This window comes from Lonchura striata, chromosome 6 (assembly GCF_046129695.1).
Source record: "Lonchura striata isolate bLonStr1 chromosome 6, bLonStr1.mat, whole genome shotgun sequence".
NCBI lineage: Eukaryota > Metazoa > Chordata > Aves > Passeriformes > Estrildidae > Lonchura > Lonchura striata.
This window is the reverse complement of record NC_134608.1, coordinates 41,381,412-42,534,844: the sequence shown is the minus strand read 5'-3', so window position 1 is coordinate 42,534,844 and position 1,153,433 is coordinate 41,381,412. Positions and strand designations below refer to the sequence as shown.

General features: G+C 35.4%; 1 protein-coding gene and 3 long non-coding RNA genes across 19 annotated transcripts; 3 read left to right on the top strand and 1 right to left on the bottom strand.

Moving 5' to 3' along the window:
• Positions 1-108,738: 108,738 nt before the first annotated feature.
• On the top strand, positions 108,739-208,290 carry LOC144246391 (uncharacterized). Its single transcript, XR_013340108.1, has 3 exons — positions 108,739-108,754; positions 137,596-137,687; positions 208,275-208,290. It is a non-coding gene; the product is annotated as an uncharacterized LOC144246391 (long non-coding RNA).
• A 44,868-nt stretch (positions 208,291-253,158) lies between these two features.
• LOC144246390 (uncharacterized) lies at positions 253,159-319,535 on the top strand. The gene is made up of 3 exons (XR_013340107.1): positions 253,159-253,206; positions 317,466-317,652; positions 319,449-319,535. It is a non-coding gene; the product is annotated as an uncharacterized LOC144246390 (long non-coding RNA).
• Positions 319,536-536,985: 217,450 nt separating this feature from the next.
• On the bottom strand, positions 536,986-1,010,526 carry LRRC4C (leucine rich repeat containing 4C). Of its 16 annotated transcripts, XM_077784230.1 has the most exons (10): positions 1,009,853-1,010,526; positions 816,734-816,823; positions 740,603-740,734; positions 655,734-655,869; positions 634,771-634,856; positions 633,454-633,591; positions 590,829-590,961; positions 550,541-550,716; positions 541,184-541,284; positions 536,986-540,325 (listed from the first exon to the last, which is right to left on the bottom strand). In XM_077784230.1, the coding sequence occupies exon 10, from the start codon at positions 540,281-540,283 to the stop codon at positions 538,367-538,369; it is 1,917 nt and encodes a 638-aa protein (XP_077640356.1). In that variant the 5' UTR covers positions 540,284-540,325; positions 541,184-541,284; positions 550,541-550,716; positions 590,829-590,961; positions 633,454-633,591; positions 634,771-634,856; positions 655,734-655,869; positions 740,603-740,734; positions 816,734-816,823; positions 1,009,853-1,010,526; the 3' UTR covers positions 536,986-538,366. The 16 variants fall into 16 exon arrangements, with proteins under 16 accessions (XP_077640356.1, XP_077640355.1, XP_077640350.1 ...); XM_077784229.1 differs by lacking the exons at positions 541,184-541,284; positions 550,541-550,716 and adding an exon at positions 892,484-892,527; XM_077784224.1 differs by lacking the exons at positions 541,184-541,284; positions 550,541-550,716; positions 655,734-655,869 and adding an exon at positions 691,450-691,524.
• Positions 579,725-582,613, top strand: LOC144246489 (uncharacterized). Its single transcript, XR_013340183.1, has 3 exons — positions 579,725-579,759; positions 581,275-581,322; positions 582,505-582,613. It is a non-coding gene; the product is annotated as an uncharacterized LOC144246489 (long non-coding RNA).
• Positions 1,010,527-1,153,433: the final 142,907 nt, after the last annotated feature.

The following is a 1,153,433-nucleotide window of genomic DNA, read 5'->3' as shown; positions in this document are numbered from 1 at the left end:
TAGTTCAAACTGTAGTTCAGTTGTCAAGATAATTGAATAAACCATATTTTGTGATGTATCATCCTGCAGTGATAAAGCACCATTTTAATTCTGTTCCATTCGTTTATTCACTAATGTGGCAAAACTGAAAATTTCTCGAGAGTCCACATTTTGAATTAAACACCCTAATTTAAATACTAAATGAAAGAATGAATGATGTCTCTGTTTTGCCAGTGTAACTTACAGTTAAACTTTCAATAAACTTACTAAGACAGAAGTTTTGGTTCTTCAAAACATATTTTAGTAGATTATTTTATTTTTAAACTATCAGAACTCATCTGGTTCCAGATGTTGAGAAGACACTTCTGTTTGATGGGTGGCTGTTAATGCACAGTTTATTTCTTTGTTTTAATTAATAAATACATAACAGAGGAGACTGAAAATATATAAACAGGAAACAATAGAAAAATTCACAGCCAAGGAAAAAGACATATATCTAGAATATTTCAAAATTCCACTGAATCAAAATCCTTACTTAGTAATGTTATGCACTGAAAATAAATGAAGTTGAAATGGTTAGAATATAATGTAAAGGCAATGCACTAATTTTGAATTTTGCTAGAGGTACATTGAACCTTATATAAAGGCAAAAAATCACCTTTATCAGAGCTTATACAAAAAAAAAACCAACTAAGTTAACCACTATCTTCACTCTGATTTCAAACTGACTTCAGTAACACTTGTAGACAGAAAGAAGCACAGCTATAGACAGTATTTTCCATGCTATGCCCATTCCAGAGTTCTGTGTTAAAGCCAAGGCTGTACATCTGCATCTTAAATAAGATATAGCATGTCATTTCTTTAAGATAAGATGTGTGAGAATTCTCACAATACATATTATTCTACAGCATCTGTTGTGTAATGCTCAGAAGAGGGAAAGAAATGCCTAAATACATATTTCTACAGCTAAGAATTATCAAAACTCAAAATGCCTCTGGAGATGTCTTTAAAATGCTAAGACATAAAGTCAACATGTATCTCCAATTCCTCTCATATGAGGTATTAGAACTTCCTTTGAAACCTATAAGTCAAGGAAACTCCTTGTCTTCAGTTGCAATTTCAATCCCAACTCTGATATCACTATAAAGCTAGGCAATATATCAGTCTCATTGAATAACAGGGCTATTCAAACAGGGCTAATGAGGTTTAAAATAATCAACCAGGATTAAATACATAAGCTACTGCCTATATAATTCACTGATATAGAAGATAAGAACTGCAGACAAGCCAACACACTGACAGGAACTCATTTACATGAACTACTAGAATGAGTAACAGGTATCTCAATGACTGCGTTGCTTAACAAGATTAATGAGAAATTAACACCATGAACAAGAACAGGTGACAGACACATGACTTTAATGGTCCCACGGTTGATCAGCATTTGCAATTCCCTATCTGATTCTGAATCATGTTTGAATGCACTTGAATGCACACAGAATCATGAGCACTTTTAAGAATAAAACATCCAAGTACAGTATCACAGAAATATATTTGAAGAAGGAAAGGAAGAAGTAATTCATGTTTCATTTTAATTATCTGCTCAAAGATGTTAAATCAGCCAGTACAGTGCCCTTCAAGCTGCATTTACAAGTTTTTTAACCTGGCAAAATATTCTCAATAAACCAACAAACTTTGTTAAAAAGTGAACATTCAGGATTGCACATAGATCACAATGAACAAATGAAATTAACAGGTCCAATATAGGTGCTATTAGACTTACAAATCATGTTTTCTTTCTCTCTCTCAGATGTTTTTAAATAACATATTGATCCTTAAAAGATAAGACAATGGAGAATCTGTTTTCTCTTAGCAGCTCCCTTTTTCTTTGTGAGGCTGAATATGTCAACTGCATATCAGCTTTTATCAATGCATTAAAAAAAAGGGAGGAAAAGTCAATCTTATATTCATCCAGATTCATATTGATTCTGGATTTGGGTCCGATAGGAATTTCTTTACAACAGAATGCTTGTATGTGAGAAAAAGGGATTTCACCATATTTAGGACTTTTCGTGCTTTATGTAAGTTTTAGTTATGAATTATTTAATTATTATGTAATTTATGCATCTACAGAGGCTATGCCTGGAGCAGAAAAAAAATCTTATTTGTAATATGACTGTGAATTAGAATTAGAATTAGAATTAGAATTAGAATTAGAATTAATTAGATTTAGAATTAGAATTAGCAGCTTGCTCAATTGAGTTCAAAGAACTTCCAAACTCTGATCAGAATTCTCTGGCAAAATCTGTGCCCTAACACATATATATAAGCCAACATCTTTCTTCCTGAGGTGATAGTAGTTTCTTATAACTTCTCTACCAACACTATCTCAAAAATAAGTTTAACTGTCCAAAACCAACAGGGTTGTGTCTCTCTGAGTCTTTGAAATAGGTTTAGATATAGGTATTAGAGAATGCACCACTCTATATAATATTTTGTAGCCTCCTTTTTATCCTCAGAAATGTGATTTATGGCTCTTATAACAGGTTATTAGCTGTATCTAACTGTCATAATTATATCCTTCTTTAAATTATAGCAAGAAAAGGTTTTCTCCAGGCCATGAATTGTCTTGGAATAGAAGCCAATCAGGTGATATAGATATATGAATAAAAAAATAAGTGACACAGAATAAAAAGGATTTGTAAATTCAAACATGGAACTAGATAATAGTATTTATAAACTTATAAATTTTAAAGCTCAGAGACTAATTTAAAAGCATTTTAGAGAGAGTGCCAAATGAGAAGTGCATAAACAGAAGGTTTCTTTGATTATCAGTGTTTGCTTCTGAAAATTAGAGCACAGCCATTTATCAGAGAGTGTCTCAAGGCTATAATCACTTAAATATATTCAAGAACTGAGGTGATTTAGTATGCTGAATGTCAATCAAAGCAAGGCAAAACATGAAGCAATGTGCTAAAGCAAATATAAAATATACATATGCTAAGATGGCACAGTGGAGGAATAAGTGGGAATCACACTCCTGCAGTGTTACAGTACTTTGAATAGTCAGGAATGTGTGAATTCAGAGGATGTACCTGCAAGCTTTCAAAATGCAGATCTGTATGGACTGAATGGTAACCCAGAGCACAGAACTGTCCTTCTGTGATGACAGAGATCAGATAACATCACCCTTTAGGCACTAGTTGAAAGGAGTACGTAGAAGGAGGAGGACATGACACTTCCACTGTATCTTTCTGAATTTTGCATCAACATCAGGAGAGATCCTGAAATAAGAACTGTGTTTCATGGCAAACCCATCTTCTAAGAAAGTACTTTAAGTACTTCCATGAAATTGAAAATAGGCAAGAACCACAATACAATTATACTGGTATAGAGGCAAAACAAAAACAAGCTGACTCCTTAGTGCTCCACAAGGTCAGATATTGCCAAAATTAATCATCTGTGTCCAAGAGCCCTGTTATTTCTCTCAAAGAAAAAAAAAAAACCAAAAAAAAACAACTGTGTCTCCTCATAAGCTAAAGTTTATATTTTCCTCTAGATGATTTTCCAGATTTACTGATATAAATCCTAGGACAGCTGACTGAAAAAGGACTGTTCAACTCAGAGGTATTGAAAAATTAGTATTACTAAGTCATATGCTATGCTTTGGATCACAATTACAGAAACTGCCTTTTTGACTAGGCATGTAAAATAGCATAATTTTTATTAAGAAAACTTTTTTTTTAATACAAGTTAATATACTTGAGTCTTTTGGCTTGGTTTACTTGTATTTAGAAGATGGTGTAGCTGCAGAAAGTTTTGATGGACACAAGAGACTGAACAAAACTGAACTGAGGGCTACTAAATTATTGAAAACCTCCTCAATTATGTCTAGAAGAAAAATACTTGGAGACAAGTCAGAAGAATATTATTAGAAGGTGTTATTAACATGTAATAATATATTATTATACATGTCCTTATTTATATAAGTATATATATATATATATTTTTATTTTTTTTTTTGATCCTACTATTGAGTATCTCCTTAAAGCTATGTATGACATTATTGGAGCAGACCAACTGAAACACTACAGACATTATTATATTCCTATCTGAATAATGACAGAAAAGATTGGAGATGCTTCTTACCCATAATTTTGTTATAACAAACCAAATTTTAGCAAGAATTTATTTATATGATGCATCTGCCATATAATAAATTGATGACAGATGAAAAAACACAAAAGCAAGGCCACCAGACTTTTAGATAACTATGGTTATGGATAGTACTAATTTACTTGATGGCCAGCTAGAAGTGTAATCCATCTGTCTGTTATATTTAAATGGAAATAATCCATCAGAAACTGTTAGAGCATCTTTTATGACTAACAGCTTTATCATACTTCCAAGGAAGTAGAGTTAGGAGTTAGTACAGTTAGTACAGTACATGTGCTAAAGGTGAAAATTCTACCTAACCATTAGCATGGCTGTTTCAAAACACATGTAGAAAAGCAGGGTATAATTTTAATGTTTTATTTACTATGTCTAAACCTTTCCATTTTGGAAAGATACATATTTATGATTTTCCATCAAATATTTTCTGTTTTGAAGGCTATGCAGAAAAAAAATAGTACATAAAGGTACATACATTCAAGGTATTATTTGATCATTATGAGACAACAAGAAATGTTTTTGCCTGTATGTGGCAAGCAGAATTAGCAAAGTAAGCAGGAATAAATTGTTTGAAAAAGTAAGAGTTGGTCAATAATGGAAATAAAAGGTACTGTGACTGATAAATTAACAATAACCTCACATCCTCATACATAACCCTAAGTAAACAATCAATAATTTAGTACTTATTCATCTCAATAAAATAGTTCTTATTCATCCCCCAAGAACATATCTAAATTAGACTTTTTTACATATTTTTTCCATGTATCCTCCCAGGCCTGGATTACAATGAAATTATAAATCACAAATTTTTGCTGAGTGAAGACCCAAAAGCAATTATACATATTGCATGGTTCTTTGCTTTTTAACTCTCATCTTCTTCCTCTCTTTCTGTCCAAATATATAACCACAGGGACAAAAGAATTACTGGAAAAAAACATGGATTGGTTTTGTCTTTATTTTTTTTTAAATTGCTGCAGTATATTGTGCACATTCTTAATCCACAATTTATAATTTATAATATTTGAACTAAAATTACCTGAAAATTAATATCTTTCAGTTAATAAAAATTAAAGAAATCAACTACCCAGTGAAAATCTGAAAAGGCTTATTAATAGAGTTGTGTACAATTTCTCTTCTGTATTTTATTACAAGCATCAGTTTATTATTGCCTACAAGTCCTTCCACTAAGACAAACACTGTATTGAACTAGATATGCTTCACATACCACAGTGCCTTTGTCTCAGAGAATTTAAATTAGAAAGGCAAAATTAGAAGAAAATATACATTATTGATTGTGGTAAGAATGAGACAAGAAAGATGGCTCACTAAATGGTATTAAATTTCAAGACATACAAAATTCCTATAGCTGATATGTGAACTGAAGGTAGAGTTCCTAATTTAGAACAGCTAATTAAACATAAACCCTATCAACCCCAAACTGTAGCAACTGAAATGTAACATGCCATTTGGTTAAACTTAACAGCTTTCTTCTCGGTCACCAAAGCTGCTACTCACCTATTACAGCTCTACTGTGCAAATAGTCACCTTGGGAAACTGTAAATTTTTCTTAGTACCATTTTTCTGATCACCTTTATTTGCCTACAATCAAGGCCATTTGTGCATAAATAAACAGTTTTAGTTCTCTATAGTCATTGGCTATATTTTTATCAAATAATTCATTAGTTCATGTCTAGAGCAGAAGCAGTAGCTTGTAGCATTAGTGACCTAATAAGTAACAGAAATAACATTATTTATGACATAACTAATATACAAACTCTATTTATTTATATGATTACTAACTAGAGCAAATAAAAATAGCAGTAGTGCATTCTATTTATTGTTAGGTTCCAAAGAGCATAGAGGGCTATAACTTCCAAATTATTCATTGAAAATAGATCAACTTGTTATATCAGTAATAGATATCTACTGAGTAATTCCTACCTCACAGCAGGATGTTGTTTCAGTTCCAATAGATCAACAACGAATAACACAGCTTTACTTCAGAATTTTCTTTGGTATATGTGTAAGAGATTACATAGTTATGGCATAATATAAAATATAGACAAAGAATGTCTATAGTACCTTGTCTATAGTACGTAAAGGACATGAATTCATATTCCTCCACAAACTCTGATTCCTTCTTAAAGGCACATGGACAATGGCTGTTTTTTGATTGACAAGAAGGAAAGATATTAATACAAATGATCCCCTGAAAGACTAATACCTCCAAAATAAAAATTAAGCCAGTTTTTAGATTATTTCACTCTAATTATTGTTCGTATGTTGCCATAAATAAAGACAGAATCATAAAGCATAGCTTTTAGAATTGTTCTGCACTCATAAGGCTAAAGAGTGTTTGGCCTTAGTGGTATCTGAATCGAAAACATCACAAGAATATGTAATTGCTCTTTGAGGTAGTAACAATAATCCAGTAGTATAGGAGAGAGTCTATATCTATCATGCATTTGTGAAACATAGGAAATACACAGGAAAAACATATTTAGAGAATAAATTTAAAACATGTTCTCATTCAGAATCTACTGGTGTTATATTTAAATGTTGTTGGAGTCTTGACTTCTACTTTTCAGGCAAAATGTAGTTTGAACAATGATGTTCAAGTTGCTTAACAAATTGCACCAGAAATTCCTAAAATGATTGCAACATAAATTTCTTCCTATTGAGGTATTTTACTCTATTTTTAGCAGAAAAATGTTTCTCACTTGTGATTTCTATACTGCAAGAAGTTACTCATCTGTGACAGCAGAACTTTGTTGTCAGTCTGTTGAAATAGATAACTATGGAATCAGGAGAATAGTTTGCAAAACCTTTGGGATATTAGGGGTTAAAAGGTGCTCTCATAAATGGAAGTCGTTGTTATTTACTCATAGTGAGCTGAGATTTATGACCAGAGTTGCAGGGAAGCTTCTGTACGTTTTAGTTTTCAAGATGTCTTAGTTGAAGTTCAGTAGGTTCAGGTACTTATCACAGAGCCATAGATTAACAAAAGAGTTGGAACATATCTGAGAATGTCGTTAAACTTCAGTTGCAAGTGGAAGTGTCTTACAAAGTCTTTCTCAGAGATCAAAACAGGAAAAACACTTAGAAATACACAGTGTGAGCAAAGACTGATGGCCTCTAAGAAAGGAAAGGCAAGCTTCACCATCTGGTTAGGTTTCTTTGAAGACAAGACTACCATAGGAGACAAAAAATGGAATTCAATGGACATCACATGTTCAGATTTCCAGAAAGGATTTGACAAAAGTCCAGCTCATGTGTTGCTCTTTTTTGCTGCAAAGTGCCTCAAAAGCACATGGGCTAGCTGCCTGTTAGCGGTGTCTTACTGTTCAAAGCGCAGTGGAGAATGGAGGAGGAACAAGCTGAGCTCTGGGGGCATCTGGGCATACTAACTGCTGTGAAATGTCATGCATTGATGTTTTACAGAGTAACATCAATTGTATTTAACCCCATCTCTGCTGATTTCTAGTGCAATGGCCAAATTTCTTTCTGGAGCACTGATTTTCCTCTGAAATTCTCACTTTGAACAGCAGGGCTTTATTGCCTTACATGTCTTGAGCATCATCAGCCATTGACTCCAAGATCTACTAAAAATGTTGCGTTTGCCATTATGGAGTTTATGTACAGAAAGTGCTGCTTCACAGAAATGTTTAGAGATTTGTGCACATCAGCAAAATATGGATAATAAGAAGTTACTGTTGAACTGGGGACTCATCCAAAATACAACAAAGTCAATAGAAAAGTTTATAGGGATTCTAATAGGTCATGAGAGTGATGTGACCTTCAAGCTTCTGTTGTCTTGTGGCAGGAATAGAGCTAAGTGTAGCCAGTTTTATAGATTAAAGACCCTGTCTCTTCAAGGACATCAGATCTTTGTGCGTATTTGTTCAATCAAGTCCCAGGTTCTGTAGGTAACAGAGCAGATGTCTCAGTGACTTTCCCTGTGAAGGAATCATTGCACCAATGCTTCAACTTGCTTTTTCTCCTATATAGCTTCAAAGAGGAAGAAGCAATACTCAGTTGTCTCACAAAAACTAGTCCACACATGCTGCTCATCCAGAGCCTGGTGCCTACATGGCTGCTGCTCTACTGAACTACTACTAACTACTATTAACTACTGCAGCAGGAATTCTGTGATCCATTATGGATTAAATGAAAGTGTTGCATTGTGTTGTGAGCATCCCTTCATGGTATCTTTACAGTACTGAATACAGGAGGCTGCTTATGCAAAATTCTTTGGAGAAGGTGATCTTTGGAGATCATTTTCATGACTCATGACACCTTTTTGTAAACTATTAGTAGGTCTCTGAACCTAATTCATTTAGCCTATTTAGATTTTCCCTACACAGATTGTATCAAATGCATTCATTTAGTCTGTGACAAATTGAACTCCTACTGACATCAATATGTATATAGAAAAAGTTTGTGGATTTGGGTCTTATTTCTGAACATAAAATTCTTTCTGATAAGGCAGTTCCTTATCTTCTGTCAATGTACTGTTTAACTACAGTCATTATTATGGGATAATCAAATAAATAACTTCATCAAATCTTTTGTAAAGGACAATAAAAAAATTCTTATTTAAAAACAAGAAAGGACTAAAATCTTTGTTCAGGGCTTAAAAGGTTTCTCAGACCCTGGAAATCAATAATAATTTATATCAGTGAAATTATATCAGCCATGTTTGACAGAATAGAAAGCCATATGAGAAGTTTAGATTAAATAAGCTTTTTCTTGCTTTATATACCCTCCTTTTTCAGCACTCACAGTTATTTTATTGCATTACCCATTTTTATCCGGGTGGTCCTGAGAAATATTTGTCATCATGAAATACTTTTACATCTTTTAGAACACATGCTCCAAGACACTGAAATAGTTCTAAGAGCTTTTGTGCTTTTTTCATTACTGTTAATAAAGAACCAAAAAACCTCCAAAAACCACAAACCATTATTTACGTGAATAAATAATGAATACAATTCAACAAATAAAATTTGAAACACTTTTAAGGGTTCAGTACCTTCAGAGTTATCATGTTATCTCAATTTTTGTCCACAATTACAGGTACAGAAGCACATCTTGATTCTAAGCAAGAAATCAGTAGTTGTCTTAAAATTCTTGCTTATGTGACTTTAGTTTACACCTATGTGAATTTTTTGCTCTGTAACATCTCTTCTTTTTATCACTGTTTTGTGCAGTGACCAACAAGTGTGAAAAAGTATCGACTGGGATTGCAAACACTGGAGACTAAACAAGATTTATTTTTTAAATATTAACATAAATCTCATAATCCTATGGAAGATTTGCATGGGAACAAAAAAGAGAAAAAAACATCTTGATGCTTTACACTCTCTAAGTGCAATGCCTTTGGGTCATTTGAGCAACCTCTAACACATCCTGGCTCACAGGACCAATTAGTAAAGCTAGCTTTATCATTTGATTGCTTGAACCTGATTTTTTTTAATGATAGGTGAAATTAACAGCACTAGAAAACTTGCATTAATTAAGTTTACTGTTTTTTCTAAATTTGGAATAATATTTCTTTCCAAGAATTATTGCAGTAAAACACCCAAGCCATCATGAAAATCTTGAAATTAAAACATATAAAATGTGCAATGAAAAAGTGTGCATTTTGTATATTGAATTCTAAACAAAATAAGTTAACATAAAACACAGTTCAGCACCTATTTTCAAAGACATCAGGAATAGCTAAAAATGTTTTAAAATGTGCTTGCAAGTTGTGTCTTTACAATAGTCACTTCTACAAAATCCACACAAGATGTGGGACAATGTTTGAGCAGGTCACTGGTTTTTAGTTTCTTTTTAACACAGCTGAACTGCTTATAGTACAAAACAAGCTTAAGTGAGACTGTGCTGGGTTATAAGAAAATGCTTCAGTACATAATTAATGGTCCTTTTTCAAAACTGAATTCAGATTTTATTCTTCCTAAATATCCACAGAAATGTAGTTCCTCAAATCTGAGGTATAGAGCCATTAAAAAAAAATTTAAAAGGAAAGACCTACCTAGTTTTAGAGATTTTCACAGAAAACTACACTGAAAGTGTACAGATTTGTTAAATTACTATAGCAATCAGAAATAATAATAAAGGATGGTATATCTCACCAGAATTATTGTTAATAACTTAACATCTGCCTTGGTAACATACATGGTGGTAATTGTAGTCCTTTTGTTTAACTGCCTATTTCAAGCTGGTTTGCTGTTTTTTTCAAATGTTATATAAATGGGCATTTGTAATCTCAGTGGATTTATCATCTCTGAGATAAATATAGGCTAACTTAGTTTGTGACCAAACAGGATTTTGCAAAAACCCGCATACTGAGGTAATTACCTTCTTCCTGATGACTTAAATGAATGTTTCTCCTTATGAATATACATATGCTATTATTGAGTCTATGTAAAAAGCAGTAGTTGGTTATATGAATAGAGCTTTCTTCCTTCAGGGTTCAGATTCTAAACACTCTTAAAGAAGAAAATAAAACCTTGCCATACATGGCAGGTTTTTTCATTTTCCATGACTGAAAATATGTCTAGAAAAATGTCATCAAATATATTTCTAAGGTTTATTTCTGTGAATTTGTTTGGTATGAAAATCAAACCTCAGAAATCAGTGTAAACCCATAAGGTGATTGTGTACTGGAGACAAAATTAATGTTGAAAAGAAAGAAAAGATTTAATACATATTTTTAAAGTACTTGTAATTTGGCAGAATATTCTTTGCTAAATCCAAACTGCTTGTCATTACATCATTTACATTAAAATGCTAGTACTTTCTAATCTAATTTTATGCATATGTTAAATTCTGCCAGCTGCAAATATATTCTAGGTTTTAAATGAGTGAAATGTTATAAAAGGTCTGATAATTAATAATATTGACAAGAGAGAAAACCTTCTAATTATTATGATCTCACACTCTTTTACCACTTCAGCTGTCATGATTCTAGCTTGAAATTCTTCTGAAATACTTTTGTCTGTAGTTTGAACTATTTTATCTAGTACACGCATTCTTTCTTTTACCAGTTACACAAAGATATGAAAACCAAGACTATGAATCTTGTTTCTTCTTCTCTACTGATGGCAATGGTACAACAAAAAAGCCATACATGTGAGGAAGCAACCACCTTATACTAGCACATTGCACTGCTTTTCTTGGCTTGATAGCACTTTTCCCACTTGCCATTGCAAGATTTTCTCTTAGCAGCTTTTTCAGCAAGTCTCACACTGCTCTGCTCCTTATTTTGTATCAAGCTGTGCTGTATTTGAAATGTATTGAATTATCTTGGGATGGCACCTATTTTTCACTTTTATTTTAACTCCAATATTGTAACTGATGGTAGAAGAGTTTCCATTTACAGCTTCATAATCCTCTGAAACTTGAGAGGGTTTGTTACCTCCTTTTAGAGGTTCCTATTTAGCAGACTAACCTCACACAAACAGAAAGACTTCAGAATCCAATAGCAATTACTCAAGTGGTAAGGTAGTCCTGGTGTACATCCAATAACAGATTATGAAGATGAGGTACCTCTTTGTTACTATTTGAGGGACAAACATTCAGGAGCATCATCAGTGAACAGCAATCAGATAACATTAAACTAATGTTAGAGCAGAGAATTCCAATTGACTAAATGGTGACATCCAGATCCTCAAAGATATTTTGATGAATAATTGCCATTGAAATCTACCACAGACTGGTTCTTAAATCTTTAGTTCAGTTTATCCTGTCTGTCAATTACCTAACAACAAAATAATGAGACTAAATGAAATTTTTGTAAATCATAGGAAGATTTGATGCATGATAAACAGATATAAGACTGAGGAAGCTCCCTTGTTTATCCGAAAGACAGTGTGCTGGCAAGGCACTTCCAAATCAACTCCCCAAGGTCTGAAGTGCTCCAGCTAGATCATTTATGACCTCTTCTATATTTCAACATGAGTATTTGAACTGTATGATTCATCAGACATACCCTCTTGTGTTTGATTGTGCCAAATGATGAATTTTTGTCTGTGTGTTTTTGCAAACTGAGACAAATATTTAACTCATGACAACTCCATTAATCTCATCAGTGCTCATTCCAGGGACATAAATTGCCTTCTTATCAGAAAACCCAGGTCTAAGGAAAACAATACACAAAGGTAATATCTGAAACAAAGAGACTTTGTATTAAAAGGTGATCTTTGCCCCCCCCCCCCCCCCTTTTTTTTTTTATTTTTGGGTGCTCCAAATGTTTCTACTGCCAAAATCTAGTCATTTCAGAAGCTAACTTTGAATCAGCAATACATCTCATTTGCAAATAGATGCATATGATCATTTGGAAGAGTGATTTTGTAAGTTGTTGCAATTACGTTGTCTAGAATTCTGCTGAATGTATTTGGAACTTACATAATTAAAACTGAGATTGAAAAACTTCTCACAGTTCTTAACTGGAGAAAGTTAATGTTAATTGAAATTAGTCTTACTCTAGAAATCAATTCTTTTAATCTCTTCTTTCAATTGTATTGTAAGGACTCCCTGAAAAATGCCTCATCCCAACAATGTTTAAAAGCTCATGTAAATAATACTACTAATTCTAATATTATTAGTATTAGTATTTTAAAAGCTGAGCTAAATAAATGATGATAGTTTGAAAAAGAGAATCTGCACATCATAATGAGGTTTTTTGCCTTAATTTTCATGCACTCTCATTGAAAAAAAACCCAAACATAACCCTTTTTAAAAAAGGATAACTGTTCAAAGTTTCAGTAATATAGCCAGCCTTTTCTGAATATTAAATTATGAGGTACATGACATTAGTTTTTTTTTTTTTTTAAAAGGAATTAAAAACCATCAAAGCAACAGATTCCTAAGAGGAGTGTCAAAGGAATGTTTTTCTTACCTCAGCTGAGGCCTTCCACAATGCTTTGTGATAGAAACAGGAAAGGCCACATGGGACTATCTGCCACCCACCCCTTGTTCTCAGGACTGAACCAGTGCAGTTTTGACTAGAAAAGGGATTATGAACAAAAACGTATCTTAATGCTGGGTACAAAACAATTCCAAGCCATTTAATGTTGTTTCATTTCCTTGGATTAAGAATGAAAGAGACATTTATAACTAGCTCCATGTGTAGCCTTGGCTTCTCTGTCTTGTCAGCCTCTCTTTGTGCAACACACTGCCTGCGGTGAGGGGCATTTTCAGTGCTCCCATGGGGCTTTACACAAGGAAGCCAAGAGGCTGCTTCAAGCCAGCAGGCAATCAGCATTTTCTCTCTCAGAACATCTTTACTTGGCACTGGCTCTGCTGCTCATGGCCAATGGCAGCAAGGTGACCACAGAGCTCTCCTGAACACTGAAGCTGGGCCGTCTTGCAGCTGCTTGTCAACGCCCCACTTGTTTCTTCATTACATATTCTTGATTTCTGCCATTGGCTCTTCCTTCAGTATGCCATAGCATGGCCAGACCAACACCACCACATGTGCAGAGGAAAATCAGTTGTTCAAATATTAGTAACCATTCGGTACTAGCTTGGACAAAGGATTGCTTGGAAAATCAAATAGACTCATCTGGGATTACCTCAAAAGATAAAGCAAGTCTAGAATGCTCCAGCTTCCAAAGTGTTAGTTACAATAATATAATATTTGAAGTATTTTTTTAATTCTGATGCCATTGTCACCTGCCACTTCATTTTTTCCTCTCTATTTCCTTGTCTTACTTAAAGTGTCTTTGAAATAACTGCATTTATAAATTCTATTTGACACATGGAAAGAAGAAGGAGGGCAAATAGAGCTGACATCTGTCTTAATAGAAATCAAAATTAGATTTATTTCTTCAAATATTCAATCTATTTCCTCAGGCTGTGTTATAAATGCACCTGCATTACCAGCTGCATGCCATCAGAGATCACGAGCAATTTGTTCTACAATAAAACTGGAAAAGTACAGTCACTATTAAATAACACCTGTGGAAATCAAGGTGACACTGGTAATTTTGGAGAAGGTCATTCTATTGTCAGTGCATATTAGGTAATGGAATGTAACTGGGAATACATGTATAAACAGATTCCAAATCAGCCAAGAATTTCTGATTATACAACAAATGGAGAACAGAACTTGTATTGTACAAAATTGTCCAGGTGTTTCCTCATACAAAAGAACAGGAGAAGCAATAATTACAGGAAACTAATACATTGGACCAATCTTCCAAAAATTATTTAACAGAATTAACCAAAATCTTGACAAAAAGTGCAAATCATGCTTAGACTGCAACAAGAAGCTCAGATAGTGTTCTAAGTGTTCAAAGTATTCAAAGATTGCTACACTAAGGAACTAGATTCTTCACATTCTTTCACATATAAATATAAATATATATATAAATTTTATTTCTATATATAAAACTGGTAAGCTTGCTTATGCCAAGCTAAATGAAAAAAAATATTTTCATACAGCTTCCAGAATAAAAAAAGTGTGTTACTCTGTTTAAGCACCAACTGCTGATAAAGATGAGGTAGGCTAGAGACAACCACATGACCTTGAAACAGACACTGGTTTTATTCCATAAAAAATGCTTTTCCTCTTTATAAAGAATGGCAGTGAAGAGTAACAATATTCCAATTTCCGATCTTTTGATCCTCTGAATGTGTTCAATGCAATTTTGAGATAAATCTTAAGGTTTTCAGTAAATCAAATTCATGAGGACAAAACAAGAAAAATCAAAATGAATGTGTGAGTGCTGGTGTGTGTGTGTCTGTACATGCATGTATGAAACTGTGTGGCTGTGCTCTCTTCTTGGACAAAAACCTGGAGGCATTTCTAAAATTTAAGAGTATTTTGAAGCAAGATGAAAAGAAAAAATAAAGATAATAGTTTATATCTGTAGGGATTATGCTTCTAAAGTCATATAGACTTAAAATTCAAGGTTTTAAAAAATTTGTTAGAAATAGAAGGCACTGCTTTTATTGAGATGTACTTGTTTATACCACACAATACCTTTACTGCACATAGAACTGTATGCACATTAAGCTTGGAGAACATGTATATTTTTTTGTAAATTGGTCTTCAGAGGATATAAAAAGCCTTTGTTTTATAAGGTAAACATTGCTAATTAAAACCATTTAAAGAAATGAGTCTATGAAGGATTGTTATTAAGAATATAAGAAATGTCTAACTCCTTCCAAACCAAGGATGTGATTTGGGGAGTGGGGCTGAAGAGAACTTTGAGCTCAGTTCTCAATGAGATTTATGTAAACAAAAAACAAAACAAAACAAAACAAAAAACCAAAACTTTAATAATACATTTGTAAAACATCAATGAAATAATAGCATAAGTCTTGAAACAGAGTTCCAGATATTAACTGATATTAATTGTATAGACTATTCCAGTCATTCTAATTTGCATGTGATCATGTATTATGCACAATACCAACCCCTGTCAGATAAATCAGTACTTTGGGTGGATGACAGCTATGTAAGCACATGGCAGTGAGGGCCAGTATGTGTTGGACATCAGCAATTCCTTACTCTTTCTCATGTTCCAGAGGTAATGTTTTAAGGATTAACAGTTTTGAAATACCTGCAAATACTTTGCACTGAATGTCAGCAAGATTTCTTTTCAGGAACTTAGAGGTAGCTCTTGATTTAGGCATTCAGACACTGCTCTCTGTGCCTGTGCCTGTAGCCCTGCACAACCCAGCCATGGCTGAGGCCAGAACATGCCATTATTTTTTTTCCTCATGTCTTTTTGAGACTAATGGATGCTTGTTTTCATCTCCTTTATGCTACTTGAAATTTAACTGCTATGAAAAAGGTAGGATGGTGTGATTTTTTTTCAACATAACAGCTTCCTAAAATACTTTTGTGTCTAGAACCAAGCTATGTTCACTATTTTGCAAACCTTTCAAGAGACCAACACTCTCTTCTGGTGATATTTTTAATGTATCACTCTTTTAAGTTAGAAGTGCACTGTAAAATATCATATTCAATATTTTTCCTAAGAAAAAAATCTGAAAACATGTAAAGATAAGCCTAAGCTTTCAGGTATTTATTTATTGCAACTAAATTCACTTTTAATATGTTTAATAATCACTATTTAATGAAAAATATCCTAGCACTGCCAAAGATTTTTTTTCCGAGCTGTGATGTATTATTCATTCTATAGGATGATTACCAGCATCCTAAACCATGCCTCCAGTCTCTCCTTTTATACATGATTTTTCTTTACTATCACACACCATTTCAGGGCCTGAGATTCAGCATCAAACATTTCTTGGTGGAACACATCCCAGAGAACATCTTCTCCCTCCTTTCTCATCTCCTAGATATTCACTATTTAGCTTCTGCTGCAAACTGATTTCTCTGATGTCTGTATGATCCATGGATCATGCCAAATTTTTCTGAGGCTTTAAAGTTGGATTTAAAGGCATATAATTAAAGTCAAGTGCAGGCTAAGAAAAATCAACATATAAACTGTAAATTTTAAATTACTAATGAGCTAGTGTCAAATGCTTTTGTCTTTTCAAACATTATTTTTACATTAAAATCTCTATCATGCATAAACATTCTCTTACTTTCTTTTTTTGTAACATGATCATTTATAAATAGAAGCATTTACTAACATAAAAACATGCAAGCATTTGCTTTCTCATAATCAGTATCTTGATCTCTACAAATCTCAAAAAAAAATTACATTCTTGCTTCTGTTCTTTTATGAAAAAAATTCTTTTTGACTTGAAAATCTTGGTATGGAAGCAGAAATGAGCTATTGAGAAATGTGAAATTATATACACTCAGCCCAAAAGCCATATTGGATAAAACACAGTGAGGTGCAATATAATAAAAGCAGGAAAGAGCACTCAAGGGACCCGGCTTCTCACTTAGCATGCATAACTGTTTCTGAAATCAAAGAATTTTGTTAAATATGTTAGGTTGTAGTAAGATTCTTGTTTCCTTTTGCTTTTAATGTATTCAGTGGAAATAATGCAAAATTGTCACCACTAAGCTATTAATGGAGAAAAGTTGTGTGAAATAACACTAGAAAATAAATGAGGGAATATTTGCCTTTTAAAATTGGCTTTGTGTCATATATTTTTAGTATCTATTTATGGATCGTCACAGAATAAAAGACCAGCAAAATTTTGAAATGTTTTGTTAAGTCATACATAAATATTATCTTGTGTCCAGTGCTGTGGGGTTTTTTGACACTGGTTCCTTCTTCCTTCATCAGACCTTAAAATGCATTATTTCAAGTGATGTAGAAATGCTCAGCATTTATTCAAAATCAAGTTCAGTAAGAAATGAGAGTGAAATCAATTAAGAAAAGTCTGTGCTTAATATGAATTTATACAGCTCCAGAAAAGTCCGTGAAGTTGGATTATCTTGTTAAAAATGTATGAAAAATATCTAATGTCATTTTTATAGTGCAATGATTTCAGAATTTAAAGATTAAGAATGTTTTGACTTCCAGAGCAAAAAAGTGTAAGAATGCAGTCTAACTTGGAACACAGCATACAGTTTACGACAAATATGATATTGCAGCTTTTGGAGCATCCTCTCTTCCAAATTTGTACTAACATATTACCCTAAAATATATTGCAATTTGAAATATTGTAAAAGACTAATATGGAAGAACAAGAAAATATCTGTTTCAAAGCAATTAAATCACCTTCTAGTATCATCTGACTTATTTTCTATATGATGCATTTTACTGCGTGATGATTACAACTGGTGAAAAAAAAAATCACAAATGCCTTCACTTGAAACTGAAGTCACAAATGTAGATTAACACTGGAAATGTGTTGCTATTTTCATAATGTTTTTAACTAGAGTTTTCAATCAAAATGTTATAAAATTATAGGGAATTTAAAGTATAGTTATAAATCTCAAATGTGAAATGTCAACCTTCCTTTAAATGACAGGTTCCTAACCCATCTCCTCCCCTTTCACAAGCTTTTCACAACCTTTTTCACCTTCATGTTTGTGACTAATTAATGCTGTCATCTTTCTACCACCTTCCACAAGATTCAGTCAATGTCAGCAACTAACCTTATGCTCTGCTGCTGCTTATAGATTAATTTACTTAGCCATCTGTCTGTTTTCTCTGCTTTAAGTATTTCCACATTGTGTGATGTCTTAATAAGCGAAAGCAATTAAATCTAAAATATTGTTTTGAACTATGAAAGATGCAATGATTTGCGTAGAAATTGTAGCTGGCTTCATGCATACATCATGGAATCATGATGATTATCTCTCACTCCAGATAGAAGTTTTTTATTATCTTTATTTATACTCCTATTCTCATTTTTTTTACTTTATTATTTTAATATATTTTATAATTAAAAAAAATATTATTTAATTTTTTTCAGTCATATCCTGTCTTCCTCCTTCTGCTTCCACACAGCCTGACATACTACAGGATAATTCTGTTTATAGGATATTAAGGAATACTCAGGTTGTCCTATAAAAAACCAAAAATGCACAATGTAATTTAGGTATGGGCAGCTAGAAAAAGAGAAAGTATTGTCAATCTCTTCTGGACCAATTGTGTATACAGTCATTTAAACAAAACTTTGTCAAATGAAATTCTCAGCTATCTGATTTGAATGAGCCTGAATTCCAGACAGACACTGTGCAGAAGTTGATGAAGGATGTATATAATATGCACCATGAACAGTAATAACCACTCTCAGGAAGGCATGTATCTAGAGAAAAGCAAAAAACAAAATAAAACAAAACAAAAAACCAAGCAAAAAAACAAAGTACCAGAAAAACTTTAAATTCATGACACAACTGGGTCTCAGAGGCATAGTTATATGAAACTGCCTGTGAAACCAGGAAATTTATTTTACGTTGTCTTGCTTCCATTTTTCAATTGCAGCTCGGTCTCCTTCGTGTTGTGCTATAAATTTTTTGAGACTAACAAGCTGTGTTGCAAATAAAAAAAATAATAATAAAAAAAATCTGGGCTTAAACTAAGTACTCAAAATTGTCTGTCACTGCTCATGTCCAAAAGTGAATGCCTTTGAGACTTCTTCTACATGGACTTGGTGAATCTGAGAAAAGATTTTAGAAATGCAATAGAAGAAAACAAATGCATACAATCGCATTCATTTCTGCAAAATGAGAAAAATCCAGACTGCACAGGATCATATGCCAGCCATTCCTAGCTTGTTGTTAGATAATGCCTGTGCTGGATATTGGGATAGGAAGGATTGAAGAGCAATACTAGAAGAGAGGAGCACAATATCAAGGACATACATCATTATCTCACTTGGAAAAGTGAGAAAAAATATTTCTGATTTTGTAAAATAGAGATGAATCAGAGAAAGAATTGTATTGGAATATGAAAACAGACTTTAATTCTATGGAAGTCAAAATTTCTAGATTCGAGAGGTATAAAAGCTTTATTTCTCAGGTTTGTGTTTTGGAAGTATTTCATAAATGTTCCCTTGGGAATCAGGACTGGAGAAGTCAGAGAAGGGAACAGTTGTGCTTTAGGAAATGTGTCCCCTGTGGTGATTGGGCATTCCTGTCCTTTATTGACTGCCTGCCCATTCACTTTGGCGCACAGTCATTTCACTTGTATCAGTGGAAAGCAATTAAGCCTACGAAATTACCAATATTTTATAGAAACTACATGGTTTCTAGGAACTTCTAGTTTAAATGTCTTTCTTCTGCCACCTTACTGTTGTACTGTAAAGTAATATAATTGTGGAAGAAATACTGATCTTTTAAAATGTGATAAAATGCAAGATATCATTTTAGGGTAGTTTTTTTTTTTCTGCTATCTATTTAGAAGTGAATCATTAAATTGTAAGTTCAAGGGAACATTTTTGTAACACTATGGCATCTTTTTCTTGTGTCTCCATTTCAAATATATAATGTTACAAATTCTGAAGACCAAGGGAAAAATGAGATTGACTCTTCTGAAGTTCATTCATTCCCCAGCTTCAAACCAAGTCTCAGGTTGCCCTTTCCTTTATTAACAGAACCCAGTCATTCATTTAGAAAAACTTACTCAGGCCAGTTCAATGGGTTCCCCTTTAAAGATTCAAATGAATCATGACAGTGGGAGCATAAGAACTGAGAGTTAGTTTAATTCTGAATCCATCTTTTCCTTTGCCTGTATTTTTCCTTTCAATCTTTGTTGCAAATTTAATGGATGCAAATGAAATTCATCACTGTAGGAAAAAAAAAAAAAGCATTTCTGCTGAAAGCCTTTTAAAATTGCTTAATGCTATGAATTTCAACCTTTTTTGTTCATTTCCAGGCAATTGTGTATTTTGTTAATATTTAAGATGTCCAGTCCTTAAAATAGTTTCAGTGGCAGAAATCTGCATTCTTCAAATAAAATGTCTTGACCCCCTCATAAGTGCATTTCATCTTGAAAGTGTAATTATGGGAGAATAAAGCTTAAATTAATTGCATTTTTGTTATTCTTTGTGCCCTTTACTGGGGTTTTAGTGTGATTTTAACGACCTTCAGTAGGTGATTCATTACCAAGGTTTTCTGTTTGTCACTTTTTAAATACTTCCTTCTAAACTTGTATATCCATATATTTTTTTTTTTAATTGGATAAAACATACATAACACCAGCTATTGCCTAAGTTTTACTTATTTCACCTTCCCACTTCTGTGTCTGGAATAAGTACTCACCAGTCCTTTCCTCAGAACTTTGATGAGATAACATAGTCAGGGTTTGTGTGAATTCATCCAGCCCATATCCTTTGTCTCAAGTGCAAGCAAAGAGGAAGTGTGCCAGTTTGTGATTCCACTGAGACAAGTGGTAAGGAAAGTGACTTCTACAACCACACCAAATTCTATTATGCTTCAAATTTTCTTTTAAAATATAATTTAATATATATATAATTAATTTTGTTTGAAAATCCAAATCCTTCTTGACTGGAGTATTTTTGTTCTTTCACTGGCTTTTGCTATACTTTTTTGTTGTTTTAGAATTAAAGATATGCAAGTATTTTCCCACCCTAAGAATGACACTATGAAATAAAAATAGCAAATCTAACTAGGGAAAAAACTGCATAATTAAGCTGTTGAATGGGTTTATAGTATTGTAGACTATTTCAGTTCTCTTGGACATTTAAATGGAAAATTAATTGTGGTTAATTGAAACTCTTAAAAATAGCTGAAGACACACTTGGATTTATTCTCCATGAAAAAAACCAACATAGCCAATTATCAACTATGATGAAAAAATTACTAGCTGTAAACCTAAAACATCACTCTTAGCCATCTGGGTTTGTGCAGCATGCTAATAATTGGTGTTTCCTGAAAAAACACTAGGGCTGCCTAGATTTTATGAATTTCTTTAAGTTCTACTTGTACTTTCAACTACCATTTTAAGTGTTGGAAGAAATTACTGAGAGAGTAGAAAATAACCTTTATGTTTTGAGAACCTTCTGTACTTAAACATTGAAGCTACTTTGAAGTATCCAGCATTCCTGCCATTATGGCTTTCTTCCAAACAAGAATGTCTTATAATACAGATAATAAACACAATAGCATTGAACAGAATATGAATTCTCAGACAGGAGAATCTATATAGTTTTTCATATTCATGACACACCTAAAAATTTAGCACTTGTCTAGGTGTTCTGTCTAAAGAAGTCTATTCATAAATTTTCTTTGTTATGCTGCTACACTTACTCAGATTGAAAAACTGAGATCTGTGTGTTTTTATTCTAGGTCTCTCTTTTTAAAGACATTCAGTAGATTCCAGTAACTGGAAAAGCTCTACTATAAAAAACAGAATTCTTTTGTATAGTCAGTGATTCTTTCATCAAGACTTATATTTAAGATATATACACACCATAACAGTCCCAGAGGTCAAATGCAGGTAAAGAAGAATAACAGAACAGAAATATAAAGTATCAGAATGAAAAGCTCTTTGAGCTCTTTGAGGATGGCTGATCTTGGTGAAAAACTGATAAAAATCATGTTAGAATAATATGTCAAGCAGGGACATTATCCAAGAAGAATCTATTAATTAGGAAATAAGCTCTCTTAATTAGTCATCCTGCAAAGCACTGATTGTGGACCCAGCTTTCAGTTTTTAGTATCACTGGGTGTTTACCTTACTAATGTCTAAATGGGTGAATTACTACAGATTTGAGAAACTGTAATTGAAAACTTACAGCTTGGATGTTATTAATAATATTAAGAAATTATAATATATATTCTATAATTAGCATAATATATACCTTATGATTAAAGGATATATGACCATCATGTACTTGATAATCAGTTCTATAACAGACTGCTGAATTTTTATTTCATTTTCATCATATTAAAATTAGTAAGCTGTACTTTCAAGGTCATCAGTATTTGGATACATGCCAAGATGACAGGAAAAAGATCACATAAATAATGGCTATTTCTTTTTATGCAATGGTCATCAGAAATTACTACATGAATGCATTTTATAGATGAGAGAAAGTACTTAGTGACTTCTGCTAAGAATAAACCTGTGCTCTGTGATTATTTCTTTCAGGGTTGCTTAGGTTAGAAAGTTTGCTTGAAGCCTAAAAGTTATCTTTCTTGTACATGGTTCAATACAGCCTTTTTTTTTTTTTTTTTAGGAGAGGTGCATTTTCTTTTTTGTAATAGGGACTGAATACATAAGCATTCATGATTTCCTATTTTTAAATAAACACTATAAATGAAAACACCTTCTGTTGTAACATAAAAAAAAAATCCATACTTCGATTTTTCCTCTAACTCAATGTGTGTTAGCAGAAATGTAATTTCACCACTTGGTACCTCAGTACAGTGAGTAGAAAAAGACAATGATTTCCTCAAATGGTTGTTTAGAGGCCTAATTAATTTAGCTCTTTGTATCATTCTGAGATCCTCAGAGGAAAGCAATTAGAGCGTGCATATGAAAAGTATTACTATCTAATTAATTCATTATTGAAAAATGACATGATTATCTGACATATTCTGAACATAATTGCACCCATTACTATTTTTAAGGCTCCTTTTCAACTTGCATGGAATTTCACACCTGAGAAAGAAAAATGTTCTCCTAATTGAATCATCAGTTGTATGAATAATTCATCAGAATGACTTTGTGCACAATGCGTTTTACTAGGCTTCATTTTTCCTGTGTGAACTTTCAGCTGATAAAGGGGCAGCCTTGTCTCTGAACTGGAGAGACATGCATCTATCTGATGGGAGCACCACTTGGTGAATTAGGAATTGGCTGGATGGTCACACTCCAGTTTGGACCCAATGTCCAAGCGGAGAGCGGCGATGAGTGGCGTTCCTCACGGGTCAGTATTGGCGCTGCGACAATGTCTTTGTTGGTGACATGGTGGGACTGAGCTCTGAGGGAACTGATATCTAAGTGTCTTCTGCTCTATCACAGGAACCTATTCCTTTCCTTACTGCAAATGTCTCTCTACTTTACTTTTTATTGTTTGTTTCCCTTTGTTTGTTGAACTCCAAGTTTCTGTCAATACTAAAAGATTGGGCAGATAATTTTTTATATTTAACAAATATTTTTTTTTCTATGGAAGAAACTGTACTAACCTCCTACAGCTAAAGGGGTATTATCTGTGATCTATGCATTACTATAAGACTTTCATTTTACAGAGTTGTTCTGAAAATCATCCTGAACTAAGAATTGAAGAGCATTTTGTGTGACTGCATCTCAGGTGTGGTAGGCATGTTCAGGTAATAGCTCATTTAGAAGTTCACTGCTCCTCTACTCTCAATAAATATTATGGGTACAGGTCAAAAAGTTATTCCCAAAATAACAGAAAAAAGTGTTTTTTTCCCCGCATCATAGGTCACTGTATAAAGGAAGGCAATGCTGTAACTATGCAGATGCTTTGCCATTTCTGTCCCCTTATGGCACACAGGAAAATAACAGCACTGAGACATGTTGAAAGGCAGGTCTGTGAGTTAAACAGGAGCAAAAATCTGGTGCCTGCATAACCTCCTTCAGCTCCTGTGAACTGTGATGAATATAGACTGAGTTTTTTAAAAATATCAGTAAGTCTCACATCATTATACAACATGTTAGATTTAGTGAGGATATTTTATATGGTTCTAGTCTAAAGCACTTTTAGAGATGACAGCAGTACTAAGACAGGGGGGTCAGGTAGAATTCTATCTGTCTTTTAAATAACAATGTAAAACATAACTTCTATCCTCTAACCATGTTTCTGCGTCATTTCCAAGTATGTGTACAGAAATATTGGAGAAATAGAAATTTAAAAACAAATTAATAGGAGCAGATTAAACAGCTGCCTTCAGATATTAAGTACTTTTAGAAACATTAATATTGCTGTATTTTCTTTTATAAATATCACCTATGAGAATAAAAAGGCAGGATGTTCAGAAAAATTGGTGGGAACTAATGCAGTTCCTTTCTACTAAATTTCTGGTAGCACTTCTAATTAGCACAACAGCTGATTAGCTGTAACTCATCTTTGAACAAAGTTTGCATGTTCTTAAATATCATTTCTATTAAATGCCACAGAGGAGTTATTTCGCTAACAAAACATTATACATGAGATTCCCAGAAGAGAAAGATTCACTTTCTTGCTATAAAAAACAGTAACAAAAATAACTGAATGCTATGTATCTATTCCCCCACCTTTAATTTTGCCTGTGTTAACACTTTCCTTATCATAGAAAAAATAAACTATATAAAACTGAGTATTCATATAAAGATTTTTTACTTCCAATTTTTTACTTCCATGAGAATCTTCTTGAAGAATAAGTTTAGGTCTCAAATGCCAATTTCTATAGATATTTTATTAATTCCATTTTTATTTAAGGTCTCGAGTAGAACCCTGACCAAAGCTATATTCATTGATTTCAGGCAAGACTCAGATACAGCCTGATCAAGGCCAACCTTTTTTTTTTTTTTTTTTAATGAAGAATTTCAGGTTCATGTCTATAATACTGGCTGTTACTGAACCTCAAGTACCATTATTAACTGCTATATTAATTGTGGGAATTTGTTCAGGCTCACTATAAAATTTATGAGGTACACAATCTAAAATGAAAGCTAGTCTACTGGAAAAATGATGACTAATACAACACATTCAGATTTTATCAGGTTACAGACTGGGCTAATGAGGATTTGTTGCCCTTGAAGAACAGGAAGAATACTGTGCCTTTTCTGATAAAACACATCCCTTCTTTAATATCTCAGGAAGTTACTCTGGCCTACAGATTTCCCTCATGTTGCCCAGATAGGATTATACAGTACTAGTCTCCTGGTATAATAGTGAAGACAGAAATATTCTACTTAAGCAATTAAACAGGTATTATTATGTCATTTAACAACCCTCCACCTATGTAATCAACTTACTTTGTAGAAATATATTTGGAGACATATGCCTTAAAAGAAAAAGAACCTGTGAGAAATGGAAATAAAAAGGAGTTGTTAAACATCAGCTAAAGGTATATTACTGTTCAAAAGTATCCAAATACAAATATTTCAATGTAAATAAGAAATTAAATTTAGTGATTCACATATACGTCATAACTTTTTATCTCATTATAGAATGTCACACTGATCTACCGCCTCTGATATTATCTCAAGTTTTACTACTTCCTTTGCATTAAGGCTATAGCATTATTTCAAATTACTTTCCTAACCACATTTGGTATCTCATAAATTCAGAAGACACTTAAAATAGAGAAGTTTTACAATGCATAAGCTCAAGTGTCTTTGGTAATGAAATTATTTCTTTCTAAGTTCTTGCCTATACAGCACTCTGAGAAAAGTGTGCAAAAATTTTTTCAGAAAACCAAGGAGCAACACAGCAACCCTACCAGCTCCAGCCACAGAAATACTTTACTGAATCATACTTTTTTTGTATGTGTGTGTTTGTCTGTGGTGCATATGTGTGTGTGAGATTTGGTCTATTTAATATGTGGTGCTGTTGCTTTGCCATTTTTTTTTACAACAATTTCTATTAGAAAGTTTAAATTGATTAATCTACATGTATAAGGGAAGAGATCCAATAAGTTGTGGAAATCCGAGTATGAGGAATGAATTTTTGGAACTTTGTCCTACTTTCTCCCATGTTAATCAATGACCAACTGAGCTGCATTTGGGCCTTGGGTTATGTTGGACTTATTTCCTGAGACCTGTCAGCCACATTCACCATCCCTGTTCTTCACTGAGTGTGCCTAAAAAGAATTCTCTTCTGTTATTGTTCATTACTTTGAAATACAGTTTGCTACACATACCGTTTTTAAAGCACTGAAGAACATTCTACTCATAGTACTTGAAATTTTGCACAAAATAATCCTGTGACATAAATAAGGAGTTGATATAGTTGTTTTGGTGTGCAATTGTTTGATTCTGTCATATTTTTTAACCTGAATACATAAAATATAATTTCCTAAGCAAACTGCTATAGTTAATATCAAATATGTAATATTAAAAACAGGTCACAAAAGTTCAACATTTTTCTGCAATGTTTAAAATATCTCTTCAATAATGTGTGGGTTGCAAAAGAATAGACTTTTGTTTCTGATTGGCATATGCAATGTGAATATATGGAAGTTGATTAGTTTGCAATCTGAATTTTGATACTACTTTCACCTCAGAATTCATTTGTCTTAGCTAGAGACTTGACAGTATTCTGATAAAATAGAATTAATGTAAAAAAAGCAAAACATAGCAAGCAAACTGACTTACATTTGGAACGAAATACAAAAAGCAAAGCTGTTAATTGCAATCTGACCAAAAGATATTTCATATTTCATTACCAAGCATGATCTCAATTTCAATAAAGCTATGTTGCTAAACTCAGTAGTACAAAATTACTAAATTAAAATAATTCCGTTTCAAATTGTAATAATAATAGTTTCACAAAATAATGTTACTGGAAGTTTCATTTCAGCAGATTCCCAAAAACCCCACTAGAATCATATAAGTAATATTCAAGTATTTGCACTTCAAGAAAGAATGACTGCCATAAGATATCGATATTGTAAAACATAATAGAATAGACTAAATTCTTTTTTATTTTAAAAGCATTAAATTAATCTTGAAAATAGCAGGTCATATATAAGTGTTAGAATAGATATTTATATTGGACTGTGTACTGTAAATCCATGGAAGTACCTCCCCTTAATTAGGATTGGATCTGGTCCACAGATCAAGCAGAGTTTAAACTGAGCTGTAAGCAAATTTCAGTGTTACAGTGAACATTTTGAAGAGTAAAACTCATCATGCTTCCTGGTAAAGCTACCTAGGACAAAATAACTTACAAGTATTTGGCAAAGTACATCAAAGAGCAATGAAGTGAACAGAGGAGCAGCTTCTGATCTACCCTTCTTTTCAGTGAAGGATAGAAATTGAACCTATAGTATCAGCTATTTGCTCTGAAACCATATCAAATGATAACACTTGATTTGAACTCTAAAAATAACACTCAAATATTAGTTTGTTTAAAACTTGGGAAAATGTACTAGTATAGAATATTAATATGGAAAATTAATATTAAATTTAAAGATATAGCTGAATGTCCCTGAATTTGATTAGCTTTGATCATAAATGTTCATTAAACCTGAAGTGAAAGGAACATGACTATGCAAGAGGAGAATTTAACTTCTGCAAGACAATTCTTGCTCAAGACAATTAAAAATGGAGAATTTTAATGATATGAGTAGCAAACAATGATCAGTTTCAAAGGACATAGCATACTGATAGAAGCTTACATTATTACTTCATATTGTGATCAAGAATTTACAATATAGGAAATTATAAGGTAAAATGTGAAATTAAAATAAAAAATGGACAAATACAGAAATGGAATATTGGAGAGCAACCTGCAATGTCAAGCTATGCCACTTCCATTCAGTGATGATGAAATTTACAGCAAGACTTGTAAATCAAAAATTAAAAGGAAATAAATTGAAATGCTATAGCTTAATATGCTATGGTGGATACCTCCGTGAATTGTACTATTTCAGATAAAGATTATTACTACTTTTGACTGAGATGTACTCAAACACAGTCTGTAACAATACCACATTGTTCAAATGTGTATTTGTGAAGTAGATATGCAAGAATCTTAAAGTGAGATATACAGCAAAATGTAGAGAAATTTGGGAAGACACATGGAAGATGTTTTAATAGTCACCTCGAGAATGCTACTGAACATTACATACAATATTGTACTGATCATATTGTGTGGAGAATTAAAACAGAAGATTTATGAAATAAATTAAATGCTTGTTTCATAGTCAAAGAAAATCAAATTAATAAAACATAGCCTGGAGTAGCAGTTAGCAATTTTCTCATTGAAAACAGTGGTTACCTGAAGCTCCCAAAACTCCAATTCCACATTAAATCTGAAGGCAAACTAGGCTTTATTTAAGACAGAACACAAGAATAGCCTGAGTTTAAAACTGCTCAACTCCAAACGTTGAATCTCAATTGCATTCTTCCAAATTCATAGAAGAAACTCCTCAGCTGAAAAGTCTGGTTGAAAATTGGAATGGCTTGAACCCTTACAGTTTATGCCTTGGGAGCTGTCTTAGGGGCTGACTAGTGTGTTTTGATATCATGCATATGCTGTCATGGCATCATTTCCAAATGTACTCCACAATGCACAGGTTTAAAGGAATTATGAATGCTTGAAGATCTTTTGCATTGGATGGTTAGCAATACATGTTGCAAGAGTGCCAGGACACTGATAGGTTGAACAAAAGAACCAGTGACAGAGTTTTCATTTGAAGGCTGAGTTAACATGCAAGTATCTTAAGATTTGAAAGCTGAGCATTTCAGATGAAATCTCAGGTCCATTAAAATCAGTGTAGAAAATTTGCTAGAGATTCAGTGGGACTAAGTAATCTGTTGTTTAAAAATTTCTTAATTTATTGTTATTGACCAATAAATAGCAGAGGTATATGTTTTCATGCTTTTGTACTTAAACCCATGCAAAAACCACATAGCTTTGCCCTTTCAACACTCTCCACTCCCTGAAATTCTTATCACATAAACAGCAGCTTATTTTCAAGAAGAATGTGACTAAAGATGAAAGAAATCATCTAAAGATGTTTTTATGGTTCACCTATCAGCTGTTTAAAAGCAAAAGATAGTTTTTGCTATACATTGCAAAATTGCTCTACATTCTCTGTACACTTATATATGAAGAACTGTGATGATCACTACTGGAAAATAAGCAATCCTGTACAGCAATCCCAGCAGTATGCCTGGATGTGTGTTTCATGGATTAGCTATTTCAGGTCTTATCTGGAGTCTATTCACCAATATTTTTCTTAAGAAACAGGACAAAATTTCCTGTGTAGTTAAGGTTACTACTATTTCCTGGGTAATATCAGCAGGGAAGATGTTGGCTGTCACTTTGAGACAAAGTTAGGTTTCCATCACTTTGTAAGATCTGGTTCTTATTCCTTGTCTTGACATTTTTTAATAAAGCCCTTCAATAAAACAAATTTTCTGTGTTGCAGTACCATTAGATTTTCCCTGTTTACTGTTAGAGGTGATTTTAAAACAGAACAGAGTGAAACCCCTCTTTGATTTGTAGAGATGATACATACCACAAAATTGTGGATAAAATAGTGAAAATGGTAATCAGAGGAGAGCAAGAAAACCTTTCTCAAAAGCTTTTTCTATCTGTATCCCACAAAACCTTACACAATGCTATAAGCTAGGGCTCATGGGAATCTAGATATATCAACAAAATGCATTAATACATCACCTCTCCTGGCCTCCCAGGAGCACACTTGTCATTTATTAAAAAATATTTCCCTAGAAGAATGAGTCAGTTGTTTCACTGTGCCCAGGAATCAATAACAAACTAACAAACAAGAACCCCAAAGCCCCAGTTAAGACAAAACCTGATCCAGAAGACTTTTGTGACAGCTAAAATCATAGAATGGATCTTAATGACCATCTAGTTCCAGCCCACAACATGGTTCCAATATTTTAGAAAGATTTTATCTAGTTTCAGCAAAATTTATTTAAGCTAGCTGTAGTCACTTCTGAAAATGTCAGAAACCTTTAACAACATTCTGTCTTAGGAAACAATGATTAATATCAAGATTTTTAAAAATCCATGGTATCCAGGCTCAAATAAAAAGCACTTAGCTAGCAATGGCATGCTTTCCATGGTTTGAAGTCTGAGGTATTATACTGATATCTTTATCCATATTTAAGCTTGTGATAAATAGAATTTATTTTCACAGAGAAAAGCCAGCAGTAGCAATTCTCATCCACATTAGTCAGATGTACTTAAACTCAAAAGATCAAGAAATTAAATTATTTTTCTTTTCATTTAAGTGACTGACTTAAAAAAATTACTTGGTTCAAACTATAGAATGTAAATTAATTTATTTTTCCAGGTTCACAGGGCAAATTTATGTGAGAATTTAAAACAGTTACCAAGCCTACCCATTCTTAGCCCTCTGGTCCTAAACACAATCAATACTAAACTGTTTCCCAAGAAGCCTGAAGTTTAATGAACTTTCCCATTCATGGGTTATAAAATAAATTAGTTTTTCCTTTTGGAGTCCCAGATCAGCCAGAGAACAGCATTTTTTAGCATAACTGTAAGAGGCTTGTAAGTCACCATGCTATCTTTTTCCTTTTTAGTTATTATTTCACGCATTCAAGTTTCTTTTAGTGAAGAACATTGAAAAATTAAGTTTAAGAATGTCTTAAAGAAGGAGTTCAAGAAAAATAGTAAATAGCCTTTTAATTTAATGTCTAAACACTATATTTATTATATATACTTGAATTCTCATCTATCATACCAATATACCAGTCAAAAGGAGGACCACGAGGATCCTGAAGGGTCTGGAGGGGAACCATAAGAGGAGTGGCTGAGGTCACTTGTTCTGTTCAGCCTGGAGGAGATGGAGGGGAGACCTCATTGCAGTTACAGCTTCCTCATGAGGGGACGAGGAGGGACAGGCACTGATCTCTGGTGTCCTGTCACTCTGTGGTGACCACTGACAGGAGCCAAAGGAGCAGCATGAAGCTGAGTCAGAAGAGGTTTAGGCTTCATACCAGGAAAATGTTCTTTACACAGAGATGTTTGGGCAGTGGAACAGGCTTCCCAGGGAAGTGGTCACAGCGCCAATCTTGAGTTCACCAAGTATTTGGACAATGCTGTCAGACACATGGTGGGATTATTGGGGCATCCTGTGCATGGCCAGGATTTGGACTTGATGATTCTCTTGGGTCTCCTCCAGCTCAGAATACTCTATGATACAGGCATATTAGGTAGCACCACATATTTTATTTGCATAGCCAAGTCCTAAAGCTTACTTTATGACCTTTTTGGTTGCAAAATTTGAAGATGGGAATGAATACAAGCCCAGGAATAAAACCAAAGTAGGTGAAAGAAAACACCTTTTCCTACCTTCTACCACAATCTCTGTTTGCTTTACCATATAGGTGATATTTGATGGCAGCCAACACTGTTCAGTAGAAAGAATGTGAACTGTTTAGTTAAAAACATCTTCAGTTTCTCTATTTTTATTCTTCAGCCAAGAGCTGAAATAAATTTAGTTTGCAGATCTAAGCAAAGAAAGACAAAAAGCCAGACTTGTATTTCTCTCCCCTTTCCTTTCGACTTTCTTCTTTTTTCTTCTTTCATTCACTAGTAAGACAAGGATAATTTTAAAAATGCACAAATTTAACTTATTTTTGGAAACTCCCCTTTCCTTTCGACTTTCTTCTTTTTTCTTCTTTCATTCACTAGTAAGACAAGGATAATTTTAAAAATGCACAAATTTAACTTATTTTTGGAAACACCAAGATATCAGCAGCAGAGACTGAAGAAAAACTCTTTTTATTGTTTATTAGTGCATCATACCAAAAAGTAGGCTTTAGATTGAAGGAAAAGATGTGTTTGTCAGATATCTACATTTACAGTAATTTATAAAGTTTCACAGAGCTATTCCTCTATATACTACTTTTCTCACTCTTTAAATATTGTAACACTAGGGAATTTTTGTTTGTTGTTTCTTCTGCACTGGTCCCCTGAAAGTTATTCAGACTTGTGATTGTGCAAAGCTGTCCTCAGGCTACATCAAGTGTCTTTGCACGAGCTGGACAAGTATATATCCCAACCTGTCCTATTTTTTTAGGTTCAGTGCACTATTTAGATGCTTCCTTTGCTGATTGAGCATGAAGTATTCAGTGGTTGGCCAATAATTCAAGAAAAGATTTATGTACATTTATCCCTCTGCAGTCCCATACCTGAGTCTTTCCAAGTTAAGATCATATTTAAATACTGTCCCAACCTGAGCCTAAATTCCCTTTATAAGTGTATTATTTTTCATGTGTACTTCATATGCTATCAACCAGCACAACCACAATAAGGAATCATCTGAAATTTAAGTGATCTGCAAATGAGGCCATCAAAGCACACTCAAGCAACATTAGCTCAGAGGACTTCGTTCCACACACAAGGTGTTAAGTACATAGTGCTAATTTTGAAAATGCATGTTTGACAGCTGCCAATATAAAAAGTTGCAATGCAGCCTGCAGGTTTCATAGCTCTCATTTTGGCATCAATCACAGCAGTAAGAGAAAGAGGATAGAGGCACGATCCAAAGTCATTCAGTCATGCTCTGTGATTAGTAGACTGAAATGCATCTGATTTGTCTCTCTCCTACTATATAATGAATAGAACTAAACAAGATTTTTCTAATTAAACTGAGCTTTTGTCACAAAACACTCATTTGCCAAACAGAAGCATTTTGCAAAAACAGATTGGTTTTGATGAATTACTGAGTAAATGCAGAAAGGCTACAAACAACAGACTGCCTGATTTTCTGTCTGCTCACCTTTGGGGTTGCCAGAATCCAAGGACATTCTGGAAAAGTAAGCATATGTCTTTGAAAACAAATGTAGTTTTAGACATGGATTAAGAAAAACCAAAATACAAAAAAAATCTTCCTACACATAAACAATAAGTGAAACATAAGACAAAACAGCTATATCACACAGGATGATTATCACAGTTTTGTATTCAATCAGAATTACTTCCACTGAATGTAGACGAGTCAGCAATGTGCTAGAAGTACCAAATATGCACTTTGTGGTAAGTCCTCCAAGACCTCCTTGGTGGTTAACCAAGTTTCCCTTTATGTGACAAGACAGTGTCAAGTCCACGTGCAGTCCTCATTTAAGAGACTTGCACATATAAAATATTCCAGCTCCCCTTACAAGTGATATTACTCCAAATAGCCCTGCAGGGTTCTAGGTACACAAGGTTATATGTATACAGGGCCTGAATGTTTCATGAAAGGAACATCTGTTCCAGCACAAGCCGAGACACGACTGCCATAATGTAAAAATATTCATTCTGCATTGATACTATTTGTCATAGGAAACTTTGAGGAAAAACCTTGATGCTAATTATTTTTTTATTTTGACTTTTCTTAGTGTGGGAGAGCTGTCAAGACTGTAGCAAGTAGTGACAGCAGATAACTGCTACACCAATATTTGCTTCTAGTAAAATACATGTCACTAGGAAGTACTCAGAGTATAATAATTTTCCAATCCATCATTTGTTTGCTGGGAAATGCACTTTAAATTTTACATGCCTCCTGACCATAAGTAGAAAGTTTCTTGCTGAGAAGCCACCATGGTTTGCATCTACCTGGTGACAGATGAGTGCCCCAGCAATCAGACAGTGGCTTGCCTTGCATGACAAATCCACATACTCCCACTTTACACTATCTTCTATCCACAGTCTGAATGGAAGCAAGCCCAGCTGCTATATAGAAAAAAAGCTCTAGAAAAGCCCAGCTCTAATTTGATCATTCACAATTTAAAATTACAGCTCCAAGGATAGAGTATTTCTTTGACAGTTGCTTTCAATGATACAGCTTAGAGATGGTCAAAGTTAAAAGCAGATGAGCAAAAATAGAAAATGATCAGTCTGTCCAAGCTAGCCAGTTCAAGTGAGAAATAGAGCTACATACTCAAAAGATGAGAAAAGCAATTAGCTAATGCAAAGCATTTCCTTTCAATGCTAGATTTTCTGTTATTCTACATTTTTTATTTACCAAATTATCTAAAATGTATCAACTGCCAAATTCACCATTTCCCAAAACATATTCTATAAACTGATATTCTCGTTAACAGAACATTTCATTTTTATTTTAATTCTTCTTTTCCTACCTATTACATCTTTTGTTGCACTGAAAATATCCTTATGCATCCTAAAATGTGGTGCATCTATCTATTTAGAATCCTCTACTTGTCACTTGTCTATAATTTCACCTTTAATTATATTTCTTCACACCTCTTTCCACTTTTATAGCTTACTTATGAAATAACTTTGCTGCAGCAATTATGAACTCCTATTAATAAAAATGTCTTAGAGAAAAACTTGGAACTCTAACTATCATCTTCTGTGCATAATTCACATAAAGGCTTAGTGCTAGTTTACACTGCTTCTCATTATTTTTCATAGAATCTCTCCCTGTGAGTGAATATTGATATTATCTCCCCAAGTTTTTTTCTTTTGCCTTTATTCTGTCAAATAGTAGGGAAAAGTAGAAGGGCAAAGAACATTCTCTTACCTGTAGTGAATCTATATATTGGTTGAAAAGCCCACATATTGTGCTGCTGTGCTGAGTTTGGCCAGAATTAACCCAGGAGAGAGAAAGACTGCTCTCTGTGCCAGAATCCTGTGGAAAAGTCATTGACACATAGCCACTCTGTAGAGAAACTCTCTGTGTTGTTGTGTCAGGCACTTCATATTTAGTTTTAATTTCTGAATTATTTCTGAAGCACAAAATAGGATTTCACTCAGCAGGAAGAGTTCTGTATCATGTTAATTATTTTAGTGTTATCCACCATAAGTAATCCAGAGAATTCCTAAATATGTGTGATAGAAAGTCAGAATAAATATGGTCTTGTTATGAAAAAGAGACGTGTTATGATTAAATGTGTTATAGTTTACTTAACAGTTTCAAAATGTCAAAAAACCACCAGCTACTGCAGGAACCCAGTGAGTGATTTTCACAAATATTTGATGGAATTTCATTGCATCTCAACAATAACTGACTGTCATACCCTGAGGCCACCCATTGAGACATCAGCAGGGCAGATGAAAAACTATCTAAAATCCTGGTTAGCAACATGACTATTCAGAGAGAACCAATTTTAATTCTTTCAAAGCCCTGAGGCACTTAAGAGCCCATATTACAGGCAGACATTTAAAATTTAACAATCGATTCAACCATTCCTCTAAAAGGATTTTCTTTATGGGTCCCAGGAGCTACTTGCATAAGGGATACCAGACCTTCCAGGTGAAGTGTTCATAGACTTGGAAATGGGACAGATATAGGTGTGATTCCTGTGACTTTATCACCCACAGAGCCTTCACAGGTAGCTTTTTCCTCAAAATTTGTTCTGGGGTGTAGTTTTAAGGATGGCATTAGCTAGATTAGACAAGACTGGTTACTAGGGAACATTTCTTCACTGACACAGCAATCAAAACATTGGAACAGGCTGCCCAGGGAAGTGATTTACCATCCCTGGAGGTATTTAAAAGCTATGTATCTTTGGTATCTAGGTATCTAGGGACATGGTTTAGTGGTGTAGTTGGTAGTGTTGTTAGGCTAATGATTGGACTCAGTGATTTTAAGGGTCTTTTTCAAGATGCTATGACCTGTTTTTAACATCACTAATAATTATGTAACATACTGACAAGAAAGCACATCCACTGCAAAGTTTTCCTGAAACTTTTCACAGTTATTTAAGTCTGCAAGAACATAAAAGCAGTCTGGAGGGCAGAACATTCAGAGTCCATTTATAACTGTTTCAGTCAGAACACGTATGCACTTGTGGGACAAATCCTTGAAACAGAGGGCATGTTTCAAATAAAGGTAGTAGGTTTCTGATTACACCCACATTTTTGTTTAGATTTTCAATTAAAACCCCAACTGAGGGGATATCCTTCTGGGTTGGGAAAAATAGCTTCAACTACAATATTTTCTTACTATGGCTACTGTAGTCAGGCGAGACTTGGCAGTTACACTAAAATGATGTTCAACATCTGCTTCTTGCCCAAAGTGCCTTTTACACTGTATTCAACAACTGTTCTAACTGCTTCTGCAAATTTTTATAGAGGCTTCTAAAAGGTTGGGCTTTTTTAGTTACAGTTTTTTTCCCCACTTAGTTTTGTAAAAAAACTTAGTAAAACTTAGAAGAATTGCAAATTCACCTCCACCAAAAAATGAGCAATACTAAAAGAACTTCTCATGTGTGAATGTATATAAGACCACTTTTCTTGACACTTTGTGCTCTTGTAATTTTGAGTCATATGAAAGGGCAAGATATTGGCAGGTGATAATATTGCTGTTTGCCATTCCTAACAAAAATTGATGATTACAAATCAATTGTAGATCTTCTCATTATTTTGCTTTTCTGCTTTTTAGATTTATCACTCATAGCTTTGTAAATATCCAGTCCCTCACAGCAGGTTCTGTCATGGTAAATATTCCAGTTCAGTTTCCTACAAAGTGGAATTGCTTTGGCTGATGTTTCACTAGTGAAATGCAATAATTAAATAAGTTTCCTTATGAATTTTTGGTCTTTTCTACACCCTTTTTCAGACATTAATTTTTATTTTATTTCAGTCCACTGGTCTGCAAATAATAGGCACTTCTGCTTATGTCTAACTTATTTTACTTCATAATACCCAAGTACTTGTAATCCTTAGAAGGTCAGGTATGCAATATCAGGCACAGAAACTGATACATCATACAAGGGGCACTTCATTAGGGTAGCAAAGGTTCTCATAAACATTGGAAAAATAATTTCTGCATTTTGGTGAGATTGTTTCAGAAAACCACAATAGTAGGTTAAAACTGTGGATTTGTTTCAGCCAAAATTCAGCAGTTGAATCAGCCTCTGATTCAAGAGGAACTTTTGCAAGCTTTTTGTGTATACTGATAAAAAAGAAGTTTGTTCAAGTATAAGGAATCTATAGCTGAGGGTATACTGGGTTAACTCTTTCCTTAATTTAACAGCTTCTATTCCAGCCTGTATTTGAAAATGAAACATCCAGAGTTAAACCTAGAAACCAGGTGCTGTAGATAAAAATTATAATGAAATCCTAGCCTTGTGTATTTAGCAAACAAGGGAAGGTATAATGAATTCTCAACAGAGGATACATACAGTGGAGGTTCTCTACGAGGCAGATTAATGCAATTTCCCAGCCCATTGAAATGGAATATTACACTTAATATCTGCACAGAGCAGCATATGTAATAATGATATTAAACACTGTTGAGTTCATAGTTAACAGTTGTGCAAAGACTTCTATTTTATATTGAAGTTTTTATTGGATAGTGATAGCAATATACATTCAGGTTCTACCACACTGGCTATCAAATGGTCAGGGAAACACAAATAATTTATTTACTTGGAACAAATGCTATTATTTATTTTATTTATAGGGTTCCAAATAATAGTTTGGGGCATTTTTGGGGGATTGGAGATGGGTGGGTGTCCTTAAATGTTAGAGTGCATATAATTCTTTGGGTGCAGAACTGAAGCATAAATGTCAAATTCTAGGAGCTAAGAAGTGATTAAAAAGGCCAAATGACAATCTACCAAAAAACACAGAAGGGCATGACTTGGAAAACTTCAGAAAGTCCGAACATCTATTCTAATGTTACCTTCAAATATTTCTAAAAGTTATTTAGATCTAAAAAACACATTCCCTAAGTTGAGCGAGTATGAATTAGTGCTTTAATATCTCTAGAAAATATTAAGAATGCTTTTAATAAAAAATAACAAAACATTTGAATTGTCTTGTGTCAAGAAAGACCATCACTCAGAGAGACTCCAGGAAAATCAAACACACATAAGAAGATTGCGTGTCTTAAAAAAGAGCCTGTGCTTTCTCACATACACTTCATGACCCACAAAAAAGAGTAATACTAGTTCTAATCCTTCTGAATGGAAGGCTGACCTTGAAATAAGACTTGAAATCAGCAATACTTTTTCTCGTAAATATAAAAGACAGTGGGAAGTCATGTTCAGAGAAATTGAAATGCATCCAAAAAAATAACACTTCTGCAAGAAACTGTGACAGAACTACTGCTTTTACAAAGGAAAGCTGGAAATCTTTAGATTTATACAAAGTAATATGGTTGTCATAGACTTTTATAAAACTGTAAGTGCTTTCAACTTTTCCAAGGATTGGAAGAATATATGAGGACAGCTAAGTGTCTTCCAAAAGGTAAAAGTAAGTATCAAAGAATTCATTAGAAATACAAAAAGAAAGGATGAAAATGACACCAGCAGTTTTCTTCCAGACAAGGACTATCTATTATAAAATAGTCTACAAGCAGATTTTCAGTAAATAATATAGATATGATCCCAACAATGTATCCACTGCACTTGATCTAAACTGTTTGATAGTTTTGGCAAAGAAAATTTGGACACACAGAGCATCACTCACAGCTAGCATGATTTCTGCATATTCGAAGCTAAAGTTATTTTACAGGAGATTAAAAAAGGGACATTTAATTTGGTTTTATTTTTTTTATTTTTATATTTTCTGTATATTTCAGAGAAGTCTATTTGACATAGAATTAAAAATAATAAAAAAAAATTACCTTGCAGAATTTTTAAAAAATTTAAAAGCTATTCATAACATTATTGAGCACTATTATGCCAGAAAGAAGACTTATAATTTAAAATAAGGGGAGGCAGCCCATTAAGATCCATCTTCTTAAAATTTTTAATATTTATACTTTTTTTTGAGCAACAGATGAAATCTTTGACCATTGCTTCTTGCTTTGCCATTGAAAATTTTTAGAAGAGTGTTTTGTTTAGATTTTACTAAACTATTAGGAATAGTAAAAATGACAAAAAGTAAGCATTTATAGCTACATAGTCCTGACAAATACAAATATTTGATATTTCTAATACACAGAAAATGCTGCAATCAAAATATCAGAATCTGTACTTCACATAAACTACTGTTAGCAGTTAAATATTTCATCAAATTGCTATTAAAAATTTACATTGTTTATGACTACAGTATTTTTCAAAATGTGACATTGTCATGAACAGGTAGAAGTTTCTTGCAAGTCCTACAGCACAAAATAACATACACTGAGGTACATGCTAAAGTGCTTTACATTTGCTCATGTGAGCAAAATTTTTCACAAGTTCACATTCATGTATTTTTATGAACAGATCAATAATGTTGATATTGTTTCTGTAAGTGTATGGATGGAAAGTAAAATTTAGATATACAGAACTTCTGAAAATGTTGCAAGTAAGCTTTGTAGGGTAAATGATGGCTATCTGCAGTTCAGTGCCCTGTGGAGTCACTGCAATCCATGAGAAGCTTATCTAAATTGCTATATCTTCTGTGATGTCCCTTAGAAAAAAAGGCATATCTCCACTGTACTTCTGTACTACAGAATTACCTCCTGTGTTGTTGCAGATATGTACAATATGTGTTTCATATTTTCAGACTGACTTGTACTTCCACTGGACTTTGAGTTGTTATTGCTGTGAATTGAGTGCATATGTCATTGATACTTTAAAAGCTTTTTTTTTTGAGGATTTTACTCAGTCCTCAGAACACTTAAACTCCCATGGTGGTCTTCTTGTGTACACCTGCATAAGAAATAGGTATGTTCTAAAATTTGAACCAAACCTCTGTAAGGTATTATTATTTCAAGCAATCGTTTGGGTCCAAACACCAGAACAACACAACCATGATAAATGCATTAATTTATAAACACTCAGTGCTCCTATATAAGATGAATTGTTACTCCCTCCTCAACTCTAATTAATTACATTTATTATATGTTTTCAGTTTAAGAAATGTCCTTTCTTTTTGTCACACCAGACCTTTGATGCCTCTGACTAAGCCATAGCAATGCACAAATTTGTTCTTTCTAGGTTTACTCATTATAACTCTCCTGAAATTGCTGATGCCAGGAAAAAATCCATTGATTCGTTGTACCATGGAAGGAAAGCAGAAATATATAAATGAATACACTTTCAAATTAACAAATTGATATCTGAACGTGATAAAGTAGTTTAATACAACATTCTACCATTTTAAACAGTACTAGTGAGAACCAAAAGAGGTGAACAAAATACATCCAGAAAGGCAATACCATTGGTGTCAAATTCCTCCATGGCTTTTAACAACATGTTGCAGAAACATCTCAAACTTGGTATTGGGTAAACTGTGGAAGTGAGGGAAATAATGATGCAAAACATCAGTGTTATAAGTCTGGGATTATTTTCTAGATTTTTTTTAATAATAGAAGAAGTATTTTAAACCAATTTGGAATACTCAGTCATGTGTTATGTAAAAGTGGAATTATTATAAGATGAGCAGGAATGCAAATGGTTGCAGTATGAAAATGAGGTTGGAAGAGCTGTCTGACATGGGCTCAAAGATTTCAAGTGGTAATTCTCTTGTGCTATTTGTATGAGGATAACCACATGGATTTTCTGGAATACTAAGATATTTCCCAGCTGTACTGTTTTTTTTTTTCCAGTAATGGTGGTTCAAATAACAATTTAAAAGGCTAAGGGAATAGTTAGAAAGATGAATTAGAAGTTAGAATTTCATTCTGATCTAGAAAAGAAGCAGAATACATAGAGATTCCCAAAGGGGTTGGCAATACTGGCTTCTCTCCAGCTATTTTCTCCCTCTATCCTCTTCCTTCCTTCAGTCTTTTGATGATTTATCCACTAGCAAAAATTCCCAGCAAAAAGAAATCATTTGAAGAACCCGTTTAGCAGCAACCTCTGTCCTCCACTCAGGTAGAGGCAAGGTAATCAAGTTAGAGTGACAGATTTTGGTCATGGTATTAAAACTGAACTTCACCTTGAAAGATCTTTAATGATCCTCTACACTAAGAAACTTTTACTCTTCTTGGCATATCTACTAAAATAAACATGGTTTTGTATTCTTAGAGGAAAAGCGAGGACACAATAAAAGCCCAGGGAGAGATGCTGGAGCTGCGTACAGCTCCCGGTGTGACAACAGCAAAACTGAGCAGAGGCAGCGTGTGACAGCAGCGGGCCCCTCTGCCCCGAGAGCTGCAGGGGCACCCCGGCACTGCCCTGACTTCCAGAGCTGTGCTGCTTCCCGGGAGCTCAAAGCAGAGACCTCACGGAGGGGGTACCACACCCAGTGAAGTCCACTGGCTGCTGGCCTCTGCTCTCTCACCAGGTGGGCCCTGGTGGTTCAGCCAGTCTGATATTCTGTGAAGGTCAATGTGCATCTCACAGGGAGTAATAAAATGGGCATGCCTGCAATCTGAAAAGAATTTCTGGTTGGCATTTATGGAGATTCTAGTATCAGCCTAGATCTTTTAAATTAAAATTTATTTCTGGCAAAAATTCAGGTATTGAATTTCAAGATGCTTACAGCATCTTAACTACAATATTTTAGTACAAATTATATTGGCATACTACAGAATACACTCTCATTAATAATACCCTTGGTACATGTTGTAGCACAGAATTATTTTAAACAATCTTAGTTTAATAACTTCATTAATATCCCTTTCTCCCTTTATCCTTCTTTTTGAACACTGAGTATCTTAAGATGCATTTCTTCTAGGAAAACACCTGTGTTTCACCTAGCAAAACACAGTGCTAATATTAAGTATACCTTTTTTTTTCCAACTCCAAACTCTCCATCTTTTTGTGTCATTATACACATACAATAAGTTTTTTTGATATATCTGGTAATTATAGACTAGTGGTAGGAAAAAGAATATGTGAAATGACAATAAAATTCATTTGTCCATGATTTATTATTAAACCCCCTAGACAAGGGGTAAGATAGACTAGGTTTTAAGTAGTGGTGCCTAGTATCAATTAATTTATTTTAAAAATTGTTTCATTTTTTGTTTAAGATCTCCCAAAGTAGGTTACTCACATGCACTTTGATAAAAAACTTAATTACTCCTTTAGAAAAATATTTGTTTCCTTTAAAAAATATATAGAATTAAAAAAACTGGCTTTGGTTCCCCAGGGAGCATATTAAATTTCTCTGTTTCTCAAAATTTTGAAAATGCAATTAAGTATTTACATGCAGCCTACACAGAGCTCTAATAGTGACCAATTGTCTCATAGGCAGATTGAAAGTTTTCCACAATTAAAGAAGTCCAAAAACAGATGAACAGAAAAGTAATGCCTAGGTAACAGCAAATTACATAGGGAGATATCATTCTGTCTCTTCAGTTAATGCAATACTCACCTAAAGCAATTAGCACCAAAAAATATTATGGCTTTTCTCCCTAGTGTCCCTTCCAATTTTTAAGTTACCATATTTCACCTCTAAAAACCTGTCTGCAGTTCAGTGCATCAGCCCTCCTTGCTTGATGTGGTGTACTGCTTTTTAATACAGAGATAACAGTCAGGGCATCAGTGTTTAAATATTTGCCTCCTGTCTGTAATCAGTAAGTATAAGGTTTGAATCATGTGTTGCACTTCAGACGAAAAGTCCAACCCCTTAATGAAACTGGAGTTATTATTTAATGAGTTTGTCAGTCTACATGGGATGTCCTGAATTTGATGTAAGCTGGAAGCAAACAGTTCCTTTGGCAAGTGCTACTGACACAGTATCCCACACTTGGTGTAGGAAAACACAGCAGAAGCGAGGGACTTGCTGTGCCAGTTTCACACCAGGGCAATGCCCCTCACCTCTTCCCTCTGCTCTCCCACATCCTTTCCACAATTGTATGCAACAATTTGGAATGCAATGGGGATTCAGGATGTAGTCCAGTCTTTAAAATATCCATGGTACAAAAAAATTTGTTGCAAAACAGACAGACAGTATTCAGCCTAAACAAACACATGTTTGTTTCCTGTACACATCCATGAAATACTTATTTAGTTGTATGCCTTACAATTAAGATAGAAACACAGTAAGAATATAAATGTGGATTTAAGTAGAGGAAAGATTTCCTAGAGTGTTTTTCTTTGAGATATAAGACTAAAGCACATTAACTTTTATTTCCTTCACATTTCTCAGTCATTATCGTTGTCACTCTGGACGTTAGTGTTCAGAGTGGAAAGGAAAATTGACCTGACAAAAGGAAAATTGTTAAGGCCTTTATCAATCAAGAACTAAAATACAGTAGCTACCAGAGCTTCACTGAATGTCTTGACTCAATATCTGACTCAAAGGCTTCCATGTTAAGAGTTTAGCAGAAGGGTGAGTAGTAAAAACAAGAAGACTTTTGCATACAGACATTGACTTTCTTTTCTCAGACTTTTAGAAAATCTGCTGCTCAGAAGACACAATAATTTTTATCCTCCTGCATTCTGAAGGAGCCAACACAAACCCACACTATCGACCTCTGAATTCCAGTCTGCAAGACTGCAGTTACAAGTTCAGGAATGTTGTCTTCAGATCCCCTCACCGGCACAGAAAGTAAATAGCTGAAGAATTATGTGCCAGGAAAGCCCCAAGTTGGGTAAATCAAGGAACACACACACATACAATTATCAGTATTACAAATTAATGAAGTGATGTATGCAGTGAAGGGTCTAAACAATACTGAAATTATTAGAAGAAAATATTTGGTATTTTCACCATCTTCAGGCAATACTCCCTAGAGACACCCACATCAGAAGCTCCCATTCAGGCTGCTGTTGCCAAATCTTTTTTTCTTTATGCATGCACTTCACGCAACCACAAACTTTTCAGGAGGTACTGTGCAATATAAAACCCATGCTCTTCTCTTTGTTTTATCTGTAAATTTCAACAGAATTTCCACTGTCACCAGAGGTTATTCAGTTTTAAGGATCATATCAACCGATACATGCAAAGAACTGACGAGCCACCTAGTCCAAAAAATGTATTGACATCAGCATCTTTGACATTATTCAAGGGCTTAATTTACACAAATACAAGTACACGTGAAGACTCTGCAAGTATCTCCTCAAACATATTTCCTCATATTATAGATACATATATAATATCCAGTAAGCAAAGAAGTCATAGGCACAGCTTTAGATATGTCAATAAGCATCAGAAGAACAACTCTAGTTTTGCATCAGTTATATTTTTCCAGAATTTTAGCCATTTTCCTCCCCACACTGAGTAGAGAGCATTGTTCACTCAGTGTGGAAGAAAGAAAGTAGCCTCAAACTTGTGACTGGGCCTACTACAAGATTTCTCTATCCCATCTTAGGCCCTGATTTTTATTGCTTTATGATCATATCTAATAGTAAGTCCTTTTATGGAAAGTATTTTCAAAAAACTCTGAATATTATTTTTGATACGTATATTTATGATTTTCATACCTATTTGACAGACAAAAGGCATTACTAAGGCTAATCGCTCAAAATAACAATTAGTCAGTGATACAACACTAATACGAGTCCTTCCTCATATAAGCTCACAATAGAAGGAATTGACAGACACCATCTGTATAAGATATACCTTATTAACACTGAGCTGTGAGAGCATTAATAGTAGCAAAATTATAAAAATTATAATAATTCTTGTACAGTGTAAGCCAGAAAAGAAAAGTGGCATTCTTCCACTGCCTGAACATATTTGTTCAACCATTTTCAGTTCCCTACAACATTCATTTTTACTGCACAGGAGCAGCAAAAGGCACTGCCTGCACCAAGGTAAGACAACATTTTCAATGGACTATCTCACTGAGTCGTTCCTGCCTTTGTTCAATGTTTGCTCTGCACTAGATGTTTTTAGTTCCTCAACAACCATCATCATCTACTTTTTTTCAGAAAGTTCAAGCCTAAATCACATTTTTATATGCAGTACCCAGTTTCACAGCTTCACTGAATGGTTGCGTTCAAACAGGCTACATTGTTCTTCTGAAATTTTAAATAATCTTGTGAATTTTTGGCTAACACTGAGGGCTCACCTTCTTTAAAATTGTATCTATATAAAGCTTCCTGCACAGAGATGCAAAGCAAAATTGAAATTTAGAACTCCCCTTTACCTAGTGAAGTCCATTTCCAGAAGGAATAGAAAATGATTTATTCATCCATTTGTCTTTAAAAGGTGTTTAGTAAACAGCCTGCTGCTCCTCAGAGATATTCTGAGGAATATCCAAAGGAAGGAAAATCATGTTTTCAGTAAATACTACAGCATATAAGCAAAGGCCCCAAATAATATATATGGATATATGTGAAATAAGACAGCAGAATAGTATAACATTCCATGAGATAGTTGGGGGTTTCTCTCACTTTAAGTCATACAACTTTAAACAATTTGGTATTTCATTTTTTTTTCCTTTTAATTAAGCTATGGGAAGGATATCCCTATGGATGTGGGAATTTTTCCCCTGCAGAATATCTAACGTGTATTTCTCTGAAACACATTCCACCAGGAGAAAGATGAAGCCAGCCCCACAGAAGATGGGCAGGCGCACTTAGGGCGACTGGGCCTCAAGCAGTTTTTACAAGGCTGTATTTCCAGGTCTCCTTTCTGACGGAGGGGAGGTGCAGAAGGCTCTCGGTAGCTGCAGCTCAGGGACTGCACGGGTACCCCCTGGCTCCCTGCACATCCCACATTCTCACCAGCTTCACACACCAGCCCTCCCCCGGGTTTTCTTCCTAAATCACAGCCCCAGGCATCTGGTTCCACAGGGCCATCTGGTCCCGGCACAGAGTCACAAGAGGGGCACAAGCAGGTGAAGCAATATGCTGAATAAATAGACTCCACAACCTGATGTAGTTATGAAGGGGGTATGTATGTCAGCACCCGGCACAAGTGAGACAGATCTCATAAAAACTTGTGCCCTAGCCCTGGTCTGACCCACACTTTATTCACAAAGTTGTTCCATATGCAATACATTACACAACCTTTCCATGTATATTTAAGCTCTGGCTCCACCTGTCCTCGCCTCTCATGCTAAATACATCCACGCCCTTCTGGGCCAGCATGGTTTGCTGTGGTGGTTATACAGGGGTCTCTCGGTGGTCTCTGAGGCTGAAGATTGTGGTCTTCTTCATGACTGAACTTTTGAACTTTTCCCTTTTGTGCATGTGCTTTTGGTCCTTTGGTGCTTATCTGAGTACGTCTGTCAGTCTTAATAAGCTTGGAGACAGAGAAGCCTCTGTTCTTTGAATCCTTGGTCTCCTCCAGTATTGTTCTTCCTGCAAGAAGCTTCAGAAATTTGCATTTTCCTATGCCCTTTGTACCATGGCAGAGGTTTCTTAAGTAAATGGTTAAAATTCAACACATAATTCTACAAGCTAAAATGTAAATGCTTAATTCATTTTGTTAACTCAAGTGAACTCCAAGAATCTCTATTTCACAGGTGCATTCCAGAAGTGAGCCCCAACAAAGGAGCCTCGGGCATTTATGCCCCCACAGTCCACCTGCACACAAGTCTCACTCTCCTGAGCTCCCCAGACCCACCGTGAATCCCAGTCCATCCACCTGGACAGCACCACTGCTCTTACTGTCTCTGTTACCCTAAAGGTTCATGGCTTCTGCTGTGTGTCCCAGGGTTCATTCCCTCCCTGGCACCACCCTCGTCCTGCCCTTTGTTGCCAAAGGTTGGCAATTCAGGGCCTTCTGTCTCTGGCTCCCACCAAAATCTTGATCTGCATCTCACTCTGCAACTTGCAAACTGAGCTGGCAGAGATATTCCTCACTACTGGACTCCTCTCTATTTTTTTTTTTTTTAATTAATGGCTGTAACAGTCCCATAGGTACTTTAGCAGAAGGGATGACAAACATAACATAACATAGTTAATTTTACTATTTACTCTTTCTGCTTTGAAGCACTGCAGATTTTTGGACAAAGCTTTTCCTTGATCAAGATGATGCGTGAAGTGACTTTTGTTGCTGAAGAACATGTCACTAGCTAAATAAAAATTAAAAACATAGTTATTAGATCTCTTTCATAGTAAATAAATGTTAGAAAACAAAGATGAAGGCTAAATTATATTCTTCCCTATCTTTCTGTCAAATAACAGAGAGAGCATGAGATCCCAGGACTTCTCTCACTCCATTTTATATTTGTCCCTCCAAGTGTGCAGAAAATCACACTACAAAAGCCAGTGTCCCTAAAGAAGACAGAGGAGTCCTGCAACTTTATATGAATAAATTGACTCCCCTGGGGCACATGCCCATGGGGCTTTCTTTCTCAAGATTTCACAGACTCCTTTTATAAATTCCTGGCAGCATGTTGTCCGCTGCCTTACCCTTTGCCTGGGGCTCTAGGAAGGTACAGCATTCCCAAACTGCCTACCACATATTCCCTCTTAAACATGCCATTTCTCCCCAAAGTTCAGAAACTCAGCCTTGTAAGGACCCACCTGTCTATTTCAAGAGCCAGGCTGTCTGTGCTCTGTAATAAACCTGCTGCTTGGGGCTGGTAGACACATTAAGACTCATTTCAAGGACGTTAATATCCATAGCCTCACCTTAAATTGTTTGTAAGGACTTTAGCACACATATCTCCTCTCATAAGTAATATGTTCACAAAGATATGCCAGGACACTAAGCAACGCAAATAAGCAAGGCTGTTCTCCAGACCTATCTTTCAGGAGCACAGGATCACAACAGATCTGCTTTCCAGGCAACATCATGCTGACAGCTTTTCTATAAACAGACATGCTCCACTATTTGCAGAGTTTGATGATGGATGGCTTCATTACTTCATTACCAAAAAAATGTTTCCATCTAGTACTTCTTTTAGAGCCTTGGACTCTAAGTCAGGTCATCTTCTCAACAGCTGCTTAGCATGCATATTTGGGGATTGCCATATACAATGAAAGAAGCAGACTAGCCAAAAAGTAGCTGAAACTACATAAAGAACAGAACTGGTGGTAACAGCACATGAAAGAACACTCAGAGAACACCAATATGGTACCAAGATGGTACAGGTATGCACAGAATGTTTATTACTTTGAAACAGTTTATTCAGAAAAATCAAATTACGCATGTTGAAAGTTATGGAGTGTGCCCATACCACCAAAGCTTTCTTTCCCTAGCAGTGCTTATTCTTCCTTTTGTTTAGAAAAATTCTTTAGAATGTACAGTGTCTCTTTGTTTTGTGTTATTGGTAGTACAATGGATTCTTGTTTCAACAGCAACCGCTAAATGCTTTTACAGGTCAAATAATGTTTGAGATTCTCTTAAAAATAAAAGCTACTCACTTTCCTGTTTCCTTCCTACTTGAGATTAAATAGGTTATAAACAAAATTAAATTGAAATAAACTATTGGTTCTGCAAAATAAAATGGATGTTAATGTGTTTAATGTGTTTAATGTTGATCTACTTTAAACTGATTCTGTTAAAAAAATGTATTTTGAGATTTAACATTAATCATTTCAGCAACCACAAATCAAGTATGCTCAGCTTCAGTGGAGGAACTCTTTGCTCTCTTAGCTGCTAACTCAGCTAAAAGTTTAAAACTGAGCTATGTATTCTTGTCAAATTTCTCTCACTGATAAAAAAGCTGCAATTTAGCTGGCTAGTTTTCTGAAGAAATCAAAGTAGAATCAAGATAGGTCTTCTACAGATTGGTTGAGCCTACAGAAATAAAATTTCATCCCTGATCCAAAGCCACCAGATATTTTTCAAAACCAAAGATGTGAAAATTAAACCGAGACAGAAAGTTCTTGCTTTAAAATGATTTGATTTTTAATCTTAGCAATTTTTAAGAGCACAGAGTCTATTCTGATACAAACTATCGATACATTTACAAAATGAAATCTAGCATTATTTTTTAAAACAGAAGATATGATTTATTACAGATCCAAAATAATTGTCTGCTGTCTGCTAGATTGCATATCCTCAGCCAGTGTGAACAGGAATACCAAAATGTGCCCTGGCTGAATTGAAATAGATCTATGTGAGGCTTAATATGCCTGTCACTTTAGACAAGTTAGGTAAGTTATAAATTTGAAAACAATACCTGCCTTTAGGAGCATGTACACTTGTTTGAACTTGTATCAGATAATGAATTAGATAAATCATATTTTTGTAAGCCACTACATCTAGACTGGAAATGTGAGAAAGGATACAGGATCAACACCTCTTACCAAGAACATAAGTTACCAGAGGGAAAGAAAAAGCTACTACCACTTAGTCATCAAGTAACTGGGGAACTTTCTCTTTCTTTCCCAGGCTTCTCAGTCAGGCTAGCTCAGTAAATTTGATGAGGTACATAGGAATATCAAATCTATTTTCTGTCAGTCATTTAAGAAAATCATTGTAAGATAATATGCTGTTTGGGTCTTTACTTTTGTACTACAGCCCGTGTCATTATTTTGGGTTTCTTTTCGTTATTATTGTGCTTGTTTTACGTACTCTGAATAGATCAGCACAGTTCCATGCACATACTCCAGTAGTCCATCCACACACATACGAGTTGACTGAGCATTTTACAGATACAATCATGTCTCACACAGCTGAAACTTTGAAAAGTAACTCTAAGCAAACTCAGCATTTTCAGACAAGGCTTAAGAGTATTTTTCCCCCAGGTTTCTTACAAGCCCCAGGTATGAAATAATTATGATCTCCAAAGCTGCTAATTGTGCTGTCCACAAACAAAGGATTATGCTTTCTGGTGGAGAATAAGCAGCAGGAGCAGACAAACAACTTCCTTTTCATGCAATTACCACTAATAATGAATAGGTACACAGAAGGACTAGATGACTCAGAGGGTTTTAAATTAAAATTATGTTACAAGGAGGACTTTGTTTCTGTAATGATCAAATTCATTAGTACCTCATAACTCAAGAAGAATGTGTAAATATAGTTTCTTCCAATTCTTCCTAGACAAATGTTCATCTTTCAAAAAATGACGTAAAAGTCTCAGAAAAAAAAGTATAGAAATTGCCATTTTTAGCATCTTTTAAACATTGAGATGACTGATACATGATGAAAATAGCCCCTTTAGGTCAGGACAAGTCTTAACTACTTTGAAGAAATTAATCTTTCTCTACTTAAACCACTTAATCTTTCTCTACTTAAATACTTTCTTATTTTCAGAAAGAAAAGTATTTCAATACCAGCAAGTGAAAAAAGAAAACAAATTTTTTCAGCTTGTAAAACCATTTTTTTTCAAAACAAACACTTAAAGATTATGATTAAAAATTAATTGCAATTTCTTCTTGTAGAAGTAAAAACTGTTTTCTTTTCACAAAGCTCTTTCCAAAAGAGTTCTTAACAGCATATAAAAACAAAAGAATTTGAAAAATCAGAAACAAAAATCTCATATACTCTAAGTATAATGTTTAAACATTTAAAGATCCACGAAAAAGAACAGCAACTTTCGACAATGGTGTAAAAGCTGTTATGGGACACATGATTTAGTCCATTTCAGATATATTCTGAAAACAGAACATCTCAGTTACACAAAATATGGACGACAGCATTTGAAGAAACCAAATCAGTTATTCAGCTGAGGTCTAAACATACATAAGACAGAAAAGGAATGGCATTGGAAAAGAAAATTCATGAAAAGTAGAGCTAAAATTTGATGAAATTTTACAGAGATAGAATCCTCTGTGAAAATTTTAAAACATTTTCTAAATGTCCTTTGCAATTAGCTTTTTCTCTGTTTCTCTCTTAAAGATATTTATTTTGTGCTTCATATCTGAGCACAGAAAATTGTTGCCTTCTCACTTAAAAGAGTAACTGAAGGCAGTAGTACCCTGCTTCAACATTAGACCCAGGTCCTGAAAACCACAAGTATTTTGAGTCAAGGAAAAGAAAAGTCAGAATAATCCAACACACATAGCATGAAAAGCAACCCATAAGACAGACTCACTGAAACTCAGTTTGGAGATCTTTTTTCTAATCCTGGACTCTAACTTGACTCAAGACCTAATTTTCTTTGCTGAATTTTGCCTTATAGTCTTGTAGAGATAATGTATAGTCTGTCCCATGGCACATCTGTTGCCATGAGACAGACTACACATTAAGTTGTAGAGATTCTGTATGTGGATGTGGATGTGTTAAAAAAATAGAGGGCATTCAGATATATAATTTATATAATTATACCAAAAAGGTTTGTATTGTCAATATTAAGAAAATATCAGAGGACAAGGCAATTTATCAATCTACAATCCAATCAGATGTACAGTTCATTTGCTCATAGATTCACACCAATATTTGAGTATACAGTAATAACAAATACTGATTTATTATATCATATAAGTCTGGAGAACATGTTTGACATCACAAAGTTGATCAACAAAATGTATCTGCTCTGGAGTTTAGCAATTTGCACAGTGATTCTCTCATCTTTGTTATTTTAACAAAATAAATATAAGGACTCTTATTGCAAAGGCTTTTCAGAGTATAATTTGAGCTGCTCATTGAGCTTGTTGGAGGCAGAACTCAGAGTCCCACCAATGGCAGGGGACCATCCAGGGAGAAATGCAGATGATCTGGGTCAAACTGTATTGAGTTACCAATTAATACAGCTTTTCTGGTCAGTGCAATTTTGTTTCTCTAATCGCAGGGATTTTACAAGAACTTCTAAGGAAATAAAGCTCTCAGTTACCATTAGAAATCAATACCAGCAGAAATACTATAAACAAGGAAGCTTTTAAAAAAAACCCACCACACCACTCAGTTAAGCTTCAACAACAGTCTCTCATATTTTAGTCTCATCACGATGCACTGCTGAAGGCAGAGAGCTGCCAGTGAAAGTTGCACTCTCTTACGTTGCAGAAGAATGTGGCCTGGGAGATTAACATTCAGCTTCCACCTAAACTTGTCTTAATCACTCCTTAATTTAGACGGCTTTTAACTTGGTTATCCCTTGACTGCATCTGCACTGGATGGAAATGAGAAGCGGCGAGTGAAGAATGCCTGACAAATCCATGCACATTCAGCAAGTCGATGAATATGTAATACAGCTTGCAATAATACCTAAGTAATTCTTCCATTATGAACTCAATCCAATTCTACTATTTGATTTTAGAAATGGATTTTTGAACACAGGGCCTGTTTGACTAATCATACCCTCATTTTCCTATTCTTTCCTATTTAAATGCTAAGTGACATAGTTCTGTTTGGGAAAGCAGTGATTTCATTACACCAACAGAGGGAACTGCCATTCCAGCAAAGTGACAAGAACAAAATTGGCCAGAAAAAAGTATTCCTTGCTAGACTGAAGAAATCCACATGAGGAATTCAAGTAAAGTGTCACTCTCAAACAATGACGACAGGATTACAAAAATCTAATTAGCTGTTTCATTAGCTGAATCCTATCTGTGGAGACAGCAAACAATGGGTTTTCGGAAGCTGTCCATCCATTTCTAATACAGGCACTGTCATGGAGATGCTGGGTCTAATATATTTTCTGCTTTGCCTCTTTTTGCAGAGAGACTTCAGGGAGGCATTTCAACTACTTTGCTAGAAATAGTAAAGATTTAAAGGTGCAATGCACCTTTAAATTGTCTGCATCACACATTGCCTGCATCCTACTGAAACAGTCTTCATTTCCTACTTCCCTACATCATTTAATTGATTGCACTTCTTTTTCAGTCTGTTTAGACTGCACCAGAAAATCTTCAGAGCTAAATACACATACTCGAATCTCCTAATAAATAAGTCTAATTAAGATTAATTGAACTGTTGGAGGTAAATGAAGATAGAATCCACAAGAGACTATTAATTTTTAAATTACTAATGTGGAGGAGGCACCTCTTCCTTCCCCTTATCAATTTCAATAATTTCATTTACATCAAAAACTCCATTAACCCATTAATAAAATAGTTATGATGGAAGCAAGCACTAAATTTTCAGGCTGGAATAGCAGGGATATTTCACATGAATATTTATATATATATATATATATATATATATATATATGTGTATATATATATATATGTATATATATATATATATATATATATATATATATATATGCATGTAAAGGGCTATTTATCTCTCTTATTCAAGGTTCCAGGGTACCCCAGAACTTGCTTCATCCAGTGCAATTTGTGGTTGCAGCAGCTTTTGAAGTTAACAATGTAGGCTTAAGTATTTCAGGCCAACATCTATAGCTCCCACAGTCAATGATGTTTTCTTTTCAAAGCCCTTAAGTGGTGCCAATACCACCAGTAAAAGATAATTCTGATATTCCAACTTAAGACCCTTGATCCACTCACACTACAAGAAAACTAACCTGCAAAACTCTACTGTTTGAAAAGTAGGAAACAAAACGCAATCATTTTTACAGCTACAAGACAGAAGAAAATCAGGGAAAGATACTGCTACAGTCTTAGTAATATCCACTTTTGTACTAGAATAAGCACTTCCACTTCAGATTTAAAAGCATATTATAACACCACAAGGGAAAGTATTTTCTCAGCTCTGAACATTATTTGCCTATCAGGGGAGACCATCAATACCATCACCTTGCCTCTTCTCTTCACACTTAACCCAGAGAGGCAATCATTGATGTCACTTCTTTTCCTTATATTTTTAAGCAATAAGAGAATCTCAGGTACAGCAAACTGAAGATGATACCCCAGGCTGCAGCAGCATTAAAGCTACTAAAGCGTTTCAAGTAGATCTCAGTAGAAAAAGCAGCTACAGACCTAAATGGAGTAATTGTGAACTAAATTTAAATGATTAACTCTTCAGTTATAAAAATTCACCAAGCAACAGAAACACAGAAAGGGTCGAACAGCATTCAATTTGATGAATTCAATTTTTATTGCTTCATTCTTTCATGAAATTCTATGAGCTACTTGAAAATAAATATTTACAATTAAGAGACATTATAATGAACAGTCCTGTAGTAACAGTAGGACTTTACAAGTGAGACAGAACAGAATCCAACTCAGTAGCTCCTCTGGCTCTACAGTGCAACCAGGAGTGAAAACTCTGTTTTGGAAAGAAAAACAATCTGATAAGCCTTTCAGACAGACCAGCTATTGAGAATGCATAAAATCTGAGTCTGCTTCATCCTCAAAAAACTGGTCTATGAAACTTTGCCATGCCTAAATCTTTGGCAGAGTGCTTAACAGAAACCAGTTCAAGACACATATAAATATAGAGTCAGTGATGATTTAAGTGCCTGGGAGTGAAATAACATACTCTTTTATTTTTTTGGTTCTCAGATCCAAGTCTAAAGATAAAGGCTTTCTCTGAAGATTTGGGGAAATTTTTATCTTATAATGATGGTTAATAATAGAGAGCACATTAAGTAATAGACTGACTGCCCATGGGCTGAACACACTGCACGATTCATGGACCCAAGCAGAAAACAAGCAAAGGGTGTCTCTTTAGGGCTTTCATGTGGCATTCTCAATTTTTGTTGTTGGATACCAAGTTTTTAATCTTTTTATGTGCAATCATTGTCAAAAATGCAGACTGGGCGGGGAACCTGAACAGATTTGGACCCTTGAAAGCAGTTTAGTAGTGTTTGTGAAGAAGTTTCCCTGAACTATCAAGGGCTATCCCTATGTTAATATCCATGGCTTATTAAAACTAATGCAGTGCCACAGAAATAGTCTGCGAAAGCTGGAGCTGGGGAATATAGCCTTTTTAACAGGGTTCTATTTACAGCTTGATCCAGGACATGTCCTTAGTACCTTTTCTTATGAATGTCTCTTCCATGTGTCATGAGCAGAGGTCTCAATAACCAACAAAAACCACAGCTAGATAGGTGATTTAACAGATTATAAATTCTTCCTTCTTCCCTCTGTATCCTGAGAAACAGTCATTGACTGGATTTGTGCAATGTACTTCATATTAAAGACACATAGACAAGGGACAAACCCATCATAGAGAGGACACAAATTACACATCCCAGCTAAAAGTCTCATGAAAAACATCACTACCTAAAATTTTTCTTTAGACAGATATTCAAAACTTGCTGCTTTAATTTGGGCTGATTTACTGTAAGTCAATATTGTCCAAAGTACTCCTCTTGTTAATTACATTACCTGTTCATTGCTTGGATATTTTTAAAGTGACATGGTTTTGATATCTTACAATTCAAGATAGCCAGCACATAAAGTGTTCCCAAAGGTGCAACATTCTGTCAGGTGTACATTCCTACAGAAAAGTGCAGAAACTTTTCCATGTAACCATAGGAGCTCTTCAGTAGGATACAGGAAAATATGTCCCTGTTTTACCCTGGGCAGAGTCTGCTGCACTGAAAGAATACAATTTAACTTGCCATGTTGTGCCATTTGTATGTCCTTTGTAAAATACCTGTAAAGGCCCTGTGTATATAAAAGAGATGTCACAGTAAAGTATTCTAACTTTGCAATGGTATATCTTGGTTATACAAGGCTCTTAATAAACTAACAAAACAGCACTGGAGAAGTGAGCAATATCTTTCAATTATAAGTACTTGTCAGTACTTTTTTCTGTCAGATTTTTCAATTATTCCCTGGACTTTGAGTAGACAGGACAAAAGCATATTATTCTTACTCTGTAACTCCTGAATATTTCCATCCTGGTATTTTATGCCTTTGTCAGTCAGTTTAAAGAAAAGTAAGGGAAGAATTTTAAAAATTAAGTGGAAAATAAAATATTGATCTACCTTGGGAAGGAAAAGAAAAGTAATAAAATCACATACCTTCAAATTTTGCCATCAAGACAAGCTCGGAAGTTATGAAGCATTTATAGAGACAATCAGAGTTAATTTAATTTCAGATACTCAAACATATATATATAAATTATCCTCCTAAAAATACAGTTCCCTTTTTGCCTGTAATAATACTTCCCTGGTTCTAGACCTATCTAAAATGAAGAAATTCCCTCGGTGGAAGGAAATGAACCCACAGCTGTGATTTCAGCATTTTCATCTGCTGCCATGTTAACTTCAGACTTGAGGTCAGAAAGTATTCTTCACTTTGTTAGAGGGAAAAGTAACAAAAAACCCCCAAAGGAATCTGGCACTTTCTGCAAAAGGTTGTTAAGAGAAGCAGAGCCATCACTCAGCATATTTGAAATGAACATTGCAATGGAATTACTAGTCCTCACAAATGTTTCAATTCATAATCAAATTAGCAGCTCAAGGTTTAGGGAGTGAATTAGAATAGATTGCCTGTGCAGTCTTCATAATTTTTCATTCCTTCCTTTTATTTAGGAGATAAAAATTAAATGTGATTTGAAATGGTATGTAATACAGTACTGCTTAGCAGTATTTCATAATTCTTAACAAGAATAATTAGATCCTCTGGTATTATTTGAAACCACTATAACCTTTATTAAACTTGGTGGGGGGAAAGGAAAAAGAAAGAAGAGAAAGGTGAATTTGTCTGTTTTATTGGAAATCAGAATGAAATTCTCTTTAAACAGATACATTCTATTTTTATTGCCTTAGTTGTCTGGGGAAATCTTATTCCATACTTCCTCTACCTTTCACTAAAATAAGATTTTCTAAAGAATTTTGATAAAGCTTCCAATGGCATTTGTTCGGTGACAAAAATGTAATGTGAAAATGAAATCTCAGGGAATTGAAAGAATTTGACAAGGCCCTGAAGTAAGACAGGATGGAAATTTAAGATTAGTCGGACATCTGAATCACTTCTAACACCACAGCACAACTGAATAATTAAAACTACTCCAAAACTCTCTGGAGTGCACATTCTTCAGATGCTGGAGTTCGTTGACACAGAGGAGGGAAGGAGGGAGGAGCTGCTGGCAGCGGAGCTCTGTGGCTGCCAGCTGCTCCTCTGAAATCAGTGGTTGGCCATGGGCACCAGAACAGCAGATCTGGAGACTGCCTGATGTTTTATGAAATATAAAAAGGAAACATGTAGAATGGGACACAGGAAATTATCCTTATATATGAATATATGATTTAAAATCAACCCTAAACAGACCTCTTCTCTATGATAATTTGCCTGAAACAAACAATAACCTATAGCTGATGTTTAAATTCTGATTTCTTCATAGACAGATCTTCATGGAGAGGACTTTTTCATTTCGTTTGTATGACAACATCATGCTCTTTGATAACTTTACTGAATCTCTCATATCTACTTCTATTCCTTAAAAAAACTCTCCTTTATTCAATGATAAGAAGGATCACACTGGGAAAGAGATGTTGCTATTAAGATTTTTGGAAAGAAAAGGAGCAGGGCTTGAAAGTGATCCTTTTAATTCATGCTGCTAAATTGAGGATTAGCCTTCATTCTTTTTCTATTTCTAATTCTTTCTTTCAGCTTCTATATATTCTAAAGAACATAAAACCAAAGTTAGAGCTGGTCTTTTTAATAAAAAGAAATATTCTTTTACTAAGTTCTTCTATCTTTACATAAAGAGTGACTCTCAATATCTCTCTCTATAAGACAACGGCAGATGGACAGAAAAGTGGGCAATGCATGTGTTTTTGTTGTAAAAATAGGGAACTCTTAAAATATAAATGCTTAGAAGCAACATGAGAATAACATATCTTCAGGATACATTACTTTGTTTCCCCCTAGAAAGGAGCAAAACAAAAAATGTTGATATTCATTACTCTTACACCTCTCCACCAGAAGCAGCCTGTGGATTTTGTTTCCTGTTATACAAGCATGTCAATGTCCTACTTTAACTTTGTCAGACAGACTTCCCTGCTATTACAAATGCATTCTAACAAAAATTCTGAGTCTGCATAATGACTTATCTCTTCCTCTTTGTATATTTCCTCTTATAGACTCAGAGAATGCATGGTTTACAATTTTTGCCTGATGTTTTTGAGCTCTTCTTCCAATATTTACAAAAGAATTGGCTAATTAAGATTGTGGTTATTAGTTTTCCTTTGCTCTTTCTCAAAGCTGATTAATAAAATACAGTGAAGTGGTACCCTTTAATTTGTTAGATAAAATCATAATAAGACTCAGTGATCGAAAGAAAGATAGATCATCTGTTCAGTTTTCATAATCTTTCATTCCTTTCTTTTATTTAGGAGATGATAATTAAATGTGAATTGAGATGGTATGTCATACACAGTATAACAAATTAGAAATGTTTAAATTAGAAATAAATATTCCAGTTGACACTCCTTAACATTGTGAAGAATCAAAAATTATTAGAGCTAATAAATGAAGGTTTTTCTTCATGATTTGAGTTAATTTATCAGAGACATGATACATTTTTAAGAGATAGCCTGTAGTTTGGCCCCCAGTTGTTGACTTCTGTCCTTTCCACATATTAAATATTAAGTAGCAAAGACTAATGTCTTTCTTCCAGAATTACCACATAAAATACTAGTGCTGTCATAATGATAATACTATCAAATATGCCTCTTTCAATTAGCCAGGCTATGGATTAACAATGCTAGAGATTCAGAAATGTATTAATTGACTACATGGTTGAGTCAAATTGGATCTGACAAGGTATCTCTGTATCATGTTCCTAAGTCTTCTGCAAAATTGAGGTAGAGGCATGCCTGAACAAGGTTTACTGTCAATGTAGCTCTCAAGTTCTATTTGGGATATAGCACAGTTTCAAGTTCTTGACTCAGACTGTCAGGAAAATAGCTAAATTGTAGCAAAGAACTGTGAGAAAGTGTTTGTTAGATCCATGCAAGGTAAAGAAGTTTGCTGTTTTTGGCTGTGGTATAGTTAATTTTCTTCAGGTGGCTAGTATGGGGCTGTGTTTTGGATTTGTGCTGAAAACTGTTAATAGAGATGTTTTGGTTGTTCCTGAGCTGTACTTGCATAGAGCCAAAGCCTTTTCTGATTTCTGTGCTGCTGCACTGGCAAGGGGACTGAGTGTGCATGGGAAGGTGGGAGGAGACACACCCAGGGCAGGTGACTCAAACTGACCCAAGAGATATTCCAGACCATAGGGCATCCTGCTCATTACACAGAGTGTAGAGAAGAAGGAGGAATGGGGAAAGGTTTGGAGCTGAGGCACTGATGTATAACCATTGGTGTGTTGGAGTCCTGCTTTCCTGGGGAAGACCTAACCACTGCCCATTAAGCAGTGAGTCAATGCTTTGTTTTGCATGCTTGCATGTCCAGCTTTCCTTTACTTATTAAACTGTTTTTATCTCAACCTGTGAGTTTTCCCCCTAATTGTTCTCATTCTTTCCCCACTCTCTCTGACAGGGGAATGAGCAAGCAGCTGTGATGTGGTTTCTGGCTGGAGTTGAACCATGACAGGAAGGCAAAACCAAAGACAGGTAAACTTAACAAGCAGAAGATTGTGAGCAGCTCAAGCATTCAGCAGATAATATGCGCTCAGAAAAAGTTATCAGAGCATTAAAAGAAAAAATAGGGATTAGGCAGAGAGCAGCTCAGCATGTCAAGGCTCAACTTGATCCAAGGAGCAAAGAAGGTTCACTTTTCTCCACCTGATCCATGAAAACTTGGTGAAAGATTCATTACATTTACTGTAGGGATGGTGAACATTTAGTGTCTAGCAGCTTGTTCCTGTAGCTACATTTATGTGAATAAACCGGTAGCTGGTTAGTATTTTTAAATTATATATATCTTGCACACAGTTTTGTATATGCCCAAAAGGAGCCTGAAGTAGGATGGTTGCAATATGGTTCCTGAAGTGGGATTCTTTTTTTTTTTTTTTTTTGAGATCAGTCTGGTGTCTTTTGCACATAAAATTTGGTACTGCAAGTTCAAAGACAGCTAAACAGCCCCAAAGGAACATATGAAAACAATACAGCTGGACCAAGCCAACATAACAATCTGGTAAAAGAGATGGAAAATTCAGTGTAGGAATATATAGGTACCTCATTGAAAGTAAGTTCACAGTCAGAAAAATCAATCAATGCTGAGGATGAATAAGTAAATCCTATTATACCATATGAAGTTAGGTTGAAAAAGTGCCCCCTCCCCATCATGTCTGTGTTTGCCATATTAATTTGCCTCTGAGGAATCTCAGACTCTAAAAAATAAATACCCAGCACATTATGTACTGAAAAAGGGTAATAAAGCAGCTCTAAAATAAAGGTTAGTAGAGAAGGGAATGTGAACAACATTCTTCAAAATATCACATGGACACCATGTCTCAGATAGAAAGCTTGTGGAAAAGATGACAATAGATCCCACAAAGGTGCAATTTTATAATTGACAAGCTTTGCCCTCCTTTGTTGTCTCTTTGTTACAGGTTAGTAACACTTCTAATGGGAACATCCAGGGTACATGGATAGTATTTCAGTTTATCAAGGAATGGAGATTTGATTAACTTCTTTTTCAAAAGTTATTTCTCACTGTGGTTGATTTTCTGTTCAATAGAATGCTTGTTTCTGACTCTAGCTAAGTAATGACTATTTGCATTTTTCAAAGCTGAGCATGGTGTTATGACCAAAGAGATTCCTGTTTGAAATTCATCAAAAATTTAAAACTAGTTCTGTTTTCAAAACTTGCCCTTACGGGTCTTAAAAATAAGGCAATATGTTCTAAGGACAAAGCTTCAGTCTTTCCTCTGACTTCAGTCAGAGATTTGACATTATTTAGAGAGAGTTCTTTGATAAAGATTCATTTTTTAAATCTCCAATGGAAGAATAAATGCAGACAGATAAGTAAATATACTCTTATGCTGTATTTAAATTACATATTTATTTTATTCCTCATAGATTGAAATTTTGTGTTTGGAGAGGTTCCAGTATGTTATGCAAACTTATTTTTAATGTATTTTATATAATAGCCAAATAATAGCAATAAGAGATGGAAAAGACCTATTGTATCTGGTTTTTTACCCAGACAGGATTGTTTCTATAAATGTTCTATAAATGTTTCTAGTCATGGGCAAAGTAAATCAAAGTATATTGGAATAATTCCTTTTCTGAGTGCTGGCTTCTGACCATGATCCCTCTGTTTAAGGTCAGAAAATAGTTACCATTCAATCAAGAGAATAATTTACCACCCTTCTTCCATTTTTTTTTTTATAGTCTGTTATTTATCTGCATCTATACTTGGATCACATTGATCAAGAATAAATTTACAGCCGACTTACAAATTGGCAAAGAATTTAACGTGTAAAAGAAGTAGGAGTATAGCGAGGGACAAAATCTATTTGCTTCCCAGTTGCTGTATACAACTGTATAATATACAGCAGTTGCTGTATACAATGAGTTTTAATTGATTTCAGGTTTAGTTCTGAAGTTAAATAAAGTGCCATTTAGCCTGCTGCACCCTTGCTACCACTTACTACATATTGCTATTCTCAAACCACTTCAGTGCAAGTAAGCTGTAAGTAAAGGTGTGCTGAGTAAGGTTTTTGGGTTTTGCCATCAGCAATGTTACATTTTAAAGCAGAAGTGGAAGGAAAGTGAATATTGTAATGACTCAACATGCTCAAATGCAGCATTTTGTCTTAATAGAAAGTTTTCCAGCTGTACTAAGGCATCAGAGAAACCCACAACAGGCTTTTAACAAAAGGCTGTTTATCACCCTTGAATTAGCTCTGAATGATCTGTGGATCAGGGAAATTCCCTATCTGCAAGTCTGTATATGAACTCTGAATCTCAAAGGCTGTATCCACACTTTTTTAAAATTAAGCCCATACTTCTCACCAGACCAACAGCCACAAACACACCATTCCTATGGCAGTGAACTCTTAGTCTTGGGTGACTACACCCACATTGCTTACTGCTGTAGTCCCCATAATGTTCTGCCTTCTCCTACCAAAAATCTTCAGACCTATCTCATTCTCATTGAAATTAATTCTTTCTGAAGCCCTTCTCTTTCATATCAACATTGAAGCAATCTCTTTCCATAGTTAGAAAGTAAAATTAATGAACTGTAATGTGCAATCCTCTATTTAATTATTACCCATTAAGCTGCTTTCACTCATCCACCTCATACATAAAAAAGCCCTGCACAAATATCTACAACACCAAAATATATTTAAAAGGCCTTATTAATTACTATAACAAAAGTAGTACAAATACCTACTAAAAAATGCATGCAGCAGAACAATTGAGAGCACCAGGTGTCAGCACAAGAGCTTTATGGGTCAAATTATGCATTTCTTTAAAGTAAATGAAAAATTTTATTGCATAATTAAATGTTGTGGGTTTTGAGTAGTATTTAAAATTGGAAGTTTATTTGAAAAAACAACTTGAAGATTTTATTATAAGGTGAATATTTCATCTGGGTGATGTGACACTGGTTATTCAAGGGCTACAATAGTTCCTATCCACTTTGCATAATGATCTATATCTTCTCATGAGTGTACAAAGACATTAACTTTATTCATATGACTATTTCTAAAATGTATCAACCTGATGAAAGATGCTGATGTCTTTCCTATATACCCTTAAAACCTGTCCATGGTACATTGTTTTTGCTTTTGCAAGTTTTCACAACTAAGTTTTACTTTATTTTGGTGTATCATATAAAAGCAATGCTGCTTCTCACTGATTTGTAAATTATTTCTCTAGAGTATTTGTCACATTTTGTGAAATTGTAATAGAGTTCAAAGAGTTCTGCTTCAAGTGTTGGTATCTGTAACCTTTTGGGTTTCAGTATGTTTCCCATTTACTAATATTCTTTTTAGAATAAACTAAGGAAAATTAAGGTGACTGGGGAGCTGTATTGTGTATTATTTTCAGGTTGTGATCTCCAGAGACAGAACTCTATCTTGATATTTGTAGTTTGAAATACTGGGTAAGACCAATGTCTTTTTTATTATCCACTGCTATTTAGGATCCTCTTCCATTTATTTTTGTAAGAATTGGAAGCAATTATTTGGCTGTTGACAACAGAAAATAACAGTATTTGTATTAATAGCCATTTTGGATATCACTACTGTAATAAAAGTGTACATACCTGGCTTTATCCCAAAGTACTGATTTGTACTTATGTTTAAAGCATCCACACCAATCACTGACACTTTTTTCTCTTACTGCATGGAATTTAAGAGCAGAAACCCTATCACACAAGGCAGTAAACTGAGTTGTAAAGACCTGCTTATTTCCACAGATACAGCTGATTCCTGGCCACTGCAGTGAATGTCTGAGGATAGGTTATACTTTTTACTAGGACATCTTTAACAAATGTTTAAACTACAAGAGTTGTAATAACATACAATAGGTATCCTTCATATCTTAAAATATTATAGTAGCTTACTTACTACCTGAATACAAATCACAGAATCATAGAATAGCCTGACTTGAAAGCTATCTAGAAGGGTCATCAAAATCTAAGTCCTGGTTCTGAACAAAACAACCCCAAGAATCCAAGAATTACATCATGCACCTGAGTGCATTGTTCAAACACTTGTACTCCGTCAGGCTCGATGTTGTGATCTCTTCCGTGGGGAGCCTCTGGTGATATTTCTTAAATATCTAACCTAAATGTCCCCTGACACAGTGTCATGCTGTTCCATCAGATCCTGTCACTGGTCACCACAGGGGAGTGATCAGTGCCTGCCCCTCTTTCCCTTGTGGGAAAGCTGTAGAGTGCAATGGGACTCCTGTCCTTGTTAAAACTTCACAGCTGATGATTGACCAGCTCTGATTTGTCTGGGTCTCATTGCAGGGCCTCTCTGCCTTCCAGGGAGTCAGCACCTTCTCCCAGTTTAGTATCATCAAAGTTAAAAATCATGCAAAAAAGTTGCAAAAAGACAAAAATTCTACTAGCACACCAAAATGGAATCCCATAAACTCCCGCTTCCTCACTCTCCCCACCTTTAATGTTACAGAATGAATGTCCCACACCAAAATTTGTACTTCCTTTTGCATTCTTAGCCCTGCTCCTCATGAATGAGAGTCACATAATACACAGCAGTTCCACTTACAGCTTGAGTTAGTAATAACCTTAACAACAACAGAGCTTGCACATCATTCCCAATAGTATTTTCGACCTCGTAGAATAGTAAATGTTGTCATCACTTAGGAGGGACAAAAATCTGTTAATACCTGGTTTTAATGCACATTTTCAACATATATATTGAATATGTATTATGCATTAAAGTTAAAACATTGCTAACTGAATCAAGAATATTTTTTTTCCCTCAATTAACATGCCCAAATGATTTTGCAATCCACAGAAAATGGCAAATACTATACGAAAGCAGCTGGGAAAATGTAAAAACGTTTAGGAGCAATAGGAAACAATAGGGAAAGTATAGATAGGACCAAATGTTAAACACAAAAGGTCTATCTCAGTTTCTATTCCTGTTTAGATATTAGGATTTCTTTTAAATTTTAAATTCACAACTCAAATCATAATCTCCTCTTCACAAACTGCTCCCTCTTTAAGAGAAAATGGAAAGAATCATGATACATCAATTTAATCTGAGTTTCCATCAGAAAAAATTGGAGATCTTGACCTGATGTTTTTTCCCAGAGTCCTTCAAAGTACCATGCACCACTTTAAAAAAAAAAAAAAAATTGAAATTGCAGAAAAGTTTAGACAATGGTATCATAGCTGTTTGTTCCCCAGTAAAACTAGGCCATTGAATAAGAGAAGTCATAGCACAGGGATAGGAGAAACAGGCAAAATACATTCTACTTCTGTAGTTAAGGTACTGTTGTGGGAAGGGGTATTTTATCTGTAGAGGTTAAAAAAATGCCAAGGCAATCAAGGACTAGAATGGAACCCCAAAATTCCTTGTAATTTGTGTACTCTTTACCATGTATCTGAATGAAGGACTGGAAAGGCCTTGCGCTTTAAATAACTTCTAAAATAAAACATTTCATCAAGAAGGGAATATATTCTGTGAGAAATCAGCATCTCCAGTTTAGTTTGCTACTCTCTTTTAGAATAAGGTGTTTACATCTGTTTCAAAAAGTTTCTCCATTGCACTGTCACTGACCTTGGACGCTTCCTTCTCCAGCTTGGCAAGTCTCTGCTGTGGTGCAGGCACATCTGAAAGTGAATCATTGCTGTTCTTGTGTCATCGCTTCAAGGAAAGCACTCAAACTTGAGAATTAGAGGTAGCTTGGGCTAGGATCATATGAGAGCTGGGAATGGGGGTTTCATAATGACTAAGGAAAAGCGTTTGGCTGTAGTCGCTCAAGCATGTAAGTAGTGGTGAGATGGGCTAGAATAATCCATTTGCAGAGACATTATTCACAATTTATTGCCATTCTGACTCAGCAATGTCCCCATCACAAAATGACAGCAATACATTTCATAGAGGTATGTAGACTGAAAGAAAGCTGGTGAATATATCTCAAGCCAGCAGTGGTCAAATCTGCCACAATTAGGGAAAACTGAACCCATACATTGATATAAAAGGATGCTAGAATTTGAATATTTGATTAAAAAAAAGTCTCAAACATATGAAAGGTCAACACAAAAATATTCCTAATGTTGTTCTATGTAACTAAAGCACAGCATATTTCATACAATTTCTTTTTGTTTTCTTTGCATTAAGAAAGGATTCACATGGATTTTCCATACTGAAACTTAAGTTAAAATTTACCTGCAGTGTTGGCTTCTTCAAAGAACAGTTTTAGATTAAGAACTTTGAAAACAGTATGCCTGTCTGGTAGTGAAAATTTAAACTTTTATATACTTCCAAAGTGAAAATAACACAGTGATATTTAGGCGAAAATTTCTTTTGTGCACTATCAGAATAGATGCCAAGAAGAACATATAAAGTAGATTTGGGGTTTTTGTTTGCTTGAGAAACACTTTTGTATGGTACGTAATTACCTATACAACACAGTATATGGTAATTAGGTTGCTCAAAAAAAAAGCTTGAGTATATACAAGAATCGAGGAGTGGTTTAATACATAATGCATAAAAATAAATAATACATAAAATAGATATTAGATTTAGCTCATTTAAGTAATCAAAGTAGAAGCATGACTATATTTAAATGCACATATTTTTCTTCCTGTTTTTATTTTCACATTAACTATCCTTGATCTAATATTTGAATGCTTTTGTGAGTGCCTTTCTCTGCTCATTCTTTTTCCCAAGGGCAGAATTGTCTACGGTGGGCTTTTATTTCACACAGTTTTTTTTTTATTTATTTATCAGTAAATGTATAATCATCTCTCAGCATCTCACCTACAAAGATGCTGTCATGTTTTTCTTCTTAAAGAAGATAATTCTGCTCAGGCTTCCAGAAAACTTCTTTGCAAATTATACTTATGGAATGGCTAAACAGGAATGAAACTCACAGTCCCCATTCACATCAATTATAAAGATAAATCACACTGGACAGCACCTCATTCAATGTAGTACAGTCAAGAATAGAGAAAGTTATACCAAGGTATTGTTGTCTTAATACACTTAATAACAACCTAAAATTATGATAATATGCTGTTTTCCACATAACATCTGCTATTTTTCCTGTTTATCAGAGAGAATAATACAGTCATGGTAGCACTATTAAAGTTAGGGTGGATGTGCATGTGTATAAGTGTATTTATGTGCTTGATATGTAATAGATAACTCAGAAAACCAAAATTCATTAGAGTTGCCTCTTCTGTGCTTATCAGAGCCTAAGAATGAATTTCTACTTTAATTAGAAATATAGCAAAAATAGCTAAAAAAGACATGAAATTTTAAGCTATAAATGACTGATTGTGGCATGTTATGCACAAGCTCATTTGGGTATATGGCCCACCAAATTGAATCCCTTTTCAATATAGGAGGCAAGATGATAAAGCAAATATATATTTGTAAGAAGAATGGAGGGTAGAAAACTAAGGCACAGTGCTGTAACAGTAAAAAGATGTTAGAAATTGGAAGCTGTACATCAGCAATTCCTATCTGATGTATATATTACAACTTGCATTTAAAGGTGTACCCAGGTGTGAATTCATCGATTTTATATCTCATAGAGAAACCACAATGAAGTCCTTCAGATATCATGATGCACTAAGTCAATAAAATTTTGTATCTATGAAAATATCAGTCAAGAGACACAGAAACATGTACGTCAAGCTTCACAGATTAGCAAACAAACAAACATTTAATATTTGGCAGCCAAATGGAGTGCAAAGTGGAGCTCCAGCCCTGCTCTCTAGCTTGAGGATGACATTGCATCACAGACATGGTCACATGAACATTGCATTGCTATCATCTGTTCTTCTGTATAGTTTCTAAACTGATAAAGGAAATTATATACTATTTCAGTAGGTCCTCTCACAGTGATGTCCACAGATGCATGAATACTGTAACTGTTTAAATTTTCTTCTGAGAGAATTAGTAGTAGTACCTTGAAATGAACTGGAGATGATGTACATAGTCACATCCACATTTGTGATTTCAGTCCAACACAAAAGGGCAATCCCCTTCTTGTGTATATTGAAAAATCAGCAGGAAAGGAAAATTTAATGGCTAAACACATTAGACTCTATTTCCAGGAAGTTACATCTACTCTATGCTTTCTTCAAAGTTTAGAACTCTCATTAATAACTTGGCTGTTCAGTGTTGCCATTATGCAGTATTGCAAATGACAATTAAGCACTATTGATTTACCATCAATTCCTTTCTTTTCAGATCAGCTGAGGCAGAGAAACTGCTGACAGGCTGTGGATTTGCCAGAATCTTTGTTGATGGCCAAGTTCTTTAATCCACTTTGCTGTGTGGCCTAAAATTCTCAAAGGTAAATTGACTTTGACAGACCAGCTTTCAGCCTGCCATCAGTCTACCCTCTTCTCGTGGAATATGCTTTATATGATCACAGCTGGTGATCAGGTTCTCTTTAACATGAAAGGCACTACTAATTTTAATACTGCAACTACAGGAAGCCACCAGTTTTGTGAACTTCACTTTTTTCCCCCAATATTTATTCTTACTACAGTTAGGTGAAATCTTCTGAGCAGAATGGAGGCCAAAAGACAAGTACACAGGGTGTCTGGGGAAGAAGGGAGGCACAAAAGCTGAAGTAGAGCAAAAGAGGAGGGAGGAGTTGAATAACAGCAGAGGTTATTACTCCTGAAGATTGCTGCAGAAGGACACTTTCTTGCTCCTAGTACAACTAACACATCTGAATCTGGTGATAATCAAAACCAAATGGAAAACATTAACTTAGTGGCAATGAGATATTTTATAATAAGAATTGTCTGAAAAAGTTCATCATCAGGATTCAACAGCTGTTACTTTCCTTTAAATGTGGCTAATCTGAACAGTTTTAGATTTACACTTAATTTTAAAGGCACTGAGTGACATTTTGCTTTCACAAAGTCACATTTCAGTATACCAACAGCATCATTCATGATCCACATTTCCTTTTTCCTATTCAGAGGAAACTTTTATTATCTACCCTCTAAATGACATTTTATTTCCTACAAGAACTGAAAGAGAACTCAAATTTAGCAAATTAGTTCCCCTTCTGAAATAAAGTCAGTTAATGAGTGGCAATACCCATTTCTAAAATGTGAGTTATTTATAGATGTTTTGTTTAAATATGAGCAAGCTATGTCTCATGTATTGAAACACAGACTCTGTTTTACCTGTTTTTCACCTGTCCATTTTGCAATTAAACTCTAAGAACAGAATTTTGTGTAACCGCAATTTTATAGACAATTTAAAACCTTGCAGTTGAATAAAGAAAGTTTGCTAATTCACCTTTAGTCTCAGCATTATTCTGTGACATTACAAACAGACATGGTAAAACAAACTTTACAGTAACTAAAATATAACAACTCAAAGATCAATCCATAAAGTAATGTAAGGCACCATGAATAAATTTGGTTCTAGCCCTCCCTAGATTTACTCACCTAATTCTCTTTATACCTTGAAAGTAATACCTCTGACTTCAAGGTGAAAACCCAGCCCTTGTGAAGACACTGGCAAAGCTCCCATTGATTATAGTGCAGACAGAATTTACCTACTATGTGAAAAATAAACGCATGAGTAAGCCTTTGTTGGATAAGCTCCTTAAACTCACTGCTGCCATCAGGTAGTGACACAAGAGCAGGACACACTGTGTCCCTTGCAGCTGGGTGGCAGCGTGTTGTCACTCATTGTCTATTCAGACAAGAAACTCCAGAAACTTGGATTCATGTTCTGGGATGCATACTCAGATTTTCCACTCCATTGTTCTCTAATATTTGTCCACAGAGCTCACAACTGAGCTCTGCCTTGCAATCACACAACATGTATATGCCATAGGTGTATTGTAAATGCAGGCGAACCCAACGGGAAGAAACGACGATGCATGACTCAATTCAGAAGGCTGAACCATTTCCCCATTATAACTATGCTACAATACATTAATATACTATATAAAAGGAGGATACTAAAACTACATACTACTTTCTCTGACTCTATCATCTCTCCCAACTCGTGACCCTCTTACGAGAGTCCAGACACAGGTGGGTTGGATTGGCCATCAGGCTCAAACAAACCTCAGCAGAATCCAATCAAGCACTCACTCCAGGTTAACAATTCTCCAAACACATTCCACATAAGAAAAACAAGGAGAAGAAATAGAAATTATTTTCTCTTGCATTTCTTTCTGTGCACCTCTATGAAAAATCCTGAGAGGGAGAGAAATGTGCTTGCCACATAGGTGCTGTTCTGCTATTGAAGCAAAAAAGAGATCAGATAAAGAAATGCTTAGAGAAACACCCCTTCTCCTTTCTTCCCACTCTCAGCATCTTTTATTTTCACTGTGCATTCAACCCATTGGTGAGGCAGCTTGTGAAGCTGGAGGCTGGGCTCAGTGCATAACAACTGACGCAGTTTCCTTATCCCCAGCATGTGACTCCCCCAATGGCCCTCGTATGGCCATGGCCATTATCAAACAAGCTCATGTGAGGCACCAAAGGCTCCTCCAACTGACTGAAGTATTTGGCAGGCAATGATGGCTCCCATCCCCTTGGGAGCAGCTGGAACTGACCCAAGCAGGTTGCACCTGCCAGTGCATGAGCCAGCTGTCCCCAAAGCCCCATTTTTGCCTGGTGAAGAACACAAGTGGGGACACGTGCTCAGGGGAACAAGGGCCACTCCCTGTGTCTTGACCTGTTAGCTCAGGACAAAAAGCAGCAGCCTATGCACCTCTGGGAGCCTGTTGCTGCTCCTGCTGTGTGGCTTGACCTACACTGTGTCAGGGCTTCTCTGTACAGTATGAGGCTTGCATGAAGCAGTGAAGTATAGCCATTTATTTTTTAACATAAACTTAATTTAAATAATAAATAGCAACTTTTTATCTGTATTTCTAGCACCATACCCATTCCTAGTATTTTTGAAGTGCATTTGCTAGGTGTTACAAATTATTAAATTGTTTACAGTCATTTTGCAATCAAAAACAGATGGCTTGCTGAACAATGACTTAGCCAAAAACATATATTCACATCTCCTGCTGATAATCTAGGAGGAAAGATATCAGCTAAATGTTTGATCTGAAGTTATTTTTGTCCCAATTTAATCCCCTCAACTGGCTGCCACTCAAGTTTTTCTCAATGCAGGGGAGTAAAAAGAGAAATAGAGAAACCTCTTCCTGCCTCTTTAGGAAGCTGAAAGAAAAATCTTTGGAACACTACATAGGGTTAGAGAAGAAAAAGGGAAAAAATTAAACCATTATATTTTTTGAAGAAGAATTCCAGTGAAGATGCAGTGTCTTTGGAAACAGAGTTCATAGCTTAGAGAGTTGAAAGGAGTTTTGTTATCAGTAGAGTGCTGAGAGACCAATGCACATAAGCATTCAATTAAAAAAGAATGGAGGTGAATGGCTGGAGAATTTGTGTATCTGTATGTCTCTGTTTTGCTTTTAAACTGAAGGTGAGATTGCATTTCACAGGAAAGGAAGTCAATGCATCTATTGATCCTTTACACAATTCACAGGGGCAGCTTGGTGGCAGTCTGTGTAAGAAGGTAATTATGGGATATTTCACCTTCTTTTCCTCTACTACTATGCCATAATCTGACAGCCACTGTTTGTAAAAATAAAATCACGTTTTTCACTAATATTTCGCTTGATGCGATTTGCAAATGTCACACACAAAGTTGGTTTGTTTTTCTAGAACTAGATTCTAGTCTTATAAAATCATAAAACATCTAGGCAAGCAAAGCAAACGTTTTTACTGAAGTTCTTTTTCTCTTTTTTTAATTGATGTGTACATCTTAAAATACTTACCCCAAGCATAAAAAAAAGAGAATCATATCTCTCTTTTTTCTTTAGTATATAATTGAAAATAATGGACCGACAAGAAATTACACCTTAGTTCTTGGGCATCCTGTTTCTAGTATTTTGTAGGAGTGAAGAACAAAGAGGACCAGTGGGGTATGGATTGGGAATTTTTGCCAAAGTAGAGATGACCTTTTATTTATTTATTTTTAATTTATTTATAAACAAGTTGGTAATTTAAGGCAGTTGATCAAGGGGTTAGGTCTGAGTTACTGTGATTTACCAGGCAGAACTTTCATGTGCATTATATAGATATTTGCAGAAAGAAATGCTTCCTGATAAGCTAAAACTAAAAATTAACTAAGAGGAATATTACTACAAATGAGTGGAAATTGCTTATCTTTGATGTAAAATTACTTCCCTTTTCTAATTCTTGCAACTGCAAGTGATTAGGGAAAGAAGATTCCAAAAATGGGCTGATATTGTCTTTGTAACATTGTACTGTATTTTCAGTGCATAAAACAATGCCTAGCAGTTGTCTGATAAATTACATTAATAAATTTGCTGTCTAATTGTGCCATATACTTGGCATTTCATTTTTCACCCAGCTGTCCTGGACAGTGAAATTTATTCATGTTTCTTGAGAAAGTCCTCATCTTTCTATTACCATAGATATGTGGGTATTTAGGCAGGAGCTTTCAGTTTAGATCATAGCATTGAAAGATGAGGATAGATTTCCTAACTGAAGGAACTATTTCATTTTCACATTACCAAGGGCTATTTAATGTATGATTCTTTTTTTTGTTGTTGTTCCATTCAAAAATAGATTTATAGAATTTTAGCTAACAAATTGCTTCCACTTGTTTGCTTGCATGGTCTGAATGTCCTCATTACATTTTGTACTAATGTACTCTTAAAAATGATATTTTGGATTAGGAAAATTATTGTGCTCCAGTGGAATCCAACATAGTTTTCTGTGTATTTGAAGTTATCCTTCATCAGCTCACATAAATCATTCCTATACCTGAACTTTGGCAAAGCTGGTGTGCATCAGCATTGTTTTATGCACCAGTTGTTTTTCTTGGGTTTTATTCTCCTGTATTAGTATTAGTATTAGTATTAGTATTAGTATTAGTATTAGTATTAGTAATGTGTTTTTTTCAAACCTTGGCTTTTCCCTTTCTTCCCAATTATCTTCCCCATCCCACTGGATGTGGTGGAGATTGAGGAAGCGGCTGCCCAGTATTTAGTTGTCAGTTGGGGTTAAACCATGATATTTTGTTTGGTTTTGGAAAACTTTCATGTAGAGAAAAGGCAGAAAGGAGATGATCACCTCCATTCTTATGCATGTGGATAAATATACTGTACTCTTTTGAGGGCTCTGCCACACGTTCCTGCAATTACCAGGAAGGAACAGCCAAGAGAAATTTCCCTGATACTTTCTTTTTGACATTGTTTTGTTTGTTTGTTTGTTTGTTTTCTTGATATTGTTTTCTGACATCAGCTGCTCCCTTAAAACTCTATGAATAATTTTTTTCCATTTTAAGCAGTGCACGACACAGGTAGTAGCTCTGAGCCCAACAGGAGACTTTTGAGACAGTCTCAGCTCACTGAGTGCTGAATGAAAAAATGTCCCTCCCATCACCATTTTTTTTTCATTTGTTTGTTTGAAACAAACATATCATATCAATGTTCTGCCTGGAGAAGCCTAATGTACCTTGAAATAAGCTTTATTATGATGAAGTAATGAATTGAAGTAAGAATGCTCTGCAGGCCAGGGAAGTTTATAGAGGTTAGTGCATCATGAAGAATAAAACGTAAAATAAAGGTATATATCTCAGGGGAATATAGATATTGCTTCTGCTGAACTGCCAGGATTTTTATAATAAAAAGCCCCCCAAAATTGAAGGAAGTCCTATGTCTCTGCTTATAGCAGCTAGCAAGTATTCCCTCAGCTCCTATGGCAATATTTCCTGTTACGGATATAATTATTCTGCTTTTGGCTCCTAGCACAGATTCCAGACTTGCTATTGAATCATAAAGTAATTTCCCACTGCTTATTATTTAAACACATTGCCCACCTTTCTAAGAATGGGGACAATGTTGTTCCTGTGACTCAATAAGAGACAGAAAAAGGGGAATTGTGATACATATGTGCATTCTAAAAATCAAATAATCCTCCTTGAGGTAATGCATCTAAATTCCTGGTCTCTGAGGCATAGAAAAATATTAAGAGGAACTATTACCAAACTCACTATTAAATCACCTTGATTCTGACTTAATTGGTTTAATATTTTCTTTCCCTGCAATAATATGTGGAGGGGTTTGAGTAAATGATCTTGGGATCACCCTATAAAGCTGTAATCATGGACTTAAACACATGGCAGAGTCTTAAATAGTGATGGTTGTGCTTGGCCCAGACATGTGTTAACAGATATACTTTTATATATTAGAAAATATAATGCAATGTCAAAAATATCAGCTAATTTCTTACAAATCTAAACAATTTTCCTCCTCAAATCTTTCCTCTGTTCCTCCTTTCTTGTTTTTTGATTTTTTTTAATTTAATACTTGAATTAGTCCAGGTCATTTCCACTCAGCCCACATACAGATGCTGTGTATTTATGTGTATCAATCCAAAGTTTCTCTCTTACTACTACTTTCTAAATCTATATGTGTGACTGGCAAAATATAACCCTCTGTATAAATTCTGAGTAATACCACCTTTCAGTTTGTCCTATTTGAAAAATTGAATTGGTCACCTAAAAGGAGCATCCTCATGCCTTTTGAGAAGTCCACAGTGAACACAAACTCTAAAGTAAATGATACTGAAGACTGAAATGTTTATGTTCTTACTAATATGGATGGCACCAGGATGCTAGTTTCATTATGCTTTGTTTTCTTTGATTAACTTGGAGACCAGCATTTTTCATCACTTTTTATGCAGACAAATGAAATGAATTATGACCCCAGCAATGGTGCTTGCTGCCACAGAGGCCTTGTGGTTATCAGCATGTTAAATCCCCAGTGAGGTTCCCTGCCAGGATCCATAGAGCCCAACAAGGTGGTGAGCTGTGCACCTGCCACCTGCACGTAGACACACACTGACACCCAGCTGCTGCTGCAGGATCCCCTGACACACTCACTGACACACAGAGGGACCCCCGACACACTGACACACAGCGGGACCCCCTGACACACTCACACAGAGGGACCCCCTGACACACTGACACACAGAGGGATCCCCTGACACACTCACAGACACACAGAGGGACTCCCTGACACGCTCACACAGACATAAAGCTGCTGCTGCAGGGATCCCCTGATGCCATTCCTGCAAGGTTCACTGCACCCCATTTCTGACACTGCTGTGTAATGGGTGGGGTTGAGTAAATCACAGCCCACAGGGGAGCTGGGTACTGGGGTATTAAAAGTCAATAAGATTCAAGGTTTTATTCAGCTTGATATCATGTATTCATGTATTGATACCATGTATTCAGGCCCTCCCTCACTCTTCCCTGGTTTGCAAGGTCTGTGCTTCCCGGCAGGAAGGTCCCTGCTGGCACAGCTGCTCAGGAAGGAGCTGTCAGCTCCTGCTGCGCTGCTGCTGGCTGTCACCTGTCTTGGGCATCATCAGCAGAGGTCCCTGGCTGGTTCCCAGCATTTTTCTCAATGCTTAGTATTTATCTCCATGAAACTGTTTGATTTTAAGGATCTTCCTCCACTTCCAGGACCTTTCCTCCAGCTATGATTTTCACTAACTTCTTTTCAGGTTCCCTTTTTCTTATAAAGATTACTTCGTGTATTCTGATTTTCTGCCACATGCTCTTCTTTTTAGAACCCCCAAGCTCTACATTTTCCCAAGCTACATAATGCGAGAGCAGCCTCCTGTATTTCATGTCTCTGTTAAGTGGAGGATTTGGGGCATGCCACTTTTCTTTAGATAAGGTGTTCTCAAAATTTACAAGGAGTCCACAACAGCTGCAGCTAGCAAGCAGCAGGCTCTGCTTGAAGGTTCATTGGTTCAGTTTCAGACATTTACCCACACACAGTTGTTAATGTTTACAGTTTGACGGTTTTTTTTTTTGTTTGTTTGTTTGTTTTTTTTTTTTTATTATTATTTTTCCTGTGATAAATAAGAGCTAGAACATGGTCTCAGGAAAAAAACTCTCATGATTTAAAGGCCATGGTTAAATAAGCATTTTATTTTAGAGGATCTCTGTCCAGTCTTGTTACACTAAATACCAAATTGTGTATTAGTGTATAGAGCCTTAAGCTGCAGTGAATGACCTCAAATCAAGCTCTTACTCCTCTGGAGCTTTTAAAAACACGAATCTTGCTTAAATGTGTTTTTATATAGTTTCTAGCATTGTTATAAGTGGGTCAAAATCTTGTCTCTGAATAATGTTATACAATATAAACATATGACAACTGAAATCTGAAATATTTATGTTAATTTAAAAGCACAAAGTTAAGGGGGAAAATGGTTGTTGAAATTATGGTAAACATATTACCAGAAGCTATTTCTCACAACTAAGGTGGCTATGGAGGGGCACTTTTCTGTATTTCCAGATGTGGCCTTACTGCTAAAGTCTAAAGTATTTGTCAAATATACTGATTCAGCTCTTTTCTATTGACAGCTGTCTGCAGCTCAGTTAACACATTAAAAGGAACTGAAGTTTTTTTCAGATTTTGCCTGAACTCGGTGAACTGAACAAATTGATAGGTCCTGTTAACTGACTAAAGGTTTGGTTTACATCAAAGCAGCTAATAGAGTCTTTTCCTTCTGTCTGAACAGGAAAGTGTGAGAGAATGAATCCTGCTCTGCTTGGGTGAAGTGCCAATTAAGTCAGTGGAAAAGTAGACATTTATGGCCACAAGCACAGTATTTCAAGGCAGCCGCTGGTTCTTCAGAGCTGCAGCTCAGCAGCCTTGTACTCTACCTTTAAAAGTCCTCGGTTTAGCAGTTGGTTTTCAGTGAGAAAAGGTTTCTCTGTGCTATATTTCTGAAGGTAACATGCTTTTCTTTTTTGGAGAGGGGTGAATGAAGTGTGAAAAACGGAGACAAACTATATGTTGCAGAGCAACAGGGTGATATTCTCTTTAGGAATTCCCAAAACCACATGAAGCAAAATCTAGTAGCCAGCCGTGATATGCAGCACTTCAGCATCCTCTACCACCATAGCAGTGTGCTCAAAATGAAATATGTTTCAACTGGAAAGTTAATATGACTGTTTATGCCTTGTCTGGCCATCACAGAAAGGCATCTCTTAAATTTTTTATATGAATTGCCTGCATTTTCTTCAGACTGAGCTAAAGAGCAGTAGGAAAGTGCAGCTGACTGCAGCACAGGGAGAGCAGAAGCTTGCAGTGCTCATAAGCAAAGTGTAGGTGTGACTATCAGGGGAGGCCTTTTACTTTCTGCTATGATTGGACAGACTGACCTGCAAGGAAAACCAAGACCCTTTCATCCAGAACTCAAGCAAAACACATCTAATAAAAAAGTATTCCTAAGAAATAAATATCTTCCTTAGGAAGGGAAGGTGAAACCTGACTCCCCTCTTAGAAGAGGAAATAGCCAAGAATAAAACTGCTTGCAGTTATTGCAGCAACTACTGTGAATTACATTTATTAATTCTGTCCAAAGACTTGATGGAAAGAAACAGCCTTAAATCCCACATATTTATGTCACAGAAATATAAGGGGTCTAATTTTTACACTAATCTTATGTAAGTACTTCTGGGCTGACTTTATTGGATTAATTTCTGGCTTGCTTAAACAGTAAGAGAATTCAGAATCAAATAAAAATTTCTACCTGTTCTCACTAAGCCACAAAGTGGATGGCCCTAACTGCAAGTCAAATGGGAAAACATGAATGAATTGACATCAAAACATTTTTCTTTCTTCCTTTCTAACTGAAATTGCTTTCAGCCTGCTGAATTTCTAATGCGTCCTCTGGTGATCACTTCCTCAGTCTCCCATTCCCTCTTTGCTCTCTTGTCTGCTCAGCTCTGAAGATAATGCACCATGCAGGGTGTAGGCCATATTTTTAGATGTACAGACATTATAATTGATTTTTCCCCTTCAGTTCCTGTGAGGAGAAACAAGATACTTTGTCACTTTTAAGTCTAGAAACTTGCTATTCCTTTACCTCTACCCATTTCATCATACCCCAGCAAGAATTATGTGAAAGGGATATATGAGTCCCTCCTGCTGAGCCAACAGGCTAGTTTTTAATTGGTTTTTATGAATCACTTTCAAGATGTTTGAAATTGTAGAAAAAGCCTAAAATAATTTAAAGAGGATGTTGGTTGTTTTTTTGTCTTGTTATTTAAAAAAAAAAAAAAAAAAAAAAAAATTTTACAATTGTGCTTAGTTGAATCTTAAAGAGTTCTACTTTCTCAGATAAAGTATTTAAATCCTTGAACCAATGTTTCTGGTTAATAAACAGAGAGGAATTATTGTCTATTAAACACTGTAGACAGAGTAAACTCTTAATATTTTGTTAAAGACAATATGAAAATGAGACCTAATTGCTATTACATGGTGCCAAAATAGATTTTGTAGTATGTTGAATTAACAGTCAAGTCACAAATCTATTGGCAGTGCTCCTGCACTTAGTAGGAGAAAGTTTTCATGCCATAAAATATAACTTCCCTGGGAATACATGCACATGTCCTATATTCTAGCCAGAAGATAATCAGACAGTATTTTTTCTGCAAGACAGTAAAAGTGCTAATGGAAACTCTGTGAAAAGAATGGCAAAAAGAGCAGTGCTCCATAAATGCAACTAAACTATTTCATTCCTCTTTTTGTTTTTCTTTCTAACATGTTGTTTTCTAACATAAGAAAATTTTCCTTACCACTTCATGCTCCATAACACAACATCTATGTTGCCAATGCTTTAATGCAAAAATACATTACATTTTCCTAAAATCTATTTGTTTTTTTTTGTTTTTAACTTGAACAGCTATCCAATGTTAGCCAGAAAAATCATATATGATACATTTAAAAAAAAATATTTCTAGGAACTTCTTGATACTTTTCCCAGGAATAGTCATATTCTTTTTACTGATTAATTTGAATTTTCCTAATCAGTCATACAAAAGTTCCAGCTCAAGTGACTGTGTAAGTTGAAACAAGTCTTCTAACGTGATTGCAACTCTTGCTCCCAAATGCAACAGAGACTTCAGAAAGAACTGTAGTTACGTACCATGAAAGATACAGCATACAAACTCTGATTTCTACTGGGGTGAGTCTTCTGTTACTTGTTTTCCATAAGAACATTAAATGTAAAACAGCTGAGACCTGAGAACCTTACATGCTTCTACTCAAGCCACACCAGATTCAAGTCAAAGCAATGGAATGAAGGAATGGAATGAAATTGCCTGTATATAATAAAAACATCTTTACAATAGAAATGTCATTTCTGTCTACTTAATAAGCTCAGTTTCTTGTCAAATGACTCTTTGTGTCTCTGTAGCACCATGAGGTTTTCTACTTGCTTTTTCAGTCTTTCTTAGGCAGACTGTAACTCCTGTTTGGAAAAACTGCCTACTCATAAAAATGTAAGGTGTGTTAATAGGAAAACATGGAAACCCATGGAAATGACTGATGCGAGCTTTGGGCTCCAAGAATCTTACCTTATGTAAAATATTACTGTATTTTTTTCTGCGGTGGCTGATTAGCTTTCTAAACCCTTATTGTTATTAATATTATCAGTTGTGATATCTCTTTTTATCAAATAAAATTTAGTGTGGTTATCAACTGGTAAAGGAAAGGGTAGTGAGCAAGAGGATATCTATCCAGTACAAGTCTTTTTTTATTTTATTTGAAAAAAAAGGGAACTACTGAGTTTACAGAAACAATGACATCTCAGGTTGAAAAAAAATGTTCTTCTTATTTCCCAAAATATTTTGTACAACAAAACATAATAATATGATTTAGTTTTAAGTTGTTTCCTTGACATTAAACTCTATGTCAAAACTATTAACTTTAAAACTCAATCAATCAAAAAAAAACCAATCAAAACCTGAAGTTAAATAAGAAATAGGAGAAGTAATGCCAGAAGCCTAGCAATGATAAAGATTTATCTGACTAAAGAAAATTTTGAACTTGTAAAGAAAGAAATGCAATCCAAAAAATTGTCTCTTTCTGTATAATCTCAGAAAAATACTCTGAAAACTGATACATTTGGTCTCCAAATGTGAACAAAATACCAGGAATAAATATATAGCAAACTTCATCCCACACATCCATCTTTCTTTTCTTTTCTTTTCTTTTCTTTTCTTTTCTTTTCTTTTCTTTTCTTTTCTTTTCTTTTTTTTCTTTTCTTTTCTTTTCTTTTCTTTTCTTTTCTTTTCTTTTCTTTTCTTTTCTTTTCTTTTCTTTTCTTTTCTTTTCTTTTCTTTTCTTTTCTTTCTTTTCTTTTCTTTTTTCTTTTCCTTTTTTCTTTTCCTTTTTTTCCTTTTGTTCAAACAGGAAGAAAATCTCACCATTACTCAGCTATACCCAGACAGTTTGTTTAGGAGACTACAGCATTCAATGAGCAAAGATTGACCCAACATTTTCAGAGCTGTTGCCAAGCATGTTAAAATGCAAGTCTTTCTACAGGTCACTGTAACGATCACAATATAACAAAAAAACTTAATTTGGACATTTTTCAGAATGTGCAGTTAGTCATGGGTCTTGATGAGTACAGAATCGCTGAGCTGAACAGATTGACAGAAGAAATGGAAAAGAAAAAATAACTGCTGATGCTTTTAATTATATATTTTTTTTTTAGTCTCTGTGTTCATAGTCTGTGACCCATTTTTGGCCATAGAATAAGTTATAAAGAATTCAATCGTGAGAAGTCTAACTATAGATCTTAGCTTATATGACTTTTTATTATTGTACACAGTTTGTAAAACTACATTTCTTTACCACAGCATAAAACAGAAGACCATCTTATTAAAAATACCAGTTTCTCTAGAGAAATAAAGATTCCTGTGATTATAAAATTACCACCCAGCTAACAGTATCCCTAATGGTCACTACTAACATAAGACATCCAACTTGCACTCTGAAATGCACTCTAATCCCTGGGAAACCTTATTCATCTTCATGAGAAAATTAGACACCTTGACTTGTCTCAGCAGTAAGAACATATCTAAAAGTGTTCCTCCCTCTGGGTTTTGAGAATTTTTTTTTTTTTTTTAATCTGGAATTGTCATACTTGTCTCTTGTTCCTCGTAAACAAAGGTGATCAAAAGTAGTCACAGACATAAGGAGCTGATATGGGAAAAGAACACTTAGCATGAAGAATGTAGCTTCTGACTTAATGAACACACAGAGTTTTTCTTCTGGAATTGGTTCAATTAGATTGTATTTTGAATTAGTGAATAATATATCACATTTTTATGCGTATTTTGATCTTGCCCAATAACAAACAAATAAGCTAAACATGACAGTTCCCAAATTCTCCCCATCTATGCTCCCTTCCGTATGCATTGGGTTGAGGCTGGAGCTCATTCATTCTGGTGCTTGGTGAACCAGATAAAACAATGGCTCCATTTTCTGAGGAAATTTTTCACATATTGACCCATTCCAAAGCAACCTTTTTTGCCATTTCCTTTACAGAAAACCTCCTTAGTGCATTTACCCCACTCTCGTCATTCACAGTTTGATATGAAGTTCAATATATGTGTTCTCATTTGATGCAAATTTCGTGACAAGAATGACTGTGACCCATGACTGCTCCTGAGTCACTGCGGATTTTGCAGCAACAGATGAAGGAAGAACTGTGGTAAATAAAACCAGACTACTATTTTCTCTCTATGTGTCCTGGGGTGCCTCAGGCACAGCATCACCAGCTGGGTAAGGGAGGGGACTGTCTCACTCTGCTCAGCACTGGGGCAGCCTCACCTTGAGCATTGGGGGCAGTTTTGGGTGCCACAGTATAAAAGGTGCACAAAACTATTAGAGAGTGTCCAAAGGAGGAGCACAAGGATGGGGAAGGCTTTGGAAGGGAAGCTGTGTGAGGAGTCATGGTATGGGGTCACTTGTTCTGTTCAGCCTGGAGAAGAGGAGGCCGAGAGGACATCTCAATATCCTCACAAGCAAAAGCAGAGGGGCAGGCACTGATGTCTTCTGTGTGGTGACCAGTAACTGGAATGAGTAAATGGCATGAAGCTGAGTCAGGGCAAGTTTAGGCTGCATATCAGGAAAAGTTTTTCCACCCAGAAGTGTTTGGGCAGTGGAACAAGGTCTCCAGGGAAGTGGTCACAGAACCAAGCCTGACAGAGTTCAAGATTTTGGACAATGCTCTGAGACAATAGTGTGATTCTTGTGCAGGGCCAGGAGTTGATTTTGGTGCTCCTGATGAGTCCCTTCCAACTCAGCATGTTCTATGATTCCATGGGAGTTCTTGAAGTTTTAAGGAAGATACAGTAAATCAAAATAACTTCTATATACTGAAACCTATGCTTTCTAAAAGGCAATGGAAGTACTTTGGCCAAACTTGAGATGGTAAGGGACAAGTAGGCATATTTAGGAAGAAAGAAAAAATAAACCCACTACAATTGGATAAATAGAATTTTTCTCTCTTGGGTTTTCTTTTTTCCCTGCTGAAATATGGATATATTTTTTTTTTCTTCATTTCCCAGCTAAAAAAAGATAAAAACTTTACAAGCCCTGCATCAAAGGTATATCAGAGACAACATCAGTCAGGCAACAAGCCAACATCTCTAAACATTTTTAGCCACATTTTTCAGATTTAACAGCAATCAAAGAAGAGTCATATGAACACCAAGCTCTTGGAAAACTTTCAGAATGCATTGTTTAATTTTAGGTATTCCTACATGAGGACAGTTGCCAAGGGTGCATGTTAAAAGAGGTATTTGTATTCATATATTCATACTGCTTTTTTATTGCATGTCAGATGAACTGCATGTCAAAAACATGAACCTGCATGTTTTAATACTAGTTCACAATCCCCCAGAAAATCATTAAACATTTCCTCTTATAATTTTTTTTTGCTACTACTACTACTACCACCACCACTACTACTACTGCTTGCATTTCTTTAGCATTGAAAAATAAATATTGAAAATTCTTCACACATTGGAGAGTGAGAGAACTGGTAAAGGGCAGTTGTAGAGATTAGTCACTCAATATTTTCATATCTACATCAGGAGATGCTCTAAAATATATTGTGGAAGAATACAACACTCCTTATAGGAGTCATAATTTATGACTTTATCAGTCTTTGTTTCTTTCTGTCCCCCATGAATTTTTAGAAGGGAAATTTTGTTGGAAACCTGCATTCCCCTAATACTCTGAATTATTTACAGTCTTTGAGAGGAGAATTCGTATCACATTAGTGCTGAAAAACCTTTCTAAAACCACCTATAGTCATCTATAAATGCTTCTGACAAACTAGCCTTTTAAAGTTATATTTTCCCCCCAATGGTGAAATGAAACATTACATTTGTCATTTTAGAAAACTTATTTCTTGTCATTTTTCATTTATTTGATGGAAAATCAAATCAAGTCTGGAAAAACTCTCATGCTGTTCCTCTGTTCACCACAGAAGGTAAATGTGGAAGTCAACATGTATTAAGTAGCATTGTATGCTAACATTAAATGACTGCAAAGTACTGATATGCTTTCATTTATTTTCTCTTTGGGACATCTGTCAATATTAATACAGTAAGTGGCTAACCAATCATCCCTAGTAAATAAGTATCAGATCCAAATGCATCATCCTTCAAGCAATTAAATGGAAGCTTAGGGATAGAAGATTAACATACTACTATTTTTAATTACATTATTTATTCCAATTTTTACTTCATGAAAATTAATAGCTGGTTTGAAAACAAACAGCAAGGAGGCACTAAAATATTTTGGTACTTTTAATTTTTTTAAATGTATTTGTGCATTTAATATTATAATTCCCTCTAAAACAAAAGAGATGTTTAACCATAAGCCCCTCATTAAGTCAATTCATTTTATAAGGCAGGGAGGGTGCTATTGGACTCCATTTTCCAATTAGCCACAGGTTTACAAAATGATTTTGGGAGGACCAGTGGATATAAATATCTAAATGTATCTCGTGTCTATGCAAATGGAAGATAATTATGAGGATCAGTGGTATAGAATTTGGTAACACACAGATAATGGACTTCCTCCATTTCTTCAGCAGAAATGGAGTCTCAGCCTCGTATATGACAAACCATATAAGTTTACTCACTTTTTTATCTACCATCACACATAAGAGAAAAAGCTGAAAAAATCTGCACTCTAATATTAGAAAAAATATGGAGGGTAACATGGAATTACAGCAAAAAAGCAAGACCAAAAGAAAGTAATTTTAAGAGCTAGCAGTAACTTGATCAAAATAAAAAAAAAGATACAATAAGAACAAGCCCATTAGAATCTCCTGTATTAGAATCAAATTTATTAGTCTGGGAATATGCCTTTCACTACTGCCTTCTGAAAAAGGTCATCTTCTATTTCTTACAAGCACTTCATCATCAGCTGGCATTGAAGTGAAATGAATTTTTCCCACAGTTTGGGTCCTCTGTCCGTCAAAGTACATCGTGATATCAGCACAAACTTCCTACATACTGTGGAAAGTAGTTGATCACTTGAGCCAAGGTACATCACATACTGAAGGACAAATCTATAAGCAGAAGGTGCTTTGCTGCAATCTAGTTATCTAATTATCTAATATCACAATATTTCAGTCATGAAGTTGCCCAGAAGGCTGGACCACCTCTCCTATGAGGACAGGCTGAAGGACCTGGGGTTGTTCAGCCTGGAGAAGACTGTGGACACCTCATCGCAGCCTTCTAGTACTTTAAGGGAGCTTATAAAAAAGGCTTTTACACAGTCAGATAGGACAAGTGGGAAGGGTTTTAACCTGAAAGAGGAGAGATTTAAATTAGACATTAAGGAAAAGTTCTTTACTAGACAGTGGTGAGACACTGGAAATGGCTGCCCAAAGAAGTGGTGGATGACCTTGTACGTGTATTTCAACCTAGGACTCCAGGACTTGCTGCTGCTTGGAAAATGTTTCATGGAATGGGTAAAATCTGCCAAATGCTAGCCACGGTATCTGCCAAGTGAGTGGCATCTTTTAAATAAAGAGAAAGGAAGGTTCAGGAACAATGGTGGCTGTGCATCTAAAAAACCAAAATCAATTGAGTAAAATCCTGCCTGATCACCTGCTGAAGGGCAGGAATTCTCATACTGGGACTGGGGATTTTACAAGATGGATGGAGGATGGCAAGATAGTGTTGGTGAGAACTGACAGTACCACTTCTCAGTAATTTTAAACTTTCAAGCTCTGCTGCCACAATAGTTAGCAGTAATCCTTTAAGCTCGCACAGTGATTATGCAAGATTTCTTTCTATGGCTGTGGTCCCTCATTGCTATTTGTTTCATTACAGTGAAGAACTGGAAAAATATCTGTGAAGTTTAAACAAGTTTGGACAATGTAAACTGCTGGATAGTAACTTAAAACAGTCTATTTGATGAATGTAGTTGTGTCAAGCAGTGTGTGACTAACTTGAAACAGTGAGGGGAGCAGTGAAATAAAATATCAGGGTCAAAGTCATGGTGAGCTTTCAATTTTGCTTGGAAATATGACATCCTTTCTCACATGTGATTTCTCATTAAGTCTCTTTTGACATTCCTCAAGCATTAATATACCTGTTGAGAAAATTACAGTTGTCCTGAGGACAAAAAACCCATCAGTTTCAAACAGCAAATGCTGGAAGACTGCTTAGTGTCAGTAGAGATTGTAAATTTTGGAAAAATAAACACCTTCATTACATAAGTAGAATTATAGAATGAACATAAAAGCTACTTTTCAATTTCATCTGATCAAAATGAGGAGTCATTATGAAGGGCACCATTTCATGGAATTAAAGATGCAAGAGGTATATTAAATTCTATTGTTCACATCACAAAAGCAGGTTTGGGTGGATTCTGCTTTGTGTCCCCATTTCTGCTAGAACAAAGAATTAAATTAATTACTGGGCGAATCTTGGGAATCTCAAGGGAGGTTTTTTGGGTTTTTTTTTTTGTTTTTTTTTGTTTTTTTTTTTTTGTTTTGTTTTGTTTTGTTGGGTTTTTTTGTGTGTGATTTGTTGTTTTGTTGTTTCTTTTTTTTTTAAGCAAGAAAACAGATCTTTAAAATATCTGGCAAGTTATATTACTGCAAAAATGTATTTACTCCTTTTTCAGAATAAGGAATGGGCTAGAAAAATAGTAATACAGCAACATAAGGAAGAAATTAGTCAGTACGATGCTTTACATATATTGAGTTCGTATGTGAAAGCATACAAGAATACACACTTGCAGAGGTCAGAGTAACACTTTCCCTTTAAAAAATGTATTGATGTAAATTTGTAACTCTTCAAATAATTCTATATATCTTATTCATGGAAAGTTTTAGTAAATTTGTATAGGGAAATGCCATAATACAAAATGAATGGAGGAATGCTTATGACTGTAGAAACCTTGTGCTAAAGCTCTTTGACCCATTGCGTATCCTGATATTAACATTAAAAATCGTAATGGGCTCAGTATAAATCTAACAGATATCCAGGATGAACAATAAAGTGGGAAATTATTAAAGATGACAGTTTGTATTATATATATATATGTGTATATATATATATATATATATAATATAAAAGTATAATTTATAGAAAAGCAAAAATTTATATTGCTGGTCTCTTCTAGGGATTATAAATTGATTTAAAATATAAATTAATTTAAACAATGTCTTGTCTGTGTAGAATATTTGAAAATAATATATGTAAAGAGTTTGCTATTTAGAATTACAGTCCTTTTATAATTTTTAGGGGTTTACTAATTGCATAAGAATATTTAGCATTTAGAATGCAGAATCACAGAATTGTTAGGGTTGGAAACAACCTCTGGAGATCCTCTAGTCCAGCCCTGCTGTCTTGTAATGCATCATAACACACATTACTACAACACTTCCTACTGGCAGGCAAGAGTAGGCAAGTTCTGCTTACTATGTGAGCCTCTGGATCACTTGGTAGGTTACTAATAATTTATTTTGTATTTCAAAGCTCAGAATATTCTTCTATTTTTAATGTACAAGAAATGTAATTATGTCAACCTAAAATGCAGTACATTGTTTTCAAAGGTTTAAGGTTCAAAAATCTTGCCTCAGCTAAGAGCTTTACAGAACCAGTTGGAATAACTTCCTGTTTAATTTTCACAGGTTACTTATAAGAAGAGGGAAAGCTGTTGATTCAAATGGCAACTGTACTAAACCCAAGAACAAAAGATAAAATAATGTAAAGCCAAGGCCAAGGCTAAATGGGCTGCTGTCAAACCTACCTACACTTACATTTGTTTCCAGATCATAGATTTTCAGGTGTAATCAGCACAAAAATTTAGAGGCTGAGTGCACAGACATGATTGTTCTGCAAACAGTGATTGCTATTGTCATACTGAAAAATGTCTGCTAAATAATGAAATGGTCCATTTCAGAAAAATGTTTTTGTCTCACTGACTCATCTCAGTTTACTGTAAACTGCAAATTTCTGTAATTTTCCACTTTTTTATGGTGTAAATTTAACTTCTTCCTTTCCCAGGTAGCTTGTTATTCAACAATATACATTATATTTTTCTATTTGCAATTAAGTATAGTTCTTATTTGAGATGTTTCTGCTCCTAATATATGTGTGTAATAGAATGCACTTATGCAGCAAAACTACACTGAAATAATGGAAAATGTTCAATTTCTTTAGAGCATGAATTAAAATTACAGTGAAGGAGACAGAGTAAGAGAATTAATTTTTATCCTGAGTATTTTCAAACCTGGGTAGTACTGCAGGAGGGCAGTTCCTTGGTGCTGGATCTACAGACTTCAACGTTTTGATCATTCAGAGACAGTACTGCTGTAACTCATCTTAGGAGTTCAGCTGCGTGCTATGCAAAGCCTGCCTTTCTGTAACACAGCTTTCTGACCTTGGCCCTTTAAGCTGTAAGACGAAAGACAAGCTATTCCTATTCCAGATAAGAAAGACAAAAGTAGAGATGGAAATTACTAACTCAGTGATTTAAGAGAAAAGTACCAGTAAGAAATGATATAAAAATGGAGGAAAAAAAGCATTTAGGTGCAGCAATGCAGCAACACTTGGGTTAACAGAGAGCACAACTTCAGCTCCTGTATGATGCCTGCCTTACCAGCAGAGTCTTATTGACATGCCTTTACCATAAGCATGCAAATGGTTATGGCAAACCATGAGTATTAATCAGTAAATAATTGCTGTATGCTCTTAAACTGTGTGTTGTGCTAGAAGAATTTCTTCATGGACCATAGGAAGTATGCAGAGATTCCCTGTAGACTTACATTTGCATTATAAATTTTCAAACATTCTCATTGATTTAGCTGTCTATTTCTATTACAGATTAATTATGCTTGGAAGTCTAACATTCCTATGTCGCCTTAAAAAAAGTTCAGGGTGTACTCCTAATTTTAACTGATTTTTTTTTCTTTTAATTATCCTGAGGGTTGCAAATGCTCATTCAGCTTAAGTGGCACATCCATTTTACAGATGAAGGAACTGCTCTCAGAACAAGATTAAATGAATTTCATCTGGATTTAGCATTTCTGTGAATAAGTCCTTAAGAGACTTGGAGAAAGGTCATCTGCTGAACTAAGAATATCAAACAGGAAATCTTTCACCATATCCAGTCATCTTCAGTCACAAGTGAGCCTCTCATAAATTATTATATTCTTTTTAAAAAAAAATTACTTGGTCTCTGCCCCTACTATTTCTAATGGAAATCTTTTCAAGAAAGCCATGCTTATGATGTCTGAAAAACCTTCTAATTTCCATTCTAAATTTATTCATAATTTTCTCTTATGCCAATATTAAACCTCTTCTTTAAATTCAATAGCTCTTTTTTTTCTCTCTGTTTATTCTGATGAAATGATCGAGAACAATCACTTCCTTCTCAGATTTCCTTTTTTCTATCCTTAAAAAGCCAAGCTCTGCTAGTTGTCTGGGAACTAGGTTTTACCTTCTCAGTCAGCTTAGTTACCTCTACTTACACTTGTCCAAGTTACAGTCTCCTTTTAATATGCATAAGCAAAATTTTGCAGAGGTGTCAAACAGTGTGGAGCTTTACCCATGAGAAAATTAGTTTTACTCTCTGAATGTCAACATTTCTCTTCTAAACTCTTCAAAAGGATTTTGAGCAAACAGTCCCAGAAATGTTTGGGCAGATGGAGATATGTTGCATGTAGTTCATACAGTACACCCCATTATTATTTACCTTGTGTTTTGGGAACTTGAAAAGGATATGAACGCAGACTCCATATCCTCCAGGGTATTAAAAAAGTGTATTGTATGTCAGCCAGCTCCCGTTTGGCACGTGTAATTTTTCTGGTTTCTATCTCAAAATGATACGTGAGTTCAGTTGACTGTCCAGTTGTCAGTGTACACTCTGGTCCTGGGCAGGCTCTTGTCTAGTAAATTCAGGGGAAAAAAATAGTAATTTCATCTATACCAAAGAGATCCAGAAAAAAAAAAAAATTCCCATAAGGACATTTGAAGAGGTTGCCCAGAGTGGTTGCAAATCCTGAAGACCAGACTGAAGAAAGCCCTGAACAATTTGGTGTGATCTCAGAGCTGATCTTGCTTCAAGCACTACGTAGGGTAGGGACCTCCTAAAGTTCCCTTGAGCCTGAGTTATTCTATGATCCTAAGTATTTAGCTAGTAAATCTTTGTCAGACTTTTATTAGTACATTTCACAATATAAAGAATATGCATGTATTAGAATAATTACATTGAATCATTAAGTATGAAATTAAAAGATTAAGAGTTAACACAGATGGGTTTTAACTCTGTGTCTTGATTCCTTTCTCAGGAATCATTTATTGATTGCATTTCAATTGTATTTCTTTTTAATTATATCCTTTTTTCCAAAGAATAATTTAAAATAATTTTATAATAAAAAAATAAAAACTTACGCCTTTAATGAATTTACAAATTCAATTCAGTCATACTGATTGCTATGGAAATGGCATGACTTCCATAGAAAGAATGGCTGAATTAGATAGGATTATGAAGTTTGGAAAAGAGAAGATACTAAAGGTCTGTACAGCATAAAAGGCATAGAAAAATGAGATTAGAATGAAATTAGAATAATCTTTTGCAGTGTAAGAACTTGAAGGTATCAATTGATAGTGGTGGACAATTCCAAGATATACAATGAAGGTAACCATCATGCAGCTGAGGGCTGAACTTTACAACTCTATGCCAAAGCATGCTGAGGTAACTAAACAAGGAGTTGGGGAAACAAGGGGAACAGGAGAATTAATGGAATAAGTGCAGGTATTTACTGAATACACACTTTATACATCCAGCTTTCCTGCTTGCCCAGTTCTCACATATTTCTGTAGGTGTGCCCTTATTTTTGCCAGAGAAAATTGAGGACTTGTCAGAAAAAATCCTTTTTGATTGCTGGCCATGTGCTTTATTCAATATTCAATTCCCTGGTCTACAATAAGCTTTTGCAAATAAGTATAGAATGGCAAACATAAAAATGTGAACATTTATTGTCTTTACTATAATAGCATATATTTAAACCAGGCAATCCTGAAGCTGTCAGCCAATCCATTGAACTGTCAGCCAAAGAGTTGAGCAGTGATTAGAACATACAAATACTCCTTAAACCAGTAAAAGTTGAGTACAAACTCTTTTTGGTAGAGCTAGAGCAAAATTAAATCATTTTTCTATCTGCATTTCTTGTCTTAAGATGACCAGAAATCTGAAGCTATTTATGAACTTTCAGGTAATAGAAAGCATCCATGTAATGCTCATTTCAGTCACTGGGACACATAAACTATACTCATGTATATGAAAATAAAACAATTCAATCACTGTAATTTGCAAGAAGTTTATTCCTAGCCCACTTGAAAGAGGAAATGACATTTCTCTGTGTTCCAATGAGGAAACACTTTTTGAGGTCTTCAGATAGTTACTATACTGGTGTTAAAACAAATGGAGTGATATAATGAGAATTAGTAAGAAATTAGTCCACAGTTTTCTAACTTTGTTTTGCAAAACATGGAAAAGTTTTACATTTAAAAACAAACTGTATACACTTTCAGCTCTAGGCATTTTATGGCTCTCCCAGTTATGTGTAGGTGTTAGGAGTTCTGTGTGTTGGCTTTTGTTGGAACAAAATATTTATAATTCATAAATGTATGAATCATAACATTTATATGGCACTTCTGGAACAGATGCCACCAAAATCTTAATTAAATATAAAAGCCTATGATTAAAATGCAAAACCAAATGAATAAACTTTAAAGTATTATTTAAATTCCTACAACTGAGAACCTTAGAAATAAAAATGGAGTGGGACATGAATATCACACTAATAAGTTACATGAAAAATACAGTCTAATGACAGGCAGGCAAATGCATTATAAGAACAATTATTATTATGCAACATCTCATATTTTGAAGCACTCTACACTTTACAAATTTTCTCTGAATAGATAGGAACCATTTCAAATTTTATTAAAATGCATGTCATAATATGTGCTTTTTATTTGCCAACTCCTTTAGTGGCAATTATTTATGATGATACTCTATAGCATACTAGTGCAATCTACCATATTTCTGAAAAATGAGACATCAAGGCACCATCTGCTATTGAATACCTACTGTAGAGTAGAGAGATACATCCAATTATCCCCATAATTATAACTCAGGCACTTTAGCATAAGGTATAATATCAAGGTCTTCTAATTAATTTGTTTCAAAAAACATATCTGAGGAGCTAATGTGGGCTGATTTAGCCTAACAGCTTCAAATGAGCAGATTCTTAACCCCTAAAACCAACATGAATAAAGGGATTAAAGAACAACTTCTCCTCTCTAACAAGAGCTACCCTTACATTTGTCCCAAATAGCAATGAGATATTTTTTGAGCTTTCAATGTGGATCTATGTATTTGTATTAGATACCCACAGGGGATTAATGAACTCATTCAGACTGAATATGTTCTCTCTTCAAATCTTTTCAACAAAAGCTAAGATAACTTTCACAATCTTTCTGCAAGTCTCCTTATTTCCATGTATTTTCTATTTCTGTGCAAATTAACTTCCTTTTTCCAGTGCTCATAAAGAAGCAATTAAGAAAAAAATCTATTTGAAGAGCTCTTGATAGAAAGTTTCCATATTAATAGTGATTATCTCAATTCTCATTGATCCAGAGGCCTATTTTTCTGAAGCTTCCAGGTCACTTAAGAAGATCAAGTCTAAAATAGCAGAGATGAGTTATACACATGTGAAGTCCATATTGTTCTATAAATTGACAGTGAGCTTTTTTTTACAATGCAAAATTTTTAATTTGAAATCAGGGTAATTTTGACACATAAGCTTCCAAGAAGAAACAAAAGTCTGAGTAGAAGTAAACGTTAACAGTGTACCTTTCGTCTCCCTCTGTGATTGTTGCAATATTTTTGATTAAGGAAAAAACTGTGGTGTTTTAAATTACAGCTGCAGCAAGGCTGTCTCATAGAAATACAACTGAGGAAGACAAAGACGTGCATTTCCTTGCTGAAAAGGATACAGTATGTGTCAATTTTAAAAATGAAGGGTTTTTTTAGGACATTTTGCTGTGGTTTTATGTCACTATAACTACTATCTGTGTTTCAAGTGACATTTATTACTCTTCAGAGATCTGAAAACATAGAACATTTTTGTTTCCTGACTAGCAGTTACACATGCTATATGTCATTCTCCCTGTTTTCTTGATAGTTGTTTTGAGACCAATTTGGATTTACTGAAAGATCACAGCAATACATAAAGGATTACATATTGGTGCAATAGAAAGGGAGACAAAAGGAATCATGAGGCCACATGAGTTGGGACACAAATACTTCTGGCCCATAACTTCAGTTTTGTCCAAGACAGTATAAAATGTCCCTTGACACATGTGGAGCTGCTCTGCATCTGTACTACTTCCTCTAAGTGAAGCTCACAGCCATGCTGAAGTTTAACCCCATCCTCTGTGGAGATTTAGCAGGAAAGAACACCTATGAAGTTACCCCTGGACTAGTTTCCCTACATGAGCAACTTGATGTTTGTATTAATTTCCACATGTTTAGAATTCAGGCACACAGCAAATATTCCATTATCTTGTTCTCTCATTCTGTCCAAATAGGATTTACTGTTACCATAATCAACTATCAGTAGAAATCAAATGATATAATTATAACTAAATAGCAATGGATGTCCTATGTATTAAAGATATTATTCTATCTTTAATCATACATTGTCTCAGTGCAAAACAATAAGAACTAAAACAGGAGAAAATTAAAAATCTGTCTGATGCACTCTTCCCTTTCATAAGTCTTATCCTAAATGATGTTTTTAATGATTCTGTAGGTTGTCCAATGATAAAAATCGTTTATACACTCACTGCATTAACAGAGACACAAACAATGAAGAGATTAATTCTACAATAGTTGTGTTTATGTCCTAAACAATATATTTTAACAGCATTGCTAATGGTAGCTAAACATTTTAAACCAAATTTTATTCATTACCTAGTATATTGATAAACATGAGTCCATGTTTACAGACAGAATAAGGAATCTATGATTTGAGCACTAACTAGTACTCAAAACTATAGCTCAAAATACTATGTAAGCTTAGATCTAGAACTCTGTACAAAAGAAACATCAATAAAGAGTGCAGACCTTACTCAGAATTCTGTGACTTTTGATCAAAGAAATGGGCCTATGTATAGATACAAATCTGTATTTGAGGTAGGCATATGGACCTTTGTCCCACACTTGTAAATGCATTGGTGTGCAAGGGGGTTCTTTAAGGTGCATATTTCTCCACTAATTATAGCTGAGGGTACACAGTATGAAGTTGAGTACAACATGGATAAGTCTCAAAAAATGTCTCCCTTGGTATAGCCCAGTGGAAGTTGCATAGTAGAACATTATGTAGGCTTACTATGCAGAATTTCAGGATTGCTGAGGTTAAAAATACCTTGCGAAGCCATCAAGTTCAAGCTTTAGGAACCTGCACTTCACAAATTTTATTAAGATGAAATTAGTAACTATCTTGTTTCAAATTTACTAGGTGCTTTATGACAACTTTAAAAACTATATTCAAAAAAACATACTGCACCAGAGATAAAACAAAATTAAACTGCTCAGCTCTAACTGTGCATTATCCTGTGTGTCCAGTCAGAATATTGCAATGCAATTGTATTAGACTTTCAGTACAACAACCTAGCTTTTTACTTAAGGTTGTTGAAATCAATACTTTTTGTTAGCCCTTACCACTGATATAATGGCTCATAGATGACAGAGTGAGCCAGTTTTATCAAAGGGTTTGTAAACTTTTACAAAACTCTCATCAGGTGTCAGCAGAGAAAAAGTATTCAAGTGTCTTAAAGGTCTGTGGACACCTGTAATCATGTAGAGATAGACTTAGACACTAAAGAAAATTAAACTATTCCTTTTAAGTAAGAGAAAAAGTGTATAGAGGATTATCTTTCTCCTCTTTAGTCTAGCCACCACATCATTCTTTTAACACATTCTGTTATAGTACAAATAGAACATTGCTTATACAAATTCCACTCTAAAGAACTGTCTAAGCATTTTGATTCATATGAAAATGTAATGCTGTCCCAAAGATTGCTCAGGAAAAAAGTTTTTTCTCTCACATCTGGTCTATTTGCACTGCTGACCTTTTCACCTTCTTTCTCTGCCTCCCCCTTCCTCCTCCCTTCCTAACTTGCAGTAGAGAATCTGATTGCATTGCTAACTGTATGTAAATATTTAATTGTTTTACATTACATGGAACAATCTCCAACCTGTCCAAGCATTAAATGTGATTAACCAATTAGCTTCTGGTATAAGATGGATAGGCATAAGCACCTACCACCCTGACATGGTGTCAAACACCTCTTGCAACTACATGACTACATTAAGTTAGTTATTACAAACAGTTTAAAACTGCACCCATTTCAACAGCTTAGTGCTGCTAAATACTGAACCAATATTAAGCCAAAACTTCTATCAGAAATATATGTTGAAAGTAAATATTTGCTCCATGTCACAAACACAGGCAATATAGTTTAAACAGCATCCTAATCTCATTAAACACTGTGAAAAACTATGCACCAATGGAAAGGACACCTATAAAGCCCCATTAGTGGCATTAGAGGAGTGCAGAGGGAGCAGATCATACCTGATCGTTGCCCTGAGTTCTCAGATGTACTGATGCACTGATGCCATGTGCCACATGCCATGTCACATGCCATCTATACCAGCCCCAGCTGGCACAATAACCATCTGAGGTTCAAGAATAACTGTAGGGATCATGACAGAAAGACCTTATTTAAATTAAATTAAATGCAGAGATCACTTTAAATGATGTAATTATATCACTTACAGTACAGAATCAAGGATTGTCTGGGGTTCTTTGACAGAAAAAATATTAAAAGAAGCAAACTGGGTATTTTTCTTTAGAGAAATCATGTAGGAATAAAAGAAAAACCCTTATGTGCAGTAGACACATTAGGACATATTATATTAACTCTTTATATATATATCTATATATATATATAGATATAGATATACAGATATATATGAAGAAACAGGAAGACTTTGGAATTTGAGCTGTTACTGCTTTTCTATGTTTCTATTGAAGAGGCTCCTAAAATGAAGAGAAAATACAATGGCACAATAACATTATGAGTTTGCTAGTTTTAGTGGCTCCTTTTATTATGCAGTACTTCCAAAAGAGGTTGAAATTTTCCCTGAGAAAGAATAGCAGCCTTTTTACAGGAATAAAATAAAGTTAGTTCAGTGAGCAATATCTCTCTCTCCTAAGAATATTCATGAATAAAAATAATTTATCTATACCATCCTGTTCTGAGCAGGTGGAGATCAGACAAAGAAGCAAATGTATTATCATGTAATCATAAAGTGCTTCACTTACCACAGATTGTGATAAGCAAATTGCTGGTAATTACACATCCCACCTATTGCAGAGAAAGGAGCTTTCTAGACTAGATACACAGCTTGCTAAAACAGCCTCTGACTGCAAAAGGCATGGCTGACCTGCTGGCAATACATTGCCACCACCAGCATTATCCCATTCCCATCTGGTGTTCTCTTTAGGGTGGACAGCAAGCAGGCAACATTTCTTATACCATGCTGATGCAAAGCCATTGCGTATGTCCTTTAAAGATGGGCAAAGTCTTCACCCCTGGAGCATGACCATGAAACAGATTTTTTGAAGTACTCTTAATATGAATATATGCCTTTATAAGGCCAGTCTAAGTTGTTTTTTGTGAATATTTAACTCAATTAAAATACAGCTGTACACTGAAAGAATGAAAATAAAACTTCAGTGAGATTTAACTACAATTGAATTATTTTCCCCAAAGATTTTGGATCATAAAGAATTCACCAGCTTTAGTAAGCAATGTTGAAAACTTTGCAAAAGTACCCAGACATTATAACAGAATTGGTAGCCATCTTAAGCTACAGTTACTCTACAACAGGTGAGTGTTGGATCAAAATGAGAATGAGAAGATTATACTTCTGAAAATGTGCACAGCTTTACCAGGAACCACTTAGTGAAGGTCAAATATCAGTTGTCTTTTTTATATGTCAATAAGAAAAATAAAGCATGGAAATAAATATAGTAGTTTTATATCCTCTTTCAATCTCACAATTAACTTTTCACATTTTTCTTTTTTGCCTTAATCCACCCTAGATAAACTATCAAAGTAGGGTATAGTAAAAGCTTTTAAACTAATTTACAATAATTAAATTGAAAATATTTTTTATGTTTTTTCTCTGTAAATTGCTGACTAAAAAAATTTAGTGGAAAAAAGAAATATCACCTCTCAAACAGAATTTTATATTCAGTCACTTCCATTCCTAACAGAAATATCTCTATCAACAGGTACCTAAACAAGAAAAACAATGAAATTAAAAAGGTTTATAACACTGGACAGTAATTCTCATTCTCTTTCCTACAGAAACTAACTAACTTTTTCTGATGTTTTACAAAATTTGGAAGTAGGTATTGATCTGGCAAGGGGTCTTGGTGAAGATTTAAACTTTTTTCTGTTTGAGGGCTTTGACAGTGCTCAGAAATCATTCAAGGGAAAATAAAGAATACAGGTTCCTTGGAGTTCACTAAAGCTAAGGCATTTGACCTCTTGTGCATTTCTTTCAGGGAAAGGAGAACTCTCACCTATAGGAAATGTGGTAACTTGAATTAACGGGGAACATAAGTGGTTGTTCGTCAGATTAATGATGTATTTGAAGGAAGAAACTTTGGTAAAAACTATGTTTGCCTTGCTTCAAAGGGATGAAAGGCAAATATATTCAGATACTTATTTTACAAAGCAGAATTTACAATAAGCAATGCATGAAGTTTAATTATAAACATAATTAGAATTAAATTTAACTAATTAAATTAATTAAACTGATCATAATTCTGTTGAGAATTTCACTGCTTCTTTCAAGGAAAAATAGATGACCAGCACATTTACTATCCTGTTATCTGACAATTTATTATCCTGTTATCTGACAAGGTTGCTGTTCTAAATTTGCATGTTACACACATCATACAACTTTTCCAAAATTTATAATATTTGCAAATTCTAGTAAAAGTGTGTTCCATGAGTTGCTGGTGGGGTTTTTTTTCTGTTTTGTTTCTTTTTTTAATGTACAGCTTATGTTTTTGTCTATTACTTTTGAAGGATAGGACATATTTGAGTACTGAGTACTGTAGTAGCCACAAGAACAATGAAAGAACAAATAGAAGAAGGGAAAATTAATCTGGAGTGTCTGGAAATGTTGCAAACTTATTATTCTACATATGCCTCTAGAATGGAAATAAGTATTAATTAAAATGCCCCCCTTGACAGTAACTAGGAATGAGAATTATAGTGAGCAAAGGATTGAGGTGGCACAATTAAAAGAATGCATTTAACAATTAGGAATTATGGAGACCAATTATGGTCTCCATCCCAATAGTGGTACATGTTCCTTCAGAAAACTGCATTATAATCATGTGATCCAGCATTATATGATAATACACACCTAAAAGAGAGCTTTTGAAATTACAGCTAGATTTTCTCTCAGACATTCTTCTGTTCAGCCTCATTGAAGGTTCGGCTTCCCTCAGTCAAATGGTTCTGTTTGGACCAAACTATATCCATTACCTGACATGCTTTAAATGTCATCTCTTCACAGAATATGGATGTCCCCGTTGCAAGTCAGGCAGTGTGAGGGGACTTTTGTTTTTTATTCCTTTATTTTTTTAAAATATAAAAATAAAAGAAAGCACATTATGATATTTAAAGTGTACTTCCAGTAAAATTTCAGAAGTCTCTTTTCAGATGAGATGAACCATGGCCCAGATATACCTATTATTATCTTCTCTAAGGGATAGAAGAAGCACAAATGGAGACACTAAAAATACAACTAGATTAGATAAACCTCTCTTGAAAAATATTACAGACTATTCGAGCATGACAGCACATGTAGTATAGATATTTCATGGAAGGGACATAAAAATCATGGATTAAAAGGGAATTATGTCTTTATCATGTAGATATAATGTTCACATTTTTTCTATTATTTTTAATCCATTTAGATTTATTTTCCTTGATATGTATATTTTCTACCCCAATGCTAATGCACTGTCACAATGGTGTTCATCCTGAGGCTAGGCTCTAAATAACAGATCATGTGTTTTTTTGCAAAAAAGCTGATAGAAAAAAGGAACAATAACCTGGGTGTCTGTATGTAATTCAAATTTTGTAGTGAAAAGATAACAATTTCAAAGTATTCTCAGAAAGTAACCTACTGCTGTATATTTTAAGTTCTGAGGAAATTACAGTTGCTATAATACTCTATCATGTAATCCTTAGTATGGACATTGCTGAATTTTCATTTAAATTTGACAGAGATTACTGTGGTCAGGTAGGCACCATAGAGTAGTGAAATAACAAAATGATATACAATCTCCAAATGGAAATCTCAATAGAATATATTAGCATTAAGAATCTAAGAAAAGGGAGGAAATAATTTTTTTATATTACAAATAAAGGAATGAAAAAATGCATTAAATATACTGCATATCTGGTGTCTTATTGAAAATGTCATTGCCAGCATAGCTTTTTTTGGACAAAAGAGAACAATCAACTACGTTTTACAAGATAAGAAACTGATTTGGATAATTTTATATTTTCACTACAGGCTTACTTCAGTGTACATCTCAACGTCCTTTAGTGATTGAGAACAGGTGTCATCTACCTTCCACAGACCACAAAAATATTTGACTTCTGTCTAACATGCTAAAAGCTTAAGATCAGGTGAGGAAAAAAAAATGGACCCAACTATAGCATATCAGTATGCAATAACTAGAAATTTCAGCTCTGATGCAGGGTATGTTTTTCCTACTGCAATAGAAATGTACAAATTTGCATAGAAACATCAGATCTTTTTAAAATGCTAGTCTCTGAGAAAATGTTTCTCACAGAATTCTAGTTGCAGAATAAAATAATACCTTTGAATGGAAGCATCTATAATTGATGAGAACCCTATAAATTTTTGTGACTACACTAGACCACATCAGCTTAATTTGTTCTTTTAAAATGGTCCTTGATTGTTAGTGATTATTAGTGATTATTAGCAGTACCATGATATATGATTACACCTTTTCAAAGTAGAACTTTATGATTAAATGCCAAAGAAATCTTGATATATGTGTAGCATATTAACTTGAATTGCTATGTTAATTTTTTAAAATCACCCTAAACATCTCAAAAAAATCTTTTTAGTCTGTATAGCCTAGTGCCATAATCAGAGTAATTTACCTTTATCCATTAGCTTTCAGCTATTCCTATATACTAAGGCCTAATAAGTGTCACTCACCACTCTTAGACTTGCTATTAGGAAAACAGAATGATGAATATGCCAAACTGTGAAACAGTTTTTTCAATATAAAGATGGTATTCAGTTTTGTTGCTTGTTTGTTTGTTTTTGTTAGGAACTAACTAATAATGTTTATACACTCAGTATTAATTTCTCTATTTGCCATGTACAATAGCCCATACGAAAACAGCATGTAGTAATGAAAATTGTGATAAAGTGTTTCAAGCTATCTTTGGATAATTGTGGCTAATGACTCTTGCAGTAGAACACAGAAACTGGAGTCCTATCATTCAACCAGTTTATCTTCAAGAAATATTAAGACCTCTGTGTTTCAATCCTGGTACGTGTAAACACTTGAGGACTTCCTAGGGAAAACTGTGGGCTGAACACTGCCTCTGACACAGCAGGGCGCATTGAGACCAAAAATGGGAATGCCACTACAGAAGTACTGACAACTGAAGGAAAAACACAGTCTTGACCCTTTAGAAACAAGATCATTCCTGTAGATGCATGTTCAATTTTAACTTTATATTTACTGGATGAGTAATAATCATATGAAACTTTGGCTCAGACTCCTTTTCTATTAAGAGGAAAGAAGCCCAAGCCTTTCATGTTTTACCTCTCATCTATAGGATCTAGTTGGCCTCTGTATCTTAAAGAGTTAAAATTTTCAGAAACCCTATGCTTTCTAGCTGAAAATACCATTATATAAAGAGGAGAGTCATTGTATGCTCACTGACACACAGTGAAGCACACAAGGATGTGGGAACTAAAATTAATCCTGGGTCCATATTTATGAACTGAACAATAGGAAGAATTAATTTATGAAAGTTTTATTTACTGATATGTAACAAAGCCCTAAAACTGAAAGATGGGACTTTTTAGCTCAAGTCTCAAACCATTACTTCCCTGGAAGCTGTGTTGGTCAGAATTCACCAGGAAATTATATGTTCCCAAAATATGCCACCAAATATGTATTTTACCAAACACTAAGTCCTTTTCAAAATCTGATTGGTCTGATTCTGATATAATTTGAGTGATATGAAGCCAGTACAGCTCCAACAAACAACTGATACCTGAATTGGGCCTGAAAGGAAGGAAAAAAAAAAAAAAATCAACATTTAAACTTAGTTGCATAAAATAGGTTGCCTAAAGAGATTAATTTAAACTCATATTTTTATATTCTCAGAGTTGAACTGGTTCTGTTGTTGTCAAGCCTAAAGAATATGGTCACACTAACAGCAAGGACAAGTGGTGCTGATACAGGCAAAAAGCAATAACAGCCAAACTAGTTATCCAAAATTTAAGAGAATTTCAGCATGGTTTAGTAAAAGAAATGGAAAGATAAATGGAAAGATAAAGATCTAAATGACATTCAGGTAAGCTATTTCATCTTTTTGCTCTTTGCAATATTTTTGAACCATTTAGAAGAGAATCCACTGTCAGTGTAAATTCCTTTTTGACTAGAAGTCTGCAATATCAAAAGGTCAGATTTTTAAATTATTCTCACTATAAATCAGTAAAGGATTAATTTTTATTGTACTAAATTAAGTGAACATGCCAGCATTCTTATCAGATTTGAATAAGGCAGATGTTGATGCGATTGAGAGCTTAAAAACATTTAAGTGAATTACTTTTCAAGGATAGACAGTTTTTTCATCAGTTTGCTGGACATTAACCTTGGGCTCTAAATTTAAGCTGCTTATACACTTTTACAGATACATCAGCATTAGATCATTTCTGCTTTGTCTCTGAAGGTTAGCAGATTAATTACAGTCTACATATTCAAGTGAGTAAGCTACAACCTTACCAGTCTTCTGATGAATCAGAAATAGAAGGCAGAAGGTGAAGGTCCACTGCCTGCCTGCCAGGCTCTAGAATGCAGCACAGTAGTCCTGCCCTTTGCAGGCTGAACTGAAAAGAGCTGCAATTGGATCAGACAATGAGCTTCATGTTAGTAAAGTAGGTTATTTAACACCAAACCTGATTCACTACACTCTCTAACTTGAACTGTGCACTCCTCAGTGGAAGGATTTTATTCTTCCTGTACTACCACTGATAATATTCAGAAAGCTAACTTAGTATTTTTTTGGATAGCTGGATTTTCCTCTGGCTTGTATTACAACCATATCTACATTGCACAAGTACAGATACAAGAAGTTACCTAGACTAGTAAATACTTCTGATCTTATACAAAATAATTTTAAAGCTTGATTTGTTTATCAAAACTTCTGTACCTACAGCAACAAAAGGAGATTGGTTTTCTGATTAGGAAATTTGTTTCATTCTTTTCAAAGTATTCTTACCTGCTTACTTTCTTGTATCTTAACAGTAATACAGTTGACATGATGCACTACTCATATGAGAATGATACTTTGCTTGCATTCATACTTGCAGTCCTCTGGATCTCCTATTTCAGCTCTCACTTTATCAGATCTTGCAGAGGTTTGATTTCTTTGTTTTATATTTGACTTCTGTACTTGAGAAGAGTGTTAGGCTGGTAGCCCAGAAGAATTGAGTCCTTTGTTCATCCACAGAGCAATTTATTTCAAACTCAGTTGAAGACATAACCTGAGAGATTGGAAGGCAGTATTAACACTTTATTTGAAAGTCAGGACTATCCAGCACAAGAATACCACAGGCTTTTTGTGGCTTGCAAAGACGTCACACAGAATAGTGCTTTCTAAAATTTACCTTGACTTTTAGTGATAGATAGGATCCCCCTTCCTTACCTTCTGTCCTTCAGAAAGATGAAAAGGAGAAATGGATAGGTGCACTCGGAGTCTGCCCCCGTACAAACTCACGACTGATTTGGTTTATGGAGCTTGTTATGTTTGAACTGTCCTCCTTGGCTTCTTGTCATTGTGAGAAGTTTAAACACTTTTCCTCTTTCATCAGGATCTTGGTTCAGTTCACAGCACTTCACCCACTCCAGTCCCCAAGAAAAGAAGAACACAGAACAAAAAACATTTCCTGAAGCATCACTGAAAATTAGCCAGCATGATATGAACCTGCTTCATCTAGCACCCCCAATGGCAAATTAGTTTATTTTGCTGATCCATACTATTTTTCATAAATCCAGTTTCCCCTTTATAACCACAGAATTGTTTGGGTTGAAAGGGACTTTCAAGATCATCTTGTTCCAAACCCTCCTGCCAAGAATAGGGACACCTTTCACTAGACCAGGTTGCTCGAATCCCCATTCAACCTGGCCTTGAACACTTCATTGAATCATAGAATAAGTAAGGTTGGAAAAGACATCCAAGATCATTAAGTCAAAATTTTTAACTAGTTCCACCATGACCACTAAACTATATTGTGAAATGCCCTATCCTGATTTTGGAGGTCTTCCAGACCTGAGAAGAGTTGCAATCTTGCCACAATTGCTCTGTGCTGACTTTAATACTTTGGGCTATGCACAATCAGTTTAATCTCTCCTGAAATTATAGTCTTTCTGAAGAATAAAATATCTGATTGCCTGTAAAGCTGTTTCAAATAATTACTCAACTTTAATAATTTATAAGGCAAATAATATATGCGTCGATTTCTCCACTGATTTTAAACCTGAATGCTTGGATTTTCATGGTTATGATTAGAAAGTTCTTTATTTTACACCTTTGTCCTATTTACCTCATAGCCCATAGTTTTATGTTGCTGCAGTTTTTTCCATATGCAATGTGTTACCAACTTTTAAATAATAGTTTTTGTCTAGAGAAAGCATTCCATGCTTATGGCTTCAACTCATTGCTCCAAAGATTGACTAAATCTCTGTATTTTCAACACCATCAATACAGCACCATGACTTTTTCTCCAGTTCTCAAGCACTGAGCATAATTATCAGCCCCAGGAATTTAATATCCTCAGTTGCACAGATCAAGGTTAGAACTCAGGAAAAAAAATTGAATATAGTAAAAAAATCTGTGCATCATCATAATCAGTCTTTTTCCAAATAGAAATAGCTTCATAGCTTAACCACAGCTTTGGAAAAGTTACCCAGAAAATTGCATGTCAAGATGATAAATCTGTCAATTTTTAAAGCTGCTTATTGTTGTGGGCATGACACCAAGAGTAAAATAAGGAAAACTTCATCCTGTATACAAGACACATATCCTACCTGACCTTCAATTACTTTATCGTGTGACTGGCTGTGTGTATTCATTTTATTGTCCTGACCATAAAGTAAGAGAAAGGAAAATAATACATGCACAATTTCCTGCTTGAGAAGTTGTTTGTCTATATAATAGGGAAGACAACACAACCTGCAGAGCCAGCACTCAGTATATAAATAATATTCTGACTGTCAAGCCCATGCTGTCTGTGTAAAAGCATAGAAGACTTAAAATCTCAGTCATTGGCTAAATACAATCGTGACTGGGGCAACAGATTTCACTGCTACTGAAAAAAAGTTGCTGAGTGGTGAACAGAAGGATATCTTTAAAAGTACTGTTAGATTGCCTGCTGCTGCAAACAAGACTGACAATAGATCCCAAGGAAAGGAGAATGGCTCCTGATGCATTGTTTCAAGTTCCAGTTCCAGGTGTCCTATTCCAGAACTGCAGGTATCAAAAAGCAGGTTTAGAAGGAGTTTGACAGTCATATTTTTCTTTTATTTTTACCTGATGAGAAAGGTCCAGTTAGAAAAAGTGAATTTCAGTTTGCCAAAGGCTAATTTGTTCTACATTTGTACTGGCTCAAAAAGATTAAAAAATAATTCCATCTCAGAGAGGAAATCTCTTTATTTACATTAAGACTAGTGACAGTATTTGGAAGTTCTTTCAGTTGGTGAAAACGCCACTAAATATTTTGATTATTTTTTCAAAACATTACAAATCCTCTTCCATACTTGTCCTAAATACTACATTGTCCCTTTTTGATTCAACCCTATTTCAAACATAATATTTGTACCTCCCCCCCACCCATTTGTAGCTCACTTGCTGCTAAATAGAGATCATTCCAAAGTCATCAAACACTTAGAAAACTCAAGACCAAGTTATGTAAAGATGATGCATAAGAAATTCTTCTACAGAGAACAATTTCAAACATATGATGTCTCCAGTGAACATAAATCCTAAGCTTTAAAAAATATTGAGCTAATACTAGAGCAACCATAACTTGGAAAAGACAGATTATTGTCCCTTCAAAATGTAAATCATTGTTATCACTCCTCTTTTGCATTTGCACTAATACATCCTACAAGATTTTATGCATATGGTTAACTTCAGCTGCTTTAATGAATATTTCCACTGAATTACATAGAATTTGCAACCACTGAAGTCAGTAGTCAAATAAAAAAAAAAACAGCAAACAACCAAAAACACTAAGAAAAAACAATGCTTAGAAGAGATAAAATGTCAGGGGAAAAAAAAACCAAAACCATCTTCAGCCATAAAACAAAGCTTTGAAAACTGCCAAATCACTCTGAACTTGTAGAAATTGCTACAAGAAATTGTAACACACCAACTGAAAATTTTATAATATTCCCAGACTTTCTTGGGGAACTGATACCCGGACAGAGCTTGAACTTTGTCATTCACCAACCTCACCCAGCCCTGCCTCCAATGAACTCTCAGTGCTTAGATTCTTTTTTGTTCTATTACAACTGCTAAAGATTTTCTAAGCCACTAAAATCAGTCTCAACGGAATTTTTATTTTTGATAAAACCATAGAATAGTTGTGTTAAATGGGAGATTTAAAGATCATCTAGTTAAACCCCTCTGCAATGAACAGGGTCGTTTTCAGCTAGATCATGTTGTCCAGAGCCCTGTCCAACCTGACCTTGAATGCTTCCAGAGGTGGGATTTCTTCTGCCTCTTTGGCCATTGTCACACTGTGACAATGTAAAAAAGCTCTTCAATGTCCACTCAAATTGTAATTTCCAAGGAATTAAAGGAAAACTTAAAGCATAAAATAGGAGCTTTTAAAAAGTTTAGGAATTACTTTAATTGCTAAACATCAGTTAGACAAAAACAACCTTTGCAATTCTTTCTTTCTCAAATTCCTAACATGCATGTGGCAAAATCTAGACAACACTGATGTAGAAAGGAGATTGAAAAAAAATGTATGGCATCTTTAACTATGACTTATTTTCCAGATAGAAAGATGCAAGTGAATCCAGAACAAACTGAAGAGTTAAGATCAAGCAGAATATATTTTGCATAAAATAAATAGGATTTGCAGATCACTGTTTGAAAAGCATTAATTGTAAGTCTTATCAAGACTTCATTTTAGATTTCATGAAGGTAATGAGTGTACCTCTCTTACTACTAATTACATATTCTGATTATCCTCTTTCATTCTGTTTGCAGGTGGCAGGGAAGTATGCCTAGCTTCTTTTCCTTAAGATTTTATTTCATATTATTTTACTGACTGACATACATTAAAACTGTTTTAATTATATTTTTATAATTAATCCTTCTTGACACATGATTCATACAGTTCTTAATTATTAAGTGATAATTTTTCTTTTCAGTATATGATCTGAATTTTGGCTCTGGCTCAGATGTCACCGCACTATCACACACAATTCAGGGAACTAAACTGGTCCTTTGATTTATTTGAATAGCCATAGAAACTCTATATTCATAAGAACCTAATTTCAGAATGCTTAATATTTACAAATATAGATTAAAAAATAATCACTAAGTTAATACTTGTGAAAATATCACAGAAACAATGTATATTTTGAGTGAAATCATGTGTTTAGGAATCATAGCTTAAAAATTTGGATCAAATAATGAAGATTTATGCCAATTTCTCATGGTTGTTGTAATGGCACAGCAAATTTTCAGATGGGAGATAGTCCCAGAAGTCCCACTAAATCCACTACAAATGTTGAGATGAGATGTACTTAGCCTGTTACTTTAGTTAGGTAAATGACATTTTAGATGATTTAAAAATATGCATACAGCCTTCTGAAGCAGTTTGTGTCAATAAGAACCTGATAGGGAACTTTTTGATGTTAGATCATTAACTTCTTCTCCCCATAAATGCAGACATATTTTCAATGTTTTGTCTAGTGTTATTTTAGTGGATAATTTGATGCAATATGCATCAGTTACTTTGGTAAGATTTTACCTTCTGCTGTCAACATTAAGACACCTTTTCCTTGCACTGCATACAGCTCTTCCTCACCATTATCTTCAGTTCAACACCAGTAGAACCCAAGCAGTTGCGTTTTGTTCAGAAAGCAGATCTTTAGCAATTTGTAGATTCTGGTTTAGTAGCCCTCTGCATGTTGAGAGATCGAGGTACCTGCTCCTTGCTTCCCCCTTCAGCCTCCTGCTCCTTGCTTCCTCCTCCCATGATCATCCTCATGGCTGCTGTGACAGTCTGATTCCAGGTGACCCATTGTCTGCCTGGATACAAAAATAACACATCTTCAGAGGCAGCAGAACAGGTACACAGGAATGAAATTTTCTGCCACAGGCATCGACTCAAATGCTTGTAATTTTGGGAGCCTGTCTTTTCTTCAGGGATGTCTTTATCCCCAGGTGAGTCCCAGGACTTCCAGAGCTTTTCCAGAGCTCTCCACTCCCACTGAACAGACATGGTGGTGGGGCAGGTTACCCTTCTGACTTGTCAAGGTGTATCAGAAACTTCTACTTATCTCAACAGAAGGTATTGACATGGCAACCCTCACCTCCTTGCACAGGAGTCCTGTGCACATACAGAAATCCACTAGCTCCTGAACTCCACAGCAACCTTACCTTTTCCATGCCCTCCATCCTATTCCCACGTGCCACTCTGAACTGTCTGGAGAGTCTTTTCTTCAACGTCTTTCCCAGAGCTTTATTTTCTTTCCCAACACGATCCCATAGTTCAGCATTGGGCAAAACATTTTCTTTCAGGACTTTTCAGAACTGTAACTCTGATTCTGAGAGTGACCCCTGAACTTTCAGTGTGGAGGGGACTCATAGATTGAAAAAGTTTAGAAGGGAAAAATAGCTCTACTACAGTCTTCAAACACATTTCTTTACAGTCTCATTTGGGCAAGTTAAAAACATTTTTGTACACTTGAATTTGATTCCTCCTGATGTGTAATCATCTACAACTGCTCTTTCCTAAATTTCTTCTCCGCTAATGTTTCTCAAAATGTCCAAACCTAAAAAAAACAATCCAGATGCTGTCTAAGTACCTGTTTCATGCTGATTGCATTTTAAGTAGCATCCAAGAGACATCACCATTTCATAATGAGTTTTAGAAATCCTTGTATTGCCATCTGAATATGGCAAAGGAGGTAATGTGCAAAGGCAATCATATCAGTGAATATCAACTGTGTAAAGACAGGAGTGGAATATTTTGAATTACTTGCTGAAATGAAGTATAGAAATATACAACTGGCTTTGAGAAATGTCTGACTAGTCCAATCTGTAGAAATCTTTTCCTGTTTTATTGCTATCAAGCGCCAGAATTTGAAGTCAATAGCATCAGCTGCATGCAGCTACACACAGCTTCTTCTGAAAGGTACAAGTGGACTCAAGTGGAATCTACAGAATCATAGAATGGTATAGGTTGGAAAGTCATCTGCAACAAGCAGAGTGTAATCTCAGTGTGTACTCAAGTGAACACATTCACAATTCCTGCTTTTGGCAGACTTAAAGCACATATTCTGAAGAAGCTGGTGAAGAACTTAATGGTCTTCAGAAATTACAGGAAAATTCTTTTACATTGGGCAAAAGTCATAGCAGGCTTGGTCCCAAAACCCTCAGATGTGCCCAAACAAGGCACTCAAATATATAGTTTTTCCCAAATATACTATCTGTTCTAGTACATCTATATGCTTTCTCTGCACCAGGCTTTTAATGACTTCTTGTAACACAACTTATCTCTAAAACAAGCTGAAAGCAATACTTGAGGTATGCTACTTTCAGAGGTTCTTATACCTACTTCATAGAACTCAATTTTTTTCATAATATATTATTTGACCAAAGGGAAATTATCCTTTTCATTCTTGCATTATACCACAGATAACTGGTTTACTAGCAAAAAAACCCAAAAAACTCAAGTCTATGGTATGACCTTTACTAGACATGCTACTCTCTGTAAATTCAAATCACTAGAAAAAAAAAAAAATAAAGCATGAAACAGCACTTAAATAAATGCCAGGGAGAAAATTACCACAGAAAATAACAATTTTGCTTATATTGATTTTGTAAATTGCATAAAATTCTTGCCTCTCTCCCTTGGGAATGTTTTCTACAAGTAAACAATTGCACAGACAGGGGGCAGACAAGATTTTCAACAACATTTAGAACTAACAGAGGCAATCAGGCAATTTACTGCTGTGCATTTAAGAGCTCATCAAAATCCAGACAATAGTTCTAATCTGAAATTACTTATATGGGTACTTCAGTCCTGTGCCCAGGGCACCTCTGAATGCCACACCCAGAGAACATAACAGAGGAAGGTACCAGTGCTCTGAAGTGACAGGTATCACTTCAAAGGGAAGTTATATTGATTCATCACATCACATCTTAGAAAGATACAGGGGCCATCAATACTTAAATTGAAGCCAGCAGTTTGTATTTAACCCCTTGTCTAATTTTCCAGAGTTTAACAGAAAAGCAGAAACATTTTTCTTACTTCCAGACTACTGAATCTATTCCTGCACAGTGGTGACTTGAAACATGACTGGGATGCCCATCCAGCACACCCTGGATATCATATGTGGAGCCTACTTGCATCAGCTGCTCATTTTAATTACTTTTAGGAGAGGTAAAGAGAAGGAAAGAGGTAAGTCACCGTGATTCTTTATTTAAGAAAAAATATAAAAGCTTATTGCCTTATTAGGTAATTATTATTACTTTACATTACTCTTATCTGGACTCCACAAAATATTATTTTTTTTCTCTGACAACACTTTTTCAATTAGTGTTTGAGTAATTAGCAGCTTTTTCTTAAGCTGTTTTAGCACCTGGGAAGCTAGTGGGAGACAAATCTCTCTGTAAGGAAGCCTTCTTTTCTTCTGACAATTTCCTATTTACTGCAGCTTGATTTGAAATCTGCAAACCAACCCCCAGGTGAGTAATTTCAAAGGAGAAACTGTTATTTCACTGTAATTGGTGTGGCAATAAAATATCACTCATGACAGGAGCAGTTTAGGCTTCTGTGACAAAATAGGACTTTTGTTGGTTTATCTGAACAGGCTACATTATTTATGCTGAGGGCAACAGATTGTATGGGATTGCTATAGGTTCTTCTCTTTTCGTCCATGTCATCAAATGATGGCAGTGAACACAAAGATGGAAAGTCAGTCATGCTTTATCTGCACACAATATATGCCAGCCACTGCAGCTATGTCATATGCTGAGAACATGTGCACTGTGAGTTTTAGACTGTAAAGAAATCTTTTGACTGGGGCAAAAAATATATATATACAGTAGATCCATTGCAGGTGGAATCACTGATAAATCCAGTTACAAAGGCTGTTTGGATGACATTGAGTTGTCGAGACTCTTTAGTTATAACTTAGATTAAATGCAGGTGTGATCTGGTGCATCAAATTTGTACAATGAGAACATCTTTTACAACCATGTAGCCATATATACCACAAAGACCTATTTGTTGGTATCTCTGAACATAGTATGTCCACCCTTCTCCACCAAAAACAAACAAAAACCCCAAACAAAACCAAACTAAAACAAAAAAAAAAAATAGGAAAAACCCCAACACTTCTGACAATTCAGTAGTAAAGGACCTCAGAAATGAAGCAGAAATTGATGGTTAACCTTGCAATTATGAGCTTTGGAAATTAGGACTAGCAATGGTGCTGTAGAAACAATCCAATTTATGAGACATCTATTCTAAAAATATGAAAGTATCATTCTCCTGGAAAACTGATATTTATCCTGTAGAGCATAAACTCTGCAAAGGAAATTATTCAACTATACCTCTTCACCATGATTGATTTCTGCAGGCAAGGTATAGTGGAAGGTACAGGAACAATTTTTTAAAGTGAAGAACACTGGTTGTTCAAGCAGTGAAAGTGGGAAAGTGATTGAAGGTAATGAAGACTCTAGAACACATAAAAATAACCCAAATCAGTGTAGCTGAGAGCAATAAGAAATCTATTGGATCATAAACAACAATCAGTATTCAAAGGCACATGGTAAATTAATGCATTTTATCCAGAGTGTTTGGAAGGAAAGAAACTCCTCCAGCCTTACTTGTGTGCAAGAGAATTATTTGTTAGTTTCTAGACCATGCAAAGATGACTTAGTCTGGAATAGTGTCTTCAGTATCTTTATGAGGAGCCACTTGAATCAGAGAAGCTTTGAGGACAAAAAAGTCTTGAAGACTCCCTATAATACAATAGGAATTGCTTCATGGGCTCTGGAAAGAGGCTGGTTTTATACTGAGGGTAATTAGTGGCACAACCTGGACCATGGCTGTGAGAAACTGCTGCAGGTCCCACCAGAAAACTCATCCCATCCGGAGAGATGTTTCTTGAGGAGAGAGCTCTGTTGGCACAAATGTGCGGAGGCATTGTTGTATGTCAGAAAGCTCTTGAACATTAAATAGAAACATCTTTAAAGCTCATAACTGAGTATCTGAAGAAGGGAACATACCATGTGTTTCAAAGTTCTCTCAGAGGAAGCAGGACTCCAAGGATAAATGCTTATCCAGTAAACATCATGACATCTTCTGTCACTGCACCTTTCTTCTGGGAGGTGTGTAATCTATTCATCTAATGCTCTGCACTTGGAACAGTCTGACATGGAGTGCCAATTGTCAGAAAACACCTGTGTGTCCCCCATGTCAGCTTCAAGTATCATGCAAAGCTTACTGAGATAATAGTTATAGTTAAAGAAGAGTGCCAAGAAAGGAATAAGATGGCACTTATGTCAAGTTTCCTTTTTTATTTTATAAGAAACAATCCTCAATTTAGAAAATAAACTATGATGATTTTACCATTCTGTTTTCAGATCCTTACTCTTCTCAGGTCTTTTTTCATTTGCTTTAAAGTACAGTTTCTTTTTCAGTAGCATCTGAATAAATGTTCATAAGGAAAACATTTGTACTTAGATGTAGGTGTTAGGAAAATTACATATGTGCAAAATGTAATCCATGGAGATTTTAGAGGTTCTTTCATGTATTAGTCAAATAGCACTATATATAGTCAAAACTGTTGTAAACATTATTTTCTGAGAAGGACATGCATCACCAACAAAAAAAAACCCCTTCAAACAAGATGAATCAGATGTATCATTCACCCAACAGTACATTAAGAAATATTCACAAATATTACCTCCTTTGTTAGCAAATCTTGCCAGCAATTTGACTGGAACAAAACTATTTTATATGCAAACAAGCAAGATTAAAAGTGAATCTAAATTACCTTTGTCAAATTCATCACTGAATTTCAGAGAACTCTTAACCAAACTAGATTAAGTAATTCTTAGATATAGGTCTGAAGATGTACTTTACATGTGCTGGGTGCAGTGTTTAAAAAAGTAGTATAAATTTTCAATTGCAATATATTACACAGACAAGTTCTTTTTATCTTGCTCAAACCACCATTTCACTACCCTTGATTCTGAGGTAAACCGATGGGAAGTAATCAGCATCATTGACCTGTTTGATTTAATTCTATTCTTCTGTGGTCTCTGAGATTAATACTAGTTTTAATATCTTTTTACTGAATAACTTTATTGACTATCATGGTCTAGCACTAAAAGCTATTGAAAAAAACAACACTGTAAATAGTCTTTATGGAGACAGAACACCAGAGGATTTGCAGAAATCTGCCTACATTTCTCCAAACCAGTTTTGGAACATCCTGTCACCCAATGCAGGATGGTTTATCAGATTTAAACAGAATGAGCTAACAATATCTGCTTAGAAGTTATTAACATAAAAACACACCCTACTGTTTAATATGCTGCAGTCCTCATACATGTGCTTATTTCTAATGCAGATTGATAAAAATTCTTTCCTGTCACATTAAAATTTAATAAACTTTAATATTGGCAGAGTTCAAAGCCAAACACTGGTATAATTCTGCCAGCACATGGTTTTGAAGCAATGAGCTTTCCAAGAAGTTACAGAAATAATTCATTGTCAGTGCCCTCCCAAGTTAATTCTGCAGCCAGCAATCAAAAGACTTGAAATTCCTACTTACCATTAAAGCATGACATTAGCCATAAACCATATGCAAGTAACTTTTGAAAATGTGATTTTTTTAAATAAATCCATGCAATTATAGGCTTTTGCCAAAAATAGAGCACACAAACCTGGAAGAATGCAGTGAACTGCAAACATAAAGGATCACAATCCGATTATGCATGTTAATGTAATAGTCTCAAGGGTTGCTGGAGGCTAAAGCAAGTATGGAAAATGGATATCTAAAGATGTACAAAATAGAGGAAGTATCAGATTAAGGAATAGTATCAAAAAGCAGCTCTGTTATATCAATATTTTTCTAGTTTGTCCTTTGAAATGTATTTTTTCAGTCTAGCAAAGTTTTACAGGAGTAAAGGATAGTAATGGAAATTACCATACAAGAACAAATGGTATTTGCCAGGTGTGCTGTTTTAATCTCTGTAATACAAGAGCTAAAAGAAGAGAGAAAGCAAGGAAAATCTCCAAATAACAATTATGTCCTTCCTAGACAGGATATTAAAGTATAACTCCTCTTAGCCTGAGAAAGCACACAAAGAGCCATTAACTTGCTTTTTCAAGTCTTCACTGTCAAAAGTGCTGGGCGACAACACAATGGCCAGGCAGCTCCACTCAGGTTGGCAGCAGCTCATCATGCTTTGCTAGATTACATTTCTTTTCTTAACAGCAGTGGAATTAGCCGGAAGCCTGCACAGCTGACATACCTATCATGGTATGATCACTGTTGCATGAGTGGAAAAAGCCTGCTTGAAAGTGTATTAAAAATGCTCAAGAGTAGTACCTGAACACATGCTCCTTATATTGACTTTTATATCTTTACAGTTCACCAAGTAAGAACAGGTAATTAGGATGCTTTATTATGGATTCAGAAATCTCAGCTTCACTATCAGTGATTTTTTTCCTTCACACTGTGTATACTATAATTACTTGAAAGTGACAACATATTCCAGAATGATTACAACATATAGATGTGCCCACCTATGTATTGACACATATACAAAACGTCAGCATTCTGCCTTCCTGTACATGATCCTGAGGTGCCATTTAAACTAATTCTGGGCCTTCAGTTCAAGACTCTTCTGGAGTTTTTGCTCTCTTTTGGTTTGTTCCCCCTCCATAGTACCCCACTTTGTGAGTGGTCTTACATTTAAGGTAATAGATTTTTTTTTTTTTTTTTTACTTAATTAAACCTTTTGAAATTAATTGAGAGGGGAGGAAGTATGTTACTGCGAAATGGAGGAAAATACACTGTTGCTCTCTACCTGTGAAGCTCAATTATATTTGAATTTTCTGTTATGTCCCTGAGTCAAAATAAGTATTTTTCACTGTTTGACTTTTGGAGCCTAGTCTTCTGCCTCCCTCTGAGAAGGAAATGAACAGGTTCCCGTGGACAGATGTAACAGGTACTTGTGTGATCTTCAAAAGGTAGTTGGTTTCCAGGACCCCTTAGTCACACCATTCTGCCACTGTAATTGTAAAGTGATGTTGATGGGTGAGGAAGGTTATTCTCTACTAGAACAGTGTCACAGGCAGTAACCTTTATTTTAGTTCCTTTATTGGAAAAATGTATGTTTAGAACTGGAATATGTCAATGGAGATAAGTTCTTTCCTCTTTTGTCTTTGAATTTAGTCGGTCAAATATTGGACTAATGTGTCCATGACGAAAGACGATTAAATTTTGAGAACAATCAGAAAAGGTTGTGCAGTCAATGACATAATTTCTGCTGTTATCTCACACAGGTACTTTGAGTGTGAGCTGGGATTTGGATGAAGGCTAATTTACTGCACCAGGTTTTCCCAGTAATGTGCAGGTAGACTTTGATTGCCCCAGTCCCCTGCTTTTGTCAGTGACAATAAAGACCCCACTTTAACAAACGTCTTCTGATAAAAAGGTCATGCTGACCATGAGGTCATACAAGGTCATTACCTTATCAATTTACCTAGAAAATCAGCCAGGTCCAAAGACAATCAGAACTGTTCTGTGCTTTTAAGTGGTGATAGCATAGGGTGGTTTGTATTTCACTTCTTATTTTTGAAAATGGGTGCATTTTGTCCTACTGTAACTATTAATGACTTTTAGAAAAGTTGATCCTGAAGCTTGTGATATGATATGGGCAGCTAAGGGAGCTGCTGGCATCCACCACTGCTTTGCCAGCTGTCCTCCCCACCAAACACAAACCTGGAAGCCTGGGTAGATCAGGTCTAGAGTAAATAAGCTTGTATCCTCCTCCTTTGGCTTGGTTTTTAACTTGGCTCAAGCCTCATGCTCTCTGCTAGCCTGGTGGTCTGTAGGGTGCAAGAGTTTATTGGAGGGGAGAACATAAGTCCAGAGATGTTTCCAGGCTGTCACATAATGCCTGTGTCCTTCAGGAGCTACCACAGCTCTAAATCCATTTGCATTCTTGTCCCTTACTAGCTGTCACTGTCCTGACAATTCAACCATTTTATGAGTTTCTTTGTGAGGCAAGAAAGTCTTTTCTCTGCAGTGCATTTTACACCTGAAGCTCCTTACATAATACTTCAAATGTCAAGAAGAGTATTAGTTGCACTGGAGTGCTGGACCTTAAAAGTGTTTTTCAACTGTGATCTTGACAAGTTGGAGGTTTATTAAAGCAAGTTTGTATATGACAAAAACTTGAATTAAGTTATGCACTGCCTAATATTTTTCTCTAGTGATGCCTCTCAAATGCCACCTTCTTGTTTATTGCCTCTCTCAAAAAACAGAGAGCTGTTAACCTGAATTAGCAGTTAAAATGCTGGACTAGCATAGCTGAGAGTTCTAATGAGTAATTTTAAATGTGCACAGAGTGCCTGAGGTAAATTTGCTTCACTGCTTTGGAGGCGAACACCCTTCAGGGCAGCCACTTGTACAAGTGGAGATTATCCCTTTGCCCTAATCCTGGTACAGGGAAACTGGGGAAGATCCCAGGGTCAGAGAATCTTAGCCTTCAGGTGGGCTTCTAGCTAGGATGGCCAGAAGGCAAAGATTTGTCTCTGAATCCAACCCAGACAGTGACTTCATGAGAATATAGGCCCAAAGTATATTGTTAAGAGGTAATGTAGAGAAAGACATAATCAAACCCCTGACTTAGTAGTTTCTTGAAAAAGTGGAGAAAATGCATTAATGTTAAATATTACTCTAGACATACTTCATAACAGTTGTTTGTGTACAAAACAACTAAGGTAAATGAAAAGTATTGATTGTTTATTGCACTCATGCTACAGTGGCAGTAATTACCATAAAAAATTTTATTTGTAGCAGAAAATGTAGGAGAGAGAAAGTCCTCCAGATATTTCTGTTTCAACCCATTATACCTTAAAAGTGCTTCCAAATGAAGATAAATCAATTGCACATTTTTAAAATAAACTTTAAAAATTAAATACTCACACTTTTAACAAATAAAGATGTTTACTCAAGCTTTTGGAACAAGGGTATTTAAAAGAAAAATAATAAGTGGTCAAGAAGGCTATTATTACTTACTCATAATTCTATGGTTTTAGAGGTTGAAATAATTTATTCAAAATGAGGGCTATACTAGCTAATAATTATCACAGATCACAGTAATATTAATTTTTGCAAGATACTGTATTGGCACTACTCACATTAAATATTCCATCAGATAAAATGCAGTGAAAAAGAATACATTGTAAATATTTGGGAATACATATCTTAATAAAATAATTTAGAATGAATGATTTGTAAACAGAAAAAAAATTACAAATATTCCTCTGTAAATCCTGCTTCAAAGTGAAGTAATTTAAAGGACTACTGTGAACTTCTCAAAAGAGCAATACTTGCCAAAATATAATGTTGTTCCTTCATCTATACTCACTGTTTCAGTTGAGCATGCCTACCTTTTATGTACTAATTTATAAAATATCTTTATACCACTGAATATGAAAAACTGTACATAACTACAAAATGTCATTATTACTCTACATTGACCTTTTACTTCAGTGCTATAACATCTCACAGACTGTGTTTTGTTAATGACTCAACTCAGGGCTGTTGAGTATTGTGTTAAAGCTTTCAATTTGGAAACTGTACTGGTAGACAGAGAGGAAGCAAGCACTTCTATGTCAATCAGATGATCTAAGCCACATAGTTTTTAGTTCTATAAAGCAGCCAAGTATTTTCTTGGCACAATAAGAAACATTTGTTTGAACAATAGCTTGTTGGCAGCTTGGAGGAATGAGGAATGTTCATTTTCATCTACAGCAAGGCTATTATATGTAAATATATTCCTTTTCATATATTTAGCAGGAATATGTTAATACTCTGTGTGCCCAAAGGAGGAAACAAATGAAATAGAGGTGATGCTCAGGGATGATAGAGTCAGATCTCTTCCTGGATATGATAATATTAGTCTGGAAAGGGTCCTGAAATCAAAACTGAGATGCGATCTGACTGTGAGCACTATGTAGCTGGCATACAAGTTAATGCAGGCCCTTGTCAAGCTGCACTTTTCTCATTTGGTCCTGGATGGGTGTTTTGTAGTGACAGCTCACATGATATTACTTACTTTCACAAACCCATAAATTTATAGCCATAAAATCCATTTTGTGCACAGTATAAGTAGGTGCAAGCAACTGGTCCATTATTCAGTCTTAAATTTAAACTACAGCAGTACTGAGAGCAAAACTCAGCAAAGTGAAGTGCACTGACTGCTAGGCTGTGGACCTGGTCACTGTTTTTATGGATTTTTTAAATGTAATTCTTTATCAAAAAATCATAGAGCAGATGAAAAGAGTCTCTTGCCTTTTATGCCTGGCCCCATCTTCCTTCCTTCTATATATCCCTTCAACTGTAGGAAATAGTAACTGGAATGTTAGAATTGATGTACCAGGGAACAACCAAAACTGGCAGGGTGTGGAAATATCACATCAAAGGGGACTAAGAGCTGTAGCATTTTTGTGTACTGGTGGCACTGTTCTTAGGACATCCAGTGCATCAGACAGGACAATGGGTAATTCCTAGAAACTCACCATTGTAGGATAGAATGGCAGATTAAAATCCCTGTGGACTCTGCAGTGGTGTAAACCACATCCAGATTCCACACGCTATTAACCTCTGGAGGAATCCATAACCAGAACTGGAGAACTGGTGTCCTGTGTCCCCCAGTCCATTGCATAAGATCATGACAAAATCCCCTGAAGACATCTCTGGGCTGGAGGCTAGGCATGACCTGAAATACACATTTTGAAGTTCTCAGAGAAGGCAGGTACCATAGTAAGCACGTGAGTGCATCTGCCTTGGTTTTGCAATCAACCCTCCACCTCTCCCTGGAGCTTTGCTACAAGTTTGCTACAGTGTAGCAACTTTCATTTTAGCTATAGCAAACTAATATTTTAGATATAAAAATAAACAAACCAAGAACAGACTCAGCTTTTCTTTACATAACTAGACGTGTAATTGAAGAAAATGAGTGTAAATTCCAACATGCAAAGACTAAAAAAACCTCAACAAACTAGCCTGTTTTCCAATTTCATAGTTGTGGTTTAACATTAAACTTTTAATAAAGAGGAAATATCTGAGCCTTTACCTTCATGAGTGTTTAGGGACTGAATTTTCTTTCTTGTTTCAATGTGTGGAGGAAGTGAATCCCAAGAGTGAGTAATTCAATTTTTTCTATAGCTGAATTTAGCTAGGATTTAAGACAGCATTTCCAGTGACAGAAGGGAGCCAATATGCACAGGACTGACTGAAGGCATCTTGCTGCTCTGAATACAGTGAAGGTGTTGAACACTCTATGCAGCATAGAAAGGCATAACAGAGTTTTCTGATCTCCATTTTTGCTGCATCTGCCTTAAAATAGGGTACTGGAATTCCAAGTTCTTTTATCCGGCCTCAAGTACTCTTGAGCAGCCTATTCATAGGACTTCTGGGTGAAAACCTTCCAGAGGTATATCTGTCTGGGCAGTGGCCAAGCCGTTTAATCAAATTTCATGCATTACAGCTGTCTTCAACTTTAAATAAATCACACTGATTTCAGGTGATAGTTCATCTGTAACTATTTGGGGAGAAATCTCTGAAACAGCTTCTGCATGTTGGGGTTTCAACAGAAATCAGTTATGATCCACTAGAGATATCAGTCCTGCTAAAATAAATCAACACATTAATAAATGGCAAGGACCTGAGAATTTCCTAAAAAAGCCCAGTGAAGGATAAAACTTTAGAGATTTTCTAATTGAATAATGAAAAGAATAACCTATATGGGCTTAATTATTTCCACTCTCTGTCTTTATCGGTTGCCAGAAAAATTTAATTAAATCAGAATAAGACTTTCTCCTGATATGACAACTACATAACAGCTTACAATGTTATTTTTAATGGCTTGAATATAGATGACATAGCAGAAGCAAAGCTTATTCAGCTGTACCTAGCAGTGTTCTAATGATGCCTGCTAATGCTGGAACAGCTAGGATACTTTGACTCACAGAAAGGGCATGTATTTTTCGTGTTAAAGCAATGACTATGTGTGCCATGGGCAAATATAGTTTAAACAGCATTTATAAAATTTGGGCTCAATCACTCAAAATTTGCAGTGAAAGAGATGTATTTGGGGTGTCACGAATTCTGTAGTATTCAAGTAAAATAAAGTAAAACCTCAAATTCACAGTGTAAATTAAAGAAAATATTTTTAACATTTGACAAACTGTACTGCTATGAAGTGATGGTATTACAAGCTTAAAAACCAGTTTTGTCACAACAGTCAGAAGAAAAATGGAAGAATCACTTTTTTATTTTAAAAAATGATGTCTCTCCATTGTCTAGAAAAACACCTACAGTATTTAATATATTTGACATATATTCAATCACACTACTTATTTTTATTGCTTTAACATTATTTATATTTATATTCATGTGCTTACATTTACCTTGATATTGTCCTGCCTGTTATAATATCTGTGAAATAAATATTTCACAAATATAATATTTGTGAAATAAATTCTAGCAAATTATTTTGCTCATAGCAAAAGAGGTGAAAAATATGTTTCTAAGCAGTGAAACAGGATGGTAGAAGGAAACTAGTTTGAAGTCAGTCATCATGTATTCATACTGAAGTAAAATACCTTTTACACATATCTAGATATCTATTGGAAAAAAACAGCAGGCATGCAAAACCCTAAAGATCCAGTAGAAACCAACAGGCAAATCAGACAAACACCACTAAACGGATATATTGCAAATTATTTGTTGGACTATAATCAAGATTTCAAACATAGATTATCACATAAAAGTTCACAATCCTTTTAGTAGCTACAATCTTCATTACAAATCCACAGGATATCTCAGGTCAAGACTGTGAGAGTCACTTTCCTTGTACATTTTTGTTGGAAGTAATTTTACTACTCCTGTGAATTACAGGCTACTATGAATAATGTTTTCTAATAATGTTTTTAATTAGCTAGGAATAAGGGGAAAATATTAGGATCTAAACCATTGCCTTGTCAAATATTTTCAGAGCTACCTAAGAATCCTTAACACTTTATAACTAATGCCAAGGGAACTTTAATCTGTGTCTGCTGTGGTGGTTTAAGACATCCTTATAATGTTTCAGTAGGTACTGCAACTGTATAGGATGGCCACATCAAAATGTATCTGATAGAGAAAATGTTTAGTAGTTAAAGCAAGCAATTGGATGAAGGCAGAGCTATCTTTATTACAGAGCTTTCTGCTGAAGATAATTTTCCCCTAAATTGCTAAAAACCATGGGGTTTTTGCTTGTCCTATGCTTGAGGTCCCAGTCATGCCATAGTTTTATTATTATGGCTTTGCTTTCTTTACTTCATGTAAATAGAGATTATAGATACTATTGTAGATAGATACATAGATACATAGATAGATACAATTATAGATACTACTGTATAGGTTACATTGACAAGGTTTTCAGCAATTACTGTGACAAATTCAGACGTTTCAGGGCTGTGGGAAACAGGAAAACAAGTCTGTTTCTCAGGAGTCAGAGGCTGAAGAGCTTTGCAAGATTGTGTAAAGCTTCCTAATATTCTGTAGTAAAGGACCATTTATTCCCTAAAAGCAAATTTTTGTTATCAGCTTTGACTATCATATAAACTGAGCAGGTACAGATCTGATAAAGATATTTGTTACACTGTTTTGGGTTACATAAAACTCAGATGTAGTTTTTTCACTTGGTGTCTAAGTAGCATGACTGCTTTTTCATGCACTGTGATGGCATATTAAATATCATGTGGAGTTATTCTTAGAAACTAAAGGAATCATGCCCAGAATAACTGACAGGAGAATCATTATCTTGATGGACCAACACTCCTCATTAACTGTCTCCCCTTGTCTCCACTTCATCTTGAATTACTGAAATTGTACTAAGTAGGCTTAATGCTCATTTGCCAAGGAAATGAAATTATGGTTGCTTGTTGCATGCAGGCTTTGTATTCAACAGCCCTGGGTTTCTGAGTCACTGATACTCACTAGACCATAAGCAATGGTGTGAAACTATCTTTCTGCAAATGGTGAAATGCCTTTGAAGGTTAAGAGCTTTTCTCTGAACTTGTGTAAAGTGATTCACATGCTAATTTATGCTTCTCTGGGCGCTAATTTTAAAGAATATTTGTTGGTTAAAATATGTGTTTTTAAATGAGATACTGGAAAATGTAAAACCATGATTGGACAATATGCAAATTTCCCCTGTGGAGAGAACTTCTGCAAGGTCTAAGCACTTCTGGTACCTCCTTGAAGTACTTTCAAATGAGCTTTAAAGCAGGATATGATGAAATTTATGTGGGGCCCTCTTAAGTAAGAATTATTTCTGTACCTTCTCTGTACAACTCCAGGCTACAATTAGAGGTGTAACTCCATAAATTAAAGGATAGCTCCCTGCTGAAACTCCAGGAAGACAGCCATTGAGGCCAGTTGGGATTCTGCCTATGAACATCCGCTTCTTATCTTCTGAGATAAAGTCATATTTCTTCTTTTGTCCCCCACCCCACTCCCTACCCAAGTCATATGTCACTGGCTTGCATATCTTGTCAGCCTGCATCAGTCACACTGCATTGCATCAGCAGCCTAATACTGCTGATGTAACCTGACATAACTTTCCAACTGTTTCTCAGCAAGAAAATTAAAGATTTTTATGTTGAATTGCAATTGTTTTCATTAACAGATTTCTCTTTTCAATAATTTTAATAAAACACTCTGAAACAAACCCACGGGAACTATTTTCTAACACATTAGTGAAGAAAGCACACAATGACTTGTCTTTTCTATTATCTAATATTTTAACTAGTTTCCTGCTTCCAGAAGACATAAATTTCAAATTAAGTGTATAAATATTAAGAACACATTAATTTTTTTTACCGAGAAACTGTATGTAGAAAATATATGGGCATATCTCTTTCAGAATATAGATTATGCACATATACTTTTGTAAAAGAATGAAAAACCTCCTTTCAGTATATAATTTTAAATATTTTACCTATTTATTTCTTGTGGTGTGTTGTTAGTTGGGTTTTTTCCAAAAGCTTTGTAAAGCTATGTACCATGGTTAAAAATTGTTTCCTCAATTTACATCTGACAAGGTTTTAAATCCAGACAGCTTTACTGATATCCTAAAATACAGTCAGAGATCTGAAGATTGCTCAAGGAGAGTAAATTTACCACACTAACTTCTAGGAGTTATACCATTTTAATACCTTACGATTTTGAACTTCTCTCTGAAAGACATGAGTATTCTTCCTCATGATAGCTTGGTATTAGACCCTGATCCTTCAGGCAAAGAGACATATTTATATGTGTTACATGTATATTTATATATGTTATATGTATATCTAGTACACAGGACTCTTTAACTTCTTTCCTGATGTAAAGTTATGTGATATGCTGTAGTAGAGCTCGGGTCTGAGTTTTTGGCCTTGATGGCTCCATTGGTGATATGCCTTTTTTGCCCCACTGCTCTGCTTCTCCATGCCAGACTATATTCAACTATTTTTTTTTTTTTTTTAATCTTCTGGCTCAGCTTACTTTTACTTACATTAGAAAGGGAAAATAGGGGATAAATCACTGATTGAATGTGTAAGCAGAAAATTAGGAAACACAGGCAAACACCTAAAAGGAAATTTGGGCAAGACAGAACTATTTAATTAGCAATATGTGCCACATAAGTAAGAAGATTACTACCAGCTGTATTGTATCAAACACTGAGAGATTAGTGTTATGTATTGAAACTCCTCAGCATATTTAGAAATCATTCAAGGAAATTAATCTTCAGTCTTCTCCATGAGTGTCAATATTTATTACTTCTAAGTCTACTCTTTCTGCAACATAAGCTACAATAAAAGAAAATGTTACTGCTTTTATAGAAACTGTCAGGAACTTTTCAATGGTTAAGCATACTTGGAGCTTCTTATTCAAAAATAATACTAAGAGGGAACTAAAAATAAGATAAAACAAAGATGTAAGTAGGGAAGAATTTAAATAAATCAGCTAACCCCAAAGTGTCAGGTTCTGTTTATTTTTGTGCTTGGATGGCAGGTAGAATAAATTAATAAATGAACTAATAGTCTTGGCACTGTTCCTTTATCATTGCTCCAACATGCTAGGGGACACAAATGTCCTGGGATGCATTAATAGGATACATCCTAGAAATAGTGGAAATGGGATTTTTTCACCCCACTGTGCTCTGCACAATACTTTTTTTTTTTTTTTAATTGGTCTGCCTTTAATTTTACTATTACTTATTCCCATGCACAGAACCATTCCAAATCCTTCACCATGTGGGTTTAACAACTATTTGCTTACAGTACCTACTCTGCTTTTCAACCACTTCTAAGCCCCAGTGCTGTGAATTCTAAATCAATTTATAAAAAGGGACTTTTTTCTTTTACCAAGAAAGTAAAAGCATAGTAGTTGATTCTGCTAAAGATTTATGTAGTGTTTATAAACCCTTTCTCCTTACAAACTAAGGAAGACCAAATTAGCGGTAAAGTAAATTTTGGTTAGGTAAAGCAAGTTTATCATGAGAATGGGAAGTAATACTAGGAAATACCAGGCTAGTTTAAAGAAAGACATGATAATCCAAATAATACCGCAGTGTGTTGGATGCAGAATAAAGGTCCAGGGAAAGTGAACTAAAGGTGACAATGTTCTATAATTGAGGTGACTTCAGAATCTTTAATCTTTCACATGAACAGGGGAATAAGAGCATTTTTTCAGATTCTTTCTCTCAGGACATAGTTATCAAATATATCTTCAGAGATGAGAAATGCCAGTAGTATTAACTCTGGGGGTCAGGCAGGCTCACTTCTCAAATCTCAATAAGGACAACTGGTAGGAAGATTTGCAAAGGAGTTTGCATGCAGGGAAGTTTTGGCACGTTAACTCTGCTGCTGGTTATTTTACATGTATATTTACAGCACAGCTGTATCAACCATTCTGGTTACAAGCAGTCTGGACTGTTAGCAATGTGCTTAGCATTGAACAGGATACAGTAACAAAGCCATGATTGCATTCCCCGCCTGTTTCATTTATCCAATGAAGTGATAGTCACAACACTCAGACTATGAAGCTGAAGTGTTTTGTATTTTTGATAGTTGCTGGGCTAGAGAGAGGCACCAGCATCAGAAGATCTGCTGATACAAAGTAGCTAATTATTGTAAAACAATGAGGAATTTAGGTTGAATTACACAATAAGGACACAAGCGTAACATTTTACTTCCATTCCCTGAAAATAATATTTCCACTAAAGCAGATATGTAAATCCTTAGATTAAATATACTTTGTGTAAGGTATCTCAGGAATCTGAGGCAAACTTTTGTCAATCTTTTTGAAAATCAAAAAGTAATCCAATATTTTAATTAGCTCAAATTTCTGCATAGTGACTTGGTGAATATTCTGCTCTATTTCTTAAAAAAAATTGTTTTATTTACCATGGGGAAATACCGTAAATGCCATGATCCAGAACATGAATGATTTCAGAGCAATCTCACTGTGCAATTTCTGTTGAAGAACCTGTTTACAAACCAGATAAACTCAAGAGTGGGTAGAAGAGAGAGAGGTAGAAGTTCCCAGTGTAATTTCCCTTGTTTTCCTAAAATGAATGTGCTTATTGACCTCAGCATTTCAGTCCTGTGTAGGGCTTCCATTGCACTGGAGCCACACAGGCTCTGCATCATCCTGGACTGTTGGTGTCTCTGAAGGAAAATCTCTTGCAGAATAACCACAGCACTTCTAGCAAAATTTAGCCATGCTTCACTTTGTACACATAAAAGGGATTTAATATGTTTGGGGTTTTTTCCTTAAAAAAATTGCAAAAGTTCACAGAGTACTCATAGATTTGAATAATTGCCATAATTGCCTTGCTGCATAAATTGTGATATTATGTTAATAAAACACTGACTATATTCACACATCTGGGAATTGACACTATCAAACAAATCTTCAGTAAGATCTTAACTTTTTCTTTATGTTAAAATTATTGCTTTCACTAGATGGCACTTTGTCTCTCTTCATCACACTGCTAACATAAGAGCTCCTTAGTTCAGACAAATAACCTCTTCAGATCTTAGTATTTCGGTTTACAGACATTTAATGACGTAGTGCAATCTGAAAAATAAAGGTTTTTCAAATAAAAGTGTGCATAGTGGGAAAGCTTTGCACTGCTGCCTACACATCCCCTGTAAAGAAATGGAGAACCCCTTAAACAGCATTTCACAGGAAAAATAATCATGGGATAGGATTTTCTTCTGCCTCATCTGAAAGCCTGAGGGAAGTGAGTGCATTGTCTCTAAAGGTATTTGGAGTCTGATGGTGTTTTTAACATGACTGCAAGTATTAGAGTGCAGCTAACACAGTTTAACACTGTCACAGCTGCTTACTCATTATTGCACAGTGGAATGGGATGAGAAGAAGAAAGGTTAAAATGCAAACTTGTATGTTGAGATAAAAAAAAGTTTAATATAATAATAATAATAGTAGTAGCAATAATAATACCATGGTAAAGAAAGGGAAAATAACAAAGAGAAAGTCAAAACTATAGAAAAACAAGTGATGCAAATGAAAACCAAGTGTTCACCATCAAGTAAGTGATGCCCAGCCTATACCTGAGCAGCAGCCCCCCAGGCATTTTACCCCTAGTTTATATGCTAAGCATGTTGTCTGTCCTACAGTATAAAACACCCCTTTGGCTGTGCCTCCTTTTAGGTTCTTGTGTAATTCCAGCCTTCTTGCTGCCAGATCAGTGTGAGAAGCGAAAACTCCTTGTCTCAGTGTAAATACCTCTTAGTAACAACTAAAACCTCAGTGTATTCTCATAATGATCCTCATTTGTAAATCCAAAACTCAGTACTGTGTCAGCTATGAGAAGAAAATTAACTCTATCATTTCCAAAATCAGGACAATGTCCAGCCATTACTTTATACCATCTACATCATGCCCTCATCCCATACTTTCCAAAAGATCTCAGTTTATCACCACCATCTTTCCTGTGTTTTAATTTATATCCACAGATAGCACTCCTATAGTCTACAGGGCATCCCTCTAAAATGTCTGTTGAATTACCTCATAACTTACAATCATGTTTTCTTTCTGGGCAGCCTGTCCAGCAGGTCGGAAGGCTTTGCCTCTGCACTGCCAGTTCCTCTGCTGTCATTGCTGCAGCCACCCTCACAGGGCACTTGCCACCACTCATGAGTCAGTACAGACTCAGAGCACTGGCCACAGTTCTTCAGCAATGTCTAAAGGCAGTTGGAGAGTATTTGCTTCTGCAAAATTAATGTAATATTTGCCAGGAAAAAAAAAAAAAAGGTAATTAAATACAGAAAAAAAAAAATTAAAATTCAGTCACAGCTGTCCTTATTCTTGCTTATCCTTCAGGTATAGGCAGCCATATAACTATTTTGTCTTTCATAATTTCAACTTTCATTGTGATGCTGTAAACAACTTTCACAGAGCTTTTGGTGTCAGCACAGAGAACCTCACTAGCAATTTCAATAAAACAAAGTTACTATATCCATGTAGAAAAAAAAATCATGTTTATAAACCATCCATTCCTCCACTTGAGGGCATTTTCTAAGAAAGTGAATAATTTTTTACTATATGTAGTATATATTGCTTTCTCAAGGAAAAGTAATTCCTTGGGATTTCTTGTAGGTTGGCATATAAACACGAACACACATTTCATCTTCTTTTACTAATTCATATGGCAGCCCAGGCAAAACTTTGCTTGCAGAGCATTGTAAAATATCACAAATAAATATTTTAGCCAATTCTATTCAGTTGAATTCCTTTTCATAACAACTATTTAAAATAACAAAAATTTAAAAAAGGTCTTTAAGGGCTTCTTCAGGAACAACAGAAAGGACCCAGAATGGGTATTTGTACTTACCATTTGAAAAATGTACTTCCTCTACTGATCAAATAAATAATCAATATAACATAACCAGCATAAGAATATTCATGTTCATATGAAATAAAATATGATTTTATAATAATCAGTATTTTGTCATAATTAACATGATAACATAAAACAAGCCAACATCTCTTCATTATTTTTTTCAAATTGATTTCCTAGTAGCTTCCATATAAAGAACAGTAAATTTCAAACAGTAATATTTCAAAATATTATGCTGTTGTATAACTGCTTTATGTTGGAATCTGTCAAGTCAATGAGTAAACTGTTTACCTTCCTGTTTTTTAGTTATTACTGGCTGTATACATTTGCATATATTACTACATAAAATTAGTGCAATCATCCAAAATTCTTCTTTGTGGAACACTGCCAAGTTTTACATGCTAGTGGTGAAGTTTTATGTGATCAATGTATATTTGTGAGGGAAAACCAGCAGTTTTTCCAGTCTTAAAATCAAAATATAATTCCGACCAAATTGGCATTTCAAGTGGCATATTCAATTTAGCTTGGCGTCATCTCTGTGTCAGAGATGTGTCTTTTGCCATTTCATAACAGTTTACTCTGATGTTTTTATTTTAAAACCAGACTTCAACAGCTGCTTCTTAGTATTTAGGAGCTGAAATTATTTCCCTGCAATTATAATTCCATATTAAATTTCCCTGAGACTGTACTGACAATAAGAATGGGCACCGGGGCAGCATTTATTTTAAGTCCCAAGTGTTTGGCTGGGAAGAGCAGGAATTTGAAGGCAGCAGTGCCAGTGCCTTATCCTGAAAACACCACACAATGACATTTGCTGTCAATACACTGGGGTTTTTAATTGTTTTATGTTTTTCAATCCTAAAGAATGTCATAATGTATCACAGCCCTTACAACAGAATTCTGTGGAAAAATGAAAGCATATAATCAAGGCTTCATTTTGATGTGTGGGACCAGTGAATGCAAGGAGCACTATTTCTGGCAACTTTTAAATAATCAACATTGCAACCTTAGTCTCTTTAATGTAAGGCAAGTACTTGTATGCATAATTTGGTATAAAATGAATGAAAACTGCACATGACACTTCAGTGGTACCAGGTACTATCCACCAAGAAGCCAATTAACATTTGCAACATTCTGGAGCAAAGGAACAGCATATGAGTCTTTCTTAAGGGCTTTAGAACCCATTAAAAGTAAGATTTAAACTTAGCCTGAAGAGATTGCTTTTGTGCATTTGTTTTCTGTTTGTTTTTTCTTTTTTTTAATTTATGCATGAAATTGATTTCTCAAAGCAGCGGATACCATCTTTGACAGATTTGTGACACAGAATGAATCTTTCAGTGGAGACTATAATCTCCTTTGGGTAAAAAACTAGGCTGAACACTTCTGAGGATGCAACTGTGGAAGAACACAACCTGTGAAACAGCAAAGGAACAATTGCTGTATCTATGCTTCATGAGTTTGGTTAGTTATGTGGGGTTTTTAAAACTTTTATTTTTTACACATTATAACACTGTTCTACTGTGTAGCTGAGTGATGGAGGACAAAAAAAAACTTCTCTTTTTCTAATTTAAAATTAAATACCTGGTGATTTAATGACATGTCTGCTAGTTCCAGTCTTAGGGGGATCTGAATAGCTATTCTGTCTTCACCATCTCCATATTATTCATATCTCTCTTCATGCCTTATCCAAAGTGAAGAATCAAATACATGTGGTTTTCTCTAAGTCAATATAATTTTCTCCTTTGGATATTCTTTGCTTTTTTTCTGTATTTCTCCTACCTCAAATTAGTTCTTTTAAAATGAACTTTAGAAGATACTGAACTTTCACAGGGTTTATAAAGCATATAAAGGATTTAAGGAGTTACTTTTTTTTTGTCAACTTTTTTCCCAGTAAGTCTCAACATCCATCTCCTGACTACAAATGCATATTGACTGAAATTTTCAGAGAACTCTCCATGAGTTCCAAATCCCCTTCCTGATATCAATACATTATTCAGAGCCATAACTGTATACATTTCATTAGAGATTTTTTTCTCTGCATGCAGTCAATTCACAGTTGATTTTATCTGCTGTTTTATCACTAATTCATTTAGTGCTTTGAAATACTTATTTCACTTCAGGGTCAGTAACCTCTGGGCTTGACTATTTTCAACTTGAAGAGCACAGGTCCCAATGCAGATTTTTATAGACAATATAATGGCTACATTTGTTTCTGTCCTTTATTTGTTTTTCACCAGCCAGTAACTGATGAGGAAAACCATCTGTCTTATGCCATAGCAGCATAGCATGTTTGACCTTAAATTTTAAAAAATAACTCTGGAAATCAAACATAGTGTACCAACCTATTTTAGCAAATATTTTGACAAGTTACAGAAAAGAGGGTCACCTAGTTGGGCTGTTAACAAGGCTTAAATTGTGGATTAAAGCTTCCTCTATCACATACCAGAATCAAAAACTATGAGTGCTCCGTGCATATCTCCTGCAACACAGTATCTAGGTAAGAGGCAAATCCCAGCACTTCATGGAGACTCACTCATACCTTCCACTTATAAAGACGTCCATGGAGAATCCCACTGAAGCTCAGGCCACAATAACATGCACCTGTTTTCCTCTGCTCAGCAGGAGAAAACCTGTTCACAGTTCCTATGTGGTGCCCCAGCTTTCAGAAGCCATTGTTCCAATCCATATTCCTCACCCATGCCCATCCCTTGAGAAATGAGAGTAGAATTGAACATAATCCGAGGAAGCATGATTACCTACAGTATTCCCTCAACATTAAAGACATCTGATCTATAACCAGATATTTTCAGAATTTCCATTTGAACAATCCAATAAAGCCTTGGAAATAACTTTTCTAGTCCCTGTTAGCACAGGTCAGAAGAAGACAGTGAGGGTGCGAGCCAGCCCATGACCCTTAATTACAAACAGGCGTGTGAATTAGGAAACGAGACTTCCACAGCTGCAAGAAATCAGACAGGTCCAAGTAAAATTTCACAGTGCTATAAATTTACCTGTCAGAAATAAAGCACAGAGAAATTTGGGATAGAAAAAAAATGGATAGAAGCAGGAAAAAAAAAACCCAAATAAAATAAAATACATTTATAAAAACAATCAATTGTCAAATGCAGCCAGGATGATTTCTAACTTGAATGATTTCTCCAAAATTATAAACTTAAAAAACAAAGGTTTTCAGCAATACTTCAGTTATTTAACTTTGCAGAAAAAATAGTGTAAGCTGTACTTTTTGGAATACACAATTACAATAAAATTTTGTATTTATAATGAAGATACAATTATATTCTATAAACAGAAATACGAGGAATCCAGAAGTTCTAAAAGAGGAAAAGCATAATCCAACACCTCAGTGTGAAAATGAGGCTCTTTATATTTTGTTGTGTTTTCCAGTTTGTACAGTCTGCCCCTTTTTATCCCTGCCTCATCAGGATGTTGAAAATATGCAGCTGCCTGCTCAATGGATTTAATGAATTCCAGCACAGGTGCTCTTGATTGCATTGCATAATGGAAATCCTTTTTCTTTGTTTCTTTACCCTTTGTAAAAGACTAATAAGGTTACTGTAACAGTGACTAGTTTAAAGCAGTTAAAAGTTGGAGCAAACTAATTCAGAACAGAAGCTGTGTTTAGCAGATGTTACTACTGGGTTGCAACTTCCAGCTTGAGATTTTTTTTTAGCATGTCTGTATTTTTTGAATAAATTTTTGTGAGACTTTGAAGCATCTTTAAAATATTATATGGTAAGTACAAAAGATAGAAAAGGGAATACTGAAGGTTAAAACATTGAGATCCATCATTAAAAATAAATCATGGCCCTACTGATATTGTCACAATTTTCCCAGCAAGTTAACTACAGCCAGGAAACCAGAAATTTGTTTTCAAGCTAGGCAGAATTAAATTATTTGTTCAGCTTTGCAGGACTCGGAGTTGCCATTAAATGTGTTTGGGAAAGAATCATCTTCTATTGTCTGAACAAAGCAGATTCTGGTTCAGGCTTCTTTATCAGAGAAGTAAAATCTTACATGTTCTCTTCAAGTAATGTTGTGGTATTAGAGACCCTCTGAATTTCTGGGATGTATGAAAAGAACAAAAGAAATTTCAGTGGTAAAGTCTGTACAAGGACATCCAGAAAGCTGCTTTGTGTGAGCAGAGCATGAGTGGTAAATGTCAGCAGACAAACACTTTTTCTGGGATATGAAAAATGCATCAGAACTGACTAGGTCCTGTGCATTTGGTTGGCATCAGATTAAAGAAAAAAAGCCAACAAATTAGATATTGCTTTGATTTACTGTCAAGAAATGCCAATTATGTGAATGAGGATTCACAGTAGAGAGAGTAATGCAGAAGCTCCCCACTGTCAACACATTAACAAACAAAATGCAGCATGGAGCCATGATAAACTTGTTTAGTACTTCCCAGTTTAAAAAAGCCCCAAACAAAGAATCAGCTACAAACAGCACACAAGTTTTGAAAAGCAAATAGGAAAGCTGCAGTTAAAAACATCCAAAAGTACATAGTCTTGTACTTTCCAGTCACAAGCTGAAAACAAAGAAAAATTATCTATATTGAGAAAGATGTGAAATTTCAGAAATACTACATTATAATTTGTTCTGAAATGTTAACTTAGTAAGAGATACCAAAAGGAAAATCTAGAACTGAAATTGTTGTTTAAGAGTTCGGTAACACATAACAGTGCTAGCAACTCATTCTATTATGTGCTTCAGTAGATCAAAAAGGTCTGTTAAAAATATAAAAAAGAAAAGGAGATAAGACAGTTTAGCCGATAATTAATAATTCATAAGGAAGTTTTTCTAAATGCAATCTTCCCATAGAAGGAGTTCCAGACTGGAGCTCTACTGAAATTAATATGCACAAGAGAAACAAGGTGAATAAATCCTGTCCTCACCTAATAGCTGAATGAACAATGCTCTCTCTTCAACCTTTCATTTTCAGGTTATGCTATTAAATCACCTGTACCATCTATATAATATGGCAGAAACTCAAGAATCAACCAAGCTCAGATGGGAACACATGTAAAAAAATGCCTGGGGAACATAAGTGACCTGGGAACTGACTTAACTCTTGTAATAAAATTCCAGCATTTTGTTGGCATAAGAGGAATGCAAGAGCTGAATTAGACAAAAGAGTTGATACACTTAATATTCCAGAGGAAAGGCATACTGAATGCAGTAAACTGAAAATTGAGGCAGTGACTCTGAGGCATCTTGTCTTATTAGGTAGCCTTACACTATTTCAGAGATACCATTAGTCCAATCCATAATGTGTAATTTCTTTTGTTGCTTCACAGCTTGCCAACAAGTAAAACATGTACTGTCTAATGAGCGTAAAATGATAGTGCCCAACCTTTCACATGTCTTTCCATGTACCGGTACACTCTCCTACACAGCTCAAGAAAGGAAAATCTATAGGGAAAAAAAAAAAAATCTGGTTTTGCTTAATTTGTTATTATTCATAGAAAAAGGTACCAGTTTTCCCAAAGCTCAGGAAGAGCTATATCTAAGGCACAGAGTTTATAGACAAGTCCTGTGATGACTGCTACCAAGTTCAGTTTACTTTTCTTAGTGCTTTATTTCTCATGAAAGAAGTCACAAAAAAAAAACAACCAACCAAAAATAAAAAAACCACCAAAAAAACCCTGTTGTTTTTCTTTGGTAAACAACAGTTGCAGTCCCTCTAATGCCTGTTCTTTTCCACCCCTTCCTTTTATCTTTTTAATAGAGACTATCTCACACAGCTCTTTGTTTGCTTATTTGTTACTATTTGTTTGCTGCTGTCCATTATGTTATTGTCAGGCTTGCTGGAAGAGCCCAGGGCTATGTTATTCTTCTGTAAGTAATTGCAATGTCCTCGAGGCTATGCAAAGAGGATGAAAATTATCTTTCTGCCCCACAACTCCTAATCAGAGAAGACAGTTAAGCAGTTATTTTCTCACAAGAGCTACTGATGCCCTCGTACTGTAACTTTTCCAGTTATTGAGACCTGTTCAAGAGCAGTGTTAGAATGCTTTATTGCACAGGAGTGGTAAAATAGAGCTATTATCTTCATTCTTCAAGTAAGAAGAGAATGCAAATATAACTTAAATGGCTTAAACTCAGATTCCCAGATATTCTGCTGTTATGTTATCTGGATGTCAGCTAGTTTTACCTGAATTAGTTGGATCATCTGATCTCAGAGAGACTTTTTAATACATAGAGTTGCAATTTGGGAGAGCGCTAGTTGTTCAGTCTATTTTCATATTGAAACTAAGAGGAAATACATGCCAAATTTAATGTTTATGTCCCTATCAAAAGGGATTTTAATGTTTCAAATTGAAAATAAGTACCCTAGGACTGAATGAAATTAGGACTCTGGATCCACGCTGTGATCATTAAGCTTAGCCACTGGCTAATCAGAACTGTGGATTTCCGTAAATACAGACATACCAATTTTCATGTGCAGAAATTAATGTCCACCTAAGCTTATCAGCAACAAGAAAAATCTCAGTGTCTGGAGGGAGTTCATAGTTTTACAGCAAGTCTCATATGCATAAGTTCTTTTGACTCCTTGTGAAATACAGTGACAGATTTATGCCTCATTTTAAAAATGGAAGTGGAAGTAAAGTTACTGAATAGTGCAGACCAGTTACATCTGTATTGCCAGAGAAATGCTTATTTTGCACAAACTCTGAGGCAGGCTTTCATGGAAAGCGTAGTGAAAAGGGAGCATATTAAGATGAATGGAAATACAATGTCAGTAACCTTGAAACATGTAAAATCTTGCAGTGCTTTTCAGGCTAACAGTTATAAATTCAAGAGAATCAGATTCAAATATATGTGTAATGGAAGGAAGAAAATAAAGAGCTAATATGCAATGAATGTTTTAGCAAGTGCATATTCAGAGTAACAAGAGATTAAACTAGAACCCAACAGGTTCAACAAAATGAATCAACTCAGGATATAAATTAATAGAGAGATGTTTGGATGGACCACATGTTTCAGAGAACCATTTCAATAATTATTTTGGGGGCTGAAATTTTGTTCTGTAGTTGGTCTTTGCTATATAGATATTTGTATATACTACCACTCCAACATCTATGGAGAGAAAAGAACCCAAAATGATCCACCAAAATGAATGACTAAGAAAGAATGGCTACTTCTGTATGTCCATATCTGTAGCTTTTTTTTTAAAACCTGTAACTGAACTTGATGTTATTTATTGCTTGCTTTAAATACTATCATATTCTCATCAATAAAAATGTCTCATGGAAACAACCAAAGAAGCATATGTAAAGTTAATTTACTGTATATATATATTTCTTACTGTATTTTATTTTCCCCAATAAAATTTGTAATTTGTACTGAAATTTGTGAAAATAGATAATTTGATTGATTACAATATGATATTACATACATTAAAACCAACCTCTAATGCCTTGACCTTTTTTTTTATGGTAGGAAACTGAGAAGGGCAGGAAGGAGAAAGAAGGAAAAATGATCTCTGAACTTTTCTTTCTGCTCACACTAATAATGCAATACCATGAAGTTTGTAAGATGTCATTCCATAACTTATTTCTCACAGACATTAAAGGCGGTCGATCATGGCTGTCCCACATCAGAAATTCTCTGTCTGGGAAGTATGAATAAGCAGTATTTCCTTCAAGAGTAGCTTGCTTAAATTGTTTTTTCTCTGGATTTCAATGACTGTGGAACAGGTTTTCAGATTTGAGGCTGAATATGATTATATGATTAGCCTCATCAATTTCCTCTTTTGGATAAAATCACAATGAAAGGTACTGTTAAGAAGGTGTAAATGATAAAGATAATGATTAAGCTACTGTAATACAAATCAACAAATGAAAGGTTGGTTTAAAATTTTACTTTTAAATGTTTAAATTTAAAACCACTGAAGAACTTCCATTTAAAAGAAAGAGAAAATCTGCTTTTTGTGCTAGTGGTTATGTGAGGCATTTTCTTTATAGCAATATGCAAATTAATTTCCCACTTAAGGTTTCTCTGTGGCAGCATAGCTTTTTATTTGATTCAGAGGTTACTAGGCATTATGTGGAAATTCTCCAACAGGTATATTCCATAAATGATGGGGAAAATTACCTTCTGATTCTCTTGTTACCATCAGTCTTACATTTTAACTGTCAGAGAACAAACCTAAGTATATGCAATTATTTCATGTTAACTGGAGCTAAGAAACTTTATGATTTCCTAAGTAGCCTTAATTTTCTTTCCTAAAAATGTTATAACTTAGATTTTCTTCCTGAGCTTCTTTTTTCAACACACCTTTATTTGCATGGTGTTTTAGGTGAGGGACAGAAAAAAAATTGGGGAAAGAGGTTGGTCATCTGTTTTGAGTAGGTTTTTATTGTTAGTTCTAAAGACTCTGCATAATTTATTTTTCTTCCCCAAGTCAATGAATCCTGATCAATATATCAGCCTTCAACAAAATTAATGTAGTTCAACAGACTGAATTTTCAGATGGTGACTGATATCTTATTATTTTCCTAGAGGTGATCTGGGAAGGTTTCTTGAAAAATAAGTCTCTAAAACTCCCTTGATGGAGAGAACCACAGAATTAAAAGATGTGACAGTCTTAGTTTTACTTGTTAATGAGATTTCACAGGTGTGCGTGAGAGAAAACCTTTGGCCTGAGGAGTTGCATGAGCTCTAGGAAAATTTTTTTTTCCACACTTCAGTAAGATAGGTGAGCCTGCATAATTTGAAAATACTAAATTATAATTCTATTCAGAATATACAACCAATACTTATTATTGCCATGAGAAGAAATATAAGTAATTGCAAAATTTAATGTCAGAAGACTGTAATTATATTAAGAAAACTTCAGAAGGGGAAGCAGGCAATTAGGGACACAAACTGATAGCTGTCAAGAATTTCTGGGGTTTGGATATTTGTTTTAAAAATTCAAATATAATATGTAGTTTAGGAAATAAAAAAGCATACTTCAAAACTATGAAAAAGAATCAAACCATCATCTCCTCACTGCTTTCAGCCACAGGAGGAGGCTGAGCAATCATGCCAGTAGGTGAGATTGCCACAAAGCAACATACCATTTAAAACTCTCATTCTCCTACATCTCAGGCATCTGTTTCTCTATTAAGAAAGCTGGACATCGTGGCTCTTGAATGACAAGAGTGAGAACCTTCTCTTTTCCCCTTCCATTTTTCCGTGCAGGTGGATGGAAAAACTCCAGCTCAAATGTGTTACAGACAGAGATAGAGCAGGCTGCCAACTGGCTAGAAAGGGGAGATATATTTGCCAGGCTAATGGAAGAAACCTCCAGGTTGTTGAGAGGCATCCAAGGAATGGGCTGCACATGCTCCGCAGGGAGTGGAAGCAGTGCAACTCATCATCTTAGTTTACCATTGGATTTGTTTAATTATTTCATTCCTGGGTAGGAAAGAGACTTGTATTGACTTCTCACCCTCCCTTGAATTTCTTTGTATTTCATTAACCCCGTGCTGAGGTAAAGTGGGAGAATTTTCCCAGATGGGCATAGCAATCCCCAGATATACTCTGGGCCCCAGCTCAAGCAAGGTTAGAAGCAGAGAAGCCAAATTATCTCAGCATAAGGATTACTTGCCTGAGTGGAAGTAATGATAATAAAAATATTTTAATTTTTGAGCTGAAGTGGAAAACCATAGAGCAATAGCTTATCATAATATTTCAAGCTCTGGTTTGTGGCTGCAAAAGGCATAGTAACAATGATGATGAACACCAGAATCTATAGAAATGCTTCAGTGTTCTGAAGTTTGATTTTCTGTTTTGTTTTCTGATAGTTGTTTGTTTATTTTTCCTGTAATCTTTCCAACAAATAAACATTCACTTTGCACATTTCTGCAAGAGATAGTAACAATCATGTCAAACCACTGATCACACCATTTGATATGGAGATGGCAACTGAAGCACAACACTACATCTTTAGTCCATTGAATACCAAAATCTTCTGAGGGAAATCCCATGGAGAATCCCCTATGTTAAATAAAAACTGAAGTCATCACAGAGATGCTCATTGTCTGGTATCAAATTCATTTACCAAGATGCTTTATAAAACAGGATGAAGCATCTCATCTGTTTTTATGAGAACAGGTTGCTTTTCTCAGTTCTTGGCAATTCAGACTGCTGGCCTGCAGCAAAATTTTTACTGTGTGTATCCAGATGAATTGCATATATGAAGCAGAGATAACACTATTATCAGAAGTTAATCTGCACATGAGTGGAATGTGCTCACTTCTGCAGATATAATGAGTTTTATGTGTTGTAGTTGCTTTCTATGACTGTGTGTATGATTTATCTAGAATTGTGCCAGTGTTCAATATTTAAAAATTGTCATCGGTAATGTCAGGATGGAAGAAAGATGAAAGAGGCTCTGCTATGATCTATTTGCTGCTGGCACAGCATATGTTAGTGACGTTATGTGAGCATCATATATTAAAATTGCCTTTCTGCACATCACTCAAAGGCATGTTCATGTCAGTGAGAGCAGGATCTGGATGCTTCAAGCTGTTCTTTCCCCGCCTTGCCTATTGACTGCAGTGAGTGTCAGTGCACAAGCAGGATTGCTGGCACCTTCTAACCATGAGTTAGAGTTGCTCAATTCAGGTAGGAAGTCCCATTTTAGAGAACAGTCAGCATAAAGGATCAACACAGGTAGTCAGAAGAGGCTGGAGAATTCTGCTTGCATGTGAAAATTCTAAGAAATTTTATACACAAGAAATTACTTATGAATGAAGATTAGCTGGGTAAATGTCCTGATTGAAATTATTATGTAAAATCCCACATTTAAGAGATTAAATTAAAATGCAGGGTCTGTACTTAAATAGCTAAGTAATACCTGATCTTTATATGTAACACCTTCATGTGAAAGGTGGTCAGGCTGATCAGAATGAGGATGAACAACTTTAGAGTGATGAGAGGTAAAAGAGAGAATTTTTTAGTGTAAAATTTGACAGTGTATTCTGTAATGTGAAATCATGTACACAGAAAAATGAGCAACAACAAAAGTATCACAATAAGACAATGTATTTTCTGTCCTCCCGTATTTGGCAGGTGACTTTAAGAAGAAGGGGAATGCTTTCAGATGATGGACAGTGAAGTTATTCAACAAGACACCCTTTTCCCAAACAAATTAATGAAAGAAAGTGAGTTAAGCACAAAATTGTTAATTTTCCCTTCATATTAATATTTGTGTTGAGTCAGGGCTAGATTAAAAACATAGCCAATTATTCACTTCAGTTGCAGATGATACAGATGATAAATTCAGGAAGTTTACATCACTGTATCTCAAAAGTTGCCCAGACCAGTTCTTGCACAAGCCTGTTTATTTGTTGTTGTTATTGTTTGGGTTTTTTAGCAAAATGGAAGGGTATTATGTATCAGAGACCTGGTTTTTACACTGTAAAATAAGTCAGAAAAGTGAAGCACAATAAATGTTTCACAGCTTGCAGTCACATTGTGTTCTCCCTGAGCAGAAGGATTAAGCTGAAAGCTTCAAATTGGATAAGCCACTGTGACCCACCTGTAAAGGCTTTGTAAGTTGTCATGCACCTGGTTATTCTACCTAGCAACCTTCTACTTCTCTTTAAATTTTCAGAAGAAAGGAAAAATCTATTTTCCCATTACACTTTTGCAAGTCAGGCATTCTTCTGCATAAAAGAGGAGGGTCTACTTCTGTTTTGTAAAGGTTAACGTTGGTGATTAAAATACCTAAGATGAAATAAAAAATAAAAATAGGTCTACTAGTGAGTCCGTGGCAACTATAACTCTTTCTTTACAGCTAATCCAACCCCTTTGCAGCTAATTCCACCCCTTCTACACTCCAATTGGTGCACAGCACAAGTATTCATGTTTTTTCTGAGGGGATTGATTCATCTTGTAGAACAGACATAAGAACAGGCACTTTGATGAGGAAGAATAAACATGAGAACGTCTAAGCCACATAGCCAGTGTAACTGACTATAGCTGGAAGTCAGCAGCATTCAAGATCAGGAAATAACCTAGTGGGCTTTAAGGTTTCTGTGAAAGGGAAGGTTTATGAATAGATATAGATTTACAGCTATGTCTTGCAGCTATTTTTGTGCTATTATGTTTCCACAGAACTACCAATTTGTACTTTGTACTGAATTTCCATCAAGCTTCCTTGACTATATCTTCTGAAATCATACTGGTATTTTATTCATTCTTAAAAGAACATACAGAAGTTCAAGCAAAGTTGTGATATCTTGTAATTTTTCACAAAATTGCTAATTTTATTCCATTTTTAAATTCTGAACAGGCCTTTATCTAATAATCCTCTAATACTAACATCTGGACTATACAAGGATTCAGTTTCCTGCTCTTGTTTTTAGTTCTGAAAAAGAAATACTGACTTGTTTTATAGTGGTATTTATGGCGGCATATATTTTTGTAAGCTTCCTGCTGCCTTACTGAATGTTAAAAATTTTCCTCTTTTTGCAGCATGTGCCATTAGTATAATTATCAACACATTACTGTTTTGTGATAGTTGAACCTCTGTTCTGGAATCTAGCAAATGGCACACAACACAAATATATCTGCTTCAAAAAGAAATGAAAAGTAAACTAGTGTCAATGTCAATAATAATAGGGACTTTTTGAAAAAAAAGCAAATTTGAAAAATACTCAGCTCAACTCTGAAAGTGTTTGGAAAAAGTAAACACAAATCAAATCTGCCTCAATCTTCTAAAGAAAAGTTGAATTAACATGTTTGCTTTTTACAGTTGTATCACCAAATACAGTACATCATATCATCTTTTGAAGCAGAAGCTCTGTTCTCTAGAAGCCTGGAATTCTTTGTGTCCTAGAATTCAACTCAGAATCCTTGCATCTAATCCATGCTGTTAATATAATATATGAGACATAAAAATATTTTAACATTAAGCAACCAGCATTAATAGCATTTCTGACTTGCAAACTCCAGCCTCAAAAACCTCATGGATTCCTTTGCTGCTGATCTATCCCAAGAAAACCTCACATTTTTCTTAGCTAAGGACAGAGAAATTGTCCAGAGGTGATGGCTCAATCTGAAATCAATGGACACTGAATAAGCAAACTGAAAAAATGAAATATGGTAATTATAATTACATTTAGGCTAGCAAACTCTAGTGGGATAATGTCTTTATTTAGACATTTATAGGGTGATTAAAAAGATTTACTGTAAGTCATATTACAAATTAAATATCTAATTCCAAATAAGTGTAATTGACTTTACTATCTCACATTTCAGTGTATTTTCCCTCCTAAGAAAAGAAGAAACAAATAACAAAAACCTTGTTATGTTTTCCAGACAAAGAAATAATATGTGGGTTTTTACAATACCCATGTGTCCTGAAAAGAGTAGAATTAACACATTTAGCAGAAACAGCTCAATTTTATTTTCTAATGACAGCCCACTAAATATCCCACGACAATTTTTGCTAATTTCTTCTTCATTAGCTAACAAAATTTCATAATTTTCAACCAGCTCTGCAGAGACACAGGAGTTTTGAGAAAGATTTTATTTTTTAGTACTTGTTTCTGAACAGCATGTAAAGAGTAATTTTGCCTCACTTTGAAGTGGTCTGGCAAATTCTGGCAGGGTACATTTTTAGAAATTTACTTCAAACCTTTGTTATTCATGGGTCTATTTGTGTATGAAAAAGAAGCTTTCTTATATTCACAGGGATTTACTTCTTCTTTTTTTTTTTTTTGAAGGGAAAACAAGGGAGGAAAAGTAAAATGCAAGTGAAGCACACCAAAGTGCAGTATTAACAGAAGACAGGTTACATTCACTGGCTTTGCACTGCTAAGCTCTTTGGAGGAGAATGCACAGTGTTAGAGTACCTAAACTCCCCAGTGTTTCAATTGCACGCCTGCTGAGAGCTACAGACAGGGTGGCAACTTCCCCATGCCAGCTTGCTCAGCAGGGATTATAACATTTAGGGACTATCTTCAGCACAGAAAGTCTTTATACATATAAGTCTTATTGAAACAGCCAGCCCAGGATAAAAGTTCTGCTTATAAAATCCTTTGGTTTAAAAAAAAAGTGCTTGGGCCATTTCTGAATTCTTTATAAAGCTGAGCTTGCACTGTGTATCTCAGTGAAGGTAAAGAAAAATTGGAAGTCACTTGAGGAGACCAGGATTAGACCCTCTATATGCAGGACTTTTGGCTTGTTCAAAAGTCTAGCTGAGTTTATTTTCCTGATCAATTTTAAAGACTGTTTCTTCACCTTGCACTTCCACTTTCTGGGAAAATAACCTAAGAAACTAGCTTAAAGCATTGTCTGAAACCAAGGGCTAAGGGATCCAGCTCCAGGGAAAAAAGTTTTTCTAATTTACCCTAAAAAAGATGAAGCCTTGCATATGAAATTTTTTTTTTTTCTACTTTATGTATTCTAAAGTGCCACATGAAAAAACCTTGGCTTGCTCTGTCTAAAAATGATTGAGCAATCTCTTGTAGTGACGTATTTGAAAGCGTTACTTAAATAAGTCTTTTGAAACACTTGGTAGGAAATTAAAGGCAGATCAAAAACTAAAATATAGTTACAATAATATGGATGAACCAAAGAGACAGTTTGGAAATATTCAACAAAATATCTTTTCACTGGAAGTGCATAGTTCCTTAAGATTTAAAACTCCTCATTATTTGTTTTGATTCTGCTAGATAGTTTTAAGCCTGCTATAGACTTTTAGACTAAACATGATTCCAAATAGCTAGTATAGAAAATATGCTGTATTTGTTTGTGTTCAGATATCTGGGTGATCTAATATTCTTCTGAGATTTTTCCGACATCTTATTAATATATCTCATGCTTTAAAAAACATAATTTCTGTAACAGACATTGCTAAATAATCAACTTGTTTTGAGCAAGTCCCAAATTGCAAGTAGAGTTATATACAGAAGTCAGTAAGTAGGATGATAGCAAACTAAACCATTCTTTTAATTTTGTTTTCTTTTAATATATGTAAGAAAAAAAAAAGCCAAAATAAACAACAAACCATTTTCAGTTTTAGTTTTATATTTTGGTTTATTTGAGAAAAACAGACTGAATAATTATGTTTGAAAAGTGAAGACATTAGAAAAGTTGAGAGATTTCAAAACCAAATGACGTTTAGTATGAAAAAAACCCTTCTTTTAAATGGTTTTGGTTTTGAACAGTATGGTATTTGAAAGTGTGGAAAAGACAATAGAAAACATGATAAAACAACAAAGATTTCATATCATAATAGAGAAAATATTTTTGAACCACGGGCATTGAAATTCATACAGTTAATTTAATTAAATTTTGCAGGTCAAAATAAAATTCTCTCATTCAATTTTTCTATAGCCAGACCCAGTTCTCTGGTGTTTATTGCTCCCTCCAAGGTTTATTCCTCTCCCCTGTCTAATACAGGCCTCAAACAATGTAATTTTTCTAAGTGCTATATAGTATGAAGATACCAAAAATAGATTTATATTATCTTTCTCTAATAAAGGTTATAATCTAAATGGAACACTACAATATGATTAGAACTAGATTTTAACGCATTCATTAAAATAGTTAATTCTAGAAGCAATGGTACCACAAATAGTTGTAATAATTCCAACTCTGCCAGGCACTCTTAGAAGGAATGGACAAGAGCTGCCAATTCAAAGCAACCATTGATGGGTGAATGCAGAAAAACTAAGGTTTACTTGGTTTAAGGTATTCCCACTACTTGTTTACCCTCACAGAAACACCAGACTTACAGTAATAAAAGTGAAATCTGTACTGCTTAGAGGTAATGTACTAGAAGGCTGTGCTGCCATTCAGGAGGATCTGGACAGGTTGGAAAGTGGGACAAAGAGGAATCTAAAGAAGTTCAGGAAAGGCAAATGCAGGTTCCTGCACCTGGAGAAGAATAACTTCATGCACCCAGACAGACTGGGGGCTGAGCTGTGGGAAATTAGCTCTGCAGAGAATGGGTCCTGGTGGATCCTTCTGCACCCTTATCCTGGGATGCATTTGGAACAGCACTGCCAGCAGGTTGAGGGAAACGATCCTGTCTGTCCCTCTGCTCATCCCTGGTGAGGCACATCTGGAGTTCTGTGTCCAGTTCTGGGCTCCTCAGGACTAGAGAGACTTGGAGCTCCTGAAGCAGCTTCAGTGGAGGGCTACAAGAATGGTTAAGGACTGGAGCATCTCTTACAAAGAACTGGGCCTGTTCAGCCCCAGGAAGAGATGACTGAGCAAGGATCTTTCAATGTACACAAATATCTGAAGGGCAGGTGCCATGAGGATGGAGCCAGTCTCTTTCCAGTGGTGCCCAGATACAGAATAAGGGGCAGTGGGCAAAAAAAGTGCAGTTCAGGATGTTTCATCTAAGTATGAGGAGAAAATTATTTTAGGGTGCGAGAACACTAGAACAAGCTGCCCAGGGAGGTTGTGGAGCCTCCTTCCCTGGAAACATTCAATCCTGCCTGGACACAACCCTCTACCAGGACACTGCCTGCTCTAGGTGAACCTGCTCTAGCAATGGGGTTGGACTAGAAAAATATCCAGAGGCGCCTTCCAAGCCCAGCCATTCTGTGGTCCTGTGCTAACTAAAACTGTAAAAGCTGCACACATCTAAGAAGAGAATCAGGGACAATAATCTGATAGACCATAGCTCACCAGACAGAATTTTTCTAGTTCCTTTGTTTTCTTTCTTTCTGCACTATATCCTAGATTTTTTTTCTCAGTATGCATCTCTTTGTCTCACAATAAATACTTGAAATGATGCTTAATGATTTATAGGAATAAAGGAATGTATAATCTAACTAAATTACAAATGATTTACCAAAAAAAAGCATTTTCCCATCTTTTTTTACAGTGGAAGAGAACTGTTGCTTTAACATTTAGCACATGGCATTTAGGAGTACATTAAAAGCAACTACAAACCTATGTTTCAGCTGGGAAAATGGAAATAATTAACATGCCTATACACTGATATATTTTAACTGTCTCTGGGCATTTAAAGATGCTGTTATATATTTTTATTTTTATTTTTATCAAGAGAAATTTAAAAAAACCCACAAAAAATATGACAGAGAAAGTAAGTAAAATTCATATTTAATGATGTCTTTGGGTAGCTAGCAGCAAATTAGTTACAGAGATAAATGGCACGGTTTTTGTGTTTTCCCATTTACACACTCATAAAGATAAGGATTTAGTTGAGTAGCATGCAGCTCCCTTACTGCAAATTTTATCCTAATGTATGTGAAAAAAAAAAGAACAAAGTAGGGGTTATAATAATTTTTTCATTTTCTGATTTTAATAATTTTGATTTGTAGTCACTGATCTTTTAAGGGCATTGTTTTGTATGAATAGCAAATATCTTACTCTTGTTTTTTTACAAAGATAAGACTTCTAATTAAACACTATAACAAAATCTCTTTTCTAGACATGCCAAATGCTATTCTAATCCACTCCTTAATGAGGACTGTACTTAATTAAGAGCACCTAGATTTATTAGTTTTTCTAACTGGAAATCTAAAACCAAACATAATTTCACTTTGCTGGTTTTTATCATACCGATAAAACTGAGATTTTTGTACAGGAGTTCATGACTTTCCCTCATGAATTCAAGTAGTGGACTAAAAGACATGAAGATAGGCAATTTAGGTGTTCTCTTTTTCTTTTTTTTTTTTTTTTAACTGTAACAAAGCTGTTAATGTTGAAAGACCAGTTGTCAGCCAAGCTACATAATTGTCAAATGAGAATGCTTTGAAAGGCACAATTGTGTAAGAGTTCATTTCAATTATCTGTTGCATACTGTCAGTAAATTAACATTTTCTGTTTGCAGTTGCAGATGATCACAAAGGCAAGACTTTGTTACCTGGTGGCCGATGCTGCTGAAACAGCATTTCAGTGTAACAGCTGCTCAATGCACAGATTCCCAGAGTCATTGTCTGAAGTGGCAGGAAAAAGGGTGCACTTAATATTCTTGTCAACTAACAGTATGAACCATATTTATATACTTTACTGAGCAGTTAATATGATTGTACCCTTATTTGGGGATTATTTGAGTAAACTTCCAGGTGTTACCTCATGGCTAGTATGTTACAGTAAAAAAATATGGGTGAAGGTATAGCAAATTATATGTGTGTATAAAATAAAATAAAATAAATGTATGTATAAAAAATTAATAAATTTATAATAACAATATCAAGGTAATATATATAAAACTAATAGCAAATACATAAATAATAAATAAATTTATGTATAAAATAAATGTATGCGTAAAAAGATATGTATGGAAGAAGAGGAGAATAAGGCAGTATTTCAAAACCATATATATTATTATCAAAACTAATTGCAATAAGCAAAAACTGCTTTATTTTTATACTAACTTTCCAAAATATTACAATTCTGTTTATTTTCTGGCATTCATGAATTAAATAAGTATTCAGTGCTCTTGCTGATCTCTTTCTAAGATAATTTATGTCAGATGAGAAGTCTGGAAATTAGATTATTTGTGAATTGCAGTGTAGAGAGCATCAGTTTTTACTTTTATTATCATTAGTTCTTTATAACAACGACTTATTTAAACTATTCACTTGGACTGTGTTCTATATTTTGGCATTAGGTCTATTCTGTGTCATTTAACATTATCGAATGCAAAACTCAGTCTTTTGCAAAGGTAGGAAAATTACCCTTGTGAATTTAGTTAAATTATCATCATTTATAATGATTTCAAGTTCCTTTGAAAATTGGTGATCTATATATCAAAGATATTAACTTTTTAACTCCTTACCATTTGGTGGAGTATATGAATTCTTCAAGATTCAAGAAATATCAACAGTAATCAATGCAAAAATAAAATCAATATAGGAGCAAATAAACACATGACCAGACCTTACATTACTGGGAACAGCATTTGCACATGCTACCAAATTTTAAAAGTTCATGGCTGGTTTAGCTTATTTAAATCAGTATTAAACAAATGCAAACTCACAAAAACAAGTATGCTCTCCCACTTTTAGCCATATACACAAATGGATCCAGGTCCATTAGAACGCTCTAGTACACCTTGCCATGGAGCCTTGTTAAACCACATTCACATTTAACACTGAATTTCATTAACACACTGGTTTATATCACAAAATACATCATTGCTCCTCTCTTATGAGTGAGGTGCATCACTCCAACACACCCTGTCTGTAGGTAGCAAGGCATGGCCTGCTACCTACAGGCCTGTCTTTTCTTTAGCATTATTTGGAGAGCTCTTCTAAAACTGGATGTCTTGCTCCAGGGATATATCTCTCAAATAAAGTTTTTTTATTTTCTCTTTAGCTATCTATTTTCAGCCTCCCCATGTCTTAGACATCCTAATAGCCCTTAACATGTCTGTTCCAGATTGAGCTCATATTATTTTATTACAGCAGTCACAGGTGCACACAGCCTTCCACATGAGGTCTTGCTGATAATGTTGTTCAACAACACTTCTGTTTTCCTATTTGCATTTTGCCTCAAGCATCTCAGAAGTATGTTGACCTTTTTCTCAGGTATATCACATTTATAACTCATAATCATCTTCTGGTAAGTTAGTACACTTATTTCTTTCAGCCCTCTCCTTTTCAACTAAAGACACTGCAGCTAATAAAAGAACCTTTTCTGTTATCCTATAACTTGTTGCATTAAATCTCTCAATTTTTATTATTCCAATATATTTTTCCTTTCATTTTTTTGTGTAATATTATAGCAGTCTTCTGTAGCTCAGGATCATAGGTCTTAATCATTTGTCATCCTTGGAAAAGACTCAAGCTAATAACAATAAGTTGCATGCTCACAAGTATGGTCTCACTTATAAGAGACAGAGACAAGAAGGAGTTGGTTTACTCTGAATTGTTTCAGTTCTAATTAGTTAATTTTTAATTCATCTGGAATCATTTTTCAGGAGCAACCTCAAAGATGAACCTAAATACAAGAAAATCTTCATTATAAATACACTTTAGTGTAGGGACACAGGTGGACACCTTGTGTGTAAAAATTACGTCAGCCATGTTGAGTAAGTTGATTTTATATTGAGTACAAACAGCTTCTCAGTTAGCACAGCATACCAAATGGATGCTTCCCAGAGGAAAATAAATAAAGAAAATAACCCATGTATATGGATATATATTTCTGCTATAAATATGAACCAAGCTTCTCTTGAAAGACTTGTTATTCATACATGCATTTCACTGCATCTGGTATATCCTGCAATGAAATACCATGAAACTCACATTAGGAAAATTCAGGCATTTTATAAGTTATTTGCTAGGTGGATGACAAACTTGAAATTATTCTATTCCACAGTGATCACAAAAATAAGCCAAAACACAACCAGTATTGACCTCAAAAAGTTAGAGACAAGATAAATATGACAATGGTCCATGGCTCTTATTGTTTCCAGGGTAAGAAATACATAAGAAAGGCAGTAACAAGCATAAAAATAGAAAAGAAGTTCAGACTCCCATCTGTGATCATCATCATCCCCCTCTTAGTGATATTCCATGGGTTTAGACTGAGGCTGAGAAACTTTTCAAGAACTTTCAAATGGTTTGGGATTCTGTGCAAAATATTTAATGTAGGCATTACTGAAAAATTTAGCTAAAAAATTGTTTTGCTTGGTGCTCATCCAATCTCCAAAGCTGAGAAGTAATTTTTGTGTTTAATTTTTCTTCCTCACATATACTTTTTTGTGTATTTACTGTCTATGGCTTTATAGTTAGTTTTACAAGCATATGTTGCGCAACATAAAGCAGTGATGTATGCATGTTTATAGTCAGCTATTTCAGCTTTATCTGTGTTTCATAATAATGCTCACATTTGTAGTTGGTGACTTAACAATTTGATGGAGCCAGGGCACTAAACTGAAGGATGATTGGGAGTCGAAATGAAACACAAAAGCGCTAATCCATCAGTTCTTCCTACGTTGCCATATGGGCGCTGTCCCCCAGATTTTTCTGCCATCTGCATCTTTTCACTCTTGAGCCCTTGATCTCCCTTCCAAAGAAAGCATCTCAACCCATCACCCCAAGCTTCTGGCCAACTGCAATTGCATGGACACTATGCCACATCTCACTCGGATTGCTGCCATTTTTGGCATAGAGATTTCAACATCAAACATATTCACTAATTCAACCTTGCTTCTCTTTTTAAAACTTTGTATATGTATGTTTTTTAACAGAGATAAATATAAGAGACTCTTTAAAAATGTGTCTATGTCTTACTATTTCATCTAAAGTAAGTTTTAAAATATGCCTCTTTTTTGGTCGTGAAATGAAAATCTAATTTTTGGGAAGCAAAATGGATTAAAAACACAGCCGAGAGAGAAAAGTAATTATGGAGGGGATTCCAATTTGGCACAAGAAATGCAGCATATCCAGGGGACTGTGCCAGTGAGCAATGAAAGTATTGGTGCCAATGAATCTTGTAATGTTGTCATTAAGCCTACTTGTTATTGTTTATCTTCTGGTTGATCATCATCATTTGTCATCCAATTCCTAGCAAAGCATCCCATCACACTCCCAAGCTGATTTCTCACTGTATGATTACACGGCGCTGGGATTGCTGCGTGCCTGTCTGCTTATGGCTGCATGCAGGCTGAAAGGTTGGCTGCTGTGTGAAGCTTTAGGTAGCTGCCAAAATATGTAATTACTACCAGTTTAGTCCTCATAGAGATTTTTGAGATTTCTTTAGATTTTACATTTGCTTGCCCACAGGAGTCTCTTTATCAGCACTTTTTTTTTTATTTATTTATAGTGAAGCTTTGACTTAAGTCAAAAGATAGAAGTGAGCTTGAGGGTGAACCATTCAGAGGTTACCTCTATGTGATACCCTGTTTCTCCAGTGAGATAATGTTGCTCCTTTGCATCTATATACATGTTCAAATTTGACTTACTTTCAGGTGAAAAAAAATCAGCCTACACAGGAAGACTCATTATTGTAAATGAACAGTGAGTTTCTTAACAATTTTTAGAGAAGGGCAGATTCTGACCGTTAAAAATACATTCACTGACAACTGAAAGCCTCCACCAGCATTCAGCCTTCACAACTGGAACTTCTGCTTGTGAATCCCTTCAGAAGTGAAAGAGAAAATAGACTTCTTTTCCTCACCTAGTCCCTGGTAGTAAATCGTTCTGTAGCTCCTAGGTTGGTCCCAGAGCTAGAGTCGCTCTAGAAACGGAATGGGAATTCGCGCATACACAAAAACACACAGACACACAGACAAACACACACACACACACACAGACACACACACACAGACACACTTGCATGCAAATATATCAAAAATAAAACTGATATCACCTCTGCTTCAAAATTCCCTTTTGCATTGTGGTTTGGAAAAAATCCAGAACATTTTCTGCTACTCCACAGATGCCCAATTGTTTTCTTTAAGTAAAAAGATGGATGGAGATAGATTTCATCCATATTTACACCCATAAATATTTGTTCTTTAGCATAGATATTAAAGAGGTTTCAGCAGAATCCCAGAAAATAAAAATTATTAGAACCACTCTGTGTAACAGTAATATTGAATCATCTCATCACAGGGGTTGAAAAGAACAAATCAGTGAATTTTCCCCCAATAAATTAGTGTCAGAAAAATTGCAGGAACTGGAAATGAATACACATAAACAAAACCCATGTTTCAGAGGTAGTCCATTGAAAAGAGTAGGATGATTCTAGAAAAAAATGGGAGAATTTTTGGAGAAAGACATAAAATGAAATGATGAAGAGAGATAGGAAGTATCATGCGAAACTGATATTGGAGGTAAATATTAAAGGGGTATTTTGGATTTTGCAAATTTCCCACAATTATGAAGATATCATTATATTCTCAAGATTTTTTAAAGGAAAATAAGAATTTACTTATTGACTTCCTAGTTTCTGAAGTTTTGAAATATATTTGAATGCAATTTTCCCAGCCTTTTAACACTAATTGGTATCTGATTTTTTTTCTTACCACAGATATGCTGATTTAAATTTGTTTCACCAAGAGATCAAAATTGCAAAAAGTGTCACAAGAAAAAAATTATAAAAATTGATATCTATCTTCTGATTAATTTATTCTTCTACATTTGTAACTAAAATTTAGTAATCTCTTCTCACCTAATTGCAGGTGTATTAATTAATTTTCTTGCTTAGATGCATGTATTAATAATAAATTGTGAGCTCCAGCATTACTTTCACAATTGTCTTCGACATAGTCCTGTAGTCTGAAGTCTCAGCTTTGCATCACAAGACATTTGTTGAGCCAATATTCCATTATCCACACACAAATAATTTTTATGATTGCTGATCTTTACAAGGACATCCTGTTCCTCTAATAATGAATTGTACATATTTTATTGTAAATTGTGATTTAATTTTACAGCCATTATGCTAAGACTGACTAGTTTTAATACCAAAAGGATTGGCATTCTCTAGCTAAGTTATTGCCATGTTTATAAACTTCAGAACAAATATGTTGTATAAGGCAATTCTGCAGTTTATATTAATTGTGTTTAATTCATCATTTAAAAATATAACATTTCATTTGGAAAAAAATAATTTCACTGAATTGCAAGTACTTTATGTGCCATAGATTCATAGAATCTTTTACGATGGAAATATGATTGTTAAAGTGAAATTTGTCACTTTAGATTGTAATCACAATGGTTGTTTTACTTAAATCTGAATTAAGCCTTAAACCCAAATTTTAATTTAACATACTGCTCAGTAGAGTACAAACCAGCCATAAGTATAGAGCTGCTTTTATGGAGAAATTCTGTGGAGAACACTTTGGGAAGGAATTACATCCAACAAAGGTTTTTTGACAAGGTACATTATATAATGAAATATAGGCCCATAAGATGTTAAGAATGTACATAGAGCAGTTTATTTTTCATAAAGACGTGCAATCTCTTAAGTTATGTCTGTTTGCAACTCCATTATCCTTTCTCAAAGGACCTTGTGGTTTCTTCCCATCATTACTAGCAAGTGGCCCCAAGGTGCCTTCTGTCTAATGGCAGAGAGATAAAGAGAAAGCAGATCAATGAAATTTCATTCTCTTTTTCATGTAAAATAGGAAAAGACCCATCTCTGTATGTAGATAGACGTGTTTAGGTGGAAACCAGTAAAATGAATAAAGAAAACAATGTCTTCTTGGACATTGAATCGGTTAAAAAACCTGCTAAGTGCCTATAATCAATATATATGTGTTTAAGAATAATGTTTAATGCATAAAAGGTTTGTTTCTTGTCCTATTCTTTAGGTCATAAAATTTACTCATTGTGCATATTATTATTCCTATAGCAGTAGTTGTAACCTGGTTTAGTAAGAATAATTTAAAATTAGGGAGAAAATGAAAACCACTGTTCCTATCATATATTCAGTAGGAAAGGATTGGAATTCCCAGAAGAAAATAAGAAATTCACTCTAAATTTTAATTAGACAGACCTATAAGATCCAAATTGTTCAAATAAGCTGCACCAAATCCACTTGAACTTCTAAACCAGTACTACTTTTGAAGATTTAATCAGCAGTAACTTCTCATCCTTTTCTGTTGGCTGACGAAAAATAACATATGGATCAATGTATCATAGTGTCTGTCTGTCAGTATGTTTAAAGAGGAGGGAAAAGGAAGACTTATAAAATAGAATTTAAAATGTCTTTGCCAAGCTCCTGGAGTTTCTCTGCTTTCCCTTCCTGTAATGCCTAAGAGAACAAAAGGATTCCTTAAATCAAGGTTATTGTCTTTTGAACAGCCTACTGAAACTAGATTCTTCTTGATGTATTATACATTTGTAGCATATTACATCATAGCATATATTTAAATGCAGCATTTTATTGTACTAGACAAAGAAGACATGGCGATTGTAACAAATAAAATGCATTTATTTCTGCTGTGCATCAAGCTTGGGAACAAAGTAACACTTAGCAGTGCTTTTCCCTCCCTTCCTCTTACATGTTTATTTGCATCTGCCAATAGTTTATCTGGCATTTATTCTTTCAAACACTCTGTATGGCATCTCCTGAGCTACTCTAATCAACAGTTTAATAGGCATATTTGAATCTAAACATAAATAGTGGTGTGTGTGCATTATTGACTTTCCAGTACTACTTAAGCTATCATTATTTTCTCTTTGGATCCCATCTGACACATAAGACATAACTATGCTGTATATATATATATATATATATATATGTAGATTTACAAGTCCTATCCTGTAGGCTATAGAGTGCGCAAGAGTGTTGAAATGAATTTATGATGTGTTTTAAGAAAGATAGAATATTTATTCAAGCAGCTGGAGTTAAGTTTCTCATTTATAATTGAAATCCATCCCTAGCAAGACTGCTCAAAATTTCAATGGGCAGCAAAACAACTTTATGAACTATAGTCCCTGATAAGTACTAACTAGACTTTATGGATTTGTCTCACTGTATTGCACAAGTTTTTAATTTATAAGTAGTTCCATCTTCCTACATACCAACGAGTTGTTGTCATTCTTGAATATCTAAGATATCCCAAATTGTTTCCAATTCTACAGGTAATTTTTTACCTAGAATTTTTCACCATGCTAGCGTGACTTGCATTCCAATGGACAAACGAAAAATTTGCATTCTCCCTGAAGCACAGTGTCATGGTTTAGGAATGATGTTCACCAATTCAGAGTACTTATGAAAATCAAAGGCAAACAACCATCTCATAATATCTTTGCCTTTATTATCAGGATAGGTATGATACTTCTTAACCAGTTTCTGAGCCACTGTTGTTGTGGCAGTATTGAAAAATGTAAAGTTTCCAAGTATAATACTTAGGGGTGCACCACTCCCCATCCAGTTTGCTCACAGAATTTTCAGGTATTCCAAAGGTGGCAGATTTGGGCAGAGCTGTTTTATTCCATGGTCTACGAGGTGCTTCCTTCTCTCAGGAAGCATCCAGGGTAATTTTGTGTCAAGGGAATGGTAAGAATCAGTATTGTCAGAAAATCTTGCAAAGTCTTCTAAGCACTGGGATAACAGCTGTTCAACTGCATGACATAATTCCTATTTCTATAAATTCTTTTTTCCTAAAATCAGATGCATTTAAGAGCTGATTCTACTGTTCCATCACTGCTGCCTGTGGTGTTCCAAAATGCTATGATTTGCAATGTAGTGACAACCACGAAGCCCTCTGTGACTACAGGTTTGTTATAACACATTGCATTTATATTTATCCCAAAGGATACCAAAGTATATTATATATCAGGCACAGAGCGAGCTCTTCATCTACCAGTGAATCAAACACCACTGGGGTGGAATACAGCAGATGTTTAACAGCATAAAGCAGTGTTGCACAACAGTTTTAGGACTGAAAGTGAAAAATGTCTTACCGAAATGATACTACAGAAAGAATTAAGGGAGACAGAATGTAATTAAGCTAACTGCAGTTTATACAAGAAACTGATGGTAACATATTATTCTTGCAAAACAATGCTGTGAAATCTTTAGCAAGCAAGAGAGATAAGTTTTCAGGTTTCTATCTTACTTCCAAAGTCAAATTTTCAGTAATGCAGTGGCCCTTAATACAATACTAGATATAGATAAGTGTCAGTATTTATAAGTTGCAATTAATGCAGGATGGCTAACTACTGAAAAGAATAAAACTAAATCTCTAAAAAGATTATAATAAAACAGACTCTGATCAATAGAAGAGCCAGACATTAAACAGTGGTATTGGCACAAGTCTGGAAAAACTATTTTTGTCTCGTTGAAGGTATTGTGGATTTAAAATTATTAATCCACATATTTAATAATCCATTATTAATCCTGTGAAGTATCCTAGAACAGAGAATGAAATATGACCTCTAACTGGCAGGCATATTCTCAACAGTGGAGTAGAATAGTTGCAGATTCAAATAACCTAACTCTCTGGTCAATATGATAATTTTAGGTAATGGAATTGGGGAGGTGTATAATTAAAGGAAGTTATGACTCCAATAGATGATGCAAATGAGGAGGTCCTGTCAAATAACCTAGTATAACTGCAGCTGCTATAACTGGAAAATATGTAAAGGCAGCCCAGGAGATCTTGTAAGGAGTCAGCCAGGAAGCCAATCATATACCCAGATGCTACACTGGAAACACAAATTTGAGAGCTTTCCATCTGGGATCTTGGATCTGCCAAATTTGTCACATAAGTGGTCACAGCAGTTAGGCTCTGTGCTCCAGATGAGAGGAAAAGGCACCAAAGGGAGCAGTTTACCACCCTGCAATCAACAAGAAAATGCTGTGCCAACTGAAAGTGTAATCATATCTACAGCAATGTGCTAATGAACTCTGAAAATGTTTAGCAGAATAAGAGAAGCCTCTAGAATACAGAGAAATCTGACACACTCCACACAGACATTAAATTACATGGTAAGATTTTTGATTAAAAATCTTCATTAGCCATAAGTTGTCTGTAAAAACAATGAAATCAAGCCAATAGTATAACTATGCTGGATTGCTTAGCTTGATTACATATGTGTGGTCCATTCTCCACAGGTATCTCAACCATTTGTAAAAGCATTCACTCTTCTAACTCTTGCCTGAGAGAGGCAAAATATAAGTTGATTTCTATAGTTAAATATTAGAAGGTGGGTTGGTCACTAAAAAACCCCCAAACCAAGTAAGCAAACCTTATCTCCTTAATTAAACAGAAAAACCCCCAATCAAAAAATCAAACAAACTCCTGAAACTCACATAACAAAGCAAAACAAAAAAAAAAAAAAAAAAAAAAGAGACACTTCAATCATTTGATAATTTTGGGTTAAAATTTATGAATGCTTCACTCAAAATTTTTGTCCTAAGAGGTTGGCAATGCAGCAAGTAAAACTGTATAGTGTTCTGAGGTGACACAGAGCTGTATATGTGTGTGGTAAGATGGAGCTTTCTCTTTCTCCATCTTTTCCCTAGATTACAAACTGAGCTAAGGCCTGTATTGCAATATTTCTGTGCAGCACCTAGTACAGTAAGTGTGACTACATAGCATAGATAAAACATATCTATAAAGCATAGATATAGCATAGATATAAACATATGAACAAAAATTAAACAAACAAACAAACAAAAAAACCCAATCAAAAGCCCCAGCACAGAAGTAGAGAGCCCTATGGGTATTACAAACCAAAAGAACAGAGTGCTATGCTAGCAGTCAGGAAGTCCTTACTGAGAAAAAGTGATAGACAATCTAGTGTATTTCTAAACAACATAATTAGAAAATACAAATTATGTTTTAGTGTCATAGGGATTATCCACTTGACAAAGGTGGCCAGTAAAACTAATTTCATGAGCAAGTGAATTGGTTTAACTTGCTATGCAATTTAACAAGAAACCAAAAACAAACTGAAAACCTTTCTCTTTGGAGATGTCTTAATTATTTGTTAGTTCTCTTTAAGAAAGAGAAATATTGCTTGAAGATATGGAGGGTCTCCTGAGTTGACCCTAGCAAACCATGAGGCGCACTCTGATACAGCTAATGCATGTTAATAAGGGAGCCATATGAATTCCATTTGTTATTCTTGATAATGTGTAGCCTTGGGAAGATAGCAAATTGAGGAAGCTATAGAGTGACAAATCATCCCACTCCTTCTGGCTGTTTGCTTCAGTAGTTCATTAATTTATACACCAAACATGGGAAATATCAATAAATCATCAATATTAATGTAGTACCACTCTGTGTGCAAAATATTTATCTGGGACAGCTGGTGATGGTGTGCTCTATGTCACTGTCCTTTATGTCAGTCATCTGAGCCTGAGACAATTTTTCCTCAGATAACAACATACTTGCCTTCTCCTTCCCCTAACAACATAGTCTGCCTATGCACCTCTTACAGATCTCGCAGAGGTACAGCTTCTCTTTACAGAATAAAACCCCTTCAGAAGTGAGGAGGTTAATCATGCAGTACAATAGGCAAAATTACATGAGTGATTTCTGAATGTGGACAACAGTTAAGTCTCTGTGGTTCCCTGGATGAGGGACTGAAACCTGAAGTCTAGGAGCCTGATTGACAGATGTCATTACAGGGCAATACCATCCAGGACATTCCTTTGGACAGTTTATCCAAATATTTCTTTATTTTCCATGGAGGGTATTAAATAAATAAGGCTGCATTACAATATGTTCTAGTGCTAGTTATTGATTAAAATTTCAGCTAATGAAGCAGAACAATAATACAAGGCAGGCTTCTTATTAACACACAGCAAATTGCCTCTGGAACTACCATGCTTATTTCCTACATGGATTTTCTTCAGAAGAATATCAAGTAATAGCTAAAGAGGATGGTAAAAAAATAAATAAAATCCAAGCATTTGATTATATAATAGTTGATTAATGAACAATCTCTCACTGAAATGACTGTACGTCTTCCTCTTGAATGCTTTTGAATGTCCATTTCTTTTAAACTGAACTTGTTTTGCTGTATGCCATGAGTAAGCTAGACAGTCTCTGCTAAAGTTCAGAATGGTTAAATTCTTTTAGGAAGATAGCACAAGTCCACATTGCTGAAGACAGGAATTTTCCTGCATCTCTGACACCTCAGAAAATAATACTTTGAACTCTTTCTCTTCCTCCTCCATCACCTTTCAAAACATAATGATCTGTACATTAAAATGATACACAGGGTTTTACTGTTTGTTGTTTTATGCAAAGCAGTGACTCATGTAATATTCATTTGCCAATTGCTAACAGACCTTTTTCAAGCACCAACAGATTGCAATAGGTCCATTACCTCAGAGAAATTCTTCATCGGAGCCATGAACCAGCACTCAGCAGAAGATGAGTAAACTCTCAGTCAAAATATTTTAAATGTAGTTGCAAACAGATGCACAATACTGGATACCATGATTTTGGAAAAACTCATAGGTAGTAAAAGATAAAAAAGAGATCTTCAATCTATAGCATAAATTAAAATAGTATGTAACTGAAAGGTGTAATAAATACCACAAGATGGAATAAAAATCATCTTGTAATAGTGCAACAGGGAGGACAGGTTTAAAGAGAACAAGCTTGGTTTTGTAAAATGAATGCATTCGTAAGAAAAACACCCAAAGAGCTAGAGAAGATTATGAACATTATAGAAAAGCTGTAATAAAATAGAAATGGCACTGCTCCTGAGAATCTGCATCACCCTACATCAGAGACCCAGAGAGGACCACTGTTTTGGATGTTACAGAAGAAAACCTTTTACAGAAGAAAAACTCTTCTTTAAAGAAAAACACAAGGAAATGTACTCGGTGGTAAATGTGCATTAATGTGTTTGTTGGCTAAGTTTTATTGTCTTTTTTCCTCTAAGTAGGAGCTTATTTAACTTGGGACCTGTATATCAGGTCAAAAGGTTGCATTTTCCCTACTTAAAATCAGTGATTATTCTGGAAAGACACTGAGATAACATTCTGTGCTTGATGTATTAAGGGTTTTCCTTCTTGAGGAGTAAAGAAACACACATTAATCTTTTATGTAAATCTTATTTTGTCTTTTGGGAGATGTTTTCTGAGATGGGCATTTGACTTTAACTCATTATCTTGAGACATTTCATTTGAAACTACAACTTTGTTGAGATTGATAGTCCAGGCTCTCTACCTCTACATATCTTTCTTTACAGGTAAAAAATAAAAAAGTAAAAAAAAAAAGAAAAAAATATCCAATGAAATTAAACAACAAACTCAGAGGTCGAGGAAGTAAGTACAAATAACATATTGAACATACAAATTCTTAAATCAATATTAAAAATAGAACATAACTGCTGATGGAATTGGTAACTTGGATACCTACAGAAAAAGGAATTTGGAGTGAAATAGATGGGTCTGGGTTGAGAGGGAAATGAAGAAAAACTTAATCTAGTACAGCTGTCAGAACAAGCAGTGTCACAACAGTATTTAGGGAGAGCTATTAAATGAAAAAATGGATTAAATCTTAATAGAAACCTTCAAAAAGAAAAAAAAAAAAGAAAAGAATATTGCTATATTCACATTTCACTTCTAGGACTGCTTTCACTTGAGCATCCTGTGAGTAATATGTCTTAAAATTTTATCTGGTTATCATTTTACAGCCACAGAGAATGACACAGAATGTTAAGGACAGGTCTTAAAAGCTGACCCTGTATTCCTAATGGGACAATGTTCAATGTCTGTGTGACCTACACAGCTTTCTAAATGAACTGCAAGATCCTTAAAAGCATTTTCTGAATATGCTTCAAATAAGCTTCAAATATGGATACAACCAGGTCCTGTCAATCTGAAGATGGAGGAGTATAGGAAGTATTAAATCATCAGAGTGTTATCTGAAATTTTCACATGCCAATGATGACTGCAGCCTGAGATTTCTCAGTTCATAGACTGTATACTTTAAATGATGACGCAGGTGTCTGAGGAGATAGACACATCTCAGAGACTGATTAAACCACATGAGTTTTATGTATATGGACTCTACAGCTGGTGTCAATAGTCAGTGTTTTTGAGAATAGCTGAGGAGAAAAAATAAGAATACTATTTTGAAGTGCTCTATTTTGTTTTGTGACTTTAACTTGTACAAGAAAGTGTTGCCATTCAACAAATTCAGGCAACAAATCAATAAAACCTTTGTGTAAAAATGTGTTTTCAAATTATTTTAAACACACTGTGCTCTGTTTTAGTTAATTTTAATTATTTCTTATTTTTTTTCCTTTTTTAGGCAGCACAAATTCAGTAAAAGATTCAGTCCTACACCCTAAAAGCATATATGTGTGTCAGCACAGGCAGCCAGACAGAACAACCACAAATCCATCCCTGAAATACAAGAAATAAATTTATTTCCATTATCTTGCTAACTTCATGTCACATTGACTATTTCTGGATTACATTTAAGGAAACCATGCTCATCAGTTTGGGAATAGGAACAACAGAAATAATTCTTGCAAGAAGATTTTCAAGCTAATAGGAAAATTAATAAGAAGACAGTAAGTTTTATTGTGTAATCTGGCTGTAAAGAACTCCCAGCATTCAACATGGAGTTGTTTTGACAATGAATGGTACAGGTACAGTTGAAAGGGGTAGAACACTGCATGTTAACATGGTAGTGCAAAAGATCTAAAGCACTCAGCTCAGCAGGCAGACTCCACAGGAACTTAGGAAAACATTCCTGAGTAACTCATCAATGAGAAAAATTTCATTGTCAAACTTTATTGCAAAACTTAATAATTTTCTCTGAAAAATATTAGCAGTATAAGATTTCTTCTACAGAAAATCTATAAGACAATAAAAATATTTTGGAGTCATAAATTCAGAACCCTTGATCATGTCTATGAAGAAATACGTGCTTAAATTCTTGCAAAGCTAGCCAGAGTTGTCTCTATTGAGTAATGATGAGCTGGAGATCCAATATACAGTAAAAATTAACCTCGCTATTGCAGGGGAAGAGTAAAGATAGCATTCATTCCATTCCTTCACTTGAAATTGTTTATTTTTACTGTGTGCTATATGAAGTACGCAAAGATACTTGTTCTGGTGTTAATTGCCAGCAGCAGCACTACTCGTACAAGTAAGATCCTCTCTGTCTGAAAGTCAGTGACAGGTTTATTTGAAGTTGTAAACAAAAGTCAGGTCTGCTATATTTCCCAAACTAGCTTATTACAGAATCACAGAACATTCTAAATTAGAAGATACCCAGAAGGGTCATCGAGTACAAGTCTTAGCCATGCACAGGACATTCCCAAGAGTCACAGAATGTGCCTGAGAACACTGCCAGAACAATCCCCAGGAATCACACTGTGTGCCTGACAGTGCTGTTATTTAGGAGAAATGTGAAGTATCAAATGTGATTATAGGATCTTATTAAAAAGCAATGGTTGTAAAGTGGTTGTCCTATAACGATAGATTGCAAAAGCATTTTTCAGCAAGGTTCTGACATATAAAAGAATTTGTGAAATATACTACAAGATAATGCAAAGGAAAAAAATACAGCCAGAAAAAGAGAGGTAATTTTGGGTTAAATACTTACATAATCTTGTTGGCATAATTTTATTAAAATTAGTGTATGGGTTTTTTTCATTCATAAGAAAACTATTGTTATCTCTTCACAGTGCCTATACCTTCCTAAATTAACTGTATGAATTCATCTAGTTATTTCCTCAGTTTCTTTAATAGAAAAATGGAAGACAAAAAAACAGATAGGCTTTATAACATGTCTAGATTTCTAAGAAACTGAGTCCTAAACCAATTAATTGATAAGAAGGTTAATTTCCAAATCGAGGACCCTCATAGATAATCTGACAGCCACCTTTCTGTTTACATTGAGAGTGTCAAGGTCAGATGCCTGCTACTATCTACAAGTGCCCAACCTTAAGACATTAGGGGTTTATAGGCTAAACCAAACACATTAATTTAATCAGGAAACATTTACAAAACCAGTTTAGATCATGTAACTTGTACTCTGAATATATAGTCCATCTTCAAAATGGTATTTCTGAAAATAAATTAACTAGTGATGTAAAGCACTACAACTGCAGCAATGAACACCACAAAAAAATCCATTTAAAAAACTATTCATTTCGTATTCAGAACAAGTTTTCAACCAAATGAAGTGTAGCCTTAGGCTTAATTTACATTGAGCAACTACACATTATTTTATTTTCTTTCAGTGTTCATTTAGCAAATACTGACTACCAATTTCTTTGAAGAAATGTTATGTAGATAGTAACAAAGCTTTTGTGCTGAACAGCTGTAGGCACACAGTTTGTGGGAATTGGGAGTGGGGCTGCAGCCCAGCCTCATCTCTAGTGGGCTACAACTGTGCAGGACAGGTGAATAATATTGACAGTAATGAGACATGGAGTGCCCAAGTGCACTGACCACTCACAAAAATTTAGAGAGGACACACCTGTGCAATGTATGAACCACGAGGGGTATAAAAGGTTGGGCTAAAAAACAAGAAGGGGACATGCTTGCAGCCTTCTGAAGTGGTGAGGTGTTATTCTGTATGAGTTGAAGCTTTCTGAAATTGTGTGGTGGCACTCTGTGTATTGTGGCTGTCTCAACTGTGACATGTGCTGCAACAAACACCAAATGCAGGTAATGTCAATTCCACCTTTTCCTTACTGACTATGATTTCTGTTGTCTTTGACATAATTTTTTTTAAGTATGCAATCATAATTTATGCATGGTTTTTGTTATTTGTTGGAGTTTTCTAAGTCTACCAAACATCATAAAGTCTAGTAATGGTCTCAGAGTAAAATGAAGCAATAAGAGCTCTTCCTGGAGATTGGAACCTAAAATGGGGAAGAACCCAGCAACAGTAAATGAAAGGAACTAGTGATGTAAATCTGACATGGTAAAGCAAGGTGGCTGTGAGATTGGTGCCAAATCCCATGATTTTAGAGAAATGGTTCTGGTAGACCTTGCTACTCCAAGGAATTGTGGAGGCACAAACTCCCCTATAGAGCTTTGGGTATGGCCTGTAAGTAGTACGTACTGGTAACAGGTTCCATGTAGGTATTGTGTATATGTTCTTGAAAAGTTGTTGTTTTTTTTTTTTTCCTAAGAGGTGTTTGTTTTCTGTATTATCATTTATCATTATCACTCTTTCTTGGTTCCTTGATGTTCATTGTTTGGAGTAGTATTTGATCTAAGGTATTATGTATTTCCCTGGCCTAGCTGTACACAGTAACTGATCAATTCCCCCACCATTGTGAAACAGATGTGTGGTGTATTGTCTGCAAATGTAAAAGATGTCAACATCTGCACACTGATTACTGTGTTCTAGTGCATTGTCTGTCTGGTCACAAATTTGTAGAGAATGCAGGCAGCTCCTACTTCTCCTATGTACATTTCTATTTTTCTCTTCATCTCCAAATGAAGACTTATGTACAAGAAAGGTCAAAATGCAAAAACTTAGAAGAAAATAAAGTAGGTTCTGCCCATGCAGTCACAATGAGCCTTTGGAAGAATTTCTTGCAAAGGAATTCAAGGCAAGAAAGCCAATAAATAACATTGGAGATAGGCAATGTCAAGTGCATTGTCAAGGAAAAGGTCGTTACTTCATTGCAAGCGCTGACTTAAGAGATGGACAAGCCAGTTCTGTCTCATATCAAGCAGCAAAAGACAAAAATTACAAGGGGAGCAGTAGTCTCAGAATAGTTAGAGTTAAGTGGTTCCAGTCAGACAATGATTTTAGCCACATTTGGAAACAATTCTAGAAATTGTTCTCATAGCTTTAAAGCTTAATATTCATCTGTTCTGGACAATCTAGACCTGCTAATTATGTTATGTGATTTATTGACTTCAGAATGTCCTAGCACCCATTCCTTCTTCTTGAGTGCAGCAGCCAGGGCTGTGGCACGCTGGGGTCTGGGGGGCCTCTCTGTCCAGCCTGATGTATGCAGCTGCTGCTTGAGTTTGCACGTTCAGCCAGCAGCACAGGTGAGTGCAGCTTCTGGAGTGACACATTACACACAGTCACACAGCATTTAATGTGCCTGGCCACACACGCCCCCACAGACAGAGCAGGGCTCTTGTTGGCATCAATGTAAATATCAGCAACACAAACAGGTGCTGCTGTCCAGCAGGTCAGTGTTAGCATGCACTAAAAAAAAAAACAACTTCTCTTGCTCTCTACACTCACAAACATACTCATGTTCACCTACAAATCCCATGAATATTAGCACTAACTCCAAGTCCTTAACACTTATGTTACAGAATATGCAAGGATTACCTTACTGTTATTAAGATCCCACTTGAGGGCAAGAGTCTACGTATTTTTAAATAGCACTATTTTAAATTAGTTCTCATTTCTTTATTTGCCTTTGCAGAATATAGTCATTCTATTTATTTTTAAATTCCACTATTTCAATTGACAAAATTATCTGTATTCCCTACTCAACAAAAACATCAGGTTGTTCCTTTAATACTTATGCAAAAAATAGCTTTTGATGGATGAAAATTTTTCAAGAGACCTCTATCTGCAGTAGAATTAAATCAATAAATATTTTTAAAAACAAATGTATAAATTTTTTCCCATCTAGAGGATTTCTCCCTGTCTAGGCTTAATCCTCTTGAAAGATTTTTTTTCTTTTGGTACTCGGGTCCTGCATAGCACCTACACCCAATCCATTCAGATATTATCTTTTTATCTCCACAGCTCCAAAATTCTCTGATTTTTAATACTCCTTATTTCATATCTTAATTGAGTTTATTTCATCAAAGGTTGATGAAATAAATTTTTAGCTATTTTCTGGTGTACTTTGGACTGTGTCATCTTAATCTGTTTATCCACATTCAAGACCAGTGGCACTCATCTGAATAGTTCTGTGCAGTATTTTTACAAAATACCAAGATTTATGAGCAAAAGATATACAAGAAACTGATTCTAAGAACCAAAAAAAGTAAAAATATGTAGTCTTGTACATATAAAACAGGAAGATATTAAATATATATGTTTCCAAAATTCTGGCAACTGCATTATTTTGTCAATTATATTAATATATCTTGTATTTTGGCCCACATATGGTGAGTAATATTATAATTCATGACAATGCCACTGACATTTTATACTTCATGTCAATTATTTTCTTTGAAGGTTGTTATCTGTGATCAGGGTTTTCAAATTCTTCTGAGAAATGTGTCTAACATACAATCCAGAATAGGAATTGAACATATGCTCAGTGATTTTCTTTGTACTGCTTCTGACTTCAGGATAACAGTGTTCATTACAGTTATAAAAAAGTTTACTGAAAGGTAAACTAATGTAAGAAACAAAATTCTGCAGAGGTCAATTACTAGATAATTTTAAAATTTATAAGAAGTAAGAAATACATAATTTAAAAAAATCTAAAACGTTTTTCCTTGGAAAATGTTGTATTTAGTTCTGTAGTACAAATAATTATCATTGTAAAAAAATTGATCCCTTTTTTGCTATTTTTTAAATTATAAATTCTGAGTGCTACCATAGTCTGAAGAACCCTTCATAAAAACTAATCATAATCAGATATTGCTCTTTACCGGTAGTTGCAGCTTATTATTATTAACTGGTCATACAATGAGCAACAAAAAAGGACCCCTGGAAACTCGCATTGCATTAATTCAATTGAGATAACTTTTAAAGAGTTCTTTTCAGTGTGAAGGAGAGCTGGGGAAAGGCAGCTGTTTGCCACAGGCTGCAGGGAATGATGAGAGAAGGCAGATTCTTTTTACAGGAGTGGCATAAATGTAATATCATTAAAGACTAATAAGATGGTTAGGAAATTTCTAGCCTTGGAAATTTTGAAGATTATGCTGTATAAAAAGACATCCTGAGCAATGAAGTAAATTTAATACATTCTGGGGTGGAGAGGGCTATGTGACCTGCAGATCGACTTCATAACCCTAGAGAAGAAATAAAAATTATGTCAATGGAAGGCCTAACTAATCCTGCCTATTTCTTCATTTATATAAACTGCTTCATATAAACCCTCTTGTGAAGAGACCTTTTCCTTCTGTTCATCAGTACTAGACTAATAAAACAGCAAATGTCAAAGCTGGAGTGTGCAGTCAACTAAAAGAACTGGCATTCAAGAAATATATTGCCATTTAACAGCTCTACATTATTACTTATAAGCAAGTGCAACTGTTTTAATGGAATATGAATGTTTTCATATGTGTACATTAAATCAAGAACTACCCTTGTCTCGTCAAGACTATATTTCAACAGATTTTTTTTTAAGCAATAAAAAGGATGATGTTGCTGCTCCATTCAAATATAATTGATGTAAGGAGTTAAGAAAAAAAAAGTTAAATCTATCTAAAAATTATATTCACAGCTTTATATTATGTGAGTAAGTTTTAGTCTTGAGTAATGCATCAGCTGTTCATAGAATTTATCCCTAGTTGCAAAGGACCATAAAAATAAGGTCCAACTTCTTGCACAGCACACCTCAAGAATCACAGCATGTGTCTGACAATATTGTCCAAACTCTTCCTGAGCTGTGTCAGGCTTGGTGCTGTGTCCACTTCCCTGTAGAGCACCTTTGAGTGCCACCCCCACTCTGAGTAGAGACCCTTTTCCTAGTATCCAGCCTAAACTGCCCCTGACACAGCCTCTTCTGTCACCAGAGAGAAGAGACCATGCCCCGTGTGAGGCAGCTGTAGACCACAATGTTTCCCCTCAGTCTCTTCTTCTCCAAGCTGAACAAGCCAGGTGACCTCAGCTGCTTCTTTTATGGCTTCCTCTAAACCCTTCACCATCTATGTAGTTCTCTTTTGGGCACTCTCTAATGCCTTTATATCTTTATTACTTTGTGGCACCCAAAACTGCCCCCAGCACTGGAGGTGAGGCTGCCCCAGTGCAGAGCAGAGGGGACAGTCCCCTCCCTTGCCCAGCTGTGTCTGATGTCCCTAGGACAGGCTTGGCCCTCCTGGCTGCCAGGGCACTGCAGACTCAGATCCAACTTCCCATGGGCCAGGAACCCTTCTGCAGCACTACTCTACTGGCCCTCATTCCCCAGTCTGTCCATCCAGGGTTGCCCTGTCCCAGGTGTAGCATCTGGCACTTTGTTAAACTTCCTATGCTTAGTATACTTTCAGATCCTTCATTCAAGTTACTCATAAAGGTGTTGAAGAGCTCATTTGTATGCGTAGATATTTAATTGTACATACTTCATATAGTCTTTCACTTAATATTACTAGTAGGGGAAAAGAAGAAATTCTTTTATCCTTTATGGCAGACTATCTGGATTCATGCTCATGAATTTCACCTTTCCAAGATGTAGCTTAGGTCCTGCAGATAGCTGACACTTTGAGCTGGAATTTCAGTATTCAGAAGTGTTGCATAATTTTCTATTTCACTGAAAGTGCTCCACATGTTTTATGAATGTTTGCAGGGCTTTTTTTGTTATATGTCCTGTCTCAAAGGAAAAGTGGAAATTTATTTGCCTAATGTCAATTAATAAGTTTTACAGAATTGAATGCTTAGGGAATTTATTTGTGAAGAAAAAGAGAGCTAAATCTACTATGTGTGCACTGGATGGGAAAGCATGTAGTTGCATGGTTACAGTTTATTTCAAGCCAAGATTTACAGTTGAAGTGAAAGGCATGACTAGCAATCATTTAGAACACCAGCTCTGACATAACTTCTACATCCAGAATATTTTGTAGATATGAAGAAAATATGAGAATGGCATCCATTATATAGTCTTATAACTGCTCTGGCTTTTACCAGTGGTCAATTCTAAGTTTTCCTGCCTGCACTTGGACTTTCTGTGCAGTCACTGAAGTATGAGAAAACTCAAGTTTGAAGAGAGGAAGAATAACATCCTGCAGCCCTGCTCACAGGTTTAGGAGGACACCTTTGCCTAGACAAAGTACCATAGAATACTATGGATAACTCTAGCTTTGTAAATTTAAGTGATGATTTTTAACCTGTTTTTTCTTTTTCAGTTATCCTTCCCTCAGGTGGAGTTTCCTGCTTTAATAACTTATTTAGCTGAAGTTGTAGGTGGGGATGTAGTACTTGGTTAGCCATTCTGTTTGTTAAAAGTCATCTTCACAGGTCTCTCTGTAAAGGCTTAAAAATATTACAAAAGATCCCAGGAACTGAAATTTTGCTTTTCTTATTGTCAGTCATTGAATGTATGTAACTCTATTGCCAATCAATCAAAGTGAAAGGTAGTACATAAGTACCTCAATACATCTAACTGCAGTCCCTGGAAGACTATTGCAGGAGATGAATATTTTTAAAATCTTGTTGCAGCAAGAAGATAGATGTCTCATTTTCTCTGTATGTCAAAGTGAGTCTAAACACACATTAGAATGTATTTCTCCAGAGAGAAATACAGTGTCATCTACTGGAAAAACTGTGATCCTGGGGTTTAGGAGTGAGTTTTTTCCAAATTTCACATCTAATTAGTAGAAGTACTTGCAGTCACAGCACAAGTGTATTTTGTTTGGCACTCTGACCAGGTTTTTGTTGGACTACAGTAAGCATTTTGTCATTAATAGAGTGATTATGAGATTTCCCCATCCCCAGATACTGAAAAGGAACTGCAAGAGAAAACATCTGATGAATTTTTACATCTGAGAATTTCATAAAGAATTCTACCTTCAAGCAAAATATTTTACTCTTTCTCCAGTCTAGTTTGTACTGGATCTTTGTTCAGACACACAGGGATGGACAGAAGACTCAAAGTCATTTTTACCTTTCTCTCTTTTCCAAGTACAATCTCAAAACTTTTTTATCCTAAATGCACAAGTTGTTTGTTTTGGGAGTGTGTGCAATCTCAGCTCTCCCTTAATAACAGATACACACTAAAAGAACTTTTTTTTCACAATTCTTATAAATTATTTTAGCTAAAATATTAAGTGATTACATCAACTAAGATTTATACAGTAATTGATTGAAGAAAATATGATCTCAAAAACTTCAAAGTCCAATTAAATCACTATCTAACAGATCTTATCACTTCTCTACAAGCACCTGAAAAGAGGTTGCAGCAAGGTGGGAGCCAGTCTCTTCTTCAAGGTAATAAGCAGCAGGACCAGAGAAAATGTCCTCAAGTTTCATCAGGGAGTTTTATATTTGGTTTTAGAAACAAAAAATCTTTGCCTAAAGAGTGGTGATGCATCAGAACAGTCTGGTCAAAGAAGTGATTGAGTTACCATCTCTGGAAGTGTTAAAAAAACCATGTGAAAATAGCACTTAGGGGCAAGGTTTAGTAATTAATAGAGAAGTTTTGTTAATGGTTGACTGATCTTAAAGGTGTTTTCTAACCTTAAAATTTCTACTATTTTAAGACAAGTATTTAAATCCACTATTCTTTAGAATGGAGGGATGTTTGGATTTGTAGTTGATTCCTACATAGCAGTGAATTCTACTACAGAATCAGTTTCTGCAGAACTTTTAAAAGAAGTGCCATCAGTAAGATAATGAATAGCACTTCACTGACTAGGAATTTAGGAATAGCTTCAGAGGAATGCATTTCAATGATCCTTAGATGTGTAAACATCTCACTTTTTGACTGGATTTCAAACACTACAGATTAAATCCTAACAGCTTCAACTAGATAGTTATTGAAGGACATTTAAAAAAATTGGTGTTGCTTCCTTCTTTGTAAGACACTTCTCAAGTTTGTTAGTAACACATTACAGAAATAGTCTACAGATTGTTTGTCTCTACTTTCAAGATTAGCATTGCTATACAGAAAGTTTCTGATTTTAGTGGGGGAAAAAGAAAAGTCATTTCTGCATCAAATAATGAGAAAAGAAGCTATGTTAACATTTACTCTCAGGATTCATATTTGTCATGCACTATCATAGCTCACTCATTGCTTCAATCTCAGAAAACAGCAAAACATGTAATAACAGTTAAGTTAAAGGTCTACATGTAAAATAACATAACCCTATGGTGAGAAGAATTGTTTTAATTTGGGATTTGGACAGTGGTGTCAACTTTATCTAATTAGCATAATGAACACATCATGGGAACTCGCATTCCTGATATAAAAGTGCTGTTAGCACATGCAAGGGAAAGACAAAACAAATACCAACTCCAAATTAAAACAGCAGTGGTAACAATTACATTGCAATCATTATGTGTTGCCTTCAGCTAACATGCAACATTGTCCATAGAATGCTCCTTAGGAATTCACACAAAATAATAAAAAACAGTCCTTATCAAGATGTGGAATACTGGTATCTTCTACAGAGTTTCAACCTGAGGGACTGTCTCATCAATGCCATAAGGAACAGCACTATTTTTTTTCAAGGAAGAAAGGGATATTCATAAGTAGATCCAATATTGTGGTGTACCTGACAATGTGCTAAGAAAGGGAAGATTACTCAGCTGAGCTGGTCTCTGTGTCCCATGGTTTTAAAGAAACTCAGGCACAAGATGTGACAGTCACATGTTTGGTTTCACCCATCTGCTACCCACATTTGTATGGTGCCTGTTCTTCAATTCCATCCTTACTGATGTCACGTAGCAGATACCCTTCACAGCATTTTAACATTTCTGTTAGTGGCACTTAAAATGTTCTGCCTCAACTATACTATTTCTCTCTATTAGCCAACAGCTGTTAGATGTTTTAAAATAATTTCACAGGGTTTGTGAAAATGTGTCAGCTAATTACTTATAATTTTGCTTCAATTTTCTAATTTCTAGACCAACAGGATATCCCTTTTCATAGATATGCCCAGATTGGTTTTAATGGCCTGAACACAGCTGGTTGTTACTAGTTTCCAGCCTTCCTTACCTGTATGGTTTATGAAAAAATGCATTTAAAAACCAGAATGAAATTAGGAATCTATTAAAATGATCTGAAAAAGAAAATATTCTTACCTTCACCCACCCTGGAAATGTACTAAGTAGAGCATATTTGCAATAGGTGCATCTTGAAAAGCTATGTCTTTTTTCCCCATCATTAAAAAGTCTGGAAGCTTCAGCTGTTCTACTGAATAGCTCAGATGTTTTAGCCTTCATCAGCCTCAAAACCATTGGAGTTGATTCTGCTTTTTGATATGCTAAATCAGAAATACAGGAAGATTCATTTATGTTGCTTTCCCCAAGTTGAAACAGGAACTGTTTATGGGTGGCTTAGTACTATTTTGTATATTTGAAATTTCAATTTGAGTTTTTATTTGCTGGTTGAACCTCTTCTCCACAGAGAATATTAACAAAAGTAAGGGTTTGTTTACAAGTAATGTTTAGGACCTAGAACATTCACCAACTAATTTTTTATGAGATTATTATTATATCTGTACTAATAGGACAGTAACACTTGAAGGTTGTAGTACCATCATGTTAAATCCTATACAAAGCCATAAATGATCCACAAAAGAGGTCCAACCAGGCAATCAGTCCCACTTTTATAAAAACCTTGAATGACACTTTGAAATTAAAATGCTTAAACTACTTACAAGGTTCATCTTTCTTTCTCTTCTGCTGTTCACACTGTACTAAATACACACAACACAGCATAACATTTCTAAATTAATTAGATACAGAAAATTTTTATCACATTGAAAATGGAAAACCTATACATATGTAAACTTGCCATCTGAGATTACACTCGGCAATAAAAGTATCACTAATTTAGAGAGGCATAATTGCTCCCATAAAATATTATTTTCAGATTTGAGATTTGTTTTTCCATGAGATGTGTTTGGGATTTATGCTTGCATATTTAGCTAAGTATTAACAGGTTTTTTCCTCTAAAATCAGTGTAAAATTTTCCTATTTGTTGTGACTTCTTTCAAGGTTCTAATATGTAATATTAAGGTAGTATATAAGCCAATGTGTTGCAGATTTATGAGGTGTCTCTTCAAATGCATGTGTACATTTTACTGTTAACACATTAGCACAACAAACAAATCCCAAAACATCTATGAGGTTAGAACAAATAGTTTTACTTCTGATTGCTTTTCTTGTCCTTGTAGAGATGTGCACATGTAAGGATTGCAGATGTGGCTTCTAGTTTCCTAGTGGTGTTTGGATCCAAGATTTGGATTCAAGCTAATCTTTGCTAAAGCTTTTAAGGTTAGCAAAGCCATTAATTGCATATTTTATCAGTTCTCATCTTATATTTTGCTGAAAGACATTATGCCAAATAATAAATGTATCTAATCTCTTTCCTTACAATTGTACCAAAGTCTTAACTAATGAGGAAATGGATGACAAATTAAATACCAAATCCTTTAATTAGAACCACTGCTTCTTGTAGACCACAGAATCTTAAAGCAGATTCTTTGATTTTATTAAAGTCAATTTTTTTAATTTTAAGATATCAAGAAGCCTAAAAAAATCCTCGTACTAGTTTACTGAAGAAGAACAATAATGTCTGCTCAACCTTGTGCATCTGAAAAGTAATCAGCCCTGGTTAGTAGCAGTGCAACTTCAGTGAGCCCTGGCCTGTGAATCAATAGGCTGAATTCTCCTGGCCCTTTCCAAATTCTATTTCCAATTCTACAGTAGAGATTAGTGTAGATTTATCCCCGATAGACAGATAAAACCAGCAGTATGTGAGGGCTTACTATTTAATAGACTGGATCTAAGGTATCAGTGCTTGCTGCAATGGACTGTCAGCTAATGCAGACAGAGAAAATATGGGGAAAAGAGAAGCAATATCCTACTGTCCCTTAAAGCAATATTACCTTATTGTCTTCAGACCCCACTCAGAAGATTTCTGCTTGGTTTCTGCCTTTAATATGCACTTCCATACTAAAAGGTTTAGCAAATCCTATCACATATTTTCATTTGAGTCTTGGGAGCAATATCTATTGGGAGATCAATGCCCATTGTTGCAAATGTAGGTACTATGGCTTAGTGTTACTTACTATTACTTGGCTTTAAAAACCCAACATTGGAATAAATCAGTCAAAGCTGATATTACAGGAACAAGTGGCCAAACACTCTGGAAACAATTGTGTAGTCTTCAAATCATGAACACTGTGTTGACTTAGACTTGCTTACACAGTATTTTAAGTTCTTTTATATTTAGCAGTAGCAAAAGCCTTATAAATCACAGTTCTGTGGAGTACAACTCTTTGTACTAAAATATTATCTTTTCTGAGTCAGCAGAGCTGCATTTTAGAACTACATGTCCATAAATATTTTTACTCTGTCAATTTTTATTTTGTCAGGAGTTTATACAATTGAAAGTACTTTGTCCTTTTGTGGTGCAAGATGCTTTTCATAGCAATTTTGAGCATATCACAGAATAATCAGAGAGCTTTTATCAGTTAATTAACATTGGACAAATGTGGAAAATGAGAATAAAATTGTTGTTTCTCTAACAAATTCAAGGTTGTTCTATTCCTTGCTCTTCAAGAAAAAGGACAAAGAAGTATTTTTCTTCCTTCTTCCCCTCATTATCAGGGAAAAAAGTGAGATTTTAAAAAGCATTAGCAGTCATAATGGAATAATGGTTCTGTAACTGTAAGTAGAAAAAGGAAACTCTAGCCTATCATCAACAGGTTTCTCTAATATGCCTCTGAAAACCATGCAGCTTATAACTTGGTGATATGAAGGCTTATATAGTAAATGTGTTTACACAGTTTGTATGGCAGAAAATCAGTACAAAAATATTTTAAGGAAGATGCTTCATGTTGTGATAGAAATGATGGTTCATTATCCCTGTTCAGTTCTTCAGAGTTTCTACTGTTAAATAGCTTTCCACGGTCTTCTCCCTCATTCATGAATTTTTCAACCTAATGTATTCACTCATTCTCCCTACAGGACATGCTAAATGCTTTTGCTTAGCCTTGGCATTTTCTTTAAATCCTTTGTAGCTTTACTGTATCTTTCTTGAGACCCAGGAAGGGAAATTTACTGTATATGTATTTCATGGACTCAATCTATTTATATAGCTGCATAATAATGATATTATTTTATGTCCTATTTACTTCCCAATAGTTTCTAAGATTCAGTTTGTTCTGGCTGCTCACAACTGAGCATTTTTATTGAAATACTTATCATAACTGAAATATCTCATTCCTGAATGGTAGGACTTAGGCTTTGAGCCTATTATTGTATATGTAAACTTAAAATTGACGGAGGGGAGAGCAGGGTACTTTGTATTTTGCTACATTCAATTTTCACATTGATATTTTATTACTTAACCACTAAGAAGAATAAGGAGACACTTTAGTTCTTCAGGTTCTGTCTCTACTCTCCCAAATAATTCAAAATCTTAGACAAACTCTGTCACTGCTATTCTCAGCATTTTTAATATTGTAAACAATATAGATCTGTGGAAGTTCATGGGTGACCTTCACTGTGGGAGCACTAAGATCATATTTATTGAATATATCTTCTTTTCCTCTTTGGTAATGAGGACCATATCAAAAGTTAACTCATACTTCAAAAGGTGGTATTTTAAACTGGTTTCCCTTGTTCACACATTTGCTACAGTTCTAGGAAGGAATTGAAGAAGACTTATGAGATGGCTTTTAAAATTCTGACAACGCTTTCCTAGTATGCTGCTCAGTTGTGAGCACCCCAGCTCTGTTCTTTATTATATAGACTATTAATTTCCTGACAGAAGTATCAGCCTTTTCAGTTACACTTAGGCTTATAGAAGCTTTGAAAAACAATTATTTCATTTTATGTAGTAACAAATTATCTATTTTTTAGTTAGTTCCTTTAAAGCATGGGTAAAATACTCTCTAGTCCTAGCACCCATTTTTTACTACTTTTCTTTGTCTGTCTTTGTAGCTGCACCTACTGATTCTTTATTTAGAGGGAATCATCAGCTAACAAGTCCTTCACAAAGGCTAGTGAATCCCTTTGAAGCTTTTGAACCAAAAATATATAAGCAGTTCACTTGCATTCTTCTTCCCAGTGGTACATTTATTTTATATCTGGATTGTCTGCTGGCTTCACACAAACTCTCTTGGAGTCTTCCTGCTTTAACATATTTCAATAAAGACATTTTTATTTTTATTAGATTTTATGCTTCATTTTATTTGCTCCCCAAACAGGTTTGGGCCTGACTTTTATGTATTTGCTTTTAAATTCTCAAAATTTGGAAAAAGTTATTTGCTTATTTGTTACCTTAATGTAGATATGCAATAAAGGATTTGTTCTCCACAGTTTTTGTACTTTGCCTTAATCATTAGCTAAGCCACATTCCTTTGAATTTTTTGGTTGCATATTCTCTGTATTTCCTACATTATTTCATACAGATCCTTGTTTGCACTTGCAAATATTTATTTCTTTTTAATGCCCCTTTCATTTTTAATTTAAAAAATTTACCTATTTCTATGTAGACCCTCTCTTCAAATTAGGCAAAATACTAAGGCAGCTAAAATCAGAATGTGCTATGAAACATGCTATGAAAGAACACAACTATTCTCTAATAGAAAACTAGAATAAAATAATTCAACAAATATGTAATATTTACATTTTTTGAAACATTTCACAAATGAATTTGGAGATTAACAGAAGCAATTATGTGGCTGGAAAATGGAGTATTTTTATTAGTTAACATTGGCAGTGTCCATGTATGCTCTGTTCTCCATATTTTTACACAAAAAATTCCAGATAGGGGAGAAAACTGATTCCAATGATCAGTTTTCCAGTTGAAATAAGGAAATAAAGTCAGTAGTTTCTCTGCTGCAAGCTAATGACAGTTCACCCAATTCTGTGCCTTCCATATTTTGAATCCAAATCACAGCATTGTCAAAGACATTATGCTGTTAAGTAACAATTCAATTAAACAGGCAAACCATCTATCATCAGCACTGAGTGATTAAAATGTCCTTGTTATCAGCACTATCAGCCATTAATTAAATGCCAGATCTGTTTCAACAGAGGAAAATCTGCAAAATTAGTTACAGCAAATTTGATAAATCAACTCCTAATTAACAAAAGCTGACAGATTTTTTTATTTTATCTTTTGTTTTAAAAAAGGGAATTCAAAATCAGATACTATGGAAATACCTGAAGATGAAAATAATAGAAGACTGGAAATAATATTCTCACTGTTCAGTTTTAAAAACTGTCATCTGACAAATTTTAAAAATTTGTCATCTTCTGTGTCTTGGCAGTATTGGCCTTTTCTTAACATTTTGTGGGAAGCTTGAGATGTGCACTTTGCCTGAGATTAAAAACAACCTGCTTTCTTCACTAAATTAAATCATATGGAAGTAGAAGAGCAGGTTGTCTGGCAGTAGTACCCTAAAGAGGAGCAGTAGTATCCAAAATCCAGAAGACTTTTAAAGACAGTAAAATTGGATGAGAACATCATCTTGAGGTTTTGCTCACCACTGCAACGTACAGAACCAACCAAGGAAAGTGCATGTCCATTAGATATAACATCTAGGAAGGTGAAAAAGGTGTAAGAAAAATGAAATTTTCTTTTATTTGCACCGACTCTGTCATGCCAGTTGTACACAAAGGAGAATACTTGGGTAGAATAAGCTCTTTTTCCATTTTTTTTTTTTTACCAGTGTTTAAACTTTTTCTTTGAAGACTTTTATTTCTATCCAGAGACACAGAAATAAAATTAGCAAAATTTTTGATAAATCAGCACTTGAAATGGGAATCTATCTTCAACAAATATCAAATCTTGATCAAATTATAATAGTTAAATACTGTCAGCTGTGTTACATGGTCCCTTATTTGCACTTTTAGTCTTACATATGGATGTCATTTTTAGGATAATAAAATCTAGTTCCACAATCTTTGTCTTAATTTCCAAGATAGCTTTGAATGCTGTGTCTAGTTCACATTTACTTACAATTAAGAAATTATTAGATGTGAGGGAGATCAGCTACAACACTGGGTTGAGTGAACTCTATTACTAAGACTTTTCTTGCTTTAAATAACAAGTTTTACTTGAATAATACTTCAAACAAGAATACCTCAATTCTTCTTTAAAAACTACTTACAGTGCATTATTATTTAGAGGGAGAAAACTGTCTTTTTTGGATTGCTTTCCACATTTGTGAACTTGTGTATAATTGTATTAAAATATATAAATAAGTCTATAATTGATGCATCCTAGCTGAACGCTTCCTGTTTAGATAAGTACACTATCTTAATCTTGCATTTATTTAGTGTCTTAATGTCCAGGAATTTGATGTGAAATTCCTACAATTATAAGAACTTGCAAATAGATCATGCTTTCCTTCCTAATTGCATAATCATTAATTAACCTCACTCTAAGAGCAACTGTGTTCTACCTGAAATGCTAATACTATACCAATTATTGAAAGCACTTCCATGGAAAAACATATCTCTATCTACAGATTAATGACAAAATGATGGGCTTTTACTTTTCATATGATCTGTAATGAGTAGCCAAAAAAATTTGCCTGTCTAGCAGTTCTAGCGAGGGATTTTCTTCTCCTTCCTTTCTCCATTCCTTTTTCTCTCCCTTTCCAATCATTATTTGAAGTGTCAGATACTTTTATTTCCTAACTGAAAATGACACTAAAAAGGAAAGTTTGACAAAAAGACATTTCTCTGGTTTTGGTGGAAAGCAGATATACTCTTACAACTTCATAATGTAGGGATCTACTTCTACTGTTGGAGAATACCCTATTTTTTATGCTCACTGTTCTGCCTCCCCAGGAGGCAAGTGTGTCTTGTTTAGTTGTCATGTGTGTCACTCTTACTGCAGATCTTTCACTGTGGGTAGCATTTAATGTTAATCACAACATCTCCCTCTCCATTAGAGTAATTGTTTGTCTCTCCCTCCCTCCTGTGGCTGTTTATTATGCCTACAGTCTATCTACATAATTGTTATGGGTTGTAAAGGAACATCTTCTCTCTTGGTAGCAATTAGATGTGTAATTCTTTACCTTGTTTTCATCACACTTATGACAGGATGATACTTTTGATGAGAAAATCTTGGTTAAAAAAAACAAAGAGAAAAAGAAAAAAAGGAAAAATATTTTTGATAAAACAAGTACATCAGATACTGTTTGGCCTTTAATGATTGCTTCTGTCAAAGGAAGCAAGTTGGCTTTAGCCATGCATCCTTCCTTTGCTTATTTAATTCCTTTAAGGAAATTGTTTCCATTAATGCCTATTTTATAAGAGCCTGTTTTAAGCTTCCTGTTTCATAACATTATTGAGATAGGGTTATATATATTTTTTAATTAAAAATATCATAGCTAGTTTATGAAAGAGACATTATTAACTAAGAAAAAAAATCTCGTATTTGATATAATTGCTGATTCAAATCCATCAAATTGAAAAGTCATAATTATAAAAAAAGCTATGGACCATGATTTTATGGCCATTCATTAAATACTATATAAATGTAATATAAATTTGTCACATAGATGATCCCATTAGTAAAAAGAAAAAAAAAATAATCCCTTAGTTTTAAATGTTTTATACCTGGCCAGTTAAAAAAAGGCAAGGCTAAAGAAGAAAAGAAAGTGATCAAAATACTCAGCAGTAGAGAAGGAAAAATCCCTACACCTATCTACATACAGTTCTGTCAGAGTTTGCCAGCACTCATAGTGATGGAAGTAATTTTAGACAGAACTAAGTAGCAAAATGGGACCACAAATCAAATAGAACTTTTGTTATAAAGCATATTCTAATAATAATTTTTTTTTTAATTTTAACTTATCTGGCTAGAGGCAAAGAGAGAAGGAGACATCCAGTTGATAAGTAACTTAGCATTCTTTTCTATATTCTTTTAGAATAGGTCCTTGTTTTCAAACTTTGTTTCAGCCAGCTCTGACTTCTTTAGTGTCAAGAACTTTAGCCCAATACCTTGGGAATTTCCTTTACATCACTTCTCAGTCCTGTCTATTGGTTTTCTCCAGAATCTGTCTCACTATGAGCTTCAGACTTGTAGCTCCCTTAGATGAGTTGTTTATGCTTACATAATATAAAAATATTTTAATGAATACTTTATTCTTATTATATTCTTATTATTCTGTATATGAGATTCCTGTGTCTCTGAAACTTCCCTCATCAAGGTGCGCAGTACCCTGGAAAGAAGAATGGAACCCCTCATTCCAGAAGTACCAATCTGACCTAATAATTCACCTTTCAAGAGGAATTTGACAAAACCTTGAACAAAACACCCACCAAACAGTAGAGAAAACTCTTCTGCTTCACACTACTCAGCTAACCTATTAAATGCTAAACTCTTCTAGATTTTTGACTAAACAAGTTGTCCCACAGCCAAGGATTTAAACCAATCCTTTTTTTTTTTCTTCACTAGTACACAGCTTTTCAATGACAAGGATTGATATCCCAAAATATGTGACTGAAAGCATAAAGATATAGTGGAACAGGAAATGTAGTCACTGCTGCAGTGTCTCAGAAGTCATTAGTATATAGATTTTCCATCCCATGTTACATTACTTGAAAGCATATTTAAGTAAATAAAATCTCAGTTTGGTAATTTACCATGTAAATATGAAGCTAAATTAGAATTTTGATCTGTATTTTAACTTTGTTCTCTTTTTAATTGATTTTCACTTGCAAGAGTCCATAAAAATATAGAATTTAGTCTATATCTCTGCTATGAAAATATTTGCATTATAATCTCTCATATCCCTGTTACATCCTACAAAATGAATAAAAATAGTTTGGGTTCACTGCCAAAAGCATCTATAGATGAAGACTTTTATTGAAAATTACATGATATTGTTAATAGATCTATAAGTAATTTAAGACCATAATTAGAAATAAAACAATAATGCAAATTCTGCTTGCATCTATATTGCATTAGAAATCCCAGCTTTGCCCCCTTGATATTGACAAAACTTTTTAAAAAATGTTAAGTAGTATTAAAGGACTTCATACTTTCAGAAGTGGTACAGGGTGGGGGGGGCAAAGCAGAGGGACAATGAAAGGAAATAAATAACCATACCCCAAGTCTTCTTTATCAAAATCATATAATTTTTAAGGGTTGTGGAATGTAAGAGTTTGTCAGTATGAAATTATTTGCTGTATCTAATTTTACCCTTGTATATTTTAGTAGCCTAAAGACAGTGCTAAAACTGCATGTGTTCAGTCAAAATTTTAAATAAAAATTATTCAAATCTGATTTTGTGTTCAAAAATGAAATTAGAATGGCAATGGTTAGGAAGATGTGCAGGATTAAGATGGGATGAAAGCATGAATTTCAGTTTTAAATTCAGGAATTAGGTTCTCTAAGTGAGTTGCTCTTCACTGAGGCATGAAAATGGAGAACTTTGAAGTAGTGCTGACATGTTGGCCTCCTTAGCTAAACAAGAATTTTATTTTTTATTCACATATAACAATATAAGTATATACAATTATTTTCAGTTGTAAAACTTACTTATATATCAATAATGACAGACACATAAAGCATTTATCACATACCATGATAAATTTTCCACATACTGATATTAATTAAGAGTAATATCTTCCTAAGGAATTTGTTAAATATTTGAAGTCATGCCTGAAAAAAGACTCAGTGCAATGTGTTCATATTGCTATACATATTGGAAGACACTGAGCTTTCTATAAAAATAGCTGCACATATTACAAAAGCTGCACAGTTATTAAAAAGCAATGTGTATCAGATATCTAATTCCTCATGAGCTACAAAAATTGAGAACAAAATGCATTAATTGCTTCTGTAGATATTTTTGGTTTTGTTTAAACTATTTTTGAGATTATTTTAAAAATAAAGTGGGGGAAAAAGACTTTACAACCTCATATGATTTTTCATTTACCCTTTGGCAGAAATGTTTACCTTTTTTCTTAGTTTCACATAATTTTATATAGGGAAAGAAAAAAAAAGCTTGCCACAAGATAATTAGACGCATATTCAAACGCTAAAATAATTTGTTTTTTTCAGGCTGGAGAAGAGGAAGTTTGAGGGTAACCTTATAGTGGCCTTCCAGAATCTAAAAGGGACCTACGAGACAGAAGGATAAAGACTATTTACAGGAGCATAAAGGACAGGACAAGTGGGAATGGCTTTAACTGTAAGAGGTCAGCTTCAGATTAGATGTTAGAAAAAATGATTTTACTGTGAGGCTGGTGAGGCACTGGAACAGCTATGGCTCTTCCATCCCTGGAAATGTTCAAGGCCAGGCTGGATGGGGCTCTGAGCAACCTGCACTAGTGAAAGGTTCCCCTGGTCATGGCAGGGTTTGGGTCTCTTCCAACCCAAGCCATTCTGTGATTCTATAACATTTAAGTCCAAGCCCTAAAGCAGCAAGCTTACAACACTGTCTGCAGTCCTAAGAGATTAGATGCCATTATCTACAAAATAACCTCCAGCAGAAGTCTACAAGAGCTTTATTTCCATAAAGGAAATTGTGTAGTATATTAAAGCTCATAAGAAAACTGCCACACAGAGTCTCAGATGATGCCTATCAGACTCTGTCATGCCATACGTTTTGTGATCCAGTGAAGTTTTCAAACACCTATGTTTTAAACATGCATGGGATATTTTAGAAAACAGTACACAAATAGGACTTATTTAATGGAGACTCTCCATCCTCCTGCCCTGTGCTCTAGTCTAACAAGCCAATATGTTAACAGTCTTGGCTCTGACAACTCTGTGAAACTATTTAATATTCTTTTCATGTGGAAGCTGTTGTCTGATCATTAGTCATGTTTAGTTGCACCTGCAATTATTTTTTCATATATTTAATATATGCCAATTTTATTGCAGTGACTGCTCTCAGGAGGTTTATAGTAGTGATAAAAGCAATGTTAATTGTTGCGTTCATTTCAGGATTGCTTCAGTGTCAATGTGATCAATGGTGATATTGGGAAATGGGATATTGGGAAACTTCCACAAGTTTAGAAAGCTTAAGTTAGAAGTTTCCAACCTTTTTAAAACTTTGATTTCCAGAATTCAGACTTTGTTTCTCTCCAGGCCTCCCCAAAATATCCTTTCATTAACATCCAGTGGTTTTTTGCAGTGTAAAGAATTTCCAAAGATTCACATATTGTACAAGTTTATAGGTGAGCACATATTTCCAAGGACATTGTCTATCTTTGGTGTTACTTTGGCATCATCTCTATTTCTTTAGAAGTCTGCCTCTTTCCCCCTTGAAGGTTCTTTTACAAAGATCTGATAACATCTGAGTGTAGTCAGTGGCTGATATAGTAAAATAATTGATTGTATTTGGAACTCAAGCATTTAGTATTGAGAACAAAAGAAGATTGAAGAGTGGGCTGTGAGAAAGTATTATCTTTATACTAAATTTTGAGTATTTCTTGTAACATCGGGGCCTCAAAGGATTATTTTTTTGTTTTTTTAGTGAACAGGCCTCAAATTTCTTGCTAGCTGTGTAAGTCAGCACACTTATTTTAAAGAAAGAATCACTCAGACAGTCTAGATGATTGCTACAGTATGTAATAGATCTCTCAAAACTGGCATTTGAAAATGAAAACAAATATTCATGAACACTCTTGTTCCAGGCAAGCTGTGCAGACCAATTGTTCTATAAAATTTTATAATACTGTGCAATATAGATGTGTCAGTTCACGAGGACCTCTCTGAAATTTGTCTTACTCTGAAACTCAAGAGTCTGATTTATGGGGGTTTTGTGGTGGCAGTCTGACCATCATTATGCTATGGAATGACAGTCACAAGGACTTAGGAATTTCCAAAAAATCCACTCTCTATTGCCTCAGTTAAGGGCTTTTTTTCTGGAATTTGTGACTAGAGCAGGTCAATATTAACAGCAGATTAATGTTCTTTCAGACTGGGCTGTTAGCATGGAATGTGCTGAGGATGATCTCCCACATAATTTTTAACTCTGACCAGAGAAAAGTAAAAGCCTTGAAAGAAATGAATTTGTTAAATTGGTAGCACAGACAGCTTTATCGCCAGCGCACAATGTAATAAAGGATAATTCTTAACAAAGTCTGTAGATAAAATGAAATTAATTATCCTAGTCATCTATTTAGGGAACCTGATGAGGATATTTCAGTGGACCTGATTTAGTTTCTCTTTGTTTAGATTCTTCAAGGCACAGTTTGTCTGTTTAATTGACAAATTTCACTCAATTTACGTCCACACAAGAACAGCATTTATTGAATTGATTATACTTAACTGTCTTTCCCTGAAGAGTACTAAAGTCCCACAGATTCTTCATTCCCATTAGCTTTTTCTCTCAGGCTAGCAAGTATCTGTGTCCAGCAAATGAATGCCTTCTGCAGTTATGATGGCAATTTTATGGGCTGTTTACAACAATTTTGCATGGCAAAGTTTTGGCAGCAGTGGGGATGCAGGGGTGGTTTCCAGGAGAAAATGTCAGCAGCTTCCCCTGTGTTCAGTGGAGGCAACACCAGCCAGCACCAAGGGGAGCCTGTAACTGGCCAAGGTGGAGCCTGGCAGTGATGGTGGTAATGCCTGTGGGAAAAGTATCTAAGAAAGGGAAAAAATGCTGCACAACAGCAGCCTGGAGAGAGGAGGGGGAATATGTGAAGGAAAGAGCTCTGCAAGCGCCAAGGTCAATGAAGAAGGTGGTGGAAGAGGTGCCAGAGATGCCAGAGCAGAGATTTCCCTGCAGCCTGCAGGGAAGAGCATGGTGAGGCAGCTCTGTCAGCGTGTCAGCGGCGCTGAGCCTGGAAAGAACTGAGAGGTGGAAGGAAAATGGCTTCAGATTTTTTTTACTTATTATTGCCTTTTTATGATTTTAGCAATAAATCAGATTCTCTGAGCTGAGTCTGTTTTGCCTAATCAGTGGGTGATCTCACTCAGTCCTTACCTCACCCTCGAGCATTTTTTTATGGTTTTTCTCCCTCTACCCAGTTTAGGAAGGGGAATGATAGAGTGGCTCATTGTTACCTGGCATCCAGCCAAGGTCAGCTCAACACAGTGAAAAAGAATATTTTATCTTCCTTTTAAGTGCTGAAGTGCATATTGGTTTAAAGAATGAAATTGGTAGATTACCTGATGTAGCTGGTTTGTCCAGGTAATTGAGGTTGTAAAAATCCACTAAGAATCAGTGTTTGTCTTGTTTTTCCCTCCTACATCTTTATATGCCTAAAATCAGATTGTATGAACCGGTTGCTTGAAAAAGCAGTGGAATGTAATCTTTCAGCCTATTGATCTCCTTAGATTTTATGACTCTATCAACCAACTGTGCTGGGTGTCTTGGAGACAAAGACTGGAAGGAGGAGAAGGTGATGAGTTGGAAGAATGAGAATAGGGTACAAATATGGACATGGTGGTTCGATGGTGGTTTGTATTTTGATTATGCAGACACTCCTTTCTGCATATACTTGCACACAAAAGGCATTAAAATTCTCTAGGAGCTAGGTGACAAGCTTATGGATATCTTTGGCCAAACCATTGTGTGAAATGTAAGGAAAGGTTCCAAGAAAGGTATAGGCCACAAAAAAATGTCTTCAGGGTTCATTGTCCTTTTAGGGGTCTTCACAAAATACCTTGAGTTTCTCAAGAAAGGAATGTGCTAATATTTCTTGCAAAAGGCAATTTTGAAAATTTTAATGGACTTTCAACATCTTTAAGTACTTTTTTAGTCTTGTTTGTTGCTTGTATGGCTGGTTTTTGTTTGTTTGTTTTATTTGTTTTGGGGATTTTTTTGTGGCTTTTTTTTTTCAAGTAAATTAAATAAATTTAATTCAGCACAAATATATACTCAGAGAGTTGTGTCTGACAAAAAAAAAAAATTAACGTTTTAGAGATCATCCTGAATGTGAAGCTACCCTAATCTGTAACCTTTTGAGGAGTCCTTATTGTAAACTAATGTAACAATTTGATGGGGGAAAAGATGTCACCATATTTTATGCTGAATGTACACCTGTGTCCCTTCCCTTACAGGCTCACTGCAAACATGTTTTGAATTTAGGCTGCAAAATAAAGCAGCTCCCCTGGAGATGTTCTTCTGCTTCTCAGTTATCTCTTGTCTAAACTTCAGAACATACCTTGACAGCTGACACAGAAGTATTTCTAGCTCTAAAATACTGATGATTTAATATACACAAATATGTGATGTAATTTGAATCTTACGCTTTGTCAAAATTTATCTGATTGACAATTTTCTGAATACAGTCAGACACATTTCTTCCATGCAAACTCCCTCACTGAAGCCAGAAATTAATTCCCTCTGAGAAATGCTACAAGTAGATATTTATAATACAGCTTTATTGAAATCCCATGCTAGTGTCAAGAAATTATTATTAAAAACCTAGGATAGGAGGCTCCCTTGGTAGTTTGGTTTGCATGAAACACAAATGAGTCTTTTTCTTCTAGTCTTGGAAAAGCTGGTCATCTGTTGTTTAGGCTTTTATATGAACTCATAATGTCAGAGTGCACACTTAGTCTGAGTAAAAATTCACTTAGCACAGTAGAATAAATGTCTTCTGGAAGTTACAACACAATAACATGATGTACTCAGTTTCCTTTTAAGCTAAGCATTGGATATGATTGTACAGAAACATAATATGAAGAGTATTAGAAGTCTCATTATTTACAAGAATTTGCTGTTCTAAAATGAAGCATCTTGACCCCTTTCTGCAATTTGCTGCTCCTTTTCTCCTATTTTTCTGATTTCTTGTCTTCATAACAGAAAACATCACAAATACTATAAGCTTAAAACTGTAACTGAACAGTAACTCTATCTGAGCAGTTAATCTATACAATCCAGCAAGTAAAGAGTTAAGGAGGTTAATTACTTTTAGCAATAACTCATATAATTCTTATTTATTTTCTCATAATTGAAAAAGTGAAACTACGTTTAATTGCAAGTCAGTGACACTCCCTTTAATTGCCCAATTTCCCCCCATCTTCTGGAAGAATTACTAATTTATTGTTATCTTCAGTAGTGCTTTTAGCAGGGAAATGTATCTCATTTGCCAACTCTCTGAGGACTTGGATGCAATGACAGTCAGCTGTCAAACCCAGCCTCTAAGGTAAGAGAGAAGTTACAGTTGCCTTCAGGCTCAGCTCCATTTAATATGAAATTTGTGATGGTGGAGGTTGGAAGAAAGGATTAGATTTGTTTTTGATGAACTCAGTAACTACTTTACATTTCTGTATTTCATATTGTAATTGAACTTTTTATTTGAGCTTCTCAGGAAGCAGAAGTTCTAACATTCTTATCAAGTTCTGCATAAATACTTGATTTTAAATTAATATATACAGGTAGAGAATGTCATGTTACATGTAGAAATCTCCTTGGTCTCTCTGTTAGCTTGCTTAGGGAGTGAATGAACTGCAGTTCTGGAATTTGAAGTGAGTATGGCTAAAGCTGCTGGGAAAAGATTATAAAATGTAGCTATTTATCTGTCCTTGGACTTGCTTCACTGGTTGACTGGAGGTAGGTTTAAAACATCTTCAACTTTTGGTAGTTCGTTAGTTAAAGAAGTAGTTAGTTAAAGAAGACATGAAAGTTCTATAGATATCAATTTATTTGGATAATCTTATTACATTTAGAAGGTAAAGAACTTGAAGAAATACTTTAGAAAAACTGTAAACTGACTGACCAGAGCCATGCAGATAAAAGCTCTTAAGTCATAAATGTGTACTTTACATGACATATGGGTTCATAAAATATGCAGGAGGTATAAATGCATCTTTTGATAAAATAGAGCATTTTCCAACATAAAAGAGACTTAAGAGTTAAATATTCTCAATAGAGCTAATTATTTTAAAAGATACTTAAGTGAATATCCAGTATTGGATATGAAGCCCAGTAAGTGGCAAAGAAAATGGATGATATCTGGAAGAGAAAATGAAATTATAAGCAGAAATATTAGGGATCACTTGCATAGAACTGGGACAAGGCCATTTATTATATTATTAATTGTTTTTATCAGTCATAATGTTGTCTGACTCTTAGCTACTGTCTTCTGTGGTTTTTTCTTGCTACAGAACCCTCTGTGATATAAAATCCATTGTCAGCATTTTTTTATCGTAGAGTTCCCTTGCCATCTCTTATTCCTAGGTCCTCACAAGATATCTGAAATTGTGAAGAATCACATTTCATTTCTGGCCTGTAAAATAATCTTTATATGAAATTCAGTCTTCCTGCTCCTCATGGATGTTTATTGTCTTCTCAAAATCAATTTACTCATCGTACCAGGTAGCTGAGAAGCATATGTAAATGTGAACAAATTGCTACATAGGACACAAATAATTTTATTTGTGTATGTGCCTTTTGAGTTTATATAGCAAATATTTTGATGGGTTTGCAAAGAGTTTTAAGAGAAAAAGCAAGAGAAATGCAACATACTGTCACCGTTCAACAGTTCTTTCATGTTGATATTGGCAAGGAACAGGAAAAACATGCTCAGACTCATACTTGATCTTTGATTGTAATTGTGATTGTATTGTTCAATATTTCCAAAAGTTTTAGCTTGCTTGGGAAATAGCTGTTTCTTATAAACAATGACATAGCACATAGTATATCTTCATCTGTGCTTGATAAGAACTTATTCTCTCTGCTTGAATAATGATTAATTTACAGAAAGGAAAAGCCAAAACTCAGGAGTTTTGAATACTTTCACAGTAAAGCACTGTCATGTGCCCTCATATCAAGTAAAACATCTCAATAAGAATCCACATGCTGCCAAATGTTTCCTTCTGTTAATTCTCCTTAGCAATAAGAATGAGTGTTAATTGTTCCTAATTTGATTTTTGATGGGTCCTTACCTAATTAACACTTAAAGAGCTTTTACAAACATAAAAAGATGTCTTTATGCAGAGACAGAAGATGACTCATTGCCATTTTTACATATCAGCACAAAGGCTTTGCAATAACAAAAAATACATTTTCATATTCTTGTCTGACCTATCAAACATTGTGAGTTGAAAGCTTCATTCTTGGAACCTGACATAATGTTAATGCAAGATATGTGGTTCTATTGTGCTGACTACTAATTAATCTTTATAATTATAGTATCTTTCAACAATAATCGTGATGATAAACTGCATTATAACAGTTGAAAGGAAAGAAGTGCCTTCTTGTGCACTTGAGATTGAATTGCCCTCACTTGATGGGCGCTGGTGAAAGAGAAATATCAATTTACGATAATAGACTTATTCTTATGAAGACTGAAGTGTGACTTCACCACATCTTTTCTCTTGTTCTCTATCCAGCTTTTTCAGTGAAAACATTAATACCTTATTATGACAAATCAGCTGGAGAATCTCTTTCAGATTGAATCTTTGACATATACTACATGACGCTATTACTTTTCTTTCTGGAGAGAGAGCAAGAAAAAAAAAAATCAGCATGTCAATAAAAAGGCAGTAAAAATGTCTGTAAAAAGACAGTTGGAACTAATGGTCATTCATAGATCCATTTAAAATAGCAAATCCTTTTTCTATCTGTATTTTAACTACTATGTAAGCCTACAACACATCAGACTTTCCTAGGTGAATAGTTGTTTTTTTTCTTTTTCTGATGACAAGTGTATTAATGCAGATGTTATTATATATGTTTGACAGATAGATCTGTCTCCATCTGTCCACATCATATTTGCAATTTTCATATTTTTAAGCCTGGGTTATATTTGACCAGATTGGAACTTATTCCTTACATGAGAAACATAATGAATGTAGATATTGGCTGTTTAAGTCTTGCTACATATCACAGCTGAAGTCAATGCATGGAAAATTGTCTAGCCTTATGCATAGTAACATAGTAAAGAAAGTGTGACATCTTTCCACTGTTAGAGGAAGATTAGGCACAGGGAAGGATTTGATGTTTTATGATGCCTTGGACTTATTTGTAGGGAAATTAAGTATATTTAGATTGATATAACTGAGGCTTATATTTCACATAACTCATCGGATAATATAGATAATGTATAACAATTTCTACTTTTAAAAATTTATAAATCCCTATATAATTTTTAGGGAATTTGTAAACTTATGTGTATATATTTATATGTATATATAGATAGATATATACATGTATGTTATTGTGAGTTTTCCTTTGCTTTCTCCAGCTCTTAACTAATATCTATAGCTATAGTTGAAATAGCTATAGCTATAGTCTAATATCTATAGTTGAAAATTTCTTTACAGACCGCATTTAATCTTCAAAGTTGTAAATGCTACTGAAGTTGGAACCACAAGTTAGGATGAATTACAAATGTAGGAAAAAACACTATATTTTCTGTTCTGTGTTTTGTGTTATCCTCTACATAAGGTTGCTAAAAAATGCCAGCATTTTTCTTCTCACTTATTTCAAAAGTAGTTAAAGTCCTTGGCATGAGTTGTGTAACTTTTGATGTTTCTATGTTTAAATGGTATTTTAGTGGTGTCAGGCATTAATACTGCACCCAAGGAAGTGAGAAGAGGGCAGGAGATAGACTTATGTAAACTGGAACTTATGTAAACTGGAATATAATAATTTGTTATCCCAGGCTTCTCAAGGGAAAAAAATTGGACCTTCAGCACAGTGTACAAAACCAAATTCTCCACAAGGCTTACCATTTTGCAGAAATTATCCGTCTTTGCAAAGAGAAGTTTTCATGCTGCCTTCTGGTTTAATATTGTACACAGAGACTTTAGAACACATTAGCAAGCAGTTGCACAAATTAGGGTCTAAAAGTTTTTAATTTGTGATTATTTATATAATGACAAATTTAAAGTGTTTAACTCCTATGGAATGAAATGGACTGAAGAGACTTAAAGGCAAAACACTAGATTTCAAAACACTATTAGAAAAATGATGCTTTTATTAAATATTAGAAGTGAAAACTCCTTTGAATTTTAAACTCTAGTGTTTCATGTTGCCTTTTTTCTGTTGAGCAAGGTTAGTACCAGAGATAGAAAGCATTATTTCTTTTTCTTTTTATTAATGCCTTTATTAAAATAAATGTTATCATAAGAATGATTCCGTTCACAGTTTGTTAAAAAATTTTGGAGGTCATACTTTAAATATTTTTTGTTTCTTACTATTTCAGGATATTTCTTTCTAACTGGGCTATGTTCTTACAAATATTCACAAAACCCCCCCAACTCTCTAGTGGCAGCTGAAGCTGCTTAGGCATTTTGTTTCTCAGTGACACAGAGCAAACAAGTGGTTTGTGGCAGTCACCCATTTGATGTGCAATAACTTATTTTGTCACAATAATTTGTTGCTTGTACTCACACAAGCTATTGATAGTCTTTATTCTGAAAAGCCCCAGTGAAAGAACAAGTAACTTTTGAGTCAAGGTGTGATTTTTAGAAAATTCTGTATTTGGTGTTTTTCTATTGGTAATTATTTAACTATAAATTCCACAAGCATATAGTCTATTTAAAAATTAAAAGACAACAAACTCTGCTGAGAAAATGAATATATATTTCAGTTATCCTTATGCATCTAAATCACATTTTGTTTCCTACTTTGCACTGTGCTATTTTCTTTTTGTTCCAAATTTTAAGCTACGTATATCTTTTACATGAAGGAGAGAAAAAATCTGATATGTGAAGGAGCTTCATCTATGTCATATTTTTATCCTCAGACACTAAAAAATACAATATAATGCTTTTAGGTATCATTTCTGGGCAAGGAGCATACAATTTAATCCTTGTAGAGTTTGCCTTATATTTCATTACTTCATCGTGTTTTGGAAGCTGATTTGGGAAATGGTTGCTTTTCAAAACACATATAAGACAAAAGTCAACAATTTTCCTATCACAACAGGTTAACATGTGTTTCTAATTAATTCTTAAGTAGATAATCAGCTACAAGTATGTTATGAAACCAGATGGCCTAAGATTTCCAGGATATCTGGCAGTAAAGAATGCTTCATAATAAATCCTGTGTTGAATCCAGGCCTGCTCATAGGCATGCAGTGTGTTTTCTAATTGAAGGTGAACTAAATAACTTGGAAACATGAATAATGGAGAAAAACAGGATCAATTTTTCAGAGCTTTTATTCTCAAGTAGGTTGCTCTTCACTTTTTCCCTTAGGTAAAGTATGAAATAGTGTAAGGCTTTCCTTCTATGCCTAAACTTTTTTACATGTGTTTTTCAAGACTGCTAAACTCATCCCAGTAATAATACTTTTCCAGATATTCTGCAAATATATCCAAAGATAGTGTTTCTGCCTTTAAAAGTTAAGAAGCCATACCCACCTGTCAAATCAAAGCACAACACAATAGGCAGAAAAACAATTATATCAATTTACTATAAATTAATATAAACATATATTTGTTACTAACTCTAAGAGAATGGAATACGTAAGGATTATTCTTTTTTTTTTATAGATTTCCTTTTCTCTCTTCTTTTACTATGAAAATACATTTGCATATTGAGAAAAAGATATCTTCAGATTTTATGGGAATTACTGACAAAAAGTGAGCAGTGACTAAGAAAAACTTGTGAGAAATAGCTAAATAAAAATGAAATCATTTTTTCCAGAGCAATACAGAACAAGTCCGAATTAATTCTTACTCTGCTTAACCAAAAAGAGAGGTGGAGCCATCGCTGATTTAGCATTTAAAGCAATTTCTTATGTCATACTATCTCTAACTTAAAAGTCTCATTTAATATATCCTCTATAAATTTACTTCCATTTATAGCAGTCAGATAACTAAAAATGTAGCAATATTAAACAGTTTTTAGTTTATGGGTAAAGTCTGTCTTCATGTAGTTTATTGGAAGCAGAGGTCTTTACTGGTAATTATTTTGGAGAGCAAATGAATGAAAAAAGATTAAGTTAATTTACTATAAAAATAAATTATAAATGGAGCTACTGTTGAACAAATACATTATTTATTATTATTATTTCTACAGTTCAATTAACTTCAATCCATTTATTATTTAAACAAAATTACCTGTTTGTAGCTGGTGGATCACATAATTTGAACATTAAATATTACTAATGTTCTATCAGTCACAGAAGAATTAAAATAGAAACCTAACTATTCAAAAATGTGTAAGGTAAAAGACAACTTATAATTTAGTTCTCAAGGGCATAATGTTATGCTCAGGAAAATTTATGGACTAACAACTTGGTACTTCTAACAGGGTGAGTAACTTGCTTAATATTTATTGAAATGGCAGGAGTGTAGGTTCCTACAACTGTATTTAAAGAAAAGTACTGAAATTATTTCTATTTTAGTGCTAATTTTGTACCAGATAAAATAAGAAGGATAATAATCAATATTTATGGAAATTGCTACCTCATGATTATTGCATTGGATTTAATCTCACAAATGTTGGTGGTATAATTCAAAGAGAAAATCTGGAGCTGGGAGCAGGTCTGTGTGTAATTTGGAATTTGCAATAGCTGAGGGGCTTTGAAATCTTTCATTTCCTAAATGAATGTTTTAACTGCAGAACTGTCCCATATGGCGATAACTGTTCTAGAAGCCTGAGTAGTGACATAACAAAAATGATACAGCCCGAAAGCCAACCCCGTCCTGGTCTGCATCAAAAGTGTGACCAGCAGGTCAAGGGGGGGGTGATTGTCTCCCTCTGCCCCTCTCATGAGACCCCACCTGCAGTGCTGTGTCCAGCTCTGGGCTTCCCAGCAGAAGATGGATGTGGACCTGCTGGAATGAGAGCAGAGGAGGCCATGAAGATGATCTCAGGGCTGGAGCACCTCTCCTGTGAGGATAAGCTGAGAGAGCTGCGTAGGTTGGCTCAACCTGGGGTAGAGGAAGCTCTGGGGAAACCTCACTGTGGCTTTCCAGTCCTTAAGAGGGACCTAGAAGTAAGGCAGAGAGCAACTTTTTACAAGGGCGTGTCAGGGTGAGGGAGAATGGCTTCAAACTGAAGAAGGACACGTTTATTTTAGATGTTGGGAAGAAATTTTTTACAGTGAGGGTGGTGAGGCACTGGAACAGGTTGCCCAGGGAAGTTGTAGATATCCCATTCCTGGAAGGAAATTACAGCAGTGCTTTAGGAGTTCAGAGATCTGGTGTAGGCATCTCACTCTGGGACCAGTCACCATCTGAGCAGATAATTACTGTGTTCTAAACTCTGCTAAGTCTGTGTGTAGCAGCAACTAAGAACAAAGTGACATCTGAAGAAGAGGAATCTGTTAATTCAGAAGAAATAAAGAAGAAAGAAACACTAACAGTTCTCATGCTTCCAAAACTGAAAATGTCTAGAGGTGCAAAAAGGGACTGTCTCCTTCCTCAGTGCTTTTCCATTGAATATGTGGTTTTCAATGAAAACAAGTGGAATTAGTGTATTTCCTAATATTTGTGCTGTTTGTATGGGTATCACAAATTCGCCACATTAAATAAATGGTCAGTATGACAGTGGAAAGATCACTGCTTCTCAAGACATGGGTTAAGACCCCTTTTTACTCTGTGTGTAATGTGAAGAAAATGTAGGTTACTGGTCTCAGAAATATAGTCTCTGTGATGTTTCAGCATCTCAAAATTTGACAGTGAAAATGCTTAGCTATTCATAAGTGGGGCAAAACAGTTATTTTATCTGCCTGATTTCTGACACTGACCAATGACAGACATTTCAGAGAACAGCGTAAATTGTAACATATAAAATACCTGTAGTACAGTTTAAGTTTAAACAAAAAGAGGAACACTTAGTTACTGGTCAGTAGGTAACCAGCTGAAACTAGACACTGAATCTCCTTGCTATGCTTTGCCATAAAACTTCTGGCCACAATTATATGCCATATCAACAACGCTTATTTCAAGAGAAGTTTTTAATTTATCCTACTGATTTAAACACAGAAACAAATTATTTAATGATTCCTGATCTAGCATTCCTTCCTTTAATTTTAATCTGGGAAAAATCACTTTGCATCATCCCTTTGTCACCAGCTGGGCAAGGGATGGGATTGTCCTGCTTTGCACTGCACTGACACCACTTCACTTTGAATATTGTGTGTAATTTTGGTCATTGTAATGCAAGAAGGATATTCAACTATTAGAGACCATGCAAAGAAGGACAATGAGGATGGTGAAGGGCTTTGAGGGGAAGCTGTGTGAGGAGCAGCTGAGATCACTTGGCTTGTTCAGCATGGAGAAGAGGAGACTGAGGGAGGATTTCATTGCACTTACAGCTTCCTTGTGAGGGGAAGTGTGTGTGTGGGGGGGGGGGGGGCAGACACTGGTCTCTCTCTGGTGAGCAGGACCCAAGGGAATGGTCTGAAGTTGTGTCAGGGCAGGTTTAGGTTGGATGTTATAAAAAGGTTTTTCACCCTGAAAATGTTTGGGAACAGGAACAGGCTCCCCAGAGAAGTAGTCACAGCACCAAGCCTAACAGAGCTCAATAATTGTTCAGACAATGTTGTCAGGTACATGGTGTGGTTCTTGGGGTGTCTGTGCAGGGCCAGGAGTTGAACTGGGTAATCCTTATGGGTTCCTTTCAACTCAGCATGTTCTGAGATTTTATGTGATTCTTCTGTATTCTTCATAGAAGATAAAATTATTTCCACATTAAAGACCAATGGTATTGATTTTTAACTAATTTTGTACATCTGCAGTAGAAATTTCAAAATACCTCAAAGAAAAAAGTAATGAAGGGTGCTTGTCCTCGGTACATATTCATAGTATGGATAATAAGGTAGGGATGATAACACTAGTTAGCTATCCACTATCAGAGTAAAATTACTCTTTTTCAGGTTTTCCAGAATCATTCTGCCAACTGACCTTTTGCCTGTTTGTATTCTGATGCCTCAGTATATCCTCCAGATTAGATTTACCTTCATTACTTTATTAATTTATTACTCAGGATACCTGAATTGTATGTTACATTGTTGACTACAGATACTTTTTATTTTTAATGATTTTTACAAGCTGCTGCATCTTTTCACACCAGCGAGGCTCAAGCACAACCTTGGCAATAAATGCACCACCCTTCTGGAATGCTTCCACTGCAGTGCATTTGTGTCACTTCAGTTCTGACAAAAATTTACAAGTACTTGACCTTTTCAGCTGAGAAAAAAACCTTCAATTACTGAATTCTTTTGCACATACAATAATTTCAAATTCTGTTTTTTAACAGACTATGAAATTACATAACAGAAACTAATGACATTAGCAACATTGGTTTTGTACCAGATGAAATCTAGACCCTAACTGTATAAATAAGTATGATACATGAAAGAAAAAGTCAGAAATGAGCACGAACTTTTGCTTTTTGGACAAATATAAAAAAAAAGGAACTCTGAGTAACTGTGACTGAAAATTATGCTCTGAATACGTTTGAGAAATTTGTTGCTTTTTTTGGTAATGAATATACAAAACAGCCTTCATGACTGTAAATGCATGTATTTGATACATAATTATTCTCTGAAGGACTTGCATATTCAATTCTGGTTCTGTGCAAATTATTATACTATTATTGTATTATTATCACAATATTTAGTGTAGTGATTTTCTGATTTTTTTTGGCATGAGTGTGCAGATATCTCGGAGAATGTATATTTATTCTCCTTCTTCTGGATTTGCTTAAAAGTAGAATTATTAACAACAAAATTATTGCAGAGGGTTACTTTTGTTTCCAACTGTACACAAGAAATTCACATTATATCAGAAGGAGACTTTAGTCTTTGGGACCTCTGGAGCTGTAGAAAGCATATGGAAGGCAAAATGCATATCCACTATTAAAATCAATAGAGAACACAGCCTCCGGATTGCTATTAGTGTTACTCAAAGGAGCAAGCAGAAGGGGTGCTGAGGCAAAATGCTGGAAGTCCTCCAATCGTTTCTGCTGCAGCCACTGTTGTCATCCACAAAGAGGAGCTGGAGACCCATGACAGTGGGGTGTATAAGGTGGTGTCTACTGCAAGGTGCCCAAAGAAAAATGAGGAATGATATTTTGGTTATTAAAATATTTTCTGCAGCTCTTCCTGTAACTGCAGTAGTGTTAATATCACATTATCCAAGTACAGATTACCTTCCCATCCAGAGGGCATAAAGCCTTTCAAGGAATTTCGATCTGGCTGCATTGGCAACAAGCCCACTCACGGCAGGAACCCGACTGAAGTAATGTTGATGGGAGTATGTTAGTTTAGAAACATTACAGCATGGCTATACTTCAAATCTGCAGTACAAAACAAAGTGTTTCATATAGTAGCTCTGTCTTCCATGGCAGCTAAATCAGCTCCTCAAACCCTAAGTATGGGAGTCATTGTCCTTCTGTCCCTGAACTGGGCTCTGAATTTCTTATATGAAACAGAAATAATTGTATCAGAAATATTTTAGTAAAGAGAATGCTCCTTTTTCAATAGGTGAATAGATTTTTCCTATTCTCTTTTCCTGACTAAAGAGGGAAGAAAAAAATCTCTTGCCTCATATGAGACCTAATAAAATGACATCAGCCTTGTAAATTCTTAGCTGGATTCTCTGATTTTTATCCCGCTCTCATCTCCATTTGTGTGGCTATGTCATAACCCCCAAACCACAGATTTTTGATGAATAGAAGAGTAGATTTCCATTAGTAAGAATACTTTTTTTTTCTTTCAAAATAATTCCTTTTCCATCTAATAAAAATTCATGTTATATTGATGTTCATATTATGTTGATTTTATCTCCAATAACATCGGTTTCTAAATGGCCAGATATCACAAGTTTTGGAAAGAGCTGTCACGGTCTCTTATTTCCTTTAATTTCAGTGTCATTGTTATTCCAAGCCTTTTGTTTGGTAAGCACACTGGATATGAGCACTTCCACACAGATTCACAGGTTAATAACAGTAATATATTACTCTTTAGTGGTAATTAAGTAATTCAAGAACTAAAATTTTTTGGCCAACATTATTTTAATAATAAACTCTGCAAAACTTGCTGAGTATGAAACATGAGACCTTTTCAGTTAAATCTACAAGTAGGTGAGCATTATTTGCTTTTCTGTGATGTTATACATTAAGCTTGTACATAAAGAACTTGTAAATAACACTGAGTAATTATATCCAGAAATGTGAGGAAAGCATCATTTAAAATAAATTATAAATTATAAAATTCAGAGAAATTGCAGAAGCTCTTGGAAGCATCTGTTTGGATATTCTTGGTATAATTTGGTTATCTGGTTCTTGGAAAGAAAGTCATAAATTGGAGGCCATCAATTTGTTTACATCTAATATATATGAAATTATTATGAAGTTAGCTTCATCTGGGTGAAAAAGAAAAATTCTCAAAAATTTCTTAAAATGCATGGCAGATAATTCACACCAGGATCTTTGTAAATAACAGGCTCATTTCTTATTACCTCCAAACCAGATTATTTTATTTTTGGGACATAGCATTCACTACTTGTTTTTTCTCATACCTTATCTGTAAGTTACTACCAGATGCTTAATCTTTGCATTCTGCTACAGTTGTGTGAGAGTTTGTTTTGAATTAATTCTGTCACTGCAGCTATAATTATCCTGTGTTCTCTTTATTTTTTTTCTTCCTAAGAGTCTGAAGTTCTTTAGATGTAATTTTATCTCAGTCAGGAAGCACCTCAAAAAGAGGGGCCTGTTTGTTTCATAAAGATTCCAAATGTTTGGGAAAATTTGCAGCATCTATGTAATAACTGCAAAGGGAGAAGAAAGAGAAGAGGGGCAAAAAATTGAAGGTAGAATAGAGAAGAGGAAAGAGAGGACTGAAAGTAAGAGTGGAGGGAAATGTTAAAGAGAGGTTAAAATGGAAGGTTAAGAGGAACACAAGACAGGGGAAGGGAAAGGAAAAGGGAAGAAGCTCAGTACTGACTTTCAAAAAATTCCTACATTGCCTTAGTTTGGTTTTAGAAATATAAAACTATTAAAAATCTGTGAAACTCAGGTATACACCTGAGAAATAAACTGGAATAATATTGGAATTTTAAATGTGGTAAAGAATCTTAGTTTTGGGAATCCTAGCTGGATTTTTTTACCTATTTAAAACAAATATAGCATGAAGACCAATTTACAAACTTACCTTGTCTGTCTTGGAGCTCAATATGCCACAAAACTGATAGATTTTAGATGCCTAGTGAAATATTTTATCATATTGGCTTAAAAAATATTAACATTTCATAGTCTGGAGTTTCTTGAAGAAATCATATGAGCAGTAGCATGAGTTGGTCTCTAAAGAGGCAACACCCCTTTGAAGAAGATGAAACAGACAATCACGTGCAAGATAAAACCTGCACAAGGTGGAACCTATGAGAAAGGTCCAGACTGGTCTCAGTTCATGGAACAGTTTAGTATAAACACCAAGGATACAGAGTGGAACTTGGGGAAGAAAGAGTAGAGGTTTTAAGTTTGGTTTTATCTACCCTCTTTGAAGATGAGTTGAATGACCCATCTCAGTCACAGGCTGAGAACATCAAACTCTGTGGGTATCAGAGTAAAACATTTTTCCAAGGCCCAATTAGGTTGTTGGATTGATGTATGATTTTCAATTGTTGATAGAGTACCTGGTAATTAAATATACACATAAGTAAACTCACGCCTAATGTTTTAAAATTTGCTTGGTGTTTCATTCTCCAAATACTCCCATTGCAGCAGCTTCCAGTCCATGGCAGATATGGTTGTAGTTTGCTGTGTTTCATTCCAGGTCCAGCTGTATCCATGGCAGCTGGTGTGTGGCTGTGTTTGGATTTGTGCTAGAAACAGTGTGGATAACGCAGGGATATTTTCATTATTGCTGACCACTACATACACAGCCAAGCTCTTTTCAGCTGCCCTTTCAGTGAGGACACCAGGAGGGGATGACAAGAAGCAGGGAGGGGGCACAGCCAGGACAGCTGACCCTAGATGACCAAAAGGATATTCCATGCCATATGGTGCCATGCTCAGCATATACAGCTGAAGGAACATGAAGGAAGGACCTTAGAAGCTTCATTGCCTGTCTTCCCAAAGTCATTACACATTCCAGGGATGACTGAATGCCTGCCGGCCAATGACAAGTAGTGAATTAATTTCATATTTTGCTTTGCTCATGTGTGTGTTTTTTCCTTTACGTATTAAACTGTCTTAATGTCAACTCATGAGTTTTCTCACTTTCATTCTTCTGCTTCCCCTCTGGTTCTTTCCCCCTGGCAGGGAGTGAGCAGGAGCTTAGTTGTGGGCTGGAGTTAAACCACCATGACCAATTGCTGCTTTAGACAGCTATATACTTCAAAAATCATGTACAATGTTGGTTGGAAACCATCCAGGAGAAGCTGGTCCAATAATACGGAAAAAGTCATACCATATTTTTCTCTTTTATTCTTTTCTACTGATTTTCTGTATCTACTGAAGCTTATAAGGAATTCCTCACTAAAATAAAAAAAAATTAAAAAGCTTCCTTGCTTTTATTAAAACCACAAAAATTAGTCTCATTATAAGTATAAAGCTTCTATTTATATTACATTTTGGGCTGCTTGAAAAAGGAAAAAAATTGCTGAGATAACACAATAGATGATCTAGAAACAATTAGGATTAAAAAAAAGTTAATTAAATCTGTCCTGAGATTTCCGACATCGATGAGCATCTGTTGTCTGTTCAACCATTCTGGCTGAGCAAACATGGGTCTAAATTTCTTTGGAGTATTAATTGATTTGAGATTGTAAATTTTTACTATTCTTCTTTTCTCCTCCACTAGTTCTTACGTAAAAGACCCAAGCATAAGATGAGTCATTACAAAAAGTGTAAACAAAAATTAGTTCCTCACCAACAGTAAAAATATCTATCAGGTTCCTTGACTGAGAGCCAAATGAGTACTTAATAAGGTAATTAATGCCAGTGTTTTATTCAGTAGTGAATATCAGTGCACAGTAGTTTCTAACTTTCATCTGAAAACCAAATCTGTTTGTCTTCTTTCCAGCTGCATTGGCACCTAATCATCTCTGACAGTGAGAGCTGAGCAGCACAAAATATCTCTGCACGTCTGGGCTGAGGAGGCCCAATGCTGCCTCAGCCCATTACAGAAACAATGGCAGTATGTAAAGACTATCAGGGGACTTTACCAAATTTAGATCCAATTATCTGATCCTAGTATTTGCATACTATCACTAATTAGATTGAAGCAAATACTGTACTGAGGGTCATGACATATGTATTTTATTTAACATGCCTATCCTAGCAAAACTGAGAAGCCTGGGAAATGTACAGAATGAAGAAAGTAGTTTTGTCTTTAAGACAGGTAAATTCCAAAAACAGTGCTACAAAGAGCTGGACATGTGCCAAATAAAAACTAACCATAGCTAAATTACTCCAAAAGCAAAAAAAATGCAAAAGATAAATACAGTTTCTAAATTGAATTAACATTGAGCTAATATTGGGAGAAAATTTTTATTCTCATATGGCTCACATCCCAAATGGTCTCATTACTTAATAAGATACCAGTTAATAGCAGTAGTTTGTAGAAGGACAGATTTCAGATTCTCATGGCTGGGTAGTGCTTTGCAGGAAATTGGTTCCCCATTTTTTAGGCCTCAAAGACAGCTCACTCCTTTAAAATCTGTTGTTACCATAGATGGCATTTCACACACTGGAGAGCAAAGTGGTCAAACTCAGTCAGCTTCCCATATGAGTTTGTACTAGAGAAAAAAATCCCAGTGGTTGCTAACTGGCCTCTTTACAGGCACTTTTAAGAAAAATTAAAACTATCCCTGTTGCAGAAGCAGCAAAGTTTCTTGAAAATAAAGAATGTTGATAAGCCTAAGACAAGGATAACAGTAGATAAAAATGAAAAATTTTGTTACATGGATGCCTGAGACTTAACTAATTCAGTGCGAAATTATCCAAAAGGTAATTTATCCAGAAAGTTGTAGTTAAATACTTTGTCTGAACTTCATGACATATACCAGTGTTCACAGTTCAAAAGACTCATCAAAAGCTAAAGACAGCTGAAGGTGTTATTTGGTGTTTATTCTGCTCTTCCAACAAAGTAAAGCTAAAATTAATGGTTTCATGGTCTGTAAAATGATCTGCATCTCTAAAAAAGGCAGCAAAATAGAACAGGCTGTAAAATATCTACATCCACGTGGTGAAGGATTTTTATGTTGGTTTGTTGGTTTGGTTTTTTTTGCCAATCCAGTGTTTTAGCAGTACCAAAATAATTAGATTTCTGGGAAAACAAGGAGTTAATTGATAAGAAAAATTCCACTAGCAAATCTATTTCCTAATTTCCTCAATGAAAGATGCTTTCTTTTGTTCAAATCTCTGGACAGATAGCTGAGCACATTAGAAGCTATTTCCTTTTAATTCATGTTTATACTGTATTAGTTTCAGATGGCTAAACAGGTAGTACAGTATTTTTAGCCGTCATTTGTGCTTTTATGCATATGCTAAATTCTGTGTTCAATATAACATAAAATAGTGTGTATGCTTTAAAGCTGTCTGATATCTTGCTTCCTGGTATTTCTCCCTATCTTTTAAACAGGAACTGCTGATTCAGAAGAAAATGACACTTGCTCTTTTTAGGTGGCTCTGAAAGATTATAGTATAATCTTGCTGTAGCAAATGGTAAAAGAAAGTCTCTAGTGCAAATTACAGATAAATTTGACAAGTTCCACAGTTTGTTCATGGCAGAGCTATTGAATCTGCTTCTTTGACAACTAGATGCACTTTTAAAAAATGTGTTTCATGTTTGTATTTGTTGTGCAAATTAATTCAATTTTTTATTTAAAACCAATTTTTATTTGGTAAAAGCTGGTAACAATTATATGGCCAAAATAGTAAAATTATGCATAGGTTTATATAATTTTATTAATTAAATGCACAGGAGGAAAAAAGCTACAGCTGGTGCAAATCAGATTTTCTATACACACTTTTTACTAGTTATTCATGCAGCAATGATTTACAATTGGGCTCACTGTGCTCAGTGATGTATTATGTCACCAACATATGTTTTCAGGAATGACAAACATATTTTGTCCAATGAATACATTGACCAAAGTTGCTCTGTAGAAAACTAATAAAAGCCACATCTATATGCCTGTGATAATCTATGTAATAGGGATATTTCAGCTTCTTCATGGTTCTTAAATTCTTAGTTTACTGTATTATGTTGCTAGAAGATATATATACATCCCTTCTTTTACAAGAACACAATATTTCCTCAATATATTTCCTTTCTAGGCAAAACACAATATTTCCTCAAAAAACTAATAGATATGATACAAGGTAAATTAAAAAAAATTACACTGACACTTCCTAGACTTTTAATGACAAGCATAATCAGACACTACCCACAAAAATTCCAATAATTTTAGAGCTGCTGTTGTACACTAAAAGTGCAAGAAGCTATGCATACATACCAGTGATCACCCCGCTTTAAATAATGATAAATGATCTGTTTTCCATGCAAACAATCTCAGGAAGCCATGTATCAAAAACACCCAAAAATCCAAACTGTACAGTATTGTGTACAGTAGTTCTTGTACATCTCTTCTCTGAATATCCACTCTTTCCAAATTCCTGTCTGCAGCTTTTTTTAACCATGATATATGGCTGTTGAGGAATTCTGTCACCAGTCCCAAATCAGCCTACAGCACAGGACCATTGTACTTCCACTTCTGTGGTTCTAGTGCCTTGCTGTGCCAAGGTCTCATGCTTATTAAAAGGAAAATAGATGGCTTACTGGCTTTGGACTCATGCTCATGCTTTGCACTCACAAGGGCTGCCCATGTATATGGCTCTAACAGCCTTGCTCAGTAATTGCTGAAGGATCTTTGTGCAGTGCAGGCATGCCCTAGTAATGATCATATCCTAATTTTAAGGAAACAGCATTAAAGGCTAATGAGGATTTTTGTAATGTAGATTGTTAAAAAGTTAAAGCTTCAAGGCTGAGCTGTTACTACAAGTCAGCTTAACAATTTCTGCAATTTTTACTACATCAGCCTTATCTTTCCTTGATTCTTGTGCTCCAACCTCTTCATAAATTCAACTAGTCTTAGGCTTCTTTTTTCTTTTTTTTTTTGCATATGACTAGACAGATTGGACCAGTAGGATGTTGAAGCAGTAGTATAATACTGATCCAATTTAAAGGGTCTGTTGTGAGGACTGTGTTCAGCAGTGCATTGGTGAGGTGCTGGGTTATGTTAAAATAGAATTGTCATTCTTGAACGTCATCCTGTTTTCTTCCTAGGCCTTTCTTTGGTTTTGCATTCTCTCTTCTAGTACCCATGTTATACTTCCCAGTTTCATTTTTCTTTCTTCACTTTAGGGCTTGTTGTATTACTACCCAAGAATCTCTTTTTTTCTCTGTATTTTCTCCTCCAATCTAAAACTTGCTCTCCAACATTTCTTTCTAAGAAGCTAAGATAAATTTGAAAACTTTTCAAATGAAAAAGAGTCACATTTTATAATAATGTAGACACCTTATAAATGAAGCAAAATAGCATTTATTATCATTTACCAGGATTAATTAATTATGGAGAATCAGAATCGTGTAATAAAATCCCATTTTCCTGGGAGGACAGTACTCTGAAAGCAAAGTTTCAGATTCATCATGTTAATTGCTTTTGATGTAAAAATATTGATTTTTAATTTTATGTGCATGCAATACTGTTTAACTCTGTGCAGTAAAGATGCTGAAGTCTGGCAGTTCTAGGAGAAATCCCTTACCCAAAGAGCAATAATCTGTGTATTGGAGTCCAGGGCTTTGATATAAAATTCTGTAGTATTTATGTCACTTACCTGAAAGTGTCATTCATCTACATATTTTCGAGGCAACATCATCACTAAAATAACTGCAAAGATATTTTTTTCTAAACTTGTTTAGTTTAAGACCAAAGAATAAACCAAGGGCAGGCACCTAAAAGCAGCATAATTTATTATACCAGTATGATCATTTATATTAGAAAGGAGAAAAAAGATTTATTACCAAAAATTGATTGCAACTTTTGAAGTTAGAAAACTGTATGTGCTTAATTATGAATATATTAATTTTATGAAATTGACTAATGTCCCTGGCTTTAACAAGAAATTTAGGCTTTTAATTTTTTGATTCCTTGCTTAGAAGACAGGTTAATTTGCTTAAAATATTTGCAATATAATTTTGAATATATTGGAATGGACTATATTCTGATCTTTTCCCAATAAGTGATTATCTATTCTGTGTAACATGTTATATTACTTAATACACCTATTAACCTTTTTTTTTCTGAATATCTGATAATTTTTAATTATCTGTTAATCTCTCTGTGAAGGAAGAGAGTCACTTTCCAAACATCATTGAATAAAATTTGTGTTTATGGTATTTGTGGATGAAAACACCTACAGGAAGAAAATAGTATTCTTAGAAACAAAATTGCATAGAGAAATATTTTATAATTATTTTTAGATCAAAATATTATCTTATAACTGGGGTCATGATTGTATTGGGAATACTTCTTTTGATGTGTTTATAAAGGATGTATTTATACAGGATGTATTTAATATGATCCTTCCTCTGATGCACTAACCATAGAGTTGTAATATTAGCCTGTAAATAGATTGATATCTTTAAGTCTCAGTGGAGAGCCATTGAGCATGTTTATTCTGTGAAGTTTGTAATCCCATTTTGAAATCACTTATGGTTCTAGCATGTATAAATTCCTGAAGCAATTCAATTCTAGAAAAAATTATCTGTACTATAAAAAAAAAAAATTTGTTTTACAATTACTTGAATTCAAATACATGACAGATCATGGATATAGTTAAATAACTGAAATTGAGATATGAAATCAAATATTAAAAAGTAGGATGAATCACAAGACAATTCCTACTCCTTCAAATACCTGCCCTATGTTTGCAATCTAGGTCTTGTGAGGGGGTCAGGAATAGTGGCTGCTTTTGAAAGATTTCATGACTCCTATAGTCATGATATTTTGTTTAATAGCCTTGAGTCCTGGTTCAGTGCTCAAGGTGTGACTATTGATCATCATACCCTAAGGCATAAGACTTTTATCATGTAATAAATCAGAAAAAAAATAATCATATGTATGGGAAAAGGAATTGGCAATTTTGTGTAAATAATGAGAACCTAAGTTTATATTCACACAGGCAGTTAACTCTAAGTTTAATTTGATGTGAAAACTTAGATCATACTTACATTGACTTGCATTTAAAAATATATTTTTCTTTAGATTATGTACAGTACACAATATTGTGAACAGCAGAATTGCTTCACTACATGTTTTCTTCAACAAACATTTAATCAGACATTAAGAACTCAGTTATCAGATACAGAGAAACAGCTACCATATCCATTAAATGCATTCTCTGTAGTTACTGTAGATTTCCTTAAAGCCTTAAAAAGTCACTCATGTTGCAACATGCATAGAGTTCTTTCAAATCAGTGTCAGGAATGTCAGTAAGCCATGAAGTCCGGGAAATAATTACATATATCCTCTGAAATTATCTTAATGACGTTTCAGCTGAGTAAACAGAATAACAGTAGTGAAGAAAGGAATTGCATCTCAGTGTAAGAAAATTAAGACACTGTTATCAGATTCCTATTAATAAACCTGAATGCTTTTTAAGTTCATTAGTAACTGCAGTCAGGTAGAACTGTTTTTTCTCGTTTGTCCTCATTTTGTTTTTGCCTTCTCCTTTGTCAACTGGCCACCTTATGGAACAAAATGTGCAACCAAATGACTGTTTTTAACTCAGCATACCTTTGTAACAGATTCAGAGTTTTGGCTTGTTCAAGCAAGCATTTCTTGCTCTTAAAATATAAAAAAGATTTATGCAGAAATCCAGGGTAAGATGCTTCACCCAAATATGGTCATTTTGATATAAACCTGTAAGAGATTTCAAAGGTACTTCAATTTTGAAAATTTTGTTCTGGTTCTTGTAAAGTTATAGCTTGTGAGACTTATGCAGATCTGCAGATAGATGTATACATAGTATAGTTCTGTATTACCTCCCCTGTTAGGTCTACCATCTGGAAAGTGGCTGGGGAAAGCAATCAGAAAAGCATCTTTGCACAGGGCATAGATGGTCACTAAACTGGCAAAAATTATTGGAATAATTTTGGGTACATTTTAATTTATTTTAAGAATAATTTTCAAAAATATAATAAGGCATTGGATATAAGAATTTCTAAGAGAGACCTGAGTTATTCTCACTCCTTGTATTTTGAGTAGTGAAATATTTCCCATACAGTAGTTGCACTACTACAAAAGTAGTGAAATATTTTTTTCTGAGCTGCCAGAAAAGGACCTAAGGCAGCAACATCAAGAGAGTCTCAATATCATCTGATATATTTGTCTGTCACTGGCCCCACTGGAACATTTTCACTGACACACTTGCACACTTGATTTGTCAGAGAGGGGCTTGAAAAAAATTTCATCTACTTAAAAATACAGCAGGTAGAGACTCAGTCTCCCTTCTGAGAATAAGCTGTAGCTTCTTGAGCACACAATTGAGTTTGAAAGATTCAAACGAATCTCAAAAATATGGCTCTGTTTCAGACCTATCCCATTTCTGATTAGACTGGAAATACTAATAATGTGAGATTATACCTTTGTTCAACAGTAATCTTTGAGTGACAGTAAATGAAAATTAAGTAATGTAAGATTCACTATATGAACTCTAATGACACATTCTCACCAAGTCCTGAAAACTTAACAAACTGCAAAGGATGGTAACTTTTCAGTGAAGCCTTTAGAAAATTAGAGTTTCCTTGTGATTAATGTGCAGAAGTTTCTCTGGAGTTATAATTCAACAAATAATCTTCTTTGCTTCCTTTATTATTTTATTTTATTTAAAAAGGTGTATCACCAGTACTAACCTTAATAACCAGATATCTGTAACATTTTATTATGTCTCCAAGGAAGATCATCTTTTTGACTCACAAATTCAGCACTCTTTGATCACAATGCCATTCATGGTTAAGAATTCTTAACTTTTGTTTTGTCTTGAATGTCAAAGAGCACTTTATTAGCCATGAACTTCAAGAAATGGAAAGAGGGGAGGGTAAGGAAGGTGAGAAAAAGAGAGAGGTATTATGAACATTCACTATTTGAGACTAAAAATATTGGGTGTTCAGAAAGCAGAATTCGCTGTCCTGAGAAATAAACCTGAGAAATAAACCTTTCCTTCTGCATATGAAGTTCAGCTTCTAAATAAATTTCTTATTTTTTCCCCCCACTCTATTCACTCTTCACTGTTTAGTTCACTCTTCATTGTTAAGGTAATTGAAAATTCAATCATAATGTGCAATTTGATAAGTATTAGATGAAGCAATGGCTATAATTTCTGGTGAGGCCTTGTACTGTGACCTAAATCAAGTTAAAAGGGAAAGAGATTAGCTTGTCTAAGTATTCAGTTGTCAGTGATAAGTTTTTAGAAAATCAAAATAGATATTAATATGTATTTTGAAAGACAGTAATAACTTTACTGTCACTTGTATATCAAATGTCTATTCATGACAAATTCCTATGAACTGTGAAGATTACTTAATATCTGGATTTCATGAGCATTTTTGTTTAAAGACAGACAAGTGGAAATTTGTTCTACCAATTGTATCTGACCAATTATATATGAAATTATGTAAACAGACATTACAGAATGCATCTTATTAATTATTCTGACGTGCTCATCTGCCTTGTTTCAGCAAGTGGCTTGCAATCTTTCATGATAGTAGCACAGTACTCACACACTAGAATTTAGATCCTTAGACAATTCAGGATATTTTAGTTGCAGTTTCTGATAAGTTTCTTTTCCCATAAACACAATGTGCTGGCTGTCTGTACATGTGTCATTGGTAGATTGGTTTGTCATTAATCAGAAAAGGAGAGCTGAAGAAATTCTTGTGAACACCTTTTGACATGAGAAAGCAGAAAGAAGGGTAAAACTCAGAACACTTAGCATTCAAGTATATGAAAGCATTCTTACAGCAAAATTTGAAAAAAATTACAAATTTAAAATACTTTCTATAAATTTGCCTGTTTTGTTTTGCATCATATTTTGGAAACTAAATTAAAAAAAAAAAGTTTTCAAAATTTAAGATTTTAATGTGCATGCCCAAATATTAGTACATTTTTTTTCAGGGAATAGCAAAAAAAAAACTAAATACACCTACACATCAGTAAAATTTCTGTATGCAGAGGTTTCTTTTCAATAGCATTCACCACTTAGTGGTGAATAACTGGACGTGGAAACAGGACAATATTCTTTGTAGCTTGTGAGAAATTAATATACTCTCTCCAAATAGCCTCCAGCTCTTGTAGCTGATCTATATTAAATGTGCTTTGACCTAGAACTGTGGCAGCAAGGATATGAGCCTTCTCTGTATCAAGCTCATTAGAAATAGAGAAAAGAATGATGGCCACTCTACAATTTATTTAAAATTTACATGTGCTGACTAAACTGACTGTTGGAGATTAATCAAGATAATGACCAGATGAAGGGTCAGTCTAGATTAAAGCAAGACAGACCATCAGCACTTTAACACTGGTTGACTGCTTGTTTCTTGTCCAACATTATCAGTGCCTCCATTCACCTGCTCCATTTGACTTTTTTGCCTGCCTCCTGAATGGGATACTTAATTGAGCTCATTATGTGCAACATATAAGATATTTGCTGATCAAATATGATGTTGAGAAGCACACTCTCACATCACATTTGCCTTCATATTTATCTGTTCTTTTCCTCCATGGTAATTGCATCTGTAATAACTGCACATCCCTACATGTATCTATTTTAGGTTTTAAGATATCCTAATAAAACCACTTGTTTCATATCTGAAATAGAGGAAGTCTAATTAGAAGAACATACTGTAGTAGTCCCAGATCAAAAGGAGAAGACAATGTTCTCCAAGGCTGTCCAGGAGCCAAACTGCCACAAAAGAAAGGGAGAATTTGCTTAGTATAAATTTTACATCTAAAACAAAACTTGACTCTTCTATCAGCATTTTTAGATCTACAAGGTTTTTTTGCATTTCCAGGAAAATTTGCGGGCTTGCTCTTACTCATGCCCTTTTAAAAGAAATACATTTTAATTTTGTCTATTCATTTTTAATCTTGCCTATTTGAAGTTTCATGTGACAATTCTCTCTATCTGGCATTTTCACATCCAAAATCAGAGATTTTAATGGCCTTTGGTTTGGTTTCTCTAAGGCATATGTTGATAGAAATTTCTGGTGAAACATCACTGAATTTGATGATCCTCTCTGCATAAATAGATTCATTCAGTAGGATTATTTCCCCCAATACTTTATGCTTACAATTTGAATGTGATTGACATAGTTTTAAAAGAAAAGGAAAGAAGATCTTGCTATGAAATAATAAGACATTTTATTCTTTGGACTGCAAATATATCTTGCAGGGAGAATAAGAGTGAGCAAATTACTGTGGAATGCTTTGGTTTATGATCACTTCCAGAAAAAGGTACCTGGTAAAGAAAGATGTGTTTCTGATTGGATTTAAAAATGAAATGCTACAAGAGAACCATTCTGGTTTCTGCTGTAGTAGAGTTAATTTCTCCTCAGTAGTTGTCACAGTGCTGTGTTTTGGATTTAGAATGATGATAACACACTGATGTTTTGGATTTTTGCTAAACCATGTTTATCCTATGTAATTTTTTCCCTTATTTTCCTTTATTTTCCCTCCTTGTCTCATGCTCTGACAAGTGAGGAGGTCCATGAAAGAAACTGGGAGAGAGTATAGCCTGGAAATGTGCTGCAAACTGACCAAAGGTGTATTCCAAACCACAGAATTTGTCATGCCCAGTGCATAAACTGAGGGGGGGTCACCCAGAAGTGGGGCTGATCTGGGTTCTGGAAAAGGGGTCTGGCACATTCAGTGGGTGCTGAGCAGCTGCATTGTGCATCACTTGTTTTTTCCATTATTATAATAATAATAACTAATTTTATTATTAACCATTATTATTATATTTTACTTAATTTTCAATTATTAAACTGTTTTTATGGCAACATTTAATTTTACTTTGATTCCTTCCCCATTCCACTAGGGTCAAAGGGTTGTTGAACAAGCACGTGGGTGATGTTTTATCTCCAGCTGGGCTTAAAACCATGATGAGGAAATGCTTGATATATGGGACAATATGGATTTTCACCTTCTAATCTATTACAGCTGTGAGAATTATGCATGTATTATGCATGAAGTAGGACATGTGACCTTATGGTTAGAGCAGAAAGCCCACCTAGTGAGGGGTCCCAGAGAAGTCATAGTGATTTGCAATCTGGGAATTTTGCCATCAAGTTCAGTAAGACAAAGATTTTGTTCTAGAAACAAGTCCTAAAATAACTTCTTTCTCTTTATGTGATTTCTTGTGGTTGAGTTGATTCCACAGACTTGTGATATAAGAGTATTTTCTTGGCTTAAAATTATAGTTATACACTCTGCATTCTCCCACTGCAGAAGTAGAAAAAACAGCAATTTTACTTTGAAATTACAATAAGCAAGAACAGTTCTGTCATTCTGAAGGATGGCTGTTTTTTTTTGTACTTCCTTCGATAAAAAACCCTGAAATTCAAGTGACTTTAAATTCATATGTAAAAACTAGGCACTGGACTCAAAGTTGTTGATATATTTCTCTCTCAACAGGGCATCCAAATATGACAAGATATGTGGGACCTTTTCTAGGTCTCAGGCAAGCATATTAAAGTTATGCATGATATGTATGTATGTAGATACATAATATATCTCTACATATTTTCTGTTTGCTTTATCTTCCATCACTTACATTACACTTACAAATATTTTTGACCTGTCCAGAGATATTTAAAAGATGCCCTTACAGGAAATGTGAGATTATATTCAATATTTAGTTACCTATATTGAGGTAAGATTTTTAGGATTGGCTTTTCTGAAATCCAAGAAAAAGTATGCATGAACTGACTAATGGTTCATTTATAGAACAATAGAACAACTTAATAAAAATAACATAATTCAGTATTTTTGCAAGTTATAAACAATATGGCAATCATAATTACTACGAATGTCTAAATTTAGGATTATGCAACATTATCAGAATAGGTTTATATCTCAATTGATGATAAATTTGGATGTAAGCTGCTTAACAGAGTAGAGTTTTAATGAGATATATTCTGGAAAGGTACATACAGTCTTAGCACTAATAAATTCTATTTTCAGGCTTCCAATGCCAAAGAACAAACCAAACAGCTGCTGTCCTGCAATGATGTAAATAAGTAGCTTTCTGCTCCATATGAGGCCATTTTCCAAAGTCAGGATGTTATTTTGGCTCATGATAGAGATCATATTTAGTGCTTATATGCACATACAGAAGCCTGCCATGAAAAATGAAAGGTAAAAAAAATCCACACTAGTTACCCACACAGTTTTGACAGTGAGGAACTGCAATCACTTCCCCTTAGGTAAGTTTAATATAGAAATTTGCTGAACAAGAAGAAAATTGACAACTCTGTGAAAAAGATGGAAAGACACCAAGTGATCAAGATAGATGAATAACTGACAGTGTGAGCAGCAAACAAGCAAGCATACTGTATGTATTTTTATTGCTCAATAAGAAGTACTATTACCCTCAAGAATAAATATATAGAGGCCTGGCACTATATCAGAATAAGAAAGTATGGGGTTCACTTATATGTGTTAAATGGAGTTATTGCCAAGTGCAAGCAGGTTACCACACCTGCTCACAATAAAGCACTGCTAAACAAGAAAGGAGGCTTGCAGGGTTTGTGGAGCGGAGATTTGTGTCTTGGGTAAGGCTGCAGCTGACTGAAAACCCACTAGAAACAGAGGTGCAGTCCAGTAATCTGCCTCATCGTGAGGAGAAAGACCTGGCCCTTTGGTGGAATGAGGAAAGGAGGCCTTCAGAAAGGTGAGTTTCAGGCTTTCTCTGCTGTAAATCTTTACAGGTGGATGGTTTTCTATCTCTCTGGGTGTCTGCAGTGATCTATTTATATCTAAGGAAGAAAAAAGCTCTTTGAAGTTTAAAGGGGAGGATTGGCAGCTTAGTCTCAGAAAAAGGTCTTGGAGGGGGAATGATGCTCAGTAGGTGAAATAGTTAAAAGCCCTTGCTTTTATTATTACACTTTTATTTTAAACTTTTATGCAAAGAGTTTGGATTTCCTTATAATCTTTACTACCCAGGAACCTGGACTAAGCAGGAAGTTCTGAGACCTGCCTTCAATTAGAGTTACTTGAGGCAGATTGATTCACACATCCTGGGGTAGCAGGTTCTGGAAGGCATTCTTCTGAGCCTCCTAGGGAAATTTAGTCAGCCTAGAAGCAATAGAAGCAAGCAGGTTGCTGTTTTTTAAGAAGTTCTTTAGAAATACACTTTTCTAGATAAAAATCAGGCCAACAAAGAAAATATGTATTTTGACTAGTGAACGCTTCCAATTGATACATTACTACCAGATCTTGTGGTATTTGCTTGCATTTCGATTGCATCTCTGAGCTACTTCATAGCCTTGTGTTAAATCAGAAAGGAAGAGTCTCTACAAACAGTTGAAACTGATCATATGTTGGCAGTTTGCACTGTTTGTGCAAACATCTATAACAATGCTTGCAATCTCCTTGGTAGAATTTCATTATGAAATAAATGATGAGGAGACAAAAGTTACTGGTACCTATTAATTGGATGGTGGCTGATGATCCTCAAATGTCTCAGCTGGGCTATAAGTGCATATAATTTTTTATTTTTTTCTTTGCTGGATTGCTAAATGCTGAAATCAGAAGATTTGTAACCTTCAAATCTATTGTTCAGATAATACATTCAAAAAATACCCTTTTTATTTTTGCCTTTGTTCTATAACATTACATGATAGTGACTACAGGATGCAAATATGTTCTTTTTAATCTAGTGCATGTTTTAAAGAACTACAATGCTTTAAACTACTTAATTTCACTACAGTGCAACAATAGTAAACACTGATAAATTATACAACAGCAGGAGGAAAATAGTAAGTTTTCTGGAGGGACAATGAGACATGTTTATTGCCTGTTCTCCAGGGATGGATTCCTAGAACATCAGCTCATACCTGTTGGTGATGTGTGAACGAAGTTGTGGATTATTGCCTTATCTAGCACACTTAATGTTGTAAAGTTTGCACTTGGTAGAAGAGAAAATATCTATTTTCACTGACTCTATAGAAAAGTTCCTTTTAGGCTCAGCAAATGACAAAAATATAAATTGAGTTATTAAGAAGTTATTCAATACTGCTCTTTTTTACTTTATTTTATAATTTCCAATGGATTAACAATAGGGAAATATTAACTATATTTTTCTTCAATTTTAGAGTCTGTGCATTTGATTTGAAATATAAAGTGCTTATTTGTTTACCTAAACCTTATGTGGTCTAAAGAGTTATGCACGTAGGTAACATTGCTCATGGGAGTGTTTTGGGGACTGAGTAGATGCTCAACCAAAAACCTTTGCAAGGTTTAGGCTTTTCTCTTAGACCCTAATCTGCAGGATAGCCAGATGTCTTCTGCACTCAGATGTGCATGAGTTATTGTAATTTGTAGTCATGAATTGTTGTCCTCTGGTGACTCACATTCCCTCATTTAAGCACTTAGAGACCAAATCTTACCAAGGAGACACTGCTTACACCAGGACACTTATTTACCAGGACAGTACAAAGGCATCTTTCATCTTTGGGATGCATAGGCCAAGAATTAAATTTGACAATGGGACTGTATTTGCTGAAAAAAAGGTGAACATATGTTAAAAACAGATATTAGAAATACCAAATAGTATGAAAACAGAATATTAACAGTGTGACTATCAGGAGAAAAGCAAGAAAAAATGGTAGAAAAAATAATAAGCAGCATCTGAAGTATCTGAATGTCAGCACCTACAGTAAAAAATCATGAAGGCTTTGTTACATATTGCAATATTTACCAAATTGCAGCTAATAAAAGTTTTCATCTATTGGCTGGCTATTCCCTTCTACTCTGAAGTAATATTAATAATGAATGCACTACAGAATTTCCTGGATTTTCTTAGGAAAAATCCCTCACCAAACTATTTCAAAATACCATTTTTTTATTAATAAATTTTGGATAGCAACCAATGCACAAATTCACTATCTTGACTTGGAGAAATATCAGTAGGACCTGAATTACTAGTTAAAATAGTATAGAAAAATTTTATGCATTCATGGTTAAGTAATATGACTTTTAAAAAGGAAGCATTAAAAATTCTTGATCAGCTATTACATTAAGATTGATTTTTTTTTAATAAGAGAAAAAAAGATTTTTAGATTCCTTTCATGCTATATTTTAATTATTTAGACTTTTTTTAATCTGTGTTCCAATCAAATATCAAAAAGTATAGAGGGCCCTCATTAACAGATCACTTTATGAAAATTAATTAATTAAAAAATTAATTAATTCTGTGACTATCAACCCTAATTTGGAGGACTTGAGAGTTGAAGAAGCTGTCTGACATCTGTGAGTAAATGTTAGTCAACACGAGAATGTTTAACTACTTGTGGAATAAATGGCCTCTTACACAGTGAAAACAATGGATTTGCCACTGCCCAAAGGGTATTTTCTTTTCAGTTATGCCTAGAAAGCACATTCATTTTCTAAGACAGTTTTTCTTGTCTCATTGATATCCTATTTTAAACTGGGATCAATCATCAGATGTACCAGGACCCTTACTTTCTTAGACAAATTTTGATAATGGTGGATTTTTAGGGGTTGAATTTAGAACAATTTAGGTCTTAGTGAGGTTGTTTTAAATAACACATTGCTGAAAAGAGAAACCACTAAGCCCATGAATGTGATGAGAAATAAACTGGTTTCTTATCTCTGGTGTCTTATTTCTTAAGATAAATTTAAGTTCTTATCTTAAACTGGATTCTTATCATTGATTACCTGGAGAGTGTCTGAAGAGTCACTGGAATTAACATAATTAATGGCTAAGAAATTAAAATAACACTGTTGATTTCCATGTTTGTTCATTTTTATTGCCAGTGCTGTGAATTTTGAAGGGCATCAGCACTAAGATAAATCAAAGATGCACTAATATTTATAATGATGCATTAAATATCATCATTAAACTAAGATCTCTTAGATTCTTTCTACCTCCCAATTTGTCTTGCAGTGCCCCCTCATGTATAGAGCAGTACCCAGGCTTCAGTCATACATCTCTTGTTCTAGGAGTTAAGCCTTTGAAGCCAGTTTGTGTCATTAAAATGGGGCAGATTTATGTCCACAAAGTCAGGCACAAGCTGCATGGCAATTACAGCAGCTGAGATGTTAGGAAGCTCTTCATACTCATCCTTTATTTACTAATTATTGTAGTTGAACTGATAGAGTACAGTTCTATCCCGTGACAGAACAAAAGATGAGACTAACTGAAATAAATTCCAGTCTTAGCTAAAGCCTGTACTTGCCTATGAAGAGACTGTCAAAACTTGAGACTTCCTGGATTAAAATGTAAGATGAATGTTGTTCTTCTACCATTCATTTCAAATTCCATGAAGATGAAGGACATGATTCTATAACTCCTACCATCTAGGCAAAGGTTTCTTGTTTTTTTGAAGGTCCAGAGTAATAAGCCGTCTGAAAAAGAGTTTGCTTGTTTGATTCCAGAGCTCAGTGAAATGAATCAAACTGGTTACTAGGTCACATATGTTGTGGGATCAAAACAGAAATCTGGATACTGAATTACTGGTGGGTTTTTTTTATTTGTTTGGTTGGTTTTTTTCTTTTTGTTTTTTGTTTCTTGGGGGTTTTTTTATGTAGTAGGGTAGTAGGAAGCAAAGAGATTAAGTATGCTGAAAATGCTTTTTAAAAAATCTTCCTGTCTGGTTTACAGAGGGCTTGCTTAATCTAAAGGTTCTAGAACAACAGATGTGTTTCTAATTACATTCTTGAAGTGAAATTCTGTTATTCAGAATCTGCAGTGCAGGAAATATCCTTCAGCAAAGGGCAACAGCTGCAAACCAAAGAGATGAGCTTTAAACATTTATCTAGTGATTGGCAGGTTTTTTGCCCCCTTAGGCCTTATAAAGTTTGTATTTATTCATGTAAAATGTGAAAAGAGGATTTTTAGCTGCTTTAAAATACACTAAACCATTTGCCTATTCATATAGTAAGTGGCCTGAAATGAAAGGAGACAGTGGCTACCTGTAGTACAAGATGTTGTGATTTAAATGAACAGTGTATTTTCAGGTAATAAATGTTTTAGTCACCCAAATACTCCTGTAAACAAAGATATGCTGACATTATTCATCTGAAGAGATTCAATGTTTCTATATAGACAGTCTAACTTTTTTAATACATCCATAGTGCTCATTAATTTTGAACAAAGGTGACAAAAATATTAGTAGAATTAGTGACTAGCCAAAAAATTATACCCAGGAAATTTACATGTGTGACTGGTTATGTAACCAAGAGAAAATCTTTTGTGCAAAAGCTATTTCTTGGTCATTGTAATAAATACTCCCTGCCAGTTTGAGGAATAAAGGGCTTTCTGTATCAAACAAAACAGCACTTTTTCATTCACTTATGATTTCCGCTTACTACTTCATGGTTTTTTTTACTTTCTTTTTTGGTGTTTTGTGAAAGGGAATGAAATAGATCTATGTGAAGAAAACATTCTCTTTTTCTATCATTAGAATGAATAGATGTTGAACTAATTCCTGCAAGAAGCATGTTTCCACTTGTGTTCTCTGGAATATCATACGGGATTGTTTAAGATACAATTTGTGGTTACTTGGGACAGTTAAGTCTTGTAAACCTGGACCACGGTGATAATCCAGTCTGTTGAAACACAGATTATGCAGAATCCAATATAATTTCTAATAATACTTCATTGAAGATTTCTGGTAGAAAAGGTACTGGTATTATAACAGTATTATTATTAACTCTCTTGAAGCAGATGACTTCACAAACATTTCTCTCCCCAACTCTGTCACCACAAAGTTCAAAAGAAAGGAAGTTTTTTGAGACTGCGGTATGGCAGAAATTTGTAAGGCACAATATTTGCAAAACTAATTTAGTTGCATATGGTTTATACCTGTATAAATTACATAGCAGCAATATCTACTCTTAAGAATTTTCCATTTGAATGGTTTATTAAATTTCTTATGCACATATGTAACATATACTCTCTAGATTTTTCTAAATACATATTATTGATGATTCAATGGCTATAAGATACAGAGAGAGCACATGATTTTCTTATGAATGTCTTCTGCTAGGAAAGAGCCACATTAATATCTTTTGTCTGTAGAGAATTCCTCCCCCTTGCAACTTCAATTTTGCTTTGCCAATACAGGATTAGAAAAGTTGGACTATTAAAATAAGTACATAAGAGATTTGTTATTTCTGCTTCACTGGACTAAAATTATATATTGCACAATCCATCTTTTGTGAAGCAGATAAAGAATATCAACTAGTTTTATTGCTGGGAAAAAAATGCAGAGAGATCAAGTGAAACAGAAATTATTATTTACTTTTAAAATTTAGAATATATATTTATTTATATTTTATATATTATATATCATATATTATATATTGTATATTGTATATAATATATTATATATTTATATATATTTAATTAATATATTATTTAGAAAATACCCCTGAAAACCACAAAAGAAAACTGAAGAACAGATGTCATTGTTTTGCGAAGAAAAAACATAAGGAAATGGAAGAGATGAAGTTGAAAATAGTGTAGAAAGGATGTATGCATGTTCCTCTGTAAAAACTCATAATTTCAAAAAGGATACTTTGTCAGTATCTAAATAGAAAATTTTATCTTCTGCCTGCATAATATTATATTGGCACTAAATTTTAGGAAAGGATGTTGGCCAAATGCATGACACTGGAAGGAAACAAGAAAACATTCTCTCCAAAGAGCATGTCAATGTCAATGATGCCCTGCACACAGCATTCAGGGTGGTCACTGGTGAATAGCTGGACTGGACAAAAAACTGCAGCCCAGAGAGCTGCCCCTCCCTGTACCCCAGGCTCCTGGGCCACACATTCTGGGGGCTGGTCTTGCCCGTGAAACCAAGGCCAAGAAGGTGTTCAGTAACTCTGCCTTCTCTGCATCCTCTCTCTGACACCAGATCCCTGCTCTAATTTACTAATTCTCCTTAGTTTTCCTTTCAATACTGGTTTATTTGAAGAAGACCTTCTGGCTATCCTCTACAGCCTTGGCCAGATTTAATTCTAAATGAGTCTTTGTTTTTCTTGTCTTATTTCTACCTTGAAAATGTGTCTATATTCATTTCAAGCTACCTGTCCCTCCTCCTGCCTTCTGTGTATCTCCTGCTTGTGTCTGAGTAATGACAGGAGTGTTCTTTTTCATCCAAACAGGTCTCTCTTCCTGTTTTGCACACCAGTGTTTCACTGGTGTGCAGTATCATGGAATTACAAACTTCTGTGCTGACTCACATTTAAAGATAACATAGAAATAAGTATCTGGAGGCAGGCAAAAGAGAATTGTTTAAGACAGAGGTATCATCCATTAAACAATTTATAGAATTATACACTGCTTTCCCTTAAAAGAGTTCAGAGTTTTATTGGCCACTGTATCACAGGTGAAATTTAGTACTTAATTTTGAAGGTACTGACTCACAGCAAGTTTGGGAATATTTCTCTTCTTGTCAACATATATAATATTATTATATATATGAAATCAGAGCCAGTGCATATACAGCACATATATATAGTCTTACCATGCTGCTGATTCTTTCTTTAGAAATCACTTTAAATTATAAGGGTGTATATTAAATTATACCCTCTGTGTTGTCTTATTAAATGACACAAATTCCTGTAATGTTTTGCAGTGGTGATTCATATTATTAAATTAAAACAGAAAAAAATGTTATTTTCTTCCTAGAAATCTGGTAATTTAGTTATGATATAGTCTTTTTGGCCATCACCTATAAATTCTTAAGTTTCATTGCATTCACCAAAAGATCTCCTTTTTCTTTTGAGATGCCACTGTTATTTATTCTTAAGACATCTTTTTTCACTTCTATACTCAAAGAGACTTGTCGTGCAAAAAAATCATCACTGAGTATCACTGGTGTATTTGTGTTTTTATGAAGCTTCTGCTCAGATCACCTCTGATGAATAAAAATACCGTCAGCCATCTGAATAGCACAGTATATAGGAGCAGCCAAAAAGTTGTGCAATCATAAGTCCTTATGTGGCAGACAAATAATTTTGGTGATAAAAGGCAAAAAATATTAGGTGTAGCTACCCTCACTTAAACAGGCTAGTTTAATGGGGTAGCTAGAAATATTTTTTAAAATTTTGCTTGTTTTCTTTAGGAAGAAGTTTCTTCTGAATATATAAGATTCTTGTGACTATTTTGCTTTGATGTTAATTCAAAAATGGAGTTTTATTAAAATGTGAGTATTTATGCATTGTAGAACAAAATTATTTCCCCCATTAAAGTGAAAAATCCAAATTAAAAAAATAATGTATTTGTGCAAGGATGAGAAACTGCTGATAAACAAAAAATAATAAAAGAAAGAGGTTTTCCCCTTTCCACTGTCTCATCCATGGGAATTCTGAAGAGGGTACAGAGGGTAAGAACAGAAGGAGAATATTCAGTATAGTATTAAAGTGATATTAATGTAAGCAAGTTCTCTAGAGTAATGATGATCTCACACATGATTTATGAAGCATTTTTCATCCCTATATCTCCTGTATTGCTTCTTTTTATGAGGCAAAGGACAAGAACATAATCTGCAAATTACATATAGTGAAAGGATACAAAACAATAGTAGCAAAAAATAGTAGTTGTAAATCTTACAGCCTGTGAGCACAATTTTTTTATTTAAAAGAAAAATTAAAAATTGAAAAAGAAACCTTAGATTTGTGATAACTGTGGGTTTGATAACTCTCCTGAAATGCATCTACATTTTGTTTATTTTGTTCTGTGTTTTGGTAACAAATGTTCCCTCCACTTGCTCTTTCACAATGCCATTAAATATTCTTAGGTCTTGAATCAGATTTAATTGAAAATAAGGGTAATTAATACCATAAAATTAAAAAGGTTCTCAAGACTCAAAGTGTCAATCAGTGAAATTGCAAATGTGATGTAATATAATTTTTTGACTCATCATATTTTCCTTAGTTTCAATGGTTCAAAAAATGTTTCCATTTTTGGGTGGCTGGGCCATTGAAATTATGAAGAAAATAAAAATTCATTGCTAGTTGCAGACAAAGGCAAGAAAAGCCTCTGTTTTTCAAGATAGGTTCCCATCTTACACTTTGGAACAATTAGCTACTCAAATTCCATTTTATCTCTTTCAATTGTTTCTGGAATCCGCAGATGTACATTATTCTGATTATCTCTAAGTAGCCTGGAAGATTACACATTTATTTTTATTTTATTTTATTTATTTTTTTTTTTACCAATATATAATTTTTGGGGCTGTCCACGCTATTAATCAGCTTGTGTGGGAAAAGTAGAGAATGCTGTCTCAGTAATCTCTTCATACTGTTTTCTATAGCTAAGAATCCTTCAACAAGCTCAAATTAATAATTAGTATTTCATCCTACAAGTTCAAAAAGTGATTAACTGTTCCAGAGTCCTAATTTTTATGCCAAAATTTTGGTGTCTTCTCTATATAGGACATTCATAAAATGATGAAGAGTTAGATCTTTCAAAATTGCCCCCCCATCAACACCTTAATACTGAAGAGTATTCATCATTTCTATTTACATTCCTTGCATTTCTAAATTTCATAGTTTGGTAGAATTAGAGTAACTTTAGTCATTAGCGTATGCAAGGACATGAGAAGTAATACGTATTTTCTTGCTAAGGAAGCAAAGTTCATCTTTTGATTACAATCTGCTAATCTCAACTTCCCCCGAGACAACTTCAGGCCATTCCCTCAAGTCCTGTCAGAAAAGAGAAACCATCAATATTATTTTGAAATGCAAACTGAACAATTTTCCCCAAGTGAAAACTATTTAAATTTGTTCTGATTTTGCCTATGTGTGAAAATATGTTTTCTTTTGGGTTTATCTGAAGAACTACACCTATTCTTATCAGAAGATTAAAAGGATAGATGGGCCAGCTAGCAAATTCTGCATGTGGAAATGTAGATCTGTATACATTTCTATGAATATGCATATATATATATATGCCTATTTTTATTATTTTCCTGAAAAGGCACTAAATATTTAGAAATATTTTATATTAACTAATTATTACATCATACAGTGAAAAATAAATCTGTAAGAAATTTAATTCCTGTTTCTTCATTGTCCTGAGTTTTTATGAGCAGGATAGAAAAGAGGAGATTGTCATTGTAAATATTAATTATAAGTAGCTCAAAATTAATTAAAACTTTACCTTGTGTCAGTGTGTAGGAAGATTTTTAAGGAGATTTTCTTACTTTTGGAGATTATAATCCATGAAATAAATGCTACCTAGTTTTTGTGTTACCTTATTTTTCTTTCCAGCATTGGATTTCATAAATAATGTCTCAGCTTGCTCCAGTCATGTGAGATAATCTTAATCTGTTGTTGAGTTTTGTGGAACTAGAGTGTGTGGGTTCTATCCTACAGTCTCTGAGCATGAGCCCAATTTAAGTGTTAACTAAATCTGTTTTCTGAATTTTATGCATTGTAATGCTTAATACTAAATAATTTTTTTTTAAATCTCCCTTACATTATGTTAAACGACAAAGACTCTACACAAAGTTTAACGTTAAAGAGTTATATTCAGTTGTTTCAATGTAAATTTCTTCTATGGAGACCTTAATGTTAGACAAAATTTTATTTCTTACTTTGAGAGAAATGTAGATGCACTTTGAATTGGTTTTGGGTAAAAACAGTCAATGTTTTGTTAATTCTGGTGCTGCTGAACTGACTAGATTAATTCTGTTGTTTATGTATGTGTCTCACCTCCTGAAGCCCTCAAGGGCTTTCTCCATTTGTTTTTAAATACCCAGCATTTATAAAATACAATATAAAAAAGTATTAATATGAATATAAACAAGATTTGTAGCTAAATTCTAGAGATAATATTCCATCAGGGATTTGGAGGAGTAGTCTAACATATGGTAATTACATGAAGTGAACCTCAAAGAACTGGCAGGTTTAAAAGGACCAGGAAGAGAATTTCAAAGTTCAACATTTTCAAGTGAGGTTGAATTTTGAATATCTCAACTCCTTTTCAACCATTTAGTCAGTTTTCTATAACAGCTAAAGGAAAAGGTTATTAGTGAAAAGACATTAGGTTCTGCAAACATCTTTGATATTTCAGAACAGTTCTTAATTATATGTCCCTTTCTCTTATGATCCTAAAAAAAGGGTTACTCTCATCTGGGCATTTATTTACTTCTTTATTCCCATAAGAGTATGTAAGAGGGGCAGTAGAAAACTGGTGCCACTGAATAGCTACTTATTTCTTTGTACTTGGGACAGAATAAGTTACATGAAGTACTGAGGGGAAAGGAGGAAAACCTTAGCCAAAGAAAAAGTTAGAAAGGGATGTGTGTCACAGATAGGAAAGGCAAGATACTAGAAAACAAGAAAAACCTAGAGAGCAGGCAAGGTTACAAAAAAGCTGGAAGCCCTTGAATTGGCCACTGCTATATATTCTCAGGTTGTGGGTCTAATAGGACTTTTGAAGCTCTTTTTCTCTCCTACCTTCTCCTTTTATTTTCTTCCCCAAATATTATATTTAGCATCTCACTGTCTCAACCCTTATTTTCTTTTTATTATATTTTATCTGTTTTTCAGTCTCAACTCTTATAGTCGCTACACTGATACAGCTGTCTCAAGTTTTACAACTCTTAAAAAAATTGAGCAAACAATATTAATTTTATTTCATCTGCTCTTCATTTCTTTTTTATTTCTTCAAGTAATCTGTTTTGTTCCATTCAAAATGCTAAACTAGCTCTTACTCAAATTAAATGTCAGCAGAGATATATAGCAGCTATATGTTAGAAAATTATGCTTTTGCACTTTTGTTTTGTAAGCATTTAAATATCTTTTTATAAAAGATGCAATAATCGAAATGAATGAACACACTGATAAGTATGATGGCCATATCTCGTCTCTGAATTACAAAATTCTCTTCATTGATAAATGAGGACCCATCCTTTCTTTCAGATTCAAACTTTCACTGTTAAGATTGATTGGTTTTATGTAACTATTTTGCTTAGAATTTTTTCTTGTGTTTGCAAAAATGGAAGTGCTCTGAATAGAGAAAGAAAACTCCATAAAATTACTTAATGAATGCTGTGTGTATGTTATTGAAATTTATTGCTGCACTTATTAAGTGCTCTTGTAAGTGAGTGAAATATTGTGTTGATAGCATTCAGACTTTAATTTTGGTTACCTGGACTTATAAAACTTGTGCAAACAAATTACTGAATGCAAAAGCACGATGAGTTTAATTTAAATGGCTTCTGAATTTCTGAGTTTTAGTGGTTTATGGATTCATGATGGATATTGTTGCATTATGACCAATTTTGAATCCCCAGCAACACCTTGCCAAGAAAAATCTATATTCCTTGTGCTTGTAATAGGAGCATACTAAAAGCTAGTATCTCTTTCCTCCTCTCAGAAAAGCAGACTAATATTAAAGAAGTTTTAAGTATTTAATAGGAAATAAAAGCTGTTATATCTAGATCTTAAATTGTTATTAGGTTTTACTAAGTGGAAATTATCTCCCACACTCTTCACTGTTAGGCCTTGTGTTAGGCTGTCCTGCAACAGAAATACTGTCATGGCTGGAATGTCCTAGTGGGGCAGAGAATGGAATGGAATGGAATAAGAAAAGAAATTAAAATACGGAACTTTTCTAAATATTAATTAAGAGCAGAGGATGGTCATTGTATTGCCATTTATGGTTTCATTTTTGAATTATACTTTCAGCAGTAAAAGTTATTTTTATTTTTTCTCCTGTTAAGATTAGGGACAATTTGTGCCTTAGTGTACCTGTAAACAAATTTTATTTTTGTCCTGTCTGCATTCTTTCCAGTACATGTCCTGTCACAATTATATTTAGTGGTATGATTTTATTCATGAAAGTTTAGGGATATGATGTAATTCAAGAACGGCACTCCTATTAGTGTGTGTAATAAAGACACAGACAAATACTTGTTGTTAGTAGTGCTGTGAAGTGAGCTGTGTAAATAGAAAAAAGAAAAGCAACTCTTTAAAGCTAGGGATTTATATATCATTCACATAACCTCTGTGTCTGAATTAAATTCCAGTGGATCCAGGCTTTCTAAATGGATTCCACACACTTAGTTCTGCCCACTCAGAAGCCAGGCCAAACCATGACAGTGGCAAGTGCAATAAACACAGCCCATTCCACTTGTCTGCACAAGTTATCTACCCTTTGCATGTGGCTTTTTGAGAAAAAAAAAGAAGCCCTCGAAGTTCTGTCTCTGTTCACATGTAAGATATTGTCATGTATTCTGTCATCTCACAGGCATGGCAATTTCCTTGAAAAAAAACTGTTGGCTCTAGTCATCAGTAAGAGGAAGAATAACTTATATTTGAAATCAATGTTATATTTGGAAAACCTGATAAATATATTCTAAACAGATTAGAGGAAATTAATAAAGCCCTCCAGTTGTCGGCAGAAGTAAGAAGTTTAACAGTTAGGTTTTATGTCCAGGTGGGTAGTCAGCTTTCAAACCCTTCTGCCATAAATTATGAATTATCTGAATACTTTGTCATAACGCCTCAAGAAAATGTTTGTAACTGTGAATATGTTTTTATAAACATTGAAAAATTGCCTTTTGTTAGCTCAATAGCTCCATTAAGCTAAGAATTGTGAAACTAGAGTTATTTGCATACTCATTTACTAGCAAATGTATCAACTTAATAGTTATGATGCTTTTCCATAAGTTAAAGACCCCTCAATTCATTTACATAGTTTTCAAATCTTGATTCTGCTATACCCATAATCAGTCTGTTATAAAACCTGTTCAGAGTCCCAAATGACATTAAGGAGTTTGTCACAAGAGAGACATAAGTAATGAGCAGTAAACAAGGTAGCATTTCTAGCAAACTTTTGGCAATGAGCATGTAGACATCATCAGGACATTACTGGGGAAAAAAAAGAAGAAATTTAGAGCAGCCTTTATGATTGCTCAGTAATTTAAAGACAGCGGGTTTGTTTTTTTTTTTTTCCTAGTTCATCGTCTGTGCTTTTGGAATATGTGGAGGTTTGATGCATTTCAGCACAATTTTTTTTTAAGTACATGAGACTTAACAACTAAGTTAAAGAGACAAATCCCATGGTCTTCTCTTCTTCTCCTACATCATACTTTTATCCTCAAAAAACTAGATTCTGCTGGTATTGACTGTGTTTATCAAAGAGAGTGGAGTTAAAAAATTATATTCATCCAAGTATGATGAAGATGATACCTGGTTAGACGATAGATAGGATTATCTAGTTCCTAAGTTCATAGCTAAAGCACATGCTTCATACTTGAAGACTTGAATATAAACAACAAGAGACAAATAAAACTTGTGAAATGTATCTAGGAGTGAACTGGGTGGAAAATGCTTGGAAGAACACCAGGACACAACACAAACCTAAAAAGCCACTAAGTTTTCATCATTCTACTGTTGTAGCAGAATGACGTATGTGTATTTTTAATCTTTTTTTTTATTTTAACAATGAAGACTATGAATAACTATCTAAACTATGTTTTCGGATATACCAGAGATAAGCCATGTATGTGTGTTGTTGTTCCTAGAAAAAGGTATTATGAGCAAGATTTATTTTATTTTGCATCCCAGGTTTTTTAAGTAAATTACTACTTTGTATAAAATATTTTATTACCATATAAGGATCAAAGTTGAGCATTTTTCTTAATATGCAAACATTGTGAGACAATTTTTATAGTGTGTCTTATGTGTGTAAGTCCATCAGTTAATGGAAAAAAGTCTTGTCTCATGGTATTTCTTCTTTTTACTGACTGAAGTCTGTCTTGTGCATTCAGAATGATTTTTAAACCCCTCCCTTTATTCCAGAAGAGAACGTGTACTAACAGGAAGATATTACATATCCAAATTTAACTGAAAATTCTAGCCTTTTGGGATTTTAGTTGTGAATTCCAAGTGTGTTATTATTTTCTGCCGGTGGGTATTTTGGGGTTTTTTAGTGATGTACCAACTTTACAACATTCCTCCATCTTTACAACAAAGCAAGAAATTCTGGTTGTGTTGGGTATAAGCACAAAGGTAATTTCGCACCATAGTAAGGCACCTTCAAAATTAGTCTGCTTTTACGTGTGCAAATTTTCACTTTTCTGTTTTTTCCTCTGAGTAAGACAAGTGTATCTCAGGCAGGTGAATATAGTAGAGTATAAATAATAGAGTGTTTGCTTGCTACTTGCATTTATCTTGGTAGAGCTACAATAATATTGGAGAAAGGGATTGCAACAGATTACTTTTGTATTGCCCTTTAAGCAGTGCGACTTTGCATAAACCATGTATTTTGGCAGAATCTGCTAGAAGAATCAGCTGGAAAAAAATAGATTAAATACCTTTAAATGTAGTGAGGATCTTTGTTTCGTGTGCAGAATTTTCCTGCTAGTGGCAGAAGCTTCATATTGGCCTTTGTTTCAACAATAAATCATGTTTTAGACTATTTTCCCTCCAGAGAGTGCCAGAGTCTTTTGTCCTCATACAGGAGTGTGGCTTGTGGCTGGCTGTCCTTGTATCTATGACACCATCCTCTGGTTCACTGAGAACCAGGATAAGCTTTGACATTAATTTTATAACTCATACAAGAGAAAGGTAAATATTTCTTTAGACAGGTGTTAAGGCACCAAGAAGTCTAATTTACAATGGGAGATGATAATATAGCTAATGGCTATTTAAAACAAGAAGTGTGAGCAAAGAGGGTTGTTCTCCTATCATCAGTGATAAAGGAAAATTTAGGACCAAAAGAGTAGGAAAATGGAAGACTAGAACTTGAAAGACTACAATTTAAACTCAAATGTCTTTTACTTCCGTTTGATTTTATATTACTAAGGGACAATGAGCTATATGAAAACAGTTATACTGTTCCTCCAAATTTTAGTTTTATTCTTCTCAATTTTCTAAGTTCACTCTAAGAGAAAGGAAAACCTTTTGAAAATTGATAACTCTGCTGAAACAGGAAGCCCTTAATAGTTTTTTTCTTGTTATTAACCCAGCTGTTCTAATACAACTTGAAATATGCTCAATAGGTCTAATGTGCTAATCCAAGGCTTAGTCCATATGTCAGTTTTTAGACTAATATCTAGTCAGAGATTTAAAAAAATCATTTGAAACAATATGTGTTTAAAATTATAATTTTTAAAGAATTATCATTTTTATCATTATTATTTTTGAATTTAAAGTGGATTTTTCTTTTTGGTAATGTAGAAATAGAAAGTGAGAAAACAGTTATGAAACAGTCAAGTATATTTTGGTTTCTTTATGTTTAGGCAAGCAGAAGAGACCTTTTAAATATGCATAGAGATCTATTGACTCCTGAAGATAAATTTGTTTGAGATATCATTTCATGTCACGAGGCCTGAAAACAAACAGTACTAAAAGTTTAGTCATAACAAAACCTTTAAAAATATCAGCTTTTGGCTCCATTCCTCATGTACTATGAAAAGGTGAATTGCCTCACAGTGGAGACACACTATCACTTTCTGGAATAGAAATATATTTTGGTTAAAATGACTTAAATCACAAATCTTAACAGATTTTGTATGGCCCTAACCAGTTACCTCTATATCACTCTGTTCAACTTTGGCCAACATGTATCATTGTCTTTGAAATTTCAAGAACAGATGATTTATGTTAGAATTTATTTCTGATGTAATTTCACATCTCTTTATTCATACAGCATGAGGTCATGACAGAACTACTTTCATCTGTACAGAATGTTAAGATGATTATTACCTTGGAATGTTGAAAGTGGCAGATATTTGTTTTTTCTTGCTTGTTTTATTCAAGTGGTCAGGCTGAAATAAATATAATCTGGAACATTTCTGTGTTTTCACAGCCAGGGGTAAAGTAAAAGTACATTTACGTGTAAAGCATACAAATATGTTTATGAAATTCCTCAAAAGTTTATAAATTAGTGAATGCAAGGCTTCAATTTTGTCTTAACTAATTTTTAAAGCTAAGCTTAATTTTAAAAATGTATTTGTATTTGGCATTTATATTAGTTATTTGGATTAAACAATGAGAAAGCAATGAAAGCTTAAAAAGCTGAGAACAATTTGGTCAGAGATGAAGATAACCTACAAAAAATCTCTTTTAAATAAATATTTAATCAGTAAGTTATTGTATATTTAAGGATTTAATATTTAATAAGAAAATGAGCTGAATTGCAGTTTGATGGTGTCACATTTGGAAAGTTCAGTTCTTTAAACCTTTTTGAATCAGATTTTAATTTTTTGTGAAGTTCAAAAGAATCTAAGAAATAGTATTCTAGAAGATCTTGGGGTTCTGGTTGATTTTTTTTTTTTTTTTTAATTTAATTCACAGTTTTAAAAATGCATTAAATAAGTGGATGTTATTATACCAAAATATTTTATCATGCCTACAAAAGTTCTTGAATTTGGTGGATTGATCTTAGCTGGATAACAGGTGCCTATCAAACCACTCTACCACGTCTTCTTCACAGGAAAGCAGGAGCAGGAAATAAGGGGAAGTAAAACACACATGGGTCAAGATAAAGGCAGTTTAATAAAGCAAAAGCAATAGTTGCATGCATGAAAGGAAAACAGAAGATTTTATCCCCTACTCCTGATCAGCAGACAATGTTCAGCCACTTTCTTGGAAGTTGGTTTTCAGCACGTGTAGTGGTTGCTCTGGAAGACAGACATCTTAAAAATGAATATCCTCTTTCTTTCACATAGCTTTTACTGCTGAGCATGTGTCATACATATGGTATGGAATATCCCTTTGGTCACTTTTGGGTCAGATGTCCTGGCTGTGTCTCCTCCCAAGATCTTGCCCATTCCCAGTCTGCTGGTGTGTGCGAGATGAGTGTTGGGGGGACAGTGCTATTCAGCAGTAGCCAAAACACTGGAGTGTTTACCAACACCTTTCCAGCTACCAACACACATCACAATACTCTGGGGGCTGCCGTGGGGAAAATGAACTCCATCTCAGCCAGACCCTAGAGGCTGAACCAAAAAAGAGGGCACATTCAGCAACAAAGCACACAGTAGTGTGAAAGACAGTTTTTCTCCGTTTAGAAACTTTTGAGAAAGGAGAGAGCTGAATGTCCCTGAATGAATTGTTTCATAATTTCTGACTATTCTTCCCCAAACCTATACAACATTTCTTGCAGCTGGTATTTCCGCAAGCAAAATGCTTGAGAAAAACATTAGATACACAGGAGAATGAAGCAATAAAGCCATTTCCTTATTGAGAAATGACATCACAATATAGGAACTTCATGTCATTGTTGGCAAGAGATATTTGTCAAGCAGTACCAAGAATCTGGGGTATTTTTCTTTATTTTGGTGATTCAAAAAGCTACTGAAATACTATTGTGGCTCAAAGCAGCAATCATGTTTAGTACAATGTTGCTTGCCCTTGAAAATTCCAGCCTCATCTTGGTGGCTCTTAAGAGCACACAGAATGAAGGTTTGTTGAATGAAGTACTTTACTTGTCATACATACATTTCTATAAAAACTGAAAACAAAAAATTCCTAATCTTAGTGGGCAAATCTTGAGAGACACTGTGAAAATATAAAACAAAGACCCATATATCCAAATTTCAGAGAAGAGACCGAATTGCTAAAATATGTCTAAATGTCATTGAATATTGGTATTTTACAGGATTGTTGCTCTCTTATTGTAGATTCTTTGTTTATTTGTTTGAACTAGACTTTTTCATTAGATTATGACATATTTTGTGTTCCATCATTATTTCTCGTGAGATAAGTGAAATTGTCAACCTGCAACAGTTCAAGACAAAAATTTATATCCAAGAATTACTGAATTCTGTTTAATGAAACTCAAAACTAAACTAGTTTTAATTCTGAAGCATGAGATTTTAGTACAAGCAGTACTTTTGTGAAAACTTGCGCTCTCTATCCTTCTGCATTTGTGTGATAGCGTTCTCACAAGAACATGCTGAAAGCTCAAATGTGAAGAGCATGCCTCTGTGTCAGTAATTTCTGTTTATGTGAAAGGACATGATTAAAACTTGATGCATAAAATTATTTATGATCATCCTGGAAGTTACAAAGCTTTCTATGATTTTACATGCTGCCATAAAGCCTTATGCTATTTTGTAGTTCCCAAAACTTGAGGTCACATAGTCAGCAAATAAAAAAAAAAATCAAAAACAAACAATGACAACAAAAACCAAAAACCCATGCATGTTGTACTGCAGCATTTTGAAAAACAGATTCTATTTCAAATAATACTAAATCCTTGGCTACAAATAAATTAGTTTAATATATATATTTGGACAAATTACTGGGAGAAATTAACATGGACATTGAATTTCAGATTCCAAAGCAGAAAAGAAGAATGTGATAAATAATAACTCTGCTGTGCTTTTTCTTTTTTAGTGATTTAATTATTGCAGTGCTGCTTAATGCTCAATTTAATTTTCAAAGCTTTAAATTAATATGTAAAATTAAATCCAGCAAAACAAAACTCAGCAAACTGGATGAACCCTGCTCTCTTGGTAAAGATTATTTTCCATTTTAAAGTACAGAGATTGTCAGAAAATCCAGGGTTTGTGGCTTTTAGTTGTTTTCCTTATTTAGTTTAAAACTTAAAGTGAAAAAACCACACTTTTGTGTCTCCAAATATTTTTTTTTGTGTGTGTGAAATAGAGTTCTAACAAATTTTGTATAGTTCTGACCAATAGTGATAGCAGTGCAGCATATGCTCCCAAAACTCTCCAGCAGTGCTACATGATACTGATGTTCTTCCTGTCAGAGCTATAAGTCACTGTCCCTGAAAAATAGTCAAGAAATTGAGAAGTGATTCCTTAAACCACTGATCTGAAAAACTTGCAGATGCTATCACCCAAAATCTAGTTTTCTTAGAAGAACATACATTTTTCTTCTAAAATATATTTTTCTTAGCTGGAAAATACAGTTTTAGGTCAGCAAAATTACATCCATTATGTAGTTTTCTCAAGAAACTCTATAAAAGAAGATTTGAAATTTTCCTACATTTTTTATTGACGCACTTGGTATTCCAAATGGATGTCTTAGTTGAATTGGATTTGTTCGTATATTTAATAGGGGTTAAAGAGATAGAAAAATGCCCAAAAATGAGTTTAAAAACTCCCAAACCTGTAAAATATTTGAAGGGCTTTCTTGACAGTCTCCTCATTTAAGCCACCAAATAACAAATTAGTGTTCCCTATGAATCCTTTATAGATTTCAGTACGTTATTTTACCAGAGCCTATGCAAATCCTGAAGATATCTGTAACAGAAGTTGCCCAGATCTGTATTGTAGAGAAGGGAGCAGGGAGATCAAAAGGATAATCATTGTAAATTCAGGAAATAAAAGCAATTATCTCTGGATTTCCATCACTAATATAAGGTTAGCTTATACTTGCACTTTTTCTTTAACAACTTTTTCTCAGATTTTATTGTATTCTATTTTCTCAGCACAAAACTTACTCCATTTTCATAGCAGTGGATTTTTCCCTTCCCTTTTGTACCTCCCTGCTGACAGGTTAATCAGGTTACTTACATTAGCTGTGCTAGCATTCCACCGCATTTGACTATGTTCAGGCTTCTGCAAATACCTAAGCTGGATTTTTCAAAAATACTCAGTGTTAACCTCATTCCTCTTCTGAAACCAGCAGATAATTGAAGTCGTGTGTTCAGTGCAGCAGACTTGAGCCAAAGTGCCTAGAGTTTCTGAATAAAATATTCTTGATATTGAGCAAGTTTAGAAGTCTAATGCCACATTACAAATTCTCCACTGATACAGCATTTCATTTCTATTGCTCTTACCATGCCAAAACACAATATTCATTCTTATTCTATTTCCTTAAAAGCTCTTCTCAAGGTCTTCCTGATGTTTTTCCTTCCTTTCGTCTTACCTTTTCTGGTACTTCCAAGAGCTTTTCAGAAGAGAAGACTGTGACTGCAGCACAGCCTTAACCCTCAGAGACAATGACTGTCTTTGGCAGTTTTCACTCTGCCCAACACTTCATTGTCTGTTTCTCTAAATATTCTCTAAAGTGAATCTCACCAAACCAAACCAGTTTTACTTGGAATGTCAGTATCTTAAAGGAGGAAGAACTACAGAGGAGCATTTGCAAGTTCTAATGTGGAGTTTATATACAAGTAGCCTACCACTCATTCCTCTTCCTTTCAACCTTTAAGCATTGCTAGTTGTAAAGGAATCTAACAGCTAGGCTGTAAAAATGGCATTAAAGGAAAATATCCCAGGAAATGAGACTCATTCTTTTAGCTCTTGAGTTCTAAAAGTGTGGAAAGTGTCTAAAATCACAGCTTCCAGGTATCATTCCAACCACCACTTGGCAATGGAAAACTTGCACAAGTACCTGTATTATCACACAGGTATTTGCTGGCACAAACAGTCCATATGACCTGCAGCAGGAAATTTTTAAAACCTTCATGCTCATAGAAACCTCTTTAAAATATGTAGCTTTTCTTTTACACTCCCCACAGTCTTTTTGCTTCTGTAAAAATCCCAGAAATTTTGGGTCGCATTTAGTGCCTATTTTGAGCTCAGATTTTTTAAATTATGGATAAGTTAACCTAAAACTAAATTTATAAAATGAAGGGTAGCTAAAGTGTTATGAAATTTTAAGAAAAAAGAAATTCACCCCAGAAGGTGGGTGTAAAGCTTTTTTATGTAAAGCTGAAAAAGCAAGGTGGGAAAGATTCAAGAAATTGAGAATTTAACATGGAATTGAATGCTGTCATGTTGCATTAGTATTACATAAACATTACTGATGTATTTTAATGAGAATGATTTAATTAATTTTATTTTTAGTAGATTCTGATAGAGTAGAATTTTTTTTAATCATCATTCTATAAACAAAATTGCTTTTCAAGTTAGCCAAGCTGTCAACACCTTTTCCTTTCCTTTCCTTTCCTTTCCTTTCCTTTCCTTTCCTTTCCTTTCCTTTCCTTTCCTTTCCTTTCCTTTCCTTTCCTTTCCTTTCCTTTCCTTTCCTTTCCTTTCCTTTCCTTTCCTTTCCTTTCCTTTCCTTTCCTTTCCTTTCCTTTCCTTTCCTTTCCTTTCCTTTCCTTTCCTTTCCTTTCCTTTCCTTTCCTTTCCTTTCCTTTCCTTTCCTTTCCTTTCCTTTCCTTTCCTTTCCTTTCCTTTCCTTTCCTTTCCTTTCCTTTCCTTTCCTTTCCTTTCCTTTCCTTTCCTTTCCTTTCCTTTCCTTTCCTTTCCTTTCCTTTCCTTTCCTTTCCTTTCCTTTCCTTTCCTTTCCTTTCCTTTCCTTTCCTTTCCTTTCCTTTCCTTTCCTTTCCTTTCCTTTCCTTTCCTTTCCTTTCCTTTCCTTTCCTTTCCTTTCCTTTCCTTTCCTTTCCTTCTTCCCTTTCCTTTTCCAAAGATGCAAAGAAAAATTTTTTTCCTATAACAAACTTAATAAATTTTCTAAACTGAGTTAGGATTTAAATCAGTTTGCTAGCGAGCATTTTGTCAGAATCCAATTACAGAACAAAATGAGAAAAAATTGTTCTTGTTCAATTCACACTTTTATAATGCTTAAGCATTTATAATACCTGTGGAATCTGAGCACTTTTACCATAATAGAATGCTGTAGCTATGATTTATCATAGTCTATTTACATTCAGGAATTTCTTTGGTGTATAAATTTATAAACTTGTTAGCCAATTCATGAATTTTCTAATATCCAGCACAGATAATTTTTATGAAAACACAAGCTTTTTACCTTTTATTTTTTTCTTACATAAACAATGACTTCAGAACATATCTCATGAGGCAGCTGGTGATTCTAGATGCAGGATAGAATGCAGTTCACTCTGGGAGTCTGCATCCCCTGTTATTAATGAAGTTCACAGCAATTCAGAGCCGAATATTTTTGAGCTTGTTTCAGGTCAGCTGTTGACATGGATGAAGCAATTAAATTACATTACTCATGGAGGTTGGTGGTCTTTTTTGGCCATGATTTTTCATTCCTACTGTCAAGCAAGGCATGAAATCTGCTATTCACAAGCCATTGCAACACAGCAGAAGTGATTTAACAGCAAACATATCTCTGCCTTATGGCTGGAGTACTGAACTATGCTTCTTCTGTATTACCTAAGGGATTCAATTTTAGCGTTTAAAGTTTTCAGATCTCAAGGTGCTCTTAAATTCCCAGATAAGCTGCTAATTCAACTTTCTCATCATAATGGAACTTGAATTAAAAAAAAAAAAAAAAAAAAAAATCTGATACAGTTCTATTTACTGGAATTGCCTTTGGTCTGATGTGACAGTTTCTGTATTTTCCAGGTATGGAATCCCCAAAAGTGAAGGAAGATCCCAAAACTAGAGTGACTCTTGGTGAATCCAATTAGCACATCTCATTCCAGGAGTGATTTGTATTCATTCATTCATGAAAATGATACAACATTTCTATCCTCACTGGCATCAGTGATTGGCAATAATATCCCTTCTGAGTAATCCACCACAAGAAATGTGTTTCTCTAGTATTGTAGAGATATAATAAAAAGATAAATATTATTTTTAAATAAATATAGTATATATAAGGCATTATAATAACATAAGGTCTCATATATATAAACAGTATGGTAAATATATATGTATGTCTATTTATTTATATTTTTATTTATATTTTATATATACATATTTACCATACTGTTTTTCAATTCCTTTCAGAGTTTAATCTATTACATTTGAGCATTACAAAAGGGTGACTTTTCATCCTGCAACTTTAGCTTCTATTGTCTTTAACTTTTGTCCTGAGTCTAAATGCTGTGCCCAAAGAGGAAATTACATTAAGGTAAATAGCAAAAAAGCTCTATATAGGCTCTTTAATTTATGAAAATAGAGATGTGGTGATTGCTAAGGAAACAAAAAAAGTCCACAACTTTGACACTGCACCTGAGGCATTATCAAATAATTATACACCAGAAAAGAAGATGAATATAAATATTTCAGTAACACGATTGGAATTTTTCACCCTTTTCTGGAATCCTTTGAATGTAGCCGTGATGGGATTTTTAATACTGAGGTCCATTTTGCCACAGAACCATGTCTGTGATATATATTCACCAACTTTTTGATAACTATCCAGAGAGATTTATTAGTGGATTTGTTAATGTCTCTGCCAACATGGAGTACATCATGCTTCATTGTCAAGAATAGATTTAAACCTCATGAATATGCTGTGAAACAGTGGGAGGTCTATCAGAAATACTGTGATCTACAACTAGAGTAAACCCCTTAGGAGAGCTGGTTTCTTTTTGTTTTGCTTTGGTTCCATCACCTCCTAGGGTAATAGCAAGTAGTGAGAATTGTTCTAATTTGTAACTTTTATTCAAAGGAAATTACAGGGATGCACAACATGCTGGCTTTGGTGTTCATTTGGATCTTTGTTTTCTGCAGCTCCTAAAATGCTCCATTCTTGCCTGCTTCAGAAATCCCTTATTAAGAATCTGGTGAGACTGAGTTTGTTCTCTCTTTTATGAGTTTTGGATACCATTAAACCCATTTAGCAGGGGAAAGAACTGGCTGCTAACAGTGACATGCAATCCTCATTTCCTAGATAATAATCTAAAAGAGAGTTGTTTCAGAGCTATGAGGATTATAAAAGTGCCCATATTTAAATAAACAATTATGTCAAATTTGTGAGAGACTCGGAACATATACTTACCTTAACAATTTTGAACACAAATTAGCCATTAATATGTTCAACTAAGTTAATATTAAAAGTAACAGACTTCATGTTCAAAGTTTTTACAACTGTTTTTCTTTTCCCCCTCATCTCTTTGCTAGTATCTGACAATTTCTTTATTCTCAAATTATTTAATGAATTTCACATCAAATTAAAACATTTACTATTTCCTTTCTAATATTTTAGTGAAAAAGAAGCAGGCCTGATGAAACATTCTAAACATGTATTGACCACACAAAACAAGCCAATATAAGCCTACTGCTTTCACTTTATATTTGAAGGACCATCTCCTTATTATGGTACAAAAAATCATCAATTTATTTGTATTATACCCATGGAACTAGAAAATTGTGTGCTTTGACACACTTTGAAGTGTAAATACAATAAATACCTGTCAGTCACTGGAGCAGGTTTTCAGACTAGACCACAGCAATTACTCTAAATCACAATGACCTGATTAAAATTCTGATTAAATAGAAGGGGAAGCTGTTACTCACAGAGGGCTGAAATTTTCTTTTTAACCAATGACAAATTACTTCTTTTTTACAAGCTTAAAAGCACAGTTTTGTGTTTTTGCTAATTTTTGTTTTTGTTTTCCATTGGTTTTCATTGCATGCCGATGTGTCTGATATTCTTTGGAACAATGAAAAGATTAAAACCTGGTCAAAGGAAGACACTTAAGATGCTGGAGATCTTATAAGCACATACACACTTTCTGTGTATGAAAAAATCAAATAAATCTTAGAGACTACATTTCAACATATATGAGTGGCTCAATTCTGTTAGCCATACAAGAATAATATTCTCTTGATACCAGCTGTGAAATCCTTGTTCCTGAACTGTGTTTTGGATCTACCTCAGGGGAAAAAAAGTGACTTAAAAGTGTAACAGCTTAATCATATTAATTCAAAATTAATAATTTCCAAAAAAGGAACAAATAAATTTGGATTTAAAAAAAAGTTAAAACTTTAAAGTGCACAATCTAAATTTTTCTATTCTGTGTCTTTTCCTTTGTGTGGGAATAATCTAAAACTCATTGCAAACTCATAACAGTCTTTATCTCTTATTTTTTACTTCAATCTATACTAAATAAACATAGAGGCAAATACTAGAATTGATTTTTTTATTGTATTCTCCTGTGTTCCATAAACCTGAATGCACTGAAATTCCATGCTTATTTGGTCTAATCTTGGTGGAGAAATTCTAAAACAACATTGCACTGTTACACTTTCTATATAAAATAATTGAAATATTTTCATTTATTTTTTTGTTTATTAATTTGAGGCGATAATTTAGCTTTCAATATAAACACTAAGTAATGACTTTAAATGAACAGTGCGTACCACATGCAATCAAAGATTCACAGTTCATAATTTTGAATCCATTGTAGCCATTGTTTAAGTCAAAGTGAACTAGAGGAGCTAAATTTTCATCTGACAAATATATCTGAATGGGCTCTAAACTCAGGACTTTCACAGACCATTATGAAGACCTGCTATTCAAAGATAATTATAAATAGTCATTAATTAATACAATATAAGACACCTGCCCAATATTTTGTGAGTTAGATACCCATGACCTAAAAGGTGGTGTAAAATCATATGGGCAAAATTATCAGGAGTCTGACTATTTTAGTAGAGGTGATTAAGCAGATTTAAGACAATCTCAAAACAATTTGAATAAGAATGAGCAGGGTAAATGCAATTATAAATTGCATAAAGAATGTAGATTAAAAAAAACATTCCAGTGACAACTATAAATCCTTGTAAGAAAGATATACTCTGGTCCCAAGTCATGTAATGTACATCCTGATTACTGAAAATTAAATTTAGCAAGATTAGAATAACCTTTTAACATTTTGAAAGAATGGTTGATACTACTGGGAGTTAACAGGCAAAAGGGAAAAGTATATTTTCCTATTTTTAACTTCCTCTACATTCTCCAGGAGCATCTGTCCAGAGGCCAACACAACGGATGGGCAATGAGTATAATTACTACATGAACAATGTCAGAAGACTTACAAGCCAGCACAATCTCCAATAAGGTTTCAAAGGAGATACAAAAAATCCTATTTAATCACCACATGTAAGTATGAGTAAAACAGTTTGAATATGACAGTTATGTGTATATAAAATATTAAAACCTAAATTTATGAAAAAAATAGAATTATATTTAAAAATAACCCACCTCCTTGTGATTGAATCCCAAGAATCTAATTTTTAGTCTTGTGAACAGAAATAGGTTTAAGGAAAAAAATTGGTGCTCTATTTCATATAATTCAGCACTTCATTTAAAGAGCTTTTGTTAAAATAACATAACAAAATATTTAAGAAGAGAAATAAAAACCTCGTCCTTAGACAATAGAGGTATTGGAGTCTTATAAAATTAAGATAAATAATTTATCCAAATAAGATCTTTTTTATAAGTCAGTTAAACCAGATAAAGCAGTTAAACCAGTTAAAGCTCCATTGACATTTGAGTCTTGATGTCCAACGGAGCTGACCGTACTTGACAGAGGCAAGAATTCTCAAGGTGCTGGAGAAGGAACCCCAGCACCTGCTCTGGAGAGCAGGTGGACCTGCACTCCTTTGAGGGTGCTGATGGATCCCCAGTACCCTGCAGCCTGCAAACATTACTTTCCCCATTTTCAAATTCTTTACTGCTTGGCTGCTGTGCCCAAAAAAAGAAACAAAATAGATTTTGGAATGCACTGTCCTCTCTTAGAACTTCATTGAGCTGGGAAAGACTCTGTTTCAAATCAGCAGATTACACACACACAGAATTTTATTACAGGTAACGGTATGTTCAGCATCTCCATATTAATGTGGTTGATGGTCTCTAAATATCATCAGAAAGGCTTTTTCTATTGTTCTTTCAATGAGAAAGAATAGGAATTCAAGAGGAAATGCAGCCATGGTGATCAAATAAAAAATGTGCTACTGTTATAATAAATTCTGATCCAACAAGGATTAGTATAGGTAAGCAGTATTTCTGTGGTGCGTGGGACATCTAATTTCCACCACTTTCCTTATCAGCCTGTAGGTTACTGTTTTCAGTTGATTGATCCAACAGGAAGACAAACAGCTACTTCCTTTGGCTCTTAAAATTACAGATTATTTGATCCAAGGAACAAAAATAATTGCTTTCACAAAACAAATGTTGTCTGTAGCCTAAGCTATTCCACAGGTTTATGACAGTCTGTTTACTCTGATTTATAATCAAGATGTTCTTATTACCTTTTTGCTTGCTTTCTGTCTCTTATGCTCCAGCTTGGATTAAGACCAAGAGTGAAAGGGAATGATACAATGAAAGGCTAATGAAAGGCTGGAGAAGATTGAACTATTTGGTTTCCCTGGATGTGGGAAAAAAAATAATGTGCTTATAAAAGGAGTGAGGCAAACGCACTGATTATTTTTATTATATTTTTTTATTTATGTGTTTGTTAGGTCAGTCCTAAATTAAGACCAGTTACAGAATAAGCCTAAGGTCACTGGAAAACAATATTACATATTCAGAAAGACAAATTATTGCAAACAGAACCTAAAAGGGCATAAATGAAAAGTCATAGTGAGATCTCTTGGTGCTGTAAAGCAGAGTAGTGTGAGAATGCCATGCCATTTGGCTGTATTTACTTTGTTACTGTAGAAAAATACAGGCAAATGGCATGGTATTCAATAACTGTCAGGAAGGCTGGAGACCAGGTATGAAAGTGCACCCCATGATAACTAAGGAAGGTTATATTTCATACTGGGGCTTAGAGAATAAACTGCTATTAACTTACTCTTCCTCATGTCGGTGAGCTGAGAGCTGATGCTGCTCTTTGTATGTTACAAGGCTAAGAACATTGGAGTGCACTGCTTACCATGTGTGCTTACCATGGCAATAAAATGTCACTGAGATGAGGTTTTCTGAGCAGCACAGTGGTGATCAGCAATAAGGAAATATTTTCAGTCCTTTGGAAAAGAGGTTTGTGTTTTAAATGCATAAGGCAACACAAAAACATAAATCTTACTGTGTTCTCTATACATTAGTTTGAAAATAGAAAAATGCACACAGAGATATGGAAAAAGATATTAACAAAATATCTCTAACATTGTAGGCCTGTATTCCCTTACATGAATCTTAGTTTAAACAAGATTTATGCATCCAGCCATTGTAAGTCAAAGAAGTTCAAGAAACTCAGGATTATGCTGATGTAAGTTTTATGCGTGTAGAACAGATGTAACAAAATTAATTCCTTCCTGTAAATTATAGTGTTTGGTTTTTTAGCAGTTTTAGGAAAGAAGGACATAATGATATTGTTATAGAAATACTGTAACTCTCTACCAAAATCACAGACTGCACTCCAGTGTTTATCCCCTGAAGGGTGGACTTCCATTTCTCATGGGCAGCATAGGTTTACACTCTTGGACTGATTCCTTGAACTGATCAAGCCAAGAAAGCCACGTAGATGACATTCAGTTTTGCTTTGGAATCAGATAGAAATTAATGGATTTCCATTGATTAGGCATTGCTATTCTTTTTTCCACTGTATCTTTAATACTCTGGTATACCTCCATGATGATTTTTTTCTAATTTTATATCTGGATGCCTATTAGCAAGTCTTAAAAGAAGGGTTTGATTTTGAGGGGATACAAAAACTCACAAGCACACACAAGAAGCAAACTGGCCTTTTTGAGTCATGCTACTCTTCTTAAGTATTTTCTTATGATGTTTTATCTATGTTTATACGAGGTTATGTCTCTTAACAAGCTTGATTTTAAGTATGAGATTCTAAAAGAATGCTTTAAAAATATAAGATAGATAGTTTATGTCTATCAGCTAAATCAGTTACATGACTTATGTTGGAGTATGATTAGAAATATAGTAAACACCATATGTCACCAATACTGCACTGGAAGAAAATGCAGGATCAAAACCATAAAAAACAATGTGTGAAATTTATTAAATTTAAAAAAAAAAGAAGGAGAAATACATCTGCTTTTCAATTCTGATTTCATGAAAGACACAAATTCAGCAAGACAAACTAAAGAGAGTTTTGAGCAACAGGCCCAATCATGTGCCTAAAGTCAATATTGTTTCCTCAGAAAGAAGGGTGAATAGAAAAGCTGAAGTTGCAGCAAGCTTAATGACACAAATGCATTAACCACCATGGCTAATATTTACTTCTAAGTGTTCACTCTGCCATGTGCAGAAGCACTGTGAGATCAGAAAACAAAAAAGTCAAGCTTTAAACCAAAACTTTTTCCAAGAATTATGACCTCTGTGCCTGATGGTTCTTTCCTTGAACACCTTCTGTATCCAGGGTGGTGAGAAACAGCAGTGTGGTAGCACTGAGGTCCAACCTATGCCACTTAGCTGAAAAGTTATCTATGGAACTTTTCTCTAGTTTATCAAAAGCAAAACAATATCTACCTGTAAAAACAAAGAAATCTGTCATTATTTTGGTAATAAGAGATTATATTGGTTTGTCAGACAAAATAAAAATACTCTCATTGTAACTAGATCAATTCCCTAATAAACAACTCAGTATCTCAGAAGGCAAATAAGGATTTTATTAAGAATCAGCTGTTTTCTGAAAGATTACACCTGTGTAGAGTAAATAATAATTGTCCATAGACTCAAAAGTGTTTTTAATTGAAAGGAGAGCAAACAAAAAATTTAAATGTAAAGTAGATAATTTATAAATCTCAGATCTTTGTTCATGTTGTCTATTAATTTAATTTCCTATTTCATGTGGACATTGAAGAAAAAGTTATGTTTTTCAGCCTCATTTAAGAGAGGAAACACAGGCAGTTTCTAAATTGTTTTGGTGAGGGTTTTTTGTGGATTTGTTTGTATTTTTTTTGTTTGGGGAGCATTCAAAATTCTTGAAAGGGTTGTAATAAAAGAGGATCATCGTAATCCCCTACATAACCAGATTGCTGTTCAATGAATAAGATTGTCAGCTTTCCCTGCAGTTCAGCCATTTGCTAAATGCATGCATGACATTTCCTTAAAATTTGTAATGACACCCATTAATGCATTTTGTTTTAATGTATGTGCTCTGGGTGTAGACAGGAAATAGTAAACCTTAGATTTATTCATTGTTTCAGGTATAAAGTGAAAATGTAACTTTGAATGGAAGATATAATATTTGCATTCTCAAATTTACATCTATTTTGAAACCCTCTGGGCCATGACAAGTACCAGATGCTATCAATACAAATTATAAAACATAATACTGTGGCATACCTGAGTGAATTCAAGCATCCATCTCTACTCACTGCCTCTTGCAAGGGCAACCACATTTCACATCGTCCCTCTCCCTTCTCATATTATCACCCCTTTTATTTAGAAAAAATAAATTAATATATTACCTATGAAAATCCCTTTTCTGGAATGTAATAGGCAAGTAACTTTGCTTTTTCCTGGAAGTTCTGTGCATGAAAACTCTTTATTAATCTTATGGATTTTGGTCCTAAAGGCAACCATGCAGTGAGAGTGGTACATTTCAGTCTTGCCTTTAGAATCCATTTTTTTTACTGAGAACTTTTCCCTTTCTTTGATTTTTCAACCATTTAACTCAGTATTGCATTCTGATCTTACCTATTTGCCAGAAATAACATAATCTTATTTTGCTGCACTTAAAATTATATTCAAAAAAATAGATTTCTTTCTTTAGTATTTTATTTGAAACAAAATTTAAAAGAGACTAACAGAATAAAATGAAAAATATAAACACCCAGTGATGTAACCTTTTCACAGTACATTTATATTCAGTTACAGATAATGAGAAGGGTACCATTAAACTATCAACAATAATCAGGATGATGGCTACAGTGGGAGGTTTTTGGCTCCTTAATGGGAGTAGTACTGAGCTCAAGTTGAATTAAATACAAGAGAGGGATAAAAAATGGAGTAACTTTTATGACAGGGTCTGAAATTTACAGGTATTCACCAACTACTGGTTATCTTAAATAGTTAATATCAGTCTCTCCAAATGGCTTACCTTAATCAATGCAAGACTGTCTCAAGACACTTGTTCCAAATTTTTGAAGTTGTTGGCCAATAAAAGAAAAACTCATTTAAGACAGATGGTTAAATGTGCCTGAGGAATGAAAGCAGAATTGAATACCATTATTATGAAATTCATTAGCTTAAATGGCTTTGTTGGTTTGAGGTTTTTGTTTGTTTGCTTGGCTTGTTTTGTTTTAATTCAAAGAAAATATATCTGAAAAATATATATTTATCTTAGGAGTCCCACCACTACTTTGTGATAGACTTTATGTAATTCCACCAGGAATGTTAACTGTTAACATAATTTGAATTTTTTTTTAATTATTCACTTTTCCTAAAAGTGCATGAACATAAGACATATATAGATAATTACTCACATGGATGCAAGACACACGCAAGCCCTGTCAGCCAGGTGTTCAGCTGAAGCTTTTGGAAGCAGCTGCTAGAACTTATCTACAGCATCAGGTCCATGATAATAATGCAAATGGTGTAAGGAAGCAGTTGGAAACTAAGATATCAGACTCTCAAAAAGAAAAGAAATAAGGAATAAAAATACAGAACACAGCTGCTGCTAAAGGGCAACTTTGTTCCAATATTGCCCTTCTTTTGCATAAAGAACAGCTGAAATTTATGACAAATAATTCCAGGAGTTTAAAGCCCAGATGGTTAAAGAATTCTGGTCTTAAAATGTTCTCACTTGTAGGCAAATAAAAAAAGGCTTTGTCTCATTGAATACTGCTCAAAGGGCAACATTCAGGATGGTTTTAATTTCTTTATTTCTTTGTTTATCAAGTTTTGAAGTGTTCATGTCTGTCAAAATATCTCTGGACAACTGGACAATACAGAAACTTGCTGCAGAACATTCTTGCTTATCTATGTCTACGTAAGTAGAATCACCAGTCACTCCAAACATCCCTGTTGGAAACTACTGGAACATCTAGAGGCAATGTATGATCTTCTTTAACTGGTAAGGAATACTTCATTTGGAAATTATTCCTCAGATTTTTTTTTTTTCTCTCATTAACTTATGTTGTCTTTTTCAATACAATTTTGTGCAGTTCACAAGTCTCTTTGTCTCTTTTTCTCTATTTCCATTGCAGATACCATTTTTACTTTTCTCCCATATTTTTTCAGGATCTTCTTGCCAGTTTTGAGAAAATGCAAAGAATGTGAAAGTTCTCATCTGATTTGAAGTCTGAGCAGGCTATAAAATTATTATTTTTGTAATGTAAGCAGATATTTTCCAACCACAAGAGCTCAGTTTTATATTTATTCACATTTAATATCACCAGCAGCACACATTGGAGCAGCATTATGGCCGAGTAATAACTCACTACAGGAAACTTGTCTCTACTAAATTCTTTCAGTACATATTTTCTTCTTTCCTTATACTACAAGACCTATTATTGTAAAACACAAGTAATTACAGTCCAAATTCTCATGTCAAGTGCTCCCAAAGAAAGTAAATATTCATTAGTAATGGCTCCTTAACTGCAAAAAAAAAAAAAAAACAAGTAGTATACATAATAAAATAAATATGGACTTATAATTTAGGGAATGACACCTAAAATTATCATGGTCAATTTTCATACAAGAATTGCAGACACTTAAAGCCCTCCTAAAATACAGCCTGGTAAAGACAGCACAGTTAGCCATTAAATGGCACTCTGTAGGGCTGTATAGCATGCTGGGAGATTGGTCACCCCAAAACAGTATTCTGTGCCAGTGAGTCCCTCCCATCTCTTCATGAAGGACCAAGCTTTGGAAGGGCTGAACACCAAAGGGTGTTGTCTTCCAGAGAGAGAAAGTGCTGCAGAATATTACCCAGAGAAACTTGTCTGTTTGAAAAGCAGCATTTCTTAGATCTAACTGTGTTTTTGTTGTCATACAGAAACCCTGTAATCTGGAAAAGACAAAAGTCTGGCAAGCTCTCTATGAAAGGTTTTCAACCCCTATACTAAGCTGGACACACAGAGAAAAGCTTACACAAAAAAGAACATTAAGTACCAAATATTTTTTTTTGCCAAACTGTAACACTTATTTTAACAGCAAAACCTTAATCATTTCAGGTCTATCTCTCATGCAGATAGTTTTCTGCAGTATTATCGGCACATATACCTTAACTGAGACATATAATAGTGCAACTGAGTGAATTATAACCACTTTACTATTCACAATATTAAATTTCTAATGTGTTTTCAACATATTAGGGCACTGGATTAATATTGCCTGTACACCCGTCTTCTATTTATACACACCTACATATGTATTTAATGTCAGTGGTTGCTACATTCTAAACAGTAGGAAAGGGCTATATTAGACTAATGAAAATATTTCACTTCTGACAGTGGTCCTTTTGTATCAGCATTGGTGGTCACAGGACATATTTCTCCACCACCATCAATATTCTGTTCTCCTGTTGACAATTCCTTCATAGTTCTACTCACCTTTTTCTGTGTAATCTACTTGTAATCTACTTGGCTGATATGGTCAGTGATATTACATATTACAGAAATTCGTCTTATTTAACATATTAAAAATTCAGCATATCCAGTCTTTTTCTGAAGACTTCCAGGGATGATGATACCCACACCTGCCTGGACAGCCAATTCCAAAGATTAATGACACTTTCCATGAAGGAATTCTTCCTGATGTCCAATCTGAACTTCTCCTAGTTGCCTGGGAAAAGAGGCCAACCCCCACCTTTCTACAACCTCCTTTCAGGTAGTTTTAGAGGGTCATAAGGATACCTGAGCCTTCCTCTTTCCAGGATAAACACCCCACCTTCCCCAGCCATCCCTCATATTATTTACTATCTAGATCTTGCAGAAGGTGGGATCTTATTAAAAATTTAATATTAATTTATGAGTCTACATATGCCTAGGAAATGTAGCTCCTTAGTTCTGCATGTTACTTTTTCACATGCATTTGTTTCTACTTCCAAACCTCTGAAACTAAAACTAAGACTAAAAAGCTAGTCAAATGCTATGCTTTCCCTTTGACAATGGAAAGTAAAACATATCTGAATATAGAAGATAAGAGAGTTCAAAAAGCAATAACAATTACCTACAGAAGTGCTTCACTCAAAATGCCAATGAAGGTCATATTTTGAGCAGAATAAATAAAAGGACCAAAATATATCTGCAGTCTCCTTGATGGTATCTCTCCATTTTGTAGTACATACCTGCTCAGTTCTCTTGCTCTTTTGAGATGATAAAATCCAGTATGTTTGGTATTTATTTTTTTGAAGAGACTGGGAGCGCTAATATTCTTAAACCTTATTAAAAATCACACAGTGATTTTCTGCTCAGGCCTGTTTCAATAGATATAAGCTGAAATCATCATTTGCATTGCACAAGAAATTTCACCATGGAGGGCTGTTTCTTTAGATACACAGCCTAGAATTCAATGACCAATTCAATAAGAACTTAAATGTAGCATTTATAATTCTAAAAGCCCATCCTACATATCTGTGTGTGTCTTAATAATAATGTACATAGTTTTGTTATTGAAGAAATGTTGTGAACTCCATTGGATATCAGTTAAAAATAATGGCAAATTAAAAGGATATTGACTTTGAAATATGAATGTGTTGCCATGTGGTTTTCTGTGATAGCTCCATCTATATCTAATAGAGCTGCTATTCTAGTATCAGAATTTTCTCTGCGTACTTATGGACATGCAGTAAGATGATATAGTACATTCAAACACATGCACATACCTTAGGAAACATTTAAAATTAAAAAAATATTTGAGGTGCTAAAATAAAAGCTAAATGTAGATCTCTCACTTCACTATGGAAATTTTCATTCATCTTGACTAAGGCTACTTTTATCCTCCTCCAGGTTAAAACTTCTAGGTGTTAATCTCCTTACGCACATTAATATGCATACCTAATAGCAAATTTAATTTAAATTGATGCATTTTGTGGAGATTAATGTCTCCAACAGCCCAATAACTTCCAAGTGTAAGCCGCTGTTCCTGCAAACCGAAGCTTAAGTCCTATTCAACACTATGATAAATAACTCATAAAAAGTAGTAGCTTGAAGAGAAAACCCACTGATTACACATTTTCCCCACTCTTTTGTGGATGACTGCTCATTCTCTTTCAGGGCAAGACATTATTATTCTGACCAAACATTTGTAGGTCTTAGCTTTATGCTGACAAGCTTTCCCAAGCTTCATTGAAGTGTAACCAAAAGCTTATTAAAACACGTGGATAACAACAATTAACTTCAGTGTGGTTTCAGGCAAGATTTGAACTGGATTTCAATTGTAAAGCTATCAAAGCAGCTGAATAGGGAGTTACCTATAATGCACATCAGAATTGTAAATGTGCTTCACAGAGTTCTATGAAATAACTACATTATTTGTCATATTTAATGCATTTTAAGGTCATAGAAAAATATAGCAGCAATAAAAAGTCATAAAGTGGTGAGATACAGTGCAGTCTATATTGCACAGTATATTGTTCAGAATGACTCTAAGAGGCTAGCAATAAGTCATAAGGAGGAATAGGCTAAATGACCCAGAAAAATTAAGTTAGTGTTGCCCATCAACTCAAGTACTTAATTCTCAGAAAAAAAAATGTTAAATCTTCCCAGAAGTGACTCTAGGCCAAACTTTGCAGAAAGAATAAATTCTGAGTTAATTTATCATTCTTTTTCTCCTTATACTGTGAGGTATAATCTTTATTCTGTGCTATGATATGAGTGTTATGCTATACTCTAAGTTGACAAATCTGAGTTTTCTTCATGTGTTCCCTATTCAGATTAATGTCCTTTGTCATTTAATATTCAGAAAATGGATCCTGAAAGTACAGATGTCACAATGCAGTAGTGTGCATTCATATTAGTTTAGAAGCCTTTAAATTGCATCATTTGTGAAAAAGAGGTTGACCTGTATGGTAAGTTTTAAAATAAAGTTTTAAGTTAAAGAAAAATAAATTAAAGGACTATAGCCTAATAATTAAAATTCCAATCCATGTTATATTTTGCAAAGCATCCAGAAGGAAAAAAAATATCCCTATATTTTGGCAATTATCCATAGTATATTTAGGGTTGTTTAGTCCATCTTAATTTCTTTAACAACCAGCAGATACACTCTTCCTCACCACTGTGCAGTGACTAAGACAGGGTCAGGTTGCAGCTAGACTGCAGAATCCCTGGGAGCTGGGAGAAGAGGGGGCAAAGGCCTCATCTTCCAGGATCTGTTCCACTGTCATACTACAGAGAACAAGACTCTCCTAGCATAAGAATTCCAACATGGAGTATATATGCCTATAATAACAATTCAATATAGCAGACCTGTTGTTAATATTTTAGAGTCATAACAGTGAATTTATTAATCTATTAAATTGTGCTTGATGGTATTTGCAGTTTATGGTAGAATTCTTTGTTGTTATTACCATGAGTACTCTTTTTATTAGCTGTAGTTAGAGGAATTATTTTTAAAATTAATATTAAGAAAACTACGAGCAGAATGGAATTTTAATTATTTATAATTAATCACATGTGTAGTACATAGTTTATACATTTAATAGTTGCTAGTTAATTGCTAATAGTTTAGAGTTGGCAGCATGGACAGTGGCACCCTCAGCAAGGCTGCTAGGACACAAAATCTCTGTGGGGTGCTCGACCAGTGCAGGGAGGGGATGCCATCCAAAGAGACCTTGGCAGGCTTGAGAGGTGGGCTTGTGCAAACCTCATGGAGTCTGCTGAAAACTTTGTTAAGATTAAATACATTTTTGCAATTAATATAATGGCGCTTTATTTAATTTTATTTTCAGGTCTATTTCAGAATTGGGTTTCCAGCTCAGAACAAGGAGCAATGGGTGTCCTGTGATATTGTGCAGCTCATCACTGATGACTAAATGGCAAGTTACTGAAAATAGCCATCATTGTACTCGCTTTATAGCAAGCCTTCGCTTTGAATGTCATCTAACATTTCTAGCAATAACATCCTGTATATGTTTTGATGTAAGATATCAGAGCTCAATTGCACCAAATGACCTTTTGAAAATAATGATATGGTGCTTATTCATGGTGCATGGTGCTCTTGAAATTACTGGTAATAATTGTATTGCTAACTCTGAGCCTCCAATATTGCACTGATAAATTTTCAAAGTTGTACTGAGAAAATTTCTCCCTGAACTCTGGGGCACCCCAAAGTGACAGCAGATTATGTAGGTAGAGTTAGAAATAATAAAAAGAATGTCAGAATATCTCTTTCCTCTTTTCACTTACCTGCCACAACCAGACTCTACATTCCTCTTTATCCTGAATCAGCTACCCTTGCACTCACTTGGTGCATATTTTTCAGAAGAAATAATTTTTTCAATCTCTTCAAAGAAAGCCAAGGAAGAGAGTTATGATATCCATTACCTCAGAGAACAGAATGTTTTGAGAAAAAATAAAGGAAACATTTCTAAAGGCTGCTCCCTATGCATACAATCTGTATTCAAAAAAAAAAATTGGTCATTGTAACGAAAAATATAACTCCTGATGTCCATCTTGCATGGCAGCATTTGTCAAAGATGAAATTTTTTCAATGATGCAATGATTTTGAAACAAAATATTTGGTTGGTTTTTGTTGGCATATTCATTCCTATTTATGACATTTTTCAGCTCTTTTTCTTCAGGAGGAAGAGTTATGTGATTCATTATACAGATGGTGGGGGGAAGTAGTGTGTTAGATTTGTTTGGGATAGGAATAAATCTATTCATTTCCATTTGCATGAAATACTTATCCCAAATACAAGCTTTTTCTTCAGTAGTGTATTATTCCAAATCAAGATGTCCAGGATGGTTCTGTGTGCCATTCACATTCTCTAGACAGAGAGACATAATTCTGTCTCAGGAGAAACACAGAGAGAAAAGAAAACAATCTTTATCTCTGCTCCTTTGTTTCCCCCATGTGGAATTTGGTATGGAGATTGTTTACCTAAAGTGATTACTTAATTAGATTCTAGTAAAGTTTGTTTAAGTTCAATGACCAATTGAATCCAGCTGTGTCTCAGACTCTCAAGAGAGAAGTCATAAGTTTGTGAATTGATAGTTAAATAAGTAAGAAGTATGTAGAATAAGATAGTCTCTCTTTAAATAGTATATTAATGTAATATAGTATAGTTTTAATAAAGCTATCCTTCAGCCTTCGGACCTAGAACCAAACATCATCATTTCTTCTCAGTTGGGGTTGTTTTTTACTATAGTTCTGAGTTTTGCTTGAGACCAAATAGGAAAACATGGAGAGACTGGCATGACAAACTTTGCTTCTGTGCCTCTTTTACCTTCCTCCTCTCTTTCCCCATTTGGCTGCTGCTTGAGATTATCATGTCTTCTATTGTCTGACAATAGCAATGTAGGAAAAAGAACATAAGTAAACCCAGACTTCCACAGGCTATCTTTATCCTAACTTTACAGCTAGCATGAGAGTAGTTTTGGATAAAATGGAAATGTGTTCTGAAGGATTATAAAATTATGCATTTTGCTTTATCCTTTGGCCAAAGGGAAATCAGTCACACAATTTAAAAACTGAGTCTTAAGGAAGATAATTGTTAAATTTTTAAACCAATTTATGTGTTTAATATAATTTATTCCTGGTACTATTTAATTGCTAGAGGCCAAAATTAGACTATTTTTAGAGTAACTTAAGTAAATTTGCAGGCTTTTGAACAATATGCTCTGAGTGTACGTCTGTGTGACATATTCTTGAAGCACATGCAACTATCTTCACAAGCACTTGTCTTACTGTCAGCATGTCTGTGCCTCTAAGGACAAGCTGATGTTGTAGATGCTGCTTCCAGGAATCCTAACACCATTTTTAACAAGTGCAGTGAATGACTTCATGTCTTCTGAGTTGAAATTTGTGAAGCAAACCCACATCCCTAAAATATGGCCTTAATTTATAACAAATTGGTCCTATTGTGCAATGGGAAATCCAAACCCTCCATCTCCTGAATTCTCAATGGGCCAGGTGATTTAGATTATGGATACAAAATTTTTTTAAGGATTCTGTTCAATGTCATCCTGCCCTTTCATATGCCATTCTTCCTGTTTGTTCAAAAAAAAACAGACTTTCGAGCAGAAAGGAAAAATCTATATCTGAATCCATTTCAGAATAAACTATACTCCCTTTTATGAAAACAAAGTTTTTAGTTTATTTCTAGAAACTTATATTGTTCCACAATTACTTTTAGGAAGCCTAACTACAATAACAGTTTCTTGCTAAGTTTGTATATTTATTCATTCCCTCCTTTGAGTAGTTTTACTTTTTGAGTAGTTTTACTTCTTACGCCTGAAAAAAATCACTGAAAAAGGTAAAGTTTCAAACAATTCAGAAGTTATAAAATGTTTCATAGTTAAAATATAAATATGATTATTTTGAACATATTTTTCCAATATTATAATGAAAATAATTTCTTAATGCTTAAAATATAACTATTAAAATAGCACTCAAGAAATCAGTGCTATATAGAAAGGGCATATGTGTCATTTAATCTTCTTCAACCTGAGAGGATTAAAATATTTTTAATCTTAAATATGCAATAAAAAAATTATATCACACAGTTATTAAAATATTTTCCAGATTCGAGACATTATATTGTATTTCAAATCCCACTTTTGACCACAATGTCAAATACCAAGCAAGAATAAAATGTAGAAATATTTTTTTTATTATTAATCATAATTTTCCATTTTGATAAAATATCCGCTGTTCAAAACACAAACTCAAAGCCCAAACTTCTGTCCTAAGCTTCACTCAGTCAAAACCCACCAAAATCAATGTACTATGAAATAACTGAAACTGTGATTTTTTTATCTGCTTATCCTTAGTTAATAACTCTCCTTCAATTCATATCCATGAATTCTTTGGGAAAATATTCTAAATATGTTGATGTATTGATTGACTGAATACTGCCAAAGTCACAGGAAGAAGGTGAGTGCACAGGAGTACAGGAAATGCAGGCTTTGCAGGTCACTTAGACTGGTGTGCTGTGTAACCCTGGCACTCCTTTTACTATTCCATGCCTCTTTCTTTCCTTAGCATGATCATGGTTTCCTTTATTATGCTTTCTAGGTTATTATTAAAAAACCACCAGAACATAGAAAAAGGAAATGCACTGAGTTTGTCTGCTTTCATTTTAATGTACCTCTGGGCCCACAGTATTTTATCTGGTGATTGTCATTTGATTTGGTGTTTGTAAACACGATTCTTCAAAGTTCACTGGAGAAATTAATTGCCAAGGTTTTAACTTTCTTACTGGAGAGGTATGTACATGAAGGCATAATTTAAATAAGTCAAAATATGCACAAAATTTATTTCTACAGGTTTCATCATATTTATTTGATTCTTAGCTGTAATATGTCATTAAGGTGTTTTATACTGAAGTTTTGGAATAGTGATAAAACTGAGGGTGCTAGATATTGTGCAAACAGCAAGAAAATTATCTGACATCAAAATTTATGCACATTGATGAAGTTTTAAAATTTTTATTTCTATCTATTGATTAACTTTTTAAAATTTTTTATTCTGTCTCCAGTTGATTGTACACTTGTCTGCTTAGGGCCTGCTTAGGTCATTCTAATACATTTTTTGAGATCACTTTTTGTCTTAATTTTTCCAAAATCATACATCAAAACTTGATTTCATGTGAAATACAAGCTGAACATCACATATTTCAAGAATGCAGTTGGCTGTTTCTTGAGGCATTACCTTGTGCCAATAAAAAATTATAACTCCGGCTTTTGTCTTAAAATTCATTTTCTCAGGTAGAGTAAGTACAGTTTAACATAAGTTCTTATTCTTTATGGATGAGACATGCCAACATACCACATATGCACTCAGATACTGCCAATATTTTATTCATGACTCCACAAGTTGGGCAATTGCATTATTTACTGTGTTTATTAGTAACTTAACTATGATTGTGTTTATTTAGTTAGGTGCATAAATGTAGCCCATCTAAATGTCTTTCAGCAACGTTAAACCAGAATTTTATTTTTTTGTGGATTCCCTTGAGCCGCTCAAGACCAGGGTGGATGGGACCCACTAGTGGTGGGTTGTCTAGTGAGAGGATCTCTATCCCTGACAGTGGGGTTAGAACTAGATGATCTTTAAGGTCCATTCCAGCACAGGTAATTCTATAGTTCTCTGCTTTCATATGCTCTTCTACATGTTAAAATTATATCAGGAATAAAAAGTTCACACTAAGCTCTGTAAAGGACAATGGTTCAACTTTCATGTAAAAGTTAAGTGTTTCCTCCAGCCTTCTCTCCATGTTGCATTCACTGATTTGCTGAAAGGTGCCAGCAGAGGTTGCCAGTGCCCTGAAAGTAGGAGGGGAAAATCAGAAGGCAGGGCAAGAATAAAAAGAGGAATTGTAAATGCTTTTCTTCAAAGACAGTTGACAGAGAACTTTGATCTAGTTTATAAAAAATGGAGCTTTGAAGAGCTTAGATATTCCCTACCTAATTGGGTGCCAAAGTTCATTATCATTCTCACAGTCCCTGACTATTCCAAAATTTTATATTTTTTTTCCTAACGTTGATTTTTTATCTAAAAAGTGCTGCAACGTCTTTCCCAGAGGCAAGTTCCACCTTTTGGAGTACAAAGCATTATTTTTTATTTCTAAAGGAATACAGTATCTTTTTCTCTTTGTCATTGAAAGCTTTGGGTTTGTTGTGTTTTAGTTTTTGTGGTTTTTTCTTCGGTGAGATATCATTTGAATTATGTTTTAAGTCTGAATTGCTAGGGGAACTGCTGCAATATAATTATGTTTGCAATGTGTTTTCCAGCTGAGAAAGTGAAGTGGGGTGGCAAGTTTTAGTTCGCAAGTTGCTGTGCAACTTAGACTTCAATTCTGTTATAATTATGTTAAATTGAAATTAAAAAATAATAGCTTGCAGTTTTAGGTGTCAGTTTTCTGGGGCCTGCAGGGAAATACCATCTCCTCTGTGCTCTCTTCCACAGGCTGCAGGAGAATCTCTGCTCTGCCTGGAGCACCTCCTCCCCCTCCCACTTCTTTGCTGACCTTGGTGTTCATACTGTTTTTCTGTCGTTATTTTTTGCCTCTCCACTTGGCTTTCTGACATTTTTGCATTTTCTTAAATATGTTCATAATGAGAGTTTTTTCCACAACTCTTCTGGGAGTTGCTTTTTATTTTTCAGGCTTACAACTTACAATTATTTTCCTTGTTCTTGTTATTTTCTGAGTTTGTTTTGGGTCTTTTTTAACATCATTCTCTTCTTTACTTATTCTTCAAGATCTACAATATTGTCCCATCCCGTCCATCAGACATTATTTTTCCCAATCAGTTCTGACTTTACCCTCTTTTCTTTGAGCTCATCAGTTAAAATCTAAAATCTTCACCTTTTTAATTAACCTATCTCCAAGATCATCTGTGCATTTTATTCCATCAGAAATAATGTCTTCCTTTTAAGTATCCTTTCTCTTACATCTCTGCAAGGGAGGATTTTCTCTGAAATACCCTACTTGCTAACTCTCATGTTTAGTGTCTTGATTCTACACAACACCATAAAAACTGGAATGTGATTCCAGACTGAATGTATGGAGACAGAGGAGGAAGACAGCCTCCAAATCTGTTATGGTTAATCAGTAAATATCACTGCATAACCCTGTGATTATTTACAGGATTTGTTAATCTTCCATTTTGACATGCATTTATCCTTGCCAAATAACAACATTTCACATATACAAGTCATTTGCTCAAACTCAGACAGGACTAGAATAATAATATTTTAAATTTCTTATTTTGAACCAAGAAAGCTGCTGTTATCTTGCAGAGTGATTTTTTTAAAAACCCACATAAATAAATTAATTCATAAAACTTGCTTGTTTCCCTAAAGTAAATATCAATGGTTGTTTAAGAAAACTTCCGTTTAGGGTAAATGAGTAAACAGTCCCATTTCAAAACTACTTATTAGTGGTTGAGATTAATTAGTGTGAGGAATAATGAGGTATCTGAACTAAGAGTACCAAGAATTAAATTGATTGCATTAATTCTCGGATTAATAAAATCCAATTATTCTCATATGTAATTGGCACAAATTTTATTTGTACCTCCTTTATAATGTGTTTGCTAATGCCACCAGAAAGTAAACAAAACAAACTAATTGTAAATTAATATGAAGTTCAATTAAACCTCCAAACCCTGCCAAGCCAGCTTTGTGTACAGATTAGTTCAAAGTTCTTATTTATCCATGAATGCATTCAAAGCTAATGGACACAACAATACTCATTTGTGAGTGCCTGACGTGGGGAAATTGGAACAGCATCTTTCATGTCTGGAGACAACTAGGTTTCTGGGTTCTGTAATGCTGGACAATTTTTACATTGTGAGACCATAGAACTTTCCTGGCTACATGAGGAACTATAATTGATTAATCGAATACATAAGATTGATTGGCAGGAGCTGAAACCAGTTTACAATATTCCAAGAGAGCAGGGGTTATTTTTAGTTTGATTTCAAGAAGATTATTAATCAATCCCCTTCATTTTTGCCAGCAGATTCTGTTTTGTTAATCATCATTGGAGAATGAGAAAGATCAAGGAATGTTTCTAACAAGAACAAATCTGTCTTAGAATGAAAAAAATATCTCAAAAAATATAGATATGGAAGACAAAGAAAAAAAAGTCATGCTCAGCTCTCTCACTGTGATGGTAAGCAAGAAGGAGGAGGATATCATGGTAAGTTCTATTAAAGAAATATCTGTTCAGGAAAGAGATGAATAATGTGTTTGGGTTTTTTCTTCTAAACCACTACAGGAATCATTCACAATGAAGGACCTGGAAATAATAGAAACATTTAATTATTGAATATCTATTAGCAAAGTAATGTTTAGACAACTTCAGATTATCTTGGAAAATCTTGGTATCAGCATTATGATAAGCTGTGGAAAAATATCAGAGGAACTGTTTTTTTATTAAATTTTGATCAAAAGTACTAGAATAACAGCAGAAATTATATTCAGCTATGTGTCTGATATTATGGCTATAAAGAAGTGATAGTAAAATGAAGACAATGGAGAAAAAGTGGATCCCAAAGACCTGAGGAGACTCATTGTTAGGGACATGGAACACTAATGGAAAGGATAAAGCATTGTAGCAGACCTGACAGATATTGAAAGTAACCATATTAATTCAACAATGGCCAACTGTCCCACATCAGGAGAAAGACAAAGATCCTTGTGAGAGATCCATAGGGCTGCCTTAGGAAATATTAAGCTTTCTAAATTTAAAGATTGAGAAGACACATAAAGAAAAGGGAAACAGTATTCAAACTCAGTCTTAAAGGAAGGAAATAATAAAAACCTCCCAGACCTAATACATGTATTTACTCGCAATAATAGATTTAAAATACAACAATAAGATGTATAGAAAATAAAGAAAATATGTTTATTCCTAGGTAGGAAGATATAATACTGAGTAAGAGAAGGGTTAAAACATTCAACTCTTTCTTAACTTAATTCCTGTCAAAATATGTTAATTATAAAAACAAAATTAATGGAATTCATTTTAGCAGAATAATACAGGATGAAAATGCTTATTGTTTTTCTTACCATATTGGAAACTCAGGTTTTATTAACTAGTACTACAAAAATTGTAACAGTCTGATTACAGAAAGAAAGCAGCAAGAGAGGCTCTTCCATTTTGCAGTTTTATTGTATATTTTATTTCTAAAAATCCTCCCTTTTTAACAGACTAATGTTTGTATCTTATTTGAGGATATCCAGTTGTAGTACACACTATCATAAACTGAATTAGTTACCATTTTTTTATGTGTCAGATAAAATTTCTATTATTACATTATTGTTTTGTTCTTATTCAGTATTTGTGTCGGTGGCACATCCTAAGGGACTCCATTTTACCTTTCTAAATGAGAAATATCTAACCACAGTCCATTTTCTGAATTTTTTTACTTTTAGTCATTTGACAAGTTCACAGCACTCATATGAATAAATACATATAAATGTAAAAATGTATTGTTAAAAAAGGAAGAGTGAAGGAAAAGAGAAATGTCACCTTTTTTCAGATGAGGAATATAAGGACAAAGTATACATAGGTAGTTTTTCAGGTTAACACTGTCCCTTCAGGATCTTTTGGGTTTTTAAAAGTATTTTAAGTTTGCATGAAATAGGTATGATTAAAAATAAAAAAAAACAAACAGACAAAAAAAAACCCCAAAAAACCCCAAAACAAAACAAAACCAAAAAGCTTCTCTAAAAAACTGCATGTCCAAATTGTCTGAGACTGTTCCCAATGAACTGTGGTGAAAATAGCAACCACAGATGTTTTGATCTCTTCTTGCTTTGTCTACTGCTTTATTAATTCATAGATATTATACCACAATTCTGTTGTTTTGCCACTACTGCTGTTCAAATAAATTAATTCTTTTTTCAGATTTACTTTCTAATATGGAAAAGCCCCAAGCTTTTAAAGTTGTCACAAATGCCTAATACCTTCCTGATCACTCAGCATCCATGGAAAAAAACCCATAATCCTAAACAGAGATGGTCTGATACTCTGCTAGAAGATATTACTGCTGCTAAGTTTAATAAAATAGGATTGACTTGCTCTCTTTATCATGACCAAGATCACATTCTTATAACAATCCAAAATGACACACTGAAAACTGCTACTGAAATGCAGAACTTGGAGACTCCATCCTCAGTTCAGTAAAAATCCTTCTGGTGAGAGCCATTTGCTCCTCTGCTGCACTCAGAGCACAAACTCTCTTTTCCATGTAGTCAGGTTCAAGACACACTTCCAACTCTTTGAAATAGTCCTTAGCATAACTTCAGTGTCAGAAAAAGCCCCCTTGGTTTCCTCCTGTCTAACACTACACTTTCAGTAACTGTGATCTTGTTTCAATCCTCCAAAGAATCCATAGAAACTGTGCTAAAACTCCTGGAATTCCTGAAGAAATAATGTGACCAAAAAATTTGCACTGATTCATGAAAACTTACCAAAAAGAAGCAATGTTTATTAATCAACTGAAATACTAAGTCGTGATGTTTGCAGAATCAAGCCCTACCTTAATTTGGACTTACATACCAAATTGATTTTGCTTTTCTTTCCCAAAGAATCTTCCTTTCTCTGTTCTGATTACTGTAAAAATTAATAGCTGAACTATTCACATTTGGATCCTAGGCTTCCAGTTTTTACAGTCATGATGTCCACTCATTGTTCCCCAGGATGGGTGGGTACCTCTTCATTTCCATTCAGAGCAACAGAAGAAATAACATGTTATTATTCAGATTTTCACTTTTCTTGGATCTCTAGAAAATAAAAATGCTCCCCAAGAAACATTTAAGGTGGGTAATTTTACAGGCAGGTAAGTATACTCAGTCAAGGATCTTGCTCAGAAAAGCATTACAAAACTTCTCCATATTGTACATAAGAATTTTAATTTTCCCTGAGAAAGGAAGAAGTAAATAATCTGTTTTACAGTGAAAACTTAAAAAATGAGAGCTCTAGAAGTTCAGCCATTAAAGGAGCTTCTAAATGTTTAAAGGACAGACTATATTTAGCTTCCTGAAATTTCTTGTAACATGTCTTGGGAAATCACAGAGATTGATTTTTTATTTTGTATCATTTTCAGTTAAAGCTGAATTTCTCATATTAAACTTGAACACAACTTTTAAACCCATAGAAAGTAAAAATTAGGTTAAAGTCACAAACTGAATGTTGAAAACATTCAGCTATCATTTCTCTCTGTTGTTTTTTGTTTTTTTTTTTTAAGATTTACTTTGATGAGTCATACCGATGCAGTCACATGAAGGTTTATTTTCCTGGTGATGTATTCTTGTGGAGGCACAAAGATATCTATGCAGCCATCCATAACCCAAGCAGTATTAATGGGGCATTTGGAACACAGTACGCCTGAAATATTGAGGCAGAGTTTATCACAAGTTGCCATGAATTTGGCAAAATTTTTGTCTTCCATTTAAGAGAGGTAAAAATAATTCATAAGGCTGTATTATAAATAAGCAATTATTCAAAAGCCCAAAATATTTCTGTTTTGTGTAACTATTATTTTCCACTTACTAAATGGAAGTAGCCTTAGGAATACATAATTTATTCATTTTAAAGACTATAGTGATCATCTATTGTACTCTCTGGTTGGCCACATGCACACGAATGCTTTCTCCCCAAGCTGCAAACACCAAACTTTCAGTAGTTCTTTGAAGTTGTTATAGTTGTATAAAGCCAAGGTTTATCAGTCATAATTCATGAAGTCTTTTAGAAAACTATAAAGAAAACACAGTTTGAAAACAAAATGGTTTTTTTTAAATAAAGGATACCAAAGATAATATACCAATGATGAGAACATTCTTTTTCTACTAAAATCCTATCCTCTCACTTTTCTTGTTGCTTTTCTGTTCCCAATCCATGCAGCTTTTCAATGAGCATTTGTTTAGCCCAGAACATTGAAAATAACACTCTAACTGCAGCATGCCAACTATCAGCTCGTCTTCCATTCTAAAATCAGGATGCAAGCTCTTATCTCCAAGATCCCACTAGGACCAGATCCACTGCGAAAAGTAGAGTTTTAATCATTATACTAAACCTGCTTTGCAGTTAGGATTTAAAAAACACCTGATCTAAGTAGGCCTGATGGTGTTCTGGTGTTGGTTTACTGTCAGAACAATAAAACACATCACACACATATAAAAAATTGTCATTTGGGCTGATTTTTCCACAGATATCCAGAAATAGAAAGAGAGTACATATACTATGCAACCTTTTGGTATATGCCCTCAAAAATGTCCCATTCTGCACTACTTATTTTATCATCAACTACAGTGAAATGTGTCTTTAACTAAAGTCTATATCTTAGATCATCCTTTTTCACCAAAGTCTGAGCAGATAGGTTTTTTGACATATTATTGAAAACACAGGAAATAAATAACATTATTTTCTATCTCTAGACAATATGCTTTAAAATTAAATGCCAGGAATAACCTTCCTTCTCCATCCCTTTCTCCTTCCCCCTCACAAGCCTGCCACTTATTTTTATTTACTTATTTATACACAGAGACTTGATATTGCAAAGAGTAGTGCTCTGCAGGCCTTCCATTTGGAGTTATATTACATTAATATATCTGATAATTGCATGTTTTATTTTCTTCAGTCATTCAAGGAGTTCACAAAGTCTGTGAAAAACACAAAATATTTGGTGTGATGTTTTGATGTTATACAGATAACAGGAGAGGAAAAACATTATTTTGTAATTAGAACAGTGTTAACATACGCAAACTATTTCAGTCACCTTACAGTAACCTGTTCAGGCTACTAACCAATTTATAAAGTCTCAAAATAAACAAAACACAGATGAGGAGCCCTCTAAGACAGCTGTTATACTTATGTCTAAATGAAACAATGGAAGTAGAAGGTTTAAGAAAATTGTGGTGTGCAGTGTCTGAGTTATTGTTAAGGGAGGCCAGTATTAGAAATTAGATTAGCGTTATCTTCTTTTGATAACCCAGCAGAATGTTTGTCATGTCATAAACCAGACCCTGATCCTCCTAACAGAGGTTGTTGATATTCCTACAGCAGGTCTCAGTTAATACCAGTGGGAGGATATCAATCTAGTTTGTTTTCATTCAGGATAAATTGCTAAAAGGCAGATTTAAACAAAACAAAAGTTTTTCTATATTTGAAATGAGAATCATTTTATTCTTCCACCTGAAAGTTTCCCTTGTCTTCCTACCTAAGCTTGTAAAAGTCAGAGTAAGTCATGAGGACTTTCTCTGTAAATATTCTGGCTTGGGAACATTTTCCTAGGAGCTACTGGACACCAGTTCTACATTTTTCTCTTTAAATGCATATGCAGTTCTTCCCACATGATCACATCTAACTTTCCTTCCTCAAAGGGATGTTCAGTTAAAATGTGGGCACATTAGACAAAGGTACATTCACGGGACTCTAACTTAATATTTATAACTTTCAGGTACACAAGGTTATATTAAGACCCAACCCCTTAAAGCAATGACTGCTTCCTCAAGGACTGAAAACGTTCAGCTCTTATTCAAAAAGGACATTCCGTCATCATAGAACTGTTTGTGTTGGAGAGGACCTTAATCATTCAGTTCCAACCCCTTCCTTGGGAGGGACACTTTCAATAGACCAGATTACTAAAAGCTCCATCCAGCCTGGTCTTGGACATTGCTGGGGATGGGACATCCACAGCTTCTCTGAGCAACCTGTTCCTGTGCCTCACCACCCTCACAATAATAAATCATGAAAAAGTACCTTGTTTTTATCATTAAAAGAAACATAATGTTAATGTTTTAGTACATAGAGCCAGTCTACAGAACGAGTGACTACATTGACACGTATTCTGAACATATTCCATACCTTTATGTTTCTGGTGGTAAAACACACTTGACAGCAAGGTGAGTATTTCAAACACAGTTGCTACCAGAATTTATGATGAGACAAAAGATACCAATAAGTTACTAAAATATAGCAATGAAAAGATGAAGATTTTTAGCTAGATCTGCAATCTCCAAATCCTCTGTCTGAGATAAGAGATTCCTCTAAATCAACAAGGCAGGAAAGCATGTAAACATGATGTGCATTACAACACAGACATATTCTCCCGTCTGTCTTCAAATCTTCTGTAAAAGGAAGGGAGGGAAACAAAAAGGATTCAACACAATATCTGCCTTTAATTCTACTTCCAGCCCTTGCAACAGACAATAAAATTAAATCCCTGATGAAACACTGATGTGTTAATGACACTATAAACTATATCTTATTAGCAGCATGGTCCTTCTTTACATTTCAGTAAGCTTTCCACATCAGTAGTGTCTGTTGCACTGGTGGAAATGATACTAAAATTTATCTGGTGCATTTCTTTTATGTATTGTGAAAGAACTCTGTAGCGTCTCAACAAAATCCTTTGGCTAGTTTCTGTTGAACAGACATTGGTGTCCTCTACAGAAGGGAAATTTCATATCCATCACATTGTCACAGTGAGTTATTGTAGATTAGTTCACAGCTTAATGCTTCAGAAGAACTTAAAACTGTCCTCTTTATGCTGAGTTACCCCAAATATGCTCATCTCAAATAAGTGTAGGACTGGGTAGAAAATAAGTATTTTTCTTCCTCTAGTCCAGACACAATTTCTCTACCAGCAAGGACAGAAAAACATGACACATAATCTGGCGCTACAAATTATACACTAAGTGAGTTCACCAACATTTCTCAAAGGTGATACACTTTGCATTCAGTGTTTAGAGCCCATGAGCAGACCAATTGGAAGAATAACACAGATCATCTTGATATCTCTTGCACGCCTGTGTAGGCACACAGTTTGTGGTCACGGGGAGTGGGGCTGCAGCCAAGCCTCATCCCCAGTGGTCACAGCTGTGAGCAGCAGGTGAGCAGCACTGACAGCAATGAGCCATGGAGAGCCCAGGTGCACTGACCAACCACCAAAGGGAGCAGAGGGCACACAGGTGTACTGCATGAACATGAGGGGTATAAAAGGCTGGGCTAAAGAACAAGACTAATAGGTGCCTGAAGCCTTTTGGAGTGGTATCAGAAAGCTTAACCCACACAGAATAACCCCACAGTTACTCTGTGTGGGTTAAGCTTTCTGAAGGTGTATGGTGATACTTGTGTGCTGTGGCTGCCTCAACTGTGGCACGTGCTGTGACACACCTATGCACAGGATATTTCACTTTTCCCTGGAGAGGCTGCAGCTTAAGTATTTCATGGTACTTCAGAGACATAAGGTAAGGATAAGCCAAACAAAATAACAAGATACTATTTAAATAGAGTATTCTAAATTATGTTGCCAGTTACACTCTGATAGTGTTTGTCTCTCTATGTATCCTATACTTGCAGTCAAAAAGCCCTTAGATCAGAACAGTTTTGGGACTAATTTGTTCTCAATCCATTAATTAACTGTACCAAGTTTTAGCTAAGGCACTAGCTATGATGATTCTGAGAAATGGCTAGTTATAGCTATGATCAAAAACATGAAGTGACTAGAATCTTGTATTACTTGTGTATGTAAAGTTATGTTAAGCTTCTTTGGGTACCTCTGAAAGGTTTTCATGTATGGTCTTCTAGGACAGCTTTCCTGTCCCTGTCTTAATATCTTATATTTTTATATTATACCATGTAGAAATGTTGCCTAAGATGATTACAGAATATCCCTTCTCTTTTCTTATTACCAATTTCTGCTTTCTACTCAATTACTAGAGAAGACAGGTTTCCTTCTAGCCAATATTAGGAAGTTAAAAATTAAGTTTATTGGTTATTGGAATCACCAATGTAAAGAATATTTGTAGATTTTTGCCTATGTAAGAAAAATTAAATTACTTCTTCATGTGAAAAGTGGAAACTTTTGCCTCAATTACACAAGACTTCACCAGGTAAAGTCTTGACACTGGCTAATCTTTTAATAGGCACTGTTGGCTTTTTCCCAGAAATAAATGAAATTGATTAATTCTCTTTCAAGATTGATTAAGTCTCTTTCAAGAAATGACTATCAGCATCCAACCCTCACACCAGAAAAATCTCTCAGAAAGCACCAAATCTTTCATGGGGAAACAACAGCATGGGTATAAAGCAGTGGAATATTTACTGACTGCTTTACTTCTGTCCTCTGCTATAAATCCCCATTAGTTGCAGCAAGGTAAAGAGCATCTCATTTGCTGTAATGATAAATGTTATAATTTCTTAAGTGTAACAAATACAATTGTATTTATTGCAGCATTTGGCTTTACAAGTCTCTCTTCTGTTTTAACTGATAGTACTGTAAATCTTGGAGCCAAAAAAAAACAAAACTTCTTTTTTTTACCACTTGCTTGGATTGATAAATTTGAATTTAAAAAATGGGAATAAGAGAGAAAAGAGGCATATGGTGGCTTTGTGTTGCTGTTACAAGTACATCAAGTTGCAGCTAAAGTATTTTCATTGGTATAGTCTTGCATAATATTATATCTATATATATAATATTATATAATTTATTTTATACCATAACTATATAATTTACACATTATCCTAACATGTAACATAATTTTATATATTTATATAAAATATATAATACATGTCTGGGTTATAATATAATGTGCAGATGGGGAAAAATTTATCTCGGTGAAAAGCCCCTCTTTTCAGAAATTGTGAGTCTCTGCTTCTTTTGGCAATTATTGAAATTGTGATTCCTTTAGTGTCTCTGAAAATCAAAGTTAAGCACAAGAGGAATAACTGATCTTTTACTTATGTCTTTAACAAAAACCCTACTAATTCCAGCAAGAGCAAAATTTGGCTTTTAACCAGCAGGTTTGATCCATCAGTAAATAGTCCAATTCCTCCTGTTTAATACTTCCAAATAAAAGGTTAGTCATGCTCCAAAAATAATGTAAATGCACCTAAATGTTAATCTTCCTCTCAGGATTACATTGCCTTAAGGTTACACATGCAATATCTTTAAAGATGTGTTCAGGCATACATAACCTGGCTGTGCTTGGGAAAACATCTAGAAATAGTGATCTAAAGTGGCTAATGCATTATTAATTTTGGAGAATAGTTTAGAAAAATAAAGTAGCTTCCTGAAAAATTAAACTGTGGTATAACTTGTCTTTATTTTGTTCAAAGGTTCTAAGATAAATTGGCCATTGCTAACAATTATATAGAGAAAACTATCATTAAACTTGATTGTGTTCCTTGGAAACTATTCTTAAAAAAGGATAACATGTTTCTGTTCAGGTCCCAGATTACCACTGGAGAATTATCAAATGCCCCCTTTACACTTCAAAATGACAGCTTTGCCAAACTGAAAGGGATTTGAAATCAGTTGTCTTCTCATAGTTCCTCTCTATACTGCTTTACAGGACTGCCTTACAAATTGAGACAGGACTTTAGAGTGAAAGAATCTTTTCTTGAATAGCGGAAAAGGTGTCTGTAGTATAATATGTAACTTTCTCATAGGGTTTCTAAAAGTTTCAAATTTTTCAAAATATTTTGAGACTCTTTACATAGCTTTCTTGGAACTACAGCATTTCCATTGTCATATTAAAGAGTTCATTACCTCTTTTTCCCTTGTACATGCTTCTGTTATTTAAAATATTTGAGGGGGATTATGAGCACAATGTAAAATAACAACTGTCTGTCAGCATCTGCAGCTTGATGGCAATATCTGTCAGCTGCATAGAAAGCATTTTACAGGTGGCTGTGTGAAATCCTCCTATCCAAAAGGGAGCTGAGTCTTCCTTGGTTTCAGTGTTCTTGCACAGCTGAGTTCAGTCACAACTTTTAAGCAAGACTCGCAACATCAGGCCATATGTTTGATAACTGAAACATTTGCAGCAGGGCAAAGCCTGGGTGTGTGTTGATCACTTGGCTGCTGGGTTCTGCATCTGCTGTAACAAAAAAAAGTACATGATGAATGCTGCACCACATCTAAAAGGAAAACTGGTACTTCTGAAATGGTAATGGTCTGACAGATTGCCAGATATTTTAAGGGGTGCTGCCAAAATCTGGTCAGCAGAGGATCTGCAGCAAGGATCAGCTTTAGTGGGGTTGAAGTTACCTGGACTACTGAATAGGAAAACATTGCAGCCCTGTATGTCTTATGGCACACAAAATTTCTATAATGTCCTTTTGTAAAAAAAAAAAAAAAGAGGAACTGCATGCCACATTATGGAAAAATAACAGTGATTACCCATTATAGTGCCTTCCTTATAAGGATTAAAGCACATGTTTTAATGATCAATAATGAAATTTCACCAAACATACCTCCTGGAGTCAGGCCTTTAAGGAACAGAGGGAGAAGAAAGTAAAAATATTTGCAAAACTACATCAGGGACAAAACAAACACACTGAATCATTATTTTCTGAATATGGGACATTGTTTTGTTATTGGTTTGGTTGGGTTTAATTAAAAAAATCTCATCCAGAAGTTTTTACATTTTTGATTATTAAAACAATAAGTGTGATTTGATTTAATGCCTAGTTCTATTACTTTCTGTTCATTTTAAAACACATACTTTCAACAGCTTTCTCTTTTTTGTTAATTCTTTATTTTTTAAGTAATTCAGATTTTGTTATTAAGGTAAATGAATCTATACTGTATAGTTAGGACTTTCTTCTTTCATTTATAACAGACCCAATGCCATATGGACTTAAATTTTTGTCGTATTCCAAAAGACAAGTTCAAGCCTACTTTAGAGTATTTGTTTTACTTAAATTCTATGACATCGTGAGAGAATACTTCAGAGGATGATACTGTATGCTAGTGCTGAAAAGAACTAAGAAATACTTGTTTAAAATGTAGAAGTATCAGTTCACACCAAGGGAAACAATTTTAAATCACTATTTACATTGCATGACAAATAATACAAACAAAAGTGGAAATGTTATAGAGAATATAATATAAATTATATCCTTATCTAACATGAATACACTCATAGCCATTAAAAAGCTTAAGAATTTTAAGCATTTGATATTTTTCAACATCTGTATTTTTTTCTTTTCTGTAAGTACCTCTAAGGAAATTGTTAGCTTAAATATGGGTTTTGAGAGAGGAAAGGAATCCCTCTCCTCCTTCAATATTACAAAGTTAGAGTAGTAGGTTGGAGCAGAGTTTAGAAGCCTAGCTATTTTTTTTAACAAAAGTACATTAATTTTTTGGGATTTCTTAGATATTTGCCTAATGACTTGTAAAATTCTCCAGTCATGTTGTTTGTGGGGTTTTTTTCAGGAATTTGCTTCTTTATTAAAACAAATAAAACAGCAACCAAACCTCCTATTAAAGACTTATTGATAATCTCATCTCATAGGTGCTGCATGTGCAGAAAGGGCACAAGGTCCTCCAATACCTTCCAATCTTTTCTTACTAAAATTTAATTTCTTTGTGTCTGGCATTAATTGTGCTGCCTATCATTTCTGGTGAATATGCAGGCAGTTTTGAATATCTGCATTGCAGAACACCAAGAGAAGGGGCAGTTTGTGATTGACTTAAAGTGAAATTTGCTTAGTTGTCTGTGGGATGCTATTTGAATCTGTGCTATATTGCTCAGTAAAAGGAATCCTAGTGAACTAGTGAACTGACAAAGTTTGATAATAAAAATCGATTCAGAGCAACTAAAACTGTTATGAGTTAGTCTTGTACTGACTAATTTGGCAATGAAATGCAAATTAAATACAGTGTCATAAATGCAAAATAAGATGTGCAGGTGAAAAGAATTGTGTGAAGCACTAAGATAGGGTTGGTTTTTTTCGTTTCTGTACTTGCTTAAGAAGATGATTTGATGTGCCACTCTCAGGTGAAAATTCAGCAATGCTAAAAAAAGAGGTCTCAGACTGCAGTTATATCAGCAATCATTAACAAAGGAATTGAGAAATGAACAGCAGAAGTGCACTTCTGACTGAAGCAAAATCCAGAGTATTGCATGCAGGTCTTTCAAAATAGATAAAATAGAGCTAGAAAGATATGAAAAAAGCCAGTAAAATGCTGAACTCATGGAAATTCTGATGTATGAATTAAGAGCTATTTAACAGATGAGGGAACAGGGAAACTTGTCATGAATAGCTTGTAAAAAGAAAGCATTTTCCCAAATCAGAAGCTGCAAGAAGGGTGCAAGCATAAAAGTTTGTTTATTTTAGAAGTTTAAAGGAGATTTTGTTTTCCAACAATATTCAACAGTGTTTACTCTAAATCAGTGGCACAAACATGTTTTTCATGATTGCATGAATGGATTAAAAATCCAAAATAGATAGTCTTCTTGAAGGAAAGGAAGTGGGGATTATTATGTGTAAGATTAATTGATAGGCATATGACCTCAAGTTCTCCAGAATATTTGTCTAATTTATCTTATTTTTCTGAAAGGAGTTGAATGTGTACACAGGAAAAGAAAGCTTGATAGGTGCGTGTTGCCTATTTTTATGGGAACAGTTGGCATTTGTTGTGAATTATGGCATGAAACAGAACCTAAAGCATTTTCTCTTTCTTTCTCCTAAAAGATGATCTAAACCTAAATCAGGTAGCCTGTAAAAAGAACTTATGGCCAGATTTTATACAGGTTATGTTAAGCAGAAAACTTTTTAACATAGGAGAATCAGAGGATGAACATATGTGTCACAATTATGTGAGGGAAGTGGTTCAGAACATATTTTGGATTTTTGAGATCTCCAGGTATATTGCCAGTGGTACTACTGACAAAAAAAAAAATCAACCAAAAGCATTTTAAGAGGGAAAGTTTAATGCTTATAGGAATTCTTGAGTCTATTAATAACAAATAAATCTTATACCAATTGCAGAAGACCTTCTGTTCATGCACAGAAAAAAATGCTTTGTCCTGTCAATAGCTAAGACTTTCTCTGCTCTAATTACCTTCATATTGCACACATAGTACTGGATTAATTCTGTCAGAGCAAGTGAAATATTCCCCAATTACTGCATATGTCACCATGGCCAAGAACAATGGTATAACTTCTCTGATGGATCTGAGAGAGTTTTGCAGAAACCTGCTTGGCCAGCAAGTGTGCTCTCTCTCTCTCTTTAGAACTTACTGAGCTCATTATGTAAAGAAATTTAAGACTGAACAGTACAAAAAATTCCTATGATAATAATTCTGTGAACTTCCTGAGAGAAATATTAAATATGTGCCACTGGACTAGGTAAAAGTTTGGGATACCCTACCATCTTTCAATACCAGAGAGGTAGACAGATGATCCTGGGTCACATTTACCAGTGTCTTCATCTCTTATTTCTATGATAACAAGAAACCAATTGAATAATGCTGAGCTATTGCAAAATGCATTTTTGTTGTCTGAATGAAACGAAAATTTGCCCGTGTTCCCACACAGTTGTCCATTGTTGTGGTAAATGCCAAAGGATATTGAGGCAGTGGGAGGGAAAACAAGACAGGCAGCAATAAAGGTCAGTATAAGCTGAGCCTGCCCGATTTGCTAAGCCCAAACTGCTCAGGAGAACTTCTGCAGCTCCCTCTCTGCTCAGGGGAGGCAACATAGCAAGAGAAAGGCTGTGTGGTGGTATAAGCACAGCCCGAGTGCTAGTGAAAATAACATGTGAAGGTGGAGAATGTCCATATTTTTTCTATTGTTCATTTGGTAGCTAAGCACTTGTTCAGCAATGAGGGACATTTTGGAGGTAATAGGTGAAGTCATCGTGCCTGCTTATACATGGAAATTACCTGTGGGAGAAGAGCACAGGATATGAAAGTGGTGGTCTGGAAAGTTCAGGCAGATAAAGGGAAAAGTTTTGGCAAGGAAACTGCAAAGGACAATGGTTAAGAAACTGTAATATAGGTTGCTATTTTATGAGGGCCACATGGTGTGAAATGGCAAGTGGGTGCTACTGTGAGCACAGATGCCCATGGTGCTGAGCATCACTGTTCCTCCTGTGACTGTGGAATTCTTACTGTGGACATGTAACCCAGCCCACCAAGGTTGCTGCCTCTTGTTCTAGAATCTCATAAATTATGAGATGCAAAACTTGTAGAAAATATTTTCGTTTCAGGCTTAATTATGAAGTTGTGAGCATATTTAATTTTATCATGGCAATAGACATTGTCCAAGTTTAGAAGTGTCAAGGAAGGAAATCAAATCCCTCTTAGTAAATTTTAGTATCTTCTTTTCCTGAGGATTGGATAGAATTCTGCCACTCTCACCTTCATACCTATTAGCATATCCTGGGAAAATAATCTCATAGAGTCTGCTCTCCCCATCATATTTTTCCATCTCTTTGATGTAATATTTTCTCCCTTTATTCCCATAAGTAGTGTCTGCAAAGGAAGTCATGGACTCCTATAATCACTTTTTTATTTTCAATGCCACATATATAAATATAATCAGATCTTGGCTATCTTAAGATGTCCTGTTTACTGTGGAACAGTTTTCTGATGGGTTACAGTTATGCAAATGAGAACACACAAATTGTTAAATCTGGCTTGATTTCTTTCTCCCAGACCAGTTTAGAATAATAGAAGTAAGCTGCTCATTTTGCATCCACTAGATGCCTCATGGTAAGCTAACACCAGGACTTTTTAAATTTGAAATTAATAGCTGTATCAAGCAGAAAGATGCTTTTATTTAACACAGGAAAACAATTGGATGCCTGAGGCACCTGTGTTCTATTTTCTCATCCGTCATTAATTCACTGTGTCTTAAGCAGTTCACTTAAACCAAGATATTTATACTCACTCAGCTAAATATACCTGAATAAACAGCACTGTTTTACAATCTTTTTAGTGTATAAAAAAAAATTACACTTCACCATTAAGTGCTTTCATGTGAATTTGAATTCTTAACTATATAAATTTGAAAAGCTTAGAATGACAATTTTTCTTTTGATTTCAACTATGTTTCATGGATATAAAATATTCACATTATAGGCTGCTTTAAGAAATTCTTGGTTTTCTAAGGAGATATAATACCTTCAGATAAAAATATTATCTAGAAATAAAATGCAATAATATTCATGGAGAGGAAAAATTTTTAGGGTGTAGGAAAATGTTGGGAATTAGTAGGAGTTAACCATGGAGTTCTCTTCCTCCCTGTTCTATCTACCTCCCTCCTAAAAAACCAGAAACTCATATCCTGTTTCCTAGTCCCTGATTCTCATTAGTGATCAAGCTGACTGATGATTTTCTGCTCAGCAATGTTGAATGTTGCATCAGAGCACAAAGAGCTGTATCAATTTCAAATAATCCAGTTATTTGCATTTGACCAATCCTATAAGCTTACAAATCAGCATGAGTTACAGGTTTTTTTAATGAAGTCTAAAAATTTCTAAAACATATTTTTGGACCAGACTCTAGGCTTAGGGCTAGCCTGAGACATTGGGTAATACATTAAGATCCTACTTGCAACCTTAGTCTGCATGCATTTGAAAGTATTTTCTAAGCTCAGCTATATTTTAAATGAGGACAGTAAAAGTCAAGAATATCTTTAAAGCTTAGATTCATTCTGCTGATGTTACAAAAATATGAAATAAAAACACCAAACTTGAATTACACTTGTGTCAAGAGAAGCCAGTTACTAAGTGCTGATCATACAACCTGTGCTCTGGCTACCACAAACAGATGGGATTAAAAAGCCTCTGTATAAACCCCAAGGAGCAGATGGATATGAGTACTCAGATCCCATTTTCTCTGACCCATCAGCAATTTCTCATCTCCTACCATAAAATTAAACTGACATGACCTTTTGGGTTTGACCCACTCATCTGCAAGTCACTAGTTGTATGCTGTGTCTTGAAAATGTTTTCTGGCATAGCAACAAGTGTTGCAAAGAAAGAAAAGTATTTCCACAGGCAAGAATATTTAAGGCACATTTCTCTATATTATGTAAGGCTTTTTATATTGTTATAGCTCCAGATGGCAAGTTAAAATAATCTATGAAAACCTAAAGCTGTAATAAAATATCTGTCACTTTTATTTCATTTTTGCATTTATTCTATTTTTTTTTTTTTACTTCTTTTAGCTAGTTTATCAAGCCTCTTAGTTCATGCAAGTTACATACAAGATTTGATTGTTGAAGACCAATAGAGATATGGTAGATGTAGCTGCAGTGAAATGACAGTGAGAATTTGTTCCACAAAATAATATAATGTGTAATAAATAATAATTTTTTAATCAAACCTTGTCTAAAATACAAACTAGGGAACTTCCTTTTTATTTTGTATCTATTTCTATTGTATCTGCCACTACAAGTTTGATTTCTGTTACAATGAGGAGAGAAAATTTAATCTTATTCTTCCTTTGGACTTTAGGTGTCTCAAAACCACAAACTGCTTCTTTTCCACTGCCTATAATATTTAGTATCTCATCAGGAATCCCTTCAAGAATAATTCTTTTGGTTTTTTCCTGAGAACGCATCTTTTAAGTAATCTGATCAAGTATTTCTGTTGATTTTTTTCTAAAGTCAATATTTTTCTACTTTTTTGTTTCTCCTTGCCCAAATCCTCTTTACTCTGAATTTTTTAATCCTTCTGGGGCAATAGTGTTTGAAATATTTTCAAATTCTTCTTCATGTAACAGTATTGCCTGCATCTTCATTCATTGTTTCCTGTTTCCAAAAAATCTCCAAAAATTCCAGGAACTGTAAAGCTTACTTCATATATTCTAGCCTAATAATTTCTTTGAAAACCAGAATTGGTTAATTACCGCCCAGCAATTTTAACAAAGATCAAATAAATTAGCATGTTCAGCCTTTGAATACTTAATTATGTGGAGGCATCTTTGTGGATTTTTGTTAATTTTAGTGTAGACTGAGATAGCACTTCCTGTACTTTTACACCAATAATTTCTCTTTGAATTGGAGAATGAGTCTATCAGTCTGCCTCATTATGGTATCTGAAGAGCATGGAAAGGAAACTTCAGAAAAAAAACATAAGCAAAGAGTCATGATTATACACTTATGATAGGTCCCAATTATGTTATGCCAGATAAAAGGGATTTGTGTCCTGAAGTTATATACATGTGAACTGGAGAAGTCTTTCAGCTGAGCACACACACTGGATTTCATTATTTCCATGATGCCTTTCCAACATCACAAGTGTACAGCCAAGATAAGCCTTATTGGCTTTTCAAATTTTTGAAATGATCCTTCAAAACCTGTTTTCTTCAAGTATATTCTGCCTTTCATAACAAAGGGAGACTTCCTGTGACCTTTCTTTTTTTCTCCTGCTTCTGATTCATAAACTAGATGATTGCATCTGATTTACCCTTCGATGATCTCTAGTGTTACTGTACTCAGCTGGGAACTTATAAGTTAGCTGTGAAGCACTCGAGAGATGTGTGACCCAAACATCAGCATAAAGCAGTTATCCGTTTCTGCCTCTTGGTGGGTAAAATTAGAACAATAGCTCTTTTGCTTCTAAGAAACTTAGACAAATATTTGGGAGGATTTTTTGTCCTTAGCTACAGTCCACCTAAAGTTAGTCATCAGTCTTTAAGGAGAAGAACAAGGTATTTTATAGTAGTATGCTGACAACATGTATCAGCTAATTCTAAATGTTTAGACAATTCTACAGTGAGTTGCTGTACTTCTGTAATGCACTGTTGAAACTGAGGCAGTTTCAGTCAAAATATTGCATAAAGAAAATGTGCTGCCTTCTAACTTTGACTTAAATGCAGGGCTCTATGGAAAACAAATTAAAAACTTACAGCATCACTATTTAATGACCTATTGTACTATATTCCTAGTTTGTTCATATTTTGAGTGAATGTGAAATATAAGCACTGTTTCTCAATACTGCTATCTCTGGTTGGTTGGGGCTATCAGGTTTATTTCCTAATTGATAATAAACCTGAAGGACACATTCTGGCTGAGACAGCATGGAGTCAGATAAGGACAAGATTGAAGTTAGTAGCAACAAAGGAACATGAAGTTTGTCTGAAAATTTTCAGAAAAATTATATCTATTATTTCTGACTTAAATTTCCTTAACCAGAAGTTTCGCATCTTTATGAGGATAATGATAAAAACCAAAAAAGGAAAAACAAGCAAAAAGAAAAATATCCCCCAATTATCAAAATAATTTTGCATGTGTTAACGAGGCTCTGGAATGATCTCACGTGAGTTTATGACAGGCATGATATATGTGTGTGGGAGGCCTAGGAAGTACCAGATTCTTGCTGTCCGCTTCATGGTTTTATTTACCTCACAACTAATGTTTTCACTTTAGACTTGACTTATTCTTCTGCACTGATTATGTACTGTATAAACTGCAGGAGGAAGTGATCTTTGATAGATGATTGCAATCAGGATGATAATATATAATTTTGATTAACCAAGAGAGTTTGATTAATTTTGATGTTAGAATTAGAATAATCTTATGCTGGAAGAAAGAGCTGCTTGCTGTCATTTAAAAAGAGTAATAACATAGAAGATTGTTTATTTACAACTCATCCAAATACTGAGATGCAGCTTTCCTAAATTTTATCAGGAAAAGGTAAACAAGACAGTGCTGTAAAGTGAATTCAATATCAACAATGTCTTTACAAAGATATATGTATGTTGTATGCATTGTCTGTTTGCCTGAGCTCTATGGAATAATCCTCGTGTATGTGTTTCATTTCTGAAAAGACTACAGTGACTATTATTTGCCTGTGCTACCTGTGGTGCCATTTCCACAAAAGCCACACTAAGTGCAACTCTGTGTGTTGTCCTCTTTATGGTTTGTTATGTGCTGTATGCATGCATGAGAGTTTTAACTGGAAGTCACTTCTCTGTATCTATTTTTGTAGATTTTTCTTGGAATTGAGGGTCAAATTGTATATTTATTTCATCAATCTTTTTTTGGCATAATTCCATCATATGATGTTTCTACACCTTTAATAAATAAAACAGCTATGTGTAGTATAAAAGACCATAAGAAACAGTACTGGGCAATGCACACTGCATTATGATAAAAAAAATTTAAGGAAAGGAGACCAAAAACTTATGATGGGCTGCTGGCTATCATTAATATCAAAATATAACCTTTTATTCCTTTTAATTTGAGAGCAACTATTAGGATAAGTTGCTATTCAAATAAAACAGGAAAGGTTCCCAACTTTGAAACTGACACAGATTGTGGTCGAGTAAAGGGCTACAACTTTAATTGCAGCACTTGTTAAACTCACATTACAAATTGCATTTATTTCTCCTGAATTAATTCTGTGACAATAATTAACTTTATTTAAAAGATCAATATTCCAGTGCCAAACAGAATCACATCCACTGTGACAGAAAGACACTTATAATGCATTTAATTCTGTTTTATTGATTTAGTTGCTGTTTTCTACTGTAAATTTAAGCAGAACTGCCAGGGTTACAGAGACTAGGAGAAGTGATAAAGATACCTTTCAATCACTTTCTGTGCATGCCTGGATGGATTCAGGACACAGAACATATGTTCTAAACCAGATAGACACAAAGTCTATTATAAAAACACAACCTAATACTCCCTTCTGGCCTCAGTATTTGGTCTGGCATATAGACATTTTAGACATTTTCATCTCTATTACCCAAAGCTGGGAAAAGTACACTGAAAATCTGTTATGGTAGTATCAGCATTTGCAATTGCAGCTTATTGAAACACTGATAAATGTTGTGCTTTAACGTTAGCATACAGTGAAAAATAGAAGCAGGTTTTCACTACTGTTGCTCCATGCGCAGCCAAACAGCACTGAAGGTTAAATACAAGTTGAACCACAGGCACAAGATATGAAATGCATTACAAGTTTTATTACTACTGTAATAATGGAGAGGAACATTCCAGTTATAATGGATAAGAAACACTTCAAACAGGTGAGAAGATACTTCTAAGGATAAATTTTAATTTGCTCATTGCTTTTGGCTGCAACACATGCATGTAAATACAGTGGTTTGCAGTAAAAAATGAGTTTGTGATAGAAAAATTTAAAACCTAAGTAGTAAATAGCTATTATGAATTCTTAAGTATTGTTTGGAAAGCTACTTTGTGCCTCATTCTGAGGCTTGCTTACATTCCTGCCTGCCCTGGGGGCAAGATTTGAGGATGTCTGTAGTCAACATTCCCCTTGGAAATAAGCTTTGGATTGCAAGGTCTCAGTCAATGCATTCACTCCTTAGAATTCTGTGAATTCTCAGTGGTGCTTTTCAGTATGATCAAATAACACAGAATTCTAGATTGATGAATACAGCACAAAGATAAACTAGAGAACCATTTTCTAATTTAGATGCAAGTAAAAGCATCACATTTTTGTCCTGGTTTAAGAAAAAAAAAAGTTCTACAGTTATTTTTTTGTGGTTTGTAAAAGTTAAAGGATATTTGGATCAGACTATATTAATTTAAAATGCTAAAATCATGAGCTTAAAGACTGTGCAAGCTAGAACAGTTTAAGTACTTCTTAAAAGCAAATTAGAATAGTTTAAATGCTTCACAACCCAGTGTAGTTATACATAATTTGAAACTTAAAGTTTGTGAGGGAGTTAAAAGCCAACTTTAAGACAAATATCACTCAGTAATAACCATATAATGAATTTGAAAACATTTCTCTAAAATTTGACCTGTAATAGCAGGAATTTTGAAGGGGGCAAAAAGAACCCATAAACAAAATAAAGCGGGTCTTTTTTTCTTTTTTCTTTTGTTGCTTCAATTAATTAAAAAAAAAAATCAACAAATGGCAAACACACAAACAAAAAACCAAAAAGAATCCACAAACAAAAAACCCCCAAAGAACAAGGAACACCCATATTGTTACAACTTAAAATAGAAGTATAATTTTCTTTTTACTGATTTTATTCTCAGTACCAAATTGCTGGTTCATATATACTACAAATCACCAGGCTGCATTTTCTGCACATTCTGTTATAGCAGGAACTGAAGGCTGCTTTGGCAAGAAAATTTTCTACTGTTTGAAGAAGTTTGCACCCTTGAGTTTTTTATCTGAACCCTATCAGCATATCATGTCTCTGAGTAGCCAAAAACCTCATACAAAAATGTTAAGAGAAGGGATGCTTTGAAGGTTTTTTTTAATAAAACCTGTCTAACCAGATTCAAGTTACTAACTGTCGAGGCAAAAATATGTTCATTTTTTCTCTTGCCTGTTCAACAAAGATCTAAATGTCCCTTTTTCTGTTATGAATTTGAATATTTTAAAGGAAATAAAATAATTTGTGTATGATATGGCACAAAAAAGGTCTAAGCTCCCTTTGCTAATGCAATGAGCTGCCTTGAAATGCACAGAAGTCAATGCAAACATTGACAGTCCTCCTAAACTTATAAAATACCCACAGAGTATGGAAAGCTTTTTTTCTAAGAATGCCCAAATGAGTTATAAAGGAATGCTTTATTTTTATGTTCTCATGGACCATTACATCTTTTTTGAAGCAGTGTTATTTTGAATCAGTAAATTTTGAATGTATAATACAGTAAGCTGAAGTTTATACTGAAAAAGCATTTATTATTCAAATGTCTTTTCTTCATCATTCATACACTAAACAGTATTAACATTGGTCTTAAAATTGTAGACTATGCTTCCACAATTTATTCAGGCAAATAGACCTTTCAGGTTCTGGATGCAGTGTTATAAGAATGCCTGCATGGATAAATTTTTTCTTAGACTTGCCATTTAATATAGTGCTGGTGAAGTTTTCCTCCTTTTGCTCTATTTTTTATCATAGTTTCTGTAATATAATGTTGCATTATTGTCAGGGAGAGATCACAACTGCAAGTTCTGTTTGGGGTCTAAACACTGCAGAAGAAATAATTGCAGTGGAAATAGTTTCAATACAGGTTTACATTTTTTGAGGAAACCATTGCTTTCAAATCTGTTACTCTTGGAAGATAACAATGAGCTACTGGCTTCCAGACCCTGCAGCATGGAGAAATCAGAATCAACTTGTTCCATCTATTATTGAAATCCCAATCAGCAGTAAAACCTTCTTTGTACAACTACATGATATTGTAACCTTGAATACTTGCTGCTCTGGTTGAATTCAGAACTAAAAATGAGCTTTAATGACCAAAACTTTGTTCCTTATATATAGACAAGGTACCTGAAATAGCTTCTTGTAGCTTAAAGGTGTTATAGTAGTGGCTAAAGTATTATGACATGAGATAGGCAAGAAAGCTCAGGCTGTAAAAAGATTTATTTGAGAAAGCACAGGTGAAATAAATGTTACCATTTCTTACATGTGCTGAACCAAGGGAAAGAGTTTTAGTTAGGACCTTGCTCAGAATGACACTTTATGCTGTAAGCTAAAATCTGTGCCAGAACTGGGATGTGCAACCAGTACTCTCAAGGTCTCCTTTTGACATTTAAACCTCAAGGATAACCTTGATTTTATTCTATACTATGCTAGAAGGATTTTATTTAATGGAAGCAAAGCCTTATTCTCCTGTTAAGGCTTGGGGCAGCTAGTGTGGTTTCACATTACAGAAGAGCAGTAGGATTTTTTCATCTGTACAAAAAGGTACACACATTTTCCTTTGTATCCCAGAAATGCAATACAGATTCCTCGTGGTATTTTGCTTCCCTATAGGAGGGCTGAACTGGAAAGTAATCAGGAGCACCATTTCTGGTGTTGGTTGTCAGTTGACCATAGCCAGCAATGAAGCATCAAACCATCCCTTGCTTGTTGCCTTCCCACCCCTCTGCCTTGCTTCACCCCAGTAGGATAGGGAGAGTAAATGTGAGAAAGAAATTGTGTTTCAAGAAAAAGATGTTTTAATAAATAAAGGGAAAAAAGGCATCATTTACCACCTTCCACAAGTAGGTCAATGTCCAGCCACTCTCAATGAAATGGTTACTTTAAAATATTAACCTCTATTTTTCTGCTCCAAATATGAAAAATAATGATTATCACCAACAAGCTCTGCTACCTTCCCTGTTTTTTGGGAGTTTTAGTTTTTTTTATTATTTCCCTCTGCCCCTCTAATCCTTCTCCAAAGGACTTATATTAATAAAAATAAAATCTGACCTTATAAATTTCTTATTCAGTTTTACAGATCATGAGGTTTGAGCTATTCAGATAATGTCAGCAGCTGTTCTTAATATTTGTTTTACCCAGTGTGAACTGACCCTAAACTGAATGTTTGTCACTAAGAAATAGAATGCTTTAATGAGTTTATTATTCATTGTTAAAACTGTTCTTTTTTGAATTTGTTTTCATACACATGGTTGAGAATACTTTGCAACAGTAACTCGGAATGTACAGGAGGGGTCAGTTTTTGTTCTATTAGCTACTGTCATGCAAAATACTGTTATTTCTTGTCCTTTTTAAGTGCAGGGAGGGTTGTAGCTGAAAAAGATTTTAACTTTTACCATTTAGAACTACTTTACCTTGTTAGTTTAGCCACTTGACACAAGAAGCCTGAACATATTTACAGAGATCATAAAATTTATATAACCATTCTTGGGAGTGTTCAGGGTTCTAGATTACAAACATCTAATTTAGCCTGGGAGTTTAAGCAAGTCACCTTTTCACTGTTCATTTTCTAAAAGATGGTGAAAAACCCATATACCTGAATGCTTTGACAGATATCTACCTCAGGCATGTAAGTTTTTATATTCTAAGGCTCTTATGTTCTAATGCAAATGGTTTAACTTCATTTCCTAAAACAGTTGGCACATTAGAATTTACTTGGCCTAAAACTCATAAGTGTGACAATTTAGCTTTCAAAACATCAGTTATTAGCTTTGTCATAAAAATGTAGCTGTCTGTATTCATTGGATTTTGATACAAAACTGCTATTTTATGCTTACTGTCCAAAAACTTGGGCAAGAACAGCTATTGTTCTTGTAGCTTTACCTTACAGCTGTCTGTAGGTCTCCTTTGTGTCCCTCAAAATTACAACACAAGAGGCTCTTGCCAGGGAGCAGCAAAAAGTGGCTGCTCTGAGCAGAAAATAGAGGTGGGAGGCAAGGAGGAGAGACAGGGCCAGTGCCCTCCCAGGTGAGGAGAGCAGCCCCAGCATGCCTGACAAGAAGGGCAGGGCAGATCTGGAGATCAGCCAGCACCTCAGTGCTCAGTGAACAAATCTGTGCTGATAGAGCAAAGCTGAGCTCAGGCTCAAAGCTGAGCACAAACACAGCTGCCACTGGTAAGGATGAGCCTTCTTGAGGGTCAAGGGCAAAAGGCTGAGTTTAAGGCAACTCCAGAGCAGGACAGTATGGGAGAATGTGGACAAGGTTTCTAATAGTTCTGATGGAAGCATCTTCCAAGGTCTCACAGTTGCACCATATCAGACTAAGGCCCAGAGGGAGAAGGGATTGCAGTCTCTGCTGATGCAGGTAGAACCCCTACAGCTGTGAGGTACAGCGAGTCTTATTTACACAGTGTAGAAGTGAAGTTTTCTCATATGTTTAGGCAAATTTCAGGATCACTGCAGTGTTACAGTAGATTTGGGTGGTAGAAGATGGATGAGTAAAACTTTGAGGTGAGGAAATGCAACTCAGGATGTAGCAGTAAGAGGTTCTTGTCTTCTTTCACTCTCTTCAGCTGTTCTATTACATAGAACATTGTCTGGGCTATTTGCTTTCAGCCTGGATTTAAATATGCAACTGTGAACAATTGAAGACTTTGTGCATTGAAAATGAGCAGCACCTGGTTGTGCTGCATCATTTAGCAAAGCCATTTCTACTCAAAGATTACTTTCAGTTGTAAACACATGAAGAATTCATGAAGGAAGGGTTGTGACAAAAAAAAAATTCTTCATGAAGATGTTATTCTGACAAGGCTCTGCATGCAATACCTAGTCCTTGCTTGCTTACATATAAAGTCTAACTTCAAAAGGCCTAAGTTCAGTGGATTTGGAGGTTGTTTGCTTTTTGTTTATAAGAATCAAAGAACTACTTTCTAAACAAAACCTTGCAGTATCAAATAAAATGTGAAATGCATTTGGTCTGATAATACATTTTTAATCCCCCCCCCCCCCCCCTTTTTTTTTTTTAATTTACTGAAATGCAGTAACAGTGCTGCATTTTCAAATGCACAGTAAGTTCAAAACTCTTGCCTGGACCACAGGTGGCAGTACATGTTTAAATATGAACATATCTAAGCATCTTTTGTCAGTATAGAAGGAAACTTGATTTTTGCTTGTTGTGGTTCAGCTAAGGGAGATCAAATATTATATTTCTTAGACTGTGTGAATTCAAATCCGAGTTGAAAAGGTTGGAATGTATGTACTAAAGTAACATTGCACCATATGAGAATGTCCTAAAGTAACTGTGATCACAATAAGTGACACTGTAGAATAAGAAAAGGTTCTGTTGTCTGTTCTGAGTTCTGACCAGTTTTTTTTAGGCAGATGAATTAATGTATTAAAGCTATACATGGATGAATTTATTTGTGACCACATTTCTACATGTGCCTGTAAGAGCTTGAGCATATTTCTCATCTGCTTTGGATTTGTTTGCATTTTTCCTAAAAGTAGGTAATGATAGCTGACAGCTTTTAATATAACTACCAGAAGCTAACTCAAGCTTTCAAGATTCTATTATTCTAAATTAAAATATGCTAGAAAAACTTAGGGAGCTATCTGTGACCAATAACAAAACATTGGTTTTGTCATCTGTAGTACTTAAATAATACATCTGCACCAATTAAATACTTTCTTTATTGTAGCACCTTTTACCATAGGTAGTCTGATAAATTCTGAGATATAAAGTGGTAAAATGTTCATAGTGAAATCACAAAATGGAAAAAAAGTACTAAGAGAAAAGCTTTTAGGCTTTATTTTTACATTTGAGATTCATCCTTCATTTGCAAAAGACCACCTAAGCATTCAGGAAGAGTGATGCAAGGCTTTCTTTTACCTGCTAATCTTCCTAAATGGCCAGAGGCATTATCCCATTACACCATTATCCCATATTCTTCCAGATATAATTTACTATTTCATTTTATAGTGTCAGAAAGTAAGGGGGGAAAAGTTATGTTTGCACGTATGAAAACAGCTGTAGTAGACTTTCTTGTCTAGAAGGAAAGGATCTTGGATTAAATTTCTCCAAAATACTTAAAAATCATTTCATTGCAAAAGGTTTTGTCTTTTCTTATGTAAAGAGAGGCTGTTGTTTTTCAAATGTAAAGAGAGTATCTGGCTCATAAATCTGTTTATAAAATGCCATCATGACACTACTTTCTGACTCCAATAACTAGTTTACTAGAAAACTGAATTTTGAAAGAGTTTATAGTAAAGAGATTTTGTATATTTGTTATCTAATTAGGAAAGATTTTTTTTTTTCCCCTGGACATTTATACAGAAAAGTCTATTCCTCTTCTGTCCTTATTTTGGAAGGTTAAAATAAAATTAATGATGATTAAAATAAATCAAGCAGCTCTCCAAAGACCATATTTAGGAGACTTTCCTTACCATTCTATTGATTAATTCCTTTTTCTTAAATATATGCATATATTATACATTGGTATAAATGAATATATATGTCTCTGTGCATATATATATAAGTTGAATACAACATTACATTAAAATTCCTATCAATTCTCTGTACAATGTATTCATCAACTTACCTCCTTTGGAGAAAATATCTTACTAGAAAATGCACAATATGTCCTGGGACTGCATTTACCATCTCCACGAAGCTTGACATTCAGCCACTGATTAACTGGTATCCTCGGGTTTTTCCTGTCTCTTCCACTACCAATTCATCATTTCAGAAAAATACTTTACCTGTAGTGTCTTCAAGTACTGAACTTTGAATGCAATATCACTACATTTTTAACATTTGTCCCTCTAGTATCAAATCACCTCAAAGTTAACTAATTTTTTTTTTTTTTGCTAGTTTTGTTTTTCAGTAACAGTGCTACTCCTATGTTTAATCCTATTTCATTAGTACTCCTGGTCTTTATGCAAACACCATTAATAAAAATGTACTTTAAAAAAACATCTCCAGATATAAAGGTCGGTAGATGGGGTGTTGTGGTGATGTCGATGCTTAGACACACCAACTAGAAGATTTACATGAACTTGTGTATTACCACACTGTTATGTTGTACATAGAATCTCCACAAATTCTGAGGTGAATACTTCAAAGTGTGCCATTAAAAATAGTAGATTTTTTTTTTTTGGCACTGGGAAATGTTAAAGTTTGAAATAATCAGTCCTAGTATTCCATCTGCAAATAGCTGTGTGCATGTTTAAGTGATTTTGACCTCTACTTACTCTTTTCCTAATTTTCCTAATTTCAACAGAATGCATTTTTTGGCGAGGTAATATATAGAACTCTTCCATATGTGTGATAGAGATTTTATTACAGCATAAAGCCAGTCTTGCAGTATAAGATTATTTCTTTTGAACACTATGTACCTGTGAAATTATTTTCCTTTTACTCCAGAGTTTTTCTATCAACTAAGGAAATATTCTACATCTCCACAAATTGCAGGATTTTCACGTATTTATTCATGTAACATTCTATATCATTAAAAATGTAAGTTCAGTTTTTTAATGTAAAGGGTCCAATAGGTATAAAGCATTGGATATCACATTTTAATTGAGAAAATAATGGAATAGTCTAGCAATTAATAAATTTATCTGTAGAGTTTGACTTAATGTTAGTGACTATAGTTTACAATATTGAGATTTTAGAACTTCTTTAATACTGTGTCCCACTTCAGATGGTATGAGAAAAGAATCAATAGTCTTGATTAGTGTGAAAGGCTCAGATACTTGCATATATCTAAGAAACCTGCTTTAGGGGGTTCAGTCACATTTAGATTTTATTCCTATTGTCACATCATCAAAATTAAAAATGAAAACTTTTACATTAGCTTGAACTTATGGCCTTGTGTTGTCATTATTATTATTATTACATTTCTGTTGATTATTGCAAATAATAGGACTGAGAAGACACTACAACCAAACAGTAGTACATCTTGAAGGGAGTTTGATTAAAAAAAATTCATAATATAGGCCCAATATAAGAAAATTTTATAACTGAAAAGTATCTGCTAATACAGAATATTGTTTAGTTGCTTTTATTTTAAAAATTAAATTAATACCTTATCAATATAGAAACAGAATTTAAGTTGGTTTAGATTTGCCTCTACATTTTGAAATTGTTAGATTTCCACTCAGTAACTGTACTTTATTGTATTTCATGACTAATTGTTACTCTGATTCTTAAGATTTTTCTAAAGCCTTCTGAGTTTACATTCTTGTAGAGAACTTTCTCACACAACTTTCTGTAAACAATCTATTGTTTTATATTCCTCCATAGAGGCAGAGAAACTTAATATATAGTAGTTTGTCCAATGTCATTGGAGAGGTGACACATTCACCCCCAATCCACTGTCACCTTTGAAAAAATATAAATGCTAGAGTCAAAAAATAAGCTTCCTCTTTTTCACCTTTGCAATAGCAGTGGCTCACGTTGTGCCTTCACGTGTCCTATGGCGACAACTCATATTTCAGATTCCTGATTCTGAATTATTTTCCTTTGACAAACTAAAATATTTTTTTCTTTCATTTATCTTACAACTAAAATATTGCATAAATGCAACACACTAGAATAGTGCACTACAAACCTCTGTGTTCATAGATACTAGAAGAGCTCCTTGAGCCACCTACAAATTCACTTACATAAATACCTAAAACTGTTATAATCCACCAGCTTGTGCAAAAGCCTGAAACTTTAGCCTGCTGGAGTCAGAAACTGTCCATTCTTCTGCTTTATTAGCCTGAGAGGGCTCGGTGCTGTGTAGGGGATGTTGAGCACCGCTATGGGATGTGGTGGGCACAGAGCTTGCCCTGTAATCGCTGCGCTGAGCTGGGCTGCAGCCGCAGCTGCTCCTGCTGACTGCACAGGTGCTGCTCTCTGACTGCAGCCAGGCTGCCCCTGCCTCTCCAAAGGGCTGCCTGCTGCAGGGGGGAGCACATAAACACTGCTGGCAGCTGGGGTAAACAGAAATAGGTTTGGAATTGGTGTTTGAGCTGGAAAGCACCACTGAAATGTGCAAAAACTGAGATTGTAATGGCTTCTATTAATAATGAAATAAGAGTGTTATAAACAAAAATTTGTCCAGCCACATTAAAATGAAAAAAAGGAAATATTTATTTTGCAATCAAATTCTATCTAGCCAGCCACAAGGAAAGAACAGAGCCGAGCCCAGGGTTAGCCCTGGGTGTTCAACAAGAAGTGAGCCTCAGCAGAGGTTTTCCTCTATGCCCACACAATTCTGTCCTAGCACAAGAAGTTTTTATAGGCAAAATTCTGCCTGAGGCCAAGATTTCAGCAGTCAGTCTTCTCTTCCATTCAGAGTCCATAGGTTAATAAGATTTTCCTTTTTGATGATGAAGAAGAAAAATCCAGTGTCCAGAGTTGTTGAATCCCTTGATGAAATTTATGGAACGCTGCATTCACATGTATCTGCCCAAAGATTTCTATGATATCCATCTCGGGTAGTTTATGGGATGATCAGCGCCTGGGATCCCCAGTATCTCTCCAGACACGGCCCATCCCCATCTCCTGGCCAAGCCACATCCTTTTATTTGTAATTTGGGTTCTAATATATACCAGGTCTCACCTGCGAGGGTGGGGGGGGACTGCTAATACAAACACATATGCTCCAACAAATATTCAGTATCACATATATCATACTAGAAATGGTGCAAGTTATATCTACTACACATAACAAGAGCATCAGATATGCTTTTTCTTTCTAGAAATAATTTCTTAATGAAACCTCTTTGATTTAGTTAAGTGCCTTACACATGGTTGAGGGCCTAATCATTAAAATGTAAGACTTCTCTCTCTACACTAATAGAGGTACTGTGCATATGGCATAGAAACTCTGATGTTTCATTGATTAAATAAAAGGGAATTTTAAAAGTTAGGCTACTTCATACACAATTTTTGTTCTGTGTGCATGTCCCATTATGTCCTGTTAATATCCCATTTCCAAAGCACAAACTTGACAACAAAAGAATAATACATATTGAACCAGGAATGCAGTTTACTGTACTGTTATTTTTGTAACCTCTTGTAAAGAGGTAATTGGTGACTGAGCTCAAACATCTTTTGCACTTCTAAAAACAAAAAAAATACAAAGAGAAGACCAATGTCAAACAAAATACTTCAGGGGTCATTGAATAGGAACTCTTCTCCTGCATGTTTTATAGTTCCTTTCATGAGTCAATGCAAGAGTGAAAAAGATCAGCACAGGGGAAATGGAAGACTTAAAAATACAGCATTTTTCTAGTCCTGCTTGGTATACCTTGTTAACTTTTTTGGCCTGTTTATGCATCTCTTGACAGAAGGCAGAGTTTCTTTGTGGCATCCTATTTTATTTAAAATGTACTCATTTTAAGTTATTGTTTACTCTGCTCAAACTTGTTACCTCTTACCCTCTCTGCCCTTCAAGTGTGAAACAGTAATTCATTAGACATAACTGTGATACTCTATTGTGTATACAAAGTAGCTTCCCCTACCAGTGAAATTGTATTCCACGGAGGAGTTTTTATGGCAACTTTTTTTTGGGCAACAGAAGAAGAAGAATACTCAACTAGCTAGAAAAACATTCTGTTGTTTAACATGCAATTTTAATATAGTAACAGCTTGCAGAAGGAGTGTTGTTTTCCAAAATGAGCTAGTTTTATCACTTTTTAGGGTCTAATTGTACTTTCCTACCTCATGAGATTCAGATGTGGTACCCCACCATATTGCCTATTATTTATAATTCTTGTTCTGAATCTCAAATACAGAGCATGGAGAATTCCATGGCTTTTTAGTCATGCCACTTTTGAAAATGCTAAGTCTGGCAGCTGAGCTGCTCTCTTCTTTAGCTCTTCATTCCAGGGCTGGAAGCTGATACTGAGTAAAAACTGGATGAAGGAGAAATGATCACACCTTTCCTCTGTGTTACTGACAAAAGGAACTGCAGAGCAGCTAATGGGGCAATGGAAGTGATGGCATATTCTGTAATGGCAGGCTGATTAGGCTGCTCAACTTCAAATTACAAAAAGTCAATCTGATCTTTCCAAAACTAATTTTCATCATTTTTTTACCATCAAATGTCCAGAAAGCAGCAGGTGTCAGTCTGTATCTAGAATGCCCACAATCTCCGGAGTCAGTGAAAGGTGCGATAGTGAAGTGTGGGCTGCTGTAAGAGGGACGCGAGTGAATGACTGAGAGTGAGGATGCAACCAGCTGTCAGCATCCTGCCGACACGTAGCACAGAAATACTGCTGTCTGCTGGGGAATTTGTGAGCTACCGTCTCAGCCACTGAATACTAGGTGGTGATTTCACCATACTGCTGAAACAAGAAGGAAGAAAAAGCTTTTCCTTTCCTAAATTTTCATGTAGCGCCACTGCCTCTGGACAGAGTTAAGTAACAGGGACTGCAGTGTCTGAAATTCCTGCCTCTCTTCCAGAGGAGTACAAATTCTGCTCCTCACTGTTGCGAGTGTCACTTAACAGTGAAAACTTTTCAGCGCACTTTACATGTTTTCTCTGCCTTTAAATGATAATCGATGTCAATTGCCAGCTCATTACAGAGCTTTTTCATGGATCATCAGAAATGCAGTACCTGAGGGGATGGCTTTTCTTTTTCCACTGAAAACCAGTTGTACCTGCTATTTACTCTGAGGTACAGAAATGTAGTCTACAAACTAGCAGACCAAAGCAAGGACTGCATCACACTCTAATTATTTCTGTTGGGAAATCTTATTTTCTCTATGGGTATAAAATTCTCTAATGATCTTTAACAAGAAAGAATTTAGCAATGACAGTCTATCTAAAGGAACATGATGTTTATATCTATGGGGATTTTTTGCTTTATATCACGAATCTCAAGTAAAGGGAGAACATTGCCTTCTCTTTCAAACTCATGCCATCCTCACAAATAATTACAGCATTAAAATTGGACACCTTTAGTATGAACAGTTCTCTGCTTAATACTTTTGCACAGCTTAGTGGGTTTCTTGTTTTTGAGTGGTGAATTTTTTCTTTTGTAATTTTGTTGTTTATCTAGGAGATTTATAATTTATGTATTAATTGTCCTGATGAAAATTGAGGTCAATTCCTTAAACTGTGCCTTTGAGCAGCCAAGAAGTTCAGATGAAGTCAGGAAAAGAAACAAAGGTGCCTTTATCAACAGTCTATGTGGTTATCCCCATACTGTAAATCAAAACAGTTCTATGATTTATTCCAGTTTACACAGAATTCACTGTGGCGTTGTCTAACAGTGAAGTGCTCAGTCATGGTTACAAAATACCTGCTCCAGCCTTAGGTATTTTTGAGAGATTCAGATGCTGATAGTTTGAGATTGTTCCGCTAGTTCATTGATATATGAGGAATTAAAGCTTACTGTGAGAAATTCCCAGGCTGGGGGACCAAAATCTGTTAGGGTTTTTGTGCTTTGTTTTGTTTTTCTGGTGTAAGAGCAAATCTGTGTCTCAGATATAGTACATATTCATTTATCACAGCAGAGGTCTGAGGTTTAGGAAGCCTGGGCTCTGAGAAAGAAAATATTCCTGTTCTATGACAGGCTTACGAAACAAACACGTTGTCATGCATTATTACTGAAGTATGCTTTAGTTCAACATGAACACCATAACCCAGGCCACTCACTCAAATTTATCAATGGATAGAGATGTTTTCTCACTGCAGCCTTCTTTTTAGAAAAATTCCCCCTTGTTACTGAAATTCTGAAGCAGAAAGTAGCTGTGCCAATAACTTGAGCCGAATAAAATGTAAACAAGTAAAATTAATTTTTTTTTTTTTTTTTTTTTTTTTAATTTTGTCTCTCTCCAGGCAGGAAGAAAATGAAGTTGTGTGTCATTAAGCAAAGGACATAGTGAGTCTTGACTGTCAAAGGGATCAAAATTAAACCTCTGCTTTAAATAGGGGACACTGCAAAGGCCTGTATTTTTATGCTCATATCACAGTGTAAATTCATCCTCTGATTACATACCACATGTTCTTCTACTAAGCCAGAGCTATGTATTTCTTTTTTAAAAACTATGTGTAAATATCAGCACTGGAGTTTTATGTTAATTTTAGTTTTAGTTTTTCTTTAGTTTCTTTTTTTAGTGGAGGGAATGTTGCTGGTTTTAGGGATTTTTGTTGTTCCTTTGTTTGTTTGAGGTTCTTTAAAGAAACAGTCTTAAAATTTGGCTGAGAAATAAAATTTGAATTTAATAAAAGTATATGGTTATACTTATATGTAGAGTACAGATTGTATGATGAAACTGCTGGAAGCAGTTTTAGTAGAAGTTAAATGACAAGACTATGAAATTTCTTCTTAGTTTTTGATCTGTGTAACAAGTGGTAATTCAAATTGTATTTTTAATCACTGAATTTTGAAGTGTTTATTCTCTAGGCATCTCTTAATGGTAGTTATGTCATATAATTCCCTGTGGATTAATAATGAAAGCTTTATATGGCACCATAAATCAGAGTTTAAGAAATAACAAAGGGCAGTAAAAAAATCAAGAAAGCAGATATAAGGACAACGTGAAATGAGCAGCACATATTCGTTGCAGTTTTATAAAATTAAATAATATTCCATGTGTTAGCAGTGACTTTTCAAATCTTATTACTCAAGCTATCAGATAAACTGAAAATCTATAAAACCTCACTTGAATTGCTCTGGTTTTAAATGATGCTTTTCAAGGGGACTCTCCTAATACTTCAAGCCCTGTAATGATTTTCTTCACAGTTCTCAACAAATTAGCCTGTTCTTTTGATAAGTAATCAATGGTTCTTACATGTACTGTATAAATAGAAAAAAAAATGCTGTTGTATTACTGGAAAAGTGTTGGTTGTTTGGGTTTTGTCTTTTTTCCTGTCCCTTTAGGCTTTAAAAAACAAACCCACGATAGCAGGATTCCCTTTAGCTTATTAATTAATTTCATAACCCATTAAAATACCTAGAAAAGCATCAGTTTGTATTCCTTGGGATATTTAACATTGTTCTGCTTCCAGCAGCACCTTCAAAGACTTGCAAAACTTTGGCATGGTTGTTGGAATGTGCTGTTGGACAGATCACCTGAGTGGGCTGTGCCAAATGAGATATCTCTGGTTATACCCACCCATGAGTTAGAAAATGCTTGAACACTGAACAGCGATCTCTGTGAACTCAATGAATACTTTCTACTTGTTCATACAAAGTATTCCTATTGATATATCCTGCATGCAATTTCATATAACCCTCGGAAAATGCATTCTGCTCTGCTGTTTGCCTCCCACTCTTCTAATCTCACTGGGCCTCTATGTTCTTCTCCAATATATTCTTGCTTCCTGGTGACTGCAGTCTTGGCCTCTGTCTTTGGTCAGAACCACAAAGCTGTGATTGTGGAACTGAATAAAATAGTACAGCAAAAAGGTGATGGCATTTGCATTTCGAGATTTGATGTACCTCCTAAGATACTTCTACCCTGCTTCCATTTCAGTTATTGCTTTTACAGTACCTGTGAGTTAGTGGAAACAAAAGAAGAAAGCTAATAATATATTCAGGAGACAAGAAAATAGTGTGAATTCTACAAGGTATTATTGTAGCTTTTTTGTTCTTTATTTTCAATTCTACCATTAATGAGGTTTGATATTCCCTCTAGGCAATAACTTGACATAAATCAAAAGAATTTTAATTACTCTGAGAGAGATGATTGATTAGAGCAATTTTTTTCTTTAATTCCATGTTTGTTCATTTAGAATTTAATACGAATTTTTATTTTAATTACTTAACGTTTAACTGGCTGTAGAGGAAGGCAATGAGAACACTAGAAATCAATATTTGTTTTACATGTATACAGCATATACAGTCTGAGCAATCCTTTAGCTTAATTTTTATGATTTTTATTAAATAAAATGTATTTAATATTTTGCCGTAATTAATTTTTCTTCTTTAAGGGCAGTTTGTAATGGAATTTTTGGCTTCGATGCACCAAATTGCAAAACCTGAGACAAAACCTTAGGCTTCCTTTTCAGATACTTCTAGGTGCTACAATTCTGCAATTAGAGGACAACTCTTCCTCATGAACTGGTAAATGTGCCATTAAAATGATTTCAAACATGAACAAAACTACACACATATACATATATATATATATGTGTATGTGTGTGTGTGTGTGTGTATACAGTAATATCTGATGCTGCTAAAGCTGGATCATTGTAAGTGAGATTTGGAAACCTCTCTGAAGAACTCACTATGGCAGGATATAGTTCTAACAATAAATGACTTTTAAAATAATATATTGGAAGTTTTTCTTGAATCTAGTATTTTGCTAAGGAAATATAGGGAACATTGGTCCAGAGCCTCAAAAAATGTTTAGTTTATGGGGGAATTGAACTGCAATTTAAGAGTTTTGGGCTTTGACTTCTGGTTTCTAAATATGATTTTTGTTATTTCTTCTATACTAGAACCAGTACTTGTATTCGTCAATATAGACAGTACTTAATAAGGCACTGAGCAATTTTCTACTTTATATTCTAGCTCTGAAAGAACTTACATTTTTGATGTGCCTGATTCCTATGTTCTAATGCTTTAATTTCATTACAGATATGACTAATAAACTCAGGAAACTATATTTCATATTTATAGACAACAATCAGTTCAAATGAAAGGGTTTTTTCTATTTACTTCCAAATTATATATGAGGAGGTTTATTTATCTAACAATATTTCATGCAATTTTAAAAAAGTAATATTTTTCTCCTGGCAACATTAGTCTTGTGACTTTTTAACAGTGAACTAGTCAATTGAGTAAAAAAAAATTTACCTGAGTTGTTAGTTGGGAAAAAAATTCCAAGGAGAAGCACTGGAGGGACTGTTATTTTTGTAGATATCAATAAAAATGAAAATTTATAAGGGGGAAAAACCTCAACATACATCAGTGCCAACACTGGCATGGAAGTCAACAGTTCATGTAGAATAGTGTAGAAAACAAGGTTGGTTTTGAGAGTGAAAGAGTTTGTGTCTGTCCTCAAAAACTGAATTTACAAGTAAACACCATTGGTACTTCATGCTGAAGTCACATTAATTCCAAATTAATTCATCTTGATTAATGTTGCTATGATGAATATCAAAGACATTAAAAATTATTAACCTATTTATTGAAGCATCTTGCAACCTGGAATAATGTTTTGTAGAACTGGCACTAGTGCTGTGCATCTGTCTTTGCTATTTATGTAGACCTAGATGCAGAATAATTTATAGGACAACTGCTATAGTTCTAAAAATGTAGGCTTCATGAGCTTGGCTGTTTCCATGCCTGATTGCAAATTCACTGGCACATGCCAACAGGCTCAGTGAATGCCACATGTGTTTCTGTTTCTTTGTTTTGTAAGCATGTGGTGTTATGTATCAATATATTCTTATTCCTGACTGCTCGAAAGTGATGAGCTTAACTTTCATACTTTAGGTTTCTTTTCCAAGGGTCATATATTAAAAGAAAAACAAAAGGTATATGCTAGCCACCTTTATCCCATTGCTCACCATTGGACTTCAAAAGATACTTTAACCTCTTTGAAGTTATCTAGCCCACTCAATAGGATTAGATACAGAAAAAGTTAGATACACATACAACTTTATAAATTTGAAACCCTAAGGTATTATTCTTTATGATGTCAAAATTTTAATTATTTCTCAAAAACTCCACTTGATGAAGAAAAAAGTAGGGTAATTTTTCAGTTGTAATAATACCCAGAAGCAACTTTTTTGGGAGATGATACAAATACTAAGGACTTATATCTATGAACACATTTCTAATAGAAATTAGTCCAGGAGATGGGATTTTACTAAAATAAATAGATGTGAAGAACAAAATATTTTTCTCTGTTCTTTTGGAAAAAAGGCTCATAAGAATTTGACATAGAAACAAGTAAACTATTTATGAATAGAAGAATAATTAAAAAAAAAAAAAGCTAAAATATGTCTGATCACAAAGTAGATGAACTCTAGTTAACACAATGAAATTGTGTTGGATATCAGGAAGAACATGACACATATTTTGGTTTGCATTTCTATAATTAAATGTGTTTTGGAGGTGAGGAAGTAGTGCAATACAGCAGAGAAATAAGTATAAATGTGTTCTAGACAACTGTGACAGTTGAAGGGCAGGGAGTGTTGTTTGTTCATTTGTTTCTTAATTTAGGATGCTGTAATTGGGAAATGTTAATAAAAAGGATTACTTCTTCAGCTTTAACTCAAGCACAGAATAATAGCATGTTAGAGATAATGTGTGTTCCATTAAACAATTACATTGCTTTACAGTGGGAGGAATTTTATATTTACATGTGCAGTTTTAAGGATTTCATCTGCTAGGGCCTGATGTTTTAAATCTGCAATCTAAATTATTCAGGAAAAACAAATTTGTGAAAACTGTAGAGCTCATTAGTGTCCTTGGGTGCATCCTTGCTGAATTAGGTGAATAATCCCTTCACCCTACTCCCACAAACCCCCTAACACTGGATTGAGAATGCACAGAAAACACTGAAATTTCTTTCTGTTATGACATTATTATGCTACTGAAAGAAGCATGAAGGTTATCCATGTCTCAGAGGTGTCTGAGACACCTCAAAGCATTACTATTCCTGTAGTTCCTGCAGAGTTTAGTTAGCCTCACTCTTCTGGGGGATGATTTTTTTAATAACTTACCAGTAGAATTTTTTTTTTGGGGTGGGGTAAGGTATGGACATAATAATGGAACATTTTAATAATATTCCGTGACCCACCTCAGGATCAGGTGTGCCAGATGCACTGTATACATGCTCAACAGCAAAAACTTTAAGTGAAAAATAAATAAGGGACATGAAGGTTCTTTTCATTAATTTCTTCCACCCATTAGATTTTCTTTTGGTAATTCTCACTTTGAGGAGAGGTCTATAACCCACACTCTCCATTTCACTAATGCTTGTCTGTACTGTACCAGGGAAGGGGAGGCACTGTGAGGAGAAGTGAGAGATGTACAGGATTGTCTCCAGATTTCAATAAGGGTGTCCTGGTAACAAATGCTTCCCTAAAATGACCCCTTGAACAAAAGAAAAAGAATTATAAGAATAATAAAGATAGTGAGCAGATGCTGCATTACTTCAAAGGGTAAGCATCTCCCATTTGTGCAGATTCAGGCAAATCATGGATGGATTTTCCCAAGGTGTGCTCCACAAAGTTAATGCTGTCCATGGAGAAAAGCTGTCCCTTGTGGTTACTATTGTGAGCTATTATACAATTACCTTACAAGAAATCTATTCCTAAATTATGTTCTTATAAGAACCCCTTTGATGCCCTTAAAATAAAGGTAAGGCCATGGCTGGTACCAGATGGGAGACGCCTGCTGGCTCCTCTCTTACAATGAGCTGACTGAGGTTACTCTGCAGCCAAATTATTTGTGCAGCAGATCTCAGGCCTGAAAGCCACCCTGCATGTGCAGCCTGGCACAGACCTGCCCTTGCTCAGGGTTTTCTTAGATTTTATGTGGATCACCAGCTCTGAAACCTGCAACAGTGTTCCAGTCAGAATCTATACTGTATCCATTACTAAGGGAGTAAAACTTTATAAAAACAGAAAGATGAAAATATGTGGGGTTTGGGCAATGCTAAAGTTGGAACATATGCTGGGAAAATCTGTAGAGCTCAGAGGACCTGATCTCATTCTGAATAGGCCACCAGTCCTGTAGAGACATAGGCAGACAAGGCTGGGGAACAATTGTGATAACTGAAGGTGTTCTAGAGTGCCTGGAGGCACACGAGAATAAAACAAAAGTTTACTTTTCTGAGAGCAATTTTTTCTGCCTTCAAAAAAAGGAGCTGTAAAAGGTAGTAGGAAAGAAATCCACTTAGTTCACATTATATTTGTTCCACTGGACTTTGTAACCTTTCATTGACAGCTCTTCCTATTAAATCTTTTTCTACCTTGTCTAACATGTTTTTTGGCAAATTCTTCATCATCAAAATCTGTAAACCAGAAGGGGCTTTGTGAGATAGATATAGCAGGTGCAGAACTGAGGTGCAGTGCTTGCCTTTGTTACATAGTCCAGGGTTGTTTCCTTTTCAGTCATTACTGCTGGAGGTAGAGAGGGTTACAAAGGCACAAGGTGTGATTCTGGGGGATGTCCTCTGCAGGGCCAGCAGTTAGACTTCAATGATGCTTGTGGATACCTTCCAACTCAGAATATTCCATCACTCTATGATACAATTGTTTGCTGCAGTTGAGAATATGGGCATCTCAGGAAAGCAGGCAAGTTTAAAGATCTTTTGCTGAGATATATATAAAGATAGGCACTTCTTTAGAACTTGTTTCATTTCAAAATCCCTTAATCAATGGAAATATGCTATATGCAAAGTAATGCTCTTTATTTTTTTGTTTACTTTTGAATCCTCTTTGGATGAATCTGAATGGATTTCTGTTTGAACAGGAGTTTCTTTTGGAAACAATATTGAATAAAAATACACAATTACACGAAATTCACCATAACAACGGTGAGTTTTTCTAATAGCTATTTTGCACTTTAAACAAGGGGGATTTTGATCTAGTCTGTATTAATCAATCTAATTGATAATCACTGTAGAACAAAGATAACCTAGTTGATGGCTACCAGATCATGAAGTCCTCTCTTAACATTTCATTTTTAAATTTATATTCTTTTTAGGATGCTACAGTAGCTCCTTGAGCTTCTTTTATTGTAAGGTTCTCTTCCCATTATCAACATTTGCTCTGATTTATTAACAACATTGTTGCAGCACTAATCAACAAATGTCAAATGAAAGATTATATGCTCCCATTAATCTTACTCAGTGTTCTTTTTGCCTATTCAAGGATACCATTTTTTATTTTTGGCACAGCATAGCACTGAGAGTTTATCATTATCTGTGAGTCCTTTTCAGAATCACTGTTTCTTGCAGCAAATTTTATCATGGTAGGTTTTGTGATTATGAATAAATTATTTCTGTTATGTGACCTTAAATATGAATTGGTTGTAATTTTTCTTTATTAGTCTGCTACGTTTAGCTTTCCAAGAGAATCTGAAGAAAGGTTCTAAGAGCCAACATCCTCTAATCTATTACTTATACTATTACTAGTACTAATACTAATACCTTCCATATTTCTCAGGCATTATCCCAGAAACTTCTTCTGACTTCAGCCAGATTTGATACCTGGAGATTCAGTGCAACATTGATAGTAGCAGAGAATCTGTTAACCTATTTCTGTCAATAACCCACTCCATATATTTAAAAATCTAGTAAGCAGGTGGCTGTAAGAATAAAATGGGTGATGATAAGGTCATAAGGCAAGTCACTGGGTGCAATCTATTTGAGGTTTGCTTTAATTATTAGCAATAAATGAAGCTGACATTTTTGATGATACCATGTGACTCTGATAAAGACATGCTATTTAAGATGAAAAAAAATTCTACATTTTCCTACTTTTTTAGTAACCCGCAAATAATCATAACTTTTAAAGATTTAACAATATAATAATGTAACACTTCCCATGAACTGTAGATAATGTAGACTAGAATATATTCTTATAAATAGGACATTCCGAATTCTATCCAAATGATATCTTTGTATCATCTTTAGGTGAATAAGTGGACTATCATTTTCCTCATATTTATTTCTTCTGGTTTTTACATAATGTACATTAAATTAAGTTTAAACATTTTGTCTGAAGACTTGGAGCTATTTACTTAATGTACTTGATTCTCATATGCTGTGGACTGAGTAATTGATTTTCCAGGTGAATATTTTCACTGGTGTCTATTCCATTCACACAATTGGAACAGTAAAAATGTCTGCAGTTTCTGTAATGAAAGATGCTAATGGCTGGATAGCTTCTGAGCATTAGTCTCCTCATCCTAATGTCACCTTCACATCTCTCATACTGCTGGAAATTACTGACTGACTGGCAATCTCCATTTTTATGTGACCTTTTGGGTATTTTCATTTTTCCTTGAATCACAAGTACTAATATTCCTCATGCTACTCAGAGGTTTCCAGGACTGGAGTTGATCAATAGAGTTATTGCTTCAATCAATCTGTATGTTATCCAATTCATCTCCCTCTGGTAAAGTTTAGGTCTCCCACTCTTCTTCCCAGTGACTGGCAGAGCTACACCTGGAGTAACCTTCCATCCTGAACATGTATTTGAGCTAGGAAAAGCCTTTCAGCACTGAAGCAGGAGAGTCTGGGCTTCACCAGAGGTTTGCTGATGTTATAAGGGGATGCACCAGAGGCATCTGACAGACATTGGTATATGCATGTACAGCAGTTTTTCAGTTTAATGCTGCAAATATCTATGTAATAGAAATTCCAAGAAATCACAATGTGGCTTAAAAATAGGAATATGGAAATACATTCATTCCTCATAAAATTAGATATGATGTGCCCAAGGCAGTGTTTCATTTGCAGGTGTTTTAATGTTCTCTGAGGATGAAATTGTTCCAAGAGATCCAAGGTGCCTTTGTCTTACCTACATCAATTCACATGTGTTCTACAGTAATATGTGGTATATGGCTATTTCTACCCTAAACTCTATCTTTGTAAATTCTTCTTTGGACACATTAATATTTAGATTACCTAAAACAAAACATTTCTATAGCTGTATCCATATCCATATATGGGAAAGATACATCCCCTTCTTAGAGCTCTGGTGTTTGATGATGTGGTTTCATGCCTCATTTCTTCTCCTTGCACTTTTAAGGGATGTAAATGGCCTAAATCAATTACAACATGAAAGAGGGTAGGTGGACAGAAGAAGAGGGCAGCACTGTGACAATCTAAGACACAAAAACCTGCTAGTACAGTGTTCTTATTTGCTGAATTATACAGATTGGAGTAACATTTTATTGTGTGTCTTTTTGGTGGTTGTCTTTCTCAGATCATCATTTCTATTTTTAATTAAACTACTGAACCGTCATCAGCTTTGGGGCAAATTAATGTCATTCAATAATATGATTATATTTTGTTACTTCCTGTAAAAGCAATTGTGTTAGCCATTTTGACATGCCAGGGTAAGAATTCACATTTCTTGTTTGTGTGTGCTACAGAGCATGATTCATCTCTTGAATATTTGCAGGTTTAAAAGTGTATTGTTCAAAAATAAGCTATTTTTTTTATATCTCTTCCATGGTCAATGGAGAGATCTCTACTGATCTTAAATACTTGAAATGAGCAGGAATTTTCAATATTCCTCAAATGCTTTGGAACTACCCATTTCACATCATCAGAAAGGGAGCCAAAGAAAACAGCTGTCATTTATCCAACTAACCTTCAGACAGAGAACATCCTTTTTTACTGTGAAAAGTTCTGGGCTTTTATTGTTTTTTTTCCTTCAGGAAAGCTAAATGTGTCGTGACCTCTATCAGCTGTTTTGGAAGTACATGTGGATAAGTCAGAGGATTGTAGTTTGTCAGTGTTAGAGATGCTGATTTTCCTATTGAGTTTATAAGCAATTTTCATTTCTGTTGTTCTAATATATTTTTTTGTTTCTCACCTGAAGAAAACAGTGTTTTGAAAATCCCCAAAACTTTCTAGTGGCTTTCTAGAAGACACCTAATCCTCCTCTGGTTTGGGTGGCGATTTAAGTATGTGTATCTCCAATAGTTATAGTGTATTCAACACCTTTTGTTAGCAGTGCAGAATTCAAAAAGGCACAATGTGCAGAAATAAAGTGCTGGTGACTCCCTCTTAAACCATTCAGATAGTATGAGATAAATAATTGACTTAGCCAAATATTTGACATCACATATACAAACGAACTAGTTTATCATGACTAGTCCTGCTGTGTTTTCAGAGCAATGATTAATAATTATTTTGAAAACAATTAAATCTGAAGGCATGATTTCAGTATTCAGTGTTGACTATTCTCTCCAAACACAAAGACAAAAACTTTTTGCTTTGCTGCTTCTGAAACAAACCAGGATGTTTTTTCATGCTGGATGATGTTTGCAACTTAATTTCCTCATCTTTACTGAATCTTGGTTAGCACATGACATGAGAAAAAAATTTTCTCTTTTTTTAAAATGTTTTAGATGTGTCTCTTGTCACCATTTTACTATATTTTTGTGTTAAACCCAGTCTTTTTAAGGTGCAAAGCTCAATAAATTAAATTACTATACATGCCCAACATCAGTTATCAATAATTGAAGTCCATGTTTGTATAACTTTGTCCTTTTCTGTGAGTTGTTTTCAGTGAATATAACATGACATAAACTTTTAAAGTCAAATTAATTCTCTTCACCTTTTCTAGAATTGCAACATAATCTGTGCAAAGTCTGATTCACTAGATTTGAACAATTTTCATTTCCTTAATATCCTCTTCTTCTAGCCAAATCCTAAGAGCTTAGCCTTTGGGATCTTTGAACATTTCAGAAAATTTGGGAGTGCTGTTTTGGTAATAAATGAAAATTCATCTTCCTAAGTTAACCCAAGTTCTGAATAACCAGTGCACTTGTTATGGACTTTATATTGCCTATTTTACTTGCTAATTGACTTTGGGGTCCATTAGCACTGCTTGGCAGACCTACATAACAGTGTATTAATAGATAATACATAATATTATATTAACTGATAATAAAATAGGTGAAGTGAAACACATTTAGAACAGCTTAAGATCAGCATTTGTATGATTTTGGAAGTTTGTTATTCACACCTGTTGAATATATACTGATTTCTTTAAAGTTTTAAAAAATATATCTAAGTACCTCAAACATTTTTTCAACAAAAGTAATCAATTATTTTAATTTCAAAACAGCCTAAAAATGCAGATAAAATTATTTTAATAAAATTTTAGATACCATTAAGACAAATTAATTAGTCTTGCTAAATTTGAGTTTTTGGGCATCTCTGATAAGAGCTAAAAATAGAAGTCAAGAAACCATTTTCCTACATAATGAAATAATTAGTACTTCTGAAATAATTGTATCATAATACTGCTGCTACTGAACATCATCTGCCAAATCTTTCTTTTTTTTCATGAAGCTTCAGAATGAATGGTTTTTCTCAAACAAACAAACAAAAAAGTTATTCATTCCACAGGCTATAAGAAACAGCTGTGATTAATATATCTTCTGCAGCTCCCAATAGCTGCATATAACATTCCAGGGAAAAGCAAAAAAAATCTTAATGCCTGAGGCACTGCTGCAAACAAGGTCTTTTGAGGGGATCAAGTGAGCTTAATAATAACTGAGGAAAGCTGTTTCTGGCTGGAGTGGAAGAAGTAACAATGGAGAGTGCAAAGATGAGAGAAAGAATATTACTGACTTTCTTACTGCTTTTATTCCCTTTTTGTCTGAGTTATAATCCTGAGTCTGCAACTCTTTGTATATATGTGTGTGTGATAGGGGGCATATGTGGTGGACTTTTTTCATCTTTTTAAGATCAGTAGGTTTTTATTTTGTTGTAATGCATTTTTGGCCAGCTATCATCTTGATGCACCAACTGGTAAAGGCCAAGTGTGAACTTGCTTGCCAACAGAGCTTATGTATTTCTGTCCATTTTTGTCTGCTGAAAATAATCCTTTCTGCAGCAGCCAGCAACAGCAAGAACAGAAGCCAAGAATCAGTGATCAGATCTTTCTTTCCAAATTGTATCATGTTGCACAGTTAGAACCTGGAGGGGAGGCAGATGATGTATCTCCATTTTTAAAAGGCACTGAGACTTATTTGAATTATTTTAGTTTTATTTCTGATTATTTGAAAATTTGCAAGTAGTTGTAAGGCAAACTTCCTTGTTAGGAACATGATGGCAAACAAATCACAGTTTGAACACACTGAAGTGTATGGGGTTTTTTTCCTCCCAGTAAACCACTGATATTTAGATTTAAAGCTTTGAAATATCAGCTTTGCAAAGTTAGTAAATATTCTCATCCAATAATCACAGACTAGATTGAGGTATGTCCTACCTAAATGTGAAAACATAAGATGAAGTTCTGAATTTGAATGAAGCAGTTTGAAAATATACGCTTATGAAAGAAGATATATCTAAATCCACAGAAACATTTGCACAGATTTCTGTGAATCAGGATTTCTGTATCTGGTGTCCTTAAGAAGCCATTTTGTGTCATAACACCTGTTATAGATGTTTCTTCTTAGGAAAACTCTCTTCTAAGTATGAGATGAAGAAAAAAAATATGTGTTATTTAATACTGATGACCAGAAAGTTGATAATTTTTCTCTTTAGTCTGGTAAGTGGGATTTTTTTGACTTTCAAGAAAACACGAAACAGGTTAAGTCACACACCCTTAAATCAGTTATGCTTTCGTATTGTTTAGAGTATATCCATTAGATTCTAAAACAACTTAAAGAAAAGAAAAAGTAGCAATAGAAAATGATTAATTCTTTGGTTTTGAAGCAAATTGTCCTAAGAATTGACTAGAAAATATAAAATATGAGTTTGTTTTTCTTTTTTAATCTGAGATGGTTTAGGCCAGTCTTCATCCCAGAGAAGTAAGTGATGTAAGATGAGGCTGTTTTCCATCAGATGAGGCTGTGCTGCTGGACATTCAGGATGACAAGTTTCCTGGGACTCAGAGCATGCTCATGGGAGCTGAGGCTCATAGGCAATTCAACACTCTCCTTTGAGAGTTCTTGTCCTCTTCCCAGTTTTATGTATTTTACCTAATAACAATTTAATGCAAACACATAATTGAGACTGTAGAATTTAAGCTGATCAGATGAGATTTTTACAGTTAAGTTTTATAGCTCTCCATGAAAAACCAAGCTAGATTCTAGTGCTTCCCCTGGGTCCAATTAATCTTGGTTTCCTTTTTAGCAAGTGAACAACTCCAACAAGAGAGGTGCATACAGGTTGTTTGTAATGGTCCTCTCAGGGGAGGTAGGAAATGCAGGTTCTACTCTCCTGGGCAGGAAAGAAAACAACCTAAAAATCTGTTACATCCTACACACATTTGAACAGCCAGACAGCTATAAAAAGGTCAAAAACATCACTAACAATTTCCTTCTTAAAGAATTTATGCTGAAATTGCCTAGCTTCATGATCTTGCTAATGATTACATATGAGTTTAGAACTAAGATAATTAGCCAAGTCAAAGCTACTGTAGTTAGAAGCAAGATGGAAGCATAACTCTAGGTGGTAAAGCTTAATACTTACCTTAACCAGGCATTTCAGCATTTTTATTTTATTTTTAAAATTCCATGCAGGTCTTATTATTGGCTAATCTGTATGTTTAAATCTACTGTTAATAAAAAGAAATGGTGAAATGAAGTTATAATTTAACCAGCTGCATTCATTTTAAATCAATGCACTTTAACACATTTAAATCTTCAGAAAATATTTCTGTGATAATGCTCCTTAACCTGTACGCTGTATAGATGTGGAGGCTCTAAGAAAACTATGCAGTGAAATTTTTATTCTATAAGGCAAAAAAAAAAGAAAAAAAAGAAAAGAAAAGGTAATCAAGGTAATCTCCTCAGTCCCAACAGAGAATGCTGGAAAGCTCAATGTTGAATATTTACATGTAAATCAAAATTTGGAAACTTTTGCCCTTCTCAAAAGATTTATAAGTCTAAATGAATCATTAACACAATTCACTTATTAAGATTTATTTGCTAATAGGGAAAACTCTTCTGCAGCATTACTAACTGGAGGGCCACATATGAGTTTAGATGAATATGGGATAATAATCATTAGCGCTCGCTTATTTTGGAGTTTAAAACAACATGCATATATAAGTGACAGATACAGAAGAGCTAAAACATAAGTTATGAGCAGAAGCAGAGTACATGCAAATGCTGTAATTTTCATAAAGAGCAGATTAATACAAATATTTTAGCCGTCATTCCTCTAAAAGCAAACAAAAGTATTGCTAAACATTTGAAGAAAACAATTTTTAGATAAATTAGCTTTCCAACTAATAGATGTCATTGCTTTCTAATTTCTATTGCCAACTGTTTAGCAGCATGCTGTTTATTGCTTATCATAAATAACAATATTTTACTAATAGCTTTTTAATGAGCAATAAATAATTGCTTTATTAATACGAAGTGCTATAATTTGTTTTATTCTTGGATTCATTCCTCTGCTTCTTGCTATGCAAATATTTTTTTTTTTTAAAGTGGGTTTGAATTATTTTTAAAAATGCAAGCAATTCTGAGTTAACTACCTGATAGATATTTGCTGATGGGCTGATACTTTAAGAACATGAAGATCATGCAAGTTCTTTCAGTTTATGATTTTGCTTTATCAAATTGCTTATTTTTTTTGTTTTGTTTTGGTTTTTTTGTGTTGAATTTAGATTATATTTGCCACATTCATTTGGACAGAAATAAAAAAAGAGTGCAAAATATGTACTTATTAGGTCAATTCTCAATGGATACCTAGCTTGCATGAAAACTACCATTCCACAAAAACTATTAAGTGTATAGAGAGAAACCACAGATCAAAATCCATAAAATTCAGAGGTAATTACCTAATAGTTAAAATATCTGGGAAAAGAAATTCAAGATAAAATTACTGTTATCACAATGAAAACCACATAAAATATGTTGAGTTTATTATCTTTTTCCTTCTCCATTTTGTCCCTCTCAATTTTCAATCAATCCTCTCTCCAAAATAGGGCTCAATCACTTTGCATTTTATACATAATTCCACTAATTCTTCCTCCAGTACCTGAACACATTTAGGAAGATATCATATCCTTTAACCGCAGCTGAGATACTTGCTGAGTTAAAGCTGAGGATAAATGAAATAAATACTTCAGATTCTTGTTCATTAATAGGATTTTCTCCCTAAAGTAGAGAAGAATATTTTATCTGAGATTAAACTTAAAATTCCAGTGGTCTTAACTGGTACACAATTTTTGACTAAGCTCAATGCAGAGATAAGTCTTCCTTATGGGAATATATTTTAAAGTACACTTAAGATGTAGGTATAGAATTCTCTTCAGTTTTAAACTCTGAAAACATCATATAAGATGCACATTTGTACTATAGTTGTATTAGAATTGTCTTGTTAAATTGGTAGCTGTTCTCAGTGGTACAGGATAATGGCATGCAAAATTTTGTGTGTATTCTTGTTTTCTGAGGAGATAGTGTCTCCTATGGGGCTTCATTTTCCACTATTTTTATGCCTATAGAATTCTCCTTGCGACACCAAATGCCAATTTAGGAATGAATGTAAGTCTATGATGCTAATTCTGGTTTTGTTTAGGGACTTTCTGTGGATGTTTTCCCCCTGCTCATTTGTGAGTTTTTTGGTTGTTGTTGTTGTTGTATAAAATAATATATTATTTTCTTCTTGTTTCTAATAGAATGCCCTTGATCTCACCCTAAATTACATTGTAGAAATTTAACCTGTTTCTTCTGCTGACTGAAATCTTCTGGTCTGTATTGACAAAAGTCTATATATTTAAAACTACCCTCTGGGGTGCACAGGAATTTGACAGATTTACTGAGTGAAAGCCCTGATTCTGCCAGCTGTTTAGTAGTTTGCTTTAGCTAAATAAAAACAAAGTCCAGTGGAGGGCCACAGAGGTGGCTAAGAGACTAAAATATCTCTCTTATGAGGAGAGACTGTGGGAGCTGGGCCTGTTTAGTCCAAAGAAGACTGAGGAGGGGATCTAATTAATGCATATAAATATCTCAAAGTCAGGTGCCAAGGGGATAGTGCATCCAGTTTTTGTGGTTTGAAAATCCCAGTGACGCAAATACTGACAAAGAGAGTATGCCATATATATCAACAGATGTCTACATTAAGAAATTTGCATGCTTCATTTCAAAACATGGCAGTATGTGAAGAAAGATGCTCAGGGCTTAAAATATCTACTCCAGTTATAAGGGAATAAGGGGATCTGCAAATCCTATCTATTTGAACTGTGTGTTCTTATATTTTAAGTAGCCTAACCTACAAAGTAAACTAGCCTAGATATTTGTATTTAAGTATATCCTATCAAACATTCTTCAGCAAAAATTCTGTTCAGCATATAAAATAAAGTGATGCAGCCCAAGAAAAATAAAGCCATCCTTAATATCCTGAAAATACTTAATGATCAGAAAAATGTTTTCTTATAATTCTTCTTCTTATTGCTCTAAGAGATGCCTTAAAAGAATGTTGCTTTAGAACATGCAATTCCATTTCTCTGTGCACTCCCAGCATGGCTTTGTGATTGCTGAGGTACTGTCACAGATGGGCAAAATGCCAGACTGCAGTGCAGGGAGCACAGGAAACAATGTGAGGCCAAGTATTCAGACTTATAAAGTTCAGGGTATTTACTGAATCAACACCCTCTTTATAGTGTCTCTAACCATAAAATAAATAGCACCTGGAGGGGAACAGAACATAAGTGAATTTATCAATGTTTACCCTGGTGTCAAGAAAGTGGTGCTTTATTTATTTAAATTTTCACACAATCTCTTTTCCAATTATTTAGTTTAGATTGCTGGTGTCAATGAGTAAAATATGAGAAACCGGAGCACTATTATGTCGTTATCAGATTAATTTAGATGTTTAATGATAAATATTCAATTATATTACATCTTCACTTCCCCCTCTTCTAATTTAATCTTGCCTCTAAGAGGAGATAAAGTAAAGTTTATTGGCATCTCACTTCTGAGACTACTCTGCAAATATAATTTCTCTCAATACAGAGTGAAATTAGATCACCCACATGGCTTTACTGAGTATTTGATTGAGATAATTTGATTTTAAATTGTTACTTTTAATGTAGAATACCTTTTTTCTATTAAAATTGTATTATTAATAAATTATAGTATGCAAACAGAATAATGGAAACAATTACTGGATCTTCTATGTGAAAGTGTATAATTTCAACACCTGGCATGCAGAATTCAGACCACCTTTTCTAAAATCTTTTCTGTGGCTTTTTCAGGCATTCCAAAAAAGAGTTCTTTAACTGAGATTCCATACATTCCATATATATTATCATGTTTGTTCAACAAAAACTGTATTAAAATTCCAAGCATGCAAGATTCTTTAATCATCAGCTCAAACCTTCCTAATTAGAATATTCTAATTAAAATAATTAGTCTCTCTCCCAAAGGGCTAGCACATTGATCTGTATTACTTCTATATAAAACCGTGAACTAATGCCCTTTCCAAGATGAAGACCTATCAATAATAAAGGACCAAGAATTAAATGCTGATTAAAGAGGGTTCTAGTTCTGCATGTAATTTTATTAGCAGGTGTTTGTATTAATAATGTTCTGCTGTTATTTTATCTTTCATACCCACAATCTGCTCTGTGTCTGTATCTACCTAATGGTTCATGACGTGTCTGCTTTATTTGGTGCACAGAATTGTGTCATAATGTGGATATCTCTCATTTTCTTTCTCCTCCTCCTCTTTCTGCTCAAACAAAAACCCACTAGTCTGAGGGAGAATTTCCAAAATGGAAAGTGTCAGGAGAAAATTTCAGACTGGACAATTATTGTTTAGGAACTGAAAACTATACAGCTAATGGTAGGCAAATTTAATTAAAGACAGAGCTTGCCCTTCAGCATTTGTGTACTGTGGGCTGAGCCACCATCTGTGGAAGGTTGCATTTCAACTCACTGCACATATATTAAATCAAGAAATAATGAATAAAACAGCTGTAATATTGGGGTGTTGGGTTTCTCTCTGCCTCTACAAAAGTAATTGGACATGAAAATGTTCCAGGGAAAAAAAAAAAATTAGGTGAATATTCAAACCTGCTCAGCTCTGCTCATTGTTTTTACAGCATCTGAACATTAGAGAATGCTGATTTATGCAGGTTTAACATCCTTCTAACAGCATATTTATAAATGTCTTTATCTAAATGTCAACATCAATTTCAGTGGAGTATTATTTTGATTTTAAGTCTTGATCCTGGGAGTCTGGTATCTTGTGTCTATTTTTGTTTTTCTGCAGACTTGCTTCCTGGTTTGCACTCACTCTTTTAAACAAAATATTTAGAAACTTCATATATATTCCTAAATTCAAGGATAAGCAACTCACTGTAGAGTTTTCAAAAAAACTTACAGACCTGAATCTTCTTTAATGAACCTGGAAAATATTCTACAATATCAAGAGTCAACACTTAAAAAGGGAAAAGTGTAAATTTTCCTTTCTATATTTTCCAGGTTATCACAGGACGCTCCACTTTATTACAGAAGGTAAAAAAATGCTTTTGTTTTTCTTGATAAATAGCTTGTTTTCCAGTCTCTTTTTTCTGATTATCAGTATATCTGAAGCAGATGTGTTTTTTCCAACTTAAAATTATTTTAAAACAAAATGTTTTTATGCTATAAATACACCCTTTTCTTAAATTCAATAAAGTAGTATTGCAAACAATAATTTTTATCAGTAAGAGCAGCCAGTACAATAGGACTCCACTACAATAAAGCAACCATTATGGAATTTGTCTTTAAAATCTAAATAATAATTCATCTGTTTGAAAAGGAACACTGCCACCCTCTGTGCACACATTAGCTAAAGAATCTGAGATGAAAAAATCCAGTGTATCTTTCCCAACACAATCAGAAACACACAGGAGAGGAAGAGCAGCAGAATGAAAGCAACTCAGGTCAGAGAAAGAGTGAATATAAAGAAAATTTGGGAAAATATTAAACAGGGTTTTTTTTTACAGCTAATTCCACCAAAAGCAAGAAAAATTTATCTTCTGCCTTTCATTCTGAAGTTACTCTGCTTGTCCTTGTCTAATGCTGGAAATATTGTAATGTAGGTATTCCTTGCAAAATTATGCAGAAATTTCCATGTTAAATCATCAAGAGAATTCAACAGAGAAATTCAGATTCTGCTCACTTACAGCTACAGGTGGTGAGATTCTTTTCAGGGCCAAGGATTCATCAGTGTTTAAACTGATATGGTAGCAGCTGAAACAAATTTCTTCAACTTTACTGAATTCTATTTTTTCAAATAACATCACTCTACTGTTCCTTGTGTTGAGACAGTAGGAAAGCATCCTGAGTGTTTTTGAAATTAATGCAAGTTGCAGGCTGTGCAGAGGGACTGTCATGCATGTGATATCTGGGTAACTAGTGAATTACTATCTTAAATGCACTGAGTCCAATTATATGTTTCTGACTGGAAGTGAACAAAAAGAATTCATATTTTTAAACTCTGTGACAAAGTATTAACAAGCCTCTGAAGCATTTAGGAACCAAAACTTCAATTGACATGGTTAATACCTGTATTGTTCTTTGAATATTTTTATCTATACAATTTAGAAGGAAAATAGAAGTTATAGATAATAGTTACCTTAGACATCTTGTCATGCTCATAAACAGCCACTTGTTCACTGATGTCCCAGAATCAGTATTATGCTGTGAATATCTAGTAAGAAGCATCTTTAGAAATTCCTTTATGCTTTAATACAGAGTTTGGCAGTAGCCTTGCAGAAGGAAGAAAAAATCAGAATACCTTACATAAGAGCAAACATACAAACAAAAAAATAAAATATTACATGTAGGAAATATAGGAATATTTTCATATGAAGGACATTATTAAAGTCAAAACTGAAGGATGATTAGAACAGTAATTACACTTTCTATACCCTTGAATGGGGAAAAACCCAAATTCATAGGATCAATATTTTCTGCAAATTAATTTTAAACATTTCTTTAACAATTTCTTTTATGCACTGGTTTGATATGTCTAGACTTTACTTTTAGAGTTATATGGTGGTAAGATTTAATTTAGAAGCAAAAGTTGTTTTGAAATGAAAGCTTGACAGAGTTGATTCTGTGAGAAAAACACACTATACTCATGGAGATTTTTCTTAGTAAAAGTTGAATGTTATTCTTATTAGAATTTAAAAATTGTTAAAATCAAAGCTTGATAGAGCAAAATTAGGTTTTATTAAGTATCTTATGGAACAAAATGTTTCTTCCCTTTCAAGACAGAGCTGTTAAAGAAACCTCTTGTGGACCTTTAAGACAGTTTTTCATTGAGTACACCTAGAAAAAGGTATGCTAAATTGAATTCTTGTCTCATGTGAAAATAGAACTTCTCAAATGGGAATAAATCTATGTGGTACATGGCATTTTACAGGACTGAGCTGAAATCCCCTGCCATTATGAGAACAAGGCTTTCACAGAACCACTTTTGCTTCAGACAGTCCAATTTTGCAAAATTTCAAAAAATACACAGATAACAGAAGAGCAATAGTGTAACTTGTAGAAGCAAAAAATCTAGGGCAAATATGCCTTCACTGAGATTAAAGGTGGCATTTATGATTGTCTCTGGGGTTATGCTGCACAGAAATCTGTGTAGTCACAGCTAGAGTTCTCTTCTGTCAGGTGTGCAGGCAGTGTTCTCTTACATCTTCCCAGCTGGAAACTTCTTCCAGGAAGAAGGAGATGAACAGAAGGAGTAAATGACTGACTGTGTGCACAGTGCCACACTCAGAGCTTGGGATTCTGTGACCTGGGACACACCTTAGATGGACCAGACATGTTGACATTGGATGGACCGTGCCCAAATGCGTGGAGCAAAGTTGTTCTAGGTTGCAACCTGGCTGGGTTTCTTAGCAGGACTTTAGATTTGGTGAGGGAAGAGGATGTTGTTCTGAGTGCCAGAGGAATCAACAGGGAAGTACCTGTCAGTTGTCCCAAAGGAGTTAAGAGAGGGCTCCCCCACCCCGAGGTGAAGAGGTGGATTTCCCACCTGAAGTGCCTCTGTACCTGGGCATGCAGAGGGTGGAGTCCCTGCCCTGGGGGGCTCAGGGGGGTGTCAGCTGGGTCTCACAGGTCTCTTCCAACCCACACCATAATCCTAATCACACCATTGTAAATCTGTCTATTTATATCCCTGTTTGTGCAGGATTTTTCTGCTGGAGTATGACAAATATTAGAAGATCCTCAACCCACAGTTCTGCCATTGGAAAGTTGTAGTGCATTAATAACTGAATTCTGTCTAGCGGCGACACTGCTGTCATTACACAGGGACATTTTGACTCATGGTTGTCCACAAATTGGCATCTATTCTAGCAGCACATGTTCCCCAGTGTGGTAGCTCATCTCCCCTGTCTGTGTGCTGTCAGTTTATCACCACTTCAGCCTGGTGAAGGCTACAAAACACATGGCTAGATGCCCTTTCTGCATCTGGGAGCAATACTATATAGCAATAATTCTGTTAATAGAACCTACTTTCTATTAATTTGTTTTCATTTTTAACATGTGTAACTATATTAAAAAATGACAGCAATAAAAGAGGAAGAAGAATAATTTAATATGGGTAAAAGTGCAGCTTAGTCAGAAATTAAAACCATCATATTGAAATCACAGGTGGATAAAAGCAGTGCTTATTGCTTCCTTTATTCTAGTTTAAATAATTTATCAGCTCTGTACCCTATTTATTGATTCTCTGAGCATGTAGAAGGAGGAGGAATTGAAAATATTTGATGCACTTTCTTCCATTTTTATCAAATTCATGATATGTAATTGATTCATTATTTCAAATACTAGAAGCAAATAATGTTTGCTCCTTCTCCCTGATGGAAACACTGCAGAGTACATCAATACAATTCTTTAGGAAACCTGACATTTTTCAGAAGAAAATTAATTCTTCAGATAAGACATGGAATTTGTACCATCCTTTAGCCTAGACTGAATTTTCAGGAGCATGGCGATTATGTTCTGCCACAATAGGCATGCTATTGCAATTCCAAGTCAGAGTTTTTTTATACTGCAAAATAGAAGTATTATATCTTTATTCTTCCCTTGAATTAGCTCATTATTATTTGCTAGACCTGCAAATACCCTAATGGGGGAAAAAGTATGAAAAAAACAAAAATCCACAAAAATTGTTCCCATATTTCTTATCTCTTCTGATCTTTATAGGCTATGTAATTTTCTTTTAGCTTTTCCTAAGAGTAAGTTCATCATACTCTTCTCTAAGAGAGGACATGCCTAAGATAGTGTTGCACAGGAGATGAGATGGATCTTATTATTCTCTATTTCCTCAGCAGTGTCTTAAAGAGAATCACAGCCAATTTATCAGGTTGCTGTTTGCAAGAATTGGACTTTAACCTAACTACCTTCTTCAAAATTATGTTTGGATTTTTATAAGGTCTCTGTTTATGTTTAAGCATCTTGTCTGTCTGTCTTATTAAACATAAACCTTCTGCTGCCACAAAACTGCATGCTTTTGTTTTGAAACGCAGCAGTGAAATAAGAATTCCCATGCAAACAAAGAAAAAAATCCAGATTAAGGGAGAAATGGAAAAAATTACATATTAGTTTGGTGTCTTTACAAGATTTGAACATTGCTATAACAGAAAAAAAAATTCTTATTTTATTCACTGTTACTAAAATAAAAGTTTTCAGGTGGGAACCAAATCCTTGGATATTATCTATCAATTGCATTGATTACAAAGGAAGTACTCTGACTTACAGTGGCTGGAGGTATCGTCCCGATGATTTCAACAGAAATGGGATAGATCCCTCATTATTGCCACCGAGTAGCAATTTTTCTGTTTGTGACACAGTTTCCCAATCTAAAAGAATAATAATGCTGGCCACCTTACAGATACAGGGAGAAGAGTCCTAGTTCTCTTTTGCAGAACTTCTAGCAGCCTTGAGTGTATTATGCATGTATTGCCATCACCATAACAACAGAAACAAATGAAGGTAGGTAGCAACATGGAGCTCTTCTGTCTGAAGGAAACACAAAGCACATTTCAGAGGATAAAGCCTTGGCAGGCAAAAAAAAAAAAAAAAAAATTCTATGTCTACTCAGAGCTCACTTGAACCAACAGCAGACTCAGTTATTAGCTGAGACAAGTTTTCACTTGGAAGAACTGAAGAGGAAAAGTGGCTTATTTTTAAGCCACTTTATTGGTCCCCCAATACTGCAAATTGCAGCACTGTGCATGGAGTGCCAATTTAGCTTCAAAGAAACCAGGTATCACATCAAAAGCACTGTAGTCATAGCAGCACAGCAATTGGCACAGAAAAAATAAAATCCTAGTAAGTAGCTTATTTCAAGGTAAGAAGAGCACAAGGAGTCTTTTTGTGCTGCTGTGCTGTACACTAAGGAGATGCCCCTTGGTTTGGGTCAATACCATAACTGAGAGTGTTTTCTGTTGTACTGGGTGTCTGGAGGGGGATGGAGACAGTAACCTTTTTGTGACACCTTCTCATTCCCTTCACATACTTGAACATGCTTTGTATAAGAAAAAGTTGTGTTTCGGGTATTTGCATTTTAAGAAGTAATATTTCACTTCCTGGAACATTCTGGTACAGAGAGAATATTTTCTTTTCTTAAAATCCATTTCCTCTAGTATTTGTTATTCTGTAGTTTTACTGTTTAAGAATCCTGACAGTTCTAACTCAGATTTTCCATCAATAAACACCAAATAACCTGTGTTGGAAGTAATTATATAAGCTTTTTCTCACCCCTAGGTTCTTCTGAAATAAAATCTTTCAGATAGCCTCTCAGGGCAGATTTGTTTCTTTTATCTCTAAACAGTGCCAAGCAGCTGGGGCACGGAGCTAAGTATAAGCACATTTCTTATTGCATTGTCAAAAAAATGTATAAAACTTAGACATTCACACATCATAGATAGAAATAAATATGTGCTATTTTGATGTCCCCACTCAAGTATATAAAGTATACTTAAGTCTATAAAGATTTTCTCCAGCTACACTGACATATAAGGCCCATACACAAGATTTGGATGCTGTAGAATACTATAGATCTATTGACTCCCCTTGAGAAGTTACGCAAAAAAAAGTTCATTCAGGTAGCAATATTTTTGCTGCTATTTTATAGATTAGAAGTATTTCTTTATTTTTTTCAACTAGTTCCATCATTTCAAATATAGATTTCATTACAAGAAATAATAAATTTAAACTATGGAAAACTTTTCTGAAATATCCTTTTATCCTGTCAAATGTCAATAACGAAAATAAATTGGTATGGCCTTAATTCCATTGAGGTTGAACTAAGCCAGTAGTACACCATCACTAAAGACTCGAATTATACATCAGATGATTTAAACAAACAAATGGCAAGTCCAGCTCTAATTTTATCATTTATTAAAAAAATCCAGAACCCAAAACCCCCACAAAACCAAAACAAACAAAAAAATTATATCTTTTTTTTATTCTGCTTTCTCATTTTCAAGGAGAAACAAAGAAACCCCAGATAAAAACTACTACATCTATTGGTTCTCAGAGATTTCAACATCAGTATAAGAGTTACAGATTTAACAGTATAGTGCATGTAGGCTGAACAGAATAGTAAATCTTAACTTTAATTTTTATCTTCCCTCTCCTACATTTTTTTATCATATACTTCATATAGCTGATAAAAAGGTTGAGAGAGAAACCACAGCTATGTCTTTTTAATAGGGGCACTCCATTTTTATTCAATTTATATGAAATGAGAAGTAAAATCTTCATGTCACTCAAATAATTTCCCTAGCCAAACTACATGCTCATAAATGTCAATCTTCCTGACAAAATTTTTAAAGCACCTTTTCATTTTGTTTAATATAATTTGTATTTTATGGAGCCTTACAACTATAAAAAGTACAGGCAGTTTTTATTATTGAATCTCAGTGATTTTTTAAGTTAATGAATTCTTACAGCAGTAACCTCTTTACAAGACTGGAATTTTTCCTCAGTGTCAGTATGTGTTTCTTTTCTTCTTGCTTATATAGTGAATTTTCTACAAATAATATTCAAGGAGATTTTCTTGTTTATTAAAATAAATTGGCACATGACTGTTAATTTCTTTGAATAAGGATGTAACTGTAAAATTTTTCAGGTGACAACATTTTGAGCAGCACAAACCTTCTAAATTATTTCTTCATTAATAACTAAGAAAGAGGAAATGGTGTTCAGGTCGGTTAGATTTGACATTATCAACTTGCTGACCGATTTTGAATGGCATTTACAATGTGTTCTAGGAAACCTTTCATCACTTGAGTATTTTTTACTCAAAACTTGCTGTATTAAAATTACCCCTCTTATGAACTGGATTGCAACTGGCCCAAGGGCTTTTGGGAAACAAACAGGATCCATTGCATGAGTTGAACTAGCTGGATCTTTGGGTCATAGAGAAGATTGTATGGCTTCTGTACCTTATTTGTCCCTCAGGTGTTAAAGATGTAAGAAGAATGAGGAGAGATGGATCTATTAATTCTAACAGCCAAATCACTGATATTAGTTGTAGTTTAAAATTTATTGTTAATTTTTTGTGTGGCCGAGTGTTCAAGAGGAAATTAGTTCCTAGCTTAAGATTTGAGAATCATGCCCCAAGTTGCTGAATCTCAGCTATTTGCATCGAGAGAAGGTGTGGAATTAGTTATCAAATAAATACATTTAAAACATTTTGAAAAACAAAAATGAGAGATGATTCCGTTATCTTGGGTAGACACAAATGCAATTCTCTTCACTGCTTCACTTTCTTTTTTTAGCTGCAATATTTGTGTGGGCCATAACATTTTTAAACACCTGGCAAATCACAGTTAATGATTACAGTATGCTACATACCCATAATTCAGCTCAAAATATTACCAATACATCTTGCCCTGTGTGGGCTTTCACCTGCCATGAAGGTTAGTGCTTGGTCCATATTAATGGATAAGTAATTTTAAGTAATTTTTTAAATGGAAAAGGAATGTCACCCAAAAGGGAAAGGTTCAGGGTGCAAGGAAATCTAGGTCAGTCCAATGAATAGGGTGAATTTAAGTGTTAGATTTATCTCTGTGCTGGTATTGTTGTGAGACAAAGGAGAAATGCATTTGCTGCACAGGATAATTTAGCAATACAGCATAAGGTTATTGGTGATGAGCACCTCACAATGCAAGTCTCCTTCTCAGCCCATGATGGCTGCAGCAAGGACTTTAAACTGGGACAATTGGGTCATAGAACTCCAATTATCTCATGGCTCTCATTTATCTCAGTATGGATTTTCCTCCACATGAACTTCAAGTCTTATTCTAAAATGTGTGATATCTGCATAGTTTGATTGGATCCTACAGATCTTGAGAACACAAGTGTTTTTTTCAGAACTAATCTCTAAATTACTACACAGAAAGATAATGTTGTCACTCTGAAAAGGGAGAGATATTTGATTTAGGAGTAGGACCTTTAAGAAAAGGGGGTTTTTATGAGTCAGATATTTCAGAACATGGAGTAAGTAATTTCTTACTTGATTTAACAATCAGTTCTGAGTTCATTGATTACTCATTTCATTTTGGTGTGTTTTAATTATATTTTATGTAGTATAATACTAGTTTGAATAGACAAAGAGTCTATTTTCCCTTTATCTTTCTTAGGAATTTGGATTCAGCCATTCCAACTTTACCCAGTTCAGTAGGCCTTTGTTCATAGGCAATGTGGAAATATGGCTTGGAATAAGGTCTGACCTTCAAATGAAGCCAATCAAAATACTTTGAGACATGAGTGAGAGTAAATTCTTGTCATTGTGCTTCTTCATGGTTGGTTCTTTAGGTCCATGCATGGTGAGTTTGTGGCAAGTAAACATAGTGGACATTATTCTGCATTAAAAGGGCTGCTGGATTTTACTGTCCTCTCTGCTAAATAATCATGGGTAAGTCATGACTGCTAACTGAGTTCTTAATTATGAGTTCTTGCTTTAAACAAGAAATTAGGTGCATTGGGTGCTTGAAACAAAGAGGATATTAAATTAAGAGTTATGTAATCTTTAGTAGAAAAGATACTTCTTCAGTCAGACATAAAAGTGCTTAAGCCAGCTCAGTGCCTCCTTGAAAGGCTTAAAGATCCCTGTGAAGCATTTCTGATTGTGTGCGTGACCAGCATAGTTTAGTTTTAAGGTTCCAGGCTGTAGGGAAAACACCCCCGTGTTTCCTGTGCAATATCAGAATGGGAATTTTAGATATTTAGAGTGCGGTCTTCTGGTGGTTTGCTGTTGGCTAGATGTCAGGTTCCCACAAAAGCCACTCTGTCCCTTCCCTCTTGAGATGCACAGGGGAGGGAAAATATATGCTCTAAAAACCAAAAAAGTAGGAATGTTGTAGGGAAAAGCATAATAATGTTAATAATATTATCATCTATTCTATATATGCTGCAGAAGTGCTACTCCTATGTATGTAGGAATATTATTTCTCTTATTCCTAATAATATGTATCTAAATAACACGTCAAGAGCTGACTTTTGAATGGAAACTATTTCCTATTTAGAAGTACTTCAAAAGCAATTAAATTCCAGTAGCCATAGCTTTTCTCAGTGTGTCTACACACAGATTGATAAAAGCCTAGAAAACAGGGAAAGTCATATTTTACTTTTGAAAGACAAAGCAGTTTTAAACAGACACACTGAAAAAGTATGAATCAGATTCTCAGGTTTTCAGAGTGCACACTTTGTGCTTTCAGATACTCTGCCTGAGTGGTGAGGTTGCAATCATGCTTTCATGTGAAAAGTGGCATCACAGCTGAAGCAACTGCGAAAGCTCTGTGCAGGTGTTCCCTTTTCAGATCTAGAGTAACCACAAAATCTGGTGTTAAAATATTAAAATCTACAGAAGAATTTGAAATGTGAAAGAGAGCCTGAATCTGGTCTTCAAGAAGTTGGGCACTATTCAGGTTGCTGAAGATATAATGGTTTGGTGGATTACAGAAAACAAAATGAGACACCTGGGTTTAAATAGATCCCAGACAGTGTGATTTTGGGCTGGAGATCATGAGGGTTATGCATAATTCAAAGATACAGTTAAAGGAATTCCTGAGTTTCTAGCACTGTCCACAGTATCACCCAAAGATATATATATTTTATATATATTTATAATATTTTATATTACAATTATATATATATAATATATTATATACTATTTATTATATATAATTATAAATTATAAATGATATAATATATATTATTTCTATATATATCAATTAATATATTATATCTATATATATTAAATTATATATCTGTACCTGGACAGGGACTTTGAGAATCTGAATGCTTTTAATGTTTTTGTTACATTAAAAATAAACATCCTTAACAATGAAGACAAAAAAGCAGAACTCTAAATTAAAATCAGGTTTTGCTTTACCTATAAAATAGCTTTAAGATTTGACTATCAGTTTTTGCTTCATTTAAAGGATTACATTTGTATTGAAATTCACACAAAATTACATATATATATATGTATGTGCATATATATAGATATATTTCTGCACAAAACAAGCTGAACCAATTAATTGACTAAATTTGCAACATGGCAAGTTATCAGGAAAAAAGAAAAAGCAGAAAAAGAAAGAAAAAAGTTGCAGCAGACGTAGTGGAGACTGTATTTTGACATTCATAGACATTATTTGTGTTTGAGTTTGAAATCCATCCTGCAATTCTACCAACATAGTGCTTGTGTTCAAACAAAACTTAGAGATGCCAAGGCCATACTGCTTGTGTACTGCATTTATACAAGAAAGGACTGAACCTAACATCTGAATAATCCAGGTTATGTCCAGCACAGCAGCTGGTGCTTCACTGTGTAACATGTTTGCTGTCATGACATGGGTTTTTAGCTGCACCTTGTCTTCCTGTGTGTTACATTTTGTGATTAGTTAGATCTACAACTATAGACATAAAAACCTTAGAGATCCTTTATGGACATCATTTCAAAATCTGGCTATATTGCAATGAATCCTTATCTAATTTTGAAAAATTCTTAATGACCACTGTCCCAACTCTTTATTGTCACTTGCCAAAAGAAATTTTAAACTGATTTAAAACATTATTTTAAAATTTTAAATCTCAAAAACTCTTGAGACTTTAAACTACACAGATTTTGCCACAAAACATTGTGCCTCTGGCACTGTTTGATATTAGCATGAAGGAGAAATTTGACAAGTTACTCATGCAAAATTTCTAGTTGAATAAATATTCAATAATACTAATAACAAGGAGTCAAATCTTAATTTGAAAAATATTCCTGTACTGTCTTTGTTTTTTTTTTTTTTTTTCCTTCATGAAGTGATGAAATAGTGAAAGAATAAATAATTTTTGGGAAGTGTTTGCTCCGTTTTTCGGTTTGGGGTATTTTCCACACTCTGGAAGTTGCTAGCACAAGTAGTTTTGCTGCTCTCTATAAAAATTGTTTCTTCTCACTTCACAAAACAGAACACAGTGCTATTGAGAAAACAGATTTTACAAGATCACAGATTGCTATTTTACACATTCATATTAAACTTCAGAAAAACAAGTGACTTGTAAGCAATACAGTACACCTCCCTTACCTTGTTCTCTACATTTTTTCAATGAACATATGAAGATTTCCTTGTGCAGGGAAAATTTAAGAAGAAAAATCCTAATTAAACTACTTCAACAAGTGGTCACATTAAAAAAAAAATAGCATAGAATCATTAGCTTCCATAACTTTTCCACCATTGTTTTAGATAAATTGGCTAATCTTTATTTTCAATTACCTTGGTGGCAGTAAAGAGAAGAGCCTGACCAGCGTGAATCTAAGTACTGTCATTTTTGGTAAGGTTAATGTAGAGCAGAGTTGTCATTTATTTTGAAGAATATGTATTGCTATCTGAATTTGCTAGTAAATGTTATTTATTTATTGCTTTTCATCAGTAAAATTTTATTAACTGAGATTGCCATAAAAATGTATTATAGGAGATAGAGGGTTTTTCATTAAAAATTACAACTATTACTGTATTTTCTTTTCTGCTTCTTCTTTACCCGCCCAAACTTGTCTCAGTGATGTCAGAGCACATTCAGAATTGTCTGAAATAAGACCTGACAGCAGTTTTCACCATCATGAAGTGTTTCCATGATAGAATATATATCTGGCGGATATCTAAAGGGATCAAAATTCTAAAGTAAATTGTGAAATGCCAATACCAGTTTCTGAACGCGCACTAAGGAAATCCTCTAGAAATTGTAGTGTCAAATTAATTCCAGTACCTAAGCAAATCTGATATTTGTATCACTGGAAACATCAATTTGCTTTAGGGGAGATGTTGTCTTCAGTAAAACAGACTGAGGAAATAATCAGTGTATTGTGTCCATGGAACTTGCAAAAGTGATGTCTGTTTCCTCTGTCACAAGTCAGTACATTTCCCATAGGGTTATAGTTAATAGGGTGAATGTCTGTAAACAAGATTTAGTCTGAGCTTAAGTATTTGCTACAAATACTTCCAAATACAAATACTTCAAAAAGTATTTTATACAGAAGCCGTAATTTTTGCCATCACTACCACTGATCACGATCAGTTGAAAACCTGCTACATCCTATAAACTGAAATGGAGCCATGTCTGTACCTGGATAGGGGACTTCGAGCTGCCACCTTCCCATTACAGCTTCTGAATACCACTGACTGGGAATATGACAGTCTTTTCTTCGGCTTGCCAGTGAATGTTTGGATAAAGTCCAAAATATACCTGGAATTGCAGATTTGTTGGATGAGACAAAGAGGGCTTTTTAGAAAATTTTACTCTGCTTTTCTTTACAGCATAGACATTTAAAACCTATTTTTCTGGCTAAGTGCTTACTAATATCTCTTTTGTTCCTTTAGAATCTCTACCAGAATTGTCAGTAGTTAGTAGTACAGTAAAGGTGCTATTCTTTCTGTGGTTCTAAACACTTGACTAATTCCTGAATTCCTGCTGTAATAAAAGCTGCATTCCAACTTGAAATGGCTGTTTAACACTAATGGTTTGAGTTATACCTAATATAGATTTGCACACAAAGTGTTTTGGGCAAATATCATAGCTGGTTATGATTCAATTTCATATATTAATAAATATTGAACATGCATCGTACTTATATTCATTCATATTTGCAATGAACTGCCAATGAAAAAAGCTTAAGGAAAAATACACTTCAGAGATTAAACAATGATATATAACAAATACTACTTAAGAAGGTAATAAGTTCAATTCAATTATATAGCTGTTTTAAAACCAGACTGTTGTTTTGTGATCTGCATGTAATGAATGTCGTGTTTTCATAGTTTGGTGCCTACACCCCAGCAGAATACCAGAGTTCAGTAATTAGGCTTTACTTTTGGCAGGCCCAGATGATATCTTAGCTTTGCTTCTAAATAACTGCCCTGTTTTCTAGACATTCATAGTAAATTCCCCCAGAACCAAGAAGAATTTTTTTGAAACTTCAATTTGCAGTGATGTCATTTTGTAGATGTTGAGTTAGTGAATGAACTGTTGAATTCCTGAGAAAAACATCCATCAGACGTTGCATTGGCTCTAAATGTATAAAGGACTTTAAAAATTTCACTACTGAATAGATTGGGTTTCATAAACTTTTTTTCCTTTAACCTTTATCAATTTAAACAATGGCAATTGCAACTAAATACTTATTTGCCCTTGGTACCAAAGTTCTATCTGTAATCCTGCTCAAAATCTCTGATGTGATACATTTGACATTTTCCCATGGCTCTCATCAAGTTCAAAACTTGTTCCAAACCTATGCCCTTATGCTTTACTTTTTTTTTTTTTTTTTTTTTTTTTTTGTCGTTGTTCCTCTTCTCAGCCCTTGGTGCCAATGAGTAATTGGCAGGGTTTATTGGTCTTCTGCGCTAGCAGTTACAGGGTTTGCTTTCCCAAACTGCTTTATTCCTCTCTTGGCACAGGACAATGTGTACCCTTGGCCCTCTGCACACAGCGTGGAACAGCCCCAGCAGCAGGCGCCGAGGTGGCAGCAGCCGGTTTGGCAGCAGGAGAGGCAGCATCAGGAGCCTCGGCAGGAGCAGAGAACGCTTTTTGTGCTCTCACTGCGTCACAAAGCCAACATGCTCGCGGCTTTCGTGTGCGAAGGAGGTACTTCTGCTTTGATTAATTCTGTTTCAATTTCTCTCCATGGAAATTCTTATTTAAAGAAGGAAAAGAGGATGAAAGCTATTTTTTAATGTCTTTTTAAAAATGTATTTGAGTCCTGCTATGCAGGTTTCTCTTGCAGAAGTACTTTGTAAGTGGAACCCACACACTTCTTTAAATAGATCAGCCACAGTAAATGAAATTAATAAAGTAGAACAGCACAAAAACAGAAACTGGAGATGAAAATAACAGTGTAAAATACTTAGTGCTTTCTTTTAATGAAAGAAAATATTACAGTAGTTTTTCTAAGCCACTTAAAATTTGCCAAGTGAAACAACTCATTGCACTTCCCTAGTGAGATTGTTCTGTTATTTAACAGATCTCAGGAAATGTGTATTTTATATTCATTTTATGCTTTCACCCTCAATTTTACCATAAGCAGTGCTTTAACCAACTAATAATGCTCCTATGTGGAGTGAACCATTTAAAAATTTAAAGCCTTTTCCTCATTCTTTTTAGAAAAATGATTTCATTACAGGAAAGTTCTGATGGAATAATAGGTTGAATCAAATTCCTACTGTAATAATTTTACATGAGTCATAAAAATAATGAAGACTGCTGATGACAGCATTCCATTGATTTGTATAAAACAGTCAGTATTAAAAAAAAATCAAGTAAATTTTCACATATTATGATTATGTTGTGAATTACTCATACAGTGATGTCTTGGGTCTTTCACCAGATCTAGATATTTTTACCTTCAGTATACTTCAAAACAGTTTCCAACATTTCTACTTCTGTATAATAAGTGCACATTTATATGAGTTAAACAGTTTGAACCCAAATGAGAGATATCTGAAATGCTTTTAGTCTCCCAGTTCAGTTGGAAATCACTCTTACCTATAATTAATCACAACTTTGTTGTACCATTCCTTCATTCTAGCATTGAAGTATGTTGAGCAAGGTCCCACCTGATAATTTATAAGAAAAAAACTATATAAGTATTTATATCAGGATCAAAGGTTACTGTATAAGTGAGAATAAATTAATTCTACCCCAGTATAAACATCAGCATTTCTAGAACATTACTTAAGGTGTGTTAGGGTGTGAGGGAGGTCTCTTTTTTTCTTACAATACAAAAAGTAGTTACCGCCTGTGTCTTGCAACATATCTGTAAATAACAGCTTGCAGCAATTATGTTGGTGTTCTACTGCCATGCAATAAAATGAAATGCAGCAGTATGACTTATAGCAGAACACACCGTTTTGGTTTCTACAGCTGATAAGCAGAGAAGCATCCATTAATAAACTTCATCACATCTTTATGGAGAGGCAAATAATCAGGATTTGCTTGTGCAAAACAGGAAAGCAGTGGGTATTTTTTTATAATGATATTTGCCTAACAGAATGGTACATTTAAAGGTCAGCTTAGTAATGGAAATAAGATTTCAAGAGAGAGGTGTTCCTTTCCCTTTGTTGTACTGGCACACAGACAGTAGAGTATTGAGTTTTAAGCAAAATCTTACCATTACCACTTCTTCAAATATGAGTTAAAAAAAAAATAAAATCAAACCAAAAGAATTCTTTAGCATCTCTTCTACAGAAAAAAAACATATAAATCAATAGTTTTTGGAGAGTGAATTTGCAAAGACAAAACCAATAAAAAATCAGATCACATGTAAGTACTAAGCATGTCTTTTAATATTGAGTTTATGAATAATAGTAAAGCAGAACTGAGTTCTGGTACTTCTTTCTGTTTGGGTTTTTTTTTTTTTTTTGGTTTTTTTTTTTTTGAGATAGGTGGAAATTGACTTAAAGAGTATTTGCATTTTTCTCCATGCTTCTGCCCTGCCCTACCCCTATTTTCAGTTCGTTGGAAAAAAAAAATCAGAGGTGAGTAGATATGAAAATTTTTCTTTCTGTATTTCCAGAATGAAAAAATTCATGTTTTTTTCTCAAGACAGATGTTTTGTCTTTAGCTCAGTTCCTATGGTTACAAAATTCTTCAGTACCTTCTGTAGCAAACCAATATCAACTGTGAAAGTCTCAAAAATAAAGTACTTGACTGAAAAGAGATAGCACAGAAACAGGCCTAGGGGCATATCTAGAGCTACAGTTTTAGGAGAATAATTTCTCAAGGTTGACAAAACTAACATGAAACGTCTAGGTCCAATAAGCAAAGCAATTAAAGACAAGGGGGAATAAAATCAGTGACTCTATACCTGCTGCTTGACTCTTGCCCTGTATTTCATTCTGTTAGAATGCTGAGAGTTATCTTGTTAAAGCAATGAAGGATACTGGATCTAAGATAATATGGGTCAATCAGGAAAGCCTCTCAATTTTTACAGAACTGGTAGTAGTCTGGTCTGTTCTTTCATGCTGATCCTTGGGAAAGAAATTTTCTGCCCTACTTCTTGAATTTTCTTTGCAATTGCTTTACTGTCTGCAAGCACTAGGATTTCACAATTTTCTCTGCTTTTCCCTTCAACATTTTATTTTTGTAAGCATCCCCGGTACTGTTGTCTCTTCCTGGAAATACCTTTGCTGAATTTCTCCTGCTTAGAAAGGCCTTTTCCCTTCTCTTATCTAATCTCAGTATGTTTTTCTTTACCATAAGGGTCATTTCCTCTGTTGTAAGACATATTTAGTCAGCCTTTAATAAGAACAGAAGTCTTCATTCTATATTACTATCTCTCAAGTTTTCCTTCAGTGCTATGGCTGCTTTCCCTCATTCCTTTGTTTCCTCTAAACACAAGATGTTCAGTTCCTTTTTGCTTTATCAAGAGCCTGAAGTTCCAGAGGAAGGAGAACACAAAAAAAATCATATCTAAGTCACTCAAAACTATTTCAGCACTTTCACAAGAACTGCATAGAGTTTTGTTACTTAATGATGACAGCCTCAGTTCTCTTTCTGAAGGCCTTTCACTGCTTCTAGAATTTGCATCAAATATCTGCAAATCTTCAGAAACAGATTTAAAATATTTACAAGGCTTGGAGTGTTTTACATTTACTGTCACCTTGTAACATTATTGATCTTGAATGTGGGTGCTTGCCTTGATTTAGCAGTGCTTAAAATATTTAATGTCTATAGTTTGCTTTGAGTATAACAAAATGAAAGAAAGCATCATAAAGGAATAAAGAGTAAATTAACATGTTTCTAAAGAAAAATAACTTACCTCATAGCATGTAATGTAATATTCTCACATAATGCTCACTGAACAAGCCTTTAAAAAGATTTCTTGGAGAGATAAATTTAGAAGCACAGAATGAAGGAAGAATATGTTAAGAATGCAAAAAATCTCTTCCAATAAGCAACAGACAAGAGGTGAAAAATGTAAAGGACTCTAAAGGGTCCTGTAGTTGTGCTTTTACTAAATCAGAGTTTTTAAAGATCACAGTTATAGGCTTCCCTTATTGATATTATTACTACTGTTTGTCTATATTTATATAGTAAGGATAAGATTGTTGCCCATGAAATATCTGCCAGACAGATATACAATTACCTCTGTAGTTCTGTCTGCATATGAGATACACCAGGTACTATATCTGGAACCAAAAGTGCACTAAGCACTTTATAACTGCAGAAGAGTGCAGATAAACTGTGAAAAATACCTTTGTCAAAGTATTCATCTACTCTAAATCTTAGCAATTAAGGTAACCTGTTGCTTCTAATGTCATTAAGAATATAGTAAAAAAAACCCTTTCATTTTTGTATCTATAGGGATTTTAAAATTGAGCACCCCTACCTTCTTTGGAGCCTGAAGCCATTTTTGCTACACCAGAGCAATTGAGTTTAAGGACCATTCCTCCCTTCTGCTTTCATGCATGTGTAGAGCTGAGGAAAAAGTGATCACTGCAAACACGAAACTATCTAGACTTTGGAGACCACCATAATTTAACATGTGCTACTACAACATCCTTCAGTTGCATGATTTTTCACTCTAGTTTATATATATGTGATATAGGAAGCAGAAGTTCAAGCTCCTAGTGCTTGAATCACTGGTTTATTATCCACTTGTTAAAACTGATTGCAGTGGTGATGTTTTTATTTTTTTCCAAATATGGAAGTTTATATTTGAGTTTATACCCATCATGACAAACAAAAAATCATGAAAGTGGCAAAATCTTCCATAAGATGTCTCTTCCCCAGTTTGATTTGTCAGTCTGTCTTCTTAGGGTCCACTTGAATGTCTTAGAAAGAGATTGAAATATTTCATGTGTGGTAGAAAATAGGCTATAAAATTATGCAGTTAGGAAAAATTAATTTATTTTCTGCTAGCTTGTAGATCATTGAATCTCATTATTCTTCTCTTTCTTCCAGTATCCATAAATGGTGAGCTGTGGCAACTATAGGTAGGATTTTGGAATTTTTTTGTAATGCATTTAGCATGTGTTTAAAAGTACAAAACTATAATAAAACTGTTTTAAGAACATAGGCAGCTTAAAGTGGTTCATACTGTCTTTCGAATGCGATAACTTCCTGAAATGAAAATCAAAGAGAAGAAAAAAAGAGCAAAAATAAAATAATAAATTACACTGAAGTTAATGCAGCCATGATCCCCAAACTGGTGTTTTGCTTCCTAGGTCTATCAACCTACAAGTGCAAGATAGCAAAAAAAAGTTGGGTTCATATTTTCATGTGTTTCTAAGCAAGCAGGTTTGAACAAGCAGGTTTTATGAAAATTTTCTGCAACAGGTTTATTAATTTCTGGATGATATTGTATCAATTGAAACTAATCCATCATGAAGGTAGGGAGATCTGATACTTCTTTTATCCTCCGGAAGGGTGTGCATGAATCAGTAATTACAAAGCATTGCTCAGCTCCTTCATTTACTTTCATCTTGTGAGGAGATTAATAACCATCCTTGAGACACCACCTGCTTCCCATTCATCAAAGGGATGCCAGGGGCTGGAAGTTCTGGTGGATGACTAAGGGCAAGGCAAGGTTTTATGAGCTAGCAGCACCTTTGGACTCAGGGAGGAAGAGGAGGAGAAACAAATGCTAGTCTGTACACTGGAACCTCCCAAACATTCCACCTCCTTATTTTGACACAGGTTTCTTGTCCTTCTCTGCTTAGCTGGTTGCCCAGACCTAAGACAAAGAGATTGTTCTGTTTCAAAGAACTGTTGCTTAATTTCCTTTGAATGTCTCTCCCTTTGCTCACTTGTCACACCTCAACAAACAACATGTAAAACTTATTGCAAGTAGAGTATTGTGAGTCATGAATTTAAATTTGGAGAGGCATTTTGCATTTCATATCTCTATTTCTGTGACTGCATCAGATTCATGCATCTTTCCATTTCAATTTAACTTTCGACATGACATTCTTTTATTACTTCTGTTCAAAGTTTCCCCAAAGTCAAAAACAAATATTTAAGTACTGTGTGATGTTTCCTTTGGATTTATTTTTAATCTTATTTGCTGTTGATGTTTCTTTTTTTGCCACTTCTCAAATATGAGTAAAAGATTGAATATCTTGGGTAACATATTAAGTGATTAATCTATAGTTCATGTGTCATTTATATTTCTCCAGACGATTGAAAGGATTATTCTTCATTATCTTAATAGCACCTGGGTTTAGATCTGTTCTCAGTTGCAGTGAAAATTATGACATTGGACCCAATAAGTTAAGAATTATGAAAAAGGGTTTCTTGCAGATCACTGAAATTACTTATGGTTCACTGTTGATGCTAGTAATATAGATAAAAGATTTTTAAACTTACATTCATATTTACATACAAAAAGAACCCCATTTGTCTTAATACGCTTGAAACTTTGTTGAGTTTTCTATATTTATATTCAGTAAGGTGCGCAAAATAATGTCTTGAATTATTTTTTCCAAATTTCCCAGTTTGCATTCTTTAGTTACAGTTCAGCTGCCAGGGTTGAGCACCACATAATACTATATATATTCCCAAAGAGGAATTTTGTAAAGTGCTTGTTCTGATGGTTAAAATGTATATTTTGAAGTTCATTTATCTCACTATTTTATTTTATTAGCAAGGAAAAAAATGAAATTATAATGTATATGTTCACTTGATAAGACATTTCACAAAATACTATTTTCAAATACTTATAGTAGTTTTCAAAGATGAAATTTGCATTGTGTTATTCTAGTCATGGTATGAAAAGAACTCTTCTTTGCACTGTGGAACTATTATCTGTTACTTTGACTGAAACAAAGTAATTTTCAAAATATGATTACTGATTATTTTCTGCAAGCAGCCTACAGTGAAAATTGCTGACAGAAATTATCTGACAAGATAGAAAAATAGATAGTTTGTTTCATAGAATGAGAAATAATCATGTGTAGTAGAATAAGTAAAAATAATTGCTATTACACTTTTCAAGATTAGTACAGTTCTAAAGGAACTAGCGGTTTTTTTCTTTTTACTAAATTGTGAAACTTGATTTGCAATAGGATCTTAAAATAAGGTTCTCCAAAGGTAGTCAGTTTGGAATAATAAAGTTTTGCAAGAATCATTTATTCATAAATTATTGTTACTCCTTTAAAGCCTGAACAAATATAAAGATGAATTTTATTCAAAAGGTACTTTTCTAAGGTTTCTTACCTGTTTTCCTGCTTGTGAATAACCTTATAATTAGCTGGAACACAGCTCTTATTTATGTATTTCAAATTACTCTTAGCTGTGACAGGAAACTTAACAATAGGGAAGACTAATGTTGTTTCCTGTATTCTGGTCATGCACAGTTCATTAGAGGCCCAGTATAACCCTTCCTCATTATAAGTATAAGCCTTCCTCATGCCAGGAGCTGTCTCTTGTCATGCTGATGCTTCCAACCTGTTTCACATAGGTTTAGGGTCTGTTGATATTTTTTGTCTAGTATACTTTCTTCTTGGAAATAGATGAGATAATTTGGTATAATTTTGCTTTTATTGTTATCCATATTACATTATAGTACATCCCTGGGCAATACAAGTACTAAAGTCATGTGGGTAATATTACAATGAATCATATATATTATTTTCATTACAGTTGATGAAAATATTACAATTATTTGATCAGGGAAATCTGAGACATAGGACTTCTGCTCTGAGTAAAAAACAGTCAAAGCATAAATATGCAGACAAGTGATTTGGTAAATTTAGATTTTTTGCTTTTCTTGTAATACGTGGAAAAAACTTCATTCTTTTGTCTCCTGTTGTACACAACAATTAACAATTTTGTATGAAGCTACTTCTGTGAGCTGAATGAAATAACTGTGGGGAAGTGACGTGATTATTTCCTTTGACTCTGTCTTTTGCAACTGTAATATCTGTAATCTGTTTATTGAGTATGTAGGTACTAATATTTCTTTTACTTGTTTAACTCAGAGATTAGTGTTTTCAGTTTAGACACATTAAAATCTCTGGTTTTGCCTCTCCTGGAGTTATTAATTATTCAGATATGCACCCAAGGAAGAACTCCACATAAAAAAAAATGATATTGAAATCCTGAAATTTTGCTCATTAATATTTGGCATATTAAAATAAAAATAGGAAAAAATACCTAAAGAAGTGAAAAGAGATTGGGAGCCTAGATATAGAGTACCACAATCTTTTTGTACAGGTCTTGTTCTGGACCAGATTACAAAGGATATGATCCAGAATCTGAATTTGTGGAAACTCTTGGTTTTAAAGCATTTTGAAGCACTCTATTCACCCTAAAAATAGAATTTTGAAGCTTAAACAGCTGAAACTATTCATAGAGTTAAGCAGAATTTTTCAAATTTCAGCCTAAACAAAAATTACATGATAGCTGTAAAAGTAACATAGGAAAAATTAGCATGTTGCAAAATTAGTTATTTGCTACCCTTTTGTTTCAGGTCATTTCTCTTGAAAGACAAATAAATGAGCAATTATATCACTAATTATAAAGGTAAATAGAATGCAATTATCTTTATTCATTAACTTTGAATGCTCAATAGAAATTTCTGAAGACCCAAGGAATATTTACTGGATACCCCTAGAGGAGTTTGCAAATAATCCTTCTACAGAGTAGATATACTCCAATATAAAAATGTATATAGTACCTGAAATATTCATCCGGCTTTAGAAGTAAGCTAGGAGATTTAATCACTCTAATATGCAGTGATAAGATGCTCACACTGAATAAATGTGCTTTCTGTTCAACTTTCCTCTTCCTCAGCATCAGTGGAATTTGGCTTGTCACAGTTGTTGTGCTGCTACTCTGTTTGCCCTCTTGCGCAAAGCTGCAACCACACACCATCAGCAGGGCACCACAACCATCACAAGCAATAGATGGTTAGGCCAGATCCATACAATGCAGGAATATTTTCCTTTTTAAAGTACAAGCTCATTATTCCATGTGTATGTGATAAGAGTTCATTTTGAATGAACGTGATTGCTCACATCCATATTTCTGTATGTCTAAAGACAGTCTGGCCTATGGTATTATTTTTGGGTAGTTTCTACATGTTGTTACATAGCTCTAAACAAAGTAAGATTTTGTGGCCCCTGCACAATATTGCCTTTCACCAATAGCAAATCCTTTTTCTTTCCAACACCCGTAAGGGTGCAGTTTCCTAAAACAACTAAAGGCTTCACTGGCAGAGCTGAGCATGGGTATGTCCTGGTGTGGGGCCTGACCTTGGCTGGAGGCCAGGTGCCCACCCAGCTGCTCTATCAGTCCCCCTCCTCACCTGGACTAGGGAGAAAAAATAAGATTTAAAACAATCTGTAGGTTGAGATTAGGCAGTTTACTATAGCAAACGCAGGAGATTGTTAGTTCATTCTTTGTTAAATGTTGAATAGTTGAATGTTAATTCATTCTTTGCCTTTACTTTGAGCTGAATACTAAGTCTTTTCTGTGTACTATTGCTTAAATATTCCTAGGTATTTTTTTCCAAGTCAAATATTCAGTTCAAAACATAATGTGTAAGTTTTTTTATTCATGCAGGAGGAAAACAAGCCAAAGTGAGCAACGTGAGCATTGATTTATAATTTAATACTAGTTTGAGGTTTACAATGAGTGTTATAGTTGCATAAGTTTGATTTCATCTGTGCTCTTACCAATTATTTTTTCATGAGGATCCTTCACAGTTACAATAACTTTGTCATGGGCAACTACATTTCTACATTTTTCTCTCTGCCAAAAAATAGAATCTTAGCCCTATAATTTAAAATTAAATTAGTTCAGAGCTAATTAATTGTTTTCATAGATAAGAGCTACGTGTTATTTTTAATAACATTTATAAAGACTAGTTACAAAGAAGGACAAATTCTAGTGCTATAAAACCCTCCCAGGGAATCTGGGACTAGGGAGTAGTAGAACCTGTAAGTATACATTAGAGGCTCTTTCTGCACTAGTTACCAGTTAAAATCCTCTCCTGGATTTTCCTCTAGGAGGAAATTGTTGGTGATCATGCAGGCTTTTGATCACATAAAAAAATTCTTCTGTGGAAGGCAAGCTGAAGATGTATATATAATGCTACGGAAATTGTAATGAGTGAAAAAGAAAACATTTTTTTTCTATATTCCCTCTGAGCAGACTCCGGCTATTGATTGTAATTAATGCATTTAAGAGAGTGCAAAACCTGGTTTTGCTACCGCCTATTATTTCAGTGATCATGCACTTTTTGGCATAGCAAGGAGGATATTCACCTTCTTTTGACAAAGGCACTTTGTCTTTCTGATTATTCACATATCTCAGACTTCATTTGAAAGTACATTATCATATGCATATAAATGATCCTGAGTAAAGCTTAGGAAACAAATGCAGAGAACTCTACTATGAAGAAGAGAATTTGGGGAAAATATTAAGAGAAAAAAAATAAAAATTTACTCCTTTTTGCAAATCTCTCCTCTCTTATGGTTCTTATATCCTCATGACAATGGTAACACTTTTTTTTAAATTAGAAATTTGTATGGCTCTAATTTTGCCCTTTCATAGAGTAAAGCTGGCATGTTTGTATCACTTCAACTTTGGTGATAAGAACCCTTATTGTGTGGACTTTTTGCTTTGTTTTTCATCTTGCTGCCTTCTGGGAAATATATTAATACATGAAGCACTGGGATTAAGGCAGCTGCATTCTGTCTTTTGACTTTCTGCCAGCCTTTAGAAGTCCTAGAGTCCACAGAACTGCAGGCTGCTGTGTGAGAATAAGGCCACTATTCAGGATGGAGGATGATTAATGTCCCTGCACTGTTGCCCCAAGGAACTGACCTTTGCACGGGTGAAACCTGGTTCAATGCAAAATGCCTAACTCATCTTTCATTGAAATTACTCCTCATGGCCACAGCGTGGCCAAGATATTGAATGGTTAAGTGAATCACAAAACAATAATTTTATGAATAAGTGTAAGCTCTCCATGTATGGTTTTTACAAACAGGAGCTGTGTAGGAACTGAAGCAAAGGAAATGTGTACGAGAAGAGAACAATGCATAATGTATGGTTATTTTTCCTTTCTCTCTTACGTGTTCTTAAATTACTCAGCTGTAATAGCAATTACATGAATCATGCTCCTTGATTTTAACCTTCTCAATTGTTATATAACAATAGCTTAGGAGCTTTATAAATCACTTTTATTACGGCTGTGAAACTGTTCAATTATTAAATTTTTAAAGAACAAACTATTTTCTGGGTCTTCTTTCTATTGCTGTCAGCAAATTATCCCAGCAAATCTATCTATCATACTCTGGCACTTCTACATCTTAACGATAATGTAATTAGAACTCATTAATTTTTTTTTTTTTAATTCTTTGTTGTTTATACCTCATTCCCTAGGCATCTTCTCTATGGACTTTCTCATGAGCAAGCTCTGCATAAGCAGTGTCTGTGTCCAGTATTTTCAGAAGTTGTTTGTTTCTTCTGTCATTTCTGGGAAAGCTTCTATCATCTAAAGTCAATGAGGGTAAGAAAAATATGCAGTAAAAAAGACCCTCAGGTTAGCATTCAGGTTTAGTCAATACCAGAACAGCCAATGGCAAAAAATATTAATGAATTTAAGAATACAAATTGAATCCCTAAATGTAGTTGTGATATTGATTAATTCATTTACATAGGATAGAAATATAGAAAGGACAGCAGTCAGTGGTGAGGTTTCCTTGCTGTAGACAAAACTTTTTCTCCAATCAAAAAACTCTATTTGATAAAATGACATTTCAATATACTGAATTTTAAGTTTCCATTTTAAGGAAGTCTTGAGTCCTTGTATTCTTACAAATATGTGACATAATAGAGTCAGGAAAGGAAGAAGCTCTACAGAGATCTAGCTGATGGCAGCTTGCATGAATTTCTCTACTCTGTTTTCAATAGCATATTAACATTGTATCACAATGGAAAACTAAGTTAAATAATTTGCCCATTTGTATTTAGGAGAATAAGAAATGAATACCAAAGTTGTTCAAACTGCATTTTTAAACTGGAGTGAGTTGGGCTGACTGAAGATTCCAAAGGAATAAATAAACACCTATATCAAAAGCACAAAATCTTAAGGAACTGAAAAAGCATAGCCTCAGAAGACTGCTGAGAGAGATCATGCTGCTGTTTGGGACTTATATTGAAATTCTGATAGCATTTTTTAAATGATAAATATTCTGGAAGGTTTGCTTGTTTCTTTCTACATAAAAGTAGCAACAAACTTAACAACTTTTTTTTATTACTGAAAACTTTTTTTTTCAGTAATTTTCAGTGTCATGCCTACTTGCACTGCAAACTGTAAGTGTTCTTTCTAAGATGGCTGCAACAGCTCTGACAGGCATTTTAAATTAATATGAATTAATTTAGATTATACAGAAATAGTGTGGATGTAGACTTGATATAAGGAAGAACATTTTTCCTCTTTTTTTTTGTTTCAGTCTGGTTTTTTTGGTTGGTTTTTTATGAGGAAATAGTTGGATATTCTGTTCTTTTCTCCTTTACCTTATCCAGAGATTTTAGAAAAACCCACAAGTCTTCCATCTCTTTCTTTTACCAGAAAATCCACATAATCATTTACCTCATTCTATGTTGTTCACTAATTAATGCTAGAGTGAGGCCAGAAAAAGAGATATTGAAGGAAGACAGATAGCTGTGCTGCCTTGTGGCTCAGAATTATGAGTTTAATGCCTAAAGTGCTGCTCTGAACTCTACCTAGGCTTTGATTAAGTGCATATGCTATTCACTTACTTGCTTTTCTGTAGTAAGTTTTTGAAAAACTGTGCCTTTGTTTTCTCCCAAGTTGAAGAAAGAATGGGAAACAGCCACAAAATTTGGTTTGCAATTTGACATTGGTACTGACATTGTGTCCTCACACTGCAAATATAGTACTAGATAAACTGCTTAATTAGTCATGAAAAATAAAGGTCTCTCCAGGAACTTCACTGCCTATCAATTGTTTATAGTCAAATTAATTCATACTAGTCTATGCGAAATAGATAGTTACAATCACTATCTGAAACATAGGAAGCATATTTACTTTTAAAATGAGTTTTTAATAATTTAACAGTACTCTAAAAATGAATTTAACACTCAAGAAAAGTGTTGACAGCCTTATAAATTGATTTGTGTTTTTCTCTACCAAGGCCACATCACTAACTGAAGTATAAGCTTCCATCATAATTCTCTAAAAATAAAGGCAGCTGAATTACTTGTTCTGCTGCCTTACTAGTCTTTAATTAGAAAATTTTACAGGAAGAAAGATTATGCAGCTTAAAACTTCATGAAAAGAGAAAGCAGAGATGGATGGGAAAAGAGAAAGATAGCTGACAACACTTTCCTAATTATTAGATTTCATAATTGTTTACGATGAGTTATGTGGGTTTAATGATATACACAAGTTAACAAAATAGCTTGATGAAAGACACAGTATAAAATAATTTAAACAATCCTAATTTTATTTTTTTTAGTGGAACAATATTCTTGTCCCTAAATATTTTTCATTACTGATATAGACAACATTCCATCCATATTGTTTACTTGCTTCTCAGATTATCTATATCAATATATTTTTTCAGAAATCCAGAATCTGGGTATTTTGGCTGTGGAGATAACATAGTACTAGCTGTACATGTGTTCCATGGAGTTTCAAGCTAACCAAGTGTTTGTGGTTTATTTTTCAGTATAAACCATAGCAGAACATATATTAATTTTTATAACAGCTAAGAATCATTTGCTCTTTAGTTGTAAAACCAGAGATTTGCAGTGGAACAATATAGTTGATAGCAATGTAGAATTGAGCAGAACCCAAGCTCCAGAACTTACGTATCAAAAAATTATCCAAAGGTTGAGTTGACCATAACAGGCTGCTGTGATAGGACAAAGTTTAAAATCTGTAAGAATGAATCAGACCTTCAGAGACGCTTTTCCCCCAAAAAAACTTCAAAAACTATCAGGCAGTAACAGTTTTTATTCACTTCCAAGGCAAGAGTACATATTCTTAAAAAAAAAAAAAAAAATCCCAATTAATTTATTTGGCTATAATAAATTTGCTTAATGGTGAAATCTAAATACACTTACAAAAACAATTAACTGTTTAGAGATCTTGTTTCATAATTTGAAACCCTATTAAAATCTACAGTTATCCAACCAATTATTTAAGTAATTATTTTGACCTATGTAATTATTGCATTAAAAAAGCATTTAAGCAAAAGTATTGCTTGAGCAATTTAATTTTATTAGTATAACATAATAAAGTAATCAGAGATGATAACAGCAGCAGTGACTTTTTCACTTAGTAAATAAAATGGACCTTTTTAAAGTATATAAAAGTACATAGTTAGCATTTATGATTATGAAAAATTAATTATAATTATGGGTCATATAAGAATAAACATATGCTTCCAACACACATTTATTTTGCACTTCTCTAAGCCTGTGGTGGTGGTTTGAAAAATCACAGCAGTACTTCTGTGAGATGTGCGGTGGCCCATGGGAAAGCTAGGATGAGTTCTGGAGTTCTGAACGATGGGAAGTGGTAGGCTATAAAATGGGAAGATGAGTTCATTTGTATGTTTTTGGGTAGTGATTATGCAATTATATGTATAAAAGATTCAAAATGTACTGTAGGAAAAATATATCCTTTTTATTAATTTTTATTTTATTATTTTATTTAATTGTTCTTTTTTCAAAATAGCTCTTCTAGCTCTTCTGTGAAATATTTGATTCTGCCCCTTCTGGAGAGGAGTGGAGAACATATAACTTGGGAGCATATGGACTCATCATAGGTTACAGAGAAAAATATTCCAACCTACACATTGTAGCTGCCCAGCAAAGTAAATGAATAAGACATGAATACTGTAAAGAGCTTTGATTTGTCCAGAAGAGTTTAGGTCTTGAAAAAACACTTTATATTTTTTGCATATAAGTAAAAAATGAACGTAAACAGTAAATGCATATGCAAGTACATCCATAGAAAAACTACTTGGTAGAAAAGCTGCTTTCTTGAATGCAACTAATGATAATAATAATTTGTTTTAGAATAAAGCTCTTGATAATATATTAAGAGGTTCTAACTCTACCAACATTCCCTTGATGTCAGCTTTTACTCTATTACTTCTATTAATTCCTCCAGTGTCACAGTGAATAGAAACAGAATACATCCAGAGATTGCCTTTTTTTTTCAATTCACTTCAAATGCTGATGCTTTGTATTTGAAGTAAAATTACAGAGGAGCCTCTACCATTTTAGTTTTCATACTTTTCACTGCTAAAGTACTGTGCAAATTTATGGTAAAATTTGTTAATGTTCCCAAAAGTAAATTTTTCACTTTAGGGAAGCACAGTGTTCTTCACCTGGGGACTGACTGATTGATATCTCCCAGTGCTTTATTCACAAGCTGGAAAAGACAACATTTTCCCTCCAAAGAATCCTTGTTTTCACTTTTAAAAGTAGTCATTAACTTGTAAAAAGAGCTGTCACTGGTGGTGACAAGATGTCCTACAAATACTAGCAAAGTATTTGTAGGGTATCTTGTAGAAAAATATTGCAAATATTAAAGACAAAGAAAGTCTTGAATCAGTTTCCATCAAAGCATACTTTCAATGACTCATGAGCTCACTTTCACGCACAAGTCCTCATATTTAAGAAACTCCCTTTTATTGTAACAAACAATAGTAGCTTGTCTGCCCAGTCCATCTGAGCAAATGGATTTACAGGGAACTTAGGTTCCAGCTGACATTGAGGTTCCCACATACATTTGTAGGGAGTAGGAAGATTTCATATGGCCTGTGCTATCTATCATTGAGAAGTGATGACTATTCCAGAACAAGCCAGATTATCTCTATAAAAGTTAATTTGGGACAGTTCTCCTTTTGGAGATTCATGTCAACACGATCTAGGGACTGGGAGACAATAGAGAAGAAAGTAAAGTGGCTCTTGAGGGGGAAAAAAAACCCCAACAAAATAAAACATAAAAACAATTCTGATAAAGAAGCAGTCTCCTATAAAGTATATTGAGAGTGATTCACAAGGAAACTAGAAATTTATTTTTCTAATTGATTCCATATACAGCTTCCATAGAAGCTGTACTTCTATGCATATTGCCTCTTGCAGTCTATATGAAACCAGCTTGGTTTTTAGGGCTGGTTTTGTATTGCATTCCTTATGGAAGCCCCAGCTGAAGATAAAACCCTGTGTAGGATCTTAAACCTGACTTCCTGTTACATTTTTTAAGTGGGCAAAGGTTGACTACCTCTGCAGAGGAGTAAACATTGAACCTGTAAGTAAATAAAGAAGGAAATGACAAGGCTGCTTGGAGAATTGCATCACTGTTCCCATGGTTTATGATTTTTTATCATGAAAAGTCATGGGAACTCCTTCTTCGTATGAAATAATAATCAGTTACAACAGTTTATGGAGTGGTTTACTTTTTACACTTTTACAGTAGTGCTGTGTACTTAATGAGGAGCTGATGGGATGTAGCTTTTTTAGATCTCTTGTACTTTGTAAAGCTACAATAAGAACAAATCAATAACACCAATAAAATCATGCACTATTTTACAAGTTTTCATAGTCTCATATATGAAAAAAATAGAATGGCATAATGTTCTTGTCTCCCTCTTGCTATCTGAGTAGTACATAAGTTATTCCATACTGATATATTACAAGTTGTCTGGAAGAACAGGGTAACCATGTTTACAATGGTTTCTGAGGCAACACAACTAATTTTTAAAGAGAAACTTAGTGATTTATTATCTACCCTGTCTACCTTGTATGTTCAGTGCACTTCCACACCATTAACTCATTTCTTGAAAAATCTATACAAACTCCATGTTAAACTGAATTATAACAAGCTTGCCCCCAGAAAGCCATCATGTAATCCTGCTCTGTTCCTATTTTCATTTTTAATGTATTACAAAGGAACAACAAAAATTAATAATAGAATTACTCTGTCAGATTAAGTGAAAAGAAATATTAAATTTAACACATTATATTTTTTTTACAATTTGAGAGCAGTGTTTTGCTCAGAAAAAATGAGTTTCAAAGTCCAATTATTTTTTTTTTATAACTGATTTTAAAAATAATGATAAGTATGCCAAGTGACAAAAATCTAACTAGGTTTATCATGGATTGAAAACACCACTTTTATAATATATTTTATAAAGTATGTCCTTAATAGTTTACTCAATCATAAACACAAATATCTTGAAATTCTATTTTTTTTAGAGAGGTAAATTTTGAATTTTCTCTGTTTCAGCAAGAAAATAAACTACTAGGCAGTTTCAGAATCAGTGAATCTCTGGTTGCTATTTTGAAGACCTCTGGTCTTTATGAAGACCTTTGTATTGAAAAAACCAACCAAAAAAAAAAAAAAAACCAAAACCTAAAACCAAAAGAAACAAACAAAAACTACAAAAACTATAAAGGGAATGATAAAAGAAAAAAAATGGAGATTTTTTTTTTTTTTTTGCCTTGGTTACTAATAGAGACTGAAAAAGATTTGAAATTGAAGGAATTCCAAGAACAACTTGACAAGACTCCCCCTAGCACATAAACATGTATAGAATAAAATCCTGAGTATTTTCCTAAGAAGGTACAGAAGATGTAGAATTAAAAAGCATAAAAAAGAATGGAAGGGATAAGAGGAAAGCAGGCTAGTTTTCCTCTTCCAAAAAAAAGGACATAAAATAGGAGAAATATGATAGATATCCTTACAGTGAATTATATGATGAAGGTAAAATCAGATTTTACTTTTATGTTGAAAGAAATGGAAGCTACTTATATATGACATTTCATATGGTTTAAAAAAAATTAAAAATCAGTGCTTTTCTTTGTTTCTGCCTTACAAACTCGTTGGGCTCATAGAAACTATGGGCTCTTTGGAGGCCAAAAGTACAAACAAATGCAAAAGTACAAACATATGCAAAGAAGGCTAAGGTAAGGCTATAAAAGACACAAATATTGATCAGTACAAAGCAGAACAATACGGATGCAATCTCAGTCAAGGAATCTCTAATCATGGATTAATGGAAGACTACACCCTAGTAAATATGATCCTTCATATGTTTTAGGTTTTTTTCATCTAGTCAGCCATTTTGCCTTCATCAGTATAAATTTCCAGAATAGGAGATTAGTCTAATGAAATTTTATCTGACAAAGAGTATTAGTTCTAAATTTCATGTAACTTCTACTATACTTTCTTGAGACATGATCATGCCTCATGAGTATACGGGACATTCTCTGAAAATAAATCCACTGCTTATGACTATATCCATGATTCATTCAAATACTTTCTTTTAAACTATTAGTATGTGCTTCAGATCTCTAAGGATTAATTTATTCAATGAGAACTGAAATTCCTGGGTACTGTACAGACAGTAACTAAGCATGGAGGAAGTGTTTCTTTTCATTTCATTCTCAGACCCCTAGCTGGGAATCAGCATATTCAGATCTCTTGTAGCCAGAAAGATTTCTTGCAACCACTGGTTTCTTACAGCAGATGCTGGTAGTACTTTGCAGAGATTCTAAGAGATCTGTGGGGTATAGAGTAATCCCATACTGAAAACAAAGTAAACCAAAAGGCTTTCCTAATGAAAGAAAGTCTGCCAAACCATTTTCTGAACAAAGAATTTGAAAAGTCTTTTTCTGTGAAGAACAGTCCTTGTCTGTATATTCTGCAGCACTGAGGACGTCCAGCAATGAGTAAGAAAAACTGAGGTGACTTTGCTTGTAGGGCTTCCTGGTGTTTCAACATTTCTTTGTAAACAGCAAGGCTGTTCATTGCATCTATCAGCTGGAAAAAACTGTAACTTCTAGTTTTTTTACCTTTTGATAGAAAGGGAATTTGCAAATGCCCCTTTTTTGATGATGGATTTTTGCCTATTTGTGTTCTTCCTCAACTTTTAAATTTTTCCGTCTGAAAAGTTTATCTACTAAAACTTCAGTTATGACTGGCAGCAGAGAGACTTGCATATGATCCTGTTGGTCTTAAATGTTAAAGGTTCTGATTTCTTTTGCAGACCAAACAGTTGTTTGTAAAGCAAAAAAATGAGTAAAATGCGGCCAGGCCATCAGCTGTTTATTGTTGCTCAGGTTTGAGGGAAACATGCTCCCTCTAGAAGCACAGAAGAATAAATACACAGAAGTCTGCTTCTGTATTTGTATGTGAATTTTAAACTATGCTAATTTTATACATAACAGTTGTGCCAGGCAGACTCTATTTACATTATTCCTGTAGTTAGCAAGACATTGATATTTGCTGGCAATGAGTGTTTCCAGAAGAAAACCTGCTATTGTGGTGCCTCATTCTCATGCATCAGTCATATGTTATTATGGTTTGGGAATATCAATTAAATACAAGAACTGAAATTATAACAAATTACAGATCTTTTTCATTACTTGAAGCTAGAAATTTGCAGAAGAGAAGTATAAAACAAAGCATGGTGAAAGGGGCTAATACATAACATTCAGATCTTATGAGCTCGAACAGCTTAAAATGTGTGGTTCTTCATGACCATAAGCTAAGATCTTTCTGTCATATGAAAGAGAAATAAAGAACTGACACTACAGGTCTGATCCTTTCTAGTCCTAGCAATAGGCTAAGTTAAAAGAAATCTGTAAAATCTATGCTACAATAAAGCAATGAAGATGTGGTGTTTTATCTTTATAATCAAGTCCTAGATTTGATTGCATTTGGCTCCCTGTGTTTGTCAGAGACATTCTTCTTGTGGTCTTTCGTTGCACAAAGACTACTTTTTGCAGAGTCCCTGCTACGTTTATAAAAGAACAGGAAATCTATTAGTTCATCGATGCAGATTAGGATAGATGCAAATGTGGTGTGATTGGATACAAACGGGAAATGCCAAAGTTCAAAAGGAAGAATACGAAGATCACATAACAGGAGAAAACTGTATCTGAAATAGATTCACCATGACATCAAATTTTAGTTGTATACTTATATTAGAAGTTACTGAGAATTTAAATCTGTGGAGTGAGACACTTTCAAAATCTAAGTATGATCTCAGGTTGAATGAGTTTGGGCACTAAAATAATAATTCAGATCTCTCATTTTGTATGGGCATCACAGACCCTTTATAAAAACATAGAATGTGTATTTACAAGCCTACATTTTATCTGAAACTGCAAATCTGGAATTCTTAATTAAAAAAGTGAAACTTCATATTCTTGTTTTACTTCTACAGGTGTGAGTATACCTTCTTCTCTAGCATAGAGGTCTAACTTTTATTCATGTACAGAAAGACAAATATCCATCTTAACATTTTCTTTCCACATTGCTAACTGCATGTTTAGCTTGGATTAACCACAGATTTCATATTTCAAAGAAAATTTCCTTTCTCTTATTTGTCTTTCAATGTAGTTCAGATTTAATCAAGAACAAGATTTTGATCCAGAGATAAGTACATCATTGGAGGTTTTTATCCAAATATTCCATGATTTTGTGATTCTGTGATTGCATTTCTGAATGGTCTTTAAAAAGCTGAGCATAGAATGACTAAAGCTTCAAGAGACTAGAACCATACTGAAATATTCCTCAGCATAAGGGTTGAAAAAATTTTGAGAGTTATAAGAATTATTCAGGTAGATCAGAAGCTGGTAAGAGAGTTTCTGGAACAATGCCAGGAGGGCTGAGAATTGCCTACAGTTTCCAGGAGGGACTGGTAAAGGAAGGACAGCTTTCTCAGAGGCTAGGTCACTTAAAGCTGATTAGCTATGGAGTAGATGGGGAGTAAAAAAAAACTTAGGATGCAGAAAGAACTCAGCAGGGCTGAACCATGGGGAATAACCAGAAGAATATTATGACACAAAGGTAGGAAGAATCATGCAGAGATGAAAAATGTAGGCAGGAGTAACTTGTAGACAGATGTGAAAAGATATACCTTGGTGAATTATTCATAGGAAGAAAAAGTGATGCACAGCTTAGCAGCCTTTGATATGAGGAAAATGATCCATTGTTGGATCCATGGATAATGGAGTACTTCATGAGGCGAGACCATGTTTGGGTATATGTGTAAATTCTCTTGTAAAGAAAATGTTTACGTGGTATCATGTGACTATAGTATATGTATCAATATTCTCCACAATAGTTATTCTTAGGTGATGTTTTCAAGACTCTGCTTTTAGTACTACAAAATATATTATTTGTTTACTATTTGTTGTTAAAATGCAGTATTGTCTCAATTTCCTTTTAGGGTTTCAATAATCTACAATAGTTCCTACAAATCACTGAAAAACAGTTCAAATAATCATTAGCAGGAAAATGGTTAGTTCAGCTAAGATGTAACCTTTTTACTACAAACTTCTTATATTATTAAAGGAAATGGGAAAAACTAAAAAATAAAAAAAAAAAGAAATTGCATTCATTTTCTGAAAATTTAATGCAAGTACATTTATTGAGAGGAAATGATGGTGTGCAAAACACCCTCCAGATAGACTATGCAATAAACTGAGAGAAAATATTATGCCTAACTTCACTTTTGAAAATTTACTCTTATGATGAGCATAATGGAGATTTTCAATAGTTAAGAGTAATTTTTGCTTATGCATATTTTGTGAATTTCTATGAAACTGCTTTTATTTATTTATGAATAATCTATGTTTTAAGGCAATATTGTTAAAATACAGCCAAATAAAATTCTTTCTTAGCATTTATATCAGTTTTTAGAAGTAACCTGGCTATATTTTAGTTAGGTAGTATTAAATTAATTTTAGACATAGTAGACATGTCATTTATAAAATGTAGCTTATGTAATTTTCCTTTCTTTCTACAGAGTGACTGAGTATCTTGTAATACCACTAAACTGTCCCATATCTCATAACAGAAAATTAATTGTTTAGCAACTTTATACTTATTTGTACTTTTACTATTCAACTGTGAAGCGACTCACAAAATTACTTCAGTGTAGCAGTCCTCTTGTCTGACACAGAAATCTCAGTGGACAGACAAAGGGTATAAGGTTAATCCACTTTCATATGTGAATGGGAATCCTCCCTTTATTCTCAGTGATACAGTTAAAAAGAAAAACCATGCTATATTTAAATGTTGTTGTTGTAATATATTCATCAAATTGTAACCAAAATAACTTTCTTTAAACGCTGCGAGAGCACCTTGACAAAGGCCCCCTTTGAGTTATAATAAGCATATTTGTTTTCTACAACTACATTAAAAATAATTAAAATTATCTGCAATATTGAGTAAGTCCCCCTGGTGTTATCTTCTTCTTGGGGGACGACTGTCACTAAGGTATCATTTCTGACTGTTTTTAAGGTGTGGTCTCATAAGGCATTTAAGAAAATACATAGAGGAAAAAAATAATTAACTGAGAGTTTCTTAAACCACTGATATGCTGTGCTGAGGTCAGCTTTCTATGTTTGCTTGCATTGACTCCTTAGATTCTTTATGGCATCAGATGCCATTTGGAACGTGGTTAGAATTAATAACCATTGCAGGAATAGTTTCCATGTTCCTTAGAAATTGCCTATAGTCACCTAAGACTAGAATTTATATTTTTAGCTGGAATCAATTAGCTCATGCTGCCATAAAAAATCCAGTAATACTATTAATCTTTGGAGAAAGTATGCTCCTTTGGGGAACATACAGTGCATGAAATCCTACAGTTTCTTAGAGAATCTTGGCAAAAACTCCAAGAGACATTGTTCATGAACCCAAAGGAGAATGCAATTAAAGGCTGAAATTCCTATAAAACAAAGCATTTCATGGAGTGATGCAAGAAACAAGAATAACTTGGGATAATCTTTGATTGGTCTGGAACAGACTTGGTTGTGAAAGATAGGGCTTAATAAATTTTTCTCTTGCAAAATTTTTAAGTCATTTTTTAAGTAATTTTCAAATACTGAGCAAAACAATCAGGGTTTTGTGTATTGAGATTATGTTACTGAAGGAAATATTTTCTTCAAAGCTTGGTTGCATTTGCTAGCACCTTTTAGTGGCATTTCCTCATGAATTGTAAAGATTCTATCAGTACTATGACTTTTTGCTTTGTTGAGGTGTGCTACCTTCCAAGTACTCTCAAGTTACTGATGATCTGAGGATTATTCATCCACTAGTCCTGGATTTATTTATTCACTAATATGTCTATATGACACGGTAGTAGTTTCAAGACCTTTTTTCATTTATTTTTAATTATTATTATTATCACTTAAGTAATATTTTTAAGTTGCTCTTTGTCGTTTATCCCATGTTCCCAAGATCCAGGTAATAGGGTCTAAAGACTATGGCAGTGCCTCTCCAGTTGTTTGGAGCAGCACTTCAGTCAGCTTACCATAGTCAGAAGTCCTGGAGAACATCACAGATGGAAGGGCAGATGTAGCATGAAGTCCCCTGTCCAGAGGTATTTTTCTTATTATACTGTCCACTATATCAAGTAGAAAATCTACAGTAATATTAGGTATCCATTAGCATGACCTCTGAGATAAATAAGGTAGGCTTTTAAGAGAAGCATGGTTTGTCCAAAGGCATAATTTTTGAGTGCACTGAAGTGCCCTTTCTGATGACATCTGTTTGCTGATACATTTTGCTGCATCTTCCAAGTGGCAATATTGTCAACATAATTATTGCTTAGGCAAAGAGGAAACTACTTCCACGCTAATCTAAGAATTATTTCATACTTTATTTTGTGGAGGCTGACTGTACTGGCCTTCAATTACCCTTAGATGATTTATTGATATTCTGTGTTGCAAACCTGCAATTAGTAACTGTATCTGCTGAAAAGCATAGACTACTTGACAACATTGGGTAAGCAAGAGCTCAGCAGGGAATTTGCTGAGAAACTGATATTGTGACCTCCATCTTGGAAGAAAATATGTAATAAGAAAAGGTTATCACAGTTTAAATAAAAAAAAATTAGAATCTGTTTAAGTCGATTGAGACAAACCCTATGGAGAAGGATTGGTGGGTGTTCATTGATGAGCCCAACATGATCTGGAAATGTCTGCTTACAGCCACAAAAGCCAACCACTTCTCAGGCTGCATCAAAAGAAATGTGGGCAGCAGATCAAGGAAAGTGACTCTACTGCTCAACTCTGCTCTTGTGAGATCTCACCTGGAGTGCTGTGTCCACCTCTGAGGCCTCCAACTTAAAAAAAGCATCGACTTGCTAAAGAGAGTCTAGAGGAGGGTGACAAATATGATCCAAGGGCTAGAGCATATCTCATATACAGACAGGTTGAGAGAGTCAAGATGGTTCAACCTGGAAAAGAGAAGGCTCCATCAGACCTTAGAACAGCTTTCCAGAATCTAAAGGGGGCCTAAAAGGAATCTGGAGAGGGACTTTTTTACAAAAAATGTATGAAGTAATAGGACAAGGGGAATGGTTTCTAATTGAAAGTAGGTTTATATTAGATATTAGGAAGAATTATTTTGCTCAGAGGGTGATGAGACACTGGCACAGGTTGCCCAGAGAAGTTGGTAATGCTTTCTCCTTGAGGGTGTGCAAGGCCAGTGCTCAAGGCTTTGAGTAACCTGCTTTAGTGGAAGGTGTCCCTGCCCATGGCAGGGGTGTTGGAACTACAGTCTTTAAGGTCCCCTTCAACCCAAACCACTCTATGATTCCATGATTCCATGATTCTAAGTTAGCTCTAAATAAGACTTGGTGCTTCCCAGGCACAGCCCCACCCCCACAGAAAATTTTCCTCAAATTTTCCTGTCTCAAACCAAAAGCACGACTTACTCTAAAAGACAGGACAATAATAACCATTTTGCAGAAGGAAATGAACAGAGGTTGGAAAAGAAGGTGTTAAGTATCTCATCCTTTTCCTCATTCTTTGTCACTATTTCCTGCCTTCCCCTTCTAACAAAGGATGGAGTCTCAGCCTTCCTTTTGTTGCTGATGTACTTATAGAAACAGTTTTTTGCTGTCTTTCATGGCAGAAGACAGATTAATTCTAGTATTATTAGCATAATACTTATGTTCTACTGTCTACAGCCCATTTGAGTCCTGGGTGGAATTTTAAAATTTTCATAGTTTGATAAGTCACATTTTTTCTCATATTTGATGGTGTTGCACTTCTATGTAATTGAATATTCTGAAAGAAGTCAGAACTGAAACTTAAATTAACAAAAAATGTCTCTATGAACAAAAGCAAAATATGCTCCTTTTTTTAATTTATATGTGATTAACTTTGAAATAATTGTGTTTATATTACCATGAATACTAACAGAATTTTCATGATTGGTAACACTGAAAAAGCTCAGGACCTGCCATCTAGAGTCAGTTAGTATCCAGTTTGTAGGTGGGTGTGCCCTCTTTCATTTGTTGTTGTGTTTTCTGAGCTAAGAAAGAAATTTTCTTCAATGTAAGTAGATCAGTACCTAAGAAGCAAAGAAACATTTGCAGCATTTAATCATAAGGTCTGGAATTCTTTGCTACAAGGATTCAGTAATTGACATTCATATATTTCTCAAAAAATATTTTAATAGAATTGGGTAATTTCAGGTCCTGTACAAATGTGTTTTATGCATGATCAGATAAAGACAATTTTGTGCTTCTGCATATATGCAGACTAGTGAAGGAGCTGAAAAATGTACAAACATCTCTCTCCTCTCATGATAGATACCTTAGTGTCTATCAGTACTGGTGTCCCATTTTCTTTTGATAAAACTGAGAGTGAGGGGGAAATGGACAGATGGGAATGTCCCTCTTTCTGTGTTAGCTATTGACCTAAGATTGTGGAGGAATGATTTCTGATACTAAATTAGTTGTCAAGATGTTATGCCATATATTGTGTTAGTAATGGAAAATAAAAAGGGAAGGTACAAATAAAATGACAAGTTTGATGAGGCAAAAGCTTAATACAGTAAAAATAAAACATACAAGCATATTTTCTGACATTTGATTCTACTTAAAATATTTTTAACTACTTAAAAGTCATATTGCCTTACAACTATATTCTCTTTCCTTATGTACAGGAAAAATGAATGTCTCTCTTTTACAATAACGGTAGGAAATCTGCCTTCTCCTCAGATTATCATATTTTAGCAGTAGTCGGTGGAATGTTATCAGTAAAAGAGAATTTAATGATCTCAATTCATCTGTGTTTTCTGTTCAAATTAATGCAGTGTTGGAGGAAGTAACCAACTTAAAAAGTACCAACTCAAATCCCAGCCTGTTGTTTCTTCCTTTGAGCCCAAAGGTGTTAAATGTTACTCCCCCGCTTCTTACAGCTTCAGTGATGTGAAGAAATGTATTTTCATATAGAGAACACAGGATCCCAATTATGTCAGTCAGCTAAGGTATTATAAAGCCTTGAGTCAGTTGCAAATAACAGATAATAACATTAAAGTCAGTCTGTCTCATTACTCCAAGAGCAGATGATGTGTTCCCATTCTTATAATTACATTTCTTCCTATAAAATATTCCCTGAGATCTTTCAGTGGCATCCTCCTTTGACAAGATAAAACCTGAATGGTCAGAGTATCCTAAATTATGTTTAGACCTTTTTCATAGTACTGTCCTACTGCTCTAATTAGAAGGCAGAGCTCCAAGACTTCTTATGCAATTGTAATTAAGGTGCTGGACTTATATTGAAGAAATTTGACTTCATTTCTAGCTTTTCAAAGCATTCTTTCTAACCTTGTCCTCAGATCATGCCTAATTTTTTACATTGATATGGTAGAGAATGACTGCTATTCCTCGGTCTCAGATGATTCAAACTTTCATGTACTCATGCTGTTCAGACAATACTGTTTGAAGCTACAGAATATCATATCTGTTAAAAGCATAATTTATATGTTGCAGAGAAGTTTAAACAGCCTTGGGTGGTGGGAGGGTGGTGCCTAAACTGAAGCCACTATTGCCCGTTGTTTGTAATCCCAGCCCTCCACATTTCTGGGCATGTTGATCTATCTTCAGAACTAAGCATTTATTACCTTTTATTTACCATTTATTACCACTGGTAATAAACACTTAATTCTGAAGATAGCTCAACATACCCAGAAATAAATGCTTAATTCTGAAGATAGTTCAACATACCCAGAAATAAATGCTTAATTCTGAAGATAGTTCAACATACCCAGAAATAAATGCTTAATTCTGAAGATAGCTCAACATACCCAGAAATAAATGTTTAATTCTGAAGATAGCTCAACATACCCAGAAATAAATGCTTAATTCTGAAGATAGCTCAACATGCCCAGAAATGTGGAGGGCTGGGATTACAAACAACGGGCAATAGTGGCTTCAGTTTAGGCACCACCAGCCAATGTATCTGACCACAGCTACATGCTTTCCAAAATCCATAGTGAATTATAGCTTTTTTTCTCTTTGACATATGACACTCCTAGAGTTCAAACATCACTACATCTACACTAGTTTATTCATGGCAGGGTGAAGAAAATGAAGATTATTTTTTTATTGCTATGGAAATATAAGACATGCAGTAAAAATTTCACAAGACAGTGCTATGTAAACACTGAGTTTGAAAGTACTTTTGTTTTATCTTTTATCAATGCTTAAACATGTTTTCCTTCAATACAGTGATATATAAAGACTCTACCAAAATTGCTCAGGATCTCAGTGTCTCTGCTAAAGCAGGATTTCAAGAGACATGGTAGCCACAGCAAGTTGATGGCTAAATGCCAGTTAGAAAATTTTATTTTGAAAATACACTTCACAGTTCATTTCATAACCATGGACTGACATGTCTCCTGCCTCTAGAGGCAAAAAAAAATAAAATTCTAGGCTAAGAAAATTTGAGCTATTCTATAAAAGGCTGATGAAACCATTTTTCTCTTATTTTTCAATAATTATTGCTCTTATTGGTGAAAAAGTCTATACAGATAAATTTTAGAATACCTTTATTCCATACGGGTCTACATTACATAATATATAAACTATAATCACTGTAACTCTATTGTTAGAGTGCCTTTTTTTTTCTCATAATTTTCTCTCTGTTTTGTTCTTTGTTCTGCTTTCATTTTCTTCTTCCTTTCTTAGCTGAATATGCCTACTCTTAATAATGTTGAAGATATTAACATAATGTAATGTTAACATAAAACATATGGTTTTAAAAAACAGGTCAAAGGCTGCCAAAAGTTTAAACACTTACCAAGGCAAGTGCTACAGATATTCCAAATCACAATGTTCATACTGATAAAATTAATGAAGTTGATGCTGAATTCCAAGTTTTGTAAGAATGCTCTTTGATAGATCTGTGTTTTTCTGAAAATACCAAGGGATTCATCACAGCCAGTAAAACTCATATCTGTTTAAATTTTGTCTAAAAATTACACTAGCTCTGAGTTTCAAAGGCACAGCTGTATTTGTACAGCAGACAATGAATATATGAAGTGAGGAGAAAGAACCAGGATCTCTGTCTGTCATTAGAATTTCCTCAGAAGACAAGGGGAGAAGTAGATCACTGACTTTACTTGTTTGTGCTGCAATAAAATAACAGATAAATACAGAGAAAATAAGATGGCCAGTAAGAAAGAATAAAAGTGAGCAGTTTACTCAAGAGTGAAGCTGAAACTATTATTTTTTGCCCTCTCTAACGCTGGTTCAGCACTGTAGGAGCATTTTAGCTTTTACAGCCTGTGACCAGGCTGCCAGCCCCAGCTCAATTCAACACTTCCATCTGCTCGCAGTCCGTGGGTTTTCCACATCTCTATATATGGTGCTTTTCAGCTGAGTTTTGCTACAGTGTAGCCTGCTTTTCTTCTCTTTTGTGCACTGACTGAGCAGGAAAAGGAGTCAGTTTAATTAATTTATTTATTTTCACTAAAAGGCAGTAGAATTAAAAATGAGCCAAAAGAAACCCCAAAGTTTGACTCCTATTATCAACTGGAAATCAGTTGTGTCCTGGTCTCTATGTAGTCCTTTTATTAAGGTCAAAGGAATGTCTCCTTCCAAGTCCTTCTGAACTTCACCTTTGAGAGGTTAGACCCTTCTCTTTAATAATACCAGCTTTTTTTTTAATTTGTTTGTTTGTTTGCTTTTTAAATACACAGAAGGAAAAAAAATATAATCTCCTTGAATAGAAAATATTATGCTTGACAGAACTGTTTTTTATGGTATGGAATAGGCTGCTGTGACTACTAAAGAAACCCAGTTGCATGTGCTCTAAGTGCAGCCAGGAGAGATCCTGAAATAGGATATGCCCAATAGGGCAGTCCCACTACACTGAATTTCTGTTGTGCCACAGTATGCATTGTCAAAAGACTTAGTGGTTTATTTTGAAAATATAGTAAGCCCTGCAGGGGCTCCATCACTCTCTTTCCTTTACAAAAAAAACCAACACACCCCAGAAAAAAAACAAAAAGCAAAACCAAACAAAGCCCTCCTTCCTTCTGCTATCACAGAATACTTTAGGGAAAGAAGATGCCCCTGTTATTTTCATGCACTGCAGAGTTTATTAACGAAAGAACCAATTCCTACCACCATGGCACCTTTAAAATCTTAATAAATTACAGTGATAATTTTCTGTTAGCCATGCTACTGATCCCATTTGGTTTTAAGGTTATGGCTCGTTATGTTTAGCATCTGCTTTATGCACACTGTTTTCTCATTATGAATAAATCAATAAATCAATTAGGGGCAGTGAGCTTTGCAAAGGCTTGCAGTAGAAAAATGGAAGATTATGTTAGTTAACCCATGATGCATCAAGTAACTGCTTTCCTACTACAGGCCTATCCAGAAAGGAGAGAATACTGATAGAATCAGGATATGAAAAATAAGGTATCCCACACAACAAAGGAAGAGTTTAGGATCTCTCTGAATGGGACTTTCAGGTTACCTGGAAGTTTAAAGTAAATATGCTCAGGGATAGGGATCCTGGGATGGTTAACTCTTGTCTAAGTCTGTGCTGCTTTCACCATCCAAATGAATAAGAAAGTATGGGAAGATTACCTTCTCCATCCCTACAGAGGGCTGATTCCCCCTTTGTTGCTGTCAAATTCTCAGGATTATTCTGGCTTCCGTAGATGCCTATGTGATGGGAGAATACTGAAGTATTAATACTAAGAATTTTTTGGTACATCTCATCTTTCCAGAGATGCAAAATTCTCACAAAAGTACAGTTTGTGGGTTGTTTCTACCTCTTTTCCTCCTACCTCAAAGAGAATATTTGTTTTTTTTTCCTCTAAAACCCATTTATGATTTCAAAGAAACACACCTATAGTTTTAGGGGCAGTTTTAATGTTCATAAAATGAAATTTTGTTTGAAATTCACATACAAAAATACCACAAATAGTCCATTTAAACCCCTTATAGTTGAAACTTAACAGTCCCCTGATAATTTTCTGTACTTTCCCTGACAATTCTTCCCTCTGCTCAGGTGACATTGTGTTTCCTGGGAACTAAAAAGATCAAAGCAACTTCTGACCTCAGGTGGTTCTTGTGTTGTGAATTATGGAAACAACTACAGCTGCCTTGGAGGCTTCCACATTGCCTGGAGTTTCAGCTGTAAATTTAGCAGAGTAGCATGATCTTGAGAGTCAAGGAAGGAAAAGCACTTCTGGGAAGAAGGGAGCCTGTGAATTTATAAATTGTCTAGAATGAACTAATACATTTAAGTACTCATGAAAGCTTATCCTAGAGCTAATTTTTTCTTGGTTTTTCTTTACATAAAATATAATGTGTTTTGCTGTTCTTCATGGAAAGGGCAAGAAAGTGAGTTGTCTAATTTGTTTCTGTTCTTCCTATTCTGTATTTCATTTATAAACCAGAATATAGTTCTTTTGATGTTGGTTTTTGGTTGTCTAGAAATTATGATCTTTCTACATTTTTCATTAAGTTAATAGTTGCTTCTCAACTCCTAATCTAAGAAATTGCATGGGGCTTCATGCAATTTATTGCTTCTACCTTAGAAAAAGAAAGAAAAAAACAGCCCAGAAACAAACACAAACAGCCCCGAAACCAAAATAAACAACAACAAAAAAAAAAAACCAACTTCAAAATTATTTCACTTGGAAATAATTTATTTTTTATAATATTATTTAGGTGTTGAGGCACTGGGACAGGATGCCTGGAGAAGTTGTGGATGCCCCATCCTTGAAAGTGTTGAAGGCCAGGTTGGGTGGGGCTGTGAGCAACCTGGTCTAGTGGAAAGTGTCACTGTCCATGGCAGTAGGGTTGAAACAAAATGGTCTTTTAGGTCCCTTCTAACCTAAACTATTCTCTGATTGTCTACATTAATTTGCCTTAATTTTTTTTTTCAAACAAAACCAAAAGTAAATAATTGAAGACAAATGAAAATTTACCCCTGACTTTTGGTTTTGCCAGAATTTTGATTTTTTTATCAATGACAATCTTCTTCTTTAAAATATGGTAATATTTTGCATATTCTTTGGATGTCAACCTTTGTCTTCCACAAAATACGCCAAGTTGCTCCAGTACAAGGGCTTCTCTAAAAACTTCATTCATTGTCATAAATACTTTCTGTAAGTATGAAAGCCTTCATCTGTAATATTATTTCATTTTTTATGTTTATTTAGCTTTCTCTCTTTTAGTGTTAATTTTTATTCATTACTTAATCTGACCATGTAGTAAAAAATTGAGCAGAACTGGTTATTCTTCTGTCTGCTCCTTCTGTTCATATACCTGAAGAGTTTGACTCCAGTTCCTCAGTGTCTTTATGAAAAAAAAGAGAAAATCTTTACACATTTTTTGCAGAATTTTTGCACTATGTTAAAAATTATTTTTAATGGTAATTAAGGTACAGTGGCCTCGAGGCTTTGAAGATTTGCTGATTTGCTCAGGGCCTGGATTAAAAGGTTAATTTGTAGACTTCTTCAATAAATCAAGAACAAAATCTCTTGCAGGCAAGCCTCTAAAGATATGTGATTTGTTTCTAAAACAGGTTGTACATCATGGTCATTTATGCTTGGAATTTGCTCCTGAAATTGAAGCTTTAGTAACACAATTCAAATAAAACAGATAAAGAACCAGAGAAGAAATAAAACAAGTTTTGAATTAGAACCTTCTTTGGAAATAGGTGGCTGATGTGTAGCTGCTTTGGGATGCTATTGCTCCAAGCACTTGAATTGTTGTGTCCAAGCCTTCCTGCTGAGATTTGTTTGTAATACGTCTTTGATAGAATTAGGCTAATATTCAAATAAATTTCCTGCCAGTACTAGTTCAACTTTCAAGTATGAAACCTAGAAATCCTTTAGTCTCAGGTGTTTCTTTTTAATTTAAACTCAAATAGTTCTAACTTCTTAGACAATAAAAGCAAAATATAATTGTAAACTGGAAGTATTTTTAACATATTTTTGAAAACAAACAAATCAAAGCCAAGCCTAAAACTGTTGACTTTGAATTGGTTGATGTGCTCCTGAAAGGTCATTTTTTTGTGCATTTTTTATTTTCTAAATATTGAGAAACTCCCACAAAAGTTTTATTTTATGGACGCAAAGTTTTCTCTTTGGTGATGAAAAAAATGTCTTGTCTTAGCAAATCCATTTATTTTTACCCCTTCATATTAAGACTTTCCAGTCTGGAGGTATCAGAAGCCTTTCTAGATCTCAACTGCCATGGTGCAGCATAGCCCTGTCATAGTCATAGTTGACCATGAGATTTCCAAAAACAGTCTGTCTGTGTATATATATGTATATACTTACACACATATAAAAGTACACACACACAATTTTCAGGGAAGATAAACAAAGGTGCCAGGACTACAGAGAGAAACAGGAGACTGAGATATAAGAGGTGCAACTCTGTTAAGGTGTACAGTGACATGTCAAAATTGAAGTTACCAATATTTTAACTCTTTTATCTCTTTGGTCAGCACTCGGATGCTTTCAAAGGACAGAACTGATCCATTTAACTCCTGAATATTGTTGTTTAGAGAAAGGTAAAAAAGAATTTCTTCAAGCCCAGTGAAAATTTTGCTATGTGAATTTTGCTCTGCTCTCAATATATAGTGGCTAAAACTACAGATAAATGGACATAGTCTTTTGAAAATAACAAATCCAGCTAACTAATCTTAAAAAAAGCTATTTCCTTTTTTTTTTTTTTTTTTAATGTAGCATCTTGGAAAGAAGTGCTTATTAAGCAGGTGAGTATAAATTAATAAAATTCTAAGGCTCTCTCTTCAGCCTTATCTGACTTTTAAAAAATCAGAGTATTCTGTTTTCTGAAAGTCAATGTCTGGTAAGAAAAGCACCATCTCACCTATTTTCTAATTTCATTTTTTATCAAATACTTGAGAAATGGAACAAACAATCCAGGATGTGTCAAAAAAAATCCCATTAGTTTATTTATCAAATCAATTTGCACAGGAAATTTTGCATTACTTAATTTGAGAAAATGTGTAAAAATTTTGACCATAAGAAATGGAATGATACTAAATTCATTGCATAAAAGTTATGTACTTTTAATATAAAGCTTATTTCACATTTTAATTTGTCTGGGTCACAGATAGACATGGAAATCTGCTGCAAAATCTTTCTGTTATTTTGTTAAATTATTATTTATCTTCATGGATTCACTCTCTTCTGCCTGTAAATATCTGACAGGCATATTTCTATTTGATTGTGGCTATAAAATCAAAGAAATTATATACCTCTCTTAGCAGTTCTAAGTAGCATGAGAAAAATATTATGTTTAAAATAATGATAATAATAATAATAGTAGTAGTAGTAGTAGTCTTGGGGGTTTTGCCCAATTTATCTGATATTGGTTATGTCTTCTTCACTTCTATAGTCTGAATGATAGTCATGAAATATTAATCAGCAGCTCTGAGTACTGGTGAATAATAATCATCTTTCCCTTAGGAGATGCTCATTCATTTATTCATGCTGTCTTTATGCAGACATGAATCAGTGTTTGTTTAGAAAAGACACACTACAGGAACCAACACTTCCAATTGCTGGAACTCACACATTCCAAATTAGTGCATGCACTTTTCACAGTAATGGCAATGAAATATTGGAATATTTACAAGGAGAGGTAGTGGATTCAGCACCTTTTCAGGTCTTTTCAATCCAGGATACTTTTCTAGAAGTTTCAGTATCAGGGACAGTTAAGTGAAAACATATTGGTTTGCAGAGTAGAAGAGTCAGCAGAAGATGGTTCAGGAATTTCTTCCAGCTTCTTTTGGCATAAAGGATGTCTTGTTCTATGTCACATGGAGTTTCCATTGCCCCATTTCATAGCCTAAGTGTAATCATTGGTGAAATTCTGGCAGCAGTCTAGCATTCCTGAAGCTGAAGTCACCATATTCCTGGAATAAAAATTCTTAAAGATTTTTATATTACTACTTAAGATCCTACTAATTTCAAATTCACTTTTGTTCCCTACATCACCAGCTCAGGAGGAATTAGAAATTCTCAAGGAAAATAACTCTACAAACTTGCCGACCTTGTAGTCAATAAAATTTTAATAAATAGCATGACCAGAATTTAATTTCCTCCCAGAATTGTTATATATATAATTTATGTCTAAATAAAGCAAGCCCAAAATTTGTAAGAGGCAAAACATTTGAATCATCAATATTTGATGTGAAAAAGGACACAGACTAATAAGTTCTGACCCTTTTTGAAAAGCAATGCCCATATGCCTCTTGGTTATGTCTGGGAATTTCAATACCCATTGATATCTGAGGATCTGGTAATTTTGTCTGAAACAGAGTGAAAACATGACCATTATATTATTATACATATAACCATATTAATATATTTATTCGGTAAATGTAGTTTTTAGTAATATTCTTATAAGAATATTTCCTAAATTGTTTTGCTTGTTTGTTTTCTCATTTTTTTGGTAAAGTTTCTTGCAGCATAATGTAAATTCAAGATGTTCAATATCTACTTCTTTCCCTTTTCAAGGTTATCATTAGAATGATACCTCAAATTTTGGAATTGCTCAGTTCTAGTCAGCTAAGTAGAGAAGGTTCCTCTCTCCATTATTTTTATTCCCTGGATCCTTAAAACAATCTACATAGAATTCTCAAAGATCTCTTTGATCTCTAAGGAAATTCCAAATCTTTAAAATCCTCCTAACCCATTTCTCTTCTTCTTCAGGCATCATTTAGCCGTCAAGTTATTTATAGCACATCTCCTGACAGGAGCTCAGAAGCAGTTGTCTGTCATAAACCATTGGGAGGCTCTGGAGAAGCTGTAGAGATTGGCCTGGTAATAATTCCTCTGTTTTGGTGACAGCAAATTTGGCTCCAACACTGAGCAGCCTGGCCAGGCTGTGGCTGCCCCATGGCTGTGCAGTCACCTCTCCTGGGGGATGGGGACAGTGGCTGCACAAACTGCAGCAGTGACATGCAAGGGGACAGAAGCAGTCACAGCGCTGCACACAGAAGGGACAAGCCAGGCAGACACCCACAGGCTGCCACCTTCTGAAGAGACCCTGGCCCTCAGCAGCAAAAGGTACAGAAGTGTCAGTGCTGCTCTTAAATCACAGAATTCCCCTCTTCTGCTCTCTGTGAAACCAGAAAATAATGTTTTGTGCTGGCCCTGGCTCAGCTCAGCCAAAGGAATTTCTCATTTATATCAAAGCAATAAGTTGTCAGTAACTGACTGCAGAAATAACGATATAAAATCCATTGTCTCTATTGAAAACTTTGTGGCAGTCAAGAAAACAAATTTGATTTAAAAAAAATTTTAGAAAAGAAAACAAAGTTTTTCTCCAGCTGACTATTTCAACAAGGCATTCCATTTTCTCAGTCACTGGATAGTAAAATTGATATACAAACCAAGGATTTATTACTAGTATAACTAAAATCTAAAATTATAACAAATTACAGTTTCAAATTCAGCAGTATATTTCCCTAGGATTTATCACTGAATGAACAGACAATGTTTACAGATATATGAAAAGTAAATAATCCTTACCACATGTGCATAATTTTCTGTTTATTTTCATGGTCATTTTTGATAAAAAGTTACTGTTAAATCGTTATGCTTGCCTACCTCAGGTGTTTCATAATTCTTTGGCTCCCATTCTGTGTAAACCTGTTTATTATAAAACCCTAAGCTCTGTCACTGATGCCCTTTGTGCAAGCTCACTGAGAAGTAAGGCAACTAAAAGCAAGGCCACACTGTATTTTTGAAATATGCTTTACTTTTCTTGTTTTGATGCTGTTAAGAAAAAAATATTCCAGCACCTAAATATCTTTTTGGGTCATACTAATTTCCAATATTAATAAATATTAATTTTCCCTGAAATGAGAATTGAGTGAAAAATGGTAGAAAACTGTTTATAACAAACAAACCAAAAATTATGTGATATCTCTGGCTGTTTTTATATACTACTTTGACCTCTGCTTGACAAAGTTAAAAAGTGCATGACGACTGTTTCTGTTCAGCAGATGTGATATACACAGACACTGTTACTGAGCCTTAGGCTTGATAAATTCAAAATGTTCTATTATTTTCCTTAAGGTCACCTTTATGCATTTCTTAATTTCTTTTAGTCTCCGGGAAGAAGACACATAATAACTAACTCTTCTTCTCTACTTTGATTTGGAAAGGGAACTCTAGGACTCCTGTACCACAGTGAGCCTTTCTCTCCTGATAAGGAATCTCAGAGTTCACCAGGTCAGTTTTATTTCCAAGGAAGTATTGAGGTGCTGCAGGGCAAATGACAATGAAATTTTAAGTTTAATTTATATGTGACAGAAAGCTGATCTACACAGAAATAATTTTCATATAATGTAACCAATGTTTAAATGGTACTATATGAAAATATTTTTTTTCAGTTTTATGGGAAAGGTTGTAATGAAATACTAATTTTGGAAGAGCTCTACAAAGTCAGTTTATATCCATTTTTCTTCTTGCTTTCAATTTGACCTTGTGAAAACAATTCTGAAGTTCAGGAACTTATTGACTTTAAAATAGTGCAATTTTGTAAAACTCAAGGTAAACCTTGAGTTTTACAGAAAATAACATGAGTGTATGAAAAGGGGAAACAACTGTTATGATATAGACAAATTTTGCTGGGGCTTGAAAATATCTGCCGAGTTTTAGCTTGTTGATTTGTATGTTTGCATTATTTTGCTAAACAGAGAAGAACCTCTTACCTTAATGGTGCCAGCTGAACAGCAAAGCATTTAAGCTTCAGCTCCTCTGACATTTTGAAAATTAAATGGAAGTTTCAACTCATAATTTCTGCTGGTTTGGATGTGGTTGTTTGCATAGTCTAGATAAATATCAGATGAGCTCCCAGATCTCTAACATCTATCAATATCTGTCAACAACCCAAAGTTTCAGCACACTTCATTTCATTTATAAAGCTGTTCTGGAGCACCAATGTTTGATCCATGTGTTTTCTGAGTGTTGTAATCTATGTTTTCATCACAAGGTTGAGCATTGTATTACATTGAATGCTCAACAGAATGGAATACTAGTGAAGCTGAAAAACTGCTGTATTACATTTGTAAAAAGAAATCTCTTTTGATGATGGAACTAACTCTATAGCCTTTGTTTGTTGTTTAGTTGACTTAATAGAGTTTTCATATGGAAGAGAGTTTGTGCTGGAAAATGCTGATTACAAAAAAGTCCCCACAAACCAAAATAATGTCAAGAGCATGATGATGTTTTTGGATTTTTGTTTTGTTTAGTTTCCAGGGTTTGTTTGGTTTGTTTTTTGGATTTTTGTGTGTTTTTTTGTTTGTTTGTTTTACTTGGTTGATTGGTTGGTTGGTTGTGGTCTTTTTGTTTGTTTGTGGGGATTTTTTTTTGTTGTTGTTGTTGTTGGTTTGGGTTTTGGGTTTGTTTTTGTTTGTTTGGTTTGGTTTAGTTTTTCAACAGTGATAAATGTTATGTTTCAAAATTCCCCTGGCTTCTTTGCCATGTATGTCAGCCTGACAAAACTGGTGAACATAATGCCCAGCTCTCTCCTAATCTGCAGCCCCAGAGAGGTAAATGGCCAGAGAGTGCTGAGCTCATGCTTTATGCTGTCCCTATGCACTGGGATTTGAACTGCTCATATGGTGTGTCTTAGAATTAATAAAAACAGACCTTTAAGGACTTTCACATATTCTGCTACAGAAATAAACATTTGGAAGACCTACAAATAGTAAATTCTTTCAGAGTCATACTGTTGCAAACCTTCCAGGGAATTCTGATGTTTGGTTGGATTTCTGTGGCAGTTGGAAAGCAAACTATGAAATCATCTTCAGTAAAGAATGAATAGCCTGTCAACCCACAAAAGAGCATTGTTTAATGAAGAAGCCTAAAAACCTATCTAAACCAAACACTTGTAAGTTATTGTCACCTATAAACCAAAATCACTTTTGGTTTTTTTTTAACCAGTCAGGTTTTTCAAACCAGATATAGAGCATTGTATGGTCCAATATTTCAGAATGGAGATAAGAAGATAATACTCAGAAAAAGTGTCACTAGTATTTTCCTATATTTTCCTATGAGCTCTACAATCCATAGGATTTTATTATTTATGGAAATTCATTAAAAAATAATCAAATGGGACATCACTTATGGATGTTGAAAGCCAAGCCCCAAGAGTTTGATTGCATTAAAATTTTGTGGAGAGTTCTTTTAAGACTTTGGACTCTCTGTATGAACTTTGAGAAATGTGGTGAAGCTACCACTATCATCTGTTGACATTTAGGAACAAAATATTCTGTGTCAATTCTGGATTTGACAGCAACATGCTAGAAAACTTAGTTATCTTAAGAGAGGTTAGATTTGACATTATTTATAATCCTCTTCTTTGTATTAATAGTAGATACTATTACTGCAGAATAAACAGGAAATGGCTCAGAAAAGACAAAGCTCTTCAAATACAAACATTTAATTTATTAGAAAAGGACAGAAAAATATCACCAATTACCATATGATATTTGTTTGAGTCAGGGGGGTGTGTTTGTATCCTTGTGCTCATTTCATCTTCACTCACATGAAAGGAGGTTTTAAAGTGTCACACCAATGAACATATAATATAGTGAAAAATAGTATTTTGTTTAATCAATTGTGCATATAGAAGTTTCTAGACATAACAGCCTTTTAAAAGAAAACAAAATAGTCTAGTCCTCCCAGCTATTTTGTAACTCAGTCCTTCTACCTAAAGAAGTTCCTGGGATTTAGAGGATCCCACAGTTTATTTAGCCAAATGTCTTTGCTGAATGGTGACCCATTTCCCAGTGTATGCCACTCTTTCAGAACTTGCAGCAGGGCTATCACCTTGATTTGGCACTCAAAGCCTTTAGCATTAAGGTAAAGGAAATAGTTTTCTAACTTTGCAACCTTTGAGGTAAGCAACTGTTTTTCAGGGTACATCTGAACAAAATATTCATTGCTGTGAATCAGTTCTTCAGTATTATCTGACATTTACTGTGCTCATTAAATCAGCTCTTCATCAGGAGAACAAGCAATCTGACTAAAAACAAGGAGACAAATAGCAGCTCTTAGAAATTAAAACTAGTAAAAATCATATCATTCTCTGGTTAACCTGAAGGCCAATGGAGCTGTGGGAATTGATGAGCATAAACAAGCTACTGTTGCTGAAGAACTGGCTGCTTAAGTTTCAAAGATGGAAAACATTTTGGGGTAAAAACCAGAAGCACGCAGATGCATCTTCATTTTGTTTAATTTCATTAATTTGAAGTGCTATGCTATCTAAAAGTGATGACCTATCTTGCTGAAGTAGCTGGGAAAGTACTTAGTGCTAGGCAGAAAGACCAGGAAGCAGCTGTGTGTTTAATTTTAATGTGTTAAAGTGTTTAAATAATGTGTTAAAGTGTTTGAAGAGTTTATGTGTTGTCTTTTCTAATGTGAGCAGTTGCAAGCATTCAAATTGCTCTGACACAAAGAAGGTAGAAACAAAAGATTTTCTTGATAAATTTAAACTGATATAGGCAACTGCGAAAATTTTTGGTAGCAGGTACTCATGAAAGGATCTGTTGCTTTGTCCAGTATGAGAACTATCCTTCCTTTCCCTTTCTCAAACATTAAGGGAAATGTCCAGTGTTCTGGCCTTCATAGGATAAGCAAAATGTTTCTGGTATTGTCACTGGCTTGGCTATTGTGGTCATGTTAACATTGCTCACAGCAGAGTTAGAGGCTCACAGCGTCTGTGTGACAGGTGGAAGGACTTTTTCCAACACTGGGGGAAAGGATAAAACTGCACAGTGAGTCTGAATGGATTTCTATTTCATTGTAGGCATACTGAAGCGGTTTAACTACATATTACAAACACAGCTTTCAAGAGCAAATTTTTTGGAAGAGATGACTCCAATTTCACCTGTGGTGACTTTTCAATGTAAGGATACCGTTGCTGTTGGCAAGACAACTGTATCAGTATTAACAATTTTGGGAGCCTTGCTAAGATGACATTTTCAGCATACAAAGTTAAGGGCAGGGGTCAGAAAACAACCAGCAGAAACAGAAAGCTACTTTGACTACTGGTGATGGTATTTACTGAGTTGGAGAACCTGCATGGTAACTTGGTTATACAAGTTGACATATACCTGCACTTTAAATGGCCTTCATTTCAGATCATGGAATGCAAGAGCATAGGAATGATGACTCATATAATGAATAAATTCTAGAAGAACCAAATGTTGCTTCCCTGTCATAGGTGCAGGATAAAATTAGTTGGTATTCTAAATTCAGCTAGTAGTGGAAAATACAATATTAAATGACTAGCGACTAGTCTGGCAGTCTGTAAAAAGGTGAAAAACCTGAATGATTAATGACATATGAACTGTCCTTTAACATACTGACTGGGTTTATTTCCAAGGTAGACTTAAAGAAGTTTGGAGCGAAATTGTAGAAACAGACTTGTCATTTTCTACTTCTTCCCTGTGGAGAGAAACTTTTCAATCTGGCACTTTTACAAACTCTCTTGTAAAAATCTTTCAAAGCTGCAGTCCTGAGACATTCCTAACTTTTTGACATTGATAAAAGGAAACACTTTCTTAATTATTTATCCATGTGTCAGAAATATGCAGAAAAGTACAGAATTATCATTTCCCATAGAGAGTGTTTTATTCCAGTGATCAAAAAAAAAAGAAGATAAACAAGAGTTTTTCTATCTCCTGGCACTGCAGTTAGAATATAGACAAAGAGAGCACCTACTATGCCTTTGCAATAGTTTTCATACATTAGATGTTAGGCATCAGTGACAGGATGCTGCTGCCTCCTTGTCCAGGGACAATGGGACAAGGCATTTTTCTTTCATAATGTTTTCCCCTTCTCTTTCTTCTCTTATAACATCAGATATTAACTGGATATTACAAAATGCAGCTTAATTTAATGATGTATAATATTGAAAACTTAAGAGAAATGTGTTAAAAAGGACAAAAGAGATTTTTTCCAAGTTTTAGTGTTCAGCCTCTGGTGCTCTGAGCATAAAACTGCCTTTGAGACTCTTCCCTCTCTCTCTCTCTGCCTTATTCTCATTCTTGCAAGCACACAATATGCTCTTCTCTGGCTAATCTACTTAAAGTGTTATCAAATTTATTCCACTTACTGTAGCTGTTTCTGCCTATTATTTGTAACATCAGAGATATATGACCAGTTTACAATATACAGAAGTCATCTTTATTAATTTTAAATAAGTCCTTAGCAATCCCTTTTGGGTTTCTGTTCCCTTCAAGCTTTAATGAAAAGGAAAGGAACAGAAAGATATTGCCATCACCCTGCTCACAGAAAGCTTAAGCTGCAGAGATGGGTGCAGACTAAGGTGGGATTTCCAGGCAGCTAAATTAATGCATTCATCCAGGGACATTGTCAGTCCCTGCAACATCCACCCCTGCCCCTTCTAGGGACAGAGCTGCAAGTGCTACCCCAGCTCTAAGCTGTCACAGCTCAGTAAACAGCACACCTCTGTGATGAGCTCAGGGACAGCTGTGAGGAGCCTTCTGGGGGCTGCTGCCCAGCCCCTCTCCTGCAGAGCAACATTTAGTCCATCCTTGAGTATCATGGTGGATTTTTTGTGCCTGGCTTTGTCTCTTGCCCCTTACATTGAATCATAAAATTATAGAATGGCTTAATTGGATGAAACATTAGGGATCATCTGGTTGCCACCCCATTGCCATAGGCAGGCACACCTTCCCCTAGACCAGGTTGCTCAAAGCCTGGACCAGAGAGGTGACTGGAGTGCTGGGGCATGACCTCAACACTCTCTCTGGCTCTCTAACAGGAGGTTGTGGCCAAGTGGAGGTCAGCCTCTTCTTCCAAGCAACCAGCAGCAGGATAAGAGAATACAGCCTCAAGCTGCACCAGGAGAGATTTAGGCTGGACATTAGGAGGAATTTATTTACAGGAAGTGTGATTGGACATTGCAATGGAGTGCACAAAGAAGTGGAGGAATCACTAGAATTACCAACTTTAGAGATGTTTAAGAGCAGACTGGGAACTCAGTGCCATGATCTAGTTGACAAGGTGGTATCTGAAGGTCTCAGAGGTCTATTCCAACCTAATTGGTTCTGTGAGTCTGTGAAAGCCTTGTCCGTGTCCTGGATAACAAGATGTCCTGTTTCTCTCTGTAGAGGGACTACATTTTCTTTACCCTTTCTTTTATCACCAATGTACCTATAGAAGTTTTTTGTGTTCCTTTGACATCCTTGGCGTGATTTAATTCTGTATTGTACAGACACAGAAGCCATTCCACCACGTCTCTGTGATAGCAATAAGCCCTGTAGGCACACCCATCTCTAACTCCTCCAATTCTCCTTGCTATGTACATTTGCATTGAGGTATGGAAGTAGGACCCCATAAAGGAAGTGAAGGTGACTTTCTGGCTGGAGTGACTGGAATTCCTTTGTTCTCTCTTCAGATGATCTCCTGCTGACCTGCAATCCCTCTCCAGGCTCTGATCATTGTTTGCTGGCTCTGATACTAAATTAGTAGGAGAGGGATGCATACAGGTTCCCCTCCCCTGTCAATTGACCCTGGGACCATCAGGGGGCTGAACCAAGCCCAGGGGTATCTGCCTGCCTCTGGCCTCTGCACTCCGCTCCAGAAATGCTTTTCTGTTTGGCTGTTCCTGGCAGGAGCAACACCCAAGGCTGAGGCCAGAAATGATGGCAAACAAACAGCAACAGAGATGCTAGATATGTAGAATTCCCTTTGGCAGACAAAATCCTCAGGGACTAGTTGTGAAACATCTATTCTTGATCACAGGACCTCTGGCCTGAGGTTTTGAATATCATTAGGAGTCTTGGGTTTGCTTTTTTGTTTGTTTAATTATTTATTTATTTTCCCTACAGAAGCTGTACGAAGCTCTGAAATAGAAATATTTTGGGTTCAAACTAATATAAATAATAGTATGCATCACTGTATATAAATGTTATACTGAAATTGGGTAATGGCTATTCTTTACTTATCTAGTGGTAATGAAAGGGCAAATTTTGTTCACATTCAGTGATAAGGGGGAGCTGTTTAAATCCAGTGGCAAAAATAAGTAGAATGGGATTTACTCTTACCAGAGGTTAGTTCTGAGAGGCTGACTGTAATTTCTTTTTCCTTATGTTTTTGCAATGTAATGGAGAACTACTGAAATGAGAGGGACACTGCTTCAAGGTAATTGTGAAAGAGTAAACTTAATACTAACTTAGGATGTATATAGCACACATTTGAAGTGGTAGGGATAATGAGCACTCAGAACAGTCTCATTCAACAGTTCACTTGGCAACACAAACCACAGGTTTGCTTTACTTCAGTGTAGTATTCTTGTGGATTTTCTGATTTTGATTAGAATAGCTAGATGTGGTGGGTCACACATTGAGCTGATATGAGTGCTTGAACTGGCTACTGTTAGAAATAACCTTTAATAGCTGACACTACCTGGTTGTTTAAAGATCTAATCTGTGTGCTTCTAGCTTTCTATGGACATGGATTATTTATTTTAAGAGACTGAAGGAAGCCATGTTCAGCCTTGATTTTTGAAAAATATCTAGCTCGGAAGACAAGTAATGAGCTAAATCTCCATTTAAGGTCAAATTTTAAAGCTTTCCAAAACCTTTAATGACAGACCCATCATCATATGAAATTTTTTCAGGGTTTTGTGTTTAATTACCTTCAAACTGGATTCACATAATCTTCTGGCAGAAACAAAATAACTCAAAAAACATTACAGCTGTCAATGTTGAAAGAAGTGCAAAAGAGTAATATCTCTATGAATGGAGGGAAATATTCTGAAATACACTTCATTATGTACACCACAAAAATACCACTATTATTGTTATCAAAGTTCAGTGAACACAACTTTATCAAATACCTGAATATCTCTTGCAAAGCTCAGAAAAGTTGCTTTTAAATATTCTTGATAAAAGTTTTCTGGAGATAAAAATATATCTCTGTCTAAAACTATCTGTTTTGCACCTGTTTTGAATTCTGATTTTACTTATTCATTTGCTTGTTTCTTGCAGGGGCTTTTTCATTTGTTTCTAAATAAATCTTAAAAAGAAGGTGCATTAAATTTTAAATTTATAGAATCAGCCTAGAGCTACAGAATTCAGAGCCTACCCCTAAGCTTGCTATGTCCCTATCATTTCTCAGAAAGCATTTTTTAATTTCAAATCATTATCTTAGCTGTAGAAACTTTTTTAGCTTACTGATTCTTGATAATATGTGTCACTGAGCTTGTTTTGAGAGCTTAAAAAAAACAAAAGTCACCTTTTAATCCTAAGCTAATTAACACATATGAAACACCTCCTCCAGACAGAACCTTGATAAAAATAGAGGTCACCAAAACTTTCTAATTTGCTTGTGATAAAACTGAAAACTATCACATTTGGATTAGCTTTATTTCTCAGAATTGCATGGTCACATTGAAATAGATATTATAGATGTGTTTGTGCAAATGTATTTTGCACACGCCTGTGTGCTCAGATGAACATATACACAGATTCAATACACTTCTGCTAGTAAAGACAAAACCATTTGTTTCTGAAATGGAGAAACAGGAGTGTAACCCACATCCACCTGCTCAGGTTATGTTCAGATTCGCTTAATCACAGTTCTACAATAGCTTGAAATAACGCATGTCAAAAAGGTCATTAAAAAACTACCAAGTCTAAGTTTAAATATTGTGGAAAATAAGTTGAATTTAATTGCTACACACATGTAATTTGAAAAATTTCTTGCTATATTTTACTTATTTTTAGAAATCAGGGACAAAACAGCAACTCATAAACATAAAAGTGCAATTAAAGTATCTGACAGAAGTATCAGATATATACAACTTGCCATCAGTACAACTTGAGTGAATAGAAAAGCATCACAGAATTTAAGTTAGTTTTGCACAGGAAATCAATATGGTACACAGGATATTAAATAGTATTATTTTGTATTTTTTTGTATTAGATACAGGCAACTAATTTAATGAAAAAGATCCAAAAGTGGGAGTAGAGGGAGAGGGGAGAACACTTTAGTTTTTTTCAAACATCTCAGCCTTTCTACAACCAGTTTTTTTAAATTGTGATTATTAGATTTTCTTCACTTGGCTATAACCACACATTTGCCAGTGATAAATAGGAAATGTAGACTCTGTAAACTTCAGTGAAAAAAGCTCATTACCTCCATCAAACCAGTATTATATTCAATGAAGTAAATCCACTGCTGGTAAAATTCAAATTTCATGATCTACATTAGAGATTAATTTTTCTTATGGTTTCAAAAACTGTTAAACTGGATGAAGTTTTAATAGAAAGCTTGATACTTCCTACAAAACATGTAATATGTTTTTGTGGTGTGTTGACCTTCAGTGGCTGCCACATGCCCATCAAGCCACTCCATTACTTCGCCCTCAGCAGGGCAGGGGAGAAAAAAAATGAGATGAAAATGAACTCACAGATTAAGATAAAGGTCGTTCATCACTTTTATACTATGTATTTATGTAGAATTTATCTAAAGATGGATGAGATGTCTATTTATGTTTAGCGCTTGTATTTTCAACCAGTACTTCAAGACTTGGAAGTTACACTGTCACCACTTCCTTTATCTTTTCATGAGAAAAATTTACCGTAAAATTTATCTTGCAGATTTTCAGTCTTGTGAATTCTGGAGCTCACAACTGGTTTTTTCTGCATTTTCTATGCTTTCCATGTTTAAATATGTGGTTCATGTAAATTATTCAGTCTAAGAGACTTCGCATAAGAGTCTGTGAAAATCTTGGGTTAAGTTAATATCAAACCCTTTTGGCGCAGTAAGCAAGAGGTTGTGAAAATATTGACAAGGATGGATAAATTTTTATCAACTGTATTTTCAACCCCTTAAAAATAAAAATCAGTTGGGAAAAAAGCTCTTCCTAAGACTAAATTCTTTCAAGAAATGGAAATTGGAAAAAAAAAAAGGACCAGTTTTTTATTTAATGTGACTTTTCTGCAGATGCTAACATGTTAACACAAATAAGGAAAATCAATTACAGAGAAACTGTTCAAATATTGTGAGGATATTTAATTATGTCTCCCTAACCAGACATAATAAAATTAGTATTTCCTGTATGGCTTGGCAGAAGCTATCTTTTGACCTTTACAGGACATCAAAACTCTTATCTGTTCTTTAAATTACTTTCTTGAAGAAGCAGCTCAGGTTTTGATGGTGAAAATACTGTGAGCTTGGGTGTTTTTCCCCTTCCTCTACTGGAACAGAATACAAAAGTATCAGCTTTTTACTTCTATGCATATTACACATTTTTGAATGTAAGATGGTAGAAATGCAATAGATCTCAGAGCTCCCTTGGATATCTATTTTTAAGTTTACTTTGGGACAGAATCTAATTCACAGAATCAAATGTTTAAATTGCCACTGTTTCATTCACCTATTGTCATCATTTACAAGGGTACAAAGGACATATAAAAGATTTTTATTCAGCTTTTAATCTGCATAACTTTTTTACTCACATTGTATAACATTATAAAAGTGAAAAAACACATAGAAAGAAACAATAGAAAGAAAATATGAAGAAAATATTTAGATAAATTGTTATGTTATTCCTCTAATCTAGAGTCAAACATTGGACCACACGAGGCACCAGAATTTCTAAATAAATTAAATGTTATCTATAAATGAAAAGGAGTCACCTGACACAGTTTTTAAGGCACTTTGACAGTACTCTCAGTAATATTAACTTTTACTCAACCATGAACTGGTCAGAGAGTTGAATTGGATGACAGTTGTACGTCCCTTACAACTGAAATATTCTAATCTATATTATTTGCTTCAATTCAATTTGATGTGCTTGAGTTCCACACTGTATCTTACCCTGTTATATATACTGTTATTTTTACTGCTTATGATTTTTCAAGGAACAGTATCATAATGTGTTACCTTTTTGCTACTTTGGTTTTCTTGAACTTCTGTGGAAAACGTCCCATTCTGCATCTAACCATATAAAGCTTTCTTCTTGCACACAGACCTCATCTGTACTGACACAGGAGAATTGAAATCTAAATTTACTTTTGTTTCAAGAGCGCTATATGTCTCAGAATGAGAATGCTAGAGACAGAAGCTAGTCGACATAAAGTCTCATTCCAAAATCTTTTTTCAGATAACCCTCACAAATAGAAACCAATGAGGTTTCCACTGAAAGACAATACTACAACCTGTTAAATGTCACCAGAAGAAATTAAGGTTTTTATGTGCTTTGTAGATTACCTTCCACAATTATATATGTGTGTACCTAAATCAAAAGATGGTGTTCTCTAATGATAATCAGATTATTTTCTTTAGCTTCTTTATCAGAAGCCAAAATAGAGACATTAATTTTAACCACCAATTAATATGCTAACCATTAGTCAGGAAGACCTAATGACCTAATCATTGGACCATAATTCTTTAATTTATCACTTCATTCCCTGCAGCTGTTCACTGCAGTCTGCTAGCAAGGCACCACAGGCTGCTGCCAGACACAGTCCTCCAGGTATTTCTCTAGCACTTTTGGGATCTTTTGCATGTATGTTGTAGAAGTCTTCTTATTTCCTTACATTTACACAGTGATTTGCAATGTTAGGATTTAAGAGCATTTCATATCTTCAAAGAACCTGCTTAGTGGGACACTTTGTATGGCTGATTTCATAGACTTAGAGTCAGAATAAAACTCAAGTATCCTCTGATGATCGATCAGAATCCAAATTATGGATTACATTTCCTAAGGTACTATCTATTTATGGTTCAGAAAAGGACAGAAAATTGGTATTCCTATTGATTTTACTGGTGATCTATAAAACCTAACTGGTTGTGGTCATTACTGGACTGACAAAACATATTCTACAATATTAATATTCATTGAATGTAGATACTGGACACTTCAGTGATGTGCCAAATTATTAAGAAAATATATACCATCAAAGATTTAAAATCAAAATGTATTATTTTTACTATTGTTTTGCAATTAAAAATCAGCAAAAGAAAGAAATTTATGTCAAGACCTATTAAACACAAAGCTGAAGACAAAGTTTAGCATAAGATACTAAATTCCAAGTTGTTGGAAGTCTTACAGTATAAATTTCTGAGTTCTGATACATTTTTTTTCTAAGCATTCACAACTGTCTATTTTCAGAAACATGATACTAGGCTAAAGGAATTTTAATAGCTGTTCCTTACATTCTTTGGCAGAATAAATCAGTCTTAAAGAGAAAATTTTAAACATATCCAAAGTGCAGCCTTCCCCACCATTAGTTATGCCATTGATACAATAAATGAAAACAACTGTTTAGTTTGAATCTACAGAAGAATATAAGTAAATGTGTTCTTTTTAAATTGATTCACCTTGAGATTTAATTAGTATATTGGATTAAAAAAAATATTTGTCAAACACACAAACGGGAAGAAAAAAAGAGAGAAAAAAGTGTATTCTCTCCTTATCATTCCTACATTTTAAAATAGTATGAATGCTAAATTGCAGAGTTGTTACCTTCTGATGTACTCAACAGTCATATTTTACAAGTGAGAACATTGCAGAACAGAGTCAACCTCCTTCCATTTGATAGTGGTGGTAAGTGGTGATGGAGTGTGTTTATATTCTTCCCCTGTATATTCAACCTTGCATCTTTGACAAATGTGAGCATCCCAGAGGGCACACAGTTCTTGCAGACCTGCTATGATTCTCCATATATCCTAGAGCAGTAATACTCTAAATATTATGTGAAGCACTTACCAAGAATCTGGTAAGTACACTGAATGATTTAGGGGAGCTTATGGGATAGGAGTTGAAGGGTATAGATTCTTGGGTACCTCTGAATGATAGTATTTACATGAACATCCTGTGGCACAGGTAGAAAGTGTTTATTAAGTCCTGAATATGTCTGTAACTTAAGCTGTAGTTTTGCTCTCCATCCCCAGCAAACAATTTGGTTAGTGTTGATATGGCATTCTATTTCTGCAATTTTTTCAAATGTCCTTTAAAATTTTCATGCATTCTCTGACTCACATCTAGTACTCTTCATTTTTTGAATTAGCAAACTACAGAGATTCAGCTGGCAAAACCAAGGCCACGTGAAATAAAAAAATGTGGTTATACTTTCAATGTTCAAGTCATATTTAAACACAATTGCAAAACAGATCATATCACCTCTATATTGGATCAATCAATCTCTATGTTTGGTATCAAAAAATCTATAAAAAAATTTAAAAATCTATATCAATCTCCATATTGGGTATCAAAAAATCTATAAAAAGTAAAAATCTATATCAATCTCTATATTAGGTATCAAAAAATTAATTCAGTGAATTTAAACTGAGCAAATAACATATCTCTTTCACTCTATCATCTGTATAGTGAAAGGCTACTGTAAGAACACTTAAAAAAAATCAGGAAATGCCACCTGAATTCACCACTGATGATGATGCTTTACGAATCAATGTCCACTATTCAACTGTGGAAGTTTTATCAAGTCCAAATTATTTTCTTAAATAATTCAGCTCTCCTGCCAAAGTAATTTGCATTGTATTGAATTTTTTTTTTTTTTTTTTGTGTATCTTCTAAGATTTGTTCTGTGGTTATTAAGACTGCATGTCATTGTCATTATCTTTTGCTATACTGTAAGCATATGGTTTTATAAGGAGGTAGAATTATTTTATTTTTCCCCTTTGGTTTTATGATTTGTGTTTCAAAAACCCTGCTAGAATTCCCTTATTCCTTTCCTCTGTTTTGCTTTTCAGAATGCAAACTATAATCTATACTTTCCCCCTTTAAGAATGTAATTCCTGTAAACCAGATTGAATTTCCACTTTGAAAGGTAAACATCACAAATGTTGGTTAAGACCCACTGAATAGTGTATTTCTGAACACATTTCCTTTCACTAGCCAAGTACTTAAAAGTAAATAAATAAAAATAATAGTTTGAAAATATTTGTTGATTATTTGGTTAACTTATTCCTGGAATGATTGAATGTTTAACTACCATTATTTTTTGTCTTCTTCTGTGTTCTTTGATTCCAAACAGACATGAAACATGGGATTTGTCGTGTCTAGTTTCAAATGTCTTGAAGATTGTCTCAATCTATGCTAGAGCTGTATAAGCTCCCATTATTGAGAGAAGTAGATGTTGTAGGCAGGCAATTTGTCTAAGCTGTCTCAGATGCTCATCTTCAATGAGATGAATCACTCCCTAAAGGTGTTTATTTCTTGCCATTGACTAAAAAGGAAGACTAGATGACTGGTTTAGATGACAACTTTTACTTGTCTGATGTTTACTGAGGCAGATCCAGCACAAAGCGTGCTGAAGCATTCTGGTTTATGAGGCACTGGAGTATTACTTCTTAGAATACCAGATTTCCAACAAAAATAGTCTTCATTTCCTGAGATGGACCACCTTCCCCTGCATTTCTTAAACAACGCAAAATGACTTATTAATGGCCTGGCGCAGGAGTATAATTTTGCTCAAGAGTTTGGATTCAGTATTCTTAAGCCATATTGTAGAGAAATAAGTTATGTGAATAGAAAACAAAATATTATAAGAATACTGTCATATATTATAAGAATACTGCCATATTTTCTTGACTATAGTCCCCTTCTGGGTCAAGGTTGTGATAATACTGAATAGATCAAAACTGCCTTACTGATTTATTATTTGCCACCAATTCACACTTAATCTTAGCTCTCAGTCACCTACAAATCACCTTTTTATATACAGCTTTTAAAGTTCACACTTCTGAAAGTTATGGGATATAATATAAATCCATAGAAGTAAACATTAACCAAAAATTCATTGTTTTTTTGTCAGTGTTACAAGGTTTAAATATTTATCCTGTAAGTACTTATAATTGCAACAACATCCTCACGGACAATACTGGAGTGCTCATCCAGTGTTGGCATGAAGCAATTTCAGGAAGGTTTACAAGGATCTCTGGCAAAACACAACTTCAGAATGTGTACAGGAAAGATATGATGAGGACTGACAGAACTCACAGGACTCTTGCAAAGGGCCACTGAACCTAAATTTCAAGCATTGTTAAAAAAAATCAAAAGAAAGCCAACCAAACAAATTACAATACTACAGCAAAGGTCAAATGCAAACAAAACAAAACCCACCCTCTTAACTGGTTATTTTTATGTTAATGGGATTAATATTAGCCTATGTTTACATTACTGTAACTTTTCAGGTATCAACCACCACCTTCTATTGGGAATAAACTAAACCACACACACTGGATCATTTGACAGAATTATTTCATTATTCCAGGTCAAATCAGCTTTATCTGGTGGTCCAGTAACAGACTGATACAGCATTATTAGTAATTTTAGGTATTAATGTAAAATCATGACCTTAAATTTATCTTACAGTGTAGAAAACTAGTTCAAAAAAATGTTTGCTATTGACTAATAACAATGTTCATGTTTGTTCCCTTTGCAGAAATACCAAAGGATGCACTAAGGAAAGTGAGTGTCCCCCGGAGCAGAACATGGGACTGTGGTCTCCAGGGAGGTTTCCTGAAATGGTGAGCTGCTGCAGAGGCACAGCCAGGGCCTGAGAGGGTGATACCTGCTCCCAGTCCCCTGAGAGGCGGCTCTGGGGAACTTCATGTGGCAGCTTTCATGGAAGGAGGATGGGGAGGGTGCCTCTCTGAAGGTGGGACGTTGCTTTGTCTGACTTCAGAGGCTCAAACTGGGCTCAAGGCAGAATGGTGGGCACCTGAGACAAGTGTTAGAAGAGGTGCCTAGGTCACTATGCATCCTATTTGAGAAATCATGGAGTCCAGTGAAGTTTTCATTGACTGGAGTAAGGGAAATATTACCCCCATTTTTAAAAAGAGAAATGAGGAATACCTTGGGAAGGATATAGGCCACTCAACCTCACCTCAGTGCCTGTCGAAATCATGGGAACTATGCTAAGGCACATGGCAAACAAGGTGATTGGTGACAGTCAGCAAGGCTTCACTAAGGACAAATCATGCCTGACAAATTTGGTGGTTGACTATGACAAGGTGACAGTAATACTAAATGAGGCAAGAAAGATTGACATCATCTACCTGGATTCGTGCAGAGCATTTGAGGCTGTCCCACACAATATCCTTGCCTCTGACCTGGAGAGGTGTGGATCTGATAGATGAACCACTCAGTAGGAAAAGAATTGCCTGGAAGGTTGTACTCAAAGAGTAGGGTCAATATCTCAGTGTCCAAGTGGAGATGAGTGACAAGTGGCATTCCTGAGGGATCAGCCCTGGGACCAACGCTGTTTAACATCTTTGTCATTGACATGGACAGTGGGACTGATTGCATCCCCAGTGCCTTTGCTGACACCAAGCTGTGTGGTGTGGTTGACATTCTGGAAGGAAGAAATGGTATCCAGAGGGACCAAGATAGCCTTGAGAGTTGGGACCATGTGAACTTCTTGAAGTAATTAGAAGTTTTACATGCCTTTTCAACTCTAGGTAAGACTCTGTTGTCATTTTACATTGGTATTTCTGTTCTCTGGTCTGATAGGACTGAAATTAGTAACCTATGATATGTTTTGTTTTGATCAACTTGTCACCTTTCTCTGAAAAGAAAATAAAAATTTCCTAAATTAAGATATCATGAGCTGAAGGCCTTACATGAATTTCCAAAATGTTTAATATTCACCAATTATTATCAATGTTATTGATTTTATTGCTACTAAAAAGGCATAGCACTTTAATATAATGATGGGAAAATTGATGTATGAAATATTAGAAGATTAAAAATGTTTTTGTATATGAACTGTACTCTTATTGCATACTTCAATTAAATGAAGGGTAGTAATAGCATTCAGAATAGCTCATTTGTAAACAAGCTTCTAAATAAGTTAAACTCTGATGACCATTCAATGTGATGTCTTATTAAAGCATATTTTTACTTTTTTATTGGTTAATTATAAAATTTATAAAATCAAATTTGCAATCCAAGTCCCTGGAGGCATTCCTGTCTTTTTAGGTGCAGAAGGATAGAGGTTTCTATTATATTTTCCTCAGAACCTTGCAAACAGCAGTTTATCAGGGATAACCTTTAAGTTATATGATGAAATAGATTGCATCCATTGTCTTTCCAAAAGCAATATGAGCAGGTAATATTCCCTGTAATATAACTGTGAAACAAAAAAACAGGGGAGCATCTGCTCAATTGCTTTAATAATTACATTTGAAGCACTTGTTTAAGTTTAAAAATACATATCAGTACAACATACTACATCAAATTGTGCAAGTTCTGTTTTCACCCAAAGCAATAAGGTGACTCATCCATAGTCCTGCTGATGAAAAATGTGAAAGTTTGTCATAAACCACAAAGATTATAAAATACAGTCCAGAAGATCACCTTTTAAGCACTACTTTTCTATTTCTATCCTCTACAGGGAAATAACTTGAGCATTATTGAACACAATTCTGACAGCTAACTTTCAGTTTCCCAGGGGAAAAAATATTCTGCAACTGAACCAAATAGATTTATTTTAGGCCTGTCATACTACATTTGGTGTGTGGCCTGCCAAGTAGGTGAAACCAACATCCTGAGCAATGTTTACCTGCAGTCATCAGGTAGAATATATCTCATGTTGCATGGGAAGATTGCTGGCTTTAATTATTGAGCACAGATAACAGCACATATATACATGCTTATACGTACATAATACTACACACATCTGTATATGATGCCAACCAACATATGCTTAAGACAGTCTGTGATGGTGCAGGTTCTTATGCATACTTGTAGAGTATTTAAAAGTTTATTTGCACAGTACTGAGGTGAATATGGTCCAACATTATTGCAAAATTGTAATAAAATCAGTGAACCAGCAAGCACTCTGCTTAAGATCCACCTCAGTCTTTCTGTACAGCTGCACTCTGGAGAGATCCTTTCCATTGTGGTGGAAAATGGACAAAATTTCACTTCCTCTGCATGAAGATGCCTGAGGAGTCTTTATCTAGTTCCCATCAGGAAGCACACTGGCTGAATATGCAACCTTGAAAAGCACAAATGTAGCTGCTTGATATTTAAAATTAAGGCCCAGGAGAAAGAAAAAGTGGTCATGCTTCACCATTGTGCTTTTCTAGGGATTCTAGCAATTGGTTCAGTCTGTCACCCCAGTTCATTTACCATAAATATTTTGAACCGCACTGATTAACAAGTTGCTAAAATCCTAAAATTTTGGGCTTGAGTTCCTCGCTTCAAAGGAACTTAACCCTGAAAAGGGGCCACTTGAACCCTCTCTTTGTAGTCACAGTGGAACACCTTCAAGAGCACAATCCAAAACTGGTTTCAATAGGTACATTTCAATCTTTCTCCTGAACAAGCCCAGCTAATCAAATTCGGCTTTTTTTTTTCCAAGAATGAAACTCTGAATAAGCATGAGTGAAGTACAAAATCAGAATAAGGTGTCCCAGATAACTATAAAGAGAAATATCTGTGGAGTATTATCCAGGAATAACAGAGAGAAAAAACTCTGAATAAAACTGCTGTCTATAGAACTGAAATTTCTCTAAGTTTTAAAAGATGCCTAAGATGCTGATCCCCATTATAACTGCACAAACTTTAAACATTCCTGCATTCAGTCAGTCAACACCCATGTGAGGTAAGGAACTATCACTATCCTAAGTTGATAGACAAGGAAATTGAAGCTTACATAGCCCTATCAGAGAGACTCAGATCCTACGTTTGGCTTTTAACCATCTTCTAAATTTTCCTGATAAAGAAAAAAATCACTGGTGAAATATTAGACATTCTGAAGAGTGATTGTCAAAACATTTTTCCTAATAATTAATTTTCCTTACTGTGAGGGGCATGGGTCAATCTCTGTTATGGTAATACTGGTATCCCAACATCTTCCAAAACAGATTTTTTTTCTTCCAGAACCTGACTGCTTCTTGTAAAACTGACTTTTTTCCACTTACTAGTGAAACTCTATCAAACTTCCTCAGAAGTTTATACATATATTTATTGTTGAAGAGCCATAATCTTCAGAATGACAGAAATGACATTGTTTCAGTATGTGGAAGAAGGGGGCAATCCACTCATAGCCCTTGTCTTTTCTGATAGATGATAGCACAAAGTATAACATGCTGAAAGAGAGGATTGCACTATTGACCTTTGTATCTCCTGCTGTCATCCTAATTTTCTCTGAGACCACCACAGACATGACGTTTTGTATGGCTAACAATACAGGAACAGAAATACTCTGGATATTGGTAGTCAGATATGGAGACTTTAATTTTGCCACATTAATAATTTCAGATAAAATTCATAGTGATTAAAATACATTGTTACTTGTAGACTGCTCTTTCATAATAAAATTGGTGTCTATTTTTCTTAATAGAAAAATATTAATCTAGTTTGAAAAAAAGTCATTACAATTGGCATTAAATAGCCCTTTTCAAAGCTGGAATCACCATGGTAGAAAGACATGACAAATACATTTGTTCCTGAAAACAGGAAAAATTGAGGGTTTTGAGCATGTCCTTAGGATGCCTGGCATTGGTAATGCACCTTTAGCAGATGAAAAGAAGAATAAAAAGAATACGAATATCCACCATCCAATCTCAAACTGTGCTTTTCACAGACACAGACTCAATTCTCCTCCTTTGAAGTATAATCAATTTCTTGTTAATAGCATGCAAATACAGTAAATACAGCTGCTAATGTGGTATTCTGTAGTCATTTGTTGCACCTGATAAGGGAGAGAAATGTAAAAGGTTAATTTTCTAATTGCATACTCCCCCTAAATTATGCATATTAGCACACCTATTGACACTATAATGGGCACTTTTTATTGCAGAGTGATTTTCTATGAAACTGTGTATCTTCATATGTTTTATTTTTAGTAAGCAAGAAGATAGAAGGAAGGGAAAAAAAATATCCATCCTATCAAAATTTCTTAACTCTGTCTGGAGAGCTTGCTGACAGGATATTAAAGCATTCCAAAAATATCTCTTCTCCCTTTCTTCTCATAGCTCATTTTTAATTTCCATAAAACTGTAATAAATTGAAGAGGAAGAATGAGACTGAACTAAAAGACACACTAATGCTGGATGCCTCTCCATAAAATTTTGAAAAGCAGCAACATCTGAAATGCATATTAAACAAGAATTTACTCTGGATGCAAAAGCATGTCCTCCATGACAGAGCTGCCTGAACTCACCAACTACAAAATCTTTTAATTGCCTGCGAGATGCTGACCACACCTAATCTGGGTCTTTCACACTCCTTGTGCTTTCTAAAGCAGGGTCATTGCATTAAGATCAGTTGTGTTCAAAAGATGAAAAAATATTGTTTTCTTAGGTTACTAGCTATAACTGTCAATTAATATCTGAAATGGTGGAACAGAAAAGTGGTATAGACACAGGTGATCACTAATCAATTAGGATGTCAGCCTTTTTTCAGTCTAACAACAAGTGGTTTATACTTGATAATTTTGTAACTTATTAAAGATAATTAATTAAACTGGGAAAAACAAACCTAAAAAGGGAGATGAGATAAAAAATCCTGAGGATGTTTCTCTTTGTGTTTTTCCCAAAATCAGAATTAAAGTTGTTAAAACTAGATGTTAAAAGAGTAGAGCGAGGGAATGATATGTTTTCACATAATTTGTGTCAAATTCAAGCATAATAATATAACACTTATATATATATATATGAATGTATACTTATATTTTTATCTAAAAATAATTTCTAATCTGAAATTGTTTCAATAAATTTTTTCAACTATCTCTTATGAACATATTGGCATAAAGTAGAAATATTTAGTGATGTTATGATCCAAAACTATGTTGTTCTAAAAACTTGCTAAATGAAATCCAGAGGACTGAAAGTAATATAAAATTTTGAAGTGGCAGATTAGACAGAGAAAAAAAGCTGGGAAAGATCTCTGAATTAGTGGAGATCATAGCCTTTTTTCATTCCCACTGACAATAATCCATTTTTCATGCATCACTGGCACAGTAGCAGTTCTGTTCTCCTTCCCAGCCTCTAATATAAAGAGGGTTTATGGTCCTTTGCTACTCTGTAACTTTTGTACCTCTTCAAACTTTAAACTCTTCAACTATAAGCAGTGTCTGCTGTAGACAGTGTATTTCCTATATCTAGTCTTATGGAACTAAAGCAGGATAAACAAAGTGTTTAATGTGTCTGAAATGTAGCTACTACTAATGGATACAGAGAGCTCTACTGAAACTTAGTTGAGTTACACCAATAAAATATTTGGCCCTTCCATTCTTTTAACATCAAGCTAATTCTCTGGTCTTTCTCTCCTTTCCCTCCCCTCTTCAAAAAGAAATTCTGAAGACTAAGCTCTGAAGTTTCATTTACTCTGTTCCTGCTGTGTCAATTTACCAAAACTTTAGTACAGGAACAAAATTAATTCTTTCCAACTTTTGATGTTTTATCTTATGAAAATCAGCCAGTATCCTTCACTCTGCTTTCTGTTGCATAATTCTCAGATTAGTCAAACAGTGGAAAAAAGGTGGTGATTCTAAGCTTATAATGATGGATGAAGGTAAGAGGACAGAAGGACAGATCTCCTCAAGCTATAGAAGATCAACAGCTCAGGTGAGAAAGAAACCAAAGGGATTTTTCTTTGTTTTCAATTAAATTAAGGTTACATGAAATGCAAGTATCAAAGCCTAAATGAGGCTTAATAATAACATCTGATAGGAGTGTTTTTAAAGGTTTTCTACTCTATGACACTAATCAATTGTCTAATTGATCCTAGTTGGGATGAGTAGGTTTTCATAAGTAAGTTTGGGTCTGTTCCAGTCTTTCATTATATGAGAGCTATCCGAGTCCAACATATTTTGGATAAAGCTAACACAAAAGCAAGCAGAGGTCATCTCCTTTTAGGTCTTGCCTTGATATTCCCTATGCTGTTGGTAAAATGATCCAAGAGTATTTCCTACATATATATGTGTGTATATATATATCTGTGTATATATACATGTGTATGTATATATCTATATCTATATGTATGTATGTAAGAGGGAAAGTTTCCGGAATGGGAACTGTATCAAAAATTACATGAATTTATAGAATTATAAATTTATGAATTAGTGAGACTGAATTTTCAGGGAAAGTTTGCTTTTTAACATTCAACTCTATTTGTTGTATGTTGGCTAAGTTGTGTGAGTTTAATACCAAAATTGGCTGATAACAGGTAAACCCAATGAAGTGAATTCAAGGAAAACACTTTTTGGATGGTGATACCCCTGTGATTATGGGTTTATTGTTCCTTTGTTGCTTCAAGAATGAAATAGATGTTTTATTTTTGAAGAAAAAAATGGCCAAAAAAGAAACAAAAATACCTACATTTGTCCTAAAATGTCAAAAAGACCACTACTCAGTTACTGAATATCTGGTTCATTCTTTATAAATAAAACTGTTTTTCCTTCTGCCATGAAATTTCTTTGTATTTCACATTTTAGATCTTCCAGGAAGGCAGATACCACCATAATTTACTGCCCTTGTGCACACTTATCCACCAGCTACTTTGATCCTTGGAGTAAGCACATTCATTCTAATGGAATTAGACAAAGCATGAATTTGGCCTGTGTTATTTATTCATGCAGTAAATGCTGTGAGTGTTCACCCATCAAATCAAACTCAGGATTCACATACTGTCCATTCCCAGTGCAAAGATTGTTAAGCAGCTGGTGCAAGAGGGGTGACTGAAGGCCAAGAACCTCTGATATAGCAAGGTTTATATGCAGTCTCCTGTGACTTGTATAGATTAGCTGGAAAATCCTAGAAAGCGTCCTGAAAATCCTGAAAATGCTACAAGAATGGGTATCATTACAGAAGAGAATATGATGTCTTTCTTTAAATCTCTTGACATTATTTTGAAATAAATACAATAGATTATATTAAAAAAAATATGGATTTCATATATACAAGACATGGAGAGTATTTCTTCCCCTTTAAGTTGTTGAATAATAAATTGCTAAAGTTGCAGCTGTGGTCATACCATAAAACTTTTTTGTTTTCTGTCTTTTCAAAGCTCTCAATTTTCTGTTTTCTTCTGCTGACGAATTTTAAAAATCCACATGAAAAATCCATTCAGCTCTCCTGTAATTTTTTCTCTGCAAAAATTTCAAGAAATGAAGTGTCTAGTGTATTTTGTTTCAGCAGCATATGAAAAAAGATCACTACAACTTTACATGCCACCTGCTGAAGCAATTGACATCATACTTTTAACATTTTCATTAAAACTTGTTCTTGATGAGTGCAATGCACAAACCAAACCTATTTGGTTGGAGGTTTAAGTAGTGATAATGAATCTTAAGAGATAAATGCTAGTTGCATCATTTTATTAGATTTCACAATATAAGATTTATTGGTTGTATTTACTATTAAAGGTGTTTTGAAAAACTTAATGTCTGTACCACCCTATTTAAAATGGCATTTAATTCTAATAAAGCCCATTTTATGCTGGTAGCAAACATACCTTATAATTTGTCATTTGAAGCTAATCTACAATGATAGAAGAAAAAAATAATACAGATAAGAAATAGAGGTCTTTTAATTTAGCTAAAATCATGGGTCACAGCAAACTAAGATTCCAATGCCTTTTCTGAACTAAAGGTTCAAGCATTTTCTTCATACCTAAAAATTTGTTGGGGTTTTTAATATGATTGCATGATTATTTGTGTTGGTTTTAATTGATACCATCATCCCTCAAAAAATCTGAAATCAGCCTCATTCTAATGCTAATTTCATGTCTCATGAGTTTTAAATTGGCTGAGGATTTCAGATTTTGTCATCAAAATTTAAATCTTATCACAGGATTATATTCAGCAAATATACATTAATGATGCATCACTTTATCAAAACTGGCTTGAAACTTACTGCTCATCAGTCTTGTTTAAAATTTCAACCTATGTTCTCTGGGCCATCAACCACCATAATCATCCTGATGCCATTAGAGTATAAGTGCAATCTGTTGGATGGTTTTAGGGTTTAAATTATTTGATTTTTTTTTTCATTTAGGGTTTTTTGTACATGAGTTAAACTGATGAACAGGAATTTTGTTCCCTTTGTGTTAATGCTTTTAGTGACTAAGCAGCATTACATTTCCTTGATAACTTTGATCACATAATCATATGCCTGTAAAAGCTCTAACATGGCTTGCTGCAACTTGAAAACATAAAAACTAAGGATAATTTTACATAATCCTTTTAAGACTAGGAATAAAATAAAGAAAGGAGAAAACTAAAGAAAAAAGAAAAGAATGTAAGAATTACTTTTTTATTTTTCCTGCAGACTTGATTAGAGTAGGTGATAAAAATTTCTTCCAGGCAACTTTCAGAAATAAAAAAAATTACATCAGAATTTAACAAAAATTCTCAGACATGTCCAGGATAATAAGGAAATTTATGCTACAGGTAGTCATATATGTGTTACCTTTACTAAAGAAATAATTTCTGCAGTAATGTAGCACACAGTGTGTTATGCTTATCAGCTGCCACATATGCCTGGGAAAAGAAATTTAAACTATATCAGAACTTAATGGAAAACATGTTTAAATACTTGTAATATTGTAGGAAGAGCAATTCTTGGATGGGCTTGATTTTTTTGTTTATTTTTTTAAATGAGTCATAAGCAGCTTTTGTTCAAGTAATGTTTTGGATAAGCCATGGAAAATGTTGATGAAGTTTATTCAAGACTAAAGTGACTTAAATGGCTAAATCCAACATAGTAGTCCCTTAAAACATCTGTTGGTGAATGTTCATTAAATGGTGAGTCTCCTATATATTTTCTTTGTGTTTTTTGCCAGCTACAAGAAAGTTTTCTATCTTTCATTACTGCATGGTTATCCAAATTTGTTTGGGTTTGAGACTCAGCGGGGCAATGAGGAATCTATTTCCCTTTAATTAAGAGAAAACAGTGCTCTCTGGGATTATGTGATGATGGTAAAGTAGTTATAGAAATTTCAGCAGTGTTTAGTAATGCTTTGAAGACTTTTGTTACAGTTTGTGTGGAAAAAGTTGGTTGTTTATCCCATTTGCATGTTTGGAAACAAAAATTAGTATCAGTTGTACTGTTCGGTTAGTATTTAATCTAACTCAGATTTACCCTCATTTCATTCTGCAAAGAAGATTTGCCGAGTCAGAAGATACCTGAAGATATATGTCACTCCAGTTCATACTATTTTGAAAATGAGGTAGGAAAATACACTAATTTAATAATAATCTAATTATACATTTGGCTTGATTTGTAAAATGCAAGAACAAAAATGTATTTTAAATGAAGTTACTAAACTTTTAAGATCCTTGAAAAGCTTCAATGTTTATTTCAACTTATTCCTCAGACTCTGTTGACTCTGAAGCACTCCACTAACTTTCAGTCTTCTTTTAACTAAAAGGCTTCCTAAATATAGAACTGCTGGCAGGAATTTCATGGTAAAATGGCCAGTATGTCTTTAAATATCATGGAGATATTCTTTGTTTAGGCCTGCCAAGTGGCTGATTGCTGGCAGCTGAAACAAGGGACAGATGGCCATCCAGCACTATCTGCACCCTATTGAGATGAATAAGTGACAATCTGCAAAATATTCAGAACTAATGTAAACTGGTTTAACCTCGGGAAACCCTGGAGCCCCTTAGGTTTCTTTGGAGATGTGTAGGCAGATTTTGTGCTTTCTGATGCAGTGTTCTTTGACAAAGGTCTCAGAGGTCCTCACACAAATGCAGCCCATTATGGCCCAAGCACAAAGACTGCATGCTGCTGTGAAAAACCTGCAAGGTCAGTGCCATGCAAGTGATGCTGAGCACCATGCAGAGTTTGAGAATGCAGACATTCAGGGCATTCACCAAATACGTTGTTTTAAGATGGCACAGTACTGCTACTTTCTTAGTCCATATGTGGAACCAAATCCTGAAAGTTACCAGACTGATGTCCTAGGCATCTTATCAGAAGAGATGGAAGTGGAAGACCAAAGGATAACTGAATGAAAAATCAGTAACATTCATGAGTTTAGATGTATCAAATTTGAACTCAGAATTATTTAACAAAATGTTTCTAACAATGGATTGGCACAATTCCAAGCACAAATAAAGGCAGTGTCAAGAATAAATTAATAGGAGACCTGAGGACAAGGAATTGAAATTTTGGTGGAGAAGAAGCTTAACATGACCTGACAATCTGTGCTTGCAGTCCAAAAAGCCAACCCTGAGCTGCATCAAAAAAAGCATGACCAGCAGGCTGAAGAATGAGATTCTCCTCTCCAGCTCCATGCTTGTAAGACCTGGAGTTTGGTATGATAGAGTGTATGTCCATATTAGTTGTTGTATTACTCTTAAGTCCTGTACCAGTCTATACTCCTGAAAATTAGGCTTCTTTGCTGATAAAGTAGGAATATTAAATCCAGATTGTCACTATCTAAGCAATCCAAACTTCACGAAAGTATTTATCAAGGACTCCAATCCTTTATGTGCTTCCAGTCTAATAAGATACTGGTTTTCCCTCACTGGCTTTCCTAGTAGTTTGAGCTCTGTTTTAAGTGAAGTCATATTCTTTTCTTTCCTTTACCTGTTTTTTTTGATACCCAGGGAATCACCACACTCAATGCCACATCAGAGATCTCATTCTCAGGCTCTTCCAAACTCTGGCCCATTAGTCAGTAGATCTGAGCCTTCCATTGCATTTCTTTTGGGATGTGTAGATGTACAGAGTTTTCACAAGATATATCATCTTAAAAATGGAAGAGGACATTCTGGCATATATAGAATGTAAAAACTTATAAATCAGTTTAATATGTCCAGTGGTACATTTTACAGGTTGTAAGAATGGCCACAAAGTTCTTATTACCATCACTGCAACAATTGGTATTAGTGGGCTCTTACATCTAGTTATTACTGACTCTGCTATCTATAAAAAAAAAAAAAAAATCTATTGTTTCATTTCCCAGCTTTATTGGAATTAGAGGATTGGCTGGGGATACCATCATATTTTCCCCTGGTCTTCTTCAGTCATTGTCAGAATCCTCCAGCACCATGACATTAATTTCCTCTGATTGATCCTTCCCTTCCCTACTAGAGCATTAATTTTTCCAATGTCCTTGTGTCTACAAACAGCACATTAATTCAGGTCAAAAGGTCAAAAGGAGATGTCTTTCAGACCCCAAAACCTCTGTATATCCTTTCAACTTATCTAGTACTACTCTTTTTTCTTCTACAGTAAAAAAGCATTCAAGACAACCTGCATTTCCCCTCAATCAGGGCTATGAGGCAGCATATTTTCCAAAAGTTGATAATTTCTTCCAGGATTCTCCCCATGTGAATCAACACATCATTTCTAATTCAACAAATCTGAAGTAGTAAATGCAACATGTGGTCAGTCCTCTGACCTCACTGCCTGACTTAAAGGCACCTGTATTTTTTCTGTGTATATGTACAAAAAACCATATATGTGTATATACATGCATATACCTTATATCACTTGCACTCAGCTTCAAATTCATCAGCAAGTTATTATATAACTTTATTATAGTTTCTGTTTGAATATTTCTGAAGAATTAATTGTCAGCAAAATAAAATTTAACATTTTTTTTTCTCCTGAGAATGCTTCACAGCTCCATTGCTCTGGCACCATATTGTCATGACTTCAAGACCTACCTATAATTGCTGTGAGACTTTTTAATTTTTTCTGACAGCAATGCCACAGGCAAACCTCACTGTTAGTCATGCCACTGATCAATTTATCTATTTATACATTGGTTTATCAATAAGACATTAGTACAGAAAAGTCTACTTAATACATGTGGGTTGCAGCATGAAAAGTTATTAGCATTGGGAATTTCAATGAGTGTAATTTAACGTTTTATAAATATGGCCAAGTACAAGCCAAATTCATCATCATTGCAGAAAAACTCTTGCAATTATAATCACTTACAAGTTTTCTGAATATATTTTGTCCTTGAATAAACTTGATCACCTGTTGCTGACCAACTTTAGCTCAAAAAAGCCACAGGACAATACACCTGAATGTTAGATAAAGCATTTTTACTATAAAGGGTGTTGAGCACTGGAAAAAGTCCAGGGAGGTTGTGGAATTTAAATCCCTGGAGATATTCAGTTGACTGGCAGTCTTTGGCAGCATGCTGCAACTGCTCCTGCTTTGGCAGGAGTCTGGAAAAGAAGAATTCAAGGTGTCTCTTCCAACCTCAATCATTCTGTGTTTAGTAACAAATAATGCCATTTTCATTGTTAGTTACTCAAGCAAAGAGCCATTTGATGAAAGAAATCATAGTGACTGTGAACTTTGTCTACCAGGCTTACTCCTTCAAACTCCTTGTTCAAATGAAGGGCAAAACCAAACCAATAGTGAATATATTGCCCAGGATCCCTTCAATGTTTTGTGGACACCTGAAATACATAAATAAAGACAAATATTTCAGAAAGGATTCATGTTCCTGAGCACTAAAAGCTAAGGATCTTATGTAATTTAGGTCATTGAGATTGTCTAAAGTCAATGGGAAATTTATTTTAAAGTGAAATTAATGTCAATATAGGTGGAATCAGAAATAATCTCTGCTTTCTGTGGAAAGAGAAAAGACCAGCATAAAATACATCACCTTGAAATTTTAATGCTTTTGGAGTACAGATGGTGTGTCTAAATGTTCTCCCTACTGATCCCCTTGAATGCTGATGTGCATTTTTTGTCATTTGGTTTAGATTTTTACTGCCTTCTAACTTTTAAAAAAGCAGAACAATCCTCTTCTTATTCAGAGTCTGTATAAACATAAATTTTTTATCAAATCTCTATGAGTGTGTTTTCTCCTTTAAGACTTCTCTTTGTCTTAAAGAGTTTCTCAGTATGATTATATAGTCTACTATTTTTAATGTGCAGAATGCCTGGGAGTATATTCAGTCCGAACTCTTTGAATACATAAAAAGAAGAGACAATATTTTTATGATTCTTCAGTACTGAAAACCACCTTCAGAGATGCTGGGAGAATGAGTGTGTTAGTGTTTAGTATTAAGGACAGGACTGCTAATGCTGCTCAAAAACTGTTTTAGGTACACAAGTAGATACAGGTAGAAAAAGTATTTTTTAATTAAATAATTTTAATAAAGCAAAAATTCCCCAAATATTTTATGCCTTCTGCTTTGAGTTTATCCAATCATTAGCATGAAAAGCTAGAATGAAATTGTAAAAGCCTTAAGTTGTTCAAGTGTGTCAAGTTAAATCATTAGACTTGGACTAGTGTTCAAGTTACTTAAATGTTGTTTTAAAACTTGCAAATTTAATTGACGTTTTCTAATTAGGCAATGTTTGAATTGTAAGTAAAACTTCTGCGAGATTTTTAAAAATTATTATTGGTACAAACATGTATTTTAGACTTCAAGTAACTAATGATGGTTTAAATAGTAATTTACCTGAAATAGAGTGTTTATGCAATCTCACCATCAACAACTTTACAATAATTGTCAGCAAACCTGAAATACATATTATTTACATAGCTTTATCATTCTGGATCTTTAAGGGTCCTCTGGCAAATGCTTTGATGAGTTAATTGATGATTTGCAAGGAAATGACTCATGTTAAGCTTTAATTTCACTTATAACAATAGCATAAGAGATTATATTGGTATTGCTTCCAAACAATGGATAAATGTCGTGCCTAGCATTGTGTGCAAGCCTATTCAGAGTAATTAACAGGTGTGAATTGTTGTTTGCCGGGATAAGCCTCCCACTGTGCAGCACTTTTGCTGGCTGCAGGCTGCTTTCCTGCTGTATTACTGCTTCTAAACGAGTCAATCTCACTTTAATGTAAGAATTTACATATGTTAGTTCTTTGTACATTTGTCTATTTTTAAAGTAGTTGAGGCAATAACAGTGAATCTTTTCAAAAAGCCTGTATTTCTGCAAGCTTCTCTTTACTTTGCACATCTACAGCCTGTTTGGTTTCTCTCTTTTCAGCAGGCTCTTATTCAATTAAAAGGAACTATTGTAGTAATTTGTAGGAATATCAATATGTCTCCTTAACTGCAAGACTGAAGCCTGTTCTGTGGTTTACAAAATCAAAATTTGCTGCACTGGATTCTTAACCATGAGTTATATAAAAAAATTACAGAGATTACATACAAGCTGACAGATTTCTGTATCTATGGGCTCTGACATAGAATTTTTAATTTTGGCTTTGAAATTCTCATACTTTTTTGCAAATTCCAGGAGTTTTATCAGTAAAGACATAAAGTCCCTAGATGTAAAAAGTTTGATGTTTTAGAATTTCAAATAAAAAAATCCCTCAACATTTTTGCAGTTTTGACATGAATTAATATTTCTTTAAGTCTCAAATTAAAACTTGTCCATAATGATTTTCTACTGTTTGTGTTCTAAATTTAGTTGAGGAATGGCAGGTCCAGATACAGAAAACACACAAACTAGGAACTTTCCCCATCTACTTCTTTCACATCAGAATTATGTCACAGAATTGTTTCAAATGGTTTTAGATTTTTATAATCCCATCAAAAGAAAAGCTGAAATGTCATACTAGTTCAATCTGGTTTTCCATTTAAAACAACCAAGGTGTCAATTGATTTAAGTTATTGTAAAAATAATACCTTTACCGTATTTTATATTTTTTGTCTTTTTTGTTAGTTTAGGTCTAAACACTTCTAGATGTTATAATTCATGTTTTTAGCCAAATAAACTGTTAGGTAGTCAGACCTCATTTATGCCATCAATGATTTCAACATCAAAACTGAAAAGTTGGCCTAATTAGGAGATGTGTAAACTTCTTTTAATGGGACCTTGGGACAATCACTTTTCCTTGAACTTTCTGATGCTGACTCATTGTGCTGATGACTTTTTCTGCCACTTTGGAACATCTCGTTTGAAACTTACAAATACAGATAAGTGATATTATTTGGTTTTGGTTGTTTTTTCCCTGAAGCCAATCTAACACCAGTAATTTATTGTGGCTGAAAGCTTGATGTTTTTGCTGATGTGTGGGCAGATCCTAAGGCATCTGTTTTCCCCTACTATCTCTGGCATCCAGGAAATATTGTTTTCCTGTTTTAAAACTGTATGTTTTTTCTGAACTCTAGTGTAGTCAACAGGGTTTTTTCTTTCCCCTTTCTCCATACAAGGACTATTATTATCTCTGAAATTCTCTGAAAAATGTTGCAACAACTTAAATGTATTGTCCTTTCTCATATTTTAGTTCAGATGTTATTATTTGACATGCTATGGAAAACTGGAGCTATTTTTTATACAAGAAAGAGCAAATCAAAATTACTATTATCCTCAGATTCCTTTCTCTAGAGAGAAAAATATATTTATGACATATTATATTTCTTTCATTTCTTTTGGAGTGCTGGGTATCTGTGGTCATCACATATTTTAGACACACATTTGCTAGAAGACTGTAATCTGGACAGAGCATCCAAAGCTCCTTAGAAGGACAGTTAAGGTGTTGATCTAAATGAAGCCAAAGAGATCCAATCAGAATGTTGAACTCCACTTAAAAGAGAAATAATAAAAAGCCTTTGTTTTCTTTTTTTATATGAGTACAATTGTATTGTTAGAGTGTTTAATTATTTGATAATATGGACACTAAATTAAAAATGCAACGGATATCTGTTTCTCCACCACCTCTATTCCAGAGTTCAGTTTAGTAACTAGCATTATTTTTAAGGTTTTTTCCTAACTATGGAATGCTCACGGTAATTCATCTGTTCTTACCTGAATCCTGTGGGAAATTATTTCTTAAATTGTGTTTCAGCATTAGAAGATTAATGCAATATCTCAACAATTTCACATTTGCACTGGTAGAGTTGAATTATTAAAAGAGCTACTTGTTAATTTACAGAGTTGAGATCTGTAGCAATCCACTAAATTTGGAAAAGGGAAGGAGGCAAATCTCTCTGCAGAAGCTGCCAAAACCTCTGCAGCTTTGATATTGTCCTGAGTGTGGGCACCCAGTGTGCAGCATAAAGTCATACACCAAGGCAAGATCTTTCTATTTGCAATTCCAATTTATGCAAAGAGGGGAGCTGGGTGGGAAAATCTAAGGAAATCTTAATCAAGCTACTACATTCTTACATTCAAGGCATAAATCAGTGCTGGAGGCAGAAGCTGAAGGGATACTCAGTTCAGGATTTTTGCTTTTTCTGGCTTCTATGGTTTTTAATATGGCTGATGAGTTCATTAGTGAGAGAAGGAGAGGATGAATTATTATCCCATCTGCTAAAATCCCTTGACATTAGATGGAAATCTCTACTTTTCATCAAAACAGCTTTTCTAATATTATTGTACAGAGCAATATAAAATCCTTATTTATAACACCAGAAAGAGCTCAATGTGTGACAGAAGTTACGTATGTACACCTCACCAATTCAAATTGATCCTGATTACTCGCTCTAAATAAGAATATCAAATGCAATGTAGTCACTGCTTCTATGTGATTTCTGCATACTAATAATAATTTCTGGAGGAAAAGGCCCTCCTTTATACCCACTGAAATGTCTTCATTATAAATTGAGAATATACCTTTTGCCATCTTGCTATATGGAGAAAATATACTTTCATGCATTTCTGTGTCTCTTTTTGAGGACATATACTCCATAATGAGATGCCTGCACTTTCTTTAAGGCCAAAGGTTATGAACTCCTGAAGGGCTTTTATACTGAATAGATTTTTTTTAATCCTTTGGAAAGTTCTATGTTTTGAAGCACATTGGATAAAGCTTTTGTAAATGTGCCTTCACTCAAAATAGAGATTCTGTATGTAGATTTATTGCTATTCTTCATTTACGTTCATAACTGTTAATAACACTTCATATATCTTTTCAGACAATGTACATGTGCAGATAATTTATACAAGCTGGTAAGGAAAAAGGAAAAGAAAGCTGTCAGCAGTATGTTCCTTCTCTTCCTTTTCACTTTATTCTCTCAGCAGTTTTCTTCACCTGTTTTAAATGTGAACATTACATGTCAATTATTATAGAAGAGATTTATCAATATTGGCTGATATATGTTAAAATTATTTCATCTACCTTGATCTATATGTTGGTATGGATCACCATGAGGAAATATTTAATAAAATTAGTTCACTGCCTGAAATATTTTAGAACAAGTCAGATGTAGACCTGTAGACAAAATCACATTGAATATTCAAAAATATTTAAGTAAACAATAATTCAATAATCAGATATTTTTTTCCAATCTCATGTACTCTCTCACTCTCATGGCAATTTCTTCTTGCTTATGGTAATTACCCAAGAGAAATACAGAACAAATACCTTTTTTTTTATACAGAAGAGATTGCTTTTGTATTTATTTGTGCATTGATAAACATTTTGCTGATTTTGCAGATTTTGAAAGAAAATGTGTGTATTGGGAAATGGATCCTCTTTGTTAAGTGTGCAAAAAATAGATACTGCATAGTAAAATACTGGCAATAAGCAAAAATATGCTGTATTTCATTGCTATCGTATTACATTCTCAACATATATTATTTAATTTTAAATCTCATTCTCAATTTTTATTCTCATTTTCTCATCATGTTTTAATCCTACTGCACCCTGGAAGACAAGTTAAAATTTGCTGCCAAATACAGTCATAAAAAGTGAGAAGGGATTGAGTATTTTTGTTTTTCATGAAGAGTCTTTTCCCAATACTTAATAATGTCCTTTATATCCATCATAATACATAGCTACTGAGACTGGACATATCTATTGGCAAGTGGCTAATAGCTGGATTTAGAATATGATATTCAGGGAGAGTGGAAATAGGCTAGCTGGAAAATATCTCTGTAAAGACTGAAAATCCTTGCAAGAATCTCAGGAAGTTACCAGCTTGTTGTCATATTTGTAAATAAACAGAATTATTTTTATAATAATTCAGCAGTTTGTGACATTTATTTTAGCTAGAGATCTGAAGAACAGCTTTAGGGCTGAGCAGTGACTATATAAATATAAACACTGAGACAAGCAGACAGATTTCCTCTCTATATCATAAGAGCACATGTTGTATCAATGCCAAACCAACAAGCTTTATATACAAGAGAATTACGTTAAAAAAAAAAAAAAAATAGAAAAGCAGCACTGACCTTATAAGCTTCTGGCATTCTCTCTTCTCTGATGAAGAGATGTTTCCTATCTAGAGGGTACAGAAAAAGGTTTTATGAATAATTGCTTGGCATACTCATTCTTTCAAGTTCCCATGTTGTGCTGGGGTAATCAAGTGTCCCATTTCAAGTTAGCTGGATTTATTGGGACAAGCAGAATTATTGACTGTAGGAAGAAAATTATATTTTCCGGTGTTATGAATGCAAATAAATTTAATTTTAGAATGTGTTTGGAGTGAAATTTTGGTTTGGGGGATTTCTTTTGTATTATGGCAGGGATGTGTTCTCCAACAAATTTAATATTTCAGGCATTGAATCCTGTAAGTATTACTCTTGAATACTATGAAAAAACTCTGATCTTAGTTCTGATCCAAATATTCTTGGATCAGAATATTTTTTAGGCACTGGCAGAACCAAAAGAAGCTTGAGGAAATTCCAAGGTGCTCAACCCATTTTTAAGGTAAGATTGACTTTAATGATTATTGCTTATTAAAATACCAATATAAGTTTTCAGAAACACAGTTGGCTTTTGTAACAATGCATACCCATAACAGTGAAAAGTGGGTATAGTATCTGGATATGTTTGATGTAGAGTGAGTGGTGATAAGAGTAAGGGGAAAGCTGTCTTAAGTGCCAAGTCCTTCATGAGAAAAGCTCAGAGTATACTTCAGACAGAGTGGAAGCACTCACCAAGCTGTTGAAACCCCTGGTCTGGGATATCCCATAAATGTCTTTTGTCTAGCTGCAGAATTGCTCCAGGCACATTTGCCTCTCAGGTGGACTGCCACAAATACCTTGTCAAAGAATGCAGATACCTTTATAAATTATGTCACAAAATGCTACTCCTATAGGAGAACCCCGAGGGCAGCAAAGCTTGAAAATGAAATCAAAGTGTTAAAGGCAGCCCCAGCACTGGAAGATCAAAATCAACATTAATGGATTTATAGAGATTGGAACAGAATTGTTTTACAGCTTTTTCTCAGTTTGTTTTTTTTGTCTTCCTGAATGCTTACTGGTGTATGTCTAATGAATATCTCTTGTACTCAGCAAAATATGGCAAACATTATGTGACAGAATGGGCCAGCACACAGCTTCTTTTTTAGGGAGGTATATTGGTTTATTGACAAGGACTTGCTTGATTTTTTGCACAGGGGCAATTGATCATTAGAAAGGCTGAAAATCTGTGTTCTATTAATATCTATGTATATTCTTTAACAAAAAAGCTATCAGATGTGAAAAAATATGTTTATCTTGGGCCTAGAGACATACACTTCCAATCAGTATTCTGTGGCCAATCTGCTTCACATAAATCACAGCATGTCTTGGTTTTGGATGGCACAGAATTTATTTTTGTCTGAGTAGCTGGTGTAGTGCTGTGGTTTTTTGACTTAGTATGAAAATAATGCTGATTACACCCTGGAATTTTGCTTGAAGATAAGTAGTGCTTATCCTCAGTCAAGGACTTTCCAGCATCTTGTGCTCTGACAGGGAGGAGCTGCACAGAAAGATGGGAGAGAGCACAACCAGAACAGGTGACAAAAACAGGCCAAAGGGATATTCCATAACACAGAATGTCATGCCCAGTATATAGACTGGGGGGAGTTACCCAAAAAGGAGATAATTGCTGCTAGGTAGTGGACCGTCAGACAGGGGGTGTGAACAATTGTATTGTGCATTGCTAGCTTCTCTTGGGTTCTGCTACTCTCTCTCTCCTCAGTACTACAATTATTATTGTCATTGTTGGTATGATCAGGTTGTTGTTGTTATTGTTACTATTGTTATTATATTTTGTTTCACTTGTGAAATTACTCTTCTCTCAAACCTTGGGCTTTAACCTTTACCTCCAGTTCTCCTTCCCACCAGAACAAAGTGGAGTGGAGTGAGTGAGCAGCTGCCTGGTACTTGGTTGCTGTCTGGGGTTAAAGGAAAATCCTATAGAGGAATGACTGACTTGTGACACCAGATAGAAAGATTTAACACATGAACAAATTTCTGTTCATACCATCTGCTGAAAAGGACCCAACAACCCCAGAATTTGCAGTGTACTCCAAACTGTGGTTCATGGAAAATGCTTTTCCATAGGACCCAGGGAGCTGAGCTAAGACTGGTGAAGCAGCATCTATAAAAAATTAATTACAGAGCAACCTTGCTTTCTCTGTAGACTATAATTCCTACATACTTAAAGTAATAAAAAATGAACATAAGAATGTTTCTGGTGCTTTATGATTTAGTTTCCTTTTTTTAGTGGAGGGAGGGAATTATGGCACTGATCAAAAATGTAGGATTGTTACTGCAAGGCAATGAAACTGCAATTTTGAATTTACCATATCCAGGCAGCATCTAGTGAGGCGGCATCTAGTGATAACAATTTTTTCAGGGCAAAATTATTATTGGCACTAAATCTTCATAATTTAGCATAGCAACCAGAAAACCAAATATTGATGTTTACCTCAATCTCTTAGACTTTTTATTTGCACTGTTTGAATTGCAGTGCAGCCAAGGAGACTGCTGACATCTATCAATTGTAAGCATTTCCACTAATTAGGAAAAAAATTACTAATAATGTGCCTTGAACCTAAATATAAGCATCCTAAAGTAATATTAACTAACAACTATATACAAGTACTTCATAAAACTGTCAGAACATAACCAGACACAATGGATAAATGTTTTAAGTGAGAATATGAGCAGTGTAAACACCAGCAAGTGAGAATCACCAATGACCATACATCTGGTCATATAACATTCTATACTCACAACTACTTTAGCATATAAAGGTTTTGTTATGAGTAAATTTGGTAAATTTTGTTTTAAAATACGATGTTAATATGATGTATAAGTCCTCTACACTTCCACCATAGTGATATCTAATTCTCTGATGCATACATTGCCTAACATATTTGCTTGCCACAAGAATGTCATGAGACATTTTGTTCCCTGCTTCCTGTTGAATCAGATATCCTTATTTTCACACTGAGTCATTAATGTGAACACAACTTAGAGTTGTGGCCTTTTGGCCTGGTCTTCCCATTTCTTTATGGAAAATGGATGTTTCCTTCCCTTTCAGTAACACAGTTGACTAAAATAATAGGTTTTACCAAAGGCAGAGAAGTGCAGCAAAAAGGAGTCTCTTATCTATCCTGCAGTGTGATAGAAGATAATAAGATAGAAACAACTGTTAATTAGTAACAATTCAGTCACATGTCATCTAGGTCAGGATAGTGCTGCTGTCAGATTTCTTAAAGAAAGATTACCTTTGAGTAAAGAGCTTTGATTCCTGTACATGGTAAGGGAGGTGACTGTTTCTTGCATCTCTGTTAGGAGATATGAATGATTGCAAAATATGAAAGCAAATAAATAGGAAAGTGGCTATTATGTAAACACTAGGGATGTGGAATTCTCTCTCTCTAGAACTGCAACCACTTGAAAAATGTCTTTAATAAAGCCTGACACATTTTTAAACTGACTAGTGTTTTAAGGCAGAGCAACAGCAAGGTCTGAGCTATATGTTCAGCTTCTTAACTAAGATATCAGTTGCTTTAGAAAGGTTGTTGGAAGGCTGTACAAAACAAGAAAGTACTATTTTTTGTGCCTCTTTGTCTTTCTCAAAATATGTGTATGCCTATGTGTATCTCATTACCTGCTACTGAACAGCAGGACCATCCTATCCATGGTGTCATTTTATCACATCCTTCCCTGTGACCACAGGTTATTGACACTTTAAGCCTGTGGTTTAAGTTTGTTAGTCTGCAATATGCAGAAATCCAGTAATCTATGTTTCAGAAATGTTGCTTTCCAAGTACCCAATTATTTAAAACAAAAGAAAAAAGAAAAAAAAGAGGAAGCATGCTAGGCCATTTATTCTTTCTCCTGTGATTTTCTTTTCATGGAAAGGCCTCATATTTTTATTCTATTTGCTCTCTGCTCCTAAAACATGGATTATCTTTCTCCCCACACCACTTATCACCATTTTTCTTTCTTCAGGTAGCTGTCCCACCAATTTGCAATCCATTTATTTTCTCTGTTTGACAACTCTTGTCACTTGTGTGCCTTCTGTGTAAAAACACACCTGTCTTTCTTTTCCCATTTGTTGGTCACATGCCCACAGTTATGCAAAATGTTAATAGATTCTGGGTGGCTATGCCATCACAGTGTTGTAAAATACTTTTATAGATTTATTTGCAATCTATATTTATCTTTGTATTCAAGGCTCAGTAATACCAATATCACCCTACCTAATACACATCATATTTATATGTTTCACAAGTCAGCTTTGGATGCATTCCTGAAGCCTTTTTACTTCCCAAGGGGTTAAGATGCCTAATATCTGCTGAGAGATGTATTTTAAAAACATGTCTCTTGTGCTCCACTTTTCCAATATGATTTCTTTTTTTAAGCACTAAATGATACTACATATTTAGGTAGTTATCCTAGGATTCCTCTGGCCTAACTTTAGCTTACATTTGATGTCTTATTTTTAGATGAATATTCTCTTATGCTTCATCCATAGTCAAGAGAAAGAGAGGCACAACAAGAAGTGATTAATCTCTTCCTAAAATAGATGTTTCAAGTAGGTGGGCTTCATCACAAGTAACTAGCACTTCAGCTGTAAAAAATTCAATCTAGATTTGATTAAAAAAAAGACATAGCTATCCATAAAAGGGAATTTGTAAGGTTTCTACCCTTTCCCATGCAAACCATAAAAACTATAAAATTAGACTTTGGTTATATCATTCTCTATAATTCAATGTATGCTAATGCTCAATTTTCATTTTTGCACTGAATAAATTAACTGCTATGCTATTGCAAGAAGCAGATGAATGATGCTGCTTTTTAAGGCCTATAAAATGGATCCATAATTAACCCTTATGCAAGGTACAGACAATGTGCCAGGTAAAAAGTGAATTACTATTAAACCGATTCAAATTTCACAGTAATGGAGAGATTCAAAAAGTTTGATTCATTTGTTGTCTTGCCAGTACCACTGTTGCTACAGCTACTGGTGTCTTTGATAATCTGAAATATTTAGAAAAGGTTTCACAGGGCATCTTTTTAACTTAATGATTATCATGAAGTCTTGCTAACATTGCATAGGGGTGAGAGAAGAGGAATATATTAATTAGTGTTCAATGTAGCCTTGGACAGATGATTCATGCTCTATCAGGATGAAAGTACTTATGCTATTATTGTCTTTTAAAACTTGAATAAGAAAAATTTGTAAGTTCTGTTATCCTGTCATGCAGTTCTGTAGTTCAGCTACTGCATTACAAAACCTGAATTCTGCACATTTCATATTGTATTCATCTATCAGCATAACTTACCAGAAAGAAAAGCAAGTGCCTTCTAATTTTTCTTTATGGAGATGATGGTAAAACTTTGATTATTCAGTTTCTCTTTGCATTCCCTGACTGCAGTCCTTTCAGATTGCAACATGAATGTTTTTCCAGGTGCGAGCAAGCAAAGATTTTTTAGGTGCTACTCTGTAAAAGTATTGCAAGCTGCCATTACCACACTGTGCTTTCAAACAGGAGAGAATTCCTCAGTTCTTCACAACAGTTTGACATTTTTGAGTTTCAGTTCTGTTTTATTTTTGCTTATGACAAATCCTCAGTGCATGAGAGTTTCCATTGAATCTGTTTTGGAATTGTACAGAACTTAGCAGGCATTCAATGATCAAATGTGGTGACTTCCCTACCTGGTGATAAAATCCTCTTTAGGAGGTGTTTATCCTTGACTTTGATATGAATTTTATCCTTTTAGTTCTTATTGGCATGGAGATTTGTACTATAACCACTGGGGACAGTATGAACAGAGAACAAATTGAAATAGTAGGGCATAAAAGCACAAGGACAAGAGGCAGAAGGCTTTGCTGGCACCCAGAGCAACAGAGTAGTAGGGGCACAGGATATGTGCAGGCATCTTCTCAGGACACAGACCTAAAAAACAGGAGAGAAACCCAAAACAAGATGCAGCCTATACTGTGTATTTTGTTTCTTTTACCTCAGAGTTTTCTTTCTGAAAGTCTCATAAACATTTTAGGATTATTTTTATTATTTTCCTAAGGTAACTTTTTTTTTCCCCCATTGTATGAAATGTTTATAGGCAGATAAGGCTTACACCAATCTCAGACAAGCAAATTAAAAATCAAATTTAAATATGACATAAAACTAATCTTCTTTTTTTAACAGTATTATTAGCTATATTGCCTATGACCTTTGGAGAATTAATAATGGCCAAATTGTGTATCTTGGGTCTGTATAAGTACACAAACTGTCTTAAATTTTGTTGCTTAAATATACGACCAAGTTGAAAGTCCTGAAGGCAGTTACATGAATATTCATTCAATTTAGAAACAACAAGGGTAATGTCCATTGTTGATAAATAATGTATTATGTAGCAGAAATGGACAAGTCAAGTAGTTTAGTTTCATATTAGGCTGTGCACCTACAGTACTGTTGATTCCAGTCCAGTTCTGCTTTACTGAGGCTGCAGAAAATTTGGAACACTATATGACAAACACATGGAAGGCACTGGAAGAGTATTCATGCCTTGAGAGACTGACCTAAAACAGAGACTAGACAGAGTTAAAAGAATAAAGTAGGTATTTATTAAAAGGCCTTGAAGGATACACCTTGGGTAGTACAAGAGCTCAGCCATGGCTACACCCAAGATGGACCCAAAATGGTCACAAAATGGACAACTGGTCACAAGATTTGCATATTTGGGTTAATTGTCCAATTACAGCTTCAGGTTATGAAGTCCCATCCTCTCTGTCTACTCTCTTCAGGTTCCCATTGTTTATACCTTTTGGCCTGAAGCTATAATGGCTGTCCTTGGTCTCAAACTGGAAAAGGAATTTTTGTCTTCCTACCCTGTGAAGAGAACTTGCTAACACTCACTGAAGCTCAGAGCTACACACCTAGGCAGCACAGAACCTGAAATATGTGAAAGCTAAAATTTAAGGCATCAGTATAACAGGGTCAGATCGTCAGCTGCAGGGTCTGGATTAAACTGGAGAGCTTAGCTATCTCTCCCTGCTACCTATTTACCTTGTAGATGCTGAGAATACCTCCCTTAAAGCTCAGGAATTTAATGCAGAGTTTCTAGCTTCCTATTTGAGTAGGAAGATATTCCATGAAAAAGGATGACATGGAGAGATTGAGAAGTTGACCTACCAGCAGGAGTGGAGAGATGGACAAATACACATTACAAAAGAAGATAATTCAGTGTGTGACAGGTTTTTAAGCTGAATTTTCCACTCAGGTCTCATGAAAGACATATGAGAAGCAAAAATTATAAAAAGCTTTTTTATTTCTGACCAGAGCATGATCCATATGGTAGCTTCTTCTTTGTCTTTTCTGCCAATGTTTCAGATCTCAAAGAATTTCATATTATTTTAAAATGTTGGCATCTGGACAGTTCAAAACATACAATAAAAAATTCTCTATTTAGTTACTAAGTAAATGTTCTTACTTATTTCACTTCCTCATGTAAAAACAGAAACAAAAGAAAGAATAAAAAACTTTTTGAAAATATCACATACAGTTACCATGGCAACAAAAGTTGCTCAAACCACTGGAGTCTCTATTAGAATCTTTAAAATATATAATTTTTAACTGTGGCCGAGTCTCTTTACTTATCAATTTTAATATAAAATGATTACTCTCTCTCCACTACTACAAGTACTAAAGTAATAAACTGAGATTTACCACTAGTGTATACTGAAAAACTACATGTACTGCATAAATTTAAAGGAAAAATGGGAAGAAAACAAGCTACCTTGTCACAACCACACATAAAGTGTTGGCTATCTTACTTAGTAAATAGTTCTAAAACGTCTCAGCAACCTTCTATAAAAATTAGAATTGGCATAGTACTAGACAGATGTTGGAAATCTAGGCCTCATTCAGTCACCAAACAACTGACATATATTACATTTCTGAATCATTCTTTCTAAAATCAAAAAAGTGCCATGGCATAGCACTTAAAAAGTATATTTTAGTAAACCTGACATTTCATTTATTTTTAACAAAACTTTTCCCAAGACTTTGCCAAATCCTTCTCTTCAGTATTTCTCTCAAAACAAATCTTTCCTATCAGGCTGAGCAACTCTAACGTCACACAGACATTTCAGTCTAGGAAAACTTGATGTTTCTACAGTTTATCTCAGCCACTGCAGTTTAGGACACAGAGAAGAGGATTCTGATTTTGGTTTAGTTCTTAAAACAAATATTCATGATACAAATTAATTCCAAATCTATTTACTAAATTCTGTGCTTAGGAACATTCATATAATGATACGTATCACAGATGAGGATTTGCTTACATGACAGCTTGTGCATTTGAGTTAAAGGTAAAGAAAGAAGGAAATACTGCCAAGCAACATCAAAGCAGAGGTAACATTGGCCTTCATATTTAGGCTGCCTATCTGTCAAGTTTAGAGGTAAAAACATGAAGTGAACTACTAAAGTTTCTTCTAAACTTTTTCTGTGATTGATCTACTTTAAAATTTTCTTTCTGATCTGTTCCTCTAACACCTTCTGTAAGTGTTCTACATACCTTGTTTCTTATTCCCTTGGATGTTCCAAGGGAAAAAATAAAGTCTATTTAAACAAGAAGAAAAGTTACCACCCATTTAATTAAAAGTGTATTTGAATGTAAGTTAGGGAACAGATTTTGCCCTTCTTCAACTGAGAACAGCTGAAAAGTTCATTATGAAATTGTCCTTATTCCATGTATATCTTAAAAGCTAGAAAGACAAAACTTCTGACAACATAATTCCATCAGAAAATACCTTAAAAGAATTTTTTATCCTCAACCCACACCTCTAAGAGAATGAATCTTTCTTTACCAAAAGACCTTGTTCTACCTAGTAATAATATCTTTGTCCCCAGGGTAGTCTCTGATTTTCAGAGCCTGACAGCTTCATCAAAGTTTTCAAATTACATTTTTTTCTCTGTTTCAAAGCAGAAGATTTTTGCTAACCTCTAACTGGAACCAGGGCATCAGCACTAACCACTGGAGCCTGGTGCTGATGACGTTTTTATGCTAACTCTTTCACATCAGTATTTTCTATTGTCCTCATTTTTAAACCATATTCATTACAGTAGATGTAGGTGTTTGAGTCAGAAGATCGTGTAGGCTTGACTGGGATAAAAATGAAAACCATGTGGTTAAATCATGGCATTTGGGGAATTCACTGTTGCATATAATGTGCTAGACTCAGACAGAAAAATGCTACTGCTGCTTTAAGGAGTATATGGAACAACTGATTGCTTTGTGTCTGTGTGTGTATGGAAATCACATCAATATGACTAAGCCTTTTAGTGAATTTTAGCTGCTTGTGTTCCACTGCACAGACACAATATTTAAAGATGTAATTGAAATAAAACTGCAATTTTTCAAAGTCACAGAAATTAGACACACTTGGACATGGTAGTAGTTTTTTTCTTGGCCAGTTATATTGGAAAAGATCTGGTGCAATTAAAGCAATCTGTTGGGTTTTTCATGACTAAAAATCATGCAGAACACCTGTAACAGAATTTAACTTGAGTTGGACCAGGACCCATAGTCCAGAACTTGGCTGTTCTTGGAGCTTAAGGTGGTAAAATGGGGCAGGAGAAGAAACACCATGTCAGACCACCTACAAGACTGTTCACAGCTCCTGCCAATATACATGACAGGTAATTTGTGCTAAACAAAATACATTTCATTAGAAAGGCTCAAAACAAACTGTTACAGTACAAACCAGACAGTCTTTCATTCACAGAGAGTGTAGATATTCATGTCTTTTTTTTTTAAGCCACTGCCTTTGTAAGTGTTGTAAAGCTATCGTTTTCTGTCACATGTGGAGACAAAGTTAAAAAACACTTTGAATGCATAAGCCTGAACATATTTCATATGAGATTTTTCCATAATGGGAATCATTCTAACATTCACGTGAAAAATAATAAAAAGTTAGTACACATATTTGCAATAAAATAACTGTATGCTCAAAATAAGAGGCAAATATTTGAAAATAAAACTTCTTGGTATTTGTAATAATCTTCTCCTATCAATCATTATCTATAAATTCATCCTTGTAATTCCTTTCTTCATTTCCTTCTTTGCCATCATATTAAAGTTTTCATTCTCACCTTCAAAGCTCTACAGAATATTATGTGACCTTATACCACAGTATATCCCTCTTCGTTTTGTTTGTACTGCTGTAGTTACTGATGACAATATTCCTATTAATATTTTCAGGCTTTCTACCATGCATTTCCATGTATAGAAAATAATTCATGAAATTCAGACTTTGCACAGAGACACAAAATCTATGTCAAAGAGAAATTTTCTACACGTAGAGATTTTTAAAGAAAAATATAAGCATTATTAAATTTCAACTCCAAGTTGAAAAATCTCTCAGCAGGCTCACATTTCTTTTTATTTTTATCTTGTATGCTGAAATATTTTTGTGTAAATCCTGGTAATATATACTTGAGAGGACATATGTACCAACTGGAAGTTAAATTTCCAAAGTTGAAAAGAGAAGCCCATTACAATTTTTCCTTTAGCAATGCAGTGCTTGAGTGATGACTGAAACACAGTTTAGGACTCTAGTGCCCCTTACACATGTATGTGATGCAGTGAGTATTACCTTAGTCTCTGGATCTACTGGTTGGTCCAGATTTTATAATTGATCTTGGTTTAGTAGTTGGCTATAGGTAAAAATCACATGCTGTGGAGTATTCTTATGTTAAATCCATATTGACAGATTAATCTACATATGTGATTTCTGTTGTGAATAAAAGTGAGAAATTCTTCTGAGTTCAAATTCAGAGTAAGTAAATGAGTTTCTGGAGGGCACTAACTTTCTCTTTGCTGCAGAGGGAACTTATAGCATTACCAGGCTAAAATATACTCACTAAGTAAGGAGTTTAATATTAAAACTTTCTGATTTTCCACCTGAATTGCTATTTTAATTAATAAAGTTAACAACTAACACATTATCATATTTCTTTTAAACCAGATCTCACTGAATATACAGAAATTAAATTCTGATAACAGTGTGTCAAAAAGGCTTTACATTGGTAGCTCTAGATTGGGGGTGGTAGCTTGTATAAAATTAGTGCAACTGTCACTCATAAACAGTCCAAGATTGTAGGGGAGTGGAAAAGTCAGGATGAATTGGGTTAGGATTTAACAGGAAGTATAAATTATGTATGTCATCGGTGCCTTTTTATAAGCTGAATAAAAGTAAGCAGTTCAGTTTTATTTATTTATGTTCTGTTTAGCTGGTCACAAGTCAGAAATGGTAGAGCAAGAACCACTCTTCTCTTCTGTAGAAACAGTAACCTCTACTTCTCTATACTTGGTATTGGAAAATATGCATCATAATTCAAAACACCAATAGATAGTAAAATAAATTCTAAGTCACATTTATTCTTCATCCTTTCCAGAAGATCTCAAGTACCAATCCACTATCTGAATCACCAGGTGGTTTTTCTCTTGTAGCACTATCTAAATAACTTGAAATGGTTCAGTAATCTGGAGCACTACTTATACTATTCAGCTGCAAACACAAATTACCTCATTAGTAATGATAAAACCAATAATTAAATTAAGTTTTCTGTGTATTCTGTAGCCAGTCCTTCATGGTATAGGAATTTGGTTGATTTCAGTTATTATTTCTGTATTAGATTCAGGCTGCTGACCAGGTTAGCATCAGACTAGAAAGCCTGGACTATCAGAGCAGACTCAGAAGAGAGAGGACAGCTGGTGGCAGCCTGCTGTTCCTGCTTCTAGAAATCCAGTAGGAAGTGGAGGGCACAGGCACAGAAAGAAGTTATGAAGATTATGTCAGCATGACGACAGGATCTGTTTCTGACAATCAAACATGAAAACATCAGGACCACTAGGTACAAGCCCTCTGCAAAACTGATAGTTTCTTATACATAGTCTTTCTGGTAAGAAGACCTTGAAGTTATTCCCTTCAAAAAAATCCCTGGACCCTAATCCTGAACCCTAATGACAAATTTGGGTGCTCCATGGCCACACTGGGTGCCATGTGCCCATTCCAAGTGCCCCATGGTAGCACCCTCTATCCCATTACCATGCTGGATACCCATGATTTCAGCCACCTCAGGGATACAGCTCTGTTTAGGAAAGAACTGTAAGGTGGGAAAAGAACATTAAACCCTTTCCACACAAATGTTCTTGTTGAAATCATAGTTTGACTTCTTCCTTCATTATCTGTTGCACTGTTTCAGGGTTGCCAGGGAAAAACATGCCACCAGAGGATTGTAGTATATCCTTAATATCCCAAGGGCAATTGCACATGGTATCTTTCATGTTTTTCTCACAGATGGCATCTATTATTGTGGTGTTTTTAAAAATTCCCTGAGGTGAAAATGGATGACAGCATCATCCTTTCAAACTGTCAGAAGGACAAAATTCAAAACATTTATAATAAGTGGATGAGAACTTTCTTATTTGTTGTACTGTTGAAATTTCTTTTATCTGATTTCTACAGTACAGCCATTGTTGGAACCAAGCCATGATATTTTATGCATTGTCCTCCCGTGCCCAAAACCGAAGTCAATTAATGAGTTCTGATTTAAGGGGCTTTTTACTGGACATTTGATTCTAGTTTCTCAGTCGCCATGTTATCAAAAATTCATGTTCAGATTAATATGAATTACCTCTAGAGTTCTAATACTCCAGTGCTAAGAATCTGGCAATCTTTAAAGTCAGAACTATGTATTTCAAGTATGTATGCTAGCCTGCTACAATCATGAGTGTTGGTGAGATATTAGACTAGGCTAGGTGGAAAAACAGATTCACTGATTTCAGGTTACGTTTACATTGCAAAAATTGTACACGCCTGCAGTATAAGCATCTCATATTTCTTAATTATAAATGATGCAATCATTCATTTCATATATGTAGTATATTATTTGCTTTTCTTATTTTTCTCTCTTTCCCCTCTGCATTCCATTGAACAAAGATCAGATCGGCCAATTTGCTTTTATTTCTTTTGTCATTACCATTACTGTTGATACTAAAAGACTTAATTGTTATGACTGACATTGAATCCTCCCTATTCCTTGTTCTACTTTATCTATGAGTTATGCCCTAACTAACAGACAATGAACAGTTTGGGAATGGATTATTGTTCTCAACCAGTTGTACATAGCCCTACACAACAGGCCTAGAATTGATTGTAACAATTAGTATTCCTGTGATGGGAACATTTAGTATATTTAACATTTGTAGAGCTATAAAAAAGGTCAGTTTGGAGGGATTTATTTCTTTGGCTTTGTTGATGTTTTTGTTTGTTTGTTTCTGGATTGCTAACTGAACAAGCCAAACAAAAAAAAGAGGAGGGGTGGAGGGGAAATGAGGGGAGTTTCAGGTAAAATAAAGCAACCTGAGATTCAAATGGTTAGACTGAGCAACATGTGCTCCATGTACAATCACTGGAAACAGGTTCATTCAGAAGATGATTCATCCTACTTCTGTGAACAGCTATATAAATATGAAAAATATTTAGAAATAAGTCTCTTCTTTCCACTAGCTTCAAAGCTTGAAATAAAAACAAGTGCTCCTACAGATGCATATAGATCAGATATCTGAACATTATTATTTATTTGGCCAAAGTTAAATGCAGTAAATCCCATTTTAAATACCTGTCTTAAAGGTTGTGAACATAAGTTATATTTATAAATAAAATACTGTTTAAGATGAAAACCATCTTTATTTTTTGGCCAAACTGATTTGATAAAAAAAATCTAAAACAAAAGAAAACCCTGAAGTCATGTTTTATGTGGATCAGAGGAAAACTTTATCAAACTCTGGTGCTTATTATAATTGTTGTCTTATTGCAGGTGTTAATTTTGTTATAACTGATTCTTTCAAAACAGGATTCCATTCACTCATATATCATTGTCCCCATGACATTTATATAATAGAGACCAAGTATTTATATATGTGTGGCAGACTACTGAAGAAACAAAGATGGTATTTGAAATGAACAATGTGTATGTCTGGTATAGTGCTGTATTTTCAAGACAATTTTAACTATCACTGCTCACAATTGTGTGAACTATGTGTTTCTAAAAATCTGGGCTCTTATACATATCTTCAAAAACATTTTGAGAAAAGTACTGCTGGTGGCAGCTGTCCATTTATAGCTATTTTGAGCTATCAAAAAACTAAATTCTTATTAAAAGTCCATTTCCACCTATAACAGTAATTGGACATGGGGGATTTATACACAGATTTCTAAGGTGACAATACTTACAGGACAAGGGCTCTCCAAGAACAATACCCAACAGACCAGATACAGTTTGCCCTATATCCCTAATTTTTCAAATACAAAGTCTCCTGCAAGGCTGCTGATACAGGAATGCCCAGGAAAAAGGAAGCAAGTGAAATTCAGTGTTCAGTTATAAATCCCTATTTTCTGCATCCACAGAAATGATGGAAAGGGTTGACAGCATTGCTTTTTCAGTGGCATCTACCTCTGCCTCCAAAACAGCACTGCAAAGTTCTGGAAGCAAAACGCAAAGGGATCAGCAGCAATACAAATGATGGTGACAGATGATCACATGGTATTTTATGAAATTTTCTCTGTACTTAGTAGTTGTTGTAACTAATAGCAGCTCCAAAACTTGGTGTTCAGCTTGGACAATCATCCAGACCAGACACATCAATTTTGAGGCCAACTTAGTGCTTTTGGCATTGAAATACAGCAGAGGAATCTGATGGTTTTCTTTAAAAGTATTCAACAAATTGCCTGAGCACTTCAAAGATTCCTTTTCTGTCAGAAAATACTACAGTGATAGAGATAGAAGTATTGACAAAACCTTTAAGATCTGGAAAAAGGAATTTTCCCTTTAAAATGTGAATTCACTTTCACATCTCATGTTATTTTCAAGGAGAAAAAAAAAGCAACAATTAGATTACAGTGTTCTAGACTGATCTCTCATGGAGTCATCAGCATAATTTCTGAGTTTTGAGACCATCTCTCTAGAAAATTATGTCTATTTTAGTATTTAGGTGATTAGGACTATCGTGAGAGGTGACTAAGCAGTAAAGAACATGAGATCTTAAGAAAATTAACTTGTGACAGCTTCCTCCTCGTTACCTTTTTCATTCTGTGTTGTCAGAACACAATAAAAACTGCATGATAACATTTAATCACAATTCCTGCTCCTTGAGGTTACTGGTGACCAGATGGCAATGAACATGAGGGCTTTACCAAATAGGTATGAAGAAAGAGCAAACAATGGTCTTGAGAAAATTCTGCATTAAATTATTCATATCTCCTGGACAGTTGTATTACAAGATCACAACAAAATCAGCACAGTGGTGGTATTTTATATTTTCTTGAAGGGTTTGGGATATACACTTAACAACAGCACTATCAATAGAATCCAGGGAAAGGCACTAGCATTGAAGCCAACTTAAGTGACTTTCTTAAAGGCAGCTCAGTAAAGGTAGGAGGGTCTCTCAAAAGGCCTGAAAAACTCTTCCAGAGAGTTGCTCTCAGCAATACCAGGGGTCATGATGCAAATGTAAACATTTCTTCACTTTTTAGTCTTGAAAAATGCTAAAATTATCTTTTTCTAAAGGGAACAAAAAGCATCACAACACCTGAAGCATCTAATTTACAAGATAGAAATTATCATAATGATAAGAAATAAAGAAGCTGGAAAAGCAATATCATAGCAATAATTGCATTAATGTATATGGAGTATAGCAAAGGCATTAAGAGAACTGTTACTGATCACAATCCTGAATAATGTGGCTATGAATTATGTGAGCCTGTCCAATGTCATTGCATTTCAACACTGTCATTGCTCAGATATCTGCTAGAGCAGAATAGAACTAGCACATTATTCTCACCAGGTCTCAAAAACCAAAAAACTCATGACTCTCAAAAGCAACTTTGAACATTTTGGTGATTTTTCTCTTTTACTTGACAAGGGTTTCTCCTTCCATTCCCTTTAGCTGCACAGCCAGGTTCCAGAACACACAATCCAACTTGTTTCCAAAGTAAATGTTCTATTTTCAAAGAGGTATGCTCCATAGTCTTTGGAAACTAGGAAGTTAAGGAACAGTTCTTTCTTCTTATTATATGCAAATTTCACTATGTAGCAAACTTAAAGCAGATTTCATCTTTCTCTGAGTAGAGATCAATCTCTTGGTTACTTTGGTGGGATGCTGAAGACAATAAGAGTTAGGTTAAAGTTTACTTAAATTAGTATTTCCAAGATAGGAATTTGATCCAAATATCTTCTCTGTAGGAATTGCCTAAGCAGGAAGATTTCATAATATGAATGAAAATTTCTACACAAAGGATTGACCATGTAAATAAGAACTTTAAGATACTGTCTTCAAACTGTAACCACCTGGTCTCTCAGAAGGAAAAACTTTGTAACTGATGACCTTCTAAATTTAGAGGACTTTTTTTATCTTTTAATAATCTCCAAAGCTTTAATGAGTAAAGTATAACAAATGACATTTTGGTTGCCATAGCAACATAATTTTTCTTATACGTTCCTAGGCTGAATGCCTTTTTCTTTCCCTTGTGCTTTGTTTTAGCAGAATAAAGGCTATAGCTATAATAAATTCAACTTCATTATTCTCTATTACACATAAATGAAAGAAAAAGGATATATGCTCTAATAATAGAATATGTTCATACCAAATTACTGGGTGCCATTATTTTGAAGGCGTAACATTGGTGACAAACATAGTGGCTCACTGTTCCACAGAGTAATTAATAGTGTTGTTTATTGTACTATAAGTTTTTCTCTTTTGTCAGACACAATTTGTTAAGTAAATTAGATACTGAAATTCATGTGGGTTTAAAAGATAGTGAATAATAAAGTATTAGCAAGGATTTAATGATACTGAAATAGCTGGAGAGAAAAGTAGTAATCTAATGAAAACAGTTTCCATGGTAATGACTTAAATCTTTCAATACTGAAAGAAAAAATATCATAATTTAAAACCTGTATGCTTGTGTATACATTTTTAAAACAGGCATGCATCAGGCATGCATCAACACTATTTCAGACAAAATCTTTCACCTTAAGATTTACTGTAATCCAAAGCATCAGTAGACAGACATTTCTGTCACAGAATATCTGTAATTTCTGCAAGAACCAGTGTCTTTGCTCTTCAGCAGAAGTGAGATTGTTTAACTAAAACCTTTTAAATTTAAGACAAAAAAATCCACTATAGGAATTAATTCTGTCTTTATTAACCCTAATTGTATGTTACCATCTAGCTATAAACAGGTAAATCTTTTCTTCACAGTTATGGTGTCTAAATTTATTAGCCCATCAAACTATGGCTATGAGCCGTGAAATTCTTCTGCATCACAGAAATTTTCTTCCCTTGAAGTACATCTCAATACACCAAAGGGATAGAGAATAATTAATAATAAAAGAGACAAAGATTATAGACTTCAACTTCCCAAATGAGATCTTAAAATGTCTCTTCCAATTAATAAAAAAGCAGCGCCTGCATTTGTTACTGTTTTTGAAAACAAGTACAGTCTTGGCAAAATTTCTTTCTCATTTATGGCCAATTAATTTAAAAGTTTAAAAACAAAAATATAAGTTTTAGTTTATAAAAGGTTCTTTCAGTTTGCAAGGACTGTAAACATACTGTTTACACCTTTCCTGTTTACACAATTTCTATTCCAGGTAAAGCTTTGATTTTCATGTCAGAAGAATTTGGTTGTTTCAGTGTTTCTGTAAAAGAAAATACAGCATGTTGATTTAGAAGATATTGATTTCAAATACTTATGACCAGGACTATTCTGGCTGAAATTTTGTTTCTGAAGGCTATATGAAGAAAGACATTTTTCTTTTGACTAGAAACAAATTCCACCTAGTAACTTAAAAAATGTATACATGTTCTCTTGGCTTTTTACAACTCCCTGTGTTCCTCACACAAAGGGCATGACAACACTTTATTCCCTTACTGGGTGGTTTATCTTTGAAGAACAAAGCCATTAAGACTATTAAGTTTCTCTGGAGAATATCTGATTATTCAATTGAATAAGTGGCAATGCTCATTATAATTATATGTCCATACAAATAAGATAAAGCACCTAAAATCCTTAATTATCTATTTTCTTTGGTCAGGAAATTAATTTGTGATCCTTTATATTAAAAAAAAAATCATAGTGTTAAGTTATTCTAAGTCTGCACCAAGACCAACTACACACCACAACAGAAACCTCACAATGGACTAGGAACACCAGAAATGAAAAATTTTATTTGCTGTTTATACATTTAGATTAGAACTGTGCATTATGAGCTGACCTGAAATAAAAAACCTGGGAGGTTCTACAGATTGGATATCAAGGAAACATAATTTTTTTATAATTATATTTTTCAAATACTCTTAAATGCTAGAAGCATGTAGAACTGTGAACGTGATTTTAAACAAATTAACTGTTCATTCATCTTAGTTAATGATAGTGGTATCTGTTAAAAATACAACTACAAATATAGAAATGTAGGTTTGGGGATGGAGGGGTTCTAACTAATCTCCAGATCAAAAAATATATAATTAATATATTAATATATGAATTAATTAATATATTAATTAATTCATATATTACTATATAATATATTTATAATATTGAAATTATACTTCAGGTTATTGAAAGTAAAGATCAGGAGTCAGAAAGAATTAGACTGAGCTCAGTCATTCTGTAATTAAATTTATCACTGATAAACCTTACATTGCAATGCTCTTCAGTGTAAATTATCTAATACTTATATTATTGCAGAAATGTTATTTTCATATGGAGAATCACATTTGGAAAAATGAATTATTTCAGTCATGTAGCCCAGCACTAAAATATCTTTATAAAACAGATGCCTCTATAAAATAGATGAAATTAATAAGAGAGCTATCTTTTGCATACAGTGATTTGTAGAAAGGGACTTGTCAGAGGTTAAAGATCAAAGAGAGAAAAGGACATGGTCATCATTTTGTTAAGGGAAGCCTCCTTCTTTAGCCACTGAAATGTTCAGGTTTACTCCTTTTCAAGCCTTATCTGAATGATCAAAATTACATAACAGAAAGGGAGTGAAAACAGAGATCTACTGATTTTCTATGATGGCTTGTATATCTTTTTTGCAAGTATTTACTGCAAATGCTATACTGGCACAGCACTGAGGGAGTCTACTGCTGATCAGTCTTTCATGCATTCTCTAAAGAAGTCTCACCCTCATAGAATTCAGTCATAAAGTCAAATTTATGCAGAAATAATGAAAATAATCAAAATTTGAAGACAAATCCTCTGACAATTGCCAAAGACAAAAGGATCACAGCTGTTTCGATGCCTATTTGACTTGTGAAATGTATGAAAGCATCATTGAAGTACAGGCACTTTTTAAAAAAATCCCTTTTCTACTCTTAAAAATTAGAGTGTGACTAGAGAGTTTGTTGGAGAATTAGCTGATTTCTGCCAGGAAATTCACAAGAGAAGGTTTTAGCATATAGATTATTAAACCCAAACAGATTCTTTTCTTCTTTTACATATTCTTGTAATTCTGTACATCTATAGCATACACATATTTTTTGCAACAATGGAATGTCTGCTGCTGATAACTCATCCAATGTCGGGTGCTGCATTGTGCATCCTCAACTAGGGGCAATGCAAGCAAATGTTCATATGTGCTGACTCTAGTCAACCACTGTATCCCACTGAGTTAAGTGTGTAAAGCTGGATGGGATAAATATTTCTCCCTGATGATCCTTCAATGGAGTTCAGTGTAATAAAACCTACCAGAAGAAGGTAACTCTGCCTTGGTTCATATAGAAAAAAACTTTCTTTTAAGGATAGGTTTGCCTGCATGAAATGAGACACACATTTAGCAGAATAAGCATTGGAGAAGGGAAAGAAATGGACCTGAAAGTTTAGATAAACAAATAAAGATATGAACTTCTTGATGTTAAGAATAGACAAGTTATTCCAAATTTAGATAGCAAAGAAACAAATACCTTAGATGCTTAAAAAATAGGTCTCATGTCTGATATTTATTTATGAGCCAGACCCTGCTGCTGTGTGAAAAAGAAATGAGCTGCTCTTCCCTCATTCTAGCACCATATCACCTTCTGCATTCAGGTGTGCTTAGATCCAGGAGAAACCATTAGATCACTGAGTTTCACCATAAATTATCACTTAGTGTATGTAGTCAAATTTATTAAGTCTGATAATTTTAATCAAGCTAGATTTGCACTAGACAGAATTTGAAGTAAACATCTGGAACATCTGTGACTTTATTCCCTATATTTGGTTGGTGTTATGTTAAGAAACAAATGTATTTATCACCAAAAAAAGACACGCTAACAGGTTATTTCTTTCATTTACTACAATGTTGATTATATTTCTTATGACTCAGAGGCTTGTGCTTTTGTACTCTTAGCAGATTTTGAGGGAAAATCAGCAGAAAAAAGCCTGAGGTGTTCTCAAGAGATGCTATCCAAATGATCATAAAAAAGTGTGCTATGTATTTTACAGAAAAGCTGGAAAGTGAAAGCAAAACCAGCATTAGAAATTATCAGTCTAATCGAGAAGGAAGTTCCTGTCAGACTCTAATTTAAGTGAACAATATAATCCTGAGCATATAAGCAAGGCAAATGAATTAGACACTCTAGAGAGATTTTCATATGATATCTAAAAGCTCATCTACCATAACATCTTATTTCCTTCTCTGACTTGCTGAGTAGAGAACCAGCAAATGTTTCACACCACAACTCAACAGTTTCATCAATACAACTTTATTTGTTTCATCCTAGTTGCTCTCCCATGACTCAAAGCCATCACTCATAGCCACCTCTGAGGAAAATCACTAATAAAATATATATATTTGGCCTACTCATTCAGGTTTAGTTAAAAAAAAAAAAAAAAAGAAAAAATAGGTAGCTTTGAACAACAAAACTTTGTGGATCTATATTTTCTTTCTTTCATTCTACCTTTACAATAAACCAAGATATAACCTCCTAAAAAAAAAAAAAAAAAAAAAACACCCTGCAAAAGTCCCATAAAAAAACCACCTTATTTGGTACTCTAACTCAAAACTACACAGAAATACCATTGCATGCCTTGACCTCTGTTGGACTGGGTTTTGATAAACATGATATTATGCCCTTCACATGCACCAGACTCATACAAAAACATGTCTGTATTGACTATATATAGATCCATTGTAACCTGTATTGCATGTACCTTATATTTTACAGGCTATAAAATGGAAATGGCCAAAATAAATTTAAGTTTTTTTTCCAATGCCTGAAACTTAAATGTCAGTTTTTTGAGCCAAAAGTTTGAATCTGTGGAATTCAGATATTTATCTTCCTTAAAGCATATAAAACTGTCTAATTAAAATGCGCCAAAAGACAGACTTAAATCTTGGATTTCTATCTTTTTGTTACTTACTGTTTCTTTAAATAAGTTTTCATCTTCTCTGTTTTATTTCTCTAGCTTCTCCACTATCTTCAGAGCTTAAAAGAAATAGTTGATAAAAAGTGCCTGGCATGAGTAAAGATTTTTCAATCCAGTAACTTTTCTGTGACTAATCATTGTTTTAATGACATTTAAGGGATCTTTCTATTGCTACAATCAGTTCTCCATTGTATTTAATGCACTGGTTTAATAAAACTGAGATGTCTCTAGGATGAATTTAACATTCTCACACATCCAGTATATTGTCCTAATGATAAATGATGGTTCCTTTTGCTTCAGTCGTTGTTCATTATGTTGATTCATTCAACAAGGACAATTGTCAATGGATTCCTTAGTGACAAGCAGTGGTTAAATCATCTTTGATTAGATACATTGGTTTTAAATATTTATTCCTGTTAAATAATGCATTTCAGGTCAATTATTCAAGCTACTCTTCATGAATAATGTTATGACTGTAACAACCCTGTTTTGATAAGTAACTTGTCTAAAAAGCATCCTCTTTTAGACCCTGTATGTTATATATCTGTATGTAATCAATAAGTTGATTGAGAGTTGTTAATGAAAAGTGTGAAATACTTTGCTGAATGCACATTAAGCAATGTAGCATTCAGCACTTCAGATGTGCTTGGTTACTTGGGTTATGCATCTTCATTTTGGATTCTTGGAAAAAGTGAATTCTAATTGGTGAATATCAATTTTCAGTGAATTTCAGAGATAAATTCTCAGTTGAAAGGAGTGATCAAAAACTCAGAGCTCATGGTTTCATGGTATGTATTTTTCTAGACCTTATCCAAACACTTCTCAGTAACAAATTATTATTATAAAATGAAACCAAATATTACTCTGTTTAGCAGTTTTTCTCAGAAACATGCACTCAGCAGTTTTTTCCTTTCATTGCAATTTGAGATTTGTACCTCAAATGTCAAATTAAAACTGATTAGTATAAAGTGTAGGCTTATCTCAAACTTGTCTATACTTAGAAAAGTTCAGTTCTTCAGTGTGATATAAATACTATGTTGGAACTCATCTTCTTTTATGAACATAATATTACAAGTATTTTTCTCCACCTTATCATAAAGTGAACTATGTTCATACATTTTTCATACTGTGTTCATACATGTACATACACACAAAGTGTATGTTCATATATTTTAACTTCTGTATTTGAGCTATGTGGAGATGCTATAAATCCAGATTACTTTGCTTTGCTGGTTCAGGAAATATTTCAAATAAGATTAGGCCAGGACCTTTCTGCTACTGTAAAAATCAACCCTGCCCTGGCTGAAACTAGGACAGCTATGGATGTACTTTTAATTTTCCTGAAGTTTTGTATATTGGAGAAGCACAAAGGGACATTATGACTATCTTGCATATTGCACAGTTCAGCAAGAAAAAAAGTTCTCCATGGCAACTCAAGAACAGAAAACTAAAAAGGTTTGGATATGAGATGTTAGTGCTGCAAAATGGGCATCCTGTTGATTAAAGTTGTATGTGGAACTTTTTGGTGGCATCATGCAACAGAGGAAGTCACTTTTTTTTTTAATCTTGGAAAGATTGCTAGGGGCTAAATCAAGTAACTTAAGAGTTCATATCTTTAGTTGTCATACTACCACAGTTTTTCTGTGACTCAGTCTTGCCCTGATGGTGCTGGAGGGCAGATATTGAAGTAGAACAGGTGTGGGTGGAAGAGATGAACCTAGAATAATAATAATTTACAATTTTATTGCTTCTTTTTCTGCCTTTACATGTTTAGTTCCTTAAAATATAAGTAAAGGTGATAAGATACTAAAGTGATGCATTGGAGACTCTAAACTCTGGACAGAGAAATACTCTTGTAATTCTTAACTATTGCTGATATATGGATAGTATTATCTAGGTGGGAGCGGGGGAGGGAGGAAGGCAGGAAGGCAGGCAGGCAGGAAGGAAGGAAGGATATAGTAATCTAGTTTATATCAGAAATAAGATGAAACAAGAACAAAACCAAAAACTCAAGTATAAACAGATGGTGGTAAAGACACCACTGACTAGTGGTTCAAAGCGTGTTTTTCTAGAACATAGTGATATATGTATACAACCTCATTAAAGATGACTTGAGAATCAGATTATGGTTTTTAATGCTGTTGGTGAGACAGTTATTGCTGAAAGAGTGAATAAGTAGCTTCCGTTCCCATCTCTGCCTTGCACTGAGTGCATCAGGAAAAAAGAATACTATGCTGCTACTTTTCCTTCTAAAAACTGGATCAGTCAGAATTAGATGCTAAAGATTTTATTTAATATTTAAAACAATGAATAGATACTGTTCAAGATTTAGGCTGAACTAAAGAACTGTATTTTAAACTCAGAAGCCTTATTTTTAGCCTGTAGTTGTGCTATGTACTACTATTGTAGTAAGTCCTCTTAGTTTCAAACAGTGAACATAATAGCAGTGCAGAATGCTTTTTTTTTTTTTTAAATATAGATCAGTCTTCTCAGTTTAATATCTCTAGAATTAAGTTAAATTGTTTTGACTCTCATCCTTCAGGAATCACCTTAATCGAGTTTGCATTGTCCAAGAAAAACATTTTGTCAAACAACTTAATTCTCCTTGTCCAAATGTATAACCCAAATACATAAGGGTAGTGTACATTGCCAAAGATTCATTTTTTCTAACACTGCTATCTTCTTGATTAACCAAGGTAAAAATCCCCCAAAATATTTTATTCAACTATCTTTTCTCAAATAATTTAGAGATACAAAAGAACTGTAGCAAGAAAAAATCCTAACTGATTTTCTGAGAGTAATATTAGCTGAAGTCCTATGTCAAGGAATATTTCTGTCTTTCACAGGCCCAAAGATTTTTGTGTAATGAAATAAATGCCACTGAAGTATATGCAGGGTTTAAATCACATGTATCCAAAACATTGGCTGTTTTTTGCAGGCACACTTAATTCAGTCTAGTCTGTAGATCTGTCACTTATGCTTCCTGTTAGCTCATAAGGCTGGCAGCAGCAAAGACTAAAAGCTAACATGCTCTAGCAAAGTATTTTGTGTCATAGACATTGCTCTAACATTCTGAAATGGCCTTGGTCCAAATTACCTAACCTTGTTGTCCACATTTTCCCTTGACCTTAATGGGACTAGTAATATTTGGGTAATTTCATGACAGAATGAATTAGCTAAAGTTGCAGTTAGTATACAGTTATCTTCTTGTCAACAGGAGCAGGTGGGCCGGAGAAAAGCTTCCCTTTGTGTTTCCTGAGTCAGCACTGCCTGCAGAGGATGCCTGGTCACCTGCAGAGCACACCGTGGACCTCCACACCACGTACGTACCCCTCAGCTGCCTTCAACTGAACAAGCACATCTGCGTGGTACAATGCACATTTAAACAGGAAGAGCTTTCTCTAGCTCCATCAAAAAAGTCTTCATAAGTAAAATGATTCCAGCACCTGGCTGCACTATTGATTCTAGGGTGAGTTTGCTTGAGGTACTCTGAAGAGTGGTCTGCCAAGGAACACGAAGCTCTCCGCTGGCAGCTGAAATTTCTGCTGTGATTTACGATTTCTGAACTCTGTGCGCATCCTGAGAGTGGCAGAACGATGTATCAGAATCATAAATACGGGTTTGGCAATGTGTCACATTAGCTCAAAGATCACAGCTGAATTCAGTGCAAGCTGTCTTTAGTTTAATTGATAAGAAAGGGAGAGTAGATATGGCTTCGATATGAGGGTGGTGTCAACTAAAATATCTCCTCCCAGTGTACCTCTCTTTTCTTCTAAGGAATTTCAGATACATAATAGTGGAAAATATCGTTTAAATTGTTTGTTCCTTTAGTGTTTTTATTTCCCATGCCTATCTGTCAGATCTTTCACACATAAGGAGAATAACAATACTGCATATTCAATATAGAGGATGAGTTAATGGGAATAAAACTCCCTCTCAGAGTGGTTTACTTTACCAAATCCCTGTAGACTATTAATCTTCCAGTCCTTCAGAACAATTATCAAAGAAAAGCAAGCACAGACAGGATATGGGGAGTGAGGATCATTTTTTGTTTGTCTTGTCTTTTTTTCCCTTTATAGTGAGAGATTACTGAGCCAGAAAAAGCTATTAGGACCCAAACAGGGAGGTTTCCTGCCTCCTACTTATTTGGTGGGGCCATGACTGTGTCTCATTCATATTCTAGTGGATTGGCCTTTTGTGGCCTGCTGAAAAGCCATAAAGGCAATGACAGCAAGAATGACTGCATTGCAAGTGCACCCTTTCTCATTTCCATCTCTCCTCTCCTCTGAAACTGACATTATTAGAAAGTCAAATGCAATGGCTGCAGGGGTTTCTGCTTTTTTCCTTCCCCCCCACCCCTTTTTTTCCCTTTTAGATTTTACTTCTTTATTTCATGCCACAGCTCAGGCTCACTACATTCGTGTTCACAGTCCAACCACTCTCCAGTGGACACACATACATCAATGAAGTCTGTATCTCCCTCTTCAATGCTTTTTGTTTGAATTTACTTATTCAAATCTCAGCTGCTTTTTTAGATGGCATTTAATCTTGAGCAATATGCTTCTCTAATGATCTAATTCACAAAAAAAAAAAAAAAACCAACAAAAACACTCTCAGTTTAAAAATAACAGCTAAAGAAACAAAGTGGAGAAAAAAACCCCATCACTATCCATACATTTAATTAACTCTGATGAAGATTTTAAAAGTGTATTTACACACTAATGCTTTCATTAGGATTGAAGCTTAATAGAATTATAAACTTAGCAAAGGACATCACTTGACTCAGGAAGATTATTTATCACTAATTAAACATGCAACTCGAGTGTAATGAGAATAAGTGGACGAAACATGCAAGAGGTTTAACACTAACAGAAACATGATTACATGAACAGCTCTCATCTGAAGATTTTGAGACAAATCTTATTTTGAGCATGTGCATGCTCAAAATTTATTAACCTAGCTCTTTAGGCACAAGACAAGTGATTCCTAACTTGTTTTCAGTAATAGGTGTCACAGTAGAAATAGTGGAATAGAGGTAGTGGATAGGCTACTTAGTGACCTTTGCTGACTGACTGGACATCTTTTGTAAGAAAACAGCTAAAACGATCTAAAGCTTTATGTGAGAGAAATAGCTAAAAGAATGATGTAGACAATTGACATGCAAATGAACAAAAAAAAATCTCTGCACTAGAATGGTGAATGCAGAAGAGCATGGTTGGAAAGATTGTGTTTCATGGTAAGCATTTAAACAGCATATATGGAGCAAATAAATGGAATGCCATGGCATTTACTACGCATTGGTCTTTCTATGCTTCATAGACATTAAATAGCCTACGGCACTTTCACTGCCAGCAGGATTTGTCCCTGAGTCCTTGACCAAAATTTGTCTTTGTTTCTCTTGCTGGGCTGCATGCTGATTTTCCCTGATCTGTTTGTTTGGCAACATTTATCCCAGAGCTAAATTTATTTCAGTGATGACTGTGGATACACAGCTGTAGGACAAAATGTTATACAAAAGTTATGAATGAAAAATGGTGTTGTTATTATTATTGCTATTATTATGTCATAAACACAGAATTTGGAATTCCAGCTAGTATTACTTAAGTTCTTAGACCCAGTGTTTGAGATTTAGTGTTCTTGTTCTGCTTCCTAGTTATCCTCTTAGTAAACAGAGTTAAAGCTTTCCTATTTCCAGATGCATGGCCAACTTTCCATTGCGCAACAGTTCTGATTTCTCTCCTCATTAGAAGGTAGAACATTAAAAAGACGAAAAAGCATTTTTAATTAAAGGTAATAGAACTGCATTGGACCAATGCTAATTGTATAAACCTGTTTAGATAACATAATATAATGAGTAATACACCACCACCACTGAGCAAAATCTCACTTTGTGAGAGAAATTCCTGACACAAAAATTATTGGCCTGCATCAGGTAGACGCTTGTGCTAAGTGTTACTAAAATATATGGAATGGAATTGTTTTCTTTCCTCATGAATCTTCTGTGATGGTCTTTAACCATGATCTTTTATGACTATCACACAGCTTTCACTTCCCCACTCCTCAAGGTGCTTACCAGCAGATAGTCAAAACAGTTCTCATCAGTTTCCGTGACATCTGGTGAAACAGAAGACTTTTATTTCCTCTGCACATATTTAGCTCCTTCTTCCATCAAAAGCCTAAAGATGACAAGATTGTGTCTCTATACACTTGACTTTCATGGAACATCAGAGTTGACTTGTGTATCTTTGGGAATCTGTAGGTTGTTGCAGTAAGTAGTATGACTACTGCCTGCAGACAGTGCAAGCCACGTCTTCATTATCAGTGTACCTCTTCTCCCAGGTTCAAAAAGAGGACACTCCTAGGGACTCATTATATGGTGCACTTTTGTTCTTGACTTGGTAGCTCCCTGCACAAATGAATCTCCTTGCATTTAATCCCTCTGCCTAATGTACAAGTGTTAGAAAGCTCCTGCCCTTGTGCTCAGCACCTGTCAGCATAAACCACCCACAGCCAAAAGAAATAAAGTACACATGATACTGCAGCCCAGGGTGTCTGACAGCTGTTGGCACTTTAGACCCAGAGAGCTGCTGGTGGGTTATGCTGCAGCATCCAAGCCCCAGCAAGGCTAGTGAGTGGTTCCTTGTGCAAAATCCCAGTGCTGCTGTTACCGTGGAGACTGCAAGAGAGAGAAAGAGAGAGAGAGAGAGAGAGAGAGGGAGAGAGAGAGAGAGAGAGAGAGAGAGAGACAGAGCATGCAAATGGTGGGGAAGGGGAAGCAGGGGATGCATCAAGGAAGGAAAATTGAGAGGAACTACAGGAAGAAGTAATTATATGTAGAGTTACCAGTTTGTTCTCCTTTACCCAGTCTTGCTGCAATTCCCTATCCTTCAAATGCGTAATGGCAACAATTCCAACAGTAGCTCTATCTAAAAGGTCATCTTTTTAATATTTTTATCATATTTGTCCCTTTCTAAACAGATCATCATAAGGATTTTTTAGTGCTGTCTTGCAGAGGTACTAGAAAAAGTGTGATTCAAAAGACACACTGATTGCAGCTTAATTAGACATTACTTTTTACCAAAAGTAATTCGTGCTGTATTATTGCTTCACATTATATAAAAAATATTTTCGAACATTTCTTCAGCAGCTGTATGGACTCTCAGTAAAACTAAGGACTCTGCAAAGGTCATTGTTACTGAAAGAGGCTGAGTAGAAATTCCTCTCTGCACTGTCCTTTCACAGTTCATATCTGCTCTTTATGTGCTGTATTCTGTCCCTGTGATGCCTTTGCCATTATGTTAAATGGATAATCTCTGTATTCAGACCTTAGAAAAGGTTAATGGTTATTACTGCTATATGGTCCAGGAGGTAGAGTTCAGAATGATAATTCAGATTCATGCCCATGTCTATTTATAAAGATGTTTGTCTGAATAGCATCTGAGTCTCAACTGCCTCCCTCCATCATCAGCAAAGTCCTGATTTTTCCCCATGCATACACAGGGCAGCAACACTATAAGATTCTTGTACCTGCTAGACCTGGAAACATGGAAATGCTCTGGGATTCCTTGCTGTTAGAGGAAAGAAGCCAGTACACCTCCAAGAGTGGACATTCTATCACAAATATTTTCCATTTTATGGTTCTTTAGTACATCAGGATAAATCAGGACTAGCATGAAAATGTCCAAAATTAAAAAAAAAAAACATGTTATTCCCACTCAGTGGCTGACACACTGTTTTCCAAATATTCTATCTTTGAAAGAGCTTAGGTGCATTTTATATTAAAGAAACCCATGGGAGACAGGTATACTTGCTGGCTTAGAGTGGCATGACTGGCAGTATCCAGTTATAGTTGCTCATGGGTTTATTTAACAAAAATCCAGTTTTCAATTGTCAACACTTTTGTTGATTTTAATATTTTGGGCTGAGAGTTTCCCTTTAACATTCTGTTATCAGGCCAACTCATCTGGAACATCATTTGAAATAAGAGAATCTGGTGCTTTATGAACATTATTTTTTCCAGATTAGAAACTCTTCCATCTTCCCCTTTTTAAACTTATAGTGCATTGCTGCAGGATTGAGAAAAAAGTTTCACTTTGAAGCTGGAGGTTTTTTTATCTTTTGTTGCTCTAGTTATGGCTGGGAATTTGTTGGTTTTGGTTTTTTCTCATTTAGGGAAGTCTTATTTTTAGAAAAATTATGAAAACCTCTGGAAAATATTTCTTAGTAAAGTAGTTCTGAAAAGACACATCAAACCATTTTTAAGAATTGTGTTTGATAGCCAGGAGGTAAAAGGAAAGTGAAGGGGAGGGAAACAAAAAAAGTAGTGAAGGAAATTCAGAAAGCTAAAATATTTCCCTCAGCAGAGAACACTGACCAACATCTTGAAATGGTTTCTCCAGTGAAGTCTGTATGTATTGTCTGGGGACGGTTAAATAATGAATTTTTTCTTATATGATTACCTGGTTTAAGACAGGAGTAATTTTCATTTTTGCTGGGTACAGGTGGCTGCAGTAATTTAAGAACCCTTCCTTGGTAGCACAGATCGATGGATCTCTTTCATCTACCACTAGATGTCATGCACTGATATCTGTCCCCACACTACAGGCCAGGATTACTGGCACAGACAAAAATGTAGGAAAATTCTTCCCCTTAAGCCTTTTCAATGTTTTGTTATAGCATAAAATATGAGAAATGTGACAACTCCTGATCAATTGATTGTTTATTTTAGCAGATTTTTTGGTCATGTTTTCTGAGTTTCTGATATTTGAAAATTGTTTGCCCAAACATAAGTTGACTATCTGAATTTTTATTATACAACACTTATAAATGTTCATTGGTGGTTTTCATGCTTCTGTAAGCCAGAATTTGGAAGTGAGTAGAGAGAATCTTAGAGATCAGTTGGACCATTAAATCTTTTCTTTCTCTAAGCACTGAACAATAACACAATAGCACTCTACCTCTAGCATAATTTATCCCACCTCCCACCTGCTCATATTTCATTTTAGGCTGCCTGTTTTGGTAAGATATCTCAGACATACAGTACCAGAACTGATAAATATTTACTCCAAAGCACATTTCCCCTAGCAGAAAATGATTTATTCAATCCCTTATTCTTTTTTTCCTTTAAGTTCATTTTTACTGGGAAATAGGGTTTTTTTTCAGTTTCAAGCCAACTTTTTAGCAGGAAAATGCATTTTGATCTTGCTTTTACCAAACAAATAAAAAGAAACTATTTTCAAAAAACAATTTCTACAAGAAAATAAAAAATTCACCAGAAATATGGATGAAGAAGTAGAGTTTTCTGGTGGCTCTGCAAAAGCCTTATGCCATTTTTTAATGAGGTAAAGTGATTTGCCTCAATTCATAGAATGCCTTGGTGACAGAAGCACAAATAGACCCCTAGCATCCAGATTCCAAGATTTCTAGCTGGTTAAACAGGTAGCAGTATAATCTGAAGGCCTCAGCTCTCTCAGTTTCTGTTTGCTAATGCCTGATAATTCCTCCTCCCAAAGATATGTATAACACCCGATTTAAAAACAGACTAGATGTGTGGAGAACCAGAGAAAACCATGGAAACAAGATGAGGTTAGTGGCAGAAGTCCATGCACTATATATATATTGAATGTTGCAGTTACTTCGCTAAGCAACAGCTTAGTGTATGGTATAAAAATAAACGGTAGAACATTTTAAAATTCTAGATTAAAACAAAATGACATGTAAAAGCACAAAATCTTACTGTCAGTAGCAGTACTACATTGATAAAAATCTTTGCTGCTGACAGAGTGGGACCTGATGCTGTTTGTTTGATTCTCAAGTGCCTCTAAAGGTCATGAAAGCCTCTCTATATAACATGATTATAGTATAATAGAAAAAGGTAACTGACTCAATCCTCCATTTACTGCTTGCTTTTATTGAATTTCTTTATTCATTTCTGCTTAATTAGAAACAAAATTAAATTTATTTCAATGCTACGTTGTTACTGCTCTTTTTCCAAACCACATTAAAACTAAGATGAATATTTGCAGATAATATTTATATTTTGCAAGAAAAATTTTCTGCCTGGTTTTTATCAACTGAGAAAATTCATGAATTGGGATTGATGTCCCAATCCACTCCTGGTGAGTAATGGTGAAAATTAAATGATGTACACTTTAACTGAACAGAAGTATACTGTGAGTTAGAGCAGACTGTGCTTTTAAATGCTATGTTACATCTCTCACTATAAAGGAACAAAATTTTTCTAGTAAAAATGAAGTACTTCATTGCACTGAGTTGAGCCATATGTGTCAGAACTAGTAGGCAAGCTGCTGAAAGGTCAAATATGCCAAGTACAGGAAAATTTGTCAGATCCTGACAGAAATTCTTCAGCTGAAAAATCCTCTGTTGGAGAATGTAGGTTCCTCAAAATCAAATATTTAACAAACCATATTTCAACATTACCAAGGTCCTGACAAAAAGTCAGGAAGCCTCTGAGTAAATCTTGCCTGCCAAAAACCTGTCAATACCTGACTTCAAGGTACTCATCCATATCCTTGGGAGTTACTTTGGCCAGAGTGGATGGCGCTGAAGGGCTTTTATTAAGGTTAAAACCTTGTGCCAAAAGACTGCCTTTGTGTCAAACTTCTGTCTGCAAGAGAATTGTGGTCCCTGGCTTTTCTTGCTGAAGCCTTCAGGTTTAGCAATTCCAGCTTTTCTCCCCTTTGGAGGTTCTGAGCTGGGGCTATGCTGTGCTCTGCTCTGCCACACCCCTAAAATTCTACAGGAAGATTCTGTTTGCCTGCAAGGGCACAGGCTGGTGAGCACCTGAGTGGTTTGGATGGCAAGTGCTGCCAAAACACTGCTGCCTTTGCTCTGCTGCATTGAGCCTGTGCTCTCACAATGCTCTGACAGCACACCTTGGTCTGTCAGAGACACTGGAGTGATTCACTCCTTGATGGGCTTGGAGAAGACAACACAGCTCTGACACATTATATGATATTTAACTTGTCACTGTTGCCTTAAATATTCTTAACCAGGCACTTTGATCAGCAAAGCGAGAAAGTCTTCCTGAGCAAGATAATTGATGATCCTATAGCTATGTTCTTTTGAAACATCCAAAGAGGTTTATACAAACTGAATGATATTTAATAGATAGCTTGAAGCTGCTATCTGTAATTTAACATTAGTCATCCTTGCACTTAGCACAGTAGCTTCATTGTATATGCAGAATAAAATAAGCCTTTTTTATTAAAGAGAGTGAAAATATTTAGGTCTTGGCCTCTGACTATCTTGAAACTCTTTGATATGAACTCCCCTCCTATCTCTGATCACCTTTCTATCAGACTCCATGAGGTCCTAAATATCTCCCCAAAAAGGAAAAGTCTCACAGGCAGAAAAACATCTGGTGTAGAGAGCAAGTAACAATATAACATAAGATGACAGGGAAGTTTTTAGGTTATGTTTCTGCAACAAATGTATTTCAGGAAAGTTAATATTTATAGCTACGCTCTTGTTGATAATGGTAAAAGGAATAAAATGCTGGAGGCTGAGTTTTATGCTTATGCAAAAGAGCAAGGCAAGCCAGTAGGTTCTCAGCAGGCTATGGAGAACAGAACTGGAGCATCTTAGGCATAATAATATTCTGGCAAAGCCACAATTATCTCCTATTAGCATTTTGAAATTTTATTAATCCAAAATTAGTCTGTATATATTGAATTATGAACATTATGAATGCTGAAAATTAGTTTTGATCTTAATCATTTGAGGTAGAAACAAAGAATGCTATCCCTTTTTCCTTTCATCAAATGAAACTGTTTATAAAGCCACTCTTTAAAAATTACTCTCAATCATTAGAAGTTGTGTGATACCAAGGAAAGTATTAAAAAATTATGAGGTAGAGTGCTTAGGCTACTGGCACTTTTCAGTGAGAAGTATTTGGACAGCAAGAAAGGCAAAAATGTCATGCTTTGAAAAATAACTGTTTCTATTTTTATGTTAAAGCATTCCATCCTTCTCTTCAAGTGCTAAATATTACTGAGGAGAAAAGGCATATTTACTGATTACTTTATCCCAAAATCTCACAGTGCTCTTCTGAACTTTGTGCAAACGCACCGTTTCATCATGCCTTGGTGAAGATATTTGCTAAGAGTTAATGGAATCATGTTATACAGGTTAAGTAAGCACAGATAATTATGGGAATAGATATTCCAGTAAGCACTGTAGCCTCACTTAACAGGTGCCAGAGTTAAGGCAACTGCATGCAAAGGCTTCCTTATTGATTGAATTACATAATCTATAGGCATAGATAGTGCAATGGCCTCTGAACTGGGGGAAGAAGTACTATCAACAAGCATAAGAAGTTTTCATGATGATTTTAGAAGTCAGAAAGAAGAAGTGAGTGGATTCCTACATCTCAAAATTAGCCATAGATATGTACCTAATTACTTGTCTTATTCTGTGGGAAATAGCAGGTGTGCTAAATTATCCATGCCTTGTATGAGTCAAGGAAGAGCCCAGACATCTACTTTCTTCCTATCTCTCCCTGGGTATGTTGTTTTTTCTTTTTACCTTTCTAAATTTCTCCCTTAAAGGGATTGACAGCTTTGAACTATCTTCCCAAAGATCTGAAGAATCCAAAGAACAGCGGTTTCTCTAATAAATAATGTCACAGATCCCTATTGGTTTAAAGCACTGCAGAGAGCAGCCACAGAGGACTGGGGCAGCTAGAATCAAAGTCACCTTGATAGTAACGTTGTTAGGAGGCTGTTTTTAACTGCATGAGAGCATATGGTCTTTGAAAACACATGAAGAGACAAAAGTTAATAGCTCTATCAATTTCCCTACCTTCCCTTCCTCCTTAAAGCTGTAGCAATGCATACTATAACCAGGCACTTCAGCCTAAATTTTCAGACATTATTGCTTTCCTTTACATTCAGTTCACATGGGGTGAAGTCACCTCTGATCTCTGTGCTTCACAGTATGGCTGTGCTACCTGCACAACATCTTAAGATAGTGTTTAACCTACATGCTCTGCAGAATGCAAGAAAATTCAAAAATTCCCTCTCATTCTGAGTTCTGACTCTGTCAGTCTTTTTCTTGTAGGAAATGCCACAGGAAATCTTTTCTAGATGGAGCAAATGCACCAAAATCAGCTTGAACCCTGTTTATTCTCTGTTAGGAAACACCTCATGAGTAATCCTTATAACCTTATATTATTTTGGCTGAGTATAACCTTTAAAAAAATAGCCAGATTACAAACTAATGTTTTCATCATAGCTCCATAAAAAAATACAGATTTCCAGTACTGAGGGTATAACTTAAAAATAGTCTTCTGTGAGAAATACAACTTACACATTTTTTTCAAAGATAAAAAAACCCAACACCAATATCTCTCTCTGTATATATACATATACATATATATATATATATATATTATATATATATAATGTTCTTTACTCATGTTGTGATGTGCTCGCCAAATAACAAGAACTAAGAATGTGGTTGTATGTCCCTAAAAGGCTTTCTGTCTGTGACTTTTCCTCACAGCTGCTTTATCTGAGATTATTCTCTATGTTTGAGTAATTCCCATTGGCACAGTTGCAGGCAAAGTGCTACTGTCTGCCAAGCTTCTGAACTAATCATTGGTGAGTGTAGTAGCCCAGGAGTAAGAACCTGGAGGCTGAAAATTTACATGAATCCATTTTTACTTTTCATAGCTCTGGCACAGAGCAAAATGCACTAGAGCTTGATTTGTTGCATCAGCTTTGCTTTTTAAAAAATAGAAAAAAATAAAACATTTGTTGTTTTCATTTCTTTCCTATAGTCTGTGAGCATTTGGGTTGGCTTTTTTTTTTTTTTTTTTTTTTTTTTTTTTTTTTTGTAATTTAGTTGTTCCAATTGTTATTTTTCACCATTTTGTATGAAGTCTGCTACTTCATGTCAGCATTTCTGTCTGTCAATAGCTGTCTAAAAATAAATACCCCTAAATGAGTTCTGAAGTTTTCTCTCACTGCTATAGACAAACAGAGCAACAGAAGAAAATGTTGCAAATGAGTATGGAGTGTTCCAGTGGAACACTGGAACTGGAGGTGAGTAAACCCAGATGCACTTTTCCTCACTTGAGACAGCGACTAGCCTGCAAAAAGTTAAGGAAGAAGTTTAATTTGTGCAAATCTTAGGTTTAAGAAACTGTTTCTCTTACAAAAAGAATAAGCATATTAGAAAGGCTGATAACCTGGGCTGGAAGAAGGAAGGGTTTAGGGCATCTGCCAGGGATGATTTGAAACACAGGCTGTGACTCTTAGCTGAGTCAGGAAGAAGTGGGGTGAGGGAAAGGATAGCTTTAAATTCAATTCAGTGCTATAATCACCAATCCATTCTGAAGTAGATCTTATTTCCAGCTCAATTCTAAAAAATATTCCCATGAAGACTTTGGTTACTTTGCTAAACCTGTTCTTTTCCTAGAAAAAATATTCTGAAGACAAATTTCCAGTAAGGAGTATCTAGTATATTTTTGTATTAGCCACTGAGTCTTAAAAACCTGAGTAGTTTAGAGGGAAAATAAATAAATAAATAAATAAATAAATAAATAAATAAATTTAATCTTGTTTCAGTATTCAGGAGCCATGCTGAGGCATCTAGTATCTTATGTCTTTAATATGTAATTGAAATAAGAGGACTTGATCTCCACAGTAAGGCTATATAGCATCTAGAATATACTGCCTAATATGAATTGCTGTCAGATGAAGTCAGATTTTACCTCTCCAGCTTCTCAGCACCTCAGATTCTGTTGACTTTAATTTTGCTCCAGACCTGTCCAGCACCTTGCAGAAAACAAGCTCTATTGGTTTTTTTTGCTCCTTATCACCTTCTCCATAAGGTGATGTTTTTAATTACTGAGTTATTCTAGTTGGCTTTGCTGGAATGACTTCTAGTTTTTCCAGTGTCATTTATGTAAAGAACAGACCGTAATTTTTGTAAGAATTATAATCATCTGTCTTACTAAAGATCATGAACATGCATATATTCAATTTCCTATAAGTATCAATGAAGTTTTTGACTATCCCAGCCTTCATTGCTGAAAACAACAATTTATATGAAAAATGTTCCAAATTTCCCTTCTTATGTATTGCCAACCATTCCTCTTTATTTTGTCTAGTGGGCTTCCTTAACAACTCTTGAACATTAGCAGTACCTGTTGGAAAGATTTAATATGCTTCTATCAAGTTTTGTACCTGGGAGATTGTCATGTTGCATGGACTTCCTAATTACTTTCAAAGATGATTGATTACTTTCAACTTGCTGTCCAATAATCTATGTCTAGACATTTTCACTTTCTAAAACATGTAAAAAAGCATGTCAGATGTTATGATGTGAAGACTACAACAAGCTTATCTGCCAAGGAGTTTTACTGAAATTGATATTGCATCTGTAGTTCAAAGTCACAAATTTTAAAAGTATGCACCTGCATTGTAATTTTTAAAATGTTCTGCTGTACTTACTATAATAAAATTACTGTATATAAGAAGGAAGTAATATTTTTAAGATTGATATTGGCAGTGTTAGTCAAAAATAACCTAGTGAAACATGAAGATTTTTTTCCTACCCTGGTATTCTTGTTTGGAGCGCTGATACCAAATTTTAACATGACCTATTTAAAAAAAAATCCTTGTACTACTGTAAGTATATAGACAGACACACTGTGTTCCTACTGCAAACGGGAAGATTGCAAGATCTTTTTGTCAAAAGACAGGTAGAAGTATGAGACAGAAATTAGATAAAAACTATTGTTTAAAATCTGACAATAAGATAGCAAATGACCCACAAGTAACACACAGGGTATTTCAATAGCATGTTCCCACCTTTATGTACTTCTTGCTTTTGATCTCCTTTGCCAGATTTAGTTTATATTCTGTAGTAAGAAGTCCTACTTTTGTTCCATTAGTACCTTGTACTTTCTTAATTGATTTTAGTCCTCTTTGACTTTCTTTTTGAGAACTTATTTTCAGTGAAAAGAGCATTTGACCTTGAGGTCATTGTTTTAATTCTAGCTTCTTCTGGTAAAGTTAGCAAAACCCTAAGAGGAAAGCTGTTATTATAACATGCTAAATACTGGATTATTAGACAAAACTTGTTACCATCTAATATGGCTTCAGTTGTTTATAAACAAGTGGATTCATTTCAGTGGTAAGAAATCGGTACCAAGAACTATCACGGCAGTTCTGATATTGGTGTCAGCAACTGAGCAAGCATTACACACTTGAGAACAACTCTTGCTCTTTGGTGTTGATCTTCTGGTGTGGACTGCAAGATACCTGGCACAATTTCAGTGTGGTCACACAGAAGTTTCCCATTTGAAGAGACACTGTAAAGAACATGGTTTACAGCTTTGAAGTCTTAATCATTTCTACAAGAATGAAATTTGCTGGAATCTTTGTGTATGGAAGGAGTTTTTTGTTTTAAAAAAGCAAATGATAATGCTGAAGTTTTGTCGGCTTTTCCTCACAATGGAAGAAAATACATCAAAGCTTTGGTCATCAAAATAAGGAAATTATTAAAAAGAAAAGAATGTAATTAGTGTTGTAGATAGATACTCCAAAATCAGTGGCATGAGATTGAAGTTTAGTCACCTGAAAGCAATGAGAAACAAAATCCTTACAATTTAGTCCCACCCAACGAAACACATTTATGCAAAATATTAATATTTAATATTTTAAATATTATATTTTTGGTAGGGATGGATTTTAGGATCTTAATTCTTCACTCACAGAGGTTTACATAGGTGCTAAATTAAGCAAGAACTACAAGTCTTTTTGTGCCTCAATAAATCAAAGGAAATAATGCTTCTAATGTAACTCAGATGATCTGAGAATAAATCCGCTGCTGATTATAAGAACTCAGACACTAGTATGATTAACACTGCTCATAAGCTGTTAAATACAGAAATTAATTTACAATTAATGAGTTGCCAGCTCACTCCCACAACAGTGATTGCTTTTTTCCTTCAGTTTCAGGTCCTGTTGTGAAAATCTCTCAACTACCTCTACGGCCTAAGCTTTGACTTTAGATTTCTCTAAGTAAGTTCCAGTGACATTTGTTCTGTTATTGCCATTGCTACCATCTCCTATTTGCATTCATGTACTATTACCACCAGCAGACTGAACAAACAGCAGTCAGAGCTATCTGTTAGGCTGACTGTGAGAGGCACTATTACGGTTGCTTAGCAGCCAAGAAGACAAGATAATACATAACTTTCATACAGGGAATGAAAGAGAAAGCAAATTTAGGCAGTTAGAATATTAATAACCAGTTAAGGCCCTAGTATGAAAAGTCTGAATCATGAATTATCCTGAGAGATAAGCATCAAAATTTTGTTTCAGCCTAAAAACATCTGTATATCCTGTATGAATTTTATTTCCTGCAAATATAGCTTAATTTCACAAAGGGCTTTAGTATCATGACAACATGCTTTTAAGTTCTGTCCGTCCCTGGCCTCCTAGGCTCCTAAACTTATCTCCAGATGGGTAAATCTGATCTCATTATCATGTAAATTGATAGAATGCTTTCTAAAAATGAAATTTAAGAGCCACATGGATTAAAAGTTATATATTGGTGAAGAATCAGCATGACTCACATCAAAAAAATCCAGTGAAATTCATTGAACAAGTTGATAAGCATATTGGCAAGAGACATTTAGCTGGTGTAGTCTGCTTTGATTTTCAAATAACATTTTGCAAAGTCTTTCATCAAAACCTCTTAAAGAAATTAGTCTGTCTAAATGAAAAGGAACATTTTCACATGGATAAAAATTCTGTAACATATAGGAAATATGGTGAGAGTATCAGCTTTTAAAGTAGAGGAACATCTCATATTTGGCTCTGCACTGGTATCTGTGTGCTTCACATAATTACAAATTAATCAGAAAAGGAGATGAAACGAGGGAGGTGGCCAAGTTATGGTAACAAATAAATTATTAAAGCAAAGAAATATAAGAAATATTATGGTCTGCAGCAAAGTAGGACTTCATAACACTGAGTAACTTCATAACAAAAGAACAGACAAAATGAAATATTAATAAATATTAAGCAATGCATATAGGGAAAATCATATTCTTAGTTTACTTGTATATAAGTGGGATCTAAACAAATTATTATTATTTATGATTGTGATATGGATTTATAATCATAAATTCCAGAAAGTATAAAGTTATGAATAATTATTGAGAAAGCAAATAGAAGGCCAGGAACTATTTCAAAAGGAACAAAAACCAAAAGAGGAAGCCTTGGTATGCCATAGCTAAATCCATGGTAAATTTGAATCTGGAATCCTTGTTCAGTTCTAGCCTTTCTATTTCAAAAGAATATGCTAAAATGGAAAAGACACAGGGAAGTCTGGAAGTGATGTTCAAAGATATGGTATGGCTTTTGTATGATGAAAAACCAGATAATTTATAGTTTTCCATCTGGAAGAGAAGCATGAATAGGGAACATGATGAAGGTCTGTAAAATTGGAGTCGGCATGGAAAAAATAAATAGGAGCCATCTCCTAAGGAAGAAAAAAAAAGAAAAAAAGATCATCATAGAAAGTTCAAAATGAATGAATGGAAATACTACTTGATACAATAGCTTTTTGATCTGTGCAATAGATTAACAGTAATATTTTGAGTGCTGAAACTCTTCAAAAGCTTTTTTAAAGATTCTAGAAGAAAAATATGCACATCAACAGCTATTTAATACAAGACAAAATTAAATTCAGGAAGTCTCTGAACCTCAGATTGCTGAAGAACTGGTGAGTGCTGCAGGAAAGGAGGTGGTAATGCCCACTTCTCTAATGCTTGGAGGCTATCCTAGGCACCCACGAGCAGTCACAGCTGAAGACAGAGTGGGCGATCCCTACAGAAAGCAGAAGAATCATTTTCCTGCCCAAGGAAATGTGTAAGCATGAATTCATCCTTAGGTGCTTAGTTTGGTGTAGACTGAGTTACTCTAGAGAGCAGTCAGAAGCAGATTTTTAGGTGCTCAAGGAATTTTAAGAGGAAAAGGAGATGATTTTGGAATATTGGAATATGGGCATTTGCCAGGGCCACATAGCAGCTAAACTGAGAACTGACCAATATCTCAAGTTTAGAAACCTAAATCTTTTTATAGGCATAGCTCAGAATATTTAATTAATATATTATTTTAATACATTAAATGCCTTGAATACTGAAGGAGTCCAAATATTTTAATCCACTTAAATTTAATTTAAGTTCTAGCATAGTAGAATGTGCCTCTTCCTCTTCCTCCTCTGCCACCTACCCCCAATCTGGTCATGTAAGAATTTTCAAAGCCATACAAGCATTAGGGAATAAAAGTACTTTTAATTTTAGATGCTGAAATGCTTACTATGTTTATACATTCCTTTATGGTAAATATGCAGCAAAATATATAGTAGTACAACCCTGAACAGCTTCACTGCTCCTTAATACTTTAATAAATGTTCACCATAAATCTTAGCAGCAGACTATGCACGTCAAATTAATTTATATAGTGTCTGAGTAGATTTAGAGTCCAAAGATATTATGTTGACAGCATCACTTTGCTGATTGTAAACAAATATAAAGAAATGTGGGATCTGTTATGAACCTTTTCTTATTTTCCAAGTCTCACAAAAACAAAACAAACAAACAAAACCAAAAAAACCCCACCAAAAACAAAACCAAAAAACCCTTGAGTTCTGATTAGACTGAACTGCAATCAGTATGTGACTAAAATTCTCTCCATTTTTTTTTTTTACGTGAATAATTCATGATCAGTTTGATCTGTCAGTCCACATCCATCTCCCCATCCCCATTTCTGGTATTCTTTTTTGTGATTTAACATGAAAAAATGTAGGAATATACAGAAATTTAAAACTACAGGGCTTTTTTACTTCACAACACACACAATATATGCTTCCAAGAAGCCTTAATTTTTTTTAACTGCTAAAGCTCTCAAGACACACTTTAGTCTACATGGATTCATCCTTCTCAAAAAAGAATTTATTAGGTAGATAATACCATGAACACTATCAGAAGCAGATGAAAGAGCTTAGAATTTAGAGGTTTAAGAGAGTTTTCCTCACTACAATTCCATGATAAAATTTATATTGATTTCAACATGAGATGATTGTGCTCCAAACCTTTAATGGAACAGAAAATTATTGTCAGGTTTTACTAGTGACAGTTCTGACAAAGAAGCCGTACTAGATACAGAACTGAAATTTGGCTTTCATTCTTCTCGTTTAGAGGCAATTTGAACATAAAATGAAGTAATCTGGGAACAGGGCATTTGTTTATTTGATATGGAATTCCTGGAAAGGCATATTGTGCAAGCGTTGCTTTTAAATCTATTCCAGAACTTGTTTATTATGTAAATTTGTAAAAAAAAAAAAAAATAGGGCTTATGTGGGAAAATATACCATCATAATTAGATTGGTATCATCATATCAGTGTAATTCTCTGTTAGGACTATCTTTAAATTTAATTAATTTGCATTTTCAACTACAGTAATACTGCATTAGTTATATATTACAGCTGTTAAGGGTTAGATTAAAAACTATTCCATGCACATGGATCCTTAAACATAGCCAGAGCCTCCTTTTGATTTCTTTTACATCAGAAAGCTGGTGTTCAATGTGTGAGGCTCTGTCAGGTGAAGTGACAGATAAACTTGACAAAGCTGGACTGTGAAGAGCACATAGCATGTATTTCTGTGTAAAACAGCATGTGAAACAGAGCTCTTGCTGACATGCCTGATTTGGGTCTGATACTGATTTGGGTCTCATCCTGTAGTCTTAGCCTTACTTTATTAAGATTAGGGCATGAATAGTGGCTTGGAGGAGAGGTGAAGGGCACTAAGCTAATCTCCCTTTGGGAAGCCTTGTCCTCCTTTTTGTTCCAGAACAATCAGCCAGGTCTGTGTAAATCACAGATAATTAGTTTGAAATTCTTGATTCCAAAGGGAAACAGAGGGAAAATGCTTAGCTATCAAAATTGGCCAGCCAGGGCAACATATTTGTGTGTGAACACTTTCCCACTTCTCTTTGCCTGTAGTTTAACCTGACCTGTTTGCCTTTCTTCTGGAGCAGAATGGAAAAGAGCAAATGCCTGTAAACATTGTTAATAAGGAGGCATCACCACAGTAGCACTTCACTCCTGCAGAGACCAGAATTATTATGCTTGCAACCACATCCCAGCCCTTCCTGACCCAAGTACTACAGAAGAAGGACAGTGAGGATAAGTGCATTGGCTGTGCAAATGGCACAAACTCAATTGGCCGTGTAAATTCGGGCACAAATTCAACTTCAACCCTGGTCTGAAAAAACACTCCAGAAATATACAGATATTGTATGCCAAATCACTCAAATTTTGGACAACATAAAGGGATTTATCAATTCAGATGAAAGCTACACAATTTTTTGGTTTCTGCTTTGCAGCACAGCAGTTTCAGATGAATTCTGATTGAGCTCTTGCTCTAATTAAAAAAAAACTGAAATTCAAGATAGCAGTACAAGAAAGAACTTACCAGAGGCAGAAAAAAACTCCAACCCTACTTACTTGAATTATTTTGCCTGCTGAACTAATTTCTGCCATGAGTATTATCAGCAGTGTATTTCATGCTGCCTAGTGGGAAACATCTTAAGAATCTCTTGGTGGCCATGTTATCATTGACTTGGGAAAAGAAAATCTCTGCCGTTAGTATCCATATGTCTCTTTTGGCACCAATGTCATCAGACCTCAATGTGCTTTTATATCACTGCAGATGCCTCTTATTATTAGTTTTAATCGAAAATATACAGTATCATGGCTCAGCAATTTGGTCCTCTGGAGCAATTACAAAAAAACCTTTGGGGCACTGGTGCCAAAGGATGACATTTTTATTGGTTGTCCTCTGCCAGCTTCAGCAATGTGCCTGCTGTTCCTTCATTCCACATCTTGGTTGTGTTTCCTTTCTTTATTCTCCTTTTCCACTCCCTTGCCTAGGGAATACAAAGCTTTATCCAACAATGTTCTCTGACAATCCCTATTTTGCCCAAGACTTAATACTTTCAAGAAAGATGAAGAGAAGAGAAGAGAAGAGAAGAGAAGAGAAGAGAAGAGAAGAGAAGAGAAGAGAAGAGAAGAGAAGAGAAGAGAAGAGAAGAGAAGAGAAGAGAGAGAAGAGAAGAGAAGAAGAAAAGAAAAAAGAAAAGAAAAGAAAAGAAAAGAAGAAAAGAAAAGAAAAGAAAAGAAAAGAAAAGAAAAGAAAAGAAAAGAAAAGAAAAGAAAAGAAAGAAAAGAAAAGAAAAGAAAAGAAAAGAAAAGAAAAGAAAAGAAAAGAAAAGAAAAGAAAAGAAAAGAAAAGAAAAGAAAAGAAAAGAAAAGAAAAGAAAAAAAGGAGAAAAGAAAGAAAAAATGCAAAAAATCTACCATTTTTTTGTAATTTTAGTTTTTACTGATGATACTCTGATGCTACACAATAAATTGGCAATTCTATTTTTCCATGGGTCTATCTGGGAGAAAAACACTGCTACAAAAAAGATACATTCAAGAGTAACAATTTACTTATCAGTTCATTTATTCATTTTTAAGAGCAAAAAAATTTTAGAACTGTCTGCATTTCAGAGACAATAAAAGTTTTAATGAAATCAAGGATTTGATTTTAAAAAATGGCATCAATCATCTCAAAAGGTATCTGCAGGTAGGGAAAATAAAATATTATAGGTTTGTATGTACTTGTAATAAAGCACAAAATTCCATATTTCAACTGGCAGCCTGTCACCTGATGGACCGTGGATGGAAGATAGGGAAGTCCCTTCCAGCAGCTATGAAAAAAGCTTCTGTAGATTTATTCAAAACATTTCTGGCAGAAAAATCAGCTTTACGTATTCCCAAAAATCTCACCCCAAACTGTTCAATCCTATCCCAGTATCACTTTATTTTCTCTTCATCTTATAATAATTTTAAGAGCCTTAATATAAACTGGATTATTTAAATTATAATCAGAATTAAATAAACAAACACCTCTGGAGGCTTCTTTTAAACCTGGACCATTTTGTGAATCTGCTTTTCAACACAGTCCTGCACACAGTTATGCTGACACAAGTGTACAGGCTGCAAATTCTGCGGGAGAGCCAGAAATAATCAACCAGGCATGAGAACTTCAGTTCCCAAAGCACTTTTTAAGAGCAGGCAATTAAATTGCACGTGCTAAGACTCACAGAAAATAAGTTGGCCTCCCACTTGCAGATCTATCAATGAAACTCTGGAGTCCAAAGTTCCACTTTCCTGACTGACTAAATAATACCTCTGAAAAAATGTGCCACAAAATATTTGCTAAAGGGTTTTGCATCAGTATGGAAAACTGAGTTAGCTCTCTTTTCTACCCTGAGGATCTAAATCTGAATTTAAGTACACCTTAAGTAATCCTGTCTACACTAAATAAAGTCTATAATAAGTCCTTGTCGCAATAATTTCCCTTGCAAGGAATATATCAAGGAAGAAAAATCCATATTTATATTTGTTTAAATATGTATCCCGAAGCTTAGTACAAATATTGCTCTCAGTTTTGTAGCTGGTCCACATTACCACTGTGAGTTCCAAACTTCAAGCTCACAGAAAATGTAAATGTGATCTCACCGTTTGTATGTTCTGATTGGAACTAGCTACATTCAACCTAAAATTTAGATTATTGTAGGCATGTTTGTTTCTATTTTCTGTGGTGTCTTTCTTCTGATTTATGTTCACATTGACCTAATTTTAAATATTTTTTCCCTCCATTGCTTCTAATTAAGCTGCTGCTACATCTTATGAGCTTCATTTAATTAAATTAATTAAGGAATTTATTTATATAACAAAAGATAACCAACCCACCAGGCTTGCTTTCCCAAATGCCCACAGCTCTAATAGAAAGAAAATTAAAGGCACCTATTTTAAAGTTAAGTACCTGCAGCACAGTAGCATCATAATAAAAGTATCAGAAATATTTTATAGATATTTTGGGGATTTTTAACACTTTTATATCTCCTCAATGTTTAGAATATGATTTTACCAATGATGGTGCAATAAGAAGGTCACCTGCTCTAAAATGAAATTTCTAATCCGCACATGGTGGAGGAACTGTTTTTCACCTTCTAGGTTCAAAACACATGAGTGAGAATTTGTTAGAATGACCTAGGATTCATGCAGGAAGAGAAATCACATAATAGTAAGGGCACAGAAATAATTTCATTTTCTAATATAATTAAGATAATATTTAAGTTGCAATGATGTGTACTCTGATCCCTGAGTGCTCTGTTCAGTGAAGATTCTCAGTATTAGCACTGTGTAGTATCCCAGATTTGGCAAACATCAACTCTATGCCAAAACTGGAGAACTTTTATTTCACTGTCCTTTGAAGTTCTATTTCTTTACCATCAGGACATACCCAACTGGTTTGGAGACAAAAAAACACTTCCTAAATTTGCCTTTCTTGGTAACAGACATCCTACAGGCAGATCTGGATTAAGCATTTCCATCATCACTACATAAAGTTAATAAGTGTTTGCCAGACAAGCAAGATTTAATTCCTTCAGCTGGATGCTGCCAACCCTTTTACAGCACATTGCTCTTGTCACAGTGTCTGGGCATAGTTTTAAAATACATTTACTTCAGCCTCAGGCTAGTGTGGAGCCTTTTTGCTTGTTTGCTTTTTTTTCACCCTCTTTCTCCCAATACAGTGAAAGGAAGTTGTTTATAAGGAAGACCTTGATAAACCTTGTAAAGCCAGGATGGTTTAAGAGTGTTGATAATAATTTATTCATCTTTCCAATTTATTTATGAGAAGTGAGGTTGGGTTTTTTTATAGTGGAGATGGTGGGATTGTGTAGTAAGAGGTCATTGCCTGCACTTAGATCATTGCAGTGACATGCACCGGGCCCCAGAAATACCTGTGCAAACCAAACCCGGGCTTCCATGCTACCTTCTCCCCAAAGCCCCTCTTAATCCCCTTCCAACAAAACCACTATCTACATCAAATGTCATTATGGACCATAAATATGTAGGAACACATAATGTTATTATAGAATTCTAGAATGTCCTCAGTTAGAAGGAACACATAAGGACCACAAAGTCCAGTTCTGTCTGTGGTGGTAACTTAAGAAATTATATTAAAAATATTTCTATGAAAAGTAAAGACAAGGCAGTTAAAGCAAAATTTCTGAGAAGTGAATAACAGGAAGGCTATTTCAAAAATTATGCAAGATAACAGTTTCTGATACCTGTACCATAACAGCTCTGCCATAACAATTCCTGCCATAGGTACACTCTCATGGAAATCAGTAGCACTATTTTGAGAGTGAGGGAATAAATAACAATTCTGGAATATTACATTGTGCTGCAATTAAAAGCAAAGGTAAATTGGTCAGAAACACAATTAAGCCAAGGGAAGCAATCTCTCACTTCACAGACTGGCTAAAGACTGATCTAGTAATTATTTTTTTTCTGATCGAGTTCATCTGTACTTGTTTGTTTGCATTAAATATAATTTTAGTCACAAATCATAGGCCAACTCAGCTCTTCACTGTGCATTCAGCCATACACCATGGGCAGTGTTTTCATGAGATATTAAAAATTAAGTAGGGTTGAACTAGGTCACCCCCTAGGTGTAATGAAACCTCAAATGAGAAAGAATCTGAATTATTTCTTCAGCCTACATGTCTTCTTGGAAAATGGCACTTATCTTCAGTAGAATATTTGGATATAAATTATGTAATAAAAATAAATCCACGGAGAATAAAACTTTAAAAAATCATTTTTTTTTTTTTTTATAACGACTCCATGGAACATGTACCTTAAGTTAATCACCTGAAAGTACCCTATTTGGCTCAGAAGTAAAATTGACTATATTTATTTATTTTCTCTAACAAACTATTTTTCTATGTCTTTCAGAAGTGAGCAAGTGATTTCTTTAACAACCCTATTAAAAGCAGATGGAGCATGTACACTTTGTCCCTTAGATAGTAGCTGTATACTCAATTCAAGAGTCTGTTTCCTATTTCTCCACCTCATAATGCAACAAAACAGTAGTCCACAAGTAACCACAAGCCTATAAGTCCACACTTTAATATTGTAAAGGTGAGAATATATCTACAGTGACAAACAGAACAGGGCCAGGCACTATTTCCCTAAATCCAAGTGGCACAGGTTGTGCCTGCTCATGACAGAAATTATCCCTGGGTCTGCTCTGGATTTAAGTTACTGTTAGTCCCATTTTACTCTCATAGTCCTGTAGGTGTAGTGATCTAAGGGAACTGTCATTGTGCATTAACACATTTTTAATAGTGTGAGCCTAAGGGGAAGTGCTGCTTGCACTGGTTGTGGTGTGAAGGCTTATAATGTTAGCTGAGGGGGAAATTTCCAATAATATTGAATAAAATATATGAAAATTAATAAAAAAGTTTGTAAAATTTGCAGTAGGACTGTTCATACTTCCTGCCCAGAATGCTTTGTCCTCTCAGCCATACAAAGATGCTGCTTTGAAGAGCTCCATTCACACACAGAAATGCTAAATAGAGAACACAGTAATAAATAGTAAATAGAAACTAATAAATGCTAAATAACTTGCTAGTAGTGTGCCTTAGTCTCTCTTATATTTTACAGACATATAAAATATGTCAATATCCTGACTTCATGCTAGCCTAGATATGTACAAATATTACAGCAGTTATTTGAAATGAACTTTTCCCTGTAAAGACCCTTTAAAATATGACTATTCTGAAGAATTTCCAGAACAACACAAGTGACTTTACATGAAGTGTCACATGGCTTTTCTAAACATCTGCATTCAAACAACCAAATATTTTAATGAAGATATTACTCATCTAGTTGTACATTTGGACTTATAGCTATAAGCTTTTCTTCATCAAACATCTCCTTAAAATAAATTCAAATCAATAGCTTTTGCTGTCCTTAACAAATAATTTTCATGTAAATAGTTGCTCAAGTGAATAACAGTTGCTGGATTTGGATAATAATTGCCACATTTCTAAAAAATAATGTGCCTTCAAGTATATCGTAGACCAATGTTTGAATATAAAATGGAGACAAAACTCAGAACACTAAATTAATTTATAGAAATTAGTGAAAATTATACTTCTTGTGTTAGTTATACTTTTTTACAAGTAAAAGAACATTAATAATATTGGAATTTCTTCTCTGGATTCACAAACATTTTTGCAAACAAGTCTTGCCCACTTTGTTATCAATTTACTTACATTTTTATTCAGTGTCTGTAATCCTCATCTGGTTTATAACCTGAAGGTGAGATACTTCGTTGCAGAATGCAGGGTTGCAGAGCTGTAGCACTCAAAGACAATTCAAGGCTCTCTTAACTGGCAGCAGGGAATCAATAGATGTCACAGGATCACAATAGTGGGTGTGATGGCATCTCCTTCAAGATGGCATTACAGACAGTTGTCAGATAGAAGAATGTACAGACAGGAGGATCTGCATGCAGATGATCCTAAAGTCCCTTGGAATGATAAAAACTTTGGCTGTACTTTGCAAAATTGAAGGCCACCTGGGAGTCAGAAACTGAATCAAGAGCAGGTGGGAACCAGCAAAGCTGCAGAATGGGACTGCTTGAAGAAACTTAGAGCCAATGCAATTTTCATATCAAAGAATATTTTGGCTAGAGCCAGGAGCCTGAACCTGTTGAAACCTCCGGTAAAAACAGGAATCAGTGTTTCTATACCTGTCTGATCCTCTATGTACAAAAGACAACAGCTGCAGTACATACATGTTGACCTACCAAATTAAAAATGATACATGTAAGTGTCTTTTGAGAAGTATATCTGGCACCCTCTGATGATGCTTCAACAGCCATCGCTAAGCAGAGATAGCACACTGGCACAAACAATGCTGACTAAACTCCTGCAACAGCTACCAAAGGAAAAGACACAGGAGCAATTCCAATCTTTAGTCCTTAGGTTGTTAAAATAAGAGTTACAGAGCAAATGCAAGATGTTATTTTTTTTAAAATTCAAGTTTGGAACCTGCTGTTTTATCACTTTGAGGTTAGAACATCAAAAACAATGATAACACTGACTTTCCTCATAAGATTTTTATAAAACAAAATTCTGCTTCCAAAGACTACAAAAACATGAACACTTTAAGCACTGTAACACCATTTTGACAGATGTCCTGTGTACATCTATCTGCCTATAGCAGAGAAACCGACTTGCAGACTTTGCAGAATGATCTGAAATTTTATTACAATGATGCCCAAATTTGCGTTCCTCTATTTTTTACGTGTGCATAAAGTATGTTCTAGGACTGCAAAAATTAGAGACAAAGAAATGTATTTACCACTTCTCTCAATGATTCATTTTATTTAACAATATGTATTCCACTGTCAGTACTTGCCTCAGGGTCAGAGAAAAAAAAAAGTTGGTGGCTAATACAAGGAAGTAAACCCTACAGCTCTGGAAAGAGTAAAATCTCATAGTAAACAGTCCCAAGATGCCCATTTGTGGTTCTGCAGCATGACTTTTTTATTACAAAGGTTCTCAGAGTCCATACTTTTTGCATCCATTGCTACTTGGACTTAATAGCCAGGAAAGGTCATGCTGCCCTGACAAGACTTTGCACTTGTTATCCACCTGTGGAGAGGGACAGAAAAGCGCAGGCAGCAGCTGCCACGCCAAGGTGCATTCCCTGCTGCCGCATTGCTCTGCTTCATCTGCGTGTTCCAAAGAATTTCAAATCTCACTTAAGCTACCCGTTTAAAGGACTGGTAAAAGCCAAAGGTGTCAGTGCTACAGGATCTGGACCTTGGAGCATTTGAGCTTGCAAGTGAAAATGAATGAAACATCAACACACCTAAAAGCACTGTAAATCAGTCAAGGGGTCCCAGAAGCCCAAGACTGTTAGCACAAAGATATTATCTACTGAGGAGGAATCCAGGCTTCACTTATATCACAGGAAGGCTGCAGTAAATTAGGAATTAATGTTCTGAAGTTAATTAATTTAATTGATTTCAAGCTGAGTAAGGGAGTTAAGGCTGGTATTCAAACAGGGAGAGAGTATTTAAATTTAGCTGTCATTAGCAGGCACACGTTGCATTCACCAAGTATCGAGATTTTTACTCTCAGAGTACTCATTGAGGCCACTTGGAGTCTTTTACACTTCTGTTTCCTTCAGCAGAATGGGGAATAGACTAATATTTTCAGATAAACTATTAAGATAAGACAATTTTAGGAAATAGAAGAGCCTATTTGGTCTCCATGGAAGCTTATGGCATTGGTTGTGGTCAGGGGACTGAATCTCATTTTATGGCAGATCTCACTGTTTTCAAAACAGGTCATAGTCCCAAAAAAAACTTTCTGACACATAACAGTCTTTAGGAAATGCATTACTTACTGGCAGCCATGAAGGTAGGATTAAACTAAACAAGAAAAACAATATTTTAAATGTATAAAACACAAAAAGAAATTAAGAAAAGTCAAAAGAAAAGTCCTATGACAAACAGGTGCTATTTCATATTTTTACACTGAAACTATCTTAATGATTGAAAGTGATTCTGTTTTCCATCATAGACATAAAATACTAGATAACCATATTGATTTTCTAATAGAGCAACCAAATTCAAGGGCTTTTTTTCTCAATACCACTCTAAGCTTTCTACCATTGTCTTTAAATGAAAATGTCATGACAGAATCTGTATCTAAAAAGCTTTCTTGGTATTCATTAACAGTAAACAAAAAAGGAAATTAAATATAACATGCACCTATAGGAACTGTGAAAAATCAATGTAAGGCAATAACTAGTACATCTTTCTTTTCAAAACAGAGTTAATATTCATGCATTTGTTTGCTTCACATTACTTATTACATAAATTAGGATTAACATTATAGTAAAGACAGATGTAATATTATTGATACTAATAATATAGAACTTACATTATATTGAAGAGAAGTTTAGGACTAACAGTTTATATCATTAGATTCCAATGTTAATATGTTAGAGATTTTCTGTGAAAACTGTACAATTACAAAATAAATAAGTGGAATCATTGAAATAAAAATGATTCTCAACCTCAAAGAACATCTTGGGGATTCAGTGTTTTAATGCCTGTAAAGTATTTAAAGATGTCTGAAGAAAATGTACTATGTAAGTGCAGACTATTCTTCTTGATGTTCAAGCACCATCTGACAGGTATAAGACAGACAGATTTTCAAATATCATACAGAAATAATGAAGCTATATAAAAATTTAAGGCTCTCAAATTTATGTTCTGAAATCTCCTTGTCTATTGTTCTTGTCTTTACCGACCGTGAATGTTTGTGTGCATGATGTTTCTTTGCTTAAACTATTGGGAATAATTTTTCTCACTTCAGTCTGTTGTATTCAAATGCACATATCATGATATACATGGGGCATCAGTTATTACTTGGAAATGCCACAATTAACTTACAAACTGTTCAACATATGCAGTCATAGTGTAGAATTACATTTTAATTAGTCTGGTTATTTATTATGATTACTACTATTTTAATTTTCATTTAATATTTCTAAAATGTATTTCTGGATACAAGACCTTAAATCTTAAATCACAAGATCTGATTTAATTTCCTGATTATGAAAATGTAATAAATGTTCCTGCTCCATAGGCCTTAAAAGTACAACATAAATTCAATGACAGAAGATGACAGAAGATGAGAACTGATGAGAAACATTATAGAAGTACAGCTGAAGATACGGTTGTGATGCAGTTTAACTAAAACTCCATTTTCAGGATGTCTGTACAAGATTTTTTGGCACAGTTCAGCAAATGCTGCAAGGATAAGAATCACTCAAAAACCGTGCTACAGTCATAAGAGGAGTGCAACATAGTGAGGACTTAACCTTTAAATATGTTCTCTGTCCGTAGAGCCTGTGGTTTCACAGCTCTTACCATAAATCAGAATAGTTCAAATGCACAAAGACAGGTTTGCTGGCAGTTGAAAGCTTTCCACTAAAGAAAACTGCATATTTTAACCTACTTGAAGTTTTGGGTTTAGGATTCTATCTTTATTTGAACCCCAAAAAGGGTTAACAGTCACTACATATCCACTTTCAGTTCCTTATTTTCCTGAAAAAATATTTGGATTGCAGCTTTTCTTTTAGTTGCAAAACTAATGTAATATCAAATAACTTATTTGAATATATTTTAATTTTAATTTTAAAAGAAAAAAATGAAAAGTGTGAAAGAAGCACAGCGATCACACCCCCAGTGATTGTGCTGGAGGAAAGGACAGAACCTTGCAATGCCTGGTCAGCTTCACTGAAGTATTTACCAACCCACCAGTTTTTCACATGTGTGAAATAATAAAGAAAATAACTAAAATTATAATTTCAGTGCAGGTATGAAGTACTCAGACAAAAGGTACACTAAAATCAGCTGAATGAAACCAGCAGGAGGGAAAGAATTGAAGGAAAAAGGAAGTCAAACTCAGCAGAATGAAAACCAATGGAAATAGTGTCAAAGTTACAGATGAGGAATATGTATGATCCATATTCAGGTAATCTCTTTTCAGTTTAACTGAAGGAATAAATCCCTACAATAAGTGATAAATCATTATTAATTCATTTGATGGAATCATGTTAAGGAGAAACAAGTATTCTTTTGGAGCTGGTAAAACTGCTATGAGCAACTCCATAGCATCGTATTCCATAGAGTGTGTGGCCTGGGCAGATGAGATGAAGACCAAAACTCAACATCTCTACTCTGATGCCATAAGAGCAAGTAAGAACTGTGTCTTCTTGTTAAATAAAGCTTTAATTTTCCCCATTTAATATGCATGTATTTTTTGCTAGGGCTTCTACATCGGTAGAGTGCATTTTAATGTGATTTTTAAAATTAATGACTTGTAATAGCAATTGTAAACTGATACCCATAAACTAATTGTAATTTTATGTACCTTATTTTGAAAATAATGTGCAAGTATTTGTATCAAGCTAAAAGATTCTTTTTATGCCTAAACAATAGTGATTTTAATATATTATTCCTAGTGCAGCCTTTTGAAGTTCTGTGTAAGGAAAAAATTGATTTCATAGTTTATGGCTAACGCAGATTTTCTAAGGAAGGTTATACCAAATAAACCATGGCAACATCTAAACGTGGTCTTGGATACTGATGTTAAAATGGGAGATGAAAATTCTCATGGAATTGCAGGAGGGGAAAGTGTGTGACTGAAAACTTATCAGGACAACAGTTTTATTGTATTTGGTCCCTGGATATCACAATGTTAATATTTCCCCCTAGCAGGAAATTCTCCAACAGGAATGACAAAGGCACTTCATTCTCTGATTTATTTGTTTGGGGTTTTTTTTACACCCATTTAGATTTCATGTAGGCCAGTAAAACCTTACAATGAAAAATTTTATCGTGGATAGAAATCAAAATATACAAGTCTTTCCCCATGTTCTATTAAAGAGAAACTTTACAGCTTGCATGGTATTAATAAAGCACAGTTTTTATTTTACATTAATTACTGAAATCCTCAATGATGTTCTGCAATTATGGAATTGTCTACAAATATATTTGTGCCTAATGGGCTGGAAAGAATTACAATGACCCTCTCAGAATAATGGGATCTTGATTTTTGCCCTCTGTCTTGAGTGCCTGCTGAAAAGCAATGAACTGATCACATTACCAGCACCCAAAAGGAAATGGACTGGAAACACCTTTTTAAAGGCACATTACAAAATCCTTAGAGTCTTCTCAATCCAGCTGTTTCCAAATGAAATAAATAGGTGTGGAAGACAGTATCTGGTTTCCCTCTTCCCCTCCCTGTTCCATGATCACTTTCAGCTCTCAGAAATCCATGCTTATTTCAATAATCTGTTTTTGGATTGGTTTCTGTTGTTTTTCCTTTCAGCATGGACTAGAACACAAGTCAGGACTAATCCTCCTTCCTCACCAAGTGACATGACAGGGACATTCAGCAACATTAGTGCACAGGATGGGGATGAACTCCTGGAATGCAGCCCCCCCACTGTCTCTGCCTCCAGCCTTCACAACAGTGGCTCCTTGCCTTCTTTACTTGAATGTTTAGTTAGTCTTCCTTATTTTCCTGCCATTACTGATGGAAATGATATAATTTTCTAGTCCTAGTCCATATAGTGTCATTTGCACAGGTAGGTTTAGTGCTTTTGAGTGGGAATAGATTCATTCATTAACCTGTGCTGTCAATTTACACAATTATTCTGAATAAACTTTATCACTAAAATTCAGGGTAGTTAGTCACCATTTCATCATTATTTCTATCCACAAGCATCTCTTAATGAAGAGGAAGAAATATTAAAATTATTAATTTATTTAGTTATTTCATACATTTTAATTCTTCACTTTGTATTTTACCATTAATTTTGATTAGGAGACTGAGTAATTGGTTTGAAAAATACTTTTTCGGCTACTTGTATTTTCCTGGATACTTTCTAGGGAATTTCACATTTTTCCTATAGGAAACATAAGAAGAATTAATTTGTCTTATTTGCAATTAGATTGTTTTCCCTCTAGATGTTTTGTGATTTTAATTTCTTTCTCCATTTTAAGATCTCTCAGCTAATAATTCCAATAACATAGATGAAAATCATATAGAACTGGCCCTTAGGTGCAAAGTTAGAAAGTGCCTTGGAAAAATAAACTTGCAGTTACTTTAGGAAAATATAAAAAAAAATTAACAGCTATTTCCTTGGTTTAAATGCAATGAACATAACTCCTCTTTGGACTGGCTTTTATAAGGCATGAATGATCAGCATTTCAAGATGTTCAAAACCCCTCAAGTATATAAAGCTCCAGCTGTGAAAAAAAAAGGAAAAAACCCCCAATAACAGTGTGAAAGGCTTGTGCTGCTGCTTATCCTGCTGTCATTGTTTTCTTAAGGTTCCATTGACAGTCTTGCTTTACTTATCACTCCTCCTGTCAATGTTTCATTAGCATCCTCCTGCTCATATTTCCTTTACTACATTTATTCCTGTAAGTCAGATAGAGGGACAGCACAATGGCTCTTTGCAGTATTTGTTTTCATGTATTCCTTCATTATGAAACTCACTTCAGCTGGACCTTTAAATAACTCCTAAGCAGCAAGAAAGAGGCAGTACATCCATCACACAGTGAATACAAAGCATTCAATGCAGATCTCAAATCGATTCTTTTGGTCAAATGCTAATTTTTATTTATTTCCCTTCCCCAGGAGACTTAGCAAGTAAAAATTATATTCATGCCAGTGTGGATTTATAACACAAGGAGGGAGATGAAATAAGAAAGCTGAGCATAGTGTATTAGCTATTATTCATAAACTATTTCTACTTGTCAGATGTTTACTATGAGGCTGAGAATGCAGTACTTCACCTATTTCAGCTGACCATAGCTGAGAAGTTGCTGCTTCACACATCACTACAACTGAGAATAAATTCCATTACAAAAGAGACTAATTCCTGTTTCCTGGCACACTCCTAAACAAAGCTTAGTTAATATTCTAAAGGCAGAAACCCAGACAATGCCTTCATAAACATAGAAATTTTCAAAGGAAAACAAAATTACTCCCTTCTGGGATGGTGTTCTTGATAGCCTTTTTTGACCTTGTTGCTGTTGAGAAGAAAGCAAGATGGAGCTGAGGGAGACTTCAATCTCAGTTTAGATTTCTCTGTTCCTTTCTTAAGTGAAGCCCTTTCATATTACCAAATTGATTTAATGTCAATATGCTGCCTGAAGTTCAAGTTGGGAAAAAGTGATGTCATATTTCAAAACTTTTTAGGTATACTTTCATCTTTTCAAATAACAGACTTTATCCACAACACTCTCTTTCTTATCTTCCTCCAAGCCCTCTATCCCCATAAAACCTCACAAAAAAATTTGGCTTATGATAGTTTTCAGCTTTTGCCCACAAATAGACCTACACATGGTCCTATGTGTTATTTTTTGCAGACATAATTGTTTTAAAATATCAAGGCATCATAGCTTTTGGCATTCTCATATGCTTTTTTCTTTCTGCAAGTCATTCTACACATTTAAGCATCTAAAATATATAGATATAATTTACATATGAAACAGTTTGAAAAAGGGAAAGAATTTTAATTTTGTTTCAGAGTAATGATAAACAAAATGTGCTTTTTTTACTGACCATTTGAATATGTGTTCCTATGTATTCCTTACTCCTCCATGGTGGTTATTGGCATTTCCAGTAAATATTCATACCAGCTGAATCTTGCAAATGTCTATCCAATAACATACAGAGATGCTCTGATTTTTAAAAAAGAAAAAACCTTAATGGATGCCACAACTAAAATGAGATATCAGGAAGTTTGCCAGTGGTAAGAATCCCTTATGTCAATGGTTTGACACAAAAAGTTATATATTCTTTGTCAGTGGCAGCTGAGTATCAGCTAAGCAGGCTCCAAAATGGAAATCCGTGGATGTATTTTGACTCATCCATCTTCCACTTTCAGGATTTCCACAAAGTGACCTGAAGACAACATATGATTTGGGGAAAAATGTATGCCAGTAGTGTGTAGTATTAACAATCAAAATAAAAAATACAGCTGTTTATATATTGCTGTTTGTTTCTGTATTTTTTATATGTGTTTTGGAATTCCTCCCTTCATTTCAGGGATTAAAAATACAGAGACTAATCTCTTTACCCCCTTACCAACTTGATCTAATAGTTGCAAGAGAATATTCTACAAACAATTCCAATTCTCCTAATACTACTGAGAGAAAAAAACAAGTGCAATATGTTTGATATTTATAGATATATACCCAGCAAGCCAGAAAAATCTGCTGGGGATTACAGGTGAATATCACTGGGACACTGAAGGAGATCCTCCCAGGTTTTTATGGAAACTGGCCTGTCTGGGAAGGGCGGTGGATAAAGCTGAGGATTAGGAGGCAAAACATACTTCTCACAAAATTGGCAGTCATGCTTCTGAAAGTGTCAGATTGAATTCTTCTTGTCACCCAAAAATCTGTTGGCAACTGACAATCAGAAGTAGATTCAGCCATCATGGTTTGCCACTTAACATTACTGTCCAACTCCTGTAAGCCAGGATTTCATCATGAAGATAACATCTCCACTGAAAATTTCTCAACAGCTTCTTGCTCCTGTTGTATTTGCTTCCTTTCATTTTTTTCCGTTTGTGTCAGGAGACTTAGGCATAAAACTTTAAGCACGTATTTTTAGCAAAAACCTGGCAACCCAGAAACCTGTCAGGGGTACTTAATTTGATGCCATGGTCTCAAAAGCCTCTGGGGATGTACATGCTGGGCATTACTGTGTTTGTAACAAACCCCTCTAAGGAGTCAGTATGCACCAGTTCTGTTACTTCCTATCTTAATTCAGCTTCTTTCCCTTTCTTCATTCCTGAATGTGTAGAAATTTAGATGCCACAGTAGGCTGTCAAATAGATATTCCCTTGGGACTGACCTGCTGGGAGAATAACTCAGGTTTTGTGAGTTAGGGTTTCCTTTTACTTTCTGAAATTCACCATGGCTAATCATTATTGCCACTATTGCATCTATTACTGGTTTCCTAGAGGGAAATACCTAAAGCAGTTTGTTTTATTGGTTTTGTTGTGTTTTTTTGTTTGATTGATTGTTTTTTGTTTGACTGGGAAGGATAAATGAAGAGCTCTGCACTTTCTAGGATATTGTTACTTCCACAGTTCATCAGAAACAAGCACAAGTGCTTTGCATTGATAGAGCTTAGACTCCATGAAGGACCATTATCTCCAGACCATATTCTATGCAAAACCGAATCCATTCTGACTTTGTAGTGGGAAAACTCATTCCCTTGAGATGGAACAAGGACCCTACCTTTGCAAAGAAGCTATTTGCTGCACTCTCAGCTTGAAGGCTGGAGATCTGGGGTTTGGGATGCTCTGTGAAATAGGCTCAGAAGAATTTGTACAGTAGCTTCTGGCTGAACATTTTGGAAAAACAAACAAACAAAATCTACAGTATGAGTTGTTTCAAGCCTTTGTAAGTTCTCAAAGTTTCTCTTGCTTTCTTACCTCATAGGTTACCTCACCACCATGGAGGTGGCTTGTTCCATCTATCCTGTAAAATAACCCTTTCCCTGAGAAGCTGGCAATCTCCCAAGAAAAATCTCTTGGCCCTGTGTGAAGATTGAAAGCATGTCTCTAGGATTGGTCCTATCACAGTAAGACAGGAACTATTAAGTGCTAGAAGGGACTAAATGCATTTATCTATCATGATTTTGACATTTTTCATCATTTGCCCTTCCTAGATAAGAAAATTCTGCATTTTCATGCCCAAAAATGCAATATCCAAAAAAAATCAAAACAATAAAAAAACACCCCAAACAACCCCCAAACAAACAAATCTCAAAAAACCCAAAAAAAAAACAAAAGAAAAAAAGAGACCAAAAAAAAAAAAAACAACCAAAAAACAAACCCAAAATACCAAAGCCCTGGGAGAAAAAGCAGTTTTCACTCTTTTTAAGCCTGCATTTGTTTTCTTTCAATTTAGAGCCAGGCAACAAGGTAGGGTCAACCAAATATAAAACTTCACTATTCTTAGTGATAATGATTGCTTAACTTCCACATTTTAGAATCCACTCCTTCTCTTGGACACAGACAACCTGGTTTGTTTCCTTTTTTTGCCTTTACAAAAAAAAAATTGCTGTATCATCCCTATAAATGGAGATAAATTAATGAGGAGAAAACAGGTAGATTTACCTCAAATGATTGAGTTTTGCCTCTGTGTTTCATGATTCATCAACACACCTGCTTCCTAGACTGCTTGTAACACTTCAGCCAGTGAAAGCATCAGCCGACCACAGGGTAGCTGTTGTAATTTTGCAAGGAAATAATATTTTTTAAGATCAGAAATTATTTTAATATACAACCACTTTTTGATAACAAATATTTCCTATTTGATGATCTGTCTCTGAAAACTACTTTAAACCTTCATGTTTTCAGGCCAGGACTTCTAGGAAGCATGGGATTCTACCATCTTTTGGGCTAGTAACATCAAGAGGGGTACCAGGGAGTAGATGATTTTTAACAGCTGCTTCAGCATGAGCTAGTTCAAAATAGGAGCCTTTTTACTTGGAGATAGACATGGAACATACATTTTTCTGCATCTGAGTGTCTGACCAGGTGCTTTTTAAGTGCAGGAGCAGATGCTCCTGCTCCTCCAACTCAGAAAAACAGTCTCAGAGCTTCAAAAATTCCTTTCCCTCATAGAAATTCACTCAGCCTTCTAGGACGTCCTGATCTGGATTTCCAGAATTGTTACCTTATTTTGTTCTTCATTTTTCTGAATATTCTAAAATTATTCTGAAGGTTTGTGTACCCCAGGAGGTTTGTGTAGCTCACTATAATGCAGCAGAAGATTAGAAGTGATGCCAGCTGTGATGGGGCTTATTTCTTATTGAAAAAAATCAAACATGAATACATTTACTTTCCCCTGCAACACTTCATCAGCTATGTTTGTAAAATAGTTGTCCATTGGTATTAGAGATGATGGAGATAAGAAATAGGAGAAAAATCCAAATAACTATTCACACAATATGGATATCCAGTACTGAAAACTGATTGCAGTCTCAGTGCTCACACAGGTTTAAGTCCACAATCTCCTTACCATGTAAGGAATAGAAAGAAAAAAATTAAAAACCAGCATGACTACTCTCAAGTTAACTCAAATGTTTGTGTTGAGTTTTACTCTATTCCTGGACTGGTAATTTGAATCACCATAGATGAGTCACTCATTTGAAAGGAAGGTTGCAATCAAGGGATGAAGTGAACTGAAGAGCTAAAGGTAAATGTGTGCATCTAAACAACAGCTCTGCTGAATACAGTTGGATTGAAACATTTTGAAAAGAAATCAGGGTTAATGGATGACCTTGTAAAAGCACTGGAAATATGGGACCACATAATCTAGCAGTTGTTGTACAGCACCTAAATAGGTTATGCTCATCCAAGTAATATTTTTAGCTTGTTTTTCCTCTTATTCCAAATGTGCTTTTATGTATTTTTAGTCAAGCTTTCTGTCTCTTCATGCTGAAAAATTGCTGATGTTTTCACTCTGCAGAAATTGAGGACATTTCTGCTCTCTATGCCATATGAATCAGCAAATCTTCCACTTAAGAGAAATTGAACACTTTCAGAACAAAGGAGGAATAAATAGTGATCTTTCAATTATTTTTTTCTTATGCTTTTGACTTAGCAGAGGAGAGATTAGTCCAAAAGTTGTATCTATAACTTCTTTCCAGAAATTTCCAAAATCTTTCTTCTAAAGCTTATGGTTTGCACTTTTGGATTTTGTCCTATTACTATTTTTGAGATGATTATTTATATAGGAGATCAGTACAGAAAACTAAATCTTAGCTTTTGGAGGAAAAATGCATGCATTTCAGATCCAAAGTTTTTCTGTTAGAAAAGACTAGGAGTTTATTTTGAGCATACTGTTTCACATGCTTTCAGCATGATGTTTTCAGCTCACTTTTTCTTTACAACACACACTTTGGTACTCTGCCTAGTTTGGTTTAGAATGTCATAGATATAAAAGTTAGTTTCCTTTCTTGGTGTTACTTATAATAATATAGAATGAAAGCAATTAATATTTTCCTGGTTTTAGTACAAATTTTTGCTAGTTGCTTTGTCAAGACAATAACTACCAAAATTGTTTGAATCATATTTTTTTTTACATATATATGTAACTGTTTATTTGCCTGTAATTACATAAAGCACACTAATGTATAATCTGCATGTGAACAAGGTGCTAAGAAGAGCAGAGAACAACAAGCTCAAGAACAAAAAAACCCTATTTTTGGCTTGCCTTCCTCAATATTTGGGAAAACATCTTACAAGGCTTTTTTCTGGAGGGTTGATGATCAGTATTTTTTTCATATCATGCTTCTTTTCTGTGTTTCTAACTGGTCACCCAAAACATGAGTCAATAAAACGTCATTATTTCATTTGAAAGGAAGGAATCCTGAGGTTTCAATAGCATTCAAACCAAATTAAATAAAAGACTTGGAAAAGACCAAACCTAGAAAACTGTTTTTCGCTTCAGTGGAAAGTGGCAGTTTTACTTTAAAACTTCAGTGAATTGCAGAAGGGAAGGTGACAGCTGGGGACTGCACAAAGACTATACGAGAGCAATATTTCATCCTGAAATTTACAAAACTTTAACCCAAAATTCACATCTCCACTGTGAATTCTCTGCTCTTTTGACCCATCTTCTGCCAGCCCAAGCAGGAAGATGTTAGGAGGTAGTATGTGTTTACATTTTCATATACATATACTACTAATTCATGCTTAACCTACCTCATACCACATTCTGCAGAAGAGGAGTTTTTGTTTCTTTGGTGGTTTTTTTATTTATTTTTTTGGGGTTTTTTTAATTTTATTTTTTTTATTTTAAATGATGGTAGTATGGTGATATGCAACCACCCTATTATGGCCTCTGAGAGAAGACTAGTAATTTTCTTTTGCCCTAGGTGAGAACATGTCTTAAGAACTGAGATTTCTGGGATTGACGGCCTAATTTAGGAAAGTCACACAGAGAAAGCGGGAAGAATAGACCTAAAAAATTATGTATATATGCTTCTGGGTACCACTTCTATTTTTTGTCCACCTCTGCTTCCAATTTATGGGAAGAAATACTATACAGGCCCTATAGTTTCCATTGTTGCAGGGTCAAGCTGAGAAATTTGCTGAATACCCTTAGCACCTCCTAGAATTTCAGTGTGGCTGTCCTGGGGTGACATTTATATTGGAACTACGTGATTTTAATGATCAGCAAAAGAACCAAGGCTTGTATTGTATCCAAACAGGCAAATGAAAACTAGCTCTCACTTGGAAAGTGAGATGCTAAATAATCTGTGATCATCCCTATCACTGGGTTGTGTTTCCTTCTATGCTCCTTGAGCACAAGTCAGCACACAGCACTAATGATGCCTGAAAGCAACTAAGAAGATAACAGCCAGATAGGATCCTCACCAACAGCTCAACAGTTTCCTAATTCTTGCAACTTCTCCCTATTAGATTCTTCCTTCATCTACACCATTTAAACCTGCAATTCAATTGACAGTGGAACCATTATGCTGCTGAATGGAGAACAAGGTCTTTTGCAGCAACAAACTATAAAATGTGCCTCCAAGTCATTGACTAAAGTGTTGTCTCTTTTTTAGGTAACAATAATGATACTAGCTGTGGCTAAGGAAGCACAAATGCAAAGATAGTCCTATGCATATAAAATACTACAAGAAAGAATAGACATAAAAAGATGGTAGCAACAGGAAAGTGAGTATTTGAAATTGTTTTATGCTTCTTTGACATACCTCTGTTTCTCGTCTGTCAAAACACCATTGGAGTGAAGATATTGGAAGTATATTTCCTGGAATTGAAGAAAAAGTGAATCTTTGAAAGAATTTCACTAACAACTATAGAAACTGCTTTTGAGAATCCATGAAATACATTTCAGACAAAGGGGAATGAGCAGTGAGGAGAGAGTGGGCAGAAGACCAGCAGCAGACAGTAGGCAGTATTCACAGGTGATGTGATTAATGTGCATTCAAAGTACTCTTAAGGGGTTAGTATAACTAATAAATGTCTTTAAGAATTTGTGTTAGGCACATATGAACTCAAGGTGTTCATGCCATTAGTCTCACTCAGAACAATTCACAGAATCACAGAATATCTTGAGTTGGAAGGGATGCACGAGAATCACCAAGGCCATGTTCTAGCCCTGCGCCAGATAACCCCAATAGTCACCCCATGTACCTCAGAGTATTGGGGTGAGTATTACTCATTCCAATAGAGTATTGTCCCAACACTTCTTGAAGTCTGGCACTTTGTACTTCTATCACTTCCCTGGGGAGCTTGTTTCAATGCCCAAAGCTTTGTAGTTGTGAGTATTTGGCATAATTTATTCTCTAAATGAAAATACTTGTAATATGTATTTGTAATATAAAATACACAAGCAGTCTCTGATTCAACTTGGTACTCAGCATATAGTTTTACTAAATTTTTGCTAGCTTGTTTTTAGGTTGTGCTATTTAACCTACTCTCTTCTCCTTTTCAGTTTAAGCATTTTAGAGATTTATGCTTTCCCCCCACCATCTTTCTCCTGTAGAAGAAGGTTTCAGCTCCTAAGTTTGTTCTCATTTAAGAGCCATCTTTGAGAAGCAAAGAATAATTTCACACAAAACCTCTTTCACTGGAAGTCATCCTGCACACAACATTACCTTGCTCCTGTAAAGAGTCACACATGGTGTTCTACCACATTATCACAGAATATTCTGAGTTGGAAGAGACCCACAAGAATCATTAAGTACAACTCTCAAGTAAGTGCCCCATACAAATCCACAACCTTGCCCTTGTTAGCACCATTCTCCAATTAGCTGGGTTAATCTCAGTGGCACATTTACTCCTTGACTTTTTTCTACTATTTGTTGTTATAATTTTTATACTCTGTTTTTATCATTTGGTGGTTACACAGTCTGGTAGTCTTCTTTTAAAAGTAATGTAAAAAAATATGTTAACCAAAAATATTCCCAAAGTCAATAAATTGCTATATTTTTTTTGTATGTGTGTGCAAATTATTCACCAAATTACAATTTTTTTCTTTTTTTTTTTTTGAGACTATTAGAATTGGTTACCATGGGTTTAGACTTTTGAGTTCAGATTTATACACTTCTACAAAAAACATATAAATGCACAAAATTGAATTATGATTGATTGTCTACCATTCTATAGCTGGTTTTCCACAGTTCATATATCTGAGACATATTCTGCAACTTAAATTTTTAATAATGCTGTTTCTCTCTGGTGTCTTGGTCTTGTTTCACTAGACTCTCTAGTTACTTTAAAACTTACATTTTGTTAGGCTTAAATTCTTCATTATATCTTTTTCTCAAAAAGGATACATATCTGATATGTCAACTTTTGCTGACATCCTCTACTTTCTAAAGGAATAACAAAATTTTAAAATGCTATTTTACTTAAAAGCCGTTTTGGTAATATAGTAAAAAGTTATTTGCCCAGTACATATTCAGTTGTCTTTGTATATGTTCTATTTCTACTTTCTCCTCATTATTTTAACTCAGATATTTGTCATACTAGCTCATGCCTTGTGTCCTGCTCATATGTCTTGTTCAGTGAGGTCTGATTCCACCCACAAAATGCCTCTTGAACAATTTCTGGTAGTTACACATTACTGAAAATAATTCTTTGTTCTCTCATATACAATTATGTTGGGTGTGTTTTTCCCTTTCCTTTATATGTTGTAAAATGCTTTTTCTTCTGAGAAGCATATCATCTTTGTACAACAGCAGAGCATTATTGACTTAATGTAGAGATAAAAATCTTGTTTCAATATCTCCCATTGCTTCCCACACTTCTAGGAAGTTCAACCTGTATAACTGAGTACTCTTTTTCTTCCTGTGTTGAATTTCATAGGATGCTTTTAACCCATCTTGATATTTACAGTGTAAGTCCATCTCTACAAAACAGTTGTCCAGTCTCTCACTGGAGTCAACACCAACCTAATACACAGTGTAATCTAAAAAAACAATCATCAGGAAGACATCAAAACTTGATGTGATTAACCTCCCCCCCGGGCTATATGACTATTCTAATTTCCTCATCTTTTGTAACTTTTCAAAACTGACAATGGAATATCTTCACAAACAGGAACAATTATTAATTTGTGAAGTGAATACCCTATAATATTGTTCAATTCTCAATCCAAAATGTTCCATCAGCTTGAAAAATTTAATTGCCATTTTAAGTTCAAGACAGTAAATTCCATAAACCCTTATGGTGGTTGCAGACTTTCAATAATAATCTAGATTTAAATTAGGAATCCTCCAGATTAATTATTTCAAAATTATGAAAAATATTTCTACAAGCCTTCTTCCTCCTTATTCCCTATATGAAGCCAATATCTTAAAAAGGAAAAACTTTCTGCCAGTGCAGTATTTTCAAAACTTCTGTATAATTTTGATAACTGGCTGGTTCTTTCTCCCAGGCCATTAAAAATACTAGTTTTCATCACACAATTATTAAAAAAGCAGAATGACATAGTTCATTTTTTTCAGAGGGTCACCTAATTTCATGAAGTTCTGAAAGCACTTTCATGAAGTGTTATTCTGTTAATATCTTTCCTTTTTTTTAGCAATTTAAACCTTATTAGGCATTGATACACTTAATTCAGGAAGCTTTCTTTGTGTCTGACTTGAAACTCTCCTGCTTTTATGCATTTGTCCTACATATAAGCCTGTAGCTTTGGCTTCTTAATGAAACTGTTTTCCATATAGTCAAAAATGGCATCAGGCAGAATGCACAGGAGTGCCCAAATCAACAGGTAGAACTGGACTTTTCAGGACCTGCCAATGAAAACAGAAAATAAGGAGACAGTTTACTGTCAGGTTATATTGTAAGTTATGTACTAATATCTTTTCAGAGCCAGACTAAAACTGTCTCAGGAGTCTTATTGACTAGAATCCATTCTTACAGCCAAAGTTTGCTGCCACAGCTGTGACAGCTTATTGCTAAAGCACAGGCCAGTAGATATATGTTTTCTTGATTACGAGATTCCAGCTTGCAGCACAGGTAAAAGGTAAAAGCCAGATTCATAAAATTGATAGTCTTCTCAAAAACTGGTAAGTGATGATCTAGTTCAATTTGTTACTTCTATGGAAATTTATGTAAAAGTAACATAAACGGAGTCTTTTAAAAGTTTGAGAATATCCCAGGAAAGCTAAGGGGGAGCACAGCTAGTAATTCAGGCTACCTTTAGTTGGGTTTAAAAAAAATAAAATATATCTGCTGGAACTGCACAGCTATGGGATACAGAAGGTCTTTCTATAATTCTCTTTTTAAACTTTCAATGTTCAAAAGACTGCAGCCATTAAAGATTGCAATTTCTCTCCTTCCTTGCAAACAGAACTTGGGAGCAAGGTTTCCATTTCATCCGTGGACCATAAAATCTCCCAACCATTTCTTCCTCTCCTAGTATAAAATTACTTCCAGTATAAAAGTGGAGTTATTTTAACCTTAAATTATGACTTTCAAAAAGTCATAAAATCAAATCATACTTTCTAGCAAACTGCTGTAAGAATTCCTTGGAAACTGTAGAGGAAGAAAAGCCAGAAACTGTTTTGATTTTAAGGGGTTTATTTTTAATCAAGCATTTTGCTGTTCATCACTGGTCTGAAATTCTCCTGAATCTAGAGCATTGTAAATATAAAACATTGAACACTGGAGAATCGTTAAATGCTCATAAACACAGCAGTTGCAATGCTTTATAAGGAAACTCCACTTTCAAAATTGTAGATCTCCTTGCTATATACCAGTAACCAGATGTTGGGATATCTCTTCTGCAGCAATAATAACTTTGCATGGTACTGAACTATTTACCTGTTCAGCAAATGAAAAATAAATAAATAGAATGTGGTTGATCATTGCTGTCACCTTTCAATTCCTATACAGCAGATTTTTGAGTGCTGCATTCCTGATGCCAGCTTTGCAAACTTAAAAATGCCAGAGGTGTAAGTTCATTATGAAATGGAATGTATTCAGGAGATAGGAAGTCAAAGGTGTTTCTAATGTCGTACAGATATGATGGGCAAAGGTTAGCCCTGACAGAATTCTGATGTTGTTAGGATAGCCCAGAGAAGCCCACACATCCCAGCATAGATCTACAGAATATTCTGAGTTGGAAGGACCCACAAAGATCATTGAGTCCAACTCTTAAGTAAAAAGCCTGAATGGGGATCGAAGCCATAACACATTGATGTTAACATTGATGATAACATTGATTAGCACCATGACCAACTGGGTTAACTGTAAGGTAGACCTAGGTCTTCTGTGCAAAATCTGAAATTGCAGAATCACCTATTGCTTGGTTAAGCAGTAACATAAAAAGTAAATTAGCCAGAGTTTAAAAAACATTGCATTCTGATCAGATTTCATAAATTAAGTTACACTAGGTCAGCACTTAGAAATAATAGACATGTGCTTGAGGAAAAAAACACGTGAAAAAATTCAGTTCTCAGCACAACACAGATTTTTTTTTTCTTTGTCCTTAGGCAAGACATAAAGAATTTTGAGAGGTAAAGGTAGATCCTGGTAGCTTTTTGAGAACTTCTCACTCCCTCCCACATTACTCTCCAATTTCTCTGAAGTGGAGCACATAAAGCTATGTAAGGTATCTACTTCTCCCTGCATTATGCAAGACCCTTCAAAACAAAATCTAAAGGCAATTGGATACTGAAAAGAGACACATTTAGAACTAGCTGAATAAAAACTGAGCAATGGACACTTTGGAAAAAAGCCCAACTGACATTCCTCCCCAGACAATTGCCTTGTAAAGTCAAAGTCTTTCAAAGATATATGAAAACGATTCTTGATATTTTTAGCATACAGCAGAGGCTGAGAGAAAAACAGAAAGAAGAAAATTGAGCCTGATTTCTAGTCCATAATCTTGATTTCTAGTCCTCATACTTGATTCTGTATTTTGCATCCATGTAAAAATTTTTATGCAACACTTTGCAGAATAGATATTAAGAGCAAAATCTTCCTCCTTTCTAGGTAAATTTGTCAACCACAGTAGTATGAGAACTTTATTTTGTGTATTGTTTGCCCACAGCTTCAGCAAAAGAGGAGACATTTGCATGCATTTAATAACAGCCTGCCATCGCTGAGCAGGGCTTGATCCTTTGGTTTAATTAGCACAACACAGAGCCTAGAGTCCACTTCCACAAAGGAAGGATAGCAGAAAGTTAACTCTGACTAACTTAGGAAAGATATGTGGGATTAAGAGAACTGACTCCAAGGCAAGTCCTATTAATATGCCTCCTGTCATATTTGAATGTAATATAAAGAAATCAAACAAACAAAAAATCCAACAAAGATAGCTGGATTAAGATAAGAGACTACTAAATTGGATACGAGACTACTTGCTACAAGAGTAGTTTAGTTTATTCCCTTTAGTTCCTCATTTTAATTTGGCCCCACTCAGGGCTATCAGCTGAATAAAGTGTAACACTGATGTAGCCAAGAAAGAATTATTTAAAGCCTATGCATTTAATTGCTAAGAAAATTCAACTAAATGCTGAAGATAATTTCTAAATGGGAAGGGAATGAGAAATGCCAGTGCTAAGCATATTGTCTTCATGACAGCATCTAATTGCTGACCCTATAATCCTATTGTGCCAAATGACAGCGGATCTCAGTGATGAACTTCCTGATTCTGGAGTGCAGAAATTAAATTAAAATCTTGGATCAGACTGCACTCGGATCAGTGTGCTTACTGAACTTGATGGGCTTCATCCTGGAAGCTGCTGAGTGCTGCTACAGAGCATGAATTTTGTGCATCTTCCACAAGAGAGCTGAGCATCTTTCCATAGCCCCCCAGGACCCTACTGGATAGGAATGAAGCTTCCTATCCAGGTCTTAGAAAATAGCTTGGGGAAAATTACTGTGTATTGTCTCCTTCCTCAATATTTAGCATTGATGTCATCTGTCTATAAACAGATCAGATCAGTTTCAAACCAAGACTCTCACAAAACCAAGCTCTAAGTGTTTTTTTTCCAGTTCTCATCTTGAAATTTTTTATTTATATGAGACCTGTGTCATGTGTCTTATATGCAGTGTGGCGCCAATGCGCACAGGGATTAAATCAGCCTTTGTTCACCTGCTCATATCTCCTACTTTTCAAATGGTACAGTGCACTGTACAATAGCACTTAACTGTGTTAATCTATATGAAATTGTTTAAAACACAAAGATAATATCTACAGGAACAGTAAGTCAAATCATTAATGTTAAACGTACCCAAACCTTAATTTTGCCAATAAAAATTAGGGATTCCATCATTCTTAGCCTAAAAATAATTAAAGGTGTTAATTGGTGCAAGACAATGTCAGCTATAGTTTAGAACAGCAAGAAGAAAACAGAAAAGCCAATGCTCCTGTTGGGATTGATGCTTTTACTTACTGCAGAAAATGTTCCTGTGAATAGTCAGAAAAACAATTATGTTTGTAAGTGACATGAGATTTTACTAATTATACATCAGGTATACATTAGATTGGGCAAATTGTCTTTTCTCTTGGCATTTTTTTCCAGGACAAAATTTGATATCTAATGCAACACAGTTCAGTGATTTATTCACTTACTTCAATTCCCTTTTTCATTTCTTTCCTTGATCTCAAATGGGACACTGAACTGAAATTTTGCAAATATTTCAAAACTAAACATTTGATCAATTCACATCCTATCATTCTATTTTTTAATTATTTTTATGCTTTTAAGATGCTTCATTTGGTTTCACTTTTTTCAATTATTAATTATCATTCAAATGAAAAACTATTTGCAAGATATGTGAAACTCTTGTTGAAATATGCAGGCTTTGCCTGCTTCAGAACTCTGTCAGAATGTTTTCTAAATGGAAAATTTATCAAAACACATTCCTGGTTGTGATGAATATGTGTGTCCCATGAAGAAGGTGATCAAAATATTAAGCAGCTCCACTGTGAAGCTTTATTAATGTTTGATCAGCACTTTGAGAGCTTAGCTACAGAAGTGCAAATTGTTCTGAGTATGATAACTACAATCTCATACCAAAACAAGGAGACAGGAAAAGTTGAAAAAAATGAGGAAGGTGGGAGTAAAGATGAGAAACTTAGAATAACTTCAGGAATCTTGAAGGAGGTTTGTTCACATGGTAGAATTTTGACCTATCAGGCTCAGTGGGAGAGAAAGAAAACATGGGCAGAATTACTATAAATATAAAAATTACATTTGAATTGTACTTCTACAAATACCTCTGGTGAACACCTGCAATGCAATTTAAAAAGATCAACCAGGCATTATTAAGCACATTGCTCCCAATATGAAATAAACAGATATCTCAAGGAATTGTTAATGGCAAATATGGATTTCACATTTTTTAAATACTCGTTCACACTTAACTAGAACATGTCTAGAAATTTCATACACACCAGTCATTTCTTACTCCTCAGAAATTTGTTGTGCTAGGTACTTGAGCTGAATAAAGGTTTCCTCACATCACAGGCGTCAAACTAAAGCAGCAGAGGCAGAAAGCAGGATACAAAAACTATGAAGTGCTCCTTCACAAAATAAGGTCACAGGGATGTTGCACTTAAAAACAATAAAGGTTGAGCTGAAACTGCTGCTTTGCAGGTATGCAAAACACAAGAAACCAAGCACAGGTCCTTTTGTTCAAGGATGTGAACTGGTGAGAAGTGCTACCAGCATTTCCAGAGCAGCAGCCCAGCTCTCCTGTACCAAAAACAATTGATCTTTCGTATTTGACACAAGTGAGAAAAGGCTCAAGTTTTCGTCCTCACTACAAATATTTACCACCTCCATGCCGACTTTAACCCACAGCAGAGGCACTGCTTTCAAACAATACCAGCTCCGCTAAGGATTAAAATGTGCAGTACCTAAACAGAGAGCAGACAGCAATCTCAGCAATATCAGGCACGCAGCTTTCTCAGGAACACAGTGTCATGCAGTAGTCTATGATTACTGTAGCAGTAGTCATGCAAGCACTGTTTTGCAGTATAGCACATTACAGAATACTGGCTGGGTGTATATGGATTGTCAGGTAGATACTCAGACTGATTTACCTTTCTGCCTGTCCAAATATTTGTAAGCTTTGTAATGACCAGAGCAGTCTTTTTTCAATCTACTATCTGTGTTTTTATCCAGCACTTTTTTATACATACAGCACAACTCCCTGAGCTCTGGTGTTCGACTAAATAATAACACATTTAAAGTTAAATTGAAAACTCATCTCCTGAAAATAACTAGATTAAAGAATTCCCAGTTAAGCTCATTTTTTCTTCATTTTCTAGTTTGCCAAAAAAAGAACCACAGCAGATAAAATGCTGGTGCATTTACTAGCTGACTTTCCAGTAAGAATGACACATTTTGTCCAGAAATGGCAAGTGCCCCAGTTTATACGGTAGCTGCCAACCCTCTTTAATATTCAGAGTATAATGTCTGCACAGTTATCAAAGGCTGACACTTGTTTCTGCTCACTCAGGCGAAGAAATATTCCAGCTAAAAGTACAGCCTCCTTCCCCTGAGTTATTAAAAATTCTTCCAAATAAATACATGTTATTTAAGAAATAAATAAAGAAAAAACCCTTAAAAGCTTTTCTCTCTTCTATCAGACAATGCTAAATTAACAGGCTGCTTTATCATTTTGACATGACTGAAACCATCTAAAGCCACCCTCTAATATTAATTTCTTTTTTGCGGAAAATAGAAATCTCATCCTGATCAAACACCTGATGCTTTGACTAGTGAAGGAAGAAAAAAGTGAACATATATGTCCACAGAAATGAACAAAATAAATTTAATTTTATCCCCATGCACCAATAGGGTTAAAATTTCCTTATTTTGTTCAAATAATATGAAGGTCAGATTTGCAAAAAAGTCATTTCCTGACCAAAACAAAAAAGAAAAAAAAAGTCTAAAAATATGACCTCTGCTGAACACCTTATGTGATTCCTTAACTTCAGTTTCTACAGTGTAAGAGGCAAGATGGTTGTTGACCTCAGTGTTTCAGTACATATTTATCCAGAGAACTATGCAGTAGCTCTCTTGACAAGGTCTCCATGCAATAGGAATTTCTCAGTTGTTTCCCACTGCCTTTAGTTTTATCTAGCAATGCACCATTGATTTTTATTGGACAGAAATATGAATTTGAATAATGAAGGTATACCAGTACAACCTTTGTATATCTATTTAAAAATGGATAAAACTAAATTATTTAAAATCTGAATATAAAACATTACTTTTGTTTCAGAGACAACTAAAGTAAAATAATGCATTTTTGTTAATTCATGAGGCATTTGGTAAGAAGGAATGACAAAAAGTCTTTTGAGATTCTCCTAAGACAGTCAGTTAGATAGATGTTAAATTCTATCCTGAAAATATTCTAAAATGTTCAGCCCTATTGTTTTTACTGAATTGGAGTACAGTGCCTTAGTGAATCAAACCTACCTGAGTTCTCTGGAACTCAAGGAGATTCAGGGCTCCAAGGACCTCTAAGGTCCAGTATGTTAATTAAAAATTATGGAGCATAAATAAAATCCATTCATACTTGAAGAAAATAAGAAAATGTGTACTAGCCTTTTGTGATATTGTACATTTTGTCTAAGCAATTCTATGATGCATTATATTCCTTTCTAGAACTGGATACATCTGTATCTTGATTTTGCTGTTCTTTTTAGTACCTGAAGTTTGAAGAAAAACTAAGGCTTAAGAGTGATCAGGTTCCAATATTTACAGTTAATCCTTTTTTCTTCTACTTGCATTATCTTGTGGGTTAATGGCAAGGATTGAACCAAGCCTTATGTATAGAAAAATGCTATTCCTTTTCAAGACACTAGAAACTAGCCTCAATAAAAAGAGAATAATTGAAGATTTAGCTTATAAATATGGTGCTTGTAATCTTTCTCTTTGAGAAGATTTTTTTCATTCATTTAAAAATACCCCAACAACCAAGTAGTCAAGTTAAGAAGAGAGCCCCAAGGACTTTTAAATAGACTTCATACTTTAGTTCAAGCTGGAAGTTCCCATATTTAAGAGAAACAGGTTTCTTGGGAAGTTTTTTCTAATTAAGAGATGAATTACTGAATCCTTTGGGTGTTTTACAGATGTATTCATGTAAAAAGTTGGTTTTTTGCACAACTGCAGAAAGCTAGGGACTGATTTGATCTATTTCAACCCAAGCTGCAAATACCTGTAGCTGCCAGGAGGCATTTTCCCTGTCCTTTCATTTACAAAATCAACGCCTTGTGGGGATGTATTTATGCTTAAAAAGCACACAATAATCATATTTCTCTCCCTTTTGTACTCAAACTGCAGGAATACACTCTGCCAGACAAATCCAACCCAAGCAGAGGAATGTAAAACTGAACAGAGCTGCATGGTGCAGCACAAAGCCATCACAAAAGCCATCAGACTTTCCTGTGTAGCACATGAGTTGCAAATGTTAATAACTGTATTTTTTACTGTTTGACTTGAAAGATGGCTTTTGCTTTCCAAAATGTTGATCCTCTTCACGTTCCTTACATTCAGCAAGAAAAAATAGGTCCGATTCTGACACCAGCTACATGCAAATAAGACAGAAGGTAAGGTATGCAATGTAAGCATGTAAGTTAAGAAATCTTCTTCAAGTTTGCACAGCTTTAAGTAGTAGAAGTCCTTGCAAGTTTTCCCATATTTACACAGATTCTTTGAACAAGCAAGTTTTCTGGTTTCAAATACTTGAAATGTTCTTGTGTGAAAGAAGTTTGAATAAGGAAATTATGAAACTATTAATGACTCAACTAAGGACTAGACCTCTTTAAATAAGATATTTTTTAAGAGATACTGGTGCATTTTGTTTTGATTAACATCATGGCTCTAGCTTTGTATTACCTGGAAGAAATAACCCTTGAGCCTCAAACAAAAAAGACAGAATCTGCCTCTTTTTTCATAACATTAAAACACTTCAGTGATACTCATTTCAGCTTCTCTCCTGCTAGGTTTTAAAATTAAAGAAAGAAAACAGAAATTATATATAATTATAAAAAAAAAAATTAGAAACAAAAGAATAGTGGATTTAGAGTTATCTCAATGCATTAATAATGCATTCATTATTGAATTTAATTTCAATTAAATCTATAAGATACCTACACTGAACTGGTAACCATTGAGAATGGAAGGAAATTAAATACTAATCCTGATTAGTATCTGATATTAGTATCTGATTTTATGGACGGTTCTTTTTTTCATGTCATGAATCTCTATTGTTCAGTAAAAATTCACAAAGACTTCTGTTGCCATGAAATTCATAAATAGTTGGGGTTGGGCTTTATGGGGTAGTTTTAGAGTCTCATTCTATTATACATTGGTATATGCCATCCTGAAGAATTCCTAAGCACTCAAATTTAAATTTGCCTTCAAGTGAAATAAAGGCTGGTATAAGGTGAAAAACATTAATTCCTTAATTTGGATTAAAGCACATTTTAGGAAAAAAAAAAACCAAGCAAACAAGAACTACCATCACCCCCTGCCAAAAAAAAAAAAACAAAAACAAAAACAAAAACCAAAGAAAACAAAAAACCAAAAACAAAAACAAACAAACAAACAAACAAAAAACTAAAAAAAAAAGCTTAAAAAAATCATCAAGGTGAAAATCATGATAACCAACCAAAAACCAAAGCTATAAAGTTTATCCATGTATAACATTAGATGTAATTCTGTTACCTTTTGAAAAGAGATAAATAACTTTGGGGGACAATTCAGATGCTTGGACCATCAAAATTCTTTCACTAGTGACCTTTAAAGCAAAAGAAAAATCCTCAAAAAAAATTACTACATCTTTCAAAAACTTCCTTTGCTTTCAGACTCTCATTTCACTAGCAAGTTGAAAAGCAAAGAAAAATAAATACAACAGTCAAGGTAAAAAAATCCCCAAGATTGCTACTTCTGCTTCCAAAACATATTTAAATGGTCTTTTTCCCTTTGCTTCTTAAACCCCTTTGACACAAAGATTGTAAGCTTTTATTATTGTTCCCTCTGCTGCTTGTTTTTGAAATCCTTAACATTAAGAGGAGATGCACGATGTGAGGTTGTGCTTTGTTCCTACAGCACAATAAACAGCAACACAAGTGGCTCAACTCCTTTACTTTTTTAAAGGATCCAGTTGGTAGCATTTAGAGTAGAACATAAAGTCTGAAGACTTTTTTGCTTTATCTCAGGCTATTTATTCAACAAACCCATGGACTAAATACTTGACATTACTTCCTGCATTTCCTTGATTTTTCTTGTGGGTGTTGCAGTCAAATGCCAACAAAGTCCAGACTTTAAGGTTCTGAGTGAATAGCCTTATGTAAATTGACTGATCATTCCACCAGAAGAATTCTGCTTTCTACAGCTGAAATTTTCAAATTATTCCTAAGGGTGACAACTGAAGAACTTTATTAGTTCTTTCTGTGATCCTTGCTAAAGAATAAAAACTTAAGACATTAAGAATGCTTGCTCTTTATTCTTAGGATTTTGTTACTTTCTCCAGCCTCAGATCACAATGAATATATGTTTGTCTTGGTACACTGCGACTGTGATTTCACCCTTAAAATGCTGAACTCTTTTTGCAAATTTATCATTGAGTTTTTGTCATTTCATTGGTGGTTTAGCTATACTATTGAGCTGACTGGAATAAAAAGTTATAAAAATTATTTACTACAAAATACTTCTGTTGCAGTCAATGTCATCACTTTGCCTTTCTTTTCACCTACATTTACTAGAATAATGCAAAGATTTCTTCAGTTTTAAGTCTTCTGAACTAGTGATAAAACAATATGTGAATCTGGAAACACTGACAGGATGAAGTGAAAAAGCTAACAGTGGCAAGGAAAACTTTTTTTCCCCAATAAGGGAATAAAAAGAAAAAGTAAGTAAAATGTTCTATTTTCAAAAACAGATTCCAGTTTTAAGTAGCACATTGTTGATATGACCGTAAAAAATAACCTATGCCAATCAGCAAAGCCAGATTATTTAGTAAAACTTCACAACTGTTCACATTGCAGACAAAACCCCACAGATATTTACAGTAGCTACAAGCACCTACACTTCCTGAATATTCTACCACCTCTAGGAGCAGAAGGTATGAATAATAATGAGAAAGATGATTTTTCAGATGATTTGACTTACATTTGTCCCCAATTTCTGTCTTATTCTCTGCTACATTTAGAGATCAACTGAAGAAGAAATCATGAGCTGTTGAAGGCAGCAATTCAGAGGACAGAAATAAGTTTTTGTTTAATACCCTGCCAATACTGCCACTGTGAACACTAGCAATCAGGAATCATCAGTGCCAGAGTCTGCAGTGGATTCAGTCCAGGGCTCCAGATCCAAAATCAGTCTGTCATTGACTCTTTGTTAATATATAAATCATTTACTGAAGCATAGCCAGTCAAAACAGAATACCATTTGTGTGCACGTGAAGGCCTGGCTGTTCCTGCCAAGAGTGACTCATGTTTAAGGGGCACAATGAAAATGAAGTCTAAAAACGCATATTTAAGGTCTGATTTTTTGTTTCTTGGAACTTGTATCCACATTTTTACCTGGGAAAAATACTGCTTGGTTGTTCAGAAAGTGAAACACTTACATCGAGGTAGAAATAATACGAACTTCTAAGGAGTCCTCAAGATCACAATTATACCCTGCATGTAAAAAAACCACCAAAAACAACATCTTAACAGAATTATTAGCATATGTAGATGAGGTAACAAAATTAACGATTTTTCATTATATTCTCTGTATATTATTACAGAAAGAAAAATAGGTGTTATAAATTGACTCATATACTCATTGTTTTTCCTAGATGCTGTACTAACAGAGACAGAAGATAGCAGGACAGAACTGCATTCTCTGATCATCACTTAACACTGGCAAATGCAGCCCTTATCTGTTTGTTACATACAGTACTGTAATGGGCAAAATACCTCTCAGGATCAGAGATGTATTTGTTACAGCAGCTGTACATGCATAACAAAGACACAGCCTCTCTCTGTGCGAGGGTTTGTTGGCACCTTGGATGCACATAGTTACAAACAATCTTCATGTGTGTTTGTAAATCATTAATATGGGTGTAGCACTGAGAATATTCTGGTGCTGAAGATGATTGTAAAGTTTCTATGAACACTCCAATAACCTTAAAAAGTCACAAGGTAAAAGTGCACACTTTTCAACTATGACCCTGCTTGCAAGAAAAAAAAATTGCAATTCGGGTGTTCTGGAAACAAAGGGGTGATCATGATCCACTGCATCCTCAGTGACATTTCATTAGGACATAGCAGCACAGATGACAGACCAGAGATGTCTGTAAAGCCACCACTGTATTTCAAGATGCCATCAGTAAAGATCCTTAGGATGATTCTGTCTGGACCATGCTTTAGGTTAATCCAGAGAAAATCTAGTCTGGAGTTGTAAAGAGCAAAATTAAATACAACACCTTACATACCTCCCTAAATTACAGTGACATTAAGTCTTCCCTACCCCACCAGGTAACAATACTGTGGCTGTACGGGAAACCTGAAATATGAATGGCACCTGTTGGTCTTGTCAACAACTATATTGACTCATACTGCTGTTGATTCTTAGTCTGCTCCAAGAACTAAAGAGACAGAACAATTAGGTGCCTGCAATATTTACAGAATACAGGTTTTGTTTATCTTGAATCAAACCTACTTTAGGGTCAAAATTGGGAAGTTTTCCATAAATATTATTCTTCTTTTTGGGAAGAACAATTCATAAGATCAATATTCTTTATCCACCTAAACTTGAGCAAATATTTTATCATGCTTCAATAAAGTTCATGACATGAACATGGAGATACAAACACTGAGAGATCAGAATCTAAGAAAATTAATACAGAATTAGTCAAAACTAGGAGTACTTCAGTTTGGACAGTGAAAGGAGGATAACCAGAAGAAACCAGAGAAATCAGGAACAAACAGTAAAAAGATTGAATGAAAATGGCTTTGAAATTTTGGAACATCAAATCAAAGGGTACAGTCTGTTAATTCACAGTCTTAATTTTGAGAATAAAAAAACTAACAAATACAAAAGAGATGATAATCTGCAAAGATGCTCCAAGAAAGGCAGACAACTGCTAATTTACTCCAGATTCAGTTCTGGTTCTGTGCTCTGTCATTAGAATTAAGACTCCCTCACTTTGATGCAAAGAGAGAATAATCTAATGAAAAACAAGACATGGTTTACTTTAAGATTTGTTGTAGAGAAACATCTCTTGAAACCATATAATGACTTTTCTGACAAGTATCCTCAAACATCCGAACAGAATTCAATTTAGTTTTATATGACTGATTATATCAAGTAAATTCAATAATTTTATTGAAAATATTTTTTAATGTTTATAACTTTAATAAACTTAGTATGAAATTCAGGTAAATTAAAACTAAATGTGCTAATTTTCTGTAATTTATCCTTATCTGATTACATTCAAACAAGATACACATTTGTAGTATTTCCATGGTTTTAAGGTAGAAAGTAATGAAATCTATTTCATGAACTCCGAAAAAACTGAGAAAACCTGTATTGGATTATAAAACATTGGACTGTAAGATAGCACAGAACTTCCAAAGAACTACAGAATTGTAGAGTGGTTTGAATTGGAAAGGATCTAAAGGTCATTCAGTTACAACTGTCTTGCCATGGGCAGGGACACCTTTTGCTAGAACAGGTTGCTTAGAGCTCCATCCAATCTGGCCCTGAACACTTCCAGGGATTTACATATTATATTAAACAGTTCTTTATGCAAGTAACTCACATTGTCCAATCTTCATCAAAATTTAATCCCTGAATAAAACAAAATGTTCCTGAAAAAATACTTTTTCTTTTTTTCTTTATTCTCTAAATAGAAGTCCATCATTTAATTCATGCATTTAACACTGAAAAGGACTGGTTTACTTTTTTTAGTATTACTATCTTAAACATTAATTTAATAAGAATGAATTTGCCATATCCAGTTTTTAAGAAAGTAGCCTTCTATTAATGCATTTTGTGCTCAAGCATATCATTAAGTGTAACTCATGTACAGCCAGGTTGGCTTAGTTATATTATATGATTTAATTATACATATAAAGCTATATTAAAAAGGACACTTTTAGAATATCATGAAATAACTTTTAGACAGATGAAAAGGGTTAGAGAATATTAGCTAAGAAGCCATGAGAGTCAAGTCATAATTATATGTACTGTGCTTTTTTTCCTGTTTTTCTGCATTATGTGTGAACTGGATATTTAGGTGGGTGAAAACATTCCTTTTCCTTCCTCCTTGCAGTACAAAGGGTGTCATAGCTAAAGTCAGAAATATCCTTAACAGCTTAATATAGTGATATACTGTCAATTTTCAAATGTTTGACAACTCATCATTTTAATGCAGTTTCATTTCTGACCACTACATGAGCAGACAACAGGGTTATTTCTTTTTTATAACTGGTAACAAAAGGCTATTGAAAACATTTTGCTATTTCTATTCCTTGAGGGAGGAGTGCTTGCAGAAAAAAAAAAACACATTTCCTTTTAAAATAAGAAACAATTTTAAAAAGAAAAAACAACCCAAAATCACACAATCCCACCTCCAAGCAAACCATTAACAGTGTTCTTCACTAAAGGATACATTTATGCTATATTGGAAATTCACAGAGTTGATGGATTACCAGCTAGTAACAAGATGCTAGAAAAATGGAAATCAAGAGATTTAAATGGATAATGTTTGATGAAATTGGAATAATTTTTTTGTTGCTTTGTATTGGCCATCACATCTTCTATATTTCTAAATTGTTTCATTTTTAATAGCTAATATTTTTGAAGGATCCTATTCATGTAATCTACTCCAGAATATTTTTAAGATAATTGCATTTTCAGTCTTTAAGAAAATGATAACTTATAAAACTTCTTTAATGTCTTCCCAGTTCCTTGAGTAATTGTGTTTCTCCAGGATTGTGTCAATGGCAAGACCTGATTGCAACACTCTCAGCTATCACAAGAACACTTTTAAAGTTTGTTTCTTTCCCCAAATTCCTCACCTAGGCAATGAGAAACTCATAGCTTTTCCCAACTCCACCAGAAGTTCCAAGGCTGCACTCTGAAATCTCACTGACAGCTGAGAACAGATCAGCACTGCAATATAGCCATGTCCCCAGCAAAAACTCCTCACCATCAATAAACGTTTCCACGTGCTTCTGGTAAGCCACTGAGGTAATATCAGAATGAACTTATTTGCCTTATGGTTTGTAAAGTACTCCCGGTTTATTTATGTCTTTTGTTTTCCCCCACTAAAAACATTATTATCTCCATTTTGAAAGAATTGATAGTTTTTTTGTTTTTAAATGAACATCATTATAAACTTTTTTTTTTTTACAGTTTTGTTCCTTTATATATATATATTGAAATACAAAATTATAAATTTGAGTATAATATTTTTAACAACTGAGTGCAGATTTAACTCTTTCAAAGCTCTGAGTCTGACATTGTTTTAGTATTGTGTTTCTTTAAGTTTAACTTGAAAATAAAGCAAGACTTGCCACTCACATAGTAATGCTATATTCTTGCTATTCTATATAACTTGCTATTCATAATAGCAGTTATGCTATTGCTCTGCAAAGATGTACTCAGTGGATTCAGTCTTCAACTTATCCACACAGTAAATGAATGAATGAGTTATGCATCTTATGTAAATGAGAGGTTATCAGCCTGTTTGGACCAGAGAAAGGGTAGCTGGTGTTCAATCACGACCTACAATGAATGCAACTTGGCACACATGGGATGGTCTTGTTCTTTCCACTCTGCCTCCTGGTCTGTATCCTTTCCTCTGTAAATCAATTATTTTCCTGAGGGGAGAATAACCAAAGAATAAAAAGGGCCTTAACAGACAAAGCAGAAGTCATTTCTAGAAAAAAATGCAGCAAGCCTAAATTTAGTCAGTTTTGCAGTTCAGAGCTTCTATCTAGGGTTTATTAGCATACCATAAGATGAAGAATTCTGTTTTCATCCTTGTTTTGCTTGAACCTTGACCTTATCCTCAGCATTGAACAGTAACTGGATGGCATAAACATCTATGACCCTTTGATCCAATTTCATCCAATTAAATTTACATAGTGCTAAAACATTCTTGTTTAGATTTCAGTTGTCTATCTAAATTTAATAACACACTTTACCATCTTTTATGATATAAACATATGTCTACTGCCTGCATGTTGGTAATACTAACATAGGAAATTCCACAATTATGTGATGCACCATCTTTTCCACATCTACAGCCTTTTGTGCACATTCCATATGACTTTAAATATGTCTGCCACTTTTTAAAAGCATTTTAAAAACACTTAGCTCTGTTTCTATACATTAGGTTCCAAATGACTGTAGTTTCTCACAAATATTAAATACATAACCACTGGTAATGTATTTATTTATACATACATACATACATACATATATATATATATATATATATACACACACACACATTGTTACAGATTGTCTAAAGCATGAAAATTCAGTAGATTATGACTCGTCAAGAATTAAAACAGAGGATCTATTGTAGAGGAAAACAAAAGATCTGTCTTTCTCAAGGACAGAAAGAACATGTAGACAGTTTGTAAGTCAGTGAAGTATGCAGAACATTTTGTGATTCAAAGGCTTAAAAAGAGCCTTTAGATTATGGATGATTATTATCATATTCATGTTCACCTATGAGAAGGGCCAGAAGGAGGATCTGGGGAATTATAGGTCTGTCAGTCTGACTTTGGTGCTGAGAAAGGTCATGGAGCTGATCATCCTGAGTGCCATCACATGGCACATGCAGGACAGCCAGGAGATCTGGCCCAGCCAGCACAGATTTAGGAAAGGCAGGTCTGCTTGACCAACACGGACTCCTTCTAGGACAAGGTGACCTGCCTAGTGGATGAGGAAAAGGCTGTGGATGTTTCGGAGGTTGTAGCCTTTTCCCAGGCAACAAGTGATAGTACAAAAGGAAACAGCATCAAGCTGAGCCAAGGAAAGTTTAGACTGCATATTAGGGAAAAAAATTCTTCACCAAAAGTATTCTTTGGTTTCTGAGATGCCATTCCTGGAGGAACTTAAAAGGAGAATAGACATGGTTCTTAAGAACATAGTTTATATTTGATGGACTTGATAGAATGTTTACATTGGACTTGATGATCTTAAGGTTATTCTCCAACCTATGTGATTTCATGGCTTGCTCCTTCATCCAGAGAATCCATGCTGTGACTGTGTAGGACTTCAAGACCCAAAAACTAATGTTTTATTCACAGATAGAGAAGCACCTTGAAAAGCTCATGTTTTTTATCATAACTTTCACAAGTTTTTGTAACAGTGAAACATTGTAACAATGAAACCTACAGCAAATGAAAATGTTGGGTTTCAAACCCCCTCACACAACCCTAGAAAAACACAACCCACTCACAAAACTGTTATTTGAATTCATAGATCATGCACTATCCATGTTTTAGTCCAATAGTAATTAATAATGGAAGTATATACCATCTAAATGTGTTCATATGAGTATTTATGTAATGCTTATGTTTCTCTTAATTTTTTCAGAAGTAACATTTGGCATATTGGAGTTTATTGTGAATAAATGCAAAGCACATAATTTCTGATCACTCAATGCACTTTGGGCACTTAATAGCAAAATTCAAACCTAGAAGAAAAATGTTCTTTTCCATATTCCAAAGGAAGTCAGGGGCAAGGGGGTGTAACGGGGTGGGGAATGTAAACTTCTATGTACATTTTAATGCTTTCAGCAGATTTAACTAAATTTTTCCAGATTCTAAACTAAATCTCTATGGTTGAGCAAATCTCTGGTAGAGATAAAATTCTGCAAATACATCTGTTTCTTAAGAAAGTTATTTATCTAATCACTCAGTGCAAATATCTGTGAAATGCTAAGCTGTTTCAGCTCCCTTCCATGATAATGAAAGCTACTCAGCACCTCAGAGAATGAGCCTCAAGCTAATGCAGTTGATCACCCATTTCTGCTTACATTTCAATGCAGTTCTTTAGATAAAATGGAAAGAAAATCTTTAAGAAAACATTCAGTTAATAGTCTACTGCAAATACTTAATTTATATTAAGTTTTTCATTCATCCAAAGATGTCTGTACGTCACCTGCTCCTATTTGAAAAGACTAGAGTTAATTCATGATACCTCATATAACTTTCCAAATTACATTCATGTTTATGAAAACAGGAATTACCTAGAAAAAGTGGGAAAGCTGAGCATCAAACTTAAGCCTTTTCATAATCAATTATGTATTTATCCAAGAATCATATTTTCTAGTTTTATTACAAAAAAAAATACCCAGCAAATAACAGAAACAAGTATAGAACATAATTATGCAGAAAAAAAGGCTTGACAGAAATTTCTAAATCAATAGTTCAAATCTAGGGAGAGCAGAGAGTAATATTTAAAATGAGCTCAAAGTAGTCTCAGAGTTATTGATTTGATTCCACTACAGTAGATTTCCAGCACTTCCATTCTCTGCTAGTCTTATGGGTATAATTATTCTGTCCTTCAGGAACTATACTGGTTAAAGCAAAAATAAAAAAACTGAATTAATTTTGTCTTATTTTTTAGTACTATATTGCCCTTTAATACTGCGTAGGAAGGATTTTTTTTATCTGTCATTTTTACATACTTAACAAAGAAGGAATGATTGAAAGTGGGTAGCTCTTGACAATTTTCAGGTAGGCTTATTCTTTCATAAGCTGTGCATCCAATATTCTTACATAAACCTTGTATGCTTTCTGTTGTCAGGGCATCCCCAAAAATAAAGACAACAATGACTTCATTTTCTCCTGTCAGTTTTTCTACTTATAAGAGAGGATAAAAATTATATCTACCAGCTAACAAACCTACCACACAAGATGTATGGGAGGATGAACTTGTTGACAAGCTACATTCTGGAAGCCTAGTAAAGATCAAACATCTATTTAAATTTGCAATGCATGTGGATTTCTATAAAATTGTATACATGTCAGTCCTCAGTTATAATCTGAAAATAAATAGTTGCTTGAGGTTGAAATTCTCGATTTTTGCTAAATACAAAAGTAGAGGCTTACATTTCAGAGCTATTGAACATCTGTGAAAATCAGGACACCCTGGGAGTGTGCAAGCCTGCTGCTCTATGCAACACTAACATACATTCACAGGATGCACAGTAGCTGTCAGGACATTGCTCATTATACTGCTGATGGAGAGTGCTGGAAATTATATTACATTATATGTGGTATTCTCATCCAACGATTAGAAGAATGGGTTTCATTCTTTTCTTAGGCCAAACAGCATCCGGCTCACACATTATTTTGTTTGAAGATGTTCTAACCATGAAACTATGCAAGATGCCCTCCTCCTGCTTTAGTTAATACACTTTCCTACAGGAATATTAGACTAATCAGGCCAGTGACAGAAAATTCAAGACAGCTTATGATTATGTTTCCTCTTTAAGACTTACATAGAAGTCTTAATTAGTATTTTAAAATGTTGCAGTGTTAGTGCTTCTGATGGAGCTTTTGACTCCCTTGAGCTACACCAAATGTAGAAGAGTAGAAACATGAAGATAATATACAGTATAACATCAACAATTTTGTACACGGGAAGTTCTCTGGGTTTTACTGGCTTATCTCTTGTTGTACCCCCTGGTACTGCTTATGCAATTCTCTGCACTATATGATGTGCTGTGTGCTGTAAGATTTAAAGCACACAATACACCAGATTAAGGCAAAAAACTTGGATATGTCCTTTTTGAAATTTTCACCAGGATCTAAGTAAACTGAAATCTCTATCTTTGTGTGAACCATCTTTAAAAACCTTGTAAGGAGTTTTATTCTTCTTGTCTGAAAGAAATTGAAAAGGATTTTCAAAGCAATTTAATGCAAGTGCAGCATTCATTCTCCTTAAAAATAAATTCTCCTTCACTAAAGTAAACCCTTCAGACATAAATAATCAGTAAGAATAATTTTTGCAGAAAAATCTTCAGTAATTTTCTATGTATGTCCCAAAATGACTTCATGCATCTTGATATGTCCATATTCATAAGCACATAGACATATATATATTACAATACCTAAAAATCTTAGACTATATGAAGTAGAATACCATCAGGCAAGGAGCTAAGAGAGAGATTGAGATGCATCCAGTGACTATTTCATCTACTTATAAATATAGTCCAGTTTCCAGATAGAATCGCTTCTTATCAGCATGTCATGATTTCGTATTCTGATCAATTATAAAAATTGACTCAGCCTATACAATGTGTTAAATGTATTTTAGTTCCACATTTGTAATTATGCACACAAGTATATCACTTGATAGTAAGACTGTTCAAACAGCCTCTGCCAGTTGAGATAATTTAAGACATACATCCCCACTAGTCTAGTCCTCAATAATGAAACTGACTTTGGTTTGCTATTTATATTTTTTACCAATAAAACTCATTATTCTGTCTTGGGAAACGCTGATATTTTAGATGTCCTCATTTGTTCAGAAGACCTACTAAGCAGCATTTTTTTATTATATTATCTTCATATTATCCCCACAGTCCAATCCTCATTCTTCTTTAGCTAACTTCAAGGATAATTAATGAGAATTTCATGCAGGTTTTATTGAAAGTCATCTATCAGTTGGAAAGTTACAGTTTCTATATGTTGCAAATACCCACACATTTGCATCTCCTCATTAGGAAAGCTCCCAGTTCTGCTGTACCTCAAAAGGGCATATAAAATGATTTTACTAGCAGCTCAAATAACTTTTAATTTAATGATTCTGGAGACCTTGTTTTCTCCTGAACAGTGTAAACTACCATAAATCACAGGAATCATATGCCCTTTCTCATTTACCCCACTAGATTATAAAGTTAGAAAATTATAGTAGCCTGAAATGAGAATTTGGCATGGCTTTTTAAAAATGATTGAAAAGGGGGAAAATCCAATTAGTTTAGGCTGTAATGTAAACATTATGAATATGCAGATAACTTCAGAAGAAATAACAATCTTACACTGCTCATACTCAATCCTGTAATATTTAGGTGTTTCCAGCTTTTGTGGTATTTATTTATACTTGCATCTTAGATGTAAGGGCTCAAGATAAATGAGGCTTTCTTCTTTGAATTCAGCACAAAAAATATAAACTTGTTTGTAGGCATATCCTTTAAAAATGAATAGGAACATTATCTTTCAAAAAAATTATTGGCATAATAGTTAAAGACTTGAACCCTAGTATCTTATATTCTTATTGGCAGCAATCTCTTAACAAACAGTCATTTTTTATTAAAAAATGCTCTAAAATCTAGTATGCATATAAAATTTTAACAGGAATTATATATAATTGTAGAGAAATTAAAGCTTGTATCCAGCATCCCATGAAGCCAATACAGTATTTACATTCATAATGCATTTGTGGTGGCTATTTGAGTGTTAAAGTCTGAAGAAAACTCTCTTCTTAAATTGGTTTATATTTGCTACAATAAGCAGACAGTAGCTAATGGAAATTATTTTTAAAGAGAATGTAATTAACATGATTTATCAAACTTTATCTCTTTTAGAAATTGAATAAGTTAGATAAACTGATTTTATCTGAAGTCAGTAACAATATGTATGAGATAAAAAAAGGATCATTTAGGAAACATTGAAGAAATTGTTCAGAACTGGAAAATTAAACATTAAGAATTTGAGGACTGTTTTCATTGTAATAAAAAAATGAGGTATTCATCCAAGAATCATATTTTCTAGTTTCATTACAAAAAAGCACCAAACAAACAACAGAAACAAGTATAAGACATAATTTTTCAGAAAAGATACTGGAACTATATCGGAATAATATTGGAACTAGTTGTTCCAATATAAGCCTCTGAACTGGACATTTAGGGTCTATACCCTCTTCTCACTGACAGCATGTTTTAATCTTTGCCTGTGTGTGTGTGTCTCCATCTCTGTGTCTCTTCTTGTTTTCTTTATGTTTGGAAACAAAAAACCAGTGTAGTTATTCCTATTAGCATTAAAATGGTTCAATACATCCTTTACAATTTCCACTTGTGTCACTTTTGTCCTTTATTTATTTTATTTTAATTGCAAAAACTGCCTGCATAAAGCTTTCTAGTGAAGCCTCTGCATATTCAGTGCAGTAGTCTTGACCTCCATTTAGTTCCCCTTTTATTTTCCTCTCCTATTTCTGCGTGTTCCCTTCTCTTGACAGCTGCTGGGTGTTCTGCTGGGGCTGTTGTGTGCTCTTACTTTCTCTCTAATTCTGCTGCAAAGCATAAACGTTCATAATCTCCTTCCCACCTGTGCAGAAGGGAGCATCCTGCTGGGATGAAGTTAAGAAATCCACTTTCTTCATAGTAGCTTGTGTGGTTCTGTGTTCTGTGTTAATGACTCAAACAGGGTTGATAGCACACATGCTTGATAACACACCTCAGTGCTGCCTCCTGTTTCACTGTCCTCTGTCTCACCAAAGTGAGGAGGAGATGGGCAAGAAGGAGGGAACAGTCAGGACAGCTGACCCCTACTGACCAAAGGGATATTCCACACCATTTGATAATGTGCTCAGCAGTAATAACTGGGGGAAAGATGGAGAAAGGAAGGGACATTCATTTGTCTTCCCAGCCAGCCATTATGTGTGCTGAGGTCCTTATTATCAGAAAGCAGATGGAGATCTGCCTGATGATGGCCAAGTACTGAATCAATTCCTTATTTTGCTTCAGTTGCACACACAATTTTTGCTTTTTTTTTTTTTCATTAAAATGTCATTGTCTCAACCAAATTCCTTTTGTCTTCCTTCATTTGTTTTTTCCATCCCATCTCCTGGGACAGAGGACTGACCTAAAGAGTGGGAGTTTAGCTGTTGGCAAAGTGCAACTGACTACATGGTCTGTTTTTAACCCAGTCTAATTTGTGTCACTTATTGACACAAATTTATCTTCTGTTTCTATATAAGCTATTCCCAAGAGTCCCAGTCTTTTTTTCTTCCTGTGCAAAAAGTTTTTCTTTCTTGAAAAAATCTCAAGACTTTAATAATGAGTTTTCCTCATATATATCTATTTGAACACAGTTATGCTCTGACTCCTCCTTTCCATTAAACCTTACTTGTTAGCATCTTCCTTGAAAAATCTGAACACCTACAATATATGCCAGTCTTTCAGGTCCATAAAAAGAACATTGACTTTGACTGCAATGCTTCATGAATAAGCTATGCCAAAATCCTCATCCTTTTTTTAAGAGGAATAAGTTAAACCTGGTTTTGTCCATTATAGCATCCATCCACGTTATTATTATTAGCTACCATCATAGCCTTTCTCCAGAAAATTTCTATCTTGACCCTGTTTTATCCATGCCTATGCAAGGACCAAGAAAATTTAGTGTGCACTGTTTAAACATATACAGTCTAAACTACACAAAACACAAAATTAGGCAGATTATCACAACTATAGTAGACATGGATTTGAGCCTTCATTCAGCACATATAGGCAGAAGGGTGTTTAAGCATATGTTCAGACACAGAGCAAGACAGCAATTAATGAACTACTGAATCGTACACAGCACAATTAGAGAATATTTTGCCTGTTATTTCTTCAACTGTCCTGAATGCACATTGTCATAAATAATCAGACAATTATTACCTGATTTTCTGAAGAGATTGCAATATTTTAAAAAACATCTTGCATCTCCTTCATGGTTCAATTTGATAAGGGAGCACTAAGTAAATATCTAGACCCAGTAAGTTATGTGCAATAAAACAGACCAAGCAGCGTGTTCAGCATAAGGAGAACCTGAGAGTGCAGCAGATAACTCTGGCAGGGAAATTGATTGCTAGAACATTGTAAAATATAGTGTATATATATTTATTTAATACTGAATTGCTGTCTGGTTCAACCATACGCCTTGTAAAGTCTTATTCATGCATATTTGTGGAGGATAATTTTAATTCTTATAAATTTTGAAGGAAGGTTGTCTAGTGTATATATAAGGTCTTATATTCATAGGTGACCAAAAGCATCTGTGGCACAAAAAAAATCTCTTCATTAAAAATAATATTATCTGTAGAGTCAGCAATCATAATATAACAATTATTTAGAAGATGTAGGAAAGACCCCACAATCTTTAAATAACATTTCTAGAGAAGAACATATGTCACACGTCTAGGCTCCAGATAACAGATGATCTGAATGTCCACCTACTTATAATCTCAAGATACTTCTAGACATATAGAAGTGCCGGAAAACAGCTTACTATGGAAAGAACTTATACCTTAAATTTGTCATCCTTTTTGTGCAAGGGTAAATTGCTACATAAACAAAAAGTAATGAAGTATGTTCTCAAAGAAGACTAAAGAAAATGCTCAATTCATGTTGAATATTCACTATGACCATTTAGTTATCTCCTGTCCTCAGTGCAATACTCTGACCCTTTTTCAGTAACAACCAGTTGCTCTTGTCTATTACAAGTCCTTAATGGAGACACTCCCCAAACATTAATGGAAAAAGAAAACTCATCTATAGTTATGACACACTTAGACAACACTAGGTATCTTTCCTGACAGTAATGAATTTCCACTGCTGTTAAGCACCATTCATGCACTGTAAGATGGAAGATCTTAGCACTCTTATGAATTGAAGAATGGAATGGAATGGAATGGAATGGAATGGAATGGAATGGAATGGAATGGAATGGACTAGCTGTAAGAATCCTACTTAATTTTTTACATTACCTCTGCTTAATTTTAACATTATCTTTGTTGTATATATATATATATATATATATATATATATATATATATATATATATGCTTCTTTACTTTAGATATGTAAATGACTTATGATTTGAAAAAATAATTTAGAGTCAGCAGAAATTACATCTGTGCCTTGAAAGAAGAATAGGCTCCTACTGTTTATATATCATTTATTCATTAATCATGTGCACAATACTGTGGGCAGATCTTTAATTGCATTAGCTTCTGATGACAGTCTGTCTCAGCATTTCTTATTGTGTTTACATTTTCTTCAACTTGTAGAATTTCTGATGTGCTTACGTATGCATTATGTGCTTGTGTAAGGACATTTCAGGTTCAGAAGGACATTGTCTCCTGCCACATTAAACTAGAATATCAACAACTTTCACTTCCTATTTCTCCACTGCCTCCCTGTCAGGGTATTCACACTTCCAAGGCAGCTCCCAGAATGTCCATATAATGCATGTTTAACTGAAAAAACCAAACCAAACCAAACCAACAAACCCTCCCCCCACCAAAAAAACCCAAACCCCCCAGGATTTATACCAGCCAGGAAATCACAGGAATAGTTCCCTAGCATAAAATAGCAAGAAAATTAACAGTTCTTTGCCTCACTTTCTCAACCACTGTGACACTTCTGCCAGTTATTACTCATGGCCATGTCTTTACTGGAGTTAAGACACCTGAGCTATACTTAGCCTATAAAAAGACAGCAATACTGCTGCTTCCTAAATGCTCAACTAGGTCAGAGCATCAGTAGATATAAGCTTTTACACTTACTGAGAAGTGTCATTTCCATTGAAACTCTTCTACATTCTAGAAAATATTTAAATAATCATTGAAGCATGGAGAATGGGGAAATGGCTCTGTAGTCAATGAAGCAGCATACTTGGAAGACTTTCAGTCAGCTCCCTGCATCAGCATCTATCTAAGTATAACATAATCCCTGTGCGCTTTGCAAATTGTTTTTTTCACAGCTGAACTTTTATTAGAATTAAGCAACTTTCTTTTTCTCATTTACCACCTAAATGGACCATCCCAGGCCTTTTTTATTTATTTCTGGTAGGCACAAATCTCAACTGGATTGCCTGTGCTACTCAGCAGCTTTCCAGAATAATAAACACAGAAGAAAATGTCTATAAGAAAACAATTTTTTTTTTTTTTTACAGAATAATTTCCCATATGTTAAGACCACGTTCCTATACTAATCATCTACTGCAGAACATGCATAAATCAGATATTTACCTTCAAAGTACAACTGTTTTCTAAATTGTGTCGCATGCAGCTACCATGGACCCAAAGGAGGAGTACACATAGAAACATTTAATTTCAGAACCTCAGCTGAGCCAGCAGCTAGAAAGAAGTCTTTAAAAACTTTTACACAATTCTTCCTTATTATGAACATCCATTTTACCAAATAAATAGTTTTGTGTGACTACAAATGAGAAAAGACAGGAATTTGGCCACATGTTTTCACTTACTGTATAAAACCCAGAAATAGTAAAAAAAAAATGTATGGGAGAATGTTACCTCTGTGTGATCTCACACTGTTTTGGTGCCTGAGGCAAGGAAGTAACCTATACTTTCTGAAATCTAGTGAATCAATCACCCAAATTCATTCAGGAATGCATTGTCTTGTATAAATACAGAATCAAAACACTTCATTAAAACTTGAGGCAGAGACATATTTTATTCTGGAAAACAATAAAAGTAAAATGGAATGAGCCATGTGTGCAAGGGATTTGATGTTACAATGTTTTGATCTCAGTGGAGGTTTTACCTAAGATAAGAAGTATGTAAAATTGTGGTTTGCATCTGTTAATCTCCTATCATATATTTTAATTTGGGAGTGATATTCCTTGTCTCCATTACTATCTTTTGCTTTCTTAAAATGTTTCATATGCCTACAAAATCAAATACTTGTGTTTGTCATTTCACATATCCATCAACACCTGAAAAAAGTAGAAATTTTTGCTCATCTTGTGTAGACATATATCATAAATGGGGAAAAGAGGAACTGTCCTGACAATTCAGTGGTTTCAAAATTTAATGGTTTTCCTCTCTGAAGAAACTCCTGATTGCTTGACTTCCTATGAGATGTTTATGGGGGTTGAAGCATCAGTAATATAGACTGCTACACTCTGAGCTTCAGACCCAAGAGGATTATTGTTAGCTAAAATGAGACCTGAAGGTGTTCTTCTCTGCAAAATATTCCAAAAGGGATCACTGTTGGCTAAGATAAAACTGGAGCTACTCTCTACAAAAGACTGGCAACATGACTTGACAAATGTCTTGAGGTTTCAGATGCTACTAGTCTAAAAATATTGAAAAGAATTATTACTGAAGCAAGAAATTTTAATTGTTTATGTTATTGACAGGTTTTTGTGACATCTGAGTCACTCAAGAGTATTGATTTTCCAGAAAAGATATCTGGTAACAGGAACATAAAATATTATTCCTACTGAGGAAGCAAAAAATAGCCTTGACAGAAAGATGCATTATGTTATTTCTTAACCTGTGCACAGTTTCTGAAACACAAATTCCTGGTAGAATATTACATTTATAAAATAAGATAAATAAATTTTAAAAAGCCCATCAAACTGCTTCTCTGTTTTTGAATAAATATTATTTGAGATAATAATAAAGTAGTCAGCTTTAAAGATTTTTAATTGTTTTGAATGTTTTTAAAAAAGAAATAAAAACATATAAAAAGACTGTGCATAATGTCTAGTCCACTTGCAGCAATAAATCCCAAAAGATATCATTAAGACCAAAATTCAGACTTTAATAAAAGATTAAAAATTGAAGGTTTATATAGTTGGTAATACAAATTTTAAAAGGATGGGGAGGAGGGGTGAAAGCGCAAGAGATCAATTTTCAAGGGAATATATAGAAGTTAAGTGTTTAATTCTCCCTAAAATCTGAGCTCCAGGTTTATATATATTTTATACAGATAGACATTAAAACTATGAAAACCCTTACAAAATTGGAAATGAAACACTCTGGAAATTAAGTGACATTTTGACATGGTGTACTATGCATAGATAATCTACAGCATAAAGACCATTTCAAACATGTCTGAAAAAAGAATTAAGCTGAATCAGAGTTACCACCTCTCAAACACCAAGAAAACCAAGTCAGATGAAATTATTTCTATTATTTTTTATCCTACTTCTTATCATCTCTATTCATAATTACTAATTTGAGATAATATAGAGGATAGCTTCATCATTTTTACATTTGTGTGTAAGATTTACAGATTCATAAGAGAAAATTCCTATGACAAGGCAAAAAAAAAAATGGATCTAAGTTTTTTGTTAAACCAATCATATTTGTGAACAGCAAACAGCTCACATTTAAGCTTTGAAGTGCAAATATGTACTCATAATTGCACTTTTAATAATTCATTGACATTCAGATCTGAAACATGAAACACATTGATATATGATAAAAAGGGAGGGCAGAAGGGAGGAGACAGGCTGGAAAGTCTGGGAATTGTAGCTGTATGACTACTTTTGACTGCGGGGAAGGTGAATACTTATGTGCAGCAAACTTTTGTCTCCTAGGACATTTAGTTAACAAGTCATTCCAACGCCATTTTTGCAGAACAGGTACATTACCTGCTTTGTGATTTCCTTGAAGTTATCATCCATGACTTGGAATCCAAGAGGCTGAAGCTCTTCACCATGGCTGACAAATCTAGCATGAAAGTAGGAATATTGTCATTCTCCCCTTGCCAAAATCACACCACTTTGTTTCAAGGAAACAAGTGGTGTGATTAGAATTTTTTAGATGTTTTCAGAGATCACAAAAAGTAGGTAAATCCATACTGATGCTGCTCAATATATGTGTGTGGTTTGGGTCTGTTTATCAGGATTTGTGACCTCCATCTTGCATTTTTAGTCACTATGAATACACAAAACCCCACCCATTGATCCAGTTAGATGGTTAGAGTCTTTGTGAGGATCATCCATGACATTTTCAAGAGGTATGAAGAAGTGTTCAGTTCTTGTGACCATAAACTTCAGCTGAAAAATTATCAGATTCAATATCTTACACTGATCCACTAACATCACTCTCCCAGTTGCTTCATGACAGTCAAAAATATTATATGTTTATTATGAAAATTTTCACAATATTATGAAAATTGTGCTCTCTGAAAGCAAGCCTTTTAGGTCTGCCTTCAGTATAAGAAGTATTTAATTTGCATATACTCATTTCAATTTGTGAGAGATAATCATGTACTTATGACCCTGAAAAAGATAAATAAAAGGAATGTAAAAGTTCAGGAAGGTTCACCTCCAGTTAGAGATTACATCTTTGAACACTTCAAAATGAATTGTAACTACATTTTATAATATCCTGTCATCCCTCTGGTATTAAAACAGGTTTAGCTACTCAGGGTGTCTTTTTTTTATTAATGCTTTCAAATTTCCCTTTGATTTGAGGAGCAACACAAATATTTCCTCATTATTCACTGTTCTTTCCATTCCTAAGATGTCAGAAATTTTATTCTTAAGTACCTTTGAAGACAGATTCCCTTGAATGTCAAAAATGAGGCAGACTAGAAGAGTAAGCAAGCATTGGCAAACAAAGGAAATGTTCCTTTTTACTACCTATTTGATAAGTGTTTACTGCAACTTCCACATGTTTCATGTTTTTTGCCCTACTGTGTGAGCATGACTCCCCCAGTTAAAAACATCGCGTTATTTTGGCTCACCCCTCCTGTGTTATGTGTGGCTTGTGTTATCAATCAAACACAAAAAGGAATAAACCCTGTGCCAGCTGGGAAAGCATGCTCTCTGCTCTTGAGCTAAGACTGAGAGCACTGTCCTGAAATTATAGAACAGCTGAGCTTGAGGAAGAAAAAAGCAGAACACTGAAGCCTTGGCTTTACACATCTGAGTAGTCTAAATGACTTGAAAGGTTTTGGTGGATTGGGTGACTTTTATTGCTTCTATGATCAGAAGGTTTAGATCTACTGCCACAATACTACCACAAAGTCAATGAGGCTCACCCAATAATTCCTGCATGAGGTATAAAACGCCAAGCCTTGGGTGAAGAATGCAAGTTTACATCTTTTTACTGCAACAGATAGAAAATACAGACTGCACTTTCAATCTAAACTTATAGTGTTTACGCTTCACTCTCCAGAGGTTCCATTTCTTGGTATGTTAGAAAGCCATTCATTATTAGACAATTCTTTCTATCACTTTGACTTTGTTTTAGATTAATAGAAAAGAGATTCTTAACTTTTTCTAGAATTCAAAACCTTCTGTAACTGCTCATGGGCACACTAAAACTGATGCTATGTTTTCATTGCAGATAAAGCAGGTCATTATAGAATTACGTAAGTCTGTAGAATTTAACATTTTAACATGTGGCTGAAAGCTTTTTTAGAAGCAACGAAGCAATAAATGAAGGCCACAATGTCTCAACCTATGTTTTCTCTGACTACCAGAAACTGTAACATGATCTGGCAAATTTTATTAGAAATGAATCTGCACATCATTTAAATACAAATATAAACTGATATGCATACTTGTAGAATTATAAACTTGGCTTACAGAAATGACAGTGAAATTAAGGAGAGGTTTGAATAGTAAATTCACTCTTTAACTAAAAATGGATGTTCCCAAATACTCTGTTATATTTGTGCAGCATTTCTCACTTCTGCACAATTTTAATTCAGCAGTAGATTGCATCTTGATGTAATGTTATCCTGTTCAATTAAAATCTTACCTAAACAGTTTTGTTTTTCTGATTTACTACAAAGAAGGTTTTGATTATGTCACACAAACTTGAGAAATTTGTTTTATATTAAATTTTGGAGAAGAAAGAACCTCTTCAATTACACAATTGCAGATGTCCTAGGTGGACATGTGTTGTCTTTTGGTTTGCTCCCCACTTCTACCCTTTAGGTAACAGTGTTTCATTTGGAAAAAGCTTCTCTCCTTTTTATATGTGCCATTGCAGCAGAACATATTGTCAAAACTAACAAAACTAATCCCGCTTTTGGGATTTACATCAAAATATTTACTTCTATATCAGGCTCATTTCGGGGATTCATTTCTATCCATCAAAGTATTTGTTATTTTAATATACAGTTCAATATTTTAAGCATCAGTCAGTTTCTTACCTATTAATAATAAAACAAAGACAGTTCTAAAACACTAACAGCACCAAGAGCAAAATTTAATTTTCCTACAAGCTGAAAATTTTGGGTTGCAAAATGTTGTGGTGAAGACAGAGTAGGAGGAGAGCTGAGAGAGTAAAGTGTGAGTGAAGAGAGGGAGGACATGGGGAAAGTATATGGGAAGGGTTTTTCTCTCTTAACATTTTTTGTCTCCTCCTATCACCACAGATCCTGACAAAAGTAAAACCTGCTGTTGTCACAGCTGGGGAAAAACAGTGGGCTAGATAGACCTTCAGTTCCACATAATAGAGCATTTATCAAGTTCTCACCTTTTTTCTTCACTAGAAATCTAAAAAAAGGAAAATTTTCTGGTAAGCACAGTAATACACTGAGAAATGTATACACTTATACACACGTCTTACTTAGACAAGTGTCATGCTCAAAGACAGAGAGCAAACAACAATGAACAAAAATTAAATTATCAATCAAAGGCAATGTTTTATTCAAATGCCAACCTATTGCCACTATCAAATTTTAACCACATGATCCATGTTCCCATGACTGTCTGTAGTCATCTTTGATCTCCAACACAGGACTATAGTGACTGAGAACACAGACTAAGTAAAATCAGAATAAAATCAAAAGTAAATCCTAAACTGGAAATAGCACAATTGAGGACATCAGTCCCTAAGAGAACATTCTCTAACAAGTAGTTAAATAACAAGTAGGTTTCATTTGAACTTTCTTCTATTTTTATTATTATTCCAATCTAGAGCACAAAAATTGGATAAAGTAAAACAATAATAATTATGACAGAAAAATAGACAAATATAAAATAGGCATTAGTCCTCCCAAGTAGAGTATGGAAGGAAGGCCTGAGAGTCTCAGTTTTGGGTCCCTTGCCTAGAAAACACATTCCTGTTCACATTCCTGTTCTTTACAAACTCCTTTCTAGTTGATAACAATAAAATATTCTATATAGTTATGCCAACTAATTAAGAATCCAGATGGTTTTGTGCCAGGGACATGTCTTTCTTATTACTAGTTCACAAACTTCTGAATCACTTTCAAACTTTGTCACCTATGATTTGATTTGCTCCTTCCAAGCCATGGATATTAAATAGCACATAGGGAATGAGCAATTACTTTGTTCTCTCTGAAAATACAGAAAATCAGTTTGTGGTGTATTTTTCAGGCCTACTACCTTGCTCCTTAATGTGTGCTACATCAATTTTGTGTTATTTTTCTCTCTAAATTAAAAAGTAATATTATACTATACTACTTTGAAAATTCTTCACTCTTAAAATTTTCTCAAAGATGTCATTTTTTCCTTCCTTTTATAATTTTCTATGAAGTAGTTCTATTACATTAACTGCTGTAATTTTCATTTTTTCTTGGTTAGCTATCCATTTCCTTCCACTTCTACTCTTAACCAATATATAGTTTAAAAAATATGAGTGTTTTCAACTTTTTTCTTTTATACAATAAAATGGTTTTAATGTGACTCCCAGAAACCTTTGGTATCTTCCCTTTTGCTATTTTTTCTCTATAATATTTAGATCACAGTTCTTTTCCATAATGAAATCATGCCTAATGAAAAGTTTTTCCTACACCTTGGACAGCCTCTTTTGACTGATGAATATGTAATCTATAATTTTTAGAAATTCTAGTGATATTTAAATATTGGTAAATATTCTAGCAAGTCCCCTATGCTAATGAAGGTGTGCTAATTTCTTCATTTTTCTTAAAATAACAAATATGCCCTCACACAGAGACTTCTTATATGTCTCCTGATTCTTTTCATCCACTAACACAGCCCATCTTCATTAATGTCAGGTTTCTCATTTACATGCTCATAGATGCATAATTTCTCAGGTTTTAGATTACAGTCACCCACAGAAATCCACCAATGAATTATGGTTTCAGTTCATATAATCCCTGTGTCAAAATGTTGAACTAAGTCTTTCATGTTTCCCTTTTGCATTGTGTTTCAATGTTTTCTATCTCCACAAAGCACTTTAATATGAAACCGCAGCTGGCAAAAAGAAGGCCCTGGGAAGTAATACTGTGCCACTCCTTTTTAAAGCAGTTTAAGCAATGTTTTGCAGTCTTCCTGTGTGATAGTGGACTTCTCACTTGCCAGTACACTAAGCCCAAACTCCCCTTTCTCTCTGAACCCATGTGTCATTTCATGATTGACAGTTATATAAACTGTGCTTGGTCCTTGTTGGCTCCCTATTTTGCTAGGATGCCTACGCACTACAATACTAAAAGCTCAAAAAGCATCAGAAACCGTGCTAATGGGATGTAAGTAGACGCTTAAAACCATATTTTCTTCAGTTAATTTTCTCCAAAAGTGCCTTTCCTTGCTTTCATATTTGTTCCAAAGCTTAAAGTTAAACCTTTTCACACCATGGCACATACATTCATTTCCACTGTCCAAATCAGCCTATTTGTAGCCTATTTTTACCTTTCTGAATTGATCCAAGCAAAAAGACACTTGCTTAGCAGTTGCACTCTATAAAGTCTGTACAATCAGAGTGACAGTTTTCAACCAAGGCAGAAGAGAATTCAATCAACCAATTATATCACCCTGAGCATAGATATTCATTTGATAAACTGTTCACTATGACAGTAAGGGGGAACAATGACCATTTTTATGTACCTTGCCAAGCTGTCTTAAGAACTTAATCATAAAGCCTCAAATAATGTCACAGTATGTCCTTTTCTTTTTTACCCATCCATTTATATTTGGTGTAATAATTATTAATGTACTTCTATAACAATTAAATCAGACACAAATTTTCCGCCCCTATTAAATTTATAAATAACAATTTTCCATAGGATGATGATGGAAACTCTGCTGAATTGCCTAGTTGCTCCACACTGAATTCAATCACCTCTCTTGCCTAAGTAATATTACACCAGATTTGTGCATGATTAAGGCATTGAGAATGCTTCTGATGCTATATCACCATTAAAATATCAAATGCCTTTGGTAATAATATAGCTCTAACACTCTGTCTTCTGTAGCTGCAGGGATACTTGATAATGATGACTTAACATCATGACCTACTGTGAAAAGTGGGATCTAGATTATAAAGTCACTTTTATTTTATTTTTTACCAGAATTTTTTAATCAATGTCTGCTCTTAATAAAACAATGCTGCCTCTTAAAAATTCTTTACCAAACTAAGGAAACAGTTTGTGAAGGGAAAAGCAAAAAAGCCTCCAAAACTGTAAAGAAAGAACATTTATTGAATATATGTTATGGAATAGACAACATGTACATTGGTGCCTGACACTGCAATAATACAGATCAGTATAGAAAATGGTCCTCAGGATCATAGGATGTTTCTAACCATCATTATCAGAGAAGATATGTACATCTCCTGATGCCTGCAGAAAGAAACTTGGATCTGCAATAACCCAGAGCAAATTAATTATAAAACACAGAATATAATTCACTGCTTTTCTTAGTGACAAGCAGATGCATCAAATTTAACAAGGCAGGCCTTGATCCAACAAGATCCTTTCAAATTTTAATTAAACACACTCAAAGCTTAACTGGTATTTTCTCTTACGACATTTTTTTAATGTTGGACTACATGATTGTGTAAACTTAATTGGGTTTCTGTGGCTAAATACAAATTTCATATAATGGTGAAAAATATTTACGTTTCATATCATTCTGTCAAATGCTCATATTTGGAGATGATAAAAGGTGAACTGGAACAAGCTCTTCCAATCAATAAGTAGCAATCAGGTTATGTGATGTTGTCAGAGATCATATAGCTCCTCATAATATAAAACCAGAGAATTTTCTGTCTTCATCAGACTAAAAGGAAATTCCTACTATGCCATTCCTAATGGAAGTGTACTTCTGCCAAGACAAAGGAATTTTAAGCACCCTGGGGAAGAAGTCAGAGAAGCCTATTCTAAGTGCACATCATCAATACAAAACCACACTATCTTCACACCATCTTCTCTCTTCCCTAAACAAAACCACAAATAAATAGCCACCAAATTCCCAATCCTTCTAGGCACAGCTAGACTGCAGTAACTGAAGTTCACATCCAATCAGTGTAAATGCTATTAGGTTGTGTGTTCCATTTTGCCTGTTCTAGCTGACTGGATTGTTGAGTTTGTGCACAGAAAAGCAATGTACTTTGGTTTGCTTTCAAGGACTATGGATTACCAAGTGACAGAGTCATTAAAACAATTCCTAAGGAGGAAAAAACACAATTGACACTAACATTAATCTTGAAAAAACCTCCATCAAATTAAGTTGGCCAGAGGCACTGACTATATGTATTTTAAAAAAATCATTATGAATAGTTCTTGGACTATTTAAAAATCACCCAGATAGGAAAAAAAAAAAAGGCAAGAAACAAAAGTATATGTGCAAATGATGGAATGCAGAAGAATAAACTTGTATTTGGCAGAAGGTCAATCTAGTATTAAATAGAAATGCTATCCATATGGGGGCCAAAGATAAAGGGAAGGGAAAGAGCAGCAATTTCAACTCTTCTGCAGAGAACAAAGACATTTTATAGGACAAGATTATAGGACTGAAAAGAAACCCCAGTTCTACCATGTATAAAGGAAGGAAACACAGGAAACACAGGTTTGAGTCAGACTGTCCATGATTCAGAGTTATCTTGATACCAGAGTCCAGCAATGTGTGCAAATGCAGGCTCAATGAGTAGTTTCAAATTTCAAATCTATAATTTTCCCATCAGCTTTGTCTGATCCCATGAAGTTCTATACAGTTTCCCTAGTGGCCTTTCTGATGAGATTACCATAGTCCCTTATTCAAGACCATCACTACTAACAGTATGAGCAGTGGCCAAAAATAGAGGTAATCATTATATCAACCCCTATGGGATCCTGGCAGTACAACCATCATAACAAAATAGAAAAAACTGCCATGTAAAATTAAAATGAAACTTGTGGACATTTGCTAAAATAATATTTTTAAACTGTACCTTTCTCTTCTAGTAACTTTATATCCAAGATAACACTGGGGATAATCCAAGATTTGAAGACAATTTTCTTTTGAAAATAAAGATAAGAATAAAATACAGCATATGACCAGATAGAAAAAATGTCTCTGGAAACAAATTATCCACCAACAATCCAATTACTTGTTGCTTTGCAGAACTTCAATCTGTTAATTATCTCCATTCATTCTGAGTAACTTCTTCATTACTGAGATTCATTACAGGACCATGCAGGTCTCTAAAATTATTTAACACCTTTTGTGTCCAAAACAAGTACAACCATCATCAAGCTTTTGAACCTCAAAGGTAGGGTTTTGTCCTTGGATATATTTATGTATTTCCTATTGCAGTCAAATAAGTTGGAACACAATAACTGATCCAACAGGGTTTTACTACTTTTTCAAAACTTAAAAGATTCTTCATGCATTTTTATGATTTCTAATATAATCTGAAGATTTGAGACTGTTTGATCCCTCTCTACCTAAATACCTGAAAAAACCCTCAAATCTAATATCCACATCAGACCTTTTTGATTTCATTACATTGGCCCCTCATTATGGTTCAGTACATATCCAGGGCAGTTAAGTTTTCACATAAGATTATTTTTTGAGAATGTGTATCCATGTAACTATGTAAAAATTCAGATTTGAGTGGAAGAATTATAACTGACACTCAGTTTCAAAACTGCACTCAAAAGATTACAATCATCATTAGAATCTAAATACAATGTAAAATTTAGCCATTGAATGTCCAGAAGAGCAGTAGGATCTTTATTGCATCACAACAATTAGGAGCAGCAATTAGGCATAAAAAAAAAAAAAAAAAACATATCCATTCCCACAAAATAGCAAATGGAGCAGCTTTTTAATAAATATTAGTTTGGGAGATGCCCAGATCTATCCTGTCAAAAACACAGAGACAAAAAAACCCTGAAACTAGCAGTAGGTGCTGTATTTACTTGGGATTCACAAGAACTGCAACAAATTTAATCATTTTGACTTTGATGAGAGAGGTGAAAACAAATGACCTTCATTATTTTCATAGTTGAACAATCATCAGAGATGAGGAATATCAGGGTATTTATTTAGTAAAATAGCGAGTCAATGGTCAATGGGAAGCTGAATATGAGTCAGTAGTGCCCTGGCAGCCAGGAGTGTCAGATGTGTCCCAGGGGACATCAGGCACAGCTTCACTCAGCCAGGCAAGGGAGGGGATTGTCCCGCTCTACTTGTTCAGACTGGAGAAGAAGACACTGAGAGGAGACTTCACAGCAGCCTAAAGCTTCCTCACTAGTGAAGTGACCACCAGTATTGGGACCAAGGGAATGGCCTGAAGCTGTGTTAGAGCAGGTTTAGGCTGGATATTAGAAAAAGATTTTTCACCCAGAGGTGGCTGGGCATTGGAACAGGCTCCCCAGGGAAGTGGTCACAGCACCAAACCTGACAGAGCTCAAGAAGTGTTTGGACAATGCTCTCAGGCCCAGGGTGGGATTCTTGGGGTGTCCTGTGCTGGGCCAGGAGTTGAACTTTGATGATCACGCTGGGTCCTTCCAACACAGAACATTCCACGAGTCTATAACTTATGTGTATATTATATATAATTTTATTATCATATCATGTATTAATCCTTTTCCTTTGTTTCTGAACAAACACAGCCCTCAACGTGGCTGTGTGAAAACATGTCACCCTTAGTTGCATATTAACTCAAAATGCTTCATTTTAAACTGCTTAGCACTGAAAAGAACCCATCATCACCCAGTTGTTTGCATGGTTTTCTGAGAAGTCTAATGTTATATTCGAATTTGTCTCAGTACAAAAAGACAGATCTGGAATTAATTTGTTCATATCACAGAACTATTCTAGCCATGGGGATGGAAGTTGCCTGGAAAGGTAGGTGCTGTCTTCTTCATCTGTGCATTGTAAAGATACCCTTCTTTTGAGAAGGCAGACTCTAAAAATTCCTGAAGTACCTTAAGTCCTCACTAAAGCCAAAAACCAATTTATTCATAAAGCACTCCTCAGTCATGAAAATATCTCTGTACATTTTAATAATTAACCTCTTAATACACTCTCTTGTCTACACGTCTAGACAAGAGTAGTACAAACTACTCAGCAGTTGGATACTAACAACAATAGCGATACTGATATTTTCTAATAACTTCAAAAACAATAATGTAGTTGATGTTTCTCCCTCTCTCAGCCCCCTAAATTATCAGGCTAGCCCAGAGGTCCGAGGCTGTGAGGGGAGTAATATCAGGAGATGGCAAAGATTTCCAAAAGAGGCTCTTACCCTGATATATGTTGGTTCAGCTCTCTTTATTCTGTGGTGTCAATGTGGAGAGCGGGGCAAAAGAGGATGAACAGGAAATGTCAGGGGTCTATATAGACTTTGGACAGGGTGGGCTTCCCTTGCTCTCTGCCAACCCTGTCAGGGCAGGAAGGAGGGGGCCAGGGTTATCTTGATCAGAGTCACAGGGGTCCTGGGGAAGGGGAAATAGAGTGCCCATGAGCTCACTGTAACATGTAGTCAAAACAGGCTTCTTCGGTACTATAATTCTCTTACATCCCAGCTTTTAAAAGCACTAGCCCTGTTATTCCAAAAATGTCCAAAAATGGATTTTTTTTTTTTTTAAGCAACTCATTTCACTTATTTTAGGCTGTATCTGAAATAAAGAAAGCTGAATTACCATACTCTGTACCTTACTAATACCTACCACACTGTGTTACAGGTTAAATGAAGCCAAAATTACTAAGACAAATTTTGCTTTTAGCAATGCACTGCAGAAAAGGGAAATTTCTCTTTTTTACCAGTTTGTCTGCTTTATCTTAACTGACACCAAGTAAGTGGCTCTGCTATGCTCTCTTGTATTTCAGTGTGAACTTTCACTTACAGCCCTCTTCACAATCCTTGTTTTAATAGATTGACATATGGTTTTTAAAAGGTTAATAGATGGGAAAACTCACAAAACCTTTTACTACATTTCAGGAACTCAGAAGAGAAACATTTCTTTGCAAATTTAAACTTCATTAACAAAAAGACATTTTAGAAGATTTCGAGGTATGCATTCAGTACTACATTGCCTGATTTTTCCAAGATTGCAATTGAAGGTTTCAGAATTAGTACCTTAGAATTCTCAAACATTCATTCTGCTAGAGAAATATTCTTTTGCCCTATTCTCATGTCAATTTAATTGTTGAGAAAAGTATTTGAGTATCTGTCTAGAGGTCAAAGCTTTTTTTCCCAATATGCAAAAAGAATTATATAAGTAACAGCAGTTGAAGTGTATTTTCCTTAACAGTCCTCATCAATATTACTGTGGTTTATAAGAGGACATTTTTGACTTCCCCCACTTCCAGGGTAAAAAGAAGATTTGTGCAGACATCATGGAAACAGAATTTGGCTACTGAATCTTTAAAATCAATGAGTATGAAACACAAAATGCTCAGTATGAGTAGCAGACCACAAATTACATTTGTAAATTTAAGACTCATGAAAAAGAAGCTATATTATAACTATTCAATAAGTAAGCTAAAAGAACAGCAGATCCCTTCTTTCCTAGATAGTCTTCTGCCTATAAATTGAAGACGTTTGGTCTGCAAGATTTGCAATACAGTGCAAAACCTCACAAGACTTCCATAGTTGTTTTGATATTTTAGAATAATTATTCTCTCTTAGCATGTAAAGCTACTGATTATTTCTGACACTGATTTCCACAAGAACCTGAGAAAACATTCAACCCAATACGGACTTGGTCTTTCCTGCACTACTGTCACATAAAAAGCTGAAGAGTTAAAAAATAATTTAAGTGCACCAGAGATACATTCACGCTGCACTGACAGCCACAAATAAGCCTTTCCAGGACTCTCTTGTTACAGTAAGTTAGGAGACAGAGCTCACATTTTTCACTTACACTAGGGTTTGCATATGATAATGCATCCTATTCCAGTGTTTATGAAAAACCTGCAACATGGCAAGGATGTCTTACAGCTTTGGTTGCATAACAGGCAGCTATGAGGTGTTGGTGTGAGCTATACAGAGTACCTTCATGGAGTTAGAGAGCTTACTTTAAAAATTGAAGTATTTATATGTAAGAAACACTTCTTTAAGATTGAGAAACAGTTAATACCAAGATGAAAAAATGTTTACTGGAGCAAATGCATTATATTGATATGAGAACAAGCTTCTAAATTTAGCTCCTTGAAAAGGATGTAATTTCCAATAGCTGATCAAATCAAATCTATTTCAAGATATATTAGTCAGACTTCTTGGAAGTCTATAATTACTGAATCATTAGTTGGGTTGTCATATGCAAAATCTGATGCTAAATAGTTTATATTTCTTACATTTAATTTTTTTTCCTAAGTATGCTAAGGAACACAAAATGAAATAAAGCAGTGTATGTGAATTAAAAGACTCACTAAAGTTGCAGATCATTATTTTCAATGCCAAGAGGCAGAAACACAGACGATGTCATTTCCAAATGGACATCTGTATATCTATTTAGGAGAAAGGACATGAATTCACAGGGTGGCAGTGTCAGCCAATAAAATATATGAAGAAAACCCTATTAATCTTCCAATTCTACCACAAAATTCTTTAAACCATTTACTTCCACTTGCACAACTGATAGCTGCACAATAGAGATTTGATATTAAAGTCACTGCAGGTTAAAGGGTGGTAATTAGTCTGAGTGGAACATAAAAAAAAGAGGTCAATGCAAGGTGTGTAAGGAGAGTTATTGTCAAAAAAAAGGGCCAATGTGAATTTGTTTAAACTGTATAACCTCAGAAAACGTCAGTCTGAACTTTATTCATTTCTGTGGCTGCCTTTGATAAATCCAGATAGGAAGCCTGACAGCCTCATGCCAAGTAATTGGACTGAAGCTGTCCACTAAGGACAACATAAGTGAAAAGAGAAAACAAAGTTAAAAATCCAAATAAAGAATTAAGAGTTTCTCAACTATATGCTAAAAAGCATCTCTGGGAATCAATAAAAAGTTGAATGCTCAGTGTTATATCTCTGCCAGAGCATATAATTATCCTTGTGAATTTATTGTTAACAGAACACTAAAGGCATGCATACATCTACTGGTAAATATTGCAAAATGTTTAAGGACTCTGCTATTAAATTATTACTTCTAAACTTATGAGGAAATGGTATTGCCTGGGCATTTTTTAAACTGCTAGGCCCTCATCAGTGAAAATAATTCATATGCATGTCTGTAACCTTGTGTATATCAGCAGCCTCTGGCAGTGCTCAGTTTCAAAGAGGCATTGTCCTTCAAGTTACACATTTGAGCTCACAAAGAAAGGCTCCAGGCTCACAAATTCCATAGCTCACACCTGAATCTAGAATGGTCACATCTACTTATCTGTTAAAAAATGCTCTCCCCTGATTATTCCCGAGGAATGTTTGACCTTGCTGGCATAGAACAAACCTCACTCACAGAATGTGCTAAGAGCTGCTCCCAGTTGTCACTTTGCATAGCAGAAACATGAGTTTGGGAACAAGAATACAATTTAAGAGTGTCGACAAGAAAAGCTGTGCCATTCAACTGAGTGCCAGCAAACACTTTCTGGGCTAAGTTCACGAAACATCTTCAAATCTGGAGCCTAGTGATTGAGATTGTCTTCTAGGAGACACACTTTAGCTCCATCAGGCTAACTGAATTTTCTCCTTTTTGTTTAACAATTGTTATAATTACTGTTATAATAAGAAAGATAAGATAACATCATCCCCAACTACAACTGGAGAGATTATCTTGTATGTCAGTTTAAATATTTCCTAACTGCACACAAGAAGCAGAGTAGCATATTCTTGCAAATTCCTGAGCTCTGGGGCACAACAAAAAGGGGTGGTTGAATAGGATCATATATAAGCATCTTGCTTAAAGCTGAGGTTTAGTTTTAGTTTATACAGAGGTACTTAAATTCTTCATGCATAGTGCTGCCTTCTGATTCCAAACAATTCCTAAGAGAGGGTAGGCCATAGTATTTCTTTACTGAGTCTACTCCAGAGCATTGCAAATGCATTGAATCTCTACTAAATACTGGATTTGCTTTGGATTTGATTGTGTAGGAACACATTTATACAAATTCACTCACTTTACAGCCAGTATAATTCTTCAATTAAAAAAAAAATCTATAGATTTAACAGGGAATAGCATACTTTGAGGTTTTCTTTAATATTGGTCTAATCTTGGAGAGTGGCAGAAATGTATTCATTTTAGATTTTTGTATTCATTTAAAATTTATTCATTTTAAAGGCACAAATTAGACTCAATTATGCAATTTACTTAACTGAAAAACAAACAGAATAAAGACAACTCTAAGACTTGTCCTCTCACTATGTTACCTCTGGTGCTAGAATAAAATAAAATCTACATAAGATTTAAACATACATTGAACGTAAAGATTAACACAGTCAGTCTTCCTTAGACCAACTAGAAAAGTTGATTCCAGTGTTAGTGACTCTAAAGCAGGACACTTACCAATTTTGCATGCTTTCTTGGAATTAACTCATAGATGCATTTTGTCATCATTCAGGAAAGAAGCAAATAAATTATGCTTCAGTGAAATTGGGCTGGCATAAGCAAAACATGTGCAAAGTCAGAACATACCTTGTTTTCCACTTGTAATTCAAGACTACAAACCCTCAAACTTTGCAGTCTATGGAATATCTTTCTGCATTATCTGTATCTCTGCACTACTTGTCTCTAGAGATGCTTATAAATGTGATATATGAGCTCATAAGGTGGCTGCTTCAGATCCTGTGCAGTTTAGGATCAGTGTAAATGTTGTATAAAGCAGACAGCAAGAATTTGGCAGTCACCCGCATGTGAATAATTTTTAAAATGAGGGTCAGAGGTATAAAGTAGAAAAAAAGTTATTAGATCATAGTTTCCAACTTAGTGAGTTCTCTGTCCCTGTAACCTTCAGTCCTCAGACTGCTGAGCTGCATGAAGAACAGTGCTCCTCACAGCAAAATAAAATCTTTTCATTCAAATACAATATATGCAGGATATTTCAGTGTAACTAAATTTAACACAACAGGGCATGTTGGCAAACACAGAGCACCAGCTGTCAGCACCCAGAGCTGACACGGTTATTCTTTGTTCAGTTAATTATCTAGGTTGGTTCACTGCTGTATTGCAGCCTAATTAGAGTAGAAGTTATATGATCACTTCTTTCACCCATCCTCTGGCTCTATGGGTCAAATCTTTGCTTCAGAAGCAAAAGTCTCTCATTTGTGGAAATTTTGAGCTTTAGTTTCCAGAAACAAGAACTGGAACTAATTTTCTCATTCTTGTTCATAATTGTAGTGACAGAATTTTTTAGGTTTTACACTCTTTAAGACTACACTTCATTTAAGGTCAACAAAATTATATGTGGTAGAAGTGACAATTACACCTTAGACTTCCTTTTAGAGAATCAAATGCTCTGAAATACTTAGGTCCCAGGAAAAGAGTTATTTTGTAATTGCTTCAAATGTAGGATTTATGTAGCTCTTGACAAACCAATCACAGAGGGGATGGCATCAAACATCTTGAGTTTGTTCACAACTGGAATAGTATGTAACAGGCTCTTGAAATTTGACAGGGATTGAAAAGTTTTGGCTCAATAGGATTAAATTTAAAAAAAGGTTTTGTGTTATCAAAATCCAAGCCAACCCACATAGATAATTTTTCTCTTCCTACTGAGAAGCAATGGAAATTTCATTAGACTCTACTAATGAAACAAGATAATAATTAATATTATTTTGGAATAAAATAATAACAAGTTACCATAAACACTGAATCATGAGAAATAAATTTCATATACTCTGTATGGAGAATCCCATCATACATGTTGGTCATGTGGAACTATTAAACTGAAATACACAGATTTTTCTAAAATGCTTTGGGCTTTGAGTAATCACTTTTTAGCTTCAGATTTCTGTCATTTTGTGTGGATTTCTAAACTGACTGTGTTATTTAGTCTGGAAAGTGCTGGGAAAAAATGAATGTGAATACAAGGCACTTTCTAAAAGTATTATGAAAACTTTGAGTGTTTAATAGAAAGGTCATTGAGTGTATCCAGTTTTGCACATGCAAAGAAATGCTGTTGAGGCACCTTGGGAACTTTTGTTTGTCCTTAATGAATTAAAAAAAGGGTTTAATACAGACACTTGCACCGAACTTCTATCTGATGTGGCATTGCATCACATATTAAGTAGTTATCTCTTCAATTTTATATTATAAAAGTCCATTTATAGCACAGAATAATGGGCATATTTTATTTCCAATTAAGATTACTCATCTGTTCACACCCACTAAGATTTCTACTGTGCTTTTAATTTATCATTGCTTACTTTAATGCATCCAGTTTAATCACACTAGCACCAGGAACCAGATCATTATAACCAGAGCTGTACTGAACTAATTTAATCTTCCTGGGGCTGAAAAAAAGAGAGTGTGAGAGAACATTTTAGATTCAAAGTACTTGGGCTTTTCTTTTTGTAACATTACTTACAATCTCATTCCATATTTCAAAATTGCCTAAAATTATGAGGCAGGCATGCCAGTTTGACTGTGCTGACTCCAAAAAAGTGTCAGCTCTCCATCCAGAACCCTACAAAAGGAGGCAGATATACCAGAGAGAGTTGATTTGACATAGAGATCATATCAACAACAACAACAACAAAAATGTAAAGACAGGAATAAAGTTCATTAAAATTCCTTGGAATGCTCATATTTTCTTTCACACTTTTGCATATTTCAAAAGTACCGTAGAATTTTTTCAATTTCTGTGCAATAGAGATCCAGATTCCGACAATGTGGAGGATTGGGACTGAGGTCTTCTGACAAAGCTGCCTCAGGAGTACAGGAGAGCTACTTTAGAAATGTGTTCAGGCCAAGATCAGAATGATTCATTGAAATAGTAGAGAGCTGCAGATAAGAATTACTACTGTTTGCGATACACAGGTGAGGTGAAGGAGCATGAGTCCTGACATTGCAAATACACGAAGGGTTTAGGGCAGCAGTGAATCACAGTAACAGATGAAGGATCCCCACTCACAATTTTCTGCTACAAAGGCATTACCAGGACTTCAGTGTCATGGTTGAAATATATGATTTTGTGAGTAAACACAATTTGGAGTTAAAACTTTCCTGATTGCTCATTTATCTCCAAATCTTTCACTCAAGGAAACAGAGAACTGAGGCTTGTTTCTTTGGTAAGAATTATTTTGCACCATGTAGTGGAGATTTATTCACTATAGCAGTTAGTCAGGAAGAACTTCAACCGGTAGAGAAGAAAGAAAAGTTATTTTCCAAGGTGAATAGTTTAGACTGTGAATACCCCGCTGGTTTAGGAGATACACTGTTTATTGTAATGAAACACATCTTAACTGCCTACAATGTTTCAGGGAAGTCTCAGAAAAGGAGTGCGGAACAAGGAAATGTTACTACAGTGACACTTGATTCTGTATCCACATTGAATGGCAGTCGGAATAAACAAATACATCCTTCAGGATGTGACCTGTGTAAAAATAACCACTGAAGAACTGAAAAATTGTAAACTGGGATGGGATGATATGCTTATTTCCATCAGTAGTGAAACTGTGAAACCTTTATACCAGTACCAGTTTTATTTACATGCATCTCTGCCAAAAAAGCCCTAGCAAAGAAAGAAAAAAATGTGAAAGACTCACATGCATCAGCAACGTCTCAAAGGCACAGAAAGAAAATTTCAGAATGTGTTTCAAGTCAACAACAAAATGCAGTGTTTAAAGACGAGTTGAATACAAAAAAAAAAAAAAAAAAACCAACAAAAAAAAAACCCCAAAAAACACCACAACAAAAAACACCCAGACAACTAAGGTATGCTACAAAATGTAGAATTGTCTACTCTTAAATACTTTCAAAGACCAGAGATAAATCAACGTGCACAACACTGCAGCTCATGTCAGGAAATAAGGAACAAGTACACATAAGCAATTTTCATTAGAATAAATTGTATTTTCCTCACAGGTTTTGTGGCACTAGTTGCTTGCTATATATCACCTTGTTGCTCTATGGGCAATGGAGCTTTTCCTGTCAAACCCAGTCAGCCTTCATTACTTATGGTAATGAACAACATAGTTTTATCATTTGTCCCTTCTTAATTTCAAATGCTACTGTACAGGAGTTGATCTGCTTCTTTCTGTAAAGCACCTGCAATTTTCATGCCAGTTTGAAATATTTTTTTCTTGTTCATCTGAAGTAGATGAAACTAGTCTTAATTTTTTTCTTATAGGTGCAAATAGCATTCTCTTTATGGGTCAAAGATTGAAGGAATATGGACACATATCTGTGACTCCTACAAATAGTTACCACTAGCAATATACAAAATATCACTATAAATCCTCAGATTATTTCTGTATAGATTTTGGAAGATTCCAAGGAACCACACACCAGATATACAAATGAATGCACTTTCAAATATTTTCTAAAAATTTGTCTACCTTCTTAGCAAGTGCCTGTTAGGAGAGATTTTATTTTCCTTTCCTACAAAGAAGGCAGAGCCATCATGGTCTTTTCTATGTTAAATACATTGCAAGGGTTGAATGGTACCTTTCTATACTCCAAATCCATCGTTATTCCAACAAAAGAGTTGGCACTTGAAGTTTCCAGAGATATTGTGGAAAGGCAAATCCTATCCAAATACCACAGGAAAAGACCTTGGGAGATAGAGAAAATAATTAGAAAATACTAATTTAAATCATTAAATTCAAGACAAATCATCATTCTGCAATAAACTGATCCTTCTACATTAATTTTGCTTGAGGTTGGAGCACACTGATAAGCACAAGGGAGCTATGGGTACCAGGTTGGGGGTCAGTTCAGTGCTCAATAGTGCTATGAATAAAGAGAACTTGATTCTTCAGAGTTGTCAATCTGGCCTTTTCACAGAACATGAAATTAGTTAAACAACAAGACCAAAGCATTTTTCTGCCTCAATTACTCCATTTTTCCCTGAAAGTGATAGAATATAATTATGCCCACATATGTAAGAAGCTCCTGTAAAAAGCAAAATCTATTAATCAGTTAATCAGGCCACACTTCAATAGAACCTTTAATGCTGTGCATCCAGGGGTGATTCACTACAAAGCAAATTAGAAACTCAATTAATTATAAATTATATGAATTATTTTAATAAATTACTCATAAGCCTGGATTTAAAGCAGATATACATATGCTAATGTATCAAATTATCATTAATATAGTAACCCCAAAGCTACCATGAGCTGCAGCTGGAAGCTTCAGAAATAGAGAGGCTAAGGATTGGTTTAATCTGACTCTAGAAAAAATCTGAAAGCTACTGAATTTTGAAGATCCCAATAGAAATCTAACCCACAAGTCAAAGAGGAAGAAAGTATAGCATATTAACCACACAGACTTCCCAGTGATTACCAGCATGCCAGATACTTTCAAAGTTCCAAAATTTACTATTAAAAAAAAAAAAAATGGGTTTAATGGCTAGGAAAAAGAAAAGCTTACTACAGGATTGAAGCTAAGTAGGTCACTTCATATGTGCTCTAATATGAACACAGACTGAAGCCAAGTACATGAGTGAACATCAAAAAGCCCCTGCATTTTCCTTTCCAGCTATGTAATGACTGTGCCATATTGCCATACCCAAAATGTAGCTCTTGCTGTACCACATTCCTGTGCAGGACTAGTGCAGAGATTTGAATGGTTCCTACAGATTTAAGAACAATTTGTTTTTATGCAAGCACATTGTGTTGTCTTCAATGTAATTAAAAAAAAATAGTCCTTCTATTGCTTGAATAGTTATAATTTACTAGAAGCTTTGTTAATTTTACATGATAAAAATAAAAAAAAAATGTAAACTGCAGTGTTCATAATTCCCTGAAGTACTCAAGGGACTATGCAGTCAAGGCAATATAATGTTGTACAATAACATCATTTGTAAGAGAAAGAAAATAATTTTACTATCTGTGGTACTTGGATATCATCAGCTTTGTGTCTTTTGGTTATATTGACATCCTCAGCACCACACAGTCTCATTCCTGTCAGCCCTGCTTTTAGCCCTCAGTGCCTCCTTACCCTTTCCAAGACAGTGAGCACGTATAGATGGCTCTGACACCTCTCCATTGCTCTACTTTGTCTGATAAGGTGGTGAAAGCTGCCCAGGCATGTGACCAGACATTCAGAACACAGGAGAGGATGACTCAGGAGATGTAACACCATCTTTGAAGGGAAAAAAACAAAAAGTAGAATGGAGAAAAGGAAAGTGAGCAAAATCTGGGACAATTTAATATTTAGCTGGTTATCACAGAGGCATAGAGCCCTCTGTGAAAATTTCTCATCTAAAAGATTTTCAAGGGGAAAATTCTTACAGCAGCTAACATTAAAATATCAGTCTGTCTTCCTCTCTGTAGACTGTAGAGTCAAGTGAAAAACTGTATATTGTCCCAAAATTGTTCCATTGTTTTTGGAAATCTTTTTTCCCAAATGCAATTTTTTTTCTGGCTAGGTAGTTTCATAACATGATATACTACTGTGCTCAGCTCAAGGATTTCAAAAAATTACCAAAGTAATTGTTTTATCATTGCAAGTCTTCTAGCCCTTGCATGTCAAAGACATTTTCATTTTCTGCTTTTATTCATGTAACTTTTGGTTTTTACTAAGTACCTTAACAAAGGTACTTCAATTATATTTTCCTAATTTTTAGATTTATATCACCAAAATTGATCATACAAACTGGAAAAGATGAGTGATTTATGATCAAAAATCAGAAATAAATAACAGGCTGTGTCAAACCAAACAACTGTAACAGACATGTATATTGGAACCAACCCATAAGGGAATTGTTACACTGTTGTAACAATTCAAGGACTCAAGGGTAAGAGTAGAAAATGAAAACTGCTAGAGGGTGTAGAAAGAAAACAGACTTGGGGATATAAGAAAGCAAGTTACATGTGAAATTTATTATACCCAGCTGGAAGAGGCTAAAGAAGAACCTAAGTCATGAAGATTTCCACAGCTTCATTTGCAGGGCCATTAAAAGTTTAATTTACCTCAGGCAATGGTTTTTAAATTGCAAATTAGAACAAGGGACTGATATTTTAAATTTGTCCCATTGCTTTGCACTCATCAAAGGTGGTATTAAATCTCTTGAAGCCTTTGCATGATACAAATACCACCATTTTCATAGTGAGTTTTTCAGAAACTTACATTTACTTCTGGTTTCCACCTGATGATGTGAAAGATATGAGGATGCATAACACAAACCTGGATTTCATGTAAATGTCAATCTATCTCCAAAATCTAAAGAGTGGTTATCCACTTAAGGCATTTGAACCCAGAGATAAAACTTATAATAACCAGAATTAATAGCATATACATTATATCAAAACTTTACTTATATTCATCACTGCCAAAAATTCCTAGAAAATGGCTTTCATAAAATATTCAACAGCTAATATCAACAGCTTAAAATCAACAGCTAGTTAAATTTATTCTGTCAAAGGCTGTTTCTATGAGTTTCAGCACCTGATAAATTGTGGTGAACAAAGCATCCATAGTGAAACACCTTAATACACTCTGATCTATCACCAACCTACTGTAAATTCTCTAATTTACTGTTCTTAGTCTGTTCTAGTTCATAAATGACATAATCAGCAGCTGCTTAACTGCAGTTCCAGTAAGTCACTAGTGCTTGCAACAAACTTTGTACCAGACTTTACATGATTTTGTGACATTTAGTAGTTTTATTATTTATCATTACTATTCATTTATTTCTAGCAGTATATATTCTACGTTAGCTATGTACCATGCTTTTTAAGTCAGACAATTATAGGAGCATAGTTCCTAGTTTTATATACAATGCAATACAAAAACAGGTGCCTTTTCCATTACTACCTTAGTCTCGAAGGTCTGTGGTCATTTGCTGTCTAGAAGCATTCCTTCAGCCTTTTAACTTCCCATCACTGAGGTTCCCAGACACCAGAGATGATGGCAAAGTGAAGCACGCTACCAATCGCTTACTGACAATGAGTTGCAGCAAGGAATCTCTCAGCCTCAAGGAGTGACCTTGGGAGATGCCCCCGCTCAAGGGAGATCCTGGCATGCAGCCTGCTGGTGTGCAGGGGAGCTCAGCAGCCCCTGGGCTATCACTGTTTATAAATAAGATGATTCATTTGCATTTGCATACCAGCAAGACATCTGGGTCACCGACCCAGACCGCCCTTGGCTACCGTGCTGCCATCCATCCCCAAAGTCCAAAGTAAGCTGGATGCAGCAATCATCATCCCCACTGGTGGCTGTGGCTTAAGCAGGACAGTGGAAAGCAGGGGAGACACACCATTGCTGTCTCTCCTCCTGAAGCCATTCCAAGGATGAATGGGGTAATCGCAATTTCAATGTCCAACTGAGACTCAGCAAATGAGAGATGATGAATCTGTGGGCCTACATCTGAGGAACAAGGAACCCTCAAGAGAGTGAGAAGCTCTGAACTTTTTATTGCAATCAATAGTTCTTATTAAACAGTTTGATAGCTATTTGAGAAATGGCTGGAATTTGATGTTCAGAGCAATATGCCAATATCCCAGGGGAAAAAGCAATGCAGAAACACAGATTCGCCAGGGTCATGCTGCCTCAGCCAGCAACTGAGCCCCACTCAGGCCCTTGCCTGTTCCCACTCCCCCCTCCAGTGCAATGAAAGAAAGAATTGCAAGAGTAAAAGTGAGAAAACTCATGGATTTAGATAAAAACAGTTTAATAAGTAAAGGCAAGCAGAGCCAAACGAGGAATTCACTCACCACTTCCCACAGGCAGGCATGACAGAGGATGACACGTAACAGTTCCTGGGGAAGACAAAGGTGATCCAAGTCCAGAGACTTGTGTCACAGAATTGATCACAATATATTAAAAAATCATATTATTTTCCTTGTTTGTTTTTGACGTGGTTTATGTTTTTATCTTGTACTGTAATTGTTAATAGCGTAAATACATTTTATTCACACCAAAAATGATAAATTGAGAAAAAAGAAGACTTTAGAGAATTAGGATGTGTTAAAAAAGTTCAGAAATTCTATACAGCACAAATAATACTTCTAAATACAGGAACTAACAAGCAACTCATTTCTGCAATGCATTTCTACTAAATCCAGTAATCTGAAGGATCCCTTTGACACATAAATCTGTATGCATTGGCAAAACTAGCACAATGAAAGAATGTTTAAATGGTCTAAGATCATGCATGCTTGTACTTTACTATAGAATTAAACAGAATAATTTTGTGCAGTATAAATATTTACCTAAGCAAACTGGAAAGTTACTTTTTCTGCCATTTACCTTAACTATAGTACAGTTTGGAAAATGGTCATATGATCTTATCTCTGCAGAAAATGGGAAATCAAAGTTGAAAAACACTTAAAAAACCTTTTCTTTCTTATTTCAATACCACAGTATTAAACTGTGTTACTCATTGACAATGGGAAACTTATATTCTGTCAAGAGTATAAAATAGGCTGAATGTTTTTTTAAAAAGTCAATGATATCCTGAACTATAAGAATCAAGTTCTAAAATTTAGAAAGAAAATTAAATTCAGAATAGCCTCTGCTAAAAACAAAGACAAGAATGGATGTTGAAGTCTTACAGCTTTGTAGGAAACATTAGTTATTGGACATTATTATATTTTTTTGAAATGATACATGCACACACTCTCAGAAACAGAACTTGGATTTTTGGTTCAGCACAGGGAAAAAAAAAACAGTTTCTTTTTATTTTATTTTATTTTTTTTTTTACATTCTGTTTATATAGTTGAAGAGAATTTGAGAGAATTTGTACAAGTAAAATAGGAACAGAATGACTAGGACTATTGCATAAAATATGTTTTTAAAAAATTTTCTGTAGTTCTATTTTTCCTCTACTTTGTGAGATACATATGCTTGCTTCAAACATGGAAATGATAATTAGGTATATTCAAAATAATAGGTACTTAAAATATCTTTTGGAAAGGAAAATCTAACAAAAAATTGCCAGATTGCTAAAAAAAGATAAATGGATTCAGGTTTGACCCTTTTTTAATTAATTTCTTTTCAATTGGGTGCAACCTAATTGTATTCTCTTCAGAGTTGTGACTTCAGATGCATCATTACAACACTGCTTACAAATAAGAATCTTTGCTACCTTCTAATGGGCAGTACATCTTGTTATTAAATTTTCAGCTTAACTATATATAATGAGTAATGATCATTGATAGGATAATCTCTGGATGCCCATCCAGTTAAAAAACACTTGGGTTTCAGAGTTCTGAAGTGCCTGTTTAGCTCTTCTCTAACTTTTGGAGACAGAAACTGAAGAACAATATTTACTTTAGAAAACTGTCTGCCCTGAATGATGAGTTCCACATCAATGCTCCTCAGTAAAGCACAAAGATTTCTAATTTAAATTCATTACATTAAAAACGTTAACATCAAGTAATAATAAAATTAATTCATAAACTACAACTTATGCAAAATAAAAAAATATTATTACCAGATACAGAAGCACAAGTGAAAAATTGAAACAAAATTTTAGATATTTTCTCAGCTTCCTTGCACATTCTGTAAGTTTTTAAGCAGAACAGTTTCAAATTTTTGACTGATAGTAAGGTGTTAAAGACTTCAAATAGGTTCACTAATGGCTTTATATTCTTTATTGCTATATTTCTGAGAAAAAAAAAATAGATAGCAATGAACACAAAATAATGCCTGAAGCCACCTACTGTGCACTCATCAAAAGACTGTTGCTCTAGAACAATAATCAGAAAAAAAATAAAGGCAAAATTAAAGATTTTTCATATTTTTTTTAGTTCCGAGACACTACTTATAAGCAAAGTAAATAAAGATTATTAGAACAGTCAGGAGGTACTTGCTTACTCAGAAACAACAGATACCTTAAAGTATACTGTGGCTGCATCATTGCTATTATTTTCTTCATGTACTTCAAGAACTTTATTTCCTCTCTTTTAGCAGTGGAAATTGTTCATCTGCCTGTCAAGAAATTCAATTAGTTTAGTGTTTGGCTTTAAAAAAGTGCTGGGAACTGCAAAGATTAATACAAATGGAAATTATGAGTATACTCTAGCAGTTCTAGATGAAATACTGAAATGTATTTCCTTAATTCTCCCTTGTCCATGATACCTTCAAAACAGATGCTTTTCCCTCAAGGCAAAAATTAATACTTGCAAGGAACAGTGTCTGTAATTCCGTGAAAATAATAATTCTTTTGTATTCTACCACCACTTTATATGTGTTGAAAAAATATCCTTCAGAAGGGCATAACAAGTAAAAAATCAATGGACTATAAAGCTGGATTTGTTTTAGTAGTTTATCACTCAAATGTGAGAACACAGGTTCAGAGCCTACTCTTTATTTGGCAGGCATAAAGCCCTTGACAGTCAACAAGAAACTATTGGAAATTACTCAACTTTTAAGAAATATATCAGCTTGTAAGACTAAACTATTTTTAATATTCACTAAACATAAATGGCAATTTTTTATTTTTTAAAATTTCTAGAACCCCACAACTTTCTAATAGAAAATAATCCAATCCATACAAGACTCCCTTACCATTTCAGGGTAAATCATACCTAATCCTTCGGCCAATTAATATTTTTCTAATTTTCAGCTAACTGGTCATTTCAACATATGTTCTGCCCCACTTTAACCAAAAAAGGAAATTTTCAAAAGTGATTTTAACAGAGTAGTAAAATGAGAAAGAAACCTGAAGGTACTTTAAATATCAATGCCAAAAAAGTGAGATAAAGGTGACAAACAATCTGTCCAACCATGGTTATTTGATATCTCATTTTTCAGAAGTTTAATCTTATAATGCAGACTTTCCAGGAAAAAAAAAAAAAAAAAGGAAAAAACAAAACAACAAAAAGCAAAACCAAACCAAATCAAACCAAACAAACAAAAAACAACAAAATACCCCCAAGCAACTGCAAATGCAAAAAAAAAATAAAAAAGGCTTTTGACCACTAATGACAATGAAAATTTATGAAAACTAGATATTTTAAAAATCAGTAGTAAAAAATATCATTTGAGTTGAACTCCCATCTAGGTCTGAGTAATTCTATATTTGTATGGTCCTGATTACTTAATGCCACTTAATTCAATGAAATTTACATATTTTTTTCACTGATCTAAGATGCATTGAACTTACATAAGTGACTCTAAAACACATTTTCCTCCTGACTATACTAGTGTAAATTAGGATCAACTTCAGAGAATTCAACACCAACATCAACTTTAGAGAAGTCAGCATCAAATTTATGAAGCTGTTATTAAAAGCAAATTCCTTTTCATTTGTTGCCATCATTCACTATTTAATGTTTGGATGCTATTTTCATGCAGAGCTGAGATGATACAAAGATGTTCATTACACTCATTATTATTACATATTTAATTACCTTTGATGAGAGTTCCAGATAGTTAGCATGGTTGAACTAAATTTCTTTATAATGAGATGGACACGTTTAAGTCCCCAAAAAGTTTAATGCCATTTGTAATTTATTATCAAAATACATGACACGTATAAGTTCAATCATTTTGTTTTCTGGGTTATACATAGCTTTCAGAGTCTTTGTGAATCTTGAATAAATCCTTTACTGCTCCATGAGGCTGCAAGCAATATGGTACAAAAGTTTATAAAAAAATAAAATCATATTTACAGGGAAAATTCTTCAAAGTTCTGTGAAGATCAATGCTGTCCTTATCATATAAGGATGGAAAATTGAAGGTCTCTGAGTGGTCATTTCACTTTGGCTCCTCCTTTGAGTGGGGATTTCCTTGTGGGTTCTCATTCACAAATAAGTTGATATAATATAGTTATATAACAAGAGAAAGCCTCATTCCTACCTCCTTATGGGCTAAACTCACTCCTAGTCAGTTTATCTGCATTTATTCTAGTGCTTAAATTGTCCTTCAGCTTAAGCAGTTTTCTTCATCTCTGATGTTTATCTTGCGAGACATTCATAGTGAACAATCCTCTCCCCTCTCAGTCTTAGCTTTATGTGGTTGAACATCACATTATTCTAGTCCGTAAAACAGGTTCTCTCTTCTCTTGGTAATTTTATTTGCTCTTGTCTTTGTCTGCTCTTCTTTGAGTTTAGTAGCCATGGGCACTTGCTCTGGATGCATTCTTACTAGTGATTTGTACAGTGGTATCAACATTTCTCTGTGTGTTCTGACACTATTTTGCCTGCTACAGTCTGAAAATATATTTGACTTTGAAAGGAGCTTCCTCTTGACAGACTTTAGTCTTTTCTAACTGCATTCCCCCATGTTGGAATACACATTGTGGAATAATCTAATCTGACTTGATTAAAAAGTAATAGGTCTGAAACTGTATTAGCATGTGTTTAAACTTATGTAGTAGATGAAGTTGTTAGACAGATTCTTTTTAGCAGAACAATTATATACCTAAATTAAGGTTTTTATGTTCACTGAGACAAAATTTGCTCAACAAATTTGGCACAGCATGTAGTGCCCAACCTCAGGCAAAATTTTGAGTGTACTTATTTCATGATTTTTGAAGAAATATCTTAAGATATTGCTCTTTTCAATATGATTTCAGCTCTTCTGTTAGCTACAGTTGTTTGAATCAAAGTATTGCAATATTTTTTTATAATGAAATGTTTAACCTTAAATGAAGCTTGAGCGATCATGGTGATTTGCATTGTCTCAAATATTTTTCATGTGTAGAACATTTTTTTCACTCTATTAAAATTTATTTAAAACCATGTTAATGTTTTACTCTGTGTGATCTCATTATGGCTCTCTGGCTAAGCTGGTAGAGTAAAACACTCGGTGTTAAGGATTCAGAATCCATAGTGACATTACAAAGGGTGTTAATTTTGGACTGGAAACATGGCAGGATGACTTGCACAGCTGGAGTGCTCCAATGGGTGGCTATAAATAGGGTTGAGGGTTTATGGATAAGAATCAGGGGAAAGGTCACCAAGGCAGATATCCCACGAGGAGTCTGTTATAGACTGGCCAACCAGGATGAAAAGACAGATTAAATACTCTATAGGCAACTGGGGAAAAAATCTCACCAATCACCAGTCCTTGCTCTCGTGGGGGACTTCCACTTACCCAATGTCTGCTGAAAGTACAAGATGGCAGAGTACAAGGAAGCAGTCTGGGAAGTTCCTGGAGTGTGTGGCACAAAACTTCCTGCCAGCTGTTGAGTGAACCAGTTCAGGGAGGTGTCCTGCCAGACCTGTTTTTTGTGAACAGGGAAGAACTTCTGGGTGATGTGACAGCTGGAGGCAATCTTAGACACAATGCTCATCAAATGATAGACTTTTTCCAAACAGCAGACCTTGTCCTGTTTATGAGACTGGCTGAGAGAGTCCTTTGTGAGGCAGTCTTGAAGGGCAAAGGAGCCCAGGAAGGCTGGACACACTTCAATAGGGATATTTTAAAGGTCAGGAGCAGGCTGTCCACATGTTCCAAAAGATGAGCCAGTGGGCAAGAAGACCAGCTTGTCCTAACAAAGAACTTTGGCTGGAACTCAGGGGGAAAAAAAATGTTCATACATTTGATGGATGGGCAGGCAACTCAGGAAGAGTGAGGTTGTGGTGGGCCAAAGCTCAGCTAGAATTTAATCTGGCTGTTGCTGTAAAAGAAAACAATTTTTTTTTTTATAAACACATCAGCAGCGAAAGGAGGTCAAAGAGAATTTCTATCCTTTATTGGAGGAAGGAAAAAACCTAGTGACGAAGGATGAGGAAAAAGTTGAAGTACTTAATGCCTTTTATGCCTCAGTTTTTAATGGCAAAACTAATTGCCTTCGGGCTCCCTGCCTCTGAGTTGACAATGGGGACAGAAGGTAAAGCAGGGAACAGTATGAAACCCCCATAATCCAGGAGAAAATGGTCAGCAACATGCTGCTCCACTTAGAGATGCACAACTCTATAGAGCCCGATGGAATTCAACCAAAGGTACTGAGGGAGCTGGGGCTGGAGCTCAGCAAGTAACTTTCAATCATTTACCAAGAGTCTTGGCTCACCAGAGAGATCCCAATTGACTGGAAGTCAGCAAAGGAGATGCCCATTTACAGGAGATGTAGGAAGGAGGAGCCAAGGAACTACAAGCCTGTCAGTGCCCTTGGTGCCAGGGAAGGCTGTGGAACAGATCATCCTGAGTGCTATCACATGGCATATGCAGGACAGCCCGAGGATCAGGCCCAGCAAGTGCAGGTTTGTAAAAGACAGGTCCTGCTTGAGTAGGCTGATGTCCTCTTTATAAGAGACTAGCCCTTTTAGTGGATAAGGGAAAGGCTGTGGATGTTGTCTACCTGGACTTTAGTACAGCTTTTGGCACCAGCAGGAAATAGCCTCAAGATGTGCCAGGGGAAGGCTAGATTGGAAAATTATGAAAAAATTGGAAATTGAAAATTATGAAAAAATTTCTTCACTGAAGGGTGTCAAGGCAGTGGAACGGGCTGCCCAGGGAACTGGTGGAATTCCTAGAAAGGTGCTTAAAAAGCACATAGATGTGGCACTTAGGGATGTGGTTTAGTAATTACTATGGCAGTTCTGGGTTAATGGTTGGACTTGATGATCTTAGAGGACTTTTCCAAAATTAACGATTCTGTCATTCTGTGACCTCAACGTGCTGTAAAGGAAAATTTCTTCACCACAGCCCAAGCCCCAGTGAAGCTTTGATGATCAATAGTGATTGACTTCAATAACTGTTAGTTAAAGCATCTACTGTGTGTACTGTAGAAACACTTGTATGACCTTCTATGAATTGATTAAATATGCCACTGGCTCAAACAGATCAGGATCCATATCCCTTTGCCTAATAGTTGCAGAAGCAAACAGACCTTCCTAGGGAGCCACAAAGCAGGCAAGCCAAGAGAGAGGCTTTCTCTTACAAAGCATTTACTTAATTTAAACCTGGGGTGAAAGTAAGGTTAATTATCATTATGTCAGCATTTTGTTTATGTGTACCTACACAAACAGATTGCAGTGTTTAATTGCACTGTACCTAATTTATTAAAAGCTTATATAATAGAGAAACAGGGAAGGGTTTTTTTTTTCAGAGAATGGCTCTTATCTCAGGAAAGACTGTCATATACAGATTCATATATAAATATTTGTGTATTTAATATTTAGGTGTAATATATACTTTTGGTAAATGCATGCATCTGAATTGACAGTTGAGGAACTTCCCATAATCTTTTATTTCAGCTCGAACTAAGAACACATACAGTCTAGGTCACTGATTTACAGTTCTTTTGACCTTCCAAATCTCAGTTTGTCTGTCTCTTAAACTGCATTGCAGGTAAATATGGTCTTTCCACAATAACTTATGGAGCACTTGGGGCCTCTTTTAGCATCTATGTATTACTACCTATAAAACTTAGTACATACATTTGAAGACATCCTTTTGGGGGAGAAAAGATTTACAAAATTGGACTGAAGCATCAACCATAGTGGAACATAACTGAGTAGTGAAACAGCAGATTGTTACAACCTCCTAATTTTAGCACCTATTAAGAACAATCTCTGACGAATGCCAGACACTGCAAAATACTAGGCAGTCTCCTGCCACATAAAGCTTGAGTACAAGGACACTGTGTATTAGTGGGCTCAAGCAGCTAAAGGCAAAAGGTTTTTGATAGTGTTGGCAAAACCAAAGCATTTTAAGCCACCGTGTTCATACAGAATGAGTTTGCAGACACCAATTATAGGCAAATTATCACTGCTGGTATCCCTGATAACTGACTGAAAGATGCCAGCTGTAGAAGAAATTACAGCACTTTTTCCAAGGCTTCATTCCCTCACAGAGAGACAGGGAAATGATGGTAAAACCTTAGAGCCCAATTAAGTTAACAGACTCTTACTTGGAGCAAAGGAAGCAGAATAAGGGTTTGTTCAGAACATAGCTCTCCATAGGCTATCATCAGTGGTTGCCACAGCCACGTGGGTCCTTCTGTGCTACACTGTGCCACTGCCTCTATCATCACAGTGAAGGCTGTACATGTAAAAATGAGCTGGCTAATTAATCACAAATCATACTAAAACATTAACAAGAAAGAAAAGTTCTGGTGCCACTTCTCAAAAGTATTAAGCTGTGCCCATTTTATTCTACTTTTTCCCATCAATTATGAAGCAGTCATTATATAAAGGTTTGGACTGAACTAACTCGCCCTACTTCCCATTTATCTCAGTGTGATGCATTCACTTTGGAAATGGTTGATTACAAGTAGATAATCCTGAAATTATAGAAGAAACAATTGTGGCTTTATTTTAAAAACACATTTTACCTTTTCATGTCTCTAGGTACCTGTACCATAATAATTTTCCTCCTCCTTGTGTATGAATTTCATTATGTAATTTACAAGTCTGTTTGGTATAATAAACCCTATTAATCTAAGATAAGTGCAGATAATATCAAATATATTGAAATAATGAAGTTGTGAGAGAAACAAAATGGACAGAGGATTTTTAGCAATCAAAGAAGCTGAAGATTAAAAGTACATTCCCTTCACAGTAGATCTCTGAATTCACCCAGAGAAGCCTTTGGATTTTCCAGAAACCATGCATAATTAAAAGACAAGCTATCACTTACAGAAGAGGCCGCAATACTGAATTACTTGCTTGATCTAATCTTCATCATTTACCTACCTGCTTTATATAGGTATAAAGTTGCCAGTTCTGATCTCCAGCTCTCACCTCCATTAACTCACCTTGGCTTTGGTGAGAACGCTGACCGCTGCTCAAGGTTTCAGCTGCTGACTGGAGGATTTCAGGCCATCCACCTTGTTGATCCATCTTCTGCTTTACCGAGTTGTGCTAGGTCCTTCCTAGCTTTCAGCCAGGGCTGGAGGACAATCATCCCACAGGGGAGATTTCAGAAGTTTTGGGCAGCCACAGCAGTAGTCTGAGGCCAGAGTTTATGTTTCTTGGCATTTTAAACTTCTTCACGTTGACATTTGTGAAGTGAAAGACGATAATACTTCCCTACCACAGACATTATTTAGATGCTGTGATATGTCTGGTTCTATAATGATTATCACCAGAAGGACAGATAATTTGACACCAAGAAGCAGGCAACAGAGTTATTTTTGTTACAGGGTGAACTCAGTACTCTGGAGAATGGTATCTAGTGCAGAAGGACTTCAGAACTCTGACATGAGTGCATTAAAAGCAGACAAAGGAGCAAATGCATAATGCATTCTAATAGGTACTTACATGTTAAATAGTGGCAGTATATTATTCTGAGACATAGCTTTGAATTTATAAATTCTTTTGATTTATATATTTTTAAAGCTTTTCAATACTACTTTTTATAATTAAAGCAATGTGGCCTAAATGCACATAATAGAAAGTGGCAGAACATGCCAACACACCTTTGGGAACATGATTGTGTGCTACTTCTTGCAGCTTTGTTTAGTCTCAGAAAATTAATGCTAGCATTGATAAGTAACATTCACAAATTCAGGTCAGATAGTGCTGCTCTGCTTCATTCAGAGAAAAAATTAATTTCAAGGTCTTACTCTGCTGTGCTCAGAAGCTTGAACACCCAGGGCACTCAGATGATGGCCATCAGGGTTTCATCGATGGATCATCAAATTAAGCTTTATTTTAATGCTAATTTGCATATGTACATGACATTATGGTGAGAAATTAGTACAGTTTCATTTGACACTTTGGTATCTGTAAATAAGAAATGGATTTGTTTCTTAATAGCAAGATTGGTGACTTTTTAAAAAAAAAAAAAACAATATTTATCTTCCTTTAGAACTCACAGGGAGAAAATGTATAAATCTCTTATTTATTTTCAGGTCTGTAAGGAGCAGAGCACATATTTAAAGATAAATAAATTTTGAATCACAAATGGATCTGACTGGGTAAACTCCAGAGACTTCTAACAAGATACAGAGCATTTCACTCCTATGACAGTACTTTGAAATTAGCCCAGGTAAACAGAGAGCATAAGTCATTTTCATCTTATATCTGTTCAGTAGCCTACACAAAATGAGTTGTTGGGGTTTAATGCAGGCATCTCCTTGGGGTCACACAGCTGCTTTTTAGAAACCAACATTAATCAGCAGTCAGTCTGAATTATGAATATGCACAGACAAACTAGCAGTAGTATGCAAATAATCCACATGGGAAAGGGACTACTCTAACTAAACATATGCAGCAGTACACTCCAAAGGATCTGCTGCAATTCAGGAGAAAAATCTTGATATCAGCACTGGTATTTCTTTGAAATCATCAACTCAAAGCATGAACCTCAAAAGCAATCAGAAAGGCAAACAGATGTTCAAAGTTACTAGGAAATATACAGCAAGAACAGGAAGAACTATCTTTCCAATTATGTTAGTTCCACACCTGGAATACTATTTTCTTCTTTCATTGCCTCATCTTAAAAATACTGGAGATCTAGAAGAGTTCTTTAAAATGTTCCTAAAAAATACAAGAGAGCAATGATTATCTGAAGTTTGGCACTGATTGAAAATAAAGAAAAATTAGTTAGACAAATTCTCATTCTGAAGGAGGGTCATTGAACAGGACATATGAAAAAAAAGTCATATCACGGATTGCATGAAGAGAGAGAATGGCATGTTTATTCGTTTTTTCCACACAAGAGAAAAACTAGGAGGCATCAACTGAAATCACTAGGGAGCAGGTATAAAATAAACAGATGCACTTTTCCATGCTATACATAATTAAATTATGGAACACATTGCCACAGGATGTTACAAAACCCAAATGTGTTTATAAAGTGGCTAGAGAGGTCCATGGAAGTAAGGGCCATCAAGGATAATTAACACAATGCAGTTGCAACCTCTTGTACTGGAATGCCCAAGCTGCTGATCGCAAGTAGCTTACAATATAAACTTGGGGAAGTGTATTTCTATACTACCATCTCATTTTTATGGTTTCCAGCAAGATATTTCTCCCGAGCATCTACCATTAGGTCTGCCAAGAGAGGCTTCTATGTTGAATCCAAAAAATACTACTTGCCTATTATTTTTGCAAATATATTCAAAGCAAAGAACCAATTTTTTATTGTGGCAAATGTGTTTAAAAAGTATCCAGCATCTGATAAAAATGAGCATTGGAAGCAAAATATTCCTTGAGGTCAAAATACCTCTTAGAGAGATTTTTTTTTTTGTTGGTTGTGGTGTGGGGGTACTAAATGCAGCTTTTTCATCATTAATTCAAAGGTCTATGACAGTTGAATCTCTAAATATGCAAACTGAAAAATATATAGTGAACTTACTCGAGCAATAATATTAAATTCAAGGGAAAATCTGTTTAATACTTCAGGAAAAAACCAAATTTGCCTTCAACATCTTGTACTTCACAGGAAAAAATATTTATTTCAAGTTTAACTCTACAAATGCTGATATTTTATAAACTCCTAAAAATGAAAGCATTCATTTCAGATTATCTCCTGTAGTATTCACTATATTGTAATTTAGAGATGGATATGAAGTTGTATTCACACTGAAATTATCCTGTTCTTCCACAAAATGTAATTGTGTATTACAACACTTTTTTACTCTGCATTTTCAAAGTGAGAATTGCTGTCTATACTTGTTATAGAAGTTTCCATTTTCTGTCTCTGTGGAACCAGCTATGTACAGACATATATATTCCTTCTGTACTTACTTTCCCTGGACTTTCTAGTTTCTCAGTATTAAAAACCATAACAATTATTTTTATTTCTTAGTGTGCTCTTGTACATAAGTCTATCATATATAAAATGTAACCATCTAGCATTTTCTTCTTTTAAATCAATTAGTTCTGTTATCAAAGAATTTTTGAGAATCTGGCATAAAAATGTCTGCATTTTGCTTCAACAGAAAGAACATGTCAATAAGAGTTGCATATGGGTCAAGACAATGGCTGGAGGAACAGGATCAGTTTTATAAGTCAATCACTTGTCCAGCACCCTTCTGCATGAGGGCTACAAGCATTCATACATGTATTACATTTTGCTCAAAATCTTAAAAAATACAGAATAACAGATCACATTGAACTCATATCATATCAAAAGGAATATTTAGCTATTTATATGTTTAACTTAGGAATGTTTAACCTTCTATCGTCAAAATTTCCAAAGGAAAAGAAGAAAAATATAGTAGTTTCACATGTTGGCACTAGTAGAACAGTAAATCAGTAGAATTTGCCATTATTGTAGTAATCAAATTTGAATGTCTGGATCATTATCGCACATAATGGATGGAAAATTTTTTAAGTGTTATTTCTTTCTATTTGATTTGAAATACTGTTATGCATCATGAAAAAGGATTTTCAAACGTGAAATCTGAACTCATCAGTCACTAGGAGCTGCTTATCCAGGCTATTAAAATAATTTTTTAAATTGCATGTCTGCTTAAATTCAAAACTAAAATGGATATTTTATATCTTCTGAATGTCAAGAAACAAGGGGGCTTAACCATGTTTATGAAAGCTCCCCCCAAAAAAAAAAAAAAAAGGTAGATCAGTACCAAACAATGGAAGCCACTGACAACTGACAAAACCATTTAAGGCTTCCACACTGGAGAATGAAGTCCTAGCTCAAGGGAAGGAGTAGTAACTTTATGCTGACCCTAAATAGCTTAATGAACAAATAGCAACACAACAGAGAATAGTTAAACAGCATTATTCCTTCTAAAATATGGAGATGGCTTCAGTTATCTTCGCAAACAGCTACTAAGATCAAATTGTTTTAGAAAATGATAAGATATACTTGAAAATTTTGTGCAATCTTCAAGCAAAAAGATCCAATCAGGTTGACTACGGTGTGAAAGTTAACTTCTACAGAAATGCCCTTTAAAACGCCAGACACCAGAGGCTGTAGATCTTAAAAAAGAGAATGCAGATGTTAATGATGTGAAGATGACAGATAACCTTAACCAACAGATAATGAATATTGAAACTATGAACATTATAGAAGAAAAGATCTCAAAAAGAGCACGAGTCTGTGTGGAACAGTTTTCTACTAAGCAATATTCTACAATCACTGCCTCTCCTTTTGTGGCCATGTTATCTCTTTCCAGCAAATATAATTATATTTGAAAACAAATCCCATTCTGTATTTACTTGTGTTGAATTAAATTGTATTTTCACTTGTGATAGGATAAACTTTTCTGGGTCTTCTATTATCATCTTTATCTAGCAGACTGAATAATTATATAAATAATGCTGCCTATTTTCTGTCTTTTCCTTTGCCTTTTGTAAGACAGAAAATCTCACCTCATAAATTTTAAAGAATTATGAAGATTGAGAAATGAAATAAATTTAAAAAAAAATCAGTGTTCCACTCAATATATCCCTCTTGCTGGGGTGCAGGGACTCTCAATGGACAGGGACATATAGTGATAGGACAAGGGGGAATGGCTTTAAACTGAAAGATTAGATGCTGGATTTAGATTAGAAAGGCCAGGCTGGATGGAGTTTTGAGCAACCTGATGTGGTGTAAAGTGTCCCTGTCCATGGCAGGGGGTTTGGAACTAGGTGACCTTTTAGGTCCCTTCTAACTCAAACCATTCTCTGATTGTATGATGTATGATTCTGGGTTTGAGACCTGTTTCTGAAAATGAGCAGTGCAGCCCAACATCTGCATGTGTGACTATGGAACTGCATCAGTATGCAAGTCTTTCTATATTTCCATATTTTTTTGCCTTCAGTTAATTAAGTTCTCCCTTGAATGTCTGACTATAGCAAGATAATCTCTACTTTGCAAAGATTAACCCCATTAATACCAATTAACACATAACAAAGAAGGCTTTTAATGTTTTACAGCAGCAGGCTAAGGAGGATGGTTCTGAGGAGGATTAGAGGGGATCACTTGTATCTGTAGTTTATGACATCTCATTAAATAGTTTATAATAACCGTCAAACATTTTATAGTGGTGAAGTTGTAAATGTTTAAGCAGTGGGATCCATTACTGCAATGAAGAGGAAGAATTTATCTCATACAGTTTAATACAAGGGAAAAGAGGAAAATGACAGGTCCTACAGAAACCAAAGACTCAAAGATGGTACCAGCAGCATCACAAGTTTTCAGAGTGAAATCTAGGTTTATTTCCTTGTTTATAGGAAAAAACCCCAACAACCTACAAAAAAAAAAAAACACCCATGAACAGTCTGCACCCACTTTAAAGCACTCCAAATTCAATGGAGAAATTAGTTTTGTCCTCATTATTGATAATGACTACACTGGTTCAGTTTCTTCTCTGCATTTTATGCTAAGACTATCTCTGACCAATGTCAATGAACGATCAAATTTTTCAGAATTAGAACTTCAAGCATTTTGTATTTTTTCATTTAAAATATCAAGCGTATATTTTTAAATAAAAACAATTACATTCTTCCTAACACTGAATTCTTATAAATTTTTACTTAATCAAGAATAGGATTGTTCTGTGCTATGGATCTCTACAACAATAATAAGGAAAGACCCCTATCCTGAGACTTTTACAAGGAACATACAAAAAGCAGATATTAAAATGAAACCTTTTTATCCTATGTTTACTGAATGGATTTATAAACAAGAACATTTCATACATTGTTTCTGCAAACTCTACTATCTCTCCACTTTCCCATCAATACACTCAAACTCAAAATGTTGGAATATAATGTTATTGGACATATTAATACCAGAATTTATTTCAAAAACAACTGAACCAGTAGTTTGTGGGGTTTTTTTTAGTTTTTTTTTCTCTTTCAAGCACAGAAGTTAAAAATATATCAATGGATGAATGCATACTGAAATCCTTGGGAAGTATATTTTATATTTTTAGTGCAGACAGAAACTGAAAAATTAACTTTTTTTTCTCTGTACAAGACAGTACTTTTACAGGGCATGAGAAAAATAGAACCTTGCATATTTGATAAGAGCCAATTAATCTCCAGTCTAATGCTCTGTTCTGTTCTACTTTGACATCCTCCTCTTCTATTGATATTTTATTCTTCTTCCAAAGATCTGAGTATATATTGAGCCTGGAAGCTGCCACTCTGGCAGGTTCATGTGAGGAGATGCTACTGTCAGGCCATGTCACACTCACAGTTATTGCATTTCAGTAACTATATTAATTTAGCAGAGATACCTATATAAATACAGCGACCTATATAAAGTCTGCTTTGCTGAGCTGACACTATTGCTGCTGTGTATTGCCTCAGAGCCCTCCTGCTCCCCCACTTCCTGCTTGTTGCTAGGTAACCAGAAGGATTTCATAAGCCAGCCCAAAGCAGGCTTTTGGGTTTGGGCATGAACTACAGTAATTTGTTAACTAACAAATACAGAAATCAGAATTTGCCATCAGATTCTGCTGGTAATATTACATCTCGAGGTTGTGCACATATGTGCCCATTGCTGGCCACCAAGGTAGTCTTTTTGTGAGAACAGAGCCAGGATGCCTTTTCCACATATTCCACAGGGATATCAACTATAACCATCTGCTAAAAAATTGCATTATCTCCTATCTGAACATGATGTACCTTCTCAGAATTTCGAGAGGCCATTATGAACAGTGTGCTATTCCATAACTATTATGTCAAATGTGCTTTAAGACTTCAGATGAAGCAACAGAACATAAATAAGTACATATGTTTGCGTATATATCTTCATACTTTCATGTAAGCATAACTCAGATTATTGTGGAAATACTGAAATTAAGCATGTGTATGTAGTTTTTCACTTCTATCAGGATTCAGAAGCACCTTTGAGAAAACCAAAAAAGACTCACATGTGTACATCAACCTCCCACAACAAATCTGGTTACAGCATATTTTTGCCTTCATGGTATAGCCACAGAGTTATAATGGCAATGTTGGAGTTTGCTAACCTCTCTCTAACTGCCAAAAGGGGTATTTTGCAGCAATTCAGTTACTCAGTTGGACAAGGTAGACTTGTATCATGTTCATTATCTTCTTCCTTAACACAGAAGCACTCCCTTCAAAACTAATTTCCAACTTTCCTTCTACAGCACTTGCCATTGAACTTTCTAATTGACAGCATTTAAACCGTGGAAACTCTTGTGACCACCCCAGCCTTCAATGATCTACTTCAGGCATTTCCTTGAAAAGATAAATTTTCTAACTGATTAATAGTACAAGGTTATCCCCTTGCTCTTTCATAGGAAAACTTTAGAAAATCATATGACAGTGCAAATTAGACAGATTCCTGCAAATCTCAGATTTTCTGAGTTGATAAAATAACACTGTTAAATCAATCACCTGGCTTTTGCTACATCCCATCACTTTAACATCAACCCTCTTTATAAGAAATTCCCTTTGACTCCATTAGATCTCTTTTCTCTATTCCTTGAGAAGAGCAGCAGTGACAGAATTCTTCCAAGCCACAAACTAGCACTTAAAATGTGACACAATAATCAGGAACTGGGGAAAAAATAATGATGCTCTACCTGAGTCCTCTGCATTGTTTGTATCATGTAAATTGTAATGATGCCGAACAATAAGCAAGTGCTCTGCAGGTCCTGTGCTCAGGATAACATGCTTGCTTCCTAGCTGTTGAAATCACTGTAAGGAGCTAGAGTAATCTTCCTGCACAACTGACAACAGCAAATATTTTCAACCCCCCAAAAATCCTATCAAGCATGATTTAGAAAAACTTACTTTTCAACATATTACATTTTAAATATGCCATAGCATGTATGATTTTATTGACTCTACCATCTTTATGTCCTCAGTGTCTTTGAATTAACAGCAGGAACAGAATTCTCTGTTTACCTAAGAAAGCAAGCAACCAAGTATAACTCCCCATCCCACTACATTTTCCCCCATCCATGAATATCATTTGAATTGCTTCTCTATGTTTCAGATATGACCCTGAGTAGTAAAAACTCATCTGGAAATAATGTAAACTATACGCTATCTAGGTGATTGCAATTGTCAAGGGGATTGTGATGCAAATATACACCTCTTACTCTGGAGGTGTATATTTGCAGGTACTCATAATAGACATGAATGCCTATCCAGCTCTTTATGATGCTCCATGATCTGCTTTATTATTTCATAGAAATAGAACAGAGCAAAATTTAAAACAAAAATGTACAGTGGGAATAGTGGTTAGTAATTTATATGGAATCACAGATGAGATTTTTTGGATCAGATCCTGAAGTGCAGCTTCTGTGAAGTCAGTAGACAAACTCAAACCTGATTTTCTGAGAATCTGCACACATAATTATGTATCACCATCAAAATATCAAACAGAGAGCGACAGCATAACATTTAGAAAGTCCTTGTGCCAAGACATAGCACCCATTGCTTCATTCTGGGCAGACTTGGTCATCTTTTAGCATTGCCTGTCTTAGCACAGACAAACCACTAAGCATCAAATACAGCTTCAGTGATCCCCAGGGGAAGGTTTTGCTCAAATGACAATGTGAGGAGTGATGAAAATATGGAAAGGATTATTAATGTGTATAATAAACTGCTCTCGTGTTTGGGACTCACATCAGCACAGGTGTTTCTTACTCTAGCTCAGAAAAAACAGAAATGTGTCAAGAGGATATGAGAAGCTCTGTGTCAACATAGTAATTTCAGCATGACTTGAGTTTCCATTTAAAATTTTCTTTTAAACAAAGAAAACCTGATCTAAACAACATATCACTGATTCTTGTTTTCACAAAACCCATGAATGCAAATGGCTGTACACCTCAACCCAGGATACATCCAAGAAAAGCTTTTAAATAACTACATAGTTCTTAGAGAATTAACCTTGTAGAATAAGCTCATTAAATCAAAAGAGAGAAACATTTTTTTTTGCATGGTAAAGAACTGAAAATTCTATAAAATGGTTAAACCCTACTATAGTCAACAAAAAACTTCCAGCAATTTCCAGTAAAACACTGATAGTACCTGTCATAGCTAGGAGTCAGGTTTGCAAAGTACTCCCCCCTCAAGTACATTTTCTGAAAATGGATTTATGTGAGAGAAAATATTTTGCATTTCATATTAAGGGTTAAGCCCAAATGATATGCTCCTTTAAACCGAAGCCCTTCACTAGTAGAATTGTGCAGGAAAAAATAATAGGATTTGATTTAAGGACTCTTGATAGAAAAACTTGAAAACTGTTCAGTGGATTGTTCAAAGATGAATACTTATTTGTAGCTCAGTGAAAGTGACTTTAAATAGTAGCAGAATTTGCCTTTGAAAGCAAATATCTGGGAAGACAATTTCATATGCCTTTGTTTACTTTTTTCTGGTGTTGGATCTATGGAAAAACTGTAAGAAGAACTGCTTTCCATTGACAACAAAGAAATTAAACTAAAACAAATTTAAAACATATAAAACAAACATACCACTAAAAATTCTTGATAAGCTTTAAAAGGGTCAACATGGGATGAATTTTGCATGGAGCATAATGTTTTCCTTTATGATATATGAAAGGGTTGACACATCCTTCAGCATGATTCAGCTCTCATCAGGCCATTAAGATATATAAATATTTCATCTATTTCATTGCTTCTATAATGATATTTGAAAATACTTGCTTTCTCCCAAGAGTATGCTTTCATAAAGAACAAATAAATAAGCCCAAGGGTTTTTTTTAAATTTTTTTTCATTTATACTCAAATGTTTGAGCTCACTTTGTGACAAACGAATACAGATTTGCCCCAAAAGCTTTATAAGCTTATTAAAAGAAAAATGTTATTTAGTTCACATGCTGCACGAGAGAAAATAATGTTGATAAGACTGGTTTTGGTTTCACTGAAGACATTTATGAATGGAGTTCTTCACACACATGTACATACTCACATTCAGCATCCTCCCAAAGAGGCTCAATCATCAACCTCAATCAAATATACATATATTACAAGAAATGAAATCTGTGTGAGTGCTCTTCATAGCAAAAGACACTAATATCAATAATTTTGCTCACAAACTGACAACTGAAAAAAAACACTTTGAAAAAAGTCTGTAAAGTCCAGTATTGCGGAAGGCAAAGTTACATTGGCAATGAAAATCAACTCATCTTCTGTGGCAAGCACATTTCTCTCTCTCTCAGGATTTTTCAGAAAGGTGCACAGAGAGAAACGAAAGAGAAAACAATTTCCATTTCTGCTCCTTGTTTTTCTCATGTGGAATATGTTTAGAGAATTGTTTACCTGGAGTGAGTGCTTGATTGGATCATGGTGGATCATCATTATCTGGGCCTGATGGCCAATCAGATCCACACGTGTCTGGACTTTTGAGAGAGGGTCACAAGTTGTGAGTTAGTTAGAGGTATAGTTAGAACAAGTATCTTCCTTTATGTAGTATATTAATTTATTTTAGCATAATTATAATAAAGAAATCCTTCAGCCTTCTGAAATGAGTCAGACACCATCTTCCCATCGGGTTTGCCTGCATTCCCAACAAACATCTTCATTATAAAGACAAACTTCCTAATAAGTTATTAATCTTATGTTAAACCAAAAAGTTATGATTTTAGACCCACTTTTTCAGTTTTAATCAGTTATATAAAAGATACCTCACTCCTTGGAGATTGTTGGCTTCCATGTGACTTTTATGCATCTCCAGGTTTTAGTTACTTGCTTCCTGGAAGAAGTGGGACACCTGACATGATTTCATGTTGTTGGATCTCATCACCTTCTGCAGAATTCTATCAACCTTCTCCCATATTGCAACTTCATACTGTAGAAAATGTATTTGACAAATTGCATACCTTTAAAAATTTTTGCTTGGGTTCATTTTTACCATAGTTCCTCTTCAAGGTTAGGTTAACAATCCATCCATATTAAACACCTGATTGCAGCAGTCCTAGCAGGGCTTTTTTTCAATTTGTCTGCTGTTTCCTCTTCTATTTCCTTGTTACTTACCAATATTATGCTGTTTTTCTATGTAATATATCATATTTGCATTTGTTCTCACATATATATGGAAGCTGTGCTCTGCAGTCAACTTTCTAATTTGGGCAGCTCTAATCACAAACACTTCAAGCTATTTTAGCTTCAGGAAATTAAAGATGCACAAAGGCATATATAAATATGCAAGAATACATGCTCTTGTATATATATATTCTGGTATGTATATATAGGAAAAACAGGATTTGACAGTGGGATGAATTGGAAAAAAACAAAACAACGAACACTCAAATACCAGTAACTTAAGGAACTGGAGTCTTTGTTGCAGATCAAAGGTGTATGCTCTGTGGAACCACTCTCTCTTCTGTGATTCTTTATTTGCTAATATTATAATTAAAAGATCAAACTATTAGGGAACAAACTCTAACTTAAAGAATAATTTTTCTAAACTCTTTGTACGTTACAGTCTCATGCCAAACTGACCACTGGTAACCTTCCTGTAGACTACATAACACCTGTGGAATTTCAGAATAGCCCTCATCACAGACCTGGTCTGGCACTACTTTCCTTCAAATTTCAATTGCAAACTACTTGCAGCACAGGGAGGAAAAGTAAATTGAAAACTCAGAAGGATGAAGGAAAGCCAGTTCCAATATACAAGGCATGCATCTTGCTACCTGGACTTGAAAGTCACCCTGGCTTTATTGCTGGAAATTATTATACAGCCATTATAAAAGAAAAGGTATAACACTCTTATGTATTCAAATACAGGTACAGATTTAATTTACAGAATTTCAATGAGAAGGGAAAGTGGGTCTTTGCAACACAATTCAATTATTTTTGGTTACAAACGTTCTCTGATGGGTGAGTTACGCTCTTTCTACCACATTGCAGTGGAATTGATTCATTGGCAAACAGGTGCAATTTAATCACTCCTAGTCTATATGGCTTACAGCACAAAAGAGGGTTAATATTCTTAGAAGCTTGAACACATTTTAAATATAGTTTATTCAGAAGTGAGATTTCCAGTCTCTTGGGTATTGCCTCACAATCCCTGTTTCTATCCTCAAATAATTATTGTCCAAAATATACTTGAAAGTAGCTCAGTCTATTTCTTTATCTACTCTTTTTGCATTGAGAGATGCAACATAATTATGTTATTTCAGGCAATAAAACAGTCATCCCCCATAGACAAATAATCAAGCAATTTAAAATGTGGTCATGGTTGCTGAGCAGCCAGATTCTGATTTCAAAAGGCCTGGCTACATAACCCTGAATATGTTGTGCTTTTTAAGGGAAAATCCCTTCAGAAAATAAATATTACCTGGGGGCATGGGGAGAAGGTGCAGAGCATTTATTGTTTTTGCAAACATCTTGTCTGCTCTTTGGATATAACATCAGAAATTCCTTAAACTCCAGTGTTTTGCTTCTCACACACACACAGAGTTCACATACACACACACAGGTTTGGGGTACTTTGGGGTAGGTTTTCTTTTTGTTTTGTTTTTAATCTAAGACTTTGAGCTGTGTATATTTTGTAAATTTATTATGATACTGCGAAAGCTATGCAAAGCAGTTAATAAATCCTACAGATGAGAAAGTTGTTGGAGAAGGCTGGAAGTCAGATGATAGTTACAGTAAAAGGAGCATGTTCTTGATAGCATAAAATTTATTTATACAGCCTTCACAGCCAGTCTTGAACCACTGAATTCAAATGAAATTTATTGATGTCACATGTACTAGTTATCAAGTTAGAATGGACAACTTCATCTACCAAGTATTTGAGGTTCTTTGGCTAAGACTTGACTTAGTCCTTTTGAAGAGTTTAAGCCAGAGCCAGCTGTAGCAGGTAACAGATGATAACATTTTGATTTGGACTCTTTTAAATGAAGTATATATATCCTATCAGGTAGAACTATTCTACTTTTAGAATTGTACTAGAACACAAGACTTTGTTCTAAAACAATTTTAGAATTGTTTTAGAACACAATACCCATAAGACAAAGAAGGAAGGGGCAGATCTTCTCCTTTACTAGTATCCTTTTGACCATCAAATCTGATTTCCTGATTTCTATTTTTGAGATTTCCAAGATGTGCATCCCACTCCATTCCAGGACCTGCTCTTTGTGTCTTTCCCTTAGCCACAGGATCTGCCCTCTCAGCATTCCTCCCAGAACCATTTATGCCTCAGGATATGCAGACCTTCATTTGAAGAGAAAATCAGTGTGACCCGGCATCACAGGACTGGGCAACCACCAAGGAAAGGTAAAAAAAGCAGGACCTCAGACATTTACTGAACAGCTTTGGTATTGTTACATATCATGAATCTCAAACTGTGTCTCTATTAAAGTACAAATTCATTTTCCAGCACCAAAGAGCAAAGCAGCATGAACAGTGATTACATCAGACTGGTGCTTCATGAGATCACCTATGCCAGTAGCCTGCAGCCCTGACAGCTCCCTCCTTTGCGTCAGACCAGCTGCACAAATTACCCTCAAACCCTTCTACAGCCTATTCACCCTGGCTTCCTCCAAGATAAGGTTTTCTCCTCATATTTTATAGTTGTAATGGAGTTCCCTTTTCTCACAGTTCAGTAATCACAGAAAACCGACAACTGCTCAGTCTCCTTCATGGATAGTTTTTCATTAAAAGTTTTTTTTTAATTAAAAAAAAATACATCTGAATGCTCTTAAGTCAGAAAAAATCCCCAGAAAAACACAATTATAATGAAAATAAGTTCTCTCAGATATTTTGTAAAATCACATGAAATTTTTCATTTATCTCAAAAAAGAAACACTGCAAAAATAGGTTCTATTCTTACCCACATTTGTCATTGGTATTTCTTTCTTAACTCACATAGACAATGACAACAAAAAAAAACATATTTGCTTATAAGTTATTCTTCTAGACAATCCTTCATGATGGAAAAAAAAAAAGTATTTTTTAACCATTCAACCCATTTCTCCCAAATGAAGAACTGAAACACTGATGCAAATACTGAAACACTGATGCAAATACTGAAACACTGATGCAAATACTTTGTTAGTGACTTTTCATCCATTTCAAAAATTTTTTTTTCAATTACATTGTCCAGAAACTTTTATATGTTGCCTTGGGAAAACGATTTTGGAGCCAGGAAAATCTGTGGCACTTTGGAATACATCATGTCCCCCAGATTTTTCTCTGGGTTAGGTTTTTTTGGGTTTTTTTTGTTAGTGAAATAAAGAGCTACAGAATATAACTTCCCTTTCCCCTGCTCCTGGAAATGAACAATATTAGGAGACAATAAGTCAAATTTCCCCCTCATATTCACATCATATTTTTATCATATAAAATTCTGAGAAAATAAATAATTTTACTGTTGTCATACATAAGTTTGCCTCATTATATCTTCTTGATATTAGAACAATTTTCTGGTAGTAGCAATGAGAGGTTAATCATCAGGCAAAAAAATGCATTTAAAATGTTTAAGTTGCGCTGGTTATGCAAGATTTACTCAGTCACTCTGCTGCTGATAATAATTTACTATTAAGCTAAGTTTTAAAAAATATTTTAAATACAAACAACTTTCATAATCACTTATTCTCTTCAGCGTTTATACTGCTCTTTTACACAGTCATTCTACTTGGAAAAAATAAGACAGTTTCTTTCTAGCCTTGCTCTGAGCCCATACTGGACCCAAAGATCTTGAAAAATTATTTAAAATACAAAAGTAAGAGACTTCTAAATAGCTTTGTATATACTAAAATAATTTGTTGTCTAAACAGGTAAGAGGAAACAGAACTGATACTAGAATTATTTACAAAGTAATTTCCCTCCCCTTGCTCACTGTGCCCTTCACTCAACTCACTCACTGCTAGCTGCAAACTCTGTGACACCTGTGAGTTCCTAGCAAATCTGGTTTTCCATCACAGAAGGGCCCAGCTCAACTCAGCATCCCCGCAGGGTCTCAGCAGACTTGTTTCTCCTCCCATCCATGAGCTGCCAAAGCCTTCCCTCCCAAAATGTGCCCACATATGTCCTGGGGAAAAGCCCCAGCAGAAGAACCCCCACACCCCAGGTGTTCACTCACTTCACATCGGGAGCAAACCCAGACTTTATGGCAGCTCCCCTCTAACAGCTGAGGAGGAGGGAAATCGTGAACAAGTATTTGCAAACTGCCTGAAAGACTCCCGTGGAAAGATGCAGCAAAGCAGTGAATGACAGCAATTCCTCCTTACCCCTATCACCATGAATGTTCACTCTGTTTACAAGACAGAGTTAAGTTCTAGTTTAATGTGTTAATAATAAAGGCTTTCTGCTCTTTAGTTTAATCAATTTTTTTGAAGAGAGAACACTCATAGTCCATATTTAAGATAAGATTGAAGCAGATAAGCCTGAATATTCTCTTAAAGGGCAAAAAATAACCACAACAATCTGCGAAAGCTTACTTATTCAAGAGAAGCTGTTTTCTTAAGAACAGAGAAGATATTTCCTACAACTTTTCCCAAATTAAATACTTCTCCCCATCTCTGGGTCTATTTCGATGGTTTGATGCATGTGTGCCTGTATGTTTCCTGCATCCCTTCACTTTCTTCCTAGAGATGGAATTGCTGATTGCTTTGCCCTTTCTCTCAAAGCTAATGTTTGAGAAAGCTACAAGAGAAACAAGAGTGTTCCACTATTTGCTCACATCTCAATCCATATGACTGTACTGTCAATGCCTTTGGCAGTGATGTTATAGGTGCACAGTAGGCACAGATGCCACATCCATCAAATACCATAAAATCCTGTATTAGCTTTACTTGGAGACAGTGATTCATTCACCCTTCCACTTGAAATTCTCAGAGAGGAGAATTTAATGCTTGGGAAACACAAAAGAAAAGAAAAATAGTCTCACCCCAGCAAAGAGAGCAACAGCAGTAATGACCCAACATTCACACTGCTTTTCCTTTCTGTGTTTCCCAACACATTTCACAAATGGGGAAATTGTTACAAAGAGTAAAATGAAGAGTTTTTACATATTGATTACACAGACCAGTGGCAAAACTAGAATTACTACAGAAAGACGTTCACTTTTTCCCACTTTCAGGTAGATGAACTTGAGTACTCTTTCCCCCTGTTTATACATAAAGAACCATATTGTCCTGTAATAGAGTAGGTCCTCCAGACTCACTGCACTGTATGCATGGGGTCAGCTCCTACCTCAGGGATAGGGGTATTCTGTCCACACCAGACCTTTTACCTTTGGTGAAAACCACTTTCCTCCTCTCATTTTCCTCCTCTATCACAGATGCCAGTGGGCAGCCTAATCACCCAAAGAGAAGTGCACTGCATCTCCTCTGCATCTGCATTGCTTTCCAGAGCAGACCTGATGAAAAGCATAAAAAGAGTGGGTTCATGTGTGTCTACAATGGAGGAAGGTATGGATTTATATTTGTTTCTAAGGTTTTGTGTCTTGACTGATCTGTTTCTTGTAGTACTATTTACATGGGCACTTTACTCAAACATTGTCCCTGCCTATGGAACTAGATGATCTATAAGTTCCCTTCCAAACCAAGCCATTCTGCGATTCTTTGATTATCTGGATGTACATATGTTCTGGAAGTAAAATCACCATCTTCTTTCTTCTTGCCATTACTTGTGCCATTCCTTGGAAACACCCTGAGAAATGAAATGGAATAAAAAGAATTATTCGTGTCAATTAGGATTGCAGAGAAACAAGATTATTGGAAGTTTCCATAGGGGATGGAGAGAGAGCAGTTTGCATCTGAACAACAGACATATGGTGATGACGCCATTAATTCTGCATAACTTACCCTGCAAAGACAGGCTGTCAGCTATCAAACACTTTGCAGCTGCACTAAGAGCACTTGATGGAAACTTAAATGAAGATATAGAAATTTAACCCAAGGCCGAACTCAGAAACAAGAGGTAACAATACTTATCACCCCATGATGAATATCCTCTGGCCTATTTGCAATGTGTCTGGCATGTGTCTGATAGAGTTTATATCTTAGAGTAAATGCCCAGACAGGAACTGCATCTGTCCCAGAAGACTTGGAAGAGATGAACATTTCTCATGTGCTTCTGGTATACCCTTAAAATCAAAGCTGCAACACTGTCAAAGCAAAGCAATGTGAAAGACTTGGTTCTCGGCCCATCAGTTCTCCTAGGACTTAATTAACATTTTAAAAGAACAAAATTATTTCCCCTACTGAGCCAATATAGCAACACAGATCACAACTTTAAAATTAAGCTAAAGCAACAGACTACTAGATGTGGATTAGATATGATGAATTTGCACAACTGTAAAATTTTGGCATAATTCCTTAGCAATGTGCTTCCATAGCTGTGCTACCAGTACTTAAAAGGCATTTTAAAAAAGACCTATAATTATCTGTGGTGAGCAGAAGGAAAATCCATTTAGAAGTAGGTTGATCCAATTCTTCAGTGATATCAACTAAATGACTGTCTTGTGGCACCTCCATCAACCATGCATGAAATATGGTCACAGTAATCTAAACTTCCAACAGATTTCCAATTTTTTAAATTAAAAAAAAAAAAAAAACAGAAAAAGAAAAAAAATCGACCAAAAAACAAGCAGCTTATTTTTTTTCCACTTGGATTGTAAAATTCACTTTAGAGGAGACAGAGTATAATTCTTCTCCTCTTCAGAGGTAACATCTTTCTTTGTTAAGATATTAATTACTTCACTCCAAGGAGGCTGTTCTAATGACATCCTGCAGCCAAACCACAACTGCCACAGAAAGCTGGAAAGTTTTAATTTACCATGTTGTGCTGCTAAGCCTCAAAACAAGTACTATTCTGCACTTCCATTTACTACTGACACTTTGAGTTTGTGAGGAGGAAAAATTCATGATGACCATAGAGACTGACTCTCAATTAAAGACAGAGAGCAGTACAACTAAAAATGCTGTGAGTGTACTCAATGAGACCAGATACTAACTGGAAGTTTGGGATGAAACACAGCATCCTACAACCCTGCATCAAGGAGAAAATACACAACAAAAAGACTCAGCTTTTTAATTTAAAAATATGCTGAGTGAAAACTGAAGGTACAGAAAAAAATTGAAACTGTAAATAGAGACAAAGGAAAAGGCTTCTAATCTGAAACATAATAAAATCCATTTAATATTAATTTGATCAATGAAAGAAAACAGCATATTCATAACCTAAAGATTCATAAAACAGTTATAAGAAAGACTTATTTGGGCTTCCTACCCTTTTATTCCAGCAAACTAGAATGAAATTAAGAAAGGACTCTTAAGAAATGAAATTAAGTAGGGAAATATAAATCTTGAATGAAAATAATAAAGATATCTTGCATCTTCCAAAATTTCACCATAAAGACAATTTTTCGATTTTATAATTTCCTTCTATTATTTTGTAAAGACAGAAAACAACAAAATAAAACAAAGCAAAAGCATGCTACAAAATTACCATGTGTTTCACAAGGCATCTTTCCTTTTTTTCCGCAGTATTCTAATACCAGTTTTATTAGAGAGCCTAAAATGTTATCCCCATTTGAGGAGATTAAGGGAGAAAATGTAAGCTCCTTCTTGGTTCCTAATGAAAAATATTCTATTACTAAAAATAACTTCAAAGGATAAAAATGGGAAGTTCTACTAAATGAAGTATTTCACTACTGCCATCTTTGTCCAGTCTAAGCATTCCAGTGCTTCTTTCAGGTTGATTTTTATAAATCCAATTTCAAAATCAGCAGAAGTTAATGCTAAAATTATATGTGCATGCAGAAATTGCCAGTTGGGCTCTCCCATAATGCAAATTGCTACTTTTTCTTTTGGGAAATAATTTTCTACTTGTAAAGTATGAACAGTTTATTTTTCAGAATTCCAACTTAAATCTCTTGCTACAATAATCTTTAAGCATCTTGGTAGAACCTCATAACAACTTAAATGCTTCCCTATGACTTTTTTGACTCACACAAGTCTGAGGAATGTTTCTTTTATTACTTTTAAAATAATCCTTAAAAGAATCTCCAGTATGATGTATTTAAAATTAATTCATCAATGGGTTCAACTGTGATCCAGCTATACCAAGGAACACAATACATAAAATGAGAATGAAAGAATAGCTTCACACTTTCCCTCAACTTCCTTCATCTTTTCAATATACTTTTTCCCTCCTGTAATGTTTATTTTTTCAGGACACTTCCCTCACCATTACCACTGAATTTTATTTTATTCCTCATTGCTAGGTTCAGCCCTTTGTTATGTTATTGTTGTGTTAGGTGGACAAAAGCTTTTTTAGCAGCACAGAATTGATTACTTCCCCACAAGAGTGTCAGAAATCAGCAGGGAGTTGAAAAAATAAACATCCAGTGCCAGTGTTTCTTCAGATAGAAACAGGAGGGGACAATATTTCCAACAATAATTACTCACGTCCATCCCGATGGAAACACTCCTGACATAAGAGATAGAATTTATTTAAAAAGTAAAACTAGGAGAAAAGAACAAACTCTCTCAAGGAAGTTTTAGCAAAAGCCACGGAAGTTGTCAATTCCTCTGTTTTATTCAGTCTGTTAAGGTCATGATGACTTTGTATTGGCTTTCCATGAATCTTAGAGCATTGTTATTTACTGCCTTTTTTTTTTTTTCTTAAATGTAGTTTTATACACTTTATAATCCTTTTATAGTCTTAATATTCAACAGCATTGGCAAGTCTTCCAAGTCTTTATAATTTTATCAAATTCTTAATTTTGATCTTTCTTCATCACAAAGAAACACATATTCCAACAGGAAAAAAAAGTCAAAACTCTTTCAACTTGGAAGGTAGTTGATTGACATATGCCATGTGACCAACAACCTTAATCTTATATACAATATTCAAAACTTATGCATTATTTATGAAACTACTTTGCATTATCAGATAGGAATTAGTGAACTTAAACACCAAGTACTGGAGGAGCCCTGCTTAGGAACACAACACTGTCTTTGTCTCACTGACCATTTGAATTCACTCCCGACACAGGCTGGATGGGTGGGTGCCTCAGGAAGGCAGTTTCAGAAAATGGCAATTGAACAGCTCAACAGCAATGGCTAGCCCAGGCGGGCAAGGAAAATGAAAACCTGCTTGATATCATGTGGGTACTGCCAAAAAGAGAACTCATCTCAACATCTTTTTTGGACAACTAACTGTTCTTTTGAAGAATTAAAAGAGCAAATTAAATCAAATTGAATTACGTCTTATGGAATTAAATTAGTTATAGGGGCTGTATTAATTCTGTGGTCCACTAACTCCAGTTTTGTTTCACTATATTCTTTCTTGGCTCATTTATTCTCCCTTATTTTATATACATTTCTTCCTTTATTCCTTTAAACTCACCTGTAGAATCACTTTTAAAATAATACACATATACAGACCCATCTGCATGCAGAGCATTCCAAGACAGCAAGATAGTTCCAATTTTTTAATTTTTTTTTTTCTAATTTAGTTGCATTTAACTGAGATACTGTGAGAGGAACCAAAGTATTTTTCCAAGTCAGTAGAGTTCAAAATGTTTTACTAAAATAAAATTAAATTGTAGTTTATATTTTAAATGGATAAAATTTGATAAAATAATTAATTTGATAAAATATAATCCATGCAAAAACTTTTCCAAACTAAGATATTAATTACATATTGCTATAAGAGCAGAGAATCTAAGAAAGGAAGGAATCCCTCATTGCACAAGCCATTTCAAGTAGATTGAAACAAGCCCCAGAGAGTACCAGACATGCACCTCTAATAAGTGGAGTCTGTATGATTTAAGAGAAGTTCCTTTCATATTCTATGTAAGAACTTGTTCCAAAGTTGAAAGCCCAGATTTTATTATACATGTACTGCAAAATACAAAAAGAAAACAGGAAAGTATGCATAAAGCAGTTAGAATTCTTGAAGAACCTGCATGATACAAAAAAAAACCCCTAATTCTTGTGTTTGCAAATTGTGCTGTTAGAAAATGTGTAAAGATTATCTGGGATATATAATTCCCATTTCTTGCTTTAACATTACATCTTACTGTTCCTTTCCAGTCCAATAATATTCAAATTTATTCTGGCTTGTAGGGAGATTTTTTCTGCTAAGAATTTCCATCTTAACAAAATATTTTATAAGTTCTCAAAATGAAAAACTATTTTTCTATTTCTTATTTTACAAAAGATGTCCATAAAATCATCTCATGATGTCATCAATTCAGTGTCTCTCCCTCATTCCAAACTTTCATACCTCACTGGAGTTACACTATATGAAAGATATGTCTCTTATGAAAGTCAGTCAGAATTCACTGATTTGGCCCTTTGGATAGCAATCTGGGTGTATATTATAAACATGAGAGCAAGGAGTAAAACCAAGACAAATTAAACTAAATATTTCTTTACACATTTCTCACCTAACAAAATCATGGTTTATTCTTATTGAAATAAATAGCACATAACTATTAAAGTACAGATCTCATTTGTCTTCACAGAATTCACACAATAACTAGGTAGGAAGAGAGTTTGGATGGAGATCCTTGAGTCCAACCCATGCCCTAACACCTCAACTAAGCCATGGCACTCAGTGCCACATCCAGTCTTTTCTTAAACACATCCAGGGATGGTGACTGCATCCCCTCCCAGGGCAGACCATTCCAGAACTTTATCACACTTTCTGCAAAAATCTTCTTCCTAATATCCAACCTATATTTCCCTTGACACAGCTTGAGACTGTCTTAATAGAGTTAATAGTGAAAAATCTATTCTATAATCAATCAAACCAATATTCATATTTTTTCAAGGCATGATTTTGCCATTTGTGTAAATCCATTACTTTTTATTATTCTTCAAGTTTTCAATTGTTTAGTGTAAGCTTTACAATCAACTTGTGATTAAATGTAGTAAACAAATAAAAACAGTTTTCCTCATTTCTAATACACTGCATGTCTGGACCTGACCTATTAGCTGCAATGCTGATTACTGCTGCATCTATGCTCTTAAGTGGGGAGTGGTCGATGAAGTTATTCCCAACCCAAATCTCTTCTGCCCTTCTGTGCTCTTCCATCCACAAAGCAGACACAACCATAGCGTTCTCACAGGGAACCACCATATGTGAGGTTGCAGGGCCAACAGGAATTGCAGATTTACCTTGTAGCTTTCTCAGAATTTCCCCAAGCCCATCCCCTAGTGATGAACCTCTGCTATATGTTAATAGTGGTGGCTCCATGTGTTAGTTTTTTATAATACTAATATATAATATCATCTCTGTAATAAAATGTCCACCACCATTTTTGAACTAACTGCAGATCAAATTTGAGAAATGAGATTTTTCTTGGCAACACCTGCACAAATGAGAAAAAGATAAATTAAATTGTTCTGCTAAGAAAAACAGACACCCAGGCACTGAAGCCTGTTTTATTATATCTAGAAGATAAGGATAAATTATTTCTTCATTTATTTCTTTTGGATTGAAATTGCACGGTAGCTCCTAATATTCCTTAGACCTTCACCTCCTGGACTTAAAAAAACCAATGAGAATTTCAAAAATTATGTATTTAAGTCATGTAAAAATGGGATATAACTTTTAGAGAGGGGTGAAAACATTGAAGAGATTTTCCATGCCCCTCATTGTAAAGACTACACTAATGGCCATACCTGACATATAAAAACTTGTAACAGCTGTTATGAAACATTTTCATAAGACTACAAAGCTGGTATAACAAAGGACAATATTACTTTACTTGTCTTTTCTCTAATTCTGTGATCAACCTGTGTCAGTGGGGACAGGGAATCTTGAAACAATGAAATATAATTTTTAATGTGTTAGAATATTTTAGCAAAAAATACAATTAATCTATTATTTTTCATACATTTAGCCCTTTTGGAAGGAAAATAAAATGTCCATCTTCTATGATGAATTGAATGGAACTGACGTGGTTTGCTTTTACATGTGATATTTCTGCATATGGCAAGATTTGCAAGACTTGATGAAAATTCCAGAAAGAAAATGATTTGCAGCTTCTGTTTGTACAGGTCAGCAGATAAATATCTTCAAATTCCATCAAATGAACCAAAGAATAATTCATAATTTCTCATGAGCCCACTAGAAAGCAATAGATCATAATCAAGAACACATTTTTTTTTTGTACAATTGTTTTACATCACACACAATGCGTCACCTGCAAGAGAAATTAGAACTTTCTGTCAGTTATGCCCTGTCATACAGGAGACAGAGACTTCTTTCTTAACATTGTTGTCTCTGGAGCAGTAACGGCAGGCACTGGCATGTGATTTGAGCATCAAAACAAGAAAGCATGGCACTCCCTTCACTTTATTACGGAGCTCAGTTCATAATTTAAACTGTGATCTTTTCTAATTCTGGTATTTAATTCACCTGCAGAAGTACTGAGTATTTTGTAGAAGTAGGAAGGAATCAGAAGTAATATCTGTGGTTCCAAGAAGGATAGAGAACATGATGGGAAAATCATAGTTAATATGACTGACCTGTAAGAGATATATACTTACCCAACCAAACACACCCCAATGCTTTTCCTTTATGCTTATTATGAGCAAGCAGGAATATCTGGCTTTTTGATTAGCCAATAAAACTGGATTAACACTCAGTAAGAATGAACATATTGCTTAAAATAGTCACTGATATTATTCTGTATTACTGCAAAAGGACCAAAGATTGTCACTGATCCAGCATTGTATTTGACAATAACTATACCTGTTTTCTTACAGGCCTCATATTCACCTACTTTAGGGGTTAGTAAAAATACTATGTGTTTATAAAACCATGTTGACCATAGCTGCTTTCACAAATACTGGTTAGAGTAGCCATAATTTGTTAACATAAACCCATTAATTACAGATTTAAATAGTCCAGATTTAGGTTTCTTGAATGCAGTTTTTTTCAACTTTCAGATTAGTATTGGACAGACTCTTCCTAGCCAGGTGGACAAAGAACACATAGTAATGTGTAACTGTAGTAGTTTTGTACAGAATCTATCACAATTCTTAAAAGAAATCACCAATTAAATACTCAATTGCACTTTGAAGAAATAGGCAAACCTAAGAATCACAGCTGCAATATTTTACATTCAGGTCCATCTTTGCCCTCTATTAAAATTCCCTTTGAGTAGATATTATTTTTCATGTTGCACATCAAAGGATAATACCTTGCCAAATGTTTCTTAGAGATTGTTATAGAACTTTGGGTTTCATTCGGTATTATACTTATCAGACTCCTTGCAGGGTGTGATTCATTGTCACCTATCTCCACCGTGTCCTCTTTAAATCAGGCCTTTGTACTACAACATTCACTTGCAACCTTGAGAACTGCGCATCCAACAGCAGATGTTTACCTCCTCAACCTATCAGAATTCCATCTTAAACTTACAGAATAGAAGTATATTTTTCAGTCAGGTCTTCATCCTGCATGTTGTTCCATACTAGAAAGATCCAAACAGATTTTGCTAAGAATTTTATTAACCTGGTACAAGGCCCCATAAACCCTCAGTAAGGGTGGTTAAGAAAGAAAACAGGTGAAAAGACATTCAGAAATCATATATAAGTTTCCTTTTTTTCCTAATTTGAATAATCTTAAAATGCTTCTGTTCATCTGCTAATGCATAAAATTTAATTTGGCAGAACTTCTGCTTGGAAAAACACAATGTCTTGAAGTGGGTTTTCTTATGGAAAACCTTCCTTTTAGCTTTCAGCAAGCACTGACAGTATACACCAGTCCTATACCAGTAAACTAAATCCAGAGAATGTATATAAACAGAAAGACAAAGGGTGTGTGTTTCCCACTGGTACATGAGTCTGAGTTTAATTTAATGGAAACTGGGTACTCTACAGGGAGTCTAATTGTCATGTAAATTGCAGTAACTTAAAATATCCTCTGATTTGTCTTTGTTCTTTCTCTTCTTTAAACCCAAATCCTCAGATTTCTTCCTTTGATTTACTCCATGAACAGCATGTTGATTTGATTTTGCACATAGGGATACAGCTCTTATTACAGGTATTATAATGGCTAATCTTCTTTCATATTTGTGCCTAGAAGTCCCAGAACAACTGAACTGGAAACCACTAGCTTTGATATAAAGATGAATTTTCTTATTGACAGTTATAAATAATAAAAAAACAGAAAGAAGTTTTTAGTTTTGTCTAATAAATTCAGAGACAATTGAAGTTCCTTGCAAAACTTTTCTGGCATTGTGAAAAGCATCTTGTGATATAATAGAGACAATTGCAAACACCATTAGAAGGAACAATCTCAGTCTTTCATTAGAAATCAAACACCCTTGTTTGCAAGTATGCTGTTTTCATAAACTAAAATGAAAACTGTGATATCCTTCAGCAATGATCCAAAACAGTTTAATTATTCTCTTTAAGGTGATTGTGTTTTGGACTATCAGAGCAGATTATCATAAGAATTTTAACAAACTTTTGATGTTTAAAGCCACACTAAGAATGAGCTATATCCAAGTACAGAAAAAAACCAATATTTTATTTATAATCTTAGTTTAGTGTTTGAACTACAAATTCTGGTTCTAGAATTGCTTAAAAGATCATGGGTTTTATAGGCTTTCACAAGTAAATTAATTTTTGGTTTGATTTTTTTTTACTTTTTTTTCCATTTTTTTCACAGAATGGTGCTTTCGGTAAATACAGAGCAAATCATTACATGGAGAAAAAAGAGGTTTGCTTGTTTTTCTCACTTGCAAAGTTACTGTTATTACTCCATTCTCTGTTGAATAATTTCAAAAAGGGCATGAGAAAACAAAAGAAAAAAGAGAAAATGACAAAATAGACCGAATCTCACCACTAGAATTCACCATAAAAATTCCCAAAGTGTAACAGAATTCTTACAAAATTTCCTAGATCAGTTCTTTTAGGGAATCAAGATCTCCTATGAAAAATATGGCAAATGGGAATCAGGGTAGGTTGGGCAGGAAAACGGGAACGAGGAGGGTAAATAATTGCAGCAAAAACAGGTTCTGAGGAATACACATAATTTTGTCTGCTTTAGATCACAATAGAATTTTTAATAAATAAATTTCTTTTTCTTTGTAAAGACACTTTTGAAACAGTAGATTTAGCCCAGTCATTTGTGTCATTTGTTTTATAAACCATCTTTTGTTGTCCCCCCACCCCACCCCTTAATGTCATAAATGTCTTAGATTTGAGTCTCTTGAACATTGTCTTTCGAGTTCATTCGAATCAATAACGGTTCATGCACTGAACTGTGTATTGAATTTATTGTGTTAACTGTTGTTGTGTGGTTGAAAGGAGATTTATAAGAGTTATAGTGATTTAAGTGCTCATGCTCTATTGCTGGCATGGGCAAATGACTCTCTATGGGTGTGTCACCTGTAAGCTCATCATCCACATTAATGATCTCTACAGTCCGTGTTGGAGCATGATGGTTCTGCCGGTGATGCTGTTTCCTCATTTTGTAGAAAATTACCAGCATCACAGCAGCCATGAGAGTGATAGCCACAAAACAACCAATTATGATTTTGGTAGTCTTCATAACCTCATCTATTCCTGGGATCCCGTTGTTTGCGTCCGTCACAGGAATGGTGAACGTTTTTTCTGTTGATCTTGTGCTCTGTGGAGTGAGTGAGGTTGTCATGTTAATGGTTTCCCAGTTGGTAACTGGTGTGGGCCCAACTTGCTCTGTGGTCTGTGCCTCATCCTGAGAAGGTTCCACAGTCTCTACCGTGACGGTTGAAAAGTACGTGTAACCAGGGTTATCCAGGGCAGTCACATTCAGCGTGGCAGAAGCCGTGGTATTCCCAACAGAGTTACTCACCATGCATGTGTACAAACCTGTGTCTTGCACAGTTACCTTGGTAAAATTTAATGTGCCATCACTGAGCACAGCAATCCGAACTCTGTATGCCCCATGCGTCATGACAGATCCATTTGGAGTAATCCAAGATACCGAGGTCAGGGAGGTCGATGCCCGGCATTTCATCTCTGCAGCCATGCCTTCTGTGACGTTGAGGTCTGCTGGTGGCTCCACTATGACTGGAGCATAACACGTGAAGTAATTCAGGTCCAGCTCACCAATGTACCTTCCTTTTAAACTGGGGGGCGTGTGGCAACGGGCACAGCATGCAGTGTTGGAGGGTGCCTTGTCTTTAATCCACCAGCTGAGCCAAAGGATATCACAGTTGCAGTTCCAAGGATTGTGATGCAAGTGGATCCTTTCTAGGCGGAGTGGTGTGAACAGGTCATGAGGCAGTAGTGTTAGATTGTTGTGTGCCAGGTTGATCTCTACTAGTGACTGAAGGTTATCAAAAGCATTCCTTTCTATCACTTGAATCTGGGACTGTATCATCCACAATTTCTGAAGATGCATTAACCCTTGGAAAGAACCTGGCCGGATGGCAGTCAGGTGATTCCCAGAAAGATCTAACTCATCCAGTTTTACAAGTGGAGTAAGGTTAGGAATCTCTCGAAGATTGCACATGGCAAGGTTCAAATACCTCAAGTTGGACAGACCTTCAAAGGCACCTTCTGAGATGTATGAAAGCCTTTTCAATTCCCCCAAATCCAACCTCCGGAGAGAAGGGATTCTGTTAAAAGCATAAGAAGGGATGCTCTCAATGGGGTTGTTTCTCAACCACAGTTCCTTCAGTTTTGATAGGTATACAAAAGCCCCATTTGGGATAGTGGTCAGACGATTGTCAAAGAGTTCCAAAGTATTGAGATTGGCCAGACCATTGAAAGCCCCTATTTCAATTGTTCTGATGTGATTCCTGCTGAGCTGCAGGATTTCTAGGTGCCTCAGATGCTTGAAGCTATTAACTTTAATTATTTGAATCTGGTTCTCATGGAGATTGAGTAGCCGGGTGTTGGTGGAGATGCCGTCTGGCACGTCTCTAAGATTTTTCCGTACACAAATCACTTTACTGAACTGGTTGCTGCAGGAGCAGACAGAAGGGCAAGTTTGAGCCCTCACTAGACCAGCCACCACAAGAAGCTGAAGAGCCAACAGCACCACAAGCAGGGGGTCAAATAGGGCCCTGTTAAACCTAGGACCTATCATTATCTGCTGTGGATGTAAGGTCATCTTGTTCAACATTCATAATTTATTTGGTGTTGGTCCTTCTGGAGTTTGAATCGTCTGAAAGAAAGGAAGAAAGGAGAAGGAGAACATTAAATTAATCTCAAATAAATGTGTTCTCCTAACAAAGGCTTCTCAAGTCCTTTCAGTCAACTCTACCAATGTCTTGAAATTCAGTAGTGAGAACAGGTATAGAATTGCTAATATTTTTATTCTGTACAGATATGTATATCAGCTACAACTGGCAATGAGATAAGAAATAGCTATACTTTAGTTCTCATGCACATTCCAATGTACAATATATGTAGGTGGATGGCAGATAAGAAGTTCAGTTACAATGAATACCTAAGAGAAATGTAACTCAGGGGAGAGTTGAAAGAAAGGACAAGCATCTCAAAAAGCAAAAGTTAGTAACACAAAAATCTAAGATAGGAATTATCAGAGTATTCAAGGTGTTAACTTTTTTTACACGTTACAAGACAAGGCGACAGATAATATGAAAAGCAAATGGACACTCCTGGCTGGTATGGGTAAAAATCTTTGTCTATACACACATGATTCTTGAATCAAAGTTTAATTAGAAGTAAATCTCTAAAACTGAGTGTTATGCAGATGACAGGGCAAGGTCTTGCCTATAAGAATTAAAAAAAAAAAAAAAAAAAAAAAAAAGAAGCATACTGAGCATCATCCAATTTAATGGATATGTCCTCTTCAATTCTTTTGTTTGGCACCAGCAGCAGAGAAACACTCATTAGCAAATGTATACCGAACACAGAAATGAGAATAGGCATTTATTTAAATGCTGAAAAATATCCCTGTAGCTGCAGGGTTGGCAGTTTCACTGACACCTTGAAAAAACTCCCAAAAAATTCTTACTGCAAATGGAAAAAAGACCTTCACACTACAAATGATCATTACCATTTTAAGAACTTCAGTACTGATTCATGTGTGGCAGTTTTTATAGTCCCCAGCCTTTGGTTCATTTTCAATCTGCTGCTCAGTTCAAGATTCCTCTGTTGCTGAGATTAATGAAATTTCTTATAAATCAGCCAAAAGTGAAGTCGTAGAAATTACAGCAAGCTTAAAGCATATTTATAACCCAGAGCACCCAGATGGATAGTACATATATATTCAGTAAAACAAAATACCATAAGGCAACAGTTTTCCACTCCAGGCTCCAAATTAATTCATTTTTTGTAAAAAATAGAGACCTTTCTTAAAAAAAAAAAAAAAAACCAAAACCAAAACCAACCCCAAAAAAAAAAAATCAAAAAAACCCCCCACCAAACCAGGAAAATATATTCACTTTCATGTCACATCAAGTCATTTAATGAAACATTTTTTTTTCTAATTATATATTCAGACAATGTGTTTTTGAGAACTCATTTCTGCATTTTTAAAAAGCCTGTTATAAGGGTTCAGAGGTAACGAGTGTTCTCATCTCGTTTTTAATAATTTACTGCAGAGAAAGCCAATATAATGGTTAAAAATCTGTGAAGGGAACTGGAAAGTCTGGGCTGTATCTGTATGTTTGATCTCTCTATATGTGCTATTTATAAAACATCATTCTTGTTATGAAAGATTCATGAAGCTAATGTGTTTTGCAACCTTGAGCAAGTCACTTAACTTCTCTCTCTGCAGCTTACACTTCTGTCCCATGGCTCTGGAGGACCCTGTGGCTGTAGTGTTAGATGTTACTGCTCCCATCTCTCCATCCCTCCCCTCTGCCAACACCTGCACTCCTGAACATGAGCTGCATGGGTTTAGGATAATGTACTAGACTGGATGAGGGGTCACTGCTCTACACACCTTCCTTTTCACTGCAGGCTCACAAGGTCGCTTATCTCTTCAGAGGTGCTGAGCAGGATGTATGGAGAAACACTCAAACCACTAAAATTCAAGTTCGCTTGGCAAAAGTCCAACTGCAGTAAAACTACATTCTAAAAGCAGGTGAAAAGGCCATAGTTCCCATCTTTCTTACACAGGTATGAAGAAAAACCCATCATTTTTTTCAGGTCCAAAGAATTGCTTTAGAGCCTAATATAAATTTTAGAGTTCTTAGCTAAGACCTATGATCCATGAATTTTGCTGCTGAATAGTAATTAGCCATCATCTGTGATAGTTAATGCAATTGTATTCACATTTTTGTCACCCTTTTTTAATTTTATTTTTTTTTTTGTGCAGTAATTTGTTTTTCCTTTCTCATTTTCAAAATTCTTACAAAACTTATACCCTAAGGACTTGGACTGAATAATGAATTCCATTAACAAGTAATAAAACAGACACAGAAACACAACAAACTAATTATTTTACTATTGTACCGGTGCAATATTTTTGTCTTCACTGAAACTGGGGTAAGAACTCTGCCTGCTATGTCTGCCTTCAGAGCTGCCAGTTATCCCTGTGTACGAGGCTGGTGAGGCACAGGCAGTACATGGGGCTTGCAGAGGCACAGGAATCTTAGACCAATTCAGTACTAAAGGCCTGCTTTGTAGGATGTCATAGAGTTTCTCCATCTCTCTTATTGTGACTGTCTGCTCTCAATCCTGTACCCTGGATTCCCTGAAGGACCAGGAAAACTACAACATTTGTAGAACAAAAGAGTACAGAGAAATAAGAAAGGCCATGGGAGGACAAGCACCCTCAACATCAGGCTGTGTATGCACCAAGTCCCTTCAGCTGCTCTTTTCTAGCCTCCATGCTGCAAGTACTCCAAGGCGCTTTCCTCTGGTTCCAATTACTTGAACCTGAGGGTATCTCCCAACATTTCCTTTACCTAGTTCATCACCCAGAAAATCTTTCCTTTTCATTGCTACACATGCACTCCATGGGGAAAAAAATCATATTACTTGAGTACATAATTACCACAAATAAGTTACAAGACTGATCAGTAAATGCTCTCAAACCCAAACCAAAATGCTTCCATGTCTCAGTTGCAAAAAGATTTTTTGAAGAAATGCTTTTATCTTCTTAAGATGAATTCCCTATATCCTTCCTATTTTTGGTTATTGACTGAAACAATGAATCATTCACATAGAACAGCTTTTTCCTTGAACTGAAGGCCAAAATTGCCTGTGGCTTTCACATTTACTGTTCTCCCTAGTCCTGTGCTAGGGATGTCTCAATCAAACACATGCCTCAGAATAACCATCTATCAAAGACCTCCAGGGAAATCTGATACTGTCAGGTTTCTGTAAAATTCAAATCTCTGCACACTTCAAATACAAGTTTGGTTACTGACTAATTGATAGCTTCTCTAAGTCTATAACTTTGAAGACAGTATCACCATTTTGTGATATGTGAATACAAAGTTCTAGATATGTTTTCACATGTATTGGTATGTTTGATCTTTCTGTGTTTAAGCCGTATCTTGCTTAATATATAAGTACAGAATATCTATATTGCCATCCCTCTGAACCATTTTCCAGGAGACAGTGAGAGCAAATCTTAGCTTTTGCAGCCACCATTTGATTTAACTTTGGACTTATTTATATTACTTGACTTTTTCCCCTGTTCTTTGGTAATACAGGAAGCAAAATGCAGTTTTCAGGAGAAGACATACTAAATGGACTTGGTGCTGCTAAAGTACAGGGGAGATGATGACCCAAAAAAGTGACTATGACCAGCAGAAAATATACTGGGCATTACATCCTCACCTCTATCTACTGAGGTCTTCATGAGGCTGACATACAGCAGTAAGATTATTGGTGGCTGGAAGAATGAGTAAAAAGATCCTTTCTTTTATACTGGTTGTTTTCCAGAGCTCAGAGCTTAAATATTCAGGAAGTCTTGGTGCACGTATTTCATATCAGGGCAATTTTAAATCATAAATATCTTGGAAATACCCTGAAAAAAAAATAGCCAGCACAAAATCACAGTAGAAAATTAATTTAAAGCCTTGAAGGGTGTTATGGAAATATTTTAATGGGCTTTACATAAAGATCCATCTGGAGCTCTGTACTAGAGTAATTTGCAATTCAATTCCTATTTATGCTAGAGACACCTGAAGGTTTAGCTTTACAAGCCCACACATGGACCATCAACCAGCTTCTTTAGTCTTTGTTGACACCTCTTTGTCTTCTAAGTAATTTTTTTTTCATTTTTCTAGTACCAAAATAGCAACTCTACAGTCAATTCAATATCACTAGTGCCCTCTGCTGTATAGACTAAATATTTAGTTTAAAATTTTAAGAATTTCCTTACTGCACAGTCAGTTCCCCAGACACATACAATTACCAAATGTGTTTCCAAACATGGCCTTAAGACTGTCTGTGGCACTGCTCTAATTACCACAGCATATATAATCTGTTTTTTTAGCACAGTAATGTATATTCTCTTTATGGCCATGGAGACATTCCCAGACATATATGGAGAGCTGTTCATTTGGTTTTCCATTTGTGCAGAAATAATACAAATATTTTTGGAAATTTATTTTTGATATGCATATTCTCCTCTCTATAGCTTATCTGACTCTCTGTTACTCTTGATGTCCTACACATTCTCCTCTGAGCTAAAAGCAGTGCCCTCTTAAGATCCAGTGCAGAAGATGAAGCACAGAATGACAGAGCTAATCTACCTCTGCAGCTATGCACAGTACAACTTTCCTTAGGGACAGCCTGAAAGATGCCATAGTTACCCAATTGAATGTAACTTTGCCAAATGTGTATGCAGAGGTGCCTTCTACCTCCTTTTTTTTCTTTCCTTTTTTGTAATTAGGTCTTGGATCTGATCTGCTTTGTTCTCCCTTTGCTATACTATCAGGAGAAAGTGACTGTGCTCCCTGTGATTGCTGAAGGATTTTCCTGTAATGGGGGTCTTTGATAACAAAAGAGAACTTCCACGCCATTTCCAAAGATCTGCCTAATGAGGTATGGCAGGTGGCAAAGATATTTCCCCAAGCTCCAGTGACCCTTAGCTGGATCACTGGCAGTTTAGTTGCTGTTGGCAACTCATGCTTTGCTTTCTGTCTTGTCTGTGTGTCTATGAATAACTGTCTCAGCAGCAGAGCTGTGCAGTGCAAAGGCCATGGCTTTATCCCAAGATACGGTTTAAGATACAGTATGATCTAGCACACTTTGGTTCATGCTGTACCACTGCCATGAAAAAAACTGAGATGTGATGTTATATGTGCTGCATTAAAAATATAGACAGAATTTATCAAGTATCAGGTGTTTAAACTATCACAGTAAAATTACATCATCACAAATACATTACAGTTAAGTCTCAGATGAAGAATTGTTAAATCACAAAAACTCTCCCTCAGCCTTTTTCAGAAAATTTCAGGATGAGAAGCATTCAAATCAATTTTTTCTAATTTTTCCAAGTTGACAAATATGTGGATGCATTCAGAAAATGCATTTTTGCTTCACTCTATATAGCACAGTTATGTATGCTGTACCTCACACCCTTTTAAAGAGGTTTTCTGAGAGAAAAACCCTTTGCAATGATATCTGCATTTTTTCAGAGAACAAGCCACTCTATGGTTGCAAATTAAACAGCGGATTTCCAAACATGTGAAGAGGAGCTAGGTGCGTCAAGCAGCTAATTATGCTGGGAAGTCTCTTCTGGTAGCATCAGCACCAGAGAATTGAAAATAATTTCTGTATGGAACAGAGCTTGGAGTACAGCAGTAAAAATATGTCCAAATCCCAGGATGACCTTATGCAGAAGTAACTCTTTTGACTCTCTTTTCAGGAACTCGGAATGCTCCAAGGGCCTGAGACTGATCCCCTTTGGGCAGCAATGGCAGCAGAAGCAGCCAAGGGAATTTCAGGGTAGAGACACATACACAATACGCTTTAGCTCCACAAAGCACTGAAATACACAAGGGTTAGCCTTCGTCCCAGAATAGAGACTGAACTGTGGGCAGGGAGTTCCACCGGGGTCAGAAATGCTCTACCAACATCTGCTCTGCAAATGCTCCAGCAGCCTCACATGTGTGGCCCCATATGGCTGTGCAGGGTTGGGACGATGGAACCACATTGCCAGGGATTCACTCACCGTAATCTCCTGCCCACCTCACCTCCCCCCTTTTCTCTCTGGAAATACCTTTCCACCTGGCTGAACCCTCAAGGACTTGAGCTCTCAGTTCAAGAGCAGTGCAAGCAGTTTGCATGCTGTTCCCTGCCCCTGCACAGTACAATGACACCATTCCCGTTTTCCATGGGGTGCCTTTGTCACTAACAAAGGAACACATGCTATACTCTTAAGAGACAAATACAACGCATCATCATGCAAAATCAGTGAAATTATTTATAGTAGATCTCATATCTTCCCTTTCCTAATCTTATTTTTTATTTCTTCATGGATTGACTCCTGTCAGAGGTGCTTGGCTTTTTTAGAACAGATTGGTTTGCAATGAAACCCCATGTCTATGACTATAGAACTGGGTAACTTTATCTACATTGTTAAAAATCAGTTTTCCCTTTTCATTGCTATAGGACTTTAAAAGCCTCAACAACATTTAAGGGAGCCATTGCAATAATGTATAAAATCCTGCGAGGTTTCAAAACCCAGCAGTTTTTATCTATTTGTATTTTATTTTATTTTTAGTTAAATACAGTGGAGGCCAAAGCAGGCTAGATAGACAGCCCTGCAACACAAACTGATTACTCATGAGAAAAGACAAATCAAAACACTCACAATGCAAATTATTCTCATCTTTGCATATTTCACTGCTTTGCTCTGGGACATAATTCTGTGGCCCCTTGAAGCATTTAAGTGTAGGAGGCAGAGTGGATATTGCTGTACCATAGATACTTCCCAGTTCTCTCCTGCAAGTCTTTTAAGACTCAACTGAATCGCTAAGACACTGATCTGAAAGACCTAAATCTGATTGGACACATTCAATCCTCCTGAATCACCACTGATTTCAGGGGAGTTCAATCAAGGGTGAGTTTGACCCAGTCTGCCTTTTTCTTCTTGTCTTTAATTTTGTTATACAGAAAACAGCTTTATTTCACCCACCTCATTTCCCAGCATGATTCCATGTTTCCTCTCTCATTTCTTCCTAAGGTTTAAAACTTTCTCTTTAACATCAGGTAAAGAAATGAAGATGAAATTAACCTTTTAAAAATGAGAATTTGGGTGCACATTGGTCCAAGCAAAAGTAGTTGCATTTTAGCTAGAAATTAAGATATTTCACAGTGTTTGAATCTCAATAAGTCTGGTATTTCTCTTTATTTATAAATATAATTTTACTCTTAAGCATCATTTACAGTTTATATCCTAAGTAAAACTAATTTCACAGGAAAATCATAGAAAATATCAAATGATATGCAATTAATATTTCTTTAGAGGACTATATCTTAAGAGGAATTATATTACTTCTTTGTTGTCCTCTCCCTGGATGTCACTCCAAGGAGTCACTCCAAGGGTGATGAGGACAAAACAATCCTAACTTCTCCATTCAGACTGTTCAAAGTGGTATGAATAGGAGCAATCTATGAACTATTCACAATGAGCCAAAATTCTTTCATAAAAGCCACCACAATACAGCTTGGTTCTAGTGCACTCAAAAACATTCTAGAATTTTAATTGGAATTAACTTTTAAGTGGGTTAATTCTATTGCATTAAATCTTAGTGTGGACATTCTTATTTAGAATTTAATTTAAGCTAAATTGAATCAAGGCCACTGTAACTTCAATTAAGAGTGTCCATAAAAGGATGTAATGTAGTTTAGCTAGTCCCTTTTCAAAGTTAATTTGGATTCATTTTCTTGAGACCCCATATAGACATTAGGAACTTTTGTTCTGTATTGACTTGGGCTTGATTCAAACCAATTACATAAAGGTAAAAAGGTTTTCTACCTCATCACTGATCCCCCTGGGTTACTGAAGTTCCATTTTGCTTCACTAATTCAGTTGATTAAATACATTTTCTCTGTCATTTAGTTGTTTGTTTCATCTCATATCTCCTTCTAAGCAGATATTTATGTAGGGAAAAACAGGCAACTGAACAGTAGAAATTTTACAATAGCCTGATAATAAAATTCTCTTAATTACAGAAGTCTGTCACAGCACCTTATGTGCCAACCATGATATAAGAGGAAGTCATACAAGCACCTTCAAGATTTCCCTCTCTTATGACAGAAATATCTCATTGACAAATAATTAAACCACACTATTTCTATAATTATGCTTTCTTAATTCTTTTTTTCATTCATTATCAAACTAAAATCACTCATTATCAAACTAAAATCATGCCTTCCATGTTAGGAAGGCATCTGAAAGCCACAAAAAAATTGGCACAAAAACAACCCTTAATAAAAACTATATGCTGTTCTAAAGCACTGGTCCAAACAGCGCAGGTTTTAGTCCTGTCATACTGGGGTCATTTTTTAAATACTATAGTATTTTTTGGTTTGAGGAGTGATCAAACATCTATTTAGACACAGTACAGTGCACTTTATTACAAACAAACTAGTTTTGGTCCAGTAGAATATTATCAATTTTTATACATGGAAACATTAAAGTGTAAACTAACATCCTTTCTGAAAATGTACTAGAACATTTCAAACTGGTAGGTAAAAATCTATTAGTTTATGAAATATTAACGTTTGTGTCTTTTCAAAAATGGAAAGGCAAAAATGTGCAAGGCTCATGGAACCCAAGGTATTAGCCCTGATTACTTTCAGAATTTTCTCGCTTCTCACAAATGATAAAAAGAGATGTGGGAAATGTCAGGTCAGAACAACCTAAGAATGCACATACAAATGTAGCCAGTATAATGAAGAGAAACAAACAAACAAACAAAAACAATTAGGTATATACCTGCACTTAAGAAAGTTTCATCCTAACGTTAGAAAATTGGAATCTATTTTTTAAAGTCCAAAACATAATTTCCTAAATTACAATATTTGCACTTGTCTACTGAATCTGATAATGCTGCATAATCTTGTCACTCATACACATCATACTCTGAGCCTTGCTGAGCTCTGGATCTTAGCATATAACATAGATAAGAAGACAAAAATATTTTAGTTTGATGAACATGCAATGCAGTAGCAGTCTTGTATACTTCTCTACAGTTTGGCAACAGAGATACCCTGGTAAAAGCCAAAGTAATTTTAAAATATTTTAAGATTACTTTGATATTAGCAAATCAGAGAATTGTCCATTTCAGTGGCATGAAAAGATTGAATTTGTACAATAATAACTGCAGTTTTTCCAAATGCACTTTGTATTATGTAAAACAGAGGAGACTGAGGGATGAAAGGAATTTATATGAAAACAGCCATGGAAATCCTGCATTACTGTTTTTTTGGCAGTATAATTTAAAATAGGTATCTGCCTAAATACATCTATGCCATGACGATGTGTCAAGAACAGTGTTTTCCTGTTTTCCTTTTTTAAGTGCTAAATTATTGGATGCTGAGTTGGAGAAGTGCTTGGTAGGTATTTCATAAGCTTGATAACCATAGGCTGTATTGTTAATATGTATTATTTCAAAATACCTTCTGGGAAAAACATACCCAGCTAACAACACACTTAAAGCACTAGAGTCCATTTTGGATCATTGCATTTGTAGTGGCTGAGTCCAAATTACTCCCTCATTCGGTTAATAAACAAAGCAACAAAGAGAAAAAGAGACATAAGTTAAAAAGTTAAGGCTGCAAATAGCCTTGAGTCTGGCAAATGATGGCTAAACTTCCTGCCCTTGTAACTATGGAAACCCCTTAAGGTAAGAGTGGAACACAGGCACTTTGTGGTCTGCAATTTACAAGCTGTTTATTTAATTATGAAGGAATAAGAAACTGTAAGGGGCAATGCAATTATCCTACTGTGATAGTGTTGTGAATGAAAAAATAGGTACAAAGGAATGTAAGAAGTTAATTCTTGGAAAATTACTTGTTTTAGGACTTCTATGAAACTGCAGTACATTGTTTTTTACTGAAATCTGTGATTTTTTTTTTTTTCCCAAAGAGAGTGAGGAGCCAAAATTAGTAATACAACATTTTGCCATAATATCCCTCAGTAGATTCATAGTAATTATGTCCATTCTATGCTTCATGAACAAAACCAATGTCAGGGTGTATTTCAATTAAACCCTAGGTGTTACCAAAGTGCAGTACAGCCAGAATAGCAAGCACATTATTACCAGCTCTGTCACTGCTGGGCAATGAACAGGTCACAGGTTCTCTTGTGCACAGCATTTGTACACCTTTAAATATCACAAGTGGGAGAATGTTTCAATTCAATTTAGGAGGCAGCTAGTAAAATAAAATTAAGAGTGAAACTATGTGGTGTCTCAGGAGGACTATAACAGCTACTTACAAGTATTTTCGTGGATCTGAACAACAAACTTTGACCTGAGAGTTCAGTTATTGGGAATTGCATGACTGTAGTTACCCCAGGGCCCTTTGCACACAATGGGAGCTTTTGGCGTCAATCCATCACTCACTGGATTGCCATAATTAGCTGTCAGACATAAACACACCTACACAAGGCCTCTGAAAAAAAAGACAGGCATTATTATTTCTGTTTACAGCTGAAGAAACTAAGGCAATAATGGATTAAATTAGTGACCAAAATTTAGGATGTGTATATAAGACATTTTGCAAACATGAGCTTCACACTCCACACTGGCCAGATGCAATATATGTATTACCAAGTATCTGCTGCAAGTTGTTGACACTATAGATGGCAAATCTGAATAAATACTTTGGGAGTTTGAAACTCCAATTTATAATGCTACTCGTACTTGAAACTCATTGAATGTCTCTTCTACCCAGACAACAAAACACAGACATCAGTCTGGATCACTTGAGACGCAGTCCAATCCTTCCAACAATGATAATGATAAAATTACTACAATGATAAAATCTGAAATAAAATTCCTTCCATAGGATTGTATATAACTGGGAAAACATGACATTCATTATAATTTGGAGCCATCCAACTAAGGAAATGTAAAGCCCTTGGAAAAGAATAACAGTTCAACTTCAGAGAACCAGCCTCAGTAACTGAAGAAGGAAAGGGAAGACCAACTGGATTTCACTCCATTCAGCACCACTCTCCATGCCCAGCTACCCAGCCAGGTTTTTACCCAATGAAGTGTTTACCTGTCCACACCATGGGAAGCTAGGAATACGCTGTGGAAGACAGTGCCAAACGCTTTACTAAATTTCAGGAGGACAACTTCCACAGCTCTTCTTGCACCCACTAGATTGGTCACCTTGTCACAGAAGGAGATCAGGTTAGTAAAGCAAGACCTGCTTTTCCTAAACCCATCCTGGCTGATCCCCTGGTTGTCCTATTCGTGCTGTGCGATGGCATTCAATGTAATCTGACCCTTGACCTTCCCTGGCATGAGGCCATAGTGAGATAAACTCTACAAATCTCATTTTTATTAGCTATATTCTCATGTCAACTCTTTTCTAACAAACACGTTTCTGCCCTCGTAAAGAACTTGTGTTATTTCATGTATTACAGTCCTGTTGAAAGATGATGTTTCAAAAACAGTTTCACTCTGAAGTGACTAATTACTAAAATTTTAATTTCTAGATTCCAATAATTAGTTCATTAACTCCCAAATATCTTTGTATAAAGCATTATTATCACAGGGTCTCACATTTGGATTTTACCTTAACAGGGAATAAACATCCTTTAGGTAGCTTAGCTCAGTCAGGAACTGGAAGTAAAAATAATGAGACAGAATAAGTTCCAGTTTTATAACTGTATCAACCACTTTAACATGGCAAAATAAAAAAATTATATATTTTTATTTTGACCAGTTTTCATTTTATTCAAATGTTAAATTAATTCTGGAGTAACTTAATATTGGAGAATTGTGTTTTTATATGTGCTGAAATATGACACTAGCAAAAGCCTGTCTCATCCATTCCAATGCGTTTTCTTGATGTATCCAAGACATAGTGCATATCTCTTCACAATGTCATCTGATTCAAGAATTGATAACTTACATCTGCCTAGCAAGTTATCATTAAGAAAGAGAGCTTTGAATGAAGCTTGGTGAAAATCCAAGGCTTTAAAGGAATTTGTGAGAAAATGTGGCAAATTATATGAGTTATTCCTTTTTTTTTGTCCAGACAACCTATAAATGCAAGAATCATAAATTATAAAGATAGAATAGATGTTATCTCTCTGGAACTTCATACTACAGGAAGACTTATAGAGAAAAATAATAGATTACTTTTCATTCACATAGACATGGTTTTAAAATTGATGAGTACACCTTTATTTAATGTAATATCTTCTCTATACAGGCTCCTTATAGCCTGCTTGTCAAAATCACTGGCCAAATTCAAATTATTACACCAATGTGAAAGTCATATCAGATCCAGGAAAGCTAGCTTGTAATACTAAAGCAGATAATAATTTTCACTATGGTGCTGCACATCTGCTTCAAGATACCAACAGGCTCTAGTGCCCAGTATCAGCAGTGCTGCCTGCTTGTTCAGCTGCTCAAACTCTTAAATGCTGATACAGTATTCTATGTGCATGAGCTCACCACACACTTGCAGTTTTAACTAGTTCAATGAGAGACAATCATAGGTAAAAATTTACTTCTACAGAAACCAAAGTGAGTTTTGCATTTGGTTTCAGTGGAGTCAGGACTCCATGCTGCATATCAATAATTGGTTATATAGTGTTAATTGCAGATTATTGCTGATGTAAGCACTAGGACTTTGATAACATTCTTTTAGGATAGTTTTCAGGGATATGAAAATGTAATTTTCATTTAATTAAAACTGTCAGAGAACATAAAAAGAAAAAAATAGTAACTGAGACAGCTAAAAAAGAATTCCTGTATATAAAAGTTGGCTATTAAAAAAAACAGTAATACAATATTTTAAAATGTCAATATAATAATGCAGTTGATTTAAAGCAGCTGTCATACCTTATGGTAATAAATAGCTTCCAGAAAAGGAGAACATTACTGATAAAACCCAAGAACTGAATTTAGGTTATTTTTTTCATTCTGTTCATTGAAAGATACAGACTTACTATAGGCAACACATCATCTGGTCAATAGTTAAATATGATAAAACACAACATAGCCAGTAAAGTTTTCATTCAAACTCATGCATTTCTACATCCATAGCTATACCTAATACATCTAAAGATACCTCAACAATATTTTTTTTAAAAAACAGTTGTTTGTTTTCTATCAAGAAAGCACTTTCTGAATTTCTGAATTCTAACACTTCCTCTAGCCTGAGTATATCAAAAATACAGGTGAAGGACAAAAGTGATGATGTATATAGTTCTCTTTGGCTCACAATTATTTTTTGGATTCTTGTGTATTCTTCTTCCTACTCCAGGAAGATGCATGAGGACAAGGACATGAAATATTTCTTAGGTGTCATTAGCAGGCACTTACTTATCCATGTTAAGCACTTATAAAGCACATGGATGATGTAGTCCTACTGTGAAGTATCTGAAATCTTTTGGCATCATCAGACACTCTCACCAGAGTATTTCACACCAGTTCCATGTAGCTGTGGGCTACTAAAAGCAATGATAAATATAATTGCTAATTGTCATTTAAATATCAATGATACACAGTATTTATATTCCCAACACTGCGATGACTTGCAGACCTGAATCACATAGTGGACTTTTTAGACTGAAAGATGACACAATTAACTGTATAGTGGATTTTGTTATCTGCCTATAGGCAAATACAGTTCTTTGCCTATTTCTAGGAGTGTCCACTTGTGAAAGAATGCCTAATGGCATCTATTACCAAGTAATTTTCTGTCATTGTCTGCCTTTGATCTGCAAGAAAGGTTTTAAAACTTGGGTTCTAGCATCTTCAGAAGAGCACCTAAATTTCTTTCCTCATATTGCTGTTCATATGTTCAGTACTTAAGAAAGCTCAGAAAGTGACAAAATGTAATCACAGTGACTAGAATCAGCAAAGATTTCAGGGAGTTCTGTCTCACATTCTTCACATAGAAGCACAGAGATTTCCTTTACTAGACTTGATTTCTCAACTGGGATCTAAATCTCATAAAATCAGAAGGATTTAATGGAAGACAGGACAGCTGCTGTGTATTAGAAATAAGGAACATGCACAGATTTAAGAATTTTCTCTAACACTGCAGCCATAGATCTAAATCTAAGCTATGACTATCTGGGAGGGAATGATGGAAAAAATTATATAGGAAAAAGAAAGTGATATACATAACAGTTTCCTGTGGCTGTTCTTTATAATTTTTTTTTCCCTTTTCAGTAGAATGAAGGCAACATTTTTGTCTGTAATTCTAGGAAATTGTCTGAACTCAGTCCAATTCCCCAGACGGGATAAACTGGAGTTGTTTCATTCAAGTCAATGAAACCAGATGATTTTTATTGCAGTTGAAGGTTGTGATCCTTGGTACCCTCTAAGCTAGCCTTATCCATTCTTGAAAAATAAGCTTTCTTGGGAGACCTTAGAGCAGCCTTCCAATACCTAAATGGGGCATACAAGAAAGCTGGATAGGGGCTTTTTACAAGGGCATGCATTAATAGAATGAGAGTAAGTGGCTTTAAAATGAAAGAAGGCAGATGTAGATCAGATATCAGGAAGAAATTCTTTACTGTGAGGCACTGGAGCAGGTTGCCCAGAGAAGTTGTGGATGCCCCATTCCTGGAGCTGTTCTAAATCCAGGTTGGGTGGGGCTTTGAGCAACGTGGTCTTGTAGATGTCTCTGCCCACAGCAGAGGGGGCTGGACTGGATGATCTTTAAGGTCCCATCCAGCCCAAACCATTCTCTCATTTCATGGGTTTATGAATATCAAGAGGTTCAGACAGCCAACTGCTATAAAAATTGAACTTTTATAAAGTATGTTTAGAATGGTAAAGACAAAACTGTTTTAACCATGAAATAAAGATTTCTGATTGCAGAATGCTGAAAAAATAGTAATCATATCTTAAGAATGGACCTTGTTTTAATTCTCAGGAAATAAATTTTCCTTTTTCTGAAAAATGAGGTATTTCCTTTCTTTTTCTCTTTTTTGTTCCCTATTGCAATAAATTATAGGGTTGTAATCAAAATTATGAAATAAAAAACAGCAGACACAATCCACATCAAGAAAAAGAGAGGTCCTTATCTTCTCCTTTACAATGTTGTCTGGTGTACATGAAATTTAAGAGGTTTTTATATTGACTAATAGATGGCAATAGCTTAAGAGTTATATATTAACTTTTATATAGGTGCTTCCCTGTGTTTTAAATCCTTCATTGAAAAACAACATCTATCTGTCTGTCTGTCTATCTATCTATCTATCTATCATCTATCTATCTATCTATCTATCTATCTATCTATCTATCTATCTATCTATCTATCTCAGTTACTTTATTTCCCACTGAAACCTAAGTATTTATGGAGAGACTCATAGCAGGTTTTTTATAGTTTACCATGTTATATCAAGAAATATGGAAGGCTGCTGTCTTCAACTGAAACAAAAGGAAAATATTAGAAAAGTGGTTGATATATCCATGCTCAAATTTGTCATAAAGCAAGTAGGGTAAACTTCCCTAGCATTTTGGAAAATATATATTTCGAAAAGGATTTGACTCCAAGTGGACCAGATTTCTCATTCACCTCTATCATGTTAAAGAACAGTTATTTCTGTCAGAACAGCACTAGAACACTGCTGTAGAATTAGATTGGGAGAACAATCTGCTTTTAAAAATTTGACAAAATAGCTTCTTGTAACTTTCGGTTTTGTTCTCCTTTTTAGGAGAGATTCAAAGTTAGGTACCCAATGGGAAGAGACTGGTACCCTACATCCTTTGGCTAACAGTAAGCTGAGCACACTGACAATCTTTCTATCACTATTTACAGAAGCATGTTCCAGACAGTGTCTTTTCCCTGGCATTTGTCCTGAGTGAGACAAGGTGTGAGAGATAACTTGGGAAACGGCCATGAATTATCTTAACTCTTCCTCAGAGAGTAACCATCATTTGGTGGGATCTATTAACATTCAGTATCTGCTCTCCAGAATGCCCTGAGCAACATTTCTTACTAAAACAGGTAACAAATTAATGTTCAGTGGCAGATACTGGGATTTAAAGTCCACTCTATAAGTAACCACAAGAAGAGAGCAAAGCCATATTGAAATATTTTCATAATACTTTACAGCTGCTTAAAGAGCAAACGTTTTCTTCAGCTACACAAAGCAGCCCAGCAAGACTTCAGTATAATGAAGTCAACAAAACAGCTCAATAGTTCCTCCTTAGTGTATTAAAGTAGCATAGTAAGGCACCTTTAAATTTAATTAAGGGTCCTCTAAGAACGGACAAAATTCATTTCTCCTTCTTAAAGAATACTAAATCATTTTTTAAAATTTAATTTACCTACAGTCTGGTGTCCAAGTTGTCAGCAATTTCTTTTTTTCTTTAAGTGTAGTACAAATTGGTAAGTAAGTTTAAAATTATACAGCAGCAAAAAGATTTTTTTTCTTTTAATGGTTTGGGGTGCTTTTCTTCTCACCAGGATCCCTCACATTTTTATGAAATACAGCTTCATTTCTCAAAATGAAATTTAACAAGCCATACTTAAGAGTGAAAAATGCACTTACTAGACCATATTCAATTGCTCTTCGATGTTATTCTTTATCTCCCAATTTTTACTAAAAGGCAAAATAATAACATGGTAGGAAATGAGACAGTATACCTGGAAGCTGAGCTACTGCTACAGAGCTACTGCTGTCCTTGTCAAATTCTGATTTTCAGACTGTTGGTTCAAGGATTTTGAACTGGGCTTTGCTTCACCTTCCTTGCACACTGCAAGGAATAATGATCAATTCCATTTTCAATCCAATGATTCTTGGCCATGCCATTCTGCCCATTATACAGTGACATGATCATCAAAAGCATGAATGCAATTCAAAGATCCATACTTCATACTATAACTAAAATGACCTGACTTTTTATGTTTCTGGTAAAAGGTCCTTTTCTTTCTGAACACATGCTGAATTTTGCTATTTTTGGAATGTTCTCTCAATGGGAAGTTTCAATATCAATTCAGTGCATAGCAATCACTTCATTCAACACCAAATTAGTTATGGATGCTGAGCCACTGCTCTATGCCACAAAGAGTGCCTGTAGAAAGTCCTGACTCTGCTGTAATAGTGGTTACTGTCAAAAATAAAATTCATAGGCCAGATCCACAGCTTGTATAAATCAGTGCAGCTTCACTGGCCCAGGCTCTGTCTCACTGCATCCATTTAAATAGTTTCTCAAACTCCTGATCCAACATTTTTGTCCAAGTGCTGGTTCAGGTAACTGCAGGCCAAAGTACGTACATTTAAGAAAAGCAACAATAACAACAAAGAATACCATCTCTCTTTGTTCACTGTTAATAAGCAAGAATGAAGATTAGTTTTTTAGTATGTGTCTGGTAATTAGTTCATTATATTCTTATGGAAATTATATTTAATGCAGTATTTCTCAAAAATGTTTCCACTTAATCAACATCAGGGTCACAAAGATCCTCTACAACAATTTCTGTCTCTGTCCTTTGCAATGACAATTGGATTTCTGTCACAAGGAATAAACAAGAGGAGGTTCCTACCAGATGTGGATGATGGCTATGAGGAATTCAATGTTTGATATGCATGGGAGTCTTTCTTCTGGAATGGAGACATTAAAAGGTTTATAAGTACTTAAATTTAAATTCAATTTTAACTTCTCTTCAGATGAATTATGACTTGCCAAAGCCATGTCAAAATTAATAAACTAAATCACAATTCCCAAGTTCAAGCTTTCTTTTTGAGTGTAAACAATGCTGTTTTCACAATAATATTAAATCCACCTTAGATATACTTTCATGAACTGGTACTAAATAATCAGCTGTTTTGAACTGCAGAAACTAAACTAATCACTTCATCTCCCCTATTTGCCCAGTCACCTCACTCAAGGATAATTCATGCGCCATTGACCAGTGAAGTGATTAAGAGGATTTCAGAAGAAAAGTTGGAATGTTTCTATGACTGCTGTTTCCCAGTTAGCCCTTCAGGCAATTGTCAAGCCCCTTAACAGTACCACATTCTCTTATGCAATGTGCAGCAATATCACCTTCCTGTTTAAAGCTACAGATTTACCTTAAACAAGAGTTAACAATTGGTGAAGATAACAGCCTTTCATTATTTTGAGTGTTTGATCTTAGTGAGGCCTCCCAGCACTTCAGTTAAGGTAGGAGAAAAAAAAAAATGTATAAAATAATCAAGACTGTATTAGAAAAAAGTACCCATAATCTTTGATGCTGATTCCTTTCTTACTCACAAGTATGAGCTACTATTTTTCTTTTACTTAAAGCAGCTGGCTGCAAAATTGGGAAATGCAAAAAGTCTTTGCCAAGAGAATGAACTTCAAAAATTGTTCTGTAGTTTAACACCTGTAGTTTCTTGTCCAAAATGCATTTAAAAGTGCAATGTTGATACACTTTACAGTATCACTAAAATGTCGGTATGGGGAAAAAAAATTCATACTCACTTCATAGGGTAGAACTCTATTTTTGCTGGAAATGAAAGTAGCATTTATCCAAACAAATCAGCCTTTCAGGTACTCTTCCCCCCATACTTCCTTGCCTAGTATCAGATGTAGTATGGGATACCTGATGTATCCAAAAGATCAGTCTTCACAAGTTAATCTTAAACCTGTTATAGGAAAACAGAATTCAAACTTGGCTTTTGTAAGCAGTGTAGGGATTTTTTTACCCTGCCCCTTGTTCATTCAGAGTAAAGCTGGGTGGTGTATGTGACATTTGTCATTATTTGCACCTCTTAGTTGAAGGAAACTGTGTCCTGTGCCACAACTAATGGGGCAATTCCTGTAGCACTTGTAGCAGAACTTTTGTCCTGCAATACTGAGGATTATAAATTTATACCCTGCTGCTAAAATATGCTGTTGGGGTCATTACTCAGTCTGAGCTAAAGCTGATTTGATCTTGAAACTCAGCAGAGGAGCTTCCTGACTCAAGATCATAAAGTAATAGAGTCTTTCTCAATAAGGGGTCAGATAAAAAAAAAAAAAAAAAAAATCACGGGGGGGGGGGGGGAATCAAGAAGCTCATTTCTGCTAATTACTAACACCGTATCTGGCTCATTAGTGCCACTGACTCATGTGGTGTGAAAAACCAACTGAAAAGGTTGCACATCAGCAAACTAAACATGAAACGTACTCTTTTGTAATTATAAATGAAATAGAATAATTGATTTATCGTCAATTAGTCCTCCGACCATCTGATATAACTTAAGTGGTAAATAGGTAAATGCAAAAAACATAGGACTTGTGAGGAAAAAGAATTAGAAAACATCTTCTTAATAAGCTGTTGCCTTTTTATCTTTTTTTTATTTTACTTAATCTCCTCCCCTCATCCAAAACTATTGCCAACAGAACTTACTGAACAATAGCCTGTTATGCAATGCCATGAAATGTACACAGTGGTTTTGATGATAATAAACTATTCAAAAGACTGAAAATACTTTTTGCAGAGCCTGGGGATAAAAATCTAAAGAATTTAGTTTCTACAGACTTTACAAGAGAATTTTATCCATCCTACAAGATAACCCCCAACCACTATCTCAAAGAAATAATTTTAGTTAGGTTCTGAGGAGGAAATACTGACCCCAGTAAAATATTTTAAAAAATACTTTCTTCTCACAAGAGGTTCATTACACTCCATATGTTTTAAGAAGAAAAGAAGTGCAGTCCTGTTCAATTTGTAGATCTCTATTCTTTTCATGCTTGTTAGATGCTACATCAGATCCTCTTTCCCTCATATGTATTTTCTTGTGAGACATTTAGAGATAAGCACAAATACACAGAGATTTAAAGGATGGAAGCCAGAATGCTTCATGATAATCAAATCTTTAATTCCTAAAGTAGAAGCAAGGTATCTACCTAATTTTGAAGATCTGAGCCACAGCTACTCTTTGTAACTTGTTTTTACATTGTTAATAGTAATTTTCCTGGAGTTTTAAAAGTCTTTTTCTGTTTGGTTCAGTTGAGTAATACACATATTATCTATTTCTAAGCTAGAAAGAGAGCCATGTTGTGATGTCCTCTATCCCTAATTTAGGGTCATCCACCCCTTTTATTAACATGTGTACTCCAGATAGAAATAAGAAAAAAAATACGAAGTGGAGAAAGTGCAGAATTATAATATGCAGTGGATGTTTATGCAGAGGATCTGAAACCATTACCAGTCCTTTGAGACAGTCCTGAGAGACTAGGATTCAACAACCTGAATATTGTGCCATGTAAATGAAACTGAATTGCTTCTGGGGAGAGGTAATGAAATGGGAAGATGAGTGTCTTCGTTACCATTTTCTATTTCATAGAATAATCATGCCTTAAAGCTGCTGAGACCAGTTCCTCAGATACTTGTTTGTGGCTTGGGTTTCCAGACAAATCATGACATTTACAAGTGCTGTTTCAGCCTGCCAAAGATGTTAGCCCAGCTGACTGTCTATTTTGTTGTTAGCTGAGAGTGAATATATAAACATACCAAAACATATATATTTCGTACTTAAAAAGAGATGGGGACTGGAATTAAGATCTCAAAAGAGGAAATTAACTCACTTGCCCACTGACTCACCCTAGCCTAGCCCTGTTCGAGGATAGGCATGTGATCCATTAATTTGAAATCCAATTATGCTCTACTACTAAGCACAAATGCAGGGAACTGCATGTACCCAAGGAAACATTTCAACGAGCTTTCCTCTGTGGAATGTCTGCAATACCTATTTTTAAATCAGGACCCAAGATTTTGCCTTCACTGAAATGAAATACAGTGAACCAAAAGAGCATTCCCTTAATTAGCGGTGTCTGTGTTGGGCCAGACACAAACATGAGAGAATTACATTCCAGTCCCCAGAATTATTCAAAATCTCCTTCTAATGTCTCTTGTTGAATTGGCAAATATATGTTCTTATGTGACTAAAAACTCCACTTAAAAAAAAAAAAAAATGTCGATAGCTCAGTGTTCTCAGTGTTGTAATTACATTAAATTTTTAGCACCAGTTTATCCTTTGGACTTCACGGCATGGGGAAACAAGTCTATCAACACAGGAACAGATCTGTGTAGTTTGTCTAAAATTCACCCCAACTTTTCTAAGATGGATTCACATGGGAAATCTTCCTTTGTTGAAGACCTGTTTCTTTTTCAAAAACACAGTTCTTATGGTGCAATTGGTACCCTTATATCCTTGAAAATACTACAGGTGCTGGATTGTGTTTAATTTGAAAACATCCAGCATCATAACAGAGATGTGCAGCTCACTGCAGCTGGGATTCAGCACGTACTAAGATGACCTCCTAAAACTCTTCATGATCAAAGATTTCATCTAAAAATTTGTCACACATTATTTTAGTCCTTCTGAAACCTTTAAAATCAAATTACGCTAAACAGAACATTTTAGTCTTATTACCACTGCCAGCATAAACAATTCAATCAAAAGTACCACAGCCAATAAAAATCAGCAAAGATCACAGGTTTTAAAAATTACCTGATCACTAGAACAGGGAAATCACTATCAGTTTCTAAAAACAGCTGTGGATGGGCTGTGCTTTTATAACCCCTTAAAGGTATCTTAATTTGTTCAGTTATCAGGGTTCCCCTATTTCACATTGGTGCTTCAGAGGAGCTTTATCTGAACACAGTGTTCCATACCAGCAGCCCTGCAATCAGCAATAAAATATAATGAACCAGTGTTAACAGCACAGTGTGCTAGTTTTAGCAGTACGTCAGTCAATTGTTTTGTTAGTTTGGCCAGGAAAATTCCAACTTGCCTGTAAATTCAAGTAGATAGAAAATACCTTTTTCTCCAAGTCTGTGCTGCAGATGTCATCTCTGGCTCTCACTATGTTCTTTTCCCCAGACCAATTAAGGACAGCTTGTCATTATTGCTATAGTCTTCCTAAGTCCAGCTCCAGTCACAGAAGGGAGCCATGCCTTTATGGTTTATTATGGAAGGAGCTGGGTTTTCAATTCCATAGGCACCCAGAGCCAGTCAAATAAACACTTCCCTTCTGCCACACACAGTTCTCCAGTTACACTGTTAGGTGCTTTCAGCTTCATTTGAAACATCAGGTACTGGTCATTGCTTAAAGCAAGATGCTGGATGTCACGGCTGTGTGACCGGACCCAATATGGTGAAATGTCTCCCTGCAGGAAGCAGACATCTCTCTAGATAACTGCGGCTGCTGCCATGCCCATCACACTGCGTGCAGTGCCGTGTCTGCAGGGGCAATTTATGGGCACACACTGCAGGCAAGAGAGGCTGGAAAGCTGGGGGTAGAGCAGCCAGGCTGTGGAAACATCATGGATGGCCAGCAGTCCCCATCGGGCTGTACCGCAGCAGAAAATGAGAGTGCGAGGGAGCTGCTGACAGCCCACACACTGGATGATGGGTTTCTTTCTGAAATGAGGAAAGTAAAACAACACTCAGCAATGATGAAAAGATGTAAAAGAGCAGAGCAGCCCTGAACTATCACTTCTTTCAGTGTTGCAGGGACTGGCTCTGTGCCCAAGGCAAAATTACATCTAAGCTCTCACATGCAGCTGAGCAGCTGGGAGAGAAATGGTGGTGTGTGCAAGGACTATCTGAGTTAAGTTCCCATTTCTAATTGATCCTAAAAGCAGCTGAAGATTCCAACCTCAAGATTCAGCCTAAATGTTATGAATGTCTTTTTTTTTTGCAGTCTCGTGCAGCCACATGTAGTGTTGTGAAGTGATACCAGAGTGTCCCTATAGGAATGTAAAAGTCCTTATTCAGGAAAGCTGCAGCTCTCAGAAACAGTTCCCAAATGCTGTGCTCTCACATCTGCGTTCCACCAAAACCATGGAACCTCTATAAACACTGATGCCCTCCCCAAAAAAGCAGCTCGTCTCTGCTATTCACCAAGAGGTATCACCAGGGTAGAGGCTTGTCTAGATTTAATTGTGGGGGTCAAAAGGCATTTCCTGGTATTGTGAATATCTCAAGATGTTTAAACACATGACTTTACTGAATGAGTAAAAGAGTGGCAAAGCCCTGCAATTCACAGCACACATTGATATATTTATTGAGATTAATTTAAAAGAAAAAAAACTGTTACACACAGGTTATTTTATAACTGCCATCTGTCAAGGAATTATATATTTTTCTACCAGAGCATTTGTACTGCCTACTTTCGGGGATGGGAAAAATGGAAGAAAATAATCACTCGGTTGAGCCAGTAAGGCAGTTCCTCAACTGTCTCCTTGCATGTGAGGGGGACATATGAGTGAAGCTATAGATGGGCCAGTGCCAAGACAGACGGGTATTTCATTTTTTAAATGATGAACAACAGATAACATTGCCAGCCATCTAAAGCCATGTTGTTAGCTGTTCTTTATGCTGAGTTAGGGTCACTGCCTGTGAAATCAGCTTGTCTGAGAATAATCAACATACTGTTCTCAACTATTTCCAGGGGAAACAGAGCTGGTTTTGTTTTCTGTCATTTCAAGTTTAATACTCTCTTCTTAATCTGAGTTCTAAAGGATCTCACAGAAGTGTCAACTCTGTGTTGCTTGATTAAGGAATTTCATTAGTCTAAGGTGACATTTTAGGTTTTGTATAAATCATTTCTAGTGTTATTGCTTCCTGCAGAGAAGGATTCTTTTAAATCACCAACACATTGCTGTGCACAGTAGAGACCTCCCTTGGCAGGATATGAAAGAAAAATCACGTTCTGATAGCTATTCATACTCTAAAAGTGGGCAGAGAGTAATAAGGAAAAAGGCAGTCAGAGAAACTCTGAGCAAGGACAATTTTTGCAGAAAGAGTAATTAGAGGACAAGGCATGTTCCAAAGTTGTTGATGAAATGCTTTTCACATAAAGAAGCAATTAAAACTCCCATGACCACAGTTCAAAAATAAATCTATGGCATTTCCTTCTGCACCACACTTAAAACTAAGTATGTATATGCATAAGGATAAAACATGAGTGAATGCATTGCAACTTCATTTGCATCAGAAACATCCTTTAAAAAGAATTAGAAATATTCAGCAAAATATGTTATACAAGAAATGCAGAAAACTGTCACAGCTGTCAAAGTCTGTCTTCTATATTTTCCAACTTACCTAGAATTTCTACAAATTTACACTTACCTCAGCTAGCTCAACTTCATTAAAATCAATGACCAGTTCCCAAATATTATGCTCTTCATTGTTCTAAAGCTGACTCTGAAAGCAAACTCAATTGCCTTAACATAACATGCTCAAAATGCATTTAAAAGTTGTTCTATTGGTGGTGGCTACAAATAAGATTTAAGCATTCAAAAAGGTAGCAAGGTACAGAAATTATTGACAAAACTATTTTTCATATCTCCTGGTTCCTTGTCTTTTCAGTTAAAGTATTTTTTAAATTACTTATTTTCATAGATCTCTCTAAAGCTTAAGATCTAAAATGTAATTTTTTCCTATAATCAAATAATAATTTTTGTTTATTAGAAAGATCTTGAAGAGCAATGCCAATCTTAAGAATGAGATTATCAAAGCCATTTGACACATATTTAAATGTGTGTTCTTTAGTTATTTATATTTTCCATTAAACAAACAACAATTACAGGAATGTACTGTCAAAAGAAAATTTAATTTAAACACAAGGGATTATTTGCCTCTTCTTTCACCTTTTTTTTCTTTATATTTTAACATTTTCCTGCAAAGCTCTGATCACAAATAACAGCATTATGTTGGCACATGGACTGCAGAAGCAAAACCTTACTGGTGTTTATTCATTGTTTGTGCTGCAGAGTGCAAAGCGCACATGCATTAGCTATAAAAATTCTGTCTGCTTTAATAATTTATGCTATTATTAGTAACACTGTGTGAGCAGGCATGTTTCCCAGGATTCTCTACACACAAGGCAGAGTTCAAAATTCATGTATGTCCTGTGGTTAGGCTTTATTATTGCATGAAAAGTAATAAATTAGCTTAACATTTAAAAATATGAATGTTTGTATAAAGACTTCCTCAAATTCAGCTGCTGGTGTTTGTCCCTCCTCAGGATGCCTTAATCTTTTCTTTTTAACAGAGCCATTCCTACCTCTTTTATATTTAGGTCATGATAATGACTTACCAGCTTTGGTGAGTCATTGTGCTGCTATTGACAATTCTTATGATTTATAATGAGGTATTATTTTTAAATGTCAAATTATTTTACCATCCTAAAGTCAGATATTGTACTTTCTGCTCTTTAAAATGACTATTGGCCACAGGCTTATATTAGAATTTGCTGCAGAAATTGCTAGCTACAGTCCATGTGTAAATATCCATTTTTTTTCTGTTTTTAATAAAATAAAGCCAGACTTCCCTGAGAGTTAATGGTCACCTCCTAGATTTGATTTTATGCTTAGTGGGCTGAATAATAAGACTGGTCAGGAGTTTTACAAGACTTTTTTTTTTTTTTTTTTTTTCCCACAAAATCCTTGGCAATAAAACAAATTTGTCAGGGCTTCCAGTGGAGTGGGAAGTCCAGAAAGCGTGTCAGCCCTATTTAGAGATATTATCTAACACCATCTCTCTGTCTGCTGTGGAGTATGGGACCTGGTGGTCCTGGAGCTTGTTCCTGTGAAGTTCTAGCTTAACCTAAATCTCCAAAATTCTTGTTGCCCATCTTTGCACATAAGCTTATGTAAGAAAGAACACAGGTTTCCAGAGCTTAATGTTTTAGTTATTTTTCTCACCTTAGTTTGTTCGAAACAGTGTCTTAGACTTCCTAACACACATGGAATTTGTGAAGTTTATTCTGCAATTCATTTTTTCTCCTATTATTTACTTTTAAGGTAAAGACTTTCCTCATCCGTACAGTTTTACTGCAGAAAGAGGTAGGCACAGGTAGGAAGAACAGGATGGTCTGAGGGTGGTAATGACAATTCAAATAAATGCATTCTGTAATGCAGGGAAACAGCTGTGCAAAGCTGTTTTTTATAGCAGTCAAAAAAGCATATTAACATTAGGGAAAAATATAAAACAAAAGTTTTGCTGTTCCTTCTTTAAATGTATTACTTCCACAAGACTTTTGACATTGTCACCTGTAATATTGTCATAGGCAAACTCAGGAATTGAGAGCTGGATTAATGGACAGTGAAGTGGGTTGAGAGCTGGCTGAGTGGCAGATCTCTGAAGGTCATGATCAACAGCACAGGGTCTGGTTGGAGCCCTGTCACTGGTGGTGTCCCCCAGGGTTCAATACTGGGCCCAGTCTGGTTTACCTAATTCATCAATGACTTGGAGGAAGGGGCAGAGTTCCCTGCCAACACAAAGCCAGGAGGAGTGGCCCACACCCCAGAGTGCTGTGCCACCCTTCAGAAGGGCCTCGACAGACTGGAGAGATGTGCAGAAAGGGACCTGCTGAAATTCAACCACGGCAGGTGCAGGTTCTGCTCCTGGGGAGGAATAACCCCCTGCACCTGCACAGGCTGGGGCTGAGCTCTTGGAAAGCAGCTCTGTGGAGAAGGACCTGGGGGTCCTGGTGGAAAACAAGCTGTCCATGGGCAGCAGTGCTCTTGTGGCCAAGAAGGCCATGAGATCCTAGGACACATTAAGAAGAGCATTGCCAGCAGGTTGGGAGAGGTGATCCTCCTCACCTGCTCAGCCCTGGTGAGGCCTCATCTGGAGAATTGTGTCCAGGTTTTGCTGCATCTCTCTATACAAGCATTAGAAAATAAAAAGTATATGCACCATGACACAAAAATAAATATTTTTTTCAGAAAGCAGGTAGTCATCTAGAAATGGATCCTAGGTAAGTTTTTGGCAGAGTAAACCAATAGAAATGATTAAATATAAATCTACTCCAGGCTCAAAAATTTATCTGAACTGGAAAGAGTTGGAGAATGATGAATACCTAGCTAGGGAGGAAGTATAAACAGTCTAGGTCTTTGGCATATTCATATAATTCCTTAAAGAAAAAGAATAACTAGTCCAGGATCACCACCCTCATATTGAGGAATTCATCATGTTAAAAGTAGTTAGTCAGGTGACCTTGCATTAAAAACTGATGCAAGGAGACAAGCTAGCAGAATGACAAGCTATCAAGAGTAACACAAAAATAATATCCCAACAAAGTTTTAAGTTGAAAATACTAGAGAGTAAATAAATACATTATTATTATTATTATCATCATTATTATTTTTTTGTTCTCTTCCTATAATCTTTCCTGTATATCTACTGTGTGCCACTACAGGAAAAATATACTGAAATACATGTCAGAACTTTGGTCTTACTTGGAAAGACCATTCTTGTGTTCCTGTTAGGTAGTTGGAGACCAGAAATATTAACAGCATTATGCATTATAAGAAATATGTTGATCAGATGTTTCAAAGGACTAATTGTCCTAAGTGAGAGACCTCCTACAGAAATGAAAAAAGGGGTTAGGACATTGTTATGAGAAAAAAATGGAAAGAATAAACATAAAATTGACTTTGTTAGACATGGGGAGGTTTACAATTTTGGTTTTCTGCATGAATTTAAGACCTAAATATGAAAACAAGTATATGACTAAAGCCCAAAAGAGAAAATAAAGAACACAGCCTACAAAATGTTAATGATGTTCATGAAAAAAAGTCTTAAATATTTAGTATTGATGGCTGTTGGAGCCAAGAAAAGATAATTAACCCTGTTCTTATTGGATTGATATCTGCATTTGGAGTGGGATGTTTTAGTGCTGCCAGTACCAGCTAGATACATTTACGATTTCTTTAAGTCCAATATTTAAAAAAATAAGAATCACAAACTTTAAGATATCTCTCTTAATTCAAGCAGTGTATAAATTTGTTGAGTCAGTGCAGGTGTTTTCCAATAACAGAGCAAAATAATAAACAATTCTAAAGATGGGCTAGAAGTCTGAAAGAAAAATTCTATCAAGTATTTCCAGTGGAACTCTACTAGACAATACACCATGCTCTACCACAGTACAAGCAAAATACCTAAGTAATAACAAGATTCCTCACTATTCATCAGGAATGCAGACAGAAATACATCATTTACCTGGTTTTGAACAGCTGACAAACTGCCAATGCTACACAGTAAAATTAGGTGAATAGAAAACAGTGAATTCCTTTCCCTACTAGTGGGCTTCAAAGTTAACACTCATGACAAGAAAGCACGAAAAAAAAATATTTGATGCAAGAATGCTATAGACATGTATTCCAACATGTGCACACATTTGTATGCACACACGCAAATTCTTGTTTCTCATTCCCACACCTTCTAGATTGTTTCTACATCCTAAATCATTTTGGAAAGAAAAAATCATGTTTTGTACCTTGATTATGTATTTGGCCAAAATTTTGGTGCCAGCTGTAGAATTTGATCAGTTTTTGGATCCTTGATATATTCACTGTAGCTATTAAATAATTACATGTTAATTGCCACTGAACTTATTTTGCATTAAATACTAATTCTTTACTTATACCTCAAGATTCAATATGGTAGAACATCTTCCAAATGAAGAAGGTGAAATTGCAAAGAACAAATACAGAAGCAAAGCAAAACCTAAAGATATGGAGAGAAGCCGAATCCTGAAAATAATTCACGTTTTCCCCCCTATCATTTATTTTTATTGCATGGCATGATGTGGCCTGCTCACAATCTCACAAGCCAAGATGAACCTTGATACATCCTTATTCCAAATTCCACATATTCAACACAGTTGAGGCAATTTCTGATTGCCTGAAGGTGAACTTCCATCTCTTTCCATTCCACTGTTTCAGAATTTTGCTAGTAAATATTTTCTAGTAAATGGTCATAGGATTTTTGTTTCAGTTGGGTTGGGTTTTTTTCTCATTTTTGTTTTTTACCTACTACTATTCATTACAAACTCAGGAGCATTTTATGAGAGTGCTGCATAAGCACTAAACTTCATTAAATTTTGACTCAGTATTAGCCCAACTGTGGTGTTAGAGAAATCAATGAAGTGGGAGCAAGGACATTTTCAAATATCTTTCTCCTATTCATCATAGACATAATCAAATGATAACTCAATGGAAAACCTTGGCATTTACATTCATTGAACTCAATGCTTTAGAGTTCAAAGTAATTTTAGTTTCATGCTGCAGAGTCATATAGGCATTTTTGTGCACTCACATTTTAATTACATTGGTTTTCTTTCTTGAGGATCTTTCTCTTTTCTTTCTTGAGGACCTGTCACTAAGATTAAAATTGTTTTTCAAAGCACATCTAAGCAAGAAGGTGACTTTAGGCTTCATTATCTAATTGATCAAACAACCTGCTAATTAAATGTATCTGGGCCTAATCAAAGTAGAGACATAATGCAGCAACACAGTGAAACTGTCAGCAAGGTGTGTGAGACTCCCACCATCAAGGAGCTCACTATGCTGCTTAATTACATTAAGATTTTCCAGAGAGCCTAGCTGAGAGAATCAGCTGTGTATCTTATGTTGCCCTGGATATGCAAGACTGTGGTTTGGAAGTGCCTGAGCCTTAGCAATAAGCTCTGCTTCACATGACTGCTCTTGCCAAGCTTGCTCAGCTCCTACAGTCTTGACTCAGCACATCTGAGGCTAGTGTAAAATCTGGGGTGAGTAACCTAAATGAACAGTCTTCATTGTTCCACAGTCAAGGCCAGACATATAGATCTGCTATATCTCTAGTGTTCAATAAATACCCTTGTTTCTAGTGTTTAAAAGTAATGAGCTGCAATGAGATTTACACAAACTGCCTTGTGGTCTCCCTTAACTCTAAAGCCAGTAGTGTCTCCTTTTTCATTACAGCCTATCCCCATTCTGAAATAAAAACAAATAGCTGACTAATCTCTATAAATCTGCTAATGGCAATGACTCATCTAAAAAGAAAATGAGAGCGGGGAAAACTCCACACTTTTTCTTACTATAAGAAAAAACAGAAACTGTATCCTTTGAGGAAAGATTTAACAGTCTAGATTGATAGAATGGGTTGGAGGCACATTAAATATATTCTTAGGTCTATCTGAATAATAGGTAGGTCTCACTGACTGGAGGCTGATCTATTCAGTCAAGGTTAATGTATACTTTGCACTCAATGTTTATGCAAAAGTGAACTATATTTTTCATCATAGGCATTGCATTTATTGCAGTAACATCTGGAAGTGCAAATCATGGTGGTAATGCTGAGAGAACATTACCCCAAAATTGACCTTAAAAGTGAGGACAAAGGCAATAATATTTGTCTAATCCCATGAAAAAAATCAAGAGCACATTTATGACCCAAGCTCTCCAGCATCAGTCTTCTGCTCAAACTTGTGGGCAAAACTCCAGTTGTTTAATGATGCAGATAAAAACTCTAAAGCATGGCTCTGCCTGGTGTCACTCCTGGTTAGTGACCAGTTGTACACTGCTGCAGTATACATTGCCCTGGAGCCAGCACAGTTTCCCCATTATTTTATAGAGTGGCATCTTCAAAATGGAAGAAATTAGCCGCTAATTATGATCACTCACTGCTGCCAAATATCCCCTAATTTTTTGAGTATTTTCAAACTTCTCGCTACAGTGAAAGATACATAGCAATAACCTCCAACAGAGAGAAATATCTTCTGCCAAAGAGGACATTTACAGCCATTTGCCTGGGTAGAGTAGAAATCTCCAGTGTTCATACAGCAGTGTTTCCATAAGTCCAAGTATAATGGTTCTCACACTGTGCCTCTGAAGCCAAAACCAGAAATAGAAAATATGGTTTCATAAGCCTGAAATAAATAAAAGCAGGTTCCAAAATAAAGATCTAATGAAATTCACTTCAGTGTCAAGAGAATAGGAGGTAAGGATAGAACAAAAAAAGAAAAATTAAAAGCCTATGTTTTTAAACAGATTTTGCAGCCAAGCCAGACTTCAGGAACTCTACCCGTAATTATATTCACAAACACTGTAATTGTTCCTGGGAAGCATCAGCTGGTTTTAAACCACCTTCCTTCTGAGATTAATTCAATATGTTTATTACTAGCTCCCCAAACTTCACTGATGTACTCTGATTTGAATCTTAACCATTGTGGGTATATCTAATCACTGTGCCTGGGTTTACTGTCAAGTCCAGTGTCATTTCAAAAGCTACAAAGGCTGTTTCAGCAACAAAAATTACAACATAACCTTTTAATTGAAAGCATTTTAGCAAGCAACAAACATTTTGATGGAAAGTTCACGTACATATCAGGAAGAAAGCATGCACATATAGTAATATAAGTTTGAGTATGTATAAGAACTAAAATATGAAACTTCATTTCTTTTATCAAAGACATTTCACACCTGACTTGCAATTTTCAGAGGCAGCAGGCCATTAATCATCAGTGCTACTCAATTCCCAGTAGGTCCTTTCAGCTCTTTAGTTTTACTTTTGAGTTATTTGTACAAGGAGATGAACTAACTGGTTTTCTCTAAATGCAAAAAAAAAAGCAACCAAAAAAACCCAAACCACTCACCCAAACCCAAAACACATATCTTAATAAGTTTGTGCAAAAAATCTTCTAAAAATCAAAATATTGCAGCATTTCTCTAGGTAATAGCCTAGTAAAAAGTAGCATTAGTTCAGAGACAGAAGTTGCCTGATGTTTTAAAAATTTAGTGCAACTAGAAATTTCACTACTAGATGGTGTCAGGGACACAGATTTGGGGGAGGAGCTTCATTGGGTAAACCTGGAAAGTTTTAACGTCTTTAGACTGGCAGAAGCTGAGAGGCCTGATGCAGATTCAGCCAAAGGACTTGATGAGAATTTCTTTTTACTTCACTATTAGGACCATCAAGGAAAATTCAAGGAATTGGAAGGGCATGTAAAATAGGCAGTAACACAAACATTAAGAGTCAAACAAGAGTCTTCACACCCTAGAACCTGAACTACATCTTTAGCAAGAACAAAGGCTTAACTTTATAATGTTTTGCTATATATGAGACAGAGAAAACATCTCTGTTTTTCTGAATTCTCTAGTGTGCTACTGTAGGCAATCAGCAACTTTGCCTGTTCCAGGAACTACTTTTGCAATACTTAAAATCTCAAGAGTTCATTAGAAAAAAGCCAAAGAGAAAAATAATTTTTTCTCATTTTGATTACAAAGGATTGCCATTTTGGGGTTTCTATCTCCCTAGAGGCTTCTAAAACTGAATTTTATAACTTTCCTTCCAGAGATTTTGTAAGAGAAAAAATATTTAATCATCAAGTACTCCATAAATATGCTATTTATAATATTATCTTATATATGAGTGAGAAAAGTTTTGTTTTTGTTTTTTTTTTAAGAGTTAATATAGACCCATGGATGGCAACTAGCAAAAATGAAGTCTGAACAGTGTCATTGAAGCCAAAAACTTACCAAAGTCATTGTCTAATTAAAATGACTTTTCATTTGACTTTTTCTAGACTTCCAATAACATACAGGAAATCAAGGCAAGAGCAAAAGATTTGTTTCTTGCTCACACTTTATGTCTTTGCCAAAATGTCACCTTTCTTCCTGTTATAAAAAAGAGACACCTAGCCCTGAAATTCTGTCTTTATTAGATGTTACAGCATTCAAGTGAGCACTGGTATTTATTGCACCAACATGGGAAATGTCTAGCAGCCTGCAAGTACAAAGAAAAAGTGCATTTACAGGAGCAAGGCAATCCTCCTTACGCTCTGCTACTGAAAGTTGGGCACTGCAGCGGAACATTAATAGTCAAATTTTAAAACATCTGGGAGATGTTACAAAGGAAAATAACAATAGGAGTTCCTGGAGGTTGGAAGGAACTCCTAAGGGATGGAAATAACACATTGTGATTTCAAAATTATTTACTTGGATGTTCTTTTGAAAGGGGTCATTGCCTCTCCTGTTTCTAGCCAAAGCAGACCTCAAGCAGGGAAAGGTGGGATGCCTTGGCACAGGCACATCACTGGCAAAACAGGGAGAATTCAGGTCTCTGAATTCAGCTCGATTACAGCTCGATTTATTTCCTCTACAGAAGATTCATTATTTACTAAACGGGGAGTTGATTCACCCAGATCAGTGAGTACTTGGACTCGTCTTATTCCAGCAACCTGCATTTTACATTTCTTCAGAGTTTTAACAAATACAGTGCAAAAATGCTCAGCCAAATGAGAACAGTTTTCTTTCCTTTCAAAAAGCAAATGATCCTTGCATGATTTGCAGTTGCTGTATTAATTATATGAAAAAAAAAATCTATTTATTTACAGATTTTCTAAGCTACTCCAAAAGTAAAACCATTTAAATGTTGATTCAGTTTCAGTGCCCAAGAGAAGTGCTCCCAAGGAATCCCAGCCACTGAATCACTTGAAAATGCCCTTGTAAATTAGCAAGCATTGCACAAACACTGCTGGCAAATTCAATCATTTCTGTGTCATGCTGCATTGTTATCTCCTGCTCACTTAGAGAGCTGACGTTCATTCTGCCTTGATTCCATGTAGGCTAGTGAGATGATACGAATGACTTTGGTTAAGTAGCACTGACTCTATTAATATTTGAATACAGAGAATAATAAAACCAGAGCAGAAAGACTTAGAAATTAAACTACCAATTGCATGGTGCTTCTTCATGTTCTCTTTTTTTAATATCCATCGTCTCTTCAACAGCATTTTGCCATTTTAAATATTCCTTTGTATTTAATGTAGCGGTATTAGAAGAAAGAAATGCAAAAGATCAAGGTTCAAGCTACAGTATCTCTAATGTCTCTCAATCCCTATGGGCTTTTACAGAATTTACCAGGACTGGAATTTTTAAAACAGATGCTTTTGCCTAAACTCAGACATCAGCACCTTTTAGAGATGTTGTTACATAAGCACTTTCATAAATCAGAGCCTTGATACAATAAAATCAATCTCTTCTTTATTCTTCGACCGATTGCTTCCTAAATTACAGGAAACTGAGAAAAGTATTCAAAACTAATACCACATCTATCCCTCCAACAACAAAGGCAACAAAAATGTGTGAAACTATCACATGAACCCCATATCAAAACCAATTCCTACTATATTCCTACTGTAAAACTCCTGCAAGTAGGAATTTGTTAGTTGAGACTATATAGATAAAGGATAAAAGTCGAGACTTTAGAATTTATTCTCATCTGTTATGCTTCCTAAATTTTAGACTTTGTGAATTCATAATTATTTTGACCATGTTATATAAACTTATCTCAGTGTTTTATATATTTACATAAGTAAATGTTTAAAATTTCTGAGGAATTATTGCAAATTAAATATAAATACAAAAAAAAATAATTTGTTCTGAATTTTTTTCCAAGATTAAGAGACAGTTCGAAATTTTATTAAAATAAACCAAACCTGCTACATGACTTTTCATCAGGGTTAAAAATGTTAACTCTCAGTGGAGTAGTCAGGATGTAATTAAAGTTTGTAGATGATGTGTTTCCAATATTTAAAAGCATGTGAAAGACATGCAGAATAATTTTTACTATAGTATTACAAGTGCATTATCTATCAGTGTATTAATATTTTCCCCATTTTATTCCCTAAACTCAAGTAATGCTAATATTTTTCTTAGGCATATTACAAAGGTTCTGCTTATTCTGTACTTTTAGTTTTATAAACTCACATAAATTGGTGTCAACTATATTTGTATAGGTAAATGTTATTTAATCCTTTCTTGACCAATAAATAGAAGTGATTAAGCAATAGTTGGGTAAAGAACTATCGCCTCAGTTGTCTGCCCTTCCTACAGCTAATATTTCAGCCTTAATGAAGTTAGTCATCTTGTATTAGGTATAACAGTGCCAGGCAAATTGTTAGTGATGCCAATAACTTGGCAATTTTATGAAAAGACACCTCAGTTGTTAAATTGTCCTAGTTCTTCATTCTCATGAACTTGCTAGAGGAATAATTTGAAAATAAGGTGATCTAGAAGTCTAAATAAGATATAAATAAAATGCAGTATTTTGCTTTAACACAGAATGAGGATGTCATTCTTGGATCCTGATCTTAAAAGTACTTAACACAGCCATATTTTTACTGACGTATGAGATGTACTTACATCACGACATAAGTGTCTTGTCACGTATGAAACTGAGGTCGATTTTAATATAGAAAGGAAGTTGAAATGGACAATTTGCTGCAGAATTGCTCCCATATGTATCTCATGAAGTTTAACAAGGCCAAGTGGAAGCTCCTGCACCTGGGTCAGGGCAACCCCTGGTGTCAATACATGCTGGGGGATGAAAGGATTGAGAGCAGCCCTGCTGAGAAGGACTGAGGGTACTGGTGGATGAAAAGTTGAACAAGACCCAGCAATGTGTGTTACATCCCAGAAAGCCAAATATATCCTGGGCTGCATCCAAAGCAGTGAGGTCAGCAGAGCAAGGGAGGAGATTCTGCCCCTCTGCTCTGCTCTGGTGAGACCCCACCTGCAGTGCTGTGGGTAATATTTTATGGTACCAAACAGTATTAATCATAGTCCACATGTTCAGGCCTCTTTAAGACTCTCATTGCAGGATATATCCCTCACCTGTAAACAGCACATTTTCACTGCACGCTTCTAACCTGCAGACAAGGTTGAAAGGAAAATAATCTACATTTTTCAAGAGGCTTATTTTAGAATGAAGGACTCTGGTGATTCATATGGAGTATGAATAATAAATCTTTAAAATTCTCTTTGATACATCTATGCACAAGAAACAATCATTACTTAGAGGTGCATCTGAGAAGAGAAAGAACTTAGTTATGACCCACAAAGGGAAGCTCGATATGTGGGGAGAATAAAACAAAGTAGCATTCCTAAATCCATATGATATTGGGCTGAAACATAGGAAATAAAAGAAACTTATTGCATATTTATAAAACACCTTATAAATGGGAAATTCAAAGGGTTTTTCAAAGCATTCATTAATTAGATCACAAAAAACAGTGAATTATGTTTATGGCATTCATTTTAAATACCATTAAATTTAGGCAGCTTAAGTGACATACCCAAGAGTGTATATAGAAAACAGTGGTAAATGAACAAATTGCGTCCCTCAATTCCCTTGAAGACTATGGGCTGAGACTTCAAATTTCTTTTATGAACAATATAGTAAGAAGAAATATATGTTCTGTCCATGAAAGAGGGTTTTAACTATCACAGATTTAAAAGTAAGTACTATAAAGGATCAAAACTCAGTGAGGGGCAATGAGCATAATGAGCCTGGAAAGCATGGAAAATAAATAAAAAGTTTTTCCTCTGAAGTGTGATTTAATTATCAACTGAGACAACAGCCTAACGTGAATTGTCACTTTCACAGTAGAAATTTGCTAGATATAGATATACACCTGATCACAAGAGGTAAAATGAAATGGAGATGATAATCGAAATGCAAAACAGGTAGATAAAAAGATGGCATAGTTTGCAATCAATGGGGGATTTCAACAGCTGCCCAGACAAGTGCTGCAATCCATTACATTGGATTAAAAAATGTCACCAGTGCAGTAACCAGTCAGATTCAGTTTATAGTAGTTCAGAATAGAGAAGAGATCATGTTTCATTAGAATTATTCCTGTTTCCTTTTAATTTAGTTGCCAGAATATCTTGGGAGAAGTGATACAGCGATATAGTTCCAATTTTCACAACTTGTCAGGTTTCTTCTATGCACGCACCACTGTCATTTTAAATACTTATCTACAGCATATATTTCTGCTGCAGTTTTGCTTGTAGCAATGTAACTGCATCTCCCACACTGCATATATCACTTAACAAAGCAGCTAAAATTTTAAAATTATGAATCTCTAAAACTTGATTACCACAGAGCTCTTTAACAAACAATATAGATGCCTATCTGCCTTTCTTCTGCTTCCCATCTTCCCCATTATTTTCAATTCTAGATATTCACCATTGATCGCTTGTTGCTTATTGTCCGCACAAGTCTGGCCATAGTTCCTCTTCAAAACACTATATTATTCAAAGACATGCATTAAAGCAAGGTATCACTAAGACAATAATATAAAATTAAAGTTCCCAAATCAGCTTTTCTTGTTTCATCCAAAAGACAAAAAAAGGCATATGACAGTATTTTTAAATACTACCTCTTATTTTTTCATCATTCGTCTTAGAGGGTCTAGCTCCCCAATAGCCACCTTTTTGCATATAAGGGTCATGAGTAAAGCAGCACTACTGATAAACTTCTCAATTATGTACATGTCCAGGTATTTTCTGAGCTCAGAGTGTAATAGACACTATAAACAGAGAGAATTAAATGTATTTGCAGATTATTTAAAAATAATTTTCTATAATCTTGGTTTCAAAATGCAGCTAGCTTTTCTCTTACACTTAAAATATGCCAAATACCTAAGCCTTCAGACATAAAAGTCATGATTGCAGCACTGCTAGAGATCCAAATATTGGAAATCACTGGTCACCCCAAAAACCTCACAACTTGAAACAGAACATAAAAGTACTAAGACCTTCACAGTATCAGGTCTTACTTGAAGTAGTACAATAAAACTTCTGAGAATGCTCTGGGGCTCATAAAACAGGTATTTAAAAGAAAAGCGCATGAACTATAGTCAAAAGAGAAGGGATATGTTGGAGTGATACAATGCCCTGCAGGAGTTGACTTTGGTCTAAGGTTTAAACTTTCTGTCTGATTTTTTTTGGCTTCTCTCCTGTTCCCTTCATGTTATATTGAAACACTTTCCACATCATATGGATTATAGTAGCCAAAATTGTCAAATTTGTTTGTTATGTGAACACATTATATGAATGAACACAGTGAGAGAAAAGAAACAAGAAAATAAAACATAAGAAAAGAAGAATCCCTTGTATTCTATAGAATGGAGAAGGCAAATACTGCATGACTGAACTAATTTCAAATTATAGTCATAGCACATCAGTATCAAATTTTACCCTGCTATAAAACTGAAAAAAATATAGTAAATTATTTTAAAAAATGAGAAAATTATTTTATTTCATCACACCATGGCCACACTCTGATATTCAGGAATATCTTGCAGCACCTGAAAAAGCTTAAAATTTACTAATAATTTATTTTGATAAGCAGCAACAGCAAGAACATTGGAGATGAAGCTAGATTGGGATCAGCTCCAAAAAGATGATGGGAAAAAATTAAGAATGCTTTTAAGTCTATATTCTTCAGTGAGTAATGTAAGTAAAAATGGAGCAAAGCAAACCAACCAACCAACCAACCAACCAACAAAAACGAAAATAAAATTTAAAAACAAATTAAAGAGAGTGAGAAAATGCAGTCATTTTTGTCCACTGATGTAGAAGAATAACAATTCTTTGTAAGTGATATGATCCCAAACTCTAAATTGGAAACTAAGCCCAACAATTTTCAGCACCTTACATCATTCTCCCCAAATATAAAATTCCTGACAAGTCACAATCTTTACAGTGGAATAGGAGCCAGCTCCTCCTGCAGCAACACAGGTTTGGCACAATTTTATAAAACACGTATCTCTGTCACTAAAACAGACTGTAAAGATAGCTGAGATCAAAAACTAGGTAAAAAGGCACCACCTTTATGTTATCACTTGTCATTCCTTGTCCTGAGGTTCTGTGTGATTGGATCCCACATGCTTGGCTCCTACCTACTTGTGCCTAGTTAACTTAAACTGCTTAACAAGTTCTATCCATGCATGACATCACATCCCTCCCATAAATCTCCTAGTAATATCAATACTCCATGTTGCTGTTCTCCTGATTATGTTCCAAAGGAGCAGAGGCATAAGAGAAGAGCAGATGACACATTTTATTCACAGAAAGGTGACATCTGAGACCAAGTAGGGCACCAGATTAGTACGGTTTTCTTTGACTGTGAGTCATAAATCCCTGAAGGTCACACAAAGGTTAAAAAGAGAGCAATCATTGAGCAACAGCTCAGTCCCTGCAGGGCTGTGAAATAAGAGACACCATTATTACTTACTCCAATTTTTACACTTCCAAGAAAACTCAAATTACCTTTAATTGCTGGAAACAGTTCAGCTCCTCCAAAATGAAGAAGTCAATAAGTGCAGTTGTTTTTCACTCCCCTGTCCTGGGGGGGATTTGTTAATACTGATTAGTGGAGATCACGCCTAAACAAGCTGAGAGGGTCTTTAACTTTCAGAAAGTTGGCTAAATGTAATCAATAAAGTAAAAGATCTGGGGAGAGATGGCAAGGGAACAGACCATTGTTCCACATAGCCCTTTCTCTTGGCAACTGTGTCTTTCTCTGGAAGATCCTGTCTCCTGTGTCCCCAGCCAGGTTTTCATCACCTGAACAAGCATTTGGTTGTGCTGGTACAATTCCACTCACTGCAGAGATTTCTGGCAAAGAGGGTTGCAGCTCTCAGGTTAATAACAAGAATTCCTATAAAGGCAGAATAGGCTTAAAATAGATCTTTCTATTTCATCGTGTAACCCCCACTAACAGTCATAGGGGCAAAAAGCAGGGACAGAGTAAACTTAAGCTAAATGTATTACTCTATCAGGACGGAGTGGAAATAGAGCTAGAGGACACAAGGACAAGGACTAATTACTAACTAGAACACCAATCTGGAAGACAGAATGACAGAGGGTGTACGGAAACCACTGTACAGATCTGGAGTAGAGAAGAAGAGGGTGAGTCAGCAATATAATTTTATTTTTAAATAATCATTTTAATGTAGACAAAAAATCAATGAGATGATGGCAGAATTGTTTCCAATAAGAATTGTTTTCAGTGTTTTCCATGAGGTTTTTAAAAGAACTAAACATGATGAGCCTCTTGAAGACTGCAAGGATAGAACTACAAGACAAAGCAAATGCAGAAGCATTGATTAAATGCAGAGTAAGAGTACATCAAAGGAGAACAAAAACATCTCTTCAGAGTTGCAGGAGGAAAGAAAAGGAAAGCTAATCAATTTTCCTTTTAGCTTATATAAACAATACGAAGTTGAAGCAAATGTCATATTATAAATGCATACCCCTTTCTTTTGGAGAGAAACTGATGGAGTGTAAAATATGCAAATAGCAGTACAAGCCAGGGCATCTGGAGTATTTAGTCCCTGACATCCCTTCTTTTTGTACTACCTACTCTCAGAGGAAAAAAATCAGGTCTAGGGAAGAACCCTCCTTTCTCAGATGCACTGCTGATCTCAACTCAATAGTCTGCTTCCCCTCCATGGGCAGATCTCCAGCTGTTTATACTGGGAGTTCTGAATATGCAGTGAAAGAGTTTTAAATTCCTAATAATAGCAGGGAAAACTGTATTATGTCTAAAACATAAGCAATGTGCTTTAACTAAAGCATACCAAAAAAACAACAAAAAAAAATTCTTTCAATTGCAAAGACAAGCATTCAAAAAAATATCTGAAAATGTCTTTGCAGCTCCTCTTTCAAATCATCCTTTGCAACAAATGAGGCAAGGTCTGAATCAATGGTGAATGTAAGGGAAGGAATGACTAAAACATTATCATGCACTTGAGAATATATAATATATATAATAATATATATAATATAATAATGTATATTATAATATAATGCAAAATATAATATTATAATATAATGCAATGCAATGTAATGTAATATAATATAATATAATATAATGTAATGTAATATAATAATATTTATATTGATGCATGCAATATAACCATTCTATCCCTCCCACATTTTACTGGAAATATAAAGGATTTTCGATCATAGCAATCCTTACATATGTACTACATTCTTTTTGAAGTGGTGAAACAAAGAAATTGAAATACTGAAAATTTCTGTTTCAGAAAATGAAGAAAGTAAATGTACAGCTGTTAATGGACTGTGCATACACACTTTTATTGCCATTGTCATAGAAGTAACACAGCAAAAATCATTAAAAATATTAAAATTTGAGTAAAATAATAAAGCTAAGAAATCTAAATTAACTTACCATTAATAAGTTTTACAAACCTCATAAATTTGGTTTCATTTTAATGCTCAAAATAATTAATAAAGATTTATGTAGAGAAGGGTAAGGATCAACATAATTGTCTACATATCCAGTTCAATGAAATTCCTTACATGCACTAAATTCATAGGCATGACTAGGGAATATGGAGCCTTTTAAGTGAAGAGCATAATATATAATAATGAGATTGAATTTGTCCCTTTCCTCTGCAGGGCACTGGAGATAATAACTGTGATGTCTTTGAAATGACAGCGTGGCAGGTATGGTTCTAAGCGCCATATGTCAACAGTTCTGAAACTTCCCTCTGAACGCACATAATTAAAATCTTTTTTCCAAATAAAACTTAACTATTGTAGCAAAACCCCAGCTCTTCTACATTCTAAATTAGCCCACCACCTTATATTTAATTTCACTTGTTTTCAACACTGTTGCAACACTTCTGAAGTTTATCCCTTAACTGTAGTAATGTTAAAATAATCAAAATCCATATATGCAATTTAATTAACACCCAAGAATTTTATGTCCAAGCTAGCATGAAAGCAAAATAAACAAAAATTCAAGTGTGTATCTCTTCAATGTGTATATTTTCATATACCTGAATGGACAGGCAATATATTCTAAAGGCAAAGTTCCAACATTCCTCTTGAAAGTCAGAGAGTGTCTCTTCATCAGAATTAAAAGGTTTCAAATCAGGCTAAGTTTACCATAGTCCACACTGTGTTCTGAAAATTTTCACTTTTTCCTATTCTCTTGTTTATTCTGTGATGACTTCAGAGATCAAAAGTAGAAATGCCTGGAAAACATGATAAAATCTGTTTTTGAGACTAAAAATGGAAGCTATATTCTTCATTATAATAACAAAATTTAATAACTTAGGGATCACATCTGAGTGATCCCCAGGTTAGTTTTTACATCTTCCATGATAATAATTTGAAAATAGAGGGATGAATAATGTGATATCCTATGAGAATGTAGAATACTTTTTTTGAGGAAGTCAGTTCTAAGTTTGATGGAACAAAGTTGCCTTGTTATTTCATTCTGTAGACAGTATAGCTTATGGTTTTAACTCCAAAATTCTCACCAAATTCCACATTAGCCTCTACTATAGAAAATTCACACTTGGCTCAGTGAATATGAAATTTTGGCAAGTGAGACAAGTAATGTTTAATATTCCATAAAAGAAGGAAGCTGAAGAACACTTTTAGCAAAGTGGAAGGGAAGATGCATGCCAATAAGTTCAAGCAAAGCACTCCGAAATAGAAGATAAGTTTTACATTTCTCACACATCAGATTAAACCCCAGGGAAATATTATTTCTATTTTCACCTTATAAAACCTTATTCATATTGTGGTTTTTAATCAAGAAAAATAGAAAATAAATTTATTTAATTTTATTCTGTTGTGAATGGCTGTACATCTTGTTTATGCAGATTTTCTTATTAGGTTTCAGCTGTTATTTGAATCTCATCGGCCTGTTATACTGGGACAGAGGAAAGGTCATCAGAAACACATTTCTGGTGGCGTTTTGTCTAAACAGAATCATCAGAAGGAAAAAAGCCTGGAAGTGTTACAGAACATCACAAACACATAGTCAAGAAAGGATGCTAACCATCATTTGATTTTGATCCACTGCTCAAGAGATTCATCAGCTGGCAATATCTGATCACCTGACGCTGGTGATCATAGCAGGGACACAGCAATGGTGTCATTGCTTTGTACAAATACCTAAACCTAGAATAAATTTTCTACTCTTTTGCTGCTAATCAGGTAAATAAGAATTTTGATGTAAGCAATTAAGATAAGAAAAATAAGAATTTCGATGAATGATCATTGATTTCACTCTGCAACCATGAAGGATGCACAAAGTCTATATGCAGTTTGAATTTGTTATTGATGGCACAGATCAATTCAGTGTGCAAGCCTCATTTTTCACTTTTTTTTCTTTTTGGATCATGACACTTTTTTTTTTCCTGAAATTCCATTTTTAAATGATCAGCAATTCAGTATCAAATGACAATTCTACTTATAGAGTCCTTCTTCCTCATACTGGTAATTTTCAATTTAACTTTTAGCAGTAGTAAAAGAATGGATTATGATGGCTCCCAGATTTGTCACTAGTAGATATTGGACAACATTTACCATTATTGTGGAACTCAGCAGCTAGTTGCAATGCTTAATATATGCTTAGAAGAGATCAGGACAGGAGAAATAGGAAGATCTCTTGCTTATAACTCAAATCATAGTGGACTGTGTGATGCCAAAACTTTAGTACTCCTAGCAAAACTAAATAGGGATACTTATGCAACTGCAGAGTATTTTCTAGTTTAGCTATTAATCCCTTGGTATAGAATGTACTACTTTATTTTTAAGGAAGTGTATGGGACTGGAGACAGGCCTATCCTTGCCTCTCTCTATGCAACATCCATAAGTAAGACACCTTTTCTCTGTTTAGACATGTTAAGGTAATTTTCAATTGTAGTATCTCAGATCCTCAAAGAGCTATAAAGATATGCAGTAATAAATTCATAGTAGAGCTTTCTGTGGGGAAAATGTCCCAGATTTCCAGATCAAAGTCAGTAGGGAAGAGGTTCTACCCCCTGCAACTTTCTTAATGCTGCATCTCTGAGTCTTCTTTGTAAAACTGGAGTAATGATCAAACAGAAGTTACAAAGATAAATTATCTACTCATTTTCACTTATACTGCTTCTAAACATGAAATTTTGCTACAGAATTACATTTTTGAATGTAGTATTCAGAGAAGTTGAGCAAGTCTGTGCTGCTTGGCTACTAAATAAATTAACCAGCGCACTGTCATTTTTGTTCTGATGTAGTGTATTTTTCTGTATTCATCAGAGGCTCATTGTGTACAGTGTTACTTCATGTATCTAAAGGAGTGAATGACTCTGAAGCTAAATACTCTTGTATTAATCCCAGTAAAAAAAGTTTTAAAAGAAATAGAAGTCAATAGCTGTAAATCAACAGGATTAAATATATTGCTTGTCTCATTGCAGCATCTGAATGATATAGACCTCTCTTTTCTTTTGGGCTCAAATAGCTCTTTTCATAAAATGTCAAAGGCATTGACATAACATAAATATATTATAGAACTATTAGAAATAATATTATGACCAAGTATAATAATCAACTTGGCCAATATAAAGGAATGCTGCAATACATTAGGAATGTATTCACAGTATAGTTCTGTTAGCTACTATGTTCCAAAAAAAAAAAAAAAAAAGTGTAGGGATTACCCCCAAAATAATTTTCAGGTTTTTTTAAGTCAGTTCAAATATCTATATGACTGAAATGAACAAAGACTTTCTTTCTGAATTAAAGTAATCTTCAGCCTACAGAGGCACAGAATACCCAGGTCTGCCTGGTGATGTGGGCTTCCTCTTTGCCATCTGCTTCTAAGCAGGAGGAACAGAGAACTGTTCTGCCAGAGGGAATTCCTTCCCAAAGGCTGATACTTGGCATTCACAGTTCCCATAACGATGCTTAACAGAGCAGCAGGAAGAGCTCTCAGCACTCATGTCTCGAGGTGCAGCTCCTTTTCCACTGCACACACATTCTTCTGACCTTTTACCTCTAGCCCTGCAGACAGCCCTACTGTCTTGCTGTGATGCATCTTGCTCCTCCACATAAGACAGGTTTACACAGAAAAAAGTCATAGCTAGCAAAATTTGAGATTAAGGCTTTATGTAAAACAAACAAACAGAGCATTGTGAGATAAAAATAGACCCCCAAACCCACCATAAATCACCGTTCTAATCTAACCTTACAAGTATGCTTCATTCACATCGCTTATGCACATTTCTTTCAATGTGCTATAGCTCAAAGGCCATATGGACATGAATTCTGTTTCTTTCCTTCACTTTATGAGGTTCCACAAGAATAACTTCTATCCCAGCTACTTTGGGGAGATTATCTGGGTAGATTTAAATGTTCTGGAAAGTTTTAGCTGCAGTCAGACACCCTGCATATGTAAGGTGTATTCATTTGCTTTGTTAAAAGTCATATTGCCTAATCCAGACTGTTGGATCTTTCAGATTTCAATAGCTTCATGATAAATATCACATCAGACACTGGATTCAAACAAAAGATGTTATGCATCTGATTTCTGGTATGTTAATGATTTCTCACAGAGATCTCACCTTCTACAGCAGATGCAAATGTCACCTCAATAAAAAGTGATCTGCTTGATGCATTTGAGAGTAAATTCTTCCCCTCCCCTTCACCCTGCTTTAATATGTTCACTTTTGCAAATAAAAGTTTAAAGCAATTTGAAGTTGATTTTTTGTTATCTATCAATTTTCTGTTGCCAAATCAACAATTAATGTTTTCCAAATCCCCAATATGTCAAAGGAAAAGGGAGAAAAAAAATTATATTTGGTATTCAGATCAACTCTTCCACACTCAGTTTTATTCTACTGTAGTCAAAGCAAAACTTCCACTAAAGGAAATGTTAGAAATTGCAGGATATAATTCTGGAACAGTACAGGAACCACAATATTCAGAGGAAGGTACCTGAACATCCAGTCCTACAAAGAGTAAATACCACAAACTGTTCTCCTTCAGTATCAGATAACCAGTTTTCTGCCCCCTATCACAACAGAACTTGAGAACTGAAAAGGGAAATCATAATTTATCAAACTAAGAGGAGTATAATTCGAAATAAATTAAATAATAACAGAGAAAAAATAGAAAAAATAGCAGATGAACAAAGTCTAGCCCTACAGAGATGAGGAAAAGAAAGAAGTAATTTGAGAGACTGAATAATTGGCATTCTGACACACTAAGGGGACCAGCTTTTCAACCATTTTTTAATGAAAGAATAATTTCACACAAGTTTAAACAAAAAGAATATGAAACATAAGAAATCTATTATAAATAGTGTTATCAGCTGTGGAGAGAGTAATTTAAATGGCATTCAGTAATGCAGGTGAAGGCTGTCTGGTAATTCCTCTCTTTCATATCTGAGTTCTCAGATCATTTCAGAGATCCAATGGTCTATTCTTGTCATGTCATAGTCTTTAGCGCTTTTGTGAAATATTAAAAAATTGCTGCTGCCCTGTCTCCATTTGACTCTTAAGGGTTATCGACTTTGGTTCTGTCTAAGGGTTCTTCCTTCTAAAACAAAACCCTTGAGATCTTTTGTTGCTTTCTTGCCTGCTAGCAAGGGGCACTGCCAGTTTTGCATGCTCATGCATTGTGACTGTAGTGTTATTAATCTCCAGCTGTGCAGACACAGTTTTGCCCACACAGACATTAAAGAGACAAGCTTTGTTCTAAACACGGCTATGGGATTTGTTAGGTGAAAAGAACTTCTGTTTTGATTTGAATATCTCATTTCTTCTATTTTGAACTTTGGGGCATGCCTCATTTTCAAATGGAGATTTTCATTATGTTTAAGAACATAATTAATTCTGAAGCTGTATACACTTCACTTAATTTGAAAGGTTTGGACTTTTCCATAAATCATGGAAAACAACTGGTTTCTCAGCTGTTACAAAACAGGAACCAAAACCAAACCCTGCATTAACTACTATGACTTTACTCTAAATACCCTCAAAGGGTATCAAATCAAATCATTCATCTTAAAATGTACCAAAACAAAATACTGATCAAACAGACCAGCAAAATTCAGCCATTTGTAAACTTGACCAGCTGTAGGGTGATGTTATGGTGTTTGTATCTCCAACTGTGTATTCTGTGTATGTTTGATATTATGTTCTGTGCTTTCAGAACTGACTCTGAAAGTGAAGGGTTTTTTTGCCTTGTTATCAGCCAGTTCACCCCCCCCATGGTCTGCTGTCTAGAAAAGGCTGGTGCTGCCTGGCTTGCTTTTGCTTGCTTGCTTGGCTTGCTTGCATTGCTTGCTTCTGCTTTTGCCTTTGCTTCCTAGTTAGTTTAGCAGTCCCATTCTTTCCCTGGACTGTTTCTTTTCCTTTCCTTTTTCTGAATACCATCCAACCTGCTCCAGACTGGGACCTGGAAACACTGAGGAGCACCCAGAGCATTTTGTGATCTGAAGCAGCCATCCCCAGTGCCCAGAGCAATCCCCAGCGTCCAGACCTGGGCGACCACTCCCAGGAAAGACTTTCTGGATTTGTTCATCTCTTCAGAGTGGTGAAAGAGTTTTGTTGTCATCTGGTGTTGTTAATTTTATTTTTGGTGCTGGGGGGTGCTTTGTTTGTTAAATAAACAGGTTCTTTTCCACTTCTCTCAGAGAAAATTTTTTCCCGAACCAGGTAGGTGGGGAGGGGCCGTGGGGGTTTGTTTTCTGAGGGCTCCTTCCAGAGGGTTTTCCCCAAATTTGCCCTAAACTAGGACATCAGACAAAGAAATGCACAGAAAGAGCTCTACTTGCTAGGACAATGTGAAACATTTGTCATTCACACCAGAAACAGAATCTGGTCAGGATTCAAGGATATATACTTAGTACTGACATCAGATCAATATCACTAGAGTCCAATGAACATGAAAGCCTCTTACTGAAAATATAAATTACCTTTTAACATCAAGATCTGAAGTTATATTAAAACAGCACTCTTATCTTCTACCTTCAGACAATATGGCATTTCAAGAATAGTTCACATGAAACACAATTTGAGCAGGGAATCAGAAGCTGAAACATCAATCCATTAGGCTTCCTATTTCTCAGGAAGTCTTAAGAGTGGAGAAGTTCAAACTTCACATAATATGTTGCAGATGAAGATATCGCAATGTCATCCCCTCTAATTTAAATTTCTTTCCCTATTTGTCTTGAGGCATTGTAACTTCTTTTCCCAGTGTAAAGACTGAAATCCCAATGATTCTCTATGGCACTGAGGTTGGATTCATAGAAACATAGAATATCGGAAGTTGAAAGGATCATCAAGTACAACTCCCAGTTTTTCACAGGACTACCTACTACTAAATCATCTGGCTAACAGCATCATCCAGATGCTCCTTGAATTCTCTTGGGCTTAGGGCCATGACCATTTCCATGGGGAAGCCCGTGCCAGTGACCAACAACCCTACTGGGTGAGGAACTTGCAATCTGAAGCTTTATTCCATTTGCTTGTGTCTTGTTGCTGGCCACTAGAGAGAGGAGATCAGCACCTTCCCTATTCCTGCTCCCACAAGGAAGTTCTAGACTGCAGTGGGGTCACCCCAGCCTTCTCTTCTCCAAGCTGAGCAAACCAAGTGATCTTATATGCTCTTCATAAGTCTTGCTCTTATGACATTTCACCATGTTGGTTGCCAGTTGACAGACCCCAATAGGTCAATGTGCTTCTTTTGAGGCCCCCAAAACTGCACTCAGCACCCAAGGTGGGGCTGCAGTGTAGAGTGGGACAATAATCTCCCTCAACCAACCAACAATGCTGTGCCTGATGCACCCCAGGACACAGCTGGCTCTGTATATTCAATTTGCCACTGACCCAGCTCCCCAGAGCTCATTTTGCAGGGTTGCTTTCCAGACTCTTTCTCTGATTTGTGCACACAACCACACTGACCTGTCCCCAGTGGAGAATCCTGCACTTGCTCTTGTGGATCAAATTGCAGAAGTTTGTGGAGAATTGCTGCCTGTAGGATGGACTCACAATGGAGAAGTTCATAGAGAACCATTTCCCTTGGGAGGGACCTCACACTGGAGCAGGTGAAGGTTTCCTTTCCCTGAGCAGTGGCAGAAACAACCCAGGATAAACTGGTCATAACCCTTATTCCTTATCTCTATTCACTGTTGGATGAGGGGAGGTGGAGCTGGGAATGACGGAGGGATGGGGGAGTATGTTTTTAAGATTTATTTTACCTCTATTATTCTGCTCTGATTTTGTTAGTAATAAGTTCAGTTAATATCCCCAGTTTGAGTATGTTTTGCCCATGATGGTATTTGGGGAGTGATCTCTCTCCCAGGTCTTAACCCATTTAATGTTCTTTATATTTTCTCTCTCCTATCCAGTTGTGGAGAGGATTGACAGAGCAGCTTTGGTGGGTACTGGGCATTTGGCCAGGGTCAACCCCACTACACTGCTTACGTTGTTCATATTAGTATAAAGGCACTTCAAATGTGCTCAGGTTTACTTAGCACATCATTGAGCAGACTGATGGACCTGCTAGCACACCATCCCACAAACATTGGCATGCTACCCCTAGGCTTTTCTCTAGTGAGCCTGGTTTTATCCCCTTCTCCCTTCAAATCTAGTTTAAAGCTCTTTTAATGACACCTATTAACTATTGGGAAAGGATTGTCCCTAAAGCATCAGCAAGGGAACATTACAGAAGTTCCATGAAAGTCTGCTCACATTGCAGGTAGAAAAATGCAACCAAGACACCTGAAACACAGTAACGGACTGACACTGGATCCTCTGGATCTCAGGCCAGTTCCTACCATAAGCAAGCTGCTCCTGTCTTTTGTTTACAGTAAAGTACCTAAGACAAATTGGTGCAATTTTTTTGTAAAGCCTACTGGGCCCTCACTAAAAACAGCCACATAAACTCATTTCTACTAGAAAACCAAATTAGGTCTGGAGAAGCTAGGTTGTTGAAAAGTAGATCATAAGCTGAAAACTATCACCACATGTATAAATGCAAGGTCCCCCTTTATGTATCAAATCTTTCTTCTGCAACAACTTTGTGAATTGTGGCAGTGGATTTTCTGAACGGTTTTAATGAATAAATGTCAGGGAGCTGGAGGGAGCTCATCAGCAAAAAAAGGGTAGGTAATTCCCAGACACATTTGAAAGCCTAACCTAGTATTCAACCAGCCAAAACATTTATACTGAGCAAAGAAAAAAAATTTCCCCATTAAATGATATTTTATGGTTTTTCAGTATCTCATGAGATGTGGGAACAGATCCTTATGAAAACTTTAGCATCAAAAATCCCATTTTATTTTCTACCAGTGTGATTTTCCATTGTTATTTTTCTAGCAGTCTGCATATATTAAGGCACATTAATAAAGGGAAAAAACAAGGCAGCATGTCAGATATTTCAAATCATGCCATGGAAAATGATTGGTTTAGGATGAGTGAACAGAATCTGTTTGTTCAGGAAACTTAATTTCATCTGAGAACCAAGAAACGTGTGTATAGTATGGACATATGATAAGTTAACTGGGCTCAAAAATACACCATATAGCTGGGCTTTTGGGATATCAGAAAACGTTTTGATGCTTCATGTCTCAGCTCTACCTTTTAACATGAATGAGGAAGCATTATAGTTATTCTGAGAGAGGACAGATTTTTAGTTTGCACATTCTCTTGGACATCTGAAATGCTGAGAACAAAAACACCCATAGTTAAGGCTTCAGGGTAGGAAGAGAGTCTCCACAAGCACAGTAGCTAAGGTGAGATTGAAAGAACACAACAAAACATGATATACTTTTAAAAATTTAACTACTAGCTCTTCCTGTGAAAGAACATTTTATTATACTAAATTGTTATAGGGCTTATGAGCTAGTATTTTCAGGGTTTTAATTCCTATAAGGAATTTCTTGGGAAGTTACTGTAAATTTATGATTTGTATCCTCTAACAGGTCCACAGGAAAATAAGAAAACCCCTGTAATATACCACATCCAAATTCTCTCTCACACAAGGATGGGAACTGAAACTCAGCACAGTTTAAGAAGCTTGGGAAAGATATTCAGAGGATGCTGTAGGAAGAGTCAGATAACAACAAAGGTTTGTGCTCCCCTTCCCTACCATTTTGCTGCCATTGAATTCCAGCATATCCACGGAGCCTGAAAAGCTGACTTGCATGACAATATCCTAAGATGAATTACCTTTTCAGTAGGTTTACCGTCTCGGGAGGTGATGTTTCTCCTTGTTTCCCAAACTACCCCTGGACCTTCTCATCCTACTAGCCCATTGGAGACCGTTCCACAGAGCTGCCTGGACCCCCCCACAGCATCCACCCTGTGGAAGAAACACAGATTGAGAAACTGTGATGAAGCAATTAAATCTTCTCTAGACATAAACTGATGACATTGAGAGAGAATAACTGAGGTAGACTAAACCAGGATCTAGAGCTATCACATACAAGCTGAGAAGGAAGGGGAGTTGTAAGATTACTGTGCCCCCCCAATTATGGCAGAACTGCTGAAGGCACAGTCATTTCAAGAACACTTTTAAGGAATAAATATAAACAGAGATTTCAAAGGCAGCAATTAATCAATAATGTGATCACCTAATCTTGCAGATGACAACCTTGCCCTGCCTGTTAGGAATGCCTGTATTTTTGCATACTTAGCAGTAATAGGAATGGGGTGGTTACTTCTGTATTTCTTTAATGAGTAGCTTCATCACACACCATAGAGGACAAGGTGGTGGAAATCAGGCCTTTTCCGGTCATTAGTGACAGTGAAATGTGTCTGTGTACACCTCTTGAGGGCAAGGCATTCTTTCAGTATTGGAAACTTCCTCCTTCTGGAGTGCACACCATAGTAAAAATTAAAATTGGAAAAATGTTTAAAAATCAATTAATTTGATAAATAGTTTTCAACTTATAGCCTCTATATACTGCATCAAATTTCTGTATCAGCAATAAGTAAAGATTATAAATAATAACCATGCACAAAATTTCATAACTTCAAAACTATGTTTTTTGTTTATGACAAAAGACAATTGAGTAAATCGTGACTTCAGATAACCCATAAGTCACTGATTCTGTTTTTCAAAGACCTGGCTGCTTTCTATTCCTTTGGCCTTGGCTGCCTAGCAACCTCCACAGAGCTTTTTTAGTCTATACTAATTCTGGAGTTTTCATTTATATATTTATTTATGAGAATGTCTATAAGGAGGATACAGAAACAAAGAGTTGTTTGTTCCTTCCTTCTAACAGTGAATTCCAAACATGTCATCTCAGTGTCTCGGTGAAAGACACAGTCCTCAATTTTGTAAAGAAGTACCTGCCTCCTTGATTTTGCTTGGGAACTACGCAAATCTCAGTTTCTGTTAGACAAAAGCTTAGTCTCTGTAGGAAGATACTGATATAATAGGCACTGGTATTTCTTTCCGTCCCTGTTGGTTTGATTCATTGATAAGTTTTTTTTCACCCTGCATTCCTAGGTGCTTATGTAAGGTTACTGTGCTCAGGCAGCCTGCAGCTCTTATTTAACATGCTACTGCTCTGGGTCACAAACAGTTCCAGCATCAACCAAGCTCTAGAGGGAAATGGAGATTAAAGCTGATCTGCTGTGTCTGTGGCTCAAAGCAGGACAATCTGGAAAGTTTGGATGGGATTTCTTGTTTTAATAAGTAGTTTGAAACTGCCTTTCTCTGGATTGGACTGTCTTTCTCTGAGCCAGCCATCAGCTTTGCATGGAAAAGACTATTTCCTCAGGGGTTTTTCTGTTGGTTTGTTTTTGTTTGTTTGGTTGTTTTTTTTTTTTTCCTTCATTATAAGTGCAAATAGGGATACAATAGAAAATATCTCTATGCTACATTAAGAAAATACTTATTCTCTTGCCAGTTCTATTCAACCATCACTTTGCAAATACTTTATGCCCTTATCAACACTGCAATCTCCTCCCATCGAAAAGAAAGGGAAAAAAAAAAAAAAAAGAGAGAGAAAGAGAGAAAGGGATAGTCAAATATGTGCCCTGAAGAGTTTATCAGGCTCTCAAAAGAAATGTCAGGTATTCATAGTCTGCAGTCACATAGTGGAGATGTAGGGTTTGTGTCTCACTACTTCCAACTCCAAGCTCAGATGGAAGAGCTTGCATTTACTTCTGGACCAAAGTGAAGCCTGAAACACAACAAATCAATATGCCTTAAGATATCTCAATATACCTTAATCACTTGATTCCATTTTTTATTGTTTTGTCCTTAAAGGACATGCAGGGGATCTGTGACAGAACATAAATCTGAAACCAGATCTTCTAACTCCCACTCAATTTCTTACCAACAGAGCTATGTACAAAAAGATTAGGTTGTTGTAAGCTTGTAGGATTATGGAAGCATTTTTAAATCTTGGTGTTTCTATATACTTATACATCAGTAAAAATTTACTCCCAATTCAATAGCAGGAAAAAATAATTTTTAAAAATCTCCTCAATACTGTAACAGGCAATAAAAATATTGGTATATTGGTTGGGTGGTATATTGGTGTCCAATGAAATAAAATAGGAGCAACAACATGAATGATAGGAATTATTCAAAAATAATCTGCTGGTTAAAAGAGTGACATTTTGTAGAGCAACTTATAAACAGTGAAAATACCCATAGAAACTAAAATGGGCAAAATTATTCAATAAACAGGAGGAAGAAAGTTACTGGAAATAAACAGAGATTTAGGATTTCTTTTTTCTATTCATAGGCTAACAATAAACAACTTTTTTAGCTCCTTTCTCTCTGTCATTCCACACAATAATGTAAATTTGTAGTTAGCAGAAAATATCTCAATCTGTACTTCTATGAGTTATTGTAATACAAATAAATTCCAAATACAATCCAAAACTAAGTAGTTGCTTATTGAAAATGAGTTTCCATATGTATGTTCATTTTTCACAGACCATGATTATTAAAGCAAAACTTGAGCATGTGGTGTTTCCTCCCCTTACAAAGTATGATCACAATTACATATGTTTTTAAATGTTAAGTCAAACTCTGAAAATAAACCTACTGAAGAGTAACAGAACCACAGATTTACATGTCTGTTTTCTCCCTTTTCTGAGAAGTTTGTTTTTAATAAGTTCAAGAGCATGTAAACAGACAATAGAGAAAAAGACTTCATGCATTTTTATTTAAAAAAAAATATAATAGGATTATCTACAGAATGAATAAAACTGAACCATGTCAAAGCAGATAGAAAAGGAAATTCAACCAGAGAAAATTAACTTTCTCCAGGTATATGGAAAAATAAGTTGCATGCAGTCCCATCCAAAATTTCAGAGACTACAATTAGGTACTAAATCTACTACATTTACACAGGAAAATCTCATATGCCATGCACTTATGCTCCCAAAAGAAGAGTATACCAAAAAGAGATAATCCTCCCTCCCTTCCTTCCTAAAGAGAGATGCAAAATGCCCTCAGTTTCTGGATAGGGACTACAGAAAAATGAAATGCTAGGGATGGTTTGGAAAAAGGTAATTACAAAGGAAATGAAGCTTTAGTGGGGAAAAAGAGAACAAGAAAATTATCATCAATATGAAAGTATAATCTTTGCTTGAATAACTAACTCACCAAGGAGAATTGCAAGAAACCTTTTCAAAACAATCAATAGTATTATTCCAACACTCAGCTCCTAATTTCAAATGCACTGATTTTACTTTAGACTTAGGCCAGTAACTGATCAAAATTCGATCTAAAATATTTAAATATTTTCTAACAACTCATGGCAATAAGTAAGGAAACTCGTTGAAGTTATAACTGGGCTTTAGTAATTGTTCTCAAAGCAGCTTATTTTTATAGATTGCAAAGGGATGAAAAAAGTTGCAGTAAAAGGAAGATTTCTTAAAGACTAAACATCGTAACATATGCTACCATGATGACAGTAAAGAACATAAATAAGCAGAAGAGAAAACAGTTACCCAGTTCCTGCTATTTTTAATAAATATCACTAACAGGGTAACATTCAACTGCCAAAAGAAAGGAGGTTGTTATACTCTGTTACTACGTCTGGCCCTGAGTTGCCATTCCAGAAGAGCACAAGTTTCTTGTAGATTCAAGGCCTTATCTGTCTGCTCCTGAAGTCTCGGATACTCTAGCATGTGTGAAATAGCATTAGATTCTGTTATTTATGAATCTGAATCACTTGCAAGCTGCTAGTAGAAATGTGTTGTGAGCTTTGGGTACTTACATGTTAAATAACAGGAATAAAACCAATAAAACAGAAAATCATAGTGTGCTATGCCAATGCAAGATTTTCACCTGAGGGTACAAGGAAAAAATACTAGAAAGTTCCTTAAAGAAAGGTGTCTGTATACAAATTGTATACCAGTAGTAAATATGAAGAACTTAGAGTTAAATCTCACCTCTGACTGCTGACTCATTGTGCAGTAAAACAAGCTACTGGTGTTTCCTTGATGGTTAGAAAAAATGTTCTGACTAGCTTTCATTCCCTTGCGGTTTTGACATATTCTGCTATTTCAGAGCTCTATTTTATTTAACGTGCTTAAAAGAACAGAACCTGTTTTAGACTTCAGAATTGACCAAACCTCCAAAAACTCTGATTATTTATGACCAAGGTCATAACTACATTTTTTCCTGATCTTTTATCTTAGTTAAACACTAAGTAAGAATTATTTTCCTGCATAAAACCTGTACTTTCTATACATATTGCACTTCTCCTTTTTCTTCTTTCAAGAATGCCAGATGAAAACAAACCAAAGAATATTTGTATGCCTGGTATTCAAATATTTTTATATTTCTGCACTTGAGTTAAGCAGATGAAAATTAGGCAATTCTGCATGGCTATCTCTTCAAAACCCGTTCAAATAAGGCATACTTTCTAAATTCTAAAATAATTTTCTCTCTGGTCTGCTGCAGCAAAGATATTCACTCATACACTATTGATTGGAAATGTTTTTGTACATCTAATCAATAAACGAGTTAATATGTGTTAAACCAATCATCTAGACTATTTGTCTTGCTCAGCCTAACTAATACAAAGCTGTGAGTGATTCATTTCAGAGCACAAGAACAGTGTGAAAAGCAGACTGGTGTCTTTGTGAGTGTCTGTGTATGCTTATAAACACAAAATGTCATTAAAAATATTTTCCCCTGACAATATTTCCCCCATTTTAAGATCATTTCTATTGACTCGTAATAATGGTCTCCAGATACTCATCTGACAAATGGCTGTTTAATTTATTTTTTACTGTGAAAGATTTGACCTGGTTTGTTAATCTATAAATACACATTTTTGTGCTGTAGACACAAATATGCATTTGTTTTAGCTTTCATCCCTGCTGTGTTTGTATAATACAGTGAGATATTCACAAACAGAAAGAAAAGAGATTGAAGAACATTCAATAGTGTTTTCTAGCATTTTAAATACAGCAAAAAAGAAAATTAGTGCCCACTTCATCAGGTGCTAAATTCAGTGTGGCTGAAGAGAAACAGAGAATAGCCAGAGAGAAAAAACTCTTCATTTTAGGTAGAAAAATAACTCATGTTGTTGACAAAGCAATAGGATGAGTGCTACTGAATTCTACTGAACAGATAATTTTAAACTTATATTCACCTTCCCTACTAGCATATCTGAGGTAGTTCTGGCAATAATGATAAGGAATTTTTCTATACCATACCAGAAAGTAATATCATCAAAGGAGTCTGTGACAATCTTTATCTCTACAAAAAAAGGAAGGTGACAGTCTTAACAGATCTAGATCCACAGAAAAATTCAGAAAGCAATTTTGAGTTCCAGAGTCCTATTTTAATCACAGTAAGACACAAGCGAAACCCATTTGTTTTTCTTTTCAAAATGAAAACTAAAATTCTCTATTGTTATTATTTATGTGAATTATTCCTATTTTCTATTCTTCCGCTGGTGTATATGTTGCTTATATCAAAATTTTACAAATCTTTCACCTACTTTATACCATTTTGTAGTTTTTAATCATTAATTAGAAGTGAATTTATGTAAATCAATTTCAGAAACAAAGCATGGAAGACAAATGGTTGGCACTAAATAATCCTTGAGATCTGTTGTGATCCAAACAAATTTATAATTCTGTTATATTAAAGGAATCACAGGATGCTCTTACTCACTAGTTTATGTGGATATTTCCTAGCGCAATTCATTTCCCACATTAGAGAGTTTCCAAATACAGAAAATTTCAATTATATTAATATTGCAAATGATCTACTCCCTTATTTAATCTATATTCTGCCCTTCGTACCCTCAAGGTTTTGTGAAAGAAAGTGACACCATTTGCTGGTGTTGCACATAGGGAAAAAACATATTCCCTGAGTTATCAAAAAGAAAGATTTCAAAAGGTGCCTGCTCTGTAGCTGAAGAAGTTCTTTCAGAAGATTTGAAGAATATGATTTGTCTTATACTAATGAAGAACATGATTTATTTTACAGTAAATGTGCATAACCACATATCATTGTCATTCTTGAGGTGAACATAAGGTGGAGACTGACTGAACATAAGCAGGGACTGAAGCACAGCTAATATTACTCCCTGAACATACTGAGTAGAAATAGCTGAGTCTTGCAAGGCTGGAAGGTGGTATACTATTACCACCTACTATTACTATTATAAATAACAGGGAAAAATCCCCAAATTGTTATTGAAAACTGAAAAAAAACCCACCAAACAATTGGTATAGAGCCATTAGAGATTAAAGATCAAAATATTTTGAGTGCTATTGCAACAGGATCGTCTACTAGCAAAAAGGAAAGCAGTTAAAAATATCAGGTGCTTTCTTATCTGCAAATTTTTCATAAATTAGTGATGTATTTCTCTGCTAACAATGATATTTTCAAAAATTTTCTGAAAATAAATACAGCTAAAAGCAATTAAAACCTATAAATTAACACATTGATTATATATCATTGCTCATATAGTACAATGCTAATGGTTCAGATGGGATGATCCAACTTTAACAGCTAGAAAGAGGCAAGAAAAATATTTGAACATTTCAGGAAAAGAAATTCAGGCTTTAAATATGAAAAGGACATAAAAAATGTTTTTTCTCCTTTAAAAAGAAGATGCATTGGAAATTACGTTCAATTTAAAACAAGTTCTCTTCCCTCTGAAGAGTAAAATGGGAATAGTCACCACATCTCTACCAGGAACATTTGTTTCCTGTTACACTGATTACCAAGATGTGAAAAATACCATCAGTTCCAGCTCAGTACTCCAGTTTTCTAAAACTGTCAAAACCGTATTCATGCAAAAGAAGTATCCACGCAAGCATAATGAAACAATCTGATAGAAAATGGCACAAACAACCACAGGCAGTGGTGCCCAGTTTATGAACCCTTATTAAGATACATGAACTCAGCTTGTACATTTTTCTCTCCAAACCACGCAGTGCCCATTTTCACATTGCAAATTTGGAATCAAATAAAGTTAGCATTCAGCAGGCCTTATTAAGTCTCAGAGCAGACTTAGACTTTGCAAGCAGGTTACCTGGTTAAACATTTTAGAAATATTTGCAAGCAAATTTTATAATCTCAAGTATTAATTCCTATGGTGTGGGAATTACAGTTGTACCTGCATTATCAATACATTAATACCACCTTTTAATTGCACATAAAGAAGGGTGAAATATTGTAGAAATAGCCTTTTAACCTTTTTGTTTTTTAATTCCATACTTAAATTTAGTCTACTTTTTTAGATACAGTGCAATGCATGTGTAATAATCCATACAATTTTATTTAACATAATTAAAAGTGTGGAGTACATACAAATCCTAGGAAAAAAAGAAGATTGGTTATTTAAAAGACCAGCAGTGCCAACTTTCTTCTTTTGTATATAATCTAGTAAGTAAAGTAATTGAAAGGAATGAGGGATACTGAGTTCAATTCCTATTCAAGTTTGAACTGAAACTCTTATAGAAAAAAAGTTTATGTCATAGCACTAAGGTTGGAAAAGGCCTCTATGATCACTAGGCATAACCGTCAACGAGCACCACCACAATGTTCACCATAAAACCATGGCCTCAGCTACCAAAACCACGTGTCTTGTGAATGCTTCCAGGGATGGTGATTGAACCATTTCCCTGGGCAGCCTGATTCAATGCTTGACAAGCCCTTCTGTGAAGAATGTTTTTCCTAATATCCAGTCTAAACCTCCCCTGGAACAACTTGAGGCTATTTCCTCTCTTCCTGCCACTTGTTATCTGCAAGAAGAGACAAACTCCCACCTCACTACAACATCTTTTCACGTTGTTGTAAAAGTGATAAGGTAGACTTCATGGCCCTGAAGCAGAACCATGCTTGCTAGCCATGTAAAATTTCTGGGGACAGAAGGAAAGAGGGAGCACACAAGGTGACCATCTGGACATAGTAAAATAGCACTGAATTCTGATTCCTTTATTTGGGATTATGACTATAGTAACAAGACCATAAAAAATGTACCTTCAAGATCAGTAAACCAAAACTGGTCTGGCAATCAAATGTAGTCTTTGTAGTCTACCTTTGACATTGTTCACCAGAGTATTACAATGACCTTAATCTATGGATATTAGATACAATATATTGATTAGTATATTGAAATACATCACAGAAAACAAGTTTGCTCTCCTTAAAAGCAGACTCATAACAGGGAAACCTTTTGAACAGAATTCAAGAGATTTCAGCTCAATTAAGTCTACAGTAGACAAAACTCCTGCATGTATTCTTGGTTTCCTAGTCATATTTCAAGAAGGATGTAGAGAACACCTCACTGAGACCTACCATATGTTCACCCTTGCAAAAAAAAGACTGTTACAAGTTTTATCTAAATTATTTTAGGCTTTAAACTTTATCACTTTTTGAATTTTTGTCTTGAACATTCACAATATTTTGTATGAAAGGCCATTTTTATCCAAGATAAGTGAAAGTAAAATAGGAAGAAAAAAAAATATCACACCTTGTGTGACTGCAGTTGTCCACAACTGGACTGTAAAGTAACTTGTGAGGCAATTTCTCCACAGGAAAAGGAATTGTGCTGCACCACTGTTTAACTTGTCAAGCAGCAGCACGCATTTACCAGAGGACCAAGTTTGGGACATGAGGTATAAAATAAAACCCAGACCATGTTTTATGCTTGTATTCAGTAACGTAAGGAAATGCGCAATTATACTGAACTACTGAATGGAGAGGAAAGAAAAAAGTAAAATAATACATCCAGAATAAAATAGTTATGGAACTTTGCAAACATTTCAACCCAAAACTTCAAATGACAATCTACACTGTAAAAATATTAACAGGTAGCAATGTAGCAAAGAAGGAATCTCAGTTTTGCTAAAAAAAAAAAAAAAATAAAAAAACTAATACAAAACTATAAATTTCAAATTTGATAGCAAATTCCCATGATTTTCCCCTTTCCTTCAAATATCTTCAGAAATAAAATTTAGTCTTTGGCTGAGATCCAGTCTAACTTTCAACTTGAGGAGCAGATATTATACCCGGGTGACTAAAAATTCCTATGAAAACTCACAAACCCAGCAAATTATGCTGCTATCAGACTTCAGAAACTGCAGTTCAGAGACCATCATATTTATGACACACCTTTGTCTAAGATAGTGGGTGTAGTGGTTTAGAGAAATATTAAATTCTCTCATTAAGAATTTCAGACCTCCTCTTTACAGATCATTCTCCACATTTTCTCCGATTTTCCCTAGCCTGTGGCCAAAATCTCATCACAGATAAGTACAGCACCCAAGCTCCTGACACAGCCACATGGAGACAGTGATTCCAACACATCCATCTATTCTCTTGTCAGGGGTTACATGTTATTATCTCCAAAGTCTGTGTTTTCTTCAATTTGAATCATGCAACACAGTCATGAGGTGAAAACTCATATTTTGTTGACTTGTTAATTAAGAAAGTAGATGGAATACTTGAAATGTGTATACTAAACTTTGTTGTTGTTGGTCCCATCAAAAAGTTTAACACAATTTGTGAAAGCTTGGAAATGCTAGCTATTGCATTTTTACTCATATTTATTCATTAGAAAAATCAAAATTAGGCAAAGAAAATTGGCATATAAGTTCTGAAAGGCAGTTCTAGAATGAGATGGAAACTTGCAATCCCCTTAATTTCTATGCCTAAAGAATAATCAGTGCAGAGAAAGAATACCTAATTTACAAACATTCATTCAATTCTTTGCTTATCAGCTAAGGTAGTCAGGAGAAATGTCATTATACAAAACTGATGTTTGCTTCAGTAGCAGAGGGAATGGGAACAGAACACTTTATAAACACCTCCAAGGAACTGATAAGGGATGACTGCAGTTATCGGCATCAGAGGCACAGACAAGGAGCTTCTTAGCCATTGCTAATGCCACAAGCTACCCAATCACTCCATGTATAATGACACCCACAGGAAAAAATCTGGGACCGTACTCTGCATATTTTCAAAACATCCAGCACTGAGCACTTTTTCCTCCTAAATATATATTGTAAAAGAGTTTCTAAGGAGCTATCAAATGAATTTATATAGTCATAATTCAGTAGATTCCTGACTGCTGACTTCTTTCAATGGCTTAGAGTTTCTAGTACCTAGAAAATTTATTTTACTTCAGGTGAAAGAGTTTTCTTGTCTGTGTAAAAGAAGGATGCAAATTCTACATTGTATCTTATTAAGTTCCAGATGGTCACAGACAGCAGCACAGTGACAAACATAACCTTCCTGAGTAATCACAAATATGCTAATAAAGTACAGCATATACAACATACCTGGACTGTTACCTTGACTGACTTTCTATGTGTGAATTACTTCTTCAGAAGTTAAATAATTGTTGAGCTAGCCCATGGGTTTATTGCTTTTCTGAATCACACATACAGCAAGGTAATGGTTCTGATTCCCGTCCTAAGAAATATGCACAGCACAGGAAGATTTTGCTGTACTGTAGCCACGGCAGGGCTATTTAAGCAAATGAAAATGTCTCCTTAAGAGCAGGTTTCTTTCTGTGCTAGTTGGCATCACAGAGAAACAGAGCTAATGCTACGCTCCTATGAGTGCTTTATGCATTCTGACAAACCAAATGAGGTTTGTCAGGAGAGGCTCTAGGCAGCATGGAACTGCTGCAATTTTACATCTCATTGATTACCACAATGGGAATTGAAAATGGTTCTCTGCTTTTGACATGATATTAAAAATACTGTTGCAGATCTCAGAAAAATATGCAGGTCTTTCAATGAAGGGAAAACTTTGTACAGCATTGTTTCCTCTTGAATTTGAGTCAGGCCCATCTGACCTTTACGAAGGCTAATAATAAAGCAATAAGGTGACATGTAGTAAAGCATGTCATTCTGGGAGTTGTTCTGCAAGAGGATACACGAAACAAAAAGGCAGTTCAATACCCTGAGGCTTTGGGGAACTGCTTGTTTTGTGGTGTGTGTATCCTGTATACTGCTGGCTTACAGAGAGTATGTTGGAACCCACATGTCACAACAAACAATATTAAAAGAACAGGGTCTAAAAACAACTGTAAGAAAATTAAGATTTATTTTTACTGTCACACTGCCCTTATCATTGGCTGGTTTGATGTTTTGGAGAGGTTTTCTATGAATTTTTCAGAAGAATGATTATTGGTTTTATACAAAAAATCTGAAATCTTTTCTGTTCCTATGTCTTCAGTGATTTATTTTTGCTGGATCCAGCAGTCCTCATCCACAGAATGTTACCATTTTATGAGGTGCACACTCACATTCTAAGCACAGCAAAACAACCCCAAAAGCACCGAGAATAATCTACAGTGACAGCAGTAGAAGTTTGTTCTACTCAGAGATTGCAAATGACATATGTAGTACCATGTGCTAAGCAAGCTGTGATAGTCACTAACCCTTTGAGGTGCCTAGCAACCCTCAGCAGCATTCAGGAGGAAGAGAAGATATTCAGCACTCAACAGAATTAAATTCCTAATAAAACTGTTTACTCAGAATCCTAGCAGCCCTCAATAGTCTCTAAAATCAGGCAGAGGAAAGCATACTTAGCACAAGACCAAAGCATTAATGAGTGCAATTGCAGCACAAAACCAATTCAATTTAAAAAGAAAATTTCTATATTTAAAAATAATGGAAGGCTTATAGAACTTCCAGTGGACTGGTCAATAAACTGGAAATCATAAAATCAAAGCTCTTAATTTCATCAGATCTTTCTGATATTAATACAATGTAATATCTATATACAAATACCTATACCAATGCTTTACATTTACATACAATTCAGATGCATTTTCAGCACACACACCATATAATCAACAATTAGTATAACAGGCAACCTAATCAATGGTGTTTGAAATGATATAAAAATTGAAAACCAAGTTTCAGTAAATTAATGACATCTGTGGTATTCCCACCTGAAATATTCAATCAAGAGAAATTGGATGCAGAAATTAAACACAAGCATTTCCAATGACTAACATTAGGACACACTGGGATCTGTGTATCAGCTAAAACCAACTCTATATGATAAAGAAACATCCCATTCAATAAAAAATAAGCAAAAACTCAAATGGCACTCAAATACTTCCAAGCAATCAATAAGAACTAAGCTATATGTGAGGACAGCTGGTAGTTTGATAAATAGCAGAACAGGAATAGAAAATCCCTCTCACAGACCAAAGGTATCTTTTGAGAATTCACAAATATCTTGTCCTAGCTGGACAATAATGTGATAATATTAAAGGCAACAGTCTGCCTAGAAAATCCAGTAAGTAATCTCAGTAATCATCTTCAGGACATAAAAGACTAAGAATAAATTTGTGTAAAAACTATTGTACTGGATTTCTTATTCCTTTGATACAAAGAAAGATAAAGACAAACGTAATAAAGCCAGAGAAATTATATGGTGATGGAACAAGCCTCCTGATTCCACTTGAAAAAGCTGATTTTTCTAGTACAGAAGTCATCTGCTACCCAAACCCAGCAAGCATTTAATTTTTCTCTAATAAGAAACTCTTTCACACAAAATTTTGTGAAGTGTACAGTTGCATCTGTGACAGCTGCTCTCATCTACAGGTAATTGGTCTGCTGGAAAGGCATTAATATGAACTTTAATACTAATGGAATTATTATCACCCTTGAGTTTTTTAATATATACATATATAACCTATCACTGACTGCTTCATATGGTGATGGTGCTTCATAGAACAACACCCATTGCAAACTTTTTGGTGTAAAAGAATACTCTTTTCTGTTTGTTTTTTTTTTGTACATGCCATATACCTAGATAAACTAAACCTTATAATACCAACAGCAACTTATTCTGAGACACAGAATATTTAAAATTAAAAAAAATAAAGTACTTTATAAATGTCAATTAATTATATCAGTTTCTAACACCAGTAAAGATTTTTAGATTGGCTATTCTTCACTATAACTGGCTTCAGCTGTTCCAGAAGGTCATCAGCTGGCCTGACCTGATGATAGCAGTCACTGGGATTTCTGTAAAAACAGTGAAATATTAATTTCATTAGTATAGTTCTTACACTATGTGTTTTCCAGTGTATTGGAATACCACAGAATCACAGAATGGCTGAGGTTGAAAGGGACCTCTGTAAATCATCTGATACAAAACCCATTCTCCAGATGCATTTGCCTCTGGCCCTGCACTAGTGCAAGGGATTGTTCCTCTTCAGGTAGAGACCTTTGCATCTCTCTGTGTGGAATTTCACGAGGTTCCTGTCAGCCCATTTCTCCAGCCTTTCAAGATCCCTCTGGATGGCAGCACAACACTGAATATGCATGCATAACACATTCTTGGGTCATTTGCTTAATATACTGCTAATTTTGTGACTTCACCTATTTTTTTCTTTATTTCTTCCTGTGAAATACATTAATGCTTTCCTCATCTTCTTTTGCCATTTACTGAATCAATAATATATGCATTATGTGTCTTTTTAGCAGAGACTGAATTATTTTCTCAATTTCTGGGAGGTATCTATCACATTAAAAAAATGCTGCTACAAGGAAAAAAAAAAACCACTGCAGCTTGGGTCTATTAGCCTCATCACAAATACTCTTCATCTGAATGCATTAAATCATATAAGAAATGTGATATCATAAATGAAACATCTCTAATCTTGGTGCTCTACTGAAAGTCTAGGGGGCTCTAAAGGGCTGAATTACAGCCAAAGGGATTTTTTGTTGTTGTTTTAACGGTTTGGGATTTTTTTGAAAAATAAAAGAAATAAACTAAGGCACTAAAATTCTGATTTTGGGTACCCAGTGATGGAAACCTCATGGCCTGAACTTCAGGGTTACTGAAGTCCCAGTGAATTTAAAGTTAGGCATCATCAGTGTTCTGTAAGTTCAGACTTTGCAGGCATTTAAACTTGGTTACTTACATACCAACACATCCAACAAAAAAGAAAAAAAAATTAAATAATGTATGGCAATGCGCTCCTTTGAAAAAGGATTATGTAATTTTAACAATCTTCTAAGGAGTAGAATGAATGTAATCAGTGAAAATCAATAAAACATTGCATAATTGGAATTCTACAGATTTTTTAGGTTTTATTACACTATTATTCTCATTATTTTATTTTTAAATTAATAAAAAATACAGGAGATATTAGGCTTTGAATAACTTTGAAACTTTAAACTACATATGCATTGTTAATACAGCTATACTGAATCTCATTTTTGCTGGACTAGTGGCAGTCTCAGCGTAAAGAAAATCTCAAGAAGAATGTTTCAAAGCTAATTGACAGAAACACAAATTTTTTCTCAAATTTGCCTTCAGGGCAGAGGGAAACAAAAAACTTGCCCTTTGCCCCAGTTCTTTTAGACTGAAAAGGAATTATGGCCTCTGAGGAGGAGGTAATGCCAGTCACCACAGCCTTTATTGTGCATATGGCCGATACTGGAAGGAATTTTGGATTCAAAGCATTATTGGATGACAAAGAAATTTTACCACTATATCTCACATTATCTTAGTCCATCATCTCCTTCATATACCTTACATGAGTCTGATGCAATTATGGGTGCCCAGCCACTCTAAGTCTAAGCAATCTTGTAACAAAATTGTAACAACAAGCAGGATATTCAGGGATGAAAGAGTGACCAAAAAGCTCATTTTAGAAGGACAGATTAGTCCAACATGACTAAATTAAAAAAAATTAAAAAAAAAACCCAAAAAAACCCAAAACCCCGACATGATTTTATGAATATCTGAAGGTTGCAGGTCTTGAGGAAGAAATTTTAGCATGATACAGCAAGAATGAAATGCCAATAAAACAACAATAGTATGAAATGAAGGTAATAAGCTGTATAGAAGCAAAACACTTCATGACGCTGAAATCTACCCAACAGAGACATAATTCTGTAAGGCAGGAACATTTGGAAACAGAGTAGACAAAGCATGAGACAGCCTGAAACAATTGTGTACTGATGACACAGAAAGCTAAATCATCTAGATTTGCCTTTTTGTTTTTGAGATTACTTCTTCTAGTCAATCATTCTGGAGTACCACTACATTTTAACACCTCTTTCTTTCATTTTCTTTCTCCTTTCCTCTTCCTTTTGAAAGCACTATCAAAATAGATGTGACCTCATTTCCCTCCTTTTTCCTCTGGCTTTAAAGGAACAATCTGTATAATCACTATGTTTACTCAAATGTTTTCACATTTGGTTCTTTATATCTGAAAACCTATTTTAAACAACATCTGGACAACATTCAACATTCCTCTCTTAAAACACAGTGTTCTGTAGTCACATGATTTTTATAAGGTCACCTATCACAAAAGTCAGTGACCTTATGAAAAAGCAGATGAATGAGTGAGGAAAGATTTGGGCTGGAGAAAATGTTAAGTATCATGACTGCTTACCACAAGCATACATCCATATACAAAGTTCATTCACAAATAATAGATTAAGGCTCTTCCAAAGAGAGCAAAAAGCCTAGAAGCCTGCAAGCATTTTAGAGAAAAGATTTAATGTTAATACAAGTCTAGAAAGTAGTATTCAAAAGTTCTTGATGACAGAAGAAAATAAATGCTTCGCTCTCCTTGTTTAAAAAAAAAAAAATCAAACCACTTTTGGCTTTACTGGGAAACTATGTGAAATACAAGAATATCTGTACATGTTTGGTGAAATGCTCTATATATGCTAAAGGGGATGTGTAATAAATTTCTATGATGTTTTTAGTAATATTCAATTTTTTCCAATAATTTTTTTCAAACACTTTTAAATGTTAATGAAAAAAAGGAGGAAAAATACAAAGATAGTTACTAGTATCCTAATAGCATATTTTCTGCCATTAGCTGCTAATATTTAAATTATTTTAAAGAAGTTATGCCTCTTATGAAATGCTTATCACTTTTTTAATACAATAATTATCTATTTTGAGTCTCTTGTTACAAGTGTCTGAAATATAAGATTTTTGTATCTCAATACACTCAATACTGTCACTGTTACATTCAATGTTAAGAAATGGAAATTTCATATCACTCAATAAAATGCCAAAGTTTTTGGTCCCAATAAAATAAATTAAAAGAAAAAAATCAAACATTTTATTTTGTTTAACTTGATTTTGACTTGTATTCTGCAACTGGGGGATTATGAAAAATCTTCTACTGCCTTTTGTTGGGGTAGGTGCAATAGAAGAATTTTCATATGTAGAACTGTTTAACACACTTGATGGTATTTAGTGTGTAAGAGCAGGTTCTTCTAAAGGAAGTAAAGAGTTTCCCACTTGTTTCTTCACATACGATAAAAAGTGAGGCATAATTTAAACTACTTTTTTTTTTTTTTTAATTCTCAGCAGCTCTAATCATCCTTCTCTCTTCATCTCCAGGAAAAAGAACAGTTTTTGGTTGATAGACTGAAAGTATGATTTAAACTCATATATTTCACACACTTTATTAAATTAGTCCCAAACACTGGTGGAATGGAATAACATGGGGAATAACCTGCGGCCCACTGATACTTTGTATATCCTAGGTACTCTAGACAGAAAAACATACAAAAAGTACTTGGAATAAAATCTAGCTTTGTATCCCTGAAAAATTATATGTACTGAGCTAAGTCTGGAAAAAAAAAAACTCCCAAAGAATACTATGGAAGTATTTCTGGTTCCTACTAAACACTAATCTAGTTTCAATTCCAAGGAGATCTTAGTTTTTGTTATCTTATTTATAATAAAGTGAAGGGAAACCTTAAGTCACTCAAGTAGAAGCCCCAACCTCACAAAAAAACCAAAAAAACCAAACCAAAGCAACCCACAAAAAACAAAACAAAACAACTAAACAACCCTAACCCAATCACAATATTTGTATTCATTTCTGTTGAACAGGAAGAAATGTTAAGGGCAGTCTATTGAAATCAAGTAGAACTTGGTGGGTTTCTTGTCCTGGTAACCCTTATGGACTCTTGGGATAGGTATTGGGAGATGAGTGAACCTTGGAAAAACAAATGGTTTAGAGCCTAATTTGACTCAAAAGCTACCTAATTTTAAAATAGCAGTTAAATAAAAAATTATTACCTCCAACCAGACTCATTTTAGGGCAATTATAAGAAGCATAATACACAGTGATATGATATGTCTATTATGTATAAAGAAGGAGAAATTTTTCTGAACATTCCATATTTTATCAGAGGAAAAGGGATTTTTGTTATCTTTACAGAACACCGAGAACATCTAAAAAAGCTGTTTTACAATAAGTCCCAACTCAACAGATTTTGGAGTTTTGTTTTGTTTGATCAGGTTATTCTCAACATGTTTTGGAAAGCAGGAGCCAGCCCTCTGAGAAAAAGCATGAGTGGCAAAACTGAGTTATGATTCAAATCTAGCCTTGTTCTAATGGAGATATGGAGCCAAATAACTACAGCAGCACTTGGATCCTTCAGCTGCCACATCCTGGGCCTAGGCACTCAGTTCTGGCTGGAAACTGAAGGGTAGCCACAATATTTACCTTTGATGCTACGCTTATAGGATGACCAGTCATAACAAAATACTGAATATTTACCACACACCTGAAAACCACAGAAACTATGTGAGTCTACCAAGGAAAACAGAGAAAGTAATGTGTTATAAAAGACAGTTATTTTTTTTTTTTTTCAATGTAAAAGGGAAGCCGATTCCAATTTCTTGATTCTAGAAAGAAGCAATCTAAGCACAGAACCATATTTTCAAATGCCATTACATAGTTCATTTCCTGAAAGAAGGGGATTTTGAAAAATCTTAAGGCCTGAGTCAGAGAAATATCTGAAAGTTCAAGGAGTGCAGATGAGTGCCACCAGCAGGGCTTGGTACAGGCACACTGACTGTTCAGGAGGAAACTGAGGGAGGGAGCTGGGAATTCCCACTGCATGCCAGACTGAGCACAAGCATTTCCACTCAGTACTTTGGGAGGGTAAGTGGTCCTGATGATTGCTAATAGTCCTTTCTGTACAAACATTTAATTATTTCATTTAATTATAAAAGTAGCAACACTTGCATAGACATATTCACAAATATTTTCTCTTAAATACACCATAAAATTAATTAGCAACTTCAAATATGCAAGAATTAAGTAGAAGTTTAACAATTTTATGTAGTTTGAAGGGTTTAGGCACTCAAGTTTGAAAAACAGGTCCATAAATCCTAGAAAAAAGTAGAAAAATAAGCTTTCTGTCAACTAAATGTCCAAATTACAGAAAAAGACAAAGGGCAAAAATACCAACCATGGTTTAATTCTTTTTACATAATGGATACATTTTTATAGGTGTAATAAATTCAATTTTATATGTATAATAATCCAATATTATGCACAATAATTAAGTTTTTAAATTAATAGCCACTATTTTGAAAGAACAGAATGCTTAATTCTAAACCCATTTTAAATTGTTTCTCAAGGGTCTAAAAGGTGCTGAACAACTCCAGCCTCTAATGACTTTGTAATCCTATTTTGCACTTGGCTTATTATAGCACCTTGCATTTCACTTCAATGGCTCAATCCTGCACAGTAGAGAGATCTAGTCCTGATCCAGCAAAGCATCTTGATTCCTGCAGGTTATACCCAGATCACAGTCTGCAAAAACTTCCTTTTCAGCAAGAATGATAGAAGACGACGAAGGGAGAGCCTTAACACTGCTTTGCCAACACAGGAGAAAACTGAAAAAGTCTTATGTAAAGAAGGTAATAAAATGAACAGATTGCTGTGAACTGTTTTCTTTATGGATCAAAGCATTGTCTGATTTTGAACTGTAACTAAACCACAATTCCCTTCCTGAGATTCTTCTTGGATATTCCTTTCCTTACTGAAGGAGTTGGATTACTGTTTAGTCTAGCTTTTCCATTTACTCACATCTATATTGTCATCTCATGCAAAATAAAATAACTTGAATTTTCAAGCTAAGTTTTTCAGATAGGTGTGAGTCTTATGCTTATGAACTTATTATACTTTTTAATACACTTCTTTGCTTTTATATTCGAGTTACCATTATTTCAAGTGTTAGGGGGTTTTGTTACTCCATTTGTTATTAATTAATATGTTTCTAACCAAATAATAGTCTATAATATTTACATGCAACAGCTGCTAAATTTGCTGCACTTACACTGCCATACACAAAAACAAGTATAACATGACTGCCTTTTAGGAAAAGGACTCCATTTAATGTTAATACCTCTGGGTTACTGTATCTTGATCACTCTGGTATTCCTTAAGTCCATTTTAGCTGTGCAACAACATAGAACAGTGGTAGAATCATGGGAAAAAATAATAGGAAATGAAAATTTCTTTTAAGAATTAGCACTGTATTAAATGCCTTTGGATGAAGGAGGGATGAAAGGGGAAATGGTTCTTTTAATGACTGGGGCACCATATTTGGACTTAGGATCTAATGCATCAATACAAACAATGAGAATAATTACTCAATGACTTTTGATTTAATTTTCTTGGCCAGCTCTGGGACACTGCAAAAGGAACCCAGCTGTTCCTTGATTGCATATTTGATATTTATTAAATGGTGTTATATTTTCCTCAGTGCAACACAGAGTTACTAACACAGCAAGTCGGTTACTATGTATGTTCTCTGGAATACTCCAATCTTAGCAAATTGAAAAGGGATTTTATAAAAGAATCAGGTAAAGAGGAAAGATAAAGCACGCCATGGAAATGTTGTACATGCCACTCTTATACACGTACAGCAGGACTGGACTTAGAGTACCTGTGTTGTAGATACACAGAGATTGGATCAAGCAATAAACTCAATTGCATGGTTAAGCTAAACTACATTTATCAGTTCTATTTAATAAGTGTTTGTATAGCCTGTACCATCAGACTGTGATCATTCATCTTCCAGTCTATTCAAGCACACTGACATAATCTAACATAAGCTTTGAAAAGATAAATGTAAAACCAAGCTACACTAATTCTTTTTTATTTGAAAGACAGGTCTGATTAAATACATGATTTATTTTATGTTAGAAGTCAACAGTTTTTAATGGTATCATAGAAACTGAAATCCATGAGAACTGCAGCTTTGAGATTCTTTGACACAAACTATGTATGTAAAGTGTTCAGATATAGGTTTTGTTGTCTTGCTTAAATCACTGGAGTTTGAGGGCTTCAGTTTATACCCTCTGCTGCCACAGATAATGGTGGTAGCTAATTCCCATGCCTTCTGGAATAGTGGTGATAAAGAAACTAGAAAAACAAAGTCCGTAAAATTTAAATTGAGAATTCTTTGTCCCAAGGCATTAATGTTGTGTATGCTTGTTGTTTGAAGAGAATTCGCCCCAGACCATCACTTCTTGCTTTTTAGTCATGGTGCATAACAACTATCTCTCATTTACTCAAATCTCATTCACATTTATTCAAGAATGAAACTAACTAAGGATACCTATGTACACTGTTTGGATAAGTCTACTGGTAGCTTGAGCCAAAATGCAGTGATACTTAAAATTAATTTACATTTTAAAAAATGGGATTTTTAAAAAATTTCAGCACTTGTAAAATATTGCAGATTAGTATTTTAAAAATATTTCTGCTGTTGCACGTACTGCCTGAAGAATGATAAATCCTCAGTTTAATTTATTTTCCATCTGGTAACAGGCATTTACTTCCTTCTAAAGATGACTGATGTGCTGATCCCATTTCAATGCAAGAAAGTATCACCAAATAAGGGCAGAATTTTCCATTCGCTTCTATTGGATTTAGGCAATACTTGTTCTGAAGAATGTTCTAGTTTTTCACCCATATTTAGAAAACGTATTGTGTACCATGGTGAGATAGTCTTATTCTTGCCAGATTTGAACAAAAAGGCAACACAACGTTAGATAATTTTAGTCATAATGATGCCATTCAGTGGAATCACAGTTATGCAATGCTGTGTTTTCACAGCATTGTGGAGTTGTGTTAGGATACTAATTTCTTGGCATTGTAGCTCAATTATTTTCATTTATGAACTCAGAGGGTGGAGGGAAATTTGCCATGCTAAAATTTGAAGCAGTCCTTTTGCTTTCTACTGTGAGTCCACTGTTGCACATACACTGTTCCCATAACAGCAGAACAACTCTGCTATTATAAAACAGGAAAATCAGATGGATTTAAAAAATAGAGGAACACTGTCAGGATTTTTTTGATGAACAGTAAAGGAGAGGAGTTTAATGTGTAGAAAAGTCATGCATAAAGCAGATCTCCTTTGTGGAATGCAAACCAAAGCAAAATGCAAAAAAAAGTACCATCTTGTTCTCTTCATCAACAGAAGCTTATGCAGACATCTCTTAACCTAACACCCACCACAACAATAAAGAAAAATACACTATGTTTGGGAGATAAAAGTGTCACTTATTTGCTTTAAATTCCTAGACAGTCATGGCTCTGACTCATCCAATTTTCTCAGTTTAATAAAATATGACCCTGTGGGAGTAGCCTGTTGCAAAATTTACCATAACTATCTTCTGCCTCCAATGCGAGAACTGAATTCTGAGCTTGTGGACCATTTCTCCTGTATTTGGTTAATTAACTATTGAGGTTCCTCTGTGTAACTTCTATCCGATCATTCTGACAACATGGAATTTATGCAATGCACAAAACTTTGATAAGGATCTCTGAATTAATGTAAAATTTCAAAAAACATTTTAAAAATAATTAAATTAGGGGTTGGGGTGTGTGGGGGAAATAAAATGCAGAATAATTAATAACTCAATAAACAATTAAGCAATTCACCAAAGCTACTCAAAGTACCACAGCACCAAAAGACAGAGATTCTACATTAAATTCAATTCATAAAAGATACTTAATGTGCCAACAGAGACAAGCAGGTAGGTGATATCCACTTCAGTGTTTTAATTGTATTGTTACCTCCACAGACAGTCAGAAATAAAAACAAAATAAAATTAAAAGTGAAAAAAAAGAAGGAACTTACCACTACATTTATTCCCTTTCCCTAAGTCTGATAAAATGTTATTGTACTGAATTTGCAATTTATAAGCAGTGATTTATGTATAAGCACAGTATACTGGAAACATTACATTCAGGCAAATTTCTGATCTTGAAAGCCCCTTCTCAAATAAACAGTTTTTACTCATCAGAGTATTTCGGATTCAGTAGCAGACATGCCTTCCTGTGCGAACTCATGGCAACTGACAATGTGAGAAATCGAGACATCACCAAGCCCTTTGGCTGTGCTGGGAGTTTCCTGGGGGTAGGTTGGTCACAGTAAATTGTCCTTAGCTGTGAATTTCACTTTCCTCCTGAGACTCTAAATCTCTTGACCTCTGAGTCACATTTCAAAGTCCACATACTCTCCATCTGCTTGTTTGCAGAGAAGGGAGAGGATGAATGTCTGCAGAGATAGAGAGGAGATTGAAAGGAGATGATGTCCTGGGTTTGAGGTAAAAAGGGACATCTCTGTATTAATGGGGTGCTACAGAAACCTGTCCTCCATCAGTAAGAAATCATCATCTACTACATCATGCATAACAAGCTGGCACATCATTTCAGATGGAAGCAACCAACGTTATGAATCATGACAAAAATAACTTTATATCCCTAATGCTTCTGAAGTTTGACAATAGTTAGAGTATATAAAATTTCACAGTCCGGGAAAAAGAAAATTTGTGCTTTTCAACCATTATAGTATATGAACTGAAAATTAACAAGAATTTTGGTGTAAAATATGTAGAAAGCCTGATAAGGTTTTGCTTGAACACTCCTTATCTACTTGTTTAGAGCTAGAATATTAAAACAATATTTAAATAAGCCTATATTTGCAATTATGTACTCTTAAAAGTAAGAATTTTTGTAGGCTTATAATCATGCTTAATTTCAAGGAAAGAAATTTTCTTTTTTTTTTTTTTTTTTTTTTTTTTTTTGTGTAATTTAGTATATGCCCAGAGTAAAGTAAGTTAATAGGAAAAATGTCACTAAGAGTCTGAATATAAAATAGGGGTATGAAATTGCTGGTAGATCAGGAAAAACCCTTCTTAGCAATGTAAAGGCAAGAAAAAAAAATTGACTCATGTATCCAGAATTATTTAATAAACTGAATACTTAAGATAAAGGATGCATGTATTTTCTGGTTTTCATTTCTTACTCTGCAATGAAACACTGTTTTATGTATGGTGATATAGATTACAATAAAAACTGTGCTTACAAAATGCCTTTTATTAAAGTATCTTTCATGCAACTTAAATCTTATGTTCAAAAAATCTCTCCTTAAATCCCACTCCCACTTCTTAAATTACATTAAATTTGTTTTGATATCTGAACTCTTATAAATAGGGAGTGTTGGCTGCATACATTGTGTAAGGACCTGTCCAGCAATTAAAGAATGCAATTTCTCATAAGTTACAAAGAAGTAAAAAGGAGCTCAAAGTCTGTGTGTTTTGTTTCAAACAACAAGTAAGAGGCCACAGAAAGGTCAGAGTTAAATCTCTAGTGCTGCCCACTACAGGACACAACACTGACCATTCCACTCTGTTTACATGTATAACCTAATTGCATTTTCCTTTCAAAGCGTGTAATTTGAAATGACAGAGGGAGAAAGACGTGAAACAAGATCTGATATGTTTTCTTGCTTTTGGTGGTTTCATTACTTGTTTTGGAAAAAACTTATTCTTCAACCTTTCTGAAAGCAGTTCGTTTTTTACCTAACTGCCATGCAGTTGGTGTATAAATCATAAGAGATCTAGATGACTAATGTGTAGAGATTTATATCTGACTCCTACAAAAACAACAACAAAAAAATGGAAGAATGTGCTTTGCTAAATATACATAAAAATTACTATTTCCCTGCTACTTTTCTACAATGCAACCGCAGATGCAAGAATCACCACTTTAATGTGTCAGAAGGCCAAATACAATCCAAAACTTTCAAGAGCAATCTCTCCATTTAAACACACATACATACACTTAGAGAAATATATAGCTTTAGCAGTGAAAGTAGTTCAGCTCATACCAGTGAAATTAAACTGACAGCTCCTCTAGTACATTTTTGCTTCAATATAGAATCTCTTTTAGTTTCAGTGATGCTTCATTTTGGTCAGTAGCTCCATCTGCATGGAAAAGCTGACAAGAACAGTGTTGTATCCTAGAAGTTTTTAACTTTTCATTAAAAAGAGCTATGGAAATGCTCAGAATCAGGATTCACTTTCTCCCAGTCTCCTCACACACTTCTCTCCAGTGCCATGATCATTCACTGATATTCTAGTCTTCCAGAAACCTCTGACAGCACAGTACTCTTTGGAAGAAAGTGTGAGAGAAAGAGCTATGGAATTCTGCTGCAACTGAGGAGAGGGATGAGCTATTGACAGAAAATATCCATAAAGACCCTTACAGAACATTTCAGATTTGACAAATTCACAGATTTCAAAGGACAGTTTTCCAACCAAGCAGAAGTCTGAGGCACTGAGTCACAGTACTATCATAAAGCAGCAGATGACCCAAAAACTTCTTTGGTGTTCTGATAGCAATCTTAGCAGAGAGGGAATGATGGACTGCAGAGTGAAATTATTTGGGGTATTTTGCTCACAGCTACACATATCTGTTGATGACAGGATTGGAATCCTGGTTATAGATGTCCAGGCTACATTCCTTCTACCTTCAGGTACAGGGACCTCAGAACCATCTACTCTGCCTTTCTGAATTATCAAAATATACAAAACACCATAAGGCACACTTCACTACAACAGTCTTCCACAAAGATCCCAAGAGATAGAGAAAATACTTCTCTGTGAATTTAAAAAATGATAATTTATTTTCAACATTAAAATTATACCCTTAATTTCTATGATGAATTTATGAGACCTCAGCTTCCATCTATTGTTTCTTCTTAGAATTTATTTGGTATATTACAAAACATTTAAACATTGATTTTTTTCCTCTTAAACTAATCACATCTGTTCTTGAGCTTCTTAATGAATAGACTGATGTTAAAGTACAAATTTTTTCCTTTTTATTCAGCACTGAATATTTTTGTGGCTCTATTCTTTTCAACAAAATATTTAAAATGTGGACAAATTCAAATGCAAACAGCATTCCTGTTTTCCCACTGACATTGGTAAAATCACTATTCTTTTACTTTGGAATGTCATAATATTTTTTAACACTAGCACAGTGGGAGCTCATGTGGAAATTCTTGCCTGTTGCAATATCAAATTCTCTTCAGAGTTGGTTTTACAGAGGAGTGTCCCTCATTCAGAATTTGTCCTTTCTATATGTAACATTTAGGATCCATTATTACTCAGTATGCCTGTCTTATTTATCATGCTGCCTCACTTGGTCTGAAGGAAAATCTTCTCTATTCATGTGATTGAAATCACATCACTATGGCCAATGACATTTAATTAACTGGCACTCACTGCCAGCTCAGGGTTAACAATACAACAAAAACCCCACCATACTTGACACTTTAAAAACTCCAATAAATACATAAAAACTTTTAAAAACCTTTATATAATTAATCCTCTAAAGCAACATCACTCAGATATCCTCGCAGGCTGTGCCAGTGATGAGCACAGCCACGCTCCTGGCACTGCGGGCTCCCTGCTTGCTCCCTCTGCCCCTCGAGCCGTGGGTTCCCAGCTCAGGCTGCTCCCATGCTTTCTGCCAATGGACAGGCTGGGAAGAAAGCACTCCCAGGCCATGCATGCTCCTACAAGGTGCCCTTCATTCTGTGCAGCCACTCCACCAGGTGGATGTTGGCTCCTCCCAGTGCACAGCACAGCTTGGTCAGACCACTCTGGAGGCCACCATGAAAGGGGTCAATGTGTGGCAGCATCACAGAAGTGGTTTTGCTCTGTTTCTCTGACCTGTCCAGCCATTTATGCTTTAAAAGCGTCATGCTTCTTCCAGACTTTTATTCAAGCTTTGTTATGTGGGGTTTTTAGTATTATTTTTGATTTTCTTGTCTTTTTTTTTTTTTTTTTCAATTCTCCTCTTTAGCATTCAGTTTTGGGAAATGTCCTCTCAGTTAGCTCAGTTAATCTTATTCACTCAGTTTACCCTCACATACCCATCCTAACAGATGCTCTTATGAAGGTCATTTTGCTAACTACAGGCTCTACACATATATTAAGTGTAATTTTCTGTCAATGATTTTCCTAGAACATTGGTATAATTATTGTAAAAGTAGTTACAATATCTGTATAATATTTCCTCACAATACTTACTCTTAAACATCTTACAAGTGCTTCTAAGCTACTTGAATATCCTGTGTTTTATAAAGTTTGAGTGTACTTTATTTCCATGGTAACTTCTATCTACAGCCAGGCAGCTTGATAGAAAATAATTCCCCTAATACCATACCATTGACATTAAACTTTTTCCTGCCTTAAGTTTCTACCAATTGAGCCTGTATTTTATTTTAAGTTACTTTGCCTAAAATTTATGTCAGAGGAAATGGTCAATGGTTACCACGTCCATCTAAGTTTCACAGGTATCATTAGAATATTTTCTAGATACATACTCCAGACAACTCTTTGAAAAAGTAAAACACTACTGATGATTTAAGAATATTTGTCCCCTAATAAATATTCCCAAAAATCCTTTCACTTGCTTTCTCTTTTCACAATAAAAAAAAATTAATAATATTTTTTCCAGATACAGAATAGAAATATTAATTGAATTATTCTGACAGTTATGCATCACCACTGCCAATAGCTCTTCACAGGATGTGGCCAATAAAAACAACAAAAAGAACAGCAATACTCCCTTATTTCTGGTGATTCTAATACTACCACAAAATCACAACAGTGCTCTCTCTATTACATCTGTTGTATTCCTTTTATACCTTATTTTTTAACAGAGGTTGTTATATGATTTCCTCTTTTTTCTCTACTATGTACTAGTTTGTTTTGATAAAATTTTTTGATGTAATTGTTAAATTTTCACTTCCTTTTCTCTTGTATCAAAGACAGACTCAAAGACAAATATAAACTATTTTATGAATTGGGTTTTTCCATGGCAAAACAATCTATTCTTAGAAACTGACTAGTCTATATTCACAGCCTTCTATTTATATGTCCTTTCCAATCAATTTTTCTCATAATTTTCCTCAGGTTTAGAAGATAGGTATTTTTAGCAGCATCATTGACTGCTTTTTATCTTTCATTTGCCCATAGGCAATCATCAACTTCATCTTTCTTTGCCTAAAAAAAAAAAAAAAAAATCTTATCTGGATGATATTTTAAATCAGATGCAATACCTTTTGTGATAGAAATTTATTATCGATACTTCTTTGCAACTGTTAATGACATTCTACTACTGCTACATGACATTTTCATACACATCCTCAAACCTGAAATTTTCCATTAAAAAATGCAATTATTTTTTCCACATGTTATGAAAAGTTACCTAAGGACTGAGCCATCCTCCACTACGGTTTGATTCAGTAGTCTTTAACAGATACCTCCAGGCCTTCACTTAATGTATGTAACTCAATCTTCAGGGCCAGACCACTCAGGAAAATGCACATTACAGAAAGAGGGATATCAACATGAACATTCACTGAAGGTGAGGTTTTTTGACCTCTTTCTGGTTCAAAGGAGAAATCCATTATGGTTTTAATTCCCTGCACCATATACAGTCAAAATTCACACGGGCGTTAAATGCAATAAAACTCTTATTGAAGTAGTAGACTGTGCACTGCATATGAGCAACCTGAAAGGCTAATGGGGTCACCACCCTTCCCCTCTGGTAGCTGTGTCATCAACAACCTTTAGAAAAATGAACCTCAGTTCTGTAATGGATGTAACAAATATAAAAGCTTTCCTCTGGAAAAATAATATATAACCACTTGTAGAAGAAGCTGCCTGTCCAATAAGGGATCACAAACTGAGTAGAGGCAAAGCAAATCCTTGTAAAATCAAACAGCTAAGTAAAGAACCCTTAACACAGCGTGCATGCCCATTGGCAAAGAAGCTCATGGAATTGAATATATTTGTGCACATTTCATTTGAAACTGTCGTGTATTGAGGGAGGGAAAAGTATGATTCCTAAACCCACTTCCTACTGTCCCTGTAAAGCCTCTTGTAGCCTCTTTTAAAATGAAAACTATAGTATTTTTGTAAAACTGATTCTAATATGTCACAATATTCAGTTATTGACATACATAATCATACACAGAGATTACACCATCCTAAGGATTGAGAATTCAGACCTAAAATATCTAATTTTAAAATTGGCTACTTTTGTTAATATAAGATCAGGTTTTGCTGTTGCAGTGTGATTAATTCATCAATTATTCCATTACACACTGATGAAAAAGATGTACTAACACCTGGAATGTCAGCAGGGATGGCAAAGGACATAGAGCCTTTGGAAATTTTGAAGCCTGTAGCATATTAACTCAACATGGTATTTGGATCATCTTTTTATATCTGTAAATATAAATACCTATTCTATTACTTAGCTCTGGAAATAAAGAAAAAAGTAAACAAAATCCTACAGAGCAAGATCCATCCTGCTGAAGTAATTACTAAATACCTGATTGAGATCAGTTGGAGCAAAACTGTGTTTATGTTGTTCTCACAACAACAGAAGAAAAAGAAATGTAAAAGGAAATAAATTGCTTGCATGGAAGTGTTTCTACAGAGCCAACTAGCTCATACACTCTACAATGTTAAATGATGACTGAAAAGTGGGCATTAGTGAATAAAAAAACCCCAATTATTTTAATTAATACCTGCAAGACAGAAATCTCCCTTATACCAGTTCATGGAGAGACTGTCATTCTCTTCTCTTACATGAATAGTCCACTAACAGAGGTTTTTAGAGATTAACAAGAAAGTTAATATTGGTCTATAGCTGATGAGGATCCAGTATGATGAAACTTTCCTCCTCTACTCCCTACCATAATAACTTCCAATTAAGACAATGGAATCTGATGATCTTCAGTAATCTGATGAGCAGGCACAGCTCATGAGAAGTGAGGTGAGTAGCCCCCATCCCAGTCACAGGTGGCCACCTTTTCGCCATTACAAAGATTCTGGGGTAAGTTCCAAGTACATGAACAGAATTAGTGCTTGCTTAAAGTCTTAAGCTTAAGATCATGTCTAAAGTGTGATGATAAGGAATGTGAGGAAACCTGTACTGTTATGGCTCTTGCTGCACCCCCCACACTGGTAACCAGGCTCTTTGTGTGCTTGACTTTATTTCCCATGAAACACGGCACGGGAGGGAAGAGATTATTGCCATGAAAGCGAAGAGAGGCTTGTAAGCAAAATCAAAATGTGCTGCAGATCTGAAGCACACCAATACTTTCTGTAATTTACTATCACTGTAGCATCAGGTCAGATCCTTTGGGCAATGACTCTTTTATGTATGGTGAAATAAAAGCACCAACTCCTGTGCCTTCTAGAAGTCAGGTCATACTATAATGTCCATGCAAATATGAAAGGAAATCACATCCATATTTCTGAGGATTATTTAAATGCACAGGATGATATGAATCCCATAATCCCATAGCTGTTAACTAACTGATCCCTCAAACACAAAGAGCATTAATGAATACTCTGAATTGCTTCTGGTTTGCAGAGAAAACGTCATTTATTTAACTTATCTTGCTGTAAAACTACTGAGTAAGCTTTATCCAGTTGCAAGTGAAATAATTGTTGATGGAATCTTTTGCTTTGTTTTGAGGGTGGTTGGTTTCCTTTTTAATTCTGCTGGTTCCTGGTTATATTGCTCCCCCACAGTCCTGACATAACAAGTACAAGCTTGGCAGCAAAACTATGGTAGATTTTATTCAGTGGTCTGATGCTGCCTCTCTCACTTTCACAAGCAGCAAAGGTAAATCTTGTCTTGGCACAGTGAAAACAGAATTTCAAGACTTATTACAGTGGTGGTAGTATTTAAATTTACACAAGCTATGGTATATCCCTGAAATGCATTTTAATATGCCCAAGGAATAGATCCAGTCCTGGAAAGTTCATTGTTGTTTCTAATTGTCAGCGACTGCTACACTTTGCTTGCCTGCAGCTATCCAATTAACATATCACCACTACAGAAAATATTGTAATATGCTCCATGTCCTAACCACAAGTCTCACACTCCACTTCTATCCAACAATTTCCTTCTAACTTGGTTTCCAACATATTAGTGAAGGACATGCAGGCAGATATGCCATCAGATAATGCAGCCTACAAACTCCTTTTCCTATTGCTGTGCAAAGTTCTGCTGCGGAGATATTCCTGGTAGTTTAGAATATAGAGAGAGACAGAGGGAGATTGAGAGAGAAGCAAAGATCAACTCTAGAAGAGGAAAACACGTAACTTGTGCCCTGAGATATCACTATGGCAACATTTAAACAATGAACAGAAAGCCCTGCAGGATTCTGTTCTCGCTTCCTTGGATACCAAATGTAAATCCTGATTCTCTTTTATTGTGTGCATGCACAAGCTTCTGATTTTTGCCTTTTTCACTAACAGATAGCAAAATATCCAGGCCCCCTACCAGGAACTACGCATTAATTCCCTTCCATGTATTGCAGCTTGTGAATATGCAACTAAAACATACCACTGGCATAATCATCTCCCATCTTGTGTCCCCATTTCTACCCCTTAGGAGAAAAAAATGACCGTGATAGTACAGTTAAATAACAAGTATTCTTTTTTTTTTTTTTTTTTTTTGAATGAAGTCATTAAATGAACCACTCTAAAGTGTCATAAGCCAATCCCCAATGCCTCCTGCCATGACAGGAAGTCGAGACAGGATCCTTTCCACGGGCTACTCCTTCTCTAAGCTACTAAAGTCAAGCACACTGCAAGGCTGCCTTCCAGATCAGAATGGCTGCTGCTATTCCTAAATCTGTCTCATCCGGGCTATCCTGTGGGGGCTGAAGGAGGCTTGTTTTTGTTTATGACTTTCACAGAGCAGCTGGCAAAGGGATGAAAGGCCCCTGAGAATACTAACCCGAAATCCAGTCAGCTTCACTACTCTAGAAAATACTCAGTGAGTTCCAGCTGAATATCTTCAGAGTAATTTTCATCCCAGACTGAAAATGGCACATCACCCTTCCTTCTCCCCTTGTTCCCTCACTAGCCATCAGAAACAAAAGCATATCTCCAAGCCAACACAAAGCCACCCTGGCAAGGATGGAGATGGAGGCTCTCTCTCATGCTGCTGCTTAGTGCACAGTGCACTCCTTCACTGAATATATTGCAACTTGGATAGCCTGACTTGGGATTTTTCACCAGCAACAAGCTCTCTCAAAATGTGCTAAAATCCTGTCCTGAGCTCCATCCAAAATCTTCCTGCCTCATATTGCAACAGCAAGAATATTCACGTCAAATGGGAGACAGCTTTTTAGGTCACAGGCAAATCATTTTAAAGCCTACATATAGGAAGCCATAGCAACACCTCTGGAATCCCTTTGTTTTTCTCCATTTCCACATAATTGCTTGTATTGGCTCACATCTACAGCATTTTTTCTTGGGTCTCACCTAATTTGAAAGCTCATTTTTCACTTGTCAGTGGTATCAGGCTGGGAGATACTGTGACACAATTTGCTGCTCCAGCAAACTGAACCTGCTTCAATTCTAGATCAGTACAAATCATTCCTGACATGAGAAAAGACACAGAGCAGCCACCCCCTTGCATTAAAAATTTACTTTGCCTGAAGTTTGGGCTATGTGATCTTTGACCTTCTGAAAAACAATTGGACCAAACAGAGCAGAACCTTCCAATTCAGCTTTATTTTCCCTCCTGTACAAGCATTTAGTGCATAAATATACACATAATTGTTCCCTGTACAGTGCTAAAATCCCAGCTGCCTGAGGTCACTACCAAAAATATCCATAGTTTGAAGAGGAGATAGCCTTCAGGACCAGCTCAGACACCTGTGAGAGAAGTCACAGAGACAGCCAGCTCTGGCCTCTGGTTGAGGAGATATGTTGCTTCTCACTTGGCTGTATGTTTGGATGAATGTTTTGGCTATTTATTTTACGATCAGCCCTTTGGGCTCTGGGTAAACCTCAGAACAAATGCTGAAAAATTCTATAATCATTCCCATTTTGATATTGAAGGAGTTAAACTCTGGGTTGTTCCATGTGTCTTTTGGCTACTGTATTAAGTGAATGATTCACTGAAGTGTGAAACTGTTGCTTCTTTGGAAGCAGACACACATCCCCAGCTTTTTAATGTTGACAAGGTTTGCCTATTTCAGCCCAAACTGGTGACTAAATCTTCCCAGTGCTTCTTTATCATGTCAAGAAAATACTCCTGCTAGTTATTGTACAAAATGAATGGGGCACCTATGACAGCTTTCTATTGGCCAAAACTGGAGTTGCTCCATCAAATTTTCTGTGTTCACTTGACAGCAATCCAGGGAAAAGCTTGGAGATGCCTTTTCCTTAGCCAGCTTCTTTTTCCTTCAGTAATTACTGAGCAGCAGCTTATCATAAATTTAGCTTTTCTATTGCTGCAACTGCTGATGTAAGTGTAGCCCACAACAGGGCACAGACTTATCATGATACATGAAGGAATGAACAGGAGGAGAGAGTTTTGCACTTGTTTTCAGATACTGACAAACTTATTACCCATTTACTGTCCCACCAGGAAACAGGCCCAGAGTAAAAAGGAGGCTAAGGCATTTCACACTAAAACAATTCAGCTTATATTGAGAAGGATGAGAGTAATTGGAGCTGGAAGGAACAATTTTTGCTGTGCCTGCTTCCTTCTTTTCTTGAACACAACTGCACAAAGGGTCTGATTTGTTCGCGTGGCCAAACAAAAACTCCCAGAGATTTCCTTTGGAGCAGAATTGATTAATCCTTTTCAAATCGCCAATGTTGAAGAGGCATGACCCTCCAAATGAGCACATGGGACACATTTTAGAGGCAGAAGGTCTCATTTCCATTATGCCAGAAGATTCAGGGCATTTACATGAAGTAATAGGAGTGATGTAAATGAGAGAAGAAAGTGGGGGGAAAAAAGGAAGCAGCTAATAATGGTTTATGTATTTATCCAGGGAAGTTACAGCTCTATTTTGCATTGTTCCATACAGGCAGCCTGTGAAGTGAGAAATGCTGCCAGAAATTAGAAGAGCTAAAATCTGGATCTACCAACACTTCTTTCCTCTATGACCGTTCTCCTCTTCTCTGGAATATTGCTGCTAGAGAAAAGTAAAATGAATAGCAAAGGTAATCCTGCACCTTGCCTGCAAAAAAAAACCCCAAAACCAACAAAAAACAATTCCTATTCAATGGCTCATCTAATTAGTTGTTTCGCCCTCTCATTCTGCATCAGTTTTGGCCTAATACCTTCAGCTGGAGCCTTAACATATGAAGGCCAAGGCTGAAGAGGGCAGAGGTGAGGGAGGACAGAAGGGGAAGAAAAAGAAAGAAATCTCCCTACTCACGAGCTGTGCAGTCATGCCAGGAGAGGGGACAGAAGTAGCACTCTTCCCCACAGGAAAACATGGACCTCTATTTTAAACATCATGTTATCCTCCCTTTATTCCACACTCCCACACGACATTTCTCCAGGAAGGGAGAGAGATTTACTGGTCTGCTACACATCATTGCTAATATCTGGACCCCACCATTTACAAGACTCTTTTATTTTCATTACCAATATAATAAAAAAAAGTCTCCTGACACCTCTGAATCCTCTCACTGCTTGTCAATCAAAGTAAATCTCTTTCAACTGCCATGAAAGTCCAAGGGAATCCTGAAGGATTCACCATAAAATCACAAAGAATTTCCTAGGAGATCTGGAGGGCATGGGTGGCCAGTACAGCAGTTCCCTAAACTCCCCTTCAATAGGAGAATATCCTCTCTCTGCCTGTTATTGTCCTTTATTACCAATGGGGTGTAAAACATGTCATTTCTCTTGGAGCTGCATCCCCAAAATCCATTAAAAGCCCCTGCCCCACACCCCCCTACCCCCACTCCCGCCAAAAGCCATCCTTCACCTCCCTGCCTGATTATAAAATGTTCCTGTTAATACACCATATTGATCTGCAATGTCAGACTGGATACCAGCATTCAAACCAGAGCCCTGAACTATTTTAAACACTTCGTAAATAACTAAACCTCCTCTGTGCATCTAATTCCATGCAACTTGCATCCGTTTGTAGAAATTGGGCAATCAGGCTGCACCCCCCGCTCACTGCAAGGGCTTTCTCAAAAGATTTCTTTGCTAGCAAACATTTACAAATGCTATAGAGACACACAGGCAGGTGTCTGCAACACCCTACCAAGGCTCGAGTTTTAGGAATTTGAGCTACTGTGAGAATTCAGTTCTCTCCTATTCTTTCTCTTTTCTCTTCCTAACAACCCCCCTGCAGCCATCATCAAAATACAGCCAGGTTCTTTATTCAGGTGGAGGGAAAGACCAAGAAAAGAGGAATAAAGATGAAAGAAAAAAAGCAATGGGGCATATTTGCTTTTCAAAAAAATAATAAAATGGAAAGTGTACTCACTGTATCCTCAAAGACTATCCAGCTGGAAATCCGAGTGATTATGAAAAACCAGGGTGGGGGAGGGGTTAGAAAACTATTTCATTTCAGCAACCAAACCAAAATTAAAACAAGAAAGGAAATTAAAAAAAAAAAAAATAAGGATATCCAATTGCAATTTCCCAGCAATTTCAGTCCATACAGGTGCCAATCCAACCCAACACTGCTGAACTCTCCCCCTCTGGCAATTTGCTTTCTTCTTCTCTGTCCTTATTTTCTCTGTGGCTTTCAACTTTTCTGCTTAAAATTTCTGTAGTAGTAATGTTGACGGTTGCCTTCACTGAAGAATAGTTGTTTAAAATAACAAGAAAAAAACAAAAATCCTTGAGGAGGATGAATGGTCCTTTTCCTTTCTGAAACTTTTCATTCCACTGTGGATCGTTTGCCTAATTTCCTTTTTCTGAGGTTTTCTGCCTTTCTGGCTCCACTGCTCCCCATTGCTTTCTATTTGTTTTTTCTCTGGAGAGCAGAAATAACTGTATTTCCTTTTAAGCAATCCTCCATCTGTATTCTTTTAATGAAATTTTGTTGTGACACTTAGGATCCAGGTCTTGCCAGGCAATTTTCTTTTTCCCCCTTCTTTGCTGCACTATCAATTATCCAATCCATGTGTCTCCACATTAGAATGGGGATTCCCATTCTTCTTTTCCTCTATACCCCCAGACTCCTTTAGAAAAGAATTTCCTTTTGCATTTAAGTTTTTATCCCTGTCTGTCAAAACAATAAACTTTTAGTCTCTCCCCCCTCTCCAAGGATCTGATTAGATTTCCAATCACAACCCAGTGCGCAATTGGATTTTTGATTTCGGCAAGAAGCCAGCAATCCACAGCATCAGCACCCTCTCCTTGTTTCAAACTCCACGTTATATCCTTTTGCCTTCCCTCCAACTCCTCTGCATTTTCATAATTTCACATTAAATAAAATGAAGGAGGGAGGGAGTAGAGAAAAATTCAAGGTTCCCACCAGCTGTCAAGAATAAATCCATCACCTTGTTATTTTTTAAACACTTGGGATGGGTATTTTTACCGCCCACTCTTGCCTTTGCCCCCCCCTCCCCCCCACACTTTTCAAAATCCTTCAGACGTTAAAACTCCTCCGATGGGGCACAAAAAACCCCGAGATTTGATTTGTCCTTTTAGCTGTACATTTCAGAAGCATACTTTGCTTTTCATTTTAGCTTCCTCTCCATCTTTTGTCCAGCAGCTATATGAATCCAGAAGCACAGAGACGGATAAACTTCTATTTCTTTGAGGAGAGAGAGGGAAAGAGAGACAAGAAAAAGATAAAAGCTCTCCCGTCTCTGCCTCCCTTTTCCTCCCTTTCTGTGTTTCAATGCAGGTCTGATCTCATTTCCAAGCTGAGCCTGGTGTATTTCAGATGTACAAGTTGGATTTCCCTTCTGCACAGCAGCGAGTTAGTCTCCCATCTTCTTCCACATGCCAGTTATCTTCCCCCTTTTCTTCCTTCCTTCCTGCCTCCCTCCCTTCCAAGATGACACAGTCCCAGGAGCGCAGCCGCTTCTTTCAGCTTTGAGTTTCATCCCTGACACGCACAGCCCTTTGCACAGCCGAAACGCTTCCCTCCTCCCATGAGCCGCCGCTTGAATTCTCCCCGTGTGAGCATGTAGGGACGCATGTATGTGTATATCCAGCTCCTGACAGCTGCTCCTGTCGCTGGCAGTAGCTCCGCGTTTCAGTCGCTCTGGCTCGCTGTTACTCCCCACCTTCCAGTGGCACCCTAGGATTTGCAAATGTCCCAGGGCCGGTCGCTCTGGCTACACTCCTCCTTCTCCCCTTCCGTTCTGTCCCCTCTTCCTCTTGCAGTTTGTTTCTATTTTTTTTTTCCTCTTCTTTCTTCCTCCCCTCCTTCCCCTTCTTCTCTCCCCTTTTTCCCTTTTTCTTTGCTTGTGATCAGTAAAATACAATTACCCAATTACCTCCCATCATCTTAGCACTGATTGGTCAATTGCATTAACACTTGAAGTCAGGGAAAGGGCCGGCAGCTGCTCCGATGTGGCATTGCTGCCACCTGCTTGACAGACTGGGAACAAACGCGGGGTTACCGTCAGAAAGCTCCAAGTCAGAAAGCAGTAATTGAAAAACAAGGGATCATCTTAAGGAAAGGAATGTCAAAACTCATTTTCTTAAAAGCCTGCCTGATTCTGACAGTTCAACCAATATTCTCAGGTTCCAGCCTAGCCGATGCGGCACTGTAAATGACAGCAAAATGAAATGAGGTATAAACTTGTCTTTGCAAAAGAGGTACAGGGCGACCACTATTCCCAGGTACCAGCTCTGGCCACAGATGCAGAGGCACGATAACAATATGAAACAAGGTATAAAGTTAGCTTTGCAAAAACTGTAACAGTGAAAATAATTTGCATTGAAAGACAGTCTGTTTTCCAATTACAGAAATCAATGTTTAAAACTTGTATGCACATAAAAATACCTAAAATTCAATTTTGGCGGTTGTTCAAGGGCAAAAGCCGTTTAAATGGCTTCAAGGTTTCAGTGAGTTTAAGTCCTACCTTCAGTAAGCTGTGACAGCAATTCAACAATGTAATGTCTAGGTTCACCTATCAAATCTGCCACATTTTCATTAGAATGACTTCTGACATGCATTTTGGAGTTTTCTGAACTGACTCCCTAATTTGGGTCACTGAAATACTGCCATGTTTTTTATGCTCTTACCTGCTTACCCCAGGTACATTAGATGTACTTATCTATATTACCTAAAGTGCTCAGAATTTGACTTGTGTCTTGTTTCTCTCAGGGATTTAAGTTCAATAGAAATTTTACAGAAATTTTACATTTTACTGTGTGTAAGGTCAGATAAACTACTTGCTTCATGGAAACAGATTATGGATGATATATGTGCTGGCATTTGTCTCTCTCAAAATCAGAAAGATATTATTTATGGATCTAACTCCTCCACATAACCCAAAAAATAATAAGTCAGGTACTAATAGTAATTATAGCAAATTTCAAATATTAAGCAGTAACTGAGTTATTCCATGCATATAGTAATATAACTAGCTCTCTGCTCAGTCTTCCCTCAAATAGTAAAGATATGTTTGGTAGCCTTACTCAGGCTTCAGCTTTTGTGTGAAATTGACATATGTGAAAATAAAATAAAGTTTAAGTTCTATGTTATATTAGAAGTTTTTCCAGAATTATAAAATCCATAAGCTAGCTGAATTCAGTCAAGTAACACTTACTGAATCATTAACATTAACTTTCAGATTTATTCTACTGACTCAACAGGCTTTCTGGTGAGAAGGTCCTACTAGATATAAGGTAAGCGTCTGATCTTACTATTCCAGAAATCAGTGGCAAGCACAAATGACCTGCAATGAGTGAAAGGCTAAGCGTGTAGCAATAATAAATAACCCAAACCTACAGGCTTTCAATAATGCTGAAAAAGTCTCTGGGTTTTTTTTGAGGAAGGTTGCAAGTGTGGTAGGAGATGAAGTTGCTGACAAGTAACAATCTTTTTCTCAGTTGGTGAGCTTATTTTGTTCCTGTCTGATTCACTGATGCTGCCAGTGTATTTTGGGTCTACAAACGTCTTATGAGAGTCTTTTTCCTTTTACTACTCAAAATCCAAAAAACCACAAGGTTGCTTCTTTTCCCAGAAGGATAAAAACATCACAGTCTAATATGTTTCCTCCACTGTTTTTTGAAAAATTTCCTGAAAAATGTCCTGCTACTATTAAAGAATCTGTGAGTGAAAGGGAAGGTTTCTATAATTGAATTAAACAAATATATAGGTATCAGGTGTATTAGAAGATACGGAATTTTGGGCATCCAGTCAGAATCTAAGACCCAAACTCTGCTATAGCTACAGTATCTCTGTTGATACAAAGTGATACTTATGATAGAAATGTTCATATTTTCAAATTACATCAAAATACACATTTCTAACAGTTGACTGCTTAGAGTACATATTTCTCTATATACAAAGATAATATATTTGCTGGCATATGTGTGACTAAACAAAAAATATATCAAAACTGCAACATGCTCTAGGCTATGATATGATCTCAAAGTTTGTTATTTTTAATACATCAATTAGGCTTTATCACCTAATAAACATAGAAGATAGTTTCTTAGAACATAATTTTAAAGCAATCTAGTTTGCAATATATATAGGATAACATTCCACGCTACATGAAAAAGTAAATATCCTTATGCTAAACAAAAAAAATATCATCGCATTATCTGTTTTAGACATATATATGTTGCATGTGTGTGAAACCTATTTAAAACACATATTTTGGTACCATCACAATAACTCATTTCTTAATCAAATATTAAAAGGCTATTAACTCTGGAGAGAACTGTTATGTTTTTCCTACAGCACATTATATATGGTTGCCTTGAAACAGTAATGTTTGTATTTGCCTTCAATCTTGCCCAGTCCTGAGTATGGAAAGATAAGAAAACTCAAATGTATGTGCTGGCAAATCTTCACATAATAAATACGAAGAACAGATTGTTATAAAGATTGCCATATAGATTGTTTTCCTTTCCAACAGACAAGGCCAAGTTACAGAACTGTTGCTCTGTGTATGACTAACACTGGAAGAGACTAGTGGAAAAGACCAGATATTCACAATATTTAGACATTTGATGGAAGGGAAACATGGCTAAAGCCTAAGAGAAAAGTATTCTGACCCTAAACAAAGGAGAAGAGAAACATTGCAATTGAATAAACAGAACCAAATTTTGATGAAGAAAGTGTAAACCCAGACAGCTCTACTTAGACAAAGTGAAAAGCAATTGCAACATTTTCCTAAGTCAGTTGACAGTTCCAGCTTCCTTTTAAATAAAAATGAGGAAATCATAAAGAAAACGGTGGAACATAATATTCTTTCTATTTTATTTAGTTTTACTGACAAGAATCTGTTTGCATATGGAGAGAGTACTTGAATTCTCTTATAGCTTACTACTTTCAAAGGAGAATAAAACTTGCTGAAAAACATACTTTTGATTGCACAGATCTAGGATCAAGCTCATTAATCAATTAATTCAGTAGAGATCCTAAAACCCTCAGACTATGTAAAATATATCAGACAGAATCTAACAGAAAGAATGTAAATTTTCTATTATAATTGGAGCCCACAGTACATAATTTCCTGTTTATGTGATTTCACTGATTATTGTTAATTTTTTTTATACAAAAAGCACTAAAATCAGGTGCATACCATAAAAATTAGAAGCTAACTGATACTGCTTCATTTATTAATTTTCATAGGGCTTTTTTTCCTGATGTTTACAGTTCTAGTGAGTTGGGTTTGGGTTTTTGTTTGTTTTTGTTTGTTTGTTTGAAGGTAATTTCTATTGGGTCATAGCAGCTTGAAAGAAATAAAAGAAAAGATATCTTCCTTCCAGGAAAATCTGGATAAAACCACAGCACATGATTTTGGCACAGGGATGTGTACCTGACTCTTCAATAAACTAATCTCTTCATAATATCATAATAACAACTGTTTCTGATAAAGATGGAACTGAATGGTGGGGTTTGTTGTTTACATTTGAAGGGAACCACATTCTCAAACCTTCTGTATATTTACTGCATATTCCTTGTACAGTTGGGTAAATAGGACAAAATTAGAATTGTTGTACATTTGTACAAGTTTTCATCTTCCATGCTAACCATCTCTGAGTGAAAACAGCCTGATGTTTAGAGAGACTTTCTAGAATTTCTCCTTCTGGAATTAAGTCACCTGCTGTAACAGTTTCTGTTCTACAGAGACAAACACAATTCCCCAAGCTGATCAAGAAGCCTAATGGTATCCTGGGCTGCAGCAGGCAAAGCATTGCCAGCAGGTGGAGGGAGGTGATTCTTCCCCTCTGCACAGCCCCAGAGAGGTCACACCTGGAGTGCTGTGTCCAGATAGGCACTGCTCAGTACAAGAGACACTTGGACAGACTGGAGAGAGTCCAACAAGGCAGCATGAAGACAACAGAAGGGAACATTTTTCCTATGGACAAAGGTTGGAAGAACTGAGACTGTTTAGCCTGGAGGAGTAGCAGTGGAATCTTATTAATGTCTACATGTACATGGAGGGAGGGTGCAAAGAGGCTGGTGCCAGTGGCGCTCAGTGACAGAACCAGAGGCAGTGGGCACATGCTGAAACACCAGAGATTCCCTGTGAATATCATTAAATGTTTTTTACTATGACAGTAAGAGCACTGCCACATGTTGCTCAGGGAGGTTGTGGAGTCTTCTGCCCTTGGTAATATTCAGAAGCCATCTGGACATGGCACCAGGCAATTTGCTCCAGGTGAATCTGCTTGAGCAGTGGGGATGGACTACATGACCTTAGAAGGTCCCTTCCACCCTCAAGTATTCCATGATTCTGCAATTTAACAGTCTGTAGAAGTATTTACATAAAAGGAAAATAAGAAACCTCATACTTAATTGGTAAAAAATATTTTTTCTGAAGTGCTCTTATTTTCTCTTATTCACTGTGGGCTTAGGAGAGTTATGTGCTTAGCATCCATCTCTGCACTAGCGGAGGGTTTCTTTTGTTTTCTGAAATGAATTATATTTTGAGGGAAAAATATGAGAAAGAAAAACTACTAACAGAAAAAAGGTAAATATTTTCTAATTCAGTTCTTGGAACTGTGTTGCAATTTTGACTAGGACATATAAATTTCAAGTGTTTTCATTCTATAACAGTTATGAGAATAGTACCCAAATCTTGTGATTTTTTTTTTTTTTATGCCACTAATTTCAGGCTTAGAATTCTGATTGAGAAGAATTCTCTCCTTTCTAGGACTGAGCACCATTGACATTAAGCTGTTGTGAATTCATTCCATAGGGAGGAATAACTCCTTTGATTTCAATGGACCATCTCCAGATTAATGCAGGTGTAAATGAGAATAGAGAATTCATCATTTTATATCCATACCCCATTTAATATGTATTTGGTTTTCTATATCACACAATTATATAATAATTGAGATTGGAAAATGCTAGTAGAGTGAAAAAGGACTGTTTCTTTTAAATTGAATTTTTGAGAATGTAAAATTTAAGAATACAGACAACTAGACTTGGGCAGGAATGATCCGTCTGTTTGGAATAATATCTTTGTAGTGTGACAGCCTTTTTAACATCAGTGAATATTAAATAGTAAAAATATGATACTTTGACACAGAGATGAATGTATCAGACATCCTAATTTCTTCTCCTGTGGAGTTATTGTGACTGGAAAATACAATTTCCACATATTGAGGATTAAATCCTAATTGCATATGCTTCAAAACTTTAATGAGAGACAACCTAGCAACCATATTTTCCTACCTTGTCCTTATGTCTGCATACCTTTAAAGTGAAACTCTGATACAGGGAAAAGATTTACAATTTAACTTCTCAGACATAGAAAAGGTAACATTCAATATCTCTAAATTTTCATCACAAAAAGCATAATGGCTTGCTTTAGCCATGCAAAGAAGGTTACAACTTTCAATAAATTGGGGAGGAGAATAAATGCTGAATAGAAAGGGCCATTTGACAAAATAGATAAAATAAGAAAATTTTGTAGCATAAATAACATTTCCAAAGGGGATAACTTTAATTTTCAAGATCTCTTTGCAGGTATATATAAAATAAATTATTTCAGCTAAATATCTTCAGCGCCTTCTATGTCCAACATTGAGGAATCATCTTTCCATGAGAAAAAAGTTTTCACTTCATCCTCATTTGTTAATATGAACAAAACCTCTGTACTTTCATAGTGATTTCTTTTTGACTCCCTTTTCTTTATTTTTTCCCCCCTAAATTACTAATGACTCATCTTTGGCCACCAGTAAACAATATAAGCTTTTTCTATTTTTTTCCAGATTTGTCTAAATTCAAATGGATTGAAATACTATAATACATATTATATAAGGGCCTGATTTCTTACCGTTGGTGCTTGTAGGACTGCTGCTAGTGATGTGGACATCAAAAGTGTTATAGCCAGGACTCCCTGGAACTGTATTTCCAGAGTCTTTGCATGATCTCAAGATGGACTCTTTGCTTCTCTCCACACCTGCCCCCCTACCTGTAAAATGGAAATAAGGCATGTTTTAAACAGGAACAACTCACTTTTATTTAGGGAAAGTCTTCCAGTAGTGTCAGAGCATGTCCTGTCCCCATAATCACCACATGATGTGCATTACACCAGGCAAGGCAGATTGGAAAATATAAGGTAGCAAATAGGGTAAAAAACCCAATCCCTCTAAATAGTTATCATTCTTTTCTGTACCCTAGCAGTCAATGCCTGATATTAAATAATTTAAGATCCCTGAGCGTGTTGTAATATAAATGTAGATTGACAGATGTTGACTTAAACTAGATGGTTGAGAAGTAAGGGAACAATTTAGGACCTAGAAATGAACAAAGGCAAGAAGAACTGTATTTATACTCACAAATGTTCTGAACTATGGTATGATTACTTAAAAAATTACTCTTTAACCTTAATTTCTCTGGATTTTCTCATCAGGTGCTCAGCTCTCCCTTCTATCTCCACATAAACCCTAAACTCTATATCATTTAAAGAGCATATGCAATACCTAACCATCTTTCAGTATCATCTTAGAGAGATGGATGAAACACTGCAAGACAATGATGAGCCTCTTGAAACTCCTTTGGAATTTACTGGGTTACTGCCACTCCAGAACAGACCAATAGTCTGTCTAGTTCACTGTAGTGTCATTTATAAAAAGAATAAGAGATTATTCCACAACAGATTGTTCCATAACTTTCACTTCATAAAGCAATACAAGTAGAAGAATAGCCAAGACCAATTTTCACTGGATTTGCACTTAAGCCCTGGAAATGTTACAAGTGGGAAAGGTAAATCTATATTTTGAAGACAATGAGGGGAAACAGGTTTAATATTAATAAACTTCTTTGTCCCCATCAGGGCAGGATCCTTGGAAAAGTTCTTAAAAAATCTGTGATTAAGAACTTTTCTCATTCTTTATTTACCCTACGTTAGACATCCTAATTAGAAGAAATGCTGTCAGTCACAACTGGTGAATGTGATGGCAAGAATAATGATTATATAAAGAGTATTTATTTTCTTAAAAAGCATTTTTATTTTATTATTCCAATTTTTCTTATTGTATTAATAAATAATATTTATTTTTTATTCAGTGATAATTTAGGCTAATTTTTCCTACAAACTCTCTGAACTTCATTCCCAGGTGGATGGGTACATTATTTAATCAATACTCACCTTACTGAATCACATCTGATCTTCTAGGTCTAGGAAAGAGTTTCTTGTTAAAAGGATTACTTCTAGTGATGAACAGAATAAAACACCTGTAAGGGATGAAACATTGTTTTAAGAAGCTGCACATCATGATTATTATAAATTGTTTGAATGTGGGGGGAAAAAAAACAAACAAACCATAAGAGGTGATGCACAGAAGTCTGGATTTGATCCAGAGTTACACTAAATGCTTTTTGGTTTTTCAGATCTTCTATTTCTCTCTCCTTGTACTTTTCTCATAGCTTAGATTGAGACTGCATTTCCTTTAAATTGTATTTGCTTTACACTTCTTTGTGTATGTCGGTGGAAGTATAAAATACAAAAGAATCTATAAGAGATAAGGAGCCCTACTGGCTTGAAAAATCACAGTAGTGGTAGTCTTTGTACAATAAGAAGGGCTAATATTAAGAAAATTAGAATAAGTGGCTGAAGACAAATTTCCAAAAGTTCTTCAAAACTTAATGGAAAATACATTTTGTAAAAAACAGGAGGTCAAGGGAAAACATCTCTCACTTGAAATGTTTCAAGTGGGCCTTATTTTCAAAAGCAGCACAGCAATATTTGCTAAATCCAGCTCCAGTTAAAATGTGCTCTCCAAAGATGAGCCAACTACAATGAGTCATCATTTTTGGAAAACACATTTAGTAACTCCATCCATGAAGGCATAGAATTGGAAGCAGGAATTAACCATCTATAATACTAAAGCACATACAGTACATTTTACTAGCATTTCTTTTATGGAAGAGAAATTTAGAAGAAAATATTAGCTTCAAAGAAAAAATTTAATGCAGCCTCTGAAAAAATTAAGGCTGCAAAGTTGTTTCAATTTCATATTAAAACTTGTCACGAAAAATATGATAATTAAAGACAAATCAGTTTGGTTTTTTAATTTATGCTCCTGCCCTCAGTTTTATTAGGAAAATAAATAGAAACAAAATAGAAATCTATCACTTGTTATTTATTGATATTAATAGAAGTAATAAAAATGTGGTTCCAAAGTGATCTTTTTTACAGAATTATTTTCCCTTAGCATTTTTTCAAGAGCTCATATAGCTACTGAAAATCACAGAATTTTATGGAAATTGCTGTTTATTTTCCTGCATGACTACTGCAGCTAAAAGAATCAAAAAATTGGTTTCTGCCTTTTTTTGAGATACATAATCTATGTACATACAAGTTTATAATGACAAGTGGTAATGTTTGAATGCTTTAATTTTAAATGTAATTGACATGGAGGTTTTATGGTCAGAAAGATTTAAAGAATATATATTTATATAAAAGAACATTCAAAAAACGTGTGACAAATAATTAAAAAAAATTAGATATAGATTTTAAAAGAAACTAGAGTTTAGATATTAGAAAGTGTATACTTTTAGAGAGATCGATGCAGATTAAACTCAATAGTTCAGGATTTTCTGTTTGTAGGAAGAGCAGCATTGGCATTGTTCCTATTAATAAAATCAGAAATTCTTATTGTTCACTGAAGAACTTGCACTTGCTGAAATTCTTCAATTTAAAATTTTCTGAGCAATATCAGAGCATCACAAAACCTGACTTTATTCTACAAACAAAATCTCTAGGAGATATTTAAAAGGGTACTTAAACATGTGGATTTAGAAAATTCTGTGATTTACAGGTTTTGTCTACATTCATTAATCGGCTAACTCCCATATGTCTTCATCTTTAGAAGCCTTCCAGAAAATAATACTATTTTTTGTTTGCTAATGTAACAGAAATTAATAGGTGCTAAATGTTTATGGTCCATGTGTTACCTTTAAGGGGTAAGGAGTATATCTTACAGGTAGTCGGCATCATCCAGGTCAGTTTAATCATACCAATATTGATGATTATCCCATTTTTGGAAAGGCTTAATTTCTATTCCTTATTTCTTTTGAGCAGAAGAAAACGAGCAGCTTGTCACTATGGTATTAGGTGGGAGGCAGTGCATGGCAAGATATGAGTCAGTCATTAAGCCTGCTGGTCAGTTAAAAAAACCCTAAAAACTCAAAACAAGCTGCAGCTTGTCATAATTACTGGGGCAATTCTATGCAGAGAGAATATGCATTAGGCAAATTATTCATAGATGGGAATTTATTTCCAGAATATGTTAATACTAAGACAGGGGAAACATTTGACATACCTCTTCTGCACCTTGTTGCAAATAACTTCAAATACCTGCATTTTATACACTCCCACTTTAGCAAACTGATTGATGTTTTCTTTGGGCTAGTTCTGTATTATATCCATGCCCATCCTTGGGATTTGATTCTCTAAGGTATCTAAGTGGGATATTTATAGGGCAACCATGCTGATGAAGACCTTATATGCTAAGCTCTAGAATGACAAGAATTTCTGCTTTGGTTAAATGAGAGCAAGTATATAAATATATCTCAGCCCTTTGTCACAAAAGTGTGTGGGAGAGGCACATTAGGTGAGGTGCTAGAAGTGAGGGAAGCTCTAACTACTTGCAGCTATGACACATTATTATTCATTGCATGGCATGTCACTCAGACTGTCATAATGCTCAGCAGAGAGCATGTTATCAGTGCTGAACAGCACTGAGAGGGGCTGCAGAAGTACAGGTCATTTGGGAAAAATACACTCTGTAACAATCCAGGCACAAGTTTGCTGCTCTTAGTGAAATGGATCTGGCAACACAAGCAAGGGGATCATCGGCTGGTTACTAACAACCAACAGAATTCATCCATTACAAATGGAGACACATCTAAAAGAGCTTCCTGAGGTGGAGTCAGAATTCTGTATGTAAAGTAGTCACTAAATATCCAATGAGCTATATCAGTCATGGAGAAAATGATCTGAATAAAGAACAGGTCAAATGCTCAAACAGTTGCATGGGTACAAATGTCAGCACAGTGCTTTGCACTGAGGAAAAAAGGTTAATCAGAGAAGGTAGAATCTGCAGGGTTAGAGAAAGCATGAGTAGAAAAGCCTACAATCACCCAGGAAAAATGAAAACAAAAAGTCAGCAAAATAAGGAAATCAGATATAAGCATCAGGTTCAAATACACAAATACAAATACAAAAATCAAATTATTCAAGTAGACAAAGGCAGCTTGAATTTCTTGAATATCAAATGATCAAGTTATAGATATAAAAAATCAAACTCAATTTTTATGTATTTGAGAATTAGCTTTTATAAAGTAAAATCTATGGGTTTTTTCCTGACAAAAAATTGCTCCCTTGAGTATTTGCAGACAATGAAATCACAATCTGCAAGTTTATTTTCCAGGCCAATCTTTAAAATGATTGCAATATTGACATAACTTCCTCAATTTTTCTGCTTCTTTCTGTTTTCTTTTCCCACATACAGTAGCAGTCTCTGTTTAGGGATTTTGATTTTGCTTGAGTTTAAAGTCATACTTTAGCAGAAATTCAGAGAATCCTCAGACTTACCAGATCAGAAAACATTACTGTAGTGATATGACAACCAACCCTGTTGTGAGACTTTCAGGCAGCTAGTATCAGCACTTCCAAACCTAATCTATACTTCACTCATGATATTTATTTTAGAATACATTTGATAATATGATAAAAATCACACAGTAATTTTCCTTGTTAGATAATGAATTTGAGCAGTAATGACTGAAGTGCAGAGTATTTCCTAGGAAACTACTAAGAGGAACTAATTATCATGCTCCTCTATCAAGAATATTAATTTTTATAAACATTATAGTATTTATCTATCTATAAAACTTTGTAAATATATTACCTTTAAATTAACACCCACACATTAAATTGTATCAATGCAGGTCTTTTCAATTAATGTATAGGAATCATCTCACAGACCCCAGCCTCAAAACCACTAGTAGGTGTTTTGCAACAGTACCACACAAAACTTTTACATCAAGAGTAAGAATTGGGATTTGTGTTAAATTTCTTTCAAAATTTTAATAGGTAAAAGACAATAATGTCACCATCATGACACCATCACTTTTTAGCATTATTCCTAAGACAATGATGTCAAAGGACCTGAACAAAACTTTCTAACTTGATCAGGAGTTTAATGGTCTAAGCAGTAGAAAACATGTTCCTTATTGTGTGACCATTTCCTAACTCACTGAACAATTTGAGAACAGTAAGCAAGCAATTTAGAATAACATGGCTGAGGCCAGAAATGATATGGGAAGGTCAGGATGAATATAAAAATGAAAACTAGAAAGGATTTATGTTTCATATCTTCATTAAAAAGTCAATTTCTTTCAATAAGTGCTGCACCATGTATAATTAATTTTTCATAAGGTTCAGAATTGTTATCTGACAGTTTCTGCCAAATTTTTTATAAAAACTGCCTCATCTTTACACTTTTTATTGAACAACCAAGGAAGTTAAAGACAAATAAAGATGAGACAAAATATACTGTTGCAGAATGTGGTGCTCTTCCTAGAACATTCTTGGTTTGGGTTTTGTTGGTATTCTCTTTTGGTCTGTTTTGTTGTTTTGGTTTGTTTTTGTTTTTTTTTTTTTTTTTTTTTTTCCATTAATATTTACAAGGGACAAATTAAATTACAAAGTCATAACTTCGGCAGGGTAGGGGTCATCCAGTCCAGTGTCCTCCTTAAAATATACTTGATTAGAGCAAATATATCAAGGCACATCCAGCAGAGACATACAATACCTATAAAAACCCACAATCTCTCTGGCATATTTTACCTGCTTTTTAACCATCCCAGACTTCTAGGGCTTTTCCCCTATTATTAATATAAAAACTGGAAACTACAGGGAGAGAGGAATTGCTGAGGAATGTTGCCTGTGCTGTCCTGGGAGCTGAATTCACCATTGAAATGCTGATAACCAATGTCTATTGACTGGCAGCCTACTGCATGATCTCAGGGGAATAAGTAGCACACGCTCTGCTAATCTGTGCACTAGAAATGTTTCACAAGGAACAAAATATTATACTTTCAAATGTAAAATATTGAAAAGGCAACCTGAAAACTCAAACAGTGGGATTAAGGAATTAAGAATGAAGAGAGAGCACCTGTATCTCCAGTACCTGAACAAGTTAATCAGCTAAAGAAGTGATGATCTTTATACAAAATTGTTATCAGGGAATTGTGGGACATCTGGTTTGATTCTCTGAGTTTTATTGATATCCTGCTGTTCCTTGTGATACTTTGGTGTCTTGGACATATTCACTATTGAAAATAAAGTTAGAAGGAATTATCCAACATAAAAATGTTAATCTCAAATCCCAGTCTTTCAAATACACAAAATATAACTGGTACAGTATAACTTTCACCCAGTTGTATCAGAAGCAGCTGTATTTTCCATTTCAAATTACAATGGATCATTCCAGATGAAAATGGCTTACTTTAGCCTACATAAATGCATACTATTATTGGATATGGCATATATTTCTGAATTATTAGAAGTCAGACTAAAACGACATTTCATGAAAGATAAAAGCAGCAAGTTTTTAAAATCTTGATAAAAAGTATATAAAAGTTTTTCTAATACACTGATATGTAAGCTTAAAGTAAAATATTTAATAGAAATAAAATTATGTAAAATACAAGATTTAGTAATAGGTGATTTTAGGATATGAATATACTAAGAAAGAGGTTTACTGAGATTATAAAAAGATCCTGCTTTTAAATGATACTTGAAAAGACTGTGAATACATAAGATAGTTTGTGGTCAAACATGGTGCATGTCCATTGAAATGAGAGACCAAATGTGTACCAAGGATTTATTCTCAGATATTTCTAATGATTACCAGCCTACTGGACCTGCTCAAGCAAGTATGCACAATGACTTTGTCAGAATTACCTTCATAAGAAAAGCTGAATTGCAGGGCCAAAGGTTGGACTTCAATGACCCCTGTGGGTCCCTTCCAACTCAGAATATTCTATGATACTATATTACTTGTCCACCTATATAAAATGACTGTCAGCTATTCTTGTTTATAATACATACATATGTGTGTATACATACACTTATTATGTCTGCCCCATCCAAGCAGAGTAAAAATAATTTTGTGTGTAAATATAGATGTAAATATTAACCTAGAGAAAATAAATTGGAGATACTGATAAAATTTAACAGGTATCATATGAGCATAGAGAAAACTAAATTATCAGAATACATGAAAAATCAACTAGGGATCAGCATATAAATCAAGTTTATTCCTGACAACTGTCATTCTTATGCCAAATTTCAGACAAGCAATGGAGATGTCTCACTGCCAGTCCTCCTCTGCTGCTTGCCAGCACTATCAAAGCATTAAGGCCTCTGAAACAAAACCAACTGATTAAAAAACTAGAGCAAAAGGAGATGAAATTATTTTCTTATTATCTCATTACTGGTTGACAACAACTGTGTATTGTAAAGGAGATTTATGTAACGCAGTTTCATCAATGAACTTACCCTGTACAGATTTTGATAAAGGTGAGAGTGATGCAGCAGAATGCACTTTTGGCTATGGATACCTCTCTTCATGTATATAAGACATGAGAGCAGACTTGTGAAAGACTACCTGGGAGACTGCAGAGACATGTTTTGACCTATGTCTACTGGATTGCTTATGAATTATAAAAAATAGGTTATTTAAAGAGTTATGATGCATATGATGTCAACAACTCTTAAAATATCTGTTAGTAATAATAAAAAAATTAATATGAAGTTTTAAAGAAAAGCAAGAGGGATTTCTATTGATTATTCCTCAAAAATCAAAATTATAACTATAAAAGACAGTCCTGTATCTCCCCCAGAACACAGCTGATAGAAAAAAAATAAGACTTACTTGCACACTTAATATTATAAATCATTCTTGGCACCTGTATGAGTTAAAGAAAAATGTAGCTTAATTTACAGCAACAGAAGAAAACTGGAGGAGTGGGGGGAAAAATTACTAGCTTTGAGAATATGTAACCACGATTTCTTCAAACTGCACAGTAACCTTGATTGTGATTCTAGTTCCAAAATGTTCAAATCACCAAAGAGAAATAAACGAACTTGTATGTTGCCCATTCCAGATAAATTCAGCAATACATGAGTCAACCCCTGATTTTCTCCTTGCCTTCAATAACCACTCTAATGATACTTAAATCTGTTGCTATGTCACTTCACAGGAAAAAGTGGTTGCACACAGACTTTTCCAAACATTTGTATTTGTATGACCTTAAATTAAAACCCACATATTTTATGCCTGCATTTTTCAGGCTTATTTTAAATCCTCATTCATGCAAATCAATTAAACCTTGAATAATTCTCAAGCTACTAGAAAATTACAAGACAAAATGAAGAAATTTTAATGTCACTTGAATTTGCCACAAATAACCACTTTGCCACTAGAATTGGAGTAAAACCTTTGATTTTCACACATCTACTTGTTGGACTTGCCATGCTTAAATTGTCTGTATGAAGTAAGTAGCAGGGAGAAAAATCGATTAATTTCCCTTAACAAAAATTTCAGAATATTTAGCTCAGTGTGATTTTGTGGTATTCTTGCAGTTACTTCTCATGGACCGACTCCCACATATCCATAAACAGTATGTTTGCCTCTCGAAAGTCACTGTCAAGATTTTAAGCCACCAGTTTAATTAATTTATTTTATTATATATTCTGTTTGAGGAAAACAACTCATTTCTGCAATCTCTGGGAAAATCACTACTGTTTTGTATTCTGAAGGTCTGAAGAGAGGCTGTAAATAGTAGAAATATATTATGAATATTTTCAAGTGAGAGCAGTAGTACCAACCAGTCTGTTTGCCATTTCAAAACAAAGAACAGGTTTTTACTTTGAATACCAATACAAAAGAAACAATATAATTTATAAATAAAGTAATTTTATGAGGTTTGAATGTTAAAATAAACTTTACCTTGAATCTAGAAGCCATCTATCCTATTTTACATTTAGAAAATCAGTTCCTTCCAGCAGGCAATAGTTTTAGTATTCTACCTTCTCTCAAAAGGTAGCCTGTCATCCTCTTTGATAAGCACTCTACGTGTCTCAGGAAGAATTTAGTAATAGATATTCTACTACCTTATGGTCCAATATTTCAGTGTCTATTTTAGAATAACAGCAATAACAATATGGAAAAATCTGGTAGAGTATAAAACCATATCCTACAGAAACCAAAATATCCTGCCCACATTCAGCATGGATCGCTCTTGTTTGCAACAACTTTACATGTGCTGAAAACTTTTATTGTTCCGCCCCTTCCATACCTCATTCCTCTCTTCCTTTCAATGTCACTCGTTTCAGTTATTTCTGAAATTCCAGTTTTTCTATACTTTCTTTCTTCTCATTGCCAAGATATATAATAGCTCCTTTTTGAAGCTGAATTTCAAATTCCATTAAAATCCTCAGAAATCCAAAGGAAAAACACATGTGCCTTTTGTTCTGAAATTATTTTTTCAGAATTGGTTTTAATAGAAAAAATGAGAGAAAATTTTAATTTATTTTGACATTATTATACTTTTTCTTTTTGATTTTGAATTTAAAAGGATTAGCTGGAAGATCATACACATACATGCATTCATAATTTTTGTCTTTCAAAATGAGGAAGTTTTACACAAACTCAAAGGTTAAAATGCAAACTCTTTAAATTACTTCAAAATACTAATTATTAAAAGATATACAATCTGCCCTTAGGAAATAACTTCTTCATATAAAATTGTTTTGTCAGTATTGCCATGTAAACATTTAAAAACCACTTGTGAAGATGTTAATCAGTTTATAAGCGTTTTGTCCATATCATAAAGTACTTATGGGTTATTTTCTATATCATATTCTTCATTGCTTTGTGAGATTCAGTGTTAAGTGACACCCAAATCACTCTAGTGACACAGCTATTATTTTGCTTTTCAGATGGTTTTGTCTGTACTTAACATTATGATTTTTCATCCAGTTTTTCTTTGTCTTGTTTCCATTCATTTTTCCCATCTGAAACTTCTGTATTAAACACAGTACTGTGTCTTAGAAGGATGAAAGACCACATACCACTTTAATCACACTTGTTTAAATTCACATTGTCTCAACAATCCATTTCAGATACCCATATTTCTAGATATTTGTAATTTAGATCACCAATTTAGGACACAGAGAAAAAAAAAAGAATAAATATTACAGCAAAAAATTAAGATGGAAAAATGTCACAGTATGTGACTCAGAGATGATTTTCAACTGTTCCTTCTACATTTGAAATGAGACAAAGTTGATGCATGACAAGGTACAAACAACCATTGCATGCAGCGCTGTCTCTGTCATTCCCATGAAAATGTCTGTGTGGGTTTTATTAGGAGAGAAAAACTACCCTCTGAAAATATCTTTAAGTATATTGCTGGGCTTAATAAGAGCATTAGTGCTGAGTATCATACTACAGTGCTTTTTCAGCACTTACAATGCATGACTATTAAAATCTTAAATAGTATGAAGACCACATACTCTGTGTAAGTGAATTTTAATGAGCCTCTGGAGAGAAAGTGAAAAATAAAAATTCTGTTACTCAGCTCATCACACCATCACTGATCATAAAACAACTCAAAAGTCTGTGTGTAATATGTAGGCCATACCATCTGAATAGGCATATATAGAAAAATTATGTGTCACTCTGACACTGATATTTTTGGTGAGAGTCCACATCTCTACTTATACAGGACTGAGGTCTAATCTGTTTTCTCTTTTGTCGATTTCTTTTAAAAATGAAAACAAGTGTTCTTGTAAACTTAACCATTCAAGGCTTTTGTGGGAAGTTACAAAAAGATTCTTATGTGCTCACTTGCTGAGTGCTTAACAGAAGAAGGAAGCAAAGAGTACTTCCCAAAAAAAAAAAAGCACAGAGGAAAAGAATTTTAAATATCTTGTGTTCTATGCAATTCTCAAATCCACAAGTTTTAAACAGAAATTTTCGGTACCTACAATTTTAATCAATAAATTAATTGCAAAATAATTGAGTTCATCTCAATGACTTTTGGAATATTTCCAACCAGTAGTTAAAACTCTATAAATGGCAACTCATAAATGAAAGATCAAACAGGATCTTGAGAACTCTGGTATTCAAAAGTACCCCACAGTATTGCATCCAAGGCTTGCACTTGAAAACCCCTCAGTGTCCTACTAAATCCCAGATTTCCTGAACTCCTTGAATGAATCATTTAGCCTTGTTTACGTTCAGTCCCATCTCCTGTTGATGGACTTTCAACTGTAAATAAATTCTTTAAGGATTCCTGTTTCTTCAGTTAATGCAGGGATGTTAACATGACAGAGGCTTTTTAACTATAAAGGAAAGCTTTTCTTCTGCTATTAGAAACCTAATTATAATTTTTACATTTTCTCACATTTTCTCACATTTTATATACAATTAAACTAATTCACTGCAGAGTTTTCATACTGTGTGAGTCACACTTAATTGCAAATATACACTCACTTTTGGAAGATCTAGTCCAAACACAAAGAGACACTTATGTTCATAGCAGCTCTGTTTCATATTGAGAAGGATTTATAGGGAAAATATTCACATTAGCTGCATTTCCACATCAAAAAATCCCCAAACACCAACAAACCCATCCACCTTCTCCAAAAAAAAGCCAAACAAAAAACTCCAAATATAAAAGCCAAAACAACAAAAAAAAAGCCCAAACTGAACAACCCCCCACGATTCTTAGGAGGATAATTAATTATCGCAGTGAAAGTCACTTAGATTCTGAAGTTCTAAAAAAATTTGCATGAGAATTTTCTAGTTCTCTAGTTTTAGGATGATCTGCTTTTTTCTTTAATTTGACCATAGTAATGAAGACAACTGTCTGCCATGTACTGAAGACAGCTGTATGCTGAACACAGTTTGTATTTCAGGAACCACACACTACTCCTACTGTCAAAGATGCTAATTCATAGGGATATATACAGCACAAAATACAATGGTGTAGAAACCTACCAGAAGGCCTAGCAACCACTTAGAAACCTCTTAACATTTACCTGAGAATTTGAAATAGTCTATGGCTCCTGTGTGAAGCTTTGCACAGTGAGTAATTAATCTGATAAGGTAAAGGAGATCTCCTATAGATGAGTTAGCAGCAAGCTATAGGTAGAATAATTCCTATATCCCAGTGATATGTACATCAACTAATTATAGTCTGGTACTTACTGACCACACTTAGAACATCTCATTAGGCAAGGGATGTTCAGGTCTTTCAGAATCATCTCTCTGAAGCTCTGCATCAGTCAGGTCCTAATCACCTAACTCACAGGACACTTTTCTGATCTTGCACATACATTGCTGTTTATCAGTATTGTGTTTCATCTTCACTGTGTATGACAAGAAGAATAAATGAATAAACACTCACTAAATCTCATTATGGAACTGTTAACTCCCCACAGCCTGCAACATTTCAACAACTAAGTTAGAAAGCTACATTTAGCGCCTTAACATGCAATAATTTCACTCTTTAGCCCCTTGAAAACCATCCCTAATTAGACAAAATAAGCAGTGATAAGTTTGGGGGGCAGAAAAATCAAGTAACTTGTTAATGAAATTTTATTATCTTAACTTAATCTATTAACAGGATAACTTGAGACATCTTTATTTTCTTCTTTAATTAAGAAATATTATGTTCCATACCATGGAGAGCTTAATATTTAAAACATTATGAAAGTTGAAACATTATGACAATTATGAAAATAATAGATCTGAAACTCCATTGTTTTAAGAAAAGTCTGAGGCAATTTCACTAAGAAATTGCTGAAATATTCCAGAGGATCTAAATACTGAATTGACAGATCCAGTTACTTTCATGAACAGCTACCCGAAACATCATATGTCCAGTAAAGTTTATTTACAGAGTTATGTTGACATGCTTTCTATTTTACTAATGATCTGATGGATAGCAGGAAAAACAGCAAATAGCAGTAGAAGAGATTCAAGAAATTTCTACATTTACAGAGGCAAAAAAAAAAGGCATCAAATTCTGGCACAAGCTGTAATGGCATGTAGCATCAAGTTACAGATGAAAAGCTAAAGGTATTTTTTCTATTCAGTATTCAAAAAATGAGTCAGCATTAAAACTCAATTCTTGTTGCTGCATCTGCATGCATAAGAGTGAACAAGATTTTGTTAAACTTTGTAAAATCTATCTCAGCAACCATTAATAATAACTACTAGGCATATTTATTTGCGATCACCGTGTCACAAAGGACACGATAAACATAGTGATGCATTCTTGGCATGACTGAGAAATGAGTTTTGGCCTGGCTGAGGTCTCCCATATGTGTCCTGTAAGCCCAGCTAATGAGGCAGGACAATCATTAAACCTGGACGAATTAATATGACATGAATAGGAGAATCCACAGATGCAGTGACAGAGATGAAAGTAGGTCACATTCTCACAATTTAAATAGAAACAGTCTAGACAGCATTAGCATGAGCCTTGTAAGACTTGTACTGAAACCCCCAGCACAAATCTGCAACATTACTATGGCTGATGATAAAGAATAAAACAACTAAGAAAAAAGTCACAGATATACATAAAATGAGAAAAAAGACAAACTGCTTTGACTTTAGCTGGCATTCAGTGGACTAAAAATGCTTACAGCATATCCAATAAACAGGATAAAAAACAATGAATATTACAATTATTTTGAGGTGATTTCCTTTCAAATGCTGGTGACTGCAACAAAAAAATATACATCTCCCTGTTATTTAACAAGAGTATGGAAAAGGCTTTTTTCTCTAAATCTATTGGCAGAACACACAATTTTAAAAACCAAAAAACCTCAAATAGCCCACCAAAAAAGCTGTCATATAAAACAGTCAAAGCTCCTTTTTCATTCTTTCCCTTCACCTTTACTCTTTGCTCTTTTTAAGATAGAATGGTAATGTGGAATGGACGCGTTAAGCAGCAATGACAGGATGAAGACAAACAACTGAATGCCTAACATGATAAACTGATATAGGAAAAAATGTATGTTCTCTGTTTAAATAAATGGAAGAATAATGTTCACACAAAAATAACAACTGTTGATTATTGTTCAACTCTTATATAATACATACTGATGTGACCAGTTCCCAGGTGAAGATTCTATTTAAAATTTTTTGTACCATAGAAACTTCTTTTGCATTGTGTACATTCCTCTACCATGAAATTGAATGATACAACAATCAAATAATTTTCAAAGTCATGGATATTTTGTAATGTTGCAATGAGAGGATATTTTTGCAGTAATAAACAGGTTATCTTTGGAGTGCCTGCTTGATCCATATCCCACTAATAGAAGTGCTTGCTAACAAAAATATGTTTTTTAAATTGTATTATCTTCTACAAGAAAAGATATTAAGCTTCATTGTACAGTCAGGTTGCCATTTTGGACAGTCATATTCCGCCAAAAACCTGTATTAGGTTACCCCAACTTTTTTTTTTTTTTTTCACTCCAACATTCTTTATAAGAAAAATAAGATAGAGTATATTGTTTCATTCCAATAAAATATTGGTAATGTTCACATTTTTTAGCATTTGTCCTTTTTTACATCTTCAAGAAATATAATTATGTGTACCTTAACTATATTAGGTGGGTACAGAAGTACCACCGGACTCAAATCTTTAGTATATAAGCAAAAGAATATACTGGAATCATACAGCTTTGTGTAATTTAATCTAAATCCATGCATATTTCAAATAGATTTTAAGCAAACCCACATTTTACATATGTAAAGAAGCATTCATTTACCCACCAATTAAGTTCCATAGTTGTTTTAAGCATAGAATTGATAAATTTTCCTGTCATTCCCAAACAGTTATGCTGTTTTCCAAGAGGTAGAAGCCCCTTTGTGACACAGTTAAGAAAAAAAATTTCTAATTGGCAAAGGGAAATATTTCAGTTTAGAAACAAGGTTCCTTCTTTAATGTTTTGGATGTTTTTTCTGGGAACTATCATTAGAAAGGTAACAGTAAGAATGGATATTGCCTGTTTTGTTTTTTTTATATACCAGGTTTTTAGTACTGCTGTTAACTTTTAACATTGCTGTTTCAAGACACATGCATAGTTTTGGTTTTCACAACTACAAGCCTTGAAGCAGCAAGAATCAAATGTGGGGAAAAAAATTATGCCATAAATCTTATGTCTTGAAAATCTCAAGATACAACACAGAGATAAGTGATGTCTTCAAACTCTCCTTGGGCCAGGAGAGCCTAAATGACTTGGAGAGTTCTAAGAAGTAGACTGACTTTATTATGCACATCTCAAATGTTAGACAAGGTCAAAGGCATCTGTCTTGGACATATCTTTACATGATTCTTAGTCATGGGTTTAAACCAGGATTCTCTCAGGGAGACTAAACAGCTTAACAGCCAGATGCTGCAGAACAGTATTTGGCATACGTAGAACTGATAAAGTTACCGACTATGAAGTGAACAGAAGAGACTGCAAATGTTCCCAATCTTTACAACCAAAACAGCAGAATGTATAGGTAAAAACTTTTAGCTGAGTAGAGTGTGGCTTAAAGCAGAAGTAAATACCAACTGGTACATGGACATTTAGACTATATGAGTTGATATCCAACTGTTCCACTTTCAGTTATTCCAAATTACACCAGAGTAGACAAGAAAGTAGACTTCTGTATTTAGGAAGAGTTGTTATTTCTTGTTCCTATATCCTAAGAATTCTCTAGATGGGCCAATAACAAAGCTTTCCAATTTTACTGAAAAGTATTCTAAGTATATAGGAAGTTGAATAATCTAGTCTCATAGACTGCCTTGATTCAAGCAGTACCATAAGGATGGCCCAAATTGTTACTAGTGTCAATAATTATTTATTTTCAATTATAACATTTAATGTAAAATATTATATTTTATGAATTATAATTAATATTCTATTCTAATGAATAGTAATGCTTCAGATGGACGGATCTGCCCAGATTTCCAGGGTCAGTGGCTGTATAACATGAACAGAGAAATTACTTGTCAGACACTGCTACATTAACTTTGCAGATGGTATAAAACTATTTTGGCTTTCATTGCAAAGTAACTTTCTGGATGCATCTTTGCTCTGGATAAGTGAAATGAATAATGTCGTGATTTCCTTCACCAAAATACTTAATTTTGTACCCAACACCACAGCCTGGAAAAATACATCCTTCTTTATTTTCAGGACCAGAAAATTTCAGCAAAACAAGGCCTGCCATATTTTCAAAATCTGAAAAGTTTGTATTTGAAAAACCTCACCCATAGCATTTGATAAATACTGTTGCTTATTCTCAGTTCAGCAGTACAGAATTTAATTAAAAACATATCCAGAAAAAAATTATTCCTGGAATACTCCCAATATCTTTAACAAAATTTCAGGGAGCTGAAAGCTACTTACAGACAAAGATCTATATGCTTTTCTATTATTTTCTTAGAAGTTACCTGCATCAAATAGGACAGCATTCACTTTTCCCCTCAGAATCACAACATCACATATACTTTTTTCCTGAGCAAGTTACATTAGGGACTGACAGGCCAGCAATTATGGTTTCATAGATGAGGGTATATTATACTGCTGTAGTGACAACACTATAGAAAACCCTCTACTATTAAGCCAGTGGGAGGAAACACTCCATCTATCCCAGCCAGAAGACTGCAGTCTACTGTCTATATGAAATAGATTAGCATGTTTCTCTTACCTCTCAAGGAAAAGATGCCAATGTCATAGGCAACATCAAGTTAAAGCACTGGCCAGCATTTTTGCAGTGAGACACAGACTTATGATGCTCATAGAGAAAAAGGTTATGGTTCAACTCCTAGAAGCAATCCCTCTGGAGACCTCTTACAGGGTTTACTGAATGTCAGAAGGTTTTGCTGTTCCTGTCTGCTAGACTTGTGCTGCAGATAGACAGCAGGATTTCAGCATACAGTTTGCCTCTATCAGCTTCTAAATTCTATTAAAAGTGCCTATGGCACTCCCCTGCTAGGAAACATTTAGCACTGTCACAGACACTCATTCCGAGAAGTCATTTCAAGGCACCAGAGTGCTTTTTAAAACCTCTGCTCTGTATGCATGAGCACCAGAGCCTGCAAGTACCTGCACAGAGACATCAGAAAAAGCTGCTAATGACCTGCATACACTAACCTGGAGGTGACAACAGAAGTGAAACTATGCCCTCAGTTATTTTGGTTATGGTTCTGTTGTTTTGAGAGAGCTTTTCTGGCCATGTTCATATTTATGCAAAACCCTTTTCCTCCTAAATGTGTTTTTGGTGGGTTTTCTCTGTTTTGTTTTGTTTTGTTTTCAACTATATACATTATGGTACCTCACAAGAGAAGGGAGCAGTCCTATGTTCTACTATGGCAGTAACATCTCCCATGAACATGCAACTACAACCTATCTAACATGCAATTTCAATTTCAAAGACTCATCTTGTCACTTCACTTACTGATATATAAGCAAATCCATGGCCATACTGAAGCAAACAAAATCAATGGATTTTTTTGACACAGTAAAGACCTCCAATCATTGGAGCATACCAGTGCCAATCTGCTTGCCCTCATATTATTTACCCAGAGGAAAAAGCATTTTAGGTCATCTACAGATTCCCCAAACAAGTGAATTGCAAGTTTTCTGAGCCAGGGCAAAGCAATGAGACTAAAGGTTTGAAATTTATGTGAAGCTCCAATCTTATACTGAGAAAATAAATGTATATGTATGTATGCATGTATGCATTTAACACACAAATAATAAGATTCCAATGAAATACAAATTATCTTTTGCTGAATATTATTGTCACTAGCCCATATTATATTTGTACAAAAATAATTACTTCTATTTCTTTCCTAAATTGAACACAAATATCTTTCCAGTAGGTCCAGTAAGTAGCTATTTGTCAGAGATCCAGGTTGAGATGATAGTAATAAAACTGCAATCCTGATATATATGTAGAAGCTTTACAAGATTTATGCATATTCTACCTTTATTTCCACTCAAAAAACTTCATAGGAACTAAAGAGTCTTCATATTTTTCACACTGAAGTTAGTAGTTTAGCTGGCAACAGAAGGTACAATTAAGTCTTTAATTAAAGGCAAAGAAATAACAAAAAATTACCAGAAACCTTTCACCCCTCAAAACTTAATCAAGAAGTAAAACCAGAGTGGGACTGAACAATAGATGTGAAATATCAACATTTATTTAGTTAACTCACTTGAAGGTGTTTTTCTGGGTACATTCATAACCACCAGTCAGGTTGGAAGTTAAATTACTACCTGCTGGTGACTGTGTAGTGATTTACATCAAAATAGGTGGAGATCTCAACTTCATGATTTCCAAGTTGTTTTGAGAAGTGTCTTCTATTTAGACACTTCAGGAAGGAAGCCAGAGAAAGGGATTCCTTCTGACTCAGTTATTTCAGTAGAGAAGGAAGTTTTCTTTAGTTTGTAGTTTTCTACTCCAGTAGGTTTTAAAATATCTCCTATGATTCAGATAAAGAAAGAGGACATAGAGAAGAACAATAATGCAAGATGCAGAAATGGTTGAAAATGCTGAGATTGTTGAAAGGGAAAATAGTGGTTCATAGACCCCTTTTTCTTTTCATTTTTTTGTTTCAAGAAGAATGCTTTTATGATTGGAGCAGAATTAAATAAGGTTAGAATAGAAAGCCCTGACCAACTGCCATTTTCAAATAGCATGCTGAGAATCTTGCATAATTACCCTGAAAATCAGACAAACATCCTCCAACTATTTTTCTGTAATGGCTAGCTGCACAATTCATATTTAAATGTACGATTGAGAGGATTAAGAAGATAAATATAATTTCAGACTCTGAGAGCATTCTAGTCAATAGACTAATTTTATTTAGAAGACGAATTTGTTCCCAGGTGAAAAATGTTTACATCTTGCATTAGTTTTAAGTGAATTAAAAAAAAAAAGTGAATTATATATATAAAAAAAAAAAGGCAAAACAAAACAAAACAAAACCAAACAAAACCAAATACTGGTAAATAGCAAAGTTTATTGGTAGAGACATGTTTTAAATGACAACCTACTTTTGGCAGTGTTACTAATTAGTCTATCGTTCTTACACAATCTTAAAAGCAGGATGTTCAAGTAAATGAAAGATACTGTATTTACAAATTTAAGAGGAATCCCAGCAGTCCTCCATCCTTTCATGTGTAATCACTGCTTGTGCATGCAACTATTGAAGGCTGTGGCTATGCTGAAGTCACCTGGCTGTGTTCCTAACTGCACTCAGATAAAATGAGGCAGAGATGAGAATTACTGAAAATGAAACCTCTACTATGTTCTTCCTGAGTATTATTCTGGCTTCTCTCATAAATCAAAGCTAAAAAGCTTCTCTGATTTTTCAGTGGTTGCCAATAGAAACTATTAGCCACTCATATCAGGTGGGAGGCCAATATGTAATAGGATGTAACCAAGAATACTATTTTCCTAGAAATAACCCAACATGTAGGAGAGAAAAAAAAAAAATGTCTTCCTTCTCCAAACACTTCTTATAATGTAACTGCATGAAATAAGGATGGGAGCAAACTTTTAGACCCAGGGCCTGAGATATCCAATATTAATGTCCCACTCCAATTATGCAGGAGGCTCACATTAGAGCTCTAGTGGTTTGCAGTGACAGTACAAACACCAGCTCACATGTCTGGGGAATGTGGGCCTAAAGAAAAGAGGAATCAGTTCCCTCATTTAAATCAATCCCTTTGTGCTCCCCACTCAGCTCCTGAACACTGCCAGCCACAGAGCTGAGAGACAGTCTGCTGTTCAGGCTTCCACAACTGCCTGACCTTTCCTCTAAGCATATTAGCCTACAGCAGTCCAGCCCCAGCAGTCCTCTGGGGCCATGGACTTTGCTGAGTTTTATCCGACAATCAGTGTTCTGAGCCCCAGGCAAATCCTTCAGTGCTGCTCTTCTTATCACAAAGTAATTACCTGGCCTTTCTTATGGCTGGTTTGAATTCGCTGCTTGAACTCACTGAAAAGGTTACGGAGTCAAAAAATAATACCAGAACTTCTTTTCAGTCAGTTTTCCTGACTTCATACCAGATGGAGTCAGCAACTTGAGAAGTCTGACAGGCAACTCGACTGAGACTATCATATGGTCAACTGATCACTTTCATGTTTGCCAAAACATTTAGGGATAAAAAACAGAAGCATATTCTATTGACATTAAAATACATAGACTAGAGACAGATTTCTGAAATGACACAATAAACCACTCTGGAGTGGGAGGATTTTTTGCATAAGAATTACAGACTTTCTCTCTAAGCAGAGTGACTGTTGTCAAGTTAAACAGTTTCATGCGGAGTTTTAGTCAGGGCAAGTACTTTGTGAAACAGAAAATAAGACATTTCTCTGAGGAGCTGATTTATTTGCTTTCCAAAAACAGTATTTGATTAATTAGCTAGAGAAGCATGGACTAAGTCCTGGAATATCTGTATGCTATGCTTTGTCTTGTTCCAAGCACACTTTTGTTAATAGCAAGCTGGACAATGAAATCAGTGACATTTGCAGATCATAACTGGATTAGTTTCAAATAGGTTCATATTCCTGGACTAACTGAATTTATTCATTTGAGATGCTGTCATACCCAATACAGATCCAATAGGATCCTTCAGCAATCTCTCATTGAGGGCCATCCTGCCCTCAACTTTCTTCTCACTAGACTAGAAGCTTGGGAGGAAGATACACAAAGCTATATATATACTGCCAATAATATTTTTTGTTAAATATATTGCAACTCTAACATTCTAGATAATACAATATCTTTACACAGCAAAAATAGGAAAACTACATTAGATGCATTGATATTTATCCTATTTCACATTAAACGGATTTAAATTTAAAAATCAATGGCAATCCTCCCTGCCCATCTGTTATATATATCTCAAATTCTAAAACCTAAGACATAAAATAAGATCAAAATTTCATCTTTTGTTCTTAGGAAAAAGAACCCCTTCACATTACTTGTGAAGAAGCTTTTCTGAAAATATTATTTTGGTTAAAGTTATAGTAATTCCTATTACTGGATGAAGATAATGTGCAACTTGTTAAAGAAATTCTGTGCATTTAATCTCCATCCATATCATTTTTGCATCAAGAATTGGTTAAAATATTACTTATAAGGTATTTTAATTTCCATTTTTCATAATGGACTCTATGTTATCCTAATACTCTGGTTAAGACTTAAAATTTTGTAATAATACTTGTAATATTTATGACTGAGGAAAACAGATTTACTTCTAAAAGCAAAAGTGCTTAAGTACGAAACACAAACATACACAGTTGGTTTTTTTGTAATTCCTCCCTCATTGCATGTAGCCCATACATTGCAATTCACACACAGACTCTGTGTATATGTACATATATATATTCACTATATATTGTGATGCATATAGAGTTGCCGACATAATACGTCCTCCATTTAAACAAAAAATAGCAGATAAGACTACCTATTTTAGGACACTAGTATTAAAGTTTGCCACTCTTAGATTTTCCCACTTAAGGATTTTTTTAAAATAAGATAACTCAATATAATATTTTTATACATCAAGCCACAGTTCTCTTCCCCCGCATCTGTAGTATGTACTTTTTGGACTGATTTATGTAGATTTAATACTGTATCTGTGCTAAATAAGTAAATAATTTTAATTTGGCCATCTGCCCATACAATACATCTCCAAGGCCATACTCAGGCTTGCACTCAGAGGCATCAGGGAGGATGTCTAATCAAAGTTTATGAGGGCAGCAGATGTTCATTTGTGCAGTTTCATCTTGGTGTGATCTGGAACTTTACCACTAAGAAATCCAAGAATAAGAGTCACAAGAGTAACATGCAAGCTTCCTGCAAACTCACTATTAATCAGATCAGTATTAAAACTGGAAGGAATTTATGTGCAGGTAATTCCAGCATCTTCTTTAGCAGTTTATTCTTCTTTACTATATTCCCTTTGTAATATACTCGTAAACAGAACTCAGAACTCACCATTAATCATGCCCTTTTTAGGAAACATGTGTAAGGCTTTTGAGGCTTGGAGGTCTCAATATAATCAGAGCCTTCTTAAGATGAAGTATCTTCAACTAAAACACAGAATTTCCTCAATTGTTTATGCCTGTTGGACCTAAAATTTACAGAGTAGAATGGTTGTTTAATGCATATAAAGTGTTTAAATAAAATGACCCATAAATATTTATCACATATTCACTAAGTGATACCAGAAAAATTTGTGTCTGCTTTTTAGCAATGAAATAATATAAAAATATTCAATTGCCTAAATTATTTAGAAGCATAAACTTTGTTTTCTGTAATGTAAATAGCACTCACAGACCTAAAACTAATTGGTTTTCAATGGATTTCTGGTTTCTACTTATTTAATTAATTTATGATTATGAGAATTAGTCTCCTAAGCACTTAATAACCATTAACAAGTTTCTATTAAAGAAATATTAATTTCACAAGTATTAAATGAACACTTACATGACAGATACACTGAGGGATGAAAAATTATTAGAAAGGATTGATTGCTGGTACACTTCCATTCTGGTCTCTGAATCATCATTTTCATACAAAATGTTCCCAACTATTAATCTTTCTAGGAATAAATATGAGTTTATCATATCAACAAAACTTAAGACTATCTACTACTGACCTTATTGTTATAGCTTTTGCTTTGGAGAAGAGAAAGAAGATACAGGTAGGGCAGTTTCAGTGAAGGGAGCTAGAGATTTAACATCTACTGAGATCCATATAGATCAAAATATAGATATAAATATTCAGAGAAAAAAACCCTATAAGTCAGTAAAGTGTTTTAGTAAATAGCTTTTTACCACATACATAAAAAAATCTCATTGATTTCCATTACACAAGTGACTGTAACCTGAGAGGAAACACAATGGAAAAAATAATTTCATGCACTTTACTGGGCTTTAGATTAACTTTTTAGTGACCAAGAGATCATAGAAAAAATATAATGTATCATGTTAAAAAGTCAGGCTCCTGCTACAATTATCCATTGTGAAAATATATTCACACAGTGTTCACAAAATTTTCTTTTCCATAGGTCATTTCAAAGGACATGTATGTATGTGCATTTTAAAAGGTTACATTAAATGGAAAATACAGACAAGACAGCAGAACTTCCTAACTTTATTTTTCTAAGTACCAGACTGAGCTTCCTCCAGAATCCATAACATTCAGTCAGAATAGCATTCTATGTAAGAGCGGATTAAAGGAACAGAAGAAGCAAATTATTCATGGCATTCCTAGAGGTGACAATAACATTAAAATTTCTGTCCTTTTATATATTCCCCTTCTATGCATTTACATCTCATTTTCAAGATAATTTGGTTTCTAGTAAAACACTTCCAGTATTGTCAAGTTTTCATTTTTGTTGTGCTGACTTATTGTAGGCAAGGCAGCAGTAAAACAAAGTGAACAACCAACCTCCAGATAGATATGAGCAAAATCAACCTCTTTTCCATGGATTCATTTCTTTTTAGCTAAGAAATTTTCCACCTTATTTGAGCTGTTATGCTTAGTGTTTTGTACAGCATGATTGAATGGACAAATCACTTCAGACCAGAAATGTTCTTTCCTATGCCCTAATTAGCCACTTTGAAATGCACGGCTTTTTTAATAAAAGAAAAATATTATGATATTATAAAAAATATAATCTCCCCAGAACATTGTTTTATCTGTTATAGTTGTTGTCTATCTGTTCTTCTTTATTCAGCAATGCATTTTCTGAAAACTGTTTTGCTGTGTTGTGTGACATAATGGGGATACAAACTCTGTTAACCAGTCATGCCTCTTCATTTTTCTTGATGAATTTTGTTCTGATTCCCTGCCCTGACTTTATTAGAATCCAAATGAACAGAAACAACCTTAATGTCATAATTAGGTAATACTGGCTAAATAAACCCAACACAGACAGTGAGAGACTAAACCAAAAAAAAAAAAAAAAAAACTACTCCGTTAATTCACACATTCAAGCCCTAGCCTTTCAATCTTCTAGAAAAATCCCCATAGCTTTTTGGTAAAATCTCCAAATAAACCCATTTGAAATTTTATCTGAGAAATGCTATAATGCAACAGAATTACCTTTTGGTTAAACTATTACCAAACTTCTTTTAAAGTAAAGCATCAAAATAGCATCTTCCAGGAGAAACCATGTGTCTGTGCTCTGGCATTTAGTGACTAAGAGCATAAGTCAAATGAATAGATGGATTAGATAAAACTATGTTAAGGATAAATTAAGTATTGATAAACTTGATAAAACACGATATTACTCTGGTGTGCCATAACACAGAATGACATATGGCAGAATCAAATGTCAATTTAAAATACTGTAGTGGGCTACAGACTTGAATCAGCACGGTGATATGACAAGAATCCTAAATAACAAATAAAATAATTGTAAGAGTTGTCTCTAGTAGTGAAAACTTCAAACTTTCATTTCTAATTTAGCCAAATAGAAGACTACAGAACAAAAAAGCCCATGACACACAAAAACCAGATCCAAAAGCCAGTAAATGTGATTACTATATTTTCAGTTAATTCTTATCTCAAGAAAAATGATTCTATACTTAAATGTTTGAACTCTTGCTAGGAACGAGGCTTAGGACGAATTTCAAAGGCAGACTAGTAACCAACATTAAAACTGTTAATTTCACAGTTACAATCATTGACACTGATTCACTCAGGATGATCAGTCCTGAAGGAATCTCATGTATGAATGTACATACAAACAGTAAGAGAAGCTTTCTACTTTGAAAACTGTACAAGAATAAGAGCACATTACTGAGATTTTTAAAATCCTATATCCATAGTACTGCCTTGGTCCATTTACAAATCCTATTCCTAACTCACTTTTTGGGTTGTATGTTGGCAGTTACAACAGTCCTTTAGTCCTTTAAAGAAATTCATTCTACAAACAAACCATGATCCTTTCTTAAATATTTTTTACATCAAAAGAGCTATTTAATCAAAATTAGCTTCATACTTCTTCAGTTATGGACACAATTTCTCTGCTTCTAGCAGAAAAATAAGACTGATAAAACATGGTAGAAGCAGACACGGTGTGTGGTTAACAGAGTAACACAACCATTTTATACATCATATGCTGCAGTTGTCATACAAGTTTTCACTCTCATGAGAACAGAGTATACCTTCTACCAAAATGTTCTATCTTCACAAATTGTCAGGATTTGACAAGGGACTCATCTAGGAAAGCATCAGAAAAAGAAAATAAAAATTATTTGTTCCATGTAAGCACTTGGAATTTGGATTTCAATTGGAACACTCTGAGAAATGAAGGCATCTGCTCTACAGAGACAACATCAGCTTCCATTTCACACAGAGCAAAGAGCAAGTAAGTGAAAATGTATTTTTCAAAGAAATAACAATAAAAAAGAAAATAATTAATAAGCTTGACTTCTACAGGGGAAAAAAAAAGTGGTGGTTAGTATGTAATTATATCTAAACTGGCTGCCCTGGAGACTGATATAATTTTCTTTTCTTTAGGAAGAATGCAAACAGAATGTCTCACAATCTTTCCAATGAACTAAAACATGTAAGAACCATTTAAAGGGATGACAGGGCATTAATTAATTTAAAAGCTCCTGAAAAGCCTGTTAGGAAGAACACTATACGAACAGAATTTTTATTGGAGCTATGACAGCTATAAAACAGATCTTTCACATTAGTTCTCTTATTTTACACAGTTCTCCCAACAGTCACTTACAACCACTTGTAAGCATTTCACTCCATAACAACAGAGACTCCTCCAAGTCTGGAATGGGACTCAAAAAAACAACCAACCAACTAGGTCCTTACTGCTCTGATAGTGGGCAAAAATTCCTTACTAACCTCACTCACTGACAGCTGAGTTCTAGCACAAGCCATACTTTCTCTATACATTCTATACCAGCCATTTTTTTAAATTCAAAGAAAGGAAAAGACACCTGTTACTGTGTTCCTCCCACCTAAGACACCAAGTTAAAAAGCATGTCTATAAGGATATAATATTTATAATTTATGTTTACAACCAAATAAATACAATTAAAGCACTGTGAATGGACATCAATCACATCTTCTCAAGGACATCAGCAGTTCAAACTTCCATCAACTTAATAAGTCATTAGAAGACAGGAAGAAAATAACTACAACAAGAAAAAGACCTAAACATATTCTTAAAAAAGAAAATCAGGTTCATGAGATTTCATAAGACCTACCTGTCAGGCAAGGGATCCTTTGAAGTCTAGGTGATGGTTTTAAGTACAGGCTAGATAAATATGTCAGGAATTAGTTGCTATCTTCATCTTATTTTTGAAGATAGAGCTAGCCTACTTATCCTATTCAGGTCTCTTTTAATAGAGTCCAACTGATCCTGAATGATTGATAAACTACTCAGAGTGGGTTTCCTTGCTGTATAACACAGCAAAAACCTATTTAGTAAGAGTTATCTTTTAAAATACTGAATTAGGAGAAACTGTGAAGTAGCTAAGAGAAGGTGTTATTCTAAATCAGCAGACATAAAGACCTTGGATGATCACCATTGAGTTTCATAACTTAGGTAGGATTAATACTCCACACAGTCAGTTTTGGCTACTAAATATGAAAAGTAGCTGTATGGCCATTTCTTAATATGCTACTTCTAGCCATACATAATGATGCCACAGCAGAAAAAAACCTTCACATCATATTTAACTAACAAGTAATATGGAACCTATTTCCATAGCCTTGATGTCAATTTACATTATTGGCATTAAAGCTACATTCGTAAGATTCAGGGCAAAATAAGTTAATTTCTTGTTTATCTTTTCTATGGAAGTTACCTGAAGCTTGAGTTACAGTTGTCATATGTTAATGTAAAAAATAAACTAATATTTGTACAATAATAAAATAGCAAATCCTCTTAAATGTATTGCCAAAACCTTTGATAATATAACAAAAATAATAGATCTAGACAAGAAGCAGCATGAGAGATTACAATTTCCAGCTGAACAACAGTCTGAGTTAGAAACAAGCAACTGTAGATGACCTACCAGCTATGTACTTCTCATTTTAAATGGCAGTACCAAAGAATGGATGAATTCAAAATAGACATTGGACAACTAGAATATAGAAAAACATGGAGATCTGCTACCAGCCATCTGGAATAAGTTTCCTCTTACTTGCCTGAGTAGCACATTTTAAGAATTCAAGCTGCAAACACATTGAAGTAACCCAAAAATCATTTAACAACTTGACATATAGACAGAGAAAGAGCCGAGGCAGGAGCAATGTATGTGGTTCCCAGGAGGATAATCCACCTGAGTTATAACATTTCCAAATGTGCTGCATAATGTATTAATAGGACACAGGTGCCTTTGCTGTTGCATAGAAACAGGTGCACTGAGGCGAATCAAGTTATTTTTAATAAAGTAATTTCCATTTTAGACAACATAAGGTGGAGATTCTAGAAACAGCTTCCAAATTCTGAAGTGCCTGTTGCTGCCCACTAACACACAAGTCTCCATGCTTTGCAAAAACACATTATCATGTTGGATTAAACATCAGAACTGGAGATAGGATAAAACCTTGGTGCCAAAATTAATCCAGGAAACACTACCATTCAAGCATATCTACCAAGATAAAGATCTATAAAAGAAAAGAAATATGCCACTGGAGGTTTAACTGACAGACAAATTAACCAAATTAAGTCCATATCATAATCAGGAGGAGAAAAAAAAAGGTAACTAGATATGCTGTAATACTATCACTACAGCGTAAAATCTAAATAATTTTGTAAAAACAACACACTACCTTTATTGCAAACAGCTGTAATAATATTACAATACAGTCTCAGGCTCTGATTGTAAAACAATGCTAGAGCAGTATTAGCTGTACTTGGATAGAAACATCACAAAAAACATGGTGTATTTCTGAATGCAGTATCAGCAACACATTAGCCAGGTTGGAATCCTTTTTTCAGAGAAACAATCTAAGCCAGCATCTAAGATTGGCATGTAAAACCTCTAATGAACACAATCCTTTCATCTCAAGCTCATCACTAGCCACAAAAAATTATTGAAATGCCATGCTTTTGGAGAAAATCTGGCTATCATTGGTTCTAGAGGCTTCAGAACTAATCATAGTCTCAGCAAATTACCTACATTTTAAGCAGATTGTTTTCTCTTTTTTCACTTAAACTCTTCTGAAACTGTGCAGTGTTAACAAACAGCTGTAGCATTCCAGCAGAGAAATAGTTCATTTAACTGCTAAGCACATGATAAATAGCTTCAATTATTTGCAGTCCAAAGGAGCAGTGTTTTATGCTGATTAAAAGATTTGGTACCTTAAAGGCAGAAGTATATGCCCTAATAGCATTTTGGCTGCAGAATATACTTAACTTTTTGTACTAGATTTGATCTGTAAAATCCAATTCCTGGGATATGCTTCCCTATTTCTGCAGGATCCAACAGCAACCCCATTGTAGCTCTAGTACATCTCCAGTCCAAGTGTATGCAAAGCTTTTTATGGGACTCTGAAAGTAAAAGATTCCATAAAAGAAATCATAATCACAGTCTATAAAACAGTATAGTCTAAAAATAAAGAAGAAATGGAGATGAAAATGAGGATACAGATGGGTAATTAAAATTTTGTTTTTATATCTGTTATTACAAACCAAGACCTGCATTAACCCTGACCATAGGGGAAAAAAATAACAATGCTGAAAAGCATGAGTACTTTCCAGTATACAGTGAAATACCAGATGCAGTCTATATCATGCAATTAAATATCATTAATAAATATCATATACTGTTAGATCAACAGTTTTCAGAACCCGTGTTAGGAAGTAGAAGACTTAGGGGATGGCAAATGTCAGGGTCATTTCTCATTTTCTGATTGAAAAAAAAAAATTGAAAAGGTAGCTTCAAGAGAACAATAACCTAATCTTCAAGCAGGGAAACCTTGATAATTATGAGCCTTTCATTTTGCCATATATTAACAGCTTGTTATGATTTCTGGAAATTTTATGCACAAGCTTCTTCAGATAATGCATCTTTCTTACAATGAAGGGACAATTTTATATTAAACAAACTGAGAGAATCATTTAAGTTTCTATGTCAGCTATTGACTTCCTGTGTGATTTTGAATCTAATTTCATTGTACATTTCCCCATCTGTTTTGAGAATTCTATGATACTACAATAATGAAGATAATGTAAGATACTAGACATATGGATTCCAGCCCTCCTTAGCAACAGAAAACTCATGGCTTTTTGTCTCCCTAGGAAGACAACAATGGATGTGCAGTCTTAACATCCTGAGAAGAAATATTTTTATCAGGGACAGTGTATCTTGATTAACTGTATGTCTGTAGAATAAAAATAAATTTCAGGGCCATTAGGTGAGAGCTTGCAGATTTTTTAATTCAAAGCTCATAATCCAAAATTTTTAGAGTATTATATATTTTAAAAAAGTAATTAAATATGTGTGTGCATAGTCTACACAGATAATGCTCATACACAGAAAAGACTTCTGTAATAAGAACATTGTCAAATTACATCCATCACACATTTGTGTACCATACCTAGCAATGTATGTCCTGATGGGATAAAGCTTCTGAGACCACAGAGAATATTTGTTCATATTCTTGAAAAAAGTCAATTAATGATAAACACTTTAACCAAGATCAATCTAACTTCTTAATTGACAGTTTTTATATTATTTGTCACTAGCCCTTTGCTTAATTCCATTCTGCACTCATCAGCAAGACCTCTAAAAGTGCTTCTCCAAAATTCCTTAAGATAATTTTTTCATTTCCTGTAAACACAGTAAATATGAAAAAAAGGTATTAGTATATTTTCTTAGGAAGAAATGCAGAATAAAATTAACAGTATCATAAAATATAATTGACTGAATGTTCAAAAGTGCAGAGTCAAAAGAAAATCTAAATATTCCCAGAGTTAACTACTTTTCCTTCTACTTCAGGAATGTACAATAGTCAGCTTTATTACTTGCCTTTCTCAAAAACTGAATAATAAAAGCAGGACAATAAATGGATCCAATTATTTGTATAAAATATTGTTCTTCCAACAAAATGAGCAAGACCAGTGTTTTGTATACCTTCCCATTTGCTTAAGCCAGTCTGAACTGAATGCAATCTTTCAGCATGTTGAATGGATGTTGCATTAAAGCACTAAGAGTGCCTAAATCCTCGGAGATCCTGGTGTCAGAAAAAGCAGGTTTAAAGAAGGGCAAAGGCCATTCTCTCGGCCATTACCGTTCTCAGATGCAAGCCTGTTGCTCAGTAGAAAAGCATTCATGGAAACTACACTCAGCAGTGTCAGCTCTTTGAGATGGCTCCCTTCCTTAAAGAAGGGAAGGCTTTTTGAGAGGCATTCCTCCTCATTGCTTCTGCCTAAGAAAGAACAGATGAAGGTACCTCTCCAAACACGAGAGGACTTGAACCTTGGTCTTTGGTAGTTCTATCCACTGATAGGAGACTCTGAACATTTTTTTGGCACAGTGAGCAGGATAAACTAGATTTATACTTTTCTTTAGTGCAGACCAAGGTATTTCAGGGTAAAAAAATTATATCTCTGTACTCACTTGACAGTTAATGCAATGTAATATCATTACTAATGTTAGGCAGATATTATTGCCTTATGAATTTTAAATTTTCACCTTCCAATTGGTTTGTTTGGGTGGTTTTTTTTTAACTGAGCTTTTTTTTGTTTGTTTTATTTTGGTTTTTTTTTTTGAGTTTTTTTCCTTCTGAACATAGTCTAGTAAATAGGCTTACTAGAAGGGATCTTTCACAAAAATTACTGGCAGACTGTAAACACTTGCAGCAAAATATTTTCAATTCATTCAATGTATTTATTCAGAGAAGAAGCTGAAGTCAGATTTATATAATAATTTCTTTCATATTTAAAAATTCAAAAACCCATATTAAGTCGCTGTTTACTGAACTACATAAGAATTATTACTGTAATTTAAACACAAAATATTTGCAAATAACTAATAGATTGAAAAAGTTACCAATCTGATTTCAGACAGGTGAAAAGTGTTGAAAATAAAGCATTACTTACCCACTCAGTGTAATCACATTTTATCCATCTATTATAGGTGTGTGGAGAAAATCACAAAAGCAAAACATAAATAAGACCTGTATGAAGAGGTTTATTATTGCAGCTTGTGAAAAAAATAAAATCAGTGTTTATCTCTGCAGGTGAGTCTGGGTCTTCCAATCATGAATTAATTTGGAGGAGAATCTGAGTTACACAGTGAAATATAGACTGACTAATTCTTATTTGCCATAAATTCAAATTTCAACACTTTTCTTCCAAAACTTTGGTGAAAATTTCAGATAAAACTTCATCTAGTTTTATACAGTATTAGAAGAAATAATATTTTTAACTAGATGAATGCATTAACTTTTTCTACCTTTTATTTTCCTATGGGGGTCTCATACCCTGTCACTACCTTTCAAAGACAGCAAAAATATACACGCAATTTTTTTTTCAACTTTTGAGTCAAGATGTGAGTATGATTTTTAAAGACAATACCACAAATATTCTCATTAATATTTGAGACTAGAAAGGGCAGAGATTAAAGAGATTTTACAAGTCATATGTACAAGAAATTACCTGGAATTCACAACCACTTCTTTTAAGCCTAATTACAATATTCTATAACTAAAAAAGAAATTAGTTGAGTCTATTCATCCAAAAAAAGTTACAGATATATTAAATTGACTAATACTTCTTTTGTAAAATCCCATATAAAGAGGAATATGGGAAAGGGAGATTTTTTGTTTTTTTTCTCTATAGAGGTTTTGTAGTCTATAAACAAATACTTTGTAAATAAACAGAAATAACTTATGTTCTTAGAGTAAATGCTTTTGTGGGAAATGAATACACATGGTGAATGTAGAATGATGCAAGTTTTATCATCAGCACCCTAGACAGCAGATATTTGGGATGTCTGCACTTTTCCAGTGACAGCAGGAATGAAGATTATGAACAAGGTGAAACATGGTCTTCCAAATAATGTCTTAAAATACCTTCCTTTAACACCTACAATACTGAAAAATAGTTTACATGCATACAAGACAATGTTGCAATAGGATTACAACATGAGACTCACATGGTTTATCAGATACTATGGAAGTTCTGTAATACTTTTCAAACCCAAATTATTTCACAAAGGACATGGAAAATAAAAACTTACACAAAAGGTAAAACTCCGTCTGAACAGTAGTTTAAAAGACTTAATAAAATCTAATTTTTCCTCCCATCTGGGTAGGAGCTATCATTAGTACCTAGAAGAAAACTGTTTTATTAGTTAATCCAGATATTGTCCTAATGCTGGCAACCCTGCAATGTAAAGTATTACAAATTTCAGACTCTTGTCTCTTGGCAGATGAAGGGATCAATATTAGTCGTTTCCTCTTTATTCCTGGAAAGTTATGCACATGGAATTAGAGACACACTTCATAAAATAGATTTTGGATGGATTATAATTTTGTCGCTTCTTTGCAAAAGGTCTTTTATCCCACCAGGCATCTTAGATTACAACTTGATGTGCACAACTTTGACACAGCTACTTTCAAAACAGTAACACGTGCCCTTACATAGAAAGACAGACATTGCCACAGAGTTTTCTGAGGCTGTGAAGATGCTGAGACCAACCACGTACCTCAATCAAGAGTAAAAAATCAACAAAACCAAACCACAGTCACCACATCATAATCCACAATCCACACAATTAGATAATTAGAGTGATTGCTGAAAATGCTGCAAGCCAAGATAAACTCAGGGATTTCAGTGGGGGCAAACCCCAAACCTACCATATTGTTTTTCCCGTTTGTCAGCATTTGAAAACAGCTCATCTATTTTCATTTCAACTTTCCCCCTGAGGTATTTAAATTCCTTTGACTGATTGAGGTTTGCAGCATTTATTTCTTGATTTCTTAACAGCTAAACCAATTCTTCAGGAATGAAACATTTTAGTGTGCTAGACTGAAGGAAGCCCCTACAATAATTTAGGGTAAATTGGTCTTTCATTTTTATTAGACTTCTCTTTCTACCAAAATAAATACCAGTACTGGAGATTGACTGCAAAAAGTATTTCTGCACTTGTTAGCAACTAAAATCACATAAATTGATTATTTTTTATTTAAAGAATAAAACTAAAAATCATTAGCAAGCACCACTTTTATAACTTTAACACATGAAAACAATTCCAATGTGTGAACCCAATTATTACAGAGAATCCAGTAATAAACCAGTCCAAATTAATATGCCAGAAAAATAAAAAAGTATGGTTTTCTTACAACCCAACAGCGTTTTAAAAGACTGTCTGTTGAATTAAAGTTTAAATTAGATATGCTGAAGTTTATTCAGCTCTTGAAATTGAAAAAAAAATTTTAAAAAATCATTTTCAATCAAGGGTTCCAAAGGATTTATTGCAACCAATGTTCTTTAGAAAGAAAAAAAATACATATTGTAAAACATGACAAAAGTTTCTAATTATTATTCAGATAGGGGAGCCAAAGTTCAAACAATCACAAAATACTTGAAGGTGGAAGAGGACTCTGGAGATCATCTCATCTAAGCTCTCCTCTGAAAGCAGGGTCAGCCAGAGCATGTTCCCCAGGATTATACTCCACAATCTCTCTGAGCAATGTGTTTCACTGTGTCACCATCCTGATTTTCTTTTTCCTTTCCAATGTACAAATGGTATTTTGCAGAGATAAAAACATGCTGTAGGGCAGAAAGTGGAAGAAAATTGATCTTGATGGGTTTCAAGAGCTTCAGAAAACGTGAAGTTGAAACGTTCAGCTCAAATAATAATCAAATTCAAGATGAAAAATTCACATTTTGGGTGGATATTTAGAGGAATGGTGTTTGTATAGTTTTACAGTATGTATGGAAAAGACTTTCAACATGAAACTTGACATAAACTTCTGCACAAAAAATCTACAATATTGAATTGAGATTTGCATCTTGACTCAGCTACATCCAGTTCCAAAGGATCCAAATAAATCAGTTCATCACAATTGTGTTCCACTGTTTGGTGGTGGTACTTACAATTTTTTGTGTTAAATTGTTCTGGCATTTGGGGCTGATTTTGCCTGCCTCATAAAAGACAATGGTAGAAGAGTTATCTGTATTCAAGTAAGCCAGTTCAAGAGGTCTGTTTCAAATCATAAAATTACTTGAACTCCTTATCATCATTTGATACCAAGGTATCAAATGACCTGCACTTTTTTCCTAGAAGACAGGATAACTTCTTTCTTTCTATACCTGGAGCTCTGAAAATATTTCTCTGCAGTGTCCACATGGGGTCTGTGACTGACTAGCCCAATTCAGCCATTGCAGTTAATATCCTTTAGAGGTGATTATACAGCTCTCCCTTTGATCCTTTTTCCAAAACTCAATTCATTCTGCTAAACTCTATACTACATACCAGGCTCAATTAATCTTTCCTTGTAAATCCTCTGACCTCTAATAATTCTCACAGCTCTTATCCACACCTTAAAAATGTTTATTCTTTTATCCTACCACCTCTGAGATTTTAAGGTCAGATACTGATAAAGTTCAACATAAGGGGAAGTATGCCACCAATATGAAGAAGAACACCAAAAAGAATGCATAAATGTAAGTGGAGATTGCCTCTCACTGCTTTTCCCATCTGCTTTGAGAATGACACCTAATCATAAAGGCAGAAAATCCAAGAGAATAACAAGTAGAATAAAAATAAAACAAAGCAAAATAAACCCAAAACAAAACAAACAAAAATACCCAAACCCCAAAAAAACCAAAACAAATTAGCTTTGTATGAATTCTTTAATTTTCATTAGAAAATATGGATTGGCATTTAATTTTTATTCTTGCTATGAAAAAAACTACCTGACACATAAAATGTAAATGAGATCCCTTTCTTCTGTAATCTAATTTATAATTGCATTCCATTTGCAATCTAGCTTACACTTGTATCTCCTACTGATTAGAATGTAGATTACTGCAGAATATCATGAGGGGGGACTAATTTAATCTCAATCCATGAATTTCCAAGATGCTTTAAAAACCTTAGCAAATTTACATCTATTAGATCACGAACTTCTCAGAAGAGCTGATTTCAATACATATCTAGTAGAATTATTGCTAGTAACACACTGGGAGCAAAAAATGATTAGCATATATCTTGCCATTATCTACTTTTTAAAAATAGATAAGCTGAGTCACAAAGTGCCAAGTGTATTTTTACATTACCAAAGTAATTTTTAAGAACAGATTTGTTCCTATGTGCCGTGTGGGTACTTTACACTCAGGTTCTACAGAAACAAGATTTACCACAGAGATGAAGATGTATGAAGATATGATAGGCTTGACAAAAACTGTCTGCAGTGTCAGCTGGGTGGGTGGAGGCTGTAACTTCTTATAAGGTAAACACTGTAAAGCTAAAATAGCTGATTTTTCAGAATACATGAGATATTAGGAGGCAATCAAGCTTGCCTAATGGCATCTTTCTGTAACCAAAGTCCAGCACAGAGGCCATACAGTGTAGTTATTAAAGACAAACATGGTTAATTTAGACTAGTACAGACAGCAAGTATCTCAAGGATATTTTGTAGGATATCGTTTTCTGAAATAATTCCTCCCTTCAAAATAGGCTGAAAGTAACTTTAAAAGTTTTACTAGTCCTTCTAAGAAAGGTTAATCATTATAAAAGACTACAGGAGTTCACAAAATATCTGCTCCAGAAACTGAGAGCCTCTATCCACAAGCAGGAATAAATGAAGATTTGTTCACTTTCACCTGACATTCCTTGGGCACCTTCTGAATAAAATAAACTCAGTTTGAAGGATTGAGATTGAAAAAACTGCTCAACTGCCAGTCATAAGAGCAGCTGAAAATCTTTTTCCTTGCCCATAAAAACACTCAGTATGTAAAAGTTGGGTTACAAGGAACGGTCAGATATAGGAACAGAAAAATTTTGGAAAACAGAAAAAATGTTAAGGACACAAAGAAATTATTCAGAAATCAAGGATGAGAATAACATGAACTCAATTGTCTTACCACTATGACTTGTACAGAACTTAACATAAAAAAGTATGCTTTGATTTGATGGCAATTATTTTCCTGTAATAGATGTGATGAACAAGGTATTTTTGAGGAGACTTTCAGAAAAAGAAACTTGCAACAACTTCTTGTATTTAAACAAAAAAAAAAAATAAAGGACAAGGATGTTTTATTATGCATTTTGATACAATATTTTAATCATACATCAGTTATTTTATTTTTGTATGATTTTTAACCTTCTTTCTGAAATCTTAAATTAATTTTTAACATAGAGAGTTTTGCAAAATAAATTTATACATTTCCATAATAGCTTAAGAAAGTAGCTACAAAATATGTCAGGGTTAATTTCAAAGAGAAAAGGCCCGCAGATTTTATAATAAAAAATCTTATTAAAAGAACTTTTAATCTTCCTGTTGCTCTAATTTCAGGAAAATTTCCTTTAAATGCATGAAAAAACTCAACAATTTTCTGTATTTTCTTCCTCAAACATGTTTTTTTTTCTCACAAAAGAACACAAAATTAGAAATTTTCTGTATTCTGATTAGTTATTTTTGTTTGTTTCTTCAATCTCATACATATCTATCCATAGCAATGAAAGGGCTGAAACCCAGCACAGGCAGCAAATCCATTTTCATAGTGTACAGAGATAATAATAAATCATCTTAAGGTCCAGGTTTATTGGAAATGACTGAAATACATTACAGGGCAGCAATAAATTCAATGGTTGGTTTGCCAACCAGTGGTGTGGAATTAAAAATGCATTAAAATTTGTAGAAAGGAAAGTAAATAGCAGAGAGTTTAGATTGGTTTTGACATAGTTAAATGAAGCATTATTTCTCTTTGTGTGGTTAATAAAATAAAACGCTACAGAATATGAGAAATATTCTCTTTTCAAAGCTGAAAGGTGAAAAAAATCCATTATTAATTAAATTTAGTGCTTATTCTCTCCACTGCATGTCAATGATGCATTTCAGATGAGAAGTGCAATGAAAGGTTCTTCTCTTTGCTTCTCCTGAAGCTACTTCTATAGATTTAACAAACATGTTCTGTTCAAACTTTGTAGGTACAAGTGTAAAACAAACATATATTTGCACAGGAAGACCTATTGTAAAAACAACATTAGTAATTCTAATAATAATAGAATACTACAACACAATTATATAGTTAACCCAACTCTCACAACTTTCCCAAGATTTGCCAGACCATTGCCCAAATTTTTCCAGAGGAGCAGGAAACAGTAAGAATGAAGATATAGGAAGTAGCTGCTTAAGACATACTCCATGTATAAGGAAAACTTTATGGGGAGATGTGAGTTAATCTTCTAAGGGCTCAGTTGTCCCAGGGCAGGGTCTGGCAGTGAGGCTGAAAAGCTGTGCAGCTGTTACGCTGAGCAAAGGATTTTTAGAGCTCACAGAACCACACTTTCTACAGGAAGAGGTAAAAATGCCACTGACAGGGTGTTTTGTCCCATGCCAATGATTTAGGTAGGTATCCAACTCTCTGTACTGTCCAGCCTACATCCTAGAGGTGGAATAAGCCAATACATGTGCCAAAATTATGTAATAGGCACTAATAAGAAAAAGTTTTTGAAATGTACCCTTTTTTTTCAGCTAAAGCTCTAGGCATGGCAGAAGCAGGTAAATGCCTTTAATTTTCTTGACCACTTCAGCTATTTCTGACTACAGCCATTCCTCACTAGCTTTCAAACTACAAAGACATTTCTACCAGATAGGGCAAAAGGAGGAAAAAAAAAATCTCTACTGGTATAATTGGGAATCTTTTATGCTTATTTTGCATTGACCAAGCAGACTGCTTGGAAGGAAAGAACTCAAAGGAAGAAAGAGGTCATTCATTGTAACCAATGGAGAGAGAAGAATAAAATTTCAGAGGTGAAATATAATTAACCAAATTGTATTTGATTATGACATGAAGGTTATCAAATTGACATTCATAGTGTCAGAGTCTTATTTCATAGTTTTAACACTGAGCATGGTCAAAACCATCTCTGTATGTATGTATATAAAAACTAAATAAAACATCCTGAAAATATTCTTAGAAATATTCTGAGAAATATCCTCACAACTTTCCTACCCCACCTCCCTGTTGACATGTTATTTTCACCTATTTTGCAGGTTCTGCCTGCTCAGCTTCATGTTCCAATTAAGCCATTCCTACTGTAGAAAAATTATTGTTGTTGACTGTGTCAAAGTCACATCAACAAAGATCAGCTTCTGCTATTCTATAGACTGGCCTCTATCCCACCTTACATAAATCTGTCTCTTTTTTTTTTTCCACAGCATATAACTGAGATTCTTGGAAATATCTCTGTTTTCAAGCAAGAAAATACCTGGATCCCCAATAATAACATCTATTGTGATTATACCAAATGGCAAATCATTAACTTCTTTACCAGTTCCAGTGCTTTCTTTTGGCAAATAAGTAATTTGGGAAAATCCCTCATGAAACAAGTTCCTAACTCTACTCTCACTGAAACAAAGAAAATAACATTTACAGGTACAATCAATATATGAATATATGACTGAAAGAAAAGTGGTTTTACCTAAATAAAAGAAAATTAAAGCCTTTTCTCAATTAAAAATGCATATATCTATGAAGAGACATCAGATACATCATAATGAGAACTGCCTCTATGTAACATTAAAATAAATCCGGATTTAATCTATAAAAATATAAAGAAATTATGAAACTATTATAATAGCACCAAAATTTTAAAGATCTGTTTAAGATTGGAAAACACAAGTTTGGTTTTATAAATTTTAGTGCACACACTGCACTACAGATACTCTAAGACAGCTGGAAATATTTACATATGCAATGTGTAGTCAGCCTATGCAAGTTGGAGTACTAATCCCTCATGCTTCAGGAACACAAACTGCTAATCTCTGCCTGTCGTCAAGAAGACTCCAGAGCATCAGTGGGTATTAGAAGTACACAACTCACAGTGAGAGATACTGGATTGCGTGAATCTTATCTTCATCTGAAAAAAAATAAAAAACAAAACCCCAAAAACCCAAACGCCAAAATCCCACCTAAAAACCAAAGCACAAATCCTAAGAAAATGCCAAAACACTTCAGATTTTTAAAATGTGGTGTTGGCCATTGGATTAATCACAAATATAAAGATGGCTTATACCAGGTTATATTATCAATTTCCATCCAGGCAAATGTCATGATTTTCTTTCATTTTTTCTTAATTTTTGTTACAGTATTTCATACAGCTAAAGGAATTACTGATAGACATCCCTAACACATCATCTATAATCACTTAAAACAAAGCAGGATGCATCCATCCTCATTTTTCTAAAAGACAGGGTGAAATGTGAGATGTGCCTATTTCCTGTAACAATATCATAGTATGTCTAAGCAAGATCAGATTCTCACTTGCCTTTGCATTCCCTCAATTTCTCAAGGTTTCCAAGAAAAATGTACATTTACCCTTTGATATTAAACACAAGGTCAGACAGAATAAGTGGTTGCAAATGTCCATTACTTTCCTGTCATCTGCTCAATTTGGGTTTCCAGCTGCCAGTGTCTAACATTGCCGCACCATTAAAAATTAAGGGACATTCAGATGCATTGATCTGTATCAAAAGCGCTTTAACGGGAAAGAAAAAAATAAAAAAAGGCAGAAATCATAATTTTCCTAAAGTATCAAACTATTGGATGAAAATATCAGAAGGAAGAAAGGAACAGAGGACTCCCTCAGAGTTGCCCAGATGTCAATTGGTGCAAATAAGTTAATTGTTGCTGCACTCACCATTACTCCTCACCTTTGACGAGGCACCTTAATTTGGTCAGAAAAATAAGACATTCTAGAATACACAAAGGGTGTGTATATGTAGATTTTCCAGGCAAATACATTTTCATTTTTATTCGGGGATTCCAAAATAAACTAACAAGGTGTGTATTGAGAAATAAAAATATGTTAAATATACTGGAACCAAGGGCCATAGCACAGAATTAAACATTGTAATGGTAAAATATTCTGCATATAATGGCATTTGATTAACTTTTTATTCTCTTATATTTTGGAAGTTTTCCAAACAATTGAAACAAAATTACCTTGTTTTCCTTTTATCACATCTGGAAAAATCTATTATTTTCCAAGCAGTAATATAATCACTCTTAAATAGAAATGCTACCTCTATATATTTCTGCTATATCACTTTTGATGTGCTTCTTTTGTTCTGTTTCCTATTTTTTTTTGTCTTTTAGAGTCTCTTATTAAAATTTTACAGAAGAAAAAAATTATTTCCTATATTAAGAAAATGTCTAATATAAGACTGTCTTTAGGAAATAAATTGTGTTTGAAAGGTAGTAGCCACCATAAAAATATAAACTATAAGTTCTAGCACCTGAAAAATAACTATAAAAGAGAGAATAATGAACAACAGGATCATATAGTAGATATTATTGTAACTACTAAGCCAATATAAATTATATGTTTGATATATTTTTTGCAAACTGAATGTAACTATAAGTTTCTTGTTTCCTTAAAACTGTTTCCTTAGCTCATATTTTAGTTGAATTTCATGGCAGGGGATGTGTAAAAATTTCAGTTTTTAGTATAAATTAATCATATTATCAAATTTGTTTAGTCAGATAAAACCAGACAGGAAGCCAGAGAGGTTTATGGAAGATCTGAAACAACTAACACCTTTCATCTAAGACCTTGATGAAATAAATAAGATTGATTCTTGACTAATGTTCTTTTTCTCCATGCCAAAACACATATGGCATGTTGTTTCTAAAAACTGGAAACCTGTGGAAATTGAAATATTATTTTATTTGCCACCTCCAAAGAAGCAGCAGCGATACAAGAGGAGAGTCTGCTTGTATTATGCTGTAAGGTGTGTGCACCCTTAATTTCAAGTTCAGAGCAGAGGAATACTATCTGTACTAAATTATGCAAACTTAGAGAACAGTCATTTTTTTCACCTTTGAGTTTCTCGTCTATTGGATCAGATATTCACCCTGGTGAGAAACAGTAAATATTTTATTTTCTTCTAAAATACAGATACAGTCGAAATCTGCTTTTATTCAGTCACTGAAAGTTTATGTTGGGATTTTTTTAAAGTTAGATGAGGGCACCTAGGATAAAATCACTTTTAGATAGCAGTCTAGAGACTTTTAAATCATGTTGATAGTATGTGTATGTAAATAGATATAAAATATTATTTTATAGAAATACTTAAAGCAATATTGGACTCACTATGATAATCACTACCTCCTGCATTAGAAGATTTTCTTTTAACATGCCTGTTTTTTAAACTGAATATAGTGTTTTCAAAAATACTAGTCAGATAATTATGAGTACAAAAAAAAATTTGTGAGTAGGACATAGTGTTTATATATTTCATCTAGGCAACTAGTCTAATGCTGAACAACTCACTTCTTCTTGCCAGATAATTAAAGGTTTGGGAACCACTCAGATGCAGCTGTTAGACATTATTAGTGGTAGTTCAGTAGAATGTATAAAGATAGTGAAATGCTACTGATCAAACTAAAAGTTGTAAAATGTTAAACGAACCTGCAGAGTTAACCTCAAATTAAGTTTCTATTAGTCCCAGGCTTAGATGCATGCCATGTAAGGAATGAAAGATTTCCTAGATACCCAAACTCCTCTTTCTGCTTTTGTGGTGTGGTGGGTTTGTTTTTGTGACATGGTCTGGTGAGATCCCTTCTGCTATTGGAAGTAGCCCTTACAAAAGCAACACAAAAATAAGACTAATACTTGTTGACACAGTTCCAGAAAAAAAAAAAAAAAAGTCTAACAAGACAAAATTACCTGTCTCAAACTAGAGACTGGAACTGAACTGAAGCCATCCAAGCCTCACAATGCTGCTGGCCCTCTCCTATGGTTCCTGACCTCAGGCAACACCCTTAGCTACCGGATGGACATTTGCATGGATCACCTTGGATCAATAGTGCTTCATGAATGCAAATTGCCATGAATATACAGCCCAGAAAGCACTCTGCTGTGTAATGAGTACACCTGGCGTTGTTGCTATTTGTCTTCAGTTCTATATTCACTCAGAGGCAAAGCTAGCTTATTGTTCTTGCCTCTCACAGCATGCTCAACATGCCATTTCACTTCTCTTGTTTTCCAAGGTGCAATGGAACCAACCAGTAACTTTATTACTGTATTGTAATGCATTATATTGCATTTTCTTCCCTTCTGTTAAAGTCAAATTGATATTTAGAACAGCTGACATGACACTGGCTGTCTCAGTAGCAGTATCTCCCCACGATTTCCCCAAAGTAAATTCAAAGAACCTATTGCATGATGCAAACATCTCCCTTTTAATCACCATACTGACTATAAAACTTTCTCATTTTCTAATGAACTTTTACTGTCCTGTGGGTAGTTGAAGAAGTAGTGCTACCTTTCCACTGCAAGCAAAAAAATAACCTATACTCTGCATTGAACATTACTTTAAAGGAGGCAGGTAAATATGTTTCTAAGGTTATCTTTAAAGGCCAGTTCAAAATAGCAATTTGGTGGTATAACATCTAAGTTTTGATGTATCTACTCATTCACAAAATATATTCTGCTCTTACTATCTACAGAAAAATATGTGGATATTCAGGAAGTCTGAAACTAAAGCCAGAATTAGCTTAGTACAGACACAGACAGGAAATACTTTAAAAACCTGAAAATTTTGGTCTCTTTAGGGAGAAATTAATCATTTTTTGAGAGCAGGTATAGAAATACTACCTTCTTAAATCCTGATTTCTTAGTTGGTGCACTGATTTTTTACTAATGCTGCGTTTAAGAATGACTGTGCACTTGTGTACTTCATTTTATCAACAAAACAGGTATAGTAATTGCTCTCAAGACTACTATGAGATGTAGTTTTCTAAGTGTTAATGACCTTGATAGTCATATACAGTAATATCTGTCTAAATGACAAGTATAATCCTTTAAAATGAAGATTTAACTATTGCTGTCACTCAAGTCTGGAGTATGGATACACTGTCCCACTGGGAAACAGGCTGTGAACTGGAATCACAAAAAGCCTTCTTCCCTTTCCTCTTGGATTAGGAGCCTTGCTCCATCTGAGCAGCAGAACCTACATTTCCAAAGCTCTGTCCTAAAATATACAGCTGTGTGGTGAGGTAGCAAGGGGTGTTGTTCTCTGTGGTCTTTATGACCTTTTCAAAATTTACAGTGAGATGAGCCTGGGAGCCCACTGCATCATTATGAGAGTATGGTTCTTTTCCCATTTTTATAAAAAGTAAAGGTAGATACTTGAAGCAGGAAGCTCTGTTTGTTGTCATGATGGGAAAGTTGATTAATTTAGTTGCACGTTTACCACAGTGATTTTCTACCAGACTTTTCTTTCCCCAGCATGGGCATGAGTACTAAAATGTAGAGGTCTGCAGTACTTTGAAACAAATTCAGAATTTAGAAGGGGCTGATCTGACACAGTCCCCACAACCAGAAAGAGAGAGTGCAGAAAGATCACACAGGCAATTAAAAGAGTTAAAGTAATGGAATCTGGCTTCTAGCTATGCCTTATGGATACCAGCTTGAAACTGCAGCATCCATAAAAATAATCCATATTCTATTAAGAGGGCTAAGCATTGCTGGGCAGCCTAGTTTTGTCCCTGTCAGAGACTAAAGCATTGGTCTTCCAGATGATCATTAATTTAAAAGAAACAATCATTAAGAGTTTCTAATCAGCATAAACTCCAGGCAGTAAGTTGAATTTTAGTTATAGTCAATATATAAATTTCCAGCTATTCAGATAACATTTTATAATTTAAGTAAATGGCTTTTGTCATGGTTGACTGCATACTTGACCCTGATGCTCTTCCTGTCCCACATTTTTCCTGATTGTTGTACACTGACCTCTCATGATTTTTACAGTTCGGTAAGGTGGTGAAGAAAAGATGAAAACTCATTAACACTGTCAAAGACAGAACTTGTCAGGGTCATGTGGCATATATCATCCTCGCTTCTCTGGGACCCCCACAATTTAAGTCTGCCCTCACAGTCAGCTAGAAAAGTGAATACTTCAAAATGACTCAGTGCTATCATTCAACAATTATTCATGATAGAATACAAGCACAATGAATCAGACCAGATATAAGATACTATCAAACTGTTTTATATTACCATATATCACTCTCATACTGTCTTTTTAATGTTTTCATTTCAACTTGCTTCAAATGACTTCATAAAGTATAGAGCAAGACATCAAAGATTATTGTGTTGATCAATGCAATAAAGGCAAAATTTTAGTAATCACAGTACTAAAGCAAGGCAATTACAGGTCAGAAATAAAGAAGAAACTCTCTAATTTGAAAAAAAAAAAAACAGGAAAAAGTACTCAAGACACTTAGAATACAGTTTTTATCCACATTTGAATTTGAGCAGCATTTACCATAATTTAAAACAACAAAAACACCACAAAAATTGTGCAGATATATTAATGAACACAAGCAACTCCTACTCCTTACAAAGGTTTGGTTTTAAATTTCTTTTGGAATCAGTATAATATTTTCTATTAGCTTTAACAGCAATTTCAGAGAAAACATCAGATAAGTATTTTCTCAGTAATACGGTATATCAGGTATCAAAATAGTTTAACCCTAAAGAAGATTATGATTTTTTCACAGCATCTCCTACAGTAACATGATGAATTCAACTAGAAATAGATTAACTGTTTCAACTGCCAAAACCAAATCCCAACCAGAAAATAAAACATAAAAATACCTGGAAATACATAGCCACATGTTGTAAGGAAACATCCAGACCCATCAATCAGCACTGAGCTCTATTTACACTCGGCTTTAATGGGCAAATTCAGTGTAGCTGTGCAGCAGACTAGCAGCATATGCTGCCCAACTGCTTCCACTTTCATGCTGTTGCAGGAAGCAGCATGTGCACACACATGCAAGCTGTGCCTCATCTAAAGATCAATGTGGGCATCAAGTGATCCTCTGATTAAAAGCCACAGGATATCCCAAAGAACAAGCCCATCAGTTTTATGGAAACTGGATGCTAATATTTTTGGCCACTTCTTGCTACCCTCTATGAAAAAAAGAGGAATCCCAACTCTTAATTTATTCTTTAACCCTCAACAGATAAAGGAGTGTAGAAGATCTACTCCCTTAATAGATTCAGTCTTATGCGACAAGAAAGCATAGTACTATGGAACCTGGTTTAGATCATTATTAACTAACCTCGAATTTTCTGAACACTGTTATTTCTATAGAAATGTATTTTCCTGGACAAATAATCTATTTTCTGTTTCTTTGGCACTGTAAAAATACCTGATTCAAGGACAACAGAGAATCAATAAAAAGTTCAGCAACAACAATATCATACATGTCACCATATTAAGATGAAAAGATATGGGAAGTCTACATTTCAGATTTTGGAGTACATCTTTTCAGTGAAAAGAAATCTCCTGCCTAATCACCCATGCTAAAGGAACAAAGTATAGGAGACTGACATTGTAGCTGAACAGCTCCTTCATGGTATCTCTGCACCCCACATCCATTACAGTAGATTGGTCCAAACTTTAATTTACAGAAAGTCTTTAGGTATAGAACAAGAATATTCTACTTGATGTCAAACAGGTAGTTGATTTTTTTCACTCACATGATAGCTGTCTCAACTGCATTTTCCTATGTCCTTCAGCAAAAAATGCCTTCACAGGCCAAAAATATTTCCTTAAAACTTTCAGTATTGGAAAAATGAGATCGTAACATACTGTATCCCTCAAGCAGTAGGATTGATAAAGTAAAACTGAAGCACTGACTATAAAAACAATATCCCAAAAGCCAAATTCCCATCCTAGAAAAAATCAATTTAATTTAATTCAATTCTAAATAAAACCCATTTTAGGGTGGAAGAATGGAAGAGTGGAGTACCTTTGTGTCTCTTTAGAGACACAAATTCTGGAGCCTTTGTGTTCAGGATAAGTACAGTTCAGAAGGATCTCACTTCTTATATGGCGTTCACAGTCTGATGATGATTCCAAAGATTTACCAAGTAGCTGGGGAGCTTTGGGAACAGTTTATAGGCAGGAAATATCAATGGTCCACCTATTTTATTACAAGATCTTATTAGGCTGAGAACTTATTGGGATCTCAACAAGGTAATGTTCATCATTAGAATCCTCTAGCAAGTGTGTTGGGTTTTTTCCTGTAGCTGAAATTGCTTAAAAGTTGTGTCTCTCTTATGCACCCAAAAACTCATTATTTTATGTAATAGATGTCTTTAGTCTTCAAAAGTTTCACAGGATCTTTTGGTTCCAGTCTGAGTCACCAGTAAATAGGACAGTAAACAGTCTAATCACTGCTCCCTACCATTCACTCCTCAGGCAGTAAATGCCATGTTTAAAAATCCATCCAAAATTTCCATTATCTGTATGTAGAACTTGCTTTCAAAAGCTCCTCTTTTCACAATACCAGTGCTTTCTTCAAAATCCGTACCTGAAATAAGAAGTGCACATCTGTACTTGCAGGGTATTTTTGGTCTCTGCTGGCCAATTCATTTTATCTGCAAATTTAAAGCAATGCAGTGAGGAAGATTAATAAAGGCAGTGCTGATATTGATGAATGGCTAAAAACACTAAATAACAAGAAGAGATATTCCCTCTCTTTAGTTGATGCCATTTCCCACTCCCTGATCCCCTTGTCCCACACTGTCTCTCATAATGTGGGACTATTTTTATAAATTTCTGAAGAAGTAGGTACTTATTTAGCCTTTATAAATTTTTCCAGTAGTATTTAAGCCCATTTTATGTCTTCTTTCACAGGGCGGGTAGAACTTAAGTAGGAAGATGAGCAATTAGGATCATGAGTTGTATCCTGTAGCAGATGTCACGAATCACTGGGGTGGTGTGTTTCCCCACCTCCTCAGGCTGCTCTAAAATTTCAGGAATCCTCTTTAGTCCTCAGCTCTGAGTAATGAGTTAGGCAATACCTCTTCCCTTGACCTTATAAGAAACTCATGGGATAACTTGGTATATCTAATAAGTAATAGAGTGAACATTGCCATCAAACTTTATCCTGTTATTGCAAATTTGTATTAAACTGACTTTTGCTGATACCTTTGCTAGTGCTTCATTAAGTGATCTAAACCAATCATTCATGACATTTATGTAAGACTTTATTATGAAGTAATGATTATAAATATATTACACTGTATTATTTAAGGGACTTCCTAACATGAAAGATTAAATTCATTTTGGTAAAAAGCACTTTTACTTTAAAAGAAGCCATGATCTATATCTATATCTATATCTATATCTATATCGGAGACTGTCATTTTAGATTATCACCAGAATTCCTGTGAACAAGTAATTTAAATAAAAATGCATGATCACCTGCCATCCTCCATTTAGCTGGGAAACTATACCATGTTTTTTTATATCGTATTCTCCATCACAAGATTTTCCTTTAGAAGCAGAGAAAAAGACAAGTCAAGTTCTTATAGTTCCAGGCATTCCAGGATCTTCCTAATCCATATAAACCTTAAGGATGTAGTCTGGAGTTATTTCAAGCAGATGCAGATGATAGCTTCATATTTCAATGTCTACAAAGAGTCACTAACTGAATCTGGTTTATTATTAGTCATAGGGTAAATGATGAAAATGAATGTGAGAAATTAATAGCAAGCACAGACAGACATCATCCTAAACTGTCATAGCTATGACATAGCAATACGATTCTTTCAGCTGCCATGTAACTTCTCTCCAGGGAAATGTACAAATATATCTAAAATCTAACAGGCACAGATGTGGTGTCCTTTATCTGAATTGAATATCTTAAAATTGAATATCCATGAGTACTTTGAAAGGCCATGGCTTCATTACCTTCTCAAGCAGACACATTTGGGAAACCGGCAGCTGTATCTGATCCAGGCTGCAACCCCATCCTATAGATTCAGGAAGTTTCATTAACCTAGCTTTAGTTTGGCCAAACTAGTTACAAGTTTGTTTTTACTGAGGCACGGGCAAAGCAAGTGTAACTTTTCTGAAACATATATGAGGTAAATGTAAAAAGACATAAAGATAACAGTGAACTTTTGTGGTCATCAACATCAACACTTTATAGCTGGCAATCAAATCCATACCAATCTTTAAAGATGCCCATAGTTTCAAATTACTAAGTCTTCCAATGCACACATACTAAGGAATGCAAAATTCCTCTTATGATATCTTCAGTAAGTTCAAAGCGATATCCAGGATCTGAATATTAGAAATTCCATGTGAACTCAGAAATAACTAGTCTATATTTATCTTTAAAAGAAAAAGCAACCAATAATTTGACCAAATTTGTTAGCCTGCAATTTAACATCAATTTTTATGGCAAATTAATTTTCCATTCAAAATAAAGACCTTCTTCAGCTAAAAGAGCTAGCTATGTCCCTTGGAAACTTACATAAAATATATCTTGTTTTCATTTACACAACTTTGCAGTGAAATTTACACAAATCTCTATTGCCATTTCTGCCAGTCTTGTTCAATTTCCCACACTCTGTCAGCATGTGTCAGGAAGAAAGCATTATGCCTTGTTAAATTACGTTACAAGTAGAACCTTCATCCCAAACTGAAAGGGAAATAAATTTTAAAATAGCATTGGCTAATAACCTCCAGTGGCTTTTCAGAATCCTGTCTGTTCTACAGAATCTAAAGTTCATCATTTTTACAGGCACCCAGGGACAGAGTCACTAAATTGCTGAATTCTCAGGCACAGGAGTATGGTCTAAAAGGCTGTTGCTGTACAAGAGACTTCAGAAAGCACAACATCTCTGCTTATGTGTATCTTAATTAAAATTAGTCAGACTCCTGTCAGATAGAGCAGTGGACTTAAGTGTTTGTTCTATAATCATGACTTGAGTGAACAAGGCTTTCAAGCAGCTTATAGCACACCAAGACAGAACTTAAGAAAAGGTTGAGAAAATAATAAAAAAAATCTCAAAAAGCATATCTAGAGATTTCCATTACAAAACACATTGTGTGTGATGATTTAAAAAAACAGCTGGGAATTAAACTCCAATGAAACTGCAGGTACTGCTTTTATGACTCATGCACTCCAACGGTGAGTTGTGCTTTTATTTGTATTATCTAAGTGCAAATTTTTGAGCAAGCCTTAAATAGCTGATAAAATTTACTGGAGAATCCTAAGGACCCTCCCTATCTTAGTTCTCAAAAGCATATAGACCACCATTATGCTAATCAAGTAAAATCTCAGCTAAAAAGTAAACTAAGATGCAGATCCTCTGACACACAGACACATCTACTTAGGTTCTTGAACTAAGCTTTAACCTAGCTGTTTCTGAGGCACTTTCATTCTCACTGAGGTTTTAGCAAAAAGAACTTCCTTTCCATTTTGTTGCCCATTTTGTATATATTTCCCTATACGTTAAGAAGAAAACAAGCATATGGCATTGATCTCCCCTGAGAAGTATAGGGACAAAACAAGTAGAAAGCAATAAATACAGCGTCTTTTTACCAGATAGCAATCTGACATGTCAGTGCAATCCAGAAACCTACCTTAAACTACGTTATTGGTTTTTGTTTGCTAGCTTGTTTACATGTTAAGCAAATTAACATTTTTAACTGATTTCAGGTAGCATATCTGAAAGAGAAGACTAGACTGGAAATATAATTCAAGCAGCTGGCAAGACTATTTAAAATGGTTATTTTAAAATAAGGGAAGTTGATTTGCCATACCTCCAAGCTTTCATTTTTTATTTTTTTTTAGGTAAGGACAGTTTTGGTTTTTTAGGTTTGTTTTTTTTTTATTACCTCCCAGAGACAAATTCCTCTAGAATTTGTGAATTTGTGAAATTGCTATTTATATTTTTGCTACAAATGTTTTGGCCAGCACTTCCATAGTTATACTCTTTGAGGAACAGTTCAGAAAAAAATACCCAAACCAAACAATACCCAAAAACCATATCCATACGACAATACCTAAAAATCATAACCAAAGTTTTTAAAATAAGTTTTGAATAGTCTTTATGCTTAATCTCCTGTTAACTGGAGCATCATTTAAAACAATATTTTTTCATAAGAGGCAGAGGTTCTAATAGATTTGGAAAGTCACCTCCTTCTATGTCATATGAGAATGCAATTTTATTCCTGTGTAGAGTATTTTTTGCTTTTCTCCCACTAACTGGTGTTGCATCTATCTCATTTCCATTGTGGTGCTTTCAAGTTACAGCCCTGAAGGTGTCATGTTTAATTTACTTAATGAATATATGATAATTTATGTCTGTCCTGCTGCTTGATGGTGCGTCAATGTTCAGCTGGATTCTTCATCTTCAATTTGCTTTCAAGGAAATGATATCCTAAACTTGTATGGGTTGACATAAATGACAGTACTTTGAAGAGCAAAGATTGTGCAAAGGGTGGAGACACACATTGCCTGCTTTGTGACTTAATTCTCTAGATTACTTGAACAAATAGCTTCATAAAAAGGAAACGTTCTCTAGTCTAACTACTAAATTGTTAGTAGCATTTTAGTATTTTTGAAGAATAGATTTTTTGTAGTATTTTATTGGACAACAATTAAAAAAAAAAGAAAACAAAAAACTCAATTTTAACTCAAGACTGATTTTCTTAATTTTTCTTTCCTAAGAAATTCTACAAATAGCAACCATTTTAAATTTCTGTTCTTGGTTATAGAGAAGAGGAATCTATTACAGACATCATCCAGGGCTTGCTCTGGAACTCAAAGTGTGAAAATAAATAATTTCTTCTTTTATTATTATGTTAACTTTTTTTTTTTTTTTTTAAGGCAAGCCTTGCTGCCATTTACACTGATAAGAACCTTAGTATTTGCAACAAGTCTTTAAGTCTCCTTGGTGCCAAACATCTGACATATTCTCTCTCTACCTTTAACTAAAGAGTTAAAACAAGATTTTTCACAATATCTCATAAAATTCTATTCTAGCAACATCCAACCTAGTAGACTTCTGAAAGCAGAAAGTCACTGAAAGATGAGACATCACATAGAGGATCACAAAACTCATCTTACTGGCAAAAAAAATTCCATAAAGGTGGTGTGAATTCTTTTTGGACACAAAAATCATACTAGTGGACCAGTCACAGAAATGGACACGTAACTACTACTACTGATACTGTGGTTTGGTTTGTGAAGAAGTCAGCATCAAGTGCACAGCTGAAGGGTTTTCTGGCAGCTCATTTGCAGAAAGTTCTGCTTTCTGAGCAGCTGGAAGAAATATCACAGCTGTTACAGCCCTGACAATCAACATGCTCTGCTGAGGATGGCTGCTATGCAATCAGTCCTTTGTGGCATACACAACATACTCCATTGGCTGTTAAGTGGCCAACAAACCAGTTTGGGAATTCCTATGCAAAGAGCTGTCCCACTGATACTGGAGAAAGCTGGTTCTAATCCCAGTTTTACAAGCCACACTTCATAATTAAAAATCAATATGAAGTGTTGTGGGGAAGATTTTGATTTTTTATCTGGACTAATTTAGTTGGCTCCAAATGTATAGTAAATGACAGAGAACTGCATATGGTATAATCTTCTGTGCAAAGTCCTTTAAAGACCTCTAGTCAGAGGAAAGAATATCAGAGCTTACTGCATTAACATATGGAAAAGCTCATAGCTTTTCAAACACATATACCCAAAAAGATAAGCAAGTCAGGAAGCCCCAGGTAGGTCCCACAATAAATGGGCATGCTAGACACAACGACCAGAAACACGATACACGAGTGATTCTTCTGGTTCAAGTCATTTCCTTGTCCTGAAATTATGGCAGATGGGCCATGATGGGCAGATTACTCAAGCAGTAAGTACTTGAAGGCTGGCAAATGAAGTACAGAATAACAGACTTGAATATTATTTGAAGGTAAAGGTGGTAAAGGCCTAAACTGATATTTATACGGTTGTTTCTCCCTTTAAGAATCACAAGGAATTTTATAATAAAGGTACCTCAGTTTAAAAAAGTACACCCTAGTATGGAAGAGTATTTTTATGGAAAGACAAAGTGTAACTCTCTAAAAGACAGAACAATAAAGAGGATCGGTGTTTTCGGGGCTGTTTGGGTTTTTTTGGCAGAGGACAGGGTGGTGGGAGGGTTAAGTGTTTTGTTGTGCTTTTTTCCATTTCAGTACAACAATAGAGAGGTGTCAGAAAAAACTGCTAGTCAAATTCATTCTATAAGAATCATAGTCATTTATTTTCCAGCTGCTAAATCTTCAAAAAGATGAGCAACAGCTATTGAGTCTCAACTTCTTAAAGTATCTGAAATCAATGTTCCTTCTTAAATATCCTTAATGATAAAAAATAACTGTCCCTCTAATATGACAGTTATAATACTGTGCTTACATTAAGGATTTCTTTTGGCAAGGATTTTTAAGTACTTAGAACTGAACATCCAAGTTATTATATTCAAGTGAGCTCTTTTCTGCTTATGGTTGATCATATCAAATATCTCATAGTTACAGTCAGTGACTGGTGTCCAAGTTGAGATCAATGATGGTCCCCATCTGTTCCTGAAGTGTCCCTCTGGGCTCGGCACCACCCTGTTTAGCATTCTTGTTGGTGACATGGACAGTGGCACTGAGCACATCCCCTGCAAGTTTGCTGATGACATCAAGCTGTGTGGTGCAGGTGACACTGGAAGGAAGGGATGTCAGCCATAAGGACATTAAAAGGTTTGAGGGTTGGGCCCATATAACCTCATGAAGTTCAACGAGGCCAAGTGGGAGGTCCCACACCTAGATCAAGACAATCCAAATATAGGCTGGTCCAAGAATGGATTAAGAGCAGCCCTGAGGACCTGGGGTGCTGGTGAATGAGAGGTTGGACATGACCCAGCAATGTGCACTCACAGCTCAAAAAGTCAAATGTTTCCTGGACTGCATCAAAAACAGCATGGCCAACATGACAAGGAGGAGCAGCTTTAAATTGAAAGAAAGGAGGATTAGATGAGACAGGATGAAGAAATTCTTTATTGTGAGGGTGATGAGGCACTGGAACAGGCTGTCCAGAAAAGTTGTAAATGTCCCATTCCTGAAAGTGTTCAAGGACAGGTTGAATGAAGCTTTGAACAACCAGGTGTATTGGAAGGTGTCCCTATCCATGGCGGGGGCATTGAAACTAGATGAACTTTAAGGTCCTTGTCAACCCAGACCATTTTATGATTATATGGTTCAATAATTTATAAGATGAAAAGTCAAGCATTATAATTCTTAAATGTTAGATTAAAAGAAAAACAATTTTTCTTGAACCATTCCATATTATTCATCATTAGAACAAAATATCAGGTACAAAATATCTTGTGAAAGCACAGTGGTCATAGCTCAAATCTTATGTTCAGAAAGTTCATTTAAATAATGAACCCATGTAGAATGTCAGTAATCTAAGTACACCCAAGAAATTCACCCAGATTGTGTGTTATTATATGGAATGTAACAAGAATTATCACACTTAAATAAATATTGCAGATACAAAGAGATTTGTTTTGACCATATGACAGTCTGAGTTTTGAAGCTTATCTTCAAACTAGCTATTTATATCAATAAACAAATAAGGTCTGATTCTTCACCATAGAAATTTCAGACTTTTTCTTTACAAAGTGTTATCATCATCACAGGTAGAAAAATGAAACATATGTGCACACTTGGCTACAAATGCAAGGTAGTAAAGAATTTGGGGTTTGTAATATTAAATACTCTATTTGCATTAATTTTCCTCAGTATACATTGTAACAAAATATTTAGCGGAAAGAAAATTTGGATTGTGATCTAAATCCAGCTCCCAAAGATACCATAACTTCCAGATTCAGAAACTTTTCTTGTAGAAAATAATGAAATTAGTAGTAACCTCTGCTTTACCTGAATATTACAAGTAATAATTTTTAAATATCAAAATTACTGAGCACATATAAATTATTCCTGTTCTGTTCTCTTCCTATAATTTAACTGGCATGCTAGACTTCTCAGTATGAGCTGTGGTTTGCTGTTTGCTAGTTTTGCCCTTGCAATAGAGCTCAATACTACACTGAAACAATTCTTTTTTATCAAAAACAGCTGGCACAGAGTCAAGTACCTAAGGGGGATAAGTTTGGTAATTTAGCCAGCTATGTGTAATAGAAGGATTTTTAGGTTATTTACAGGGGAGGTGGTGTCATTCACTTCCTTCTTGGTTTATAGTCAAACCACCTGTAGCTATCCCACCAAATAGATACTTTTTGTTAAGTATTATTTTCAGAGCACTACATCTACTCTGGAAGTAATTTCTTCTAGATCCTTTCTGCTAAATCTTCATACCTTGAGAACTTTCTAGTAATAAACGTCACACATATTCTGTAAACATGTGTTTCTAGGACAACTATACACTGATATTTGTATAATCTCACTAGATACACCAGATGGCTTAATTATAAAAAAAAAATTGTCAAATAAACATTACTTCTTGTTTTATACATGCATTTTCCTGTCAATAACTTGTCTTTCCAAGTAAAACACTTTTGTGTAATAGCTTGTTATATTCCTTGAGAAACAAATAATCCTTTAACCCTGCAGCATTTGGGCCATCATTATTTATCAACCACATTTACTAAAATTGACCAAATGACCTTTAGGATAACCAAAAGAGAAAAAAAATACTTTTAAACTACAGAATAGCACACAAAGCATACACATTATTTGTTATTTATGATGATCTTCCATTTCTTAGTCACACACAGAAGCAACTGAAAGCAGGAAAAATTATGCACATCACGACATAGACTGTGAATTCTGCCCCCACACAATTAATGGAAAAGGAGTAGTTAATTTCTTATTAATCTAGTGACCTCCCACAGTTTGTGGTTGCAAAATTTATGAATTCTAGCTTTGAATAGTCTTTTACTCCTTGCTATGTTTCTCTAGGTACAACTTGGAAAGTAATCTCCCATGTATATAGAGTAAAAGACACACTGGAAAAATACAATTCAGAAGTATTAAAGAAGGCTTTTCACAATGAAAAAAGGACCCTACCCTGAAATGCTTACTGTCTACAAAACATAGATAGAATCACATAGATGATAGAACATAGAACATCATAGAATCACACAAAAAATATCTCATCTGTTTTATCTAAAGGATTAGAAGTTGTATCTGATCTGGGTGGGATTTCAGTCTATGGATATATCTGCTTTGACTCTTCACTGATATTCACATCTCTTTGCACACATCTGACCTCTAACATTCACACAGTAAAGGGAAACTAGATTACCAGATTTACAATAATGAAAGGGTGCGTTTTCCTTTCTATTTTTTTTATTATCCATAGTCTTTGACATATGGATCTAAAACAAAATACAAATCCATCACTACAGAAGAAACACATGCTTTGCGAATGATAAATTTGGTCCAGAGCTGAAGTGTCCAAAACTTGATGTAGTACCTTCATTCCCTTTAAGTACCTTCACACAGCCTTTAAGCTCTATGCCCACAACATCACAGCTTTCATCTATATTTTTACAGAACTACTCAGGTATGCCTTTTGTTTTTTTTTTCTTTTATTCTTTTTCTTAAGAAAAAGATAACCATTCATTAAAAACCACTAAATATATTATTTCTGAATTTGGATAGTAAGATATGACTTCCAACATCACACTGCTTATAGGACTTTCATACAGGCAAAAAACAAATACATGGACAAGCAGCCAGCCCAGAAGAGATATGCATTCTGAAAATATTTGGAGGAACTTTGTTTTCTCAGACACTCTCCCCATGCCATACATCTTGTTGCATTCTCTGGAGCATGGAAGCTGCCACAAAGGTAGCTTTTAAAAGGTGTTTTATATAGGAAAGCTGTTTTTAAATCACCCTCATATTCCTTTCAGTTTTTATCTGGCTTTTACATGAACATGAGCCATTCTGCATCACTTGCCTTAAACTTGTATTTCATCCTTGGTGTAAAGCAATCTTTAGAACTCATCTGCTGATGCTTAGGTTGTACCAAACAAATACTACAACTAAAGGTAAGAGTCTTCATCAGAATCCTGATGGGCCTTACAGTCTGAAGGGGTGTGAGTTAATTACAGCCAGCCTGAATGGACACACATTACCTGGATGCTGCACACAGAGAAGTTTTGTTTTGCTAGTGGGAAAACAAAATCAACACAAAACCACAACAAACTCTGTTAACATATTATTTCTCCCCACCTACCTTCCCATCTTAACTATTTTTAAAAGAAATTTTAACCTCCCTACCTCATACACACACTTTTGATGGAATCTGGAACGTGAATGAGAAAGGAATAGGATACAACCATAAAAAGGCACATAACAGACACAATATGCAAATTTAAATTAGACAAAATTCCTGAACTCCCAAACAACATTTTCACAATGTTACAACACGTCTAAATATAGTCTAATCATGATTTGTTTGGACTTTGGTATAAAATGCTCATGCCTGCATCTGCATCCCAAGAGGGCACACAGGTGTGCTGCTGCCAAGTCATTCAGCACAGGTGAGGCTTCACCTGGTAAACAGAATTGAAAAGTAATTTCTTTGTTACTATGTTCACCACACCTCTCCTTCCTCTCAGCGCGCTCTACAGCAGAGCATTTTACTGTGCTCTGCTGCACAGAGTGCTGGCACTGCACTGTAGCTCTGATCCAGCATCATGCTTAAACATGTACTTAAATAGCAGAGACATCACAGAATGCATGAATGGGCTGTGAAGGGAGGCCCACGGTGCAGCCTGAAGGGCAAAGCAGTCACCTGTCAGCATTGCTCACTCAAGAAAAATCTACAGGGCTCATCTGGCATATACATGTTCATATTTAAAAGTAACAGTGGCTATTCCAAATGCTCACCCCGAAGTACATGAACCAAATGCTGTGCATCCTCTAGCAAATACTTCTGCTTTTGCAGAAGTAAATTTAGGTTGAAAAAAAAAATACTGCTCCTACTCATCAAAGGTCTTTCTTACACTGATTTCTAAAAGAATTCTTAGGTTCCCAAATACAATTAATGACCAGTTTTGAAGTAATCTAATTTCAGTCTTAGCATAGTCTGTCTGAAAGGACAGATTTTAGTTGTAAGAACAGTCTGGAGCTCAGATTATGCAGCAGTGTTGATTTTAGTAGTATTATTCCTGTATACATGGTACATATTTCCTGTATATGTTCCCACGTTGTATTGTATAATGATTTAGAAGTCACGCTGCTGAGGCTCTGTAGGAAATATGCTCTCCCACCCCCTCCCTGAACACACTGAACCAAGTGGAATCAGCGTCCTGGTTCTTAGTCATGTCACAGTTTCATGTGTGCACAGGGAGAAAACATATTGTGGGAATGACATCAATACTGCAGAAAGGTTAACAAAATATTACCAAAGATAGACAGTCCTTCAAAATCCTCAAAGATTCACACAGACTTCCAATGAAACTATTCATATTTTTGACAAATTTGTACATTGATAAAACAGTCAGCCTATACTAAATAATACCTTCTATTTCATCAGGAGGTAAAATTCTTCTGCCTTTTTCCTGTAATCTTTGTAGTAATTTCTCACTAAATAACATGATTTCTGCCTCAGCCTCATATGGTCTTCAACATTTTCACACAGTTTTGCTTAAAAAAATGAAAATTATTTCACCTGAATGTTTCTTAGGGAGACTGTTTCCTTCCAAGTCACTTCCTTCCAAACACATAAATTTTGCAGAACAACATGCTGTTCAAACCAGAGCAAAGAAACAAAGAAAAAAAAGGTCTTTAAATCATTAATTGAGAATACTTCTCAATGCTTACAATTACTTCATTAATTGATTTAGCCGTCAACAAGTGGGGTGGGGAGGGGGTAATTCTTACTTGAGATCTTGTGAACCCTTCCCTGACAAGATCTACTTACAAAGATTTAACATGAAGGTATGAAAGTGCTGGCCACATGAGCAAAGACTATCTGAGGAGGTGTTACTGTTATCATTATGTACCATGGCATCTTGGACAAAATTCCTTGATGCGTCTCACCCAGTGATTTTGCACTACAGTTCTTTTTCAGTTCTAGTTTGCATTTTCACAAAATATTTTCTCTTTAAAAGTGACTGATAATCACCACACCTGTAGATACTTCTCAGAGTTGTTTACCAATTTAGATTAAAAAGATTAATCTTAATCCTACCTCTACCTAGAATTCAGGCTATCTAAACACTCTGGTACTTACATGTATGTAGTCTGACTTCCAGAGCTGTTAAAGCTTTTTATTTAAGGAAATGATGACAGTTAAGTACCGAGCACTTAAAATCTAAATCAAGACATTCAGGGATTATTGATTTCACTACAAATCATCTTGTAAGTGACTGGAAGCTTGGGAAGAAGTCATGGAATCTTAGATCATTCTGTTCAGTGACTCAGCTGGAGGCTGACATGGTTGTAGGCAAGCATCTCAGACTACATTAAAACATGCTAGAAGAGTCAGGAGTATTATAATTTTCCTACACTACAGTAAAAAATATTGCCAAATCTCATGATCACCATTTTGGGAAGAAGTACAACTAGAGACAAAGGTTAACCATCAAATATGAATGATTCACAGACATAGCTGTAGGCAAAAAAGGTTTTTGTCTCTATATATTTGTAAGATTAATTGGATTTATGAACAGCAATCTTATCTCCTCCATCTTAAAAAACAAACAAACAAACAAAAACCCCAGCAATAAAACAACTGTTTTGAGTATGATTATGTGAACCCACTAAATGACAAGACATCCCTTTTCTCCCTGGGGGAATTCTGGGGTAGGTTAGACCAGGTGTGCTGTCTGACCTGGAGTATCCTGCCTTCTTACAGAGGCTACATCATCTGTGAGACATGAGACCTGAGAGCATAACACTGTTCACACTTCTTTCACTTCAACCCCCTTCCTCCCACTTACAGCCCTGTTCTAGGCATTGTTTTTCACACATGAATGTCAGAAGCATTATAAAACTCTTTCTAGAAACACCAACGATTATAAAAAAAGTGTCTCATTCTTCCCACATAGTAGCTAAGAAAATGGAATTAATGTGATACTCATTCTAAGACAGCAAGCCTTGCTGAGAGTCAACATACACTGACAGCAGTTTGGGCTCAACATCACACTGAGTTCACTTGGCTTCAAATTAATACAAATGCAATGAACTTTTGTCAGCCTGCAATGTCACACATATCTATTTGATTTTAAGTGCTGCAAGGGATTCAAAATCAGAAGTTTGTCACCACCACTTCCTGTCAACATTTCCAAGGTATTTTAGACTATTTTAGCTTATGTTCAAAGCAAGAATAATGGAATTTTTTTTTATCTCAGTACTAATTCAATATTTCATGTCAGAGGGTACAATTGTGATGACAGTAACACAGATGTTCCCCTGCTATAGATCCATCTATTAAAATTTCCAAGTAGAGATGTGATGAAATTGAAAAACACATCCAAAATATGACTATTCACAAAAATATGCTATTTCCAAGAAAAATCCAGATTTTACAAATGTATGCGTAATGCAAATAATTATGGCTTTAGTCCTGCTAATATTAGCTCACTGCAAATCATTTTCACAGTGCTTCATTAGCACACAATTGCTTATGCAATTGTGAAGTACTTTCTTAGAGAGATTTTGTTTTTATCAGTTTGTGTTATTTAGATATTTTTTTCTGTCACCTACTGGGAAGTACAATGTGTCGAGACGTGACTGTTGGCTAGAATATGCTTTTTTTTTTAAATGCAGAATCTTAAATAAAGTGTTTTTATCATTATTATCATGCTTTAACTTGTCCACTTATTGTGTTTTCTAGTATGGATTTTCAAACCATCTGTATAGAATACAAAGAATACTAAAAGCAAAGTTTTTATTTTTTCCCTCTCTCCAATTTTAGCACAGTCAGAAGTGCAAAATATTTTCAACAGGAAAGTACTTTTTTTTTAAGTACCTTCAGGTCTTTATACTTAAATAAAACACTGATGGTTATTAAGTGTTCTTCTGCAAAAGGAATTTGGACTACCTAAATCCTTTTTCCTCTTAATATCATAACTCTCCATATTTTGGGTTTTTGTTTTCTTTTTTTGCCTTTTTTTAAAATGTGGTTGTACTTAATAGATGTTGTTCTAGAAGATAACATACTTGGATTAATGCAGTTTTTCTGTTTTTTAAAAAAATTGCTAGTGGATCATATATTAACTCTTACCATAGCTGAAATCTAGGAATGTAAAAATCGAGACCAGGTACAGCTTTCAAAATACAAAAACGAAAACCCTGTATTTAAAAGTAAATAGTTTCAACTGTTGTGGAAATTGCTTGTTTATTGGATTCTCAGACTTCAAGAAAAGAACCACTTCTCAAAATACAATGTATTTTTTTGCTTAAGATTGGCATTAAGGATTGGCTTGAGAATATAAGTGAAATACTACCCAGTTTTAAAGTGTGAGTATCTTCACATAAATTTACTTCATCTTATGCAAGTCAGATATTATATTTTTTTCTTCTGACATAATTTAAATGCTTTAAATCAACTTTTTGATACACTTAACTGACTCCAGGGACTACATTAAGACTCAAATTTTAATACTGTGAGTCACATTAGAGTCTATTAATTAGATGCCTGAGTAACCAAAAATTGATGGCAAGGACATATCCCTGAATATCAATTCCTCTCAATATGAAAAAATGAAAATACCTTTTTTTAAACTTTGTTGAATAAAAGAAAAAATTAGTTCAGACTTTAGAATCTGAAAAATATTATCACACATTAAGGACTATCAGCAGTGTATTACATAGTCATTAAGCAAAAATGCATATTAATGAAATGAGGACTTTACACTAGTAAAATTAAGCAATAACTTACTTAATAAAGCTTAGAACTAACTCTGTAGACTACAAATTCGAGTCATTTTCCAGGTAAAGGTATTTAGCATGTAGTGACAAAAAGCATGCTTACCCTAGCTCCCATTATTCCACAGTGAAGTTTATCGTACTGCTTCTCTACCTTATTGAGGCCAAAAATCTCTAAAAGTCTTTCAAACTACTCTTCAGCAAAGCATTCTGATACTCAACACACACACAATACCAAACAAGAATTCCTATGAGTAAATATAAATCTTAATGAAATTCACAATTAATTCATCTACTCTTGGAAGAATAACATTAGGATGGGATTAGTGTGAATAAGACAAGAATCATAATCATAGAATGACTTGGATTGTCAGGGACCTTAAAGGCCATTTTGTTCCAACTCTTTCCCACCCATAAGCAGGGACACCTTTTGTTAGACGAGGTTGCTCAGAGTCCATCCAATCAGGCTTTGAACACTTCTAGGAGTGGGGCATTCACAACTTCTCAAGGCAACTTGTTCCAGTGCCTCAGCACCCTCAATAAATAATTTCTTCCTAATAGCTAGTGTAAATGTACTCTTCCACATTAATACCATTCCTCCTTGCCCTGTCACTCCATGCTCTTGTAAATAGTCTCTCTCCATCTTTGTATGTGAATATTTAGAATATCATGGTATTCTGGCAATTATTTCAAGGTCATCTTTACTATCAAGACTCCTCATTGTTAAAATGAACTCTACTGAAGTGCTTTTGATACTCTTCATTCCTGTATCTCAGAGTGAAGAGCTGGATAACTTAGAATATTCCATAAGTGCCTGCAAGGGCTCCACTCTGAAAGAATTTCATAAACTCCTCTGATCAGGAGGTCACTTGAAAATTCACCATGAAAATATTTAGGTATGCAACTTATGTTTCTGTTTTATACTTGTCTGTACAAGACTTAGAAGTAGAGAAAGACAGAGTGGATGTTTACTCACCCTCTCACCCACAGTTTCTGGTGACAAGGGGGGAAATCACTCTTGTCTCAGTACAAGGTGCAATGTCTTCTGTCCAGCCTTTAGGAAGACTGAGAAACTTGCAGAGAAGTAATGGTGGAGCACTGGAAACCCAAATGGTAACCAGGCTCCAGCGGGTTAAATAGGCAGCAATAATGTTTCCCAAAATAAAGCAACTTTTTTTGTTCTATAATTATTATGCTACTCTTTGGTCAATGATATATTTACTACAGTGATCCAACTCAAACCTATTTAAATCAAATATATGATCTGTTATTAGGAATAAAATAGAACCACAACAGCTTCACACACAGCTGAATTCAAACTAGACCTGATGAATCTCCATTGTTTGATTCCCTATAAATGAGTTCATAGTTTACCTCTAATTTAGATCACAAATTTGGTAGCCATCAGGTGTGAATAAAGGATGTAGAAAATTATCCATTATCTAGTCTCACAATCTGGATTTCTCTGAGCCTTTATAACAGCAAACTGTTTTAATACTTTTATAATGAATGCTAGAGCTATTCACACACTTCTATGCAAATAGAGAAGGTAGGTTATCAACATCTTATGGTCTCCTGATGAGAGCACAGAAATAACATGTCAGAAAACTATGGTCAAGTCAAGCTCCATCTGAATAAGGACATACATTTTCACCCCAGATCACTTCAAATCATGCAGGAAAACACCTTTATCTCATCCCACTTTAAATCCTTAGTTTTTTACCATATATTTTTGCTTTCTTGATGAAAGTTTCATTAAAACCATTTTTTCCACTGCAGATTTTGGCTGCAATGAAATAATATTTAGACATGAATTCTATGGACAGAAATATGGTGACCTGACAAAGCACTTCAACAGGAATCAGTCTACTTTTCCCCTTGCAGTTTACTGAAGATGTGGTAATTTCTGCCTGTATAGAGAGGTAAAACCCTTATTTGGAGCTCTTTTGTTTCATCTTTCTTCATCACTGAGTTCTTCCATTCTGATCCCTTGACCTTATGGCACTTAAATATGGACATTTTTTTAAATCTCACTCATATCACCTTTTGTCATGCTTACCTTTCCATTTTACCTCTAATCCCACTACACAGCACCAAAAAAAATTTCTTTCTTACATTAGAGCACCCAAAGATCTTTCAATATCTGAAGATTTCTTGTTATATTCCCCTGAGCTTTCCCCAAAGATGCTTTGTACAGTAATGCTTCCCCATAAATAACTTCCAGAGCATTTAAAATTTATATGTATATATTCACACAAATGTTTACTGCCATCTTATCAATTTAAAAACTGTTTATAACCTGCCTTACCCATAGTCCTGACAGGCCACTAACCCTGGAATCAGTCAGGTGACTAGTACCTGTTGCCACAGAGACCATTATCAGAAATCACAAATTCTTCACATGTTACTAATGGAACTCCAACCCTCTGCCTCTTTCCTATTTAGTCGCTTCTCATATTTTATCTACAGCTCTGACTGGAGTTCTTTTAGGGAGAGAACACCTTTGTTCTCTGCCTACCCAGTACATAGTATAATGAAGCCATTTTTTGCATTTGACCTTTCCATCAGTGCAAATAGTAATAATGATGCACCTAATTTCCAGTTGCTGATGGATGACTGCCTAATTCCAGATCATACATGTGCACTCATGAAGGCACTGGATCACCCAGGCCCAAAACAGGGTCTCAGGTGGGATGACATAACATGCAACATTTCTGCCTGACCACCAGCACCAGAGACTCAAAAATTACCTTTCAAAAATGTTATTTGAAGAAGCTTTAGAATGCATTCACACTTTACACTGCCACTTATTCCCTGTTTCAGTAGGAATTGGAGAGAAACAGTGAATGATCTTGCTTTAGTTTGTCATAAAAGTAGTTGAGCTTCAAACATGGAACCATAGTGAAGACCCACCTTTAGGGCTAGCCTTAACTCTTGTTTGCAGAAATGTTTTTCTATTTCTATAGCAACACTTTTCCAAGTATAATTCAAATAATTTCTTGTGTTTGCTCAGGAGTTTTACATGTTCTGTTTTGTAGCAGAAATTCCCAAGAAACTTCTGGACGTGCTGGAGATGTCTGCTGTGCATATAGTTATCTAATACACAATCCATTCATAAGGACTTCAATGTTTATTGGAAAATCAGATTAGCCTTATTTCTGTCTTGGACCTACCCAAGAAAGCAATGTTTCTTATACAATCTGGAGTAGCTAAACTGCATAAGCCAACGAAAAAAGTACTTGGGGTCAAATTACATGTTAGCACAGCAGTTCTGCAGTGCCCAGTGATACAGACACACATGTGTTGTGCTAAAATAGACACAGAAGAAATCTTCTGACTGGAAACAACAGATGTAAACCTACATCTTTCTGTTATAATAGGATACAGGCAAAGAGAGAGAAACTAAATATTCACATAGAAAAGCACTGATCAATACACAACATTGTAGATGCATTTTTCTCTATTCCTTTCATCAGTGTTTGGCCAAACTCCCATAGATCTCACAGTAGTTATTAGATAAAACTATCATCTGCCTTTTCACCACTCTTACAGTCAGAGGTATCACCTTAAATAAGCTGGAATTGAACACGACATTAAATGTCAAGCTCAGCACTGCTAATGCGATCACAATTGTCTGTAGAACAACCAGCAGCATGACCCCTCTCTGACCTGTGTATGTTGTGAATCCTTCTTGGTGTCCTATTCCATATTCCTTGCCCAGACATTTTACACCACTGATATTGAGTATCCTTTTTTGCTCCATTTCATCCCCTAAGCAAGGTGTTAGTGCCATTTCCTCAACATCACTACTACTTCCTCCAGTACTTAACACATCCACACCTGCAATCTCACATGAGCATGTAGCAGTCAAAGCTTTTTTCATGTGGTCAATGAGTGGTGTTGTTTGGGGGTTTTTTAATGTATGAGAGAAAATAAAGAAATTTTATGCCCTTACCCATGAATGCTTAAAAAAATTACGAACACACTTTTGTCTGGCAATAGGAAAGAGAGTCCTCTAAGTACATGAATCATCAAGACAGGGAAAAGCAAGTAGAAGACACTGAATGGCAACAGCTTTACAATTTCTGTTTCATTTACTCATAGTTCACCATCCTTAAATATCATTGCCCTGGATTTTTTTTTTTTATTTATAGATCTGCAGTAATGATGAAGTTCAAAGAAACTCATTAGAGGTCATTAAAAATAACACTGACCCTGGGGAGAAGGAATAGAATTCTAGTCCCATTTCCAAGACACAAATGCAAGACGGAAAACAGAAAAGACAGCTTGAGACTTTTTACAAACTGCACACAGAAGGATGAATTAGAGTCCAAGCAGGTAAAATCCAAACCAGTAATGCTTTTTCATAGTTTAAAAAAAGGTGAGAATCTCTTGGGATAACATGTTGACTTGTTCACAAGTACAATGTTCATCATGGGGGTATTAACATAAGAGTTGGGGTGTCTGGTTGTCACTTCTTCAAGCAAGGGACATTTCAGATGGCTCTGTTGAAATCAGTATAAAGACATCAAGAAATGTGGGTAGCCATTGCAAATAGTTGTGCGATTTTCTGTTTCTCTAGGGATAAGTGTCTTAGTAAACATAGTTTAAAGACAGAAAACCAATTGCTAAAAAATATACACACACGCCCTGGCCAATAGCAAAATATACACAAGAAAACCTGATGAAACAATTCTCACTTACAGATAGCAGCAAACAAGAAGCCAGCACTTTCTATTAGATCTTTAGAGGGGGATTATTTTTTCACTCTATTTAAATACCATTTGGCGACTTACATCTGATTTAGCACTTGGCTTGCCTGTGGAATTAAACAGATTTCATACTATTCTCTTGTGTTCTGATATCCCATGAAAAAACAAAGACATTTGATTAATCAAGATAACATATTAACTCCACCAAGGACAAAACCTTACTCTTATACAACTATTTTAGTGTTTTATATTGCCACAATTAACCACAAAGAGCTTTAAACAGAAAATCAATAGCTATAGCAAAATCCCAGCATAGCTATAATATTCTTCGTCCTGCTGTAGGTTAAAACTCAGCTTGAAGGGATAATGTAATGAGGTTGACACAAAAATGGTGGCCCATTTTTTTCTTTCCCTTGTCATTATCAGGAGTGTTAGATGGATAACTTAGAATAGAAAGGAAAAAAATTGTTTTTTCCAAATTATGACAGACCAAATTCATCTGGACTCCAGTGGAAGCCAAGCCTCTGAGTACAAATATCTCTTGCACAGTGGTTCACAGGGACATCACAGGGAAACTTAGATGGCCAAATTTGGTCTTTGATGGAATGGATATTTATTACTTTTAGAAATAAAGTATATGATGCATATGACTTACTGTAGTCTGTATCTTATCCTGGAGTGAGAGTCAAAACATTTTAAAAGCCTGAAATAAAGCATAAAAGTTGCCATAATTGATGGTGTACCAAAGCTTTCATCTAAGCTTACCAATAAAATGGGAAGCCTGAATTTCAATACCTTCAATTAAGCAGGACTCTGACTTCTGTGAAAGCTAGGGACAACTTACTTGTGTTTCCTGTTTTTACCAGCATCTTATGTGTTTCCTCAATTTAAGCTAAATGCTATTTTTCAAGAACCTCACTTCTCGTAAACATTCTGTTTTGCCCTTAGTCACAGAAAGTTATTGAATATATTAGCTAGATAATTTGGTCCAGTTCAGCGAACTACAGCATATTCCTGAAGGCCACTGTTTTGAAGCAATTATTTTCTCACTTTTCTCAATTCCTTATTTATTTTGTGTCTCACAAACTTTTCTTCAAGTCAGTCTGTTCTGTTTTTAAAAGAACTTCACCTTTTCCAAAGTCCTTTCTCTGCAATAGTTCTAACATCATTGCTAATAATATCACCATGAATTCTAAGGTTAGGGTTTTTTAAAAACCAGCATCAAGGTAATTTATAACATTATTTTATTTACAAGTTATGGTTGGAGCAGCCTACAAGAAAGATGGAGAGGGCTGGTTCTCAAGGATATGTAGTTTTAAGACAAGAAGGATTGACTTTAAAACAAACAAGGGAGGGTTTAGATTAGAGATGAGGAAGAAATTCTTCACTCTGAGGGTAATGAAGCACAGGAACAGGTTGTCCAGAGAAGCAGTGGATGCTCCATCTCCAGAAGTGCTCAAGGACAATTTGGATGAGGCTCTGAACAACAAGGCAGTGTAGAAGGTGTCCCTGCCCATGGCACAGAGGGTGGAACTAGATGTTCTTTAAAGGTCCCTTCCAACCTAAACCACGTTAAGATTCTACAACTAGATTCTACACCTCTAAGATTCTAAATCAAACAGCAGAGCATAACTGTAGTATATATGATTTCTGAATGTTAGCATAGGAAGCATCCAGTTTTAGAATAAATAATTCCAAACTGGAATTTAGCAACAGCAAACTATGACACCTATCAGAAAACTTGGGCTGCAAATGATCATTTCAGAAACTATTTTTAAGCAGGCTCAACACTCAATATACCACCACTTCCCCTCCACCCCCTGAGAAATAGAGAAAATGAGATGTCAGCAATCAACACAGTCAACAGAGATTCATGCAGCATCTGACAGCATTTATGTTAATAGCACTTTCTTGTCCCACGGTCCAAAGAAATATGCTGTCAAAGCTCCACATGCAACTGGGACATCTCACTATGGCTGTCTCATCCTCAGATGAGAACCTCCTGACAAAAATTTGAACATACAATTTAGCTTTCTTGTTTACCAGTGAATTCAATGTTTGAGGAATCTATGATCCAAACTGAAGTCAGAGTAAAGATTAGTTTGTTGCAAGTTTTTTTGAGCCAGTTGGACATACGATGTTCTGCTAAAATTTCCTAACAGCTAATTCTGAGGCATTTAAGGAGGATTTGATAGCATTCTGCTTCACTGAACATTAAACATTATATTTCTAGCCTTCTTAAAAGAAGTTTGTTTTCATGAAAGATATTTTAAGCCAACATCAAAAGATGAACAGACAAGGAAAATATTTCTACTTACTTCAAAGTCTGCACTTAAACACCATAAATAGATGCCCAAATTATTGCATAATTATTTCTGCTTACCTTGTACAATTGTACTATTTTTTTTTAGCCAAGAAGCACATTTCCCTGCAGTCAATCAACACACAAATGTCTCCATTATACTAAATATAGGAAACAAGGTGAATTATGGTAAGCAACTCCTCTACAATGTGTGACTTTAAATACTACAGTACATTCTTCTTAAGAGAAAGAAAGATAATGGATGTGAGTTCTGATCATTTTTATTTATTCAGACACTATGTTAATTTGGGAGGAGAGAAGATATATTCATGTGAAAGTCAGCTGTTAATTTTTATTTCAAAATATACAAAAAAGTTTGAAAAACATAGGTATTTTTCATATTCAGATTATGAATAGTTCTTGTTTTGAAAGCATTTTCTATAGGAATTTGCCTACATTCAAATTCCAAAAAGACAAGAAACATCTGGAAAGCAAATTGAAAAAAGTCAAGGCTGGTTTTATTTTGATTTTCAGTTTAAGAGGGCCAAAATCAGGAGTACTGAGTAGTTCTGATTTGCAATTCTATTTAGATTCTATATGCTAGAAAGTGCAGACCCTTTCACTGTCAGAATCTCCTACAAGAACACTGTGTCGTGCACTTGAAATACCAAATCAGTGTTTACACTAACACTAGGAAGTTGTTTTAAATGCTTACTTCAGGATACTGCTATGCCTAAATTATGTCATATGTAAATGAGTGCAGTGATGTTTGCCACCCCTGTTACAGGCAGCTGCTTCACTTTCCATGTCTAGGGGCTATTTCTAGGGACTGATGGATCTCGACAGTACTGGATTACCTTGTTTCAGAGGAACTGCAAGAACTGGATGGGAATTTATTTTTTTTTCCCAATACTAATATATTACTTTTCTTACTTCAAAAGAATTTTAAACAAACAGTCAGAAATTTCTCAACAGTCTCAGCTGGGGATAGCTAAAATATTATATTTTGCAAACTTGATTTTATTTTTTTTTTTTTTTTGAGATAAATTTGCCAGTACTTCAAACTAAAAATTTGCTATTTAGAAAGAAAATAATTTTGAAACAAGACATTTCAATGCTTTTAGAAATCATCTTCTTTCCATTCTATATGTTATTTCAAGTTGATTGATTAATCAAAATTATTTCTGGTGTAAAGAATTTAGTTTCGTTTCAGCAAATAAAAAAACAAAGTTTTGGCAAAGATGCAAAATGAAAGCAATTTTCTACTTTTAAGAACAATATTCTCACCCCTAAGAAAATAAATTGTGCAATCTACATATCCATATGAGACCAGCAGTATCAGGGGTTGTTTCTAAGGAAATTTCCATGCACCATATGATTACCAAGATGAACCTCTTAAGACTCGTTCATATTGCAGATGGCCACAACCAATACTGTTCTTTGAAAATTATTTTGAAACTTAGAATGGATAGGTACAAGATTATGAGGGAGGTTTTAACAATTAAGAGTACAGACACTACTGTTAACAACAGAAGTAGGGCTGAATATGTAAGATTGCTCCATATGAGTTGAATTTTTAAAAGATCAGACCCCAAGTTTAGAAATTAAAGCAATTTATTAAATTGCTTATTAAAGTGTTTATTCAACATGTTCAGTGTCTTCCAGATGACATGTCCACCTAGTACAAATCATGACTGACAAAGTCCAGGATGTCTGTATGGCTGTGTCTACTGGGCAAATGCACTGAGACAGCCTGATAGAGTATATTCTGCTAGTCACTAATCTAGAAAAGATTTATTCTAGTGAGTAAACAAGTAGCCACTTTTGCAATTCTTTGAGACATCAATCCCTATTATTATGCTATTCTGGATGCTGTCTCACAGTAAGATTCTAAGCAAATAGAGTAGGATTCCCTATCAGACTCCATGAGGAATCAGACTGCTGGAAGCATGAAGGTTTTGTGTATGCCTGCCTTTCATCTGAGTTTTGCCTCAAAACATAAGAGGAAAGGAGGTGGGCTAATGAATTTCTTTAAGACTTATGTCACTAAATTAGCCCACTTCACTCCATGCAAATTCCCAGTGACTGCTGAACCACTCACTAATGAATACAAGTATAGGCAATTACATGGCAAGTTGCTTGAGTCTAGACTATCTGCTACAGCAGTCAGTGACAACATGGCCAATGGGTGCATAAACCACATATTATTATTTCCCAAGAGGAAAGGTCTTTCAAAAATGCCGTGTCCTATTGCACATTAATGACTTCCTACACTCCATATATTTACAAACTATGGTAGGTTGTGATATAGCAAAAAAGCAGTAAAGATGCTATGGGTAGTAGTGTATAAACTCTTTCTCAAGTAAACAGTTTATGTGTAATACTAAATAACGTGGCAATGAATTTATAAACATATTATGTATGGTGTTTCAGGGAGTAGAAGATACTGTAAAGTTACATATATTTGTTTCTTTTGTCTTTGTACCTTAGATTTACTAGGGTTTGGAAGGAAAAAGAGGAACAGTTTGACTTCCTATACAAGAATACACAACCTTGGAAGTTGGTTAAAAATAAGAAAGCGATAAGCTTTTAAAATCATTAATACCCAGAATAAAAAAGAAAGCTGACTTTTACCAGAAGAGAACAAAGCATGAAAATACTTAAAATATTACTTAATTTTCAGTAAGAATTTCCAGCGTCCATGAGGACTCATTGAGCTCTGACAATAAGACAAGCAGAGAGAGGGAAGCCAGGAAGTGACTTTTGGAAGTTTAGCCTAAGATCCTCATATAAACGGTCAGATACCTATAGAAAAGGTATAAGAGTTTAAAATATACTTTTTCTAAACTGTTTTATGTAAACATAGTTTTGCCATGATTAAATTATTTTATTATAGAATATCAGTCTTAATTTAAGGGGAAGAATTGCAAAATGAGAACTCAGATCAGACCTGCTGAATGTTTAAGCTGAAGAACACAACTGCATTCTGTGAACTGTTTCCACCACACACACCAGATATTATCAGAACGCTCAACTTGAGACTTTACAGATATAATGAAATTATCTATTCCATGACTGCATGTAGTTTATTAACTTAGCTACCCCAGGAAAACTAAGTGAAATAATTCTTTACTATTCTAATACTTCATTACGTGGCTGCTGAACCCATGAATGAAATTAATGCAAAAAAAGTAAAAGCCTCAAAACTCTTACTTGCTCCCTTACACTCTCTTTTTCAGTTTTCTGTTGCATAAACCACCTTTTGATTTGGGTATAGATTATTCTGGTGGCTTTGAACAGCTAATATGAGAGCTTGTGTAAGATAATAAAAGAAGGAAACAAGCATATCTATATTTATTTGCCTGCTGTTTTTTTTTTTTTTCCCCTCAACTCAGTATATTTATAAGGCAACACAGAAAAAATGGCCTCTGACTGTTTACCCTGTTTTTCAGGGAGATGAATAAGATATAAAAGGCCACTGTCTCAGTAGAGCACTCAAATTTCATTAGTGAAATGGGCAGTCCTGTACAAAGAGCTGCCCTTACATAAACTTCAGCCATTTGAAATTATGGCTTATGTTGGTAACAGAAACTTTCCAACTACTGAGAATAGATTACAAGAGTACCAGACAGTACAAGAGCAGTGATCTGGGCCATGTGGAGAATGTTTATTGTTTACATTTCACTTTCTCTGCACTAGAGCCACAAGACAGATGCAGGGAAAAACAGCAGCTTTGCCATCCCACGTGTCTTTGCAATCAGCCTTATCATTGATTAACTTGCAATTTCCTTGTAAACTTCTTCAGAAATCATCGATCCATTTTGCAAGCATGCCTTCAAGTGTAACATATGCAACCTGAATATCAAAGAACATTTGAATTCTAAAATCATGGCAAGAATTTTCTACTTACACTATTATTCATATAGATCAGAAACACACAGATCTTGAAGCCAGTGCTGAAATGAGTCGACTTGCTCAAAGCTTTAATGCCAGTATGAACCATAAATATATTGTTTAGAGAAATTCAATGCCACAGAAGTGCATGACAAGTGTTTTATACTTTCTGTAACACATGTTTTATCTGTAAATTTTTGTAATCTCAGTGCCACACTGATCTTTGTGTTAGGCTTAAGTGAATATTTGGTAAACAAAGCTGGTCAATAAAGATATTTTTGATATCAATTGTGAAAAACTCCAAGTGCAACAGACTACAATAATTTTCTTCAGTACTGATTAAATCAATAACAGCTAAATAATTTGGATATGAAAGATTATTTGGGATGGGTAAACCTTGTATTGAATGGTATCACATAGGATTAGCTATGGTAATTTCAACTAAGTCAAAAACACAAGGAAGAGGAAAAATATAAGACAACTGCTTGAAAAAACAGTAAACAATAAATTTAAATGCTAGTTCTTCTTTGGATGAGTAAAAAAAGTAAAAGCTACAAAGCAAATTTCTTGTTAGGATACTAATGATAACCTGCAAAATCTGGTTTTCTTCCTACAAACAAGTAATACTGAAGCTTAAACAAAACCACTGAGTACTGCACACAACTAAATCTACCAAGATAGCCAGTATTTCAGATTGATCTGCTGATAATTTTTCTGAAGTCCATCACAGTAATGAATATACATTTAAATTATTATATTACCCTTTTATAAATGAAAACTGAAGCTACCTTTAATTTCCATGTGGTACTTCAGCTTTATCCAAATTCTGAAGTGCACAGTCCTGTCTTCTAAGATTGAATTACTATGACAAAACAAAGTTTGTTTGCTTGCTTTGCCCTTGCTTAAAATAAAAATTTGCTTTTACATGCTATTTGTTCTTACCAATGAAGATGACTTTAAAAAAAAAAAAAACCACAGATCCATAAAACTAATTGCATACCAATCACCTGTTATGACTTATAAAATTTCTACTGTCTACTGAAAATTAGAGAACACAGGAAAATTAAAGAGAACATAGAGTGGGAACACACCCAGACAGACCTTCTAGAAATTTATTTGCAGATGAAACAGTACTGACATCATGTTCAGGGTTGCTCAACCTCTCTAAACTGAGTACTCAGCACAACAAAGTTAGATTTCTAGAAACAGCCTGTCCCACTGAGGTCCTCTAGTCTGTGTAAAATAGAGAAACTCACTATTGGCACAAGAGCAGAAGGAGCTCCCAATGCTTAAGGAAAACCAAGTAATACTTTGTATGGAAATGCAGGCTATTTTTGTTTAGAGAGACTGTTGTATTCCCAGTAAAGAATTGAACCTACCAAAGGGGAAAAAAAATTCAGAATTGCCTAAATATCACACTATCTTTTAAAATACTACACTCCAGTGTGCTACCTACCTACCTTCAGCAAATGCTCTCTCATTTTCAAATTTTTATCTCTCAAAGAAGCATTAAGATTGGTAAGGACTCTGGAGATTTCCAGTCAAACACCCCTGTGTTTGACTCTATCTATATTTGCAGATATAAAAATACATACAAAAATACATGAAGGTTTACACACACACACACACACACACACACATATGCCTATATCTAGATTTCTACATTTTCTATTTGTACCTCAGAGAAAATACCAGTTGTTATTTGGTTGTAGAGAGAAAGTTCCAACCATCCTTTGCTCTTAAGACAACACTCGGAAGGTTGAGGAAACAAACACATTACCTTTTGTCAGGAAAATCTCAGCAAAGCTGTGCAATTGCCCATTAGCAACTGACCACATATCTCTGAAAACTTTTCTCAGCTTCTCACTCTCTTTTAAAAGGCATTGCACTTGAAATCCTTATCACTCCACCCTGATTCAAAACAGCTCTGCAGCCAATAAAGTTATTTTAGTTTCAATACTTCTGCAGTGGAAATATGACACCTACTTTTATAAGTGAATAACAGTTATTCAGCTTATTTACTCATGGAATATTTGAATGGCAAAAGGACAAACCATTAAACTTCACAAATAGTTTCACTATTTCTTTGATTACAAGTGATTACTTGGCATCCTGATTTCCTACAAGGAAATACTCTGCTGTGTTTTGGTTTCCAAATTAGGCATAGAAACTGCTCTAGGATAAGCAGGCCTAGCTACACATAACTACAAATCTTCATTCTTACTATCTTTCCTTCTTCTACCTTAGTTTAGGTTTCTCAGAATCTTGACAAATACTTTTTCTTATACAGGCAGATTTCCCTCAGGATTTTGAGGAAACACTATGCAAGAGAGGAATTGTTGTCATTAAAACCACCAGAGACCCATGTCTTACCCATTCAGCTATAGGTAATCTCTTTGTCATAAGTAAAGTTAAAGTCATACACTGTAGCAGGTCCACCGTATAAAACCCTTAAAATGCTCCTCTGGCAATATTAATTTTAATGCAAGCATACTCACAAACACATAGAACTTCTTTTGCAGCCTTGGAGATGTCTGAATATCTTACAGTTTTGCCAGTATCCTGTATCACATCATCCATCATAGAGACATAAAGCTACTAAGACAACTAAAGAAAAAGGCACCAGGAGCATGGCTGGAGGCTGTGCATTTACTAGCTCAAGCTTTTTGGTTGCTCACTGAACTCATATACCTTTCATGGTTGATTTCTTTGGACAACTACCTATGAAAATTAAAAAAAAAGGTTGGATAAAAAAATGGGCTTTGTAGGAGATGACACCTACCGTGTCTCCAGCCAGTTATTACACCTCAACAGCTTGAAGGTTTACCCTCTTCCTTTACCTGCATTTCAATTCACACAGTACCATTCTCAATAATACATCATTATCTACTAAGTAAACTCCCCTGATAATCATGCACTTTTTGGAAGGTCTATGGTGCAATTTCTCATTTTCAGAGCTGAATCTAATATATGGCTATAATCTACTCTGTTTTCTATTTCTGCAATACTTCTTTGCTATAATACTTATATGATACAGACTATAAAAGACAGATCACTGCTCCTGTTATGATAATGGATCAATATTTTGCCTGAAATGTATTGACTCTGTTGGGGTCCTGAGTGTTCTTTGTTGAGGAGAAGTCAGACTGTTGAGGCTTAATTAAATAAAAACGATACCTGAAAACATGTTTCAGTAGTGTCAGTCACTACATTATTGTCTTCATTTACTCTAGCTGAGTTAGATTTAGATAGCCTCAAAATTAAAAGGTTTTAAACTATGTATAAACTTAAAATGCAGTAGAAGTCCTGATATGGAATGACTTAACACCAACAATGACAGATGAATGTTAAAACAAAACTTTTTTTTTTTTTTTGGAAGCATGGAGGATGGAAAGAACATCAATTAGATCGTCTCTTCATGAGGAAAACCACAGACCTGTGGCAGTCAGATACACCATTACCTGGTTACTTGACAAGGGCACTAATCAGCCTGTACACTTTTCTGTCAGTAAAGGATGTAAACCATTCTTCCTGCTTATTACACATCATCTAGTAATCAAAAATTCACAGAATGTAACATTGACCATTTTGCTAATTAGACTCAGGCCCTGCTGATGGGTGATGACATTACCCTCTGCAAAATTAATTTCTATGCAACTGCATGATGAAGTCAAAGAAAGATATTTTCTGAAATTCCTGCCCCACAGCTCTAGGTTTCATCTAGAAAAAAATTCTGTCTGAGCTACATGGATTACTAGCATAGTCAATTCAAGTGCTGACAACATTTACTTTTTTATCTAACTGGATTAAAAATGCTTAGGCTATGGCACAGAAATCTCACACATGAAATCATCAGAAACTCCTTTAATAGTAGACATCTTACACTGATTTCACATTTAGAGCTGGCAGTGCTAATGTCATTCCCTGATGGGAAAAGAGACATGATACAAAGCCATGGGATATAAGTTTTATCCCCATCATCTTTTTTTTTTTTTTTACTTTTCACTTTAGATGTACAACAGGTGCTTGTAGGAAAGCCACTACTCTAACTTAATCATGCTCACTGAGATAAGATGCTAAGAGGCAGCTCTGGGGGGAGAATGACTAAACATATTTGCATAGTTTGCACTACAGATTTTATTTAATTTAGGAAGAAAGGCCTGTGAGGCTTACTGCATTGTCAAAAGCTGTAAATACAAAAGTGCCTTCAGTATTTCCTCAAGTGCTAAGTAAAAGGTCCTTTGGATTCAGAGATAAAGTTGGACTGATGAAATCAGTCTTCATAGCCTTTCAAACTGATATTTGGAGGGTAAATATGGTACGGGTAAACTATACAATCTTGAAAAGAGTTTCAGTTACTTCTTTGGAAGAAAATCTCATTCAGCTCTGGATTTCCCAAGTACAACCACAAAAGTCTTGTTTGTGAATTCTAAAATAAATGCATATACACAATAATAATATTTTTTCTCCTCAATGAAAAGTCCTAAATGCTAAAAAAACCCACTAGATTACCACCAATACCTTCTTCCACATCTATAATGTATCACAATGTATTGCATGCATACAACACACGTGAAATAGTTCATTCAGTGTTTTCTCCTACTTTGGTTGATCCAAGTATCTCACTTCAATATGTATTCAAAGAGTTCTCTAGAAGAGGCACATGATTTAATCATCAGATTAGCTAATTGCTTTTTGAACAAACAGATTAACAGGGCTACTATCCAGATCTGACCCATGATTCCTAGACTCACTAAAAATAACATCAAAGAAGATATGGAGTAAATAAAACAGCTTCAGAAGGAAGGCAAAATATTATGAAGGGTGTTTACTTCATATGGGAAAGGATGGATTATGGTCTCCTTTTCTTGTACATACTCCCAGAGTATTCTTACACAAAGGCAGACATCGAAAAGGAAGTGAAAAAAGAAGTGGCTGCTAGCTCTCTACTAGCAACCCAAAATTTCTTCATCTCTGGAGCAGAGAAATGTGTCTTTTGATGCAGCTGTCCAAATCCTATTTTAAAATACATATTCTGTCTTTAAATATAAGTCTTTCAGGAGTAAAAATGCTTGTTTACAAGTTGAAACTTGTTTTAGAGGCATTTCTGTATACAATAAGCTTTTCAGCTAAGCAATGAATAAACTCAACTTCATGAATTTCCTTCGATTTCAAATAGGTTTCAAAAGCCTAGTCTAGATTTGTCCTTTGTTCTGGCAACTCAATTTAAAAGAAATTTTAGTGTAACCAAAATCATATTTGTTAAGGACACTTTTTTTTAATCTGCATACTTGAAGTAGTTTTTGTGCTAGTGGAAAACCCATTACTTTTTTCATCTGACACTTGTAGAGGTTTCATTTTGAACATAATAAACAATGAAAAGCTGAAGCTCACTTTTTCTCTTGTTTTAAATCTGTGAGAAACAGACATAGATGCATGAACTATTAACCATGAAGATAAGGGGCTCTACAGCTCAGAAACTAGAGATGAAAGACCCAAAATGCGCTGCATCATTTTACAACTCATGTTCTAATCTCAATATTTGCATTTGTCTTCTTATGATAATTTCTAAGGGAATATTTCACCTACTAAAAAGTCATAATAAACAGAAGTGTAATAAACTGTGAAATTTGTGCCCTTGAGCTTTGAAAATTTTTATCCAAAACCATGCAGTCAACACTTCCAGCTAATATGTTATGCAACATGATGCTCTCTCAAATACAGCATCAGCTGATATCATTCTGATGAGCAAAGCAATACTTGTGTGATGAACACACATGCATTCACAAGCTGCTTTCAGATGTATTTAGTTATTTAAATATGTAGCTATCTAATGAAAATCAGTAGCTACACTAGTCTTCAATTTCCAACAAAGTATTTTGCTGATTTCATCATTGACCATTTTAACAGTCTTATTTAGGTACTGGCTGTATCAGAGGAACTTCAGAAGCATTTTAGGACTAATTATTTGAAAGAAAAAGGGAAGGAATCAGAAATATTCTCCTTCTAAAGATGTTTTAAAATCCAAGCCATACTGCACTGACACAAAATGTAGTCTGAAAAACACCATTACTGCCTCATCAACAGTATTTCAACATCAGGACACATTATACCTGAGCTTTTGGTGATGGAAAATCTATCCTTCCAAACTTAACACTGAACATTACAGAAAATAGAACTATCTTAATTGTACCAATTTAGAAAGAATGCTCAGTGATAATTTCACTAGTAAGAATCTTATCTCTTGCAAAGAAAAAAATTCAAACAGCAAAAACTTAGAATATTAAAACACTATAAATGTCTTTTTAAAACACTATAAATAGACCAAATGGATACAGCAATTGTGTGCCAGCCAGGACAATGACTGGACAACTGTGAAATTTTAAGATCTTATTTGATTTAGGAAGGTGTGTGTCTTTAACATACATCTTACCACACATACTGTGCCATGAATATATATGACATATATATATATCAAACAAAGTCTGGTTTTCTAGAACAAGATAATTTGCCATTTACAGTCATTGTCGAAGGTCAACAACTACAAGTCATTAGCAAGAGGAGTACCCTTGATTTTTGTTAAGGCTGTCCTAGACTACATGTTAGAAAACTTGTTCCAAGGGCAAAGAGATCTCAACTCAGTCAATAGTTGTATAATGCACTTCAAGTAGAAAGGGAGAACAAGACTGGCTGCAGAATACCCAGGGGCCTTGCCATGAGATCCACTCTGATAAGAGCAAGAAAATCCCAGCAAGTGCTTCCACCAACAAGAGACTATGTTTTCAAGAACTCTTTCCCCCAGTTTTGAATCATTCTACCAGAAGAATAGGAAAGCAAAGTTTTAGCATTTCTATTACCCACCAGATTTCCATTTCTCTATCCACATTCCAGAGCAGGATTTGGCACTAGCTAATACAGGTCTTATAAATAGTAATGAGGATGACAGGATTCTTTCCAATACTAGATCCAAGGACTTACTCTCAGTGACATCCGCCAAACTGGAATAAAACAATTCCCTACCTGGCTTGGATACACTCATGCAAGACCAACAATTTGTGGAAATGGTATTTGGTACTGGCTGGTCGCAAGTCTGGTGTGATAAGCCAAAAATATCTCCACAGTAAAGCATTCCTTAGAGCAGTCAGACGCAACACAAAGAGAACAGACTGAACACAGCAGCAGGCAGCATGACAACAACCAGTGATCTGACTTTAGTCCATACTTGTCCCTTTTTCCAGTAACTGCAATTTGCCCACTTGATTGTGACCCAATGGTCACAGAAAATACAATGTGAAAATTTGGTTCCACAAGACATGCTACTATTTATGAGTATTTTCAAAGACTACTTACAAGTCAGCTGCCAATTTGCAGCCCAGTTCCCAACATTGGAACGTCTTCTAAGACCAGTTTTGTTTTCAGTCAAATTCTAAGTGTCTTAATAGAGCCCCACTTACTTTCTGTGTCTATTTTCAGAACTGAACTTTTCCTTTCTGTTTATGGATTACGTCTGGTGTGGAGAGATGACACCACTAAAATATAAATAATGTTTTCACAATATTGTAAAAAGGGTTCCAAAATATGCCTGTATTTTAAACTCTGTGCTTTCTCAGTCTGCATTTAACCATCATGTCACAAATAATGAGGCAGCTTTCATAGAAAATAATTCTGCTATCATTCCTCATCACAGATCAGAACACAGAATGATCATCTAACAAGGGTTAGCTGCTCCCTAAGTGACGAGGAGACAGAAGCCACATTAGATAAAAAGGTTAGCAAGGCAGAGCATCATTACAGAAGTAGCAGAGATAATGATCAAGTTCAACCAAGAGTGCAAATCAGCAGAGAGTTGTATAGCCATAGAATGGGTCCCAGATCAAACCAGGAAAACAGTCTGTGGGTCAAAAGCTGTTACAGGTTATCAAGGTGAGATATTATCCAGAGGTCAGTGAGCAGGTTCAGCGGTACAGGACAGGTCAAGATAGGATACCAGTCCATGTGTTAGGACCTAGAACAACAGGATCTGTGCCTGAGAATACAAATGGCTGAGCCAGCCAGCAAACAAACACTGCCAGCACAGCTCAGACAGAGGCTGAAGTCTCCAGACTGAACCAACACAGAGCTCTTTGATTTACAGACAGAGATATGGATGGAGGCCACAGCTGAGGCTACTCTGGGCCATTAGAGATATTAGTACACTGATCTTGGCCACCTGCTCCTGATTTGGAGATTGCCTAACAATCTGTGGTGATTACACAGTTATGTGGACAATGCAAAAGAGATACTCCAAACTTGGCAACCCTCACTGGGAGAACTTCCCTAGAGATTCTTATCTTTATCACTCAAACAAGAAGGCAATATTCAATTTAAGCCAAAAGCAGGATTTTTCTTTAAGTCTAAAATGAAGCACCCTCGATATATAGTTTTAGCTGTGCTAAGATAGGACACAAAACAAGATTAATAGAATTCAGATAAGCATTAGACTTAATAGGCTTAATGAGAACATGTGAAACAGAATAATTTTAGAGAGAGATATAAATCCTCAAGCTCCAAGGCATATTTCTACCAGGAAATGAGAGAAGCTAAAAAGTTCATTTCATTATGATTCACTTTTCAGAATAGTCATGATCAGAAATGAGCACTTGAAAAAGAAAGAAAACAGACAGCCGTTTTCAGTTTTTAAAAGGAGCAACTTATATGCAATACAAACTGTTCTCATACTGGAGGGCTTTTAAAGTTCCCCTATCCTACTTACTGTCATAACTACGGATGCTTTTCTGATAGTGCAAATATATAAACTCTACTATTCAGATGCCTAATTTCACAGATTGTCCAGGAGTCAAGAACTTTTCTTGGTGGATCTAGCATTCAACCTGTTTGTGCAACAGCTTTAATAACATCTTTCTAGTTCACATTATAATGAATATTTTAACAATTGCAATAGATGAAGATAGTAAAGAAGGGCAGATGACAAATAAGGGTTGGACTAGGATTCACTAAAACACATGCAGACCACCAGTGATCAAGTTTCAGCCATAACCTTACTCTCCCTTGACCACCTACAAAACAGAAAATCTCATAATTTTCAGCAAGGATTTAAGATTTGGGAATCATAAAATATTCAACCTTAGGAAGACACAAGTGTCTGGGAATGACACTAAGTTGAGTGGGAACATTCATCTGCTGGAGGTAGGAAGATTTTGCAGAGGGATGTGGAAAGGCTGGATAGATAGGCCAAGACCAATGGTATAAAGTTTAATAAGACAGTGTTGGGTCCTGAACTTCAGCCACAACAACCCCAGGCACTGTTACAGGCTTGCAGAAGAGTGGCTAAAAAGATGCCCAGCACAAAAGGACCTGGGGGTGCTGAATGTGAGCCAGTGTGTGCCCAGGTGGACAAGATGGCCAGTGGCATCCTGACTTGTAGCAAGAATATTGTGACCAGCAGGACCAGGCTGTACTTTGCACTGGTGATGCTCTACCCCAAATCCTGTGTTCAGTTTCGGGTCGCTCACTCCAGTGCTGGAGGCCCCTCATACTGAGGAGCTGGAGTGCACCCAGAGAAGGGCAACGGAGCTGGGGAAGGGTTTGGAGCACAAGTCTCATGAGGCTCAGTTGAGGGAGCTGGGATTGTTTAGCCTGTAGAAAAGGAGGGTCAGAGGAGACCTTATCACTCTCTATGAGTCCCTGAAAGGAGGCTATAGTCACATAGGGATTGGTCTCTTTTGTCAGGCAACTAATAACAGGAGAGAGGTCATAGCCTCAAGTGGCACCAGGGAAGGCTTATATTGGATATCAGGAGGAATTTCTTCACAGAAATTGTTGTTAAGCACTAGACTGGGCTGACCAGGGAGATGGTGGAGTCACCATCCTTGGAGGAATTCAAGAAATGAATAGACATGGCACTTAGTGCTATTCTCTAGTCAACAAGGTGAAGATACATCAGAGGTTGGGCTTGTTGATTTTAGAGGTCTTTTCCAACCTAAAAGAGTCATGTGATTGATTTTGTGTGTGATTAGACTGCAAAATGCCTTGAGAAATCGGTCTTTATCCTGTGTTGACTTCATCAACATCATACATAGTCTTTTAGTCAGTTCCTTGACTTATTTCACGATAAAGACTCCTGCAGGAATTCACTTCACACTTCCCTGGCACACTTCTCATAAGCTGTTAAAACACATAGTTCTGATGATTAGATTTTTATCTGCCATTAGATTTTATTTATGTTTTCATACTTGGAGATATGCTTTCTCAAAGCCAGCCTCTTAGCTATAAGAAACAAGAAGAATATTCATTTTTGCCATGCATTAGCACAAAGCGCCCCTTAATGGCCTGACAGCCTGCACACTAAAATGATAGTCTTATTTGCATAACGAGAGAAGCAGGAAGTACATGGAGACAGATGGGTGAATATTAATTAATGCTTGTAAGGCTGAGGAAGATAAGCAATTTCAAATTTGTAATACCCTCTTCCCAAATAACCTTGTCTTATTTACATTATAATATGATACTAGAAGACAGAATGTACTAAATGCATAAGCAGCTACAAGTTTTATGTTTAGTATTTCTTGAAAGATAAGGACAGGAAGATGCTCAGCTAAGACTGCTCCAGCTCAGCTCCTCCAGACACTAGCAAAGGGCAAAAGTAATTTCTCACATACTAGAAATATCTTACACCCACAAAACTATGTTAGATATACTTGCCGTTAGGTGGAGATCCCAGCCAAAACTCACCAAATAATAGAGTCTAATGCTATTACTGAAAATCAGATCTGGTTGCTGATGAGACATCATAGACGGATCCATGAATATTAAAGGTTAGGATGTCAATATAAAGACTTATTGTCAACGGTTTCAATGTATTCCATCATTCTGGCAAACAGTTACCATTACTGTGAAGCTCTTTCTCACTGTCAAATTAAGCACAGCACAGCAGCTGTGATGCTGAACATGTGCCATATGTTATCTCAGAACAGAGCGGATCAGGTACAACCAAACATCAAATCCAGCTCTGAAGACTGGGGTGTATGTCCCTTGCACATAACCAGCACATTATTGAATATATCATATAAAGAACGTGGCTGCACTTCCCCAGCAAAATCAGTCCATATGCTGAAAGACTAGACTAATTATTTCCATAAAGGGCAGCTACTGTGCTAGTGTATGCACTAGATATTGGCACACTAATGTTCTGCTTTTATTACAGCATTCTTGTACAATTTTTTTTTATAAGCCTTCATTAAATACCTATTCATCATACTTCAGTATGAAAAGGGCAGCTTTTGCATGATTTGAAGATGATGGCAATATAATAAGTTAGATGAAAGAACAAGCCTTGAAATAGGACTAAATTTTTCACAATTTTCAGGCTTCATTTCTTTTTTAGGCAGGAAGAACAGGATCTAAAATTGCATAACTGTATAAAAAAGCTATATCACTGATATACAATACAATAGGATGTTATTTTATTCACACCCAATAGCAACTCAGTGGACCTGTTCACATTTAGATGAGTAAAGTCTAAAGCCCTATAAATTTTGCAGTGAAATAATTCACAATGTGCCTGTAATGACTCTGAAAAGTTGATAACTTGGAATTGTTCTTTCCAACTCAGCATATTCTATGATTCTGTGATTAAGAGTCCACATAATTTCCACTGCAGAGACCTGCCACTGCTACTAAAAAGGTAAAATCAAGCCTTAAAAAGAAATGGGGGAGAGGAAGGAAAATATAATAAGAGGGGAAAAAGAAGGAAAAAAGCTAAAAGCAGAACAGAAGAAAAAAAAGACCAAGACAGAGAAAAACGAAGAATAATAAAAGTTTCCATAGTATTTTAGGTAGATCCTTAACCTCAGGAAAATTGAGATATTTCAATTGAATAGGCAGCAATCCTTTTAAAAAATTGGAATTCTATCTGTAATGTTTACTGCTCTTGTTGAAAAAATGACACACAATATTTTCTTTGTATGTAAGAAAAAATACGTTTTTTTCTTTCTTTTCAGCTATGATCATCAGTTTTTCATTATGTTATTACTCACAAAAACAATATTCTTTTTTTCCTGGAAAGAATTTCTAGAGATGTAAAAATTATATATGTGTGTGTGCATGAATTCATGCCTGCTATAAGCAAATAACCTACAGGTATATACTCAAGGTTTGGTTAGAAATAAATCAAGAAAAATATTTAGACATGAACCACAAAAGATTACCTGAAATCTCATGAAAGTCTTTATTGAAGTGGAAAACATTGTCAAGCTTCATCCCCCACTTTAGTCAAGATGCAGATGAGGTAGAGCTCCTAGACACCTGCACGGCCCCCAGTTCTCCACAGCAGTCTGTCCCCCACACTCCTGGGAAACATGGAGAGCTGGTTACCCAGGACTGTGCACCAAGAAAACATGGTCCCCAAGAAATGGCACAAAAATATTTGCCTGGGATCTCTTGAAAGTTCATTGACCTGAAGGTGATTTCCTGACACACTTTCAATTTCAACCTACAGAGGTTCCCAACAGAAAATAGTGAGACAAGGCTGGATGGTGAAACAACAAATGCCACTAGTTTAAACACCCAGATTTTCCTGGCTTCCAAATCTCTGGGTGCTGGTTCACAGTACAAAATTTCAGATAGAAATGTCAGTTTAAGGAAAGACAAATAGATTTTTTAAAAAATTACCTAACACTAAGCATCTTTAAGCTTTGAAACACATAAAACTTTTACTTGACTGAATCAAATACTAATTTATGTATCGTTTCTCATCTTGGATTCCCTAGTGCCATTTAGCTATCTACAGTATTATAGTAGTCATCCTTACTTCATTCACACAATCTCAGGCTGAGAATTCTTTTTAAAATTTGTAGTCTTAACTTTTAGCTGTATTTAATCCTTCCTCAAGCACATGCCTTCCCTCCCATTTTTTCATTTTTTTTTCCTTTGGGCTACCTCACAAAACTTTCTCCATTGGACTTTTAGAGCCTTACATCAACAACTCATCTCTATTTCTTGCAAGACGCTCCTACTCCCTTAAAATAGTAATTCTTTGAACCTAGTCTGAATTAAACACTTGACATATAGCCATGTTTTTTTTTTTTTCCATTTAGACAACAGGCTTCCAAACTCCAGATCATGGAACCTGTTAAATGTCTTCTGAAGATAAGACATAAGGAGCAAAAATATGACAAAATAATAAAAGAGGATTCACATATGATCACAGCAATAATTCACAGACTATTCACAGATTGACTCCCAAATCTATACCTCAATATAGAAAAAGGATGATGTAGACAAAAAACATTAGTATATTTTTGTACTTTTGCTTTATACGGAGGAAGGGAAAAAAAAAAACAAAAAAAACCAAAAAAAAAAAACCACAACAAAACAATCTCAGTCTGTTGAAAGTTGTTGTTCTTATTGTACATGCCAAGACTTATTTAGACTATATCCAATTTTAAGACTCTCAGAAGATAACAGCTAAGCTACATAGCTCCCTAGCGTAGCTGGTTAGTGTTAAAATGGAATCAAAAACTGATCACCCCAGAAGTACTAGCAGTCAGGTTTTTAGGAGAATTATTTCTAATAACAGAGAAAAGATAGAGATTTTACATAGTGGGCAGAAAAACTAGAGAGAAGAGTGGAGGTGGAAAAGAAAAAGCATTAGAGATAGGAATAAATTCAAAATTGTTCTGTAGTCACTGGAGCACAAATGTAGCTCACATAATACCACAAAGATAATCAGGCATTTATCAGTCTTAAATATTATAAATAACATGTAAAATAATGTTTTGATTTGCCTCTGGAGACACTGCAGTCAAACAGATCCCCTAGCAGCTGTAGCACCTGTGAATATAAATCATGAGATGCCCAATAAAATTAGGATTTTAAATTAAACTGGAACAGTTCAGAAAAGAACAGTCTAGTCAGCTCTGAGCTGTTTTAATCTGCATAGGTAGCATGAGGGAAGAAGAGGGAGGGGGGATAAAAAAGATTTATCCAAACCACACAGAGAGGAGCTTCTTTTTCCTCTGTATTCCTTGATAATAAACTTAGAAGCAGATCTTGTTTAGCAGTACTGCTATACCCTTCATAACAACTGAATGTGTGTGCCTATTTTAAGCCTTCATTCAGATTGCTCCCTATGAGTTTAACAGAGATGCTGGAAGGCTTGAGCTCATCAGCTGACGAAATAGCTTGAAATGAGAACTGATGGATCATGTTTCAATATTTCTCGCAAGTGCTGGACAATCACATATGTAAATTTATAAATGTGAACTCAACTCAGAATTTGAGAGTGTTCAGAATTATACTATAGCCATTAATAGTTTAGTGGTTTGATATCTTTCAGATGCACCTGTTAAACAAACACAGGTAAAGTTGAAAAAAAAAAGATGCACTGCTAACAAGGTTTTGAAGACGAGCTTATTAACATATAGAAAATATGAGAAGGTCCTGAGTGAAAGCTGAAACAGGAGAAAAAAAACGTTATTTTCCATGATACTCCCCAATATATGTTAAGTCTTCAGATTCCAGTGTTGGCATAACTTGCACATGGCTTTTAGAGCAGGTTGCATCATCTGCTTTCTCCTTACAGAGGCAATCTAAAGAATGTCCTGAGAGAGCAGACAATTTGTTGAGCCTTTAAGCATTCCACTTTGTTTCAGTCTGGAGCTGAGCACATATTTAGAGGTAAAATAATACATTTAAAGGTAAAATAATAAATTTTACACAACAGCCCTTAGATAACCCTCAAGGAATAAAAGGTTTTATGCAAAAGTAAAGGATTGTTTTGCTTGTTTGGAATGAGTTAAGACAGGTAATAATTGGTCCTATTTAGAGAAAGAGATGTGAAAAACCAAGCGACTTTGGAACATGCGTTCTAATGCTTCTGCTATTACAGCCTTTTATGGTTAAATCACTACTGCTTGATGAAGCATTTACTCCTAAATGACAGTGTTGAAGACACTAATGAAGCAGGAGACCTGGTGAGTTAAATCAACATTTTTAACTTTCAAAAGTTATCATCATTATTATTAATTATGACACAGAAAGTATAATAGCTAACATAAAACTATCCACAATAATGAAAAAAATTTGTGGTTGCTCATTTGAATGACAGTGAGGCAAAGAAACATTAGAAAAATCTCTCTGTCTATGCCTAGTCTATTTGCATGATAGCAAATCTAAAAATTCATCCATTCCAAAATCAGCTGTCTCTATTAAACCTAATTGAGAGGGCTGGTCCTGAGAAAGCTCTTATTTATGTAAAATTGTTAATATGAAAGGCTTTTAAAACCTCTGTTTATGTACACACACAAAATTGTTATTAATTTTGTGATTTTTTTCAAAGAATTGACAGAATTAATATCCTTGCATTCTAAATCCAACCCAGAAAATTGTCATTTCAAAATAAGAAATGACAATATTCACCAGTAATAATAACTGAAATCAGTATTTATTTTTCCAGCTCCTGTAACTCTTATCCCATTTAATAGCTGATACCACAAAAATACAAACACCTGGGAAATCATGCCTGTTACACAGCATTAACAATTTAGAAAAAACAGTAAATCAGAATAGAAGCGCAGGTTACTTTACTCATTATTACATATATAATTTTTACACTTATATTCATTCACACATGTGGTATGTGTTAAATACCTAGAACAGAACTGTTGCCAACAGTATAAAAGTTTTGCATCCCTAGAAAGTGAAAATAGTCCAATATTTGAAGTTAGAGACTATTAGAGTCAAAAACTATTTTAATACAAAGATATCTTTGCTATATTTTAACATGTTCTCTTGCTATACTTTGAAGATAGAATCTAAAGATGGAATATACTATTTGATTGCTTTTAAATTTTGAAGAGGATCCAATGAAGAGCTCACACCAAAACAAAAAAAATTAATTTACCTATAAAATATTCTAGACCAGTTCTATATAATAAATATTAATAATACAAATGAGAAAATGCAGAAACTATCAATATATTTGATTCGTTGTGTGATAATGGTTATTTTATTAACATACTCTTATCTGAATTTTAGGTGTCTCTTGGAATATTCTGCATATTCTATTCTACAGTCCTAATTATTTGGTATTTTTCACATATGGGAAACTTGCATTCACTCCCAAGACTGTGACACTAAGGATAAACAATAATTATCCCAAGATTTTCAATACGAGAGATTTCACAAGATACAGTATGACTGCCATAAAGCAAATCCTTATCCTGACTAGTCTAGATTTTCTGCAGCCTTATGTCCCTGAAGTAGTGAAAAGCAAGCATATACAAGACCAAAAACCACTATAAAGTAGATGCTACCACACTGTCCCCAGTCCTACTCTTCGCCCCTACACTGATGTTTATCCATTCACACTTCAGTACCTAAACATCCTCTGCTCATGACACACTTTATGAACATAAACTTAATTTTTGCATTAAATGAGATGGAGATAAATGTTCTCTGCCTTTTAAGTGAGCAATGAAATTATAAATTAATGGCAAAATCCAAAAGCATTGCAGCCAAATGACCACTGTCCATGCCCAAAGCCTCCCATTTTTACTACAACTTCTCAGCTTGACAAATTGCTTTCTCTGCCTAAGTCACCTAAAGATTTAATTTTGGTTGGAACATTCAGTTAACATTCAAGTCCTTTATTCATCTCCCCATCCCTTCCTGATTAAAAGATTACTTTTTTTGCTTTCAAGACTATTCATTTGTGCGAGCATGCTACTTAAATGTCAGGTTCATGACCCCTTCAGGTTACAGCAACTCTATGAAAACTCCAGCACATCTTCCAGTTGTGGTTCAGTGCAAGGATCTCATACACAGCTTTTATCCTAGACCATTCTCAATTCCTTACATGACCCTATGAGAGCTTCTTGAAAATATTCCTAAGTAGATGGCTGCCTACAAGATTACAAAACCCTAAGTAGTTACTCAGAGGATGGTTGGGGCCTGGAGCAGGCTGCCCAAGGAAGTCATGTCAGCATCAAATCTATCAGAACTTATGAAAGATTTGGGCAACACACTCAGGAACATAATGCAGTTCGTGGTGTTGTCCTGTGTAGGGCCAGGTTGGACGCAATGATCCTTTTAGGTCCCAACTCAGAATATTATTCTATGATTCCAAGAACAATTGTTATGTGCTTGGAATATGAGTAGACTCATGCTTTGTCTACTGGCATGAGTTGGTCCTGAGAACACCCATGAAGAGCCAGAGATGTTCTGAAAGTGAAATAACTTCTCTGAGCTTTACAGCTTTTCATCTTTCTCTGCGATTCTTGAAAAAAAATTTCTCACATATCATAATTCTTCCTTTCAAGCTGGCCCTTTACATGGGTTCTTACAACTGCCATTTTACTTTGTACAGACAAAAAAGAGACAACCTATTTTGTCTTCATCCAATTCCTTTTTTTCCCAGTGAAGCATTAATACTGTAGAAAGATCTTCCAGCAGCTTGTAAGTCCACATATACTAAAATATCAATGCTACACTGGGGAGGGGGGGGCGGGGGAGAGAGGGGGACGTGCTGGGGGAAAAGAGGCATTTTTGTTAGAATTATTTCTCAGTGATTTCTGTAGCTCTTTGCTAGGGTTGTTTGGCCATCCATGTGTAACACAGCAAGGGATTGAATGATTGAATTCCACAACTATAATGAGCCGCAGAAAAAGAAAAGACGACATCAAAGACAATTGTAATATCATATCCTATGACGAATGATTGCAAGGAATTCCTTTCATACAGTTTCCAGATCACCCCAGAAAATTGAACTATACATCCCCAGCAATGAGGAGAAAAAAGAATCCTCAAAATACCATCACAATTTAGAAAAAGGACAGAACAAAAAAAAGACAGCTGTACTAATATTCTAACCTGATAGCCATATTAACTTGAATGGATGAGATTAAATTTCATTCTGATCCTAAATATGGAGAATAACTTAAACCTAAATTTACACCAACAAAACCTAAGGATACACCAATGAAACAGGAGAATTTAACTCTAGTAGAACTTGCTACTATATTACCTTCCCTTGAGTTTTAATTGTAGTAATTTAAAAACTGAATTTTGCAACTGCAGCAGAGAAAGGAGAAAAAAAAAACCCAAAAAAACCCCAAAAAACAAAACAACCTTTTTGACCTCAATAAATGACCAGGAAAACTTTGAAGTTTAAAATTAATACAAATAAAAGTGCAAATTAGAGGCTGCCAAGACTACTTTCGACATCCTTTAGATAAAATGGAACATCAGATATCAATATAATCCACTTATGGCAGGAATTTTTGGACATACTTACATTACTTTTATTTCAAACCTCACCTTAAAACCATTTAGTTTCTCTGATTCTACTTAGAAATAATTTTAGAACCACACTTCATGACTTATTTCAGACCTTCTTCAGTTTATGATTGGTTAATAACTTATACAGTTTTAATATTGTCTTTTAACATAGTTATTTTCCCTCTCTGATATGTTTAGAGAAAACCGTCTTCTCTCAACTTAAGCTGAACTGCACTACACAGACCATGTTGTCTCACATTCTCTAAACTGCCATATCTCTCTCCCTGCTCTGAACATACTTGAAATCACATTGTTTCTTCTTAATTCAAGCATCTGATATGTCGCACTACATATTGTCGATTAAAAAATCACACCAGTATTTCTCTAAGGCAGCTAATAATTCCCTGTGAATGCCTTCTAGAACCTGCTTTGTCATTTTCCTGAGACTTAAGTGTCAGCAGATAGTCATTCTCTGACCAATATGTTCAGATTCCCTCCTTCTCCCACCACCTCCAACTGGTAAATCCCCACATTATACCTAAATTCCTAGTAGAGGTGTCCTCATGCCAGACTTTATTATTAGATTTCAATCTAGAGCAATTATTCAGAACAAGATCTCTCCCTGGTTTTCTCGGTTGAATGATATCATCAATCTGTGCCTAATTACAGCTCTCACACTTTTAAGTGAAGCCTTGTCTAAGAAATAATTCATTACATTAAAAAGATATGCAGTCATATCTTTACTTCTGAATCAGAAAAAAAGGTACAGGTTTTACACTTATTGCCATTATTTATCTTCCCTTTACTAACAAATCAGTATTCTTTTTTACTAGAGCTATTTGCACATCCATATATATGTATTTGCCTATATTTACTTATATATATTTTGAAATGCCCAGCACATCAACACAAATAGACCTTAAAATCTAAAGGTGGAACAGAGTATCTGTTTAACGTCTTCCTATAAAACTTTTAAAAAGTGTCTCCAAATGATATTTTGAAATTGAAATTACTGGAGAGGAAAGAATGTGTTCTAGCATTAAAATGTGTTAGAAATTTTAACAATGAAAAAATGCATAAGGTATTTTTAAACAGTATAAAATATTGTCTTCACCTTACTCTGTCTGTAATTAATGTATTTTTTGTTCATTTAAGTATCTGGGGAATTATTAGGAAATCATCAAAATATTCTGTATCATTCACTAAATGTTTGATCAGCCTCAAGCTAGAACATTCAATAAACATTTTCATATTTCCAATAGAAATTAATGCACACAATATATCTATGGAAAATGCTAAAACAAAAATAAAATTCCAAAAGCAGCGGCTCCTTTCTAAAGTGCTATTCCGATTAATGACCTTTTTTCTATGAAAAAAATCTTTTTAAAAGTAATCAGCTCTACAGACTATTTAACAGAAATACATTTGGAATGATTGGGAACTAATCAATCAGTCTGAGTGTACAGAAAAATGACATGCTACATGAATTTGACACAGATGACATCACTTTGTGAGCAAAAACATTCAATAGGATTAGTCTAGCTGATTAGATTGGGGGACTGGTTGCTTTTCTATCTGTCACACCTGTCCAAAGCAGGACTATATTTCTATGACATTTACAGAAGAACCACTGGAAGTTCTTTATTCAGAAATACACAGGCATGAAAACTAAATTTCCAGAACTGTTATATGCATAATCTAAAAAATCTTTGGTTATTTTGTAGCAGATTTCCTGTGCACTTCACATCCTCTCCTAAAAATTCAGGCTCATAATAGATAATTTATTATTACTCTCAAGAGTCTTACCAAACAGGGTATGATGTTTGAATCAAAGTGGGGTGCTGAACACGTGCCAAGGAAGGCAGCAAAAGAACTACTTCATCATTTCAGCACTTCAGCCTTCTATTATGATTGCATTGGCACCTTTCCTAATGTATAAGTGAATTTAATCTGCAGCAGTGCTATATGGAAGGTGTGCTGTATGAACCTTGAATTTTAATGTAAAACATTTTGGATAATTTTCCACACACTATATGAAAATTAGTGAAGTTCACACACTTGGCTGCCTCTAAATCTGAAAATGTCACAGATCTGAACGAAGAGATGAGCAATTCTGAAAATTAATGACTGTCACATATGGCCATAAGTTATTCCTACTGAGTTAGTGACTTTAGGTTAGTGACTTCAGCAATGGAAGATGTTTAACTCTGCAGCAAACCTGCAGAGTTTTTCCTTTCAAAGGTACCTAACACCCAATGCTCTAGAAAATAAATACAGCATAACTACAAATGCAAGATTATTCCATCTTCCCTTATTTATTTTTTCACTGTTTTTCAACAAAATGACCAATGGAACATTAAGTCTTGAGGCCGTTGGCTTAACTCGCCCTTTCCTCTGTATCACCTGTTTCAGCTTTGCCCTCTCTCTTTTTATGTAGCCTGGAAAAGCCTGTGAGGGTAAGGGAAAAATTAGCACTTCAAAAGTTATAATACAATTATTTTGTAATCACTCACATTTCACCATCTCCATAATTTTCTTTCTATCCTTCTGCCCCCATCACATTCTTCTTTATATCCTCTGCCAAGCTGTCTCACTCCTGTGTATCATAATCAGTTAGGTTATCATCTATGTTATAAGGTACATGACAGCCCTATTAATATAAAATATTTAATAATACTTTAGATGACACTTAAAATGCATAAAGGACCAAGCTTTCTAGCCTAGCACCCTAGCTCACATCATCCTAAACTTAATAGGAGTTATTAACAGGTAAGTTGATATAACAGCAAATAAATAGAAAACCAGATAAAATGAAGTCTTCTGTAAATAAATGGTTTCACTTTAGGCCAGATCAACAACTTCACCTTAGTTTCAGTCTCCAGCAGCCCCATCACAACAGCCCCTCTGCCCACACCACATAGCTGAGTTATGCACATTCCTCTCAAGCTGCCACACAACCAGTTTTGCAAAACAGTTCATCTCTGCAGTTTGCAGTGGACTGCAGCACCTAGGAGCCCTCTCTTGGCTGGAAGCTCAGTGGGTATCTCAGGTTGCAGTTAGATCTCCAGAAATGGAAGATCAGAGGAGTAACGTATCAGTCTTAGTTCCAAGGCAAGGATTTCACTAGCAGCTCTCCAAAACAGAACTACATACACAGCAGATACACATCCCTCCTGTAATTCTTTTCATCCTAACAAAATTCAATCCTGAGAGATTACACAACTTGCATAGGAGATAAAAGGTATGATGCTTGAGCTACCTTTTGACCTGATGACCTGTTAAGATCCAGCCTGATGGGTCAGTTGCATCATTTTACAAGCACATCTTTAAAAAATTTCATCAAGAAAAGAAAAAAAAATAAAAATGGAAAGATTTTTGTTGTTTGGGCTGATTTCTTTCTTTTTTTTTTATTCCACGTGGAACAACCAGCATTTTAACAAAAGAAGCCAGTACTGAAATATCTGTCTATGTCTGTACAAAAAAAAAGCAAATAATAGGTTATCAGCTTGGATATGCCACGCTTCATCTGATCATTGCTAGATGTGAGCAATGAAAACAGAGTTAATGTTCCATAGAGAAAGCAGAAGTGACAGTAATGCCCAGGAATGGACTTTTACACAAAGAACTCACTGGAAAAGCTCAAATGTCAAGTGTAACAGAAGTTTACATTACTTCAGGTTTTTGACTTATGGCCCATGCTTCCTTTTTTCCTATCCATACAAACATATGCAGTAACACAACTCAAAATCTGGTTGAGTATAGCACTTTGTTTTTAATTGTTATCTCCCAGTGTGTGTGAAAATTCCTTGGAGAAAATAACTCTTATTCTCTCACCTTCATGGGAAGTATGTGCCTCGAGGATGGACAGATCACAGCACAGGCAAAATTCTATTGTACTTGATATTGTTAATGCTCCTTGCCTGAACTATAAAGGGGGTAAATTCCAAAGTAGTTTTCTAGTCTTTGCCTACTCCTTACTGAAAAAGAATTTGTATTTACAGCTTCATCAAAGCTTGTACTCAGTTTCCCCAAACTTTATAGGTATCCCCACATTTTATAGGTATTACCCAGCCTGTCCCATCTGTACTAATGCACTATTTCTTTATGAAATGCATTAATTAAAAGTCTGGGATCTGTAAACAACATGGTTGATCATAACACAGAAAACATATCTGAAAGCAAGCACGTTTTCATAATTAAAGTAGAATGAGTAAAAGGGAAAGAAAACCCGAAAAGTTCACAAAAAAGCAACACAAAAAAAAAACAAAACCAGGATTCTCCATAAACTGAATTATATCTGCTTACACACACAGCTCTGTAACAGTGGCTAAGTTGGTAGGCTCACAGGCTTTAAAACATAGCAGAATTTAATCCTTTTATAAATTCCTATGACCTATTAGAAATCAGGGGCCTGATTTTTGGAGATACTGAGCCTGTCTCTTCCATTTACTTTACCCTGAGATGTGTGTGCTCAGTCAATGCTCCTAGAAATCAAAATCCAGTAACTTTACATTATATTAATGGTCAGATTCTCTGCCTTCAAATAAAGTACACTGATTTGTATTGTCTGAGGCTGTTTCTCATGCTATGTTTCTGGATACTGCAGCTTCTCTGCTTACAGTAAAATAGAAATAAGATAAATAAAAAAATACAGAGATAAGACAGATAAATGAGATAAATTAAACAATAGATTAAAATAGACATATTAGACTATCACAGGACTGTTCCCTCCCACAGACTCCTCTCTATCCTCTCCTGAAGATCATGCTGCTGCCTTCTTCATTTGCCTTTGGCAGGCTGCCACTGCCAACTCCTTCTTACTCCCTGGTTTCCAAATGCAGTCAGCCTGACTGGACACAAGCTGACTTCAGGACATTCAAAGCCTTTGCACTGAAATTCTCAGTTCCTTGATTTAGACACACATATGCAGACTGGCAGTTAACAGAATCAGCTAAATCAGATATACTGTATCACAAAATTTATTACTTTGACTTCATGATACTGAAAAACCAGATTTTCAAAGGTCATTGTTCATGTAAATCTTCATAATATTCAGCCAATTTACGTGAGAACAATGTTTCCCTGTCCCCCATGGTTTGCATATACACACTAATTTTTCATTTTGGAGTTACACACCCAATTGGTACTAAGTAGTTTTACCTTTTGGCCTATGAAAATTTTTCTCAGAATGATATAGCATGGTGTGGAAACAATTAAGATTGCCAACTCAATATCTACCAGAGGTTAGCCGGCATCTGATAATAAACTGACATTATTGAATGATTGCAAGAGACCATTAAGGACATGCAATTTTGATGCAATGTACTTGGATCTCAGACTAAGAGTTTAGGAAGTTCCCCATAGTATCATAAATAAAAAAAAAAAAATTAAAAAATAATTAAAAAAAAAAGAAAGGCATTTAATATTTAATTCTGGAAAGATGAAATCTCAGTTGTGTAAAAAGGAATCCTCAATCCTAGTTCTAAGGTATTGTACTGAAGTACTGAACTGAGACAGATGCAGACACAAACTACCATGCCAGGAAAAGCTATTTCTCCTGCAATTCAGAATATGAGTGAGCTTGTGCACTGGTGTGAGATTTGTTTTGATTGGCCAGACAGTCACTTATTCCACTAGATTGGTTCTGCAGGGGCCCAGAGGAGTTGTGTGTGGCAGTGACACATGGAGCTCCTCTGTAAAAAGAATGCCTTTCAATTGCATATCTATGTTTCAATGAAGGAGAAAGAGAAGATGCAGTGTTTTCTGTTTTACCCTACTTTACATTACTTGTCAAAAGAAAAAAGAATCTCACTTTGTCAAGTCTATAAATCCTTTCCCTCTTAACTGTAAAGAAAGACAATACAGAATTAGAAGAATTCCATGACCAAAAAACCAAGTCTGAATTCTCTATCTTTTCTTTGTTAGACTCATCTCTCTCATCCGTGAAGCGGGAGAGTCCTCAACTTTCAGAGAGGTACCTGCCTCAACTTGCTGACACACTCATGTTGCCCAGCCCCTCTAGAAATGGCTGCTGCTTGTTACAGATTTTAGTTTCCAATTACCATACTTCCCACTTGAGATCCTAAAATGACCTTCAAACAGTATTAGCAACCAGCAGCTGGACATCAGAATAGTTTCAATTTTTTGCTATGCAGATCTTATACCTGCCATCATCCACCACCAATGTATCTAACTCATTTATTTAACACCTAGCTTCTATGTCCAATTTCTCTCCATTTTCTCATTTTACAGGATTTCACTCCCCTACAGTGAATGTTTATATACATAAAGATTTAAGTTGGCTGAATTAACTGAGCTAATTTCTGTTTGGTACCACCTATCTAATTTACCTCACACAGTTGTAAAATGCAACTCTGTATTTTAACTACGTAAATAAAAACAGAGCAAAAAAATCCAAACATTAAAACATAATTTTTCAGTGTTATGTAAACAGATAGTGTTTGTACTTAGGATATGCGAAATTATAAAACTACTTGGTAATGGATTAAGAAAAATTATTCCCTTGTTAAAGGCTTGGGACCCAAATTCATCTAAAAAAATTACTTAACCCCTTTTTAGGTCTGCAGAGTTGGTGATTTTAACAACTTGAATTTCCAGACTTGAGAAGATATCTCTTCTCAGCATGGATATTCTTATAGCCATGTGAGTTTTAGCAGTTGGTTTTTAGTGCTGTTTCAGTTGATGATTCATTTATTCTGTAGGTAGAAATAAGTATAGCTAATGAGATCACAGAAACATTCTGACAGCTTTGATGTGAATACAATCCCTATATTAAGAGCAGTGTGTGGAGGAGTAAAGGGTGGGATGTTCTCACTTGTAATTTGAAATAAGTTTGGTGGATCTCAGCACAGTGCATAGCAGACTGATGTTCAGAAAAATCACCAGTCAAAGGAAAATGGGCACCATTCTTAGCAACAGCAGCAAAAAAATAATGATTAAATGGGCACAGTAAGATCAAAACAGACTTGCCATGCATTTGCTGAAGGGAAAGTGTGTTCAGAAATTTGATGTCAACCTCATCTGTACAATGAAACCATGGTCAAGCCAACATCCTTAATGACAAATAATTTTAATTTCTAACATATAAGTAATAAATTTTCAGATGGCTAAAATCTGCCCTGCTATATTGACTTCAGGAAAGCTGTGCTATTTTCCAGAAAGTTTTCAAAAAATATTAGTAGTTACCTTTCACCTAAACATTTTTTTTTTTTCTTGTATGGCTATGCTAATTTAATGGTGGTTTTGTCTCAGAGGATAACCCCTAAGGACCTGCTATGGCCCTCCACCCATGAACTACTCTGCTAATGCCAGTTTTCTAAGGTACACTGTATATACATTTTGCAGATCTCAGACACAGGAAGATTTTGGTGCTGCTGGTCATACCTAGATCAGAAGTTTTGTAATCCTTTTTTTAGAATAAAATACAAAAAAAAAAACCAACGAAACCACATTTTATGTAACCACTGTCATCCACCACAAAATAAGTGAGCAGCACAGTGGCTGTATGAAAACCCCTCATATCTGAATGGAAAGGAGACTAAAGTTAGAAAACAGTATAAGAGTTTTACTCTCCACACTCTTCAAAAAACCCAGTAAAAACATGAAAAATTTAATGTGATGCAAATACTTAATAAATTAATAGTATTAAAACAAATTTCCTTTGGATGAAGAAATTTTCTAATCTCTCTCTAGAATGACAAGAATGGAACTAGGTCTGAAGACACCTTGGGCAATTGATACAGACACACTGATCAGCCCCAGACAGGAGGCGACTACCCCCTCTCTCTCTGCCTCGCATTTGGATCCACTTTGATAGCATGACACCTAAAAGCCATTACCACAGTCCACACTATGACAAAACTTGCAGTTTTGTTATCTTCCTCTCATGCTTTGTCTTTTCCTCAGAACACTCTGATTCCCTATTATTCTAAACATAGGAACCTTTCAACTGCCAATGAATTGCATAAAAATCTAGTGACACTGGACTAAACTCACCCTTGACAGGAGATCTAACCTGCATTTGTGACTGAAAAGAAGAAGGAAAAAAAAATGGCAAACCCTGAAGTTTTAGGGAAGTGTAATGGACCTAAATCTTATTTTGTAAAATCATTTAGGAAGCACAGGATGTTTATTAAGCTAAGGTTCCATAAAGACAATCCCTAATTTACATCTATTAAATTTTTACATATCTAACAAAAAGGAGCATGCAAATGCAAAAGCTGAACAAAAGCATTAATTTCTTCCCCATGATCCCACCTGCTTGTTACATTGAAAGGAGTTCTAATGTTAAAAAGCTGCACACAGCTCCCAATAATTAGACTCAATTTCACAGTCAGTCTTTATTTCCTTGTATCACCAGAGGCTAAAGGATTGAAGGTAGCCTAATTCAATGAAAGGGCAAGTCCTTTGAGCACTAAAAAGATAATAATTACAGAATACTGGCTTGAACTAGGTCCACACACTATGTACACCTCATGTATCTGTTGTGAAGGACAGATGACAGTGAGGAGCTGGATGCCACATGATCAAATGTGAGTGAATATAGTGCTGCATTTCACAAGATCACAGTAAAATTACTTTCCTTCACTCTTCTCTCCACTCTGCTGTTTTAGTTTTTTATTATTTTGTTATATAAGGTATGCACTTTGCTAGATCTATAGCTCTGTATAATTGTGGGAATAATCTCATAAATGATTTTCCCAGTCATACTGGCAGTAACCCAGAAAAAACACTAGAACAAAAATTATGGCTTTAACTTCCTCACTTATTTTTACAAAGGTTTTTATAAAACCAAAGTTCTTATGGCCCAAATCTGTAAGGCTACAAGAATCTGAGAATTTCTTATCAATTAAATTGCTAAACATAGATTTATCTAATGCCATCAACTATTGTTAACAAAGAATCCTAACTGTACTAAGCAAACTCTCATTTCTTAAGAAATAGGAGGACCCAGGTTAATAATAATACTAAACCATAACAGAGCACTGTATTTTGATATTAGCACAAAATGCAATACTATATTCTGAGGATTTCTCAAGAAATCTGATACAGATTATTTAGACATAAGAAGTGTAGTGGATTAAAACCTTACATCAGGAAACAGGACAAGTAGATTAGTGGGCACTAAAATATTTCTATAAAGTTAGAGTTCAGTATTTTTCCAGCATATGCATTTCACAGAATTCAAGTCAGTAATTTATTATTTTTAAATTCAATTTGTTTCTGTTATCCATATGTCTAAAAAAAACCAAAACCCTGTAACTTTCATATATGAGTGCCATAGTGCAAAAATTCATCATAAAGCTTGATGGATGGGTGGTAGTTAAACTGTAGTTTAGTGAATTCAAGTTAGTTAAAGTTAAATCATATATAAATCATAATGAGTTTTGAAATGAACATATTCACAAGCTTATCTATCATAAGTCATCAACTTTCCCAAATCAATGCAGTTTATATAAAAAATTAGAAACACAAAAATCTCTATCAGCAATGAATGATGAACAATGATATTAATTCTGGTGGCAGCCATTGTAAGACGTTGTTCCTGTAGTGCAGGTGCAGATATGTGCTGCATCATTCTAATTTTTTATAAATACAGATGAACTGGACAGTAAATGCTGAGCAAGATGACCACAGCAACATGGCAGACAAAGTATAGGAAGCTACCAATCTAGAGAACAATGGATCTCTGTACACCAGCAGTTTGCACATCAAAGAAAACCAATCCACACACCATGAAAAGAAAAGCTTTACTGTAAAGTGACCTTGTGAACAAGTCAGCTATAATGACATTTGTGACAAATTTATTGAAAACATAAAGGTTGGCCTGGGAGGAAAACCTGTATGGGACAAAATAAACCCCAGGAGGTAACTTCACTCTAACAAAAAAACCACAAAAACTGCATTTTCAAATGCAGTCTATTATATTTGGTAAGGTAGGAGCAAATTTTTACCAAGCACAAACAAGCAGATATTTGATAGACAGATGCAATACAGCAACAGAATTCTAAATAAAGGTTCGTATAGCTAATTAAATAATTTCCAGCATTATTATTACATGCAGTCTTCAAACTATTTTTTCCATAAATCTTAGCATATTGCAAACATTTTTAAATTTTTCTATATATTGCATGGGTTACACATAAATTAATATTTATTTCTGAAATCAATTCCATCAGAAAAATAAGTGGGGCAGTTAATGTTAGATTGCAAAGACATAATTGAAAATCTGAATTTCCCCATATGCAAAATAGTTAATAGGCATCCTAACTCCTGCTGTACTTTCTTCTGTTTACATACCTTAACACTTATCCAGATACATCAATAAGATGACTTAATTTCTATTCCCTTTTTCTGAATATAATCCTAAACATCAAGTACGTGCCAGTTGCACTTGGAGTTAACTTGTTAGCAAAAATAACTTTTGCCATATGAATATCCATCATTCAGAAGCTGGAGTGATCACCAAAAACATTAGAAATGCAAAAAGATAATTATTTTTCATAATTCTCTGTACAACATGAATAGAATAATCTAGAAGGAAAGAAGTGAACTTCCAGTTACTTCAGTCAATCACTTATCAATACAGAACTTCCTTAAATATATGTTAATTTGAAATATAATTTATACAGTGTATGAAATATACAGAAATTTATTTTATTTATCCATAACCGTATCCACATATAAAAATAGAGGAACTGATTCCCTGAAATGCTTACTGCCTTAGCTTCTACTGACTTTGGATTTTCAGGGAATCAACACAGATGGAAATAGGTCAATGGCTCCAATGCATAACCACTTCAAACTAATATATCTTTCTAGAAGAAACAGGCATTGGCTCAGGGTAAGAAGTAGTTTTTTTTCTCTACTTCGCTTACAAGCTTTTATACTCCCAAATCCAAACTGAATAGGTTTTTTTACAGTTAAAGAAATCCATGAGCCTACTGAGGTTTTATTGACCCAGGAGGGTCTAAAAAAATCCCTGACGCTTTCTTGGCACTTGCTATCACTTGTGACCTTTATTTTCTAAGAAGGACTATCATTACTATCTTGCATTCTACAGTTCCCTACAGGATATCACCAGCCATATGTCAGCCTTGCTCATGGGGTTCTCATACACAACTCAAACAATTTTACACCTATTTCTAGTGTTCACTGAAAATTATGCCCATTTCTTTCTGTATTAATTCCTATTGTTCCAATTGAATGTGGCCTTCTAACATAGAGTTAAACACACAATAACTTATATGAAATACAGGGACCTGCTGGTATCAGTAATTTAAGAGCACTTAATTTTCATTAAATCGCACATGTGAAGCCAGATTTGGGAATCAATACAGTAGAGGATAATATTTTTAAGGACCTTTCTAGCCTTGCAACTAATCATTTGATCATATACCATTTTGTGTGATGTTCCTATGAAGCTTTGATCTTATCTTATACCCTCTACTTTGCTCATTAATTCACCTTCACAGTCTATAATACTGTCTTATATGCCATGACGGAGATTCATATTTTTTATATTTATTTCAGTAATCTTCATTTCCATGATATGGGAAATATTCAGTCCTGAGTCTCTAAGTTCTGGTATCCCATGATTTTGCAACATTGGAAATATGAAGGGTTGTGCATAAAAAAAAGAAATAAATGAATAAAAAATATGTATATATGAAAGAGAAAGAATTTATCCATTCAGGTGGTTTGGATCTCAAATTGTAAAACATCTATGTGCAGACCAATAAGAGAAACAAAAGTCATAGGATTATTTTGCTACATAATTATGTTGCATTCCAGGATGGTGCCAGTTATCATATATATAAATTGAAACACACGTCTATCTTTTCATCAGTTTGATTTGTTCTTTTAAATTGTGGTGAAGGAGTTATGAATTAAAGAAATAAGGTATTATTAAGAACTGCAAAATTCTAAACTTCGTACATTCAGTAGCTTTAGCAGTACTGATCATTTTCCTAAGCAATGTTATTTGTTTCCTGTCAAATGGAAACTTGAGAGGAGTCTTCCATAATAAGTGTCATGTCCTTCCACAGGGAATTTAGACTGCAGCAGCTTCTAAGTACAACATTTGATCAGCAACAGAAGTGAGAACTACCTGGGATGGCAACAGGAAGAGTGAAGAGGAATGGTGATTTGAGTCCCAGAGTTATTGTCACAACATAGGCAATGTAGTGCATGGTATAGTCCAGGCAGTGCAGCCCACACCTTGAATCAGAAGCAGAGCTGGCCACAAACCTCATATGCCTTAGGGAACACACAATACCCACAGATTTACCCTAAATATTTCAGACACTCTGGGAAATTAAAAACATGAATAATCTGTATTTCAGTTGAAATTGTTCTTCAGTTTTTACTTGTGAAAATGTCCTCTTTGACTACATTAAAAATACAATATAAAGAAAATAGGATAGATGTAAAATACTGATGCTTATAATATTTCCGTCACTCTAATTATTTTCTTCCAAAATAATTAATGTTAGTATTTACAAGACATTCCATAATCCAACAAACTTTTACAAATTGAGATGAATTTCTTTTGTCTTTTAAATAAAACTACTATAGCTCGATTTTTAATTTAAAATTATATGAAGTTAAAAATTCAAATACCCTGGAACATTTCAGAAATCCTCTGCTTTCACATTTCATTATCATTCAAATACAGTCTAAGTTTTCTAGAGATTTTAAAACCATGTTGAGAGACATGCATTCAGTGGCAAATTATTTCTCTGAGAAGGAAGAAAACCCATAGGAAAAGTTTTAACCACAAGTATAGCATGTCTTGAGGACCAGGATAAAATTTTACTGTTCCTGCATGTTACTAAGAAAGTGAGACATCAAGTGAACATAATCCCACAATCACATCAGTGAAATGTGCCAGCAGAAGTAGTGAGCCAACCCCTGAGTAGAGAGCAAATTCACCTGTCTGCAGATGAACAGTAAGAAGCAGGTATCATCATCACTGGCTGCAAGAATTTAAACTATCTTCCAAAATACCTTCACCTGCTGATGGCAGCTCAGTTCCTTGAGGAACAACTGAGCACTTTCAGCCAGTTCTTCACATTCTAGAATAACAACTGGAATAACATTCCTCATTAATGTCACATAAGGTGACACAAAAGTGTTTCAAATATTTTAAAATATATTTGTTTTAGCTTTTTTGCTTTTGACATTTGGACTTCTGTACTTCTGCTATTTTTGCCCTCCCCCTTTGGTCACACGGTAATTACTTTCTTCCTGCTTCTAAGTATGAGAAGCTAAAGAGTACCAGTAACCACTAATACTGAAGTTTTTAACATTCTCACCTAAGAATAGAAGCTCTTACTAAAATAGCTGTTGCTTTGAAATTTAGCTAGTTAAAAATCTTTATGCAGGAAGGACTATTTTCCAAGAAGTTGAGGATTTATGATTGGAAGGCTACCATTTCACAGATTTTTCAAGCATCAAACTTTAAGCATAGTACATTCATGGTCAATCTGATCCTTTGGAGCACATTAAAGCCAAAATATTGACAATATTTTTCATACTTTATAGCAGAGGATTTAGAGGACTATATGATCTGGATTATGAAGCCACAAAGTTGCAAAGTACTGAGCCATCATTTTTAATTGCTGTTTTGTACATAAAACCTGCAGAACTTTCAAGCACTGTATCTGCTTTTCTGACAGTGTATTGGTTCTCATCTTTTTCCTGGGAAAAAGCTCCAAGGAAATTTTGCTGATTCAGATGACAAACTGTGAGAGGACAAAGGTTCAGCAGATCCAATTCATTACTGAACATGAGTATGAAATTTTGGACATAAATGCTATTGATACATCAACTGTTGATAGTTTATAACAGCCATTATTTGGAATGTTTTCCTTATCTTCCCTCAGAAAAGATTAGTTGTATAAGACCTAGAGATGCATTCTGGAATCTGACCCATAATAACACAATTACTAAGGCACTTCTATTTATCTCCTAAGTGTTGGAAGGTATAGTTCAGCCTAAGGGCCTTCTGACATATATATGAAAAGATTTGCTCTATTGTAAATAAATTGTAGATGGGCCAAGTCATTCAGAAAGTAGATTAGTTTTACATAAGCCCATTGCTGTTCAAAATATAGGAAAATTTTCAAGTTTATCACCCTTCAATTCCTCAAGTTACACCAGCTGAAGAAGATAAAATTACTTTTTGCTGCTAAGACTTTTATAAAGAAATAGTTGCTAAAGTACATATAATGTACCTGATGTTTTTTGCATTAAAATCTGTCATAAATTCCAGTTTATGCTTCCATCACAATAAAATAAGTTTAAACACAGACATTATTTAAAGCTAAGCCATTCATGAAAAAAAAATGACAATATCATAACAAATGTATTTAGTGCACTGTATTTTAAATGCGATAGGCTTGTGCAATTTATGTCCAATATTAAATAATAAGTTTTGTTGATCCTGGAGAACCTGCACACCTACCATATGAGATGGAGAGGGAAAATAAATAGATGACTGCTGTAATACATCACTGCATTATCATGGCAACTGCAGTGGGTTGTCCCTGGCTGGATACCAGCTGTCCCTGAAGCCTTGGACAGGTGGATCTGCTCCACCTCAGGCTGCAGGGAAATCTCTGCTCTGGTGCCTGGAGCACCTCCTCCTTCTCATTCTTTGCTGACTTTAGTGTCTTGCTGAGCTCTTTCCTTCATGTATTCTCTCTTGCCACTACTGCTGCCTGTTGTGCAGGTGGGTTTTTTAACCCCTTCCTTAAAGCTGTTATCTCAGAGGCTCTACCACCGTGGCTGAGGGGTCAGTGGTGGGTCCATCCTGGAGCCCCATGGCATCAGCTCCATCACACACAGCAGGAGGCTCTGGCAGCTTCCCACAGAAACCACTCCTGTAGCCCTCCAGCTACCAAAACCTCACCATGCAGCCAAAATACACATGCCTGGGAATTTCTGTTTATTCAGAAGATAACAGTATGGGTAACTAGATAATATAAACACGATATATGCTATTTGTGCTTCCTCAAGCATTATAAAATCTATATATTTCAAGCAGAGGTTTGTAGAATGTTAATTTTAATCCATACACAGCAATTCTCTTCTGCAGTGCAAAAAATCAATCCCAGAATGTATTTTTAAAATATTTTCTAAATATAAGTCTGACAGTGATAATACTTACAGGCAGACATATGATTTGAGTAATGGTTGAGTAATGGTTATATAGTAGCCAAAAAACTTCCTGGTATGACTATACAGCAAAAAACACACACCAAAAAACCCCACCAAAACAGAAAAACCAAAACCAAGCAACCAACCAAAAATACCTACCAAACAACAAAAATCTGAAGCTCTAAGACATAACAAAAATAAATTAGCAGAATTCCACCCTGCAGATGATATACAGATTTGAGACAGGAATTCTCACAGACAAGTAGCAGTAATAGAACACGTACCTATAGTGATAATATAGTGATAGTTTTAACTCTTTTTTTCCTACAGGGAAGATAAGAAAGGACTAAATATCAATTCTGACAGGTCTACATCCACGATGCTTTCACATTTATTTTGAAAATTTAGTTTCCATCTTTTCCATTTTGCCTTTAAATTAATACCAACCATTGAAAATGAATTCTAATTTAGCTCATCACCATTGTTTCAAGTTCTCCAATTTGTATTGCACCAAAAACTTTCTTGAAACACCTCTCACCAGTCTCCAAAACATGACAGTCATCACTGGCCAGTAATTTCTATTAGCATTATTAGAAGAGATAGAACATTCTACTATGAGGCATAATAAAAACTGTTCTTCAGTAAAATGAGTTTCTATACATTTGAAAATATTAAAATGAAAAAAAATTATTGTTTAGAAGAAAACAATGGTCTTTGTGAGGAAAGAAAGATAATTGAAAAAAATCCTAATATTCTTATAATATCATTATTTCTAATTTTGTTAGGATCGGCCTTTTTTTTTGTCTTGAAAGCTTTTTTTAAGATATGGATTATTATGGAATTCAAAACACAATTCTCACTGAATAGCATGATTGCATGTAGGATAAAGTCTCAAAAAAAGGGCTAGTACAAGAAAAAAAATTAAAACTGATTCTTAACCTCCAAAATGTTTCAAAATCTATTTAGCTCTATGAAAAATGAAAATGTAAAATTCCCATTCCATTGCTGGTAACCATCAGAATTCCCTTTTCACAATCATGACTGCACAAAAAAAAGGCAACAAAGCGATAAATCAGGTTGAAAATTGTTCTGTACCCTAAATTTCTCTCATGACTCCATATTCCTCTGTACAAATACAAAATACAGGACTGTGCTCCTGTTGGAACACACTAATGTTCTAATAAAAAGTTCCATACTTATTGCACCCCAAATTCATTGGAATGCACACAGACTTCTCTGAATGTTAATGATTAATGCTTAGCTCTACTTTATACATTAAGCACAAACAAATGACTACAAGACTGACACAGATGAGTCACAATAAATTCATTCCCTATAATTTGTGTCTGCTATTAGTGGAGAACCTACAGTTCCAAACTTAAAAGTAATTTTGACATCTGTCATAAACACTGATAACCAATCACCCATTTATACACTTTTTTTCTTATAAAATCTTTGTGGATGTATGAAAAGTTATAAATGAACAGGCAAGAAGAAAGTTTGGGAAGGAGGCAATAGCAGGCCTTAATAGACACACAGTATTAATGAATGAAAGAATGGAAGAAAAGTAATTTTCAATTTACCTGTCCTCAGTAATTCATGGCACTGTCAATTGTCCTTCATGTCAAAGTGATGTGTATTTATTTTCTTGAAAGGTATGCTGCATCTTAGGATATGTCCATGTTAACAATCTCCATTGCACATTCCTTTATTTTCTGGCATATGGAAGGGGGAAAAAAAAACATTTCATGTTGTGGTGTGTCTCATACTCACAGAGCATGAGATTATCATGTGCTTTAGAATGAACATAAAAATCTTGTTATTAATTATGGAACAGAAACACCTGTAAAGTGCAAGCAGTTGAAATTTCTTAGGCAGACCACCTAAAACATACAATCTATAAACAAAGAAAATAAAGAGAATTCATCTGGTTTTGACTTGAAGTTATATTCTGTTCTGCTTCTCTTAATCAACAATAATTTTAATAATAATGTAGAACCTGTTCTTGAGACAGCACAAAGTGGGTAGTCTAGGCTACAGTCATTATCCCATTTACCAGGCAAATATTTGCCAATTCACAACAGAACTCAATGACAAAAATCATTATCCTTGTCTGAACTGCATACATTGAAATGCAGCTAGTTATTTTATTATGGGTTGGGCTTTTCCAATGTTTATAGCATTTTACAGCACTTGGCAGGAGCTGTACTTTCAAGGCCAAATGTACAATGCCAGGGAGCATCTGGGAACTTGAGAATTCTTTGTGCACAAACTCTCTCTGACAGTAGAGCTACTTCCTGACAGGAATCAAATGCCAGGTATCATCACCATGACATACATACATCTTCCCTACTAACTGCAGATCTGAACAGTATTTTTTTTTTTTTATCCCCTAGGACAAGCTTTTCATCATACTGATTCCACTGCAGTTTTATATGTGTGTGACAGTCATTAATGGTTACTGATGTATGTTGTTAATCTGGAGCTACTTTATAGTAGCTATAGGAATAGTTACTCTGCCAAGGAAAACAAAATTCTAAGGCAGGTGTGTACTATGTTAATTTTGCACAATGTAGCTATTCAAATACCTGGAAATGTAATTTCTCCATTGAAGTAAAAAAAAAATCTAGCAGTAAACAGAGTGATCTCTAATCAACAGATCACAGATATATTTGACAAGTTCATGCCAAGCATCAAATACTTCCACAGAAAATATGAAATCACTTGAATACCAGAGAGCTCATTTCCTCTGTGTTCAGAGGCTATGTGTGAAGGACAACTCAGGGATGAAAATACAGTAACAGGTCTTAATCTGAGATATTGTATTATTTGCAGTTTCTCCTATGTATCATATCAGCTACATATTTACCAATTACAAATTACTAAAATGGATGTATCTAGTTAATAAGAAATGCAGATTTAAAATAAATGTTTTGAACACTTCTATCTTGTTTTCTCCTAAGAGTGATTTTCTGTCCCAAAGACACATTATCACTTGCCTTTATTAGCTTATTATGATCAAGTGGGTTTATTAATTAACTGTAAATTTTCTCTGCTGATTGCTTGCTGTGTATATAAGATAGATTAGCTTTGGTACCTAGAAAAGCAAAATCATCATTCAAAACTTAAGTGGAGTGGTCTAATAGTTTCTTATCATCAGAAAGAATTTCTATTTAGGCACAGATGTTAAAAATACATTCTTTTTCATATTTATGAAATATAAAAATAGAAATAGAAACACTGAATCTTATACAAAAAATATAATAATACAACATACAGGAAATATAATATAAAAGTAAAAAAATGTCATTCTTAAAAGCATGAAAAAAATGCTTTATACATACACCTACACCACTGATATATTATTCATCTTCCATAATAAATGAGAATAATCAGGGGACAAAAATAGACACAAGACAGAAAAACCCATAAGACACATTCACAGTCACAGATTATACCACAGCTTAATTTACTATTATATAAGGAAAACTAAAAAAATCACAGCTGTTCTGAAACTTAATCAGTGGGATCATATGGAAACTTCTTTGCAGGAAGAGATTTTTCTCCTATGCCGTATGAAGATCAGAATTTGGCTTAATTGTGCCATTAAAGTTATGAGAACCACTTTGTCAAAAACCAGAAGGTACATATCATCTTGCAAATTATTATTACAAATTACTAGATTTTAGATTAACCTCAACTATTTTGCCTGCCATTAATAGTTTATCCTTGCTAAGGATGACATGAACTACCTTTGACAACAGCAGACAAAGGGATCAGATGACATTCTAGTCTGCAAACTAGATCACACACTTTTCTTCTTTGTACAAAGGCAGTGAAGATTATTCTATAATTACAGATTAACAACCACCTCATAGTAAACTGTTAAGGTAATTCTTCAATTAAATTATTTCTTAATCTGTTTTTTTTTTTTTTTAATATATCACAAAATTTATTAGCCCTGAATATTAATCCAACTTTACCAGCAGTTGGCGAGGTATTTCAACAACCACAGAGAGCTCAGACTCACATATGCCCTGTGTATGCTGATAAGTACCATCAGTCAGCTCCTCTTCTGCTCTCAAGCACAGTTCAGGGAATGGGATGTTGGAACAGGAGCTGGTGACAGAGTCACTCTGACTGCAGAGGTTCTGTTTCTAATTCACCCAATTGTTTCAAATGGGTCACCAAGGATGGGAATGGGCATTATGCTTAGTAAAGCACTGAACATAAGGATTTTATCTTTTAGCCTATGTTTTCCACCTGTAAAATGACAAAAGTAATTAATTGTATACTTTATATTTGTATGTGTAAGCAATAGACAGAACTATTTCTAAAATGCATATAACAATGATAACAACCTCATACAGATGTTTTCATAATACAAGTAATAACAGCATTACTCAATAATCTTATTGTTAAACAAGTATTATAATTGCCACTGAGAAACTGCCTGGAGTATAAATACAATTATGATTATACACATGATGATTAATTACTGAACAATTTTCCTTCTGTGTTTGAGAATCACTGAGAATCTTTGAGGTTGGAAGGGATCTGTGAGGACCATTTATTCCCTGGTTTCAAAGGCATGGAACGTTTTGAGGATGGGGTGAAGTATTTGTTTATTTTTTTCTCATCCTGCCTCTAACATCACAGAGTATTATTTCCTGATCATGTTCCTACCATACAACAGCCACTGAAGAGAAGACTGATCTTTCATCTACTAGCGGCATGCTATTTTGTTGTTAAAACATTCTACTATAGTTCAGCAACCTGTTATTGCCTCAAAACTTTAAAATAATTTGTGACTCTTTATTTTCAAATTCTGATTCAGTTTTGCTTTCTGGTAGTTTGCCAGTGTACACATCCATACATCCCATTTTCTCTCTTAAAAGTACTCTTTCTCAGTCTGATGTGATTTCTCTGTTTCCACAGCAAAGTTTGAATGGTTATGAAAGGGCAAATTCTCTAATCTCTCACCATATTGTATTTAAATAAAGCCTTTTTTTCACAGTCCTTCTTGTCCCTCACAGAAACTGCAAGGAACTGATGGTTCCAAGCTGAAAAGAATCTGACTCCCAAATAGACTAAGTCAACATACCACATTGTAGAAGTCTTGGCTGAATGTATACCTGTGATTTTATGAAAGTGACTCAATTGTTCCTACTAAAACAATAAATCATACAATTTCTTGGCATATTGTATGTATATGTATGTATATATATGGCATATATATATGAATGTGACAAAATGTGCACATCTATTTCTCTTACTTATCACCTAGGGAAAATAAAATAAAATGTGTTTGATACTTGAGAGACAACTGGGACACTCAATGAAGTAAGGTGACTCAGAACTCAGCCATGTTTTAGAAAAGGATTTCTGTTTTCTTTCTTTAACAACATTCGTGTATCACACAGAAAAATTCCTTGCATGCATGAACCACCACACAGCTTTTAGAGATAGAGTTTCCACCCATGTAAAATGGATTAATTAAAGACAGGTTGATAAACCATTCCTTTACCACTGCATAGGGAATAAGCCACAATTTAGGCACTTTTTATTAAGGTATTTTCTTATTCTGTCATTGATTTGAACTGCCTGATTTCTTTTAACAGGGTATTTCTCCATTCTCAATGATAATATCATTTTCCCCTCTATATAAACTTCTCTATTCCTAACAAAACATCCCTAACAAAAAGAAAAGTGTGAACAACACAACAGAAAATAACATTCACCATCATGAACCACTGTTTTTTAACCCATTCCCTGGTGTCTGGCTTTGAATAGAGTCAGTAACACCTGTGCAGAATTAATACTACACAAAGTACATAGCAAGCAAATCAGAATAGAAAAGTTTTATACCCTTCTCACACAGGTATGGAAGACTATATGTACTTCAAAACAGAGTGAAAATAGCTATAACCTTATTATGGGGATACTCAATCACAGCCCAAGATGCATTTGTGTCCAAATGATAACAAGAGGAGAGCCTCCCCCTCATCCTTGCAAAGGAAGCTGCTTCAAAAAAACAGTGAAGCACTGATTCAGAGTTCCCTCTCCCAGGCACAAAAGGTTTCCTGAGAGGAAAGTCTTCTCACATCATGTTCGAATGTGTCCCTTCAATTCCTAAATGTAACAGGAACAGCTTGAGGTGCAATAGCTTTGAGGTAGACTAGGAAATGAGACGGTGCAGTGAAAGTTTTTACTGGTTGCAAAGCTTTTAAATGATGTCTTATGCATACAGTTTGCATGAAATTTCAGTGTAAATACTACTGATATTTTAAGCCTCTGTGTAAACATTCCTAAATTTAACACTGCATTATATTGATTTAAGTCATTTTTAGCTAGCTTGAACTAAATCAAGACATGACACATTCTGGAACATGAATGTCTACACTGGGGCTTACACAGAAAGAACTGAAGCTATGAGTCATTAAAGAGTTTTAGCAGAAATTTTATCTGGACTTAAGTCATCTTCATATACTCTGTATGTGAGTATCAGTATAATAGCATCTGCGAGTTCAGTGAGAAAGTCAATGTAGAATTTCCTTACCATAAAGAGGAGAACCAACTTTGGGACACAGGAAATAACCATATAATAATTAGTATTTATGTATGCAGATATTGAAGCTATTTTTCAAACCATGATTGGCAAGTTTCAATGATTTAATTTGTCAAGACAGAACAGTATTTAGCTTTAATCAAAAAAGTAAAGATTGCAAAACAAGAAAAAAATTATATTTACTTTGCTTTAAAAAAAGCTTCATGTTTATTCATCAGCAACTGAAAAATATAAATCACAAAATTTATTTGTATACTCCTAGAATTCACAGACATCTAAAGACCTTAGTCCATACCTAATTAAGGTCAAAAAAGCTCATAAATATACAGCTATACATAATTGCTATATAAATAAGCAACATCTTACAATCAGATTAGCCTGAGTTTATTAAATTGGCATTACATTTTACAAATACCTTGGAAAAAAAAAAATTGAGTCTCATAATAGGAAGATATTGTAAAAAGTAATTATTATTCCTTTCTTACAGTGTGCTCAGAATTAAAGAAAAGCTGATACACATTCTGCAATTTATTAATCTAAGACAGGTTCTTATCCCTGAGAAAGTCAAAATGAACCATGTCATCATTATTACTTAAATATTACTGAAATGAAAAATGAAACAAGCCAGGAAACAGAAAAACACCTGAAAACCTATAACAAACTTTTACAGAAATATCTATTTCTTGTGTCCTTTGCAGTTTTACAGATTTACTTCTTGATATTTTCTAGTAAAATTAATCCATATGTCCTAGAAATAGCATAGCTCAAGCAAATATCAGTCTATATCTCAATTTTCTCAAAAACCTTTGATCCAAACAGAGGTTTCTAACTGGATATCTTATCTTCTCTAGGACCCTTTCACAGGCAGCATTATACGGAGAGTGGCCATGGAGTTCTGTTTACGTTCAGTATAATTTGATTTATTTCATTATATGCAGTTCTGAATGCTATATAAAGGCACTTCTTGCAAATACTGTCTTAGTCATTTTACCCTCCAGAGATTAAATTCAATTAAAAGACATTTTTCACATCATAAAATAACAGCAAACACTTTTGATGAAAGACTGAAATTGGTTTTTTTTTTAATAGTATATCTATTTCAGCAATAAGGGATTCCTGTAGGTATATACTAAAGTAAATGGAAGACAAAGGTTTGGCATTTTTCCAGAGAACCTACTGATTTGCAATTCCTTCAATCTCTGCCCATATCCATCTATGAATAAAACCTCCCCTCTAAATGTGTGAAAACACATATATGCCCTCCTTTAATAAATTAAAAGGTAAAATAAAAGTTAACAGAACAATAAACATTTTAAAAAATTAGCACACGCACCATAGTATCTACTACAATAGTTTCATAAAGGAGAGAGGAAAATTTCTATCACTCCTTTGTCCATGATTTTCTCTATGTGTGAATTATTATTTCAACAGCTTGCAAACTATTAATCATAAGTTATGACCTATTATTATGGAACAGATGAACTAAGGTGTGTTGGTTTTTGCTGGGATAGAGTTACTTCTTTTCACAGTACCTCTGTGGGGTTGGGTTTGGATTTGTGCTGGAAGGTTTTGACAACACAGGGATATTTTTGTTACTGCTGAGCAGTGCTTACATAGAGTCAAGGGCTTTTCTGCTCCTTATCCCACCCGAGCAGTGAGGAGCTGTACACAAGAGGTTGGGAGGGGACACAGGACAGCTGTCCCCAGCTGATCAAAGGGACATTCCACACCATATGGAATCATGCTCAGTATATTAGGGTATAAGGTATAGGGCTGGCTGGGGAACATGATCAGAGTGATGGCATTTGTCTTCCCCGGTAAGCTTTATGCACATAGAACACCAGGAAGTGGTGACTGAATTTCTTGTCTTGGATTACTTTCATGCATGATTTTTGCTTTATCTATTAAACTGTCTTTATGTCAACCCACAAGTTCTGTCACTGCTGGGATTCTCTGCCCACCCCACTGCAGCGCGCAGGGTCAGGGAGGCTGTGAGCAGCACTGTGGTGCTTGGCTGCTGGCTGGGGCTAAACCACACTATGAGGATTACATATATCTGCCCTTGGAAAAATGAACCTGAGAAAAGATCAGCACACACTGCATCAATCCCTGCAGCAATCAGCAGAAAATGAACACACATTGACCAATGAGTGGAATAATTGCTTGTTGACAATCTCACTGAAGATCAACTGCAGCTAAGTGGATAGAGAGATAAAAAGAAAGACGTGATAAGAATAATCATCTCTCTTTGCTGCTTTATACGATCATCTCCCATTAATCAAATGCATGTCCAGGTAGCCATGGATCTAGGATCATATGACACTTCTGATCACAATTGTTTCTTTGCCCTTCTGTCCACAGATAATATGAACATATTCCGCTCATCAGAAAAGTATTTCTACTTTGTAAAGTATTATAACACCTTATTGTAATAATTGATATAGTTCATCCCTCTTTACTTCTTAATTAAATTCAGGAGAAGTCAGCAAATTCACAGTGGACTTACAGTCCCAATTTATACTTGCAAACACTGTAAGATCCCATGAGTATTATATAACCACTGGTACACCAGTTGCACATGACATTTCTAAATGCATACATTACAAAAGAAGGAAAACAAAAGAAAAATAAATCACTATTTGAGATGGATGCAAAGATGCAAATCAAGAAAGTATTACACACCCATTCATAGACTAGATGGAAAGAAATAAAGATTAATTTTTTTTCCTGCTGAAGTAAACTTGAATTACCCTTAAAGTTAACCTTGGTAGGACATTAGAAATTTTATGAACTGTATTAAAATGTAACAATTTTAAAAGATAATAAAAACAGCCAATTTTATTTTTTTTTTAAATCCATAACAAAAAATCAATAATGCAGTAACATGATCATTAAATCACTGGACTATTGAAAAAACAAGTGTGAAGATGTGTTTAGAACAGTGGAAAGCAAAACAGTTCCATAAAGGGATAAAAAATTTAACTATACATTGCTTCTTTGAATAGAGTCCATTAACCAGGCATGTAGGTGTGAGAGATATTTGGCATTGAAGTGGCTGGGCTGTGCAGTCTGGATATACAGAATTATCATATGATGCCAAGAAATAAGATTATTCTATCCTCTTAATTCAGACTTTTTAGGAATTTAAGTAGAAATTGGATGATATTTACTGATATATCCAAAGTTCTTCACTTACTGAGTAAGAAGGATTTCCATTAAATAGTGCAATCTTTTAAACTGTATATGGAAAGACTAAGGTGAAAAGTTTAATGCTACTAGAAGTTACTGGACAACCAAGAAAACATGATCATAATGAATGAATTGGTATTGCTCCACTTTTAATGCAACTGTACAAAACCTATTCTGGACTTCAGTAGACCACAATGCATGTACAAGGAATATTAATTCAAGCTATAGAAGATAACAGGATCATCATCAAAAGAACAGAATCCAATCTTATAAGAAGAATTGGAAATGCTTAGCTCATTCACTCTAAAACAATGAAGGTTAAAAGAAGATACAATTACAGTCTATAAATGTATTGGCTTGTTAAAATTAGAAAGACACAGAGAACTTTTAGTGTAAAGGGCAGTGTCATAAAATCAAATGTGCATACCCTAATGCATTTCTTAATAAAAACAGGAAAGGCTTCTGAACATTAAGGTAGTGCATTTTCTGTAATAGACTTACACCCTGAGAAGTGGGGACAACTGTCCTTTCAAATTTACAGTCAACAAAATTCAAGGAATTTTGTTTCTTAAGACAGGCTGAATTGATTTTAAGAAAGGAAACACATGATGTGGTGGCATTGTAGAAGAGAGACTCTGTCAGTAAAGTGTATTACAACAATAAAATCAGTTTTAAGTGATTTTAGTCTCTGGTCAGCTGTATTCTCACACAGGAACATCTTGACCATATTCACATATTTATTCTCCATAATTTCCAAAACTACACATTTCTTCAGTTTGAAAATCAGTCAGTAATGTAAGCCACTTATCATATTCTATTATGATGCCCACGACTACCCTTAAAATACAGTATTTGCTTTGGAAATTAAAAATCTTTATGACACTTACCTTTCAGAAGAAAAACAATGGTGGTACTTCAGGCATATATAAAATATAAAAGGTCTCAAAACCAGCCAGAAATCCATGCAAAAATTGAGTTCTACAATTATTCCTACTTGTGTAGCTGTTTACTTCAGTAGCTCCTACCATTAATCATTCCTCATCACCCCAGCATTACTGACGGATTTGTTATGGGTGGATACAATGATATGCATGCAAACTGAGTAGGTGTTGCAATATTCCAGACATTTTCTTTTACTGATTACATGAAAGACAGTGAAAGTTGAACACAGAAACAAAATCTTGCTAGAATTTGTTTATTGAGGCTTTTTTACCCTCTTCTTTTTTTCTTATGAATGTTTCAAAGTAGTGGCACAGCTGAACTATAGGAGAAACTCCAACAGAAAATAAAAAAGACACCAAGATTAGCATGAACAACAAATCGTTGAGGGGGAAAAACAGACTGGAGTTTGAAACCTTTTCAGATCTGCAGTCAAAACTTGGTGAGAACTAGGTATAGGCAAGCCATGGTATCAACATTCAATGACTTACTGATTTATCCCTCTAAATATTTTTCCTCAGATAAAATTGTGGAGGCCATATTAGTAACTTCTCAGAGACAACATGCAAATAGAAATAAAGGTCCTATTTCCCTTCCTCCCATGGAATTATTTTATATTCTATATCAGGAATTCATCTTATTGATTTTGCAAAACTAAATACCTACTCTTGTCTGAATCCAAAACCCAAAGGAAAAGAACTTTTGATTTATATAATTGGGAAGAGAATATAAAAACTTTGTTTGGGGGGAAAATGTCCCACATTAAATGAAAACACATATATTAAATTGAATGAGAAAAAACTCACTTTTAAACATTAATGAGATTTAACACCAAAGCATAGCAATACTGTCAAACTCCTCTATTTCTTATGCCTTCATAATATTTCCTGATTTCTTCACCTATATAGGGCATGTATCTTGGTTAAATGCCACATTGGAAAGAGCTGTCTGAAGCAGATAACCCAAAAATATAGTATATTCACTTTCTGAATATATTGATTGCTATGGGCAAAGAGAGGTGATAAAGTCTCTTAAGACTTTTCATGTCATGGAAGACTACAGGAAAATAAGAATGTGAGCTAGAATGATAGGATGGCAGTCTGTAGACCTCCAAGGAATGAAACAGGCTGAGGTGTTAAAAAGTCCTGCTGTGTCAAGGATAGCTGAATTAAAGTTTTCCCCTGCCCCAACAAATACTGCAACAACAGTCCCTGGAAACTGTTGCATTATAAGAATACCATCTCCAGTTATTTGACAACAAAAAGCCAACAGCAATATGAAAAATCTCTCTTTGCCAGTACGTAAATTAAAGAAAAAAATAACCAGGATATTGTTTATAACCCTGTTTGGGAAAAACTAACACAACTTATAGATACCATTCTTGAAATTCCAGTGACAAAATATAATTGCATGTTTGTTTTTCCTACTAAAGGTAGCAAAACTAGGGAAAATAAAGGGTACTACCTTTTTTCCCATGTGAGTTTCTCATCCATTTTTCTCTCAGAATGAATCCCAGGCTGGAGGAGAGTATAGATACCATCATAAAGAGTATGTTATAAACACCTGTGTAACAGCTAAATCATTAATTTTTTTCCATTTCCTTTGTACTGGATGGAAATACTCATTCCAATTAGATGTTTCTACTTAGTTTCTGGAGGACACATTCATGACACAATATCAGTATCGGATACCTTTCTCTGATAGGTAACTCACAGACCTCTTCACTAGCAGAAATATGCTTATTCTTTTGATGGGCTTTTACTGTGTCAACCTTAAATCAGCAGCCCTCTCCTCTTACTCTCAGAATTTCTGAAATGACCATGTACCTGCCCTTAACAAGAATTCTCTACAGACTGAAGTGAAAGTCAAACCAATTTTGTATTTTAAACTTATTCTGCCCACTGAATCAGCTCAGAGATATGAGAGGAACAGTTTGAAATTAGTTTTTTGATATTGATGCCTGACACATACAGTGGGACAGGGCATAGCAACTCTGTATCATTTTAAACATCTAATTTATAGCAAATTGTCATGGGTACATTATAAAAAGTTAAAAAAGGGGATAGAAATGCTATATCAAGAGGAAGCTTAAATTATGGCCAACATAGTCAAGGACAATAAACACTAAACTGATTAGTATGGTAAATGGATTTTATAATTCTTATTCTAAAATAATCTCCTAAATTTGTAGAGGAATCTAGCTCTAAAATCTAACTATGTCAGATTCTATATGCTCAGATTTTAACTCATCTGTAGGTATCATACATTGCTTTATGCTGATATGCAATGGACAAACTTTGAAACTTAAAAAATATGTAGAGAACTTCTACAAGATTTGCTCATGAAGAATGTTTGTGAGGTACGATTTTCTGATGACAAGAAATAGTAACACTGTGCTAAGCAGTAAGAGAGAATTATTTACTATACTTTATTCTCCGTTATTGCTCTTTAACATAGTCCACTGAGGAAAAAAAACCAAACCAAAAAATCACAAAAATAACAATAACAAAACAAGAAAACAACCAATAACAAATTTTTCCATATACTACTGAAAACATTCATCAGTGTTTAGCATTTTAAATTCTCAGCATCAGTGCTGACAATATCACTGAGTCAAATATTATGGCTAGATATCTAAATGCTGAATAACTGCATGACTAAATACATCTGTATTCATTAAGGCTAAATCAATGATAATCAAGATTCTTGTTTGTGCAGCAAACAAACTGCTACTAGAATTATGGAGAATTTTAGATCTTCACAAGTACTTCTGTTTTCATACAGCCTTATGCATTATCAGTTCTGTTGCAGGACTTGTTTTGAGAGATCAGATATGATGAGTGGAACTGACTCAGTCTGAGACATGAATCTGTGTCTGAAAAGACAACCACATACCCTTGATATATTTGCTTTGTGGGATTTTTTTTTTTCTTAATATGAAGATAATGAGCAGAATTTAAAGTCTAATTACTGAAACTTGAATCACTGATTTCACATCTAGAAATACTGCTACAAAGTGACACAAAGACAAAAAAGCATAACAATTTCATTTTCAGTGTCACACTGGAACACTTTGGCTAGATCTAACCTATTTATTGCACGTATCCTTATGTATCACAGAATGATTCACAGAGCTAAAATAATATTTTTTAAAAATATCTGAATTTCATGCTGGATTGACAGCTCCAGAGAGCTGAGAGAAACAGTGTCAGTGGATGTACTACTAGCTCATTCTCATCACCACCCACTTGGAAGAGACTATTGTTAAAGGCAAAAGATTTCTTAACTTTACATGACAATGCCTGTAGCTTTGAGTCATATATGGCCTCTTTTTAAGAGTTGATAAGCACCTGCATTTCACACTGACTTTCAAAGAAATTAAGGGCAACTTGAATCTATGGAAAGCAGAAAGACAAAGAGTGCTGAAGTGATACACCTCAGATTCTAAGATCTTAAATTAGCAGTCATCTTGCAAATAAAAATAAATCCTGTGTTTCTTAAATAAGATCACAAAACAAATTCAGTCAAGTAATTCCTACAACTATGCTAAAGTCAACACACCATTCAGTTAAGCAAATGATGTTGTATCACTCTTAAAATTTTGGACAAAAATAATTTGAAGAAAAATATCTTTCCTGTATCTCAAGAACAGGAATTGCATTACTACTAAAATTTCCACAGAGAAAGTGCTGTTGTATTTATCTACTTTAAGATTAACCTTTGATTGATTTAAGTATTTCAAAACTATACACCTATATAGATGCAAAGACATATGGCATTACCGTTCTGTGAAAAGAACTTACTAAGATAGCAATTGCTCCTACAAATGTAAAATAATTTAATTATAATCCATATAATCTAAATTGAATAGTTTCTGTTTCAAAGAGTCACTTGCATGGTTCTAAGAAGCTTGGTAATTTCAATTAGAAATAACAGCTTTCGTGCTTTCATTCTGAAACTATCATATTGAAGTCACTGTAGGGCATTATTAGTATCACATATCATACAAAAGAAAAGCTTAGAACAGTCTTAAAGATCTACTTACCTTTTACTATGTTTTTAGACATTCAGTCTCAAAAGAAACATTAATGGAAACACAATAATGCCTTAGCTATATTCAAAACAAAAAATCTTATGATGAAAAGAAGAAACATGCAATAATTATTAAAAATCAAAACTGTCAACAGATATACGAATGCCAACAATCCAGAAGAATCATCCTTCAAAACAAAAATTGAATCTATAATGATTTTCTGGCAGGAGTTGACATTTTTATGACGACTGCTGTACATAAACAGGATTCATTTAATGTCAAAGCACTTTAGCAGCCTAAATTCATTGTGCATCATTTATATAAGACTTTAAGCTATACTCATATGCCTCACAGAAAAAAAACCGTTTAGTCTTCCTGTAAAAATTATGTCCATATAAGCTTATGTTCACACGCCTACAGAAATATGGTTTCATGTGTACAAGTTTGCATTACACTGACAGAGAAGCCTGTGAGACCTTGGCCACTCCTTGTGGCTGAGCTCCTGAAGCAGACATGAAAAAGGCATGAGAATGGAACATTATTAACTGATTGTATTTAAAGTTACACCTTGACTCAGAAAAAATTGAGTCAATACTATGTGTTGATAAATAGCTTAGTAAGGTCAAAGAATACCTAACAAGATAATAGCACCTGTTTGGCACCTCCAAATTGTAAGTTGGAAGTGCAAGATCATTCCTTTTAGATTCCAGATGTTAAGGGCAGCTGACTGGCTGCTTGTGACAGCACTCCAAGGAGTGTCAACAAGAATGCACAGGTTTCCCATGAGCAGCTTTCTACAATCATCTGCTGAGGTTTCTTCCCCAACTACATGAGATACAAGTTTAAAACAGTAGTTGAAGTTTCTGAGAAAGGACTGGTAGAATGAATCTCTATTAGAATTGCCAAGTATACAGAATTAAATCTGGTATCTAGAGACCCGAGACCCTATCAGTGTCCTTCTTTCTTGAGTTCTGAAGAGCATGCTGGAGGGGCTATTACTAGCCAAACATTGCAAGGAAGAGATAGATGAAAAGTAAGTACTTGAAAACCCATGAGACTGTTAGGTTGTTATCCATACCTTCCATACCTGAGAGAATTATGAGAGTTTTTGGCTTTTTTTTTTTTTTTGGTGGTGGGAGGGAGGCTTTAAGGGCAATGGGACAAGGGAGGGATATTTGTTAGCAACAGAAGGGTTGATCATCCAGTGAAGAAGAAAGAAAATATAAGAGATGTTATATAAGACAAATTATGATTAACACTAATTATGATTAAGAAGCTTGTTAGGCAAATGAGACAGAAACATGTCAACATGGTTACTTGAGTCAGAGATGCTCAGAACTGCTTTGGGGCACAGGACTAAGAGAATATTCAGGCCCCAGTCCATGACAACACTTGAGAGGAAAGAGCAAGAGGAAAGGAAAGATATGCACACATAGAAAAAACAAGCTTCATCTGAAACATGCTGTTATTCGTTACTGTCATTATTGTTATGACATAGTCTATTGAACAACTAAAAAACCACAGATGTCTGGGGTCAAGGCATATGAGGCATTGTTCTATCACAGATTCAATGTTTGATTCATAAATGATCTGTAGAGGGAAGAGCACCACCTACTGAATCACATATGCCACTAGTAAATTGATTTTAGTTTTTTAAAATTCTGTCATCTAATGGTGCTCAGTTTATGCAAAAGCCACTAATACACAAATTATTTTGTTCCAAAACACACATGAAATTTGACCTAGTTCAGGTTAGGCAATTCAGTCCATAGCATTTTTTAATAGTCTTTTCACTTCCTTTTTGTGTCTCTGCTCTTCCTGCATTCAGTTAAGCATTTTTATATGAACAAAAATTCAGATACAATGGATGCTGGTATAACTAATTTCATTTTAACAGTTGATATGACTTTATAAACTTCTCAGAAATATGCATCTGAGGTGTAAGTCTAAGGGGTGGCCTTGCCCAGCTGTGAGTTTACAACAGAGGGCAAAAGCTCTAGGCTTGCAAACAAACTTCTCAATATATTAAGAGGAAAGACAGGAGATACTGGAGATACCTATAGCATATACTACACTTCCACAACCAATCAGCTGAACTAGCTCCGAATGAAGCATGAAACAAAGACTTTCTTTTTTTTTTTTTTTTTTTTTTTTTTTTTTTTTTTTTGGCGGGAATAATGTCTTTCATATCCTGGTTTTCTCTCACTTTCTGTATATCCTTGGATCAGTCCTCTGTGAAACTGTTGACCAAGCACATTATTAATGCAGTGTTTGTGAGAAGGATGTTTAGGGACTCATGGAGTCCTGGCAGCTGTTTGTTACAAGCTTAGGGAAAAATATTTCTGGATGGATTCCAGAAGTAGAGCTTAAAGCATTTTTTTTTTTTTTTTTTAATGCAGACACATTAGAGTGAACACATTAGAAGACATTAGAAGGAAGAACATTACACTGTGAAAATCAGGTCATGGCTGGATGAGAGACTAAAGAGTTTTGCATCTTCCTACAAACTCAATGGTTCATTTCCCAATCATGTCTCCTTCAGACACTTCTTTCAGTTCCTAATAATGGTTCAAAGTTGAAAGGGAAGAGTATGCTAACAAATATTGTGGAAACATTCCATGGATGAGATGTGTAGAGTGGAAAATGAAAGAAAAGGAAAAGATCAATCCATTTGGCAATCTTGTCACTGCATCTGTTATGATACTCTGGAAATCAAGAAGGAAAGACTTCAAAACAGAAGTTTCATCCTGGTCAGCCCAAACGCAAATCTCTGTTTATAAGTATATAAATTAATTTCTACTATAAACCTGAGTTTATGTCCATATTACTTTTCTCTAACTCTTCAAGAATCTAAAATGTTTGTGGAATCCTGCCTCTAAAAATTAGGTTAGGTCTTGGAAAACCTAGAGACTTGAGAGGAAATTTTAGGCATTGTTAGTTCAACAGTAACAGTACTATTGACTTAATGGAATCAAGACCACTTTGAGTTTGAGCTGTAGCTTAGACCATGAAATCAAAAAACAGATCTCTATTTCTCTCTGGAGGAATTCATTTTTCTGTGACTCCATACTAGTTTTGACTAGTGCATAACATTGGCCAGGACTTTTAAGAAACTCATTAGTTTACAGGAAGGAGCTGTGACAAACTACCTAGCCTATAGTCAAGTGAGACGTGAAAGGTAAAGCTGCAGAGGCAAAATAAAGAAGAAAAAAGAGCTATGAGGCAGCTCAGGATTCAAAATAAAAAACACTGATGTGATAAAAGTATAAATACCTAAGGGGGGGAATAGAGCTAAAATATGGCGATACAGGAACATCACAGACCATCCAATTCCAAAGAGCAGCAGCAGCTGACCCTGACCCATCCCTAATTGCTTCATTGAGGGTGATGAAGCATGTTAGTGATCAGCCTAAGTTTATTGCTAATTCTAGTTAACCCTTCATGTGTCAGTCAACAAATGACTGCATTTTACTTTTAAATGGAGCCCTGCTCACCCTCTCTTTCTGTAGAGCAAAAGCCATCCAGACTGGTCCAGAGAATGACACTTATCTTCAATGGACTTTTACCTGTTCTCTTGTCACAAATTATACCAGACTCCATGTTGTGCCTTAAATGGCAAACGTTTTAATCACCCATAATTCCATCATAATTCCATCCTATTTTTTTACAGTAACTGCACTGTATTTGATGAAAATTGTAGCATAATTTATGCAGAGTAATTGTTTTAGAATAAATACCTAATGAAACTGATTTCCATTATTTGAGCCCATACAAGCTCAATGCTGCAACACTAAATGTACAAGAATAACAGTGTAAAAATCTAAGGCATTTTTCTACTACCACATTGTTTATTTTCCTTTTGGCTTGAATTATTTGAGGGAAACTTGGAAAGGAGGAACAACGATGGATGTTTGCTTTTACTCTAAAACATATAACTTAATAATACTGCTTTAAAGTGTGAGTCTTTATATTTTCCATGGTGTTCTTCCTTTTTACTGAAACTAACAAAAGACATTATGAAAACTCAAATATTAACCACTTATTTGGACAAAGCACATATTTAAATGGTCAGTAATTCTAGTCTACAGCCAAAAGATAAAGGCTTACAATTTTCTTTCATATAATACCTTTTAAACTGTGAGAATGTCATCATGCTCTTTAAAGGGCAGAAGAGAAAGGGCTGGGGAGAAGCACATAATTCCAGTGCTATATCCCAGCACTGAAATGGATTGCTGCCAACTGTAAACATACTTAATTCATGTCTTGTTATAAGAGAAGATGAAGGCCAGTTATTAGATACATTTATGGTACCATACAAATGTTGGCAGTGTTTTATAGTGCTGTCACATTCAGAAAAGAAATAAGAGAAAATACAACATTTAATATAATTGCTCCTTTCCTATCTACAGAGAAATATCTCAACCACTTTTAACACTAATTTTCTGATTCTCTGAACTTTGCATAGCAAATATCAGTACTGGAGAGTAAAGTCTGATGTACTAAACTTCCTCTCCTGAAATCATCCACACTATTGTGAACCAAGTTGTGAAAATAGTTCTGTGCGCAGAATAGTGGGATGGGGGCTGGAAGGGAGTAGTGAACATTAACAAAGCATGGTCAGATAATTCCAAGTGATAAATATTACTATTTCCATAATACATAGAACCGAGATAAGAACTACACAGTGATTCCTGAATTTGAACGCTCATTTAAAATTTCAAAATATATGAAAATGTCTAGTAGTATTTTACAGAGATTCTAGCTAAGTATAAAATATGTCCTTTTGTTTCTTTCCCCAACCTCAAATTGTAACCTAAATTAATAAGGCATAGGAACCTTCACAGGAGTTTGACCAATTCTACAAATGACAGAAATAAACACAAATCATCTGTGTAGCTCTTGGTCACCATTTAAGGCAAATACACAGAAAGAAAACTGTGCTGATTCTGGCTGGGGCAGAGTTAATTTTCTTCCAGTGGCTGGTGTGGAGCTGTGTTCTGGATTTGTGCTGAGCGGAGGGTTGGTAATACAGAGATGTTTTTGTTTTTGCTGAGTGTCACTTGCACAGTTTCAAGGCCTTTTCTGCTTCTCCCCAGCAAGGAGGCTTGGATAGCATAAGAAGCTGGGAGGGGACACAGCTGGGACAGCTGACTCCAACTGACCACAGGGATGTTCCAGATCATTTGGTCTCATGTTCAGCATATAAATCTGGGGAAAGAGGAAGGCAGTGTGGGGATGTTTGGAGTGATAGTGTTCATCTTCCCCAGTAACCATTACACGTGATGGAGCCCTGACTTTCATGGGTATGGCTGAACACCTGCCCACAGGAACAGTTAATTCATTCCTTGTTTTGCCTTGCTTGAAAGAGAGCTTCTGTTTTACCTCTTAAATTGTCTTTATTTCAACCCACAAGTTGATTCTCTTTTACTCTTCTAAATCTCTCCCACATCCCTTTGTGCAAGGCTTAGTTGCCAGCTGGAGCTGAACCACAACCCAAACAAATAAAAAAACCCAAACAGCAAGAACAAAAAAAACCCAACCAAGAGAAAACAAACAAGCACAAATGAATTGCCGTTGCCTGATGTTAATGACCATTGACCACAACTACTCACTTCTAAATGAATCTGTTATTTAAGGAATGCATATTTCTTGTGCTGGGGTCTTCAGATTGTATTAAATATCACAACACAAAAATCTGCAGCATACCTGATTATATGATGTAATGTCACATAAATCTCACATAAAATATATATTATAAACCACTTAGTACCTTCACAGACCAATACGCTTTAGAATTATTTGAAAATTCCCTACAGAAATTTTTAATGAAATCAGTGTTTATTCAGACTATATAAATAATTTGTTATTAATAATTTGGAAGCTACAAATCTACTTCTTTTCTTCCAGGATCAATTCCCTCTAATTCTGCTCTAAGTATTATGTTACTATAGCTATATATATAAGTCCAGACTGTACTCTAATGGACAGCCTCTCTTCAATGGGAAAAACAAAATATTGCATCAGTCAAAGGAAGAGGTAGCCCCTAACCTGCCTCTCTCATGTAAAACTGTACAAAAATGCTCTATAAGAAAAATCCTATGCTCCATAGGGATTTATTTTTTTTTTTTTTTCTCAAGTGATTTAGAGGTACATACTGTATAGCAATGACATTTCACCATCAAAAAAAATCTTACTCTTGACATGAATTTATATTATGAAAATTCAATAAAATAATTTTGACCTTTTTGCAGTTTGGCACTTTTCAGGGTCAACTATTTTGCTAAAAAAGACTGGAAAATTATTCATTAATGTAGTAAATGCATTTTTTTGAATAACATTACCATGTTTTTGTGAGCAAAAGCAATGTGATGCTTTCTCAACAACATGATAATTTAATTAGGATTAATTTTAATTTAATTCTTTTAACTTGAGAGTTGCTGTACTTTCTGCAGACCACATAAACACTTTAAGACAACGAGAGTCCATACAACTTTTCTTGTCTTTCTTCCAAGGGAAAAGTGAATTCAATTGCAATAAGCCAATCCATATCACATACGGTCAGAATTGTGTTATTTCTTTCATTAATTCATCCTCTCAGAAAAGTTGTGATGGTGGGCTACTCCCTTCACTCTGCAGTGTGGAGCTTCATTTCAATGCAAACTTCCATCTCACATCAAATGTCTCATTAAGCATATATGATTCATAATTTTGATTACCATTTTAATAATCACCAGCTCTCTGTAAAATTTACTGTGCCAACAGCAGGATAAACCAGCAGTTAGCTATAATAAAAATTTTACTCATTATTTTGAAATCTGTTTCATCATCCCGTTTCTGACTCATCTGTTTATACCATCAGGTGGTAATTCACTAACATTACCAGATGTAAAGATTGTACAATCTTCATTTTCCACTTGGACCCTCCCCTGTTCTTTCCATGAAATAGGTTTGCATATATTGCATCATCTCTTCCACTTATGTTCTCCTTTCTTTCTGCCCTTCATACTTCTCAAATTTCTTTTTCAGTTTAAATGGAATTACTTTTCCAGCCTTTTTAAGTAGAGCTGAAATATGAAAACATGAGTTCAGTGTCTTACAACTTCGGAAAGCTGGTAGTCCAACTCTGCACAAGGATTATTGTCTCTTTTGAAAATTGCACTGCTATTCTTGCTTAGTAATATCTCAACAGAAAATAACCCTGGGAAGACGTAACAAAACAATATGCATAAAAAAAAAAAGCGTCAAAAATGCATTAAAAAAAGGTTTAGTAGCACCAAAGTGATTTTTTTCTAATGAACAATATGTAACTAAAATGCATAATTTCATTACTATTGAAGGAAAGGGACTTTGTGATTTTCATTAGTACTGTTTTAGCAAATGCAACTCACTGCAAAGTAGTTTCAGAAACCTGCTAATCTTGACAAGTTTTCTTTCATATAATTCATTTTACAACCAATATGCATATGTAATAACTTGCAAAAAATCCTCTTTGTTTTGTCTTCTTTTTAAATTTAATTAAAGGAAATTAAAGGTAAAAGGAAAAATAAAAAGTAAGACACATACATGATACATAAAACTCAGCAATGAAAAATATTCCTATTGGTGTCCCAATTAAAAATACTCATTTGGAAGCAAACACTGATAAAAGTCTGCAGGACATAAAGTGTGCTGAACTATTCATACACTGTACTTGACATGATAGTCACCAGTTTGACATATGATTGGCAATAGGAACTAAAAAAAAAAGAAAGAGGGAAAGAAGGAAAGGAACAAGTAACACATTTTTATGCAGGTCAATTATTTTAATAAGAAGACAAAAATTGATGGTTAGAGAGGGATTTTAAAGCATTACCAAACAAGCCAATGTAGGAATGTGGTAGCTAAAGAGTTGTTTTCCATGCTTGAAGAAAATGTCAAATCACAGATTCAACGTCTGACTTAAAAAATATTTTTTTCACCGCTCACTTCAGTTTCCCAGTTTGGATAAAGTGCAAAGTATTTAGATTTAAGAGATTGAACCCCAACTCCATTTCAATCCAAGGCACCAAGAACAATATTTCTGTCAAGTTTAAATATTCTGAAAGACCTTAATCAAGCTTTCCTCTTCTTCAGAGCATTCTGTTTGATTTACAGGGAGACTAAGAACTGTCTTCTGAAGTCTGTCTTGCAAAATATAAGTACAGACCATTGAAATGTTTCAATGTTTGTGCAAGTAGGAAAGAAGCACATTCACCATCAAAATTGTCAGTTATTAAAACTCTTATTTTGTTAGTAGACACTTTAACTTCCAGATTAAATACTCTGCATGACATGAATGTACTCTTTATCTCATTATGTACCTAACTTCATGAAAATATTAGAGTTGCTGTGGATGAATCACTTCTGTTCAGCTGTGACATCAATTAAGTTAGGCTGAGTGGGGCAACAGCATCTCTGCTTGAGGTTAAAATGGTTTCAAAACATCCATTCAAAATAAAATTGGCAGCATTAATGCCATTAGAGACTTTTTATTTAGTGCTTTTATTTCAATGTGTAAAACTAATGCAAAAGAAAAAACTGAAGTACTAATGAAAAACATATGGTACAATATTTGTTTGTGGCAGAAACAATGCTTAATTAATCTCCTATTACTCACTACTACCATTATATCATACTTGTAAAATGACATGGATTTTGATGAAAAAACCTACCCTTAGAAATGAAATAGGATAATAATTAATCTAGATCAGAAAAAGTCACTTCAGTCTGCAAATATTCACCTCAGGAATCAATCTTCAAAATGCTAATGGTTTTTAGGTTCCTGTACTCACAGATACCATTACATAAACATGTCACAGTACTTAAGTATGAACCTACTTTTTAATTTAAATCAAAAGAGGTTGAAATCTGGCTTTGATCAAACAATTGCAAAAGGCCTCTATGACTGTGTGACTTTCTGTTTTCCACCCTAACCACCTCCTTGCTACAGTTCCACCTAACAACAGAAGGAACATGTAGGTAATGCTCATCCACTGTCACTGCAAACTGCTGCATGGAAGGATATAGAATATTTTAATTCAAAACCACACAAACTACATTAAACTGCTTCTGGGATTCACTGAAAAATCAGTGAAAGGCCCAAGGGATGAGAGGACAGAGACTGGTCAAAAATACAGTTCAAAGCAGCAACACTTTAACTTAAGTCCCTGTTAGTTTCTGCAGCAATCCCTAGACCATCATCCACTTGTCTTTATGATCTAGCAATAACTTTGGCTGACCATTATACACCATACGATAACTACGTACCACAAAACAATTAAAAAATGTATTAGATTTCACAATCAAATGTGTTCTTTCATATCTGCTTATTATTTATACTATCTAAATAACACTGTACAAAAATAATATAATTTGCATGAAATAAACTATTAATGACAAATTGATATTAATTAATTTAAATAATTACTATTAGTTGATAATATTGATAGAAAATTATTTGCACATGATGGAGAGATCCATAGAATAAACTAAGTAAAAAGGGATCCAAAAGAATCATCAGGTCCAACTCCTGGCCCTGCACAAGACACCCCAAGAGTCACACCATATGCCTGAGACCATTGTCTAAACACTTCTGGAACTCTGTCAGGCTTGGTGCTGTGGCCACTTCCTAGGGAGCCTGTTCAGTGCCCAAACACCCTCTAGGTGAAAAATCTTTTCCTAATATCCAACCTAAACCTCCCTTGACACAGTTTATCTGATCAGAGAGCACAGATTAGAGTCTGCCCCTCTGATTTGCCTTGTGAGGAAGGTTCAGGCCACAATGAGGTCTCCTCTCAGTTTCCTTTTCTCCAGGGTGAACAGATCAAGTGATCTCAACTTCCTCATATGTTTTCCCCTCCAGGTCCTTCACCATCATTCACCAAGCTACTAGCCACTAAAAATTATCTCTAATAAATAAGGCAAGAACATCAATTACTTGACACCATATCACCTATTGTTAATACTACTTTGCATAGCTTTTTCTCTTCCAAACTGTTTTGACATTACACAATATGTTTGATTAATACTTGAGGGATTCAGGCCTGCAAGCAAATGTCATGCAACAAACCCTGCTTTAATTCAGATACAATAAAAGTAATATATTAAACATTGTGTGCAGTAAATAAGTTTCATTCTTCAAGGTGACACATTGTACCGCTTCTAAGGTTTGATATGCAATAATGCAGTTACCAAAGCAAGTGCACATTATGATTTTCATACAGGTACACTTCAACAAAGTGCTATAATGCCACATGACACAACATTTTATTTTAGTCTCACTTAAAAACAATGCATTATTAATTACAATACATTTTAAAAACAGCTAAAAACAGAACATCGACCAAGTAAAACCACTACAGTCAATAAACAAGAATTATTTCACCAGGTTTAAAAATATCTATTATCTCATGAAACACAGTGCATAGATATATAAAACTCAGTACAGTTATATGCCAATGTGACACATATCTTCCGTATATAGAAAAAAGTTATAATGCACAAAAGAGGTAGCCAGGAGTGAGTTATATGTCTTTTGATAGCCAAAGATTAATTTCACAGAGCTAACATGTAATATAATGATATAAAGAAATCACAATCGTTCCTATTGCTATGCTGTCTTTAATGTCTGGACCTCTGAGCACTTCACAAGCACTAATTTAAACAACATCCCTGCAAGGTGGATACATTTTATTGTTTGGGTTCTACAAATTGGAAAATGAAGGCACAAATAATTAAAACAACTTGCCTTGGATCACAGGGCAAGCCATCAGCTAAACCAGAAATACAATTTTCAAATTGAAGTTCTCAGTTTTAATTCTTCTTTAATCCTATGTGCACAATAGTAATATATAAAAACAAAAAAACTCCAAACTAAGCACCTACTTTGAAATCAATAGCAATACTTCTGCATTAATTGGTGGAAGTTCAGCTGATCACCAAACAATGACAAAGCTATGTTAACATCTTAACACATAAGATGGACAGTCTCCAGCCGACTCCTAAAACCTCCAAGGAGGGAGACTCCATTACATACTTTTCCAGTACTTCAACCTATCCCAGTGCTGTTTCTCATCTTCTTAGGGAACTTCCTGTGTCCCATTTTGTGCCCCTTGCTTCTGGTCCTCTTAATGGACAATACTGAAAAGAGCATGTCTGTCTTCTTTACAGTCTCCTTTAAGGTATTAATAGGCATTAATACATTCCCCTCCTGAAGTTTGTGTTCTCCAGACAAAACAGTCCCAACTCTCCCTTTTTTTTTTTTTTTTTTTTTTTCCTGGGGAATGGAGGCAAGAGTAATCTAAAACTCAAAACTACAGAGGACTAGACCCCAAATCCAAGGATAAAGGAATTAGGCATACATTTAGAAATAATTAAATGCCCAAACAATTCCAATTATCTAGATGTAAACTATTTAGACAATATCAAAGTGACCCCCACTATTTCCACCAATCATTAGATTATCCAAGTAAACATCCTCCAGTATTTTACATGACAGCAGAGTAGCTGTCTACCACATATTAAACAGAAGATTTATTCTGCATGAAGAATGGAACAAATTATTATTTTATAGCCACCTTAAAAAAAAAGTTCATAGAAATATTTATTTCAAAGGCTTCTAATGTTTTACTAATACAAACTCAGTTTTGTCTTCTCACAACCATATTTTCTTCACGTGTTCACTACAAAAAATGATGGACATTCTTGTTAAAAACATTAAAAAATAGGAATATTTTGAATAAAGTTAAAAAGGAAGCCTTGTGTAATTTTTGGTTGAGTCATTCTTTATTTATCCTGAGAAACAAAACTAATTATTCATACAACCCAGCTGCTGTCTTGAAGCACATGCTTTATTATATCAGTAAACATAGGATACATCAGATTTTTCTTTTCTAAATAAAATATTTTAGAAGTAATTAAGAGGAAAAGCCATCACAAATGCCTTAAAGAAAATGACCATTGTAGTATAAAGGAAATTAGGGAAATGGGGAAGACTAAAGCACCTCTGCCTACAGAATCTTTTCCTCTAGTATAATATTGAGTTATTGCAACCTGATTTTTCCAATCAGTTACGATTATTTCAACTCCTACATGCCAAGCATTAGCAGTGCAGAGTATAATGGGAATAGCACACAGCTAAACTCAAGAGACAGAACCAAAAAAAAACCACCAAGCTATTTCTTCTCTGCAAGGAAAAGCATTTCCTGTACTGGAAAACACAGAAATGCCTGTAAACAGATATGCCCATTAAATCAGTTAGTCAGCAAGGTCCCTTTCAAAAGAGCAACACGGAAAACATCTTCTCAGGTTTTACTTAACTTTCTGTTCAAAGGATGGATGTTGAGCCTCAGGGATCAGCTGGTGACATGAAAATCTATCTTCCAAATCACTCGGGTGTTTTTCAGTAATGAGTTCCCACTTCCCTATCCCTGAAAGGCATGGCAAATAGAGTCATAGATCAAAGCAGCACATAGCCGAGTGAGTACAGCTATGGAAGCTAAAATGGCAAGGGCTGCTGTGTGGTAATGAAAAGGGCCATCACTAAAGATTTACTCTAGAATTCAGAACTGTCACTTTCAATTTGAAACAAGGGATCCATTAGCTTAGTGCACCTTTTATTGTTATTGATTTGCAATCTTTTATTTTCTTTTAATTTCAAGCTGTCATTGAATGCACAACTGTTTTTTACTTCACTGAATAAGCCTTGATGATTTTGCTTTCAAATAATTATTCTCAAACCATGTTTTCTTCCTGCATCAGCTTCTTAATGAGTTTCATTAATATAGGTTTCCATTTACCTTAATTATATTTTTGGCAGATTTGCTTTTAGCCATGTCTCACCTTACCATGGTAGTTTTGTCACATCCTCTGGTTAAGCCAAAGTGGCCCTGAACAATTACTACTTCTACTAAAGTGTGTTTGCGGGCAGGGGGCTAAAGTGCATGGATGCTTTTATTCATACCTCATTAAAAAAGCCAAACAACCTCCCATCTAACTTAAGTAAATTGCAAGGAAATCAGCTACTTTCCCCCTTGGTAACCAAAAACTATTCAAAACAATACAACTAAAAGTGGCTGAGAAATTCCAGAAGTGCAAGCCCCAAATATAAAAACTATGACAAAAAACTGAGACAAATATCATAATTAAGTATATTTACACAGAACCCTACCAGATAGCAATAACTCTGATATTTGTTCAACACCTTTGCCCTGGTACACCCAGCCAAGCAAAACAATACATATTTTTATCTAAATCTAGTGAAGGCCTCACACATATACCTAAATTTCAATTAAAAACTAATATAAGGAAGTTATTCATATTAACTTAAATACATTTGTACTAAATGAAATACATCCTTACAGGCCTCATTGGATCAGGATCATAGCTCCCTGCGAGACTGAAGCCAAGGTTGCTAAACTTTAATCTGAGAAATAATCTTAGCATGGTTTGAGATAAAGATATGGACACTTTAAGTGGGTTATGACCATTCACTAGCATTAATAATACTATAATAACGTTAATATAATCACAGAATCACAAAATGTGTGGGAGTGACCACAATAGGTCATCTGGTCCAACCTCCACGCTCCATCAGGGTCATCCTAGAGGACATAGCACTGGATTGTGTCCAGACAGTTCTAGAATATTTTAAGTGAGGGAGACTCCTCAGCCTCTCTGGGCAATCTGTTCCAGTGCTTGGTCACCTGCACAGCAAAGAAGCTCTTCCTTATGTTCATTTGGGACTTCCTGTGCCTCACTTTCTGCCCACTGTCTCTTGTCATATTGCTTGGCGTCACCAAGAATGCTGGCCCCCATCCTCCTGACACCCTCCCTTCAGATACTGATAGACATTGATGAGGTCCCCTCTCAGTCTTTGTTCTTGAAACTGAACAGGTGCAGCTCCCTTGACCTTTGCTTTTAAGAGAGATGCTCCAGTTCCTAAATTCACTTTTGTTGCCCTTCACTGAACTTAGTTTAGGGGCTCCAAGTCTCTCTAGTCCTGAGGAGCCCAGAACTGGACACAGAACTCCAGATGTGCCTCACCAGGGCTGAGTACAGGGGCAGGATCACCTCCCGTGATCTGCTGGCAATGCTGTTCCAAATGCACCCCAGGATCCCATTGGCCTCCTTGGCCACTGCGACCCATGGACAGCTTGTTTTCCACCAGGACCCCCAGGTCCTTCTCCACAGAGCTGCTTTCCAAGAGCTCAGCCCCAGCCTGTGCAGGTACAGGGGATTATTCCTCCCCAGGAGCAGAACCTGCACCTGCCGTGGTTGAATTTCAGATGGCTCTTCCTGCCCATCTCTCCAGCCTGTTCAGGCCCTTCTGAAGGGTGGCACAGCACTCTGGGGTGTGGGCCACTCCTCCTGGCTTTGTGCCTGCAGGGAACTCTGCCCCTTCCTCCAAGTCAGTCATGACTTATTTAAACAGAGGGCCCAGTATGGAACCCTGGTGGACAGCACCAATGACATGGGTCCCACCATACTCTGTGCTGTTGATTACATCCTTCTGGGATCTGCCACTCAGCCAGTTCTCAATCCACCTCACTGTCCACTCATCCAGTCCACACTTCCTGAGTTTGCCTACAAGAATGTTGTGAAAGACTGTCAACAGCTTGGCTGAAGCTAAGGTTGACAATATCCACTGCTCTCCCCTCACCCATCCAGGTAGTTGTTTCATTGTAGAAGGAATTCAGATTGGTCAAGCATGATTCACTTTTAATGAATCCATACTGACTACTCCCAGTCATCATCTTGTAATCCCTGTGGTTAGAGATGGCCTCCAGAATGAGCTGGTCACTACTTGATCCAGGGATTGAGCTGAGGCTGACTGGCCAGTGGTTCCTTGGGTCCTCCTTCTTGCCATTTTTAAAAATTGGGGCAACTTTTGCTTTCTTGCAGTCCTCAAACACATCTCTTGACCACCATGATTTATCAAAGATGACCATAAGTATCCTCATTACAGTGTCCACCATTCTCCAGGACTAATGGAGGCTTTCCCTTGGGGTCTATGGACTTGTGGATGACAAATTTTTTTCCTAGGTGTCCCCTAACCCAATCCTCTTTGACCAAGAGAATGTCTTCTAATATTCCTTTACCCTTCTAGGTCAGATTCCCAGGGACTGATCTTGTCAATGAAGACCAATGCAAAGAAGGCTTTCAGTAATTGTGCCTCCTCTGCATCTTGTCACCAGCTCCCCCCCCCCTATTTAGTAATGGGTCCACAGAATCCTTAGTTTTCCTTTTGTCATTGGTGTTTTGGTGTATTTAAAGCAGCCCTTCTTGCTGTCCTTGACACACTTGGCCTGATTTAATTCCAGATGGGCCTTGGGCTTATCCCATTTCTACTTTCTCTAAAAGCCTTCCTATATTCATCCTAGTGCCCCCACCATGTTTCCAACTCCTGTGTATTTCCTCCTCCTACCTGAGGAATGAGAGAAGTTATTTATTCACCTATGGATGTCTTTTCCCTCCTTTGCCCAATTTCTTGCTTATTAGGATGCATTGCTCTTAAGCCTGGAGGAAGTTATCCTTGAATATCAACCAACTCTCTTGGATCCCTCTTCCATGCATGACCTGTTCCCATGTGATTCTTCCAAGAAGATCCCTGAAGAAGCTAAAGTTAGCTTTCCTAAAGTCCATGGTTGCAATCTTTCTTGTTTTCCTGCTTCCTCTTTGACCTATAGTGAAGTCTACATTGCATGGTATCCACAGTTGAGGCTCCTCTCAATCTTTATAATAGCAAATTCTGCTTCTTGTAAATATATTTTATGACATAGTGATGCATGAATATTTTTCCTTTAAAGCTCAACTAACAAACCAAACCTAAAAGTGTTTTCCAATTTTGTAGCTCTTTCTGTGTCATCGCAATATGCCTACAGCACCAGTTTTTATTTTGTCATGGCAAAAAATCCAAACTGTTAAGCAGAACAGTTTGGATTTGCTTCCAAAGTTCTTTCGTACTGGGTTTCTGTAGCTGAAAGTACTTGGATACAGAAATTCCTGTCCAAAATTGCAAAATACTTAATCAATTAAAAGTTCTAGTTTAGATAAAATTTCTGGATTCCTGACCCTGGACAGACATAAAAGTTCTCATCCCTGGAATTGTTCAAGGTCATATTGGACACGGTTCTAATCAACAAGACCTAGGCTAGACATTCCTGCTCATTACAGCAAGGTTGGACCAGAAGACCACTAAAAATTCCTTCAAACCCAAACCATTCTAGGATTCTATGAAACTCACTAACATACACCTTCAAATATTTTACTGTGTTCCTTTTACCTTGTTTAGAAACTTAACTGAAACATGAATATTCAGGTTCACTTTATAATCCACAAAAGAGAGATGCTTAAGCAGATGTCAGAAAGTGATTTTATAAAATTAATTCTCCCAAAGAAACATACCATTAGATCTTTCCTTCAAAAAAGGTAACAGTTATTTTTCTATAGACTGTAATTCTGTAAAAAAAAAAACAAAAAAAAACCCAAGAAAGTATTATTAAAGTACCTCGTTTTGTCAAATAACTAATGTTTCTATGTTGTAATAGAACTCTTATTCAACAGTATAATTTTATTTTCTAGTTGCAATCAATTTCCAATAATATTTAGGACTCAGGATGACTGCATTTTTCAATTTCTCTCGCATGAAGATTTTAGCCAATTTTAGATATTTAGGCCATACCGAACTATCCTCTCATTATGTTTACTTTCTTCATGCTCTCTCTCAGTTCATTGTAATCTGTATTTTAGATGAGGAACTACATTTGAACATAGATATTTTAATGGCAGCAAATCAAATACAATCAGCTACATAAGTTTTCTTTTTATTTGTTCTCTGGTAAACTAGCATAATTAAGGTAGACAATCTTTCATTAAAATATTCCAATTAGGAGCTAAATGAGGACTGCTGAATTTTTGCACAGTTTTCTCATATGATTCATTTGATAAATTATTTTTTCTGTCTTTCATTTTCAGCACTTCCTTTTAACATCTCTAAACCCCAAACAAAAGGAATCTTAGATTAAAAACAATCATTAGGAATGCACATTTTATAAATAACTGAGCCAATGAAGTGAAATGCATTATACAAAGAATTATTTTACAAAAATATGCATATTACAGTCTGATTTATCAGAAACCAAAGAGTGAAATAAAAGGTCCTGTCTCAAAGCATTTGTGGTTTTTTTCAAAGCTGAAAATTGAATTCATTTATGTGAAAAATTACAAAGGTATAACAAAGCAAGCAAGATGCCTCAAATTTTCCCAAATTAACGTTTTTTCTCTCTCAAGTATTAGTTCAAAATCCCAGACACAGGAAATACCTGAGATCTCACCTAATCAGAAAACTGAAGATGAATCAAATGACAAAGCTGGCAAAAATCTCAGGCCTTGATACTTTGGCTCTAATCCAACAGAGTTTAAAAAAAGACAAAAAAAACTCCAACCAAACAAAAACGTATTAGTTAACTGAGAAAGTTATGCCTCTGTGTACAAAGGATGTTTAGGTATCCATTCCTTTGTATGCCAATGATATTTTAATGCACATTCCAGAGCATAAGACCTAGTTTTAAGATATTACCTGCCTATGTAAAATAATACAGTTCAGCAATTCATATTCATTCACTACTTAGTAAATATACTCCTGCTGATTTTCTCTAATGTTTTCCAGTTCCCAAATTTTCTTCTGAATCTTCTCACACTTTATGCCCTTAATATCACAAACAGATTTTCCAGAAATACATTTTCTGCCATTATGAAACAGTATTCAGGAAATTCCAACATACTCTAGTAAATTAAAAATATTCTTTCAAAATCCTCATATATTTGGCTAGTCTTGGATTTACACAACATCAAGTTCAGCATGGACTGGAGATATGGATCCTTCCCCCACAGTGTGAGACTCATATAGCAGATCTTTGATTCTACAGTCAGGGCAAACCCAGGAACCACCTTCAAAGACATCAACCAGAAACTAAAATTCATACAGACTCATTAGAGGAGCCTAATTTGAATGGAACATTATAGTTTCTGCCCACCAAGAAATCCCTTTTTGTGCCTTAGGCTTTTCTAATACACAGATAACCAAATTTTCCTAGCAGATGACCTAAAATGAAATTAAACTTAGACTAATTTTTTTTTACTTGTATTTAACTTTCTTACTGTTAATGGCCAGGATTACTGCACATGTCATTTCATTTAGACTTGATTCTGTGAAGCAGTTAATACCAAGTGCTTACATGTACAGAAAAGATTTTTAGAAAACATGTCAACAGTTGACAAGTCTGCTTTCTACAGAGATTTTACAAATTTCTAAATGCTACCAGTAGATAAAAAGATTTTATGGCATAGCTATAGTCAACTGCACTTCATTCCCTTTTAGAAGATAATCTGTTCAATGTACATAAGTGTGCCTTTGTGGAGTGTATTTGACCATCACAAATTTGATTTCTACAGCTGCAATTATTTTTCATTCCAACTTACACTAAAATTCATCCATGCAATCTTAGCTGGGAATTCATAGCTCATTACAAAACTTTATTGGTGGAGGAAAAGCTCCTAAACAAAAAATTACACAAAACTGACATACATTCTTTTCATCATTCAAGAAATGTGCAATACAATGACATTTTTTTGCTGCACAGAGGAATAACAGAACTAATACAGACATTCAAAATAACCATTTTGGCAATTCCTTATGTTTTCTTGTTTCTTATTAAATACAGAATTTCTGCATCAGCAATAAAACAAGAAGTTTACACTTTCTTTGGCTTCCCTTTCTGCCTTCCAGCACTGGAAGATAAATTTCTTTTCATGACACTGTAACTCTTGTGCTGACAAACACAGAGAAGGCAAGCATTGGCTCAAAGCCACAGCTCCCGAAGCTCACTGCTTTACACAGATATGGTTAGGTCTGACTTAGCTTTCTGGGAAGGACAGTGCATGTTAGGTAAAAGAAGCACACTGGTTTTATATGTTCATCTTACATTATCACAGGTCTTCTCAATTACCTCAGCTTTATACAATCTTATTTCTTAGGTACAGATCCGAGAGAGGATTCTTTTAAAAAGCAGCAATGCTAATGAGATGGCTCTTAGCAGCTATTACCACCTGCTCTTATGTGGTTTTCACCTAAAAGAAGCTGAAATGTACTTTAGGATCAGAAAGCTCTGCTGCATATGTAATTCCCGTTCCTACCTTGGTCTAGATTGTGCTTAAATGGTTATTTCCTATTATTATATCAAAAATGCTATTAACTAAACAAGATTTGTCTACTTTGTCTATTCTTTAATGCATATATCCTGAAATTTAATTTGTTTCAGTTTCAGAAAGCTTTTTAGAAGTCTTCTTAATTTTTCTAATATAAAATGTAAACAAAATGTGTAGGTGTTTCTTTCATCACACAGTGTACAATTAAAGTATAAGCAAAATCCTGAGACCTTAATATTTAATCAAGAGTCATGCTTTCACTTCTGCAGTAGTTCCTTTTAAATAAATATAATGGAAACATGAGCATATATGACTAGGAATTGGCTCTAGGTAAAGACATTAATTTAAATCTTTGATTAGTGATAGCCAAAAGTATAACATTTAAGGATAATCTTGCTTAGAAGTATTTAGTGTTTCAATAATTGTTACAAATAATACAAAAATAGCTAGTCATAAGCAACATATTAAAACAAATCTAATTTTTTATCTTTGAATTGAAACTATTTTAAAGTATCTTTAGTAATAGCTAATGTTTATTATTCAAAAATATTAATGTTGTATAAAACATATTTACAGTGATTAAGTTTTAAAGTAACTTAACTATCCATCAACTTGGATAGGTACCATGCCATTGAAGACAAAGGGTGCTGCTTGCAGAAGAGGAATACCCATATAAAAACACTCTAAGAGATAAAAGGCTAAATCATATCATTTTACCTGTCAGATGATCACTTTAAATACCATTTTCTGTAAGGATAATAGATGTGCCATCAGCAACCATTACTTCTTGCTCTGTTTCCAGTTTTCATGCAATTTAAGAATGTATTTCAAAAACTCCCTTGCTTTTGAACAAAAAAAAAAACCCCAAAAAAACCAAGCCAACGACAAAAACCTCTGAAATTAAGCATTTCTCATGCATCTATTAAACCTGACCTGACAAATGAAAAATTTTCTTGTTAGAAAAACCCAAACCCATTTAATTTGTATTTCATTTCATCTTGGATACAAAACAAAGAATTAAATTATGTGAATAAATTATCGGCATAGCTCAACATGTTTTTGAGTCAAAATGGAGCAAATGTAAAGCAATCATTGACTGGGTGCAGTCAATGTGCCAACAGTTGAATACCACCATAGTATAAAATACTATTGCATAAAAGAGATTTTGGGGATGAGGGTCATTTCAATTGAGCTAAATAAACCAGTAGTTTATTCTTCAAGAGCATGAGATAGCTACTTGATAAAATACAATCAAATTTGATAATAACTAATCAAAATTAACAAACAAGTACTTTTCTGCTTGATAACACACAAAGCAGGTTTATATTCTGTTAAGATTTGCCCTTTAAGATCTCACAAGCTTACAAGTGCTGTAAGCATTTAGAAGAAAAGCAAATCAATTTCTAATTTTGATTAATAAACTAACAGATTAGCAAGTTAAATATTTGTTACACTTGCTACCTTTCAAAAGTAATTCCCCGAGAACAAGTGGTAAAAAAAGTAGAAAGACTTTTTGGTTGATTTTAACCAAATTTTTTGAGTTTTTGAAGTACTGAATCTGTAACTTGAGCATAGGAAAAAGTCAAGAAAATATTGCTGGACCTCAATTTTGAAAACAACTTTTCATATGCAAATTTGATATAAAGTCATGCTGCAAATAACAGCCTGAAAAGACAGCAAAGATGCTTCAGAGGGAAAATATGTTTTCTCCACTCATCTCAATGGAGCTGTTCACATTAACAATCATCTCTAAAACATAAGAGTCAGTTTTAATAAATTACTGGAGAAATATGATCCAGAAGTTGCAAGCCCATCTTCACACTTTACTGATGCTAAGAACCTTGCAGAATACACAGAAACTCGTTTGCACTTAAAGTACTGCATTAGCTGCAATTTCAAATGGTGAGGGTTGTAAAGGCAGCTTTGAGTAGAATAAATTTTGTATAGGAAAGTCCTGGGGAAGCATAACTCAGTGCAGCTCTATTTCAGTAACTTCTTCAGAGAGCAGATTAACTATCTTCAGAAACTTGCATAGTCTGTCTTACAAAAAACTGCTACATCCACTCAGAATCAGGCATACTGTCTGAACATCTGTATTCTTCTGATATCATAAGGGTATTGGTTGTTATTTAAATGTCAGCCTTTCCAATGTGATTTTTTCTTTATTGTTTTTAGATACTCAGAGCCCCTAAAACATTGAATTCTATCACCAGAAAATTAAATATAAGCATCATTATAACCTATATTTATATATTTATATTTATTTTATATTTATAAACCTTCTGTCAAACCAGGCCAATTGCATGTATTTTAGTTATTTTCATTTAAGCACATAAATCTTCTTTATTAGTAGATGTCAAAGTTTATTTTTCTGCTTGGAATAATTATAGATTTATACATTTGATAATCAAGTAAAAATAAAGATTAAATCAATAGGAAACTTCAAAAGCATATAGAAGACTCTCAATTGAGCTAACCAGTGGAGTTTTTTGTGAATAAGCCTCTGAAGAAGTAGTTGAGGAATATTCAGAACAAAAGTAGTAAGAACTAGCAGGTATTCCTGTTTCTAGGCTCTTCCCTTGTTATTTGGACTTTGATACTAAATTAGTACATTTAAAAGCTATAAAATAATGAGTCATTAAAAAAAAGCATAGAGGAAAAGCTCTTAAAAGTCTGGGGAAGTTTACTTTCTTTCAATAATCATGCTGGTTTCTTGACAAAGAGTTAAAAGTCACTGTTCAGTTGTAAAGAAAACCATTCCGAGTAGAGAGGAAATGATCATCCTCTAGACTCTTTGCTAGTCAGAGGAAAACTCAGAAATATACAGCTTCACAGTTCACTGATCCAAACACTGAAACACGGTCAACAGAAAAAGACATCACAATCTGGATAAATAAATACGATCAAGTACCCTGGGGTTTTGTGATGGGTATATATTTTTCTTAGAAAAGGAGGGGATTTATCTCTGTGGACATGTGTTGGTAGACAGAAGAAAAGTCAAGACATTCTAATATATTTTAAGCAAAACAGAACAGAAGTATAGACTGGAAATATTCCTTGTCTTAGGGAAGTCTGCTGCCTAGGAGCGCTGAGCCCCTAAGAAACTGGTTTGTGCCATCCCTGATTGTGCTTTCACTCTCTACAAGTTTTAATAGAAAACAGCTTTGAGACTGCTTTCTTAAAATTAACATTGACACAGAAAGACTCACAAATGCTAATATATAATTTGTCTTTCATTAAAATGAAAATTAATTAGATATAACGACCAAGTTCACCAGTCATTTTGGAGAAGGCAGATTATTTGAAAAGAGCTTTACATCATTAGTAATGCTGACAAGTCTTATTGTTTTACCATATTTTGTTATGCTGCGTTTATCTTTAAAACACTACTCCAAAAATGAATCTGCTTTTCAAAATTGTAATTTTCATGCTTTTCTTGGTAACCAGATTTTAATGCTGCATGTATAAAAAGGTGAAAGAAAACAAGACCACCAAACCTTACAAAGAATTTCCCCTACAAAGCCAAACAACCAAAACAATCACAAAACTTCTACTATCCAAATACTTGGAGATTCAGAAAATAAAAGAATGGAGGTTTTTAGGATCCGATTCAGGGTTTTAAATAGTGAGAATGTTCAATTGTGCTAATTCAATTGAGCAGAAACTGTAATTTTCTGCAAACTCAAATGAAATCTAAAGAATAAAATGCTATCTTATACCAGAAGCAGTTCTTGAAACACTTTAATATATGTTCTGACATGTTTAATTACTGGAATATTTTGCCACTGTATCCTGGAATCAAAAGTGGTTTTTTGCATAAATTATCACAAAGAACATCGTTTATAGTAGCTTATATTTCAGCAGTGACTTAATTCCTATTACTCTAAGTAAGCATCATTAAACTAATTGACTTAGCTGGAACCACTCACAGTAGTTAAGGTTTGTAGAACTGCAAGTATTAGCTAAACTGGAAAAGTTGAGAATAACACGAGTATTTCTGCCTATAGTGAATAAAACTAGTGAGTTAATTGATTTATGATGCATCAAACTAATAAATTAACTAAAAAACTCTAACTAGCATAGCTTTTATAATGACAGCTCATACAGAAAAAGAATATCAATATTTATATTTCTGAGCTTTCTGAAAAAAAAAAATCAGTAAGTGTATTTGTGAAAATTCCATTTTTTTTATCCAAAACCACCAAGACAGATATATTTCTGCTCAGATACATTACTTACAAGGAGGAAAAGGAGGAAGGATGTTCTTGTGGTCCACTCATAAATCTCCTCCACAGTTCTATTTCGGACTACTCATGCAACCTTAAGCAAATTATTTCATTACAGGGGGCCTCACTTTCCTCAAATCCTCTCCATTCTAAAAGTGCAATCTGCTTCTGCAAGAATTCTGCTGGATTTGGATGGTTGAACATTACAGAGCAACATCAATATAATACAGCTGTTCAATATATGTACTCTAAATACACAACTGGGTTTTCAAAAGGTCTAGGAGACTAGTAGTTGAAATGTAATAAAAATAAATAATGATAAATAATAAAATAAAAGAAACATACAGCCGTTAAGGCCTGTATACTCAAGTTTTGCTTCAGTTATTTTTAAGTAAACAGATGTAACAGTATTTTATTAAATCATAACTTCATTATGGGGATAAGTTAAGAAACATTGGGCGAAACACTTCAGAATACGAAACAGGAAAGAAATCATAGAAATGTCAGCCCCTTCACTCATAAGCCAATTTTTATGAATAGATTTTCTTTCAAGGTTTAATTTTAATTACCATTAAATCAGACTTCAGATTTTCTATCAAAATTCACTACTTTGACATCATCATTTGTTCATGTAGCTGTAAACACAAAATGGATATCACAGTTACGGGATATTCAAAGCAGTCTGCCATACACGAGGATAAATAGGAGATGTCAACTAAAATTCAGAAAAGCTCATCTCTGATTCTTCATCAGAGGAATATCCTTGACAATAATAAGTTTCTAAAGAAATGTCATCCCAACATAGTGACAATGCCCCTGCCATCTGTTATTTTCATTTTGAAGGATTTGTGAGTGCCATCAGTAGGAAATCACCTTTCTTTGTTTGCCAAAACTGCTTTAGATCCTCTGTACGTACCTTTATGCCTCCTTCATCTTGTATGACTAATTTATGATCTGTCTCCTTCAGAAGCAGTTCTAGTCTCATTAAAACTGACTCCTGTTGCCTTGGGTGAGTGTGGCTTCAATGGGAAAGCAACATCTGAGCACGCTGGTTGACCTGAAACTTACTCTTTAACTCCAACCCAATCAGCTGTCAGAATTATATCAAAAATGAGACACATTGTAAGAAGGGAAAGTTTTATCCACATTACTTAATTAGATATGTTTTAATAAAGACGTGACCTACTGCCTCTCTTCCCACCTGCAAGCACTATAATTAAAGTTTCTCTAACAGAACAGCAAGCTATTTTAGGTCTCTTGCCATTTTAAAAAAATGAATACAATTCTGCAGGAACTTGAGAAGGGAACAAGGAAAATATGTCAATCCTAGTACTATGATAAATCTCTTTTTCTTTTTTTGTGGATGGACAGTTAAACACTTAAAACAGTAAACAAAGGTAGCAGGCATTCTAGTCCTTAGCATCAAAGCCATCTGGACTTTCACAACTTATAAACACATAATGCCCCTTACTAATGTCAATGTATGTGTAAAAAAATACAAAAATCATACATATTATTCAGTGATAGTTTTAGGTATTAATCTATGTGCATGGAATCTGTTTGAACAAAACAACTAACATGAAAGAAAAAAAACAAACCTGTAAATGAATACAAATTTTTTTCTAAATGGAGGTAAACTCAACTATGTCATTTTGTCGTGTTTCTATTCCAGGAAATAACTACCAGAGAATAACATTAAGAAAATATAAAATGTACCAAAACTAATTTTCCAACTTTGAAAATAACAAAGAAATAAATTCTCAAAAATTATTTCATTTACCAAATTCAACACATGTTTGATAAATCCCTAAAATGCCACATTGGGAGAATAATCCATTCACAAACACAAAGCAAAATGAATGAGCAATGTCCTCGGGTGACGTTATGGTGTTTGTATCTCCAACTGTGTGTTCTGTGTATGTTTGATATTATGTTCTGTGCTTTCAGAACTGACTCTGAAAGTGAAGGGTTTTTTTGCCTTGCTATCAGCCAGTTCACCTCCCCCATGGTCTGCTGTCTAGAGAAGGCTGGTGCTGCCTGGCTTGCTTTTGCTTGCTTGCTTGGCTTGCTTGCTTTGCTTGCTTCTGCTTTTGCCTTTGCTTCCTAGTTAGTTTAGCTAAGCAGTCCAATTCTTTCTCTGGACTGTTTATTTTCCTTTCCTGTTCCTGAATACCATCCAACCTGCTCTGGACTGGGACCTGGAAACACTGAGGAGCACCCAGAGCATTTTGTGATCTGCAGCAGCCATCCCCAGTGCCCAGAGCAATCCCCAGCGTCCAGACCTGGGCAACCACTCCAAGGAAAGACTTTCTGGATTTGTTCATCTCTTCAGAGTGGTGAAAGAGCTTTGTTGTCATCTAGTGTTGTTAATTTTTTTTGTTGGGTTTTTTTTGGTTTTTTGGTGGTTTTTTTTTTTTGGTGCTGGGGAGTGCTTTGTTTGTTAAATAAACAGGTTCTTTTCCACTCCTCTCAGAGAAAATTTTTTCCCGAAACAGATGGGTGGGGAGGAGCCGTGGGGGTTTGTTTTCTGGGGGGTCCTTCCAGAGGGTTTTCCCCGATTTTGCCCTAAACTAGGACAAGAAACCTTATCCTAAAACTGAGAATTACTGCTGTCAATTATAGTTGATATGCAGGGGACCTGAATTATGAATATGAGAGTCCACAAGCATAAAGCAAAAACTAATGTCTCTAGTATAGGATGCTAGTAAGTTTAATTCCAAACAGGCCTTAATTTTATTCTTAGTGTTATTTGAAGAGACTAAAAGTCAATGGGTTTCAAAGAAAGAGTTTGACTTCATATCCACAAACTGACGTGCTACACAAAAAAAATGATGAGATCAAGACAACCAAACAAGACGTTATGAAAAGCCACAGGCAGGTTGATACTCTTGGCATGTTCAAGGAAAAGCATCCTAAGCCAGTGAGTGAAGGTGTTTCAAGTAAGTGCTGCAAGACAGTGTGCTGAAAGGCTCAGCACTGAGCCAGCACTGACAGCAGCAGTCAGTGTGCCCCTTTAAGCAAAACAGTGCCTGCTTACTGAAATACTTCATGGATAGCAAGCTTAAAATCTCAGATGTAGAACTGTTGAGACTTTCATCACGTTTCTGAGCATAAAACCTAGTCTTATTCAGATATACAGACAAAAAAATGTATTTCCTATGGTTAAATAATTTCAACTGAACTTACTGACCTGTAAATATCAGTGGAAAATGGAATATTGCAGGTCAGAAAGTGACTTCAAGTCAGAATAAGCAGGCTTAATGAAAAAAGTAATTATGAAACCTTAAATAGTAGACTAGAAATTGTCTGTAAGACAAAGGAAATTGTCTTTTTTTGTCCACTCTGCCCTGGAAAACTTTCAATTCAAAATTATCTCTGTAATGGGAAGTCACACTTCTAGACAGCAAACAGTGATCTAGAATCTGTACTTTGTGGCAGTAAATGAAACAAACAGCTGTTAATGAGTTTAGAAAAAACACAACTGAGGGATGTTAAAGATCACTGCAAAGAGATTAAACCTCTCTCCATTAAAAATTCCGGGTAGCTCAACAAGAAATATTTTGCAATTATTGCAAAGACAACACATTTTAGGGTAATTTCTACAAGCGAGTATTAGAACACATCACTAATGGATCACTAATATTCTAAAATTAAGTTAGATTATGTTTCAGGAAGTGTACACTGCAGATCTTGTCTTCTAGAGGACAAGGACATAGAAATGTCCAAAGATGGGCTGGAGGACTTTCTCATATCCTTCTGTACATTTTGTATATAATTTTCTGATATTTAAAATCTCATTTAAATGGTAATTTTTGTTTGATTGTACATCATTTTTAGTAGTCTCAGACAGAAAGTGAAATTTGGAATCATCAACAGTGCAGGTTTTTTCCTCTCTCTTTTTCTCTATTACTCTACTCTCTTACAAAAGGCTCCTCATTTCTAATGAAATTATACTATTAATTCTGAAAAGTGTCCATTTCTTTTAACAACCTCATCTCCTGAAAAAAAAAATAGGGATTTTAAGTAATTGTTCCACTTTTTCACTCTCTGAAAACGGTGTAAGAAATTCAGAATTTCTTCTGGATTTCAGCTTTATTTAATCTTTACATTTACTTACTCCAATTATAACAACAATTTGCCTGAAACATTAAATGCAGAGCTTGTGTACAAAATCTATGAGATATATATGTGGTGTGGCTGCTTTTATACTTCCCTGCTAACCTTGCTGCTCTCCATTTCTCATGAAAGAGAAGCCCTTGCATTAGTGCACTATTGTTATTGATTTATTTTCAGTAATATCCCTGCTAAGTATTTGACAGCATTACAAGAGGCAAGAAACACAGTCTTTTCTACAAGTAATGAAAACAGTGATAAAGCCCCAGTAATGAAGAACAGTAACATTACCTTTCAAAAGTATTCAGTAGAAACTTATCCAAAGAACTGAACCATCCTGCAAAAGTTTCTGTCCCATGAAATAGTTGGATGCTCACAAGAGTCTATCTCACAATTATGCCTTGCAAAGAACAAAATATAAGATAGAGCAAAACCACCACCATTTCAAAGGGTTCTCCCACTCCAAGAGCAACATAATACTGGCCTCTGTGTAGCAAAACACACAATGGGAATGTTCACAGTCAATCCCTCCCGGGATAAAACAATTTACTGTGCTAAACAAATATACTAGTTCAGACTCTGAATGATTCAATCCATTTTAGAACAGAGAGGTAAAGAGTTATGTGAATTTGTATTTGTATATTGCGTTATTTTAGGGAAATCCAGACCTCCAAACATATGCAGGAGATAATAATCATATTGGCTGTAAAAATCTAAATTAAATCAGAATCCAAAATCAACCTTCAGCAAAGCTAAAGATTGCTGTATTGCACAGATAGTATAGTAAATTTTCTTGGTAAAATACATGGTACTGTCAGTATCACAGGTCAAAACAGGAATTCTTCTACTGAGCTGCCTGCTGCACTTGCTCCTACAAGTGGCCCCTTGCAAAGCAATATCAAATCAATCCTTCCAAATAACTGTAGTTAGAATTTTAACCAAATGAAAATGTCAGATGTTTTTCTTGCAATTATCCACCTTTTCATTCATCATCTTTCTTGAACATTGGGTTGTCAGCTGTGAGTCCCTGAAGTATTTCAATTGCTTTTTAGAGTAGCAACTTGTAGAAACTCACATTTTGGTTTCTGATCTAGTCTCCTAGCTATGATTTGTTGTGAGGGGCCATCCTTCATCACCAAGGTTTCCTTTAGTGTGATGAGTTAGGTGGCATGACTGAAATAACTTCAACCCAGTAATTCTTTAAAGCAACCTTGAGAATTCACACCTACCTACCATAATAGGAAGACATTGGCATCAAGGTGGTCTCATCTTCTTTCTTTATTTTAAAACTCTAAATGACAGTGGTGGGGTGACCCTGACTGCATGACAGGTACCCAACAAGCTTTTCTATCACTCCCCCTTCTCATCTGGACAGGGACAGTAAATATAACAAAAGAGTCATGAGTCAAGCTAAGGACGGGGGAGATCACTCACAATTACCATCACAGGAAAGACAGACTCAGCTCAGAGAATTAATTTAATTTATTGCCAATGAAGTCACTGCAGTATAATGAGATATAAAAACTAAACACTCAAACACCTTCCTCTCACTCCCCATTTGTTCCTGGGCTCAGTGTCCCTCCCACAATTTTCTCTCCATCCTCCCATGACAATGGCACAGGGAAAGGGGACTACAGTCAGGTCATCACATGTCTCTCCTGATCCTTCCTCCTCAGAGGAAGGACTCCTCACACTCTTCCCCTGCTTCAGCACGGGGTACTTCCCATTGGACACAAGTCTCCATGAACTGCTCCAGCATGACTCCTTCCCACAGGCTGCAGTTCATTAACTGCTCTAACATGGCTTTCCTCCACAGGGTGCAGTCCTTCAGGACCAGGCTGCTCCAGCCCAAGCTCTCTCTGGAGTCACAAATCCTTCAGGACCCTGCTCCAGTGTGGGTCTCCCACAAGTCCACAGTTCCTGCCAGGAGACTGAACAAGTGTGTGCTTCCCACAGGGAAACAGCCTCCCTTGGACATCCACCTCCTCTAGCATGGGTTCCTCCATGGGCTGAAAGGAGATATTTACCTCACCATGGATCTCCATGAGCTGCAGGGGCACAGCCTGACTCAGCATGGGCTGCCCTACAGGCTGCAGAGGAATCTCTGCTCTGGAGCACCTCCTTCCCCTCCTTCTGCACTGACCTTGGTGTCTGCAGGGCTCTTTTTCTCACATATTCTCACTCTGGCTGATGTTCTGCAACTGGGATTTCTCTCACTATTTTTGAATAAGGTATCACAGGGGTATTGCTCACTACTACTATGAGCTCAGCTTTAGTCAATGGCTCTAAATGTTCCATATGGCAAGGTTCCAGCAGCTTCTTACTGAAGTTGCCCCTCTCCAATCTCAAAACTTTGCCGCTCAAACCTAATACAACGATTCTCATCTTTAATTTCTATCAGTTTAGCCACCAAGACGATAGCATTTATTTTCCCTAGTGTACACTCTATTATTTAGCACATTCACTGAGACAGAAGAATAGCAAGTAATTCAGCTTGCAAAACCTTCAGGCAAAGCATGAGCTCTCTTTGTACTGTGATTAGTTCTGATAATAAGCCATAGGCCCCCAGTACTGTACAGTGTTCAGTGCTGAGCAACCTTTACACATTGCTACAAAGCAAACAGTTTCAGGTAGAAAGCACAAAAGGTACTTTTGTTGGTATCATCCTCTTATGACTGTATTTTCTAAGCAGATTCATGTGCTATTTAAAGTAATGGAACACTTTCATTTATGGGACAAATTCAATAAGAAACTACCAGCTTCTTTCAACAGAAAATTATATTTTTTATCCATGAAAACAACTAACCAGAGAATATTTTCATTATACTTAGAAACACTCCTTCTTTAACACTCATATTACCACAGAAAAACATTAGAACAAGAGTGAAAAATGTAGCATGTCAGGCCATATTTTTCAGCATCAAAAGCCCTGTCACTCATAACGGAATGCCAGCTGTGGAAAAGAAGGCCTCCTTAGCCACCATGAACATGTCCCGTGTCCCTGTCAGGTACAGCCAGGTTCTTGCTGATGGGCTGTCCTATCAAGGCTCTCTAAGGAAAGTAGAAGTTGCTTTTCTTTCACTATATTGAATGAAGATACAATAACACCTATTTTTAACACATGGCAAGAAGCAGCTACTTCTATCCACTACTATAGCCACTGTTTTGTCTTTAAAACTAAACACATTTGAAAAGAGACAAGTTTCCTAGAACTAGTTAAGTACATGGTGCTACATTTCCATGCATAGATTTTTTTGCCATGCATATTTTATCTAGTTTTAGCTTTTATTTTTAACTCTAAATAATATTGTTTACTAATTTTTGGCGGATAACATATACGTATATCAGGGCATCATAACTGATAGCATCTTAATATATTTTAAAAAATTAATTGCAAAACTTCCTGCTGTCATACTCCTTAAAAAGAAAATTTTTCTAATAGCAGAAAAATGGAAGATTTATTTTCCACCTCAGAGCTAGACTCCACAAAGCATATAACACCCCCTTGAAAGAGACAGTGAGAACTAGCAGCATTTCTTGACAATTTTGAATTTTGAGAAATACATGAAAGATGACATACTACAGTGGACAGAGTCAAAATTCTAGTGCTAAAGATGGCAAACACTGATGAAAGGGAAATCAGAAATTATTACAAAGACACAAAAAGATAAGAAATATATAAAAGGGTATTACTTAAAATATTAGAAAAGTTTCTTAGATTGGTTTTTATTATAGACAAAAAGACCTGTAATGTAACTAAACAGCAATCCCAGCATATTAAAAAATATATATGGGGATTGAACATTTATCGAACATAAGTATTTTTTTTCAAAAAGAAAGTGACAATTAGGAAATATAACAATCTATATTTTATTTTATGATTTAATAAATAAAGAGGTTGCAGATAATAGCTCATAACTAGAGGACTTTCAAGAGTTTAAAAACAGATCCATGGCATCTATGCTGTAACATTTTATATATCTCAGAGAGAAGAAACTTTTTAGTGCAAATTATTTTTTTTGAATACTCATAGAAACCAAAAATTAAAATTTTCTGGTGATGTATTTATCAAAATTTCTGTATTTTTGTTTGAAATTCATGGTTTAAAGCCTGTTATCTCTCTAAAATAATTTCTTCCTCCAAGAAGTGGAACCACATAAATTTCTTCACAAGCCTCTCCTATATCTAAATTCTGAGGCAGGATATGTCCTATCATGCTTCTGAACACAGTTTGAACACAAAAATATCGAGTACATGAAGTAATATCTTCATAAATAGATTAAATATGTGTTGACTAGCCAGCTTTTAATTTTTTCTCGAATTGCATGTGACAAGCTGTAAATACATAATTTCTCACATGCTTGTCTAAATGAAACAATAGGTAATCTCAGAAGTTATCAGTGGTAGTGATTGTCTCAGTTACTGTATGAAAATTTACATCCTCTAGGCAGTAAGATATTGAAAAATGGAGGAAGAAGGCTCAGTAATTGAACCAAGGCCAAATATGATGAAGCAGTAAAAGTTAGATTTATAGCAGAGTCAAAAAAATTTTTGTTATATATTTAAGCTGGATGTTTAATGTCGTCATTTATCTTTTCACAAATATTTAACTTATTGGGTAAACTAGAGATAAGATTTTTTTAAATGACTATATGGTACATACCACAAAATAATCATCTAAAATGAAGCAATTAGACCAAGTAAAACTTTCATCTTGAATTTTCTCATCAACATCTTTCTCCCACATACCCATCTTCTACAATTATTTCAAATATAAACACAGTCCTGAAGTCAGGATGCACTTGAGCTGCTGTTTAGTTTTGCAGATTCAGTAAAGCTTAAGAGATCAGAAGGTATTTTGCTTCTATAGGATTTATGCAACTAAACTAACTCCAACCCTTTTGAGCTATTTCAAGCCCTAGCCATTTCTGCTGTCTTCCAGAGCAAAATAAACTCAAAAGGTTTTCCCAGGGAGAGTGAGGAGTTAGAAGTAGACTACTGAAGCCACTTAGAGACATTATCACCTTCTTCCCAAACAGGGTAATTCAGCAGGATGATAGGCCTGTATTCCATTCTAGTGTGTCCTTTGAGGAAGAAGTAGAGATTGCATTTTCTGTCAAATACACTTTTTTGTAAGAGATAAGTGAGGGAGGTGTTAGGCCATTTGGAGGGTTCTGAAAGCAGTATTACACATTCAGTAAAAGAAGGAAAACTTGACACTCCAATGACCCTAATGCTTACTCTAGTCAGTGCAATAATATTTGCCACAATTCACCTGCTAAAACATCAGGCAGAGCAATGAAAAGAACAGATTTTCTTAATGCCACTGAGGTGATTGGTATATCTTGTAATTCCTTTTGACACTAAAATGAACAGATTAAGCAGCAGGAAATGACACACTAGCCGAATTCCAAACATTTGGTGCCCATTTCAGCTGGATTGCTGAACCCTTCCCGAATCACACATCTGCAATATATGCAATGTCCAAAGACTCACTGATTAGAATTTTGGTTTTACCTGATATGCTACTATGTGGTTGGAGCTTTTTGCCCTAAAGGAAAAACAAAACCTTTAGCAAAATAAAGACTCACTCATGCAGGAATTTTAGGGTCAATGTCCAAAGAGATCTCAGATCCCTTTTCTCTACAAAATTATCTCCAGGGAAAATCGTCCCTACTTACTAGCAGTACAAGGCCTATAATATGCAAGTAAGCAGGGCCCATTCAGCTGATAAATGTATGATATATATATCATTTAACTGAAAAGGAAGCAGTAAGAAAGCAATCATATTATTGCTGTGTTCTCCATAGTGGCTAACCTATGGCTAAAATAAGACTTTAACTATCTGCAATGCCGTATTTATAGAGATTATTATCAAAATAACTTTCAGATAATAGACTAGAAGAGCTCCATTGGGAATGATAGTAATTGAGTATAAAGAAGGCAAACCAATCATCAATACCAAATTATGGTATACCTGCACATTGAGTGGGGAAAAAAAATTAAATACTATTTTTCTAATGTTCTGTTTTTATATTTCAGGATCTATGATAGGAAATCATTTTTTAAAAACAATTGTATCAAACACAAGATAGAGAAAATATTTTTTATCAACAACAGATAGTATATTTCTAGATATTTTTGCACTATCTGCTAAGTTTAAAATGTACCGTGTATCTCTATGTCATATTCTATAATGCATTCCCATTTACCATGCCTCTTGGCAAGCTGGCCAGACTTCTCCTTGGACAGCATCTCCTATATTTCAGCTTGAAATCTTGTGACCTATATTTTACACCATCCCAATACACACCACACACTTTGAGTTCCTGCACAACATACCATTTTCCACAGTGCTTAGATTTCCAGGCTAAACAACAGAAGAACAGTAGTGATTAGAGGAGACTGCAAAAAACCAGTGGAGATTACATCCAGCGAAAGAAATACCAGAATCACAGACTTTTCACTGCTGGAATCTTTTAACTTCCCACTCACCCCACCCAACCTAAGTATTTCTGTTGACTTTTGCTCACTGGAGTTTCTGTCGCTTGTAACATCACACAGAAGATTGTTACTGAAACGTCAGAGAAGCTGGTAGTAAAAACAGTAGTAACAGCATAAGAGGTAGTAAGATTTTCCCTGCTTCAAACTCATATTGTATCATACAGCAAAAGCACAAAAAAAAAAAACTTGAGACAAAGTGTTTGTGTGCAATTACATAGAGGAAATTAAATTTAGAGGCAATAGGTATGCATTTTTCATGGAAAGCACTGAGTTTGAAATAAGGGATATTTCTTATAATTTCTTTTTAAAAGACATAAAAAATAGCTTAAGGGACAGAAAACAATTGCATGTTTTTAGTATTTTTAATCTGTTCAACTCTGTGTTAGGAAAATTAACACTACCCTAGAATACACCAAGGGAAAGCACAACAGTATTTTATCTTGGGGATTCTAAACTGTTTGATTCTACAGATGTGCTCCTCTTTACCTTGTAAACATTGTCCTTACTAAAGGTCCCTTCCAACCAAACCATTCCATGATGTTCCTGGGGTTTTTTGGGTTCTGATTTTTTGTTTGTTTTGGGGTTTATTTTTATTTTGTGGGGTTTTTTTTTGGTTTGTTTTGTTTTTTGGGTTTTTTTTTTTTTTTTTGAGATGAGTACAATGATATTTGGATTCTATAAATGCATTCATAGGGCACTTCTACAGAATATGCTTACTGGAATAAAGAAAATGTCATCCCCAAGTTTCACCATTGCTACTATCTGATCTCATAGATCTTAAATCACATTGAAGGAAGAATGTGAATCTTCAAACCTTTTTCCAGAAGATGAGTCTGTGGTGGGGGTGGGGCATGTCTTTCCTTTGACTTTTGAAGACATAGCGACAGATTGCTCCCCTCAAAACTCTACAAAAAAAATCGACTTGCTTAAATGATCTATGACCACTAAACTCCACAAAGAAAGAAAACCCTAGGGCAACAAGCCTCAAAGTACACAGGAACATAATTATGCATTTGAGTGGCACTATTAAAAGCAGCATGGTTTTAACTGGTTTTAACAATATAACTTAATGTAAAATTTAAGGATGAAGGGACATTTGCAATGCAGAGAGTGAGAATTTAAAAGGGTGTTCCTATAGTTTCTGTATGTGGGTGTATATGGGGGAAGTGTGTTTTATTTAAATGCATACTGACAGTGAAAATGTAGCAAAAACATTTACATGTGCTTTTGGAAATGTTTTTCTTAATTTCTAATTATTTCAAACTAAGCAAATGCTTAGGACTATATTAAATCCCAAGAGAATAATGTAAGCGCTACTTCCTGCTTATCCTTCACATGAAAAGCCAATTGAGAGAGTGTTTAAGAGTATGAGGGAGGTAGTAGAATAATCTAACACTTTACCAGAACTATAGTTGGTTGCAAATATTTGCTTGCCCAGGCCAAAAAGCTAAAATACAGATATTCTATGAAAACAACTGGTGCCTAACATCAGGCTTCATTTTAGAAATTAATCTCTTCAGGTTTTCAGTCACTATTGGTTTATTTTAGTGCTATGTATACAATCTCCTTTTCCAGACTATTATGTATATGTAACAAACAATTTCAAATTGGGGTATTTCTACTTGGTTTAATTTACTGCTGATTAATGCAGTAAGGCAAGTGAGGCATGGGCAGAAAAAGAACATAATCAAGTAAACACTTGGATGTAAGGATTATGTACACAAAAGTTTCCCTCAAATTCTTTGCTCTTCTTCCTGTTTTACTCTCCCACACCTTGCTTTTTGCCCCTTTTCTCAGATGTGCTCTGCTCCTTCAGGTTTTCCTGCAGCTCTTCCCTAGCATCCTTGCTGCAACCACAGCCCTTCAAGGCTACTCCTACCCAATGTGCTGCCTTGTTTCACAAGCATGTCTCCAGTAAGATGCTCCCACACCCTCAGCTGCCTCTTCCTTTCCTAAAGATTTTTCTGTAATGATGCCAGCACAGCAGATAACACTGTGTTTACTTTTGGGCCACCAAAGAAAAATTTACATGTTATTTACTTGAAGGAGCAAGAGAAATCCTGTGTTCTGTTTTCTCTCTGGTGCATTGCAACTGTTGCTATCACCAAGAATGATGAGAGACTGCTGGAATGACCAGTCCACATTTCTTGAGATGTTTTGCACTGAGGAACTGCAAAAAAAAAAAAAAAAAAAAAAGCATCCCAACATATCGTTGTGGGATTTACTGAAATAAGTACAAAATCGATTGCTAGAAGTGAAACCAGAGTGGTGACAGAAAGACACTTTTCAGAGCTATAGGGAACCCATAGCCCATATGGTTTAGCAAGAAGATTGAGAGAATGGAATATGATCCCACTCTAGCTTTCACTCAGCAGGGTTATTGCCAGCTTTAAACATAAAATAAGTCCAAATTTACAGGAAAAAAAGAATTTCCAGACATTTGAAACTATTCATTTGATGCAAATTGTCCCTCTGAAAAGACACTGTGTACCTAGTCATTTCTAAATCAAGGGGGAACAAAATCGATAAAAATGCCTACTGAATTCTGTATGTGCCATTTTGTAATAAAAAATGTACATATGTTATGACAAACCACTGATGACACTTGTGGGCTTTGTAGCTAGCAGTGTCTTTGGGGTTTTTTGCATTAATCTCAGGTTTCCATCCAAACTGTGACCCATAGTGCATGTGCTATTGAAATCTCTTCACAACCAGCAGTTCTCAGGATTTTAAATTGGAATAGGGGAAGAAGGGACCTATTCAAAATTCACACACACATGTTTTCCTTCATGTTTGTCAAGATATTTTGAAATGGCTTTTGCTAACTGAAATAGCAACTAGAAATACTCTTGACATTTCACTTATTTTTGAGTATTTTTAACCTTGGTGCAAATGTTTCATCTCTTATATTATCTTGTATACTGGGATGCAGTTCATGAAAAATTTATCTTCCATGTGGCATCCAATATTTAGAGATGATACCACCTGGAATCTATTTATTCAAACACACCTGGTGCTGTCTTCTCTTTTTAGACTGTATTACAACTTAGCCTTGCCATTACTATGAATCATAATTTCTGGACTGTAGAGAAACCTGTTTACTAATTTCCCAATAAGTTAGATACATTTTAGAAAAGGATGGAAAATTTAATAATTCCCAGTGCCATTCTACTGGAGTTTCTCTATCAATCTGAACAGTACTTTTGCTTTTATTTTGCAATTTTTTTACGTTTGTAAAATGACTGAAAATTTAATAATTCCCAGTGCCATTCTACTGAAGTTTCTCTACCAGTTTGAACAGTACTTTTGCTTTTATTTTGCAATTTTTTATGTTTGTTTCATAAATGTCAGCAAGGAAAAAAGGACTAGGCACTCTTAGCATCAGAAGCCAAACTTCTGTTACCCCGAGCATATTTATTGCTTTGTTTTCTGTTTAGTTTCACTGTTCTTCAAGCAATTCCTCATCAGTGTGTTCCCAGAAGAAATCACAAGCCCTGAAATGAGGCATTTTTTTCTACAATGTACTTAAAACTCTGCGTACCTTAATGCCAGTTTTGCTTTGGCAGTTCATAGACATTCCCTCTGCTAAGGCCTGAACATCAAAAGAAATATTTTATATGAGTTCATAGTAGATTCTTCATATGAATTAAATTATTGTTTGAAAGCCAAATACCATAAAAAATCGCAATGACTATATATTGCAATGACTATAATGTACATCATTAGAAGCAACATTAATCCATTTTATCTTTGTCCTTCATTTTACAATGGAAAACAATCTGTGATTCTTTACAATACTTTAGCATTGTAAAGATGATACAATATTTTATCAGATCACTTTTGCGAAGCCAATTGTTTTTTCAGATCACTAGGTAAAGAAGCAAGTTTATGTCAAAACTTTCAGATATTTAGCATAAAACAAAAGCCCAAGAAATAAAAAGGCCCTCATGCTACTGTCAAAAAAATAACCTTTTACACACTATTTTTTAATCATTTTCTCTGTAATTTGCTTCTTTTTGCTATGCTGTCTCTCTGATATTGGTTTGTCTTGAAAAGAAATTTAAAATCCTGGTATTTCTGTCCCTTTTTTTGTTAATGAAGAATTACCAAAATGTAATAGGTGTGTCTCAATCATCCACCTTGAAGCAAATACAGGGATATTCCCTTAAAGGTTTGGGTGGGGGGCGGATTCCTTCTCCCCTCTGCATAAATAACGGAGTTCCAAAGCAATTTGTGAGAACATGTCAATGTGAATTATTTGGGGCTAGCCTTCCTAAAATACCTCTGTCTTCATTTATCTGATATTTTTATATCTTTTAGCTAAAAACAAAACAAAAAACAAAAACAAAATACCTCAAAAAAAACCCCACAAAAAAGTTTATATAAAAAGATAGTGGCAATCAAGACTCTAGCAAACCACACACTACACCAATCTCCAGCACTCATCTAGAGTGTTATCAAGCTCCTGAGGTAAAGTCTTAATACCAACCTACATAATTTTAGCATCTATTCTCTCAGTGTCTGATTGTCACACAATTCAAGCATGGTGAGTTACTAGAACTTAAAACACCCAGAATCCCATGGTTACTGCTCCTCCAAGACCCACCAAGTCTGATTATGTCTTCCTTTTATGGCCCTAGCAGGTCTACTGGACCATCTTCCCTGGCCAGCTTCCTCATTGCCTGTATCAAGATGCTCACAAGAGACCTGGGCTCTAAAGGTGTCTTTGCAGAAGATGTTCAAATGCATGCTAAAGATTAATGCCTGTGTACTGAAAGTCTCTCACAAAGTTCTCCAGCAAGAGGCTTGATCTACTTTTTTTTCTTGATCAGATGCCCATCCAAATGTCCCACTTGCTTATCTGGTCCTTGCTCTTAAGTTCCCAAATGGTCCCTCGTCTTTCCTGAGACACAGCTACAGGCTTCCTACTGGACGGAGCACATCTCCTCTTCCTTCCCATCCTGATCCTCTCAGCAGCATGTACGCATCCAAAGCAGCCCTCCAATTATGTACCCTATCCTTTACCACTTTGTGATTCCAGTGAGATAATAGCTCTGTGTCTGCACATCGACTTCTCATTCCTCCTGTGAGATTCCCATGCTGCAGGCATTCATGCAGTGCATAAATGAAGCTTAATAAAGGAAAATGCACACTTCTTGCATTTAGAATAGAACAACCTGTGCAACAGGACTCTGGAGAGAAAGAAGCATAACAGCAATATGTTCTTGTTATAAAGATGACCTAAACCATATCAAGCAATAGAGCTTGTAGTCAGTGAGTTAACACAAGTGATTATTGCCCTCCATTGTGTATCTTTGGTACCACATCTTCAATAGCTTTAATTTTGAGATACTTGGAATAACCAGAAGGTATAACCATTCCTGTAAATTCAGCAAAGGGTCAGCAAGATACTTGGGATACTGGAGAACCCAATGTGCCAGAAGGTACTGAGATAACTGGCTTAATTTTATTCCTAAAAAAAAGAAATCTAATGTGGGATCTTATTTCCACAATGGACTACTTAGTGCGAAGGCAAAGAGAGGCCCTCCAGAATTATCTGGAGGTACACAGTGCCAGGGTGAAAGGCAACAGACACAAGATGCTTGAAGGAAAATTCTAATTAGATATAAGGAAGAACCCTTTCACATTGACAGTGATCAAATACTGAAACAGGTGCCCGAAGCTGATGAATTTACATTTTTGGACATGTTCAGAATTTAACTGAACAAGCTACAAGAACATCTTCATCCAAAATAAGATGGTTCTGCTCCAAGTGTGCAGCCAGACAAAACAACCTCTAGAGGCCCCTTCCAACCTAAATTATTCTTGGATAATATCACTACTGAGGTCACTAAAACACATCAGATAGAAAGACTATTTTTTCCTCCTCTTTAGTTTTGTGAAAATTGTTGAATTTCCTTCCTACAAAAGAATGAAAAAAACACCCAAACTTCCTCAAGCTCCAATGCAGACACATAGAATGATGCATTAATTCCTCATCTGCCTAAATATTAAAAGAAGTAACAAAATCAGGAGCTGAAATCTAGAAAAAACATTCAGGTGAATATAACTCATTGCCATAGGAATACCTATTTTGTATTTCTAAAAAAAATGTGACTGGAAAATTCTCAGTGTAACACTTCTCCCTCACAATTTTTTATTTCCTGTAAAGTTAAAAAGTGGGAATAATGACAATGTATAGCTTAATCTTTTTTCTCTTTTTTGAACAGTGTAAAATGGTTAAGGTATTTACCTATTTGGCAAGCAGTCACAAGACATTATACATCCTGACAGACCTCAAAGCACTTCACAACTCTATAATAATAGACTAATTCCATTTACTACTGAAGTGCAGCCAACTATGAGACAGAACACAGCAGTGGTTTAACAGCACAGATGAACACTGTCAGCCCTTTAGATTAGTAGCTAGATGTAAATATCTTATCCATTTAAAAACCATAGGGTGCTTTGAGACAGAGTAGAATTAGCCAAACTTCTAAATAGCAAGGAAACCAGAAGTAGTATCACTGGTTTTTGGAGATGTATTGCTTTTTTTTCTTTTTTCATTCTGTATTTTCATCTTCTGTATTTTCATTCTGTTTGGTTTTTTGTGTTTTTTTTTTGTTGTTGTTTTTTTTTCTTTTCTTTGTTTTTAATCTAGAATCATTAGAATGCCTTATTTGGGATAGACAAAATCCTTATTCCAAATGAATAGTGAATTTGACCTGAGCCTAGAAAAGATTAATTTCATACTGAACACATACTAATGTCTCCTTTGATGGCCTGCAGTTAAATCCTGACTCACAATGAACTAAACTACTGAGTCTGTTCTGATCCCAGCTCAGAAATGTTTTACTTTTGCACAATGCTTGTTGAAGTCCCTCAGTAAAGCTTAATGACATATACTCTTGGTATTTAAACATACAGGGCTCAATCTGTTGCTTAAGTATAAACGTCTAATGCTATTTGTCATGCTCCAGGATTATGTGAGACATTGTCAGGAGTCTGGCAGATATAACAGGATCTATGGGAGACTCATGCCCATCTGGAAAGGCAGCTGGAGGCTAGATTTAGGCAACTAAATCAAGCCTCCACTGCAAATTTAAAAAGCATCAAGCTGGTGCTACACACACCACTCTTCCAACTGTTTCTGCGTATTTTATCTGGTGATAACAATTACTACAGAAGTGTTGAAATAAAAATTTCCTTGTTTTTAGAAACTGTAAGGGCTTCCTACAAATGTATCAGTTAAAAATTAGATTTCACTGGCAAAGAAAGTGTGTCTGGTTCTGGTTAGGAAGTGTGTCCTTAACAAATTAAATCACCAGAATCTGAAGGTGAATTATCATTTGCAAGACAGAGTTCTATAATTAGTAGGAATAGTTTCATATTGTACCTACATTTGTCATGTAACAGAGGTTATAAGCTTTAGTTGGTGAGTTAATCTGGCCAGTGTCATTGTTCAGAATTGAGTGCAATGAGACTGAAGACACAGTCATAAGGACCAGTTTTTCAATTTTTTTCATTTTGCAAAGACAGTTGAAGATTAATTGAAACAAATAGGAAAAATACAATTAATATTCTCTTATTTTGAGCAGTTTAAGTGGTTTAAGAGTTAAATGTTTCTAATCTGAAATCAATAAGTACTGGAGAAGTATTAGGAGTCAATTTTTCAGCCATATAGCTGCATCCTTAAGTTCAATATGGTGTTAAGAATGCAAGAAAAAGTATTTTGTGTTTAATTTAGCTTACTACAGAAGATGTTTTTTGCTTCTTTTCAACATCTTAAAAGAGCTAATTTTTCTGAGTCATTAAGCACCTATTTCTCTCTGATTTCTTCTTATGTCCCCATCTTTTCCCTAATTTCAGCACATATTTAATGAACCCTGACATATTGATAAGAAGGTCAAGAGAACTGCCTCTAGCTCCTGTGCAAACATGTGAAAGAAAATAATGTTACACAAAGTCCAAATGGCACAATAAAAACTTCTTGCTATGGCCTCATTATGCAGTGTATCATATAAACTCTCTCTGTAAAAACTTCTATTGGTATGTTAGACTTTAAATGTGACTTTTTTAATGTGGGCATTAAATTATTTCATATTTTTAATGTGTTTATAATTTTAAATTAGATGAAAATACAGATTTTACAGTAATCTGTCTTAACTTTGAAATGGATTCATGAACTGGATAAAAGATGGAACATGAAGTTGCCTTCATTCAAAAATGTTTTTCAAATATTTACACAGACACCAATCTTTAGGCAAAGTACCTTAACCTGTGAGGGGTTGTGGATTTTTTCATTTGCCAAAAGGTCATAAAATAACTGATTTTGCCTCCATAGGCCATCTTAATTGTACAAGAAATTCTACAATTGTACAATTTCAATTGTACATCTTAGTTGTACAAGAAATTTTTTAAAAGGCTCTCTCTTTAAAAGCTATATATGTGCTAAATAAAAATATTGTCCAGTAATTCATTTTTGATTCAGTTCCATCTGAGAAACTTACACACAATTTTGGACTTGATTTTTACCTTACTCTTAGATCGATATACAAAGTATATTTTCATTCATATTTGGTCATTTAATGCTAGGGTATTGGCAACCAAAGATGGTATCCATTCTCCATGCAAACTGTTATCAAGCATCTCAGCATCATAGCACCTCACCTGTGCTATTTGAAAATGAAAAAGAATTATGATGTTAAGATACTTTATTGACTTTAGATGTCATTTAAAGTGCAAAATGTTTCAAATTGATCATAAATGTAATGCAGCAACTATGAATGTTACCTCTCTTGTCATTCAATATCTCCTATTCTTGTTTCTAGTAAAAACATGGACAAACAAGTAACCTGGGCTGCTTTCTGTAGATGGAAACACATCACAAACACATCACATTTTTAGGATGCAACACAGTACAAACTCAAACTCAGAGGATATATTTTCCCGTTCAGATATGAATGTTGTATCATGCTTGTTAAAACTGAACACAGAAATTTGGGCTAAATTTGGTGTCATGCAGAGAATGAAACACTTAAGCAAGTAAACCACAACAACAAACATACCATCAAAGACAAATCTTTTGGTTTGGATACATTTTTAATTAGGACAGATTTCAGAGAGATCTTGGTGCTGGAGGTGGACACCAGCAGATTAGAGAGCACTATAAAAAGCTCCAAAGAAATTGCAATTTTTATCAGTAAAGACCTGCTGTTGTAGAGCAGCAGGAGAGCTGATTCATCCATTCACTGGTACCCCTCCATGCAATGTGCACTTTTTAGTGGGACCACAAAAGCTCTGTTTCCTAAGAACTGCATCTGTGTAATCAGATTTTATCCTTCTGCACAAACACAGAAAAAGTGTGAATCTTTGTACAATCTGTCCCAGTTCTAAAAGGGTTAAATAGTTTCTAAATAAAAATTAGTGCTACTTTTTAAAATTGCTTGTTGCAGTTTGTCTTCAGGTAAACATAAAGTTACTGCAAATATTTTCCTTTCCTTTCCCTCTGGCTACAGTACTAATGCAGAAAAGAAAATGCTGTTTTCTGTGTAAATTGTTTTCAATGTCTAAAATACATTTCAGAATTAGAGGGAAAAATCTTATTTTTTTACTTAAAAATAATAAAAGCTGGGTAAAATATCTTTAAGCATAATTCTTTCTACACTGGGCCATGTCTGACTTTGTAATCATTAATTTTTATAACTGTGAGCATTCAAAATTACTAAAAAATTATGTTAAATGAATCAGTCAGGCACTATTAGCTACTTTATAGCACTGCCTTACCAGTGATAGTTGGTATCTTTCAATTCTTTTGTTTGAGCTCATCATGATGCAAATTCAACTACAATGCAAACCAGTATAAGAAACAAATAGCACAAATATTATATATGAACAAGAGGCATGTTTTTAATTGGAATTTGTTTCAACAATTTGAATGGTTGGGCATAGCACAAATTTACTAGGGCCAAGGATATGTGTGTGTGTGTTTTGTTTAAACCAATAAAGCCCACAACAAAGTCCAATTTGGTGAAAGCCCAAAAGCTAAACTTTGTTCAACCCTGAAAAGAGAAGTGCAAATTATCAAGCACAATGAAGTAGTATTAGAAGAATTAAAAAAGAATATAATCATGGCATGCTGCTTTAATAGAATAACTCTTCAGTGAATAGGCTTTGGAGTCTTTATCCAGTTTTTAAACAAGGTTTCTATGGTTGAGTCTTGAAGTGCACTGACAGTTTCAAAAACTTCATTGCATTTGCATACTCTACTAATCTCCAATAAAGGATTATATTCTTCAGGATTATCAATTGAAACCCCTCAACAGCACAGAAGTCATCATAAAGGAAGGACTACTGAATCTAATGAAGGAGAGAAAACTGGAAGCAACTAAAAGAAATATCACTTTGTTATCACTCTGTGAGCATGAACAGAGGCCATCTTTCCTCTTCACCAAGTCTGTTCTGCACATTCCGGTATTTCAAGGTCCTAAAGAGAGGATTTTCTTCTTTTTCCATCACAGAGAAACTACTAGGGAAAGACCTTTGTTTTATTTGTGACATCTGTTTGGTTTATCTTCATTTCTGCCTTCCCAAACTGGATAAAAACAGTGAAAAATTTCATTCTTGAGCACTGCTGAATTTAAGCACCTATTTTTTTAGCAGACTTCAAATTAGCTGAAGTTTGATAAAAATGGGCAAGGCAGAACATGAAATCTTCTCCATATAGGATCTGCTCTTACACACAGCTTCCAATATCCCAGCATTCCAAGTGAAATACCAATAAGAATAGCCATAATACACACTGCTGACACTCAAAAATGTCCTTTTCTGCTTTAAATTCCAATAATTCAACAGCTCTCAAAAGAGTTATTGCTGAAGACTAAAATTAGCTGTAAAAGTTCATCCCATCACAGGCCTTTTCAAGTGTATTCTGAACTGAATTATTAGCAGATAGAATTTGAATTTCAGCATTTGTAAAATAATTCAGCCCTGTGAACAGTGGGCTCTCTGAGGATTGCTTCAGTTTTTCTTATTAACCTCTCCTGGTAGAAGTAAAGAAAAAAATTCTTGCATCATCTGAAAGTTTTTTCCCTTTTATATATTTACTGCAATGGTGACCACCATATGGTTACAGTCCTGTCCTTTTAATGTCTTTTTACTCGCCAATGTTTTGTGTATTATTGAGTAGCTGCCATACACTAACCCAGAGGAAGGGTTGTGTTTCAGTTCTGGATAGTGGATTTGCTGTACCATAATAGTTTTTTACAGTGATTTACCTTATCATCAAAGCCCTTAAAGACTGACCCCTTCTGAAATTGAAGACTTTTACATGGTATCAGCTTGTTACATCCATTTCTACTATTAATCTCTTCAGTTTAATAGTTTTACTTAATGTAAGATGAACATGAGGCATGAAAGAAAGCTATTAAAATGTGATACTCACTGGGTGGTGCCCATATGGAATAAAGATTCACTCTTTCACAGGTTTCACCATGTTCCCTTTTCAAACCATTCCCTGTTGGCCAAACCCATAGAGGACTATAAAGACCTTTTACATTCGCCTGCAGTCTGACTACCAAGACCTTTTGGAATCAAGAGACACATTTTGAAGTTGATCCCAACTGCTCTGGTATTTTCAATAGAAGCACTCAGCAGAACAGCTGTTTTTAGTCATGTTTTTAGTCTTCCTTTTTCTATACTCCTAGACAAGACCTACTGACTAAAGGCAAAGAAATGAGAAAAAAAGTATTTTCACTCAGAAAAGTACATAGGCATCCAAAGACAGAGAAGAAGATATTGCATATTGAAAAATCGAGAAAAATTAGCAACAAAAATATATCTGAGAAATCAGAGATCACTGAATCCAAATTCTTGCTGCAAGCAAATAGTCATAACTATCAGAAGCTGTCAAGCATTGTGATAAGAATTTTCCTTTTCCCCAGAAAGTTAGCTATATTCTAGCTTGATTATACAATTGTTAAAATACTCCATCAAAATGTATTAATGCCTAATTTCTCCATTTACCTTTCTGCCTGCACTGGATTTTAATAGAGTCTTCCTGCTCTGGAACTTACTTGTGTCTTCATGCATTTAGAGAAAATAAACACAGTCCCCTCTCACTTCTCATTTTTCTATGTTAATTATGTCATCCTTTTCCAGATCTCCCTAATAAAGAAAGCCATTACTCCTCTGAATATTGTAGATACTATTGTCTACTGTCATTTGAAATCATCACCTGAATATGGAACAAATAAAAAGAGACCTTTACAGTACAAATTTATGACTGAATTTTTATTTTCTCTACCCCTGCTGGAAATTCCTCCTTCACTGCCTGGAAGAGTTTAAGATTCAATTTGCCTTGGGTGATCTTGGGATGACTGAACCTCACTTAAAAGAAGTAACAATTTTCAAAGTTGCTGTTCTATCATACATGCTGATATTAGACGTGAAAAGAAAGAGGAAGAAAAAAACCCAAAAAAAGGTAACAAATCAGACTATAACAAAACAGTAGAATATCAAAACATTTATACCCTTATAATACATAAATAGTAATACTTAAGTATATAACTTATATGCTGACTACTGGAAAAGTATGTCTGGACTTTTCTGTATGGCAAGCAATGTATTCATACTTCAGATGGCAATGTAACCTTTGCCTACCTCTACAATAACTAAACAGTAATCTGATAAATGAAAAAAAAAATTGGATAACAATTACCTGGCATAAGTAATATTCAAAAGATGACTCTAAGACTATTAAAATGAAAGTAAGGGGAATGTACTTCCTTGACCTGTAAATGGCATAAAAATAATTCTTTTTTTTGTTCTCTGGTTAAAACAAAAGGAACTGAGCAGTCGGTGTTTCCATTTTTGCCAACTTATGTACCACATTGTCTTACGACTCTTCAGAGCCACAAAAAACTACGTAAAACACAAGATATTTCAAAGATGATTCAATAATCATAATATATAACTTCTCATTTTCCCTGTTCTTTTTCTCCTCCTTCAGTAAAAAGAAGTATCAGAAAAACATGTACTTATTAAAACTGCAACTCATCATCAGATTATATATCACCGGGATGTTTCTTTGCCTGATGTTTGGTAAATTAAGGGGTGCTGATTCCAGAAAGAAGCCTTTTCTGAGAAATAATATTCAGAAGAATGATCTGGAGCTACATTACCAGCTTTGAGTGAGAGCAATATACTCCATTATATACTCCTGATTGCTCAGAAGCAAAACCATGTCCCATTTAAATTTTGAAAATAAGATATACAGTTTTTCCTTTTGTAACTCCTTTCCAGCTGTGTAATTAAATACCATCACAGCCCTGAACAGTTTCAATATGGCCCAACCAGCACAGAGAAGTTTCTCTCCCTCAGGGAGAAGCAAATCCACATTGGAGCATTTTGCAGGCACTTTTCCAGACTGCCTGCTTTCCAACGCCCAGTTTGGATCTCTCAAGTGCTAACAGGATTTCCTTCCTGACCTTGAAACTAGACAAACTTATGAATAAGTCACTCTTGACTGAGAAGCAGCCATGGTAAATTTTGGATGACAAAGGCCCACCCTTCCCCAGCAGTACTAGGCCAGTGCCTCAGATCATTTGGAGAGTGAAACACCAATACAATTATAGCCTCATCATCTTCCTGCTGCTGTTCTACAACTTTGCTTTGCCAGCTCCTGACACAAAAGCAAGATATTTCTCCCAGTTCTTTAAAGCTGTTTAATGAGTGATGAAAGTTGGTAATAGAAATAATTGTTATGTATACTGCTCCAAAACTGACAAAAGAAACACCTACGAGTATTATAATCCATACTCTTTTCCAGAAATAAAGAGACATAGAAGACGGATGTTTAACTGTGCACAACTATCTTCCTTTCAGCATAATAATAATGGTTGTGTATCTCTATAATTATAAGATAATTATAGACCATAAAATTTGTACAGCAATTAACCAAAACCAAGATGATGTTCTGTGCTGCCAAGACAAAAGATATCCATCACTGAAGTTTCTCCTTCTCGTATTTGGAATTTCCCCCCATTCTATTTCTGTTGCCTTCAGCATTTCAGTATATCTGCACCTCAAAAAAAATCCCTGATTTTTAAAGTGCCATATTAATCTGAGTTGATCCAGTATTTTAACCTTAATAGAATAGTGAAATGAGACTTTTACAATTATACTTTAGCCAAAGAAGCACATTTATCTCTAATACTAAGAATATGTTGAATGTACATCCTGTAATAATAAATACCATAATACTTATAGATATGCTCCTCACTAATGCCATTGCAGATACTCTCATTATTAACTCTACATGCCTAATCCCTTTCTGAATACCTGATTTCTCTAATTTCTATAATTATATAGATTACTCAGGCTAGCTATGTACCAAACATAATGGTATTTCCTTCTTAATGCTATTTCTCCAATCACTTTAACATGCATTACTAGCATGGCACACTTAATTCTTCTGATGTGAGATTTTCAAGAGACATTTTGGATATACTCCTTTGAGGAAAAAACCCCAGACTTACTATCAAGGTTTTCCATGTAGTGACAAAAACACATACAAATTAGCTTCCTATTTAACATGGAATAATTTGGAACTCTGAATTCCTGCTCTATGTTAAATACCTGTACTATACATACTTTACATCTGCAAAGAGATAAAATATAAAGCCCAAGGTACCAAAAGAAATATTTCAGAAAGCAACAAAAGATGCAAGCACACAAACTGTATTGCCACTCTAATTTCTACATATTTTTGTTGAATTAAATTTAATGCAACTTTCCTTTTTTTTTGGAAATCTAAAATATCCGTTTCCTGTATATTTGATTGAAAAGAATATCATGAAGGGAGGCTAGAAGATCAACAGTTACCCTATCTTCTGTTTTTATTGAGGGTTAAAATCTGTGACCTACAACCGGTTTTCATGTAATCAAACAAGAATTCCAGTGTATAAAATATCCACAGATATGCAGTTGTCTTCATGAGTTTCAGTTTGGAATCATATTTATTTTTCTCTGGCAGGAAGCATTAGGAATTTCTCATTTTCTCTAGGGCTGTTTGGCCTAAATTCAAAGGATTTTTTGGATGCACTGTCATCATGAAAGTGCTTCATTTATATTTACATTTCCAGTCCCTCCATGGAGAATGCTACTGAACATTTAATTCATTCCATTTTCACTGGAAAATTGCACACTCCCTGTTTTTCTTCTCTATGACTGGAAAAGAAAAAGGACACTTTTTAGTGGTTTATCTATTTTCCTTAAATATTTGTTGAACTACTTTTATCTAATGGGTCAGTCAGCATTTTCTTTTCCTGGTATTTGTGGATTTACCCTCTTATATACATAGGACTTATGACACTGCAGCCTCATTGAAATAATAAGAGCAGAAAGAATTCTAATTTCAGTGCAGAAATTATTCATTAACATCCTGTGCCTACTTTGTTAAAGCAAACTTGTTTCTCCTTTGTTTCTAATTTTTCATAACAGCACTTATTTGATGGGATCAGAAATACTACTGAAACACCTTAGCAAACTGCATGTGCAAAAATAAATACTTTTGGTTATATGTTTGCCCATTTTGACTCCCAGAAAAAAATCAATGGATGAAGTTACTAAAAACTCTTTAAGGGAATAAAATTCCATTTACTTTCATTTTGACTAAAGAAGGAAGGAAGAGAAAATGCTAAGTTTATGTCGAAATTGAGCAATCTGGTCATTTTCACTGTTTTTTGGTTTTTTTTCCCAAGATGAAGGATGAAGAGGGTCACTCATTCATACTGCTATCTCTTGAACTTCTCAAAAATAAAACAAATGTGGCTGCAGTCCAAGAAGCTCAAGCAGTCATCCAAGAAACTGACAGTATCTTTCAGGAATGAAAAATGACTGTCAGCATGAGAGACAGTTCTTAGTTTGCCTGTCATTATTTACTTCTAAGGTCTGCCTAGTCTGGGGAGATGTCAAGGGAGCAGCTGTCAGACTGAAGGCAACAGAATTGGGAAAACAACCTAAACTTATATTTGAATCATGACTCATCATAACTTATACTATGCAATCAGATAAGTATAATAAGGAGACAAAACAAAAAAGGAGCTGTGCTCTCACAGTTAAAATATTTGCAGTAGTATAGACTAATAGTTTGATTTGTAGTTGCTCAGAAATATCCTACAAAATGAAGTCTCACTGAAAAATATGATTTGCTGAATTTCAGGTCTCTTAAAGTATATAATAAACAAAAAATGCCCTTATTTATATTCAGAACTGGTTTGGTTTTCTGCACCTTTTGCCAAAGAGGAACAAAGCTTGAGAATTACTTGAAACACGGTTATCAAATTTTCATTTTTCTCTACAATTCATCTCAAAGAATCTAAAAAATAATTAGTAAGTATAGTACCCATTTTTAAAGCTGAGGGAAGTAAGGGACTCGTGTAACAAACTTTACAAACCTACTAACAAAACCCACTGGTGAGCTGAGAAAGTGTTAAGCATCTCTAGCTCACAGTTTAGGAGTGGACTACACCTTTTATTCAGAATGTTTTTGTCTGAGCTATCATTTAATAATGTATCACTTCCTTCAGACTGGAGCTGACTTCAGTTTACCAACTTAGCCATCTAAAACTGATCAGGCTTCTGTTATCTGGGATTTTTAACTGATGGCTAATACAAATAGTACATAGATCAAGAATTTTGTATTGCTAAAATAAATCTGGCATAACAGAAATTTAGTTTTTGCACATACACAAAATACATTCAGACGTTTTGAAAAATATCTTTAGAGTCATGATGTAACTGTTGAAAGCTCTTTTTTCAGCATAATAATCTTGATGGGTTTGTATTTGACAACTTTCTGCACCACTAAAGAAATTTAAATAAAGTAGAATTATTCATTTGCAAACATCATTATTTCATTTTTCTTTGTATTAGCAAAGCATGAACATTTCAAAGAGAAAATGAAAATGTCATCTGAAATTAAGTGTAAATATCTCAAAGCTCTACATAAAAATATAAATTGAGAAATAAAAAAAAATATAGAAATCTACATCATGATTTACCTGTTCCTGTGTCTTACCACCTACCACTATTCTAATTGCTACTTTTTGCTGCAGCTAGGTTTCTCTCTCTCCCTCTAAGAGAGTGTACAACCCTTTCTTTTTCTTGCTCCACAAGAACATATACAGGCTACATTACCAGAATGTCAGACAATTTTTCACTTTGTAAAGGTGATGTAAGGGTGATACAGCTTTATTGATAAACTGCAAACATTACTGAGTATGTACAAAGATAAGATGTTGATTTTCCACAAAATCTGTTAATAAAGTGTTTTTATGTGTAGTAAGCTGTGCTGGGTTTGGCTGGGGTGGAGTTAATTTCCTAGTAGCATGTTCTGATAGCATGGGGCTGGTTTAGATTTCTACAATGTAAGTATAGCTTGTTATTACCAGAACCAGTTTGTTACTGCCAGAAGTATTCTGAGCTTCCAAAGTTTCACTGCAATAAGCCAGTAGCCACCAGTTTTTGTTCCTTCAGGAATTATTTTTGAAATCACAAGGTGTGTATATAAGCATTAGACAAATTATCCTATCAGTGGAAAAGCAGTATTACTGTTTTCACTTAGTTTCTACAACAGATTTTGGTGTAATTTTTAAGGTTCTCTTACAATTGACCCAGAAGAGATTAACACTTGCTCACAAGTACCAAAAAAAGAAAAGAAATATTTAATGTCCAGACAGTTTATCAATGATACAACCAACAAACAGCCACTCTCAGTATTGTTCTAGCCATTAAATACTGTCATCTCTATACTCTTGCTAGCATAATCAAAATTAAAGCAATTCATCTGGCAAATGCATCAGGATAAATCACTTGGAGTGTATCAGAAATGAAAAATGATCTCAGAAAATCTAATTGACTGTTCCCAGGGATTAAAATATATTAGAAAACATACTAAATCTTTGGCATTAGCACTGATATTACACTTACTGTAGGTTTCAGGCTCCACATTTAAAGGAATCATGCCTATCACTGTAAGCTTTCAGAAAGACAAAGTAACAAATGAGAAGTTACTTAATTTGTTTTTTTCCTTAAAACCTTTGAGTGCAAACCATTGCATGTACACAGTTCACCAGGGGGAATGGGAAGAATCTTTCTCCCTCAAATCTACCAGCCACTCAGAAAAACACACAATGAAACTGGTGTCTTCTTTACTTATTTATTCTGCTTAATTTAACAATTAAACAACTCTGATTTGAAAATAGTATCTGGCTTTTACTTTTCTTGTGTTGCCTTAAACTGTGATCTTTCAGTGAGGCTTTTACTGACATTACCTCCTCATTTTACTCTCTTTGACCTAAAAAGTAGCTCAAGTGAAGTTTGCTAGAATGTTTGTATTTAGTAAATAGTTCTTATGAGCTCAGAAGCTACATATTATGCAGCACAGAAGAAGCATTCTCAAGAGTTAAAATTGAATTTTATGAAGGTTTTCCTATAGCAGCTCAGAAGACTTACACCTGTCCTGCTCCTCTTCAATAGCCTCTGAGAAACAAAAGTTCTCCTAAGGGTAGGGCTCTGGAGCTCAGCAAGTCTTATCAGGGAATAAACTCTACTGTCAGCTCTTCCTTCAATTTTTCATTTCACAAGCAGTATTACCCCTCTTGGTAGAAAAAAAAAAAAAAAAAAAAACAACAAAAAAAAAACACAAGGAAAAACTGCAAAACATTTGTCATACACTATTTCTTCAGAGCCAGATAGCATGTTTTACAAAAAAAATCTCCGCTACTATATCCTTTCTTGCTTTATTCTTCAAGCTTTCATTTGAGGTTTTATTTCTGCAATCTTTTGTAAACATTAGTTCCCACAAGTATTTTTGGTTTTTTTTGTGAAGGTCCTCTGCAGACATCCCAATCCAAAAATTCAAGAGATGGGACAGTCTAATCTATTAGTACATATAATGATCCTATTATTCATCCATGAATTTACCAATTTGTCAATGCATTGAGAGAGAGCAATTTTTCCCCTTACTTATATTTAATTGCTTCTACTATCCCATTCATCAGGTTTCTTTGAAGCTTCCTGTACATGTGGCAGAATTCTCTGGGTTTGCAGCCTATTACTTTAGCTTTGACTTTCTGTGTATATATACTGGGTTTTTTTCTTTCTTTTTTTTTTTTATTATAAAAAAGAACATCCATGTCTCAGTCCACTAAGTTATCTTGATGAAATATATTTAGGCTGGTATGATGACTTCCTTTATTGAAAGGAATAATATACTCAGTGATGATACATCTCTCTTCCTATGCTGTAGACAAGCAAATGCTTGGGGCACTTTTTTTGAGAGCAGAAGTCAAAACATTTGGGGCTGGGATCCCCAATACAAAACCAGGGTGTTCCATCTGCAGTCATTCTTTGCCTTAAACCAGCACCTAACTCACAGAATTGCCAACTGTGAGTTGAACAATCACAGAATCATTTAGATTGGGAAAGACCAACTGCAACAAGCCCAGTGAGACACATTTACACTCAACAAATGCTGAATAATTTATGGATAAACACGTGTAGCCTATTACATGTTGAAAAAGGACATGCAAATGCTTTTAAAAGTGTTTTTTCAGGGTTTTATTCTATGTGAAGCAATGACTGTGTTTTAGCAGCCAAAGAATGCACAGAACAAAACACAGCAAAAGGTAAATCCAATAATGCCATCATGGCAAGAAGCATAATGCCATCCTTGGAAAATAACAAGCATCTGATAACAGATTAATATTTAACAAATAATTATCATCTGGGAAATATCACACAAAAGAGGAATAACTGTCAGCAGACATGGAGATAACACTCCATAAAGCAGGTCTGATTTGTTCTGTAAAGCTTAAATATTTTTCAGGAACACTTTGTTGGGTTTTATTTTTCAAAGAGAGCAAATATAGCACAGATGTAAACATCAATTACTCCATCCAAACAGAACAAAAGGTTACAAAGGTTACTTTCCCTTAGTGAAAGCACAACACCTACTATGAACAGAGGTGAAGATAAACAGATTTCATTCTGGATTTGTAGCATAATATATCTCCATCATCATTGTATCAGCAGAATTTTATCTTTCTGCATGATCCAAGACCAATTAGTGTCATTGGATTATTTTTCAGTCCATTTTATACATCTGATGTGCCTTCTGGCTACATGTATTGGAAAGAGAGACCTTTGCACTTTGTTGGCCATTCAGACAGCTGCTTATGAAAATGGAAGAGAATTGAAAAAGAAATGTTCAGAAAATCATGAGAGAATTTCTATGGGATGGAGGAGGAGTTAATGACATTGAAATTGAGTCAATATGGTACCAAAGCTGTTTTGTATTGTTCTTTAAGGTGCTTTAGGGCCTAGGAGGACAATAATACCAGAAAAATAGAGAAGGATGTCATTAAGGGTGAGACAGAGTGGTGTTTTTTGTAATTTTTCATTATGCTTTCTATCTGTCCTCTTTTTTCTGCTGATTCATAACATGCACTGAGGAGTAACATAGATTTGCTCTGACTTGGCAGAAAGGGCACAGAAAGCACAGGAAGAGCCTGCTGCTCATATTTCTGATTTCTTTTCCATGTCTCTGGCTAAATGTTTCCATGGAAGCTTGAGAAGTGGTTCAAAATGGACTAATATGATGAACAGGAAACAAAAGTTGCTTTCTTTTATATTTTCTATTTTTCATATAGGAAATATAAATTAGTTATTCACCATTTTTACACCACTATTTTTACCAATTGTTTTACTAAGATATTAGCATTAAAAATATGTACAGTAATTGGAGCACGAAACGTGGGCATTTATCCAAGTAAACAACATTTGAAATAGAAATCATCCAAGTACTTTCTAATAGAGATGCCAGGAATATGAAGCTTGTGTAAAATTCCATCTTTTGGTAAGTGATAGCTTTGTCTCATAGTAATCTGAAACAGAACTACTCCCCTAGGAAAAATCACAGCATCCTCAAAAAGATTTCTTTGACACACACTTTTCTAAAGTTACTTTAAATTTTTGAACCTTTTTTTTTTTTTTTTTTCAAATCAAACCCCCTAAAACTCACAGAAACACAGTTGTGTCAATTTGAGAAAAAACAAGAGAGGTATATAAGAATATCTAATAGTTATCATCGAGGATTATACCTACATTGAGATGTCTGTCTCCTATAATTCAGATCAGGACAGTAGAACAGACTACTCTTTATCTCCAGAACTGTTACAGTCATAGTTTTGGTCAGCTCTTTCATTTAATGCTGCTCTCAATACCCAAAAGAGTATTCCTACCAACTGTGTCCTAAAAGATGAAAATGTAGACTGTCCTTGCATTGTTATTGACTCATTCAAAGCTCACAGGTTGATTGAAAAGGGCTGCTGCAAACCCTTAGAGAAAGTGCTACCAATGTTTACTACTCTGGGCTCAGCCAAGGAGCTTTCCAAGAATTACACCCTCAGAGCCTTGGGACAGCTTGTGGAAGCTCATTCTGTTGCTGAGACATTTTGACTGTGTTCTGGAGAGCAGGAGTGATCCATTTTCAGGTTCATGGTGTGCAGCAGCAAGGACATTTAAAGCTACACTGATACTCTGATTCATCTCAGATGTGTTGAGGGTGACAGTAACTGTATTTTTCACATTGCCTGATAATATTCACAGATTACTCTAGCCACAGGTTCCTCCCTCCATGACTTAAGATCTGTAGCATACTAAGTAGAAAACAATGCAGAGTTTAATGTGATCTAAGCTTATGACAGCAACACGACTGGGGTGACTGTTCAATAAAATATCTGCTTAATAAAATAATTCATAGCATTTAATTCTTTAGTGCTAATCAAGTTGTGAAATTTCAGGTGTTTCCTATTTTAATGCACCTTTTCCTTTCTCTGCGCAAGAAGATGAGCTAGAGAAATATGTGCTTTATTTATCAATTGCACTCATTATTTGTACTTGTATTCATTAGCCAACTGTTGGTGATTTACCATGTATTTTTAGCTACATCACCTAGTAAATTAGACTTCTTCACAATAATTTATTTTACTATTTCAAATGATGTAAAGTAGCTGATATTTCTCATAAACCTGCATTTTCACTTGCTTTTCTTTTCCTCTCCTAATATTCTCATTACAGTGGGAGTCAATGTGAGGAAAGTATATGGCCGTGTCAGGTAGAAGTATGTGGTCATAGACATACCATAATTAACACCATTGTTTTCTCAAATAGCAAGGCATGTTACCTTAAAAAACCATAATATACACATACAGAGACCACCAGAATGACTGAGAATGAATTAATATAGACATTTTTGATTGTGGACAATATCTATCCTCCAAAAGAACAAAATAGAATTAGGTAGGAAGCACGAGTGCATGGTGGATAGGATATTGTTAAATTAATATTCCAGAACTCTGAATAGATTTGGAATTGAATTTAGTGAAGAAATTAGCTTAGTTTTATTTTAGCCAAACAGCATTATCCAAACTTAATTACTCTTCCCCAATGCTTGAAGTATTTCCATTTGCAGAAGTGACAATTCTCTAACAAAACTGACAATAAATACCAGAACTGAAGTGATATATCTTCTCTATGACATCGATATTTAGATTATTTAGACAGACATATAGATAAATCACAGCCTGACATGTTATTTTTGAGGGAAGCAGATCTGCAAGAAAAACAAATGTGCACAGCAAATGTAATACTATATACCATGTATTCACCTTAATTTATTTATGAGAGAAATAATAACAGTATTTACTATGGTCACAACATAAATGCATATGTAGAACCGGAATGTATTTTCAGGTACAATGCAGTTTCCAGAGATAAAAAAGAGCTTAAATTCTTGGTATCCATTTTTTGCAGCACAGATACAACTTTACCATATGAATTCTGTCCCTTTGCTCACCTAACAACAAATGCAGAATACACTTGATAAGGATCACTAGAGTATCTGGCTTTTCTTTTAATAAAGCAGTTTGGAACACTTATCAAACAGAAGAATTGTAACAGAATGAAACTTCAACAAAGACAAGGACTGTCAGGATGCCAGTAAAACAGCAGCAACAAAGAAGCACCCAACAGCGGTTTTGATATCCATACCTCAAAACTAGGGAATTTCAAACACCACTTTTTAGAACTGGGGAGAAGTGCAACTCTCTTACACGTCTCTGGTATACCAAGTTCAAAGAACTGTAAGACATCTATCAAAATCTTCCTTCAAAACAAGATTGTTTCATCACGTATCTGGTCTTGGCACACACCTCGCTCCAAAGCCAGCTGCAACCTCTCAGCTGACACCCGGTGCACGGACAGCTGCTCCCTGTGCCAGGGCCAAGCTGCCAGCTGGGCGACAGCAGCCCTGCACCTCTGCAGCAGCCAGGCCAAGTAACAGCTCTGGAAACAAGAGAAAACTCTCCACCAAAGCAGCATCCCTGTGTCTGCACCAAGGAAACTTCCCTCTGTTTAGCAGAAAAAGAGTCCATAACAAGTATATACAAAACCATAGTATTTTTCCTATTTTTCAGTCACCTATGAGAGCTTTTACTTCTTTGGCATAAAAGGTAATGGATCACATAACAATAAGGGTTTAAGAGCTAAATAGTCCTTCAAGCCTGTCTGCAAAACCAAGAACACTTCAATTTGGGCGAATCCAAATCAAGAATTGCTGCTCTGACATTTTAAAACATAGTCATGGAGAATTACAGTGGATAATATGTTTCATTTTTTTCATCTTCAGAAGCTGTTTATATGTAAATATATCAAAGCTCTAAGGACACTAGAAGGGGGGGAAATGGTCATTTGCCAACACTTAGGAAGCTTCAGCTAACAGATTGGTATCAACTACACCATATCTACCAGAAATATTTTAAATGCCAAGATCATAAACTGGTGATGTACAGGACAATCTTATTCCTGTTCCAAAGGACTTGGGTGACAAAACAATTTTGTAATAATTTTACTGTCAGCCAGATCTGCAGTCTGGTCTCTGAAAACCTACAAATGAGTCAGTAGAGTTTTCATTTTTGTGAATAAGGTTGTATTTAACATATGATACATGGTATAAATAACACTCATTGTACTAAGTTGCTGAGGATGAAAGCATCTAAGGAATGCAAATACTTGATAGAAATAAAGAATAGAAAATAACAGAAATAAATGTAATGTAGTTTAAACACATTAAAAACTGCATTTAATATACACAATGGTTTATGACACCTAGATTGAAGTGAATGTGGTTTTGATGTAGTCTAATTCAAAGCCTTCTTTTTATTCTTTTACTTTTTGCCCTGGGTGTATGGAAGCGGCTCAGACAATATTAGCCATACTTTCTCTCAGACATTAATGCTTGATATACTTCAATTTTTTATAAGTCCAATACCTCAGCAGTCTGAGAAAGACTGAAAAAATGATGGCTGGCTCAAAACAACTATGTGGTGTGTTGGAGGGGGAAGATCAAGTTCAGCAAAGGTGGAATGGTGCTCTGCCCCACACCCCATCCCTTTTGGAGCCTCTAGTGCAGCTGTCAGTCACTGGCATGCTGGAAGCAATGTCCCAACCCTGCTCTGGAGCCCCAGTATAGCCCAAGAGTGGCTATCAGAGCAGAAGCCCTTCCGGGGGGAGGATGGCCACAGGAGGCCAGAGCAGATAAAAAACATTGCACAAAGGTGCACCTGGTTGTGTCTCATATTACCGAGGCTTTGGAGGGAGCTTTTTTCCTAATTTCTCCATCATAGCCTGGCCTTTGTATGATTTAACCAGAAAAAGAGCTTCTTGGGACTGGGCACTGGTATGTGAGGAAGTCCTAAAGCTGCTGGGTTTTGAGACAGGAATATATAAAGCTCTTGGCCCCATTCACCCAGAGGACTCTTTGCAGGCTCAGTGGGGTTTTTCTGTCCATGGGTTGTCTAATTCATGTGTGGCAGCATGGACCAGAGGATCCTACTCATCCAATCCAATTTCAATTTCACTCACACAGCTTTAAGGATGCTGAAAAGAAGACTGTAAAAGAAACAGGATGTGTGGTGAAATCAACCCTACAAGAAACAGCAAGATTGTAAGGCAGCAGACAAAAATGCTGAGGTCCCTTTAAGGTCCTTAAGACAAGGATTTTGCGCATGACACTCCTTTTTGGGGTGGCACAAAAGGAGAGTGTCAGGAAGTGGTATGCTCAGACAGAGCATGATAGCCACATTCACAGAAAGGTGTTATTTTCTCTCCCCACCCCCTGCCTCAAATGGATGTTTTCAAAAGGGGATATTAGGTACCTAACATTTGCTAGACTAAAAGCAGCAGGAGAAACTGAGAAATGTTACTAAATTAGCAATAAATTCACAATATCTTTGACAGCAAGTCTTTTGTTCTTCAAGCTGGTTCTAGAAACCAAAATCACAGTAGCCTCTCAAAAGCCTTGGTATAAGTGTCATTATAACACAAAAAAAAAGTCTGCTAGGATGTAGCTGCATAAAGTTGGACAGTTGAGACTCTAATAGCAACCTAACTTATATGAGAGTTCTGCTATGCAGATGCACACAGAAGTGTTTGCTTGGGAGCACACACTACAAATTCCTCACCTTCAGACAGTAATTGAAACTGATGAAACATCAAAGATTTATAACTTCTTGAAACACCACCACTTCTGCCCCAAAGGAGAAAGTTAACCTCAGGCCTTCAACACTCCAAATTAATAACCAGTCCTTAGAACTTAAGGTCTTTATTAGGTCTTCAAATTTCATGTTCTTACTGTACCTCCTACAGTTTCCTCACAAATTTGCTTCAATAGGAGGAATTATTTAATTCCTAACAATAAACTTGGACCAAAATAAAAGAGCAACATTGTGCACATTTACAAGCATGCATCAATACATTAGCAGCAAGGAAACATATTATTACAAAATGCATGCCTGAAATTACAAGGCTTCAAAAGCATTCTTATTTCAAATCAGTTTTTAAAGAGTGTGATTTTTCTAACATGTTATTAGGACCTCTTCAGATGAAAGAAGAAAAATGGATTAATAACAAAGAGCATACTGATTGAAATCTAATTTCTATTATCACAGCTAAATGATGTTTTTGCATCCAAGCTGAAGCTGTGTATTTTGAGATACACAGTCCCCTAACACCATGTCACTCATTTCTGTGCTCTTAGAGCCGTTTCCTGTTGAATTGAAAATAACAGTGCCTCAAGTAACTACACAGTATAAAATGCTTCCAAAGTTAGAAGCCAAGTCCCTAACTAGCGAAAAGAATTAAATCAATCTTTCCTGAACAGTGTTTTCAGCTGAAGAAAAATATCCACATAAAACCACTTTAAAATATTATGTACCTGGACTATTATCAGCACTACTCAGATGATTATTTTTTCCACCCTCCAAATCACACAGCAATAAAACTCATAACAGAATTTCTATTCTATCAAATAATATCTTTTAAAAACACAGAACAAACTGAATCAAGAAGAACTCAAGGAAATAAAAGATATTAAAGCAGTACAAAAACAAATGAAACTTATCATGAGCTGCCCCAGGTTCACAGATCCTCAATGTCCTGTCAACTACTCAAAAATCCCATAAGCTGATATGAAAGTTGGGAGTTAAACCCAGAAGTGAAGCCCCTTGAGACAGACAAGCCCTTTAAAAGCACAGCAAGCTCCAGCCCCAACCCCATCTTCCAGGCCTTCAGGGTTCCCAGGAACCACTTCTAGCACCAAAACACCCCAGTTAGGGGCACAGCCCAATTTCTACCTTGCAGGCTTTGGGGCAGACAGCTTCCATGGAAGAACTGTGTTTAATCAGCTTCTAGTTGAAAAGTAGTTATTCCTAAAAGTTATCAGGGAGCCAGTTGGGATGAAAGGCTGAGGGCACAGATCTTAGTTTCCACTAATCTTGCATTTTCTGATGTGAAAAAAACTGTTGCAAAATACAGATCAGTTCTCACCAGTACTGACACCACCCTGTGGCTGCCAGAGTATGTTTGATTGCTGCATGTGCTGAAAATCAAACACCAGTAGCACATGTGTTTAGTTATCTTGTTAGCTCCTAGACTGAGGGGAGATGTGTAAATAAATTAGTGCTGCATGCAGCACAGCTTTTGCTAACCTTTTACAAGAACAGGGACTAGGAGTACTCCAAAAAGCAGAGAAAAGACCCAGGCATTTAAAATTCTAAGTGCAGTAATAGCAGAAAATGCAAATGATGGGATGTCACATATGGAAAGCTGAGGCTTCCTGAACAGCTACAGGCAATAGCTACAGTCATTAGCTACAATCATTTTAAGCCAACTGCAACCTAACTTTTAGTCTGCACAATAAAATGGTTCTAAGATGTTAAATGTTTTATTTCAAATTGATAGCTTCTATCAAAATCTAATGAGCATATCAAATAAAAATATTCATCTTCCCAACATAACGATGAAAAAATCTATTTTTTCCCTGACAATGAAAACCTTGATCTTAAATCCTCTGATGACACTGAAAGTATTTATGAATCAGAAAAAAAATCTATTTAGATGTTGTTAAAGGGATGCCCACTGATTTTTTCTATCACTCTAATCCTCCAGGAAGCTACAAATATTGGTGTCAACTGCTCAGCTAAAACCAGAATTTTGAAAGCACATGTTCAACTTTTTTGTCCAAAGGACCCATTTTGCAGCTTCTTCTTGTCATTCTTTTAGCAGAGAGCACAGACACACTGCAGTTTCCATTGCATAGCTTTTACATCCCAATTTGAGAATCCTCACCTACAATTGAACAGATTCAAACCACTCTTTCCTTCAACTGATAATTTATTTGCAAAAATACCATCTTATATTAAGTAATTTACTTTTAGAGTTGTTGGAAAGTTCACCTGAACAAAGACAAGTTGGCTGGCTCTGTGTCAAACCTCACATTTAAGTTCTGACTAGTCACTAGATACGGCACATCACCACAGCCAGTGACATCTCTTCTACTCGTGGACTGAAGCATTTCTAAAAACAGTGACAGAAATCATACTGAAAACCAGGATGCTTAAAATCCTCTTTCTGTGCAAGTGCATAACTATTTGGATGACATATACTCAGTCTCCCAACACTGGAGCCCATGAATTGTCCCCACAACTCTCTATGCACAGAAAAGACCAAGACAATGCCTTGAACAAAGCTGAATCAATCAGCCTTTCAAAAGTCAAATGAATAACAGAGATCCAACATGAACCTCAAGAACTGTGCCTTTATCAGGCAGGAAATGCTTATGGCAATGAAATCAAGCATCAACAGAAGAAAAGTTAAGACTGTTGTTCCACTAGTGATACCAGAAACCATGCTGCTACTGAGCAGAGACATTGCTCCACACACACTGCCCTGCGAAAGAGCAAATGGCCTTTTTAGCCTCACTTTCTGTACTAGTGCATTAAGTCAGAGAAGGTCATTAATACTACTTAGCATCTCCTACAAACTGAAAATTTTAATCAGATTTTACACTTCTGTCAGCCACTGCATAGTTGTGTTTTTGCAGTTCCTACCAGAAAAGGTCATAACACTGCTATTGTGGGGGGAATTTAATGAATAAAGGCATTTATCTAGTTCCAGATCATTCTGCTGACCAGGTAGGCCCTGCATAAATTTTTTTTAGAGCTTTGCTTAACAATTACAATGGATTTTAACTTGTGCTGCTATGAACCTTCCTATATAAAGCTTACAAATTATTAGTAGAACCTGATGAATATTAATGCGCAAAGTAAAACAAGGGGATAAAAATATCTTTTGAAAGGTATTACCCTCAGACAATCTGCCACTGTATCTTAGCTGCTGTTGTGATAAAAAAAAAATACATTAAGAAACATCTCTAACCAAAGATTTCTTTGCTACAATCAAATAATCACTACCTAAGTGGAAGACATAGTCAGGGTTACAGGAAACTTTCACTTACATGTTATTCAGAAGACCCAAGAGAACTTCAGTCTGTTTTCTTTCTGAATCAATAAATAATCACAATTTCTTGCAATAAAGGAATTCATTTCTGAAAGATAAAAAAAATAAAAATAAAAGTGAGGTTAAATTATTCACAGAATTTTTAGTAGCCACACTGTGATAATATATGAAAATACATAACCACAGCTGGGAAATTTACAGGAATGTGCTACAATTTCATTAAAAAGCCTTCATAATTAAACCTTTATTTGTAAGGGTAAGCATACTGTTAATATTTTATAATACTCAAAGTATGCTTAATGTATAGGTTAGTGTTACTTGAGCTGCAGGGAGTTTAATATTTCTGTTTTATTTTGTACCACCAGGAACAAAGGCTTTATTTTCAGGAAGCAGGTATTCTCAATTTCTACCAAAAATGCCTTTCACAAGTAGTCTAATAGAAAATGGAATCGTGTCCAAAAAAACCCTAACATTTTTCATATGCAAAAAAATATCAGAGTTTCCTTGAATATTAATGGGAAAAGGATCTGAAGAAAATCCTGCATATTATATCCCAGAGTACCTTTCTTTATCCCTTTTCAATATGTATTAATGAGAACACATGAAGAAAAGAAACAGGTAGGCTGAATAATAGACTCTTGCAGTAAAATCAATTTAAGAGTAGAATAGGCTGGCAAGAAAATGAAGACTATACTATACATAAATACATGTGAATATATACTCTATATACAGTTTATTTCTACTGCTCTGACAGAAGTTCAAAAGGACGTAACTTTCCCTCTAGTAGGAAATTATACTGATTTTAAAACATTTGCCTCATAGTCCTGTAAACAAACACTAGTCAGCAAGTCTTGTTTCTTATCCTAAAATAACAAAACATTATAAGAGTTCCATCAGTGTTGTGGAACTTGCTGTCAACAAGGAATTTCAAGCATTTTCGACAAGTCAATGTATTCCTTCAGATTCCTGAATGTTTTTAACTGAATAACTAAATTACTAGGTTTTTTTCCTTACTGTTTGTGACCCCTGTGAACCAGTACTCAGCCATCCTACAGATAAGGACACTAAACAATAAGGAAAAACTTATTTAGAAGTTTCTAGTAATTTTTAACTTTTCAAGCCTAAGAGAAAACATTACTGAAGGTAATATTTGCAGTGAGAGAATATGTTAGTTATGTCTACTAAGTCCAGTCACCATCTAAAGCTTCATCAAATTCTTACAAGGAAACACGTGATAGCATGCAGGTACTCTTGGAATAAGAGCTGGTAGCATGATACAGATTTCCAGTTTTGTCAGCATTTTATGGAACAGCAATTCTAACATCAGGCATTTATCTGGCCATAAAGAAATACAGACTGGCTACAAGCAACTTGATTTAGTGGAAGTTGTCCCTGCCCACAACAGAGGGGTTGAACCAGATGACCTTGACAAGGGCCCTTCTGACTCAAGCTATTGTATGATTCCTGTATTCCCAATAGCCCCTTGCCTGGTTTGATAACTTCCAAAGTAATGTATGGGTTCACAGAGAGTAAACAAATGCATGAAACATGGTAAAATTTCCTTTCCATGTGAAACTTATATATGTAGCCTTTCCCCCTTTCCCTCACCAAACTACGTCTCTTAACAAGAAAAAATTTCAAATGATTCATTCATGTGCAGCTCACCTGCTTTGACTCTCATAGAAATGTCTCCAGAGGACCATCTAAAATATAACTTATTCCTGCTTAAGAATGCAGCAGTTCAATGCAGCCTCTCTGCTTTGGATAATGTAGTGAAGCTTTGTTCCACATCTGTGTGTAGCCACGTAATATCAGGACTGCCACCTAAGTGTGTGTGATTAGGGCCTACAGTGACCACATAGAAATATCTAGCTCCTGGTACCATCTGATAATTGTGAATATACAGAGTATGGAAGAAAAGATCATTAGAGTAAAAATATTAGAAATTTGAGTGAGGAAAAAATGAAACGAAACCAGAGAAATGTAAAATTTGGGGGGGAAATCAATTTACTGACATTTAAGAAGTCATTGGTATGGCACATTACAGAAGATAATTCAGGGAAGAGGAAGATTATAATGATTTTATGAAGAAATAAAAATATGAAGTCCCCTAAAATAGTTTGTCTCACAGTCCATTCTCAAGTAGTGACCAAAATTATCACTATTAAACATGAAGAGCTGAAACCAATTATCTTATGCAACAACACTTTATGTTTTAATAATCACTACTGAAAGTTTAACTCTGTGAGTTTGGGGGAAAAAGAGGTAAGAGAATAAAGGGAATTAAGGTAAGATACTCTAAATTTGAAACCACATTTAATCAGCAGGATGCAATATTGATGTAATTATAAAATTTTACACAAACATTAGCCAAGGGTGTTATAATTAGTGCTGTCTACACCACAGAGGGTCTTGAGCTTGAAACGTTGTAGCTAAAATAATGATGCTCTTTTCTCCCCCTCACTGTTTCATTGCTGAGCAAGACACATTATGGTCTGTAATATCCCTTTGGATGGTTGGGCTCAGCTGTCCTGGCTGTGTCCCCTCCCAGCTCCTTGTGCAGCCCCAGCCTGCTCACTGCTGGGCAGTGGGGGATGAAGAACAAGTCCTGATTTTCTGTAAGCACTGCTCAGCAATAACAAAAATATCCTTGTGTTATCAACACTGTTTTCAGCACAAATTCACACAAGATACTCAGAAGAAAATTAATGCTATTCCATCCAAAATGGGTACAAAAGCTTCAGAGGGTAAGACCTAAAAGACCTCAGCACTGAAACAAAAAGTTAAGAATTTCAAAGGACTCCGAAGTTGAGCTTCAGGTTGTATAAGGCTAGAGATCAGAGGGGATTTGAGGCAGATATGTGAGGCGAATTTAGTAAAACAATAAGGGGAGTGATTTCAGTATATACCCTGGAGAGGTCTACTGGTTATGAAGGGAATTAGCCTGCAATACACTAGGAGAATATCAATCAATATCATTATTTTTATAGAATGCAGACAGTATTTCAGGAAGATGGCTCGCTGTTTGTTTTGATTTCTATCCATAATTCTTGCACATCAGTCTTCCTGCAAATCTTTCAGATTCACTTAGAAGTGCTCCCACTTGCTCTACTACTCCTTCCCTCCTGCTCTACTACCAAGGCATAATGTCCATTCTCTTTTTGTATTGTTTTTCTGAGTGATGATCTCATGCTGAATAATATAGTCCATTCCCCCCTCCACTTAAGATGTTAAAATAGTTTTAGGAATATAGCTATGAAAAATTATAGAGAATTCTATATAAAATGACATTTTCCGAGGTTTGAAATCCCATTCTATTTGAAGTAGGTTGCTCTTGGTGTAAAAGTGTAGGCCTTTAGTGCAAGATCCACTTACAGATATAATCAACTCTTTTCTGCATTTATACTTTTCAAGAAGTAACATATCATGTCAAAGTAATTTAATAACAATTACTTCATGTTCTCCATTGCTAACATCAACAAATCCTGGCCACCTCTTTTCTGCTTAAACATTCCTACGAAAATATTTATCAACTCTCATCTCATAACTAGGATTACAAATTTTCAGGCCAGTTTCCCCAGACACAGAAAACACCTGAAGGTAAGGATGAGAGATAAAAAGCTGTGTTATTAGTAAGGGAGAATCTTTCTCCTGGTTCTCAGTTCCCAGGCAACATTCATCTCAAGATGAGACCTTGAAGTGATAGAAACACAGAGCCAGAAATCTATTTCACATCAATACCCAAGACTCACTTATATTCTATTTTCCTCTGTCCTTTGAAGGAGCTGAGAAAAACTTTCAGACAAATAAGATACTTTAAAAATACTTATAATAGGCATATTTTAAAAGGGGAAAATGAGATATAGATTCCAGGGTTATAATGATGATGATTAAATGAAAGAACTACTTAAATGAAGGATTCAAATAATGCTGATCACTAAAGCAGGAAAATATAAATGAACTAGTATTTTCTAATAATTAGCTTAAAATTAAAGAAACACTTAAATCTTACATTTTTATGCTTATTAATGAATAATTTCTTATGGTGGACAAAGAAGGGAACCCTGAAAAGTAAGTTTGACATACTGAAAATTAAAAGAAAATATAAACCAGTGAAACAAAGCTCTGATTTCCCCACACCCACTGCATTCTATCCTGAATATCTGAAAGATGAGAGAGGCCTTAAGTATACTCTAAGGAAATATTGTATTTGCTCAAGATAGATCAGTTTCTCTACTCTTTTTCTTCTTACTGCCTGAAGGAGACAGACTGGAGCAACACAAGGAAAAATAATAGGAATTCCCAGCATATTTTGAGACTGTAAATTACTGTCAGTTGTGTTTTCCCAGGAGTCAGACATTGAACCAGTTCCGTTTTAAATATTGCTTTCTTACAATGGTTGTTATGATGGCAGTAGCAAATGTCAGGTCATGAATCTACTAACATGGCAATAATTGTTGCACAAGGACTCGGACAAATGTTCTAAACCCGGCACAGCTTTAAGGTTACAGTATGCTGGTAATTCTCAGTGCCAGCACTTCAAGGGTATGAATTGTCTATTCTTAGGAATAGTTTTACAATTACTAACCTGTATTCCTGACAGTAGCAACTCACAAAAGGAAACTAATTTCCTGAGCCTTGCTCAGTCAAACTGCTTGAGTAGGAATAATCAGTAAGAAGACCTTGATCAGGAGCATCCTGATTCAAAGCTCAGGTACCATGTCACAGCACAAATGCTCTAAACATACCATGCACACTAGAGCTGCAAATGTGCAGTAAGTAGTTGGTAAGTACAACATGTACTCAACAAGTCAATCCCAACACCTTTATGCCCTAATTCATCCTTGGAGCTAATCTTTTAAAAGCTTACCCAGAAGACCAATGCTCTACTCTTGTCTCTACCTGGTCATTAAAAAAGCACTCTCTCTTCCAGTATGAAACCTGCCTGTTTTAGGTACTGAGAATAGCCAGAAAGATGTGTCTGGCTGCCAGCTGCTGTGTGTCTGCTGTAGCAGACCAGCTACATTCTTGCCCCATCAGGATACTGTCAGTCCTGTTCCTACAACTGTGCTGGGGCTGCAAACCCAACTGAGATCAAACCATCAGCTCCTGTGTCTCTGGTTTGGAAAGGCCAGTCTTTTGCTTAATTCTCCCTATTCATGCTTGATTCCAGCTTTGCATATATTTTACTGCCATCTCATTCTGTTGGTTTCCTATATCCATGTTTATACATTTATACTTGCTTCTTATTGTAGATTATAGATAGAATATATGACTTACACAGAAAAAAAATACATTACATAACAACTACCTCAAGTTTCCAGCATTTTTAATTTCTAAATTTTCACGTTACTCCAAATTTTTACAATACTGGAGTTATCTGATCTGAGTACATCACAGGGCACCTTCTTGGTCAGATTGTTGCAAAGATTGTCACAGAATGTATTTCTGTTGATGGAAAGCAAAAAAGTTCAGGATCTCATTTATTCCTTTAAACACAAAATATAAATTTTATAGCTACATACTCAGATCTGAAAACAGTGGAGCATGATAAAAAGCTCCTTCCTAAAGACATAGAACTTGCACCTTCAGGCAAGCACACAGAAAACTGATGAATGCTTACTCAAACCAGAAAAGACTACATTGAGCAGGCATTTGAATATAGCAGTGATCAGAGGAGCATAACTTCCTTTTCTCCTCCTGCCTGACACATGATTTATTTCAGCAACAGAAAGCATAAAACACTGAGAAGAAAACCATCTCCACAACAGCCTGTGGAAGATCGCCACTACATGCTTTGGAAGCAAATAAGAGCAAAACTATGTGCCCATGCTTTCAGTAGAATGTATTTATTTTCTCACACTAAGAATCATGATACGAAGAGAGACCATAAAGTTCTAAAAACAGGTCTTTGTAAAGTTATTATAGAAGCTTGTGGCAAGAATCAAAGAATTTAACAAGAGACTGAGAACTTCATGTTTCCAGACTGATTGAATATTTAATTTCTAAGGGCAAGGCAGACAGCTAAGATCTCTGGGAAAGGGCACATCATTAACAGCAGCTCCCAAATGTTAGCTTCAAGAACCTTTACCTGACATCTTTCAAAGCTCTGATGGATACTGTAATGAATAAATGACCAGGCAATACTCTAAAGAATCAATTTGGGGTAGCATAAATATGCATTAGTCAAAACAAAAAGATTATGTGATTTACTTAATTATAAAATAAATATTTAGAAAACCAGGAACTTTATATCAGAGTACCTCATTTACCAGGATTTCAATTTAAATCAGCATAATAAACTCCTTAAGCAGAACCAAAACAAAAACACCAGAGAGCAAAAATATTCCACATTCTATTCAGTTAACAGTACTGGGCACAGAAGCAGCAAATAGAGATGTTTCATTTTAGGAAGGAGTATTTACATGATGCAGCACAGCATGTGAAAAAATGGATGGGCGGGATGGCATAGTGGGGAAGGTTATTACTCCTGCAAATTTACTGAACTTTTCCAGTATCCAGAGGCCCCACATATAAGATGACTTATACTGCTGGCCTGAGCAGTGCAGAAACAGGTAATTCATTACAGAAGATTAGGACATAGATACACAAGGTCAACAGAATAATTCAACTTCTGTGCTTTTATTTTATTTTGGCCAATGTTGTCTCTAAGAACATATTTTCTTGTCTGCGGACCAGTGCAGCGTTAGGATAAATATGAAAGTTATGAGAAATTTCAATGTCCTACAACCTGATAACTCCCAACATTGCTAAGATTGTTCTTGAGTCTGCCTAAATTAATCATTTTTTAATTTATTTCTACAAAATACATCATCTGTGGTTTTACTGGAAGCTAGTAACACTAGCCTGTTTGAAGGTCAGGAAAAAAGATTCCTTCAGTTTAATTTTATATGTCCTAGAAACAGTTTCTTAGCCAGGCTACAAGGCTGATGGAAATTGGCAATTTTCAGAAAGATGAATTTTTACTTCTGCAGCTCTCTGTGAAACACCTTTTAATGTAAAGATTAATTGGAGCAGAAATAGCTCTGACTATATCATTTTATCTCATGTCAAAACTATTTTGCCAGAGAATTTGAAAGGATCCCCCCAAAATACATATAATTCAGACTTAACATAATGGTATAGGAACAGTATATATTATAAAGAATATTTCTGAACATGCCACAACTCTAAGGGAATTCATAAAAAGGATTTAAAAAGGGGGAAAATGAGGGTTTCCCTGAAAGTAAAAAGGGGGGGAAAGGCACAATATGAGAAGCAGGAGAGAAAATGTTTCCAGGATATTGGTAAATTTTGATGCTTTGAAAATGTCTTGAATGATGGAGACATGACATATGGCATACAGAGAGTCAGAGAGGTGAATATCTGGCTGAGTGTCAGTTTGCTCTTGGGTCAGCAAAGAAGAGCAGACAATCTCTGCTGACAAGAAAATCTTAATACAAAACCAGAGAAAAACTCAGTAACTGTGCATTGTTTGTCAAACAATGCAAAAGAAGCTTAATCCAAGAAAGAGAGCAGTAGCTGCTGAAAGTTATTTTATTTTTTATGTACTGTAGAGTGATTATGTCACCTCCACAGTCTAAACAATTATTTTCCATTCCACAGCACAGGTCCACACTATACAGTTCAAGGTAATAAATATCCAGAGGAAAAGTTTCTTGTTATTTTCCTATAATTAACATGGATTTTTTTTTTTTTTTTGTAACCTTAGAGGTTAAGCAAAAATTGAAATTACATGAAATTACAGAGCAGAAGCTGCTCAAAATGTATGACAGTTTCTGAGCAGGGGAGAAAAAGCAGTTGAAGAAAGAATCAAACAGCACCCTGTACATCCTGTATCTGTGGAACAAAGTAACAGTTATTTTTCAGCAAAGGGGTACATTTATTTATAAATTACAGTTGTGTCACTGAACTGCATTTTCACTCACTTGATATAAGCAGCTCAGCAGATCTACCCTGCATCTTTCCTGCATTCTAGGTAACTACAACATGCAGCTGAAGAAAAAAAAACTTCCTTTATTAGCCATTTTCAGTGCAGCCTTAAGACAGGCTAAGTTGTTTCACTAACATGACCATGGTTATATTACCCCAAGTCATACCCCATGTATGGAGGAAGGAAATAAACTCTAGCAGAGACTCACTCAAGAACAGCCAATTTCCTTAAATGATGGTAGACAACTAAAGTGTAGATTTGAGGCAGATATCACATTGTCAGCCTACTGAAAATGGAATACCAACAGTATCCAAAAATATACCATTAGCAATTAAATATCAATACAGGAAAATAATAAGCAAATTCTGTTCAAAGACAGAATTTTTGATTGCAGACACTTTCACTTTAAAAGTGAAATACTGTGGCAAATCACAGTGCACAATGATTAAAATGCTAGTGTGATACTTCAAAATACTTTATTCTTGGTTCTAGTATGTATTCACCATGCACAATAATTCTTTCTCCTCAAAAGTTAGAGAACACTAGGAAGATTATTTTTTTAGCACCAAAGGGAATTAGGAACTTTAATGGCTTTGAATAAAAAAATATTCTAAAGTCATATAAACACATTATGAAATTCAAAATGAGGAAAAAGAAAAATAAACAAACTTCATTTTGATGCTTCTAAAACTATCTTCCTAGAAAAATTTAACAAAATTGATTCAATTTTATTTGAATATCACTTTGTATTTCAGGAGAAAATTGCTCTGCCAAGAGAATGTACAAATAAAGAGAAAGGTTTGATTTGGGAAGGACAAAAAAAAACCAAAAAACCCAAACACCTTCCTTTGTGAGTTGTCCAACTCAAATTACCTTAGTTCGACTGACTGTAAAACTATTTGTATTACATGCATTAGATGCAAGACAGGAATAAAATTAAATACTTCTCCTGAAGACTCGATGAAGAAATGAAGCAGCCTGCTGAACTCAAAATATCTTTTGCTAAGAGTGTCATCAGATGTGCTGGAAGAATTGAAGTGGACAATCAAACTGAAATCACAGCAGCTAAAAGAGTTTTATCTAAAAGGATGCACCACTTTATCATTACCCATATCACAGTCTATTCCACAATGTATTGGAACAAACTTGAAACAGTACAAACTGGCAAAAAAATCACCTATGAGGACAAAAGCATAGAAAACCAAATTCAAAAGCAGTGCTCTCTGTAATAATGTCTAGGTCACTTTGACATCCCTCAGTGGGAAATTATTAATATTGTACCAATGGTGATTTTAGTTCAGTTTTGCAAAAACTTGTCCATCCACATACTATGATTTCTGGAATAGAACAGGGACAAAAAATACAGCAGAACACAATGCACAATTTGGATTTTCATCATGTTTTCTGTATAAAACATTTTTAACAAAATTTAATTTTGGTAAAGTTCCAGTAAAAACTAAATAAAGTTTCGTGATATCCTTGCATGGCTACAATTATTTCTTGGGGGTAAATGTGTCAGTTTAATAAACCAATATGTATTTCAGTTCAGCGTAGAATATCTCACAGATATTCTTCAGATATAGTTTCTTAACTGTTCAGGAGAAGAGGATAGATATTGTTTTTCAATGCAGTTAGAGGAAGAGTTTTGTTGTTGCTATGGTAACGAATATATCTTTTTTACTTTCTTTTGTCATACCATACAATTGGCAGGCTTTAAGCATTTAGACTGGACAACCAAGCTTCCTCTCCTCTGCATCAACAACTTGCCATAAAGAAGGTGAAAAAAAGGGCTGCAATCACATCAAAATAAATTTGGTTGAAACTATGTACATGTTAAGCTTGCACAGGATCCAGTAGCTGACTGGATCACAGAAGGATGTGCTTCTGCAGACTTGAGTAAATAAAAATTGTGATCCAAATATTCTCTAAAGAAAAATTTCCTTACCCTAAAAAATAATAATAATAATAAAGTAGCACATGGGATTTCCAGTGGAGAGAAGGGTGATGTATTTTCTGTGTTTCCCTTTTCTATCTTCCATTCTGTGATTTCCCATGAAATCTGAGATAAGGCAAGCTGCCAAATCTGGCAGAAAACCTTATGACTCTACTGAGAAGCAGTGTGCCCCAAAATTTTGGGATGAAACAATTCAAAATATAATTACAACTTTTACACTAAAGCCAGTTTTTTTAGCTTTTAATTTCTGAAAACAACAGTTTCTCAATACAGAAAAAGATCAGAATAGACAGAAGAAAATCCAGTGAAGGGCCACCGAGAAGGTCAGAGATAGATTCACTTGTAAGGAGAAAGTGAGAGAGCTGGGATTGTTCAGAACAAGTAACATGGGGGGCTGGCAGGTGGCAGGGGCTGTTTCTACAGGAGGTTATCTTCACAGTGGTGTAAAGGAGGAAGATGAGAAACACACAAATTGAAACAAGAGAGGTTCTGACTCCTCTGTCATTAGAATAATCAAACCTTAAATGAGGCTTCTCACAGAAAGTGCAGTCTCGGTGTCTCTGGAGATCCTCAAACCTCATCTGGGTAATGCCAGGAGCAGTCTCACCCCAAGCCATCCTGGCTGTGAGCAGGAGGCTTGACCTCAACTATCCTGTAATGCTTTATACATATGGAAAATTTCTAGATTAAATATTTAGTATTAATATGTGTGTACTGTAAGTTACAGAAATCCATTCCCTTAATAGCTTAGCAAAAGCAGTCTGAGAGCTTTCGATGCCCCTTTCTGTGATCAGAAACAGGCAGATCTTAAGATAGGATGAAGGATTCTTTTTGGAGAGAGACTGCTTAGTTTTTGGACACAGAATCATTACTTACAGATTTTCTTCCCTTATCTCTTAAAGAGTTCTTCTCTAAAACTTTATCCACTTACAATTGCATTACATATGCTTAGTGTGTGTGAGAGATCACATCCTGTTTTGGATTTTTAGACTTGGTAGTTTTGTCTAGGTGCAAGCACCCCTTCTTCAACTTACACCTACAAGGCAATATGATTTGTTTTCCTAAAAGACCTCTTTCACGCTGACAATACCATGATATGAATATTCCTTTGCAGTAAATCCTACCAATTCTTTCAAACCTATCTTTTTTCTGAGAAGTTGGTATCTTCCCACTAAGTAGTAGTCCTACTTCAATTGATTTAAGATATTTCTGAAAACACTTTTTTTTTTTAACTTTGTAGTTTATGGTGATAATTAGAATATCCTGTGTATTACACTGATGTCTTCTCTTAATGAGTTCTGCTACATTATCTTCTGAATACTTCTTAAACATTGTCTTAAATGAAAATTAAAGCTGCTGGCAAAAGACTGAAATCTTGCTACTGAAGGACTGACTCTTTCATCTGCATTGCAAATTAGCAGCTAAGAACATGTCTGCTTGGAAATTATGCAGCATAGGTATGGAAATCTCACAAGGTCTAGGATGAGGTTATTCTTCCATAAAATCCATGAACCTGAGACATAAGCATAGCTTGATTCCACAATAATATTCTCATTACTTTCATAGGCTTACTAAATATTATATGATATTAAAAGAATATATTTCAAGGCACAAGTCTCATTTCATTTTTGAAATTGTGTCCATGGTGCTTTATAACTGCAAATTAAATAAGATTTCAGTGATAAAATGGGTCTATGTATCCAGATCTATTAGAATTCACATGCAGAAATATGGGACCAAGTTCAGAAACTACTTTAGTTACATTACAGATCATGTCAATTGTTTCTTTTTCCAGACAAAAAAAAAAAATAAACTGTAATAGCTTGTTTGAATCAAATTAAAATGCCTGTTTTTGAATTAGGAATACATTATAAAAAATATTCTTACAATTGACTATAATTGCTTTTGTTAAACACTGTTCTCAAAAAAGAGAAAATTGAATATATTTAAATAAAAATTTGCCTGAACACACATCATTGCCATGAAACAAACACAAAAAAAATCATAGGAAAAAAATCTTTATTGCCCTACACTTAGTGCTTGTTTGACTAAATTAGACACTAAACTGACTAAAAGTAGTTATTGTCCTGCTCTAGTTACTGAAATTACTTCCTAACTTCCACTCTGCAGTCTCTGTTGCATTGGGGTAGTCAGTCTGGATGACAGCTCTGCCATTGTTAGGGTGGACAAATAATGATGACAAACAGGGGTTTTTTTCCACTATCATGTAGGATTCACAAAATACAACATGATCGTATCTTGTATTGGCTGTATGGGGCATGCTTCTAAATGTCATCAAACCAAACCACCCACCTCTCTGGATATTTGCTTTTTTCACCTCCTCACAGCAGTAATGACTGAACAGAATAAGATTGCCAGCATCTCCCCATCCAATTTTTAAGGAAGGCTGGAGCTTCAAATCTGACAAAACAAATTAGTTTGGTGGCTGCAAATCAGACCCCATTCAGGTAGCAACAGAGTCAATAAAACCACCCAAATTCAGAAATATAGTGTTTTCCTTAGAAGACTGCATTAAGTAAGCAGAAAAAGTAGGTCCTTGCTCTCCTGCTGAGGTTTTTTCACTTCACATCATTATAACACAACAATAAAACTGTCTGAACACCTGCCTGTTGTTATTGGCTATAAATCCCACAGTATTACCAAACATTCCAATTTGATTTTAGCAAACGTCTGTTACTTATTTAATGCTCTATGCTTCAAGGAGTTGCATCATCAGTTGAAGATGTATGGAAATAGTAAGGCTAACAAATCAGGTCCTGAAAAGGGTTAGAGACAGTTGTCTTGAAAGTGGTACTTTGCATTCAGCAATATTACTGATATCCACAAAACATAATTGTTGTAACTGGGAAACTGGAATCAGAGGATCTTTCTGCCATGAAAAGTCTTGAGACCTTGGAGTGAACAGCACTAGTAAAGACAGAAGAAATTCTACTGTGCCATGTTATGTTACATGTTTTTTGGGTTTTTTTGGGTTTTTTCTTTTATTACTAGCCTAATTTTGTTTCATATATGAATGGTGAGACCATATCTACAACTTTGGCAAAGAACACTCTATGTGAAATCTCTTCCTTAAGAACATACTTGAAAACAATTCCAAGATCATCTCTCAATCAACACTTTGATAAATTTACCAGACTGCATTTCTCAAGTCTTTCACTGGTAATAGTTCCCAGACCACAGGCCATTTTTTGAAACTCATCTCTGAATTCATCTCAGCAATTTGTGTAGCAGGACAGCCAATTTGGACATTGACATATAAAGCAGCTATACTGATGTACAGAAAAACAGTATCACCTTTCAAAATCTGTCTTGACTTTTGCCTTCTAACTGAAAGATATTTTTGGGATAGAGGATATTTAAATACTCCCAAGAAACCAGCACAAGATCACATGAAGTAAAACATGAGGCGAACAACTTTTAACTACTTAAATATTTCTAGCAAAAAATCAAGAATTCAGATATTAACATGTTTATATTTTCCACTTCATCTAATGCTGGAACATACAAAACTCATTTAACTATCCACTCACTGCAGCAGCACTTTGTGACTATTTCTACCAGAAATCATCTAACTCTACTTATAATGTCAATTAACAAAAGTACATGATGTACATTATCATCTTCTCTATTATCTTCTTGTTTAAATTTGGCAGACTTTAAAATGTCATGTCAGAAGTTTGCTATTAGAGTAAAATTGTGATCAAGTACAATGTTGCTGCCTGCCTGCTTTCAATATATTAAATATGAACAGCGGAAGACATGATGAGATGGTCTCACCAATACTGTAATCAGGTGACTTGCATTAATTTCTAGTATTTCCTCAGCAATTACTGCATGTAGTCTTACAGAGAGTGTATGTTTGACCTTAAGAGAGTTTTATCTTTACCCTATTTTTTGAAGGCATGAGTGTTTCTTCTCTTCAATTATCTTTGGGGTTTATATTCACCTATAGGGTTCCACTTAAATGCCTTTCACTCGACTGCTGTTCTCCACCTCCCCCCTGCATCTCTGGTAAAGTTTTTTAAATTTCCTATGGAGTATCTGACACATATAGTGTGAATTTGCTCTACCTTCACAGAATGTACACTGATATCTTGATTACAATTGAATGTTTCTGTTTCCCCCTTTAAGGCCTTTATCTGATGAGGTCCCTTAAGTAAAACTGAATGTAATTAACAAATGTCTCTGCAATACAAATATCTACTGAATTTCAATTCTGAGCTAGCTTGACTTGCCACATTAATTGAATTAAAGTGGTTTCCTGGAAGGACATTGCTTATTGATGAGATGAACTAATCAAATTTATCTTGGCAGGTATCCATAGTCAATATGGAGCCATATAGAATCTGAGGTGGGAAAGCAATCGGATTGAATTATTTTTTCCTATTCCTTTTGAATTTAGGGTGTTTCAATTCTTAAAGCATTGCTAATACAACTACATGAAGCTCTGGGAGATACTGTGTCATTTAGAAGCTGTATCTCAAAAATTTCCTCCAAAGCTACTGACTTGTTTTGGTGGATATAAACAAATCATGCAGACACTGCTATTGCCAGGGACTTCTCTAAGAAAAAATAAGGCGTCCATAAAGGAAAGTAGTGGTTTAAGGATTGGCATAATCAGATTTTGGGTTTTCAGTACTTTCAGTTAAATATACAGGGCTCAAGGAGAAAGCAGATGCAAAAAAAACGTGTGCTTGGGCAGAGGAAGGTCCAGAAAGGCTCATCTTTGGACCACAGGATATATTTCATGGCAACATAATACAGCCCAGATAGATTAAAAAATATTTTGCTTACCAAATTACAGGCCTCTTCATGATTGCTGGGAGATAGTAACAGAAACCCACAGAGACACAGAAAAATTATTACTGACCCTAAAAATTTATGAAGCAGAAGAATCACAGCAAGGAACAAAGTAAAGGTCCTCCTCTGCATGCCAAGCAGCTAAACTGATCACACGATAATCTAGGTATTACAAAGGTGTGCAGATGTATATTTAAATATGAAAATTAAGGAAACAAAGAATTCAGTTAAATTAAGAAATTTAACTAAATAGCTGTTTCTTCGGGAAAGAATAGTGTGTGAAGATGACCTCTTAGTAGCATATACAATGTCCTATGACAATTTTCTGATACTTGACAAATTGTTTGATAACAATATTTCTATGCAGCACAGTGGTAAAACCAAAAAAGGGCAAAAACTTTCCACACTTGGGAGCAAAATACAGCTGAGGAGTTTTGAGGATTTTAACTAAATTTAAATTCTCAGGAAAATACTGTGAGGAAAAACAATGCCATCAAAACAATAAAATGCATAACAACTAGAAATTTCTTTTTGCTACAACATACAAGGTTTTATGATGGTTTCCTACACCAGCACATGAATTCAGGGTTTTGATACTACCTCATCTGATATAAGCAGGAGGAAAAGCACAACACAGAGGCAAACCATTTATCACAGAGGCTAAGCTACTCAGAGAAAATTTTCAACAGGCATTATCAATGCCATTTCAGCAAATGAAACAAATACATCTGATCTGAATTTTCCTCATTATTCACACCCACTCAGTGTTTTCATTAATGATGAGGATACTGAAAGATAAAACATAACTTTCAGTTCTAAGCTTCAAGGTGGTTGTCATCTTGACAATGCATAACTATGATTTAAACAATCAAGAAAAATTATCCTTAAAGGTGGACAATATTTTGAATCTAGGTCATCACCCTCCTACACAAATAGCATACAAGTGTGGAAAAATGGTTTCACAGAAAAGGATTTGGAGTTTTTTATGGTCCAAGAGCTAAAACTAATTTTATGCTGTTATAAAAGCAGTAAATATTATTTGGGATATACCTGCTAATACACAGCCTTGAAAAGGCTGGAAATTATCCTCTACTGTACTTGTCAAGTATAAAGACTCACACAGACTGTCACATAAAATTTCAGGCATTTCAATGAAGATTAGGGTCAACTGCATATAGTCCAGAGGAAACAAGAAAAAATATAAAGAGATTAAGAGCTGGGAAAAAGGAGGAGGAGAGAAAACAATAAAAGAGTAATAGGAGGTTATGATAAGTTTCCAAATACCTACAGAGCTGTGAAAAAGAGGATAACATTAATTCATTTTCCATGCCTAGGGATTACATGACCAAGAGTAACAGATTCAAACTGCATCAAAAGGCAGAACCAAGTTAGTCCTAAGGAAAAAAAAAAAAAAAATCCTATCCATGTGGAAGATAATGCAATAAAATATAATTTGGAAATTGTGATGCCTCTGTCCCCACAATCAGTCCCTTCAGAGGCATTTTGGCCTTCCACAGACATGGGCTGACAGAGACCTAATGAAGTCTGACAAGGGCAAATGCAAAGTCCTGCCGCTGGGATGGAGTAACCCATGCCAGCTGCACACAGGGCTACATCAGCAAAGTGACAGCCAGCAGATTGAGCAAAGTGATTATTTCCCTCTACAGCATTTGTGAGCCTCAACTGTAGTCCATGGGTACTTCGTGTATAAAACACAGATTACAAGACATGTTCAGGTACAGAACTGCAGCCAGATGAACATGATGGATAAGAAGGACTGAAAAATGAGGCTGGTTAGTCTTCTGAAAAGAAATTTCAATGGATGGCCATCTTACCTTAATGCCTAGTGGGAAGCTGTCCAGAATAGAGACACACACCTCAACAGTGCCAGTGACACATGAAAGGGGATAAACAGTGCAACCATAGTTATCTGCTTAAACTTGCATTTAAGTTTAAAGTAAAAAAATCACCATGATGGCTCTCAAATATTCATCTGGCTTCTCAGATGTGTATGCCCATCTTTGGAAATACTAAAATACCTGGGTGAGCAAAGTCTTCAACTGCCTGATCTCATCTGGCCATACACTAAGTAGCAGCTGCACCAAACAATCTCCACAACTGCTGTCCATGAAATCAAACTCTCCTGAAAAAGAAGTATCAGGAATGACAAGCATACTTGATTGTATTCTACATCATAAAGATGACTATATCACTGTGAGCTATTTTGTCAGTTCTATAACTTGAGAATTTTCTATCTTGTTGGGGGTATTTTGAGGACATGTCACTTGACAACTGAGGATCTATCAGCAGACAATTTTACAGAATGACAGAACAGTTGAAGCTGAAGGGAGCTCTGAAGATCACCCAAGTCCAATCTTTGTCTCAAAACTCAAGTCAATTAGAGCAAGTGGCTCAGGACTATGTGTCTCTGGATAAAGGTATTAGCAAGAACACAAGACTTCTGGTGACTAGTTTAGGTTCCTGTTTTGCAAGTTTGAGTCTCACATAAGTCAAATTTGCATGGTACATATTCCTATTAGACCCACAGACATTTGAAAATGCCCTATAAAAGTGTCACCGGAAAAATTGACCTACCTGTAAATCAGAAAAATATTTGCAACAACCTTGATACATTTTTATTTCCTCATTTTTACCATCATTAGCATCACTTACAAGAGCAATGCAGGGAATCTGCTATTCCTCAGCACAGCTGGAAAATTTAACTCAATTTTCCCTTACACCACCCCTTTCCCATGTACTCTGCATGCAGTTATTTGTCATAAACAAATAAATTAGCCTTAACTGTTATGAGCAAGCAGAATGCTTTCAATTAGAGGTAGCACCTTCAGACTGTTCACTCAGCAGCAGGAGGACAGTAAAATGTTTCTGTTATTGAACTCCTTGGCACTGCCTTGCTCGAGGATATTTATTTTAATAAACACAAGGTCGTTATGCTGGCATGAGGACACCACAGGTTCTACCTAAGTGTTACTCTCTGATTACATGTTATCTATCTTGCTGTTGTATCTCTAGCTGAATTCTGTCAGCCTCAACTGAGCAGCTCCTGTTAAAATTAGAAAAAACCTCAAGGGAGGGCAGTCTCATATACAGAAGACTCTAATTCTAGACAGCAGACAGCTCCATATGCAGGAACAGCTCCAGCTCCTTTGTGCTGCTTGCTCTATCAAGCATCTGTCACCTCCCAGTAAGCTGCAAGAATTTCATCTATCTCTGCATACTAAGGAAAAGGTTGTTGATGTCTTACTTACCTGTTTTATTTTGTATACAGTATAGAATGTAGCATAGAGGTGATGATCATTAGGAAGTGTTTTTTGAAAGTTGGAGATGTTTGGATACTATCCCGACTCAATATGAATGAACAATTGCAAACTCTGACACTTCTCTGTTGTACACTAATTATACTGTCAGATCAGATAATGCCACTCAGTTTTACAGATGTTTTAGTCCACTTCTGCTGCCATAAAGCACCAGTTTGCCACAATACAGAACAGCAAAAGCAGTGTGATGAAAACTCACTCATGGTCCTGAAAAATCTTTTAAAAATGATCAGTGTGCCTACAGTGAGAGTAGTCTCGTTACTACTTCTCTGTGACAATGGATGGAGAAATAAATGCTCTTGGAAAATATTTGAGAGACCTCTGTCTGTGGTGAAATGACCAAATAGTCTCATCTAACATTTGGAATGCAGAGGGAAGAGAATCAAAATATCATTGAAGGGGGAGGGACCAAAAAAACTCAAACTCTCAAGCATTTACTTCCATTAACACATCACTTAGAGATTGAGCTTTTCCTGAATCAAAATCTTGAGACCACACTCCACCCTCTATCATCCTTTACATTTAAAAATACAAGGAAAACACCCTGTTGGAATTCTGTTGACCTAACAGATACAGCAGTGACTGGGAGTTAAGTGAATAAGGGAGGGGGGCAGAGGGAATTTCTTTTTTTACTCATTCTAACCCAAGCAAAGTTTGGAAATTATTTCAAGCTAAAATAAAAAATATACTGCATTATATGTCTCAATTCCTGAATGAATTGAAAAGGATGGTTTTTTTTTTTAAGACCTCAATTACTAAATAAAGTATTTTTTTCTAAAATTGGAATGAAACTTCAAATGTTCATAGTAAACCTATAGCTTAGAAAATTTCATCTATGACTTATTATTGCATTTGAAAATCGTATATACACTGTGTGTGCATTTTCTCAGGCTCAGAGAATGGTAAAAACGTTCTCAACAGTCACAGTAATGTGTAAGACTAGAAATACTTCTGTGCTTCCTTCAAAAATGGCTAAAAATTCAGCTGCTGCCAAGAGCAATTAATCTTCCCGCTAACTCTGCCATTTATAACAAAACCTGTAATTCAAGAAGCATTTTTAATTATCTTTCACTTTCAGGCTGTCAGCCACTATGGTGATACATTATATATTCTTTGTTAGCAATGATCTCTAGAATATCTGGTTTCTTAAACATTTTCTAGCACTTCAGTTCCTTTGAGATAAATTACTTGCTCTGTGTTTTGGTGAATACAAGCAACCAAGTTCTCATTTTCACATCCCATAATTTTTCCTACATACACTCTTCAAGGAAAACCCAAGGCCTTCTACACCTGGAAGATTTAATGACAATGGACAATTCAGTGACAGAAAAAATTTCTCAGGGCTCTATGTTCAAAAGATGCTTATAAAAACAGGTTTCAGTGCATTTCTTTCAATATTGAGTATGACCATTTAACTATGCTTGCTGAAATACTTTGCAGTCCCCAAAGCATCAGCCAGAGCAAATGCAATCCTGTCATGTTTGCCATCAACTATTACTTCCACCTGGTACATCTGGTACACTGATTTAACTCTCTTCCTAAACTTTAGTCACCCTAGGTACAAACGACCTTAGCCACACAAACTGTTTTACAGTTGGCCTTTTTAAAATTGACTGTGCTGTGAATATTCCTCTTTCTGATATTATTCATTATTAAACATCTCTTCTGACTCACTACACATGGTAAAGCACAATTGCCTGAGCTTTCTGTGTCTATGTGTGCCTATTTTGCATGCACTCCATCTCTACTACATATTACTATTCACATCCAGATCCATTCAATCCATTATTGTCCTTACAGTTCCCACAGGTGATTCAATGTTTTGTAAAACAGATGCCAGATTCACATAATCATAACTTTTATTATTGATATTATTGTTTCTGCTGTTATTATTATTATAGTAATAATAAAGGAAAGGAAGTATTGATGTAAAAGCTGAGTTTTTAGATGCAAACCTATCTCTTCCTTGGTTTGCTGGCTTTACTGCAAACCTTTTGCTACTTAGATGTTGAACCTGTCTGGGATCAAACATCCTTCTTGCAAACTTGCTGCTTGGCAGCTGAAACTTCCCCCAGTGTATTTGTCCTTCAGCAAGTAATTGTTCTGATTACTTTTTGTGGGGAGGGGAGTAGAGAATGGAAGATCTTTATGGTAACTCTTAAAATACTGGTGTACTACAAACATGTAAATAAGAAACAAAATTAGGGTTATAAATTAGAAGAAAATGTTAAATTGCTCAATGTCTATTCAGAAAAACATAGTAATTTTTTCCTCTATTCATTAATAACTTATAGAAATTACCTGATGTTTGTAAAAGAGAAAAAAACTTCTTGATTGATTTCAGACCATAAGATTCAAATGTCGAATTCAGACTTGACAATGCCAGTGTTGAAGTGCATCTCTCTTCACACTCAAATCTCCTTCTCATAAAGCAGTACTCCCCTTTTGTCCACTCTCCTGTTATACAGCATCACTCAGTCTTAACTAATGTTCGTGCTTAGTCATTGATCTCACACCTTTGCTTTGAGCCGATTTGCCCCAGCAATTAATTTAACCAAATTTGGAAAACACTTCAACATTATCTAACACATTGTATTGTATAAAGGGAGAAAGTGGGACACCTATTGTTTAATACAAGGTAGAGATTTAATAAAGACATCCTCTGGGTAATCACATATTCCTGAATACTGCTGTGCGTTTTCATTTAATAGCTCCAAAACTAATTATTATGTAGCTACCTCAGTGTTTTGAAAAACATAACATGCAGTTATTTTGTGATTGCATGTTATTTTTTCATATCAACCTTGTCATTTCAAGAGGCCTTAAAACATAATTAAAATATCAGAGATCCTATGATTAAGCTGAAGAGAAGCTTGTGCTTTGAAAATTCATCATTCAGCTACACCATTTAATGGCTCTTCAGAAAATTTTAGCTTAAAAGACATTAAATAATCTGTATTTAATCAAGCAGCAGAAAGAACTGTTACCATTTATTTTAAAAGGTATGTCATTACACTCAGCCATCAAGAACAACCTCTTTTGGGGCTGCTCTTTAAGCTGCTGTAAATGGCAATTCAATATTAAAAAAAAAAAAAAAAACAAAACAAAAAAACACAAACCACAAAAAATCCACACCCAAGATGGGCATTTTCTGCAAGTGAAGCAGCCAAGTACCAACGCATTTATAAAGACAAGGAAGGAAGACTCAAGCAAACTGTCTATACATTAGGCCATTCATTGTTCTCCCACAAAAAGAACTTGCAGACTCAATGCATACAACAAGAAGTAGCTCAAAATTAGGATTTCAGTAGATGAAATAATCTAGAAAAGTCTAGATGATACATACATGCTCTCATAATAATAAGAGATTTATTTTGTGATCCTAACCCATATATTTTTTCTAAGTTTTATGTTCCAACATTAAATGATAAATTCTACATTAAAGTGGTAAAAGAACTATGCTAACTTTCAATGACACTAGCCAGGATATGAAAACAGTATGTCAAAATAAATGTGCCTTCACTTCCCTTTTTCCCAGACACACAAATCTCCAGTAAAATCTACCCTAGGCTTCTCTATTGTAATCCAAAATCAAATCAGTAACCAGAAAATATGGTGGTTTCAACCCAAAGTAGTATTTTTTTCATGAATTATCAGCAGTATTGAGAACAATTTCAGGACTAAACTACAGGCCTTTGGAAAAGACTAAATTAATTACTCAGCACTTCTCCATCAAGATGTGGTTGTCTAATTTTCAAGTTCAGATGTTTACTGGAGCATTTTTTCAAGCTATTGCATTTTTATATCCTTAAAGTTCACTTGATAGGACAACAAGGAGGCCTTCAAGCTCATGTCAATAAAGACATCCCTATCATCTAATAGAGTGTAATCACAGAATATCCCAAGTTGGAAGGCACACAGGAGGATCATGAAGTCCAGCTCCTGGCCCTGCAGAGGGCAGCCCCAAAAATCACACCCTGTGCCTGAGAAAATTGTCCAAGCATTTCTTGAACTCTGTCAGGTTTGGTGCTGTGACCACTTCCCTGGGAACCTGTTCCAGCGGCCAGCCACCTCTGGGGCAAGAATCTTTTTCTGATACCCAACCTAATAAACCTTCCTGACAGAGCTTTGTGCCACTGCCTCAGGTCCTGTCGCTGGTTACCAGGGAGAAGAAATCTGCCCCTCCACTTCCCCTCATGAAGATACTGTAGACCCCAATGGAGTCTCCCCTCAGTAACAATTATGTATAAATTATATTAGAGAATCCCACCAAAAAAAACTCAACATAAGGATGATTTCTAGTATTTCTAATACTTAAGGAGTCTTAATAGCATATTATGTGTTGAATGCTAACATTCTCAGCAAGAAAGAAGAAAGGCAACAATCCACTTTAATGATCAGAGAAGAATATGGGAAAATACATATCTAATAGCCTGAAGTTTTACATTAATAACTTTAGTCTTATACCTACAAATAGCCAGCATCTTCTATTCAAAGTAGGATTTATTTCAAAATTGTTTCTCCTCCTAGAACTACATTATGGACATTCTTACATATAATTTTAAATATTTCAAGTTTTCATTGGGATAAGATCATCCTAAGCAGTTAGCAACTCACAACTGAATTGAGAAGATACTGTTAATTACGATAGAGAGAAAATATAATCTCAATGCTCAAGATTCAAGCCACTTGTAGATTTAAGAATAATAAATACTGTAACAAAAATAATTGATTGTACAGTTTTAGATTTACTATGTTCCTACCACAGCTGCTGGCTGCAAATACTGTCAGGGGGCAAAATTAGAAACTGAGAATTTACTGGATATCAGCTAGCCCATAACTATTGACCCATTTAATTAACACAATTCAGCTTCTCAAGATTAATTTTTTAGCAATTTTTTTTTAATTATCTGTAATAGAATGTGAAGGGACAAAGCAAAATATCTCAAATTATAGAAGACTAGAGAATCAGTACAGAAATGTAAGAAAATACTATAAACCAAATGTACTCCTACTAGGAACTGTATATTGTTAATGTCTCTTAAAAACCCAGCAGCTATATAAAATAACTAGCGCATAACATTCCCATTTTGAAGACTATGTGTGACTGGAGACATGGAGAACTTCTGGTTAGCTTGCTCAAGGTATTTTTTCAGATCTAATGTTTGCTAAAATAAACACTAATGCATGAACCAAAGCTCAAGTAGCAATATCTTCAGGTGGCCAGAACAGTAACTGTAAGGGGAAGGGGGGAGTTTTTGGTTTTCAGATTTCTGCCAAATGCATGGAGATGTAAGTGGGGATTTCCAATTGCATGCTACAGAATCCATGGGTTTCACAAGTTCTTTTCATGATTTCCCAATGCCTTGGTTTGATGCAACAGCATACCTTTTATGTTCCTACAGGGTTAATGACCAGGCCAGAATTTAGACCTGTTTTCACTATACATTAGACTATTTCTATTTCCTTGATATGACTGAGTTTTACTTGTCCTGACTGCTTTCACAAATGTGTAATTTATCTCAAATAGAGGGGGAAATATTACAGATTTGTCTATTTCAAGCATTTAAAAGTTAAGTGAGACCTTAAAAAGACTTGAAATTAATTTGCTGAAACAAAGGGAGGGATAAGGTACAGGAACTTTTTGGTCAGCTTCATCTTTGTTTTGTGAATAAAGAATTCCACACATATCTGAAAGCTAAATTGGTAGGCAATGACAAACCTACCACCCAAACTCAACTGACATTAGTCATAAGTGGGATACTGTTCATAACCTTCTTATCAGCTCGTCTAATAGGAACCATATAATAAGCTCAAAGCTTGAATGCCATATAATAGTGGCAGAGGACACTTAACCATGGACGCAAAATCCAGGGAATCAGTATGGACATGTGAAATGCACAATGTAATATCAGAAAGATATTATTCATAGAGAAGCTGACAAGTTTGAGCTGTAACTCTTACCGTCAGCAATTGACCCTCACTATGTTAAATGTTACTGATGTTAACTAACAAGGTTACAAAAGAGTCTGTATGGTGTAAGCAAACACCACTATCACTTTACAATTTTAAACTGAGCAACAACAGATTAGAGTCTGGCTACAATTATGTATGCACTATAGAAATCCAGTAAAAAGTTAATACATGCTCCTAAAGTTAATAGAGCTACCATGAAGTGCTCCAGCTGTCTGCAAAAGAGGAAAGATCATACATTTAAAAGATGCCACGTAAAAACTGACCTGTTTCATTTGACTTATTTACAAGGTCTGAGGTAAAGAGAAAAGTAGAAATCTTCTGCAGCGAGGGGTATGAATCACTGCAAGGACAAGAGGACACCCACAGTGCTACAGACAAGTTGAATGAAGGGAGCCCAGATGGCTTTGAAGTAAATGCAAGTTCATTTCTGGCTACCCCAGTTTACTTATCAATAGCAAGGCATAGAGGAGTGAGCAAGCCTACTGCACATCCATCATTCATATTTCTCCATTTCATTATAGACAGAAAATACACTTGCAGCATGTCAAGCTGAAATAGCTCTTGGCATGAGTCAGAGAAGAAAAACCATAAAAGATCAGCCAGGAGGAAATGCAAAATTGTGTAAAACTGGTGAAATGTTTGTTTCTCCGAGTCTCTGGAAAAAGAAACTGTTTCATCTTGCAGAAAATCAACTCAATAAAAAAACTACAAAGTTTCTTATTTCCTGATTATTGTTTTAAAGTATTATATTTTTTTAACTTCCATTCCTCCCTATTAGCTGTTTGAGAGGAGGACAGACATAATGCAAATTAACTATTTCCTAGAATATATCCTCTCCTTTTTCCTTTCATATCTTTATTTTTTTCCTTCATGATTTTCTTACAACAAAGACTATAAGGCTCAGGCAGTATTTTAAAAATACTGTTTAACATGTTTTACTGGGTTTAGTCATACTTTACTATGTCTAGAGGCTGAAGCACAGAGCCTTTGCCTACACTGCCTGCTAAATGTGCTCTAATATCCTGAAATTCTGCTCCCCTAGCTGTTCTGAACACCAGTGAAGACTCTTGCTGCTCTTTTTAGGTCTACACACTACAACCTCCTTCTGATGGAAAACCAACACACATCTCCTTTCACAATCCAGATGGAGGCACATTCAGTCGCCTCCCCATTGCTGAAACCACAGTCTGTAGTCATCAGATGATAAAATGAACCAAAAAAAATCTTGATGTATTTATTTTATCCTTGCTTTATCACTTCTTTTGCTTCAATGAAAGGACAGTCAAACAATGTTATAAAGGAAAAGCAAAACACCTAGAGGCTAATAACTATGATAAATTTAATATATAACATAAATCAAAAGCCAGGAAAAAAACTCACAGAAACAAGAAATTGCCATTTTGAGGGTAATGAGAAAATGTAAAAAGTTGAAAAATAAAACTTTTGTGCAATACAACTACATAATGTACAGCAGCAGTTTATACTTTTTCTAATATTGTGCTCACAGTAGATGAGGTCTCACAGGCACCAACTCTAATTACTCACAAATACACCCACTGCTATAGGGATCAAAAGGCCAGATCAAATGATCACATAACTGATCCACTGTTAAGAGGCGTATAAACAAATATATAAAAATAGATAGTAAATAATAATGAAATTATAATGATGATGAAATGATAATGAAGAAGAAGGAAGGAGGGACAAAGGAGGGAGGGAGGAGAGATTGGCAACAGACTGAACATGAGCCAGCAGTGTGCCCAAGTGGCCAAACAGGCCAGCGGCATCCTGGCTTGTATGAGGAATAGTGTGGCTAGCAGAACCAGGACAGTGCTCGAGTCCTAAGGAAATCTGGTGCAACTGTGTGAGTGTGGGGTGTGCAGCTGTGACTGCTCCAGCTCAGGTGGGGTAAGTGACTCTGGTGACTGCCGGAGTGGCTCCTGGATGATGGGGCAGAGCAGTTTACTCTACAGAGACCTTATTACTCCCTACTAGAACCTGAAAGGAAGCTGTTGTGAGGTGGGGCTTGGTCTCCTCTCCCTGGTAGTAAGTGGCAGGATAAGAGAAAATGGCCTCAAATTTTGCTGAAAGAGACGTAGATTGCATATTAGGGGTAAAAATCTTAACTAAAAGGATTATTAAGCATTAGGACAGACTTCCCAGGAAAGTGGTGGAACCACTTGGAAGAGTGGAAAAATTATCTAGGTATGGTGCTTAGGGACATGGTTCAACAGAAGAGCTGGCAGTCAGGTTAATGGTCAGTAGATGATCTTAGAGGTATTTTTCAATCCTCATGATTCTATGAAATTTAACTTTAAAAATACTCCTCACTCAACAGTTTTGTTGTGTATTTCATCCTATTGCCATATTTACACATACCATGTATAATGTCATACATGCTATTTTTAAGGGGTCATCCGTGGTTTTAAAGCACATCAAATAATTTGAAGATGTCATCAATACAAACATTTTTGATCCAATGCATTAAGGAACAACTGCTCTAACAAAGGCTCATTTCTGCTACCTGTGAGGGTACCTATACCCACCCTTCTCTAGCCCTCCCATACATAAGGAAAGGGAGTATAGGCAACAATCCAATGACTAGAGTACTAGTAAAAATATGAGTACAAGATTGGTAGGCTTCTATTGAAAGTTTCTCTCCACAGAAATCTCCATTAATCATTCTATGTATGTTAAAAATAAAATTAAAAAAAAAATCCTCAAACTAAACTATAAAGTCTCTAGCACCCTACATCCACAAAATGTTAGTCCAAAGTTCACAAGCTGTGAAACATCCTAGCTTATAGGTGTGTCCTGCATTCTGCTACATACAAAACCAGACAGTGAAGAAACCCACAAACAAGGTTTTTAATCTTTCTCTGCTTGAAGAAGTGTGTGCCAGGCATGTGCCACAAGTTAGTCACTACTGCTTAAGGCACATGTACATAGACTATGCAAATGAGGAGAAAATATTCTATCAGACTAGAATAGTCAAGTTTCTGGATTGGTCAACAAATCCCTAAATTCTCAAACTGAACTTGGACCAAATAAAAACAAACACACCTTTGGAAACAAACAAGTAGAAGCTTGTGCCCATGGTGAAACAACACCCAACCATACTGTATATTGTAACAGAACTATTAATCTTCTTCATCCTTTCCTTACAGGGAAAAAAAAAGTTTTAGTATTTTATCTTAACATTGATATTTTCATTTCTTAATACACTGTTTGTTACTGCTAAGCCCTTGTAAGATTTTCCTTCCTATTCCAGTTGAGTGAATAGAGGAAGACAATAGTAACACAACAGCAAAGAAAACAGATCTGTATATTTGGTTGCTTTGAACACACAGAATCAGTCATGTGAGAAAACTACATCTCTGAAGAATGTAAACCAAAGGAAGAAACAGCAAGATTTTCATGCATAAAGACAGGTCTGCAAAAATATCTTCCTATCACAGGGACTTGGTCCCAAGCTCAGTAAAACTGAAAGGACAGTCACAACCATTCTGGAGGGGTTAAGGATTCTGACTGGCACTTGTAGTCACAAAAGGACAACCTAGAAGAGGAAGAATAAATTAGTAAGGTTAAATAAATCTGATACTAACCATCTGGGACCCAAGGACTGTTTGTTTTGAGGGACTTTAAAAGGAAGTGCAAACCGTGGAATTGTGGCACACTCAGGCCAGGTTCAGACACAAGGCAGAGTGCTTAAATGTGAATTGCAGTTCAATAAAGGACCCACTTGCAATCAATCTTATCACAGTGAAAAGCAATTTTACTTAAAGAGGGGATCATTTTTTTTAATATTTCAGATTAATTTGAGGAAATGAGAAGCCATCCAATACTCCCTACTCTTTTTCCTAACTTCAGACACATTTGACCAAGTATGTTTTTATTCAAGTGAAAAAAAAATGAAAATTACCATCAATTACAAATTTAAAAGGTAATGCTCCATGTGTTCAGGAAAAAGTTATTGTAGTCCATGAGTCCAAATTATGGATGTGTACGAGATCAATACTTTCCTCTAACAATTGGTAAAAACTAGGAAAACAGTTTTCCATGAGAAAAGGCAGCATTTTGCAGGAATGTTGTGGACAGAATTTCATAGAGAGCAATATCAAAATTAACCACTATACATTCCCATTTAATTTCAATAATGTTAAAATATTGCTTTAATGAGGCAAATATTAACCCCTAATATATCCTTTGTTTTGAACAATGATATAATCGACATTATTTGAACTGTATGCACTAACATCTTTTGAAATTATCAAAAATTCCTTAAGAAACAAGATACTCAGTTTTTCATTTTGAATTGAAAATGAAAGACAACAATGCCAATTTGTTGGGATTTCCCATTGGGAAAATAATTCAAGATTGTCTGTAACTTTAACATGTTGTTTGTGGCTAAATATATTCCACACTGAGAAACCTAAGAAAATTCTGATTTTGAGCATATATTAATATAAAATGTGGGTGTCCCACTATTATTGTATAACTAATAAAACCTTTGCCGTTCCAGTGCTGGTCAGTATCCAAAGAATTTAAGAGCACAATCTGATAATGAAGAAATGTTATCAACTGTAGTGCAAGGTGAGTTACTTTTCTAGATATGTTGTTTATATATTATTGACATACATAGCTTCCTGTTTTCATATTTCAAACTTCTAGTCTTTTGTGTATATAGATGTTCATTGCCAAAGCTCTTTCTTATAAGAAACTCAAATCCTGGATTTTCCGGAGGACAGAAGAGCATATTAACGTTGACTAATATTAGATAATGAAGTTGGGAGACTTGTCTCCCTTGACAGAGCCCTACATAATCCACAGCGAGCAAGAAAATCTTCAGAGAACAACTTGGACCTCTCCATTAGACTTCTGCTTATGGCCACCTGATAAAAGATCCTTTTTGTTCTCTTTAGATATAGAAGATACTTTAGAGATTAAACTAACATACCTTTAAGAAATGAACATTCTCACCTAAAATGAAGAAGTACAAATACTCTTTTCCTTCCTAACCGTTTAAACAATGCTCAAATTAGTACTTGTAAAAGAAAAAGAAAGGTACAAGAATTGATAGCCAAGACTCAAACATCAGAATTCAAGTCAAGATCAGGTTTAGGTTTATCTGTCACTAAAACATACATATGAAGGGGTAGAACTACACCCAAGTGGCATTCACACTAATTGCTTAATAATTGAAAAGCACCTTCAGGACATGAAGTGTGTGTATATTAAGTATTGCAAGCTCCTGCCTCTTTTCAAAAGAAAGTTACTAGTGCTTGCAAAAGCAAAAATTACTCCATGTAATTAAACAACTAACACCCCTGCCAACTCTGCAGTGTACAAGCCTGTACCCCAGTCAGAAGCCAGCACACTCAGGACCAATCCTGCTGAGCTGTCCTCATTAGAACAGGGCAAACGAAGATGTTTGCTTTATGTTCTCTCAATAATTACATTTGATCTGCCTCACTGAGGATCTCCTGCTAGCAATGAAAAGTATGAAGTGTTTCAATGGGTCAGTCTCTAGCTGTTTTATTTTCATTTCAAACATAGCAGACACTTCCTCAGCAATAACCAATGTACTTTCACATCTTAAGCCTTTCCAGTGAAAATTACTCATCAACTGCAAGCTCAGCTAGCAATTTATCCTAATTTGCCAATAAGCACAAAGTAAAATGGGCTTTTTGTAAGACTTCAGATGTTTTGTGACCAGCGACACTTTGAAGGTTCAAAGTTACTTCAATGATTTTTTTCTCCTTGCTCAATTTTCAATATACTTTTGCTTCACAAACTGGCTGATTGAAAAGATTAAGGTGTATCTCTTAACATGGATGCAAAAATAAATTCTTAACATGAGCTTATATGGACTTAAAACATACACTAACTTTATCAAGCACTGTGGCCAGTTACTTGCTCTGAAAATTCAGAATAAATTGTCACTGAATTGGCAATACTTTCAAATACAGAATTTATCTAAGCAATTTTTCATGTTGTATCAGTGGGTAAAACAAAAAAAAATAATCCATCTTAAATTCACACAGAGGGTCTAGATTGGAGAAAAGAAACTCAAGTTTGTCAAGAACTGGAATTTGTTCCACATGTGATTTCTGGTATAATTATGCAACTCTTCTATGAAACAAACCACAAATATTGTAAAAAAATTAGGACATAAATTAGGACAGAAGCCTATTTCTGAAATTAAAAACTTTTGTTCCAATTCATTACATTTTAATTCCTCAGAGAAGGAGGGTACTGACATTTCAAAACAAAGTATTTTCTGTAAAATATTAAAAACCAGGGAGAAAACTTGTGAATTGCATTGCTTGGTATTACATAAAGACATATAATACAGTTTATGAAGACTCTGATGCCCAAATCCCCTTCAAAAAGAATTATCAAAATGGAAATTTGAGAAAATTATGTAGAAAAAAAGACATTTACAGAATTGTAATTTTTCACACACCAAATTTTAGACCATACAACAATAATCACTGTTGCCTTTTACACAAGTGGGAAGGCAAAATAATTTCCAGTACATCACATCAATTATTTGAAACTGTAGCTTTTAAGTGAAAATAGATAAATCTCACATTTCAATATTCTTTCTGAGCTCCCTGTCAACAACCTGCTGAGTCCTCCCAGCAGAGATCTCTAGCTGAAGGGTAAGTTCTTTGCAAGACAAAACATAAAACTTGAGGCCAGAAGACAAAGCAGGATTTTCCAAAGCAGATTCAAAGAAAGACAGGACAAACTGATTAGGGAGATCATTGCATTGCTTCCTGTAAGAATTAGTGAAGACTCATAGAGCTTGTTTAAACTATATCTAAACAATTATTTCATAGCCTCTTAGTAGATCTTCCAGCTTAATATGACCCAGCCTGCTTGAATCCTTGCCTGTTCAATGTCTTCCCTAGACAGTTCCAGGAACTGAGCCTGAGCTTAGATTCCAGTGATCATATTTCAGCAATGGGATGAGCATCCCTGAGTGCATGCACAGCCCAAGAGTGCTGTCATAAATGGAATTCTCCCTACCAGAATTAATCTCCTAAGGACCATCTTGTGCGCTTACAGCCAGTGAAGGCTGGCTTCGAGAAGCAAAAAGGCAATACATCTCAGAGCAAATGTTGCCTAAGAGCTATGCACAGAATCATACCTTTGTTCCCCCACCACAGAGAGATTGCAAAGCATGGTAAAAACATCTCTACCCACCAAGCCTTTGGCATCACGTCAGCAAAGAAAGTTACCACCACCACGAGAGCGTGTTTGACCTTGAGAAAAGCTTAGTGTTAACTGGTACCAAAGGGATTAGTAAATGAACAAATTTTCCAACACAGTTTTCAATTACTTTGATGAGCAATTAAAATGTTAATTAAAAAACAATCCAAAACTTAGTACTCAGAAGGTTATGAAATAATAAGCTCTTGCACACTTGCTTCATTGGAAGCCCTAAGAAGGTCACAATGCAGCTAAAGCAGAGAGGTGTAAATGAGAGGGACTGTATTATACTTAGGGTTGTTTATTTATTTAAAGAGAAAAGAGTACCTTAAATACAGCTGGCATTGTGCTTTCTCAGTTATACCAAAGATTTATATAAAGAGTCACTTGGCAGGTAGTAGCTTCAGGCAGAAACCACCACTCACCTAGGACAGGAAGAGAACCTGCACTCTGTTGTCACCTCAAGAAGTTCAGAGTTCATCAGTCAAGTTCTAAAATAATCATGAATTGTTTCAATAATTAGATTTTTTTAATGGCTAAAATTTGGACTTTCTTCCTTTCAGCTATGATTCTAATATCTGCCATCAAGAGAACTAGAAACTGGCTTCCATTTCAACTTTGTGCTGTGATTCTCATGCAACTGTAGAAATTTAGAATTTTGAATCTGAAGCAAATCCCTAATTAATGTGAGTAACAAAAAAAAAAAAAAAAAGGTTTTGAAAGCTAGTAGAACTTTCTCCTTCGCTATGCAGCAGTTAAGACCTGTTCAGGAGGGTGAAGTGGCTCGCCTGTTCCTCCAAAGCTGAGATCTTAGGCTTTTATCAAGTCATGTTTTACATCATATCTATTAATATTTTCTAGCAAAATACCCCAAACAAACAAACAAAAAACATTAAAAAATTCCCAAAACCACACACACACAAAACCACCCCAAAAATTCTGAACCAAGCAACAAGCATCAAAGTTTCATCAATTATATTGTTGGTTTTATTTAGCACTGCCAAGCTGCACTTAATGCAAGGTAAGAAACCGACCTCCTTCCCAGTATGCATTGACTCTAGCATGGATGCTGCAGCAAAGTGATTTTCCCTTAAGTAGCCTCAATGACACAAAGTGGATTATCATTAAAATTAAAACAAAGCAGTAAGATAACCTCAGCCTTCTAGCATCTTCAAAAAGCCACTACAATTCACTAAAAGCAAATAAAAATTCTTCTTAGAAAAATACAGGTTTCTGTCATCTATTCAATTGCTGTTGTGGCATGTGATTGTTACCTAATATTTGAGGTTAAAGATGGAGATCTTTTACATTCTTGGAAAAAACTGTAGTGGTTCTCTATGAAATAGTATTAATTTGTTTTTCTACCCTATAAAATCATACTTACGGAAACACGCAGAATAAATTGCCCATGTCTTACATATCAGTTTATCCATCAGTATTTAAAACCAACTAAAATAGTAGAGAAAATATTATCAGGGAGTCAAACAGCAAAAGGCACAAGAAAAAGATTTATACCACAAAATATAACACAGACTTGATCTCAGAAGTTAAATTCTTGTTCTAGTGATATTGCTTCTGAAGCTGCATTGGACTGCATGGTTACACAGACCCAGCCACAAGGCCAGAAAAATAATTTCATAAGTAGTCTCGCTGAAGTAAGCCATATACTAAACTGTAAAACCAGTTTAATTTAACCTCACTGCCTAGAGCATGTTAGTACAAAAAAATGCCAGAAATTCTTTGCCTTACAGACAGAAAACCATAATAAATTATTACTGAAAGCTTTTATTTTTTCCTATTAATAACATTAATCTACAAAATAATATGAAAATTAAAATTTAAATCCTTGAATTACACCTTTCACTTCAGTATATTACTAATATTCTTTCTGATTAATAAATCTCCAGGCTGTACTTGACAGCTGTAAAGGGACTCTAGTAACACTGAGGGAAAGAAATAAAAACAATTGTCTTCATTTGAACCTGCCAGGTGAAACCTAATCTGCTAACTGTAATTAACATGAGTGGATTTTGGCCAAGACCTTGTAAAAATTAAAACTTCAAATTATGATATAGATCAAATTAACATTTCAAAGAAACATTACTATAAGCATGTCATTACTTTTATTTGAATATATCTGCTGGAAAAAAATATCTACTTCCTAATATTATTAAAAGATATTTTACTAAACACAGATGTTCAAATGAGTGGTATCAGCACAAAAGAGCATGGCTGCAATGGTTTTTAGGGGGGGAAAAAAAATTCCTAAGTTGTTAGCTTTCCCTTGATTTCATTATAAATCCCCTTAAGTCTGCTAATCCAACTTCATTTCTCCAGCATCATTTACATACTGCATATGAATTTTCATACAGGTTCTGACAGTTCCAGGTATTTTACTTAGCAGTGTCAGAGGATTCCCACACTTTCTCTATGCCACAAAATCCTTGTAATGCCACCTAAATAGTATTGTGGTACATGCTAAAAAGATCACATTTCTTAGCTGACAGAGTGGACGTAGTCTTACACTAATACAAGAGAATATAAAAGATTATATTATTAGCATATATAAGGAAAGTTGGTGGTTTCACCAACTTTGACTGTGACTTCCTAACACTAGTACCGATAAAAAGCATAGAAGAAAGTCACTGAAGGAGCTGACCAACATTCACATTTTTAATTTATGCTTTCATTACATAAACATATATATACACACACATAGGAATGAGAGCCCTGAAGATAAACAGGTAAGTGAAGCATCTCTCCTTTCCTACACAGACAGTCTTTGAGAAGAAATAGGGTCCTTAAGACTGGAGAACAGAAGACTCAGAGGAGAACTTAGTACTTCAAGTACTTAAGGGGACCCACAAGAAGACTGGAGAGGGTCATTTTTACAAGGGCGTGCAGTGATTGGATGAGGAGGAATGGTTTTAAAGTGAAATATGTTTAGTTTAAATACTGGGAAGTAATTCTTTACTGTGTGGATGGTGAGGCACTGGAACAGATTTCCCAGAGATGTGGATGCCCCATCCCTGGCCAGGTTCAAGGCCATGTTAGATGGAGCCCTGAGCAATCTGTTCTAGTGGAAGGTTTCTGCCCATGGCAGGAGGGTTGGAACTTGATTATCTTCAAGGGCCCTTCCAACCCAAAGCATTCTTTTCCTATCACATTATTCAAGACAGAAATCATTTGTGGGACTGGGGAATAATACTGAATATAAACTGCTCAACAGTACTAAGAACTGAACCAATTCCAGTGTTCCATATAACTTCCTGTAAGTACACTAAAAAAGGGACAATACCAATAACTTTCAGTAGTTTAATACCTAAAAACCAGCAATGTAAAGTTTGTGTTTCTAGAAAGTCAAGGGCAGTTTCTGCCTAAATACAGCTATTTTGTTAACTACAGTTCATTTAGGTCTCCATTAAATTCAAAAACACTATGATATTATTCTTAAGATCCACAGTTGGTTTAAGGGTGCTACAAATGTGTTCACCTTTTCTTTGTACTTAAATGAAAGTAGTTGTCCCTTTCAATTTTCATCCCAATACCATATAAAACTATTAATATATAGATTCGAACAAAGTGCATCTCTCAACCTAGGCCCACAGTTTTAAGCACATGTACTTCATCTGAAAAAGGACAAGAATCATGAAAGGGGAGAGGAACAATCAGAACACGAGTAGAAAGCATAGGTTATGGAACTCAAATTTGTTTTATGAAATCCTGTTCTGTTTTTTCTTATCAAATTTCTGTTTTGAAAAGCTTCTGAAAGCTTTTCAGAACAGACTATAAAACATCATCAGATATCAGCAAAGAGGAACACAGGGGTTTCTTCCCCTTTAAAAACGTTAAACTGAGTAACTCTTTACTCTTAGAGGTGGGCTCAAATTAACTTTTCTGCAGTCAGAGATTAATATGTTTTAGTTGCTTTGTGCTACAGTAAAGAAAACATTTCTGATATACTTGCTATTTAATCTTGATTTTAGATACAGACCACAAATTATCTATATGGCCAAAATTCAGAGTTCTGATGTTGAGGTTTGAAGCCTACAGTTGCCATGTGGATTAATGTTACATTAGGATCATTGTGTACATTAATGTTACATAATGTTCTTTTCCTTTTTTTCTTCCCTGCCATCAATCTCCCAAAGATTCTGCTGAGATACCCTGAACTCAAAATTACAGTTTGGTTGGGGTTCTTTGAATAAAAAAAAGCAGAAGGAGTCATCACAGCAGAGAATTCATGACCCATTTACCTCCAGAGAAAAGATGAGAAAAGGGAAAACTAGTTGGAGGTGGGAAAAAAAAAAAAAAGGAAGCATGACAGTATGGTTTCTGTAATTCACATTTCCCAATTCCTTTTTACTGTAGAAAAATAACTTTGGCAAATAAAATACAGGCATTTCTATCTGCTGAGGCACATTTACTTTCCTGCTCTATTTATTTCAGCTGATTGCTGTTCTCATTCAAAATTGCTTCATTCTGGGAATACATAAATTGTGACTCCTTTCCTTCACGTGCCATTTAATTTGTGTTCCTTTGGTTTTCTCTTCTCCCCTCCCCAAGAAATTTCTTTTCTTTCCTTCCTAACATGCCCTCAATATCATTCTGTTTCATCTGCTGATATTTTAATATTGGATTTTGTGAGCCAGACTATAGTTTTATAGCCAAAATATTTCAGTTAACAGTATAAAAGGCAGATGGCAGAATTTGCAATGTTTTGGTAGTGATCATCTTTTACTAACAGTCAGTACAAGGAGAAAACAAAAGGTTGCTTAAACTTTTTTCCATAAACTTTTGCAAATATGTGGAAACACTGGGAAATCCTGGCAAATGTTTGGAAACTCCCTTGTTGAAAAACTCAAAGATGCAGATAGAGTACTCAATATTGCACATTCATAAAAGGAAGGCAATAGGCTTCCTTTAGGCAAGGGGGTAAAAACCTGCCTCCATCACAGTCACTGGCAGTACCTCCAGAATCCACTACTTTTCAAGAGAAGGTCCTGCTGAAAAGTTCCTCTTTGTTTACATCTTGGAGGCCATTCCTGCATGCTTTTATCACTTTAATACCATTTCTGATTAAGTGGATAAATAAGGGAAATAAAATTTAGTGCATTTTGTAGGACATAAATTAAAAGGTGCGATGCTCAAGGGCAGAAAGATTTGAAAGTTAACCTTCCACCCAAAGTGTTTGCAGGAACTACAGTTTGCAGAGGACAGCCTGATAAATTGGTTTTTTTACAGTTTTATCCTCCAAGATACTCCTCCTCTCAAGAAAGTATGAAGGCCAAAAAAAATGAGGATAAGGACCACATGGTATCACCATAAGGAGAGTAGGTGGAAATATTAAAATGGTTACATTTATTTTATAATATGTATTTCCCCACAGCACCTCCCAGATTCACCCATCTTTTCATTCTAATATTTCTGTGCAGTCACCCACCTGATTGCTGTGTTTTTCAGTGCATAAATGGAGCCTCCAGTTTGCAATGGAGAACTGTACCATAAATTACATTCTGATGCATAATTTAACGTGAATCTGCACATAAAAAAGAGAAACTTTCCTGCTGTTTCTTCCTCTTTTAGAGCTTTCCAAGCTTTAAGAATAAATACAATTATTAAAAATATCCATCTTACTTATCCATTACTTATAAACTGCATATAGTGGGGTTTGAACCTTTTGCACTGCAATGAGCTTCTGCCACCTGTCTTGGAGTCCTCACTATAAAGACATTGGAAGTCATAGCACAGCAGTTCCCATGAAAACACATAAAAAAAAAAAAAAAAAAACACAAAAAAAAAAAACCAAAAAAAAAAAAAAAAAAACAGCATACTGAAAGAACAAAGGAAAGGATTAGAACTGAGTTTTCTGTTTGATCCAGGAGTGTTCTTCCCTCACCCTTCCCAGGACTAAGCAGCATCCAGCCAAAGATGAGAGAAGGTTCACAGTTATTTTTGTGTTAGCACATGGCTCCAGGTCTACCAGGGGGAAGGAGCCCCCTCACTCCACATTTTGGTAGAAAAGTGGAAGCTAACTTCCCAGCTAATATCAGATTCACAGTTATAACATGGAACATCTCAAGAGAAGTAGCAGAAGACTTGGTCACATCTCTGCATATGGCTTCCTCTCCACAAGCTACAGGTCTGTACAAGTCTCAAGCAAAAGTCACTATGCACAAACTCCTCTTGTTATCAGAAATATTCTCTCTAAATTAGACCTATTTTAATTTTAACAATAGCCTTCTGCTATTCGATCGCACTTGCCAGTTTCAATTAACATCTGAAAATCTTCTCTATTCACATTCCAGAGCTTTAAAATGGCTTAATATCCCATTAGCTTTTGCACACATAAATTTAACATTAAAATAAAAAAAAAAAAAAAAAATTAGATTCCTGGGATGCTTGAAAAGGAGACAAAAGTACAAGACTGCTTCATATGCAAATGAAATCTCACTACGACATTCACCTTTAACATTACTATCTATCAAAATAATAGGAATATGGATGAAAGATGCAGATCAAAGCAACCTTTCAAAATTGTCGATTAACATGGCTATTGCAGGACATCAATTTTTATGCTTCTTTGGGCTGTCTATAAATTATGTACAGTTACTACTTGCATAGCAGTAATTTTATTTAGACCTCATTTCCTTAGTTTGCCTCTGAATGTCATCTGGTTTTGTTCCTTTAATTTTTTTGTTCAATTACTCATTTTTTCTCAAAAGGCATCTGATGATGCAATAGTAATCTCTATTTCCTATCTTCCCTCAACAGTAGACAAAGAATCAGTTATCATTTTGTCTTTACCGTAATGTCTCTCAAATCACCAAAAAGTTCTTATGCTGTAAGTTAGTTTTCCAGGAGGCCTGTAGAAGTGTTGCCCTCTGTTACACATCTTAGTGCCAGCAAAAGAATAAAAAAAATCTCTTCCCTTTTGTAAATCCAACAGATATTCTACTAAATCTTGCATTTATCATATTCCAAACAATATAAAGTATCAGATTTAGTAAACAAGGGACTGGTAAGTCTAACCCTCATTTTCTTAACACACATATAGCAAATGATAGCATGATGGAAAAGAAAATGTAAGACAGGGAAGGTAGAATAAAAGATCAAGCACAGCATCTTATATAGATTCTTGGTATGATTTAGCAGCATTGCAGGGACTAGTGCACATCCATTAGATATAATACAAATTCAGATATTAAAGTAAATCTCCATAGTCCAAAACATGAGTTCTTGTCATTATGTAGGACTCCCTTGCTGGAAGGGCTACCCTACACACACTTCTCCCAGTCATAGCTCCTCACCTCCTCAGAAGTGATGTTCTCTACCACTTATCTGCCACTATAGAGCTGTGCACCTCCAGATTTTTAACATTTGCATTTAAACTGTGTAACTCAAAGAATTTTATGTTAATAAAAATAAGTGAAAAATGCTAGAAATCAGAGTAAGAGTTAACTCTATATCATCATTCTCTAAATTAAAAATTATTCTAAATATTAAACATTTTCAGTCATCTATGATAAAATAATAACACATTATGTACAGACCAGCTATACCTCAAGTGGTGAATAATAAATAACTGAAGCAAGTAAATTGCTGATTTTCAGTGGTTCATTTCATTGTTGAAAATAATTTGCTAAAAATAGCTGATATTTATGAATGACTATTACAATCACAGCAACAGGGATGTATTAAAAGGTAAGGAGAAGAGACCACATTTGTAATTAATAGCACTGATAATTAATGCTTTAACTAGTCTGATCTGTCATGCATTTTATTTCAAGTGACCAGACTTGCTGAGTCTGAAATTATGATTTCATGCCTTAGAGTACAAAATGAAAACAGATCAGGAAACAGCAGCTTTCACAGGGCATGCAGAAGGTTCTAGTGCTTGCAACCATCTAATATGAAAGGTGTGCTGAGGTGACAGATGGGTCTCAGTCCTGTCGGTATTCATATTACACCTGACTGCTTCATTCCTTTGTTCACACACACAAAGAGCAGCTAAGGAAATGTGTTGTTGCTCTGAACCTGATGTTATTGCTAGGTGTTGTTTTCCTGATGCCTATTAGCAAACCAGCTGTACACTGGATCAAAAAACTCCTTATGGAAAATAATCAATTTTTTTGGTCAGTATTCTTCATTTTCTAAACAGGCAGATCTCAACAGATACCTGATGAAACTTCTGACTTCCCCCTCCCATCCTTCTTTCAAAGTGCTGAGCATTTCAAAGGATGTTTTCTCTCAGTGTGATAGAGATACCAAGAGCATCATGCTAAAAACAATGAAAAAAACCCAAGGAAATAGGGAAGAAAATAGGTTTTTTTAACTTTTTGCATATCATAAACTAGAATAAAATACTTCTAGATTTGATGAGTAAAATATAGTAAACTTCTAGACATAGCCATTTGTTCGAAAAGTTCCCAAATCCAAGACATTAAATGTTATTGTGTGTGAATATGAAGCGCTAAAGAACAGAAGCACATATGCTAAAGAGAAACTAATTTTCTCATGGACTGCAGAAAAAGAAGTCAGATGATATTTATTCTACTTTATCATAAGAGAAAACAGTACAATTTGTCATACTGTTTTATCCCAAATGTTCCATCTGAGTTCAGGTAGTAGCCAAAATTAGTTTCATCAGAATGCAAGCAATCACATCATAGCTCCCAACCTCTAGGTATTAATATCTATATGTGAAGATATTAAAGATTTAAGAGATTAGGGGGTAAAATAACTAAGATAAGGGAAAACCTTGGATTTACACAGTGACCCAAGTTATCTGCTTTCTAATAATTTCTTCAGTAAGTTTGTTTTTCTTTTGAGTATCTACCAGATACTAAATTCATACCTTTATGGACTTTTTACTGTTTAACCTCACAAATGTTCCTTTGACTACTAAAAGTCATCTCAGCTTTCAACATTTCATATATAGCATCAAAATTCACATTTTTCATGTGGAAAATTTAGCCCTTACCTACATCAAATTTCATTTGCCGCTTTATTATGCGGCTGCTGAGTTGTGTAAAATCCTCCTTCAGGTCTTGAATTTTACTTTAGTATTTCTATCTACAGCCATCAAAAAGATTTCTTACTATCAGTTGTACATTGTTCCATATGATAGGTAGCCTTTGTCCCAGCACAAATATCTTTCAGTTTCTCTGGTGATTTAGGGAGCTGATAATTTGTTCCTTTCCTGTGTTTAAATCACTGATTCACCCATTCAGGGAGTTCCTTTCTTATTCCCCTGCTTATTGCTTTGTACACAGGGATTCACTTTATAGAAGTTATGCTGCCCTTTCCTCCATGTATTTATCCATAAGGCCTTTTGCTTCTTGTACAGAGTTTAGCAATCTGCCACGTACATTTGCCCAAATCTTCCTGAATCCCTGTTTAGAACTTATATTTTGTCACCTTACAACCTTGAAGTATCTGGGCAGAAGGAAGCAAGTAGACCCAAACTACATGTATTGGTTATGTGTAGTGGAGTTTTGTCAATTAATCTTCACTTTCCTTCTGAATTCTTTTCTGGTCCTGGCCTATTCATCTCATCTCTTGGTTTCAGAGCCCCTAACACAGTGCTTAGTCTCTGAAATTACTTTGATCCAGTGTAAGACCTCAAAAGCTGTCATTAACATGGGGAAATCAAACAACAAAACATTGCCTGTCCTCTGTAACCCCGTTTTTAGATTGTTTTATCATAAGCGTTTTAAACTGATCACATTGTGCCCTGAAACATGAAAAAAAGCTTTTCCACAGGGACAGAGTATCAGTAATTGGTGCTTGTCTTTTCAAATTCACATGCCAAAGTTCTTCAATTGTGTTTTGTACAGACCATACAGTTGCTTATGAAGCCACAAAGATCCAGGACATTCATCCTCAGCAAATTTGTATGGAGAGGACCAAAAAAAAAAAGAAAGCAAGCAATAAACCACCACCAACAAAATCAATCTTATTAATCTGTACTTCTCCCATAATATTTTTAACTACTAATTTTAATATTTGGTATAATAACTTAGTTTTAATATTTAACATTCCATATATTTGCAAATGTGTGATTCAGACATGCATTCTTCAGAACTGAAAAAGCCTGTAGCCTAATAAAAGAGAGGCATCAGACATGCAGATAATATTTCATTAGTCTGGATAGCTATTGCAACTCTGTTTTGATCTATGGGAAATTCAGGTACGGAATATAAAACTGATTTTCTGGAATTCAGCTTCCTTCAAGGTGGTTGCATAAGGGTGCATAGGATAAGCACATAAGTGCATAGGATGCACTGAACAGCCTGCTTTGAAGGACTGACAAAAGATCAGAGTCACAATTTTACCCACTCCTTTACAGATCACATTTCCAGAGCTGAAATAGAATAGACCTCAAAAAAAAAAAAAAAAAAAAAAAAAAAAAAATAGCTTTGCAGCTATGAAAAGCCAAGAATTTACATGGACAAAGTTGCTCACAGTAAGGCAGTTCCTGTTACTACTCTGATGCTCTCAGGTATGTTGGATGTCAGCTGTTTAATCCACATGTTTTATCTCACCTCCTTCTCCCTCCTGATTTTCTGTTATCTCATGAAATTCAAAGTACAGCACAGAATAAATGCAATCTTACACATTATTACCCTGTCTCTTTCATGCAAATGTACACATTCTGGCAAATATTAGTAGTCCTTCCAGTACTTCAGTCTTCCTAGTCAGCGGCTGAATAAATACTTCACATTAATACTTAATATAATAGAAGCTGTTTGAATGGTTTATGGCCTTGGAGCCAGGACATATATTTCACATTGAAAATAAAATGCTGACCCGAGAGAGAAGACTACAGCTTTCACATTGTGGGAAAGGAGGAAATCAAGGAAAAGAAAAGGATATAATTTAACAAGCTAGATGACTAAATCCATCCCTAAAATAGCTCTACTGAAAGCAAAGGGGCTATTTCCAGCAAGGATGAATTCATGCCAGAAATATCAGTTATTGGATTGCATTAGCAAACAGAGTTTTACAGCAGCGAAAATTCCTTGGATCCATAGCAGTGAAAAGAAATGAAGTAAATGTCTTCCAAGGCCACTGCATCAGCCTTCTGTGATGAACTTGAGATATATTATGCTTACAGTGTTCCTGCTGGAGTCACCTCCCATCACCTGTCTGGGTAAATAAAGCAGGGAAAGGACAAAATGTACTATAAAGAAATTAGGCGATGGAAATAAGAGATGTGGGAAAAAAACTGAGAACTCCTAGCTAGACAATACAAGATACAGGAGGTTAGTTAAAAATTCTGGTAAACACATTGCCCTTCTTCCCAGTTACACCAGGATGTGGTGAGAAAGAGACAAGTTGCCACATTAAAAAATAATAAAGAAAGTGATAAAAAAAAAATCACAAAAACTCAGCATGTGTTACATAACTCCTCACTGCAGTATCCCAGTAAGTCCAACAGTATCACTTCTATGAATCTACAAAGTTCAACTACAGAGTAGGAATATACCTCAAATAAATTCCTTAGTAAAACTATATTGAAAAGTATGATTTATGATTATCATTTTTAAGACTCTAAAAACACATGTTGCACAGAACAAAGATGATCTAAACTGACAACTCTGAAAGCATATAGACATTAGACAGTAATTTGAGTGGAATAAAATATCTACATACAAGAACAGTAACTCAATAGCCACCAACTCCTACATAAAGTCGAATTAGAGTAAGACCTAATTTTTTGGAAATCAGCTCTTCAATTAATAACCAGAGATCAAAATAGCTAACTACTCTTCAATAAAAATCTAAAATCATACAAATCAAAGAGACTTTTTGTCAGTAAAAGATAAAGCCCTAAAAGACAGAAGATAACTCTTTCTATTAACACGTACCACTAGCTAAAAACAGCAGGCAGGCAGAAGTCCTAAGTAGCATTTCAAGTATTATACTTTCCTTTAGTATTGAAAGTTATCTGTGCTTTTTGACTGCACTACATACGAATACTTTGAAAACAAGACAATTAGCATTTTAAACATTTGCTGTTTCCTAGACCTTCACTGATATCCACAGCCTTATACTGCATAATCTGTGCAATTTGTAAACCTAATGTGAAATATATAACGCAATATAAAATATAAATCATAACAGCTATTCACTGTATTGACAAAATGCAGGTATTGAAACTAAAGAGGCTTGACATGCAATTCAGTGCATAGCTATCATTCTCCAGCGCATGCCATTTTTTTTTTTTTTTCCATGAAGTTTGTAACTATTACTTGTAAATCCCTGCATCTTGCTACAATGTTCTATTTTTCTCTTCCTGAAACCTCTGGAAAGCATCTCTTAGAAGTCTAATGTTAAATTGGGTCAACTCCACTGCATTCAGACAAGGTAATACTTGTATATAAGAAAACAAGGGCACAAAAAGCCCATTAAATTTAGACAACACTTCAGTGTCCTTAAGGCATCTTACAGACTAAAGTACAGAAATGCCGCTGTAGGGTTTTATTCAAAAATCAGCTTTCCAATTGCACACTTGCACAGTTTACATCACACTGCAGCTGGTAGTCTGCTCCTTTGAACCTGGCTGGATTGCATGTTGTGACCCAATGAACTGCTCAAGGACAGGGCTGAGGACAAACTCAGAAAAGTAGCTGCACAGTACCCTCCCAGATCAGTCTTCTCACCAAACTTCAGCAGATTTCATACAGGCAGGCTCAGCTAATCACTCTCTTGTGTTTATTTACCGTAAGGAGACCTTCAGCACAGGTCTCCACCAAATATGTGATCTAGGTGGGGCTTTCAGCTCCTACTACATGGTGGGTGTCCTGGCCACAGGGCATCGGGACATGGATACAGTGTAGTGCCCAGCAGAGTTAAGCATTACTGAGTTCAGCCACTCACACCCATGGGTAACTGAAGAGACTGATTTCGGAAGAAGAGCAAAATGAACCCTTGTAGCTGGTACTCTGAGCACACTGTAGGACCTTACCCTACAAAAGCAGGCTGCTTATTTAGAGTCTAAACCAGAGTAATAATCCAACACTAATGGTTGTTACTAATTAGACTTTTAAAGAGCTCACTGGGAATTTGTAGCTAAATATTACTGTGCCAAACCCCAAAGAACTGGCCATATTTTAACTGCTTGACTGTGGCTGAAGCAGACAGAAAGAGTCTTTAAAAAGACATAATTATTCATCTGTGTTACTAGCTAGTAGTCAATGTTAATTATTCATTAAAAGCTAAGAACGTTATTTATGACTGTCCAGGGTAACATTTATTTATAATGTGTACTCAGGATTTTTGACAGAAGGCTGTCTTATATATTCTCCATGATTCAAGAGTAGGAGCAGAAAAGAGGATCCCAGATTTCATTTCATATATATGGCACTTATCTCTTACTGTATGGTAAATGTAAGCAGCAACCCAAACTCATTTTTGGATTTAAAAAATAGAATCAACAACTAATTAAAAAAGCAATTTGACATGTAAATCTGCTATGCAATTGAAATCAACTTTAAACACTCCCAACTAAGAAAAGGGTATGTATGAAATATCTCCAACACCTTCCCCCTCACTGAGTTACACAGAAAGTCATGTGATGTTCTGCAATGAATTCAATGAAGCAATCAGCCAACACATCTTCTCACAAGGTGATTTCACAAAAGACAGGGTTTTAACAAACCAAAACAGATAAGTTGGTTTTTTTTGTTGGTTTTTTTTTTTTTTTTTTAGCCAAGAATTATTCCAGATCAAGATGAGCCATAGCTAAATTTCTTTTTCCTGGATTTTGAAAACTCCCTTGAATGTACACCACATAGGTTGTGCTACAGTGAAAACCTGCTAGGATCTGCTTTCCAGCTCACACTAACACAGTAAGAGACAACAATACCAATTAAGTAGCACAAATTCTATATGATGCTTGCTCTTGTGAACCAAGGTCAGGAAGAAGCCTAATGGCTTAACATGTTGCAAAGTCTATTGGCTACTTTTGAAATTAGATTTAATACAGTGGCATTCCAGGGAGCTCTTTGGGAAAGACAGCATAGAAGGGGAGAATCTAAAGATGGCAAAGACTAACAAACATGAAAATTTGAGAGCAAATATGTTCTATGCTATGTTCAAGGGCACTGCATCAAAATTATCAATGCACTGTAATCTAGAAGCAAAACAGTTTGGGCAGGAAGAATGAAATCTAGAATTATATAAAATACTGTTGTAAAATGGCCAAATTGTACCACTACTGAATTTCTATACAGCCTTTCAAGACCAGCTAGCTTATAAATAATTTAGAATAAATGCAAATTAACTAAAAATAGATATTTAGGTTTTTTTTTTTTTTTTTTTTTTTCTGCACAGGAAAAGAAGATATTTAAATCAGAATTCAAATGGCTTAAGATTTATTCAGGCCACTACTTTTGAGCTTAAGAAATCCAAAATTTTTAGAAGATTTTCAAAAGATAACAAAACCCCTATTTCTTTTTGTTTTGCTATAAACCCATCAAACACAGAATTGAAAGAAATACTCTTGATTTTCAACCAGTCTTCAGTTACAAGTGTTCCTGGTCATTTCGTCATTATTCAACCATGCTTATCTTTGTCTGCTCCTACAGAACACATACACTTGCAAGCATAACTACTGTTATTTGCTAAGTTCCTGATACAAAATCATTAGAGAAAAGGACAGCACATCCTTCCCTCCCTTTGCTTCAAAACAGAACTCTGCACTTCAACATTCTTAAAATCCATTCTTATATTAATGCCTCAGCTATGGTTACCTTCCACTGTCAGAATGGGTTAATGGCCGTCAAAGGGCAATGAACTCCACTGCTCTAGTGCTCCAGCCATTACTGAAAATACTCAGATTTGGGTTTGCTAAGGTTATTCTGAAAGGATATAGACAATTTTATACTCTATATTTTTATTTTTCCCCCTCATGTTGCTTTTTTCATGATTAATATAGCCCTTGCCTCTATCTTATTGTGAAACCTTCTAAGCAGACCTCTCTAACCTCAATTTCTTTTCATGGATAGGCAAAGTGACTGTGATGGGACAGCTAAGACAGCATGCTTTTATTTTCTCATGCCAAAATATAAATTGTAGGGACTCAAACTGAGCAGCTTGCAATACAGAAAGAAAGCAAATTTTTGCATCAAACCCTATCATGAAGTAAGCAGATTAGGAATGCTGGAAAGTAAGCCAACTTGAAATTCTTGCTGGCTATTTCATTTCCCACAGGATTTTAGACTCAGTTCAGATGAAGCTGCCATCCTTGCAGTCTCCAAAACCTTTCTCTGTAACAACTTCCTTCTTATGAATAATAGCAAGTTTTTGCTAATAATTATGTAAGCCTCCCTCAAGAATCACAGGCTCTCATCTCTCACACCCCAGCCTGCATTTACTGCATGTATACCCTCTTCTTAATGTTTAAATGAAATACTCTTTTACTCCATGTGCAGATTCACAGTAAAAGATTTCAGTGTCATTTGCATACTACAAAAAGGGAGTGATACAAGCTCCAAATGAGATATTGTGAACTTACAGAAAATAAGGATGTTAAAAATGTGAATCTGGATGGTATGATAAATGCAACCCGCATACTCATTTGAGAGCCTGGCTTTGAATAGGGTCTGAAAATGCAATACACATTAGGTATGGCTGGAACCTTGAATGGTCAGCATCATAAGCCAAACTCACAGATGTTTAAAAGAAGAGTCACTAAAATGCCAATGGAAATGTGCTATCCAAGTTCCTGTTCCTAACAGAGATGGGTAACTGACAGTACCACACACATCACTGACATCAGGTAATGTATTAATAAAAAGTCATTCAAAAAGCCTTCCAAGCATAGTATTTAAAAGTAAGCTTCCAAACACAAAGCATCTGCCATGGGGAACTGAATTATCGTTACACTTTGCAAAATATAAAGCATTTAATTAAGATTAAAATACTTGTACACTTGGATTGTGTCTCCCCACTCTTTCAGATTGCAAATGTTGTCAAAAGGCAACAAAACATTAGTCCATCATCAGCCCTATATAACTTTTATGGTAGCAATAACATATAAATCACTACATTTATATGACCACAGATTTGTGTAATTTACAACAGGGCTTTACCAGACATTCAAATTCTAATTCACAAAGGTGGATTTAATTCTATCCCATGGCTAATTCTTCTGCTCAGACTTCTTTAATTTTTCCAAGGTTGGACATCACTAAAAATTTTTAGTCTAATCAATAGGACAGCAAACGTACACAAGTGTAGGACAAACGGCACCTTCACATCAAAGCAGTGGTGAAACACACTAACTGTACATCACTTAGAATAAACCCATTATTGCTCAAAAATTATATACTTGCCAAACATTTCCAAAAAAAATAAACAATCAGCATTTCTGAAAGCCAAGTTCATTTAACACACAGTGGTCCCTTGACATGCTCCCTGCTATGCCAGCACTTCTGCTCTCTGTCCTGATCTTTTCCATGTCAAAAGCCACAGAAGCCCCCTTCCTGTTTGATACAGGATAAGAAATATGGGCCCATAAGAAAAAAAAATTGGAAAGGCCATTACAATCACTGATTTCCTTTTCCTGTGTTCTATGTGTATAACACCTCTGTAACTAATAGCTATCATAATGTTCTAGCCTTTTGTTCGTGATGGAGGAAGCCCTCAATTTCTGTAAACTCTGTATTTCTCTGCAGATATCCTGTTCTCCAGTCTCTTGAGAGCCTATTTATTTTTATCTTTAGGCATCACAGTACTGCCAATGCCACTAATGTCCCTTTCCCCCAAAACAGGAATATTTTTTATCCCCAAAAATGCAAGCAGATGTATTAGTTTCTCAGTTTGTCCTCTCCTGCACTTCTAACTTCCCTTTCTCATTCCCCATCACACAATCTTCATCCTCTTCCTTTCTGAATCATCAGAGTCTTCATCTTTGTACTCCCATTGTCTGACTCCCAGTCCCTAATAGGGTCTCTGTGGTTTCCTTTTCCCTTCAGTACCATTATGGTCTCCTAAGTACCAGAACAGAGTCTGTATTCCCCGTGGCAGAATCATCACTGTTCTGCAAGGCTTTCCGAATATGATGCCAGTTCTCTCTTTCCTATTTCTTATTATTAGCTGTCAGAAAATGAAATAATTCAGCTGTCTAACAAAACTTTAAGAGAATAAGCAGAAATAATTAATGGGAGTGCCATAATGATCACTGAGAACTGCTTATCTCCAACTGCAAGCAAATGCTAAGGTGATTTAGCAGATAACTGCTATGACGGCAGCAATTTCGCTCCTATTTTCTCTGACTTATTTTTCTGGGTTTGTAGTTATTTTAAGTTTTGGATATGAGAAAACACAAAATTTTTAGTTTCCTGAAATGGTTAAAAGAAGATAAAAATATCTGAAAATGCTCTAAAAATCAATCTAGATATTAACTTTCAAAGAATTAAATGAGAAGAGTAGGTAAGACAACTTTCTATGAAAGAGACAAAAGTTTATTTAAAATTATCTCCAAAGGCATGATGAAAATTAACATCAAGACGCTGAAGCTACCTGGAAAATTTCTCAATGCTGGGACATGGTCTTGGCATGCATTTTCCAGTCCTAGAGTTATCTTTTTCTTTTTCCTTCAGAATTTCAGTACTTATCTAAACAATATTATTTCTGTACATCTCCAATGTTGTCCCAACAGTCCTTCTACTGAGGGTTGTGAGATTTTTTTTTAAAGCACAAAGTTGGTCATTACCTCTTGACCAGCCATTAGTTTCCAAAACTAATGCACAGAGTAAACAGACTTCAGAAACATAAAAAGCAAGAACAGACTGATTTTTATCATAACAATTATGGTTATCATTCTAACACAAGCAGCCTTTTTCCTAAACACAGTCATTACCATATTAATGACAAGCCAGGTAGGACACAAATGAATGTGCTTTGTCCTACCTAGGGAATTAACTACCAATCCAGCCATTAATTCCAGGTAACTACCATGTTATTGAGGATTACTGCTGCACCAATCTTTTGTCATAAAACACATAGCAGTTAGACACAGCATTACACTTTTGCTATTATGAGATGCTTACATTGTGACACTTATAACACATTGCTTCTACCAATCCTTTCACAGGGAAAGAACACAGTCCCCACAGTATATGATGCCACTGACATCTCCTCACACACATGCTGATGGTTTCATTCCATTCACACACACAAGTTCATCACCACGTGACAACAAAAAATCTTCTGGTAATGCATGTAAGTGGTTATGCTTAGGTATTGGAAAAAAACAATGGGATACCAATGATCTAGTGTTATTATTAAAATAAATTGAAATAAGTTAGGTTGCTTACAGAGGAAGAAAGAAAATGTTTAGAAATGTTTCAGGGCTCAATTTGAGTCAAATAATAGAAAAATAATTTTTCCAAAGGCACAAAATAAATCACAGAGATTGAAATTCACACACCACCTTCACTGCAATTTTTCTGTCCTTGACCTTTGCTTTTTAACATCAAAAATATCAAGCAGAGACACCATTTCTAGAGAAAGACACATTACAAGAGTAATCAAAAGTACTTACAGGTCCTCTGTGATAGAACAGGGTACAGTGCCACAGCTTTCATTAAACTTCCTGGGTCAAAGAATCCAATAGTTCTGAACATTCAGGAGAAGCTGCAATGTGGAAAATTCTATGCTGTCTCTTCCGACACCCTCTAATGAGTCTTTTGTTGTTGGTTGTTTTATAAAAAAATATTGAGAAAGGGAAAAGAAAAAAAAGACAGTCTATAGAGTCTTGCAGGAAAGTCTTACTTGTAACAACAAAGAAACTGAAGCGCTGAAAATTCTTCAGAAAATAATGACAATATAGAGTTTATTCTGAAGAGCAATCCCTAAATGTAACCCAAATAAACAAAATGAAAACAATAGGCCACATACTGCAGACAAAATACAATCCAAATCAGATAGGCTGTGCAAGACACTGAGCTTTCCATGCGAGTTAAAAAAGCAGCACGTACCTTCTGGGAGCACAGCTAAGCAGTCAGAGAGCTGGTGTATTTTGGCCAGCAAATAGATAGGTGCTGACAGGGAGGCCAGATGGCATCCACCTAGTCCAAGTGGCTGGCTGCCTCTTGGCTGGCCACCTCATGGTGCTTCTATCCCTGCAGCAGTTAGTTGCAAGATTCTGTCTTCGACCCTTGCTTTGTTTAGTGAGGAGTCAATAGCAGACAGAATGTCAAAAGGAAAAAAATGCAAGTCTTGGGAGACACAATCTGATACAGGGAACAAGGTAAGAGAATGGAGAGGAGGATGTGCTACAGGAGAAAGGTAAAACCTGTCACTTAGATCAGCTGGAGTATTTAGCAGCTCACCTCTGCATTTCAGATGGAAACTTCAACAGAGGCTATTGACATTATAGCTCTTAATGGCCCTACCAAGTGCATTTAGAGTAAGACGCTTGACAAGGAAACACAATTCTCCCTCTTGTCCTTTCCCTCAAACTGCCAGAACTAAAGCTGTCATTCCTAAGCAGTCAGTAAAAACAAGACCTTTTTAAAAGGTTTTCTAGTATCAGAACAAGACAATTCTTTTTTCTTCTTCCAGTTCACAGTTTGAGTTTTTTCCCAGTTCTCAGTGGGGAATCAAATTACTAGATAGACTTGGAGACTAACTTAAGGACCTGTAATTGGTATGAAATGTAGTTTGGTGGCTTGCAAAACAAATATTATAAATATATATTGGGAGGGGAAATCTTATCCCGTCTACTACTTAATCTTTCTAAGATCACAAGCAACTGTAGCCTGTAATGATATTCTTGTTTTACACATGATGATGATTAAATCGTTAAAATCATCTTTGCTTTTATTTTTCAGATTAGTAATATTAAGTATTAGTTCTTACTTTTAAGAAGCTACCCCATTTCCCAATACATGGTAAAAGCAAAATGGTGGCACTGCTTGCTGATCTCCCATGAGGATAAGCCAACAGAGATCACCTCACCATCACCACTTGAGTTGACAACATTCACCTGTGGCAGATTATATTCTGTAAGGACCACCAGTCTTACTGCCTTTGAAAGAAGTTTTCTGGTTTAACTTAGATGATTCAACACCATACACCAGAGCCTATCAAAAATCAGCTCTGTCACTTCAACTGAGGAACTACTGAGCAACCACTACAGAAAACAGAACAACACTGGCATTTTCTTGCTTGAGTGACTACCACAAAAGTATAGAGCAAAGTAAGATCAAGAACATGTTTTCTTTCTTCCCTCAAATAGTAATGTCAGGCAGTTTTGGAGTTCAAATCTAGTTAAACTCTCACATAGGTATATACAGAGTACCCTGACAATAGTGAGTTTGAAAACACACTTCTTGCCCTGACCTCACAAGATTTTATTTGTCCTGCAGCCTCGATATCTTTTCTTTCCCACCTGCTAAGGAGACACATCCACTGTTTCAATGGCTTTTCATGAGAAAAACTTGAATGCAGAGTACATTAAAATTTGTCTTCATTATAGCTCCTTTCCCAGATCAGTTATTTCATTCTGCCTCAGTTTTCCTCGCTCAGTTGAAGAGAGCAGAAGTTCTGCAGTACTTCTAGCATTTCACTCATCTCAGTTCATGCAGTGAATATTGACACAATTGTGGTTTTATATTTTGAACTTCATTGTTCTGATTTTCTGAAGTAATGATTTTGATCATGGCTGATGAGGACCTATGAAGTTCTCCCACTCAAGATTTGCCTGAGCGCTATGCACTCTGTGACTCAGTTTATTGGCTTTACATCTGGGTTACTCTGGTTTAACCATCCTGGTCAGGCTCCCAGATGGAGTATCTTCCACTGATCTGGTGTAGTACTTCTAATATTCTTTGGTGTTCCTACAATAGCTCTATAAATACACAGTTTAATACCCAGGTTTATTTTTTTCTTTAAAGCAAACATATTAAAAATTCTTTACCTTCTTATGCTGTGCATACATAACAAAAGCATGGCTTCCATTCCATACATGATCAAGATTTAATCACTTGAATAGCAATGGAAAAAAAACCCCAGAAGATACTTCCACAAAATTAAAATTTACCTACAAAAACCTCATCTGAAACACTGTGATTCTGTTTTTAAAAGTTTGTCTTTGTACTAAATTGCTTTCAGACCCTTTCTCTCTGGCAAAACTGTTATGATTCTAGTTCCATTAAAGCCAAACCCTATATGGTTGTAGGAGGTGTCGGGATGGGATAAAAAAAAGGCATGAAGTACTTTAGTGGCATATATGACAACCACTTCAAAGCCATAAATCCTACAAAAGTACCTCAGAGAATAATGATCAGTCAAGACTTTAATCATCAGCAAAAGCGAGTTGAGAGAATAAGGAGGGCCCTAAGGGTAATAGCTGTAAAATGAAAGTGTCCACCGAGCGCATTTTTTTCATTACAGACAATTGAGCCATTTCTCAACCTTGTTTATCTTTAGCTTTTCCTGTTAGACCAGAGGGAGAGTAAGGGATATTACGACCAGCTTCTTCCAGTGAAGTAGAAAGAAAAATGCCAGAAACGCTTTAAGACAAACAATGCTACTTTCACACATCTGGTTATGTGCCCCTTTTGGGGGCAGGCCTTCAGGCTGAGTTCCAACCCCCAGTCCCTTGAACATCCAGACTCTGGCTGAAATCCAGACTCTGTTCTAGGCCCAGGATACACAACATACTTTGGGTATCCTAGCATGAATTTCTGAGTGCTGAGACATATAATCCCATTATTTGCATTATCCCTAACAATCCTATTGTCTCCTGAGCTTTGGTTGGATCCTTCATGCAGTCTACTGGCTGAAATTCACCCAGTCCCAGAAGACCTGGGAGATGTGACAGACATGTATATTTCTGTAATATGAATAATTTTTGCCCCAACTTTGAAAATCTTACCACTCTTTACCTAGTACTAGGTAGATTAAAAAACAGAAAAAGATAATCTGGAGATTTACTTTTAACTGGAGCCTGAAATTTTATCTGAAACAACAGAGCAGCGTTTGGTTTCCTCTTTATTTTTCCTGACAATTTCTGCATGATAAATACCCTTGATCTTTTTCTCTAAATTATGCAAAAGTGAAACAGTTGACATTACAATATATACATCTTTAGCAAAATGTCCAGAACCACAAATACAAGCTGAGTTTTTATAGACCAAGAGACTAAAATTTTCATTTAACTTGCTTGACTATTAGTTTTTAATTATAAGTTGAATTAATGTCTAAAAGACAAATTCAACATAGTTTAATTCATTTAAAATCTATGTATTGATTACAAACAGACCAAAACTGATCAACAATCTGGAAGTATATAATATCAACATTTTCCAGAATCTCAGAAAATGTTGAGTTGGAATGGACCCACAAGGATCATTTGGTGTGTTATAGTTTAATAGCAGCTGAAAAGATCTGCATTCAGCATGTAGTCTATTGTTACACTGTAGCTGTATTTCTGGGATGTTTCCTAATCCTATTTGCTTATCTTAGAGATAAAGAAACACCATGTGCGAAACAAAATTATATTTTTATATCTGCCTAGTATTCTTACTCAAAAACAAAACAAAACAAAAAAATTATAAACTCTTTCCGGATAAATATAGTTTAGTGTTTTAAGTAAATTGCAAAGCCAAATGCTAATATAAATTTAAACTACTCTTCTGACAGAAGAACTCAAACACAACAAATGGCTGAAACATTCCTAAAGAGCTAAGATTAAAATAGACACCTAATTAAGTAGCCCGAGTTAATGTAAATAGCCTAGGAATAGCCATGATTTTTCAATCAGTTTGCTATACTATTGCTATGTGAAGTTGTTGAAAAGCGCACATTTGCATCAGATTCCAGGTTAATTTTGCACACTTCTGTGAGGACACAAAGAGAGTTGGTACTCAATCTTAAAGGAACAGAAACCATTATAGAAACTACTGTCCTACTGTCTATCAAACTTGACCAAAGTAACACAGTTCTCACTTGGAAAAATGTGGAATCTGTTATTTTATCTTCTATTTCAGCCCAAATTAAGCAAAGAAAAAAACTCTGCTTTTTTTCCCTTTAGGAACCATAATTTGATGTTGTACATGCTCAATAAGATGAACTAGGTCACCTCCATCCATAAGGAAAGGATAAGATAAAAGTTCTTGTACGTACTGAATTTTTTAGGGACGACAGTCCACATTATTTTGTGGGGGGAGGGAAGCACCCCAAACAAAAAATCTGCTATTAATAATGAACCAAATAGCCGGATGGAAAATGAATGCAAATTGGACAAATTTCAACATCTTATTTATTTCCATTCCCTGATATTTCAAGGTTTTTTATTGTAAATTTATTTAAGCTACAGAATATATGATCATGCCTTTTAAAAAGAATGAAATTATAAGAATAGGATTGTCTGCATAACAAACCATTTAATTATTAATTTTTTCAGCAAAATAAATATTGATTGAAAAACTCCTAAGTGCTGATTATAGTCCTATATCTTCTGAAAATATTGTCTGCAATATTAGAAAATGTTAATTTACCACTATAACACACAGTTAGCAGTTAGTTTTGCAGCAATGAAGGGTCTCAGTGGAGTTATAAACTTCTTAATACTACAGAAAAATAAGACAAAAAGAAAAAATAAAACCAAAATATTAATACAGCTTTTTAACCACAACTTTCTAGTCTACCAACAAGCGGGTCATTATGGGAAGCTCTTCTCCTACCACCCAATTGCATATTCCTATTATGCCCCTGCAAAGATTTCCACTTCTTAAGGTGTGCAAAGCAGTCAGTTTGCAAGATTGTAACCTATTAGAACATAGAAGGCCATGTGGTGGAAACTTCATCTGCAGCAGGATATATGAGTGAGTTGCTGAAAAAAAGCAAGGGAGCTGTACGGCTCTTTTAAATTATAAACCAGCTATACTTGGTAAAAATGGCAGATCACAAGCCCTCTACTTTTTAACATCCCATTAAAAAGTAGCCATTGGGCAATCATTTTGCCCAAAGAGAACTTTTTGTCTTTAAAAAAACCTAAAAAATTCAATCTTTCAAGAAGTGAGAAAAATTGGTAATTTTTTTAATGCCTCAGTTGTTTCATAGGCTCTTCACTTCCTTTTGTTCTCTTCCCTTGTACAACACCAACTCAATTCTCTAAGTGACAAACTATTGCAGTTTATAAAATATTAGGTAAATAGCAACAGAAGCATAAGCGCACTCAAAGTAATTTAGATGTAAAAATAATTTGTGAAGGGATTGAGAAGTGGTTTTTAAGATGTGAGAATCTCAGCAAGAGAAACATTTCACAACCAGCCTGGTTTTGACATGTGACGGAAATCTTCAGAGATCACCCCTCTCATCATATTCCGCCATCTAGCAAGACTTCAAATATATCTAGGTCACATACAACACTCTGTCCACCCCCCCATACACCTTGGGTGGCCCAACAACTGTAAATATTTTATTACAGAGCTGGCCTATTTCTTCAGGCTATTTAGAATGTTAAATAATCATTTGGCAGTAAATAACTTATAATAAATGTTTTTCCCCTTCACTCTAGCATTTTTGGCTGCTTCAGGGCAGAATATTGGATCTTCTTCCTGTCTCTGGGCCAAATGGAAGATTTCCTAATTTTAAAAGGTCTGTTTCCTCCCTGCTAGTAAGCAAGCAATTGAAAGTTATTGACAAATCCCACTGGCTACCAAATATTCTCTTAGGAGCATTAATTTGCTTTTTCCATTCCCAGTATATTTATCATTGATTTCAAAGATTCTGACAAATATTCAGTGTAAAGCACCTACAACCACTGGTCCATCAGGTTGTTCATCTGGCCACAAGTCCCACTAGAGAGTTCAGCCTAGAGCAGTGCACTTGTAGCACATCATTCCCTTTTATGTGCTAGCCAGGGAAGCTGCAGAAGCACAGGGAAAGAAACTATAAACCAGAGTTTGGAGGGGAAGAGCACAAATCCAAACCCTCTCCTCTAGCAATCAGTCACAGAAAGAGCAAGTCAAACACTTCAATTGTATGTATTCTCAAGAGATTTGGAGTATGATTTTTAGCCAGTGATCTTTGTGGGTGTGAGGATGTACCTTTATGAGAGTAGAAAAAGCACTCAGAGAACCCAATGGAACATTTAAGATACAATACACATGGCAGATAGAGGATTTCCTATAAGTGATGATGTGACCTTCAGATTATTAATATATAAATTGCAGCAACAAATTTTCTTCCAAGACATTGGTATATACATAACACCTAATTAAGGAACAGTACAAAATTGCTATGCAACTACTCACAGATCCAACACATTCCCTTGTGTCTCATCTGATGGGTACACATTACACCAAGATGATGGATTTACTTATCTCTGTAGGGCAAGGTGCCTATCAAACATTCATTATGACAAGACCACAAGTTGTTGGTGTCGGTGCTTAGCACCAATCAACAGTGGATGGAAACTGTCATCAGCAGTTTGTTATCTTACTGTAAAACTTTCATACCTTCTCTCTGTGAGTTCTCACAGGCAGCCCTTCGCAACACCGACTCCTTTCTTTTTCTTCTGCACGGCAGGCTGACTTCTACCTGTCCCTTGCATGACCGCCTAACCCTTACCGTCCCTCACACAACCACCTGACCCCTTCCTCCTCACAGCACAACCAACAAACTCCAGCTCCCCTCTCAACTAGCTGACCCACTCTTTATAACACCCATCCTTATTGGACACAGCTGTGCCCTATTAAAGGCAAGGCTGTTCCTACTCTTTGGCAATTAGTACAGCTGCAACTCCTCAGAGGCGAGATTGCCTTCAGCATTATCTCTAGTCTCCTACAACCCATCCTCCCACAACAACTCATTCCTTATGTGGGGGGAAAAAATAGGGTCTGAGAAAAAACTCATAATTATGAGTGATGTTTTATTCCTTACTTCTTGTTTATTTTCTTTCTCTCTTCATGTCCAAAGTACCAGAGGCAAATGATGCAACAAATTGTTATCACAAACAAGTTGCATAAAAAGAAAATTGAAGAGTTTTTTTCTCTCTTCCTTCATGAACTGGGTGATATTTTAGGCAAGATTTTAAAAATCCATAAGGTTATGTGCAAAATAAAGGAATAAATCATGTTGCTGCTGTAACCAGAGGGTCACATCACTGTGAGGCTGAAATGCTTGTCTCCCTCTACTGCTTCATCAGAAAGATGACTAATAGGAATCTCAAGTGGCAGTCGTAACAAGCAGCACCCTAGGTAGAGCCTGTCACCTAAGCAGGCATGAAAGCAGGCAGAATGTCCTTTTCAGATGTCCCAGACTTCTTTAGCCTGCAGGGAAAAGCTGAGAGAAACTGAGAAATCTCAGTGTTGTGATACTCAGGACAGAGATGAGTTCAGAAATAGACTTTCAGTTTCTACAACTGTTCTCATATCTTGAAGCACAATATAACACAAAACCACCAAGAAATATAACATTTTCTGTCAACATATCTACATAAGTAAGTTTTAAAGTAAAGGGCACCTCAGAGGAAAGAGAAATTCATTGTGACCTTGCAAGAAGCCCCTCCTACCCCTCTCCCTTCCAGGGCACCCTCTTCTCTCACCAGAAGGTTGTGTCAGTGAAAGCTGTGGAAGCTTTGAAACTACAGATGAGGCTCAAGTTAGGGCTCAAAATGCTGCCTATACTCCCTCATATCCTGGAATAGCTTTCTACAAGGAACTTAATTAGATGCATGGCTGCTATGGCAATGCTTCCCTAACACAGAAACATCCATAGAAGTTATTATTAGAGTCTGAGAAATATTTTGTCAGCGAGTCTCAGATTGTACTCCTAGTTTACAAACAAAACAGACCATATGAAAGGCAGGTTCACTGCTTTGTATAAAATCAGATACAGATGCACAGAATTAATATAGCATATGTTTCATTTCTAACATCTGTATTCCAGAAATTCTCCTAAACTCCTGAAGAGGGCCTGTTTTGAAAGAAAAAAAATTCCACACTGAAAGGAAAAATAACATGATGCCACATTATTCACTAGATTACATGCAGTCTAGATTGAATTGGCCTTCCTTGGTGATGCAAGGGAAACAAGATTAAATAAAAAAGAACCTGTTAAAGGAAGAAAAACCTTGATCAATGCAAAATCACTTGACTGATATGAATACAGTTTTTACTGTTATCAGGATGGCTGGGGTGGGAAGTAGAAAAGGGTATTTGGATTTTTTGGGTTCTTTTGGGGGATGGGTGTTTGTTATTGGTTTGGGTTTTTTTTAATTCCACTACTGTTACTCAGAGAGACTGACAGTCTAACAAAATCTGCCTAGAACTGGATTGTAAGTTTATATTACACAGCATGTGTTCTGTCATTATTACACTATATGGTAGAATAATGGTCATAATATACAGTGCCAGAGGCAGAAGAGGCTTCTGAAAATCACTTAGGAATCAGGACTTCAGAATATAATCTGATTTTTTTTTACTATTACTACCTATTAAAATACAAATTCAAAATTATTATTATTCAATGATCCCGATCCAGGTACATCTGGAAATGAGTCAGTGCAACAAGCTGCTGTTTCAAAAATACAGCATATCAGTCCCTTAAGAAGGTATTAAATTCAATGTTAAAAAAAAAAAGTCAAAGCTCTTATCCATTATCTAGAAGTGTGGTGACATAATACTCCTCAGGCCTCAAAGTGAAGCCATTTTCACTTACAATGAGAAAACTGTTTGAAATAAATTCCAGCACAAGAAGTAGAACAGAATGAATGAACCAGGACTTATAAAGGATAAACCAAAAAAGTACCTGAAATAAGGAGGGAAAAAAAACCAAAAACTCACTTACTTTTAAGAAGGGAATTTGTTCTAACAGAGACAAACTTTTAGAATACATGAAATACATGAGACACTAATAAAAAAAATTGTTATGTTAAATATCTGATTTCTGCTAATGACAAAAGTAGCATTGAAAAGGGAGGGACTATGGAGGACATTTCTACAAAACTATTTACCTTTGATTCTTTAACCAAAAGTCATACTCGGCATCACAAAATCAAATTATTAAACATAGCACACCTATTTTAAGTATTGGTCACCTAAAAGAATGCATGTGTTCATTCAAAAAGTACATTGATGCCATAGTGGTGACATGATTCTAGCTTTAGGGAAGACCAACAATTACTAGGCAGTGATATGCCTAGGAACAGGACAAGTCTAGCTCTCTCTTCTCTAGCACCCCAAACTCTAAATGAGGAGGAAAGTACAGGAGTAGGGGCTACCAAAATCATCCAGGTTTGGGGGTGCTCTCCCCCTCTCCAGGGCTCTCATGAACCCTTTTGGTGACAGAATATTTGGCCTGATTTTTCATTTCTCTTCTGAGAAAATTTGTTATGATTCTTCCACAAACTAGCTTTTTCCTTCCTTTTCGGCAATTGCAAAAAAGCTTCCCAGCCGCAAGAAGGAGAGAATATGTAATTTATTAAAAACTTGCCTGGTTTCTGTGATACAGTGCAGCTTATCTTGTCTGACTGTTGGCTTCAAGCTAACAGGGTGACTTCCATAGGTCCTGTATTTCCCTTGTGCACTTCCACATCAGAAACATTGGTGCTTACAGAAGAAGGAAGGGAGAAGTAATTCCTTTAACTTTCCTCAGGTGTGCTGCAAATTTAATTTCAACAGCCTACCCACTCAATCTGCTTGAAAACCTAATGCAGCTGGAAGCTACTCAGTCACTGAGGAAGATGACAGCATTGACCTCTCGTCATCATAAAGTCTAGTGTAAGATTCATATCAAATTCCAGTCAAGGCTTCAAAAATAAGGTTACATGTCTTCCTAATGTTCAACCACAGTGCGAGTTCTCAGTACTGTATTTGATAGTGCTTTTCATACATTTCTGAGCTTGATGTCATTAAACAAATTCACCTTGTTTGAATAGCTTACTCTCAGGAAAAGTTTACTAGCAAAATTACACTATTTGGTTTTTTATATTGGGCTCTGCCAGTAAGAATGTTCTTTGCTATTTCCTTTTCCGAAATAATCACTGTTAGAAAACCTCAGGCAGCAGCGCTCATTTAATTTGTAATATCCGGCTTGAGCCCAGACATTACATTGTTTAAAGGGCACATACTGGAAATTACATGTAATTGATTATGGCTGACTGTAATCAAGTTAAATGTTTTGATAAAACCAAAGATGTCATCATTGTTCTGCACCAGACTTGGCATTGCATTTTCCTCCCTCTAATATCTGAATAATAAAAAGAACTAATCATTCAAGAGAAAATACATCCAAAACTTCTTAAAAGGAAGCAACAGTCAAAAATGTTGTTCTGAAGATGGAAATATTTAGCATCTGTTGGCTCTGGAATTTAGATCCCTTCAAAACAAGCAAGCATGTGGAGGACTAGAATGCATTTAATACACCATAGTACTGGTGTGTGCAAAGTGTGATGAATTACTGTGAATTAATGTTGCAATTTTCAAGGTAAGACCTAATTATATCATAGATGTATCACAGAATGCAAAATGCAACACCGCTGTAACCCTTTCTAATTAATGTTTTGCCTGTTTGCCTGAGCTATCTGCCTTTTCCTTTCCACTGGTAGTAAAGCAAAAAGGAAGTTTGAAAACTTTCATTAGAAAAAACACATTAAAAAGTAGCTATTTAGGTCTCAGTTCATTTGTTGGGTAAGAATGAGGGGTAAAGCTTACAAGGAATTAAACTTATCTATTACAATAAAAACCCCTACAAAACATTCCATAAAAAATCAATATGGATACACCGATGCATGGCAGTGAATTGCTAATCATTGATTCATGTGATTCAAGGCTTTGGATTCAGAACATTAAACTGAACAGTTTCCCATAGTTTATCAAACATACACAACTTCTCTTGACTAAGAAAAGGTTGGATACTGCAAGGACAGCATATCACTAAGATTCTGGAAAGAGATAATGCACATTGTGTTACCATCTCACCTTCCTTAGATTATGTTATCTTCAGGGCTTCCTGAATCATTAATTCCTGTTAATAGTCAGTCTGCTGTCACTGTACTGAAACTGATATTGCCCTCAAATCAACCAGTTTTACTTCAACATATTATCATGTTCCCACACTCAGTGCTATTGATCTGCTCTTTAGATTAGACACAGCCCAGAGCAGAAACCAGTTCTGCCCTGCTCAAGTAGCACATGGCAGAGATAGGTTAAGACTTCTGCCATCTCCCAGTTGACAAATGCAATTTTAGGAGTTTTTAACTCAACTACAATGTAAACACTTAAGTATTAATTTCTGAAATTACAGTAAAAATATGAAAGGAAAAATACACAAATTTTGGGGGGAATGAGAATGAGAGACTGCACCACAGCAGAATTCAACTAAATTTGCCAATACAGAAACAAATTCTGTGATTCTGGTGTACTACTATTATACTGATAATAATAAATCAAGAAAATTCTAAGTGCAGTAGAAATTCCAAGTGCCAAAGATATGAGCAAATAATGTTAATGACAAACAAGACCTCACTCTAATTCAAAAACATCAGACCCAAGGTTCATATTCCGTACATTTCTTTCCAGCTAGGTATTCTGCTGAATGGCTTTATTCGTGAAAACATTTGCCAAGATTATGTTTGAACTCGTTTAATTAAAGTTTGTAAAGTGGTTTATGATCTAGCAGCAGAGCCATGCTACAGCAGTAAAGTATTATGTCAGACCTATGAAAATATGAACTTACCCATTCATCAAGTGAATTAGGTTTCTCTCACTAATTACTTTGAATATGATCTAATTTCCCACAAGTATTATATTTTGCTTAGAAACCACATAAGTAAACTCTACTCCACCCTATATCTACCACTAACTTAATTGCAATACCAGCTGAAGAATCTCTCCTTTTGTACATGGATTTAAAGATCTCTGTTGTTTTCATATGCAAGTCAAGGTTTGCCTTCACAGTATTAAGACTTCATCCAAGCTTAAGACTCTTTCTGTTATCTTAGCTGAGATAATTGATTTTCTTGCTTCCTTTTACAGAAAGAATTCAGTATGATAATGAATTCCCAAAGAATACCCCTGCCAAAGTCAGAAATATGGAAAAATAATTTGAGAGATGGCTTATTTTTCTGAAACACTGTGTTATAATTTAGAGTTCAGTGGGCCTTTCTAAATGCATACAGAAAATGTGACATGGCCTAAATTGCCAGCATCAAAAGCTAATAGAAAGAGCTACTAGACTAAAAAGGAGCATGCAATTACACTCCGAAGATGGGTGGACTCAATTCTCTGGAATTACAGATGTCAATTGCTACTAGATTGGCAAGTACTAGAGAAGCCATGTGCTGGGACTGGTCATCTCTCTGTCCATTTCATTTTGAACCTCATGGTATTTGATGAGCATAGACTGTTTATGGAATAGAGCCTAGCCTGCTTAGGGAATAAGGAGGATTGTATTTTCTTTCCTTACTTCTTAGGAGGCAATGAGCCTTTCAAAGAGTTGTGTTTACACCCCACAAATAAATCTGTCCTTTTACCCTGAATTTCTGCCTTATACAGGACTTCCTTAAACTTCTATTTCAAACCTAACATCTTTGTTGCTCAGCCCTCATTATCATTATTCCTTATCCCTTCTGTCAGTCTCTGTGACTGCACACACAATTTTCATTTTCTTCTCATATTCTTGCTAGTAATTTCTCCTCCAATTTGACATTTTACAATGTCTACCTCTGTACTGTATTTAATACCACCTCATTTCTGCACTTCATTTGCTTACCTTAACATTTAATATAGGCCTAAATATATAATAAACCATCTTCATAGCTATATAAACCATCCTTTGAAATTGTTTCTCAACAATGAGGCAACAAGAAAAAAATGGCAAATACTTTACAGAAGGAAAATAAGCGAGGGACTGACTACAAAACAGAGCTACAATACAGCTAGATTTAAGTCTAAGAATGTTTAGATATTTTTGAGCTATTTGCACTAATTCAACATGACATTTTGACAACATGAAAGGTACATAATATTTTATAAACACATTACTACCTGTCCTCTATGTGCACTAAAATTTTGTTCTTTCTTGAAGTCCTGAATATATGTAAAATAAACATTCAGCTACAGAATTTCCTTTCGCCAACCTCAACTATTCTATGATTCTGTGAAATGCTATTATTTAAAAGTTCTTTAAGGGCCACATATTACACAGTAAGCAATATTAAATATTGATGCTAATTTCCTTCATACCAAATGATTTAAACCCCCAGAACATACATAATGTTTCATGAAATTGTAGAATATCCTGAGTTGGAAGCGACCCATCAGGATCATCATGCCCAAACCCTGGTTCTGCCCAGGACACTCCAAGAGTCACACCATGTGCCTGGCAGCATTGTCCAAACACTTCTTGAACTGTCAGGCTGGGTGCTATGACCTCTTCCCTGGAGAGCCTGTTCAGTGCCTGCCACCCTCTGTAAAAAACACCTTTTCCTGATACCCAGCCTAAGCCTCCCCTGACACAATTTTGGGACATTCCCTTGGGTCCTGTCGCTGGTCACCAGAGAGAAGAGATGGGTGTCTGCCGCTCCTCTTCCCCTCATGAGGAAGTGGTAACCTCAGTCTCCTCTCCTCCAGGCTGAACAGAACAAGTGACTTCAGCTGCCCCTCACATGGCTTCCCCTCCAGGCCCTTCACCATCCTCACAGCCCTTCTCTAATCCCTTAATGTCTTCCTTATATTGTGGCACCCTGCAGACAATATTCAAGGTGAGGCCACCTCTGTGCAGAGCAGAGGGGACAATCACCTCCCTTGCCTGGCAGGTGATGCTGTGCCTGATGCCTCCAGGACAGGGCTGGCCCTCCTGGCTGCCAGGGCACTGTTGGCTCAGATCCAACTTCCAGGACCAGGACCCCCTGGACCCTTTCCACAGTGCTGCTCTCCAGCATCTTATTCCCAAGTCTACACACATAACCACATCTGAATTTAAATCATTTGTTTTATGCTCTTAACTAGTCACCAGGGAGATTTGAAGACACCTGAGGTTTAGTTCTCAGTAGGCAAGGTGCTTTTTCAAAAGGGTTTACCTTCTTCTAATTGGACATTTTATTATAAGACTCAATACAGAATTTTACCTTAAAACAAAAATCCTGCTCTCTGGGAACTGAGATCACTTTTATACACCCGGATCAGCAGGTAATGGTATTCTGTGTGTGGGAGAGGTTGGTTTTTTTAAAAAAATACAAGGTAATTCTTCACTGAAAATTAAACAGATTAAATTACTCTTTTAATTGGAAATTACGCAAATAGAAAATTGCAGGGTGGTGGCATATTTTGTTGTTTCCTGGGCTTCAGAGACATGCTCATATTCTGTCTTTACCCAGATAAAACTATTACTATGTAGCCCATGGCAATAAGCAGTCAAAATTCTTTCACCAACAGTACTAGACTAGTATATTCCTTTTTTGTGATGACCAAGTTACTAAAGTGAGGAGACCTTGTTCCAGAAAAGCAATACAGTTCAGAAACAGGGAATTATAAAAAAGTTTCATTTCTCCACCTCTGCATGCAATTTCTAATCTTCCACTGAAAGTCCACTCAAGATTTCTAATCCATTTGTACACCCTTCAGGAATTCCATGATTTATTATAAATGCCAAAGACCATTTATCTTAACCAGTCAAAGGAAAAACACAAAGACCTCAAGTTTTTTTTGTTAGTATCTTGCAAAGTATTTCCCTCTGAAGAAAACTGTAATTGTGTATTCACTTATCTACTTAATGATCCACAATGATTTTTCACTTGGCAGGTGTAGTACCCATAAAACAAATGTCCACAGAAAATCCTCAAGTTAAAAGTATAACCTACTGGGCAGACCAAGAGTTACACAGTTCTTCAGATAGTGCTGAAGAGGAGGATGATGTAGGAGGTCATTTCTGTGCCCTTAAGCAACCGCTTGTACATAAGAATGTGAGAATTAACATTCTTTTTAAAATGTAAATTACATTGAGAACATAGTTCAAACATCTCCTTTGACCAAACATTTCATTGTGAAGAAACTGATAAAGTTTTATAGATTTTTGAAGCACCTCTAGCAAGTGGCATAAAAATATAGGCTCCATTTACAATCTTTAATAAAAGTGTGACTTTACAGGACTACAGAATAGTTATTCAAAAACTGAATTTCTTTCTCAGATCCAAAAATAAAAACTTACTTTCATTTTTACATAATTAAAACCATTTACATATATTCAGAGGAACAGCATGACCTTACCTTATAGAATAAGAGTGAGAAAATTGAGAAGTTAATTTCTACTAAAAAAAAATTAACAGGAAGGTCCTTCTCAAAATCATAATCAGTTTCTCCTAAAAATGTGTCTGCTATTATCAGAACCTGAGGTATTGATGATTCTGAGATTGTAGAAAGTCTCTGTCTTTCTGCCCCGTTGCCAAAGAAGAAGCCATAATTCGTCTGTGCTGGTTTTCAAGGTTGTTTATTCTGTTTATCTCTAACATGTTCTGCTGCCCTGCCGCAGCTCTGTCCTGTAGGGCAGCGTGTGGGGCTCTGCCCTCAGTGGGATGTTACAAACATTAAATACCAGAAACTCCCTGTGCTGGATTTACAATAATGTGCCAATATCTATCACCTACATTGAACAGTGTGTCCCCAGCTTAAACCAATAGAAAAATGCCAACACTACAGTGAAACATGGAGGGCATCAAGGAGAAAAAGGACAAGACACATCCAATTTCCTCCATCTTGTTGCCTTTGAACCTTAACCTAGAAACCTAAAATTTTACTTTTGCACCCATGCCACACTTAATTATTACTTCTATCAAACACTCAGAGCTTGTAATTCATCCTGTAAGATTGAAAACTCTTTTCCATGGACAGAGATCACAGACAGTGTCTCTTGGGGCTCTGTACAGGGGGGTTCCTGACCCCCTGCCAGGGTCCCAGAACTTCCAGGGCAGCCAGAGGGAAGCCCTGGATTCACACTTGCTATGACTATCCTCTCATGTATCTTCCAGGTCAGACAAAAAAAGCCAAATACACAATAACATCACAGAAGTATTCTTGTCCACATTCTGACAGGAGTTGTGGTTACTGCTTTCATTCAAAGAGAAGTGCCACGGTATCCACTCTGAACTACCTTAGCATTTACCTGGTTTCAGAGATCAGATTCCCCTGAAGGTTGAAGCTAAGTATCAAGTGATGATCTACAGATTTACCATTCAATTTTTTGATCTGTACATTGTTTTCCAGAGGACAGGTGATTAGAGATGTACTGAACTATTGACTGCTTTGTTAAATCTTTCAGTTCAGTCTTTTTTAGCATTATTGATCCAAGGATGAGAATAGTACACAGACCTTGGCAACATAGGCAAAAATAGGGACTACAGGCTACTGAGCACAAAATGAACAGCTACTGCCTGAACTGCTTCTCGTGGTGAACTGATACACGATTGCACCGTGAGGATAATTGATGTCTCCAAGTGGATCTGAAAATAATACTATTTCCAATTTCCTAAATTTTATAGTACACACACGGAAGTTCTGCCTTTCCAGAGGAATACAGACACTACGCAGTATGGAATAGGTAACAGCTGTTGCTACCAAGTGCAAGAAATATTGAACCAAAAATATAAAGAGTAACCACTAAACTCCCACTGATTACATTCTTAATGGATGCAAGAACTCTGAAAACAGCAAAACAATAATTACTAACAATATATTTGAAATATACTAATCAACTACAGGTGTACACAAAAAGGGAAATGCAGTCCTCTCTTATCTCTTGAGGGCTATCAAGGAAACACAAAATGTAAATATTCAATTGTAACAGATGTCAGACCTGATGAATATATCAATTTTCATCCCTGAACAGATATTTTTAACAGCCCAGCAGGAGTGTACACATTTCAGTAAATATCCACATGTTCTAAAACTGAGAACATTTTTTATTTGTAAGAGGACCACTGCATTAGAAAGATTATTACAAGAAAATACTCATGGGAGAAGTCAAGCTTTCCTTTGTAATTAAACTTTATTTGAAACTGAAACAAAAGACTTCCTAAAAGAGATACTTGTAAAGCTTTCAAAACAGTTTTCACTCCTAACAGCCATGCAAGATTTAGAAAACATTTATAATATTTGACTTTGTTCAAAAGCAGAGAACTTTTTTTGTTCTTCATTTCCAGACCAAAAAAAAAAAAAAATCAGTGTAATAAGACAAACAAAAGCAAAAACAATTTCCATGTTAGAAATGGTTTGGGCTTTTGCTCTCACAATTCTCAGAATTCTTCTTTTTGTAGTATCAATGAGGTTGACCGCAAAAAACCAGTTCATGAACCTGTTCTAAAAAGACATTATTTGTAAGAATACTCTTTCTTTAAACTCACAATTGTTTGTGTGCAGCATGCAAACAGTTCTAACATTTCAAATTCTTTTTCCTAAATTTATCACAACTTCTTCTGAACTTGTTTGGGAGGGGTGAAAAGTATTTCTGAAATTTCTGATTTTTTTCTCCACTATTTTCAAATCACTAATATTTGAAAATTTGTTCCAAAGCAAGACTTAAGAATTCTTTTTATGGATGAACTAACCTGCTGCTCAAGGGAAAACTGACAGAGGAGCAATCAAATGAAACAGATGAAAAGAAAGCTCTGACCCAGTGGGACAAACGTAGAGATGATATATTTCAACTTATGGATAAAATGTTAAAAAGTAAAAAAGATTAATCTAAAGGAGAAAAAGCAAGCACAATCTCAGTCTCAGTACTTGAACTTCAGCCAGATGTGAGAGACAGTAAAATGCCAAAACATAGCAAAAAGTAAAGCACTTTCTATAGTTACCATTTCACTTCTGAAGACCTCATCAGGGAATCAGAAGTGCTTTAAATGAGCAATGATTGAAAGGAGAAAGATTTGTGGATGCCTCTGCTTGTATCACAATCTAGTTAAGAATATGAAAAATGTGATATCAAGGACATCTGTTCTAATTTCCTGCTAAGGTCTAGCCAAAGTGAATAAGCATTTTTTTTTTATTCACCCTGTGAAGTCAGCAGAAATTTTTTTACCTAAGGAACAAAGGAAAAGCAGTAAGAGACAAAATAATTTCTCATTAGCAGATGAAAATGCAATTAAACAAAATTAACATTACAAAGCAAGACAATTATTCATATAGTAAAATTCTCAAGGAGAAAAAATAAAATGCTTAAAACCAAATATTGTGTTCAAACTGACTCAACATCAGCAGAAAACTGAACAAAAGTGTCAATTGTATAGTTGTATTTCAAGATAGTATATGAATTATGGTCTGGAGATCCACCTGGTTGGGTAATAAGAATTAGATTCAGTTTGGTCATGATGTGGAAACAAAAAAAAATATCATCTGATGCAGTGCAATATTGCAAGTCCTTTCTGCATTCATCTGTCACCTTGGAAAACTTCACCCCAAATTTCCCATTCCCTCCTAAGTGAGACTTCATTAGTTTTATTTTAGCAATATGTACCTGCACAGAAGTATCCCACAGGTACACACATGAGAAATGACGGGCTAGATATTTGCAGCTGCCATCCCAAAGAATGCTTGTCAAGAACCAAATACCCAAATATCTACATTATTTACTCAATTGAACAGTTGAAATTTAGCAACTCAAGTGAAATACAGCAGACAGAAAAACAGTAACAAAAATAATAAAATAATAAACAATAAAATAAAATAATAAACAATTTCTACTATCCCTACTACAACAAATGAAAACTTTCAAAGTCAAAAATTACCACAAATATTCACTAAATTTAAAATTTATATATGGAATTCAAACAGGTAGAATTTCTTTTTGTGAGACAAATACTGACCTACAGAATCTAGAAGAGTTCCTACAGGAGCCAAGGCCTAATTTACATCCTTTAGAAACTGTAAGAACCTAAAGTGAAAAAACAAAACTTCCCTTATAAGTCACCATCTACTCCCACATGGGCAACATGATTACTGTAAGCAAGAACAATGTTATCAGTTTCCAGTGCAATTTAAACTAAGTGTAAGAATTCCTTAAGAAGAAAAATCACCTTACATAGGAAAAATATTTTGGGAAATGAACTGCACTTTAAAAAGAGACAGTGTGCAAATGAAAGAGAGACTAGTGAGGACTTTGGGATTTGACTTTAAATTGCTTGCAGCTGAAGTAAATTTAAAAAGACTGTTAAGAGATGAATTTTTTCTGTGTCTGAAAAAACAATAAAGAGTAGAAAATGACAGAAGGAAGAAGGATTATAAAGATAAACTGAAAACTTTCTTTTCAAATCCTACTCTCTCTTTCTGGTCACACACAAAAAGAACTAACCATTTCAGCAGAAGAAACTTATGCAAAATAAATTTTCCCTCACAGACTGTAGAAACACTCAAAAATTGGCAGTTTCAGTGAATCTTCTTTACTGCTTCTCTAACTGCAAAAAGGTGGGACAAAAGGGAGGAAACTTCCCTGAAAACAACCACAAACTTTTGTTCTGACAGAGGACTAAAGACAAAAATACATCCTTCTCAAACTTCAAAACCAAAATTCAGTTATAAAAGTTTCCTAAAATTTGTACTTTTTCCCCCCAGCCAAAAGTTCCAGAATTAGTATTTTAAATGGGTCACTTTGGTTTACTGCAAAGCACGTCAGATCTTTGGCTGAAATAATGCCTATATACACACATCCCTTTTGAGTTCGCCTGTTTTTTCTTAACAAAATTCTATGCCTCATAAACACCAAAAATGGCTTTAAATATTAAAACAATCTGACTGATGCAGAAATACATGATAAAAGCTTGAAGTAAATGTCAGACATTAGGATTTCTTCCTCTCAGGAATTTAAAAAACAATCTGAATTGGTTTTAACATGTCCAATTTTATTTTCAATATTTAGATTCACTTATATTAATGCCATTCAATACTGATTTAACTGCTATTAATTACAGAAAAGCAAGAGAAAAGCTAACCTTGCACTAGTCACAGATATGAGCAATGAAACACAGATGCACTTTTCTTATCAAGATACAACTCTCTTTACAGCAGCATTTTCTTGCAGTAATATACAAAGACCATTAACCAGAATGCAAGAAAGGCTCAGTGGATTTTTTTTTTTTAAATCCATGTACCAACATACATCTACCCAAATGTGCAGATGCAGAAATGCACACGTATGAATTCAAACACATAGTGAGAATCCTTCTGTTATTCAGCACAGCAATTCTTGCATATGAATGGGAAAAAAATTTAAAAAGCATATTTCCCATATATTTGGGAAGAAATGCAAAAAGAAGAATTGAACTCAGTAAGCATCAAAACAAAAGCCATTATTAAAATGTAGATATCTACAATCCCATAACAGTCCAATATATTAATTGTCAATGCTGCTCTGACTTCTGAGCTTTTTTTTGTTTTCCCTTTAGCCTTAGGTTATATCATGCACCTGTACAACAGATGGCAAAGCTGTGGGCCACTGCCTTAAAGACCCAGCACAGGGACCTGCAGCCTTCTCCAGACATCTGTATAACAACCAAGGGAATTTCCACCAAAAAACCAATTGTCTAACTCTCTGAAAAGGGTTTTAGTATGTTTTCAGTGGAAGATGAAGGAAAAATTGTAGATCCACTGACCATATTAGAAAACAAATTGAGATACTTTAGCAGTGAAGCATTCTCTGTGACTGCTTTGACAAGAGTAACTTCCCAAGGGAAAACAATTAGAAGCAAATGACACAAGATGAATAAGGGTAGGTCCAGATCACACAAGAGATAAGATACACTGTAAATCTTATATTGGTCTCAACCCACCTTTTAATACTTATTTGAACTTTCTCATAATTAATTTGAATTCTGTTTCTTTAATTTTTTTTATAATTAATGAAACACTGAATTACTCTGATGCATTTAGAAAATAAACCAGAAATATATATACAATTTTCCATTTTTATAATGTTATCCACAGAACAGACTTATCCCTTCACTGGGTCTCACCTGTCAAAGCAGCCATATTTCAGCAACAGCTCAATCCAAGCCTACTTTGATGCTTCAATTTTTTAGCACATTTTGTATCAAAGTGAAAAAATGCTTACAGGCTGACAATTTTGTGCTTCTATACTTATAACAGGTGAAAAGGCAGAACAATGAAAAGCTGTTCAAAGAGCAAGACACATAGAGAGCAGTTTGCTTGCATATGGTATTTACCAGGAGATCTCTCAGTAAAATGTAATAAACCCAACATGTCCATTTTTTATTTCTACAACTTGTGAGGTTAAAAGATTGCTTACTCCTTTGCATCTTCTAGCACCTTCAAAGGATCAGTGTTTGTGGGAACCCAGACCTGTTCTGACAAGAATATAGCAGCACTAGTAGAAAGCCAAAATCTGTGACACTGAACATTTTAGACCAATTCTTTATAGCATTAAAAATAAACATTTATCCCAAAACACATTGACTGCTTCTCATTAGAACAATATAACATTTTTGCCTATTTTAATTTTCCTTCATATATTTCTTCTCTCTGTTTACTGCTCTACATCACATGAAAAAAGATGCCAGATGAAAAGAAATTGCACTGGTAGAAAAAGGAGCAAGCATACCAGAAAATTTCTCTATTTTTTTAAATTTCCTTCTCATTAAGAGAAAATTCATGGCAAATTGGAGGAAAAGTAAATTCAGTTCATACTTTGTAGCTTAAAATATTATTTCTATAAGCATTACTGCAGGCCATAGTAGCAAGTTAAACCAATTCAAACTGTGCTGAAGCACCAGTAGAGAACTGAACAAGGGTCAGAAAAACTGTACAATGATTATCATTATTTTAAGATTTAATACACAAAAGAAGACCCACCTTTTCCTCAACGTTGCTTACAATTAAAGACGGAACACCAGACCAAGCTTGTAACATTATTAATGACTAAATAGCTGAAAGGGGAACCTTTGAAATCAGTGACACAGACATTCAAAAGGGTCTGTAAAAAGGAAACCTCAAATTAATTGACCAGTATGTCAAATAATTTTGTAGAATATCTCAGGATCCATGATTTTGCATAACAACATGATAACAACTAAGGCAAAGTGGAAGAAAAAAACAAAAGTATACAAAGAAGCTTCTTTTATATCAGACATTGGTATACAGACAGAAAAAAATGCATACTGCAAAAAATAGTACAGAAAAGATACAAGATTTCTCCTATGATCAGTATATCCTCACATAACGATATGCTCCCACATCCCCCAAACTGAGCACCAGTAAGGTTTTCCTTTATTACTTATACAAATAATTATCTAATTATCTAAGTAACTTCACCCACATCCTAGAAATACAGTATTTTGACATCACCTCCAAAATAAAACATTCTACAGGAATGTACCATCCATATCCTATATCTAACTTATATTGTCTACAATTAAGGATATCCAAATAAATTTGGTATTAAAAAGCAATCTGCCTAGTGACTCAAAAAGCTGGGGGAAGGTGAAGTTGTCTGAGTCACAGAAAATATTCAATACTGTGCAGGCAGATTTTGTTTTATTAACTAGAACTGTGTAGGATTTAATTATCTGAATGAACCCTCTCTTTATTAAATGAACTCAAAACCTTCCTAAAGTGAGAACATACATGCACCTGTCAAATATAATAGGAGAGTACATGTACTGCACATATGCACATGGTGCATGTATTCTAACAAGTAAGAAAAAAAATCCAAAAGCTATATACATGGATTCATGGGTAAAGGATGCAGTTATGTACTCATTCTTACTTGAGATACATCAAACCAGAAGAAACAGCATAAAGAGATTGTACTAAAAAAATAGGTTAGAGGGGATGTCCACAACAAGGTTCTTGCAATCACTTTGGCATCACTGGATTGAAGCAGGTAGAGAGGAAGATGGTTTCACAGAAGAGTTACAATTCAAGATATTTTAAAACCAGTGGTGCTGTATTTTTCATGGATATAATTTCCATCACTTGGGGGCTTGGGAAATCCGAAGGCTGAGTGCCAGAATTATTTTTCTGTGCTATTTGAGAAGATGTTAAAAACAAGTCCACTTATTTCTAAACTGGATAAAGTTCACACAGCTATAAGCAGAGTCTTCCCCCCTCCAAAAACAAGGCAATTTTTTTTCAGAAAAAGTCATAATACAAATAATTTGATGGTTTCAATCAATTAAATAGTTACAACAATCACTTAAAAATTACAATTCTATACCTGAAGTTGACATCAAATTAATTATTTACTGATTAAAATATACAAAAAACTGCTGCAGCTGTCTCATAAAATCTTAACAATAAATTGCACTTCTTTCCCAAAACTACATTTCCAGTATAGTAGTTACTCACAATGCAAACACAGCAAAGATACTATGATGTGACATGGAAAGTTGCAAGAACAGGGCAAGAAAACCCATTGCCTCAAAAAAGAAAATCTTCCAATCGTGATGCTGGACTGAGTCTCAAAAAACTTACTTTACACATATACCACAGGATTTATTACCTATGTCCCTGTCCTCTGTCCTCAACAGTCGCTTTGTGTTTGTTCCTAACCAAGGAGAAAGAGTAATACTTTTCCCATTAGCAGTCTCTAGCTCACAAGACCTTCTTGGGAAAAGTGGACAAAAATATGATATAATTTTTGAGTACAGTCACCCTAGTGGCTCAATGCATCAGAGAAATGAGACTTCTTTTAAGATAGTGTAGCCTAGTACCATACAAAAGATTCCTTCAGTTATTTTCACAAGAAAACAAAGCATTAAGACCTACCTAATATTTCACACTTCATTGCATAATTCCCACAGTGAGGGACAGTGAACACCCATAATAAAACCTACATCAGCTGGGGCCATGAAAGTTTACCCACATTTCTCCAGATTCCCTAACATGCTAATTTTGACTGTGCTAACTCCAACCATATTACAGCCACTCAGAGTTTGTTATTACTTAACTTTTGCCTAAAATGCCAATAGCTTTTGACATAGAACTTCTGTCACTTCTGAGAGACCTACGAGGAAGTAAACACCTTTGATCAGCCAATATTAAACAAAGGATGCAAGAATAAAGAGCAAAAGAAATTCATGGTTATGTTGAAATACATTAACAAAGACTACTTACATTATCATAATGTTCAGTACCTTAACATTTTCAAAGAAATTAATATAAAATCAATAGAAGGCAAGAGACAGATCAAAATATTATTAAATATATGGCAAAACTCTTAAATTAAAATATAGTTTAAAAGTGTGGATGAAAGAGATTATTAATCTTCTTCCAGGTCAAAGATTAATAATGAGCAATAACACCAGCAGCCAGCAGCCTTCCTCCCTCCAAATTACTCTTGCACTAGCAATAGATCTAATCCAGGTTGATTAGATCATTTAAACAAGGGAGATACTATCCTGAGAAGTCCTGCCATTCTGAGTAGACTTGTGTCAATATCAGCAATTTTGGTAAATAAATAGACATGGAAAATGTGCCAGGAAATATGTAAATTGCTACTACTTCTACTTACTGTATTACAATAGGTATAAGCATACAAACAGACACACACCATAGGTTTATCTGATGGTATCATTTTCTTTCTTAGTGCAGATAGATGATCTAAGTCACACAACATCATAGCATTCATTAGCATTTTGTGGTGGTAAGTTTTTTTAAATTATGTTCATGGAACAAGTAATAGCAGTGAAAGCGTTTTTCTTATCAGAGTAAAAAACGTAATGTGAGTATACACCCAACTTTCTTTAGGGAAAAAGTCACTATTTATGTAGGAGAAGTATAGCAGCCTAGCAGTTCTTTTGCACCTCAGAGAAAGAGAAACACATTTTAAGAAAAGCTTCACTGAAGCTTCTCTGTAGAATGAACAAACCAGTCCTTTGTGCTCCACAGGTAGCATATTAATCACCTGCTGCAAGCTCAGACTGAGCAGCTCTGATTGATGCCTCTGGAGAGCGCACTCCCAAGCATGGATGGCGCTATGAAATGTGCTATAGCATCGCTTGTGGGTCGCTCCAAGGCACATTTTCAACACTCAAAATCCCAGCTATTTCTCTTGATGAGACTGGTTTATAATAAATGACATAGAAAAACAATAAAAGCAGAACAAAGGATGAATGAGAGCAATTATTACTAAGGAAAAAATGATGACTCAGATTAGCTCATTGACGAATGACAAAAGCTTGATAACTGAACTCATTGTGTCTTCACTTTGTTCAATGAATTTATAGCACTTATGGGGCTGTTCAGCCCAAATCAATTTGTTAGGAAATGAACTTTATTTGTTTTAATTCAATGGAACTTCAAAGCTGACTCTAACAGCTTTTCAGTATGCTAGTGAGAAAAATATGAAAATCTCTATACTGCCAATACGTCTACTAACTCTCAAATCACAAATATAAAGAAAGATTTTAAAAGTATGTATTTCTGGATGTCCCCATTGAATTCTGTGTGAGACACTGGGCTATGCAAAAGAATTACATAAGCATCCAAAAACACAACGTGTCAATAGAAACAATACCTTGTCAAGTCCAGGATCAAGCATAAGTAGTCAAAGCCCATTATCTGCCAATAAAAGGGCACAGTCAGAAAACTTTGGAGAAGCAGATCTTCAGAATTTAACTCCAGCAGGTCAACTAAGATACAAGGTAGAATCTATTTCAAAAAGTATCAGTAACCCACTGAAAATGTCCCTTGAAAACAGTGAGACTTGCAACAGGTGCTGAGAGCAAGTTGTAGCCACCCAAAAAACACACCAAATCATGAAATTTCATGACATAAAATATTGATTTTTTTTTTCCCACCAATTTATGTCTGTTATCCAAGGAAGCTCTTAAAACCCATTTTGTAAACCCATTGTATTTCTGTACTCTGGATCCAGTTATATCCACCAATATTGTGTCCTACACAACATTCACCTTTTACTTTGTCCTCTGTTTCACCCAAAAACACCTACTTGTAATAACTCTAAGTTTCATCTCTGAATGCTATCTACAGGATAGCAGCTTTGGAAATGAGTACTGCAGAGGTTGCAGATAAGTTGAGCTGAAACATAAAAGACTGAGGATCTTGTGCTTCTTGGCACCAATGAAAAATTAATAGATAGTTCTCTTCCTGGGAATATGAATAATCAAAGTTAAAGGACAGAAAATCTTTGCCAAAGCATCCCCTCAATTTAACCTCTGTTCAAGTTTGTAATGGAAGTAAGTTTGCTTAAAAAACTCTATCCTCCCAACTACTAGACTACTAGAATTTTCATGAAGCTTCCATCCATCACACTGAAGGGGGGAAAACAAAAAAAAAAGACATTGCAAGGAAGTAGTAAAAGTATTTTCTTTACTTTCTTTCAATTTTCAACAACAATAACCTCTTCATTATAAAACCTTTTCTAGATACCAACTCAAAAATATCATTCTTCCTCTCCCATCCAGCATCTGTCATTTTCTGTCTCATAATGCAGTTACTCTACATGATTCATAGCTATCCTATGATTATTTTAAGATCTATGAAAACTGAGTTGTACTGAGAAGTGCACTTAAGAGATCTGTTTTTTGCTGTCTACTATTTCCTGTGTCACTTTGTCTTTCACAGAATTGGGACAGCATAATTAGATCATGAATTTATAAGGAGGCTTGAAATAAGTAGCTAATATCTTGCCTCTATCCATGCAGAGTCATTGCTCTTTCTACATCACTCTTTTCCCTGCACATATAAAGGAAAATATGTGTTGAAAAATCTTCTGTTGTCAGATATCATTGTCTATCTTTGACGTCTGTTGAATTTTGCTTATAAGCCTCCTGCTTGTTCCAGATTGGCAAATAGCACATAATGTATCAATGGGCAAAAGGTTTGTGCCTAAGAAACCAACAGTACTTTAAAAGTATTCATCAGATTTTATGCTACCCTGGAGAAAAATTTCACAGGATTTGGATTGTTTGCTGCCTGTTCATTTATGCATTATTTCAAAAGGAAAATAAAAACTTATCTAAATGACCAATTTTGTGATTTGAGCTCTGTAGGTCATTTATCTCTGAAGATTTAACATACTTTGGCTATAGTAACTACCAGCTTTATAAATGCATGATACAATGAAATTTTATTTTCAATACAAAGTTTCAAATAGTAAGGACCACAAACAATTTTCACTAAATATCTGCAGCTCCCAATGATTTCACAGGAGCGGTGAGTAGCCAAAATCTTGTGACTTTTTTGAAAGATTAAGGTGCAGCAACAGATCAAGTAACAGTCTGGTAAGCCAACTATCTGCTCAGGATTTTGTGAGGTCACTACTATGTATTTTTCAGAATTTTACCTGCCCACTTATTTACTTCCTTTATTATCTGATTCTAGGACATCGTATTTTTGCTATAGGCATTATTCAGAGAGGTGCAAAAACAAGAAAATAAGAGATAAATATATTTTATTTGCTCTACTCCTTGATATTATGTTATTTCACTCTTGCTTCATGAGTTACAAAAGTAACTTTCTTGAAGGCAAGAAATGAAACAGCTACTATTTGAAAGTTTTCTGAAAAAGGACGCTGCTTGTGAGTATTCATATAGTATAAATAGTCCAGCACATATTGATTTTGACTTTATGATTAATTGGAGCCCTGAAACCTAATTGCAATTGTTAGAGAACAGTAGGATGGTATTATTCTCCTGGAAGCTGCCACCATTTGCGGGTCATGATTCTAACAGGAAAAGGTTAGGACAGTATAAAATATTACACATTTATTGATACCTTTTAGTTCATCAACACACTATGAATAAGAGACATAGAAATGACACTTATTCCATAATCACTACAACCTGAAATAAAGTTACTGACCAAAGGGAAATTTAGACTTGGGAGAAAAATCCCTTAAGTTTCAGTCCTAGTTCTCCAAAACCAAGTATTCTTTAGATAAAAGGGCCTGAAGAAAGATAGGAACACTGTAAGAGTAATTCCAGCACTAATATTTTGATCTGCCTGTAGGAAATTAAATATAGGAGTCATAAACCAAGGATTCAATCTTGAACTGATCAGCACAGCAGCCAGTTAGGATACCCCACTTTGTTCTGTCTCAAAATTTAGTTTCAGAAATTAAGTGGCAGTCAAAAATTTAACAGAGGCAAAATATCTAATTACTGCATTGGGAAAAGAGGATGACATTACATAAAGGTATTTGGAATTCTAGTTGATCAAAGAATTCATTGTGGCTTCTAGCACTGGTGTAAAGTGGTGGAAATTTGTAATTCTAACCAGTTTGACAATTAGTTCACCTTTGTGGAATTGTGCTATTATATCTGAATGTCAGGAGATTGCTTTGTGAGTCTGGATACTGAGCTAAGCTTGCTATTCTGGAGAAGGTAGCCACCTAAAAATCATAATGGAAACTGCTTCCTTAGCTGGCTTATTAGTTTGCTAAGGCTGAAGCATGCTACACAACCAGTCTGTCATACAGGTTTTGGAAATAACCTAGGCTATTCAGAGTTTAATCATGCTGCCCAGAAGCTGAAATTCAGACATGCCTAGATCTCATTTAATTCAGAGCTAACCCTGCTCAAAAAAAAAATCAGAGATTATATAAAAATAAATTCTGGAAATCAACTGACAATGAAGGTAAAATGGAAAGGGTGTGCAGGCAGTTCCATTTCATTGAGAGAATGAAGGGTCATCTTGTTCAATATTGTTTCTGTTTTTCTTTTACCTTAGGAGTCTTAACCTAGAAGCTGACTGAACAATTCATTATATTTTCACTTTATTATTATAGCCTGACATCTTTGACTATTAAAAAACATTTATCATTATGAATTGTGAAATGATGCAAAATGAAGCAATGATCCATTTCCAACTTGATAACCAGAACAGCTGGAAGAAGTAATGATGATCAGACTGCTGTTCAAATGCCTGTCTCTTTCATGCTCAAAGAAGAATGTTATTCCCTCTAACTCGACTTTCTGTTCTTCTCTTTGGGTAGTTAGGGATGAGCACTCAAGAGTGCATTGGCATCGCTTATAAAATGTAAAGCGGCCAAAACATGAAGTTGCTACTTAGCCCTACTGATCATCACATATTCTGTTACTTCCCTGCTTGTTTTTGAGAAACAGGACAAAAGCAAAAGTACAGGTTTTTTCAGTGCTTTGATACTTAAACTATTTATAAAATGGAAATGTGTGTGTCAGAGTTCATACATCCAAGCAGAGAAAAGCAAAGGAAGTTCCCTTCTTGAGAGAAAGGAATGTGTTCAAAGATACATTCAAATTCTGACACACCTCCCAGCATTGAAAGTACTGCAGAGAAACTGCACATTCCTTATACTGCTTTTTAATGTGAACTTTCCTATGTACTATATTGCTTTTTAATGTGAGCTTTCCCTCATACTCACCTATCTCTTTTACCCTCCCAAATCAGTTACCAGATTTATATTAAAAAAAAAAGCTGTTATGTAACTATTTTAACTAGGTGAGGTTTTTTTTTAATTAAACACGTGGATATATTTTAATGGACAATGAGAACAAACTGAAATAAGCATTCATTTTCCATTCTTCTTAAGTGTGTACAAGATTAGGTTATTTTCCCCACACTTGTTCTAATTCTAATTAAGTTCTCTCAAAATCCCCGCTTCCTAATCATTCATTTCCTTATTTCCTTCCCAAACTTTCTAAGCAGAACACTTCATTCAAGTGACATCCATGTGTCACAGTTGTTTTAATTTTTACTGTGTTGGACACAAGCAGTACTGGATTATAAATGCATAAACTTACATAAAGGCATGGAACATCATATTTCTGTTGTTTGCATATTTTATCACCATTTCATTTAAAGCTATGGAGCATTAACATCCACATTAATGTTCAATGAATGTAAAGTTATTGCCAAGAAAGCAAGATTTCCGGCAACTCAACAGAACATGATTTTCTCAATATCCAAAAACTTCCTACTCAGAGAAACATCTTTTAGCATTTATCAGTATACTAGAGGTTTTTCCTTAATGTTTTTTTCTTTTAAGTCCATGCTGCACTCATCATCACCCGTGACGTATCTCCTCAAAGTATAAATCTCTAGTGAAATCCATTATAACACAGTAAAGAGTGAAGAAAGAAACTTCCAAAGTTATGTTCCTTACACTAGCATCTATCCAGTGTACCTTTTACAGGGTAAAAACTTCCTGCAGGAAGAAAGCCACTAGCAATTTTGCTAGTTAAATGAGAAATGTAGTGTCTGTAGTTCATAGAGAGATAAAAATGTACATGCCTTTATGCTTAACATTATACTTTACGCCAGGGAAAGATGGAGTTTTTTTGTCAAGGACACGCCAGAACTCATCTTTTCTCTTCACAAACCTCAAACATTACGTTCCAGATCAGTTGATAGCATTTTCAGGCTAGGGATGGGAAATTCTTTCCAGAATGAGACTTCTAGAACTACTAAGCAATCCAAACAGGATTACCTATCTTGACTAGAGACTACCTCTTGGTCAGCATAGACATTTCGTCAAAGAAATCATGACACAATTCCTTGGTCCCTGACAGGAGGCCATAAGGGGGATACTCTAAAGGAAACCTTCCTGAAATAAAACAGATTGAATGAACAGATAAAACCAGTTTTTTCTTCAGATACAGTACTCTCTTCTGATGTCAAGGGCATCATATACTAAGCTTAGGATAGTCTTAACTTGGGAAAACAATATATAAGACATCAAACTGCAAGATCTACAAAAATAACTTTAGAAAATGCTTATTCCAAAATGCTTATTCAAAGACTTTATTCCACCAATTCAAAGATCAAGATGTGGAGACTACCTTCTGCAGATGTGTTATTTCCTTACTTGATTATTAATTTACTTCTAAGCTAGTGATGGCTTTCACATTTCACCTTCTACCTCCTCAAAAAGAAAAAAAATACCCCACATTTTATTAACTATGCTCATAGCCAAGGAGCTTCCAGAATACCTCATCCAATATGATTGTTTTTTTGTCAAATCATGGGTGCTCTTCAGGACAGATTATCATAGAGTCACTGAAACACTGATGGTGTTACCAGGGATGGTAACTCAACCACTTCCCTGTTCTCTGGCTGCTGCAGCTCCCAGCAAGTCTCGGCACTCTCTGAGGGCTTCCCAGCCCAGGAAACCTCCCCTTAGGCAAGTAATCCACCACTCAGGCAGGACAGGCTGGTGCTGGAGCAGTTCAACTGGGTGAATGAAGGTATTGACAAAGGATCTTTCTGAACCAGCAAATACTTAGGCATCTTCTACTTTTTAATGTAAGATGTCATGAAAACATACTAATGAACACACAATGGGAATATTATTTGCTTGACTTAAAGAATTTCAAAATAATTTTCGAACTCCAGTTATTGAGGCAACTTGAAAATAAAAAAGGTCAGCTTTTTAAATTTAATCTTCCTTATGTGATATTTGTGTTCCTCATTTCTGAGGAAAGAATCCACCCAAAACTGGTATCCAGATACTCAAGTTCTGTCAGTCAGTAGAAGTAGCAGACACTTTACTTGCTGGCAAAGAAAGCCTTTCAACTTTCATGGCAGAGACACAAAATATTGGACTGTTGTCACTTTATGTTATTTCTTCCCAATGATTCAAGCTAGTTTATAAGCTCCTTAGATCAGGATTTGTAGCTTTAATACCAAATGTCACACAGAATTATAGTCTGACATACAAATGTTAATATAACAACAATTGACCCTGTAGGCATCTACAAATTCTCATCTATCAATGGCTGTCAACACGAGTCAGTCAGTACTAACGGCAGACTTGGCATAAGTAATATTTTACAATTTTTCCAGCAGGTTAAAAAATACTGCTTTTCCCTATTCTCTTCTTTTTCTCTCTAGGTTCCCTCATCCTATTTACACCCAATTTTAGAAAGCATCTACAGGGATTTCTTCTAGAATTTCTAAGTCTCCTTATTCCCATGGGTAAGTTTCATCCAATTTTCACTGAAGTTTATGAGCTGTTCTATACTGAAGTCTTAGGTAGCCACACATCTCTATGGCAATGCTCACAAACAGAAAGCAAATTCTTCTCAACAAGTACAGGTGACAGTTTAAGCAAACGACTAAAATACTTGCCAAACTAAAGTACCAGCCTTGCTGGATTAAAACCAGAAAAATTTAAGAATAATGAATTTGCCCAACAGAGCTTAAAAGGTCATGTTTATGATCACATCATAATATCTGTCAGCTTTCTGCAGGTCTAATCCAATTGTTTAAACTGTCTATTTTCCCCTCCATACAAAAAGACAGTAAAAATTCCTCATCAAGTTGAAAAATCAGCTAGAGGCTTTCCCGTGTAAAGAACAAAATAGCTTTGAAAATGACCAGAGAGGGTTTTGATAAAATAAATTCTTCAAAAGCCAGGCTAGCAGATATGGTTGATAAACCCCCTATATTTCAACTGAAGAAAACCTTCGCTGCATTTCAGACCAAAAAACGCAATTATTCTTGGAGATGGTTTTGTATTAGTTTTATATTTAAGAAAAAAATTACTTTAGAGGACTGGTAGCATCAGAAAAACAAAGCTATTTCAAGTGCAAAGTTTTTATAGGCTAATATACTTCTACTGCACTTTATATTATATTTATTTTATTTTCTGGATGTGTAGAAAGTTTATACTTTTTTCCATTAAATACATTCTCTCTCAGTGACAAAGCATTAGGAATGAAGAATGATCTTTTCATGAGAAAACACTGCTTACGCTATGACAGGGTCAAACTCTTTCCCTTGAGCTCTGTCAATGTACCTTAAATTTTTCCTCAAAGCTCTATTCCTTGGAGACAAATCATGCAGAAATATCCAAACTGCTCCTCAAATGTTCTTCCCTGATGAATGTTGAGAAATTTCTAGTTGTATGTCCAGGAACAGAACAAAACATCTTTAAATGCTCTGTAATAGCTATCAAAATATCTATATTTTTTTGTCATTATTTTTTAACTGATATATTCTGAAAGCCTCAAAAAAGGTTCAACTATCCCAACAAGTACCTAATTTTCTTTAAAGTGTCTAAAGGGAAAAAAAATCATAAACCTTTTCTCTAAATCACTGGGGTTCTTTCAGTGCCAAAGATCCAGAGGAGATATTTAGATATGTCAGACACAAAAAGATAAACATATCTTGCTTCAGGCTTTTGGACAGCTTACAATTTTTTTTTCTTCTAATATATATATTTTTAAATAGATTTGAAGTCAAGCCTGCCTTCTAGCAGGAACTATTCAAGATTTATATTACTTACTAAAGACATTGCAATTACTAAAGACTGTCTAAGAGGTGAATGATGGGCTTTAGAGCATTTAATAAAATGCAAATTCATTCCCACTGGTGGTTTCAGCAGTGAGCCCAAGGATTCAGTTTACCACTGACCTGGGTACCACTTCTTTTCCAGGTCAGCAAAAAATATGGCATTCTTTTTTCCAGCTATGTTTCTAGACAATCTTTTCCTTCTCAAAAGACAGAATGAGGTTTTCATTCACATCCTGCTCAGTCTGCCATCCTCTAAAAGCTGTTTTTTGCAAACTTTTGCATCCTTATTTTTTTAGCCCTATTGATTCAGAATTCTTGCTCTCCTTTTATAGTTTTCTATTCATTTCTTTTGTAAGTTGTCATTCACCTACACAGTGTTCACCTCACTTTGCCCTCAGTGAAAGCAGCTACACCTGCAACAAGACCAGTTTGCCTGACTGCAGCCTCCAGTGCTTGTTTCACATTGCCTTCCCACCTCTCAAGGCAGATGCTGAAGCTGTCCTGTGAAGTCCATCCTGTGAGTACAACAGTGATGAAAGAGTCAAGAATATAATTCTCAAAGCCATGTGTTACTTTATCATCGACAGTGCATCGCAAAGTACACAAAAACTACAATTTTGTGGAATTGTTGGGAAGTACCTAACTATTCTGGCTCTGCACCATCATTTCAGTAGCTACTTTCTTGCACATTTTGAAGTCTTTTGCTTCTATCTTCAGCTCCAGAAAAAGAAAACTAATTTCAGACTCCCTAGAGCCAAGTGAAAGGCTTTCACAGCTTAATATCCTTCCAACCAGTAGAGACAAGTCATATTATCTCATTTGTCATACATGAATTCAAGTTTTAGAGTTATCAGGTAATAATGCAAACCTCATGAAACACAGAGAAGAGGAAACAAAGAAAAAACAAAATGAAAATTATCAATAGCTTTTATCCAGGTGCCACAGCATTTCATGATTCAATCTAATTCAGCAGAACTTTTGAAAATTCAGCACTTTAAAAGGTAGTAAAATATTTAATGGTAATTGAAAACTTGTCTACCTCTGTGTGGCCAGCATAGATGGATTCCTAATCAGTTCACTGAACTCAATTGCTTTTAAGGGAAAGTGCAAAAACCTTTTTACACTTATTGTAAATTTATGTAAGGAGAGAAAGCTTTATAGAAAGCATTGCAAGGACATACCAAATACTTTTGATTATATTTCTATCTGTGCTGTGTATTGCATGCACAACCTTTAGTAACATGTATAAACAAATTTTTAAAGCTTTGGCATGGAGGTACACAGCAGCTCCAATTGTACACAACAGAAATTATGATGCTCAAGAATTGTGAATCCCAGACTCCTTTTTGTTTCTAATAAGATCTGACATAGTCTAGTGAGAAATGCCATAGGAAAGTCTGTCTCTAGAAGAGGTGAAAAGGAAAGACAGCTTTTGGACTTTTGGAAGACACTTTTCTGAAATGTAAATTCAACCTATGGGAAGAAATTTAATTTTGAGCAAAGATGAACCAAAAATAGAAACAGTGGAAAAAAAAAAAAAAGGCGGAAGAGAATGACTTTTGGAAGTAAGATAATTGTAGAATAGATTAATTTCTGCCATTAATACAAAAAGGTGCATACAGAAAACTCAGTTCCTTCTAGTGGAATGGGAAGGGTGTCCATCTGTAAATGAAATCACTCAGCCTGTACAGCACACGCTGCACCAGTTTTTAACACCAGCAGTAAATAAATAATTGTTTTCCCACTGGTTGAGTGACAATTATACGTACTAGGGTAGCAGCATGAAGAAACTGGATAACCTGTGATAGGCACAGCCTGGGTAATGGCAGGACAATCTGAAATGTCAGGAAATAATGTGCTACATATTCCAACAATTTAAACCACTGTGAGGTATCGCATTCACTATTGTTAAAAATAATTTTCATAGGTGTAATTCCTCTGTCTTCCATTTGATTTGTAAAGAAATTCTGACATGAAAAATTGGGGGGTTTAAATTCTCTCCACAGCAGAGATTCCGTTCCTACCCTCCTTTTATTATTTCTCATTATCACCATGTATAACAGAGATTTTCTGATAAGTAGCATAGCTATTAAATAAAGTCTTGGAGAAAAAAAAAGGTAATCTGAATTCAATTTATAAGTATTCATTTCAAAATTCAATATTTTGATATAAAAAAGGAACATTTCAAATACCAATTAATATCTTCTTTACAAATTGAATTTTTAGACCCCATATTTTTTTGCATTAAAAAGTTTTTGGAGTTTTTAAATAATCTATTTCATTTAAAACATACCTTTTTTGAAAATTACCCAATTTGAAAGGAAAAAAACTTAAATTGGGTAGTTAAAAATACTTTAAAGAATGAATTGACACAACATGTCTCAATTCAGGTGTGAGGGAAGAACTGTTTTGGCTGATCCTGAAACAATCTTTTCCTTTCCATTAGTTTTCAGTTATGCCTTTTAACTGAATGTATTTTTTCCTTCCTCTTCCACTATATTGTCCTTATCTGATTTTCCAAACTGCAGCAGGGGAGCTATCCAGAGAATATTTATTTGAGCAGGCTATTAGTCAAAGAGAAGAAAATAGGAAAAAACTGAAATAACACCAGACACAACAAAATTATTTTGTTATTCCTGCCCAGGGATTTTTAAATTTCATATCAATACTTTCTTAAATGTAGTAATTATCTCTCAGATAATTATGGAAATGCTACATCTAAGTAAATGGTAAAGTCTGCTTCTGTTGTATCAAAACATGGGAGCAGATGCCCTTTACTTCAGACATCAGATTTCCACCACATTTCTCATGCACATGTTCTGTACACAAGACTTTTTACAGGCTTCACATATATTCAGTGCACTGCAATCACTGTGCACTCATGGTAGAGTTGATTTGCATACATACACACAATTCTGAAACTGTGGACCTGATATTGCTGCTTATGAGGAATCACATTTTTAGTGGGATTTGTTAAAAGTCATCCAGAATGATTGTGGTAGACATCTTCTACAGCACAGTCCATTAGAACCAAGGTTGTTTTCATTACTGACCCATAATACCAAGAGCAAAAAGACTGCCTGAAAGAAGGGCTGGAGAGGCTGGTAGGCCTGACAGACAATAAAACTTCTATATGGCCAGGGCAGCTGAAGAACTTTTAACAGTGCTAAAGCCGGGCAAGAAGTACTGTGAAACCATGAGCTGTGCACTTAATGCGAAAAACAACAAAGAGAATGTGGGGTTTATATAAGAGAACAAAAATATAGCAGTTTATAAATTATTAGGGTAAGGACCAATCTTACTATTTTCAAAAACTGAGATTAATTTAACCAACTAGATTGTAACTGCAATCTGAGAAGAAAAATTCAGGAAGAAATTATTGAAAAAGTACTGAATAAGCCATCAACAAACCAACAGAATTCAGTTAAGTAGAGAAAGTCTCCAAATTCCAACTGTGCCACTCACACAATATAGATTACAATCTGTCATGGTAGAGAATTCAAAATTATGCTAGAAAAACACCTAGACAAAAAATTTGTGAAGCCCAGAAGTCAAAGTCCATACAAAGAGCACATGGAACTACACATGCTAACAATGCCAACAAAACCTTTTTCTGTGCAAAAACAGACAACCAACCCACTCACCTTGTGCTTGATAAACATTATTCCCACCCCCATCGCTTAGATATGAGATCCCTATACCAGCATGTGTCGTCAAACCTCTTTTCATTGATCTTCCAAGGAATATCTACCTCCTCCTCTAAATCTGTTTTCTCATCTCTCAGTCTTGCCAACAGCCACACAAAAAATATTTCTTACCTACTTCATGGATCTCAATCATTTTTTGGTAAATATATTGTTTTAATTTTCTCTTAAATTTCATCTTTTCATTAATTACAACTCCCACAATTTCCCACAACTTGAACATTTTTTTGTATTACAGTTATCTTGGTAATTGTAACTGCACAAGGACCAATAGCCTGTCAGCCAAATACACAGGAGAAAACTTTATTGTGCTTATGGTTAAAGCAATCAAGGTCTATTTTTTAATGGGTCATTACCATGCCTATCACTTTTATAATTAAAGTGAGACTCAGCTCCACTGTACACTCAAAAACATTGAGCCAAGTCACAGAAACAAATCAGCTTGACAGAGCAGGAAGAAATTAACAAATTTTAAAACATTGTGCTTCAGCTTGGAAACATGGAGATGTCCACTTGAATAACTGATAATGCTTTTAGGGGAAAAAATCTCAACCACGTTGTAGAGATGTCTGTCATAAAGGTGACATAAAACTTGGAGGGTGGGATACATAGGGAAAGTGCTCTTGCTCCAAGGGTACAACACATCACTGAATGCTTTATGGATATGGAGAAAAATCCTTTTCTGGAGCCCTGCACAAGAAACTCATCCACTTGACCCCACAAAAAATTAAAGTCTTAAAGTGATTTTTTAAAAAAATTTCTTTCTATAAACACGTTGTTTTAAAAAATTCTACCTACCAGTCTGTGGTTTTTCATGGTGTCTATCTTCATGATAAAACAACCTTGCAGTCTCAGGAGAGAGACCAAAATGTCCTAAAATCCATAATATTTTTCTACATAGGAATCTACTGAATAGGGCATACATTTGTGTGACATTTCCGAGTTTCTCTTAAGCATTCCTTGTCCCTAGCCTCAAAACAGTTTTAATTCCTAAGGATACTTAAGATAATATTAATCCTTCCCTTTTTCTTTTATTTCTATTTCTTTACTTAAAAAGAGAGAAAAAAAAATTATTTACCTCTTTTTCCATCAGGAATACATTCAGCTTTTTAGGCCACTATCAAAGTATTAAAGTAAACAGAGTCCTCCAAAAGAATTGTACAGTCATGAGTGGAAGAGGGGTAAGATTAGAGATCACAATCTCTCCCCTCAGTCCCCACTGCAACTTTTACTGCAATATCCTGGCAAAAGTATCACATTCTGTGTCACTTTAATTTTTGTATATAAACACCAGGAAAATTGCAATGATAACTATAAATTTGTATCAATCAATCTAGGGATGTTAAAAAATAGAACTCCAAACACACATAGCACATAGTAATTTCATATAAATATAGTTCATGTAAAATCACACACAAAATCCATCTGGGAATAAAATTCTTCAAAGTAGTCTAATTTCTCCAATAGTACATTTATAGCCAAAAAAAAAAAAATCCTGTATGAGAATCTTTAAAATAAATTTCCCTCTTTGAGAGAGAGAAACATAAGTCATATTTCCCACACACCAGAATCAAAAACTGATGCACATTTTCTTCACCTGTATTTGGGTTTCATACCTTATCATTCCCAGGTGTATAAACTTTAAGTTATAAAAATCACTATTTTTCCACTTTTCCTACCAATATTCTGTTATTCTTTCCCTGATCCAGCCTCTCATAAATGCAACTGTCACTTTCCAGGTCGAGATTGTACTTCTACTATTTTCCTTCCTAGAGTCCATTAGAAAATCAGAAATACACTAATTCTGTTCAAAAGGTTGAATTCTAAACCAAAACTGAGGAAAGGCAGCAAATTTACTAGTAGGTCCTAACACCTTAAGAAGGAATAAGTTATTACAGTTTCCCCAGATTTAGTGAAACAATTCAGTCCATAACTGAAATCCTGATGGTCTCAAGTGAGGACCACGTGATTACAAGCAAGTCCCATGGCTGCAAAAGATTTAGCAAGGAAAACACAAGACCTCTGGTTCTAAACATGTTACAAGATATACAAATGTATGTCATACATGCAGTGTGACATATATGTGACACCAGTGGGTGTTTTGTACCTTACAGTACAAAGAATATTATAATTATTCAACCAACTCCAGATCAACAAAATACAGACAGAGAAACAAATTCCTAATAACTGGCTTTACAGGTAATCATCCTTAGGTATTTGCAGCACACAGCCTATGATAAAACTCATTAATTCCATTCAGTGAAGACATGCTCTGTGAAACAAGGACACACCAATGTCAAAAAATCCCCAAGAAAAAGACTGTTAAAATACAGGTTCTAACACTCTTTTCTGAGTAAACAGCTAGCAGAAGATAAGCCTCTGAAGAGATGAGCACTGTGACAAGACTCAGAGAAATGTGACATTTGAATGTCTTCTCAAAGTTCATTCAGACTATGCAAACCTCTTCTATTTAAACAGTTTGTTCTAAAGCGAATTTCACCATAGACAAGGTGTCTGGCAAATAAGACCTTCCATTTTCTTTGTCTACAATTAATTAGATTTTAGTAGCAAATAAATTACAGTGAGCGCTTTCAAAATTCAGGGGACTTGCACTCATCCTAAATAAAAGATACAAAAGAAAAAAGAAAATTTCTCTCTTAAAAGATTTATGGTCTGTTTTTTTTCCAACTGGAAATCTAGTTTAGGGTACATGTTTAAAAACAGCTGCATTGCTCAGTTGATTAAAACAACCTGTAGATTTTGGTAAAGAGAATTAAGACTTTGAGGCATGTCAGTATTATATATTAGTATCTATGACTAGCAATAGCTAAAAATAACTCTTCTAATTGAACACTGACTCTGATAGCAATAAATTCAATGGTCTTTCCAACTCATCTTTACCTGTACCTGGACAGCCACCCAAATCAAAACTAAGAAATAATCTATCCTGTCAAGGTTGTTTTTTGGTTTTAATAAGGGATCATACCTGTTCTGCTTGCAGCTGGGATAGAGTCCATTTTTTTCCTAGTGGCAGGGAGAGTGCTGGCATTTTTGGACTTAGTAGGAGAATAGTGATGAAAACATAGTGATGTTTTAGTTGTTGTTTAAAAGTGCTCACCTCAAGTCAAGGACTTTTCAGTTTCCCAATGCAAAAAACTGGGAGGGAGAATAGTGGGGCAGCTGACTTGAACTACCCAAAGGGCTAAGCCATAACATAGAATATCATGCCCAGTATATCACCTTGGATGAGTTGGCTGGAAAGTCCTGATTGGTGTTTGGGAACAAACTGAGCATCAGTCAGTGGGTGGTGAGCAGCTGTATTGTGCATCACTTGTCTTTCCTAGGTTTTATTTTTCTCTTTACCTCTTTTTGTTGTTTCTCTTTTCATTGGTAGTATTGATATAAATATATTTTATCATAGTTTGATTATTAAAATGTTTCTTATCCCATAGGTTTTGCCTTTTTCCACTTTTCTCCCCTGTCTCAGTAGGGGGCTGGGGTGAGAACAAGGAGCTGTATGATGTGTAGTCACCAGCTGGGCTTCAAACAAGACTGATAGTGAAGGGTAAATTTTTGGCAGAGGTTAGTAGCTACGAACAAGCAGGTAGAGAAAGCAGCAGCAAATAAAGGTTTGATTGACTGGTGAAGGTCCACATGAACATCATCTGATGTGGCTAAATAAAAGATCACAAGACACACACAGACTAGGACTCAATTGAATATACTATAACTTCTTTACTAGAAATACAATGTTTGTTTTTTGTATGTTTTCGAAAGTATGATAGAACCATAGAACAGTTTCTGTTGGAAAAACTTCAATGATTACCTAGTCTATTACCCTGGAAGGCCAAGAGCAAGGAATGTTTTGTAATACCTTTGTTTAAAGAGAGAAAACCATGGTCAACACTATGCTTGTCATCAATATTATGGAAAACAAATCCATGAAAATATATATTATTCATTATGGTTTTTCATTTCCTGACTTTTTTCTCTCTTTCAAAAGGCTGAAAATGGATTTTTATATATCCGTTACCTCTTATAAAACTTGCTTCCAGTTTTTTAGTACAAATCACAAACAGCCAGAATATAAGACCTTTCCAACAACCAACAGCTAAAAAAGTAGTTAATAGAAAATTAGTTAAGTTAATTATTATTCAGTCTCTTCATTCTTTAAGCTAAGACAGAACATGCTGATAAGCAGCTTTTCTTCTCTCGTGTTAATACGGATAGTGGTACAATCTTTAACTTTTCATTAGCCCAATACTGTATTTGTGTGTGGGATTCCTTAAAATCAGAGGGTTTTGGGCACGTTGAAAAAGGCAGGCCTCAGAGACAGCAGGATGGCGATTTAGAGCTAAGCAGTAGCTATTAGATTTGTCAGCAGAAAAATTATACAGGTAGAAAGAAATGACCAATAGAACAATTGTCTGTGTATTAACGCTTGGGTAGAATAACTCCCTAAGTTGCAGAAAAGTCTATCTAGTGAGATATTAGGAAGGTTTAAGCGTAATAATGGATCTCTGTGCAATGTATCTTAAGGCTTACAAGCAGGCATTGTATTCAAAATAAACAGGCATTGTTTTAACCAAAGGTATGCGGGCTTACAGTAGTTGGATAAAACTACTGTCAATATGATTTTGCTCTGTGTGATTGGTCAAAAAGCTTTTAAAGTAAATTGTAACATTAAGTTCTTGGTCTGCTGCCTGGGATGTGAGCTGCTGGCATCTTCCCATTGTCATAACCATGTAATGAGACTGATGCTAAAAAATAAACAGCTTGAGACACGTTCCTCAGCAGTCCCCATCTCGTTCATGATTTGCACATAGTCCCCTGGCTGGCAATATTTGTGTAATAGGATCTACAGCATAAATCAGATTTTACATGCTACATATTTATGGTTTAGTTTTTTTTTGTTGTTGTTGTTTTTTTGTTTTTTGTTTGTTTGTTTGTTTTTAAATTTTAAGCAAGTTAAATTCTATGGTGAAAAATTCTACACAGGTGCTTTTAAGGCAGAAAAAAAATTGACCTTAAACTGAGCTCTAAAATCCACAATTAAGGTAACTAAGAAAACACTAGGTTTTCATAATTATGAGGATCATTACGTCTCCTATGGCAGCAGCTAATAAGTTTCAGATGCTAGACCAAATACTCACCTATCCAAAAAGTGGTATCAGACACCTATTTCTAAAATCATTGTCACATTGCAATACCATTAATTACCACTGACGTACATAGATATTCTTCATTATACCAGAAAATGCATTCACTGTACTTGCCCATCATTAGTCATTTGTCCAAAGGAAATTATTACAAATCCCATGTTACCTGTTACTGAAGAATACAAACTGTATGGATGTATGGCTGTCAATGCCCATCCTCACTAACAACATGAGAAGGAACAAGCAAGTAACAGTGTAAGGCACTATCAATCATACAATCCCATATATAGACTCTTGGGGAGGGGGAATTTTTTTTTCCTAAGGTGAAATTTCAAAGATGGAACAGACCTTACCAATTATTAATCAGACAGTATAAAAATAGTCTAGATGAAGCAAACATTCACATCCCCATATTAAATTTCTAATTTATTAATATTGAATAGATTTTTTTAATGAGAACTCTCTACACCAGGCAAGATTAACAGAAATGGAAGCTGAGCTAGCAGACACCTGGTGATCCAGAAAAGTGTCCAGTCACCAAATTGCTCAAGGAGCTGTTCTTTTATCTTAATATATTGCGATATTGTTGGAACTAAGAATAGTCTTAAGTGGGGGTAATGGCAATTTTTTTGAGATTTTTTTTTTCATTATATTAGTATTTGCATATAACCAGAATTAAAATGTACTGTATAACACTGTTTCTGCAGCTACATTCTTGTCCTATATCAAGAAATTTTCGTGCAGATCTCAGTTCTAAATTATTAACTTTATTGGAATGAAAATATCTTAAAGCCTTATCCTCAGCCCTATTTTCCATCCAAGTATAACTCTTCCTTCCTTATCTCCAAGACACCATTAATATACTTTGCTATGAGTTCTTTATATTCCAAACACAGTACTCTCCATATTGCCTGAACCTCTTCACTGTCCTGCAAAACAAGGGGATTTCATGAGGCAAGTAACCTGTGATTGGCCTCATTCCCATCACTGCCAGACAAAGCCCAACCACCCCATAATTGTTCCATAAACACCAACAGATTTGAATATTCTGCAACAGCAAAATATTTCTTGTTTTTCTATAGAATCTTGTTTCCTGAAAGTCCCTATGTGCTTCTGAATGCTGCACTGCCTAATCTCTTACATATTTTTTTACCTATGTGTTTGCTTTCCTTTACTTATAGCACTTTGAATTTATCTTTACACAGTTTTGTATATTTTCTTTTTTAGGTCGTTTCTCCCCAGGAGCCACAAAAATGTTACATTCAAACACTGTCTTCCCAAGCATCCAACAGTCCTCCCAAGATGCTGTCATGTACAAATATATTCATTATTACTTCACACACATTCTTAATGAAGATACCAAATCAAAGGAATAAGAAAACCTTCTGCTTCTTTAATTGCCAGTAATAAACTTTTCACCACCATGTTGACTAGGCACAAAGAACACAAATTAGTGTCTCACTGTGTTAAACACTATGAAACAAACCAGCAGCCCTTGGAATAAAGCATTTGTAGGTAGATGAACACCAAGACAACAAATGGATAGATACAGATCAAGAGGCAAAAAAAATATTTGAAAGTATAAGTAAAATTTTTTTGTAGCACATCTGAGATAACAGAATTTACACACACAGAACAGAAACTCAGGAGAACCCAATGTGTACTGCCACATTGCCTCAGCCTATATATACTATGCTTTTTTTTTGTGGAAAATCTTCTAAGGAAATCTGCTTTATATGCCTAAATGGAGAAGTCAGGTGGGAGACTAAGACCCAGCAGTTATGTAACAGAAATTAAAACACATTTTTTGTGATGGAGGACACACCTCTCCCGAGTCTGTGAGGCACAAACAGCACACTGATGGACAGACACTGCATAATATGTTATCCTGTAAGTGGCTACACACCCATTTCCCTCTGGTCAGCTCAAGCTTTCCCTAGTAATGCTGTTGTTAATAACACCAGAAATGTCAGAGGAAAGTTTGTGTGTATGTTGATGTTTAAATATACACACAAGCTATACTTCCATTTCCAGCACAGAAACTGCTGTTGGAAGGAAAAGTACCATAAATCACCTTCAGAACAGGGAGAAATTATTCCCAGTACCTGAGTGTACATATTTCAGCCATGTACAAGCTTGGAACAAAACAGTAGGTTTTACAGATTTAAAACATAAAATCTTTATAACCTGTTGGACTTACAGCATATGATGCAAAACAAAGAGGGATTTTTTCCCCTTTGTGGGAGAAATAAACACAAACTAAAAAATCTTATTCAAAGTTTTTTGGTATCTGACAATTAAAGCCTATTACCACAGTGTTTAAAATAATGTGTGACGGTTTTATTTCTTATGGTTTTGTTTGGTGGGTTTTTTTTGCAGATGTTTGCATTTCATGTTTGGTGGGGTTTTTTCTCTTGTTTTGTGGGGTTGAGTTTTTATGCTTGTTTTTTAAGTATTCCCAGTGATAACTCAATGGGCAGACTGAAAACACCCAGAAGCACAGAATAGTTGAGGCTGGAAGTCACCTCTGGAGATCACTTTAATTCAACTGCCCTGCTCACGGGAGATCATATCCAGGTGGTTTTTCAGTATCCCCAAGGATATTGTACAACCTCTCTGAACAACATGTTGGGGAATCAATCATCGCATAGTTGGAAGCTTTTCCTTTCACAAAACTAGAAATTTCAGTTTGTCAAATTTGTGCCCATTTACTCTTCTCCTTTCATCGGGCATCTGATTCTTCTGTTTTCCCTCCCATCAAGTATTTACATGTATTGGTACAATGTCAGTGTTAGGGATCTGTTAAGAAATGTGACAATTTTGATTGAGTGCAGGAGTGAAGTACAGAAAAAACCACAGCACAGCAGGCTTATTAAACAACAACAAAACCAAACATGATCCCCCTAATGATCTTGTATTCTCAATTACATATTATAAACTAATTTCAATAAATAGAAAGCTCGGTGTTTGACATTGTGTTAATGAAACCAAAATATTAAGTAAACTGTGCTTATGAAACCAAAGTCTGCCTTCAAGGGCCCTTCTTTATAAAAAGCTGCATTATGTTCAGGTTGCTGGTTGTTTGGGTGTTCTTCCCTTTTTTTTGGCTCATTTGATCTTTATATGATAGAAACACTGGAGGAGGATTAAAAAAAAAAAATCATATGTTTTTTTCCCCATAATTACCAAGTACGCCCACATGAAGCAGTTTTAACACATTTTTCCTAAGCAGGTGTGTATGACTGAAGGATCTCTGTGAGATCTGATCAGATGAAAGAGGAAATGTCCAGCACCTGTGCTGGCTTTAGGCTGTGCAGCATCCACCCTTCTCACACGCTGCGAAGTGTGAGCGTTCCAGATAAAGGGGTAGGCATAGGGCTGTTTTGGCCTGCGAAATCAGCCATTTTAGGCGCTGCAATACATACAGGAGATCCCACGCCTTCATCCCGTACCGCTAATAAACTCATGCTCTGAGATGATCCCAGCATGACACCTAGCGGCAGCAGCACTTTTAACCCCGGCACTGCCTTCTCGGGAGGCGCCTTACTGCAGCCAGGAGATTCGCACTATTTGTAAGTTTGTTCTAATGTAACTAAAATATCTTGAATTCACAAAATAAGTAAAAGCCAGAGTATTCTCAAAATCAGGAAATTGCTTTGTTTCCTCATCTCCAAGCCAGTTTACTGAGACATATCAGGACCCTTTGTAAACAACGGAGGCAAGCAAATATGCAGTTACTATTTATTTCTTCATAACTTTTTAAAATTCTGCTTCTGATAAAACTCTCAAGAACAGGAATTGCTCAACTAAATGGTCCTAATGAGGCTGTATTACTCTTTTCATGTTGAGATTTAACAGTACAAAGTTACTGCTTTATTCCCATAACTAAACATGAGATCTATGAAAATATTTAAGCAACTAATTCCCCTGCTTCACTAAATCAGGAGATCTTGACATGAAGCCTGAAATATATCACACTGTTGTATGTATATAAACTCTAATTTATAAATGCGTTATGTTTAACATAATATGTACCAGAGAGATTAATGCTAATGGCCAGATTATGCACACACTCTCAAGGTTGTAACCATTTAAACAACAATAATATTGTCTCATATGGTCCAATCTGCTCTTTTCCCCAACTGGTATTTTGATATTAATTTTTAATCCTCTCACTGAAAAATAATTTATAGAATCAATATCATGGTGCTCATCTCTAAGATTAGTATAAATTTGGAATGCCCACAAATTAAAAGAAGGAAAATAAAGTTTTACACAAAAGTGGCAGGCTGCTATTATTTGATATAAAGAGTTGTGCTGCCTAATTGTGTTGCCTGTTGTATTGGATTTACATGGCAAGGTTTTGATATTGAGGGAACTACAGGGATGGCTTCTGTGAGAGGCTGCCAGCAGCTTTCCCCATGCCTGACAGAGCCAACTCCAGCCAGATCCAAGCCAGCCTTGCTGCCGGCCAAGGCCAAGGCCATCAGTGACTGTGAAAGCACCACTGTGATAACACATTTAAAAGAGAAATAAACCAGAACAGAGAGAGAAGTGAACATATGTGAGACAAAGATCTCTGCAGAAATCCGGGGCAGTGAATAAGGAGGGACAGGAGGTGCTCCAGGCAGTGGAGCAGAGACTCCCCTGCAGCCCATGGAGGTCCAAGGTGGAGTACCGGGATGCCCAAAAGAGGGTGGGACCTCAAGCCTGTGAGGTCTATGGGAAGCCTGTGTTCAAGAAGGCTCCTAGCTCATGAAGAGCTGCAGCCTGTTGGAAGGACTCCTGTTGGAGAAGTTCAGGAGAACTGCCTCCTGTGAGAGGGAACCCATGCTGGAGCAGGGAAGTGTGAGGAGTCCTCTCTTTGAGGAGAAAGGAGATGCAGAGACAATATGATAAACTGACCACAGCACAGCCCTCATTCCTTGCATCCCAGCACTGTTCAAGGTGAGGAGGTGCAGCATTTGAGAATGTTAAGCCCAGGAGCAAGGGATAGGTGGGGGCAAGGTATTTTAAGATGTAATTTCATTTCTCATTACCCTACTCTGAATTTGATGGACAATAAATTCAATCAAAGTCCCCAAGTCAAGTCTGTTCTGTTCATGACAGTAATTTGTGAGTGATCTTTAACTCAACCCATGAGTCTTTCCTTATGTTTTCTCTACCCTGTGCAGCTGAAGGGGGCAGTGACACCAAAGAGGGATGTGACAGAGTGGCTTTGAGAGCACCCAATGTCCAGTCAGTCAGTGTCTCACACCTATGATTGAAGAAATGTTGCACCCCTCAGCTATATGGACAAGCAAAAGGCTATTCCAGAGATAATTTCCTTGTACTTAAAATGATTTTTTAAAATATTTTTTAAAAGGACAACAATACCAAAAAAAAAGCCTAGCAAACCACAGCAGCACTAAAGCAAGACTCATTAATTTCATTAAATTTCCAGATGAGAAGAGGATCTCATAATATCACTCTCTCTACAGCAGACCAGAACTTAATAAAGAAAAATAATTTGAAACAACACATTTTTGAATTTGGGAAAATGCATTTCCAGACTGAAATTTTGTCCCTGAGGCTTAGTGTTCCGTATTAATATAATCAAATATGCTTACAGAGTATAAAGAAAAAAATAAAGATATTTCTTAAAAGAACAGCACTTTGGTATTTTCTTTGTTATTCTTTACCAACCTGCCAAACACTAAATTACTAAATTCGTAAAGTAATCCAAGTGACTTTTTTGCTAGTTTTTTTTGTTTTGTTTTCATTGAGAGGGTAAAGCAGGGACTGAACACGTGTATGTGAAGGTGGTGGTATTTTTTTCTTAGAACACTACAATTACAAATCTCTTAAAAATACCTGCATACAATTGAGTGTAACAGCCTTATTTGCCCTGATTTGTGACACATAGCAGTAACAGGTTCAGAGGAGCCCTGTGCCTCATCAGATTGGTTGGATTCTGGAGTTCATGTGGCTTCAATGTCCAGGTGGTAAAGCAGTGTTGTCTTCCAGGGCATCTCATTTACACACCTTTCTACAGTCTTTGAGAAAAGTTTAAGAAAAGCAGGAACACAGTCAGTTTGCTAATGGTCATGTGATACACAAAACCAGAAAACACTTGGAATTATAAATACTTTTCAAGGAAAACAAGGCAAGGCACTAAAAGACTCAACTGGCTGCAAATAGCAGCCAGTAAAATTCTAACCATAAAAAAAAAAGCAACAATGCAAAAAAGTGAAACTACATTGAGACTGGTGACCAGGGAAATAAAATCCTTCCCAATGAGTCTTTAAGAGCAGACTGGCTGGCTTTCTTTCTAAATAAGTTGCTACGATGATAGGCATACAAAATACAATCACTAAACAATTTTAAAATTTGTAAAGAGATGGGATATTAAAAAGGGGGTTTAATAACAAGAGAAATTATATTCTAGAGCAGACTTTCAGCAATAAGACTGGTGCTTCACCTTTTTTTTGATACAGATTAAGAAATTATTTTCAAGCAAGCTTATTACCCAAGACCTAGACCTGATCTTCCTGACTCAAAAGATCCCCTTCTTGTTATATACCAATTATTTTAAATTTCTGATTTCCCTTTTCTTGACAAATTACAAAAAGCAGTATTATAAAGCATGACTAATTTTGGTGTTATGAATATTTTAAAAATTCCTTGAGGCTCAAACAAGTATCAAAACCCCCAGTGTGAAATACTCTTAACAGGAAGCATCTGCTTTGAAAGTATAGACACAATTAAAAAAAAATTAGTGAGAACTGAAAGAAAAAACAGATAAACCAGGAGTACAAAACAGCATTAAAATCTTTTGCTTTGGGTCATATATTTAGACTATGAGAACATACTCTTTGTCCTATCTCTTAACAGTGACCAATAACCAATGTCTACAGAAAAAAAAAAAATGTAAAGCCTGAATGATTTCTCCCCTGTATGTTCATTACCTCCCACAGTAAAAAAGAAACAGCAAAACACAAATCTTTTCATTTTTGATCCAAACTATAAAAAAAAAAATCTGCATGGTGCACAACGGGTTTTGGGGTTTTTTTTTTTAGACATAATTAAGTATGTATCTATAGGAAAAGTCATATATAGGATACTTTAATTCTGGTAAAACAAAAAAAAAAAAAAAAAGGGTTAACAATGAAAAAATAATTTTCAAGAAATTGGCTATTACCACCATTTAAGACTATTTTTAGTTCAATGTGTGAGCTGGTTAACTCTCTAATAATCTCACTTAATTTCCTTAATTGTCTACTTTAAAATTATAGTTTTAGCAAACTACTGAGCTGGCAAAGAGATCCCTATTCAGATCAATTACTTCTACTACAAGTTAATGCCAAGTCATTTTACCATTTGGACATTTACCTCTAATGAGTCACCACCACCAAAACACTTAATTGGTGTCAAATGAAGAACTGCTTGAAGAGCAAAATAAATGTCAGTTTTTCAGAAGTCTCTAAGTAAGATATGAGCAGTAAGTCTCATATTCAGAAGGCACTGTTCATCTCATTTAATTGAACCTTAAAATCATAGGCACATAGCTTAACTGTGATAATCTTAATGAACTACCACATTTGAGCTGTGTCACTGTAACCAATAAAACTCATGTTCTTAAAACTAGCCAAGAGACTTCTTTCCAACCTATCTGGACTCATAATGGACTTCCAGAAGATCCCATTAATGTCCCACACTATCTGCCAGCCATTAGCCAAAAACTAGCAGCTTCACAGCTCACTAGTTAAATACAATGGGACAATATTTTAACTGCTTCAGATACTTAACACGAGAATACATATTAGTTGATTATTTAATCTAAAATGGCTGACTTTCACTTTAGTGGACAAGGAGCCATCCCCTAAGCAATGCAAGTGTGATTTTGGGATGTAGCAGCTACCAAAATTTCAGAATTGAGTGTGGGGCTCTAATAGCACCTGTTCCAATCATAGCAGAGTGAACCTACCTTGAAAGCCCACTAACACTGACAAAACTTAAGCCGCATATCAAAATGTATTTTAGATGCCAAATAATATAATCGTTGATTTTAAACCTTATAACTGAGCAAAAAGAAAATTAAATTTTATTTACTCACATATAATTTACAGATAACATCTAGGGAAAGTGTAAAAACTAGAGACAACCAAAGTAACAATTTCACTATACTTAATATAGGCCCAATGCAGTTCAATTTTCATGCTGCATAGCAGAAACTAAACATGGGCTTCATAAAAATTCTTCCCAGATCAAAAACGTCCTATCTTGGAGGGTCTGAACATTTTGAAAAACACCAAATATTGTTTAGCCTCAAGAAAAAATAGGTAGATATGTCACTAGTCTGAAAAAATAGGGCAACTCCTAGATATGGTCCTAACTGAAGTCTGGTTGAGTAACCAAAAACAGAGAGGACTTGCCATTGTTTCTTTCTCCCATGGAACAGGCGAAGAAGTTATTAATGAGGTTTTTTTTGAAGTAAGCTTGTTTCAATCACATTTTACTGTAACCACTGTTACCTTATAGAGTTCCAGTAGACAAAAATTGCTGACCTAATTTACAAGCAACTTTTCAGAACATGGAGGAGGACATTGTCAGCACAGTGACAAATGAAGATTGAATTGCTACATCCCTGTTAAAACTGGCTTCAAGAAAAAAGGATCCTCACCAATTCCTATTGAGCTGACTTTGTACAATTACCTGTTATACACAATACATGCAGATCTAGATCATTTGGATGTGTCATTGTGTAAGTCATCCATTAAAGTTCTGCATGATCTACTACACATGGCTGTTACCAGTAAGAGCCAATCTTTGCAAACACTCTTAAAAGCCAGACAGGTATTTTCTATATTTATAGACAGCAACAATGAAATTACCAATTTTTTTAAAGCATTTTCATTGCTTAGGTAAAGCACTGTGGCAACACTAAAGATGAAAGCTTAATAGAAGTAATTATTAATAATGGTATATAAACATTTTAAAGTCAGCCTTTTGATTCATGTAATATAGTAGTCATTAATAGATAGGATTGAAATAATTAGGTTAATTTATTAGCATCTTTAATGAGATTACTTTTCTGACTTGAGATAGCAGATACACATTAAAACCCTTCAAAGGTGAATTGTTTCACTATGATCATTTGCTCAGAGTAGGAGGTTTATTAAGTTTGAATAGTATATGCTGTGAAGATATAGTATATACTGTGAAGACAGTAGTGTTCAACCTCTGTTGAAAAGTTCAGATACGACAATGACAAAATGGAGAATTAGAGTGAGTTCGAATATGAGCAGCTTTGGCCAGTTGTGACATTTAATCTGAGATTTCAAGATTATCCTCCTCTTTGAGTTTAATACCTACTGAAACTAGAGAATGTTTTATATCTTAAACCCAGAACTGGGATAACCTCAGAACTGTAAAGAGAATAAAAACCCAAGAGCTCATGAACAAGATGCTGGAATCATTGGGATATCACATCCTTACCACTGCTTACTAATGAGCTGAGGGGCCCAGACCTGAGCCCCTGGGCTATGGGGAATCTCTCCATGCTTCTAGTCCTGCCAGATGACAGGACTATGAGTACCTGCTACAGAAGCAGGAGCCAGGACTCCTGCCCACAGCTGAATTCTTAGACCACCAACTGCACATGCCAGGGCAATGTGTCCCAGATCAGAAGAGGTTGGATAGTAAGAAATGAGAAAACACAATACCACATCAAGGGACCTACTTTTTGTTTTTCTCACCACCTGTGTCTTAGGTATCCTAGTGTCCATCTGGGGCCTTAAAAGTTTTGAAAGACCATTCCTGGATTTCCAGGCTAGAGAGTCCTGATGTCTCAATAGACTAAAGAATTTCTTTGTTTTAGTGCTTCCCCCAAACCAGAAATACTGGCAAGTTTCAGAGTTTGAATGAGTCCAGGAAGCAGAGCTATCTGCACCTTCTGACCCTACTTTACCTGGTGGGAAGCAAACCAAACAGATCTCCTGGCATAATTTAAATAATGCATTTTAACAAACAAAGATTCTATGAAGTACAAGAATCTTCAACTTCTTTCTAAAAGCCTTAAAGTGGACAATTCTTAAACTCAATAAAAACTCTATTAAAAAACAGCATTCAGAAAAGATCAACAAAACAACAATGAAAATTGAAGTGAAATTCCCAGTTCAATGAATAAGAACAAAAATAATGTGGACAGGATACCTTTGGAGGAGAAGCTGAGGACAGGAGCTTCCAGTTCCTGTCACTGCCTCAGGGAGGACAAGATGCTCTGGGGACAAGGTTCAGGAAATTTCATGGCTTGAAGAGGGTCTGGAAGTGCCCCATACCTACCGATTGGGGACCTATAAACTACAGGGTTAAGTCTAGAAGCAAAAGCCAAGCTCAGAGCCTACTGAAGTACATTGAGAGAGTGACCTAATTTTACTAGAATGAAAAGGAAGCCAAAGATCCAAGTAAATAGATGTCTAGAAATTTTGAAGACACACAGGGAGTCTATTGTAAAAATAATTGTAATTGTCCCTACATTTGGATAAAGGACATATAAGAGAAAAGATTGAATACTGAAGGTGCCACCTTCCCTGAGAATATCAGTCAGGACTGTACTCTGAGTTTAATTTTAGACTACCTGCACCAAGTACTTATGCTTTCTGTGCTTACAATCTGAAAGAACTATTTAACATCTGTGTCCAAAACAGTAAGATCCAGACTAAAATTCAAGTAAATAATTTCATCCAAATAGATTTTGTTCACACTACCACTCAATGTTATGCTGTTGAATTTATTCTTCCTTTGTTTTCTTTTCTGACAAGTATCTGCATGTCTGGATTTAAGTCAGAACTGTGTGGGTTTTCATACAGGATTCATCACTATAGTAACCAAGAACAAATCACCAAGTGTGAGGGGTTTTCTCGTTCCCTCTTTTTTCTGTTCCTGTTTTTTTTACTTTTTAAACTGACAGTAAAGTGGGACACAGTAAAATGGTTCAGATTTTCAGAAGCTTGCACAGAATTCCAGTGACATTTGTGTTTATAAGCCCTCTAGAATCCACCAGAAATCCCTGCATAAATAGAATTATGGAGGAATTTTTTGCAGTGCTTTAATCCCATGACTACAACAGAACTAAATGCTGTTCCTAATAATTTTTTTAATAGGGAGCAGAGGGTGGATAAAAAGTTGTACTTTTGAATTTTCTAGCCTCATCTTCCAGATGAAAATTTGGATCATTTTGAGATAAGTCACAAAGCATATCAAGGACCATTAATCACTGGTTAAACAGATGATAAAAAGTCTGAGCCAAACAACTTGAATAAAATCCTGGGATAAATATTGTCTGTCCTTTATAATAATTTCAAGAAAGCATTTTAAGCAAAACAAGAGCTCTGTTTTCCACAGAAATATTTTTTAAATGCAATGCTCCTCAATTAAAGTATAAACTAAGACATTGAAAACAGTATTCAAGAAAAGGTATTAATTGAAAGATCATATCTTTATGTGTATGTCTGGATGTATGTCTATAAATAAATTTGTAATAAAACACATTAAGATCTCAGGCTCCTCTGTAAATAGTAGATGAAAGCAATTGCCTAAGTTTCTCTCAATGTTACCCCAGAAAATGTTTATTTAGCATTTCTATTTATCTGCCAGCAGCATTCCTTGTTTTGATTTTGTTGTTCTTAAAATGAGCAGACATCGACATCTTGTAAAATTATTGCAGAATGTACAATATAATGAGAAGAGCTCTTGTTTCATGTCCTTGCTAAGCTCCTAATAACATACAGTGCACTGAAGTGCTGGAGCAGGTGTCAGGAGTGGGCTGCAATCAGACATAGATCTCCAACTGTGAAATTCAGCTCTAGGGACGTTTGACATAATGTAGTCCAAGAACCAAATGACCAAAACTACGCTTAAATAACAAACCCCCTAAGTCTGAATCACTGAGATCAATATTAAAAATTAATAAACTGCATAGATGAAATGGGTGTCTGATAATCAAATTTCAGTCAACAACTATAATCAACTAACACTGCATATGCACAGGTGTAGGGAAATGACATTTGAACAATCATAATGACTAAGTTTCATCCTGAATGAAAGTTGAATTGAACCTACTCATATAGTCATTAAACATACCGGTTTAAAATACAAATGTCATAGACTACTTAATCCCATTATACAATTTCCACCCTTTACAAATTAGAATGTTTTCCTCCTGCAGCCTTATAAGCACAGGGAAAATGTATCAGGGTAGGAGGGCTTGTACAGTTACTTGTGCAGGCAAGTCAATCCAAAACAAGATGACTGAATCAGTAGAAAATATCATAAATAGAGACAGAGCGGCTCAGGTTCAGTTAGCTTAGTCCAGTACTTTACCAAGCAAAAAAATATTTTAGGAATTTCACTACTATTAACTCATTCATAATGAAACTACTTTGCTATATCTGGTTTCTTCAAGAATGCAGCTATTTGCATCCTGAAAAAGATCATCATATGCAACAACAGATCCTGCTTACAGGAATGAGATCTGGAGGGGAATGACAGGATTCAGTAGAAGCAGGGCATGCAGGGGCCTAATGAAGCGACAGCATGGCAGTAAAGCTACAGGGCCTTTTGTTCACAGCCTACAGGTTTGCATTAAGGAGTTGCTATAGAAATGTGGAAATAGAGTCCTACATTCAGCTCCAGCACTTTTCTCTCAGTTGTCACAAATTTTTACATGTGCTAGCAATGAAAACTAGTATACAAAAATACTATTTATGGTCACTTTGACCTGGTGAATTATGTAATAAATAAAAAGGAAAAGAAAAAAAATGACACTGTAATTGATATATTAAAGCTGAGGATGAAGTGACCATTCTGCATAATCCAACTTCTGCCCTGCCTGTCAATACTTTGCCCTTACACAGCATTTAATGCAGTTTAATGCATTTAATGAAAGTTGCATTTAATGAAAGTTTAACCTGTATTTGGCCAAGACATATTTTCTAAAAGTGACATGAATTACATCAAAAGATAAGAAAATACACATTCCATGACACTAACAGTTAATCCTATTCATTCATGTTAAAAAGTACCCATTTCTAACTTAAATTTGGTTGGCCTCAACCTTCTAGGGTAATTATCTCCTTTTATCTCCATATAAAATGAGAAGGCAATTGTTCCCTTTTCCACCTTGATTAGAAACCCCCAGTATTTTGTAACAAGATATCTCCAACTATAGAATAGTTCAGGATTTGATTCTCCCCTCCTAGTGAAAAATTCTGACTATCATCATACTGATTCTATTAACCAAAGAAGAGCTATAAAAGACTGAAATATAATGAAATTACAAATAGAATGAAGAATGATATAGTACTCAAAATACACCCAAATAGCACATAGAAAATAATAACTTGTCTAGTTGGCCAGCATTAACTGATTAACTGCTAGCCAAATAAACATTTCCTGGGATGAGCAGATATAGGGGAAACTTCACATCTAGAGATTACATGAGATGGCCCTCTGTTCTACAACTGTCCCTTGAGAGAGTCTTTGAAAAATAAAAATAATAAGCTGCATATGAATAAGTTTCAGAGCATGTGAGGACACAAAAACAGAATAACCACTGCTTCCCTACTAAGAAAACTATAATTGTTGAAATGCCTTGCAAGGAACTGCTGAAAAAAGCAGAGTTAAGAGTCTGCATTCAGTTCCCCAAAGGCAGCAACTGGCTAAGATGACACTGGCTGATTAAAATAGATTCTCTATGCATAGAAGAGTTATGGAAAGAGGAGATTAAGGTATAAGACTAATGGGGTAAAACAGCTAAAGCTATGAAAAAACTGTGCAGCTGAATTATCACCCCAAGGACCGACCCATAAGGATGAGGAGTTCAGGCACACTAAAAAGTCTGTATTCTGTCATATGAGTTTACCACGTTGTATTTCTGGAAAATATGCCATCAGTGTTTGTGGAATTAAAAAAAAAAAAAAAAAAAAGCTACTTCTTTTTCTTGGTAGTGTTTGAGGGAAGAAAAAACACAAACAACTTTATTTAGCATTAGAATATATAATAAAGAAATTAATGAAAGCATTGACTCCATTAACAGCAATCCTGTTCTTGTAAATAAGAAGAATTGCACAACAAAATATCTCAAATATGGAAAAATGTCAGATTAACAACCACCATCTCCTGAAAGAAAGCACCTAACTAATGAGGCTAGGTCTAATTTATGTCCACATTGACAGCTGTCTTAGAAACAGATTCCCGATAACATTCTTTCAAACCAGTTTCCGTAGCAACTGCCACCCCATTCTCCTTTCCCTGAGGCACAAAACATCTAATAAAATAATCTAATAAAATAATAATAATAGCAACAATAACAACAACAATACTACTACGCAATACTAATAATACTACTAATACAATCTACTTCCACAATGTCTATCAGGAGAATAGGTTAGATTTCTTTTAAAAACAAGGTTGAGTCTTACAGTGGAGATTCAATCTATTGCAAACACATTATAAAGTATTTTTTATTATTTATTTTATTTTCGGAAATGGAAAACAAATACACAACTCTAGAATCAGAGTGAACTGTCCTTTTCAAACCACTTGTTGCTGGTGGTAATGAATTTCAGGAAGGAAAGCAGAGAAATATAGAAAAAGAGAAAGAGGAAACCCAGCAAGAACAATCTAATAAGCTATAATTTTAACTTGTTGGTCAGGTTCTGTCCATTATGAATTGATTTAGGCAGTCTTCTTGACAGGTGTTGAAAGAACTGGGAAAACCTGTTAACTTTTCAAGTAAGTGATGCCCACTATCAAGATCAGTGATATCTATTCTTTCTTTGGCAGCAGTGATAAAGGAGCGTAGTATTTTTTGGCTCTCAGAAAATTCCAGGAGAGCTGCAAAACCAGATTTTTTGCTACAACAACTCCAACAGAGGATGAGAATTTAGTGCATCTGGTATCAAGCCTAGCAGAAATGCCAGTGTATGATACCACAATAGTACCTAATGCATCCTCTCTCTATTAGCTCATGGACTGTACATGACGCATATATGCCTCAAGATGACTGTAAAACTGCTGAAAACCTATGCAATTATTCTTTCTATGAGTAGAAAAATTAAACATATATACACATGTCTTATAATGTACCTATTAGTGGGCCGATATTCTTGGGTTATCCCAGAATGTGGTATTTGTATTGTTGAACCTATGACAAAAAATATTTTCAAGTCTATTTTCAGGACAACATGCAGACCAACAGAATAGCAGTAATGAGAATAGGTACATTTACACAGAGATCTAAATATCAAAATTCAATACACAACCTCCACACACACCCCCCACACTTTTAAAACAACCTTAGAGAATGAGTTCAAATTTGTGATGAGCAGAGTAGTTCGACTTGAAGTTTTAGATTCAAACATGTAGGGTCACCACCACCTTGAGTGCGTAAAAGAAGCCTAATAAGTGTGGAAGCGACCAGTTTGGGGCTGGTTTGGTCAGTGATACTCATATCCAATCCTTTTGATCCAAAAGCATGCTAAGAAGTAGTTTCAGATCTCTGTAGGCAGACTTATACATAGCAAGCACTCATATGGAAACAAGGAAAGCTTTATTTGGAGGTTTTCTGTTCTTATTAGCAAAGGATAACTGAAAAAAATTAAGCCTTGAAACAAATTTCGATTTCCTACAAATGAGGCAACCAACAGTGAAATAGTCTGAAAGGTGAAGGAAGAGTTACACCATTTCCTGTGCCCAGAATCCAGGAATTTAACCATCATACTGTGAATATGCTTTCTGGAAAGATTTTGCAGACAAACTGTTCTGGTAATTGGTTACACACACAGTGAAAAACTTCTTTGTCAGGTTCAGGTGGAACTTTATGTGCATCAGTTTCTGCCTGTTGCCTCTTGTCCTGTTGCTTGGCACCACTGAGAGGACCCTGGATCCAACTTGACACCTGCCCTTCAGACACTGATAGACATTGATGAGGTCTCCTCTCAGTCTTTTGTTTTTGACACTGAGCAGGACCAGCTCCCTTAACCTTTACTTGTAAGAGAGATGCTCCCATCCCTTAACCATCCTTGTAGCCCTCCACTGAAGCAGTTCCAGAAGCTCTGAGTCTCTCCTGTTCTGAGGAGCCCAGAACTGGACACAGCACTCCAGATATGCTTCACCAGGGCTGAGTAGAGGGGCAGGATCCCGTGCCTCTACCCTCTGGCAGTGCTCTTCTAGTCCACCCCAAGATACCATTGGCCTTCTTAATCAAACGTTCCAGTCCTAATCTCATCCTATTTTAAAGTAAACAACTGCTTTGAAATACCACACAGTTAAAGCAGAACAGCACATGATGCAAACCTTTAAGTAACTTCCTAAACAGGCAGCCCAGATAACACTAAGGGTAATATATTGTAAATTCTCTACTTAATCAGGTGCAGAGAACAAAATTAAAGAGAGCAGTTATAAAGAGCTGTAAGGGAGATACAATCTGAGGGAGTGAACTGGCCTAAAACAGTTCCCCTCTATGTGATTTCCTGCACACTGTGGCCATTTAAAAATTCAGAGTATCAAATTTGTATGTACAGTCAAGCAAGCAACAATAAATGAGCACTACAGTGATGCTGTTCCTTAGGAAGGTGTGAGCATGTCTAAAGCAGAATGCTTCAGCCATCAGACTGACTGACTACTTGCTTTGAGGGCACAGGTATGTTTTATTTCAACAGGATGCAGCTATGGGTTTCTGACACTCAGTCCTACTCCAGAAGGCTAAGTCTAGGCTAGACATCTCCACTTTCAGAGAGCAGTAGATGCTGTGCTGAGGTTCTGCATATCCTATTCCTTCTCCATCACTGGCAACAGTACATATGCATGATTACACACAGATACACAATAAATTTGAGCTGCACTTTAACCTACAGTTTTATTTATATTGGTGCTTCTTGTGACAGTTCAGATTTTCTCCCTGAGATGCACTGGTTCCACCCCATATTACATCTATGCAAATTTAGCACTGATATCTGTACAGTCTAAGTTCTGAAGTTACTAATCCTCTTTTTCCCCCCAGCCTCCCTCCCCTAATTACTGTGCAAGAAAGAAAAGAGACTGAGATTACAAGAAACAGGTCATTTAAGGATTCACTTTCCAGACATTCTCCAGCCTCTCTATACAAAAGCACTAACAGTGGATGCTCACCTGTTCTGTTTCTACCACTGATTTATTACAAGTAATTTACATCCCTGTGACTTCTACTGTCTCCAAAATGCAATACTAAAGCTTATATTGATACTAATCCTTAATTCATACATAGTGCTTATATTGAAACTGAGACTTACATTTTTCTAATAAAAAATTACTTATCTGCTGTGAAGATATTTTAGTTAATAACGATTAAGACACAACAAAACTTTGCTCTAAAATAGACAAAATTGGCAACAATGATAATATGTCCCTCTTTTGTTATCTTTCTTGGCTTGAAAATCTTATTTCCTTAGTAAGATAAACTTCACAGAGCCTTTTTAATAGTTCAGATACAAGAAGAGAACAATAAAATTAACAACAGGCAGTAGTGCCATTTTACTCCATTTTAACACCAAAGTAGTAGTCTGTTACAAGATCATTGTTATTATTTCTTCTTGAATAGATTCATTATCTCAGTTATCTCATCAGCTATGGCAGAAGTTTATTGCTTTTAAAGCACGAAAACCAGAAATAATGTCCCTGTGCAGTTCACGAGACACACTGGATTTCATTTTGAAGCTCATGCAGAAGGAAACGCAAAGAGAGGGGAGACTGGCGGCTGCTCCGTGTGCCATTTCTCTCAGAAAAGATACACGGCAGCTCTGCGCAGTTCCAGCCCTGCGTGGTGCATGTTCTTCTAATTTCAGGGAGCATCTCTCCAGGCTCCTGTGGCAGGCTGCCCAGCCGGGCGTGAGGCTGGCTCCTGGCAGGTGACAAAGTGCTCTCGCTCCCGGGCTGCAAGGGCACTGCTGCTCCGAGCGAGCAGGGGGAAAGTGGGGGGAGCACCCAGGAGAGCAGGAGGAAGAGCAAAATTCCAGCTGCACTTGCTCACATAAGAGCTCCCTGTTAAACAGCCTTGGAAACAGCCACAGCACCAAGTTAGAGGAAGCCTGCACCGTGCCAAGTTGGCACCTGCTGGGGGGGGAAAGGAAGCTGCTGGGGAAAAATAACTAGAAAGATAAAAGAGTGAGGAGTCACTAGAAAGATGTTAAATATTTAAAAGAAGTACGGAAAATGGATATTAGGTGCTGCTTTTGCCCTAAAATTATGATTTGGTAGGAAATCCTTGTTTAAATGAAAAAGCTGAGAAAAATCCAGCCAATACTGTCTCAAATATTTGTCTTGCTAAAGTAAGCAAGTTAGGCAAAGCACAATTTGGTGGTCTGCTATGCAAGGCAGATGGAAGGTTAAATTAAACTTCAGGAAGCCATACAAAAATGAACATGGTGTTCTCCTCTTCATAAAAGAAAGCAATTTCACTGGGAAATTTATCTTTTTGTATAGGTATAAAACAGAATTAAAAGTCTTCCTATTTATTAAAATGTTTAAGATGTCTTCCCTAGTGCCCTAAACCAATTTAAGCACTGCAACTGCAAATTGCCTACCAAAACTTCACCACTGATTACATGAGTGTAGAGTACTTCTGTTCCTGGAGTCTCAGCAGTAACTCACATTACAAGAATTCTATCACAATGGTTTTTACTCTGGTACCCAAAAGCTTTATATTTATAATCATTAAAATTAAAAACCCACATGCCACCACACACAAAGCAAGTGCCTTAAGAAGTGTTTTCCAACATTTGAGCTAAGTAAATACTACCTACGTGTTAAATAATGTAAAACACACACCACAATTATCAAAACTTACCACCTGTAACAAACCCACTGTAGGACAGAACAGGAGAAGAGATTATTCTAATGAGGTCAGCAGAAAATTCTAGTGTCAAGCCATGCCTCTAAATTTTAGCAACCCCTAACAGAGCAAGTTTAAGAACATTTCAGGCTGTATTCTAAGTATTCCACAATCACCATAATCTACGAGCATTATCATTTGGATATTTTGCTACTTTGATCTGCAGGTTTTCTTAGCCAATGTTAAAGAAGAGAAAACTTCTGATCTTTGATGGATATGGCCACAAAATTCTGATTTTAAATAAAAAATAAGACATGTTACTTTTGATAATTTTATTCTGCCCCACAAGATGCCAGTTCAATTATTTTCTGGAGTTTCGTAAATATTCCCCCTGCTTGGACATTTCTATCTGCTTGTTACCACTATGAACAAAATTGTTTATAAAGATTCATGTTAAAAAAAATTATGAATCTAGGGTAATAGAAAATCCCTCTGAGGAGTTATTTAAAAATGGTGTTACCACTCATACAAAACAAGAAATCCCCCTTGCATAAAAGAACAGTAAAGAATAAAGAAAAGGAGGGAGTGGGATTTATCAAAGGAACCTTTAATGCAGACATAGGTATCTAGGTAAGTTTCAGGTAAGTGTTGTCTGAGTAAACAGAAATCAGTCAACTATATAATGGCTACTTTGAGAATTTAACCTCATTTTCTCTTCAGTTGAGAGATCTTACAACAGAGAAACAGTGACACTTGGAAAAATCACCAAATTAATCATAAGCTTAATTGACTTACAAAAAACTTTTGCCCAAGTCCAACAAATATCCATACACTTTTTCATGCAAAAAGGAGGTATATCACAGCAGAAGTTTATACAATATAAATAGACTGGTGAAATGGTGCTTCTGAGATAGAGGAACTGGTGGGAGCAGAGAAAGCACAAGGAGAATTTGGTATTGTTCTCATACCCAGTAATTTCATAACAAGAAAAAACACTAGTTTGAAATGGTGGGAGGAAAGGTCCCTTAGTTTTGTAGAAGGAAAAGAGGCAGGAAGAAAGGGACACTCCATTCAGGATCTCAGAATTGCTTTGTACTAAATGCACAATTCAAATTACTTGCATGTGAAGGTCAGACTTGGTGCCATGCATAAGCACAGTGCTCATGAAAATCTTTCATTGCTTTCAATAATGACAAAATGAAAAATTAATTTATCTACTGAATTAAACCTGATGTGGTTTAAAAAATGGAATCCATTCTGGTTTCAATTTCATTCATCACTCCTATTTTATTACACCAAGAGACAGAACAAACTTAAAATGCATTAACTTAGTTAAACAAAGCCGGGTTTTATGATGCAAATGTCAGTCTTCACAGTTCAGTAAGTTCTTTTATATGTTATATGACTTGTCTACATTACCTTAGCTGACAGGTTTTTTTTATAGCTCCTTTTTTCAGTAGGTATCAGGATCTCTGATTCTACCACCCACAGCCATGCTGATCCAAACATTATCTGAAGTTATGCACGGTTGTTTCACAAGTAGCTCCTGCTCTGCAGGAGGACACATGCATGTTCAGAGCAGCTCACAGGAGAAATCTTGCCCAGCCCTCATGGACAGCACATTTTATTCCACATACCTACACACTTAGCAGGTACAGCCAAGTACCTGCATTCTCAGTCGTTATATGTCAACAGCTACATGTATTGTTTTCTGTTTGGGAACTAAGGTACCATGAATTACATCACCTCATCCTTCTCTGAGGTTAAAAATAACCACTTCATACATAGATTAACTTGCCTGGTTTTTCACTGGATCAAAAAAAGCAAGCTAATGAATTAATCAGTCAGAAAAAAATCTTTTTAAATTACTGGGAGAATATATGTAAAAAATTAAGAAATTAATTATTCAAAGGTAGTGAGTCATATGAACAAAATACTGTATTTTAGAGACACTGTGACAGGAACTGAGAGTCATAAAAACTTCAGGCAGATATACTAATCCAGGTATTGGGAAAGGAACCAAAAAAGCTGCACCATTGAAGTGCTGTTAATCCCTGTGAGAATGTATTTAAAGTAGCCTCTAATTAAGATAATTCCTCCACTTTGAGCCAGCCAAAGTAGTTTAACCCTTTAACATAGAGACATCTTATTAACACAAGAATTCAATTAATTTTTTTTTTTTGCTGCAACTTACAAGTATTTTAAACCTGAGCACAGATAAAAAATAAAAATTATATGACTTCCAAGAAAGTACAAATTTCCATTATTTCTTCCCATTAGAGTGGCCTTCTCTTGAATGCAGAGAGTACAGTTACCATCAATGCTAGTCATGAGGCAAACCACTACAAAAACATTACTAACCAGGGATGCTTGTTACCAGAGGGACAGGTAGGTCTCCTTCTGTTGCAGTAAGGTAGAAATATCATAAAGAAAGGCTTCATAAAATCAAGCCTGCTCTCCTGGAATCAGTGGCTGGCCTTGTCAAGCTAGCACTTTGCAAGTTCCTGTGTGAAAGCAATCCTGGTGTGAGCAGTTTGCTAACGTAACAATCTATTTCTGTGTGAAAAACAACACCTGTATAAACTGTTTTTACACTGCTAGATAGAAAAATGAAAACTACCTCTCCCAAACTTTTCCTGCACATACACACCAGGGGTTTGAGTGACCAATCAATACAGAATAACAACTTGTTACTGACCAATAAAGTAATTGGCAAGAAACCTACTAACCAATTAGAGTCCCATAGGAAGTCTATAAAACTGTATATAAACAAGTTACATGAATAAAGGGGCTTTTTCCACCATGAAGAAGATGGAGTCCATGTGATTTATTCCCCTATCCTTCCACCATAACTTCTGTGCCTTCAGGCTTTGTTGCATGTTGTTCCTGCACTGAGTGTGGACAATAGGGTCCTCAGCACCACACAGAGCCCTGCAGCAATGGCAGAGGCGGGAGCAGGACATGCACTGCCCTCGCTCAGGGATCCCAGCCAGCAACGCTGCATTGCAGCTGCCACTGGCAATTATGTTATACCCTCCCAAACACAAAAGCTCTTCTCTTGGGCAAAACTAATCCTAGGCTTACCAAGTCCTTACATTTCACATGATGTGGCCACATTTCCTCAACTATTGCGCCAATCCCAGTTCTTTCTTTTTCTAATTTACAGCCATCCTATCATTGAAAGAAACCAAAGTGCTGCATATAATCTGAGAAACAGCAGCTAATATTTTCAAATAACTATAATACACATTTATCACTTTTGAATGTACAAAACCATGCAAATATTATGTATAATTAATATGGAGCCAGGATATACTTGTTCTCAGTCCTGATTTTCTTGGGATAGCAATGCCCCAAATAATCCAGAAAGTCTAACAACTGACAAGAAAACCACCCCCAAAAAAAAAATTCAAAGAAAATTAAAATACTTCCTGTTCTTTGAGAAAATCCAACATTTCAAATTACATTTTCATTTTCCATTGGGATTACCATTTACATACAGTCACAATGTTAAAGAATGACAGGATTACGGGATCCAAGTAAAGATTTTCCTATGCATCAGCCTGATTTTGGACTGTATGGATTCTACCCAAGTCTCTGTAGGACTCTGTGATTTGTTCCCTTCTGCTGGTCATCCTACCTTTGAGCTATTTTTCCTAAAATATGATAACAAAATGGTTCATCCAAAGGTTTAACTGGCACACTATTCTGGATGTCAGACAGAAAGTCTAGTCCATCCATGTGCTCCTTTAAGGAATCATAGTTTAGGGGAAACAAATCAACAAACAAATGAGCAAGCCAACCCAGCTGATTCAAATTCAATTAAAGTGTTGTGATTCAGATCTACTATACCCATAATTGGTTTCACTGTTTCTCAGTGGAGGGGAGGAGGAAAGGAAGTTTACTGAGTTATTTCTAGCACATATAGAAACAACACATCAAATCACCTACTAAAGCTTTTAGCTAGAAAAGCTAAGCAGTAATTCAACAACTTAGTATTTTCATTTAATACTTGTGGAACTACAGACATTATAATAGGAATCTTGTGCAGCATCAAAGACTCAAGTACACAGTAATCAAAGATGTATCCTTTCTGAAATATATATTTTCATTGAAACATGAATTTTGGTCAAAATAATTGTGATCAGACTTACAGAAGCAAGAAGGTAAACTGAATAACATGTAGACATTTACATTAGGTGAAGCACTGCATAGGTTTTTGTACACTGCATTTTTTACTAATGGAGAATATGATAATTTTAGTGTTCCTTAAGTAGATCTTTTATCTACTGCATACAAAGGGTTTTTTTTTATGGAAGCAGAGTGGAGGCTAGCTGCAACTCTTCACATCAACAGTGTCATTGGAAAGCATCCCATTCCTCAACATGGAAAAGTTGATCAACTGTATTTAAACAGCAAGCAATTATCTATATTATTGTCATCAACCCTGAAATTTTGAAGCTATGGTTTTCAATGTTTCCAAATCACTTTAAGCAGATAAAGCAGTATGAATATCTTATCATGAAATAAATGTAAGATGAAAATAAATAAAAGATGAAAAAGTACATAGAAAAAAATTTATTCTCATATAGATCAAGTAGCTAAAAATCTCATCAAAGTGCAGAAAGTTACATCAGTGATACCCTACTAGGAAAGCATTAGGATGAATAATATAATGAATGTTGGAGTGAAGCAAAGAGTACAGACTGTTTTTGAGTTAAATCCTAAAAAAGCAGCCTGGCATTTTTAAAGTAGTCTTCCTTCTTCTGTGGCTAATTGCCAGTTTTCTTACACTGGTAAATAACAAATACAGAATTATAGGAGGAGAAGATAATGTGGAAATCTAAAGAGAACTGTACTTCTCTAGAAGGGTAGCAGTTCATTTCAACACGGAGTTCTAAAAAATTAGCAAAGTAGTAACACAAATGCAAGGTTTATCAAGACAGTATATGACTTTTTAATACATCTCGCGTCTCCCTTTAAGGATTTTACTCTACATATCATCATTCAGGCCTAACAGTAAGAAACATCAGACATTTGCACTGTAAAAACACACTGATTCTGAAGAACCTCAAACATTCCTTCTGGGATGTGCCCACCACATACAGTCCATCACCAGCTTTCTGCTTTGACTGCTTTTTATCTCTTTATCCTAGCATAAAGATACTCCTCTTTAGGGCTGCTTTTCAAACTCTCTGTTAATGACTTGTACTTATTGCTGATATCAGGAGTAGTGGGAGACACTGAGGTGGGACAGCTCATTCTGTGCCATCACCTAATGTGTACTAAACAGTTTGAGTGGAACTGAAAATTCCTAATCACTGCCATGGAGTTTGTAAGCATAATCGTTGCAGACAAAATGAGCTGTTGTGATATAGGAGCCTGTAAAAAGGGAGCTTTTATGAGCTCATTTGCTGTATATTCGAGTACTGCTGATATACTGCTTCTTTCTCTAAATGGCATCTTGCAAAAATAAAACCATCATATTCATATTTATGCCTCAGAACTAAAGGTCAGCTGAAAAATAGTTCCATCACCAATATCTGAAGCATAGGCCGGAGAATTCTATGTGGCAATTTTTCACTGTATTATCACATAGCAAACACAAAAGGGACAAAAGAGATAATTCTTTTAGAAAATTTTATCTCCCAAGGAAGTTCATGCCCAAATAGTGAAAAGTGTTGGAAGAAAACAATTTGACAGCCACCAACTGCATAACAAATATGCCACTGCACTTGAGACACCACTGTGAAAATCTTTATGACATTTATAAGGCAGGTTTCTAAATACACACTGAAGGCAGCAAGGTGCTGTTTATCTGCCAATTTATTAGATGTGCTCATTAGTAGCAAGCTATCATAACTTAAACTATCCAAAATAGCTCACTCAAAAATATTTCCCATAATCCACTAAATATTCTGCCTTAGTATGTACCCATGAAGGTAACATTACAGACAAAACACCTATTCTGTCAAAAGGGTGGTTTATAGTTCATAAACACTACTGTCAGAGCTCTCTATGTAAAGATTACAACCACTTTTCAAAGACATTCCAGATAGAATGATATAAATACAGAATTATGGTTCAACTGTGTGTGAAAAGGTTGACAAAGGAAGAAGGCAGAAACTCAAGACCTTGTAAAAACACAGAAAACAAATCAAGGCATAGAAAAAGAACAAAAATATTCATTTGCAGAAGGCACAAGCATCTTAAAATAGCTTAAATGCTTTGGGCATAAAACCCGAGCTGAACTTGTTTGGCCAGGCTACAGGGTAGCTGAGCAGAAATTTAACTCCAGCCTACAACTACTTGAAAGGGAGTTAAAATTTATGTAAGTCAGAGATGTCTCTCTCCATACTGCATAATCCTACAGCTATAACCTGCTGTCACTGCTCTCATCTGGGAAGGTTCTGATTAGAAAAAAGTTAATCAGGAAGGTGGAGCGTCTAAAGGACAGCTGATGAAAATTTCACCCTCAGATTTTCAGCAGTGTAGTGGCACTGGTATAGGAGAGATTGAGAGAGATCCCTTTTTAACCATGTTTTTAACAATCAACAAAACACAGGAAGAATACAAATGGTAGAGAGCAAATACAGCTGATGCATATATGTGCAATGGTGCCAAGATATAAATTTAAAATTATAAAAATGACATCTGGAAAAAAATAAAAAGTTAAAAGAAACCAAAACACTTTTTGGATTCTGTGCTTTATCACATATATGAAACATAACTCTCCCATCCCAAGTCCATAGCTATCTTCTTTCCTCTTTGACACTAAAATGCCTGTCTAAAGAAGAACTTAAAAAAAAAATCTAAAGCATGAACTGAAGAAAGCTACGAAATAATATGACAAGCCTGTTCCTTCTCATTAATAAAGAAATTGAGGTGGGAAAATAACAGTGAAAATGTTCTAATTTTAAAGGACACCATGAAGTATTTGCTGTTACAAATAATATGAATGGCCTAACAACAGTATTGACCTAAGGCAGTTGATTTCACTGGGTTTAATGACCCATTACTCACAGCAGCCCAGAGCTTTGCTCTGTGCAATCAGATCTAATAGACAGTAGCATTGTAGCTATCATTTAGTGTTCAGAACCTGTTTGTTGTTGGCTTTCTGAAGTTTATTTTTAAAATTCAGCTTTACATACTAAGTATCCTTCATAAGATATCCCTCATCCCCAAATACATGCCAACTGAACAGGGAGGTTTGTTTAAGAGCACATTGTCTCACTGGCACCCCATTGCACTAAGTGTGACCATGGCTCATTCTTGCTGAAAAGGTTATTTCAAGGTGTGACAAGGTACATGAGCCAAGAGTACAAAAGACTTGAAAAAGCCAAAGCAAAGATAATACAAGATTTGCCTGTTTCAAAGAAAAATAAAGGCTGACTTCCTCATATCCCTGAGGGCTGCTGACCAGAAAAGGCTTATCAGCTGTCCCATCAGAGTCAGCAAATCCAATAATGCTGCCTATTGATTGTTCCTGATAAGCAATACATATTTGCTGACGTTTTATAAATCCTGTCTCTTTCCCAGTGAAAAAAGGATATTACCAAGACTGACATGAACACTAAGAGGGTTATATCAGAATACACTGACATTTCAAAGGCCACATGGATGTTCCCAGATGATTTGCAATTGCTTGTTGCCCTCCACAGGACATAAATGAGGACTAGTCTCAGTACAAAGTAGCATTATGAAATTATTCTATTAGGGATCTAAATAAAATACTCTTGTGAGATAATATGAAAAAAATTATTAAAAAATGAATCATGGGAAAATTATTTAAACTGATTTAGACTATTCAACAGTTAAGTGACAAAGTGCCTGAGTTCAAAGCATGGCATTTCTTATTGTGTGTTTTCTCACTTAAATGTGTGATTAACAAGGCTTGAGCATTTCACCTCTGAAAGACAGATGACATGTCTCACTCTCAGTATTCATGCAAAGAACAAAGGCTATAATACCTGAGTGCACATACACAAAATCAGAAAAGCTATCATTTTGGAGTGAAATTAAAATACAATTAAGGCATAAAAGCACGTAAGGTCTTAGTATGAGTAGCTTTATACTTGGAATAATTTATATCTAATTCTAGATATATCTGGTAATTCCCATTTTAGGCAGCAGTATTTGGAAGGATTGGGTAAGAAGAAATGGGCCTAGGTAAGGAGGCCAGAGGTCTGCCTCAGTGCTCCAGGTCTTTGTACACTTGCAGGAAACAGTCAGGAACAGCTTTTTCTAAAGGGTTTCAGAAGCTCCCAGTACCTAAACCTTGTCTCAAGCACACCTGTCAGGGCCACATCTCCCCACCCTCTGGGAACTAGGCCATGAGTGGCCTAGTTTCCAATAGATTAGAGATAATTTAATTACATTTTAAGTACTTGTTCCACAAAACAGTCACATTGTCCATTTTGCAGTCTTTCCACCTAAGCCTAAATCCCAATTAACAGGTGTCCCACTCTAGGCTTTAATGACTGTAACTACCATCACCTTTTTGCCAAACCTACATATACAATATTAGTTTGATGTTCTTGAAAACTCCCACAGAGGCAGAGTTCAGGCTCTCTCTTCACGGAATTGAGCTGACACACAGAAAGTGCTGTAATCACAATCTGTTTTAAATTGACATGCCACCATTGCATTGGCAGTCTTATTTACTTCTGGCGCTTCAGTAGTTCTTTGATTTAATAGAAGTTCTTTACCATAGACTGTCTAATTCAGAAATCTAAGAGTAAAGTAGGAATATCAATTAGACCTTAAAGTGTGAATAAAGTGCAAATGCTCCAAGTCATTATGCTTTCCACAGGTCAGCTTGTGATGGAAAAAATATGGATCTATCAGACGTAACTAAGCACTTTATAAGCATACAACAAAGTCAACATTCACTGAGTGCTTATAGCTTTTTGAGAGCATGCTGAGAGCACTTTAGTTCTTTAAATTCATACAGTAAGTCAGTTCAGCTGCTGCTTCTCAGCTACAGTAATCACAGGCAACTTCTTTTCTAAGATTTTCAAACCCAAAAACTTTCCTCATTTAATTTAATGCCAGCACTCTCAATTTACAGATATTAATTTAGTATTTGACTTCTCTCAGCAAAAGAGAGACTTAAACAGGAGGGAGTAAAAGAAAGTGTCTGGCTCCTGGTAATGGAATAGTTTTGCATGTATGCTGACTTGCACCTTAGATAGCCTTAGACTGATCAACCAGTCATTACTCAGGAGTTCTGGTACCATACCCTTGAAATTATATGTAGTGAACCATTCGTCTGTGGAAATTAAAGGTTAGGGATAATGGTTATATTCAGGGGTAATCATTATATCTATAAAAAGGGAAAAGCTAAATTCCCTAAAAGTACTTCTTACTGTACCAGAAGTACACTTGCTGAATAGAGCTAGGAAAAGAAAGAAATCCTTCATATTCTGCTGTTAAAAACAGGCAAATTCTTGCCTACCAAATATGAAACTGCTGTACATGAACATGTACATTTTATTGAGTATCATTCATTAGAATAATAATCTATAAATATAAGCATGTATTAATCTCAAATTATTAAAACTGTTGTAAGAATCGGGCACAAAAAATAAAATGCTGAAAAAGAGGAATGGGACACAAAAAATAAAATGCTGAAAAAGAGGAATGGACTTTTTGAAAGGACAGGATTACATTGATTACATGGACATTTTGAATAGTCATTCCAGTCTTGCAGTTCTGCTATCAGGGCTCTCAACTTCAGACTTGCTTGAATTTTCACACCTATTCTTCTATAGACACTTTCTATATTTTCAAATTCATAGATTCAACCCATACTATTCTTCTGTGCCAAAGTAGGTGTACATTACAAAATGCTATGTTAAGAGAAATGTTGTGCTATTATATCCCATTACCATTATTAATACTCAAAATCAGAGCATACCTTTAAAATTCAAAAATAACATTAATATCATATTCAAACACACTCAAAGTACAAAAAGCTGGTACCTATCACAGCAGGAATATACTAATGTTCGTTATCAACTTATGAAAATTCTGCCTATTTTTGAAAACAGGGATATTTTCCTTTCTCATTGAAATTGAGAATTTACATGTGGCTGACATCAGGGAGTCTTTTTTCCTCACAACACAAGCAATGCATTGTCTAAGAACAAATTTCATAGTCTGCTCATTCAATCCAATCACTTTTGTCAGTAGTAGTGATGATGTGTACTAAATTACCTGGCAGATAGAGCAAAGAATCAGTGCTGAACATTAAATTGCAAACATCACTGACAATGGAAATTTGAAAGGGTAAAATGAGCATTTTTTTCTGTGAAATGGAAGAGACAGAAAACAGTAATTTCTGTCTAATGAAGGACCAGGTTGTGTGATGACACCAACTGTGGCATTCAAACTCCAGAGAAAACAGGCAGAAGATGCTGATGTCCCACTCCACCCCCATGGACGTGCCCAGCCACCCTGAAGCAGTATCTGACTCCAGTTCACCTTGCCAAGCCTGATCCTAAACCTCACCCAAGGGCCAGCATCCTGGCCCAGTCTTTGCCTGTCCCACAGATCTGTCTGATGCCCCAGGGCTGGTGCTGCCCCCAGCCTGTGCCCCACTCCCAACTCCCTGAACAGGGAGGACCCACAGACCACAGCAATTTCCTCAGAAGAGAATACTGACTGATACTTAGAATGAGTGTGAAATTTCTAGTGTATCTTTCTTTAGTAATATTAAACAAGTTCTTCCAACATTTAACTTAAATGTAACCCTTTTGGAAAAGTTTTCCTCAATTAGAAACTGGGTTATGGTAAAAGTTATCTTCAGTTTTTTCTCACCAAGTACCCTCAAAGCAATAGGTACTTTCATTGCCTGAAAACAAAATAAATAACAAAAAAAAAAAAAAAAAAAAAAAAAAAAAAATCCAGAAGTCTATTAGCCTTCTAAGCCTAAGTAACTTGTGAGGATGTTTTTCTTTCACATTAATAAATTTAATTCGTTCTGTGGGTGGCAAAGCTCCATTACTCTCTACCTTCTTCCTACTTTAAATATTGCCCAACTGCAACACAAACGATACCCTTTAAGCAGTGCTTGACTCTTCAGAAAAGACAGTTATGGTCCAAGGCAATCATTCAAAAAGAGGGTAAAGCCACAGGCAATGTAAGTAAAGTCAGCCTATGTAACTGTAACGTACAAAAAGTCTGGAGTCAACTGTCATTGTACCCATCAGCATCTTGGGAATGCTATGCTGCTTCTTCCTGCTTTAAAGTTAAGTTACTGAAAATTGAGACTATTATTAAAGAATTAAAAAAAGGCCTCTTTTGGCACAGTGCTTTGCATTTTATATCAGCAGGAAAAGTCATTGTCTACTCTATTTGCTTTTCTCCATGCAGCTGCATCCACTGTAGAAGCATTAACCAAGTTTATGCTATCCAAAAAAGGCAAAAAACAAACTGTTTGCAATAGGACCTGTATCGGTGCTGTGTGGAACCTTTCATTCCTCCCAAGAAAGCACTTCACACATAACCTCCTTGATTATTTATATTGTTATTGATTCTAATTCTAGATTAAAAAAAATCTCTATTCATAGTTCACAAGGAAAAGAGGTCTTTTTTTCTCTGACATCTTGAGATTTTTTTAGCCAGATGTAACATGGGCCTAAACTTGATCTCAAAAGCCTTTGCACGTGCCTTGTGCCAGCCTGCACATAAAAGTCAGCCTAGAGGTACAGTCATGCTCCTCTCAGCATAAACATTCCATAAACATTATAACAAATTTTTATAAGCATTCTTTATAAAGCTGAAGTATCTTTTAAGGGAAAATATAATTCTGTAAAATTTGAGCAACAGGTGCATTCATGTGCATCTTTATACTATATAAAAAATAATCTAAGTAGAAAGTGGACCTACCACTCACAATCCTGACAAATCCTTGGCCAGCCAACAAATTGAATCTCTAAGTGAGGGTGAAAAACACTACAGAATTTAAGGCAGAAAAGGCTTTAATAGGAATGATCAACTGACTATTGCAAAGAACACAGAGGAGCATATATCTTCATAAGAAATCCCTCTGGTGAGATTAACAGCTTGATTTATATTTATCATTTTTGGAATAAACAGTAGAGTTGTTTGGGCTTTTGTTTGTATATATCTATATGTATGTGTATTAATAAAGCTAGCATAAAAAGTTGGGCCAAAAACCCATTCAAGGTTCCCCCAAAAAGCCATAAAATTTCAGTTCTGATTTCAATCTTCAACTTTTGTGTGTCTAATGCACACATTTCTTGACTACTACATGAAAACCAAATTTGGGCTTCCTGAATTTATGATGCTTGGATTGCCTACCTTTGTTTGATCAGAATTGATTTTGTCATTAAGTTTTCCTTTTCTCCTTTCCTTACTGACATAAACATAAGAACATAAAAATAAATTATGAAAAGTCTTAAGCAAGACAAAAGGCTCTGCAACATCAGTCATTAGTGAATTGATTAATTGATTCCTCTATAGTTATTCCCTGACTGGAGTGGGGATAGTCCCAACCCAGTCCATTCTATTGTTCAAGGAGAATGATAAATATTTTCTCTAACAGTTTATATCACAAGCATTTCCAGTAATGTCTCACAATTTCAGGAGTAATGCAGCTCACAGATTATGCCATTTTTAAATAACTAACAGATTGGTCAGCCCAGGAGTCTAAATTGCAAGATATCCAAAACTATTGGCTCTGAATGTTCCTTTCTTTGTAGGACCTTAGTCATACCTTAAGCCCAACATGGATATTTCATGGACCACGAAAGTTTATGAAGACAGTAGCAATTAGGATCTCATTAGATCTATTCACTCAACCTTAACAGCCATGATTTCACAGATCCAACAATTCATAATTTCAGAGCTTTTTGTTTACTTTACTATCTTGAGAAACAACTCTCCCACGTCCTGGAAAACTGACCACAGTGAGAGCATACTAAGCCAACAGGTTTATGGATGCAGTGATCTCCAGCAGTGGCTGTACACTTGCCTGGGAAAAAACAAAGTTCAATGAATGCATAGAACACATATATTTTCAGTCAATATGCTCCCAACTTTGCAATAATTTCACCTCAAATCCTGAAAATAATATGCTGCCAATATATTAAGCAGTCTTCATTTAACTATTAGACATGAACTTATTTTATCTGCAACTGAATTTCAGCATACTATTATAAGATCATAAACCGGACTAGCCCCAAAGGACACCAATGAGCAAATTTTACAGCAACTATGCAGAGGGTTTGCCTTGGAATGGAAATGCCGAAACTCATTGAATCTTTGTCATTTTTCAGATTTTAAAGATGCCTCTTTTCACAAAAGTGAGGATTTTTAATTGGTCCTAGGGTATCTGTCTTCCAGACTGAAAACATTTGCAGCATTGTTTCCCCCTTACTGATCATAAGTTATGTGATAGTGCAAAACACACAAGTGTCCACAGATAAACAAAATCTACAAACTCTCCATAGATTTGGGTAGTAAGAGTCACCATAGCTTATTTGCCAGATAAGCTATTAACATTTTGAAAAACTTTTTTCAGCATACTAATGAACACACCCTGCTAAATTCACAATATTTCAAGGCTACAAATGAGGCCAGTACAAAACAAGGAGAAAAATTAGCCCTTTTAATAACACTTGAGTAAAGTGTGAATACTTTTTTTTTGAGACAGATGATCTTAAATAAACACCTCCTTCTCAAAAATAACTACTCTCCTAGGAGACTGTGCATAAATCTTATCTTCCACAGAGAGTAAAAAGCGCATTCTGTAACCATACATTATGCTCCTGGTTTACCATGATTCGGCAGTCCTTCTTTCTGCTTTCCAAGACCCCTGCACTCTATTAATCCAGCTTGTCTTCAAGTGAATTCAGAAAAGATACAAGAAATCTATGAATAAATTTTCTAAAAAAAACCCAAACAAACCAATAACTAAAAGCTTCAACATGATACATTGATTTGAAAATGATAGGAGTTTTTGCTGTCTGTGCAAAAAACAAAGGGTCGCATTAAGACCAAAGACATGCAAATCCACTGTTCTCCAGTACATTTCTTGGACATTGCATTTATTGCTCAATAAAGTGATACCCACAATAAATATAATGCTCTATAGTTGAGCGACTTAAGCAGTTAAAAAAAATTCAATCACAGAGATGGAGAGAAAAAAATCTATTCAATGCTCTTGTTTCAGACCTAGCCCAATGCTTACATCATGCTTGACTTTGCTTCTAAAATTCAGGTTTTTATTCAGAAGATCAATATAAAAGAATATAAAGGATTTTTTCTCATGCTGTTTTGTACCTCCATCTTGTCATTTCACATCATGTAGAAATGTTGAATGCTGTTTTTTACATGTAACATTACCTTTAAAACATTTTCTTCATTATATATTGAAGTATAAACATTATCAGAGTAGCATTCCTACATCTATGGGATCTCCATACATTTCTAAGATAAGCTAATCATCAGCACTTTAATACTCAGGCAAAATACTCCAATAAACTAATAGGAGCAAAAATAAATAATCCCATATCTTGATCTGACATTCCTTAATGATGCTCTGTTGTGTAAAGAGAAATAAAAAGGGAGAGAGATGAAAGTGACCATACCAAGATGATTCTCAAAGAGCAATGGTCACACAAAACTGTTCTCATTTGTTAATGTTTTTTCTTTAGCTTTCCTTCTATTGACTAACCAGCAGAACCAAGTTTTTAGAAGTGCATGACTGTGATAAATCAACTTGGCATCAAGTTTTAAGCTTCAGGGTACACTAGGCAGAACACAATGAGTCACTGAAGTAAAGCAAAAGGAGAGAAAAAATCGAATCCAAGCTCAAACAGAGAAGAGAGAAGAAGGGTAAGAGTTTGAGTTCATTATAATACCATAATTTCTAACCTAGATATGTAACTTGGTCTTTTTTGCACTAAAATCTAGACATTTCTATACAAAGCAGGTTCAGACATATCTGAAAGATAAACAGAACTTCTGGAAATGTTGCAGCTTATTGCCAGAGAGGAACAAAACAAGTGAAAAATACAAATTTAAGTGCTATATTTATAAGTATTATCTCAGGTTTTATGCACTGGACTGGGAATAAACCAAAGAGCCTCCACAAAGTGGGAAAACCTACACCTCCAATCTTACTGAGTGTTAAAGATCTGACTGAAGTGATTGTGGACTGTGTCCTTTAAGTCAACAGGTCTTAAGAAGACATTGAATAGTAAATTTCTGCTAGTATCACACACACTGTCCTGACTCACTACTTTAATTCATCCCACTGTATGTCAAATTTATGGAGATGCAGAAAAAGCATAAATATTCATACCATATAGGAAAACAAGCCATGCAGCTTTCCTTCTTAGTTAGGAAAGTATCAAATGTGAAATAGGGCTACAGATGAGTTCTGAAAATTATACACTTGACATGTCAGTGAAAGCTAAAATAACAAATGGTGCATTTAATCCCGAAAATGAACTGCATGACTTGTACAGAAACAAAACTGGATAAAACTATTTCAATAAACACCCTGAAAACTCTTACACTTGAGAGAGGTAAATAACATTACTAATCTTAACAGCAACTAAACACTTCACAGGATCAGACCCAAGGAAGCTGCAAATCATGTCATAAAGCAGCTGGAGATATATATAATTTTCTTCTGTAAAATAATGAACAATGTCAAAAACTCTGGTTATGTTTCTTCACAACTACCATGAAACTGTAATAAATTAGATAACTGATAAATCTGACTTTAGAGAACTCCATTTAAAGGCCTGCAATACTAGGGGGAAATGTGTCATAAAAACCTAAAGACGCAGCTTGAGCTTGTCAACAAACATACCACTTAGCAGATCCTCAAAATGAAAGTATAGCAGAAATATAACAATCAAAACTCAATGTTTACGTGATAATCTGAATTTGATAGTATTTAAAACACTCAAAAACTTCAAACACTAAGTCTTAATTCTAGTTTGGCCTTAGAATAGGGAGAGGAAGAAAGTCATAACTACAGTTACTGTCCACTCCAAATAAAATAAGTTAGACTTACCTGAAATTAACTTTTCTTCAAAATGCACTTTGAAATGTAGAACCTCAAAGGTTCTACACTTCAGGATTCCCTTTGACTCTCTATCTTAGAGTAATGACTGACACTCAAGTTCATGACTTGAGTGCTGGTTCATTTCAATGAGAATTTTTTTAAATACTTTATTTGGGGTTTCTTTGGTTGGCTAGTTGTGGAAATGGTTTGGGAATTTTCTGTTTGGTTTTTTGGGGGTTTTTTGTAGGTTTGGGGGTTTTTTGGCTTTTTTTTTTAATAGAGCAAGAAAAAAATTAAAACTCATCTAATTAAAACATTCTATATATTTTCCATGAAGATACTGGATAGCTTTGGCAAATTTACCTCTGAGCCTGTTAGAAAAGGACTCAAACCCAAGGTTCACCCAAGCTATTGCATCACATGTATAAAACCAAAGAACCTGTTCCGAGTAGGAATGTTTGATTAAATGCATTCAGACTCTATATATAGTCTTCAAAGAAATATATAGTAAATTACATGAGAAACAGCCTTGTACCCAGCTTATCCAAATAGTCTAAAAAAACATTATAGGCACCTTATCAAAAATAATCACCTTCACTGAGAAATATATAAACCCTCAAGTCTCTTGATTGCAAGGCAAACAATTCCTTAAAAATCTTATACAGTAAGAAGTAATGTCTCTAAAAATGCATTATATGCCAGACTACTCCCCAGTAAAGAAGTATTTGGAAGAAATAAGGATTTTGGAAATGAAAACTCAAATGAAGCTTTCTGATTTCCTGATGTTACCTCCTATCACTAAGACATGAGGTAAAAAACTGCCTGAAAATCTTTTGAAAATTAGCACTCAAATGTTTATTTCATTCTATAGTTTAAAACATGGCTTAAAAATGCATACAACAAACAGGAGGATTGGTTTTGCTGATGCTTTACTTTTGTTTCTTCATTACACAAAAATATTTTCCCCTTCCCTTTCACATCTACTGAGACATCTACCAAATCTGTTCCCCTCCACTCAGTTTCATTGCTCAACAGATCATTCTCCATTTCCTCACTCATTCCATTTACCTTTCAGACTGCTTCCCTTTTGCAATTACAGTTCCAATCCTTTACCTGGTGGCCTAAGAGCTTAACTATCTCATAATTGCAATAGTTCTATAGTAAGAAATATTTTTAGAATTAAAACCGAAAGCACAACAGCCTGTAAATTTATAAAAGGCAGGGTCTTTCATACTAGGATATCTCATTCTGCATCAAAAACACATTTGAGATTCTGTAGGGTCTTTCCATTAGGCTTTTTAGAGATAAGTGTCCACGAGTGTGACTCCTTTCACTCAGTGTTATATATATATATATATATATATGTATGATCAGCATTTGGTGTCACAGTCTCCTCTGCACAACTGATTTTCTCGTGGTTTGTATCAAAATTTCCTGCCTTTCTTTTCCTAGCTTAATATAAAGATGGGCATGTGACTGCAGTATATAAATATATATGTACACACATAACACATGTCTATTTAGGAAGTGAGCAGACTTTGACTTGATTTGCTCTGTCACATAGACTCACTGTCTGTTTTTGAGCTATGAGCACACACTGCTGTTAGCAGAAACAAATAAGTTCAATTGATTACATTACTGGGACTCAAAAGCATTTCTACCTGCATGCTTTGTTACTCCTCAGTTATATTACTTCCCTTCTGTATGATTTACACACCAGGTGTTTATTAGCCTTTTATTTTACTTTCCCCAAATAAAATCTATGCAAACCTTTTTTTTTTTTTATTGTTGTTGTACAATAGGCAATTCAATTCCTTTTCCAGGGCCTGCACAATGATTTTGCTGAAGACCTTTAGGAAAGAAATACAAATCTTCTCTGTGCCTTCTGGTGATGGTTGCCATCTTTACAAGCAACCCAAGGATGAGTACCCTAAGATGAGTATGACATGAAAGATGGGCCAAGGGGGTGTCAATGTCCTGAGCTGGAGGACTATGACTATGAGTTTGGTCAATCCCTAGTTGACCCTAACCGTGTGTAGGACCTGCTGCTCCAGCTGGATCCCTACAAATCTATGGGGCCCAGCAAGATCAATCTGAGAATCCTCAAGGTGCTAGTTAATATCCTCACAAAGCCTCTCTCTATTTTTGAGCCATCTTGAGAATCTGGAGGTCCCAGCTAACTGGAAGTAGGCCAGCATTGTCCTGGTTTTTGAGAAGGGCAAGAAGGACAACCCCAGAAAATACAGGCCTGTTAGTCTCACTTCAGTGCCTGGTAAAAGTATGGAAAAGATTATTCTGGGAGGCATTGAAAAACTCCTTGAGGACAACACAGTCATTGGGTACAGCCAGCACAGCTTCAAAGTCCTACTTGTTGAACCTGATTTTCTTCTAGGACAGGATAGCCAAACAGCTGATCTAGGAAAGCAAGTCATCTTTTTTAGACTTCAGCAAAGCTTTTGATGCCATTTCTCACAGTATCCCTCCGGACAAAATATCCAGCACACAGCTGGATAAACACATCCCATAATGGGTGAGCAACTGGCTCGCACAGGTCAGGCGCAAAGACTTACAGGGAATGGGTGACATCAGCCTGGCAATTGGTCACTGGTGGTGTTCCACAGGGCTCAGTCCCTGGCCCAGCTCTCATCAACATCTTCATTAAGACTTGCATTGGGGGACTCAAAGAAATATTAAGTTTGCTGACAACATTCAACTAAGAGGAACTGTCAACTCCCTTGAAGGCAGAGAGGCCCTGCAGAGAGACCCAACAGATTGGAGAGATGGGCATTCTCCAGCCATATGAAGTTTAACAAGGGCAAGTGCTGGATTCTGCACCTGGGATGGGGCAATCCTGGTTGTGTGTATAGATTAGGAAATTAGAGGCTGCAAAGCAGTGCCACAGGAAAGGGAAATGGAGGTTCTGTTTATGGGAAGTTGGATAGGAGTCAGCAGTGCCCTGGCAGCTAGGAGGGCCGATCCTGTCCTGAGGAGCACCAAGCACAGCATCACCAGCCAGACAAGAGAGGGGACTGTCCCACTCTGCTCTGCATTGGAGTGGCCTCACCTCGAGTGCTGGGGGCAGTTTTGGGTGTCACAAATTAAAAATAACATAAAGCCGTCAGAGAGTGTCCAAAGGAGGTCCATGAGGATGGAGCAGGGTTTGGAGGGGAAGCTGTATGAGAAACTGCTGAGGTCACTTGGTCTCTTCAGTCTGGAGAAGAAGAGGCTCACGTGAGGTGGCAATGTGGTCCTCAACATCCTCACAAGGGGAAGCAAAGGGGCAGATCTTTTCATTCTTGTGACCAGTGAAAGGACTCAAGGAAATCCCCTGAAGTTTAGACTGGATATCAGGAAAAAGTTCTTCATCCAGTGGATGGTTGGGAACTGGAACAGCCTTCCCAGGGAAGTCACAACACCAAGTCTGAGTTCAAGAAGCATTTGGGCAATGCTCTCAGATATATGGTGGTATTCTTGGGAATGTCCTGGGCATAGCCAAGAGTTGGACTCAATTATCCTGATGGGTTGCTTCCAATACAGCATATTCTATGGTCCTAGGATTTTAAGACAGGAAAATGCAGGCTGTCACAGAAGAATGGAACATTTGAGAAACTGGTAAGGACTAGTAACAAGTTTACTGGTGGTCTAGGTTGAAGTCCAGCATTTGGATAACCCTGTAAGGAGTGCTCAGTGAGTTGATATTTCTGAAATACATATCATAGCATTCTCTCACTAAGTATAAATAACTGAGAATGCAAAATGTCTCAGAACTATTATTAGAATCCAATATATTTTTCAATTAAAATCAATTTATAATAGCCAGATTAGATGACAAGCTCTTTAAATCATTAAGTTATCCTCCTGTTCCTGGGGAGTTTAAAGACTAGTAAATCTTTTAGTCTTATCATAATTTTATTTAGATTAATCACTGCATTTTTTTGTTTGTTTTAGTACCAGGTATTATCCAGAAAACAAAAGAAAAATGAGGACAGGGACACCTACCACAGAGATTTCTCATTTGTGCCAAACAAGAACAAATCCACAGCACTCCTACTCAATTTTCATTTTAACACATACTCCCCTTTCATGAATGCAGATACCTACAGGCACCTATCCTTGGATAAAAAACTGCCAGCTGCAAATTAAAATCTGCCTTTCCTTAGAGTCAGCAAAGAGGGAGCAGCAGAAGGACAGTAGTTATATATGCTCTTGTAGCAGCCTGGTGCCCATCCAGATCACACAGGATGTGCTTTAGGGAAGGTCAAACAGACTTCAGGTATTCAGATCCATTACATTTCACATCAGCAATAGCTCAGTTACAGGGGTCATTCCTTCCCTTACACTAGAGCAACCTCAGTGGTGTGTACTGAAAAAGAGATTGAATTCCAACACCAAGTTAAAGTTATAAGCTAAAAGTCACTATTTATGGTCCTATCACTGTAGCCTGCATTCTCACTTTGGACAAGTCAGGATAAATTTATCTGTTCAGTCAATGAACCATTTGGGGCAGCTATTTCTCCTTTCACACATGGCAGTATAATTTTGCACTGCAAAAAGACATGGATTTTTCTAAATTACGTAAGATAGTTTAATAATACAAATTAGACTAGATCAATACCCCATCAGATCACTTGTTAATGAAAGTCACATGAGCCCACCTTCAGTCTGGTGGAAAAACAATGAAACACTGCATGATGTAAAAAGAGCACATAAAAACAAACACACAAAAAAACCCCCAAAAACCCCCATCCACCCAAAAAGAAGATATGTTCATACTGGAATGATTAAGTTTAGACTCAAAGATAAACTAACATACTCTGTCACTTTTAGTATAAATATTTTTCTATATGTAATGTATTTTGTCAAATATATTACTATATGTAATGTATTTTGTCAAATGCTTCTGCTGTTAATCATATGAATGCCATTTCCTAACATACCTCTCCTCTGCTTCATAATAGTAGAGGCTACAGTGTTTCATTTTTCATTTGTGCCTCTGTGTGTGTGTCAAGGGCAACTAAACACAACACACAAAAGCACAGCATATCCATGGGTACTGTGGTACATGCTCTGTTATTTTTCCTAATACAATTACTATAGCACAAAATAGAACCAATGAGGTTGAAGGTAATTGAGGTGATACATCATTGTGTACTAATTTTAAAAGGGTATTTGTATAGGTGAATACTTCATTCAAGAGGCTCATATTTGAATCTTCTATAGGACACACGTAACTTAAGATCTTCAATGGAGTTGCTTATGAGGTTGTTGAGCTTGGAACAGATGGAGGCATGTCTCCTACTAATTTTTAAAGGCTGATTCATGAAACAGGTTTAGGTTTCTGGCCACAGAAGCACAAACTGTTACTGGTTTCAAAACCAGCTCTTTCAATATTTAGACTAATGGTTTAGCTTTTGACTCAGTCTACCTCTCAGTAAAATAGAGACAAAATGGATCATCTGGTTATGAAGAATTAGTAACCAGCACATACAGCTAAGCACTATAAAGAATGTAATTACCTGTCACGATTTAATCCCAGTACAGTAGTCAAGCCACTCACTCACTCCCCCACAATCATGGAAAGAATTGGAAGGATAAAAGCTCTTGGGTTGAGAAAAAGACAGCTATTGGAAAATTCTTGGGATGAGAAAAAGACAGTTTAAAAGGGAAAGCAAAAGCTAGGCCTACAAGCAAAGCAGACCAAGGCATGAATTCATTCACTGCTTCCCATAATTACTTGTAACAAAACACCATAATTCCAAACATCCCTTACTTCCTCCTTCTTCCCCCACTATATATATTGAACATGGTGCCATATGGTCTGGAATGTCCCTTTGGCCAGTTGGGGTCACCTGTCCTGGCTGTGTCTCCTCCCAAGCTCCCACGTACTCCCAGCTTCCTCACCACCATGGCAGCATGGAAAGCAGAAAAGGCCTTGGCTCTGTGTGAGCCTGCTCAGCAATAACAAAAACATCTCTGTGTTATCAACCCCGTGCTCAGCAAAAATTCCAAACACAGCCCCATACCAGCCTCTGTGAGAGATATTAACTCCATCCCAGCTGAAACCAACATATTACCATGCTAAGAAATATTCCTAGTTAAATGACCCCTAAAATATTGTGCCTTTTTTAAAAATTTTTAATTAACTCAATAAGGAATGAGCTGTCAAAAACTTAGAGGAAACATGATAACACTAGAGTTGCTTTTTCTTCTCTCTTCTTCTCCTTTCTAGAATACTCAGTCCTATGTTCCACTTATCCAGTCTGATTTCTACTCACTTAGAGGAGCTACTGCCAAAATGAGTGGCCTGTATCTGATATTGATCAGCAGCGACAAGACAATGCCAAGTCTGGCACTCGTGTGGCATATTCCATTACTGATTTGATGGTATCCATGAGATCCAAAGCATTAATTAAATGTCTCTTTCAAAAATCATTTTAAAACAGAATATCATTCAAAATATTTTAGTACCATTTGTGCAACACTAGTGTGAAAGTAGAGGAAGCAACTGAAATTAATATATTGGAATCACTTGCAACACTAAGAACAGTGGTCAAACTTGAAATGAGAAATTTATGCTCTTGCTTTATAGAAGTCTGTCACAGGAAAGACATCCCACTGCAATATTCATAATCTTGGTCAAACAACCTACAGAAAAAGCAGCTGCTCTCAACTTCTGTCATGATTAATTTCAATAAATTACCATAGACTGTGTAAACCCCATGCTTTCTATCCCTGGCCAGTTCCTCAAAGCTTTCTAATAACTCTAATGTGTATTTTTTTTTTTAACTTAAACAGAAAATAAAGTCAATAATTTGTTTTACAACATCAGTGTTAGAACTACTGTCATAAAATTCTGTTCCAAATATACACATATTGCCTAGAGAGATCCATTATTTTGTTTTTGTAACTTTTGTCTCATCTTCCTGTGAGAAAATCCAGTAAACAAATTATTTAGACATGAGAATTAGTTTAAGAAGAATACATGTCCCAAGACCAAGCCACAATGCAGGCTTTTGAAACAGACTAAATGTGTTTGTTCTATGGCTTTAACAAGAGTATCTATACTTGTAATTTCCCAATAATTTGATATTTAAACATGTTCACATAGAGCCAGTCAAACAATGGTTTATCCTTAAGGAGAACTGCTGCTCTGCCAAGGAAATGAAGGAAATCCAACTTTTCAAAAATCCAACTAAAGGCAGGTGCATTTTAGAGGGCACAGGGCAAGGGCAACTGGAACCTTCACATGCAGGCAGGGCTGTGCTTCTGATTCTGACAATGCAGAAAAATCCTGAGATTTTATTTAATCAAAAACTAAAGCCATCAGATTCTGTTTGCAAACTGAAAGCATCTTGTTAAAAAACATGACACGTCCAAGGCTTTATGAAAACATTTTCTTGTATTTGCAGTGAGGACAAGTCAAGTTATCTCAGATTACCCTCTGCTGAATGAACCAAGTCATTAAACTGGCATTTGCATTGAAAGGCTTTTCACAGGGTTTTCTGTCAGGCCTTTCAAACAGGGATGAAATGAATGAGGGCCAGCTTACAAATGATGCATTGTTGAATGTATGTGGGAGCAAATAGCCACCATTGTGAGTGCAGGTGGGAAAGAAAAATGAATAGACAAGGAAGCTCATGGAGACGAAGACTCTCATTACTGATGGGCTATGTGCATGTCTTTAATGAAGCTTACCCAATAAAAGATAGATTCTCCCCTTATCCTCCTCTTTAAAAATTAATTATCCTGAAAAATATACAACAGTGAAACATCTCAGATTAAACGGGTTTTTTTTGGCATTACACTACTAATTTAGATCTAGAAATATCTTCCTGAAAGTGTCTCACAGCATTTAAGTATTTCAAAACTCAACTCAATCTCTTACAGTAATACCCTCATGGACTTTTATTCAGATGAGAAAACTGAGGCATGTTACCAACAGGATGCAAGAACGACAACTTAAAACATAGCACTTTTTGACTTCCATACTTTAGCCAAGGAATTAAACATAAACTGTCATTTTATCCTTTCTCAAGTAGGATGCAACCACATGCCCTAATGCCAAATGTTGATACAAACAAGAGCAAAACAAGAAGCACAGATGCTTCAATACACTGCATAGAAAATATTATCTTCCTGTCACAACCTGTTTCTCTGTAAATAGTCTCAAATAGCTTTTTGCCATATTTTTCACAGCTGCTTCATTAGTTTTCTCTCCTGTTGTCTGGTGGCAGCTTTCATCCATATTTTCTTCACTGAAAAGACACACTTCAAGTCTTATTTGAAAAGATTTCTTTGCTATTCTGTTGTCTTCCCCCAGTTTTTATTTTACAGTAGAACATGCTTGGGCAGTATTTTTACACTGTCATTTCTGGATCATCTACCATTATAGTCTCTAAGCTTTAATTTTGTAAGTTGTTTGTATTTACAGGGGAAAAGCTTAATTCTACTAATTTTCCACTCACAAATTTTATCTTGGTTTCCTAAGAATATCATTACCTTCACTTGATTCCTGAAAGCTGCCAATTTTATTCTGCATCACCAGAGATCTTAACCACTGTATAGTTTTCTTCCAGGTTAATAACATAAAACAGTGTGGGGCCAGGAACAGATTCCTGAGGGACTTTAGCAGAAATACATCTGTAATACCAAGACACCTGAGCAACTGCCATCAGAGAACGAAAAGTACCACCTTTATTACACCAACATGTGCATACGACACATCTTTCAAGAAGAAATAAACACTTTACTGAACTTTTCCTTCCAGTAGAACCTACTGATCCTTGAACTTAAAGGTCTAACCCAAAACTGGTGTCAAGAAGAGAGCACAGAGTGTGAATCCAAACCTCACTCCCCCTAAGGTGTTTAAAATGCCAGGATTCAGACATAGCTCTGCATACCTTGCACATCTCTTAACTTTGTGTTAATTACAAATCTCATTTGCTGCAGATCATAATGCATTCCAAAGAGATTATGCAAGTCTCATCTGGGACTAATGAGTAAGCATGAGATTTTGAACTGAAAAGTTTCTAACTTCAAGTAATATCAGATATAGTTGGAATTTAATTTAAAACTAAAAAGCTACCCTGATTATGCTTTTTAAAATTATTTTACTGATTAGAAATAATTATAATACTTCTTACACTTAAAATACAGGTCTTATATTGAACATTGTTCTATTCTTTATTCTTTTTTATCAGTGATACAGCACTCTTAGCTTGCATCTAGAATTTCCCTAATGTGCCAAGATTTAGGCTATACCAATGTTACAGATGACTTGTCCAGATATGTTTTAAAATATCTTGCAGAAATTCAATCCAAATATACTGATGGAAATCAAAGATTAAAAATATTTTACTTCAACAAAGACTACTAGCAAAATGGAAAAGAATTATCAGTTAGCTATATAAATGAGTACTTTTCTAAAACAAAAATAAGGCACTTAATCCTTCCTGAATTATTTGTAGTACCACTAGTCCTATGTTATTAGATTTATATCTTCTTATATTTTCTTCTTTCCCCAAGACATACATGTTTTTTTATAAAAAGACATGTATTCTATTAATATAATATACATATTTTCAACATAATTTCTGTACATCATCCTTTTGTCTATTACCCTGAAGAACCTCAGTGTCATTTTATGTTTCCATTTGTAGTTACTAAAAAAAGTGCAAGTGATGTAAGATAAATTTTATATTTTTAAAGTTTAATTTTCTCTACAAACCTTGTTTTGACCCATGAATCATGCTTTTTAAGATCATAAGCATAAAACATTCTGGGAACACTTCCCAACCATCATTTAGTCTTCTCTCCAGATCTCCTCTCCTAGTTCAGGAATCTCATCTGTTTGCAGCTGCACCTAGCTACATTGAGAATCTGGCATTATTTCTATTGGTTTGGAGCTTTCTTCTTGCACACAAGTCAAAATCCTATTACAAGATACACTTTTTAGTTCTGTCATGTTTTATTCTGATTTATGTGCACTATAAAACTTTATACATTTATGTAGGTGCTTTGAACATGGAATTTGTTTGAGCTGGAGGGCAGGGGACACCACTCACCACTGACAACAGTACATCTCTAACATACATCATGGAAGTTGAAACCATCTTTGTGATTTGGCAACAATAGGAAATAGTATTAATGCTTACAGTTTATATTGTGAACACGCAAGTATGCTAGATCACCTGTTCCTGTTTACCAAGAATTTGGAAAGAAGTAACTTCATTTTACATGACTGCAACTTCTGTTTTTTTCACCTAATCAGTCTTTCTTAATGAGGTCATAAAATTTTTGGTTTTTTCACATTTCAAATCCAGGGACCGAAATAGCCATATTTTAGTTAGCACTTAGTCAAGATTAATTAGGATTGCTCATTTCTAAATTTAATCTTAAAAATAGGAAGAAGAAAAATTTGGCTTCTAACACTGAGTTTAGCAATTATAGGATTTCTTTTCATATTCTGGCAGGCTGATGATTGCCTTGCTTCCTTTTCACTCTGTGTTCTAGCCCAGTCCATACATCCTTAGCACTGCAATCATGATTTTAGAGAGGTTCTGATCTATCTAGAAGACTCATTTTTTTTAACACAATTTCCCTCTATACTTGGTAGAAATCAGAAGTTGTACAGCACCATTCTGCCACAAAAGACGAACCAAAATACATTAGCACCCTGTGTGCACCTGCTTTGTCAGTGATTCACATCAAGTGTCATCCTCTATTCATTGAGCAGAAAAGAGATCCAGAATATTTGGAACAATTTTCATGTTTCCTCTAGGGTCTCTTGAGTGATCCATTTGTCTATAAATGTTGGGAGCAGGGGGTTGTTGAATTTTTTGAGGGTTATTTAGCTTTTTACCACCGTTCATTAAATCTCACCTACAAGTCACAGGCAATCTGTTCTCTGAGAAAGCTGTGCTTCACATCCATCAGAACAATTTCTCCTATCACCACTCTCTTAGAAAAGACTTCTTTTATTCACTTAAATATAAAAATTCAAGTGAGGATTATGTGTTTTCTGGGCATATATCCTCGCATGATAGGTCTGAAAGTGGAAGCCTATATACAATACCACTACAGAGTATATCAATTATTAGAGTAATTGATTATTATATATTAGAGTAACTTCTATTCTTGGAAAAAAAAATTAAAACAAAACCTGCCACCACTTCCCACTTTCCCCACAAAACAAGAAATATTGCATGAATTTCAAACAATAGCCATGCCCTAGATTTACGTTACAACTGTACTGAGAACAAGCCTACATCCAAGCAAGCTTCTCAGATCTTCCAAATATCCTTCAACCTGCTTCCCTGAAAAACCTGTTCAGTACACCTAGTTTCAGCCAACACTGTTGTCACCAAGATGTAAACAGCACAGCACTCTTCAAGGTCAGTAAGTCTTCAGCAAGGTCCAGCTTCAAAGACTGAATATTTAACACTTTATAAACTAGATGCAATAGTTTAATAACCAAATCCTATCTGATAAAAATTAGCTGAAAAAAAATTAATTTCATTTTCATGAAAACACATCAGAACTTCTAAACTCTTCAGTCCCAAGCTCATAAACAGCCCTGTTTTGTTTACCATTGAAATATTATGCATTTCAGACAGACATGACTCACAGATTTTATTATGCTTCTTCAGATTATTTGTGCACATATCCCCTTTATCTTTAACCTCTGTGGTCAGGAATTCACTATGAATTATTTGTTTGATACTACAGCTTAAATGAAAAGTGTTATTTCAATACTATGCACAGCCCAGTTTTTTAAAAAAATCTTAAAATCTTTAATATGTATATCATAAGGTCTCTAATGTATGCCTCCCACCTCAGAATCACAGACAGCAGCTCAGAAGAAGAGAGATTGAATTACTAAATGAAATGTTAAGCACTCTTTTCAGATTAACAAGCAGCTGAACTAAACTGTGAAACCCAACAGTACAAGAGTGTGGCGCTCCTCTTCAGCACAAGTTAACAAGAAGTATATGGAAGTGACACTCACAAACCCATAAACTTGACAGTAGGTGACAAAAAATAGAAAGGACTTTGTTACCAAGTCTGCCATCAGTTTTTATAGCTCTCTATGTCATTTACATAAGAAATTTAAATCAGAACTACACTGGACTGCATGTTAGTGATACCCTAGGCATTCATCATATTGGTGATACCAGGAACTCACTGTGAGAAGTACCTGGCATTAGGTAAGGGTAATAAGGCAGCAAACAACAGCTCTTTGTCAGTCCTAGGACCAAAAGTTATTACCTCCTTCTAGGTGTAACCATCTCTTACAAAGTGTGCATCTCAAAATTAAAACAGAAATGAGATGCAAGTTGTCTTCAAAAATGGGTTCATGATCAATAATATTTAGCTGCAAGCTAAACATTAACAATGAAGAGACATGCAAGTTCAGTTTGCTAGAAATTAATCCACTACTGGATTAGCAAATATTTTATAATTTTGTGCAGCTACATAAACTAAAAAACTAAGCATCACCACCCTACAGCCCCAAATATGCACAAAAAAGCAAGACAAGATACAGGTAGAAGCAAAGGGAAAAGCAGCCCTGCCCTTCAGCTGCATGTCACTCTTAGCCCAACTGTGCAAGCACTGTAGTTCATTGCTTTAAACTGACATAAAACCTGTCAAGTAGCAATCAACCCATTGCTTCTACCTTACCAATTCCTGTGCATCTTTCAGATCCTGGAACAAATCCATCTGAGAGTTAACCAAGCAAAACAAAATGTTTTATGTGCCATGTCTGTGTCCTAATCTTGTTCAACAAGAGGACACAGCTCCTCCTACTTGTGGGCCAAGTGGCTCACAAGGATACATCAATTTTCCACTCACTTATTCTCCTTCCATTTCTTTTACCATGTGAACACAAAAAGTTTCACAGCACTGATGAACTCCAGCATCAGGCCATCCTGATGGCTCTTGTAAGGAGATACTACGTTCAGTTTGCCATAAATAAAGCACAATAGTTTGAAAATAAAACTTTAAAAAGCCTACCATAATATCAATAAAAAAGAAGAGTATTCCATTTATGACCTTCCTTCCTGAACATTTTGAATATATTTGTCTTTTCAACATGATGTTCTCAGTGTTACAAGCATTATGGGTTCATTATAGTTTCCATGATCCCCACGCCATAATTAACCTCAGTTTCATTTCCACTATACATGATTGATCATTGTTTTTAGTAAAGAAGCCAGTTTTTATTCAGGCTAATACAATCTACCTTAGTAACTGAAAAATAGTAATGTCTCTGTATAAAACTTTTCCATCACATTTATGTCATTTGTTCAGAATTTGTCCTTGTCAGTATACAAAATGAGATAAGGACCATTCCACTAACATAACAGGGCACTTGAGAAGATAAAAACAAAGCCTGACACCAATAAATGCATGTGGAAACACAAAGTATGCTGAGTTCTTCTAAACCTTTTTTGTCACCATTATTGTCTACTTAGACTTTTTTAAAAAGGATACAGCCCTTTGTTTTGTACTTTTTCTATTTTGAGCTAAATAAATACATTCAAAATATATACTTCTTTATACCTGAAAAACTTTGAAACAGTTTAATAGGAAAACTAATAACTAAAAAAAAACAACATATTTTAAAATATAAGGTATTTGCTCTGAACTTTGCTTTGAATTCATATTTTCCAGTGATTCAATGCAGCTGATTCTCTAAGTTGTTCAACTTAAATTCACTACCACAAGTACACCACTTGATATCACTGGGACCAATCAATTGCAAATTCAGTCACAGCAATTTTGTGGAGAATGAAGTTATCTGCAACATTACACTGTTATGCTACAAGTGGTAAGTTTCTTGCTGATGGAAATGGCCACTTCACTAGCACTCACATAGAACAGTAGTGCTGAGACTCATTTGCATGTACTAAAAGATGGCAAAGCAGTCCCTGTTTTTTGACCTGCTTAGGTTTGTAAGGTTTTATATATATATATATTTAAACATACAGCTTAAGCTGAGCAATTTGTCACACATTCTGGAAGACCAAAACATCAGCATTATGCTCCAACTACCCCTTTTCTGCTCAAATAACTATATTTAAAAGAGCAGATTCCTGTTCTAAGAAAGATGTAGATTAGAATAATTTCACAGTTTTCTATGATTCTTTGCAGCATTTACTCTTGAATAAGCAAAAGAGGCAATGTACAGAAGGACCTGGAAATGACTACATTACACCACTTTCACTGAGTAGAAGAGAAAGTAAATTCATCACTTGGGGTCATCTGCCTAATTAGCACTACAGTTTTTCTGAGTTTATTCCATCTGGAGTACAGCAATTCCTGCTCTTTTCCTATTCTGCAGCACATTACCAATGTCTATATTATGTTGTCAGATATATGCAGGTGGCTGTCATTGGCATCAGTAGACACAAGCTTTCATCCAAGGGAAACACTGATTTTGATGAACAGCAAATGAACTACATTCTTTGTTCTTAATTTAGCAGACAGGTGTGGCTTTTATTAGCATTCAGTAAGACCTACCTTGTAAAATATAAGCAGAATAAATTTCATAAAAAGAACAGATACAAGCTGGTGCTTCATTTATATGCTGGTACAAGCAGAAAAGCAAAGCAATCACCAGAACTGCTGCTTCCAGCTACAGTGAGATTCTCAATTGATGTAAACTGCAGTAAGTCTGGCTAAGTCAAAGCAATTCTTTGCTCAATGCAGCAACAGAACCTTGCTGAAGCCATTAATATTACCATTTATAATGTCCTTTGAAGTTGGTTAATAGTACTTTCACAAAATATTCAAAGTACAATTAAAGGACTGTGCTTGTTTGTTTTTATATTACACTGGCATTGGCAAAAATTCAGATGCACCAGCATGGCTGAGAAAGATAGATGAGTCAAAATTAAAAAGAAGTAATGCAGTAGTCGTAGATCTGTAAGTACGCAGCTGTGGAGTAGACAGGTGAGTTAGGGTAAATGACCTAGCAGAGCCTGAAGTTACTGCTGCCTTTTAGAAATCAATCTTTGATCTGAAAGCACTTTTACATTAACTTTTTGAATCCCCCAAAGTATCTACCAAAAAAAAGCTTCCTGTATCTCTTCAATTACTGTGTCACAGAGACACAGCCTGGACACAGAACACAGCCTGACACACAGAAAAATTCCATAAAAGCTCTCTACACTAGAACCAGAATATGACTTGCCTGTCTATTGCAGCTGGATAGGACAGGCACTGGACTACAGAAGAGCACTGCCCTCTGGGCAGGAGAGATTAAGCAGGTTGTCAAGGTGGGAGGTACATTATAGCAAAGACTTTGTAAAAGAATATTAATCTAGGTTTGGAACATTTGCCATCATTAAGTGCTTGAGAGGAACCCAATTTTCTAATATGAATTTTGTCTTATAAAATCTAATCTGCAAAAAGCATACAGATTCCATCTCTTCACTTCCAAGGGTGGAGCACTGCATTTCTTAACAGCTGAAGACCAGACTTTAGTGTGACTTCTGTATTGCAACTGCAATGAGATTTGTAAATATGGGATTTAAATGCAGCTTAAAAAACAAAACCAGAAACAAGAATTTGCCCTATGTGCTGTTCAAGTTATGTACTAAATCTTGCTTAAGCTCTCATAGAGATAACACTCAAGACTTGCAAAGCGTAAACTGAAAATCGGACTAATCTGTTTATATTTTGCATTTCAAAAGTCAGTAGTCTCACTCAAATTTCATCCATATCTACACACATACACTATGGCATGACAACATGCTCAGATTATAGCAAGGGCATGAAATCCATTGCATACATCAGCTTCGTCAAGGTGCAGATTCCAAGGATTATTTATGACTGCAGCAAAAGGAGATAAAGTGGACTATTTAATCAGGTCAAAAGCAACAGACCTCATTCAATTACACAGATACATACAACCACCTTTTCCTCTCACTACCTTTCTTTTTCATGAAATCATATTCTGGGCAATACAGTATGTTTATTTCATGATATATGCACCAATCATGTTTTATTTTTCTGAAGTTGGGCTAATCTTTATGAATTTTCCAATAACTCAGCAGTTGCATTACAGAAGATGCCTGTATGCAGCATGCCCCAAAAAAAAAAAAAAACCAGAACCCCACCAAAGCACACCCTACACCAAACATTCCCATCCAACTCTTGCTGGCACCAGATATACTCAGAAGTCATGAACAGATGCACTCCATTGCTATATCATGGATTACAGAACATAATCTATTGCTAATTCCTTTTCTAGGCCATGATGACAACAAAAATAGAATCCACTTAAATTTCCACATTGAAATTCAAGGAATTTCCTGCCTTCACAACAGGAATATCAGTACTTTTTTTGTTGTTTTTAGTTTTTCCCTTCTCCCACAGGTAAACTTGTGGTCAAAAATGGTGATAGGAACATAAATTCAGCAAAGAATGGACCATAATAAAGGCAAAGGCCATAGGATATAACCTTAAACTCTTCACAGTTCTTTTAATATATCCAAAAAACACTATCTGATATTCCAGTCGCAGCTAGACTTGGCATTTTATTGCTAGTGTAGTCCCAGCGTCAAGTTTGTCCGTGTAAATTTCCCCTCATACTTCCACTATCCTTATTTGTGGTACTCCCTAACAGTAGACCCAGCAAGTTCTGCCCATCCCAACTCCAGTATAAAAATATTTTAAATATAAAATGCAGCATGTACCTGATATCTGCTTTGTTATCTGCACTCCATTCTTAATAGCAGTTGCTATAAAATACCTGTATGAATCCAAATGGAAAGTGATGAAAAACATTTCCCCTTCCCACATCCATAAATTATTCCCCATTTTCTCAAGGAAAATGTGGAAGCAGGGAGAGCTATAATAACAGCCTATACAATTAAAACAAATTTTAAAAATTAGGTGGTTCCACCTCCACAAGCAAGCAGACTTCTCACTGATTTGCAGAAAGAGTGAGGAATTTACAGCAAATTTAACATCACAGGAACAAGGAACATACTTTATTTTTTGTCAAGGCAGATGATATTACTTCTGGACTAGAGGTTTTCTGTCTTCCTTTGAATTATCTACTTTTGGTTTTCCTCATCGTTGTTGCCTGTACCACTAAAAATGCAGAAGAAATCCATTCTGCAAAGGCTTCTCCAACAAAATTTTTCACAGAAAGTCCCTTTTTCTTCTCCCCTCTCCTAAACACTCATGTCATTTATTTGGCCTCTTTTAAAAAATCTCTAGTAGACACCAATACAGTAGTAGATTTCTACTTTGCATTAGCCACCTAGAAGAAAAAAAAATTTAAAAGATTTTTTTAAAAATTATCTGTTCCGATTGTTTAACAATAACTCATCTGGAACTACCAAAGTAAAAAACCAACCTCTCAGCTAGGCTGTCAAAAGGAAAAAAGAAAAAAGAGTAAAAAGGGAAACAAGATAGAAAGCAAAAAAATCTGATACAATTGAACACTCAGCAAAATTAACGACTGTGTAATAGGAAGTGGGGCTAAAACACCAACCACCTTTAGAGGCTGGACTAAACATACAGAAGAGTAAATACCCAAGTCCTTTCCTGTTTTGACTGCCATATACAGGAGCCATCCTTCTAATCAAACTTGCATTTCTTATCTTTTTATACTTAATGCAAAACAGGGAAATCAAACCTTGAATCCTATTCATCCAGCTGCTGGGATAATTGAGCAAAAACACTCAAGTGGTGTACAGGAAGCAGTGTCAACAGTTACATTTTGTCCCATGCTACTTATGCAAGGAATAGATATTAGCAAAATGTACATTTTTCTGTCCTTACTGGAGAAACAGAAGTGATGTGATGAGAAGTCAATGAGCAACTCATTATGGTTTATAATATGCTTTAAGCAGCGCTGCATTGAGCATTATGATCCATTCTTCACATTAATTCAAAGTCCAAGAGAAGGTTTTAATATAAAAGGAAAAAAAAAAACTACTAAAAAATGGTTGTTCTTACCCAGCAGTCTCCACTAATGAATTTGTTGACAAAAGCTCCTATTGGTTTCATCGCTGTTAGTTCTATAGTCAAGTGAGCCAGCTGGACTCTGTTCTGACTCATACAGCTTCATATCTAATTAAGTTTCATTTATGGACTCAAACTCCTCCAGTGGTTATAACCTTGCTGGAGACAGAGGGTCATTAACTTGCAAAAAACCTTTTTATGTGTATGTGCGATAAACAAAAATACCTACTTTTACTGTCACTTTTCAAAGCAAATATGCAATACTAGGTCATTCAACACAATGATTTTGGGATCCAAATTATTCTTTAATAATTATATAGCTCTATGTAGCTCTTTTCCAGATACTTATTTTTGCACTATAGTTGGCCCTTGCTTTATATATTCAGCTGCTGTTATTCTGATAATTGAAGAGTTAATGGAAGCCATTAATGAAAGAGGTAAAGGTGCATTCATTTTCTGAAATACTGTGAAAAGGTCCTAGTTCTCAATTCAACAGAAATAAAAAGGTAAAAATTATATATATTTGTACTATAATCTGTACAAATCAACTTTCACTTATATTTATGGACTTGGTACTGGAAAATTAGTTTTAAATTCTGACTGGAAACTTTTATTGTCCATTTGTGATCACAAGCAAACTAATATATCCCTAATGAAAAAAAGTCCCTTTTTTCCTCAAATAAGTGACTGATTATCACAGTAATAATACAACACTTACCACATTTTAATTCTTATTTCTGAATTTCTTAGCCAGAAAACAGTAGAAAAATAATTGATAGATAAATGTGCACATAATTTTCTGTAGAAATAAATTAGTTCTGATATCCCAAAGAAATAAAATAGTCAGGTGATAAGGAATGGTGAAAAGACAATGAGATCTCATTTTTTAATAAATTTTATCAAGTTATCCATAGTCTCTGGTGTGCTGCCATTTTCAATATTGCATTGGGAAAATTAAATGATTGAAAACTGCAGAGTTCTAAAGTTTCTAGGATTATCAATTAAGGAAGACAGAAAAAAGGGAAAAAATGAGAGAAGAAGAAAAAAAATAAAACCACAAAAAACAAGTTCGCCATGGCTTTATCTTAAAGCCTGTTCTATAATCTTTTGTCCACAAGATCATTAACTAGGTCAACTATCAAAGATTTTGATTTTTAATAAATTTCAACAGTATTTTAACAAATGCTAAGAGTAACTGCTAAATTTTGGTCCTTCCAAGGTCCTTGTTGACAAAGTTTTTCACAAATAAATTATTTTTCTTCTTTTAATTTCATCATCTTCAAAATTAAGGTGCCACTGAAGAGCAACTGTTATAAAGATTAATTTATCTACAAAGAACTTCAGAGACCCAGTGTTCCAGATTCCTGCTGAAGTATCTTGCTGGGTTATTTTTACTATCTCTTCCTAACTATGTGCCAAATAAAAAAAAAACAAACACCAAAAAAAAAAAAACCCACAAAATTATAGCTATTGGAAGGAATTCTGATAAAGGATAGGTTTCTTTATTATTATTTTTTAATTCTTTCCAGAGTATAGCTGAAGATCAAATATAATTTGCAGCACTAAGAGGACTTAATCTGAAAACCATATACTTTACATTTTATCAGCATAATCCTTTTATATCCCAAGCTATACATAGACATTAAAGTCATCTACTAATTAATCACAGATTAATGACAACACACATATCTGACTGAGCCAAAAGACCAGCCAATATAGACACACATTCTTTATCACCTTTTTGCAGTCAGTTCCAAGTAACACAGACTCTTGCTAAGATATGGAGAAGTTTAATATAAAAGCTGCGTCCTGTGACTGACATGTGAAAATACTACATCCAAATGTACTAATGATTTTGTATAAGCCTTGGATAAGTCATGGCATGATATGTCTTCATGCAAGAAGTATGAACTGAATTCAGAATCTGCAGTACACTTGTATTTTAAGTATTTTTATTTGAAATAACATTATTATTGCCATTACACATAATTTCCTCTGAACGTAATATGTGCCTCTTTCATCTTCATAGATTCCTACTGCTTGATGCAGAATAATTAGACAAAGTATCAACTTTAAAACTTCAAATAAGCAGCTACATCTTATGGTTTAGTGATAAGAAATATCCAGAGGCACTAAAAATGTTCTTACAATTGCAACAGAGCATTATATGTATGAGTGCCAATTTACCTTTCTTCTCTCATGTTTCTGAACAAGTCTCTCCTTTTTGTTTCATGGTTTCTCTTTTATTGCAGGGTCTTCCTCCTCTACAAGGTAGGACATCAGGAAAATACCTTTTTTTCAAGTGTAAACTATTAGTACTGTTAGCAGCTTACCTTTTTGGGTTTTTTAAATGCAATGCTGCACAAACCTTGTCTTAAATCATATACTGTGACAGCAAAAATGAGAAAGCATACCACAGTACAGGCATTAGGGTGAGAAATACATATACTGGGCAATGTGAGCAATAGATTAGCTACAGAAAGGAAAGATGATATAACTGGAGATAGGGACTACAAAGATCTGTATTTAATGGCTGAGCTGCTTTGAAGATAATTTAGCCATGAACTGACTGACACAGTTTGAACTTTGAGAAATTGCTTTAAAGATAGAATCACTGGCACCAATAGACCAGAAATACTCTTGGTACACAGGGATCTCAGGAGAGGGCTGTGTTGAGCCCAGACTGATGAGAGAGCTGCATGGTCTCCTCCTAAGCATTCGGGAACCAAAGGGCTGAAGATGCCAACAGCTGCAGCTTGGGTTTGGCTAGATGAGAAGCTAGAAGTACAGAGGATTCTGCATTTGGAAAGGGACCTGGACATTATCACCAACAGAACACACATGGCTCTGGTGTGTATGTGTTTCAAGAGACGTGTAAGCTGAGAAGGAGGAAGCATTGCTCAAGACACTGCCAGAACACAGTCCATCAAAACCACCAGCTGTGAGGACTGCTGGATGAGGCCACGTTCTTCACTAGCTCATTATGTTACTTTTATTGTCAGAAAACACTGGCACTCAGTTTAATCTTTAGTCCAGTATAATAAAGTTTATTAACCAAGCGAAAAAGTAGCTGACAAGGTGAGGCTGAAGCAATTCTTGTAAATTTATTATAGGTAAAGTATTACCAGTTGTGGACATATTTCAAGGGACCAGCTGTTGAAGTTGCAATCCTGTAACGTTCAAAGTCAAGGTTTTCCCAGACATTTTGCATTAGCACTGCTGTTGAGAATTCTGCATTGCAGAAACTATAGAATGAGATAGTTTTTATTTCCCATCATTTGGATTGTGACAAGTCAATTATCCATAAGACAGCAGCAGTGACCACCTAGATAACCTAGTCTGAGGTTACTGGTGAGAGAAGGGATGGTAAGGTTAGTTATTGACTAAGTCATCATACACTAAAAATCATTAGATAAGTTTTTTTAGGAAGGCAATAATACTTCCCTAATTAAGGCATCTTAAATTATTTCTGATAGAGTCAACATTTCAAATGAGGAATCCCACATACTCTGATCTGTTTATACCACCAAGTGAGACAGAAGAATAAATAAGCAACATTGACATCTGTGTCACAAATGTAAACACTTCAAAAGGCATTTTTTGCCAGCACCAGCAGAGAAGCATTGGTGCTTCTGAAGCAGAGAAACCTGTTGCACTCAAAGTAAAATCAAACTCAGCAAGACATAATTAATATTCAAATGCCTTGAGCACAAGCATAAGGCAACGAAAACAGCATAACCAGCCAGAACTGATAAGTATCATGTGACATTGTTACACCATTAATTACATAACGATCAGTCAGCATTTCTAACCAAGTTAAACATAAATAGAATTAATTGCAAAGGGGCAAACAGAGGTTTATTATGGAGAGATAAAGACAAATAAGATAGAGTAAGATATGTGCAATAGCGAAATCTGAAAGGTAACAAAAGGTGTCAGACAGGAAAGACATTCTGCTGAACTATTTTGGATTTCCTATACACATGGGCAAGATGTTTAGTGAAGCTAGCCAATGAGACCATATTCTCATTTTGGGAAGATCTATTTGTTTTTCTAGCCGTTCCCACTGTGGCACTGTGACATGCGAATTCTCAGCACCAGAACAGCTTTAATGCAGAAATTCCTGATAAAATGTGAACTTCTTCATGAAGAAGCACAGCATCAAAAAGCATCAAACTGAATGGAAAAGAAGCAAGCAAAGAGAATTAATAAATCACTTATTCTGGACTGAAAAACATTCATCTTTATTTGTCCCTCCAAATTATCCAGCATAAAGGAAAAATACACACTCTATTGCCTGACAGGTGTTACAGTCCATGATCAGGCTGTGACAGATTAAAAGTGCTGCTTTGTCTCAGTCAGACCAGAGATTTTCTTGATTCTCATAGATATCCCAAGCCAATAAACTACTCAGACTATGAAAACACAGATTTTGTATCCCTCTCAAAGCTGTTGACAAAGAAGTTATTAAAAAAAAAAAAAACACAAACAAAAAAAACCCTCCATCAAAACTTTTTACTTAACGAAAAAGTTTTATAGAAAAAGTTCATGTAATTGCTAAATGAAAGCATTTTTAAAAGGTAACTAATTCATAGTGGTTACTTGGTGCAAAAGGATAGAAGAAAAAAAAACAAACCACTTATAATATGAATTTTCCTAAACTGAGGCTTTTCTCATTCAAAGCCTGTGCAGTAAATTTAGTGTGCTTGATACTAGTGATATTCTATAAATAGTTATATGCTGGGAGATAATTCAGTATACAGTTTACTCTGATTTTTTTAAATTTAGAAGTAGTTAGATTTTAACAATCTCTCATGACAACTGCACAAATTAACTTAACTGTGACAAGCCCTTTCTCTTCCTTTTCATGTACAATAAATTTCCAATTAGTCCAAAAGAGAATCAGTATTGAAAAGGATTAAAGTGAGAATTAGTACCAAAAGTGGGAAAAGTTTCCTTATAAAAGATGAAACTGTACAACTGCACTGAAATATGGAAAAAAAGGGGGTTTTTTATTCCTTTGCTATGAACTAAATTTTATGACCTGGCCTAAACCTGCTGAGCAGTCAGACTTGACAAAGCACATCAAGCAGATTGTCAAACCACCTCTCATTCTAGCGAGAGAAATTGGCCTGAATCCCAGCACCAGGATAACTAAGGCAGTGAAGCTGCATCCATCTACAAGTCTAACTTATGACTTTAAACTAACTTACATTAAACAGACGGCAACACCAAGGGGTTGGTTATTTTCTCCTATGAATTTTGCAAGGACAAGACACTTTGGGGATCTTTTTTAGAGTATATTTTGCCAAGGAAAAAACATCAAACAGTGAACATATCAAGCCACTGGGGCTGCCAACATCCATGCTCATCTCATCAGGTATAGTTTGGAGGGAAACCAATAAGCAGACATTGGTGAAGAAAACCCTTGTGTGCTTCAATGAATATTCATTACATCCTCTAATTTATTATCATGTTTACAGCCAAAACTGCAGAGCAAATTACATTCTACATAAGGTCCCGAGGGGGTTTTCATTTCCACAACTTGGACTGGCACCAAAATAAAGCACATTAGAGAGAAATTGCAAAGAGAGTCATTAATATTTAATGGACTACTAACAGCAGTGCTCCTCATGACAAAGTCACAGGGCAGAGGAGGGAAGGATCATTCAGAACTTTGCTCCACAAAATTCTTCTCATTAAGCAAACTGAATTCAAACAGACAGCTTTCTAAACAAAGCAAACAAACAAAACACAATAAATTCCCTCCACCCCCTATTAAAAAAAACTAAAACCCTCCACACAAAAAATGAAAGAACAACCACTCAATATTAAGTAGAAATAAACAGCAAAAATTGGACCCAAGAGATAACAGACATTGCAAAGGAGAAATAAGCTTATTACATGAGCAGAGCAAAATTTAAAATGCACAGAGAGGAAGCATCACATGGAGAAAGCCCAAAATAATCAGTGGCTGGGAAATGTAAACAAGTCATAAACATGACAACGCTGAAATTTCCATCTCCTAGCACAGAAAAAGCTTCAAGCTGCCTGTCTAAGAGAATGGAATTAAAACACAGGGAAAAGTAAATGTCCAGCAGCCAGTAGAACTTTTGCAGCATTAGCACAGATGGTATAAACTTGTAACATCTCTCTAGTGATTCAAACAGGATGGCTGCGGCAGCCCAGTCACTGCAGATGGCACGATGGATAAGGAGACTCACACTGGTCTAGATTCATTTTCAAAACTGAAAGCAGATACAGTAAGGTCACTTAATCCAGCTGCTTGTTCTCTCACTGCTGCTCCAAGCCAGTGAGGAAATCCCAACTACTGTTCCTCTAATACCAGGTAAAGTTATAGTCATGTGAATACAGATTTTCTTTCAGATTCCAACTATAGCTCCAGTGTAGCCTCAGAACACTGACCAATGACTACTGTTCATTCCCTATAGAACAACCTCTCATTCCACAAAAAAATCTTTTGTTTCTATTCCATTACTCTTGCACTGGATATTTTTGAAACCTTGATCCTTCTGACCACCTGACCCAGTAAAAAATGGACTTAATTCAATCTTCCAATTATTCTACTCAAATTACTTTTGAAATATCACTACCAGTTTTCATCAACAGTTCCTTATCTCTTTCCATCTACTTTTTACCTTTCTGTGGAAAGAATGAGTCTGGGAACAGCACAAAACATTCTAAATTGAGTCAGTCTGAATAGCAACTAAATGAAAAAATCTTCTAGGCACAGATCAGAATTCACATCATGTTTCTTAGATGTTTAACATTTTCTCTAGTATGCAGACTATATTTGGTTTAGATACCAACTGCTACAGCTGCCAGGGGAACTAACAAAAATAGCTATAAAATAAAGACACAGAGGTCAACATCAATTAAACAATCTCAGTCCTTGTCTTTTTTGTCATACCTTTTTCTGATCACACAAAAAAAAATAACTTGTATGAAAGAGCATTAACTGTGTGGGAATTTGTTACATTAACCTTTTCATTGAAGGTTCCAAAGCATTATTATGGTATTTTGTGCTTGAAGTGTTCTTCCAGAAGAAATTTAATCTTATAAATATATTTAAATTCTGATCTATGTTGAGTGAAAATAACAGAATAAATCCCAAAACAATGTTGAAGTTTTTTAGTCACATTACAGAATTGTGTTTTATTCTTAAAGATAATTGTTCTTTAAAAAAAGCAATATAAATAGCAAAATAAATGTTGCAAAATCGCTTGAAGTAACTCAATTTTAGATTTACAAAAAGCACCAGGTGGAGTCAGGCGTAAAAGTCCTTTCAACTTTACCAGGTCCCTAAAATTCTGGCTTTCAATTTTTTGTATTACAGTGGCCTTGCATCAAATCCTACCATTTATTATCAACTGTGGGGCCATAAAAGCCTTTTACTGAGGCTACTTTTATAGCAATTTCTCATTTGAACCTGTCCTTTTTCACCCAAGCTCCAGAAGTCAAAGACTGGTTCTCTAGGCCAGAGGAACTAAGATACCAGAGTCTGAATAGCTGCTAACTCAAGCAGCAACAAGAAAAAGCCTGGTTTAAAATACTAAGAAAGCTATTTGTCTTCAGAAGAGCTGGGGGTAAATGAGCAATTTTGCCAAGTAGGAATGCTTTAGCATTAGGAGACAGACAAAAGTAGTTCATCCCTAGGCAGAGGAGATTACACGCAAAGTTCCCTGGGGTTTATAGACACCAGGCAGTAGAGCTGCTTGTGTTCATTCCAAGTCAGAAAACTTCCTTGTTCCACAGAATTTAAAAGCACATGGTATAGAGCCAATTAAAAGATACAAGAGACTCAAACCTGCAAATCTCCTAAATCATAAGCTAGAGAACAGGGGCACACAGAAAATATTCTCCTGGAAACAAACAGGTGGCAGTGGACAGACAGCAGCCAGCATGAGAATCCACATTCAGCTTGTGCTTCCCACAGCCAGCCAAGAAATATTAATAACGCATGAAAATGAGAAAATTCAAGGCAGCAGATTAGACCATTCATCTTCAACCTTGCAATTATCTTTTCTTCTGAATAATAATTTTTGGAAGGGGAAAATACTAGTGAACAAGTATGCTCAGCTCCTCAGACAGCCTCACATAAGTGAGATACAAGTAACTAAATCTTGGGGAATAATCTTTGTGTAAATGCAAAGTTGTCATGAAGATAAGCTTGTCTCAGTAGAAGAGATATAAGATGTTATTGGATCTGATTAGAAGTGATTTTTAGAGCAAGTTATGAGGAACATGACAACTTCTAGAAATAAACTGGTTTCCTATTAAAATACTAGTAGGTCAAATTATCAGAAAACAGATCAGGAACAAGTTAATGTATAGAAATATAACCCTTCAGAGTGACAATCTCATTTGCTGTTCACTTTAGATAGATATATAGATATAGATCACACAAGGAATGTTCATGTATAAGGCATTGCACTTGGACAAACTACAAATTCTCTACTGGGAGAGCTACAGAAATCTAGGTCAAGGTTAAAAGTTGGAAAAGTGTTTGAAAACAGATACAGAATAGAGGTCTTTCCTAGCTCCACATTTCACTGTGATTTGAAACAGTCTGATGTAGCCTGACTGTTGATACACTGAGTAGAATTTGATATTGAATCACAGATAGCTGTAGAGGGAAGGCTCACGGTGTTCAACCCCAGCTGAATACGTGTGGAGGACAAACTGTGATTAATGCCCAAAGTCAAAGCTGACAACAGCTATTACAGAGTGGATTACACAGCAACCTAATGTAATATTGCCAGACATCACCCTCAATCAAGCCTCTCTCCTGAACAAAGTGATCAACACTAATCCCATTGCCATGCTATTATATCAGTAGACTCATAAGCCTTCTATTCCCCCCAGACCATTTAAAGGTCCAAAGATGATGGCTCCTGGCCATTTGGAACACCAGAAGTTCAGACTTGACTGAGCATTGCTAAAGGTTCTAAAGATTCATTCTCTTGGAAAAATCTTAGCTAACAATATATCCCTCAACACCTACAGCTAAGAAACCATGCAGATAGCAGCAATGGATGTCCTGAGCTAGCACATCCTTGTACATCAGTGTGACAACTGCATTATAAACACTATTTTTTATATCACATATGCTTAAGCAAGCAAAATGATTACAGACTACAGCCACATCACTCAATTGGCTAAATCTAAAGGAGAATTAAAGCAAACAGGCTTTGGCAAAGAGATTTTATTCTGAACGCCCAAATGGAAATTTTATTATTTTGTCTGGTCATATGCCAAAACATGACAAAATATACGTAAAACACATGGAAAATGTTCTGTAGCTAATATTGCCTAATGAGAGCTTGAATCAAATTGTTTCCAAATGCAAAATATCTATAACTCATGGACTTGCTTTGCTGTTGTTTTCTCTTTTGATTTTTTTTAACCGTAAGGTTACCATTTCAAACACAATTAAGTACACCACAGAAGCAGCATTTACTAAGATCATTTTCCTTGGTTTTCTTCAATTGTCTAGGCCACAATTAGGAGTAAATAGACTTAGAACCTAGAATTCTTTCATTTTTTCCCCAAATTTTCAGATTTGTTTTGGCTTTTGAAATCACTCAGTAAAAATAAAAAAATTAATTTGGAATTATTTTTGTGTTGTATTTTAGAACGGAAAGGGGGGCAGGTTAATACAGTTAATACATGCCCTACATTTATGCTCGTATCTTTACAAAACCAATTGCAAGATACCAGTTGGCCTGCATATAAAGATCAATTTAGAATAGTTTAACTTAATTAGGTTAGACAACTAAATTTCCAGCATATTTTAGCTAATCAATTTAAGAAAATGTCTATGCCATAAATATGATTCACCATAATTTAAAATTAGATGTGTAAAAGATCTAAAGAGTATAAATTATTTGAGAGAAGTAATCTTTTCCCTTCCTCAACTCTACAGGAATAGAAGGGAGAGCACTACAGTTTAGGACAGAGTCTAAATGTTGAACTAGACATATTAAATGGCACAAATCCCACCCTGCACAGTACTTTCAGTACTGATAGTCAGCTTCAATCTTCAGACCTTCTGCACCACATCCACCATGTCATAGGTGTGTAATATTATCCACAGGGTTAAAGTAGTTCAGTCATATAAGCAAGGTACAGTGAGTTTGAAATGAACCTAACTGAACTAAGCAGCTTAAGTAACTGAAACTTACTTCAAAGATTTATCCCTAGCTGCATTAAGGAAAACAGTGAGAGGCATTAACACATTCTCTGCCATAAGTACATTAAAAAAATCCCTGTGATGCAGTACCAGCTGTGCTGAACATGCACTTAAATCAGTTCTTTACAGTGTAGTTACTCCATAACATCATCACCAGGCACAAGAACCTCTTTGTCACAGCAATTTATCTGCTTCCAGTACACCCCTCCTTCCCAAGACAGCAAAGCCCAGGTCCCAAACTGCTGCCAAGTGTACAAGCACCTGCCTCAGCTGGGCTCTCCAAGGCAGGCTCAGCCCTCGTTCAGGCTGAGCCTCAGTCTGCCAAATAGATCCTGACATCTTGCCAGAGGGAAGGGCTCCTACATGCTCGCTTACATGCCATCTCTTCTCCCACATCTGCAAAACCTGCAGCTAGCCAAATGTCTCCAGCTGCTCCTACCTTTACTCCTCTCACCAGCACCCAAGCACCTAGAGGGCACCTACTATGTCTGAACACATTTAATCAGAGCAAACTCAGTTCAGGTGCTGAAAAGAGGCATTTAAAACTCATTGATTTCCAATAGATATTGGATCATCATTATCAAATGGGAAAAGAGATAGGAGATACAGGAGTCTGCTACCCATATTGCCATGCTACCTCCTCTCCTTGGAGGAAAAATCCTTGGGACTTTTATACCCCCTCCACCACTATTTTTAGAGCCTACAATAGCTGAATATCCTTAAAACCTTAATTAAGGCTAGATATCCTTCTAAGGCAATCCTGCCAGTATGCTGTAAGCTATCCAAAATTAGGTTCCTCTTGTTAGTTTCCCTTAATTTATTACAAGGCAGCTTCTACTGGTTTGAGACCTTTATAGTTCAGGGTTTGCTAACCATTCACTATGTTTCCCAGAACAGTTTCCATAAGCACTCCCATATTCACACCAACAGTATAAAACAGGAAAAAATATACTATACTGTTCCACAGATGAAGAGGCATGAGTATGGTAAAGATTTGCAATTCAATTCATGATGTTGACAATGTTTACAGTTTTAAATCCCTAAAGTTTTAACAATGAATGGCAGGACACAAAATAGGTTTTTCTAATGAAAGCATTTAGTTTATTCAGATGATGAGTAATGTTGACCCACTCTCACTTCCCATGTCACAAGACGGCGAGTTTGCTGCTGAAGTGTGGCTAGGATGGAGATTACCACAGCAGCACTCCAGTTGTTTTCTCTGCCTTCAGCATTCCAGAAAGGAACTTCTATAAATTTACATTGATTAGGCCAAAAGACTTGCTTGGACAGGTTTTCTTCAGCTGTCAAACATGGATGGCTATAAATATTTATGAGGGCAGAAAAGCATATCAAAACCTAGTGGAGCTGTGAGGCAAGTTTAAACAATGCTATTTACAACCCATTAACATGGGTTGTGCTGTCTTTCTCAACTCAGTAGGTACAAAAAGCTTCAAGAGCTGCTATAATTTCACTGTGGTGCATCAAAGGCATCAGAGAAAGTTAATATTATTGCATAAGCATGCACATCCTTACTGGAAGGTTTAAAATATGTGGAAGTAGAGACATTGCCCCAGGGCATTTAGTTTCAGTAGAGTTGAAAATGGTGCTGCAACTACACTTGTGTTCTTTATGTAAAGATCCACCAGCTGGTGTTGAAAGTTATACAAAAGCTGTAGGTAACAAGAGCTGTGTTTGAGGGGGATTTTGTTATTTTATGGTGTCCTGAATACCTTGCTAAGGAATACACAGTTAGCATTCTGGTTTTCCTCTGAAAATTTCCCAGACGTGGCAAAATATTTAACAGAATACAATCAGTTTTCACCCATGCTCTAAATATGAGCCATTTCAAAAAGAAAGTCTGAATATATTTAGGGCACACAAGTATTGAAGATTACAAGTAATTTTTTTTTTTAAATCATACATAGGTACTATATGAGAAAATTTAAGGTAAAAGGATCAAGTCATTCAAGATTCTAGTTTGACCATACTCTGTCTAAATTAAAAGGGAATATCTGAAATAAGGAGGCCTTCCAAGTAATTGCAAGGAGCAAGCAAACAGTTTGAGATCAAATTAATTTTTTCTCATTATGAGATGAAAACTAGTTAAATCTTTAAAAATTTTAAGATCTTCCTGTGTTTCTAAGGAGGGTTTAAAAACATCAGGTTGTTTCATATAAAAAAAGAACACTCATGTATGTTTGAGACCATTGGACAAGCATCTTCACAACAGTCTTAAGTGTGGCTTTTTTCCACTTTAGAAAATAGAGCAAACATAATAAAATAATGTGCTGCTGTTGAACAACCTTTTTAATACAGAAATGTTTTGGCTAGTTTTGTAAATAGTTACTTTAAAATAACAAAACTTTTCACATCATCTAATTTCAGTGCTCCCTCATCCTATCAGTGTAATAAATTTTGGTATCACAATAACACACATTGTTCAACCCTGAAGAATTTTGGGAAATGGGCCTTGCATGAAAAATACTTTTCACAGTATGTTACACTAACTTCACCAGCACCTGCTTAGCTTGCAAAAATTATGGAAAATAGCACACAGAACTGTGCCTGCTGAAGTCAAAGTATTCTTAAAAAAAAAAAAGTTTATTCCATTTGATTCCCTTACCCTAAATGTTTTTTTATTCTCCAGCAGTCTCACTTCTATGGGATTATTACAGAGATGCAGACTATCTGCTTCCTTAACCTTCCTAAATCAGCAGGTTTCATGACTTTTTTGGATGCTGATACCCTGACAAAATTTAGAAAACCCCAGAGATTATCCATCTGAAAATTATAAGTAAACCCAGCTCCCATTTTCATTCAAAACTCTGTTCTTATTTTCACTCAAATAGTAGAAGCAGATGGTCTTGGGGGATTATTCTCCCCATTGACTGAAGCATTAGAGAGGATACCAAAAAAAAAATGCTATCTCAAAATCACCTAAGTAAGCTAGGCTGATATTAAGGTTCTCTGCTATGGTTTAATAGCACTGTGTCAACACTAAAAATATTCAAAACACATATTTTGAGTGAGAAATCAATTACCAGGATTTTTTTCTCAAAGTTGCAGCCACATATCTAATTAAGAAGGAAATAGTCAATTAAAATTACACAAAAGAAACAAGGAAGAATAACAGAATAAGTGTTGTGGGACAAAAGGAAACACGAATAGCAATTCAGCAATCAGGAATTAACAGTAGAAAGAAGCAAAAAAAGACCAGATCTTTGCCACTTAAAAAAAAATGTAAATCCAAAGTATTACACAGCTTGGAGAAAAACACCTTCCATCCACACATTACAAAAACACATGTATAGTCATCATTAGGTCAAGCACTCGAGTCAGATAGAGACACTATTAAGATTTTCTGTTCAGATCTAACTCACTAGGACACTAAACTAGGACATTCACCCCCAGTGATCATTGTATCTTTTGCTACAGGAGTCAGTAACCTATAGCTTTTGTGCCAAAAGCTATGGATGTGCCAAGCAGGAGCTCCAGCCCAGCAGAAGCAACTCAGCACTCTAATGGCTCACATGCCAGTAATGCACTTCTGACTGTCCCCAGTCTGAGCCCAGGAGCACTAATTCAGTCCTGGAACACAGGAGATGACCCTGCCTCAAACAGGCTCATCTAAAAGTCAGGTTTTGTGCTCCATGACCAACTTATGAGATAAGCCAAAGCAAGGCAAGCACACACAGTGAGGCAATATCAAAATCACAGTCCTGATGTAAATCAGCTCACTAGTGTAAATCTATCCCTTGCAGAAAACATGAGTGCAGCTTCTGACTGACATCTGGCCATTTATGTAGGGCTAGAAGTCAGAGCATCACAAAATGGATGCTTTCCAGAGCAAATGCCTTCCATATGCAAGTTACTGGCAGTATCTCGGATTCCTCTGGAACATCAAATAGTGCATGTAGGGTCTGCTTCAAGAATAAATAGCTAAATAAATCTGACTTACTAGTGCTAATACATGTAGTGACCACCTCCACTGTGCAACTCCTTTTAAAAGCTTAGTTTTCAGTGTTCCAGCCCAACCCCCCCCCCCCCCCCCCAAAAAAAAAAAAAAAGTCTCATCAAGTCAACAATATGACCAGGAAACATTTTACTATGTAAGTATTTTTTTTTCCTATAAAGATACATCCAAATGTTCTATTCTGGACTTCTTAATTACAGACCTTAAACTCCATTATTCCATTCTCCAGAAGACATCTGTACTATTCAGTACACACAGTCCTATGGCTCATCAGTGGATGTCACAGATTACACTCTCATTTTTCATTTGTCACATCTCGCATAAGATGGAATTTTACATTTATACAGTGCTGTCCTTCAGAGTTACTGCAGCCACCAAAACCACTTCTGATTTTATAATCACAAAGCTTCTTCCTCTCCCCTTCTTACATTGCTTCTTATTTTTTACCATTCAGAAGGCAATATCTATCAATGTGCCACAAGGCTGTTGAAATTCAAAATATAATGGAAGAGGATCAATGAAAGGGGTACTTGAAATCATCTAAAAAGAAAGGACAATACTCTCAAAATTTCTGTTCCTGAGTTCAAGGAGCCAAATGAAAAGTTATCTAGGTCAAAGAAAATGTTATATTGAAGAGGCAATAGAAAAGCTGGAGAAGTATATGAGGAATTACTTAGGTAACTAAACCTGAATTTTTTTTCTCTGATTGCCTAGAACCTGACGTTATTTACGGAAACCAGGAACAAAGCAGTTGCTATGAAATTACTACAATAATGCCTGGCAATAATGATATTAAATCCATGTTGCTCTAATTATTCGCAGTGTGTAATTTGGTTTTATCCTCAGTCTTGCTGTCTAAAAGCAGCTGGGCTTCCCTCCTTCCAGCAGAGCAGAGCATGAAGACAGAAGTCCCCGTTCATTTCTCTTTGTCATTCACTAGGTCACTGAACAGGAGGATACCTTTGGGCACATTGGGAGAAGTGGCAAGGCAAGTACTTTGCCTCTCTGAGTCTAAAAAACTATTTTGAAGCATTACCTGCAGCATTGTGCCACAATGAGCACTGAACAGACAGGAAAAGCTTAGCAAGAAAACAAGACAGTTTAACTAGTGAATGGAGAAGACTGAAGTGACCAATGCAAGCAAACTGACATGTTAAAGGATCTAATAAAATATTCTGTGAAAAAGCACTCTTATAGATTCAAACAATAAACAGAAAAAAATCCTTACAGAATGTCAGGATGCCTATCTCTAATAACTCCCATATTTTGGGCAAAGCTTCTCCTCCCAGAAATATAGAAATGTATAAACATTTTGTGGTTAGGTTTCTTGTACATAATATGGTATACTTCCATCAATGTGAATTTTTCTTCAGTTTAAATTTACTTGTATACCTGTGCTGCCATTTTAATTTAAAAAATTCTCTTAACTAGTACCTTTGATTTCTCTTGCCATCTATATTCAATTACTACCAGTGGCATCTAATTGAATGACTAAAAAGTAGAGACATGCAGACAGGAGAGGGAAGTTCATGTGCTTACCCTGAGAAACAAGGCTTAAGAAAAATTACAGTAAATTCTGTTTTAAGAAGTTCATTGAAACAAAGTTGAAGCACATTGTTTTAGTTCTAAGTGACAGAAAAGGTCCAAGTAACCATGAGGAGAAAACAGAGCAATGAATTCCATGCTCCATTCTTCTCGTAAAGCAAGGCAGCATGTGGCAGGGTCGAAGGAGACATGGACCCAAAATCCACATAAAAGAAACAAATGTTTGAGGAATTGTAATGAAACCAGGAATAGAACTCAGAAAAGGATACATCGAGGAAAAAAAAAATCAGGGGATGTTGATTAAAAGAAGAGCTACCAATGAAAATGGCTACTGTTGGTTCAAAAACCAATGTTGTACTTAGCATGTTCTTGATGGTGCAAGAAATATGACTTTGACAAAAAACCCTATATGGAACTCCAATTAGCTATATCATAACTAGAAAGCAATTTGATAAGAATAGTAAGGCTACAGGTCCATAAAGAGAGATCCTTACTTCAACATATGGTGACATTACAGTGTAAATGACCTCCCCCCATTCTGTAAGTAGGCTTCATTTATTTTTACAACTTCCCTCTAAAAATGTACACACTTTCCAATTCATACGTTAGTTTGTATTACTTACCCTCTTCACAAAAAAAAAAAAAAAAACCACAAAAAAAAAAAAACACTACAGAAACTTCAAAAATAGAAGGAATTAGAGGTCTTGAACTGAGCACCTCCATCTGGACTTGCATGCTTTCTGACTTTCAGTAATTTAATTCTGAGGCTAACTTCTCCATTAATACAAATATTTGATATGAAATGCATTTTTTATGAGCTTCAGTATATATTCCCTACATCTGCTACCAAAAAATCCATGATTTATCACATAACTACAATTTTACTTGGTTCTGACAGAAGAATATTGGGGCTAAATAGTTTCCCTGAACTAGAAAGCGTTAAGGAACGGACTTTCAATAATTTAGACATTATCATGAGCAAGGATGTATACAGCCTCTCATGCTGCCCAATATAACAGTGTGTCCAAGATTATAGCACTTGTTGCAAGAGTAAGGATCTATTTCTATTTCACTTTGATATAATTATTTAACTGGCTTGAGCATTCTGAAAGGATTGCCTTCAGCTTCCAGGCAGAGACCCACACAGGTGCTTAACTTCTTAGGCACTTTTGAAAAAGCAGTCAGTTTTTAATTCCTGTAAAGTAGTGATAGCATTTCAAGAGACAAAACAGTAAATGTATCCTCCTCCTGTAAGCGTGATATGTTTAGTAAGTAATTGCATCTCCCTGCTGACTACCTGTGAACCTTTCTTGCAAACTAACTTCAAGCATCACTAAAAAAAAAAAAATCAAGGCCACCATAAATCAATTTGGTAGCCTACAAATCCAGTCTCATCCATTGCTTTGTACATTGATCAGGTTCAGAGATCAGAGACAGTGCTTCAGGAAAAGTATTGCAGACGAGGTGTCTTAGCAGCACACAAAAGCATCTATCAAACCTTACACCATTAAGTTCAAATTTCTAGCACCTGAGCTTTATAAGCCTAATGTTTTAATCAAACAAATTGAACAAGACTTGGAAGAATTACTGATGTCACTTCTCAGGCTGAATCTTTCCTGAGCAGCAACTGGAGCAGAAGTTGCCTGTGAGAGAGGTACCATTTAAGCATCTAGTACTAATATCTGTGAATATCATCTATAACAGCATTTTCTACTCATGGGAAATTTCAACTTCAGATGTCTATTTGAAATACAACACAGCAGAGAGGAAGCAACCCAGGAGGTTCCCAGAGGATGCAGAAGACAACTGCTTAACACAACTGATAAATGAGCCTACCAGAGGAGGTGCCCTGCTAGACCTGTTATAGGACACTGTTAGACAGAATCCCTTAGGAGTCAGTCCTGAAGGGAAAAGGAGCCCAGGAAAGCTGGATGTGCTTAAAAAAAGAATCATTAAATGTTCAGGAGCAGGCTGTCCCTAGGCGTATAAAGTCAAGTTGTCAGGTAAGAAGACCAGCTTGGTTAAACAGAGAACTTAGACTAGAGATTAGGGAAACAAAAGAATCCATCACCTCTGGAAGGAAGTTCAGGTACCTTGGTAGGAGTAGAAGAATGTCGTAAAATCACTTAAAATTGCAGGTTATGCAAAGGGTCACCCACATCAGGTAGGTGCAGACACCTCCCATTGCATACAACCTCACAGAATCCCCAATTAAAGAGTGTAATTGGGGTCTCAAATCTGAATGGGCAGCAAAGGTTCCTCTCAGCAGCTGCTGGGTGTACATCCTCACACAAACATTGCAAATAGATGCCACTAAGAATTTTTTCTGGCTCTGCTCAAAGAGCAATTCAAATTTCATCCTATTCCTATGGATACACTTGCACTTTTCTTTCAGGTAAGATACCAGGGTAATGCAAGGTAGCAGAATAAGCCCACAAAATTTCTGACTTCATAATGGTTATTGTCTAACATGAATCTGCCAACTAAGTGATCATGAACATAGCTAAAAAGATTCACACTGGTTTTCATCAAAGTTGATGTTTTCACTAAAGCATGCCAGATAAATGGTTGTCCTGAAAATTAAAAATTATGACTTTAGAGATCATCTCACGACTGGGTTCAGAGTTAAACCAAGTATGATTTAGAAAAAGTACCTACAAAGAACATGCCATTGCATGTGTGCCAGTGAATTTGGTGCTCCAGTTTCAAGAAGGTTAAAGAAACTATTTTTAAAAACCCCAATAGCTACTGTCCCCTGTGATCATTGCTCCTGAAGCTCTAACATTGCCTTCATATAAGTAATTTATGGATTGTAAGCATAAATAATTTATTAAGCATAAATACTATTTGCCTTCACCTGTATTGATCTCTATGCTAATTTTTAGTCATAAAATCATATGCAAAATATAGGAATCTACAACTACAATGAGCATAAAATATTCTAAAGTCTCAAGTGACTTTAATTATTACTTTATTTTCACAATGATTAGCACACATCATTTGTTCATTGACTGATATGGCAAATAGGTTTCAGAAAATCATGTAATTGTGAGTCCAGAGAAAAGATCTAAATATATGTAAAATTATGTCAAAAGTTGGTAGGATTTACAAGCAGTTCTCTTTATAAATCATTCAGTGGAAAGAGTATGTTTTTCTAGCCTATTTAGATACAGTAATAAAAATATTGGGATGATCATGCACCTATGGACAAATGCTGTTATGAATGACATGTTATATAGATAACTTCACCAAGACTTCTGAAGTGTAAAAGTAAAAGGAATTACCATCTTCATAGGAAAAATATAAATAAATTTTTTATGGCATATAACTGGGGAAGGGGAACAACAGTGAAACAATTAGCACCCAAATACACACTGGAAAGTTCAAGTAATTACTTTTCTCTAGCTATTGTCCACAATGTTGAAGCCTGAGCAGGCATATTCTGTAATCACACATGCAGAGGGACAATTAATTGGAAACACTAATTTGCTAGAGTACAACAGTTAACACTGAGTGCTATTTTGAACATCTCTAATTGTGCTAAACACCATCATAAATACTTCAGTCAACTAAAATATATTTTTACAATTAGCTTGTGTCATATGTTATATTGTGTTCATAACCAGAAACATTTCAATGTAAGCTTATGAACTATTGAGTTATGCAAATGTGCACCAATAAAGAAAAGCAAAGCTTGCTTGCTTTTCTAGTGCTTTTTGCATTTTAAAGTTGCATTTTTCTAAGTATGTTACTAGGGAGCTGTACAGAATTTCTGGTTCCATCTTATTCCATCAGACCCCCTTTAGTATTCTAATATATTATGTTCTCTCTAAATTTCCAAGTCCTGCCCAGATGTGAATAAAAAAAGGTAAAAATACCTTCTAAAAAGTCAGCTGTAATAAAAAAAAAAAAAACTTGACAATTATTACAGAAAAAGTAATATAACAGGAAATAATTAAAAATGCTATAGGAACCCGGCAGAGAATTCCTCTCTATGACAGTTTTGTTTTGTGCTGAATATTCATGTCCTTTCCCAGTTTAGGATTTTTCTTTGGTTGGGATGTATGTGGAAGTACTATTTCCATAGTACTGAAGTATAGAGGCTGGTAAAATTCATGTGTAAAAGCACAAAAAATATACTGCCATTCTTTGTCATTGTATTTTTTTGTCATGTATGCATAATTGGACAAAAAAATATACAGCCCCCATGGGCATCAAGAAGTGACAAGTGACACCTGAAAACAAATTGTAATTTACCTTTATAATGCTTGACATACAAATATCAACATGTTCTAAATAAAAGAAAATTTCAACTTCACAAGATATTTCAGATTAATCTAACCATTAGCATATCCCTACTAAGATTATCACATCATCTTTGCATTCCTTTGGGAAAGGAATACTCTCCCATGAGCTGACAAAAAGAATTGGTGGAGTAGAAAGAATCAAAATTATCAGTAATTCTATGCAACAGTCTTCTTGCAAGTATAATCCATTCTAATGACTTCTCCTAAAACTTTCTAATGCTTTTCCTCTATATAATTTGTGCCAAGGAAAAACCAAGGAAGATTTAAACCTGTTCCTACCTAAAGATCTACTATCCTATTGAACAAGCTTAAGAGAGAAGTCTAGAACATTTTTTATAGAAGTCTGTAACATGTCCCAGGACTGAACTAGTTAAATCAGTCCCAGTGAGCCTTTCCAGGACAACCTGTAGATATAGCAGGTGAATTCAGGGGCTTGAGCTACTATTGCTTTTGCAGATCAAGTTTGCAAAAAGAGAGAAGAGTTCAAAATTCATGGTTTTCAACATTTTCAGGACAACTTGGCTTTTCTTCAAAGAGGAAGGAGGGGAAAAAATCCCAAAGACAAATGAGAATGTTTTGTCTAAAAAATCCCAAGGATACAAGTGCAGATAAGTACATGTAACAGTCTCAGTGCCCATAAGTGAAAGAAACCCTGCCACTGACAAAACAAAAAACAACAAAACCTGCAATATAGAAAAATCCCCACTATATTTACTATCTGGCTGAAGACATACTGCTAACACTGGAAAGAAAATAAATAAGTATTCTCACACTTCATATTCAAGAAAGTGTTAACAGATTTATACTGCTGACACAGTTCATTTTCAGTCATTTCAACACCTATAATACACACAGTTGAAACTCAGTTTCTCTGCACCCTGAAGACCAGAGTCCTCAGCAAACAGCCAGTATACTCTCCTGTTGTGTGCTAAACTCATTATAGAGAATAATGGAACACATTATTTCTTAAATTCTACTGCCTCAGGCCATTCATATCATAAACCATAGGAATTGTGTCACCAATGCCTGAAACAGAAATGAAGCCATAATTTATGCATATTTTAAGACACAGGAGCCCCTCTTTTCACTTTACAATCTTTTAAAGAGCCCTGCAGTTCTAAGATACCTTATTAGGTTCAGTAGTTCTGTAGTTTTTTCAGTATTTTATGTACAAGACAGCCCCTTTTTTAGGTCATGGCAGAACAGTTAAAGAGATGTAAATGAGACAAATTATACTAGACAAAAATTGTATACGTATTATAAGTAATCATCACCATAACCACTGATGTCTAAGATGTGATCTCACCTGATCCAAGAGCAAAAATGCCCTTTAGCATAGGTAGGTTGCAGAACTGAAGTTGCCTTTCTTTAGGAAGGGTATCTTCCTACATGGGATGGTCAGCACTTGGCACATACTTGGAAGCACAGAAATTGGTATGGCACAACTTTTTTTATAGCCCTATATGCAAAAGGAAAAAAAATAACACTCAATTTTCTCTCGTTCTCCAGTTTCAAGAAAAATTGCCTTAGTCTCATTTATTCTGTTTGAGAAGAATGGTGAGAGAGATACAAGATATTTTACAAGATATTTCTTTCCCACCCCATTTTCTCTATTTTCTTTTTATTGTTGTCAGGAAAAGGTTCAGAGGGACAACATGAGATTCTCAAACTGTTTATGGAATATTCCAATGGAATATAAGGAAAAAATTATTCACTAAAGGGTTATCAAGTACTGGAACAAGCTGGCCAAGAAAGCAGTTGAGTCACCATCCCTGGAAGCATTCAAAGAGAACATGTTGCTGAGGCACTTGATGACATCATTAAATGGTGAACACAATGGTGCTGGGTTAATGGTTGGACTCGATGATTTTCAAATTCTTTTCAAAACCTAATGGTTCTATGACTTCCGTAACATGCCTCATTATATTACATAATTAAGAGACAAGATTCTGCCAGCTGTTTTTTCTTGGTTTATGGAAAACTCAATTGCAAACAATCTCTCAATCAGCTCTGATCAACATACCTTTCATATGTAAGTAATTTACTTCCCCTAATAAGCCTTTGTAGAAAACATATTGTAAAAAATTTAGTCCAGAATATAACACCCAAATCTGCTTTCATTAGTGTATTGATTCTGATAGAAGCATTATAATGTACTTGCTAAAATATTTTTGCAACACAAACCATACCAGTTGATTTCAATCAGGTTCAATTAATGCAATGCCTTCTTTACATCCCCTAAAGCTTTTGAAAGTGTGTTGGTGGTCAACAAATGTGCCAGTGCTCTCTGAACAATAAAGAATCTCTGCTTTGTTCTTCTGTTCTACAATAGGAGACTTTTAAAAACTTTACTGACCTTAAGCACAAATTCAGTTCTACAGAGAAGTCACCTTTAATATGTAGAAATAAGGCAACATAATAACAAGAATAAAGATTAAGAGAAAAAAAACATGTTAGAACTCTGAAATCTTTACAAAGGTAAGAACAGAACAGCCTGAAATTTTCTATAGCAACTTAAACCAACACTTTCTACAAATTTTTCAGCATGCTGAAGGAACAGGCAGCAGTCTGATAAATCAACACCTTTGTAACATCTAGTTAGGATATATAATGTCATGAACTCATGCTATTTTGAGGTTTGTGTAGCTTTAACTTGATTGAAACTTCTGTGCATTTCAAATTTTCAATGCAATGAAACAAAATCCTATGGAGTGAGCCAGCATCAAACCTACCTTAAACTCACTTAGGTCCTTAGATCAGAAGACAGCCCTGCAAACATATGCTCATACATACACACATTTATAGCACTCAAGTGGGATTAAATTTACCATATACAAAAGTAAATTTCACTGTCAGTGTCAGAAGGGAAACGACAGAATTGAACCTCTTTATATTATTCTTGTGTTGCCTAGAAGCAGGAAAAGAAAATTTCAATATGCACTCTGACCTCCTTCAATTTCAGGCAAAATTACATTTGAGAAGTGTTAGATAAACTTTGGTAGGCAATTCTGATTGTTCACAAAAGGAAAACACAAAGGTACAGCCATCTCAGCAAGAGGCCACTGGTGAGATTTGTGGCACAATGTTCAGGTTTGGGTCCTTATTTTGCCTAATCAAGGCCAGCAGCTTTCATCTGCTAAATTATATTGCAGGAATCAAAACTGGAATCTGCATACCAAGCTCCCCAGCAACACCCTAATCCCATATGGACAGCAAAAAAAGGTACAAACATTTCATGGTTTTGTTTTTATTGTAAATTGCTGTGTCTTTGGTTTTTTTTGTTGGTCATCTCTATGCAATACCAGTTTTCAGTTAGCTATGGAAAAGCTTAGATTTGATTCTTTGTTAAGGTACAAATGTTAATGTATGTAGGGAGGTAACATTTCATATGGGGGCATGTACTGAAAAAAGAACATGAAAGCTATAGTACATTGTAAATGAAAATAAATTGCCTTTAGGCCAACAAGCTATCCTTCAAGAGGAAAAACCAGATAATTTATGCCTGCAGAGGTACTGTAAGGCTCATATTTTAGCAGACAAAATTTCTCATAATAATACAGCTGAAGCCCAACAGGAAAGATCTATTAATCCTTTGTATATTCCAGTATTGTTTATTCAGCCAAAAAAAGTGGCATAAAACATTAATGCCATTTTCTTACTCAAGGTTTTTTCACTCGAATAATTGAGGAGCTCTACTGATCAGATTGAGACTGGGAGAACAGATGGCAGACATGCAGTGAATAATTTTTGCATCAAGCAAACCTTCATTGTTTAATACAATCTATGCAGAAGAACATGCTCCTTTTGAAGCATCCCACTGGGCAGGTAAGAGTGAAGGATCAGAGTCAATTAAACAAATGTGCTTTCTATTGGCATCCAGAAAGTTATGTCTACTCCATCACCAGCCATAAAGTCTGAGCTAAGTGTGTATTGCTGAATGCCAAAGGACCATTTCCATCTCTGAACTGGGTCAGAGTAACACAGGTGAACAGCAAATGAAGTAAAGGCACCACAATACTCTGTGAAAAATCCTCGTGTTTCCATGTGTTGATATCCTTAGAGGTGGAAAGGTTAAAGGAGGTCACACATCTAGCTCAAAAACAAGGCAAGTCTCTATTGTCAAATTAGGGAAGGATGATTTTGTTCCAGTTCCTTACACAACTGCAGGTTTTCAAAATGCTACAGGATTCACATTAATCTCAGAAGTCTTGTGTTTATATCAGCCTTCCTGAGTTGTAAGAAATCACTTCAGTATTGAAGCTTAAGACTAAAAAGGTTGTGCAAGATGAGTATTGCTAATGCTCTTCTTCCAAAAATTTTAATTTTGTCTTTCTCTGAAACTTCTTTAAGACTTCAGTGGCATCAGCACTGCCCCTTTTAGTGGAAGAATAAACATTCAGAGCAAGGTTTTTCTTTGGCATGAAGTGTCATCTGCTTTCATATCAGTAGCTGTTGGGGAGGAAAGCACTGATAAAGTCTTGTCTCTATTTTTGCCTCTGCTTATTGTTTTTGGGAGTGTTTAGAAAAAGCCAACCATTCACAAATGTCTTATTTGGTTGAAATTAGGACAGCATTTTCATAAAACAAAACACTTGGAGCTTCCTAACTTGCTGTCCAAACTCTCTAAATGCCATGGGACCTTTCTAAAAGGACACTGCTATGACAGCCTGTAGGAAACTGTTCAGCAGTTTGAATCTAGATTTGTCTCTATCATAAGAGGTGAAGGTGGCTGTGAATTTTAGAAGCAACCAAGTGAGCCATTCTTGAGTACTTTCCCATTTTTTAGCCACACTGCAGTAGGGTTATAGGAAACAGTGCACTAACAGCACAGTCCACAACAAAGATAACTCTAGATTTAAAAGCAACTACTGCCTGAACACCCTTTCTCTGCCACATGTTAAAGACAACCTGCTGACTGTTGTTCCAAATATTTAACTCTGGAAACCATATTCTTGAAGTGAGAAGAAATAGATGTGTTGACTACAGCCCTGGATTGACTAGAAAGCAATTTCTTTCCTGAGGTAAGAAATTTACTTCATAATCACTCTGCACTATGGAGTGTCTGGCCCTTACAGTGGTGCCCTGTGACTAAATGGAGTTTTTAAAAATAAACACACACACACATATAGGTAAGTCCCAGCAGTTTTGCTGTTTCAAAAATAACCTAAATCTCCCCATAAAACTCCATATACATATTTCTAAAATTTTATATTAATAAGGTCTTTTATTCACTATGCAACAGGAATAGAGTATTTTTCACAAAATCTATTTTGCATCAATTTTACATTTACTAGCTGTTTCTGGTTGTGAAAGAATTAAATATCATACTACTCTTGTGTTTCTCAAGGGAACCAGTCTGAGATTGTACCTAACCATTGAGAAGCAGCACCAGAAGAAAACAACAAGCAACCAGTCTCATTTCCTAGACATACAAATTTACTATGACAAAGCCAAGGAAACATGTTTGAATGACTCTCAGAGATTTTTTTCTGCAAGACAAGTATCTCCACGTTATTGTTGCTTCAGTAAAACATGGAAAGAAAACAACAACAAAAAAATGTATAAGAACTCAGACAAAATATGCCAGACAGTGAAAAATAACTGATTAATTTGAATTGGACAGTTCTGGTTTTTGGCAGAAACTTGAAAACATTTTTGTTTTTAAACACAGAACCTGTGGCAGCATGTTCTGAATACAAGTTTTAACTAACATAGACTTCTAGGCAGTGTCAGTCAGCATTCAGGTTTGTTACACTGCCCACTTCCCTTGACCTCCAGTGTACTTATTTGATGTGCAAAAGAGGATCAAAGAGAGCATTGCCAAAAGGGAAATTATGGCTGCCTGAGATCTTAACCTATTGTAAGCACCACTCTTTCAAGCCAAGCTATGAATACATACACCGCACTTCTGCAGCTCTGATAAAAGATTCCTGGTGCATCATGAAGATGAAAAATGATTCTCAGTCAAGAGGGAAATTGCCAGAGGTGTCAGAAGTCATGTAGCAGTGACGCAAACAGTGACAAAGACATTAATTTCAATAATTTGACAGTGAAACAGCGCATACCTGAGCTGCTTAATTCTTTACAATCTTCCTTTTTTCACAACAAGATTTGGTCATTTAAGTTTTTCAAAGGCTGTATCTCTATCTTTCCCCAAACTCCTCCCCCCATTTTTACTCCCCTCCAAAAAAAAAAAAAAAAAAATAAAAAGCACATAGACATTGCATTTCATCAGGGGGATTTTCATTAATTATACTAAATGGAATGATGATCTGGAAAGGTCACACCAGCCTTTCAGCATGCCCTCTCTCCCAGCTCAGTACTTCTCAGCTACAATTGATTACCTTGTCTTTTAGGTTTGTATCGTTCTATCAAGGGCAGCATGTGTGGCATCAACAACGTTATTGATATTGTGATGAGCCACATCCAACCTGATATGGCCTCCACAGCATGTTCAAGGTACTAAAATCTAATAGAGGTTGAAGCCTTTAAAGTGACAGCCTGGAAATGTAGACAGAGGACTGGGGAAACCTAGGACAATAATGGGTATTCCCATGACTCAGTGATGTAGCATAACATAAAGAGTACCCCTCAGTGAGGGGTTTCTCTTATTGTGTGCGTTAAATCTTTGCTGATGCAAGCTATGTTCCATCCATTAAAAAAAAAAAAAAAAAAGTACAACAAAAACTAAGCTACTAAAACATAATTGTCAAGAGAGTTTCTTGGAAATGTCTTTGCTCATCTGCCTTGAAAGAAAGGATTCTTCCCATGTGAAAGATATTCACACAATGATCTGTGAAGAAAGCCACAAGCATGCTTTAGCGTATATGCTTACCTCTTATTCAAGAACAGTGAGATCTTTCAAACAGCTGTAGCTATCCCAACACATATTCTATGTGATTTATCAGATCCCAAACTACTAGAGACTGATTGTTGTATAGGCTACTTGGATGTTATTATCTGTGACAACAGCTCCCTAACCTGGCACTTCACCAAAACCTCCCCGTTGTGTATCTGCCCAAAACAGTATCCCATTTGCCCATGATTATGACCCATATCAAACGTGTAGTAAACAACTGACTTTGGAGAGAAAAAAAAAGGCTTATGGATGTCTGTATACAGGAGACAGCCAAAGGTTCAGCTCTCCCTCACTGCCAGGTTAGCAGGGGACACAGACAGATGGTCACCTTGTGCTGAGGCAGCTCAGAAAATGCTTTTTCCAGTATGAATATAAATGGGTCTTGTCACTTTTAAAGTCTGAAATATTTCACTGGCACCAGTTCAACTGCCTCTTAGTTAAGAGATTTTTGTACAATAAATAAATTTGCAAAAGTGCTAGGTCAAAATAAAAAAACAAACCCAGTCAGCTTCTTCTACCCCCATTTCTCTCATCATTACAATGCACTCTTGGAACTCTCAATTTCAGGGAAATGCAAATTCGTCAACAATGAATTATGCAAGAGGAACGAAATACATGTGGGTATAGATATGACAGAAAAATCTTCTGCAGCACATACGGGGTGACAAGGTACAGAGACAGTGCTCTTCATTCTTCTACAACTGAAGACAGAATAGCTAAATTATACCTGTAGAGAGGTTTTATATACAGCCTTAAGCAACTCCACTCACAGCATCAACACTGCAGAAAGTGACACGTGACTTCTGAGCCCCTGGTTACAGGATGACAGAAAGCAACCTGGATACATGGATACAAATCCCACTTAAGGTTACATTTGTCCTTTGCTGCAGACCCTACCAATCTGCTATGTCCTACTTCACACTCGGTGAAACATGAACACTCGTACCCTGCCTGTTCAATACCCAACCTAAATCACTAATGGTCACTGGAGCTGTTTGTTTTGACCAGGCTTTTTACCACTCGCACACACCAGATTGCAAAACTGTTTGCTCTGCATAGTGTAAAAGTCACAAGCAAGGGGCAAAAGGTAGTGGGTATTGAAATAACAGAATATATTTCAGACCAAATAATCAAACATCTACAGAACTGCAAAATATTCCATAAAAGCACCAGTATAAAATGAGAAGTAGCTAAGAGACAAGGTGCCTCAGCTGAAAGGTGGAAAACCAGAGATCAACATTCCATAGTACTGCTGGCATTAGAGATTCACATCCTCATCTACATCATCAATATTCCAGCACACACACAAGCTTTCACAAGCATTCTTCATAGAAGGTAGACAGGTTGATAGTAACAAGCCAATTTTTACCCTGGGTCCCACTAAAATAATAAAATTTAGTATAAAAAGAGTGCTCACAGGTTCTGACACAGTATAAAGGAAAACTTTGTTTTATAGTATCAAGAACTTGGCCTGAAGGTAAAAGAAAACAAACAAGGCACGCAAAGCAACTTATTTATTCCTACTGTTCTTCAGTTGCAGCAGCTCCCTCAGGATAAAGACACTGCAATACAGTTCTACAAGAAAATTGGAAGGACAGAGAAGCCCTGCTGAGAACTTATTGCAAGTGTGACACAAAACAGTAGCCACACGGCTAAGGAGGTAAACACAGCGTGCCAAAAGAAAAGGAGGTCAGCAAGTGACACCGAGCAAAGCCGCCGGTTAGCGCTCACCGCGATGCAGCTGCGGCGCCGGTGCCATTCTTTGCCGAGGATTAAGAGGGGGAAAGGAGCTGTTTGTTTCCCTGCCGTTGCCACTAGGGAGCTCCTCTCCGGCTGCCGGCAGCATGCTGGAAGCTGGGAGCCGGGAGCGGGCCCGCTGCCGAGGAGCGAGTGCCGCAGCGCCCGGGAGCGCGGCCGCGGGGCAGCCGCCCCGGCGGGAGCGGCACCAGGGGCGGCCGGCAGCGCGCCGCTCCTGCGGGCGAGCGGCGGGCCAGGGAAGGGCTTTGCGCAGGTAATTAGCGCAACGAGGGCCACTAAAGAGCCTGCTTTTGGATCTCCCTTTTCGTTCAAAAGAGCGCCTTCTCGGAGAGCCGATTGCTAGATCACGTCAGATGATGCAGCTTTAAATGTATCTCAGAAAGGTGTGCAAAGAACTATAAATAGAGAACCTGACTCCTAAAATAGATTTTCTTTTTGCCTACACCATGTTTAATATACTAAGAACCTTTCACACACCATCATTTCTTCTCGAGTCTGAACAATCTTTGCCCCCCAGCTTACACATGAAAGCACAGAACCTTGCAGGGAGAAATCATCACTCTCCTACATTTGCATAGCAAATAGCACAATAGAAACACATTCTGGAGAGCCTAAGAACCAATGTAATAAAATAGCAAGTAAAAATATCAGTTAACACATGATATGTGAAACAAGTGACTCAACAGCCACAAAACAGCCACAAAAATAAGGATTCAGGAGAGCAGAAAGGAATATTTTCAATTAGATTTTTAAAAATCCAAACTAAACAGTCTAGGGAAAACATTTTTATTAACTAGCATTCACATCAGAAAAAAACCCACAGCTAGATTATAATAAGAAATAAAATTTAAAATTTTAATAGTAACATGAAAAGTATACAACAAAATGTTTTGTACTACAACTGTGTACACCAATGTCTCCAACCACGTTAACACCAAGGAACATATTTCCAGACAGACTAAGTGTTGAATGTTTCATTTACAGCTTTACAGAAAGTTGTTTTGGATTTCCATTATTTTCTGTTTCAGGGTGGTGACTTTGTAACAAAAACCTACTCATGAATCAGTGGGCAACACACCAAAATTTCCATTTCTACCCCCAAACTAAGAGCACTGGACTGCATTTCTCCCACAGCCAAAGTTTCAACACTGACTTGGCTCATCCTAGAGGCAATTACACCAACTCAGTGCTCTAAAATGAAAGCTGATCAGCATGCAGTCATGTTATGCAGACTTCATAAATCTTAGCAAGCAAGCACTGCAAGCAGCTAAACACATATGGGACATAAAACTGGACAGCCCACTTGGAGAAATAAACAAGGAGATTGCTTAGCTCCAGATGCTTGTGCAAGGCTTCTTTTCCCCAATTGCTACAATCCCCACCTTGTCCCATCTCTCTTCCTCCTCTTGGTCACTCAGGACTCTGAGACTGCCTCTAGCCATGGGAGACCAGCTCTTTACTATGTCCTCCCACCCAGCTGCTTCCAAGGTCAACAGCTCTGCCATGGTTCTTTGTCTGTGAAGCAAAGGAGAACTTGCCTCTAGCTGAAAGCAGAGCAAAGTAGCAAAAGGAGCAGAGCTGAATCTGAAATGCTAAGTATACAAAGACAGCTGAGAGCTTGCTTATGCAGTGAATTCTTTGATTCACTTCCCCCACTCAAGCAACTTTAGTCATTTTCCTCTGATAATGACAGTGCCATCTGCTCTTACCATTTATCTGGTATCCCTACCTTTTGGGTATGGAAACATCCCTACTCACATAAAGCATTATCAAATCAGTTATGTTCTGTTTATGAAAACATACTCAGTTGCTGGAGGGAAGATCACATAGTCATAAGCAAAGTGACTCCAATAGCAAGCCACAAGATACTGGGAAGAAACAAAATCCTACATGTTTTGTCACATAACTATCCTTAGCAGCTGTCTCTTTACTCAACCAAGTTCCAGAAGAAATGCCCGCAATTTCCCTAGAACCACTCCCAAGTAAAACCAAACCCAAGTAAAACCAAACCTACAGGGTTCCCAGCAATAGTCTGGCAGAAAATGCAAACATACAGACAGACAGAACATACTGGGCCTCAGAATGTTACTCTCTGGCAGAATTTGACATCCTCTAGTTAAAGGACTATAATCTGTGAAGTCATCCAGCACATGCTGATGGGAATAAGGAAAAGTACATTGGTATACAGATGAGGGCCCTAACTGCATTAATAAATTTTGAAACTCTACAGCCAACTTCTCAGCGACAGCTCACTAGTTCATGTAAAGGACAAATGTGCCTAGAGAGGCTGCATAGTCTTCATCATTGAAGGTCTTTAAAAAGAAATTAGACATCTGCCAAAAATTATACAAGTACATCCGAACATTCCGTGGGCAGACACCATTGACATCCTTTCAAACGCACACCTAAAGAAGATTATCCTTTAATCTATCCTAATTAGTAGCCTCCCAGTGGGTTGGTCTCTCCCTTCATAAGGCTAAATTTTACCAAAAAATCATTCCCAAAATGAATATAACACCTGATAATATGAGACAGCACAAAAAAAGTTAAGTAGACAAAAATCCTATAAAGCACACCCAGAAGCTTTGTGTATTTAAGGTTGATGAACCACCCTAACAATGCTAATCAGGGTCAGTTCAGACAATGTCTTCAAAATAGAGGCTGTAAAGTGGGGACTAAAGCTCATAGGAAGTTAGCAAACCTACAGAGAGGTGAATGATCTTCTCTATAATTATTTATCAGTACATCAGGACTTGAAATAAAAAAACCCGGCAAGCTCAAAAGTCAGCCCAGGATGACAGGGACCACAGTTTCCCAGCAATGTCAGTGAGCAGCCAGAGTCTCATGATTATCAGCAATGTTTTGTCCAGAGCTGCAGATATATAAAGTGGAGAGTGAAAATGTGTAAAGTTGAAATATGATAACTGAATATAAACAACACCAGAGTGAACAAAGGCCTGAATTTTTAAATGCTCAATTTTGATTTATGTGCCCAAATAAGTGTCAGATTATGAAGAATTGCTACACATGGAAGCCTTCTGAAACAAATATGGCTATTATTGCCACAATAAGAATTAGTAATAGTGTAGAACTTTTCAAAGGGAATTCTGCTTGCTTATGCAAAAGGAACACACAAGATACAAGAAAATCCATTTTTGAGATCTCTTAACTGCTCTCAAGTCTAAAAGGCTCAAATATGTCACATGGTTTCAAGATCAGTAGAGCTGGTCAGAGCATATTTCACTTAACTTAATAATCAGTGAAACATTATTTCATAATTCTTTGTGATGATTTATATAAATGCCCAAACTGCAAATTACACAGTTTATGATGCTTGGAAATTCACATGCTATCACCTTTCTCTGAACCATAAGATAAATTTATGTAGATATTTCTTTCTACATCAAACCAGTAGGATGACCAATAAAAGGAGACTTCCACAAACACAATTTTATCTCAAAAACTTTAGGAAAAGAACTTCCCATTTCCAGTACCTATTTAGCTACATTATGATTTCTAGTTTCCTGTATCATACACATGAAATGCATAGGTAAGATATTGTCTTGTTCTGCCAGGTACATTCAACAGAGTCAGTTGGCAAAATGTGTGCTTTCCTTTCCTAACATATGGCCCAATTACCATTTAGTCTACTATGCAGCAATCTTTTTATCAATTGGCACCAATAGTCACTAGACCCCGGGCTCAAGTACTTATCTGATTACATATGTGCCCAGAGCTGTCTGCATAATACACTACACTCAATATAAACAGGGATCTCTTGCTTATTACACATCCGATGCTTGACTAGCTAAGAACCATTAGAAGACACATGACAATCATGTTAAGTAAGCTGGTTTGTTTCATTTTTCTGCAGTGCTTTGTTTCATATTTCTTTGCAGAATAACCATCACTAGCAACTTGTCTGATAAAAGAGGTCCTAGGTAAAAACTAAAGGACAGTAAGATTCAGGAATACAACCTGTGGGTCATGTTGCATGTATTGCAAATACTGCACCTTTGTAACTCCAAAAGTCAGTTTTCCCAAGGTTCCTGGAACTTCTCACTTGTAAGCAGCTTCCAGCACCTTCAGTAAGGTGATCTGTGCTGCCTCACCTCTATTTTAGAGCCACACCTGTGCTGTCTTGTCTTACCAGAGGAAAAAAGCTTTGTATGTTTTGACTCAATGACAGTCAAGGTTTTTTCCAATTTTAATGATTCATTTTTAGTTACTGAATTCCCACAGGTGGTATGGAAATATGAAGCCACATCTGAAAGCTCCAGACAAAACTTGAGCAAAGAGTCATATCTCCATTACAAAGGCCCTATCTCCATCTCTTGTTTGTCATTATGAACCCAAACACTCACAAATTGTACAATATAAGCTGCCATTTACTTCCCCTCAACCAAGCAACCTACAGATAGCCTCTGATGCATTTAATTAGTCCATATCTATAAGCACTTTGATAAAAAGCAATATAATGTGCCAAGTATTACTATTGAGTAACCAGCAGCTCAAAAGCATCTTGCCAAAATACAGCAATAAGCTTGTCCTTTTAAACCTGCTTATAATAATTATAGCTGTTAACAACAGATATTGTTCAGCTGAATGAACATCGTGAGACTTCAGCAAGCAGCTCTCATCAATCTGACATTCTTACAAACATCCCTTGCTAAATGTCAAGTGAGATTTCCAGAGGGAAAGAAAAGTGTCTTTCCTCCCAGAAAAGGACAAAGTTTACACAGATAAGAACAGAAAGTGAGACAGAAGTGGAAGCAAATAAATGTTTTCAAAAGAGCTCTAAAATTACTGACAACTATACAACCTATTAAAGGTCTGGTTTTAAGCAGGAGAAAGAATCATTTACAGTGCAGAAAACTGCTTCTTTTGGACACTGGTATTACTCTTCATAGCTAAAGAAGAAACCAAGAAAACAGTGATTTTAATTTTTTTTTTTTATTTCACACTTCTGTTCTAGTCCTTTGAAGAGTTATTTGGAAGTAGCTTGCCATGTGTTAAACTGTTCATTCATTCTTTAATATCCTAAACCAAATGATAAATACCTTACTGGCACAAGAGAAACCACAGTACATTTCATTATAATTTTGTGGTATTTGCACAATTTCAATATACAGGTGGATTTTTCTGAAGGAACATTTATAATATCTTGTTCACTGGAATACCCAATGCCGCACTGGTCTTCCACCAACATAATACCCCAATATGTTAACCAATGTGAGAACAGAATGAATGAGTAAGCATTAGCATAAGTATTAGCTAAGCAGCAAGATGCTTTTAAAGTGCTACCTCAACACAAACACAACAAAATTACCAATAGTTCAGTATAATTTTCTGTTTGGTCTGGGCTTTTTTTTTTTAATCAAAAGGATGCTGAAGCATTTTTAAATGGTTATAAAGTACTTTAAAGTGATAAATCTCTAGCATGCCTTATAATAAGCACCTCACTTTCCCATGTGTATATTAGAATAACTTCCTTCATGTGGATGTAGCTTATTACCAGTAACATATGTATTGCAGTCCTCCCTGTGTGCTTGATTTATGCCATAGCCTTTCACATATACACATAAAGTCCTAGCATCAGCTGCCATTTAACAAGCTACCACAAGGAGTAACACTTTCAGAAAAGCAGACTTGTGGTTCTCAAAGAAATTTTCATAGTTGAAAGAAACACAGAAGAATAGCCCTACTTCCACAATGCTTTTCAAAATACTCCTGAAACACTTCAAGAACTGCTCTCTCTCCAAGCTTCATGAACACTTCCATTTAACAGATGCAAATTTTTTTAATGGGGAGAAAGAAAATGCCACTTTCTATTTCCAGGTTGAATCTAAAATTAATCATGCTTACACACTTAGAATAAGTAGAATTGCAAGATTTTTTCCCCACTGATAGATTAATCCATATTAATGAGTTATGAAATCACTTAGCCCACCTGTAAATCAAGACACTGAATTTTTCCTACTGCAAGACTAGTTCTACATGGCAAACAAGAATAAGGTATTGTACTTCAAGAGTCAAGTGGATAAACAGAAAAATTGAAATAGCAGCTATTTGAATTCAGTCACACACTCTGTTAAACTGGTAGTGAGGTTCACTATAGATGACTTTCCAAGTCATTAGAGTCTGGATATGATTGGTTTTCTGACAGTCTCATAAGTTTAACTTTTATAGTAATAACTTCTATTTGAGCCAGTTTCAAATTGCCATAATTAAAGGAAACTTCTGCATTTTGCAGCTTTGGACTCTGCACAAGTTTTAGCCCTTGGCCATAGCACTTTGCTGAAAAGCTTTCATCTAGGGTAGAATTTAGGATTTCAGGTCTTCCAAATTTAAGACCTTGTGACTTAAAAGCTACCTTAAAAGATGACCAAGGTAAAAGTAATGTGATTATGCACACCTGAATAATGAAACAAAGAGTTCTGAACACTTTATGTTTGTCTGAATGGGATTTTACTCTGATTTCTAAAGATAACTCTAACTCTACCAGCCATTCTAGTGCAGTGGCAGCCATAGAGCTTCCTTCTTTCAACAGAAAATAGTAATTTTTCATTTAGGAACTAAACAAGTGCTTTATAAATCTGAAGTACTGTATTTACTTTCTGACAATAAACACTAACCAAATCCAACCTGGATAAAGAACCGTGTACCAAAAAAATAAAAAATTTAAAATGTAACAGGGAGAGGCATGGAACACTTGTGTTATTCCATCTAGGAAAGAAATGGGTTAACATTTTCATTGTTCCAAGGTGCAAACAACCATTATTCATTACAGTTACAGGATTGTTTTAGTCTCCTTCATCAAACCAAGAAGCATTTACAGCAACATCTGCATCTGTGCCAGGGCTGAATGACTAGTGGTCACATTAGCCAATCCCGTTCCATGCAAAAAAAAACCCAAAAAAATAATCAGAGGGAGCAATCAAAACTAATACACCACAAACAAAAGTTGCTCATTTCTTTCTCTGAACATTTTTAACTTGATCAATGTCTGAAGTAAGCTTAGGTTGTTGTTGTTGCTCAATTCCTTCCATACTAAAAGAACAGATTCAGCAAAGTCACTGTCATCAACATCTCTTAACACAGTACACAAAGCCCTGAGCCTTAGGCAGCTCTTCAGATCAAAGTGGGTAACAAATAAATTATATACCTGCATCAGAGACAGGACTGTTATGACAAAAGGGAGGGGAGAGATTGGGAGAGGTAATAAGGTCATTTCACCTATTTCTTATTGGATTTACATGTTTGCAGTAAGCAAATTAAGCCACAACAACACCCACAGCTAATGAACTAATGAGTGGTTAGCACCACCTCCGCTTGCTCGCTTAGCGGCAGGATGCTTTACCGCGCCCAGTCCGGCTGCCTCCCCACTCCGCTCCTCCCCTTCCCGGTACAAACCGAGAGGAAAAGCAGCTGGACCGGTGCTCCACGAGCCCTGCTGGCGACTGTTCCCAAGGCTTGTGCTGCACCAGGATGCACTGAATTTAAAAGAGCTCTTTTAGAGCTATACTTTAAGCGCCTCCAGGTCATGAAGAAAACAAACCGATTTTAAACTGCTCTCAATCATGATAAAATTCAGTAAGGAGTCCAGAAAAAACAGTAAAGAGAAGAGATTAAAAGATTTAAAGTAGAGATACAGCTCACTTAAATGGTCTTTAAATAGTGGGCTCCAGTCTTTCTAAAGACTTGCAGAGGAAGCTCAATGGAGGAAGCTTCTATGGGGGAGAAGGCAAATATCTGTGGTCAGTGAAATGCCAAACTAATGTTTGGAGACAAGATGGGGCCACCACTAGCTGAAATTTAATCTTGTTTGCACAGGCTAAAACAAAAAAGTCAACTAAAAAGTTTCTGATAGTTGTTCACCTCACAAGTACAAGAAGTTTTAATGTTTTGTACAGAAAATCAGCTTGTTATAATTCTATATGATTATGTGATTATGGCAGAAGCACTTGAAACTTCTGAAATAATAGATGAATGTATATGCTCACATACTATTTCTAGCTTTATACATGGGAACAGTAATGGATTTCTAAATAAATACTGTGTTACTCCCTGAATAAAGTCTGAAAATGTTTGTGTCACACAGTTTTAAGAGAACAATGAAGACAGCAGAGACAAGGGGGGTATCTGTATTTATGAAGATTTGAAGTCAAAAGACAAATTCAGTTCAAGTTATTTTGTAAAAGAAACTAGCCCAAAGTATTTTAATACCGATACAACCTCATTCTGACAGTGACAGATCATAACAAGACTAAAGTGCTACTAATGGTATTATTTAAATAATAGTTGTATTTATGCAGAAGGTGGTAGGGACTGTCTTGGAGGACTTGGTGCTTTTTCTTATTCAAATTTGGAATTATAAATTATTTTTAAGCTTTCTAGAGGAAGACTACACATACATAGAAATTAATGTAAATATATTGTTAAAACTTGTCTCTGTCATATCCAAGAACCTAGAATTTAAACCCCACATAGTTTCATCATCTCTTGTGAATTTGCAAGCTCTTAATGTATTAATTTCCAAAATCAGAATTCAAAGCCACCATCTTTATGAACTATTTTAAATAAATCTTCTGTACCACAACAGATGTGAAGGGGTAAAATATTACAGTGTTGTTCTGTGCTTCAACTGTAAACAAGATCCTAAATTTAAATATATTTACTCTGTAAAGGAATACATACTAAGGTGGATTAGGGTGAAAACTTGCTTTTTAATAAATATTTTCTATTTTTGGATTCTCAAATCAAGTTCTATTGAAAATAACACCCCAAACATTAGATGCTATGGGCTAATTAAATGGGAATATGCTGTATTAGTGTTTTATTATATCCCATAAATTTAAGAGTAATCACTAGAGTCATATTACTTTTTGATGGAAGCCTATAATCTTCATATTCATTAAATATCATATAGATCATCTTCAGGGGGCAGAGATTCCTCTAAATTTGTGACTATAAGGTTCAAGGCAACATAATCTGAACTTCGTTAAAACTCTAGCTAGAGGTATTCTTTTACCAAGCACTGCAATCAGAGCCTTTGCTGGGAACAGCTGGCTGGCCTGCTGTCAGACCCCTAAGCCCTGGAGCTGCTGCATGGTCCAACTGCTCTGAGTTCTACCAACCCGTGTCCTCAGAGCAGTGTCGGTCCTCAAGTTTCCCTATGCAGCTACAAAGCAATTAAAGCAGCTCAACACCTGTATGGGCTTTGTAATATTCGTCTCTATTCTTTAAACTGATCTCACAATCCTACTTTGTTGTTTCTACCCTTGGGGGAAACAGAATCAACCCTGCAATTCCAGAGCAGGATTTGTAACAAAATGTATTAGCATAAGCTGCTGTACAAACTGTGGCTGGATTTCACACCCACTGTGAATGGGGGCTATGCAAAACAATGGAAAGCAAGACACAGCCTCCAATACAGCAAGTCGGAACTTCATGGTTGATTTAGTGACTTTTAGTGACTCAACCCTTGCTTAATCATTCTCAAATTATTCTTGAGCCAGTGTGAAGGAAATGAGTCAGAATTTGCTTGCATATTTCATCTCGATCCTTACCAGCAAAGGGCATGCAAAGCCAGCAAAGAACAAGACTGAAATTATGATGGCAATATTTACAAACAAAGCCAAATCTAAGGTTGCTAATGACACAGAAGCTGCCCACTATCCTGACTTGGTGATCCACATTTATTGCCCTCATCCAGTGTGAAGAGCAGTTGCATCAGTCCTAGCAAGGGCTTGTTGCAGGTAGTTCAGATTCAGGCATCCCCAGTATGACCCATTTCTCCATCTGTCCTGTACTACTGAAGTGCAGTTTTAAACCTACTTAGCCAATAAAGGTAATGCAAAAGGTAGCAGCAAAGCAACACTGGTGTACTGATCCTCACTCCTGCCTGGGGATGAGCAGCTTAATTAAAAATTTTGGCACTAAAGGTCACAGAGAGCAAAAGACCAAATATCTGAACCACAGTCTTGACCAACAATGCATTGCTTGGACATCCCATTTTGTGCCAGTTCTGCCAGTTAAAATAGTTTGATCTCTAAAGGAAATTATTGCTTTAACTTGCAAAATGATTGCATTTTATCAGCTATTCAACAATAAATTTACAAAATTACTGCTTGCTGAGTGCCTGCAAGTAGAAATTGAAAGTCCAAGCAAGTAAAAGTTTTTTCTCATTTGATGAAACTTGGGGCATCATATGTATAATGAAATGCCATTAAAGATATTTGTTACTATAATGCAGAGAAATCAACTTAATCAGAAATAGCATCAGAAGGACACGTAGTGGTAGCAGGGAAGCTTCTCATTTTTGTCCTGAGGGGCAGTAACCATACACTGGGGAGCAATTTACCAGCATAATGCAATCGTTCAATAACAGCTTTAGTAGTCTATACAGTACATAAATCTGTACACTCTTTATCCTACAAGAAAACTGGCCACAGAGAAAGCAAAAGCAATTAAGACAGATCACAAAGTAGCTACATACGCCTGTAATAGATCAAATAAGACTATTTTTTCCTAGACATTTTTATACTTACCTGAACTCGGTTAATATCAACAGGCACAGAAAAAGAGCCTGGTCCCTCTAAAAGGACCAGAACACCTGCCTAGATTTAAAGGCAGTACATATTTCCAGTACTATTGGGGATTATCATGTCTAATGGATAGGGCAATGAGACAACTGAGGTGTATTGTTTTCTTTTGTCTACTAAACCAACAGAATCCAACAGACTTCTAATCTGGAAATAAACCAAGGACAAAGAACATTAGTTTCATATCATCCACACAATCTTCTTCTCAATGATAATATCAAATCATAAAAATAAAATTGAGACTCTAGGGAACTGAAAAAAAAAAACAACAGCTCAAGTACCAGCCTTTAAGATGTGAAAACCAAACCACCTTAGTATCACACTAGTAGTCTTGCTCAAAACATTTTTAGTGTAGGAGCATATTCATGATTTGTTTCAGAAAAGGAAACAATTAAAGCACTTCTTTTGTAATATTAAAAATTTAAACAGTATTACACTAACAAAAGGCAATTTCCAGTCCCATTACTAACAATGGTAAAAAGCCCATGTAAACTTAAATTCTTAATGTTTCCTAGTGTCTGTGTATTTATCCTACTAAAATCAAGTGGAACATCAGGGCCTTTTGTAGAAGACATGTTCTTCTTGCTCCAGTGACCTTTTCTCCACTGCTTCTCATAGTGCTCACCACTAGGCTTAAATAATTAAACCAGTCTCAGCCTGAACTGACTTCAGAAATGCACCTACATTTGAAAAGTATTATTTAGACAATAATTTGTAGAACAACTGGAGGTCAAATGTCTATTCTCATAAACTGATGCCCTTATTGGAAGCATCTATTCATTTCCATTGCCCTCGGGCAATGGACAAGATCATTGAAGGAGCCTTCTAGTACACCAATTACAGTTAAACAATATGGAAAGAAGGACAACCACCAGCAATGTTCAGAAGTAAAAGATTTTAAGCTCATGTATGGTTTCTGCTTAAAAGAAAAAGAGCACTCTCATTGTATAATAGACATTAAACTAGGACAAAATAAACTTAATAAGTATTCACATTACATTTAGAAATTATTATTTTTCTAAATATTCATAGATTTAGAAAGCACATTTTGGCAAGTCATGGCTTTTCTCCTCCCTCAATAACAAAGCACATTTCTACAGGCAAAGTAAGCATATATGAATATCAGAGCAGTAATTTTATCCATCTCTACTTCTGTTGTATCCTCAAGGCCATGGCTTTATAGGTTGTCCTGTGTTCACCTACATTCTCCTACAGTTTCCCTATCCATATCCAAAAGCATAAAGAAAATGATAGTTTTGGGGAAGCTTGTTTCCTGCTGATACCAACATAAACATTTCAAGTTGGCTCAGTCCTAGACAGAGAAAAAGATGTAGGTTTATGTTCACAGAGAGATAAGAGATAAGGAAATTACTCTTCTCCACTGCCAGACCTCAGAATCTTCCATTACATTTCAGATGGAAAAATCATTGAAATGTTCATGATTCAAAGCAAAGCTTTGATTTCAAATGGGAAAATACATTATATAAAAATAAGTTTATTCGACAAACTCCTCCTTTTCTCCTTTCTTTCTACATTCTGTAAGTATGTCTAGTAGAACATATAAATAATATAATATAATAAATATAATATTCAATGAGACAGGTGTGGAACTTCTCTTTTAATCTAAATGAAAAGAAAGATTGTTCATCTCCACCTACTTCGGAAAAATAATATAATAAGAAGAATTAAGGCAGATTAAGAGACTCTTTTAGGCAGCTTAAGACTCTTAAGCACACACTCCCAAGCCAAGTATTTATAATACAAGAAGTCTCCTAGTTACCTCTCTCAAATGTCACTGTTGTCAGTATGGCATAAAGCTGCTTAAACTATAAAGCTGATTGTCAAGGGAATCCCAGTCTGAAGGGATCTTTTGTGGTCTGAAAGGGTTGTGACTTCTGTAAAAGGAGGGCATTGGGTTACTACAGCAAGCGTTGAATATCAATGACAAAGGAGGAAAAGGAAAGCTCACAAGTCAGGCTGTACTCTCTCTCCCTTACCACTCATCTAAATTGCCAGGTAGTTGCAGGGCAGGAAAGAGCCAAGGAGAACCAGGGCAGTCCTTGCTCCCCGAGGCCACTTTGCTCTCCAGTAAAAAGCATGGACACTATCCTGCAGGTCACAGAACAAGAAATGCCTCTGAGCAATGCCCAATACACAGCCCACTCCACTGCGAATATCCCCTGCAAATTTCAGAGGCAAAAAACCACATGGAACAGGTGTGATACGAAACATGAAGAGAAGAAAGAAAAGTGTTTACTTCCTGATGGCACAGGTTACATGTAACCATGCATTAACTCAGCCACTTTCCTCTGCACATTCTAGAGCTGATAATATAAAGCTATTCATAATTCTTTAGTTTTTGGAGAGGGTCAAATTTACACACTTCTGGCATATATTTTTCATGGAAGACATGGCTGATTATATAAAAACTGCTATTGTCAAATATTCTGAGGTCTAGTTCATGATCTCCAGAAATCACAACATTTTCTTTTCCAGTAACGAAAATACCTACACATTCAGTTCTATTACATGATAAAAATTTTCCATGTATTGGTCACTTGATTTCAGCCTATTTACGGATACTTAGGCTCTTGCATACCTACTTAGTAAATTACCTCTTCTTCCTGCCTCAGTTTCTTCAGGCTTTCTGAATTCAACTGATTTTAATGTTAACTATTTTTAGCTAATGAGAGGAATGATTGCATATCTGAACAGATAAAGAACATGACTTTAATATTTACAACCCAATTGTAATACAAAAACTGAAGAGTCTCTGGTGGGACAGTACTTCCACTAAGTTCTGTTCTGATTTGAGTTTTATTTTTACTTAATATTTAAGGATAAATAAAGGATATAAATAATATCTTTTATTTAAGGAACTGTAGCTCAAATTTGTAGACAAATCCAAGCCTTAAGTTTTCAAAGCTTTTTTCAAGAGAGCTCCAAATTCCTTATGGAGTTTTCATAATGCCACTCCTGTTATTAGCCTTATTCAAAATAAAAATGGAGATTTGAGAACTGAATTATTTCTGAAGCATACACTCAAAAAGTTTTTTTTAAAAAAAAGAACACTCTAAAACCCATTTTCTCCCAGCTAAACTGCCAAAATACACTTTGCATGCAAAATTAAAACTTTCTTCCATATGCAATCTGAACAATGCAATCGCTATTTCTATTCTTGCAAAAATAGGAAAGTACTTTCACCTTTGAGGCAATCTCTGAGTTCATCTTATTCCACCCTCTTCTCTCCAGTTTTTGCTATTGAACTTTCTGCTTTACAGAAGGCAGCTACTCTTGCAGGTTTTAAGTAGGCAGATAGTTTAGTTTCAAAGTGTATAATTTTCCTGAAACAACCAAGGGTATAGTGAATTTATGTTTACATGAAATGCACCTTTATCATGAGGTACTCCAGAGAAAATAAGAAATAAGTTGAAATGAATGCAGTCCCAAGATGAGAGCCTCTATGGAAAGGCCTAATCCTCAGAACATTCACCTTTGCTTCACATCATTCAGTAATGATGCTTTCAAGAATGTTTAACTGATGAACAGTAAGTGGTGAGGGGGAAATCACACAGACTAAGAGGTGCCATCCCTAGATTTACATAATCATGCCAAAATGATGTCTTCAATGTATTTAATATGACTAGTATAGAAGCATTGCTGTTCTTTCTCATTTGCCAATTTATTGCTGGGACATCAGGAAAAAACAGTGACGTTTATACACTGGTAGACAAATTTCAAAAAACAAATAAGGATTCTATAAAAAATATGCCCACTCCTTCATAGCCTCATGTTGCCTTTTCTCCTACAGCTAAAAAAAGGGAAAGGAGAGGGCTTCCAATGCTCCCACAGGAAGATAAATGAAATTAAGCAAACATTTCCAAAAAAGAGTTACTGCCCTCCCACTGCACTTGTTATCTTTCCTTCACACCAAATCAGCTGCTTCAGAGAAGTTAAACAGAGGGTGATATAAGTCTGTTCTTTTGTAAGCAGGACAAACAACGGGACTGGAACTTATCCTGCAGTTACAAGTACATGATGGATTTCATGGGTCCTTGACATAAAATTAACGTACTAAGCAACCTCGAAAATTACCAAAAAGATTGGAATGGTCCTCATGGAAAAATCTGCTGGCCACGGGTCACAAACTCCATGATATGTAAAAAATGCATGAGGAGAAGCCCTTCACTTAGTCGGCAGTTATGTGCTTCATTTAAGCATGTTTTTGTTTTACACTTTTCTGTTCACCTCTGCAAGGCACAGAATACACAGAGTACTTACCACTGATGGCCAGTTGAGTGAAGAAATTTTGGCAAATTACAAAACAATTGTCAGTGCAAAAAGTTTCTTCAATACATACTGGGAAGAGACCTAGATTTCTTGCTACAGTTCTGCCTCTGCAGTATCTGTTCTGAGAAAGTCTCCAGTTTCTGAAGAAATCTCTGCCCACCATCCTCCCCCAGGATCAATAGGATTCTACCTTATGTAACCATTCTAAGTTTGGCAGCAAGAGCTCTTACACAGCAGCATCTTGCAGACTGTGAGAATACCAAAATGCTGTTTCCTCCTTGGCAATATGAAACGTCTGTAGAAAACTCAGCATACCATCGGGTCATTTGATCTTCACTTTGAGGATTTCACCATCACTACCTGAACAATCTGAGAAGTAACAGCCTCTGGAAACAGATTCCCACCTGTATATATAGTACATGCCCTCAACACTACCCTTTTGTGCCACTCCTGAAAGCTATGATGTCTTAATAAATATATTCTCTTTTTTTTAAATTGTTTGTATACAACTCAAAAGTACGTTAACTTCTGCAGTAATTTGAAATAATGTTAGGAACTCTTACTATTAAAGGATGCCTTGTTAGCTACCTCAATCTCTGAAAAGACAAATAATAAATAACACCATAATGAGTGTCCTCCTTAAACAACCTGATTAGCTGTCACTTTGACAATCTAAAAAATTAAACAAATCTCTCAAATAAATTTCACTTTCACACTTCCAACTAGGAATACTGAAATTGGTTTTAGAAATTACAATTAATTTGGTTGAAATTCAAGACTCTTAACCAGCATATTACCTACCATGTTTGCTTGCTAGCCTAGGAAAAGGAATTTTGAAGTCTCCTTCACTCCTAGACCTTATTCTCACTCCTAGACCTTATTCTTTGACACAGAATGAAAAGAATTGGGAAGGAGAGTAAAAGAGAAAGTGGGAATGAGGGTGGTGGGTTGGTGTGGAATGCAATTCACTTCATTCACCTAACTTGTCAATTCAAAGGATGTATTCGTAGCTTCATTTTTCTTCAACTGGAAAAAAGTAAATTTTACTTACTATTAATTCTTTTAAGAGTAAAGAACCCGAAATTCACCTGCATGAATTTCCAGTGATCAGAATATTTGTCAAAGTCATATACATTCATAACAATGTGTTCCTGAAAAACTACTCTTTTCTGCCTCCTTATTTCAAAACCAGGCCAGTGTCATCACATTAATGTAAGATAATATTGCAGGCCAACACAGTGAGTCAGCAATCAAAATGACATGTTCTGCCTTCCCACAGAACTTGTTCCTTTGGTTTTAATCCTGGAATTGCTGGTACATCTCCTCTCTCCCACCCTCCCCTTACTTCTATGCTACTGCATTGCTTCAAGATTGCCTTACCAGTTGTCAGCCCAGCTTGTTCCAGAAGAAAGAAAGAATTCATGTGTAAAGTACCCTGGGTCTTAAAAACACAGAAACACGTGCTGGAGAAGGTTAATGCCTGGTTGGCTGACTTCAGCAACAAGAAAAGGAAGCTGCTCAATTAACTGGAACTAAGTGAAAAAGAAATTTCTGTTATCTTCCACTTATTCTTAAAACAACATTTAGATAATTCAGCTCATGAGAACCTCATTGTATCCACACTCCTACTGAGACACTTTACCTATGACACACTGCCAGATATATTCAGGCCTTCCTGTCAAATTCCAGCAAGATGCACAAAGCATAGTGGATTGAGCTCACACAAGCAGCCAAAGAGTACAGAGGAGAAAGTATTTTACACATTAGGTGAGACTGAAGGCATATGGGGCATTACACTATGAAACACAATTGAAAGTCAAGGATCACTAAAATGAAACAATATTCCTTTTATAGATTTGACTACTTATTTGGGGTTTTTTAAAAACAAAACCCCCACATGGTCCAACTGGTGCTGAAGTCTGTTCCCACATAAAACCTGCTAAAACTTAGTATTATTCATTTCCATTCTTACCATAAGAGTAGCAATAGTAGTAGAAAACAATCTTGCAGTAACATATTATGTAACATACAATATCATGTATAAGAGATACCAAAATAACCCCAAAAATAACAAGTGTGACAGTATAATTAAGAAATCAGAAGCAAAATTCCAGAAAAGTTCTAATGAAAATCTACTAAACCAACACAACTGGGGGAACATGGGAAGAGAAGCACAAGGTTCCCTCTTCAGTGAGCCTGTTTAAATACCAAATAACAAGCATTTGCTTTAGTCTACAATATAAGAAGGTAATGAATAAGCATGACTACATAAAAAACAGATGATTAATAACAGCTGGACACCCTAAAGAGCAATGACATACTTCTTTTCCAGTATATAGGCAACTGCTCTTCCACTCAGTTTAAGGCAACACTACTAAGTTTTATTCTATATATCAGAATATACACAAATGGAAATGAAGAAAAATCTGCCATCTTTTTCACCAGAACATGGAAGTTTAATCTCCAGGCAGAACGTTTGTCCCCTGCTTTCATCCAGTCAACATCTCTGCTTTGATAGTCTCATTTAATGCTTCAATTCTAAAACCATGGTAAGGCTCTAAAAATCATGAGTTGTCATCTCTTCTCACACACACACCTTTTTTTTTTTTGACCCTCATTGTACAGAGATTGTTCCTCATAGTGAAAAGAAAACACAACCCAATGCCTGGTGAAGTAAGATTCCGATGCAACACGCAGTTGGGGCTTGAGAAAAGTACAATGTGGGCAAACTATGGCAAACTGCATCCTGCCCAGAAAGAGATCTGGTTGTCATAATCATATAGAGTAAACACACATGCAACACAGAAGCATCACTTCCAGAAAATGAGGGGAAACACACCTATAACCAGTTCTTCTTTCTTCCTTAATCCATCTTTAAAGCTATTATGCAAAACCAGTGGGAAATAGAGGGACTGACTGACAGGATGCAATAATATAAAGTGATTTGATTACTCTGAAGCAGAGCCTTTTCATTAAGTTTTTAGCTTTCGAACACAGGATCTATTACAAGGGTCATTATACTTCTTTGTACCAATAGAGATCTGATGTGTCTTTGTATTTACAAATCTGATGTAATTTCCCCTTTCTTTGCATACACACACATAGAAGCCCCTGAACATCTGGTTATTCAGTAGAACTCTATGTTGATCTCTATGTACAGTACATATCCACCTATGCAGTATTTCAAAGAGATACCATATTCTTCAATATTAGTCATTCATATTCCTATAATTGAAAAGGCATGAGTACCTAGCAATTGCACTTGGAGAATGAAGCATCTTTGAAATGTATTTACAGATGGTTTGCTTACCTCCTTGGGAATGCTAAGTACTATCAGTGTAGCAATAAAAAAAAAGCTCAACTACAAGAGCTCTGATTCTATTGCAGTGCAATGGTATTTTATTTTTATTATTTAATGAATGTTGGGAAAGGCTACAACAGTCATACTGTTACAGTAGAAACTGCATTGGTGGAAGGAGGTGCAGGGGGAGGCAAAGTGCCAGGCTTAAATACTGAGTAGCACCAGAGCAATACAACTGATAGATCTCCAGAAATTCTGGAGTGCAATGAACCATGCTGGATGAAACATTTACTTTGGTCAGCTGAGTGCTTAGTAGCACCCCCATCCCAAAAATTAATGGCCCACAGAAACTCATTTGTGATTGGCACTTTATACCATAAGAGTTATTATTGTTTGGTCCTAAATATTGCATAAACTCTGTAGGCAAAAAAAAAAAAAAATGAAAGCAGAATTCAAAAGGTTAATGAGAAGCAAGAAGATGAACTTCATGTAAGTGGATGCACAAATCTACAAATTTCTATTCTGCTACCTTCTCCTTCGGCTAACAGCAGCAGAAACAGCTTTGTACTTACATATTCATCATTCCAGAGCTGACTGAAATGCAGAGAAAAAAAACTAGACAAGATTTATGAAAATATGGAGGCTTCTATTGAAGATACTGTACAAGCTATATTTCTTGCCCATTTTAGATACTTCCCAAATATTTTAGGTTGTTTAATAAAAAGATTTCTCTTCCTAGAAATTCTAATACCTTTGAAATAAAAGGAGCTTTATAGTGCTATTTAACTAACATTTTCCAGGAGCCCTATAGAATATTATTTTCCAAGCGTTTTTACTGTGCAAATGGCAGGAGAAGGAGGGGAAAAAAAAAAAAAAAAAAAAAACAGAAAAGAGAAAAGGAGGTAAAAAAAGGATGCAAACTACAAGCACAGACTTTACAAACACTACACTCCATATGCACCCAGTACTAATGTTTTAGCCTTTTTCCATACTTTAAGCAAGCAAGCAGGAAACAAACAAGGAAACAGAAGGGGTAGACAATCCCCTGGACTTACCTTTAGTACAGTCCCTCTGTAAACTTCTCAGAGAGAAATTTAAATTCCTCCAAGTGGATGTGATTCTTAAAGCTTTTTTTTCCTTCTCGAGTCACAGAGAAGCAAAACAATTAGTTTTCAGAGGTTCCATTTACTGCTCTTCCATCCCCAGCAAAATGCGTCCAGGAGACTATGCCAAAAGTAAGCCCAGAACTCAAAGGCAATTGGAAAGGGAGCATAGGGGGCTATCGAAGAACCAGATTGTGAAATTCAGCAGCTTGAGCACAGAAATATCCTACTGTACAATATACCTGGCTTCTTGCTCACCAAAAAACTGTAGTGCAAACTGTCAGTAGTAGCCTCCAATAGCTGCTGTGTGTGCTGCAGATGGTATGTCTCACTGTTACCTTCCCAGATGGGTAGAGGATTCAGAGAGCAGCAAAACCAGGGGGTCGCCTCCAAACCAGGTGGATTGCCAGCCACTCATTCACTCAGTCCAATTAATCAAGACAAGAACAGCTCAGTCACCGGAGGTATCTCCTTCCAGGGTGCACAGGATTATGGCAAGGTTATTAATCTTGCTTTGCTGCATCCCCCCCACCCCCTACATTCAGCAGCCTGCACCGAGATGATTGCCAGCTCTGTCTCTGTCCCTGTTCTACTGCATTTTGCTCAGCCCTCTGTTGCTGCAAGTGAAACACAGAGGAGGGAGGAATACTAATAAGGTGGTTAGCTACAGTTTCTTTAAGGCATTCTACATACTGCGTGCGCCTGTGTGTTCGTGCATGTGTGTGTGCATTTTCCATGGGGCGATCTGGATTTCCTGGCAGCTGAAATAGGACTTGTTTCTACATCAAAGTCTGAATTAATCTGGATTATCACCTAATGAATATCAGAGCCAGCAATTGTATTTTACTTAGGATAAGAGGAGGGCACTAAATGGTCTAGAAGATTAGGATGGCAGCAGTGGTTATAGGGGGAGGGAGTGGGGGGCTGGTAGTTTAGAAACCACACTACAGTCAGAAGAGCATAATCACTTAGAAAATTGTTCCAAACAGATCATTTTAGCAATGCTTTAAGAGTCATTCTTATATTCTAAACCAGTTGGGATTTTAAAATCAGCACTTTATTATCCATCTTTAGATTAGGCAGTGATATGCAGAGTCAAGTAAATATTTTTAGAAAAGAAAATACTTCTGGCAGGAAAAGAAAAAATTAGAATGTCAGTGGAGGCAGACATCCAGGACTGCATTTATGAAGATGCTTGAAATTCCCTCCTTTAGTAAGTACTGCCAAAACCTTTCACTTATGAAATGAGTTTAGAGTTCTCAGTCCAAGAACCAAAACAGATTTTCCATGTATTGCCTAAATAACTGACCTGCATTGGTTCACGAACCTGAATATTCTGTAATAAGTACAAGTCCTATCTGTAATTCACTCATGAAATATGAAAACAGTCATATTGCCTTTGCTTTCCCACAGGTAATTCAGACCCTCTGCATCAGGTTCAGGATGCAAACACTGCTGTCTCACTTGTCATCCATAATTTCAGTTTTTTGCAGCAGATGACACTTCAGACTCCTTCAGGAGACTAACGATTGAGACCCCTTCAGAAACATGAAAGCAAAAATAAACCATTCCTCAGAAGCAGCTCTGGGATTTCTACAGTAAATTACAAGTATGAGAGACTGTTAAGGAACCAGTTCATGGGTGTAAGCAGCCAAATACACTTGACAGAGCTCCCTAAAGAATGAGCTACATGAAATCAGTTTGGTGCTTCATATCACAAAAAGAGCTACCACCACAAGTTTTAGCAACCAAACTGGAATTGAACACGGTGGAAGTGCTTTGGGGAGTTTTAGGTACACCAGCCATAGGATAGCTGGCAAAGCAGCCTGCATGCACTGACCATTGCAGTTGTTACTGCTACTGTAGCACAAAGGACTGCAATGTAACAGGGCATATCCAAAAGCACTGAGGCTACAATATTTAGTACTAACATGGAGTAAAATCTTCTACTGTCAAGTAAATCCTGCAGTTTTAACAGCCAGTGAACTTGCAAAGCCACACAGCATAAGAAGGAGGCTGTAGTGGCTGGAAAGGGAAATGTAGGACACGGTTTCAGAAGATGGAAGACCTGCACCGTTTCACAAATGACACATAATCACTTGGGCTTTCATTCACTTTTTCAGCTTAAATTGCTGTATAATTTAAATCTAAAATGATGTATTTATATAAAAGTCCACTGAACCAACAGGAGAATTTATAAATTGTAACTGTTTTTTCTCTGCTGCAATTATTTTGCTTCTCCACCCTTTCTTCACCCTCCATTCTATTCCTAAGCACTGCATGACACCTTAAGTTGCTGTTTTCTTGACTTGTGGATCTTGGAGAGGATTCCTGCTCATCCACAAACATAATCATGTCTATCTACATAGGAACATGAGCAGCCACAGCAGCTTGGACTGAAGATCCATCTAGCCAAAGTTTTGCCTGCATTGGTCACTGCCACCGATCATCATATCAAGGGAAGCAAATAGTGGCATTTCCCAAGTACACTGTGCCAACCTTCAATTATCTGTGCCACAAGGAGTTGCATAGTCAGAGAGAGGAGAGCTCTGCACATTTTAGTATGCCACTCACAGATTCATAGTCTTCTATCATAAGCAGCCTGGACTCATTTCCTCATGCTGAGAAGCCCTGATGCATTTACCTGCCCTTCATATTGACTTTGCTCTATTCAGTCAAGCACTCATCACTAACCTTTTCCACCTCATGCAATGACCAAGATGCCACAGGAGTCTAGCACTACACCAACACTTTCTACTTTGAGAGCATATAATTCCAGAACACATACTAATGAAGCTAATGGCATGCTCTGTTTTCTAATACTGTAGTATGAGTAATTTTGGTACTCTCAGATTAACTTCATCAAGGATATAAGATTTATAGCTCTGACTAGTGAGCTAAGGCTTCATAAGGAAGACCTCATGTCTAGACCATAGTCCATTGTGGGCAGCTTTTTCCATGACCTTTCTCTAGGTGCAGTCAGAATTGGTTGAGTATATTAAAAAAGCTCCAGAGGTAATTAAATCTATTCATAAATCTAATATTTACACTCCATGGGACTGGAACAACAGCAAAAGTAATTAAACTGACTTGCATTCTAATTTCCATGACACAGAATACATGTTAAAGAAGAAGGGAAAAAGAAAGATTAAATTTTGTGCAATAACTTGGCATTTTCCAAATAGTCTTTATCATGATCCCAAAGATGCAGGCAAGGACTTTTGTCCTACCTCATCTGCCCTTATGTCATTTTTAAAGCCATACTACTGGCTAATTACCTTTTAAAAGGAAAGGTAATCAAAAGGAAAAAACATTGTTTGCACTTCAAGGGGTTCCTTTTCCATTTTGATTTTTTTCCCCAAAAAACAGGCTGCACTTGGGACATCTCACCACTCCCCTGATTACTACAGTCTTACAAGCATCTTTGTTTTTGTTCCCCCATTATGATTAAAACAAAGGCAGTTAAAATGCAATACAAACCAGGTAGACATACCACTCCCTTCCCCAGCTCATCTCCCAAGGGGAAAAAAAAAAAGAAATTTTACTTCAGCTCCCCCTCACCTCCTTCAGCTCAATTTGATGACCTGTCAGTTAATATCAATATCACTCCTCTGAAAACTTCTGATATTCAGCATAAGTGAAGTACACAAGCTTATTGCTCAGCAAACCCCACAACAGAGAAAGTACTGACCCAGCACACATGCTCCCACACAAAAAACCTCCAAAATCCCTCAAATATTTTTGCAATATTTCATTTTTTCATTATATTGGCATCATTTGATTCAGTGAACTCCTAATTCCATATGCTATTTGCACTCAGTTCCCTTGTTTCATCTTAATTTTCAGTTCCTTTTTAAAGTAATGAGTCTGATTTCCACACTGAGAAATCATTAGCAAGACAATAACAGAGGTGAAAGATAATCAGAGAGATCCCTGGAGGTGGGCTGAGGCTGGCACTCGGTACAACCAGGCACCTCTGCCTGATGAAGTTTGAAGAGTTACAGCTGCCAAAGTGCACGCTACCCCCCAATGAGCACCCTAGTGACAATCAGAGGAGAATATACTCCAGTTTCTCATCCACTACTTGGCTTGGCAGAGTCCTAACTTAAAGTCAGGATCAACGGGTGCTGTAAATTTATATGCTGGCTTCAAAAACTACAGGAACTGTGAAGCTGCACATGCAGCTTCTCCTGCCTCTGCTAGAGGGCAGTGCCAGCTGTTCCTAAGGAAGCCCAGCATCCACTGCCACTGCTGGACTTCAGACAACTTCAGACTTGAACTGCACAGTACTGAGGTTTTTGGAAAAGTGATCAGTGATCTTTCTCCTGGGAGTAGTGAAGCCTATTATTAACCACAAAGATTTTCAGGAGAAAACAATGAAAGAAAGTGTAAAAGCAAACAAGAGAATGTATTATCTGGAGAAGAGAAAAATTAATTGCCAGCTTACTTGTGAAATATTTGTAAAGTTTATATTCAAGACCACTGGTAAACTAATTTCTGCTGTTACAAGAATCTTGCAGAAAATAGTCTGTCAGGGTTTATGCATTACTGTTGCAATAGACATATAAGTAATAGCAGAAATGGTATCATCATAAACCTTTTCTCCAGGGAAAAGGTACAAGAGCAAAACTGCAGCAAACAGATTCTTCATGTTCTTTTTATCTTAAAATTTACAGTCATAATCTAGTGAGCAACTCAAGTGAGTTTCTCAGAACTTGAGAAATACACTAAGTACTACATTTCATTATTTACTGCACTAAAATAAAGACAGGCTTTTCATATAGTAGTAATTTGCTTTTTTCTCACCAACTGCTTTGAAAAATTGAGTAGCTTACATTGTGGGTATATTTAGTTCCAACAGACTTACCATCAGATTCCAATGTTCTGCCTAAAAACTTTAATTTAGTGCCTCAAGACTGTAATTTCAGATTAATTCTGCAATGCTGAAATACAAATCATAATCACTTTCTTTTTTGTGCTATTTGGATGCTATTATTTAAAGACAGATTTTTCAACCCTAATATCTTAGAGGAAAAAAAAAAAAACAATATGATGAAAAGCCAGAAGTAAAAAAATAAGTACATGTTTCTTTACCTTTCTTCCTTCAAAGAAAAAAGTTTAAAGCCTTGTTTGAAAGCATGAAAAACAAAGGTTGTTTCAGAAGTTCAGCTCATGAGAATATATATATCTCAAAAACCTATGCCCACAGACTCCAAAGCCTAAAATCCTACACAGCTGTTAATATTCTGATATATACCTGTTCCCCCAAAACACTTCCACTCCCTTTCAAAAGGAAATTACATTTTTTCCTCTCTGCTCAACAGAGCAGATAAAGTACTTTTTTTTCTTCCTTTCTGTCCTTCAGCAGCTACTGCTGCAAGGAGAATACTCCAAAACACAGACCCTCAGCCTGAGCTAATATGAGCATTCTTTTTACATTTGCTTACATTTCTCTGTGATCATTATATCTCTTCCTCCCTCTAGAGAGATGGGTTGCAAGAAGTGTGCAGTATGTCTTTTAGTGAAAAGTGACTTAAAGTAATAGTCTAGACATTATTCTCACATCATTGAGCGCTTGGTAAAAACATCTGGATTGCTGCATATACAAATAGCCTTAAATACTGATCAATATTTACAAAACAAGATCAAAGTTACTAAACTAAAGCTAAACAACTTGGATTTATTTATCCTGTACTAAAGAAATGCTGATACCAAAAAGATAACAGTATTGCACTTAAGCAGTTAAGTTCCCTAGAAGATTTTTCTTTTCTAAACAGCATGAATATTTTGATTTTTTGATTTGGTCATAACTCTTTCCATGACCTTTAACTTAGTAGACATACTGGTAAAAAGAAAAAAAAACCAAAACACCCAATCACAAAACCTGGAAGCTGTGATTACCACATATATATCTTGAACCACTATTTCAGTTCTCAAATGCTTTAATTGTCCAGGAGCTTTGACTAACCTCTCTGTACCACTTGTGCCCATCAGCGGTTTTTTATTTACATTGACTCAAGTTTTCTGACTTCAATTAGGAATGCCTGAGGTTTCATCAATATTCCTGCTCTCCAGAGACTGTCATTTTCCTTCTAGCCCCAAATCCAGGTTTTCTTTCAAGTCTCGCTTTTCTGCACACAAATTCAGCAAACCACCTTGAGCAATAGTGGGACTAACATTGCTAAACAAGGCAAATATCAGGAGGAGTGTAAAATTAGTTTTCTTTGGTCACAAAGGTGTTCTTTCTGTGTTTACCAGAACAATGTAGCAGATTACAAAAATGATTGGGAGAATTCAAAATGTCTTCTGGTAGGTTTTTGACTGTGCAGTATTTTGGAAAGTTGCTTTAGAATCTTTACAAAATTGCAAATTGACACTTGAGTCATCAAACTTTGTTAGCATGCAGAAACAAATTATAGTGAATCAAAACAACAAAAAAAAAAACTTCAGGATTCAAAGAAAGGACAAAGATCTCAGCATTTTGAGTTTTACTTTTATTCAGAAGAGCTTTGTGACAACAAGCCTGGTCTTTCATGCAACGTAATTTTGAAAATGGTCCTTTAGCCCTTTCTAGCTTAACCCAAGCTGAGTCTCAAATAAGACATTTCACTTCACAATGGAAACAATGGCTTGTGAGAAATCAAGAGATCGACATCTACTGCAAAATTTGCAAAATAAAAGCTACTTTCACTTCAAACCAGAGATGCTTAAACTATTAAACCAAACATTAATAAAACACAACTGTGGTGTTAGGACCTTAAGGGTTAGTCCTGTGTTCCATGACAAATGAAGCTGGCACATTAAGGTGGAAAGCCTGAAGAAGAAAATAGTTACATGTTTAAGCTGATCAAGGAATGAGATCTATGATGTCCATCTCTCTCAACCAAGTAAACCTCTGAGTTGCTGTACTCTAATATACATTCACCAGCTTGCAGTCTAATTTTAAGTTTAGACAATGGGGTCTCCATTACTTTTCGAGTGAGACTATTCCAGAGCCTAATAGATCTTAGTTAATGCTGCAAAGAGATGCTGCATGAGCACTGAGTTCTATTCCTTCAAAAGCATATGCTGATAGAAGCTGTTAGCCTCAGATGACTCACTTTCCCATTAATCAATTTTCATCAGCCATTATAGTCATGTCCCTCACATGCAGTGAAACATTTTATTGCATGAGATTTTCCCTTCCTATTTATACTAACACGTACATATCACCATGGGCAACAGACAGCAAAAGAGAGCTTTACTCATGCTAAATTTTAAGCTTACAGATAAGAGATCACTCTGGACTTAAGGCCAGCTTGGTTTTTTCTTTCTTTTTGTCTCAGAAAAAAGAGCATTTAACTACCCTTAAAGACAGGAGTCCTTTCACTTGTGGTCTTATACTACACACAAGTTCGTTCTCTCAGACTCCCTTTATAGTCATGGTTTGCAAGAACTCATACCTCAGGGCACTATAATTTCTTTTCTTTTAGGAACCTCTGTTTGGGAATAGAAGACAAAATTCTCCCAGGCACAGAAGTGCTTGAGTGAGTAGTTCAGACAGATTCATTTCACGCAGGTATTTGTATTTGGTATTAGCAGATTGTTAACAACAATTAATCTGCAATCACATTACAGAAAGTACCCTGCCATAATATATCGTCTTGCAAATCAATAAGCTCCATATAAAAACTAAAGGGTTCAATGACCAGTTGGTGACAACCACGAGAAAAAAAAAAATCTTTGAAGTTTAACCCTAGAGAAAAGTACTTTAAAAAGCTAATAGCCTGTTTTTGTTAATGCTACCTCCATACTTTTTGTCAGTCTGAGAGCAGGAGCATGATGTGCTCTGCATGATAACTTTTGTTCTGGACCTACTCGACCTGGATGACACAGAGATTAAAGTTTTCCTGTACTGCAGTCAATACAAAGACTCGTATCCCATTTCTACCTCGATCCCTTCTGAAAGGAAAGAGGTGTGCTAGTGTCTTTCCAAACAATTTGATGGATGAAGGTGTGAAATGGATCTCCATGTCTCTCCTAACTTTGGGCAATAGGTTTTTTGCAGAGGCCAGGCAGCTTGGTTCCTGAAACAAACAAGGGTCTGTACAAGCCCGAGTTTCTGAATTTTGGGATAAAATGGTAGGTTCAAGGGAGGAATATAGGGGTAGGGGGTTTGAGAAGGCTGCACCTTCCTGGTGCCTCAGCCAGTGGGGAAAGGAAGAGGCCAACATGCAGCCAGTTTAGGATAAAAGGAGGCTGCACCCTCCAAAACCCCCAGAGAAAACCTCATGTCTGTATGCCTCAGTGGACTCTCTCCCTTTATTCAAAAGAAGTTGCGGGACTCCTCTGTGTCCTGTTTGGACATAAACCTCTGACGTTTGTGGATTTTCCTAACACCTGCTTGCCCTGGAGTCAGCTGCAATTACTGAAAGTAAAATTTAGAGAGCCTGAAAGGGTCCATCAAATATATTTTGGACAGATAGTGAAAACGGATGGAAATGGGTACTAGCTACCTCCTACCTGTTATTTTAGCAAGCCTGTTCTCTCTGCCATGGGTGAGAGAGGAAAAAAAGAGAGCAAGGGGTTGGAAGAAAGAAGCTGTTACAGAAAAACTTCTCCCCATGTTCTATAAAATTAGAGTAATGATATCTTTGTATGAACGTAAAAACACCAGAAGGCATTGACTGGAGTGGTAGTGTAGGACAGAAAATCCAAAGGGGGAAATGTTGGGGCAGAGGGAGAAGGTAGTGTAGGGAGAGATGGGACAAGCCTGAAAATTTGTGACTGAAACATCTATAAAACTAAAACAAATACTGCTTTCACATGAATAGAAGGCTGAAGGATTAAGAGACAAAGCACAATTAAAGGCTTCACGAGCTACAAAACAAGAGAGGAAGTAAACATCTTAGAGAAAACTTAGAGAAATATCCTTGTTCAGAATACCTCAAATCAATCCAACCAAAACTCACTTCCTTCAATAGTGCATTACTCCATATAATAATGTTTATCAAAAACAACTCACACGCATTTGAAGACTCGGTAGGGTCCAGTGGTTGCCAGTTGCTACCACTGGCAGTTTGTTACAGGACCTTGACTCAAAAACAAATAAATACAAGCCATTCATAATTTAACCTAAAATGAAACTAATTTGTGTGAAACAAAACGTGTGCCAAGTTGCCTGAATTAATTCAAGAGTAAGAAGAGAAAACCTACTTAAATATTAACTTTATTTAGGTAGTTTGGCTGGAAACAAGACTGGCAGGAAACATAACTCTTGGAAGCATATGCAAACATATAGAAACAAAATAAACATACCCTGACTTCTAATCAGAAAAGTTATTTTACATAATAAAAAAGCTTTCACTAAGAAAGGTTAGATAAAACTAAAGTAAATAAAAATTTAGATTGTAAAACAGAAAACTATGCATGATATGCAAATAAATTTCAGCTTTGGAAATGTCATTCAGAAGAAATAGCGTAAGCCCTAGAATAAGTCTCACTTGAAATGAAACTGGACAAAATAAAAGTACAATGGTGAATAATCTTATGCAAGTGAGGGGCATTAGGTGTCCTAATGAATTAATTCTTTTCCATTGTAGCTTCCATGAGCCAACAGAAAGTCTGAAGAGCTGGTGAGGTTTTTCAAAAAGACATATGTAAAAAATAAAAACAGATTTTTGTTGCCACTTGGAGAGACTCCAACAAGAAAGCATTAAAATTTATTTTCCTTTTCAAAAGGATTATGCACCAAACTATTAAAAAGGTGTTGATTTTACCATGCATAATGAAGGTTATTTGATTTTAACATTCACTCTAAACAAAAGTAAAAAACTTTAGAACCACTTTCTTATTGACAGTTGAGAATTTACAGAACTGTAGCACTTTTGGATTATACATCTCCTGTCAAGTACCTCCTTCAGGCTAAGCAGTTAGAAAAATTCCAAAACTTCAGAAAGCAAAAATTACAATAGAATTACTTTGATTTGCTAAGCACAGTGTAACAGCTAATTCACTGAGATTTTCTAGCATACTTGGACTCAAGAATAAGATTTTTTTTATTTAGCAAGCAGCTCTCCCCAGTTTCAGAAAATTTCTGTCCATATTTGGAAAGCATTACAAACTTGTAAGACAAACATGCAAAACCTAAATGTACCCCATTCAACAGAACATTGAGCCAGCAGCCTCCACCAAAGGGTGGAGACCAAAGTGGCTGAAATACAGGGAGGCGAGAAGGACCAAAAATTGCAGGAACATAAAGCTGAATTTGCACTAGTGACAAAAAAGAAAGAAAATGTAAACACCAGAGAAGTCCAAAGGACTAGAGTACTCCTCTAAAAATTAGAGGATGCAGACAACTCACAGCTAGGAAGAAACCAGTTTCCCCACTGCCCAATTGAGCTGCACCTACCCCCATCCAGCTGAGCACTGATTGCCGCAAGTACGCCCCACCAGCCTGACACTGATCCCTCACAGCTGCTGGTAGTTAGGATGTGCCAAAGAGTGTGAAATCCAAAATCCTGGTCTCCTTATATCATGGTTCTGATTTTTTTTTTTTAATCTGAAATGTTCTGAACTTCTGTTCCATATGTAAAATGGGCATCATATTACCTCCTTATAAGACAAGAACAGGGGAAAATACCAGTGGAATATTAAGTCATTAAACTCTCAGATGGTCTAAGGATAAACCCCATAGATAAGCCTCTTGCTTTGTGATTCTGTTCCCAGGAAGCCACTTGAAGCGGTTGCAGTGAATAAGGTGCAAGGTCAGGCACAGCAAAACCACAAGTTTAGCAGCATTTAGAATAAAAACGAGTCATGCTGTCACCAGCATAAAAGCACTCAAAGGTTATTCCTACAGTTCTAGCTAAACCACAAGGAAATTTGTAAAGGCCTGGAGCACTAGAGCTACTTATCACTTGTGGCTTAGTGGGCAAGATTTTTGTGCCCTCTGCTTCCCCCATTATGTGGCATTAAGAAGTCATCACAACTTGTATGTGCTCCAGTTATGCATTTGTTACTTGGTGCTAATTATGAATTCTTAGAACTTGTATTTCTGTTCTTTTAGGAGATCAGTTGTTGAATGATCTCACTAACGAGCTTAGGGAACTTCCCAGTGAAACTCCTATTTCTGCTATTTGTGCACACACAAACCTGCACTGGTTCCCTGATTAAGACAAGTTGTGCTGTAAGGTATAGTCTGATAAGCTGGTGTAAGCTTTTTTTTGCTTCTAACACTTACTGATCTAAAACTATATTTATCACTTTTTTCTGTGAACCTACATATAAACACATTCCACACACCTGGAGCCACATAAGATTAATCCTGTGACTACACTGCTTTGATTGTTATCCTATAAATATGAGCAGCTGGACTGAGCTGCTCAGAGCAGGAAGGCACAGAGGCCTTAGACTTGTGGAGGTGTTACTGCATTTTAATGAGTTACCCAGTACAGCTGAGCAGAAATATTTTAGCCCCTTGCAAATTAAAGGTAAAATACCTCAGCCCAAAAAACTTCTACTGGTAGTTATGCTAAAAAAATTTTTGCACCCACTGTCTTCTGCTAAGGCACAATACAGTTGTGTATACCTGAGGCCAGTACAGCATTGAGGGCAAATAATCTTAAAAAAAAATAGTTTTAGTTCAAGAAGAATTCTCTTCTGAAAAAGTTTCATAATCAAAATGCCACTGTAGAAATGAGCATAATATAAAATTTTATGACTGTTGGAGGAGTTTATACAGATAGTGAGGGAAGAAATGTTCTTTTACGCATCAAGGAATTTATTTCAAGAATATTACTAAATGCAAAAATATTAGTGTAACTTTTGTTGGTCTCCAGTCCAAGTAAGGGTATTTATTCATTGCCACATATTGCAAAATGAAAATTGTTGTATAGTTATCTGAAAGTAGGATAGCAACTGGGGGGAAGGGGAACTCTCTACATCCAGTTAAAAAATTCAAGTTCAGAAAGATTTTTTTTTTTCTCATTAATAAGGTAAATATACTTATTTCACAGAAGAAAAGTACTGGTTATATATGTTTCACCTCAGGCTGTTAAAATAGCCATTCCAGCAAACTGTTGTCTTGTGCCTAGTGGCCTTGATCCTGATCCTAGCGTCAACATTAGCATCTCCGTTGTCTTAATTAGGATTCCAGGGTTTACATCCAAATTTGCTTTTGTGATAGACAGTGCAGCCTAAGTAGTAGTTCTGAAAAAGGAAGGAGGAAGAACTAAAAGGAATCAAATTTTCAGAGTAAACTTCGCCCTCTGAACTGCAGCTACAACATCCACCATTCTTACTCAAAAAAACAAAATTATATCTTCCCGTCACAACCTATATCCAGCCAGGAAGCTGCACCTCCCATTGCACACCTGAACACCTTTCCACGCACTGATGCAGAAAGAATCTAACTATTAGGAAGTGACCAGAACTTGTGTTTCAGCCTTTCTCTGTTGTTTAGCTATCCTATGTAGCAAGGATTTAATTTCTTCATTAAATTTTCTGAAATTCTACCAGATGTCTGTTATAAAAAAACAAAACAGGCCAGTTCCTGTTAAAGTCTAGAACAGCATATTGCACCTGAACCAGTCTAAGTAGTAGGAGCTGCAGCACTGCCCAGAGGAGGACATGAACTGCCCCAAGCCACTCACAACCAATTCCAGATGGCTGCAGTGCTGGTGTAAGCAACTTACTGACCCCAAAACCTCAGCAGTGGGTGACCTGCCCTGGGGCAGAAACAACCTTGATGGACCCCAGCTGGGGTCACCAGAGAAGAAGCAGATCCTGTGCTTCCCATCTCCCTTCCAAAGGAATTGGGGAGAGCTACATGTGAAAAAAACTGAGGAAAGCTGGGCATAGGAAGTAGAGTGGAACAGTGTTTGACTTAAGCTGAACCTGGGGAAAGCAAGGACAAGTCTTTCCTCGGGGTTTGGTTTGTTCTGCACGCTTTCCTTCTCCCTGAACACTCAAATCAACAACTAGAAAATTGGTTTAGTTGGCAACAAGATACAGTAAAAATTCTTCACGTTGATTCTGTTTTGCTCATGAGAGAATCGATAGCACTGTATCCACATCACTGTCAATTAAACTAACCCATCTGCACCTTGCTGGTAGTCAGTCACTGGGATCACAGCTCACACAGTGCATCAACTATACAAATCATACAGAAAATATATTCTTTGAAAAAGAAACACAGAAGTAATTATTTATGAGAAAGCTCATGAATTGCATTTTTTTTAACCTGCATTTACTGGATTTTTATTGAATTTACTAAAATTAAGGAATCACTAGCATTTCTGAAATTAGTGAACACCTACAATTCAGTGGCTTCATTGAGCTAATCCAGGTTTAAAAGCGGGAGCTGATTTCTCATCTGTCACTCATCATCACCATTAAATTCTATTGGAGCACCTTCATTGATTCCATACCTAGAATTTTGCATACTAAGTAAATTTTGTTATACAATCAGGTTCTGCTCCCCAGTGTAACCATGAGAATATTGCACATAAGAGGCAAGGAAACCATTTTAGCTGTAGATTCGCTTCAGCAATAAAATTGAAAGTCTCACAGCCTTCTTGGGGAATCCCTGTTTAGACCAAGTGTGTTTTGGCAGACTTGTGCATCTAAATACACCCAAAAGAACCAAAATCTCCATTCAAACACATATCTCTTATCTGGAGCCAGAAACAGAGACAAAAACAAAGTTTCAGAGATTCACTTTCAGTCTGGACTTGTGGAATGCAGTACAGAGGGTATTTGTATCACTGAGACAAAGACATTTAGATAGTCATGAAAACAGATCTTTATTTTAACCCAAGAAAGTGTTTTGCTTCGCTTCCTTATGAAGAAGCGTTTACATGCACTGTATAGAAATTAAATTGAAAAATATAAAATACATTGCTCTCTGCATCTATTTTTCACCTTTCTGTTAATTTGTAGTTATCTGGTCCTGTATTTCCACAGACATCTTGAAAATGTTGCCTTGAATTGTGTCTTGAAAAGATACAGATACTGGTAACTGAAAGTGGCTAGAGAAGAACTGAGATCTGCTGAGTTTGGGTAACTTCACTAAGTTGCAGAGTACTTTGTAGGGCATTTAAAAAGAAAAAGTATTGGTCTATCTAAGGTGCAATTCCTTGCATAGGTACAAAACCATTCAGTGTAACTTCACCCTGTTGCAGTACTATCAGCAGCATAGCATCTGCTTGCAGAAACAAAGACCTAACTTATCAAAGGATTTCAGGCATGTACTGTCTAATTAGTTGTCTAACTCTCAATGAAATTAATAGGATATAAACACCTAAAGAATACAAGCTACTTCACCTACAGCCCACTCCCTAAAGAATCCAAGTACAAAGAACAGTCATTATAATTACCAGTCAAATGATGAATGCCTGGGCAAAAAATACAGGGTAAATGAATTTAAGTACACTTTATGCGAGTGAAGAAAATGCACATATGTTGCAGTAAAGTGTGGCCACAACTACAAAAATTTTTCTTATTAACCTGTGATTGAAAGCAACGTCATTTAACACAATAATTGCAAACAGAGTCTAGGCTCTATGTTTGTCAGCCACCTTGCTTTTGTCTCCACTCATTAGGGGTACAGTATTAGGAAGATCCTTTGGCCTGAACAAGCACAGCTATTTTTGGGTTCTGTGGGTTTTTTTCAGTATTTGAAACTCCAATCTACGTGGACATTCCTATCCCTATCAGAGTCTACACCTAAGGTCCAACAGAGGTTTGCTTAATGCAGATTTCAGCAATGACAGGCATGAGATTTGACTGAAAGACTCCTAAGGTGTATTGCCATGTTTATTATTATTACAGCTAAAACTGAACTGTTGTGGTTCACTTTAAGTTCCAAGTCATCTTAAAAATATCACAGCATTCAGCCTTACACTGCATTTTTTGCCAGTGTTTTTCATGAATCTCTGTAGCACCCGCCTTTGCAGACACCAAATTGTATTTCTGCCTCTATATTTCTCCCCTGTCGAAAGCTTCTCATTTACAAATGGCAAGCTCGCTACAAGGCAGCAGGCTCAAGCTTGGCAAATTGTCATTCTTCAGGTTATCCTCCACTCTCTGACACTAAGTTCTTACCTTCATCAGGGAGCTTTCAATTCCCTCCTTACTTACGGGAGATAAAAGCCCTTATATTCCTCCCAACAACAGGTTTTCATCTTCTTTATGTGCACAATAGATTTCAGCTTTCTTCCCCCCAGCCCTGCCAATTTCCCTAATTATCTGTCAGTGGTGCCAAGAGCTCCCACATCTATCATTCCACAGTATCGCTCCATAGTCACTGCCACAGCTCAGCATCACTGCGTCAGCTATCTGTGCTCCAAACAGTTTTACAGCACTGACATGGGGAACTGCCTCTCACAGCCAAGTGCATTGCTAAATTATCCTCTTTCTTCTCTTTCTAAGAAGCTCCTGCTTGTCACTTCCAGCTATCCTCCTCTGACATCATAGTCCTGCTACTACAGAATTGATTTCCACATTCCTCATACTGTTGGTATTAAATATCATTCACACAGTTTAACAAATCTTGATAACTTTAAAACATTTTTCTCCATTCTTTTCTTCAGTGTTGCTTTCTACTTGCTGCATGAATTCTATTGTGTCCTGTAATCAATACCTTTATGAAAGCTACAGGTGAATTTCAAACACCCTAGCCTTTTAATTTGATACATTATTCAGACAAGCATTTACCTGTGTGCCTTTAGTGTACACACTCTGTGAATGATTAAGGGAGGATGTGTAAAGAGAGCCTGCAAATCTCTGGAACAACTCTTGTACATAAAATTACTCATGGATGTAATGATTTGTACAAAGAAGACCATATTTTATAGATTAGGACTGTTCCATAGAATGCCTGGAACTGTTTTGAACCACGGGATATTAAACTATGTCAATATGCTGTTGTTTTTAAAAGAGTTGAAAAGAGAAGAAAATTGCTGTAAATCAAATAAAATGTTTCTGACAGCCATTATTTTAAACTCATTTGACCACTGAATCAGATAATTCTGCCAGGATGTTGAGTAGAAAGCTCTCTTTTTCAGGCTGTCCTCAATGTTTTACAGTTATTTCCAAGTAAATTGTTTTAAATAAGCAAATATAATCCCCCCCAAGACAAACAGTGATCTTTACGCTTCAAGATGGTCAATAAAAAATGATGAGTTACATTTAGTGAAAGAGTTAGAGTCTGCTATTTCTCTTACATTTTTCTGCAAACAGAAGTCCAACAGATTAACTTTGTTCTATCCTGCTGCATTTAGTACTTGCAGTATTCTTCTAATACTAGAAGCATTTACTAGTTTCTGTGTAGTGCCTCAAGGCCTTAAAATGAATGTGATTTATGACCGGCAACATAGCTGAGGTGTATGACATAAGACTGAAAATACTTTTCAGTTCCCTTCACATTAATCTTATATCAGAGTCTGTAACTTAAGCATCTCTTCTGTTTTTTACTTTTCTCAGTCATATTTTACTTCACTGGATTTCTAAGAGAGTTAATTCTTTAAGCTTTGATCCAAAGCCCAGGGAATTCTTTGGAAAGACTCTATTCAACTTCAGTGTGTACTCAGTGCATACAATGCTTTCTTTAAGCTACTCTGTGATCCTTTAGTTGACAAATTTTATCTAAGCAAAAATGTTTTAATTTATTTGTTTTCCCTTAATTTGTTATTGATATTTCATGCTGTATAGCAAAGAATGACCTCACATAACAAAGGAGAATATTTTTTAATAAAAAACAGGCACAAGACTAGAATCTATTGCTTTCTGTATACATGACAACATTAAATCACAGAAGGAATACAGCAATTATATTAGCAAAGGACAGATCCTGGCTTCTTACACAACAGATGTTTTGATGGTTTGACAGTTAGCTTAGCACTGTCCATGGACCATTCTAATATTTACTTAAATATTAAGTAAATATGTAGCTAGGTCAGAATAATTTTTATTATATCAGAATCAGAAAACACTAAGAAAATATTTAGGCAGAACAATTCTGTATTGTATGCTAAGAAGTAGTCTGAGATCAATAACTCCCAAAACAGTCATTATTCTTGGGACTTTTCATAATGCAGCATTTGCAATGGGGAAAACTGACACATGGATCAATGTAACTAGGAATAAATTATATGTTTGAGTTTTTAAAATAATATCATCAAACACAGCCTAGTGTCAGAGCTAGGGTGAGGGGCAAGAGGCCAAGCTGCAAGGTACCCATTTGGGTATTTCTTGAAACAGAGATAGCTGCACAGCTTCATAGCCATGCCCATCTGCCTTTGGATTAGGACAGCACTCCCTTCTGGATGCCATCCAGATGAATCTCAGCAGACTTGAGCTGAGCCTGGGTAAATTTCAAGTGGTTTAACAAGGCCAAGTGCAAGGTTATGCACCTGGGTCAGGGCAATTCTAAACATGGATATATGAAAGAAGCCTTGAGAATAAAGACTGACTTGGGGCAGGGTAGTTGCCAGGATCCATCCCCATACAGGCCACCAACTGTTGGTGTTGGTGCTTGGCACCAGTTGATGCTGGATAGGAACTGACTGCCACTGTTAGTTTATTATCTTACTGCAAGATTTCATACCTTGTCTCTGTGAGTCCCCAGGGGCAGCTTCGCTCAACTCTGAGTCCTTTTCTCTTTCTTCCACACAGCCAACTGACTTCTACTTGTCCCTATCACAACCACCTAACCCTATCTATCCCTAGTAGTACATACTAACCCATACACCCTAGCACAATCACCCAAACCTTACATCACACATCAGCACAGCTAACTGACTCCAGGTTAGCTGGCTGACCCACTCTTTTATAACACCCATCCTTATTGGGCATCCTTATTGGACACAGCTGTGCCCTATTAAAGGCAAGGCTGTTCCTACTCTTTTGTAATTAGTACAGCTGCAACTCCTCAGGGGTAAGATTGCCTTCAGCACTATCTCTATTCTCTCACAATCCATCCTCCCACAGGTAGTGATTGATGTGAAACTCAACATGATCCAGCAATGTCAGCCCAGAAGCACCTATGTCTTTGCCTACATCAAAAGCAGCATGGGCAGAGGAAGGGGTTGTCCCCCTCCCCACTGCTCTCCTGATGCCCCATCTGGAGTGATGCATCCAGCTCTGCGGTCCCCAGCATAAGAAGGATGGGACCTGCTGCAGTGAGCCCAAAGGAGGCCACAAAGGTGATCAGAGGGCTCTAGCACCTCTGCTGTGAAGACAGGACTCCAGCTGACAGAGTTGGGGTTGTTCAGCCTGGCAGACTATAGAGTGCCTTCCAGTACCTAAAGGAGACCTAAAAGAGGTCTGGGGAGGGACTTTTCAGAAGGGCATGTAGTGATAGGACAGAAGGGAATGGCTTTAAGCTGAAGGAGGGTAGATATTAGATTAGATATTAGGAAGAAATTCTTCACTGTGCAGATGGTGAAGCACTGGAACAGGTTGCCCAGAAATGTGGTGGAATAGTTTCATTCCTGGAACTGTTGAAGGTCAGGCTGGATGGAAATTTGAGCAATCTTGTCTAGTGGAAGGTTCCCTGCCCATGGCAACTGTGTTGGAACAGGTGATCTTTAAGGTCCCTTTCAACCCAAACTATTATATGACTCTGTGATTCTGTGATTCCTCCCTGTCATACAGCTTTCCAACTGCCTTCACTTTTCTTTCTGGCTGTGAAATTTCTGCAGCTGAGAAATAATCTTTCTTTTTATTTCTGGAGAAACTGCTACTTTAGGTTTCATAAACACCAAAGCCCCATATATTCTCTGTGGTGAATATTTCTTCTAAAAGCAGAAGATTCTGACATGACAGCTGCACTAAAAAAGTAACTACATGAATTCTATTGCACACTGAGAAAAATATCATAACCGCTTGATAGACAAAATTGTAAAAATTCAGATTTTTTAGTCTTTTATCTTTGGAGAAAACACTGATTTAGCATTGTATATTTCATTGATGTAATCCTGTTTATTTGCAGAGGCCATGAGTCTGACCATAGAAAGAAACAAACAGACAATATATTTGCTCCTTCTATCAAAACTAGAGCTGTCAGAAGTTCTTTTACTTTACCACTGGGCCAGATTACCATCCTTCTGTTACCCTGCCCATGGTTCTTTGCTGTGTTTTCTGTTTTTCTGTTTGCTTTACCCTATGACTGTTAGAGTATCACCAAAGGTCATCAAAAGTCTCCTTTCATGTGCAGTTTATCACTCAGAAAAGAAGAACAGATATTCTTGATATAAAAATTTTTATGTCTATGTGTAGCTGCCACAAAACCCTTGGGCTTTTAGTTTTCAAGAGCACTAAACTTGTGTTCAACTCAATTTCTTGTTCATCAAATCTACCTAGAAGGCAGGCACTTTTCTAGCTCTCAAAGTATTCCACTCTTATGTAGGCTCTTGATGGGCTTAGAAACTTGAGCCTATTTCAAAAACCTAGATGCTAAAGCAAAAATTAAGTTTCTACTGTTACTTAATTCTATCAACTAGAATTTCTACTCACTTGCCTGATGTAGCTTTTCCAGGTATTCAGTGTCTTCTGCCATTAGAGTATTTTTACAAAATGTTTCCTGATATATTATTCAAGCCTTAACCATCTACTGATTGGGTTTTTTAACCTTCTCTTAATATCACTTAACTTTTTTTATGCATCTATTGTTTTGTTTTCTCTGAAATTTCTTTTATTTGCCCTTCTGACGAAAATTGTGTTCTGCTGCCTGTTTCCTGAAAATGTGGTGTTAATATAATTTTTGACATGTTTCTCTAGCCATGGAACAAATTCCATTTGAAGTCTTTTATTGTTTTAGATTTTTTTTAACTATAATGTAAATTTTTAAGATCAGTTTTAAATAACTATACCTGCAGTGCTACAGAGATAGGCAAAGGCAGACAGAAACATTTTTGGGATTTAACAGTAGTCTGAAATTTTTCTCAAAGTGATGTTGTAAGTTTAGAATATTAAAAAATAGTTTTAGAAGTAGAAAAGGTATTAAGTTTGAATTTGGGGGGTAGGTTTGTTTTTTCAATAGTTTGTGTCTGTCACTGAGTTTCACAAGTCTACAATATGATCAAGGAATTCATGGAGCATTATTCACTGTCAAGACTCTGGATTAGAGCTCTGCTCCAATTTTCAGAAAAAAAGAAAATGACATTTCAACTTTAGTTTCACACAAGATTAAAATCTTTACTTCTAGACACAGGGAAGATAAAGTACTTTGAAAATTCAAGAATGAGGTAGACATTTTCTGCAAAACCTCCACATAATAAAGAAGTTTTAAATTAATTTTTCATGTTTCTCTTGTATTACATGTTGTATTCTCTTCTATTACATGTTTCTCTTGTAGTAAATGTTTCTTTTGTATTACATATAATTTTCTATTAAGGAATATGGGTCCCATAGAGGAAGATGTATAAAACTAAGAGGTATTATTGCAGTATTGCTTTGTATAATCTCAAGATGAACAAATGTTTCTGATGTTCAGTCTACATCCTTATTCTTTAAACTCTTCATTGTCAAGAAGTAAGAACAGAAATTTCTTTGTTCTTTGCTGGAACATCTTTAAAAATTTGCAAATTTTAATTGGGTCTTATCGCACTTCTCTTATTTTACCTTTTTGTGAAAACTTATGAAAGGAAAAAGATGTTGTATTTTTGAAATTGGTCCATATGTGCACTTTCTACAGCTAAATATACAAATTTATACCAGTCTTTTTAAGGTAAAGGCAAAGAATATTATCTTATACATGGAGTTGATAATGGGAACTCCTATTAAAACAATCCAAGAGTTCATTCTTGCCTGTTCCTATGATTCATGAAATCATAAGATGCCTAGTTCATACTTGGCAAATTAGAGGAGAAAGCATTCTTTATTACTTTCCACAGGTCATTGGAATAACAACACAGAAACAATCTCTTCTGTCATTGTTACATACCATAACCCTTTTTTTTTTTTCTGGTGTCTCTTTTTTCAGAGAGGCATTATAACACTGGGAATAAAGAAAAAACACAGCTAGCACAAAACAAAATGCATGAGGCAAGGGCTCAGAAAAGGAGCAAAAGAGTTCATTTCCAAGGCTGTTGATCTGACCATTAGCTACAAAACCCTTTTGTACCGTTTGCAGTTTTGCTCATTCCCACCAGAGGGGGACCGAAGCTGCACTGTTTCAAACATTTGCATGTAAAATCTAGTGTGATGTGCTGTGAAGGGGAAAGAGAGAGTTGGTTGGACTTAAAATTCAGGCCTGGGGCATGAAATTCTTGCATTTGCATTTTTCCATATAAAATTTGCCTTAGCTGAAAGGAAAATATTATAACTTTGGTCAAGTAGGCACAGAACTGAAGAGCTGGCATATATGTCTAGGAACATGAAATAAGAATTTTAAAGCTACTAGCAGAAATTAATTGCTTATGAATACTGAACAGTCATCAAGTTCTACTGAGCTATGCACCAGTACTTTATCCATGTATGTATTTTTGCCTAACAATATGGTTCCAAATTTTTTCTTTTCTCCTTTTTAAACTAAAATTCTCTTGCACCACACATATGAAGTCTTTATTCTTAGACTAAAGTCTTTCTGTAACCCAGTTGAATCATAATATCCATTGATTTCTTACTTTCTTCCTTTCAAATCCATTAGTCTTTCAACAGCCCTCCTTTACTTCCTCCCAGGCCCAGGATACATCAAGATATTAATCACAAAATGTGTCAGGTTGGAAGTGACCACCGGGGTCATCTGGTCCAACCTCCCTGCTCAAAAAGGGCCATCCCTATGGCTCATTGCACTGGACTGTGTCCAGATGGCTTCTGAATATTTCCAATGAGGAAGACTCCATTTCCTATCTGGGGAATTTGTTCTAGTGCATGGTCACCCACACAGTAAAGATTTTCCTCACTTCAGATGGAATTTCCTGTCATCAGTTCCTGCTTTTTGCCTCTTGTCCTATTGCTCAGCACCATCAAGAAGAGCCTGATCCATCCTCTTGATACCCTCCCTTCATATAGACACTTAGGAGGACCCTCTCAGTCATCTCTTCTGGAGGACAAACAGGCATAGTTCCCTCAGTGTGTCCTCCTGAGCTCCAACCCCCTCATCATCTTCATAGCCCTCCACTAGACCCATTCCAGGTGCTCCATGTCTCTCTTGTACTGAGAAGTCCAGAACCGGATAAAGATGAGGCCTCACCAGAGCTGAGTAGAGGGGCAAGATCATCTCCCATGACCTGCTAGCAAAGCTCTTCCTAATGCAGCTCAGGATCTCATTGTTCTTCTTGGCCACAAGAGCACTGCTGGTCACGGACAGCTTGTTGCCACCAGGACCTCCAGGTCCTTTTCCACAGAGCTGCTTTTCAGGAGATTCCCCCAGCCTGTGCTGGTGCCTGGAGCCATTCCTCCCCAGGTGGAGGACCCTGCATTTGTCTTTGTTGAATTTCAGAAGATTCCTCCCTGCCCATCTCTCCAGCACATCAGTTTCCCTCTGAAGAGCTGCACAGCCCTCTGGGGTATGGCCCCCTCCTCCTGGCTTAGCAATATTCATCACGAGTGGGCTGATCCTGCTTTCACCTCCTGTATATTTCTTGCTTATGCTTGGATAATGACAGGAGTGAGGTGGATCTCATCTCTCCCTGTCAACTGCCAGCAGACAGGGTCCCATGGTTTTGGAAACCAAGACCCTATTGTCAACACCAGCAATGTAGCCGGTCATTTATTTGGGAAATCAGTTTTTCCCTCAACATTTACCGTAACTGGCAGTATCAAGGAGACTACCTCAGCACACAGATCATTGTCCAGTGTCCCTAGAGCTCTGAAACCATGTATGATGGTTTCAAATTTACCCTTGTTTTCATCAATGCCTACATGAAAGACTTACAGGGGGTAATAGCCAGATGTGTTGAGAAGCCTTGGCAGTCTTTCTGTGACTTCTCTGGTTCAAGCCCCTGGCAGGCAACAAACTTCTCAGGACAGAGGTTAGGTGGGCAGGTAGGTGCCTCTGTTCCCTGCAGTGGGAAGTCACTGACTGCCATTGCTTCTTCCAGGTGATCCTGTGTGGCTCAGGTGTGGTGACTTGGATCTCTCAGCTGCTTCTCAGCATCTAGTTGCTCCTTACCCAGTTTATTCTAATGCTCAGAATTTACTGTAGTCACTGTTGGAGTTGTTGTTGCCTTTGTCAACACTCACCTTGCTGACTGACTCTAATTCTTCTAATCATTTTACCAAGCACTGCTATTTAGGTTTTAAATTCCCCAAGGCTATTCTCAGCACATAGTGGAACCTATGCAAAAGCTTCCTGAATAATTATTCAGGGAGGTTCCCTGAGCTATATATAATTTTTGAATAGATGAGGAAAAGTATGTCCCTGATTCCAGGTCTGTAATAACTGCATTACTTTAACATTCAAGACAGAAAAAAACTGCTCTTAAATGTTCATAGTTTCTTTTTGCTCAATCACTATTATATTCTGTGTTTCCTCTGTGCCATGATTTAATTCTAAATATGAAATACTGTGGCAGAATTTCAACTGTTCCATTCCCACTCGCTGAACAAGCACAAAAAGTTATTCCAAACACAATACAAGATGCAACATTTGTGTTTTGGCAACCAGAATCTGGTAAGACTGTCTTTAGAGAGCCATGAACCATGTGTTGTTACATATGGTCTCCTAAACACACCTGGGTTAATGCATTGAAATCTTGACCTGTGGCAAAGTCAATGCATTAAATTCCTGACCTGTAACAAGATTAAAATATCATATTCACATTCAATTTGAAGACTTAAAGTCAGATAACTAAACAGAAAATGTGCCATGATTTTTAATGTTTTAGGTATAGAGACATTCTGTATCCTCTAAACTAAGGAAAAAGTTTCATTTTTGTTAACCAGGTAATACACATCTGGGCACATAAAGAAATTCAAGTTTTTGTATCTGGTCCCCTGGCAAACCTTAAATGCATGCATGGACATGATACCACACAGCCTGAAAAGTCAGCCACTTTTAATGTTTTCAGCAGGGTTCCCTCCAGGGACCCTGAAAGGCAAATTGGCTTCCCATTCCCTTCCAGAACTCCTGCTATTCTTCAAGCAAGTCCAATGCCTCATACTGACAAAAGGCAATTGTCACATATGGTAACACCTATCTTTCCAACATCCATATCAGTATACTCACCTTTAACAAGGTGAAGTAAGCATCTAAAATAGAATGAGAGAAAAACACATACCTTCTTCTGAGTTAAAGAAAGATGAAAATATATGAGACATAAACAGTGTTTCTTTAAAATACTGATCATTTAAGCAGTAAACAGCTTTGTCTCCCTCCTAGTCTCTCCAAGAAAATATCTTCTAATTTTTTGATGGAGTCTTTTCCTTCAGTTTCTAATTAGTACTTGTATCTGGGGGTTTAATCACAAGATTCTTACTTTCTTATCTGAGTCTTTGGTTATAGTCCTGTGAAACCAGTTTGTACCAAGCTCAGCAGGTCTGATTTTATTTGTCCTCTGCAAACCTGCTCCATTCAGGACTACACAATTATAATCTGGCTAAATTGTCCCCACTCTAGGTAAAATATTTTTTGCTTAGAACAAAAGCATTTCTGGGGATAAAAAATATAATTCTCTACAATAGACTGCATAGACTGTGAAGAGTACCATCCTTTGGATACAGAAGTCTGAAATCCTTTATATTTTCCCCTGCAAAATATGTCTTGGTCAGCATGTTTTTGAGACAGCATCAAATATCTCATTTAATTTCTTAAGGCTTGTGGCTCTTTAGCATTCAACAGAGAGCTGTTCTCAGGCTTGCAAAGCAAATCAGCAATGGCATTTTCACTGAAGGTTGGAAGGTGCAGTTGTAGCCATTCTGACTTCTCAAAGCCTCTCTAAAAGATAGGTCAATAAAGAGTCACAGAATATGCAGTACACAGTAACTTCCTTCGGTGATGCAGTCACACAAAGACAAAACTGCTTAAAAAATTTCTGTGTTTCAGTATTCTAATATTATTACATATATCTCTGAAAAGTGTATGTGTATATTCAATTGCCTTTAGGCAGAACCTTTGGTGTGCACCAGCTGGCTCCTTTAACTTCAGGTAGTTTGAATCACTCTGCAGAGCAGAGATCATGAGGAAAAAATATTTGTATATTTTTGAGTAATATCTAAAAAAGCAAGAAAACAGAAAAGCTTATGGGTTTTCTAATCTTGTAAGTGGTAAATTATCCTATCACTGTCCTTTCTAAGTAATTCATTTTACCATTCATTTTCATGTAAGGATATAGTGGGGTAAGTCTAGCATCCTACAGAATCACACTGGAAATCTCTCTAGGTTTGCATCCCTCTACACTTTCACATATCCTTTAGTACTAAGATATCTTAATGCCAGTCTGCTCACTGAACATTTGGCATATGAAATTATCCCAACTTTTTCCTGGATAACTTCTCTGTCGTCAGGCTGGGTTACTTGAGAAAAGTGTAATCCAAGTCCTTACTTGGTCTGAATTCATAATCTATCACAGATAAATGGATTGCTGGTAAGCTCCAGCACTGTAGTAAAAGTTGTATTTCCTTCATAAAACCTATCTCTCTTATGAGAAATACTACGTACACAGAGTTAATATGATCCCATCAGCAGCTTTTGTCCTAGAAACACAACACACTAGCAGTTCTGTTCACCTTCCAGAGAGTTTTAAAATAAATATTATATTTAGGATGTATAACATGTCCCTCCTTAAGGCTGTATCTTTCCACCTCCTGCTATCTGTGATTTCATCACAGAAAGCCATGAAGCGCTTCCCTGATTGTGTTGCTGAGATTGTGCAGGAATATCACCAAACAACATTGTATAAACACCCATGTGGATGCTCACATAGTTATTTCTTCATGTAATGGTGAAGGTCTTATGAGACTGGTGAGGAAGGGCATTATGTTTGTGCTAAAAATCTCCTTGCAGTGGGGACCAAAGACAAGTCATACAGTTTGTCAAAATTTTTTTGTCATCAGGTACAGTGCAGACATGCTAAAGGCAAAATAAAATCTGTAGTGTGACATGCCTTACATACAACACTCTGTAAATTGAATTTGGAAATAATTTTCAGACAGGCAGCTGTATTGCTCAAATTTAGATGCTTAACTTCAAACTCTCATGCCTGAGCATACTAAATGTTAACATAGTTTTGTAATACATTGATACAACTAGAACTGGAGAGACAGGCAGAATCTGACCCAGTGGATGCACTGAACAGATCTCAGGGAGATAATAACCAGACTTGGTCAATGACGGCTCAAAAACTGAAACAGCTTTCATTTTCATTGACATCTGACCTGTCTGTTTCCTGTTGGGAAGAGGTGATGAACTAATATAGATAAAACCTAGTTTCTTTCCTCTCAGTACTTCTAACATAAACCTTGTATATAGAATTGCACTAAAAGTTACCACTTTTCACATAATCTTTAAAGAAACAAGCTATTTCACAGTTTTTAAGTTACGATTTTGAAATGTGTTTCTGTTTATTACAGTTAAGTTACATTATTTAAATCCTTAAAAACAAAACCAAACCAAAACAAAAAACCCAAACAAATAACCAAACTCCCAGTACTCCACTGAATTCCAGAAATAAAATTGCTTTTCCCATTGGATCACTGCCCCTGGCTTTCAAGGTCAAGGATGGCTTTTACCTTTTGAGACAGTGCAACACTGTGCTGTATTGAGGTCAAAAGTGATCTTAATAACCTAGCATGGCTCTCTAGGGGTCCAAAGTCCAGCAGTATGGAGGACAACTCATGTTTAACAAAAGCATGTAATCTCTAACATCTTTAGAGATTTTCATCTCAGTACTCAGAAAAATATGAAAAGCAGTTTAACAGAAACATAATGAAACTGACTGGAACAGTCTGGAATGTAAGCAATCTTTGCAATGGATCAGTGGTCCCTGTATTTCAGCACATAATCTCTACTGTAAATGGGGCCAGCTACAAACCAAGAGAAATTAGTGAAATACAGTATGCAAATATTGATAATACCTATTTCTTGCTATAAAGCATCTATCTAGCAAATGTACCATTTTTCTCTAGCCAAAACTGCAAGCAAAACAAATGTTATTATGCCAGTGTTTATACAACAGTTCCAAATAGTATTAGCTTAGAATTGTAATAAAACACATTATCTTTCACAATAATCTTTAAAGAAATAGGTTTTTAAATGAAAGTATTTAATAACAGAATATTAAATTTTGAAATTTGTTTTTGTTGGTGAAATTAAGTAGAATGTTTTCATCCTTTAAAATTAAGTGCACAAAAAAAATCTTAATTTTAGGACCACCAACTGTGATCATGCTAACAGCAATGGAAATGATGAAATAATACACATAATTTTAATTCATGAGCCTACCTCTTGTTCTACAATTTCCCTGCTGCACTCTTAAGTGGGTAAAACCTTTTACAGATAGTGCCATGACATTTGTTTCCTGGCTAACCAGCCCTACAGTGTCCTTTTATGACACTTGTAGGTACCCCAATGCAGGAAAAAAACCTGCAGAGATTTAATAAAATATGCAGCATAACTAGCTACTGGGGAGAATTTTAAATTGTATTTCTGTGCATTTTTAGAGTTGTTTATCAGGTTTGTATAGATATAGAAAGACCAATTAACTTAGACACTCTGAGTCCATGAGAATACCCTATGTAAATATAATGAATGAATTCTGTAAGCAAATGCCTCTGTGAAATAAATTATTCAACTGTTTTGGCAGACAGATTGTCCTTTATCTAATGCTTCAGTGGAAAGCAGAAGAAAATGCAACTGGAGTAGCCTTGTAACATAACATATGTAAATCTTTCTGAGCTATTCGGTGGCAATTTAAATGCCCTTAAGCATGGAGGCTGATGGTCTCGGTAATTGTTTTCCCAGTCATTTGGGAATCTTCTAATCATTCCTTAAATTTTGCATCAGTAACACCTGTACTCTTCCATCAGCTCGCACTTCTGTGCTGCTTTTGGGACTGTGGGCAGAACTAGCTGCTGATGTAACTCCAAATTTCACTGCAAAAACATGTGCGCAGACAGCTCTTGATTCAGTGGAGATGTTATCTATGTGTGAACAATGAATATTAACAAGTCTCCTCTTGCCCTGCAGATTTAGGTCGAGTTGCTTTGTACTGCTAAAGAAATGTCAGTATTTTCTGTCCCTCGTTTATATATCCATTGAATAAATATGAATGGCACTTAGGAAATACATATTTGGATTAAAGGAGCTATAGAAATTGAGCTAATGCAGTGAATCTAAGTACAAATTAAGTCATTTATCATGATACAGGTATTTGAACAGGTGAGTATTTTCCTATATCCTACTCAGCCTCCTTTCACATATTGCTATTGTTATAAGAGACAAGACAAATCCCAGAAACTTTATCAGTTAGCAAACTTTCTTTTCTCTATGTGAGTGACAAAGAAAATCACTTGTTCTTTGTAAAACTCTTATGAACGGTCTGAAGCCTTTCAGACATTTTATTCATGTTTATGAGCATCAGCCAACTATGGCCCTTTTGTCATTAATAAAATTTAATTAAATTTTAACGTGTGTTTTCAATTTATACATCCAATAGTATAGAAATGACCACCACTATACATACCCATTTCTTCACAGATTAGCCACACTCTTAAAGTATCTTCAACACTGTCAGATCTGGAATCAGCTTCGATGGAATGGCCCCAGCAGCTTTTTGGCTCCAGCAAAGCTGTCATTGACTACAAAGAAACAGATCTAACCTTCCATTAGGGGAAGTTTTATTGGCTTTTGTCTGGATAAGTGGCTGCAGCAGACCAGTACAAAAGTTCATCTAGCCTGGCATCCTGCTATGGGAGATGGCCATATGTGAGTGTCTGCCTAGAGGTCACACAGTGGTGGCTCTCTGATATGCTTTCCCAGCTGCAAGGGTTTGTGGCTTTGTGATTGCCTGAACCAAAAGTGTTATCTCTGTAGTTAATAAGACCCTCATGGATCTATTTTCCATTCTAATTTGTCTAATTGCTTTTTGACACTATGTAAATGTTTAAGCATCCACAGTGCCCTGTTCTAAGCAATGCTTCAGCTTAATTACACATTGTGGGAACACAAAAAGCCTGATCTGCAAAGGGCACACACAGTTCCTGAGAGACTTCGAAGTTAGCCTGGCCTTTGGAAAGGATTTAGGATGAATTTACTGAATGGGCTCTTAATGATTAGAAATACCATCTTGTATGTTATCTGGGCAAGATATCTGCAAACTTTCTGAAGTGAGAGCTGTGGAACATAAATATACCCCTGCATTGGACTAAGGCGCTTCCTTAATGGACAGTTTAGGTGAACGGAAGAACCACCAAGAGCAAGGGGTGCTTGGGGCTGAACAGAGAGCAAAGCATGGAAAGCCAAACCTGAGCTGGCAGTGTTATGTGAGAAAACTGAAACTGACCTTGGCTTCAGGTTGTGGACTAGTATTAGCCATCTGTGAGATGGGGAAAAAGCTACCAGCATGCAAACTGTCATGGGAACAAACCTTGTATTTATTGTTACTAGTGGAAGCTTGTAATATTTTTCTCTTCTTTTTCTTTTTTTTTTTTTTCCCCACTGAAAAGACTGTATTAGGTAATGAATATCTGCCTCACAGAATAGGCAGAAATAATGATCTCATATAAATGGATTAATGTAATGTATTTAAAAATGAAAAGGATTAAGCTCTTACTAAATGATTTAAGTCTGCTTATGAATATACAAGCAAGCATAGACAGAGTTTTTCCTTTTATTTTTTACTTGAAGATTGATTGCCTTTTAAGAAAAAAAAAGAAAAAAAGCCCATATCAAATAAGGATGAAATTGAAATCCTCTTTTATTTAACTAAACCTTCATTCTGTAAACAAATTTGACCCTTGTTTTGCATGGATAACATTAAAGATATTGATTTCTGCATTCAGCCCCAGACATTTTTTCACCTGAATTACAGGGAATGAGACTGGAAGCCGACCTTAGGTAAAAATCTGAGGATATTCAAACCCCAACTCAAACACACTGTAAAAATGCCTGAATTTTCCCCCCAGACACAGCTGTGAGACATGATTATATCACCAGCATTTCTATAAAGGCCACTCACACTGAGAGAATGACAGGTGCATATATTAACAAGCTCATAGTTAAGATCTGGATCTTAAGAATTTCAGACTAAGTGATGCATAAATATATCACAGATAGGAGGGCAGTGACAACCAAAATTATATTTGGAAAGGGTTTCTTTCTAGCTCCATGTTTCGACCATTCAAACCCCTCCAATCTCCCTTTCAATCTCCCTCTAGAGACTGAAATATTAATTTTAGTAGCTTTAACATGACAGTTGAAATATCCAAACAGGACCTATTCAGCCTCTTAGGATATTGGCTGAATAGCAAAGTTAAAATTAATGTAACTTAGCCATCATAAAAAGATTATTTCAAGGTTCTTTTGACCAGTTTAAATGATGAAGCACCTGTATTTCTGAAGGTGAAATACAGAGAAATAGTCTTTGCTGAATATGCATTCATATGTGTTCTAATTCAAATCCATACAATAGAAAACAGACCAAGAATTGTCTTACATGGCACACACAAAAAATCAATATGATACAACCTGACATCTTGTAACAAAAATGTTCAATTCTAACCAGCATCTTACATGTTGATTTATGGCACTTTCTCTATCATAAATAGGCAATATTATTTTGGTACCAGATAAAAATGTCAAAGAACCTCCTACACTGGCATTCCTATATGTTATTTCAGAAACATAACTTACAACTCATACTACATCTGACACAAAGCAAAAGAAATTCTGAGGTGATATTTACTCTATACTCCAATGGAGAAATGTTAGGCTCTCCTGCTACAACCAATCAACCCTCCATACAAGTCTTACCTGAAGACAGCTGAACTAGACAGAAGACTTCAGTTTCATTCATTGACATGGAAAGCAAGTGGTCCAGAATCAAGTGATCCAAATATTCAGTGTTCATTTTGACCCATAAATTTTATACATTTTTGGATGAGACAATACATGAAAATTATAAATATTTTCATGAAGTGACTGAAAATAAAAAATAACTATCATTGTGTAATAAATACTAACTCCAGTAGGAAGAGTTTTATAAACCCTGTTTTGCAAGAAATTTTATAAAGTCTCAAAGCCTAAGGACTTTTCAGTTTTCCTAATCTCATTTTCCCTTTAAATTTGTGGAAGTATAAATTTCAAGTCTTTATAAAACCATCAATGTTCGACCAGCTATTCTTGTCCAGCTCCATTGTATGGTATTTCTGCTCTAAATCCTGCTCCTCAGGATACCAACTTTATGCTGAAATATTTTGGCTTACCAAGGGAAAGCTTCAGCACATCAGCCAGCCAAGTAGAATAGATGTTCAGATGTTCTCCCATATAACTATTTCAGAAAAAAAAAAAAAATAAAAAAAAAATAAATCCAACACTGTGAGGATATAATGCAATTTCTGTCTTGTAGGTCAACCAGACATAAATGAACAAAACCTTAAGGAACATAGTTTATGCCCAGTGTTAAACTGCACTGAACAGAAGGCTTGACTTGAGACCTCAGGAAGTCCCTTCCAACCCAAAGGAGTGCCTGATTCTGAGAACTAGTTTGATGCTCATAATTTTGAATATGGGGAGAGAGGGGGGGAAGGTATTCTTTTAACTTTGTCCCTTAAATAGTACTAGAAATATATGTAACAGTAGCTGATTTGAACTCAGAATTGAAATTTTTCTTTTCAATGGATGGAGAAAGCAGTGTCAATACCAGCTCTCTTGAAATCAATGGCATGAATTCCTGTAAGTAACGTCAGAGTTAAGACCTCAGTTTATCTGTGACTTTGATAAGCAATTACCATAGACGAGCAAGGTCCTCCTATCCAAATACTAAATATCACTGTGCATCAAAAGATTGCCAGAACTAAGCTATCAAGCTGAAAAGGAAATATGTTCTCATCCATAGCACTGACTTTGGAACTGTGGGGAAACCAAAGAACTCTCTTTAGTCACCAGAACTTTAGATGCCTCATTTGGAAATAATTGCCCTACACTGAGATTCAACTTATGGATCTGCAAAATAGCCATATTATGAAGGCTATAGAAATAATTTTCAGACCACATGTTACACAAGACTCATCTTTACAGCATTTCTAGTCTTCACACTGTATATGTGTGCCACTTCAGAGTGACACTTCTTCAAAAAGATAATGATGGAAAAAAAGAGGAGTATTGGTATTGACCTTTTTCTAATTTCTCCTATCAGAGTCAACCATAAGCATAAGTTTGGGATTTTTTCTGGAAAACTGAATACAGGAATTCAGTCTGAAACTACTAAATAACTCTCTGATTTTTGATAGCTGCCTATTCCAAAATAAAATACCTTAAGATATTCTCTAGAATGTATATCAGAAAGTTACCATCAAATTAGAAATTGACCTTCAAAATTTTGAAGCTGAAACTAGGAATTTTTCTGCAATTATTTTTGTGGTTAACTTAGTATAAATTTCAATTTGATTGCATTTGAAATTTCTTCAGTTATATTCTATGTGTTTCAGGTCCTCATGCTCTGCTATCACAAATTTTATGAAACAACATTTGAAATCTGAATAATTATCTTATGTTTAAATGAAAATGCGAATGAGATTTTGTTAAACTCATTTTAAAAACAACAGTTCACATACATTTAATCACTCTGACTCATTCAAGAAAGAGAAATAATGTCTTGTATGATTTTTTGAATGGGATATCTTGTTCAGGATATCTCTCTGAGCAAGAGATAGGCCATCATTCATTTTGAATTCAGTTTAAAATTTTTGTTGATATTTTATAGTATTGTGTGCCTATATTTCAAAATGATCTGGTGAATAATATGAGGAAATTATTTTCTAGTATGAAAAATGTATAAAATCTTTTTTAGATAAACATTGTTAAGCAGTTTGCTATCTCTTTAAAAAACCCATTCATAGATGGCAACCATTCTTTATTTAGCTATTACATTATTTTATTGTAGAGATATTTTTAGGGAAATTAGATAGAGAGAGGATACAAAAAATAGTATCCTGTTTGGACAGTGCTGCTTCATGGGGAAAACTATTTCACAATAATGTGTACATGCTGGAAACATCCCAAAATATTTTCTTAAAAAATTCAAAGTTATAATGCAGGATTTAATGCAGTATTGTTTCATCCTATGTTGACTCCTCATCTGTTTATATTGTTTGGTGTGTTTTGTCTACACAGTTGAAAAAAAGTACTTCAATTTTTGGGACTTTTTTTTATTCTCTGGAAAAACCCAAAAACTTGTCTATTAAATGTCATATTTTCCACTTGGTTGAAGAAAAAAATTATTTACAAAATGTGAGGACTTCCAGACAAGCTGAATTTCTGGTTTCCTGCCAAAGATACCTATGAAGTCCAGTGTTCACATTAGTTTAAGTTGCTAATATTGGGAGCTTCTCATTTTTTTCAGCATAGGAAGAAATATTAATATCACCCATAAGATCAGAGGAATTGACTGTAGCCTTTAAAAATAAATGTAGAAGGTGCCTGTTGCATTCCAAATTCATTCAGCAATATGCAATGCACAAAATGTAAGCTTTCAATAAGATCTTTAGCACGAGACTGGGTACAGATGGGCAGTAATATGAAAGTAGCTCCCAAGTTGGTAGTGAAATCACCTCAGCATAATGTCGGTCATGATGTGCTAAACACCTTTTAGATATATTTTAAACAGGAGCTGGGTAAGACCCAAAAATGTCATGTGGAGGTTGTTTATGACTTGAATGAAAGTGCTTGCAGGAGAGAAATTAGTTTTCATCACATCAATAGACCAGAGCTTTGCTTCCTAAGGATCAAAATATATTAAAGAAAAAAAGGTCCAAGCCCTCAAACTCCCACAGATTTGGACCATACTATTTTACACTATTTAATACACCTAACATGCTTGAAGCAGAAGGGTTGTGTGGGGCACCAGTTAGGGATTTCACTGTCAGAGGTAGCTCCTTGTGAAAGAAGACTGTTGGTACTTAGCTAGTGCATTCACTAGACTTTGGCAGTATTAGCAAAATTATAGAGGAATTGTCAACTGAAATGGTGTCAGTGGTGATAAGAAAAAAAGTAAAGGAAGCAAAAAAAAAAAAAAACCCTGATACCAAAAATGACATTTCAACTGCAATAATTAACAACTATTCTTCTATTAGAAAAATATGGGAACAGTAAAATAACAGTGATTCAAATCACTCTTAACAAAAGCCCCATTTAAATTTAAGGGTGAATCAACAATGAACAGTCATGAGATAATCCACAGCAGCTTGATTTAGACAAGTATCTCAAACCATGCCAGAACGTATCAGCAACTTCATTAAATTGGCAAGGGATACTCATAATGGTAGGATTTCTCCTAAGTCATGTTTATTTTTCTTCTGTAGTATTCACAGCAGCCCTTCAGAGATAATTTTGATAGAGCTCTTGTATATGTTTGGAAAAGTAAAGATATAATTCTTACTTCATACAGTGAGAAATGACAAGTAACCTGCTTGAGTCTCCATGACTTCTACTGATGTCAAACTTGCAGTAGAACGGATTGGACATCTGCAAAGAAAATTTAATACACAATCAAAATTAGTGTCTAGCAACATCAGAACATCCATTGCTGATCTAGAGTCAAATCAGATATAGTTCTCAAAGTATTTCTGTTAAATAGGTTTTTCATTGATGTTTAACTTTTAATAAGCAGATTTTCTGTGAACTAATGCAGCTTTACAAATATTTATTTCTAAATGTATATTTTGATTTATTTAAAAAAAAAAGTCCCTTGAGGTGAATTTATTTTGCAATTAGATTCCACTTGACATCATACTGCCAGCAACTGCCTGCGAAGGCAGGAAATGTAAATTTATAACTACAAGTCCATGCTATAACAACATAAACACTAGGGTAACATCCAATCCATTATATTAGGAAGGCTATAAACAAAACCTCATCACAGCTAATGTGCAACTGTCAAAAGACAATGAACAGATGTGCTTTTCACAGCTCCACAGAGGTTAGCACAGTCTGAAGCTCTTGTTGGGATTTGGGAAGGCTGGACATCAGCAACACCTTACCTCCTATGCAAGGCATCCAGGCAGAGGAGAGAAATGTCATTTGGCCCAAGATCACCTAAGCACTGGTGTATAATAAGTGGGGTGGTCATACCTAGAGCAGGCCTTGGTATGTAACTGGGCATCAAGGCTTGTTGCTGAAATACAGTTTCTGTTAAAACTCTCCTCTGTTGTAATATTTCCTGTTTGTCCATCTAACACTTGCAATTCTGAAATGCGAAATCTAATATCAGTCTTACCATAGTTTTTATTTACAAACTTTAGGGAACTCTCTCTTTAAAGGAGACTTCATCCCTTGGGTTCCATGCATGAAGATAGGCACAACTGTAGTATTGAAAATCAATTTTCTTTTTGCCAGTGTGGCCTAGAACTGGATGAGGCACAGTATTTTCTAGAAAGTCTTCAGTATTATCACAAAATTGAAGGTTTTGACATCTGACCCCAAGTCATTACCCTGTATTCCTGAATGCTCTGGTAGCAAGCTGCTAGAGAAGTTTTCCTTTGAACTTGTTCATTAGGTATGTTTTCTACTGGGACTGATCCATACCCGAGTCAAGTTGCTTTAATGCTATGTGTCATGGGAGAATCAAGTGACACAAACACAAACCCTAAAGCCTTGAGAGGTTAAATGCAAATTCACTACCAGAAATCCAGAAATCACACACATAGACACACACACACACATATATATATACAGATATGTGTCTATGTGTTTGCATATACATACATACATACATATATATATATATAATTTTTAAAAATATAAGATAATCTCTTTCCTAGTTAAGCCTTTCTGTGGTCTTAGAGACAGAAAACTGTCAGCTGGTTATTCTTGACTGAAGAATAATCTCCTGGCAATTTGGTTATAATGTAAGAATGTGGAAACAAATTCAGAAAAAGATAACAAACAAATTATTATTTTTTAAAAATGAATTTGTCAAAGGAATTAATTCCCCAGACTTCAAAAGATTACAGTCTGGCTCTTTCATACTGTGGTCAAGTATTTCTGATGGATTATGACAATTTAATTAATAAGCAACTTGCCTTAGGCAGAATTGTGAAACTGTATACTCTATTGTCTTTTGGTTTCTTACAGATTTCCAACTAAAGCTGGAAGAAGACCTAGGACTGTGGTCCATCTTGTCCATTATCAGTCATAAAAAAGACTTTCTGCAAGGTATTTTTCACAGGTCATGATAGGAATTATCAATTATTCATCATGTTTGAGTCGACTGGACATCTAAACATTGTCTCCTTTAGGAGAATAAAATCCCTGCCTCAGAACTGAAAAATACCTTCTAGTAGCTTAAGCCAACAATAAACTTTATTTCCCTTAGTCTTCCCTTCTTTGTACTGCTGTGTCTATGGGAGTGTCCTTGCCAGGAAAGAGTCAAGTAAAAGAAACTCACCAAACGTGAAGAGCTCAATCCTTGCATTCTCCTGACCATTTCTCTTGATTCCATAGGAGGGAAGTGTTGGAAGACTAGTGTTTTTGTCATAGAATTTATGACTATAATTCCTAAGGCTTTGGACTACACAGGGATCAATATGGTTATAGGGACAAAAAATGTTCAGTCTCCAAACTTGAAATCCCACACAGTTAATGGAAGATGCTTTTTAGAACCAAAACAAAGGAAGGAAGGAAATCCATTTATATCACACCATATTCCCATATCATGACTTTGAGCAAAATGTCATATAGAAATGTGGGGAGGAGGCAGGGAAAGACTGAAGTGTTTTAATGCTACCTTTTAACTGATTTATATTATATTATTATGTTATATATATTATATTGAAATATTTAAATATATATAAACCACTATAATATTTTTCAGCATTTTACAACAAGGTGTAAGGTACAAAGACATAATGCTTAATATTAAAAATTAATTTTAATGAACTTTTACATTTTCAGACTCATAAGCAAAATAAAGATTCTAACCCAGCAAAAGTATTCCCGTGAGACAGTAGGACCAGTGAGAAGTGTAAGTACTATGCCCAAAACTAGCAGTTTACTGATCTGCATGAAGTCACAATATTGTTGTGACAAACAAAATATTGTGTGACATCAATACTAAATTAGTCACATTATGTAATCTGAAAATCTTTAAGATATACATACAAATCATAATATGTTAGATTCTGATGTACCCACAAACTGAAAGCAGAACATTTGAACACTTCATACTATTAAGAGAAGGATGGTTTTGTTGCTTTATTTTCTTGTTTCTAAGAATGTAAAAAATGCATTTTTAGTACTTTTTTTTGTTTGTTTAATGGAATTGCACTCCTCTCAATATACATAAAGGCAAAATAAATAACACAGAGTACAAAGCCCTAAACTCTTCACACCAATAACCTGATTAGGTATAAACTGATAGAAACACATCTCTTTTTAACAGAACATTAAAAGATATTCCAGATATAACATGTAAAAGACTTTAAATGAGTTTCAGGTTTTCTGCTGGCTCTGAGTCCCACTGAAAATCTCATTAACTATATTTTCAATGAATTTGATCCATGAAGTCTGTTATAAATAGGCCCAGCAAAGTCATTTTCAGATAAAAGTGTTTCTCTTGATGTGATTAATTTTTAAGATGGGTCTCTGTAAGTGCAAAGCTTTCAAGTTACCAGAATCTTCTACAGCACACAATCCACTCCACATCTCCAAAGATTTATTTATTTTAAATTCTTTTTCCTTTCTTCCTAGCTGGTTACATTTTCTTCACTAAAAGCTACTTTAAAGTCATATTTAAAAGTGTCAAAGTCCTGTCTTTTTAGTGACTCTTTTTCTTTCTGATATACTGTATTAAGCAGCACACTGGGAACATTTCAAATTGTTTTGGAACACAGAAATAATTTTGTCAGTGAGGAGTTAACACTGTTCAAGTTTTTACTAAAAATTTTAATAAAAGAGTCAAAATTCTTTACCTAACCCCAAAAATTCACCTGAAGTACTCAAAAGTGCCTTTCTTATGTCTTTTCTAGTGATTGTTTATGTTAATTATGTTGTAATCTATCAATTTCTTCTGGTTTCTATAATTACAACATGCAGAAATTAATTATAGAGTTTGACACACATAATCTAATCTTAATTACAATGTGTTTAGAAATGTGCTGACAGATATTTTGCATTTATAACTATTAGTAAATTTGTCTACTGAAGACCTCCCCAGAACAACACTTTCATCCTCTGTTCACCCCTGAATGACATTTCTTCCTGAATTTCATCCTACTCTATTCAGCCTTACAGTGTGTCACAGCAACACTGAGCAGCCTTTCTCAGCCCAGACACACTCCCTTTCCACCCATCTGAATCTATGGAAAGAAAAGGTTTTGATTCAATAAAACCAACATCAGGTAGAACTACAGAAAAGTGGTGATATTTACACTCTGTCTCTACCCTTCCCTTTTAATGAGGAAATGCTCTCAGGAGCCTTTGTGGACACACACAGAATAGGAGTTATGTTAACTTGTCTCTTGTATGACAGATGAGAAGATGTTACTCCTTCCCATGTCAGGGCACTCACTGTTAATTGTCTAACTTGCTAGGATGCAGCCAAAGGCTACATACGAAACTTCCTTTTCCTCAAGCCTCTCTTCTTCACCAAGTCTTTCTATAATGAAGCAGCCTCCCTCACTCCTGCCAGCTCTGGTCCTCAGCTACAGCCACATCTGCACTGAACGCAGGAGACCCTTGCTTTGCTGCAAAAACAACTTTGGCACTTTTTCAACAATTGTTTTAAAACCTTTCTGCCTATTCTCTCTGATATTTACATTCACTCTTTATGAAATAGGAGTGAATCTGCACAGAAAATGTGCAGAGAAATATCATCCTTCTCTGAAAAGTACATGGTAAATGTGCATGGGAAACATGCATGTCTGTAATCTCAGCAATATGTACACTTGGAAAAAAACAAGATCTGCTTTTGAGAGGAGGAAGTCTACCTAGGAGTTGCATAAGTGCTCCCTATTCTTCTTGAGTACAGATAAACCAGAATGGGAGAGAATTTATCTAAATTTTAATAAATACTGCCTCCACTGAACTTTTATACCTTCTTCTAAGAGGGTTGAAGGGGATAGTTATGGTCTCTCCTCTGGTGTCTGCTTTTCCATCCAACACCAATGTCTGCATGTGCCTAACTGAGAAACATGGCAAAACAAAGGTACTTCAGGAATTGTGGTTTGCTAGAGGAAAAAAAGAAACCATATGGCAGCCCCTTCCATGCTCTTAAAGTCTGTAAGCCTATACAATAGATATTTCTGCGTAGCTGAATTCTTTCAAGCTTTTTCCCATGTTTAAGAAAAGAATGACCAGAAGAAATTATTTTAGTGAGGTTGGGAAGGTCTGCATTATTTGAAAGAAGGAAAAAGAGCTCTAAACCTTGAAAAGAAAAATAAAAAGAGAAAAACCTTCAGTTTTTCTGTTATTACCTCAAGAGATTTTTTGTTTATTTATGACAAACTAATAAATGGATTTGTTCCTTTTTTCCACAATTTTTGCACAGTGTATATAACCAGAGATCTCTAATCTAAAAGTATAAACAATAGCTATCTGTTATTTGATCCACTCAGGTATGACATTCTCTTCTCTGTCTTCTCAAATAAATTCAATTTCTTCACCAGAGCTGCAGTCTCCAGCTTTGCCCCAGCAATTAAAGAGTTGTAAAAATCAGAGTCTTTTCATTTTGGAGACTGGTTTCACTAAGTAGTGAGTCACTATGAATCAAGTCAGAAACCTTTTTAAAGAGAGAGATAGCAGACCTTTTGCTGCTAGGCTGACTGTCCACTTGCAGAGAAGAAAGAAGGGTCTCATCTCCTTATACTCCTCAGGTGGTAAGTTACCACTGAGAGGATATGAAGAGATGAAACTCTCCTTTCCTGATCTTTGGCTTTATTCAGGATACAGATGAAGAAGAAGAGCTACAGCAAAACTGCCATAAATCATACATAAGTCCTTTAAAAAAGGTCAAGTAACAAAATGTGAAGGAGGTAAAAATGAGAGGATGGAGCGGAGTTCTGATGATTCTTCAGAAGACTAAGTGGTGGCAAGCTTACGGCACAGCATGTAGTGTTGTACTTTTACGTTAAAAATAGAATGAAGTCATTCTGGCTGTATGAGGAAGGTCTGATATTACTGATGTCTTTCTGTCCCAGACCATCTCAGTCTAGTTGTTAAACTCAGGTCTGAGAGTTTATTTTTCCACCATCACTGCTTGTGTTCACATAACTGATTTTTAAATAAAACTTATTATCAACTTAAAAAATCTGAAAGGTTATTTAAGTCATTAAATTCTGTACAAAAGTTTAATCGATTTCTAAATAATAAATCAACTCTGGGTGCTCTTAATAATCCTGGCGTAACACATTTCAATCCAGAAGCACTACAAAGTATTTATCTTTAATGAATAATAAATGAGACATTGGTATTGACTGAACAAATGATTAAATATTCAATCAGTAAGAAAACATGGGAATAATTTTTAATTATTAATAAACTACAGATTTTGCTTGTTAAGTGCTATCATCTTTTTGCATGAATGACTTCTCTCAGATTTCATCATAGGGCAGATGAATACAGGAGCTCATATTGGACACCATCTGTCTGAGAAAGAAAAGTTGTTTCACAAGGTACTAGGGGTCTTACAAACTCTTTTTCTTCAGTGCAGTCTTTGGTTCTGAAATCCTGCTGTAGTACATATTCATATTTATTAGAAAAAGACAGCCTCTGGGAGCTACAAAAACTGATGGTCAGCTGGCCAGCCTGACAGAAAGTTTGATCTGCTGTGTTTCTTCTGCAACTTTTTCACTGGCTGCACTTCTAATGGTTCCCTAGGGAGTTTTTCACAGTAAAATTTCATGAGAAGTTCTGAAATTGCCTGAAGAATGGCTATAACCAAAAATATCCCTAAATAAGTTTTTTTCCCTCCACTGGTTACCCTGAGGCCTAAAAAGTCATCCATGATCTACTTGAGTAGACCACTGTGGTCTTTGTCTATACCTAAACCAATGGTCCTTCCAAAATAGCCCATCCTCTGTTCTCCCAAAGCCATACAGATACCACTAAGTCCAAAATCCACACTGGCACTAGTGCTACCCCTGCTTTTCTCCCAGAGAAAAGGGCTTTTTTATTTAGGAAAGGAAAAAAATCCTCTGCATGCTCTAGCCAGGACCAACACCTTCAGATGTGGATGAGCAAAGGCCCCTCACTATGAACACTGCCATAATAAACAGCTGTCCCTCGATGCACACAGGTCCCCAGAGAGCCATGGCAAACCTCTCTTTACTGTAAAGAAGGAGTTGTATGTTCCTGTTCATAACTTGCCATTCCTAAATTTTACTCAGTTAGAGCAAGTAACAGATACTTTACATTTATTCATTTATATAATGCTGCAGTGTCATGTAGCACAATCTGAGAATTGTATAAAAATCACCACCTGAAATGAGATTGTTCTGACACCCCCAGCCTACAGCTACCTTTTTGCTCAGCTGAACTGATAAGAGTGCTTTAACTGGTAGCTGTCCTGGAGAGTAGTCTGAAAGTAGATTTATGGTCAAAAACAACCCTGTCCAAAGCACCTATTCCATGTACATACTTCATGGAGTATGTTTGAATCATCTGACTTTGTGACTGAACAAGTTTCCTTCTGTTAGATTTGAAGGGCGCAGCCACTATGCTACAATTAACTGGGTCTTATTTTACTTCATGAATTATTGAGTTTTCTATCCATGTCTCAAACACAAAACCTTCATTAGACCTGGTGAATTTTTCTTCACTAGAAAGTACTTTCTTTGTTAAAACTCCCCAACCTTTAACATGAATATACCAATTTGATTGGCATTTTCTTAAGGAAAAGTGAAAAAACACTTTTCATAAGAGAAATTGTTTCATTCTAATCTTTTTGGAACAAGAGTTTTCTTTTGTTTTTTTTTTAATATTGAAGTGACCTTTCATTTTAAAGTTTAGTATTAAGAGAAGTAAAAATAAAGCAAACTTTATAATGAAAAATGTCTTTCAAATTGATTTTTTTCTTTATTTCTTACAATTAGTAATGGAAGACTGATTACCAAAAGAGAAAATAACTCTATCACTTACTTATAACACTCTATTCTATTTATAATTACAGTCTGAAAGGTCTCGCCCACTGTTTCTCAAAGACCAAGAGCCTGGGAACGCTACAGAGCATGCAAGGAAAAGCAATATTGCCACAGAGATCATATATGGGAAGATTTGGTACTGTTCCCAAGCCTGTCATAATCCCTGAGCCTGACTATAGGGAGGACATTCCCACAAATCCAACACAAAATTACTGATATTGCCCTACTTTTAAGAATTATTTTTACTTTATACACATATCATTTTTATTTTATACATATATCAGACTTCTAATAAGTCTGATGTGAATTTTATCAAGTTAGATGCATTAAAATTTGTATTATTTTATTGAGTGTGATTTAGGTAAGCATCCACAATTAAGCATTGTACCATGAGGCATGATAATTAGTCTTTGAGGATTTGTGCTGAAATAATTATGAGCTATGTGGCTGATGACATTCTGGAATTCACTTGTAGTTATACAGAACAAAGGTAAAAGGAAGAAGGTCATCACATCTCAGAAACCCAAAGAATTGTTTGGGATTTTTATGTAGTAGAGACTGCAGAGACTGGGAAAGCCACACAGAGGGATGCATTAAAAATGAACCTTCACCTCCATTTTAATTTTTCTTGGAGCTTTCATAAAACTCAGTTCATTGAAATTGTGCCAGAAAAAAGGATTCATGAAACTTGAGTCTTATTTTAAATCCTCATTTTAAAGGATTTATTTTTCTATATTTGTGTAAATGTAGAACCAACAAGGATGAAGAACTGAACTTAAACTCTTCTTTGAAGTGTCAGTCACAGAAGATGTGGTCCAGTGAGCTTCCAAGCTGATTCTTCCCACAGTTTTAGATCAATGGGACCAGTTCGAAAGTCAAGAGCTATTCCTTCATGAAGGCCACAAGAGCTATCTCTCCTTGCTTGTCTCTCTTTACCTCTCCAAATTTAGAGTACCCTAAAGACACTGGGGTGGATTTGACTGGAGGGAAATATCATCCTGACAACACACTTCAAATCATTCAGCAAATCTTGTTGTTTTCCTTGGTAAGTGAAATTCTACAAGCCCTTTTGCAGAGTTCTATTCTAGGAAGGAACTCAGTCAAACAAAATTGAACTTTCTTTATCTGCTCAGGGCAACTAAAGCAGAGCTTAACGGTTTTTGTGCATCCATTTTGGATCAGCATGTGTCATATATAATAAAAATTTTCCTTGTGTATCCACAGGAACTACATAAGGCTTCAAAAAGCACAAGGGATGATTATTGTAGGCAAGTTTTAGTAGCTAATCTCCTGATAATCTATCACAATCTTTCTGCAACAATACTGCACCAGAATTAATGCAGGAAAACTGAGAGGAAAAAATTTAAATGCATTCATCAGGCAAATTAAGTTCAATCATTAAATATGCCATAATGTTTCATTTGATAAGCCTTTTGGAAAATTAGAATTAGGAAACAGGGCTAGAAATCTAATAATATTTTGGCAGCATTGATTTCTCATATATACATTTTCAATAAAATGAGTGTATCAGTCAATGACTGCAAAAGACAGAAGGTTATATAGTTATATGTAACACTTAAAAAACTACAAAAGACACTACCTTTATAATGTTTATCTCTACAGATTTTATCTTTGCTAATACTGTGTTTCTGTACTTGAAAAAATATAACCTGAGAAATACATTTCCATGGTGGAACTAACTGTTTATAGCAGACTATTTCTTTGCTATAGCATCTATGGTCTTTTGTTTTGGTTAGTTTTCGAGAAACAAGGTGGTTCAGTGGTTGTTTTATTCATGTTTTGCAGTTTCAGCTTAAAAAAACTTAATTAACGCTATATCAATCAAGTTTGCTAACAAGCACAATAGTTTGAGTGAAGAGCGTCTGATGCAAAAATTACATTTTATTCATTAGAACCTTCTGGATTAGTTCTACTTATCAAATAAAATATCGGATGATGTTCCGTCAGATGATCCTGAGGTCAAAAAAAATTTTTACATCTGTCTCACATATTTTAATTATTTCAGATATGCCTTCTTTAAAATAATAAAAAATTATAAACTGTCAGACTTTTCTGTGATTGAGAAAAAGAAAAAAAAAATAACAAAACCCAGAGCTGGAGCACAAGAAAGGCAATTTCTAGGAAATTGAATAAATTGTAATAGGGTCATAAAGAAAGGATGCTAAAAGATAAATATAAAGCTGATGAAAGGAGAAATTTTTTAAACATGATACGTCATTAACCTGTGGAACTTGCTGCCACAGGATATAATTGAGGTTAAGAGCTTAAATGGAATTAATAAAGAATTATATATTTATATGGATAATGAGAACCTAGACATGATAAAAATTTACTGGAATGTAAACCTCCATACCTCAGGGCAGAAGTTAACAGCTAAAAGGTAGCAGCATGAATGCTTCTTACAATAGTCTATGACAAATATATTCTGATTAAAACTTAAGTTTTTATCTTGTTAATTCTATTGGTATACTATGCTAACTTTCCTCTATATTTGTCTGCACTTGTATTCTGCTACTTGTGCCATTGATTTCCAGAGAGTGGTAAACCTTCAGTTATCCTACTTCCTCCTAATATCCTTCTTGGTATGCAGGGAAAGAGAGCTAATTTTAACATACAATTTCAAATCTAATTTGTGGCACTTTTGGAGTCCCTTCTGCATCATTATAGTGATATCTAAATCTAATGCACACTTGGAAAAGGAGGTGTAAGGAGCTGATAACAGCATTGGACAAGGAGGAACAGTGACATGGCCAGAAAAAAGATCTGGAAAGTAGCAAAAATGGCACAGAAATGGACAAAGGGAGCTAAAAGACAATATTGAATGGATATTGACAAAAAAAGGAAACCTATGTGAGTTTCTGGAGTCATTGAGATCTCAAAAGCTGTCTTAGACTAAATGAAAGAATAACTGTAGACAAAAATCTGAACAGTGAAAAGATAAAAAATTGTAAGCTCTTAGTCATCCTGTCCCCACCCTCCTCCCCCCCCACCATATTTGTATGAGAGAATTAGTAAAGCTGCCCAGACCAAGTATTACCCTTGTTTTGTCAATGGATATAGCCTGCAAGATGCATTCACTAACAGGCTTTGGCCTGTTTCTATTGCTAAAGTAAAGTAGCAAATCAATACATTTGTTTGCCCAGACAAAAATTGAGAACCTACATGACGTAAAAATAAGAGGTCCTTTGCCAAGTCAAGTCAGGCCCTGATGGATCTGGAGAAGCAGATCCTAGAATATGTCTGTTCTGTGTGAAAGAAAAATGATTGTATGTCATGTAGTGATGGTTCCTGAAAGCCGTGCAGATGAAAATTCAGGTTAATGCTCCCTGGAGACATGGCAAATATTAGGTGTTACATTGTTAAAGTTCTCATTGCTAGCATTGCAACCACATGTGGTCATCTAGCAAACTTACTTTGTAGAGAATTTTCTAAATAAACTCCAATCTGTTTTATCTCTATACAACACATTAAAGGCAGTTCAATGAGAGAAGGACAAAGACCTCACTCATAAGCTGGTGACCAGAAACACTGCGTGATTATAAAGCAGAGGAGTTGGGATGAAACAAGGCCTCCTCCTTTCTGAACACCTTGCTGGAGAATTAGGGACTGCAATCATGGTGAATCCAAAACAAATCAGCCATGGCTGCTGGGCAGGGGTGTCTCCGGAGGGACTTAGATGGTGCCTGAAACATCTGGCCAGGACAGAGCTTCATTACAAGTGGGAAGACACCCTATGGAGTATTGAAAAAATATCTGCAATGCAGAATATTAGTATTTAAAGATGTTATCTACATTTATCACATTTGTCACTTGCCATTAATTTAAATTCCCTTTATGCATCTGTTCAGGAAATAATTAGAATTTTATGCTGCAGTAAATATGCTTGTTCATCCATTAGTGCAAAGTAGAAGATTAATTGCAGTACAATGGGAATCAGGACTATCGTATTCAGAACTACAGCAACAAGGGTGACAGCTGTGCTGCCCACATACTTTGCCTCAATAAGCTTCAAAGCTTCAAACCCAAGTATAGATGAGAAAATAATTAAACTACTGACAAGGTAGGGTTATCCCTGTACTTGTGTGTGTGACCAGACAGACAACCAGCAGAACAACAAAAGATCACATGGAAACTAACGAAATAACACTGTCCCAAAAGTTCTCTTAATTACTTATTCACATATTTTTATACACATAGCTTTATATACCAAGATTCATAGTTTGTATCAAACATTCCATTTTACAGAAAAATAATCTGAGCTCTCTTTAAATACCTGTGGTAAAATTCCAAAGTGTACTAAGATATCATAAGGCTATATTAATTCGGCAATAAAACTCTAGAAGGCTGAAAAAAAATCATAACTGCCACTAGCTGAAAATGACACTGTAAAATTAGAGCCAAGACCAAAGATAATGAGTTGGAGAAAAGAGATGTAGGCAGCAGAAAAACACTGTAAAACTTGCCCGGCCTCACTGTGTTTGGCTCAAGACAAAGGAACAGTGTGGTGATTGACCTACTCCCACACCACTCTTCAGTCCTAAGGTGTTTATGATCATTGTCCTGGGTATACAAACCAAATAAACATGAGATTAGTCCTTTCCCCAAAGAAAACATCAATCCAAAAGCCTACCCTAAATGAGGATCTTCGTAATGGCATTTGTTTGTAGGGATTAACTAAAACCACTGATAAATGCAAGGAGAATGTTTAATCCCAACAAACCAATCATATGTGATTAGCCATGGTGGTTGTGCAAGTAAAAACCCAGTTTTGTAACTGGATGATTCATATCATTCCTAGTTCATTATATCAAATAATCTACAGATGAGATGAGTTTTGGCTTATTAAAATATAGGAATTTAGAGATATTTTGTGATATTCATAGCAAGTAAAAATCAAATATAAATTGGCAAAATTCTTACAGGGTTGGCAACTGGAAATCAGCTGTTAGATTCAAAGTACATTTAGTCTTTTGTGGCCTCTCAGTAGCCCCATTGCCCTGACTAAAGATAAAGCATTTTTACTGCCACAACTTGCTTGAAAAATTTTTTGCAGACAGTGCAAAATCCTCTTTATTTAAATTTGTTGGTTGACTCACTTTGTGGCATGCAGCTAGGGACAAAAGCAAAGAAGGTACCACTCAAATTCAAAAGTAGCCATTTGCCTTGCTTTTAAAGTAGATTAATGTTTCAGATGGATGCAACTGTGAATAGGAGATTCAAGTCATTGCAAGTCTAACATTTCTCCAGTTTATATGTTTTAAGGATGATATGTGCTTGACACATTTGTCTCTGTTACTAATTTAGTGCAATTATCAGAGACTAAAAAAATAAAATAATGAAATATGTAAAAGGAGCACTAAAACTACCCAATCCAATTGACTTTGTTGTGGTAAATTTAAGTCTAAACAAGAATTTACTTTATGTGAATAAAAGATATAGACCCAAGATATAGACTGGTGTGAAGAACCTGCACAGAATGTGAAAAATGTGATCCTAACAAAAGTATTTCATGCCTAGAATAGAGCAAAACAGTTTACAAAAGAAATCAAGGAAGAATGAGTAATTGGCTATCAGGGCACATAGGCTGGAAAACAAACTTGACTCTCATGATGAAGACTGGTATTACAGATACCCATTGAACTGACAGGTAATAAGATCTGCCCCAAAAAGACATCTGACCATTCCAGATTGTAAATGAAGATATTTTTTATTAATGTGCTGTAGTTGCACATTCATTCTGCAGACTATGTTTTGCCATAGCTCATCTTCAATAACTGCTATCAGAAAAATGGATTTTCTTTTCCAGGGTGTGTTGCAGTATTTAAATCTCTTTGGTCAATTCCTATATTATTATGCAGGATGTTAATACTGGCTGATCTTTCTCTATTTAATTATCTTTATATGCCATCTCTCTCCCCCTCTCCTGAGGAATGAAATTAGGAATGCATTTTTTTCTCCTTCTGTAACTATTTATGAGCATCACAGATAGATTTCTGTGGGGCTTAAGCAGAAACAATCTTTTGCACCCATATGCAGCACCTCCCACCCCAAATTTGTGTTATCATGTGTAACTTCTTATGCTGTTTCTAAAGTAGCCATGCAAAAAGAAGGGTGAGGAGAGTATACCTATTAAAACAGAGTTCTTTTGTATTGCAAATAGAGTTAGCTAACAGATCGGTTGGCATGAAAATGCACCACAATTCCATGTGTTTTGTGGGAAGATGCAGCCTGGAGGAATGTTATTAGAAGCAAATATTACTGTTTCACACATAAAGTTAAGTACTCAGCACTTTACCCTTCCTTCCCCCGTAATGTTGCTAGAGTAAAGCTGTGAACTAATAAGGACTGCCCACAAACTGTGGGCCTAGTGACTGAAAACACTGCACTTAATTCCAGTACATTAGGTTTGGCTGCAAACAACTATTTCTAGGATCTATCTAGAACTGTTATGTGTAATGAAGAAATAGATATGATGGCACGTCCCAAGTTGTGACCATATGGAGACAGGCAGAAGAAACAGCAGAAAAGAATGTTCCTTTTGTACTACATCATTCTGACATCCTTTCTTGCTATGAAGAATCCTTATAACACAGACAAGTCAGATTTTCATGATTAGTTTTCTTTATGATAATTAGGGCGTAAAATTACAACACTTTTATTGATTTTTAAGGCCAGTATAATACAGCTTTATCATCTGAATTCTACCTTCTGTCTAACAAACCAGAGAATTCTATGAAATCACTCTTGATTTCAGGACAATAATTTGTGCCTTCATTGAAGAGATAAAGAATGGACAATTTTCCAAAGTAATATTTTGCAATGGTTAATTACCCTTACAGCTAAAGATGCAGACCATATCTCCAATTTTAATTTTTGAATTTATAGACATAATTTATTGCTACACGTCCTCACTATACTGTAGACCTTCTTCAATATCTTTTTTGTTAGTAAAGATGCTATATAATTATTTATCAACTCTTATTTTTTCTCTAATCAGTTAAACAAATGAACACATTTACTCTCTCCATTCCTTTCATTCTTCAATTTCTGTATTTCCTTCACTCTTTCTAAATGCCTTTCTTTTAAAAAGATGTTTAATGAGTTATAAGCACTTATAAGTACAAATAGTAAAAGAATTAATTTTTCTCAATTATTTACTCTTTCTTACATATCCAAAATTTATGTATTTCCTTTTGTGTAATAACCTTAAAGTAAGAAATATTCTAAGAGACAGAACAAATCTAAATTGCTGATTTCTGTCACTGTTAATATGAACAGTTTTAGATACTAAATATATTGTCATAGCCTCCATCACATATTAAACTCTTTTGAGTGTGCAGAAAAGAACCAAAAATAATTAGAGAGAGAGTATTGGTTAAAATACCATAATAGCACTAAACTGTGTTTTTTATGTGTAACCAGCAGGATATCTGGCACTGCTCAAAGCACCTTTGATGATTTATACTGTAGAAATTGAGAAAAAAAAAAATCAGATAAATGTATTGCATAACAGTATTTTTTGCTGGAAATTATTCTTGTTCCACAAATTTACATGTGATCCTGATAGGAATGTTCTCTCCAAAATTACTTTTTGAAAAGCTAACTGATAAAGCTGATTTGTTTTCTTTGATTTCATTTTCACCACAGGGAGTACTGGCTACTAATGGAAAGAAAATCTTTATATCCAGTCACAGGCTGTGATTCCCATGGGAAAACAGTTGTGTGGAAGAATTTTTAGTATCCCTAAAATAAAATACATGCATACTGCTAGAAGATTAGGTTGTGGTTTTATATTAGCATTTTGCTCATTTTTTGAGCAAAGTTATTAAAAGATCTGTCTCAGAATAAACTTTCGGGACTTCACTGTATTATGAAAGAGGGCCTGAGCTTGCTGGAAGTGTTCTGAACAACCCAGTACTCTGTAACTCACAAATATGCCATTTGACGTTTAATTTAGTTTTGCATGCTTTCCTCTACTCTTCTTTTTTATTTTCTGCTCCGTAGTTATTGTTCAGCATTCCACCCACCTTAGCAATATGGGGTTATTTGTCACTATGTATGGGAAATTCACCTGCCAAGCCCACTCCTGCCCCTGAACTACATGGAAAAATGCCTCCAGTCCCTCTTCTAGCCAGCTCTCTTGAATGAGTTATTCCTAATTCCAATATAGTCTGAACTGACAAGAAGAAATTAGAATTTATCACTTGACTGATAGAATTAAAAAGCAGCATCTAGTCTGTGAGTCTTTCCTTGTCTCCATCTTCTATCCCATGACTTCCCTATGTATAGCTCAGCATCTTGTCTAATGGGACTACTTTTGCCTTGTTGAATTCAAGATCAGATTAAGATGACTGCATGTAGACAAATTAAGATTTCTCTATGTAGGAAAACACTGGTATATAAAGTCTTACTGCTCATGAAAGAGTTTTAGGAGCTGTACAGCTCTGCACTAAATTCTGCTCAGATATTCAGTTTTGGTTAATATGATTCCACAGAGTTGCCATTCACATCAGGTCTCAAAGTCCATAATTACAAATCCCACATTATACCACTGTGTTTATCTAGTGCATTATACACAGTACAGCAGGAAGGTCTACCATTAAATATCATGGTAATTGTTTTGAAAAGGAATTCTGAGGTAGATGCAAAGTATTTTTTTTTTCAATTGACTGCTCACTAACATGGTGTTACAGCTAATGTGTGTGCAACCCTCCTTATTAAAGGCAGGAGTTTTCCCGTACTATAGATTAGCATTATAACTTCTCTTTCAGAGGCTCACAGTGCCAAGAAGAGAGAAGAATGGGACTAGGGGACATTTATCTCTGGCCTCCATTACCTTGTGTTCTGGCATGGCACTTCAGTCCTATTCAAGGCCAAGACAGTTTGCAACCTCACATGTAATTCTGATGGACTGTAATGCTGCAGGAAATGTTACATTACCAATAATGGTTCCTGTAAAAGTTTATTTGAGGATTTTTAATTTCAAACATCAAAAAGAATTACAATGAAGTGTCTTTTCCCATACTATATTCAAAGCCACTAGATGGTGGTATGCACTAGACCTGAGGAAAAGTACACAAAGGGACTGATTAATGTGCTCTTCCACTGTCTGAACAAGAGATTTTTCATGCCTCACTTTCCAGTCTTCCTCCAGCCAACCTTTTCCCTATCAGTTGTTTATTTAGAAGGGTGATTGTGACAATTACAAATCTCAGTAGAAGTTTTTCCCCAGCTTATTGACTGAGTTTGCATGACAATAAGATCTCATTTTGAGATAAATCTAAAAAGCCAAGAAGATGATGAAAGGTCAGAGACCACTCACATGCATGCAGTGAAAAGAATAAGAGATAATTATGTGCAGCTTGGCTTATGAAAACTTTAAGTGTCATTAGATATAAATGCTTTCTACAGTTTTAAAGATAAAAACTGTATATTAAGTACAGATGATCCAGTGACCCACCTTTTTTTAATTAATAGGATAGGATGGATATATTCAACACTGTAAGAATTTATGTTAACTACTTTCTTGAAATAAATTTGAAATCAAACAAAAAAACCCTTATGTGTTTCTTCATACTGTATTATGATAGACAAAACTATCTATAGCTGGCTAACAAAGCTTTCATCTGGGGCATGGATTTTGGCCACCTCTCCTCCAGTCTGAATTGTAAGGGAGATGTGTAAAATTAAAATCTAGTATTCTTTTCCACCACCACCCAGATGGAGTTTGGAACATTCATACAGAAAATCAATGGTAAAATAAGAAATTTCAGGATTGAATCTCCAGGTACTACAGCTACACAGTGATGTCATGTTTCCTCAGTCCTCATCTGTATTTTCCTTCTGCCTATTTTTCCTTGTTCCATCTTTGTTTCTGTCAGTCTCCATCTAGCTGTCTTGGATCTGCTATTCAGCTCTGCCAAGCCATGTGGCATTTCTATACAGCCTAATAAAAGACCCCAAGTTAGAAGTCTGAATTGCAGAGGAAAGATGTGTATTACCACAGCAGCCGAAGAAAATACAGAGATCCACAGTATAATGCACTTTCAATTTCAGAGAGCCATAACACAAGACAGGATGATGAGAAAAATGAATTAAATAATCATTCTATTTTTAGAAAATGCAATGATAGAAAATCAATAATACATTGAAGCCCATTAGACAAATATCTTGTAATAGTAATCCTGTTAAAGAATAAATGTCATTTATGCAACTATTTTTAATTCTTATTTTCAATCTCAGATGAATTATTTCAAATTAGCAGGGTACAAATCAATTGCTGTAAATGACATTTGAAAAATGAGGAGCAAGTCTTAATGGGAAAAAAAAGCTTTTATATTAATATAATGATGATTAAGATTCTTAACCTATTCCACACTATTTGTAGGAGAAAAAGCATGTTTGGCATTCAGCCACAACACATAACTTGTGTGAGACATATTTTCCAGAAAATTTTCCAGAAAATGGAAGATACAAGAAAGCTCAGCACAGGGGGAAAGAAAACAGTTATAGTGATGTTGTTGCAGCATAAGTGATGAACTTGCTTGAACCTTTGCTACCTGTATATTCTTTAATTCAATGGAATAGATTTCTTTGCCCAACTCTCCATTTTAATGATGAGCACTGCCTGGCTGTTTAACTGTATTTTGACAGCTATTGATTTGTGGGAAACTGATGGAGCATTGTAGCGACCAGGTAGCAAAGTTCAATAAGCAATATCATAGCAGGAGAGAATAATTTCATTTTTGCATCAAAACAGATTTCACTAACTACCATAGACATATTTATACCCACATACTTCCAGCACTACACATGTGCATCCGAGTAGCATTACCAGCAATCATGAAACCAAGATTTTATCCAAGTGATCTTCACAGCATTTCTTGTGGTTGAACAGGTGACAGCGGATGCCAACTAGTAAAACAATCTCTTCTCTCTTTTTAGGTTGATTGCTCCCTAATTAAAGTGCCATTAATCTCTCTGATGCTATGAGTCATCAGTGTTCCCCACCTGCCTTTCCCTACCCATCTCCTACTCATCCTGGCATCCTGATGGCTGCTAATGTTGGGACCACTAAGACCTGCCACTGTTTTCTTCAGCACCTTCCACAGCCAGCTTTTCCCATTCTCCCTTCATACTTACCCAATGCTTCTGTTATAGCTGTCCACAGAACAGGCTGTGGAACATCCAGCTGCCAGGAGGCTGACAGAAAGGAGTGATGAAGAGAGGCAGTAACACAAACAGACATGCTACAGCTGATAGAAAGTTCCTAATGGACATCAAACCATCCTGATCTGCGTGGAGAACTGCTTCACTGAGGTGAATCAGAGGCATAGGAGTATTGTGGTACAGCTACAAGGCTTGATGCCGCCTCTTGCAATAACAGGGGCATAAACTCTCAGAAGTCTCAAAATGTGAGTTGATTGAACTCTTACCACTCACAGGTAAGAGTCATGGGTATAATTAACTACAGTGGAATGGTGTGTAAAAGTCAAATTCATAAAATAAATGTGTTTGTACAGTTTCAGTGTATAATACCTTTGACACAAACCTGTTGGAACCCTGGTTACTGAGAATTTTAGACTTTCCGTGCTAACTGACCCCCAAAAGAACACTACAATTGACCTGAGGCCATGGAGAAGGTTTCCAAAATTAAATGATAGAACTAAGATTATGAGTGTATAGTTTGAATAAAATGTGTAATATCACATGGCAGTAAACAAAGAGTTTAAGGTTTTAGACTACAGTAATATACATAAAACAAGATGAAAGTTTTAAGGCAGAGACTAGTCCTTCACCTCTTCTTCTTTAAGTGTCATTTCTTAATTAAACAGTTTATCCTTTAAAAGTCTTGTAAAGAGAAAGATACAGCTCTATTTTTAGTTTGTTAAAGTACTGTAGAATTCACAGTTTGTGAGACTGTAATATAAATAAAAACTAATAAACATCTGAGTCCAAATGAAAAATGCCATCTCACACATTTAATCTCAACCTTAACAAAAAAAAAAAAAAAAAAAAAAAACAACAAAAAAACCCAACAAACCTCTGCACAATCCCTCTGTAGTTTTCTATTGAATGCAGCATATAATGGTACACATTTCTTTTCAGTATTCCAAAATGGGGAAAAGGAGTTGGAGTGTTACTGGGCTACAATGAGTCATATAACCCTCAAAATGCTGCTCTGTAAGAAACCTTATTCCATACTAAATATGACAAACATTCACTGTTTTCCTTTCCTGTAAATCCCTACTGAATTCACAGTTTTTTCAAATGACATGAAAATATGTTTTTAGATTATGTTTTCCCCTTGAAATGTCAGAATATGCCATGAGGAGCAAAAATAAATCTATCCTTCTTCTCCTGCCTGTTGCTTAACATCGCATAATTAACCTATTATATAATGAGGAAGTAAGGCTCAGCCAGGACATACCAATGAGCTCTATTTACATCATCAGGATAGTATACATGATAGAGTAGTAATCTCAGACCTTTAACTGGCTACCACACTTTCCTTGTTTAAAACTAATTATGACACATCCGTAATGCTAGTTGGAGACAGCCTGACACTGGGTATTTAATAGTAAATTTAATAGTTCAGTAGTCAAAATTCAGAGATTGGGACTGGGTTTAGCAAGATTTGTTACCTGAAAAATTTCTTCTACTCCTATGAAATAGAGGGAGAAGATATTTGAGGTATTATTATGGCAAAATGTGGATAAATTAGTGTCTGTATTTTGCATATTGGTGTCAATAAGATTCAGATTACTCTTTCTTTGTTTATATGAACATAAAAATAAATAAAGGCTTAAGGGAAATAAAAATATAATTTTCTTCAACAGTGTGAATTAAGGAGGAAAGAATAAAATTTTGAAGTAGGTACTGGGCCAAATAATGGGAAAAAAATGAAGTTCTAATGAATTACAACAATTGCAATTAGGAGTTATCTTGAATGATTAATAAATCAAATTATAATCTCTACCATGAGGATGCACTTCTCCTCAAGGAACTGGTTCTGTTGACCCATACAGAAAGCTGAAATATTCAGAAATGTCAAAGTCTACATTTACAAGACCTTTTTGAATACTTAGTCACCATCCCCACTTCCTCATCTCAACTAATGGCATGGAGGAATGGCATGAATTATTAAATTGGAATTTGTCTTGCTAAGTAATTGTGTTGTGCTTTTTTCATTTTTGTCTTGTTTTGTAAATGTTTCCCTAAAGTCCTTATTTGGGGGATGTATTTTTGAAAGACTTTTATGCTCAGTCAAGCTGTGGAAGGCATTTTAATTAAACATAAATCACTTTTACTCGTATGTATTTGTATCAGCTGTGTGGACAAAGATCTGTATGTGTCAAAACAAGTATAGAAAAAGCATCATGAAGTACTAAGGCTTGTCCACTTAGCACTGTCTGACAAGGTGCTACTCCACTACCTCTTCAGGGGAAAGCTGTAAAAACCTGATTAGCTCCTCAAAATTGTTCACTGACTGCCAAGGTCACTAAGGTAGGAGGGCAATTGCAGTAGTAAAAGGGCAGCAGTTGCAAACGGCAAGACAACCATTCAGGAACAAAGGAAGCAAATGAGCTGCTAGAGTCGGGATTAATATGAAATACTGAAGTCAACCAGTATGCTGCATGTGCAGTACAGAGTGGCTAGGACAAGATTTTTTTGTAAACTCAAGCACCAGGACACCTTGAAAGCACTTGTAGAAATGAGAAATCAATACCAACAGCAATCACATTATCTGATAGATAGACAATTGTATTGTATTGTTTTACAGCTGTCCTGGCTATTTGTGAATGTCCAGCCCAGGTCCATCAGTGCTTCCCTGGACTATTCCAGAGTCTAAGAAAACTAAGGTTGTAATTTTTCTATGAAATACATCCTATTTTTTTCTTCCAGTTATGTTCAAGCCATAGTTCAAGCTAATATTCCCGTGTTGATCTCTACTGTTTGTCAGGGTTTATCTTTCCCTGTATCCAATTTATATATTAATTTTTTGTTCTTTTGCATTGAAAATTGTTCAGACAACTAATTCTTTCTGGTTTTATGAAGATATGGACACAAAAAGCTGCAGTCTATCAGTGATTATCTGTTAGAAACAAACACCTTTGTAACACAGACTTATAGTAATTGTTCAGATTTCACAGCAAAAAGATTTGCTCTCTTTTCATCCTATTAAATGCTACCTATTCTAGATTAACAACATAACATCAGCTTTTAATTTTTACCTTCAGTTTTCACATAAAACACAGATTTTGCAACCACAGCACATAATTCCTAATCCATGTGATATGGATGGCTTACAGAATGTCTTGAGGTAAACATACTAGAACAAAAACAAATTCTGGACATTAGGAATTTCAAACCTCTTTGTCCTTCCAAGAATTTTTGAAAAAGTTGTACAACTCAGACATCTAATCTAGATTGCAATCATTAGTCCCAAACAACTGAGATTCAAAGAGATTTTAAAAGGGCATTGGTTAAATGTCAAATATGTTTTCAAATTTTATCACCCTTTAAGAAAGATGTCATATAATCACATCTGCCACCTATACCACCGCCCATAAACAGCAGTTACTCAGATAGTAAATTGACTGTATTTCTATTATTAATACATATTCATATCTCACCTGTAAATGGTAAAAGACTGCTTAACTAATTCATACTATTTTACTAATTTACATGAAAGAAAAAAATATTGCTTGCAGCTCCTTCACAGATTTGCTTTCCTCTGGTTTTATTTCTCATAATTATATTTAGGCACAATCAGATCCACTCTTCCTTAAAATCTTGCTTATCTGTCTGTGTGTTTTCTTTACTTGGGTCTTTCCCATTTCTCACAAAGGGTCTATACTATGTGTCAGAATTTAGCAGGATTCATCTTCCATTATGCTTTTCAGGGAATAGAAAGCATTTGACAGTGAGACATGTTTCTATGTCTAAAGCACTTCTCTTTAAACTTCACTTTCTCATTGTAAGTCTCAAATTCTGCTGATTTGAGATACACAGGAGAAAATTCAGAAGCATTAAAGATCTATTCCTACCCTTAAAAAAAGTAATCTCTGCTGTTTCATTCTGTGATACAGAAAGGAAGAGTGAAAAAGAACAGTTTTCATTAAAGACTGATGAGACGAGTGAAAATAAAAACAAAACAAAGCAAAACCAAAACCTAAAAATCTGTTAACAACTTGTATATAATATCTCCAGTAATCAAATTCAGTGAAGTCACCCTACATATAGTTGCATGCAAATTTTCATTAAATAAAGATGATATTCATTATGTTTGCTTTCTTAAACAACATTTCCAGGTAATTTACTATTACTTATTTTAATTAAAGTGCAAACCTTTTATAAAGATACTTGAAACATTGAGATATAGCTGAGAACTACTCTGGTTTTCCTACAAATTAGTTGGTGACTTTGTTTGGTCAAAGTTTTTTGATGTCTGTTAAGAACACCAGAGTTATCTCACTCAAAGAAAATTAAGAAAATAAAATGAGAAGGTGAGAGCCATTAGTTAGACAGTTTTTTTGATGACTGAAGCACAGATAAAAGGGTAAGGAGATCTGGTTTTATGCTTGGCTGAGCTAGCAGTTTCCCATAAGCCCTAGCAAATATTATTTAAAGAAGCTTTCTATTTCTTGGGCATTATGAGATTAAGTTCATCAGGGATTGCAATGCCTTTTGAGATCATATGATTTATAACTTTATAAAAGTGAAAAGTATAATTAGAACTTCCAATGATTTTTGAAGTGAAAATAAAATACCTTTCCTCATGCTAAGCCTTTTGACTATGCATTTTAAATGCTCAGTGTTAATGATGTAGCCTCACCAGGCACTTGGAGGATTCAAGCCAACCTCATTGTACTTTGATGGGGATGCCTCTTTATTTCCATGGTTTCCATTTCTATAAGGTTCTATATGCTGCTATTTTTAACCAGTTAGCAGAGACTGCTTGAACTGAGGCCATTCATCCAATAATTCCATTTTATGTAGTAAACCATGAGAAAAATAGTGTTTGTTACAATTATGATAATATTCACATATCATGCTCTCAGAGAAACAGTAGATGTGTCTCTCTCTGCTTTAAAATACTTGGCTTATACTTCTGTCTCCAAACAGAAGAGAAGATTATAAACACAAATTTATATAGCATTTCTGTGGCTTCTGTAAATATACTGGGCTTCTATTAAAAGAAAAATCATCTTGAACTACAACTACAGGTCCAGTTCAGAAGCAGTCTTGCTTAAAGCTTTCCACCATGTGAAAAGCAGTGTGTTGAGTAATTATGCTGAGAAAAATTATTGGAAAGGCTTTACTTAACCTTTTAATCATACAGTCAATTGCAGCCAAGTTCTCCAGTTTTTCTAATCCCTGCAGTTCTGCTTACATAGTGCATTCATATGCTTGGGATATTGCCTCTGTGATTGAAAAGTATGCCATCGCTGGTGTATGCATGCGTGCAAGCATATTCTGGCTTCTGTTCTAAACATTTTGGCAAGATCATAAATGTTAATATTGCATGAGGTTTGGAGGGTGATGAGTATTACAGGACAAAGGCAGGTGGAGTAGGAAAAAGTCGTTATGTACATAGCAGGTGATAAATAATAAAATACAACAAAAATTGTAGGCATACTTCGTACAACATTAATGCTCCTTTCTCTTCCTTCTGCCAAATCCACAAGCCCATATGGGCAAAACCAGTCAAGTAAGCTTGTAATTGCCATTGGAGTCCCCTCTGAACTCTCCCACAAGTAAAGAAGTACCCTTATTACAATAATTTTTATAGCTGAAGAAAATCTCTGCTTTAATGTGTCATTCCCTAACTAGGCTTCTTTTTATGCTCCTTTAAGAAGTTTTACGATACTGCAAAACATAACTGTGAGTAATAGTCAAGTTCTGAATGTTTCCACTTGTTTCAGCTTTACAAGAAAATTTATTTACAGTAAGAAAAAATGTTTATTTTTGAAGAATTGTTATACAGCATTTACACCTCTCATAAAATGTTATCTCCATTTGAACTACCAAAAGGCAGGACAACTGATGTTGTTCCAGAAACAAATGGGCACTTCTTAATCACCAAGTGATATATTTACTTTTTTATTTACCATACTTTTTTCCATTTTTTTCCTCTGTATGTATGTTCCCTAAAAAAAATAATCTGAACTTCTCTGGGAATCATAATATTTGAAAACTTTGGTTTATGCACATTAAAATAAAAGCATTGTTTAGTAATTGTTGACATTGAGAATGTAAATTTTGAATTTAAGAATCCTTTCTGGTATCTAAATGTAATGTAGAACAGTTCCCACAAATAATTTCAGCACCTAATTGCCCTAGAGGATGACTTCTGAGAGAAAGAATGGATTAAAATATTGCTTTGGGTTATTCACTTTGAGGTTTCACCTAAAGCCAAATGACCATTCAGAAACTGAGAGAGAAAATAACCTGAGGTAAACATCTTCCCAGAAATATCTGAACACCTACATGCCTTGTGCTGCAGATCAAATGAATCATATGAAACACAGCTTTTAATAGAAATTGCAGGAGAGTCGGAGGGAGAGGAAGGCAGACACCAGCACCAAAGAAGAGATTTAGGAAAGCACTATAGTAAATGTGCTGTGTGACTGCCAGGAATCTGGCAAAAAGGTATTTTTGCTCAACACTGTTTCTTCTCTACCCAGATGACCATTAAAAAATATTTTATTTGCATAAAAATATATAACATCCAGATGATATCCAAGTGTTTGTGAATGCTTCTGGGTTTTTTGCAGAGCTTGGAGGGATCACCAAATTCAGGAGCTCAGGTCTAGGAGTTCTATAAAGTGAGCTGGGGTGACTCAGGGAGGTGTTGAACAGTTTATGACTAGAACAAAACACAGAGGTGCAAGCCTGTGACAGTCCATGATATGCAGGAGAAGAGTCATCTCATGTCTGCCTTTGGCTTCAGGATCATTCTTGGATTCTATGGGTGAGCTCCTCAGGAAGCCTGATAATAAATCTAGGACAGCTTCACTTTAGGGCTTTTTTCTCTGGACACACTGACCTTTTACAGAGTGAACCTGCACATTAATTTCATCATTATGACACAGTGAGGAGAGTCATAAGGGAAATCAGTGCCAGACAGGAAAAAAACACATTATTACTTAGCCGCAGTTCTATTCCTCTGTTACTTCTAGCCAATTTCTGAAATGTAAATCCAATTTGACTGTTTTTCCAGTTAGAGAAAAAAACTAGCACTTTAACCTTTAAGTTAATTTTTTTTTTTTCTTCAGACAATTCCAGACTAACAGTATCAAAAAGTGAACATGCCTGAGCACCTAGAACACAGTCTCAAATCAAGAGATCACTGATCATCTAGAAGAATAGTACAGCAAGTGTTAATTTTCCTATGATTGATTATACACCTTCCTCAATAATGATATTCTAATCATAGACCAGGTGCAGTCTTCCAGAGAAGACTACCATTTTATAAACTAAGTGGTCAGTCTTCAACAAATAAAAGGAAAGCATGATATAAAAAAAATTAAAATTAGGGTAAGATGTAAGATTTATTTCTCATCATACACTGAAACCTATTGAGAAATTGAGAATTGTATTGAGAAATGCAATGCACTGTCCTGGTAGCACATAGAACAATGCAGACTAGTAATTTAATTAGGAATCTATGATTTATAACTTATGGTTTTAAGGGTGGGCAGCAACAAAATTGCATATCACGGTTTTTCTTCCACCTTGGTCAGGAATACTAACAAATCACACTTTTCTCTCTACAAATTTTAGTTAGGTCTGTAAGAAGCAGATAAGTGAATACAAAATGTAAAAAGATAAGATGGGCTGAAGGATTTCCCATCTCTTTAGCCCCTTCATTTCTTCCATTCTGGATGTGTTGTCAATGTGGGAATTCAAATCCGGAGATCCTAGGAAAGATGATTTTATGTTGAAAGTGCTCCTGACCGGGTTGGTGGTGGACTAATTGACCTCTAGAGGCCCCTTTTCCCTGATCCTGTGATGCAATTCTATCATTGACTTTCCAGGATATATCTTCTTATCAAAACTACAAGAAAGCAGGCAAGGCTTACAATAAGTCCCATTTAATAGGACTAAATAACTACAATTGTTCCAAAATCAAAAACCTGTGGAATGTATTTTCTTTTCACGCTTCTTGAAATAATTCACTTATTTTTTTCTATTCTGTTTAAAGTTGTTTTGGATGGGAAGTCCTGGGCAAAAGAACTAAGAGAAATAGATCATCAATGTCAGTTAATCATTACCACATGACTCCCAGCAGGAAGAGTAATGGCAAGTGGCCACTTAGAATATGAAAAGAGGAAATAAGAGAACTTCAGCTGAGATGCAGAATTCCATCAGTGGATAACTTGAAATACCAACTGGGACTTAGTAGTTGCAAAACTTTTTGAACTATTTTTAAAATAATATATATAGTCCAAACACTTTTTAAAAGCTTTAGAACTTTGGGGAAAAGGGTTTATTCTGGAGAAAGAGCAGGGTTTTTGTTTAGTTTACCGCTGGACTCCCTGATGATATATATGCTCAATCACAGACCTTCATTGATGGATCAGTTAACTGAAGATATCTTAGAGGATAAATCATCATCTAATCTGCTGCAGGACATGAAAATAGGGATTAAGAGGGATCACAGAGAGGGACCAGCAGTTTGTACAGAAGGTTGTGTAAGAAGGGTTATACATCTTGTAGATACACAGTCCAAGGAAGTGCTCTATTCTCAGCCAGGATGGTGGGCACTTGTGTCAGAAGAAAAAAACAAGTGTTTCTACAGAGAAAGCCCCTGAGATGTCTGATGCTTCCGCCTACACTGGACTGGTAAGGAAGGACACTTCAGTACAGATGGTAGGTTGCAATGAAATGTTGGCCCCTTTTCCTGGAAAATATCAGTACATGGGAAAGATGTGCACAGGTTGATGATGTGTTTCAGGACCTCCTTAATGCTGCACAGCATTAGAATAGCTGAGGAAATGGATCAGTGGTTACAGAACTTTGCTTCTGTGGCAGACACCACAAAGAATGAGGCACTTTAGACTCTGATGAGCCACAAAATTAGGACAATTCTTCAGTCTTTACCCTCCAGCATCACAACCAAAACCAGATCTGAAGCTTGAACAGCTAGAGACACCCACAAAAAAGGACTGCAAAGATAAACTGTACCAGCAGCTCTCAGCGGAGACAGCAGGAAGAAGGAGTGCTGGAAGAGAGTGACTCTGTTAAGGGACACTGAAGTGCCCATTTGCCACCCTGATGGGGCTGGGAAAGGTTCTGTCCTTGGGAAGCTGAGGCTGTGGTGATGCTGAGAGGGTGTTACACCTTGCCATGATCACAGACTGCTCTCCACTGCTACTCTTTGCTGTGGGCAGGAATAACACTGCAAACCAGAACCTGGGCAGAATCAAGGAAGATAACAAAGTCTTGGGGGTTCAAATGAAAGATTTTGGTGCCCAAGTTATTTTTTCTTCCATCTTACCAGTCAGAGGAAAGGGTGCAGCCAGAAACCACTGTATAATGCAAATCAACTTCTGGCTTTGTGGCTTGGGCCATCATGAGAATTTTGTTTTATGAAAATGACTGGGATCAGAATTTTCCATTTTTCTTGCTTAATAGAGTTCTAAAGTCTTAAATATGGGTATTAACCTAGGTCTGAATTTGTCATAAGCTGCCGTTTGAGCTCTTGTCATATCTGGCCAAGATACATTTAGAATCTCTTTAGTCCCCAAACAAAATTATTTATTTGCTCATTTAAGTGTATTCTTCATGTTTTTTACTTAATGATTCTGATTTTAAAATATGATAGGTCCATTTATGAAGTTTAGCTGTCATGATCACAGTCCATGTTTGTCCTCAGAATCATAACATGTGGCTCCTGTATATAACAGTTCATTTCTCCTTCTAAATGGCATGTGGGAAAAAGTAATCCCTGTAGTCCATTCTATGTATGTAGATCCTTCTTAAGTTGCTGTTGTATTTTACTGATATAGAAGAACATAAGAGCAGAGTAAAATGAAATTGCCTACTCATGTTTGGTTATTTAATGTGTTATCTCCCATTGTGTTTTTAACATACTAATTCAGACTATACTGAGGAGTTAAATGGGAAAAACCCACAAAAAATTAAAGTTGGAAAGGGAACATGAATTGCATGCATATTACTAAAATTAATATCAATTTTTCTATTTATTTTGATACTTAATTTTCAGTTTCTTCTTTTGTTCACCAGATAACACCTGGAAAAAAGCTTTATGGCATTGTCTTTTTGCTTAAAGAAGAAAATTAACAGTTACAGTACCTGATTTAAAAGACTAAAGTAATTATTAATACATTTTAACTGCTCTTGAAAACATCAGGTAGAAGAAAGAAATATTTTGAACAGCCATAAAGAGAACTCAACAGATTTGCAGAAGCTTTCTTTGTTGCTCTGTAACTAACTCTTTGTTGAGTGTAAGAGTGTGACACTGCAAGGGAGATTTTCATTCTATTATTTCATTAAAGCATCCGTCAGTGGGAGAGGATTTCAGACACAGCAAGAGTTTCAGCATTTCAAATTTTAGATATTTTGTTTTAGATATCCTGTGCCCAGTTTTACCAGGATTCTAAATTTCCCATGATCCCTAATACTTTAAATCTCCTCTTAGCTGTTTCTTGCTATTTTCCTGTAAGTAAGTATGTGAACTGAAGTGAAGGAAAAATCTCCCAAGTACCTCTTCTGGGGGAAGGCTTATGCCAAATAATGATTTTACATATGAATCTCTGGGTCAGGTCCCTTTTCACCCTTGCAAAATGCTGTTTGGTATTTTCCAAGAAGATTTAGATTGTTCTTAGACTACAGCCTGTGGTCAGGATTTAGTGAGATAGAATCTCACAGTCACTTATTCTCAAAGATGCTAAAGAAAATGAAGATCAAGGTGAAGGTTAACTATACTATTTTTTAAAGAAAACAACATTAAAAAGGATGCAGGGCAGTGGAGTCACCTATACATCTTTCTCTTCATTAGAAACAATCTTTAATGTCCCTGAAGCAGCAAATACAGAATTCTTAGCTACAATACAGTGTTGTGTGCCATGAAAAAAAACTTCAAAATAAATTGAAAATATAAGAACATGCTGCAGTTTTAAAGGGTTTCTTGCATAGACATTTCTGGACTTACAAAGTTCTCATTCTACTACGCAAAACGCAAAAGTGGAAAACAATTGAATTATCTATTAAGTTATTTACATTTATAGAAGAAATTAAGAGTTCCCAAGTTAGCCTTTCACACCTCTTCCCCTGCTCTGTTAGATAACTCACTGTGTATGGCGCCTAGGGATCAGTCTCAGGAGATGATCTGAAACCCCTGGTGTGAGATTGCCCAGAGAGCTGCACAGTGCACTGTGGCGAAAGGAGTGCCACAGCTGTGTACAACAGTAGGGAGGGAAGTGGTGAAAACTCTGTCCTTCTGCTTCCCTTTGAGAAGAGGTCTCTGCAAGTTCATTATCTGACTGGAAATATTTCCTTGTCTGTTTCATGTCAAGGAAGTGATGATGCTGCTGAATACAGAGTAAGATGAGAGTCATGAGCATCTTGTTCTTAGGAGAAATACCTCAAATCGTTTGACAAACAGTAAACCCTCTGTCCCACAAGGTTTAACAAGAATGTTTTCATATCACTTCACAATATGGCAGAATTTTTTTCTGTATGAAAAATATCCAAATTGAGCAAAAAGCAAGGAGGTAAAAATATCTTTTTTTTAAACTATACAGTGAATCTTGATCCTGAGACATTTATTCATGTACTTGTTGGAATCCTGGATGCTGAGAATTTTATACTTTCTCTGCTGAAAGGCACAGACCCACAAGAGAACACTGCATTTGACCTGAGGCTGTGGAGAAGACATTAAAAATTGATTGATAGTACTGGGATTACTGGGTATGTAGTTGGCTAGAAGTATGTAATATCACAGGGTGGAAAACTTAAGAGTCTGGGGTTTTAGAATATAGAAATAAATATGAAGCAAGATGGAGGCTTTAGGGTGGAGACAGATTGTTCTTCTTTATCTTCTTCTTCCTTCTTTTTCATAGGTTTGGGTGATGTTTTGTGATTGGACAGAAAGGTCTGCATTGCGGTCTTCAGGGGAGCAGTTACTGGGTTAAAAGGGAAAATAATGTAGGCGTCCTTTCTTAATTGGATAGTTTAGCTTTAAAAGACCTTGTATCAAGAGTTAGTTAGCCATGTTGTGCCTTGCTAATGAAAAGCTGCCAAAATCATGCTTGTGAGACTGTTTCTCTGATAAAGTAATAAACACCTGAGTCCAAATATGGAATGCCCTCTCAAGTGCCTTCAGTCCCAACCTCGTGAAACTGATATGTATTCATGCATATATATATATATATTTGAAAAAAATCTCAAAATAGCCCTAGGTTTATTGATTAATTTTGGGAGGTAGAGTCCTCTTATCACTTGACTATTTGCTGTGAAACTCTACAATAAGAAATATTTTTTTAATATATTAAGGAGTTAAAGCAAGACTATAGGAGTCTTACAGGGAAGCACAGACACCTCCATGATTCAGAGCTTCAACTAAGTTTTAGAAATGCACATTCCAGTTTGGAAAAATAATTCTGTAGCTTGGTTTCTGTAGCTGAGGAAAGGCAAACTTATATCTTTTCTCTATTTCCTTCTGAGCAGAGGTGTCAGTTGAGATCAAAGAGCTGCCAGATTAACACCAAGTTTCAGAGCTCTCTGAAAGTTTATTATCCAGGTTTGTAATTTTCCACCAAAGCTTACTACACATAGAAATTTGTAGGTGCTTATCCAACTCCATAGCATCCATCAGCTTATGTAACAGTTATGAATGTTTTGGATGTCTTAAAAGTGGCAGACCAATCTTTTGCATAACCATATCTTTCATAAAATTAATTATATAATCTGGTTTGTGGCAATTTTTAAATTGCAAATTAATTAGCTCCATCTGGTCTGTAATTTTCCACTTAGCAGGTAATAACTTTTAAAGCATCTGTTGCTTCTGAAACAGATAAGACAGTATTGAATATAGCAATTCTTATCTGTCAAAGTTATCTGGTTAGACAGTGGTGATCTTGATTTTTTGAGAGTTTTTTTATATGAGATCTTCACTGTACTGAATTCTAAATGTCTTCATTTGCCATAAGTGCTTCTGGCTCATTACTTGCTGCTCTACTTGCTGTTGATTAATGCAAGGCATTTTTGAAGCTGGAAATGTGTGATTATTACATCTTTAATCTAAAATAGACTGACTGATAAACCTGCTTTATATATATTTCCTGTTGATAGAGAATCACTACTACTGTACTTCATGTTGAGACACAGTTGAGGAAGGGGAAAAAAAACATGTATTTCCTAAACATAAATGTATTAATTCACAAACAGGAAAGTTACATTTTACAGCAAGGTCTCATGAAGGACTTTGTAGAGCTCCTGAAGATAAGACAAAGTTTTGTGAAAATGGAAAGAAAGCAGATTTTTCCTTTGACTTTAGCAACTTACATTTCTTCAAGATTCTGAGGCAAATTCAGATCTTCAGTAATCAAGTTTGTCAATTCTTTTCAACATCTCATCTTGTTTTTCTGTGGTTTAGATATATCTTTTGTAACTGTATTGAAAACCATGTCCTAGTAAAATGGTTAATAGTGTTATACATGACTGCCATGGTGTAGGAATGGTACTCCTCAGTTTAGAGCTCCCGTTGAGATGCTCCAAACCACACTTCTGCCCCCTCCATCCCCTTGTCAGTGGACTAGGAAAAGAATTGGAGGTACAAAAGGTAAAGATCATGAGGTGAGATAAGAACAACTTACTGGAAACAGTGAGATGACAAAATGAACAGCAGCAATGACGGTACAAGAGAAAAGTAGGTGAATCACAAGGAACTCCCCTGGCAATAGACAACACCTGACTGCTCCCTCCTTCATGCTATGCTGAAGAGACCCCTTCCCTTCAGAGGAGATTCCCTCCCCCTGCCCTTTGCAGCGACATCAGGTGGTGCAAAATAATCTCTGGGTCCTCTCCATGCGTCCTCCTAGCTACTGCAAAAATTAACTATGCCCTGGCCAAAACCAGGATGATGATAATGTATCCTTTGACTGGAAATTGTGCAAAATGTTATGGTTCCATATTTGTGGTAGGCAAATCTGGGTGAAGATTAGTTTTATAATTTTAGATGTAGATTTTTGAACAGAGGTTTAAAAGTTCTTCCTGAAGCATACTAAAACTTGAATTTGTGAAGGCATATTTTCTATAAGTCTTGTGAATATCCCTATTTTCTGATTCTGTCACATGTATTTCTTACCACTTATTTATCATGTTTTCAAATATACCACAAATTAGTTAATTCTAACAACTGTTCCTATTCACAAAGATGATTTATTTTCCTTGAGGTTTGTGACACTAGAGTCAATCAGTTTACCTGATGGCTTCTCTCTTGCAAAGAAAATAACTTTCCCAAAATTACATTTGTACCAAGATGAAAGTGTTCTTTCTGTTTTTTGAGTATCAGTGGCTGGCATTATGAAATGTATCGTACAACTCCAGTGCTTTGACATATAACAAAAGAGGGATTAATTTACGTCTGTGCTTCCTGTGTAATACTAAGGAATCCAGACTGAAAACTTAGGTGTCAGATAACCAAGTTTCCTATTTACACATACACATGACTTACTTAGAGATGTACACTGGTGCACTGCAATAGAAGGTGACACCAGGGAAACTGAGAAATTTTTTCTCTGCCAAATTCTTTTACAGGTGCCTTGATTTCCACCTTTACCATACAGTTCTTTTCTGATGACTTATCAGAAGTTTAGTCAGAAGCAAAACTGTATCTAATATCAAATATTCAAACTGAGTGCATGATACAGAGCATGTTTTTGTCACAAGGAAAGTGATAGTACCCCCTGACCCTTGTGGTCACCCTTATCACTAATTTTTCATCTCACAAATCTAAACAATAGTGTGGTGGATCCAAATACTTGGACTAGTGACACTTGTGTCTTAACTGGCATTACTTGGTTTTTCTAACATCATTCATCAGCATGATTTAGGATCAAAATCACATTAGATTCCTTTCATCTTGTGAAATAGTTTCTACCTCCACAGGACACGGCATTTTGGAGAAGCTCACACTTCAGTTTCTTACGCTGTTTACTTCGACCTTATTAATTCTCCTGAAGCAGTTACAGTTCAGCACAGCCAGAATGTAGCCCATGTCAGATCTTCAGTTTAGCATCATTTTATAGCTGGTCTGGACATTTTTCTCTAATATGTGTCACTGCTCTTTCCATCAAAAACCTTTCACTCCAATAAAACTCCTACAGCTAGTTTGTAGTGAGCTGGATGGTGTCTATATCTAACACTGACATCTTAAGCATGGATAAAGTTCTGCTTAGGTATTTGTGATTCTTAGAGCAGTCTGAGTCTTGCAAAGATGATGCAAAATTTTACCAGTAGTGAGAGCTGGTGAAATTCTACTTTTTCCCATTTGGTGAAAACCAATAGTCTTTCCTGTCTTGTACATATTTAATGAACTGTTGAAGATCCTGAGTCAGACCAGGAAACATTAAATTAGGGGTTTGAATATAAACATTTCAGGTAGGAACCTTCCTGTCCAGGTAATTGCTCTGAATATATAACATTCTTAGAACTCAAAACTCAGACTGCATACCTTGCCAAACCACTGTAGGAGGCCTTTAGTTTTGGTGAAAGCAAATTCACCAGATATCACCTGATCAGTATTGACTCAGGTAATTCAAAAGTGCCCTCCACACCACTTCTATTTCCACACTGCTTGGGCAGGTAAAAACAGATCCATTTAAGACTATTTGCTAACCATAAGAATTAACTACCTGAAATATGGTGGAAGTGCTCACAGAATACATTTAAGCAATACACTTAGACAAAATAGAGACTTGCTAAAAGCCAAAAAAAAAAGAATTTAAAATAGTTGCATAAGGACATTTTTCAGTTCAACTACTTGTAACCAGAAAAGGAAGAAAAACATAAATTTGTGAATCATTTGAAGATAACAATAGGAAATTGGAAGAATAGCATTTTTGCCAAAGCAAGAAAAAGTTTAGTTCCTTTAGAAATATTCATAAATCAGCTTTTGTCAGGGGAAAACCAATAAGCATAATTTCTATGGTAATGTAAATGTAGGAAGTACCTGAAATGAAAGGGAATTTGTATTTTGCCTCTCAAGACACAACTGACAAATGTGTGTGGCTAAAAAAACAAAACAAAACAAAAGAGATCACTGTTTTTTTCTGGAGAATACTGTTTCTAAAGACAGTGTGCCAGACATTCAGTTATTCTGTTGGGTTTTTTTTAATTTTTAAAGATGACTATTTTTCACATGTCTTCTTGGTAAATCATATTATCTGATGCTTGTAAAGCCTTGGTCTTCCTCCTCCAATGGGCTGCTTTATTAACTTCTATTATTTTTGTTGTATGATGTGTGAAAACAGGCTTCAGCCTGTCCCTGGAAGCACAACCAGCTGCTTGGGATTCACCCTTGTTGGATTCACCCTTTAGGACAAAAACCATCTTTCCAGCTGCACTTTCAAACATGTGTTTTTGGTGCTGTTCTGTTGACTGAAAGGATATCGTTTGCTCCAAAAAAATAGAGCATATAAGAGTGAATAAAGCAAGATTCCTTAAACAGCAAAAATATTTATTTTTTGTAGAAGCAAGAGGCCTGGCTTTTCACCAGATTGAATTAGAACAATAGGAGTGCAGACTTCAGTTTCCACTGATGAACTCAACTACCAGGAAGTTACCGGTAAACTTGACTGCTGGATCTTCTTTTTATTGAATTTAAATCTCCCCTTCTATTCCCAGTTAATATTTTTACTGCCCTTACCAATGTTCTTTTCCTTTACCTTTGGACCCTGCAAAGGCTCCAGCCTCTCCTTTGGAGAGTTTTCTTTGTTAATAGAGACTTAGCCTTAGCCACTCTAGGATTTTAGCTCCTTTTGAAGTACACTATCTTCAGCTCCCTTAATACCTCTGGCTGAATGACTGAGCAGTTTGTCATGTCTCATCTAATGATTTCTCACACTGAACACACACGTAATGCTGCACTGTGCTCTTAAACAAAAATTCAGCTAGCAGTCATATCCTGCATTTCAAGCTGTGATATTCAGCAAACCTTGCGGGTATTCATAGCTGATTATTTTCTGGTGTATTTTGGATGTCCAAAGTGTCCTGAGGAACCCTGGAGGCTGTCAGATTGGAAGATGAGGTAGCTGGGTGACATATTCAGCATGCACTCCTGAGATGAAGGCAAATTACTCCAGTTATTACACAAAGAATACTGTTATCACTGTGAACAAATATCTCTTCAAGCCAAAAGTAATGGCTAGAAACCTGAACTTTTACAATCATTCCATTAGATCAGGATCTCTGTAAAGAGCAACTATATCTTAGATAGAACTGAGCACCATGACTGGTGGATTTTTTGCTATGAAGCAGTCCACAAAATGGTAAGGTAGGTTAAAAGACAGCACTCCATAAATACTAAAAAGGTTTATCTTGTAAGTTTTGGAGTTCAGTAAAGTAACTGCAGTTCTTGTAGCTTCACTTAAACACCAAATTCTTACAGAATCTGAGGGCATCTCAGCAGAGGCATGATGTACTATGCAAATCTACTTTAAGCCCATGGCAAAATCCTGAGTTCCTTCTCTGAGTGTATAAAAACTTTATAATCTGTCTCAAAACAGTTATCTTTTTGAAGACAAAGGCACCTTGAAACAGTCTGAGATGCTTATCCTTCCAAAGCATTTCTCTGGGCTCTGAAATGCTTTGCTTCAGGAAAACTGGCAGAGGTGAAAAAGCTCTCTTATGCCAGTTACCTCTCAGATTTGACAAGATGGTGAGCAGAATGCTTCTGTACTTTGATTTTCTGCATGGAAAGGTCTTTTTTCCTCTGGAACTTAGGACAACACAAATGTTGCCTGCCTGGCACTCAAGGTGTTTGGCACTAGGATTAGCTCAAAATAATTACCATTCCACCTCCTATGCAGTCAGAGCAAAGGTTCAAGGAGCATTAGCTTCCGAAGTCAATTCCGATGGGATAGGCAAGGGGCATGAGGTATAGGACTAAGCCATAGACATGACAAGCATCTTTTTAAATATCATGGAAAAAGTAGCTCAAAAAGGCAGAGTAGAAAAACAAGAAAATATCTCATGAGTGAAGGCAAAACAAAACCCACTCATAACTGGGGGTGGAGATGGGGAGGGAAAAGAAAGAAGAAGAGTTTGATACTAAGAGGAAGGAGTTAAGGGAAGAATACAAAGAGACTAAAAAAATTAACTACGCATTAGAAAGATTTTCTCTAGTATTTATGTCAAGGAAACAAGCAGGTGAGAAGTTGAAAGTAAGCTGGGATAAAAGATAAAGACAATCTGGCAAGACAGGGGAACTTCATCATCAAAAAAATTAATCTATATACATTCTTTCTGAGGTTATTCACATAAGAAGCATCCTAAAATTGCTGGAAAATTATCTTTGCTGTCAACAGAGGCAGTTTTACACTTCTCCTTAACAAATGTAGAGAAAATGTATTGACTCCCCAGTACACAACAGAACATGTCATTAAAAAAGAAGCACCATTGTTTCCAAGGTGAAAGTTTCTTCCATTTAGTTAGTATACTGGAGATAGGGAAGGAGAGAACATTTCAAGAACTAAAGAAAACTGTAGGTTTCTTTGAAGTCTGCTTCCATTCCTCCAACATTAAGACTGTGTGCAAGTCAGTTGCAAATAAAAAGCTGTTCTGAAAATCCCCAGAACCCAAAGGTGACTTAAACCGACATTCAGCAAAAACAAAACAACTCAGTCGTCCCCTTTGATCACTCCAGCCAGCTGCCCTAGGCGAGTCTGGAGCTGTACAAAGCTGCCTGGAGACCTCAGCCAATACACCAGATGTCACCCAGAGACAGAAGAGAGAAGATAGATGGGGGAGGAGAGAAATTTTCAAGATGAATTTTTGAGGCTGACATTCTACAGAGGAACATCGGAGGATATAAAACTCATAATCTTTGCCTATAGAAACAGAAAGTGAAGGAAGGAGAAAGGGACAAAGCATTCACAGAGACAGCTGAGAGCCTCAAGAGAAAGACAATTTCTGCAAATAGCCCTTTAATGTTTGGTTTATGTCTAGGTCAGGAGAGTAACCATAAAATGTCACCTCGTCACCATCTGCAGTCATCACAGAAGTTGTAAGGGAGTATTTGGACCAATTCACAATTGTCTTGCTCCCTTCCTGTGCAAGATTTACTGCTCTTTAACTCACATTTTATTTTCTATTTTCTACATTCATTTAATTTCAGTGTCACTGCATTTATTCTCTACCATCCACTTTCCTCAGTAATTAATTCCTCATATCCACTTCCCTGTAGCTACAGTGGTTTCAGTTAGGGAAAAAAATCAGGTAATTATGAAAACCACGACATTGCTTATGAAAACTAAAAGAACAAATGATTCTAATATGAATGCCTGGGAGACAGATAGAATAACTGCCACTTTCCCACTCTCTTCCTATATCTCCTTCTTCAGAAAAAGTTTTCATAGCAGGTGTCATGATCTAAAAGCAAAAGTAAACTCAAATGTCATGGCTGAAAATGACATTCCAAAGATGTAACACCTGCACTGGAACAATTTCTACCACCTTTAATGTGTTTGATTCAAAGTTTAGGACAATCTATATCTAGAAACTGATGTCTAAGATTCTGAAGTGTACTTACAGATGACAGCTGTACATAGTACATAGTGAACACTATGACTTTTTTTGCTTGGTGGCTGAGATGATTTGAAGCCTGTAGTGTCCCCCTTTCCTACCAAGACCAAACAGAAGGTCCAGAAATTGCTCTGGTAGGTGGGTTAGAAAGGGACTAAAAGGAGCAAATCTGGGCAAGGTGCCTTTACAGTGAGAACAGTTTTCATGCAGGGAGTTCTATAATTCAGCAGTACAAAAATCTTCTGCCAATTTAGATGTCATCACATCGTCAAACTGATCCTGGGAAGTCCTAGAATTGGAGGGAAGACTATCTGTTTATTTCCCTGGTCTTTACAACAACCCTTGATTCTTCCTGTATTCAGTCTTGAAACTGCCACAAACCTGGCCTCTGAAAGCTATTTGTTAGTTTTACAGTCAAGAAATTGAAAATTGTGAAATACCACTACTGGTTGAGAAATTCTTCAATCAAATAAAAAAATATACTAAGTAGAGTTCAGCTTTTGATAAATCTCACTTAGATAAGTAGAAATATATTAGATCTTCACCTCTCATAAATGGTGTCTCTGTTATCTGATTAGCACAAATTTCATGTTCCTACCAGCTTGGATTGGCCAATCCAAAGCTTCTGTTTTTTAATTTTAAGATATTTCTCAGGAGATTTATTTGCCCATCTGGATAAAGCCTTCACCAGTGAAGAAGTTTCAGAAAACACTTTTTAAAGGTATAAACTTGTGTCCCACTTCATTGCATTTGGATTACTTGATCTTGCCTGTCCTCAGACGTTATTTTAACTGGATAGCAGCCAGCAGCAGCCACAGCAATGTGATTTCAGGAGTAGACTCTTGCTGGTATATTATGTCACCTAAGTCAGTGGGCTATTAGGCTAGCTGGTTGAGAAGTGCTGGTACTGCCTACAAGTATGTGTTACTTACTAATTTCCCCACATGGGACTCCAACAATGAGCAAGAACTCAGATTTCCCTCTCTGATCCCCAAAGGCACTGTGTGGATGATGCAGTGTTTAAAAGGACCCTGATGGTGCTAATTGCTAATCCCACTAGATTTTCTTATTGAACTTGTGACAAAGAATTTTATACTTATGTTTCATAATTAAAGACAGCCCAGGAGAAATAATCTTTTGTTTCTGGCCCCCGTCTGACTCTGTTCCAACCCCGAAATTGTCATTTTGGTTTAATAGCTTTGGATGTGTTTTTCCATGCTAGCCTAAATCAATGTTGCTTGGGTTACATTTTTTAAAAAGTGATGTGACCTATAAAACAAGTCCAATTTCTTCTTACAAAGGATTACAACACTAGCCTGATGTGACTGGAAATTCATATTGCCAGCCTTATTGCTAAGTGGCTTGAGCAAAAATGAGTCTGTTCCTGGAATTTCTGTTCCTGCTCACTGGAGTTTGCAAGGAGGGATTTATAGAGGGCAGATAATAAAAGGAGGGGCAGAAAATCTGAAAGGGAGAGTAAACTCCTCACTTCTGCAATACTAAGGGTTTTCTTAAAAAAATTCAATTTTGACTGTGTTGATGGCTGCTTTGTCTCCTCCATGTCTCTGTCCCTAATTTCCTTCTACTGCTTTCAGCTTTTTGCCTTTCTCTAATTTCTCACTTAGTGGTGCCTCCCTAGCCTCTTGAGTCTAAGACACATGCAAGATTCAGCATAGCCTTTAATTTCTGATACGGAAGCAGAGATTGCTGCAGATAATGTGTGCCCAGTCAGGCCACCTTATTTGAATACTGCTTTCAGGTCAGAAACACAGCCTTTCAACAGTCCTGTCTTATCTGAGTTCCCAAGTTACCAGCTCCTACCCATAGCAAAGGCATATAAGTCCTGAAAGTCCTGATGACTGGGTAGAAAAAGAGAGAAAGTTAGAAATGTAGTCATAAGAGTTCTGTCCTGGAGTCATTGAATCTTGTTAAAATAGGCTTTCTGGGATTCACTGTGTCAATTTGAATTGAGAAGTGCCCTCTTTCACTTCTTTATTATGCTATCCATCTTACAGGCAGTGATGTGTAGTCACATCTTGTAATAGATACTTCCAGCAGGATTTCACTGCTGTGAACATGGCTTTGCTTTTCCCCCAAAGAACCACACAGTAGCTGTTCCAGCCTGTGTCATTTGTAGCATAATTTAACAGAATTATCTCCATGGAGGAAAATTAATTTTCAAACAGAGGAAAGTTGTCCTAGGCATGAGAATAGAACGGGCAACATGCAACTGACGATTGTGGTGAGGGCATCCTGACTGGTCAAATTCACCCATCTTGGCATGAGCCACATTTGTGGTTTTTCTTTACTTTTAATTATCAAAAGGGGATATGTGGACAGTAGAAGCCATTTAGCTGTAGTTGCCTGTAAGGAAGTTCACTGCAGTCTCTTTAGAGAAATGATGATGGAATATGTTTGGTGCTATATTCTTCATTAGAGGCAATCGCATATAGAACAAAAGTGTCTATATGCCATAGTATCTGTGAAGCTCTTTTGTGTGAAATGGATGAAATGACAATGCACATAATAGCTTTCAGCTATTCTTAAATCTAAACTGTAATCCTTGCAGACTCTTCACATTTCTTAATTTTTCATTCTACCTAACTACCTTCTATTGTTACTTCCTACAACTGTCAAAAAACAGGTGTTCTTAGCAAATTTAAGAGTGGAGCAGCAGTATGTCTCCTTTTTCTCCCACTCTTTCTCAGCAATCACTCCCTTTGTGGTGGTTTTCCAGTGCCAGGTGGCAAATTTTGGAGGAGTGAGGTATATGTGAAAGACCCTTTCAATGATACACTCCACCAAGCCAGCTCCATTTCATCACAATTGATGCATGAGCTCATACAGGAAAACAAACACTGTTCAAACTTCTTTATTGAATCTGCAGTTTTCTTTCTAAAAATTTTAAACTAAGAGAAATTAAGAACTCCTCTGTATCTTACACTGACTCCTTTCAGCTGCCAGGACTATGTCCCATACCATCTAAGAAATATTTGATTTCTTGCTGTAAGAAATGTGATACTAAATTAATTTCTCACATTTATACATGATATCCCATCTTGTTAGGAATCCAAAGTACACTGAACAAAATATAGGGATATTTTGGACTTGTGGGAGCCTGGCACTTCAGAATATTAACTTACACCTCTTCCTCTTTCTCTCAGAGAAAATGTCCCTGTAGCAGTCAATGAAAAAGAGATCTGAAGAGACTGAGTGGGCAAAACATGACTGCATTCACTAATGCAATGCAGCCATTTAATATGGTAGGCAGAAAACAGCTGCTGTTTAATTTCTTGCAACTACTCTGAGTGCCTGATTAGAATGGGAAGTGACTAAATCTCATGTATATGGCCAAATGAAGGTTTGTGTAAAAAGAATACAATTCCCCAATGGTTTGCCATGATAAATGCATACATAGATAACTAGGACATTCCTTAATTTACACGGCCAATATTTAATAAGACATATATATACTGGTAACTACTAGCATTTGTAATGGTTAGCATAGCATTAGGTGTCACGGTTTCTTTTGGACTGTTCTACTTTTCTGCAAGAGGAATGGCATAAGAAAGGGTTTGAATATTTTCTTGGAGAATCTTGTACAACTGGGATTTTCTGTTTGATGATTCAAGGCCATTTTTGATACAGAGCCAAGAGCAGCAGTAACTAGACAATTATATGAGTCTAAACTGAATTGAACTGACAGTTGCAAAAATTAATCTATCACCATTTATATAATTTCCCATTTAGCTTCTTATCTTGTTTCTTCACTTATGCTGCTATTATCTGAATGCCCCCCCGCCAAACCCAAAAACCTAGTGTCTGATGTATGTAAAAGTTTTTAAACTCCTTAGAGTCTTAAATTTACCAATATTTCACATCCTATTTACCTGGCTCTTTCCAAGGTCTGCTTTTTTTTATTGCTCATGTGTTCACACTCATACATGGTATAAATTGTTGAAAGTATAATGCCTGCTTTTGAAAGATATTGTTGACATGATGAAACCTAAAAATTTATGATATTTTGTGCTATAGCTGGTAATTAATATTTGGAATGATAATGAGCACTAAAAATTGGAAGAAAGCACAAAATACACAGTTACAGCTAAATTACCCTATAGTTTTGGTCACAGATCATTCATTTTCAATATTAATAGAATTCATGGTTGCAGTGAGAATTAAGAGAATGAAAATTTTCATACTTATCAACTGTGAGACTCAATGTCATATCAGGAACATTAAAAGATTATTTTTACTTCTTCTGGTCTAGAGGCAGCTTCCGGATCAGGAAATGGGACTGTGTTTCAATGGATGGCTCATACAACTATGCTGTGTGTTGCTTCCTAAATATTTAGAAACAAATGTTCTGCTGGTCTTCCTCTGAGATACGATCCTAGTCTAATCCAGTATGACAATCTCTGCTCTTCTGAAGGATTTGGCATTAGGAGGTGCAGAGAATGCAATATCGGGAGTCATTAGCGGGAGTTTGACAATACCTTTGTTATTACCATGAAGGATGTGAGAGCAAAACAAAAGAAACTGGTTTTGTATAGAGGACTCTCTGAGACACAGTTTACAACACTGTTAATAAAATACATCCTGAAATTACATATGAAAAACATTGCTAAATAATTCTATTTGTTATTCTACCAATATCGGCTTTTCTTCAAAATGCTTCCTCATTGAAATAACCTTATGGAATGCATCTGCCTTTCACAAAAAAAAAAAAAAATAAATAAAAATAAAAAAATTGTGACTATTTTTTCTATTCTGGTGTGCTATTAAAACCACATGGGATGAGGCTTCTGCTTCTCCCGCTCACAGTAAAGAATGTTTCCCTCTTATGAAAATTCTGCAATTATTCAGCTTAGATTTTTCTTTTCTCAATCTAATACCTGCACTTAGACACCCAGACATTTATAACTCATTTTCTTTGCTGTTCTTTATACTATTGAAATATTTGCAGCTGGCTCCTTCCAGAAGGAACCTGGAAGCAGACTAGTGTATGTGTGGAAGAGACAATATGGGCAACAGGGCTCTGCTCTCAGAGCAGAAATGTGTTGACAACACAAACACATTTTCTGCTTAGCACTGGGCTCATCACTTTACCATCAGAGCTAATCATTAACTCTAAAGCTAACTAAAGGCCAGCAGCCTGCTGCCTATACCCAGCTTCTAGCTCCATTCACTCTGTTTATATACTGTGGCCTCATAGTTCACAAGCACACTACGTGTTAAATAAGCCTTATCAAGTTTCCATTTTTCTAGAACTCAGAAAAACTTCTTATTAAAACAAAGAAACAAACTACTCATTTCACTTTGGATTATATTTCTAAGTAAATGCAACAGTCATGCAGAAGCATCTTTAAAAGAAATTATTTAGCATCACTTTTGCCAGCTTGTAACTCAGCAGTTGTATGTTTGTGTTTCTCAGGATACAGAACTTTACTACTAACCTGGTATCTGATTGAATTTGTCATGAGACACTGAAGAAGAATCATTAATGTTCAGTGCAGCAAAAAGGAAACAGTTTGTGGTTACAAAACAAAATCCTTTTTCTAATCAACTCAAAACCTGAACACCTCCAGAGTGCCCCAAGCAGTTACTGGGAGAAATGAATGTCATCTGAAAAGCCAGGATATATGGCCACTTAGCTAGACTGAAGTCTGAGACACTTCAGCTGAGCAGCCTGAGAATACTTTGCTATCTTTTTTCACTACCTTGAGGCTTCTTTCAATAAACAATTGATTTCAGTTTTTAAGTCTGTCAGCAGACAGTTCTTTTAGTTAGCAATGAAATGCACATAGTGATCTTTAAACTATTCTCATAGGGAGTTTGGTAGCTCACAGGCCTGTTTCCCTATTAAAGGAAAATAGAATCCTGAAGTTATAAATTATATTTTTACAGTGTCACATGGAGTCTTTATTATTACTAGAAAAAGTAATTATTACCAGTTGGAAATCACTTATCTCTGCAATTTACTGCTGGTAAAACAGCAAACAAGCTGTTAATTTATGTCTTGTAACTGTACAACAAAAATACAGGGCATGTTTATATAGTACATATTTTTTTTCCTTGATGTAAGTATCCTTTTTCTTTTTTTAATCCATTGTTCCTCATTATACAAAGTAATTCCTCAGAAAGAAGGTTCCAATCTTTATGTGTATTTGGAGAGACAATGATTACAGTTAAATTAGGTTGATAGCAATGGCTGCAGGTAATAATTCTGAAGTGAGAAATTCAGAGAGGGCAATCCTGGAGCCAAGTACAGCTCTGCTGAAACCCTTTATGCTAAACAAGGTCATGTAGTGTCTTACTTTATATTTCAACTATGATTAAACCTTGTGCATTTCAGGTAAAGAATCCTCTGACTAAAATAACCATTCCAGGTATTAGAAGACTTTGATTTTCTGTCTTTTACTAATGCTCCGTTAACCTCCAACATCTGTTCTCTTTGTGCACAGTCAGGTCCACTAATATCTCCCTTTTCTTCTGTTCTAGCAGGAGCAGTCATTTTTAATAAAGTTGTTATCTTGTCTCTGTTATTCTCCCCTCTACAACACCATCCTGGTGTATGAGTGCATGCTGTGCCACAGGGGATCAGTAGTGCTGCCAAGGCATTGCTTTTGCTTTGTTTCAGCACTTCTTGACACTGAATCAGTGCACTACAGGTTCATTAGAAATTTTCAGTGTGAACTGATGCCTCCAGCAGAGCATATGAAAACCTTTGGTACAGCCTAGGGCCATGGTCATAGATATTTGACCTAATTTGTCACTGAGTGGTAGTAGAAGCCAGAGACTTAGAAGCTCTTAAAAGTACTTTGTCTCATAAGTTGCATATTTTTTTTCCTGGTGATTCCTAGACTGCTGACAAAGTCATTCAAAAGTACTACCTCATCTGCTACCTAAGTAGTTTTTCCTTCAAGCTTAAGGCAACAGTTAACAGTTCACAGCACCACAGTGCACTGTAAGAGAAATTGAAGGACGTACTGCAGTCTTTGTGCTGGCAAATTCAAGATCTTTTGCATTCTGTGTGAGAAACTAGAGGCCTGGCTATGTTATTTTACATGCTATGTTGTTGCTATTTCTAGATTGTATACTCTATTTATGGCTTTAATTGCCTGTATTACTGTAATGATGACTGTATTACTAACACAATAGATTACTTCTAATCATGAAACTAAATAGCATCTATGGAAAACATACTTGTAAAAGTTGCATTTTCCTCAGTTCAGTGGTAGATCATTCCCCAGGGATGGAATTGCAAACCACTTAGAAGAACTTCATAACTTCTAGTATAATTTAACTTCATGTTCTTGCTGTCCTGCCCTCATGAACTGTGACAAAAATCACAGTTCCTTAATGCCTATGAGAGGTTTGGGCTGTCTTTTGACATCTCATCTAGTACTAACAAGGGCAATACAGACCTAAAAAGTCTTTTCTGCAACTCTCTTCTTTCAACTATCCCTTTTCCTTACCATCTTATACAATCATCTTCAGTTATTTTTTGGGATAGTTGTCTATTAGCTAAAAACTAGATTTTGGCAACAGTTGACCACAGGTATATCCAATTCCCTGTACTCTCTGGATCATTTAGAGAAGATGAGATACCAGTGCAGGATTTTCTGAAGAGGTAATAAAAGAGAAATTAATCTGCCAGATGAAAATTCTTTGTTGTCAGCATTTCTCTGAACTGAAGGATTAAATGTATGCTGAATTCTAAATGGAAAATATGTTTACACAGTGCTGTGATTAACGGCCACAGCAGTGCTCCATGCTGTGTGCAGCTATATGCAGCAGGCTATTTATAAAGAATTTCAACAACCCTAGGCAACCCAGAGTTCAAATCTGACATCAAACTTTGGGGTCCTAAGGGATCCCTATATAAAACAAATCTATATTCTTGAAAGGTCTTCTCTTTTTGTAAGAGATCGAAAAATGTATGTGTGATCTTGTAGGGAAAGCACAGTACTCCAGGCAACTGGAATTTATTTCTGTTTCCTCTACAAAATTTCTTGATTACCTAAGGCAAATAATTTCTGTATTCCAGTTTACTAATGGTTCAAACAAGAAGATAACAGCTCTGTTTAACAGATGCTTTCTGAGATCGAACACACAGGCTTTCTGCATTGATACACAGGGCAGCAGTGACTGCTGGTGGATTCAGCCACGCTCCAGGTGCACATGGAGAAGGCAGCTTTGGCCAGTCTGGCAGCACCCAGTTGTTGAGCAAGGCAGGCAGCTTTCTGGGCTGCTGGAGACAGCACTTCAGGGAGGGCTGTTGCCTGGAAACACCCACGTGCCTGGACTGCTCTGCGACATCAGCACGCTGATCCTGCTTAGGGCACACCGTGGAACAGCCTTAATTGCTACATGGATAATCCACCTAAAGCTAGCTTCTAACACAAAAACAAGGACCAGTTCCAAATACACCTTGTCGTTTTAATATTACTTTAGCATTAAATAGGCAGATTCCCAAACTGAAGGTACATTCACTGGGAGACTTCATTAAGCAAAAGACAGGAAAGTGAGCAACATCCATATACGTGAGGTTTGGCAATGAGTCAGTAAGTGTTTAGCAGCTGATAAACCAGTTCAGGTGTAACTTCTGGCATGGATGAAGGATGATTAGGATTTTTGATATGTCTTGAGTATTTGATATAGTATTCCCACAAAAATTCAATTGTCTTTGAACTTTTTCCTTCTAAAGCCCTGGAAGTATTTCTCTGGGAAGAAGTTTCTGTGATATAAAATAGTCTTAATGGGGGATGCTCTTTTGCCAGATGGGGCAGGCACTGACACTGCTCTGATACTGCTGAGATCCTTAACAGATCTGCACTGCACCTAGCAAGTGGCAAGCAGCAATGTAAATCTAGATAATGCTTTCTACAAGTGCTGTTGTGATTTTGTTGCTTGCTACAATCTTCATGCATCCTGCACCGAAGGATTTATTAAGGATTCTCCAGGGTGGGAAAAGTTCAGACAGAAAAGTACTGTTTGGTATGGCTTCTCAGAAGGAGCTGTGAAAATAATTGATTTTTTAATTCGGTAGCTAAACTTTAAAAACTCCACTTTTGATCTGAACCAAATGTGGCATGTTTTCTTTTTCTTATTTTCACTTAGACAGGTCCTGCCCTCTCTGCTGTTAGGAACTCCAGTCTATTTAGAACACAAATATTTTATCTTTACTGTTGGCAAAACAATCAAAATCCAAACACTTCCAATTTCATTAGTATATCCTCCATTAGCATTACTCAGTAATCAGATCAAATGACACGGGGGAACTCATTTTGACATTGCAAATAGTCTAGGGATACTGAGTCCTGAAAGTTTACTATTTCCAAAAAAAGAGAAAAAAGAAGATAAAACAAATCCCCAAATCACTTAGCTCTTTTTAGAGCAGAATCTGTGAAATGCCTCTGCTGTACAGAGGAGGAAAATAAAGAAGCTGTAAATAAGTCTCAGGGATGAGCCTATACATCTGTCCTGTGTGCCCTTATCAAAATGCTGATTGTATGCTCCATATCTGCATCCTTTTCCTTCACAAGAATGCAAGTTCTGAAGACACAGAATAGATCTGAATCATCAGGGAATACATGTGATGGGAAAACAGGAAATAAACCAACTTTTTAAAGTTTTCACTATCTCAGTCGCATTTTTAAGTCAGAATAGTCAGAAGAAAATTTCACATTGTTTTTAATAAAGTTTCTCCCAGCAACCTGCTTGTTTTCAAGGAACTAAGGAACTAATAGTGGTGATGAACATTGGCTCCAGAAGTCTGATATATCATAGCTTCTTTTGTTTGTTCCGAATGAAGAAATGGAAAAGGCACTAACAGGAATGTCCCACTTTCCCTTCCCAATTCCTGGAATTGTTTCTGCTCTTCCACCTGTGACAGTAGGTGTTTTCTTCTTGTTACTTATGGAGAGTACCTGACATGAGGCTTTTGGAGCAATGCTAGGGGAATGGAGTTGATAACGTGTCTTTGTAGCTGTTGAGGGATTGGAGTGTGCAATGCAGATCAGAGGCAATGGTGAGCTATAATCTAGCAAAATGACTGAGCACCAGAGGCCTAATTCTGCCTTTGCTCTTCTTCTAGCCATTTCTCAAAATTTGCCTGTTGTGTAAATTGTTAATTTGGAAATCTGAGACCATAAGCCAGGCAAATCTATGTGCTAGATTCTTCAGAATCTTTTTTCCTTGTCCCAGATTGAAAAGCAAGATGTATTCTATTTGCCATCTGTATGGCAGTTGTCTTGTGTTAAGTGGGCAGTTTTTCCTTATCTCTTCCACAAACAATCCTCCCTCCGGGGAGACATCTGCTGATAATGGGTCATTGAGTGTCACTACATGACTGATTAGAACGATATCCCATTGTGAGATCCTCCGCTCAGAGGGAGGGGCCAAGCATTCCTACCTGCATATGGTTGTGAGATTCTGGTCCACCAGCACAGCTTTTTCTGCATTGGATTTTTCCCAGAGGAACAGCTGCCTCTTCCACTGCCTCTTCAGAGGAAGACTGCACCTTTTCTACAGGATCACTTCTCCAACAAAACCACACCTGACACTCCAGAAGGACTGCAGCCACAATTTTAATTGGACTGCTACCAACACCCTGTCCAACAGGGTGTCATCAGATTCTATTCTATTAGTGTTGTTTTGGTTCACTGCATTATTTATTTTATCTTTTTATTTTCTTCCCTAATAAAGAACTGTTATTCCTGCTCCCATATTTTTGCCTGAGAGCCCCCCTTAATTTCAAATTTATAACAATTCTTAGGGAAGGGGTGTACATTTTTCCATTTCAGGGGAGGCTCCTCCCTTCCTTGGCAGACACCTGTCTTTCCAAACCTAGACATCCTTGAGAAAGAGTTTTCCAGAAAAAGAAAATTAGGAGCTTTCTAGGAAACAAAATCTGTTCATCAGCAACCTTTACTTAAAAATATACTTTTGTTGCTAATCTACCGCAAAACTCATTAATTAATCTGGTATTAAAAAAAAATAAAATTATTTCCAATAATCAGGATTTTCCTCATGCCCTGAAAACAGCTGTCATAACCAAGAAAGACACAAATAATAGGTGAAGCAGCAGAATTCAGAACTAAAGGCAGTTTCATCATTTTACATAGGAGATTTCTGTTCTTTTTTTCTAAGTTTCTTAGACAGGAATTGAGTGGTTGAACTCCAGGAAGTTACAAATACCTTCCAGGGAGAACTACTTATTCAAGTAAATAGTTAATATTCTTCAGAACAAACAGCTGAATTGGTTACTGAATGTGCATTTATTAGGAGAACAACATAGGAAACATTCATTGCTCAAACCAGAAACAATCTCTGGCACACAGCATGAAAAAAATACTGTCCTGCAAGCATAGTGATCCAACATAATGTAACACATAAAGTAGAGAATGAATGAGCCTGTAATTCAGCTATACATGGATCCAAAGGCAAATCACTTCAGTCACTTCACCTTCTTTTGTCACTGTATGACTAAATACTTTTGCTTATATGAGGATTACCATTTGTAGACACTACTACTAGTAATCATTAAAAAAAAAAAAAACACTAAAACCTTCCAGCAACATCAACATTATCATTCTCCAAGTCAAACAACACAGGGAAACAACATGTACAAGAGGTTTTAAGGAAACTTAAAAACCTGAGGGATTAAAACCACATATAAAGATTAAAAGATGACAGAAGAGAGATATCTGTCCCCATTTTTATTGGTCATCTGATTTCAGGGCTTCACTACCTTTACAGGGGATCTGAATTTTGCCATATAACTTTCTAGGAACATGCTGATAGTATCATTCTCCTGCTGCGTGCAAAATATGGATTTGTTTTTTTTTTTTTTTTAAGCCCCAATCTCGTATAAAATAGTAGTAGAAATTTCTCCTGGAAAGGCCCAAGTTGAATTTTGATTCACTATAGTTGATAAAATATTTCATGTTTCACTTTCATTCTGATATAAAACTACCAAACTTAAGAGTTGGACTGTTGGACAAAAGGATCCTTGTGGGTCTGTTCCAACTCATAATATTGTGTTATTCTGTGGCTTGGCCAAAACAGAAATTCATAAAAGGTTGCTTTTAAATATTTTTTATAATAATATAGAAATAATATAGATTTTTACTAACACTTTTCCAATTGAAAGAGCTCTTTATGGTTAATTAGTGTTTAGATAGATACAGTATTCATTACCTTTCCCTGATCTTCAGCTGGCAAAAGAGTATCTAATTAGAGTAAGGTCAGATTAAACTTGCAGAGGATGCTGCTCTCATATGTAAACAGTTTAGCCCCCAGGTCTTTCTACAGTCCTGTCAGATGTAGGTACAAACATGCCTGTGATGCAAACAGCAGGAGGGAGATACCAGTACTTCAGCTGCACAAGCATGAGAAGAATTCTCAAGGTGCTTTTAGAGAGGAGGCACAGAGAACAGAAGAAAAAATGTTTCATTATTTCACATTTAATTAAAAATAATCTGATTTAATTTTGATTTACTATTCAGACATGCTCCTGCTTCCCAGCCACTCTCACCAATTCACAGCAGATCAACTCCTAACCTTGGCCCACACAAGGCTCCTCTCAAGCCAGTGTCAGGCTCTCTGTTGTCTGTGGTGGGTTTTCTTATCTATACCTGTAAAAAGTTGGTTTGTTTGAATCTTTGAAGGTTGCCATTCTTTGCAAGACAAAATATGGATGTCATCATGTGGTCAAGCTCCCTCATTTCTAAAATTAGAGACTGATAATATATACTTCCAGAGATGACTGCTGGTAAGGCATCTAAAAACTAAAGTCAGGGAAGATTTTGTTTGCATTCCTTTTATTTATTCTTGAGGGACAGAAAGAAATCCCTCAGTCTTTGAAAAGATCAGGGCAGAGTGATGGATCAGGATTGAGGTAATACTTCCTGAATATGAAAAACAATGTCTGAACTGTTCTCTGGTGAATCTATTGTAAATGCTTAAAAATTAAGCACTTTTTTGAAGAATGATCTTAAAAGTTTATCTTCATCTCTCTTGTTTCTCATAATCTACTATTTTTCACGCTTAGACTGAATCCCAAGGGCTTACTATACATATTCAGCTCACAGGAAATCTCATTATCTTTCAATGCTAGGCATTCCATCCCATTGTTGTGCCAGCAACACAGGCTACCTCTCTAAGATTCTGTATAGTATGTTATTTCCTACTGCTGTATAAGTATGAATCATTCAAACAGGAGAATGTAGCAGTTTCCTCCTGTGGCTCATTTATTTATACAAGTCAAAGTTTTGTATACCAGCAATACAGTGTATTATGTGCCTGGGAAAAAATCTTGGCAGAAGTGAATTACAAAAACCATCCAAACCAGGGAAGTTTCTGTTCAGCACTTTGAAATGTGAACTCTCTGTGATCTACTCAATTTGTTCCAAGACTGAAATTATTTCAAATGAAAAAACCCTGCAAATGGAGCTCCAATCACTGTAAGTGGCAGCAGAGAATCATTAAGAATGACAAGTGGTGTATTTTTACAGTATATTTAGAGAATTCTTGAACATACACAATACTCCTCAGCCTCCTTTATCTCCCATATAACTGCCAAGTCTTGCTGATGAGATTGCATAATTTGCTATTCCTCCCTAGTGTGGTACTTTGTATGAAACAGCTTTAAACTTTTTTCTTCTACTCTAAATGCTGCCTGGGTCATGAATGGAGCAGCAGCAGAACTGTGACTACTGGGCAAACACTAAAAGGCACTTACCTGTACACTGAAGTTTCTCATCTGCCCACACTAGTCACATATGTCAGCACAGATATCACAATTAAGCTAAAGTGAGGTTCCTTGGGATCTTTGTGGAATAACTTAGCAGACAGGCAGTGAGTGAGCTCCTGTGAACCCTGGGATTGTGCACTGAACTACAGTACTGGGCAATAGACCTAACAGATTATTTTTAAGGTAGCACACTATCACAGGATGTCCGACAAGAAAATGGAGAGAGTTGCAGTAAAATGCACACCAGACATAAAACAGACATTAATAAGATGAAATAATCTGTAGGACTGCTAGACAGTAATACTTGTAAAGGTGTTCACAACTCAGCATTGCAGTTTACCATTGTAAATTCATGTAAAAAGCAAATATGTGAGTGAGCTATATGAGCTTATCAAAAAAAAAAAAAAAAAAGAGAGAAAGAAAAAAGGGAGAATCTGTTAACATCTCTCATAATTTGCTGATCTTTGTAACATTCTGTAGATGGCAGTGTGGGAAAACCATCTCTGAATTTGTAATATTGCAGTGCTTGGCTTCTGTGCATATATTGCTGTGTTAGACATTAATATCTAAGCTAGCACAGACAGACTTTGCCAGTAAAAATACACAGGACAATTCTGGAAACAGAAATCAACCCAGCATTCATATGGGAAAGACCTCCTGGGACACATCTGCTTTTTAAACTCCAGCTAGCTTAGATCCCAGTTCTCACTTCCCCTTGTACGGCTCATGGCAACTTAATTTTGAGTTGTCTGGGATACACCTAAAATTAATACTTGTACTTCTATAATGGCTTATGGTGTTGCATCAAGCTGTAACTGTAGAATGGTTTCTGATAGCTGCTGCTCCCTTCCCATTGCTTGAGATCAAATTCAGGACACCGCTTCTGAACTAAAAATCTCTTTACATTTCTGATCTTGGGAATATTCAGCCCCAGTTCATGGCCAGAGATCAAGTCCTCTATCAGCAGCTGATCTGGGATTTCCAGACACATCCGTGGGTTTCATAGCCACATAGTTGGCGGGTCAACCTGGACCTGACCAGTTCCAGCACAAAAAAAAAACAAGTGTTTTTTGTTGAGTTTATTTTCAGAACAATTCTGAGATCCTAAAGTATTTTCCTACACCACTTACTGGGTTTAAAATTGACATGACAAAATGAAGAAAACTGATGCACACCACAGATACAGACAGACATCAGGAGTCTGAAGTGAATGCTTTAAAGCCCTTCATGTAATGTACCTGTGTGCTTCAATAAACATAGGCATTTTGAAAAGTCTAGAGACACTTAAACCCATCATCAAAATATATATCTGAGTCAGAGAACAAGGGCTCATTCTTAATTTCTTTCATCTGACAAGTAAGAATCCTCATAAATTTAAGCAGCATTTTGGGCCTTAGTCTTTAAAGATGATGAAAATCTCAGATATATCTGGGGGCCAGAGAAGGAGCCTAGGACCAGGCAGTTGCTCAGCTGTGAGGCAGTGGGAATGGGACCCTCAGTGGGCTTTAGCACTAGACCTTTATCCCAGGTGAGCTCCCATGGGGTGGGGGTTAGCTCTGTCCCAGCCCTCACCCAGTGGTGCTGTGGAGCATCGCCTGAAGATCTCCAGCAGGAGGGGAGCAGCTTTGGGCTGTGGGGGCCTGGATCCTGCTGTTCAGACCCCCAGGAGAATGTGGATGCACTCAGGGCCCTGCCTCTCAGGTGCACTTCCAGAAAACATCAATCCTATACATCCTATACAAGGCAATCCTTATTTTAAATTAATGCTGACTTGGTGTTGATTTATCAACAAGAACAATAATTCTTATCCACCAAGCCATCATTGATGGAACTCAAACAGTGTAAAACATCTTCTTTTGTAATATAAACACAGACCATGAAATCTTTTTAACGAGAACCTATTCATAACATGCAGCATGTGTGCCTGAAATGAATTGATCTATAATATTTAACAATGATGATTGATTTGTACCCAGAGGAAAGAGACAATTCATCAGTTTTTGTATCACCTTATGTAGTATCTCCATCCTATGCATGTCAAATTGTCGGAAGAATAAAAATGAGAACTTTTGGCGCTTGAAAGATAGAAATTTAACTTTTCATTGCCAGGATGCTGTTTTCTTTACAGATTCTCTTTTTAAAATTGGAAAATTCATATATTTGTAATGAAAAGTGAGCTGAGGATTTTGAACTTCAGCAAATGGAATAGCTATTAGGCATATCCTACCTACAAAAGCAGGATTCCCCAGAAAGAGTCTTAACCTGAGACATGAGGCTTATGCTCTTACCTCATCTTGTGAAAAACATTAAGGTGACAGCACAATCCAGACTTCAACTTTCCATTTTGATTTAAAGTTAGCATATTCATCAACCCAATGTACCTTGTGCATTTATCCCTCACTGACATTCATTTCATTCTAAGGAAATGATACATTTCACAAAATTCAAACCAGATCCATGGACACTTCAGATAGCATTTGTTTTTTACTACAAAAAATCTGCATCCAAACTTTACAATGGATTCTTGGCAGGTCAAACTTATTGTTCCATGAGGAATGGACATGGCTTTCCCTTGTAGTGGTACTGTAATTGAAATTAGCTGCTATGTTTCTACTGTTCATTGAATTAAAACTCATGAATATAACAGGCATTTTTTATTATTGGTGGTATTTCACCCTTGTGGTAAGTATTCATCTAATTTAAAAAAATAACAACTCCAGAAAAAATGAAGAGCAGAAGAGAAAGAGATGAAAAATGTGTCTCAAGTATTGATTAATCTTTAATATCTAGCAGCAAAGGTTTTCAAGTATGTTTAAGTATAACACAGAACACAAGCCTACTCAATGGGATATTCTAGAATAAAGTGGGGATTTATATATGTAGCAACTCTTTCCTGCTAGTCATTCACTGTAGGAAATGTTTGTCAGAACTTCCATTCCTTATCCCATGTGATTTACCCATGATCCACCTATCTTCTCCTCTTCCTTCAGCAAATTTCCTGGCCCTGTCCTAAGAAAATTTTGTAATTCTTAAAAAATTCTCTGGTTTATCTTGGTGTTTATTGGTTACTGAGTATCACTGAGTATCACTTCACAGCTGCCTGAACACAGGGAGTTTTGCACAGGGGATGTACCAGAGCAATGACTTATTGGAGAGAGGGTCTGCTGCCCACCTTTGATTGGCTATGTCATGCTAAGGTGTCCCCTCCCCTCACTTCAGCTGATGTCATACTTGTACTCTCCCTGCTTTAATTCCAGGTAGGGTTGCCTCAGACACCTAATGAGAGTCCAAATTCAAAGTGGGTTTGCTCTTCAGCACACACCTGCTCAGAGGGAAAGTGTGTGATCACACAAATCCCTAACACCAGGAGAAAGCTTAAGTCAAACTTGTTTGTGATGCCTCTGTTCATTTTTAAAAAAGTAGAAATTAGAAATACAATTAATTTTGTTATGCTCAGAACTTAACTCAGCAGGAAAACATTGTAGATATTTTAGTAAATTATTGTTGTCATTCCTTCTGACCATCAAGATCTGTATCTCCATACCTAGCACACTGTTTGTGCTTGCTTGGCTGTAACTCACACTCAGCTCACAGACCCCGGAGCTGGTTCCTGGTAAGCATTTTTTTTTATATACTTTTTTTTCTATGTTCAGATAAGATTTTAATCTTGGTGTCTAATTTTCTAATAGCCATCTGCTCATATTATTTGTTGTTGAAATTGCTGGATCAATCATAAATACAACAAACAGGTAAGGTATTTTTTTCTTTTAAAGACATGCACACAAAAAAAATCTGTAAATGGACAATGGACTGTCCATTTACACTGTTTTACACTGTTCCTGCCTCATTTCCTGTACAGAAATGAATTTTAATGATACCTGGTAAGGCTCTATGCCAGAGTTAATCAATACTAAATATACATGTAGAAAATAGAAGAGGGACCTAAAATTTTCAGTTAACATCATGCAAAGTGAACAGAAGCCTTACTCTTTATTTTAAAGCTAAAAGTTAATGTCTAACTACTCTGATTTTTAAAGACTGTGGATAATATCCTATGAGTTCTCCAGATTCCCAATGAAAATATCAAATTAGTATTAGTTTTGATGTGATAAATAATGACTTTGGAAAGTAATAGTATGGGGTTATTTTTCCCCAAAATAAAAAACAGAATTTATCTGAACAAAAATTTCTGTCATCTAGTGACATTCCTTTTATATTCAAGTATTTGTGCCAACTGCCTTGAAGTTTCTATTGACTTTAAGAAGGAGTGGGGATGTAGCCTCACCATCCTTTATTTGGTTTAACTGTATTTAATGATGTTTTTTTAGCACAATTACTGAAAGAGTGTTTGTAATTAAAATAACTATAAACACACAGAATGTGTATATTCTAAAAACAGGTTTTGTTTTTCTTTGCAGTAGAGATTTTATTGGCTTTTGAAACATGGCAATGATATGATTCATAAAACTGTTAATAATGAGTGCTTGAGATCACTTTAAAAAAGTCACCAGTGGGGCATCAGTAAAAACCAGATGTAATATAAAGCAGCAGTATGACAGAGTTCATTGGCAAGGTTCACTCTACTGCTTACTAGGTGGTTAAGGCACACCAAGGGAAAAAATGCTACAAACAAAATCCAGTCAATCAATCCAAACTGAAATATACCGAGAACTATCTCTGTGTGTGTGTGTGTGTGTGTGTGTGTGTGTGTGTGTGTGTGTGTGTGTGACAAAAAGGACAGGAATGGCAAGAATGAAAAAGGAATATGGCCTAAAGGTTTAACAGCACTCAAACTTAACAGTACTTAAACTTATATCTTAAGCTTAACACTTTAGCAAACGATCAAGACTTACCAGCATTTCACTTAGATATAACTTATATTAAACTTGTTTTCAGGCCTAACTGACTTAGATATCCAAAGTACTCAAACCTCTAAGAGAGCAGCGTTTCTCCCATATCTGCCATGGCATCTGCATCCTGGCATGCACACAGAGATAGAGTCAGTGCACGGTACCTGTGACAAACTGCCCTGGAAGGCAGGAAATGCTCACCTTGGATGTCCTTGTGTCTCCTGAAGGAGCCAAGGGCTGGGCCTCGAGCAGTGGGGGTTTCAGCCCGGGATCCATCGTCCTGCAGCAGCCTCTGAGTGCAGCCAACAGGAGCTCGCTGGCTCTGGGAGCTGTGCCTCATGGCCGGGGCTCATCCCCTCCCTGCAGCCAGGAGAGCGCCAAGGGCCTCCTTTCGCATCGCCCTCCCTGGCCACGCTTTGGGCAGCTCTTTGAAAGTGTGAGAGCAAAGACGTTACGCCATTCAGGCAAGAAAAATAGTTCCCAAGGCTGTTCACAATAAAAAAGCAGGAGCTCGTGAGGCAGCAGCAGTTTCTGGGAGCAGACGCTGCTCCTGAGGAGAGGCTGAGCCCAGGTGCCGCTCGTCAAGGCTGAGGCCCAGCGAGCGTTTCTGAGATCCTGGAAACGGGGTGATGCACGACCTTAAAAACCAAACCTTCAGTATCAGGCTGTGACTATGACTGACTGAAGCTTGTTTCTAGCTATTTACACTAACAATTTTATGTTAATTTAGCTGCCTTTTACTATTTACTTTAGAAGAAAGCAAGTTTAGATTGTTTGTGGCAGGGCGGGTGTATGATTGAAAGTACATATTAATTTTTTATGACTGTAGTAAAACATTTGACTTCTGCTTATATTTCTCCGTGATTTCAGGAGAAATAGTTTAGAGATGCACGTTTATAACATTTCATGCTCTGTTGTAAGTTTTTAAATTGATACATGAAAATTGTCCCCAGCAAGGTTCAAATCTATTCTAAACTGACTTCTATTTACAAATAGTTCCTCTTCTTTGTTCTCTGTAAATAGCTTTTTCATAATGGCAAAGACTATAAGATTGATTTTGATAAACCATTAGATCTAGAGCATACATAGAGGTAGCCCTGTGATAAAGTCAGTGGATTTATTCAGCAGGGCTTCGGACTTTTTTAATAGGGATGCAGGTTCTCTATAAACAAGTGAAAAAGCAGTGTATCAGACTTGCATACCAACTGGAAATTGGTTCAAAAACAATTAGTTCTCACTTGTCTTATAGTCATGCTCTTTTGGAAGAAGTCTGGAACTCCATCTAATTACTATTAGTGACCACAAAAGTCAAGGCTTAAGACTAGGCTGACCGAACTTTCACACATCAAAGAGGTAATAGATAACTAAGGTTCAAAGATGTCAGCAAATGACTGAATAACTTGCCATTCTTTGGTAAAGCTCCACAGTATTTCTCACATAGTAAACAACCTTTTTCTTCCAAGATTATATCATTATAATGTATGGCTATACAGAACAATTTAATTTTTCACTCACAGCAAGTTGTATTTGGTCGGTATTGTACAAGACATGTTCCATACACTCATTTCCTCTTGTTCAGTTTTCTGCTATCTTTTAGCCCAGAATGATAACAAGTTGTTTACATCAACTAGAAGAAATATACCTATGCATATACAATATACATATTACCCATGCAGGGCTGGTCCTTCCTGAGTTAGTCTTGCAATTTATATCATGTTCTGGTTTTGTTTCACAAATAACATCTTCCATCAAACTGACAAGTCCTTTTCTTTAACTTTCTTCTGTAATAAATACCCCACCTCTTAAACCTGTTTTCATTAGCAAAAAATTGGGTGAGAAAGAAAAGGCTGCTATGTGGGCAGAAGATACTTTCATTTTCTTTAGCTATTATTGAATGTTTTTATTTGTGTTTTTACATCACTTCAGCATAGTGCATATTATTATGACTGACAGGTTTGCAATGGGATATTTTGCTGTTGTCATCAGGTTTCGGAAAAAAGAGACAAGTTTTGCTTGTTTTGACCTATAAGCATTTGTCAACTTCGGACATAAATTATTGTGCATCTTTCAGCTTCCAGTTTCTTGCCAGGCATAAGTAAGAATTGTCTACCTTGTAACTGAGCCAGTCTGGATTGTTCAGTTTTCTGAAATTATTTTATCTGTTTAGATCTTTAGTGAAATTCCTGCTTATCTGCCTGGAAATTTCCACTTACACAAGGAGGATGATGTAAGGCTTGTTTTAACTAACTCCAGGCTTTATTTTCTTTGAAATTACATGGAAATATTCTGATTTCTAGAATTTTATGTCTTCAAGCAGAAAACAGTGTATGAAGTATTAGAAAAAGGTATTTCAAAAATGTATATTGAATTAATATAGCTGGCAAAATAATGAAAAAACAACAAGGCCTTTTGCTTTAAACAATGTAATTAAATGTTAATTACCTGACAAAGAGTAAGTGATATCAAAGAATAATAATATATTTAATGGAAAAGTACAATAGCCAATTAGGAAGCTGTTACAATCTTAGAAAATAATCATAATCAAATAAACATACAAGTGGTCAATAAAACAATAAAAAAATGAATGAAAAAAACCCATATAGAAGTTATTTTCTAACACTAGCTCAAAAGACTACTTTTTGCAGACTGGAGAGAAAAAGCCACTTGATATACACTGCACTGAAAGGTGTCATGGTAAATACACAAGCAGTAGGCTGTATTACCAAACAGAACATTTCATGTGAGTAGATGTGAAATCAGCTGGGAAAGAGCTGAGTATATAATGCATTTCCAAAAAGACAAAAATATCAGAATTCTTGCATTTTCGTCAAAAGTGGCAAGAAAAAACAAACAAGCAGACAAACAAACAAACAAAAATGTCCGCAACTTCTGGAGAAAGATAAAGCAGAGAACAGGCACATTTAATACTTCTTTATTTACTTCTGTATGAGCTAAAACCCTTCAACTTGGTTTTGGAATAGATTTTGAAAGCAAAATAAACAGGATGCCCTAGCATCAGCTGTTTGGTCAGTGTTTTATTAATCAGGGCTACTGTAATGCTCTGAAAAAAAGCAAATCTCTATCTGTCATCAAGACCTGATATCAGGCTGGGAAACTGCCCTGACCCTCTTAGAGAGCCACTGCTATCAGCAGTGGGATTATAACTGTGACCCGCTTCCCCTTTCTCTCCCTAGAGAGATATATTTACTGTTGTGTATCAGTTTGCATGTTCATTTTCAAGCACTAATCATGTCTGAAACAAAGCTAAGATTTTGCATACAGTTGATATTTGTACTTTTGTTCAAGGGGAATAAAAACATTTTTACAGAAATCTTGGTCCACTTCAAAGTTCACAAGGCAATTTCTTGGATGGGTACATTTACCCAAGAATGGAAGGGTTTGAAAAATAAATTAATTTTTTTAGGGATATGATATTACATAAATGCTTTGTAATGTAAATGCTTTGTAAAGTAAATGGTTTGTATATGGTTGTGGTTATAAAAATATGCTCATATAAATGCTTCTTCCTTACTTTTGACAATGGCTGGTTACATAATCCCCACAAAGGCTTTTTTTAGGCAAGGCTTTTTATATGCACAGTAAAGACTTCAATGGGGCTGATATGCACAGTGGAAGACTCCTGCAGCTTAAAGGGAACAGTACAGGTATAAACATAAGATTGAAAAGCTTTCTGTTATAGACCTTTTATTAGAACATATTTTAAATTAAACTGGAATATAAAGGTTGCTTGTTTCTACAAAAAAAAACCCAACCAAGCAACCAAATAAAAACCCACCAATATGTGTATCTTTTCCATAGAATCTCATTCCCAATTCATTCTAGTAAAAAATTATTTCGGGATAAACTTGCTGAACTGGTAGATTCAGCTGACATTAATAAAAACATCAAAGATGAATACAGATGCTAGCAACTAATTTAATAAATTAAAAGAGAAGATAAAACCTTACTTCATGGTATATGTTTGGTATTTTGAAAATCACAGTTAAACAAGCAGAATGTGAGATTATATTGGGGAAGTCACAACTAACATTGTGCTAACACTGTTAAATGCGAAGTGTGTCTCCTTCATCTTTCCAACAACTCAAAAGCTTTTATAGCTCATATAACATTCAATTAAACATCAAAACACAACATTTCATGCTGTATTTTGAAATCACTTACTTCAAATACTTTGATAATGTATTAGGTCATGTGATAGTCCAAAGGGTCCAAAATTATTTGTCAAGAGCAAAGAATTGCAATATATATTTTTTTTATTACAGAAAATTTTAAAATCATTTAACTTTCATGCATGTTCAGTATGAATTCTGCTGTGGAATGGAATTTCACCTTCTCACAGATTTTATCCCCTGAGTGATGAACCTAGGGTATGTTATTTAAGCTTGTGTTGTTCCATCTGACTGGTTAGATTTTAACTAAATTCAGAACTGTTTTGCTAATACCAGCTGTCTACCTATCACTCTTGAATAAATAAACACTAGAAAGACATGTATAATCTGAAGGTAGCTGGCTGATTACCACTTTAAGCTTCTTGTTTAGAAAGGCAAACCCAGTTACACCTGGCTGTGCTGATTGACATTAAGCTCCTTTCTGAAACATTTAACAAACTAAATTATTATTTCTGATAAGTGTTGCAGTTGTGACCAAATCTTACAATTATCTTACAGGTCGAGACAAGACTCCATTAATTACAACTTAGACTTTAATGCAAAACCAAACATATAAAATCTTCTGTCAATTCAGATTATTTTTCTTCATATTGCATAGAATCTTCCTTTTCCAGGGAATCATGTCAAACTAGGAATGTGAAAAGCTATATACTGTTTCATTATGGATTTGATCCTTCACTGAGTTAGTTCCTGTTATTCCTTAATTAAAATGGAAAAAATCTCTTTATGTAGGTTTCTGTAAAAGTGACATGAAGAGCTTGACAAAACTCAAGATAAATTTGTAAGCTATTTTAGAGTTGCTAAAGCTCTCCTGAGGGAGCTGCCAGGAGCTGGCAGCTCGTGCAACAGTGGCTGATGAGACCTGGGCAGGACCAGGAGTGAAAGCAGCCACGTCTCCTCACAGAGCTGAAAGAAGCCCCTAGGCAGCATTAGTGACGGGTATTAAATCCAGCTGGCAGACAGACACAGTGCTGTTCCCTGGGGCTCAGTGCTGGGGACAGTCCTGTTTAATATCTTTATCAATTACCTGGACAAGAGGACTGTGTGCATCCTCAGTCAGTTCACAGATGACACCACGTGGGACAGGAGTGTTGATCTGCTGGAGGGCAGGAATGCAGAGGGATCTGGGCAGGCTGGATTGATGGGTTGAGGCCAATTGTGTCAGGTTCAAGAAGGTGAAGTGCCAGGTCCCGTACTTGGGTCACAACAACCCAATGCAGTGCTCCAGGCTGAGAAAGAATGGCTGGAAAACTGGCCAGTGGAAAAGGATCTGGGTATACTGGTCCACAGTCAGCTGAATATGAGCCAGCATGTGGCCAGGTGGCCAAGAAGGCCAGTGTCATCTGGGCCTGTATCAGCAATAGTGTGGCCAGTAGGACCAGGGTAGTGATTATCCCCCTGTACTCAGCACTGGTGAGGACACACCTGAAGTCTTGGGGCCGGTTTCGGGCCCCTCATTACAAGAAGGACACTGAGGTGTTTGAGCATGACCAGAGAAGGGCAGTGGAGCTGGGGAAGGGTCTGGAGCATAAGACAGGAGAAGCAGCTGAAGCTGGGGATGTTTAAACTGGGAAAAGGAGGCTGAGGGGAGATCTCCCTGCCTCCTCAGAGGCATCAGCTCAAGCTGTTTCTGTGTTACTTCACTGTGAATAAAATGCTTTAAGGAATATCTTAAGGAATATGTGAGACTTTATTATGGGAACCCAAAAGTTGAGCTGGTAAGGAAATCTTGTCTGACTGTGTCAGTGTGGGGTGTGTAGGGAAGGAATCAAGCAGGGCTCCTGTCAGCTCACTGGAGCCACCTGTGAGAATGGACTTCAGTCCCGGCAGTGAATGTGTCTGGTGGTGGGACTGTGACTGCCAGACTCTCTGAATGGTCAGACAGGGAAAATTCCTCCACAGATTCTTTGATGTAGGCCCAATACCTCTGCTTAATTTTATACTTGTGATTCTCATCACATGTCCAAGGTGAGCTTATGCAACCTAGTACAGTTCTGATCTTATGAAACTGCCTGCTCTGTAGCAAAGATGAGTGATATTTTAAATTCAGGAATGCTGCACACTCATACAGGAGTAACACTGGAATATTGCATTTTCTCACAGAGATTTTACTTTGACCATCATCACACTTGTAGTGCTTAAACTGAAATAAGTATGGTCTGTTTGAAAACACAGGTGGAAATCACAGAAATCTACCACTGTAGATTAGGATAAAACATAATAAAAAGGAGCTAGGAGCAGTATCTGTCATTCACTGGAGCGCTTAATGTTAAAACTCCCATTAAATTCACACTGCATCATGACAGCAAGTGGCCATCATTGGTAAATCTTGGTCTTCCTTCTTTTCTCACTTAACATACTTTTGTTTCTCCTACTTCACTAAGTCATTCAGGATGATAGGAAATAAAATGCTAACTGGTTTCATTCAAGATATACAAAACTCAATCGGAAGACTAAGAAATTTTTCTTAATTTAAAAAAATTATCATGCATATTTTTTTAGGAAGCTACTTTTTTTAGAAGTGACCTTTACCATTTATAGAGCTTGGAAGTCTCTATCTTTTTTTGTATTTAATCTGAGGTATTTTTAAGTGATTTTTTTGGAACTTGCCTGAGTTTCTTTCAAGTTGCCAATGTTCCCCTGCCTCCAATATGAACAGACACATAACCTCCACATAGGTTTTCTTTAACCGTTGGTTTCTGGATTTGCACAGTTCTAACAGTCAATAAATGAAATTCCATAAAATCTTTATATGGGAGATGTTCTACACAAATGTAGCAATACATATTTGTTTTATCAGTGGCTAGTGAAAGGTATAATCAAAAATATGAACATTCATCTCAGAGGCAGATAAACTGAATAATAAAAATAGAAAATCTTAATTCTATACATAAAAATGGAACAGTTCTGGAAAATTTTCCTGGAATTGGGTTATTAATTTAATGTAGAAATTATTCATACTTTAATAAGATGGTAATTATTTTGAAGCAGAAGCAGGTTGCTATGTAACAATTCTTCATACAAACAATCTTACTTGCAAAAAAATACATTATTATTTCTGCCAACTCCTTTGCAGAACAAGGTTAGTAATTACTTTTTATCTATAGTGATCCACAGAAACATGAAAATTAATGACTTTTTATTCTGATATTAACTTTGAAAACTCTATACATCTGCAAAGATTACAGGGTATTTTTGCTCTGCAACAGAATCTGAAATCTGCTTTTCCCAAGGACCACTCACTGTTTTTGTTTAATAGAGGATGGGAAGAACAAGCATCACAAAGAATTTTTTGTTCTTTTTTTTTTTTTTTTAAAGAGTTTGACTCATGTCCTTGATGTAAATTGACACTTTAAACTTGCTTCATGTTGCAATTATGTCAGCACTTTTATCATAACAAATGCTTACCAATGAAATCCAAGTTTTAGCAAACCAGCTGGCAGCTGCTGCATGTGTGGTTATGACTGATAACAAGGTCCCTGCATTTCCCCAAGCCAGATGCAAGCAACAATAAACAGGTGGAGTAGGTGGTCACCAGAGAGAGAGGAAAATATGGAACTTGTTTTGGTACTTCTGTTGGAATTCTGTGGTGAAATTCTTCTGGGTAACCTGACAGAAAGGCTCTGCTTTTTCAGCCCCCAGAAGCTGTGTGCACACGTGCATGCACATACCTAAGGCGGAACAGTAAAGTGCAAGAGAATTTGACTGACATTCCCCTTGGGGAAGATAACGTGTTCTATGATAACTGTCAGCTATGATAGCAAGCTTTGAGAGCTCTAGGATGTCACTTACAGAGTGTCATTACTAGAATAATTGCAATTACTGGAACACAAAACAAAGTCTTCAGCAAAGAAGTGCAAAAATCTAAGTGCTTTGCTGAAAGATGATGATAGGTCTTGCACATCTGTGGAGAAATTTGCTACAGATGATCATGGTTGCAACACCTTTTTTGTGTGTGTCTGTGTGTGTTTTCTAACACTGCTTGTTATTTGCATAAATTCTTCATTAATAGATGAAAAAACAGTTAACAAATGCATAAGCTGTACTATTGCATTTTTACTTTTTCTGTTTTGCAGACATGCAACTTGAAACACAAGGGGTTAAAAATAAAATTCTCAGAGGTCCTAGCAGCAGTGTCCTACAGCGTGGACTGGGCTGAGGCTCTATTGGTGCCAAGTTAACTGGTTTGAGAACTCTGACTTGTAACAGAGGCCTCAAAAACTCCCTTTAAAGATACAGAGCTAGTTGACATGGGATATGTTGCTTCAAGGCTGCAGGGCAGTTTCTCTGTATGGTCTCATGTCCATTGCTTCATGTCGACTGTCCCACAGATAACTCAGGTGGCCATAGTACTGCATTGTGTTATGTGGACATATTTTAAGATACATCTTTTGAGACTAAATTTAATCAACAGCAGGAAAAAATAAATCAGGAACCTCTGTGCAAGAGGAAGTGAGTCTTCCAGCTCTCTATGAAAATTTGTGACTTTGGTGTTTTTTACAGTATGCTTTTAAATGTTTAAATGTTATTTGAAATGCACTGAATTTTAAGCCTAAGACCTTAAGAAACTTTAGCTTCTTTAACACTCATCAAAAGCTCTTATCCTGATGAAAAAATAATCCCATAATGTTACTCTCTCACAAAATGGAATGGCAAATGGAAAAAATCTTTAATATTCAGAAATAATGATCATTAGCACTTTGCTGACCAAACCCTTACATGCTAACTTTTATACTTATGTACAGTTCCCTCTGCCTGAACACTCACAGGTTCAGGCTTGACTAAATAGCCTCTGAAAAACATCAGTACTAAGCATGTAAACATGATATGGATGTTCTGTCTGTGACATATTTTATTGGCAGTTTTGGTTTATTACACTTGCCTGTGAACATCTAGATGTACATACATTTGCCTCAACAGTATTTTCCTTAGAACTTCCAAATGCATGAAAAAGATGTTTGACAAGCCATGTGCAAAAAAGAATGGGAGGGAGCATATGTTCTCTTGTAAATAATTTGTGGATTTTGTTCCGCCTGTTCTTCAGCTAATTTGGAGTTGTTTGGAGAATTTTCCCTCCTATTTGAAATGTATAAATGCCTTGAAAATCATCTCAGATATTACAGTACCTGGAACCATGCCAGAGGATCACAAACTAAAGTTCATCTGCCTGCTGGTTCAATAATCTTGGGATAAAGATTATAGGAAATCAAGGATTACACATAATAGTCTTTCAGCATCTTGACTCGCTGAGGAATATCAGCTAATGGGCTGAGATGCTTAATTCCACTGAGCATGAAGTCTGTGATTGGTGGATAAAGCTAGAAATGGTTAATTACTACAGAGGATCTTACTGAGAGCTCACAACCAGCTGATTTTTCATGGCAAGAGCCCAAGGGATCTACCACATTTCTTCTTGCTCTTGCTTCTAACCAGATGAACATATCAGTTTCTATCAGGTACTAAAAGCCTCAGTGCTATCAGAACTGTTTAGACAATGCTACAATAAGAGGCAGGATGCAAGTGGCTCTCCTGTTAGTTTTGAGTGTAGTAGTTTTTAGAGTGTAGTGCTGTTTTGAGTTGCAGTGGACACCTATACCCTTTAGTTGTGGTTACCACCCTTTATCACTGGAAAGTACAATGTTAAGCTCAGAAAAACAGAAAAGCACCCTAAGAACTTTCTGTCAAAATTCCAATTGCGTGCTCAAGGTATTTACAGGAACACTTACAGCAGACCAACAGCTGGAACATCAGACTAGTTTTGAAACCTAGAGAAGTTTGATTACAAGGGATACTTGGAGGCCATGTGGTCTCCAGTTAGCTCAGAAACTGAAGCTAATATGGATTCCCTAGACATTCTTGAAACCAAACACTACCTGGTGTCCTTTCCCCTTGCTTTTCTTGAAAGGACGCACTGCCAAATACCCCACTAAAGAATCTCAGCCTCAGTCCAAAGTTCCCCTTGTAATTGAACCTGGATTTTCATAAAGTACATGGAATAGTAGATTTAGAAGGGAAAATGCTGACTTGACTTAGTTTTGAAAATTTGGAACACACAATTTTGTGCACTGAGCTTTTAGTATCTTAGAAGCATAACACAAACTCAAAGTTTTTAAATCTATCCAGGAATTACTTGGTTTTAGGAGTGCTAATATTAATCAAGCTTCTCATCTTAAATATTCCCCCAACCAGTAAGTTAATACAGCATTAGAGAAGTTGTGGTAGAACAAAAGCATTTTCACCCTGTAGCAATTAGTTGTAGTTTAGTTAACAACTACTTAATTGTTTAGATGGTAATATAGAAACCTTATACTCAGAATAGAAATTTGCAAAGGTAAATTATAATATTGCAATCCCCAAACAAGTTTAATGGCTTTTTTAAATATACACATTATTTAGGATTTCAGAAGTGATAAAAACAAGTGATAAATATTTTATCTCCTGCCAAAATCTCTTCTGTTCCAGGAAAACCAATCAGCCATCCAGCAAATGGAATTCATAGGACCTTGAAAGTATACATCCTGGCTTGTATACATCAGCAATAATGTGGCCAGCTGGACCAGGGCAGTGATCATCCCCCTGGATCTGGTACTGGTGAGGCCACACCTCAAATCCTGTGTTCAATTTTTGGCCTTACAAGAAGCATATTGAAATGTTGGAGCAAAAAGCTGATAAAGTAGTTAGAGCACAAGTCTTATGAGGAGTTTGTGAGGGAGCTGGGGCTATTTCACCTGAATAAAAAGAATGGAGACCTGAAAGGAAGTTGTACCCAGATGGGAGTTGGTCTTTCGCCCAGGTGACAAGTGACAGATGAGAGGAATAGCCCTCAAGTTGCACCAGGGAGGGTTTAGTCTGGACATCAGGAAAAAATGCTTCACTGGAAAGGTTATCAAGTGTTGGAACAGGCTGCCCAGGGAAGTGTCTGGGTCCTCATTCCTGAAGGTATTTAAAAGACATGCAAGTGTGGCACTTTGAGGACATGGTTTAGTAGTGGACTTGGCAGTGCTGGTTTAACAGTTAACTTATAATCTTAGATGTCTTTTCCAATGTAAACAGTTCCATTATTTGCTGGATTTTTTCTTTATTTTAAGAAAAACTTGAGAGCAATGAAAATTTAATAATAAAAATGTGAAACAATAGAATTAGAAGAGATAGCTACAGAGAAGTGAAAAGAATGAGAAAGCATTGCATATTTTATTTGGGAAGAATAGGTGTGAAGCTGTTTGCTTCTATCTACCAGCAGCAAACAAATTGGTAGAGTCCACAAAGCTCAAAGGGGCATGTAAGGAAGAGCCTTCTCTTCCCAGAAAAGTAAATTTCAGGCCATGCAATTGAATTAAGCAAATAATAAGGAAGCAAATAAGTGTTCAGGAATTCAACAGAGCTCCAGCAGGAGGAAATGCTTAATTGAACAAAGGATGCTTCTGCATCTCGGCTCCTGAAGTGGTTACTGTGCTCAGCTCACCATCAGTACTGTCTGTGCTGGCCCCAGGGTGTGTGGAGGCACTGCAAACTGGGAAACTGAGCTGCACTTGGTGTAGCAAAACGATAGATCTTAACAAATGGTGAAAAAAATAGTGAGAGATGGAAAACCCAAGGTATAAATATTAATAGCACAACATTGGCTCTTTTTCTGCATACCCTGCAAGAATTTCACTATTAAACTTGGATCTGAAGTGTAGCTGCTGACCAAGTCTTCATGAGATAGGAGCTGGAAAAAATTTGCATCCACTGGGAAAACAAGCAAGATGTGTCCCTACTTGAATAGCGTTGTCAGCACAGCTTCAATGTCACCATGGTGCTGTCATTTTACTACAGCACAAACAACACAAGATATATGGGTTGTTATGAGTCACAATGGTAAACCCAAACCCTGAACACTTCAAAACACATAATGCGTTTTCTGCATAATCTGTATACTTTGGTTTTATCTATTTGATTAATGAGGAAACTAATACTCATTTGCTTGACATGTAGGGCTGTTGAGACTAAAAGTTAGATGTGTGATACTTTATTTCAACATATTTTGCCTTTTAAAGTAAATTCCAAGGGGCGACTCTCAACTAATTAATCTTCCACTCCATGAACTCTGGTGAAAATGGGCCTGCCTTGTCTCATTACCTCTGCTTCAGCCCTCCGAGCCACCTAAAGGTAGATTTCACAACTCCAGTGTAGGTTCCCTGCCCTCATGGGGCTCGGAATGAAGGTGATAAAAGCCATGTTATAACAAGCAGCCATGCATTGGGATGCCTAAGCTAGCTGTCCCTCCTGTAAAAAAAGGAGAATGAAAAAGCAATAGGTTAACAACTACCAGAGAGTTTTCGCTCTTTGATATTCATCAGCTTTAAGACACATTATTTGTTGCCTTTAGATTTCCCCAGATGCTGGTTTAGCATTCCAATTAACCTGCTGCAAATTTTAATGATTGTGTCATATGACAGAATGTAAACTCTAGTTATGTGTTTTTAGCTGTCTCCAAACTTTGTGGGTGGGCACAAAAATTCAAGCTTTTTTTGCCCCTTTATGATTTTATTTCTCTCTGTAGCAAGATGGTTTGGATTACAGTCCATTATTTCATAAGCAGCACTGTTTCAGGGCTCAAATACCTTTCCTGGAGCACCAGTGAGAAAAGCTTTCAGGGTCATTCCTCTTTCAGATATTAGCAAGTGAACTGTTCTCTGGCTCCTCTTGGACTGAATGTCATTGATTTTGTTCAATTCCTCTCTCTAATCTCTGTACATCCTACGTTTTAATGATATGCCAGTTCATTAAAAAAAAAGTTCCCAGTAGGATATGGAATTGTGCCTCCTTGAGGAGCTTTCAATAAACTTTTCATCTGTAAAGAAACTCCAAGATAAATGTAGAAAGAGAAGACAGTAAGGACAAAATTTAGCCTCTACAAGATAAACACACAATAAAGCCGTTTATCTCTGGTATCCACTAGGCATCTTATCAACTCGATTGGCTTATATCCTTGCTAATCTTCTACTCTGAAATGATAGGATTTTTCAAAGCTAAATATGAAAAAAAAATCTGGCTTTTTCTGTCCTTGACATTTCTGGTCAAGGACTTCCTTTATACATTGATGATCCAGTACTCCAGATAACTTCACTTATGCTCTGTGGAAGAGGGAAGAAGAAAGAGGCCAGTTGTTTGTACACACTGCTGTAACATTCAATTTTACTGTGCATGTTAGGATTCTTTCAAGATACCAGTATTCTGAATCAGAGTCTGCAGCTGGGAGGACACAAGCTGTGGTATTGGCACCTGTGCTCAGAAACTCTTTAGTGAGAATATAGAGGACAAGTTCTTCAAGCTATGCATAAATCCTATTAGCATGGTCAGTTGACCACACTGATGTTAAATCAGCAATTAAGCCAGACAAAACAGTGACAGTATCCGTATTGTCAAGGCTGTCCTTCTAATGGAAGAAAGATACTATTTTTTTTGTCAAAGTGGAATGGCATTTGTTAAGGACAACCTGACATAAGAACAGAATATCCCAAACTACTCTGCTACACTTCTGTTGGCTTCTTTTAAAGCCTGTATAACTGGCTGCAAATCCACATAAGCCTTTAATTGATGTAAATAAAACCTAGAGTGTAATCAAAATAAATGTATAAGTGCCTAGAATAACTGCACATGTTAATCCATTCAGAGGAACTAACTTTGCATTTATAGAGCTAAATAAGAACTTACTATTCAGCCAGCTATTTCACACCCAGCTGATGCATATACACTCCTGTGGCCAAGGCAGCCCCCCATTTTCAGTAATAGTTATACACTCTGGCACAGAGCAGCACTGGAAATGGAGTTGTGAAAAGGTGCTAAAATCACCTATTTGCACATCTTAACTTACCACACTCCCAAATTCTGGCCCATTGTAGTGGAATGGGGTTAACTTTTAGTGTAAGAAAGGTTCTCATGTTTTTTGACTTCCAAAAGCAATATATTGAAAATGGCTGCAACATAGAGGCTGATCTAGCAGTTTGTGAACTGTGATGTGTTTTAACCATCCACATTTGGAAGCCTTCTTTTTGTCATGTACGCATAGACATAAAAGAATTTACAAAATCCATTTATATGCCATTTTTCCTGCACTGTGGTCTTTGCACTTTATTTTGACTGACAGTTCAAAAAAAAGTATTCATTGTGGAACAAAAAAGAAGGAAAATCTTTTCATTAAATGAATGAATAACATGGCCTTCTTTCTAAGTGTACAGAAATGGGGAAATTAACATTTTCCCACCTTCCTGAGGTATTCTCAGGTTTTTTAAATCTAGAATGTGCTACGGAAATATCAAATATTGTGTGGGATACTGCAGTCTAGATAAAGCTATCCTGCTAGTTATAGATTCTCCAGACTTTCCTGTTTCTCTGAGAGTTTCTGAGATTTTTGTATCTGAAGAAAAATCTGTCCACATATTATTTCTACAAACCAGTGAGACCCTTCAGAAGTGAATGAAATATTTCTGAAGACTTCCATTGAACAAAGGCAAGGTTTTGTTGCTTTAAAAATTACTGGGTTTTTTTTTAACCTCTGAAATGACATATGTGAGGTACAAACACTGTAAAGACAATACACTTGTTTTCCCAGGAAGTAAAATCACCAAGGTCCATCCATGGATGAGGGAAAAACCAAATCTATATTAACAGAAAAATAAGCTCTAAGCCTCTTTTTTGAGACAATTTTACACTGGAGTGAAAGTGTCTTCATCATAACCTTGAAGAGTCAATGTTTGTATTATTTAGAGATGTTGACTAACTGCTCAGCTATGTACATCCAGAGGCTAATGCCCAGAAATCATGGGTGCATACTAAGTGTCTATTTAAAAATCAAGTTCATCTGAGTTACAGAAAATTGAGAAAGACCAACACAACTATTAGCTTTTAAAACAATCTTTTTAATTACTTGAGATCAACTTAATTGTAATGGGACACAATTTGAGGAAAAAACTATGAGCTTATTACTGTTCTTATAATTAATTTTTCTGAATAAATATTAATAGATTTGAGTAGTCTTCACATACCTACCAAATGAGGTTCTTTACCCACATGTGCTTTTTCCATGAAAGGGTTCACTTGGGAGCCCTGGAGAAAAAGAAAATTAATCTTGCTACTTGCCCAGTTATTCAGTAGGATACTATTTACTTTGGAGTGCAAGGAAAAAAATCTTATTTAAAACCTGCTAATTATCTCATTTGTCCAACCATGTTTGTTAGTGATTAATGTTGGGGTCGAAGAAAAGCACAAGAATGTTTTGCTGACTAGGAGTTCACACACAGAAATAGGGCCTCAGTCATACCAACTGCTGACCAGTTACTGCTGTGGCAAATATGCACATTCCATCTAATTGTGTAAATATGGATATTCCTACTTACTAAAATGAAACAAAACATAACTCAGGTAGAAACTCTTAAGTTGTGCAACAGGAAAATTAGGCATATACTGAAATCTCAAACTGAAAGAACTCATTGAGGACATTCTACTGTTCTGTAAAAAAAGTAATTTTATTCACTTGGCTTGTTATTGAAATAGATTGAGAGAATCTGTGTAGTCAATAGTTTCCCTTCCAGGTAATTGATTACTTGCATCAAGTCTCCTGAATTCCTTACAGACTAAAGGCCTTGGAGAATCCATTTAACAGTTGTGCATATTTTAGTCTCCTAATCTATTGACCAGCATAATAGTATTAATTTACATCTGCAGTTTCCTGTTGACATAATTCACACCTGCCTTGTAGCCCCTGAAAAAACCCCTTTTTTAAAATGAATATAGGACATCATCAATTTTCTAAAGAGCAGAGCTAAATTCTTCCAGGATTCACTTCTTTATTTTCTGTATCAGCACCCATTTAAAGAATTATTTTAAACTGTTCTAGGATTGATCTATAGTAATCTCCTTAGTACACCTTAGTTCAGAGAACTTTCTGACCATATCCAAAAATCTAAATCAAAACCAAAAGCTTTCAGCTGTGCCTTGACAGTATAAAAGTACAAACAAAACTTAAATCCTACCTTTAGTCTTCAGCCTGTTTAGGCAATTTCCTTTGCCTTTCCTTTAAAACTTCTAGGCCTTGCAAAGTCCTCTAAGAATACTGATAGAAGAAGAATAATGATAGAAGGAAGAAAGGAGAAAAGCTTTGTTACCTCTCTCTTGGCCCAAAGTCTTATAGTGAATGATTTGGATTGGAAGAGACCTTAAACATCATCTAGTTTCAACTCCCCTACCATGGGCAGAGACACCTTTTACTAGAGTTTGATCTTTTTAAAATAATAAATAAAAAAATGTTACCAATTCTTACTGCCACCCCTGCTGCTGGCTCTAATACTTCTTTTATTATACCTATTACTATAGTATTACTTATCAGGCTTTGGTGTTATCAGCCTGGCACCTCAAAGGATGACTCTAATAGTTCCACTTCATAGCATCCTTTCAATGACTGAAAGGGTAGAGACACTGGCTTTTTATGAAGAGTTATTAGCAACCTACAACAGATAACAGCAGTAGAACAATTAGCTACATTCATCAAGATCACCTGAACAAGGAACAGTGTGTCAGACACATTTGTATCCACTTCAAAAGAGAATATAAATCTCAATATATAAGTTTAGAAGACTTATTAGACTTTCATGCCTTGACAAGTGTTTTATTTTAATTTTGTTCTACACCACAATGAGTTGCTGACATGCAGTTATTTCTTTCAGTTGTGGAATCAAGCCAGGTTTTTTTTGCAGTCATGTGTCTCCTGGCCTAGGGGTAAAATAGGCAGGTACAGTGAAGAGAAGCAGTTGCATACAGGACCTGACAGAGATCAATTAAGAATGTCTGTTATTCATTAATGTTGTGAGTCTCCAGACTTTCTTCCCTTTCTGAAAAACATGGCTAGGAAGAGAAGATTAGCATTAGCCTTTCCAAGCTTCAGTTCATCCTGTAGGATTAAAATAATTAAGCACTTTTGCACTACACACAATTAAAGGTAGATTAATAAACTGGAATACACTTAATGCTAGAGGCAATTTTTTAAGGACACCTACTTACTGAAGTGAGCCACTGAGATAAAAAAGCATTATGCAATCTATGTTGAGGTCCTTGTTTATCACACATTACCTGTAAGACTGAGGAAATCACTTTGAACAGGCATTGTTTCCAAGAGTGATTATTCCATAAGGTATCTAAGCAAGTTTAAAGTAAGATGCTCAACAATTCCAGTGGGTTTAGTGTGATATGTACTAATAAATGTAAACATCTCAAAGCTCAGTCTCAGTGGGGTTTTTTAGCAATGTCCAAAGCAACCAATTCAAGTAACAATTACTTGTCATACTCTTGCTCAAATCACTTACCAAAACCAGTGTCAGAAATTATAAAACAGCTCAAAGACCACTGATCTCACCACAGTCTACAGTGATATTTCATAAAACAGGGTAAACATAACAAAGCTACACAAGTAATGAAGGGCACAGATATCTTCCTTATCAAAATGGAGAAATAGGTGAAAAGAAATATCAATCTGAAATAAGGAAAGCACCACAGAGACGTTAATGTGTGCCATTTACTTTAATTAGTGAGTGGCTATCTGCCGTTCTAACAAAAAAGACACTTCAACAAAATAGAATGAACCTTCATGACTCCCTTGGCAAATGCAGAGCAAAATAACTTTCTTATTAAAAGGATATAAAATTCAGCAGAAAAAAGACAAGGACAAAAAGGATAAGAAATGCACCCCCAAAAAATATTCAAGTAAACTAAAGATGAATACTTTACAAACGCAATAATTTGAGAATACAAACACTTTCTCCATATCATCATCACAATCACAGCTGGGACGTGCTTGCTAATGTTGTGGCAGATGACATACCTTCCATTTAAAAATTTTAAATAATTTTTAATATTTTAAACAGCAAAGAAATCTATTAAAAGGAAAAGTGTTTTGCTTGCTAAGAACTTCAGGCACTAGTACTGGACATCAAATTTCATTCTCTAAAAATTATTAATTTATCTTTATTCTCAATATCTTTCTTCAGGATTTTGTCATATGGGGAACATCATAGTACTGGGGGAAGGACTGCTCTATCTGTGAACTAAACAGCTCCAATTCCAGTGTAGCCACAGCTCACTGACTTCCTTTCAGTATGAAACTCACCTCCCAGTGCAAGACACACCAATTTTAAGACTTTGTTCTTGCTTTTTCCGCCTTCAGCACCACATCTAAAGTGCTTACTCACTTGCTTTTGAACTTCTCACTTACACATTCTGTTTTTAGTCTTTGCTTTTCTCAGTCTTGGAGTCAAGTAAGAGCTTCAATGCTTCAATTTACTGTTCTGTAGGGAATGTTAACATCTTTTTGCATTTTTTTCTTGATTGGTTATCTTTTAAACCATAAACATGTACTACAATACAAATTACTCTCTTGCTACCCACAGTAGATTCTGTTTGTGCTTGGATAAAACAACAAAACAGGACTGTTTATCTGCCTAGAGAGTGCAGTCCAAATGTTCAAATTTCAATGAGATGTCTATATTCAGCCGTTTGATGTAAGTGCTTGAACTTCATCCAGGAGTTACAAAGGGGAGAGATGAGCAGAGAGGTTGAGGGGAGCAGTCACCAGGGATGCTCTTTACTGAGTTCCATGATTTACTTATATATGCATAGGTATCCCTGCCAGTAGGATCAGAGACCTCTGAGACTTGGGGAGAACCTGTCAGGAAAAACTGAAAAAAAAACAAGAAAACCACACAAAAAGAAAACCCAAAACCAAGGGAAAAGTTTGCTCCAGATTGTCTAATACAATTTTCCAAATTTCAACAAGACTGAACACTGAGTAAATCTAATGAAATTGAAAACAAATAGGTACAATTGCATTCCTTCTTTTAGGATGAGGAAGAAGTTCCTGCCTCACTCCAAAATAAGAGAATGTAATAATGCCTTAAGTGACAAAAGTCCACCCAAAGTCTTATTACAGCAGGGATGGTGGGGGGAACCAATTGTCTTAATCTGACTTTAATTAATTCTATAACAAGCATATAATTTCACCCTCCTGAAGTAAAAAACCTATATAATTATGAGTATAAGGATACAAACAATAAAATTAAAAGAAAGTTAGGACATAATTTCCTTTCCTTCAAGTGTTAAATAGAGAAGGAAAATAAGGCAGTATCTCGGAGCTTTCTAACTAGTGCCTGGTTAAAAAGAAACCATACAAAAATCCTGTCATAGTTAGCTAAGCATACAGCACATTCATTTTTCTAATTTAAATATTTTCTAGTACCTTGGGTTTGTTTAGGTTATTTTTTTTTTAATACACATTTCATTATCTTAAAAAAACCTCCCATTTCAGCCTGTGCAGAAAATGTCAGTCTTTCTTCATGGCAGACAAAGTAATGATATGTAAAGGGATGTATACATATAGATAAATTTGAGATGTTACAGGATAAAAATATTTCAGAAGTGTTTATCAGTTTGCTACAGTTTAAAAGGAGATAATAGACTTAGCTTGAATGAGTCTTCCAGATCTAAAGAAAAAACCTTCAAGCTCCTTATTCTTACTGAATTTCTAAAGCCCAGATTGCTAGAAAAGATCAAATATAGGTACTTTATCCAGGTGACTGGTATGACCAGTTACATCAGTCTCTTAAATTAACATCTATCCAGGTGCTATAGTATGGTTCCTTCTTCACCCACCCCTTGTCTATGTACAACAAAATACTGTTGTCCTCTACCTCTTTCCCTTTGCATATAAACAAGGATGCCTAACTTCTGAACAATGTAGCAAGCATGGATTGTGTTGGAATGGATCATTAATTCTCCTGGGCAGATCTATGAATAATTTCCTACAGATACTATATACATATAAAAATGCATTGTGTTATTGCTAACTAATAAATGTCACCTGAAATATCACCTGGAAAGCAGAATACCTTTCTTGCACAAAGTCATTTGTCAGCCTGCACAATACTGTGGCAATGCTCTGGTCATCTAAGCAGCAACTCAAATCTCTTCAGTAACAACTGAAACAGAAATTAACCTTTCCCAAACCAGTTTACCCATGGCAATGATATTACCTGTTACTATTTTTTGGCCATCATAATTCTCCTCCTTCACTGTGCTCCAGAAGTGAAGAGAATGTCCTAATTTTCAGTGAAACAGATTTATGACAGGCAGCGCCACACTTCAGCTCAGCAAAAAAAAAAGCAGAATACACAGACTTTCCAGTTTGTCCCAACTTGCTGTTTATTCTGGCAGTAGTGCTGACAAATATTGAAAAAACACTGACATAAGTTAAACCAAAAGTTATATAAACATTCATCACAAGTTTTCATTTCCTGAAAGTGGCGAATCTCTTTGGAACTTTCACTTTGCCATTATGAAGAGTACCCCCTTCCTCACGGTTACACTGCTTTACTTTTGACCTAGGGAAATTATACTGTCAAGAATTACAGAGGATGGCATGACAGCACTTTGCTGTTGTACCTGGGGAGTGGAAAAGGGAAAGGAGCAAAGAGAAGGTATACATGAAAGAAAAATGCAGATCTAGCTAGGAAAGCACTTGCAAATAAATTATTACACCTGCAAGGCTTGTGTTGCTGTTGTCCAAAGATTTGATTCCGTTTGTTGTGTTGGAGTAGGGGAAGAGACAAGTGCTATGCTTGGTTTTTCAGAACATTCACCACACAATAGCACACACTTCTGTCACCAGGTATGGGATATATTGAATCCAAATGACACGGCTGACAAAAAGAGTTATGTAGCTCCATGAGTTTGTGTACTTTATTGCTTACATTAGCTCCTGAGAAGAAAAAAAAGGTATCTCAATGGGCTGTAAATCTTCACTGAAGCTCCTCATGACATTGTCTCCTTGTATTAGGGAAAGTGAAGGTGACATGTGGTACCTGCCTATCATGAGTATGGCCAGCATGAGATGTTTCTGATGTTCAGCTGCCTGAAACCTTTCACAGCAAACAGCCAGAACCCAAGCATGGGCTGAAGGGAATAAAATTGCCAATACATCTTTTTGGAGACAAGTTTCACGTCTCATTATCCACATGGCTGTATGAAGGCTTCAGAGAAAGATTTAGAATTCTTTACGGATTCAGAATAAAAAAACAAGGGTTTGTACCAAAAAAAGTCAAAACATTTACCTTATCAACCTTCTTTTCAATAAAGCAATCTGCAAAGGTTGCTGGCAAAGTCTTACAATATTTAATTTGTTGTGCAGTTGCAGACCTAACAACAGCTGCCAAGTCACAGCACTGCCTCCTAACAACTGCCTTGTTGTCAGTGAGCAGGTGTAACTTAGGGTAGTTTAGTCACAGTGGGGACATCAGGAAGGCATTCAGCTATCAATATGATAAGACTTGTGGCTAGATTGGGCAAGTTACCTGGAAGAAAAATACCACTATTTTTTAGCCCACTGAGTCACAATTGGTAGTCAGAATTTGGATGGTTTTGACATTTTCTGATTTCCTTTGGTATTTCTGCAGTCTGATGCCATCAATCCCAGCTGATTGCAAAACTTAGGCAAATTGAAAAAAAAAAATAAGAATTAAGTACAAAAAGCACATTTCACCACCAGTAAGTTCTGGCCATTATCTGTAACAAGCCAGGGGTCTCTGATGGCACAGAAGATAATTTTGCTTCTGTATCCAAATCTAACAGACCATCATAGCTCTATTTGTGCTCTCTCATGTCCTGATTTACAGCGTGTTAGCTTAGAATCACTCAGACTGTGATTCTGTGGTATTACTCAAACTCCTTTTCAGGGGTCAGCATCTTCCTGTTATCTTGTAAATCTGAGGGGAATAAGACTTTTTCCTCCTTGCTAAAGGAAAGACCTGGAGACATGTGTTTCTTCTTAGGATGCATGCCTTTACTGGTAAAACTTAGAAAAATAGGAAATTAAGAGGGCTAAAACTGTGTATCCCTGTTCTGTCATGTGAGATGGGATTGATTTAAAGTGATTGGCCTCTTGCATATTCTTCTTACCAATTTTGTTATTTCCACTTTATGATGTCTGACTGCTGTGTTACTAATGGCATTAGCTCTGCTGCTGGAGCATGTTGCCATGCATGTCATAAAGTTTCATACACGTGCAGCATTATAAGCACGACAATTTGACATCTGCTCAGTTTAAAGCATATTTACAAGAGATTACGCAAACCAGGGGAATTTTTCCATCTTTCTTTCAGAGATTAGCATTGGTAGGCAAAGCTAAGAATAAATGTATCCTATGAATAGGGAAAGACTGTCACTTGTTTCAGCAAATCAACATAAGAGTTGTTTCCTGATAACACTCTGCTTAAGCTGTGTCTGTATAAAGCTGCTGAAGACAAACCAGCTGGCAGTGCAGAGTTCTCATCTAGAACATACAGTGTCAAAGTAACAGCAACTTTGTATTTCAGTGCTTTACATAACTAAGTTTTGGCATGATAAAGAGGCCAAGGTGAACAGTGCACAATATTCCTTTGGTCTGTTCATACTCACCCATTATTCTCTCCCCAAGAGACAGTCACGTACACTATGTTGTTCTAACTCTCGCCGCAGTTCACTGTTGTTCTAACTTCACAACTCTCACCTTAGTAATTTTCAGGAAAATCCTTGCATGTTTTGTTCTTGATCTGCAATTTGAAATATGACAGGGCATATTGAAGGCATCCTTTCAACAGATTCACCCAAGCTTTGCTTTGTACAGTTACTGCATGTTTTTTTACGTACATAAGTAGATATATGGTGGTGAATAATTCAAAGAGAAGGATACATTTAGTACTAGGGAGACATGATGTGCTCATTTGATCTGCTTTGGTAAAATTATTTTCCATCACAAAATTTGCAGAAATTATGTTCACTTAAATATTTAATAGTATGCAGGGACATCCTTTGAAAAATTCTTAATTATATCAGTTTTAAATTATGAAACTAAAGCTAAAGTTATTTAAATTAGGTTTAACATGGGTAAGGAAGTTTTTGGAAAAGTATTCTTTCAGCATCCTACAAACACTATGCACTGCTCACATTCTTAAGTGCAAAGCCCCGTTATAAAACCCAGTCCATAAAAACATTATGAAGCTCTGTTTCCCCAATGAGCCTGTGTACAATTTAGTTGAATTTAGAAGCCAAAATATTTGCAAAGACATGCACACATACACAAATACCTTAACTAACTTCGCTGCAAATTCTCTATAATCACTCAGTTCTTTCTTCTTCTGTTGCCTCTTTCCTCTTTGGCAAAATAACAGCAAAATGGAACACTATTTTATTGATAACTTGTATGACAGGAGGTGAAACAACTGAGTCTCTAACCTGGAATTAAGATTTTGTTTTTGATATCAATATTTGGTACATTAATTGGTACCTAAATTCAATAATCTGTTTGGACTTTCAAGGATATCTAAAGACAGAGGGTTTGTAAAGTGTGAATTACTTTATTTGCATTCCCAGTTGGCTAATGTGAGTCAGCTCTGGTCCAGAAGCCACATACAGCTATATTATCAGACCACTGTGGCCAAAAATGCACTTCCCTTGTTGCATTCTTACAGCGTCCTTAAAGAGTGTAAATCAGATATTTTACTACATAGAACTCCTGTATGAGAGCTAGGTTACCCCTATTCACTTTGATGTTACAGCAGAAGAAACTAAAGCAACTGTATTTGTCAATGCAAATCTGCATGGAGTTTCATAGGACCAAATCAAAAGAATCATTATATTCCTTTAATATGACTGCATAACAGAGAAAATTGAGTTTTAGGAAGTGTTTGCTACTTCATTCATATATCGTTTGGGTGTGTGATAAGGAATCTTTCCGGGATGCACTCCAGCTTTAGTCTAAAAAAGGGGAAAAAACCCAATCTCTACCAGAAATCAAAATAATAATCTCCTCCCTGTGTTGAAGTGTAACAAAAGTTTCAAGTACTTTTGAGAGAAGTTATTGTACCGATGCCTTAAGTTTCAGCTTCCAGATTTTCCATATTTTGTACTGCATTAGTATATAACGCTGAGCTTCATATAAAGTGTTAGCAAGTTCTCTTCACAGTTTTGTCAGACAAAACAATCCTTTTCCAACCCAAGGACCAAGGACACCATTACATCTTCAGGCCCAAAATGTATAAACAGCAGCAAACTGAGGAGAGCAATCTGAGAAAATGGGACTTCATAACCTGAAGCTGTAATTGGCAATTAACCCCAATATGTAAGTGGACCAAAACTTATAAGAATGTGAAAACTCATGACCCATTGTCCATCTTAGGTGTAGCCATGGCCAGGCTCTTTTACTGCCCAGGGTGTATCCTTTGAAGGACTTTTTAATAAATACCTACTTTATTCCTTTAATACTGTCTAGCCTCTGTTCTAGACAAAGATTGTCTAGATTGTCTCTCTCAAGACATCAATATAAGGCATTCTGCTTGATCAGATTCTCCACCACCACCACATCCACGTTGCACCTGGTACTTGATAGAATATGACAAGCAGCCCTGACTGTTCACGCCATCCTTGGCAGCTACAAGTTTTCCACTGTACCTTTTATGTCTTAAACTGTGCTGTGTAAGCACAAATCCTTCCTTTCTTCCCAGCAATTGCAAACCCAGTAGAATTGTATATCAGAACACATGAAATCCTAGAATACAGTGCAGCTGAGTGAAATGGCTGCAGACTCACTGCAGCAGTCCAGTACACTTCACAAACAGCCCACTAGCACACTGGCGTTACCAATAACCCAGTAACCCCAGCCTAGGACACTCATAAACAGCACCTTTGAAAATTACCACATGCTTGGAAATAACCTACAAACTAATACAAAATGTATTATTAAAGGACATGTAATTTTTTCTAAGTATATGAAAAATTGTTCCCAAAATTACAGTGTCCATTACCTGATTTTAAAAGGCAATAGAGACAGAAACTTTAAAGTTTCTGACAACCAAAAAATTTCAGTGATTAGGAAGGTTACTTGATATACAGGTTAGATTTCTATCCTAAGTCTCTATTACTGAACAAAACTTCATTAAACCTCAATAGATAATTCTTCACCTACTTTGGTGTACAAAGTGTTTGTATATAGCTTATCTTTTAACTGGTCCATTTGTTATAGTGTCCTTTTTTCTTTATTTCCAAATCTCATGCTGCCATTCCACATTTTCTATACAACACCAACAGAACAGGCCACAACTGAAAAGTATTGAAAAGTATTTCTATTGATGTAACTGGCATGTGGTTCAGGTGCAGTATCTTCCTCAGCAAATATTAAAAATTTACACTTCTCTGTCAGTATAACCCATTTTCCAGCCAAGTTCCAAAATTATTTTTCTTACCGAAGAACATGTGGGAAAAATCATCAAGAATGTAAGTTCTCTATGGGATGTTTCCACTTTGCCTAATAATTAAATCCTTTAAGCTCTGATACTTGACTGAAATTAATGTTCAAAAAAAGTTAGACCTTTATACTTACTTTTCCAGTTAGCAGCTGGAAAACTGGTCAAAAATCAACACCTTCTTATACAGATCATTAATGAGGCCTCTGTCCTGGCCTTGCATAGTGCTGCTGGAAAAATAGCAAATTGTGCAGGGCCTCAAATTGTGCAGAGCCATTGGAAAGATTCCAGTCAGTTGGAATAACAAATGTCATGGGAATGAAAGATGCTGCATCAGACCCTCACAACATGACAGGGTTGATTTTCATATTTAATTTTTCATTTATGCAGGTGAAGCAAGTATTGTCCTGTGGGAAATGTGTGGTTAAATAAGGTACATTCAGTAAAAATTTCAGAAGTACCAAATGGAGGAAAGCCAGAAGGTACCAGTCACTCTAACAGTATCACAGAATTAGAACACACCTTGTTCTAAACTGTCCCACCAGCAGTTTTATTCCTAAGATGAATCAGGTAACTCCACAAGAAATTAGATGATGGAAGCTTTTTACTGATATGGCTGGTTTTTAGCAGAATGTTAAGAAGAAATAAGGCAGCCAAGAAAGAAAGAATTTGAAGCCCAATGAAAGAAAGAGCTGATGGAGAACACTGGGGATCAGAAAACCATTCTATAATTGAGACTTCTACCCCTGTAAATGAAAAAACAGGCATCACACATAAATACATCAACTGAAAAGCAGACATGGGGAGTGTTAGATTAATTTTTCTCCTAGGCTTCATCAACATATTTGCACATCTGTGCAGAAGAGAAAAACACTTGAGAGTACGGGGAAATAAAGGAAGGAGAAACAATTCATTTTTAAAGACCTATTTACCACTGGCAAGAAAAAAAGCAACAAGTACAGGTATCTTGGTCATGGAAAAACTCAGAAAGCTACAGTACATTTTTTTTCTTGTGAGAGGTAACCAAGAAGGATAATTAAACCTCAGAGGCATATTTTTGTTTCGTGCAATTTTTCTTTGAGTAGAAAACAAGCTTTGAGGCTGCCCCAAGACACTTTTAGGCTTGCTATAGCCACAAATGCACACAACAAATGAAGACATTGCATTGATTTGCTCCTCTGATTCATGAGAGGAGGCATCTTAATATTCACTAGGGACAAAGCACTGCCAAAAAAAGAAAAGAAAAAGGAAAGAAAACCCTTGCAATTCTATACTTAATGGAGTAAGAAAGAATGTTTCCATGAAATGGAGGTGTATATTTTAAGTCATCAGCTGAAGCAGCCTGTCTTGCCTTTGAAGAAGTGTATTTGCATGAATAGCAGCTGCTTGCCAGCTTTCATGTGAGGAAAAAAACAGAAGTATGTTATATGGAAATTATTTTTTAAATGCTGTAAATGCTTGGTTCTGAAATCAGCAGCAGTACAACAGAAATGTTTTCTTTTATGGAGTTAATTTCAGTGCATTTGGGGTGGTCATCACACCTTACAGTTTACAAGGCCTTCCAAGAACCTGTGTCAAAGTGACATTCACATATTTAAGTCTCAGGTTGTAAAGCCTTATTTGTTACACAGACATCCACAGAAATTAGACTCAAAATTATCCATTCCCCTTCCCGCCGGCCCTGCCAGCAAGAGAGGGACAAGGGCAGACTCTGGGTTGTGATAATGATTCATTGAAAACAAACACAAATGGAATAAGGAACTCACAGTAACAGCAACAGTATTAAGAAAAAAAGTATACAGAAAGTGAAGGTTCTTTCCCAAAAAAAGTGGTTTACTATCTCAGCTTAGTTCCATGTGGTGACCAGGAAAAAGACAAGATTGTGGCAGCTCATACTGCTAGTGTTTCCCATCCCCAAGACCAAGACACTGGCAAACAAAGACAGACAAGACCCCAGAGCCAGACTGTCTGTGTTGCACCATCGCTTTTCTGGCCGCTGTGGAGGCAGTGCTCAGCTTGGCTCAGCTCCCCATGCCTCGTTCCACCACTGCTTCATTTCTTGCACCTGCTCCTGGTCTGCCATTGCTCCATTCCAATCCTTTTTCTTAGAACACCTTTGGACATAAATCTTGCCCTTTTTCCTTTAACAAGTGTTTGAACATTTCTGAAAATTGTAATAAATAGCATCAGTTTTGAAGTCAAGACATATGGCATATTTTAAAAGGTCTCTATCTTTGCAACAATAAAAGGGATTTTATACAAAATATGTTTCATTTTCAAAGATGTCAAGCAAATCAAAACCTATTTTCAGAAAGGACCATATGGGTGCAGAATTTCAGGAAAGCAGGAATAATAAGTCCTGAAGTACTTCATGGTTATCTTCAGGAGTTTAGTGTAATTATACACAGCTAGAAGAGAATCTGTGGAACAGTATTCTCCATTTGTGATACTCTTGTAACCTTTAAGCTATCTTTTTGCTTTTGTTACAGTCAAATAAATGCAGTAATTAACGTTACTCTTGTTTTTGGTGCATGTTTTGTGTACTAATTCTTATTTAGCTAGTTTTCTCCAGGAAGCAGTATACCAACTTTTGGAAGTACAGAGATAGCCTGGGGGTTCTTTCAGCTGAGCATAGCCCCAGCATCAAAAGGATATTATCATGGAATAAAGTTGCCAGGAGGCAAATACTATTTATGAATCCTCTGGTCCTATAGTGCTGTAATGATAAGAAATGTCACTGTGGCATATTGTGCTGAATAGCAAACATTCCTTACCTACCCACTTTAAAAGTGCAGGGAGCTGAGGCTGCTGGCTACCATTAGAAAGGGAAAAGATATTCTGGCTTTTCTTGAAATTGCACGGAAAACTTTCCTGTTAATTATGTCTGTGGTGGAGCAAAGAATAGAAAGTTCTGAAAATATCTACAGTAGGCACATTAAATGTAGTTTGACTATTTAAATTAAATAAGTTCTAAATATAGCTAACTTTATTTCAGAGAAAATTAAAAATGCAATTAGTTAACACTTCTGTGTGGCATCATTCACTAAATTGTTCATGGAAAAATGCACTGAGCAAATCTCAGTTGCTGCCAGTATCTACCTATTTCTATTGTTGTTTTTTTCTCATTTGCCTTTTACATCTGTCTAAAGACAGCACCACAAAGCAAGCATTCCTTATTAAATTTATTCATACAAATTCATTTTTTCTACAAGCATGACATGAAAGCTACAGAACACAGACAAAAAACATTCAAGAGTGTATATAGACAAAATAAAAATATGCTCATTGATTTTTGCAGTATGGTAGCTTAGTCTACTCAGAGATTATACAAGCATTTGTACATGCAGTAGCTCCACCGTCAATGCAATCTTCTGCTTCAATGCATTGTTGTATGCACCACTTAGAAATTAAAATTTCTTCAGTTTAATTACACAAATGTATGCAGAAGTAAGCTCAAGAGGAGGAAGCACATCAATACATGAAACCATCTGAAAATATGAATGAAATTTGAGGGAAATTTTTATACATTACTATTGAGAAAATCATAACTCTTTGAGGAAGTATACAGAAGACTGTCCCAGTGGGCAGATGGTTCATCATTTGAGTACCTAGCATAGGTGAAAAAAACTTTGGAACTCTGGTAATTGGTCAAGGAACATAATAAAACTAAGAACAAAAGTAAAAGCAGAGAAAACCAAGAAACTTGCACAGACAAAAATAACCAAGAAATTAATATTCCTAAAGAAAAACATCATTGATTAGAATTATTCTATCAGAAAGCAAATTTAGGGTATTTGAATTGACATGAACAGATGATCTCAAGAGTTTCTTTTAAATTAAATGATCCTGTGATTTTGCAGCTTTGATCCTTCTCTGTGGACACATGCATTTCGCTTGCCAGATTCAGTAGGACACACCAGTGTATCATGGAGAGTGAGTTATATTACAATCATTTAGTCACAGTGAGAATTAAACACTGACAGATATCTCTATCTAACTGCTCATGCATGAAAGAAGACTATAAATAGCCATCAAATAATTAAAATTGGAATTTAGGTGAATCTTAATCAATACTTAAATTTATTACAGAAATAAAAGTCACAGTAGCTCATTTTATTTTCCCTCATTCTAGGGATAAATATGAAGCATAGGAAGTTGCTGAGTTGCCCATCTTTGGAAGTACTCAAGTACTACATTTTGACATATATTTGAGATATCAAAACACTGGGTGCAGCAACAGGGTCTAATTGCCCTGACCAGCCTGTATGCATCTTCTTTTTCAGTCTTATGCAACCTCCCTCTTCTTCCATCACAGTCCTTGGGGTCTGTCCTGCTACAGTGCACCTTGAGCCAGGCTTCCATGGAAACAGCTAAACTGTGAGAAAAAACTGAGAGATGTTCCACCCTAAGCCTCCATGTGTGCACCCTACACTCTTTGGCTCCAGAGCTGCAGCTGAGATCATTCCCTGGCCCCTGGTCCTTGACTGAGCTGCACCATGGGTGTGCCATGTCTGCCTGGTACCTTGCCACTTCTGACCCTGCTTTCTTGACTTGACTCCCTGACTTCACTCTGGATCCCCTTGGGATGGAGCCCTTGTCAGAGAGGTCCCTGTGCTGCCTTGCTGTCAGCTCATCTTCTCTTGAGGGACAGCCCCATTGCTGCTCACTTGGCAGTTTTGCACTGAAAACATAGAATACAAAAGAAATCTAGAATCTAGGCACCTGTGTATAAACAAGGTGCATTTCCATGGCTCTTAATGATGTTGTCCAAATTTTTGGGCAACAATTTCAAAATAAGGATATTTTTCCCTCCATTCCTGTTCTAAGCTATAACCCATATTCTTTCTAGCTAAACAGATGGTGGTTTTATGTTTTTGCAAGTTCTAGTGAGGGTCTAAAATAACTTACCATAGGATCATAGAATGTTTGGGGTTGGAAGGTACCTTTAAAATTCTTCTGGTCCACCCCCTCTGCAATGAAGAGGGACATCTTCAACAAATAAGGTTGCTCAGAGCCCTGTCCAACCTGCCACTGAATGTTCCCAGAGATGGGACATCCACCACCTCTCTGAGCAACCTGTGCCAATGTTTCACCATGTTTGTTGTAAAAAACTTATATCTAAATGAATTATTTTCTCTTTTAATTTAAAATCCCTACTTGTCCTATTGTAGTAGGTCCTGCTAAATTTTTTCCATTTTTGTTATAGAGCCCTTTTGAGTACTGAAAAACTGTAATAAAGTATTCCCTGAGCTTTCTATTCTCCAGGATGAATAACCCAAACTCTTTCAGTCTATCTTTGTAAGAGAGGTGCTCCAGCTCTCTGACCATCTTCATGGGCATCCTCCGGACTGCTTCAGTATGACCAGGTTCTTCTCACACTCCAGGGGGGGTCTCTCCAGAGCAGAGAGGCAGAAACCCCTCCCTCAACCTGCTGGCCACACTGCTTTTCATGCATTTGACTTTCTGGTCTGCAAGTACACATGGCCAGGTCGTGTCCAGCCTCTCATCCACCAACACCCCCAAGTCCTTCTCAACCAGGCTGCTCCTGATCCGTTCATCCCCCAGCCTGTGTTGATACCCATGGTTGCCTTGGCTCAGGTGCAGCATCTTGTACTTGGACTTATTAAACCTCATGAGACTCCCATGGTCTCACTTCTTGATCTTGTTCAGGTTCCTCTGGATGGCATCCTGTCCCTCAGGTGTGTCAACAGCAACCACTAAGCTTGGCATCATCTTCATAGAAAGTAAGTAAATGTCCTCAATGTCCATAGAGTCAAAAAGGAATCATATAAGTGATGTCATTTTCATAGTCATTAAAGAATGATGTAGAAAGTTCATAATTCATCTTCTTTTTCAAGAAACTTCAAGACATTCCTTCTAAATTTGATTGACTATTTTAATTATGTATTACTCTGAGAGGTTTTATATTTCCTACGCAATTTAACTGCATGGTTGTGAGGTAATTAGAAGGTTTTGTTGAACAGCCACATAAAAATTAAACAAATTTTTATTAAACTGTTATCTCTTGATGGGATCTTTCCATGAATCTTCCTACAGGCTTTTAATTGATAATGAATAACAGTGCTGTTTCCTCATTTAAAAGATGCTTTCAAATTTCCATTGCTTTGTAGCGGATATTATTGTGGTCATCACATTCCTATGAATAATCTGCCAGCATTAGAAATTAGTAATTCTTTGTTGTACCATACATTCCATGGTATCAGTCATAGTTTCTCTCATACTATTTATTTTTCACTTGATTACTCTAAGTGTTTTGGATATTTTTACTGTAAAAAAGTCACAAACAGGATGTAGGCATACTATAGGGAGAATGAGGAACTGAGTTGAAGGACCATCATCCCTATAGAGTTTAATGACATTAAAGGTGGACTCCATCAACTTTTAGAGTTATATATTTTTTCCTAACACTTCTTTAGGTAGAAAATTTAATGCATGAAACACATATATAATTGTTTATTAATATTCCTCAAGTGTGAGCAACTTCCAATTTTATCTGCTGAGACACAAAAGAGAAGCTGTTTTTAAGAATGGTAAATATTTTTTTCCTTTGAGCTAGACTATCTTCTGGGAAGAAATCTTTTCTTCTTTTCTGGGAAAAAAATATTGGCATAATTTCTCTTTTGGTGTTTCTTCCTGCCCTCTTGTCAAGAAGTCAAACTTTGCTTTCTCCCAAGGAAATATATGTGAGATAAATTCACTACATAACATGCAGTTCCTTACAGGTAGATCTTGTCAATATGTGTGTAGGTCTCTTGCCTTTCATGTTGTTTCCACAGCTGATTGTGTCTGTTGCCTTTGAAGGCTTTGGTGTATTCTCTATCTTTCTTCACATTGATTCTTCTTACATTGCAAATGACCACAAAAGCAGGGTGAAATACAGATCATTTGGTGCTCCTTTTGGTTCAAACCAGCATATGGAATAAAAGTTTTCCTGAATGTCTTGCCTACAGATTATTATAATGTAGACAACTCTTCCAGCCTCCTGGAACCTGTGGGCCAAATAAACTGTATTCATATGGAACTCATAAATAAGGTTGCACACTTGCTAAAGGGCAAAGTGTATTTTGTGGGTTTATTTGCCCACAACTAAGACAGAAAATGCAAATACATACTTTTATGGTACTAGAAAAAGATAACATAAGAAATTGCTATATGAATTATCTGTTCTGTTTCTGGCAGTTTTATCAGCTTTGTTCCATAGAGAAGTTGCATCCTTGTATGCATATGCATAGAATCTGTTTTCCTACAGTTACCTACTGGGGAAGAGACAGATTTGTCCTCTGAATCTCACTGGGAGCAAAGGTAGAAGGCATTTGGACCTGATATACCTTCTGTGTCCTGCATAATACACCATGTAGATAAAGAAATCCAATTTGTGTAATAAAAATAAAATAGACTAATGATGAAAGAAATAGAACTACTAGAAAATAAGTTGATTCATATTTTCCAGTTGTACACTAACTGGATAGCAAGGTGTCTCAAACTTGGAATGTTTATTAGTGAGCAAAGGGTAACTATACAACAATTCATTCAATTGTAATGTTTCCAGATCTAATAATTCCTCCTAATCTGTTGTCCTCTTCCCTCTGCTGTCTGTAAAGGTCCTGTTACTGTGCCTGTTCTGAAAGAGAAGTCTGTAGATATTAACATATGAAAGCACACTCTGATTGATACTACCTGTTGCCTGGGAATGAAATTGCTTGATTAAAGAAATTTATGGATTTGGCCAAATTTAGCTGCTTTGCTGTGTGTACCTGATACAGAGATGATCACCCTCTTCCTTCCCTTCCTTCCCACATTTCAATGCAAGATGGATGGAAATTATATAGGAAAAGATGTACTAATCCCTCATATAAAGCAAAGAGATTCCAGGGGACCACTGAAAAAATTATACTTGTACCTACCAATATTAAGTCTGCTCCTTGCTCCTCACAACAGTGCTAGAAGTGATTCAATGAGATTAATTTTTATAATAAGAAACCTTGCCATACAGTAAACCATCACCAGTATCACTAGAATAATACAGATTTTTTTATACCCTTGATGTATGTACCCCTGATATCTATGACCTCTGAATCCTCTGGTTTTTTGATGTGAACCTTTCTGATGCATATTAAGCAAACATTATGTTTAAAGTAATCAAGGGGTAGGGTTTTTGTTTGTTTTTCTTCTGAGAGGATGAAATCTCCGAAAATTGTCTGTATGGAGGAAATCAAATTCCCCTGTTTTCAGAGTAAATATGATCCTAATGTCACCCTCAAATATTTTTGCATGTAATTTAATGGGCTCACTCATGATGTACAAGCAGCATTTAACTCAGCTGTAAGATATAAGATACAACAACTTAAATAGATCAGGATTATAACAGATATAGTTTTAGAAATAAAGAAACTGAAACAGAGGTATGATCATCTAACCAAGTGGTAAAAGTAGAATTCAGGTATCCTGAGCAGAGGTTGTTGAATGGTTGTCTGCCCTGAAAGAAAAGTCAATATTTTAGGAAAAAAAAAAAAAAGCTTTCTTTGTTTTGAAAACATAGGTGGAAAAAAAAAGTAAGATTCTCTAAATATAGAGAAATAAAATTTTTTAAATTATAGAAATGTGACACTTTGCTTAAACAACTGAGTGTAGGAATCCAAAGCCTAAGGCCTCCAATTTCAACTAAAACTCCCAGTGCTTCTGATTTCTAAGCTACTCCCCATACTAAAGCAAAAGGAACAAAAGCCTTCCAACAAGTCTCAAGATGGCAGCTGAGTTACAAATGAGCTACAATATTTGAAAATCTTGAGTTACCAGATCCAGAGTGAGACACATCCTAGCTGCATATCCTAAGACACAGCCCAGATCACAAAGGCAGAAAACGTGGAAAAACTACATAACCTGAAAAGCTTCACTTCAGGCAGATCTCTGCCACTTCTAGATGTTTTGTCAAGGATCCTGAACACCTAGCCCATAACTACAGTTTAAGTTTTGCAGATGGACGTGTGAGCCACTGGCCACAGAATCCCAGCTGCAGCAGGAACCTCAGCTGATTCCTTAGGTAAAAATCTTTGTGCCAACTGTAAAGGAACAGGACCCTTGGCCCCCAGGTGTATATGCCAATGATCTGGCCAGTAGATAACATAAATATCTACCTATTTTTGACAATATGAAACTGAGATTTTGGTTCTGAATAGATATGTTTGCAAAATCCTGCTTTTTGCAAACATTCTCAAAAGCTTTCTTTTCAGTTTTGCTATGGAACAAGGAAAATAAAATTGAAGACATTGTCACAAAATGAAATTGTCAGCTTTGGATAGCAGATGTATATTTCAATGCCTTGTGCCTGTCATTAGTAGCTCTTTGTAGGAGTAGAAAATGAGCCTCTATTCACATGGCACTTTGGAAAGTGTGTAAATGTTATCTTTTATGGGAATAAAAAGAGTTTCTGAGTCCAGTTTAAAATGAACACACCGTTGTTATGAAAAAAGACTTCAGTAGTGGGGACATAATGACTGTAAGTCTGGAACAAATTTATCATTATGAAAAAATGCTCCCACTTTTCCCCATAATTCTCTTTCATTAAGGCAATCTTTGGCTGCTTTACCTTCGTGACTCTACCTAGGTTTCCCACTTTCACAAATCTTGTTCCCCCAAGACAGCTCTGTAATGAGAGTGAAGTGTTTTTATTATTGCTTTTGTTAATCATGCTTCCTGCATCCTGCAAAGTCCTTCTTACTCTAAACTGTGCCAGAATTATTGGGGAATTAATCAATACTTGTAACCAGTCATGAACACAGCTGTTAATCACAGCTGTAATTACCAATTGATTAATTAGTTCAGCCCTGTTCAAAAGTCAGGAGTCATTAAATTTCCAGTGCACGTAACTTTAAATTCAGCCCAATGTCCACAAAGCTATACAATTACATTTCAACCCACCATCATTTATTTTAAAATTAATTTTATTAATAACTTTTAATTATTACAGTGTTTTCCAGAAACCCAAACAGAATTCTTACTCTATATATAGTTTCTCACTGCATACCCACTCTAAATATAATAATTCAAAGAAATTCCAACCTGCACATGTTTAGGGACCTTGCTTTGAATTACCCTTTCATTGTGATAGATGCCTTAGCTAAAGAGCAACATTTGGGTGTATTCCAGAGGCTGATACACTGAAATTATTTACTTTCTTCTGTGGGTGAATACAATTTATATTAGCAAAACAGCATTTCATTGTATTAATTTAGGTACTGGCTGATTTTTACTGGACAGTGCATATCATCTAACTCCTAATTCACCAACCTTTTTTCTCCATAGTTCCAAGCAGAAGACTCTCAGAATCCATTGACTGAAGTTTTAGAGGGTAAAAGGAGGTAAGTTACCTGTTACAAGATAAGCACATTTCTTTATGCTTTCTAGTTACTTAGAAAATGTATATTTTCTCGTAAAATCATCAGTCTGCCTTTGCTTTCAGTGCCCCATTAAAATAACTTTGATTAAAATTCAAAGGTCAGTCCTTGAATTAAAACACACAGTTCTTCATTTGAAAGAGTACCAACTCCAGGCAGCTCTAAGAATAGTAAATATAATCTCCTTCATTTGTCTCATAACTTGTGTTTGTTTGTGAATTTTGGAATACAATTTTGTTTGGCAGCATGTGCTCACCCCACTGGTTTTCTGCCTATGACATCTATCTACTCCCTGGTCAGCTTTTCTTTCTCCTGTTTCCTCATCCTGTCCTCATCTTTACTTTAAAATCAGCAGCTCCTTTTTGTCATCAGACACAATTATGATATCTTACCTAATTGCCATATTCTTATGAGGTTTAGACATGAGAAACTGACAAACCATTGCTCATAATCATCTTCTTCTGAAAGAATATAGTATTTGAACGTACCACCACCGCCTGGTACATTTTTTTATTCTCAAGTAAAGCACAAGGATTTCTCCTATCATCTCCTATGACTTTTCAGTGACAGACAAGAATATTGGGGAAAATTAGTCCCCAGTAAATTAGTGTCTCCAATCCTGCCCAGTGATCAAGTGAAAATAATACCCTGCTCATAGACATATCTTCCTGCCTTAGTCACCCCAAGAAATCAAAAACAGTTCAGCTAATAAGTAAATACAAAATGTTTTCATATAATATATTGTTGTAACAAATCTAAAAATCTTTTAAATAGAGCTAGAAAAAATATTATTTAAGTTTTATTTAATATGATGTATATTTCCAATATATTAAATACTATTTCACCATCTAATGGACACTAATATGAAATAAATTTGCTTTAAGAATATTATGAATACCTAACTATTTTAGCTAGAGCAAAACACTTACATATTTTAGCCTGATTTAAAGATATTTAATGGTAGCTAGATTTTATCTTTCTACATGCATCTGCTCATACAAAAATATATCTACTGACTGATATGCTGTACCACTGGGCCAGAGGTAGTGGGTTTTTTTGTTCCAGATGTAGTTACATTATCACACAGCATGTTTTTCTCTTACCTCTCAACTAGATAAAGCATACTAGGGAAAACAGAAAGTACTGAAAACATAATAGCTGGATCCCTTGGATTTCTTGATAGTGTTACACATTATATCCATATTAAAAGCAAATAGCTTTAGCAAGGATAATGGTGTCTTACAAAGAATATCCAAGGAATTAAGGGCTATTACCCAGTGGCTGAACAGCTCTGTAATATCTCTGCAAGTTCTGAAGCTGGGCTATGTCTACTCTTCTCACTGGATCTCTATTGCTGCTACTGATGTCCATCCTAAGTGCTGTCATTACAGCTTGCAAATTGCTAAGCCATGCAAATTCAATGCTCCTGGGAGCAGAATAATAAAGGTTATGCATTGTTAAATGCGTCAATGACTCAACTCCCATTTCCCTCAGCACAATTTTATAGTGGATGCCCATTCAGCCTCACAGGGACAAATAAAAAGGGGTGTTTTCAAGCAATATCCATCTAAAGGATGAGGTGTCATGGTCTCTTGGCAAGTGACTACTTGGCACAGCAGTTTGATTTGCAACAGTTATAAAACAGCTATTTCTGACCCTAGAGCGTAGAAGAGTTAATTACGGTGGTAAGCTGTTTGGAGGAACTAATTTATATTGTGATGCCTTAGTTGGCACAAGAAAGGAGATTTGTCAAAATATACTAAGACAGCTCCCCCAAAACTTACTTTGTTTTGTGATTCAACAGTAAAAATCTTGTTTTGTTATGACAGAGACAGAATATAATCAAGGGAAGGTGTGTCTTCTTTGTCCTTAAGGCCATATTTTCAGTTCCAAAGAGTGTTAGCTGACAGGCCAAACATGTGCAGAGTCTTTCAGAATAAGAAAAATGATGGGGTTTTTCTTGCTTTCACAAGAGCTACAAGTTACAGAATGACAGCCTTTTGGTTAGGCTAGAGAAAACTTTCAAGTCCAACTGTGTAACAAATGAATCACCCAGTCCTACCTGCTGCTTATTTTGTCTCTTGTCATCAGACTGTAGAGGTACTAGTGACTTTAGACAGCTTTTGCCATCATTCTCTGGCTGGTAACCCTATTGAATAGTTAAATAAGAAAGCAAATGTCATTGACAAGAATGCACAATTTGTTTGTTTATGCTTTAAAGTTGATTATTAGAGAAAATTGAATCTTGAAGGGCAGAGAACTAGAAATATTGGGTCCTAGCAAAATTTTCAGCAACTCACTTTTTCCATCACTGCTTCCACTTCACAGTTCCCACAGGAGCCGTTACCCACAAGTTGAAAAAAGCTCTTTCAAGCTTGGATCATTATCTATTGCCTGTGTCTTCATTTTGTACCCACCCGACAGATGAGCAAAGAAAATGAGTATTCAGGACAGCAAACTAAACACTTGTTTCTATCAAGTCACACCTATAAGACCAGATAACGGAAAATGGGAGATGGGAAACTAATTCTCTTTTTGTTCTCTGTATGCCAACTCTCCCTCTTCCTTCTTTTCTGTGCCACATGCCTAGAAGCATCGTTCTTCTGGACCTCACCTCACCTCACAGTGCCATGTTGTGCATGATCCTGGTTCTAAGAGGCAGAGATTTCTGCACATACATTAACAAGAGGCCTCAAGGCACCATGCAATTTTTCACAGTGAATAAAGCATCATATACTTCAGTTTATGAACCAAGATTCCCTGTTGGTCTTGTTTGATGTCTGCTTAGTGGAGTAAGTTATGAGAGAGAAAAACAACCTTTCTAATTTTCCTGTTTAATAGCTCTTTTTTTCCCAGAACAGTGGAATATCAATAAAAAGTGAAGTTATTTTATGACTGTTATTTACCAGAGCATGGTACTTTATGCTTTGCTAATCTATAAGACTCAGATTTGACACAGCCCATCAGCTCTTATTTTATAAACAAGATGGACAATCTCACATATTTCACCAAAGAGATTAAAAGATCCAGATGCCAAATTCTTAACCCCAATTAGTGGGAAAAAAATGCCATTATTAAGACAAAAATTAGGGTACAGACTTTGTCTTCACTTGAGAACACACAGTCTGAGCAATGCATGTACAGATTTAACATATCTCTGATCATCTTCCTTTCACAATGATTCCAAATGATTAATTGGATCTGTGAAAATGAGGCAAAAGGTCACCCCTCTGGCAGCAAGGCTGTCAAAGTTACTAACTACTTTGATAAATATGGGCTCTGATGACTTCCCAAGGCTGTCATCAGCCCATCAAATGTTCTTATGCATATTTTAAAACATAATTTTACTTCTCATATACTTTATTTTCAGTCTTGTCTGTTCCTACAAACAGGAGGATGTAAACAGAGTGAGAAAGGAGTATTTTAGAACTGAAGTCTTATAAGCTTCTATCAGAGAAGATTTGTCATGCCATGTTTTTAAATCAAAGAGGTTGATGAGGATTTGTATGCCAGAATGTTCAATTTTAGAATGTGTGGTTTGATTGCCTGTCCTGGTTTCGGTTGGGAGAGAGCTCATTTTCTTTTTAGTAGCTGCCACAGTGTTGTGTTTTGGATTTAGTATGACAATAATATTGACTACATATTTTGGTTGTAGGTAGCACTTCTTCTAAGTCAAGAATTTTCTGTTTCCCAGGCTCTGACAAAAAGCAGGTGCACAAGAAACTAGGAGGAAGCATAGCCAGGACATCTGACTTGAACTGGCCAAAGGGATTTTCCACACTGTAGGATGCCACATCCAGTATGGGAACTGGGAGAGTTGTCTGGAAGGTGCTCAGGAATTCTCTGTTGAAGATGAGCCACTGAAATGTGCACCACTTTTTCTCTCAAGTGTTATTTCTTGACTTTCTCTCATTTCCGTTAAAATTATTACTATTATTGTAATTGTAATATTTTGTTTTGTTTCAATTTTTAAACTATTATTATCTCAATGCACAAGACTTTCATTCTTCCAGTTCTTATCCTTGTCACAGGAGAGTGGGGAGGGGACTAAACAAGTGCCTGCATTGCACTTAGTTGCTGGCTGAGACAATGACACTGTACTAAGGTGAAAAGAGAAATTTTTATTAAATCAGTTGCAGTTTCACAGATCTACAAAAGTAAAAGACATATAGTGGTTAGATTTGGAATAAATGATGGAACACATCATTAATATAATTTTGCTCTGGCAAATGTTGTGATATCTGTACTGTCAGAGCTCTGACATCTGTAAGGATGTGCTTGGTACTCACACTATTGTGATTTATCTCACAGGAATAAAAATTGTACTGCTTGATTCCTGGAAAATGATTTCCAGTAAACCAGTGAATAATCAGACATATGCAGCCACTGTACTGTAAGCATAACTTAGAGACTGACTAAAGAAATAAACAAAATCACTCCCATAAAACCTTCACCAGGACTTAATCAGGACCAGGTAAGCAAACCAGGTCATAATTATGTAATTGTTTTCCCTTACTAGGGCTTCTAAGACTCTCTAAGGCATGAAAGGGCACAGTAGGTGTTCTTCTCAATCTGATGGTAAAACCTGTTTCCAAGCCACAGGCACTGTGTGTGCCTTGGTATGCCATCATACTATCCTCCAGAATGATCCCCCATAACATGGCTCTGTTCAACTGTTTTCTGGCAGAAGACACTTGAGCAGAGAAGAAAAATAGTCTGTATGGATTTTAACTAACAGAAGGCAAAAAAAATATTATGGTGGAATGACTATAATTGTCTTACTAAACTACTCCAAAGTTGTATAATTTGTGCATACAAATCACAATTTTTAACTTCCTGTGAGGAACAAAGGTTGGAATTATTTGTATAAGGTGTGCCTGCTTCTCAGCAGCATCTGCTCTCTTCTCCATGCACATGCCATCCTGCCAAAGTATGGCCAATTAATAATGTCTCTGGGGGACAGAGAGTGGTCTTTTCCAACTTCATAAAATTGAGTTTTTCTGTAAAGAACTGGAAAGTACCTCCCTTCTAGGAGAGACCCATCTGGTACCTAAAGGCTTGTAGTAAGTATCAAAGCAGGCTGTTGCAAATGTCTAAGGGATATAACATTATTAAATAAGACTGAAGGAGCCAATGACCTGTGTGCTTCTATGCATGACATGGATGTCAAGACATTTCTTAGAAATACTCATATATTCTGTGAAGCTCCCCGTGGAAGAATTGAGCGCTGTGTCTGCAACAGAGTCTACTTATGAAAAAACCAAAAGAGATAATATAGAATTTGGGAAGCACTTTTATGCCTAAAAAGTTTTCCTTTAAAGTCAAAAGCACCAGAAGGCTAGTTTCTGCAATAAATGCAATCAAAACTTATTATAATGAAGTAAAATCTGAACTAACTAACTGAACTAACAAACTCCTATGGGGAATCAATACCTCTCACTGAAAACAAAGTATTGGCAATATATCACTCTATCAGTTCAGAAAATGGGTTATTGGCCCAATATTTTATACCCACTAGCTGAGACAAGAGTTTCCCGTGTCTCTGTGCAGCTGTACCTACAAGAGGAATATGATCTCATTGTATTCATTTATACAGTTTTGGTTCAGGTAGCAACTTCCATTTCCTGTTGTCTTGATTGTGTCTTCTCTAAGTGCTGGCCACTGGAAATGAGGAGGCCTGAATTGGTGAATATGTTATACCTGATAAGATAAACTGGAACAAGGGAAGGAATGGGAGTCTCTCATCATTTCTCTTTCAGAAATGCAATTGACTTGCAGACAGTGTAGGGAACTAAGGGAACTTCAGCCTCCCTCACCTGCATTTTCCAAGATAAGCTGGTGTTGCAAAGTAATTTGTGACCTTTCTGGTTCATAGTCTCTCTTGAGACAAGTCCATGGGACTTCCTGGGTAATGCTGAGAAATTCTGTCTCTACTGTATAGTTCTTAGAACAGCTTATGCCATCCAGTTCAGCTGCATTTTGCTGTTCTTTGGCTACTCTAGGGAAATGTATTAGGATGACAGTCTCCTAACGTTCCATTGAACAAGAACACTTGGAAGAGAGGAGTAACTTGATTTCAGTCATGGAACTTTCAAAGATCCCTTTTTCATGCAAAATGAAAATAAAGACTGTAACAAAAAAAAAAAAAAATATATATATATAGACAAGATTTTATCACGATATGGACATCAGAAAAATATGAAAATACATTTAACCTTCTTCAAATTTGAAGTATACACTGTATCTTCCTCTTTCTCTATATGCAGTTGGCAAGCTATAGCTGAAATATCTTGCAGAGCCTGTCCTCAGGAAATAAGTTATCTGTAGAGGCATGGAAGCTTATGAACATTCACTCTTGTCTGATATTTGCTGTTTCAGTCTTTCAAGAATCAGAAGTGATGATGGATATGGTATGACTGACTTGCCATCTGCTTATGGTGCAGCATGTGACATATAACTTCATCAGAGACTCATGAGAAACCTTATTCCTCTGCATGCTTCCCAGCAAGTGCTATAATCTGATCTCCTGGAAAAGCCCATCATACCTGCAAGTAGCTTATCATAGGAACACATTTTCTAAAGCTTCACTGTTAAATGCTGCCCAGATCACTTTCTGACAAATGGCCATTCTGTACAAAGAAAGCAGCAATCTCTGATAATAAGAGGCAAACTATTAATGCTTATTCTGTTATTCACTATCATATCATAGATCACAATGAAAATTCCTTAGACATCATTCATGTTCAGTAATTAATATTTACCCTTGTGGGAGAAAGCTTGGTGACACTTAATATATATGTATTTTTAAGGTCCCCGCAAAATACATCTCAAACATGGTCTGCCTAGTTAAAGAAAGAAGAAGAGATGATAGTACAGAAAATTCTAGGGCAAGTGTTAATCCAGTATTCAAAAGTAAGCTCTCATTCTTGCTCGTCCATCATAAAAACCCTCAAGTCAAATGAACTGTTCAACATGCAGAGATATTATAAGATTTTCTCCAGTAATGTCACCCTCATATCTCAGTTTGCTCACCTGTAGAACTGACACAATAACTTTCCAGCTGTACTGCAGTCAGGGGGATTGGTGAGCTCTCTATCTGAATGATAGTGGGTTTGTTGTCTCATCATACTCTTGCATCCTCTTTGAAAGAAATGACAAATCCTTAAGGCTAAACAAATCACCTAGGGCATATTCCACATCTTTACATAATTCTTTGTGTTTGACTGAACATATATTTAGGTGCTCTGCTGCTTAAAGAAGATGAAAGTACATAGCTCTTTTTATATACAGGGCTCCCTGCAATTCCACATTAGTCAATGAAAAGGATATAACTGAATGAAAAAGGAGCAGCAGTCACTGCTCAAATTATTTATAAGTCATTCATTCATCTTTATGTATAGGGCTGTCAGGGTTTTTCCACTCATATAGAAGGAAAGAAAAACACTTGGTGCTTGCTCTTTGAAGAACTGTGTAAACATTAACTAAAACCAGGTGGAAAATAATGATAGAATGAAAGGGCCACACAAAAATTAAGTTTTAATGCAGCTTTAAATATAGCATGTTAAAAAGAAAGTATAAGATTAGAAAGATATTTGCACCAAGACCCTCAATATGTTATCATCTACTCTTCTACAAAGTGAGTGTAAATATATATGGGAAACATGCTTTTGATCTGGTGGCATTATGCTCACCCTTTCCATTTGGGTAAAGTAGCAAAGGATTATACAATATTGAGTCCAGATTATTCAAGACAACATTCTGAGAGATATGGTGAGTAGAAACACCATTTTTAAGAGAGGTAAAATTGAGCTGGATATCCTTTAATGCCTAACACCCAGAAAACAGGATGAATCCATAACAGGAAAGGTATCTTTTACCTTGTTTCTCTGTTGTTTTCAAACTCAAGCTGTAGCAAAATAGCTTGTAGGCAACTTTTATGTAAATAAAAAGTCCAAGATTGATGAAATAACCATTGACACTTAAGCAACACAACTGAAGTCTCCCTCTTCAAAGGCAGGTCAGAGAATCAGAGAAATATGTGGGTTGCCAGAGTTGACAGAGAGCCCTCTGTCATGTTTGTCTTCTTTTGTTTACTTTTTTTTTGGTGAAAGCACTTCTGGCACCACTCTAGTCCTGATAGAATCATTGTCATAATTCCATGTGTTCAATTTTTCTATTATTTTTTTTCTTTGGACAAAAGACATGGTAAAATCAACCTCTGATGCATCTGGAGCTCATCTCATCAATAAAACTGTTTCGATAACATGCCATAACTAATTTTCAGTTTCTTGAGTTTTGAAAATCTGATTCTGGCTTTAAGTCCAGCTGGCTACTTGGGCTATCATTTGTTAAAAAAAAAATATCTGGAGACAGAACCTTGGCTGTCAGGACAACTTTCTCTGTTGTGTGCTTAGTAGTACTGTGAAAAATTTGCAGCTTCGCACAACTCCTCAGTACCAAATAGACTCTCAATGTACCCCAGGGAAGCTGTTGAGTTTGTTAATATTGCATCATTGACAAAGACAGATAACCTCTTTCATTCTTTTCTATTTTTGGCAACTAATTTAGAACACTATCTTCCAACTCTATGAATCATGCCTTCAAATATATTTCAAATATAAATCCACCTGTCTAGAAGAGGAAAGGGGATCTCTGGCAGCAAGCTGGCCAGCTTGGTGAAGCAGGCTTTGAACTGAAGGACTCAGAGCAGGGGATCCAAAGAGACAATGTTCACAACTTCACATCGAGCTGGGCCCACCAGAGCAATGACAAATTGTCCTTATCTGCCTCCCAAGACAAGATCCGGAAGGCAAACCACCTTGAGGGGGTGTGTGACTGTGGTAGAGCCTCTTGCACCCTTTGTGGGAAATCTGCACACTACCTCTCTGAAACACCTGTGCACCAGCACACACAGCATAGGGAATAACAAGGAGAAATTATAGATCTGTGTGAGGTCTCAGGGCCATGATCTCATTGCAGTAACAGAGACATAGTGGGATAGCTCACATGACTGGAATGCTGTCATGTATGGCTACATCCTTTTTAAGAAAGACAGGCCAGTATTGTGAGGTGGTGGAACTGCTCTTTATGTGAGAGAGCAGCTGGGGTGTGTACTGAGCTCTGCCCTAGGGCTGCATGAAAAACAAAAGAGATGATAGGGAAGAATTCAGGGGTAGGCAACATGGGTGACACTGCTGTGGGCGTTTGCTACAAGCCACGCCATCAGGAAGAGAAAGTCAGATTTCTACAGTCAGCTGGAAAGAGCCTCTCTCACAGGCTCTGGTGTTCATGGGGAGCTTCAGCCACCCTGCATTCTGCTGGAAAGACAGTCAGGCACACTCTGCCCAGGAGGTTCCTGCAGAGCATGGATGATAAATGACTTGGATGCAGGACTTGAAGATACACTAAGTAAACATGCCATCAAAAATAAATTGGGATGAGATGTTGACTCCTTTGACGGCAGAGAAACCATGACAAATTAGAGAGCTGGGCAATCAAGAGCCATGTAAAGCTTAAGGGCAAGTGCCAGATTCTACATCTGGAACAGGGCAACCCTGGATGTATGGACAGATTGGGGAACAAGAGGCTGGAGAATCGCTCCCTGTAGAAAGGAACCTGGGGTTGCTGGTCAATGGCCAATTAAGTATAAGTCAGCAGTGCCTTGGCAGCCAAAAGGGCCAACGCTGTCCTGGAGGGCATCAGGAACAGCTGGGAAAGTGAGGGGATTGTCCTGCTCTTCTCTGCACTGGGGTGGCTTCACCTTGAGTGCTGGGGGCAGTTTTGGGTGCCACAATGTAAAAATGACATAAAGCTATTAGAGAGTGACAAAAGGAGGGCAATGAAGGTGGTGAAGGGCCTTAGGAGCAGTTGAGGTCACTTGGTCTCTTCAGGCTGGAGAAGAGGAGACTGAGGGGAGACCTTGTCACAGAATATAGCTTCCTCACAGAGGGGAAGCAGAGGGATAGGCACTGATGTCTCTTCTCTGGTGACCAGTGACAGGGTCTGAGGGAAAGGCATAAGGCTGTGTCAGGGGAGGCTTAGGTTGTCAGATTAAGGCTTTTCACATGGAGGATGTTTGGGCACTGGAACAGCCTCCCCAGGGAAATGGTCACAGCACCAAGTCTGACAGAGTTCAAAAAGCATTTGGACAATGCTCTCAGGCACATGGTGTGATTTGTGGGCTCATGCTTTGACAGGGTCAGGAGCTGGACTTCAATGATTCCTTGTGGATCCCTTCCAACTCAGGATATTATATGATTCTATGATTCTGTGGTGAGTTGTTTGTTTGTTTGTTTGTTATTTTTGTTATTTTTGGTGGGGGTTTTTTTGTTGGTTTTTTTTTTTTTTTGAGCTAAAGATTTAAAATAATTTTATTTCAGAAAGTCAAATAAAATAGTGCAGAGGAGGCTACAAAACTGAGAGGCTAGAAATGCTATTTTTAGAAATTTGGCTACAGGGGCATGTTTTCTGTTCAAAATAAAAACATTATTGTTTAGTGCAACTGTTTAAATAGCCTGTCCTAAATAGAGCAGAAGAGTCAGCAAACATGGTTGCACAAGGCTAAGTCAGGCAAATGTCTGGAGCACATCTTTTATTTAGCAAGGAAAAGTAGAACCATTCTACCATGTTCTGACTTTTCAGATCCACGCTACAAGTGTTACAAGGCCCATTGGAAATTACTATTTCCACATTCATATAATCTTCTATTATCTCTGCTCAGTCATTGTGAGGCAGCCTAATCTATTCCTCACCATATAGACAATTTTTTTCTAACCACTAAATAGCATTTTCCATTTGGATTCTTATACCGAGAGATGGGCTCATTTTTTTAAAGACAGTTTCTACATACCCTACCAAAAATGTCATTTTGCAGCTAGGAAGTTTAAATGCTTTCCCAGCCTCTAAGTTTAACCCATTGGTTGTGTGTGTACAGGCTTATGTATAGGTATAATTCTTATTTAAGTCAATGGCATAAATGACAATTACAAAATATTGCAAAGACTGCATGAGGAGATGTCATAACAGTGATTTAAAGATTCTTTTTACTGCTGAATTACTAGTAAAAATCTATTTATGAGTCCTAAGTTGGAAAGCACTTATATAGCTGCTTAACAGTGTATGTATTCAGTGGGAATGATCTACAACTAACCTAGTTTTATATTGATATTAGATCATGGTGAGGTAGATATGGCTCCCATGGTTTTCCTTCATATGAGGCCATAAGGATAATGTGAGAACACCTGGAAAATCGTCTTCAAAAGAAAAAAAAATCCAACTGTCACTTGCAGTAGTGAGGTGAATGAATAAAAGGACTCTTATTTCTTATTACCATACTTATACACTAGGGCTTTTTGAGGACTTGTGCTTGCAGGTGTTAGTTAATTTATCTTATGCATCATCTTTCATTGACCTCTGACTTTGCACATCATATTCAAACATGTCTGAAGCCCGTTTGGATGTTCCTAAATCAACATCTAGTATCTTGTATGGATATACAAATGTAAACATAGAAACAAGCTTATAAGAAAATCATATATAATGGTGGCTTGCTAAGATTGGAACAGATATTTATTAGAAATAAAAGGAATTGCCAGTTTTGCGTAATAACAATGATTTCATGAAAAATGTAGACCTCCATAAGATTATAACATTGACTGCAAAATTTGGAAACTGATCACCTCTTGATCAGGAAAGCAAACTAAAGTGTTTGTTTTGGGGATGGACTACATTCAGTCTGTTTATTGATCTAAGTAGTCACAGTGCCCCTGGGAAATCTCTCTATTTCTGACACCATTTATTTCCATATGTTCCTGAAGAACAACTTCCAGTTTGGCCACCATGGCAACTCATCTTAATGTAATGGAAAAGAGGATATATTAACATTGTCAATTAAAAATATAAACATAATTATATGTTTCACAAGAATTTCTGGTATTTCAGTTTGATTTTGATGAAAACAAATCTTAAAAATCAAAATTTCCCATGGGGGAGAGAGAGATAATTTTACATTTTGTTTCTTAGCTGTCCTTAGCCAACCTAAACATGGAGGGAACCCTTGGAAGTTTGATTTAGTATTAAATTCTGTGCTGGGCACAAAATGAACACCTATTCTAACACTACAACTCATAGGTTATATGAGTTACATGATGTTACAGGGGGTCAACAAAGTCTACTTACCTGACCTTTACCTGCTCTTGAATGCCATTTTTCTTGAGATGTCCTTCTGGCAAAAGACTTTAGGCTAGATAAATTATTATGAGGTGACAGGCTGCTCCTGCCTGCCTTTTTCATTAATCTGAGCTGCATTGCTCATGTGCTACACACTTTCAAAAGCTCTGATAAGTCCTGGGGAAAAATGGTGGTGAAAAACAGGCTGGTTATCACTGTCAGAACCATGAATCCATGAATCCTTCTGCCTGACTTTCAAATTGCCTGTGGGCCAGAGAATAGCTGGAAGTGCAAACCATCCCTGTTGGAGAAAGACAGCAGTTATCCTTTTTCCTAGGATAATTATATGGCTATTTGTGTTCCAGCATTTAGGTATAGGAGGTTCTCAAGCCTAACCTGAAAGGAGGTTATAACAAAGTGAAGATTGGTCTCTTCTTCCACGTAACAAGTGACAGGAAATGGCCTCAAGTTGTGCCAGGGATGTTTAAATTAAACATTAGGAAAAAATTCTTCTTTGAAAGGGAAATTAGGCATTGGTATAGGCTGCCCAGGGCTATGGTTGGGACACCATCTCTGGAAGTGATCAAAAAACATGTATATGTGGCAATTAGGGACATAGCTTAGTGGAAGACTTGATTTACCTCAAAAAATTTACTGCACATATTATATGATGACACTTTTGCAGCTAAAATGAGTAGTAAAACATTGGAATGTTAAGGCTTCTTCAATGGAGCTATACAGTATTTTTCAACAAATACATCAATTTCCATGTAACTGAAGCCTAAATGAAAACTATTTCTGAGTTTCCAATCTGTCTACTTCAATGTTCAATAGTTTTCCAGCTTCACATGTGTCAATAGCTCCCAATGTTAAAATAATCCCCCTAAAAGGACTATTTTTCTGATATTTTATGCCTCATTTGTAAAGTCAAGCACAAAAGAGAAGTAGAGTTGATAAAATAATCAAAATAAACAATGACATCACTCAGAAGGACACCAACAGAACATCAGAGTTACCAGTTCTAGGAGATGAAGGGAGCAAGCACATGTCACTGCACAGGTTGGATTGAGCTGACTGAGGCATGGTCATTTGTCTGAGGCTTTAGCACACAACCTAGAGGCACACTGGCGTTGGCCTTTATAACCAAATGAAAGGAAACTCAGTCTGCTAAAACATGGCATGGAATTATATAAAAACATTTTAAGTTACTGTTTCAAAAACAGGAAAAGGGAAGCCTGATGGGAGAAAGATGAAGTTGTGCATAAGTTTAGGGATGAATGGCTGAATTGTTATGTGAAGGGAAAAAGACTATCTTCCTTCTTCACAAAATTGTATTTCTCTAGGAAATATGGAATTATTTTTGAAAACCCCAAAAGTTGATAGCCCCTCTTTGGAGTGCTGTGGTGATAAGCTCATTGGAACACATGTTCTTGTGAGCACTGGGCAGGGACAGAGCTAATTTGTTCTTTTCAGAACAATGCAAAGTCAAAAAGTGTTAATGCAGCAGTGCCACAGGCATCTCATTTTTATATGGCATTCTCTGTAATGTGAATCACAGCATTCATAATGGATTCCTCAAAGTAGAACATGAGAGTTTCAAGCACTGATCCATGCTCTTACCTGAAAGCACTGTGATGACAATTTTATGTCAGCTTTAGTCCCAAGAGGACTGGAGGTTCAATGAAAACATGGAAGACCCAGTCAAAAGGCTGCAGAAAGAAATAACAAAGAAATAAACAGTTGGACAAAGGCAAGCAGCACTCCTGCCTTAAAAGGGCTTAAAATGATAGAGTCAAGGATTTATGTTTTTCAGAATAACTCTTTCATTCGAGTGGCAAGAATCCAAGCAGTCATAGAAAATTTAGCAGTGTAAAAATCACTCCATGACACGTTTTTTAAAAAAATAACCTGTTGCATTTCCTTTGGTAAGTGCTATGTTCAGAAATAGTTTGAAACAGCTGTAACAAGTAGAAATGAATAATTCTGCCTTGGCCACAGTAAATGTTTGTTGCATGTATACATAAAGGATTACAAATTTTATAATGTAGCAGAACAACTTATCTGCCTTGTACACTCATGACTATTTGAATTGAACATTTGTGACTGAGGAAACAATCTTGATCTCCTGTTATTCCTTTCAGTAACTGTCTAGTTTTAATGCTTACTTCCACAAGGAAGTAAATCTGTTAAGAATTTTATTCTCGTATGAAGAATAGATACATTTAATGAGCAAAAGACATGAATCACAATTTGGATTTTAGCCTGAGGCAGAACTGTGAGACAAGATCTACAAATTCGAATTGCTCTTGTATCTGAAGTGCCATTGGGTTTCTCTTACATGCCATGAATACTTTAAGCTGCTTACCTGTTGCCACAATGCAAAACCAGCACACATTAAAAAAAGTGAAAGAGAGACAGAAAGAAAGGCAGGCAGGAAGGCACCTGACCCTATAAATACTAATGGCAGTGGAAAGTGATCCAACATGTGGGGTGCTTATTAGAATGAACTGTGAGTGTTCTGAATTAAATAGATCATTAAATTCCCTGATAAACTGAGAGTTGTAGTCTTTGACACAATGATTTATAACATATTCAGGCTAAAACATTCATTCTATCTTATGTACAATGCAACCTATGAAGTTATATATACAGTTGCGTAAATATTGTGTAGATGTGGGCTTTTTTCTCAAGAGAGAAAAAAGTAGAGAAACCTGATTCTGAGTTAGAAGTCAATTTGAGGTTGAGGTGCTAGGCTTGTATTTTCTTAAAGGAAAAATGAGAAGAGGTGAACTACAGAAATACATAAACAAATGGAATTATAGAGTTCATTTTTCCTACAACAGCTATTTAGAAAATGTAAAATGAAGTAAAACTAGTCTGATATTTTCTGTTATCACTGAACTTATATGGATTAAATTATTCCTTTAGCTGAAAAGAAGATCCTTCAGCATTTTAACCTCATCCTCTTACTTTTAATCTGCATTTTTCAAAGTTTTAACATGAAGGTAATTGCCTGTCACTACTAAGTAAAGTAAATTACAGAAAGAAAAAATATCTTCCCCTTTTGGCCAGAAGCTAACAGTATTGGGACTGGACAATTTAACACTTATATTACCAGCTTAGAAGTTACCACCCTGATGAGGTATTTATATTTCTCTGGGTACTTTCACAGAAAGACATTGCTGTAGCAGGTTATAACTGGCTTACAAAACAAAGTGGTTTTTTTCCAGTCAGCAGACTTGAGATTTGATTGCTGTAATCAAACAACCAAAAACAGCTCTGAATACTTGATTCTGCACCACAAGACGGCCTCCAAGACCAACCAGTTCCCCAGACTGCCTTTCACCCACCCATTTTCCTGAACACAAGTAAAAGAAAAAAAAGAAAAAAAAAGAAAAAGAAAAAAAAAAAAAACCCAACCAAAAAAAACCAGAAAAACCCCATGGAAAAAACAGGAAGGTGCTTTGATTTTTCACAGATTGTAAAATCTGAACTGCATACCATAGAAGGCTTCAGCACAACCTTTGAAAATGTTGGAAACTTCTGCACAGGGGGATTGTTCAGACCTTCAGTTATTCATAGCATCATGTTAATTAATAATGGGTTAAGCAGGACAAACCTATGCCACACAGGAAGAGGGCTGCTGAAATCTTTGACTGCAGAAGTCCCCATATTTCTCATGTTTCAAATGCTAATTTTCTTACCACCTTCTACAGAAGGCAAAGTCATGCACAGTTGTGCTTGAAAAACCATGAAATGCGGTTCTTCTGGAGTATAATTAGAAAGTGCTAATACCAATGAGGAAGCTCTTAGATGTTCAGAAGGCCATTTTTTCTTC

Bases quoted from the DNA above. Each gene is read 5' to 3' on its own strand.
- LRRC4C (XM_077784229.1), bottom strand. From the start codon at position 540,283: ATGTTGAACAAGATGACCTTACATCCACAGCAGATAATGATAGGTCCT.